This window comes from Lepus europaeus, chromosome 1 (genome assembly GCF_033115175.1).
Source record: "Lepus europaeus isolate LE1 chromosome 1, mLepTim1.pri, whole genome shotgun sequence".
Lineage (NCBI taxonomy): Eukaryota > Metazoa > Chordata > Mammalia > Lagomorpha > Leporidae > Lepus > Lepus europaeus.
Window position 1 is genome coordinate 53,995,351 of NC_084827.1, and position 974,842 is coordinate 54,970,192.

Genomic DNA, 974,842 nt, shown 5'->3' on the forward strand with positions numbered 1-974,842 from the left:
GCTGTAGTTTAAACTGAAACTTGCCTGAAAATGAATGAAACTGAGCATCCATTTGTGTTTATTAACCATTTGGATCTCTTCTCATTTTAAGTGACTGTTCAAATATTTTCCTGTATTTCTATTATACTACTTTTAGGTCCTCTAATTTGTGTTGTTTATATATTCTGTGATTTTTTAAGATTAATTTACTTATTTGAAAGTCAGAGTTACAGAGGGAGAGGAAGTGACAAAGAGAGGGGAGATCTTCCAGCCACTGGTTCACTCCCCAAATGGCCACAACAGCCAGGAGTGGGCCAGGCTGAAGCCAGGAGCTTCTTCCTGATCTCCCACATGGGTGCAGGGACCCAAGCACATGGGCCGTCTTTTGCTGATTTCCCAGGTACATTAGCATGGAGCTGGATTGGAAGTGGAGCAGCCAGGACTCAAAACCACATCCATATGGATTGCTGGCATCTAAGGCAGCAGCTTTACCCGCTGTGCCACTGCGCCAGCCCCTATTTATATATTCTTGATAGTAGTTCTTTTTTTTGTTATAAAAATAGCTTTTCACTAGAATCTAGTGAAAGTAGGTGGAGCTAACGATCTGAGACTGTGAAAATCCGAGGCGGGGGACACTGAGAGAACTCAGGCAACCAGTGAGAGACTGTGGAGAAATTTGAAAACACACTGAGGGCTGCATAAACACCTTGTGTGGTCCCAGGGGTAGATCAAACGAATACCCACGGAGGCCAGATTTCAACTACCCTCAATTCCACTCAGCTGTGCAGAATTACTTCCCAACTGACTCAAAGAGAGAGAGAGAGAGAGAGAGAGAGAGAGAGAGAGAGAGAGAGGGAGAAAGCAATCTGGGTGAGTCACCTTTGGCACACCCTTAAACCTGAAGAATCAAACAGAGGTCTCTGGACACACCCATCACAGACTCTAAGGATCCATCAAAACAGACAGCCCACTTAATCTAGAGGCATAGTATACGAGAAAAAAACACCATGGCAAAAAAAAATATTATCTCCAATATGCCAAACAACAAACGCAGAAACCGAAGTAACAAGAGCAAGGAAGACACTATGATGCCCCCAAATGAACAAGACACCCCAATACAAGATTATGAAGATGAAGAGATAGAGGAAATGCAAGAAGCGGATCTCAAAAAACTGATAAGAACATTAAGAAGTTCTCAAAAACAAATTCTTGAACTACAGAAATCCTTAATGGACAAGATAGAAAATATCTCTCGTGAAAATGAAATATTAAGGAGGAATCAAAATGAAATGAAACAACTAGTATAACATGAAACTGTGATAGTGACAAGAAACCATAATGAAATGAAGAACTCAATAGATCAAATGACAAACACATTAGAGAGCCTTAAAAACAGAATGGGTGAAGCAGAAGAGAGAATATCGGAATTAGAAGACAGAGAACAGGAAAGGAAACAGTCAAATCAAAGAAAAGAAGAAGAAATCACAAATCTAAAAAATACTGTCAGTAATCTACAGGATACTATTAAAAAACCCAACATTCGGGTTCTAGGAGTTCCTGAAGGCATGGAGAGGGAGAAAGGATTAGACGGCATTTTTAGTGAGATACTAGCAGAAAATTTCCCAGGTTTAGAGAAGGACAGAGGCATCCTAGTACAGGAAGCTCATAGAACCCCTAATAAACATGACCAAAAGAGATCCTCACCACGACACGTCATAATCAAACTCACCACAGTGAAACATAAAGAAAAGATCCTAAAATGTGCAAGAGAGAAACGCCAGATTACTCTCAGAGGATCTCCAATTAGACTCACAGCTGACTTCTCTTCAGAAACCCTACAAGCTAGGAGGGAATGGCAAGATATAGCCCAGGTACTAAGAGAGAAAAACTGCCAGCCCAGAATATTATATCCTGCAAAGCTCTCATTTGTGAATGAAGGTGAAATAAAGACCTTTCACAGCAAACAGAAACTGAAAGAATTTGTTGCCACTCGTCCAGCCCTGCAAAAGATGCTTAAAGATGTGTTACACACAGAAACACAGAAACACGGTCACCAATATGAAAGAAGGTAAAGGAAGGAAACCTCACAGCAAAAGATCACAGGAATCTCAAACCATATATTAGAAAATATCTTTGGCAAATGACAGGGCAAAGTTACTCTTTCTCAATAGTCACATTGAATGTTAATGGCCTGAACTGTCCAGTTAAAAGACACCGATTGGCTGATTGGGTTAAGGAACAAAACCCATCTTTTTGCTGCTTACAAGAAACTCATCTTTCCAACAATGATGCATACAGGCTGAAAGTGAAAGGCTGGAAAAAGATATACCATGCCAACAGAAATGGAAAAAGAGCGGGCGTAGCCATCTTAATATCGGACAACATAAACTTTACCACAAAAACCGTTAGGAGAGAAAAAGAGGGGCACTATTTAATGATTAAGGGATCCATTCAACAGGAAGATATAATGATTATCAATGTATATACACCTAATTACATGGCACCGATTTATTTAAAAGACTTATTAAGGGACTTAAAGGGAGACTTAGACACCAATATAATAGTTCTGGGGACTTCAATACTCCACTCTCAGAGATAGACAGATCAACAGGACAGAAGATCAACAAGGAGACAGTAGATTTAAATGACACTATAGCCCAAATGGATCTAACAGATATCTACAGAACTTTTCATCCTACACATAAAGCATCTATATTCTTCTCAGCAGTACATGGAACCTTCTCTAGGATTGACCACATACTAGGCCATAAAGCAAGTCTCAGCAAATTCAAAAGAATTAGAATCATACCATGCAGCTTCTCAGACCACAAAGGAATGAAATTGGAAATTAGCAACTCAGGAAACCCTAGAGCACGTGCAAACACATGGAGATTGAACAACATGCTTCTGAATGAACAATGAGTCATAGAAGAAATTAAAAGAGAAATCAAAAACTTTGTGGAAGTAAATGAGGATAACAGCACAACATACCAAAACCTATGGGATACAACAAAAGCAGTGTTAAGAGGAAAGTTTATATCAATAGGTGCCTACATCAAGAAGTTAGAAAGGCACCAAATAGATGAGCTTTCAAGTCATCTCAAGGATCTAGAAAATCTGCAGCAAACCAAACCCAAACCCAGTAGGAGAAGAGAAATAATTAAAATCAAAGAAGAAATCAACAGGATTGAATCCAAAAAAACATTACAAAAAATCAGCCGAAGGAGGAGCTGGTTTTTTGAAAAAATAAACAAAATTGACACAACATTGGCCCAACTAACTAAAAAAAGAAGAGAAAAGACCCAAGTCAATAGGATCAGAGATGAAAAGGGAAACGTAACAACAGACGTCACAGAAATAAAAAGAATCATCAGAAATTACTACAAGGACTTGTATGCCAGCAAACAGGGAAATCTATCAGAAATGGACAGATTCCTGGACACATACAACCTACCTAAATTGAGCCAGGAAGACATAGAAAACCTAAACATACCAATAACTGACACAGAAATTGAAACAGTAATAAAGGCCCTCCCAACAAAGAAAAGCCCAGGACCAGATGGATTCACTGCTGAATTCTACCAGACATTTAAAGAAGAACTAACTCCAATTCTTCTCAAACTATTCAGAACAATCGAAAAAGAGGGAATCCTCCCAAATTCTTATATGAAGCCACCATCACCTTAATTCCTAAGCCAGAAAAAGATGCAGCACTGAAAGAGAATTACAGACCAATATCCCTGATGAACATAGATGCAAAAATACTCAATAAAATTCTGGCCAATAGAATGCAACAACACATCAGAAAGATCATCCACCCAGACCATGTAGGATTTATCCCTGGTGTGCAGGGATGATTCAATGGTCGCAAAACATTCAACGTGATACACCACATTAACAGACTGCAGAAGAAAAACCATATGATTCTCTCAATAGATGCAGAGAAAGCATTTGATAAAATACAACACCCTTTCATGATGAAAACTATGCAAAATGAGTATGGAAGGAACATTCCTCAATACAATCAAAGCAATATATGAAAACCCACGGCCAGCATCCTATTGAATGGGGAAAAGTTGGAAGCATTTCCGCTGAGATCTGGTACCAGACAGGGATGCCCACTCTCACCACTGCTATTCAATATAGTTCTGGAAGTTTTAGCCAGAGCTATTAGGCAAGAAAAAGAAATTTAAGGGATACAATTTGGGAAGGAAGAACTCAAACTATCCCTCTTTGCAGATGATATGATTCTTTATTTAGGGGACCCAAAGAACTCTACTAAGAGACTATTGGAACTCATCGAAGACTTTGGCAAAGTAGCAGGATATAAAATCAATGCACAAAAATCAATGGCCTTTGTATACACAGGCAATGCCACGGCTGAGGAAGAACTTCTAAGATCAATCCCATTCACAATAGCTACAAAAACAATCAAATACCTTGGAATAAACTTAACCGAGGACGTTAAAGATCTCTACGATGAAAACTACAAAACCTTAAAGAAAGAAATAGAAGAGGATACCAAAAAATGGAGAAATCTTCCATGTTCATGGATTGGAAGAATCAATATCATCAAAAGGTCTATTCTCCCAAAAGCAATTTATACATTCAATGCAATACCAACCAAGATACCAAAGACATTCTTCTCAGATCTGGAAAAAATGATGCTGAAATTCATATGGAGACACAGAAGACATCGAATAGCCAAAGCAATCTTGTACAACAAAAACAAAGCCGGAGGCATCACAATACCAGATTTCGGGACATACTACAGGGCAGTTGTTATCAAAACAGCATGGTACTGGTACAGAAACAGATGGATAGACCAATGGAACAGAATAGAAACACCAGAAATCAATCCAAACACCTACAGCCAACTTATATTTGATCAAAGATCCAAAACTAATCCCTGGAATAAGGACAGTCTATTCAATAAGTGGTGCTTGAAAAACTGGATTTCCACGTGCAGAAGCTTGAAGCAAGACCCCTACCCTTCAGCTTACACAAAAATTCACTCAACATGCATTAAAGACTTAAATCTATGACCTGAAACCATCAACTTATTAGAGAGCATTGGAGAAAACCTGCAAGATATAGGTACAGGCAAAGACTTCTTGGAAAAGACCCCAGAGGCACAGGCAGTCAAAACCAAAATTAACATTTGGGATTGCATCAAATTGAGAAGTTTCTGTACTTCAAAAGAAATAGTCAGGAAAGTGAAGAGGCAACCGACAGAATGGGAAAAAATATTTGCAAACTATACTACAGATAAAGGGTTGATAACCAGAATCTACAAAGAAATCAAGAAATTCCACAACAACAAAACAAACAACCCTCTTAAGAGATGGGCCAAGGACCTCAATAGACATTTTTCAAAAGAGGAAATCCAAATGGCCAACAGGCACATGAAAAAATGTTCACGATCACTAGCAATCAGGGAAATGCAAATCAAAACCACAATGAGGTTTCACCTCACCCCGGTGAGAATGGCTCACATTCAGAAATCTACCAACAACAGATGCTGGAGAGGATGTGGGGAAAAAGGGACACTAACCCACTGTTGGTGGGAATGCAAACTGGTTGAGCCACTATGGAAGTCAGTCTGGACATTCCTCAGAAACCTGAACATAACCCTACCATACAACCCAGCCATCCCACTCCTTGGAATTTACTCAAAGGAAATTAATCTGGCAAATAAAAAAGCCATCTGCACATTAATGTTTATTGCAGCTCAATTCACAATAGCTAAGACCTGGAACCATCCCAAATGCCCATCCACAGTAGACTGGATAAAGAAATTATGGGACATGTACTCCATAGAATACTATTCAGCAGTAAGGAACAATGAAACCTGGTTATTTGCAACAAGATGGAGGAATCTGGAAAATATCATGCTGAGTGAATTAAGCCAGTCCCAAAGAGACAAATATCATTTGTTTTCCCTGATCGGCGACAACTGAGCACCAAAGGGGAAACCTGTTGAAGTGAAATGGACACTATAAGAAACAGTGACCTGATCAGCTCTTGTCCTGACTCTAGATGTACAATGTAATACTTTATCCTTTTTAGTATTGTTTGTTGTTGTTGTTCTAGTACTAGTGGTTGAACTCTGTAATTAACACACAATTATTCTTAGGTGTTTAAATTTTAACTGAAAAGTGATCCCTGTTAAATATAAGAGCAGGAAATAGAGAGGGAGGAGATGTACAATTTGAGACATGCTCAATTGGTCTTGCCCCAGATGGTGGAGTTAGAAATGTGCCAGGGGATTCCAATGCCATCCCATCAAAGTGGCATGTATCAATGCCATCTCACTAGTCCAAGTGATCAATTTCAGTTCACAATTGATGGCTCTGATAGGTCTAAGAGTCAAAGGGATCACACAAACAAGACTAGTGTCTGCTAATACTAACTGATAGAATCAAAAAGGGAGAGAAGGATCCAACATGGGAAGCGGGATACACAGCAGACTCATAGAATGGAAGATGTCCTAAACAACACTCTGGCCTCAGAATCAGCCCTTAAGGCATTTGGATCTGGCTGAAGAGCACATGAGCGTATTGTAGGCATGGAAACCCAAGACACCATGGAAAAGAAAAAAAAGAAGAAGACCTAAATGAAAGATCTCTGTGAGTGAGATCCCAGTGGGAAGAACGGGGCCATCAAAGAAGGAGGTACCTTTCTCTGAAGGGAGGGGAGAACTTCCACTTTGACTATGACCCTATCGGAATAAGATCAAAGTCAGCAAACTCTAAAGGCTTCCATAGCCCTGCCAACTCATGACTAGAGCCTAGGGAGATTACTGACGCCATGAACAGGAGTGTCAAATTGTTAAGTCAGCAACAGGAGTCACTGTGTTCTTACACCCCATGTGGGATCTGTCCCTAATGTGTTGTCTAATGTGAAGTGATGCTATAACTAGTACTGAAACAGTATTTTTACACTTTGTGTTTCTGTGTGGGTACAAACTGATGAAATCTTTACTAACTATATACTGAATTGATATAAAGATAATTGGAAATGAAAAAAAAAACCTGGTGTTAAATTGGAAATGGCATATAAAATTAATTAATTTTTTAAAAAAATATCATGTAGGATCTCTGTCTTTAATATGCTGTACACTCTTATTTAATGCTATAACTAGTACTCCAACAGTATTTTTTTTCACTTTGTGTTGCTATATGAGGGCAAACTGTTGAATTATTTACCTAGTATATACTAAACTGATCTTCTGTATATAAAGAGAATTGAAAATGAATCTTGATGTGAATGGAAGGGGAGGGGGAGCGGAAAAGGGGAGGGTTGTGGGTGGGAGGGAAGTTATGGGAGGTGGGAAGCCATTGTAACCCATAAACTGTACTTTGGAAATTCATATTCATTAAATAAAAGTTTAATAAATGAAAATAAAAGAAGTTAATCAGTGTCAATGCTTCCATAAATTTAATTATTTCATAAAGTGGAGGACAAAATAAAAATATAATTCAAGTTAACTACATTTCCTATCCTGTTTTAAAGATTTTAAAAGTGATAGATAATTTCCTTGCCATAGCCAGAAGGTTATCAAAGAATATATTGAACATATCAACACACTGGCAAAAAAGGAAAATATGAGTACTAATAGAAACAGTAGCTTTAAAGAATTATTAAATATCTGGGGAGGGGTGGGCATTGTGGCACAGCAGTTATGCCTGTTGAAACATCTACATCCTATATTGGAGTGCTGGTTCCAGTTCTGGTTTCTCCGCTTCTGATCCAGCTCCCTGCTAATGTGCCTGGGATAAAATGGATGATGACTCAAGTGCTTGAGTTCCTGACACCCATGTAGGAGGTCCAGATGGAGTTCCTGGCTCCTGATTGGTGTGGCCATTTGGGGAGTGAGAGAATGGAATCTCTCTCTCTCTCTCTCTCTCTCTCTCTCTCTCTCATATTTCAAATACATAAAAATTTCCTTAAGAGGAGTAGTAAAATATCAAACATGTATTTAGCCTCTTGGTTAAGATGTCCATATCTTATATTGGAACACCTGGATTTTAGATCCAGCTTTGACTCCTGAATCCAGTTTCTTGTCAATGTACACTCTAGCAGGTAGTAGCGATGACTCAAGTAGTTGGGTTCCTGCCACCCAAATGAAAGATTTGGATTTTATTCTTGGCTCCTGGTTTTGGCCCTGTTCCAACTCTGGACATTGTGGGCATTTGGTGAGTGAACCAGCAAATGGAGTTTGTCAGCCTACATAGGTGCTGGGTTCAAGTTCTGGCTGCTCCACTTCTGATCCAGATCCCTTGTCAACTGGGTCCAGCCCTGACAATTGAGACCATTCAGGAACTGAACCAAGAGCTGGAAGATCTTTATCTCTCCCTCTATCTCTGTAACTCCACCTTTCAAATAAACAAATAAATATTCTAAAAAAAGTTATCTGACATGTGAAAACGTATTAACTTATACATCTGTTTAATTCTGTTTCCTGTAATTTTGAACTGAGTAAATAAATGTGATAGTGTTCTAAAAAGTTCTATTTCTATATTAAGTGTCACTCTATTAAGTTGTTAAACACAAGAAGTCAATGTTGATATTTTCAATATTTATTGGTAAGGCTGAGGCAACAGCCTTTATACAGCACAATTTACATAAGTTATCAAGATACATCTTGTATACAATCACAAAACCAAGACATAGTTTTACATAGAGTAAAACTCAAGACAGATTTACAGGCATTTTTAAATACAATTCTCATGTACTTTCAGGTCAATTTATACAATCTTTAGCCCAAGAATTTTCATTTGTTCATTAGGTTTTTCCAGAGGGATTTGGGTATAACAAAGAACACATTAGCAAATCACCAACATGGCATGCAACATATAGTCAGAAACAAGACATGTCTCCAAGTACTTTATGATTTTTTATTTTGAAATAATTTCAATAGACTTTTTATCTTTTCAGACAAGAATTTTTTTTTCTTTAGTGTGTTGTTAAGATATTAGCACACATATTTATCAGTAGTGGGAGCACCTGAGCACATCACCAAACAAATACAGACACAATAAAATAATCATATTCACATGCTAAGTGCCAAATGAAATTAATATTTCAACTTTGCCTATTTTACCAAATGTTTATAGTATGTACAGGGTAACAAATTAAGAAAATGCTCTCAACTATCTATCAGATAAATTTGACCAGTGATTTCAGTTTAATAAAACAACATGGACATAACAGAAAACATCAATGTGTCATATTCAATGAGAATATCTGCTTCAGTCATTCATTACACCAAAGGCAAGTACTTATTATTAAAGAAACAGGTTATAATTCATTGAGTTTTCTTTCACTTTCCTTTCAAGCTCCAAAACAGGGAAAAATCACTCTGTCACACATAGAGTTATAAACACATATATAGAGTTGTAGTTGGCTGATTTTGGGATATTAGACATTATAGCAATGAAAATAAGTATTTAAAAATATTGTTAGTTATGATTAAAATTATAAAGTAAAAAAATACTATATCTTTATGATATTTTAATGAAATGAGGCATTGATCAAATAATTTCTAATAAATTGGGCACAATATAACATATAATTGTCTTTTACTTCACATCATCACCATGGCTAGAACCACTAATGCTACCACCACTATCACCACAACCATTCCTTTAATTAGAATCAGTAACAGCTGGTTACCAGCTATAATATTCCCACAATATGACAATTTTAATGTGTGTGAGCCACAAAATTAATTCCACTGATATGCTGAAGATATGCACTGAAGTAGTGTGATTTATCAAAATTTGGGCAACACATACGAAGATGATCATCTTGGATATTGTATTTTTAAATTGAAATGGTAAATAAAGGGTTCTGAGTCACCAAAACTCTCCTTTACCTTATGTAAAAATAAGGAAAACATCATCTTTTGCTACAAGTGTTATCTGTGTCCATAATGATTGTTCTGTAGTTCCCTATCTTGTAAAAAAATTCACTCTGTGCTGTTGCTTCTACAGCCAAAGTTTCTCAAGGACCAAATTTTAAATCGAGAGGCAACTTTGATGACTTCATGAAATTGTGAGAAAAATAGAGACACTTTTCAAGGTAGAAGTGCTGGAATTGGACTAATCCTGTATTACCTAGAGATTACAAACTCTGTCACTGTTAGGATTTTTAAAAAAAGCTAATTCCAATAAAATAAAATAAAAAGTGGAAAATCAGATGCTATGATATATACAAAAAAGTAAAAAAAAAAACACCAAGAGCCCTATTTGCAATTTAAAAAGGAATAGTTTTGTTGTAAGAAGGATAATCAACATCATTCAGAAGAAACACACTCATATAAGGAACGGTGTTGCATAGAATAATTCCAGTACAACCTAGGAGTTCAGTCTGCTGCCAACTTAGCACACTGGCAGGATCTTATGCTCTCTGAACGGGTATGCTGGTGCATGAAAAGAAGCTCTGTTGTTAACTGTCTTGATGGACCTGGCCCAACCACTAGCTCCTTGGAATGGAGGATCATCTCCAATTGCAAGACTCCTACTCTTTCAAGTGAATGAGCTACTGAGGGATGGTTTTTGTTTGGGTAGTCCTTCCATTTGTATTATTCTAAAAGAAATTGCAACTAGCATGAGGTGGGCTAAGTGGTCATATGGCCTCTCATGCAGACCTCTGGATGCAGGTGGCTACAGAAGAGGACCAAAGATGAGCCAGGTTTCCCTTTTAAGGGCAAAGAGCAGAGCCTTTTTATGTCCAGAGGAGATCTTGGTTCTTTTACCTCCCCAATTATGAGTGATGATGATAGGTTTTCTCAAGTGCTAACTTCTGCTGGAAATATCCATGGCAACCATCAGCAGACCTAGTAGTTTCTAAAAATAAATTCCTAGCAACCCCATGTCTCTGATGATTTGCCTCCTCCATGCTCATTTTTGATTAATATCAATCGCATTGCATTGTTAGGATGGGGAATAAAAACAGAGGAGAGAAAGAGATGGTTCTCTTGGTTAGGTTGGAGAAGAGTAAACTTCTCTTCCTTTATGAATAGAATAAAGATTTAGCCTAGGACACATTAGAAATTCCTGTTTTTAGTGTTTTATGTTCTTCTCAGAATTAAAGTATTTTTTTCTCTAGAAAACTGAGAAAATTCAATACCCAACCAATATTTTGGAGATGATTTTCTCTAATCCTATTAAAACCTCATCCTTGTATAAAGCAGCAGCTTTTAAGTTCAGAATGTTCTGACAGGCAATTTAGTGTATTTCGGGCAGCATATGAAAATGGGATAAAATCAGTATTGTTCACTGAATTTAGGATAACAAGATTTGCAAATGAATTTCATTTAATTATTTACCTTCTTTCAGGTAAAATGAACGTTTATATTTTAAATAAAAAATAAGTTTTGGAGCTAATTTATTATTTTTGTCCATGCCAATGTTTGTCATTGGTTTAGAGGATGTTTTTCACATATAAAATTTGAGAATCAAAAAGCTACATAATAATTATTCCTCATTTCTGTGTATAAAACTATATTTGGAAATGTGCTTTCATCTTTCATAGATTTCTTGATTTGATCAACCCAAGAACCTACTAGGAAGGCTAGTAATATATAATTATTTTTATCCTATAGATAAGGAAACTGGGGTAAAGTGAGTTTAAGTGACATTTGCAAAGTGACATTTGCAAAGTGACATTTGCAAGGTCATAGGCAGGACGAAGACAAAAGCCAAGTTTTGACCCCAGCAGAGTGTGTTTTCCACAACTCCATGTGATTTCCTTTCATCTTGTTGGCTGATGGAAAAGAGAATGCTTCACTTTAGTGATTCAGACATTGGTTGCTTCATTCTATATTATTAAAATACATTTAAAATATATTTTAATCTCAATAAATATTGATTTTAATGTATTTTCCCACCATCAATTAATTTGGTCACTGTAATATTGTTAACAAAGAAGGAATAAAGAGCACTAGACAGAACTTGATTTTGGTGTCAGCATTTTCATCATACAATTGGTTAATGAATTAAGGGAAAATCATTATGGAAAAGCAAGAAATGACACCTATTTAATTCATCAATGTCATAAGGTTAATATGATTTGTTTGTCAGAGGAAGAATTTCCTTTCTCTGTCAATATATCATTCAAGAGAAAGGAAATATGTAGGACAACACATATATTTGCAGTTCCACATAGAGCAAGTTCTCGTGCTTCCTAGAACATATCCATTTAATCTAGGTCCTTCGGTGTCTAGATTGAAAATGCTATAGTTTAAGGGAGATTTTGATGTTTTCATCCAAGGTACCAATATTTTGTTGGGCAACATTCTTTGCTAACTGATCATGGTTTTATTTCTAGATAAATGTAACTTCATTTCACTAGTATGATTTTCACTTTATATTATTCAAATTATAATGAAACAAATGTGGTTTTACCACATGGATTCCAAAAGTCATTTTTACAGTCTTTTAACATTTGACACAGAGAAAATCTGTACAATATGGTCAAGAAGCCATAATTTCTACATTTCCTGTTTCATTTTCCCTGTGAACCCAGCCATCGCACTTTCGGTCCTAGACACGTAGTGTAAGTTTATCTTATGTTAGAATCTCAAAACCATAAATTATTGAATAGGATATAGAAGAAGGCTTTGTGAACTTTTGAAAACTGAGATTTGTTTCATCAGTTTTTTCCTTTCAACCCACATTTCTTTGCGTAAGGATTACTTTTGTGCTGCATTGGGAACCATATTGATCTTTGAGTCTCTATCTTTAACTACAACTCAGCTTTGTGCAAACATATTTACCTTAGGTCATCAAAATTTCTCTCATAGTTTCACTTGACAGCCATCACAAATCCTAGGTTTCACAGCTATATTTAATTTTACAGTCTTCAGCTGGTGAGTTCTTTCATTTGAGTCATTTTCTGTGCTCCACATAATAAATTTCCAAGGCTTTCACATATGTTTTTGCCTTCCATTCCCATATCATGTTTGCCACTGAAAACACTGCTTGGCACAATAGTATCCAACCATAGTCTTGATATGAGGTTATGTAGACCAGTTTCTACACCCTGAGCAAACACATTTCTTCAGTGCGTTTGAGTAGAACTGACCAAAAGTTTGTGCCAGTTGACTATTCTTTTTCTGAGATCCACTTTGTCAAGCCAGATACAAGCTTCACCAATCAAGGTCTTTTTCATAAACTTCCCTCCATTGGAGAAAAGTAAAATCTAGGAAAAAAACAGTCAAAGTTATATGTGGGGGGAGTATGGGTGTATGGGTGTGTGTGTGTCTGTGTGTGTGTGTATTTTTCAACCTCTTTGAAGGAAACTTAACAAAGAAACAGCTCAGATAAGAGAGGGTGTGAATGAGAGGCAGAGCAGGCATATTTATAAGAAGACTGACAACAAAGATGTCCTCAAGAGATCTGCATAATGTAAATTAATTCACATTAACATTTTTGTTATTTCCCAAAGGAAAAGACACATCCTGAATAATATGAGAGTGCTAGGTAAGTGAAGAAATGTGTAACCAGCTAATTCTAACAAGCTATGTGTTTACACTGCTGGAAAATCTCATTAAATAACTTTGTTAAATATATTTTTATTAGTTTATGAAGTGGTAAATAAAATGCAAAGTAATTGAATGCTGGATAAGTAAATAGGAATTTACAAGGCATTGATTTTATTTGGCATTTAATTTACTGGAGATTTTATTGCAGTACACCACTTCCAAAGTGATTCCTTAAGTCCTATGTAGAACTTACTCCACAATGTCACAGACTAAAGAGATACTAGACATGGACTGAAAGAAAGGTAGTGAGCACTGGTTGGAGCTAACCATTAATCTTTGTCAACAATTACTTTCTTCCTTTAGGTCTTGCTTTTCAGAATCACCTACAGTAATACATTTTTATTCTAGGTTAAAACTTTGCTTTTGTGCTTTTCACTTCAAAATTCACATTTCTTGATACTTCTTCTGGCTTCTGTTTTTGAAACTTCAAAGAACATTGTATAGTTTACATAAACTATATTCATTTCAAAAAAACTCAAAATCTTCCTTCCTATAGCGTCTTTCTTGATTACTTAATCTCTGTGAATGACATACTTGTTCACATAAACTTCAGAGTTTACCATTTAATTTTTTATACCTCTGCTCTAATGTCAGTTAATCCTTTCCATGAGTTTTTGCTTTGTAATATATCATATTTATCTCCAGTGCAAAGCTTTAAGGGCTAGAACCCTGGGGTCTCTTCCCACATTTTTCATTTCATCCCTATTTCCTCCAATTTCTTCATTTATTAGTTGTTTTTATATCTACTGAAGACATACTTTGTGCAGTGCATTGTGTCAGGCTGTAGGACAAAGAACAATGAAAATTAGGCCTTTCCCTAGAGCAGCTGATAGTATAGAAGTGACAGGTAATCATAAATCCAGACAGACTTGGATTGACAGGGTAAAGTAAGCAAAGTAAGAGCAATCTATATAAAACAAACAGAACGGACAGAATAGAAAAGCTGTGGTTGTGGACTGGATGAGTTGAATGGTCTGTGGAATGCCGAAGACTCCTAGGAAGATCTCCTCTAAGAATTATCTTCTCAAATACTATATACTATGTGATTAGTATATAAACATAGAGTAATATACTGGAAAACAAATATGCTATGAATAGAAATTTAAAAATTGCTATTTAAAAATTAGTATTACTATGTAACCTGCACTTACCTGAAGAGAATGTCCAGCAGGACTTAGACTGAATCTAAAAGTCTCATTGAATGAGGGCTCTCGATCATGTCTACATACTCTTGTTTTTTTCTTGATCACCTTTTTTTGGGTAGAGATGTTCATTACATATAGTTTCACATATAAATCTGAAAATAAAGATTCAGCCTGTTTAGTGTCCAGCAATCATCAGAGTTTCTTTCTTTTTTTTATTTTTATTTTATTTTATTTTATTTTTAACTTTTATTTAATGAATATAAATTTCCAGTGTACAGCTTATGGATTACAATGGCTTCCCCCTCCCAAAACTTCCCTCCCACCCACAACCCTCCCCTCTCCCACTCCCTCTCCCCTTCCATTCACATCAAGATTCATTTTCAATTCTCTTTATATACAGAAGATCAATTTAGTATAAAGATTTCAACAGTTTGCACCCACATAGAAACACAAAGTGAAACATACTGTTTGAGTACTAGTTATAGCATTAAATCACAATGTACAGCACATTAAGGACAGAGATCCCACATGAGGAGCAAGTGCACAGTGGCTCTTGTTGTTGACCCAACAAATTGACACTCTAGTTTATGGCGCCAGTAACCACCCTAGGCTCTCGTCATGAGTTGCCAAGGCTATGGAAGCCTTCCAAGTTTGCCGACTCTGATCATATTTAGACAAGGTCATAAAAGACAGAGTGAGGATAGTAACCAATGATCCTAAGAGTGGCATTTACCAGGTTTGAACAATTATACAGCATTAAGTGGGGAAGAGGACCATCAGTACACACAGGTTGGGAGTAGAGCCATTGGTGGTAGAGTAGAGGTTATGATTACAAAGGAATGAGGCCCAAGTGTGCTAGACAGGGTCTAGAACAAAGCACAGAGTCATTATTAGAGGAGCTAAGAAAGGTGCTGTCTAAGCTACAATGAAGTTTTCTGATTGAGAGGCAAATAGAACCTGATAGAAGGGGCTTGATAATAATCTGTTGGGCTTTAGGCCTTGTAAGTTAAGAGGCCCAGACCTATCTATCTCTTCACATGGGGTATATCCTAAGGGAGATATGAACCTCCTAGGGGAAGGCACTCTGTTGACTTTCATTACTTGGCTGGCCTGGGAGGAGAGCTGGCCAGGTAAAGGCAGGTGGCATCTCTAACAGGAAATTTACAGTTCTGCCTGCAATGTTGCTGACCCTACTTGACCATCCCCTCAGCTGCAGTGGTCACTTTGGAAGTTGGGCTGAGTGAAGGGCTTTTCAGCTTAGAGCCAATAAGATCTGTGGCTCTGACCTGGGCATCCTTCGACTCCAGGGCAGGTCCATTTCCAGTGATCCAACTCTTGGCAGAGCTGCCAGGGCTCTTCACAAGCTGACTTCTGCTGAAGCCCAGGCTTACCACATTGAAAGCCACTGCAGTGGACTGGCCTGTTGTGTCTCCTTGAGGGCAGATCACTGTACAGATCAGTCATTAATAGGCCTGCCACCCATTGCTTCTGATGCCTAGCTTTCTTTTCCTCCTGGTTTGTGTTCAAGCAGACCAGAGGATGCAAGTCAAGGGAGTGCCCAAGTCCCATCTCTAATCTTCGGTGGCCTGAACTACAAGTCTATAGTCACAGGCATGTTCTGTAGTAGTTTTTCTAAGGTAGACAATGCCCATGAGGAAAATTATATTCTCACTTTAAAACTTTCTTTCCCTTTGGTCTGAAAGGGAGGTTTTTTCTACTTACTGTATACTTCGCTGATGGCGAAGTGAATCTAGCTATGAGATTATTATTTAAGTTCTTATTTTGGCTATGCTATTACAGAAAAATGTTAGCCATCGCTTTTATAAGGTCTAAAGATTAAATTGTGCATCCTACAGATTCCTTCATAATAGACTTAGTTTCCTACCTTGAAGAGAATAGAGAAATGAAAGAACAAGTTGGGCTTAGAATAGAGAAATGAGGGAGCAAGTCCTAGATCACTTGCTGACAATAGCAATATTACATGAATACTTAGCAAACCGTTTCAACCATTAGATAACAACTTAAGAAAACATTTACCAGAAGGTCCAATGCCTTCTATAAATTTTAAGAATCATGTATTTGAAAACACCTCTTAAATATCTAACATGGTGTAGTTTGTTTAACCAGTAAACTTAAGCACAACCATATAAAATGTTTTTAGTTTCTTTCTACCAACACGTTTAAAACATATGATACACAGATTCAGGTCACACAAATTAAAATGTATCTTTGATTGATTTTAGCAGCTTAAATTTATGGACAATCTTATCTATAAGCCATTTAAAATAAAACTCTTAATAAAATTTCCTATGTGGACATACAATATGTACACACATATAACATAGCATAATAGACCGATATAGCAATTTTAATAATAGCTTTTAAAATCTTTAACTCTTTTTGTAGATTGCCAATTGATTTGAATTGCTTTTTGTTTTTAGATTACTTTAACACATTGCTTTAACAGAGCATCAGAGTTTAATTCTATGTCAAAGAGAAATTGAGCTTCCTGTGATCTTTTGCTGTGAGGTTTCTTTCCTTTACCTTCTTTCATATTGAAAGATTTATAATTGTATGTTGACAGTTTTCCCTAAATTTCATAATAGAGCAGCAGATTGTGTACAATTTGTTTCAGAAAACATACAGTGGTTTAAAAATAAACCAATTGTCTTGGTAATTTATATCTATCTTCCTGTTGTTTAATAAATATATATCTTGGGACAGGCATTTGGCCTAGTAGTTAGCACACTGATTAAGATGGTAGGTGTCCCATATTGGAAAACCTGGGTTCAATACCTTGCTTCGATGCCAGAGCCCAGGTTCCTGCTATTATAGACTTTAGGAGGCAGTGGTGATAGCTCAAGTCATTGGGTTTCTGTTATCCATCTGGAAGACCTGGATTGAGTTCCTAGTTCCTGACTTTGGCCCTGGCCCAGTCCCAGCCACTGCAGCCATTTGGAGAGCAAGCCAATGGGTGGGAGGAATCTCCCTGTCTAACTGTCCCACTCTGTCTTTCAAATAAATAATTTTTTAAAACAGAAGATAAAGATATCACTCTAATTTCTGCATTAAAATAGTAAAAGACGCCGGCGCCGCGGCTCACTAGGCTAATCCTCTGCCTTGCGGCGCCGGCACACCAGGTTCTAGTCCTGGTCGGGGCACCGGATTCTGTCCCGGTTGCCCCTCTTCCAGGCCAGCTCTCTGCTGTGGCCAGGGAGTGCAGTGGAGGATGGCCCAAGTGCTTGGGTCCTGCACCCCATGGGAGACCAGGATAAGCACCTGGCTCCTGCTATCGGATCAGCGCAGTGAGCTGGCAGCAGCACGCCAACCGCGGCGGCCATTGGAAGGTGAACCAACAGCAAAAGGAAGACCTTTCTCTCTCTCTCTCTCACTGTCCACTCTGCCTGTCAAAAAAATAGTAAAAGACTAGAATAAACAACTTATTCCATATAAAATAATTATTTTTCATATTCTCTGATACATTTGAAACACAGATCAAATTTTATTGGCATTTCCCAGAACATTTAAGACATACCATAATAAATTCCTAGGCATATTATATTTATAATTATCATAAAATTACATACCTGGTAAATGATCAGGAGACTTAAATTTGTAGGTGATATTTCTGCATTGGAGAATTTCAACTATTAGTTGTTCACCATCTGTCTTCATTTCCTTTTTCAATGCGATCTTAATTTCTCCCATTACCTGAGTTTTAACTGGAAAATTTATTTAAAAAGTTAAGGAATTCTAAATACATTTGCTAAATGTTTAATTATTCACTCCTATATTTACTTATTGAGTGTTTACCAAGTACTAACCATTATTTTTCCTACTGCAGATACCCAGATGAAAAAAAATACTGTCCAAGACCTTAAAGTGTGAATGGTCTCATGAATTAATTGATAAATTCCATAGATACTGAAGCAAAATTTGCTAAACACAAGGACAGGAAGTAACAAGGAAGATGTGAGGAAATACTAATATGTCAATGTTAATTTTAGGTCAAAAGAGGTAATATGTCAGACTACAAGAAAAGACATATACATGAAAATAATAATATTCTAATATAATTCATGGGAATAACAAATCCTAGGGCTGAAGAATTTTTCTTTTTTTTTTCTTTTTTTAACTTTTATTTAATAAATATAAATTTCCAAAGTACAACTTTTGGATTATAGTGGCTTCCCCCTCATAACCTCCCTCCCACCCGCAAACATCCCATTTCCCGCTCCTTATCCCATCCCATTCACATCAAAATTTATTTTCAATTATCTTTATATACAGAAGATCAATTTAGTATATACTAAGTAAAGATTTCAACTGTTTGCACCCACACAGAAACACAAAGTATAAAGTACTGTTTGAGTACTAGTTATACCGTTAATTCACATAGTACAACACATTAAGGACAGAGACCCTACATGGGGAGTTAAGTGCACAGTGACTCCTGTTGTTGATTTAACAATTTGACACTCTTGTTTATTGTGTCAGTAATCACCCTAGGCTCTTGTCATGAGTTGCCAAGGCTACAGAAGCCTCTTGAGTTCGCCAACTCCGATCTTATTCCGATAGGGTCATAGTCAAAGTGGAAGTTCTCTCCTCCCTTCAGAGAAAGGTACCTCCTTCTTTGATGGCCCGTTCTTTCCACTGGGATCTCACTCTTTCATTTACGTCATTTTTCAAAAATACTTTTAAAAGAATAATTCAGAAAAGATTTTAGTTTTTACTTCTAAAGAATAGAAATATGTTGAAAATCTATGCACATGGTTCTAGATAATTTGTTTCAAATATTCTGGTCGCAGGCTTTCTTTTCACTCTTAAAAAATTTAGTTTAATTTTATCTGAAAAAGCAACAAAGAGAGAGAAAGAGAGAGAGAGAGAGAGAGAGAGAGAGAGAGAGAGAGAGAGATCTCATCTACTGATTCACTCCCCAAATGCCTACAGCAGCTAGGTGGGTCCAGTCTGAAGCCAGAGCCAGGAACTTGAATCCAGGTTTCTCACATGGATGGCAGGCACCCAAGTACTTGAGCCATCATCTGCTGCCTCTAAGAGTGTACACTAGCAGGAAGTTGGATGAGAAGCTGAGATAGGACTCAAAACTAGGCACTCTGATATGGGATGCTTTGATCCCATGCAGCAGTCAATTGCTATGCCACAATGCCCACCCTTCTTTACACTATTAAAAACACACAAGACCTTCAAAGAATCTTGTTTATGTGCATCATAGCTACTGACATCAGAAATTTAAAATGTCTCATTGGTAATTTTAAAATAAAATTATATACTTAAAATATGTATTAATTCAGTTAACATAAAAATAATGTAACTATAACTATTTGAAACTGACAGGCCGGTGCCACTGCTCAATAGGCTAATCTTCCGCCTGCGGCGCCGGCACCTCGGATTCCAGTTCCTGTCAGGGTGCCGGATTCTGTCCTAGTTGCCCCTCTTCCAGGCCAGCTCTCTGCTGTGGCCCGGGAGTGCAGTGGAGGATGGCCCAAGTCCTTGGGCCCTGCACCCGCATGGGAGAGCAAGAGAAGCACCTGGCTCCTGGCTTCGGATCAGCGCAGTGCGCCGGCTGCAGCGCGCTGGCCACAGCGGCCATTGGGGGGTGAATCAACGCAAAAAAGGAAAACCTTTCTGTCTCTCTCTCTCACTGTCTAACTCTGCCTGTAAAAAAAAAAAAAAAAAAAGAAAGAAAGAAAGAAAGAAAGAAAGAAAGAAAGAAAGAAAGAAAGAAAGAAAGAAACTGACAATATTTTCCAAAACAAAAAATATGGAATGCTTTTTTGTTTAATTTTAATAAATTACTAGCTTATAGAAGACAAATGGGTTCTTATTCTTGTTTCTACATTAAATCTAGTGCAAAATATTATTTTAGTTGCAGTAGATGAGGGAAGTCTGGTCTCACACACATGTGCAGTTAGAAAAGGGATGAGTATTTTATTCTTCTCTCAGGCAGTTGTGATTATCTTTGATATTACACTAAGACTTCACAAGTGGTGCTTTCTTAATGGTTTGTGATAATGTGGAAGCTGATACCAAATCAATGGACTTTCTGTACTAATACTTTAAAAATCCATCAGTCCACATTGTATATTGAACAGATCTTTTAATTTTACCTTACTTTGCCAATCGCACATTTTAATTTTTGAAAATATTGATTCACTGAGTTATGCAGGTTTTAAAAATGTTGACATATTTAATATTATATTGAAAGCACATTTTAAAATATCAATACCGAGATCATTAAGAAAGTCTTTGTTTTTAAATATTTAAATATTCATTTTTATTTATTTGCAGAGAGAAAGGATAAAGAGAGAGAGCAAACAGCAAGCAAGAGAGAAAGAGACAAATCTTCCATCTGTTGGGTTACTCCTTAAATGCCCACAGCAACCATGATCTCTTACTTCTCAGTGCATTAGAAGGAAGCTGGGCCAGAAGCACAGGAAAGATCTGATCTAAAATATTCCACTATAGGAAGCAGGTGTCCCAGGTAGCAGCTTAATCTACTGTGCCACAATGGCTACCCCAAGAAGTCTATAAAGACTAAGAAACTGTCAAACTCGGTGAGGCAGACCCAAAGTTAAAATTTAATATAAAATATCATCAATTGTGTAGTTTTCCTGTATTTGTTAAAGTATAATAAGTAAAAGTTGTATACACTTGTGTTGTACAGTGTGCTGTTTTGATACAGACATACAGTGTGAAATGATAAATCAAGCTAATTAATACATTTGCCATTTCACTTAATTTTTTTGGTGGTAGGAATATTTAAGATCTACTCTTATAAAAAATTTACAATCATATATTATTAATAACTATAGTGATCATATGCACAGTAAATGCCCAGAACTTAGAGTGACAAAATTGCTTTGTTAATTTTTGAGGAAATAACAGTCTGAATAAGCACCAAGTCTGAAAAAGCTTGCAAAATGAGTGTGATCCAAAATGACTGACTAGAGTGCAGCCATGCTGACTCTGAGATATGAAAAGAACAAAGGAAGGACGATGCTTCCAGGGATCTGACTGACAGAAATGTTCAGTGGAGAAATGACAAAACAATGAATACTCCTGAGACAACAGGAGAGAAGTTGGAGACACTGCTATGACTGGCAGCATGGCACCATCAGCTGCTGGCTGTGAGCTGCCATCTTACCAAGTCAAGGTAGGAAGAAACTGCTACGCTTCCCACCAATCACAGCTTTAACTGAGAGGGAATTCCACAGTCACCCACTGACTTTCACTTCATGCTGGGAAGGTGACGGGTCTGAGCAGCTGGTGGGCTTGGAGCAGGGAAACTGCACTGACTTCCTCCACACCCAGAGTACCAGACTCAGCAGTGAAAGGCTTTGCAGTGGGCCTCTATTCCTCTTAGCAGAATCAATCAAAGTCAGAGTCAGGACAATCTGTGGGGCAAAGCACAAATTCCCTGCATTTTGCAGCTGTGGGAGTTTTTGGGCATTATCCCCAGTGCTATGCTCATTCACGTTACATGATCATGCAAGAGGATTCTCCTTAATTTCTGGGTGCCAGCACCAGAAGTAGCCCATAAAAATATTTGCTCTCCCATTGGGATATCTGAAGTGACCTCACTACACCCTGAAACACCTGGGTTGTAACAATTAGTTAGATATTTGTCAATTCCACTGGAATTGATGCAGTGGACTTAGAGAAGAACCTACCTGAATTTCACCTCTAAACTCATGCCCACCACAGTAAAATCTCTTGTAGACATTATAGTTTCCCTGAAGGACTGGAGCAGGGTTCAGTTCACATCCCCTGGTCCCAGGACTAGGGATGTTGGTGCTGTAAGCCACAGCACCAGTTGGGCTCTCCTATCAGGAGCCACAGAAATTGGTGCACAAGCCTCAGCACCATGAACTCTTGCTGGTGGGTCAAGAAGACAGACACCTTTGTCTCCCTCAGCACCAAGAACAAAATCTTGACTGTCACAACCCCCAGGAAGGCTGATACCAAACTCTTTCTATGCTGAAGATACACACACTAGTAAACTCATATTCTTCTCAAAGCCACAGTTATATCCATATGAACTGCAGCACTCTAGACCACTGTGTCATTTACAGACAAAGCTGACATTGATGATAGCAAACAAAACAAAATCACCCAGAGACCACACTCCTGGGAACACATTGAACAAACCCAAAACAACAAGCCAAGTGATACCCTGCAATCCAGTTAACCCATAAACTATTTTCTAATAAAACCTACTCCATAAAGAAGAAAGACAAATTCTCCAGATGGGTAGATATCAGCCTAGGGACACAGGAGACATGAGGAAACCAGGTATCATGACACCTCCAAAAGAAAACACTAATCTTCCAGAATCAGACTTTAAACTAAAGGAAGTCTATGGAATGACAGATACACAATTCAAAATAATGATCATAAAGAAACTCAGTGCAAAGTAAGAGAATAGAGATAGACAGATTAAAGAAATGAGGAAATCAGTGAATGGCATGAGTGAAAATATTACTAAGGAGATAAAAATTATTAATAAGAAACAAATAGAAACTTTGAATATGAAGGCTTCAATCAGGGAAATAAATAATTAACAGAAGAATAGACCAAGTGGAGGAAAGAATTTTTTACCTTGATGACAAGAGTTTTGAAATAACCCAATCAGACAAATATTTTAAAAATTCAAAAGAATTATGAAAGTCTATACCAAATATGGGATACCATTAAGTGACCAAATATTGCATATTTTAGGTATTCCTGAAGGAGAAGAAAAAGAGAAAGGCACTGAAAACCTAAGTGAAATAATGAAAATTTCCCAGGTCTTGAAAGAGACATGGATATCCAGGTACAAGGAGCTCAAAGAACCCCAAGTAGACTCAACCAAAAAAGGTCTTCTCCAAGGCATCCTGCAGTCAAGTTGTCAAAAGTTAAGGACAAGGAGAGAATCCTAAAGACAATAAGAGAAAAGTGTCAAGTCATGTGTATAAGAAAACTAATTAAATTAACAATAGATCTTTCAACAGACCATAAGAGAATGGGATAATATATTCAAGGTTGTACAAGAAAAAACTTCCAATCAAGATTGTTACAGCCAGTGCAATTAAATCAGTATATGAAAGAGTTATTTGTATCTCCATATTTATTGCAGCTCAATGCACAATAGCTAAGATATGGAATCAACCCAGATGTCCATCAACAGATAACTGGATAAAGAAAATGTGGTATATATATATATATACTGTGGAATACTACTCGGTCATAAAAAAGAATGAAATCCCATCTTTTACAACAAAATGGAAGGAACTTAAAACCATCATGCTTATTGAAACAAGCCAAATAGGTCAAATATCATTTTTCTGATAAGTGGTAGTTAATATATAATACAAAACGATGTTTAGGGATGAAACAGACTTATTGCGACTTGATTGTTGGTTTTGACCCTTGTTCATATTCCTTTGGAAATATAGTCTTTTACTTTTTACTTGCTGAATATTATTATTGGTGGCACATTAAGCCTGTGATTATGGAATGCATTTAAATCATGCTTTTTTTGCAAAAATAGAAGAAAAAAAGGAAAGAAGGGGATTGAGGGAGGGAGAGAGGGAAGAAAGGAGAGAGGGAGGGAGGGAGGGAGGGAAGTATGATTATTTACTTAGAATTGCACCTAGGAAATAAATGAAATCAGTTCTCTTTATACTAATACAGCTTTTTAGAAAATGAAGGAGAAATAAGCTATTTTAAAGATAAGCAAAAAACAGAGAATTCATGAGCACCAGCCCAGCCTTACAAGTAATTCAGAAGAGAGTCCTGCATTATAAGTAAACATAATCAAAACACATGACACCACCAAGTTCACTAACACAGTAGGTATAATCAGTATCCAATCAACAAAGTGACAGATGTTAGTTCCTATCTATCATTACAAATTTTGAATGTAAATAGATTCAACTATCCAGCCAATTACAGACCAATATCCCTGATGAATATAGGTGCAAAAATACTCAATAAAATTCTGGCCAATAGAATGCAACAACACATCAGAAAGATTATCCACACAGACCAAGTGGGATTTATCCCTGGTATGCAGGGATGGTTCAATGTTTGCAAAACAATCAACGTGATACACCACATTACCAGACTGCAGAAGAAAAACCATATGATTCTCTCAATAGACGCAGAGAAAGCATTTGATAAAATACAACACCCTTTCATGATGAAAACTCTAAGAAAACTGAGTATGGAAGGAACATTCCTCAATACAATCAAAGCAATTTATGAAAAAACCACGGCCAACATCCTATTGAATGGGGAAAAGCTGGAAGCATTTCCGCTGAGATCTGGTACCAGACAGGGATGCCCACTCTCACCACTGCTATTCAATATAGTTCTGGAAGTTTTAGCCAGAGCTATTAGGCAAGAAAAAGAAATTTAAGGGATACAATTTGGGAAGGAAGAACTCAAACTATCCCTCTTTGCAGATGATATGATTCTTTATTTAGGGGACCCAAAGAACTCTACTAAGAGACTATTGGAACTCATCGAAGACTTTGGCAAAGTAGCAGGATATAAAATCAATGCACAAAAATCAACAGCCTTTGTATACACAGGCAATGCCACGGCTGAGGAAGAACTTCTAAGATCAATCCCATTCACAATAGCTACAAAAACAATCAAATACCTTGGAATAAACTTAACCGAGGACGTTAAAGATCTCTACGATGAAAACTACAAAACCTTAAAGAAAGAAATAGAAGAGGATACCAAAAAATGGAGAAATCTTCCATGCTCATGGATTGGAAGAATCAATATCATCAAAAGGTCTATTCTCCCAAAAGCAATTTATACATTCAATGCAATACCAACCAAGATACCAAAGACATTCTTCTCAGATCTGGAAAAAATGATGCTGAAATTCATATGGAGACACAGAAGACCTCGAATAGCCAAAGCAATCCTGTACAAAAAAAACAAAGCCGGAGGCATCACAATACCAGATTTCGGGACATACTACAGGGCAGTTGTTATCAAAACAGCATGGTACTGGTACAGAAACAGATGGATAGACCAATGAAACAGAATAGAAACACCAGAAATCAATCCAAACACCTACAGCCAACTGATATTTGATCAAAGATCCAAAACCAATCCCTGTAGTAAGGACAGTCTATTCAATAAATGGTGCTGGGAAAATTGGATTTCCACGTGCAGAAGCATGAAGCAAGATCCCTACCTTTCAGCTTACACAAAAATTCACTCAACATGGATTAAAGACTTAAATCTATGCCCCAACACAATAAAATTACTAGAGAACATTAGAGAAAACCTGCAAGATACAGGTGCAGGCAAAGACTTCTTGGAAAAGACCCCAGAGGCACAGGCAGTCAAAACCAAAATTAACATTTGGGATTGCATCAAATTGAGAAGTTTCTGTACTTTGAAAGAAACAGTCAGGAAAGTGAAGCGGCAACTGACAGAATGGGAAAAAATATTTGCAAACTATGCTACAGATAAAGGGTTGATAACCAGAATCTACAAAGAAATCAAGAAACTCCACAACAACAAAACAAACAACCCTCTTAAGAGATGGGCCAAGGACCTCAATAGACATTTTTCAAAAGAGGAAATCCAAATGGCCAACAGACACATGAAAAAATGTTCAAGATCACTAGCAATCAGGGAAATGCAAATCAAAACCACAATGAGGTTTCACCTCACCCCGGTGAGAATGGCTCACATTCAGAAATCTACCAACAACAGATGCTGGAGAGGATGTGGGGAAAAAGGGACACTAACCCACTGTTGGTGGGAATGCAAACTGGTTGAGCCACTATGGAAGTCAGTCTGGACATTCCTCAGAAACCTGAACATAACCCTACCATACAACCCAGCCATCCCACTCCTTGGAATTTACCCAAAGGAAATTAATCTGGCAAATAAAAAAGCCATCTGCACATTAATGTTTATTGCAGCTCAATTCACAATAGCTAAGACCTGGAACCAACCCCAATACCCATCAACAGTAGACTGGATAAAGAAATTATGGGACATGTACTCCATAGAATACTATATTGCAGTCAAAAACAATGAAACCTGGTTTTTTGCAACAAGATGGAGGAATCTGGAAAACATCATGCTGAGTGAATTAAGCCAGTCCCAAAGAGACAAATATCATTTGTTCTCCCTTATCAGTGAGAACTGAGCACCAAAGGGAAAACCTGTTAAGTGAAATGGACACTATAAGAAACAGTGACCTGATCAGCTCTTGTCCTGACTCTAGATGTACAACGTAATACTTTATCCTTTTTAGTATTTGTTGTTGTTGTTGTTATTGTTGTTGTTGTAGTACTAGTGGTTGAACTCTGTAATTAACACACAATTATTCTTAGGTGTTTAAATTTTAACTGAAAAGTGATCCCTATTAAATATAAGAGCAGGAAAAAGAGAAGGAGGAGATGTACAATTTGGGACATGCTCAATTGGTCTTGCCCCAAATGGTGGAGTTAGAAATGTGCCAGGGGATTCCAAAGCCAGCCCATCAAGGTGGCATGTACCAATGCCATCTCACTAGTCCAAGTGATCAATTTCAGTTCACAATTGATGGCTCTGATAGGTCTAAGAGTCAAAGGGATCACACAAACAAGACTAGTGTCCGCTAATACTAACTGATAGAATCAAAAAGGGAGAGAAGGATCCAACATGGGAAGCGGGATACACAGCAGACTCATAGAATGGCAGATGTCCTAAACAACACTCTGGCCTCAGAATCAGCCCTCAAGGCATTCGGATCTGGCTGAAGAGCCCATGAGAGTATTGTAGGCATGGAAAGCCAAGACACCATGGAAAAGAAAAAAAAAAAAAAGAAGAAGAAGACCTAAATGAAAGATCTCTGTGAGTGAGGTCCCAGTGGAAAGAACGGGGCCTTCAAAGAAGGAGGTACCTTTCTCTGAAGGGAGGAGAGAACTTCCACTTTGACTATGACCCTATCGGAATAAGATCAAAGTCAGCGTACTCTAAAGGCTTCCATAGCCTTGGCAACTCATGACTGGAGCCTAGGGAAATTACTGTCGCCATAAACAAGAGTGTCAAATTGTTAAGTCAGCAACAGGAGTCACTGTGTACTTACTTCTCATGAGGGATCTGTCCTTAATGTGTTGTCTAATGTGAAGTGATGCTATAACTAGTACTGAAACAGTATTTTTACACTGTGTGTTTCTGTGTGGGTGCAAACTGATGAAATCTTTACTTATCATATACTGAATCAATCTTCTGTATATAAAGATATTTGAAAATGAAAAAAAACTGGTGTTAAATTGGAAATTGCATACAAAATTAATCAGTTTTTTAAAAATATCATGTAGGATCTCTGTCTTTAATGTGCTGTACACTGTTATTTAATGCTATAACTAGTATTCCAACAGTATTTTTCACTTTGTGTTGCTATATGGGGGCAAACTGTTGAAATCTTTGCTTAATATATACTAAACTGATCTTCTGTATATAAAGAGAATTGAAAATGAATCTTGATGTGAATGGAAGGGGAGAGGGAGCGGGAAAGGGGAGGGTTGTGGGTGGGAGGGAAGTTTTGGGAGGGGGAAGCCATTGTAATCCATAAGCTGTACTTTGGAAATTTATATTCATTAAATAAAAGTTTAAAAAAAATTAAGTCATCTTAAAAAATTATGTTATATATACAATATGGAGTACTACTCAGCTTTAAAAAAAATAAAATCCTATCATTTGCAACAAGATGGTCACAACTGGAAACCATTATACTTAGTGAAATAAGCCAGTCCCCAAAAAGACACATATGTTTCCTCTAATCCTTAGAGGATATTGCTTAAATGATCTCAAGAGAGCACACTCCCCTGGAATAGGGCATGGCTGCAGTTCTGTCTCTGCCTATACAGGCTGGGTGAGGGCACACCCTCCCAACAGAATGGAATACAATGGCAGAAGACAGCAGGGTAGATAATCTGTAACTAATGGTAAATATTAGTTTCAGGAGCTCAACATTATAAATAATATTCCTTATCCTGGTACTGCATGGTAGGGATCAGCTTGTTGTCTCTCGTCCTGGAACTTAGGGTTTGGTTTTTTCCTGTTCATATGGTGGGGTTTGGTTAATGTATTGCTGTGTCCATTTGCTTGCTAGCTTGTAGAGTTGCTTGTACCCTCTAATAAAAAGTGCTAGTCAAGAGCTAACCGGTGGTACACTCTTCTGATGGAGACCCCCATGTTCCGTCTCTTCATTTGAAAAAAACCACATGATCCAATGTAACTAATAGAATACCTGATATGTAATATATTGGAGTGAAACAGACATTTTGAGAATAGATATTTGTTTATAGCCCTTGTCTCTTCCATTGAGGAACAGTGGTGCTTGTTTGTTTGTTTGTTTGTTTGTTTTATATTTTGTTCTGTTCTGTTTTCTTTTCATACTATTTGTTGAACTCCTTTACTTAGAGTAGGGTCAACTATTTTATCATTAAGTATACTGAAAATAAATCATGTTAAAAATTAAGAATGGGAATCCAAGAGAGAGAGAGGAAGGGTTGGAGCAAGGTGGTAAGGAAAGGTAGGGGGGAATCCTACTATGTTCCTAATCTGTATACATGAAATTTATGAAATTTGTATAACTTAAATAAAATTAAAGTTAAAAAATCAAAAAAAGAAACAAAAGACTAGATAATCTCTAGTTTTTTTCTGCTCTAGTTTTTTCTAACCTTTTCTCTACTGCCATTTGCTTGTAACAATATAATTGTCATTCAAATATAAACCACACACAGTAGGAGAGATTCAAAGAAAAATGCTATTGGATGGTACAAAAAGAATAAGAGAAGGGATTTTTGAAAGATAAAATGTTAGTTATGTACTCTAATTACCATATAGTATGATGTGTGACATACAGTGAGTGCTTAATAGCTACTGAGTGAACAGATTTGAAATATATGTAAATCTTTGTTTCTCTTTATCCTATCCCCCCAAAAAAACTAATTAAAAATAAAAAATAAAACCAAAAGATAATAAAGTAATTAAAATCTGAAAAATATTTAAAGAATGATATTTCATTAAATAAAGGTTAATTGAGCTTATAACTCAAACAATTTTGTTCAAGTTAAGTATCATATTTTGGAATGTGATAAAAGTGTTTTAGGTGTATATCCTGTTTCATCACCTGGAGTGTTAGAAATATATGAATTTTAAGGTCTAGATTGAATACCAATCATGTCAAGTAATTCATAATTATATTCTTAAGTGAAACTGGCATTTTTTCTTCCTAAGTACATGGTAGGCAATGAATACATTTAATAAACGAACAAGTCCATTTTGTCACTGCTTTGATTTGTGCTAAGACATCAGTCCTTTTTGTACCATTGCTGTGTTCTATTGATGTAAGTGTCAACAGGAAAGTAGCATAAATATACTTTGAAAATGCTTTTGACTCATGGACTCACAGTCTTGGGAAACTTTGGGATCCTGTGAATCATATTTTATTGCTACAGAGTAGTAATTAATTGTTGAGAAGAAACCAAAGTAACAAAAGCACTATGCAAAGTTGTAAAAATATTAGATGATTTTTAAAAAAATTTTTATTTGACAGATAGAGTTAGATAGTGAGAGAGAGAGAGAGAGACAGAGAAAAGTATTCCTTTTTCCATTGGTTCACCCCGCAAATGGCCTCTACGGCCAGTGTGCTGTGGCCGGTGCACTGTGCCAATCCGAAGCCAGGAGCCAGGTGCTTCCTCCTGGTCTCCCATGGGATGCAGGGCCCAAACACTTGGGCCATCCTCCACTGCCCTCCTGGGCCACCGCAGAGAGCTGGACTGGAAGAGGATCAACCAGGACTAGAACCTGGTGCTCATATGGGATGCTGGGGCCGCAAGGCAGAGGATTAACCAAGTGAGCCACGGTACCGGCTCCCAGTTGATTTTTATTTATTTTGTGACACTTTTGTTATATAGTTGTCTCACATACATCTTTTCTGGGCTAATCGACTCTTTAATTAAATTAATTTTTATTTTTGTGTCCAGATAAATCCTGACACATAGAAAAATATCTGCCAACACTATATATTGCCCTACTCTCTCTCTTCTATCCAAAAACTACTATAGTCCAAAATTAAAGTGTCTTCCATATTCTTTAGGAACTGAAATATAAATTTCCTGAATATAATTGCCACAATATTCAGCAGCCTGATAATTCACCATAGTAGATGTTGATTTTACCTTCAGGAACTGAAGAAAATACGGTATAGATTAAAGATTTTACATCCAGCTAAGCTGTCTCTCCAGTATCAAGCTGATCGTTGTAAGCATGAAAGTATCCAGGACATACTATATGAAGGTTGACTCTGCTGACAAAGGAGAAGGAGGAAAGAAAGGAGACAGCAGGATAGGGTTTTTCTTTTCTTATAGATAATAGACAAGAGATCAAGGATACCATTTACAACTGAGAAAAAAGATAATGAGCAGCTCAGTAAAATGAACAGAGATTGGGGCCAGTACTGTGGCACAGTGGGTTAAGTCTCATCTGCACTGTCGGCATCCCATATGAGCGCCAGTTTGAGTCCTGGCTGCTCCATTTCCTATGCCTACGTGAGAGACTCGGGTGTAGCTCCTGACTTTGGCAGGGCCTAACCCTGTCCCAGCCCTGGCTGTTGTGGCCATTTAGGGGGTGAGCCAGCAGATGGAAAATCTCTCCTTATCTCTCTCTCTCTCTCTCTGTCTCTCCCTCTTTCTCTATAATTCTGACTTTCAAAAAATAAATAAATCTCTTTAAAAAAGAACAGGGATTATAATCATTATACAAATTATAAATGAAAAGAACACCACTACAACAAAAGTAAGATTTCTTAATTCCAAAAGAATATAAAAATATCCCAAAACATGAAATGGAGCAATTAAATAAAGTAAATATGACATAATTTATATAATAATTATAAAACACAATGCAAAAATGAGATCAATGTATCTACTTATATCGATAAAAATAAGGTTTTTTGAGCCTAGATTTTTTTATTAAACTTTTATTTAATGAATATAAATTTCCAAAGTACAGCTTATGGGTTACAATGGCTTCCCCCCTCCCATAACTTCCCTCCTGCCTGCAACCCTCCCCTTTCCCGCTCCCTTTCCCCTTTCATTCACATAAAGATTCATTTTCAATTCTCTTTATATACAGAAGATCAGTTTAGTATATATTAGGTAACGATTTCAACAGTTTGCCCACCTAGCAACATAAAGTGAAAAAACTACCATTGGAGTACTAATTATAGCATTAAATAACAATGTACAGCACCTTAAAGACAGAGATCCTACATAATATTTTTAAAAATTAATTAATTTTCTATGCCATTTCCAATTTAACACCAGGTTGTTTTTTTTTTCATTTCCAATTATCTTTATATACAGAAGATCAATTCAGTATATAATTAGTAAAGACCTCATCAGTTTGTACCCACACAGAAACACACAGTGTAAAAATACTGTTTCAGTACTAGTTATAGCATCACTTCACATTAGACAACACAATAAGGACAGATCCCACATGGGGTGTAAGTACACAGTGACTCCTGTTGCTGACTTAACAATTTGACACTCCTGTTCATGGCGTCAGTAATCTCCCTAGGCTCTAGTCATGAGTTGGCAGGGCTATGGAAGCCTTTAGAGTTCGCTGACTTTGATCTTATTCCGATAGGGTCATAGTCAAAGTGGAAGTTCTCTCCTCCCTTCGGAGAAAGGTACCTCCTTCTTTGATGGCCCCGTTCTTTCCACTGGGATCTCACTCACAAAGATCATTCATTTAGGTCTTTTTTTTTTTCCCATGATATCTTGGCTTTCCATGCCTACTATACTCTCATGGGCTCTTCAGCCAGATCCGAATGCCTTGAGGGCTGATTCTGAGGCCAGAGTGTTGTTTAGGACATCTGCCATTCTATGAGTCTGCTGTGTATCCCGCTTCCCATGTTGGATCCTTCTCTCCCTTTTTGATTCTATCAGTTAGTATTAGCAGACACTAGTCTTGTTTGTGTGATCCCTTTGACTCTTAGACCTATCAGAGCCATCAATTGTGAACTGAAATTGATCACTTGGACTAGTGAGATGGCATTGGTACATGCCACCTTGATGGGCTGGCATTGGAATCCCCTGGCACATTTCTAACTCCACCATTTGGGGCAAGTCCGATTGAGCATGTCCCAAATTGTACATCTCCTCCCTCTCTTATTCCCACTCTTATATTTAACAGAGATCACTTTTCAGTTAAAATTTAAACACCTAAGAATAATTGTGTGTTAATTACAGAGTTCAACCACTAGTACTAGAACAACAACAACAACAACAACAAATACTAAAAAGGATAAAGTATTACATTGTACATCTAAAGTCAGGACAAGAACTGATCAGTTCATTGTTGCTTATAGTGTCCATTTCACTTCACAGGTTTCCCCTTTGGTGCTCAGTTGTCACTGATCAGGGAAAACAAATGATATTTGTCTCATTGGGACTGGCTTAATTCACTCAGCATGATGTTTTCCAGATTCCTCCATCTTGTTGCAAATAACCAGGTTTCATTGTTCCTTACTGCTGAATAGTATTCTATGGAGTACATGTCCCATAATTTCTTTATCCAGTCTACTGTGGATGGGCATTTGGGTTGGTTCCAGGTCTTAGCTATTGTGAATTGAGCTGCAATAAACATTAATGTGCAGATGGCTTTTTTATTTGCCAAATTAATTTCCTTTGGGTAAATTCCAAGGAGTGGGATGGCTGGGTTGTATGGTAGGGTTATGTTCAGGTTTCTGAGGAATCTCCAGACTGACTTCCATAGTGGCTTAACCAGTTTGCATTCCCACCAACAGTGGGTTAGTGTCCCTTTTTCCCCACATCCTCTCCAGCATCTGTTGTTGGTAGATTTCTGAATGTGAGCCATTCTCACCGGGGTGAGATGGAACCTCATTGTGGTTTTGATTTGCATTTCTCTGATTGCTAGTGATCTTGAACATTTTTTCATGTGTCTGTTGGCCATTTGGATTTCCTCTTTCGAAAAATGTCTATTGAGGTCCTTGGCCCATCTCTTAAGTGGGTTGTTTTTTTTGTTGTTGTGGAGTTTCTTGATTTCTTTGTAGATTCTGGTTATCAATCCTTTATCTGAGCCTAGATTTTTAGATTGCCTCATAAAACAAAGCCTAACATCATATTACAAACAAGAAACAAAACTTTCCTGTAGTCAAAATTATAGAGATTGGCACATATATCAGAAATATGGAATCACTAAAAGCTTAGAAGTTAAGATCTTGTTATCAGATAAGAAAGAACTGAGGTCAAAATGCAGCAAACAAGACAAGTCTTTAACTCTGTATGAAGCTAAAAGTCATGAAAAATAGTCATGTTACATTATGAAGAAAACATCAATAAGTTCTATAAAATGAAGTTATTATAAACATTATCTAACCATATACACAAAATTATTTAATTAAGCAAATTGGATGAATGGTGAAATAGTATGAGGAAATATCAGAAGTTCTAAAAAATAATGATTATGAAAACACCATGTATCAGAATCTTTGACAGTTAAAGTAATGTGCAGAGGAAAATAAATCCCCTTAAACTGTCACATCATTTAAAGCAATGATCAGAAGAAAATTCATGTACATTAGAATTGCTATTGATAAAGTGTTTTAAAGACACAATTGATTTAAATTCCAATCCCCAAAGCTAGAAAAAGAACACTGGAAAACAAAAGAAAGTATAAAGAAGGAAATACCAAAGACACACATTAAAATGAGGTAGAGATTTCCTGACAGTAGATAATAAATAAAAAGTCTAGCACTTTGATAAGTATCAACAAAATAGAAAAACAGTAGTGAATTTAGAAAAGGACATGAGGTCTCTTAAATATGATACCACTCTCCTCTCAATGATTTTTTATAAAACATTTAGTGTTATGAGTATACTCATACTAATTGGCTCAAATTCTGTTTACACATTCTTGAGAAATAGGAAAACTCAAATGTCATCTAATACATTCCCTTGAACTTGTGAGATTCCAGTTTTGGTTATTCAACCAATTTAATTTAGAGTTACAAACTCTTTCAAGCCTATCTGTTTCTTTTTAAAGGCACTTCCCAGGAAAATCTCCAAACAAAAAGTGGGAAAAAAAATGGGAAGGATCTTTAAAACCCCTCTTCCTCTATATGGAGAAATTAGAAAAAAAAAAAGTTAAATTTTAGGAAGTGTTAACCAGTAGCAACCAAAGAAAGAAAGGATAACAGCCTCCTGTGCAAGAACACAAGAAGTGATGTAGGAACGGAAAGGCAGATCATGGTAGGCACAGCCTACTAGAATTCTTAACCCCACAATGTATCATTAAATCTTGCCAGCAAAACAGGAATGCATTGAGAAAACTCTGAATCCCCTATCGTAGAGAAATAGAAGAATAATTAGAATGCCAGTCCCTGGGAAAAGTCAAGCTACACCTTGGAGAAAGGTGGCCTTGGTTCATCACTACAGAATCAGGAAAAACAGCCATGACTCCCCACTACTGAAGCTCCAAGATGATACAGAAGAAAGTAGAAAATCTTAGAGTATCTATTCATAAAAATTAGACACAACTGGGCTTGGTGCTTGTGGACAATGACAAAAAAAAAAATTCATTGAAACCTCAAAGGGGGTCGTAAAATCTAATCAATGAAGGCAGCCAACACATCTGTTCTCTCCACATCCATTGCAAAATAGTACTTCATTTCTCAAACCACACCCAGGATGGAAGGGAAAAGTGGGTTCTAGTATGAGACAGAGAATAGTCACTCCCACTATTTGGAGCCAATAGAAGCTGTGGACAGAACTGATCACACTAATGAACATGAGGAAATGAAACTGCAGGACAGACACATTTGTTTTTTCTGGGAGTAACTGAGTGCTACAGGGCAATTCTTTCAGAGACCTAAGACCCCAACACACCAAGCGTGTAAAACTTGTGACTTCCCACCTTGTCACTTGTGGAGAGAGCTGGTGTTAAAAACTTGCCAATTAGCTATTGAGTCATCACATTTCCTGTTTCTTTGAAAGTTCAGCTTCACATGTTTCACGGTGTGATACATGTGAAGTCTTTAATCCATTTCTCCCTGTCCAAAAGTTGTTCGGCTTGCTCTTTTTCTAATAAAGAATAGGACTTGCTTACTGAAGTCATCTCAAAGGAGCTAGTTGTGGCCTGCACCCCAGCTCACTAGGCTAATCCTCCGCCTGCAGTGCCAGTACTCTGGGTTCTAGTCCCGGTCAGGGTGCCGGTTCTGTCCCGGTTGCTCCTCTTCCAGTCCAGCTCTCTGCTGTGGCCCAGGAAGGCAGTGAAGGATGGCCCAAGTCTTTGGGTCCTGCACTCGCATGGGAGACCAGGAGAAGCACCTGGCTCCTGGCTTCAGATTGGCGCAGCACCGGCCATAGCAGCCATTTGGGGGGTGAACCAATGGAAAGAAGACCTTTCTCTCTGACTCTCTCTCTCTCTCTCATTGTCTAACTCTGTCTGTAAAAAAAAAAAGAAAAAAAAGAGCTAGTTGTGTTCATTGTGGGTGATCATTTTGTACCCACTATTTATAGGTTTCATGTGACTTTGTCTTCTTAAATCGATATATAATAATTATAAAAGTTATAGGGTATTTACCTGTTATTGTACACTCTTTATCTGTTATTGTACACTTAGGTTGAGTCCCTGTCTTGGTTCCTGTGACTACTGCTGCAACATGCATGGGAGTGCACATACTTCTTCGATCTATTGATTTCATTTCCTTTGGATATATACCCAATAGCGGGAGTGCTGAATCAAACTATTTCTATTTCTAGTTTTCTGAAGGAAGTCCATACTGGTTTTTCATAATGGCCATATTAATTTACATGGCCATCAACATTGTATGAGAACTCCCCTTTCAGGGCTGTCATTGTGGTGTAGCTGGTTAAGCTGCTGCCTGTGATGTTGGCATCCCATATTGGAGCCATTTAAGTCCCAGCTGCTCTTCTGATCCAATTTCCTGCTAATGGCCTGGGAAGAAGCAATGGAAGATGGCCCAAGTGTTTGGGCCCCTGCTACCCATGTATGAGACTCAGAGAGACTCCTGGTTCCTGGCCCAGGCCCAGCCCCAGCCCCAGCCATTGTGGCCACCTGAGGAGTGAACAAGCAGATGGAAGATCTCTCTCTCTCTCTCTCTGTTACTCCCTCTGTCTTGGTAACTATAACTTTCAAATGAATAAACAAATATTTTAAAAATAAATAAAAAATTTCCTTTTCTTTGCATGCTCACCAATATTCGTTAGTTTTTGTCATTTTGATAATAGCCCAAGTGTCTTTGTCTTTTGAAGCAAATATGTGGATGGAGACAAATATCTCTGTGTCCACTTTCTCCCCAGGTTGGGCAGCAGATCCAGAGCCACTGGAGCCTTTGAACCAAAAAAGACGCCATACACACAGATGATATATGATGATGACAATTTGTAATTCAGTTTTGAATAACCAGTAGAAAAAATGCTTTCATTATCCTCCAGGTCTCTTATTGTGTTGAAATGTATGCTTCTTTGGTTACATTAAAAAATGAAAATTGGGAGAGTGTTTGGCCCGGGAGTAAAGACTGCTCTATGTAGGACAGCCTGGGTTTGACACCTGCCTCTAGATTTTGATTTGGCTCCCCAGTGAGTGCAGAACTTGGGAGGAAGCAGTGATGGCAGAATTAATTGGTCCCTGCCATCCACATGGGGGCCTGAATTGAGTTCCCGGCTCCCAGCCTTCACCGGGTCCAACCCTGGCTATTACAGGTAGTTTGGGTGCTGAACCAACATATGAGAGTTCTCCCTCTTGCCTCTCTGCCTCTCAAGTAACTAATTTTAAAAAGAGAATAAAAACTAACCCTACTCTAAGGAAGATATTAATCCCAAAATGTGGCACAAAGCTAAAGATTATCAATATATAGGAGAGGAAGGGATAGAGGGATGTCAAGGGCATAGTACAAATGAGGCAGCAAAATAATAGATGAAGTAAAAATGAGGATTACAGAGTGAAAGACACAAATGATCTAAAAATTATCATTGAATTAGAAACATCATAGAACAAAATTAGATAATATAGAAATGAATCTTATTTATGTGGAGGAAGGAATGGTTTAAGACAATTCAGGGAAGGAAACAGAATAAAGAAGTTAGAGAATAAAGGTATGTAGAACAAAAAATACAATCCAGTATAACAGATTTTTCAGAAAAAGCATTTTCAGGAGAATGGAAAATTATACCCATTTAAAATCATAGAAAAAAGTCCTCCCAAATGGACAAGTTTGAAGATTAAAACAGCATCTTACTTTGCTAGAAATACCAATAAGTTGATACATTGATATATCTCATTTAATATTATACTTCAATGATACAAAAATACTCTTAACGGATGCAGGGGAGGGAAGATAGGTCCTGTGAAAGAGCCTATTGATATATAAAATAAACTCAGTTATTCTGAGATATTTATAAAACATGGCATGGGATACTCATATAGTAAAGAATGAGAGAAAGAAAGAAAAACAGAGGGAGGGAGGAAAGAAGGAAGGAACAGAGGAAGGGAGAAAAAACAGGAAAAAAGAGTGAGGGGAAAATTGAAAATGAAATCCTGGGAACCCCATGAAAAATTAAAGAAGAAAGTGTAAAAACTAGAAGAGGATAGATTTCTTTACATTTTAAACAAGAGTCAGTAGAATTTAAAATTGAAATGTAGTGTTAGAAATCATAATTACTCAACTTCCTCATGTTCTATTTTATTTCTTAAACTGAGTGAGCTTTTTTGTAAGCTAAAATGTGTCTAAAATATTTATTGCAATTAATTTATGACTTTGTTTTTACTTTTATATAGTCTCTTCATGAAGTTAAACCAACACAATCATTTTTAGACAACAAACATGAATAATTCAATACCATTTTAACAAAACTGGGTCTTACTATCTCCTTAGATGAACTGTTCCAAATAATGTAATTGTCAGACTGGCTTATTTTTATCTTCTACATCTTTTTTTTTTTTTTTACTATTTCTGGTGCTTTCATTGAGGAAGTTATGCAGCAACCATCCTACTTTTCATTTTCTGAGAAAAAAGTTTACATATACTTTATTTTGAAAAAATATATGTAGATCATTGTATATTCACACATTTATTATCTATATTTCTACCTAACTTATGGTTTAGATAAATACTCAAATATTATAATAAATCATTAAAGTTACAAACATAATCATCTCACAAAGTAAATAAGGTTGGTATATTCATTTTACAAATGGAAAAGCAATGAGCAGTTTGGGTTTTTTAAGTAAATTGCCAAGCTGTTAAACAGCCCATCCAGAACTTTATTCCAGATTTTCTGATTTGTAGATCTGGACCCAACTCTTGTGTGAACACCCTTATTTTCTAAGAATATGATTTTGAAGACAAGGACTCATTCACAGGAATACTCTCTTTAAAATGTTTTTGCAACAGCATCAGAATGAAAGGATTTTCAGAGGCTATTTAACTGTTTTATTTTAGATTTAAAAGAAGTGACTATTGATTGAGAAAACATTTCTTTTTAATTGCATTATCAATATCTGTAACACTTGCTGGACATTATGTGAACTGAGATGTACTGTCTCTCAGAATTCTAAGAGGTCTACTACAACTTAAGCAGCTTTTGCCAATGCAAGATCATTTTAGCCTAAGATGTTTCTAGAGGTAAAATATAACAAAATGTGGACAAAAGGAAAGGAAAGAATAATTCTGTATCAAGAGAAATTCTGTTGAAGGAAAAAAGCACAGAGTGAACAAAATTCTAATCAACACTTAGATTTCTTTGCACTTGCAAATGTCCATGAGTAAGCAGTACACACCAGTGGTGCTAGCTAATGAAGTCAGAGTTGGTGTTAGCTAAGAGGTATATTTATCTCTGACAGTCTCTCACCTTGTCACTGTTACCCAGCTCCCAGGACTCACTCCAGATCCAAGAGACATCTAATGTGGAATTAAAATGGATTCTAAAATCAGAAACTTCTGGCTTCTAGCCCTGTGGGATCGTGGTCCTGTCATTAGAGCTCTCTAGTTTGTGTTTCCTCATATGTAAAATGAAAATTTGCAATAAGGTTATCGCTCTCAACTTTGTAAGATAATAGAATATCTAGACTTTTCTTGTAGTTCTTGAATACTATTTTGTTCTGGCACTTCACCTATTAAACATTTTCTGTTCTAAACATTTTTACTTGATTACACAGGATTTCCAAATCCAGTCATTAGGAAAAGTCTTATTTTATTTTCATTCTTTTTATTTTTTATTTTACCAGCTTCAGATCTAAGTGATTTTTTGTAATATGAAGATTACAAAGGTAAATTTTACAACAATGCCAGAAATGGTTATCACTCAACAAGCATGGATTCTTTTTAATTTCTCAACTTTCTTTTGAAACAAAAATATTATTTTAATTAAAAGCAGGGTACAATGTGATGTATTGATATTGTTTATAATGTGAAATAATTAAATCAAACTGATTAACAAAACCATTGCCTCACATATGTGTATACTCCAACATTGTTGATGTAGTAGAAGGTCAACCTCAGAGTTAATTGATGATTTACACCTAGCAAACATGTCTACACTATTAGGCTGATTGCTCAATTCATTCAGAGTAAAACAAAACAAGATAATCATGTCCTAAAATATTGAAATATGCCAATATGTTTTAAATAGAAATTTCATAAATAACCAAAAGGAATAACATGGATCATTTTCTACTTTACTGAACTTGTTAAGGAGGAAGTAAGTGCTCTATAATTTGTACCATTTGCCAATGTCTCTATAATTTTCGATTGGCTGTCTTAATGTTAGTAATTTCACTTTCCATACTGAAATTGTAAATCTTTCTTTTAAAAGCTCAAAGGTGTTTTTGACTGTGGGACCCAATAATTCTCTGTAATTAGCATTTACTTTATATCATATATTAGAGTTTTAATGACAAGTCTGGTAATCAATATTATATTGAATTTCATTTTCTGCTATATTATTTTCCAAAGGATAGATTAACTTACTGAGATGTTCTAAAATTTAGGAGAGGGATGAGAAAGAAGGGTGGGAGTGAGGACGGGAGGGAAGTATCACTAACGGTGGGAACTAGCACTATGTTCCTAAATCTGTATATATAAAATACATGAAATTTGTATACCTTAATTAAAATTTAAAACAAAACAAAACTTAACTTTCAGAAGTATTGTCTGGACAAATTTCTTACGTGTACAGAACAGTTTATGCATAAATGAAACAGAAGTAATCAAGAGATATATTTTTGAAGGTTTATCCTACATATTTGGTGTTTGAATGAAGGAAGTAGAATGGAAATTGTTTACTGCTTTCTATATTGTATTAGATTCTATTCCAAACATCCTGATAGTAAGCTCTCATCATATCCATTCCTGACAAACCATCCTGAGTACACAATGAAAGTGACACTGTGGCCAGTTCCATTATCTAGCTCCCTTTCTACCTGAATGTCTAACAGAGACTGGAGATGTTTGGGTCCAGTATTATTTACCAACACATACTGTGAATAAAGAAAACTCCTAAGATACAACCGATAAAAAGATTTTGGATTAGATTTAATTTATTTAGAGTGTAAGTCATTTGTAAGTAAAGAATCTTCATCTACCAAACATAAGGGGGTCTTCAAAAAAAAGTTCATGAAAAACGTGTAATATGAAGAAACAGGATAGATTTCAACTGTTTCTATACCCAAATGAATTTAACTTTCAATTCCATTTTCCATTAACTGCTTGAAGTGCCCTCATATTTCAAGAAATGCAGTTTCCTATTCTCTCATAATAATCAACTGAATAATACTATACCAAAGACTTACCAATGAATGATAAATATGAATGAAATCATTTAAAAAATTATATGCAAACTGTCATATCATTTCATGTTTCCTTAACCATGTGAAATAGAGTATCTATTACTATTCTCACTTTAAAACTTTAAATTTTGGGGGCCGGTGCCATGGCACACTACGTTAATCCTCCACCTGTGGCACAGGCATCCCATATGGGTGCCAGTTCTAGTCCTGGTTGCTCCTCTTCCAGTCCAGCTCTCCGCTGAGGCCTGGGAAGGCAGTGGAGGATGGTCCAAGTGCTTGGGCCCCTGCACCCACGAAGGAAACCAGGAAGAAACACCTGGCTTCTGGCTTCAGATTGGCATAACTCCGGCCGTTGCAGCCATTAAGGGAGTGAGCCAACAGAAGGAAGATCTTTCCCTCTGTCTCTCTCTCACTGTCTGTGACTCTACCTGTCAAATAAATAAATAAAATCTTTAAATAAAAAAAGACTGTAAATTTTGGGTTGACTAAATTGGCAAAAGTCACACAAGTGGATTGGATCTTTCCAGTAAGATAGATCAAGGATTTGGAGGAAATTGTGGTTTTTAATTTATTTTGTGATAAACATTGTGTCAAATTGATGTGTATATTCCACTGTGTGCATATGTTGGGAGAAGTGACTTGGAACTTAGAGAATGGGCATAAATGTGCATATGTGGACTAGGGATTCATGATTTGTGGGAAGATTGTGATGTCAAGACAGGAAATGAATGCTTGCCTACTTCCTTTCAAATTGTTCACTTACTAGAGTCTACATATTTATTTGTTACTTTTGAGATTGTGATTGACTTGAATGACCTCAACTTTTTGCACAATTCTTGTGTTCCAGGAACTATGGATTAGTCTATGGCCTTTAAAGTTTTCAAGAGTTATTTATCCTTTTACTCCTAGCCTATGAGGTAGTAATTGTTGATGGTGGAGGCATCTGGTCCACTTTAGATGTTTAATGAGTGAATTTGTGTAATTTATCTAATCTGCATAAAAGACCTATAATATAGAAACCATTTCCACCTAGATCTGAAGAAAGTGATTTATCAGTCTGACTCAAAACCCATGCTTATTCCACTTAGCCACCAATGACAGATAGTTTGGGATCTTTTCCAAAGCTGTGGCTTCAAAAAAATGAATGAGTGCATGTCGGTCTTTAATTCCATTCTCGTTTATGTGTGTATCAGAGTTGCTGCTAGTCAAAGCCACAGAGTAGCATACTGCTACATTTTCATGCCTTAGGCCAAAGTGGGGCCTCAGGGAAGAAGCATTCTGCTGTATTTTCATTAAATTGCTTTTTCCAGGGAAAAGTTCTGTAAGCTTTCACTAGGACTTTTATTTGAAGTAACCCAGATTCAAGGAGATATTTCATACAATAAGGCTGGCATTCTGGTCTGAAAAGATTTAAGAGTTCTATGAAAATAGGACAAGCATGCACATTCTCTGTATTCTGTTATATAAAGAAATCTTTTCTTCTGAGATAAAGCCAGAAAGAACATAATTTCAGGAAGAAAAATAGATTGTTCTGATCTTCAATGTTTTTGGCATTTTTTTGTCTTTTGATGCATGCTTCTCAGCATTCATTTTACTGTGACTCAAAATAACCAGAGTTCTTTTTCAAAAATTTTAATTGAAAGCCTCCTATTATCTGGTTTGAGACAACAATAACAAAAAGTCACTATTAGAGAAGAAAAACTGAAAACTTAAATGGATATTACATTTAACATGTTTAGGGTTTTGAAAAAAATCCCCCAAACAGAACAAATCCCAGGAATGAAACAAGAGAGCAGATATGATAGAACAACACATTCATCAAGTCCTTTTCCAGAAAAGAATCAAGACAAGAAAAAGAAGACAAGGTGAACTTTGGAGTTCAGACCTGGGCTAGAACTCTCATATAGTTTGAACCTTCCACTTAAAAGTAAGGAGGGGATAGCATGTGGCACAGCAGTCAAGGTGCTTGGGACACCTGCATCCAATATCAGAATGCTTGCTTTGAGTCCTAGTTCCTCCTCTTCTGATTCAACTTCCTACTAATTACACCCTGGGAGGAAGGAGATGACGGCTCAAATACTTGGTTGTGTCTCTGCAACCCACATGGGCAGCCTGGCTTGTATTCCAGGCTCCTGACTTTAGCTTGGCTTGGCTCTGACTGATGTGGGCATTGGATGAAATATCTCTCTTGTCTGTCTCTGTCTCTGTCTTCCTTGCAGATTTAAAAAAGTAAGAATCATAAAAACAAATAAAATCTGATGGTTTACTCCCCAGGAAGAGTGTTTGGATACAGAGAAACATTAGCATCACCATATAATGAATTTAGAAAATAAAACCAGGGCCATCATTGTGCTGCCATGGATTAAGCTACCCCTTGCAATGCCAGCATCCCATTTCAAACACTGGTCTGATTCATTTATCAGTTAATGTGCCTAAGAAAGCAGTAGATGAAGGACCAAGTACTTGGGCCCCTGAACCCACATGGGAAACCAGAATGGAGTTCTGGCTCCTGGCTTTGGCAGGGACCAGCCCTGGCTATCCAGGCCATTTGGTAAGTAAACGATTGTATTGAAGATCTCTCTCTCTTTTTCTGCCTCTCTCTCTCTCTCTCTCTCTCTCTCTCTCTCTCTCTCTCTCTCTCTTACTTTGCCTATCAAATAAGTAAAATAGATGTTTTAAAAAAGAAAAGAAGTGTAATGTTAAGGAAACGCCCATGAAAAAAGTCTGTTTCTGTAACAGTCCAGCCTCAATAACTATAGAAGAACTTGTTGCTTCATAGAGCAAAAGGTAGACACCACTCAGCCAGCTCACCTCTGCATTAACTTGGGAGTGTCTCCTGAAAAAGGGTAAACATCTGATGGGAGTCAAAGGTTCTCCTTAGCCCATTATGTTATGTGTATTTTGTCTCCTTTCATCCTTTCATCTACTTATATGGTGTTAAACTTGGTAGTTAGAATTTATGAGAGCTGAAAGCTCTTTTTCCAAATATTTAATTATTTTATTTGAAAGGCAGGATCATATAGAGAAATCTTACATCTGCTGGCTCACTCCCTAAACAGCTACAATGTAAGCTGGGAACCAGGGAAACCATCTGGGTGTCCCATGTGGCTGGCAGGGGCCCAGGCACTTGGAACATCTTCTACTGCTTTTTCAAGTACATTAGCAGGGAGCTATTTGGAAGTAGAGCAGCTGGGACCCAAACTGACACTTATATGGGATACTGGTGTCAAAGGCAACAGCTTAACCCACTGCACCCAAAATTCTGGCTCCAAACTGTAAACTCTTGCATCCCTGCAATGTAACCTTATTTCTTTAATTGTCAATTTGATACACTCATCTTCCCAAGGTGCACCTGTCACATCCAGGGATAGGATACATGCTCTGATCCCACCCTGGCTGTATATTCAATTGAATTACCACTCCCTTCCTTATAAAAAGAGGTGGAAGGTGGTAGAGAGCTTCCTTTCCGGCCAGCGCCGCGGCTCACTAGGCTAATCCTCCGCCTTGCGGCGCCGGCACACTGGGTTCTAGTCCCAGTCGGGGCACTGATCCTGTCCCGGTTGCCCCTCTTCCAGGCCAGCTCTCTGCTGTGGCCAGGGAGTGCAGTGGAGGATGGCCCAAGTGCTTGGGCCCTGCACCCCATGGGAGACCAGGAGAAGCACCTGGCTCCTGCCATCGGATCAGCGCGGTGCGCCGGCCGCAGCGCGCTACCGCGGCGGCCATTGGAGGGTGAACCAATGGCAAAAAGGAAGACCTTTCTCTCTGTCTCTCTCTCTCTCACTGTCTACTCTGCCTGTCAAAAAAAAAAAAAAAAGAGAGAGAGAGAGAGAGAGCTTCCTTTCCACTGTGGAATGCCCTCCCATGCGCCTGACCCACTCTTGGGCGGATCTCTCCAATACTTGCTTAGAGGTACTGTTTTCATTTTTTCATTCTCTCACTTACAGATAACTGTTTGGCTTAGTCATGTTGGGTTTTTCTCTGTGTGGGGCAACCCCTCCAACCCCCACATGAATGTATGTTTATACCTTTACTGTTAAATAAATTCTGTTCCTATTTGTACACAATACTAGACTCTGCTTAGTGTTTTTACCTCTGTGGGAGACAAGAACATGGTTTGAAAATGAATATATTCATTGCCCACATGACTATCATTCTGAAAATACAATAGTTTTGAACCATTCCTTCTGACTTTCTAGCCAGGTTTTAGTACTAAGGTCCAGCAGGAGATCTTGGGGTCAGGAAAGGAGAGTTAGGGTACTTATTTCCCTCTCTCTCCCATTCCTGATAACAGCCTACCTCCCATGCTGCACTTGATCAAGGAGTAGCCAAGGTTTTCTGTGGGCAACCGGTACCTCACCTTTCCTAGTGATTCCTGCCTCACTTTGTAAATGGTCTTTTCATTAAACTCCTTTTCATTATTCCCATGGGCATGTCAACTGATTCCTGCTAGGACCTTATGTGACATCCACTACTGCCCATGAAGTTAAATAGGAATCCAGGATTTCTTTTCCTTCTTACAGGGAGACATTCTCTGGATTCCATTTCTGAGATGATCTTCTTTGATGGATGATGCCACTCTCAGTCAATGTTTCTCTGGGTCTTTCTTGGAACTTTGTGTATGACATGGCACTCCCCTCATCTTGCTCAAGGACCAGACTTGTTATCATGATATGACACCTTACAGGGTAGCTTCACCCTTGTGTCAACCAGGATAGAGTGTCAACAGTAGATTCCAACGCACCAAAAGGCACTACCAAAATATCAGTGACTTGAATTGCAAGATTTAATTTTCACTCATTTTACATATCCATGAAAATTTACAGGGTCCCTGCTCTTCACCCTCACAAATTCTCATGCTTATGGGACAGCCCCTCTCTCCCGCTTTTCTGATTGTCATGCCTGGAAAAAAAGCAAAGTTCACAGGTCTCATGCCAGCAATTAAATGCTCAGCCCAGATGCTGCTTATTATCACCCATGACTCATTGGCTACAACTAAATACTCACTATCCTATGAGTCTGGAAGACAGAGAAGTGCAAATAGTGAGCAACACTAACGAAGACCAAAGCCTTCTCTGTTACTTCTTTTTTTTTTTTTTTTTTCAAATTTGGCTTCATTATTGGAAGATCTCTAGAATTTCATAGGAGCATTTGAATGCATATATTGAGTTCCTAAAAAATACCCAGCTGATAATTTGATTAGAATTTCATGGTATTCATTCTGATCATTTTTAATTTTTTAATGAATTCTCAGAATTGTTATTTTTGTAGGTATTTTATAAATTAACTCCAGGATATAAAAAAAATTCTTTTGATGACTTTAGAGCAGTTTTAGGTTCACAACACATGGACAGGAGGGTCCAGAAATTTCATGCCCCAAAACCCTACTCCACCCCCCCCCCTTATCAACAACTCCCACCAGAAAAGTGAATTTGTTCCACTGACATATCATTGTTCCATTGATGCATCATTATACTTCTTATAACCCAAAGTTATGTGATTTACACGAGGATTTGCTGTGATGAGCATTCTATGGGTTTGGACAAGTGTGTGGTGGCAAGTTTCTTGCATTGTAGTATCACATGGATTATCTGACTGCACCAAGAGTCCCCTATTCCTGTCTTCTGTCCTCAAACCTTGGCAACCACTGATATTTTTGCTTTCTTCATAGTGTTGCCATTTTTGACATCATATATTGTAATCATATGGTATATAGCCTTTTTTATTGACTGGTTTCACTCAATATTAGGCATATAAACTTCCTCCATGTCTTCTAGGGCCGGATAGTTCATTTCTTTTTAGTGCTCAATAACATTTCTTCTTCTTTTTTTTTTTTTTTGACAGTCAGAGTGGACAGTGAGAGAGAGAGAGACAGAGAGAAAGGTCTTCCTTTTTGCCATTGGTTCACCCTCCAATGGCCACTGCAGCCAGCACACCGCGCTGATCCAAAGGCAGGAGCCAGGTGCTTCTCTTGCTCCCCCATGCGGGTGCAGGGCCCAAGGACTTGGGCCATCCTCCACTGCACTCCCTGGCCACAGCAGAGAGCTGGACTGGAAGAGGGGCAACTGGGACAGAATCCAGTGCCTTGACCGGGATTAGAACCCGGTGTGCCGGCACCGCAGGCGGAGGATTAGCCTATTGAGCCGCGGCGCTGGCCCAGTGCTCAATAACATTTCATTGTCAGGATATATCAAAGTGTTTTTAATCCGTTCACCTACTGAAGGACGTTTTGGTAAACTATACACATTTTCATTTCTAGCTTTTACTGTCTGGTTGGTCTTCACAGTACGCATACCAATATTCTCATTGATCTTTTGTCAGAAATATACAATACCACTTTGCCATTATTTCTCTGAATTCTGGTGTTTTCTTGATGACTTTTAGAAACACAATATATAGGCACCTACATCTGAATTTTGATCTACTTCCTTTTTTCATAGCAAATATCTGATATCATCTTCATATTCTTTTTTTCATTTATGTCATTTGTTGAACAATGTTTTTGCCTTAATAATAATGTAGTGAAATTTATGTCTTCATATTTTGATTTGAATTTCATGTTTTAAAAATCTTATTATTCTGACATCAGAGAGATATTTTATCTTTCCTTCTGAAACTTCAAAAATTGTAATTCATGTATGCATCTTATTTATGGGATACAGAGTTGTAAGCTGAAATTCGTATACAAGGAGTAATTGAGATAATTATCTTTATTCACTTTTTTTAAAAACTTACACATATCAGTCTACTCTATATTTTAAGTCACAGGATTCTTGCAAAGATTAAATGAGTTCATACAGTACTCAGCTTATTAACTCCTAGTAGGTGTTAGTTGTTAACAGTTCTTCCTTTCTGTATTAGAAATTATTCCTTCCCATGCAGTTCAGTTAAATTTAAGTGTTTCTGACATAGAGTCTGCTGTACTGCAACTGTCTGGCAAGAGTGGCCCAGTGGTAACTGCAGAGGGTACCATTTGCAGACTGGTCTCTGTGAACGGAACCTCCTGCTTGTTCACATATGACTGGTGCCTGCTTCAGGTTTCATGGTAAATGAGACATTCAACCTTATCACAGCTCTTGACAAATACAAAACACAATTGCTGTGAAAGTTGAAATGACTAAATATGGAATTTAGAAATGCATCCAGAAAGACAAACAGTAGGATATTTGTTCTGTGGACTCCTTCCACTGGCTCTCCTCCTTCGGAAACCTGCTTCCAACTTCCATCTTTCCGAATGGCTGAGGGTAAGCATCACTCTCCTGAAATCTTTTTCTAACCAAAAGTAGCCATCAGGGGCCAACGCTGTGGTATAGCAGATAAAACAGCCACCTGTGATACCTGCATCCAATATAGGTGCCAGTTCGTGTCCCTGCTGCTCCACTTCCAGTCCAGCTCTCTGCTAATGACCTAGGAAAGCAGTGGGAGATGGCCCAAATATTTGGGCCCCTCTACCCACATGGGAGACCTGGAAGAAGCGCCTGGCCCTTGACTTTCGCCTGGCTAACCCTGGCTATTGCAGCCATCTGGGGAGTGAATCAGTGAATGGAAGATTCTCTCTCTCTCTCTCTCTCTCTCTGTCTCTCTCTCTTTCTCTTTCTCTTTCTCTTTCTCTTTCTCTCTCTGACTTTTAAATAATCTTACACTCTGCACAGTAATACTCTGAGTAAATAGTAGCACTATTAACATTCTTTTAAGCCCACATATATGAGACATTTTCCTCAAATAGTAGTTAGTATCTGATACCAAAGTGTTTAGAATTATTATTCTCAAAATTGATATATATATATATATATGATTTTTAGTAGTTAATCTTTAAAGAAGTTTTAAATTACAGGAAATTCATGAATCATAATATTGAGATTGGCCAGCATGCATTGAAAGTATTCTCTTAGTACTACAAGAATTGGGATGTAACTTTAGATCATGATAAAACTACCCTTGAAAACAGACTCAAGGGGCCAGTGCTGTGGCACAGTGGCGGATTAACGCCCTGGCCTAAAGCGCCAGCATCCCATATGGGCATGCCAGTTCAGTACCTGGCTGCTCCACTTCCGACCCAGCTCTCTGCTCTGGCCTGGGAAAACAGTAGAAGATGGCCCAGGTTCTTAAGTCTCTGCACCCACGTGGGAGACCCGGAACAGGCTCCAGCTCCTGGCTTCAGATCGGCGCAGCTCTGGTGGTTGCAGCAATCTGGGGAGTGAACCATTGGATGGAAGATCTTTCTCTCTCTCTCTCTCTCTCTCTCTCTCTCTCTCTCTCTCTCTCTCTGCCTCTCCTCTCTCTCTGTGTAACTCTTTCAAATAAATAAATAAATCTTTTTTTTAAAGAAACAGACTCAAATGGAGTACTTCATCAATAGTTATTGACATAAATACTTTGAGAAAGAAGATGAGGAAGTTATTTTTTTTAAAAAAAAAAGCACAATAGATATCCAAATAAATAAAAAACAAGTAGCACTTTTGAAAAGATATAAAGGCAGTGTTTCAATATTTTTCAAATTGAAATATACTCAAATTAATTTATAAACATTCTCTGTTTTAGGTAAGATGAAAATAATGCTCCTGCTCTGCTGACTGGACAGGCTGGTACGGCAGAGAGAGACCTCTGCAACCAGCGACTGGGGGAGACTTATGTGCTGAGACTGTGGGGACTCAGTGTTTCCATGAGGAGGTGCAGGGTGAAGTTGGGTCTCTGGGAAATCACTGGGTGTGGTTCCATACACTAGGAGCTCCTTGGTTGACTAGAGCAGGTCATTGCAGCAGGAACTGTGCTCACAGTGAAGATTGTGCAGGTCATTTGTGGGGTTCATGTGGTGGCTTGGAATACACTTGGGACTAACACCCAGGCATTGCAATGTACCATGCCCAATGTGGGTGTTATGCTGGATACTCGCCCCACCCTGGAACACTGACCAGTGCTCCCTGTAGACACAAATGACTAAAAATAAATGCAGAAATTTTAGAAACAAGAATAAGGAAGATGGGACCAGTACTGTGGCAAAGCGGGTAAAGCCACCATTTGCAATGCCAACGTCCATTTGGGCACCAATTTGAGACTCCGCTGCTCCACTTCTGACCCAGCTCTCTGCTATAGCCTAGAAAAGCAGTGGAAGATGGCCTAAGCACTCGAGCCCCTGCACCTGCATGTGTGACCCAGAAGAAGCTCCTGGCTCCTGGATTCAAATCAGCCCAGCTCAGACCATTGAGGCTATTTGGTGAGTGAACCAGCAGATGAAAGACTTCCCTCTCTGTCTCTGTTTTGGCTTCTCTGTAACTCTGCCTTTCAAATAAATAAATCTTATTTTAAAAAAATAGAATAAGGATGACACCATAACCCAGCCTCTCCAAAGGAACACAACAACATTTCAATATCAGAATATGAAGATGAATAGATTGAGGAAATGCTGCAAATGGAATTCAGAAAAATTAACTATAGAAATATTGAAAAGAAATGAGTAGCAAATCCATGAACTAAAGAAAACCATACATGATACGAATGAAAATTTTTCCAATGAAATTGAGATTTTAAAGAGAAATCAAAATGAAATATTAGAAATGAAGAATTCAATAGATCAAATAAAAAACATGGTGGAAAGCCTTAACAGCAGACTTGGTGAGGCAGAAGAAAGAATATCTGAACTAGAAAACAAATCTGAAGACAAATCTTACAATCAGACAAAAAAGAAGAAGAAAATTGAAAATTTAAAAACAGAGTTGGAGATTTATAGGATACTATCAAATGACACAACATATGGATCTTTGGAGATCCTGAATATGTGGAAAGATAGAATACACTGAAGGCCTATTTAGTGAAAACTTCCCTAATTTGGAGAAAGAAAGGATCATCCAAGTACAGGAAGAATGTGAAGACATAAAGTCCCCTAGTAGAAGTTCAAAAGAAATCCAAAGTAAACAGAGGAATATTTATGGGAAAACGGCAGGGCCAAGTCTTTACTTATCAAAAGTCACCTTGAATGTAAATAGCCTCAGCTCTCCAGTTAAAGGATACTGACTGGCTGAATAGATTAAAAGACAAAACCGATCTATTGGATTCCTACACGTATCACATCTCACCAACAAAGATAAACACAGACTGAAAGTAAAAGGATGGAAAAAGATATTTCATGCTAACAGAATGGAAAAAAGGGCAGGTGCTGTCACCATAATATTAGACAAAATGGACTTTAACATAAAAACTATTAAAAGAGACAAAGAACGCTATGACTAAGGATCAATTCAACATGACGATGTAACCATAATAAATATATACACACCCAATTACAGGGCAACAGGCTGTTTAAAAAAACATTAATGGATCTAAAGCAAGACACAGACTCCAAAATAATAAAAACAGGTGACTTCAACACTGCATTTTCATCAATAGACAGATCAACTAGACAGAAAATCAATAAAGAAACAACAGAGGTAAATGATGCTATGGACCAAATGGACCTAATTGATATCTACAGAACTTTTCACCCCACAATTGCAGAATACACATTCTCCTCATCAGTGCCTGAACTTCCTCTAAGATAGACCATATATTAACCCATAAAGCAAGCCTAAGCAAATTCAAAAAAATCAAAATCACACTATGCATCTTCTCTGACCACAATTAAATAAAGCTTCAAATCAACAACTCAATAATTTCTAGATCATATGCAAACACATGGACACTGAAAAACATGTTCCTGAATGAACAGTGGGTCATAGAAGAAACCAAAAAATTTCAGGAAACAAATGAAGATGACAATATATTATATCAAAATTTACAGTTTACAACAAAAGCAGTGATAAGAGGGAAGTTTAAAGCAATTGGTTCCTAAATGAAGAAACTGGAAAGGTACAAAATAAATGAGCTATCAATGTATCTCAAGGCCCTATGAAAACAACAATAAACCAAAGCAAAATTAGTAGGAAGAAAGAAGTAATGAAAATTAGAGAAGAGTTAAACAAAATTGAAAAAAAATCAGTAAAATGAAGAGCTGTTTAAAAAAAATGATACATCATTGGCCCAACCACCCAAAAAAGAGGGAGAAGACCCAAGTCAATAAAATCAGAGATGAAAAGGAAATGTAACAACAGCTACTACAGAAATAAAAAGAATCATCAGGAATTACTACAAAGAGCTGTATGTGAATAAACTGGGAAACCTAGAAGAAACAGATAGATTCCTGGACACATACAAACTACCTACCAAAATTGAGTCAAGAAGACATAGAAAACCTAAACAGACCAATAACCAAGATGGAAATTATATCAGTAATAACCCCCCCCCCCAAACAAAGAAAAGCCCAAGATCGCTTGCTTCACTGCTGAATTCTACCGCACGTTTAAAGAATAACTAATTCTAATTCTTATCAAGCTATTCAAAGCAAGTGAAAGGAGGGGATCCTCCAAAACTCCTACTAGAAACCTGCATCACCTTAATTCCTAAGCCAGAAAAGATACAACAGAGAAAGAGAACTATAGACCAATCTCTCTGATGAACATAGATGCTTAATACTCAACAAAATATTAGCTAATTAAATCAAATAACATCAGAAAAAGTTCATTTACCCAGACCAAGTGGGATTTATCTCTGTAATGCAGGGAAGCTTCACAATTCACAAATCAATAAATGTGTTACATCACACTAAAAAACTGAAGAACAAAATCCATATGGTTACTCAATAGATGCAGGACAAGCAGTTGATAAAATACAACATCCTCTAATGATGAAAATATTAAGCAAATTGGGTATAGAAGGAAGATTCCTCAACACAATCAAGGCAATACATAAGAGACCCACTGCCATCATCTTACTGAATGGTGAAAAGTTAAGCATTCCCCCTAAGATACAGAATCAGACAAGGATGCTTGCTTTCACCACTGCTATTGAAGTGAAATAGACATTTTGAGATTTGATGATTGTTTCCAGCCCTTGTCTCTCTCATTGAGAAACATTGCCACTTTCTTTTTCTTCATACTATTTGTTGAACTCTTTTACTTATTGTATGGTTAACCATATAATCATTAAGTAAACTGAAAATAGATCTTTGTAAAAATTAAAAGTTGGAATGTGAGAATGAAGAGAAGGAAGGGTTGAAGCATGGATGGGAGGGAGGATAAGGCAGGAAGTGTCACTATGTTACTAAATCTGTATTTATGAAGTATATGAAACTTGCATAAATTAAATAAAATTAAAACTAATGCTCCTGAACATCTTTATACAACTTTAATTAAACAGCTTTGTTGTATTATGTTTTACAATCTGAATATAAAGGAATTGCCATTTCAATGACTGTATGTAATTACACCCCCTCATCTTCTAGCAACAAACATCTGTATATGAAAGCAAATTACTAATCATTTGCTTTCTTACTATTTTCATTTATTTTGCTTAATCATGTAAATTTTCAAGGATAGATTTTTGCACTGCAACCAAGACTAAAAATCTGTTACAGCAACTTATGCTTAGCCCAGGAAGTCAAAAGAAAAGAGTAGAAATGCTGAATTTTTCAAATAGTACTCCTGTCATGTTTGAAACAATATATGAAAATCTATCCATTTTTCATAAATAAACTTTGAAATTTTTTTCACATCAGTATAAAATATTATAGAATATCAAAGCATATTTCAGGAATTTATCATGGTTCAGTTGTTTTTCATTTTAAATAAAATTCTTCTATAATACCCAAAAGAAATTATTGTATTTCTTCTTGTAACTATTATTTATATTTTTTTAGCTATTTAAAAAACCCTACCATTACATTTCTCCCTTCCTTTTATATTTAGTAGGGAATTTTATGGTATCTACCCAAGGGGTTTTGGTGAATATATGTTTGTTTTGCTGTAACCTTGACTTGCATTTTTAATAATGACATATTTAAGTACAACCAGAGATACTCTGGCATAGTTTCATATTTTATCTTTACAGTCTCTTTTTTTCCTTACCAATACATTGAGAATGTCTGCCCTCTGGTCCTTATCAGTCAGTTAAGCTGGAAATTACCATCCTCTGTTTCCTTTGCCACAGTGATTGCTCCAAAGACGGGCACATGACCCCAGAGGAAGAGGAAGAGTGCTCCACTGTGGATGGTATGAGACAAATTCTCTACTTTGGGTCAAGAGTGTGAAAGGGGTGAGTGTTTAGTGTATGGATTAAGATCATGGTTTGGACACTTGATTCCCACATCAGAGTGCCAGTGTTTGAATCCTAGCTCTAGCTCCTGACTCCAGTTTCCTGCTAAATGAAGATCCCAGGAGATAGCAGTAATATCCCAAATAGTTGCGTTCCTTTCACACACATAGGAAAACTGAATTCTTGGCTCTGGCTTCTACCTAGTTCAGCTCCAGTTGATGCAGGCATTTGGGGAGTAAACCAAATGGGAGCTGTCTCTGTCTCTCTGCATCTCAAGTTAGCATAAAATGAGACCAGTAACTCTTCAGTCTCCTGAGGAAGCCTGAGAAAAGGTCAACTTGCACAGAAAAATTCACAAAAAGGTTGAGCACTAAAACTGGCCAGTGGCTGGTATTTTCTGGGGTCATTTCCTCTTGTGAATTTCTTAGTGACATCTCTCTCTCTCTTCTCCCTCCATCACTCTTCCTTTAAAATAAATAAAAGAATCTTTTAAAAATTATGAACTTTAAATTGACTGGGAAACATCACAGCAGTCCAAAGCCAAACTAAATTTTGACCCAGCGAATTCATCATTAATTAAAAGAAAATGAACTGAAAGTATCAGACTACCAAAAGTAATAAACATTTGAAGAAGCTATTTGTCTTGGGAATAAATTATTGAAACTCTTTTCCTGTTATTTAGACCCTTGTAGGAGCTGAGATCATTTTAAACTACCTTTTCCACTGATGATAACAATTAGAAGCAGCCAAACAGAGCACTCCCTGTCTCGTTCAAAACAGAAGGTAGAATATGAGATGGACTCAGATATTTCATCACTAAAAGACACATTGCTGTAATCAGTTCAACCAATAAACATGTTTCTTTGGTGTGATAAGTATTAACAAATAAAAAATGATTTAAAGGGCCAAATAATAACTCAGTTAACTTTATTTCAGAAGATAGGGTATTTTTAAAGCTTATTTTAAAATTTTAGATTAACATATAATACACTTTTTTAACCTCAAACCTTTTATTTAAAGCATACAAACTTCATGCATATAATAAAAACAAATTTAGGAACATAGTGATTCTTTTTAAGGGCTACCATGCAAATTTTGAACGCATAAACACAATATAAACTGAACATACCAGGTAACCAGTCTTTCTATTTCCCTTCTCTTTGTTTTTAGAGCCTACTGATTCCTTTCCTCCAGTTCTTTACATGTGACTATTATACACCATCATAAGCCAGAGTCAATCCACTTTGCTGCAAAACACCAAAACCAGTTGCATTCACCCTATTTTGTTTTAGTACCCAACATCCAACCTTTCTTATCCACCTCTTCCACCCTCCCATCTTCCAGTAATCATTACCATATACATAATTATTAACTTCCAAATATGAGAGAGCATGTGGCATTTTTCTTTCCGTATCCAGTTGATTTCACTTAACCTAATGATTTCCAGCCCTATCCATTGTGTTGCAAATGTCAGGATTTCATTCATTTTATGGCAGAATAACACTATAACACTCCATTGTGTATCGAGAGTGCACTTTATTTGTCCATTTAGCTACTGATGGACACCTAGGTTGATTCCATATCTTAGTGAACAATGGAAGTGCAGGTATCTCTTTTTTTATTTTTTTTAATTTATTTTATTTTTTTTAATTGGGGCTGGCTCTGTGGTACAGCGGCTTAATGCCCTGATCTGAAACGCCAGCATCCCATATGGGCGCCGGATCAAGACCCGGCTGCTCCACTTCCCATCCAGCTGTTTGCTACGGCCTGGGAAAGCAGTAGAAGATGGCCCAAGTCCTTGGGCCCCTGCACCCACGTGGGAGACCCAGAGGAAGCTCCTGGTTCCTGGCTCTGGATTGGCGCAGCTCTGGCCGTTGTGGTCAATTGAGGAGTGAGCCATTGGATGGAAGACCTCTCTCTCTCTAACTCTCTCTCTCTCTCTCTCTCTCTCTCTGCCTCTCCTCTCTCTGTGTAACTCTGACTTTCAAATAAATAAATAAAATCTTTTTTTTAAAAAAAAAGGTATCTCTTTTATCAGCTATTTTCATTTCCTTAGGATGTACACCCAAAGGGGAATGGCGGGGTCACACAGCAGATCTGTTTTCAGTGTTTTGAGGAGTCCCCACACAAGAATATGACTGTATTAATTTACATTCCCACCAATAGTTTCTAAGGGTTCCTTTAGAGATGGAGTATTCTGATGAATTCAATTTCATTTGGCCCAAAGAAATCCTTCATGTTCCCTGGGAATTTTGTAAAATGCGTATATATGAGGGTGCCTTCAAGTTTTCATGAAGAATGGAATTTAAAAATAAGGTGGATTTTACATGAACTTCTTGAAGATCCTTCACAAATCTTTCCAACTGTAGGATTATAACTTTTGATTAAGCCTTTTTTGATACCTTATGTTAGCTTTCTGAGTTTCTAATCTCTTTGCATAATACTCTTCTGCATACATAAAATAAAACCAATTGAAATAACCTCCCACTGTCTCCAAGATATACCCTGGAGGTTTTTATAAAAAAAAAATATATCCCTCATCTGAATTTGTTCGCCACAGATTTCTCCCTTCTGCACACACACATACACACACACTCATGCTAAATATAGAAGAATTGGATTCATTAAGCTTTCCCCGTTTGGAACAAACCTATACAAATTTAAGAGACCACCATTTAAGCATTCTACCTAATTCAAATTCCATTTTACTCTTTTAATTCGTCTTTTAAAATGCACTTCAAAGTATATGCCAGATGGCTTTTTAAACAGACAAGTTCTTTCTTTAAGATTCTGTGAGGCATAGGTTTGCATTTATCATTTCCTCATGGTTCCTCCAAGTTTTACTTTTTCACATTGCTTTCTGTTAACACTGTCTGGGTTTCTCCTCTTAATATCATGCGTGTTTTATTCACTGATCATTTACAATGATGAAAATTATTACGTCATTTTGTCTCTAGGGTGTCAATGTCCAAAGCTGTTTTATTTGCGTGGTGATTTGAATCACTTTTCAAACAAAGACAGCCTCATTTGTCTTCTAAGAAAACTCTCAGCACTTTCTGTCCCCCTTTATTCCACCTCTGCCTTTGTCTGCCTTCCAGTCCTGACCGTTTTTCAGTTGGACTTCTGGATTGCCTTCCCGTGGCTTCCCAGACTGCAGACAGGGAGCCCTATAATTTCTTCTTCACAGCACCAGATCTGTGTAAAATTCCTTTTTAAAATCTCCCTGTATCTCCCAATTAGCTCTACATTGTGTAGAGTCTAAATTCCTCTTGACAGCATTGAATGTTTCATAAATTATCTGCACCATGACTGCTTTGCAGTTTCTATCACCCACTACTTCATCCAGCACAGAATGATGTCAACAGTCAAGCTGACATACTTCCATTCACTAATATCATATGTTCTCTCAAGTTGAAAGGGCTTTGAGCATGAAGTTTCCCCTCGCTGGAACCTTGTCAACCCAACCTCTAGCTACATTACATATTCTTCAATTCCAAGATCTATCCAAAGGGGCGTGCCCTGTGGTGCATCAAGTCAAGCTGCAACTGCCCGGGAAAGCAGGGAAGCATGACTCAGGTGCTTCCTTCCTGCCACCCATGTGGGCAACCCAGACAGAATTCCTGATTCCAGGCTTTTACAGCCATTTGAGTAGTGAACCAGTGGATGGAAGATCTTTCTCTGTATCTCTCTCTCTCTCTCTCTCGCTGTGTCTTTCACATAAATAAGTAAGTGAATTTTTTTTTTAAAGAACTATCTAAAAATGTATTCCTGTCACAAGACTTTCCTAACATGAGCTCAAACAGAGTGCCTTGATATCCACTGGACATTCATCTCTATTGTAACTCATATCTCCATTGTTCATGAATGTGTCTGTCTGTCGCATGAGATGGATTTTCTCTGGTACAACTTAGCATTAATCATCATACAAAGATCCAGCTATGCTTTTTGGAATAAGAAACATAGTAAGATGCAGAGTTACTAAACTCTGAAATAAATCCTGTTTTTTTTATTGTGATATCAGCTACCTGAGGTCTAGCATAAATATTCTAATGCCCATCACAGAAGGTTGTTGTAAGAACAGGAGCCAACAATTTCTTTTAAAGATCTCAGCAGAATGCTTGGCAAATAAATGGCAGCTGGTTGTTGTTATTGTTTTTAATGGCATGTATTGAATTTACAGGAAAAGGTGAATCATCGAGTAGAATAAATATATATTATAGTATAAGTAATATAAGTATTATAATATATATTATTCAATGGCATTAAGGTAAAAGTCTTGCTACCTCTATTTAGTATTCTGTAACACCAATAACAGTTGTCTGCCCTCAACAGTGCAATGTAATTTACAGAATTCATAATAGCATGCAATTTCCTGGATAAGTAATCATCTGCTTTGGATGATAACAGTCTAAAACTGCATCTGCTTGGTGCAGGAAAATACTCAAATGCGAAAGATGATGTGAGTTCTTAGCAAATCTTTTTTAAAAGAAAAGGTTTAAACAGTATGATCTTTTTTTTCTCCAAAGTTTTCATTAGAACAAAACAATAATAGAATATGTTGATTCTTTTAGGGCCCACTTAAGGCACAGGCAGTGAGTGTTTCAGCTCATCTCTGCGTTACTTTCTTTTCAGATAACACATTTTTAATGCACATTACAGTCAAAGGTTTGGGGACTGGCACTGTGGCATGGTGAGTGAGGCCACTGCCTACAGTGTCAGCATCCTATGTGGGCACCGGTTCAATTCCCACCTGCTCAACTTCCGATCCAGCTTTCTGCTATGGTTTGGAAGGGCAGTGGAGGATGGCCCGGGTGCTTGGGCCCCTGCACACATATGGGAGACCTGGAAGAAGCTCCTGGATCTTGGCTTTAAATCCATACAGCTCAGGCTGTTGTGGTCATTTGGGTGGAAAACCTCTCTCTCTCTCTCTCTCTCTCTCTCTCTCTCTTCCTCTCTCTCTCTCTTTCTCTCTCTGCTTCTGCCTCTCTGTGACTCTGCCTTTCAAATAAATAAATAAATCTTTAAAAAAAAAAAAAACTCAAAAACAAATCAAAGGTTTAATGGTCTACTAAATAAAGAATTCTCCTAATAAAAAGTGAAAAGACCATAGTTCGACAGGAAAATAGGCAATGGCTATAAATAATAAGTGAAAAGATTTTTAACTTCGTTAATATAAAATAAATGTTAAAACACCGGGTTCTAGTCCCGGTCGGGGCACCGATCCTGTCCCGGTTGCTCCTCTTCCAGGCCAGCTCTCTGCTGTGGCTAGGGAGTGCAGTGGAGGATGGCCCAAGTCCTTGGGTCCTGCACCCCATGGGAGACCAGGAGAAGCACCTGGCTCCTGCCATCGGAACAGCGCGGTGCGCCGGCCGCAGCGCGCTACCGCGGCGGCCATTGGAGGGTGAACCAACGGCAAAAGGAAGACCTTTCTCTCTGTCTCTCTCTCTCACTGTCCACTCTGCCTGTCAAAAAAAAAAATAAAATAAAATAAAAAATAAAAAAAAATAAAAAACACTCAGAAAATTATTAAAAAGACAGCAGTATATCATGCATAAGAGTTCATTGTTTCTAGAAATATTTGATATCTTCATTATATCTCTTTATTTCCAAGTTATTAAGATGTCCCTGGGTGTAATAGTCTTTTCATTCATTGTCTTTTCAATGTGGGAAACTGCTTTCTTCAATTTAAGTAAAAAGTGTTTTTGTTTTCGAATATTTCTCATCTTTCTTTGGAATTACTACTACTTGGACTATGAACCTTACCCATCTTCATTTTCTTGTCTTAAGAATTGTGAGTTTTTTGTAACTTTTTTTCAGTGAAAGACAGTTTTCACTGAAATTTCAGTTCTTAAACAATAAACATGCTTAATCTCTATTTTGTCCTTGTTTTGAGCAAACTGTGGAGATTTTTATTGAGAATATAGTCGTTAGGCAAACAAAGTTTACTCCTCATTTGTTTGTTGCCTTCATCACTGGCTCATTCTGTCAAGTTGATTTAATTATTATTTTTATGTTCTTTATTCAGGCATGCATTGTGGTGCAGTGGGTTAAGCCAGTGCTTGCTATGCCTACATCCATATTTGAGTGCTGGTTCCAGTTCTGGCTATTCTACTTCTGATACAGTGCCTTGCTAATGCTCCAGAAAAAGCAGTAGAGGATGGCTCAAATAGTTGGCTCCCTGCCATCCATATAAGAGACCCAGATGGAGTTCCTGGCTCCTGGCTTCAGCCTGGCCAAGCTCTGGATGTTATGAGCATGTAGGGATTGAACCAATAGACAGAACATTGCTCTCTCTCTCTCTGTCCATCTTTACCTGTCACTCTTTCAAATAATAAGTAAATCTTTTAAAAAATGTCTGTTGTTTCTTTGATGGCTTAAACGTAGGCCTCTTATCTTGCTTAGAATGTGTCCCCTGAACTAATACCAACACTCCCCTAAATTTGCTTCAAATATTTTTATTTTATTTTTACCCCTTATCTTAATTTCATTTAAGATTATTTGAGATATTGAATAATCTAGAAGTCTGATTTTCTTTGCTTACAGAAGAAAGTTATAGCCATCATATTCTACCAAAAGAATATAATACCATTGGGATTTATAGTTTATAGTAATAATTTACTTTAGAATATTTGTGAACCATGTCACTCCATTTATCTAACATTTATCCATTCTGTGTTAACACAATGTTGTTTTGAGTTCAGTAACTTTTTTTTTAAGATTTTATTTGTTTATTTGACAGGTAGAGTTACAGACAGTGAGAGGAAGAGACAGAGAGAAAGTCTTCCTTCTACTGGTTCACTCCCCAAATAGCCACAACAGCCGGAGCTGCACCAATCGGAAGCCAGGAGCTAGGTGCTTCTTCCAGGTCTTCCATGTGGGTGCAGGGGCCCAAGCACTTGGGCCATCTTGTGCTATCCCAGGCCACAGCAGAGAGTTGGACTTGAAGAAGAGCAATCGGGACAGAATCTGGCGCCCCAACCAGGACTAGAGCCCAGGGTGCCAGCGCCGCAGGCGGAGGATTAGCCCAGTGATCCGCGGCGCCAGCCCAGTAACTTTGTTTTTTTTTTTTTTTTGACAGGCACAGTGGACAGTGAGAGAGAGACAGAGAAAGGTCTTCCTTTGCCGTTGGTTCACCCCCCAGTGGCCCACCACACTGATCCAAAGGCAGGAGCCAGGTGCTTCTCCTGGTCTCCCATGCGGGTTCAGGGCCCAAGGACTTGGGCCATCCTCCACTGCACTCCCGTGCCACAGCAGGAGCTGGCCTGGAAGAGCGGCAACCGGGACAGAATCCGGTGCCCCAATCGGGACTAGAACCCAGTGTGCCAGCGCCACAAGGCGGAGGATTAGCCTGTTGAGCCACAGCGCCAGCCCCAGCCCAGTAACTTTTATGGAAATTCGCATTTATTTACTTTTATTTGAGAGACAGAGAGAGAGACAGAGAGAGAAGTCTTCTGTCAGCTAGTTCACTCCCTAAATTCCTGCAAAAGCCTTGTGTGAGCCAGGCCAAAGCCAGGAGCCCAGAACTCAATCTGGATCTCCCACATGGATGGCAGAGATAAAACTACTTGAGTCATTATCCGCTGCCTCCCAGGGTGTTTATTAGCAATAAGTTGAAAACAGAGCTGAGACTCTATCCAAGCAGTTCATACATGTGATAATGGTGTCCCAGGTGGCATTTTAACTGCTGCATCAAATCTACTTCTCTGGAAAATTGTAAACTTGGTGAAGCAGAATTTTTATTTGGGGGTGGTAAAATACCAAGGGCCTTTAATATAAACGGCATTGATATTAGTTGATTGGCCCATAATCATCACCATTATTGGATATTTCTCTTCCCAAATCATTTGAAATTATTTTACAATTGGGCTGGTGCTGTGGTGTAGTGGCTAAACCTTCCCCTGTGGTGCCAGTATCCCACATGAGTACCAGTTCTAGTCCTGGCTGCTCCTCTTCTAATCCAGTCCTCTGCAATGGCCTGGCAAAGCAGTAGAAGATGGCTCAAGTGCTTGGGCCCCTGAACCTGTGTGGGAGATCCAGAAGAAGCTCCTGTTTCCTGTCTCTTGGCTTCTGGCTCTTGGCTCCTTGCTCCTGGCTTAGGACAGGCTCAGCTCCCGCCATTGCTCCCACCTGGGGAGTGAACCAGAGAATGGAAGACCTTTCTCTCTGTCTTTCCTCTCTCTGTCTGTAACTCTACCTCTCAAATAAATAAATAATATCTTTTAAAAAAAAGAAATGATCTTACAAATTAGCTCTATGCATAAAAATTTTTCGTGAAACACTGTAACCATCAATATTGACATAAATGTTTATAAGTATAATGGTAAGAGTTGGGCACTGTTAGATTATCTATCTGTACAGTCTGAACCTGACTGTTTAATTAGTTGCTATATAACTCTGGGTGAATGGTTTCATTACCCTGGGTCTCTGTTTCCCTTGCTATAGAATGGAAATTATTATTCCGTTTATTCTACATCTATGCCTCCTATTGTTTTGTGACAAATGAAGCAAATAATGCAAAGGCATTCAGAGTAAAATAAGCACTACCTATCTGTAATATTACACATCTTTTGTTTTTTTTTCATTTATTAAACTTTTATTTAATGAATATAAATTTCCAAAGTACAGCTTATGGGTTACAATGGCTTCCCCCCTCCCATAACTTCCCTCCCGCCCGCAACCCTCCCCTTTCCCGCTCCCTCTCCCCTTCCATTCACATCAAGATTCATTTTCAATTCTCTTTATATACAGAAGATCAGTTTAGTATATATTAAGTAAAGATTTCAACAGTTTGCCCCATATAGCAACACAAAGTGAAAAAAATACTGCTGGAGTACTAGTTATAGCATTAAATAACAGTGTACAGCACATTAAAGACAGAGATCCTACATAATATTTTTTTTAAAAAATTAATTAATTTTCTATGCCATTTCCAATTTAACACCAGGGTTTTTTTTTTTTTTTCATTTCCAATTATCTTTATATACAGAAGATCGATTCAGTATATAATTAGTAAAGATCTCATCAGTTTGTACCCACACAGAAACACAAAGTGTAAAAATACTGTTTCAGTACTAGTTATAGCATCACTTCACATTAGACAACACATTAAGGACAGATCCCACATGGGATGTAAGTACACAGTGACTCCTGTTGCTGACTTAACAATTTGACACTCCTGTTCATGGCGTCAGTAATCTCCCTAGGCTCTAGTCATGAGTTGGCAGGGCTATGGAAGCCTTTAGAGTTCGCCCACTTTGATCTTATTCCAATAGGGTCATAGTCAAAGTGGAAGTTCTCTCCTCCCTTCAGAGAAAGGTACCTCCTTCTTTGATGGCCCCGTTCTTTCCACTGGGATCTCACTAACAGAGATCTTTCATTTGTTAACTTTTGACATCTTTGATGGAAAATATTCTTGCCTTTCTTTCATTCAGTCTCTTCATTATATTTTAGAGTCCTTATTTTCAGTAAAAAAACCTTTCTCTCTTAAATAAATCAGTATCAACTCAAAAAGAAAACATTTGTGGAATTTCTAGGTAAAGAAAGCAATTTAAAAAAATGAATAATCACCAATTGAGATATTAATCTCTAAAAGTCTAAAATACTTTAAGCTTTAAATTAAATAATTGCCAATCCTTTGACGTGTACTAAGAAATTTTCTTTTTTTAAAAAATATTTATGTATTTAATTGAAAGACTGAGAGATAGAAAGGGAGAGATGTCTTCCATCCTGCTGGTGCATTTCCAAATTGGCCACATTGGCTGGGACTGGGACAAGCTGAAGCCAGGAGCCAGGAGCTTCATCTGGGTCTTCCATGTGGGTGCAGGGGACTTGGATTATCTCCTGTTGCTTTCTCACGGGCATTATCAGGGAGCTGGATTGGAAATGGAGCAGCCGTGATTTGAGCCAGCACCCATATGGGTTGCTGTTGCCAAAGGCAGCAGCTTAGTCTGCTACACCACAGCACTGACGCCAGAAATATTATTCTTAAAGATAACTTCCAGATCTGAGAAGAATGTCTTTGGTATCTTGATTGGTATTGCTTTGAATGTATAAATTGCTTTTGGGAGAATAGATCTTTTGATGATATTGATTCTTCCAATCCATGAGCATGGAAGATTTCTCCATTTTTTGGTATCCTCTTCTATTTCTTTCTGTAAGGTTTTGTAGTTTTCATCGTAGAGATCTTTAACGTCCTTGGTTAAGTTTATTCCAAGGTATTTGATTGTTTTTGTAGCTATTGTGAATGGCATTGATCTTAGAAGTTCTTCCTCAGCCGTGGCATTGCCTGTGTATACAAAGGCTATTGATTTTTGTGCATTGATTTTATATCCTGCTACTTTGCCAAACTCTTCGATGAGTTCCAATACTCTCTTAGTAGAGTTCTTTGGGTCCCCTAAATAAAGAATCATATCATCTGCAAAGAGGGATAGTTTGAGTTCTTCCTTCCCGATTTGTATCCCTTTAATTTCTTTTTCTTGCCTAATAGCTCTGGCCAAAACTTCCAGAACTATATTGAATAGCAGTGGTGAGAGTGGGCATCCCTGTCTGGTACCAGATCTCAGCGGAAATGCTTCCAACTTTTCCCCTTTCAATAGGATGTTGGCCGTGGGCTTTTCATATATTGCTTTGATTGTGTTGAGGAATGTTCCTTCCATACCCAGTGTTGTATTTTATCAAATGCTTTCTCTGCATCTATTGAGAGAATCATATGGTTTTTCTTCTGCAGTCTGTTAATGTAGTGTATTACGTTGATTGTTTTGCGAACGATGAACCATCCCTGCACACCAGGGATAAATCCCACTTGGTCTGGGTGGATGATCTTTCTGATGTGTTGTTGCATTCTATTGGCCAGAATTTTATTGAGTATTTTTGCATCTATGTTCATCAGGGATATTGGTCTGTAATTCTCTTTCAATGTTGCATCTTTTTCTGGCTTAGGAATTAAGGTGATTGTGGCTTCATATAAAGAATTTGGGAGGATTCCCTCTTTTTTGATTGTTTTGAATAGTTTGAGAAGAATTGGAGTTAGTTCTTCTCTAAGTGTCTGGTAGAACTCAGCAGTGAATCCATCTGGCCCTGGGCTTTTCTTTGTTGGGAGGGCCTTTATTACTGTTTCAATTTCTGTGTCAGTTATGGGTCTGTTTAGGTTTTCTATGTCTTCCTGGCTCAATTTAGGTAGGTTGTATGTGTCCAGGAATCTGTCCATTTCTGATAGATTTCCCTGTTTGCTGGCATACAAGTCCTTGTAGTAATTTCTGATGATTCTTTTTATTTCTGTGACGTCTGTTGTTACGTTTCCCTTTTCATCTCTGATCCTATTGACTTGGGTCTTTTCTCTTCTTTTTTTAGTGAGTTGGGCCAATGGGGTGTCAATTTTGTTTATTTTTTCAAAAAACCAGCTCCTCCTTTGGCTGATTTTTTGTAATGTTTCTTTGGATTCAATCCTGTTGATTTCTTCTTTGATTTTAATTATTTCTCTTCTCCTGCTGGGTTTGGGTTTGGTTTGCTGCAGATTTTCTAGATCCTTGAGATGACTTGAAAGCTCATCTATTTGGTGCCTTTCCAATTTCTTGATGTAGGCACCTATTGATATAAACTTTCCTCTTAACACTGCTTTTGTTGTATCCCATAGGTTTTGGTATGTTGTGCTGTTATCCTCATTTACTTCCAGAAAATTTTTGATTTCTCTTTTAATTTCTTCTATGACCCATTGTTCATTCAGGAGCATGTTGTTCAATTCTCCATGTGTTTGCACATGCTCTAGGGATTCCTGAGTTGCTAATTTCCAATTTCATTCCTTTGTGGTCTGAGAAGTTGCATGGTATGATTCTAATTCTCTGTCTTTAAGGTGCTGTACATTGTTATTTAATGCTATAATTAGTACTCCAATGGTAGTTTTTCACTTTATGTTGCTATATGGGGCAAACTGTTGAAATCTTTACCTAATATATACTAAACTGATCTTCTGTATATAAAGAGAATTGAAAATGAATCTTGATGTGAATGGAAGGGGAGAGGGAGCGGGAAAGGGGAGGGTTGCGGGCGGGAGGGAAGTTATGGGAGGGGGGAAGCCATTGTAACCCATAAGCTGTACTTTGGAAATTTATATTCATTAAATAAAAGTTTAATAAATGAAAAAAAATAACTTCCAGGAATTTAATTAATTTCATTTTTTTGGTGGTCAGTCAGTGCCTCCAAAGATGGGTGGCTCAGAGATTTTTGTATTTCAAAGATGCTCAGAATATTATTATATTTCAAAGGTAGAGATAATTTTTATATTTCAAGCACTCAGAGTATTTCCATATTTCAAAGATGGACCATTTTTCAGTGAATGCTTTCCATTTTAAATTCCCAGCAAATGATGCAGGACTAGAAGTCAGAGACACTGGATGTTACACTCAGACAATGTAGGAGAGACAATAAGGTTGATGAAACCATGCTCCAGAGCTTTCTACATAGGGAATCACACATAAACATGAGGCATTTTTAGAAAAAGAATAGTTTGAAATATGTAGGCACCTTTCGAAACAAACTGGCAAATGTAGGACTCCTTACAGGCATCTTTTCTCAGTTGAATGTCAAAAAGGAGACTACATGTAATAGAATGTGAGTTTAAAAGGTCACGGAAAAGAAAGTTAGGAGTCACTCATCTGACATGGTGATGAATGGGATGATGACATCTAATACTGGTTGTGTGCAGTGGCAGTGGAAAGCATCTTATGCTCATTATGAATCCTTGCAACTCACCAAGGTAGATCCTATTGTTATTCTTGCTTTCCTAGATTAAAAATCAAAGACTTTGAGAATCTGAATAATTTGCCTAATAGCAATGTTTGAAACAATCACCATTTTCTCCTTTAGGACTCTCATTACAAATCCTAATGTATCATTCTACCCTTTCCCCTTGGGCCTGGGCTTGTTTTCAGCATCCTTCAGTAGATGGCATTCCAGGAAGTTTCCATTTTTTGTTTAGTGTTGAAAGATAAGATGAAACTTGCTTGATACCACTGGCCTAGGATTTTTCTTAAACCAATTCTAGGAAGATTCATTAAACTCTTATTGGCAGTTTCCCTTTTCCCTTCGCTAGTATGTGATTATATTCTGCTTATTTTATAAGATTAGCGATTCTGAAAAAATCAAAATCAAAATTTCTATTTGCTTCTGTCCCAATCAATTATAAATGATGCTTCCGGACACACACTCTTAAACTCACTTGGCTGTCCATTTGATATGGCTACTACCAAACCTGATATGCTACCATCTTTTCCTTTGGTAATATGGTGATTTGGCATAAAATTAAATTTCAACCATCATATTAAAAACAAAAAGAGTGCCATACCATGTCCATGAATAGGAATATAAATATTAATTTAAAACATTAATATAAAGGAATATTAATTTCCATATAATTTCAATAAATATGTAGAATTTCTTTCACTTCTCAACAAGAAGAGCTTTAAAGTTTCTTTAGAATCTTTTTAAAATAAACATCTGAAAACAGTCCAATTTAGAACAATTGAAAAGCAAATTTAGAGTAATTGAATGAGTGTGGCATTGACATATAGAATGGGCACATAAATCAATGGAATACTACATAAAATCCATTATCAGGTACAAATACACTGAATAATTTGTTATCTTCTGTGTAAATAAACAAATAATAAATAAAGCTACTGTAAATTTGACCCCAAATGTTTTTCATTTAAGTTCAGGGATGAAAGGCTGGGATTTAAATGACCATTTTAAAGCATCAGATTCAATCTTTTGTTTATATCCCATGTCATTGATACTAAGGAACAGGGCAGCCCTTTATCTACTTGTTCTTATCAGTAACCAACTAACTTTAAATAACTTTAAATTCCATGCATAAAAATTGGTGAGGCAAAGTTTTAAAATAGTTAAGGGCATGGTTTTAGTATCAGTCACAACTGGGTTTGTGTCTTGACTTTGCTCCTAAAGTCACCAAAATCCTCTGACAGTTTCCTTGTAAGTAAATTGCAAGAAAATTAGGCTTTTTAAAAAAAGATTTATTTAATTATTTATAAGGCAGAGATTTGGAGAGAGAAGGGGAGGGAGAGAAAGAGATGGATTTTCCATCACTGCTTTACTCCTCAAATGGCCAAAATGACCTGGGCTGGGCCAGGCAGAAGCCAGGAGCCAGGAGCTTCATCCGGCTCTCCCACATGGGTACAGGACCCCAAACACATGGACCATCTTCTGCTGCTTTCCCAGGGGCATGAGCAGGGTGCTGGATCAGAAGTGGAGCAGTGGGAACTTGAACCAGCACCCATATGGGATGCCGGAACTGCCAGTGAAGGCTTAACATTTTATGCCACAGCACTGGCCCCCAAAATAAGGCCTATTACAAGTTGTTAGGGGATTTCCCTTTTTTTGGTGAATGGATATTATAAGAGCTAGTTCTCCTCAGTGCTCTTGGTTCATATTAGGTAAAACATAAATATCTCTACATCATGACTATGAAATCTAGAGCCAGGAGACCTGTGTCCTGACCTCTAGACCCCTGTAGGCCTAGATTTCCTATATGTAACTCAAACCCATAAAGTCCAAAATACTTGAATAAATGAAGAAGACTACTTTTTTCTTGTGTAGAATCAATATTGAAAATGTTGATATTTCCTCAGTTTCTCATTAACATTTAGTAAGTTCCCATTACTCACAGAAGTCTGGGATTCCCATATCTGATTTAACTTTGTATAAATCTCTAATTATACTTTGCTGTAGTTACACTGAATTTCATTCCCATTATACACCTTTCTTCCATCTGTGTCTTTACTCAAATCATCCCTTCAATCTGGAATTTGTCTGTCCTATTACTGCATTGCTAGATCTTGTCTATTTTTCAAAGCATGACTCCTAGAGATGTAGTCATTTTCCTTTTTTATTAATTAATTTATTTTTAAGGAATACAAATTTCATATTTACAACTTTGGGAATATAGTTATCCTTCCCTGCATGCACACCCTCCCACCCATACTTCCACCCCTCCTCCTCCTTGCTCTTCCCTTCCCAGTCCCATTCATTTTCAATTAACTTTGTACACAGAAGACCAACCTATACTAAGTAAAGATTTCAACAATTTGCACACACACACACACAAACTGTTTGAGAACTAGTTTTACAGTTAACTCTCATAACACAATTCATTGAGGACAGAAGTCCTGCATGGGAAGTTAGTGCAGAGTGACTCCTGTTGTTCATTTAACAATTAACACTCTTATGTATGACATCAGTGACCACCATATGCTGACGACATGAGCTGCCTAGGCTATGGAAGCCTTTTGAAGTAGTCATTTTTCTAAGGCTGAAATCTCAAAGCACATAATTTGCTCTCTTGCTTACAAATTTTGATCATAATTTTTTTTTGTATCATGGTTATTAAAGTCTTTCCTCAGGGCAATTTTTAAAATATTTGACAACAGGTATCCAGCTACCAACAAATCTAAAGTGACTACAATTGCACACACCTGGTTAAGCGAGCATTTTCACTGGCAAATTACAAAACCAAATAATATTGCGCAGACCATATGTTCCCTCAGACCAGTATTTCCATTAAGTGATCTCTGTATCATCCAAAACTTTAGCACAATATCATGCACATACTAGATCTGCTCATATTTAGCACTTATCAATGTTGTAAATATAAAAGAAGCAGTGCATGTACTGGTAAAAACAAGGCTGTGAGCTCACATATTTGTGGAGTGATTATTGGATCCCCTAATAACAATGGTGACTGTATTCTAGTTGAGCATCTTCCTTAGTGATTTCACATTTTTTTCTTTGATGTCTCTCTTAAATAACTTAGTTGAGTAGGAGGAAAAAGAAATAATGAGTATTTTCCATAGAACTCTTAGATACTCCAATCAACAAATCCTTAAACATATAGTGATTATTTACTCCATTTTTATTTCCTAGTTAAAAGAGAAAGCACTTGTAGAAAAATATTTTTAAAATATTTTTTGAATTTTTGAATTTTTTTGAACGAGATAGAGGACTTTAATTCTGAGGCTGTAGATTTTTACCAGTTTAATGCAGAGAAACATTTCTGTACTACATTTGTACTATGAGATTTGCAAAATATGATCATTCACTTAAAGAGGCTCCATATAAATCACTGTTAGAATTACATATAAAATATATGTTTATATACATTTGTAATAGATGTGGACGTGCTACTTAAAATGTGATTATTGCAGTCATTATAGATTTACAATATTTTCACATAATGGGTATGCTTTACCATAAAAATGTCCTGTAAGATATTAAATCATATCTGTCCTCTGTCCTTTCCTCTCTCTTTAGGTTAATATAATGGTGTTGTTCTTTTATACTTTCAATGACATGAATACATTTAAGAGTAGAGTTTAGCATATTTCTATAATGATAGATGTTTATTTCTTATGGCCCTTTGAAGATAGAAACCATATTTCCATTCTTAGTGAGACTAAATTGAAACTCACAAAGATAGTTAGGAAAATAAATTATGTATTATTTGCTTTTTAAATGCATACAACCAAGAAAATTAAACCTCATAGAAGCTTATGAGTGTAACACTTGCTAAAGTTTTTGGTTTAGGAAAATAATTGAATCCAGCCAGTTACTAAACAAGTACACACATGGGGTGGGGATGTAAGATAGGGCTAGAAAGGCTATCTGAAGGGTGTAATTAGAGGGTTTTAATGAAAATTGGGAAAGCACTCATTTGTACAATTTGAAAATTGAACTGGTTTAATCTAATATTTAAGAAAAGAAGCCTTGGGCGGGCCCCGTGGCTCACTTGGTTAATTCTCCGCCTGAGGTGCCGGCATCCCACATGAGTGCCAATTCTAGTCCTGGTTGCTTCTCTTCCAGTCCAGCTCTCTGCTGTGGCCTGGGAGGGCAGTGGAGGATGGCCCAAGTGCTTGGGCCCCTGCACCCGCATGGGAGACCAGGAAGAAGCACCTGGCTCCTGGCTTCAGATCAGTGCAGCGCCAGCCATTTGGCGAATGAACCAACGGAAGGAAGACCTTTCTCTCTGTCTCTCACTCTCACTGTCTATAACTCTGTCAAATAAATTTTTAAAAAAAGAAAGAAAAGTAGCCTTGCACTAATTTTCTCAAGTGCATGATATTTTTATTAATCCTGAATAACATCACTCATTTGGATGGAATCCAAATGGCTGTCCTTCAACCCACCTTCTTATTTAGCAACAGCTATCACTTCAAAGGCATTAACCTTGTAGCAACACAGGGCTTACTCAGACTTTATATTATCCACTTGTTTAAACTGTGGAAACTCAACCATTCATCAGTAGAGAGTTCAAAGTGTTACTTTCTTTTCTACAATTAGGTCAGAACCACAGAACCTTCATTAGGTCTCATATCCTGCTCCATTAAATTAATCTCCTGCTGGGATTAAAATTTATGGGTATGCTATAAAGAAGACAAAATATTATTAGAGAAAATGACTAAGTGGAAAATTGATTTTTTAATCAGAAGTCAGAATAAACAGACTTCCTTAATAAGTACCACAAGGAAATGGCTATTTAGCATTTTTACAAAACCTTGGTAATATGCTTAACAGAAAATTTCAACCCTATGAAACATTACTTTTTCATTCCACATCCTATAATGCCAAAAGAAGAATAAAAAATTTATGAGAACAAATTATTTACAAATGATTACTTGAAATCTTTGCTATACTTTGGGTGAAAGTCTGCTCTCCTACAACAAATCTTCGTTTATCAGTTTCCATTGGAGGGGACTAAAATGTTCCTTAAAGTGCTTAATACTAAAGATGAAGTGTAACATTACATGGACCTAGAGTTTCAAGAAAACTCTGCTTATTTACAATGAGACAGTTTTTCTGGTTCCTTGATAAAGAATTGAAAGAAGTTAAAATACATTCATGAAACTATATATTTTGTATATAAACAGTTTGAATTAACTCTGTTTTATTTGTTGGTTTTTGTTTTCCTACTGAATTGATTGTTAATGTTGACTGACGACAAAGGAAAGTGAAGACAAGATCATACAAAGAAAACAAAATACACATTATATATATACTTCAAGTACAACATGAGGTTGATTCTGTATTTCTATGTGGACTCAACCAATCTTGCCTTTTAAATTAATGTCTTATCCCTGGCTGGAACAAATAGAGTCCTAATTCAATAATTTTCTCTGTATTCTCTCTTTTTATTTTTCATAATTTAAAATAATTTCTAAAGGTTTAATATGTATTATAGTTTTATTCTATTATATTATTAGGTATCTTTTGCATATAAATATATATGGGTATATATGTATAATGTCATGTAGGTATGTAAATTATAAATTTGATCACTGTCCAATGACAGTGATCTATAACTGACATAATAACTCAGTTAAAAACAACTTGTCCAGATTTTGCTACCAAAAGGGCACATGACTATACATGACTCATACTGCATTGCATATTCCATTTTGTTCCCTTTTTCAACCCCCGCCCCTCTGCTCCATAACTAATCTGAGATCAACTGTTGATCAGGGTCAGCTCACTAACACATAAACATGTTGACTCACAAGTTTAAATAAAAATAAAGTAGCCTCTGATTGGCTCCTTTATGGAAAACAAGCATGTTTTGTGGGGGACAAATATAAAAGAAGAAAGCAGTACTAGGATGAACAAGTTTTATTCCTTGACAGCTGTTAACTTTTATACTAAAAGAATTTTAGTTATAGACTTTACAAAGATGAAATTAAGTAGCTGAAATTACAGATAACTTGTTTTTCTATATACCTGAATTCTAGTTATATGACAGTCAATAACATTCAGTGGACATTCTTTAAGCAATCTAGGGGCAAGACTTTCTATTAAGTGCTGTGGTACCACAATGAATAAACCACACGTCTGATCTGAGAGTTGCTCAAACTTGTGAAGGAGTCAGTCATGGAAACAGGTACTTGAAATCACACAACCATGATAAAGTAGACAAATTATATATAAATGGATATGAATTTTGTGAGTTGCAGGGCACCTAGGAGGATAAGGAGGGAAGATTGAGAAGAGTGAATGATACTTGGGGCATTGGTAGCTTGAAACATAGAGAAATTTTCCAGGAAAAACATTGTGCTAGTTTTATACTTAGGTGCTTTCAAATCCAGTCTTGCACCTTTTCCCTTTCTCTCATCCCAGGCTCTCCCCTAGCCTGTCTCCCAGACTTCTCTGAGCCGGCTCCCAGTGGGATTTGATCAAGCACTGTCAGCTGGAGACATGGAGAACAGAAGGAGGGAAGAAATCAGGATATTTTTCCCCTTTCTCATCTGTCTCAGGGTATATTTCTGGAATTAGATGTGTTTCTTCCTTATTTCTTTTTCCCTGCCATTTAGGCTTGTTCTGGTTTCAGCTCTTACTGGCCCTTAGGCTACAGGGAAAGTAGCTTCCTTCTGCTGTTCTACTGTCTCCCACTCAGATTCTCTGCCTCTCTCATGAGTATATAATCAATCACTACCCATAAACAACTTCTACTTCAAATGTTGAGTGGTTTCTATTTTCCTGGTTGGACATGAAAGGCTCGTAGACATTAATTATCTGAGTCTGAATTCCAGGGACTAGTTAGAGCAGTGGGTCAGGAACTAATCAACATATAGGAGAGAGTTAATGAGTTTTTACATAGAATGTAAGAGAAAGGATTTTAAATTAAAGAAAAATGAAATTAAGTAGTCCCGGGGAACAGGGCAACAGGATACAAAACCAGAGCTTTTGATTGAGCACAAAGAGAAATCAAGAGTTCTGAGTTTCAGAATAGAAAAATGTCCATGAGGAAACCGAGTTCTCACTTAGACCCAGCATTTGTCAAATGAGGTTCTGAAGATAGAGGAATCAGGTCACATACCTGGAAACACACCAGATTGGAAACTCAAGTCTACTATTTTTCTCCCAAATGTCCTTTCCCATACTCATTCTTTTAAATAGCACGACATGAGGTATCATTTTCCTGGGTTTGGATAATTTTTTTTCTGATCTTATGTGATGTTTTTATTTTAGTTTCCTTTCATGTCAGCCAGTATATGTTACTATTCACCTCATAAGATAATGTAAGAATGAAATCAGACATATGAAAAGTACTTAGAATCGTGTAAAGTACTTGGAAGAGTTAAAATTATGGAGATTGGTGCAGACATGAAAGATAACAAAGCTACAAGACGTTTTCATAATATTATCAAAGATAAGCTTATCATTGTGCAGCTTGTAGATACTATTACTCCACACCTGCTGAAGTGAAGACTTCCTTTTGCATTTTCCTAATAATGTACTATTTGTTTAATAAAATCACCTTCAATCTTACATTTGAGTTTTAGTGTAGAAGTTAGTTCAGAGGGTGGAGCAAGATGGTAGTTGCATGAGATGCTCCAGGCCACTGAGATACCAATATAAAGTGCAAAGTCATCCACCAGGTCACCTTCACAAGAGCTACGGAAGCCAGGTAAGAGGCCTCAGCGCCTGGCTGTAGTATAATATCCAATCTCACTGAAGGAAGCAGGAGAAAAGAGTCACTTGTGTCACTTGGATCCCAGCTCCAAGGAATGTGGAATGAAGAGGGATGTCATGTGCTCAACGCCCTGAGATCTAACATCTGATACGGCCCAGATAATACCAGGCCAGTGCTCAATGAACAAGCCACTTGACTTCCATGGCAGAAGCTTGTGCTCCAGTGGGATGGATTCATTCTGGCGTGTGAGGATATGTGCATTGCAACATCATGCAGTATCCCATAAATACATACAATTTTGAAGCAACAGAAGCTAGTTCAGTAATTATTTTCTATAATTTGAGGGTACAAAAATCGTAATTTTTGTACCATTGGTTTCTTCTCAGCTTCATAGAAGAGTATTTAAGAATTTTATGATTTAAATGAGATTTCTTAGTTGATTTCCTACTTGCATGATATTTCAAGCCAAGCATTTGAAAAAATTTCATGATTTCTTCTTTTCTTGTCATTCCTCTCTCTCATTCATATTTTTAGTAATCCAAGGTACTTAAATATTGAATGTAAAGATGGCAATTGGAAAATCGTGAAACAAATACGAAGTCATTCTCATTCAGTGATACTAACTAACTACCCAGTGCTTAGGCCATTAGTACTTAGACATTTGCATTTATGTTCAAAGAAAAACAAAACAAACATTTATAATATGATATGTAGACTCAACCAAAATCCAGTACTATAAATTCCAACTTACCCTCAGTATCTGCTAGTCCTACTCCTACTCCTGGCTGTTTTACAGGCTCTTGTCCATTCTGTCCCATCTTCCCTCTATTTAAAAATTAAATAAAATCATATATTTCATATGTAATATTTAGTCATATGTAATCTCCCAAATACAAATGAGGATGCTAAGTCTGCAAAACTAAAATATTATATATCCCAACCTGTAACAGACTGTTTGAAAGGTAAGTGTATACACAGTCAATTGCTCTAAGTGGTATCAATTTTAAAATGGAGACTAGATTATTATTCCTATTTATTCCAAACAAAATACCTCAACATTCAGTCAGTCTCAGCTGTGGAGTCATTTATCAAAATATCAGAACATTATCACATTCTCAAATTTTAGTCTTAGATACATTTTTTTCTTTTTTTAATTTTGGAAGCAAGAAGGACTCTTTGATAAGAAAGAGGTTGAATTAAATAATACATAAAATAATCTAATAACAGATATTTTTCCTACAGTTCATGATTTTTTTGTTCAGATTTTTTCTGTTTTCAGCTATGTTGAGCAAGCTGGCCTTTGAAGCCAGACTTCTTTTGAAGTTGGCCTCTGCTTCAGGAGTTGCTATGTCTTGTTATGTGGTCAAGACTGTCTACTTTTGTAACATAAGGTTAGTGACGGTTATCTTTTTAGTTATGAGGTAATCGAATGGAAAATGTCTACAAAGGATTTAACACAGTGCTTGAGAAATTAGAAGCCTTGAACAATGTGTTGTAGGTAGCTGTGGCACAGCTACATTGTTCATTCAAGGCTTGTAATTCAGCCCCAATCTGTTGCATGCTTTCAGCTTCAACCTCAAACTTTTTGGAAAGCCACCAAGATGAAGAATCCCTGAAACTTTGAGCACTGAGAGTTTGAAATGCAGATAACGGTAGCAGTCGAAAGACTGTAAGCCACTTATTGTTTCTTCAGCAAGAAAGAAGCTACATTGCATCTAAAAGATTTCAGAATTATCTTCAATGTACTTGGATAACACATTCTAAAAAAAAAAAAAAGAAATAAACCCCTAACATATTAAAAAGGTTATTTAACACGAGAACTTCTTGATATCGTGGTTCCTAAACAGTACTTCTAACATAGCAGGATTTGCTAAAAATTAATTCTTACTTTCACAAAAAGTATTTGGCTTGCTAGACTGCTGAAAATGTAGCCATACTTATTTCTTAAGAACCAATTATGTCTTGCCGGCCCCGCGGCTCACTAGGCTAATCCTCCGCCTGTGGCGCCGGCACCCCAGGTTCTAGTTCCGGTCAGGGCGCCGGGTGCTGTCCTGGTTGCCCCTCTTCCAGGCCAGCTCTCTGCTGTGGCCCAGGAGTGCAGTGGAGAATGGCCCAAGTGCTTGGGCCTTGCACCCCATGGGAGACCAGGAGAAGCACCTAGCTCCTGCCTTCGGATCAGCACGGTGCGCCGGCCACGGCGCGCCAGCCGCAGCAGCCATTGGAGGGTAAACCAACGGCAAAAGGAAGACCTTTCTCTCTGTCTCTCTCTCTCACTGTCCACTCTGGCTGTCAAAAAAAAAAAAAAAGAACCAATTATGTCTTATTTGAAAACTCCACCAAAGATCCTCTTAATATTCTACTCCATAGAAGAACAGATTTGGACCCAGAAATTATTTTCTCTTGAAAGCCATTATGTTATTCTAGTATGGCAATTCTAGGTCATAGGTTTCTGAACATGTATTTATTAAGTGACTATGTAAGGCACCAAGTGCAAACAGATTATGTAATTTCCAACATGTTTGAGATGTGTGAGTACAGACACACACACACACATACGTGCTCTGTGTCTATATGGATTCTTGTTTAAGCAGTGCAGAAAACTTCATTTTGTTCAATTGCTTAATTTAGATTCAACACAAGTAGTTAAGTTAAAAAAAGAACTCTTCTCATTCAGTTACTATGAGATCAAAAGAAAGCTTAATGATTTAGCAGTAATTTCCCCGTAAGTAGTAAAGTCTGCTCTACTGATAGAGTGAGTTAACATATATATTGCTCCTGAGGGAAACTACTGAAAGTGAGGATCTTTTAAGTATCATGAATCTAGCTAATCAGAGTACCAAAAAAGTTACCACTGCATACTCTGCCAAACTTATGAACTTGGTCATTAATATTAATCGGTGAATGGATAAAGAAAATACGATTTACATATACAATGAACTACTATTCAGACATGGAAAGCATGAGATTGTGTCATTTGTGACAACATGGATGGACCTGGAGGACTTTATGTTATGTGAAGTAAGGCAGGTACAGGAAGAAAACACCACATGATATAACATATATGTGGAACCATTTATCTAATAAAAGTTAAGCATACAACAATGGTTACCAGAGTGAGGAGATTATGGGGGAAGGTGGATAGTGACAAGTTGGTCAATGGGTACAGTATTACAGCTCAAATGGAAGAAAAAGTTCTAGTGTTCTATGTTACATCGAAGTGATTATAATTCACGATAATGCATTATACATCTCAGAATAGGTAGAAGACAGGATTTTCAATGCACTCATTATAAAGAAATGATGAAAGTTTAAGACATTGGATATGCTAATTACCCTGAGTTGCTCCTACCTTGTTTGCACACGAATCAAAATATAATGGAGGCAGGTGCTATGGCCTAGTGGGTAAGGCTGCCATCTGCAGTGCCTGCACCCATATGGGTGCCGATTCCAGTCCCAGATGCTCCACTTCTGATCCAGCTCTCTCTGCTATGTCCTGAGAAAGCATTGGAAAATGAAGCAAGTCTTCGGGCCCCTGCAGCTGTGTGGGAGACCTAAAAGAAGCTCCTGGCTCCTGGCTGCAGATAGGCCTAGCTCCAGCCATTGTGGCATTTTCGGGAGTGAACCAGAAAATGGAAGATTCTCTCTCTTTCTCTTTCTCTCTCTGCCTCTCTGCCTTTCAAATACATAACAATCTTTAAAAATAAAAAAATCAATGTACCTCACAAATTTGTACAAATATCATGTGTCAATAAAAAGCATAATTTTAGAAATTATGAAGAAATAATTGTTGATAATTTTTAGATTTGTTCTTTAATCATAGATTTCACATTTTGGTGGTGATATCTAGCTACAGCCTTTGCTTCTAATGAAAACAGATTTTTAACCTTAGATACTTAACCAAAATATGTGGTAAGTGCATTTTGAAGATTATACAAGGATATTAGTGGCATTGTGAATCCAAGTGAAGTTCAAAGGAAGTGTAACATGAGGAGTGTGATTCTTCTGAATTCCCAATAAGTATTCTTCAGCTCAAAAATTCTTACTATATATTTTATAATTTACATGTTTAATCAGTCACTAAATATCTATATCTATATATCTATATCTATATATCTATATCTATATACTGGCCCAAGCAACAGCTATCAAATACTATTTTTTACATATGCTTATACTATTTCTTAGATATGTTTATAATTTTTTAAGATTTGTTTGTGTATTTGAAAATCAGAATTACAGAGAAAGAGGGACAAAAAGAGAGAAGAGAGATCTTCCATCTGATGGTTTCCTCCCCAAATGGCTGCAATGGCCAGGGCTGAGCCATGCCGAGCCAGGAGCCACAAGCTTCATCCAACTCTCCCATGTGGATGACAGGGCCCCAAGCATTTGGGCCATCTTGTGCTGCTCTACATAAGCCATTAGTAGGGAGCTTTGGATTAGAGTAGAGCAGCTGGGACATGAACCAGTTCCCATATGTGATGCAGGCATAGCAGGTCACCCACCACCTGCTTTACCCACTATGCCACATCGCTGGCCACTATATATTTCTTATATATGTTTATAAAAAACATACACATATATATATATATATATATATGTTTTCTTACTTATATTAAGTAAGTGAATTTTCTATGTACTCCTATGTCAAAACAGTTGTCTCCAGACATTTGTGGGAAGTTTGGCTTATAAGAGAAACAGGAAAATGTGGGAGAAAAGTGGCATATGGTTTGTGTGTAAAATTGTACACCATTTACTTCTACCTCAGAGATTCAGATATTGAAGAAATAACACAGTTTATTCTCTGGAGGTTATAACTTTATCATCAGAGTTAAATGACATATTTTGAAAGTTACAGTTACATGGAAAGGATTCAAACTATGCATGGTACAAAATTTTTACAACTTCATGACATTCACAGCTTAGAAATGTGATGAAATTGCAGTTTTGTTGTTAGCCAAACTGGATCATCAGAGACAAAAACTAATGAGATCAGATTCTTCTTAGAAGTAGTTTCCAACAAAATAGAACTAATTATGTGCAAATAACTATTGAATCCATAAAATTTCAAAAACAAAAATTAACCCTTTAGGTGGACAAATGACACATTTGCTTAATTTATGTTGGAAAAATATAGCTTAAGAACCACAAAATAGACATGTTATTCCCTGTAAAATCCATTTTTCCACTTCCTTTTGTAACCTGATTCATTATCTATATTTTATATTGGAACTATTCCAGGGATCAAATGGAAATATTTATAAAAACTTGATATTAAGAAGAAATAAAAGTCCTCTTCCTCAGGAAAGCTTCACTCAACACTGGAGGAAATGAAAACTACCTTTAACAAAAGCCCGAGTCCGGGTGTGAAAAGGGCCAGAGAGTAAATATTTTCGGTGGTGTCTATTATAACGCCTCAATTCTGCCCTTATCATTCAAAAGCAGCATCAGGCAACATATAAACTAATGGATGTGACTATGTTCCAAAATGATTTAGTTCATGTTTGCTAAAGCTTAAATTTCATTTCATTTTTCTATGTCACAAAATATTCTTTTTTAAAAAAAAAAAGTATCCAAAACCTTTAAAAATGCAAAAAGTGATTTTTATTTTACAAGCCTTACAAAACCAGGCAGTCTGCTGGATTGATCTTGTCCTGTATCCTAGCCCAGTGGCATTTTTCAAAACCCAGGCTAGTTAATGGGGGGAGAAGGAAAGTTCCAGAAGTTTGGATTTTGATATTAGATTTTGATACAGATATAACATATGCATTAATCTTGAATGCTACTAAATTTTACGACCAATATGACTAAACTTATTCTAACTCATTCTAAAAACAACCTGCTTTAGTTTTACATTTGATTAGCAAAATGAGTTTCCTGAGATCTAACATTATGAACAAACTTTATTCCAAGAACACCTACTCAGGGTCTAGGCACTCCTCCATATTTGTTCTAGGAAATATAGAAATCCTTCAAAACCTCCCATTTTAATTACCAAGGATTTACAGTTGAAAAGCTTAACTGATTAGCTCCATGTGTGTATTTCCAATATGATATACGTGTCCTTTGTCTTTGTTAAATCTCTCCTGATTCAAAGTAAATTAATCTATGTTATCTCAAATACCAACAATAGTTGTGTTTGGTCATTAAATGATTGCAACAGCAGTGCACTGCTGCCGAACTTTATTCTGCATGGCCAAGTCAGTATTTCAGCAATTTTTATAATAGATGCATCCATTGCATAGAGTAAGTAGTCCTTATAGTGACTAGCAATCATTCTCAGAATTAAGTGAAGTAATCCAGTCTTTACCTATTTTTATGTAGGCACAAACAGTTCAAGTGTTTCAGAGCCAATGACTCGGAATCCAATAATGATCTAGCTTTTTCCTGCTAAATGTTAAGAATGCCTTACTCACGATGCTATTAACACTGTAGAAAAAAAAAATACACTTACATCCTTGGAATAGGAAATAGATTAGTCTCTCCTGTAGTGCTGCTGCTTCCCTCGCTGTCCATGCTATACCCACTGCCAAAGCTGCTGCCCGAGGAGCCAGTGGACACGGAGCCTTCTGCAGGGCGGTGATTGGTAGGCTTTGCTGCATGGTGTGGGAAGAATCAACACCACAGTCAATAAATGAAGCTCACATGATCTCCAAATGCATAATTAAAGGGGTTCCTAACCTACATGGGTACAGAAACAGCTATAGTAACAATTATACATTTTTCAGCTTGCTTTTCATTTTCATTTCCTTAACCAATGATGCAGAGGCAACACTATACAGTTTTTGTTGGGCATAAAGGAAACCCGATCACTTCTAAGGAAAAAGCATTTCGTATTTCAATCGAGTTAAATAGTATGTAACTAACCTATTATTTTTTGTGATTTCTTTGTGTAGTTTTGTAATAGGGATATAGAAAAGAAATGAGAATTTTAGTTATTTCCTAAAGAAAAGAGTTTAGAGAGACTTTTACAGGTAGAAATGGCAAGATAAGGGATATCATTTAATTCTTCTCTGCATAATAACCAATAATCTGTTTTTCTCCTTAGAAAGAAAGATGCAACAAAGGATACGTAATTTCCACAAGTGACATTGGAAATCTTGTGCTTGTTTGCAGATAGCTCAATCAACTATCTCTAGCAGGATGTTCAGATTTAAAGATACATGTTTCCTTCGGGCATTTCCTGGTTTATGATTGGGATTTGTTTCAAAATTTTCATAAATTTTATTTTCGAATATAAGAATTCAAACATAATATACTGTAAATTTGTATCTGTGCTATAAATTATGCAGTAGGCATATGATATTAATACTATTAACAGAGCTCTAGATTTAGAGATTTGGGAGGAAGTTTTGATGCAAAATGAAGGAAGAAAAAGCAAGTGTTTCCTTTTATTTTGTGGGGGGGGGGATGTGTCTCTGGCAAGTTTTTGAAGCTGTTGATAATTTATCTTTTGCCAGAGTTTGGACTTTAGTCATGATCTCAACCCACTCTGTAGTAACTGGACAGAGCACTGTACTAATCCCATTTGAAAACAGTGAGTCAGCGATGCCTATCTCCCAATATTGCAATTACAGGAGCCCAGTGACTCACTCATCTTGCTCTCCCGATTTGATTTGCTGTACTGTCACTTCTTCTTCAGGACTTTATTGCCAGCGTTTTTCCCCTGCTATCTGAGATTATACAGTTCTTTACAATGAATTTACCTTGAATTCTTTTCTAAATCTAGACATGTTCTAATCTCTCTGTTCCATAAATACATTCCTATTCTATCAGGAATTTCTTAGTTAGATTCATAGTACTGGGTGGACAGTTGGTTTTATATTTTTAAAAAAGAAAATGCATAAAATCTCAATTATTCTTAATTTGGTGGAATTTTTATTAAGAAAATACAATGAAATGAAAAATATAGACACTGCGTGGGAAACCATTTGAGGACAAAAAACTCACTATCGGGGTAGCTACGGTAACATTTTTCATAGGCTTAGCTTTCCTCTCACTTCTTCCATTTCAGCAATAACAGATTGTCTAAAGCCACCAGGAATTTCCTTCTCTATTCCAATGGCATCAGGATATCCCCAAGAATATGGAAATTAAGAAAAAGTTTAATAATCATATCAATTGTATATCAGGTATTTATAAATTGGGAACAGTTACTTAGAAAAAGGTCTGAGTGCTGTTAAATAACAAGTCACCTATGAAATGAATTACTAGTAAGACAAAAGAATAGATTTGCAGAAAGATAATAATTATGATGTTTGTTTAATATTTTCTTCAATTTATGTAGAAGAAATCCTAATAGTGTGATGACTGTTAAAGTATAATTTAAAAAGGTAAAATGATGTGGATGTAAATTCTGAGCATATAAAAATTAACTGTACAATCAACCATGGAATAAGCCAAACTAGTTCATTGATTGTAAACAAAAAAAAAACTGTTATGTTTTTGATTGGCATTATATAATCTAGACAACTATATTTGATTTTTAGTGTGACATAGAATTAAAAATTAGAATGAAAATTAATTTCATCGTCTGAAAAATCTCAATACAATTTTCAAAGACAAACATTGAAAGACAGTTTTTAGTCAACTTATCTTTACCAAATTAAAACAATTTTCATTCAAGGGCAACCTCACAGTGTATCATAAAGACTATTATAGATATGAAATCTTATTATTTACATTACAAAACAGTCCATCTTTTCTTTCATCAACTTTGGTTTCACATGGTGCAATTTCTAGTTCTATTCCTCTTCCAGCAAATTTGAAAAATGAGTTCACAAATGTTAAACATAAGCAGAAGAAAAGAACAAAGCTACAAATAAATTTAATGGGATATAGCTTTTTTCTTCTTGGTTATCGCTTTGAATAGAAATCTCATTTGAAAATGTTGTACAAGTATTGTCAATGTTTTGAATGCAAACAAATAGTATTTTATTAGAAATATAAAAAGAAATACACTAAAGCCAGGGAACATATACATGTAATGGAAGAAGGCGAAGTTTTTCTAACAGCTCTGCCAACCAAGAGTACATCTAAGATGGAGGCTACAGAAATTTCAGAAAGTTAGAATTTTGATGACTGACTCAAATGAATCTAGGTGTTTGTCATTATTCTAAAAGAACATCTGGTGCCTGATTGAATTTTTTATTCAATCTTGGCATGTAGAGTAGTACAGAGATAGACATCTAGACATTTGGGTACTTTTTTAAAAACGAAGTAAATTATTAAACTAAAATGCAAAATGGACCTTGCTTTTCCACCAGTCCATAGCAACAGAAAAATGTGATAAAACACAAAAATATTGAAACAACCCATGTGTATACTAACTTCTGCTTAAACAGAACAAATAAGAAATATTCAATTTTATTAAATTGAGCTGAAGTTTCACTAATACAAGCTTTTTAACGAATAAAATGTTTTAAGGACTTAATGTTTGAGACCAGAACTTCTGTAATATCAATACACCTACTGATTTAATTTCAGTTCTTTTGTGCATGCCTCAAAGTTCTTTATGCTCCTGTCCTTTTCAAAACTTGTCTCCTATAATTCTCCTTCAGGTGCCCACTTCTACCTTTCACTCTGGCTCCCATTGGCTTGGTTTTGTTCCTTTCAACTTTGTTTTGTCCTGTTTCTCTTCACTTTTTTTGAACCTAAATTGGCCTTATTTATAGTGGTCCCATTCAAATATCCCTTCATTTAGTTTGTTCATCCTGCTAACAGGAATGAATCTCTCTCCTCAATCTGGACTCTTCATAGCACATGATGTGTTTTTCTTCTATGTCAATATTCACTTTCTCTTTTTGATTATAGTTGTTCTGTGCATGTTATTATTGGGAGCAAAACCTATGTTTGCTCCTTGGTAATTAAATCCAGGCATTATTTAATGAAAAAAGTATGAGGAATCTTCAAAATTTCATGGAAAAATGCATGCTCTGAAAAACTGCACGAATTTCATTCCTATTTTTTGCAACAAGACAAACATCTTTTCAGTCCATTTTCACACACTTTTTGAAATACCTTCATAAATAAATCATAATAGTAATGCATTAATGCTTCTTTCCCTTTAACCAAGTAACCAAAACATCTGAATGATTCAGTAGGTAGCATTTCACTTTTTATCCAGTTGTGTGTTTTATTCAAAAAGTGTACTTGATGTAAAAGGGTTTTTTTCAAGTTCTTTTCAAAAGAAAAATTGGTGAATCATTTTTTTGTAGCTTTGAACATCAAAGATGACCACTTTCATCTTTCATATTGTGTTGAAAAATGTGAGCATCCAATTATAGTTTTCTTTTACCAATTCCCCCAAATGCTGATTTCAAGAAAATATTTTATATTGCACTAAACATGGTAGAGAACAGGGTTATGGATCCCAAAGAAGTTTGTAACAGCTCATGAATATTATATATATTGGAGTGATGAGACAAAATAGGTATGGTAACATTGTGTGGGAGGTATCACTATGACAAATGCCAGAATTCATGCTGATCACCCCATGTTGGCATACACACAGTTGAAGAGCTCTGGATTTTATTTAAGCATATTAAATCTTTGTATTTCTATATTATTAACAGAAAAAAAAATTAAAATGTTAACACTAAACATTATCTTCCCTAATTTGGTGATTTCAAAGTTAACAATATAAAGGTAATATGCTGGGGCTGGCGCTGTGGCACAGTGAGACAAAACCCTGGCCTGAGGTGCCGGCATCCCATATGGGTGCTGGTTCTAGTCCCGGCTGCTCCTCTTCCCATCCGGTTCTCTGCTGTGGCCTAGGAATGCAGTGGAGGATGGCCCAAGTCCTTGGGCCCCTGTACCCATGTGGGGACCTGGAGGAAGCTCCTGGCTCCTGGCTTCGGATCGGCACAGCTGCAGCCGTTGTGGCCATCTGGGGAGTGAACCAGCAAATAGAGGACCTCTCTCTCTCTGTCTCTGCCTCTCTCTGTAACTCTTTCAGATAAATAAAATAAATCTTTTAAAAAAAAGGCAATATGCCTCTTTTTATTCTTCCACCTCTTTTAGTCAGTTTCAGAAATCATGAAGGTATTACGCACCTGTGTATCACACTTGAAACATGTTTATTTTAAACAGAAATTGACTGTTTTAAAAACAATAAAACATATTTTGGGAGATAAATCCCAATCCTAGTATGAAGGTATCAACAAGTGGGTGGGCCCATCTATGTGGCTACATTCAGTCCTGCTAGGAGGATTCTTGTGTTCTACAAGACTAAATCCTAGAATGCTGCATCACTTTTGTGACTCAATTACTGAGGGGGCATTCCAGGTAAATACGTTTTATCTTCTGTTGGCAATTCAATCTGTTTCACATTACTGCTTGACCTCTTCATTTTCTTTGGCTGCTAAATGGTTAGGCATCAATGTGCTTTATTACTCCACTGTTGCTAGCCTTAATTAAATCTAGTAGTGCCTCTTTTACTGCACATCTGTCTTCAATTACTTTGTTCTGTTAGCATTTTTCCTTCGTTTTGCAATGCAAATCTGTTACTAGACATACCACACGGTGGCAGCACTGTGCTCAGAGTTCATAGACCAAATTGTACACTTGATTTTATAATTTTGAAATCTTGGAAATCAAAAGCTGATAAGAATTCTAAAGTTAACCTGCTCTGGAGTGATCATTTCCCCTGTAGAAAATTTCATCCTTGAACATATTAAATGACTTTTCCAGGTCACATGTTGATGAGAAAAAGAGTTAACTAAAAAGTGTTATTACATTTGTATCACATTAATTTGTTTCAAATTAAAAAGGTGGAGTCCTTGCCTACCTCCAAATTCAATGCTTGGGATATGATAGCCTTGTTGCCTCTGGTTTCTGTACTTGATTTCCTATCTTTGGCTCAGCACAAAGCTGTTTCCAAATAATTCTGCTATAATTTATTATATATAAGTATCTTCTAATTTCCTAAATTACATGGTTGATGTATTACATGGTTGATGTAGTGTTAAGTATTATCTTCACAGACATAATATATAGAAATCTAATATTAACTGTTTGAAATTACCAGAGGACAATCAATAATTCTTTCATTTATTCTAATAATTTTGTGATAGACTGGAAATAACTATCTAGCTGTTTTGGAAATAATATATTCTTGGGGAATGCATTGTTTTTTTCTGTCTCCCCTCTGCCTGCCTTCTAATCTCCCTGTCTCTATCTTTCTCTATTGTATCTTCCTGTTATTATGATTGATATTCTCTTTGTTGTTATTTTATTTAAAGGACTTTGCAATCTTTTCTCGTTCTTTGATTTGCTTTCAATGTGAACCCAAAAATACTAGGTTTTAAGCTGAATTATTTGGCATATTTTCCCTTGAATTATGTCCAACCATGTATTAATTTAAGAAAAGGCATTGAATCTTATAAGTACTTAAGAAGCTTGACTCCCCGCTCCCCAGATCTGTTTCAGTGTAGCCATTATCTGATTTGGGAAAATCGACAGGAAATGGGACACTAGAAAAATGGAATGAAGAGCTTCAATATGACTATCTGTAGGAGTGTTCACACATCACAAGTTTTCACAGATAAAATTAAAAAGTAGACCACGTTGATATATCTAAATCAGTCATTTGTAAATCTTGAGGGGAGGCAATTGAAGGAAAGATGTCAAGAAATATATTTCTAAATGACAAATTATTCAATAACTATATGTATATATATTAGTCATTGTAGTTATATTCTATGCAGGCATTCAAGTACTGCAACCCATGAAAAATGAAATTTTGTGGTTTTCCCCTCATACAGAGTATGTCCCTAGTAGATTTCAGATGCAGCCCTAATGCCTCCCCTTGCTATTCCTCAGGAAACTTGTCTAATTCTCACCGTGTTCACACTTTCCCCCTCTATACACATGGCCCCTATGACTGAAGTGTTCAAGATAACTGAACAAATAGTTCAACCTGTTTGTAATACAGAACTCCCAGAAATGTGATGATGATTTCCACATTCAAATTACAGATAACAGGATCAACGATCCCTTCAGGGAACAGAAGTAATGGTATAAAACTTCAGTGTAACTAGTCAGGATAGTTAGTTTAACCATGTGGTAGAGAGGGCTTTTATATAAAAATACATTACAGGATCCTGTGTTGTGGTGTAGTCTGTATGGCTGCTGCCTGCTACTCAGGCATCCCATGTGGGTACCAGTTCCATGTGGGTACTACACCACTTCCTATCCAGCTCTGTGATAATGGCCTGCGAAATGCTGCGGAAGGTGACCCAAGTGTTGGGGCCGCTGCCACCTACACGAGAGACCCAGGGGAAGCTCCTGGCTACTGGCTCCAGCCTGGCCTAGTAACCATCTGGGGAATGAACCAGCAGATGGAAGATCTCTGTCTCTGTCTATTCCTCTCTCTGTAACTCTGACTTTAAATAAATAGATAAATAGATAGATAAATAAATATTTTAAAAATACATTTATAGCATTTATGCTATAAAGTTTCATTTTAAGCATATCTTCCTTTTGGAGGTATTTGAAGACTGATTTTGGAAGAAGCCACTTACAGTAAATATACATTAAGTGGGGACCAAAATTTTACAGTGAAGATAGAAGGAATAAAGTTGGATTACAATATTAGTGTAAATAAAAATTAAGAAAGCAAATTCATTTTATCTTTAACAAATTTAGGCTATAATTTCAGCTATGTTCAAAAAAATAGAATAAGCAAGAATACATCAAATGCCAAGCTTAAATAAAAACCTTTATCTATAAAAGATTAATATCAAGGAGGATCTGAAGAACATTCAAGAGTTACATTAATTTTTCATGGACAGTTCTTAATTTTCCAATATTCATTTCATCATCCTTAGAGGTAGAAGTGCTCTCTCTCTCTAGGAGTTTTTTGCACTGTATTGGCTTTAAGTGATCAGTCAGGTATTGCCAAGAGCTGGCAGTCAGAACAAAAGGGTCAGGCGGGAGCTATACACTACTGGGTTGTTCAAGTGGAAAGTAATTTTAGAATGAGACAGTTTGAAAAATGTTCTTTCATAATTCTGAAACAGTGATAACTTAGGTCATGAACACTTAGAAAAAAAGAGTGTTGTCCTTAAATGAAACCAAAATGTTTGATTTATGAAATTCTGCCCAAAGGAAATAAAGTTGAAACTGTTTCCTATTTATATAAATAACAAATTAATAATAGCAAACTGCTTACTATGGCTGATGCTACAAAAACACTGAGTATTATTCTTCATAACATTCAAATTTGGTCAATGATGAGAGTAAAGAGGAAGCCTACACAAATATTTGACAAACACAAGTGCAGTCGGTGAGGTCTGGTTTCTCTGGTTAATTTCATGAATCTTTCTACCCTCTCAGATCATTGTCAAATACTTTGTCTCCTCCATCCCAAAGGACTGTAAAGATAGTGACAGAATATTGGCACCAGAACAAATCCAATTATAATTAATTCTCTCTTCCTGGTACTTCTACACATGATAATATTTGTTGTATAAAAACTTATGTCAATAACTGATTGCAATTATTTTTCTACCTCAGCTGAAGGTAGACAAAACCCATCGTTTCTTCATTCTTCACAGTTTTTTCCAGATACCTTTAAATTGGCTGTTTGATAAGTATTACCATGATGAAAAATTCACAGATACAGTGATTTTTGTCTGTTTTGTTTGCAACAGTATAAGCGAAACCTTGAAGAGGTTGTGAAATGTATCATGAATTCAAAAAATGAAACAAATGTGTGTGAATGTGAATAAATGATGAACTAAAATAGGTTATTCAGGTACTTTCTATAAATGATAAATATATATTTGCAGAAATTTCTTTTTTAGATTTAAATATTTAACTGCTGAATTATAAGTTAAAATCAAGGATCACATTAGGTAAGAGGTAAGAAACCTTAAATTTTTCCTCATATTTGATTCAATGTGATAAATCTTCAATTTTCTACTGTTTACTCCAGCATAATTAATTTTCAATATATAGGGTCACTAGTATAGATAATACAATGGAAAGAAAAAAGGATCTAACAGTCAACAAAAACTTGTTTTCCAGAAATTTTTTTCTTCCAGTTAAAAACTAAAATTTATAATAACGTTCCTTGTCATCCCACCTTAAGGGAGCAGCTAGATTAAAGCTGATTGGCAACTCACCAGTAAAAGCTTGAAAGGAAGAATTAATGACTACGAACCTATAATTTAATCTAATCAACATCCAATAAAATATTTCAAATTTGCTATATAAATTGAAAAAATGTCACATGTCAATATTAATAATTACAGAATAACATCAAATGACAAAAGAAAAGAAAGTGTTCAAAATGCAGTAGAAGATATTCATAGGGCATAGAAAATTCAGAGAGAAATATGATATCTTGTATGAAACAGACAGAAATATGATAAGGATATCTTGTATGAAACCCTTCATTATCCTCTCTTGGGTTATTGTACAGATTATAATTGTGCGTAGTTCCAATTCAGGAGCTCTAAATATTTTTGTCTCAAGACCTCTTTACATTCTTAAAAAGTATTGAATAATCCAGAGAACTTTGTTTTATGTGGATTACATCTATTGATATTTACCATATTTAAAGTTAAAAAACCTTTAAAAATTGACAAGCATATATTGCATTAGCCATCAAAACAATGATGAATGACACCTTATGTAGTCTCTGAAAAATACTGTACTATTGAGAAAGAATGAAGATGAAAAAGACATATGACATCTTACTGTTCTTCAGAAATTTTGAATTTGTAGACCCTTGAACAGGTTTCTGGGATCCCCAGGGATCAGTGGACACTTTGCGAATTACTGGTCAAACCTATAGTGATGGAAATGAAGTACTAACAGTAAAATTGAGAAGAAATCCATTAGTATGACTTCTTCAAGTCATCTTAAACCATTATTATATATAAAGATCATCTTATCATGTCTCTTATTTTTCATTTTAGTTTTTGCAATGAAGACAGCAAGCTGTTAGCCTCACTTGAAAAAGTATTATTGATATTCTTCTTAAGTATTCCCAAGCTTCTTCAATATTTGTATCATACAGAACTTCACACTCTAGAAGTATATAGTCTGAATTAAAAATTATATGTAGTATTGTTTGTCTATTTTATCTTTGCCATTTAAAAGGAAATGAGAAACAAATAGTAACTATTTCATGGTGCAGATATTCAGAGTAAATAATGGTAATTAGTAGGCAAAGATAGATAAATTCTTCCAAAATGGAGTTTTTCTTCTCAAAATTTTTAAAGTTCTTGTACATCACTAGTTTGATGGAAGCAAACTAGTCATGAGCAGTGAGAATGCTTTAAAAGAAACTAAAACTAAATTATATATAATAGATCTATATAGAAACACATTTGAATCAAGTACTTCTAAAAATGTTCATTTCCTGTTTCTCTATATACCAGGTTTTTAATATAAAGTTAGTAAAAAAAAATGTAATGTGGTATATAGAACATGAAATAATGTGGATTTGAATTGGAATGTTTTAACAAGGAAAAGCAAATTTTGCTTCTTTACCTTTTTTTGACTGTCTTTCTTAGAAAATTAAATATAGGAATTCATGCTCCTGACTTTTTACCAAGCACTTTTTCTTAAAAGTTTACTTGCCCTGTTAGTTTTGTTAATAATTTCATTAGTTTTGTTCAAATTATCATCAATTCAATGAATTCTGTCTTTAAGAACAAAAGATATAAAGTTATGACTAAATGTTGTTTCTTTTCAAATATCAAACAACACCTCCATCAAAATTCTACATTTCTGATCCAAAAATCTGTGTTTTTGGCTTCTTAGTGATTATATATATACATATATATATATATATATATATATATATATATATATATATACAGTACAGTAATCCAGTGAAAATATAAATGTTTTTCACAGTCTAGGTCGGTACACACCAATATTCCCTTCACCCTGCTCCCAAATCCACATGACTTTTACCTGCAAACCGTCTGGCATAATGCAGAATGGGTGAATATCATGGTTTTAAATAATATAAGTAATACATGTGGATGAAAAGTGGAAAAATAATCGAGTAATTCATGGATTATTAAATAACTGGTTTTAGGCAATATTTTCAAGAAGTCAACTAGTTTTTGTGGCATTCCTCCACCTCGTTCCATGATCACTCCTATCCAGAGCAGAAACCTCCTGGCTGCATGCTCCTATGAACCTTGGCTGTCCAGCATCTGCACCCCAACCCCATGTCTCTGGGCTTCCCAGGATCCATGCTCTTCAATCTCTTCCTCCATCAGTATTTACTTGCCTGTTTCATTTCCTCAGGTCCTGCTCCCTGTGGTAATTTCATCAACTACCTTTATGAAAATAAATTTCTCAAGCCCAGGATAAAATAATTTTATTATTGCATTTTATAAACTAAGTTTCATGGATACTACTTGTTGAAGTAAAGGCAACAGATAAATAGCATTTAAGGGACCTTGGTATGTTAAAAATTAGGGCTGTTACTTCTTAGTTAACATTATGGATGAAAGCCACATCATGGTTAGACCATTTGACAAAGGCTTAGCAACACTGACCCACTAAATGAACATCTCTGTCCCCAGAGTGGACAGACCAAAGTGTGTGGATGGTTCAGTGCAGATTCATAGCAACTACTGAAAAACAGGAAAGTACCCCTCCGTGCTATGTTAGGGGGCCTATCCTCAGCAATGTAGGCCCATACATGAGAGGTGATGTCATTTGGCCCTTTTTTGTCTCTTCTGCAGGAATATTTCTGGTGGTAAATTTAATGACTACAGCCAATATTTTAAACTGTGTATGTAGTCATTCAAAGAAGACATAAAATCTCTCAAAAAGCAATATTTTAGATCATGTCGATCATCATAGACCACAAAGAAAGCAGGCAGAAAAAAAGGGCATACAATTTGAAAGCCAGAATTATCCAAATCAATTCTCTCAGATTTTGTTGGATGATTACTGTGTTCACACGTTAGTTTCACTTTTCTTTATATTTAAAACTGCTCAGGGTTTTATTTTTAAAATGTTTTGATTTTTGCTGTTGCATAAACATGGAAATGAGGCATGCCGACTTTTTTTTTATTAACCACAAGCATGCAGAGTTAAAGACTTAGCCTCCAAATGAGTTCATTCTGATTTCGCTCAAGAATTTTCCTTTATTTCTCTCATGAGCCCTGTCCTTTCAAGAAAGAGACATGGCTAAATTTCTCCTGACTGGAAGTGGGCCAGAAGAAAACAAGACACTGATTCACTATGACCTTTTGTAACCAGCAATTCCCCCATCCCCACTCCCAACCCAGGCCCCTCTACCACTTGCCCAGGAAAGTTGCTCCCACAGAGTGATAGCTTGGTAAGTTTGCCAAGGCAATGAGTGGACATGAAGGTCTTCTAGAACAGATTCCGCAAATCAGCTTTATTGAAAGCAGAGTTTCCAGCAGTGGTCTGTGCAAGTAGCTTCAGGTTTTTCTCCTACAGTTCAGCCACGCCAAGGAACTTGCAGTCATCATTCCCTCATGCAACTTTGTGAATGATTCATCTTCTCATCCACCCTCTCCAATCTGTCCCAGTGGCCTCCTTTTTGTTTATTTATTTATTTTTATTGCCCAGGGTGGAAGAACAGTTCTACCTTCCCTGTTTCTAAATTTAAAACTCATACCTGATTTCATGGTATCAAACAGTATCTCAGGAATTTCCAAACTGGATGTAAAATTTAAGATGTTAAATGTTCATTAAATTAATCTTCAACATTTTAAGAATGCTTCAATTTGTTTTGGTTTTAATATGGTTTTAAAATTATATGAAACAAACAGAAATACTATTTTCTGACTTCTCTTCAGTGGCTGGTGTCATCATCTGAAATAACAGAACCACTGTTCAACCAAACCAATTGACTTAAAAAAAAAGTTCCAGGGATCTCCAAACACAAAGAGGGCATTGTTTAGGCATCAGGATGGCTTGCACAATCTGTCTTGTCTTTCCCTTCAAATTCCCCAGCATGCAACCAGATCCCAGAGGGAGACAAAAGTTCCTGTGGCTTAGTCCATAACTCTTGTTTGACCCACATTTTATGCTCATTCAAGCAGAAATCTGCTGAGAAGCTTAGGAAAAAAAAATACTTTAAAAGCTCCTTAGGGACCATTCAGTCACCCTTGATAGAAAGGCCTACAGATATCCGCACAGTTTTCTCTCCGGCCCCGCCCAGCACCTCACTAAGCTTGTGCAGTGCACAAGGTTTTCGCAGTTGATTTCTCAGCAGCTCAAATCACTAGCTTTTAGAAAGGAGGATCATGTAGGTAAAACCTGAATTATATAGCCACCTCAAATGATTTGTTGTAACGTTAGTGCTAAGTTGCAAATAAGTAACTGAACTCGTTTTTATTGAAATCAGGAGAGTTTGATTCCAAAGGAGCCTGGGTTTTAAAAAAAAAAATGAAGGCCTCGGAGTACAAGACAAGGGTTCCTTTGAAGGTTCTGAAATTTTCTAGTTACAAATTCTCGTGTCTTCCCATCCTGGACTTTCTGATTGCTGTCTCCTTAACAGGAATGAGATTATTTGAATGACTACCCCATTTGGATGTGATAAAATGAGAAAATGGATGACAAAACACTTTGTACAGAATGAAGAACTATTCAGATGCAGAGTGGCAGTGTTATTTTCCGAATGTACGTGAGATTATAGGAACTCCATTGTGAGGTGTGAAATGGGAAACTCCTACCCAGGGACTTATTACTTATTACTATAATACTTACTTCTGCAGTTAATGAACTAGGACTTGCGGTTCTTTGTATCTCTTACCAGTTTTTCTCACCATGCTTTAAACAAATTTGCATTGCATTTCTTATAAATTTTAATCCTCTAGTATGTTTGTGAATGAATAGTTCATTCATAGCAAAATGAATAGTTCAATCATTAGTATATTTATATCAGCAGGGGAACATAATATATTTATATTTTAGAAAACAGAGTATTTAGGAACCATTAGAGCAAAATTCAACAAAAACTCATGCTCTGTTTTCTAGGTTTCCTTTTGATTGTGATTTCAGCCAAGAGTGACTTTTAATTCCATCAAAGCACTTCAAATGTATAAGAATATCTATTAGAGCACATGTCAAAGAGAAGCCTTAAAAAATTCTAACTCAAATTTTAAGAAACATATCTAGGAAAAATCCTAAACAATATAATATAGTAATATTTAAATCATGATAATAAAAAATAAGGTGTGAAATAAGAGAAGCATTTGATTACTTTGACATTTATAATTCATGGAATATTTCAAGGAAGAAAATGAATAACACAAAGAAATCAACTGAATTCACCTGATGGAAAAAGAGGTGAGAGGTGGAATTTAAATAGCCTTCAAAAAGCACTAGTAAGGCTAGCAAGAAAAGGGAAAATTGTGCTTCGGAGATAAGGTATGAACTGTGCTGAGTAATCACATTCAGAATTACACTACACTGGTATATAAGCCAATTGTTTCCTTAATCATATGGCTAATTTGAGAAACATCTTAGTGGTTTGACCTCTGTACTGACATACACATCCACATTTCCAAACACTAGACCAACTGGGTGAAAAGCACACTTGTATCACATGTGTTCAGTTCTCTGAGAACAAGGAGAGATGCAACAGGAAAGTTCAGACTTGATTTTAATCTGGTGGTAAATATAGAACGATGAAAAAGCAAGTATTTTAGGGCTGGAGAGTACTTAAGGGGGTAAACACAGCTATCCTATCTTTTTAAAAATTTTTTCATCTGTTTTTTAATTAAATTGGAATATAATTATATTACCATCCTAGTTGATTTGTTTCATAAACTGGTATTTTTTTTCCTTAGGAAAAACTCCATAAATGGTAGGGAAAGATACGTTTCCTCTTTTTTCTGAATACAGCTATGGAATCAAGGTTTGCTGTATCTCCAAAGCAAAGGGACATGTGCCTTCTACCTTCCAAGAATCTGAGATTACAATATAGATTGGGAATGGGAGAAATGGTGGAAGTATTGCCTATGGTAGCCCAATCCCATTATTTATTTACATTTTAATGTAAGCTCTGATGCATTTATTTGGTGATAATTTTCCATCTAATTTATAATGATCCCAGCATGGACTTTGTTCTGTTCCTAAATGTTCTACAATTACAGCTCTCCCTAGCAAGGCATCAAATGAGAAAAACTGACACACTCATTTTGAACTGCATCATATAACAATGGCTCAGAACCCAGTAGTTTATGAATGAAATAAAGATACTTTATTTATTACACAGGCACTTGGATATTCACATGCCCAACACATCCGATACACTTAACAACTATGGAAACATGAGTGGAAAATGTCTGCTTGTAGGATCAAAGAGAACCTTCACCATGTAAAGGTGAATGAGTGCATTAACAATTTTTCCTTTACTTTCCACTAAGAATTTCCAAAATCCACTGAATTTTTAAAAAGTTACATGTGAAATAATATGCAACACAGACTGATCTACATTCCAACTGGCACACTAACTTGAATTGTAAGCAATTTAAACTTTTAACACAATGCAACATAATTAGAGTCATGCTTGAACAAATTAGGTTAGTAGCATGCATTCCAGTCTGCAATATGAATACTGTTAATCTACTTCCCAACAAAAGTCAAAAGATGCCCAGTGCATAGAAAAATACAAATTACTGTAGTCAATAGATACGGACTTATCTTGGAACTTACACGGTGATGATGAAGTCCTAAAATGCCATGCCCACAAAAGCACAATAAAAAGTGGATAAACACATTTTATCAGACAATTTCTAAAAATTAAAAGATGAGAGCTTTAAATTTGGGGGATGTTCTTGCTGTGTGCTTTGAACAGGGCCTTTCTGCTCACCTCCTTCTGGCTTGACTGGTCCATCAGACATCACCTTCCTGAGGGCTAGCTGGCTTTGGTCTTGGTTGCCATTGGCTGGTGGAGGCAGATTATCAGACTGAGTTCTTTGAATGGGGAGGACTCCTGCTATGCTGTGCCTGTGCTGCTTCCTGGCATGATTAGACTGACCGCTTTTATGTGCTGCTGTGGCAGTGTAGGTGAAATGGAAACCCAGAGTATGTATCCTCAGATGGAACCAGCTTAAATGTTATTCATGCAAACAGAAGTGTTCTTTGGTTCTATTAAGGTAAGTTGTGTTTTCAAATGCCAAAATGACATCACATGCACAGCACTAAAGGGGGTTAAAACTGGCTGTTTCTTTGGAAATGACAACTGGGGAGATGTGGAGAGCAACAATATATCTCCGTTGCCTGGCTAACAACACCTCTTAAAATTTAACAGCGCACCTATACTTTGTAAATAGCTGCAAAGTTTGCACACAATCATACCAATTGACTAAATTTTCATAAATGAAATGGAAACACAGCAGTTAAGTGGGTGAACTGTTTTCCTTTGACTCACAGCTATCAGATATAGCACATCTTGATTCCCAATGGGTAGAGGAAAAATTACCCCCAATCTTTTTGTGATAGACAAGGTATGATCCAATTGAATGGACCCAGTTGTGCTCCTTAATGCAGTGACAGCGCCTCATCCCATATGCTTATACATATATTAGTATTATGTATCTCTTGAGAATATAAGACATACAATTTTATTCACAGAATTTTCAGAAGACCAGGATGTTTTGCACATGGAAAGCTAAAACATCTCACATGCATAATTTACCAATGATTCTAACCAGGGCTTGAAAAGCCTGTCCTAGAACTTCGGTGGTTACATTACTGTTCTGCCTAAAAATTTTTGAGTGTGTCTAAGTACAAGAATATCATTGCTACTGTGCTCTAAATACATGTGTGTGTGTGTGTGTGTGTTTTCGGTGCAATGAGTGGAACATTGGCAGCCACTTGTGCTTATAATTTCTGTAATCCTAAAAGATATTGAAGCGCACACAAAGAGGACGCACAACACTGCTTTGCCTGCAAACATCACAGACACAGCTATCAAATAATATAAGCCAGGTTGGAAGGATGGTGGAAACAAAGGAGAAACAGCCAGTTTTATTGCGGTCTATGTAAATTTTTAAAAAAATTAAATGAGAAAGAGCATATTTATGTATTGATACTGTTCTTAGACAAAGGGACAGAGAACAGAGTGAGCAAGGGATACGCAAAATAAAATAAATAAATAAAACAGAAAGCAAACAGGAAAGGACAGCAGGAAAGAAAGGCAACAGATGAACATTAAGCTGCCATGCTGAGGAATTTATTTGCGTCTTTTACTTGGTTGAATGCGGAGTTGTTGCACAGCGGCTTCGGCAGCGGCTATGGCAGCCCCTGCATCTTCCAGGTGGGTCTGAGTGACGCTGGTCTTGCTTTGACTGCGGGATGGTCCATGAGAGCGGAGATGGCCTTCAGATGAGGACTTTGAGCTACCAGGACTACTGTGGGATTTCTCAATGGTGGGAACCTGCATGTCTGGTTACAAAAGGGTAGAACATGAGTTACAATTGCTCCCGCCTTCCTCAGGTGAAGCTTGATCTTCACATAATTTGAAACTATATAAAATAGACAGGGATACTCTGTCTTTATGGTTCATTAATGCAACTACTCCTCATACAGGAATGTGATTAAATATTTGGAACGATGGTTGGGAAAAAGGCAAAGGGATGATAATCTTGACAAGCCATATATTTGCAAAGGAGGGGTATTTTCTAACTAGCCTTAATTAAATGAATATCTTACCTTCTGGTTTCATCAAGTACCTTTGCTAATTCTAGTGGAGGTCACAAAGACACCATGGGCTTACATTGCTACAGTAGTTTTGTTTTTGTTTTTGCTTTTTTAACAGAAACAGTAAATTGTGGGATGAAGAGCTGGGAGTCACAGTGGCAGATTAAACATGGAGATTGTAGTATCACTGTTTTAAGCAACTTTAGAGAATGTACAGGTCACCTGTTTGTTAAGGTAGTCACAGAAAGGGAGGTCTTAAACTGCAGATCTCATGGTGTGTTAAGCAGCGTAGAGTCGAGTGGCTAAATAGAATCTATAACTGATCTACAGTACTCATTCGTAAATAGGGGCTGATCTGCGGCCCAGTGGTTAAGTTATCCATATCTTATACTGGAGTAGCTAACTTTGACTCCTGGCCCCTGCTTCTAACTCCAGCTTCCTGCCAGTGAGGATCCCAAGAGGCAATGGTGATTACTCAAAGTGACTGGATTCCTGCCACCTGTGTGGGAGACCTCAATTGAATTCCTGGCTCTCAGCTTTGGCTTTGCCCTGATCTCGACATTGTGCGCACTGGTGAGTGAACCAGTCAATGGGAGCACCCACACACTGTCTCTCCTCTCTCCCCCTCTCTCTGTGCCTGCTTCTCTCTACTTGCCTCTCAAATAAATAAATTAAAAGCATTAAACAGTGTGATATATAAATAATCTATAGTACTTTTGGTAGCCAGTAGTGTTCCATATCAATTTTATGGTCTACTGGACATGATCTCAAAAGTATAACTAGTACTCAAACAATACTTTATACTTTAGTTTCTGTGTGGGTGCAAACTGTTGAAATCTTTACTTGGTATATACTAAATTGATCTTCTGTATATAAAGATAATTGAAAATGAATCTTGATGTGAATGGGATGGGAGAGGGAGTGGGAGATGGGATGGTTGCGGGTGGGAGGGAGGTTATGGGGGGAAAAGCCACTATAATCCAAAAGTTGTTCTTTGGAAATTTATATTTATTAAATAAAAGTTTAAAAAATTCCCCATCTCCTAAAACACTAGTATTTGTGACCTATTACCTCCTCATGTACAAGAAAACACTTTTCATTTTGATGCGTTTTCTGAGAAGAGAAGGCAAGGAAGGACTACTCTAGTCCAATATGAAAGTTATTTTTAATACTCATGCATATTTCACCATTGGTAGATAAGATACCACATGGTTATCCCATGTAAGCAGTAACGGTTTATGATGTGGATTAATGTTGCTTGTAGGATAGTAGGTAGTAAACCTCCCAAAGGAAAAGTTCATTCAAATGGGAATGCAGTTCACATTGCCAATCAAATGTCTGGAATTGCTATTTAAAAAATAATAATGCCTAAAAAGTTAACTTGACTCCAATATCCAAGAAAGATAACGAAAAAGTTAGTGTGAGCCCAACATTTAGAAAACAAGTAAATTTCAGCATATCAATTATTTTGATGACATGAGAAAATAATCTTGATGTAAGTAAAAAGCAGGATGCAAAATTATACTTACTGGAGTAAGATTATATTTATGAAAAACTGGAAAGTCAAATAATTAGAAGTACTATTCCTAAATGGTAATGATGATTATGTCTAATCAATAATAAACTAGTGGGGAATGTGTATATTTTCTTTAGGAAAAACACAAATGAATTTTCTAAAATCATATAATCATGGATTTTAAGAGATAGAAAATACCAAAGGAACTCATGTAGTCCAACCTCCTCCATTCTACAGGCTGGTCTTTCAATGTTTATATTAAATACACACACAGAAGATGATGCTGAATGAATACATGGGACAAAATACATTTTAAACTTGAAATTTTCCTACCCTTAGATGGGTCAGGGAAGATACCATGGCTTCTGCTCTTGATGACAGATGGCTTTGGGGACTGCTGGCTGCTCTGACTGGAGTGAGACTTGCCATGATCAATGCTTTCTGTTTGTTCTTTGAGAGAATACCACCTGGGAGTGTTATCAAGGTGAGATGCGCTAGATAAGTCAATCAGTACCTGAAAAAAAAGCAACAGATCAATTAAATTCAGGGATCAAGCTGGAATTCATTCATTACTTTTTCCCATGATCTAAAATCTATTCAAGGATATACACCAAAGAATACAGTACTACTTTAAGGACCAGTGATGCTGTCTTCCTCATTTTTCTTCACCCATGATATTGGTGACAATGTCTTGTGCATATTAGATGTTTAGCAAATATTTAATTGAAACATATGAGATTTTTAAAAATCATTTATTTATTTGCGATAACATATTTTTAATTTACTGTATAGTCACAGGCTTTTTGGCTTCACTCAATAAAGAGTTCAACAAAGACCAATTTCCAGCAGGAAAATAGAGAAGTGCTATAAACAATAATCAAAGGAAACGATGCACATCTTCACTCACCGAAAGTGAATTTTAAAACAGAAACCAAATGGCATTTTTGACTACTAACTAAATAATTAGGAGATCTATAAAAAGGGAAAGTTGCATGTCAATCTTTACATGAAAGAAAACTTTTTATTTTGTTATATGAATTCATCCTAGTTCTGCATTAGCTAAAACTCTGAAAATACTTTATTTTAATCACAACAGGGACAAAAGGAAAGCAAATGGGTAATCTGCAGCCGTTAATTTATTTCTTCTATTTTAAAACACACTGTATTTAACATCTGAAACAAGGGGATGACTAACAATTGATGATGAGAAAGCACTGTGTCATTCCTTCACTGTTAGCATATTTCTCTTTCTTAGTGTTACATAAGAACAGTGCATTTTGCAGTTGCTGACATGTTAGATTTGAGGAGATTTAAGAAATAAAACCATCATAATGGATATACATTCTAGGTTGATGTAAACATTAGACTAACCACTAAATCAGTTATATGAAATGACACAGTAAGTCAGACACAGCACTCCTTCCTAGAATAGCCCTACCATCCACATTAGTCCAGGTGGTTGGGCCAGGATAGGCCCGAAGGTGAGGGTCAAATGGTCTAATTTTGGCAGGAAAGGAAGATAAATAATCTTAAGAACCAAAGAAGGCCTCATTATCACTTAGATGAAATGCTGTATTATATCATCTCTAACAAAAGAATATCCTATTTTGTAGGGTCTTGGATTTCCTGGTGAAAATTTATTTTTATACCTGTTAATAACTTCTACTTTAGACAAAGAGAACTTTATAAAATACATATTTTTGGAACATAATAGATGAAAAAAAAATTTAATTATAGATAATATAAATGTAAACAACTTAAAATATGACACTAAGTCACTCGAACACACAATGAGGAATAGTAATTAAAGGTCCTGAAAATTCATTTTGAAAACCCAGCTAATTTTATGATATAATAAATTTGATCATGCAAATCTTATTTGGACTCTCAGCATGATTATATATATATATATATATATATATATATATATATATATATATATCCCTATATCTATTGAGTCAATTAATACTTACAATTGCAAAGTAACTATAAAATACCCAAGTGGTAGAGTTAAAACTATTTCTGAAGAAGCTGTTTATCTATTCAAAGAGTAAATCAGGAAATAAACTCTACCTCCCAAAGGATTTTACTCAGGAAAGGCTGTTATACAAACTGGAGAAAATCTGCTTTGGTCTGTGCTTCAGGCAAATGATGGTTTGCAGTGGCAGCAGATGGGGAAAAGGAAATCAGAGGCTTACCTCCCCAAGGAAGTCATTGGAAGAAAATCTATCATAATCCCAAACTGTCACCTCCAGTGTTTTCTTCTTGAGCTACAGTTCAAATAAAAATGGCATTAACCTCATTTTTCCATCATGAATTTTCCTATACTCATAAAATTGACTGATTTATTTTTACTTCTGTCAATGCTTTTCAATAATGTAAAAATATGTGGATTTATACTAACTACAAATTTCAGTGATTATTTCTCAGTCCAGTCTAGTGTGTGAGCATTAGCAGGCTCATGACTTGGTGAACAAAATGATAATGCTACTTATTTCCTGTTGTCCTCTTCTTCTAGCCCTCATTTTTTAAAATAGAAGAATCTAGAAATATTCTTTAAAGACATTTATGCATTGCAAAAATGTCACTGCAATAGAGTATTTGGAGTCTGGCTTTTTGCTTCAGTCATTTAAAAAATAGGATTATTTCTGTGGGTGGGTTTAAATAAAGGACAGATTATAATTTATTTCCAGCTTCGATTTCATAAGCAAATTAATATTTTCAGAGGACAAATTAAAAACCTTACTTTGAAAGACAATTTACTTTTAAGTAAAAACAACAAAGAGAAAGTATCCATATATAACAATTTACTTGTCATATATGGATACTTTCTCTTTGTTGTTTGATTTGTATTCTCTACTCTAAGAATTCAACCTTATCAACTATCAACTCTTTTCTGGTATTCATGAAGGGTTATGAAATGCATATTTTCTAAAGCATAGTGATGTAATTTTACATTGCGTCACTTATTGGTGGTGATAATCTTTCATACAAGTCAACATTATGCCTTCCTCTGTAAGGTTTAGCCAAATATTGCCAGATTCTTAGGCTTTGATTTGAATTTTTTAAAAATACATATTTGTAAGGCAGTGTGATAGAGTTCTTCCATCCACAGGTTTACTCCCCAAATGCCTGTAATGACCAGGGCTGGACCAGCACCAAGCAGGGAGCTAAGAACTCAATCCAAGCCTCTCCACTTGGGTGGCAGACTCCCAATTGCTTGAGACATCACTGCTGTATCCCTGGTCAGGTGTGCATTAGCAGGAAGCTGGAGTCAGGTACAGAGCCAGGTGTGGATATTAGTCATTTATAAAGAATGCAGGTCCCCCAACTGGTCTTTAACCATTGTATTGAACACCCTACCCTGGCTATATTTCTGACATGTGTTTTATCCAGTTCATTTTGTTTGTTTGGCAAAATTGATTTGGATCCCAATACTTCAATAATTTCATCACCATACTTCTATTAGCTGCAAGTATTGCCTAGAAAATAATCACCACATACCTGTTCCAGAGAAATGCTTTTATAAATTACTGTCTGATTCCACTCGGGGTTAAGACTTTTCTGAACATATTTAGTCCTTCTCTTGTACTCAGCACTGAATTGGAAGAAAACAAAGAGTTATCTTGATTATTCAACTTGACTGTTGACTTCATAGTCAAGCCAAAGGACTTACAGATTGTTAAAGAACATATCTGGGTTCACGTCACTAAACAATCATCTCATCATCCTCGTTTCTTATGGCTTCTTCTAAGTTGAATGCACAATGACAATTTAAAAATATGTTGACACCTTTAGTGAGATTTGCCCTAATGAGATTTTCCCCCAAAGAAATGCCACTATATTCTATCTTATAATTTGAGAAATCTTACTCTTTTTCTGAATTACAGGAACTCTATGACAACATCAATAATGTGTTCTTGACCCATAAAAAGTTAATATTTGACTTTCCAACAGTTACGTGTCTTTATTATTATTATTATTATTATTATTATTATATTTTTGACAGGCAGAGTTAGACGGTGAGAGAGAGAGACAGAGATAGGTCTTCCTTTTGTTGGTTCACTCCCCAAATGGCCGCGGCGGCTGGTTTGCTGCGCCAATCCAAAGCCAGGAGCCAGGTGCTTCTCCTGGTCTCCCACGGGGGTACAGGGCCCAAGCACTTGGGCCATCCTCCACTGCACTCCCGGGCCACAGCAGAGAGCTGGACTGGAAGAGGAGCAATGGGGACTAGAACCCGGCACCCATATGGAATGCCGGCACCACATGTGGAGGATTAACCAAGTGAGCCACGGCACCGGCCAACCGTTACGCATCTAATGCTGTCAGAAAAGCTACGTGGAATTTCAGCTCACATTTTCTGTAAAAATTAGTAATGATTGTCCTGACTGAGGAAAGGCTAAAGAATGGCTGTTGCTATAGCTGAAACTCCATAAATATCCACTACCTCATATTTAAGGTGTATTCTGATACTCTTAGTGAAATATGATATTTAATGCAGCTATAAAGCAGTTTTAATTAAACCTAAATTCTTGGCTCATGCCAATAGCTTATGTTATAATTGATAAACCAAATCAAAATCTTTCCTCATGAATTATAGCTTAGAGCATCTGAACTAATCCCTGACTTTTTCATTCCCTCTATGCAACAGCTAAGAAGCTATATCCTACATGTTTAAAAACAACTTATTTCTAAAACATTTCCTAATGAAGTTTGGCAGAACATCTATAGCAGGCATCGACCAGCTGTCCAGGCTGGAAATTGGACTCCTGTTATCTGCTATTAGCAAATGGTGCCGACAGAGGCAAAGCCTTTTTCTAACTCTCATTGCCATTCTCTGAATTTTCTGCCAAGGCTTATGTCTCAGGTCCTGGACAACACTTCATCTCTGAGCTCCAGAATCCTGAAAATGAGGGTCCTGACCTGTGTCTGCATTCATAAGTGGCCTTGCCCAAAAGGAATTGGGCCCTGATACTTGCAAGCTGCAATTCTATTCCAAGCTACAACCAGAGTAGCTCTTGCTACATTCTTGGTCTCAAGCACAGTCATATCCTGGAATGCCCTATTTTACTGCCCAGCCACTAATTCACCTATGCATTTTGGATAAAGTTATTGAGAATAAAACCCCAGTTCACCACTCACTTTTAGAGACCCCTACAGCCAAGTATTTTCCTTTTCTCCTCTGATTATATTCTCTAATCAGCAGTAAATTCCAGCATTGACTGCATAATGCCATTGATCTGAGTTCTGGGGGTAGGGAAGGAAAGCTGTCAGCACTTTATGTCCACACTTCATCCACTCCCTCCTGCACCCACTAAGAGAGTTTGATTTAATCAGTATGAGCAGTAGGACTTTAGAGAGCTCCCAGGTTAGTCTGGTGTGAGGCCAAGACTGAGAACCACACTCCCTAGATCTCACGAAAAAAGCGGACATTTTAGCGACTATGAGCTGCACCCAATTTAAGTAATAAAGTAGCACATCTGCTCACTTCTGGGCAATGCATTTGCATGTAAAAAGAAAAGAATTTGACAACTTTGTCTTTCATGATAACCTGCAATGTTGCAGAAATGTATGGATAATGATTTAAGGGGGGGAGGAGACTTTTTTTCTGCCAAAGGTCATTTAGATATTGATGATACCATTTGTGGGCCATATAAAATGATTAATTTAAAATTAGCCTGCTATAGATTTATTGAATTTTGAGTTTTGCTTGAGGTTACCTTGACAAGGCCAGAACAAATGATTTTGTGGGCCAGGCATTCTCAACCCTTGAAAGTAACAAGAACTTCCAAAGTTATGGGCAGAAGGTGTAAGTTTGTGCATAAAAATTTTAGACAAATCAGTAAATCTCTAGTGAAGCTGAAGGTTATATACCCAAACACCCAGAATATACTACTTCTACTTATTCCACTTCTACCCTAGAGAAATTCCCCAATGTGTGTACATGAAAGATGTTCATAAACTTTCATTTAGACAGAATACATTACAATATATTCATTCCATGGAATAGTAAGCAGCAGTTGAATTAAATAGATATCATATATATCAAACTAGATAAATCTCTCTCTTTTTAAAAATTTTTTTAATTTATTTGACAGATAGAAGTTACACAGTGAGAGAAAGAGAGACAGAAAGGTCTTCCTTCAGTTGGTTAACCCCCCAAATGGCCGCTACGGCCGGTGCAATACACCGATCCGAAGCCAGGAGCCAGGAGCTTCCTCCCGGTCTCCCATGCGGGTGCAGGGGCCCAAGCACTTGGGCCATCCTCCACTGCCTTCCCGGGCCACAGCAGAGAGCTGGACTGGAAGAAGAGCAACCAGGACTAGAACCCGGTGCCCATAGGGAATGCCGGCACCCCAGGTGGAGGATTAACCAAGTGAGCCATGGCGCTGGCCCCTAGATAAATCTCTGTTCATCAAAAAATTTGTAGATAGATTATGTATCATAATATAAAATCAAAATAATGGGAAGTAATACTATATATGTATATATATGATCTACATTAATATCATAAGAAGTTATAATGTTAAAGTTATAAATGTTTTTCATGTGTTCACTCACTTAATCCTCAAAGCAATACAATGAAACAGGCATAATTTGTTATTCTACTTTATAAGTAAGGAAAACTGAAGCTCAGCAGAACAGATATTAACTGATAAAACATAGGGAATCTGATTCTTTCCTATTACACATGTTATAGAAACTCAACTGATAATGACCATTACAAAACATAACTGTTTTCTTACTTGCAGGCTGCATCAGCTAGGGTGTCTAGTTTGTCTTCTTTATAATCGAAAGTTTTGCACTTGAATTTAGTTTCCCATATATATATATATATATATATATATATATAGTTTTTTAAAGATTTATTTTATTTACTTGAAAGGCAGAGTTAAGGGGGCGGGGAGAGAAAAAGAGAGAAAAGGGGGAAAAAGAGGGAAATCTTCCATCTGCTGGTTCACTCCCCAAATAGCTCCAAGGGCCAGGCCAAAGCCAGGAGCCAGGAGCCTCTTCCAAGTCTCCTACATTGGTGCAGGGTCCCAAGGACTTGGGTCATCCTCTGCTGCTTTCCCAAGTGTATTAGCAGGGAGTATCCGGGATACAAACCAGCATCCATATGGGATAACAGCACTAGTCAATACAGTTTAACACATCATGCCACAATGCTGGCCCCCAGTTATGTGTTTTTTTATAATATATATAATGTATATGTACATACATTTTTTTAAAGGTAGGACATTTTTAAAATTTACCCAGGGAAATGCAGAATGGTATATATCTTGACTGCTGTAGAACAATTAGGGATAGCTATTTTAAGTGTTTCCTTTTGACCAAATCCATTCAGAAATAATGTAAATTGGCTAAAGATCAAAATGGTCATCTTAACAGGGTATGTTAATCTTATTAATGAGTTTGATTCTCCAATTTTCTCCAGACCCAAAACATCCACTGTGTTTAGGATGAATGGAAGAAAATTACACCTTGCCCTGAAGCCCTCCTCCACCAACTCTGACTAGTGTGTACAAACACCAATGAAATTCTTTGCTGTCATTTTCTGTACTTGGATTTCCTGACACGCCAGAGCTGTCCACAAAGTCGTTCCTTCAATAGCATGTGTTTTATAACTAACAAATTCTGATCATCTGGTGTTATTACAGTGGGCTGTGCTGTCACTTGACACAACTGGAGACTCTCCACAGTTCTCATATAGCTTTGCTCTAATCTGTGGATCTACAAAATGAAGGTGGCCAAGTTAGCAGGGGGATTCCTGAGTAGATGCAAACACACAGTCTAAGGAAAAAGTAGAGTTCATCCTCCCCTTCCTTCTTTGTGTGGCAAACACACTACAGTATATTCCCTCATTAAGAAGACTGTGTTAATGATATTACATTAGGATAATCACATCATATCTAATAATATAGGAGAAAATAAAAGACTTCATCTAGATAAGTCATGGTGCCTATCAAATATCTCACCCAGTTAGAACAGAGGATTTTAAATGTAGTCACTGCGGGCCGGCGCCGTGGCTCACTTGGCTAACCCTCTGCCCGCGGTACCGTCACCCCGGGTTCTAGTTCCGGTTGGGGTGCCGGTTCTGTCCCGGTTGCTCCTCTTCCAGTCCAGCTCTCTGCTGTGGCCCGGGAAGGCAGTGGAGGACAGCCCAAGTTTTTGGATCCTACACGCGCATGGGAGACCAGGAAGACTCACCTGGCTCCTGGCTTCGGATCAGCACAGCACACCGGCCATAGCGGCCATTTTGGGGGTGAACCAATGGAAAAAGGAAGACCTTTCTCTCTGTCTCTCTCTCTCACTGTCTAACTCTGCCTGTCAAAAAAAAAAAAAAATGTAGTCACTGTAAAAACACGGTAAAAGTTCAAAGTGATGGATACATCCATTACTTTGATCTACTCATTACTCTTCCTTGTCATTCTCTCACCTCATCCTGCCTGACATTAGGTCCTTTGGAGCTTATGTTAATACAGATAAAAGGGTGGAATTTACTTGAAACAAAATATCACTTTATATTTCATTAAAAGGTATTTATATTGGCCATTCTGTCACAGATGGATATGCTTTTAAGGCAGTCAGAGAAAATATTTGAAATTCATTTTTTCTATTCTAAATTAGCAAAAAAAAAAAAAAAAACCAAAAAAAAACAATTCTCCATGATTTTATTTTTAAAGTGAAAAGAAAAAAAACTGAGAAATAAGAATATGAGTATTTCTTTGTATTTACTTTCATAGACTATTAAATAGCTAAAATATTGAAGGCATTCATTTCTTTCATTTGAGTTTCCTTTACAGGACTTACTATAAATATGAGGGGACATCAAAAATTTAGTGACAAAACAGAATTAAAAGGTAAGTTAACTTTGATACCAGAATTTTGAAATCTATGTATACTTTTTCATAACTGTATTTTCCATGAGTGTTTTTATGGCCCCTCATATATCTGAATATACATGAATATTTGTTCTTTAAAAATTAGTCCTTTGAGGTTGTTTTCTCTTTCATATAGAAAGAATTGTGCAGCATATTCAGTTTGTAAGCTCTATTTTTCTGTGCAATGCTGTATTTTTTCCATGCCAGTCTACTTTCTGTGTTCCCTGACAGGAAGACCATGACTGAACATTCCTCAACTCTAATCCCAGGGCCTAGCATTGCTTAATAAAAATGTTTGTTGAGTGGATTCTTAAAATGGCTTGTCCTTCTCTGTTTGCCTTTAAGATCCTGAAATAAAATATATTTGGGTCATCAGGTGTACACCCACACACCTGTACCCACTTCACATTGGTCCTGGAGGAAGTAATTTGATATGCTAACGAGGACATTTAGAGAGCATTTAGTGAGAATTGGGCTTCTAAGGATACACACAACAAGTTACAAAAAATAAAAAAGTTAAAACCATAGCCAAACCACATTAAGGAGGAAAAAATGTGTACTTTGCCCAAAGGTGTGATGAGAGAAAACCAGAAAAAGACCCTCCAGATTCCCATGCCCGTTTGCAGTTCTTAATTATCCAGGGACAACTGTGGAGTTCATGGGCTATTCAGGCTCTTCCTTGTCAGTCTCTCACCTCCTCCTGCCTGACCTGGGGTCTTTTGGAGCTTACCTGTATACAGATCAAAGGATGGGAAGAGCAAAGAAAAGATTAAAAAAGAAAACTGCAACAGGGTAATTTGGGGATTTTTGTTTTTTTTTTTTAAACAGGATTTTTTTTAAAAAAAATTTAAGAATGTGGGTTGTATTTCATTTTGCTTTTAAAGAAAAGTTGCTTGATTTTGCATATGATACTGTTAAATAACTTGGTACACTTCAGTAATTCGAGCATTCTGTATCTGTTTTGTTGTTGTTGTTGTTGCTTGTTTTGTTTTGTTTTTGTGCAGGGATAATTAGCCATGAATTACATGAAAAGTATTATAATTATTATCAGCAATAATAATAATACCAATTGCCAATTACTGAAACCTTAAATATCTGCCATTATTCTATCACTACTGATGTATTTATCCACATATTTCACAATAAGCCTGGGGAGGGAGCTATTATTATTCTTAGTGAGTTGAACAGGAAATTTCAGAGAAATCTCCCATCAAGTGACAATGCTGAGTTAAAAAGAACCCAAGTTCTTAAGGAGCTTACTCACTAGCTTTCATAGTCTAACTTACAGTGTCAGTACCTTATCACTGTAGGTCCCTCTCAAACTGACAATTCTCAGAGATTGATGAAAGATATGACAAGAAAATGACTTTCAGATCTGAATAGTAATCCCAGGTTCTTTCAACCATTACTTACAATTACAAAACATGCTGCTCCTAAGTTAAATATAATCACCATCATTCTGATAATTTCCCCTCAATTTCTCTAGATAAAAGACAGGAAGATTCTGAATAACGTGATTGATAAGGTCTGTCCTAAAAATGACACTATTTCTTTGAAACAGAATTAATTTCACATAGCAGCTCAGTAGACCTAGATTATGTCCTGTGGTGTGAGAACCTGCCACAATGAGGAAATCAGTACAGTGCCAGTTTCACTGTTTGCCATAATTATTGTGGCTGAAAGGAAATGGAAAATTTCTGGGCCGTATAAATTCTGTAGTGACTAGTCCTATTGGAAATATTTAAATATTTTTGCCTTTAAATATTAGAAATAATCTTTTAGGCCACACCTTGTCCATATTAACATTGATGTCAAATTTTAATGCCACACCACAGAAACAAATTTCGTGCCATTAATATAATTGAGGTGGGGTTAAACATCTGGCATACAATTTGCTTTCCCGACTGCATGATGTATTTAATTGATAGAATAATACGAGATGTGCAAAAGAATGCTTTTGAGTTTGTAGAAGGAGGTGGCCTTAGACGGCAATGTGATGGTGATGCAGCACACTTGTAGTTCTGAAAGCTTGTAGTTCAGAAAACAGCTTTCTACTTTTGGAAACAAAAAAGGATACTATTATATCATTGCCAATACACTACAGTAAGTAGGTTACTGCATCCTGTATGGCATAGCAATAATAGTGTGTTGCAGAAGGCATAAAGGCAGGGGATTGCTTCACCAGCATGTTCAAGTGAAGGGAAAAAAGAGCAGACCTGCTATTGTTTTTAAAATGAGATACACACCTAGTACTGGAAATCCAGAAGATTAGTTCATTTCTTTAGAAAAGTGACTTCAGCTGTTTTTATTTGTAATAGAAGATGCAGAATTAAGCCATGATTACCACATGAGAAGCTAAATGAATTTCAGTGGACAGATTATAAATGAAAACTTTAGTTATGCCTAATTTCATGGTAGAACTTCCTTATTTGTTTTTCTGTGCTCTTAATATTCTCTACTTTTCTGTCTCCTATGGTACACACCCAATAAAGCTATTCAAAATACGGTCAGAACAATTTTCTGTAGCTGAAATTCAAGATACCAAAAACGTAGGAACAATAAGTTACAGTTGAAAGTTGAAGTGCAGGTAAAGGAACATAAACATGCAAAAAGTGTAACTCTAGACAATAAAGACAGTGTGAAACCGAAAGAGAACCAACTCTACCTTGCATTCTGGACAACCATGACTTGACTGCATTGATTCCAAGAGCGAGAGTGAAGGATAAAGCAGGCAAGTAGGGAAGACAGGAAGAAAAAAGTTAGGAACAGAAGCAAAGAAGAAAATCTGAGAATAATTAGAGGAGCTATACTATAACATATAAATGACATGAGGTCCAAGATAATCTTAGAACTACAGTGAAAATAATGCCTCACATGTATAATAAACCCCAAGGCCTTGAGCACTGCAGGAGTAACTTAGTGAAGAGAGAGGCATTGAACAGGAGTAGCATTTTGGCTGCCTTTGAGCCATGCCACCAAACCAGAGATGACAAATCTTGGGGATAGCTCTAGGTGGAGCACTCTCCCTCTCACCATTCCCTGAATGGAGTGACAGGTCCATGTCACCCACCTGTGCTTTCCGGTTATTCAAGTCTGCAGTATTCTAACTGAAACACATCATATAATAAACAAAAGAGGTACTCCCATAGAGAAAAAAGGATACCCCAGGATATTATTGGAGAAGACAAAGTAAATAACATGCTTTCTATTCCTTCATTCATTAGCAACTACCATGTAGAGACAAACCCTTAGCAGTGATTTCCCCTTGTCTCTTGATATTAAATAATACTGAAGACCTATAGATGCAAATCAAAATCAATATGAAGTCATTGGTTTGTTGTTGTTTTTGTTATATTTACTAATATTTACTTTCAGAGATACTGTCAAACTAGAGTCACAACTATGTGAAAATTTCAATTAACTAACATAAAAGAAAAACTCTCCCTTTGTAGGGCTGTGTAGCTAGTTAACCTATGTGTAGAATTATTGAGGATTACTAAAATGTGCAATAAATTAAAACAGGATTAACCATACCCACAAGTCTATGTTTCTAAATGGAATTACTGAAAAGGAGGAGATTAAAGGCTATCTATTGCTATTGGACACAGCACCTCGTAATTGACAGATTATTTGGTGAGTATTATCTAACTTGGTCCCTTTAACAAACTAAAAATTATGGTTCTGCCTCCTTGGCTCTCTCAATGGTGGCAAGGAACAATCTCAAAGAAATTGGTGATCTGCCTGTGGTGATGTAATTACTAAGCAGCAAATTCAAAGGTTGTGTGTGACTCTAATTTGGATCCTATTCAAACAAACCAGCCACAGTCAGAGAACATATTTTATATGATTTCAATGCTGTTAGATTTGTAAAGGTTTGTTTTATGGCCTGAAATACAGTCTACTTTGGTGAAAGCTCTATGTGTATTTGAAAAAAATATGCAATTTGCTACTGATTGGTAGAATGTTCTATAAATATCAATTAGGTCATAAAATCAACCAGGAAAATATTATGAGGCAATTGGAGATTTGAAAAATTAATTGAAAATTTAAAAATTATTATGACCAAATATGGTATTATGGTTATCTTAAAATAACTCCTTATCTTTTAGAAACATATACTGAAATATTTGCTGAAAAATGTTACACAATCTGGGGCAAAAATGGAACATGGTTGGCCAGTTAGTGGTAGCTGTTGAAACCAAGTGAAGGGTGCATGGTGGATCATTGCAGGAATACTCTTCTCTACTTCTGAACCATAATGGAAAATTCCCAAGTAAAAAGTAACATTCAAATGTCAAAAAACAAGAGTGAACAACAACAAAAAAAAACTATTTTAAATAATTCTTCAAATTACCGACTCAAGAGTTCTTTTTGTTATATCTCCATTTGGCTAATACTATCCATTCAGATACAGTAGAGTCCAAATCATGTTTCAAAACCATACTTGACTATTGATTTATGTGTCAGCACATAGCATTTATCTTTAATTATGTGAAAATTAAACATCTCCACAAAAGCACTTACTTTAATCAAAAATTTATGTAACACAAGATATTCAATGATGTATTTTTCATTTACGTATCAAAGTCAACGCTTCAAATAGTGTTATTCTTTTTTAGAGATGTTTATAAAAACACTGATTGGAAACTATCTATATACGTGGATATATATCAAAGAGTCACTGAACAATATACCTAACATATCAGCTAATACACATGCCTGTAAAAATAAAGAGTAACCTACGAGGTTTTGAACAGGCACTTTTCAAACACATTTGGCAATGTGAGCTAGTACTTTAAATCTGCCACAGATAATTCCTTATAATGTTTCACTCTGGTCATCACAGGAATAGTTTCCAGAATAGAAATGTAGATTTGCTCTCAAAGAGGCTGGTTTTATTATGAGAGCTGCTTGTCTAGAACTCTTTAAGGTTTGCTTAAACATTTTTGATTCCAACTTACCTACTCATTAGAGACAAGTAAAGATGTGTGAAAAAAACTCAGGAAAAGATAATAAGTCTAATTAAAGTGAAGCTTTGACGTTCAAGACTGCAAGATACTATCACTGTTTTTTAAGCCACAGATGAGATACTTAGAAGTCATTATTTCTTTACTCACCCTCGCCCAGGAAGCAGGTACACTTTAACAAACGGATCAGAATAACCGTTATTGTCACGAGGAACAAGGTTTCTTGCTTGGAGAATATGTATTATGAGATTTCCAAGATCATAGTTGATTTGAAGCTTTAAGAGACAGCAAAATATTTCATGATTTAAAAAAGAAAACCTTGCAATACATTATCATTCAATATCTTATCAATTTTTTTTAAATCTTATAAGAAGTGTCTACCCTTATTTCCATTTTATTTGAAACTGGAATGGACTGGTTTCTGTCTAAGTTAGTTGAAAGCTCCTGGGCACATTTTAATCCCTAATAAACATGCTGTTCATCCTTTCCATGGTAGATGGTAGAAAGTACTTGCCTATTTAAAATTCACTTAGTAGAAAAATCATACAGCTATACTAATTATATTATTAAACTAAATTTCCACTGTTGGAAAAGAAGCAAATGTTAATGTTACCAGGATTTTAAAAAGAAACTAATTGGCAAAATTATAGATGTCATTTACATTTTGCCAAATACATAGCAGCAGGTGGGATGGCTACTTAAAGATAAAGCTATGGGTTTTAAAAAGTGAGAACACTCAAGAAAAGTGTACATTTCACCTCTTCATACATTACCTGGTGTGAAAGTCACAACTTCTCTTTCTGTGCTGCATCTCTAATAGGGTGAGAGGTTAGGATAATAAAATCTTGTTCTTTAACTTTAGAAGCTGAAGAAGAAAGTTTCATTGCCTCATAAGATGCTTATTGGCTGTTACATAATTGTCACTGAATAGTAAAAGACTTAGGTTTGAATAAATACATGAGAAGTCTGCATAATGCAAAATGATTCCATTAATGCTTTTCTCTTTCACAACTGAAATAATCCTTAGGCATCATTGAGAATAAGCCTTGAACCTCTTTGATATTGCTTTAGGAAGGATCTATAATTCAAAGGGGGAATCTATAAATAAAAATACTAACTTTTTCTACAAAACAGATATGCTGTGTTTACACTGAAAACAGAAACTTAAAAGCTACAGTAAATCCTGTTGTTAGCATAGTTTTGATATGCTTATTTTTCCAGCCAGAAAATGAAGCTTCAATTGTGTCTCAATGCAAAGTCCCTCTGACCATCATAAAAGCAATGAGGAAAGTAAAGCAGAGTACTGTAAAGAAAGAGAAATGGGAAGCTTAGAACTATGTGTTATAATGGAGTAGTGAAATACAGAATATGGAATAATATGCAATTATCTTCACTGAAATTTAGATAATGAGCAATAGTTTTCCATTCTCTCATTCTCTGCCAGGCTTAGAGTTCATTTGTAGCTGATCAAGCACCCAAACCATTTCTTACTGGAATGAGAGCTTGAAGGGTACCCTAGGGTGCTCTGCATGGCCCCAGGGAACACGTGGAGTTGCTCAGGGGACAATTCTGTGAGAAGGGGATGCACCCAGCCTTCCTCAACCACAGTGGCTCCAACATCAAAATATTCATGATGTAGGTGTCTGCAGAAAGTTAACTTTGGAGAATATGCATTATGAGATTTCCAAGATCATAGTTGATTTGAAGCTTTAAGAGACAGCAAAATATTTCATGATTTAAAAAAACCCTTGCAATACATTATCATTCAATATTTTATCATTTTTTAAAAAATCTTGTAATAAGCATCTATATATATTATATATATTGTACATTGAAGGACTTGTGGAAAATTGTAAAAATTTACCAGAGTCTAACCTGCTGAAAAACAAGAAAGTTTCAAAAAAGGTCAATTAAAAAGTTTCAAGAAAGGTCAGTTAGAAAGTTTCAAGAAAGGTCAGTTTCTGGGAAACTGCAACTTAGCAGATAGCAGGGAATACCAGTTTGAAAACCCCCCTTGTGCAATGGTTAAGATAAGTAAAACTGATGTGTACTGAGATAAGTAGAACTGCTATATACTAAGATAAGTAAAATTACTGTAAACAAAAACCCCATTCCCCTTTGTATTCACTTGCTTAAGATAATTTTGTGGTTTTTGCCTTTAAATACTGCCTGTAACCCTCGTCCAGTACCTCACTCTCTCAGGAGGGAGGGGTCCGTTTTGCGCAAAACATAAGTAAACCGCCTCTTGTGTTTGCATCGCCAGTGTCCGGAGTCTGGATTTCTGGGTCCCCAGGGTGCTACCCAGGACCCCGTCGCTTTGGGTCCTTCAACATAATATATATATATATATATATATATATATATATATATATATATATATATATATAAAATCCACAGTCTTAGGAAATTATCTCAAGAGTTTAGAAAGAATATTATTAGGGTAAATTTCAACTATAAAATTGCATCCTACTGTTCAAGTAGTGAAAAATCAAAACAGCAAACCAAAATAAATACAGCAGATACCAGTCCAAAAAAAAAATCAGAAATTCCAGCATTTTCTTTGCCGCTTGACAAAGGCAGAAAGATCAAGTCTGGTGAAAAACAGGCTTTCTAGAATCAAGAAACAGCAGAGAGACAGCAAGATGTGGAGTTGAGGGTATCAGGCTCAATCCCTTCTTTGTAAGGTGTCGCATTCTGCACCTCTCTTCCACCTCCACCTTTATACTCTGCTTTTGCTTTTAGCAGTGTATACTGAGCTAATCATTCAACTGATTCCTTTGTAGGCCACAGTCAGCCATAGCTACTTTTATTACATATTCCTTTGGTTAGTATTTTTCTTACTCCAAGATTGAGTGGACATGCTGTATTACGTAGTGGCTAACATCTCTAGATGATAAATTGAGTCTCAACTTATTTCTCGAGGTTGACTCTTCATGCCATTACTAACTATATTGCCTTTCCTTGCACCATTTCTTCTGCCCCCTTTATGCTTATTCTCAAATTAGTTTAGACCTCTGTTATCCTTTGTGAAGTCTTTTGTGAAAATTTCCCCCAAAGATACATTGGAGAAGCAGCTAATATCTCTTTCCCTTATCTAAAGCTTACTACTTTCAAATAGTTAATTTACACTGTGTTAATTCTTTGTGACATTTCTTATCTATACTAAATTACTTTTTGGTATCACCTAAATCATGGTTTCTCTAATAGTTTTTACCATGTCCCACACTAAGAAATATATTTATGTTATAATAAAATATACAAATACATAAACACACACAGAATTAAAAAAGTATAGTGACACATACCATATTCTATTTTCCTGGTCAAAACCTCTCAAATTGATTTTATAAATTACAAATCATATGAAAAAATATTCCTCTAAAAGAATTGGGCAATTATTTAGCACTTATTGGTCAAAAGAAGAAAAAAAGATAAGATTAGACTTAAAAAAAGGAATCTCTAAATTTACAAGAGAATCTGTCCTGTCTGAAACACTGAAACACAAAACAGATTGACACTGTCACAGGCAGATTTCAAAGTATAAAAGTATAAAATTGCGGGGAGAAGAAAGATGGCGGAATAGGAAGGGAGCACATTGATAGTTCAGCAAGACACACAGGTTAATAAAAGTGGAGATACTGCAGGGTCAAGGAAGAGTAGGGGAAGAAACAGCAGAGGAAACTCTTGCGGAACTAGTGATTCACAGTGGACCTGCGTGGAGAGCGTGGGAGCCCAAGTTCGGGACACCAGCGGCAGACTCAACGCACCAGCGCTGGAACACGAGGTGAGCCGAACCTCCATAGCCCGAGACACCAGCGGGCAAGCAGAAAGAGGAGACTAGAGGGAACGAGGCTTGAAACTCCGTGGGGAAAAGTTCACCAGGCTAACCAGAAGAGAGAGAGGAAAAAAAAAAGAAAAAAAGAAAAAAAGTGACCGATACGGACACGAGTTTCTCTCCCTCCACTCACCCCTCAAAGGCGAGCAAGACAAAGAGCAGGCGCCATTTTGGACATACGTCATAAGCAGGGCGACCTCAGGTCTGCACAGGCCCTGAGCCTAGCAGAAAAACCTGACTCTGGGGGGAGGGGTGAAATAACAGGAGATTAGCATCTAACTTGGCAACCCAGTGGGAGACTGCAGGAGAATTGGAGCCCACACCGAGGGCAGCAGAGATTCCCTGTGTGGTCCTTGGGATAGAGCTTCCAATCTCTGGCTCCTGTGGGTATATCATTTGCCTGCTAACTACCTCCAATTACGTTCAGCTGTGCGGAATTACTTCCCTTTTGAATCAAAAAAAGAAAGAGAGATTTACCACACCTAACCTGGGAGTGTCATCTTTGACACACCCTCAACCCTGAGGAACCAAACCCAGCTCTCAGTCCACACTTATCTCAAGCCTCTAAGGCTCCACCAAAAGCAGACAGTCCACTTAATATAGAGCCATAGCGTAACAAGAAAAAACACAGTGAAGAAACCAAATATCTCCAACATGCTATACAACAAACGCAAAAACCGAGGTAACAAGAACAAGGAAGACACTATGACGCCCCCAAATGAAAAAGACACCCCAATTCAAGATTATGAAGATGATGAGATAGAAGAAATGCAAGAAGCAGATCTCAAAAAATTGATAAGAACATTAAGAAGTTCTCAAAAACAAATTCTTGAACTACAAAAATCCTTAGTGGACAAGATAGAAAATCTCTCTCATGAAAGTGAAATATTAAGGAGGAATCAAAATGAAATGAAACAACTAGTGGAACAAGAAACTCTGATAGTGACTAGAAATCACAATGAAATGAAGAACTCAATAGATCAAATGACAAACACATTAGAGAGCCTTAAAAACAGAATGGGCAAAGCAGAAGAGAGAATATCAGACTTAGAAGACAGAGAACAGGAAAGGAAACAGGCAAACCAAAGAAAAGAAGAAGAAATTAGAAATCTAAAAAATATTATCGGGAATCTACAGGATACTATTAAAAAACCTAATATTCGGGTTCTAGGAGTTCCTGAAGGCATGGAGAGGAAGAAAGGATTAGAAGGCATTTTCAGTGAGATACTAGCAGAAAATTTCCCAGGTTTGGAGAAGGACAGAGGCATCTTAGTACAGGAAGCTTATAGAACCCCTAATAAACATGACCAAAAGAGATCCTCACCACGACACATTGTAATCAAACTCACCACAGTGAAACATAAAGAAAAGATTCTAAAAGGTGCAAGAGAGAAACGTCAGATTACTCTCAGAGGATCTCCAATTAGACTCACAGCAGACTTCTCATCAGAAACCCTACAAGCTAGAAGGGAATGGCGAGACATAGCCCAGGTACTAAGAGAGAAAAACTGCCAGCCCAGAATATTATATCCTGCAAAGCTCTCATTTGTGAATGAAGGTGAAATTAAGACTTTTCATAGCAAACAGAAACTGAAAGAATTTGTTGCCTCTCATCCTGCCCTGCAAAAGATGCTTAAAGATGTGTTACACACAGAAACACAGAAACATGGTCACCAATATGAAAGAAGGTAAAGGAAGGAAACCTCACAGCAAAAGATCACAGGAAGCTCAATTTCTCTTTGACATAGAATTAAACTCTGATGCTCTGTTAAAGCAATGTGTTAAAGTAATCTAAAAACAAAAAGCAATTCAAATCAATTGGCAATCTACAAAAAGAGTTAAAGATTTTAAAAGCTATTATTAAAATTGCTATATTGGTCTATTATGCTATGTTATATGTGTGTACATATTGTATGTCCACATAGGAAATTTTATTAAGAGTTTTATTTTAAATGGCTTATAGATAAGATTGTCCATAAATTTAAGCTGCTAAAATCAATCAAAGATACATTTTAATTTGTGTGACCTGAATCTGTGTATCATATGTTTTAAACTTGTTGGTAGAAAGAAACTAAAAACATTTTATATGGTTGTGCTTAAGTTTACTGGTTAAACAAACTACACCATGTTAGATATTTAAGAGGTGTTTTCAAATACATGATTCTTAAAATTTATAGAAGGCATTGGACCTTATGGTAAATGTTTTCTTAAGTTGTTATCTAATGGTTGAAACGGTTTGCTAAGTATTCATGTAATATTGCTATTGTCAGCAAGCGATCTAGGACTTGCTCCCTCATTTCTCTATTCTAAGCCCAACTTATTCTTTCATTTCTCTATTCTCTTCAAGGTAGGAAACTAATTCTATTATGAAGGAATCTGTAGGATGCACAATTTAATCTTTAGACCTTATAAAAGAGATGGCTAACATTTTTCTGTAATAGCATAGCCAAAATAAGAACTTAAATAATAATCTCATAGCTGGATTCACTTCACCATCAGCGAAGTAAACAGTAAGTCGAAAAAACCTCCCTTTCAGACCAAAGGGAAAGAAAGTTTTAAAGTGAGAATATAATTTTCCTCATGGGCATTGTCTACCTTAGAAAAACTACTACAGAACATGCCTGTGACTATAGACTTGTAGTTCAGGCCACCGAAGATTAGAGATGGGACTTGTGCACTCCCTTGACTTGCATCCTCTGGTCTGCTTTAACACAAACCAGGAGGAAAAGAAAGCTAGGCATCAGAAGCAATGGGTGGCAGGCCTATTAATGGCTGATCTGTACAGTGATCTGCCCTCAAGGAGACCCAACAGGCCAGTCCACTGCAGTGGCTTGCAATGTGGTAAGCCTGGGCTTCAGCAGAAGTCAGCTTGTGAAGAGCCCTGGCAGCTCTGCCAAGAGTTGGATCACTGGAAATGGACCTGCCCTGGAGTCGAAGGATGCCCAGGTCAGAGCCACAGATCTTATTGGCTCTAAGCTGAAAAGCCCTTCACTCAGCCCAACTTCCAAAGTGACCACTGCAGCTGAGGGGACGGCCAAGTAGGGTCAGCAACATTGCAGGCAGAACTGTAAATTTGTTAGAGATGCCACCTGCCTTTACCTGGCCAGCTCTCCTCCCAAGCCAGCCAAGTAATGAAAGTCAACAGAGTGCCTTCCCCTAGGAGGTTCACACCTCCCTTAGGATATACCCCATGGGAAGAGATAGATAGGTCTGGGCCTCTTAACTTACAAGGCCTAAAGCCCACCAGATTATTATCAAGCCCCTTCTATCAGGTTCTATTTGCCTCTTAATCAGAAAACTTAATTGTAGCTTAGACAGCACCTTTCTTAGCACATCTAATAATGACTCTGTCCTTTGTTCTAGACCCTGTCTAGCACACTTGGGCCTCATTCCTTTGTAATCACAACCTCTACTCTACCACCAATGGCTCTACTCCCAACCTGTGTGTACTGATGGTCCTCTTCCCCACTTAATGCTGTATAATTGTTCAAACCTGGTAAATGCCACTCTTAGGATCATTGGTTACTATCCTCACTCTCTCTTTTATGACCTTGTCTAAATATGATCAGAGTCAGCAAACTTGGAAGGCTTCCATAGCCTTGGCAACTCATGACAACAGCCTAGGGTGGTTACTGGCGCCATAAACTAGAATGTCAATTTGTTGGGTCAACAACAAGAGCCACTGTGCACTTGCTCCTCATGTGGGATCTCTGTCCTTAATGTACTGTACATTTTGATTTAATGCTATAACTACTACTCAAACAGTATGTTTCACTTTGTGTTTCTATGTGGGTGCAAACTGTTGAAATCTTTATACTAAATTGATCTTCTGTATATAAAGAGAATTGAAAATGAATCTTGATGTGAATGGAAGGGGAGAGGGAGTGGGAGAGGGGAGGGTTGTGGGTGGGAGGGAAGTTATGGGAGGGGGAAGCCATTGTAATCCATAAGCTGTACACTGGAAATTTATATTCATTAAATAAAAGTTAAAAAAAAAAAGTATAAAATTGCATAGCTATGATTAGCTTTCAGAAAATGTATATTTGTATTAATATACTGTTATCAAATTGCATTTTTCCTTTATGCTTCTGTATGTGCTATAGAAACACAACGATCTTAGTGATGTTTTTACAATTTCAATAGACTAGTGACAAAACAACCAAAAACAGATGGAATGATGATGATTTTTCAAAAATTTTCTTACCTGAATTTCCCCCGTAATTGGATGAGAGACTACTTTTGTTGCATCAGTAGGCTGTAATATTAAGCAACATACATTATATCAATAGATAAACTATTCATAGGGTTTATCATTTCAACTTCCTTCTGAAATTAAATTCTATTTTGTCAGAGCACATTGTCTGGATTTTTTTTTTTTTTACATTTGGCTGCTTCAGAATAATGGTGTCTACTTATTTTCTCAACACTTGTTGAATTTTATAGATGCTCAAATCTATTTTTTAATTTTGGTAACCCTCTAATTTTATACTAGCAGATTTTCAAGAACACTTTTGGCTTTTAAGTATCTAAAGATTTAAAAAAATCTACATCATAATGATATGCAACAGGAAGGCAGCTAGGTAGATCTGCTGAGCTGCAGGTACCTGCAACTACCCAATGCCCACCCGTGTCATTCTTTTCTCCTACTTGTCAATCAAAACATGCCTTTTCCCAGGATACATCTGTTTCATGCAGGACCTGGGGGAAAGGTGCCATCGGAATATGAATATTAAGCTCCATGGGGAATTTTATAGAAGTATCATAAAACTCCCAGGTGACTTCATGTCTATAGAGGTAAACCCTCAACCCATCATCATTGACATCTCATAAAAGGAGGTGCTGGGAGCTGCTTTCTCTCTCTTCTGCTGGAAACCACAACACGAGGGTGGGGAGGGTGCTGGGGAGTGCTCTCTCCTTGCCTTCTCCCACCCCCTTTCTTTCTGGGTTCACTGCCTGCCCATGAGGGGTATCTCTCTGTGGGGAGCACCTACATTCATTGTGTGTGTGTGTATGTGTGTGGGTGTGTGTTTGGTTTCTCAACTTTTGAATAAAGAATTCTCTTTGTACACGGCAATAACCTGGAATAATAATAATAACAACAATTATATATATACATAATTATATATATTATATATATATACATATTGCACTCCCCTGCAACAAGAATGAAAAAGGCATGTTTTAGTTAACTCTGTCTAGGAGCATAGGAGGCACTTTCTTTCCAGTTAAGCAATAATTTCCTCTCCCATCACACTCCTTAATGAATGATGCATCCCATTTTGTGTAGGATCTCTTTGCTTTAATACATTTCATACATCAATGCTGCACACATGGCTGCAAAAGGAGACGAGGTCCTTCCCTGGGCCCACATCTATAATGGGATTTTAGGCAATTCCCTAACTTTCCTAAAGGCAGCCACCTAACTACCCCATCAAGTCATGTCTCCTTTTATTTATATAATATTGTGTTGTTTTAATAGTTACATGGAAAAAAAACAAAATTTATAATATCTATTATTTGTTTTCTTCCCATTTCTCTTATACTCATATTCTATAGATGAGAGCAGTCAAAAGAATATGCTTTTATTCCAAATCTTGCTCTGTGAAATAACTAAAGAATAAAAGTAATGTGATCACTATTAAAGTGATAGGAGCAGGGATTAAATTTTCTAAGCTACATATTCTTTATGAGTTCAGCTCATTTATTTTAAAAGTACTATTTGTTTATTATTTATTTTAAAATTTATTTACTTGAAAGAGTTACAGAGAGAGAAGTGGAAACAGATACACACACACACACAGAGGGGAGAGAGAGATATCATCTGCAACATCTCTTGGAAACAGAGTGTGCAAATGACCCATTTGAGGCAGCTACATTTTAACATTAGCCCAAAGTTCTTTTCTTTGTATCTTTGTGAGGCTGTTTTTGTTGACTGTTATGATAAAAAAGGTAGTGCAAGAAAGCCACTGGGATCAGTGCAGTGGAACAGGTAATGAGAGCGCTATTCTGGATCTGATCCCATGGTTTGAGAAGTTGTTCAGTGCCCACCAGGTGCACATTCCCAATGACGGGTAATTGCAGTCCTTAACAATAAAATAAAAAGAATGTATTAATTTGCATTATTTTTAATGTGGCTACTAAGCTGCTAGGATATAAATAGTTATTAAATTATTTGGTCCTAACTACTTAATAAATAAATCCAACTGTCTTAGGTATTTGGGCCTCAGTGTGGCATGAAAAAAGTATTGAGATACTAAGGGTGCACTTGTTTCACAAGAGAGTATACAACTAATTACTACTTACTAAGAATTATTTATTTACACAATAACTTGGAAGAAATTATTCAGACTTGAAAGATAAAATGAAGAAACACTGGTCAGAATTTGAGATAAAACTGTTGCAGGCAATAATATAAACATTTTGACAAGATAAATTCATATTGAATTAGTTTTTAAAAATAACAACTAGGTTTTTTTTTTAGATTTATTTTATTTATTTGAAAGACAGTTACTGGGAGAGGTAGAGACAGAGAGAGAGGTTGCCCATCTGTTGGTTCACTCCCCAGATGGCCGCAACAGCCGAAGCTGCACTGATCCGAAGCCAGGAGCCAGGAGCTTCTTCCAGGTCTCCCACATGGGTACAGGGGCCCAAGGACTTGGACCACTTTCTACTGCTTTCCCAGGCCATAGCAGAGAGCTGGATCAGAAGAGGGGCAGCTGGGACTAGAACCGGCGCCCTTATGGGATGCCATGGCTTCAGGCCAGGGCTTTAACCCGCTGTGCCACAGTGCTGGCCCCCTAAGTTATATTTTAATATGTGCATTTATTTATGCTTAAATTTTAAAATTTATTTTACTTGAGAGAAATAGAAAGACAGCAAGAGAAAGTTCCCATCTGCTATTCCCTCCTAAAATACCTAAGAGCTGAGAACTCAATCCAGCTCTCCCAAAAGGGTGGCAGGGACCCAACTACTTGAGCCATCACCACTGCCTCCTAAGGTGTACACTAGCAGGAAGCTGGAGTTTGGAGTGGAGCTGGCACTCAAAACCAGGCACTTTGATATGGAATGCAGTGGCCCAACTGCTGTACTCTACATTTTATCATCAATTCAAGGTGACTAAAATCTGTTAATTCAATATCTTATATTTATATTTATATTTATATTCCCCAAAAAACACCACTGTATAATTTAGAGACTAAAAAGATTTTATTTTGTGATTTCCAAAGCATCAAATAAATGCATTTAAAATATATAAAATATAACCCTATATATAATCTATATAATTTAAACATTTAAATTTATATATCTACTTATAGTGAGAATAAATCATTGTTAATAAATTGATCATTATGAATAATTAAAATATTTAATAGTGCATTCTAAGTATCCAAAAGTATAATTAAACTATAATTTATAATTATAAATTATAAAGCTTATACTTAGAATTCTTTATAATATAAAACTTGTACTTCAGAATATACTGAAGGGGCCATCATTGTAGTGTAATGGATTAAGCTGCCGCCTGTGGTGCTGGCATCCCATATAAGCATCTGTTCATGTCCTGGCTGTTCCACTTCTGATCCAGTTCTCTGCTAATACACCTGGGAAACTCCCCTGCACCCACATGGGAGATCTAGAAGAAGCTCCTGGCTCCTGGCTTTGGCCTGGCCCAGCCCCAGCCATTGAGGCCATTTGGGAAGTGAACCAGATAGTAGAAGACCTCTCTCTCTTTATCTCTCCCTCTGTAACTCTTTCAAAGATAAATAAATAGGGGGCCGGTGCTGTGGCATTCTGGGTAAAGTCGCCACTTGCAGTACCAGCATCCCATATGGGCACCGGTTCAAGTCCCGGATGCTCCACTTTGATCCAGCTCTCTGCTGTGGCCTGGGAAAGCAGTGGAAGACGGCCCAAGTCCTTGGGCCCCTGCATACATGTGGGGGACCTGGAGGAAGCTCCTGGCTTTGGATCGGCTCAACTCCAGCCATTGCAGCCAGTTGGGGAGTGAACCATCAGGTGGAAAACCTCTCTCCCTCTCTCTCTTTGCCTCTCCTTCTCTCTGTGTGTAACTCTGACTTTCAAGTAAAAAATAAATCTTAATAAATAAATAAATATTTTTAAAAAGAATATGCTGAAGTAGTTCTATTATATTAATAAGGTTTGTAATTTAATATTTGATTGGTTATATGGCAAATGAAATACAAAGAAGTTAGGCTGTAATTCTCTAATCATATGAGGAATATATGATATAACTGGACACATGTACTCTTACAAAGAAAATTCAGATATGTAATCACTTCCTATTTTTATACTCTCTCTCAATATGCTTTTTTAACATGTGGTTTGGAAACCAAATAAAAGAAAATGTTGCTTTTTATGCATACCACATGCTGATGGGTCAAGAAATATCATTAAATCAACTTATTCATTCAACAAAAATGTTTCAAGAAAGTTGGTACTTGCTAAATATTAAGGTTAAATAAAAAACAAAAAAGAATGAATAGGTAATAATTTCTGTCTTTAACAGTGTTAGCACAGTTAAGTAATTTGTATACAATACTATCCAATAGACTATATTGTGAACACATGGAATTTTTAAAAAGATTTCTTTATTTTAAAGGCAGAGGGCAGAGAGAGAAAGAAAGACAGAGATCTTTCTCATCAGCTGGCTCATTCCCCAAATGGCTACAACAGCCAGTTCTGAACCAAGCTGAAGCCAGGTCTTCCGACCTGGTCTCCATCCTGGTCTCCTGACATGGGTGGCAGGGGCCCGAGTACTTGAGCCATAGTCCACTGCCTTTCCAGGTGCATTAGATTAGCAGGAAGTTGGATCAGAGGCTGACAAGACACGTCTTAAACTGGCACTCCAATATGGGATGCCAGTATCTCTAGCAGTGGCTTAACTTGCTGTATCCTGATACCAGCTCCTTCATGGCTAATTTAACATCTTCCAGTAGTCACATTAAAAACTTGAAAATAAGCCAATAAAATTGATATAAATAACACATTTAACCCAATTTACATCAAACATTATCATTTCATCATACCATCAATATAAAAATTAGAATAATTTACATTCTTTTCATATTAAGTCTTTGAAATTTGGCATATGAATCACATATATAACAAGTCTCAATTAGGATGTGCTAGGTTTCAAGTGTTCAATTCACATGGGGCTGGCTAGCAGCCACTCTATTGGACAGTATAGCTCCATAATTTTGCAGTTGAACAGTAAAACTGCATAGGCCTATGATCTTAACATAGGTAAGAATTACTCCTGCATATCATAAAATAGGTCACTATAATTTCCTTAGTGTTTGTCCCAATACACTTGTTTTCTTCTTCGAATCGTCCCATAATTTACATGTTACAATGAATCACTTTTGTACTCCCACATTATTATAGAGACTCACAAGTGACCACTTGTTTAAATTCACAAATATTTATTTATTTTGCTACTGTTCTGTGTAGTCCACTCAACTCTGTGCAAAAGGGGCTATAGAGAAAAGATATGAAATGGTTCTTGGCTCTCAAAGAGCTTGCAGCCCAATGTGGAGGGTAAAAACAGCAAACAAGTAACTACAATCAAGGTCCAAATTGTCTTCAGAAATAAATACAGCACCTGGAACTATGGAGGGAGGAGACAAAGATAACTTCTGACTTTAGGGAAGGATTACAACAAATAAATAATTCCTGGAGAAAGGCTACCTGCCAGTCCTACTTCACTTCTGCACAAGGCCCATCACTGGCTCTTCATTGTTCTGGTAAAGGCCAAACAATATACAATGGCCATCTTTCAACCTCCCCATGTAGCTTTTTACTAAACCTCTGTTTTAGGCATGTGGTTTTCTGTTCCTGCTTAGATTGTTAGTCCCCTTTTCTCCCTTTTACCAAAATGCTTCATTTAGTTAAGCACCAGCTTTCCTAACTCCGCTCTCACTGGTCCCCTCTCTCTACTTCTTAGTAACTTTCAACATGGGACCATCAATGAATTTATGGACCCATCATTCTTCATCTGTAATTAGATGAACGCTTCTCAAACTTTGGGTAATGGTTCACAATCCAGATGGCCACAACATCTGGGGCTGGGCCAGGCCAAAGCCAGGAGTCAGGAGGTTCTTTTCAGTCTACCAAGTGAGTGTCAGGGGCCTAAGTACTTGGGCTATCTTGTGCTTTTCCAGGCCATTAGCAGAGAGCTGGATTGGAAGTGGAACAACCGGGACTTGAACTGGCAACCATATGGGTGCTGCAGGTGGCGGTTTAACTTGCTGTGCTACAACACTGTCTCCATGACTCCTGAATTGAAGTGGCACCCAAAAATGTCTATGAGAAGTGGGAATGAGTTTAAAACATTCATAAATCAAGTACTTATTTTAAGGCTACTAATAAGGATCTGACGTTATGCTTACTGTGATAATTCTCCTCCAGGAAAACCATTTGATTAAATCCTTTCAGAATCAGTTGAGACATTGCCCTGAGCAGAGGTGGGGCAGAAGGCATTCCAGGCAACAGGAATATCTTAAAATCCAGAGGGTGACATAATCAGATCGTCATGTCACAGATCTTAGAGGAGTTAGTAGTAGTTAGGGCAATAATGTCAGCAAGAAAATGGCTTTGCTAAAGAACAGTGACAAGCTCAGAAAACATGGAAAATTACTAGTGACACATTAGAAAATTTGAATTCACTGGATTAAGAATCATAACCTCATTGGATAATGTGAATGAAAAGAAGAAACAATGGTGCTCTAAAATTTATGCTTGATTTCCTGAGGATGAAATCAGGAGTATTGGGATGACAGATTTGCGGGAGAATTATAAAGTATTAGGTTTGGAAGCTTTGCCATGCAGAGTTTGTCATGTCTGTATATCTTCCCGGTACAATTAAAAATATCAGTTTGTAGGGCCAGCGCTGTGGCACAGTGGGTTAACACCCGGACCTGAAGCACCGGCATCCCATATGGGCGCTGGTTCGAGACCCAGCTGCTCCACTTCCAATTCCAGCTCTCTGCTATGGCCAGGAAAAGCAGTAGAAGATGGCCCAAGTCCTTGGGTCCCTGCACCCATGTGGAGACCTGGAAGAAGCTCCTGGCTCCTGGCTTCGGGTCGGCACAACTCAGCTGTTGCGGTCATCTGGGGAGTGAACCAGTGGATGGAAGTCCTCTCTCTCTGTCTCTACCTCTCTCTGTAATTCTGTATTTCAAATAAATAAAATAAATATTTAAAAAATATATCAATTGGTAGCTCAGGAATTGTAAATAGAATTAGAATTAAAAAGCAAATAAAGATGTTTGAAGGCTATGAATGACCAAAAAGAGATTTAAGACTGAAATATTTTTGAAAAACAGAACTAGTATCTCATGGCTAATATGAGAAAAATTTCTAAAATCCCGTATCTTTTAGCTTTGTGTTTGAGGTTGAGGCCTCTTCTATTTCTGTGATGCCCCATTCCTTATCATAGTACCTAATAAGTAGTTGGTTACATTATTGAACACAACAAAAATGTCAGCACATGAAAAATAGAAGCAATATTGCATGAGTTAGTAATTTCTAAATTTAAGAAGTGACTGTCTCCAAATTATTTCAAAGATAACATGGAAACATGTAAAAAACAGAAAGTAAAGTTAATCACACTGGTATTTTAGTGGGCTGATACACACATTTTTTAAGTAACTATTCATTTGAACCTCCATAGGTAACTCTTGAATATAGACACATAATTGCCTGTGGTTAAATGTAGGTTTGTTAACATTTATTTTGAAATATCAGAATTTTTCTTGAAATTACTTTATTGGCAAAACTTTGTGGTATTTAATTTGAAAGAAATCATCTTATGATACCGTGGTTAAGATGAGTCCACCTTTGCTGCTCACCTCTGGATCATAAGGGATCTTGGTGACGTGTGCTATATTTCTATACTTAGTTAAAGCACACTTGGTTTTCTGGTGTCCCTCTTATTTAAGCATAGTCTGTCCTTCCCATTCAGGTTAACACCAAAACACAAACCTTTATTCATGTTCAAAAACAAACATATTGTGGTCTTTATTGACCAAAAGGACAGTTTCTCTATAAGGGATCATAACTGTGATGGAAAAATTACAAATTGTCTACATTTTCAGTTGCTTTTATTAGGTTAAAAATTAATTCTATGTTCCCTTTTAGTTCCCTAGCAACTTTAAAATAATGGCACAGGAAATCTTTTTTTTTTTCAAATGAGGATGTGCATTAAGAGATGGAATTGGGGATAATGTTCAATGTGGTGAGAATAGGATACTGGTTTCCTTGCTTCTCACTCTCCTAAATTCCCTTTATGCCCTTTTATTTATGTTCTAAGAAACTCTGATGTGACATCTATTTGTTTCCAAAAAGATGTGTTAGGTAGGTAGTCAGTTATGAGCTTATGTGTGTGTAACAGGCCTAAAGAGAAGACATCTATGTCCAGCATATGCATCTGCATCTCAAATTCATCCCCATAATGTTTCAGGGGCAGCCTGGCCCTCGCATCCTGCCCTGCCCCCTTCTGCCTTCCACAATCTCCCAGGTGCAGCCTAGTAACTGCATCTCAAACACCCTGCTCCCTTCCTCCGGGTCTGATAACATTTGCATCCATAAAGTCCTTTGTTTCAGACTTTCAAGAGAAGTTTTTCTATTTACATCCAAAAAGCCCTTTGTTCCAAGAGGAGCAGAGGTGGGGGATGCAAGACCCATCTCCTTAAAAACCCCCAGACTCAACTGGACTGCGTGCTCAGCTCTTTGCATCTTTGCTGAGCTGCCCGCCTGGCCTGGTCAGGTGTAATCTCCACTCACCCATGCAGCCCCGCTCTCCCCCAGTCTGAGCGACTGGGCACTCTCTCTCAGGTCCTGTCTGGAGAGGTGCCCATCCGTTTTTATGGATGTCCCTACCCTAATAAACTTTGCTACTTTTACCTCCCACTACTCTCTGTCTCACGCCTGATATGTAACCTGTAACCTCCCTCCTTCCTCCCCCCCACCCCAGTCTCTCAGGCTCTGTCTGGAGAGGTGCCCATCTGTCCTTACAGATGTTCCTTCCTAATAAACCTTGCTATTTTACCTCCCACTACTCTCTGTCTCACGCCTGAATTCTTTCTTGCGCGAAGACAAGAACCCTGCAATTTCTCCGGTAACAGATGCAGAGGTAATGTTCTCAATGCAAAGAAGCTCAGATTCATACAAAGACAAAGAAGAAGGTCCAGCAGGGGATGGGGTTATGGCACAGCTTGCAATGCTGGCATCCCATATGGACGCCCATTTGAGTCCTTGCTGCTCCATTTCTGATCCAGCTCCTGGCTAATGTGCCTGGGAAAGCAGAAGATGTTCTAAGTCTTTGGGCTCCTGCAACCACATGAGAGACCCAGATGGAGTTCTAGGCTTCTGACTTTGGCCTGGCACAGCCCAGGATATTATGGCCATTTGAGAAGCCACCAGAGGATGGAAGAGAACTCTCTCACCCTTGCGGTCACTCCCTCTCTCTCTGTAACTCTGCATTTCAAATGAATACTAAACATCTTTTAAAGAAGCAGAAAATACGAAGCACCACACACATTTTTCAAATTCCTCTTAATTACCACTGGAACATTTTAACAGATGTAGAGATAAACCATCCCAGAACATCTGCATCACTTTTACACTCAGAAGAGGAAAAATGTTTTTTGTTTTGATACATTAGTAAATGAGAACTCATAGGAGCAATTCAGAATACTTGGGATAGTTTACTTCTGTCTTTTTGTCTGAATGAGGAGTTAGAAAGAAGCAATTCCAAGGCCACAGTGAACACTGCCAGGTCTCACCTTGCTGCTGCTGTGCTTCTTTTTGCTCACGGAGGGTGACCCTGGCTGCCCAGGGCTGGGGACTGAACTAGATCCTGCTGACGCAGGACCCGAATGCACGTGAGATCCTTTTTCAACGACCGATGACAGAACCAGAGGTGACTGCTGTAGCGAAACCTTCTGGAGCTCTGCAGCCAGCTGCTTAGGATCAACTCCTGGGGATTTTGCTTTGTCCACTACAACAAGATGAATTGGATTCACACACGTCTCCGTTTCATTAGTGTTGGTACTGAATGTCATGGAACTTACCTAATATGACTTACTTATAAAACACTAACTTTAAAAATTAGATACATTTAATTGCACCTTTATATATTTTTTCTAAAGAAGTTCAGAAAGTTCAGACAAGAGTGACACAATGCAGAATTACAGAAAACTGTTTTTCATGTTTTATATAGAGAATTGCAAGAATGAAATCCACTAGAACTTAGTTTGTATCATCATCCGCTTTTCCTTCTCAAACTTTTACACATTTCTTTATCCAAGGGGGAAACTTAAAAGAGTATATTTGCATTTGCATATATAAATAAATTCTGTGTTTATAAGTATTTATAAATTAAACATATAGAAATATATATATATATATATATATATATAAACTTCCAATAGGACTTGGCATGTTTTGTTTTGCGCAGTAACTCCAATCCCCAGAATTGTGGCTGTAAGCACAGAAAATACTCAAGAGACTTAATAAACAATGGAAAAACTGGTATTTTAAATCTTACAACTGATCTAACAGAAATGTAGATTATATTTGTTATCTAAGAAAGAGTTAGGTCTATTTCAGTTGGTTCTCATGAAATTACACTTTAATTTTTATTTATTATAAGAAGGCAATTAAAAGGCTCAGGAATATGTGATTCAAAACCCAGTGATACAAAAAAGAAACAAGTATTATCTAAAAGTGATAGAAGGTTCTAAAGAAATGGCTCCAAGAATTACTTTCCCAGGATTAAATTATATTTAAAGAATGAAAAATGGGAATTCACATAGCAAGGATTTCACATTTTCCCCAGATGCCAAAAATGCAATGCTTTCAATTTCATTCAGCTATGTATATAATATATACATATAACCCCATCTGTGTTTATGTCTACAGCTTTATCTACACCTACATCTATACCTAGTCCATTGGGACAGCGGACTGTTGCACTTACCAGCTTTTGGTGGCTCATGAAGCTCCAGGTGCTGAGGATTTTCTGAATCTGATAGCATATTGAGGTCCCTAAAAATTAAAACAGAACATTAAGAAAGAGATTGAAGAAGCTTAATACAAAAGGCACTTTTTTCCAACTACCCTGAATTTTTTTTTCAGTAGATAAATGAGAAGTGGTTAATGATATAAAGCAACTCCAAAGCATGCTCACCCTTCTAGCCCAATATATATTTGCAATGCTGTTGAAAGTCAGAGCTGATAAAAATGATTATTTAAGGTGAAATCTTTATGGATCAAATGTAAGTTCATTTTGAAATACTATATGCCTCCACGAACTCTAAATGTGTTTAGGCTTTCATTTAAATGAAGTATGTTTCAATAAAAGCATGACAGGGGAGAGCTATTGACATAATCAGAAACTAAATTAGCTGAATTCTGTCTACCCTGTAGGCTTTGATTCTGAACACAAGAAATCTATAAAACTTGTATTCACTTCATTTTCTAATTACAGAAAATCTTGCTGACTGGCAAAGGTTCCACCTTAACAATTTTAAATTAAAAGAGCCATGAATAGCCAAAAAATGGAAACAGAAAGATGGGGAAAAACTCACAGTCTTACACATATTTCTGCTTCCCCACTTTGCTGACTAATGATACTCTGCACTTCTTCATATGTTTTAGAAGTTAAAGGAATTCCATTCCATTCCAATACTTGCATCCCTAAAAAGACAAATTTGAGTATAAAATCAAACATGTGTACTCTCTATAGCTTGGGCCCATAGGGCATACAAGACATTTCTTTGCATTTAAAAATCAACTCAGCACACCATTTCAGAGGACAAGAGTTTAAAACCCGCTGGAACATGAAAATCAAAACCATTACGTAGTTTGATCTCCTCAACTTACCTGAACACATAGAATAAATTTAAAACATAAAAAATTCTGCTTTTGAAACTATTTAAATATTATCAAACACATGCATTATTTTTTTCACACTGTTAGAAAGAAAACATTACTGAATATACATGGCTCAGATTAAGTGTTTCAAGGGAAAAAAGAAACACCAAGCAGTTAGAACCACCAAAAATATTCTGCTGTAGGGAGCAAAGTATGAGTGTGAACTTCTGGATCCTAACATGGAATGGGAGTGATAGAAAGTCTACACAACTTCCTTGCAAAGCTCGCCTCCAGAACTGTGGTGCCTTCAGCTTTGCCCAGATAAAACAGGTGGTCACATCGTGTCCTTCCCTTACAGTAAGTGCCAGACAGTCCCGAGCAGAACGTTTGTGCTCTCACAGTAATAGTAGTGTAGGGCCTTATGCTCACAAAGGCCTCATGCACGGTATCATGTTCTGCTGTGGTTATCTGGAAATTCTTAATAATGTTTGAACAAAGAAACTGCATTTTCAAGTAACACTGGGCCCTGCAAACTATGTAGCTGGCATAACCTAGCCAGGGTATTTCATTTCTCTGCTCCATTTAAAAAGGTAATTTCATACAAAAGAAGAAAAGTGGTAATATCATTGATATTTCAACATTTCACATGTAGTTTCTTTGGTCCACTTTAAATGCACCAAAATAATTTAGGGGTATGTAAAACCCCTAATGTCTGTATGCTGTAACTCTGCTATAATTTACATCAAAGGAAATGATTTTGAGCAGTGAGGTTGTTAACGAGCTTCACAGAAGATTACGTGAAATTCCCTTCTGTGCGTCTCTGGCTTCATTGGGGAATTACTCACGCCCTGCACCTTTAAAGGTTTTGATGGCTACAATGCAGTTTGGGAAGTATATGATTAGTGTCAATCGACAAAGGGAAATGCTTTTACACTACAGTAAAATGGCAACAGAAGACCATAAAGAAGGCGCACAGTAACACAAACAAGATGACTTTCTGTAACTTACTCCAAGAAAACTTTACCTTCAGAGGGGCCTTAGGTTTATTTCAACAATCCCAAGCTGTTGTACACATAAAATGAGAAAATTATATAAATGACAGTGAAAACACTACTAAAGAAAAAATATGGCACACTGAAAGAGGAAAACAAAGCATTTTTTTTCAGTCAGGAAGGTACATTTATGAGCAGATGATTTTGAATGGAAACAAATTAATGCTGTTGTAATTCAGAAATTGCATTGTCACATTTCTGCATATGCATATTCTATTGAAAGAATGGTCACATAGTTCATGCATTTCCTGATAGATTTACCTGTTCATTTTTAATATCTAAAAATAAGGGAGCACATTTATAAATCATAATTATCAATGAAATGAGAAAGTGCTTCTAGATGTAAAAAGAAAAAATATTTAGTACTGTTACTAAATTTGTTGAAAAATTATTTCAAGGGCCAATGCTATGGGCACAGAGGATTAAAGCTCTGGCCTGCCGTGCTGGCATCCCATATGGGCACCAGTTCAAGTCTCTGTTATACCACTTCCAATTCAGCTCTCTGCTAACGTGCCTGGAAAAGCAGCAGAGGATGGCCCAAGTACAGGGGCCCCTGCACCCACGTGGGAGAGCCGGAAGAAGCTCCTGGCTCCTGGCTTCTGGCTTCAGATTGGCTCAGCTCCAACTGCTGCAGACATTTGGAGAGTGAACCAGACCTCTCTCTCTCTGTCTCTCCTTCTCTCTGTAACTCTGTCTTTCAAATAAAATAAAATAATTTTTTTAAAAAAAGGAAAATTATTCCAGTAAAAGGGGATTGATGGATATAAACCTGAGATCAATCCTTACATGATCTTCTCTGTCCCCCACTAACCTGGACCACAGATGGAGCTGAGCTACAGTGCAAAACATTCAGCCCATTCTTTTATCTTGGCTTGGTGCCTATGGTAAGATACCACTAGGAAAATGACTAATTGAACATTCAACATTTAACAACTTTTCCCTTTCCATTGTCTAACTTCCTACAAACCCCACAAGAACCTTGCATAGTAATAAATAATGGAATATACAAGTCACTGCTCATTTATTTCATAAGATGGCTTTGGCAATTATGAGAATGAAAATGAGGTTATTCAAATATCAGATATTTGACATATATTCATGAATCGTTAATCCTGTAACTATTTAAAATGCATGTTAAATTTGTCAAACATTATTATGCTTTGTTGAAATTCAAATAAAATAGTATTTTACCATTTAATGTAAGGAATTTCAATCTTAAGAAAGCTTTTAGCTGTGATTGTGTTTGAAAAAGATTTCCTGGAAGGCAGTATACACATAAATGATGACATTATTTAGTATTCTGATTGGACATTTATATTATCTTTATATTTAAATCTAACATGATGTATGTTATTAGAGTACACAGATAATAGAATTATATACCTAGAAAGCACCTGTTCTAGTAGCTTGAGACATAGGCTGAATTTTTGTTGCATGTGCAACTGTGGTGGTGATAGATTTATTGTTCAAAATATCAAACTCGGCCGGCGCCGTGCCTCAATAGGCTAATTCTCTGCCTGCAGCGCCGGCACACCGGGTTCTAGTCCCAGTCCAGGCGCCGGATTCTGTCCCAGTCGCCCCTCTTCCAGGCCAGCTCTCTGCTGTGGCCAGAGAGTGCAGTGGAGGATGACCCAAGTGCTTGGGCCCTGCACCCCATGGGAGACCAGGAGAAGCACCTGGCTCCTGCCTTTGGATCAGCGCAGCGCGCCGGCCGTGCCGGCCATTGGAGGGTGAACCAACGGCAAAAGGAAGACCTTTCTCTCTGTCTCTCTCTCTCACTGTCCACTCTGCGTGTCCAAAAAAAAAAAAAAAAAAAATCAAACTCAGTAAGTTACTAAACATGAAAAAAAATAATCAGACAATTATGGGCCTTCAAAAAATCAATCAACAGAAAATATTCTCAAGTACACATTTTTATAAATTCTAGGATCACTTAATCTTGTATGCTCCTCAAATTGGCAAAAGCTATTCTTAATCCTTATAATATAAACGTTCATACTATGTTAGTTCTTGATCTATGCTTAGTATTGCTATTACATAAAAAGTATCTTGTTGATTAAAATTTTTCAGTTAACAAGCAAAATCTTAACTAGTTTTTGGATATCATATCACACAGACACTTATACTTTCACATATTTGATTTATTTCACTCGTACTTTCCTAGCACTTTGTATGTGGCAGACACAAAATTCATCACCTTCACTTATGTCTAATATTTTCTGTTGTTATAAATATTAATATAAGTTATACTCTACTAGAAAAAAAAGTAGGAATATCTTGATAATTAGTAAAATAATGGCAGTTCAGAGAAGGAAATCCCAAAGTGTGGCAAGTATGTGAAAAAAAAAAAATCCAAGATTTATTAGTGATTAAGAAGCCATTGTGGCCGGCGCCATGGCTCAACAGGTTAATCCTCCGCCTTGTGGCGCCGGCACACCGGGTTCTAGTCCCGGTCGGGGCGCCGGATTCTGTCCCAGTTGCCCCTCTTCCAGGCCAGCTCTCTGCTATGGCCCGGGAAGGCAGTGGAGGATGGCCCAAGCCCTTGGGCCCTGCACCCGCATGGGAGACCAGGAGAAGCACCTGGCTCCTGGCTTCAGATCAGCGCGATGCACCAGCTGCAGTGGCCATTGGAGGGTGAACCAATGACAAAAAGGAAGACCTTTCTCTCTGTCTCTCTCTCTTTCTCACTATCCACTCTGCCTGTCAAAAAAAAAAAAATTACAAAACAAAACAAAAAAGAAGCCATTGTAATCCATAAGTTGTACTTTGGAAATTTATCTTCAATAAATAAAAGTTAAAAAAAGAATATATAATGTATATATTTAAATTTTTAATTGAAATGCAATTTTATCTTTTTCAAATGAATAATAAAAACAAAATGAGAATCTGAAAAAAAAAAAAAAAGAAGTGCATAGTAAAGCTAAGAAGTGCATAGCAAAGCGATAATGACATGCTGCCTAATTCTTATCATACTGGGTGACATTTGAAAACCAGACAATGCCTGTGCTGGGTGGGATGAGGGGTGAGGCCTCCCTGCCTTCTTCCAGGGAGGTTTGCCTTGATACACTGTTGCTCTGGTTAATTCCCACTTTATGATGTGAGGATAGCATGAGTGGGACAGGAAGAAAGGGAAACATTTTTTTAATTAGAACGCAGATGAGTGCAATTCTTCCCTAAGGCTTCAGACAGAATACAGTTAAACTAAGAAGTCCTTTGCTTGGGTATGCATTTGTGGGGAGGCTGAAGTACCTGACGAAGTGGACACTGTGAGAGGAGTAAATACTCAGGAAAGAAATCCTTGGCAGAGGCTGAAGAAAAGCAGTTGTACCAGGAGCGAACCCTAGAAGGTGGATCCCTCTCCTAACATCCTTGCTAGGTAAAAACAAGAGGGAAACAGGATCTCATCTACAGGGCAATGTTATTTATGTAGATTTAAATGATATGCACTGAAGGAGGGAGGATGGGGATATTCTTAGAATTCTACCTACAACTATATTGAACCTGTTAAAAATTAATTAAAATGTATTAAAAATTTTAAAAATAAAATACTAAAGTATAAAAGAAAATAAATTATATGCACACAAAATGACATTATAAATTTTATAAACAAATGGCAGGCATCATATAAATTATAATAGTTTCCCAAAGAGGGGAATAGTTGCCCACAGAAACAAAATAAAAGAAAATAAATGTTAATCAATGGGTGAATAAATGAAAACAACACACACATAGGAAGGGTCTAATGAGAACCTGATGCAAATGAGGTTTAAAAAACAAAAGGAAGTCTCATGTAAAGAATACTATATATGTGCAAAAGTTATTTTTAATCTGTTTTACATCTTTTCCACACTAATATTATTAAATATGACTACATATTAATTTTCTAAATGTGCACAACCACTCTCAGGAATGTTCTATGAAGCAGCAACAGTAGGAATAGATTAGGTAAACTGGCTATTTTTCCCTAGTGACCAATAGATAAACCACCAATGCAAGTGGACTTTGAGCACCCAGGACACTGCTCACATCAGTTATACTCTTTCATTCTTATGTTAGGCAGTATCAATTCATGAGAAATCCAAGATGGGTGGATTCAATTCTTTTTAAAAAGTACATTTAAGCTTTGCACAGTGGCAGTATCATAGCCAATGAGGTTTATCCGAGGCGCGATTATTGCTAATTAAAAAATACATTTAAAAACACTTCGTAATTTTTACCTATTTGTACATTAACATGAAAAGATAAAAAGGAAAAAGAAGGATAGGAAAAAGGAAAAGGTGGGGCCAGCGTTGTGGTGTTGCAGGTGAAGCCACTGCCTGCAACGCCTGAATCCTACATGGGTGCAGTTTTGAGTTCGGCTGCTTGGTGTTGGCCTAGGAAAAGTAGTGGAAGATGGTCCCTCTATATTTGTTTCTCCCCCTTTCTATGTAACCCTGGCTTTCAAATAAATAAATACTTCTTAAAAAAAAAAAGAAAAGGAAAAAAGGAAGGTGTAAAAAAATGGAGGGAAATGATATATGGTAAAGGGATACTGGAATTTGGGTGTGTGTCCTGCTTATTTATAGGACACAGAGACACCCTCAGGGATAATAAAATATTCAAAATGCAGAAACACATCATCAGGTATAACATTTGAAGGTTGGGAAGTATCTTTTTGAAGAGCTAATCTCACAATAATATTATATTTTGTCATTATTCCTGTTGCTCTTGTTTTTTATTTTTTATGTTTTATTTTTTTAATTTTTGATAGGCAGAGTGGACAGTGAGAGAGAGAGAGACAGAGAGAAAGGTCTTCCTTTTGCCGTTGGTTCACCCTCTAATGGCCGCCGCGGTAGCGCGCCGCGGCTGGCGCACCGCGCTGTTCCGATGGCAGGAGCCAGGTGCTTCTCCTGGTCTCCCATGGGGTGCAGGGCCCAAGGACTTGGGCCATCCTCCACTGCACTCCCTGGCCACAGCAGAGAGCTGGCCTGGAAGAGGAGCAACCGGGACAGGATCGGTGCCCCGACCGGGACTAGAACCCGGTGTGCTGGCGCCGCAAGGCGGAGGATTAGCCTGTTGAGCCACGGCGCCGGCTTGTTTTTTATTTTTGGTACGCATAGTTCAAAGTTTAAAATGAAGTTTGAATACACAAAGTATATTTAAAGAAGCACCTGTCATCAGAGCAGTAGCATAGACACACATGCAGGGAGCCCTGTGTTAGTCTGATGAGCACAAATAAGCTGTGGGTGTGAAAACATCTCAGAACCTGAATTACTGGGTAGGAACAATTTTCACGAACTAACACACTGTCTCTAGAGATTCACTGGGGGTGGAAGGGAGATAATCTGAATTTCATTTTATTGAACAGAGACTCTGAACTGTTAAAAAAGAAAATTTTAAAAAATTCTAAGCTAACAAGTCTAATAATGCTTTCACATAGAACTCTGTGTGTAGACATGCGTATGTGTGTCATAGTGTTGAAATTTAAAATCTGCCCCTCTCTCAATTAGCAGCATAGGCACCATTTTCAGAAAGACAAACATTCTATCTATCAGAGATGTGTTTTACGAACCACCTTGTGCTGAGAGCTGACAGTTGATAATTTCTCTTCAGTGCAATCAACTGTGGTCCCATTCAGCCTGGTTATTTACTAGCTGCATGCCTTAGAGCCAGTTGGTTAATCTGCCATGCTTGGCTCCCTTGAGGCAGATTATACTTGCTAAATGATTGCTTCAGTTTATTTCTACCCCATAGTAGGGAGAATGTTCTATGACAGAAGGAGAAGCAAAACAAATGCTGGTTTCCAACTTATGAAAATGCAATTTTTGACCTGCATTTTCATATGAGAAAATTTTAAGAAGTTAAAATTCTTAAATGTTCATATTGTTTTCAATTATTTCCCTTGTCTGCAACTTCACTTCACACATACAGTGAAACTTCCTCAAGCACAGAAATCATGTCATCTAATTTTTTTGTATCTCACATTTTCTTTTTTTTTGACAGAATCCCATATGGGTGCCAATTTGAATCCTGGTTGCCCCTCTTCCAATCCAGCTCTCTGCTATGACCTGGGAAAGCAGTAGAAGATGGCCCAAATCCTTGGGCTCCTGCACCCATGAGGGAGACTTGCTGTCTTTGGATCGGGGCAGCTCCAGCTGTTGTGGACATCTGGGGAATGAACCAGTGGATGGAAGACCTTTTTCTCTCTCTGTCTCTCTCTCTCTCCATTTCTCTCTCTCTCTCTCTGCATCTCTGTAACTCTGTCTTTCAAATAAATAAATCTAAAAAATGAAAGAAAAAAAGAGAGTAAGCAAGATCTTTATAGATGTTCTATCTTTAATCTGTTGTACTATGTATTTAAAAAGTGACATCTAGGAAGGGATATAACTTGTGTAACTTCAACATAACTCCAAACATCAGTTAGTTAGCATAACCATTTCTCATGCCAGTGCTAGTATCAATAACCAGCAAAACTCATTCAATTTATGTCAACTAAATCTACATGCCAGTCCACCTGAATACAAGTAATGTTCAAATATATGAGACGTAGCAGGAAGAACACACACGTTATTTTTCCATGCTATTTATCTTACAATAAACTAAATTATTTTAGAAATTGCACAATTTTCATAACAATACAATTTGAAGATTTGTCCATGCAAAAGCTGAAGATTTTACTGAACAAAGTTGTTGTGGGATGTATCATTTAATTGTAGATACATACTGATAGGAATGAATAAAAGTAGATTGGAATCCTTATCTCTTTCCCCTAGCCTACTCACAGAAAAGAAGTAAATAATACATGTTCCAGGTACATTGAAGGGAAACTATAGCTGCTTGCTCCCTTCTAGAAGGGAAAATAATGTGGGAAGAATGAAAGGACTGGGACGTGGGTCAGTTCCCAGGAGAAGGTGGCTGGAGTTTCCAGACTTAGTGGGTACTGGCATCCAGCTTGTTCAAACTCCCCAAAGAAGATGGCATTACTGCAGAGGAAAAATGCTTGAGGAGCCTTTGGAAAGGAGGACCCGAGGTGGTACAACTCTCAACACAGGCAAATGGGCTTGTTAAAAGGGAGCCACCCTCTGTCAAGGAAACGGCAGTGATGTGGCACTCTTGGTGGTTTGGATCCACATCTACAGCCCCATCTCTGAGTTCTAGAATATGTACTGCATTCATTGGGACTCTCCTCAGTGCACATGGGATATGGGACACGTCCCATCAAATCAGGGATGTGACCATCAAATAATGAATTATGGGCAGATGAAGGGCATGTTGGAACTGATTACATTAGTTCTCAAGAGAAAAGGTATCTCTTACACTCCAAGATGATGATTGAAAATTCATCCTTTTAAAATACAGTGAAAGTGAGTAAGGAAATATAAGTAGTCATGGTTTGTGGTCTAGTTTGAAGAATATTATTATAATAGTATTCTATTTCTACTAAATATTATATCCAGTATTTCCTGGAAAGACTGATATAAATGCCAAAGCTATTCTATGACTAAAGTATATTGTAAAGGTTATTTGAAGCAGACTAAATCAAGTGAGTGAAAAAGGCACAAGTACTGTAAGACATAATAACGCAATATGTGGAATTATACAATATGAAGTATATAACATCATCATTTCATTTGAAATAACTTGCAGTTCATAAGTTTATAACATTTTCTTCTAACTTCCTAATGTATTTTTGTTAATTTGCGTAGAGGACTTCCTAGTGACTTTCAAATGAAATATTAGTAGATGAATAGAGAGATGTCCCATGAACATGGGTTGGAAGAATTAATGATATTCTTAGGATCATATCCATCAAATTTCTGAAATATGTTTTCTATAAATTAATAAATAAAAATGTAAATAAAAAAAAAAAAAAAAAAAAAAAAAAATTTCCACACCACCTAAAGTCATCTATAGATTAAATTTAATATCTATAAAAATTCCAATGGTCTTCTCCACAAAAATAGTAAAGATAACCCAAAAATCCATATGAAACCACAAAACACCTGGAAGAGTAAGAACAATTCTGAGCAAGAACAAAGTTGGAAGCAGCACACGTTTTGATTTCTGATTACATTACAAAGCTATAGTAATCAAAACAGCATCATACTAGCATACAAACAGAACACAGTCCAGTGGAATGGAATCGAGAACCCAGAAATAAAATAAAAAATATGTGGTCCAAATAATCTTTGAAATCGGGATCAAGAACACACAATTAGGAAAGTACAATTTCTTTAATAAATAATGTTGGAAAAATTGAATATCCACATTTTAAAAAAGAGTCAAATTATACTCCTATATTATCCAATTCACAAAATTGAACCCAAATGACTTAAAAATATAAACATAAAACCTTAAAATTCCTAGAAGAAAATGGGTAAAAATTCCCATGACATTGGTCTTGGCAATGATTTTTTTTTGTATGTGATGATAAAAGCACAAGCAACAACAACAACAAGAAAATAAACAAATGGAATCACATCAAATTATAAAGCTTCTGTACAGCAAAGGAAAAATATAACAAAGTATAACAGCAACCTAAAGAATATGAGAAAAATTTTGCAAATAATATATATGATAGCTTATTAATATCCAAAGCACACAAGGAATGCATACAACTTATAAGCCAAAACAAAACAAAATGAAACAAATAGCCTGATGTAAAGGTGGGTAAAGGGAGGCCAAGCATTGTGGCAGAGCAGGTAAAGATGCCACCTGTGTGATGCCTGTATCCCATATCAGTGCCAGTTCATGTCCCGGCTGCTACACTTTGGATTCAGCTCGTTGCTAATGGCCTGGGAAAAGGCAGAAAAAGATGGCCCAAGTGCTTAGGTCCCTGCTACCCATGTGGGAGACTCAGATGAAGCTCCTGGCTCCTGACTTCTGGCTTTGGACTGACTCAGCCAGGCCATTGTGGCCATAGAGGAGTAAACCAGTGGATGGAAGATACGGAAGATATTTCCCTCCCTCCCTCCCTCCCTCTATCCCTCCCTCCCTCCCTCCCTTTCTCCCTCTCTCTCTCTCTCTTTCTCTCTCTCTCTCTCTCTCTCTCTGTGTCTCCCTATCTCTCTTTGTAACCCTGATTTCCAAATAAGTAAATAAATCTTTTTTTAAAAATCCAGATAGATTTTTTTTAAATAAGATGTACAAATGACTAGGTATGTAAAAAGACAGCTAATATTAGTAATTATCATGAAAATGCAAACCAAAACCACAATGAGACATCACCTCACACCTCCTAGAATGACTATTATCAAAAAGTCAAATAATAACAAATGTTAGTGATGATATGAAGCAATTAGTTGTACAGTTTATGAAATTTAAATTGGTATGACCACCATGGAAAATAGTATTGAAGACTTTCAAAAACTAAAAATAAAACTACCATATCATCTAGCAAACCCATTTCTGGGTATATATCTAAAGGAAATGGTATCAGTACCTCAAAGAGATATCTGCTTTGTTTTGTTAATTGCAGCATAATTCACAATAGCCAAGATATGGGGAGAAAAGCCCCTGTCAATGGATGAATGGATAAAGAAAATATGTAATAGTATTTAAAACACAAATGAAGTTCTGCTATTTGCGACATTGTGAATAAATCTTGAGGGCATTATGTTAAGTAAAATAAGTCATAAAAAAGAAAAATATTGCATGATTTCATTTATATGTGGAACTTAAAACAGCTGATGTCACAGAGTTAGAACAGTGGTGTTGCTGGGAGCTGGGCTATAGGGGAATTGCAGATGTTGGTCCAAAGATAGAAATATTAAGCTACAAAGATGAGTAAGTTCTGAGTATCTAATATTCATCATAACTACAGTTATAAATAGTATATTATCTCTTTGAACTTTGCCAAGAAAATAGATCTTAAATGTACTTATCAAACAAAAAAAGAGGAAAAAGGCAACTAATATGAGATGAGGGATGTGTTATTTAGCTAGACTATGGTATTCATTTCACAATCAATACATATAGCAAATAACAATAGGGACACTAAAATGTAAGCAGTCCTTGAGGAATATTAACAGTTGTGTTTGGTTATGCATGAGCCAGTGTCACTATATGATTATTATGAAAGGTGTAATCAAAATTAACAAATTGACACATACGTTATTCATCAATAAAAATGTCAAGAGATATAAATGAGAAGCCATGAACAATAAAAAAATCAGTAACAATTTTATCATCCTGAGAGTATTTTAAGGTAATAAATTATGCATCGTTACTTTATACAGTGTCAATATTTCGGTCCTTTTATCACAATGAATTAGCAGATAATTAACTTTGCTTGATAGTATCAAACAAATAACAAATGGCATTTAAAGGTTCAATTTCATTCTCAACCACTTTTAATAAATAGTATTCAATTTCATATGCTACCAGTCAATATTATAGGGTATATGACACCTTACAATAATTGATTTTCCATTGAGAAATAAGAACCTTCTGAGAATAAAATAGTTTAGCTCATATCTGCCAACTGGCAGAGAGCAAAACTAATTTTATCTCTAGCTCTCTAAAATTGATTTAGGAAAAATATTTCCATATCATATCAAATATTATTACAATTAAAAATAACAATATAATTCTAGATTTTTATATGTATACTTATGATTATAAGGAATTCTTTTGGGTAAAATGAATAAAATTAGATCCATTTCAACTGTGTTAAACCCTTTAATATTAATAAAGAACACAAATAAAGGACTTTATTTTTAAACAAGGTTATGTTGCCCACTTTTTCTCATTTTATCTACAGTGAAAAATAGATAAAGTAGGTATAATCCTATTTTTACAGATGAAAAACCTTCAGTTTCAGAAACCAATTACTAATAATACTCCAAAAACTCAGGTCTCCTGATTCATTATCTAAGTTTGGAATATCAGAATTCTATAAGTTTAGCATGAAAGAATTCTAAAGTCTTCTTTTACGCTTAAGTTATACAGAATATTTGATTATAAATTGTGTCTGTTTTTTTCTGGCAACTATCTTAGATTTATGTTCAGAGTCAATTTAAATAAATATATTTAAATCCATAGAAAACTCCTCAGATCATGCCCACAAGTATTTAGTCAGCCCACAAGTACTTAGTCAGTAAGTGTCAAAAAGGATACCAGATTCTGAGGCACTGGTATCAATCAGTCATGATTTCTGACATGTTTTTCCTGCTTAGCAATAGGACTGTCATGGACAAATGCTCACAGAAGGCAAATGATACGGAAGTCCAGGACTAGAGCAGTGCTGGTGTAGGTATGGAGCTGGGAGGCAGGCATGGGGCTGGATGAAGGTGAGTTCAGATGGGCTTGGTGTATGCTTGGTGACACTGGACTGAGATATCTTTTGATAAAGTTAAGACAGAAGAAGAGGAAAGCTTCATAATACCCATTGTTTTAATAACATTCTACCATTTGGAAAGAATATATGCCTTTTTTCCCCATGTCAGTGCTGCTCTCAGCAGTTTGGTGTTCATCTCTTTCATGTTTTCTCTGTATCTTGCACATACCTCCATTGCTACACTGAACACATTTATGTAATGGTCTCTATTGTTGTTCTGTGATCTTCTAAATCCACAGTACATATGTTTGTTGAAAGAATGAGAAAAAAGACAGACTGAATGCTAGGAGACTGGTTAAGAAGATAATAATTCAAAACGGCAATTGATTTTACATTTTTTCCATTAAACATAATTTTCATAATATGCTGTCATGATAAAAAGTGGGATTGCTGAGAATCAGTTCTTTGAATCAATACAGTAGTAAATTCATTTCTTTACAATTCATTAATGCAAACTAAGCTATATAGGGATATTTTATTCAGTTTTGTTTTCTGGAACTATTTCAGATGATTCTAACAGAGCATAATTTTCATAAACAAACAATTATTCCAAGTGATTTTCTTCATGAACATTAAAAACTGTGGCTCATAGATATTTTTTCCTATTATGATGGAAACTGCAGATGTTAGGAATACAGAATATTGAAATGCCACCTATAGAACAACCAAAATAAACCTATGTACTTAAGTGGTATGACTCTTATTAAAGGATATGCATTTACTATATTATTTGAAAACAATATTTAAAACTTGGATGCCAAATGTAGATTGTTAATCTCTAGGGATTTAGTTTTTAAAAATGGTGAGGTGACTCTTCACTTATTAAGTTCAATGCTATGTAGAGGAACGAATGAATGAACACAACTGAAGTCAGTTCCACTGAGTTGAAATTTGACATACATACTACATTGACATGTTCATAAATACGCACATATGTACATGGTTAAAAGAACCATTTCTCACTGTATCCTCTATTCCCACCTTGGTCTCCACAGCCACAATTCATACCTGGGTGATTTCTGCAGTTTCTTAACTATCCTCCCTGCTTCTACCATCTACCCCTTTCAAATGATTCTTAATACACATCATTCAAGTGTTGTCTCAATGGCTTGTCTTTGCACCTCAGTAGAAGCTAAAGTTTTTCAAGTCCTGTAGGATTCAATTCCTGTTACCTCTCTGACTGAAATTCTTACTCTCTCCTACATATTCACCCAGTGCTGGTTGAGCTTGATCTCCTTGCTGTCTCTGAACATACCTGTTATGCCCTTGCTCAGGGCCTTGGCCCTTTTCATTCCACTGCTTATAATACAGACAACTCCCTCCCCTCCTTAATGGTTTTCCTGAAGTTTCTGCATTCTTAGTGAGCCCCTCCCTGACCACCCATCCTGAAACTGCAACACTATCCTCCAACAAGCCCAAATCACTCTCCTTACTTTATTTTTCTCTTTATCATTTATTACTAGTTACCATATGATATTCCTACAAAACTTTGTGATATCAGAGGTGGAGAACGTTCAGCCCACGGGTCCCATAAGGCCTGTGAAAGTATTTGATCTGGCTGTGCCAAGGCAGGTGCAGATGGGACTTGAAATTCTGTAAATAAATAGCAGCTCATTTATAAGGTGGTGATTTTGTATGGCCCATGAATAAGGATATTCAATTGGCCCTTGACAGAAAACTGTTTCTCCACTCCTGAGATTGTAAGGTCTATGTTTTCTCCCATGAAGCTCTCACTGAGCCACAAAGAGAGGATAGTCAATATAATACATACTAAAAAAAATTGAAAGTATGAGCTGGTCAGTGGAGGCACTCAGCAAATTCAAGCACCATGGCCAACAGTGACAAGGATCTTGGGAATGAGTAGGAAGTAAAACAAAACAAAGGAACTTAAGAAAGAATACTATTTTCTTCCACTATTCTCAGTGAAACTTTATATACACATATACTTGAATCTGAGCTTGTTGATGCTGCTGTGAAAATGTGAATCCCAACATGCAATTTTGTTTCTGCTTCAGTTTGGGTCACTGTATCTGGAATTAAGTAGTACCCCATAACTATGTTGAGTATTCAAAAAAAAAAAAAGATGGAATAAAGGAAAGCCTTGAGACATGTCCAGTCCTCAGTCCTCAGAAGCTTACAGTATATGCCTAGAAATTACCTAAAAATTTCTTGAAATTCTGGGGTTGGGGTAAGGCAAATCTGGAAGCTTCACTTACTTGTGGTACTGGTTCTAATGCATGCAGAACTGACCAATGTATTCTGCACTTCTCTGTTTCCTTTATTTTTACTTCAATAAAAGTAAAAGAGTACACCTATCACAATGAAAAAAACTCATTTTCTTTCCTTAAAGATGCCATTCTCCTAATTCTCCAGATTTTTGACTTTTATTCATGCAGACCCTGATTAAACTTTCTCTACACAATGAACATCTTGTATCCACTGCCTTTCTGGGCTGCAGATATTTTGAAAACAAGGAAGGATCATATCATTCTACAGAATTCTAGGATGTTCCTCTACAGGGTAGGACTGAGCATATGCTAATTGCTTTCTTCATTATTTCTAGTATTCTTAATATTCCATCTCTGTCATGTGACAATGTCTTTCCAAATGTCCTATTTATCCTCCACTCACATTTTATAGTATGTTACTACTTCACATCAGTAGGTTCTTAAAATTCTACAGTGAGTACATCAGTGTTCTCCACTGAAGCTTATACAAATGAAAAAATATAAAATTATGAACATAAAATTATATACGAGTGAATATTTGCTAAAGGGAGAAAGGAGAAGCAGGTGTTTGGACTAGCAGTTGATATGTTAGTTAGGGCGCCTGTGTCTCACATGGGAGTATGGGGGTTTGATTTCCAGCTCTGGCTCCTGGCCCCAGCTTCTCACTAATGCATGCCCTGTGAGGTGGTAGTGATGGCGCAAGTAATTGGGTTCCTGTCACTGTGTGGAGAACCTGGATAGACATTCTGATTCCTGGCTTTGGTCTGTCTCAGCTCTCCCAAATACAGCCCTTTGGGGAATGAACTAGCAAATGGGAGCTCTCTCTATCTGCTTCTCAAATAAATATATGAAAAATAAAATAAAATAAAATAAAATCAGAGGTAAAAAAAAGGAAAAAAATTTTAAGGGAGAAAACAATGAGGAAAAAATTGACAAATGCCACAAACCTCACACACTTCTAAGAACGTTCTAGAGCCTTTATAGTGGCTGCACAAGAGGGAGGAGTCCTGAAACTCAAGTTTCTTCATCCTCTCCTGTTCTCACTTATTTTTTATCCATGGAATTAGTATCACATTTTTAATTCTAGTTATTGGATTCATATCTTCTATAACATATACATCTTATTTTAGCACATATACTATTGATTCACCTCCCATTTTCAAACATTTGTGGTTCTGTTTTTAATTTTTATTTTTCATGTGAAAGGCAGAGAGACAGACACAGAAAAACAGAGACAGACAGAAGAATGATCTTCTATCCAATAGTTCCCTCCATAAACACCAACAAAAGTGGGTTTTGGTCCAGGCCAAACCCAGGAGTGAGGAACTCAATCTGTGTCTCCCAAGTGGTTGTCAGGAACCCAACTACTTGAGTCATCCCCTGCTGCCTCCTAGAGAGCACACAGGCAAGAAGCTAAACACAAAACAGAGTGGGTATTCGCAGCAGACTAGGATTTGAAATGGAAGTGTCCCAAACTGCTTCTTAATTCCTGTGCCAAATATCTGTCTGGGACTATATGTTTCTTCAAGTTCAACTTCTTGCTCACATTTCTTCCACAGACTAGGTGTGTCTCCTAAGTTTCTCATGTTTAATGTTACAGACCCAGTGAGATTCTGTGATTTGTTGAAGGTCACGCTAGTTGCCGATGTACAAAGACTGGCCCAGACACTGAGTCATCTGACTCCTACATCACGTCAGTTCCCTAACAAGCTGTGTTTTCAGTGATTAACCAACCCACAGTTATATGAGCAAATTAATCAGAACACCAAGTTTACTGATGGACTTACTGTTGACAAGAGAAAATTAGAATTCTCTTGAAAAATTATAGTTTTACAGTTAGGAATGGCTTAAACACTTCAACAGATTTTATTCATGTAGGATAATATTTAAAATGATATATATTGTTATATCAGGTTACAGAAGGCTGAATTTTATAAGATTAATAGTCATCCATGAAAATAATTTCATCATCCTTAAAACATAGCTTTTATATAGCTAATATATTTCTTTATATTTATTAAAGACATCCACTTCTTTCGCCCACCTGGTAACCTGTGAGGTAGATTTTGAAACCTTCTACTTGTACAGTAAGATAAAGGATAAAGATAAAGTAAGATAAAGTAACTTGCTTAAAAGTTATAAAATTGTATTAGTTGAATCTTCTGACTCCAAGTTTGTGCTTTCTCCAACAGGAATATTATATATTTCTGTAGTTTACAGTTCATCTGAGCATGATCAATTATCTAAGCATGTACAAGTATGAGGGACAGAGACTTCATACTAAATTGGGAATACTGGGGCCAACATGGTGGCACAGGGCACTGTCATCCTATGTGAGTATAGGTTGGGTCCCAGCTGCTACACTTCTGATCCAGCTTCCTGCTGGTGCATCTGGGAAGGCAGTGGGAGATGGCCCAAGTGCTTGGACCCTTGCCACCCTCATGGGAGACTCAGATGGAGTTCCTGACTCCTGGCTTTGACCAGTCCCCAACCTGGGCATTGTGACCATACAGAGAGTGAACCAGCAGTGAAAATCTCTCTGTCTCGCCCTTTCTCCCTCTGTAACTGCTCTTCAAATAAATGAATAAATCATTTTTAAAAAGCACAAATACTTCTCTTTACCATCAAAGAGTTTTGAAAGTAAGCATGTTTTTGAACACTGATTTGTCACTATACTGCATGTTTCTGATATTTTATTTCTAAATCTGACAACAATTTTGCAAAGGCTAATATTATCCTAATTTTCCTAGACACTCTCAGGTTCTACAATGGATCCAGACAGTAAGTACCAGCCCTGAATTTAAATCCTGATCTTTCCTACCCTAAAAAAATCCTCAACCTATATCACTGGAGATGCTAAAGTATTGGTTGGTTAAATAGCAACTATGGATATTAAAGAGAAAATTTAATGCCCTTGCTTCACATTTTTTCAAGGAAAATGCAGCCTATACTATGGCATATTGATTAGAAATAATCCAGAAATTTAACTACAGAAACAACTGCTCATCAAAACGCAATATCATTTAAACATAGGTTTTGAGGTATGCCACCTTGTTGATAAAAGCAATTGAACCAGGATTTGGACTATTGTACTATGTAATGAGGGACAATTATTCAGTTTTCTCAATGTCCCTATTGGATATATCATGACTGTGCATACATCTATAAAGGAGGGAAGTTTCCTTCTTTGTCCTGGCAATATAGCTAATCACTAATAGTCTTTGAGGTGTATGCAAAATCACTGCAGCCTAAAAATATATTAAAACCTACGAGTCCAGCTACCAACAATTTGTATTTTTCTTCCCACGTGATAATTTTCCTAAATATTTGGTAGAAAATCTTGTTGTCACTGTGGAAAGTAATCTTGTGCCATGTGTACCTAACACACCAGCTGTAGGGAATTTTGAGAAATCTCATGCTAATGACCAATCCATACCTGGTAATCCCCCTGGAACAAGAACAAGGAAGCTCACTCATCTGTTTGCTGTGTTTCTTGATCTCCAACCTTGATCACTGCCATGCCATCTGTAACATATGCCAAAAAAGCATAAGCAGAAATAAAGACTTTCTTGACCAGGAATATCCTCCCTTAGTTCCACAGGAGCGTGTCCTACAAAAAAATGCTACTGGAATTCACTCTTCTATTACATTTCTTCATGGCAGGGACCTCCAGAGACCAACTTCTAGAATAAAATCACTACTCCCAAAACAACCAACCTAGTCCTCAGTCCAGTCACTGATTCTCAACAATTCCAACAGCATTTTCTTGCCAGAAATTCCATCATTTCATTAAAAAGAGCTAGCTATGTGGACCAAAATCAATCACATACACAAAAACAACTAAAAATTAAGAAATAAAAAATATTCCTGAACTAGAATGCATGCCTCAGGCACTCACAGAATATCCTTTGGATAAACAATGTTGTTTCTTTCAATTCATCATGGATCTAGTGGTCTGGGAGATTATAAGCTGCCATAAAGCACAGGCTAAATCAAAAGATGCTTGTTATCACTATATTTATTTTTTTTTCTCCTGTACAGTGTTTTCATGATTCATTAAGAAAATTCTTGAAGGTGCATTCAGATTTTAATACTACAATATTATCTTAATTCCAAATAGCCTTCCAAAACTTTTCCAAATTTGATTAATTAGAATAATCTAGACATAACATCATCAAAACATGTTACTAAATAAACGTTTAGGTAGAAGAACTATCAGTATATATAAATAATTTTTTGATTCAGTGGGTAAAAGATGTCTTTAGTCTTTCTGCAAAGTGTTGAAATTGTAAGTTTCATGGCGGCAATGTATTTCACAATTATGATGTTATGACACACAAGGCCAGGAAAAAAACAATTTGGAGAAAATATTCAAAAAACAATGGTGATTAAATAAAGCTTAGAACAAACAATCTGCACATAAAAGATGCTATTTAGCCATCATATTTCACAAACAAAATTTTATTTATATTTTACACCTTACCTTTTCTGAAAACATAATAATATCATATTAAGTTGCTAAAAAAAGACACAAAATCATTACTTTTTTTAAGATTCTCAGCTTTCCACTTTTCTAAGAGAGGGTCCGGAGGCTCAGCATTTGCCACTCTGTGAACTTTCCTGACTGTGGCAGCCCTCAGGAGGATGCCCAGATTCCATGGAAACTGGAAAATGAAATTCCAAGCCCTGAAGCTCTCCTGATGCTGCTCCATGGACTTAAACTTGATTTTGTATCCCTGAAGGTATAATTCTATGTCTTCTACCTGTTTCTAAGACCAAAGGAAAATGAGTATGTCTCCACTTCCTGCTAACGCAGACTCTTGGAGGCACCAGGATCAAATCCAAGTTTAAATCCAGGCACGTGGCTTTAGCATCTACCCAGTCCTGGCTCTTGTGGGCATTTGATGGAAGTTTTGGGTGTGTGTGCCTTTCAAATAGAAGTAAATAAGCAAATAAATTTTTAAATGATTGTACCTTTTGCTTGTATATGTATTTGCTTGTATATGTATATGTGATTTTATCTGTAGTTTGTACTAATACAAAATTGTATGTTCTAACATCCCCAAAATATTTTAAAATATCCTGAGCAACGGAATAATTTTTTAAATTTTTTTGTTCTTATGTTAGATTTTATTTTTGGATTTAATGGTCTAACTTTATCATCTTGATTAAGAACTCAATGACTAAATCTCTAAGCAGAACAAAGGATCTGAATTACATACATATTGAGAACACAAATATATCTGTTTCTTCCAAAAATTATATGTTTTGGAAATTAGACTATATTTCAGTACATTAAGTACAATTACTATGAAATTCTACAGAGACTGCAAGAAAATTGGCAAACTTATTCTAGAATTTATATGTAAGATCAAAGAATTGTTCCCAGAAGGTTTTTTTAAAGGATTCGCGTATAGTGGCTTTATGTGCCACATGTCCAGATTTAATATAAAGATAACAGAATTAAAGCAGCATGATATTATATAGGATTTGATAAGCAAACCAGCAGTATAGAAAACAGAACTCAGAGAAGAGTCACACATATTAAAATATTAATATATGATATGGAATAATATAGATTGGTCAGAGTAAAGAAGCACTACTCAAAAAAGGGTGCCCAGGTAATCAATTGTCCATACTGAGAAGGAAAACAAAGCTAAAATACAAGACTTCTACTTCAGACCACAAGTACCATAAAGCAAATTAATTCCGACTACAAGGATATATATGAAACATATGATTTTATAACTGTGTAAGAATAATATCTTTAAGATTTGGGGCACAAGGAATTTCTGAAACAATATAAAGCAATTGCAAAACTTAAGAGGATCAAGATGACCAGTTTGTATTAAATTTCACCTTTTTTGAAAAAGAAAAAAAACTAAAAAAACAAGCCATATATATATTTTTTCATTTATTAAACTTTTATTTAGTGAATATAAATTTCCAAAGTACAGCTTATGGGTTACAATGGCTTCCACCCTCCTATAACTTACCTCCCGCCCGCAACCCTCCCCTTTCCCGCTCCCTCTCCCCTTCCATTCACATCAAGATTCATTTTCAATTCTCTTTATATACAGAAGATCAGTTTAGTATATATTAGGTAAAGATTTCAACAGTTTTCCCCCATATAGCAACACAAAGTGAAAAAACTACCGTTGGAGTACTAGTTATAGCATTAAATAACAGTGTACAGCACATTAAAGACAGAGATCCTACATAATATCTTTTTAAAATTAATTAATTTACTATGCCATTTCCAATTTAACACCAGGTTATATTTTTTCATTTCCAATTATCTTTATATACAGAAGATCTATTCAGTATATAATTAGTAAAGACCTCATCAGTTTGTACCCACACAGAAACACAAAGTATAAAAATACTGTTTCAGTACTAGTTATAGCATCACTTCACATTAGAAAACACATTAAGGACAGATCCCACATGGGGTGTAAGTACACAGTGACGGCTGTTGCTGACTTAACAATTTGACACTCCTGTTCATGGCGTCAGTAATCTCCCTAGGCTCTAGTCATGAGTTGTCAGGGCTATGGAAGCCTTTAGAGTTCGCTGACTTTGATCTTATTCCGATACGGTCATAATCAAAGCAGAAGTTCTCTCCTCCCTTCAGAGAAAGGTACTTCCTTCTTTGATGGCCCCGTTCTTTCCACTGGGATCTCACTCACAGAGATCTTTCATTTAGGTCTTTTTTTTTTCCCATGGTATCTTGGCTTTCCATGCCTACAATACTCTCATGGGCTCTTCAGCCAGATCCAAATGCCTTAAGGGCTGATTCTGAGGCCAGAGTATTGTTTAGGATATCTGCCATTCTATGAGTCTGCTGTGTATCCCGCTTCCCATGTTGGGTCCTTCTCTCCCTTTTTGATTCTATCAGTTAGTATTAGCAGACACTAGTCTTCTTTATGTGATCCCTTTGACTCTTAGACCTATCAGAGCCATCAATTGTGAGCTGAAATTGATCACTTGGACTAGTGAGATGGCATTGGTACATGCCACCTTGATGGGATTGTGTTGGAATCCCCTGGCACATTTCTAACTACACCATTTGCGGCAAGTCCGATTGAGCATGTCCCAAATTGTACATCCCTCTCTTTTTCCACTCTTAAATTTAACAGGGATCACTTTTCAGTTAAAATTTAAACACCTAAGAATAATTGTGTGTTAATTACAGAGTTCAACCACTAGTACTAGAACAACAACAACAACAACAACAAATACTAAAAAGGATAAAGTATTACATTGTACATCTAGAGTCAGGACAAGAGCTGATCAGGTCATTGTTTCTTATAGTGTCCATTTCACTTCAACAGGTTTCCCCTTTGGTGCTCAGTTGTCACCAATCAGGGAAAACAAATGATATTTGTCTCATTGGGACTGGCTTAATTCACTCAGCATGATGTTTTCCAGATTGCTCCATCTTGTTGCAAATGACCGTTGTTTCTTACTGCTGAATAGTATTCTATGGAGTACATGTCCCATAATTTCTTTATCCAGTCTACTGTTGATGGGCATTTGGGTTGGTTCCAGGTCTTAGCTATTGTGAATTGAGCTGCAATAAACATTAATGTGCAGATGGCTTTTTTATTTGCCAAATTAATTTCCTTTGGGTAAATTCCAAGGAGTGGGATGGCTGGGTTGTATGGTAGGGTTATGTTCAGGTTTCTGAGGAATCTCCAGACTGACTTCCATAGTGGCTTAACCAGTTTGCATTCCCACCAACAGTGGGTTAGTGTCCCTTTTCCCCCACATCCTCTCCAGCATCTGTTGTTGGTAGATTTCTGAATGTGAGCCATTCTAACCAGGGTGAGGTGAAACCTCATTGTGGTTTTGATTTGCATTTCTCTGATTGCTAGCGATCTTGAACATTTTTTCATGTGTCTGTTGGCCATTTGGATTTCCTCTTTTGAAAAATGTCTATTGAGGTCCTTGGCCCATCTCTTAAGTGGGCTGTTTGTTTTGTTGTTGTGGAGTTTCTTGCTTTCTTTGTAGATTCTGGTTATCAACCCTTTATCTGTAGTATAGTTAGCAAATATTTTTTCCCATTCTGTCGGTTGCCTCTTCACTTTCCTGACTGTTTCTTTTGAAGTACAGAAACTTCTCAATTTGATGCAATCCCAAATGTTAATTTTGGTTTTGACTGCCTGTGCTTCTGGACTATTTTCCAAGAAGTCTTTGCCAGTACCTATATCTTGCAGGGTTTCTCCAATGCTCTCTAATAATTTGATGGTGTTGGGTCATAGATTTAAGTCTTTAATCCATGTTGAGTGAATTTTTGTGTAAGGTGATAGGTATGGGTCTTTCTTCAAGCTTCTGCACTGGAAATCCAATTTTCCCAGCACCATTTATTGAATAGACTGTCCTTATTCCAGGGATTAGATTTGGATCTTTGATCAAATATCAGTTGGCTGTAGATGTTTGCATTGATTTCTGGTGTTTCTATTCTGTTCCATTGGTCTATCCATCTGTTTCTGTACCAGTACCATGCTGTTTTGATAACAACTGCCCTGTAGTATGTCCTGAAATCTGGTATTGTGATGCCAACGGCTTTGTATTTGTTGTACAAGATTGCTTTGGCTATTCGAGGTCTTCTGTGTCTCCATATGAATTTCAGCATCATTTTTTCCAGATCTGAGAAGAATGTCTTTGGTATCTTGATTGGTATTGCTTTGAATGTATAAATTGCTTTTGGGAGAATAGACATTTTGATGATATTGACTCTTCCAATCCATGAGCATGGAAGATTTCTCCATTTTTTGGTATCCTCTTCTAGTTCTTATTTAAGGTTTTGTAGTTTTCATCATAGAGATCTTTAACGTATTTGGTTACGTTTATTCCAAGGTATTTGATTGTTTTTGTAGCTATTGTGAATGGGATTGATCTTAGAAGTTCTTCCTCAGCTGTGGCATTGCCTGTGTATACAAAGGCTGTTGATTTTTGTGCTTTGATTTTATATCCTGCTACTTTGCCAAACTCTTTGATGAGTTCCAGGAGTCTCTTGGTAGAGTTCTTAGGATGCCCTAAATAAAGAATCATATCATCTGCAAAGAGGGATAGTTTGAGTTCTTCCTTCCTGATTTGTATCCCTTTAATTTCTTTTTCTTGCCTAATACCTCTGGCCAAAACTTCCAGAACTATATTGAATAGCAGTGGTGAGAGTGGGCATCCCTGTCTGGTACCAGATCTCAGTGGAAATGCTTCCAACTTTTCCCCTTTCAATAGGATGTTGGCCATGGGCTTTTCATATATTGCTTTGATTGTATTGAGGAATGTTCCTTCCATACCCAGCTTGCTTAGAGTTTTCATCATGAAAGGGTGTTGTATTTTATCAAATGCTTTCTCTGCGTCTATTGAGAGAATCATATGGTTTTTCTTCTGCAGTCTGTTAATGTAGTGTATTACGTTGATTGTTTTGCAAATGTTGAACCATCCCTGCATAGCAGGGATAAATCCCACTTGGTCTGGGTGGATGATCTTTCTGATGTGTTGTTGCATTCTATTGGCCAGAATTTTATTGAGTATTTTTGCATCTATGTTCATCAGGGATATTGGTCTGTAATTCTCTTTCAATGTTGCATCTTTTTCTGGCTTAGGAATTAAGGTGATGGTGGCTTCATAGAAAGAATTTGGGAGGATTCCCTCTTTTTCGATTGTTCTGTATAGTTTGAGAAGTTTTGGAGTTAGTTCTTCTCTAAATGTCTGGTAGAATTCAGCAGTGAATCCATCTGGCCCTGGGCTTTTCTTTGTTGGGAGGGCCTTTATTACTGTTTCAATTTCTGTGTCAGTTATGGGTCTGTTTAGGTTTTCTATGTCTTCCTGGCTCAATTTAGGTAGGTTGTATGTGTCCAGGAATCTGTCCATTTCTGATAGATTTCCCTGTTTGCTGGCATACAAGTCCTTGTACTAATTTCTGATGATTCTTTTTATTTCTGTGATGTCTATTGTTACGTTTCCCTTTTCATCTCTGATCCTATTGACTTGGGTCTTTTCTCTTCTTTTTTTAGTGAGTTGGGCCAATGGGGTGTCAATTTTGTTTATTTTTTCAAAAAACCAGTTCCTTTTTTGGCTGATTTTTTGTAATGTTTCTTCGGATTCAATCCTGTTGATTTCTTCTTTGATTTTAATTATTTCTCTTCTCCTACTGGGTTTGGGTTTGGTTTGCTGCAGATTTTCTAGATCCTTGAGATGACTTGAAAGCTCATCTATTTGGTGCCTTTCCAATTTCTTGATGTAGGCACCTATTGATATAAACTTTCCTCTTAACACTGCTTTTGTTGTATCCCATAGGTTTTGGTATGTTGTGCTGTTATCCTCATTTACTTCCAGAAAATTTTTGATTTCTCTTTTAATTTCTTCTCTGACCCATTGTTCATTCAGGAGTATGTTGTTCAATCTCCATGTGTTTGCACGTGCTCTAGGGATTCCTGAGTTGCTAATTTCCAATTTCATTCCTTTGTGGTCTGAGAAGCTGCATGGTATGATTCTAATTCTTTTGAATTTGCTGAGACTTGCTTTATGGCCTAGTATGTGGTCAATCCTAGAGAAGGTTCCATGTACTGCTGAGAAGAATGTAAAGTCTTTGGATGTAGGATGAAATATTCTGTAGATATCTGTTAGATCCATTTGGGCTATAGTGTCATTTAAATCTACTGTCTCCTTGTTGATCTTCTGTCCTGTTGATCTGTCTATCTCTGAGAGTGGAGTATTGAAGTCCCCCAGTACTATTGTGTTGGGGTCTAAGTCTCCCTTTAAGTCCCTTAACAAGTCTTTTAAATAAGCTGGTGCCCTGTAATTAGGTGCATATACATTGATAATCGTTATATCTTCCTGTTGAATGGATCCCTTAATCATTAAATAGTGTCCCTCTTTGTCTTTCCTAACGGTTTTTGTGGTAAAGTTTATGTTGTCTGATATTAAGATGGCTACGCCCGCTCTCTTTTCATTTCTGTTGGCATGGTATATCTTTTTCCAGCCTTTCGCTTTCAGTCTGTATGGATCATTGTTGGAAAGATGAGTTTTTTGTAAGCAGCAAAAAGATGGGTTTTGTTCCTTAACCCAATCAGCCAATCGGTGTCTTTTAACTGGACAGTTCAAGCCATTAACATTCAATGTGACTATTGAGAAGGAGTAACTTTGCCCTGCCATTAGCCAAAGATACTTTCTAATATATGGTTTGAGATTCCTGTGATCTTTTGGTGTGAGGTTTCCTACCTTTACCTTCTTTCATATTGGTGACCATGTTTCTGTGTTTCTGTGTGTAACACATCTTTAAGCATCTTTTGCAGGGCTGGAAGAGTGGCGACAAATTCTTTCAATTTCTGTTTGCTGTGAAAGGTCTTTATTTCACATTCATTCATAAATGAGAGCTTTGCAGGATATAATATTCTGGGCTGGCAGTTTTTCTCTCTTAGTACCTGGGCTATATCTCGCCATTTCTCCTAGCTTGTAGGGTTTCTGAGAGAAGTCAGCTGTGAGTCTAATTGGAGATCCTCTGAGAGTAGTCTGGCATTTCTCTCTGGCACATTTTAGGATCTTTTCTTTATGTTTCACTGTGGTGAGTTTTATTATGACGTGTCGTGGTGAGGATCTCTTTTGGTCATGTTTATTAGGGGTTCTATTAGCTTCCTGTACTAGGATGTCTCTGTCCTTCTCCAAACCTGGGAAATTTTCTGCTAGTATCTCAGGCCTTCTAATCCTTTCTCCCTCTCCATGCCTTCAGGAACTCCTAGAACCCAAATGTTGGGTTTTTTAACAGTATCCTGTAGATTACTGACAGTATTTTTTAGATTTCTGATTTCTTCTTCTTTTCTTTGATTTGACTGTTTCCTTTCCTGTTCTCTGTCTTCTAATTCTGATATTCACTCTTCTGCTTCACCCATTCTGTTTTTAAGGCTCTCTAATGTGTTTGTCATTTGATCTATTGAGTTCTTCATTTCATTATGGTTTCTTGTCACTATCACAGTTTCATATTCTACTAGTTGTTTCATTTCATTTTGATTCCTCCTTAATATTTCATTTTCACGAGAGAGATTTTGTATCTTGTCCATTAAGGATTTCTGTAGTTCAAGAATTTGTTTTTGAGAACTTCTTAATGTTCTTATCAACTTTTTGAGATCTGCTTCTTGCATTTCCTCTATCTCTTCATCTTCATAATCTTGGATTGGGGTGTCTTGTTCATTTGGGGGCATCATAGTGTCTTCCTTGCTCTTGTTACCTCGGCTTCTACGTTTGTTGTTTGGCATGTTGGAGATAATTTATGTTTTTTTTTTTTTTTTTTTTTTTTTTTTTTTTTTTTGCTGTGGTGATTTTTTCTCATTATACTATGCCTCTAAGTGGGCTGTCTGCTTTGATGGATCCTTAGAGGCTGTGATGGGTGTGGGCAGAGAGCTCTGCTTGATTCTTCAGGTTTAAGGCTGTGCAAAAAGTGACTCACCTTGCTCCTTGCTGGATCTCTCTCTCTCTCTCTCTTTTTTTTTTTTTTTTTTTGACTCAGTTGGGAAGTAATTCCGAATGGCTGAGTGGAATTGAGGGTAGTTGAAATCTGGCCTCTGTGAGTATTCGTTTGATCTACCCCTGGGACCACACAAAGAGTTTATGCAACCCTCAATGTGTTGTCAAGTTTCATCTTAGACCCAAAGTTACTGAGTTTGTGTACTCATTGCCGCTTTACATATGTAAAATGGTGCCTGCTCTTTGTTTTGCTCAAGTGGAGGGAGGGGCCTCTGCCTTTCCCCACTAATGTCTCATGTTTCTGAGGCTTTTGTCTTACCTCTCGTTAATTCCTGTGCTGGCGAGATTCTGCGGCTCGGCTCCTGCGGTTGGGTTTCCACGCAATGGGCTCCTTGTAGGTCTTGTGTGTCACATCCACTAGATCTGGAAGCGTTTCCTCTGCAGTTTTTTTTTTTTCTTGAATCTTTTCCTGAGGCTACAGTAATTCCACTTTTATGAAACTTTATTTTCCAGACTATCGGCGCATGTCCTCACTATCCGCCATCTTGGCTCCGCCCCAAAAACAAGCCATATATTAAGAGAAAGTATTTCTAGCTTATGTACTTGTCAAATGATTATATTATATAAAGATTCCCTACAAATCAATAAAATATATCCCATCAACCCAATTAAAAGTAAGCCAAAAGAACAAGTAAATCACAGACTAAAAAAAACAAAAGCTAATAAAATTGAAAAAGTATGACCATCCATAACACTAATGAAGAGAAAGTAAATGACAACAAATTTTTGGATGTCATTCTGCATTAAATTCTACAAGGAAATGCAGAGAAAGAGGAGCAAAGTTGTAAAGAAACAAGAATACTAATTTTCCAATAAGAGATATAAAATGTATGCCTCTTTGGAGAGCAATCTGGAGAAATCCACTGTAGTTGAAGAAGCCATGTAATATTCTCCTATCTTATTTAGTAAGACTACTAGTCATTATCACCCAGAAATCCTGCATATGTGCACAAGGAGATGGCCTCAAAAATCCATTAAAACATTTTTTGAAATAGTACAAAAAGACTGTAAGTAACCTATGTAACCATAGAATGTTTAAACTGTAGTAGACACACAATAATAGAACTCTGTTAGTCATTAAATAGTAGAATTCTACCCAGTAGTCAAAAATAAATGAACATGTACCTTTGAATAAATCTCAAAATCTTCATGTAACTGTAAAAAAAAAGGTGGCACAAAAAATATATACACTAAGTTATTACTGGAAAGATTTTGTAAGCAAACAAAGTGGGTCATGGCTATGTATAATTTTGGATACTTATGTAACATTGAAGAAAAGCAAGCAAAAATATAATGTGAAATGAAGACTGCTGGCTTATTCAGAGGAAGCCACAGAAATTTGTAAGGAGACAGGTGACTTCAGGAAATTTTAGTGGTTCATAGACACTTTATTCTCTTAAAAATATGAAACAAATATGCAAAACAGTAAGACCTAAAACAGCATGGATACATGGCTGCTTGCCTAATCTTTAAAAAGTATCTGCAGACTGGGGCCAGCATTCTGGCTCAGTGGGTTAAGGCACTGCTTGTGAAGCCAAAATCCCATATCAGAGTACAGGTTCCAGTTGCTCCACTTTGAATCTAGCTCCTTGCTAATACACCTGGGAAAACAGAAGATGGCCCAAGTATTTGGGCCCCCTGTCACCCACGTGCGAGACCCAGATAGAGTTCCTGGCTCCTGCTTTCAGCCTGGCCCAGCCCTGGCTGTTGTGGCCATTTAGGTAGTGCACTGGTGACTGGAAGATCTCTGTCTCTCTCTAGAGACACGCTCTCCCTACCCCTTTTCGCTGTCACTCTGCCTTTCAAATAAACCGACATTTTAAAAGAATGAAGTACTTGAAGACTAGAAGATTTGAAATAAAACAGATCAGTGCCAAACATATCAAACCACGAATGTCATGAACCTCCTCCCTGCCCCTCTAATCAGAGAAGCAATCACAGATGTGAGAAGCTGAGCTGGACATGTTAACGGGTGGGACGAGGGAAAAGTGGTATTAAGCTGTGGGATTCTTGCAAGTCAGCTTTCCTGATTGAGCAGAGGATCCAGATCAGGGAAAATTGTGTACAGTTTTACTGCATTAGTAAACAGCAGCTGCTGACTTCCTGTCTTGACTGTGTATTGGGCAAGTTCAACAATCGAATTCAGTAGAACTGCACAAGACTGAGAGCAAAATTCACTCACCATTTCATGGTCAGTGAATCAGAGGCAGGTATGTCAAGCCAGCAACCCATATCAGAGCACACTTCCTTGCTATTTTCAGTTGCGATTTTCACACTAATTTGAAAACTCCGCTGTCTTGAGTCTTTCACCCTCTCTCAGCCACATAACAAACACAGTGTTTTGCAGCTTGGGAGGCTGGAGACACCTCTCCTTGCTACACTCAGCAACTGTCCAAGGAAGGTAGTGCTGCAGCTTTCAGATTGGAGGGGGTGTTTCAGTCTTGTCATCCCACAGAGCTAAATTTAAATGCAAGGCAAAAAAAAAAAATCAAAAAATAGTAGGAAAGGGAAAAAAAATCTCTAGCATAAATGAATGTAAATTTATGAGCTGTGAAGCTCCATGTTATGAGAACATGTGCCCAGAGGAAACAGTTTCCATTTTGTCCCTCTTTTCCAAAAATATGATCAAAAAGTTATATTACCAAATATTGGTGGTGTAATGTACATTACAGGACTATACAGGTTAAATGTACATTACAGGACTACACATATTTTATTTGCTTTATAGTATCCTGTGAGGAATCATATCTTAATAATTACCTGATTTTCATAGCTGAGAATGAAATTCTTATCACTAATTTCTTTATAAACTCAATTTTACTAGGCATTGTGCTGGACACTGATTATGTAAAGGGATACAATAGATGGGAGCACTGGGCTGTAAGGACCAGAGAAGAATGAAATCCAACCTTTATCAGACCAAGAAGTCTGCTTGGTCCTATCTGACATTGACTTGATCTCATTCTTCACTCCCTGCTTCTCTCCCCCAATTCTGGTAGGATGACTTTCACTTATGATAATATATTTCTCTTAAACTAAAAGAAAAGATTTTGAAAGCTTTTCCAATAAAGAAATGTTAAATGTTTGAGGATATATATATACATGTGTGTGTGTGTGTGTGTAAGCTTACCCTGATATGACATTACATGAAGTTTATATGTATTGGAATATCACAGGCACCCTGTAAATATGTACAATTTTTATGTGTCACTTAAAAAAAAAAAGTCTGGGCTTGTCTTGAGGTATTGACGGTTGTATTATGGACCTTCCAGATTTGGAGAGGGTTTGCACATTAATCTGAGGACATTTAAAAAAGGTGTTATTTAGGCCGGCGCCGTGGCTCAACAGGCTAATCCTCCGCCTAGTGGCGCCGGCACACCAGGTTCTAGTCCCGGTCGGGGCGCCAGATTCTGTCCCGGTTGCCACTCTTCCAGGCCAGCTCTCTGCTGTGGCCTGGGAGTGCAGTGGAGGATGGCCCAAGTGGTTGGGTCCTGCACCCCATGGGAGACCAGGATAAGCAACTGGCTCCTGCCTTTGGAACAGCGTGGTGCGCCAGCCGCAGCGTGCCAGCCGTGGCAGCCATTGGAGGGTGAACCAATGGCAAAAGGAAGACCTTTCTCTCTGCCTCTCTCTCTCACTAGCCACTCTGCCTGTCAAAAAGTAAAAAAAAAAAAATTTAAAAAAAAAGTGTTTTTTAAAAAAAAAGTTTTGGATTCAAAATGTCTATAATTATAATAATTTGAGTAGGTTTCACCAAATAGTCTACAGGAAGAAATTTTATTATGGATGAAACATCTAACTTTGAGCCAATTAGTTAAGTTTTTGATTATGCCAAACTTGCTATTGATATTATAATAAAAACAGGTTTATAATCGATTACTGAAAGATAAAGATTTCACATAAGAAGTCAAGTTGTAAATATGCTTTCACATTCCATATATTCTTAGGTATTTTTAGATGTTACAATTTGTTCAGAAAGAAATACCGACACAAAACCAAAATGAGTTAAATATTATGTCACTTATAAAAAAAAAAAACTACCATTGGTAAGCATTTTACAGCCTCAATATTATTGGTCTAAAATTGTTAAGACTTTGATTTTAAAGCCAACAGCAAGAAATTGGAGTTTCGAAACTTAATGAGATCTGTAAATTCCCCAGATCTTTTGTATCCAGGTTTTTCCATAGAACAAAGACCCATCTTATGCAATTAAAGAAAGAACAATAAGTAGCAAAAGATCATTCTCTGCTCAGTATTTGTCCAAACATGTCTATTAAATGATAATACAATTTTAAGATTTTGGGGGACTATGCTGTGGCATAGTGGGTAAAGCCGCCGCCTGCGGTTCCAGCATCCCATATGGGTACTGGTTTGAGTCCCGGCTGCTCCACTTCTGATCTAGCTCTCTGCTATGACCTGGGAAAGCAGTAGAAGATAGGCCAAGTCTTTGGACCCCTGCACCTGTGTGGGAGGTCTGGAAGAAGCTCCTGGCTCCTGTCTTCAGATTGGTGCAGCTTCAGCCATTGCAGCCAATTGGAGAGTGAAACCGTGCATAAAAGATCTCTCTCTCTCTCTCTCTCTCTCTCTCTCTCTCTTTCTCTGCCTTTCCTTCTCTGTGTAAGTCTGACTTTCAAATAAGTAAATAAATCTTTAAAAAAAAAGAGAGATTTTGGAACATCAGGATCCCTCAAGAACCTGATTCTCAGAGTTATTTCAGAATATCGTAGATCAATGTGAAACTATAATATGGACTAAGTAAATTAGATTAATGGAATACTAACAGTATTTTTTTAGGAGGTGACATGTAAGTAATACTAGGGAAATTTTAAGGCCAAGTTTATTAATATAATCTAATGAATTTTCAATAATAATTATTTCTAACTCTCCATATTCTGAAGCACAATATTCTCCTATGTTTTTTTTTTAATAATGTGTTCCTTTCTTTTTTTTTTAAGATTTATTTTTGTTTATTTAAAAGAGTTACAGAGAGAGGTAGAGACAGAGAGAGAGAGAGAGAGATCTTTCATCCACTGGTTTATTCCCCAGGTGGCTGCAACAGCTGGAGCTACACCAATCTGAAGTCAGGAGCCAGGAGCCAGGAGCCTCCTCCAGGTCTCCCACATGGGTGCAGGGACCCAAAGACTTGAGCCATCGTCCACTGCTTTCCCAGGCCACAGCAAAGAGCTGGATCAGAAGTGGAGCAGCCTGGACAAGAACAGGCACCCATATGGGATGCCGGCACTGCAGGCCAGGGCTTTGACCTGCTGCACTACAGCGCCATCCCCTCTCCTATGTTATTAAATAAGACAGACAACCTTGTTCAGAAAGGTTTTCTAAAAAATATATAGAGAGAATAAAAATCTTTTTTTCAAACACATAAGTAGAACACTCACTCAGGAAACACATGAGGGACCTTTTTTTCCCATTTAATGCTGCTTACATAAGCAAGAACATGAAGAACAGCAATTGGCATATGAGCATCAGAAAACCTACATTTTCGGTCATTATGTTTTAAATGGATAAACCTAGAGAACAAAAAGCTAGAAGAAATGTGAAAATACTCCCGCTTTCCCAAAAGACAACATTAACAGAATCTGTGCCACTGAGCGCTGTAAAAGTGTTAAAATGTCACGCCCTGATGAGTTTGAAAAGCCTGTTATGGGAGAAATGAACAAACTCAGAAAAAGCAGTAGACTTAGTCACTCTTTTCTGAAAAACAGCTTTATAGTTTTGAGTTTAAAAAAAGTTCTAAGAATTCTATAGCCAACCACCCTGCCATTCATTTCTAAAACATATGGATCTGTAAGGGTTCATTCTATACACCTTTGTATTCAGAAATAAAGAAAGCAAAGATATACCTGGAAGACAGCAAATCTTACATATATCCAGAATTCATTATACAGAGGGAGAAATCAAGTTACATAAGCACATTATCTATCTATCTCTTTCTATTTATCAATCTACTCTTATATGTATAATTTTTCCTTAGAAAATAATTAATTTCAAACTATGGGAAATTAGCCATCTTATTGCTTCCAATAAATACATTGGTAAACATCAGTTTTTATAAAATAATTTGTTTTAATTATAAGAAAACAAAACATCTAGTGACAGAATTTTTATTATTATAATATTGCCTCACATCTGGTATAAAAATCAAGATAGTATCTCAATCAGTCTACTACTTTGAAACTTTTGGGTAATTTATTAGGGATTGAGGCTGCAGTCCCTACATCCTTGGGATATCATGTATAAATTAATCATATAACTACAGACAAAACAAAAATACAGATACACATTCATACAGAAAACCAGAAAGAGAATGTTTGTTGATCGCCATGTATACTAGTAGCCTTGTAGCTAGGCAATCTGTGAACATAAAAAGAAAGGGACCTGTATTATTCTAGCTTGGATGCACAGAACATAGGTATCACCTTCATGGGTAGAATAAAGGATATGATTTGCCATATGTCAAAATTATTCTCCATATTTAATATTAAAGAACAGTATTTGAATATCAGTAGTGAACCTACAAGAAATAGTACCAAGTGCTGTATTAAAGATCTATGTTCTAGGAGTAAATAAAGCAAAGCTGGAAATCTTAAGTAACAAGTCATGTGTGTGGGTTACACAAGAACAGGACTCCAAGTAGAAAATCCACACTCACCAAAGAGTGAGACTTCATAATTTGGCCAACTTTGAGAGACTGAATAAATAAGATAGCTAATAAAAATAAAATCTTTAATCACATGCACACAGTTTCTAATGATTTCCCCTTTAAATCAATTAGATAAACTGTAAAACTACTAGATCCAATACAAGGTAAGAGGACTTTAGTGGTAATCTTAGAGCTTGTAAAATCCTAAATGTAGTTTTAGGTTCACTTCAGTTTCCTCTCTTGAATGAGTTTGCACTACATTTTTTAAAAATAAAACTTATGACCTTTAAAAAAGCCATGTTGGCTACTAAGTGAAAAAAGCTTCACTTCATCATCGTATACTGTGCTGATTTTGTCTTTTAAATCACCTTGATTTGTAGTATTTGCTTATTTTTATTGTGTAATCCAAAGAAGGATATGAAATTTTATCTACAAATTAATTATCTTTGTCAAGGAAAACCAGGAACAGTAATAATTATAATTTTTATTTTTACAAAAAAATTGAATATTCAATTCCTTCTGGAATGTACTATGTGAAAGCAACCCTAAACATGTGTCTCAGTTCACATATCCAGACTAGGTTGCAACTTCAAAAATCAGCATGGGGTGTGAAAGGCTTATAGTTGTAGAAAATTTATACTGACCCAGGGTTTTGTTCATAATTGTTAATTCTTGACTCATACTTGTTTTCTGAATGTCATGAGAAGATTGTTAATAATATGCATTCAGCTGTACTTTTTGGTCATTTGCTAGTAAACTGGCATTCTGAAAACAAACAAATAAAGCTTGATTGTTAGCATCTGTCTATTTTCACATGGTAAATACTCATGTTCCTTCCAATGCCAATACAAGCTATCATAGTGGTGACATTACATAGAACTTAGGGAGATGGGTTCACCATTTTTTAAAGAGTTGGAGCAAGTTGGCAAGCAAATACTGCCTGTAGCTTTTGTTCACTCCAATAGTCTAAGGTTTGGGTAGGTTCCAATCTATTTAAGAGAATGACAATGAATCATTTCTAACATAATTAAAATTTTTAAGTAACAACAGGCAGAATCTTATTAATGATGAAATGACAGAAATATTTTTTCTAAGGAAGTATTTTATTTATAGCTTAAACAAACAGATAGTATCTACTTTATAGTAGACATTGTTAATTATAATATAGAACACTTGCGAACTATGTAAGAGAGTACTTCAAAAAGTTGTGAAAAATAGAAATAAGGGATAAATTCATTTTGGTGCAAAAAATTTTGAAATCAATGCATACTTTTTTCATGATAGTGTTTTTCACAAATCTTTTAAAGCCCCCTTATACAGGTTAAAAAAAAAAAAGGGATTTGGAGAATGTGCACGACCTCATTATTTGAATGACAGTTGTATATTTTGAGAATCCAACTATAATACTTGCAAATCAATGATCACAGCTGTGTTCCAATCAGACTCTGGTTACAGACAGGTGGATGATGGATTTGACCTACAGGTTGTCCATTGACCTGCCCTTAGCATGTTCTGAATCACCTTCTGAATTTCTGTAGCTCTGATTTCAGTATAAATTTGCTTGGTATCTATGAAACATTCATCTAGATAATCAATGCTTTTTAAATAAAATTGTCTCAGTCATTAAATATTTGGATTAGTTTTAAACAGCATATTTCCATATCTAACCAACAGCCAAAAGGACAATGCAATTCAATATAAAATGAATATATTTGTGCATATATCTTCTTTTATATTGCTATATCAAAATTTCACAATGAACTCTAAAGAGAGAGGTTTATCTACACAGCAGAAGAAAGAGAAAATTCATATTAAATAACATTTGATTACATTAATTTCACTTCTCTTTGCAATTTCTTATTCTTACCTTCCATAAGTTTCCCTGTCTGTTCTGCACTTCCCCCAGGAAGAATCTTGGCAATATAGGCTCCAATTTCTCCACTATGTCCAGGGATTTCTTTGCCACCCACAATTCTAATTCCTAATCCATTACCTGTATTGAAAAATTAACAAATTTTTAGTAGTAATTTAAAAAAGCAATAGTTATCATAAGCTGTAGGACACACAAAAAGTGGTTGTGGCACTCAGAAGCCAACTAGAACATGAACATTGGAACTAGACATTAATAACAAAATACATTATTCTGATTCCAATAAGTGCTGTGAAATAGAATGTTCTGAGGTCTTGCTGTAATCTTTAATAATTAACTTATTAATAAAATATTTTAATGAAAAAACATGCACATAACCTGTGAATTATTATTCTAGCCTATTTAATCAACTAGTATTGTGTATTAACATATCATTTACTACAAAGCATAATTTGGGGAACCGTAGGCTGGCCACCTGTGGGAACCTCCTCATTTTTGTATCTACATAGCTTGCAGCAATCGGTCGACCACAAGGCCTACGAAAACAACCAGGTGAAACAGTTGAAACAGGACAGACTCTGCATAAACAACTAGGAGGAACCAGGTGAAACAGATGAACTTTCGACCTAAGGCTATACGTGCCCTTTCATCGGATTGGATGACATTAGCATAAACTGCACGTGAAGAGAACCACTATTTGCTGTGGAGCACATGCTCCACGGGACTTGGGATATAAAGGGACATTGGGTTCTGGGCGAGGGGCCGCCTCTCCTCCTCTTTTCTCCTCTCCCCTTGCCCTTTCCTTCTGTCTCCTTGAGAACCGAGAAACAGTGACCGTGTCATGACTGTGTTGGATCCTCGTTGGCGAGGGTTCGACAAGTGGTGCCGTGACTCGGATAGCCGGACCGGTCACTGGAAGCAGGTAAGAACAATTAAAACGTGTATACACGGGAATCTAGGCGGGTGATATAAAAAGCCTAGGATTGGTACCGCAGAAAAAAGAATAACAATGGGAAACACTCCCTCGACAACCAGGTTGCGCCTGTTATTAAGCTGCCTTTTAAAAGTAGCGGGGATGCCCGTGAAAGCGGCCGCTGTATGTGCATTCACTAGGGCCATCGCTCAGACCTCACCCTGGTTCGTGGAGAGCGGTGAGTTAGAACAGGAACAATGGCGTGGGGTCGGAAGACAATTGAGGGCAGCAGAGAAATCGCCTGAAGTCCTTAGGCTATGGCAATGGATCAACCAAGCTCTCCGTAATGACTCGGAGGAAATAGCAGCCCTCCTAGATGAAAGGGCTGATTTACTAGAGGAAACACAGAGAAAATCTCAGTCTGCAAGCCTAGATGGAGACAGAGAGGACCAACATGGGTCGGGAAAACCACAGAGAGATAGGGAGGATGAGAGACCCCCTCCTTCCGCACCCCCCTATTAGGCACATTTGCCCATAGAAGGAGTTCCCCTATGTTGCTGCAAACTGGCCACTCTCATTCTCTGCCGCTTTGTTTCGGATGTGTTTCCCTGTCCTAAGCAATGGGCTCCTATGCTGATGACCAGCTCTTTTCTGTGCTGCTGTAGTTAACTTATCTGAGAGTTTGCACGTGTCTTGAAGGATTCGTGTTTTATTGGATTTGTCTGTCTTTAATGTTTGAGTGATTACTTAACCCTAATCAGATCTAGCCCACAGCCTTGGTTACTAGTTTTTGGCTGAGCGGTTTGACACTCTAACTTTTAAATTCTCAAGTGATATCTAACAACTTTGGGACTTCCAGTAGGATCCCTGGAACTCTCAAAGAATGAGACTCTAAATTTGTTAAAGTAACAACTGTTTGAGTCAATTCAAATTATACAAAGTGTATTAAAATGTTGCAAATGATGTCAGATCTATGTTGTATTCATGTTTTTGCTTTCCAGCTAAAGTGGTCTTACAAGTCTTTACATGTCCTCAATATATTTTAAACTTGTTTCTTTCTCTAAACTTTTGGTATCTCCAAAAGGGCCCTTGGAGATGTCAAAAGAAATCTCTCATAGAGATAATAACCAACTGGGATGTTTAAAAGTGCTGCCAAGACGTAAAATGATTCAACACTCTACTAAAATTCCTCACAACCCACAGGAAATTTTTCAAAAGGGTCAAGGGAATCAAGGTTCCAAAAACATTGGGGACATTTAACCCTTAAATCTCAGATGCTCGTTAGATGGAGAGACCCTCTCACCCGACTCTGGAGAGGGCCTGACCCGCTGATTCAGTTGGGAAGAGGATTTGGCTGTGTGTTCCCCATAGGGGAGTTGACTCCAATTTGAATACCAGCCAAAAATATCAGGCCTATGCCTGATGCAAGTAACAACCCACCCAGGGAGCAGTTTGCCCCTGAGGGAGATCCCCTTATCTTTCCTCTTCCATAAACGATGGAGATCCAGAGGCAGGGACTATGATCCCCTGAACTGGGGAAGCGCCCCCGGTGCTCTCCACATTGCCAATGAAGGGTAAGATTCCGGATGGACCGGAACAACCTGACAGGCGGTGGAGAAAGCTCACCACGCTCCCATAATTACAAGTCACGCAACACCCCAAGACGGGTAAAGCACCCAGTGTCCTGTACCAACCTAAGACAGGGCTCATGGCCAAGCTGCCTGGGTTACCAATGACGGGTAAGGGCAAGGACGGCTGGGGGCAACCTAAGACAGGGAACGTGTGCCAAAACAAAAAAGGGGGAATATGTGGGGAAATTAGTTAAGTATGGTCCCCCTTCACCACTTTGGGCCACTGGATCTCAAGTACTTGGTCACACGTGAAAGAATGAGTGGCCATAGTGGGCCTATTCGTAATAGTACTTTTAGGCTTCCTCCTAATCAGCAGGGTCATCCTGGCAGTAGTCAGGAGTCAGCAACGCACTAATCTAGTGGTCCGACAGGCTATGCTTGCCATGTATCGCTCTGACCCTCAGCAGCAGATATGGCTTGGCATGATGGAGCGGTAGCCAAAGACGGGTAATCACTGGCGAGTGCCCCTAGCAACCTAAGACAGAACTTGGGACATGCTTCCCAATGTTTCGATGATAGGTAAGCAGGTGGTGCATCGCTGGGAACCTAAGACAGGCACGACTTTGTGCCATAAATAACAAAAAAGGGGGAGCTGTGGGGAACTGCAGGCTGGCCACCTGTGGGAACCTCCTCATTTTTGTATCTACATAGCTTGCAGCAATCGGTCGACCACAAGTCCTACGAAAACAACCAGGTGAAACAGTTGAAACAGGACAGACTCTGCATAAACAACTAGGAAGAACCAGGTGAAACAGGATGGACTCTGCATAAACAACTAGGAGGAACCAGGTGAAACAGATGAGCTTTTGACCTGAGGCTATACGTGCCCTTTCATCAGATTGGACGATATTAGCATAAACTGCAAGTGAGGAGAACCACTATTTGCTGTGGAGCACATGCTCCACGGGACTTGGGATATAAAGGGACATTGGGATCTGGGCGAGGGGCCGCCCCTCCTCCTCTTTTCTCCTCTCCCCTTGCCCTTTCCTTCTGTCTCCACGAATAAAGTTCCTTGAGAACTGAGAATCAGTGACTGTGTCGTGACTGCGTTGGATCCTCGCTGGCAAGGGTTCAACAGCATAATAAAATTATCTTGAGCCGGTGCCGCGGCTCACTAGGCTAATCCTCCACCTTGCGGTGCCAGCACACCGGGTTCTAGTCCCGGTTGGGGCACCGATCCTGTCCCGGTTGCCCCTCTTCCAGGCCAGCTCTCTGTGGCCAGGGAGTGCAGTGGAGGATGGCCCAAGTCCTTGGGCCCTGCACCTGCATGGGAGACCAGGAGAAGCACCTGGCTCCTGCCATCGGATCAGCGTGGTGCACCGGCCGCAGCGCGCCTACTGCGGCGGCCATTGGATGGTGAACCAACGGCAAAGGAAGACCTTTCTCTCTGTCTCTCTCTCACTGTCCACTCTGCCTGTCAAAAAAAAAAATCTTGACTGATGAAGAATGACTTATATAACTGCATTACTGTACAGAACAGATTTTTCTGTAATGAGCCACATGGAAAGAAGATAGAGAATAATTATTATGAGAAAATTAATGGAGATAAGTATGAATTATTGACATTTTAAATGTTTTTCTAAATCAGCTAAAAATTAGCAAGTATATATAGTACCAGATATATTTGTGTTTCAAATATTGAAAAATTTTAAAATGAGAGTACTAGAAGAAAGTATAATTCTTCAACTTTAATAAAGGAATAATTATATGTATACATTGAAATTCATTTCATTCATTGATTGAAGTACCATTTTCAACTCTGAAAATCTGCAAGTTAAAACCTCTTTTCCAAATCCTATTACCTTTCTACTTTATTCTTCAAAAACAATCTCTGACCAGCATCTATACGGTTCAAATATTCGACAACCAGTAGCAGTGGATTACGATAGAATGTTTCTGTCTTTTATTCAGCAGGGATATATTTTCATAAAACATAATTCCTTTTTCTTAGTTGATGTAGTACTTCCAACTCAATTTCCTTTCTCCTTGTTTTCCTTTTTTTCTTTCCTCCTTTCTTGCCTCCCCCACATTATTTTCTCCCATTTCTCCCCTCTCCTTCTCTACCATCACCTCCTCCATCTGCAAGTGCTCTGAAGATTTTGCTTAAACAATGAAAACATGAGGAGCACCTTCTAATACATCACTAGTCCTCAACTGTACCTGGGGAGCCAGTTGAGTTCTCAGATGTTAGGCTTTAAGGAATCACCAGGATTAATTCCATAATAAGCCATTAGATATTTGTGAATAAGAAGTTGCAGTTTTACAAGTCTTGCTAGCTAATCTTTAATCAACAACGTTAGCCCAAGTTTTACAGTGTACTAAAGACATCTTAGAAATTACAAAATGAGGTCTTTCAAATGGCCACTGAAGAGTTACTTAACCCAAGGTTCGCTTTCATTTTTCACTGTTGAATTACTCATGAGCTGTAATTCACAATTCGTTAAAGATTTCATTAAAAACTTGAATAAATATTAACTTTATAATGTGATCAGCATATCCACATTGTCATTAAGACACAGTCTGAGACACCAAAAATGACTCAAGAGATTACCTTAGGATGAAGAGCTACACACATGCAAGACCATGTCCCATGTCAAAATTTTCCTATTATATAATCTATGCAGAGGACAGAAGAATAGAGTTTAAGGCATCTCTCACGTATTTCTTCTAAACTCTGTAGTTAGAATCCAAGTGTACTCCATGAAAAGTTATTTTATCTCCATATAATCTATAATGCACCTGTATATTTAAAATCCACAAATAAACATAAGGTTGTCACACCTTATAAAGGTATGCCTAAAAGGGTAGTTGTGAAATGTCAACATTTATTAATTAGCCTAAGTGGCTTTGTTTTTTAATTTGAACAATTTGGTGACCATTTCATTCTGTAGATGACAATACCTGGAGGATTGTCATTGGATCCTTAAAGCCATTTCATTCTTAGTGACTGAGCACTTTCTAAAAGCCTGTGGTAAAGGAGCACAGACACACTAATTATTTCTTTTATAAAATATATCCTCTTGCTAGTAATCTCAGACATTAAAATACTTTTTAAATACACTTCATAAAACTCAAGAATAATAGTCATGACAATACTATGAGGAATGATATTATATACACAGAAATGAAGCTAGAAACTATTGTTCTTATTGCTATTGTTTAATGGATTGTTTTACATGTAGACAAAGCTGAATATAAATATTAAATATTTGTGAAATGATATTATGGTAGAAATTAAAAAGGCCCAAGAAAATTACCTGATTGGTTTATTTCACAGTAGTAATTGGCATCCCAATTTGGATGTCATGAAAATGAAATGGCTGGCGCTGTGGCATAGTGGGTAAAGCCACCGCCTGCAGTGCTGGCATCCCATATGGGTACCGGTTCGAGTCCCGGCTGCTCCACTTCTTATCCAGGTCTCTGAATTGCCTGGGAAAGCAGTAGAACATGGTCCAAGTCCTTGGGCCCTTGCATTCACATGGGAGACCTGGAAGAAGCTCATAGTTCCTGGCTTCAGATTGGCCCAGCTCTGGCCATTGCAGATACTTGGGGAGTGAACCAGCAGATGCGAGATCTCTCTCTCTCTCTCTCTCTCTCTCTCTCTCTCTCCCTGCATCTGCCTTTCAAATAAATAAATAAATCTTTAAAAAAGAAAATGAAATGGATTTATATAACTTCTAAGGATTTAAATCTTGTATCTTGATTTTACATTTCCATAGTTTCAACTCCACATTTTATGTATTAAATACAGAAACAAATATCAAAAAATACACCCATAAAAATGTAATGCCCATACTCAACCCACAAGCAGGAGGCCAATAAAAGTTTGGTAAACTTAAGAAGTAACATTAATTTTAAACTGAAATGCTAAGCACTAAATGGCCTCTGATTAATGATGTTTATAGTATCATTGTTTTCCAACTTTTGACACATTTTTATTACCATAGTCTCCTTTTCTCCTTCTGTTCTATCTAGAAGCATTGTTAACATGCTACTGAGATGCCATGAAAATGCATTGGTCTTGCTATTGAGTTCCCAGTACGGTAGGGTAGAAAGAACCAATAAGAGAACATAAGTGCTTCACTAAAAAAAAGAAAGTCAAGAGTTATAGTAATTTCACTAAATATAAGCACAGCTGTAGATATGGAAGTTTTACAGGGTAATTTAAAATTTAGAGAAACTTTATGTTGGGAATATACTATTTGTAGAAAACAGGAGTACATTGATAAAACCATTAAGAAAAAATTTACCTCTCCTAATCTTAGAAATACAATTTAAATTCATTATCCTAAGTCTCTATATTAATAAATATGGAATCACATAGTCATTTTTAAAATAAACTAATAAAACAAACATGAGTATACTTAGGAAAAATCTTTGCATTTACATTTAACTTTGCAGTTTAAATCTACTAATTTTGTATATTTATTACTGCTACATTACAAGCTTAGTACTTTAGAGTAGCACAATGAATGTTTTTACTTCTATTATTAGAATAATATATGAAAATAATAAGAGATCATAATCAGAGCATTAAATTTGGAGAAAAGGAAAATATTTGTTCTAACATCATCATATGCTACACATAAGCATCAAAGGAAAGTAAAATTTATAGTAGTGAATATACTATATCTTTTGAATAGTATTTTTAGTATTTCTAATAAAGTTATCATTGAATGAAAATATATAGCATAATATATTTAATTGCAAAAATAGAGATTTGTCAGGGCATTAGTTCACCTAAGAAGAAAGCAGATTACCCAAATATTTATGCTTGTGATGTAGTAATGGTAGTGGACAAGTCCCTCAGAATAATTCAATTGAATGTATTTTATGTAGTTTAAATGTTAATTATAATACTATGGCTATGAGAGTTTATTTTTATACTCCTTCACCTACTAATTTCTGTTATAAATTATCCATGTAAATGTTTGGTAACATAAGACAAAGTATATTAAAAATCCATAGTAATTTTCTCTGTGTGTCATATGAAATAATACAATTTTTCCATATTGGCAATTTCCAGCAACACCCAAACAGAACCATCACACTCCTGCCAAGGCTAAGTCAACTGCACATCTGAGCGTGCAAATGGTAAACTCAGCTGCTCCTATTAGTTTTTTGCTCTCAGGCCTTAGTTTTAAATCTGTATCATTCATATATATTAAGGATTCATAGAGGACTTTCCATTCCACATTGCTGTGAACTTAAGCTCACATTCATTCACTATCCATATCCTGGTATGATTCCAAAATAATTCCAGGAAATATTTTAGGACTGTCACTTTTCTACATGCATTCCTCATTCATGCAAAGATGCAGCAATTACCTTTTTCTTCATTATCATTTATGTAAAGGCAATTGCAAAATTAGAACTATATAGAGTAATCTGAACGTTTTCTTGATACTTTTTAATTTATTTTTATTTATTTATTTATTTATTTATTTATTTATTGACAGGCAAAGTGGACAGTGAGAGAGAGAGAGAGAGACAGAGAGAAAGGTCTTCCTTTTCCATTGGTTCACCCCCCAATGGCCGCTAAGGCTGGCGCGCTGCGGCCAGCGCACCATGCTGATCCGAAGCCAGGAGCCAGGTGTTTCTCCTGGTCTCCCATGCAGGTGCAGGGCCCAAGCACTTGGGCCATCCTCCACTGCACTCCTGGGCCATAGCAGAGAGCTGGACAGGAAGAGGAGCAACCAGGACAGAATCTGGCGCCCTGACCAGGACTAGAACCCAGTGTACCGGCGCCGCAGGAGGAGGATTAGCCTATTGAGCCGTGGCGCCGGCCCATTTTCTTGATACTTATAATGGAAAAATCTTCCATGTTCATGAACTGGAAGAATTAATATAATCAAAATGATCTCCCCGTAAAAGTACAAAAGAAATCCAAAGCAAACAATAGGAATATTTATGGGAAAATGACAGGGCTAAGTCATTACTTATCAATAGTAACCTTGAATCTAAATTCTCTAGTTAAAAAATACAGACTGGCTGAATGTATTAAACAAGCCCCATCTATTTGCTGCCTATAAGAAACACACTTCAACAACAAAAATGCAAGCAGACTAAAAGTGAAAGGATGGAAAAAGATATTTCTTATAATGGAAAGCAGAAATGAGCAGATGTAGCCATCCTAATATCAGACAAAATAGACTTTAACACAGAAACTATTAAGAGATAAAAAAGGGCACTATGTAATGATTAAGGGATCAATTCAACAGGAAGATGTGACTACAATAAATGTATATTTATTCAATTTCAGGGATCCTGGCTATTTAAAAAATGCTATTGAATCTCAAGGGAGACATAGTCTCCAATAAAATAGCAGTGGGGGACTTCAACACCCCACATTCATCAATGAACAGATCAACTAGACAGAAAATCAACATAGAAACAACAGAATTAATCTACACTATGGACCAAATGGACCTACCTGATATCTACAGAGCCTTTAATCCCACAGTTGCAGAATACACATTCTTTCTCTAGAATACACTATATGCCAGGCCATAAAGCAAATCTCAGCAAATGCACAAAAAAATCACAATAATACCATTCATCTTTTCTGAGCACAGTGGAAGAAAGCTGAAAATTAACAACTCAAGAACCTCAAAAACACTTGGCATGGAGGCTGAACAACATGCTATTGAATGAACAGTGGGTCTTATAAGACAGTGGGAGTGGGAGTGGGAGTGGGAGGAAGGGTAGAGTAGGAAAAATCACTATATCCCTAAATTTGTATATATGAAATGCAAGAAGTTTGTATACCTTAAATAAAAGGTTTCTAGGTTAAAAAAATGAAATCAAAAGAGAAATTAAAAAAAAAACTTCCAGAAATGAATAAAGATAACAAGAAAACATACCAAACTTATGGAATACAGCAAAAAGAGTGTTAATAGGGAAATTTATACAATTGGTCTACATCAAGATATTGGAAACATACTAAATAAATGAACTATAAATGCACCTGAAGGACCTAGAAAAACTACAATGAACCAAACCCAAAATCAGTAGGAGGAAAGAAATAATTAAAATTAGAGAAGAAATAAACAAAATTGAAACTAAAATATTACACTTTGTGTTTCTGTGTGGGTGCAAACTGATGCAATCTTTACTTAATATATACTAAATCGATCTTCTGTATATAAAGATAATTGAAAATGAATCTTGATGTGAATGGAATGGGAGAGGGAGTGGGAGATGTGAGGGAAATTATGGGGGGGAGGAGCCATTATAATCCATAAACTGTACTTTGGAAATTTATATTTACTGAATAAAAAAATTGAAACTAAAAATACAATACAAAAGATCAGTGAAATGAAGAGCTGATTCTTTGAAAAAACAAAATTGATACACCATTGGCCCAGCTAACTAATAAAGAGGAAGAATATCCATATCCATAGAATCAGAGATGAAAAAGGAAATTTACCAACAGATGCCATAGAAACAAAAAGAAACATCAGGAATTACTACAAAGAGCTATTTGGTAACATATTGGAAAATCTAGAAGAAATGGGTAGATTCCTAGACACACACAGTCTACCAAAACTGAGTCATGAAGACACAGAAAACCTAAACAGACCAATAACTAAGAAGGAGACTGAATCAGTAATAAAGACCCTCCCAGCAAAGAAAAGTTCAGGACCAGATGGCGTCACTGCTGGATTCTACTAGATATTTAAAGAAGAACTAAATCCAATTCTTTCAAGCTATTCAAAACACTTGAAAGGGAGGGAATCTGCCTAAACTCCTTCAATGAGGCCAGCATCAACATAATTCCTAAATAAGCAAACAAACAAACAAACAAAAAAAAAAAACAGAGAAAGAGAACTATAAACCAATATCCATAAAAAACATAGATGCAAACATCTTCAACAAAATACTAGCTAATTGAATCCAAAAACACATAAGAAAGGTCATTCAACCAGACCACGTGGGATTTATCCTTGGTATGCAAGGATGGTTCAACATTTGCAAATCAATAAATGTGATACATCACATTAACAAACTGAAGAACAGAAACCATAGAGTTACCTAAAAAGATGCAGAGAAAACATACAATATCCTTTCATGATGAAAACTCTAAGCAAATTGGGTACAGAAGAAACATTCCTCAAGACAATCAAGGCAGTGTATGACAAACCCACAACCAGCACCTAATTGAATGAGAACTGAATTGAACCAGAACTATACCAGAATGTCCACTCTCACAGCTGGTATTCAGTACAATCCTGGAATTTTAGCCATAGCCATTAGGCAAGAAAAAGAAATCAAATGGATAAAAATTGGATAGAAAGAAGTTAAACTATCCCTATAAACAGATGACATGATCCTATATGTAGGTGAACCAAAAGACTCCACTTTGACATTACTGGACTCATAAAGAGTTTTATAAAGTAGCAGGATATAAAATTAACCCAAAAATCAAAGCTTTTGTATATTGTCGGGGCTAGAGCTCAGGCCCGACATGAGCTGCAGAGAACTGAGGCTGCCCTTTGCCTGACCCTGTTTCCTGTAGTTGTTCAGAGGCACATGCAGGTGTTATAGACCTCTAACTGCATAACAGGATGTTATTGATGTTATCGGTTGTTTGAATTTTATGTAACCTTTTGTTTGTTATGCTATACTGACTCTGTGTAACCATCTTTGAGCTTGTGGGGCTGTGGGTATATATACTCGTTTCTTGCTGTGTTCGGGGCCGGTGGTTGAAGAGCCTCTCAAGAAGGCAGCCTCCGGTCCCTTGTCGCCAAGCTCCCTACCTTGGCTTGAGGGCTTCAAGGCATTAAACGCTGATGACCGGACCGAGTACTGTGTCTTCACTTAGTTTGTCGAGTGGCCACCAACAGTATATACAGATAATGCCATGGCTGAGAAAGAATTTCTAGATCAATCCCATTCACAATAGCTACAAAAAAGTAAATACTTTGGAACAAATTTAACCAGGAAGTCAAAGATCTCTACATGAAAATTACAAAATATTTTAAAAAGAAATAGAAGAAGATAAAAAAATGGAAAAATCTTCTATATTCATGGATTAGAAAAAATTAATGTCATCTTAACTTCCATACTACCAAAAGCATTTTACAGATTCAATGTGATTGCAATCAAAAGAACAATGATATATTTCTCAGATTTAGAAAAAATAATGCTAAAATTCAAATGGAAACACAAGAGACCCCAAACAGCTAAAGCAACCTTATACAATAAAAACAAAGCCAGAGGCATAAAAATACCAGATTTCAAGATATACTACAGGGCAGTTATAATCAAAGCAGCCTGGTACTGACACAAAAATAGACAGGTAGACCAATGGAACAGCATAGGAACACCAGGAATCAATCTATGCTTCTACAACCAACTAATCTAAAATCAATTCCTGGAGGAAGGACAGTCTCCTCACCAAATAGTTCTGGGAAAACTTGATCTCCACAGCAGAAATATGAAACAAGACCCCTATCTTTACCTTACACAAAAATTAACATAAAATTGATCAATTTAATCTACAATTATAAAATTCTGACAGTTTTTAGCTTCCAGCATTTTAATACAAATGCTATCTGTTAAATTAATAAGCAATTGTATTAATATTTACATTTTGGTTAAGCAAATATACAAGGTGCACACAAGCCTGGTAACATAATATTTTATAACTACTACGTTTTTACAGGGAGTTGAGAAACTGATTCAGGGAAAACAGAAATAAATTTACTGAGTCATTTTAGGGATTTTTTCCATCCATGCAAACACAAAGGTGAATTGTTTATATTTTACTTTTATCTAACTTGCTATTACATCAGATTTATTGATTTTTTATTGTTAAAACCTGTCAAAATCCAAGTGTTCATTATTTTTATACTATACACCAAATGTCAAAATCAATTTTCTGCTGGTGAATGAAGTATTCAACATAGTTTAATAGTTTCTACCTTCCAAAATATATCAAGGGATACTTTGTCTTATTTAGTATAATTATTTATTTTCTTTACTCTTAAAATTATTACTCCATCTGGTATGGACAAGAAATGTATTCCATGGTGAGAAATGACTAAGTTTAGAATATTCAAGCATTCCATTGAAATTATGCTTTAAACAAAAGGTGAATTCACTTTATTTATTTTCATCCAACCTTCTGTTACATGAGATTTATTGATCTTTCTATTGTTAAAACCTCTCAAAATATATGATTTGGAACCCATGGATTTCATCTGTTTTTGTGCCTTGCTTTAATATAATATTTAAATTTTTATTGAAATTTGACCTTGACTTAATCAACATTCTAAACACAGACCATCACTTTGTATCCCATACATATATAATGTTTCAATGTCATCTCGCATTTAACTTATTACTTATTTTTTTCTCAATCTCTTTTCTATTATCTGGAAGGGCAGTTGAAAGCAAAGAGAAAGCAATATTCTGTGTTTGACAATATTCTGAAGTTTTTTTGCATTACCTTTCTTTGTCACCTGTACATTTTGAGATAGGTACTATCCATTCCAATTTCATAACAAAGCAGCTCAGACAAAAGATTAGAAAGTTATTATAGGTTGACCATCACAAGAGCTAAGATTAGAAAATGTTTTTTCTTGACTCCCCAATTCTTTTTCTTTCTAAAAGCCTTCACTCATCACTCTAATTGTCAAACCCATATACTAGAAGATCGATATAAATCCTTACTTCTTTATTTGAACCCCATTCTTCACATACATTTTACATTACTATCACCATTTATACTCTTCCCCAAAAGGATATGTTGAATATTTTCACCCTCTTTCATGGAATCAGTTATTCATGCTTTTTTTCTACTTTATTAACAGTTCATACAAAAATGTGATAAACAACCTCTGGCCAAAAGCAAAGCCCATAATGTCACTTCCTTAGCTGGAACACAATACACAAGCACTATTTGTCCTGACAGATGTCAGAAAAATTGGTAATATTTCAGCAGAAATAGCCTTGACAATAAAAATTTCTTTTTGTTTCTAAGAGTATTTTTGTTACCAAGTTTCACCAAAATTTACCTCAAAGAAATTGTGATTTTTACAACAGACTCAACCTAAACTCCTTATAATTTTCAAAAGATTTATTAATTTGAAAGACAAAATGACAGGGGCTGGTGCTGTGGTGCAACAGGTTAAAGCCCTGGCCTGAAGCACTGCCATCCCATGTGGACGCTGACTCTAGTCTCAGCTGCTCCTCTTCCAATCCAGCTCTCTGCTATGGCCTGAAAAAGCAGTGGAGGATGGTCCTAGTCTTTGGGCCCCTGCACCCACGTGGGAGACCCAGAAGAAGCTCCTGGCTTCTGGCTCCAGATTGACACAGTTCCGGCCGTTGCCGGAGTGAACCAGCATCTGGGGAATGAACCAGCAGATGGAGAACCTGTCTCTCTGTCCCTACCTCTCTATATAACTCTTTCTTTCAAATAAATAAAATAAATCTTAAAAAAAAAAAAAAAGACAACAAGACAGAGAGAAAGGAATTTTCCATCTACTGATTCACTCCTCACATAACTGCAATGGCTAGGGCTGGTCCATGCCAAAGCCAAGAACCAGGAACCCCATGCAAGTTTCCCACTTGCATGGCAGGAGCCCAAGTACTTGGGTTATCTTCCACTGCTTTCTGAGAAGCATTAGCAGGGAGTTGGAACAGAAACAGTGAGCTAGAAATTTAACCAGTGCTCTTATATGGGTTGCTGGCATCGCCAGCAGAGGGTTAACTTGCTGTGCCACAGTATCAGCCCCTGAACTTTATTTTATTTATATAGCTTTATACTCAACTTATTACTAAAAATAAGACTTACAATTATAAATTAACTAGTATATGAAGTCACTATCTAGTTAATATGCTATTAAGAGGCCCATGTCCCATTTCAGAGTCTCTAGGTTTGATATCTAGCTCAAGCTCCTGACTCCAGATTCCTGTTAATACAGATGGTGGGAGGCAGCAGTGATGGCTCAAGTAATTGGGAGAGACCGGGATTGAGTTCCTGGCTTCCAGCTTTGGCATGGCCCAGTCTCTGCCATCAGGGGCATTTGGGGAGTGAACCAGCTGATGGGAGCTGCTCCTCTCCTTCTCTGTCTTAAGTAAATTAATGACAAGAGTGTACAAAATATTATGGTGAGTTCATGGTTGGCTTGGTAAGCAGAATCTGAATTGAACTTGACAGTGTTAACATCACTAAAATCATTGCAAATTTAACTTCCTTTACAGTGTCTATTTTTTGTTTGTCTTGATTCCTTAAAAACTTTTTTGGGGCCAACACTTTGGTGTAGTGGATAAAGCAGCTGTCTGCAGTGCCGGCATCCCATATGGGTGCTAGTTCGAGTTTCAGCTGCTCCACTTCCAATCCAGCTCTCTGCTATGGCCTGGGATAGCAATGGAAGATGGCCCAAGTGCTTGGGCCCCTGCACCCGTGTGGGAAACCCGGAAGAAACTCCTGGCTCCTGGCTTCTGATATGCACAGCTCCAGCAGCGGCGGCCAATTGCAGAGTGAACCAGAGGATGGAAGACCTCTCTCTTTCTGCCTCTCCTTCTCTCTGTTTATAACTCTGACTTTCAAATAAATAAATAAATCTTAAAAAAAAAACTTTTTGAAAAAGTTTTAATTACTACTTCAAGAAGGAGAAGAAGAGGGGGAGAGAGAGAAAGACAACAGCCCATCCATTGGTTCACTCCTCAATGTCTACACTCAATGACTGTAATGGCTAGGGCTGGCGGTGGGGACCAGGAACTCAATCCAGATCTTCCACATGGTTGTCAGGGACAAGGGACCCAATTACTTTAGCCATCACTGCTGCCTTGGCAGTTTGAGACAGATGCAGACACTGAACCCAGGCACTCTGATTCACTCATCATCACTGCTAGGCCAAAGGCTGCCACTGGTCCCTTTAATGCATTCTGTTATAGCAAAACAACACCAAAAATAATAACATATGAGCTTGAATATTAAATAAGTCACTGAAAGGAAGTAAGTAGTAGTTGTGGTTTAAGGGCTAAAATTAAGATTCAACATGATGGGCTTCCCTATTTTCTGATGCCATCTGAAGAGCAGATCCACAAGTGATACTGCCTACCCTCCTTTGCCAGATAAGTGTACTGGACAGACAACCCTCCTGGGCAAGGGGATCAGGTGCAATTCCAGCTTTTCAGTGAGCAACAGATTTCAGGGATTATTCAAGAAGCCAATCAAACCTTCCTGTAAGAACTGGGGACATTCCCAGCATTTGCTACTAAAAACCTTGCCAGCCACAGCCCCTGATGGTTCACTCTGCTCCTGAACACAACCTTCTTGTGGCCTGTATTGTGTGTGGTATCCTGCTGTCCAGTTTGTAAGCATATGTGACTGGTAAATTGCAGCTGACCTCAGGTTTCCAGAGTTCGGCATCATGGGATCAGCCCTCACCATTACCCTAAGAGAACAGAAATCGCTCTCTCACCAACCAGGGGAATAGGACACAATGAAATGTTTAAAAACAAGATAAAGGCCGGCACCGTGGCTCAACAGGCTAATCCTCCGCCTTGCGGCGCCGGCACACCGGGTTCTAGTCCCGGTCGGGGCACCGATCCTGTCCCGGTTGCCCCTCTTCCAGGCCAGCTCTCTGCTGTGGCCAGGGAGTGCAGTGGAGGATGGCCCAAGTTCTTGGGCTCTGCACCCCATGGGAGACCAGGATAAGCACCTGGCTCCTGCCATCGGAACAGCGCCGTGTGCCGGCCGCAGCGCGCTACCGTGGCGGCCATTGGAGGGTGAACCACGGCAAAAAGGAAGACCTTTCTCTCTGTCTCTCTCTCACTGTCCACTCTGCCTGTCAAAAATAATAAAAAAAAAAAAGAAAAAAAAAAGAAGAAAAAAAAAAAACAAGATTAAAGAGGAACCTGACAATATATGTTAAAAATATATTTTTTCTTAAAATTGTACCATTTTAATTTCTTACAGTGAACACTGAATAAAAAATAATTTCTTAGTTTGGGCTGGCTAACTGGGTAGAAATTTTCTACTAACAAAATTGACATCTAAGGAACATTCAAAGTATCTCTGCCCTTTTACTAAGTAATTCTTTTCCAGGGAATGCAGTGTAGAATGATAAACAACATGGTAGTAGTTTTCCATTGCACCATTGTTTATAATAGTAAAAAGGAGAGAGCATAAATGTCACACAACTGAGAAATGGTTAAACAAATATCTGCAGTATAATAAAAACCAGCTGCTAAATTTATGCTTGTGAAGATTTTTTTGATAAAGAAATACCTTTATAAGAAAATTTATACTGTACTAAAATATATATGCATACTCCATTGCAATGTATTTTCAACTTTTAGTGTGTATATTAAAAACACAAGAAAAATACATAAATGGAGATGTTATGTTTTTTGTCTTTTTTTCCATTTTTTAAAATTTATTTATTTATTTGAAGGGCAGAATTACACAGAGAGAGGGAGAGACAGAGTTATCTTCCATCTGCTGGTTCACTCCCCAAATGGCCACACAACCAAGCCAGGCCAATCTGAAGCCAGGAACCAGGACCTTCCTCCCAGTCTCTCTGCTTTCCTAGGAACATTAGCAGGGAGCTGGATCAGAAGTGGAGCAGCCAGGACTTGGGAATTGGCATTCATATAGGATGTTAGTGCTGCAGGCAGCAGCTTAACCTGCTATGTATGCCACAGTGCCAGGCCCAGTCTTACTCTCTTCACCACTATCAGGTTTTATAGAAAATTTATATTATATTACAAAACACTTGAATCTATATACCCATGCTGAATACATATACATATGTATATAAGAAAAAGCAAAAATGGGCCGGTGCCGCGGCTCAATAGGCTAATCCTCCGCCTAGCGGTGCCGGCACACCGGGTTCTAGTCCCGGTCGGGGCACCGGATTCTGACCCGGTTGCCCCTCTTCCAGGCCAGCTCTCTGCTGTGGCCAGAGAGTGCAGTGGAGGATGGCCCAAGTCCTTGGGCCCTGCACCCCATGGGAGACCAGGAGAAGCACCTGGCTCCTGCCATCGGATCGTCACGGTGCGCCAGCCGCTGCGCGCCGGGCGGCCATTGGAGGGTGCACCAACGGCAAAGGAAGACCTTTCTCTCTGTCTCTCTCTCTCACTGTCCACTCTGCCTGTCAAAAAAAAAAAAAAAAAAGAAAAAGAAAAAGCAAAAATGATAATGTGTATGTCCATTTAGCTACTGCAAGCTGAGAGCCAGATGGAGGGTTTGTCTGAGATCTCTCACTAAGGGTAAACAGAGTAACAAAAATCTTCATGAGAAAATGGTAATTCATGTATTCTCTATATCCCATTTTCAATGTTTATTTGAGGAAATGAAGAAATACAGGGCAAAAAATTGTACATGTACCTATATGTGCTCATAGTGTGAACCATTTTTATATTCAGTAAATAGCTGCTTCTATTCATTGTTCTTATTCTATTTCTTCAGTTATTCTGCAAGTTTTGGAAGCAGAGTTCTTACCATAGACTTTTCCCATATCTGCCTCTTATTTCATGATGCTGAATCCAGATTCATTGTTGCATATCAACATGCTTACAGTGGCAGACAGACTTCTATAGACTGTAAATCTTTCTATAATCCTATATTATTTAAAGGTGACTTTGTGACTGGCTAATTTGTGATTTTAGTATCTTTATGTTTTTATTGAGGGAAAACACTAGAATCGTGTTAGGTTTTAAAAAACTAATCTACTAATAATATTATAGATTTGAGAAACACTGATGTGATGTATAGAATTATTTTTCCATGTTCTATTTAGAATCTGAATCTAAATCATTTCTATCTAAAATAGGGAATTTTCACTGTAAACACATAATTAAGAGAAAAGAGAATAATATTTGCATTTGACAGAAATTACTATACTTCCAAATTATTTAACAGGAATGGTCATCTTTCCATTTGCTTATTGTTTAGAGCCTTGCCTATATTCCTTCTAAACTGGGGTCTTTTTGCTTGTTCATCCTTTTATTTGGTGGAGTATTAAGCCCTTGACTGTAGTATAAATTAAAAATATGTTATCTCAAAAATAAGAACGAAAGAAAGAAAGGAAGGAAGAGAAAGAGGGAGGGAAGGAGAGAGGGGGAAAGAGTAAAGGAGGAAGGAAATATTATATTCTTGGAATTTTGCCTATGAACTACATCAAATCTGTTAAAAATTTTAAAAAATTAAAAAACAGAGCAAACCAGCAAAAAGAAAAACACACAAATTGCTTCATAGCTAAATAGAAAACTTGTAACTACCTCTAAAATGTTTAAAATTTTCACTATTTCTTTGATTTTTTGCATACTTACTTTCTTTGGTTGTGTGGAGAATGTAATGACATATGTATGCAAGATCATTATTAAAAATGTAACAAATTCCATTCAAAAAATCCACCCATACATTTGATGAACTATGAGGGTTCATTGCTGTGGTTATATGTGTGGCTCCGTGTCTGTACATTTCTCCTCCTTTCATCAAAATTAATATATAAGTAATTCAATGCCTTTACATGTTGCCAGTGATTGAGGTCTCTACTGATCAACAACAGTGGAACATCTGAATGCTCCTGTTGGGTTTGAAAACTTTCTCAAACCCTTTTGCTCAGCTTCTTAAAAATTTGGGCAAGAAAACCATGACACTGAGTGTTAAGCAAGGTTAGGAGAGGCAGGAGCTCTGTATCAGAATTAGGACACAAGTCCCTGTATTTCAGGCATGAATTTGTCATCAACTCTCTTCAGGTCTCTGGAAATCTTCTTCAGACAGTTAATGGACTCATTTATATGACATGTTAATAAAATACCTAGGCTTCTTTCCTCAAATTCCTGGGGTTTCTCAGATTGTTGTTGTTTCTTTGATCCATTTGTCTACAATTGCTATGATTCTATTTGATGAGTAATTCTGGATGGAAGTATAGTAGACCTGCAATTTTCTTTTTGTAAGTAAAAAAAAATAAAATCAAGACTATAATAAAATATTTATATGACCTGGTGCAGTGTTGCAGTGGGTTGAACCACTGCCTGCGGCACCAGCATCCCATATGGGCACTGATTTGAGTGCCAGCTGCTTCACTTTTGATCCAGCTACCTGCTAATATGTATGGGAAGACAATGGAGGATGTCTAAGTGCTTGGGCCCCTACACTCACATGGGAGACCAGGAAGAAGCTCCTGACTCCTGGCTTTGGCCTGGCCCAGCCCTATCCACTGCAGCCATTTGGAGAGTGAACCAGAGGACAGAGGATCTCAATCTCTCTCTCTCTCTGTTCCTCTCTGTAACTCTGCCTTTCAAATTAAAATAAATAAATAAATAAATAATTTATAAACTATCATTTAGAAGAACCTTGTAACACATTTCAATATATTGCTTATTTCATAAGGAATAACTGAAATATTTAAGTGTAATAAGATGTAAACAACGTAAACAGTACAGAAGAATTTGGTATTTTAATACCATTTAAGAAATGTACTATAAAATTAAGCAGAAATATCGTAAAGTAAAATATCGTAAAGTAGAAGAGGAAAAGTTCTCTCCCAAAAAGAGAATGACATAGGTGGACAAAACATTATAACTGAATTAGTCAGTGTTTAATTATTATAATGAAATACCTGAGGCAGACTACTTAAAAGGAAAGAGATTCATTTTATTTCACATTTCTGGAGGTAGAAAATAGAAACAGCATGGTGAAGGCTCTGTAAGGTGACCTCTGTGCTATATAACATCAGGCCAGGAATACATGTGTTCTTTCTACGTCTGTGTGATGTCTCCCCTGATTCTTTTAAAGCACCAGAAATCAATCACGGGGACATCAACCTACTAGCCCAATTGAATTCAATCATTTCCCACTACTAAATGGCATATTTGATTAAGTTTTCACCCTCTTAATGCCATTAACATAACACCATGAGGATGGCACTCTAACATGAATCTGGGGGTACAAAATATATCCAAATCATTGCAACAACCAGCCATTATCCCTCCTGAAGGAGAACAAAAGCATACAACAAATCGGGAAGCATTTGATCATGAGAAACTATTGATCTTTGAACAAGAACAGTGGACGTCTTAGTTGTACTTATCCCTGCTTAGTTGTCTTTGCTAGCTCTCTTGGGCAGCACAGGCTGTGAAAACCAGAACCTTTGCTGCTATAGGGGATGGGGCAAGCACTAGCACTGAGGATTATCTGGGGATTACATTGGGAGACTGGGAATTGACAGCCATAAATAGATTTAATAAGCTCAGCCCATATCCCTAAGGAAAGGGAGGCTGTGTCCAGGCTCAGCAGAAACCAAGCAGGATATGAATCCAAAAGGTTATCGAGATGTGTAGTAGAACTGAAAAACCGGAAGACTTAAAAACTTCTTGAACTTTGAATATTCTCCCGTCTATACACAAATTCAACAACAAAGGTTTATGGACAAGTTGAAGATTCTGGAGTAGAATTTCTGTCCAATCAATGGCTTAAGCCATTCAGGCACAACTCCTAGGAATTTGGTTTTAAAATAAAACAATATAACAATAGTAATATTAATCATGACGACAATAGGAAAAAAAAACTGGGGCCGGTGGTGTGGTGCAGCAAGTTATGGTGTGGTCCTTAGCACTAGCATCTCATATGAGTACCAGTTCTGTGGATGATCCTGTGCCTGGCTTGGGTACTGCCTGCCTAGCCCATACAGGAGGTTAAGAGGGCATGGCACACCATGTCTCCCAGGAAAGACCCTGGTCTTTCTGACCACACTGAGACCCACATATGACCTGACTGCTGGCAGGCAGCAGGGGCCTTAGGCACATTTCCCCCACCCCCACTTCCTGCTGAGGGGCCTTGTAAACAGCTCCCAGGTGTGTCCCAGTCCCATAAGATCACCTGGAAGGCTACATAGGCTACATGACCTTCAAGCTGACTGGAGAAGCGTAGAGGTGCCAATATCTGTTGCTACCCTGAGCTAGCTACTCCTCTTTGCCTGCCCTATAAAAGTTTGTGCCTGATTGTTAATAAAGGGACATGCTCACCAGAACTGTCTCTGGTGCTTCTTGTTGAAGAACTCTCACTCCACCATCCCAACAGTGTGGGCCTCAGAGGATGAATCCACAAAGTTCAAGTCCTGGCTCCTCCACTTCTGATTCAGCTCCCTGCTTTATGTGCCTGAGAAAGTAATGGAAGGTGGCCCAAGTTCCTGGGCCCCTGTCATCCATGTGGGAGAGATGGATGAAGTTCTAGGCTCCTGGCTGTGTCCAGGCTAACTCTTGGTAGTTGCAGCCATTAGGATAGTAAATCAGCAAATGGTAGATCTCTCTCTCTCTCTCTCTCTCTCTCTCTCTCTCTCTCTCTCTCTGCCTGTATCTCCTTCTTAGTGTAACTATGCCTTTAAAATTAAAAAAATATATATATTAAAGAGAAAATAGAAAACAACTGAGCAGAGATATCCATTTTCATATGCCATAGGAGGGATTTCCAGTTAGGAGAAAACATGAATACAGTTTTGCTACGCGTATTATCTAAAGCATTTAGGCTTCCACCAAAAAATCTGTCACATGCAAACCAACAGGAAAATCTGATCTATACTCGGGCAGAAAACAATTAGATGAAACAGTCTCTCAGAGACCCTTGAAATTTTATTTAGTAAGCAAAGACCTTAGAGCTCCTATCCCAAACATGCTCAAAGAACTACAAGAGATTGTGGTTACAGAATTAATGTGCAGCTCAGAAAATAACGTCAATAAAGAAGTAGAAATTAGAAATTGGCACTGTTGCATAGCAGGCATGGCTACCGCCTGTGAAGAGAGCATCCCATATGGGCGCCAGTTCATGTTCAGGCTGCTCTACTGCCTTCACTCCACTTCCTTACTTCCACTTCCCTGCTACTAGTCTTGGTTAAGCAGAGGAAGATGTTCTAAGTGTTTGGGCCCCTGCCACTCATGTGGGAAACCCAGATGAGATTCCTGGCTCCTGGCCTCAGCCTAGCCCAGCCCTGACCATTGCAGCCATTTGGGGAGTGAATCAGCAGATGGATGATCTCTCTCTCTCTCTCTCTCTAGCTGTGTGTGTGTGTGTGTGTGTAACTCAGGCTTTCAAATAAACAAATCTTTAAAAAAAAGAAGTAGAAATTACAAAATTAAGCAAAGAGAAGTCATGAAGTACAAATGAAATAAGAAATTTACTAGTGATTCTAAATCAGCAAAATGGAATGTAGACAAAAGAAAATGTAGTTCAAGTTTTTAACTCATTTTAGGAAGTTACATTTTGTTTTCATGCTGGATAAGGAAGTCAGGTAATTGGATGAATGGTTTTCTAAATCAGGGCACAGGCTTTTGGCGTTTTGGATTTCAAGGTTTGCTTTATTGTTTTGGGTGCATCAGCTGATTTTGCCTTTGTTTATCAGCAATTCCTTACATTCTAATCCTTCTAATCTGAAGAGCAGAGAAGAAAAGATGCAAAGAGAAATGAACAGAGCCTTACCTCAGAAACCAGAAGAACATCAAGTGAGTCAACATATAGAAAAAAACCAAGTGAATCGCTATATGTGAAATGGGAATCAGTGAAAATATAGTTGGGGCTGTGAAAATATAACTGAAGCAGTTAAGACCTCCAAACTGCTCAAATGTGAAAAGGCTTTAATGTGCAGATCCAAGAAGCTCAACAAACAGTAAATTATGAGGAATAAAAAGAGACCCACACTCAGACACATTATAGCCACTGTTTTCTCAGCTAAACTAAAAATACAATCTTGAAAGCAGCAAGAGAAGCATTAGCTTGTCACAGTCAGGGTGGCCTCGCTCTCAACAAAAATGGAAGGCAGAAAGCAGGGGTGTCATCTTCAAAATCCTGAAAGGAACTAAATGTTAACTGATAAAATTATATATGGAAAACAAACTTACAAAAATGAAGATGAACTGCATTAAAAATATTCATAGATAAACACAGACAGACAATTCATGGCTAGCAGGATGAGAGGATGTCACTAGGTGGTACCTTAAATCAATAGGAAAAAAATGAAGAGCACTGGAACAACCTCAGATTTACCAGCTCATAAGAAAGTAATAAACTTAAAATTACAAAGTAGGTTCTACAACCACCATGGAACTAAACCAGGATCAAAACAAGAATAAAACTGGAGAAATCCCCAGACATTTGGGGAATTTGAAAATGTTTGTAGGGGTGGGAAATCTGCCTAGCTGTTAAGACAATGGTTAGAATACCTGCACCCAACATGAGAGTACCTACATTCTATACCCATTCTGGCACCTAACACCAGCTTCCAGTTAATGTAGGCTCTGGGAAGCAGTGGTGAGGGCTCTAGTAATCAGGTTCCTGTCATCCATGTTGAATATCTGGATTGAGTTCCTAACTCCCAGCTTCAGCCCTGGTCCAGCCCTGGTCATTGCAAGTATTTGGAGAGTGAATAAGTGGATAAGAAATCTCTCTCTCTCACTCTCTCTCTCTCTCTCTCTGATAAGAAATCTCTCTCATCTCTCTCTCCCTCTTCCTCTTCCTCTCCCCCTCTCTCTCCCCCTCCCTCCCTCCCTTTCCTCTAACGTGCAATACAAAAGTTTAAAAAAAATTAAAAATATTTCTAAATAAGCAATGGATAAAAAAAGAAACCAAAGAGGGGATTAGAAAATAATTTGAGGGGTAGGTGTTATGGTCCAGCAGATAAAGCTGCCTCTCAGGAAGACCACATCTCATATCAGACAGAGGACCTGGATCAAGACTTTTCTTCTAATCCAGATTCCTGTTAATGTGCCTTAGAAGCAGTGAATAATGGCTTAAGTACTTGGGTTCTTGACACATATCTGGGAGAGTCTGGTGAATTTCCTGACTCCTGGCCCAGTGCTGGCTATTTCTGGCATGGAAGATCTCTATTTCTCAGTCTCTCCCTCTTTCTCTGTCATTCTGCCTTTCAAATAAATAAGTAAATAACTTTTAAAAAAATAATTTGAACTGAATAAAAGTGAAAATAAGATGCAAGAAATGCAATTCAATTAATGCTTTGAGAAAAATATATGATTTTAAATGTCTATTCAGTAAAAGGTCTCAAATAAATAACCTAAATTTTCAGTACAAGAAGCTAGAAAAAAAAGAGATAACACAAAATAAGTGTGACAGAAGTAAATTATACTTAAACCAGGAATCATTAAAACAGAACTCATAAACAAATAAAATGTAACATAAAGCAAAAGTTGAACCTTGGAAAAGATTAGCAAAGCTGATAAATCTTCAGTCAAATTTACCAAGGGAAAAATTTGAAAAGTCATAAATGATCAAAATAAGGAATGAAAAAAAAAAGCAGGCATTACTATGACCAAGAGAAATGAAGTGTATAATAAAATATTGTGAATAAATTTCTGAGAAAAAAGCTGGATGAAACTGGCACATTTGTAGAAAGACCCAAATTATCAAAATTGTATCAAGAAGAAATATAAAAATCTCAATAGACTGACAGCAACTAAAGATATTGAATTAGCAACTAAATGTCTTACCATAGAGGAAAGCTCACAGAGCTGGTGTTTAGCCTAATGGTTAAGATACTCTGTATCATCGTTCCATATTGGAGGTGCCATGGTTCAATAATCTGCCCTTGGCTCTTGATTCCAACTTCCTTCTAACGCTGACTCTTAACAGGCAGCAGAGATCACTCAAATAATTGGACCTGTCACCACATGGAAGACCTGAACTGACTTTCTGGCTACGAGTTTTGACCTGGCTCAGCCCTGGCCATTGTGTGTATTTGGAGAGTAAGTCAATAGATGAGAGTTCTTTCTCCCACTCTCTTTCCTTCTCTGCCTCTCAAATAAAGAAATAAAAGTTAAAAAAAAAACATAACAGCAACAAAATGCAAAGTAAAAAAAGTAAAATAAAAAGATAGGCTGACAACTTCACTGGAAAATTCTATCAAATATTAAAAATAAACAATACTAATGTTAATTCCTGACCTCACAAACTCTTTTAGAAAAATAGAGAAGGGAACACTTCCCAACAAATTTTATAAGTCTGGTATTATAAGTTCACTCAAAGACACCACAAAAAAAGAAATCATCATGAACATGAACACACGACCCTTAATAAAGAAAATTGAACCAAGAAGAGTATAAAAGTCATATACACCTCCAAAAAAGAAAAATCATCCAAGGACTGCAAAGTGTACTAAACATCTAGAAATCAATTAAAATGTATAATTAATAGCAAAAGGACAAAGAACATGTGAATCACCTCAAATATACAGTAAATATGTTAGACAAAACCTCCTATGCACTTATGATAAACTTTAAACAAACTAGAAATAGAGAGAATATGCTGAATCTAACTTGTCACCTACACCAAAAGTATAGGTAACCTCATATTTGTAAAGACTGAATATTTTACCCAAAGAGTGGCAATGAAGCAAGTATGTCTACTCTACCACTTTATTTAACATTATACACAAGTTTTAGTATAATGGGAAAAATCATATTCAAATTATAACAGTTATAATGCAATTATTTTATTGTATAACAGTGTAGCAAAGACAGCCAATTCCATTCTTTCACTTTTCTTGTCCCTGAATCTTTTATTAAATGCCTCCACCAGTTTTGCACATTCACCAGCACATTCAAAGATCTATAGGAGGTTTTTGTACTTTTACAGAGCAGCAATGCACCATATTATTCCTTCGGAGCCGCACTTCCCACAGCCATAATTTAGCTTCAAATGACTTCATGTTGGCAAGCATGGAGCTGAGAAGCTCACTGGACACTTCAGTTTGACGTTCAGCTCTGAGAAGTACTTGGTCACATCCACCATGAATGCTAGAGCACACAGCCACTTGCTACCACTGAGTTCTCTGACAAGTTTTGCCTTCATCTCCATGAATGCCTTGACTTGATACCGTAGTTCCTAAAGCATGTGCCACAGCTTAGCTACAGTACTTCATGGTGATAAACAAGATCACAGTACTTGCAGATAAATGAAAAAAAAAAAAATCACACAGTAACTACTTAAACTGGTGGTTTGGTGGTTGTTACACTCTCTGTTTTTGACAAAAATTATGTGTGACACTACAGTCACAAGGTCACACCGTTGAGCCACAATAGCTGTGCAGAAAAATTTGGTGTATGTTGCACCAGCATATAATTAATTGACCTGTATCAAGTCTGAGAGGATTCAGTTCTTTCTTGACAAATGAAACCCTGTGAGGCAAACATGGCTGGAGCTCCATTTATAGTAAGGTCACTCAAGTTTTCAAATGATTGGGAGGGCGGCAAGATGGCGGAATAGGCAGGAAGCACACTATTAGGCTGGAGAGAGAGACAGGTTAATATAAGTGGAGATACTGCAGTGTCAAGGAAGAGTAGGGGATAAAACAGCATAGGAAACTCTTCCGGAACTAGAGATTCACAGTGTACCTGCGTGGAGAGCGTGGGAGCCCAAGTTCGGGACACCAGCAGCAGACTCAACGCACCAGCGCTGGAACGCGAGGTGAGCCGAACCTCAATAGCCCGAGACACCAGCAGGCAAGCGGAAAGAGGAGGCTAGAGGGAACGAGCCTTGAAACTTCGTGGGGAAAAGTTCACCAGGCTAACTTGAAGAGAGAGAGGAAAAAAAATTTAAAAAAGCGACCGATACGGACACAAGTTTCTCTCTCTCTGCTCACCTCTCAAAGGCGAGCAAGACAGAGCAGGCGCCATTTTGGACATACGTCATAAGCAGGGCGACCTCAGGTCTGCGCCAGCCCTGAGCCTAGCAGAAAAACCTGACTCTGGGGGGAGGGGTGAAATAACAGGAGATTAGCGTCTAACTTGGCAACCCAGTGGGAGATTGCAGGAGAATTGGTGCCCACACTGAGGGCAGCAGAGATTCCCTGTGTGGTCCTTGGGAAAGAGCTTCCGATCTCTGGCTCCTGTGGGTATATCATTTGCCTGCTAACTACCTCCAATTACATTCAGCTGTGCGGAATTACTTCCCTTTTGAATCAAAAAAGAGAGAGATTTACCACACCTAAACTGGGAGTCTCATCTTTGACACACCCTCAGCCCTGAGGAACCAAACACAGCTCTCAGTCCACACTCATCTCAAGCCTCTAAGGCACCACTGAAAGCAGAAAGTCCACTTAATATAGAGCCATAGTGTAACAAGAAAAAACACCACAGTGAAGAAACCAAATATCTCCAACATGCCAAACAACAAACGCAGAAACCGAGCTAACAAGAACAAGGAAGACACTATGACACCCCCAAATGAAAAAGACACCCCAATTCAAGATTATGAAGATGGGGAGATTGAAGAAATGCAAGAAGCAGATCTCAAAAAATTGATAAGAACATTAAGAAGTTCTCAAAAACAAATTCTTGAACTACAGAAATCCTTCATGGACAAGATAGAAAATCTCTCTCGTGAAAATGAAATATTAAGGAGGAATCAAAATGAATTGAAACAACTAGTGGAACAAGAAATGGTGATAGTGATGAGAAATCATAATGAAATGAAGAATTCAATAGATCAAATGACAAACACATTAGAGAGTCTTAAAAACAGAATGGACGAAGCAGAAGAGAGAATATCAGACTTAGAAGACAGAGAACAGGAAAGGAAACAATCAAATCAAAGAAAAGAAGAAGAAATCAGAAATCTAAAAAATACTGTCAGGAATCTACAGGATACTCTTAAAAAACCCAACATTCGGGTTCTAGGAGTACCTGAAGGCATGGAGAGAGAGAAAGGATTAGAAGGCCTTTTTAGTGAGATACTAGCAGAAAATTTCCCAGGTTTGGAGAAAGACAGAGACATCCTAATACAGGAAGCTCATAGAACCCCTAATAAACATGACCAAAAGAGATCCTCACCACGACACATCGTAATCAAACTCACCACAGTGAAACACAAAGAAAAGATCCTAAAATGTGCAAGAGAGAAACGCCAGATTACTCTCAGAGGATCTCCAATCAGACTCACAGCTGACTTCTCTTCAGAAACCCTGCAAGCTAGGAGAGAATGGCGAGACATAGCCCAGGTGCTAAGAGAGAAAAACTGCCAGCCCAGAATATTATATCCTGCAAAGCTCTCATTTATGAATGAATGTGAAATAAAGACCTTTCACAGCAAACAGACATTGAAAGAATTTGTCGCCACTCTTCCAGCCCTGCAAAAGATGCTTAAAGATGTGTTACATACAGAAACACAGAAACACGGTCACCAATATGAAAGAAGGTAAAGGTAGGAAACCTCACACCAAAAGATCACAGGAATCTCAAACCATATATTAGAAAGTATCTTTGGCTAATGGCAGGGCAAAGTTACTCCTTCTCAATAGTCACATTGAATGTTAATGGCTTGAACTGTCCAGTTAAAAGACACCGCTTGGCTGATTGGGTTAAGGAACAAAACCCATCCTTTTGCTGCTTACAAGAAACCCATCTATCCAACAATGATCCATACAAGCTGAGAGTGAAAGGCTGGAAAAAGATATACCACGCCAACAGAAATGAAAAGAGAGCGGGCGTAGCCATCTTAATATCGGACAACATAAACTTCACCACAAAAACTGTTAGGAGAGACAAAGAGGGGCACTATATAATGATTAAGGGATCCATTCAACAGGAAGATATAACGATTATCAACGTATATGCACCTAATTACAGGGCACCAGCTTATTTAAAAGACTTGTTAAGGGACTTAAAGGGAGACTTAGACCCCAATACAATAATACTGGGGGACTTCAATACTCCACTCTCAGAGATAGACAGATCAACAGGACAGAAGATCAACAAGGAGACAGTAGATTTAAATGACACTATAGCCCAAATGGATCTAACAGATATCTACAGAACATTTCATCCTACATCTAAGGACTTTACATTCTTCTCAGCAGTACATGGAACCCTCTCTAGGATTGACCACATACTAGGCCATAAAGCAAGTCTCAGCAAATTCAAAAGAATTAGAATCATACCATGCAGCTTCTCAGACCACAAAGGAATGAAATTGGAAATTGGCAACTCAGGAATCCCTAGAGCACGTGCAAACACATGGAGATTGAACAACATGCTCCTGAATGAACAATGGGTCATAGAAGAAATTAAAAGAGAAATCAAAAATTTTCTGGAAGTAAATGAGGATAACAGCACAACATACCAAAACCTATGGGATACAACAAAAGCAGTGTTAAGAGGAAAGTTTATATCAATAGGTGCCTACATCAAGAAATTGGAAAGGCACCAAATAGATGAGCTTTCAAGTCATCTCAAGGATCTAGAAAATCTGCAGCAAACCAAACCCAAACCCAGTAGGAGAAGAGAAATAATTAAAATCAGAGAAGAAATCAACAGGATTGAATCCAAAAAAACATTACAAAAAATCAGCCAAACGAGGAGCTGGTTTTTTGAAAAAATAAACAAAATTGACACCCCATTGGCCCAACTAACTAAAAAAAGAAGAGAAAAGACCCAAATCAATAGGATCAGAGATGAAATGGGAAACGTAACAACAGACGCCACAGAAATAAAAAGAATCATCAGAAATTACTACAAGGACTTGTATGCCAGCAAACAGGGAAATCTATCAGAAATGGACAGATTCTTGGACACATACAACCTACCTAAATTGAGCCAGGAAGACATAGAAAACCTAAACAGACCCATAACTGACACAGAAATTGAAACAGTAATAAAGGCCCTCCCAACAAAGAAAAGCCCAGGGCCAGATGGATTCACTGCTGAATTCTACCAGACATTTAGAGAAGAACTAACTCCAAAACTTCTCAAACTATACAGAACAATCGAAAAAGAGGGAATCCTCCCAAATTCTTTCTATGAAGCCACCATCACCTTAATTCCTAAGCCAGAAAAAGATGCAACATTGAAAGAGAATTACAGACCAATATCCCTGATGAACATAGATGCAAAAATACTCAATAAAATTCTGGCCAATAGATTGCAACAACACATCAGAAAGATCATCCACCCAGACCAAGTGGGATTCATCCCCGGTATGCAGGGATGGTTCAACATTCGCAAAACAATCAACGTAATACACTACATTAACAGACTGCAGAAGAAAAACCATATGATTCTCTCAATAGACGCAGAGAAAGCATTTGATAAAATACAACACCCTTTCATGATGAAAACTCTAAGCAAACTGGGTATGGAAGGAACATTCCTTAACACAATCAAAGCAATATATGAAAAACCCACGGCCAACATCCTATTGAATGGGGAAAGGTTGGAAGCATTTCCACTGAAATCTGGTACCAGACAGGGATGCCCTCTCTCACCACTGCTATTCAATATAGTTCTGGAAGTTTTGGCCAGAGCTATTAGGCAAGAAAAAGAAATTAAAGGGATACAAATCGGGAAGGACGAACTCAAACTATCCCTCTTTGCAGATGATATGATTCTTTATTTAGGGGACCCAAAGAACTCTACTAAGAGACTGCTGGAACTCATCGAAGAGTTTGGCAAAGTAGCAGGATATAAAATCAATGCACAAAAATCAACAGCCTTTGTATACACAGGCAATGCCACGGCTGAGGAAGAACTTCTAAAATCAATCCCATTCACAATAGCTACAAAAACAATCAAATACCTTGGAATAAATTTAACCAAAGACGTTAAAGATCTCTACGATGAAAACTACAAAACCTTACAGAAAGAAATAGAAGAGGATACCAAAAAATGGAGAAATCTTCCATGCTCATGGATTGGAAGAATCAATATCATCAAAATGTCTATTCTCCCAAAAGCAATTTATACATTCAATGCAATACCCATCAAGATCCCGAAGACCTTCTTCTCAGATCTGGAAAAAATGATGCTGAAATTCATATGGAGACACAGAAGACCTCGAATAGCCAAAGCAATCCTGTACAACAAAAACAAAGCCGGAGGCATCACAATACCTGATTTTAGGACATACTACAGGGCAGTTGTTATCAAAACAGCATGGTACTGGTACAGAAACAGAAGGATAGACCAATGGAACAGAATAGAAACACCAGAAATCAATCCAAACATCTACAACCAACTTATATTTGACCAAAGATCCAAATCTAATCCCTGGAATAAGGACAGTCTATTCAATAAATGGTGCTGGGAAAATTGGATTTCCACATGCAGAAGCTTGAAGCAAGACCCATACCTATCACCTTACACAAAAATTCACTCAACATGGATTAAAGACTTAAATCTATGACCCGAAACCATCAAATTATTAGAGAGCATTGGAGAAACCCTGCAAGATATAGGCACAGGCAAAGACTTCCTGGAAAATACTCCAACAGCACAGGCAGTCAAAACCAAAATTAACATTTGGGATTGCATCAAATTGAGAAGTTTCTGTACTGCAAAAGAAACAGTCAGGAAAGTGAAGAGGCAACCAACAGAATGGGAAAAAATTTTCGCAAACTATACTACAGATAAAGGATTGATAACCAGAATCTACAAAGAAATCAAGAAAATCCACAACAACAAAACAAACAACCCACTTAAGAGATGGGCCAAGGACCTCAATAGACATTTTTCGAAAGAGGAAATCCAAATGGCCAACAGACACATGAAAAAATGTTCAAGATCACTAGCAATCAGAGAAATGCAAATCAAAACCACAATGAGGTTCCATCTCACCCCGGTGAGAATGGCTCACATTCAGAAATCTACCAACAACAGATGCTGGAGAGGATGTGGGGAAAAAGGGACACTAACCCACTGTTGGTGGGAATGCAAACTGGTTAAGCCACTATGGAAGTCTGTCTGGAGATTCCTCAGAAACCTGAACATAACCCTACCATACAACCCAGCTATCCCACTCCTTGGAATTTACCCAAAGGAAATTAATTTGGCAAATAAAAAAGCCATCTGCACCTTAATGTTTATTGCAGCTCAATTCACAATAGCTAAGACCTGGAACCAACCCAAATGCCCATCAACAGTAGACTGGATAAAGAAATTATGGGACATGTACTCCATAGAATACTATACAGCAGTAAGAAACAACGAAACCCAGTCATTTGCAACAAGATGGAGGAATCTGGAAAACATCATGCTGAGTGAATTAAGCCAGTCCCAAAGAGAAAAATATCATTTGTTTTCCCTGATCGGTGACAACTGAGCGCCAAAAGGGAAACCTGTTAAGTGAAATGGACACTATAAGCAACAATGAACTGATCAGCTCCTGTCCTGACTTTAGATGTACAATGTAATACTTTATCCTTTTTAGTATTTGTTGTTGTTGTTGTTGTTCTAGTACTATTGGTTGAACTCAGTAATTAACACACAATTATTCTTAGGTGTTTAAATTTTAACTGAAAAGTGATCCCTGTTAAATCTAAGAGTGGAAAAAGAGAGGGAGGAGATGAACAATTTGGAACATGCTCAATCGGACTGGCCGCAAATGGTGGAGTTAGAAATGTGCCAGGGGATTCCAACACAATCCCATCAAGATGGCATGTACCAATGCCATCGCACTAGTCCCAGTGATCAATTTCAGCTCACAATTGATAGCTCTGATAGGTCTAAGAGTCAAAGAGATCACACAAACAAGACAAGTATCTACTAATACTAACTGATAGAATCAAAAAGGGAGAGAAAGATCCAACATGGGAAGTGGGATACACAGCAGACTCATAGGATGGCAGATGTCCTAAACAACACTCTGGCCTCAGAATCAGCCCTCAAGGCATTCAGATCTGGCTGAAGAGCCCATGAGAGTATAGCAGGCATGGAAAGCCAAGATATCATGGAAAAAAAAAAAGACCTAAATGAATGATCTCTGTGAGTGAGATCCCAGTGGAAAGAACGGGGCCATCAAAGAAGGAGGTACCCTTCTCCGAAGGGAGGAGAGAACTTCCACTTTGACTATGACCCTATCGGAATAAGTTCAAAGTCAACGAACTCTAAAGGCTTCCATAGCCCTGGCAACTCATGACTAGAGCCTAGGGAGATTACTGACGCCATGAACAGGAGTGTCAAATTGTTAAATCAGCAACAGGAGTCACTGTGTACTTACACCCCATGTGGGATCTGTCCCTAATGTGTCGTCTAAAGCCAAGTGATGCTATAACTAGTACTGAAACAGTATTTTTATACTTTGCGTTTCTGTGTGGGCACAAACTGATGAGGTCTCTACTAATTATATACTGAAGTGATCTTCGGTATATAAAGAGAATTGGAAATAAAAAAAAAAAACAACCTGGTGTTCAAATGGAAATGGCATAGAAAATTAATTAATTTGAAAAAAAAATTATGTAGGATCTCTGTCTTTAATGTGCTGTACATTGCTATTTAATGCTATAATTAGTAATCCAATGGTAGTTTTTTCACTTTATGTTGCTATATGGGCAAAATGTTGAAATCTTTACCTAATATATACTAAACTGATCTTCTGTATACAAAGAGAATTGAAAATGAATCTTTACATGAATGGAAGGGGAAAGGGAGCGGGAAAGGGGAGGGTTGCGGGCGGGAGGGAAGTTATGGGAGGGGGGAAGCCATTGTAACCCATAAGCTATACTTTGGAAATTTATATTCATTAAATAAAAGTTTAATAAAAAAAAAAGTTAAAAAAAAAGTTTTCAAATGATTGCTCAAGTTTTATTCATTGATAAAACAAGTCATCTTGTGGCACATTGGCTTTAGTGAGAGTCTCTCATGTGTCAGACTCTGCAGTTATCCCATGAATGAAACTGACCAGTTGTTCAGTATCTGTTATGTCTGTTTTCTCATCACAAGCCAGAGAGGAAAACTGGAAATCTCCCACAGAATCTTTCAGTGGCTTTTCAATATCTCATGCTAAGTTGATGGATGGAAGATCTCTCTCTCTCTCTCTCTCTCTCTCTCTACCTCTTCCTCTACGTAACTCTGCCTTGCAAATAAATAAATAAATCTTAAAAAAAAATCAAGTTGAAGAAGGAAAAAGGTAAAATAGCACCTAACCACACCCAAGAAGACACATCTTGAAGACAGGCGTCAACTGTCAACTATGATATGGGGGAAAGTTAAACCCTTAGCTACTGCTGACTGAAAAATAACATGGTACACTTAACTGGGAAACTGTTTGGCAGTTTCTTAGCTAAACAGAAAATAAGTGTACAATCCAGAAGTTTCACATCTCAGGAAACTTCTCAACAAAAATAACATAATTATACTGACAATTTTATGCAAATTTTAAAAACTAGGAAAAATCCAATGGAAGGACAAAATGCAGAATATTCAAACAGTAAAATACACTTAGCAATGAAAATTGCATATCTTATGATTCCATTTGTGTGAAATCTTAGGAAAGGCAAACTTACAGAGACAAAATAAATCAATAGTTACTTGTGGCTGGAGAAGAGACATAGGAAACAGATATTGTGATCAAGCTCAAGGAAACCTTTTGTAATGACAGAAATTTATAAATTTATAAGTCAAGATTTTGGTAATGGATATACAACTCCATAAGTTTATTAAGGTCATTGATTTGTACATGAACAATGAGTATTTATATTACACCTAGATAAAGCTGTTTAAACGATCATAAAATAAGATCCAATGAAATCTTTTGTAGTTTTTCTCCAGTTTCTAAAAACCCCAAAGATGGTGACTAATGAGGAATAGAAAATTTCCCAAGAAGAAGCTGCTATCTTCTGAAACATAACAGCGTTTTTAATGTTCTTCACTATTATAATTGCTAATTAGTTAATTTAGTCTTGCAGATGTAGCCAGTCCATTATGGAAATGTACATAGCAAATGCCTTTTTTAAATCAGAAAAAAAAATTTTTCTCTGGTTTGTTTCAAACAGCTGTGGAGCCATAGATGGAGTTCTAAATTGAGACAGACAGATAGAGAGAGACTCATTTCTTGAGTGTTACATTTTGTTTTCTTTTTCCATGTTCATTTCTTTTTTGAGGAAGAAGAAATAGCTTTTGTTGAGTGTGCAGTTAGTATAAGATTCTGTGTTAGGTTCATTGTAGTTTTGTAAGATACATAGAGGATTTCTTATTTTATGGATGAACATATTCTCAAGATTTAAATGGGTATTAGAGCTGAATTCTACCACAGATCTTCATGATTCCAAACCTCATGATCTATTCTGTGCACTCTCCTGCCTTGTGCCTGGTTGAATAGACATGTCGATGATTCCATGAAGGTGGAATAGACAGGGTAGTCTGCTCTAGATTAGTGGAAATTAGTAGAGAAAGTGAATTCTCAGGAAAGAGCTGGAAGGAAAACTGCAGTGGAGATTCTGTGGAAGCAGGAAAGGTGGGACGTGCAGTGACAAGTATAACAAATGACCCCAGCAAAACTACACCAGACAAAGTGAAGTGCCAGATTTGGACAGCAAGATGAGATCAGATTGCAGCAACCTGGCCTGTGCCACTGCTGATATAGCTGGAGAGAGAGCCTAGCTGACTACAGTGTCTGAGTCTGTGCCAGAGCTCAGAAGAGAACAGGGGCCTGCTCACCCTGAGAAAAAGAAAAGGGGTATGTCTCTTCCCATCCTCCTGACAACAGCACCCAGCAACTGGCTGAGAGAAGGCAAGTGCAATTTTGACGAAAGTAGGTTGCAGCTGCTGCAGGTCTTGTGCACCCACTTAACAACTGGCACGGACAGTCACCATCTCATCAGCCGAGGCAACTGCAGCAGGTCCAGTGCACCCACCTGGCAACAGACAGGGAGACGGAGCCATCTCGACATTAGTACCCACTGCAGAGTCTCCTGTACATGCCCTGCGTGATTGTGAAATGAGTAGGGTTGTGGCCAGTAGGTATTGTGCACACATGTGATCCAGGGATTTTACCAAAGAGAAAAATCATGTTCCCCACTGATTTGGAGTTTGGCTTGGAGGATCGACACGGGGCTTGGCTCCCACATATGGCTGTGAAGTGCCCTGATCCTCAACATATCACAGGCTCTGGGGCTCCAGGATTCAAACTGCCTAGGTGGAGCACAAACAGGCAGCTGGCTCTGGGAATATCTCAGCCTCTCTGTGTATGGAACAGGCTAATAGGTTAGAGTGGATCCTCTGCACCCCGTGACTGTGGGAGCCCGCTGAGACTGTGGGAACTCTATGACTGCAAGAGAGGGCACAGGGTGTGGTAGGTCTCTTGGCAATCACTATGAATGGCTCCCCATGGTCAGGGCTTCCTGATTGCCTGGGATGGGTCATTGCAATGAGATCCATGCTCCTCTGAGGACTGCACAGATCCTTTGCGCAGTTCATGCAGAAGTGTGGATGAGAATTATATTCATGGAAGACTAACACCTAGGCATTGATCACCTTGGAAGAGAAGGGGTGAGGTTGTGATAACACCAACAGAGATGATCATACTTGCCATTCTGTTAACAAGAGATTAACCACAGTCAACATGGGTGTCACCTGGTTACTTTTCCACCTTGGAGGACTGACCAGAGCCCCCTGGCCACACCCAACACATACCTCTGGGTATTCACTGAAAGAGCAAAATTTCTACTAAGCCACAGAGGCACAGTTCAATGACAAAAACCCATCCAAGGAATAAAACCAACAAGAACTCCACAAATGCCTAAAAATAAATGCACAATTCAAGAAACAAGATTAAGGAAGACAACATGAACACTATGAATGAACACAGCAACACTTTAATATTAAAATGTGAAGATGAAGACACTGATGCAATGCCCTAAAAGGCATTCAAAAGATGAATCATAGGATTACTCAGAAGCAATCAGAAGCAAATCCACAACTTAAAGAAATAAATAAATGACATGAATGAAAATGTTTCCCATGAAATTGAGATTTAAAAGGGAAATCAAAATGAAATCTTGGAAATGAAGAATTCAATAGGTCAAATAAAAAATTCAGCGGTAAGCCTAAACAACAGACTCTGTGAGACAGAAGAAAGAATATCTGAGCCAGAAGACAGATAAAAAAAGAGTAAGAAATTAGATAAATTAAAAACAGTGTTAAGAGATTTATGGGGTACTATCAAGCAACCCAGCATATGGGTCTTAGCAGTTCCTGAAGGTATGGAAAGAAAGAATGGAATAGAAGGCCTATTCAGTGAAATAATTATAGAAAACTTCCCCAGTTTGGAGAAAGAAAGGGATTTCCAAGTACAGGAAGCCCATATAACTCCTAATAGACATGACCAGAAAAGATCTACACCATGACACATTGATAAAGAAAAGATTCTAAAACGTGTACAAGATAAATGCCAGATTATGTCAGAAGATCTCCAATCAGATTCACAGATCACCTTTCATCAGAAATTCTACAGGCTAGGAGAAAACGGAAAGACATAGTCCAAGTGTTAAGAGAAAAAATTGTCAACCCAGAGCTATCCTTTATGAATGAAGGTGAAATAATGACTTCCATAACAAATTGAACTTGTCACCACACCTCAAGACTTGCAGAAGATGCTTAAGGGTGGCTACACAGAGAAACACACAAAGGTAGTCATCATTACGAAAGAATGTGAAGACAGCAAACCTCCCAGTAAAAGTACAAAGGAAATCCAAAGTAAACAACAGGAAATATTATGGAAAAATGCCAGGGCCAAGTCATTACTTATCAATAGTAACCTTGACTATAAATGGCATAAATACTCCAGTTAAAAGATACAGACTGGCTGAATGGATTAAAAAACAAGACCTATCTACTTGCTGCCTACAAGAAACACACCACACCAACAAAGAAATGTGCAGATTGAAAGTGAAAGAATGGAAAAAGATACTCCATGTTAATGGATGGCAAACAAGAGCAGGTGTAGCCATTCTAATTTCAGACAAAATAGACTTTAACACAAAATTTGTTAAAAGAGACAAAATGGGCACTATGTAATTATTAAGGGATCAATTCAACAGGAAGATGTGATTATAATAAACCCAATCCCAGGGCGCCTAGATCTAAAGGGAGACATATACTTCAATACAATAGTAATGGGGGACTTCATCAATTGACAAACTAGACAAGAAAAATCTACAAAGAAATAGCAAAATATAAAATTCATGAAGTTAGGGCCAGCATTGTGGCATAAAGGGTAATACCACTGCCTTCAGTGCCAGCATCCCATTTGGGCGACAATTCGAGTCCTGGCTGCTCCTCTTCTGAACCGACTCTTTGCTATGGCCTGGGGAAGCAGTAGAAGATGGCCCAAGTCCTTAAGCCCCTGCACCCCTGTGTTAATTACACAATTATTCTTAGGTGTTTAAATTTAACTGAAAAGTTATCTGTTAAATATAAGAATTGGAATAAGAGAGGGAGGAGATGTACAATTTGGGACATGCTCAATTGGACTTACCCCAAATGGTAGAGTTAGAAACGTGCCAGGGGATTCCAATTCAATCCCATCAAGGTGGCATGTACCAATGCCATCTCACAGGTCCAAGTGATCAATTTCTGTTCACAATTGAGCATAATGATAGGTCTAAGAGTCAAAGGGATCACATAAACAGGACTAGTGTCTGCTAATACTGATAGAATTAAAAAGGGAAAGAACGATCCAACATGGGAAGCGGGATACACAGTAGACTCATAGAATGGCAGATGTCCTAAGCAGCATTCTAGCCTCAGAATCAGTCCTTAAAGCATTCAGATCTGGCTGAAGAGCCCATGAGAGTATTTTAGGCATGAAAAGGCAAGACACTCTGGCAAAACAAACCAACAAACAAACAAAAGAGGACCTAAATGAAAGATCTCTTTGAGTGAGATCCCAGTGGAAAGAATGGGCCATCAAAGAAGGTGATAACTTTCTCTGAAGGGAGAAGAGATCTTCCACTTTGACTATGACCCTGTCGGAATAAGATCGGAGTTGGTGAACTCAAGAGGTTTCCATAGCCTTGGCAACTCATGACTAGAGCCTAGGGAGATTACTGTTGCCATAAACAAGAGTGTCAATTTGTTACGTCAACAACAGGAGTCACTGTGCACTTACTCCTCATGTAGGATCTGTGTCCTTAATGTGTTGTCCAATGTGAATTAATGTACTCAAACAGTTAAAGTACTCAAACAGTACTTTACACTTTGTGTTTCTGTGTGGGTGCAAACTGTTGAAATCTTTACTTAATATATACTAAATTGATCTTCTGTATATAAAGATAATTGAAAATGAATCTTGAAGCGAATGGAATGGGAGAGGGAGTGGGAGATGGGAGGGTTGCAGGTGGGAGGGAAGTTATGGGGGGAAAAAGCCATTGTAATCCATAAGCTGTACTTTGGAAATTTATATTTATTAAATAAAGGTTTAAAAAAAAAAGAAATGGGTAAAGGATTCAAACAGGCATTTTTCAAAAGAGGAAATTCAAATGGCCAACAGACACTAAAAAAATGCTTAGGATCACTAGCCATCAAGGAAATGCAAATCAAAACCACCATGATGCTTCATCTCACCCAGTTAGAATGGATCTCATACAAAATGGATCTCAACAAATAACAAATGCTGGTGAGGGTGCCCTAATCCACTGTTGGTGGGAACATAAACTGGTGCAGCCACTGTGGAAAATTGTATGGAGATACCTCAGAAATCTGAATACACCTAGTATATTTTTCAGCCATCCCACACCTGGTAATTTACCCAAAGGAAAAGAAATCAGCACATGAAAGACTGATCGTGTTTATTGCAGTTCAATTCACAATAGCAAAGATATGGAACCAACTAAGATGTCCAGCAACTGATGAATGGATAAAAAAATTATGGTATACATACACTATTGAATACTGCATAGCAATAAAAAAAAAAGAAAAAAGAAATCGTTATTTGAAACAAAATGATTGCACTGGAAACCATTGTGCTTTTGAAATAAGCCAGTTCCAAATAAACAAATATGATGTTTCCCAAATCTGTCATAACTAATATCAGTATCTACAGGAAATCGATGAGTGAAATTGACACTTTTAGATTCAATGATTTTTTTTCAATTTTTTTTATTTAGTAAATATAAATTTCCAAAATACAGTTTATGGATTACAATGGCTTACCCCCCCCATAATTTCCCTCCCACTCGCACCCCTCCCATCTCCTGCTCCCTCTCCCATTCCATTCACATCAAGATTCATTTTCAATTATCTTTATGTACAGAAGATTGATTTAGTATATAATTAGTAAAGATTTCATCAGTTTGCACCCACACAGAAACACAAAGTGTAAAATACTGTTTCAGTACTAGTTATAGCATTACTTCACATTGGACAACACATTAAGGACAGATCCCACATGAGAAGTAAGTACACAGTGACTCCTGTTGTTGACTTAACAAATTGACACTCTTCTTTATGGCAACAGTAATCTCCCTAGGCTCTAGTCATGAGCTGCCAGGGCTATGGAAGCCTTTTGAGTTCGCTGACTTCGATCTTATTCCGACAGGGTCATAGTCAAAGTGGAAGTTCTCTCCTCTCTTCAGAGAAAGGTACCTCCTTCTTTGATGGCCCCGTTCTTTCCACTAGGATCTCACACACAGAGATCTTTCATTTAGGTCTTCTTCTTCTTCATCTTTTTTTTTTTTCCAGAATGTCTTGGCTTTCCATGCCTAAAATACTCTCATGGGCTCTTCAGCCAGATCTGAATGCTTTAAGGGCTGATTCTGAGGCCAGAGTGCTATTTAGGACATCTGCCATTCTATGAGTCTGCTGTGTATCAATGATTTTTTTTTAACAGCTCTTGTCTCAAATGTTAAGGAACAGTGTTTTTCTCTTCATACTATTTGTTGAACTCTTTATTCAATGTAGGGTTAATCTTACGAGTATAAAGTTAAATGACAATAGATCTTTATAAAACAAAAAAGATTGGGAATAGGAGAGGGAGGTGCAAGAAGGATGGGAACACAAACCTGAGGGATGGTAGGATGGAAAGTATCACTATGTTCCTCAATCTCTATATAGGAAATAAATGAGGTTTGTTTACCTTAAATGAAATTAAAAAAAGACTTCCAAAACCACTGCACAGTTGTTGATAAACACTTATACGTATATCCTTGAAGTTTACAGGTTACACATTAGAGGAATACTTTTTTTAAAAAAATGTGGACCATTCAGTAAGTGATTGTATGCATATAATATTCTCTGCATACATTACACAATTATAAATTATAGTGCATATGTATATTTGTAGGTATAACACTTCTACATATATAGATGTGTGTATAAACAATGAAATTAATAAATTCCTTGGCTTTGTCTCATTTATTCCTAAAATTTATGAGAATATATATTTTTATTTTAAGTCCCCATATCATATTAGAATAAGTTGAAAATCAAGAACTTTACTGTATTTATTTTATAAATCTAGTATCCAACACAATTTAGGTTATAGCATGAGTATGAAATGGATGAGAATCAAGGAATAAACATTTAAAAATGCATCTATCATGAGTAATAGAAACTTTTACAAATTATCTTTTATATTACATAAGGCTTTTGAATCATGAAAAAAATAAAGACATGGGAATGCTAATGATGTGGATTGGATCAGTATGCTCAATATGCATGTATTAAAACATCACACCAGGCCGGAGCCGTGGCTCACTAGGCTAATCCTCCGCCTTGCGGCGCCGGCACACCAGGTTCTAGTCCCGGTCAGGGCACCAATCCTGTCCCGGTTGACCCTCTTCCAGGCCAGCTCTCTGCTATGGCCCGGGAAGGCAGTGGAGGACGGCCCAAGTCCTTGGACCCTGCACCCCATGGGAGACCAGGATAAGCATCTGGCTCCTGCCATCGGATCAGCACGGTGCGCCGGCCGCAGCGCGCCAACCGCGAAGGTCATTGGAGGGTGAACCACGGCAAAAGGATGACCTTTCTCTCTGTCTCTCTCTCTCACTGTCCACTCTACCTGTCAAAAAAAAAAAAATCACACCATCTTTGATGCCCCGAGTGTTGTTTAGGACATCTGCCATTCTATGAGTCTACTGTGTATCCCGCTTCCCATGTTGGATCCTTCTCTCCCTTTTTGATTCTATCAGTTAGTATTAGCAGACACTAGTCTTGTTTGTGTGATCCCTTTGACTCTTAGACCTATCAGAGCCATCAATTGTGAGCTGAAATTGATCACTTGGACTAGTGAGATGGCATTGGTACATGCCACCTTGATGGGATTGTGTTGGAATCCCCTGGCACATTTCTAACTCCACCATTTGCGGCAAGTCCGATTGAGCATGTCCCAAATTGTACATCTCCTCCCTCTCTTTTTCCACTCTTAAATTTAACAGGGATCACTTTTCAGTTAAAATTTAAACACCTAAGAATAATTGTGTGTTAATTACAGAGTTCAACCACTAGTACTAGAACAACAACAACAACAACAACAACAAATACTTAAAAGGATAAAGTATTACATTGTACCTCTAGAGTCAGGACAAGAGCTGATCAGTTCTTTGTTTCTTATAGTGTCCATTTCACTTAACAGGTTTCCCCTTTGGTGCTCAGTTGTCACCAATCAGGGAAAACAAATGATATTTGTCTCTTTGGGACTGGCTTAATTCACTCAGCATGATGTTTTCCAGATTGCTCCATCTTGTTGCAAATGACCGGGTTTCATTGTTTCTTACTGCTGAATAGTATTCTATGGAGTACATGTCCCATAATTTCTTTATCCAGTCTACTGTTGATGGGCATTTGGGTTGGTTCCAGGTCTTAGCTATTGTGAATTGAGCTGCAATAAACATTAATGTGCAGATGGCTTTTTTATTTGCCAAATTAATTTCCTTTGGGTAAATTCCAAGGAGTGGGATAGCTGGGTTGTATGGTAGGGTTATGTTCAGGTTTCTGAGGAATCTCCAGACTGACTTCCATAGTGGCTTAACCAGTTTGCATTCCCACCAACAGTGGGTTAGTGTCCCTTTTTCCCCACATCCTCTCCAGCATCTGTTGTTGGTAGATTTCTGAATGTGAGCCATTCTCACCGGGGTGAGGTGAAACCTCATTGTGCTTTTAATTTGCATTTCTCTGATTGCTAGTGATCTTGAACATTTTTTTCATGTGTCTGTTGGCCATTTGGATTTCCTCTTTTGAAAAATGTCTATTGAGGTCTTGGCCCATCTCTTAATTGGGTTGTTTGTTTTGTTGTTGTGGATTTTCTTGATTTCTTTGTAGATTCTGGTTATCAACCCTTTATCTGTAGTATAGTTTGCAAATATTTTTTCCCATTCTGTCGGTTGCCTCTTCACTTTCCTGACTGTTTCTTTTGCAGTACAGAAACTTCTCAATTTGATGCAATCCCAAATGTTAATTTTGGCTTTGACTGCCTGTGCTTCTGGGGTCTTTTCCAAGAAGTCTTTGCCAGTACCTATATCTTGTAGGGTTTCTCCAATGCCCTCTAATAATATGATGGTTTCAGGTCGTAGATTTATTTATTTTTATTTTTATTTTTTTATTTTTTGACAGGCAGAGTGGACAGTGAGAGAGAGAGACAGAGAGAAGGGTCTTCCTTTTGCCGTTGGTTCACCCTCTAATGGCCAGGGTGGCTGGCGCGCTGCGGCTGGCGCACCGCGCTGATCCAATGGCAGGAGCCAGGTGCTTCTCGTGGTCTCCCATGGGGTGCAGGGCCCAAGGACCTGGGCCATCCTCCACTGCCTTCCCGGGCCATAGCAGAGAGCTGGCCTGGAAGAGGGGCAACAGGGACAGTATCGGTGCCCCTACCGGGACTAGAACCTGGTGTGCCGGCGCCGCAAGGCAGAGGATTAGCCTAGTGAGCCGCGGCGCCGGCCTCAGGTCGTAGATTTAAGTCTTTAATCCATGTTGAGTGAATTTTTGTGTAAGCTGAAAGGTAGGGATCTTGCTTCTTGCTTCTGCACGTGGAAATCCAATTTTCCCAGCACCATTTATTGAATAGACTGTCCTCATTCCAGGGATTAGTTTTGGGTCTTTGATCAAATATCAGTTGGCTGTAGATGTTTGGATTGATTTCTGGTGTTTCTATTCTGTTCCATTGGTCTATCCATCTGTTTCTGTACCAGTACCATGCTGTTTTGATAACAACTGCCCTGTAGTATGTCCCAAAATCTGGTATTGTGATGCCTCCGGCTTTGTTTTTGTTGTACAAGATTGCTTTGGCTATTCGAGGTCTTCTGTGTCTCCATATGAATTTCAGCATCATTTTTTCCAGATCTGAGAAGAAGGTCTTTGGTATCTTGATTGGTATTGCTTTGAATGTATAAATTGCTTTTGGGAGAATAGACCTTTTGATGATATTGATTCTTCCAATCCATGAGCATGGAAGATTTCTCCATTTTTTGGTATCCTCTTCTATTTCTTTCTGTAAGGTTTTGTAGTTTTCATCGTAGAGATCTTTAACGTCCTTGGTTAAGTTTATTCCAAAGTATTTGATTGTTTTTGTAGCTATTGTGAATGGGATTGATCTTAGAAGTTCTTCCTCAGCTGTGGCATTGCCTGTGTATACAAAGGCTGTTGATTTTTGTGCATTGATTTTATATCCTGCTACTTTGGGTCCCCTAAATAAAGAATCATATCATCTGCAAAGAGGGATAGTTTGAGTTCTTCCTTCCCAATTTGTATCCCTTTAATTTCTTTTTCTTGCCTAATAGCTCTGGCCAAAACTTCCAGAACTATATTGAATAGCAGTGGTGAGAGTGGGCATCCCTGTCTGGTACCAGATCTTAGTGGAAATGCTTCCAACTTTTCCCCGTTCAATTGGATACTGTCCGTGGGTTTTTCATAAATTGCTTTGATTGTATTGAGGAATGTTCCTTCTATACCCAGTTTGCTTAGGGTTTTCATCATGAAAGGGTGTTGTATTTTATCAAATGCTTTCTCTGCGTCTATTGAGAGAATTATATGGTTTTTCTTCTGCAGTCTGTTAATGTAGTGTATTACGTTGATTGTTTTGCGAACGTTGAACCATCCCTGCATACCAGGGATAAATCCCACTTGGTCTGGGTGGATGATCTTTCTGATGTGTTGTTGCATTCTATTGGCCAGAATTTTATTGAGTATTTTTGCATCTATGTTCATCAGGGATATTGGTCTGTAATTCTCTTTCAATGCTGCATCTTTTTTTGGCTTAAGGTACCTTTCTCTGAAGGGGGGAGAGAACTTCCACTTTGACTATGACCCTATCGGAATAAGATCAGTCAGTGAACTCTAAAGGCTTCCATAGCCCTGGCAACTCATGACTAGAGCCTAGGGAGATTACTGACGCCATGAACAGGAGTGTCAAATTGTTAAGTCAGCAACAGGAGTCACTGTGTACTTACACCCCATGTGGGATCTGTCCTTAATGTGTTGTCTAATGTGAAGTGATGCTATAACTAGTACTGAAACAGTATTTTTATACTTTGTGTTTCTGTGTGGGTATAAACTGATGAGATCTTTGCTAATTATATACTGAATCGATCTTCTGTATATAAAGATAATTGGAAATGAAAAAAGAAACAACCTGGTGTTAAATTGGAAATGGCATAGAAAATTAATTTTTAAAAAATATTATGTAGGATCTCTGTCTTTAATGTGCTGTACAGTGTTATTTAATGCTATAACTAGTACTCCAACAGTATTTTTTTCACTTTGTGTTGCTATATGGGGGCAAACTGTTGAAATCTTTACCTAATATATACTAAACTGATCTTCTGTATATAAAGAGAATTGAAAATGAATCTTGATGTGAATGGAAGGGGAGAGGGAGCGGGAAAGGGGAGGGATGTGGGTGGGAGGGAAGTTATGGGAGGGGGGAAGCCATTGTAACCTATAAGCTGTACTTTGGAAATTTATATCCATTAAATAAAAGTTTAATAAAAAAAATGAAAAAGAAAAATGAGACGGAGAAAAAAAATCACACCATACCCTACAAATGTGAACAGTGATTATATATTAATCAAAAAGAGAAAATAAAAAACATGGAGAAAAAACTGATTTACTCCTTTTTAAATATTTTTTGCAAATATCTTTACAACAATTGCTGTCAATTTTTTGGTTTCAAGAGCTATTTATCTCTTTAAAATTACTGAGAATCTTTAGCATTTTTGGTTTTCTATATACAGAATTACAGCTTATGTGTATTTTCTGGCTGGTGAATTTAAAATAAGAACTAACATTTAGTACTTCATTTGAAATAAACTCATCACATTTAAAATAATTCACATATTTTCATAAAAATAACTCAAAGAAAAATTAGGATATTATTTTACATTTTTCTAATCTACTTAATTTGGGCTCAATATGAGTTCTCATAGTTGCTTCTGCATATAATCTCTTGTGCCATCACACATCATGCAGCCTCTAAGAGTCTCCACTCTATATTCACAGGAGGATAGGTGGAAAAAAGATTAATGCTGCCTTAACGTTATTGGGAAAATAATTTTGACCTCATGGACCCTCTGAAAGAATCTTGGTGATCATAATAATACTACCGTCTATATTTTGAGAATTAGAGAGAGGAAATGACTTTAAAAAACACTCTTCATTCCTGGTCCTCAAATCATTTTTCTTTCTAGTAAATATAATTATTATTTATTTTATTTACAAAGTATCCTTGTTTTATGTAGTTGTTATAAAATATTATAGTAGTTGTGCAGTGTTTCTACAGTGCATGATTTTATTCCTTTTCACTTCACTCTGGGAGAGCAGGTGTACTACATTTCATTCCTCACTTTTTCCTTGTGCACAACCTTATCTTTTTTTTTTAACAAAGGAAGTTAAATTATTAGCTTTTCTAGCTTTGCCACTATTGATGAAGCTATGATACACTTCTCTGTAGCTCTGAACATGAAAAGCAAATCGGAATTAAAAAATGTATTATGGAAGATTTCATACATATAAAAAAGTAATGATGAGATTACAAAATACACTGTGGTTAACATTCTAGCTTCAGCAATCAGCAATCATTGCTAATTCTGTTTCATCTTTATTTCCAATAGTCTCTACACTTAGCTAATTTTGAAGTAAATCTCATATATGATATCATTTTATCTGCAAATATTTTGGTATTCTTCTCTAAAAGAAAACTCAATGGTGACTATAGTTAAAACAACATATTATAGTTCTGAAAAATACCAAGATAGTGGATGTAAAGGATCCTCAGCACAAACATAACTGTTTGAAGTAATATATATGTTGACTACCTGATTTAATCATTCCACAAGGTAAATATACTTCAAAACTTCAGGTTGTACATGATACATACAATTCCAACTACCAACTTAAAGGATATAATGATTTTTAAAATTAAATTCATGACAATCATAGTTAAATAAAACAATCAATTCCTAATATCACCAAGTATTTAGTCAATCACGCTAGGCTTTTGGTTGGGCAGCAAATCACATAGGGGCTATCTAATATAAATGTTCCATGACAGGGTTTGCCTGCTACCAGTTTAGAAATTCTGGACATTGTTTGCCCAAGACTGTCATTTCTGACTCTAGTTTTGCATATATATATATATATATATGCAAAATATATAATATATAATATATAAAATATATATGCAAAATTTTATATATATAAATATATATATAAATATATATAAATAATATATATTTATTTTTATATTATTATATTATTATATTATTTATATTTATAATATATATAAATATATATGCAAAATATATAATATATATTATATTATATATTATATATTATATATAATATGTATTATATATAATATATTATATATATTTATATATATAAATATATATTATTTATATATAAATATATATAATATATAATATAATATATTATATATTTTGCACATATATATTTTATATATATTATATAATATATTATATTTTATATATTATATATTATTATATATATTATAATATATATTATAATATATATTATATATTTTGCATATATATATATGCAAAACTAGAGTCAGAAATGACAGTCTTGGGCAAACAATGTCCAGAATTTCTAAACTGGTAGCAGGCAAACCCTGTCATGGAACATTTATATATATATATTCAGAGCAATTAATGGACTGAAGACTTATTTGAAAATGACACGGATTGCTTCAAAGCATTAACATTAGCATGGGACCATATTTATTAAGGTATGGAAAATAAATTCAGTAATAATCAACACAGGGTAGGTATAATAGGGAAGCTTAAGAGGTAAAATAGGGAAACATTTTTATTATTATTTTAAGTAGATGCTAAAGGAAAAAGGGACACATAGAGACATGAAATAGTACATTGCTAGCAAGTTTACTGTTCACAACAATAATCCTTGTTCTCATCCTGTAAAATCTATACACAGAGGAAACTGAATTTAACTTTGGGCTAGAACAGTTATAACAAGGAATTGATAACACTTATTTTCACATTCATTTTTCTAATTGAAGTAAAGGAAGACACATATTAGGAGTTGCAGAAGATAACAGTAAGGTAGAGAGGATGATTAATTTACTACAGCATAAAACTAATAATACAGTTGGAAATGATATATTAATAATCATGATATATTAAATCATATAGCTTTTAAGCTTTAGGCAAAAAAGATTTGAAGATTACTATCATACCTTCTGAAAAAAATAATTTTGTCCTTGCATGAAAGCATTATATTACTTTGCTTTATGAGCTGAAAGAAATTCAAAGAGTTTTCAGCAAGTATTATTTACATAAAAACAGCCCCTGGATTTTAAGATTCACTCTTGGAATTTTCATCATTACTTAAAATACAATCTAAATAGTAATAAAACTATGAAACGTTGAATTATCTCTCTCTGGATGATATAAAATTATCTAATCTCAAAGGAGACCAAGAAGATTAGACTACTAATTAGTTCATTATCTATGAAAATAAAAAGAGTAAAATGGCTCAAAGCAAAACCTATTCTATATTCACATTACATGGCCTAAAATCTATAAGGAATATCAGCAGTTGCACTGAAAAAATGCCTTCCTTTGTTGTTTGTTGTATAAGTGCTTAGAATAAAACCAGCAATATATATTGTTAGCTCTACTGCTTACACATACCCATATATGTATATTTATGAATAATTTCTATTTATATATAGTGTCCATGAGAAATAAAGGATACACTCGAGAGAGACCATAGTTATTACCCATGTTTTGAATTTCATTGACTTTGGAAAAATATATATTTCATCTCACTGACTTAAATAATGGGACATTTTTAATAGGAAAAAATATATTATCTTTTAAACGTTTCAAAGTTATGAAAGACAAAGGGAGACATGAGGAATGATCAGATTGGAGGCATAGGAATCATGAAAATTAAACACAGTATGAGATCCCCGGTTGGGTCCTGGATCAGGAAAAAAAAATGGGCTAGTGGAGAAACTAAAAATTTGGATAAGAATTATAGATGTTTTAATAGCATCATATCAAGATTAATTTCCTGTATCTGATCATTTTAATGGGATTAGATATATGGTCACATTAGAGAAGCAGGGCAAAGGATGAGAAAAAAGCACTGTGCACTATTTTCTGGGAGTATGAAATTATTTCAAAATAAACAGTTTAAGAACATAAACAAACAAAAACAGCATAATTCACAGTGTTCAAATCAAGTAGACATAGGAAACTTTATTCTTTTAGATAAAATCAAGGTGTTTTTAGCTTCCTGTACAAGAATGGTCTATAAATCTAAAACCAATGACTTCAATTACTAACAGAGCAGTAAAGTGAAACACTATAACACTGACCACATTTAAAATGCAGTTAATGAAAAGAATGATCTTAACAGTAACTTTTCATATTAATGGTTATGTAATTAACATATTTTATGTTCAAGGATAGAGCCTCCACATTTTCTGAACTGTAACTTTTGAAATAAAGGCAGTGTTTTCTAACATTTCATGATCCATCTAAACTGAAATCTAATACATAGCTCAGTCTAAAATTAAAATTGCACACTAGCTTATTTGCGCTGCTTACCTGAAACTGTGTGATCCTTAGAGTCTCTTGTTATTTTTATCCTGGCATGAGGAAAGATGTAGTGCATAGTCTTCCCGTTCATCTGGATAATCTAAGACATACACAAGATAAGGTGAAAATCAATGTTAAAGACATCTAAAGTACAGTACAGAGAATTATTCAATTCTAATGTCTTTCAAAAAGTATATTGATTATATTGATGAAAAAGTCTTAGGAGCTCCCAAATTATAATTTAAGCACCTTAAACACTACGTATATGATACTGGTTTCTAACTTCATTATGGTCTTCACATTTTTAACCAATGGCTCTTGCAAGTTGATTTACTGTATTTGGGAAACTGATGAACACATGTAATAGGTTCTGAAGGACACCTGTTATTTCAGTCATGTGTAGTCAGTATTAATAAGACAGTGTATATGGAAAAATGCCTGCTCTGGGTAGTCTAGGTATGGAAAGGTGTTTTTAAGTTTCTGCTGTTAACTGATGCTTAGGGCAGAAATGTTAGAGGAGATTCACTACTCCACATCTCTGTCCTTGTAATGAATCCCTCTGCTCTGTGGGGCCAGCTTTGCAGAAAAGCAGGCTGCCACTAGTAATGCCCACATCCGAAAGTTCAGTCCATGCTGCTATACTTTCCAATCCAGCTCCCTGCTAAAGTGCCTGGAAAGGGAGCAGAAGATGTTCAAATGCTTGGGCTCCTATCACCGATGTGAGAGAACTAGATGGAGCTCAGGGCTCCTGCCTTTGGCCTGACCTAGCCCTGGACATTGCAGTTACTGGAGGAGTGAACCAGCAGATGAAAAGCTCTCTCTCTCTTTCTCTCTCTCTCTCTCTGCCTTTCAAATATTTTTTAAAAAGAGACAGCTTTATGCTGCTTGATTTTCTTGCTGAATCAAACCTCTGCTAAGTATTTATAAGTTTCAATCTAAATTCTGACTAGTTCAGCATAAATAAAGCAAGGTTTTTTCTCATTTTAATATTATCTGAAGAATTCTTTGGATTCAAGGGTTTTGATATTGATGGCGTTACTCATCATTTACTGTGGAAGTTCCTTACAGAAGAAGAAATAGCACTTAAAGAAAACATTGCAAGTACAGTTTCAACTCACATTATGGAAATGAACATGAGAACACTAAAGATTGCATTATCTTTGTTTCCATCCAGTGAAATGAGGTTTCTGAAACAAAAATGAATCAGGAAATGTAAACTTGGGCTTTAAATATATGTGTGTGTATGTGTTTATGTATATATATATATATATATATATATATATATATATAAAGATTTATTTATCTGAAAGTCAGACCTACAGACAGAGGGAAGAGTAAGGGAGGGATGGAAGTGGGGGGGGGAATCTTCTATCTGCTGGTTCACTCCCCAGATGGCTGCAATGGCTAGGGCTGGCAGGAGCCAGGAGCTTCAACTGGTTCTCTCTAGTGGGAGTGCCGGGGTTTAAGCACTTGCACCATCTTCCACTGATTTCCCAGGCACATTATCAGGGAGCTGGGTCAGAAGTGGAGCAGCCAGGACACAAACTGTATAGAATGCAGATTGCAGCTTTTCCTGCTACACCACAACGCTGGCCCCATGCTTTAAATTTTATAGAACTTTGTTTTCAAAAGAGATTTGTGAAATAATGAATATGGAAAGAGTAAAATATTTATTCACATATATTAACAATGATTGTACTTTTATGGAATCTTGTATCCATTGCTCTAGGAAAATTTTCAACTTAAATTAGAAGTGAAAGAAGATTTTTAAGACAGACATTTCATACTGTGTATTTTAGTTATTTGTTTAAGAATGATATGAAAGTACCAACACAAGATACTAAACAGAATTAGAACCAAAGAGATCCTACTACCTCCTCTCATCTTTTCTCTTTCTTCTTCTTTCTTTCTCTTCTCTAATGTGCATTTGAAGATCTGTATTTTTTAAATTAGAATTAAACTGTGTGCACTGAAAAGTCTACAACTGTTAGGTTCATTTTGTGAACAAAAGACCTTGGAAAACTCAAATGAACTTCATGTGCTCTAGCAAATCCAGCTTCAAAATTGCTAGAATCTTGGATATTAAATGAGATATTGAAAAAAAGGCAAGTTACAATTACAGCCGTTTGCTTTTATTCTCTTGAGGAAAGAATATGCTTAATCAGACCTCAGATGAAGTGTTCTCAAACAACAGCAAAATACTGTTAAGTAGACAAAATGTAATATGAACTCTACATAATAAAACCAAAATACTGTTTGCAGGATAACAATTTTTTGCATTATAAAAATATTATGGTTGGGGTAATCAGTCAATGCAGATAATTTATATGAATGCTTTGTAAACAGCTGGAACTTATAGTTCTTTTCGTCCCTGTCTTACCTCCTGTTCTCTCTTTTTCCCTTCGTTCTTCTCTTCTCTCCTCGGCCCTCCTACTTCCTGTTCTGATCTTGTGTCCTTCTACATCCCTTTTCCTCTTTCTCTCCTCCTAACTTGCATTTTAGGATCTTTATTTTTTTGTTGTTAAAATCAAAATGTGCATATTGAAAATTCTACAACTATCAGGTAAAAATGGATATTCTATATATTGCTTCATTTTAAGCATTTTATCATTTCATTTATTATTTCTTAATTTTTGAAAAGTCATCCTTTAAAAAATAAAGCCCAAAACACAATTTTGCCTTCTGGTATTCTTTCCAGTTTTGGTGTTGGGGAGAAGATGATGTAATATCACAATGCATCTATTCTTCTATTGCACAGTTTAGGGAAGTAGTCATTTCCTAAATTTTTAATCAGTGATTTATCATCCAGTCAGGTATCACCTTTTAATTTATACCTAGGATGTCAGTGAGAGAAATATTGAACATCATTATTTTCATGAGTGTGGCGTTCAGAGCATGCTACACATATTTTGCAGATTCTGAGACTGTCTACAACCAGACTCATGAGTTCTATTTAACAAATCAAAAACATAAACTATCACAGTTATGGTCAAGGGTTATAGAAAGCAGAAGTATGTCTCTGAAATATAAACTTGATGGTTCTGAGCTTTTTAAGTCACCACTATAAGGGAATGTTGACTCTTCTAGCAGATGAGTTATACAATAGGGGTTGCTTCTGCCAAATAAAAGTAGGAATAAGGTTGGGGGCAGGACTGATGTCAAGTAGTTCCCTAACTCTCTCCTCAAGGAACTGGTTTCTGGTAGCACTGTCTTTTGACAATTCTGCACTCACAGAACGATTGCAGGTATGTCCCCCAGAAAAAGGATTCCCCACTACCAATGAGTACTTCAAAAGGAGTAATTTTATTGAATTGAGAATTCATATTTATGAAATAAATTTTGTGTCAACATACATTTTATTTAGATAGACATTTGTCCAGTACCTCACTTAAATATTACATATTGCTAGAAGCTGGGGACAGTGCACTCTGATGCATTCTGCTGGGCAGTGTATACCTTCAACATTATGGATGGAATAGAGATCTGCTGCCCTCTAGGTGCCCAAGAGTTGCACAGGGCATGACTGAAGCACAAATAACACAGTTTTGGGAAGAGGTGGTCATAGTGTCAGAGAAGTCTTCTTGCAAACAGGAATGTGTACATAGAAACTGTGTGACAGCAAGGTTAGCCAAAAACAGGACAGGAGGAACAATGTCCAGTGAGAGGAAACAGAGCATTCAATTGTTCAGCATGAACTGTGGCTCTTTCCTAGGATCTTAATGACCTCAGAGCTACAGATGAGTCGGAATTGCTGAGGAGTGGGTGTCAGCCAGATGGTGGCGCATTAGTAATAGTCAAGATGTGTAGACCTACACAACCATCCTATACAGGGTATTAGTTCTATTTATAGATTAAGTGGCTAAAAACAAAATTAACAAGATAAAAGAGGTTAGGTGATGCAGAAGTTAAACATAAATATATATTTTTGAAAGGAAACATACGGTTTTGAGGATTTGTCTTATTTATGTAGCTAATATGATTGTGGATCTGACAAAAAATAATTTTCCCACTCTTCTACCCCTAGACTGGATGTTTTACATAAAATATTTTAAAGCAATTAGTGTTCACATTCATCAATTTAGTCATTACTTTTGCCTCAAGAGCAGTTTATAACTATAAATTCTTGTTATGCATGTTTTCAAATAAAAGCATCGGAGTTTACTGGTACGTAGAGCTCAATATTATCTTTTTATGATTAGAGATGAAAAAAGGTGAATAAAATGAGAAAGTCATTTTTTATTTCCAGACCAAAATATAGTTATAATGAATTAAAGAGAAAGACAGCATATGCAGATAAATATTAATACCAAAAGCATGGATTTTGAATTATATATAACTAAACTTTGGATCTTTATGTAGTAAGTTAAGCATATTTTTTCTATGTAGAATCTATTTAGAAAATGCAAATAGGCTGATTTTTGTGACAAGAAAGACAAGGAAATTATTGTCACAAAAATCAGCTTATTTGTTGCCTGATTGGGAAAGGGAGAGATGATGATCTGAGAAGGGCATTTGAGGGTTTTTGGGTCAGGCACTCCTCTCTTTCTTAGCCTGGGGTGGTGGTCTGGCTGTTCACTTTCAAGTAGTTTGTAACAGTATATAAAATTATAGTTTTTATAACTGCATATATAATTTCTATATTTTAGACACCAAAGCTAAAAAAATTTAATTGTTGAGTTTTTTGTCACAAAAATATACATAAATATTCTGCTACATTCACCTAGGAAGAGTACTTATGTTTTCTATTTTACCAAACATAACAAGAAGTTTATTAAATATCTGTCAAACATACCACTCTGCTTAATTTGGGCATTATATTGGTCTAAAATGTATCTTGTTTAGAATACAATGTAGTATAAAGGCACTTCATAAAGTCTGTGGAAAATAGAATTAAAAGGTAAGTTGATATTAGTGTAAAAATTTTGAAATCCATGTCTATAGAAAGTTATGGAAAAATATACATTATGAAAAAATTATGACTGTTTTTCAAAATGTTTTTATACTAAAACTTACTTTTAAAAATTATTTATTTATTTACTTGAGAGAAATCCCATATTCTGGATGACTCCCATAACTCCCCTCAACAGTCCTCTGTGGGAAATCAGTTCATGTCTCCTATGTGGCCAAGGGGAGGAATCTCATTACACCTCCCAGGGTCTGCTTTGGCTGTAGTGAGGAGCAGATCTGGGTATCAATCAGTAGTTCATTTAACTGGTTGGTCTCTCTCTCTCTCTCTCTCTTAATGTTTATTTATTTGAAGCCAGAGTTACAGGGAGGGACAGACAGAGAAATCTTCCCTCTACTAGTTCACTCCTCACATAGCCTAAGGGCCTGGGCTCAGCCAAACCAAAATCAGGAGCCAGGAGCTTCATCTGAGTCTCCCACATGAGTAGCAGGGACCCAAACACTTGGGCCATCTTCCTCTGCCTTTCCCAGTCCAAAAGCAGGGAGCCAGATTAGAAGTGGAGCAGCTGGGACACGAACTGGCGTCCATATGGGATGCTGGTATTACAGGATACTGCTAGGCAAAACTTCCACTCATAAACTAATCTTTTAATTCCAATCTCCATAAAAATTCTAAAGTACCCTTGTTTATCTTAAGTTAATAACAACTTTGTATCTGTATAGAGCAGTAACAGAAATTGGGAACAAAAAATGTCATTAGGCATGTCCATATTTCCCTTGTGTCTCATATAATTTTTTTTAAACTTCTATTTAGTGAATATAAATTTCCAAAGTACAGCTTATGGATTACAATGGCTTTCCTCCCCAAACTTCCCTCCCACCCGCAACCCTCCCCTTTCCTGTTTCCCTCTCCCCTTCCATTCACATCAAGATTCATTTTCAATTCTCTTTATATACAGAAGATCAGTTTAGTATAGATTAAATAAAGATTTCAACATATAATTTAAGAAAATATTTTGGGTAGATAATAGTACTTAAATGTAACCCCAAATAATACTCTTTGGATAAATTACATAAGTCCACTACGAGTATTAATGCAAATAGTAATGTTGAGTGATAAATGTAGGGGAGTTATTAATTTCTCTAACTCTCCAGTTGATATAGTCCATCTCATTATGATTTTGTTACTCATCATAGTTTACATTTTTATTGTCAATTTAGGTTTGTGAGAAATACTAAATTTCAGAAAAATAAGATGGGCAACAAGTCTGTCATTACAAGAGAGAGTCTTAAAACACATTCAAGGAAGTTATTTTCAACTGAAAAATTTATTACTTTAGTAAATGCAGATTGAAAGAGATAAATTTTAAATTTTTAAAATCAATTTTTTACTTCCCAACCATATCTTTTTTATAAAAGTTGGAAAGTAACTATGAAAGCAATTTTACAAACAAAAAAAAAGCTAAAAATAACTCACCAAAGTTAGATATAATACCATGAAGTAGAAAGAAATGGAAACACGTTGATATATTTGCAGAGGTAAATACAACCATAATCAAAAAAAGGATCAAATATATAAAGTACTACAGAGAGAACATAAGTAGAGAAGATTCCCAAGAGTGCTGGCAAAGAAGATAAACATAGAAACACAAAAGAGTACAAAATTCTGAGAAAATGAAATTCTACTGAATTATTCAGAATTTGTCCACAAGAACTGACATTGCTTAGGAGGAAATAAAATCTAAGAGAACTGATAATTTTATTTTAAACAGTTCTTACACATGTAAATGTATTTTAATATAACAATCATGGGATTAAATTATAGGAGGTTCGTGCAGAATGTAGGTTCTTGTTCAGAATATAGTTATCTTTTATAAAAATGAATCACCACACAGGATTTAATGTAAGAGAAATAAATAATTAAGTGAAATAAATCATTTCTTTTGTGGATATTTTAATGATCAAAATGAGTACACAGCCTGCAAATACCCGATCTGCTAACACTACTGTTTCAGGGACACATGGTTTACAGTGGAATTTCCTTCAACTTATCCAACCATTAATCTCGTGTTTCTGAAAACTGAACTCAAACATTACCTGATTTGCCGTAAAGTGGGAACATGGATTTTGTTGTCATATTTGTCAAGTTGTAAAAATCACCTCTAAGTTTCAGTCTCTTCATTTCTAACAAGATATAATCTACTTTATATGAGTTGTTCAGTGGATAAAATCCAAAAATTAATGCAAAAACTGACACTTTCATATAGTAGACTCTAAAGTATCAGTTCTTTTCTCCTCAAGTGAAACTTTACTTCTCTCCTAGCTGACTTGAATTGTTTACTTTTTTTATATTCTTGTAACCCTGAGATATTGTTAGAAAAAAGCACTGAAAATTACCCAAATCTATTTCACCCACTATTCTGTAAACTCTTCAGGACATTTCACAGGCCTAATAATTATCTACTGTAGGAATGAATCACTTAAAATGCCTGGTAAGTACTACAGCTATGTGTCAAGGCCAATCCATCATGTGTGATAAAGTGGTATGTTAGTTCTTTGTTACTGAAAAAAAATTATTCAAGAATTTGGTTTACAAACACCCCATTCGTTTTCAGATACCTGAGACCATTAAAGAGTAGAGTTCAGTCTTTTCTTGTTGATAAATCTAAAAGGGACTGTTAAATATAGCACTTACTTGCTCTTGATGTTGACTGAGTGGTCTAGAGTGGACCAATCTTTCTGGCAGTTTTCGGTCCAGACCGTGTCCATTTTCCAAACGAGACTCCCTGGGTTTATCAAACCAATCTGTTTCCTCACGACGCAGGTGATAGGCTTTGGAGACCAAGGAAATATCAAACATTGCAACCAAAGCTTGTACAGGTGACAGGGGGCAGTAGACGTTCTGCAGTTACAAACATGCACTAGGCTTGTTAGCCAGACATGCGTTTCAAATACAACTCTCGACAGGATCAGGAAAAGGCAGTTTTATTATTATGTCAAAAACAAAAAAATGTTAAAAATTTTGTACCACAGGATAACCTAAAACAACAATGCACACAGATCAAAGCCGATAAAACAAAGAAAACCAAATTTTAAATCAAGAGAAAAGGGGAATTTAGACAGTGAAGGAATAAATGAATAAGCAAATATTCCTGAAGAGTCATTTTATGTAAGCTCAGTCCATCAGTTCCATCTCCTCATCTTTACCTCCAACTCACCACTAATCATCAAAAGGATTTATTGAGTTTGGAGATTTCTGTTGCCTTCCTACTCCTATATTAACCAAGCAGTAATATGGGACTGTCAGAATTACCACAAAGTAATTTTTTTGGAAATATGACATTCCCAAGTAAAGAAAAGCATTTATTTCCAAGAGAAGACCAAGTGTTACTGCCAGGAGGATGTGTGCTATGAGTATTTCAGGTCTAATATTAAAAAGATCAGAGTTTTATATAATAAAAATGAAATGATTACTGAAAAGAACACTGATATTAGAATTAGAGCTGATTGAATGCTTTTCACACTTACACTGTTATAAAATTTGACATCATAAAATACTTTTGTGAAATTGCAATATTTAAAGTATATAACAACTTCTAAAATTTTCATCTCATTCATTAGTATTTCTTAGCTCTGTTAAGTCTGTATTATGGTAGCTAAAAATCCTTTTATCTAATCTAATGCATATATAACCTAATATATAGAATCTGGTTTACTATAAATTGTTCTATTCTTTGTAAAAGGGTCTCTAATTAATAGTTGCTAGAAATACACTGCTGTTTCCTAACTGGCAGATGGAGCAACCCTCCTCATGAGCTTATCCTGAAAGTTCTGTTGATGATACTGTCAACCTACATCTTCTTGAAACTTCAGCTTCTACACTATTGAGTTCTTCTCTCTGTCTCATTATAGCTTTATTTTTTCTGTCCCTAACTGCTTTCTCTCCCAAAATTTACTTGCAAGGCAACTTCCATTGTTTCATTGCCAGCAGAGCTGGCAAACCCACAGGACACACACCTTTACTCACCTCTACACCACCTGTGATCTTGGTCAACGTTGCTCATCAATCAGAGCACTGTCCTCCAATAAACACGGAATGAGAGATGATGTCTCATGGTCTAGCCAGTCTTAGTTTTGAGGAAATAACAGTAGCACATACCTGATTTGTGGTTGCATAGGTACTTGACTGATTCACCTATCAGATCCTAAGCTGCTTAAAGTCAAGCATCACCCAACACTAAAAACAATGCCTTGCAATGTGGTATAACATTCAACAAGTACTTGTGGAATGAAAAAATATAGAATAATTAAGTATCCTGACTACTTTTAAGTAAAAGATCTGCCTCTCGAACCTCATTAAGGGGTACACAACCTTTTTAAGAATCTACTCAATAATTACTATGGTTTTCATAGCCTTAACTTAAAGCCAAGTGACTAAACCTACAAATATTTACTTTAATAGACATTGGGTAAATAAATACAAAGCAAATCCATTACCAACTACGTCTTTGAAAACTTCTTTGATTTTCTCCACTCACCCTAACATTATTTTATTTTACTGCTTATGTACTATATTTATATATTACAAGAAAATAATCTTCTATACTGTTTTAATAAATATGCTGAATAATGCAGTATGTGATTTCATATAAATACATAATTTTCCTAATTGTATTTGAAATACAATTCTTTAAAACATGTTTTCTGTGCCATGTCTGTACAAATAAGGCAAAACTGCAACCTGATACAAATTTTATCAGTTTGTTTCCAAATCTAATTATATACTTTGCTTTTCTGTTATTTCATATAACGATCCTACATTTAAACTAATGGGGATATCTACTATCCTTAGCACAGGAATTTAGAATCAACAAAGGAGAACCAGACTAAATGAGTCTATTTTTGTATTAGACTCTGTCTTTCTCATATAAAGCCAGTTGTACAGTAAATGCTAAATTTTTAGAACTGCATTATAAAATGGCAAAATGGCACTTTAAAATTTTAATTCTATAACAATAACATTTTCCTAATTAAATAAGTTACTTGTTATTAACATAACCTTTTAAACTTGGTAATATTTTCTTGAATCTTAAATGTAAAATAGAAATTTTGCACATAGTGCAAATGTTACATGCATAGTGTAAACCTCAGCATCAAATACTGGTAAGACTTGTTTTATAAAACTTTATATGTTGATACTTTGGGGGGGCAGAGGGACATATGATGAAGTACATTATGAAAGAATGTTTTCAATAAAAGACTTGGGGCAGTAGAAATAAATATCATATGACTGTTTCTAGTTTAGCCTCAAGCTGACAACCATAAATATTAGATAACACAAATAACATCTATCTAGATTTTATCTTAAGTGAGAGATTTCAAAATTAACTAGTACCCTACAGACACATCTGAAAAAAAATCTTACAGTCAATAATCTAGAGTTTACCTGAATTTACAGGATGCATATTTTGAGTTAAATTTGTTTCATCTGCATAATAGTATATTACCTACTATATGTTATATTGTTAAGTTATGTTAGCATTCAAACACAAATATAAGATATATTTGCTAAAAATTCATTTTAAATATCCCTAACATTCTGATTTGATAAATTTCAGCAGTTGTGTAACTGGGAAGACACAGTTTCTACTTTTTCCATTGAATACCCAAGGAATTCAATATTTCAAAAGAAAAGTAGATCATTATTCACCATGAGAAAATTAGTATGTTTATGTGATATAAAAGCACAGAAAATATATAACATTTTACATACATCTTTTAAGGAAAGTCATCACACTTCACATACATAATATTACATCTATAATTTGTTATAGTGTGCTTTGTCTAATCTTATATCAACATAATATAAATGAGAAATAAAATACCCAGGTACTTTTAAATGGTTGTATGTAAATAAGCGCCACACACTGGGATATCCAGAAAGATCTCCACATCTGGCAACACTATGACAAAATATCTTTGCTGATTAAATCAATTCATTAATCTCTTATCATGATTAGTTATGCCATAGACTCTCTAGAATTTTTGTCTTATTGTGTCATTTTACAGATATGAATACTGAAGAGTTTTCTTGTTCTTCTGCAACATTTTTTCTGTATAAAATGGTTTAAAATGTGGATTACAAAAAACAAACATTAAAGACTATCTCCATATCACAATTCTTGCTTAACTGTGTAGATTCATTCAAACAATTGGCTGAAGAAAAAAATCCACAAATTGAGTGTTTTATTTAATTAAATAACTGTCACTAAAAACTGTCAATCCAACAGCTGTTCTAGAGGAAAACGAATCAGAAAGTGATAAGCTTGTTGGAATGTCATAAAGAAAGAAGTTTGTCTTCCTTCAGGACCATGTGATTATTTTAGTTCTATAAAATATTTAGGTTTACATTTCAAGAATCATAACTGTGTTAAGATCCAAAAGTAGAAAGGAAATCCTTTTCATTTAAACACACTTTCGACAAGTTCTCAAGAATGTTCATGTTAGCTTACTCCTTGGGAGCCTCAAAAGGCATGAAGTAATAATGATTTTATTTCATTAGAAATATTTTATTTCCAGAATTCCAATCACACCTACTTTCCAATGTAGGCCACAGAGGGAATATTTAAAAGGATCCAAGAGTCAGGAGTCCCTTTGGCATGGGCAGGACACTTCACAGCCCTGTACCAACCACTTCTCCCTTATCTTCAAAATTAGACCTGACCAGATAATTTTCTAAAATTTTATAGTTCTACATGATTTAACAAAGAAGTCTCCCTTAAGCCATTTTTAATTAAGTGTGTGCTTGTTGTAAAGTACTTGTTCAATATGAAAAATTAGCAAAACAACCTAGGGCAAAAACACAGGATGGTACAAGGTAAAGTCAAAGAAAAGGGTAAATAGGTACACCAGTAAGGCATGGACTTCAAATGACTAAAATCACAAAAGCAGCTCAGAAATTTCAATTTTAAATCTAAAGAATTCTTCATATGTACTCAGAAAATTATCTATACTCAATATCTTATTTAGTACTACAGTTTCTAGCATAAAATGCAAAGTGAACAAATTTTTCAATATTCATGAGAAAAATAAAAACATTTTATTTAATGAGATTATAAAATTCTACATTAAGCTAATATGTGTTTCTATCTAAAAGTTCTCAGAAAGAAGTCCTTCAAACTAATAAACAATTATCTCATGAAAGTAACATAAATAATTCTGTCTTTACAAAGTCTAGCATAATAATATTTAATGGCTGTCAATAGTTCAGTACTTTATAATTTTAATAATGTCACAAAGTGAAATAAAATGATCATTAAATTTAAAACATTTTAAATAATTAAAGATACATACAATGAAAAATTTTACAACTACAGATTTAAAGGATGAGGATATTTTATTGATAGAATTATTTGATAATGGTTTTAGAAAAGCAGACACAAAACAAATCAACCAAACAATCAGGAAACAGAACAATAAAAGAAGAAATTAAAAATGAATAAAGAAAAGCATGCTACAAAATCTATACAGAAGGTAAAATTTCCATTTACACAAAATCAAATTGAAGTAAACATGCAAAAGACGCACCAAGAAAGGTAGACTACATCTTTCAAGAAGGAAAATTAAACATGCAGAAAAATAAGAGTTTGAGTTTTGAGAGTAACAGGGAGCTGTGAGGCCCAATTTACCTTCACTATCTGACATGGCATGTTGGAAGTCATCCATGATGAATGCTATGTCACGGTCATAGCCACGAGTCCTTGATTCTTCTCTCATATGTTGCTGAACTTCAGGCAATGAATGACTTGACCCAAACTGATCCCTGGTATCTGCTGATATTGGCGGCAAGGGTCCAGCTGCAGCCCTTGCCATTCCCATTGGTTGGCCAACAGGACTGAGTGGACTTTCTTCTTCAGAATTCTGGGCCACGATTGGTATTCTTCCTCTACTCTGGCTAATTGGCAAACTAGTAGGCTTAGTTCTTGCAGATGATGAGGCATGAGTGAAGGAAACATCTAGAGCTTCAGCCTCTTGAGCTTTCAGTCTTAGTGAGGAGCTGGAAGAATCTCTTTTAATTGACAAATCAAGCCCGTAAACAGAAGAAGGTCTGGAGGAAGGTCTGGACCTGCTGCCACTACTGTAAGGCTTATCTGCTTCATCCTGCAGAGCTGACCGTATAGTATTCCCTAATGTGCTCAGTCCTGTGCCAAGAGATGATCCCATAAATTTTTGCTGGTCTGTAATATTTTTTCTAAGGCCAAAAGTGATGTCATCTTGAAGAAGCCTTGCCCTCGAAGAAATCCCACCAATAGATGAAGTACTCGAAGTCATATAGCTTGAATAATCAGGTTCTAGGTCTCTACTTTCTTGAATAGGTGAAAATTTTGACATTTTGGGGTCAATTAGTGATTTCTTATGCTTTGACTGCTTTTGATACAGTATGGCTGCTGGTAGCTGTTTTGCTGCTTGTTTTTCAAGTGTGAGTCTACTAATGCTATATTTTTCAGATTTTGGAAAATGTCTATAACTAGTATCTGCATGATAATAATGCGAGAGACCAGCAAGGTGATCTAAACTCTCCGTCCCTCTACGGAATTCTTGTTTAATCTGCTGTTTCAGAAGCTTTAACTCATATGGATCCTCCATTGGGTCTTCCTCTGCTTTCACATAACTATGTAACCTGGAAGAAGTCTGTAAAGGTGCTAGGAAATCTGTCACTTCTTGAGATCTACGAGTCTCAGTGGTTCGGAGCAGACGGTCCGTTTTTGACAGATCCTTCTCATGAAGACTAAATGCAGTGCTTAATGCTGCTGTACCTTTGGGAATTTCTCCAATGTCATCAATTAGAACATAGTTACGTGAAGTATGATGGTCAATATCTGCATAGAAAGAATCTGCAGATATGCTGGATATAGGACTGCTTGCCATGCTACTTCTTTCCTCCAAACCTATTCTCAAGTCTAAAGTATTGTACTTACTACCAAGATGGGAAACAGCATATGTGTTATCAGTAGAAGCAGGTGCTATCATGAGGGGCTGGTTGCGAATCACTTCATAGTTTGAAGTTATCTTGGGCTCCAGATACAATGCAGTCTGCCGTGGCTTCTGCTGAATTACCATCATGTGTGACGGTAACTGGTAAGAAGGTTGTGGGGTTGGTGTAGGTTGCGCTTGAGGTGTGAAGGACATTGTTGCCACAGCTTGGAATGTTGGTTGGGTCTGATAAGGTGAAACCTGCTGAGTGTACAACGTTTGTTGCTGAAAATGGGATTGCTGGGTGTATGGGGTGGGTGCTTGGGTAGGAAGAGGAGGGGAAGAGTATTGGTATTGTGTGTAAGGACTTGTAGGAGGAACTAGCTGAGATTCCGTTTGGGTTTGTGGTGGTATAAACTGGGTGAATTCAGGTTGAGGAGCAGTTCTGGGTCGCTCAATGCCATGCTGGCTTTCTATTCGGGTTGGTCTGGCAGTGCTCACTTCACTGTCAGACATGTAATCACGATCCTCGGCTACGCCTTGCAGGTAGGCTCGCTCTCTCTTTTCTCTCTCCTTTAGTAATGCCTCTTTCCTCCTGTTAATTCCCATTTCCAAGTACCGCAGCTTGGCATCAATCTCCTTTTCTTCTTCATCAAGTTCCGCTTGTTTCTTTCTAAGCTTCGCAGATTCCCGTTCCACAAGATCAAGCTCTCTGTCTATGTCCTGGAGAATCTTGGCTCGAGCCATCGTATTGGTTCTACAGATCCTTCTCCTGGAAACGGTGCCCATTGTGCTGTACGTTGACTGAGCTCCTGTGGAAGCTTCCTCAGGAGGTGGATTTGGCAGAGTTCTCTTAACTTTTTTCTGAGTGCCAGATGGTGTCACGGTTTGAGAACCCTTTGTCTATAATACAGGAAAAAAAATACAGTCCTTTGTTATCAAGTGAAAATAAAGGCGAAAAAAATCTTCATAAATTGCATTCAAATAAAAATGATTTTACATGTTTCAGCTATCACAGCATAATTTTTAAAATTATGTATAATTCATGGTCCCAAATGCAATGAACTGAAAAATTCATTTTCAAGAATTTCATTTTCAACAATTGAAAAATATTTTTCTTCTCTAGGTGAATTTGTTATTTATTATTATAATCCCTGGAACTTGTTGTCAAATCAAGCACTGAACTCATTGCTCATGTATGTACATGTATATGTTTTATATATTTATAACCTTATTATTAATTTTATTAGAAGCACAGTGATACTTCCCACCCTACCTTCCCTCCTCTTTCATTTATTAGTCTTTTAATTTTTACAATGAAATATTTTCAGCTTATTTTATAATCTTAACTCTCCACTAAGAATTCAACAAAAAGGAAAAAAAAAAACACAGAACAGGAGAGACAAGGGCTGTAAACAATAATCAGTTCTCAAAATGTCAATTTTGCTAATATATGCTACATTTTGGGGGGCATAAATTTTACTAAGATTCTAAGAAGAACTCTAGAACCTTAATTTCCATCTATCTTTTTTTTTTTTAATTTATTTGACAGATAAGAGTTAGACAGTGAGAGAGAGAGACAGAGAGAAAGGTCGTCCTTCCGTTGGTTCACCCCCCAAATGGCCGCTAAGGCTGGAGCTATGCCAATCTGAAGCCAGGAGCCAGGCACTTCCTCCTGGTCTCCCATGCGTGTGCAGGGGCCCAAGCACTTGGGCCATCCTCCACTGCCCTCCCAGGCCACAGCAGAGAGCTGGACTGGAAGAGGAGCAACCAGGATTAGAACCAGGTGTCCATATGGGATGCCGGTGCCACAGGCAGAGGATTAACCAAGTGAGCCACGGCGCCGGCCCCTCCATCTATCTTAATAGACACACAATTTAACTGGATCTACTCCTAGTGTATCTATGCTAATGATCTAAAATTGAAGGTAAGTTTTTTGAAGATGTTAGTTTAGCATGCTATATGCTATATGGTATCTAACTTTCCCTTCTCACTTTTACTCCTTGGAGGGACTGTCATTCCTATTCCAATCCTGAACAATTTCAAAGTAAAACCCTCAAATTCTTTTGGGCCTTCCTGTTGCATATTTTTTACAAGATGGGTTCTTTCTCTTATAATCCAAAGATATTAATTTCTCCTTTTCCCACCACTCAGCAAATGTTGAGGACAGAAAAAACAATAAAAAAGTGAGTCCATGAATTTTGATCTAAAAATTAAATCTTATGAATTAGAGCACATTTGTCCAAGATGTCATGGTCTCAATGTCTTTTTTTTTAATTTCTAACTTTGTTTCCTTCACGGTTTTCAATCTGCTTTCTGATAACATGTCTGCTCCTTTTACACGCCCTGTTTCTTTAATAAATACTACACTGTAAAACTTCCTAAGGATTTCATGAGACTTATGCATATTTCCAACATTTGAAATACTTGATAAATTGAATAAATGTCACCAGTCTGAGAAATTGGGTCCAGTGATGTTGAAATTGTAGTTTGTGCCTCCTGAGAGAAAAATCTCAAAGAACAGGGAGAACTGGAGCTTCTGTAGGCAGCTGTTTGGCAAATTATTTATGTCCCTCTCATCCTAAATTGTTTTCACTTTATCTAATACTCAGTTAAGTCAGGGTCACTATGAAGATCAAGTGAGACAACAGTATGAAACAACAGACACCTATTTTTGAAAAACCCACATTCCATATTTTAAAAAAATTACTTGTAAAAAATGTACATAGATCATAGCAGTTTTCCTTTGTATGTATGTGATAGATGCCTTAGAATTTAAAAATGTACAATACTGTCCTATACTACATATATTGTGTTGGTGAAGTGGTTGTTTATGTTATCTTGGAAGTATTATGGTACTGAATAATGGAGACATTACAGAGGAAAAATTTTCCTTTGCAGCAAAGGAGATGGATATGTTAAATATCCTGAATTTATTTTTAAAAGTAGTATAGGTACTTAATAAATGGCTGTGAATATTTGTTTAGTGAAAGAATGAAGATGTGAAAAATTAAAATTAGATCTTGTGACTATTTTTAAATGCTCTGATTCAAATGATGAATTTTTCAGAATTCACTGAATAGACCTGGAGTATACAACACAAAGACAATTATTTGCCACACAAAGACAATTATTAAAGTAAATGTAATCCTTGGTGGGGTATAATTGATATATTGTTATTTGTTCACATTTTGTACATTTTTATAATAAGTTAACTTCATTTAACTTTCATAGCTTTCATCTGAGAGAACAGGCCTAGTGAAACAACTGTTCTATTTTTTTAAAAGCTGTCCCAGGTAAAAGAATGTAATTTAAAAAAAAGAATGTATTTGAAATTAAACATCAATGTTCTTGTCCACTCAGAAATTTATTTCCATTATATTATATTAATACTCTATTAATAACTTCCATTTTGTGTCTGTTCTTTCCACTTGGATCAGCATTTAGTTTTTAATTAATCAGTGAATTTTCTCCCCTTTTTCTTTTTTCTAACTTTGTTTTTAATTGACACAAAACTATTTATTTATGGGATTCTGTGTATTGGGGATTTCTAATGATACTCCATGGTTGCAAATATTAAATGAACCATGGCATGTGTTAATTAATATTTTTGGAGCCTTGGGTATGAGTCATGAGAACACAAGACAGCAGGTGAGTAGAACTAACCTACCTGTCCTCCCAGTCTCCAGATACTGAAATAACTTTTATCCCAGTTGAAAAAAAAAAGTCACAAAGGTGTAGACTTGCCACGGTCTCAGCAAGCTCCCTCACAATGAGAGGCATTGGAACACAGTGATTGAAGGCTTAGTCTTCAATCCTAGTTCTGCCTTTTAGGAGCTGTGAGAACTTCAGCCAGTTGCTTAAACTCCTTGGGCATTAATTCTTTTATATGCAAAAGAAGGTTAATATTTCTTCTTACAATATTGGTTTGTCTAAGGAGTAGATGAATTAACTTAAGGCTCTAGATTAGTTCTTGGCCCATATATTTATATATGAATAACTGCTCTCCAACATTTTACTGAACAGGTACTTGAATGGAAGTTGCCCTACTTAACATTTCAGTCAAGTCCTCCTCCCAAATTGATCAAAGTACAAAGTATTGGTTTTCAATAAAATTTTCTGATAGAAAATTCCATATAACAACACAGTTGATTTAATTCTGAAAATCATGATTTTTAAAAATTTTTTTTTATTTTTTATTTTTTGACAGAGTGGACAGTGAGAGAGAGAGACAGAGAGAAAGGTCTTCCTTTTGCCATTGGTTCACCCTCCAATGGCCGCCGCGGCTGGCGCGCTGCGGCCGGCGCACCGTGCTGATCCGATGGCAGGAGCCAGGTGCTTCTCGTGGTCTCCCATGGGGTGCAGGGCCCAAGCACTTGGGCCATCATCTACTGCACTCTCTGGCCACAGCAGAGAGCTGGCCTGGAAGAGGGGCAACCGGGACAGAATCCGGTGCCCTGACCAGGACTAGAACCCGGTGTGCCGGCGCCCCAAGGCAGAGGATTAGCCTAGTGAGCCACGGCGCCGGCGAAAATCATGATCTTTAACTTGTTTTTAAAAAATCAAAAGAATTATGAGTCCAGAGAAAAAGAAGTACTGTTTTCAAACTTAAAAACTTTTCAATGAAACTAGTTGTCCAATGTCAGGCCTCTAACATTATCTAAGGAAGACCTATCTCACACTATTTGAAAAGTGTTCTGCAAGTGTATTGTAGTCAGTGAAAAGACAGTCTAATCTCTCCTAAATTACAACAGATGCTTTCCTATAAAACAATGAGCTCTACATCAATGAAGCGGGATAAGTCAGGGAGACAGATTAAGTTCATGATCTGGAAGCCACACCTTACCTATTTCGTGTAATCATATCCAATGACCCCTTCCCCAGGAAGTACTTCCCCTTAATCAGGACCTGGAGGCAGTACCATGTTAATAGTTTCATTTCTAAACTCATAAGAAGTCAGGTAAAGTTGAAGCTCTCTCTCTCCTCATGGACCCAGAGGGAACAGGTACTGAAAATCTCTCTCTTTACCTTTCCTGGCCCACTCTCCCTAAATGAAACCCACATGTGCGTGTGGGCACTCTATAAATAAATGTTATCAGGCTGCATGTCCTGTTTGTGCCTGTACTTAGGAATGCTTCTTTAAGTAAAAGGCAAGAGTCTGGAATAGAAATTTAGGCCCAACCTAGCCCACAAAAATCCCTATCAAGACAACTCAAGTCTCCTTGCTTTAGTGAAAGCCTTGCCATTACAGTTCAAAATAAACTAAATTTTAAAATGTAAATTGGCCATGAAGAATAATGGAAATTATTTTGATTAAAAAAGAAAAAAAACAGGGGCTGGCACTGTGGCACAGCAGGTTAAAGCCCCAGCCTGAGGCACCGGTTCGAGTCCTGGCTGCACTACTTCAGATCTACCTCCCTGCTAATGCAGCAGAGGAATGGCCCAAGTCCTTGGGACCCTGCACCCACGCTGGGGACTGGGAAGAAGCTCCTATCTCCTGGCTTCAAATGAGCTCAGCTCTGGCCATTGTGGCCATCTGGGGAGTGAACCAATGGATTGGAACACCTCTCTCTCTCTTTCTGTCTCCACCTCTTTCTGTAAATCTGTCTTTCAAATAAATAAAATAAACCTAAAAAAAAAAAAAAGCAAAAACCAGTCAAGTGATTTATATCCATTAAATAAAAGTTAAATAAAAAAAAAAAAAGAAGTAAACCTTAAAAAATGGTTCTACTTAGCAAATCAAAACATCTTGCCGGCGCCGTGGCTTAACAGGCTAATCCTCCGCCTTGCGGCACCGGCACACCGGGTTCTAGTCCCGGTCGGGGCACCGATCCTGTCCCGGTTGCCCCTCTTCCAGGCCAGCTCTCTGCTGTGGCCAGGGAGTGCAGTGGAGGATGGCCCAAGTCCTTGGGCCCTGCACCCCATGGGAGACCAGGAGAAACACCTGGCTCCTGCCATCGGAACAGCGCGGTGTGCCGGCTGCAGCGCGCCTACTGCGGCGGCCACTGGAGGGTGAACCAACGGCCAAAAGGAAGACCTTTCTCTCTGTCTCCCTCTACTGTCCACTCTGCCTGTCCAAAAAAAAAAAAATCTTCACTCTAGTCCATTCATTCACTTAAGCTTCCCTTCAGCAAAGTAAATAATTGCCGGCTACCATACGCTGGGGACACTGGCACAAAATGATTATTATTTACTGCTATTATCAACTAGTATCTCTCAATATAAAGCACAAGTTAAAAAATCAGTGAAGACTCTCAGAAATTTAAGAAGCTATTTTTCCTTCAATACAAATGACAACCACTTAATGTATTCTGACAACTGGCTGATTCTTACAGTATTTCAGACATCCAGATCCTTGGTTTAGGAAAAGGGACTGGTTCACATTATGAGAATATGGGATTAGCCAGGGTGAGCACTGAAGGAGATAATGCCTAACAAAGATGCAACAGAGAGGAGGAGGTCTAATGAAAATATTAGTTGAACCACTTTTTTCCCTAGGATTCATTTTCCATCACTATGCGGGTTCTTTAGATGTGACACCCAAGAGCATATATTAAATACAATGAATAGTAATTGTTTATGTATTAATCTCCAAACAAAAGAGGTAATAAAAACTACCCTGCATATAAGATCAATATATAACTACTTGTCATGTACATTTCAAAAACTCAGTTCTTTAAACTACAACAACATTGAAAGTAGTAGTATTTATATTGCTGGTGGTGATAAAAACATCAAAACAAAAATGTAGGTCATATCAGGGAAGCTCTCTGGGGATAAAAACAGAGCATAGGCCAAAAGCCTTACAGAGGTCAGAAGGTAACAGGGTAAGGCAGCTTACCACGGGATTAGTGAAAACAGAAGCACATACATTGAGCTGAATGTTTAAGTCCCATCTGTTAAAGTCAGTTCCAGAAATCTGCAGTCATGAAGAAATGGGAGGCCCAATGTTGTGACATCTTTTGTTTTGTTCAAGAAAAGTAGGAAATCTGGATTGAACAATTTTGTTTTCTATTTTGAACGGCTTTAGGTTGTTGAGATCAAAGCATCCAGGCTTTGGGATGCACTGGGAGTCTGAAATCTCTGTTCCAAAGGAGCATTTTCTAGCATATGTAGGGTGCCCACTGAGAATCCATTAGAGGGTCAAACATGGCACTAATGACTAGTTGAGAGGCAATAGGTTTTCAACAGTGAAGGAAGATGAGGGCAGGAGGATACAAGAGCCCTAAAGACAAACAGTCCTTTATTACATTTTATAGAGTTTTCATTCATTCTCTTTGATTAAATACTTTTGGACTTATTTATTTACTTGAAAGGCAGAGAGAGAGAGAGAGAAGAGAGAGAGAGAGAGATCTAACATCCACTGTCCACTTCCAAAATGGTTCCCCCAACAACTAGGGCTGGACCATGTGGAAGCCAGGAGCCACAAACTCCATCCTGATATCCCACATGGGTGGCAGGGTCACAAGTACTTAGACCATCATCTGCTGCCTTTTCAGGCCCATTTGCATGGAGCTGGACTGGAAGCAGAATAGCTAGAACTGGAACCAGCATTCCAATATGGGATGTCAGTGTTGCACGCAGAAGTTTAACCCTTTGTACTCCAATGGCAGACCCAATTTAAATCCTGAATATGAACTTTCATGTATTTTTCTCCACTGTCTACTGATTTCTTTACTATTATCCCTAAAATATGCATAGCTCTTGTATTCACTCACAAAGTTATTAAGTACCTGCTCTGTTCAAAGCACTTCGTAGGCATAAACAGAACTCAAATTACAGAATCATTAAAAAGTCTTAGATTTAAATTGAAGTATGTGCCTGTGAGGGGTGGAGGGAGGTGTGGTGGCTGCTGGTGGAGGCACTTTGTTTTATAGCTGATTAGTATCATTTAACATGAAAGACAGAAATATAATAGACAATTGAATGATGTCTTCCCAACTTATAATTTTAAACATTTTTGATTATCAAAGCCATAAAACATATTCTAATCTAGATATTTGATTCCAATGAAATCAACAGAATATAAAATGATGGAGTTCAGAATTCTAAATAAGAAAATAAAAAGAGAACAATCAAATTAGCCTTGAGGGGAAAAAATAAGCATTGTAAAAAAGAAATTTTGTCATGATTAAAGGTAATCAAGCAATTGTAAGCCACAATTGAAGGTGACAGGACTGTTGTCTAGAAAAAAGCTTGTCATCCACTAAAGTGTTCTCTGTTTACCATCTTGGTAAAGGTTTTGGGTTTTTTCTTTTTTTTCCCAGATAATGCTGGTGTCCTTAATCTGAAAACAGTATTATATTAAATGACCTAGATTTTTAAAATAAAAATAACTAAATATTGTAACACAGCTATGCAAACAATAGGCAAAAGGAAACAAAAAGAGAATCTTAATAAAATGGGAGTTGAAGGAGGACTGGAGTAACAGCTAATTAGATAACACAATACCAAGGACTTAATTGACATAAAAAAAGAGCTTCAAGATAGACCGGCATCCCATTTGGGTGCCAGACCAAATCCTGGCTGCTTTAATTCCAATCCAGATCCCTGCAAATGGCCTGGGAAAAAGTTGCAGAAGATGGTACAAACGTCTGGGCCCCTGTCACCTACGTGGGATACCCAGATGAAGCTCCCAGCTTTTGGTTTCAACCTGACCCAGCCCACGCCAATACAGCCATCTGGGGAGTGAACCAGTAGATAGATTTCTCTCTCTTTCTTTATTTCTCCTCCCCTCTCTTTGTAATAATGACTTTCAAATAAATAAATCATTTTTTAAAAAAGCAAAAAAGACAAGTTTTACTGTCTAAATTATTTTTAAAAAACATTTTTCTCATGGGAGCTCATTTATATCATATAATTTGCAGGGCAAATGAAAGGGATTTTTGCTTCTTCTGCACATCAGGAATATTAATAAAAACAATTATAGCTAAGGTATATGGATCACTATCCTAAAGAGTTTAAATATGTGTATGTACATTATCTGTCAAAATAACCCAAACTGGGGCCGGTGCTGTGGCTCAACAGGCTAATCCTCTGCCTTGCGGCGCCGGCACACTGGGTTCTAGTCCCGGTCGGGGCGCCAGATTCTGTCCCGGTTGCCCCTCTTCCAGGCCTGGAAAGGCAGTGGAGGATGGCCCAAGTGCTTGGGCCCTGCACCCCATGGGAGACCAGGAGAAGCACCTGGCTCCTGCCTTCAGATCAGCATGGTGCGCTGGCCGCAGTGCGCCGGCCACGGAGGCCATTGGAGGGTGAACCAACGGCAAAGGAAGACCTTTCTCTCTGTCTCTCTCTCTCACTGTCCACTCTGCCTGTCAAAAAAAAAAATAAATAAATAACCCAAACTGTATCAGAGGATGAGAATTTTTTTTTTTTTTTTTTTCAAAAAGTTGAGCAATGAGGCTGGCGCTGTGGCGCAGTGGGTTAAAGCCCTGGCCTGAAGCACCAGCATCTCATATGGGTGCCGATTCTAGTCCCAGCTGCTCCACTTCTGATCCAGCTCTCTGCTATGGCCTGGAATAGCAGTAGAAGATGGCCCAAGTCCTTGGGCCCCTGCACCCACGTGGGAGACCCGGAGGAAGCTCCTGGCTCCTGGCTTCAGATTGGTGCAGCTCCGGCCATTGCAGCCATCTGGGGAGTGAACCAGTGGATGGAAGACCTTTCTCTCTCTGTCACTACCTTTATCTGTAACTCTGTCTTCAAATAAATAAAATAAATCTTAAAAAAAAAAAGTTGAGCAAGTTAAAATTATGTAAGGGCTACTATTTAGAGGCAGAGATGCTAGACCAAAATTATTTCCCTACTGATTTATATATTACATATTTAATATGGAAAAAGTTTAATAATTTATTTAAATAGTTGTTAAGCATCCTTCTAAAATGTACTGTTTTAGAGACTAAATGCATGAAGTCAAGAGGTTAGAGATAGGATATATCTAGATCTTGCCCACAAAGAAAGAACTTACAAATTAGAAATATTTTTTAGAAAATTGCTAAATGAAAGAACTATCTCAGTATCAAATAGCTCTAGTGCAATATCAAAGATAAACTTGTACAGGAGTTCATTTAATATATATATTTATATATAGAGAGAGTCATCCATTATATATATAATATATATAGTCATCCCTGCTGTTGAAAATGAAAATAAATGATATATATATAGTAATCCATCACATATATATGTATATATATATATAGTCATCTCTGCTGTTTAAAATGAAAATAAATGTTCATCATAATAATATTTTGGATTTTCAGGTTTGTTCTTTCAGCAAAGCAAGAAATTTTGTATACAGGCCCTTTTTATATGATGGAGATTTGGGTACATTTAAAAAAATATTTTATGGCCGGCGCCGTGGCTCAACAGGCTAATCCTCCGCCTTGCGGCGCCGGCACACCGGGTTCTAGTCCCGGTCGGGGCACCGATCCTGTCCCGGTTGCCCCTCTTCCAGGCCAGCTCTCTGCTGTGGCCAGGGAGTGCAGTGGAGGATGGCCCAAGTCCTTGGGCCCTGCACCCCATGGGAGACCAGGAGAAGCACCTGGCTCCTGCCATCGGATCAGCGCGGTGCGCCAGCCGCAGCGTGCCTACCGCGGCGGCCATTGGAGGGTGAACCAACAGCAAAAGGAAGACCTTTCTCTCTGTCTCTCTCTCACTGTCCACTCTGCCTGTCAAAAATTAAAAAAAAAAAATTAAAAAAATATTTTATGTATTCATTTGAGAGGGAGAGCCATAGAGAGAGGGAGAGACAGAGAGATAGGTTTTCCATCCACTGGTTCATTCCCCCAAATGGCCACAATTGCCAGAGCTGGGCCGATCTGAAGCCAGGAGCCAGGAGCTTCTTCTGGGTCTCCTACATGGGCACAGGGGCCCAAGCATTTGGGCCATCTTCTACTGCTTTCCCAGGTCATACCAGAACGCTTGATAGGAAGAGGAGCAGCTGGGACATGAACCAGCACCCATATGGGATGCAGGCACTGCAGGCAGAGGCTAAGTCTACTACACCACAGCAGCGGCCCCATGTGGGTACATTTTTAAACAGTGTCAGTTCACAAGCATTTATTGATAAATATTTTGATACATACAAAGATCATGCATACGACAGGAAGTGAGCAAGAAGAGTATAGCGTTTGAGCTTGGGGAAGGAAGAATGACAAGACAGAAAGCCTAGCAGTTAAAGAGTGGATGGAAGAGTCTTCTCTAAGTTAAGGGACATTTCAGAAAAATATCAAGAATAGTCTGGTTTCATTTGGAGCTGGTGATGCATTAATACCACTGAGCTGTAAATACACACAAAGAATGTTCTCTACAAACAGGAAAAATTGAAGGGCAAATGAAATAAATAAAAAATTAAAAAACAAATCCTTGAACACTGTATCTATAATAAAATCTCAATTCACCCACTTTTCTTCTACAGATTGAAAAAGCAACCTTGGTTGTTACCTACTGGTCACATTAACTCTATGTGCCATACCAGGGTGAATTATCAAACTGTAAATGTGCAATCGCTGACAATGATTTGCAAGGGAACACACTAAGTTGTAGTTTTATCAAAGAGGAAACTGTGAGAATGCAATTCAGTTTCCTGCAGTAACAACTTGGCAGCCCATGTAGATAACACAGCCGAAACAGATATAATCTAGCAGTGTGCATCAGCAGAACATTTAATGTCTTCCCGTGATAGTTATCATCAGAGTTTAGGCCATCAGAACAGAAAGTGTTCAGGGATCTGTGTATAGACCAGGACTTTTAGTGGTCCAGCATCAACATTTGTAATTAATCAATGTTCCTTACCGTTGGCACTAATGACATAGGGACCAGGTAGTTCTGAGTTGTGGAGTGTGATCTGTGCATTATAGGAGGAGCTGTACCACTGACCTGTATCTACTAGATATTATCAGCTATTGTGCCAATCAAAAATGTTTTCATGAGTTGTCCAACATCTCCTGGAGGCAGCTGGTGTGCAATTTTTTTTTATTTATTTGAATAACATAAACTAATATTTGAAAGCTACTCAACTAGTTTTATATTTCATATATTATGGAACAGGGAGAAAATAATCCAGGTGCCTTCAATTATGAGAATGAATCCACTCAGTGTAGAAGATTAATCTTTTTAATCTTAACTCCATAAAAATCACGGGAAGTTTCCACAACTGCCATAACTATGAAAAAATCAGGGTGTTGGGAATTGCGAGTCTGATCAAAAATTTACCTACATGCTAGCACTTTGTTGAAATTTGCCTGCTATTCTTAAGTTTAAAAGAAGGATCAATGCTGAAAGTAAATTATATTAAAAGCTTAAGAAGAAAGGATAATTATTTAGTTTGGGAAATTAAATACCAGAATAATTAAGAGATATCAGTTGGACAACTAAGCCCAATTTTAAAATCAAGAAATTTCTGGCTTTTAAAGAGTAATTTAAGAAAGAATTAGAATATATAAAAAATTTTTGAAAGCCTGGGGAAAGTTAAAAAAAATTTGAAAACATTTATAAAAACAAGAAACACAAGCTATTCACTGTACTCATGTAATAATGACATTATGTTAATGAGTAAGAAGGGTCTCCACTCTTTATGTAATAAAATATACAAATCTTGAGAACAGAAATTGATTTCAGGGTCTTTTGTCTCATCCTAATTAGAGTCTTTTCCACTCAGCAATTGCTTTTGCTCTGAAGATGAGACTTTTTTTTTTCCTTTTTAAATCTTAGTAAGGAGCATGATACTTGAACATACTATCTGGCTCTCTGACTTTAGTTTCTTCTATTCTGTTTCTGGTCATTTATTCTTCATAGGGTGTAAAGATCACCTAAAAAGAGTTTTGTCCCTTGAGCATGAGATGAAATATGTAGGGTTTTTGATCCCTCTGAACAAGATAGCTCTGAAAAATACAGAAATGTAAGTCAATCATTCCTTTAACTTTGGGTAGCTAAGGTTGAGGACAATGGGAAAGCTGCTGCAAGGTGAGCATAAAGTTGATGGCAAGCAGAGCTTTACTTTCTGAAATATGGATTAAAATACTGATATATCTTCAGGGGCCCTCTCTGGCCCTGGCTGGTAGCAGTTTTCAGACGTTGGACAAAAAACAAAAAAGGTTAAAATAGAAATACTCAGTAGTTTATCCTAGTACTGTATCATTAATACTGTGTTCCTCAAATAGACCCATTATTGAATATCATTCCTCTATCCTCCACTCCCACCCCTACAGAGCTAAGACCTATAACATGTTTATTATAAAGGAAATTCTCAATGATACCACTTAGGGAAAAATACTCTAAGTACTACTAAGACATTTTAAACCTATTAGGCACTGCAATAGACACAGGAAATTGCCTACATACAACAGAGCCACTTCTTCACCTAGAAAACTGTGGGTGCTGGCACTGTGGCCCAGCAGGTTAAGCTGTAACCTGAGACACCAGCATCATATATGGGCACCAGTTCCAACCCCAGCTCCTCCTGTTCTGATACAGCTTCCTGTTAATGCACTGGGGAAAGCAATGGAAGATGGCCCAAGTGCTTGGGCCCTCTGCCACTCATATAGGAGACCTGGATGGAGTTACAGGCTCCTGGCTTCAGCCTGGTCCAGTCCCAGACATTGCAGCCATCTGGATTTCTTCATGGACAATTCCTCTCTCTCTCTCTCTCTCTCTCTCTCTCTCTCTCTCTCTCTAGCTCTGCTTTTCAAAGATTTATTTATCTTCTTTTTTGAAAAACATTTAACAGTTTAATAATTGTTTCCATGAATAACACACTAGATAAGCAGTATTATTATCATCAGTATGAGAATATTTTTAAATTACTGAAAAATTAGACATCTTTCCCAATGAACTTCCACTACCCCAGTAAAGGAATTACCATTTAGAATTCCAATTGTTAAATAAGTGAGCTAGTTTTTCTCTAATTGTTAAGAATCTAATGGCAAGGAGCTCTCTTGACTCTGCTCCCTGCTCTCTTGGCCTCTCTTCTCCCTCCTTTCTGTCTCTCTCTCTTACAGTCTCCTTCACTTTTTCCTTCGCCGCCCCTTCACTCCAGTCTGCAGGGTGTTCCCCAATAAACCCTTTCCCTTACTCCGGTGTCTGGTGTGCTTTGTGACGGCTAACATTAAGATGTAACATTGGTGCCGTGACTCGGATTGCCTTATATTGGTAATCCAGCATCCTCCAGTGCTCTGGGGTCCTGGATTTTTGCCGATCGCGAAGCACACCTCCGGAACTCTTTCCAAGCCACCGAACTCTCTGTGATCTCCACCACACATCAGCCTTCCACATTTTGAGGTAAGACGTGGAATGAAAATTCCTCACGGCAACTGCTATTTGAGTGGTGGTCTACTGTCGGATACTCGCCTGATTACTCTCGTAAAGGTCGTAGTATTGGGCTCTAGCCACCACTCCTACTTCTCCTACTTAAGGCCTTTAGCCTCTACGGACACTGTGTCCAGGCAACAGTGGGTGTGAGTGACAACTCCATCTCTGTTCGCCTCTTTACAGGTGAGGCCCTGGGCTCCAGTGGGCACTTGGGTGACAACCCCGCCTTCTGCTCCCATTCCTCTCCTAGTCAGATGGCCAGGACTTCAAGGACACTTGCAATCCACCGATCTGACCTACTGAGTCGCCATGGGAAATTCTTCCTCCTGTGTTCCATCTGATTCTCTTGGTTGCCTTTTAAGTAATATGGTCTCTCAAATTGGCCCCAGCCCTCAAAAAGCGGACCCTCCATGGTGGCGCATTTGGCCCTGAGGGATCGGAAGTGGGAGTAGTTTGACCCTGATAACATCTTTATCACTTCCGTGAGTGTTCGGGAAAATGGAAGGAGATTCCATACGTTTAAGCCTTTTCCTATCTTCGAACTAAACCTTCCCTGTATACTTCTTGCTGTCCCGCTCAAGTCCTTCTGGTCTCCAAGATTCACACTAGGGGGCAGAAGCCTGAGCAAAAAATCCTTTCTTCTGCCCCGATCCTGTTCCCGCCACTACCACAACCTCCTTTGATCCTGCAGATGAACCTCCCCCTTACCACTCCAATCTACAGGCCCTGGCTCAGCCGCCTCCTGTGGCCTCAGTGGCTGAAGTTCCACACCATTATCTCCCACGCAGCAGCTCTGGCCCTGGCTGTGTCCTCACCTCCCCCTCCCATCGAATTCCAGGGGGCGGGGTCAACCTCTACTCCCACCTCCACAGCAATCTCTTCCATCTTATCTCAAGCCTCTTGGTTATCTATTCCTCAAAGCCATTCTCTTCCCACGTGTACTTCCTCCCTAGCTCCTACCCCCACTCTCACTGTATCGCCCCCTCCCACCTAGAAATTCTGACTTTATCTTAAAACCAGTCCTGGCCCAAAGTCTACTATCTTTGTCTTATCAGTTTGGAAATGGCCTTCTCCACGGTCTCCAACTGGTCTTTTGTCCCTCTCTTTTCCTAGTCTTACCATAAGAATAGCAAGGGAATGGTAGTTCCATCCTTTTGGGCTCCCTGCTTATTGAGAAACAAATTAGGTATCCCACAGATTTCCTGCATAGACCTGGCCCACTGTAACTAATTTTTCTTTAAATCTAAAAAGATCACTACCTTTAAAAATATTGCTTTGTAAAATGCTGAACTTATTTTGCAATTTATTTTAACAGGTTTCCGGGTAATCAGTACTCAATGAAACAGCAATGGGTAATTAGTACTTCTCTTAGATGAATGCAATTTTAATTTTAATTAAATTCAGATAAAATATATCAGCACCTTAAGTCATTTGGGTGTAACTGCTCATTTAAATTGGGTAAAGGCGAGTAAAATGTGTCTAAATGTAAACTTTTGTATACTCAACATGTTCTATAAAAAACTATTTGGGTTAGCTCATAAACTGTCTATGAAAATAGTTCAACACTGTTTAAAGTAACTCAGGCAAAAATTTGATGTGTTACCTTAATCTTAATTTGAAGATTTTTAACAGGTTATCTCAAAATGTAAATCAAGGGCATTGGCAGATGGAAAACATCACAAGTATACTAATCTATTCCTCTTTGACATAGAATTAAAATCTGATTCTCTGTTAAAGCAATAAGTTAAAGTAATCTGTTATGTTCTTTTGATGTCTGCTAAATTCTAATTGTTTAAAAACAGCTAAATTTTTATTAAGAGCTATGGGTTATTTAAATATGAGCTTATTTTCAAATATTTAAATAATCACCTTGTAACAGTGATCAAATTTGGTCTATATTATGTCATGATTTTAAGGAATCTTATTTCAACCAGATATTTTGGATTTTGAGCCTTCTTGACCTTCTTTACAGACATTCAAAAAATCAAAAATCAAAGTTTCAAATAATTTGGACTCTGAAATTTCCAATAAATTCTGGACTTCAGTTTTTCCAGTTCAGGCCCAACTGAAAAAATTGAAGGACTTATGTCTCTCATCTTGTAGACACACCAATTAATCAGACTATTTGGATTATATTAGAAGTACTGTCAAGATGTGAAGTGGTATTAAATTTTAAGTTTCTATAATATAAAATGCTGTTGACACAAATGTCTGAATATTAAAAAGTCTAATAATCTTGTATTACTAGACATGATGGTTATCTTAATGAGAAAGCCCCAGAGGCCTAAAGATGGAAAATGCTTTGTAAAATCCTACAGGTGCTTTCAAAAATACTGTGTGCAGTAAGCAAATGCCTCTTGTTGGTTAATGAGTTTATAATTTTAAATGTGGCAACTTAAAGTTTTGTCATCCACAGTTTGATATCAAAATTGCTGCTCATAAAACTAAAGCATTGTTGGTTCTGTTTAGCTGTCCTCCTATAGGTTCTGATGGAATTTTTCCAGCCACATGTATTGTATTCAGTACTTTGGGATGACTCTAAACAGATGAAACCAATAATATATTAAAGGTACCAACTGTAAAAAAGTGTGGTTAGCTGAGGTTACTAAAACAAAAAGTAATTCAAATCAATTGATAATTTACAAACAGGAGTTAGATTCTCTTAAAAAAAAGCTATTAAAACTGCTATATTGGTCTATTATGTTATGTTATATGTGTATACATATTGTATGTCTATATGGAAAAATTTATTGAGTTTTATTTTTAATTGGCTTATAGATAAAAGATTGTCCATGAATTTAAATAGCTAAAATTATTCAAAGATATATTTTAATTCATGTGACCTAAATCTCTGTATCATATTTTAAACTTGTTGGTAAAAAGAAACTAAAACATTTTATATGTTTGTGCTTAAATTTGCTGGTTAAACAAGCTACATCATGTTAGATATTTAAGAGATGTTTCTAAATATGTATTTTTAATATTTATGGAAGGCATTGGGCCTTCTGGTAAATGTTTTCTTAAGTTGTTATCTAACGCGTAAAACTGCTTTCTAAGTTTTCACGTGATATTGCTATTGTCAGTAAGCGATCTGGCACTTGCTCCCTCATTTCTCTATTCTGAGCCCAACTTGTTCTTTCTCTATTCTCTTCGAGGTAGAAAACTATTTCTATTATGAAGGAATCTCCAAGATTCAAAATTTAATTTTAGATCCTATAAAAAAGAGATGGCTAACATTTTTCTGTAATAGCATAGCCAAAATAAGAGCTTAAATTATAATCTCTTAGCTAGATTTACTTTGCCATCAGCGAGGTAAACAGTAAACAGAAAAGACCTCCCTTTCAAAACAAAGGGAAGAAAGTTTTAAAGTGAAAATATAGTTTTCCTCATGGGCATTGTCTGCCTCAACATAAACTACTACAGAACATGCCTGTGACTACAGAATTCTAGTTTAGGCCACCGAAGATTAGAGATGGGACTTGAGCACCCCCTTGACTTGCTGGTCTGCTTTAACAAAAATCAGGAGAAAAAGAAAGCTAGGCATCAGAAAAGTAGAGATAGGTGGCAGGCCTATTAAATGTAGCTCTACACAGTGATCTGCCCTCAAGGAGACCCAAAAGGCCAGTCAACTGCAGTGCCTTTCAATGTGGCAAGCCTGGGCTTCAGCAGAAGTCAGCTATGAAGAGCCCTGGCAGCTCTGCCAGCCAAGAGTTGGATCACTGGAAATGGACCTGGCCTGGAATCGAAGGACGCCCAGGTCAGTGCCACAGATCTTATTGGCTCTAAGCTGAAAAGCCCTTCATTCAGCCCAGCTTCCAAGGTGACCACTGCTGCTGAGGAGACAGCTGAGAAGGCACCTGCACAACCAGCTTTTACTATGCCTTTATTATCCATTGTACTAGTGCTATCATTATTTCAATGTAACCTAAAGCGTAACCACGTTAGCTTGTTAGGCAACCATTAGTAAAAAGAAGCAATGCTAGACTTTATAATATGTATTATGTTAGGTGATGAGTTAAGTAATCCAGTAACTATATTAAGTTGATTATTGTACGATCTGAACCGCTGCCCATTCCTGGCACTCGTTATTGTACCCTCCCCTTCCCTCCATCTGGCCAGATGTGACCCTACCCTGACCCAGGCCCAGGAATGTAAAGCAATTATCTATACCTATAGGGTTCAAAGCTTTAGATAACAACTAGCCACTACCCCCGGAGTCAGCAGCTGCAATGCCTGGACTTATCAGAAGTGTCAACTTGATCTACAGCATCCCCTTAACACTTGCTTGTAAGGGATAATAAAAACTCTGTAACAATTAGGCTCGGGGCTTCTCGGGGGGCTTCCTCTCCTGGAAGCACTGAGAGGCCCGAGTTCGAACTCGAAATAAAAACGACCCTGCTTATTAGCTTCAACTTTGGTCTCTGGTGGTGTGACTTTCGGGGGATCACGGACATGGGGGCATAACACAGCAATATAGGGTCAGTAACACTGCAGGCAGAATTGTATATTTCCTTTTGGACTTGCCACCTGCCTTTACCTGGCCAGCTCTCCTCCCAGGCCAGCTAGGTAATGGAAGTCAACATGGTGCCTTCCCAAGGAGGTTCACACCTCCCTTAGGATGTAGGCTATATGAAGAGATAGATGAGTCTGAGCCTCATAATTTACAATGCTTTAAAGCCCACCTGATTATTATCAAGCCCCTTCTGTCAGGTTCTATTTGCCTCTCAATCAGAAAATTTAGTTGTAGCTTAGCACCTGTGTCCTCTGTATCTAACCCATTTGGGACTCATTTGTAACCATAGCCTCTACTCTACCACCAATGGCTCTACTCCCAACCTGTGTGTACTTATGGTCCTCTTCCCCACTTAATGTTGTATGATTGTTCAGAATTCCTCTACAGACAAGCCCAGCTACCTGCAAAAGTTAAGTGGCCTTTTCTCCCAGTCTTGGCTGGGACCAGCTTTAAGCCACATCCATCAAACTGCCCCCACAAGGGTCCATTTCCTCTCCTCTATGAAATGGTTAATACTACTCTTAGGATCATTGGTTTCTAGTCTCAACCCTGTCTTTTATACTACAGTGTCTAAGTGTTTACAGCAAGTTATAATGGAACAAACGAAGGCCTTCAACAACCAGGCGGTCAACCAAATGCTGCTACAGGAATATACTCGGCTCCCCACCCAGGAGACAGCGGCCTGAGACATCGCCCCATGCCAGCAAAGAGTACCACCCCATGTCAGCAGGAAGTAGCTCTAAGGACAGATCATCCTCCCTCTACCCCTCCTGGACTTTTGGGACTAATGTAATCCCATACAAATCCTGCTTTATAAAAAACAAAAGGGGGGAATGTTAGGAAACTGGCACAGTTTTAGCCAGGTGGTCACACAGCCCAGCTACCTGAGCCAGGCTCCACCCCCATCCTAATGGGATTCGCTGCTCCAGCTTCCCTGCCCGCCCTCAGACAGAGTTTTTAAAGGGCCTGTTCCTGAACATGTGCTCTCTTGGCTTTTCTCCTCCTCTCTGTCTCTTTCTCTTACAGTCTCCTTCTCTTTTTCCTTCGCTGCCCCTTCACTCAGGTCTGTAGGGTGTTCCCCAATAAACCCTTTCCCTTAAAAAAAAAAAAAGAATCTAATGGCAAGGAAAAAGTAAATTATATTATGCTATTAATAAGAGAATAAAAGCAAAGTTAACAGTCATATTTAATAATTGCAGATTTAACAAATTATTTCTCAAGTCTAGTAGTATAAACAAACATGTTCTCCAATTACTATTTTGCAAAGAGGTTTCACTATTTCATCATCCATTCTGAAGCTTTTCTTTCATGCATCTCTATTGTGTTTCTTTGTTTTTTTGTTTTGTTTTGTTTTGTTTTCTTGCTGAAAGTCATCGCTCTTGGGCCAAGCAGTCAAGCAGAAAACCTGTTTCTGCCTCACTGGACCGAGCATCAGTGCCAGCCTGTGACAGTTATTGCCTTATATTTTCTGGAAAGCCCCAAAGAGAGTAAATCTCTTTTCTTTATAAAACATTTTAGTAATTTCTCTTGGTAACTTTCATAAGGTGAGCATTTTTGTATGTATGTTTGTCTACATATTTTTCCTCCTTCCTTAGATAGGACTTTTTTTTTTCTTCAACTATCACACATTCACATATTTAGACATAAAAGGAAATATTTATGTCCTATAACAAATCTCCTCAGTGTAGTGTTTTACTTAGAGTGCTTTAGGAGAGAGATTCGTTCTGAAACTCATTACTGTCAAACAGCAGTTCCAGGATCCTAAGAAATGTGAATTTCATCTATTACTTTTAACATTTATGTCCAAAGTGTACAGTAAAAGCAGTCATTGCAATATGATCCTGACTTCTCAAAAAATCACTCTGCTAATTACCACCCAGTTCACAAAGAGGTGGTTGCTCTTTTGAAATGTGCATATTCACTCATGCTTTCAAACTCTCACACTCTTTGGTCTTATTATTTCAAAATTGGACAATGAAAACAGCTTTCTACAGGGCCTCTTAGCTCTGAGCCCTGTCTGAGAGATCACAATAAATATGTTAATCCTTTTAATTTTCTCCAAATTTCTCTACAGGTAACTTTATGGCTATAATTAATTAATTATATCCAAATTTTTTTCTGCCAGGATTTTAAGGATGTAGTAACAAACTCACCAAAATATTATGGTTAGTTTTTCTTTTCATTACGGTTTATTAAATCTCACTTTCACAAAACTGACTGCATTCTCACTACTTGTTCTTTCTTGCATGGCATCTTTAATATACCAATTAGTGTTTCTTCAGAATTAACTTACATTTGCATTCCCTTGCACAAATATGTGAAGGTACATTAAAAAGTGTATGGAATATGGCATTAAAAGATAAGCTTATGGCCGGCGCCACATCTCTATAGGCTAATCCTCTACCTGCGGTGCCAGCACACCGGGTTCTAATCCCTGTTGGGGTGCCAGATTCTGTCCCAGTTGCTCCTTTTTCAGTCCAGCTCTCTGCTGTGGCCCAGGAAGGCAGCGGAGGATGGCCCAAGTGCTTGGGCCCTGCACCCACAAGGGAGACCAGGAGGAGGCACCTGGCTCCTGGCTTCGGATTAGCGCGATGCGCCGGCCGCAGCGGCCATTGGGGGGTGAACCAATGGAAAAGGAAGACCTTTCTCTCTGTCTCTTTCTCTCACTGTCCACTCTGCCTGTCCAAGAAAACAAACAAACAACAACAACAAAAAAGAGATAAGCTTATTTGGGCAGAAAAAATGGTGAAATCCATGCATACAAGAGGTTTTCAAAAAGGTCATGGGAAATGTGTATTATGAAAAAACAATGCATGGATTTGTTTTTGGATTACAATAAACTTATAATGCTACTTTCTCCACAGATATTTGGAAGTGCCATCATATTTTTCAATATATATCACCATGAGCATCTTTTACCTATCTTTAAGTGTATAACATATTTTAAGTAGGATACACAGGCCAAAGCTCAAAACTGAGGATAAGGTTTATAGCTAAACATAAAGCCAAAGTTTTCATGCTTTTAACATTAAAACAGGGCAGCAGAGATTCAAATTTAGTTTTCCAGAAAGAAAAAGGAGAGGGGAGGAGAGGAGAAGAGAGGGGAGGGTGGAGAGGGCAGGGGAAGAGAGAGGAGAGGAGAGGATAGAGGAGAAGGGAAGACAAGACATAAAGTAAGGAAAGGAGAGTGGGAGGGAAGGAGGGAGGGAGGGAATATACTTATATTCTTAGAAGTGTATCTATGGGCCGGCGCTGAGGCTCACTTGGCTAATCCTCCGCCTGAGGCACTGGCACCCCGGGTTCTAGTCCCAGTTGCCCCTCTTCCAGTCCAGCTCTCTGCTGTGGCCCGGGAAGGCAGTGGAGGATGGCCCAAGTGCTTAGGCCCTGCACCCGCATGGGAGACCTGGAGGAAGCACCTGGCTCCTGGCTTCCGATCAGAGCAGCACAAGGGCCACAGCGTGCCGGCCATAGCGACCATTTGGGGAGTGGACCAATGGAAGGAAAACCTTTCTCTCTCTCTCTCACTGTCTAACTCTGCCTGTCAAAAACAAAAAACAAAACAAAAAAAAGAAGTGTATCTATGAACTAAGCTGAATGTGTTAAGAACTAAAAAACTGGAGCTGGTGCTGTGACCTAGTAGGCTAAGCCTCTGTGGCATTAGCATCCCATATGGGTTCTAGTTCCTGTCTCAGCTGTTCCTCTTTTGATCCAGCTCTATGCTACGGCCTGGGAAAGCACTGGTGGATGGCCTAAGTACTTGGGCCCCTGTACCTGCATGAGACCTCGAAGAAACTCCCGTGGCCTGGTTTCAAATCAGTCCAGCTCTGGCCATTGCAGCCATTTGGGGAGTGAACCAGCAGATGGAAACCCTCTTCCCCATCTCTCCCTCTCTCTCTGTGTAATTCCACCTCTCAAATAAATAGATAAAACCTTAAAAAAACTAAAAAAACTAACATAAAAAATAAAATGCTAAATGATAGAAACTCAGGCATGATAAAAAAAAAAGAACTGCAAGGAAACAAACATAAAATAAATTTATTTTTCAATTATAAAACAATCACCTAAGCTAAAATTTATTTACTTATCTGTATCTATGAAAGTAGTCTTCTTCAGCTTCCATTATGTGACCTCTTTATGGGCAAGCAGATGAAAAGCCACACTAATCAAATTTTTGACAGATATTATCATTTAGGATAACATTACAGAATAATATATTGAGGTTTTCAATTTGTCTTGTAGTTGATATCACATGATTTATGATTAACAATGGCTAGACACTCAACACATGCTACATTTACCTTAAACAAGTATTGAAAAGAATAATATCTTTGGAAGAGTACACTCACATCTAACAAAGAAAATGTTGTATTTCTGTCAATAATTTAGGTCAACTTATATATAATCTTTTATTTATTTATATAATAGCATGCACTCATACCAAATGTATGAAGTACAAGTATATGTTGGTTAAGAAACTGGTTAGAAAAATAAAAAATAATAATAAATGAAATAGTTTAATGACATAATAAAATTAACTGGCATAGGAAACAGGAATATTTTAGACATGAGTACAGGAACAAAGTGAAATAACTCTGAGTTGGAGCAATCAGAGTCTACAGGAAGCACAGGTGGTAGAAGCAAAATGTGATTGCTTATCCGTGCCACACACTATACAGGTGTCACAAGGAGGGAGCTTTTAGACACAGCTTTTGATTTATCAAAAATTTCTTGGTGCTTCAGGGGAAAGCAGTTTTGGCAGAGCAATTATTTACCAGATTAAAGAATAAGTGATGGAAGAGAAAGCAACGTGAGGAAGGACTCTAGAGCCTTGTGACTAACACATGGAATGGTGTGTGAGTGAGTGTTCTGAGAAGAGAGTGTTCTTTAGGAAAAAGAGGTAGAAGCAAGATAGAGATGGAGGGTAAAGGGCAGAGAAGAGGAAGTAACTGAAAACATGCAAGAGTCCTTCAAAAAGTTTGTGGAAAAACAGAATTAAAAGACAAATTTCCTTGAGTGAGGAAACATTTTGAAACCCATGCAAGGTTTTTTCATAATAAACAATTTCCATGAACTCTTTTGAAGCTTTTCATATGCATGGATTTCAATTCTTTTATGCCAAAATAAACTTACATTTAAATTGTTTATTTATTTGAGAGGTGGGGGAAGGGAGGGAGAAAGAGAGACAGAGAGACTGACTAGCCAGGCAGAGACAGACAAGTAGAGAAAGAAAGAGAAAGCTCCCATCTGCTTGCAAATAGCAGGGTTGGGCCGAGGCAAAAGCTAGGAATTCAATCCAAGTCTCCCAAGTGGGTGGCAGGAACCTAATTACTTGAGCTGTCCTTGTTGCCTACCTATTTGTGGGTAGCTGGAGTCAGGAGTTGGAGCCAGGAATCAAACTCAAGCACTTGATGTGGGACAAGGGTGTCAACTATTAAGTTAAAATAAACTTACCTGCTCCTAAATTTATCTTTTAATACATGTTTCCATGAACTTTTTGATGTACTACCATAAAAGCTGACAAGCCTTTATATAATAATATCATTGATCAAGGATAATACATGTTTCATAACTAAAAGATTAATATTTTAAAATAGATCAAAACTTACCATGTATGGAGAATTAAGAGTTTCATATATAATGTCTTATTAAGTCTCTAACACAACTTTATTGGACTATTCTATTATTAATTCCAGGTTTCAGATATAAATTTGGATGCTTTACATAACTTGGCCATGCTCCCATCACTAATGAATGGCAGAGTGGGATAAACTTAGTCCATGCCTGTCTGATGTTAATGTTCATGTTTAAGTACAATGATACTTATTTAAAGTTCAAATTAAAAAAGTAAAAATAATCTACAATGCAATTTCTGCATTAGCAAATGAAATAAATGATGAACATATGTTACAACAACATGTTCAAATCTGATGCATAAAATCATGCTGCATGGCATGGTACTGGTACAGAAACAGATGGATAGACCAATGGAACAGAATAGAAACACCAGAAATCAATCCAAACACCTACAGCCAACTTATATTTGACCAAAGATCCAAATCTAATCCCTGGAATAAGGACAGTCTATTCAATAAATGGTGCTGGGAAAATTGGATTTCCACATGCAGAAGCTTGAAGCAAGACCCATACCTATCACCTTACACAAAAATTCACTCAACATGGATTAAAGACTTAAATCTACGACCCGAAACCATCAAATTATTAGAGAGCATTGGAGAAACCCTGCAAGATATAGGCACAGGCAAAGACTTCCTGGAAAATACTCCAACAGCACAGGCAGTCAAAACCAAAATTAACATTTGGGATTGCATCAAATTGAGAAGTTTCTGTACTTCAAAAGAAACAGTCAGGAAAGTGAAGAGGCAACCAACAGAATGGGAAAAAATATTCGCAAACTATACTACAGATAAAGGATTGATAACCAGAATCTACAAAGAAATCAAGAAAATCCACAACAACAAAACAAACAACCCACTTAAGAAATGGGCCAAGGACCTCAATAGACATTTTTCGAAAGAGGAAACCCAAATGGCCAACAGACACATGAAAAAATGTTCAAGATCACTAGCAATCAGAGAAATGCAAATCAAAACCACAATGAGGTTCCATCTCACCCCGGTGAGAATAGCTCACATTCAGAAATCTACCAACAACAGATGCTGGAGAGGATGTGGGGAAAAAGGGACACTAACCCACTGTTGGTGGGAATGCAAACTGGTTAAGCCACTATGGAAGTCTGTCTGGAGATGCCTCAGAAACCTGAACATAACCCTACCATACAACCCAGCCATCCCACTCCTTGGAATTTACCCAAAGGAATTTAATTTGACAAATAAAAAAGCCATCTGCACATTAATGTTTATTGCAGCTCAATTCACAATAGCTAAGACCTGGAACCAACCCAAATGCCCATCAACAGTAGACTGGATAAAGAAATTATGGGACATGTACTCCATAGAATACTATACAGCAGTAAGAAACAACGAAACCCAGTCATTTGCAACAAGATGGAGCAATCTGGAAAACATCATGCTGAGTGAATTAAGCCAGTCCCAAAGAGAAAAATATCATTTGTTTTCCCTGATCGGTGACAACTGAGCGCCAAAGAGGAAACCTGTTAAGTGAAATGGACACTATAAGCAACAATGAACTGATCAGCTCCTGTCCTGACTTTAGATGTACAATGTAATACTTTATCCTTTTTAGTATTTGTTGTTATTGTTGTTGTTCTAGTACTATTGGTTGAACTCAGTAATTAACACACAATTATTCTCAGGTGTTTAAATTTTAACTGAAAAGTGATGCCTGTTAAATCTAAGAGTGGAAAAAGAGAGGGAGGAGATGAACAATTTGGAACATGCTCAATCGGACTGGCCGCAAATGGTGGAGTTAGAAATGTGCAGGGGATTCCAACACAATTCCATCAAGATGGCATGTACCAATGCCATCGCACTAGTCCAAGTGATCAATTTCAGCTCACAATTGATAGCTCTGATAGGTCTAAGAGTCAAAGAGATCACACAAACAAGACAAGTATCTGCTAATACTAACTGATAGAATCAAAAAGGGAGAGAAAGATCCAACATGGGAAGTGGGATACACAGCAGACTCATAGGATGGCAGATGTCCTAAACAATACTCCGGCCTCAGAATCAGCCCTCAAGGCATTCAGATCTGGCTGAAGAGCCCATGAGAGTATAGCAGGCATGGAAAGCCAAGATATCATGGGAAAAAAAAAAAAAAAGACCTAAATGAATGATCTCTGTGAGTGAGATCCCAGTGGAAAGAACGGGGCCATCAAAGAAGGAGATACCCTTCTCCGAAGGGAGGAGAGAACCTCCACTTTGACTATGACCCTATCGGAATAAGACCAAAGTCAGCGAACTCTAAAGGCTTCCATACCCCTGGCAACTCATGACTAGAGCCTAGGGAGATTACTGACGCCATGAACAGGAGTGTCAAATTGTTAAGTCAGCAACAGGAGTCACTGTGTACTTACACCCCATGCGGGATCTGTCCCTAATGTGTCGTCTAAAGCCAAGTGATGCTATGACTGGTACTGAAACAGTATTTTTATACTTTGCGTTTCTGTGTGGGCGCAGACTGATGAGGTCTTTGCTAATTATATACTGAAGTGATCTTCTGTATATAAAGAGAATTGGAATGAAAAAAAAAAAAACAACCTGGTGTTAAAATGGAAATGGCATAGAAAATTAATTATTTTGAAAAAAAAAATTATGTAGGATCTCTGTCTTTAATGTGCTGTACATTGCTATTTAATGCTATAATTAGTAATCCAATGGTAGTTTTTTCACTCGATGTTGCTATATGGGCAAAATGTTGAAACCTTTACCTAATATATACTAAATTGATCTTCTGTATACAAAGAGAATTGAAAATGAATCTTTACATGAATGGAAGGGGAAAGGGAGCGGGAGGGGGGAGGGTTGCGGGCGGGAGGGAAGTTATGGGAGGGGGGAAGCCATTATAACCCATAAGCTATACTTTGGAAATTTATATTCATTAAATAAAAGTTTAATAAAAAAATAAATAAATAAATAAATAAAAAAAGAAAAAAAATATTAAAATAATATTGTAATCTGATCTTATATTTATTTATAGATGTCAAATAAACTATAACATTCAAGCAAAAGATTACATAAATAAAAATGTATAGACTATTGAATTATCAAAAATTAAACATGTTTTGGTCAAGAAATAAAACTTTTCCAGCAAAAAAAAAAAAAAAAAAAAAAAATCATGCTGCATGAAGAGATGGGTAACCTTTTTTTCTGATAAAGGCCATTTGGATATTTATAACATTTTCAGGTCATAAAAATTATCAACTTAAACATTGACCTGCTATAGATTTATTGAATTTTGAGTCCCACATGCAGTTGCTTTGGCAGGGCCAGACCAAACAATTTTGCAGGCCTTAAATGGCCCACAGGGTGGAAGTTCCCAATCTCTGATTTAAAAGTTCAGATAAAACAAATAATAACTATAAGAAAGTAAATAAACTCATTATCAATAGGAAACTTATTTTCAATTTGCTTTATACACTCATTTTTTCAGAAGTTAACTCTTGCTTTCCAAATATGTATATTTCCTACATTTCTTGAAGATACATTCAAAGCAAATTAGCATTATTTTATGAATTAAGTTGGAGTTAGTATGAAGGAGTCTAACATGAAATGCATACTTTAAGTTTGGGATTGGTGAATTCTAACTATTTAATTTTCTGTCCATCTATCCAGTAAATATTTGCCAAATCTGTTTAGTACCATATTGTGTGCTAGGCCATTGTGAGATAATGACCCTGGTCTTATATCAACCTTCTCAGAGTTAGAAAAAGTAATAAGAGACATTACACCAGGAATTATAAATTAACATGATAAGTTTTATAATAAAATGTCTATTTTCATAGTAAAAGTGATCATAGAATTTATATTTTCAGCAGCAATGTAAATTCATAAGAAGGCAAAGAATTTAAAGTATAAATAGCCATTGGAGAATTCCTTTAAAATAAATTTCATTAAGGCCGGTGCCGTGGCTTAACAGGCTAATCCTCCGCCTTGCGGCGCTGGCACACCGGGTTCTAGTCCCGGTTGGGGCGCCGGATTCTATCCCGGTTGCCCCTCTTCCAGGCCAGCTCTCTGCTATGGCCCGGGAAGGCAGTGGAGGATGGCCCAAGTGCTTGGGCCCTGCACCCACATGGGAGACCAGGAGAAGCACCTGGCTCCTGGCTTCGGATCAGCGAGATGCGCTGGCCGCAGTGGCCATTGGAGGGTGAACCAACGGCAAAGGAAGACCTTCCTCTCTGTCTCTCTCTCACTATCCACTCCGCCTGTCAAATAAATAAATAAATAAATAAATTTCATTAAATAATATGTCTTTGGGATGCCTATAACACTTTAGAACTTGTGTTAAGCATCAGTGTACAAAAGAGAATAAAAGGTGGTTGTTAACTCTCAAGGGTTCCAAATGTTTTCCGGGGAAAAAAACTTTTAGGCTCCCAGTTCCAAAACAAGGTAATTAGCAGCTTAGAAAAAGGCATACTGAGCTACGGAATAGAGATAAGGAAAGGTGGAATTCTGCTGACAGTGGCCTGAAGGTTTACCCAAAGAATCCCCAAAGAATGTGAGATATAAACTCAGTCTTGAAGAAACAGTAGGAATAGGAATTTTTCCAAATAACAAGGAAGAACAGTCCTAACAAGGGAGAAAATTATGTATACAGCCAAGCAGATATAAAAATTATAGAAGGGTATAGTAAATTGTGGTAACTGACAAGGAAGTATTATTAGCAGCACTACTAACATTTGATAACAAAGATCATGTAAAAATAATCCCCCAATTTATAAAATGTCTTTATAATAAGATTTATATGTGGTTCTAAGAGAATATGGAGGAAGGATTTTTTATCTTAGTGTGAGCTGATGCATGGAAGGGTTCAGAGGGCACCACCTGTATGGAAGTTCTCATTGCTGAGGGGAAACCACCACATCTAAAGGGAGATCTGGCAGCAGGATCACGGCCACACAAACGTTCTAGGACCTAGGATTCCTCCTGCACTGTGGTGAAGCATGTATGAAGAGAGACAGAAATAGCTTCAGGACATGAGTTAAGAGAGTAAGATACCAGACAACATAAGGTCTTGAACTCCATGCAAAGTTTAGATTTTATTATGTAACTAAGAGGAGTCACTAGGTACTGAGAAAAGAAAAGACACAATGATGACATTAGCTGGGGGGCAGGGGCAAGAAGGTGGTATAGCAGCGGGATGTTCTGAGTCGTGCGAAAAATGGATAGTTAGTGACCAGAGGGAATAAAAGTTGGCAGCAGAATCTGGAGAAGTTCCTTCAGAATGGCCCAGGAGTCTACCAGAGACATGCTCAGGTCCACACAGGGGGAGCAGAGAGGAGGGAGAGGTGATGAATGTGCAGCAAAGGAGTGGCAGAGGGATGAGTAAGGAGATAGTCACTGTCCCTCCCCTCCCCAGTAAACCAAGTGAGAGGTAGCAAGTCCACGGAGCTACAGATAACAGCGGGCAGGGAAACTTGGAAAACTGTGTTTGAAACTTCAAGCAGGAAGAAAGAGAAATTGTAGAGGAACAGGCAGAGAGGTTGGACATACCATGGTCCATCTGTGTCTCCCCCCTCTCCCCAACTGAACCTACAGCCAGTGGGGAGAAGCAATACTGATTGTTTACATTTTTGAGTGCAAGCAGGGGACTGCCGCGTTTGCCTCCCACACACAACCATCAATTATGGGGGCCACCTCACAACATGCCCCACCCAAGAACAAGGATCAGAACACTTCAGAGCAATTTCCTCCCTGACAGGCAAGCTATACAACAAGCAGTAATCCTAAAGAGCAAAAACCCAAGCACCAGTGAGGAGCAAGCCCAGCCCCAGTAGGCAGGGCTAAGTGCACCAAGGCCCTGGTACCCACCTCCATCATGAATCCAGAAGTAAACAGAGCTCCGGGAGGTGGGGCTGCCTGCTTCCACTTGCAACACACTGACACACAGCAGCTCATAGCGGAGGGAAATCAATTTGAAAATAAAATCATCCAGAAACCAACCAGAAATGCCAAAGAAAAAAGGAAAAATCCTGAATAAGGAAGAATTTATGAACTCCCCAAAGAAGCAATACAAATTGTCAATAATGGAGGCTGAAGAAGAAGAGATCGAGGATGAGTCAGAAAAAGAATTCAGAAAATTAATGGATTACTTAGAAGCAATCAGAAACAAAATTCAGAAATTGAGATTTTAAAGACAAGCCAGAATGAAAACACTGGAAATAAAGAATTCAATAGACCAAATAAAAAATATGGTGGAAAGTCTTACCAAAAGAATATATGAAACAGAAGAAAGAATATCAGGATTAGAAGACACACTTTAGGAAGTAATACAATCAGACCAAACACAAGAAGAAGAAATAGAAAATTAAAAATCATGGTTGGAGATTCACAAGATCCTATCAAACAATCCAACTTACGGGTCCTAGGAATTCTGGAAGATGTGGAAAGAGAGAAGGGATAAGGCCTTCTTAATGAAATAATAACAAAGAACTTCCACAATCTAGAAAAAGAAAGAGACATCCCAGTACAAGAAATACACAGAACTCCCGATAGACAGAAAAGAATTTCACCATGACACATTGTGGCAAAATTCACCTCAGTGACACACAAAGAATTGACCTTAGAATGTGCACAAGAGAAAGGACAAAGCACATTCAGAGGAAACACAATTAGACTCACCTTAGACTTCTTATCACAAACCATAGAGGCAAGGAGACAATGGTGAGATATATTCCAAGTCCTAACAGAAAAAAACTTCCAACCCAGAATACTGTACCCTGCAAAATTCTCATTTATTTTTTAAAGATTTTATTTATTTATTTGAGAGGTAGAGTTACAGACAGTGAGAGGGAGAGACAGAAGGAGAGACAGAAAGAAAGGTCTTTCTTCCACTGGTTCACTCCCCAGATGGTCGAACAGCCGGAGCTGCGCGAATCTGAAGCCAGGAGCCAGGTGCTTCCTCCTGGTCTCCAAAGTGGGTGCAGGTTCCCAAGCACTTGGGCCATCCTCCACTACCCTCCCAGACCACAGTAGAGAGCTGTATTAGAAGAGGAGCAGCCAGGATTAGAACCAGCGCCCATATGGGATGCTGGCGCCACAGTTGGAGGATTAACCCACTGTGCCATGGTGTCAGCCCCAAAACTCATTTATGAATGAAAGAGAAATAAGGATCATCCACAACAAGCAGAAACTGAAAGAATTTGTAACTACTGGCTCAGCCTTACAAAAGATGTCCGAGGATATGCTATCACAGAAACACAGCCAGGAACATCGTTACAAAAGAAGATGACCACAGAAAATGGCCCAGCAAAAGTACAAATGAAATCCAAAATACATAAACAGGACTATTTAAGGAAACATGGCAAGGAAACGCAGCATTTAACAGTGTCACACTGAATGTAAATGGTCTCAACTCCTCTGTTAAAATACACAGACTGGCTGAATGCATGGAAAAAGAAAATCCATCTATTTTCTGACCACAAGAAATACACTCTGCCAACAAAGATGGATGCAGACTGAAAGTGAAAGGATAGAAAAAGATAATCCATGCTAAAATAAACAAAAAAGAGTTGGGGTGTGGCCATACCAATGTCAGACAAAATAGAAGTTAATACAAAAAATATTAAAACAGACAAAGAAGGACACTATATAATGATTAAAGTATCAATTCAACAGGAAGATGTGACTATTATAAATGTATATGCACCTAATTACAGGGCACCTGGCTATTTAAAAGAATTGTTAAGGAATTAAAAGGGATATAGACTCAAATACAATAGTAACAGGGGAGTTCAATACCCCACTTTTAGCAAGCAATGTACAGACCTACCAGACAGAAAATCAACAAGGAAACAACAGTTAATTGACACCATGGACAAAATAAACCAAACACATATCTACAGAGCCTTCCACCTTATAGCCACAGGGTATACATTTTTTCTACAGTGCATGGAACTTTGTCTAGCATTGACCATATGCTAGGGCATAAATTGAGTCTTTGCAAATTCCAAAAAATCAAAACCATACCATGCATCTCCTCAGATCACAATGCAATGATGCTGGAAATCAAGAATCTCTAAATCATATGCAAACACATGGAGAATGAATAAGATGTTTCTGAATGAATAGTGGGTCACAGGAGAAATCAAAAGAGAAATCAAAAAATTTCTGGAACAGATGAAGATGACAATACAACATACCAAAGTTTGAGGGATACAGCAATAACAGTGTTAAGTGGAAAATTTACAGCAAATGGTACCTACATCAAGAAACTGGAAAGGCACCAAATAAATGAACTATCTATCCACTACAAGGATCTAAAAAACAACAGCAAACCAAACACAAAAATAGTAGAAGAAAAGAAACAATTAAAATTGGAGAAGAAATCAACAAAATTGAAACAAAAAAATACAAAAGATAAGAAAATGAAGAGCTGATTTTTTGGAAAGATAAACTAACTTGATATATCATTGGCCCAACGAATCAAAAAAGGAGAGAGAAGACCCAAATCAATAAAATTAGAGATGGAAAAGGAAATGTAACAACAGACACCACAGAAATAAAAAGAATCATCAGAAATTACTACAAAGAGCTGTATACCAACAAACTGGGAAACCTAGAAGAAATGGATGGATTATTGGACACATACAACCTACTCAAACTGAGCCATGACAACACAGAAAACCTAAACAGACTCATAACCAAGACAGAAATTGAATCAGTAATAAGGGCCCTCCCAACAAAGAAAAGCCCAGGACCAGATGGCTTTACTGCTGAATTCTACCAGACATTTAAAGAAAAACTAACCCAATTCTTCTCAAATTATTCGAAACAATTGAGAGGAAGGGAATCCTCCCAAATTTTTTCTATGAAGCCAGCATCACTTTAATTCCTAAACCCAGAAAAGATGCAACAGAGAAAAAGAACTGATTCTGGCGATTCCAAGAAGGCAGAGTAGGGAGGGAGTTTACTGATCTAGCCCAGGAGAAGATAATTTAAAAAAAAGAGAGAGAGATAGTTTAACCTTAGAGAAGAGTTAGGGAAAAAACAGCAGAGAGAACTCTACCAAAATTAGAGGGACACATGGAGGGCGTGGGTTCCCATGGGTAGTGACTCCAACAGCCAAGACTCTATGCACCTGCGCTGGAAAGTGAGGCAAGGCTGGCGCTGCAGCTCAATAGGCTAATCCTCTGCCTGCTGCGCTGGTACACCGGGTTCTCCACTGGGCAGTGGAGGATGGCCCAAGTCCTTGGGCCCTGCACCCGCATGGGAGACCAGGAGAAACACCTGGCTCCTGGCTTTGGATCAGCATGGTGCGCCGGCCGCAGCATGCCAGCTGCAGCGGCCATTGGGGGGCGTGAACCAACAGAAAAGGAAGACCTTTCTCTTTGTCTCTCTCTCTCTCTCACTGTCCACTCTGCCTATCAAAAAATAAACAATAAAAAAAAAAAAAGAAAGTGAATAGCCTGAGTCACCGGCAAAAAAATGGCAGGAACAGCTTAGAGGGAACGAGGCTTGAAGCCCCGTGGGGAAAACTGCACCAGCCTAACCTAGAGGAGAGATAAAAAAAAAAGGGACTGTACAGACAGGTTTCTCTCTTCCCTATCACCTCACCAAGGCATACAAGCCGATAGAGCAGGTGCCATTTTGGACGTATATAACAGCTGCACCAGCTCATGTCTGCCCCCAGCAGTTACCCCAGTGGAGACTCCTGACTCTGATAGGGGGAAATAACAGGGGTCTAGGAGCTTGTGACTGTGTGAAGATTCTGAATTGGGGCTGTGGAAAAAAAAAAAACTGAGAGTGTGTGGAAGAACTCATAGCATGGCTGAGACTTTGAGCACTCAGTGGGAGATGCTACAAGCTTGGGAGTTCCTGGCTATCTGGTGAGAGACATTGCTGCAGAATCTCAACTTACACTGAGGACTGCACAGATCCTTTGTGTGCTCCTTAGGACAGACCAGATGAATATAATACCCACTGGGGCTAGTGCTAAGGCACTGGTCTCCATAGAGGAGAAGAGCTCAGCTGAGCAGAATATACTTCCCTTCTGTTAAAAAAAAAACAGAGAGATTTACCATGCCAAACTTGGGTGTATCACCTTGGGCATGCACTTAACCCTGGAAAACTGAACAGGGCTTTCTGGCCACACCCAATACAAGCCTCTAGAGATTCACTGAAAGCAGGCAGTCCACTTATCTACAGAGTCATAGTTCAGTGATAAAAGCCACCACATTGGTAAAAAAAAAAAAAAAAAAGAAAAAAAGAAAAAGAAACCAATGAGTATCTTCACAATGCCAAACAACAAATGCAACAATCCAAGAAACAAGAATAAGGAAGACAACATGACGCTCCCAAAAGAACACAACACTTCAATACCAGATTATGAAGACGATAACATAGAAGAAATGCAAGAAATGGAACTCAAAAAATTGATAATAAGATTACATAGAAGTACTGAAATCCATGTAGGACATGAAAGAAAATCTCTCCCATGAAATTGAAATCTTAAAGAGGAATTAAAATGAAATGAAGAGTTCAATAGAGCAAATAAACAATGCAGTGGAGAGCCTTAAAAACAAAATCAGTGAGGCAAAAGAGAGAATATCGGACTTAGAGCACAGGAAAGTATACAGTTAAACCAAAGACAAGAAGAGGAAAATAGAAATCTAAAAATCACTGTTAGGAATATACAAGATACTATTAAAAAACAACAACAACAACATTCGGGTTCTGGGAGTTTCTGAAGGCATGGAGAAAAATAAAGGATTAGAAGGCCTTTTTAGTGAAAGACTAGCAGAAAGCTTCATCGGGTTGGAGAAAGAAAAAGATGTCCAAGTACAGGAAGCACACAGAACTCCTAATAGACACAACCAGAAAAGAACCACCCCACGACACACTGTAATCAAACTCACCACAGTGAAACATAAACAGAAGATTCTAAAATGTCCAAGAGAGAAACACCAGATTACTTTAAGAGCATCTCCAGTTAGACTCACAGCAGACTTCTGATCAGAAACTCTGCAAGGTAGGAGAGAATGGCGAGATATAGCCCAAGTCCTAAGAGAAAAAAACTGTGATCCCAGAATATTATAACCTAGAAAGCTCTCATTTGTGAATGAAGGTGAAATAAAGACCTTTCATAATAAACAGAAATTGAAAGAATTTATCACCTGCAAAAGATGCTTAAAGATGTGCTACAGACAGAAACACAGAAACATGGTCATCAACATGAAAGAAGACAAAGGAAGAAAATCCCTCAGTGAAAGATGAAAGGAATTTCAAAGTATAAATCAGGAATATCTTTGGAAAAATGGCAGGGCAAAGTCGTTATTTATTAATAGTCACATTGAATGTAAATGCCTAAACTCTCCAGTTAAAAGAAACAGACTGGCTGAATGGATTAAAAAAAAAAAAAAAACTAATGTATGTGTTGCCTACAAGAAACAGAACTCCAATTCTCATGATATTCAACACAACTGAAAGGGAGGGAAACCTGAACAGTCAACAGAATGATGAAAGAATGTTCAGGATCACTAGCCATCAGGAAAATGAAAATCAAAACCACAATGAGGTTTCACCTCACCCCAGTTAGAATGGCTTACATATAGAAATCAACTAACAACAGATGCTGGTGAGGATGTGGGAATGCGAACTGGTAAAGCCACTATGGAAGTCAGTTTGGAGATTGCTCAGAAACCTGAATATAGCCCTACCAAATGACCCAGCCATCCCACTCCTAGCAATTTACCCAGAGTAAATTTAATTGATAAATAAAAGAGCTATCTGCACCTCAATGCTTCTTGCAACTCAATTCACAATAACTAAGACATGGAATCAACCTAAATGTCCATCAACAGAAGACTGGATAAAAAATTATGGGATATGTACTCTATAGGATACTATACAACAGTAAAAAAAAAATGAAATCCGTTCATTTGCAACAAAATGGAGGAATCTGGAAAACATCATGCTGAGTGAAATAAGCCAGTCCCAAAGGGACAAATATAATATGTTCTCCATGATTGGTGACAACTAACTGAGCACTTAAAAGTAAACCTATTTAAGTGAAATGGACACTATGGGAAACAATGACTTGATCAGGCCTTGTCCTGACTGTCGAGGGACAACTTACTATTTTATTCTTTTTAGTATTTCCTTTTTTCTAATTAATATCATTGGCTGAACCCTTTACTTAACACAGAATTATTCTTAGGTATTTAAACACAATTGAAAATTGGTCCCTGTTAAAAATAAAAGTGGGAATAAAAGAGGGAGGAGAGGTGTACAGTTCAGGACACATTCCTTCAGACTTACCCTTAAGGATAAAGCTAAAAACATGCCATGGGACTCCAAATCCCATTAAGTTGGCAGGTACCAATGCCATCTTACTAGTTAATGTGATCAGTTTAAGTTCATGACTGATCATAAAGATAGGATTAAATGTCAAAGGGATCACATAAATAAGATCAAATGTCTGCCAATAATAATTGATAGGATAAAAGAGGAGAGAACTATCCAACATGGGAAGCAGGACACAGAGAAGACTCATAGAATCACAAATTCCCTAAACAGAACTCTGGCCTCATAATCAGCCCTTAAGGCATTTGGAGCTGGCTAAAAAGCCCATGAGAGCATTTCAGGCATGGAAAGCCAAGACACTGTGGCAAAAAATGACCTAACTGAGAGATCTCTATGAATGAGTTCCCAGTGGAAAGAAAGGACTATAAAAGAAACAGATACCTTTCTCTGAAGAGAAAATTTTGATTATGGCCTTGCCTAAATATTGTCAGAGTTTTTGGTCTCAAGAGGCTTCATAAAGCCTTCGACCGCTCATGAAAAGAGCCTTGGGTGATCACTTACTTCATAAATAAGAGCATCAATTGTTAAATCAACAACAGATGTCTCTGTGCCCTTGCTCCCCATGTAGGACCTCTGTCCTTAATGTGTTGTACTATGAGAATTAATGGTACAACTAGTTTTCAACCAGAACTTTATTCTTTGTGTGTCTGTGTGGGTGCAAGCCCTTGAAATATTTACTTAGTAGAGAGTTAATCTTCTGTATATAAATATAATTAAAAATGAATCTTAATGAAGAATGGGATGGGAGAGGGAGTAGGAGGTGGGATTCGTTAGGAGGAAGGAGGGCGGGTATTGGGGGAAAAACTGCTATAACCAAAAAGCTGGACTTTTAAATTTATATTTATTAAATAAAAGCTTTCTATTAAAAAAGAGGGAAAAAATAAAGAGAACAACAGACCAATTTCCCTGATGAACATAGATTCAAAAACCCTAAACAAAATTCTGGCCAATCGGATCCACCTACACATCAGAAAGATCTTTCACCTGGACCAAGTGGGATTTATCTCTGGTATGCAGTGATGGTTCAGCATTTACAAATCAATCAATGTGATATATTACATTAACAAATTAAAGAATAAAAACCATTTGATTATTTCAATAGATGCAGAGAAAGCATTTGACAAAATACAAAATACTCTTTCATGATGAAAATGCTAAGTAAATTGGTTTTGGAAGGAACATTCCTCAACCCCAATCAATGCAAGTTATAACAAACCCATCAAACTGAATGTTGAAAAGTTGGAAGCATTCCCACTGAGATCCAGTACCAGACAGGGATGCCCTCTCTCACCATTGCTATTCAATATAGTCGTGGAAAGTTTTCACCAGAACCATTAGGCAATAAAAAGAAATCAAAGGGATTCAAATTGGGAAGGAGAAAGTCAAATTTTCCCTATTTGAAGATGACTTGATTCTATATATAGGGGAGATTACTGGAACTCATAGAAGAGTTTAGTACATACACAAAAATCAACAATGTTTTTATACACAGACAATGCCATGGCTGAGAAAGAACTTATAAGATCAATCCCATCCACAATAGCTAAAAAAAAAAAATCAAATACCTTAAAATAAACTTAACCAAAGATGTACAAGATCTCTATGACAATAACAAAATTAAAGAAAGAAACAGGGCTGGCGCTGCGGCTCAATAGGCTAATCCTCCGCCTTGCGGCGCCAGCACACCGGGTTCTAGTCCCGGTCGGGGAGCCGGATTCTGACCCGGTTGCCCCTCTTCCAGGCCAGCTCTCTGCTGTGGCCCGGGAAGGCAGTGGAGGATGGCCCAAGTGCTTGGGCCCTGCACCCCATGGGAGACCAGGAGAAGCACCTGGCTCCTGCCATCGGATCAGCGCGGTGCGCCAGCTGCAGCGCGCCAGCCGCGGCAGCCATTGGAGGGTGAACCAACGGCAAAAGGAAGGCCTTTCTCTCTGTCTCTCTCTCTCACTGTCCACCTTGCCTGTCCAAAAAAAAAAAAAAAAAAAAAAAATCCCAGTCTTTTTTTAAAAAAAAAAAGAAAGAAAGAAATAGAAGAAGATAGAAAAATGTAAAAATCTTCCACGTTCATGGATCAGAAAAATCAATATCATCAAAATTTCTATTCTTTCAAAAGCAATGTAGAAATTCAATGTGATACCAATCAAAATACCAAAGACATTCTTCTCAGATCTAGAAAAAATGAAGCAGAAATTCATATGGAGGCACAGGACACCTTGAATAGCTAAAGCAATTGCATACAAAAAAACAAAGCTGGAAGCATCACAATACCAGACTTTAAAGCATACTACAAGGCAGTTATAATCGAAACAGCTTGGTACTGGTACAGAAACAGATGGATAGACTAATGGAACAGAATAGAAACCTCAGAAATCAATGAAACATCTTTAACCAACTTTTTATTGATCAAGAAGCTAAAACCAATCCCTGGAGCAAGGACAGTCTCTTCAAAAAATGGTGCTCGGAAACCTGCATTTCTACATGCAGAAGTAAGAATCAAGACCCTTACCTTGTACCTCCCACAAAAATCCACTCAACATGAATTAAAGCTCTAAATCTAGGACCCAACACCATCAAATTAATTGAGAACATTGGGGGAACCCTATAAGACACTAGCACAGGCAAAATTTTCCTGGTAAAACCTCCAGAGGCACAGGCAGTCAAAGCCAAAATTAAATGGGATTACTTCAAATTGTGAAGCTTCTGTACAGCAAAACAGTCAGTAAAGTGAAGAGGCAACTGACAGAATAGGAGAAATTATTTGTAAACTACACAAATGATAAAGAATTAATAACCAGAATCTACAAAGAGATCAAGAAACTCCACAACAACAAAATAAATAACGAAGTTAAGAGATGGGCAAAGGACTTAAACAGACATTTTTCAAAAGAGGGAATTCAAACAGCTAACAGATACATGAAAAAAATGTTCAGGATCCCTAGCTGTCATGGAAATGCAAATCCAAACCACAATGAGGTTTCACCTCACCCCAATTAGAATGGCTTTCATACACAAATTAACAAACAACAAATGCTGGAGAGGATGTGGGAAAAGGGCACCCTAATCCACTGTTGGTGGGAATGTAAAGTGGTAATGCCACCATGGAAGACCGTATGGAGATACCTCAGAAATCTGAATATACACCTACCATATGACCCAGCCATCCTACTCCTAGGAATTTACCAAAGGGAAGTTAAATCAGTAAACAAAAGGGCTATCTGTACCTCCATGTTTATTGCAGCTCAATTCAGAATAGTTAAGACATAGAATCAACCTAAATGTCCATCAATTGAAGACTGGATGAAGAAATTATGGGATATGTACACAATGGAATGCTACACAGCAGTTAAAAAAAAAAGAAAGAAATTTAGTCATTTAAAAAAAATGGATCAATCTAGAAAACTTGGTATTTACTGAAATAAGCCAGTCCCAATGGGGACAAAAACTATATGTTCTCCCTGATTGGTGAGAATTAATAGTGCACCAAAAACAAATCTGTAGAAGTGAATTTGACAATTTGAGAAACAATGACTTGAGCAGACCTCATCTTGACTGCTAAGGAACAGTTGTTTTTTTTATTTTTATGTTTTTATGTTTTATTATTTGTTCTTTTCTTCATATTACATGTTGAACTCCTTACTTAACATAATCATATTTATATAATTTAATGGAAAATAGATCCCAGTAAAAAATAAGAGGGGGGATAAGAGAGAGAGGAGGAAGTTTGTAACTGTAAAGCTATACAGTTCTACATACAGTCCTATGGACTTACTTCTAAGGGTACAGTTTAAAAACTTGTCATGGGACTCTAAATCCCATTAAAATTGGTGGTAAAAATGCCATCTTAATTGTTAAAGTGATCATATTAAGTATTGAAGTGAACATATAGACAGGATTAAATGTTAAAGAGATCATATAAATAGCATCAAGTGCCTGGTAATAATAACAGACAGAATTAGAATGGAGGGAATGTCCAACATGGGTAGCAGTCCACATAGCAGACTCACAGAATGACAATCACATTAAGTAACACTCTGTCCTCAGAATGAGTCTTTAAGACATTTGGATGTGGATAAAAAGCCCATGAGAGCATTTCAGGCATGGAAAGCCAAGACACTGTGGCAAAAAATATCCCACATGAAGGATCTCTGTGAGTTAGACCCCAGTGGAAAGAAGGGGCCATCAAAGAAGGATGTACTTTTCTCTGAAGGGAGAAAAGAACTTCCACTTTGCTTATGGCCTTGTCCAAATACTTATGGACTTTGTGGTCACAAAAGACTTCCATAGCCTTGGCAGCTCATGGCTAGAGCCTGGGGTGATCACTGTCATCATAAATAAGAGTGTTAATTGTTAAGAAGTCACTGTGCATTTACTCCCCATGTAGGACCTCTGTCCTTTCTTTTCTTTCTTTCTTTTTTTTTTGACAGGCAGAGTGGACAGTGAGAGAGAGAGACAGAGAGAAAGGTCTTCCTTTTTTCCATTGGTTCACCCCCCAATGGCAGCTGCGGCCGGTGCACTGCGTTGATCCGAAGGCAGGAGCCAGGCGCTTCACCTGGTCTTCCATGTGGATGCAGGTCCCAAGGATTTGGGCCATCCTCCACTGCACTCCCGGGCCACAGCAGAGAACTGGAGTGGAAGATGAGCAACCGGGACAGAATCCAGCGCCCTGATCGGGACTAGAACCCGGTGTGCCAGTGCCACAGGCAGAGGATTAGCCTATTGAGCCACAGCGCTGGCCTACCTCTGTCCTTAATGAGTCATACTATGAGAATTAACTGCAAAACTTGTTCTCAAACAGTACTTTATATGTTATGGGAGGGGGTGCAAACTGTTGAAATCTTTATTTAGTATAGAGTTGACCTTCTGTATATAAAGTAAAATTAAAAATGAATCTTAATGAAGAATGGGATGGGAGAGGTGCTATGATGTGGGACAGGAGTGAGTGTGGGAGAGTGGGTATGGAGGGAATAACCACTATATTCCTAACACTGTACCTATGAAATTTGCATTAATTAAATAAAATTTTTTTAAAAGACACAATGGTATGTATGCATTAGAAATATCTTTGACAGAATTTTCCTATTATAAATGGTATATTTTAACTTTAAAATTTATCAAAATGTTTGATACCAAATTTCCTAGGTTAAATGTTAGCTTAACAAAAATTCTTGGTTCATTTCCATGAAAGTAGAAAGTGATGCTCAAAGAGGTTATTGAATGCATGAACTATGATTTCCATGGTAGATAATTTCTTACCTATAATATTATAACCTTGTCTCTGATTTCCCATCTGATCTGGTTCCTCATTTTTCTAGGATAGTACCTTATTCTTATCAGGGCTTCACAATGAAAAGTTTACTAACATGTCATTTATGAAATTAATTTATGCAACATTTATGCAACTAATTTGTTGTGTTCTTCACAAGAATAGAGTATACTACGTTTTTAGGGAAGAGGGGAAAATAGTATACATTCGAACTATACTGAAAACTCAGATTTATGAGATGGAGGGAAAAAGAGAAAGCATGGCTAAAGAGAAAGGTATGGATCTAGAGTTGTAACTCAGTGTATTAAGCTACCACTTTGTGACACTGGCACCCCATGAGCACCTGATGGAGTTGTGGCTGCTCCATTTCCAATCCTGGGAAAGCAGCACCAGATGGCCCAAGTACTTGGGCCCCTGCCACCCAAATGGGAGACATAGACGGAGTCCCCAGCTCCTGGCTTTGGCCAGGTCCAGCCATGACTCTTGTGGTCATTTGGGGAGCAAATCTGTAGATAGAAGATCTCTTTCTCTCTCCTTCTGTCTCTCCTCTCTTTGTAACTGTGCCTTTTAAAATAAATGCACAAATCTTCTTTTTTTTAAATAAAGAGATTAATGTAGAAAAGGTCTGACATGGAAACAAGGGCAATTTGGTTGCTGCACAGAAGTTACTAAAAAGAAGGCCAATCCAATAGCTTGGATATAGTGATAGGGAGCTTACTATTTCACTTTTGAAATGCTAGTTTGCTTTAAATTTGGTGATTTCTTTTGATATAGTTCCATCTGTATTCACATATATATGTGTATATTTATACAGTTAAAATATAACTTCATATTTTTTGTTATACAAACATGCCTATATTTGAAGGTAACATATATTTTATGATTTAAGGTTTTAATGGATATGTATAAACATTCTTATGCCTCTCTCTTTGGTAGAATTTTTAGATATTTAAAGATTGTGTTAGTCCCATATTATTTCTTTTTTAAAAGATTTATTATTTATTTGAAAGGCAGAGTTACAAAGAGGCAGACAGAAAGAGAGAGAGAGATCTTCCATCCGTTTGTTCACTGCCCAGATGGCCACAACAGCTGGAGCTGTGCCAATCCAAAGCCAGGAGCCAGGAGCCTCCTCCAGGTCTCCCATGTGGGTGCAGGGTCCCAGGGACTTGGGCCATCCTCCACTTCCTTCCCAGGCCACAGCAGAGAGCTGCTTGGAAGTGGAGCAGCTGGGACTAGAACCAGTGCCTGTATGGGATGCTAGCACAGCAGGTGGCAGCCTTACCCGCCACACCACAGTGCCAGCCCCAGTCCCATACTATTTCTAACATTTACCTACATCTTTCCTTACAATTCTACCCCTGAAACCCAGTCTCTGCATTAGTCCAGGGTACCATTCATTCTGATGTTTACTGAGTGTACACTAGTATGTGAATCAAGTATCACTTTTGCCTTTAGAGAAACAGAGTAAGAGTCATTTGGCCCACTTTCTCATGAGAGAGAAATAGAGAAATTCATTGTAACATGCAAAATATTATGAAATGGGAGCTAGCTGGGGAGCATTACACAAAAATAAGTCAAGAGTCAGACAGGAATGTAGAGTATTTTATAAACTAAAGCTAGTAGGAGCGTATAAGCAAGAGGAGGATGGCATTGATGGGTCCAGAAAGGTGGGAAGGTTCCTGTAAACTGCATGTACATAAATTTAGCATAATTTCAATGGGAAGTCATTGTATAGGAATGCCTGGACCCATAGAATTCATATATGAAAAGTTATAGCTAGCTAAAGTGTAGAATGAACAGCATGGGAACAATAGTAAAAGTAGAAAACAAGTTAAAAGTTTTAATGATGATACAGGAGGAAAAGATGATACACCTTTGGAAACAGAAGGGCAGCAGGAGGAATTAGATTCACCACATATAAAATATTAAAGATTTTAGGTTTGTTCTTATTGCTTTGCTTATATTAACTCATTTCAACTTACATTAACCTTCTAAGGTGGGTACTATCATGATCCTCAGTCTATCAATGAATAAATTAAGGCATAGCACAGTCAAGCAACTTCCTCAAGTTCATATTGCTGGTAAATGGCATACAGGATTTTAACTAAGGACACATAAGATCTGAACTGGAGCTTTTCAAAAATCATGCTGTTATACAGAACATCATGCTCTTAAATTAACTGTATTTGTTACCTCTTGCCATGCAGCAAGGCACCTCAAAATTTCATGGCTTAAAACAACATTTGCTATCTTACATTTCCCTTGAGTTAGTGATACAGACACTGCTTAGCTGTGTCCTTTTGCTTAGAGTTCCCCATTAGCCTGTTATCAAGTTGCCATCCAGACTGTTCTATCATCTGAGGGCTGGACCAGGGAAGAATACTTCCAAGTTTACTCACATGTTATTGGTGGGATTCAATTATTAGAGCGTTGTTGGCTGGGGATTTCAATTCTTTCTTGGCCTTCCTTGTTACTACTCTCCATGTGGTCTTCTATAGAGCAGCATACAAAATGACAACTTGCTGTATCAAAGAATGCAAGGATGAGCCATTGATAGAGACAGAATTAACAAGGTGGGAGAAGTAGTCTTCTGTAACCAATTTTTGGAAGTGACATCCCATCATATTTTCATATTAAAGTCATAAGAAACAATTCATTAAGCCCACTCTACACCCAAGAAGAGAAAATTCCATGGCATGCATGCCAGGATACTGGATTCACTGGGAACCACAGGAAATCTGTGCACAGCATAAAATAAATTCTTTGCGTATGAAGTATATGGGAAAGTGCAGTCTACAAGAACATCTGGAAAGGATATAAAGATGACTAAATTTTGTGTCTAAAGATGAGGGAGGCCGGCGCCATGGCTCAATAGGCTAATCCTCCACCTGTGGCGCCGGCACCCTGGGTTCTAGTCCTGGTCAGGGTGCCGGATTCTGTCCCGGTTGCCCCTCTTCCAGGCCAGCTCTCTGCTATGGCCCGGGAGTGCAGTGGAGGATGGCCCAAGTGCTTGGGTCCTGCACCCACACGGGAAGCTAGCAGAAGCACCTCGCTCCTGCCTTCGGATCAACGCGGTGCGCCGGCCACAGCGTGCTGGCCGTGGCGGCCATTGGAGGGTGAACCAACGGCAAAGGAAGACCTTTCTCTCTGTCTCTCTCTCTCTCTCTCTCACTGTCCACTCTGCCTGTCCAAAAAAAAAAAAAAGTTGAGAGATACATTTTCATTGTAATGTAAAAAGTGTATCTATCCACTGCAATAAAGGCAGGGATTATCAGGGATTTGAGCAGAGTAGATGAGAAAGCAAGTCGCTAAACATTGTAGGAGTTTTGCAGTGGGATGGACTGATTGCCAGAGGTGAACTCTGGATTTTTTTTTTTTTTTCATAAATCACACTTCTGTGTCTTCCTCTGTGAGTGCTCATTAGGCAAGATGTAGACGAGAAAGAAGAAATCTGGGTGCACTCAGAGTAAATCCTTTTTCTGGGATGCAGATAAATTTGAGAAATGGCAAGAGGGCTGTTGATGTGGTGAATCTGGGACTATGTAAGGAGTAGAGGTAGAAGGGTTCATATACAGGGACATATTACAGGTCTCAAGAATTCGCACAAGGTGAACCTCAAGAACAAATAAGATGAATGTACTTAAGTAAATTTCAGACAAGGAAAGGGTGAACCTTAAGAAAAACTGGATGGAGGTATTTAAATGAGTAAGTTCCAGAATGCAAAGTTTACACATTGGTTGTATGTACAGTTTCTGAATTAGATAATTTTCCAGTAATTTCAAATAAGACAGCAAATTGTGGGAAAGGATAGCAATGCGGGATACTAACAATCACCGGGGATGAATTTTAGAAAGGCAGAGATGAATTTTAAGAGAAATTAGATGTTAGAACATCATCCTCAGGCCAGCGCCGTGGCTTAACAGGCTAATCCTCCGCCTTGTGGCGCCAGCACACCGGGTTCTAGTCCCGGTTGTGGCGCCGGACTCTATCCCGGTTGCCCCTCTTCCAGGCCAGCTCTCTGCTATGGCCCTGGAAGGCAGTGGAGGATGGCCCAGGTCCTTGGGCCCTGCACCCACATGGGAGACCGGGAGAAGCACCTGGCTCCTGGCTTCGGATCAGCACGATGCGCTGTCCGCGGCGGTCATTGGAGGGTGAACCAACGGCAAAGGAAGACCTCTCTCTCTCTCACTGTCCACTCTGCCTGTCAAAAATAAAAAAAAAAAAAGAAATATGCCTATAGATAAAACATACTTTTCTGCATATTGATGCAAAATTATTCTTCTAGAGAAAACAAATATCTCTGCTTAATATTTTCTTAAATTTTTTATGAAAAATAAGATTTGGGGTAATTTGATACCCAGCAATATAAAATAATATGTTTATTGATGTTTTCTACATTGTTGAAGTTCTGCACACAGGTCTGTTTATCTTGCTAATGATTTAGTTTCACTTATTTTGATAGTCCAACCATTCTGACAAGTTCTGCTTGTCGTGTTACCTGTGTACACTCTTCCTGATTTCTATCATGTTGCTTTTCTGGGTTATTTTCTGCTGCAAATTTTCTGTTTATTCAAGACCCAGAAATGACTCACTGTGGAGCCAGCAGGTCCCTCACTGGATTATTGCCTCAGCCTTCTTCCTTGGCTGAAGACTCCTATTAGGTAAGACTGGATAAGTCTCTCAGCTGTTTCCAGGATATGAGGATAATTTATTAGTTTGTTAATTAATCACCAAGGGAACACTTCCGTGTATTCATAGTACTTCAAAATTTTAGTTGAAACCTTAGTACTTTTTCTTTTGTGATGTGTCATGAGGTTTACAATTTTAAAGCAGGTTAGATTTTTCAGTGAAAATGATTTTAAATGTTCCTCATACTAGCTACTTTCAGAAAGAACAGTCATTTGAGAATACACTGGGTAAAATGTAGCTTTGAAGACTTCTATTTTCCGAACAGTCTTCTATCCTTACAGCCTCTCCTTACATTCATAGCTAAACAATGAAAGGCAGGGTTTGGCACTGTAGCATAGTGGATTAAGCCTCTGTCTTCGATGCTGGCATCCCTCATGGGCACCGGTTCAAGTCCTGCTGTTCCACTTCTGATCCACCTCCTTGATAATAGCCTAGGAAAAGCAATGAAGGATGGCCCAGGTGTTTAGGCTCCTGCCACCCATGTGGGAAACCCAGATGAAGTTCCTGGCTCCAGCACGGCTCAGCCCTGGCCATTGTGGCCATCTAGGGAGTGAACCAGCAGATAGGAGATCTTACTCTCTCTAACTTTGACTTTCAGGTAAATAAATGAATCTTTAAAAAATTCAAGGCTTGCTGGCACTTAAGAGAGGACCAGATTAATTTTTTATATTCCTGATACATAACAAATCAAGAAATGCTCGCAGTAAGGATATAAAACTGATATATTTTAAATATTGACACTGAGCAATTAATTATTAATTAATTATTAATTAAATAAATACAAATGCCCAATGACATATACATGAAGATGAGACCAAAGATTTAAAGTTTGAGACTTTTTGTCCAAAGCTAAAACCAAAATTGTCCCTTTAATCTCTCTCTGATTTTTCTTTCTATATAAGTGATTTTTTTCCTCATTAATTTGAAAATTTGATCTTTCTTGGAAATATGTAAAGGACAGTTTTGGGTGGGTGGGGATAGTCCTATGTTACTTAGCAAAATAAATCATGGAATGTCATTTAGAAGGATTACTATTTGGAAGGTTTGGTACAGTACTCCTCTGAAATCTCTGGACTTGCTATTAAAAAGTATGATTTTTATGAAATTAGCTATTACTCTGGGTTGTGTTGCATATTAAATGATATTAAGAAAAGACTTTTACAAGATATTGTAAAACCCAACCCAAAAACTTGGTAAAGGGCTCAAGTAGTCATTATCTCCAAATAAGTAATACAAATGACAAAGAAGCACAAGAAAATATGTGTGACATCATTAGACACCAGAGAAATGAAAATTAAAACCACTATTAGAGATATCAATTCACATTCACCAGGAGGGCTACAATATCTTTTTTGAAAAGGAAAATAAGCATTTGGAAAGATGTGGAGAAATTATAGCTCTCATATATTGCTTGTGGGAATACAAAAATATTCACATTGCTGGGAATAGTTTGACAGTTCCTCAAAAAGTTAAATATGGACATGTCAGAAATCCCACTCATAGGTATAAACACAAATAACTGAAAATAGGTACTCAACCAAATCCCTGTGCACTGATATTCACAGGAGTACTATTCTCAATAACCAACATATCCATCAACAAATGCATGGATAAACACAATTGAAATTGTGATAAACACAATGAAATTCATCTATCTAAAGAAATAAACTATTGATAAATGCAATATAATGGATGAGCCTGGAAAAAATCATTTGAAGTAAAAGAAACCAGATACAAAAGGTCTCTTGGCCGGTGCCAGCACCTCGGGTTCTAGTCTCGGTTGGGGTGCTGGTTCTGTCCTGGTTGCTCCTCTTCCAGTCCAGCTCTCTGCTGTGGCCCGGGAAGGCAGTGGAGGATGGCTCAAGTGCTTGGGCCCCGCACCCGCATGGGAGACCAGGAGGAAGCGCCTGGCTCCTGGCTTCGAATCAGTGCAGTGTGCTGGCAATGGCGGCCATTTGGGGGGTGAACCAATGGAAGGAAGACCTTTCTCTCTTTCTCTCTGTCTCTCTCTCTCTCTCTCTCACTGTCTAACTATGCCTGTCAACAACAAAAAAAAGTCTCATACTGGATGATTCCAGTTGTATGTATATCCACAATAGTGAATCAGACATAAAACATTTTGGTTGTTTCCAGAGGCTAAGAAGAGAAGGGAAAGGAGAGTGACTGCTGAATGGGGACTGTTCGTCATAGTAAAAACATTTTGGAGCCAGACAGAGGTGGCAATTGCTGTACAGCATTAATTAGATGAATGCCACTCAAATGATCATTTGAAATGGTTAACTTTGTTATATGAAAAAGTATTATTTCCCAAATTCTAGATATAAACAAAATCTGCTTATAAATTACTTTTTTTTTTTTTGACAGGCAGAGTTAGACAGTGAGAGAGAGAGAGAGAGAGAGGTCTTCCTTCCTTTGGTTCACCCCCCAAATGGCTGCTACATCCGGTGTGCTGCACTGATCGGAAGCCAGGAGCCAGGTTTTTCCTCCTGGTCTCCCATGCAGGTGCAGGGCCCAAGCACTTGAGCCATCCTCCACTGCCTTCCCGGGCCATAGCAGAGAGCTGGACTGGAAGAGGAGCAACTGAGACAGAACCCAGTGCCCCGACCGTGACTAGAACCCAGGGTGCTAGCGCCGCAGGCGGAGGATTAGCCAAGTGAGACGAGGCGCCGGCCAATAAATTACTTCTACTTCTGAAAAGTACATGTTTTTGTTACAATTGTATTTAATATACCATTTTTTTAGTATTGGCTATTAGTCTTTTGCATTTGTCAATAAATTTATACTTTGCATAAAATAATAAATTTTATCAGTCATAATTTTTAAAATATAACTATTATTTTTAAAAAAATACATGTGTTCAGCATCATGTTCAGACTATTACATTTCGTGATCAACAGCAAGGATTGTGAAAAAAGGGGGAAAAAACACTTTGTAGGAATGCTTTACTCTTCCCATAGAAGAGAAACTAAAATTAATCCATTACACAATTAGTCATAAATGTAGTCCTTGAGTTTTTTGTCCCAAATATACAAGTGTTGTCTAAAATATGTCTTTTTTACAGCAGCTAGGCCCTGCCCCACTGTACTTGGCTGAGTTCACCAATCTGTTGGGGCCTGTAGCTTCCCTGTCACCTCTCTGGTTCTCCTCTCCTGGTAAGTTTTCTTACTGACAGTTATTAAGACCTTCTGCCACTGATGCAACTAGAACCATTAGAGACGAACCATTAGAGCCACCTTGATTTTATGGGTTGGCAAAATACTGGCAACCACATGGAGGCAAGAGCTTATGTCTCCAAAGTTTCCTCCACTCATGCATCCAAAACTTGAAGACTGACTGTCGCAACTGCCAAAATTATTGTAACTTCTACCACATCTGAAATTGCTTCCATTATTAACAAATTTATTGTAACCATCTCCCTATGACACATCTACCACTGAAGCCACCAAGACCAGTGAAGCTTCCTCTATTAAGCAAAAGTTGTCATTGCCACCAAAACCACCCACCAAAGTTCCCAGAACCACATCAACCTCTTGGGGTGGAGGAAGCACTAGCCTGCTTTGTCAGGGTCATCCTGACATCATAGTCATACCTTTCACAATGTGGTATTTCTGAATGGCAATCTTACACTGCCTCCAGTAATCATCAGCTCAGTCATTTTGATTTTCCCATAACATTGAACATAGTCTCTGAGATGATGTCAGGTGATCCCCTGGTCTCTGAGACTATTTTCTCGAGACACTCCTCTTTGGTTCCACCTTGTGTGGCCTTGTATTCATAGCTGCAGCCACTTCCTTCATGGGGATATTAATGACTAATCCAAAGACTCTGGAGCCTTGGTGTTCTGATTTGTCATCATCATGTAGTCCATGAGCATTCCCATTGCTGAAAATGCTTCCTCAGACTCTCCTTGGTTGTTTCAAAGTAAAGCCCCTCCTAGGAAGAGTTTCCACAGCTATGAGGCTCTTTAGGAGACAATGATGGAAACACAGACTTTGCTGTTGCTTCTTCAGCAGCATCCATGGGCAGAAAACTCTTAATTATTTCTATAGTAGAAAACCAAATCCTCCAATTTCCACACTGCATCAGCTGCTTGAGCTACTCAAAATATTTTATACAGTACTACCTAGAATATTATAAAATGTACCTCTCATAGTTAGTCTAATAACAATCTGATACACTTTTAGAAATTTTGCCATTGCATTTTAAGTGTTCTGTGCTAGATAAATATGAAAAAAAAATCAAGTTTTCCCTTTTTATAATTTCACACATTTATTTCAGCCTCTCTGTTACTCAGGTAGACAATGTACTCAACTGCACCAATTACACAATGCCACTTTGAATGCCATTTGAATGATACTTTTGTGCTTCACAAATATTTGAACAACAAAGTATGATGTGGCCGGATAATGTACTGAAAATTTCAGTTGTATTTTGTTGTTGTCATGAAAGATTAGAATAATGAGAGGAGTCCTTCTTTGTTAACCACATGAAAGGATCACCATACTAAGTTCCAAGTTTGATGGGTCTTGTACAGGAGTACAGAATCCACCTAAGGTTATCTTCCTTTCCTTGTTATATACACATGTCAAGTCTGGATGGCAATGTCAGGTCGGAATTTTAAAAAGCCTCAGCTTTGGAAATCACAGAAAAGCACCCCGGCAAAAGCATGGCATCTAAACACAAGAGTTGTTCACTTCAAGGACTATGAAGACTAGCAGTAGCTAACACATCAGTGAGTGCTTCAGAAATGACCACATTGTTTTAAAGAAATAAAAGAAAAACTACCTTCCAACACTTCAGTGTTGTAAAGTAAAATGCCTATTAACTACAAAAGTACAGAATTTAAAACATGGCCAATATGAATGTACTAGAAATTAGACATTGTATTTCTAACTGTTATGTTTTTGTTAGGTAGATACATTGCTATTTGAGAATCAACCTCTAATTCTGGTTTGTTGCATTATTCAACATCACATTTCCTCAACTGTGTTTCCCCAGGAGGAAAAAATGCTTAAAGGGACTGAAGACTTCCCTTTTTTCTTCCTTTTAATCTGTCAATGTCAAGTTACTGCTAAGTTTAAAATCAATCTTTTTATAATCACTACTTCAGAAACTTATTGGGGGAGCTTTTGCCTATATGCCTTTAGCAATGTTGAAAGATCTGATGATCAGTCAGCACAGAGAGAAAAACTGAAGTAATTTAAAAGCACTGGCATAACTAGTAGGCTATGAAAATATGACTAATGTAAGTATTAAAGTAACACATCAGATCTCCAGATTTTCCCCTATCTTTATAACACGTGGTGTTACTGGGCTAGGATACTGAGTGCTATGTACAACTATCCAATGCGATTCCTTCTTCATGGGCAGAAATCATCAACATTTCTGATTTGCTGCAATCGCATCAAGGTAATATTCATCTATCAAAAATGTGTTAAATAGTTTAGGTGGCAAATCTGGAATAGAACAATAAATAAAAATTTATAAGGATTAACATGAAAACTAAAACTAAATGCATCTTCCTCTTTCTCTTTTTGGCAGTCAATTCTTTATAGTCCAGGATACTGAACATTTTGGTTCTCCCTGCCAGTGAATTACTTCATTTTGAGGACAAATTATTGGTCTATAATAAGAAACTAAAGCATTTCCAATGCTCACAGAAAATACTTATTGACACTCTCATCAGAGCAAGTTTTAAAGATTGCAAAATACAAGTCTCTAATTTTGTTACATCATGACTACAATATGGTATCTTTTCTAGAGCATCAGACTGTTGGCAGTTTGAAGAATGATTCAAAAGCTACCTACAAAACACCATGGAGAACACAGTGACCATTTTAATAGTGGTATAAATCCTTCACTAAATTATGTCGATATAACAAAAGTATTGTATACTCAGATTCTTGAAATGCCCAAGCAAAATTAACATGAATTTCTATTTATTTTTTTCTTATTGATAAAATATTCCTTGAGAAACCCTAGAAAAATCACATTTAAATAGTTCAGAGGTGTTCTTATCTACACGTTTGCAATGAATGAAATATTTCTCCCTCATAATGCTATCTTGTGTGAAACAGTTCCCCCAAATTAAATTAAATTAAATTTTTTTGGAAAGTATTCCATATATTCTACAGAAGCATTTGTTTCTATTATTTTTAAGTTTTAAAAATATTTTAAATCTACTATTTTATTTATTGGGTGGGGGAAAGAGGGAGAGAGAAATAGAAAGTTCTCTACTGGTTCACTCCCAGATGCCCACAATAGCTGGAACTCCCAGGCCAAGGCTGAAGTCAGGAGCTGGGAATGCAACCTATGTTTCACATAAGTGGCAGGAACCCAGTTACTCAAGAGATCACTACTGCTTCCCAGAGTCTGCATTAGCAGGAAGCTGGAGTTGGGAGCTGGAGCTGGGAATCCAAGTGGGACATGGGAATTTTAACTAGTCTCTTAACCACTAGGCCAAACACCTACCCAGTATTATGCTTTTGGTAAAAGTATTTCACTGAGCATCAGGAATATAAATTGGTTTCTCAGAATCATGTTAATTTGTGTATTTGAAAATATGGATGTATGGAAAGGAAAACAAAAAAGATTTAATTTTCTTATTTACCATACAAAGATCTGCTTTGAAATGGATCCTTAGATATTGATTATAATGAAACGACAATACTAACTAATGTATAAGAGATTGTGATAAACTTAAAACTTTCTGGCTTTCATTCAATGGCATTTGTATACATGTGTACATCTGTCTAAATCTACTTTTATTATATCCTCTCAATTACTAATTACTAAATTATTTTAATGCCATTTAGCTTGAAAAACACTGTAAAACAATATTTCCTGTTTTAATTTCAAAATAGGTGAATTTTTATTACTGTTTTTAAAAAGCACTATAAGAAGCCAATAATTAAAAAAAAAACTCTAATAAATATTATTCTTCAAATCCCATTTGGCCATCATAACCATTATTTCTCAAACTTTTATACTCTGGAAGAATTAACAAAAATAAAACCTCTCAATTTAGGTTATGAAAATTACTTTCAGAAATAGACGTTGAAGAGTTCCAAAAATCTTAAAAATAGCTATCAAAACAGCAATCAGAGGAGAAAAACATATTCTTGTAAAAATCAGCTTCTGAATACCATCTGCTTTTCAACAGAATCCTGGCTTAAACTCTAGGACAAAAAGATTTTAATATGGGGTTTGCTTTGTACTAGAAAACCTCTCAAATTGTTAAACAAGTCTGATAGTAAAATAAAACAGCTAGAACACTTAACAGTCTATGTACTTTTAAGGTCCTTTAGAGGTGACAACATTTTAAGGCAGCTTTTTCTTTTCAGGGCAAAAACATAACGTGTGTGATCACTGACAAAACATGAGCTCTTCCTGAAGTATGCAATCATTTGTGATAGAGAAATCATTAAACTATTATACTTTAAACTAAATAACTCTTAGGATTAATTAGATATGTCAAGCTCCAAACCAATTCTTTGCATGTACAATACTATTTCTCCCAATGGGTAATGTCACATTTTCCTCAGATTTTATAAAGAATGTGCTACAATAATCTTCTTCTTGAAGTTACTTATTATCTGGGGTACTGACACAAATCGGTTTTATTACATAGGGGAGAAAGGGTAGGAGGGATATATTCTGTGCTCTGGTTTATGAAATATTCACAGAAACGACACATGCAAAAATTTAAGTAAATTCTGAGAAAGCACAATGCCATACATTTAGGAAATGGAATAAAAATAGAGAAGAAAGTGAAAGGAAAAACTGTAACATTGCACTACACAAAAGTGGAGGATGAATATGGTTTTCTTCCCTCTTTCTTTTTCTTTTTTGCTTTGCTTTTATTTTCATTTTTGGCATGAGTGAGGATTTGTGACTCTCCCAGAAATGAAAATATTTTAATGGATAAAGAGGTCTATTTACTAACTCACTTATCAAATTAAATTTTGTTATATAGAACCTGTTATGAGCCAGGAATTTTTCTGGGCACTAGGCATATACCAGTGAACATAATAAAACCCTTCACCCATAACTTCTGGTGAGAGAAGGAAAACAAGGCATAAAACAACAAAGAAACAGATATTGTATCTTAGATGACAATATGTGACATGGGAGAAAAAACTAAGAAGGGCAAGAAAATGAGAATATTAGAATGAGGGGTGGTTTTCAATTAAAATTTGCCTATCAAGGAATAGCCAATGACCCCCTAAGTAAGTTTAAAAATGATTCAGGGAACAGGAATCTGAAAAGACCACCATTGCACACTCTGTGGAATACAAAGGGTACAGAATTATTAGGATATTTGAAAATTATTTCTACCAATCCAAAAAATGGAGTGCTTTAAAACTTTTGCAGAGGAAATACAAATATTATCAAATGCAATCTAAGAGAATGAACATTTATGGATATCTACAATTGCCAGCATTGGTGATGGAAAGGTTATACATGTTACTTCATTCAATCATTACAAATAAATATGAGAATACTTCAGGGATATGTGGAAAATGGAATTAAAAGGTACAAAAATTTTGAAATTCATGCATATGAGGGGTCTTTTAAAAAAGTTAGAGGAAAATGTGTACTATGGAAAAACTATGGATTTCAAACTTTTCTGTGCCAAAAATAACTTAACCTTTTAATTCTATTTTTCCATGAATTTTTTATGTAACTTTGCATGTGCTTTTGCCTTGGACTACTCACATCAAAGACAATGTAGTAAAGGTCCATGACAGAAAGACCACACCATGCCATGCAAGTTCACTCCTATTTATTGGAAATGGAATAGATGGGAGGGTTGCGGGTGGGAGGGAAGTTATGGAGGGGAAAAAGCCATTGTAATCCATAAACTGTACTTTGGAAATTTATATTTACTAAATAAAAGTTTTTTAAAAAATTGCAGAATCTAGACAAATGTATTGAGATTTCATTTGTAAAGGCAAATTCTGTAGTAATTAAAACTCTCCTGAAAGTCTATGAGATGGTTAGTAAAGAAAGGAAAAAAAAGTATGTGGAAAGAGGACCAAAGAGAAACAAAAATAGTGAATAAATAAACAGTACAATCAAGTACTTTGATAGACATTATGGGCTGACCTGTATGACTCTCTAAGAAGATATGGTAGAGTCCTAACCCTTGACAGCTCAGAATGTGAACCTATTTGGACACAGAGTCTTTGTAGAGGTAATCAAGTTAAAATGAGGTCACGGGCAGGGGCCCTGAACAATGTGACTGCCATACTCAAAAAAGGGGAAATTTGGGAACAGAGACAGACACATATACAAAGAAAACAAGGAGAAGAGATGCAAGGAAAACTCAGCCAATTGTAAGACAAGGAGGGTAGCAGGTGCCAGGAGACAGGTTTGAAACAGATCCTTCTCTGAAGTCCCCAGAAGGAACCATCCCTGCCCACACTGTGATTTTTGACTTCTGGCCTCTCCAATGGGGACACAACGACTTTCTGGTGTGTAAGTCAGCAAGTCTAGGGCACCTGGTCAAGAGAGTCCCAGAAAACTAATAGAATAGATGGGCCAGAAGACAATGACCCCAGTTGTAGGATGTCAAGCATAGATTCGACCCTGCCTCTCTGGTTCATCTGACACCTTTGGAGTTTACCACAATGTCTTGGAAAGAACAATTAGTGAAGAACTCAATGAGATAATGAGTGAATGCAAGGAAGAATGAATTAAAAACAAAACCAACAAACCAAAAAAAGGAGCAAGTCTAAGCGAAAGATATTTGGATGGGAAATTTAAGTACAGCAGAAGAATGAGAAGATAAAAAGACAGCCAATCAGGGCACTGAATCAGCAAATCAGTAAGTCTCAGAAAAGGCTGATAAAAGGATCACAGTTTTAACGTATGCAGTCCAGTATTCTAATTTTTCTAGGCTATTTAACAGTTTATCAGGGAACCATGGTAAAGCCACTAGCCCAATCTGGACCTTATTTGCTCATCTGTAAGATGTCGTGCTTTCTGAAACCATAAACTATTCAACTTGTGTTCAGTTTCAGATGTTTACAGTTAGCCCTTTCTTTCTATGGACTATGCATATTTGAAAAAAAAAAAAAACTGCACCTGTACTCAAAATCATATAGACTTTATAAAGACTTCTTGAGTCATTATTTCCTAAATAATACAGTTTAACAACTATTTACATAACATTTACATTATATTGGGTATTATGAGTCATCTAGAGATGATTTAAATTGTACAGGATGAGGTCTGTTGGTGGTATTCGGATATGATGCAATGACATAAGGGGATATGAGCAACCTTGGGGATTAATATCTATGGGGGATCCTGGAACTAATCTCTGGCAGATACCAAAGGAGGGCTGTACAAAAATAGGGTCCTTTTAAAAAGATTTTATTTATTTACTTGAGAGGTAGAGTTACAGCACAGAGAGGGAGAGACTGAGAGAAAGATCTTCCATACACTGGTTCACTCCCCAGATGGCTGCAACAGCCAGAGCTGGGCTGATCTGAAGCAAGGAGCCAGGAGCTTCCTCCAGGCCTCCCACATGGGTGCAGAAGCTCAAGCACTTGGGCCATCTTCTATTGCTTTCCCAGGCCATTGCAGAGAGCTGGATTGGAAGAGGAGAAGCCGGGACTAGAACTGGCACCCATATCGGATTCAAGCACAGGTGGAGGATTAGCCTACTATTTCACAGTGCTGACCCCCAAAATATGGTCTTTTTGACACTTTAAGCAGAGGAGATATCAAATTAGCTTCTCAACATGACTTGTGAGGATGGCCTCAGCATACATTAAGCCTCCAGAATCTTTCACTACTCACTCTTTTGCTTTAGTGCATATAAGCCCCCATTTAACACATTTATTCAATGAATCTTGAGGGCCTGCTTTGTGCCAGGGATTATTCAAGGCTCTTTAGACTGCAGCAGCAAACAAAGCAAAATTTTTGCTCTTACAGAGCTTATACTCTACTGGAGAAGATGACAGTCAATGAAATGAATAATGTGATATTATTAATAAGTAGTGTATACAAATGTGGAGGCAGAAACAGAGATCTGTGGAGACAGACAGACATATTTAGAGAAGCAGGTAAGGGCAGCCTATTTGTGGCAATGAAATCTAGGTAGAAACTTGTACACAGAAGCGAGCCTTGCAAAGATCTGGAGTGCAGAGAGAGATCCAGACCAGGCCTGGGTGGGGATGAGGCTGGCACATCCAAAGAACAGTGAGACACCTGGTACAGAATAAGTGGAGAGTGAAGAACGAAGTGGTGAGCTAGGAAGAGCCCCACCATGTGGAGCCTTCTAAAGAAATTTCTAATATATTCTGAATCTGATGAGACTCCAGGACAGGGTTTAATATGTACAGCAAAGGATATAATCTGATGTACAATTTAGAAAATCACTCTGGTTTCTCTTTAGAGAATTGACTGTAGGGAAAGAAAGAGTGGGAGGAGTCCATGGGCTAGTGCATAGTGTAAATAGAAACTTACAGTGCCTTTTGTCTGGGCTTCACATAGCCGTGGGAATGAAACCCAAACTCAGTGATTCAGCAAACTAGACTTGATCACAATTCTAGTTTCATTTACGGTAAATCCTTTTCTCCTCCACTGTGCTTTACATCTGTTTGCCAGTCTGAACCTTTGCACATTTTATTCCTTCTATTTAGAATGATCTCCATTTTTTCCTTCATTGTCCAACAGAGATTTCATCTTCATGTCTTTGAAACCTCTCCTGACCAAGAACAGAAGATGTTGGCACAAAATCTGACACAGTATAAAATGTACCTTTACACTGTATGATATATGTGTTGCTATCCTGTCTCTTGGCCTACTGAATACGTGCAGACTATGAAACAACAATTTATAAACTACTGAGCTAGACTTCTTAAATTTAATTGATAGCACTATGAGTATCACTTATAGGGTTATTCTTTTCAGTATAGCAAATAGTGAGTAACACATACTTATAATTAAGAATTAATTTACTTTAAAATGCACTTAAAGCTTGCTAGATATTGCATGGAAACAAACTACAAAATTAACTTCTTAGACTCAAAGTGTTAAAAACATTGTATATAAAAAGTACTACCTTGGGTATGCAAAACCTTTTAGTTTATATACAGTAATTCCAAATTAAATTATGCATTGAATTTAATCAGTTGGAAGAACCACTGAGTTGTGTTCTAAGGCTCAATCACCTCAGATATACCAATTCAGATTACTGTTTAGTAATTATATTCAATCTCCTTCATGATTAATCAATATTAGTGATGCAATCATTAATATAACCTATACAACCCAGTGTATGCTGGTTATCAAATTTCCAAATCCAAATACTGTGAGGAAAATTACTTGTAAGTTGAATTTTTCCTTAACTGAGGGCATTGGGACTAAGAGTTGAGGTATAAGTGAATGATCAACTTGAGAACTCTATTCTTCCTAATGATGAAAGTCTTGAAAATTGTATCTAAAAAGTACTGTCAAACAAATCTTAAAAATATGTAATTAAGTACATTTATAGACAAGTATAAAAATAAATATGTAAACACTAGAACTGAATTACAAATCACTTTTCACAATAGAATCAAATCTAGAAACAAAGTGATGTATGAAATAACCGTGTAAACTTGATGAAAACTCAGTGCACTGGTAGATACCGAACCCCATAGATCTGACCTGTGTCATGTGAGCAGGATTACTTTTTAAGATGTACTGTTTGAGAAAAAAGGCAATATTCAAAATGCTACTAGAAAACTTCAGGCCGGCGCCACGGCCCAATAGGCTAATCTTCCACCTGCGGCGCCAGCACACTGGGTTCTAGTCCCGGTCGGGGCGCCGGATTCTGTACCGGTTGCCCCTCTTCCAGGCCAGCTCTCTGCTGTGGCCTGGGAAGGCAGTGGAGGATGGCCCAATGTCCTTGGGCCCTGCACCCGCATGGGAAACCAGGAGAAGCACCTGGCTCCTGGCTTTGAATCAGCGCAATATGCCGGCCGCAGCGTGCCGGCCGTGGCGGCCATTGGAGGGTGAACCAACAGCAAAGGAAGACCTTTCTCTCTCTCTCTCTCCCTCTCCTACTGTCCACTCTGCCTGTCAAAAAAATTAAAAGAAATAAAAGAAAACTTCAAATGAACTTGTAATTTATTAATATTACCACTGGTATACCTACAAATGGGCCGATTTTTCTATTTAATGACTTTTTTTCCTGCTACCGCCAATTTTTAATGTATGCATCAGTGGAAATATAATAGTATCTCAGAAAAACCTACTAGAAGCCTCTGGCTTGAAGACTTAGTCCAGAAACTGCTGCATTAAGAGGACTTCCAATCTGAAAAAAAGATCTGTTCTAAACTGAACTAGCATATTTACTACTCACCCTTTGAAGACTTCAAATAAGATACACCTGCTTTTATAACTTATTATTAACATTTCCTGGTATCAATCATAGAGATAGCCACAAATGTGTCTAACATATATATATTTCTCCCTTGAAGAGTATCTACATATATTTCTAATAATCTCTAGAAGAGAAATAAAGTTTCTTTTTGCTTTTATAAACCCTAGGAAAAAGGTTTACTTGAGGTTAGATTAAGATAGTCGCCAGAAACAAATACACATGAATAAATGAACTGTGATGATTTTATTACTCCTTCATCTGCCAGCCCCAGGCATGTTCTCTTTTGATCAGCAAATGTTCTAAGCCTTTTTATGAAAACAATCTGGCTGGACAAAGAAGACACAGACCAGATCATCCCCTCAAGGGCCCTCCCAGTAATGAATCTGAGTATCCAGGGTATGAACTTATGGTCATTCTTTACCTTATCTGTTCATGTTTTATGTTTATTCCATCCATGTTTTAAAATGAAATTTCTATTCAATGAAAGCAGTCTGTAATTTATATAATGGGGGATTCTGATACTAGAGGAAAAAAAAGCCTTCCAACTTCATCAAGTCACAAAACAATAAACTTTTTCATTTAGCCTCACAAAAGGTATTTTCTTCCTTTGACACTTTTAAGTGTAAACATAGGTTTTCTACTTTCCCGCAAATTTCTATCGTAATGGTCCTTAATGGAACTTAGTATTAGAGTTCTAAGGTACCAGGGGCTTTGTTACCTTCTAAAGTCTGCAAACACATGATTAACATCAACTCATCCATTGTCTTCTAACTGTAAAGAATCACTCTTACCGTGAAGCCCTCGGTATACTGAAAAGGAGCCCTGGAACTTTCGTCTGCTGTTGGACTCAGAGGCTTGGGGTCAGACATAGAACGCTGCATCATCTTGGCTGTCTTAGGACTTGCTGGGGGAACTTTAGCCATATCTGGATGCAGTACTTTCTGTGGACTTATATCATCAGGGAGGGGTTTTTCATAAGGTACAAAGGCTGATTCTAAGGCTTTGCCTGGTGAAAGTGGTGAGATGGGTGAATAAAGGACTTTTGGAGATTTGGGTGGGGAAGGAGCCAGCTGCAGTGTGGAATCTGCCCGAAGGTGAGATGAATAACCGATCTCTAAAGGTGTTGGGCGTTTCTTGTCTTTAGGTGGAGATGTGGCACTCAGATATTGAGGACTTTGTGTGTCTGCATCTGCTTCTGTTTGACATCCTAAACTGCCCCCTTTGTAAGTCTTTTCAGGTGCTGAAATGTGTTTAATTATTTCTACCTTGGCATCCACTCGTGCTCGTATGGAAGGTGTTCTTATGGTTCCAACTGGTTCGGTTTGCACAGATATCTCTGCTACTGTTTGAACTGCTACGCTGGAGACCTTGGAAATGGGTTTGGTCTTGTCAGCCTCTGCTGTGCTGTCACTGTATTTCCCTACCCGAGCTTTTCTCCTTGCTCTAGAAGGCATATCCCATTCATCCTGATCTTCATCATCAGTTTGCACGCTGGTATCAACACTTTTTTTAGTTCTCCTCCTCCTACTCACATAACTCCGATCTGTGGCATCTTCGTCATCAGTTTGTACACCACTGTCCACTATCTTCTTAAAACATCTGGGATCGTCTGCCATATTTTCTCCTATCTCATCATACTGCCCACGGGCTTTGGCTCCAGAACTTCTCTTTTTGGGTTGTTTCTCCTCTTTTACAACAACATCGGTCAGAGGTATTTCTGACACGGTGCTCAGGATGCCAGGTGGGGCGATATACTGAGTGACACCGTCAGACTGAACTGTGTACCATCCTTGGCTCTGCGGTATTTCAATTGCCACCACAGCGGATGCTGTGGTGGTGGCATCTTCAGCTGCCCAAAACTGACTGCTTTCTGGGGCCACATACTGACCCTCCAAAATTGCCTGCTCTGTGGTAGTCTGTGGGGAAGCAGTTCCAGAAGGATCATAGTTATACTGGTAGATCTGGCGAATCTTCTGCTCCTCGAGCTGCTGGTGAAGCTGCTGCTGCAGCTGCTGAATCTGCTCCAGCTGCAGCTGCTGCTGAGCTAATGTCTCCTGCCTCATCATGAACTGCGCTTGCCGTTCTTCTTCCTGCTGATAGAGAAGGTGCTGCTTCATAGATTGCAGCTCCTCCAGCTTTTTTTGAACCATGATCTTTTCTTGTTCTCGAAACCTTTGGATCTCCTGGCGTTCCCACTCCAATTCCTCAGCAAAGCGCTGTTGCTTAATTTTCTCCAGTTCTAAGAGCTCACGCTCCAAGTCAAGTTGCTGCTGTTGTTTATCTTCCTCAGGGACAATTAAAAGAGTACTTTCATCTCCCACCACTTCAGAAAATACTTCAGATGCTGTGGTTAAAGTGGGAAGAGAGTCTATTGTTTCGGCAGTAAGAGTCTCCATAGCAATAGTTTGCAAACTGGCATTGATATCAGGGCCAGTTACTGCAATGTCTGTTTCGGATGCACCTGTTGTCATGAAATATGTTCTAGGCATTGGCTGGCTCTGTTGAAGGGCAGATAATGAAGCCACTGCATCCGTGGTATGAAGACCAGACAAATCCCTAACAGTAGTGCTGAAGATGGAGCCAGGCTGTGTGGTGATAGCAAATGTGGAAGGTATTGGAGTTGCTACTGAAGAATAGACAACACCATTAGATGACCTCAAAACACTCCCCACACCATACTGGGGTCCTGGAGGTGGAGTCATTCTTGCTGTGGAATACTGTGGGGTACTAATCCCAACTCCTGAAATGACTTGTCGGGTTTCTGGATATGGACCTGTCGTCTTGCTTGAATAGTCCATTACCTCACCTGAAATACAGGGTACAGTTATAGTCCAGTTCCAAGAATGAATGATGCCTTTTGGTTCTGAAAACCCTCTCATCTTGATGAACATATTGAATGGGACGGCATGCAAATCCATAGGTTAACCTAATTAGATGCAGAATCAAAGCAATGTTGCACATGCAGGCGCATGCAGGTGGGCTTTGGGCAGAATAAATTAAAAAAATGAAGAAACTAAAGCGCACATGTACTCCAAAATATGTTGCCAAACCATCCAAATAAAGAGAAAAGTAACAAAATTGGAAAATGGGATCTTATTTTCATCCTGAAATGAGATGAGGAACACCATAATGATATTTCAAAGAAAGGTCGGCTGCTGCTTCATACTGACCTGTAGTAATTCTCCCTGAAGTTAGATCTACTGCTGCATCAGTTCCTCCAGAATAATCAAAAGCATTCTTACTTTTATAGAAAAAGTGTCCAGCTTCCGCTAAGTTAGTGTCAGACATGGAAGGTTTCATTCCTCCAATCCCTCTATAACCATATGGCCCTGATCGGTCATATTGATAGTGGTCATCTCTATAACCAAAACGATCCTCGGGAAGAGTAGTTGCAGGCTGCTGTGCAGTGCAGCTCCTTCCAAAAGGTAACTTATAAACCACATCACAGCACACCGCTCTCCTTCCTGCAGTCAAATCAACAGGCTTTTCATCATCTTCTACAATTTTAGTCACCACACTTGAAGTAGATTCATCCATTGTTACGACAGTTCTGTGAGACTTTGTTGTACTGAGATCCACTACTTCTCCATCAGGGATTCCCTGGGATATGGTGCTATCAGACCATCCATTTGTGGCTCCAGGAGGCACGGTGACTGGTTTTGTAACAGCAGATGTCACGGCATGTGCTGAAGTACCTAGAGATAAGTTTATCGGTGCTTCCTCCCGAACCATAGGAAAGACCTGGCTACTTGGCATCCTGTATGGGGGTTCAGTATGCTTTGATGTGGTAAGCTCAAGTGGTTTTGTCATTGCGTGTTCTAAACTAACTAGGCTTTCTGTACCTGCAGTGTAACTTGCACTAGCTGCGCACGTGACAACTGTCACTGCTTCAGTGTCCAGGGATATCGGAGTCACTACTGATGAAGTTGCACTGAGATTTATAACAGAAGGTTGGACTGCACTGATTTGCCTCCCATAAACTTCACTGGATGTAGTCTGCCTTTTCACATCCATCGTGGGAGCAGAGAGATCCATACCTTTTTCAGTTGCTTTACCTTCTACTTTTGGTACTGTACGCAAATCAATAACATCACCAACCAGTTGCAATGTTCCATTTTCCTTATACTGAAGCGGCTCTGAATGTAGGTCGTCTAGAGCAAGAGGTTCTGGAGGGATCGATATAGAAACACTGCTAAGACTCACAGGAGGGACTGTGCTCCTGGCTGCCGAAACCTCCGCCTTGGAAACTGCGGCTGTGAGAAGCTGTGCAACTGATGGTGGCGCTGCTTGAAATGAAGGTGGCACTCTAACAGGGGCAGCAGAGAGTGTCTCCAGAACTCCTGAGCTATATTGTATCTGTTCTGAAGAACTTGGAATCTCTGCACCTGTCAGAGGAGGAAGCACAGAAAACACTGGCTCAATAGAAACCAGGTCTTTAGGGGGCGATCCCAAGGGCCAACTGGTGATTGCTTGACTAGCTGCAGAATCTGTTGGAGTCCCAGGTTCAGATGGCAGTGTAATAACCACGTAAGTTTCCATAAGGGATTTTGAAAATCTTGGTGAGGACTTGTTAGAGTGTGGGGAAAGTGGGGAAGTTGGGGAGGGTAATTTATAGTCTGCAGAAGTCACTAAATTTAAGGTCATACTTGAAGTTAAAGACAGACCTGCTGGTTTTGGCTGTATTTCTGTTGGTTTTTGTGTCATTACAGGAGGCTGAGGAATGGACGGTTTAGGGGCAATTGGAGGTTTGCTTGGCTCAGGCCTATGTGTAAATACAAGGCCAGATGGAATTGAAGAAGGCTTGGGAGGAACAGGAGGAGGCGCGGTGGCACATAATTTTGTTACAGGTAATCCACTACCCCTCTGCACAGCTGTGGTCTCGACAGTGCTAATGGCATCAACCAGAGGTGCAGCTGTAGCAGCTAGAGTCACTGGAGCTGTAATTGTTATTTTTTTTTTAGGATGAATAGTTGGTTTAGGTGAAGTTGGTGGAGGCAATGGAGGAGGAGGAGGGGGAGGGGGAGGCGGTGGAGGAGGAGGAGGAGGCGGAGGGGGAGGAGGTGGAGGTTGAGCTGATATGTCCAAAGAAGAACTTCGGAAGAACGGGCGGGTTTTAGTGGGAAGAGAGGTAACAGAAGGGCTGCCGGATGCTAACTGAGAAGCAGGTTTTTCCTGAGCAAAGACCTCTCCGGGTAAAAAGTACGGAGATGAAAGCTGCTCCTTCATGGGAGGGGCTATCATAGAAGAAGGTGGCTGGACAAATACGGTTTCAGGTGAGCTAATTTTTGTTAGCGCAGCCTCGGACTCCTTCTTTTTATCTTTGTAAGCTTCCAAAACTTCCAGAATAATTTCATTGCCAGTTTCCATCTTGGTTTTTTTCACTGAATCTTTTTCAGATGCAGGTAAGTGAGTAGAAACAGTGTCAGCCATTGGCTTCTCAGGTTTGGTTCCTACAGCTTCTGTGATAGAAGGTGCCATATCAGATAAGGAAATCACAATATGATCAGCACTAGTTCTACCTTCTGATGTGGCAGACTTATCTAAAGACATACTGATTTCCTCTGGGTAGTCTATAATGCTGCCTGGAAAGTAAGTTGATGAAGAAACTTCCTCGGAGTCTTCAAATTTAGGTATTGTGTCCACGGGCTCTGTATAAACTGTGGTTATGCTGTCTAGGGTGATGGGTGAGGAGCTATCTGTGGTGCAAACTGAAGAAACAGATGAGGTGAGAGAAGGCGTATCAGAGGGTGGGACAGATGCAGCACTTTCTGAAGGCTCTGAGTAGGTCAAAATCAGTGACTCATGGGCAATTATCTCCTGAATTTCTCTGGTGTAATCAGTGACATATTCATCTTCAATTTCTTCCACTGAAAAATGTTGGGTTATTTTAACATCTGGGATAGAGAGTGTTGCACTGCTGGTGGAATCTGTAAGAGATGCTCCAGAGAGAACACTGGATGTCAAAGATGCATCAGGCACTCTGTCAAAATCCACGGTGGACTCTGTCATATCGTCCACAACGGGCAGCTGCGTTGGGCTGGATCCAGGTGTTAACTGCATCTGTTGCCTCTTCATCAGTTCTTCATAGGCAGCGTCAGCATCCAGCAGCTTTTTTTCTTCACTGGTAGAAGTTACCATGGAACCCAGATCCACTATCTCATGGCTTTCTGGAATGATAAAGGAGCTTGAAACAATGTCTTCCTGAGGCACAACAGCATGCAAACTTTCCAACTCATAAAACTCTTTCTGGAGGTCTGCAATTTTCTGCATAGGATCTTCATAAATTTGTTCTTGAAGTCTTATTTTTTGCTCTCTTCCTCTCTGTGGTAGAAATCCATTTTCCTCCTCTTGCCTCGTTAGCAGACTGCCATCTACCGATCCATTGTATGCATCCTCTACTAACGATTCATAAATATAATCTTCTATCAACATCCCGCCGTACAAAGGCTCTTTTTCAAACACTTCGTCTCGTTCGTTTGCAGCTGGAAAAGCTTTATATTTGTGGGTTTTGTGCATCATTTCTTCATACATCTCCTCAGCACTTTTTAAGGCCTTTTGATCACCTTCTTTATGCATAAGAACTTGTTCGTCAGTTGGTGAGTATAAAGACACAGCTGTGGGCAATTTATACACTTTTTGTACTTCGATTATTTTTTCTGGGCTTATTTCAAAACCTTCGGGATCTGATTCTATGCTAGGTGAATATTCAGAACAAGAAGACCTGTGGAGCTCCTCCATTTCTGCAGCCTGACGTAATTCTTCCGTTGGAGAGGCATCCTCGATGGGAGAGAGGTTACTGGGTGGCGTCTTTGGTCTTTCTCGCCTTCTCTGAGCTCGGAGTTCATCCTTGTCTTTCTTGGATTTCTTACTCGAACTCTTTCTTTGTTGCTGTTCTAATTCCCGCTGCTTTTCCTGCTCTTTCAGCAACTCCTCCTCCTCCCTCAGTTCTTCTTCCTCCGAAGAATCTTCAATGGTAGGTAATAGAGGGCCGTGTGGTCTGTGCCGAGCCTTGCGTTGCTGCTTGCTCTCTCCTTTCCTGTGGCTGGGGCTACTGTCACTGTCCTCATCGAGCGATGACACTGATGTAGGGGACGTGCCAGGAGTGAAGCTGGAAGCATGGAGACTGGAAGATCCCTCGCCCCTGGACCTGTCTTCCGGTGAGTCCGTCAGACTTTCCATTTCTAACTCTGGCTCTTCGTCAAAATACAAAGTTGTTTTCTTCTGGGGAGGCTCAGCGGAATATTTCTCTGCTATTGTGCTGTTGAGTTCTATGGTTTTGAACCGACGGAGCCCACCTCCTCCGGTGACCACAAGTTCTTCACTCTCCTGACTTTTAGTCTCTCGGAATTTAAGCTCAGGACTCTCGTCGAATGTCTCATCGTCTTCATCATGCCATGAATGCCGTCTCCCTGCCTCATCGTCAAAGCTTGCACTGCTTTTCCGAGTTATCCTTCTGTGTTTGCCTGCTACTATCTTCCCTTTGCCTTTCATCTCTTCCTTCTTCTGGCTCTCAGTACTGCTGATCTCTTTGAGCTGGTTCCTGATAAACTCATCATCTTCAGACCCGGAGGCGTCTTCGTCAGCACTCATCTCTATGATTTGCTTCCGAATGAAGTCCTCCTCCTCCCCAGATCCTTGGCTGTCCTCTTGTTTATAGTCATCGCTGCTTGAGGAACCGACGCTCGTTCTCCGTTTTCTTTGCGGCACAGGCGAGTTTTCACTCTCACTACTGTCTTCCACGGAATCATAAAGCTGTCTTCTTGTACCTGTGTCCTCAACAAACTCAAACTTTGCTTTGTAGTCCTTACTGGCAGGAATGCCTTGCTGGGCATCTTTTTTAAATGTGTCTTTCTTTTCTTCCTGACACTCCTTGAGCTCCTCCCCTGAAATCGCAATTTCCAGGGTTTCAGGGGCAGTATGAATTTTTGGCTGGTCTGTAAGCTGCTCAGGTGAAATCTCATGGGGTTGTGATTTCTTTTCTGACTTCTCAGCAACAAATGTACTTGTCTGAGCTTCCAAAATGGAAAGGACTGTGCTTTCTAACTTAGCCAGATCTGAGGGGCTGGTAGGGCTGCTTTCTTGTGAGAAAGAGTCCTTTTTCAGTCCCCTGAGCAAATCCTTTTCATCACTTGGAATAAGGCTTGGAATTTCACCAAGTGAACTCGATATCCCATCAGAAGAATAGCCTGTGTCGCTTAGACCTTGTGGGCTTTTAGGTTGCTGAAGACTTGAGATGTCTGATTTGTCATCTTCCTTTTCCTAGCAGGGAGGAAAAGATACAGGAAAACTTAAAATGGTTAAACTAAAAACATGGCCTCTTCATTACTCTCAAATCACTTAAGAACTGGAGGGTGGCTGGTCCTGTGGCACAGTGAGTTAAAGCACCAGCCTGCAGCACCTGCATCCCACATGGGCACTGGTCCTGGCTGATCCACTTCCCATGGAGCTCCCTGCTATGCAACTGGGAAAGCAAAGGAGGATGGCCCAAGTCCTTGGGCCCCTGCACCCATGTGGGCAACCCAGAAGAAGCTCCTGGCTCCTGGCTTCAGATCTGCTCAGCTTCAGCTATTATGGCCATTTGGGGAGTGAACCAGTGGATGGAAGACCTCTCTCTCTCTCTCTCTCTCCCTCTCTACCTCTCTCCTGTAACTCGTTCAATTAAATAAATCTTTTTTTTAAAAAGAATTGAGGAATACTTATGGAGGGCTTTTCAACTATACCCCAGTATTGAGGGAAAGAATGAAAACAAAAGTGAAAATACTTTATGTAGAGAATTATGAATAAAATTTTACATATACATATAATTTTATATGCAAAAATATACAAAGATTGGTTTTCATTTAATCTGTTTAATTTAAATGTCATTTCACAATGAAATTTGATTTCTGTTCATTAATGCTCTATCCTTTTGTACTTCCATGCCATTTTCCTTCAAATATATGATTACCTTTTTTAGAACATTCAATTGGGAATAAAGTTAGCATTGTAAAAAAAAAATCTAAGGCTGATATTTTTCATTTACATAATTCATACTTTTGGGTATGCAGGGGCTGGGGTGGGGAAAGAACAAAGACAAAAATCAGAGGACAGGCTTTGTGCCTGGCCACAGGTCATATGATGTTGGAAAATTTGCCTAACAGAAATATGTTAACACATGCTATAATGATGCACGTACAACCTACCACAAGGGATTTGGTTGATGTGAAATTCAAAGAAGGTACTTCCTTTAAAGACATGTTAAACACTGTAAAAACTCATATGTACTTGGTGTCACTGAGAATATTATTACTCTTATATCACTTGGGATGAATGTTTAGAAATTGTAAGCTTCAACAAATTTATGCAATAATTGGTTTGACTCATAAGTTTAGCTAGGGAGAAATATCTGTTTTTTATATTTGTAGGGTTGCTACCATATTTACCTTCAGCATTCCACTTAAAGGAGTTTCCAAATACTACTTAGAAATGTCTTCTGGCTTTGGAACTACTTGATGTTTAAGCAGCAAAGGCAGCATCCTTTCCAGAGCAATAACTATGTTTTGTGAATGGAGGCACAGGCCTTTCAGGTGGCTCGGGCCCTTACTAGGTACATCACGGCCTTGACCTTTCTGCTTTCACTGTGCAATGATGAAGCCGCTCAAGCCATTTCAGTGCAACAATCAGAGAGGCCATAAAAGAAAATGCTAAACATAGTGACTTTTTGCTAATTGAAATGATCTATGAGCAAAAGGAAATCAATTCATCCATTGAAATGAATTCAAGGGCAGTGTCAGAATAGCCACAGCCCTAAGCAAAGAGAGGGTTAGGGAAAGAGTGGTCCTAAAGTATTGCCTGAGAGCAGCTGCATCTCCTCCTGGCTATGAGGTCCCTTGGTCCCACTAAGTCTGTATCATGAATTAAACATCTTGATATTTTTGGTGAGAGTGTGGGCTTAGGGTTCTTCTTACCTGTACACAGTCCAAAGGAACAGATGCTAAGTTTTTACAACAAGCATGCAGCAAACAGTCCCCTCTTCCTTCTCTCTGTCCCTCATTTCTCTTTTCATTCTATTTCTCCCTCTTCTAAGTACATAGTTCTTAAATATAAAAGTTATTGACTTTGTACTTGCTTTAATATTTTATAGCTCAATCTTTATTATATATGGTTGAAGATATATCCTGAGCGCATTCTAGGGTAAAATGGTTTTGCTGAATTTACAAAATTATTCTATTGAAAAAGACAGTCTGACATATTTTAGTGCAAAAAGAAATGCCTATTCTTTGATTTGCCAAGGATTAACAGTCCTGGACCATTTCAGATATATTTTGTACTACTTATTTGCAGTCATGAGACTACAGTAGCAGGACTCGGCTCTTGGGAACCCAACTCACTTGGATTCTTTTCTCCTATAAGAACTACACAAGAGGCAAGCAAAGACAAGTATCTTTCTAATGAAAGCCTTCAGGGTCTTTGCATCTCACCGCACCCCCAGACAATGCTAGAGCACTCCCTACCCCACTTTTTTGGGGGTGTCTAATAAGCTTTCTATGCTCTTCCTTTACCAAGTCCCATCCACCCTTCGATGAACAGTAGCAGTGCTCACGATGGGGGTCAAGAACCCAAGCACCTTGTAAAAAGATTTAGATAATAATCATTCAACATTCTGGTAGTGTCATTACACATTTGAGAAGCAAGTCAGTGGACAGAGGATATCTGTCAGTCTGTATGTCTTCATGCTTTCTCTGTTGCTCTTTCAAATAAATAAAATTTTCTAAACAGATAAAATTTATAAGAAGTTTAATTTCTATCAGGAGGACTGAATTGTTTCAGTGTAATATATATAGTGATGCTTAAATGGTATTCTGCTTAAGTACCTAGGCAAAAACAGAATTCTGTAGCAACATTACTAATATGATTTATATAACAACTGCACATATTCATGGGGTATAATATGATGTTGCTTCAATTGTGTAATGATTGATCACAGTAATGAGCATATCCATTACTATAAACTATTATCATTTCTTTATGATGAGTGCATTCAAAATTCTCTTTCAGAGCTATTTTGAACTATTGTTGTTAATAAGTTCACCATACTGTGCAAAAATTTTGAAAAAAAAGACAAACTTTTCAAAGTATGTATCAGGAATAATTTTAATTCAATTAAAAACACTTTGAAAAATAGGAATGAAGGCCAGCACCGTGGCTTAACAGGCTAATCCTCCGCCTTGCGGCGCCGGCACACCGGGTTCTAGTCCCGGTTGGGGCGCCGGATTCTATCCCGGTTGCCCCTCTTCCAGGCCAGCTCTCTGCTATGGCCCGGGAAGGCAGTGGAGGATGGCCCAAGTCCTTGGGCCCTGCACCTGCATGGGAGACCAGGAGAAGCACCTGGCTCCTGGCTTCGGATCAGCGAGATGTGCCGGCCGCAGCGGCCATTGGAGGGTGAACCAACGGCAAAAAGGAAGACCTTCCTCTCTGTCTCTCTCTCTCTCACTATCCACTCTGCCTATCCAAAAAAAAAAAAAAAAATAGGAATGAAGAGGAAAAAAAAAAGCACGGAGGGGCTGTCACTGTGGTATAGTGGGTAAAGCAGCCGCCTGCCGTTCCGACATCCTATATAGGTGCCAGTTCAAGTCCCGGCTGCTCCACTTCCAATCCAGCTCTCCGCTATGGCCTGAGAAAGCAGTAGAGGATGGCCCAAGTCCTTGGGCCCCTGACCCCTCGTGGGAGACCTGGAAGAAGCTCCTGGCTCCTGGCTCCTGGCTCCTGGCTTTTGATCAGTGCAGCTCCAGCAGTTGACGCCAACTGGGGAGTGAACCAGCGGATGGAAGACCTCTCTCTTTCTCTTTCTCTCTCTCTCTCAATGCCTCTCCTTCTCTCTGTGTAACTCTGACTTTCAAATAAATGAATAAATCTTTAAAAAAAAGACATGGCAATAAAGAAATGAAGACATCATACTGTAACAACATGCATGACACAACTAACCAATAAATGGATAAAATAATATAGCAATATTTAAAAAGTGAAAAATTACACAAATGTTTGGGATTGCAGTAAGAGTTGCTAAGAAAGATGGATAATTAATATAATGAAAAGTTAGTTTACTAGAAGTGTCATAGTACAACAGCACTCTATGCAACGGTTATACACAGAGCCTTTTTAGTCAGAACTGGATTCCAGAGGCTGAAAAGCCAAGCTAATTCATTCAGATGAAAATATGTACTATGAGGTGCACATTCTCTGCAGGTTATGCAAAATGGGCCAAATGGAGGGTAAGTGATTCACCTGTTGTTTGAAGAAGTGGCTTGGGATACTCACATCTCATTTCAGAGTGTCTGGCCCTGTTCCCCATTCTAACTTCCTGCTGTTGTGTACTCTGGGAGCCAACAGCTCAAATACTTGGGTACCTGTCACCCATGTGGGAGATACAGACTGAGTTCTTGGCTCCTGGTTCAGCCTGAGCTGGCCCCAACTGTTATGGGTATTTGGGGGGAGTGAACCAGTAGATGGAAAATCTGTCTCTGTCTCTGCCTTTCAAATAAAATAAAGTGAATAGAACATTTTTTAAATGACCTGATGTACTACAAGGAAAAAAAAAAACTAGGAGTTTTATTAATTTTTAAAATTGAAAGTAGAAAATACATTAAAATTTACTAACATTTAATAAATAGATTGGTATCAATATTATCTTACTTCTGGTCAGCGGATCACATCATCTGTGAGGAACCCCAGGAGAACCCTGGAAGTTGGACTCCAAGGAAGGAAAGTGAGGGAACTGCTTCATTCGCTCACCTCTACATTGAAGTTTACTGTTCAGCTAGGCAGATTTATAGCTTACATGACCTAATGTCAACCAAGTCAACTTTCCTATAATGGTTAAGGGAACGACAAAAGATTACTACACAGAATTAATGTGTTGATAAAAATAATGTAGGAAATACAATAATAGGAAAGCTGATATTTTTCATAGTTCTACAAGTATTTTATCAGCAACATAACAGTAAAAACAACTGATCATCAGAGTAAATCAGACAAAACATGAAGACAGTGAAAAATGTTTAACATCAAAAAAGCTGTTTGAAATTTTCATCTGCATCTAAACATACAAGGTACTTTAGAGTTATAGTCAATGATATTGAGACAAGATATTAAACTTCTATAATTTCCAGAATATGCAGGCATTTCAAAAAACTCACAGAGGTGTGGGCATTTACCATAATGGTTGAGTCTCCACTATGGATGCCTCATTCCATATTGGAGTTCCTGGGTTTATGTTTTGTTTGTGTTTGCAATTCTAGCTTCCTGCTAACACATATGCTGGAAAGATTCAGGTCATGGCCCAAGGACATGGGTCCTTAACACTCATGTGGGAGACCCAGACTGAGTTCCTTGTTATAGGTTTTGATATGGCCTAGACCCAGCTGTTGTGGGCATCTGAGGAGTAAATCGTGGAGGTACACTGATCTCTCTTTCTCTTTGCCTGTCGGCCACCCAAATAAATAACTTTTAAAATTTATGGAAAAATGGAATGAAAAGATAAGTTTATTTTGCTGTAAACATTTTTGAAATTCATGCAGTTTTTTCTATATTTTGGATTCCCCCTAAAATTTTTAAGACTTCTCATATAAAGTACTTTACAAATTTCTGTCAATGTACAAAATAAATCTTTGGCATCTACTTTAGGATTTTAATGTTTAATAGCAAAAGACAAGGAATTTACAGGTCATTTAGGAAAGCCTCTCTCATCATGGAGAAACAGCTAAAGTGATATGTTGAAAACAATATGATGACAAATCAAAATGTATGTTTTGTCAGCAAATGTTGTCAGCAGGAATAAATAAATACTTGTGAAAAAACTGGAGGAAATTAGTAGAACAAATTAAGAACCAAAAGTTTTAGTAATAATAGAATCAAAGTATAAATATTTCTAATGTTTTCAGCTCACAGCATTCCCTATTTCTGTTTCAATAATAAAATACTTAAGGAATTACTATTGTGAGCTCACAAGGAAAAATGGGTCAATGAAGATCAAATCTAAATACTGAGTTATTTGTTTAATAAAAACACATAAATATTTCATAAAAACCTATATATTAAATACTGAGTGCCTTCTCTGGTTGGCATTTTTATTTGTTAGTTTTTTTAGAGGCAGAGTGGGTCAGAGAGAGAGAGAGGTCTCTCCTCTGCAGGTTCAATCCCCAAATGCCCACAATGACTGGGCTGGGCCAGGAACTCAATCCAGGTCTTCTACTTGGGTGGCATGAATCTAACTACTCGAACTATCACTGCTGCTTCCTGTGGTCTATACTGGTGGAAATCTAGAATCAAGAACCTTGCTAGGAATCAAACTCAGGTACTCCAATATGGGCTGTGGGCACCACAACCAGTGTCATAACCACTAGTAAAAACACCTGTCTTGGACTTTTGTTTTTTAACAGAATAAAGTTACAGAGATAGAAGTATATGTGGAATTATTTCCTGCATCTTCTGCAAATAAACCAAAATAAGACAGACGGCTTCACAGGATGGTACTGATGCAACAGAGTGTATACTCATAAGCTCTTTATACTTTGTAGAGCCCTGTTAATATTTTGTAGTGTGCTAGAGATTAACTAAGAAATTATTTTAATCACAGCAGCTTACCGATTACCTCATGGGAAATGAGTTAAAAAGCTGCAGAATGTATATAATGGATGATTTTTAAGCAAAAATAGAAGATGGTGAAAAGTGCTTATCAGTAGCATACTATTTATTAGATACTTAGGAAGAAAGTATATAGCGGTAATCAGCAATATGCTACATAGTAGGTATTAGAGAAAAACCACTACCTGTTGTGTTGAGGAAAGTTTGATGCAGGCACAGTCTTCTGAAGATAGATATTTTTAAATCATGCGACTATGTTACATAAAAAATGCCACTTTTAAAACCTGTCACATCTTCTTATGTAACAAACTTTAAAACAGTATTTTAATATATGTAGACAATTTTCCTATGAAGAACTCAAGAACGGATTGTTTCAGAGGCAGACAGTGAGAGATAGTAGAAGTGCATGCATTTATGAGAGAGAGAGCCTGGGCCAGGTCAGAGCCAGGAGCACAATCCATGTCTCCCATGTGGTGGCAATAATTGCATTAGGCTGCATTCCAGCGTCTACATTGGCAAGAAGCAGGAGCCAAGAGCTTAAAATCGAGCAAGGTGCTCTGATGCAAGACAGTGTCCCAAACATTATACTAAATGCCCATTCCTCAGAACATTTATTAAAACCATTTATTAAAAAATATCTTTTAGAAATACACAATTTTGGGGCCAGCATCGTGAGATAGTAGGTTAAACCACCACCTGGAATGCCAGCATCCCATGTCAGCACCTGTTCATGTCTCAGCTGCTCCACTTCTGATCCAGCTCCCTGCTAATGGGCTCAGAAAAGCTGCACAAGATGGCCCAAGTGTTTGGGTCCCTGAATCGACTTGGGAGACCTGGATGAAGCTCCTGGCTCCTAGCTTCAGCCTGGCCCACCCTGGTCATTACAGCCATTTGGGGAGTGCACCAGCAGATGGAAAATATTCATTCTCTCTCTCTCATTCTCTCATCTCTCTCTCTCTCTCTCTCTCCCCCTCTCTCCCTCTCTCCCTCTCCCCCTCCCTCCTCCTCTTTCCCTCCCTCCCTCTCTCCATCCCTCTCTTCCTCCCTCCCTCCCTCCCTTGGCTCTCTCCTTCCCTCCCTTCCCTCTCTCCCTCCCTCTCTCTTTCTCTTTCTCATTCTCTTTTGATAACTCTACTTTCCAAACACATAAATAAATTTTTAAAAAATACATAATTTCTGATAGTTAATAGGAATGAATGATTGTCATTGGTGAATACTAACATTTATTTTTAAAATATACACATTTTTTCCAATAATTGTATTTGAACTTCATTGCTGGAAGACTTAGTAGATAGTTAAGCTTATGATTATGAAATAAACTGAAAGTATATCATTACGAAGATTGAAAGAAAGAATAAGAAAGGAGGAGGGAGGGTGGGAGAATGACTGGGAGGGAGGATAGAAGTATCACTAGGCTTCTAATCTTGTATATATGAAATATACGAAATTATTCACCTTATATAAATTATGTACCTATATATAGATGTATAAAGAAAATAGGTAGCAAGATTTGGTGAGAACAACCTTTGACCTCTATTCTTGGTACATCCTCATGAATTATCTTTTTTCTCCTATGGACATTCATTAAAAGTAAACATCAGAATATCAAACCTTAACTGTGAAGCTGGATTTCAAATAAATGTCATAAATTTTAGATTAAAATTTCTTAACTATTTATTTATTTATTTGAAAGGCAGAGTTAGAGAGAGAGAGACATAGAGAGAGATCTTCCAACAGCTGATAGACTCCCCAAATGGCTACAATGGCCAGAGCTGAGCCAATCAGAAGCCAGGATCCTGGAGTTTCCTCTAGTTCTCCCATGTGGGGGCAGGGGCCCAAGGACTTGGGCCATCTTCCATTGCTTCCCAGGCCATAGCAGAGAGCTGGAGCAGAAGTGCCAGTGCCCATATGGGAGCAGGCAAATGCTTTACCCACTACACCACAGTACTGGTTCCAGATCAAATTTTTTTTTAAATATTGCATATTGGGTATGACAGCTTAGATCTCTCCTGGGAGAGAGGTGACAGATGGAGCAATGATGGTGCCACCTTATAGAAAATCTGAAGCAGAAAGTACTTCCATAGAGAACTAAGACTCAGGCACACTGAGTTTGGGTTTACAGTGAGCAGAACCGTCTACTGAGCACCTCAAAATGCAGTTCTGACAGGCAAAATAGAGAGAGGGGTCAACAGTGGATTTAGCAATTGTTCATTTGGCTACTCTGGCGGAAAAGAGGATAGAACTCAAAAGAAAACCTTGCTATTTGGAGACTGGTAGATAGAAATAATGGAGATAGACAACTCATAAGCATTAGATCAGAAAGACAAAAAGAGAATTAAAAAGGGAAAGGTCATGAGAGTAATGGGTGCTTCTAAAAAGGGGGAAGCCATACAAAACACCCAAAAGGCATCAAATTTAGCAAAACAGACAGGAGAAGCAATGGGTGGTGGTGATGGTGGTGGCTGGAACCAGTCATTACATAGAGAATAAGCTGGCATCTGCTCTTTTGCCTCTAATAAAACACATTTATGACAAAGAAGACCAGGATTATCTAGTTAATGTGTGATGCATCATATACCAGAGTCAGGTAACTAGTTTAAAAACTGTAACCAGAAAAAAATGGAATTAGTCATAACAAAAAATAGTTTCTAAGTGAAGTTTTAATACTAATAAGTCACTTAATTTCTCTGTAAGTCATGGCTCTCCCCTGTGATTTAAAATTTCAATTAGATATTATGTAGGATCTCTGTCTTTAATGTGCTGTACACTGTTATTTAATGCTATAACTAGTACTCCAACAGTATATTTTTCACTTTGTGTTGCTATATGGGACAAACTGTTGAAATCTTTACCTAATATATACTATACTGATCTTCTGTATATAAAGAGAATTGAAAATGAATCTTGATGTGAATGGAAGGGGAGAGGGAGCGGGAAAGGGGAGGGTTGCGGGTGGGAGGGAAGTTACGGGAGGGGGGAAGCCATTGTAACCCATAAGCTGTACTTTGGAAATTTGTATTCATTAAATAAAAGTTTAATAAATGAAAAAAAAATTTCAATTAGATATGATGTAAGATCTCGTATAGCTAAAAAAGTCAAGAGTTTCTTTAAAAATGATACAACTAGGCCGGCGCCGTGGCTCAATAGGCTAATCCTCTGCCTTGCAGCACTGGCACACCGGGTTCTAGTCCCACTCAGGGCACCGGATTCTGTCCCAGTTGCCCTTCTTCCATGCCAGCTCTCTGCTGTGGCCAGGGAGTGCAGTGGAGGATGGCTCAAGTTCTTGGGCCCTGCACCCCATGGGAGACCAGGAGAAGCACCTGGCTCCTGCCTTCGGATCAGTGCGGTGCGCCGGTCGCAGCGGCCATTGGAGGGTGAACCAACGGCAAAGGAAGACCTTTCTCTCTGTCTCTCTCTCTCACTGTCCACTCTGCCTGTCAAAAAAAAAAAAAAAAAAAAGATACAACTGCTTATACAAAAATTGGGCAAACTGAGATACTCTTAAAAGTTTCCACTAAAGGAAAAGAAAATAATACATATTCCTCCAGATATGTTTGGATTATAAATAACTCTTCAGTTTTAAACATGCTGAAAAAAATTCCTAGTAGGTTCGGCACACCGGGTTCTAGTCCCGGTCGGGGCGCTGGATTCTATCCCGGTTGCCCCTCTTCTAGGCCAGCTCTCTGCTATGGCCCGGGAAGGCAGTGGAGGATGGCCCAAGTGTTTGGGCCCTGCACCCGCATTGGAAACCAGGAGAAGCACCTGGCTCCTGGCTTCCGATCAGCGCGATGAGCCGGCCGCAGCGGCCATTGGAGGGTGAACCAATGGCAAAAAGGAAGACCTTTCTCTCTGTCTCTCTCTCACTATCCACTCTGCCTGTCAAAAAAAAAAAAAAAAAATTCCTAGTAGGTTATATCACACTGTGTTAACTACTAAAACTACTTTGTGAAATTCTAAAATGATGTTTGTTCTAGATCTTAGTCATGTACTTTTTTGTTTTGCAATCACTTACATGGTCACTAAGTGAGCTTTCAAGTGGGAATATATGTATTGTCTCTTGTGAAACCAAGTGCCTAAGTGCAAGAAACTTACTCAAAGATACACTATTGGCTGGCGCTGCGGCTCACTAGGTTAATCCTCCGCCTGCGGCGTCAGCACCCCAGGTTCTAGTCCCGGTCAGGGCGCCAGATTCTGTCCCGGTTGCCCCTCTTCCAGTTCAGCTCTCTGCTGTGGCCTGGGTCCTTGGGCCCTGCACCTGCATGGGAAACCAGGAGAGGCTCCTGGCTCCTGGCTTCGGATCAGCGCGGTGCACCAACCAGAGCTGCCACTGGGGGGGTGAACCAATGGAAAAGGAAGACCTTTCTCTCTGTCTCTCTCTCTCACTGTCCACTCTGCCTGTCAAAAAAAAGATACACTATCTTGGGGCCAGTGCTGTGGCATAGTGGGTAAAAGCTGCTGCCTGCAGTGCCAGCATCCCATATGGGCGCTGGTTCGAGTCCCGGGTGCTCCACTTCCCATCTAGCTCTCTGTTTTAGCCTGGGAAAGCAGTTGAGGATGGCCCAAGTCCTTGGCCCCCTGCACCAGCATGAGATACCTAGAGGAAGTTCCAGGCTCCTGGCTTCAGATCGGCGCAACTCTGGCTGTTACAGCCAATTGGGGAGTGAACCAGGGGATGGAAGACTTCTCTCTCTCTCTCTCTCTCTCTCTCTCTCTCTCTCTCTCTTTCTCTCTCTGCCTCTCCTCTCCCTGTGTAACTCTGACTTTCAAATAAACAATCTTTTAAAAACAAAGATACACTTTCTTACTAAAGGGGAGCCTCATATTTCTGTCCATAGGAAAGGAACAAATAACTTAAAACAGTAGGAAATATCCCTCCAGATGATTTTCAGAAATTGACAGGCACATGAGACAGAAAATGAATTATACATCTATACACATTGTAAATCTGATTAAGTTGTCAAAAGTACGAATGCCTCATTTCAGCTATTGTTACACATGTCTGAAAGATGCCATTCATTGATTGAAATGCTTCACTTACATAGCTACCAATGAGCAATTCATACCTTAAGTTTAAAAAAAAAGTAGTCATTTCTACACGTGACATTGTAAGGAGCTAGGAGATCATGACTTACTGTTTTTTCTTTCCCTGGTTCCACCTGATCCGGCTTGGCCAAGCGCGCTGCCTGTGGTTTTCTGGCCTTCCTGTCACCTTGCTCAGGCAAAGTCGGAGGAGTGCCACAGGGCAGCTCTTCCTTCTGGGGCTGGGGTTCTTTCTCTTCCTGCACTGTCTTCAGAGCCCATCTGTCTTCAAGCTTTTCTTCAGCAACGTGGACCTGGGTTTGCTGCACCTCGTGTTTCTCTTCTTCTGGGGCCAACGCTTTTCCCTCTAAGGGTAACTTCTCGTCTTTGGGGAGTGGCTTTTTCTCTTTAGGGGCTGCCTTCTTGTCCTCTAGTAGTGGCTTTTTTTCTTCCAAGGGTAACTTTTCTTCCTGAAGACCTGAAGCTTTGTCTTTGTCCCCTGTGCTCATTTCTGGCTTCTGATCTCTGGTGACCTGAGGGGGAACTTTTTCAGTTGAAGGTGTTTCTTTTATTTGTTCTGGGATGAGTCTTTCGGTTTCTGTCTTTTCCTCTGGCTCCCTCTTTTTCACTGTTACTGAGGCAGGCACTGCTGTTTTCTGCAAGGGTGGCTCTGTAAGGAGAGGTGTAGGGGAAGCTTTGGGTCCCGTTGGCGTTGGTGGTATCTTCCCCATGTCTCCAAGCTGGCCTGACATTGCTCTCTGGGTCTGGCAGTTTAAACAAAGCCATTCTTGAATCTGCAAATAAAACAAGAATTAACAAATTAACTATGTTCTATTGTATCTGTTTCAGTGCATCTACCAAAGTGAAAATTTGTTTTCTAAATCAATGAAACAATAATTTTAAAAAAATTGCAAAATGGGGCCAATATTGTGGCTCAGCGGGTCATCCCAGCCACCACTTGTCATGCTGGGCAAAGTGTATCACAATTCCAGTTTGAGTCCTGGCTGCTCCACTTCCCATCCAGCTCCCTACTAATGCACCTGGGAGGGCAGCAGCAGATGGCCCTGGTGCCTGGGCCCCTGCTACCTAAGTGGGAGACCCCCTGAAGAAGCTCTTGGCTCCTGGCTTTGGCATGGCCTACCTCTCTCTGTTGTGGCCATTTGGAGAGTGAAGCCATGGATGGAAGATCTCTCTCCCTGTCTCTCTCCCTCTCTGTGTCACTCTGCCTTTAACATAAATAAATAAATAAATAAATCTTAAAAAAACCCAAACACTAACAAAGTCACAAAAAGAATATCTGAAATTGAAAAATGGAAAGGGGCCAGTGCTGTGGCATAGTAGGTAAAGGCACCGCCTGCAGTACTGACATCTTTATGGGCTCCAGCTGCTCCACTTCTGATCCACCTCTCTGCTATGACCTGGAAAAGCAGTGGAGGATGGCCCAGGTCCTTGGCCCAGGTACCATGTAGGAGACCTGGAGGAGGCTCCTGGCTACTAGCTTTGGATCAGCCCAGCTCTGGGCATTGCAGCCATTAGGGGAGTGAACCAGCAGATGGAAGATCTCTCTCTCTCTACCCTTGCCTCTCTGTAACTCTGTCTTTCGAATAAATAAATAAATATTTTTTAAAAATGGATGAAATCTCCAGAGACTTGCAATTCACTATCTTCACCATAAGAAAAAATAAAAGGACAAAAACTGAAGATTTCATGTTTTTGTTTTTTTAGTTGGGAAAGGGAATCTGCATTTGTTCCAAATAAACTTATTTGTAAGTCTAGTTCAAATTAGTATCTACAACAATAAATTTATTCAAACACTATTAAATTTTATAACAGCTTATTTTTAAAAATTTATATAAAAGGATAAAATTTATTGTATTTCATATATACAGTTTTGGGGTTTTTGTTTTTTTAAGAAAGTTTTTATTAAATAAATATAAATTTCATAGGTATAGCTTTTGGAATATAGCGGTTCTTTCCCCTATGCCCACCCTCTCACCCCCACTCCTGTCCTACCTCCTACTCCTCCTCCCATCCCATTCTTCATTAAGATTCATTTTTAAGTATCTTTATATATAGCACATATTGAATAAAGATTTCAACAGTTCGCACCCTCCCACACACACACGAAGTATAAAGTACTGTTTGAATACTAGTTTTACCATTGATTCATGTACTACAACACATTAAGGACAGAGATCCTACATGGGGAGCAAGTACACAGTGACTTCCGTTGTTGATTTAACAATTGACACTCTTATTTATGACATCAGTGATCACCCAAGGTTCTTTTTTTTAAATTTTTTTTGACAGGCAGAGTTAGACAGAGAGAGAGAGAGACAGAGAGAAAGGTCTTCCTTCTGTTGGTTCACCCCCCAGATGGCCGCCATGGCTGGCGCGCTGCGCCGATCCAAAGCCAGGAGCCAGGTGCTTCCTCCTGGTCTCCCATGCGGGTGCGGGGCCCAAGCACTTGGGCCATCCTCCACTGCCCTCCTGGGCCACAGCAGAGAGCTGGACTCGAAGAGGAGCAACCGGGACAGAATCCGGTGCCCCAACCGGGACTAGAACCCGGAGTGCCGGCGCCACAGGTGGAGGATTAACCAAGTGAGCTGCGGCACCAGCCACACCCAAGGTTCTCATCATGAGTTGCCAAGGCTGTGGAAACCTTTTGAGTTCACAAACTCCAACCTTATTTAGACAAGGCCATAATCAAAGTGGAAGTTCTCTCCTCCCTTCAGAGAAAGGTACCTCCTTCTTTGATGGCCATTCTTTCCACTGGTATCTCACTCACAGAGATCTTTCATGTAGGCCATTTTTTGCCACAGTGTCATATATACAGTTTTAAGAACATAATGATCACCCTATCCTCCCTCCTCCTCCTTTTCTTATTTTTCTTTTAATTTTTATGATACTTTCAATTTTCTTTATAACCAAAAGCTTACCCCTTCACTAAATAAAGAATTCAACAAGTAGTAAGTAGAGAAACCACTGTTCTTCAAGAGTATAGACAAGGGCTATAAATAATCAAGTCTCAAAGTTTCAACTTCACTGATTAGTGTTAACTAATATACAGAGTACAAAAAATTGTAATATATGTGAGCAAAACAACCAACTAATCCAAAGTTCTTTTATGATCTGGCCCATTAATGCTCCATCTTTTGGCATGCACCAAATACAATTCTATGCATGCAAGTACAGCCTTACAAGTGTAGGATCCTTTTCAAAAATCACTCGTGCATAGTTCTCTAACTGCTTTTGGGTTAAGATAATAATTTTAATCTTAATTTAAAGAATACAGTCCTCAGGCAATGGAACAAGGAGCACTCAAAAGATTCACATTATTTGGTATCTTCTCTCCAGAATGTTCTGACTTGCTGACTAAAACAGGTCCTTATAACTTTGGAGTACAGCCACCTGCACCAAGTCAACTGATGTGGTCATTAGATTCACTGGATTCTGGGAACTACACCAGAACTACTTTAGCAAGGATCTGAGAGTGGAAGAAACAGAATTTGTCCTGATAAGCTGTCAGGTTAATGATTTTGCAAACTAAAGACTAAACCTTACTCTGATAAGATCACACAAAAAAGGGTCACTCCTGATTGATGCATATTTTGTCTTACATTACACTTATTCTATTATCAGAAATAAAGGCTATACAGGTGACTTTAAACTGTTATCATTTAATGTGTACTTATTTTGTAAGGCACAGGGTTTGAGGGTTATACAAATAATACAGCATTCCTTGTTTTTTGAGAAGATCGACTTTTAATTGTGTTTCATACTTACGCACTTTTCAGTTGCCTGGCTTAAATTATCTGAAGACAAAAATTATGTATAGCTAGTTTTAAAATGCTATCAGAGGGGCCGGCACTGCAGCTCACTAGGCTAATCCTCCCCTGCGGCGATGCCGGCACCCTGGGTTCTAGTCCCGGTCAGGGCACTGGATTCTGTCCCGGTTGCTCCTCTTCCAGTCCAGCTCTCTACTGTGGCCTGGGAAGGCAGTGGAGGATGGCACAGGTTCTTGGGCCCTGTGCACCTACATGGGAGACCAGGAGGAGGCACCTGGCTCCTGGCTTCACATTGGCGTGGTGCGCCGGCCTCAGCGTGCCGGCTGTAGCGGCCATTTGGGGGGTGAACCAACAGAAAGAAGACCTTTCTCTCTGTCTCTCTCTCTCTCACTGTCTAACTCTGCCTGTCCAAAAAAAAAAAAATGCTATCAGAGGATCTAAGTGTCATTTCTTACATTAGCTTCCCATGTCTTGAGACATTAAAAATGTTCCTCATATCCATAACAGTTTTGCAATCTGTAAGCCACTATAGTTCTTATTTGCTGTTCTAAAAGAGTTAAGACAAGTCAATTTTTTAGCTTTAGCAAAACGCTGCCTATAAAACATGAGGAAGCATTCCGAGTTCATTTGCTCTTTAGGTAGATGACCACCCAGTAATAATTCCCTTATTAATCTCATGCGTAAGCAGCACTGAAGTGAATTGTGGCTTCGCTAGTTAATGACTTCATAATGAAAGTGGCGGGAAAGAAACTGATTTGGTCATTTCTGTCAAATACTAAAATCTCTAGCCCTTGTGTTGAACAGTTCCTGAACACTTCCACAATTCCTACAGAAAATCAATCTTAATCTATGTTGTGGTTTTAAAGACCATTACTTGGCTGAGCCACTGTTTAAGACATTTCCATTCAGAGCCAGTTTTTTTTTTTTTTTTTTAAACAGATTCAAATAGCTGCATCACTGAACTGTTTTGTCACTTGGACTCTAAAAATCAAGTGCAGGTGTGTATTAAGCTGCCTGTGAGGAATGTTCCAATGCAAATAAGTTCTAATGCAAATGTTAGTAATTTAAAAAAATTTATTGATTGATTGATTTGAGAGACAGACAGAGAGAGATAAGAGAGACAGTCAGAGAGCACTTGCATCCACTAGTTCACTCCTCAAATGCCTTCAATGGCTAAGGCTGCGGCTAGGCCAAAGTTGGAAACCAGGATCTCAATTCAGATCTCTTATATGAATGGCAGGGATCCAATTACTTGAAGGATTTCTGCTGCCTATGGGGGTACACATTAGCAAGAAGCTGGAATTGGAGTTAGAGCTGGGAGTTGGACACAGCCATTCTGATTAACATTTGTTTTATTGATTTGAAAGGCAGGGTTACAGAGAGAGGGTAGAGGAGACACACACAGAGACAGAGATCTTCATCTGCTGGTTCACTCTCCAAATGGCCATGATGGCCAGGACTGAACCAGACTAAAGCCAGGAGCCTGGAATTCCATCTGAGTCTCCCATGCAGATACAAGGGCACAAGCAGCTGGACCATCTTTCATTACTTTCGAGGCCATTAGCAGAGAGATGGATCACAAGTGGAACAGCAGAGACTCTACAAGCATTCAACTGGAATGTTGGTGTTGCAGGCAGCTGCTTAACCTACTGTACCCTGCATGTCTTAAACTGGAGTCTTAGTGTTTTAACCTCTACGCCAAATGCCTGCCTCTAGTTAGTCATTTTTTTAATATACCAGGAATGTGATTTTCATTTCACTGAAAAGTACGATTATTTTATCTTAGTTCTGGACACTAATTATTTTTATCAAGGGTTCATCTCTTGCTACTTAGCACATGTGGTACAATATAGTATATGGCACTTGTTGAAGAGAAAATGTGTTGAAAAAATGTAGCACAGTAATTATTTCAATAACCATTTCATTATTTTCATAACCATTTGAAATATAGGTTAAAGGGAAATAGTTATAATCTACTTAGTCTATTACAGCTAATAACATATTTTCTTTTCCCAATTAATTTAAATTCATACTTGGTGAACTATAAAGCAGGGATAACCACCATACTACTAAGGTTTGCCCCAGGAACAGAAGGCTGTAGCACTGAATCATATCTTAACAAGGATCTTATTTTGAGATCCTCAATGGCTCTTACAAATGAACATTTTGCTTAAATTCCCATCCATATTCACTTAAGCCTAAAATTTTTGCTCTTTGCTATTTTGTATTTTTTAAAAACATGATTTTGCTAAACTCAGTCCATAGAGTACATGAATGATTTTCATTGTGAATAAATAAGAGTGCCAATCCTAATTATGTGAGTTTACACTTTGATTAATTTCATTAAATTTATTTGGAAACTAATGTTTTTATTATGTCAAATAATGATAACATAATTTATTCATGTATCTACTGTGTATATATTTATAGTATATATACCATCTGGGAATTTTCCATCAGGGTATTTAATTCAAGTGGCAGAAATAAGACATGGGTAGACATAAGAACAATATGTAGTAAAAAGAGACACAAAGAGAGATACTGTGTTGCAATGCAGAAGAGGGAGAAATCATTTCTAGCCAGACATTTTCCAGGATTTGGCCTTGAGACAGATACATAAATAAATTGTGAAGGTAAAAGGAACTCATGCTTCCCTTTGCCAAAATTACTTGCTGTCACTATTTGACAAAACAGAAATATCAATTACAAAACTAATTTACATTCGGTGGCAAAAAATAAAGGCAATAGTGCCAGGCTACAGCCTTTTTATTCACATTGAAATTCAATCATTTTTTTAAAGTATGATATAGCAAAATCCCATAACACATGCTTTAAAAAAGGTGGTGATTCAAAACACTAGATTAACTGAATATTCATGGAATTTGAAACAATAAATTTGTTATATATATATGAAAGAAGATAATAGTAGGTAAAGTTCAATACAAGTTGACATTTTCTCTGATTAGGCATTTATTGACAAATACAGAACTTTTAGATACTTTCTGGAAGAAACCACGATCCAGTGGAGGTTTCTGTAAAAGGTTTCTGCTATATTAAGCTCACTCTGGCAGAACGTGGTTACCAACCTTATACTGGTAGAAATTACATATAGAGGAAAAAGGAATCCGGAATTATTAAAAGAAATAAAAAGGAAGTGATGGATGTAATTGGATCTTCTGATGAATTTGGTTTGAAACACAAGGAATCTGGTGAACTGTAAGTCAAAAACAATCAGAAATTCTAAACTCATGATCTCATAAGTGTATATTTTTTCTACAACCAAAATTAGAACATCAAAAAATTCAGCAAGCAGGGAGAGTTTTAATGTCAGTAAGGCAGTAAGGAACTGAAAAGAAAAAATCCTACAATAATGCCAAAAACTTTTAAAATTTTTATTTCTCTAAATATGGACATTTAAATTGTATTAAGAGGAAGCATAGGGGTGTCATTAGAGGAAAGAGCGGTATAACACATAATAAAAGTATGCTTCACCTATATTAATATTAAATACTTAAAATAAAACCCAAAAGCCTCCATACTATGAGGCTGATCACATTTTTATCAGTTCCCTTTCCAGTGCTTTCACATTAATAATCAGGATATAAAAATTCACCTTCAAGTAGGAAACATTCTGATAAACAAATAGTGTTAAAAAATCATTCCATGTTGATCCCAACAAATTGTCAGCTAGTACATATGAATAAAATACATTTATTTTAACATCTAATCATCAGAGCTTATTCAAAACAAAACAGCGTTCCAAAAACTCCATTAATCTTAAGAGGAAAGAAGGAAATGAAGGCAATAAAAACCCAGAAAAGGGATGCTGCTGTGCTACTCAGCATTTTTACATCAATAAGCAATTTGCTTTATATAACAGTTCAGCTGTAACTATAGCAACAATGCCATTAAGGAAAATCTCAGAACTTCAGGGCTGCCTATTTACTTTGCTAAGGATCTTTTTTGGAGCATAATAATAAGACCTGCAGCAAGTTGAAAGTTTTCTTTAGACTTAAAATAAGGAACAAAACCTATATGAGAATTCATATTTGTATCTGAGAAATCTTACAATAGTAACTTCACATGAATTTTCATTAAAAAATAAACTGCACTGATTTGTAAGCTTGCATAGTTTCCAATAATAGAATTACTTAAACATAGACTGTGTGGGTCTTATCTCAAAATCCTGTAAAGAAAAAGCATATCAGGGAATTGGGACCACATCACTGAGACCCTGCCTGCAATAATAATAATAATAATAATGATAATTTCATAAAATAATAAAAATGTTAGTTCATTTGCTTATCAGTCAGATAGCTATTTAAGCAGAGAAATAATTATATCAATATCTGATGGAAACCACCTTTTTACTCATTAAGACATCTATAAATTAAAGACCAATGGTACTTGCAACTTGTCACTCCACACACTGGTATTATAAACTTTTACTGGGTTTGTCCATTCCTAGATGTTGACTTCTCCTTTTATATTTATGTTATGTCTGTAAGACTCCTACAAATACCCCAATAAAGACTCTTTCTCTCATTAGAAAGTTGTAATATAACTTCTGATACAAAATAAAATATATTAAGAGATATTTCCCATAAATAGAAACATGCCAACTAAAATCACATATAACCAGAGATCAAAGCAATGTTTAGAATATAATTTCATATCCTTGATTGACATTGTTGCATTCTTTCTTTTTAAAGATTTATTTATTTATTTAAAAGGCAGAGTTACAGAGAGGCAGAGGCAGAGGCAGAGGGATAGAGGTTAGTCTTCCATCAGATAGTTCACTCCCTAAGTGGCTGCAATAGCTGGAGCTGGGCCAATTTGAAGCCAGGAGCCTGGAGTTTCTTTCTTTCTTTTTCTTTTTTAAAGATTTATTTATTTTTTATTTGAAAGACAGAGCTACAGAGAGGCAGAGGCAGAGAGAGAGAGAGAGAGAGAGAGACAGAGACAGAGAGAGAAAGAGAATCTTCCATCTGTTGGCTCACTCCCCAATTAGCCTCAATGACCAGAGCTGTGCTGCTCCAAAGCCAGGAGCCTGGAGCTTCCTCTAGGTCTTCCCATATGGGTGCAGGGGCCCAAGGACTTGGGCCATCCTCAACTGCTTTCCCAGGCCATAGCAGAGAGCTGGATCGGAAGTAGAGCTGCTGGGACTCAAACCAGCACCCATATGGGATGCTGGCACTGCAGGTGGCGGCCTTACCCGCTATGTCACAGCGCTGGCTCCAATATTCTTGTACTCTTAACTAAACAAGAATGATTTTTTTCATCACATTCTCATCCTAACTTACATTTTCCTAAACTAAAGAAGTAACAATTTGGGACATCAGACTTGCCCCAAATGGTGGAGTTAGAAATGTGCCAGGGGATTCCAATTCAATCCCATCAAGGTGACATGTACCAATGCCATCTCACTATTCCAAGTGATTGATTTCAGTTCACAATTGATCATACTGATGGGTCTAAGAGTCAAAGACTAGTGTCTGCTAATACTAACTGATAGAATCAAAAAGGGAGAGAATGATCCAACATGGGAAGCGGGATACACAGCAGACTCATAGAATGGCAGATGTCCTAAATAGCACTCTGGCCTCCAAATCAGCCCGTAAGGCATTCGGATCTGGCTGAAGAGCCCATGAGAGTATTTCAGGCATGGAAAGCCAAGACACACTGGCAAACAAACAAACAAACAAACAAAAAAACAAACAAACCTAAATGAAAGATCTCTGCGAGTGAGATCCCAGTGGAAAGAACAGGCCATCAAAGAAGGAGGTACCTTTCTCTGAAGGGAGGAGAGAACTTCCTTGTCTAAATAAGATCAGAGTTGGCGAACTCAAAAGGCTTCCATAGCCTTGGCAACTCATGACAAGAGCCTAGGGTGATTACTGATGCTATAAAACAAGAGTGGCAATTGTTAAGTCAACAACAGGAGTCACTGTATACTTACTCCCCATGTGGGATCTCTGTCCTTAATGTGTTGTACTATGTGAATTAATGCTATAACTAGTACTCAAACAGTACTTTATACTTTGTGTTTCTGTGTGGGTGAAAACTGTTGAAATCTTTACTTAATATATACTAAATTGATCTTCTGTATATAATGATAATTGAAAATGAATCTTGATGTGAATGGAATGGGAGAGGGAGCGAGAGATGGGAGGGGTGTGGGTGGGAGGGAAGTTGTGGGGGGAAAAAAGCCACTGTAATCCAAAAGCTGTACTTTGGAAATTTATATTTATTAAATGAAAGTTAAAAGAAAGTAACCTGAGTGTTTAATATTTTAAATATCATTATACAAACAACCTAAATACATATCTGAATTAATTAAAATTCCTATGAAATATTACACTAATACAAAATTTTAACAAAACTAGCTGAAAAAAATTATAGGCTTAGTGAGAGAGAGACAGAGAGATAAAAAGAGAGAGAAGAGTGAGAGAGAGAGACTGACTTGGTCCGCTTGGGTTGTTATGACAAAATACCCTACACTTGGTAGTTTACAAACTATAAAAACTTATTGCTGTAATCTGATTTCTGGGAAGTCCAAGGTCGAGACACTGATTGATTTGCTATAAATGGTTCACAGATGGTGCATTCTAGCTGTACTCTCTAATGGTAAATGAGCCAAGAACGTTTTCTCTAGTCTCTTTCATAAAGGCATTGATCACATCCATTAGGACTCCACTCACATGACCTTATCAACTCCCAAAAGGTCCTACTTCTCAATATCTATCACTACAGGCATCACAACTTTAACTTACGAATTTCAGGGAGACAGATGGACAGAGAGACAGACACACACATGTAGACACACACACACACTCACTCACACTGCCTGAATATACTGGAATGGTTTTTATTTCTACAAATACAAAGTAAATAATGTTCATTTCTCCTATAATCTCAATTCTCTTTCTCTCTCTCTTTCTCTCCTCTCTCTCTCATACACACTCTCACTCACTCTCTCTGGGTAGAAGGCAGCAGGAAGATAGGGTGAGCTCACCAAAAAATGTATCGTTCAACAAACTAATCTCTGGTTTTTGGATCTATCAGAGGCATTAGGATACCTGGTCACCCACCAGTGTGTGTAAAGGAAGTATTTCAAGGACTGGATGGTTTCTAACTAGTAATCAACACAACACTAAATTTAAGGATAATCATACATACTTACTGTGTTGGCTTTACCTGACTTTAGCAAAATTGTAAAGACTTAGGGTAAAGTCTTACCTGATGATTCACGGTGTGTGTGTGCGATTAATTGTTCTAGAACACTAAATTTTAGGCTGATATTTATGTTTTATAAGTGTAGTGTGAAACATAAATGAGTTTTAAATATATATAATTTTGTTGTCTGGCTGTCAAGTTAATGTCTTTTTTTTTAATTTTTTTTTTTGACAGGCAGAGTGGATAGTGAGAGAGAGAGACAGAGAAAAAGGTCTTCCTTTTGCCATTGGTTCACCCTTCAATGGCCGCCGCGGCCGGCACGCTGCAGCTGGCGCATCACGCTGATCTGAGGGCAGGAGCCAGGTGCTTCTCCTGGTCTCCCATGTGGGTGCAGGGCCCAAGCACTTGCGCCATCCTCCACTGCACTCCCGGGCCATAGCAGAGAGCTGGCCTGGAAGAGGGGCAACCAGGACAGAACCTGGTGCCCCGACCTGGACTAGAACCCAGTGTGTAATGTAATGTCTTTACATTAACTTGGTCTCTTCTCTCTGCTCTTGTATAGTTGTAGTTTGGTATATATCCATATTATAAGAGTTGTGCATGGATGGATTCTGCATGTGTGAATAAACACCAAAACCCACAAAATTGAAAAAAAAAATTCAATCTAAGTCACTACTCAACTAAAAGCAGTCAGTATTTTTTAAAACAGCATTAAAGATTCCATTTCCAATTCTCTTTATATACAGAAGATCGATTCAGTATATAATTAGTGAAGACCTCATCAGTTTGTACCCACACAGAAACACAAAGTATAAAAATACTGTTTCAGTACTAGTTATAGCATCACTTCACATTAGACAACATATTAAGGACAGATCCCACATGGGGTGTAAGTACACAGTGACTCCTGTTGCTGACTTAACAATTTGACACTCCTGTTCATGGCGTCAGTAATCTCCCTAGGCTCTAGTCATGAGTTGCCATGGCTATGGAAGCCTTTAGAGTTCACTGACTTTGATCTTATTCCGATAGGGTCATAGTCAAAGTGGAAGTTCTCTCCTCCCTTCGGAGAAAGGTACCTCCTTCTTTGATGGCCCCATTCTTTCCACTGGTATCTCACTCACAGAGATCATTCATTTAGGTCTTTTTTTTTTTCCCATGATATCTTGGCTTTCCATGCCTACTATACTCTCATGGGCTCTTCAGAAATGGCATAGAAAATTAATTAATTTTTTTAAAAAACTATTATGTAGGATCTCTGTCTTTAATGTGATGTACATTGTTATTTAATGCTATAATTAGTACTCCAATGGTAGTTTTTTCACTTTATGTTGCTATATGGGCAAACTGTTGAAATCGTTACCTAATATGTACTAAACTGATCTTCTGTATATAAAGAGAATTGAAAATGAATCTTTATGTGAATGGAAGGGGAAAGGGAGTGGGAAAGGGGAGGGTTGCGGGTGGGAGGGAAGTTATGGAGGGGGGAAGCCATTGTAACCCATAAGCTGTACTTTGGAAATTTATATTCATTAAATAAAAGTTTTTAAAAAAAAGATTCCAACAAACTTCACCACAAGGGAATCTTATGTTTGTTAACATTGCAATCAAAAATGTAATTGGAAGATTTTAAGCTCACTGTAACTGAATAGAATCTGTAGAATATTTTACAGGATTAAAAAAAATTGACCTCCACTTTTAAATTTAAGCATCGTTGTGGAAATGCCATTCAAAGACAGAATCAGCATTTCCCAAACTAGGGAACTTGAAATGCATAGGAGGGAGGGTTGCATTCAACTGGCTGGCTGATGGAGAATGGGTGCCAGGTGGCTGGAGAGACTGGTTAGGTGTTAAACCTTCCTGTATCGCAGTGGAACAAAATGTATTACTGCTGCAAAAGACAATGGAGCTTTTGCGAGTTGTATAATTTTCTAGGTTGAATTACACATTGCCTCCTTATAATGGTGCCCATTACAGGGTGTTAGGAGCAGTGCTGTTTGTGACATTTGAAAGGCAGGAAGGAAGTGGCAGTCATAGTATTTTTGGTGTGCTCGGAAGATATGGGCAGGGCCAACAGACACTTGGGAATTACACACATTGTCGTTCCAATCTTAGTATATATGCTGCCGAAGCGAGCACACACTTGTCACTTATAGGTCACATGCTCAGACTGGGATGGAGGCAGTGTTATTTTGGCCAAAGCTTAAGGGTTCCAATCTCTCCTGACTCGCCCCTAATTGAAATTCATCTTCCCTTTTTCTGCCTGCCTTTTGGATTTCAAGCTCTGGGAGCTTTGAGCAACTGCTTCATGAGCTCTCACAATTATGTAAGGTCAAATTCCTATAGCAAATCCCTGATTACATACATTCTATACCTCCTGGTGGTTTTGCTTTTCTTAAGGGATAAAGTGAGGCTAAGGCAACTGTGATTCGCAAGATGATGCTTGCTCTGCACTTTCATCCCTAATGTGTGTGTGTGTGTGTGTGCGCGCAAAGTAATTCTAACATTCTATTTTGGATCTGAACTTGCAATGCAAAGAAAGTGCACTTCACTGGAATTTAAGAGAAACAGGGACTGTCCCTGTCAGCCTGACATGCATAAATGGGTCATTTGCAAGGCTTAGGTTATTTGTTTGCTTGTTTTAAAATTATGGAGAGATATTTCAGAAATCAAAATAATTTGTGACAAATGAGGTGATAGGAATGGTAATCAGCAAAACTTAATCATTCCACATGTATACACGTATTGAAACATCACACTCTAGCCTTTAAGCATAATTATTTGGCAATTAAAAATAAAATGTTACCAATATTTTAAAAAAGGTGAATATCTATGTACCCACTATCCACTCCAGAATTTGTCTGTATTAGCTGATACTTGAGAGACAACCTGATGCTGCTATCAATAACAATAGCCTCTTCTGGGTCTCACAAGCAGGTGCAGGGGCCCAAGGACTTGGGCTACCTTCAGGCCATAGCAGAGAGCTGGATCGGAAGTGGAGCAGCCAGGACTCGAACTGTTGCCCATATGGGATGCTGGCACTGCAGGCGGCGGCTTTACCAGCTACGCCACAGCCCTGGCCCCAACATTCTATTATTTACTCTGCCAGAATAACCATTATTTTTTCATGGTGTTAGACTTCTGTTCTGTGCAATGGCTTTAATATTATGCACCCATTATGTGTTACTTCTGTATATATATCCAGAACTATATATATCCAGAATCATTTTGTTTTTCTTTTCTTTTTTTTTAAAGAAAACTTTGCCTAAGTATAAAAATCAACTATAAAATACATGTGAAGCATAAAGAATAACTTGAAAATGAATATTCATGAATCACTGATATATTTAAAATAATGGAATATTACAACTACAATTGAAACTTCTTTCTAATTCATTAATTTATATACTTTTATAGACCAGTGGAATAGAATACAAACACCATAATTCAATCCAAACATCTACACCAACTTATATTTGATCAAGGGGCTAAAACCAATTCCTGGAGCAAGGACAGTCTATTCAACAAATGGTGCTGGGAAAACTGGATTTCCACATGAAGCAAGACCCCTACCTTACACCTTACACAAAAACCCACTCAACATGGATTAAAGATCTAAATCCATGATCCAATACCATCAAATTACTAAAGAACATCAGAGAAACCCTGCAAGATATAAGGCGCAGGCAAAGACTTCTTGGAAAAGACCCAGAGGCACAGGCAGTCAAAGCCAAAATTAACAACTGGGATTATATCAAATTGAGAAGTTTCTATACTGCAAAAGAAATAGTCAGGAAAGTGAAGAGACAACCGACAGAATGGGAAAAAATATTTGCAAATTATGCAATTGATAAAGGATTAATAAACAGAATCTACAAACAGATCAAGAAACACCACAACAACAAAACAAACAACTCACTTAAGAGATAGGCCAAGGACCTAAATAGACATTTCTCAAAAGAGGAAATCTAAACGGCCAACAGACACATGAAAAAATGTTCAGGATCAGGGCCGGCACCGTGGCTCACTAGGCTAATCCTCCGCCTGCAGCGCCAGCATCCCATGTGGGCGCTGATTCTAGCCACGGTTGCTCCTCTTCCAGTTCAGCTCTCTGCTGTGGACCGGGAGGGCAGTGGAGGATGGCCCAAGTGCTTGGACCCTGCACCCGCATGGGAGACCAGGAAGAAGCACCTGTCTCCTGGCTCTGTCCGTCGCAGCCATTTGGGGAGTGAACCAACGGAAGGATGACTTTTCTCTCTGTCTCTCTCTCTCTCACTGTCTGTAATTCTACCTGTCAAATAAATAAATGAAAAAATCTAAAAAAAAAAAAAAATGTTCAGGATCACTAGCCATCAGGGAAATGCAAATCAAAACCACAATGAGGTTTCACTTCACCTCAGTTAGAATGGCTTACATATAAAAATCAACTAACAACAGATGGTGGAGAGGATGTGGGGAAAAAGGCACACTAACTCACTATTGGTGGAAATGCAAATTGGTAAAGCCACTATAGAAGACAGTTTGGATGTCTCAGAAACCTGAATATAGCCCTACCACACGACCCAGTCATCCCACTCCTTGGAATTTACCCAAGGGAAATTAAATTGGCAAATAAAAGAGCCATCTGCACGTCAATGTTTATTGCAGCTCAATTCACAATAGCTAAGACCTGGAATAAACCTAATGTCCACCAACAGAAGACTGGATAAAGAAATTATGGTATATGTACTCCATAGAATACTACACAGTGGTAAAAAAAAAATGATATCTGGTCATTTGCAACAAAGCGGAGGAATCTGGAAAACATCATGCTGAGCGAAATAAGCCTGTCCCAAATGGACAAATTTCATATGTTCTCCCTGATCTGTGACAACTAACTGAGCACCTAAAAGGAAATCTGTAGAAGTGAAATGGACACTATGAGAAACAATGACTTGATCAGCCCTTGTCCTGACTGTCAAGGAACAGCTTACTATTTTAATCTTTTTAGTAGTTTCTGTTTCTACTTAATACCATTAGTTGAACTCTTTAATTAACACACAATTATTCTTAGGTGTTTAAAGTTAACTGAAAATTGATCCCTGTTAAAAATAAAAGTGGGGATAAGAGAGGAAGGAGATGTACAGTCCGGCACATGCTCAATCAGACTTACCCCTAATGGTAGAGTTAGAAACGTGTCCTGGGACTCCAAATCCCATTAAGTTGGCATGTACAAATGCCATCTTACCAGTTAAAGTGATCAGTTTAAGTTCATAACTGATCATAATGAAAGGATTAAGTGTCAAAAGGATCACATAAATAAGACCAGTGTCTGCTAATAATAATTTTAGAATTAAAAAGGAGAGAACAACTCAACATGGGAAGTGGGATACACAGCAGAATAATAGAATGACGGATGCCCTAAACAGTACCCTGGCCTCAGAATCAGCCCGTAAGGCATTCATATCTGGCTAAAAAGCCCATGACAGTTTCGCAGGCATGGAAAGCCAAGACACTGTGGCAAAAAATGACCTAAATGAAAGATATCTGTGAGTGAGATCCCAGTGGAAAGAACAGGCCATCAAAGAAGGAGGTACCTTTCTCTGAAGGGAGGAGAGAACTTCCACTTTGACTATGATCTTGTCTAAATAAGATCGGAGTTGGCAAACTCAAAAATTTTCCATAGCCTTGGCAACTCATGACAAGAGCCTAGGGTGATTACTGACGCCATAAAACAAGAGTGGCAATTGTTAAGTCAACAACAGGAGTCACTATGTACTTACTCCCCATGTAGGTTCTCTGTCCTTAATGTGTTGTACTATGTGAATTAATGCTATAACTAGTACTTAAACAGTACTTTGCACTTTGTGTTTCTGTGTGGGTGCAAACTGTTGAAATCTTTAATATATACTAAATTGATCTTCTGTACATAAAGATAATTGAAAATGAATCTTGATGTGAATGGGATGAGAGAGGGAATGGGAGATAGGATGGTTGCAGGTGGGAGGGAAGTTATGGGGGAAAAAAGCCACTGTAATCCAAAAGCTGTACTTTGGAAATTTATATTTATTAAATAAAAGTTTAAAAAAATTAATCTCTAGGCCGGCGCCACGGCTCAGTAGGCTAATCCTCTGCCTGCGGCGCCGGCACACCAGGTTCTAGTCCAAGTCGGGGTGCCAGATTCTGTCCCGGTTGCCCCTCTTCCAGGCCAGCTCTCTACTATGGCCCGGGAAGGCAGTGGAGGATGGCCCAAGTCTTTGGGCCCTGCGCCCGCATGGGAGACCAAGTAAGGCACCTGGCTCCTGGCTTCGGATCATGAAGATGTGCTGGCCGCAGCGCGCCGGCCGCGGCAGCCATCGGCGGGTGAACCAACGACAAAGGAAGACCTTTCTCTCTGTCTCTCTCTCACTGTCCACTCTGGCTGTCAAAAAATAAAAATAAAAATAAAAAAAAAAATGAACCTCTGATACCTGTAATAAAAAAAAAGAAGCTTCCTTGGCAGCTCATGATAAGAGGCTCAGATTATTATTGATGTCATAAATAAGAGTGGCAATTGTTAAATCAACAGCGGAAGTCACTTGCACTTACTCCCCCATCTAGGATCTTTGTCCTTAATGTGCTGTACTATTGCGAATTCATGGAAAAACCAGTATTCAAACAGTACTTTCTACTTTGTGTGTCTGTGTGGGTGCAAACTGTTGAAATCTTTACTCAGTATATACTAAGTTGATCTTCTGTATATAAAGCTAACTAAAAATGAATCTTAATGAAGAATGGGATGGGAAAGGGAGTAGGAGATGAGATGGTTTGAGGGGGGAGGGTGTTTTTGTGGAGAAAACCACTATAATCCAAAACTTATACTTTTGAAATTTATATTTATTGAATAAAAGTTTTCTAAGAAATTTTATATCCTCTTTTGTGTTATCTAGTATACTGACTGTTGGTCTACCATTACAATATTTTTTGGCATATATTTACCCTGTGTGTTTGACTATACAAACAATGCATTGCTATTAAATGTTTTGCAAAACAATCTTTAAATTTCTGTACTCTTTTTTTATTCTTTATTATTATAGTCTTTTTTCATACATATATGTTTCAAAATAACAGCATTTCTCAAATCTACATTATAGTGCCATTACTAAGTGTTGAGGATACTTATAAATATGAATGTATGCAGTTATAGCTATATCTATACATATATACATACATATATATATATATATATACACACTATGTTAAATGAGCATTCATGACTCATCTAAACTCATTTTACTTTACTTTTTTAATATTAGGGAGACCAAACAAAAGACTTCTGTGTGAAATTCAGGGTAGGAGCTCCTAGTGTATACTCTCTTCATTTGACAAAATTTTAACTTAATACAGAGTGAAGATCCTACAATCTGAGTTAATGCAGATTATTCATGTAATAAGAGGCTATTTTTAAAAGAGAATATGATTATTAAATATTCAAAAAGGAACATAGTTTATAAGAATTTGGATACTCTATTTTTAGGTAGCTGTTTTTTATTTGTCATGTAATACTGAGAAACGTTTGTGAGACTTTGAAGTTTTATAATTCAATTCATTCATAAGATATCTATCATGTATTTCCTATGATATGTTTATTGTTCTAAGTGCTATGTATATGAGCTTGCTTTAGAGGAACCAAAACAATTACACAGAAACTGACAAAAATACATCAAATATATATTCATCTATAGTATATGCATACATATAAATAATATAAAGATTCTTGTCTATATCTGATTTAGTCAAATGATGTAATCAAAATAGGAATGATAAAACAGGATTGGAAAGGAAGTAACTAAATTGGCCAGTCATTAGGGAAACCTTAAAGAAATGGAATATATTATGAGCAGTGACAAATCAGCTGAATTCGGAAAACAGAAAGAAAATGATCAAAGCACCAGGGATGAGGAGATACATACATACTCAAACACAACCCCACAAATTAGGTGTCTTTCTTGCACTAGGATAACAGAAACAGGCAGAAAGTTTGCTGTAGAGTGAAAACAACATATGACTCATATACCTGTTGCAGAATTTAGGCTGAAATTGGAAAGGTTGGAAAAAAATTCAAATTAAAGAAAACTTTTAAGAAGGACTTAGTTCCTCAGTTAAAACATGACTGTCAGCATCTGCTTTAAAGCTAGATATTTATTCAATCTATTTATTTTCCAGTTGCCATTTACAGGCTTTAGGATTACAGTCTCATATAGTGAATCTGAAATAAATTAGTATTTATTCAAAAATATATAAATCTTTTTATCTATACATATTTTTATAGAAGTACTGCCCATTCATGGTGAAATTTTGAGAAATCTGAAACTATCATTAAAAATTACATTGAATTTTCTGTTGTCAAACAGATTTTGAGAACAAAATTGATGAAGGTCTGTTTACATGTATTTTTAAATTTTAATTCATTTATTTAAGAACAAAAAAAGAGAGAGAGTATCTTTCCATCTGCTGGTTTACTCCCCAAATGCATACAATGGCTGGGATTGGGCTGAGTCAAAGCCCAGAGCTGGGCTGGGAACCCAATCCAATCTCTCATAGGTGGCAGGAGCCCAATTACTTGAGCCATTACCCCTGCTTCCCAATGTCTGCATTATCAGGAAGCTGGAGTCAGGAGACACAGCCAGAGATGGAACCCAGGTACTCATAGGCATCTGCTCAGTGTGTCCTGGAAAGTGCTGAGTGCACATGTGGTAGTAAGTCAAGAGAGGAAGGGAGGAACAGAGAGGGAGGGAAGGAGGGAGGGAGCGAGGGACAGAGGGGAAGACAAAGAGAGAGAGACTGAGACAGGGAATGTCTCCTTTTTATACCTGCCCATGTTGCTGTCAGGGTTATTTCAGGAGCAGTGTTGCCAGGAGCAGGAGGTGCTCTGAAGACCCTGCAGCACAGAAGGTTTTGCTGCACAGAGGAACTGCCCTGGCTGGAGCCTCACTGCCTGAGATACTCAGCTGAATCCACTGAAGACTTTCCAAGTCAGAACATGGCATGACTGAGTCAGTTATCTTAGAATCTGATAAAGAAATCCCACCCTCAATCCCACCTGCACCTCCAGAACAACACTGCTTCCTGGGTCTTTGAGTGTGCATAGTATGCTTGGCTGAAATACAGAACTGTAAAAACAGAATTCTCATTTTTAACACGTAGCTGGTTTCCATTTTAGCATGCAACTTCCTCCTCAGGCTACGTGCATTTAAAGAGGACAAGTTTACCCTTAAGGCGTGACACTGCACTGCGAAGGTGCACACTTCTATCAGTGATGTAGGGCAGCAAAAAAAACTGAATCAGGGAACTCATATTGATAGGAAAAAAAGAAAAGCTGCCCTAATTCATGGGCGACATGGGGATTTAACAACAGAACAGTAGTATATTCTAGGTGTAAGATGGGTCAGAATAAGTTCAGTTTTAAGGATCCTGTGCATATGCTTCTTGTTTCATTGTCAGAGCCCCAGGAGAGTGTCTCTAATTATGCTCATTGCACAGATGAAGAAACTGAGAAGTAACATGCTGTTCAGCAGCCAAAGCTAGGTAGCTGTGAGATCTCAGAATGGGGACATCCTTTTAAGTCAGGCATGTCCAAGAGATATGTGCAGAAGAAAATATAAGCAGATTCTTAGACAATGGCTCCATTTAACAAATAACACCAAAAAAAAAAAAAATCCTAGCAAATATACGAAAGGGTCATTAAAGAAAATGGGAAGAAAACCAGTAGTTTTTAGTAAACCTGAGTGAAGATGAGAATTTCAAGAAAGTGACAGGTAATACTGCCAAATATTTTAATGACACATATCCCATAAAGGTTAACAAACTTATTTTTTGGCACAAATGAACTAAGTACTATTTATATGTTTCCTTCTTCATCTTTCACTTTGTGTCTCTCATTTTTGCAGTAATTATTCTGTTTTTTCTCAAGTAGCCTGCATAATTGGCTCTAAACATTTATTTTGCCTGTGATTCAATATGTATCTATACCTTAAAAATGAATTAGATATAATTATACTGCTTTATCTTCATGTGATGAGAATAAGCACCTAAACACAAAAATGAAAAGAAAGTAAAGAGTTAAAATTCCCCATATGAAAAAAACTATTTCTAACATTAGATTTTAAAGTAAAAATTTATTTGCTGATATTATCTTTTCCTTCTAGAGTACTGAATAATTACACTTTCTATAAACATTGGCTGTAGAATGTAATTCAATCTTTCTCCTATCTTTCTGTTATCCTAGTTTTTAAAATGGAAAAACTTATTTAAAAAGTAAATAAGTGGGCCAGCGCCGTGGCTCAACAGGCTAATCCTCCAGCCTAGTGGCGCTGGCACACCGGGTTCTAGTCCCAGTCGGGGCACCGGATTCTGTCCCAGTTGCCCCTCTTCCGGGCCAGCTCTCTGCTATGGCCCAGGAGTGCAGTGGAGGATGACCCAGGTCCTTGGGCCCTGCACCCGCATGGGAGACCAGGAGAAGTACCTGGCTCCTGCCTTCGGAACAGCACGGTGCGCCGGCCGCAGTGGCCACTGGAGGGTGAACCAACGGCAAAGGAAGACCTTTCTCTCTGTCTCTCTCTCTCACTATCCACTCTGTCTGTCAAAAAAAAAATCATAATAAAAAAAAGTAAATAAGTGAGACTATCCTATATGCTTCATATATGATGCATAAACAGAAATACATCAGAGGTCTTTATTCCTAGAGAAAGGAACTAGATATAACAATGCATAATTCACTTAATTTATCATTACATGTATATTCACCACTCTATTGGATTATGTTAATAGAGAGTAAAGCACAGTTGCTTATCACAAAACTCCAAAGTCTAGCAGGAAAAAAACAAAACACAATATCACTATTTTATTTTTCTCTTTTAAAAAGTTTTTGATTTATCTTAATTTAATTTTATTAGAAAGCCAAAGACACACATAAACACACACACGCACAGAGAGAGAGAGAGAGACAGAGACATAGGCAGAGAAACAGATGGAGAGAGGTCTTCCATCTGGTGGTTCACTCCCTCAAAAGCCCACAACAGCTAGCCCTAGGCCAGGCTGAAGCCAGGAGCTGACAACTCCATCCAGGTCTCCTAAAAGAACCTAGATTAGGACCCAAAGTACCCACATAGTTGAGCCATCACCAGTTATCCCTTTTTTCTTTGTATCTCTGCCCTTCAAATAAATTAATTATTTTTTTAAAAAGTATTCAAAATTAATTAAGTCATGCTCTTAAATAGAGTTATAGAATTTATTCACCTCAAGTACATGGAATTGCCTTTTGTCAACAAAGATTATTTACTAATCATAAAATGTAGTTTTATGCCCATTTTAAAAATATTTGTTTATCTTCATTTTATTTGAAAGGCTGAGAGAAAATATTCTTTCTGATTTTATGAAATTTGCTAACAATTAGAAATTTTAGAAAAGGTGTATTATTTGCATTAATATTTTGTTAAATGATACATAATATGGTCTTGGCATAAATAATTCAATCTAACTAAAAGCTATATTTTAATGTATTAGCCAAGACTTTAAGTATATACATTTATTTATATGCACATAGGTATATATAATTCTCTAAAACAAATAAAGTTTATGAAATGTGTCATTCTGTTGGAAGGTATGAAAAACAACAAAGCAGCAAAATGAGTTATGCATTACATCCAAGAACAAAATCAATGCTTAATTAGGAGAATTATTCTTCCAAATGTATTTCATTTACATAGTAGTTTAATTTCTGCATAAACGTCAAACCAGGATAATCTCATTGCATCACTCCTAAGAAAATTGAAGATGCTATCACCCTGGACCGAATAGTCTACTTTAAAACATGAATCTATTTTGGTAGTTCATAGGAAGATAAATTAGATTCAGAAAAACTGACACCTTGAACTAAGTTGTATTCAGTTTTACTTAGTTTCAACAAAATGCTTATTGGATTTTTAGATAAATGAAAAAAGTATCATTTTTCTTAATAATCTTCCAACATCCATAACCATGACACTATAGGAAATATATAAAATTTACATTTTATGAGGAAATTAACGTCAATAATAACACAACATCCAGACATGTTAAAGGACAATTTTCTAATGTGAGAAATTTCTTTCCTTTTTCAAGGATTACTTAATTTTATGCCCTTTCTCAAATATTAAGATTCTAGGAACGTATTTTCTTTAATCACTTAATCATTTTATCTTTTTAATAAATATCACCTTGAACTATTACAAAATGGGCTTTAATTATAATGGTCATGTCAACATTGTCCATTTTCAATTTATTTCAAATGATGTGTGTGTGTGTGTCTGTGTGCATATGCTGTGGAAGGCAGAAGATTAATTAAAATGGACACCAAAGCAAATCAACATTGTGGCCAAATGCCAATGTACAGATGTTCTACACAGAATTTCAGAGAAAAATGGCCCTATTATCATAGCTTTCAGGAACAACGTTACATTATTCCTCATGTGACAAGGTCCCATCACGTGGCCTTCAACTATGTTTTGTTTTTTATAGCTTGCTGCCAAAGATTTGCCTCAGCTACAGTTAGTACTAGTCTTCTTAATTTAATCTTTAAATAACACATTATTTCTTCCATCCCTGGGAAAAGTTGTCTTTCACTGAAGCCTGGGCTTGCTTCTAGCTCCGAGACCATGCTGGGAAACTAATAATTAAAATAAGTGTTAGTTTATTTATTTTTAAAGACATATTCTTATTTATTTGAATGACAGAGCTCCAGAGAGAGACAGAGATATCTTCCATCTGCAAGTTCACTCCCCAAATGGATATAATGACCAAGGCAAGGCCAGGCTGAAGCCAGGAATCAGGAGATTCATCCAGGTCTCCTCAATAGCTGCAGGGTACCAAGCACTTGGGCCATCCTCTGCTGTTTTTCCCAGATGCATTAACAGGGAGCTGAATCAGAAGTGGAGTAGCCGGGAATCAAACCGGCACCTGAATGGGATGCTGGTGCTACAGGTGACAGCTTTATCTGCTATGCCACAACGCTGGCCCCAAGTGTTAATTTAAATGATAAAATTAACTATAATTTAATTGGAAAATTATCCTTGAGTAGACAATGCATGTCAAATTGGACATACTCGTAGTGTGCAGGATAAAATTGAATAGGAAGCTGAAAACCTTTCCTAATGGCAAAATTGAAGGCCTATTAGAGTTATTACTTTTACTTCACCCTCAATTATTCTAAACCCAGAATTGATCCCTTATCACAACTGACTAGAACTATTCAGTGAAATGGTTGCTGGAATTAGATACTCAGAGACAGCACCTACTGACCCTGTACATAACTATTTTTCATAAAACGTCCTTTAAAAAGGCTGTGGGTGCAGTGCCAATGTTCAATGTTCATGAAAAGAAATACAGTAGCATGAAGGTGAGACAGGCAAAATAACGGTCCCCTAGCTTTCTCACATTCCATTTTAGTCCTAAATTACATTTAAGAAGATCAAAACAATGGACAGACAAAATACTTCAAACTGCCAGAGTGTTTATTTTGGCCAAGCTTTAAAAAACAAAACAAAGCAAAACAAAAGTAACCTCAGGATGATTCAAGATTGTACTGTGACAAGCACCTGGAGTGCAGTTACTCCTCGCAGCCAACTAACTGGGAAGCCATATGTTTTCATATTTAACCAAATGAGGGTTAGGAATGATATATTGATTTCATCGTGTGATTGTTGATTAGCTAAACTCAGGCATACGCTGAACAGCAAAGACTGTGTCTTTTAAAATTTTCTTTCTGTTGTTCTTTCCATGAAGCATTTGAAGTAAATATTTTATGAAAATCATCAATGCATGTGATAATAAAGCAACGTGAATCCAAAACTGCACATCTGGCTAGAGTACTAAAAATATTCTAGACTAAATGGGGGAAATATTAATGTTCTTCATTTTAAGAATACATATGGGGATACATTTGAAATTTTCTGTTTATTAAAAATATCTCCCAGTATTTACAGATCACTGTCTTAAAAATATTCTGCATTTCTACTTGTGCTTAAAAGTTGGAATTAATAATACTATGATCTCCCTATTCTCAGGTATATTTTTGCATGCTTGAATAAAATCTATTAAGGTAAGAAAAGAATGTTCATTTTAGTATCACCTTCACCTTCAAAAGATAAAAGAATCAAAAATGCTAAGTCGAATTTCTTTTTATTTCTCACATTTTTATATGATGATTACCATTACACTATAATTCAGGGTAAGTTGTCTGATAAGGTTAAGCTTTTCATATAGTTAATTAAATCATGAATGAGGTGATGACTGCATTCAAGAAGGATGAAGGAGAAAAAATTGTACAATAACAACTCGGTAATAATTCTGAAATGATCACTGGAATCAGAAAACAGATTATAGGTTGCCGTTGATTTTAAGCATCGTTAAACTTCATCATGACTTATTATGATCATTACAGTCATCTCTTCCCAAATGGCCTCATTCATTTATGATCTTTTATCAGTGTTCTTCATAAATGGATTTTAAAATATGCACCAAAATAAATTAGAAACATGTTCTGTAATAAATAACAAGATAGGGTACTTATTTTAAGTCCAAATTTTTTTTCTAAAATAGCAAGCTAATATATTCTCCTTAAAGACCAACTGTATTTGAGTGAGGAAGGGTTCTCTTAATTTTTATATGTTGATTATTGAGTTAAGATAACTCCATGGTTTAATTGACTTGTCACTCTCCGCTACCAGTATTAAAAATACTAAAAATACTAGGCATTTCACTCAATGGCTTATGTCGCTGCTGGGATGCCTGCCTCCCAATCTGAGTGTCCGATAGTGAGCTTTGGCTACTCTGTTTCTGGTCCAGTTCCCTGCTAATTTCCATTATGGAAGACAGAGGTGATAGTTCAAGTACTTATGCCCCTACCACCCATGTGGGAAACCCTGATAGAGTTCCAGGGGCTTGAGCTTGGTTCAACCTATTTCAACCTGCCTTTATGGGCATTTGTAGGATGAACCAGGGTATGAAAGCTCTCTCTGTGCCTGTCTGTCTCTCTGTGTTTAAAATAAAATGGATGTAAATAAAAAAAACCTTTAAAAAGAATATCTAATATCAGAAACATTCATTTAGATAACCCACAGATGCTTAAGCAATCCATTTGACTGAACTAAATATAAACATTTGAGAAATTAAATTTGTAGTATATTTAATTGAAAGCTCAGGTTCTTTATGTGTACATTGGGGATGGGATGACGAAGGACTGTTGTTATTTTCAAATTTAAATAGAATAATTCTCCACACACACATAAAGAATATTGGTCATATCATATAAACTTATTGCAATATAATTTTTAGCTACTCAGGAATTTTGTTACATCTAGAAATAAGTCTTATTCCATTAAATGAATCTGTGATGATACTTCAACAGTAAAATAATTATCCTAACAACCTTTTTTTTTTTTTTTTTGACAGGCAGAGGGGACAGTGAGAGAGAGAGAGACACAGAGAAAGGTCTTCCTTTGCCGTTGGTTCACCCTCCAATGGCCACTGCGGCCAGCACGCTGCGGCCGGTGCACCACGCTAATCCAAAGGCAGGAGCCAGGTGCTTCTCCTGGTTTCCCATGCGGATGCAGGGCCCAGGACCTGGGCTATCCTCCACTGCACTCCCAGGCCACAGCAGAGAGCTTGACTGGAAGAGGGGCAACTGGGATAGAATCGGGCGCCCCAACTGGGACTAGAACCCGGTGTGCCGTCGCCACAAGGCGGAGGATTAGCCTATTGAGCCACGGTGCCGGCCATCCTAACAAACTTTTAAAGATATATATTTTGTATACCAAAAAGAGTGAACATTAAGAAGGAAATATTCCATTTTATGAAGATTAAATATATTTTATACCTGTTGATTCATTGCATCCATATAGGCACATTAAATGCATATAATTCATAGACCCAGTTTAAGCTATCAATCAACTTCAATATATATAAATGTTGAGGATACCAGCACTTTAGCTGGAGTTTACAAAGAGCATTATAAAAAAGTGGTCAACACTGTGGGGTAGATAAGACATAATGTGAGGCCGGCACCATGGCTCACTAGGCTAATCCTCTGCCCATGGCGCCGGCACCCCAGGTTCTAGTCCCGGTTGGGGCACCAGATTCTCGCCCAGTTGTTCCTCTTCCTGTCCAGCTCTCTGCTGTGGCCCGGGAAGGCAGTGGAGGATGGCCCAAGTGCTTGGGCCCTGCACTCGCATGGGAGACCAGGAGGAAGCACTTGGCTCCTGGCTTCAGATCGGCGCAGCAAATCGGCCGCAGAGGCCATTTAGGGGGTGAACCAAAGGAAGGAAGACCTTTCTCTCTGTCTCTCTCTCTGTCTAACTCTGCCTGTCGAAAAATAAAAAAGACACAATGTGAAATTCTAATTTAATAAAATACATTGATTTCTACTTTCTAAAGTAGAAATAATATTCCCATCACATAGACTTTTAGGGATAAGTGAAATAATACATATAATGTGCTTTTCCAACTGATAGCCAATAACATGCCAGACATCTGTTGGGCAATACTTTGTGTGTGTAGAAAAATAGTAAAGAATATGAAGTTTAAATATTTGCTTTGTGTTCTAAGAAAGTCTTGTGTGTTTAGCATAAGTATTTCAATGGGTGAATACTGCAGTTACAGAAGGGACCTCTGGTTAATCCAGTAATACTTCAGCATCAAGCCAAATGCAGTGAAATTTTATTTATTTATTTATTTATTTATTTTCTTAATTTAAAAATTATTTTAATTTATTTGGAAGTCAAAGAGACTGAGTAAGAAAGAAACACATCTTTCATCTGCTGGCTCACTCCCCAAATGCCTGCAATTGCCAGGGCTGAGTGGGGTCAAAGCCATGAGACTCCATCTGGGTCTTCCACATGAGTGGCAGGCACCCAAATACTTCAGCCATTATCTGCTACTTCCCAGGGTGCACATTAGCAGATCTGGAACTCAAACTCAGGCATGCCAATAAGGGATGCAGCGTCCCAAGTAGCCTCTTAAGTGTCCTCAAATGCAATTTTAAGTAGCACTAAAGTGTGCAAATTTATAAAATTATAATTTGATCTCAAGGTTTATATTATTGTAATATGCTAGAATTTTATAGAAAAAAAATCCCCAGTGCAAAGAATTTTAAAGAATTATGTTTTTTACCTCATAATTTAAATCTTTCAATTTCCAACCAACAATCATCATAGTAGTTTCCTATGTTGAAAGGTAAAATGAAAAATGAAAATTATTAACCAGTTTGTTCTTCTGTGCCATGTTCTTAGTTCTCTAGTCATAGAGACACTTGGTTCTTACGTAATAAAGATGAGAGCTAAAAGCAAAAACAAGCAAACAAACATAAGTAACAGGAGGGACAATGTTAATGTGTAATGTGTTAAAGATGGCTAACACTGTGAACTATTTTAAAAAAAACATGAAGCTAGGGGCCAGAGCTGTGGCTTAGTGGGCAAAGCTGCCGCCAGCATTTCATATGGGCACTGGCTTGAGTCCCGGCCTCTCCACTTCTAATCCAGCTCTCTGCTATGGCCTGGGAAAGCAGTAGAAGATGGCCCAAGTCCTTGGGCCTCTGCACCCATGTGGGAGACCCGGAAAAAGCTCCTGGCTCCTGGCTTCAGATCAGTGCAGCTCCAGCCGTTGAGGCCAGATGGGGAGTGAACCAGCAGATGGAAGACCTCTCTCTCTCTGTATCTCTCTCTGCCTTTCTGTAACTCTGCCTTTCAAATAAATAAATAAATCTTTAAAACCAGGAGATAGCATAGTACCAAAGATGTAAAATTTAATGTATCAGATAATTATAACTAAACAAGATGAATGATTTTTGATACACCGGTTATACATATTTTTCATCTGCTAAATACTTAGGTTTTCTTGGGCTGTTTTACTCCTTATTTTTCAGAAGTTTAGAGATTGTTTTTGATTATTAATTTTGACAAAAGAAGGCTTAAGTCATGAATATTTGTTGACACTTTAAAGGCAAAAAGTAACAATTAAAATTCATAATAACTTAGAAAATGGGAGATGAAAAACAATCACACATGAATTTGTCATTCGTTACATTTTACTCCAATATATTTTCAAGCATATCTGATTTGAGATTCCACAATACTCATGATCTCTATCAATCATCTATGCAATGAGTGTTTATGCATATAGCTTTTCCTACATACTTCTGCTAAACCTTATTATGTGAACATGTATTATTTACTAATAACTTTGCTTAAATCATTGAAAATAATATCATATTCTAATATAAGAACATAAAATAATTTAACCATTCTTTATTATATACTTCAGATATTTTGTTTTCATTAAACAAATTATGTCCATAGGGGGCTGGCATTGTGGTAGAGTGAAGTTGCCACCTGTTACATCAGCATCCCATGTGAACTGGTTTGAGTCCTAGCTTCTCCACTTGTGACAGCTCCCTCTAATGCACCTGGCAAAAAGGTGTTTTTTGAAAAGTTACATTTAGATCTATTCTGAAGTTGTTCATTTTTAACAAATAAAATGTTACAGGTTTCACATGAAAAAAAAAAAAAAGGTGCAAAACAGCCCAAGTGACTGGATCCCTGCCATCCACATGGGAGACCGGATGAAGTTCTTTACTTCAGCTGGGCCAGCCCTGGCTGTTATGGCCATTTGAGGAATGAATCGGTGCACAGAAGATTTCTCTCTCTCTCTCTCTCTCTTTCTTTCGTTCTTTCTCCCTCTCTAATAAAAATATTTTTAAAGATATATGTCTCTACAGAAATCAAAAATCTATTTATAACAATGAGTTTGTTGAATCAATAACTTTTATTTCGAACATTTACTTCTCACGTGACTGAGTTGTTAAATTACATGCAAATTCTTCTAAGTAAAAAAAAAAACTAGATTCACTGTGAATTGTTAGTTGGTCAAAAAGTATCTTTTTCCTCTTTTTAGAAAAAGCAAAAAATTTTAGGGCAAAAAACAATCCAACGAGTTACTGATATAAAAGGATAACACTTGAATTTTCTAATCACTACCACATTCTCAACTCTCCAGATGCTAAAACACAATACAGTAAAATGAAATCCATTTCCAAATACCCCAAAGAATTATTATAATCCTTTGTTTTCCTCTGAATGTCTATCTCCTTAAGAGTATATAATTTATTCAAATGCCAATATGTCATTCTCAAAAAAAGAAGGGAAAGAACAGTAATTCAAGCTGAGATATTAATTTTAACATGCTTTTAAGTAGAGCTTAAGTATATTCAGTCATTTAATGTAACTTTAAATCTTCTAATACTACAACTTATTTAAGATAAAAGATAAAACATTTATAAAGGTGTCATATATACAGTCTCTGTAGCCAGATGCTATTTTTAAAATAACAGCCAATACTTTTTTTATGGTGGAATCTCCCCTTATCCTTTGTCTTTATTTCCATCAGACAGTGTATTCTCTATTCAGTCACAGGGAAGACTTATGACATGTTCAAAAGATATGGTAATCTGTTGCTCTCTCAAATGCATGTTTCTCCAAACCTCAATCCAGTAAGGAGATTGCATGGTGTGTCTGGGGGCATGATACCAGGAGAACCACAGATAAGAGAACATTAAAACCTCAGAGTGAAGGATTTTCTATTTACCAGAAAGAGATTTGTTAGACTCCAATGATGAGAGATACTGGAAGAAGTTTATGAGAGAATAAAGGGGGAGACAGATCTCAAATTGAACTTACTAGGAAAATGTGCAAATAAGTAGACATGAAGAAACCCTCCCCAGAGAGCATGAGAGACTTGAGGCTAAGAGCAGGAGAGACGATGGATTCACTGGGAATGTTTATAGGACCACTGATTGTCAGATGGAGTCCTATAAACCCCAGGACCACACCAAACCAGCAGAATTGTTTCTGTGTCTCCTTCATGGCCTCCTACACTAACTGAGCCATAGAAGCAGTAGAGGGGACTGTTTATTTTTTTTAAAGATTTATTTTATTTATTTGAAAGACAGTTACAGAGAGGGAGAGAGAGAGAGAGAAAGTCTTCCATCCACTGGTTCATTCCCCAGTAGCCGCAGCAACTAAAGATGTGCCGATCTGAAGCCAGGAGCCAAGAGCTTCTTCCCGGTCTCCCATGAAGGTACAGGGGTCCAAGGACCTTGGCCATATTCTACTGCTTTCCCAGTCCATAGCAGATATGCTGGATCAGAAGTGGAGCAACCAGGATTCAAACTGGTGCCCATATGGGATGCTGGCACTGCAGGGATCGTGTGTGGCTTTACCCGCTATGCCACAGTGCCGATCCCTTGGGGTTGTGTTTTAAAAGCTGTAGACTGGGGCCTAAGCTGGGGTGCAGTGGCTGCTCAATTTCTGATCCAGCTCCCTGCTAATGTGCCTGGGAAAGCATCAGACGATGGTCCAAGTACTTGGGCCCCTGCAGCCAAGCTGGAGACCTAGAAAAATTTCCTGACTCCTGGCTTCTGCCTGGTTCAGCCCTAGCTGTTGAGGCCATTTGTGAAGTGAGCCTGAAGATGGGAAATCAATCTCTCTCTCTTTCTGTATCTCTCCCCCTCTTTAGTTCTGCTTTTCAAACAAATAAATCTTAAAAAAAAAAAAAAAGAAGGATGTTTCAATAGTTACCTTACAGAAACAACTTGATTACCATAAGGTAATTAATCACCAGTCTCTGCTCATAAACCCACTAGATTTTGTACACAGTGGGCACTACTGTATGAGGATCCCAAACTGACTTAGATTAAGTTTTTTTTTTTGACAGGCAGAGTGGACAGTGAGAGAGACCGAGAGAAAGGTCTTCCTTTTGCCGTTGGTTCACCCTCCAATGGCCGCCGCAGCTGGCGTGCTGCGGCCGGCAAACCACGCTGATCCGATGGCAGGAGCCAGGTGCTCCACTGCACTCCCTGGCCACAGCAGAGAGCTGGCCTGGAAGAGGAGCAACCGGGACAGAATCCGGCGCCCCGACCGGGACTAGAACCCGGTGTGCCGGTGCCGCAAGGTGGAGGATTAGCCTAGTGAGCCGCGGCGCCGGCCTGACTTAGATTAAGTTTTAACCAACTTAATGAATGGGCTTGGTAATAGAACTTGAGTTTGGTTACAGAAAAATAGTTGAGTAGAAATTGTCATTTTCACAGTTGAGACTGTGGATTAAAATCATAAGTTTTACTAATAGAAAAGACCTTGCCCTCTACCAGGTCTTTAATAAATATTTTGTTTCAGAATCTGTGGTATGTTTGCAAGGTTAGAATTATTACTGAATTAATACAGAATTATTCTTAGGTGTTTAAACCCAACTGAAAATTGATTTCTGTTAAAAATAAGAGTGGGAATAAGAGAGGGAGGAGATATACAGTTTGGCACATGCTCAATCAGATTTACCCCTAAGGGTAAAGCTAAAAACTTGCCATGGGACTCCAAATCCCATTAAGTTGGCAGGTACCAATGCCACCTTACCAGTTAAAATGATCAGTTTATAAAGATAGGATTAAGTGTAAAAAGGGATCACATAAATAAGACCAGTGTCTGCTAATAATAACTGATAGAATTAAAAAGGAGAAAACGATCCAACATGTGGGATACACAGCAGACTCATAGAATGACAGATGCCCTAAATAGCATTCTGGCCTCAGAATCAGCCCTTAAGGCATTCATATCTGGCTAAAAAGCCCATGAGAGTTTTGCAGCCATGGAAAGCCAAGACACTGTGGAAAAAAAAAAAACACAAAAAAACCCTAAATGAAATATCTCTGTGAGTGAGATCCCAGTGGAAAGAATGGGCCATCAAAGAAGGAGGTACCATTCTCTGAAGCAAAGAGAGAACTTCCACTTTGATTATAGCCTTGTCTAAATAAGATCGGAGTTGGTGAACTCAACAGGCTTCCATAGCCTTGGCAGTTCATGACAAGAGCCACGGGTGATTACTGACATCATAAATAAGAATGTCAATTGTTAAATCAACAACAGGAGTCATGGTGCACTTGCTCTTCATGTAGGACCTCTGCCCTTAATGTGTTGTACTATGAGAATTCAAGGTAAAACTAATCTTCAAACAGTACTCTATACTTTGTGTATCTGTGTGGGTGTAAACCTTTGAAATCATTACTCAGTATAGAGTTGATCTTCTGCATATAAAGCTAACTAAAAATGAATCTTAATGAAGAATGGGATGGGAGAGGGAGTAGGAGATGGGATGGTTTGGGGGCAAGAGACTGGTGATGGGGGGAAGAACTGCTATAATCCAAAAGTTGTACTTTTTAAATTTATATTTATTAAACAAAATTTTCTATTAAAAAAAGAAAAAGAAAAAAATGCTATCTCCGAAGAGACATATAAATGTAATTATGCTCTGAGAAACATCAAGTATTATATAATTAAATATAGTTCATAAAATGGGAAAAAGCATTAGTAAAACACATCATGGTGTAAGAGGCAAATAAAATCATCACCAAACTCATACACATTCATAAAAGTAAAACAAGTTATCAAATGAAGCATTAATTATATATCTATTTTTTTAACTTTTATTTAATGAATATAAATTTCCAAAGTACAGCTTATGGATTACAATGGCTTTCCCCCCCCATAACTTCCCTCCCACCCACAACCCTCCCCTTTCCCACTCTCTCTCCCCTTCCATTCACATCAAGATTCATTTTCAATTCTCTTTATATACAGAAGATCAATTTAGTATATATTAAGTAAAGATTTCAACAGTTTGCACCCACATAGAAACACAAAGTGAAAAATACTGTTTGAGTACTAGTTATAGCATTAAATCACAATGTACAGCACATTAAGGACAGAGATCCTACATGGGAAGTAAGTGCACAGTGACTCCTGTTGTTGACTTAACAAATTGACACTCTTGTTTATGGTGTCAGTAATCACCCTAGGCTCTTGTCATGAGTTGCCAAGGCTATGGAAGCCTTTTGAGTTCGCTGACTCTGATCATATTTAGACAAGGTCATAGTCAAAGTGGAAGTTCTCTTCTCCCTTCAGAGAAAGGTATCTCCTTCTTTGATGGCCTGTTCTTTCCACTGGGATCTCACTCACAGAGACCTTTCATTTAGGTAATTTTTTTTTTAACAGAGTGTCTTGGCTTTCCATGCCTGAAACACTCTCATGGGCTTTTCAGCCAGATCCGAATGCCTTAAGGGCTGATTTTGAGGCCAGAGTGCTGTTTAGGACATCTGCCATTCTATGAGTCTGCTGTGTATCCCGCTTTCTGTGATGGATCATTCTCTCCCTTTTTGATTCTATCAGTTAGTATTAGCAGACACTAGTCTTCTTTATGTGATCCCTTTGACTCTTAGTCCTATCATTATGATCAATTGTGAACAGAAATCGATCACTTGGACTAGTGAGATGGCATTGGTACATGCCACCTAGACCTGGCACTTGCTTACAAACTGCTGGTTCAAAAACATAGATATATATAATATATATATATAGTATATGTTATATAATATATAATATATAATATATATCTATATTTTTGAAACATGATGCTCATTTGTTTTGTTTACTAATTTCAGAGTTACGTGGCACTTGCTCACAAACCAACAGTAACACAAATTCTGCAAAAAGAAGTCATCTGTTTTGGTCCTGCCACTTAGTAGTAGTTTGCTGTCGGTCAATTATTTGACAGTTCTAATTCTTTCTTACATGGTAGGAAAAATGGTGAAAAAATTAATTTAGCAGTAAAATAAAACTTTAAAAACTACTTAAATGTGACAACAAATTAGGACTTATTGTAATTAGAAGACAACTATTCAGAAGAAATAAAGCAGATTAAGAATCAAGGAATCACTAACTTGGGAGCTGGTGTTGAAGTGAGGGCAACAAGATATAGGACTAAATGTTGAAATTTTTTTAAGTGAAATGGACACTATGAGAAACAGTGACTTGATCAGCCCTTGTCCTGACTGTTGATGAACAACTTATTACTTTATCCCTTTTAGTATTTTTTTTTATCTACTTAATACTACTTATTCCTAGGTGTTCAAATTTAACTGAAAAGTGATCCCTGTTGAATATAAGAGTGGGAATAAGAGAGGGAGGATATGTAGAGTTTGGGACACGCTCAATCGGTCTTCTCCCAAATAGTGGAGTTAGAAATGTGCCAGGGGGTTCCAATAAAATCCCATCAAGGTGGCATGTACCAATGCCATCTCAATAGTCCAAGTGATCAGTTTCAGTTCACAATTGATCATAGTGATAGGATTAAGAGTCAAAGGGGATCACATAAACAAGACTAGCATCTGCTAATACTAACTGATAGCATTAAAAAGAAGAGAATGATCCAACATGGGAAGTGGGATACACAGCAGACTCATAGAATGGCAGATGTCCTAAACAGCACTCTGGCGTCAGAATCAGCCCTTAAGGCATTCGGATCCGTACTTTTCTCTGAAGGGAGAATAGAACTTCCACTTTGACTATGACCTTGTCTAAATAAGATGAGAGCTGGCGAACTCAAAAAGCTTCCATAACCTTGGCAACTCATGACAAAAATCTAGGGAGATAAGTGACGCCATAAAACAAGAGTGGCAATTGTTAAGTCAAAGACAGGAGTCACTCTGCACTTATTCCTCATGTAGGATCTCTGTCCTTAATGTGTGGTACATTGTGAATTAATGCTATAACTAGCATTCAAACAGTATTTTACATTTTATGTTCTGTGTGGGTGCAAACTGTTGAAATCTTTACTTAATATATACTAAATTGATCTTCTGTATATAAAGATAATTGAAAATGAATCTTGATGTGAATGGAATAGGAGAGGGAACAGGAGATGGGAGAGTTGCGGGAGGGAGGGAAGTTGTGGGGGGGAAAAAGCCACTGTAATCCAAAATCTGTACTTTGGAAATTTATATCTATTAAATAAAAGTTTAAAAAAAAAAGAAATTTTTAAATGAGAGGAAATTTTCTATTCCTGCATGAGGTACATTAAATTATAATTTTAGACTTAATATATAAGACAAAACAACAAATATAAAATATCTCCAAGTACACTAACCTATTTTTGGGGAAGCATCATTAGTTATTCAGTAACTATGATTGACTAACAGGTGCTCAGTGATTCAAGAATGAATACTCACACACAGCTTCTACCTTCACAGTGCTAACAACACGGTGAGGGAGGGAGATGGTAAAAAGATAAGCACACAATTAAAAATTAATTACAGCTGTAAATAGTAAGAGCCCACGTAAGGGAAATGCAAGTTAGGCATTCAGGAAAGGAAAGTCTTCCCAAAGGAGGTTATATATAAGCTACATACTAAGCAATGAAATGGGGAGCTGGAGTTTACAGATTAAGTGATATGATTACATATAGGGGGTAAAATCCCCAGGGCAGACATTGTAACTACATGTAGGATATGAAGTATAATATCACAAGCAGTTAAGAGGCCACCAAGGGGTGTTTATCCAGGCAATCACTTTATCAGATATCTCTTCTCCAAACATCACTTTATGTGGAAAATGGATTGAAGAGATACAAGAAAGGGTGATAGACCAGAGTGCCGTAGTAGGCCAGGTAAGAAATGGAATGTTCTATTTTGGTAGTGGAAAAAGGGATGAGAAATATGAAGGAGTCTGAGATAGATAGTACAAGTAACAAAACTTAAGTTTTTGACTGAATGTGGGCAAGGAGAGAGAAGTACGCATAAAGATTACTCCATAATTACTGACTCAAATTTCTGGGTGGCTTGTTGTATCATTTACTAAGATAGCAAAATGACAAAGATATTTGGACATCCCAGTATTTTAAAGATAGTTTTTAAGATATTAAGATGAGAGGTGGTAAAAGATGCTTCTGGGATCCCATATCCTGTATTAGCATGTCTGAATTTGAATTCCAGCGTTGTTCACTATCCCACCTTCCTGCCAGTGTGGGCACTGGGAGGCAGCTGGCCATTGTGTCCTTGTCACTGACATAGGAAACTCCGATTACATTCGGGGATACCGACTTTGACCTGGTCGGGACCGGGGTGTAAATATGGATTGTGAACCAACAAATTGGAGCTCTCTCTTTTCTCTCTCTCTACCTTTTGAGTAAAATAAATTTTAAAAAATTAAAAGCTATTAAGTGACCATGCTGAGGTAACTGGCTATTTTTGCAAGAAACTTAGAAAAAGAGATTTGATACCGAGATGTTTGTTAGGAATATGTGATGTTTTACACTATAGAAATTGATGAACTCTTAAGGAAAAGATGTAGAATGAGAAGATAAGAAAAGCCATGGACAATCCCTGACACCATAACTTTTAGAAGCTAAGTTGAAGACAAAAGGCGAGCACTGACAGCTGAAAAGAATGGGCAAAGGTACAGATAACACACAGGAAGAGTGGTGTACAGGAAACCAAGAGAAGAGTGGAGGAAGAGGAGTCCTTTGCGCTGAGCCAGTTGACAGCACAGATGAATTAGAGAATCAAATGTGTCTCCTGGATAGAAATTCACTGGACACTTTGGCAAGAACTAATGGTTTTGATAGACTGTTATGAGAAAGTCCTCAACTGGGTTGTGTTATGGAGTGGATGTTGTATGAAGAAATGCAATAATCAAATGTAAGTGGGTCTCCTGGGAAGTTTGGCATTGAAGGCATGAATGGAGTAACTAAGCAAGGTATAAGCAATATAGCATGCTTTTCAAGGTCACAAAATCTGGGAATAGATCATCGAGTTTGGACCCTGGCTCTCCTACTGCCTAGTTGTATTGTGTAGTCATAGATGAGTTACTTTAAAATTTATTTATGTATTAGGCAAAGTGACAAAGGGAGCAGGTAAGAAAAAGAGAGAGATTGATTCCGTCTACTGGTTCACTCCCAAAATGGCTACAAGAGCCAGGTCTGAGCCAGGCTAAAGCTTGGGGTCAGGCACTCCGTCTGGAGCTCTGACATGGGTGGCAAGGGTCTAAATATTCAAGACATCCTCCTTTCCTTTCCTAGCTGCATTATCAGGGATCTGGGTTGGAAGCAGAGTAGCTGGGACTCTGCTAGCACTAGAAGTAGCAGCTTAACCTGCTGTGCCTCAATGCTGGACACAAGATAAGATATTGCTGTGCTTCAGTACTTTTGTCTGTATTTGGCAACAATAATTGCATGTACTAGGTAAATAAAAAAATAAACTGACATACATAAAGTATTTAGAACAGATGCAGCACTGAAAGAGAATTACAGACCAATATCCCTGATGAACATAGATGCAAAAATACTCAATAAAATTCTGGCCAATAGAATGCAACAACACATCAGAAAAATTATCCACCCAGACCAAGTGGGATTTATCCCTGGTATGCAGGGATGGTTCAATGTTTGCAAAACAACCAACGTGATACACCACATTAACAGACTGCAGAAGAAAAACCATATGATTCTCTCAATAGACGCAGAGAAAGCATTTGATAAAATACAACACCCTTTCATGATGAAAACTCTAAGCAAACTGAGTATGGAAGGAACATTCCTCAATACAATCAAAGCAATTTATGAAAAACCCATGGCCAGCATCCTAATGAATGGGGAAAAGTTGGAAACATTTCCACTGAGATCTGGTACCAGACAGGGATGCCCACTCTCACCACTGCTCTTCAATATAGTTCTGGAAGTCTTAGCCAGAGCTAATAGGCAAGAAAAAGAAATTAAAGGGATACAAATTGGGAAGGAAGAACTCAAACTATCCCTCTTTGCAGATGATATGATTCTTTATTTAGGGGATCCAAAGAACTCTACTAAGAGACTATTGGAACTCAAAGAAGAATTTGCAAAGTAGCAGGATATAAAATCAATGCACAAAAATCAACAGCCTTTGTATACACAGGCAATGCCACGGCTGAGGAAGAACTTCTAAGATCAATCCCATTCACAATAGCTACAAAAACAATACCTTGGAATAAACTTAACCAAGGACGTTAAAGATCTCTACGATGAAAACTACAAAACCTTAAAGAAAGAAATAGAAGAGGATACCAAAAAATGGAAAAATCTTCCATGCTCATGGATTGGAAGAATCAATATCATCAAAATGTCTATTCTCCCAAAAGCAATTTATACATTCAAAGCAATACCAATCAAGATACCAAAGACCTTCTTCTCAGATCTGGAAAAAATGATGCTGAAATTCATTTGGAGACACAGGAGACCTCGAATAGCTAAAGCAATCTTGTACAACAAAAACAAAGCCGGAGGAATCACAATACCAGATTTCAGGACATACTACAGGGCAGTTGTTATCAAAACAGCATGGTACTGGTACAGAAACAGATGGATAGACCAATGGAACAGAATAGAAACACCAGAAATCAATCCAGACATCTACAGCCAACTTATATTTGATCAAGGATCCAAAACCAATCCCTGGAATAAAGACAGTCTATTCAATAAATGGTGCTGGGAAAATTGGATTTCCACATGCAGAAGCTTGAAGCAAGACCCATACCTATCACCTTACACAAAAATTCACTCAACATGGATTAAAGACTTAAATCTATGACCCAACACCATCAAATTATTAGAGAGCATTGGAGAAACCCTGCAAGATATAGGTACTGGCAAAGACTTCTTGGAAAAGACCCCAGAAGCACAGGCAGTCAAAGCCAAAATTAACATTTGGGATTGCATCAAATTGAGAAGTTTCTGTTCTTCAAAAGAAACAGTCAGGAAAGTGAAGAGGCAACCGACAGAATGGGAAAAAATATTTGCAAACTATGCAACAAATAAAAGGTTGATAACCAGAATCTACAAAGAAATTAAGAAACTCCACAACATCAAAACAAACAATCCACTTAAGAGATGGGCCAAAACCTCAATAGACATTTTTTGAAAGAGGAAATCCAAATGGCCAAAAGACACATGAAATAATGTTCAAGATCACTAGCAATCAGAGAAATGCAAATCAAAACCACAATGAGGTTTCACCTCAACCTGGTTAGAATGGCTCACATTCAGAAATCTACCAACAATAGATGCTGGAGAGGATGTGGGGAGAATGGGACACTGACCCACTGTTGGTGGGAATGCAAACTGGTTAAGCCACTATGGAAGTCAGTCTGGAGATTCCTCAGAAACCTGAACATAACCCTACCATTCAACCCAGCCATCCCACTCCTTGGAATTTACCCAAAGGAAATTAATTTGGCAAACAAAAAAGCTGTCTGCACATTAATGTTTATTGCAGCTCAATTCACAATTACTAAGACCTAGAACCAACCCAAATGCCCATCAACAGTAGACTGGATAAAGAAATTATGGGACATGTACTCCATAGAATACTATACTGCAGTCAAAAACAATGAAACCCGGTCATTTGCAACAAGTTGGAGGAATCTGGAAAACATTATGCTGAGTAAAATAAGCCAGTCCAAAGGGACAAATATCATATGTTCTCCTGATTCGCGAAAACTAATTGAGCACCAAAGGGGAAACCTGTTGAAGTGAATTGGACACTATGGGAAACAGTGACTTGATCAGCTCTTGTCCTGACTGTTGATGTACAATGCAATACTTTATCCATTTTAGTATTTTTTTTTTGTTCTAGTACTAGTGGTTGAACTCTGTAATTAACACACAATTATTCTTAGGTGTTTAAATTTTAACTGAAAAGTGATCCCTGTTAAATATAAGAGTGGGAAAAAAGAGAGGGAGGAGATGTACAATTTGGGACATGCTCACTCGGTCTTCTCCCAAATAGTGGAGTTAGAAATGTGCCAGGGGGTTCCAATAAAATCCCATCAAGGTGGCACGTACCAATGCCATCTCACTAGTCCAAGTGATCAGCTTCAGTTCACAATTGATCACACTGATACGTCTAAGAGTCAAAGGGATCACACAAACAAGACTAGTGTCTGCTAATACTAACTGATAGAATCAAAAAGGGAGAGAATGATCCAACATGGGAAGCGGCATACACAGCAGACTCATAGAATTGCAGATGTCCTAAACAGCACTCTGGCGTCAGAATCAGCTCTTAAGGCATTCGGATCTGGCTGAAGAGCCCATGAGAGTATTTAAGCATAGAAAGCCAAGACACTCTGGGGGAAAAAAAAAAAAAAAGGCGACCTAAATGAAAGATCTCTGCAAACGAGATCCCAGTGGAAAATACAGGGCCATCAAAGAAGGAGGCACCTTTCTCTGAAGGGAGGAGAGAACTTCTATTTTGGCTATGAGCCCATCAGAATAAGATCAAAATCGGCAAACCCTAAAGGCTTCCATAGCCTCAGCAACTCATGACTAGAGCCTAGGGAGATTACTGACGCCATAAACAAGAGTGTCAAATTGTTAGGTCAACAACAGGAGTCACTGTGTACTTACTTCTCACGTGGGATCTGTCCTTAATGTGTTGTCCAATGTGAAGTAATGCTATAACTAGTACTGAAACAGTATTTTTATATTTTGTGGTTATGTGTGGGTGCAAACTGATGAAATCTTTACTTAGTATATACTGAATCGATCTTCAGTATATAAAGATAATTGAAAATGAAAAAAAAAACCTTGGTTTTAGATTGGACATTGCATAGAAAATTAATCAATTTTTGAAAAATATCATGTAGGATCTTTGTCCTTAATGTGTTGTACATTGTGATTTAATGCTTTAACTAGTACTCCAACAGTATTTTTCACTTGGTGTTGCTATGTGGGTGCAAACTTTTGAAATCTTTACTTAATATATACTAAACTGATCTTCTGTATATAAAGAGAATTGAAAATGAATCTTGATGCGATTGAAAGGGAGAAGGAGCAGGAAAGGGGATGGTTGTGGGTTGGAGGTAAGTTATGGGGGGGAGGGAAGCCATTGTAATCCATAAGCTGTACTTTGGAAATTTATATTCATTAAATAAAAGTTTTTTTAAAAAAGAACCATGGCTGGTATACAGTAAACGCTTCATAAATGTTAATGTCTTGTTCAGGATGTAAAATCCTTTGGTAAACTCAAACGTCCATTGGAACAATCCAAAATAGGAATAAAAACAAATATATTGTCATACTTATTACTTCAGAGAGAGATATGAATGATTCTTATCATATTATATTTGCTTAAGAGTAGATATTTTCTATGATGAGCATATCATCACATAATAACAGCAAATATTATTTTTGAAGAATATGCAGTCATAAAATTATGTGGAATATGTTGGGAAAAGAATGACAAAGATAATAAAGTAGTAGGATAATTATTTTCCAATTTTGTTGGAAATCATACACACACATATACACCCCCACACAGATACACACACACTAATAGGAAAATTGCCAAAATATTAACTATTCTTAAGTGGCAGGGTTATAGATAGTACTTCAATTTTATTTTTGGTGCTCTTGGATATCTTTAAAATTATTATTGCAACTGGCATTATTATTGTTATTGGTAAGAGGAAAATGCTATTTAAAAATTTAAGGTTTTATGTTTTAGAAGGAGCCAAAAAGTCTACAAATTAGGGCTTCATCAGAGTACTTTCTTGATAAAGAAGTTCTGAACCCAACAGTCTTGGACCACTGAGTCAGCACCAGGCTTTCTATCCAAATTTTTCAGATTTGGCAAAAATTTTGTTGTGCATTGCTGTCCTAACCACCTTGAAAAAGTGAAAATCTGAATGAAGCAAACTCCTACATTGATCCACTTTCCTTATAAATGAAACAGCCCATTTGTAAGGCCCACCATGCACATTCAAAAGACAAATTTATACCAATTACACTTTCCCTCTTGCAGCTGAACATTTTTCATATGATTTCTTTGCCCAGAAGCCGTAGTTTCTTGTTTTGCCAAGTTCCTCCCGTTCTTTAAAGCATAAATTCGTTAGTGATTCTTGCACAATGCTGTGAGTTTTCTCTTTGTGTATGTCTCCCCTAAAAACTCAGCCACTTGCATGCATGCATGCGTGCACACACACACAAAATTTCTTTTCTTTTCTTTTCTTTTTGTTTTTTACAGGCAGAGTGGACAGTGAGAGAGAGAGAGAGAGAGAGAGAGAGAGAAAGGTCTTCCTTTGCCGTTGGTTCACCATCCAATGGCCGCCGTGGCTGGCGCGCTGCGGCCGGTGCACCACGCTGATCCAATGGCAGGAGCCAGGTGCTTCCTCCTGGTCTCCCATGCGGGTGCAGGGTCCAAGCACTTGGGCCATCCTCCACTGCACTCCCGGGGCACAGCAGAGAGCTGGCCTGGAAGAAGGGCAACTGGGACAGAATCCGGCGCCCCAACCGGGACTAGAACCCGGTGTGCCAGCGCCGCAGGCGGAGGATTAGCCTATTGAGCCACGGCGCCAGCCACACACACACAATCTCTTTTTTCTTTTTTTTTTTTTAACTTTTATTTAATGAATATAAATTTCCAAAGTACAGCTTATGGATTACAATGGCTTCCCCCCCCCCCCATAACTTCCCTCCTACCTGCAACCCTCCCCTTTCCCGCTCCCTCTCCCCTTCCATTCACATCAAGATTCATTTTCAATTCTCTTTATATACAGAAGATCAGTTTAGTATATATTAAGTAAAGATTTCAACAGTTTGCCCCCACATAGCAACATCAAGCGAAAAAATTCTGTACTAGTTATAGCATTAAATAACAACACACACACACAATTTCAATAACTAATCATCTAGCTGAAAACATTTTGCAAAATGAGTTGATTTAAGGCACACAGGTGTTTTGTGGACCTAAAGATTCGAAAGCCGTAGTGGAAATTTATAAACATTTATTCTACTTTCAAAACTACTGCTTAAAAACAAGTTTTTCAGTTTTTTTCAAGAACCTGGAATTTAAGTGGGAAAAGGATTTGAGTGGGAAAGTATAGAGTTGGGAATATGTTAGAGCCTCAGAACAAACACATGGAAACATTGCACATCATTGGATAAAACAGCTTGTAACACTGGAGAAAAACAGAAGACTAGCTGATCCCTATGACGGTACAGTTAAATAAGAAAGCAACAGTTTGTTAGGAGAAGTGAGTGCAAGGTTGAATATTGTTGGATCCATTCCAGATTGAATTTAAAGACTATCCTGATTATATCAGATAATTTTTTTCATTTTCAACAAGAGAAATAGCACCATGAGAGTCTGTCAGGAGAAACAATTTCCTTTTGTCATTTTCTTTTTATGGTTGTAAGCCTTCAAAGTTTGAATACCTCTTTAAAATATCTGTAACTATACTGATTAGTAAAAATAACTACAACTTTGAAGGACGAAAAAATGTCTTTGATCACTCTCTGTAAATTACACACGAGTAGGTAAAGATATGGAAACAAAAATGTTCATGATATAACACTCACAAACAACTTTATTTTTTTTTTATTTATTTATTTTTGACAGGCAGAGTGGACAGTGAGAGAGAGACCGAGAGAAAGGTCTTCCTTTGCCATTGGTTCACCCTCCAATGGCCGCCACGGCTGGCACGCGGCGGCCGGCGCACTGCGCTGATCCGAAGCCAGGAGCCAGGTGCTTCTCCTGGTCTCCCATGCGGGTGCAGGGCCCAAGCACTTGGGCCATCCTCCACTACACTCTGGGCCATAGCAGAGAGCTGGCCTGGAAGAGGGGCAACCAGGACAGAATCCGGCGCCCCGGCAGGGACTAGAACCCAGTGTGCCGGCGCCGCAAGGTGGAGGATTAGCCTGTTGAGCCACGGCGCCGGCCACAAACAAGTTTATAAAACTCACTCTTATGGGTTAAGGAGATGCTTGGCCCTAATGTAATGCATGGGTTTTTCCCTCAGTTCTGGTGACATGAGTTAAGACACCTAACAGAAAATTGTCACTAACAAATGAAGAAGCAGTTTAAACTCATTCTACTCCATCATTTAGATGGAAAACACATGCAAAGTGTGGGATGTATTAATATTTATATATCTCTGTTACCTCCAAATAAAAATCCTTCTACCTAACAGTTAAATTGCAATGGAACAAAAACTGAACACGTGATTTCTGGTTTGTGTTTCTGCGGGGTGAGGAGGTTGGCAGTTAGGATTCCACCCTAAGGACAAGTGGAAAAACAGATCTGAAAGCAGTCACACTTCTCTGACCTCTAAGAGAGGTCAAAGTTGAAATGGCAGGCGGGCAGGCAGGCAGACACAGATTATAAAGTGGCACAGCAGAAACTTCCGCTGGCATCTAGTGCTGGAGTAGGAAACAGTAATTAACCATGCATGGTAATTAACACACTGCTGAGGTCTTGGTGCGGCAAGTCTGAGAGTAAAGCCTTCCAGAGGGACCATATCATAGAGTGGGGAGCCATGCGTTTGTGAGTTTCATCTCCAGGAGCGCTGCTAGGTTTTCACAGTAAATATTAGAGAAAATTTCTCCATGCTTTTGGCAGAGGGCAGAGAGAAGGAAGCATCATGAAGTAAGACAGCATTCTGCTCTTGACCAGGTCTGTCATATTCAGCATCTAACATGCCAGGACTTTAACTGCCTAGGGGAAATGAAATACCCAACCACAGCCCACTCTACTCTCCCACACAGACGGAAAATACCATCCTAGCCATCCTGTCTCACCTTGCTTAAGTAGGCAGGCATACAGGTTAAAATCAACTAGGTTTGGCCGGCACTGTGGCTCACTTGGCTGGTCCTCCGCCTGTGGCACCCGCACCCCGGGTTCTAATCCTGGTTGGGGCGCCAGGTACTAGTCCCAATTGTTCCTCTTCCTGTCCAGCTATCTGCTATGGCCCAGTAGGCAGTGGAGGATGGCCCAAGTGCTTGGGTCCCTGCACCCATATGGGAGACCAGGAGGAAGCACCCAGCTCCTGGCTTCAGATCAGTGCAGCACTAGCTGTGGCAGCCATTAGGGGAGTGAACCAACAGAAGGAAGACCTTTCTCTCTGTCTCTCTCTCGTTGTCTATAACCCTCTCTGTCTCTCTCTCTCTCTCTCTCTCATTGTCTAACTCTGCCTGTCAAAAAATAAAAAATAAAAAAATCAATTAGGTTTGTGAACTGGAAGACTATGCCTTCACCACGCCCCTGTGTGACCTCATCCCCCTACCTGGCCACACCTGGGTGCCCACTAGCCAATCAGGTTAACCACTCCCCTTTGGAAGTGGGTTAAAAGCCTGGGACATGGTGTGCCTGGCCCCTCTCTTCTTCCTTGGCCTCTTGCCAGGAGGGGGCTGGCTATAGCCCTGCGCCTCTAGGGCGCGTGGCCTTCAGACCACCTGCCCTAGGCTTCCTGGCCTAGATGCTCCTCCACGTGGCTGGTTCCTGGTGCTCGGTATGAACCCAGATTTACCTCTCTCTCTAAAATAAAGCTCTCACTCATCTTTCTCACTAAATAAAGGCTTAAAATGTACCATACTGCCTGGCTTATCTGTGCCGGTATTTAGAATTCTTCTCTAAATATTAGGTAAGAACCCTCTCGGACTTATTAATATTGGGAATTTATTAATAAGCATATGGTGAAATCGTATGGCACCCCAAATTCAAGTAGCATATGTGATACCCCAGATGGCGCTTCTGGGGAACTTTAAAGGAGCACATTTTCATACAGATTTTAGGGGATCATCTCTGATTTCATTGCCCCAAGTGTGGACCTGCCACGTTCACAAGTCCAGAGGCAGAGGCACACCAAATGACTGAGATTTAACCTTAGAAGTATAGAATCTTCCTCTCCAGCTCTTTACCATCACATTACTAGAATCTTATGGAGAGGCGCCGGCACTGTGGCGCAGCAGGTTAACACCCTGGCATGAAGCGCCGGCTTCCCATATGGGCGCCGGTTCCAGTCCCGGCTCCTCCTCTTCCAATCCAGCTCTCTGTTATGGCCTGGGAAAGCAGTGGAAGATGGCCCAAATCCTTGGGCCCCTGCACCCATGTGGGAGAATCAAAGAAGTTACAGGCTCCTGATTTTGGATCAGCGCAGCTCTGGTCATAGCGGCCAACTGGGGAGTGAACCATCAGATGGAAGACCTCTCCCTCTCTCTCTCTCTGCCTCTCTTCTCTCTGTGTAACTCTGACTTTCAAATAAATAAAATCTTAAAAAAAAAAAGAATCTTATGGAGAACATTCTTTTTTGCCCAATACATCATGTCCAGATATCCAGGAAAAAATTACCAGGCATACTTAAAGGCAAAAAGAAACAAACAAACAAAAAAACACATCACAGTTTGAAGAAAACCAGCAAGGATCAGAACCAGGTATGGCAGAGATACTGTAATTATCAGACTGGAAATTTTTAAAAAAGATTTATTTATATATTTATTTATTTATTTGAAAGTCAGAGTTACAGAGAGAGGAGAAACAGAGAAAGCAGTCTTCCAACTTCTCATTCACTACCCAGATGGCCACAACTGCCAGGGCTGGGCCAGGCGGAAGCCAGGAGCTAGGAGCTTCCTCTAGTTCTCCCACAGGGGTGCAGGGACCCAAGCACCTGGGCCATCTGCAGCTGCTTTTCCCAGGCCAATGGTAGGGAGCTGGATCAGAAGTAGAACAGGGACATAAACTAGCACCATTATGGGATACCAGCATTTCAGGTGGCAGGTTTACCTGCTATGCCACAATACTGACCCCCAGAGTAGGAATTTAAAACCCGTATGGTTTATATGTCAATTGCTTGAATGGATGAACTAGAGAGCATGTAAGAACAGACTGGCAGTGTGAGCAAAGACATGGAAATCTTAACAAAGAATCACAAAAAAGAAGAAAAGAAAAGCTGCTAGAGATCAAAGACAATATACCAGAAATGAAGAATGCCTTTGATTTGGCTCATTAGAATGGCCTTGGGTGATGAAAGAATCTCTCAGTCTGAGAATACAGCAACAGAAAACTCACACACTGAAAAGCAAAGACAATACAGGCTGACAAGAACAGAATATAATATTCCAAAACTGCAGAACAGCTACAAAAATACATTTGGCGGGGGGACATAAGAAAGAAAAGAAGGGAAAGGAGACGGGGCCTCAGGGAACACTAGGCAAGATAAATGCAACAAGAACCAAGCAAACAAAACTACACTGAATAGTTTCACACATAAACTATAGAGAATCAAGGATGAAGAACATCCTGAGAGGAGCCAGAAGAGAAACTCCTTATTTATGGAGGAACAATAAAAATCACAAAGAATTACATCTGACTTCTCAAAAACCATGCAGGCAAAAAAAAGGAATGTAGTGAAATATTTAAGGGGTAAAATAAAAATAATCTAACAACCTATACTTACATAACCTTGAAATTATCTCTATAAGTAAAGGACAAATCGAAGCTTTCTTAGAAAAACAAAAATTGTGGAAATTTGCTGCCTGCAGATTTTCTCTCTCTTTCTCTCTAACTGTAAAACTGCATATAATACCAAATGTAAATGCTGTCACCATAAATGTAGTTATCATAAAGCTCTTAACACAGAACTGGGGAAACATGCTAATTTTTCTTAAAAATAATTCTTATTTCTTATGATTATTAACAGGATGACAAGGAGGCTTTACTTATGCCACAAGAAGGAAACAATTTTTGGAGCAGTTGGACAAACATATACTTTTCTTCAATTTCTATTATAATTATAAAAATAATCAGCTAAATAATAGAGACACTTTCCAGTCTTTTACTATGAATGAGAAGTAGAAGAAAAAGCAACAAGACAATGCCATCAGACAAACAAAACAGTATGGAATAGTAGTGCTGACTCACAGCTCCATGGGTTCCTGTCTCCAAATTATCACTATTTTTAAACTCCTCTCTAGCATAATGAGAGAAAAAATAAGTTATTGATTTTTTTCATGAAGTCAGACATTTTCAATTAAGGATACTATTTTGAAATCTTGTTCTTCCATCACTTCCCCTGTTAAAAATATCTACACATTTTCAAAATAATGCTGACAGCAGTTAGAAGGGAGTTTTTTTCTTTTTCTCTGTTTTCAGGTGACAAAATAAAAAAAACTTCACAAACTTACATGAGATTACATCAGTTCTGTCTTCAGCTGTAAGTAATTATGTCTCTATCGCATCCATTCAGGTTTTCATTGTAACAACTTTGTCATCCACCTCACAAAACTCATTTGTGATTCTAATAACTGATCAATTGCCAGGGTATCTCATTATTTGTCTTTCACTTTGATTTTAGTCTTCTATTCCCTACACCACCTTTATTTTATATTTAAAATTTTTTACAGATTTTACATACTTTAGAATCACCCTTCAATTTACTTCAACTTGACTTTAATACACATGACTCTGTTGCTATTCTAAGAGTGTTTTACTGTTAAAGCCTTAAAGATGCAACAGTAAAAAAACAGATCAAATAAAAGGAATACTATAACATAATTAAATAGTGATACTAATTTTGCTTCATTGATATTAATGGGTTCCACAGACAGTTGAAAATGTGATTAAAAAGCAGTCATTCATTTACTAAATATTTATTAAGCATTACTATATAAGTGCCAGGAATTATTTGATGTACTCAGATAAATCAATAAAAAAGTTATTAAAAATAGGAAAATAAGTAAATTGTTATCTATTATAAATATGTCTTCATTCTGAATTATTATCATCACAAATATTTTTTCCATTTGCTATTTTTAAATTTTTTTTTAAATTTGAATTAATTTTATTTCCCCTACAGTCAACAACTTTTCTGCATTTGAATTTTAAAGCAACAAAGTAAAATAAAATCCCCCAAATGTCAAGGTATCAGAAATCCAGATTTAGTTACACTTTATTTGTGAAAATGTTCAGCCATTTTATTGGTCTGTAAAAGAACCATCATCTGGGTCAAAAAAGGAATTCTATAAATCAAAGAATATTCTACCTTGAAAAAGAAAATCAGCAGTAACATTCTCACTGAACATTGTAAATTACAGTTTTCTTCATAAAAGGTACATACTATTCTGCACTTTTCCACCAAAAGCAGTGGTGTGTTATGCTTGTTTTATATATATATATATATATATATATATATATATATATGTATATATATATATATATATAAAGTTATATCCTGTGGCAGGAAAAACCTTTTCTCTTTCACTAAACAACTGGAGAAATTTTTCAAGTCTGTATAAAGTTGCCTATAAGCTGGAAAGTGAACATGTTCAATCTCCATTTATATTTTAGTGCATTTTTTGACAACTGTCATACTTAATAAAAGTAAGAAAATGCATATAGCACTAAAGAGTGTTTCATCAAATGGCAAAGGTATTAAAAAATATGGAGCAGAGAACAAAATCACTAATGGATGGAACTACTGTAAGATGAAAAAAAATCCAGGCAAAGTTTACAAATCCTTTGTCATTCTATAGAGTCACACAGAAGATGAACTTTGGATACCTTTCCACCTGAAAGGTGTCTTCCTAAATCTTGCATGTAAACATAGTGCTAATCTCCGTACAAACTGCTAAACTTCATCTTGGTAAGCAACATAGCCATTTGCTATTTTTAAATTTTTAATTTTTCCTTTTACCATATAACTTTCATAGAAAAATGCCTAAAATATCATACACTGACATTTTATCATCTATATTATATTTTATAATTTATCATACACTATAATTTAATCTATATTATTTATTTATTTATTTTTTATTTTATAATTTATCATACACTGTAATTTTGTCATCTATATTATATATTTATATATCTGGAAAATTTACATTTATAGTACATTTATATATTTTCTTTTCCATTAACACATATTTTTTCATAAAAGGAATATTTAAAAAGGTAATGGTTCATTGGTTTAACTCTTTAATTAACACACAATTATTCATAGGCATTTAAAATTAACTGAAAAATGATCCCTGTTAAATATAAGAGTGGGAATAAGAGAGGGAGGAGATGTACAGTTCAGCACATGCTCACTCAGACTTACCCTTAATGGTAGAGCTAGAAACGTGCCAGGGTATTCCAATTCAATCTCAGCAAGGTGGCATGTACCAATTCTATCTCACTTGTTAAAGTGCTCAGATTAAGTTCATAACTGATCAAAAGATAGGATTAAGTGTCAACGAGATTACATAAATAAGATCAGTGTCTGCAAATAATAATTGATAGAATTAAAAAGGAGAGAATGATCCTACATGGGAAGTGGGATACACAGCAGACTCATAGAATGGCAAATGCCCTAAACAGCACTCTGGCTTCAGAATCAGCCCTTAAGGCATTCATATCTGGCTAAAAAGCCCATGATAGTTTTGCAGGCATGGAAAGCCAAGACACCTTGACCAAAAAAAAAAAAAAAAAAAAAAAAGGACCTAAATGAAAGATCTCTGTGAGTGAGATTCCAGTGGAAAGAACGGGCCATCAAAGAAGGAGGTACCTTTCACTGAAGGTGAAAGCAACCCAACTTAAAAAAATGTAAGTCAAAACCACAATGAGATCCTAGCTCAAAATTGTTATAATGGCTACTATCAGAAAGTCAAATAATAAGTGTAGGAGGATGCCAAGGAAAGGGGGTCCTTAAAGACTGTTGGTGGTAATACAAATTGGTATAGCCATTACAGAAAACACTATGGAAGTTCCTCAAAAATTAAAAGTTATGTAATACAGAAATCAAGTTCTTGGGTATATATCAAGAGTATATGAAAGCCGGCGCCGTGGCTCAACAGGCTAATCCTCTGCCTTGCGGCGCCGGCACACCGGGTTCTAGTCCCGGTCGGGGCACCGATCCTGTCCCGGTTGCCCCTCTTCCAGGCCAGCTCTCTGCTGTGGCCAGGGAGTGCAGTGGAGGATGGCCCAAGTCCTTGGGCCCTGCACCCCATGGGAGACCAGGATAAGCACCTGGCTCCTGCCATCGGAACAGCGCGGTGCGCTGGCCGCAGCGTGCTACCGCGGCGGCCATTGGAGGGTGAACCAACGGCAAAAGGAAGACCTTTCTCTCTGTCTCTCTCTCACTGTCCACTCTGCCTGTCCAAAAAAAAAAAAAAAAGAGTATATGAAAAAGCCAGCTCCGTGGCTCCATAGGCTAATCCTCCACCTTGCGGCGACGGCACACCGGATTCTAGTCCCGGTTGGGGCGCCGGATTCTATCCTGGTTGCCCCTCTTCCAGGCCAGCTCTCTGCTATGGCCCGGGAGTGCAGTGGAGGATGGCCCAGGTCCTTGGGCCCTGCACCCGCACGGGAGACCCAGAGAAGCACCTGGCTCCTGCCTTCGGATCAGTGCGGTGCACCGGCCGTAGCGCGCCGGCCGCGGCGGCCATTGGAGGGTGAACCAACGGCAAAAGGAAGACCTTTCTCTCTCTCTCTTTCTCTCACTGTCCACTCTGCCTGTCAAAAAAAAAAAAAAAAGATTATATGAAAAAGAATGTCAAAGAGGGGCTGGTGCAGTAGGTTAATCCTCTGCCTGCGGTACCAGCATCCCATATGGGCGCCGGTTCTAGTCCCAGCTGCTCCACTTCCAGTCCAGCTCTCTGCTATGGCCTGGGAAAGCAGTAGAAGATGGCCCAAGTGCTTGGGCCCCTGCACCTGCATGGGAGACCGGGAGAAAGCGCCTGGCTCTAGACTTTGGATCGGTGCAGCTCCAGCCATTGCTGACATTTGGGGAGTGAAAAAACAGAAGGAAGACCTTTCTCTCTGTCTCTCCCACTCACTATCTATAACTCTTAACTCTCAAATAAAATAAATAAAATCTTTAAAAGAAAAAGAATGTCAAAGAGATATCTGAACTCCTATGTGAGAATGGCTTCCATATAATAGAATATTATTTGCCCTTAAACAGAAAAGGACTTCTGTCACTGGCAACAACATCAATAAAACTAGAGGTCAGTATGTGGTATTCAAGGTTAAGCCTCCATCTACAGTGCCAGAATCCCATATAGACACAGGTTCAAGTTCCGGCTAATCCACTTCCCATCTAGCTCCCTTCTAATGGGCCTGGGAAAGCAGAGGAAGATGGCCCAAGTACTTGGACCCTATATCCTCATGAGAGACATGGATGAAGCTCCTGGTTCCTGGTTTCAGGCCTGGCTGGCATTTAGGTAATGAATCAGCAGATTCTCTCTCTCTCTCTCTTTCTCTCTCTCTCTCTCTTTCATTGTCTCTTCTCTCTATATCTCTGCCTTGCAAAGACATTATGTTAAGTGAAATAAGTCAAATACTGAATGACTTCAACTATATGTAGACTCTAAAGTCAAAATTAGGGAAACAGAGTAGGAATGGTAGTTACCATCGGTTGAGAGTGAGGGATATGGTGAGAAGATCATCAAAGAGTAAGAAGTTTCATGTGCGCAGAATAAATAAGTTCTGTAGACCTCACATGCAGTATGGCGACAGAAATTATAACATGTACTTAAAATCTGCTATGAGAATATATCTCTAGGGTTCTCACTGAAAAAGGAAGGGAGGAAGAGTACATGAGGTGATGATGTATTAATTAATTTGATTGTGGTACACATTTCACAAGGTATAGGTATATAAAAACATCAGTATCCTTTGTATCCTTTAAATTGATATAATTTTCATTTATCAATTTTACCTCAAAGAAGTTAGAAAGGGGAAGCAGAATTAAATAGTCCATGTTTTTGTTTTAAAGATTTCATTTATTTATTTGAGAGGTACAGTTAGAGGGAGAGAGACAGACAGAGACAGAGAGAGAGGTCTTCCATTCAGGGGTTCACTCCCTAGATGGCTGCAATGGCTGGAGCTGAGCTGATCTGAAGCCAGGAGCCAGGAACTTCTCCCCCCACCACCAGTCTCCCACATGGGTGCAGGAGCCCAAGCACTTGGGCCATCTTTCACTGCTCTCCCAGGCCATAGCAGAGAGCTAGATCAGAAGAGGAGCAGCCAGGATATGAACCAGCACACATATGGGATGCGAGCACTGCAGGTGGAGGCTCAGCCCACCTATGCCTTAGCGCCAGCTCCAACAGTTCATGTTTTAATAAGGAAATTTAATTTCCAAAGGCTTTAGTCACCCTTTAAAATGGATATAATATAGACATTAAAGAACCCTGAGGATTAGGAAACAAAATGCAGTACCATCAGCTATAACTTGGAGTAAAATGTTTATTTCAGAAATTATAGTAAAATATGGGAAGAAAGGCGCACTCAGTCCTCTGCCTCTCTGCTGAGCCGCCCACCTGGCCTGCCCAGGTGTGTTCTCTCCACTCAACCATGTAACCTCGCTCTCCCCAGTCCGAGTGACTGGGTGCTCTCTCTCTGTCCCTTCCATTCTGTCGGATGCCCTATCCCCAATAAAGCCTTTTCACTCCGCTGGGGGAAAAAAAATATGGGAGGAAAGGCAAAGGTAGGAATTTTTTCTTCAGATACACTCCCAAACTCTTTTGTCTTGACAAACAGGACACTCGACTTTGTACAAAATGAAGTTAATGAAAGTCCTTACAAAAGGCAATTAACAAAGTCTCCCCAAAAGGATTTAATTAAGATAACAATATCAACCAGGAGCTTTGGATGCAAAAAAAACCCCCACAGCTTTATATACTTATTCTACATAATTTTAAATCATTTGTAGACTGGACTACACATTTTAAAGAGTATTAATAAGTATAGAGGCTAAAAATTTCAATTCACAAAATGTAGTACTTAAATTTGAATGAAATGTTTTACAAACCATAAGAAAACTAACAAAAAAGTAAAAACTAAAAGAACTGAATATATTTCACATGACTTGGTAAATAAAGTTAACAGATATTTTAAGGCTCACTTTACAAATATTTTCAAAAAAGATTCATTTTTTAAATTTGAAGTTGCAGACAGATGGAAAAGTAGTACAGATACAAATTAAAACATCCACAGTACATCTTATTGTACTGCTGTTTCATAAGAGATGCTGCATAGCAAAATAATAATTAATTTTCTCATTGGAACTTGGAGAGATAATAAAATAGAATTTAAGTAGAGACAGTATAAAAGGACTTCAAAAGGTTTGTGGGGAAATCGTATTATGAAAAATCTGTGCATGGATTTCAAAAATTGTTTGCAACAAAATAAACTTATATTTTAATTCCATTTTGATAAACTTTCCAAAGTACCCTCATATTATTTTTATTCAGAATCCCAAGCATACCCTTCTTTTTCTTTTGAATTAGATACTCCTAAGAATAGTATCATATAGTTGAACTTCTTTATAGAGTGGAAAAAGGAAAATTGCTTGAATCATTTTATAGATGGGTATTAATGCACATTTATAAACAGTTCCTACAATATTGAGTAAACCATACATAGCCTATTTTCCTTACCTGCTTTTTATTACACGCAATCATGTCAAGTCTTTACTTAAATATCTTAAATGATAACCTCTATTTAAAATTACAATTCTCCATCATTCTTTAGTCTATACACTCCCCATTATGCTGGCTTGGTTTTTTTTTTTTTTCCTATTTTTCACCTTATGACTTGCCACATTATTTTCATACTTAATATATTAAATTATTATCTATCTACTGTCACCAGACTATAAACTTCATAAGGACTAGGAATTTTTATTTCATTCATAGTTGTATCTCAAGATTTGTGACCACTGCATATAAAATAGTAGAGCTTCAAAAACTATGTACTGAAATAATTGTATCAGAAGGATGAGCACCTGTCTTCTCCTCATAAAGTTAAGAATTCTCCAACTGACAAGGCATTATGAATAGGAATGTCCCAAAGAAATACAGTGTAGAAGTACAACCTCACTAGAAATCAAAGAAATGCAAAGTGAACAGGGTTAAAAAAGTACTATAAAGTTTGTAAAATGAGGTAATACACTATGTTGGCAATGAATTAGTGAAATGACAATTAATTGATGGCAATGAATTCATAAAAATATATAGGTCATTTTGCTAATATACAGGGTAATTAAAATTCTAACTGGATAAATATAAAAATGAATGGTGTTACATATTTTGTAGCTGTGAAAAACTGATACAATATAATTTCCAACAAAAAGGAAGTACTTTGGCAAATTACATCTATAAAGAAGAATATTATATAGCAATTCTTAAAAATTGAAATGGTCAGATGTTACTACTGAAAGAGGTAAGTATACACAAGCATCATAAAATACTTATTAGAGGAGATTATTTAGATTAGAATGTGAGAGTATAGGCCTGAGGATTCAGCTTGCATTGTTTTAACTTCTCTTCTTTACCAATAGTATATGAAGTAGTGGCAAGTTACTTAACTTGGTACTATCTCTTCAAGACTTAGTGGGAGTGTGTGTGCGTGTGTGTACATATGTATATATATATATATATACACAAAAATGTATGTGTGTAAAATAAGGGCATAAAGGAATAATAGTAAGTACTTCAGAGAGTTGTTAGAATTGTTATTAGAATTATGTAATAAAATCCATGTAAAGCACAAAACAGAGACTGAAATGCTAATTAAATGTTAGCTACTGCTGTTTTTTTGTGATATATGTGTATGTAAAGACAAAATACAGAATATCAGGTAATAAAAAAATAATTGTGACTATTATTGAAAGACTGGTTATTGTGTTATTTTTACTTTACTTATTTTTAAAGCCTACTTGTCTTATATTACATGTAACCTGTCACTTGTATATAAACACACACACACACACACGATGTAAAATATATTATAATTATTTTTATTTGATTTTTCCTTCCCAAAACTATTCAATTAAAATGAATGGAAAAAGATACATGAACAAATGCCATTGGAACTACAGTAGTTCAGTTCAGACTTTAAGGCAATACTTCATTGTTCATAAAGTTGGGCACTATACAAATATATTGACAACAATAAAATGTTTATGGTAAAGAAATAAAAATTTTGAATTTATATGCATTTAATAGCATAAGCTAAAAATTTATGCATAACTGTTAGCATAAGCTAAAACAGCATAACTTTCAAACAAGAGGAGACAGAAAAATCACAAGACACAATACAGGTTAGAGATTTTAACTAATTTCTTAGTGATTGCTCAAGCTAATCAAAAGAATTGGTGGGCCGGCGCCACGGCTCACTAGCAATCAGAAAATTAACATTTTCTTAAAGTAGAATGGGTTATTTATTTAAAAACAAAGAGGGCAAGATATAATGCAAATATTAATACATTTTACAACTCACATATATAACTCATATCTGAAGCATAGCAAATGCTAGCTTCTGATCAATTTTGGTGGTATTTTTTATATTGTAGAATCTTTAAACTTTACTGCATGTTGCCATACCAGAGAGAGAGAGAAAGAGTTATCTAAAAGGAGGTAAGAAAAATGGCAAAGTGTATATGCAATGTATAGTTTTATGTAGAGCACTGCCTTAAAAAAAAAACTTGTCACTGGAAGCACTGAACCACTGAACCCAAATCTAGATGGCTACTGTTCATTTATATAAAGCAGGTTCTTATTTTTTGTAAATAATTGTATGAACTACATTTTGAATCCTTTAAATGAGTTTTACATTTTAAAATCTGGTATAAAGACTAAGAAAAAAATTTATTTCTAAATTAATCAATTTTTAAAAAATATCATGTAGGATCTCTGTCCTTAATGTGCTGTACATTGTGATTTAATGCTATAACTAGTACTCCAAAGGTATTTTTCACTTTGTGTTGCTATGTGGGTGCAAACTGTTGAAATCTTTACTTAATATATACTAAACTGATCTTCTGTATATAAAGAAAATTGAAAATGAATCTTGATGTGAATGGAAGGGGAGAGGGAGCAGGAAAGGGGAGGGTTGCAGGTGGGAGGGAAGTTATGGGGAGTGGGGAGCCACTGTAATCCATAAGCTGTACTTTGGAAATTTATATTCATTAAATAAAAGTTAAAAAAAATAAAATTAAAAAAAAAACAGGAAAAAAAAGCTTAGAGAAAGACAAATAAATAAATAAATCTTTAAAAAAATTTATTTCTACCCATCCATATCCCCTACAGAAAATCTCCTTCACCCTAATTGGTTGTAACTTACATTAAAATAGCCTTTTTAGTGGGTACAGGGTCTTCAGGTGAGAATATAATGATCATTTACTAAGGAGACCCTAAATACTCAATTAAACTACGTTTTCAGAATTACTTCTTTAACACAACAAGTCTGAACACTACGCTCTATGTTTCTTCACTATTTCCAGATACCATTTCTTTTTTTTTTCAGTTTGCTGCCTGTGTTTTATTGATAAAAAATCACACTTGGCCACTGCTCCACACTCATGCCCACAAAACATCACCTGAGACCAGAATAATGATGGAACTGAGAGAGGGCAACACAGACAACTACTGCAAAATCAACAGAGGTACTTTTTCAGTCATACACCACCTGGAGAAAAGGAAACCAGTCCTGCTTTTAACAATTTTATTTTTTTCTAATTTTGTTAATTGAATTTCCCTTAGCACCTTGGCAATGTTGAAAACAAATACAAATACAAGGATGTACTCAGTTTAACATTTTATGCATGAGCATGTGTCACACCATTTGGAGTGGGGGGTGGGGGTAGTTTTGACAACAGGAACAAACCTAAGCAATGGACAACACAGAAGCCAGATAACTGGTTCTGATCTCCACCCCCCACCCCAGCCCCAACATTTAAGAGATATCACTCAAGGGACACCTGAATCAGTTTAAAACAACAAAAATCCTTTGATGTGGTTATTTCTTTAAGTATACTACCAGTGTTTTGTGCTGCAAAACTGAAAATTAAACCATTTAACACACAGCCTGTTGATATCCGAGTTACACTTTTAGAAAGGGTCTACTCAAAGATTCATAAAAAGTTTGCAGCTTTTAAAAATAAACTTTAAGTTACTTAATAATCATGTGTTTTCAAAGAGAATTTGTTCTAACTTCAAAACAAATTTTCTTTCAACTTCTTAAAATGGCCTTATTCAGTTAATGAAAATTGAAATGTCTTGAAAGCTCAGACTAGATACATTAGCATATGTGAAAAAGCAGAAAGTTAAATTAATGGCCTCCAAATCTTAAGGAAATACAAAAAATAGGGAAAAAACTCCATTGTATACTGTAGTTTAGAATTTATAAAACCCCCTCAAAAGGAATACTGTCTGTCCTCTTTTATCTTTTTTGTTATAAAAAAAAAACACAGGTACTTTTAAAATATGCTTAATATTTATTGCTAACACAAATACCAGAGACTTAACCCCAGTGTTGTTCAACTGTGTCAAAGTAAAACCAGTGGACATTTAAACCAATTATTGACTAATTATTAAGGCCATAACTAATAAAACTAGAAGAAAGTGTGGAGAAACTTTTAAAAACTGCTTTCTGTCCCAGCAGCATTTTCCTTGTTCTCTTTTAAACCAGTGAGACGCTAACATTCCATCATTAAGCCTTTTGCAAAGCATACCTGGTTATTTAAAAAGAAAAGGGAATGTGAAACAATATTCAAGCTACCTTAATTTTAGGAACCAAAAAAAAATCAGAATTCTGTATGTCATTTGATCTCTTGCAAATCAAGCACATAAGATGGTAACAAACCCATTAACACAGAAAGCTCTTATCTTCCTCCAAGATCAAGTTGAAATAAATTTAGATGGATCATTATTTTAAATTCCATTGTCTATATCTGGCAAAAATAACATAAAATCAGATTAAAGACAGGTCCTAGATATTAGGAAAACTTCAATTATCAGGACAGAAAAGAGAGACATATTTTTGCAACGTCTCCATGGACCTTGTCTGTGAAGTGCAAGGTGATGAACTTGTATGACTCTTGTTCTCTTCATGTGTTAACAACTATGGCAGATCACTGTACCATACAATCAGTATCATCTCTACCTACTTTTAGCTTTCAACAGCCCAAGGAAATGTTAAGTCATAAGGGTGAAGAGAAAAATATATTTAAATCCCTCCATCTAAACAATCAAATAAATAGCTGAACTACAACACTCACCCTTCATCAGTTAGAGAAATGCTGGAAAAAAAGCCAACATCACTCAGGCATCATTTAGACACAAACCTTGAATCTGCTGTAATAAAATAAATGCTAAATATATACTGAGAATATATATATATATATACAGATATAATGTGCGTACACACACACACACACACACTCACATTCTTCCCTATATACCCCATCAAATGGGAACTATTAGATGTAAAGAGGCAAATTAAATTAAAAATACTATATTTTATAAGAAATTTAAAAATGGTCATGTCTTTAAAATTCCTACTTTTAATAACTTTCGGAGGAAAAGCAAGAATATACTTTCTTCAAAAAAACGACTTTTTCCCTTGTGTTTCAGTTAGAACCTTTAGATTTTTACAAGTTTGTGGACTACAGATAAGTCACACAAGCATACAAGTAATAAGTCTACGCCTCTGACACACTGTACAAAAAAAGTAATGTTTCATTTTAAGTGCAATAATTAAGTTTATAATCCTTGCCAAGTAAAGTTTAAAAAAAGTTTATTCTCTTAAATCCAATGCATTCACAGGGTGTTAACACTTCTAATGTTTCTCATTTCCACCAGTCGAGCATTATCTAAGTAAACCAAAATAAGCACTTTTTTCATAGGTGTAGTCAATGATCAATAATAGCTTTTTTTGTGAAGGACCTAAACTTCCCCCAAATTTCAGCACAGGTAGTGTTGTATGTTTCATTTAGTAGATGATTAAAAACAAATAGTGTATAGAAATGAATAGTTTCAAACTTTGTAAATATATTATACCATGTTATCAACCCACCAAATCAAAAGCAACTGCCAAGCTGAATAAGTTACAAAGAAATAAAAATTCTAGCCTGTAAAGAAATGTGCAGTGTTTTCAAAGCTCTTAACAGTTAGTTACCCATTAACACAGATCTCCAAAGCATAGAGCTGGAAGATGAGTTTCACAGTAACGTAATTTTAACCTCCATTTACATTCATTAATATATTACTAAGATGTTTATGCTATGTCACAATGGTGCTTTCCAGTGTTCACAATTTACAGTTTCCATTTGTACATATGTAACTCACTAAGAGATAGTTACTACTATTCCAAACTATCCCCTAAAATGAAAAACAAAATTCCATCTTACATAGAACTCTGAACATGGTGTGACTTAAAACAGATTAATGCAACATGGTTTTTAATATTTTAGCTATTTTCTAAATACCAGCATGTAAACTTGCCTATCTGAGAGCTACAATTTCTTACTGCTGAGCAAGTGTGCCTGGCCTCTGTTCTTCAGTTGGCTCCACATTACACTGTGGATAATGACCCTCAGAGGTTTGTTGTGAGGATTAAACTAATAGCTGCCACACCATGTTTACTTCTTATTATACGTATCCTTTTCTGCATATCAGCATTCCCTAAGACTCCACTTGGTACTACTCAAAGCCATGCACTATCAATTAATATCCTGGGGTCCAAATTCACATGTACAACTTGCTGTGACATCCCCAAGTTGAGTATTTTTCTGGCATCTCAGCTCATCATGCCCAAACAAATTCATAATTAATCCATATCTCTCTTTCAACAACACTATTCTCACTCTTGTGTCCAGCAAATCCAAACATATGGGCTAGCACCAACATTCACCCTATTTGACATCCACTTCAGAAAAAAATGAAATGACCTCACATTTAGCATCAATAATATTTGGCCATCAAACATGATAAGCCCACCTCCTAAGTATTGATTTACTAATTCACCAACCTATCACCTTCCTTCCTTGGCTCTCACTGCTAAACTACTGAAATAATCTCCTAATTTTTCTCCCTATCTGCAGTTTATCACGCAACTGCAGCACAAACTATCTACCCTTCACATATCTTCTTAGCTTGCTTCCTAAGCACCAACCATTTAACTTTAACACCATTCTTTACTTACAATATGAAAATGTCTCTTGCCTATGTAAAGAAGAAATCTCTTAATCTTTGGTTGAAGAAATCTTTCAATAATTTGCTCTATGTCTTGCCTAGTCTCATATCTTCCCACGCTTTCTCACTTCGTGTTCTGCTGTGGAGTCACATGAATACTTGTAATATACCAAGCTCACATTTTTTCTTTCCAAATTTCATCCTATATACTTTTCCCTTTAGCATAGCTGCCACTGCCTACCTATCTGAGAATCTCAGCACACACATAATCCTCCATCATGAAACCATACGTGATCATCCCCTTAAATCCTCGATGTGAACTTTTCAACTTTGATCTTTGCTAGAATCTTCAGAATAATTCTTTTTTTTTTCTTTTTTCTTTCTTTTTTTTTTTTTTTTTTTTGACAGGCAGAGTGGACAGTGAGAGAAAGAGAGAGAGAGAGAGAGAGAGAGAAAGGTCTTCCTTTGCCATTGGTTCACCCTCCAATGGCCGCCGCGGCTGGCGAACCACGCTGATCCGAAGGCAGGAGCCAGGTGCTTAACCTGGTCTCCCATGGGGTGCAGGGCCCAAGCACTTGGGCCATCCTCCACTGCACTCCTGGGCCATAGCAGAGAGCTGGCCTGGAAGAGGGGCAACCGGGACAGAATCCGGTGCCTTGACCGGGACTAGAGCCCGGTGTGCCGGCGCCACAAGGCAGAGGATTAGCCTGTTGAGCCACGGCGCCAGCCCCAGAATAATTCTAAGACTGTTCTTATTAAACTGCTCTGATAGTGTGCTTCTGTTGTTTCTTCAAGAAATAATAAAGAACTCATCTTAAGGTTCTGAATTCCCAGATTGGCATAATCCAGCCACTCAAAACACATCAAAAGAACAAATAAATGTAAAGATAAACAAATAAATGAATGAAAACCATACAGATCTGTATGTCCATGTATTTATTTACTTTAAGAAACGTAAATCATGTTTCCTACTTAAATATATAAAAATCTGTATTTTACATGTTTATATTTTTGATGGCATTATTATGTGATTTCATCTTTAATTTTCTATCATTAGTAACTTCCTCCTTATGTCCTAATTTGATTTGCTTTTTCACTTTTGTGTTTATAATTAATTTTATTTGATATTTCCTTCTCAAAGCTATCCAATTAAAAACTAGTTTTTTAATTTGTAAGTATTTATTTGAAAGGTGGATAGACGAGAGAGGGGAAGAAGATGGAAAGAAAGAAATGAGAATTTCCATCTGCTGGTTCACTTCTGAAGCACTTGCAATAGCCACAACTGGGTCAGGCCAAAGCCAGGAGACAGGAACATCATCCTGGTCTCCCATGTGGGTGCCAAGGGCCCAAGCAATTGGATCATGTTATGCTGCCTTCCTAAGGACATTAATAGGGAGCTGGATGAGAAGAAGTCAGATCTTGAACCCCAGCTCTCTGCTACAGGATACCAGTATCACAAGCATGGCCTTAACACTCTGTGCCATAACACCAGTCCCTAAAAAGAAAAACTTTCAACTTGTAAGTTTCATTCTTCGCATGTTTTAGCAAAATTTCAATTTTTAAAAAAAATCTATAGGTATTATATACATGTTTCAATTATTCTATATGATTACTTTTTATTATATTTTTGTTCCTTTATTACTTGTTAAATACTTGTGTATTTTAAAAACATGAATATATTCTACCAATAAAAAGTACCAGAATTAGACAAAACTTCTACTCTTCGCAATTTTTATTATGTGATTTTAATATGAGGAACTCACAAATATGCAATCAAAACAATATGAAATAAATCACAACACAACACACTCTACTTTTAAAGCTAAAAAAAATAATCCCCAGAAAATTCAAGACATAGTTTTCAAATTTGCTTCAGACTACTGACCTGACTCTCCTAAACTTGATTCTCTCAGATTTCATTTTCCTTTAAGTCTGGTATAAAAAAAACCACACACAACTAAAAATCAGAGTCGCTGACATGCACGTTAAAGATCTGTAGATTAGGGGGAGCCATTCTGAAGGTGCTGCTTGGAATACCTGCATCTCATGTTGTAGAGTGTAGATTCTAATCCCACCCCACTCAGAACCCCAGCTAATATGTACCATGGGAGGCAGAAGCTGATGGCTCAAGTAGTTGAGTACTTGATAGCCACCCACAAAACCCAGATGGAGTTCACAGCTCCTGGCTTCAAGCCTGGCCTAGTCTCAGTTGTTTGGAGACTACGCCGTTCAAATTATTAAAAAAATAAAAAAAATCCCTAGGTTAGCTTCTCACAGAGTTTACACTGAAATCTACAATGAGAATTCATTAATTACTCACTCAACCAACATCAAATATCTTCTGATTGATTCTCGGTACTAAGATGAGTATATCAGAGGTACTGTGTTCAAAAACTCCCACATAATAAATCATGAATCAGAAACTCAAAGAATCAACAAATGAGTAAGCAAATCAGATATTGGAAAACCACCCTACCCGCATAATGGTGAGTTTTGTGGATATTTTCAAGGATGCAATAGGAAATGATGTCGACTGCTGTGAATTAGAGAATATGCATCCTTTATAAGGAAGAAAATCACTACTAAGTTTGGATTGCATTTTAGATACAGATGTTCTCTTTGAAAGCCTCACCAAAATGAGTCTGTATCTTACTAACTCCTAAAGCAGCTGAACCAATGCAGAGAAGGGAGATCCACTTGCCTATGCGTCTCCATCATAGAAGGTGATGGGATCCCAACACACTGTGAGGTCAGTACTCATCGCCTATCCTATTCTTCCCCTTTGTAGTATTTAGCTTGTGGTGAGTTTTCTCATTTCTAAGATGATAAACAAGGTAATTCAAAAGGTCTGTGGAAAATGGAATTAAACATTAAGTTTATTTGGTACAAAATAAAATTTGAAATCCATGCATAGCAAGATGTGTTCAAAAGTTCAGGAAAATATGTACTGTTAGAAAGCTTATGCTTGGATTTCAAAGGTGCTTTATTTTTAAAAAGATTTATTTATTTATGTGTAAGGTGGAGAAAAACAAAGAGAGAGAAAAAAACAGAGAGAAATATCTCCGATCTGAGGGTTCACTCACCAAAAGGCCAGAATGGCTAGGTCTGGGCCAGGATGAAGTCAGGAATGCTGAACTCCATCTGCCTCTTTCACGTGGATAGTAGGGGCACAAGTACTTGGACCATCTTCTGCTGCCTTACAGGTGAATTAGCAGGGAGCTGGATTCGAACTGAAGTAGACTGGACTCCAAGGAAGCTGGTACTGACAAGGGATGCAAGTGTCGCAGGAGGCTGCTTAAATCACCAATGCTGGTCCCAAAGTTGTTTAAAATCAGAATAAACTTTTAATTCAATTTTCTACAGATTTTTGAAGTATCTTGGTAGATATGAGTATAATTTTCAGTTCATATATTTTTCCATATGGGAACATGAGTAAGAGTGAAAATATGAATATTTAGAGTGAAAATTTAAAAATTGATCACATGTGAGACACTCTATGCTGATAACAGAGTACATTTCTGCAGTAGTCTGATCTAAGTTGAAAACTCAATATGTATAAGTAAGTTCTATCTCTCAGTTCACCAAAATGTATGCAAATAAAGTGCTATAGAATTTCACAGAAAATATACCTTTGTTTATTGCATTAGTGTATGATGCCTTATGAACTCAATATTCCTTCTGTCAGATTCTAAACCTGAGGCAAATTTTGGGAATTTTTTTTCTTCCTTGGTTCTATTAGTTAATTGCATTCTTTCTCTCTCTCTCTCTCTCTCTCTCTCTCTCTCTCTCTCTCTCTCTTTATTTAGTAAATATAAATTTCCAAAGTACAGTTTATGGATTACATTGCCCCCCCCATAATTTCCCTCCTACTCGCACCCCTCTCATCTCCCACTCCCTCTCCCATTCCATTCAAATCAAGATTCATTTTCAATTATCTTTATATACTGAAGATCAATTCAGTATATACTAAATAAAGATTTCATCAGTTTGCACCCACACAGAAACACAAAGTGTAAAAATACTGTTTCAGTACTAGTTATAGCATTACTTCACATTGGACAACACATTAAGGACAGATCCCACATGAGAAGTAAGTACACAGTTGTTGACCTAACAATTTGACACTCTTGTTTATGGTGTCAGTAATCTCCCTAGCATCCAGTCATGAGTTGCCAAGGCTATGGAAGCCTTTTGAGTTTGCCGATCTCATTCAGACAGGATCATAGTCAAAGTGGAAGTTCTCTCCTCCCTTCAGAGAAAGGTACCTCCTTCTTTGATGGCCCCATTCTGTCCATTGGGATCTCACTCGCAGAGAGCTTTCATTTAGGTTTTTTTTTTCCCCAGAGTGTCTTGGCTTTCCATGCCTAAAATACTCTCATGGGCTCTTGACCCATATCCGAATGCCTTAAGGGCTGATTCTGAGGCCAGAGTACTATTTAGGACATCTGCAATTCTATGAGTCTGCTGTGTATCCCGCTTCCCATGTTGGATCGTTCTCTCCCTTTTTGATTCTATCAGTTAGTATTAGCAGACACTAGTCTTGTTTGTGTGATCCCTTTGACTCTTAGACGTATCAGTGTGATCAACTGTGAACTGAAGTTGATCACTTGGACTAGTGATATGGCATTGGTACATGACACCTTGATGGGATTGTATTGGAATTCCCTGGCACGTTTCTAACTCCACCATTTGGGGCAATAGATGCTGGAGAGGATGTGGGGGAAAAGGGACACTAACCCACTGTTGGTGGGAATGCAAACTGGTTAAGCCACTATGGAAGTCAGTCTGGAGATTCCTCAGAAACCTGAATATAACCCTACCTTACAACCCAGTCATCCCACTCCTTGGAATTTACCCAAAGGAAATTAATTTGGCAAACAAAAAAGCTGTCTGCACATTAATGTTTATTGCAGCTCAATTCACAATTACTAAGACCTAGAACCAACCCAAATGCCCATCAACAGTAGACTGGATAAAGAAATTATGGGACATGTACTCCATAGAATACTATACTGCAGTCAAAAACAATGAAACCCGGTCATTTGCAACAAGATGGAGGAATCTGGAAGACATTATGGTGAGTGAATTAAGCCAGTCCCAAAGAGACAAATATCATATGTTCTCCCTGATAGGCAAAAACTAATTGAGCACCAAAGGGGAAACCTGTTGAAGTGAATTGGACACTGTGAGAAACAGTGACTTGATCAACTCTTGTCCTGACTGTTGATGTACAATATAATACTTTATCCATTTTAGTATTTTTTTTTGTTCTAGTACTAGTGGTTGAACTCTGTAATTAACACTCAATTATTCTTAGGTGTTTAAATTTTAACTGAAAAGTGATCCCTGTTAAATATAAGAGTTGGAAAAAAGAGAGGGAGGAGATGTACAATTTGGGACATGCTCAATCGGACTTGCCCCAAATGGTGGAGTTAGAAATGTGCCAGGGGATTCCAATACAATCTCTCTCTCTTTTTCTACAATATTAATGTTAAGAGAACAGATTTCCCGCATTTCATAGATATAATTATAAAATGCTATTCATATTTCTCTCTCTCCATCCCTCCCTCCCTCACTCAATGCCCCTCTTTCCTTTCCCTCTTTTAACTTTTGCAAAAATATAATTTCATTCCACTCTATAATTACAGGCTGACTCATTTACAACAAATCACTTTGGATATAAACCATCTTTCATACTACCTATAATATCTCTTTCAAATACATATAAATGTATATACCTTACATTAAAATAAACATAAAATGGAGTTAGGAAACTCATAATGTCTAAGGCTTTATGGCACTATGCATATCCCCCAGAACTTTCTTTTGCATAACAGCATCTTAGTAACTGTAAATCACCAAGATAAGTGAAGTCCAATATAAATATGGGTAAAAGATGATTGACTTGATACATATGTCTAATCTTAGATTTCTAAGATTAAGAGATTGTTACATCACTGGACACCTGTAGGTGAAGTGGAGGTCAAAGAAAATGCAGTAGCAAAAGACAATCTTTTTTTTTTTTTTTTTGACAGAGTGGATAGTGAGAGAGACAGAGAGAAAGGTCTTCCTTTTTGCCGTTGGTTCACCCTCCAATGGCCACTGTGGCCGGCTCATCGCGCTGATCCTAAGCCAGGAGCCAGGTGCTTCTCCTGGTCTCCCAGCGGGTGCAGGGCCCAAGGACTTGGGCCATCCTCCACTGCCTTCCCGGGCCATAGCAGAGAGCTGGCCTGGAAGAGGGGCAACTGGGATAGAATGCGGCGCCCCAACCGGGACTAGAACTCGGTGTGCCGGCACCGCAAGGTGGAGGATTAGCCTGTTAAGCCACGGCGCCGGCCAAAAGACAATCTTAAAACACACTTTTCAAAATAAAAGGTGTAAACATTCTCATATAGATATATAATGACTATATGTCAGCAATTTTTGCTCCTGAGGAATCTAACAGATATTTCATTTGGTTAAAAAGAGAACTCAAAGTACCATATGCTTGTAGAAAGACAAGAATACTGAAATGAATTTACAAATAGATAAAAAAAAACTAGCAAATATTATGTACATTTCAATAAGCAATTGCAGTGCACAAGAAACATTTACTATGCATTTTCTAGAACTTAATTTTTTATCTCTACAAAATTGAAAAATAGACGGACAAGCAAAGCTGGAGATAACCCTGACTTAAGGGCTAATCTGAACACGCACTAAATTTCAAAGTCTTTCATCATCTTTCCTTATTATAATTAAAAACATTTTTGTATTTCAAAATTGTCTAAAACATTAACCCTGAACATACAATGCTGAACATTACCTTACACAGTTCCACAATAGAGACTAGTTTTAGAAATTTTAGTTCTATAGCTTCAAATTTTTTATTTGACTCAATAAAACCTAAAAATCTGAGAAAGAATTTTTTAAAAAAATGGGATTTCTAAACAGAAGAGACAGACGCAATCTCTACTAATTGAGTTTTCTTAATTAATATGGACATTTCATGCTTTCACCTGGATGTAGTCATAAGTGAATAAATCAGACACCTGATATTTGATTAGAGAAGACAACAACACTGGCAAACAAAACTGCACCCACTGGAGTTTAAAACCTAGCTCAGGCCGGCGCCATGGCTTAACAGGCTAATCCTCTGCCTTGCGGCGCCAGCACACCAGGTTCTAGTTCCGGTTGGGGCGCCGCATATTATCCCGGTTGCCCCTCTTCCAGGCCAGCTCTCTGCTATGGCCCTGGAAGGCAGTGGAGGATGGCCCAAGTCCTTGGGCCCTGCACCCGCATGGGAGACCAGGAGAAGCACCTGGCTCCTGGCTTCGGATCAGCGAGATGTGCCAGCTGCAGCGGCCATTGGAGGGTGAACCAACGACAAAAAGGAAGACCTTTCTCTCTGTCTCTGTCTCACTGTCTAACTCTGCATGTTAAAAACAAAAACAAAAAACAAACAAACAACCTAGCTCAGGCTAGAGTATTTGCTTTGGTACACACTCTCTATGTGATCATCTTCATTCAAAGCAGTGATTACCTTACTCTCTCAGGCTGGTGTTGAGATAAAATGAAAAGCTCACAGACAAGTGAATTGTAAGTAAGATGCTACTACTGGGTCAATGAGCTTACTGGATGCTTTCCAGAGCCAAATCTGGACGCCTGATGCCAGAGATGCTCATCTAAGTAAGGGACATCCCAGCCTCAGGAAATTTCACAGTATGAGATCTCTGACATTTTAGCTCACTTCGAACCAATCCAAAGGGAAAAAAAATCAAATTCCCTATGCAAGGAAAAAATTGGATGGAAACGCAACTTCTACAATAGCTTTCTTTGTATTTTAGTATTTCAATGGATTTAATATTTTAATGGATTTAAAAAGAAATATGTATGTGAATAAATAAAACAGCAAAGCAGTTAGTGTTTTTACAGACACCAGAATAATAATCATTACAGAATTATATTTAAAAATAAACCAGGTATTCATATTATGCAAAGTACTCTTTGCTTTAGACATACAGAATTTAGTTTTTAATTTTTCTGTTATTTTCCTTATATAGAGAGTATTTTATAGTACAGAAATTGTTATAAAAGTATGTGTACACTATCTAAATCACTAGCACCTGCAGAGCACAAGGAAGCAAACAACTCATGGTTTCATATAGAGACTCACCAAATATTTATTGAACATAGATCTGGGTCCAATTTTATCTATGGCATTAAGAGGAAAGGCAGGTGCCAGTGCTGTGGCACTGTGGGTTAAAGCTGTCATTTCAAGTGCTAGCATCCCTTATGGGGGCTGCTTCAGGTCCTGGCTGCTCCATTTCCAATCCAGCTCCCTGCTAATGCACCTGAGAAAGCAGCAGAAGATGGTCCAAGTCCTTGCCCCCCCCCCCCCCCCGCCACACACACACACACATGGAAGACCTGGAAGAAGCTCCTGGCTCCTGGCTTTGAATCAGCCCAGCTCCAGCCACTGCACCATGTGGGGAGTGAACCAGTGGATGGAAGATCTCCCCATCCCTTAACTCTATCTAAATAAATAAATAAATCTTTACAAAAAGGAGAGAGAGAGAGAGAGAGAGAGAGAGAGAGAGAGAGAGAGAATAGATGTATTAAAATGTCCCTTTCCTTAAGAAGTATACAATCTCCCTGAGAGGGAAAGAGGCATACCTGACTGAGGTAGATTTAAAAACAAAAACAAAAACAAAAACACTGAGGGTTTGGCGCTGTGGCATAATGGGTAAACCTGCTGCTGCAGTGCTGACATCCCATATGAGCACCAGTTTGAGTCCCGGCTGCTCCACTTCCAATTCAGCTCTCTGCTATGACTTTGAAAGCAGTGGAAGATGACCGAAATCCTTGGATCCCTGCACTCACATAGGAGACCCAGAGGAAGCTCCTGGCTCCTGGCTTCCGATCAGCACAGCTCCGGCCATTGCAGTCAATTGGGGAGTGAATGAGAGGATGGAAGACCTCTCTCTCTCCCTCTCCCTCCTTCCCTCCTTCCCTCCCTTCCTCTCTGCCTCTCTTTCTCTTTCTCTGCTTCTCCTCTGTATAACTCTGACTTTCAAATTTATAAATGTCTTAAAAAAATGAACTGAATGAATAAATGACAGAATGAGTGATATAAAGAGGGCCAGCCATGCCCCAAAATGAGCTCAATTAAATATCTAGCTTAGAGGCAGGCTTCTGACAGAGTGGTTAAGACACTTGCATCCCATATTGAAGCACTGGGGTTTGATTCCTATCTCTGGCTTCTAACTGTAAGATTCATGCTAATGCAAACCCCTAGGAAACAGTGGTGATGTATTAAGAGGTGTGTCCCTGCCACTCACATTGGATTGAATTTTTGGCTTCTGGCATCAGCCCAGCCCTGCCTTTGCAGGCATCTGGGGAGTGAACAAGCAGATGAGAACATGTGCTCGCTCATTTGCTCTCTCTCCAAGAAAAAAAAATGGTGCTAAAAAAATCTCTAGCCTATTTCACTGTCAAGTTCAGCAGATATTTTTCAGTTGCTAGGAATTTACAATAATGATCAATTATGCATTTATATATGGGTAATGAACAGAGTGCATGGGAGGATAAAAATAGCTTCTCCCCAAGAACTTGAGATAATAAGGCTGCTGGAAGAGATGTTCAACTATCAGATCAATACAAAATGGATCAAAGAATATATTTCTGTGAAAGTTCCAGACCAGGGCAAAATCTCCTGAAGTAACACACCCAAAAAAAGAATGTGTGAGTCACAAGGGAATGGAAGGTGATGTTTTCTCACAGTGAAAGAAAGAGAGGAAAAAAAGAATTTCAAAGTCGCAAAATCAACAGTGCTCATCTAAGCACCAACTAAGAGGACAGCCCTGATCCACAGTCTGACTGCTTCCTTTTCTGAGGCAAGGCTGTATCATTTGTGAAGGTTGATGCACCAAGCTACCTCTTCCTGAAGGCACTGGACAAATTACACAACCAAAAACCTGTCCTAATTTCTTGCCTGAAAGAGAAAAACTCTGAATAGCCATAGAGCTTCTTTGGTTGCTTCCCTAGTAAGAGCACAATGCTAGGGAAAGGAGCTGTGAAATGCCTCTTTTCAGTTGCAGTTATCACAATAAGAATAATTATACTAGGGGACACTTTCTGAGTAATTACCATGTGCCAAGCACTAAGTTCTCTACCTGAATTAATTCTTTAAACCATCAGAACAATCCTATGGGCCATGCAGTTATTATCCCTACTTTGCAAATGAGGAAACTGAAGGAGGCAGAGGTAACATGGATGGAATCACAGTAAGCCACAGAGACAGACAGTATTGACTCTATAAAATCCTTGATTGTTTATGAATCCAACTGCTTCTCACAGTAACTAATAACTGGCCTTATAATGTATACACAGTATGTCTGTAACACTGGTGGGCATAAATCGGCATCTCTGAATGCCTGGCCAATTCTATGCACTGTCAAGATCAAATTTCTGGACATTCAATGCTAAGTCTGGATTGGGAAAAAAAAATGACCTTCTGGTGGCCAATCATTCTCTTCCAAGTAGGATCTGAGCTTGACATGAGTATTCCTTTTTATAGTCCTGTGCACATACACTCTCCCAAAAGCTCATCTAGTTCTATATGATATAGATAAATCAGAATACTTTGTATTTCTGAAATAAGACAACATTTGGCTTAAGTGAACATATATTTTGGCAACAAAAATGTCAGTGATCTATGTAAATAAGATACTGCAGCTACTGCTCCCTGAAATACAGATGGGATCGGCAATAATCTATATGAAATGATCATTAGAATTTTCTACTGTGAAATCCAGGACAAATAAAAAACAGCACATTATCCATAAATACACCATTGTGAAGCAGATGATACATAGTCATTATCTTTCAGTTTGCTTAGCAGTGAAATATATCAGCTTACTGAATTACAAATTAGTTTTTTTAACCTTTTTTTTTCTTTTCCCCACAACAGTACAGGTTCTTAGGGAAAAACAAAACAAACAGAAAGTAATTACTTCATTGCATCCTAAGAAACACATGCTTTTTTGGTCTGCTCAAAAGCCAAGGATGAAAAGAAAGCCTTTCCTTAACATGATAGTTCTCTAAAGACTCCTTAATTGTGACATGTCACACATTTTGTGTCTATTTCTTAAAAAAAAAAAAGTTGAGACTTGGTAGCATTCAAGCGCCAGCTCCTGATTTGTTTCATGAATGTGCACAGTCAGGGTAGAAAAGCAAACATTTGGAGGCAGGTGATGTTCTTCCCAGCAGCTCACTGAGTTCCGCATGTGAAAAAGGACATGGCACAAGGCTGGACACCCAATATCAGAGGCCCAACAACAGATGGACTGAAGAAGAATTAGCACGGATGCCAAAATCTGAAAATGTCAAAATGAAATAAAATAAACACATAGGTTGAGTAATTTGGGGGAAAAAAAAGTGTGAAAATGCCAACCTGAAATTAGAACCCAATGCTGAGAGAAGCACAATTTGAAAATTTGATTTTAATTGCTATAAAAAGGACACATTTCACATCTTTGGGTTATAACAGAAAGAAGAGGGGTATTTATTTTTTGATATCTCTAAATCTCTGCCATATTATAGCTCTTCCATGTTTCTTAGGAATATAGAAGCAAACATGGAGATCTGGGCCATTAAAAAATAAGTATTCAACCTTGGGTTCCAAGGAAGGTTGCTGTCTAGACAACCAGTGTGGCTGGAAGAGAAATTTGCTATAGATAGTAGAACTGATTGTTTGAGAACTGATTTATCATGGGAGTTCCTGAATGCCAGACTCGTGAATGCAGAAGTGTGGCATAGTAAAAAAAAATAGGAAGAATATTAGTTGAGGTGTTCTATGGGATAGAGTGGCATGGAAAGAATGGAGGGTAGGCTCTGGTTTAGTGGAAAAATATGCTAGATACTGGGAATCTGACAAAACCCTACCTATCAATCATCTCTTTAGTCGGTGTAAAAGATTCGACCAACTCTTTCTTGGGAGACAGCAGAGCTAGGGGCACTTCAAATGCCTTATGGACCTGCTTAAACCATGTCAGCAAAGATCAGCCCTCTCTCGAGACTGGTTTAACGTGGGTAAAGGAGGAGACATGGGCTCTATTCTCTTTGTGAATGAAACATGGCTCCTAAAAGACTAAAGGAGAACAAAAATTGTGAAAAATTTGTTAGAGAATCAGAAAAAATAATTAGAAAATAATTTGATAATACAATATAGAAATTTTTTATGAGTTAAAAGTAGAAAGATCTGGAGAGGACAATGTATCAGCTGGGGAATCCAAGATGGCTGGTACGGTGTAGCCACAATAACTTACACTGCTCTGGGATATCAAAAGAACAAAGAATTGCTCCCCGGTCTTTTGGCTAAGATCGAGAACAAAGGAAGATTACATTTCCAGGTGTCTGGCTGACAGAATTTTCAGTGAAGAAGAAAAAAAAAAATGAAGACTCCAAGGACTGAGAAGAGGGAAGCCAGCCACCACCTTACTATATCAAGGGAAAAAGAAAGCACTGTGAGCCCGCTGTTCAGGTTCAGTGAGAGGGAACTCCGCAGGCACTCACTGACTTCTACTTCAGCCTGAAGAGCTCACTGGGGTCTCAGCAACTGTCAGGCTTGCAGCAGGGAAGCTGTGTTACAGGAAAGCCTTTCCACCCCTCCCACCCACACAGAGCACCATGCACCATACTCCACAGAGGAAAGTTGCATAGCATGCCTTTGTTCTCCTACCAGCATCAATTCAGAGTCAGGACAATGTGTGGAGCACAGGACAGCTCCCCAGCATCGTTCAGCTGTGCAAGTTTTTAGACATCAGCCCCTGAGGTATGCTCCTGAACTAAATGAGCCAGGTGGATACTCCTAAGCTGCTGGGGGCTAACAACAGAATCAGTCCAAAAGAAAAAAAAAAATCTGCTCTCACCCTGGGAGATTTGGGTAATGACGCTAGTATACCCTGAAACACCAGGACTGTAACAATTCATTCCAAATTTCTCAGTGCCACTGGAATTTACCTGGTGGACATAGACAAGAAGCCAAATCTTCTGTATACCTTTGTAATAACCACATAGGAATGAAACAGGGTTCAGTAAACATGCTCTCATACTAGGACAAGGGCTGTTGGTATTACAAGTCACAGCATCAGTTGGACTCTCCCATCAGGACCTGAGGAAGGCTCCATCTCCATCACACAGTCCTAGAGCTATACCAATTGGTGCCACAAACCCCGGCATCACTCGGGCATCAAGCGGGCAGCCACCTTTGTCTCCCTCAGCACCAAAAACTATCAGATTCACCAGGGAGACTTACACCACACTCTTGGTGGGCCAAAGATACAAAGTCAAGGAAACCTTTATTCATCTCAAAGCCACACATCTATTCCTATTAACTGCAAGAGACTAGGCCACTCTGACATCAGAGACACAGATGACATTGACTAACACAAAATAAATCATTCAGACACTACACTCCTGGGCTCACTAGAACCAAAGTCAAACCAACACACCAAGTGATACCCTGAAATCCAGCTAAACCACACATTATGTTCCATTGAAACCTACTCCATAAAGAAGAAGGGACGAGTACACCAGATGGGCAGACAGCAATGTTGGGACACAAGAGACGTGAAGAAGCAAGGTGGAACGACACCTCCAAAAGAACACAATAATCCTCTAAATTAGATCCTGAATTGAAGGAAATCCATGAAATGACAGATATAGAATCCAAAATAATGATTGTAAGGAAAGCCAATGAGATATGAGAGAATACAGATAGACAGATTAAAGAAATGAAGAAATCAATGAATGACATGAATGAAAATATTACCAAGGAGATACAAATCATTAAAAGCCAAATAGAAATTTTGGAGGTGAAATCTTCAATCAGTGAAATAAAATACACTATTGAGAGCTTTAACAGAAGAACAGACCAAGTGGAAGAAACAATTTCTGACCTCAAGAACAAGAATTATGAAATAACCCAATCAGACAAAAATAAAGAGAAAATAATTTAAAAGAATGAAGAAAGAATACCTGAAATATGGGATACCATTAAATGACAAAATATTAATTTTATATGAATTCCTAAAGAAGAAGAAAAGGAAAAAGGCATTGAGAACCTGCTAAATGAAATAATAATTGAAAATTTCCCAGGTCTTGAAAGAGGTATGGAAATCCACATATAAGAAACTCAAAGAACCCCAAGTTGAGTTTTCAACTGAAAAAGTTCTTCTCAAAGCCATATTACCCACAAATTGTCAAAAGATAAAGACAAAGAATACTAAATACAAGAAGAGAAAAACATAAAGTCACATACAAAGGAAAACCAACTAGGTTAACATCAGACTACTCAAAGGAAATTACAGGCCAGAAGAAAGTCGGGGGAGGGCGTGGACACTCACAATTCAGGACTCTACCAGTTGATTGCCTCCACACCAGCATTAAAGAGTGAGAGGCATAGTACAAAGATAAAAGCCACTGCAGCAAAAAAAAAAAAAAAAAGGAGAAAAAAAAAGAAACTAATGAATATCTCCACAAATGCCAAATAACAAATGCACTAATTCAAGAAACAAGAATAAAATAACATGATGTCCCCATAAGAACACAAGACTTCAATACTAGATTATGAATATGATGAAACTGAAGAAACTCCAGAAATGGAATTCAAAAAATTGATCATAAGATTACATAGATAATATTCAAAAGCAAATGCATGAACTATTGAAATCCATACGTGACTTGAAAGAAAATTTCTCCCATGAAATTGAGATTATAAAGAGAAATTAAAATGAAATGAAGAATTCAATAGAACAAAAAATATAGTGGAAAGCATTAACATCAGAATTGGTGTAGCAGAAGAAAGAATATCCAAATTCAAAGAAAGCAAAGGAAATTATAAAGTCAAATCAAATAAAAGAAGAGGAGGCTGGTGCCGTGGCTCACTTGGCTAGTCCTCCGCCTGCAGCGCCAGCATACCGGGTTCTAGTCCCGGTCGGGGCACTGGATTGTGTCCCAGTTGCTCCTCTTCTAGTCCAGCTCTTTGCTGTGGCCCGGGAGTGCAGTGGAGGATGGCCCAAGTGCTTGGGCCCTGCACTCGCATGGGAGACCAGGAGAAGCACCTGGCTCCTGGCTTCAGATCAGCGCAGCGCACTGGCTGCAGCACGCCAGCCGTAGTGGCCATTTGGGGGGTGAACCAACGGAAAAAGGAAGACATTTCTTTCTGTGTCTCTCTCTCACTGTCTAACTCTGCTTGTCAAAAACAAACAAACAAACAAACAAAAAAAACAAAAAGAAGAGGAAATTAGAAAACTAAAAAACACTGTTGGAAATCTACAGGATATTATCAAATGATACAACATACAGGTTCTAGGAGTTCTTGAAGCCATGGAAAGAGAGAAAGAATTAGAAGGCCTGTTTTGTGAAATAATAACAGAAAATTTCCCTAATTGGGAGAAAAAAAGGAAATCCAAGTACAAGAAGCACATAGAACTCCAAATAGACATGACCAAAGAAGATCTACACCTTGACACATAGTAATCAAACTTACCACAGTAAATAATGAAAAAAAAGGTTCTAAAAAGTGTACTAGAGAGATGCCAAATACTTTAAGGGGATCTCCAATTAGACTCACAGTGGACTTCTCATCAGAAACCCTACAGGATAGGAGAAAATGGTGAGATATATTCCAAGTCTTAAGAGAAAAAAACTGTCAACCGAAAATACTATGCCCTGCAAAGCTCTCATTTATGAAACGAGGTGAAATAAAGACCTCCGTGACAAAAAGAAACTGAAAGAATTTGCCACCATCCTTTCAGCATTACAGATGTTTAAGGATGTGCTACACACAGAAACTCAGAAACATGGTCATCACTACAGAAAAAGGTATAGGAAGCAGTAAAAGTACAAAAGAAATCCAAAGTAAAAAATAGGAACATTTAAAAAAAAATGGCAGAGCAAAGTTGTTACTTATCAATAGTCACCTTGAATATAAATGGCCTTAATTCTAGTTTAAAAACACAGACTGGATAAATGGATTAAAAAAACAAAAACATATCTATTTGAGCCTAGAAGAAACACATCTCATCAACAAAGATGCAACACAGACTGAAAGTGAAAGGATGGAAAAAGATATTCCATGCTAAAAGAAACCAAAACAAAGCTGTCTTAACCATCCTAATACCAGACAAAACAGAATTTAACACAAAAATTATTAAAAGAGACAAAGAAGGACACTATATAATGACTGAGGGATCAATTCAAAAGGAAGATGTGACTATTATAAACATATATGCACCTAATAACACAGCACTTAGCTATTTTTAAAAAAAATTTAAGGAATCTAAAGGGAGACATAGACTCCCCAAATATAATATTAATTGGGGATTTCAATACCCCACTTTCAGCAATGGACAGATCAACCACACAGAAAATCAACAAGGAAACAGCAGACTTAATTGACACTACAGACCAAATGAACTTTACATATATCTACAGAACTTCTCATCCAAAAGTTGCAAAATATACATTATTCTCACCTGTGCATGGAACCTTCTCTAGGATAGACCACACACTAGGACATAAAACAAGCCTTAGCAAATTCAAAAAAATTTAAATTATACCATGCATCTTCTCAGACCACAATGACATGAACCTGGAAATCAGCAACTCAGGAATCTCTAGTACGTATGCAAACATATGGAAACTGAACAACATGTTCCTGTTGGGTCATAGAAGAACAGTGTGTCATAGAAGAAATCAAAAGAGAGATCAATAAATTTCTGGAAAGAAATAAAGACAACAACACAAAATATCAAAACTCATGGGATACAGCAAAAGCAGTGTTAAGAGGAAAATTTACAGGAGAAATTTGGGAAGTCACCAAATAAATGAGCAATCAGTGCATCTTAAGGATCTAGAAAAAGAATAGCAAACCAAACACAAAACTAGTAGAAGAAAAGAAATAATTAAAACTAGAGAAGAAATCAACGAAATTGAAACAAAAAATACAAAACATCAGCAAAACCAAGAGCTGTTTTTTTAAAAAATAAAGAAAACTGACACACCATTGGTCCACCTAACCAAAAAACGCAGAGAGAAGACCCAAGTCAATAAAATTAGAGATGAAAAAGGGAATGTAACAACAGACACCACAGAAATATAAAGAATCAACAGAATTTAATACAAAGAGCTGTATGCGAACAAACCAGGAAGCCTAGAAGAAATGGATAGATTCATGGACACATACAACTTTCCTAAATTGAGCCATGAAGACATAAAAAACCTAAACAGACTTACAAAAATGGAAATTGAATCAGTAACAAAGGCCATCCCAAAAAAGAAAAGCCCAGACTGGATGGCTTCAAAGCTCAATTCTACCAGACATTTAAAGAAGAACTAACTCCGGCCAAAACCAAGGCTCAATAGGCTAATCCTCCGCCTGCGGCGCCAGCACACTGGGTTCTAGTCCTGGTCGGGGCACCGGGTTCTAGTCCTGGTTTCTCCTCTTCCTGTCCAGCTCTCTGCTGTGGCCCGGGAGGGCAGTGGAGGATGGCCCAAGTGCTTGGGCCCTGCACCCCATGGGAGACCAGGAGAAGCACCTGGCTCCTGGCTTTGGATCAGTGCGGTGCACCGGTTGCGGCGGCCATTGGAGGGTGAACCAACGGCAAAGGAAGACCTTTCTCTCTCTCTCTCACTGTCCACTCTGCCTGTCCAAAAAAAAAAAAAAAAAGAAGAAGCAATGAATTGAAAGAACAATAAAGTATTCCATCAAGGAAAAACCAGGGATCTATGGCTTTATTATTGAATGCTACAAAACATTCAAAGACAAGGTAACTCTAATGCTCTTCAGACTATTCCAAAATATTGAACAGGCAGGAACTCTGCCAAACTCTTTTTGTGAGGTTAGAATTACTTTGCTACCAAGAGCAAAGACATAACATGAAAAGAAAACTACATATCTATATCCATAATGAACACAGATGCAGATGCAGATTCTCAGCAAAACACTAGGAAACCTAGTCCAAAACCACATCAAAAAGATCATAAATCACAATAAATTGTGATTTATACAAAAAATGCAAGGGTGGTTCAACATTCATAAACCAATAGACATTATAAACCACATCAATAGAGTGAAGAATAATGGTCATCTAAACAGATGCAGAAGGAGCATTTCAAAAGATCCAATACCCCTTCATTATAAAAACCTCAACAAATAAGGCATGCAAGGAACATTCCTCAAATTTATAAAGCCTATATATCACAAACACTTTAAAGGGAGGGAATCCACCCAAATTCCTTCTATGAAGACAGCATACTTTAATTCCTAAACCAGAAAAAGATACAATGGAGAAACAGAACTATAGGCCAATGTCCCTGATGAACATAGACACAAAAATCATCAATAAAATATAAGCTAATTGAATACAACAATACTTCAGAAAGATTATTCATCTAGGTCAAGTGGAATTTATCCCTGGTATGCAGGGATTGTTCACAATCCACAATTCACTCAATGTTATACACACATTAACAAATTGAAGAACAAAAACTATATGGGGGCCAATTCTGTGGAATAGTGGGCTAAGTCTCCCCATATCGGTGCTGGTTCATGTTCCTGGAGCTCTGTTTCAATCCAGCTCTCTACTATGGCCTGGGAAGACAGTATAAGATGGCCAAAGCCCTTGGGCCCCTGTACCCGTGTGGGAGACCTGGAGGAAGCTCCTGGCTCCTGGCTCCTGGCTCCTGGCTCCTGGCTCCTGGCTCCTGGCTTCAGATCAGCAGAGCTTCAGTCATTGTGGCCAACTGGGGAGTGAACCAGCGGATGGAAGACTTCTCTCTCTCTCTCTGGCTTTCTTTCTTTCTCTGTGTAACTCTGACTTTCAAATAAATAAATAAATAAATAAATAAAAATAAAACAATATGGTTACCTCAACAGATGCAGAGAAAGCATTTGATAGAACACAACATCCTTTCATGATGAAAACCTTAAGAAAATTGGGTATAGAAGGAACATTCCTCAAAACAATCAAGGCAATTCATGACAAACCCACAGCCAGCATGCTACTGAATGGGGAAAAGTTGAAAACATTCTAAGATTCAGAACCAGAAAAAGATGCATACTCTCACCAGTACCATTCAATATATTTCTGGAAGTTTTAACCAGAGCCATTAGGCAAGAAAAAGAACTCAAAGGTACACAAATTGGGAAGGAGGAAGTTAAATTATCTCTATTCACAGATGACATGATTCTATTTATAGGGGATCCAAAAGACTCCACTAACAGACTACTGGAACTCATAAAAGAGTTTGGTAAAGTGGCAGGATATAAAATTAACACATAAAAATCAATAGCTTTTGCCTACACTGAAAATGCCATGGCTGAGAAAGCACTATTTTCTTGTTTTATTTTATTCATTTGAAAGACAGAATTAGAGAGAGGTAGATCCAGAGAGAGGTCTTCATTCTGCTGGTTAGAGTTGAACTGATCTAAAGCCAGGAGCCAGGAGCTTCCTTCAAGTTGCCCATGTGGGTGCAGGGACCCAATGAGTTGGGCCATTTTCCACTACTTTCCCAGGCCACAGCAGAGAGCTGGATTGGAAAAGAAGCAGCTAGGACTCGAACTGGCACCCATATGGGATGCCAGCACTGCAGGGCAGGGCTTTAACCTATTGTGTCATAGTGCTGGCCCCAAAAGAACTCCTAAGATCAATCCCGATCACAATACCTTCCAAAAAAATCAAATACCTTGGAATTAGTTTAGCCAAGGATGTCAAGTATCTCTATGATGAGAATTACAAAACAATAAAGAAAGAAATGTAAGAAGCAAAAAAAAAAAAAATGAAAAATTTTCTATGTTCATGGATTGGGGGGAACCAACACCATCAAAATGTCCATGCTACTGAAAGTGATTTACAGATTTAATAAAATGTCAATCAAAATACCAATGACATTCTTCTGAGAGCTAGAAAACACGGTGGTGAAATTTTTATGGAATAACAAGAGACCTCAGATAGCTAAAGCAATTTAATACAACAAAAACACACCTGGAGTCATCACAATACTTGATTTCAAGACATTCTATAGGGCAGTAAAACTCAAAGGAGCCTAGTACTGGCACAAAAAACTGACCAATGGAACAGAAAAAAAACTCCAGAAATTAATCAATGCATCTACAACCAATTTATCTTTGATGAAGGAGCTAAAATCAATCCCTGGTGCAAGGAGAGTCTCTTCAAAAAACGTTGCTGGAAAAACTGGACATCTACATGCAGAAGCATGAAACAAGATCCCTACCTTACACCTTACACAAAAATCTACTCAAAATGGATCTGAGACCTAAATCTATGATGAAATATCATCAAACTATTAGATAACATTGGGGAAATTCTTTTTTTTTTTTTTGACAGGCAGAGTGGAAAGTGAGAGAGAGAGACAGAGAGAAAGGTCTTCCTTTGCCATTGGTTCACCCTCCAATGGCCGCCGCGGTAGGCGCGCTGCGGCCGGCGCACCGCGCTAATCCGATGGCAGGAGCCAGGTGCTTCTCCTGGTCTCCCATGGGGTGCAGGGCCCAAACACTTGGGCCATCCTCCACTGCACTCCCTGGCCACAGCAGAGAGCTGGCCTGGAAGAGGGGCAACCGGGACAGGATCGGTGCCCCGACCAGGACTAGAACCCGGTGTGCCGGCGCCACAAGGCGGAGGATTAGCCTACTGAGCCACGGCGCCGGCCCAACATTGGGGAAATTCTACGAGACATTGGCATAGGCAGACTTCTTGGATAAGACCCCAGAAGCACAGGCAATCAAAAGCCAAAACTGACAAACTGGATTGTATCAAATTGAGAAGCTTCTACACTGCAAAAGAACACTCAGCAAAGTGAAGAGGCAACCACCCAGGATGAGAGAAAGTATAGGAAACTTTGCAAAATTGATAACCAGAATATATAAAGTGCTCAAGAAACTCAACAGTAACAAAACAAACAATCCAGTTAAAATATGGGCAAAGGACTTTAACAGATATTTTTCAAAAGAGGAAATCCAAATGGGCAACAGACACATGAAAAAGGATCACTAGCCATCAGGGAAATGCAAATCAAAACCACAATGAGGTTTCACCTCACCCTCTCACTGTCTGTAACTCTACCTCTCAAGTAAATAAATAAAATCTTCTTAAAAAGAACTAAAAGAAGCAATCCTAAAATTCATATGGAATCACAAAAGACCCAGAATAGTCAAAGCAATCCTGAGAGGTAGAGTTACAGACAGAGAGGTGAGACAGAGAGAGGTCTTCCATCCTCTGGTTCACTCCTCAGTTGGCTACAATGGCTGGAACTGGGCCAGTATGAAACCAGGAGCCAAGAGTTTCTTCCAAGTCTCCTATGTGGGTGCAGGGCCCCAAGCAATTGGGCCATTTTCCACTGTCTTCCCAGGCCATTAAGCAGAGAGCTGGATCCAAAGAGGAGCAGTGGGGACACAAACTGGCGCCCACGTGGGATGCTAGTGCTGCAGATGGAGGTTTAACCTACTACACCACAGCACTGGCCCCATGTTTTTGTATTCTTCTGTTGACGACGTATTAAAATACTTATTATGATCTGTCCTTAATGTGTTGTCTAATGTGAAGTGATGTTATAACTAGTACTAAAACAGTATTTTTACACTTTGTGTTTCTGTGTGGGTACAAACTGATGAGGTCTTTACTAATTATATACTGAATCGATCTTCTGTATATAAAGATAATTGGAAATGAAAAAAAAGAAAACCTGGTGTTAAATTGGAAATGGCATAGAAAATTAATTAATTAAAAAAATTATGTAGGATATCTGTCTTTAATGTGCTGTACACTGTTATTTAATTCTATAACTAGTACTCCAACGGTATTTTTTTCACTTTGTGTTGCTATATGGGGCAAACTGTTGAAATCTTTACCTAATATATACTAAACTGATCTTCTGTATATAAAGAGAATTGAAAATGAATCTTGATGTGAATGGAAGGGGAGAGGGAGCGGGAAAGGGGAGGGTTGCGGGTGGGAGGGAAGTTATGGGAGGGGGGAAGCCATTGTAACCCATAAGCTGTACTTTGGAAATTTATATTCATTAAATAAAAGTTTAATAAATGAAAAAAAATACTTATTATGTATACAGTCACAAAATAAGACTGTCTTTATGTATCACTAAACACTAGAAAAAACTTTTATATATTTTCTGAGAAATATACCTTTTAAAAAAGCTATAAACCCTGTTATAGGTCCCAAGAAACTACTTTTGTGACAGAGAAATATATTATATAATGCATAAAGATCCATCATTAATATTAACTCTAAGATTTTCATGGGGAAAACTACTATTTAAAAAAAAACTAAATTTATTCTTTTATCAGAATCTCTCATCCCCAAATGCAGAACATAATATATAGTAGCATTATTGATAGCATTATTGATAGAAATCCACATACGAAGCAAGTTGAAGTTCCACAATAAATTGTTATACACTGAATAAAGTTTAGGTATCAAAATGTCTACACAGTGATTTAAAGCACAGAATATGCTTCCTATATAATCCTGTTAAGAGAAAAAGACAAAAGAGGAACATATGTAAAGAATAACAAGTATGAATAGAATGTCAGACTAAATGTGAGGAATAAAGGAAACATGTCATGTGGCTTTACTTTCTTTTGTTTAATAATCTTCTGTGTCTAAATTTTCTATGATGAGCATACTGATAATCAGAATAAAATACATAGAAAAGAACATCAAATTTTGGCATTCTGTTGAAATAATTTGTGTATTTTGCTATTTGAGATAGAATCCATTTAATGTATTTCAGTTTTAGAATGCTACTATTGAATATCTAGAAATCATCATAAACCCTTTTTAGTCACAAATTATTCTGTAAACATATATAAGTTAAATATTCCCTTTTAGTTCAGAAAGGAATTAAATGCAGTATGCATGATTTAGTCGTTGGTTTTATTTGCCTTATTTTTTTTAACTAACATAATATGCTGACTTTTATATAAATATTTTGAAACTTAATCTGAAGTTTGTAAACAAAGAGAAAATAAGGGTACAGGAAGGACTGGTAAAGGTTCCATAATATGAAAGAATTGACAGCAAGTTTAAAAGACTTCTGTATTTTAAATATCACCATCTTTAGGATTTTGTTAGAATGCATATTAGAGGAAAAAAGCTTTTTAAAAATTTTAGTTATGCAGAAAATAAATATTTGGTTGGTGAAATAAAGGGGATGAGAATGGAACAAACACACTGGCACACACTAGGGCACATGATAGTGTCTAGTTACTCACATTTCACAGTGTTCCTATGAAATACTGTTCCCATAAACATTTCCGAAATCAATGCACTTATACGTGAATGGATGAATGAATGAATAAGTGAATGAAATTCCATTTTTGTGAACTGCTAAAAGAATCTTAGATAACTTTGAGTTTCCTTAATGTAAGTGTGTTTTGTTTTGCTTGTAAATAGTATAACTGCTTTAGTTAAATTGGATCAAATGAATTTAAATCTTTTGTAGTAGTGGGATAATGGAAAAAGTTAAACAGAAACAAAAGAATATTTTTTGTTTTAGTTTTAAATCTAACTTAGGCCTAAACCATGTTAAATTCCTGTTTTTTTCATATATAAAATTATACATGGTTTTTATTAGATCATTTAAAATAACTGAGATGATATGTTATTTAATTATTCACAAACTAGAAAGCATTAACATAGCATTTCAAACATGTAAAAAAAAAAAAAAACCTGTGTCTACTTGGATCCAGTTTCACCCCTAAGTTTTCATGTGATTAATTGCTTTGAAAGAAATCAGCATAAGGAAAAATATTGTTTTATGCATTGATGTATTGACGTATTCTATTACATTCCATCTTTCAGGGGTATGGAAATTTGCTGATGAAGCAAAGGGAGGCGGTATATCATATACTGTATAGAGGCATCTTCTCCAAAATATAATCACCAACCTGGTGGTTTTGGGGAATGATTCAGAATGGGATAGTGCTTTATGATGGGGCTAGAACGAGCTATTCTGCTATGAGGACACAGCCCAAAGGCCTTTTCCAGATACCTCACGCCAATGCCTTGCACTTGGACTACTAGGGCTCCAGAACTGCAAGAAATAAATTCAGTTGTTTACAAGTTACCTATTCTGTCATGCTTTGTGACAACAGCAGTGATGGAACAAAACAATGGCAATGACATTGAGAGGAACCATCAGAATCTGAAAACAAATGGCCAAAGACCCTGAATATAATTTCGGATTTTTCACATTTATTAGCAATGTGATTGTGGGCATTATATGAAATTATGGACTTCAGTTTTCTACTGTTTATAATGGAAATAAATATAGTTGCTTCTTCAGCTGATGTTCAGAATGAAATGAGTAAAAAAACTTTAATAACCAAGCACATTGCTATAATATGAATGAATCAGGAATTACCTTTCTCCCTCCCTTCTTCCCCTTCTTCTCCCACATGCATTTCTTGATATAACTGCCAAAATATAGAAATAAAAACACATTTTTGAAATATTTGGAGTGAGGTCAGCATGAAGTAAATGAAGGAAAATAGTATTGTGATTAAGAATAAGAATAAGGGTGTCAGTGCAGTGGAGCGAGAGGTTAAGCCACCACCTGCAGCACTGGCAACTCACACTGGAGCACTGATTTGAGTCCTAGCTGCTTCACTTCTGATCCACCTCCCTCTTAAGGCCCCTGGGAAGGCAGCAGAAGATAGCCCAAGTGTTGGGCCCCTACCACCCACAGGGAAGACCCATATAGAATTCCTGGCTACTGGCATCATCCAGCCCTGGCTGATGCTGGCATTTAGGAAATGAAGCAGCAGATAAAAGATCTTTCTTTCTGTCTCTGTCTCTCCCTCTCTTTCTGCCTTTCAAGTAAATAAATCTTTTAACAGAAAACAAAACAGTAAGTATAAGGTGTCTAAGTTTTAGGATGCCTCTTTAAAGCCATTTGTCATACATTATTTTATTTCATCTTCCCATAAAGTTAATACATAAACCTAAAATTATGACATTCATAAGAAAAATAAAATACATTTATATGATTTGTAAAAGAATGCTCATGAATTGTGTGTGATTTGTTATTTATATCGACCTGCAAGCACTGCATTTAGATGAAATCATCTAAACTAAGATTTTTACTTTTTGTATATGCTATGTTTGAATATTTGCATCCCCCCAGTACTCCTGAGTTGAAACCTAATTCCCAACATGCTTATATGAAGAGGCAGGACCTTCTGGGAGTAATTAAAAGGTAACAGTGGAGACCTCCACTGATGTCCTTTAAAAAGAGGCCTGAGGAGAATACTCACTTTTAATTTATTCAAAGGCCGGCTCCGCGGCTCACTAGGCTAATCCTCCGCCTTGCGGCGCCGGCACACCGGGTTCTAGTCCCGGTCGGGGCACCGATCCTGTCCCGGTTGCCCCTCTTCCAGGCCAGCTCTCTGCTGTGGCCAGGGAGTGCAGTGGAGGATGGCCCAAGTGTTTGGGCCCTGCACCCCATGGGAGACCAGGAGAAGCACCTGGCTCCTGCCATCGGATCAGCGCAGTGCGCCGGCCGCAGCGCGCCTACCGCGGCGGCCATTGGAGGGTGAACCAACGGCAAAAGGAAGACCTTTCTCTCTGTCTCTCTTTCTCTCACTGTCCACTCTGCCTGTCAAAAAAATAAAATAAAATAAAATAAAAATAAAAATAAAAAAAAATAATTTATTCAAAGACAAACCAAAGGTGCTATCTATGAGTAATGGATCCTCATCAGACACCACATCTGCTGGCACCTGTGTTAGATTTCTCAAGCTCTAAACTATGGGCGATAAATTCCTGTTGTTTATAAATTACTCAATCTAAGTTATTTTGTTTGAGACACTGAAACTGAAAAAGAAAGTATGTACAAATAATTCTTTATAAATTTTACTTGCATTTGCAAATTTTTGGTTCAAAAGCCAAGGAATATAGGGGAATATTGTGGAACAGAAGGTTAAGCCACTGCTTAGGACACTCATCTCCTGGATCAAGAGTCCCTGGTTGCAGTCCTGGCTCTTCTGTGCTGCTGATCCAGCTTGCTGCTTATGTGCCTGGGAAGGCAGCAGCAGATGAATGCTCAAGTACTTGGGCTCCTGCACCCACATGGGAGGTGCAAATGGAGTTCTTGGCTCCTGGCTTCAGTCTAACCTAGCCCTGACCACTAGTAGCATTTGGGGAGTGAACTAGCAGATGGAAGATCTTTCTTTCTATCAGAAAGTATTCCTTCCAAATAAATATTCTAAAAATATTTTTTAAAAAGTGATTTATACAAAGATAGCTGGAAAATAATGATAATTTTATATAAGATAAAAAAATACTAGGATTCTATTCTTCAGAACTAGCTCAGTCTTCACTGAAAGTCCACAGGATTATTTCAAGACTCACCATCTCCTTGTATTGCCAAATCCCACCTTCTATAAATACGAAAAAGATAAAGTAAACAACAAATATGGGTTGAATTGAATAGGTAATTAATAATACTCAGTATTTTCTTTCAAGACATATATCTGTCTTTCAGATTAATAAAGTAGAAAATATTTTGGCTGCAGGTCTTTTTTAAGCATTCTCTGTATGAGTTCTTTAAATTGGAAAAGGTTATAGCTCATTTCTTTGCCTTATTTAAGAAACACAGAACATCTTCTAAGTGCCTCTGGCATGAATGAACGATCTAAAAGCCTGGATATATGAGATACAAGTTTAATTTGTTGGTTTCCCAATAACTTTGATAGACTAAAGTTTAAAAGTAGTAAGTTAACTTTAGATTATACCATGCTCATAGACACATGATCCTGTCTTTAATTGGTGGGAGACAAGTATTATCTGTAAGTGCATACATCAAATCTTTAAAACTAATACCACTAGTTACGGTGACCCATAAATGTACCATCATGTCACAAAGGTGGGTGTTTGGTACAGTCATTAAGGTGCCACTTGGGATGCCCACTTTCCATACCATCCAAGTGCCTGGTTAGAGTTCCAACTCTGCTTCTAATCCAGCTTCCTGCTAATGTATATCCTAGGAGTGGATTGCTCAAATACTTGGGTCTCAATCATGGGAGACTCAGAGTGAGTTCCAGGCTCCTGGTTTCTGTTGGCCTCGTTCCATCTATTGCAAGCATTTGAGGAGTGAGATAGCAGATAGATTATCGCGCTCTCTCTCTCTTTCAAATAAATATTAATTAATTAATTAATTAAAAGGAATGTAAGGATCAGGCATTTGGGATACCTGCATCACATATCAGTCTCAGCTCTGCTTTTGAATCCAGCTTCTTGAAATGCAACACCCTGAGAGGCAGCAGGTGACAGCTCAAGAACCTGCCACTCAGGAACCTGCATTGAATTCTCAGCTCCTGAGCACTTGGGGAGTACTCTGTCTCTCACAAATAATATAAACAATTTTTAACACTTATTTTATTTATTTGAAAGGCAGTTACAGAGAGAAAAGGGGAGAGAGAGGGAGAAAGGGAGAGATACAGAGACAGATCTTCCATCCACTGGTTCACCCTCTAAATGACCACATTGGTCAGGGTTTGGCCAGGCCGAAGCCAGAAGCCAGGAACTCCATCAAGTTTTCCCACATGGGTAGCAGGGGCCCAAGTACTTGAGTCACATTAGAAGGAGCTGGATTGGTGTAAAATCTCATGTATTTCATATATACAGATTCAGGGACATAGGAATACTTTCCACCCCACCCTCCTTCCCACCTACTCTGCCACCCCTCTTCCTCCTCCCTCTCTTATTCCCATTCTTATTTTTTACACAGATATATTTTCAGTTAACTTTATACTTATAAGAATAACCCTACACTAAGTAAAGAGTTCAACAAATAGGATGAAGAAAAAGAAATTGTTCTTCAACAGTTGAGACAAGGGCTATTAAAAATCATCATGTTGCCGGCGCCGTGGCTCAATAGGCTAATCCTCCACCTTGCAGCGATGGCACACCGGGTTCTAGTCCCGGTTGGGGCGCCGGATTCTGTCCCAGTTGCCCCTCTTCCAGGCCAGCTCTCTGCTATGGCCCGGGAGTGCAGTTGGAGGATGGCCCAAGTGCTTGGGCCCTGCACCCCATGGGAGAGAACCTGGCTCCTGGCTTCGGATCAGCGCGGTGCGCCGGCCACAGCGCACCAGCCTCAGCAGCCATTGGAGGGTGAACCAACGGCAAAGGAAGACCTTTCTCTCACTCTCTCTCTCTCACTGTCCACTCTGCCTGTCAAAAAAAAAAATCATCATGTTATCACTTCTCGGCCTTTTGGCTAAGATCATGTGTAAAAAAATCATCATGTTATAATTAAGGAATACTTAGTACTATAAGGGACAAAACTTAATTGCTTTTAAATAGTTGTGTTTTATAAAAACAAAACAAAACAAAAATCCTTCTACTTTAGGCCTCTACATTTTTGGTACTACAAGTGAGGATCAAAACTGATAACTAATTCATTAATGTCATTGATAGCAGATATAACAGTGTCTAGGAAATATTAACACTTCTTAATATGACTTGAAATTCCAACAACTATTCCTGGAAACCATTTTCTGGAATGCATTTCATTATTTAGTTGCGTGTTGAGTAATTTCAGAGAGATGACTCATCTTATCCATTCTGTCACTCAACAGTCATTATTAGCCACTGGCTTTCTGCCAGTCACCAGCATGTTATGAGCTAATGATACATACTTAGATAAGAAAAGACTGCTCAGCTTTCAAGAGTCTCACAACTGATGGAGGGAGAGAGATATTTAAGCTGAAGTACAATATGCTGAGCTCATAAGTTGGTAACTACACCTGGTACTACAAATATAGCAGAGCACTACAAATAATCTTATCTGAATATTTTTTAAAAAGCTCTTCAGAGAATATACCATTGATCCAAGAAATGAAAAAAAGGGGGGTGGGGAGGGCTAGGATTTCACTAAGCTAAGAGGAAAGGAGATATAACAGGCAAATAGAGCAATGAAGGCCTTTATGAATTTATACATTTTTAAAAAGGCACAGAAAGAACTCCCATCCACTGGTTCTCTCCCCATGTTCCTGGGAGCTAGGAACCTAATCCAGGTCTCCCACGTGGTATAGGAGGCAGGAACCCAATTACTTGAGCTATCACATCTCCCTCCAAAGGTGCACAGTAGCAGGAAGTGGGAACCAGGAACAGAGCTCACACTTGAACCCAGGCAGTCTGAAATGGAATGCAGGCATCCCAAGCTACATCTTAACTGCTTTGTCAAATGACTGTTCAGACTTTTTCGTTGTAGAATTTGTAGATTTTTTTTTTACTTTTTCCACTTGATCTAGTCAGTGGGAAGGATATTTTGATACATGGTTATGATACAAGATTTTCTTTTTCTTTTTAAATTCTTATGTCTTTGAAAGGCACCGAGACAAATAGAGAAAGACAAACACTGAAAGGGGGGGTAGAAAAAGAGAGCAAGCTTCCACCCACTGATTCACTTCCCCAAATGCCTGAAACAGCCAGGATTGGGCCAGGAGCTCAGAATGCAATCTGGGTACACCACATGGGTGGCAGGGACCCAGGTCTGAGCCATCACCTGCTTCTTGCCTCCCAGGATGCACATTAGCAGGAAGCTGAAATGAGGAGCAGAACCAATACCTGAACGTAGGTGCTCCAGTATAGAAGGTGGGCATCCCAGTCATAACAGCTGCACTAAATCCTCACCCCAAATTTCGCTTTTACCCCAGGTCCAACAAGGTGCTGTGCAGGGGTCCACTTTCATCTCTGCTTTTAATTTGCTCTGGGATCCTGAGAGAGTCACCTAGCTCCTTTGTGTTGCAATGTCCATACTCAAACCAGGGATAATGACAACTGCCCTAAAAATGGAGTTATTGTGAGAAAAATAATTTGAAAGAGTTCTGTCAACTTAATCCACAGCTCCTACTATACCAATTTGTTCAATCTCAGATCATGTGCAACTCACAGGCATGTTATATCCATGTTCCAATCATCTATTTCATCCCACTCTATCAGAAATAGGCCACTGTACTCTTCCCTTAGCCTGGGGTTCTGAGCACAGAAACACAGGTTTTACCAGTAGACCGAAAGGATCTAAGGGCGCTTGATTTAAGAGTCTGCCTGAGGCCGGCGCCGTGGCTTAACAGGCTAATCCTCCGCTTTGCGGCGCCGGCACACTGGGTTCTAGTTCCCGTTGGGGAGCCGGATTCTATCCCGGTTGCCCCTCTTCCAGGCCAGCTCTCTGCCATGGCCCGGGAAGGCAGTGGAGGATGGCCCAAGTGCTTGGGCCCTGTCCCCATATGGGAGACCAGGAGAAGCACCTGGCTCCTGGCTTCGGATCAGCAAGATGCACCGGCTGTAGCGGCCATTGGAGGGTGAACCAACGGCAAAAAGGAAGACCTTTCTCTCTGTCTCTCTCTCTCTCTCTCACTATTCACTCTGTCTGTAAAAAAAAAAAAAAAAAAAAAAAAAAAAGAGTCTGCCTGAACAGTTATATTAAAGATACTGGGAGCTTTTAAAATTCAAGGTGAAAGCTATTGCTTTAAATTTTGTTCAGGCTTGCTCCTGGATGCCCTATGGGTACATTTCCAGATCCTCCTTCTTAAAATGCTATACAATATCCACAAAAGGAAGAGGTAAAATATGATATATTCCCTGAATACACACAAAGATATTCTGAATAGTCTTCTGAATCAGGTTTTAAACATACATCCCATTGCCTTCTCTTTAAGAATTACCACGCAATCAGGTACAGAATAAAAAGCTATCAAGAAATGAGGCTTCAAGGAAATTCTCTCTCTCGGACACACACACAAACACACACACATCAAATACTGGCTCTTATTTCAGACCCACTTAAAAATTAATTCCCTCAAAGAAGATCACTAACATTAAGCAGGCTTAAGACTACATTTTCTGTAATCTTTTAAATAATCCCCCTTGCTTCACTCTTACTCATTTCAGAACTACCCTTGACATGTCACTCTTCTTTGCTGAGATCCTAGGCTTTGTCTTCCTGTATTTGAATAGCTACTTTCTTAACATAGTTTTTCGGTTTCTAATAGTGCATTTTCTATTGCTAATAACACCATATCGCAGACTGGGTGTGCTGTAAAGAAAAGAGGTTTTATTTCGCTCCTCACTCTGGTCTGAGGTTCAGGGGCTGAATCTGGTGAGGATTTTCTTGCTGGCTGAGTCCTCTGGCAGCAGCACAGAATGGCACATGTCAAGAAACAGGGAGTGAGCCTGGGTATCTGCAGGTCTTTTTCTTACAAAGCCACCAGGATTCAATCATGTGGACTGAACTTGGATGGCCTCATCTAATTTTAATCCCTTCTCAAAGGCTCTATCTAAGTACTATAGTCAAATTAATTTTCTACACTCTTGGAGCAGGTGTTGTGGCCCCAAGGGTTAAGCCACAGCATGAGATACCAACATAACATATCAGAATACCCAGGATCAAATTGTACTTCTGCTTCCTATCCAGGTTCCTGCTAATGCACCTGGGCAGGCTGCAAATGATGGCTTAAGTACTTGGGTTTCTGCAATGCACAAGCAAGACCCAGATGGCATTCCTAGCTCTTGGCTTTGTCCTGGCCCAGCCCTGGCTGTTGTGAGCATCTGCGGAGTAAACTAAGGTAGCCGAAATCCCTCTCTGTGTGTGTGTGGGGGGGGGGGGGGATTCTTCCTTTCACATAAATAAAACTTTTTAAAAATGTTTCTACCACAGCGGCAAGATGGCTGAATAGGAAGGGAGCACACTGATAGTTCGGGAAGACACAGGTTAATAAAAGTGGAGATACTGCAGGGTCAAGGAAGAGTAGGGGAAGAAACAGCAGAGGAAACTCTTCCAGAACTAGTGATTCACAGTGGACCAGCGTGGAGAGCGTGGGAGCCCAAGTTCAGGACACCAGCGCTGGAACGCGAGGTGAGCCGAACCTCAATAGCCCAAGACACCAGCAGGCAAGCGGAAAGAGGAGACTAGAGGGAACGAGGCTTGAAACTCCGTGGGGAAGAGTTCACCAGGCTAACCAGAAGAGAGAGAGGAAAAAAAAAAGTGACCGATACGGACACGAGTTTCTCTCCGCTCACCCCTCAAAGGCTAGCAAGACAAAGAGCAGGCGCCATTTTGGACATACGTCATAAGCAGGGTGACCTCAGGTATGCACCGCCCCTGAGCCTAGCAGAAAAACCTGACTCTGGGGGGAAGGGTGAAATAACAGGAGATTAGGATCTAACTTGGCAACCCAGTGGGAGACTGCAGGAGAATTGGAGCCCACACTGAGGGCAGCAGAGATTCCGTGTGTGGTCCTTGGGAAAGAGCTTCCAATCTCTAGCTCCTGTGGGTATATCATTTGCCTGCTAACTACCTCCAATTACGTTCAGCTGTGAGGAATTACTTCCCTTTTGAATCAAAAAAAAAAAAAGAAAAAGAAAGAAAGAAAGAAAGAGAGGTTTACCATGCCTAACCTGGGAGTGTCATCTTTGACACACCTTCAACCCTAAGGAACCAAACACAGCTCTCAGGCCACACTCATCTCAAGCCTCTAAGGCTCCACCGAAAGCAGTCCACTTCATATACAGCCATAGTGTAATAAGAAAAAACACCACAGTGAAGAAACCAAACATCTCCAACATGCCAAACAACAAATGCAAAAACTGAGGTAACAAGCACAAGGAAGACACTATGACGCCCCCAAATGAAAAAGACACCCCAATTCAAGATTATGAAGATGATGAGATCGAAGAAATGCAAGAAGCAGATCACAAAAAATTGATAAGAACATTAAGAAGTTCTCAAAAACAAATTCTTGAACTACAGAAATCCTTAATGGACAAGATAGAAAATCTCTCTTGTGAAAATGAAATATTAAGGAGGAATCAAAATGAAATGAAACAACTAGTAGAACAAGAAACTGTGATAGTGATGAGAAATCATAATGAAATGAAGAATTCAATAGATCAAATGACAAACACATTAGAGAGCCTTAAAAACAGAATGGGTGAAGCAGAAGAGAGAATGTCGGACTTAGAAGACAGAACAGGAAAGGAAACAGCCAAACCAAAGAAAAGAAGAAGAAATTAGAAATCTAAAAAATATTGTCGGGAATCTACAGGATACTATTAAAAAACCCAACATTCGGGTTCTAGGAGTTCCTGAAGGCATGGAGAGGGAGAAAGGATTAGAAGGCCTTTTTAGTGAGATACTAGCAGAAAATTTCCCAGGTATGGAGAAGGACAGAGGCATGTTAGTATAGGAAGCTTATAGAACCCCTAATAAATGTGACCAAAAGAGATCCTCACCACGACACGTTGTAATCAAACTCACCACAGTGAAACAGAAAGAAAAGATTCTAAAACGTGCAAGAGAGAAACGTCAGATTACTCTCAGAGGATCTCCAATTAGACTCACAGCAGACTTCTCATCAGAAACCCTACAAGCTAGAAGGGAATGGTGAGATATAGCCCAGGTACTAAGAGAGAAAAACTGCCAGCCCAGAATATTATATCCTGCAAAGCTCTCATTTGTGAATGAAGGTGAAATTAAGACTTTTCATAGCAAACAGAAATTGAAAGAATTTGTTGCCACTCATCCTGCCCTGCAAAAGATGCTTAAAGATGTCTTACACACAGAAACACAGAAACATGGTCACCAATATGAAAGAAGGGAAAGGAAGGAAACCTCACAGCAAAAGATCACAGGAAGCTCAATTTCTCTTTGACATAGAATTAAACTCTGATGCTCTGTTAAAGCAATGTGTTAAAGTAATCTATTATGTTCTCTTGATGTCTGTTAAATTCTAATTGTTCAAAAACAGCTGAATTTTTATTAAGAGCTATGGGTCATTTAAATATGTGCTTATTTTCAAAGATTTCAATAATCACCTTGTAACAATGATCAAATTTGGTCTATGTTATGTCATGATTTTAAGGAATCTTATTTCAACCAGATATTTTGGATTTTGAGCCTTCTTGGCATTCTTGACAGGCATTCAAAAAATCAAAGTTTCAAACAAGCTGGACTCTAAAATTTCCAGTAAATCCTGGACTTTGGTTTTTCCAGTTTGGGCCCAACTGAAAAAATCGAAGGACCTATGTCTCAAATCTTATAGAGACACCAACTAATCAGGCTATTTGGATTATATTAGAAGTACTGTCAAGATGTGATGTGGTACCAAACTTTAAGTTTCTATAATGGAAAATGCTAGTAATACAAATGTTTGAGAATTAAAAAGTCTAATGATTTTGTGTTACTAGACATGATAGTTATCTTAATGAGAAAGCCCCAGAGGCCTAAAGGGTTAAATACTTGTAAAATCCTACAGGGGCTTTCAAAAATACTGTGAAGTAAGCAAGTGCCTCTTGTTGGTTGATGAGTTTGTAATTTTAAACATGGCGACTTAAAGTCTTTTGTCATCCACAGTTATATATGATTTGCTGCTCATAAAACTAAAGCGTTGTTGGTTCTGTGTTTAGCTGTCCTCCTATAGGTTCCTATGGACTTTTTCCAGCCACTTCTATTGTATTCAGTACCTTGGGATGACTCTGTAAACAGATGAAGCCAATAATGTATTAACAGTACCAACTGAGAGAAAGTATGGTTAACTGAGGTTACTAAAAACAAAAAGCAATTCAAATCAATTGGCAATCTACAAAAAGAGTTAAAGATTTTAAAAGCTATTATTAAAATTGCTATATTGGTCTACTATGCTATGTTATATGTGTGTACATATTGTATGTCCACATGGGGAAATTTTATTAAGAGTTGTATTTTAAATGGCTTATAGATAAGATTGTCCATAAATTTAAGCTGCTAAAATCAATCAAAGATACATTTTAATTTGTGGGACCTGAATCTGTGTATCATATGTTTTAAACTTGTTGGTAGAAAGAAACTAAAAACATTTTATATGGTTGTGCTTAAGTTTACTGGTCAAACAAACTACACCATGTTAGATATTTAAGAGGTGTTTCCAAATACATGATTCTTAAAATTTATAGAAGGCATTGGACCTTCTGGTAAATGTTTCCTTAAGTTGTTATCTAATGGTTAAAACCATTTGCTAAGTATTCATGTAATATTGCTATTGACAGCAAGCGATCTAGGACTTGCGCCCTCATTTCTCTATTCTAAGCCCAACTTCTTCTTTCATTTCTCTATTCTCTTCAAGGTAGGAAACTAATTCTATAATGAAGGAATCTGTAGGACGCACAATTTAATCTTTAGACCTTATAAAAGAGATGGCTAACATTTTTCTGTAATAGTATAGCCAAAATAAGAGCTTAAATTATAATCTCATAGCTAGATTTACTTTGCCATCAGCAAAGTAAACATTAAGTAGAAAAAACCTCCCTTTCACACCAAAGGGAAAGAAAGTTTTAAAGTGAGAATATAATTTTCCTCATGGGCATTGTCTACCTTAGAAAAACTACTACAGAACATGCCTCTGACTATAGACTTGTAGTTCAGGCCACCGAAGATTAGAGATGGGACACGGGCACTCCCTTGACTTGCATCCTCTAGTCTGCTTTAACACAAACCAGGAGGAAAAGAAAGCTCGGCATCAGAAGCAATGGGTGGCAGGCCTATTAATGGCTGATCTGTACAGTGATCTGCCCTCAAGGAGACCCAACAGGCCAGTCCACTGCAGTGCCTTTCAATGTGGTAAGCCTGGGCTTCGGCAGAAGTCAACTTGTGAAGAGCCCTGGCAGCTCTGCCAGCCAAGAGTTGGATCACTGGAAATGGACCTGCCCTGGAGTCGAAGGATGCCCAGGTCAGAGCCACAGATCTTATTGGCTCTAAGCTGAAAAGCCCTTCACTCAGCCCAGCTTCCAAAGTGACCACTGCAGCTGAGGGGATGGTCAAGTAGGGTCAGCAACATTGCAGGCAGAACTGTAAATTTCTTGTTAGAGATGTCCCCTGCCTTTACCTGGCCAGCTCTCCTCCCAGGCCAGCCAAGTAATGAGAGTCAAAGAGTGCCTTCCCCTAGGAGGTTCACACCTCCCTTAGGATATACCCCATGTGAAGAGATAGATAGGTCTAGGCCTCTGAATTTACAAGGCCTAAAGCCCACCAGATTATTATCAAGCCCCTTCTATCAGGTTCTATTTGCCTCTCAATCAGAAAACTTAATTGTAGCTTAGACAGCACCTTTCTTAGCTCCTCTAATAATGACTCTGTCCTTTGTTCTAGACCCTGTCAGGCGCACTTGGGCCTCATTCCTTTGTAATCATAACCTCTACTCTACCACCAATGGCTCTACTCCCAACCTGTGTGTACTGATGGTCCTCTTCCCCACTTAATGCTGTATAATTGTTCAAACCTGGTAAATGCCACTCTTAGGATCATTGGTTACTATCCTCACCCTGTCTTTTATGACCTTGTCTAAATATGATCAGAGTCAGCAAACTTGGAAGGCTTCCATAGCCTTGGCAACTCATGATGAGAGCCTAGGGTGGTTACTGGCGCCATAAACTAGAGTGTCAATTTGTTGGGTCAACAACAGGAGTCACTGTGCACTTGCTCCTCATGTGGGATCTCTGTCCTTAATGTGCTGTACATTTTGATTTAATGCTATAACTAGTACTCAAACAGTATGTTTCACTTTGTGTTTCTATGTGGGTACAAACTGTTGAAATTTTTATACTAAATTGATCTTCTGTATATAAAGAGAATTGAAAATGAATCTTGATGCAAATGGAAGGGGAGAGGGAGCGGGAGAGGGGAGGGTTGCAGGTGGAGGGAAGTTATGGGAGGGGGAAGCCATTGTAATCCATAAGCTGTACACTGGAAATTTATATTCATTAAATAAAAGTTAAAAAAAATGTTTCTACCCTCTCACTGATAGAATTAAACTTCAACGCGAATTTCAGAGCAGAAAAATCACACTCTAACAACAGTTTTGTGATTGTCTCAACAGTACAAGTTTCTTATTTCAATGTTTCTTGAAATACTAAAATTGTGACTGTTAGGATATGCAGTAGCATCAAGTTTTAATTTCCATCCCATGTCTCTTATATCCATTTGTCTACCAACCACTCACCCCTATTTCTCTTTCAATCTGGCTTCTAGTTCTCATCCTTACAAGGCTCTTAGGGATCATCCCAGATATCTCAAAATGACAAATTTATTATTCTTTCAGTACTGGACACTACACCAGTTACCCTTGGAATTCTCTTCTCTTCACCTTCTAAGTACGAAGCTCCCTTGGTTCTCTTCTTCATGCTGGCTAAACTGTCATTCTTTATTTGATATTTTTCTTTCTCTCTATTTTAGTATTAGTGTTCTCTGCAATAGTATTCTCTTCACGTCTTTTTTCCTCTTTACCCTAAGCTCAAATACCTCCTAAATTCCAGATAAAAATTGTTTTATGTTATTACTGAAAGTCTTCTTGTTATTTTTTATTACTATGACTACAATGGAACTCTTCATTTGAAGTGCCATCATCTTCCAAATCACCCAGCCACAAAATATTAGCATCATTTGTGACACAATGCCTTTTCCTTTATGCCAAATACTCCAGAATCCAGAGTTAAAGTCCATGCATTCCTACCTAATAGGACTGAGATCCTCTGCCTTCTAAGACTTATTTGCAATTATCATTATCTCCTGCTGCTTCCAAAGCAACTTCCAATGTCCAATATGTGAGGTTACCCTCACATCTTACAAGAGACCACCTCAGAACATTGTTTCTAAAACTTAACTATGCATTTTAATCACCTAGGAGTAGGCGCCTGGCACCGGGGCTGAATGGCCTTCAGGGATGGCGTCTGCCTGGACGGGTTGGCGGCGCTGAGCGCCTGGAGGCGCTGTGACTAGCGTTCCCTCAGCCGGAAAGCCTCCGCCTGCGCCCGCGCGGGAGGAGGGGTCCTCTGAGGGCAGCGGCGACCCCGCAGGCCCTGGTCTCTTTCCCTGGCAGCAGTGGCTTCTTCCGTTGGACAATATGTTCAAGAGAATGGCCGAATTTGGGCCTGACTCCGGCGGGAGAGTAAAGGGAGTAACTATTGTTAAACCAATAGTATATGGTAATGTTGCTGGATATTTTGGAAAGAAAAGAGAAGATGGGTACACACATCAGTGGACGGTGTATGTAAAGCCATATAGAAATGAGGATATGTTGGCATATGTGAAGAAAATCCGATTTAAATTGCACGAAAGCTATGGCAATACTTTAAGAGTTGTTAAGAAGCCTCCATATGAAATTACTGAAACAGGATGGGGTGAATTTGAAATAATCATTTAGATATTTTTTATTGACCCTAATGAAAGACCTGTAACCCTACATCATTTATTAAACTGTTTCAATCAGACACGAATGCAATGCTGGGAAAAAAGACAGTGTTTTTAGAGTTATATGATGAAATGATATTTCAAGATCCAACAGCAATGATGCAACAATTATTAACACCATCTCGTCAGCTAACATTAGGAGCCTATAAGCATGAAACAGAATTTGCAGAACTTGAAGTGAAAACTAGAGAAAAATTAGAAGCTGCCAAGAAAAAAACAAGCTTTGAAATTGCAGAGCTGAAGGAGAGATTAAAAGCAAGTCGTGAACTATAAATTGTTTAAAAAATGGAATCAGGAAACTAGAGGGAGATGATCAGACAAAAGACATATAAATGGTTTTGAAGAGAACTTGCTAAAAATAAGGTGGACTTTGATGGAGAAAAGGACTTAATGAAAATGCTGTGATGTTTCTTAGAGGAACTGTGTATATAGTTGTTGACTAGATTCTCGGCAATGGAGTCAAATTATTTGTACTGCTCAAGCAATCTTTAATGGGAAATATGTGTTAATTGAGGATCAATCCTGCATAGGATTTTACCAACCCATTTTAGGGAAATTCTATGATGTTAAGCACAATTTTTAAAATATTTTTATTTTAGTATATGTGTAGGTTATTGTCCTTTGACAGGAATCAAAATTTCATTATGAAGAATAACTTGTACAGATTTTGTGTGTATTTCTTTAGTAGTTAGAATTAGTGGTAAAATTAGCCTGTGTATTTAATTTCTCAAGTTCTTACATGCCCCCATGTTACCTGTCTTGTATATGGTGTGTCCAGTACATAGTCAATAAATGTAGTTTACAGAAAAAGAAAAAAAAAATCACCTAGGAGTCTGGGTAAAAACAGATTGGTGAGCCCCATGTCCAAAATTTCAGGATCAACGGGTATGGGTGGCAAAGAGAATCTGTAGTCCTAACATTTTCCCAGGCAATTTTGAGGAGCTCATCTGGAGACCACACTCTGAAAATCTTTGCCTTAGTTCACACAAATCTATCTTCTGCATGTTTATTTCTAGTTATTCTCAGTGAGGCTCTTGTTTCTTGATCACGATACTTCCACCCTCACCTACTATCTCTGGATGAGTCTCACTGCTCCTTCACCTCTGTTTGTCACCATGAAGCACCCATATTCTCACATGTTGTTATAACTGTAGATGTAAATATTCTGAAATGAATGTAACTTCAGCATTGCAAGTGATTCTTTGAACAGCTCCAGTACATAGCCCTGTGTATCACATCTGCTTTAACTCCAATGTAGGACAATTAAGATTTTCAGGAGTGTGGTGGGACATTGTCTTGGATGTTACCTCTCCACTGTCACAATGTCTGCCAAATATTACCCTTGACACAGCTACTAATGACATTGTTCTTACTGTCACACTATTGTATTGCTTCCATCCCATCCCCTGCTACTTCCTAGCTCAAAGGCTGATTCTTCATGACCAACCAGCATGATGGACACTGTGTTATTTTTCAAAGTTACTGGCATTGATGATTTATGGGGCCAGTGCAGTAAGTGGTTAAACAGAAATGTGAAATGAAGAAGTAACAAGATTTGTCATTCAACTGTCTGATGTTACCCTACTGATGTCAAGGAGAGGTAAACAGAAAAACATGCATTCATCTTGTGAGATAAAAAAGGAGGAGAAAAATAAAAGATGAAGAAATAGTGCTTTTTATTTATTGAAAAAAACAAAGCTGATTTGGCAGTTTAACAAACTAATTTGTGATCAAACTATAACAACTGCTAGCACACAGACATTGACAGCGGCCTGGCTTGCAAATATGCAACTTTCGGCCATATCATTTTCTAATTAGAAGATTTTTCCACTAGCCACCCAGCCTATTACCACATCATAAAACCAAAGTGTATGATGCTGTGTTAATAACTTTAGAATGGCAGATGGTTTGAAAAATTTGAAAATTTTCATAAATAATAATTTTTACTGGAGCTTGTTAGAGAATCTGACTGCGTTTACATCAGAAAGTGCACTCTATTTGTTTCTCACTGGTGGCTAACTAGAAAGAATTATTTCTGAGCTCTGCCAGGTATTGGCCAAAGGGAAAGCAGCAGGTACATTCAAAGTGATTTATCTTTTTCACAGCTTACATAAGTGGGATGCAATTCTGATGTGTTTTCTAATAAAGAAGGAAGGAAAGGCATATCCTGTGGCTTCGGTTTCCTCTAGCTCCTCTCATGTTACCCCAAAAATAACCTGAGGGGTTCAAAATGAAGGAGTGATTACTAAAAATTACTCAGTTTATACTCTTCACTCTCCATTTAGTAATATTTCTAAAGATATAAATTGTCTCATGGCTTTTTATTAGGACCACTGCCAAATAATGTTTGTTCTTTCTACAATTTGCTAACATGGATTAAGTTTTGAGTAAGTTTCCTGTGTTAGTTCAAGGATGTGTAGGTGTAGGGAAGAGGCTGTATTGCTAATTTTTTCTAATAGTTTTATTGAGATATAATTTGCCTACTATAAGTCCATCTAATTAAAGCGTAAAGTGTAATGGTTTTTAGTATATTCAGACATGTGTACCCATCATCCTGTCAATTTTAGAATACATTCATATCCTCAAAAAGAAACCCATACCCTTATTTATCAGCCCCATTTCTATCTCCCCACCCCACCCCATCCCTAAGCAACCACAATCTACATTGTGTCTCTACAGATTTGACCAGGCTGGACATCTCAGACAAATGGAATCATATGTGGTATTTTGTGACCATGTTCACATAGCCTAATGTTTTCAAGTCCACCATGTTTCAGCATGTATAGGTACTTTATACATGTTTATGGCTGAGAAATATTCCATTGTAGGGATATATCACATTTCACATTTCCTTTATCCATTCATCCACTAACAGACATTTGGGTAGTTTCCAGCTTTTGGATATGATGAATAGGGCTGCTACAAACATTCACTTGTAAGTGCTTGTGTGAATATATGATTTTATTTCTCTTGGGTATATATGCAGGAATGTAATTCTTGAATCTTGAGTCACATGACAACTTTACTTTAACCCGTAGAAGCTGCCAGACTATTTTCCAAAGCTGCTGGACCACCTTATATTCACACCAACAGTATAAATGGGATTTGTCCAACTTCTCGACATCCTCACCCATTTGTTTATTTCTGAGTTTTTCATTTTAGTCATCTTGGTGAGTACGTTTATATACCTGTCTATATCCTTTGGTCATTTTTTCAGTGGCTTTTTTTTTTTGTCTTCCTGACTTTTAAGAGTTCCTTTAGAATCTAAATACAAACCCCATATGAGATGTATGATTTGTAAATTTTTGTCACATTCTGTGTATTGTCTTCAGTTTTTTGATAGTGTGATATGAATTATAGAAGTTTTCAATGCCAATGATATCTAATTTATTAATTTCTGTTATTGTTGGTTGTACATTTACTATCAGATCTATGAATTCATTGCCAGATCTTACTTCACGGAGACTGACACCTATGTTTTCTTCTAAGAACTCTATAGTTTTAGCTCTTACATTTAGATCTTTGATCCATTTTGAGTAAACTTTTGCACCTACTATGAAGTAAAGCTACCATATCATTCTTCTGCTCATGGATTACAGTTTGTCCTGGCACAATTTGTTACAAACACAATTGTTAGCTAGCATTGCCATGGCAGCATCCTATATTAGAACATCACTTCAAGTCCCAGTTACTATGTTTCTAATTCAGCTTCCTGCTAATGTGCCTGGGAAGACACCAGAGGGTGCCTCTAGTGCTTGGGACCCCATCACTGATGTAGGATACCAGGATGGAGTTCCTAGCTGCTGGCTTTTGCCTGGCCCAGACCTGGCTGTTATAGCCATCTGGAAAGTGAACCAGCAGATGGAAGATCTCTCTCTCTCTCTCTCTCTCTCTCTCTCTCTCTGTTTCTCCCTCCCTCCCCCCTCCCTCCCTCCATGACTCTTACTTCTCTCTTTCAAATGAATAAATTAAATCTGTAAAAAAAAAAGATGAAGAGATAATTCTTTCCTGACATATGAGTTCACTTCTAGAATAATTAAGATATATGTATGCCTACCCTTTGCAGTACAACATTGTCCTGATTACTGCTGCTTTGTAGCAAGCTTTGACATCAGGAAATGTGAATCATCCAATTTTTGTATTCTTTTCTAAGATTAGTTTGGATATTCTGGATCCCTTGCAATCAATTTCACATGCATGTTAGGATTTTCTTACGCATTTCTATAAAAGAGCCAGCTTGAATTCTGATAGAGATTGATTGAATTGAATCTTTGGATCAATTTGGCAAATGTTGTCATTTTAACAGTCTAAATCTTTCAGCCCATTAATTTGTGATGTTATTTCAATTATTCGGGTCTTTAAACTTTTAACAATGCTATGTAGTTTTCAGAGTATAAGTTTTGCATTTTTGTTGCTAAAATGTTCTTTTTTAGCATTATTAGAATTATGTAAAGTTCTATTTGCATTGTTCATTATGAGTTTAGAGAAATACGTTTATTAATATAAAGAGAAGAGATTTCATGTAGTTCACAGATACAGCTCTAAAAATATAATGATACTTCCCTTCATCCCTCTTCCTTCATTCTTTATTTTTTTAATTTTTACAATAATCTATTTTAATTTACTTTATAATCACAGTCTTAATGTTCCACTAAATAAACAATTCAACAAGTAAAAAGTAGAAAAACCACTGTTAAGCAGAAATATAGAAAAGAGCTGAGATTTGATTACTGTTCATAATCCTTGTCTATACACCTGAGGAATGGTGGTTTTTCTACTTCCTACTTGTTGAATTCTTTTTTTAGTGGAAGGTTAAGCTTGTGATTATAAAGTAAGTTGAAAGTATGTCACTGATGGGGCCAGCGCCATGGTTCACTTGGTTAATCCTCCGCCTACAGCACTGGCATCCCATATGGGTGCCAGGTTCTAGTCTCGGTTGCTCCTCTTCCAGTCCAGCTCTCTGCTGTGGCCCAGGAAGGCAGTGGAGGATGGCCCAAGTGCTTGGGCCCCTTCACCCGCATGGGAAACCAGGAAAAGGCACCTGGCTCCTGGCTTCAGATTGGCGCAGCGCACCAGCCATAGCAGTCATTTGGGGGGTGAACCAACGGAAGGAAGACATTTCTCTCTGTCTGTCTCTCTCTCACTGTCTAACTCTGTCAAAGAAAAAGAAAAAGAAAGTATGTCATTACAAAAATTAAAAGAAAAAAATAAGACAGGTAGGAGAAGGCAGGGTAGTCATGAGGAAGAGGGGGTAGGGTGGGAAGTATCATTATGTTCTTAAAACTGTATATATGAAAAATACAAAATTTGTTCATAAATAAAAGAATTTTAAAGATGTCAATTTCACCCATATACACTAAGATTTTTTTGGTACCCTATTTACAAGCTACCACAAATCATAAAAACATGTGATAGTTGTCTTTTTGGGTCTGGCTTATCTCACTAAGCATAATGATCACTTGCATCCATTATGTTACAAGAGGCAAGATTTCATCCTCTTTTAATAATTTATTATTTTTATATTGATCTTTATCCTATAGCCTTACTGAACTTATTAGTTCTAACAGCTTTTGATGGATTCTTCAAGATTTTCTATTAACAAAGTCATGTTATCTGAAGATATAAGTCGTGCTTTCCCATTTTTTTTAATGTCTCCTTTTTTTGTTAAAAACTGGACATTTTAGGGATAGGTATTTGACACAGCAGTTGAGTCAGCGCTTGGGGTGCCCACTTCCCATACCTGATTTGAGTCCTGCCTACTCTGCTTCTGAAACAGCTTCCTGTATGCATATTCTAAGAGGCTGCAGATGGCTCAGTTGTGTTGGTCCCTGCCATTCATGTGGGAGACACGGATGGAGCTCCTAGCTCCTTACTTCAGCATGGCCCATCCATGACTATTATGGGCATCTAGGGAATGAATCAGTGCATGGAAGATCTCACTCCATCTACCTTTCTGCCTCTATCTCTCTGCCTTTCAAATAAAATAAATGAACATTTTTTAAAAGAAACTGGACATTTTAGGTAATAAATTATAGCAAATTTGATAGCCGGCGCCGTGGCTTAACAGGCTAATCTTCCGCCTTGCAGCGCCGGCACACGGGGTTCTAGTCCCGGTTGGGGCGCCGGATTCTATCCCGGTTGCCCCTCTTCCAGGCCAGCTCTTTGCTGTGGCCCGGAAGTGCAGTGGAGGATGGCCCAAGTGCTTGGGCCCTGCACCCGCATGGGAGACCAGGAGAAGCACCTGGCTCCTGGCTTCGGATCAGCACGATGCGCCGGCTGCAGCGGCCATTGGAGGGTGAACCAACGGCAAAAAAGAGGACCTTTCTCTCTGTTTCTCTCACTATCCACTCTGCCTGTCAAAAAAAAAAAAAAAAAATATATATATATATAGCAAATTTGAGTAATTGTTATCCTTCTGTGATTTATTATTATTACTGACTTTCAAACTGCTTAGAGACTTGCTAGGCTACTTCAATGAAGGTTTCTTTCCCAACACAGTGTGTATGGAAGCCTTTGGTGCTGCTCTTTGGGATAGGCTTACAGCCACGCTGCAGTGACATGGCCTTAAGCAGGGCACTCTTTGATTTTCTGTTTCTCTAGAATATATAAGCTATTAAACTCCACTGATTGCAGCTGATTCTTCCATTCTTTTGAACAGTACCCCGGAGCCTAAATTGTTTCACAGTCTATCTACCCAAATTTGAGTGTCTTTGAAGGGATGGGTCCCAAGGACAGTGTTTGAGGTTTATTCTGACCCCAGTAGGGTTCATCCCAGATGTCTCTTTGCCTATTTCAGTTCTCTCCTGAAGACCTATAGTCCATTCTATATTTTTGCTGACTCTATCAGGCAACTCCCAAATGTCTCCACTCTTTTTTTGTTGTTAATTTATTTATGAATTTATTTTTAAGGAATACAAATTTCATATATACAACTTTAGGAATACAGTTATTCCTCCCACCATACCTGCCCTCTCACCCATACTCCCACCCCTCCTCTTCCTCTCTCTCCCCTTCCTAGCCCCATTCTCCATTAAGATTCATTTTCAATTAACTTAGTACACAGAAGACCAACTCTATACTAAGTAAAGATTTCCACAACTTGCGCACACACACACACACACAAAGGAAAAACCGTTTGAGGACCAGTTTTACAGTTAACTCTCATAATACAACTCACTGAAGACAGAGATTGTAATGCATGGGGAGTTAGTGCACAGTGATTCTTGTTGTTAATTTAACAATGAGCACTGTTATGTATGATGTCAGTGACCATCCGAGGATCTTGACATGAATTGCCAAGACTATGGAAGCCTTCTGAATCCACAATCTCCATCATTATTTGGACAAGGCCATAAGCAAAGTAGAAGTTCTCTCCTCCCTTTAGAGAAAAGGATATCCTTCTTTAATGGCCACTTTTTTCTACTTGGGTCTCAACCACAGAGATCCTTCATGTAGGACTTTTTTTTTTTTTGCCACAATATCTTGGCTTTCCATGCCTGAAATGCTCTCACGGGCTTTTCAGCCAGACAAGGAAGCCTTAAGGGCTCATTCTGAGGTCAGAATGTTATTTAAAGCAATTGTCATTCTATGAGTCTGCTGTGTGGACTGATTCCCATGTTAGAAAATTCTCTTTTTTAATTCTATCTATTATTATTACCAGACACTTGATCTTATTTATATGATCATTTTAACACATAAAATGGTATTTTTTCCGCATAGCTTAATGGGATTCGGGGTCCCATGACAAGTCTTTAAACTGTACTCTTAGAAGTAAGTCCATAGGAATGTATGCAGAACTATACAGCTTTGCAGTTACAAACTTATTCCTCCCTCTCTTATTCCCACTCTTTTTTTCATGAGATATATCTTTAATTGACTTTATACACATATGATTAACTCTATGTTAAGTAAAGCATTCAAAAAATAGTATGAAGAAAAAAAAATGGAACAGCCAAAAAAAAAAAAATGAAACTGTTCCTCAACAGTCAAGATGAGGGTAGCTTAAGTCATCCCTTCTCAAAGTGTCAATTTCACTTCTACAGATTTTGTTGTAGGTGTTCTTTAGTTCTCACAGTACAGGGAGAACATATGGATGGTACTTTTCCCTTTGGGACTGGTTTATTTCACTGAGTCTGATGTTTTCCAGATTTTTCCACTCTTTTGAAAGCTTTCTTAGGCTAGACCTTCTCTTAACTCTATTAAAAAATATACCAGTTCCTTTGGTAAGGGATTGGGAGTTCTCTTCTTTTCATACACACACACATTCACACACACACACAGAAAGAGAGAGAGAGAGAGATGTCTTCCATTGTTTCACAGGGTAGTTCATTCTTCAAACAACCACACAAACAGAGCTGGGTCAGGACAAAATCAGGAGCTCAGAACTCCACTCAGGTCTCTCATGTGGGTGACAGGGAACCAACTACTTGAGACTTCATCTGCTTCTCAGGGGGCATATTAGTAGGAAGTTGAAATCAGAGGCAGAACCAGGACTAGAATCCAGGCACTTTGATGCAGGTTGTGGACACCCCAGGTGGAGTCTTAAGCACCGTACCAAAGACCAACCCTCAGGAGCTCATTGCTTCTTGTTTCTCTCTCCAGGTAAAATCTCTGAGCCTTGGCCTGGTGGTAGGCCCAAGGACAATTTGGGCTTCTCCTGGGTAATATTACCCCACCATTAGGTGGTGTGCAATGCACAGATGAGGGTGGTAGAGTCTTATCTTGCCTTTCTGAACCCCTACCCCACCAGTGTGAGGGTGAACAACCCAGAACTTATTCCCATTGTTGCCCTGCCCAAGACAGAGACTTTGTCTCACCAATCAGAGATTGACAGACAAAGGGAGCTGCCACTTCTTGGCAGCAATAGCCCAGTATTTAGCTTCAGAAATAGGTAGCTGGGGGAAAATGCTGCTCCTAAGAGGAAGACAGCCCTCTGACTGGGAGCTTAGACAAAAGGAGTCCTTTGCTCCTGGTTGTATCAGTAGAGAATAATACCATGTCACAGAGTAGAGCAAGGTTAGTAAGATGTCAGGCCTTGGCTCAAACACCATAAGCTCCTTCAGTTCTCACAGATGTTTCTTCATTGACTGCATGTTGCCAGACCATTTCCAAAGACTTTAAATGGTTGTTTTCCAAACAATAGTTGTTTGCTTGTTTTCCTCAATCTCATTAGCTAGCTCCTCATGCTGTTATGCCAAAAGTGGAACTCCTAGTGCTTTATTTTTAACAAGTTTGAGTTACACATCTTTTAACAAATTGGGAATGATTTTTATTTTTTATCAACAAGTACCAAAATAGCAAGCAGTTATAGTACAGGGGACAAAATGGTAAGTATATTGAGAAAGTTCCAGAAGGCACTAGAAAAAGCCAGTAGAGCTTAACACAGAAAATCAGAATTTAAGGGAGGACAGGGAAGAAGAAACAGGCATGCTTGATTGTGTTCTGGATTTTCAGACTAAATGGTAATATGAAAAATAAGGCCTTGATAGTAGATATATGAACACATATGCAATACAGCACAACTGAGGTCATTATATAATCAACAATGATATAATAGCTTTCATTAATAATTCCCTATTGAGCATTTTAGGTCTCTATACCATTAAAAACTTTTTTTATCTTCAACAAACATAATTAGTTCTGTGATTTTCTCTCTTTACTCCCAGAAAGAACAGGCAGAAGTACCATGCATATATTTTCAACATAGGTTAAATTATGGACAATTATATGATATACTGACTCAGTAAGTTATCCATATTAAATTGTATTCTCTCAGAGATAACCATTAATTTATTCTGACATGCAAACTTTAATGATAATATAATTTTCATAAGGCAGTCAATAATTCATTATGTTATATTCCTTTTTATATTTCAGGTACACATATACACACACAAGTTTTGCAGCACTGTATTAATCACATAGTAAACAGAATGGTATTTTTATTTATCCTGAGTTCTCATTTCTCCAACATACTTATGCCTCTTAAAATTTATTTTAAAGGACAATTTGGGGGAGAATATTTAAAATTTACTTTTTAAGCAATTCTGAAGTATACAATGCATACAGTCAGGCAGTACAGGGCATCTTTCAAACTGATTCCCATTTTCTAGCTAAAACTTTGTATCCTTTGAATGACATATCCCCATTCTCCATCACTCCCCCAATCTCTACTCTAAGAGGACCCTGATGGACATGTTAATTAGTATCTGCTTTAATCATTCCATAATGTAATACCAAATCAAAAAATCCCATTGTGACCCATGGGATATATATATATATATATATATATATATACACAATATATACAATTGTTGTGCCAAGTAAAAATTAAATATGCAATTATTGTGCCAAGTAAAATAAAAGGAAAATTTTGAAGATGTCAATTATGATTTTTACCAGGGAATATCTTTCAACCAGGAAATTTAACAACTAAGAAATGCCATAACTTGTAAAGTCACAGGAGTTATTATTTATATTTTTAAAATAATCATGGAGAGCTCATTGTTTCTTAGAAATATATCAATATCAGAAATACCATGCTAATAGTCAATATACTTCAAAATATAAAAGAAAATAAAAAATGTATCTTCTTAAAGCTTGGAATGATGTAGGTGGATACAAGGCTGTTAGAAGTGACCTGATAGTTTACTGCTGTAAGAACTTCGCTTAGCCTAAGCATAGCCAAGATGCCAGGGCCTGGTCCCAGGTACAAAGAGGGCTAAGTGGAAAAAAACCAATGAGCTCGCTTAGCGGAGATGACTGGAACAGGTTCTTGTCTTCATGTAAGAAAGAATTCAGACACGCACAAGAGAAAGGAGTGGTCAGCAAGACTGAATGGGGTAGGGCATCCATCAGAATGGAAGGGCACCTCTCCAGACAGGACTAGAGAGAGAGTGCCTAGTTGGCACTTAGACTGTGGTTTCTGAGGGAATGGGGCCCTATTCTTCCCACTGCTTCCTTCCCTCACTCTGGACAAAAGATTTGCTGACTATGAATTAGGTGTAATTCCTCCCAAGTTTTTACTACCTAGTATTAGACTCGGGGGACCCCACCTGGTACCAGGCAAAAACAATTTCCCCAGGTACCCTCCTTGGGGAAAGTTTTACTGCACTCTGTTATCAGGCTGAGTAGCCTGCCTCATGCTGAGGCAGAAGGGGTCCCTTTGCAAGGCTGGGACCACCTACAGAGCTACTGGGGGTATGGGCAGATCTTTGTAGTATAAAATACTAGGCTGCTTATAAGGTGTGCTTCCAAGGCTCCTGCATTCTTTTTTTTTTAAGATTTATTTTTATTTATATGAAAGACAGAGATAGAGAGAGAGGCAGAGACAGAGAGAGAGGTCTTCCATCTGCTGGTTCATTCCCCAGATGGCCACAACCACAGGAGCTGCGCCAACGTGAAGCCAGGTGCTTCTTCTGGGTCTCCCACATGGGTGCAGGGGCCCAAGGACTTGGGCCATCTTCCACTGCTTTCTCAGGCCATAGCAGAGAGCTGGATCAGAAGAGGAAGAGCCGGGTCTCGAACCTGCGCCCATATGGGATGCCAGCACTTCAGGCCAGGGCTTTAACCCACTGCACCACAGTGCCAGCCCCAGCTACATTCATTTTTGAAGAAACTTTTGTTTTCAGGCCCTGGCTCACAAATAGGCTAATTTCTAACTTCCTAACAGTTTCAACTATGTAACCACAGTGTAACCTCCCCTCCCCATCCTACCTGCCCAGCAACACCCACCCATGAATGCCTCCCCCTCCCATTACTTTAAGTGTCCTATTGCATTTAGGTTGTGACTCCAGAGTTGCTCAATGCATGAGGAACTGGGGAAAGGGATCCCTGCATAATAGACATAAAAGGGGCTAAATGAGGGCGATGCCTGCTTCCAGGAGTATCAGTAAACACCTAGCTTTCTGCTTCCTTTGTGTTTCTGAGTCTATCCTTTGGTGGGCAGGTAGTCTCAGGCGGGCTTATTTCCCACAAGGCCAATAAGAATTTCATGTCGACTAGTAGTTTTACCGTTAATTCTCATAGTACAACACATTAAGGACAGAGATCCTACATAGGCAATAGGTACACAGTGACTCCCGTTGTTGATTTAACAATTGATACTCTTATTTATGATGTCAGTAATCACCTGAGGCTCTTGTCGGCTGTGTGGGTGCAGTCTGTTGAAATCTTTACTTACTATATACTAAGTTGATCAACTGTATATAAAGATAATTGAAAATGAATCTTGATGAAGAATGGGATGGGAGAGGGAGTGGGAGATGGGATGGTTATGGGTGGGAGGGAGGTTATGGGGGGAAAAGCCACAACAATGCAAAAGTTGTACTTTGTAAATTTATATTTATTAAATTCAAAAAAAGAATTTCATGTTGAAAGGAACAAAGAGTAAAAAAACACCAAGTAATAAATGAATATGTGAAATGAGATTGCAGTTTCTGCCTTCAAAGGAACTGTCAAAGACCTGCTGTTCACCTCCTGCCATTGCTCCACAGGCTGCTGAAGTCTGTACTTTAAATGTACTTACATTTTCATAGCAGTGAAGCCGATTGCTGAATTCTCTGTCAGTTTAACTTTTAATTATTTGCTCAACTAGTAAGAGAAAATACAGTGAATAAATAAAAAAATTATAACTAAAATGGTATTTCATATCAATTAGTGAACAACTTATTCTTTTCTACTCACCCCCAAAACCAAATATTACAAGCTTAGTGTGAATTTATCATTACACACTACAAAATATAGTCAGAAAATATTTCAGAATAATATTAACATATGAGCACCAGCTATGGCCACAAAAACATGTGTTGGCATAACATGGACAAAATACAGAGGTAATGACATCTGCTGGAACTCAGACTCACAATTATCAAATTCAAATACATTTTGCAGTACATTCATATACTCTATGACACTATAAAAGAACTTGAACTGATACAGTAGTTATTTTAAAACACCTGTTTGTTTTAAAGAGGTACCATTAACTATTTTCTTTCTTCTCTTTAAGCTTTTTTTTTTTTTTTTTTTGAAAGGCAGAGTTACAGAGGGGCGGCAGGGAGAGACAGAGAGAGGGAGATCTTCCATTTGCTAGTTCACTCATCAAACAGCTGCAATGGCCAGGGCTATGCCAGGGCAAAGCGATATTTTTTCTGGGTCTCTCACGTGGGTGTAGGGACCCAAGCACTTTGTCCATCTTCCGCTGCTCTTCTAGGCACATTGGTAGGGAGCTGGGTTAGAAGTGGAGCAGCCACCACATCTTGAATCAGTGCCCATATGGAATGACAGCATTGCAGGTAGCAATCTGCCAGCCCCTAACTATTTTAGGTAAGGTCTGTGATGTTGTTTTTAGATTAATAGATCATATCACTATAAAGCATAAATACCAAGTCCTATATGTTTAAGTTTCTTTCAGTTTTTGTACACTGATGAAAAACAGCATGTACATCACAGTGGTATCTCTATGTTGATCAATATATATTGAAGATTTCTCCAAAATTATAAAATAAAAATGTCTATAACAATAATAGCTTAATTAAATGCTCTTAAAATATTTATTCATGTCCACTCCTCTTTTAAAAATGAGAAAAACTGAAATAAACTTGGTGAGATTTATAGACTCTGGGCTCTTGGCTGATGGATCCAATAAAAATATTTACATGGTAAAAAGGGAATGAGATGAAAGTAGGGAAATGACTCGTTGAAGATGATGACAAAGCCATCAAGCAGAACAGATGAAAATCTCTAGAACAATTATTTCTCTGTGTCATCTTTTGTCCATTCCAGTTACTTCCTTTCTCAAAGCAGAGTTTCCCAAATTCAGCACAGGTGACATTTCATGCTTAATGACTGTTGTAAGGACTGTCCTGTGCATGGAGGGTATTAACAGCATACCTGGTGCTAGGTAATGGATGCCAGAAGCACTTCATGTTCAGCTGTAAGAACCAAGGACATCTCTAGATATTGGTACATATTCCCTGGGGGTAGAACATACCCCAGTTTGTAACAACTGCCTTAGAATTGGTGAATCTGATATTATTGAGAAAGGCATCCAATTATATAAGAGCAAGAAAATAAAAAGCAGACCTGAAGGGGCCAGTGTTGTGACGCAGCAGGTGAAGCCACCACTGCAATGCTAGCATCCCATCCTGGAGCACTGGTTTGAGACCCCGATGTCCCACTTTCAAACCAGCTCACTGCTAAATGTGCTTGAGAAAACTCTGGAAGATGGTCCAAGTACTCGGACCCCTGAAATCCATGTGGGAGACTAGAGGGAGTTGTGGCCATTTGAGGGAGTGAATCAATTGATGGAAGATTTTCTTTGACTATCACTCTACCTTTCAAATAAACAAATGAATCTTTAAAAAAAATACTTAACATCCAAAGTTGATGGCCTGCTTCTCCATTTCCTTTGACTTTTCTGTCTAAATAAGCTCTTTGAACACAGGGCTGTCTCATGGATCCTTGTCCCTTCATAGTCATAGCATATTGAAGAGGTTCATTATGAATATGTGTTTGAAATAACATTATTTCAAAACAATGTGGTTATTTTTAGATGGGAAAAAGGAAATAAATATTTGATTACACACCCTCTTAAATTCCAACAAAGCATAAAGTCATCGAAAGACTACATTTATAACTCATAGAGCATCTGCTTACATAAGTGTGCAAGTGGTGAATTAACAGAGAATTGAAGTGGCATTAGTACTCTCTTTCACGCACCATTTGTATTGTATTCAATTCTCATTTGCATCCTGTATATCAGACTTCCTGTACCCCTGGAGCTCCCAAGGCTTCTGACAGTAACTTAAAGATTAAGATTGATCAGGGTTGATGGAAGCTTGCCACAAGCAGAAATAGCTGGAAGTGCTCCCTGTTTACAAATCTACCTCTAATGGTTTCCTCGCCAATTCTAGAAGAAAAATCAGAACGCTCTTTGTTCACATGAAGCACACAACACAGAATCAACCAAACCCTTAACTGATTTGGGTTTTTAATCTTAGATATTTGAATCCTGACTATTCCTAAAGTGTGCAAGTCTTAAGAATCTGAGGGGAGAAAAGCACTACTATTTCCATTTGAAGGGAAATGGGTGGTATCTTCAGGACCTGCAGGGAAGAAGGCCCACACTTCCTGGAATGGAAAGTCACTAAGGTCAACCAATGAGGATTAGACACTTCTCAACCCTAAACCCCCACGCCTGTGTCTATAAAAGTAGCCCTCCCAACCTCTGACTAAGGTCTTCCCCCGCCCCCACCCTGTTGGGACTGGTGAACCTTGCCCAAGAGCAGAATCCAAAAAAAAAAAAAAAACCTATAAATTGACTCATTTGGCTGAGAAGATTTGTTACGCACTGGACACCTTGCAATGGGTAATTATAAAATAGAAATCTTTTGAAGTACAGAAACTTCTCAATTTGATGCAATCCCAAATGTTAATTTTGGTTTTGACTGCCTGTGCTCCTGGGGTCTTTTCTAAGAAGTCTTTGCCTGTACCTATATCTTGCAGTGTTTCTCCAATGCTCTCTAATAATTTGATGGTTTTGGGTCATAGATTTAAGTCTTTAATCCATGTTGAGTGAATTTTTGTGTAAGGTGAAAGGTAGGGGTCTTGCTACAAGCTTCTGCACGTGGAAATCCAATTTTCCCAGCACCATTTATTGAATAGACTGTCCTTATTCCAGGGATTAGTTTTGGATCTTTGATCAAATAGTTGCATCAAATTGAGAAGTTTCTGTACTTCAAAAGAAACAGTCAGGAAAGTGAAGAGGCAACCGACAGAATGGGAAAAAATATTTGCTAACTATACTACAGATAAAGGGTTGATAACCAGAATCTACAAAGAAAGCAAGAAACTCCACAACAACAGAACCCACTTAAGAGATGGGCCAAGGACCTCAATAGACATTTTTCGAAAGAGGAAATCCAAATGGCCAACAGACACATGAAAAAATGTTCAAGATCACTAGCAATCAGAGAAATGCAAATCAAAACCACAATAAGGTTTCACCTCACCCCGGTGAGAATGGCTCACATCCAGAAATCTACCAATAGATGCTGGAGAGGATGTGGGGAAAAAGGGACACTAACCCACTGTTGGTGGGAATGCAAACTGGTTAAGCCACTATGGAAGTCTGTCTGGAGATTCCTCAGAAACCTGAACATAACCCTACCATACAACCCAGCCATCCCACTCCTTGGAATTTACCCAAAGGAAATTAATTTGGCAAATAAAAAAGCCATCTGCACATTAATGTTTATTGCAGCTCAATTCACAATAGCTAAGACCTGGAACCAACCCAAATGCCCATCAACAGTAGACTGGATAAAGAAATTATGGGACATGTACTCCATAGAATACTATACAGCAGTAAGAAACAACAAAACCTGGTCATTTGCAACAAGATGGAGCAATCTGGAAAACATCATGCTGAGTGAATTAAGCCAGTCCCAAAGAGACAAATATCATTTGTTTTCCCTGATCAGTGACAACTGAGCACCAAAGGGGAAACCTGTTGAAGTGAAATGACACTATGGGAAACAGTGACTTGATCAGCTCTTGTCCTGACTCTAGATGTACAATGTAATACTTTATCCTTTTTGGCATTTGTTGTTGTTGTTGTTGTTGTCCTAGTACTAGTGGTTGAACTCTGTAATTAACACACAATTATTCTTAGGTGTTTAAATTTTAACTGAAAAGTGATCCCTGTTAAATTTAAGAGTGGAAAAAGAGAGGGAGGAGATGTACAATTTGGGACATGCTCAATCGGACTTGAGCAAATGGTGGAGTTAGAAATGTGCCAGGGGATTCCAACACAATCCCATCAAGGTGGCATGTACCAATGCCATCTCACTAGTCCAAGTGATCAATTTCAGTTCACAATTGATGGCTCTGATAGGTCTAAGAGTCAAAGGGATCACACAAACAAGACAAGTGTCTGCTAATACTGACTGATAGAATCAAAAAGGGAGAGAATGATCCAACATGGGAAGCGGGATACACAGTAGACTCATAGAATGGCAGATGTCCTAAATAACACTCTGGCCTCAGAATCAGCCCTTAAGGCATTCGGATCTGGCTGAAGAGCCCATGAGAGTATTGTAGGCATGGAAAGCCAAGATACCATGGAAAAGAAAAAAAAAAAAAGAAGAAGAAGAAGACCTAAATGAACGATCTCTATGAGTGAGATCCCAGTGGAAAGAACGGGGCCATCAAAGAAGGAGGTACCTTTCTCTGAAGGGAGGAGAGAACTTCCACTTTGACTATGACCCTGTCGGAATAAGATCAAAGTCAGCGAACTCTAATGGCTTCCATAGCCCTGACAACTCATGAATAGAGCCTAGGGAGTTTAATGACGCCATAAACAAGAGTGTCAATTTGTTAAGTCAGCAACAGGAGTCACTGTGTACTTACTTCTCATGTGGGATCTGTCCTTAATGTGTTGGCTAATGTGAAGTGAAGCTATAACTAGTACTGAAACAGTATTTTCACACTTTGTGTTTCTGTGTGGGTACAAACTGATGAGGTCTTTACTAATTATATACTGAATCGATCTTCTGTATATAAAGAGAATTGGAAATGAAAAAAAAAAAAAACCAACCTGGTGTTAAATTGGAAATGGCATAGAAAATTAATTAATTTTAAAAAATATTATGTAGGATCTCTGTCTTTAATGTGCTGTACACTGTTATTTAATGCTATAACTAGTACTCCAACAGTATTTTTTCACCTTGTGTTGCTATATGGGGGCAAACTGTTGAAATCGTTACCTAATATATACTAAACTGATCTTCTGTATATAAAGAGAATTGAAAATGAATCTTTACATGAATGGAAGGGGAGAGGGAGCGGGAAAGGGGAGGGTTGCGGGTGGGAGGGAAGTTATGGGAGGGGGAAGCCATTGTAACCCATAAGCTGTACTTTGGAAATTTGTATTCATCAAATAAAAGTTTAATAAATGAAAAAAAGAAAAAGAAAAAAAAATAGAAATCTTAGTAGTTAAATAGTTAGCACCTTCCATAAAGTGATAATGAATTAAAATATTAACTGTTTTAGCAGATAAAATTTAGCAACAATTTTTAACTGAAATTAAATTGTAAATATTTCTCTTACCATAAAAATTACCACAGTCCTTAAATCAAATTTTGTTTTGTTCCTCATAAACCTGCTATACCCAACAAAATTCGTTGCAGGTTAAATGAGCAGAATGAGGCATAATGAACCAAACCAGAAAAATCAGAAGAAACAAAAATAACTATTCATTAATTGATAATTTGGAATGGTAAATTATAAATATTACATATACAAAATGAACCAATTATACATTGACTTGGTATCTAAAATAAGAAACTAAGTAGGCATTTTGGCCTAGCAGTTAAAACATTTGTGTCCCATATTGGAGTACCTGGGTTTGATTTCTGGCTCCAGCTACTGATTCCACCTTACTGCCCACGCAAACCGTGGGAAGAAGCATTTGATGGCAAACAGATGGGTTCCTAACACCCATATCTAAAACCTAGGCTGAATTCCCATTCTGCCTTGGCCTGGTGCAGCCATGGCAAACATCTGAAGAATGAACAAGCAAAAAGGAACACACTCTCTCTGCCTGTCAAGGAAAACCAAATAAAGTAAAAGAAGATTCTTCATATCATTATATGAACTAAAATTTCTTGCTTACAACTGATTTGGGACGTCTAGGTAGAAAGGACAGATTATTTGCCTATGGGAAGTTGAAGTCTAAGAAGACATTCCTCTTGCCACAGCATAAAACTACAATGATGGAATAAGGATCTTCCCAATTCCAGTGTACAGCCGAAATATTTACCAGAACATGCTCCTCTGATTCAGTATTTCTTATGAATTTGGCAGTAACTTCATAGGTTAGACCCTGTTTATTCTGAAGCATAAGCAGGCCTGATGTAAGTCCACTTCATATTAACTCCCTACTGAGTTAATATGCCAGTCCAATAAGGCTGAGATGCCCAATTGTCAGGATATATGCTTTGTTCTCCAATCTAACCTCTATCCTTTTGTAGAGAAGAGAGCTCCAAAATAGGAAAAGGGGCAAGGTATGAGGGGTGGAGAGAGAAGAAATTAGTTTTTTCATGAGCTCATCTTGCATATTGAGTGCTATTGTCATTTACTCTTTAAAATCCAGATTCTTTCCCTAAAATACAGCTACAGCCTTCTGCTACAAGGAAATGCCCTTAATCCACACTGTGGAACAGATAATACACATGATTTAGAGTTTTTTTTCCTCCTCAGAACTTGGCATTTATATCTGACAATACTGAATATATCCTGCTTCATATTACAGCCATTCGTTAGAGCTATTGCTCTACTACTTTGGGAACATTTCTGGGGCCTCAGTGACTCTCTTTGCACCTCTGGAACATCTAACATTCAATAATGTAATTTTTTTTCTTTCTCCATGCTAGTTGATCAGTCGGTGCTGTTCATGTTGTCTCCTCTTCTTATAAGAACACTAGTTATACCACTACCCACCATATTGATCCTATTTAAACTCAGTTCCCTTTTCAAAGCCTTATCTCCATACTCTTGCATTCTGAGGTGCTGGAGTACATGTGAATTTTTTTAGAAGATTTATGTTATTTATTTGAAATTGTTTGTATTTAAATTGTTTGTGCTTTTAGAACTTAAATATTAAATTTTCCAGGTTTTAAATATAAATTATAGGATATTAATATGTACAAACATTTTCTGAATTTTTATCACTTCTGGCCCCAAAATATCAGTTTTCTAAAAGAAGGAGACATTGCTCATACCAAGGCTTCAGACAAATATGTGTGCTTATACATTAGGGATTTAACTGCACAGCCGACAAATCAAGTTTCAAACACTAGCAGCCTTGGGTATTCTTGGCATTTCTTAGACCTTGTGTGTTAACTTGTTCACAAATAAGGAACGTTAAGAGGATAGCTGTGTTCTGCCAAGGGGCAATTACTTTTAAAATAAGAAGAAAGGGGCCGGCGCTGTGGCACAGCGAGTTAAAGCCCTGGCCTGCAGTGCCGGCATCCCATATGGACACCGGTTTGAGTTCCGGCTGTTCCTCTTCTGTTCCAGCTCTCTGCTAGGGCATGAGAAAGCAATAGGAGATGGCCCAGGTCCTTGGGCCCCTGCACCCTCATGGGAGACCCGGAAGAATCTCCTGGCTCCTGGCTTCGGATTGGCGCAGCTCCAGCCGTTGCAGCCATCTGGGGAGTGAACCAGCAGGGGGAAGACCTCTCTCTCTGTCTCTACCTCTTTCTGTAACTCTGTCTTTCAAATAAATAAAATAAATCTTTAAAAAAAATTAAAATAAAAAATTTTTAAAAAATAAAATAACAAAAATTGAAATGCAGCTGTAAGGTTGAGTAGAATTAAAGAAGGAAAAATACCAGGTTATTTTAAAATGCACCAGCTAGGTATACTTTCCTTATATGCTCTTTATTATCTTGAGAGCTACTAACACTTCACTACATATATAATGCAAAAGCAAAAAAGAAAAAAGGAACTAGCTCCAACTCTAAATATATAATATAGAAAAGCCTGGCAAATAGATCTTTCTCCTACCTAAATCACATCCACTTCCTGTTTTTGCCAGATAACAATGCCAGCACTTTGAAAAGAGTGACAATGAGCAATCTGACTTTATCTGATCATTTTTAAACATCAAAGTATGTTATGAGAGAACTACTATCTACAAATGAATTTCATCTCCACATCTGCGGACATGACATTTGTTAACATCAGAGGATATGTATGATCAATGTTTTAAGAGACTATACCGTTCCCACTTTAAAGCAAATGTGTTAATAGAAAATAAGATGTTAAGTGAAATTCTACATCTCTTTTATTGTCTAATCAATATTTACTAAGTTTGAAGATACTAGAGATATTTTACATTATCATAGCAACTTGATATTGAATTCAAAATCCATTTCCCTTGGTTTTCATATTAATAATAATGGAAAGAATCCATGATATATACAAACGATTGCAATCTTTCACTTTTTAGCACAAACATTAACAATTCTCAATTACTGAGGGTTTGCTATTTTCTAAGTAGTATGTTAAATGCATAAATACAGACTGTGTCTACCAAAAGACTCTTTTAAAGAACTGTTTCACTCATTATATACATAAAAAAATTATAGATTGTGGGTATGTTTTTTTCCTAAACATCTGAAAGACAGAGAGAGAAGTGAGAAGCTACCATCACTGGTTTACACCTCCCCCCAATATTGCAGTATTCTGCCTTCCACCCCTACACCCATACAAAAACCAGAAGCTGGATACTCAACCTGGGTCTCCCACATAGGTGGCAGGAACCCAGTTATATGAGTAATTACGGCCACCTCCCAGGATCTGCATCAGCAGGAAGCTACAGAAAGGTGCCAGAGCTGTGAATCAAATGTGTGACAGGAAAGTCTTAACTACTAGGCCAAATGCCTATCCTAGAATTACATTTAAAAAAAAAAAATCAAAGTACATATGAGTAACTTTATGTGAGGAGCAGGCCAAAGGTCCAAATCTGTTCCATCATCAATGCCTACCTCCATGGAGTCCAATATATTGATGCCTTCCTTCCAATATATTGATGCCTTCCTTCTCTGAACTTTGATAGAATTTATTCTCTAATCCACATATTTTAGCACTGAATTGCTTATTACCTTGTTATTCTGAAGTTCCATATGCATCTGTCTTGTCTTCCCATATTTATTTAGAACTTATATTTTAGATTGCTATGAGATTATACCATCTTTTGTTATGTGCTCATTGGTCTAATAAAATAGCAGTATGCCCAGCTTGCTCTTTAATAAACATGTTGCCAACTTGCATGTGTTGTTGATCCATTGTACAGTTACTAACCAGAAAGCCACATTGGTTCTGGTGTACTATATTAAATCACCCTGCTACCCAGAAAAGAAATTAGAATTAGATTATTGTTGAAGATGCCTTCCACTGATATAAAGTCAATCATACCATACATTGGCTGTCCTCTTCACCCTCAGTCCAGTCAGCAAGAATGCAACCCATCTATGGAAAGGTGGTCAGGCAGTTAGAACATTTTCTTTTTTCTATCATTTCCCACTAATATGATAAGCAATTCTCCACATTTACTTTAAAAGGAAAGCAGTATTCCCTAGAGAAGACAGCAAAGAAGATGATTGCCAGAGTATCCTTAGAGGTATAATTATGAGCCTGTGAAAGGAACACCCTGGGACTCTTACTTTCTCCTCTGTTTATGACAGCTTTAACATGCTCCAGTCCCTTTATTCCTGCCCTGCTAATGGTATAAAGAGCACAGTATTGCTAAGTCTCAGATAGTCTTCCTGATTTATTAAATTGCAACTCAGAAAGCTATTCTGAGCATACCACAACCCATTTATTTGATTATTTAACATTTTTTGATCATGTGTTTCTTGTTTATTTATTTGAAAAGCATAGACAAACACACACACACACACACACAAAGGGGCTTGAGGGGGATGGAAAGTGAGATTTCCCTTCTTATAGTTTACTCCCCAAATGCCTGCAATGGCCCAGGCTAGGCCAGACCAAGACAAAAACTCAATCTGTGTTTCCCATGAAGGTAGTAGCAATCTAAATAATTGAGTCACCATCAGCTGTGCCCCAGGGTATACATTAAAAGGAACCAGATTTGGGAGTGGAGCAGGGACTGAAACAAAAGCACTCTGATATGGGATGCCTGCATGGCATCCCAAGTGGCTTCTTAATAGATACAATAAACTCCCATCCCATTGCATTTCTTACCTTATACATTTACACCAGTGGGAAAGCTAAATTTCCTGCTTATAGAAGCTATTTGAACAGGTGACATAGTCATGGTTGACTGTCCTCCCAAAATGACAACAACACAACTTTTGTATTTGAAAAAGCTGACTTGGCCACATGCTGCTGACTTCTCACTAACCTAATTAACCTAATGCTCTCCTACAGTCATCAAGTTCACCTCTTAAAGAACAGAAAGAAAATGAGAAACTTCTAGTCAGCTCTGATATTCTCTAATATTTCAATAAAATCCAGCAGTGATGAACATGAACGATCAAAGTTTTATTTTACAAAAGATAAATCCACAGATCTCCTGACCTCATGATGCAACATCACTTTAATGTTTGATAATGTCATCCAATATGTGTTACATCCTGCTACTATAAGATTGAGTTCTCCTCAGTTTAATGTGAAAAATAAAAATATGAATCCCTATCTGCCCATACATTTACTCCAAATTTGCTATTTCTTCATATACATTTTTTTTTCTAATACATATATATTGCTCTTTCCAAAGCTCTGGCCTATCTTCTGAGTATCTCAGTCTACCACAGAAGATTCCAATCATTAACTTTTTCTGAAAATGAGACAATCTCAATCTCAGTCTAAAATCAAATTCAGAGGATATTATGTTAACATGCTGGTATTTCAACATTTCTCATCTGTAAAACTGCAATAAATATAACAGAAAACAGTGCTTGTATTTTGAATAAATATTTTAAATCACTTTGCATGAAACAACAATGCAAATTATTATTACTGAATATAATCTTAATCTGTATACTATCACTTCTTGGCTGCAAATATTACATCTTACTTTCAGTCCTTGACATTAACTATCATTTGTATATTATTTGCTCTCAAATCAAAATCTCTTTCCTAGATTACTGTAAGGGAATGACTAAAGAACCAGGCTCTCAATAAAATACTGCAAATTAAATCCAGTAAGGTTAAAAAGAAAATTATATATCATAAACAAATAGGATTTATCCAAGTATGCAACACTATACATCTCATGAAAAATCAAAAAAATAATTATAATCATATGATTGGAGGGACAAATATAATCTGACCAAAATCCAACACTTATTCATGATAAAAAAAAAAAAAAAACTCTCAGAAAACTAGGAATAGAGAGAAGGTTTTCAATTTGATAAAGAATATCTATGAAAATCCAACATACTTCATGCTGGGAGGCTACAATCTTTACCCCAGGGTAGGAGAAAAAACAGATATCAGCTCTCACCACTCCTATTGCACTAGAATTCTTAGCTAATGCAATAATACAAGGAAAGAAAACAAAATATATGCATGGGGGCCAGTGCTAGGGCACAGTTGCCTAAGCCTCCTCCTGTGGCACTGGCACCCCACATGGGTGCTGGTTCATGTCCTGGATGTTCTGCTTCAATCCACCTCTGTGCTTATGGTCTGGGAAAGCAGAAGACGGTCCAAGTACTTGGGTCCCTGTACCAGTGTAGGAGACCCCAAAGAAGCTCCTGGCTCCTGGCTTCGGATCGACCCAGCTCTGGCCATTGTGGCCATCTGGGAAGTGAACCCACAGATGGACGACTTCTCTATCTGTTTCTCCCTACCTCTGTGTAACGCTCTCAAATAAAACCTTAAATACATAGATAAATATATATATATATATATATATATACATGTGCATGTACAAGATGTGAATTAAGAAATAAAATTGTCTTTTTCATAGATGAAAAGACTATCTAGGTTAAAATCCCAAGAATCAACAACAAAAATCCTTCCAGAACTAAGAAGGAATTACAAAAAGATTACAGGATACCAGGTTGCACTGTAGTGCAGCAGGTTAAACCACCACCCATAATGTCAGCATCTCATATGAGACCATTTCCACTGCAGTTGCACCACTTTTCATCCATCTCCCTCTTAATGCACCAGGGAAGGCAGTAGAAGATGGGCCAAGTACTTGGACCATTGTGAGTCACACAGGAGACCCAGATGGACTTATCATCTCAAAGATTCAGCCTGGCCCAGATCCAGCCATTGCAGCCATATGAGAAGTGAACCATCAGATAAAGGATCTGTCTCTTCCTCTCTCTCCGTAATTCTGCCTTTCAAATAAATAAATCAATCTTTTTTAAAAATAACCTCCACAAACATGACCAACAGAGATCCTCACCACGACACGTTGCAATCAAATGCACCACAGTGAAACATAAAGAAAAGATCCTAAAAGGTGCAAGAGAGAAACGTCAGATTACTCTCAGAGGATCTCCAATTAGACTCACAGCAAACTTCTCATCAGAAATCCTACAGGCTAGGAGGGAATGGCAAGATATAGCCCAGGTACTAAGATAAAAAAAACTGTCAGCCCAGAATATTATACCCTACAAAGCTCTCATTTGTGAATGAAGGTGAAATAGAAACCTTTCATAGCAAACAGAAATTGAAAGAATTTGTCACCACTCGTCCAGCCCTGCAAAAGATGCTTAAAGAGGTGTTACACACAGAAACACAGAAACACGGTCATCAATATGAAAAAAGGTAAAGGAAGGAAACCTCACAGCAAAATATCACAGGAAGTTCAAAGCATATATTAGAAAATATCTTTGGGAAAATGGCAGGGCAAAGCTACTACTTGTCAATAGTCACATTGAATGTTAATGGCCTTAACGGTACAGTTAAAAGATACAGACTGGCTGATTGAATTAAGGAACAAAACCCATCTATTTGCTGCTTACAAGAAATACAGCTTTCCAATAAAGATGCCTGCAGACTTAAAGTGAAAGCTAGGAAAAAGATATTCCATGTCAACAGAAACCAAAAAAAAAAAAAAAAAAAGCAGTTATAGCCATAGTAATATATGACAAAATAAAATTTAACACAAAAACTGTTAAGAGAGACAAAGAGGGGAACTATATAATGATTAGGGGATCAATTCAACAGGAAGATGTAACTATTATAAATGTATGTGCACCTAATTAGAGAGCAGCAGTTTATTTAAAAGATATGTTAAGGGACTTAAAGGGAGACTTAAACTCCAATACAATAGTATTGGGGGACTTCAATACTCCACTTTCAGGAATAGACAGATCAACCAGACAAGAGATCAACAAGGAAACAGCAGATTTAATCAACACTATAGCTCAAATGGATCTAACAGATATCTACAGAACTTTGAATCCTACACAGAAAGAATTTTCATTCTTCTCAAAGGTGCATGGAACCTACCATAGGATTGACCACATACTATGCCATAAAGCAAGTCTCAGCAAATTCAAAAGAATTAGAATCATATCATGCAGCTTCTCAGACCACAGTGGAATGAAGCTGGAAAACAGCAATCCAGGAATCCCTAGAGCATATGCAAACACATGGAGACTAAACAACATGCTCCTGAATGAACACTGGGTCATAGAAGAAATTAAAAGAGAAATCAAAAACTTTCTGGAAGTAAATGAGGGTAACAGCACAACATATCAAAACTTATAGGATAAAGCAAAAGCAGTGTTAAGAGGAAAGTTTATAGCAATAGGTGACTGCATCAAGAAATTGGAAAGGCACCAAATAAATGAGCTTTCAATGCATCTCAAGGATCTGAAAAATCTGCAGCAAACCAGACCCAAAGCTAGTAGGAGAAGAGAAATAGTTAAAATCAGAGAAGAAATCAACAGGATTGAATCCAAAAAAACATTACAAAAAATCAGACAAACAAAGAGCTGGTATTTTGAAAAAAAAAAAAAATTGACACCCCATTGGCCCAACTAACTAAAAAAAGAAAAGAAAAGACTCAAATCAATACAATCAGAGATGAAAAAGGAAACGTAACAACAGACACCACAGAAATAAAAAGAATCATCAGAAATTACTACAAGGACTTGTATGCCAGAAAACAGGGAAATCTATCAGAAAAGGATAGATTCCTGGACACATGCAACCTAACTAAATTGAGCCAGGAAGACATAGAAAACCTAAACAGACCCATAACAGAGACAGAAATTGAAACAGCAATAAAAGCCGTCCCAACAAAGAAAAGCCCAGGGCCAGATGGATTCACGGCTGAGTTCTACCAGACATTTAAATAAGAACTAACTCCAATTCACCTCTAACTATTCAGGGCAATCGAAAAAGAGGGAATCCTCCCAAATTCTTTCTATGAAGCCAACATCACCTTAATTCCTAAGTCAGAAAAAGATGCAACATTGAAAGAGAATTACAGACCAAAATCCCTGATGAACATAGATGCAAAAATACTCAATAAAATTCTGGCCAACAGAATGCAACAACACATTAGAAAGATCATCCACCCAGACCAAATGGGATTTATCCCTGGTATGCAGGGATGGTTCAACATTCGCAAAACAATCAACATAATACACTACATTAACAGACTGCAGAAGAAAAACCATATGATTCTCTCAATAGATGCAGAGAAAGCATTTGATAAAAGACAACACCCTTTCATGATGAAAACTCTAAGCAAACTGAGTATGGAAGGAACATTCCTCAATACAATCGAAGCAATTTATGAAAAACCCACGGCCAGCATCCTACTGAATGGGGAAAAGTTGGAAGCATTTCCACTGAGATCTGGTACCAGACAGGGATGCCCACTCTCACCACTGCTCTTCAATATAGTTCTGGAAGTCTTAGCCAGAGCTATTAAGCAAGAAAAAGAAATTAAAGGGATACAAATTGGGAAGGAAGAACTCAAGCTATCCCTCTTTGCAGATGATATGATTATTTAGGGGACCCAAAAAACTCTACTAAGAGACTACTGGAACTCAAAGAAGAATTTGGCAAAGTAGCAGGATATAAAATCAATGCACAAAAATCAACAAACTTTGTATACACAGGCAATGCCACGGCTGAGGAAGAACTTCTAAGATCAATCCCACTCACAATAGCTACAAAAAACAATCAAATACCTTGGAATAAACTTAACCAAGGACGTTAAAGATCTCTACGATGAAAACTACAAAACCTCACAGAAAGAAATAGAAGAGGATACCAAAAAATGGAAAATCTTCCATGCTCATGGATTGGAAGAATCAATATCATCAAAATGTCCATTCTCCCAAAAGCAATTTATACATTCAAAGCAATACCAATCAAGATACCAAAGACATTCTTCTCAGATCTGGAAAAAATGATGCTGAAATTCATATGGAGACACAGGAGACCTCGAATAGCCAAAGCAATCTTGTACAACAGAAACAAAGCTGGAGGCATCACAATACCAGATTTCAGGACATACTACAGGACAGTTGTAATCAATGCAGCATGGTACTGCTACAGAAACAGATGGATAGACCAATGGAACAGAATAGAAACACCAGAAATCAATCCAGACATCTACAGCCAACTTATATTTGACCAAAGATCCAAATCTAATCCCTGGAATAAGGACAGTCTATTCAATAAATGGTGCTGGGAAAATTGGATTTCCACGTGTGGAAGCTTGAAGCAAGACTCATACCTATCACCTTACACAAAAATTCACTCAACATGGATTAAAGATTTAAATCTACCACGCAAACCATCAAATTATTAGAGAGCATTGGAAAAACCCTGCAAGATATAGGCACAGGCAAAGACTTCTTGGAAAATACTCCAGCAGCACAGGCAGTCAAAACCAAAATTAACATTTGGGATTGCATCAAATTGAGAAGTTTCTGTACTTCAAAAGAAACAGTCAGGAAAGTGAAGAGGCAACCGACAGAATGGGAAAAAATATTTGCAAACTATGCAACAGATAAAGGGTTGATAACCAGAATCTACAAAGAAATCAAGAAACTCCACAACAACAAAACAAACAACCCTCTTAAGAGATGGGCCAAGGACCTCAATAGACATTTTTCGAAAGAGGAAATCCAAATGGCCAACAGACACATGAAAAAATGTTCAAGATCACTAGCAATCAGAGAAATGCAAATCAAAACCACAATGAGGTTCCATCTCACCCCGGTGAGAATGGCTCACATTCAGAAATCAACCAACAATAGATGCTGGAGAGGATGTGGGGAAAAAGGGACACTAACCCACTGTTGGTGGGAATGCAAACTGGTTAAGCCACTATGGAAGTCAGTCTGGAGATTCCTCAGAAACCTGAACATAACCCTACCATACAACCCAGCCATCCCACTCCTTGGAATTTACCCAAAGGAAATTAATTTGGCAAATAAAAAAGCCATCTGCACATTAATGTTTATTGCAGCTCAATTCACAATAGCTAAGACCTGGAACCAACCCAAATGCCCATCAACAGTAGACTGGATAAAGAAATTATGGGACATGTACTCCATAGAATACTATACAGCAGTAAGACACAACAAAACCCGGTCATTTGCAACAAGATGGAGCAATCTGGAAAACATCATGCTGAGTGAATTAAGCCAGTCCCAAAGAGACAAATATCATTTGTTTTCCCTGATCGGTGACAACTGAGCACCAAAGGGGAAACCTGTTGAAGTGAAATGACACTATAAGAAACAGTGACCTGATCAGCTCTTGTCCTGACTCTAGATGTACAATGTAATACTTTATCCTTTTTGGCATTTGTTGTTGTTGTTGTTGTTGTCCTAGTACTAGTGGTTGAACTCTGTAATTAACACACAATTATTCTTAGGTGTTTAAATTTTAACTGAAAAGTGATCCCTGTTAAATTTAAGAGTGGAAAAAGAGAGGGAGGAGATGTACAATTTGGGACATGCTCAATCGGACTTGCCACAAATGGTGGAGTTAGAAATGTGCCAGGGGGTTCCAATACAATCCCATCAAGGTGGCACCTACCAATGCCATCTCACTAGTCCAAGTGATCAGCTTCAGTTCACAACTGATCGCACTGATACGTCTAAGAGTCAAAGGGATCACACAAACAAGACAAGTGTCTGCTAATACTAACTGATAGGATCAAAAAGGGAGAGAAGGATCCAACATGGGAAGCGGGATACACAGTAGACTCATAGAATGGCAGATGTCCTAAACAACACTCTGGCCTCAGAATCAGCCCTTAAGGCATTCGGATCTGGCTGAAGTGCCCATGAGAGTATTGTAGGCATGGAAAGCCAAGATACCATGGGAAAAAAAAGACCTATATGAACGATCTCTATGAGTGAGATCCCAGTGGAAAGAACGGGGCCATCAAAGAAGGAGGTACCTTTCTCTGAAGGGAGGAGAGAACTTCCGCTTTGACTATGACCCTATTGGAATAAGATCAAAGTCAGCGAACTCTAAAGGCTTCCATAGCCCTGACAACTCATGAATAGAGCCTAGGGAGATTACTGACGCCATGAACAGGAGTGTCAAATTGTTAAGTCAGCAACAGGAGTCACTGTGTACTTACACCCCATGTGGGATCTGTCCTTAATGTGTTGTCTAATGTGAAGTGATGCTATAACTAGTACTGAAACAGTATTTTTATACTTTGTGTTTCTGTGTGGGTACAAACTGATGAGGTCTTCACTAATTATATACTGAATTGATCTTTTGTATATAAAGATAATTGGGAATGAAAAAAAACAACCTGGTGTTAAATTGGAAATGGCATCGAAAATTAATTAATTTAAAAAAAAATTATGTAGGATCTCTGTCTTTAATGTGCTGTACGTTGTTATTTAAAGCTATAACTAGTATTCCAACGGTAGTTTTTTCACTTTGTGTTGCTATATGGGCAAACTGTTGAAATCTTTACCTAATATATACTAAACTGATCTTCTGTATATAAAGAGAATTGAAAATGAATCTTGATGTGAATGGAAGGGGAGAGGGAGTGGGAAAGGGGAGGGTTGTGGGCGGGAGGGAAGTTATGGGAGGGGGGAAGCCATTGTAACCCATAAGCGGTACTTTGGAAATTTATATTCATTAAATAAAATTTTAATTAATGAAAAAAAAGAAAGAAAATTACAGACGAATATCTCTGATGAACATAGATGCAAAAATCCTCAATAAAATACTTGGCAATAGAATGCAATAACACATCAAAAAGATCACCCACACAAACCAAGTGGAATTTATCCCTGATATGCAGGGATTTTTAAGTGTTTACAAATCAATCAATATGATACACCACATTAACAAGCTGAAGAAGAAAAACCATATGATTATCTCAATACATGCAGAGAAAGCATTCCATAAAATACAACACCCTATCAAGATGAAAACTCAAAGCAAATTGGGTATAGAAGGAACATTCCTTAATACAATCAAAGCAATTTATGAAAAACCCACGGCCAGCATCCTATTGAGTGGGAAAAAGTTGGAAGCATTTCCACTGAGATCTGGTACCAGACAGGGATGCCCACGTTTACCACTGCTATTCTATATAGTTCTGGAAGTTTTAGCCAGAGCCATTTGGCAAGAAAAAGAAATCAAAGGGGTACAAATTGGGAAGGAAGAACTCAAACTATCCCTCTTTGCAGATGATATGATTCTTTATTTAGAGGATCCAAAGAACTCTACTAAGAGACTATTGGAACTCATCGAAGAGTTTGGCAAAGTAGCAGGATATAAAATCAATGCACAAAAATCAACAGCCTTTGTATACATAGGCAATGCCATAGCATTCACTATAGCTACAAAAAACAATAAAATACCTTGGAATAAACTTAACCAAGGACGTTAAAGATCTCTACAATGAGAATTACAAAACCTTAAAGAAAGAAATAGAAAAAAGGCTGGCGCCGCGGCTCACTAGGCTAATCCTCCGCCTTGCGGCGCCGGCACACCGGGTTCTAGTCCCGGTCGGGGCACCGATCCTGTCCCGGTTGCTCCTCTTCCAGGCCAGCTCTCTGCGTGGCCAGGGAGTGCAGTGGAGGATGGCCCAAGTCCTTGGGCCCTGCACCCCATGGGAGACCAGGAGAAGCACCTGGCTCCTGCCATCGGATCAGCGCGATGCGCAGGTCGCAGCGCCAGCCGCGGCGGCCATTGGAGGGTGAACCAACGGCAAAAGGAAGACCTTTCTCTCTGTCTCTCTCTCTCTCTCACTGTCCACTCTGCCTGTCAAAAAAAAAAAAAAAAAAACTTTAAAAAAAAAAAAAGAAATAGAAAAAGATACCAAAAAATGGAAAAATTTTCCATGCTCATGGATTGGAAGAATCAACATCATCAAAATGTCCATTCTCTCAAAAGCAATTTACACATTCAATGCAATACCAATCAATATACCAAAGGCATTCTTCTCAGATCTGGAAAAAATGATGCTGAAATTCATATGGAGACACAGGAGACCTCGAATAGCCAAAGCAATCTTGTACAACAGAAACAAAGCCGGAGGCATCACAATACCAGATCTCAGGACATACTACAGGGCAGTTGTAATCAATGCAGCATGGTACTGCTACAGAAACAGATGGATAGACCAATGGAACAGAATAGAAACACCAGAAATCAATCCAAATATCTACAGCCAACTTATATTTGATCAAGTATCTAAAACCAATCCCTGGAGTAAGGACAGTCTATTCAATAAATGGTGCTGGGAAAACTGGATTTCCACGTGCAGAATCATGAAGCAAGATCCCTACCTTACACCTTACACAAAACTCCACTCAACCTGGATAAAAAACCTAAATCTACGACCTGACACCATCTAATTATTACAGAACATTGGAGAAACCCTGAAAGATATAGGTACAGGCAAAGACTTCCTGGAAAAGACCCCAGAAGCACAGGCAGTCAAAGCCAAAATTAACATTTGGGATTGCATCAAATTGATAAGTTTCTGTACTGCAAAAGAAACAGTCAGGAAAGTGAAGAGGCAACCGACAGAATGGGAAACAATATTTGCAAACTATGCAACAGATAAAGGGTTGATAACCAGAATCTAAAAGAGATCAAGAAATTACACAACAAAAAACAAACAATTCCACTTGAGAGCTGGGCCAACGACCTCATTAGACATTTTTCGAAAGAGGAAATCCAAATGGCCAACAGACACATGAAAAAATGTTCAAGATCACTAGCAATCAGAGAAATGCAAATCAAAACCACAATGAGGTTTCACCTCAACCCGGTTAGAATGGCTCACATTCAGAAATCTACCAACAACAGATGCTGGCAAGGATGTGGGGGAAAAGGGACACTAACCCACTGTTGGTGGGAATGCAAACTGGTTAAGCCACTATGGAAGTCAGTCTGGAGATTCCTCAGAAACCTGAACATAACCCTACCATACAACCCAGCCATCCCATTCCTTGGAATTTACCCAAAGGAAATTAAATTGGCAAATAAAAAAGCCATCTGCACATTAATGTTTATTGCAGCTCAGTTCACAATAGCTAAGACCTGGAACCAACCCAAATGCCCATCAACAGTAGACTGGATAAAGAAATTATGGGACATGTACTCTATAGAATATTATACAGTAGTGAAAAAACAATGAAATCCAGTCATTTGCAACAAAATGTAGGAATCTGGAAAACAACATGCTGAGTGAAATAAGCTAGTCCCAAAGAGACAAATATCATATGTTCTCCCTGAGCGGTGACAACTAACTGAACAAAAAAGAAAACCTGTGGAAGTGAAATGGACAGTATGAGAAATAGTGACTTGATCAGCTCTTGTCCTGACGGTTGATGAACAACTTAATACTTTATCCCTTTTAGTATTTTTTTTTGTTCTACTTAATACTATTGGTTGAACTCTGCAATTAACACACAATTATTCCTTGGTGTTTAAATTTAACTGAAAAGTGATCCCTGTTTAAATATAAGAGTGGGAATAAGAGAGGGAGGAGATGTACAATTTGGGACATTTTCAATCGGACTTGCCCCAAATGGTAGAGTTAGAAATGTGCCAGAGGACTCTCCTCCCAGGCCAGCCAAGTAATGAAAGTCAACAGAGTGCCTTCCCCTAGGAGGTTCACACCTCCCTTAGGATATACCCCATGTGAAGAGATAGATAGGTCTGGGCCTCTGAACTTACAAGGCCTAAAGCCCACCAGATTATTATCAAGCCCCTTCTATCAGGTTCTATTTGCCTCTCAATCAGAAAACTTAATTGTAGCTTAGACAACACCTTTCTTAGCTCCTCTAATAATGACTCTGTCCTTTGTTCTAGACCCTGTTTAGTACACTTGGGCCTCATTCCTTTGTAATCATAACCTCTACTCTACCACCAATGGCTCTACTCCCAACCTATGTGTACTGATGGTCCTCTTCCCCACTTAATGCTGTATAATTGTTCAGACCTGGTAAATGCCACTCTTAGGATCATTGGTTACTATCCTCACCCTGTCTTTTATGACCTTGTCTAAATATGATCAGAGTCGGGGAACTTGGAAGGCTTCCATAGCCTTGGCAACTCATGACGACAGCCTAGGGTGGTTACTGGTGCCATAAACTAGAGTGTCAATTTGTTGGGTCAACAACAGGAGCCACTGTGCGCTTGCTCCTGATGTGGGATCTCTGTCCTTAATGTACTGTACATTTTGATTTAATGCTATAACTAGTACTCAAACAGTATGTTTCACTTTGTGTTTCTATGTGGGTGCAAACTGTTGAAATCTTTACTTAATATATACTAAATTGATCTTCTTTATATAAAGAGAATTGAAAATTAATTTTAATGTGAATGGAAGGGGAGAGGGAGCGGGAGAGGGGAGGGTTGCGGGTGGGAGGGAAATTATGGGAACGGGAAGCCATTGTAATCCATAAGCTGTATACTGGAAATTTATATTCATTAAATATTCATTAAATAAAATCTGGTACCAGACAGGGATGCCCTCTCTCACCACTGCTATTCAATATAGTTCTGGAAGTTTTGGCCAGAGCTATTAGGCAAGAAAAAGAAATTAAAGGGATACAAATCGGGAAGGACGAACTCAAACTATCCCTCTTTGCAGATGATATGATTCTTTATTTAGGGGACCCAAAGAACTCTACTAAGAGACTGCTGGAACTCATCAAAGAGTTTGGCAAAGTAGCAGGATATAAAATCAATGCACAAAAATCAACAGCCTTTGTATACACAGGCAATGCCACGGCTGAGGAAGAACTTCTAAAATCAATCCCATTCACAATAGCTACAAAAACAATCAAATATCTTGGAATAAACTTAACCAAAGACGTTAAAGATCTCTACGATGAAAACTACAAAACCTTAAAGAAAGAAATAGAAGAGGATACCAAAAAATGGAGAAATCTTCCATGCTCATGGATTGGAAGAATCAATATCATCAAAATGTCTATTCTCCCAAAAGCAATTTATACATTCAATGCAATACCCATTAAGATCCCGAAGACCTTCTTCTCAGACCTAGAAAAAACGATGCTGAAATTCATATGGAGACACAGAAGACCTCGAATAGCCAAAGCAATCCTGTACAACAAAAACAAAGCCGGAGGCATCACAATACCTGATTTCAGGACATACTACAGGGCAGTTGTTATCAAAACAGCATGGTACTGGTACAGAAACAGATGGATAGACCAATGGAACAGAATAGAAACACCAGAAATCAATCCAAACATCTACAGCCAACTTATATTTGACCAAAGATCCAAATCTAATCCCTGGAATAAGGACAGTCTATTCAATAAATGGTGCTGGGAAAATTGGATTTCCACGTGCAGAAGCTTGAAGCAAGACCCATACCTATCACCTTACACAAAAATCCACTCAACATGGATTAAAGACTTAAATCTACGACCCGAAACCATCAAATTATTAGAGAGCATTGGAGAAACCCTGCAAGATATAGGCACAGGCAAAGACTTCCTGGAAAATACTCCAACAGCACAGGCAGTCAAAACCAAAATTAACACTTGGGATTGCATCAAATTGAGAAGTTTCTGTACTTCAAAAGAAACAGTCAGGAAAGTGAAGAGGCAACCAACAGAATGGGAAAAAATATTCGCAAACTATACTACAGATAAAGGATTGATAACCAGAATCTACAAAGAAATCAAGAAAATCCACAACAACAAAACAAACAACCCACTAAAGAGATGGGCCAAGGACCTCAATAGACATTTTTCGAAAGAGGAAATACAAATGGCCAACAGACACATGAAAAAATGTTCAAGATCACTAGCAATCAGAGAAATGCAAATCAAAACCACAATGAGGTTCCACCTCACCCCGGTGAGAATGGCTCACATTCAGAAATCTACCAACAACAGATGCTGGAGAGGATGTGGGGAAAAAGGGACACTAACCCACTGTTGGTGGGAATGCAAACTGGTTAAGCCACTATGGAAGTCTGTCTGGAGATTCCTCAGAAACCTGAACATAACCCTACCATACAACCCAGCCATCCCACTCCTTGGAATTTACCCAAAGGAAATTAATTTGGCTAATAAAAAAGCCATCTGCACATTAATGTTTATTGCAGCTCAATTCACAATAGCTAAGACCTGGAACCAACCCAAATGCCCATCAACAGTAGACTGGATAAAGAAATTATGGGACATGTACTCCATAGAATACTATACAGCAGTAAGAAACAACGAAACCCAGTCATTTGCAACAAGATGGAGCAATCTGGAAAACATCATGCTGAGTGAATTAAGCCAGACCCAAAGAGAAAAATATCATTTGTTTTCCCTGATCGGTGACAACTGAGTGCCAAAGGGGAAACCTGTTAAGTGAAATGGACACTATAAGCAACAATGAACTGATCAGCTCCTGTCCTGACTTTAGATGTACAATGTAATACTTTATCCATTCTAGTATTTGTTGTTATTGTTGTTGTTCTAGTACTATTGGTTGAACTCAGTAATTAACACACAATTATTCTTAGGTGTTTAAATTTTAACTGAAAAGTGATCCCTGTTAAATCTAAGAGTGGAAAAAGAGAGGGAGGAGATGAACAATTTGGAACATGCTCAATCGGACTGGCCGCAAATGGTGGAGTTAGAAACGTGCCAGGGGATTCCAACACAATTCCATCAAGATGGCATGTACCAATGCCATCGCACTAGTCCAAGTGACCAATTTCAGCTCACAATTGATAGCTCTGATAGGTCTAAGACTCAAAGAGATCACACAAACAAGACAAGTATCTGCTAATACTAACTGATAGAAACAAAAAGGGAGAGAAAGATCCAACATGGGAAGTGGGATACACAGCAGACTCATAGGATGGCAGATGTCCTAAACAACACTCTGGCCTCAGAATCAGCCCTCAAGGCATTCAGATCTGGCTGAAGAGCCCATGAGAGTATAGCAGGCATGGAAAGCCAAGATATCATGGAAAAAAAAAAAAAAAAGACCTAAATGAATGATCTCTGTGAGTGAGATCCCAGTGGAAAGAACGGGGCCATCAAAGAAGGAGGTACCCTTCTCCGAAGGGAGGAGAGAACCTCCACTTTGACTATGACCCTATCGGAATAAGATCAAAGTCAGCGAACTCTAAAGGCTTCCATAGCCCTGGCAACTCATGACTAGAGCCTAGGGAGATTACTGACGCCATGAACAGGAGTGTCAAATTGTTAAATCAGCAACAGGAGTCACTGTGTACTTACACCCCATGTGGGATCTGTCCCTAATGTGTCGTCTAAAGCCAAGTGATGCTATGACTGGTACTGAAACGGTATTTTTATACTTTGCGTTTCTGTGTGGGCGCAGACTGATGAGGTCTTTGCTAATTATATACTGAAGTGATCTTCTGTATATAAAGAGAATTGGAAATGAAAAAAAAAAAAAAACAACCTGGTGTTAAAATGGAAATGGCATAGAAAATTAATTAATTTGAAAAAAAAATTATGTAGGATCTCTGTCTTTAATGTGCTGTACATTGCTATTTAATGCTATAATTAGTAATCCAATGGTAGTTTTTTCACTTGATGTTGCTATATGGGCAAAAAGTTGAAATCTTTACCTAATATATACTAAACTGATCTTCTGTATACAAAGAGAATTGAAAATGAATCTTTACATGAATGGAAGGGGAAAGGGAGCGGGAAAGGGGAGGGTAGCGGGCGGGAGGGAAGTTATGGGAGGGGGGAAGCCATTGTAACCCATAAGCTATACTTTGGAAATTTATATTCATTAAATAAAAGTTTAATTAAAAAAAAAATATCCTAAAAAAAAAAATAAAATAAAAAAAAAAAATAAAAGTTAAAAAAAAAAAAAAAGTTAAAAAAAAAAAAAAAAAAGAAATGTGCCAGAGGATTCCAATTCAATCCCATCAAGGTGGCATGTACCAATGCATCTCACTAGTCAAAGTGATCAGTTTCAGTTCACAACATGGGAAGCGGGATACACAGCAGACTCAATGAATGGTAGATGTCCTAAACAGCACTCTGGCCTCAGAATCACCCCTTAAGGTTTTCAGATCTGGCTCAAGAGTATTCTAGGCATGGAAAGCCAAGATACTCTGTCAAAACAACAACAACAACAACAATAAAAAACCCTAAATGAAAGATGTCTGCACGTGAGATCCCCGTGGAAAGAAAGGCCAATCAAAGAAGGAGGTACCTTTCTCTGATGCGAGGAGAGAACTTCCACTTTGACTATGACCTTGTCTAAATATGATCAGAGTCGGCAAACTCAAGAGGCTTCCATAGCCTTGGCAACTCATGACAAGAGCCTAGGGTGATTACTGACGCCATAAACAAGAGTGTCAATTTGTTAAGTCAACACCAGGAGTCACTGTGCACTTACTTCCCATGTAGGATCTCTGTCCTTAATGTGGTGTACAATGTGTATTAATGCTATAACTAGTACTCAAACAGTACTTTACATTTTATGTTTCTGTGCGGGTGCATACTGTTGAAATCTTTACTTACTATATACTAAATTGAGCTTCTGTTTATAAAGATAATTGAAAATGAATCTTGATGTGAATGGAATGGGAGAGGGAGCGGGAGATGGGAGGGTTGCGGGTGGGAGGGAAGTTATGAGGGGGAAAAAGCCACTGTAACCCAAAAGCTGTACTTTGGAAATTTATATTTATTAAATAAAAGTAAAAAATAAATAAATAAAAATAAAAAATAAAAAAGTCAATTGCTTCATATATAGCATCATAAACATCTAGATTTTGAAATTAAAACATAATACCATTTACATTAGTAACCAAAAAAGTGAAATATTTAGGTGTAAATTTAACAAGATATACATAAGATCTAATACAGGAAAAATATACAACTCTTTCAAACTTTTCAAAGTCTATATAAATGTAGAGGCATTCTAAATTCATAGATAGGAAGATTATTTTAAAAATTAAGACATCAATTCCTGCTAATATGATTGAAAGGTTCAATGAAATCCCAATAAAAAGCCCAGCAAATTATTTTGTGAATAGAAGAAGCAGATTCTAAAGTCTGTATAGAAATGTGAATGATCTAGAAAAAGCAGTAGAATATTGAAGGAGAAGAAAGTTGGCTGATGTCCAGTTTCAAGATTTACTATAAAGCTATAGTGTGGTTTCAGTGAAAGGACAAACAGATCAATGGAACACTGAGTCCAGAAATAGGCTGACACAACTACAGTCAACCGACTTTAACAAAGGAGAAAAGCCAATACAATGGAGAAGAGACGGCTCTTCAACAGATGATGCTAGAAAAGCTGAACATCCATATTTAAAAAATGAATTGAGACTCAGATGTTGCATATTTCATATAACTAACTAAAAATAGATACAAACTTGAAAGTAAAATGCAGAATGATACAACTAATACAAAATATTGAGGAAAGGCCAGCGCCGTGGCTTAATAGGCTAATCCTCCGCCTTGTGGTGCTGGCACACCAGGTTCTAGTCCCAGTTGGGGCGCCAGATTCTATCCCGGTTGCCCCTCTTGCAGGCCAGCTCTCCGCTATGGCCCGGGAAGGCAGTGGAGGATGGCCCAAGTGCTTGGGCCCTGCACCCCATGGAAGATCAGGAGAAGCACCTGGCTCCTGGCTTCGGATCAACACGATGCACCAGCCGCAGCGGCCATTGGAGGGTGAACCAACGGCAAAAAGGAAGACCTTTCTCTCTGTCTCTCTCTCTCTCACTATCCACTCTGCCTGTCAAAAAAAAAATTTTTTTTTTTTTAAATATTGAGGAAAACCTTGATGGTACATGGTTTAGACATGGCTTTCTAGATATCCAACCGAGTAAGACCCATGAGAGATTTTAAAATGAGAGATTTTAAAATGAGAGATTTTAAAAAAAGATATCAATATTATCTCATCACACGTGATAATTGTATTGCACTAATGCAAGACTAATAAAAGAGGAGACTCGTGCTCACTTCGGCAGCACATACAATAAAAAAGGAAACTGTGGTGGATGGGGAGAACAGATGACAGGCAGGTATGGAAACTTCACTATCTGCCAAATTTTAAAAAATCTAAAACACCTCTGCAGTCAGCATTTGGTGCAGCAGTAATGACACTGCTTAGGATGCCCACATCCTGTGTTCCAGTGCCAGGTCTGCTTGTGTTCCCAGGTTCCAGCTAAGGCACACCTAGGAAGCAGCAGATGATACAAGTACTTGGGTCCTTGCCACCCACATGGTAGACTGAGGCTTCGGCCTCAACCAGCTGTGGCTGTTGTGGGCATGTGGAGAAGGAACCTGCAGATGGAAGATCTTTGTCTCCACCTCTCATTTTCAAATTAAATGAAAATAAATAAAATTTTAAAAGATTATATAGCTGCCCTTTAAAAAATAAGGTCAATTAATTAAAAAACAAAATAAAACACAAGAACTCTAGGGTTAGAAGTATTTGCCGCCGGTGCCGTGGCTTAACAGGCTAATCCTCCGCCTTGTGGTGCCAGCACACCGGGTTCTAGTCCCGGTTGGGGCGCCGGATTCTATCCCGGTTGCCCCTCTTCCAGGCCAGCTCTCTGCTATGGCCCGGAAGGCAGTGGAGGATGGCCCAAGTGCTTGGGCCCTGCACCCGCATGGGAGACCGGGAGAAGCACCTGGCTCCTGGCTTCGGATCAGCGAGATGCGCTGCCCGCAGCAGCCATTGGAGGGTGAACCAACGGCAAAAAGGAAGACCTTTCTCTCTGTCTCTCTCTCTCACTATCCACTCTGCCTGTCAAAAAATAAAATAAAATAAAATAAAGAAGAATTTGCCTACTTACTACTTCTTGAATTCTTTATTTAGTGGAGAGTTAAGCTTGTGATTATAAAGTAAATTAAAGTATGTCATTGCAAAAATTAAAAGAAAAATAAGAAAGCAAGGAAGAGCAAGAGAATGTAGGATGGGGAGTACCATTACATTCTTAAAACTGCATGTATTAATTAGATGAAATTTGCCCCCCTTATATAAATAAAATTTGTTTAATTAATAAAGAAGTATTTATCATTCATATTTTCTAGCTATTTTAGCTCTGGTATCACTTCTCTAAACCTACAGTACATCAGCAAAAAGGGAACTAGATAATACATGGGATAATACAAATCATATTGTTTAGCATAGTGTCTAATGGCTTTACCCCAGATTCATATTTGTAAACTACTTACTGGGCATCGAACATGAGTCATAAAAACCAACTAGTCCCCAAACTAATTTATCTCTATTCTTCTGCTTTCACATCTGCTCTGCTTCCTCTGCCCCATCTTATTTGTTGCTTCATAGCCATTCGTACAAACCATCTATAAATAAAATCTTAATTCCTCCTCCTCTACTCCACACAAATAATTGGTCACCAAATCTTTTTCATTCTAACATGTGGTAAGGTCTATAACCCAACCTTCTCTACACTGACTTTTCATATTAATTATCTCTCATCCGATTTACCACATAATATTCCAATTGAGATCTCGGGACTCAGTTAAACTTCACACTTCCTATTTGTCCTTCACAATATTGTCTGAATATTTTTTAAGTAAGTAATATTCTACGCAGGAGTCTTCTTCCCCAGTAGGATATAGAGGGTCTTCATGATCTGAGTTTGGCCTCAGCTGGCAGTACTACAGATTTGCATATGTTACTCAGTCATTTTATTCTCCCTGAAGTTTTCTATAGATTTTCTACTCCCTCATGTCATTCCTTCTTCTGAGCATGTTTCATATTCCTTTTCATCTGGATAATTCTTTATCTTTTGAACCATAGATCCAGCATCATTAATTTCCCTACCCACCTTGCTCTGACAAGGAAATGTGCCTTCCCTTCTGCACCACTCCAACAAACTGTCACAGGGCTGCCAAAACTGGATTTCCTATCCACAGGACAAGTGCTACCCAGAGTTCAAATCTATACCAACAGCCAACTAATAAAATGTGCTTATTAAAGATTTGTAAGTATTAAAAGAAATGAATGCAGAAAGAATCAGGTGGAGGAAAGCACAGAGAGAAAGAAGATGGTAAGGAGTGACAGAAGACAGAAAGAATGGAGAAGGAATTATGGCACAAACTATTTTTCAAAAATCATTTAAATAAACTGTAGTTTAATCAGTTCCATAGAGCGCAGGGACTTGAGGCAGGTTTTAGAGTTTCACAAATATCCACAGTATACAGGGAATTAATTCTAAATCCACTCATTCATCTTGAGTTTTCAGTAACTCTGCTCCTTTACATCTAAATAAGTATTTTAGATAAGTATTCCTTGAAGTGGAATAACACTGTCATATTTTATTTCATTGAATCTAAGATGGTATCTTTTTTAAGATGATAATAATTTGCACCCCCAAGAAAGGAAAAGAAACAACAAACTCCAACAATATTATAGGACACATCCTGAATTTAGAGATGTTGAAGTGTGAAAATACATACATTGTAGATTCTATGAAATATAAGTGCATATGAAAGTGAAATCAATGCTTCTAGACCATTCATTATGTATTCCAAAAGGATACATTTTTGGTTATGTTGTTGTACCAATGCAGATGAGCAAATATCAGTGAGAGAACAACAAAATGCACTCTGGTTCTAAAATTTTCAGTAATCACTGCCAAGAGAAAAACATTATACTTTACATGATTCAGAGGATCTATAAAATATTTTTAATCTCAGATGAATAAGTTATTCTAGCTGCATAAGAGAAAAATATAAGAGAAAAATAAAAATATAAGAGAAAAATTTCTAACACAGGTTGCCATTTTTAGGAGCTGGCTATCTTATACAAACAGCAATTCAATTCTGCAAAACCCAACACCTGGAAGTGTTCTTAGGCAATACAGATACAAAATTGTCTTAATGTAGTACATCTTAATATTGCAAATCAAAACAGTAGTTTTCTCCCCTTTTGTTTTCCTTTTCAAGGATCAGAACAATAAATGTCAATTATATTTATCTTCCACAGTAGTTGCTCCTCAATATTACACTAGTGTCTGATCCTATGTTTAATTAATTAGACACAGAGAATCGATTGTGTAACTATTAAATTTAAACATTTAAAAAAAAACTAAAACAAGAAAAATATTAGTTGTACTGTAGGAATCAGAGAATTAATTCAGACATTAAACTACTGGAATGAAGTGGCTGAACAAAAATTCTCCATACGGCCAAGATGCAACATAGGTTGAAATTTGCATAACAGCTCATCTGTATGAAATCAAAAGTCAATCAGCTAAAAAATGAGTACAATCTTAATACAAATAATTGCCAAGACAAGTGTGCATTAAAACAGAAGCATTGCCAATGAGGAGTAATCTCCTGCTGTTGAATAAGCATTTGTTAAATCAGTTGACCCATCTTATAGGTAACCATGTTAGCTCAAATGGAATTTAAGTAAGTTTGCAAATAGAAAATCTCGTAATTATTTCCTTCTCTACTTACACAGTTAATATTAAAAAATTGTGTGTCTTGCATATTTTTATGTGCTGAAAGAATTAAATCAGAGACATTTTAATTGCAAATTCAATCTCCCCACACCTGTGAATCTCCTGAAGGGTTTGTATATTTGCTGTGCTGTTATCATAACTTCATTACTACAGGGAGGAGTGCTTATCAAAACTTTATCACTATATGGAAGAGCATGTTTTTGCTAATAAAAAAAAATTTAACTCTCCCCCACCATTTCCAAAATATTAATAATCTCAAAATAAATTCAAACTGCTAAGCACTACACAGACTGTGGAATAAATGGGATCCTTTCATGGCCAGTAGGCAGTAAGAGAGTGATAATAAAGTGCCTAGAGAAGAATCTGACAGTGAGAATCAGAATGACCTGGGACATTCTGTCACACTCACTCATGGATTCCATCTGAAGAGATTCACCATAGTTTAGGAAAAGCAAAGTAAAAAAATGATGACCTTTTATTATCATTTTTTTGAACCAAGGAAGCTTATGAAGGATCTATTTTTATCTTAAAACACCAGCATTAAACTATTGACGTGATCCACAATCCCCAACATTGCATTTCCAGGGTTTATGTAGACTTTTTATGATTGTTTCCATCAGTCAGACAATGTTTACATCTGTTTGTAAAAGGTAGGTATTCGTAAAGCTGTCAGAGTTAATCATTTAGAGAAAGGAATGGCAAAAGAAGCTGTCAGTGGGTATAAGTGATTTTGCAAATTTGAGAATTTTCCAGAAAAAAATGGAAAGCATTTAGTATTTCTTAAAAAAATTAAAATATTCAGCAATATTTTAGTACTCTCCATAATTATTTTTTGAGATTTCATTTGCTTATAATGAAAAAAAAAAAAAACTGAGTAAAAAGAAAAAGAGGCCAATGTTAATCTGCTGACTGCAATGCTGGTATCCTATATGGGCACCAGTTCAAGTCCCAGCTGCTCCACTTCCAATCCAGGTCCCAGCTAATGTGCCTGGAAAAGCAGCAGAAGATAGCCCAAGAACTTAGTCCTCTGCCACCCATGTGGGAGACTAGGAGAGAGCTCCTGGTTCCTGTTTTCCACCTGGCCCAGTCCTGGCCATTATGGCCATTTGGGGAGTGAACCAGAGAGTGATCAATCTCTCTCACTCTCTCTCACTCTCACTCTCGCTCTCGCTCTCTGTAATTGCCCCTCTCAAAAAAGAACTAAATAAATCTTTTTAAAATGATGAAGAAGTTAGGGGCCAGGCTCACTTGGTTAATCCTCTGCCTTCAGCGCTGGCATCCCATGTGGGCGCCGGGTTCTAGTCCTGGTTGCTCCTCTTCCAGTCCAGCTCTCTGCTGTGGCCCGGGAAGGCAGTGGAGGATGGCCCAAGCGCTTGGGCCCCTGCACCCGCATGGGGGACCAGGAAGAAGCACCTGGCTCCTGGCTTTGGATTGGCACAGCACCGACCGTAGCAGCCATTTGGAGAGTGAACCAATGGAAGCAAGACCTTTCTCTCTGTCTCTCTCTCACTGTCTATAACTCTACCTGTCAAATAAATTTTAAAAAAAGATGAAGAAGTTAAAGATCTCTTTAGGGGGTGGTGCTGTGGCATAGTAGGCTAAGCATCTGCCTGCAACTCCTGTATCCCATATGGGCACTGACTCCATTTCTGATCCAGCTCTCTGCTGTGGCCTGAGAAGGCAGTAGAAGATGGCCCAAGTCCTTGGGCCCCTGCACCCACGTGTGAGATCCAGAAAATCTCCTAATTCCTGGCTCTGGATGTGCCCAGCTCTGGCTGCTGTGGTCATTTGAGGAATGAAGCAGTAGATGGAAAACTTTTTTTTTTTTTTGACAGGCAGAGTGGATAATGAGAGAGAGAAAGACAGAGAGAAAGGTCTTCCTTTTGCCGTTGGTTCACCCTCCAATGGCCGCTGCGGCCAGCACACTGCGCTGATCCGAAGCCAGGAGCCAGGTGCTTCTCCTGGTCTCCCACGGGGTACAGGGCCCAAGGACTTGGGCCATCCTCCACTGAATTCCTGGGTCACAGCAGAGAGCTTGCCTGGAAGAAGGGCAAGCGGGACAGAATCCAGTGCCCAGACCGGGACTAGAACCTGGTGAGCCGGCGCCGCAAGGTGGAGGATTAGCCTAGTGAGCCGTGGTGCCAGTGGATGGAAAACCTTTCTCTCTGTTTCTCCCTCTCTCTGTCTGAAACTCTGCCTCTCAAATAAATAAATAAGATCTTTTTTAAAAAAAGATAAAGATCTATGGCCGGCGCCGCGGCTCACTAGGCTAATCCTCCACCTTGCGGCGCCAGCACACCAGGTTCTAGTCCCGGTCGGGGCACCGGATTCTGTCCCGGTTGCCCCTCTTCCAGGCCAGCTCTCTGCTGTGGCCTGGGAAGGCAGTGGAGGATGGCCCAAGTGCTTGGGCTCTGCACCCCATGGGAGACCAGGAGAAGCACCTGGCTCCTGCCATCGGATCAGCACGGTGCGCCAGCCACAGTGCGCCAGCCGCGGTGGCCATTGGAGGGTGAACCAACAGCAAGGGAAGACCTTTCTGTCTCTCTCTCTCACTTTCCACTCTGCCTCTCAAAAAATAAAAAATAAAAAAAGATAAAGATCTCTTTAAGCTGAAATCCAAGTCAAATACATAAATGTTACTATTCCTAAGAAACCTAATGAATGGAATGTTTCAAGTCACATTGAGAAGACATCCAGCGTCTCTTAGGTAGGTGCTGTGATCTGCAGAGGTACAGACATTCTGATACAACAGTGTGTGAATCTAGAAATAGAAGGCAACATAAATTTGTTCTCTTGATATGGGTGATTTAAATGCATTTTTTAAAGTATGGGGCTTCTGAACCAGAATCATGTGAAGTGTTTATTAGAAATGGAGGTTTCTAGGCCTTACACCTCAGATTGAATCTCAGAATGCCTTTGGAACATTAGATATGAACAATTATATTCATCTTGGATTTCCACAATCCTACCCAGATCCTAATGCATAATAAAATCAGAGAGCTGCTGCATGAAAGCAAACTGTGGGGCCAGCGCTGTGGCGTAGTAAGTAAAGCCGCCGCCTGCAGTGCCAGCATCCCATATGGGTGCCAGTTAAGGTCCCGGCTGCTCTACTTCCGATCCAGCTCTCTGCTATGGCCTGGGATAGCAGTAGAGGGTGGCCCAAGTCCTTGGGCCCCTGCGCCCATGTGGGAGACCCAGAAGAGGCTCCTAGCTCCTGGCTTCAGATCGGCACAGAGGAGTGAACCAGCAGATGGAAGACCTCTCTCTCTCTTTGCCTCTCCTTCTTTCTCTGCGTAACTCTGACTTTCAAATAAATAAATAAATCTTTAATTAAAAAAAAAAACAAAAACAAATTGTATGTGTGCTCTCACAAAGGCTTATTCTACATTTCACCATGAAGAAGGATTACTTACTTTCATACTGAATGCCAACAAATACAGACTTAACAAATCCAAGAATTTTAATTAATTTGTACTCAAATATTTTTAAAATACACACTTTTATATGTAATTGCCCTCAGTCAAATATCAAGAGAAGTTATACAAACTAGGTAAAAAAAATCTGCATAGAGTGAAGATAATAAATGCACCATGATTGGTCAGATTTGAATGGTTAGAAACCAATCACTACCGATTCAAGACTCAATAACAGGCCGGCGCCGTGGCTCACTTGGCTAATCCTCCACCTGTGGCGCCGGCATCCCGGGATTCTGTCCCGGTTGCTCTTCTTCCAGTCCAGCTCTCTGCTGTGGCCCAGGAGTGCAGTGGGCCCTGCACCCGCATGGGAGATTGGGAAGAAGCACCCGCTCCTGGCTTCGGATCGGCGCAGCACCAGCTGTGGCGGCAATTAGGGTAGTGAACCAACGGAAGGAAGACCTTTCTCTCTGTCTCTCTCTCACTGTCTATAACTCTCTCTCTGTCTCTCTCTCACTGCCTAACTCTGCCTGTCAAAAAATAAAAATTAAAAAAAAAAGACTCAATAAGAGAAAACACTCAGTCGCAACACATTTATATGGATATTCTGAGGCTACTTTCAACAGCTTTAAAATATTTTTTTAGTCTCCAAGCTAATTAAAGATGTAGAACTTTAGAACCAGAGATTATATAGGAAGAAAATTCAGGGATCATTTAGGACAGCAGATTTAATCAAAAAGTGGAAATCTTCAAGGGTAGGCCAAAAGAAACAGCAGAATGCCAGAATTCATAATATCGCATCCATTACTGTTTACTGCCGGCTAGACCACACAACCTCCCTATACACTTGTTTTATAAGTTTCTGAAATAAAAAAATTTCTATTTCAATAGCTTTTAACGGTTGGGCTACTGAAAAAATATTTATATCTAATATTCTATATTCATCTAGCATTGCTCCAGATTGTTTATTCCATTCATTGATATAGTTCAGAGATGTTTTGTGTATCAGTACTTCATCAACATTTGCAGTATTAAGCTATACAGCTTCTTCACAAATGCCCATTCTTTAATCAGTGATTTTTTAAAATAACCTTTTCCTCAGGATTCTATACCTACACAATGATCAATCAACCTGCCTCACTTCAAAGATAAAATCGGATTTGGAGTTCATGAAAGATTTTAATGAAAAAGAAATCCAAATCTTATAATTTGCCTGTTTTATCATTTCACATAATTAAACACAAGGTATTAAGGTACACAGCTCTCAAACAATAAAGATTTGGAGAGTTTTATATCCACTTTTGAAATTAATATTGTTATTCTAAAAATAATACAGCCTGTGTTACTCCAAGTCATTTGGATAAAATGTTATTAGTGAATTTAATTTTATATGACAGACCAGAAAACTTGATGCTGATTCTGCTGCAATTTCCAAATAGAATAGAACAAAGTGAACTCATGTCCTAGAACAATAGAATATGGGAAGTCAAGTACTTCTAGCTTGCCTACAGAAATTTGTTTTCCAGAAGAGAAAAAAGGCAGTGGCAATTACTAACAATTCTCACATACATTTAAGGCTAGGTCTACTACCCATTGATTATTCTTAACCACCACCACCACCACCAACAGAAATGAAGTATACCTAAAATTTAGTCATGATAGAAATATCTCTAGCCAGTCTCTAGGCATCACTGACAAGGAACATGACAAAAGGGATAGAGCTGAGATCCACAATGAGTCATGGGTTCAGTTCAGCTTGGTAGTTAAGAAAGGAACTGGGGCTGGTGTTCTGGCCTAGCGGGTAAAGACAGTGCCTGCAAAACCAGCATTCCTTATGGGCACTGGTCCATGTCCTGTCTGCTCCACTTCTGATCCATCTCCCTGTTAATGGCCTGGGAAAAGCAGCAGAAATGAACCAGCAGATGGAAGAAATCTCTCTACCCACCCCCCTCCCATAACTCTGACTTTCAAATAAAGGAATAAATTGATAAAGAGAGAAAAGAGAGAGAGAGAGAGGGAGAGAAGGAGCGAGGGAGAGAGAGAGGAAGGAAGGGAGGGAGGAAGGGAGGGAGGAAGGAAGGACGGGCAAACTACAAAATCTGAATTACTATCAAGGTGAAACATTAAAGAGGTGAGGCAGATACCAACCCAGGAGGTAATCATCAAGCTTCTACAGTTAAAAAAGAGGCAGAAAAGGCAGCAGAATGATCAGATATAAAAAGTCACATAGCAACATAAACTGAATTAAAAAATCCTTTAGAAGTGTGCTGAGTCTGGTGTAGTATATGATGGGAGGTGAAGATGATGATGGTAGCATTATTCTCCCCAGCTTGGAATAATGTGAAGAGATATACAAATGGTCTTATTGATTCCATGGCTTCTAGGCAGCATTATTCATTTTCTTAAATCATCTTCACTATGGCAAGAAAAATGATGGATGGATAAACAGCTCCGGCAAAGTTATTTTGAATAAGCACAATTCAGGTCTTCAAACTGAAGACAGCAGGTAACATGTCATTCTCAAAAATCCCCAAACTCATAGTTATTCATCTGAAAGCCCTCACTGCTGAAATGGTCAGACTTTAGGCCCCTGTGAAACCATCCCAGATACAGGGCCTTCCTCATCAGGTGTCCCACATGCTCCTAGGGATGACGTCAGGATGCTGCTCCTGCTGGGCTCTGGCCAGGTGTTGGGGCTGCGGTTTTGTGACAGCCATTTAACTCTAAATCATTGCCAGCTGATGCACCAGAAATGTCACCTGACACTGCTCATAATTGATTGCTCCCTGCGGCAGCTTCCACCACATAAGAACTTGCAACCTGCCCCAGGTTGCTGTTCACACTACTCTCCTTGGCTTCCAGCCACTACTTAGCCCCTGTCTTGGTGTAATGACATTACCATTCTACTCTCTTCTCTGATGACAGTAGGAAACTCACTCTATCTTCTGAGTTCAACTCTCTTTGCATCTTTGGGACATGAGGTACAAAATGGGTCAATTTTTGCAATCTTAAGCAACTGTTTCTCCTAGCTGCCTAAAAGTCAGTGATTGTGGTGAACCACTGGCTCTAAGCAGAGTCAAGTTGCAATGAGCTGAAACACTATTCTCTTTGCTTCCTTTATCATGGTTGCTGAGTTCAGCTCCACAACGATGGTATCAGTAAAATTCAAATACACATTTTTTCCCATGAGTGGTGTAGTACACCTTAATATTGGCTTTCCATTACTGCTGCCAGGCACAAATCACTGGTCCACAAAAGTTGGCGATATATCCGGGTGTGTCTAAAATTCAATTTTGTAAAGTTCTATTTCTCCACTTTGTGGTCCCCATATAAATTACTGGGTACAAACAACATGGATTTATAGGAGTTATATTAATTGATACTGCTGTTAAATATATCAGAAAATCAGTAGCTTAAAGCAAAAAAAATTTTTAAGATTTATTTCAAAGGCACAGTGACAGAGAGGGAATGAGGGAGAGAAGGGGAAAGGGAGAAAGGGAGAAAGGGAATGAGAAAGAGATGAGAGCGAGCGAGCGAGGAGAGGGGCGGGGAGGAGAGGGCCTCACTTTCACACACCATTAATGGATCAGGCTTTCACCCTTAATCCATCAACCATTAATATTATTCCATCAACCACTAAGGTAACACTGGGGTTTGAATGTCTAAATTAGTTTGGGGAGCCAAATCATGTTCAGATCACAAGATCTTATCACAGGGTCTCCAGGAGGACAGAACACAACTCATAAAGAACAAACAACTATCAAAGTTCTCACATAACAGGTCATTATTGAGAATCAATGCCCTGTAGAAAAGCAATGGTTGACTTCACCAACGTTCATGGATAAAACAACAATATTCTGAAGTATAACACTCAGGGTCTCTCTAGAAAAACAGAAAATTGCATCTAAGCTCACAGTAAAGGGGCAAGGGATAGTCATCTGAAAATGTACAGAAACCCTACATTGAAGATGATAAAAATCATAGTTTATTTGTAACTCCTTCATATTTTTTCATGATATGATCTCTAAGTTGGGTATAAACAATACCTGACTCTAAGTGTAATAACTATTTAAATAAAGCAAAAATAGCCTTGCCAATTTTCAGTGCACAGAGAATGCATCCCATTCATCTTGCTTTTCAACAGCAGACATTCATTGAGGGACTCCTACATATAAGGCACACAGCAGATTCATTACTACCCTATTCAGTTTGAGGGTCTTAATTTCAAATTCAATTTCAACCATTGCTATTATAACAGTAATTAGAATAGCCCTTTTCTTTCATTCTCCCATTATACAGTTGCTTTAGTTCCTGACTTTGTAACCAGACTTAGACTTAAATTAACAGATAAATAATGCTTGCTTGAAAATTCTAGAAACGGCCTTGAGGAAGTCGATTGGAGTTGCAAAGTAATGTGGCCCCAGTCAGTGTGACCACAGAACTGAACCTGTGGCTGCAAGCTCTGCATAACCACTGTGACTACAAACAGGGCCTCACTGCCAGTCGAGCAGCCAACATGCAGCTGGAACTCTCCTATGTCACACTTGTTCCTGACTCACTCCTTCACTTTCCCTTTCTGCTCTCTTCAAAAGCTCTCCTGCCTATCTGAGAATCTGAGTTGCACTCCCTCTCCTCAGGATTGCTAGCCTCTTGAATACACCTGGTTTCCTTGCATAAACTCTTGTCTCCTTGAATTATTATTATTTGAAAGGGGCAAGCAGTCCCACCTTTGTTTTTGATAACACTACCATCATGCAGTCAGTCGTTCAAACTCAAAGCTTTATATTTCCTTCACACATTATCTGTATTCATGAAAACCTGGTCGAGAACTTCAATATCAAATTCATCATACATTTCCTTTGGTTTTTACTCTCCTGGCATTCTTGTTTAGAACACAATTCCAAGTACCTGGGAAAGCAGTGAATGTCATCCATGTGAAAGACCACAATGGAGTTCCTGGCTCCTGGATTCATCCTAACCCAGCCCTGAACCAGTGAATGGCCGGCAGGGAAGCCTTTTTTCCAGAGCAAGGTGAGATCAGTCTGCAGAAGCTATGATCCACTGGTAATCTTGCCTGGGGAAGAACCTTGCAGTCTCCAATGACTGAGTCCAGGTGGACAAGTTGGTAGGGGGCAGGATACCCACTTAACTCTGGGCACCTGGAGACCAGCAGGGGGAAGCACCATCTTCCTAGAATCTGCCCCTGGTGTGTGGTGGAATGAGAAGGTGAGAAGGTCATGCCAAGATGGCCACTGACAACAGAAACTGCCTGGCAACAGGCTGTGATTGGACAGCTTCGGAAACCACATGACAATAGAGCCTGACTGACAAGAGGCCATGATTGGATGGCTTCGGAAACCACATGACAACAGAGCCTGACAACAGGCTTTGATTGGATGGTTTCAGAAACTGCCTGGCAACAGAGCCTGACTGGCAACAGGCTGTGATTAGTTAGGGCATAGACCGCCCCTTGACCGGATTAGCTGCCTTGGCTATATAAGCAGCTATAGCAAATGAAATAAACGAGCCTGCAGGCTGCTTGCCTCAGGCCTGCTTTCACCCGACTCCCAGGGTCTGTGTGGTGACTCTGCGCCTCTTGCCCCCACCACATTCCTCCTCTCAGGAACAAATCCACCTCAACACTGGTGGATTTTGTCAGAGGTAGGAATTTGTGGTTCCCACTGATGCTGAGTTCAGCCTGGAGAACCAGTGATAGCAGGGTGTCCATGTGGCACACTGCTTCTCACCCCTCCTCCAACCAAAGAACCAGCTTCAACTTGCAGGGGTGAAGCATCAACTGACTTCTGTTGGGCAGGCAGCTGGCTCCAGGGAAGAAGCAACTTTCACTGGGGAGGTTCACAGGGCAGGGTAAATGCCCTGAAGACTGCACTCTGTGACTGTTGGAATTCTGTGTAATAGGCTGAGAAACTGATAAGGGCGTGGGCTGTGGCTGGTCTTTGGGAAATTACTGAGTCCAACTTCAGAATTTCCTGAGTGCTAGGAATGGACATTGCAGTGTGCAAACATTCTTGTGCTGTTCATGCACCTAAATGAGTAAGGGTGCAGGCACAGTTGGTTCAACCTGACACAGAGAATGGCAGAGGCAGTAATCACGTCAGCTAGGACGATCATCCCCTCTCAACTACTGACTACAGAGGAGATCTACAGTGCATAACTTGTGTGTCACCTGGACTTTTGACCCACCCACAAACGCTAGCCAGAGCTCCCTGGCCTTACGCAGCACGCACCTCTGGATATCCCCTAAAATTGCAGACATTCCACTGTGCCTAGAGGCACACTCTCAAGATCAAAGACTTCAGAAAATATATCAAGTGTTTCTCCAGATGTGTAAAACTAAGCATAGAAATACAAGAAACATGAAAAAGGAACACAATATCATGGTCCAAAAAGAACACAATTAATACTTTAATATTAATATGACTGTGAAGAGGATATTAAAGAATGCCTGAAAAAGAATTCAAAAGAATGGTTGCAAGGTTACTCAAAAAAAAAGAGAGGGCCAGCGCAGTGGCGCGGTGGGTTAATGCCCTGGCCTGAAGCGCAAGCATCCCACAGGGGCACTGATTCGAGGCCCGGCTGCTCCACTTCCCATCTAGCTCTCTGTTATGGCCTGGGAAAGCAGTGGAAGATGGCCCAAGTCCTTGGGCCCCTGCACCTGTGTGGGAGACACGGAGGAAGCTCCTGGCTCCTTGGCTTCGGATCGGCACAGCTCTGGCCATTGCAGCCAACAGGGGAGTAAACCAGAGGATGGAAGACTCTTTCTCTCTCTCTCTCTCTCTCTCTTTCTCTCTCTCTGCCTCTCCTCTCTCTGCATAACTCTGACTTTCAAATAAATAAATCTTAAAAAAAAAAAACACAGAGAAGCAATTACATAAGTTAAAGAAACCTGTGAATGTCATGGATAAAGAATTCTGCCTGGGGATCTAAATATTAAGGAAAAATCAAACTGAAATATTAGAAATGAAGAATTAAATGTCAGATAAAAAAATACAGTGGAAAGCTGAAGCAAGAGACTCAGTGAGGCACAATAAAGAATATCCAAGCTGGAAAACAAACTTTTTGAAATATCTCAGTCAGACACACGCACATACACACAGAGAGACAGACAGAGAAAGGGAGACAAAGAAGAAGAAAAAAAAGAAGAGGAGGAAAATACTGTGCTGGAAAAGCATGCTCCTGAATAAACACTGGGCCATTGAAGAACTCAAAAGAATAATCAAAAAATTCTTTGAAATAAATGAAGATGACAACATAACATATCAAAACTTACGGGATTATGAGATACAGCAAAAGTAGTGTTAAGAGAAACTTTCAGAGCAATTAGTATCTATATCAAGAAATTGGAAAAATATCAAATAAATGATCTAACAATGGATCTCAAGGACCTAGAAAAATAAGAACTAAATGCAAAATTAGAAGGAGACTAGAAATAATAAACATTGGAGAAGAAAAAACCAAAATTTAAATTTAAAAAAAAAATCACAGAAAAGATGAGTGAAATAAAGAGCTGTTTTTTTTGACAAAAAATAAACAAAACTGATAAAACATTGATGCAAATAACTAAAAAGGGGGGGTAGAAGATGCAAATTAGTAAAATCAGAAATGATTTACAACTGATGCCACTGAAATAAAAAGAGATATTCAGATTTAATACAACCAGCTATATACCAACAAATTAGAATATCTAGAAAAAAAGGATAGATTCCTGGATACATAAAATTTACCAAAATTGAGTAATTAAGACATAGAAAACCTAAACAGAGCAACAACCAAGATGGAGACTGAATTAATAATACAGACCATCCCAAGAAAGGAAAGTCCAGGAACAGAAGGCTTCATCGCTGAATTCTACTAAATGTAGAAAGAAAAACTAATCTCAATTATTCTTAAAATTAATGCTTACTATTAAAAAGATGGAAATCTTCCCAAGCTCCTTCTATGAGGCCAGTATCACCTTAAATACAAAACCAAAAAAATATATAACAAAGAAAGAGGACTATAGACCAATATCTTGATGAACATTGATACAAAAATCAACAGAATACTAGCTAATGGAGTTCAGCAAACTGCAAAGAGATCATCCACCCAGACCAAGTGGATTTATCCCAGGCATGCAGGGGTGGTTCAGCACATGCAAATCAATAAACCTTACATTGACAAACTGAGGAATAAAAAGCACATGATGATGTCAATAGATGCAGATAAAGTATTTGATAAAATACAGCATTTCATGATTTAAAAAAACTTAAGCAAATTAGGTATAGAGGAACATATTTCTTTTATTTATTTTTTTTATTTATTAAATATAAATTTCCAAAGTACAGTTTATGGATTACAATGGCTTCCCCCCCAAATAATTTCCCTCCCACTTGAACCTCCCCATCCCCCGCTCCCTCTCCCATTCCATTCACATCAAGATTCATTTTCAATTCTCTTTATATACAGAAGATCAATTTAGTATATAAAGGTTTCATATGTTTGCACCCACACAGAAACACAAAGTGCACAATACTGTTTCAGTACTAGTTATAGCATTACTTCACATTGGACAACACATTAAGGACAGATCCCACATGAGAAGTAAGTACACAGTGACTCCTGTTGTTGATTTAACAATTTGACACTCTTGTTTATGGCATCAGTAATCTTCCTAGGCTCTAGTCATGAACTGCCAAGGCTATAGAAGCCTTTTGGGTTCGCCGTCTTCAATCTTATTCCGACAGGGTCATAGTCAAAGTGGAAGTTCTCTCCTCCCTTCAGAGAAAGGTACCTCCTTCTTTGATGGCCCCGTTAGTGGAACATATTTCTTTTATTTATTTTTTTATTTTTTGACAGGCAGAGTGGATAGTGAGAGAGAGAGAAACAGAGAGAAAGGTCTTCCTTTTTGCCGTTGGTTCACCCTCCAATGGCCGCTGCGGGCGGCGCATCTCGCTGATCCAAAGCCAGGAGCCAGGTGTTTCTCCTGGTCTCCCATGCGGGTGCAGGGCCCAAGGACTTGGGCCATCCTCCACTGCCTTCCCGGGCCATAGTAGAGGGCAACCAGGATAGAATCTGGTGCCCCAACCGGGACTAGAACCCGGTGTGCCAGTGCCACAAGGCGGAGGATTAGCCTGTTAAGCCACGGCGCCGGCCCAGTGGAACATATTTCAACACAATCAAGGCAATACATGACAAATCCACAGCCAGCAAAACACTGAATAGGGAAAAGTTGGAAGCATTTTCACCAAGATGTGGAAGCAGAATAGGATACATGTTCTCACCATATTATTGATTACAGTTCTGTATGTTTTAGCCAGAATCATTAGGCAAGAAAAAGAAAATCAAAGAATACAAATTGGAAAGAAGAAAGTCAACTTATACCTCTTTGCAGGTGACATGATCCTTTATATATAAGGAAATCAACAGACTCTACTACAAGACTACTGGAATTCATAAGAGTCTGGCAAACTTGCAGGTTATAAAATCAACATACAAAAATCAAAACAATTTGTATACAAAAACAATGTCATGGCTGAGAAAGAACATGTAACATAAGCTGCATGCAAAATAGCTTCAAAAAATTTTAGACACCACAAATAAATTTAACCAAGGATGTGGAAAAAAAAATCTCCAATGAAAATTACAATACATTAAGGAGAGAAATAGAAGACACACACACATACATAAACACAAAGGAAAAAAATCTTCCATGATTGTTGACTGGAAGAATTAATATCATGAAAATATCCATACTACCGAAAGTAATTCACAAGTTCAATTTGATCCTAATCAAAATATCAATGACATTTTTCTCAGATCTAGAAAAAAAATGCTAAAATTCATATAGAAAAACAAGAGACCCTGAATATCTAAAGCAATCTTAAACAACAAAAATAAACTGGAGGCATCACAATACCAGACTTCAAGACTACTCGGAAGTTAGAATCAAAACAGCTTGGTTGTTGCACAAGAAAAACACATGTAGACCAATGGAACAGAATTGAAACCTCAGAGATTAATCCACACATCTACAATCAACTAATCTTATACAAACAGGCTAAAATCACTCCCTAGAAAAAAGACAATCTTTTCAACAAATGGTGTTGGGAAAACAGGATCCCCAGATGCAGAAGTATGAAACCAGATCCCTACCTTACATTTTATTACAAGAATCAACTCAAAATGGATCAAGGATCTAAACCTATGCCCTGGAATGATCCAATTTCCAGAGAAAAACACAAGGGAAACTCTAGAAGACATTGGCATTGGCAAAGACTTCTTGGAAAAGAAATCTAGAAGCACAGGCAATCAAAGCAAAAATAAACAAATGGGATTACATAAAAGCAAGAAACTCAACAAAAAAGCAAACAATCCATTTAAAAATGGACAAAGGGCATGAACAGGAATTTTTCAAAGGAGGAAGTACAAATGGCCAACAGACACATGAAACAATGCTCAGTATCTGTAACCATCAGGGAAATGCAAATAAAAATCACAATGAAGTTTCATTTCACCCCAGTTAGAAAGACTCTCATACAGAAATCAACAAACAACAAATGCTGGTGAAGATGTGGGAAGGAAAAGGTACCCTAATCCATTATTGGTGGAAATGTAAACTAGGACAACATTGTGGAAGATAGTACAGAGATGGCACATAAATCTGAATAAGGACCTGCTATACAACCCAGGAATCTCACTCCTTGGAATTTACCCAAACCAAAGGAAATCAACATATGAAAGATACTCTGGTTTCTCTTCAGATCTTAAAAATCTTTCGCCTTTTACATTTGAAAGAATTATCTGTACCCCCCATGTCTATTGCAGCACAATTCACAATAGCAAAGATATAGCATCAACCCAGCTGTCCATCAACTGAACTAAAGAAAATGTGGTATATATACAATGGAATACTACTCATCCATAAAACAGAATGAAATCCTGTCTTTTGCAACAAAATGGATGCAACTAGAGACCATTTTGTTTAGTAAAATAAGCCAGTTTGAAAAAGACAAATATCATGTTTTCTCTGATATATGTTAGTTAATATATATTAAAAAAAAAAAAAAACCTGGGGACCAGCATTGTAACACTATGGTGTAGTGGTAGAACCCCTGTGATGCTGGCATCCCATATGGGCACAGGACGAGTCCTGGATGACCACTAAAAACCTTGGATAGAACAGAAGATGGCCCAAGTGCTTAGCTTACACCTTACACCCATATCGAAAACCCAAAAGAAGATCTTAGCTACTAGCTTTATCTCAGCCTAGTCCCACCCACTGTGGCCATTTGAGGAGTGAATCAGTGGGTGGAAGATTGGAAGATTCTCTCTCTCTCTCTCTCTTTCTCTCTGTCTCCCCTTCTTTCTGTACAACTTTGCCTTTCAAATGAATAAATAAACCAAAACAAAAAAATGAAACTGATATCTTATTATTTGATTATTGTTTATAGTTCTTGTCTACATTCCCATGGGATTGTGACTTTTACTTTATACTTATTGAACATTATGGTTACTAGTGCATTAAGCCTGTGATTAAAACATAAATCAAAAGTATGTTATTGGCTGGCGCCGTGGCTCAACAGGCTAATCCTCCACCTTGCGGCGACGGCACACCGGGTTCTAGTCCCGGTTGGGGCGCCAGATTCTGTCCCGGTTGCTCCTCTTCCAGGCCAGCTCTCTGCTGTAGCCCGGAAGGCAGTGGAGGATGGCCCAAGTCCTTGGGCCCTGCACCCGCATGGGAGACCAGGAGAAGCACCTGGCTCCTGGCTTCGGATCAGCACGATGCGCCGGCCGCGGCAGCCATTGGAAGGTGAACCAATGGCAAAAAGGAAGATCTTTCTCTCTGTCTCTCTCTCTCTCTCTCTCTCTCACTATCCACTCTGCCTGTCAAAAAAAAAAAAGTATGTTATTACAAAAATTAAAGGAAAAAAGAAAAAGGAAGGAAAGAAGGGTGGCTTGGGGGAAGGAAGAAGGGAGAGTGAGAAGTATGGTTATCTTTTTAGAATGTTATCTATGAAATCTCTTCTCCTTATATTAATAAAATTTAAAAAAACAAATCTTTTAAAAAGAACAAACTATGTATAACAATGGTATATGATTGTGTTAGTTTTCCAATACTGAACTAGATTTGCTGTCTACAATCACTACTATTTGTAAATGTTCACATGTGCAACTGCTGAATTAATCTTCCAAAATTCTTAGTAGAAAACTTATGTTTTCTTTGTATTATATTTGAGTGCCACTTACCAGAGTGTGTTCTATCCACTTCATTATATATTTTGTGATTTAAAGCTTATAAAAACCTGTTGAACTCTTACTACTTCTATTTACATAGAATGACAGTGGATCAGAGATATTCCAAGGAATTTTCTTACAGTAGAGCCATGCACTTGACTATGAAACTACTTTCTTATCACCACTGTACTGCTCCCATGTAAATTAATCATGTAGAATAAAGCTCATTACCCATAAAGCTAAATGTGAATGCCTCAATCTGGACCTCAAATGTACTCCTTTTTATTCCCTGAAAATAAGTGTGCATCTCTCCCATCCCGCTCCTCTTCCTGTCACTTGAGTACCACTTTTACTACCAATTCCAAGTCATTTTTCATTCAGATTTATCTCAAGTTCTGCCCCTTCCATGAAGTCATCTTCAATCACCTGGGTATCTCCTCCTTTAAGCCTCTTAAATCTCTCTCAATCTCGATCTTTCTCTCTCTCTCTCTCTCTCTCATTATAAAATGTCTGCTTCCATTGTGATCATTTGGTAATTTCTCTGCACGATGTGAACTTTGCCTGACATAATATAGATTAAGAACATGGGTTTGTTCTAGTTCAATGCAAATATAATCAAGTAGTTTCCATGGACAAACTGCTACAATGAGAAGGGTAAAGTGAAGCCATCTATCTAGAGGTGAGTAAACATTATTGCTCAGTTTCCTTGTTTCAAACAACTTCTAGTCAAAGTATGGGATAAAGATCCATTAACTACAGACTCAAAGAAGCATTAGTAAAGGGGGAATGTTTGAGGGTGATAATAAGCCATAACATGGGAACAAAAAACAGCATTATGAGTAGGAATGCAGAGATATTGAGAGGAATGACTAGACTAGGCTGATGACAACGTAACACAGGAAACCAAAGGGTGGAGATTAATTGTACAATAGATGGAGCAAAGCAGCACCTTGAAAGGCAGGCTATTGATTCTGGATTCTCTTTGAGAATGCAGCATGTTTTGAGTATCAGTTCATAATGAACATAGCATTTCATCATACAGAGTTGCTATGATGATTAAAGAAAACACCAGCATGGTGCCTGGAAAATAACAAATATTCAGCAAAGGGCACCTTTTCATTGTTCACTGAATCAGTCTTGTACTTCACACAGAAATGATGGTGAAAAACAGAAGAGGTCAAGGCGAACTTCCAGCTGCGGTGTCTCTGCAAGATCAGCAGGTACAGCACTAAAACTCAACAAATACTTGTGGGTGCAATTAGAAAATTCTGTGTTCACATATCTTTCTTGAAAATGTCATAGACATCCATGCTCCTTTAGAGAGACATTAAAATGCTAGGAAAAGAATAAAAACTGTAATTTCTAAGTAGTCTCCCTTTTAAAGCCACTTTTGCTTTTCTTTTCCTAAAGAGAAAAAAAAAACAAAAAAAACAAAAAACTTCTAAAGGTGGAGACAGATACTGCAGAAAAAACAGAATACTTTTGCTTGGCCCTTTTTCTCAGAATCTCAAACAGTCCATTTCCTTCAGTAGAAATCACTCTTTGAAAATTACCTTGGGCTAATCATTTTTACAAATGCCTGACTTCCAAGAAATGAGACATTTTGAGTCCTTTGGTCTTCCAATTTTTGGAGGCAGACACTTCATTATGTACTTGAAACTTGTTGATGGCTCTCCCCTTCCACAATGAATAAGCTTCTTGTCGCCAGTCACTTCAGTGTCTTCTTTTATACTTGCTCCCCTATTGCTCTTCTGTTTAATTCCCATAAGCATTTTCATATATAATTATCTTGCTATAGTCATTCTCCTGCTATACTTCTGTGGCTTTGTTCCTAAGTTACTTGAGTGAAGGCTTTTTCAAACATTCCTAACATTTTAAGAAAATTAAACACATGATCATCTGGGGAATTTATTTAAGTTTATTTTACTCCAAAGGGAACAAAGAACTAAAATGCTTAATCTCTAAACTCCTTCACTGTTGCAAAAGTTTGTTTCCATTTGATTTGAAGTTTTCAAGGGAGTACTTTTCTGAAATGAGCTAAAAATGTGAAAAAATGAGGACTACTGTTTTAAACTGCCTGCTGAAGATTCCAAAAAGAGCTTAATTTCTCTTCTGTTCTGTGAAATATCACTTCATTTTCAAGTTAACTTTGTTATTAACGTAAAATATATTGTTTTGCAGAAACATGAAGATACAATGAAGAAAAAAATCAGCCAGAAGTATATAAAAATTGGCATTATACAACAGAAAAAGAAGTTTTCATTTGTCTTTTCAATGCCTCCCAAAATGAACAAATATAAGAAAATCAGAACATCAGTAGTTATAGTTGAATTGTGTGAAAAATCAGATCAGTATTTATGATGAAATATGGTCATGAGGCATTATCTCTAACAATGATAAAAAAAGGTCAAACTCATTACATCCTGTGGCTGCTTCTCCTTCATATATGCAATGACCTATGACAGAATACTCTGTTTCCTTAGCTATACTGCTGTACTCACATTTCCGGGAAGAAACTAGTCAAAGAAAATTTTTACTTGTGTGTTTTCCTCTGAAGATCTCTGGTTCCTGTATAACTTTCAAGTTTGTGGAATAAATATGATGTTCCAATTATCATATGTCCTCTTCTATGAGAAGTCGTTGCTAATCCAGTTACTTCTGGCTCTATAGGTCAAAGATTTTTTTTAAATAGTTTTATTTATATAAGGTAACCAAATTTCACGTATTCATACATACCAATTTGGGAGCACAGTGGTACTATTCTTTCCTTTAATTTTTATAATGACATAGCTTCGGGGCGGCGGAGCCAAGATGGCGGATAGTGAGGACGTGTGCCTTACTTTGGGAAAATAAACTTTCATAAAAGTGGAACTACTGTAGCCTCAGGAAAAGACTCAAGAAAAAAAACTGCAGAGGAAACGCTTCCGGATCTTGTGGATGAGACACAGAGGACTTACAGGGAACCCACCGCGTGGAAAACCAACCGAGACAAGCCGAGCGGCAGCTGCGGGAGCGGAGCCAGAGCCACAGAATCTCGCCAGCGCGGGAACCCAGGAGGGTAAGACAAAGACCTGAGAAGTCCGAGACATTGGGGGGAGGGGGAACAGAGGCCTCTCCCTTCACTCACCAAGCAAAACAAAGAGCACCGCGATTTTACATATGTAAAGCTCAGCCAAACTCAGTATCTTTAGCGAAACTGGAGAACACATTGAGGGCTGCATAAACTCTTTGTGTGGTCCCAGGGGTAGATCAAACGAATACTCACAGAGGCTAGATTTCAACTACCCTCAACTCCACTCCCAACTGAGTCAAAAGAAAAAAAAAAAAAAAGAGAGAGAGAGAGAGAGAGTATCCCAGCAAGGAGCAAGTATTCTTGGAGAGTCGCTCTTTACACAGCCTTAAACCTCAAGAAACAAGCATAGCTCTCTGGCCACACCCATCACAGCCCCTAAGGCTGTGAACAGACAGCTCACTTAAAGGCATAGTATAACGAGAGAAAAAACAAAAACAAAAACAAAAACAAAAACACCACAAATTATCTCCAACATGCCAAGCAAGAAACATAGAAGCGGAGGTACCAAGAACAACGAAAGCACTATGACGCCCCCAGGTGATCAAGACACGCCAATGCAAGATTATGCAGATGAAGAGATAGAGCAAATGCAAGAAGCAGATTTTAAAAAATTCATAAGAACATTAAGAAGTTCTCAAAAACAAATTCTTGAACTACAGAAATCCTTAATGGACAAGATAGAAAATCTCTCCCGTGAAAATGAAATATTAAGGAGGAATCAAAATGAAATGAAAAAATTAGTGGAACAGGAAACTGCGATACTGGCAAAAAACATCAATGAAATGAAGAACTCAATAGATCAAATGGCAAACACATTAGAGAGCCTTAAAAACAGAATGGATGAAGCAGAAGAGAGAATATCGGAATTAGAAGACAGAGAACAGGAAAGGAAACAGTCAAATCAAAGAAAAGAAGAAGAAATCAGAAATCTAAAAAATACTGTCAGGAATCTACAGGATACTATTAAAAAACCCAACATTCGGGTTCTAGGTGTTCCTGAAGGCATGCAAAGGGAGAAAGGATTAGAAGGCCTTTTTAGTGAGATACTAGCAGAAAATTTCCCAGGTTTGGAGAAGGACAGAGACATCCTAGTACAGGAAGCTCAGAGAACCCCTAATAAACATGATCAAAAGAGATCCTCACCACGACACGACGTAATCAAACTCACCACAGTGAAACACAAAGAAAAGATCCTAAAATGTGCAAGAGAGAAACGCCAGATTACTCTCAGAGGATCTCCAATTAGACTTACAGCTGATTTCTCATCAGAAACCCTACAAGCCAGGAGAGAATGGCGAGATATAGCCCAGGTACTAAGAGAGAAAAACTGCCAGCCCAGAATATTATATCCTGCAAAGCTCTCATTTGTGAATGAAGGTGAAATTAAGACCTTTCACAGCAAACAGAAATTGAAAGAATTTGTCGCCACTCGTCCAGCCCTGCAAACGATGCTTAAAGATGTGTTACATACAGAAACACAGAAACACGGTCACCAATATGAAAGAAGGTAAAGGAAGGAAACCTCACAGCAAAAGATCACAGGAAGCTCAAACCATATATTAAAAAATATCTTTGGCAAATGGCAGGGCAAAGTTACTCCTTCTCAATAGTCACATTGAATGTTAATGGCTTGAACTGTCCAGTTAAAAGACACCGATTGGCCAATTGGGTTAAGGAACAAAACCCATCCTTTTGCTGCTTACAAGAAACCCATCTATCCAACAATGATCCATACAAGCTGAGAGTGAAAGGCTGGAAAAAGATATACCACGCCAACAGAAATGAAAAGAGAGCGGGCATAGCCATCTTAATATCGGACAACATAAACTTCACCACAAAAACTGTTAGGAGAGACAAAGAGGGGCACTATATAATGATTAAGGGATCCATTCAACAGGAAGATATAACGATTATCAACGTATATGCACCTAATTACAGGGCACCAGCTTATTTAAAAGACTTGTTAAGGGACTTAAAGGGAGACTTAGACCCCAATACAATAGTACTGGGGGACTTCAATACTCCACTCTCAGAGATAGACAGATCAACAGGACAGAAGATCAACAAGGAGACAGTAGATTTAAATGACACTATAGCCCAAATGGATCTAACAGACATCTACAGAACATTTCATCCTACATCTAAGGACTTTACATTCTTCTCAGCAGTACATGGAACCCTCTCTAGGATTGACCACATACTAGGCCATAAAGCAAGTCTCAGCAAATTCAAAAGAATTAGAATCATACCATGCAGCTTCTCAGACCACAAAGGAATGAAATTGGAAATTGGCAACTCAGGAATCCCTAGAGCACGTGCAAACACATGGAGATTGAACAACATGCTCCTGAATGAACAATGGGTCATAGAAGAAATTAAAAGAGAAATCAAAAATTTTCTGGAAGTAAATGAGGATAACAGCACAACATACCAAAACCTATGGGATACAACAAAAGCAGTGTTAAGAGGAAAGTTTATATCAATAGGTGCCTACATCAAGAAATTGGAAAGGCACCAAATAGATGAGCTTTCAAGCCATCTCAAGGATCTAGAAAATCTGCAGCAAACCAAACCCAAACCCAGTAGGAGAAGAGAAATAATTAAAATCAGAGAAGAAATCAACAGGATTGAATCCAAAAAAACATTACAAAAAATCAGCCAAACGAGGAGCTGGTTTTTTGAAAAAATAAACAAAATTGACACCTCATTGGCCCAACTAACTAAAAAAAGAAGAGAAAAGACCCAAATCAATAGGATCAGAGATGAAATGGGAAACGTAACAACAGACGCCACAGAAATAAAAAGAATCATCAGAAATTACTACAAGGACTTGTATGCCAGCAAACAGGGAAATCTATCAGAAATGGACAGATTCTTGGACACATACAACCTACCTAAATTGAGCCAGGAAGACATAGAAAACCTAAACAGACCAATAACTGACACAGAAATTGAAACAGTAATAAAGGCCCTCCCAACAAAGAAAAGCCCAGGGCCAGACGGATTCACTGCTGAGTTCTACCAGACATTTAGAGAAGAACTAACTCCAATTCTTCTCAAACTATTCAGAGCAATCGAAAAAGAGGGAATCCTCCCAAATTCTTTCTATGAAGCCACCATCACCTTAATTCCTAAGCCAGAAAGAGACGCAACATTGAAAGAGAATTACAGACCAATATCCCTGATGAACATAGATGCAAAAATTCTCAATAAAATTCTGGCCAATAGAATGCAACAACACATCAGAAAGATCATCCACCCAGACCAAGTGGGATTCATCCCCGGTATGCAGGGATGGTTCAACATTCGCAAAACAATCAACGTAATACACTACATTAACAGACTGCAGAAGAAAAACCATATGATTCTCTCAATAGACGCAGAGAAAGCATTTGATAAAATACAACACCCTTTCATGATGAAAACTCTAAGCAAACTGGGTATGGAAGGAACATTCCTTAATACAATCAAAGCAATATATGAAAAACCCACGGCCAACATCCTATTGAATGGGGAAAAGTTGGAAGCATTTCCACTGAAATCTGGTACCAGACAGGGATGCCCTCTCTCACCACTGCTATTCAATATAGTTCTGGAAGTTTTGGCCAGAGCTATTAGGCAAGAAAAAGAAATTAAAGGGATACAAATCGGGAAGGACGAACTCAAACTATCCCTCTTTGCAGATGATATGATTCTTTATTTAGGGGACCCAAAGAACTCTACTAAGAGACTGCTGGAACTCATCGAAGAGTTTGGCAAAGTAGCAGGATATAAAATCAATGCACAAAAATCAACAGCCTTTGTATACACAGGCAATGCCACGGCTGAGGAAGAACTTCTAAAATCAATCCCATTCACAATAGCTACAAAAACAATCAAATACCTTGGAATAAACTTAACCAAGGACGTTAAAGATCTCTATGATGAAAACTACAAAACCTTACAGAAAGAAATAGAAGAGGATACCAAAAAATGGAGAAATCTTCCATGCTCATGGATTGGAAGAATCAATATCATCAAAATGTCTATCCTCCCAAAAGCAATTTATACATTCAATGCAATACCCATCAAGATCCCGAAGACCTTCTTCTCAGATCTGGAAAAAATGATGCTGAAATTCATATGGAGACACAGAAGACCTCGAATAGCCAAAGCAATCCTGTACAACAAAAACAAAGCCGGAGGCATCACAATACCTGATTTCAGGACATACTACAGGGCAGTTGTTATCAAAACAGCATGGTACTGGTACAGAAACAGATGGATAGACCAATGGAACAGAATAGAAACACCAGAAATCAATCCAGACATCTACAGCCAACTTATATTTGACCAAAGATCCAAATCTAATCCCTGGAATAAGGACAGTCTATTCAATAAATGGTGCTGGGAAAATTGGATTTCAATGTGCAGAAGCTTAAAGCAAGACCCATACCTTTCACCTTACACAAAAATTCACTCAACATGGATTAAAGACTTAAATCTACGACCCGAAACCATCAAATTATTAGAGAGCATTGGAAAAACCCTGCAAGATATAGGCACAGGCAAAGACTTCCTGGAAAATACTCCAACAGCACAGGCAGTCAAAACCAAAATTAACATTTGGGATTGCATCAAATTGAGAAGTTTCTGTACTTCAAAAGAAACAGTCAGGAAAGTGAAGAGGCAACCAACAGAATGGGAAAAAATATTCGCAAACTATACTACAGATAAAGGATTGATAACCAGAATCTACAAAGAAATCAAGAAACTCCACAACAACAAAACAAACAACCCACTGAAGAGATGGGCCAAGGACCTCAATAGACATTTTTCGAAAGAGGAAATCCAAATGGCCAACAGACACATGAAAAAATGTTCAAGATCACTAGCAATCAGAGAAATGCAAATCAAAACCACAATGAGGTTCCATCTCACCCCGGTGAGAATGGCTCACATTCAGAAATCTACCAACAACAGATGCTGGAGAGGATGTGGGGAAAAAGGGACACTAACCCACTGTTGGTGGGAATGCAAACTGGTTAAGCCACTATGGAAGTCTGTCTGGAGATTCCTCAGAAACCTGAACATAACCCTACCATACAACCCAGCCATCCCACTCCTTGGAATTTACCCAAAGGAATTTAATTTGGCAAATAAAAAAGCCATCTGCACATTAATGTTTATTGCAGCTCAATTCACAATAGCTAAGACCTGGAACCAACCCAAATGCCCATCAACAGTAGACTGGATAAAGAAATTGTGGGACATGTACTCCATAGAATACTATACAGCAGTAAGAAACAATGAAACCCAGTCATTTGCAACAAGATGGAGCAATCTGGAAAACATCATGCTGAGTGAATTGAGCCAGTCCCAAAGAGAGAAATATCATTTGTTTTCCCTGATCGGTGACAACTGAGCGCCAAAGAGAAAACCTGTTAAGTGAAATGGACACTTTAAGCAACAATGAACTGATCAGCTCCTGTCCTGACTTTAGATGTACAATGTAATACTCTATCCTTTTTAGTATTTGTTGTTGTTGTTGTTGTTCTAGTACTATTGGTTGAACTCAGTAATAAACACACAATTATTCTCAGGTGTTTAAATTTTAACTGAAAAGTGATCCCTGTTAAATCTAAGAGTGGAAAAAGAGAGGGAGAAAATGAACAATTAGGAACATGCTCAATCGGACTGGCCGCAAATGGTGGAGTCAGAAATGTGCAGGGGATTCCAACACAATTCCATCAAGATGGCATGTACCAATGCCATCGCACTAGTCCAAGTAATCAATTTCAGCTCACAATTGATAGCTCCGATAGGTCTAAGAGTCAAAGAGATCACACAAACAAGACAAGTATCTGCTAATACTAACTGATAGAATCAAAAAGGGAGAGAAAGATCCAACATGGGAAGTGGGATACACAGCAGACTCATAGGATGGCGATGTCCTAGACAGCACTCCGGCCTCAGAATCAGCCCTCAACGCATTCAGATCTGGCTGAAGAGCCCATGAGAGTATAGCAGGCATGGAAAGCCAAGATATCATGGAAAAAAAAAAAAAAGACCTAAATGAATGATCTCTGTGAATGAGATCCCAGTGGAAAGAACGGGGCCTTCAAAGAAGGAGGTACCCTTCTCCGAAGGGAGGAGAGTACCTCCACTTTGACTATGACCCTATCGGAACAATATCAAAGTCAGCGAAATCTAAAGGCTTCCATACCCCTGGCAACTCATGACTAGAGCCCAGGGAGATTACTGACGCCATGAACAGGAGTGTCAAATTGTTAAGTCAGCAACAGGAGTCACTGTGTACTTACACCCCATGCGGGATCTGTCCCTAATGTGTCGTCTAAAGCCAAGTGATGCTAGGACTGGTACTGAAAGAGTATTTTTATACTTTGCGTTTCTGTGTGGGCGCAGACTGATGAGGTCTTTGCTAATTATATACTGAAGTGATCTTCTGTATATAAAGAGAATTGGAAATGAAAAAAAAAAAAACAAAACAACCTGGTGTTAAAATGGAAATGGCATAGAAAATTAATTATTTTGAAAAAAAAAATTATGTAGGATCTCTGTCTTTAATGTGCTGTACATTGCTAATTAATGCTATAATTAGTAATCCAATGGTAGTTTTTTCACTTGATGTTGCTATATGGGCAAAATGTTGAAATCTTTACCTAGTATATACTAAACTGATCTTCTGTATAAAAAAAAAATAATAATATGAAACACTCAAAAACAAAAACCCAATGACATAAGTAAAACATAAGCACATTAAGAAAAAAAAAATAATGACATAGCTTCAGTTTATTTTATAATCGTATGCTTAACCCTCCACTAAGCAGAGAATTCAACGAATAGTAAGAAGAAAAAATAATTATCCTCAACATTAGACAAGGGCTTATTTTTTGAAACTTTTAAAATCCTTAGTCATTAGTCAAAATTTATTAATATAGTTCTTGATACCTTTATATTGATTTTCATATTTATTATATTATTACATTCAATTCTAGCTCTCATTCTCAGCTACTTTCCTGCTATGTCTACAATAGCATCTTTATTTTAATGGTCATTTTACTTCTCAAACTTTATGAGTCCAACAGAATTTTAAATATTTAAGAAAAACACATATATATTTGTTTACAGATCTATAAATACATATATACACATGAACAAATATAATACAAGTTGAAGAAAGTCAGTTTCAGAGACAGTAGGATTCTATCAATATTTCACATTCCATTTTAATTTATCTTTATTTTCCAAAAAGTTACCATCTTGATAATTTTAATACTTTTCTTTGTTAGCAAGCCAACATCTGTACCTTTAAGCATGTTAGGTTTCTAGTGGATTTAGATGATCAAAATATCTATAGAGCTATCTAACTGCCCATTTTCAGTTATATAGCATGTGTCATGTCAAGACACCTCAAAAAATTTACCTATGAGGAACACTGGATGGGGCTGAAGGAAAAATGGAAATAATGTGGAATAATCTGGGTTGGATAACTGTCCCTCACATAAACACGTGTTCTGTGCTTCCATTTTGAAATCTGTAAAATAACAATACTCATACCTACTTCACTGAGTTGCTCTAAGTATTAAGTAGATTATGTAAGAAAAGGGTAAGTATAGCAACTGGCTTTCCAAGTCCAGAGCCCTCCGCCTCTTTGCTTCCCACTCTTAAGTTTATTCATATTGCACGGATTTTCTCTGAGTTGCTTAGGACACGCCTCAGCATGAATTTCAAAGTGGAAGTTTCAATTATTGTTGCCCTCTCAGCAGGAGACTGATTTTGCCAATCTGTGTCTACAGGCACACCTGTTGAACCAGTTATTGTAATAAAGACAAGGAATAGAGTAGGAAGAGAATTCTTTATCATGGAGTGCCCTACATGAAGCCAGAGTGAACATTCTCACTCCATACACCAGTTGTTCCTTAGGTCCTCTCCGTTCAGCCACCAACTTGCCCTCTGTTAGCCATTAAAGAACCTTGTCTGCCTTCTGTAAGATGTTTTGTAGTAAGGTTCTTTCTTAGGATTTATCGTCTTTGTACATTTTCTTTGGTTCTGAGGCAATTTAACAGGAAGCTGGTGAAGCACACCTGGACTGAAGATGATAACAAATCCCACCTGTGCAAAAGAAGGGTCCCAAAAGCCAATTTGGGGAAAAAAAAAAAAGGAACCCTCATGGGCATAACTTACACATTTCATGTGTATATCTGTAACCAAGGCATGTTTCCTTTTATGCTTTAATAAAACTTTTTGTGGACATTTTAGTTAAGTTTCTTTGTTGTCTATCTTAAACGAGTCATATAATAAAAAGCAGTATTTTTAAAACATGTATACATATTGAGGAGTCCCCTTTCAACAATTTTGGTTAATATATAAGGCCAGACTCGTCCAGCCCTGCAAAAGGTGCTTAAAGATGTGATACACGCAGAAACACAGAAACACGGTCACCAATATGAAAGAAGGTAAAGGAAGGAAACCTCACAGCAAAAGATCACAGGAAACCCAAAAATGATAGGGCAAAGTTACTACTTATCGATAGTCACATTAAACGTTAAAGGCCTGAACAATCCAGTTAAAAGGACACCGATTGGCTGATTGGGTTAAGGAACAAAACCCATCTATTTGCTGCTTACAAGAAACACATCTTTCTAAAAAAGATGCGCACAGACTGAAAGTGAAAGGCTGGAAAAAGATATACCATGCCAACAGAAATGGAAAAAGAGCAGGCGTAGCTATCTTAATATCAGATAACATAAATTTTACCACAAAAACTATTAGGAGAGACAAAGAGGGGCACTATATAATGATTAAGGGATCCATTCAACAGGAAGATATAACGATTATCAATGTATATGCACCTAATTACAGGTCACCGATTTATTTAAAAGACTTGTTAAGGGAATTAAAGGGAGACTTAGACCCCAATACAATAGTACTGGGGGACTTCAATACTCCACTCTCAGAGATAGACAGATCAACAGGACAGAAGACCAACAAGGAGACAGTAGATTTAAATGACACTATAGCTCAAATGGACCTAACAGATATCTACAGAACTTTTTATTCTACACAGAAAAAATTTACATTCTTCTCAGCAGTACATGGAACCTTCTCTAGGATTGACCACATACTAGGCCATAAAGCAAGTCTCAGCAAATTCAAAAGAATTAGAATCATACCTTGCAGCTTCTCAGGCCATATAGGAATGAAGTTGGAAATTAGCAACTCAGTAATCCCTAGAGCATGTGCAAACATATGGAGACTAAATAACATGCTCCTGAATGAACAACGGGTCATAGAAGAAATTAAAAGAGAAATCAAAAACTTTCTGGAAGTAAATGAGGGTAACAGCACATCATACCAAAACCTATCGGATACAGCAAAAGCAGTGTTAAGAGGAAAGTTTATAGCAATAGGTGCCTACATCAAGAAATTGGAAAGGCACCAAATAGATGAACTTTCAAGTCATCTCAAGGATCTAGAAAATCAGCAGCAAACCAGACCCAAAGCTAGTAGGAGAAGAGAAATAATTAAAATCAGAGAAGAAATCAACAGGATTGAATCCAAAAAAAACATTACAAAAAATCAGACAAACGAGGAGCTGGTTTTTTGAAAAAATAAACAAAATTGACACCTCATTGGCCCAACTAACTAAAAAAAGAAGAGAAAAGACTCAAATCAATACAATCAGAGATGAAAATGGAAACGTAACAATAGACACCACAGAAATAAAAAGAATCATCAGAAATTACTACAAGGACTTGTATGCCAGAAAACAGGGAAATCTATCAGAAAAGGATAGATTCCTGGACACATGCAACCTAACTAAATTGAGCCAGGAAGACATAGAAAACCTAAACAGACCCATAACAGAGACAGAAATTGAAACAGTAATAAAGGCCCTCCCAACAAAGAAAAGCCCAGGACCAGATGGATTCACGGCTGAATTCTACCAGACATTTATTGAAGAATTAACTCCAATTCACCTCTAACTATTCAGGGCAATCGAAAAAGAGGGAATCCTCCCAAATTCTTTCTATGAAGCCAACATCACCTAACTCCTAAGCCAGAAAAAGATGCAGCATTGAAAGAAAATTACAGACCAATATCTCTGATGAACATAGATGCAAAAATACTCAATAAAATTCTGGCCAATAGAATGCAACATCACATTAGAAAGATCATCCACCCAGACCAAGTGGGATTTCTCCCTGGTATGCAGGGATGGTTCAATGTTCGCAAAACACTCAATGTGATACACCACATTAACAGACTGCAGAAGAAAAACCATATGATTCTCGCAATAGACGCAGAGAAAGCATTTGATAAAATACAACACCCTTTCATGATGAAAACCCTAAGCAAACTGGGTATAGAAGAAACATTCCTCAACACAATCAAAGCAATTTATGAAAAACCCACGACCAGTATCCTATTGAACAGGGAAAAGTTGGAAGCATTTCCACTGAGATCTGGTACCAGACAGGGATGCCCACTCTCACCACTGCTCTTCAATATAGTTCTGGAAGTCTTAGCCAGAGCTATTAGGCAAGAAAAAGAAATTAAAGGGATACAAATTGGGAAGGAAGAACTCAAACTATCCCTCTTTGCAGACGATATGATTCTTTATTTAGGGGATCCAAAGAACTCTACTAAGTGACTATTGGAACTCATAGAAGACTTTGGCAATGTAGCAGGATATAAAATCAATGCACAAAAATCAACAGCCTTTGTATACACAAAGCCGCGGCTGAGGAAGAGCTTCTGAATTCAATCCCATTCTCAATAGCTACAAAAACAATCAAATACCTTGGAATAAACTTAACCAAGGACGTTAAAGATCTCTACGATGAAAACTACAAAACCTTAAAGAAAGAAATAGAAGAGGATACCAAAAAATGGAAAAATCTTCCATGCTCATGGATTGGGAGAATCAACATCATCAAAATGTCCATTCTCCCAAAAGCAATTTACACATTCAATGCAATACCAATCAATATACCAAAGGCATTCTTCTCAGATCTGGAAAAAATGATGCTGAAATTCATATGGAGACACAGGAGACCTCGAATATCTAAAGCAATCTTGTACAACAAAAACAAAGCTGGAGGCATCACAATACCAGATTTCAGGACATACTACAGGGCAGTAGTTATCAAAATAGCATGGTACTGCTACAGAAACAGGTGGATAGACCAATGGAACAGAATAGAAATACCAGAAATCAACCCAAACATCTAGCCAACTCACATTTGATCAAGGATCTAAAACCAATCCCTGGAATAAGGACAGTCTATTCAATAAATGGTGCTGGGAAAACTGGATTTCCACGTGCAGAATCATGAAGCAAGATCCCTACCTTACACCTTACACAAAAATTCACTCAACATGGACCAAAAACTTAAATCTACGACCAGACACCATCAAATTATTAGAGAGCATTGGAGAAACCCTGCAAGATATAGGCACCGGCAAAGACTTCTTGGAAAATACCCGAGGAGCACAGGCAGTCAAAGCCAAAATTAACATTTGGGATTGTATCAAACTGAGAAGTTTCTGTACTGCAAAAGAAACAGTCAGGAAAGTGAATAGGAAACCAACAGAATGGGAAACAATATTTGCAAACTATGCAACAGATAAAGGGTTGATAACCAGAATCTACAAAGAAATCAAGAAAATCCACAACATCAAAACAAACAATCCACTTAAGAGATGGGCCAAAGACCTCAACAGACATCTTTCCAAAGAGGAAATCCAAATGGCCAACAGACACATGAAAAAATGTTCAAGATCACTAGCAATCAGGGAAATGCAAATCAAAACCACAATGAGGTTCCATCTCACCCCGGTGAGAATGGCTCACATTCAGAAATCAACCAACAATAGATGCTGGAGAGGATGTGGGGAAAAAGGGACACTAACCCACTGTTGGTGGGAATGCAAACTGGTTAAGCCACTATGGAAGTCAGTCTGGAGATTCCTCAGAAACCTGAACATAACCCTAGCATTCAACCCAGCCATCCCACTCCTTGGAATTTACCCAAAGGAAATTAATTTGGCAAACAAAAAAGCCATCTGCACATTAATGTTTATTGCAGCTCAATTCACAATAGCTAAGACCTGGAACCAACCCAAATGCCCATCAACAGCAGACTGGATAAAGAAACTATGGGACATGTACTCTATGGAATACTATACAGCAGTCAAAAAAACGAAACCCAGTCAAATATCATTTGTTTTCCCTGATCGGTGACAACTGAGCACCAAAGGGAAACCTGTGGAAGTGAAATGGACACTATGAGAAATAGTGACTTGATCAGCTATGGTGCTGACTGATGATGTACTATATAATACTTTATCCAATTTAGTATTTTTCTTGTGAACTCTGTAATTAACACACAATTATTCTTAGGTGTCTAAATCTTAACTGAAAAGTGATCCCGGAATTGCAAATTGGAATTGCCCCAAATGATGGAGTTATTAAAGTGCCAGGGGATTCCAATACAATCCCATCAAGGTGGCATGAACCAATGCCATATCACCAGTCCAGGTGATCAATTTCAGTTCACAACTGATCACACTGATACGTCTAAGAGTCAAAGGGATCACACAAACAAGATTAATTTCTGCTAATACTAACTGATAAAACCAAAAATGGAGAGAAGGATCCAACAGGGAAGGGGGAGACACAACAGACTCATAGAATGACAGATGTCCTAAATAGCACTCTGGCCTCAGAATCAGCCCTTAAGGCATTCGGATCTGGCTGAAGAGCCCATGAGAGAATTTTAGTCATGGAAAGCCAAGACACTCTGGAAAAAAAAAAAAAGAAGAAGAAGAAGAAGACCTAAATGAAAGATCTCAGCGAGTGTGATCCCAGTGAAAAGAATGGGGCCATCAAAGTAGGAGGTACCTTTCTCTGAAGGGAGGAGAGAACTTCCACTTTGGCTATGACCCTGTCGGAATAAGATCGAAGTCGGCGAACCGTAAAGGCTTCCATAGCCTCGGCAACTCATGGCTAGAGCCTAGGGAGATTACTGACGCCATAAACAAGAGTGTTAAATTGTTAAATCAACATCAGGAGTCACTGTTTACTTACGTCCCATGTGTGATCTGTCCTTAATAGGTTGTCCAAGGTAAGTAATGATATAGCTAGTACTGAAACAGTATTTTTACACTTGGTGGTTATGTGTGGGTGCAAACTGATGAAATCTTTACTTAGTATATACTGAAGCAATCTTCTGTATATAAAGATAATTGAAAATGAAAAAAAAAAAAACCTTGGTGTTAAATTAGAAATTACATAGAAAAGTAATCAATCTTTTTTAAAAAATATCATGCAGGATCTCTGTCATTAATGTGATGTACTACTGTTATTTAATGCTATAACTAGTACTCCAACAGTATTTTTTCACTTTGTGTTACTATGTGAGGGCAAACTGTTGAAATCTTTATATATACTAAACTGATTTTTCTGTATATTAAGAGAATTGAAAATGAATCTTGATGGGAATGGAAGGGGAGAGCGAGTGGGAAAGGGGAGGGTTGCGGGTGGGGGGAAGTTGTGGGGGGAGAAGCCTTTGTAATCCATAAGCTGTACTTTGGAAATTTATATTCATTAAATAAAAAAAATAAATAAAAACAAATAAATGCATGGAAACAGCTTGTATATTATATATATATATATATATATATATATATATATATATAGCCAGAATTTCAAATTAACATGGAGATTCAGATAACTTTCCAAATGTTGTAAACATTCAATAAAGGAAAAATTTTTCCTAACATTAGGTCCTTGCAAATGAAGAAAATAGTCCAACATCCAAGAGTTCTATTTAATAAGGTAACAAGAAAGAAAAGTTATTAATGAAAATCTTCAGTTAGATGGAACATATTTAAAAGATAAGGAAACAGGGGCTAGCATTATGTGCACCAAATTAAGCCACCACCTGCGACACCAGCATCATGTATTGGAGCGCTGGTTCAAGTCCCAGCTGCTTCACTTCTGAACTACCTCCCTGGTAATGTGCCTGAGAGGGCACAGGATGATGGGCCCTTGCCAACCACATGGGAAATGCACATGGAATTCCTGGCTCCTGGCTATGGCCTGGCCCAGCCCTGACTACTGCAGCCATTTAGGGAGTAAATCAATAGATGAAAGATCACTCTCTCTTGCTCTTTCTCACTCTCTTGCTCTCTCTTCTTCTGTCACTCTCCTTTTCAAATAAACAAAATAGATTTTAAGGTGCCAGAGCTGTAGTGCAGCGGGTTAATCCTTCGCACGCAGCATGCCAGCATCTCATATCGGTGATGGTTCTAGTCCTGACTGCTCCACTTCCAATCCAGCTCTCTGCTGGGGCCTGGGAAAGCAGTGGAAGAAGGACGAGTTACTTGGGCCCCTGCATCAGTGTGGGAGACCGGGAGTAAGCTCCTGTATCCTGCCTTCAGATCACCCCACCTCCAGCCACTGCAGCTATTTGGGGAGTGATCCAGCTGATGGAAGACCTTTCTCTCTGTCTTTCCCTCTCACTGTCTGTGGCTGTGCCTCTCAAATAAACAAATAAAATCTTAAAAAAAAAAAAGATTTTAAAAAGGGCCAGGGCAGGGGCCTTATGGTGTAACAGGTCAAGCCATAGGTGCCAGCATCCTATATGGGTGCTGCTTCATGTTACAGTTTTTTTTTTTTATTAAACTTTTATTTAATGAATATAAATTTCCAAAGTATAGCTTATGGGTTACAATGGCTTCCCCCCTCCCATAACTTCCCTCCCGCCCGCAACCCTCCCCTTTCCCGCTCTCTTTCCCCTTCCATTCATGTAAAGATTCATTTTCAATTCTCTTTGTATACAGAAGATCAGTTTAGTATATATTAGGTAAAGATTTCAACATTTTGCCCATATAGCAACATCAAGTGAAAAAACTACCATTGGATTACTAATTATAGCATTAAATAGCAATGTACAGCACATTAAAGACAGAGATCCTACATAATTTTTTTTTCAAATTAATTAATTTTCTATGCCATTTCCATTTTAACACCAGGTTGTTTTTTTTTTTTCATTTCCAATTCTCTTTATATACAGAAGATCAATTCAGTATATAATTAGTAAAGACCTCATCAGTTTGTGCCCACACAGAAATGCAAAGTATAAAAATACTGTTTCAGTACTAGTTATAGCATCACTTGGCTTTAGACGACACATTAGGGACAGATCTCACATGGGGTGTAAGTACACAGTGACTCCTGTTGCTGATTTAACAATTTGACACTCCTGTTCATGGCGTCAGTAATCTCCCTAGGCTCTAGTCAAGAGTTGCCAGGGGTATGGAAGCCTTTAGAGTTCGCTGACTTTGATCTTATTCCGACAGGGTCATAGTCAAAGTGGAAGTTCTCTCCTCCCTTCGGAGAAGGGTACCTCCTTCTTTGATGGCCCCGTTCTGTCCACTGGGATCTCACTCACGGAGATCATTCATTTAGGTCTTTTTTTTTTTTCCATGATATCTTGGCTTTCCATGCCTGCTATACTCTCATGGGCTCTTCCGCCAGATCCGAATGCCTTGAGGACTGATTCTGAGGCCAGAGTGTTGTTTAGGACATCTGCCATCCTATGAGTCTGCTGTGTATCCCACTTCCCATGTTGGATCTTTCTCTCCCTTTTTGATTCTATCAGTTAGTATTAGCAGATACTTGTCTTGTTTGTGTGATCTCTTTGACTCTTAGACCTATCAGAGCTATCAATTGTGAGCTGAAATTGATCACTTGGACTAGTGCGATGGCATTGGTACATGCCATCTTGATGGGATTGTGTTGGAATCCCCTGGCACATTTCTAACTCCACCATTTGCGGCCAGTCCGATTGAGCATGTTCCAAATTGTTCATCTCCTCCCTCTCTTTTTCCACTCTTAGATTTAACAGGGATCACTTTTCAGTTAAAATTTAAACACCTAAGAATAATTGTGTGTTAATTACTGAGTTCAACCAATAGTACTAGAACAACAACAACAACAACAAATACTAAAAAGGATAAAGTATTACATTGTACATCTAAAGTCAGGACAGGAGCTGATCAGTTCATTGTTGCTTATAGTGTCCATTTCACTTAACAGGTTTCCCCTTTGGCGCTCAGTTGTCACCAATCAGGGAAAACAAATGATATTTTTCTCTTTGGGACTGGCTTAATTCACTCAGCATGATGTTTTCCAGATTGCTCCAACTTGTTGCAAATGACTGGGTTTCGTTGTTTCTTACTGCTGTATAGTATTCTATGGAGTACATGTCCCATAATTTCTTTATCCAGTCTACTGTTGATGGGCATTTGGGTTGGTTCCAGGTCTTAGCTATTGTGAATTGAGCTGCAATAAACATTAATGTGCAGATGGCTTTTTTATTTGCCAAATTAATTTCCTTTGGGTAAATTCCAAGGAGTGGGATGGCTGGGTTGAATGCTAGGGTTATGTTCAGGTTTCTGAGGAATCTCCAGACTGACTTCCATAGTGGCTTAACCAGTTTGCATTCCCACCAACAGTGAGTTAGTGCCCCTTTTCCCCCACATCCTCTCCAGCATCTGTTGTTGGTAGATTTCTGAATGTGAGCCATTCTCACCGGGTTGAGGTGAAACCTCATTGTGGTTTTGATTTGCATTTCTCTGATTGCTAGTGATCTTGAACATTTTTTCATGTGTCTGTTGGCCATTTGGATTTCCTCTTTCGAAAAATGTCTATTGAGGTCCTTGGCCCATCTCTTCAGTGGGTTGTTTGTTTTGTTGTTGTGGAGTTTCTTGATTTCTTTGTAGATTCTGGTTATCAATCCTTTATCTGTAGTATAGTTTGCGAATATTTTTTCCCATTCTGTTGGTTGCCTCTTCACTTTCCTGACTGTTTCTTTTGAAGTACAGAAACTTCTCAATTTGATGCAATCCCAAATGTTAATTTTGGTTTTGACTGCCTGTGCTGTTGGAGTTGCTCAACTTCTGATCCAGCTCTCTGCTAGTGTGCCTGAGAAAGCAGTGGAAGATGGCCCAAGTAGTTGGGCCTATGGCACCCACATGGGAAACTTGGATGAAGCTCCTGGCTTCCCGCACTAGCCTGGCCCTAGCCCTGGCCTTTGCAGCCATTTGGGAAATGAACTAGTGGATTAAGATCTCTCTGATTCTCCTTCTATCTGTAACTCTTTCCAATAAGTAAATATTTTTAAAAGGGTAAGGGTAAAATAGCACTAATCTTAGTGAACTATGTATTATTTAAGAATTGCAAATTTACTTGTAAACCATGCATTTGATAAGAAAGCAATGTTCAAAATTACTAAGAATCTCCCATAGCACAATAGCATAACAACAACAAAACCCCCAAAATCAAATAATTTAATACAAAAATGGGTAGAGCATTCAAACAGACATTCTTCTAAAGACCTATAATCGGCCAATAAGTATATCAACAGATTCTTACATCACTACTCATCAGAAAAACACATATCAAAACCAAAAAGACAGATCACTTAGCACCTGTTAGAACAGCTATTATAAAAAGGAAAAAAAAAAAACAACAAGTTTTGGTAAAGGCATGAAAAAAGGGAACCCAAGTGTACTGTTGGTAGGAAAGTAATTTGGAACAGACATTATGGAAAATAGTATAGAGGATCCTAAAAAATTAAAAATAGAACAACTATATAATATAGCAGTCCCACTTCTGGATATACAACCAAACGATATGAAGTCAGTATCTCAAACAAATATCTGTACTCCCATATGCATTGCAGCATTATTCATAACACCCAAGATGTGGAAAAAGTCTAAATGTCCCAAGTGAACGAATGGTTTATAAATAAATCTGAGATACACGCAACATCATGGAATATTCTCTGGCTATAAAACAGAAGGGAAGTCTGCCAGTTGCAACAACGTAGATGAACCTGGAGAATACTAAGCTAAGTAAAATAAGCCAGTCACCAGAAAACTACTAGTACATGATCCCACTAAAATGTGAAATCTAAAAAAGTCAAATTCATAAAACAGAGATTAAAAATGGGGTGTTCAGGGGTTGTGGAGTAGGGAAATGGGGATATGTATATCAAAGGATATAAGGTGGTAGTTCTGAGAGGAATAAGTTCTGAAGATCTAATATACAGCAGAGCTGGTGCTACCTATTGAATTAACATGTTTATTAAGCTGGGTAATAATCAGCACATAATGTATACATATGCCATATAATGTATAGGTGTACATGCTGTACATCTTGGCTATATTCAACCTTTATTTGAAAATTAAATATTTTAAAAAATTTTAAAATAATTATCAGTTTAAAATAATTATAAGCTTAAAAATAATTATAAATTTAATCTTAAAGTTTATGAATAAAATTAGGAGCAGGTTTTTGGCCTACCAGGTAAGCTGCCTATGGCTGATAACTGAAGTCTTGCTTAGGTTCCATACCTGTATCCCATACTTAAATCAGCCTTTCTGTAAATGTAGACCCTGAGGGATAGCAGTGAGGGCTGAATTGGGTTCTTGTCACGCATGTAGCAGACTTGGACTCAGTTCCTGCCTCCTCCCAGGCCCAACCCTGGCTGATGCAGGCATTTGGGGCAGTGAACCAGTGGATGGGCTCTCTATCTCTCTGTGTCTCTCAAATCAGTAAAAACAAAATTAAATTTACAAAGTAAAGTTATATTCATATATCAACATTTTCTTACACATACAGATAGGACATACAACACTCTGTGACTTCAGTTTTTTTTAGATCAAAAATGTGTTGCTTATAATTTATCCAACTGTAAACAAGTAACTGCTGAACTGTAATATTTTCATATAAAGTAAGAATACATGAATCTTAAAGAATTATAGACAGGATTACAATAATAAACATATAGTACCTAGTTTAACGATTAGAATATATAAGGTTTTAATAGATATTTGAATAGATAAATACATACCATAATTCTTATATCATAGCTCTTCACAGCATACTCTGAATATTCTTTAAAAAAATTAAGACAACATACTAAACAACCATAGAAACAAAAAGACTCAAGGAAGGAGGATGGGAAAGTATACCTTTAAGCCCTAAAGTGGCTTTAAAAGTAAGTTGTCCAATGGGGCCGGCGCCCTGGTACAGTAGGTTAATCCTCCGCCTGCGGCGCCAGCATCCCATACAGGCGCCAGTTCTAGTCCCGGCTACTCCTCTTCCAATCCAGCTCTCTGCTGTGGCCTGGGAAAGTAGTGGAAGATGGCTCAAGCGCTTGGGCCCCCACACCCTGGCAGGAGACCAGGAAGAAGCACCTGGCTCCTGGCTTTGGATGGCCACAGCTCCAGCCATTGCAGCCATTTGGGGAGTGAACCAACGGAAGGAAGACCTTTCTCTCTGTCTCTCCCTCTCACTGTCTGTAACACTACCTCTCAGATAAATAATAAAATCTTTAAAAAATAAAATTAAAAAAGATAAGTTTTCCAATTATTTGGTGCTATTTTCCACAACACCTGAAATTTTTTTTTAACTTTTATTTAATGAATATAAATTTCCAGTGTACAGCTTATGGATTACAATGGCTTCCCCTTCCCATAACTTCCCTCCCACCCACAACCCTCCCCTCTCCCGCCCCCTCTCCCCTTCCATTTGCATCAAGATTCATTTTCAATTCTCTTTATATACAGAAGATCAATTTAGTATAAAGATTTCAACACTTTGCACCCACATAGAAACACAAAGTGAAACATACTGTTTGAGTAGTAGTCATAGCATTAAATCAAAATGTACAGCACATTAAGGACAGAGATCCCACATGAGGAGCAAGTGCACAGTGGCTCCTGTTGTTGACCCAACAAATTGACACTCTGGTTTATGGCGCCAGTAACCACCCTAGGCTGTCGTCATGAGTTGCCAAGGCTATGAAAGCCTTCCAAGTTTGCCAACTCTGATCATATTTAGACAAGGTCATAAAAGACAGGGTGAGGATAGTAACCAATGATCCTAAGAGTGGCATTTACCAGGTTTGAACAATTATACAGCATGAAGTGGGGAAGAGGACCATGAGTACACACAGGTTGGGAATAGAGCCATTGGTGGTAGAGTAGAGGTTATGATTACAAAGGATTGAGGCCCAAGTGCACTAGACAGGGCCTAGAACAAAGGACAGAGTCATTATTAGAGGAGCTAAGAAAGGTGCTGTCTAAGCTACAATTAAGTTTTCTGATTGAGAGGCAAATAGAACCTGATAGAAGGGGCTTGATAATAATCTGGTGGGCTTTAGGCCTTGTAAGTTAAGAGGCCCAGACCTATCTATCTCTTCACATGGGGTATATCCTAAGGGAGGTGTGAACCTCCTAGGGGAAGGCACTCTGTTCACTTTCATTACTTGGCTGGCCTGGGAGGAGAGCTGGCCAGGTAAAGGCAGCGGGCATCTCTAACAAGAAATTTACAGTTCTGCCTGCAATGTTGCTGACCCTACTTGACCATCCCCTCAGCTGCAGTGGTCACTTTGGAAGCTGGGCTGAGTGAAGGGCTTTTCAGCTTAGAGCCAATAAGATCTGTGGCTCTGACCTGGGCATCCTTCAACTCCAGGGCAGGTCCATTTCCAGTGATCCAACTCTTGGCAGAGCTGCCAGGGCTCTTCACAAGCTGACTTCTGCTGAAGCCCAGGCTTACCACACTGAAAGCCACTGCAGTGGACTGGCCTGTTGGGTCTCCTTGAGGGCAGATCACTGTACAGATCAGCCATTAATAGGCCTGCCACCCATTGCTTCTGATGCCGAGCTTTCTTTTCCTCCTGGTTTGTGTTCAAGCAGACCAGAGGATGCAAGTCAAGGGAGTGCCCAAGGCCCATCTCTAATCTTCAGTGGCCTGAACTACAAGTCTATAGTCACAGGCATGTTCTGTAGTAGTTTTTCTAAGGTAGACAATGCCCATGAGGAAAATTATATTCTCACTTTAAAACTTTCTTTCCCTTTTGTCTGAAAGGGAGGTTTTTTCTACTTACTGTATACTTCGCTGATGGCGAAGTGAATCTAGCTATGAGATTATTATTTAAGTTCTTATTTTGGCTATGCTATTACAGAAAAGTGTTAGCCATCTCTTTTATAAGGTCTAAAGATGAAATTGTGCATCCTACAGATTCCTTCATAATAGAATTAGTTTCCTACCTTGAAGAGAATAGAGAAATGAAAGAACAAGTTGGGCTTAGAATAGAGAAATGTGGGAGCAAGTCCTAGATCGCTTGCTGACAATAACAATATTACATGAATACTTAGCAAACCATTTCGACCATTAGATAACAACTTAAGAAAACATTTACCAGAAGGTCCAATGTCTTCTATAAATTTTAAGAATCATGTATTTGAAAACACCTCTTAAATATCTAACATGGTGTAGTTTGTTTAACCAGTAAACTGAAGCACAACCATATAAAATGTTTTTAGTTTCTTTCTACCAACAAATTTAAACCATATGATACACAGATTCAGGTCGCACAAATTAAAATGTATCTTTGATTGATTTTAGCAGCTTAAATTTATGGACAATCTTATCTATAAGCCATTTAAAATAAAACTCTTAATAAAATTTCCTATGTGGACATACAATATGTACACACATATAACATAGCATAATAGACCAATATAGCAATTTTAATAATAGCTTTTAAAATCTTTAACTCTTTTTGTAGATTGCCAATTGATTTGAATTGCTTTTTGTTTTTAGATTACTTTAACACATTGCTTTAACAGAGCATCAGAGTTTAATTCTATGTCAAAGAGAAATTGAGCTTCCTGTGATCTTTTGCTGTGAGGTTTCCTTCCTTTACCTTCTTTCATATTGGTGACCATGTTTCTGTGTTTCTGTGTGTAACACATCTTTAAGCATCTTTTGCAGGGCAGGACGAGTGGCAACAAATTCTTTCAGTTTCTGTTTGCTATGAAAAGTCTTAATTTCACCTTCATTCACAAATGAGAGCTTTGCAGGATATAATATTCTGGGCTGGCAGTTTTTCTCTCTTAGTACCTGGGCTATATCTCGCCATTCCCTTCTAGCTTGTAGGGTTTCTGATGAGAAGTCTGCTGTGAGTCTAATTGGAGATCCTCTGAGAGTAATCTGACGTTTCTCTCTTGCACCTTTTAGAATCTTTTCTTTATGTTTCACTGTGGTGAGTTTGATTACAATGTGTCGTGGTGAGGATCTCTTTTGGTCATGTTTATTAGGGGTTCTACAAGCTTCCTGTACTAAGATGTCTCTGTCCTTCTCCAAACCTGGGAAATTTTCTGCTAGTATCTCACTGAAAATGCCTTCTAATCCTTTCTTCCTCTCCATGCCTTCAGGAACTCCTAGAACCCGAATGTTGGGTTTTTTAATAGTATCCTGTAGATTCCCGACAGTATTTTTTAGATTTATAATTTCTTCTTCTTTTCTTTGGTTTGCCTGTTTCCTTTCCTGTTCTCTGTCTTCTAAGTCTGATATTCTCTCTTCTGCTTCGCCCATTCTGTTTTTAAGGCTCTCTAATGTGTTTGTCATTTGATCTATTGAGTTCTTCATTTCATTGTGGTTTTTTGTCACTATCACAGTTTCATGTTCTACTAGTTGTTTCATTTCATTTTGATTCCTCCTTAATATTTCATTTTCATGAGAGAGATTTTCTATCTTGTCCATTAAGGATTTCTGTAGTTCAAGAATTTGTTTTTGAGAACTTCTTAATGTTCTTATCAATTTTTTGAGATCTGCTTCTTGGATTTCTTCGATCTCATCATCTTCATAATCTTGAATTGGGGTGTCTTTTTCATTTGGGGGCGTCATAGTGTCTTCCTTGTTCTTGTTACCTCGGTTTTTGCGTTTGTTGTATGGCATGTTGGAGATATTTGATTTCTTCACTGTGGTGTTTTTTCTTGTTACACTATGGCTCTATATTAAGTGGACTGTCTGCTTTTGGTGGAGCCTTAGAGGATTGAGATAAGTGTGGACTGAGAGCTGTGTTTGGTTCCTCAGGGTTGAGGGTGTGTCAAAGATGACACTCCAGGTTAGGTGTGGTAAATCTCTCTCTCTTTCTTTTTCTTTTTTTTTTTTGATTCAAAAGGGAAGTAATTCCGCACAGCTGAACGTAATTGGAGGTAGTTAGCAGGCGAATGATATACCCACAGGAGCCAGAGATTGGAAGCTCTTTCCCAAGGACCACACACGGAATCTCTGCTGCCCTCAGTGTGGGCTCCAATTCTCCTGCAGTCTCCCACTGGGTTGCCAAGTTAGATGCTAATCTCCTGTTATTTCACCCCTCCCCCCAGAGTCAGGTTTTTCTGCTAGGCTCAGGGCTGGTGCAGACCTGAGGTCGCCCTGCTTATGACGTATGTCCAAAATGGTGCCTGCTCTTTGTCTTGTTCGCCTTGGAGGGGTGAGGGGAGAGAGAGAAACTCGTGTCCGTATCGGTCACTTTTTTTTTTTTTTCCTCTCTCTCTTCTAGTTAGCCTGGTGAACTTTTCCCCATGGAGTTTCAAGCCTCATTCCCTCTAGCCTCCTCTTTCTGCTTGCCCACCGATGTCTCGGGCTATTGAGGTTCGGCTCACCTCGCGTTCCAGCGCTGGTGTGTTGAGTCTGCCGCTGGTGTCCCGAACTTGGGCTTCCACGCTCTCCACGCAGGTCCACTGTGAATCACTAGTTCCGGAAGAGTTTCCACTGCTGTTTCTTCCCCTACCCTTCCTTGACCCTGCAGTATCTCCACTTTTATTAACCTGTGTGTCTTGCTGAACTATCAATGTGCTCCCTTCCTATTCCGCCATCTTGCCGCTCCTTCCACCTCGACTAACACCTGAAATTTAATTGCAGTCCACTTGAGAATCCCACAAAGTGAGGAACTAAAGCCCCTGCCAACAATAACACAAGAGAGTCTGCAAGAGTAACCTCTCTCCCACGCTAATTTTCAGAGACTACAGCCAAGGCCAGTAACTTGACTGCAAACTTATGAGAGACCTAGAGCAGGAATTATGTTGCTCCTAGATTCTAGACCCTCAGAATCTGTGAAGTAATGAACACATGTTCAACTTTACATTTGGCATCACTGTTTTGCAGAAATGGATAACTAACACATACCCTAAGTAATGACAACAAAAACTGATCCAAAGAAATAGTGGTGGAGTCAGACCAGAAAACTCAGAATTCTTAAACTGTGCTGAATTCAGCCATTTCAACATGAAACACCAGCTTGCTGGCTCTTCAATTGGGCACTGCTCAACCCCAGCTTCTCTATAAAACCCTAATAATATTTGGGGCGGAGCGAAGATGGCGGATAGTGAGGACGTGCGCTGATGGTCAGGAAAATATAGTTTCATAAAAGTGGAATTACTGTAGCCTCAGGAAAAGACTCAAGAAAAAAAACTGCAAAGGAAACGCTTCCAGATCTAGTGGATGTGACACAGAGGACCTACAGGGAGCCCACCGCATGGAAACCCAGCCACGGGAGCGGAGCCGCAGAATCTCGCCAGCGCGGGAACCCGAGGTAAGACAAAAGCCTCAGAAACCCGAGACATTGGTGGGGAAAGGCAGAGGCCTCTCTCTTCACTTGAGCAAAACAAAGAGCAGCCACCATTTTACATATGTAAAGCGGCAACGAGTACACAAACTCAGTATCTTTGGGTCTAAGGTGAAACTTGAGAACACATTGAGGGCTGCATAAACTCTTTGTGTGGTCCCAGGGGTAGATCAAACGAATACTCACAGAGGCCAGATTTCAATTACCCTCAATTCCACTCAGCCATTCGGAATTACTTCCTAACTGAGTCAAAAAAAAAAAAGAGAGAGAGAGATCCAGCAAGGAGCAAGGGAGAGAACAATCTGGGTGAGTTACTTTTTGCACAGCCTTAAACCTGAAGAATCAAGCAGTGCTCTCTGGCCACACCCATCACAGCCTCTAAGGATCCATCAAAGCAGACAGCCCACTTAGAGGCATAGTATAACGAGAATAAAATCACCACAGACAAAAAAAAAAAAAACCATAAATTATCTCCAATATGCCAAACAACAAACGTAGAAGCCGAGGTAACAAGAGCAAGGAAGACACTATGATGCCCCCAAATGAACAAGACACCCCAATTCAAGATTATAAAGATGAAGAGATAGAGGAAATGCACGAAGCGGATCTCCAAAAATTGATAAGAACATTAAGAAGTTCTCAAAAACAAATTCTTGAACTACAGAAATCCTTAATGGACAAGATAGTAAATCTCTCTCGCGAAAATGAAATATTAAGGAGGAATCAAAATGAAATGAAACAACTAGTAGAACAAGAAACTGTGATAGTGACAAGAAACCATAATGAAATGAAGAATTCAATAGATCAAATGACAAACACATTAGAGAGCCTTAAAAACAGAATGGGTGAAGCAGAAGAGAGAATGTCGGAATTAGAAGACAGAGAACAGGAAAGGAAACAGTCAAATCAAAGAAAAGAAGAAGAAATTAGAAATCTAAAAAATACTGTCAGGAATCTACAGGATACTATTAAAAAACCCAACATTCGGGTTCTAGGAGTTCCTGAAGGCATGGAGAGGGAGAAAGGATTAGAAGGCCTTTTTAGTAAGATACTAGCAGAAAATTTCCCAGGTTTGGAGAAGGACAGAGGCATCTTAGTACAGGAAGCTTATAGAACCCCTAATAAACATGACCAAAAGAGATCCTCACCACGAAACGTCGTAATCAAACTCACCACAGTGAAACATAAAGAAAAGATTCTAAAATGTGCAAGAGAGAAACGTCAGATTACTCTCAGAGGATCTCCAATTAGACTCACAGCTGACTTCTCATCAGAAACCCTACAAGCTAGGAGAGAATGGCGAGATATAGCCCAGGCACTAAGAGAGAAAAACTGCCAGCCCAGAATATTATATCCTGCAAAGCTCTCATTTGTGAATGAAGGTGAAAGAAAGACCTTTCACAGCAAACAGAAATTGAAAGAATTTGTTGCCACTCGTCCTGCCCTGCAAAAGATGCTTAAAGATGTGTTACATACAGAAACACAGAAACACGGTCACCAATATGAAAGAAGGTAAAGGAAGGAAACCTCACAGCAAAGGATCACAGGAATTCAAACCATATATTAGAAAATATCTTTAGCAAATGACAGGGCAAAGTTACTCCTTCTCAATAGTCACATTGAATGTTAATGGCCTGAACTGTCCAGTTAAAAGACACTGATTGGCTGACTGGGTTAAGGAACAAAACCCATCTTTTTGCTTCTTACAAGAAACTCATCTTTCCAACAATGATGCATACAGACAGAAAGTGAAAGGCTGGAGGGTTGTGGGTGGGAGGGAAGTTATGGGAGGGGGGAAGCCATTGTAACCCATAAGCTGTACTTTGCAAATTTATATTCATTAAATAAATAAAAAAACCCTAATAATATTCATCCCCATTCTACTCATCTTCAGGGTGAGTCCACTGGATAACTGTTAAGTATCACTACTGCCAATATCTGTATTTTTAAGTGAATCGACTTAAACCACTTAAAAATACTCCTATTTCTTAAAATGGAGTAATAGTTACATCTTCTTACATGCAATAATATTTTCTTTCCCTCTAAGAGTAGCTAAATTTAAAGTTTTTTTGAACATTTAAAAACTAACCTATTTCTTGCACCTGAAACCATCTGTTAGCCCTGGAAAAGATTTGGCAACTCCTTCTAAGTGGATTATTCCTCAGGAAACAAACAAATCAATGGCACACGGTGCAATAACAAATCATCATTTTAATCTCAATTTCTCTTTCCTTCCTTTTCTATGTCTGTCTTCAGTCAGATGAGAGAGCATCAAGTGCTTCCTTAATTAGACAATCATCAAGTTCTGTCACTAATAATACATCCTCTCTATTAACTACTAATAATGAAAAGAAGCTTTCCATGGGTGAGAGGTGGGCAACAACAAAAAAATTGTAATTTTTCTTCTTCTGACCTTGCTTCCAAATGAAGAGTAAAATAATCTTTATTTAGTAATTTGGGTAATGAAAAATATTATAAAGATATAATAATTACATATGCTTCACTTTAGAACATAATAATTCTGCTTAAAGCCCAACTGAAAAATGAGATGAGAGCTATTGCATACTAAGGGTTTTTGTCCATCACACTTGTGATGCAAACAAATTATATCATCCAAATTGTTTAGTTTTATCTTTTTTGTTAATTAAGATAATAGCTTAGTGCAAACTGAAGAGACAATTCTTTGAAAAAAAAGTTAATTTATCATAGCTCCTATTTTACAATAATTAACATGATAAAGGTTTTGTTGTTGGAGTTCTGTTGCTCTGCCTTCTATCACAAGTGTCCTGAGAAAAATGCATGAGAAAATTTAGATTTCATGAGAGAATTTCAATTATGGGAAGCACTTAAATATTTTATGAGGAACACATAACTACAGGAGATGTTTGACTACTGAAAATAAAGACAACAATTAAGATACACGGCCAGTGCAAAAAACAAATAAAATGAAAAACCCTTCTTTCCTTATTTTTAAACTAATACACACCAACATTTCCTGTGTTCTTTATCTTCCTTTTGCATCTGAAAAGAAATGCATTAGTTTTCTGATCTCTTCTTTCTTTGCATCATCTACCCAAAATACTAGAGATTGGGAAAAAATGAAACAGGACAGATGAGTATTCTAGCCTTACTTTCCAACTACCTATGGGACCTTGTTTCCTGGGACTTTCTTTATTTAGCTACCAAATTAAGCTTTCTACAGTTTTTGTTCAGCTACAACATTTTGTAAGTCTCAACTTTGATCTCCAGATCTTACATGTCTATGTTCCAACTGTTCTGGCATTTCTCCCTAACCATTCATTTTGCCACTTGCTATTGTCTCAAACGCAGATTTATTAAGATTTACAAATGAGCTGTAGTTACATAGTCATCCATGCTTTCCTTGACCAGGACATTATAATATTTTATTATGCAGACTTGGAAATCCATAATTCTTGACCCTATGTACTGGGAACGGCACTGTGGCATAGCAGGTAAAGCCACTGCCTGCAGTGCCCGCATCCCATATGGGAGCTGGTTTAAGTCCCAGCTGTTCCACTTCCAATCCAGCTCCCTGATGATGTGCCTGGAAAAGTAGCAGAGGATGACACAAGTGCTTGGGCCTCTGCACCCACATGGGAGACCCAGAAGAAGCTCCTGGCTCCTGGCTTCAGATCAGCCCAGGTCCAACCGTTGCAGTCATCTGGGGAGTGAACCAGTGGATGGAAGATCTCTCTCTCTCTTTCTCTCTCTCTATCCGCCTCTCTCTGTAACTGCATTTCAAATAAATAAATAAATAAATCTAAATAAATAAATATATATATATACACACACATACACACACACACATATATATATAATGAACTATATATTTCTCTGGGGAAAAAAGAAAACCTAGAAGAAAGCATTTTGAATGTTTTCACCATAAAGAAGTGATCACTGTTTGAGATAGTTAGGTTTACCCTGATTTGAGCATTATACAATGGATACATGTATCAAAATAACTCATGGTACTTCATAAGTATGTATACTTTTTCATATATCAGTTAAAACTGTTAAAATATTTAATTCTAATAATAAAAACAATTTATAGAAATCATGATCATGCAAGCAAAACTGTATATAGAGATGACAGAACTTTATGAGTAATTGAAACAAGCCCTATTTCAGATATTTGTTTTTAAATAATCAGTTATTAAATCTCTATACTGTTTTGGTAGCACTAAATGTAGGTACTTGATTAAGCACATTATTAAATATAAATTAAATACATTGGGACTGGTGTTGTGGCATAGTAGCTTGAGCTTCTGTCTGGGGTGCCAGCATCCCATATTGGTGCCAGCTGGATTCATGGCTGCTCCATTTCCAATCTAGCTCCTGCTGATGGCCTGGGAAGGCAGTAGAAGATGGCCCAAGCGTTTGGCCCAAGTATGCCCTCCACCCACACAAGAGACCCAGAGGAAGCTCCTGGCTCCTGGCTCCTGGCTTCAGATTGGCCCAGCTCTGGACATTGTGGCTGCTTGGGGAGTGAACCAGCAGAAGAAAGACTGACCTCCCTCCCTGCCCCCCATCTCTATCTATAACTCTACTTCTCAAATAAATAAATAAATCTTAAAAAATAAATACATACATTATAATTCTAGATAAATGGTCTACATTTCTAGAATATGTCTAGGTTAGCACTTTAGCCACTTAAAAAATTATAAGAAATGTCAAGTAACTCATTATTAATGTAATTTTGCAGGGCCGGCGCTATGGCACAGTAGGTTAGAGCCCTGACCTGAAACGCTAGCATCCCATATGGGTGCCAGTTCTAGTCCCAGCTGCTCCTCTTCCAATCCAGTTCTCTGCTATGGCCTGGGAAAGCAGTAGAAGATGGCCCAAGTCCTTGGGCCCCTGCAGCCGTGTGACAGACACAGAAGAAACTGTTGGCACCTGGCTTCAGATCAGCATAGCTCCAGCCATTGCGGCCATCTGGGGAGTGAACCAGCAGATGAAGGACCTCTCTCTCTGTCTCTACCCCTCTCCGTTACTCTTTCAAATAAATAAAATAAATCTTTAAAAAATATATAATTTTGCATTATATCTTACAATATTTCTACTATATAATACATGCATTATTTTTTATTACAAAGTTCATTCAGGCCAGAGAGACAATGACAGAGAGATAGAAACAAATACAAAGATCTCATATATATCCAAACATTTAGATTTGTTTCACAGGTAAAAACTGAATATACAAAATTTAACACATCCTACCATATTTACAAAGAAACTTCATTAACTAAAAAGTAACTGTAGGTCTATGAAACATAAGACTACTGAACATTTATGAGAAAAAATTACCTTTGATAGAAACCTAGTAAGAACATGACAGTATGCCCAGATAAGCTTAATGGACATCTCCAAAACCTAGGGTGAGTGTCAAAAAAACATAGCACATTAACTGTTCCACAGCAGCAATCAAAGTATTCTCAAGAAACATTTTACATGGGGAAAGTTAATGCAGCAATGAATGATTTATCGACTTCTAAGTGCTCAGAGCCATAGGACCAATGTAGGGAAGTTAGATGAATTATCACTAGATACTTGAAAATCATAAAATGATTAACAAAGCATGGTACTTCACAACCAAAAGAAATATCCATCTAGGAAAGGAGAATGTTCTTGATCTCAAACACACTTTGAGAGAAAATGGATCTTACCTATACCCAAATACCTACTGAGTTACTTAAAAAGGTAAGGACTAAAAAAAATTGCCTAATAAAACATTAAAAAAAAAAACCAAAAGTCTAAATGCTTCCTAGTGGAAACAGCAATTGAATACATTGAATTTATTCAATTAAGTCCAATGAACCACATCTGAAACTGCTCATTGATCATGTCACCAAGTTAGTATTTTAAGACTCATTAGAGACACATATAAAAATCACTGGTATTTAATGAAATATGCTCACTTAGAAAAGAATTTTTTTCAAAAAAATCAGTATGCCACTTATTTTTAACAAATAAAACTAAAAAAGACATAAAAATGAGAGATATAAATGAATAATACAAATATCTTCTCTGGAATAAAATTCACAGTGTTTAACAACTAAATTTCTTGTCCTGTATCAGCTATTAATATGATGGATTTGAGTTAGGAAACAATCAGGCTACAATGCAGGTGTTCAATTTGAGGGTCTCAATGACACTGGCCTTACGTTAATTCTAAGATGCCCCACCAAGATGAGTTGGTCTTTCGTTTCATGGCTTTACCCAAAAGACATCTCAGCGCTAAGTACATTTTCCACATTTTAAAAAATTAATTAATTAATGGAGGAATCTGGAACACATCATGCTGAGTGAAATAAGCCAGTCCAAAGAGACAAATATCATATGTTCTCCCTGATCGGTGACAACTAACCGAACACCAAAAAGAAAACCTGTTAAAGTGAAATGGACACTATGAGAAAGAGTGACTTCATCAGCCCTTGTCCTGACTGTTAATACTTTATCCCTTTTAGTATTTTTTTGTCCTACTTAATACTATTGGTTGAACTCTGTAATTAACACACAATTATTCTTAGGTATTTAAATTTAACTAAAAAGTGATCTCTTGTAAAATATAAGAATGGGAATAAGAGAGGGAGGAGATATACAATTTGGGACATGCTCAATCTGACTTGCCCCAAACGGTAGAGTTAGAAACGCGCCAGAGGATTCCAGTTCAATACCAACAAGGTGGCATGTACCAATGCCATCTCACTAATCAAAGTGATCAGTTTCAGCAGTTTCAGTTCACAATTGATCATAATGATAGGTCTAAGAGTCAAAGGGATCACATAAAAAAAAAAAAGACTATTGTCTGCTAATACTATCTGATAGAATTAAGAAGGAGAGAACTATCCAACATGGGAAGCGGGATACACAGCAGACTCATAGAATGGCAGATGCCCTAAACAGTACTCTGGCCTCAGAATTAGCCCTTAAGGCATTCAGATCTGGCTGAAGAGCCCATGAGAGTATTTTAGGCATGGAAAGCCAAGACATTCTGGCAAAAAAAAAAAAAAAAAAAAAACCTAAATGAAAGATCTCTGCGAGTGAGATCCCAGTGGAAAGAACGGGGCCATCAAAGAAGGAGGTACCTTTCTCTGAAGGGAGGAGAGAACTTCCACTTTGACTATGACCCTGTCTAAATAAGATCGGAGTCGGTGAACTCAAAAGGCTTCCATAGCCTTGGCAACTCATGACAAGAGCCTAGGGTGATTACTGACGCCATAAACAAGAGTGTCAAATTGTGAAGTCAACAACAGGAGTCACTGTGCACTTACTCCTCATGTAGGGTCTCTGTCCTTAATGTGTTGTCCAATGTGAATTAATGCTATAACTAGTACTGAAACAGTATTTTACACTTTATGTTTCTGTGTGGGTGCAAACTGTTGAAATCTTTACTTAATTCATACTAAATTGATCTTCTGTATATAAAGATAATTGAAAATGAATCTTGATGTGAATGGAATGGGAGAGAGAGTGGGAGATGGGAGGGTTGCGGGTGGGAGGGACATTATGGGGGGGAAAAGCCATTGTAATCCATAAGCTATACTTTGGAAATTTATATTTATTAAATAAAAGTTTAAAAAAATAATTAATTAAATTATTTATTTCAAAGGCAGAGAGAAAGAAAGACAGAAATCTCCTTCTGTTGGTTTATCCCCAAATGCTGAAAATAGCCAGGCCTGGTCCTGGCCTAAGCTGGGACCCTAGAATTCAATCCAGGACTTACGCATGAATAGCAAGAACCCAACCAATTTAACCATCACCAACAACTTCCCCAGGGTACACAGTAGTAAGCTAGAATTGGAAACAGAATCAGGACTTGAACCTAGGCACTCTGGCATGGGTTGCAGGCCTCCCAAGGGGCATCTTAACCAAACACACATCCCATATATATTTTTGATGCATAGAATGCAGAAAAGATAGTACACAGCAAACATCTATATGTTCTAAAACACGACGAATGCTTTACCTGTCCATACTTAATTAATTGACCCTAAGGATTAATAGGCTGTAAGTAGTATATTACTAAGAAATAATCTTTATATTTTCAATGCATTTTTAAACCCTACACATCAAAATAATAACTCACAGTGATGTTTTCTGTCCATAATGCCAAGTTAAAATTTGGAAAAATTATTCATATATTCTTTTGAGTTAGAATAATTAGAGCATTTTTAATAGTTATAAATGTCAACATAAAAATTCTTTTTATGGACTGTAAATAGATACATAGAATATGTCTAAGAGATTTTCTTTGATATGTCTTTTTTTCCAATAGGAAATAAGAGGTACAAATAGAAACAATCTATGTATTTAAGAAAAGACTGTTTAAAGGGAAGACCTTTATTCACTCTCAGACCATCTTGCATGTTTCAAAGCCATGATTTTACTATGAACATAAAGAATGATTTAAGCCTCCCAAATCTCAGCTGCCTCTCAAACCCTAGAGCAGGCGAGTTTTTTGGGATTTTTGAACAACTCCTACTTTTCACAGGTCTCCTATACCAGTTCATATTGAAATGCCATAAATAATTATATTCTCATAATTTATTCCTTCCATGCAGTTGGTTCAACCAAGGAATCCTTCTAACAGTAAATGGTTGAAAAATTCACTTTTTGAAACTTCTATGTAAAATACGGTTTTCTGTTCAATATTACTTTCCTCTGGCCAAAAAATAAATAAATAAAACTTATGGTCCTCCTAACTCTTTGTTTGGCAAACAATGATTGCATGGGGAATATTGACATTCTTATGGTTTAGGAACTACCCAATAATCAGCTCTCAAATCTGTATCTATTCTAGACACAATAAGGTGGAGATATGGAATAGTAAACTGTTGTTCCTATATCGAGAACATAAAATGCTACTTTAACAAGTTAAAAGTATAATACAAGAATTTTAAAGTAAACAAATGCACTGATGTAGGTTCATATGTATATATATTTATATGTAAAACTGCTAAGAGTGCCAAAATTCCTAATACTCTTTCTTTTAGACTAAAATATGATTATATTCTGCATATAGCAGTGATGGATATAAGCTACTGTACAGAGTTTAACAAAGAAATGATACTTCTATCACATTAAAAAGTCCTGCTACCATTGTCACTTCTCCTGGCCCCCACTGCTCTATTGATGTCACTTCCCTTTTGCAGCTAGTGTGACTGAAACAGGTCAAGAGAAGAAGGAAAGAGGCTGGTTCTCTGTTATTTTTAGACTTTTCAAGTGATTGCACCCTCAAAAAAAAAGAGTATAGAGCTGGAGCCAATACTGTAGGACTTCATGCCCAGCTTTAAAAATAAAAACATCTGATAACTCCAACTTCAAATTCAAATGTTTAAAGATTCTTTTAGTAAACAAAGACAATGGGATCTAGCCAAGGTTTCAATCAAATGCAAAGCACAGTTATTTATTAGCACTGGGAGCAGTACTTCCTGTTGGGTTCTGCTTTGAGTAGATTCCTCTTCTCCTGGATCTAACCACACCTAACTTAGTCTGTTCCACAAATGGATTATTGTTTTTCATAGAAAATCAATTAAGTAAACAACTAAAAAGAAGATTTATTCAAAGGAGATAATGAAAACAAAATCATGAGATCCACCAAAGAGCAATGTTCCAGGCAGAAAAGGCAAATCTAAAGATGCAGGAGCTTAGAGGAATCAATGGGAAGGATCCAGGGTAGCTCTACAGCCCATGGGAGAGGACCCAGCACAAAGGGCAGTCAGGACAATTCAAGTCAGGTGGAATTGTACAGCATTGCAGCAGCCAGGAGTGCAAGCATAAGCTCTGCCCTGCCCTCTGAGCTCTTGAGAATCTCAGATGCCTCCTAATAATTGCTATGGAGAGAAATAAATGATTAATTTCTCAAGTACAACCAGATAAATGGAAACTGAACCTATCATTGTCATCTTAAAATCAGCAAACATACATTATTAAAACATCAAAGTGATGGCATTTAGCTAAGAGATTTGCTAGATACCAAAAGCACTCAAGCCTTACTTTCAAGGAGTTATTTTCGAATAGAATTTTAGCTTGACAGCACTAAGCTGACTTATTTACTCCGAGAATAGCCTAAGTCAACATTTACTGTCCTATTTTTTAACAGGAATTGGAAAGATGCACCCAAAAATGAACTGAATTTTATGATACAATGAAAGTATACTTTTGCTTGCAGTTCTCATAAAATGATTTTTAATAGTCAAATAAATCTGACTCAAAATAGACTCCATATTTTTGTTGCATTATTAATTAATATAAGCCCAGTCAGAACTTGGCATTTATAAATTAGCACAAGCAAAGCAACTAGATAAGTTTATGAATATAGGTAGGTAACAAGTAATGCTTAAAGAATGCAAATTATTGAGAGATTTCTATCAAATCTCTTAAATTCAAGGCAAATAGAAGAAACAAGGTTAACAGACAAATATAAAGTGAATTATACATCAAACATCATTATTTTTGTATAACATTGATATAATGTTGCTCATGGAGCTATATATATTGGCAGAGTGATATTAAAATTAGAGGATACCTTAAAAACTGATTTCTACATTCCTCAATATAGTACCATTAAAGAATAACAATATGTGCCACAGCAATATATCCCAATAAAGTGTTAGTTGCTTAACTAGTGATAGCTTAAAACCTACATGAAAATTGCAGTATAGCCTATAAAAATAAGTCAGAAATTATTTTTATTCTTATTTCTAAACCAGGTCAGCTACAATAAAAATAGTAGTGGGGATGAATAATCAGCTCTCATTTTGCCTTCTTGCTATTTAAGGGGCAGAAATGACTGATAGAACCATTGAGAAAATAGGAAAAAAAAAACTCGCATTCTAACTTTAGCACTTCTCCCAGGTTTCCACTTTTTCAACTTTTTTCCAAATAATGTTTTGTTTGGCTATAAAATAACTACCTGGTCTCTGGAGGGTTCAGACTTGGAAACTAACACTAATATCTCCATTGAAACACAGTTTGTGTGATGACTGCTGCTCAGCAGATATATTATACTCTATTTAGTACCCAGGTTAAAAAAGTTATATGGTTGAATTTTTTTTTCACAAATAATGAATAATGTCACCTATTTTTCCTCAGAACATATTAATATATAGCTGAACTCGACACAGTCAAGCATAAAGATGAATGAGATGTCAATTTTCCCATGTCATTTGAATGCTCTCCACGGTATTGTGATCACTGCCTTCTTACTCTTCTCATCACTTTTTTTTTTTTTTTTTTTTTGACAGGCAGAGTGGATAGTGAGAGAGAGAGAGACAGAGAGAAAGGTCTTCCTTTTTGCCATTGGTTCACTCTCCAATGGCCGCTGCAGCCGGCGCATCTTGCTGATCCAAAGGCAGGAGCCAGGTGCTTCTCCTGGTCTCCCATGCGGGTGCAGGGCCCAAAGACTTGGGCCATCCTCCACTGCCTTCCCGGGCCATAGCAGAGAGCTGGCCTGGAAGAGGGGCAACCGGGATAGAATCCGGCGCCCCAACCAGGACTAGAATCCGGTGTGCCGGCGCCGCAAGGCAGAGGATTAGCCTTTAAGCCACGGCGCTGGCCAGATCACTCTTTTTTTAATATTTACCAGTTATGTCTTTAATAAAAATAAAGGAAAAGTTGGCCCACAGGTTTTCCAGGATAACGTCAGAAATATTTCCTAATTCAAAATATTACTTTTATTATATTGATATATATATTTTCATAATTTAAAAGAATAATTTGACAAAAGAAAATTGGTAAACTTTCAAAGTTTTAGAATCAGTGCACTTTCATTTGAATTAAAACCACACTCACACATACAAATACACATAAAATTAAACTTTAGACTATGGCCTGGGGCCCACAAGAATCAAGTTACTTTGATGGACAAATAAAGATTCTGCAATTGGGGGGGGCGGAATAATGTACATGTATTGCATTCATTATGGGAATCTGACAATGTACTTGACTATGCAGAGATGAACTGAATGTAATGATTCAATGAGTCCACACGTTAGACTCTAACAGCCTGTGCATCCCTTCATCATGGTGCCAGAACAACTAGAAGAAAATGGAAAATAGCCAAGCTAAAGTCACATATCCGAAATCGCAGAAAAATCTGAAAAATTAAAACTTGATAATACATTGAAATTCATATATTCTGCAAAATTCTTCTAAATAAATTCAACAATACATATTAAACTATAATTTTTTAAAAATACCTAGGCTAACATTAATATTTTTCCTGTGGTATTGTGACTACTACATAAACACAGTAAGTTCAGAGCTAAAAGGGCTGAGAGACTAGATATTTGAAACAGTCCTGGTTTGGTTAAAATGTTAATTTTTTAACTGAATTTAATATTTCCTAAAACCCATGCTAAATATGAATATATTCCTTTTAAAAAGATTTATTTTTATTTATTTGACAGGCACTGTGACAAAGACAAAGGGAGAGACAGAGAGAATGAGAGAGAAAGAGATGTTCCATCTGCTGGTTCACTCCGCAAATGGCCACAACTGGGACTAGTTCAGGCAGACATCAGGAGCCAGGAACTCTATCTGCATCTCCCACATGGGTGGCAGGGGCCCGAGCACTTGGACCATCCTCCTCGGCTTTCCCAGATTCAAAAGCAGAGCAGCTGGCACTCTAATATGGGATGCCAGCATCACAGGCAGCTGCTTAACCCACTGTATCACAAGGCAGGTCCTTGGATATATTCTTTACATTGCATAACTGCTCATATCAACCAAAATTTGAGCTTATAAAAAACAGTTGTTTTGATATCATATAATAACTAGAACATGCTGTGAAATATTTACCAACTGTAAAAGAGTTTTTAAAAATAAATCTTCTAAAAAGGAGGCTGTCAAGTTACTATTCTGTATTTATTATCATTAAACAGGATCAGGAAACTGCAGTTTCTGTTTATGTACAGAAAAACCACAAGGGATTAGATAAAAATTACAATTGGTTGTTTAAGAGAAGTAATTCCCTGAGGAATTTTTCCTCACTTAAACATTTGCTATACTATACTGCTTTATATAATATATACAGTGATATATACTTAAAAATACCATGTTACATGACACATATTTTATATATATACTACGTTGTTACATATTATGTATATTATATAATATACTTAACCATCAACAATGCGACAATTTCTATATAAGACAATGATCAATTAAAATATTTAATAGAGGGACTGGCACTGTGGTATAGTGGTAAAGTCTCTGCTTGCAAGTGCCGGCATCCCATATGGATGCTAGTTAGAGTCCCAGCTACACCATTTCTGATACAGATCCCTGCTAATGTGCCTGGGAAAGCAGCGGAAAAAAGCCCAAGTCCTTGGGCTCCTGCACCCATGTGGGAGACCTGGATGAACCTCCTGACTCCTGGCTTCAGCCTGGTCCAGCCTTGGCTAAATAAATCTTTTAAAAAATCTTTTAAAAACATCACTATCAATAATAATAATAAATCATTTTATTTTTAGCTCATTATACTTACATATTTTATGGATATTTCCTATGTAGAATATAGATGAAAGTTATCTTGTTTTATATAAAGGAAAAGCTAAATGAATAAGACTAAATGAATAGTCATAATAACATCATTTAATTTATCAAAATTAATTTGTAGGTTTAGGCCAGCTACAACAAAAATCCCATATATTTGGAACTTGGAAAACAAAGAATACCTGGAAAAATATGCAGGCAAAAAAGTTACAAAGACTTACAAAAGAATTATGTAAAGAAGCTGGTTCTTTGAACTAGAGTTTATAAAGTACTTTGTTTAAAACTGCTAGGAAGAACAAACTCACAGAACAGTTCTAGTAACAATGTTGAAAAGATGAATTTTATTTATTTTTTATTAAACTTTTATTTAATGAATATAAATTTCCAAAGTACAGCTTATGGGTTACAATGGCTTCCCCCCTCCCATAACTTCCCTCCCGCCCGCAACCCTCCCCTTTCCCGCTCCCTTTCCCCTTCCATTCATGTAAAGATTCATTTTCAATTCTCTTTGTATACAGAAGATCAGTTTAGTATATATTAGGTAAAGATTTCAACATTTTTCCCATATAGCAACATAAATTGAAAAAAACTACCATTGGATTACTAATTATAGCATTAAATAGCAATGTACAGCACATTAAAGACAGAGAACCTACATAATTTTTTTTCAAATTAATTAATTTTCTATGCCATTTCCATTTTAACACCAGGTTGTTTTTTTTTTTCATTTCCAATTCTCTTTGTATACAGAAGATCACTTCAATATATAATTAGTAAAGACCTCATCAGTATTTGCCCACACAGAAACACAAAGTGTAAAAATACTGTTTCAGTACTAGTTATAGCATCACTTCGCTTTAGACGACACATTAGGGACAGATCCCACATGGGATGTAAGTACACAGTGACTCCTGTTGCTGATTTAACAATTTGACACTCCTGTTCATGGCGTCAGTAATCTCCCTAGGCTCTAGTCATGAGTTGGCAGGGCTATGGAAGCCTTTAGAGTTCGCTGACTTTGATCTTATTCCGACAGGGTCATAGTCAAAGTGGAAGTTCTCTCCTCCCTTCGGAGAAGGGTACCTCCTTCTTTGATGGCCCCGTTCTTTCCACTGGGATCTCACTCATAGAGATCATTCATTTAGGTCTTTTTTTTTTTTTCCATGATATCTTGGCTTTCCATGCCTGCTATACTCTCATGGGCTCTTCAGCCAGATCCGAATGCCTTGAGGGCTGATTCTGAGGCCAGAGTGTTGTTTAGGACATCTGCCATCCTATGAGTCTGCTGTGTATCCCACTTCCCATGTTGGATCTTTCTCTCCCTTTTTGATTCTATCAGTTAGTATTAGCAGATACTTGTCTTGTTTGTGTGATCTCTTTGACTCTTAGACCTATCAGAGCTATCAATTGTGAGCTGAAATTGATCACTTGGACTAGTGCGATGGCATTGGTACATGCCATCTTGATGGGATTGTGTTGGAATCCCCTGGCACATTTCTAACTCCACCATTTGCGGCCAGTCCGATTGAGCATGTTCCAAATTGTTCATCTCCTCCCTCTCTTTTTCCACTCTTAGATTTAACAGGGATCACTTTTCAGTTAAAATTTAAACACCTAAGAATAATTGTGTGTTAATTACTGAGTTCAACCAATAGTACTAGAACAACAACAACAACAACAAATACTAAAAAGGATAAAGTATTACATTGTACATCTAAAGTCAGGACAGGAGCTGATCAGTTCATTGTTGCTTATAGTGTCCATTTCACTTAACAGGTTTCCCCTTTGGTGCTCAGTTGTCACCAATCAGGGAAAACAAATGATATTTTTCTCTTTGGGACTGGCTTAATTCACTCAGCATGATGTTTTCCAGATTGCTCCATCTTGTTGCAAATGACTGGGTTTCGTTGTTTCTTACTGCTGTATAGTATTCTATGGAGTACATGTCCCATAATTTCTTTATCCAGTCTACTGTTGATGGGCATTTGGGTTGGTTCCAGGTCTTAGCTATTGTGAATTGAGCTGCAATAAACATTAATGTGCAGATGGCTTTTTTATTTGCCAAATTAATTTCCTTTGGGTAAATTCCAAGGAGTGGGATGGCTGGGTTGAATGCTAGGGTTATGTTCAGGTTTCTGAGGAATCTCCAGACAGACTTCCATAGTGGCTTAATCAGTTTGCATTCCCACCAACAGTGGGTTAGTGTCCCTTTTTCCCCACATCCTCTCCAGCATCTGTTGTTGGTAGATTTCTGAATGTGAGCCATTCTCACCGGGGTGAGATGGAACCTCATTGTGGTTTTGATTTGCATTTCTCTGATTGCTAGTGATCTTGAACATTTTTTCATGTGTCTGTTGGCCATTTGGATTTCCTCTTTCGAAAAATGTCTATTGAGGTCCTTGGCCCATCTCTTAAGTGGGTTGTTTGTTTTGTTGTTGTGGAGTTTCTTGATTTCTTTGTAGATTCTGGTTATCAATCCTTTATCTGTAGTATAGTTTGCGAATATTTTTTCCCATTCTGTTGGTTGCCTCTTCACTTTCCTGACTGTTTCTTTTGAAGTACAGAAACTTCTCAATTTGATGCAATCCCAAATGTTAATTTTGGTTTTGACTGCCTGTGCTGTTGGAGTATTTTCCAGGAAGTCTTTGCCTGTGCCTATATCTTGCAGGGTTTCTCCAATGCTCTCTAATAATTTGATGGTTTCGGGTCATAGATTTAAGTCTTTAATCCATGTTGAGTGAATTTTTGTGTAAGGTGATAGGTATGGGTCTTGCTTCAAGCTTCTGCACGTGGAAATCCAATTTTCCCAGCACCATTTATTGAATAGACTGTCCTTATTCCAGGGATTAGATTTGGATCTTTGGTCAAATATAAGTTGGCTGTAGATGTCTGGATTGATTTCTGGTGTTTCTATTCTGTTCCATTGGTCTATCCATCTGTTTCTGTACCAGTACCATGCTGTTTTGATAACAACTGCCCTGTAGTATGTCCTGAAATCAGGTATTGTGATGCCTCTGGCTTTGTTTTTGTTGTACAGGATTGCTTTGGCTATTCGAGGTCTTCTGTGTCTCCATATGAATTTCAGCAGAGAGATGAATTTTTAAATGCATCATAATTCAAAAATTAGTAAGAAAATTATTTCATAGTTAACACTTTTATAATCAATTATGTCAAAAAAGTTATTTTTGAACTTCATTTTCCATCCTGTACATTAAGTAAGTCCTAGATGATTACTGTGGTCAAAATAAAAAATATTAAAAGTAAAAACAAGGGCAGGCATATGGCAAAGTGGTTAAGTTCCAACTTGGGATGCCTGCATCCCTTATGGGTTAGCGCCTGGGTTGAGTCCTGCTGCCTCCACTTCTAATCCAGCTCCCTGCTAATACACACCCTGAGAGGAAACAGATGATGACTCAAGTGCTTAGGTCTTTGCCACACACCTAGGAGACATAGATTAAATTCTGGGCTCCTGGCTTCAGCCTGGTCCAGCTGTGGTGTGGGAGCATTTGGGGAATAAACTATGGATAGATGAGCTTTCTCTTTCCCTGCCAAATAAAATGAAAATACATACATAAAAATTTTAAGAATCCTTTTTTTTTTTTTTTGACAGGCAGAATGGATAGTGAGAGAGAGACACAGAGAGAAAGGTCTTCCTTTTCCGTTGGTTCACCCTCCAATGGCCGCTGCAGCCGGTGCACTGCGCTGATCCGAAGCCAGGAGCCAGGTGCTTCTCCTGGTCTCCCATGCGGGTGCAGGGCCCAAGGACTTGGGCCATCCTCCACTACCTTCCCGGGCCACAGCAGAGAGCTGGACTGGAAGAGGAGCAATGGGGACAGAATCCAGCACCCGGAGAGGGACTAGAACCCAGGGTGCCGGCGCCTCAGGCAGAAGACTAGCCTATTGAACCACGGCGCCCGCCGGCCCAAGTGTTTCCCTTTCTAAAACATGCCAATAGGGAGCGGTTCTGTGGCGTAGCTGGTAAAGCCACTGCCTGTAGTGTTGGCATCCCATTTGGGTGCTGGTTCGAGACCTGCCTGCTCCACTTCCATCCAGTTCTCTGCTATGGCCTGGGAAAGCACTGGAAGATCGCCCAAGTCCTGGGCCCCTGCACAGACATGGGAGACCTGGAAGAAGCTCCTGGCTCCTGGCTCCAGGCTTCAGATAGCACAGCTCCAGCCATTGCAGCCATCTGGGGAGTGAACCAGCAGACGAAAGACCTCTCTCTGTCTCTCTGTCTCTCTCCCCCTCCCTCCCTCTCACTCTCTGCCTCTGCCTCTCTGTAACTCTACCTGTCAAATAATACATAAATAAATCTTAAAAAAAAAGGACACTTACTAATGAATGTTTATCTTATCAGATTACAAATAACTTCAATCTTAAAATGTTTAAGTAAGCTATGTTACAACTATATAATAAAATATATGCCCACTAAAATGCTTGATTGTTAATATGTAAAATAACTTTTGAAAGCAAGCTATAAAACTGAAAATTTCTCAACTTTATTAAACAGTATACAGAAATAAATGACAATCTAATAAAAATTATCTGTGAAATAGCAGCTTCTGTATTTTTGAAGGTTTCTTTTTACACTGAGGGAAGAAATTAAATATTCTAAGTTGAGACCTTCTGTATTGCACAGCATATCTAAAATTAATCCAGACGGTCTGCTTTCCCCAGCCCTGTGTGAACCATTCCTTGTGTGTGCAGCCTGATTACTCCCCAGCCGATAAAAAACACTCCATGTTTTCATGGATAAATTAGATTCACCTTTGTAACAGCTGGAGCCCCACCATGTTAAGCAGATGGAAAATTAGTCCATCTGTTTCCTATTAGTGATAGGTTTAAAAAAATGGTGAAATGTATCTGCCCTAAATCTACATGTAGATAAAGTAGAAACTGAGTTCTTGATCATGATTTTCGATAGCCCTAGTAATGACTCTTTCCCCTCAAAGAGGTTTCCAACTACTGGAACAGATTCTTGAAATTCCTCCACTAGGGATGTATGTCTCTGATGCAAATCTCTCTCCTTTTTTCAAAAAAAAAATTTATTTAAGTTATACAAGTTTCATGGGTTTCATATATATTTAGGAACATAGTGACACTTCCCCCCTACCCTCCCTCCCACCCAAGCTCCAACACTTCCACCTCCTCCCTCTCAGATTCTCACTCTTAATTTTTACAAAGATCTATTTTCAGTTTACTTAATGATTGTATAGTTAACCTTACACTAAATAAAAGAGTTCAACAAATAGTATGAAGGGAAAAAATAAACTATTCCTCTAGGAAGAGACAAGGGCTGTAAACAATAAATCTCAAAATGCTCCTCTAAACAAAAAAAGATCTTAAGAAGGAGCTGATACATTTGAGTTACATCCACCATAAAATTCTTAAGGTCTTCCTGAGAACAAGTTGGGAAGGGAGAAAGGAGGGCAGGGTTAACAAGGTAGCAACTGCTGTTTGGGAAAGTAGTCAGTGTAGCCCCATGGAAGGGAAAGATGGAAGCTGGATAAAGGGATGAGAATACTGAAGAGGATCTCTCCACAATACAGATCCTGAGGAAGCACAATACTGAAACAGCTATCATGACTGGAACTCATACACAAATATGTGATGTTCTTAATTTTGTGAGTTATACAAAAATAAATTTTATCAGCTTTGCTTCATATATACTATGCATTTTTAAATTTGACTTAGTGGTAGTGTAAAAGCATCTTAGATGGAAACCAGAATAACCATAAAGTAGTACTTTGAAATGACTGTCTTAAGATTCCAGAAAATGTGTGAAACTCTACAGTAGAAGATTGGGAGAAGCTATCCAGATACAAATGAAATAATTCATTGAAATTCACAACATTTACTTTTAGATGATATGCCAACTTAAAAGCATCTTGTCTGGGGGCTTGCACTGTGGCCCACAGGGTGAAGATTCCACCTGTGACACTGGCATTCCATAAGGGCACTGGTTCAAGTCCTGGCTGCTCCATTTCCAATGCAGCTCCCTGCTAATGGCCTGGAAAAACCAGGAGAAGATGGCCCAAGTTTCTGGGTCCCTACTATCTACCTGGGAGACCCAGATGAAGCTCCAGGCTCCTGGCCCAGCTCTGGTCATTGGAGTCATCTGGGGATTGAGCCAGTGGTTGGAAGCACTCTCTCTTGCTCTCACTTTGCTCTCTCACTTTGCTCTCACTCTCTCTCTCCCCCCTCTGCTAACTCTGACTTTCAAATAAATAAATTTTTAGCAAAACACCATGCCTCATTCTGCCTATAAGATGGTTAACATATGTTGGTACTCAACATAAACAATCAAAGTCTAGATTCTATAGTTAGCTGGAGTTAGACTGTATCTTTCAAAGCAACACAAAACCTATAAAGGCTGTTCCCTTAAGTTCAATGTATCCTCTAAATTGTCATTTCATTTGTTCCAGAGTATTCCGTTTGATCCTCTAACACACATGACTACACATACACGTTAGCAAAAGGATATTTTAAGGATTGATGCATGTTTTTTGACTAATTTTGTACACACTAGTACAGTTTAAATTAGCACCAGGGACAAAGTCTCCAACTTTATTTCTACTTAGATTGACAAAACAGAAATTTACCTATTTACTTATTAAACACATACTTAGCAGTTGTAAAACCCACTACAGTGGAATTTGAGAGACCAGAGAAGATACTTCTCTTTGAATATGATGCATGGAAAAATCATGTCAGGAATAATTTAGTCTGAGAAGATGAAAGAAAATCACCTTGTCTTCCTTGTACGCTTACCACATTTTGTTTAAGATCATAAAATCATGCACTAATAATGCACAGTATAGGAACACCCCAGCTCAAATTTAAATAAGCCAAGTTGTGGGCCAGCGCCGTGGCTCAACAGGCTAATCCTCCGCCTAGCGGCGCCAGCACACAGGGTTCTAGTCCCGGTCGGGGCGCCGGATTCTGTCCCGGTTGCCCACGGCGGCCATTGGAAGGTGAACCAACGGCAAAAAGGAAGACCTTTCTCTCTGTCTCTCTCTCTCACTGTCCACACTCTGCCTGTCAAAAAAAGTAAAAAATAAATAAATAAATAAATAAGCCAAGTTGCAACACTGCTGTCCTTATAGTTTTGCAAGAAGTCCAGCAAAGTACTATTTCAAGAGGAAAGAAACATGTAGTAGGAAATATGTGTTCAGTAATTTCAGTGTATTTCGGTCTAAGTAGTAGCTAACATTTATCTAGTACTTACTTTCCATGTGCTAAGACCACTAATTGTTATTACCTCATGCTTGAGGAACTTTTGTCAAGTTACTTTTACAAATGAGGGAATTGAGGCACACACAGTTAAGTACCTGGCCAAATGTCATACAACAGACAAAAACTGATGCAGTCTCAAAACCAGACAGTCTGCCATCACAGCCCATGTTCTTATCACATGCCTCAAAGTGGTTAAGTGGTATAGTATACTCAATCTTATTTCAAAGATATGGCGTTCAGATTTCATACTGCCAAGAATTATTTGGTAAATACCTGTTAGATAAATTCCCACCAATAGAAGTACTAACATAAAAAGAGCACTAATATAAATCTAATGTTCAAAAAATTCAGTTTTCATTTTAAAACATGGCTAAAATAAAGAGCTGGCAGTTAGCCCAGCAGTTAAGATGCTGGGATCCCATATTTGAGTTTGATCTCCAGATCTGGCTCCTGACTCCAGTTTCTTGCTGATGCAGACTCTGAAAGGCTGCAGTAATTGCTGAAACAACTGGATTCCTGCGACCCATGTGGGAGATTAAGTTCCTGGGTTCCAGCTTCAGTCTGGCCCAGCTCCAGTTGCAGCAGGCATGTGAGCAGTGAACCAGTGGATGGGTGCATGCTCTCTCTCTCTGTCTCTAATAAATAAATTAATTAAAATAAATAAAAATGGCTAATGGAGAGCTAATCTCATAATCTAACTCTTTTATATTATATGCTAATATAAATATTAAATAAGTAGATAATTCTGTCCTTTCTTTTTTTAGCACTGTAACCCAGACAAAATTTCAATAAAGTAGATTGAAATCTGACATAAATTCATTTCCCTTATATAATTTGAAGACAAAGGTGATGGTAAAGGTATATGATTTCAAATAATAATTGAGCAACTGATGTCGAGACACATTAAATCGGGGCTGGCACTGTGACACAGCAGGTAAAGCCACTGCCTGCAGTGCTGGCATCCCATTTAAGCACCAGTTCGAGTCCCGGCTGCTCCATTTCCATCCAGCTCTCTTCTATGGCCTGGGAAAGCAGTAGATCGCCCAGGTTCTTGGGCCCCTGCACCCACGTGGGAGACCCAGAGGAACCTCCTGGCTCTTAGTTTCAGATCGGCTCAGCTCTGGCCTTTGTGGCCCATTGGGGAGTGAACCAGAGCACGGAAAACCTCTTTCTCTCTCTCTCTCTCTCTCTCTCTCTCTCTCTCTCTCTCTCTCTTCTCTGTCACTGCCTCTCCTCTCTGTGTGTTACTCTGACTTTCAAATAAATAAATAAATCCTTAACAAAAAAAGACACACTAAATCTGAGAACTGCTACCTAAACACAACTTCTCTCCATATGAAGCAAAGTATGGAGGTAGTCTTTTTATTCCCAATAGCAAGTAGAAACATGCCAACTGACTACTGTCAAAGACAATACAGCTTCAAAAAAATTTCAGTAGACTAGCAATACTACATTTATGTAAAATTTATAAATAAAAAGCATAAATTATCTACAGATTTTAATAATGGTTAAATTTTATAATCTTATATTTTTTAAAATATTCTACTTTAGATATGAAGTTCTGTTACATTGCGAAAAATTAAACTAAGTAAATCAAATAAATATGTAAATCAAAATGGGTATATCAAACAAAAATTGGTATCTATCAAATTATATATTACTATGAATAACATATTTGATTAACATAGTTTTAACGTAATTCATGATTTCTGTACACTTTAAAAAAATGACTTAAAGCAACCTCAATTTTACAAAGGGGTTTTCATAGATTCTAGATATATTAAAACTGAATAGATTTAACATTTTATTTTGAAAGTCTATTCCAAATTTTATATCAATATAATCTATAAAGTGTCATGAGATGATTTTATATCAAGCATAAGGTAATCCTATTAAACAAGCCCTTCTAAATGTACATAATGTACAATATCTAAATTTTTCTTCCTTGAAACAAGCCCTCCCCAGAATTACTTTCTTCATTCTCTAATTGTTAAGTGTGAAAAGATACAGGTGGTGAAATGCCAACTTGCACTTTTTCTGGTGAACAAACAAAAGCAGGAATTTGGGGCGATGGAAAGTTGGTGAAAACAAAGAGGTGGGGGCTGGTGCTGTGGCGCAGTAGGTTAACCCTCTACCTGCAGTGTCAGCATCCCATATGGGCGCTGGTTCTAGTCCCAACTGCTCCTCTTCCAATCCAGCTCTCTGCTAAGGCCTAGGAAAGCAGTAGAAGATGGCCCAAGTCCTTGGTCCCCTGCACCCCCATGGGAGACCAGGAAGAAGCATCTGGCTCCTGGCTTCAAATCGGTGCAGCTCCAGCTGTTGTGGCCATTTGGGGAGTGAACCAGCAGATGAAAGACCTTTCTCTCTGTCTCTCCCTCTTACTGTCTGTAACTCTAACTCTCAAATAAAATAAATAAAATATTTATATATATATATATATGTACATATATATATATATAAAAGAAAACAAAGAGGTGGAAAAGGGACTTTCCAACAGCAGACAAGAGAATGAGACCGCTGCAGCCATGGGGAACAGTGGCAGCACTGTGTTCAGATAGAACCCAGAGAAAGAATATGCAAAAAGAGAGCAAACTGCTCAGACAAGTTCTTCTTAAGGTCCTGGAAGCCCCAGTGCATTTAAAAGTGATCCTCTTAACTACTAACCTACCTCATTATCTACTTCTTTGTTTCAATCCTTGATGCTTCTAGATCTATGTCAGCAGACTGGTATACTCAAATATGGGTAGATTAGCACCACCAGTTTATTGCTAAAGTAATTGATCAGCCATTCCCTCCCTGATTCATCTTCTCTCCACACTCAATACTGACCTCACAGTAGCTCCTCCCTCTCTCCTACCCACAGCCTTTCACTGGGGAAGTATGTTCCACTGCTCCTGGCTCTTGAATAACTATGAGGCCTTTTTTCTCGTTTTCACTTTCAGTGTCATTGCCTGTGTGGAAATGTCCTTGCTTAGCCCAGAGAAAACATGATGTTGCCTTCCTCATGAAGCCTCTCCTTACCTCATCTCAGTGTCCTCTCAGTGATCCTCCACAATACTGAAAAAAATAATCTTTAAAAATCAAAGTGATCATAAAAATCCCCAGAGATAAATCTTGCAATATCACTCCAATTCCTTCAGGATAAAATCCTAAATCTGTATTATGAATGATAAGCCCCTTCAACAGAATTACATTACACTCAGAAGACCATGCATGTGAGAGAAAACAAGTTCAGCTATGAATAGCATCTCTAAAATGTTATAACCACAATCTGGAAAGATGAAATACCCATTTCAGTATATTATATCTATTGAGGGCAATTTAAAAGTTCATGGCAAAATGGAATTTAAAAACAAAGCAGGATTTGGGTCCCCCAAAAATTGAAATTGACACATGGACTTTAATAAGACACATTTTCTATAAAAGTTTTGAAAATTCTTCATATACTAAGGTTTTATGTTTTAATTAAAGTTGTATTATCTTATTTTGGACTATATATTAAGTGTGGACAGACTTAGGGTCGTTTAAGCCTCTGAACTGCCTGAATTCTGCTCTGCCATTCTTTTTTTTTAATTAATTAATTAATTAATTAATTTGAAAGGCAGAGTTACCAATAGGGAGAGGCAGAGTCAGAGAGAGAGAAGTTTTCCATCTGCTGGTTCACTCCCCAAATGGCTGTAGTGGCCAGGGTGGGCCAGACAAAAGCCAGAAGCCAGGAACTTCCCACATGGGTACAGTGGCCCAAACACTTGAGCCATCTTCTGCTGCTTTCCCAGGTGCATTAACAGGGAGCTGGATTGGAAATAGAGCAGCCAAGATTCAACCTGGTACCCATATGGGATGCTGCCCTGCAGGCAGCAGCTTAACCCGCTACGCCACAGCCCCAGGTCCTATTCAGCCATTCTTGAAGCTTCTTTTTCCATCTCAAACAGCTTTCTCTGCACTTAGACACCCTGGCAATCCTCCCCAAATCCTTCCAAATACTTTCATATTCTAGAAAATCGTGTGTGCTCTCATGCCTCTAGAGTTTTGTATTTTTTTCACTTGAGTGATATGCTTATCTCCCTGTTCTTGAAAAATACCAACTAACTCAGTAAAACTTGGTTCAGGTAGCACTTCTCCAGAGGAGCACCCATGCCTCAGGCCTCAAACCACACATTGTTGCAGGTTAGACTTATTGTATGTCATAAAATCTTTACTACCCAGAGCATGCAGTATTTATCAAATTGTCTATTCAATACTTAGTATATCCTGGGGCTGGCACTGTGATGCAGTGGGTTAAAGCCCTGACCTGCAGCACCAGCATCCCATATGGGCAATGGTTCAAGTCCCAGCTGCTCTACTTCCCATCCAGCTCCCTGCTAATGCTCCTGGGAAAGCAGTGGAGGATGGCCCAAGTCCTTAGGCCCCTATACTCACATGCAAGACCTGGAAGAAGCTCCTGGTACCTGGCTTTGAATCAGCCCAGCTCTGGCCATTACAGCCATTTGGGGAGTGAACCAGCAGGTGGAAGACCTTTGTCTCTGCCTCTACCTCTCTCTGTAACTCTTTCAAATAAATTCTAAAAAAAAAAAAATCAAAAATATTTAATATATCCTTTTACTTACTTTGAGAGGGATTTGATGTGCCTCACTACCTATACCAGTGCAATAACTACTTTCAAGAACAGGTTGAATAGGCAGGCAGCTTTAGCATAAATGAACTGAGGTCACAGAGCAAAACCTGGGATGCCACTATGCTATGCTTTGGAAAGGTTCATGTGCTGAAAGCTAGGGCACTGGATGTAACAATGATGAAGGGGGTGTGGCTTTTATGAGGCAGGATCTTGCTGGGTGTGACTGGATCATGACCCTCTTCAGAAGGGATTAATGCTGGCCTCTCTTGGACTTTCCAAACTATGACATAAGTGAGTCCCTTTGCTTTGTAGAGTACCCAGTCTCAGGTATTTTGTTATAGCAACAGAAAATAGGTACCACATCAGGTCTATCATCTACCCTGACCTATCCCCAAGTCTTCCTGGCCTTCTTAATCACCCACCCTATGTTAAGACTACAGAGTTATGAGATACCACTCTAAATTTAGTATTTTCTTTAATTCTTAAATATTCAGTAGTTTATGTCCATTGTCCATGTAATTTTTGCAACAAACTCTCACAAAGTAACAGAATGTAAGAAGAGGTTAACAATTTTTATTTATTTTTACTTCCTTTATTTATTTGAAAGAGAGAGAGAGAGAGAGAGAGAGAGAGATCTTCTACTGCTGGTTCACTCCCTAAATGGCCACAATGGCCAAGGCTGGGCAGGGCTGGGCCAGGCTGAAGCCAGTAGTTAGAAGCTTCTTCCAGGTCTCCCACGCGGATGCAGGAGCCAAAGGACTTGAGTCCATCTTCCACTGCTTTCCCAGGCATATTAGCAGGGAGCTAGATCAGAAGTGGAGCAGCCAGGACTCAAATTTGGTGCCCATATAAGATCCCTGCTATGCCACAATGCCGGCCCCAGAAGTTAACAATTTTAACTTTCATTCATCAAGTCGTAGATAGATACTACCTACATAAATTCATGTGATTTATTGGCTGAAATATGCTACAGACATAAATACTTCAAATATGCTTATGGCTAGAAATCCAGGAAACTAAAATGTAAGTAAAAGGTGACATTTATTTCTCTCTTCAAAAGTTTAAGTCCTCTCAAATACTTTCTCAATTAGGAAGTCACTAGCATGACTGCATTTCAAAAAGTTTTCAACCAACAAGAAACATGAAATATAATAAATTTCAAACCATGAGTCCTGACAATCTGCATGAACTAGGCATGACATATGAACTCCTAAGTCTCAGTTTTCTTACTACTAAGTCAAGTAACCTATCATTGAAATCCTTCCCCAGATCTAAAATCTCATCATCCAATAACACACAAATCCATGTGATGGTACCAAGGCAAGAGTTAGGTTTCCAAAGGAACCAAGAAAGCCTACTAATTGACTATTTCCATTTTTATTTTAAGACTAAAATATTCTAAATTAGCATATTTTACCATTTATTTGAGCAACAGAAGCAGGCAGAAGGAGAAAGCACCCATCTGCTTTTTCACTTGCCAAATGCCCACAATGGCCAAGGTCAGGCTAGTGCCAAAACCAGAAGCTGGGAACATGTGATAGAAGGAACCAAGGCCGGCGCCGTGGCTCAACAGGATAATCCTCCGCCTTGCGGCGCCGGCACACCGGGTTCTAGTCCCGGTCGGGGCACCGATCCTGTCCCGGTTGCCCCGCTTCCAGGCCAGCTCTCTGCTGTGGCCAGGGAGTGCAGTGGAGGATGGCCCAAGTGCTTGGGCCCTGCACCCCATGGGAGACCAGGAGAAGCACCTGGCTCCTGCCATCGGATCAGCGCGGTGCGCCGGCCGCAGCGCGCTACCGCGGCGGCCATTGGAGGGTGAACCAACGGCAAAAGGAAGACCTTTCTCTCTGTCTCTCTCTCACTGTCCACTCTGCCTGTCAAAAATAAAAAAAAAAAAAATAAAAATAAAAAAAAAAAAAAAAAAAAAGAAGGAACCAAAGTTTTTGAGCTTAATCCTCCGCCTTGCGGTGCCGGCACACCGGGTTCTAGTCCCGGTCGGGGCACCGATCCTGTCCCGGTTGCCCCTCTTCCAGGCCAGCTCTCTGCTGTGGCCAGGGAGTGCAGTGGAGGATAGCCCAAGTGTTTGGGCTCTGCACCCCATGGGAGACCAGGATAAGCACCTGGCTCCTGCCATCGGAACAGCGCGGTGCGCCAGCCGCAGCGCGCTACCGCGGCGGCCATTGGAGGGTGAACCAACGGCAAAAGGAAGACCTTTCTCTCTGTCTCTCTCTCTCACTATCCACTCTGCCTGTCAAAAATTAAAAAAAAAAAAAAAAAAAAAAACAAAGTTTTTGAGCCATCACCACTGCATTCCAGGGTCTGCATTAGGAGAAAGCTGGAGTCAGGAGTCAGAGCTGGGATTCAATTCAAGTACTCTACTGTGGAAGCAGGTATCTCAATTGCTAGGTTAAATGTTTACCCTGACAAGGTATATGTCCTAATAAACTTAACACTGGAAGACTTATAGTTTCAGTGGAATTTCATTTTTATTAAGTAAATAAATACAGTTGCCTTAATCCTGTGCTAAATGTAGAAATACATTCTATCACTGTATCCCTTCCCTCATAGGACTGTGGCTATTAATAAGGTTACAGAAAATTATAGATTTTAGTTCCTGATGAATAATCTACAAAAGTGGTTCCTAAGTACAGAATATTTTTATACCAATTAGAGAATCAATACATACACAATGTTAAGTTCCTTTCCTAATAATGTTTTTAAAAAGCATTGAAGTATGCAGAATCAAACATCTATTTTTAGCTTCTAGATAATAATTTTAATACAGAACCTTGCCCTTTTTAAAATTACTGAAAAATAGTTCGTGTGTGTGTGTGTGTGTGTGTATATATATATATATATATATATATATATGGGAACTTCAAAATCTTCATGGAAGATTAGATTAAAAATAAGCTTATTTGGGGACAAAAAGTTTTTGAAAACCATGCATAGTTTTGTCACAACGTGAAATTTCCATGAAATTTTTGAAAATGACCCACCCCCCAAAAATGTAATCTTCACCAATAAATAATGGTTTGTTGAATGAGGGTATTAAAAAGAAGAAAAAGGCGGCCGGCGGCACAGCTCACTAGGCTAATCCTCCGCCTGCGGCGCCAGCACACTGGGTTCTAGTCCCGGTCGGGGCGCCGGATTCTGTCCTGGTTGCTTCTCTTCCAGTCCAGCTCTCTGCTGTGGCCCAGGAAGGCAGTGGAGGATGGCCCAATGCTTGGGCCCTGCACCCGCATGGGAGACCAGGAAGAAGCACCTGGCTTCAGACTGGTGCAGCGCGCCGGCCGTGGCAGCCATTTCGGGGGTGAACCAACAGAAGAAAGACCTTTTTCTCTGTCTCTTTCTCTCACTGTCTAACTCTGCCTGTTAAAAAAAGAAAAAAGAAAAAGAAGAAAAAGGAAATGTTCATTTCTTTAATGTAATCCATGCCTGGATGCGAGAGAAGAATCTACCATCTGAATATCAGCATGGTATACAACAATCATTTTGGTTTTTTGTTTTCATTTTCAATTATCTTTATATACAGAAGATCAATTTAGTATGAATTAAGTAAAGATTTCAACAGTTTGCACCCACACAGAAACACAAAGTGTAAAATACTGTTTCAGTACTAGTTAAAGTGTTAATTCACATCATACAACACATTAAGGACAGAGATCCTACATAAGGAGTAAGTGCACAGTGACTCCTGTTGTTGACTTAACAATTTGACACTCTTGTTTATGGCGTCAGTAATCACCCTAGGCTCTTATCATGAGTTGCCAGGCTACGGAAGCCTCTTGAATTCACCGACTCTGATCATATTAGACAGGGTCACAGTCAAAGTGGAAGTTCTCTCCTCGCTTCAGAGAAAGGTACCTCCTTCTTTGATGGCCTGTTCTTTCCACTGGGATATCACTCACAGAGATCTTTCATTTAGGTTTTTTTGTTTTTTGTTTTGTTTTGTTTTGTTTTGTTTTGCTAGAGTGTCTTGGATTTCCATGCCTAAAATACTCTCATGGGCTCTTCAGCCAGATTTGAATGCCTTAAGGGCTGAGAGATTTATCTAGGGGCCGGCGCCGTGGCTCACTTGGTTAATCCTCCACCTGCTTCACAGGCATACCATATGGGTGCCAGGTTCTAGTCCCGGTTGCTCCTCTTCCAGTCCAGCTCTCTGTTGTGGCCCAGGAAGGCAATGGAGGATGGCCCAGGTGCTTGGGCCCTGCACCCACATGGGAGACCAGGAGGAACCACCTGGCTCCTGGCTTCAGATCGGCGCAGCGCGCCAGCTGTAGCAGCCATTTGGAGAGTGAACCAACGGAACCAAGACCTTTCTCTCTGTCTCTATCTCTCACTGTCTAACTCTGCCTGTCAAATAAAATAAATAAATAAATCCAGAAAGAAAGAATACAAGGAGAAATCACATACAGAGCCTTGACCCAATTCCTCTCAAGGGCAGTTATCTTACAAAACCATGGTTCTGTATCACAACCAGGGTATGGATGCTAATCCAATCACAGCATAGAACATTTTCATCATCACATTTCCTCTTGCTCCCATTAAACTGTTTTCCTTCTCTAAAATTTTTCATTTCAAAAATGTTCTACAAATGGATTATACACTATGCATGCAACATTTTGGGAATGGCTTCTTTTTTTCCACTCAGCACAGTTCTCTGGAGACTCATTCAGGTTGATATGTGTGTCCATAGCATGGGTGGTGGCTGTTCCCTGAGTATTCCAGAGGATAGACAGACCACAGTTTGTTTGATAATTTACCTTCTGTAGGATATCCAGGTTGTTTCAGTTTGGGGCTATGATTGAAAAAGCTGCTGTAATTATTTAGTTCCAAATGCTTCTATGAACATGTCTTCATATTTCTGGGGCAGGTGTCCAAGAGTACTACACTGTTGGATTAAATGCAGTTATATGTTTATTTTTTAAAGAACTCATCATACTACTTTCCAGAGGGTACAGTTATTTTTATATGATAGTGGATTCTACTTGGTAGTACTTTTTAAGGAAAATCTAAAACCCTTATTAGATTAGAGAAATTGGTCTATAATTTTCTTTTTTTGTACTGTCTTTGTTTTGTTTTAGGATCAGTAATGCTAACTTCACAAAATGAACATGGAAATCTTTCTACTTTCTAAGAAAGCCTATATATATATATATATATATATATATACACACACACACACACACATACATATATATAATTCATGTGAAGTCTTCAAATGTTGATAGAATTCCTCAATGAAATCATCTGGGCCTGAGGATTTCCTCTTTTGGAAGTTCTTAAATTACAAATTAAATTCCCATAATAGTTTTGAAGCTGCTCAAATTATCTACTTCATACTGTGTGCTATGGTAATTTGTTTTTTGAAGAATTGTTCTATTCTGTGTTGTCATGTAAATGTTTGTAACACTTGCTCCGTTACATGCTTTTTGTGTATGAGGTCTGTGATGATATGCCCTATTTCACTGATGAAATTAGAAATTTGCATCTTGTTTTTTAGGTCAGTTTTACTAGACATTTGTCAAAATTGTTGATTGTGTTGAAGAATCAGCTCTTTGTTTCAATAATTTTTTCTAATTACTTTATCCTGTCTTCAATGTCATTGATTCCTGATCTTTACTATGTATTTTCTTCAACTTGTTTTAGGTTTATTTTGATTCTTTTCTTTTTTATGATTTATTTATTTGAAAGGCAGAGTTACAGAGAGGCAGAGGCAGAGAGAGAGAAAGAGGTCTTTCATTTGGTGTTTCACTCCCCCAAATGGCCGCAATGGCCGGAGCCATGCCGATCCAAAACCAGGAGCCTCTAGCTTCTTCCGGATCTCCCATGGAAGTGCAGGGGCCCAAGGACCTGGGCCACCCTACACTGCTTTCCCAGGCCATGATAGAGAGTTGGATCGGAAATGAACCAGCCAGGACACAAACCAGTGCCCTTATGTGATGCTGGTGCTGCAGGCAGTGGCCTTGCCCACTATGCCAAAGCACCAGCCCCTATTTTCTTTTTTTAAGATTTATTTCTTTATTTGAAAGGCAGAGTTAGAGTGAGAGAGAAAGAGAGAGAGATAGGGAAAGAGAGAGATTGATCTCCCATCTGCTGGTTCACTCCCCAAACAGCCACATGGGCAGGGCTGAGCTAGGCAAAAGTTAGGAGCCAGGAGCTTCTTCCAAGTCTCCCACTTGGGTAGCAGGGTAGCAGGCACCTGTGCCAACTTAACCTGCTTTCCCCAGGCCATCAGCAGAAAGCTGATTCTGAAGTGAAGCAGCCCGGACACAAACCAGCACCCATATGGGTTGCCGGCATGGTGGGCAGCGGATTTACCCAATATGCCACAACACTGGCCCATATTCTTTTACTTTCTTGGGGTAGGAGCATAAATTATTGATCTGAACCTAATTTCTTCTTTTATTATACATGCATTGTGTGCTGCAAATTTTATTCTCAACATTGTTGTGGGTATTTCCTACAAATTTTGATATGTTTTACTTCCAAATTCACTTAATATTAAATATATAATTCAGTGTTTTATATGGCTTCTCTTGGGGCTTCCACTTTGACCCAGAGATTATTTTACATGTGTGTAGTTTAGTTTTCAAGTTTGGAAATATTTTTGCTTTTGTTGTTACTGGTTTCTAGTTTGTTTTCCTAAGGTTAAAGAACATATAGTATGACTTAATCGCTGGTTTAAGTTTGATGAGCCATAATATGGTATGCCTTTAAATATGTTCCCTGGCTACTTGAAAAGAATATAGATTCTTCTGTTGCTATATGAGTACTTTATGAATGTATATTAGATCCTAGTTACAAAACCCACAAATAAAATTTCATTCTCCATAAACAAAGCATGCCCTTTCCCTAAATAAGGGACTTTACATCACAGTTTTGTTTTCTCAAACAAATTTAATGATACTGAACACACCTCAAATTAAACTTCCTAACACTACACTCTGAGACTTTACACGTTGTCATTATGTGAAAGACTGTAACTCACACTTCATTAGTTTTAGAGTGCTTTCTTTTTTTTTATAACTAACATGTTCTTCACACTACCCTGTCTGAAATATTTGCCTGCTAATGATTAAATACAATGCAGAGAGAGATAAGCCATAAGACCTTGCAAAAGAGACCTGGACTTATAATTTTTAAACCCTAGGGCCACAATTCTTCCACATTCTGCACTGCAGAAATTTAGTTGCTATCCAAGTTAGAGCAGAATAGCTAGACTTGGACCCTGTATGATTTACATAACATCCCCCTAACTCAATTTCCTCATCTTTAAAATAAACATGATGATACTATGTTCCACATGGGTTGTGTAAGAAACTAAAAGATTTCACACATATGAGAAGATCACACATATGGAGATCAGCTTCTGGCACAGCATGTAAGAGTGAGGTGAGACAATTATGACTGTGAATCACCTTTATGGACAAAAGGCAAGACCGTCAACAAAACTCAGCATGTTGTATCTTCTCCTGTGCGTTACATCTTCACTGAACTCCATATGATAAAGTAAGTTGGCAAGGTAAGTAAACCTAAAGGGAAAAGCCTGATCTCTTTTAGAATAGGAAGAATGCATATTTTCAATAAGTTGAAGCACTTACTCCTCAAACTTTTCACTGCTGTACTTTACAAACTGACCCAGAAAACACACTGTCAGATCTACTGTTAAAAACTGGCCCAGCATAATAGGAATAACTGAACTCCTTTGCCATGCAAAGTCTACAAAGCATGAGAAAGACCCTTCTCCAAGTATTAGCTATTAGTATTTTATTATATATTACACCTAGGTGAAAATCTCTAATAAATGACACTTAGATTAATATTATTTTATGATAAAATAGTAATATGAAAAGTGTAACAAAAATTTTAAAAGGAGGTTTCTATATTGCCTCATATTTCCACACTTTTGTCAGGGAAAGGAACTGCTATTCAGATAATTTAAGTGTATTCAGTGAAGGAAGCTAAGAGAAGTGTCTCTCAAGATACCCCTGATGGAGGTCAAAAACATCATTCTAGCTTCAGGGGAGTTACTAAGGAACATGTTAGTCAATGAGAGGCCACATAAACGATGGAGGTCCCAAAAGATGACATCACTTAGTGGTGTTGGACCTGTGCTCGTGGAGGTTGGCAAGAGAAGGAAATTACCTAATGAAACATTTCTTATAATGTAACCCCACTGATAAGTGATGCATGACCATAAAATAATTATGCATAAGCTTTATTGTAACAACTAAAAAAAAAAGTGCCTCTAAGATGAAGAACTCCAACAGCATCCCAGAAGCATAAAACCATGATCTTTCTAGTTTGGAAAGCTATAGTAGGACCATTTGGGGTCTGTTCAGCTAATTAAAGGAACACAGGCAGATCATTAAATGGAAATCACAGTTCCAGCTCAACTAAGATAATCTTGAAAGAGGTAGGGCCTCCTTCATTTCCAACACGCTCCTCCCCAGAGTTTTCCACTCTGGAAGAGTTAGGGGTAAATGGGTAAATAACACATGGTAAGAGAAAAGTTGTGGTCTGTGGATCTAAGTTCCTTCTATATCAATATTATGGTTCATAAGAATAGAAACACCAGAAAACAATCCAAACATCTACAGCCAACTTATATTTGATCAAATATCCAAAACTAATCCCTGGAATAAGGACAGTCTATTCAATAAATGGTGCTGGGAAAATTGGATTTCCATGTACAGAAGCTTGAAGCAAGACCCCTACCTTTCACCTTACACAAAAATTCACTCAACGTGGATTAAAGACTTAAATCTACGGCCCGAAACCATCAAATTATTAGAGAGCATTGGAGAAACCCTGCAAGATATAGGTACAGGCAAAGACTTCTTGGAAAAGACCCCAGGAGCACAGGCAGTCAAAACCAAAATTAACATTTGGGATTGCATCAAATTGAGAAGTTTCTGTACTTCGAAAGAAACAGTCAGGAAAGTGAAGAGGCAACCGACAGAATGGGAGAAAATATTTGCAAACTATACTACAGATAAAGGGTTGATAACCAGAATCTACAAAGAAATCAAGAAAATCCACAAAAACAGAACAAACAACCCACTGAAGAGATGGGCCAAGGACCTCAATAGACATTTTACAAAAGAGGAAATCCAAATGGCCAACAGACACATGAAAAAATGTTCAAGATCACTAGCAATCAGAGAAATGCAAATCAAAACCACAATGAGGTTTCACCTCACCCCGGTGAGAATGGCTCACATCCAGAAATCTACCAACAATAGATGCTGGAGAGGATGTGGGGAAAAAGGGACACTAACCCACTGTTGGTGGGAATGCAAACTGGTTAAGCCACTGTGGAAGTCAGTCTGGAGATTCCTCAGAAACTTGAACATAACCCTACCATACAACCCAGCCATCCCACTCCTTGGAATTTACCCAAAGGAAATTAATTTGGCAAATAAAAAAGCCATCTGCACATTAATGTTTATTGCAGCTCAATTCACAATAGCTAAGACCTGGAACCAACCCAAATGCCCATCAACAGTAGACTGGATAAAGAAATTATGGGACATGTACTCCATAGAATACTATACAGCAGTAAGGAACAATGAAACCCAGTCATTTGAAACAAGATGGAGGGATCTGGAAAACATCATGCTGAGTGAATTAAGCCAGTCCCAAAGAGAAAAATATCATTTGTTTTCCCTGATCGGCGACAACTAACTGAGCACCAAAGGGGAAACTTGCTGAAGTGAAATGGACACTATAAGAAACAATGACCTGATCAGCTCCTGTCCTGACTTTAGATGTACAATGTAATACTTTATCCTTTTTAGTATTTGTTGTTGTTGTTGTTCTAGTACTAGTGGTTGAACTCTGTAATTAACACACAATTATTCTTAGGTGTTTAAATTTTAACTGAAAAGTGATCCCTGCTAAATTTAAGAGTGGAAAAAGAGAGGGAGGAGATGCACAGTTTGGGACATGCACAATCAGTCTTGCCCCAAATGAAGGAGTTAGAAATGTGCCAGGGGATTCCAATACAATCCCATCAAGGTGGCATGTACCAATGCCACCTCGCTAGTCCAAGTGATCAATTTCAGTTCACATTCGATGGCTTAGACAGGTCTAAAAATCAAAGGGACCACACAAACAAGACAAGTGTCTGCTAATACTAACTGATAGAATCAGAAAAGGAGAGAAAGATCAAACATGGGAAGTGGGATACACAGCAGACTCATAGAATGGCAGATGTCCTAAACAACACTCTGGCCTCAGAATCAGCCCTTAAGGCATTCGGATCTGGCTGAAGAGCCCATGAGAGTATTGTAGGCATGGAAAGCCAAGATACCATGGAAAAGAAAAAAAGAAGAAGACCTAAATGAAAGATCTCTGTTAGTGAGATCCCAGTGGAAAGAACGGGGCCATCAAAGAAGGAGGTACCTTTCTCTGAAGGGAGGAGAGAACTTCCACTTTGACTGTGACCCTATCGGAACAAGATCAAAGTCAGCGAACTCTAAAGGCTTCCATAGCCCTGGCAACTCATGACTAGAGCCTAGGGAGATTACTGATGCCATGAACAGGAGTGTCAAATTGTTAAGTCAGCAACAGGAGTCACGGTGTACTTACATCCCATGTGGGATCTGTCCTTAATGCATTGTCTAATGTGCAGTGATGCTATAACTAGTACTGAAACAGTATTTTTACACTCTGTGTTTCTGCGTGGGTACAAACTGATAGATCTTTACTAATTACATACTGAATCGATCTTCTGTATATAAAGATAATTGGAAATGAAAAAAAAAAACCTGGTGTTAAATTGGAAATGGCATAGAAAATTAATTAATTTAAAAATATATATATTATGTAGGATCTCTGTCTTTAATGTGCTGTACACCCTTATTTAATGCTATAACTAGTACTCCAACAGTATTTTTTTTTCTTTTCACTCTGTGTTACTATATGGGGGCAAACTGTTGAAATCGTTACCTAATATATATTAAACTGATCTTTTGTATACAAAGAGAATTGAAAATGAATCATGATGTGATAGGAAGGGGAGAGGGAGCGGGAGGGGGAAGGGTTGTGGGTGGGAGGAAAGTTTTGGGAGGGGGAAGCCATTGTAACCCATAAGCTATACTTTGGAAATTTATATTCATTAAATAAAAGTTTAATAAAAAAAAATTATGGTTCATAATTAAGATTACTCAATAGCAATTGTGTTGGGTTTCACAAACAATGGACAATTGATGTAACTCTAGTATTGAAAGAATAGGAATGAGCTGGAAGACATTTTTAATTATTCAAAAAGCAGAGAGAGAAACAAAAATCTCCCATTCACCGATGAACTCCCCAAATGCCCATAACAGCCAGGGCTGAATGAGGCCAAATCTGGTAGCTGGGAATTCAATCCAATGTCCCAGGTGCATCTATCTGAGCCATCCCCACTGCCTCCCAGGGTGCACATGAATAGAAGGCTGGAATCAAAGCAGAACTGATAGCTGAACCCAGGCTTCATCAAAGCAAAAACTTAACCACTGAGCCAACACCTGTCCCATGTCATATATATATATATATATATATATATACACACACACACACACACACACACATATATATATATATATGACAGGCAGAGTTAGACAGTGAGAGAGAGAGAGATACAGAGAGAAAGGTCTTCCTTCTGTTGGTTCACCCCCCAAATGGCCACTACAGCCGGCACATTGCGGCCGGCGCTCTGTGCCAATCCAAAGCCAGGAGCCAGGTGCTTCTCCTGGTCTCCCATGTGGGTGCAGGGCCCAAGGACATGGGCCATCCTCCACTGCACTCCCGGGCCACAGCAGAGAGCTGGACTGGAAGAGAAGCAACCGGGACAGAATCCGGTGCCCCAACTGTGACTAGAACCCGGGGTGCAGGCATCCCAGGCGGAGGATTAGCCTAGTGAGCCGCGGGGCTCTCAAAGGCAAGCAAGACAAAGAGCATGTGCCATTTTGGACATATGTCATAAGCAGGGCGACCGCAGATCTGCACCGTGACTCTGGGGGGGTGAAATAACAGGAGATTAGGACCTAATGAATGTGTGGTGCTGGTGAACTGAGACTGTGAAAAAGGAGACAGTGGGGAAGAGAACTCACAGAATTCACGTGAGTGCTCTCCAGAGATACTACAGTTCGGTAGCCTTGGCAACCCAGTGGGAGACTGCAGGAGAATTGGAGCTCACACTGAGGGCAGCACAGATTCCCTGTGTGGTCCTTGGGAAAGAGCTTCCAATCTCTGGCTCCTGTGGGTATACCATTTGCCTACTAACTACCTCGAATTCCGTTCAGCTGTGAGGAATTACTTCCCTTTTGAAAAGAAAGAAAGCAAGAAAGCAAGCAAGCAAGAAAGCAAGAAAGAAAGAAAGAAAGAAAGAGCTTTACCACACCTAACCTGGGAGTGTCACCTTTGGCACACCCTCAACCCTGAGGAACCAAACAGAGCTCTCAGGCCATACCCATCTCAAGCCTCTAAGGCTCCATCAAAGCAGACAGTCCACTTAATCTAGAGTCATACTATAACAAGAAAAAACACCACAGTGAAAAAACCAAAGAATATATCCAATATGCCAAACAAACGCAAAAACTGAGATAACAAGACAAGGAAGACATTATAATGCCCCCCAATGAAAAAGACATCCCAATTCAAGATTATGAAGATGATGAGATCGAAGAAATGCAAGAAGCAGATCTCAAAAAATTGATAAGAATATTAAGAAGTTCTCAAAAACAAATTCTTGAACTACAGAAATCCTTAATGGACAAGATAGTAAATCTCTCTCGCGAAAATGAAATATTAAGGAGGAATCAAAATGAAATGAAACAACTAGTAGAACAAAAAACTGTGATAGTGACAAGAAACCATAATGAAATGAAGAACTCAATAGATCAAATGAAAACACATTAGAGAGCCTTAAAAACAGAATGGGTGAAGCAGAAGAGAGAATGTCGGACTTACAAGACAGAGAACAGGAAAGGAAACAGGCAAATCAAAGAAAAGAAGAAGAAATTAGAAATCTAAAAAATATTGTCAGGAATCTACAGGATACTATTAAAAAACCTAACATTCGGGTTCTAGGAGTTCCTGAAGGCATGGAGAGGGAGAAAGGATTAGAAGGCCTTTTTAGTGAGATACTAGCAGAAAATTTCCCAGGTTTGGAGAAGGACAGAGGCATCTTAGTACAGGAAGCTTATAGAACCCCTAATAAACATGACCAAAAGAGATCCTCACCACGACACATTGTAATCAAACTCACCACAGTGAAACATAAAGAAAAGATCTTAAAATGTGCAAGAGAGAAACATCAGACCACTCTCAGAGGATCCCGAATTAGACTCACAGCTGACTTCTCATCAGAAACCCTACAAGGAAGGAAGGAATGGCTAGATATAGCCCAGGCACTAAGAGAGAAAAACTGCCAGCCCAGAATATTATATCCTGCAAAGCTCTCATTTGTGAGTGAAGGTGAAAGAAAGACCTTTCACAGCAAACAGAAACTGAATTTGTTGCCACTCATCCAGCCCTGCAAAAGGTGCTTAAAGATGTGATACACGCAGAAACACAGTCACCAATATGAAAGAAGGTAAAGGAAGGAAACCTCACAGCAAAAGATCACAGGAAACCCAAAAATGATAGGGCAAAGTTACTACTTATCGATAGTCACATTAAACGTTAAAGGCCTGAACAATCCAGTTAAAAGGACACCGATTGGCTGATTGGGTTAAGGAACAAAACCCATCTATTTGCTGCTTACAAGAAACACATCTTTCTAAAAAAGATGCGCACAGACTGAAAGTGAAAGGCTGGAAAAAGATATACCATGCCAACAGAAATGGAAAAAGAGTGGGCGTAGCTATCTTAATATCAGATAACATGAATTTTACCACAAAAACTATTAGAGAGACAAAGAGGGGCACTATATAATGATTAAGGGATCCATTCAACAGGAAGATATAACGATTATCAATGTATATGCACCTAATTACAGGTCACCGATTTATTTAAAGACTTGTTAAGGGAATTAAAGGGAGACTTAGACCCCAATACAACAGTACTGGGGGACTTCAATACTCCACTCTCAGAGACAGACAGATCAGCAGGACAGAAGATCAACAAGGAGACAGCAGATTTAAATGACACTATAGCTCAAATGGACCTAACAGATATCTACAGAACTTTTTATCCTACACAGAAAAAATTTACATTCTTCTCAGCAGTACATGGAACCTTCTCTAGGATTGACCACATATTAGGCCATAAAGCAAGTCTCAGCAAATTCAAAAGAATTAGAATCATACCTTGCAGCTTCTCAGACCATATAGGAATGAAGTTGGAAATTAGCAACTCGGGAATCCATAGAGCACACGCAAACACATGGAGACTAAATAACATGCTCCTGAATGAACAATGGGTCATAAAAGAAATTAAAAGAGAAATCAAAAACTTTCTGGAAGTAAATGAGGATAACAGCACATCATACCAAAACCTATGGGATACAGCAAAAGCAGTGTTAAGAGGAAAGTTTATAGCAATAGGTGCCTACATCAAGAAATTGGAAAGGCACCAAATAGATGAACTTTCAAGTCTTCTCAAGGATCTAGAAAATCAGCAGCAAACCAGACCCAAAGCTAGTAGGAGAAGAGAAATAATTAAAATCAGAGAAGAAATCAACAGGATTGAATCCAAAAAAACATTACAAAAAATCAGACAAACGAGGAGCTGGTTTTTTGAAAAAATAAACAAAATTGACACCCCATTGGCCCAACTAACTAAAAAAAGGAGAGAAAAGACTCAAATCAATACAATCAGAGATGAAAAAGGAAACATAACAACAGACACCACAGAAATAAAAAGAATCATCAGAAATTACTACAAGGACTTGTATGCCAGAAAACAGGGAAATCTATCAGAAATGGATAGATTCCTGGACACATGCAACCTAACTAAATTGAGCCAGGAAGACATAGAAAACCTAAACAGACCCATAACAGAGACAGAAATTGAAACAGTAATAAAGGCCCTCCCAGCAAAGAAAAGCCCAGGACCAGATGGATTCACGGCTGAATTCTACCAGACATTTATTGAAGAATTAACTCCAATTCACCTCTAACTATTCAGGGCAATCGAAAAAGAGGGAATCCTCCCAAATTCTTTCTATGAAGCCAACATCACCTTAACTCCTAAGCCAGAAAAAGATGCAGCATTGAAAGAAAATTACAGACCAATATCTCTGATGAACATAGATGCAAAAATACTCAATAAAATTCTGGCCAATAGAATGCAACATCACATTAGAAAGATCATCCACCCAGACCAAGTGGGATTTCTCCCTGGTATGCAGGGATGGTTCAATGTTCGCAAAACACTCAATGTGATACACCACATTAACAGACTGCAGAAGAAAAACCATATGATTCTCACAATAGACGCAGAGAAAGCATTTGATAAAATACAACACCCTTTCATGATGAAAACCCTAAGCAAACTGGGTATAGAAGAAACATTCCTCAACACAATCAAAGCAATTTATGAAAAACCCACGACCAGTATCCTATTGAACAGGGAAAAGTTGGAAGCATTTCCACTGAGATCTGGTACCAGACAGGGATGCCCACTCTCACCACTGCTCTTCAATATAGTTCTGGAAGTCTTAGCCAGAGCTATTAGGCAAGAAAAAGAAATTAAAGGGATACAAATTGGGAAGGAAGAACTCAAACTATCCCTCTTTGCAGACGATATGATTCTTTATTTAGGGGATCCAAAGAACTCTACTAAGTGACTATTGGAACTCATAGAAGACTTTGGCAATGTAGCAGGATATAAAATCAATGCACAAAAATCAACAGCCTTTGTATACACAAAGCCGCGGCTGAGGAAGAGCTTCTGAATTCAATCCCATTCTCAATAGCTACAAAAACAATCAAATACCTTGGAATAAACTTAACCAAGGACGTTAAAGATCTCTACGATGAAAACTACAAAACCTTAAAGAAAGAAATAGAAGAGGATACCAAAAAATGGAAAAATCTTCCATGCTCATGGATTGGGAGACTCAACATCATCAAAATGTCCATTCTCCCAAAAGCAATTTACACATTCAATGCAATACCAATCAATATACCAAAGGCATTCTTCTCAGATCTGGAAAAAATGATGCTGAAATTCATATGGAGACACAGGAGACCTCGAATATCTAAAGCAATCTTGTACAACAAAAACAAAGCTGGAGGCATCACAATACCAGATTTCAGGACATACTACAGGGCAGTAGTTATCAAAATAGCATGGTACTACTACAGAAACAGGTGGATAGACCAATGGAACAGAATAGAAATACCAGAAATCAACCCAAACATCTAGCCAACTCACATTTGATCAAGGATCTAAAACCAATCCCTGGAATAAGGACAGTCTATTCAATAAATGGTGCTGGGAAAACTGGATTTCCACGTGCAGAATCATGAAGCAAGATCCCTACCTTACACCTTACACAAAAATTCACTCAACATGGACCAAAAACTTAAATCTACGACCAGACACCATCAAATTATTAGAGAGCATTGGAGAAACCCTGCAAGATATAGGCACCGGCAAAGACTTCTTGGAAAATACCCGAGGAGCACAGGCAGTCAAAGCCAAAATTAACATTTGGGATTGTATCAAACTGAGAAGTTTCTGTACTGCAAAAGAAACAGTCAGGAAAGTGAATAGGAAACCGACAGAATGGGAAAAAATATTTGCAAACTATGCAACAGATAAAGGGTTGATAACCAGAATCTACAAAGAAATCAAGAAAATCCACAACATCAAAACAAACAATCCACTTAAGAGATGGGCCAAAGACCTCAACAGACATCTTTCCAAAGAGGAAATCCAAATGGCCAACAGACACATGAAAAAATGTTCAAGATCACTAGCAATCAGAGAAATGCAAATCAAAACCACAATGAGGTTCCATCTCACCCCGGTGAGAATGGCTCACATTCAGAAATCAACCAACAATAGATGCTGGAGAGGATGTGGGGAAAAAGGGACACTAACCCACTGTTGGTGGGAATGCAAACTGGTTAAGCCACTATGGAAGTCAGTCTGGAGATTCCTCAGAAACCTGAACATAACCCTACCATTCAACCCAGCCATCCCACTCCTTGGAATTTACCCAAAGGAAATTAATTTGGCAAACAAAAAAGCCATCTGCACATTAATGTTTATTGCAGCTCAATTCACAATAGCTAAGACCTGGAACCAACCCAAATGCCCATCAACAGCAGACTGGATAAAGAAACTATGGGACATGTACTCCATGGAATACTATACAGCAGTCAAAAAAAATGAAACCCAGTCAAATATCATTTGTTTTCCCTGATTGGTGACAACTGAGCACCAAAGGGAAACCTGTGGAAGTGAAATGGACACTATGAGAAATAGTGACTTGATCAGCTATGGTGCTGACTGATGATGTACAATGTAATACTTTATCCAATTTAGTATTTTTCTTGTGAACTCTGTAATTAACACACAATTATTCTTAGGTGTCTAAATCTTAACTGAAAAGTGATCCTGGTTAAATATAAGAATGAGAAAAAGAGAGGGAGGAGATGTACAATTGGGGACATGCTCAATCGGACTTGGCCCAAATGATGGAGTTAGAAAAGTGCCAGGGGATTCCAATACAATCCCATCAAGGTGGCATGCACCAATGCCATCTCACTAATCCAGGTGATCAATTTCAGTTCACAATTGATCACACTGATAGGTCTAAGAGTCAAAGGGATCACACAAACAAGACTAATGTCTGCTAATACTAACTGATAAAACCAAAAATGGAGAGAAGGATCCAACATGGGAAGGGGGAGACACAGCAGACTCATAGAATGACAGATGTCCTAAATAGCACTCTGGCCTCAGAATGAGCCGTTAAGGCATTTGGATCTGGCTGAAGAGCTCATGAGAGTATTTTAGGCATGGAAAGCCAAGACATTCTGGCAAAAAAAAAGAAGAAGAAGAAGAAGAAGAAGAAGAAGAAGAAGAAGAAGAAGAAGAAGACCTAAATGAAGGATCTCTGCAAACGAGATCCCAGTGGAAAGAACGGGGCCATCAAAGTAGGAGGTACCTCTCTGAAGGGAGGAGAGAACTTGCACTTTGGTTATGACCCTGTCGGAATAAGATCAAAGTCGGGAACCCTAAAGGCTTCCATAGCCCTGGCAACTCATGGCTAGAGCCTAGGGAGATTACTGACGCCATGAACAGGAGTGTCAAATTGTTAAGTCAGCAACAGAAGTCACTGTGAACTTACGTCCCATGTGGTATCTGTCCTTAATAGGTTGTCCAAGGTGAAGTAATGATATCGCTAGTACTGAAACAGTATTTTTACACTTTGTGGTTATGTGTGGGTACAAACTGATGAAATCTTTACTTAGTATATACTGAAGCGATCTTCTGTATATAAAGATAATTGAAAATGAAAAAAAAAAAAACCTTGGTGTTAAATTGGAAATTACATAGAAAAGTAATCAATCTTTTTTTAAAAAATATCATGCAGGATCTCTGCCATTAATGTACTGTACACTGTTATTTAATGCTATAACTAGTACTCCAACAGTATTTTCACTTTGTGTTGCTATGTGAGGGCAAACTGTTGAAATCTTTATATATACTAAACTGATTTTCTGTATATAAAGAGAATTGAAAATGAATCTTGATGTCAATGGAAGGGGAGAGCGAGTGGGAAAGGGGAGGGTTGCGGGTGGGTGGGAAGTTGTGGGGGGGGGGAGCCTTTGTAATCCATAAGCTGTACTTTGGAAATTTATATTCATTAAATAAAAAAAAAACTGTATATTTCCTGTTGGAGTTGCCACTTGCCTTTACCTGGCCAGCTCTCCTCCCGGGCCAGCTAGGTAATGGAAGTCAACAGGGTGCCTTCCCAAGGAGGTTTACACCTCCCTTAGGAGGTAGGCTATATGAAGAGATAGATGAGTCTGAGCCTCATAATTTACAAGGCTTTAAAGCCCACCTGATTATTATCGAGCCCTTCTGTCAGGTTCTATTTGCCTCTCAATCAGAAAATTTAGTTGTAGCTTAGTCAGCACCTTTCTTAGGTTCTCTAACAACAACTCTGTCCTCTGTATCTAGCCCATTTGGGACTCATTCCTTTGTAATCATAACCTCTACTCTACCATCAATGGCTCTACTCCCAACCTGTGTGTACTGATGGTGCTCTCCGCCACTTAATATTGTATGATTGTCAGTATTTCTCTACAGACAACCCCAGCTACCTGCAAAAGCTAAGTGGGCTTTTCTCCCAGTTTGCCTGGGACCAGATTTAAGCCACATCCGTCAAACTGTCCCTACAAGGGTCCAGAGACCCCCCATTTCCTCTCCTCTATGAAATGGTTAATGCTACTGTTAGGATCATTGGTTACTATTCTCAACCCTGTCTTTTATTCTACAGTGTCTAAGTGTTTACAGCAAGTTATAATGGGACAAACGAAGGCCTTCAACAACCAGGCAGTCCACCAAATGCTGCTACAAGGATTTACTAGGCTCCCCACCCAGGAGACAGCGACTTGAGACATCACCCCATGCCAGCGAAGAGTACATCCTCGCCCCATGTCAGCAGGAAGTAGCTCTAAACACAGATCATCATCTCTCTACCCTTCCTGGACTTTTGGGACTAATGTAACCCCATACAAATCCTGCTTTATAAAAAACAAAAGGGGGAAATGCTAGGGAACTAGCACAGTTTTAGCCAGATGGCCACACAGCCCAGCTACTTGAGCCAGGCTCCACCCCTACCTAATGGGATTAGCTGCTCCTGCTTCCCTGCCCGCCCTCAAGCAAAGTTTTAAAAGGGCCTGTTCCTGAACACTTGCTCTCTTGGCTCGGCTCCCTGCTCTCTTGGCCTCTCTTGGCTTCTCTCCTCTCCTCTCTCTTCTCCCTCCCCTCTGTCTCTCTCTCTCTCTTACAGTCTACTCTTTTTCCTTTGCCGCCCCTTCACTCCGGTCTGTAGAGTGTTCCCCAATATACCCTTTCCCTTAAAAAAAAAAAATGCTTAAAGATGTGTTACACACAGAAACACAGAAACATGGTCACCAATATGAAAGAAGGTAAAGGAAGGAAACCTCAAAGCAAAAGATCACAGGAAGCTCAATTTCTCTTTGACATAGAATTAAAATCTGATGCTCTGTTAAAGCAATGTGTTAAAGTAATCTATTATGTTCTCTTGATGTCTGTTAAATTCTAATTGTTCAAAAACAGCTGAATTTTTATTAAGAGCTATGGGTCATTTAAATATGTGCTTATTTTCAAAGATTTCAATAATCACCTTGTAACAATGATCAAATTTGGTCTATATTATGTCATGATTTTAAGAATCTTATTTCAACCAGATATTTTGGATTTTGAGCCTTCTTGGCATTCTTGACAGGCATTCAAAAAAAATCAAAGTTTCAAACAATCTGGACTCTAAAATTTCCAGTAAATCTTGGACTTTGGTTTTTCCAGTTTGGGCCCAACTGAAAAAATCGAAAGACCTATGTTTCTCATCTTATAGAGACACCAACTAATCAGGCTATTTGGATTATATTAGAAGTACTGTCTGGCCAACGCCATGGCTTATCAGGCTAATCCTCCACCTTGCGGCGCCGGCACACCAGGTTCTACTCCCGGTTGGGGCGCCGGATTCTATCCCGGTTGCCCCTCTTCCAGGCCAGCTCTCTGCTATGGCCCGGGAAGGCAGTGGAGGATGGCCCAAGTCCTTAGGCCCTGCACCTGCATGGGAGACCAGGAGAAGCTCCTGGCTTCTAATCAGCGAGATGTGCTGGCCGCAGCGGCCATTGGAAAGTGAACCAACGGGAAAAATGAAGACCTTTCTCTCAGTCTCTCTCTCTCACTATCCACTCCGCCTGTCAAAAAAAAAAGGTACTGTCAAGATGTGATGTGGTACTAAATTTTAAGTTTCTATAATGGAAAATGCTATTAATACAAATGTTTCAGGGTTAAAAAGTCTAATGATCTTGTGTTACTAGACATGATAGTTATATTAATGAGAAAGCCCCAGAGGCCTAAAGGGTTAAATACTTGTAAAATCCTACAGGTGCTTTCAAATATACTGTGAGGTAAGCAAGTGCCTCTTGTTGGTTGATGAGTTTATAATTTTAAACATGGCAACTTAAAGTCTTTTGTCATCCACAGTTATATATGATTTGCTGCTCATAAAACTAAAGCGTTGTTGGTTCTGTGTTTAGCTGTCCTCCTACAGGTTCCTATGGACTTTTTCGAGCCACTTCTATTGTATTCAGTACTTTCAGATGGCTCTGTAAACAGATGAAGCCAATAATGTATTAACAGTACCAACTGAGAGAAAGTATGGTTAACTGAGGTTACTAAAAACAAAAAGCAATTCAAATCAATTGGCAATTTACAAAAAAGAGTTAAAGATTTTAAAAGCTATTATTAAAATTGCTATATTGGTCTATTATGTTATGTTATATGTGTGTACATATTGTATGTCCACATGGGGAAATTTTATTAAGAATTTTATTTTAATTGGCTTATAGATAAGATTGTCCATAAATGTAAGCTGCTAAAATTAATCAAAGATTTTTTTTTAATTTGTGTGACCTGAATCTCTGTATTATATGTTTTATACTGGTTGGTAGAAAGAAACTAAAAACATTTTATATGGTTGTGCTTAAGTTTACTGGTTAAACAAACTACACCATGTTAGATATTTAAGAGGTGTTTCCAAATACATGATTCTTAAAATTGATAGAAGGCATTGGACCTTCTGGTAAATGTTTTCTTAAGTTGTTATCTAATGGTTGAAACTGTTTGCTAAGTATTCACGTGATATTGCTATTGTCAGCAAGCAATCTAGGACTTGCTCCCTCATTTCTCTATTCTAAGCCCAACTTCTTTCATTTCTCTATTCTCTTCAAGGTAGGAAACTAATTCTATAATGAAGGAATCTGTAGGATGCACAATTTAATCTTTAGACCTTATAAAAGAGATGGCTAACATTTTTCTGTAATAGTATAGCCAAAATAAGAGCTTAAATTATAATCTCATAGCTAGATTTACTTTGCCATCAGCAAAGTAAACAGTAAGTAGAAAAAACCTCCCTTTCAGACCAAAGGGAAAGATAGTTTTAAAGTGAGAATATAATTTTCCTCATGGGCATTGTCTACCTTAGAAAAACTACTACAGAACATGCCTGTGACTATAGACTTGTAGTTCAGGCCACCGAAGATTAGAGATGGGACTTGGGCACTCCCTTGACTTGCATCCTCTGGTCTGCTTGAACACAAACCAGGAGGAAAAGAAAGCTAGGCATCAGAAGCAATGGGTGGCAGGCCTATTAATGGCTGATCTGTACAGTGATCTGCCCTCAAGGAGACCCAACAGGCCAGTCCACTGCAGTGCCTTTCAATGTGGTAAGCCTGGGCTTCAGCAGAAGTCAACTTGTGAAGAGCCCTGGCAGCTCTGCCAAGAGTTGGATCACTGGAAATGGACCTGCCCTGGAGTTGAAGGATGCCCAGGTCAGAGCCACAGATCTTATTGGCTCTAAGCTGAAAAGCCCTTCACTCAGCCCAGCTTCCAAAGTGACCACCGCAGCTGAGGGGATGGTCAAGTAGGGTCAGCAACATTGCAGGCAGAACTGTAAATTTCTTGTTAGAGATGCCCCCTGCCTTTACCTGGCCAGCTCTCCTCGCAGGCCAGCTAAGTAATGAAAGTCAACAGGGTGCCTTCCCCTAGGAGGTTCACACCTCCCTTAGGATGTACCCCATGTGAAGAGATAGATAGGTCTGGGCCTCTGAACTTTCATGGCCTAAAGCCCACCAGATTATTATCAAGCCCCTTCTGTCAGGTTCTATTTGCCTCTCAATCAGAAAACTTAATTATAGCTTAGCACCTTTCTTAGCTCCTCTAATAATGACTCTGTCCTTTGTTCTAGACCCTGTCTAGCACACTTGGGCCTCAATCCTTTGTAATCATAACCTCTACTCTACCACCAATGGCTTTTCTCCCAACCTATGTGTACTGATGGTCCTCTTCCCCACTTCATGCTGTATAATTGTTCAAACCTGGTAAATGCCACTCTTAGGATCATTGGTTACTACCCTCACCCTGTCTTATATGACCTTGTCTAAATATGATCAGAGTTGGCAAACTTGGAAAGCTTCCATAGCCTTGGCAACTCATGACGACAGCCTAGGGTGGTTACTGGTGCCATAAACTAGAGTGTCAATTTGTTGGGTCAACAACAGGAGCCACTGTGCACTTGCTCCTCATGTGGGATCTCTGTCCTTAATGTGCTGTACATTGTGATTTAATGCTATAACTAGTACTCAAACAGTATGTTTCACTTTGTGTTTCTATGTGGTTGCAAATTGTTGAAATCTTTACTTAATATATACTAAATTGATCTTCTGTATATAAAGAGAATTGAAAATGAATCTTGATGTGAATGGAAGGGGAGAGGGAGCGGGAGAGGGGAGGGTTGCGGGTGGGAAGGAAGTTATGGGAGGGGGAAGCCATTGTAATCCATAAGCTGTACTTTGGAAATTTATATTCATTAAATAAAAGTTAAAAATAAAATAATAAAAAAAAGTGATTAGATCATTCTGAGCCATCCATTGTCCTTTGGATTTGCAGCTAAAAACTACTATGAATATTAAAAAGGTCTGTCTCCAAAAAAGAGAAGAAACTTCCATCTTTTTTCCTTCTTAAATCAACCCCTCAAAAGTTGCCTTTTGTCCTACTTATCATATACATCATGCACTTATATTTCCCATGGCAAGCAAGGTGAAGAACACTCAACAGTGTCTACAACACTTGGCATCCAAAGCAGGTCCCTAAACTTTGGGGCCACAGAGCCTGGAAGGTGAGGAATGAGGAGAGTGAGGTTGTGTTCACTTATATTAACATCACAGTACCAAGGACATCACAGATGGGACTTAACAAGGCTCCAGGCAGTTTTTGCAGGGCCCTGGAGAAACACGTTTCATTTCAGATAAAGTCAACAGCATGAGTTAAGAGCCTTGTTTTTTTTTTTTTTTTTTTTTTTTTTTTTTTTTTTTTTGAAGCCTTTTCTGTTTGGCACAGGGTCTAAAACAGAAAAGAATGCCAAGGTTCAAATCCCTACAGAGCTCACATACTCTGGTAATAGAGAGGCTATTGTAAGTGCAGTATAAGAATGCCACCAGGGCTGGCGCTGTGGCACACTTGGCTAATCCTCTGCATGTGGCGCCGGCATCCCATGTGGGCGCCAGTTCTAGTCTTGGCTGCTCCTCTTCCAGTCCAGCTCTCTGCTGTGGCCCAGGAAGGCAGTGGAGGATGGCCCAAGTACTTGGGTGCCTGCACCCACATGAAAGACCAGGAGGAAGCACCTGGCTCCTGGCTTCAGATCGGCGCAGCGCGTTGGCTGTAGCAGCCATTTGGAGAGTGAACCAACGGAAGCAAGACCTTTCTCTCTGTCTCTCTCTAACTGTCTAACTCTGCCTGTCAAAAAAAAAAAAAAAAAGAATGTCACCAAAGTAAAATTGAGGAAAGTATCAGTCAAGTATAGTTATGGACAGGGTAGCCATGCTTAGACTATATGTAGATGTTAATGCAGAAGTTGAATGAAAATCTATTCTCCTTTTCTCTATAAGAAACTCATGCATACAATAGCTTCATTATTTAGCATTCTATTATCATTTACTAACACAACACAGATACTAAACAGTTTCTGTGAACTATCTTGCTTTTTGCGAGGTTATGGGGCCAGGAAAGGGAGAAAAGTAAGAGGAAGACTTCTTTTTTCTTTTTTTTTTTTACTTTTTTAATGTAATTGTCAATGTCTAAAGGAACGTTAGTGCCTGAGGGAATCAGCAACGCCCCTGTACACTAAAACTCAAAACTTTCATTAAATGCTTCTGACCCTTTTCTAAAATCAGTAATAACAAATGTCCCAGTTGGATCAAAAACCCCATGTGTTTATACTCAGAATAATCATCGTTCTTCTACTTCTGTGCTGAATGATATTTCTGGGCTAGGTCTCAGCAGAATAGCAAGATAGAGGAAAAGTATGAGGCAGGAGGGTACATCCGAGATTAAATTAGCCCACAGGGTCAACACAGGAATCATGCTTCCCAGGGCACATGTTACATAATTAGAAGTTTCTCCAGGAAGTGTGAATGAGCTCATCTTGAAAAATGTAACCAATAACTGGTGGAGCACAGGTAGCACTATGTCGACTCAGAAGAAAAATAAATTAGCCTCTGTGCCCTACCCAGATGTTATGCCCCAAAGAGGATGCAGATACCTTCTGTCTGGACCTTGCATTAATATCAGGATCTGTTTTATTACTACACAAGATACTCAGCAATATTTTTGCTTACTATAGGGTTATAAATTTAACCTCTCATTTGCAAGGATACATGCATGAGTTAAAAATTTTGCCAGATAAAATATACAAGGGGACATCAAAGCATTTGTGGAAACAGAATTAAAAGATAAGTTTCTTTGGTGCAAAAATATTTGAAATCCATGCATAATTTTTGATACACAATTTCATGATCTTTTGGAAGACCCTTCATATGCGTGCATTTCAATTATTTTCTCATTAAAATAAGCTTATCTTTTTAAAAATAATTATTTATTAGAAAGGCAGAATGGCAGAGAAGAAGAGATAGAAAGAGAAACAGAGATAGAAAGAGGTCTTATATCTACTAGTCACTCCCCCAAATAGCTGCAACTGCTGTGATATCAGTATGAGGTGCCATTTATATTTCTGGGTGTTTATTAATAAATCTGGAATATTAATAAGTCTGTGGGTTCTTTCCTAAATTCAGAGAAGAATTCTGAACACTGGCACAAATGAACAAGGCAGCATGATAAGATTTAAGCTTTTTATTCAGTGAGAAAAATGCATAAGGGAATGAGGGCTCTATCTAAGAGAGAGAAATCTGGCTTCATACCAAGCATCAGGAGCCAGCCATGTGGAGGAGCATGCAGGCCAGGAAGCATGGGGCAGGTGGCCCGAAGGCCACGCACCCCAAAGGTACAGGGTAGCAAGCGCCTGCAGTGGAGAAAGAGGCAAAAGGCAAAAAAAGGGCCAAAAAGGGCTGGGCCCACCATGTCCCAGGCCTCTTAGCCTCTTCCAAAGGAGAGTGGTTAATTAACCTGATTGGCAGGTGGGCACACAGGTGTGGTCAGGTAGGGCATGAGGTCACACAGGGGTGTGGTGAAGGCGTGGTCTTCCAGCTCACAAACCTGATCAATTTTATCCTGTATGCCTGCCTACAACAGCTGGATCTGGGCCAGGCTGAAGCCAGGAACCAGAAACTTCATCTAGGTCTCCCACATGGGTGGCAGGGGTTCAACACTTTGGACCATCTTTCCACTGCTTTCCCAAGAGCATGAGCAGTGGGCTGGATTGAAAGCAGAGCAGTCAGGATTTGAAGTGCATCATTACACTAAAGTTAGGTTCTAATTTGTTTTACATCCAAGAAAGAAAAGATGATTTTACATATCAATATGCAAATACTTATTAGGGTCATCTTGACTTCTGTATGATATTCTACCTAAAATCTACAAATGAGGGGCTGCCTTCTCCACTGCTGATCCAGCTTCCCGCTAATGTGCCTGGGAAGGCATTGGAAGATGGCCCAATTACTTGGTCTCTGCCACTCAAGTGAAGACCTGGATGGAGTTCCCGGCTTTGGGCTTTGGCCTGACCCAGACCCAGCTGTTAAAGCTATTTGAGGAGTGAGGTGGCTGATTAAAGAAACCTCTCTTTTTCTCTGCGTCTCCCTCTCTGTCACTCTGCCTTTCAAATAAATAATATTAAAAAAATAAAATCCGGCCGGCGCTGTGGCTTAACAGGCTAATCCTCCGCCTTGCGGCGCCGGCACACCGGGTTCTACTCCCGGTTGGGGCACCGGATTCTATCCCAGTTGCCCCTCTTCCAGGCCAGCTCTCTGCTATGGCCTGGGAAGGCAGTGGAGGATGGCCCAAGTCCTTGGGCCCTGCACCCACATGGAAGACCAGGAGAAGCACCTGGCTCCTGGCTTCGAATCAGCGAGATGCGCTGGCCGCAGCGGCCATTGGAGGGTGAACCAACGGCAAAAAGGAAGACCTTTCTCTCTGTCTCTCTCTCTCACTATCCACTCTTCCTGTCAAAAATAAATAAATAAATAAAATAAAATCCATACATGGAATGTACACAGGAATGAAAGGAATTAAATTATGCTAGAATAGAGACTAAGTGGCTTTTTTTTTATCTTGAAAGGGAAATATAACAATTGTAATATTTAGTCTGCAAAACCAGCACAATCTTCATTCTTACTATTTAAACTCTGAAATTTGAACACAATAGTGAATTCAAGTCTCAACCAATTTCAGCATGGATTAACTAACTGTGGCAATGATAAGTAAAAAGAATTTAATTTAAAAAGACAATAAATACATGAACCAATTTAGAAAATATCACCTGCTTTTGAATAATCAAGTTATTGGTATGATGGTCATATTCTCTAAAATACCCCTTAGTATCTCACTTACTGGCTGCTGGAATTTATCTTACAACCTCAAAATGCAGGAAATCAGAGGCAAAATATATGTACTGGTTAGCTATTCATTACTCCAGTCCAAAACCTAAGACAAGCTCCTTATGAATGAAAGAAGTCTCTTTTGGCTCACAGTTTTGGAGGTTCCCAGTACAAGCTCAGGAGGAGCCTCACTGTTCAATGTCTAGTGAGATGGGAGGATAGTTACAGTAGAAGGTATATAGAAGTATGATCACATGGTTAGCAAGCAAAGGAGAGCAGCACGGCCCAACTTGCCTATTATAACCCACTCTTTTGTAGAGCTACCTTTTGAGGGCATATCCACAGTGAACTTAAGGACTGCCCACTAGGATCACTTCCAAAACACCGTACCTGGATTAAGTTCCTATCCTCTCAGCACTGCCAATACAAGACTCTGGGGTTTAAACTGTAATAATATGCATGAGTTTGAGAGCCACATCCCATCAAACCATAGCAATAGTTACCTACATGATTGAAAAAAAATTGTAATTTGTGCAAAAATTTAATAATTTGTCAAACCTCATCCATCCACCTACTTAATGCAGATTACATTTATGACTCAAAATCAAGTGATGCTTCTTCTTTGAAAATAGCTTTTCCTACCTTCTATATAACTTTCCCTCACCCCCAGATATATAAAAACAAGGTTAAAAGAAACACAAAGAGACTCCAGAATCTGGAAGCTCTGAGGTTGAATTATGCCTCTGCCACTTTATGAAATGAAAATAAATACACCTCTTACATTCAACTATTTCAGCTGTCAAATTGAAATGGAGGGGCTGGCGCTGTGGTGTAGCGGGTAAAGCCGCTGTCTGCAGTGCCGGCATCCCATATGGGCACCATTTTGAGTCCCCGGCTGCCCCACTTTTTATTTTTTTTTTTAATTTTTGACAGGCAGAGTGGACAGTGAGAGAGAGACAGAGAGAAAGGTCTTCCCTTTGCCGTTGGCTCACCCTCCAATGGCCGCCGCGGTAGCGCACTGCGGCCGGCGCACTGCGACGATCCGATGGCAGGAGCCAGATGCTTATCCTGGTCTCCCATGGGGTACAGGGCCCAAGGACCCGGGCCATCCTCCACTGCACTCCCTGGCCACAGCAGAGAGCTGGCCTGGAAGAGGGGCAACCGGGACAGGATCGGTGCCCCGACCGGGACTAGAACCCGGTGTGCCGGCGCCGCAAGGCGGAGGATTAGCCTAGTGAGCCGCGGCGCCGGCCATGCCCCACTTCTGATCCAGCTCTCTGTTGTGGCCTGGGAAAGCAATAGAAGATGGCTCAAGTCTTTGGGCCCTTGCACCCATGTGGGAGACCCGGAAGAAGCTCCTGGCTCCTGGCTTCGGATCTGCACAGCTCCGGATGTTGCAGCCAATTGGGGAATGAACCAGCAGATGGAAGACCTCTTTCTCTCCCTCTCCCCCTCCCTCCCTCACTCCCTCCCTCCTTCTCTCTCTCTCTCTCTCTGCCTTTCCTTCTATCTCTGTGTAACTCTTTCAAATAAATAAATCTTTTTAAAAAATTGAAATTGAAATGCTCACTTTATAGCATACTGACAATTTGAATTGTGTCTCCTAAAGCAATTTTTAGAAACACATAATCACATATATTGAACAAATTTTAAAAATTTATTTATTTCAAAGGCAGAGCAATAAACACACATACACACACACAGAGAGAGAGATTGAGAGAGAGAGAGAGAGACAGAGAGAGTGGATCTTCCATCCATTGATTCATTTCCCAAATGCCTGCAACAGCCAAGGCTGGTCCAGGCCAAAGCCAAGGACTAGGAACCCCATCAAGATCTCCCATGTGAGTGGCAGGGACTGAAGTGCTCTGGCACTCATCACTGCCTTTCCAGGTGCATTAGCAGGGAACTGGATTTGAAGCAGAATAATAGGAATTCAAACTGGCCCTCTTACATGCAATGTAAAGCACTGTACCACATTTGTCCCTTGCATAAATCTCTTATTGATAGATACATTAAATTGCTCCTTATAAAACTTTGCATTTCCAATATCCCACTAAAATGTTAACTTTGTTTCTTAAATTTAAAAGACAATCTTATTTTTGAGTATGGTATGTTGTTACATCCACTGACAAATCTTTCCTCAACAAAACCTTTGCGTAGTTGATGATTACTCTCCGCATTAAGAAATTCTAGTGATGTTAGCTTATCAATGTAAATGACAAATTGTCCATATGTGTTAGGTAATGTGAAACTAAATATCTCATTTAAATGTCTTTTAGCATTCTATTTAAACTGAAAACAATTATAATCAACACAGTGGTTAGTAATTGACAAACAGTTAATGGATGGATGTTAACACATGTGGACATGAAGAATAATTTAAATGGTGCGCTTTACTTTTGGCACAAGAAACTGTGACATTTCAATGCCGCAATGACTGAAATCTGTTGCTTCTAAGAATAAATCTTCCAAAATTAACTTTGCCAATCACAAGGCAATCCTACCTCACACTGCAAAAAATTCTAAATTTGATTATTTCAAGATCATCCTCCTCACAGAGATTATGAAGTCTACCGTTTCATAGTAGACATCTAAGTACTCCAGTGATAACAGCTTAGATGCAATCCTACCCCTTTTTTTCTAAGAAAATCATGTCAGTACTTCTTTTTGTGACTCAGAGTCAAAAAGAACAATGTGATTTAATCAAGCAAACAAGTAGGCATGAAACAATACAAACAGCAGTTAGGGCCTTGAAAACTGGGGAGAGAGAGCTGCAAGATGGCGGAATAGGAAGGTAGCACACTATTAGTCCGGGGGAGAGACACTTTAATAAAAGTGGAGATACTGCAGGGTCAAGGAAGGGTAGGGGAAGAAACAGCAGAGGAAACACTTCCGGAACTAGTGATTCACAGTGGACCTGCGTGGAGAGCGTGGGAGCCCAAGTTCGGGACACCAGCGGCAGACTCAACACACCAGCATGGAATACGAGGTGAGCCGAACGTCAATAGCCCGGGACACCAGCGGGCAAGCGGAAAAAGGAGACTAGACGGAACGAGGCTTGAAACTCCGTGGGGAAAAGTTCACCAGGCTAACTAGAAGAGAGAGAGGAAAAAAAAAAAAAGTGACCGATACGGACACGAGTTTCTCTCTCTCCGCTCACCTCTCAAAGGTGAGCAAGACAAAGAGCAGGCGCCATTTTGACATACGTCATAAGCAGGGCGACCTCAGGTCTGCACCGGCCCTGAGCCTAGCAGAAACACCTGACTCTGGGGAGAGGGGTGAAATAACAGGAGATTAGCATCTAACTTGGCAACCCAGTGGGAGACTGCAGGAGAACTGGAGCCCACACTGAGGGCAGCAGAGATTCCCTGTGTGGTCCTTGGGAAAGAGCTTCCAATCTCTGGCTCCTGTGGGTATATCATTTGCCTGCTAACTACCTCCAATTACGTTCAGCTGTGCAGAATTACTTCCCTTTTGAATCAAAAAAAGAAAGAAAGAGAGAGATTTACCACACCTAACCTGGGAGTGTCATCTTTGACACACCCTCAACCCTGAGGAACCAAACACAGCTCATCTCAAGCCTCTAAGGCTCCACCGAAAGAGGACAGTCCACTTAATATAAAGCCATAGTGTAACAAGAAAAAACACCACAGTGAAGAAACCAAATATCTCCAACATGCCAAACAACAAACGCAAAAACCAAGCTAACAAGAACAAGGAAGAAACTATGACGCCCCCAAATAAAAAAGACACCCTAATTCAAGATTATGAAGATGATGAGATCGAAGAAATGCAAGAAGCGGATCTCAAAAAATTGATGAGAACATTAAGAAGTTCTCAAAAACAAATTCTTGAACTACAGAAATCCTTAAAGGACAAGATAAAAAATCTCTCTCGTGAAAATGAAATATTAAGGAGGAATCAAAATGAAATGAAACAACTAGTGGAACAAAAAACTGTGATAGTGACGAGAAATCATAATGAAATGAAGAATTCAATAGATCAAATGACAAACACATTAGAGAGCCTTAAAAACAGAATGGGCGAAGCAGAAGAGAGAATATCGGACTTACAAGACAGAGAACAGGAAAGGAAACAGGCAAACCAAAGAAAAGAAGAAGAAATTATAAATCTAAAAAATATTGTCGGGAATCTAAGGATACTATTAAAAAACCCAACATTCGGGTTCTAGGAGTTCCTGAAGGCATGGAGAGGGAGAAAGGATTAGAAGGCATTTTCAGTGAGATACTAGCAGAAAATTTCCCAGGTTTGGAGAAGGACAGAGGCATCTTAGTACAGGAAGCTTAAAGAACCCCTAATAAACTTGACCAAAAGAGATCCTCACCACGACATGTTGTAATCAAACTCACCACAGTGAAACATAAAGAAAAGATTCTAAAAGGTGAAAGAGAGAAACGTCAGATTACTCTTAGAGGATCTCCAATTAGACTCACAGCAGACTTTTCATCAGAAACCCTACAAGCTAGAAGGGAATGGCGAGATATAGCCCAGGTACTAAGAGAAAAAAACTGCCAGCCCAGAATATTATATCCTGCAAAGCTCTCATTTGTGAATGAAGATGAAATTAAGACTTTTCATAGCAAACAGAAACAAAGAATTTGTTGCCACTCGTCCTGCCCTGCAAAAGATGCTTAAAGATGTGTTACACACAGAAACACAGAAACATGGTCACCAATATGAAAGAAGGTAAAGGAAGGAAACCTCACAGCAAAAGATCACAGGAAGCTCAATTTCTCTTTGACATAGAATTAAACTCTGATGCTCTGTTAAAGCAATGTGTTAAAGTAATCTATTATGTTCTTTTGATGTCTGTTAAATTCTAATTGTTCAAAAACAGCTGAATTTTTATTAAGAGCTATGGCTTATTTAAATATATGTTTATTTTCAAAGATTTGAATAATCACCTTGTGACAATGATCAAATTTGGTCTATGTTATGTCATGATTTTAAGGAATCTTATTTCAACCAGATATTTTGGATTTTGAGCCTTCTTGGCATTCTTGACAGGCATTCAAAAAATCAAAGTTTCAAACAATCTGGTCTCTAAAATTTCCAGTAAATCCTGGACTTTGGTTTTTCCAGTTTGGGCCCAACTGAAAAATCGAAGGACCTATGTCTCTCATCTTATAGAGTCACCAACTAATCAGGCTATTTGGATTATATTAGAAGTACTGTCAAGATGTGATGTGGTACCAAACTTTAAGTTTCTATAATGGAAATTGCTATTAATACAAATGTTTCAGGGTTAAAAAGTCTAATGATCTTGTGTTACTAGACATGATAGTAATCTTAATGAGAAAGCCCCAGAGGCCTAAAGGGTTAAATACTTGTAAAATCCTATAGGTGCTTTCAAATATACTGTGAAGTAAGCAAGTGCCTCTTGTTGGTTGATGAGTTTATAATTTTAAACATGGCGACTTAAAGTCTTTTGTCATCCACAGTTATATATAATTTGCTGCTCATAAAACTAAAGCGTTGTTGGTCCTGCGTTTAGCTGCCCTCCTATAGGTTCCTATGGACTTTTTCCAGCCAATTCTATTGTATTCAGTACCTTGCGATGGCTCTGTAAACAGATCAAGCCAATAATGTATTAACAGTACCAACTGAGAGAAAGTATGGTTAACTGAGGTTACTAAAAACAAAAGCAATTCAAATCAATTCGCAATCTACAAAAAGAGTTAAAGATTTTAAAAGCTATTATTAAAATTGCTATATTGGTCTATTATGCTATGTAATATCTGTGTACATATTGTATGTCCACATGGGGAAATTTTATTAAGAATTTTATTTTAATTGGCTTATAGATAAGATTGTCCATAAATTTAAGCTGCTAAAATCAATCAAAGATACATTTTAATTTGTGTGACCTGAATCTGTGTATCATATGTTTTAATCTTGTTGGTAGAAACAAACTAAAAACATTTTAGATGGTTGTGCTTAAGTTTACTGGTTAAACAAACTACACCATGTTAGATATTTAAGAGGTGTTTTCAAATACATGATTCTTAAAATTTATAGAAGGCATTGGACCTTCTGGTAAATGTTTTCTTAAGTTGTTATCTAATGGTTGAAACTTTTTGCAAAGTATTCATGTGATATTGCTATTGTCAGCAAGCGATCTAGGACTTGCTCCCTCATTTCTCTATTCTAAGCCCAACTTGTTCTTTCATTTCTCTATTCTCTTCAAGGTAGGAAACTAATTCTATAATGAAGGAATCTGTAGGACGCACAATTTAATCTTTAGACCTTATAAATAGAGATGGCTAACATTTTTCTGTAATAGTATAGCCAAAATAAGAACTTAAATAATAATCTCATAGCTAGATTCACTTCGCCATCAGCGAAGTATACAGTAAGTAGAAAAAACCTCCCTTTCAGACCAAAGGGAAAGATAGTTTTAAAGTGAGATTTTTTCCCATTTTCCTCATGGGCATTGTCTACCTTAGAAAAACTACTACAGAACATGCCTGTGACTATAGACTTGTAGTTCAGGCCACCGAAGATTAGAGATGGGACTTGGGCACTCCCTTGACTTGCATCCTCTGGTCTGCTTGAACACAAACCAGGAGGAAAAGAAAGCTAGGCATCAGAAGCAATGGGTGGCAGGCCTATTAATGGCTGATCTGTACAGTGATCTGCCCTCAAGGAGACCCAACAGGCCAGTCCACTGCAGTGCCTTTCAATGTGGTAAGCCTGGGCTTCAGCAGAAGTCAACTTGTGAAGAGCCCTGGCAGCTCTGCCAAGAGTTGGATCACTGGAAATGGACCTGCCCTGGAGTCGAAGGATGCCCAGGTCAGAGCCACAGATCTTATTGGCTCTAAGCTGAAAAGCCCTTCACTCAGCCCAGCTTCCAAAGTGACCACCGCAGCTGAGGGGATGGTCAAGTAGGGTCAGCAACATTGCAGGCAGAACTGTAAATTTCTTGTTAGAGATGCCCCCTGCCTTTACCTGGCCAGCTCTCCTCCCAGGACAGCCAAGTAATGAAAGTCAACAGAGTGCCTTCCCCTAGGAGGTTCACACCTCCCTTAGGATATACCCCATGTGAAGAGATAGATAGGTCTGGGCCTCTGAACTTACAAGGCCTAAAGCCCACCAGATTATTATCAAGCCCCTTCTATCAGGTTCTATTTGCCTCTCAATCAGAAAACTTAATTGTAGCTTAAACAGCACCTTTCTTAGCTCCTCTAATAATGACTCTGTCCTTTGTTCTAGACCCTGTCTAGCACACTTGGGCCTCAATCCTTTGTAATCATAACCTCTACTCTACCACCAATGGCTCTACTCCCAACCTGTGTGTACTGATGGTCCTCTTCCCCACTTCATGCTGTATAATTGTTCAAACCTGGTAAATGCCACTCTTAGGATCATTGGTTACTATCCTCACTCTGTCTTTTATGACCTTGTCTAAATATGATCAGAGTTGGCAAACTTGGAAGGCTTCCATAGCCTTGGCAACTCAGCCTAGGGTGGTTACTGGTGCCATAAACTAGAGTGTCAATTTGTTGGGTCAACAACAGGAGCCACTGTGCACTTGCTCCTCATGTGGGATCTCTGTCCTTAATGTGCTGTCCATTTTGATTTAATGCTATAACTAGTACTCAAACAGTATGTTTCACTTTGTGTTTCTATGTGGGTGCAAACTGTTGAAATCTTTATAGTAAATTGATCTTCTGTATATAAAGAGAATTGAAAATGAATCTTGATGCAAATGGAAGGGGAGAGGGTGTGGGAGAGGGGAGGGTTGCGGGTGGGAGGGAATTTATGGGAGGGGGAAGCCATTGTAATCCATAAGGTGTACACTGGAAATTTATATTCACTAAATAAAAGTTAAAAAAAAGAAGTTTATGAAATAAAAAAAAAAGAAAAAGAAAACTGGGGAGAATTTCTGTTAGAGTTGAAGAAGGGTGCTCCTTGTAAACTGAACCTCAACATGGCACATTATGATTTATCTAATCACTCAGAATGAACAATTATTTATTTCTGATTGTGCATTGATTGCATAACAGCTTCTATAACTCATCTAAGTGATGATTCGTATTTTTGCAGATAAAAAAATAAGATCCATTTCCACAAACTTTAAACATTTATTACTTTGCATACTAAAAATATATGTTGCATTTTCTTCATAATGCTTAATGCTTTATAAACATAATCATAAGACATTCATAAATTTAATATGTCTACTAAAATATATCTTTCTGGGAAGGCATTGTGGCAGTGGATTAAGCAGTCAACTGTGATACAGACATCCCATATCAGAATGTGGGTTCCAGTCTAGTCTCTCTGCTTTTGATCCACCTTCCTGCTAATACCCATGGGAAGGCAGCAGATGATGCCCAAGAACTCATCAAAGGACATAACCTTCGTCACAAGATTACTTTTTAAAGCCTCTTGTTCTAACAGAATCTCTCTTTTTCAAAAAAAAAAAAAGATTTATTTTTTATGTGTTTGAAAGGCAGAGTTACAGAGAGAAGAGAGACACACAGAGAGATTTTCCACTCGCTGGTTTACTTCCCAAGTGGCCACAAAGGCCAGGGCTGGGCCTAGCTGAATTCTGGAGCCCAGAGCTTCTTCTGTTTCTGTCAGGTGGGTGTAGAGGCCCAAGCACTTGAACCATCTTCTGCTGCTTTCCTGGGAGCATTAGCAGGGAGCTGGATTAGGAGTGGAGCAGCCAGTACAGAAACCAGTTCCCACATGGGATACCAGCTTCACAGGCAGAGGCTTAACGTGCTATGCCACTATACTGGCCCCTCTAACAGATTTTCTAAGGAAATACAGTAGCAAGTGCAGGAAATCTAAAAAGAAATAACACTTTCTCATTTCAATTTATCTGCAAATATCTTGAGAATGTTGTTTTTAGGAAAATAAGAGAAACCCATTAAACAATAAAAATTATTGTTTAATTAATTTTTTCACTTTGTGTTGCTATGTGGGTGCAAACTGTTGAAATCTTTACTTAATATATACTAAACTGATCTTCTGTATATAAAGAGAATTGAAAATAAATCTTGATGTGAATGGAAGGGGAGAGGGAGCGGGAGGGGGGGTTTGCGGGTGGGAGGGAAGCTATGGGGGGGAAAGCCATTGTAATCCATAAGCTGTACTTTGGAAATTTATATGCATTAAATAAAAGTTAAACAAAAAAGGAACTGTCAGATATCTCAAGTTGTCCAGGGACACTATGAAAAAATAACTGAGAACTAAAAGTTCCATGAGCTGAGAAAACTTAGAAATCTGTCTTGGGCTAGTAAATGGATTTCCTGCCATCTTCTTTCTGGTTCAACAAGGAAGCCCTATATGCAGTATTTTCTTCTTTAACTCTACTTAATTTGTAGCACAGAAACAAGAAATACCCTGCCCTACAAATTCAACCTTTAAAGCTGAGGTAGTAGGCCCTTGCTTGAATTAGGCCCACCTAATTCTAACAAACAGGCATAAAAATGTATTATTTGAAAGAATAAAGTAGGGGCATTATTCTCAACATCGGCAGAAAGTTGAAACAACAGTTTGAGAAAACAAGGTGACAGGGCAATAGTAACCATGGTCAAGGTCAAGATGCAGAAGCTACCAGATAACAAAGCTATGTTGTCACTGCTGCCATAACTCCTTCATTCACTGTTCCAGTTAGACTGTTCCCCAAAAGGCAAGGGTGAATCCCACACTGCTCTACCTCAGCACCACTGGAGATGCAAAGGCCCTTGCAAGAGTCCCAGTAAATGAGCAAAGCTTCCCTTCCTCATCTGTAGTATGAAGTAAGGCTGCATTTCTGATCAAAGTTACCAAATGAAGCATTATCCTAAGTTGGAAGAATGTTCAGATTTGAGAAAACCCAAAGTACAGAAAATTACATAGCAAATGCCTTGTCCACATTCAAATTCCACTTTGGCCAACAGAATACTTAAGATTTGCTCAGCAAACTCATTTTTCTATTTTAAAATATTTTTTTTGTTTTTTTATTTAAGAGGTGTGGCCACAGGGTAGAGAGTGAGGAGGCCTCCCATCTGCTGGTTCACTCCTCAAGGGCTGGGCCAGGGTAAATCCAGGAGCCAGGATTTCAATGTGCGTCTCAAGCCTGGGAGTCAGGGACACAATCACACCAGCTATCACCTGCATGAACAGAAAGCTAGAAATGGTAGTAGAGCTGGGACATAAACCCAGGTACCCCAATATGGGATGCAGCCATCCCAATTAGCAATTTGTCTGCTAGACCAAACATCCACTCCCTACATTTTTCGTTACTATTTTTTGTACTCTTACTATAAAAAATTACTGTTTTCTAACTTTTATAAGCCATTTTTATGTGGTTTCCCATCTTACTGGACTATGATTTTTATAAGGGGATAAGTCATACCATTCCATTTTTTAAAAAAAAAATTCCATTGCACTTAATGTTTTCAAATATTTTTGTTTACTTGAAAGGCAGAGAGATAGACAGCAAGAGACAGTGAAGAAGAGTAAGAGAAAGAGACAGAAAATGCTCCAATCCCTTAGCTCACTACTCATATACCAACAATACCCAGGACTGAGCCAGGCTGAAGCAAGCAGTCAGGCACTCAATCCAGGTCTCCATGTGGGTGCAGGGACCCAATTACATAAGCCATCACCAGTGCCACCCAGTGTCTGCATTGGCATGAAGCTGGAGTCAGGAGCCAGAACTGAATTGTGAACCCAGCTACTCTGATGTGGGACAAGGGCATATTAATTGGCAAGTAAATGCCCCACATATGAAATAATGCAGTAAGTAGAAAACAGAAATGTAGGTATGTTTTATTCTCTATGGTTATTCAGTTTTGACAGATTCAAATAAATTTAAACTAGGTTAATACTTCCAGAAGTATGTCACAAATAACAAACATAGTTACATCATCATCAGCCAGGAACCCATGGTGCATCCTTGTCAGCGACCAGTGTAACAGGAAGAAAACAGATTTCAGCTATTTCACACCACCTCTGCCCTGCCTTCATGACTTCCATGTAGGAACCAAAGCAGTTAAGTGCTATGAAGAACAAAATTTAATATTCAATCTCTTTCACCTTAAGTCTATACTTTTGTCATTTGTCTAATATATAAACTACAATAACATTTGCTATATTTACCTCTTAGCTGATGTGGAAATATTAATTATAAATTAATCATGACCAAAATATGTAGTAAAAAGTCAATCCTTAATCACCATTAAAATTAATTAATCTTGAGGTAACATTTGGAGTTTTAATAGATATCTTAATATTTTAATAGCTACTCTATAGATTTTCATAGCTGAATTCATTAGAAAACTCATTCCTTGAAAGATAAATATATAATTCACAAAACTATAAATTATACATTTATAATATATATATACACATACATGTACACATAAGAGAAGGGGGAGAGTGAGAGATGATGAATATATAAAAAGAACGAACTCCAATGTTTGCAATTACAATGACTTTTACATGTTCCTTGGTAGTAGTTATGGCCACAGGTGGATCAACATAGATAAATATAATTTACATAAAGTCAAAGACATAGTTTGTGTGTCTATATGTATTTGTGCACAGATGTGACTGAGAACAAAAGCTTTATTTCTGAAAAAAACACTGAGGAAGAAAACAGAAAAACTCACCATAATGGGGAAAGTGAGATTTTTATTTTCCTTTGCTCTAATTTGTGCATTTGCTTGGGTAATTTTTATACCACACATATCTACTTTTACCCCAGCAAACAGCATCTATCTATCTACTTACTTATCTATTTTATTTTTGTTGCTGGCACTCAGTACAGGTTTATTACACATAAACTCCATACACACATAAACTGGATCTGAGAATGCAGGGCTACTTACTTAACTATTTATAGGCAATAATTAAGAAACACATCAGAGAAATAGAGATGGCTTTACATAAAAAGTTTAATCTAGAATTGCCATTTGAACATGAATTAAGCCACTGGATGTACTTTCAAAAGTTAAATGAAATCTCATACACAAATTTTATCTTTTGAAAATAATATTGCCCAAATGAGACATAAAATGTTTGCATACTCGATGCAGACTGAACTCCATGTTTAGTTTTTAATCATTAAAAAAGGGATGCATGCCAAGCATTTTTCATGGGGCACACTGTTTGTATAACTTAGTAAAATATATTCTCTCCAAATTTTTAACCTAAGGGAGGATTAATCAAGATATATAACCATTAATAATCACCATTATATGAATCAACCTCCTTTATTAATTTTCACCTGCATTACCAGCTAAATGTACTGGGAGGTAGAAATATGTGTGGTTGCTTGAAGTGGTTCTTACACAATTACTTTGAAAATGTGGATTCTTACTTAGTTCTCTGTAAACAACTCAGTCTCTCCCTTTCTCTCTCAGCTGCTTCACTTGGATGTGCCAAAAAACAATCATCACAGATCACAGCACCTGCTCCAACTTTCAAACCCACAAGTACACCCAAACCTTAACATCACCTTGCCAGATGGACTCAATCGAAACTTGCAGTCCTAAAAGACATTGCATGTTCCCAGGAGAACTCTGTTTTAATTCTACAACCTCCCCTTTTATGTTTCTTAACTGACAAGTTTTCCCTAATCATACTTTTTTCTTACTGTTTTCCAAAATCATCTGCCCAGCAGCATGATGGAGTTTGGCAAACTGCATTTCCTGCTCTCCACTGTCACTTTCCAAACACCATTCACTCTCTCGAAAGTCACTCTCCTCTTTGGAAATCTCTATTAGTTTGCCAATGTATGAATCTCTTTTCTATATATCTTTAGCATCTTCCCAGTAGCTTTCACCTTAACTGACAGCCCTTCTCCATCCTATCCTCTGTGACCTTGACATTAATGTAGTTGATCTTTCTAGGGTCTGGTTTCATGACAAACAAAATGCATCAGCTCCCATCTAGTTCAATGAGGTTTTAGCCAAATGCCCACAGGATACCCCTCTTATAATAACATCAAACCGTTCACATTCTAGCCAGCTGATTAGCCCCCAGCATGATCTACTGATCACCTCTCATTTTCTACTTTAAAAAGATTAAGAAAAAAATGAATATAAACCAACATTCTATTCCATTTATTTTCACCTGAGAAAGGTCTTTCCAGCCCTTATAAATTAATACAATAATAGCAAGATCACATTTTTATTTAGAATTATATTTTAAATATATGATATCCCCAAATGGAATTTATTATTTGAAAGGTTACATAGCATCCAGTCAAATTTTTAAAAAGCATTTTTTGGATGAGGGTTTCCAAATTTGGAGCCAATCTGGGATAAAATTTCTGTTCTTAAATTTACATTACATTGGGGCCTTAGACACTTTGAGTGTTCAAAATCCATAACTTATCTGCAGAATAAGGAAAGTAATACACATACAGTGCTTGGAACCTGGTATCCTAGTCAGTGCTTAATAAATATTAGATTGCATAAATTATAATGCATCAGCTTTCTTCATGTTATCATGTATATTACTGGAAATTTAAGTCTTAATAATTTGCTTTAGTTTTACCTGTTTTTTACTAAAGAAAATGCTGCAAAAAGCATAGAACTTTCCTCCTGTTCAAGCATATGTGTGGCTGGAGTCTCAATAATGATATTAATAAGATACAAGAACATAGATGCTTACATGCCTTTAAAAAAGATTTGTGGGGTCGGAGCCAAGGCACAGTAGGTTAATCCTCCACCGGGGGCACCAGCATCCCATATGGGCACCGGTTCTAGTCATGGCTACTCCTCTTCCAATCCAGCTCTCTGCCATGGCATGAGAAAGCAGTAGAAGATGTCCCAAGTCCTTGGGCCCCGCACCCACATGGGAGACAGGGAAGGGGCACCTGGATCCTGGCTTTGGATCAGCACAGCTCCAGGTGTTGCAGCCATTTGGGAAGTGAACCAATGTAAGGAAGACCTTTCTGTCTCTCCCTCTCACTGTCTGTAACTCTACCTCTAAAATAAATTTTTAAAAAAACAAAGATTTGTAACAATTTATAATTCAGCTATCAAGAGATCAATTTTGTCACTATGCAGGCAATGCCACGGCTGAGAAAAAACTTCTAAGATCAATCCCATTCACAATAGCTACAAAAACAATCAAATACCTTGGAATAAACTTAACCAAGGACGTTAAAGATCTCTACGATGAAAATTACAAAACCTTAAAGAAAGAAAAGAAGAGGATACCAAAAAATGGAAAAACCTTCCATACTCATGGATTGGAAGAATCAATATCATCAAAATGTCCATTCTCCCAAAAGCAATTTACAGATTCAATGAAATACCAATCAAAATACCAAAGGCATTCTTCTCAGACCTGGAAAAAATGATGCTGAAATTCATATGGAGACACAGGAGACATCGAAGAGCTAAAGCAATCTGTACAACAAAAACAAAGCTGGAGGCATCACAATACCAGATTTCAGGACATACTACAGGGCAGTAGTTATCAAAACAGCATGGTACTGGTACAGAAACAGATGGATAGACCAGTGGAACAGAATAGAAATACCAGAAATCAACCCAAACATCTACAGCCAACTCACATTTGATCAAGGATTCAAAACCAATCCCTGGAATAAGGACAGTCTATTCAATAAAAGGTGTTGGGAAATTGGATTTCCATGTGTAGAGCCATGAAGCAAGACCCCTACCTTTCACCTTACACAAAAATCCACTCAACATGGATTAAAGACTTAAATCTACCACCCGACACCATCAAATTGTTAGAGAACATTGGAGAAACCCTGCAAGATATAGGTACCAGCAAAGACTTTTTGGAAAAGTCCCCAGAAGCACAGGCAGTCAAAGCCAAAATTAACATTTGGGATTGCATCAAATTGAGAAGTTTCTGTACTTCAAAAGAAACAGTCAGGAAAGTAAAGAGGCAACCGACAGAATGGGAAAAAATATTTGCAAACTATGCAACAGATAAAGGGTTGATAACCAGAATCTACAAAGAAATCAAGAAACTCCACAACAACAAAACAAACAACCCACTTAAGAGATGGGCCAAGGACATCAATAGACATTTTTCGAAAGAGGAAATCCAAATGGCCAACAGACACATGAAAAAATGTTCAAGATCACTAGCAATCAGAGAAATGCAAATCAAAACCACAATGAGGTTCCATCTCACCCCGGTGAGAATGGCTCACATTCAGAAATCTACCAACAACAGATGCTGGAGAGGATGTGGGGAGAATGGGACACTAACCCACTGTTGGTGGGAATGCAAACTGGTTAAGCCACTATGGAAGTCTGTCTGGAGATTCCTCAGAAACCTGAATATAACCCTACCTTACAACCCAGCCATACCACTTCTTGGAATTTACCCAAAGGAAATTAAAATGGCAAACAAAAAAGCTGTCTGCACATTAATGTTTATTGCAGCTCAATTCACAATAGCTAAGACCTGGAACCAACCCAAATGCCCATCAACAGTAGACTGGATAAAGAAATTATGGTACATGTACTCTATAGAATACTATACAGCAGTCAAAAACAATGAAATCCGGTCATCTGCAACAAAATGGAGGAATCTGGAAAACATTATGCTGAGTGAATTAAGCCAGTCCCAAAGGGACAAATATCATATGTTCTCCCTGATCAGTGACAACTAACTGAGCGCAAAAGGTTCACAATTGATCACACTGATAGGTCTAAGAGTCAAAGGGGTCACATAAACAAGACTAGTGTCTGCTAATACTAACTGATAGAATTAAAAAGGAGAGAATGATCCAACATGGGAAGTGGGATACACAGCAGACTCATAGAATGGCAGATGTCCTAAACAGCACTCTGGCCTCAGAATCAGCCCTTAAGGCATTCAGATCTGCCTGAAGAGCCCATGAGTGTATTTTAGGCAGGGAAAGCCAAGACACTCTAGCAAAAAAAAAAAAAAAAAAAAACTAACTAAATGAAAGATCACTGCGAGTGAGATCCCAGTGGAAAGAACAGGCCATCAAAGAAGGAGGTACATTTCTCTGAAGGGAGGAGAGAACTTCCACTTTGACTATGACCCTGTCTAAATAAGACTGGAGTTGGCGAACTCAAAAGGCTTCCGTAGCCTTGGCAACTCATGACTAGAGCCTAGGGAGATTACTGATGCCATAAACAAGAGTGTCAAATTGTTAAGTCAGCAACAGGAGTCACTGTGTACTTACTTCTCATGTGGGATCTGTCCTTAATGTGTTGTCCAATGTGAAGTAATTTTTTATAACTAGTACTGAAACAGTATTTTACACTTTGTGTTTCTGAGTGGGTGCAAACTGGTGAAATCTTTACTTAATATATACTAAATCGATCTTCTCTATATAAAGAGAATTGAAAATGAATCTTGATGTGAATGGGAGAGGGAGCGGGAGATGGGAGGGGTGCAAGTGGGAGGGAAGTTATGGGGAGGGAGAAGCCATTGTAATCCATAAACTGTACTTTGGAAATTTATATTTACTAAATAAAAGTTAAAAAAAAGTTTTGTCACTATGATCACACTTAATTGATTATTTTCCCTTCTTAGGGAATATTTCTCTTTCCTTCTCTTTGCAAATTCTTTCTCCCAGTTTTCCCCTCTTTAGTAATTCCATATGTCATTTCTGCTTCCTTCCTCTTTCTTCACATTTGGCCCTTCCTAACTCTCAGATCTTACATTTCCTTTTTGTGTCCTTTGCTTCAGTATTATCTAATTTTATGACTTTTGATATCCTTCCTATTCTGATGACAGCCAAAACAAGATGACTGTCCCTCCCTAAAATATGAGGATTAAACCTGAATAACCTTACTTCCATCTGAACACCAGCCAGCCATCTTACTTGAACATTAATCGAATTTCACATGATTTTACAACTGCTGCCTAGGGTATGTGATTATACTTACTTTTCTACTTCCTCACATCCAACCAGTTGCTAAACCCTGGTACATCCACCTCCTCCTCCCTTAGAGGCAATCCTACAAATTAATTTTCAAGTTAACCTGGTTCATTTAATTAATTACAAATAAAATAGCAAAATAAGGTCAAGCAGTGAACTCTAAGTTCATATGGACCTTCCTCCCTCCTCCTACACCAAAAGAGAGTGAGAGTGAGAGAGTGAGAGTAAGTGTGAGTGAGTGAGAGAATGCTGCATTGTTAATTTTATGCCGAAGCCTTAAAGGAGAGATGTCACCATAAAAAGAACTTCTGGTACTGCTATAAGTCTATCTGGCTCCACCTGCTATGAGATTTGAGATAAATCAATTTCACTTTACGTCCATGTGTCAATGAACTAGCAATACAGATTCAAGTATGCATGCTCTTTGACAAAATCTTCACAGCATTTTCTTTTAACACATTCAATCACTGAGTTGGTGTGGCAGGCAGAATTCCCAGATGTCCCTCACCACCCCAAGATTTCTGCTTTATGGTTTACACACTGTGTTTGATTCCTTCTCCCTGGATGTGAGTGGAGACTGTAAGCATGATGAGATATCACACCAGATTAGGTTACTCATCAGTTGACTTTTGAATAAATCAAGAGAGACAGTGTGTTAGGTTCACTCTATTCAGGTGAGCCCTTGAAAGGGCTCTCAAAGCCCTTCCACAAGTCAGAAATTAGAAGAGTGAAACTGACTTCATGTGAGTGAAAAGTCTTCCTGCTGAAGATGAGGCAACTGTGAGGCAAAGAATGCCAGCAGCTGCAAGAAATGAGTGACTCACCTAGCATGCAAGAAAACACGGACACTGGGCCCCAGCCTTACAATCAAAAGGAACTGAATTCTGACAGAAAACTTAAATCATCCCAGATAGAAAACAGCCTTGATTTCAGTCTTGTTAAAGCCCTGATCAGAGAACCCTACCATGCCATACTGGACTTCCACTCTACAAAACTGTGAGCTAAATGGGGATTGTCTTAAGCTGGGGGAATTTTTGACAAATTGCTGCATATTATTAACATTTTTTTAAGTTTTTGCTTCAAAATTTAGAGTAACATCTGCTTTTAAATGGGCACTATATTTACATTAAATATTCACGTAAAGCCAGAAGAAAATCACATCATTTTTAAAGCACAAATGAATGCTTACTTTTGTGTAATTTAAGTGATATTTCTCTGCCAAAAAGTATATCTACAATGGCACTGAGAGTGACAGTGTTTTATTTAGGAAATGTCTTCTTTATTTTTAAGAACTGGGATAAATCATAAAAGAAATTCTGACTACTGCAAAATAGTCACTGTGCAAAAATTCATCCTTAAATCTAATTTTTTAGAAATACAAAAGCATGAACAATCTATTTAAGTGAAAGAAATCTCAGACCATATTGAATATGAATTAAGCCATTTTGCCATAAGTTGCAGTGAACGTTTCTCATGTCAATATATTCTTATTGGCAATCATTTCTCAGCAGTTTTCTAAGGTTTTCCAAATATATGCATTTTAAGCAAATTTATGATAAAACTTTTCCCAATGAAATTCCTTTCAAAAGCTTAGTGATCTTTGCTTCTTTTGATATGCAAAGAATTTACATGAATATGTCACAATCATGGAGAAAACCTCATTAAGTAAAAATAGAAACAGCACTGACATCACAAGTAAAAGAATACAGCAATGCCTGTGTTTTCACTTCAGTCAAGGACTGTTATATAACATTTCAAGGTTGGCATAAAAGCCCCCATTGGCCTTTAACATCCAAACTCATTTCATGAAGCAGCTCAAATCCTCTTGGAAGTGAAACTTCAATCAAAAAAGAACCATTTTTATCTTTTCTGTGTAATCAAAATTATACATTGATAGAATACAGTTTCTGGGCCAGCGCCGCGGCTCACTGGGCTAATCCTCTGCCTGCGGCACCAGCACCTGGGGTTCTAGTCCCGGTTGGAGCCCCGAATTCTGTCCTGGTTGCCCCTCTTCCAGTCCAGCTCTCTGTGGCCCAGGAGGGCAGTGGAGGATGGCCCAAGTGCTTGGGCCCTGCTCCCACATGGGAGACCAGGAGGGGGAACCTGGCTCCTGGCTTCAGGTCAGCGCAGCACACCCGCTGTAGCGGCCATTTGAGGGGGTGAACCAAGGGAAGGAAGACCTTTCTCTCTGTCTCTCTCTCTCACTGTCTAACTCTGCCTGTCCAAAAAAAAAAAAAAATACAATTTCTGGGCCTGGCAGCTACAGCCAGCTATAAAAGATAACATTTAGAGAACATTTATTGTGTTTTACCAAATGCCATCAACTGTTTTTAAAACTTTACATGTATTTGCTTTCCAGTCCTAACAACAGCCCTATGAAGTACATCCTCTTATCATCATGCTCACTTTTCAGATGAATACACCAAGTTCTAACAGCCAACAAGATCAGGAAGTCCAGGGAACATAGGTGCCTTCTGGCAACTCTGCAATACTTCCCTTTATGGATCACTAAACTCATTTTCCAAGGTACCTGGTGGAGCTCAGGGGATTAAGTCACATCTTGGGGGGCCAGCATCCCATATCTAAGTAGCTGGGATCAACTCACATCTCCACTTCCAATGCAGCTTCCTGCTAAAGTACCTGAGTAATTAAGTTTCTGCCTCACATGGGAGACCTGATGGAGTTCCTGGCTCTTGACTTCAGCCTGGCACATCTTTGGCTACCGTGTACATCTGGGGAGGGAACCAGCAGATGGAGGATCTCCCTGTCATTCTGCCTTTCAACTAAAATAAGTTAATGATAATAAAATGAAAAATAAAACCTAATGTCCTAAAAACCTGTTTTTCTTTGCTTGGAAGATTAGTTTCCTTTATTTATTCTTCAAACTTAACAGAAGACACATTACCCCTATAAGCCCAATTCTATGAGAATTTATCTAGAAAAAGTTTTTGAATATTTATTGTGTGTGCCTTTTCTCCTTGTTTTTTGAAATGAGGCATACTAGGATAAAGAATAGTAAGTGTTAACAATATTTTCGGAGCTGGTGCTGTGGTGCAGTGGGTTAAAACCCTGGCCTGAAGTGCATCCCATATGAGAGCCAGTTCTGATCCGGGCTGCTCCTCTTCTGATCCAGCTCTCTGCTGTGGCCTGGGAAAGCCAGGCCAAAGACGGCTTACGTCCTTGGGCCCCTGCATCCACGTGGGAGACCCCAAGGGGGCTTCTGGCTCCTGGCTTCCAATTGGCGCAGCTCCAGCCGTTGCAGCCATCTGGGGAGTAAACCAGCGGATGAAGGACCTCTCTCTGTGTCTCTACCTCTCTCTGTAATTCTTTCAAATAAAATAAAATAAATCTTAAAAAAAAAAAAAGCTATGAAGCTGACAAGCATTCTAGTTTACTTTATTCAGTACCTCATCTCTAGTAACTATATAGGATTAATTATTCCACTCTACAAGTATTTTTAGCGTCTACTATATGCGAAGCACTGGAAATAGTGACTTCCACTCATGCAATTTGCATTCTAGTGTGGTAGAGAGATATTTTTGTAAAAACAATAATAAATTAGATTAAGCTCTATGTTAAAAAGGTCATAAGAACTAAAAAGAAAAAAGTACAAGGTAAGAAAATGAAAGAGATGGTCAGGATAAGCCTCATCATAACTTGTAAGCAAATAATTTAAAATTTTCCCTATTTTTTATATATAAAAAATCCATCATCTTCATCATCCTTCCATACCTCAAATATACAAAGATACACATACTAGGACTTGACACATTTTACCAGGGCTTAAAAATCCTTGCAGCCAATCTAGATTTAAATAACTCAGTCTCAAGCCCATTTCAACTATAATTATAACTATTAACATAAACTATGAGTTGCATTCTACATGTCATTCACCTAAATGGTATTTTTCCACTAGGAACAAACATGGTGATCATCTACTATGTGCAGGCACTGTGATGGTACTCAGGAGACTAATTCTTTAAATTCCAGGGGTTCACATTTTTGTACAATCACATAAATAATCAGAGAATCATGATGAAATATAAGAGGGGTGACTGGAATAAGAGCCAAGGGCAAGTGATATTTGAGATGGACCTCAAAGAATGATAAGTAGATAAAGATGTGGGGTAGTCGAAGATATCTGGGGATGTGCAGAGGAACAGGGAATAAAGGGTTTCAGTAGAATGTTTTAAGTAAGAAGTTTAAGTCTGCACAAATAAGCAGACATTTTTGGAGGATGAATTTAGAACAACTCAGTTTCCTCAAATAAACAATTAAAGATGGGCTACAGTAGCAGAGATGGTAAATAAGCATGCAAGGCTATCATCATGAGGATAAGAAGCAGATAATAGATGAGCATTATCTTTAACAGGTACCACTGACAAGAGTTGAAAGCCACTGCTGCAGGGGTGGGGGGTTCAGTCAGTGAAGGAGAAAGTCTGGAGTCTGCAGTGGCTCAGGATTTGTGATGCTTTTCAGTACAGTAGATAATGCATGAAGACTATGTGGAGAAAAGATGATAAACTCAAAATAGAACATGAGAATGTAAAGTGTGTGTGGCATACACTTAAATGGAAATATTCCTGGGACTTTGCAATTTATGGCTCTGGAGGCAAAGCAAAGAATGTTAAGAATAAGAAAATGAACCCATGTTTATTGCAGCTCAATTAACAATAGCTAAGATAGAGAATCAACCCAGAAGCCCATCAATAGATGACTGGATAAAGAAAATGTGGTACATATACACTATGGAATATTACTCATTCATAAAAAAGAATGAAATCCTGTTTTTCACAACAAAATGGATGCAATTTTGGAGACCATTTATACTTAGTGAAATAAGCCAGTCTCAAAAAGACAAATACTATATGTTTTCTCTGATCTGTGGTAACTAATAGAGTATAAAAAAATATAATGTATATGGGCAAAATTGACATTTTGAGAACTGATTGCTGTTACAACTCTTGTCTCTACTTTTGAGGAACAGTGTTAGTTTTCCTCTTCTTATTCTTCTTCTTACTATTTGTTGTATTCTTTACTTAGTGGAGGGTTAATCTGATGATTATAAAATAAACTAAAAGTATGTCACTGTAAAAATTAAAAGAAAGAATAAGGAAGGAAGGAGGAGGGAGGGTGGGAGCTTGGATGGGAGGGTACAGTGGGAAGTATCACTACCCTTCTAAATCTGTATATATGAAATAAATGAAATTTGCCACCTTATAAAAGTAAAATTATTAAAAAGAAAAGATGTAATGTATTTAATATTTTAAAAAACTATTAGTGACAGGTGTCAGAATCTATGATGAGAATAGTAGATTATTTCAACAACTTCTCACTCTGAGTCCTGGCTATTTCTACTTTCACTCATTCATAAATGTTTATTGGAGGTCACTATGTGTCAGGTACTATTTAGGGCACTTCAAATGCTGCAACAAACAATGCCTCTGCCCCTGTGAGGTTATGCATCGATCACTCAAAAATCATACAAGCAGTAAAAAGTGTTAGGACTAGAACCCAGTTGTAAGAAGGATCAGTCATCATGCCATATTTTTCTGAGCGGGCACAGGTCAGAGTATTTAACATTTCAGTAAGAAAGCAAAAGGTCCCAAGAAAGCAACTGAAAGTACAGAAGAGAAGCTTTTGAGATCTTAACTGGTGTCGTGAAGAGCCACTGTTCAAGGTTAGCTATGATGAGATCAAGAGGAGAGGATGTTTTTTCTCCCACTGGTCTATGTGATTCATCCTGAACAGGCTACTTAATCTACTTGAGAAGAGCTACCTCATCTGTTTTGTTGCTGTTTCAAAATACACATGGTTTGACTACATAGGTTTTGTTCTTTAACTCAAGCAAACCTCTCTTATTCTTTTTCCATAACGACTGACGCATATCTCTAATCTCAGAATTTCCAACTGAATATCTTCTAGAACACTAGTTCTGCCAGGCAAACAAACAAAAGGATTATGTGGTAATATAAATTTTTGATATAATTGGCTAAACAAGGAGCTATAAGATTTTTCACAGCACTAATATACTAATACATGCAATTCACATCTCTAAGGAAAAATATGAAGTATTTTGCAACATTCTTGACTAAGGAACAAGTTTTTAATGAAATATATTTCTGAAAAAATAACTGTCCTGGGTTATACAGCCAGACATATTATCAGACTGTATTAAGGTCACTGATTAGGACAAGGTTACTTGAAGACACCCTCATATCTTTTACTAGTGCATGATTGCTTCTTTTTGAGAAACGTCATGAAGCACTACTACAAAGAGTCTTCAAAAAGTTCACAGAAATGTGTATTAGGAAAAACCTATTCATGTATTTCAAAAAAATGTGTTCAAATAAACTTAGCTTTAAACTCAGTTTTCAGGGTGAGTGTTTGATAACATACCTACATCCCACAGCAGAGGTCAATACTAGCTTCTGATTCCTGATTCCAACTTCCTGCTAATGTAGATCCAGGGAAGCAACAGTGGTGGCTCCCGTATTAGGGTCCCTTGCCACCCAAGAATAAGACTTGGATTGAGTTCCTGGCTCCCAGTTCTGGCCCCATGGCCATTGTGGGCATTTGGAAAGTGAACTACCAGAATCAAACTCTCCTTTTCTCTCTCAAATAAAAGAAAATGAAAAAGAAAAAGAAAATAATTCCATTTTTGCGGGAACATTTTTAAGTACTTCATATAAGGCTTTCTACTGTCTACAATACCGTGAGAAAACTGACTCTTATTGGCTTAGTATCCCAGTAAATGAGCAAGTTTTTTAAATAGAGGATGAATCCAATTATAGAAGTCACGAACCATATCCCATCTTTTGTTTTTCATGGCTCAGCTGACACTATTCACTTCTATCTATTTTAGTCTTATAAGTCTATTATTAAGAATTATATATACTTAGAAAATACCTACATAATTGCTTCTTTATGAATGTGGGGTTTTTTAAGGGCAAAGTAGCTATCATTCCAGTGTTACTCATGAGTTGCAATATGTTGATGAATTAAACAAAAATGGGACAATAAATATGTGATATATAATGGTTGTGAAAAGTCTATGGAGTTTCATGTAGCCTGAGTGATAGCTAAAAAAAAAAATTAAAATTATCATTTTTGCAGTCTACTCAATGAAAAGCTGTATTTTTTTACTGCTCTATTTAACTTTCCCTAGGAAGTGTAGTTCTGTCTTTAGAAAGTATAAAAGAAAACTGCCTGTGAAGTACTTTGAAATGAGAGTAGTGGCCATATGTGGCATGTACTGAAAGGCATGTAGAATATTATGAAACACTCTTCCTCTTGGGCCTGCCTCTGATCCAACTCCATGAACTCCTGTGACAGAGGACTACTTTTCAAACCTCCTACGTAAAGAAAATTAGGATCAGGGAAATGAAATACTTTGCCTAAGATTGAGGCCAGGTGGGTAAGTAAAAATATACTTTTCACGAAGTTGTTTTTTTTTTTTTTTTGTACCTCCATTTTAAAATAAATCTAACTGCAGGATTCAAAGACAAACTTCACAACCATTACTGACCTATGAACTTTACCAACTACTTAAATTACACTATTAGAGTATTTTAAAACACCCAGAAATGTTTCAAATGAACATGTCATCTTTCTTTGGCCTCTCAAATTGGTAAATTAAACTGGTAAGTTAGGGCCAGTGTTGTGGTATTGTGGGTTAAGGTACCACCAGCAATGCTGGTGTATGTCCAAACCCCATTTGGACAGATTTGAGTCCCAGCTGCTCCACTTACATGCCAGCTCCCTGCCAATGTGCCTGGGAAAGCAGCAGACGGCTCAAGTGCCTGGGCTCCTGCACCCACACATGAGAGCCACAGATGAAGCTCCTGCCTACTAACTTCAGACCAGTCCAGCCCCGGCTGTTGCAGCCATTTGAGGAGTGAAGCAGCAAATGGAAGATATCTCTCTCTCTCTCTCTCTCTCTCTCTCTCTCTCTCCCCCTCTCCCCCTCTCCCCCTCTCCCCCTCTCCCCCTCTGCCACTTCTCCCTCTCCCTCTCCCTCTCTCTCCTTCTCCCTCTCCCTCTCTTTCTCTCTCCTTCTCCCTCTCCCTCTCTCTCTAACTCTGCCTTTCAAATAAATAAAATAAATCTTAAAACTGCCACATCTTATATAAACATGCCTCTTCACAAAAATAAAGATATATGAGATATATATATATATATATATATATATATAATAAAGATATGCAATAGAAAGAGATTGGTCAAGTCCAATTTTAGGCATTCCACACATAGTGTTATGAAGTTATTTTATTCCTCTAGTTAATTCCATATGTAACCCATTATTTATTCCTCCTGAATATTACATTTCCCCTTGTCACTATAACTTACCTTCCAAAATTGACAAGGCAGATGTAATTTGCAGTGTATCATCCCTGAAAACAAACCTCATGGTATTTTAGATCCTAACTGATTTCCAGGGATTTTTTTCCCTTTACATCTAAAGTACACATATGAACCCGCACATGCATGTATGCATATATTCACAAACACCAGGATTCTTCAAAAAGTTTATAGAAAATTGCATTAAAAGATAAGTTTATTTGGGCGCCAAGTTTTTTTTTTTTTTTTTTTTTTTTTTTTGAGATCCATGCATACAAAGGATTCCATGCCAATTCCCTTTCTGGTTCTCTAAAAAAATGTTAAGTGCTCTCAATGCTGTCTTGGCATATTCCTACCTGCATAACTCACTGTCCCTCCTGCAGGAGTCTTGAAAAAGTTCGTGGGAAATGGAAATTGTGAAAAAACTACATATGTATTCCAAATGTTTTTGCAACAAAATAAACTTATATTTTAGTTCTTGATCACAGTCTGACTATACAGTTTAAATGTCACTAAATTTATTTTAGTATATGGAATTACATACATCACAAAAGGCTAATAGTAAACAGCATATTTTCTGTGAGAGCAGTACTTGTTTGAATAAGATTTAGAAGTTTCACAAATTTTCCATTTATTCCGATTTTTTTTAAATGGAGGTACAAAAAACAAATAGTGAAAAGTGTATTTTTACATACTAATCTGGCCTCAACCTTAGTAAAGTGTTTCATTTCCCTGATCCTAATTTTCTTTACGTAGGAGGTTTGAAAAGTAGTCCTTTGTCATAGGAGTTCATGGAGTTGGATCAGAGGCAGGCCCAAGAGGACGAGTGTTTCATAATATTCTCCTACATGTCTTACAGTACATGCCAACAATCCAAGGCCCAGGCTGCTCCTTTTTCCTGGCCGCATTTCAAGCTTATGTTTGCAACAGACAGTCTCAGGAGATGAGTTAGTAACTTCCTCTAAGACAAAGAGGAAGCTAGCTTACTGCTTTCAGTAAGAAATGTGGATTCCACAGTTGGGTATTCCTGACCTGGGATTCAAAACCCCAAGTTTCCTGTATGAGGCCCACATCACCTTGGAGTGATGTGATCCACTCCCCATGGGAGTGGAGCAAAGGGAATGTCAGCATCAGCATATGCTAACCCAGCAGGCAGCATAATTACAGGCAAATATAATGATACCTATGCATCCTGCTGTGCTATAATGGAGGTGTGTTTCTCTGATCCAGCAGTCTCATGTCTGTTGTTGGACTTCATCATACAGTAACAGGTTAATGCTAGATTACTTTTAGAGGATCTACAATTATACTCACAGCAGAATTCTCATCAGAAACTCTAAAGTCTAGGAGAGAATGGTGAGATATAGTTTAAATCTTAAGAGAAAAAAAATGTCAACCCAGAATACTAAAAACCTCTCATTTATGAATGAAGGTGAAAAAGACCTTCCATAACAAACAGAAACTGTAAGAATTTGTCACCACCCATTCAGCTGTGCATAAAATGCTTAAGGATGTGCTGCACACAGAAACATTGTCATAACTACAGAAGAAGGTAAATGAAGGAAAGCTCCCAGTAAAAGTACAAAGGAAATCCAAAGTAAAATAGGAATATTTGCAGAAAAATGTCAGGGCAAAACTGTTACTTATCAATAGTCACCCTGAATGTCAATGGCCTTAACTCTCCAGCTAAAAGACACAGACAGGCTGAAAGGATGAAAAAACAAAACCCTTCTATTTGGTGGCTACAAGAAACACATCTCACCAACAAAGATGCAGGCAGACTGAAATTGAAAGGATGGAAAAAGATATTCCATGCTAACAGAAACCAAAAAAGAACTGATAAAGCCATCCTAATATCAACAAAATAGACTTTAATACAAAAACTGTTAAAGAGACAAAGAAGGGCACTATGTAATGATTAAGGGATCAATTCCACAAGAAGATATCACTATTATAAATGCATATGCATTTATTTACAGGGCACCTGGCTATTTGAAAGAAATGTTAAGGGATCAAAAAGGAGACATAGACTCAAATACAGTAATAATGGGGGATTTCAATACCCCACTTTGAGCAATAGACAAATCAGACAGACAATCAGTAAGGAAACAGCAGAGGTAACTGGCATTATAGACCAAATGGACCTAACAGATTTCTAAAAACTTTTCATCCTATAGTTGCAGAATACACATTGTTCTCACCTGTGCAGGAAACCTTCTCTAGCAATGACGACATGCTAGGCCATAAAACAGCTCTCAACAAATTCAAAAAAATCAAAATCACACCATGCATCTTCTCAGACCACAGTGCAATGAAGCCAGAAATCAGCAACTTAGGAATTCCTAGAATATATACAAACATATGGAGACTGAAAAACATACACTTGAATGAATAGTGGGTCATAGAAGAAACCAAAGAGAAATCAAAAAATTTCTGGAAACAAATAAAGACAATACAACATATCAAAACTTAAGAAATATAGCAAAAGCAGTGTTAAAAGGAAAGTTTATAGGAATTGGTACCTACATGAAGAAATTAAAAGGCACAAAATAAATGAGCTATCAATGCATCTCAAGGATCTAGGAAAACAATAGCAAACCAAACCCAAAACTAGTACAAGAAAAGAAATAATAAAAATTAGAGAACAAATCAACAAAATTTAAACAAAAAAAATATAAAACATCAACAAAACAAAGAAATGGTTTTTTGAAAAAATAAACAGGCCAGTGCCTGGGCTCACTAGGCTAATCCTCCGCCTGAAGCGCCAACTCTCCGGGTTCTAGTCCCGGTTGGGGCGCCGGTTCTGTCCCAGTTGCTCCTCTTCCAGTCCAGCTCTCTGCTGTGGCCCAGGAAGGCAGTGGAGGATGGCCCAAGTACTTGGGCCCTACACTCTCATGGGTGACCAGGAGGAAGCACCTGGCTCCTGGCTTCAGATCAGCGCAACATGCCGGCCATAGCAGCCATTAGGGGGGTGAACCAATGGAAGGAAGACCTTTCTCCTCTCCGTCTCTCTCTCTGTCTAACTCTGCCTGTCAAAAAAAAAAAAAAATCTAAAAAAAAAAGAAAAAATAAACAAAATGGACACACCATTAACCCAACTAACCAGAAAAAGGAGAGAAGATCCAAATCAATAAAACTAGACTTAAAACAAAATGTAAAAACAGACACCAGAGAAATAAAAAGAATCATCAGAAATTACTACAAAGAGCTGTAGTACCAACAAACTGGAAAACCTAGAAGAAATGGATAGATTCATGGACACATAAAAACAATGTACCTAAATTAAGCCATGAAGACATAGGAAACATAAACAGGACCCATTACCAAGATGGAAATTGAATCAGTAATAAAGACCCTCCCAACAAAGAAAAGCCCAGGACCAGATGGCTTCACTGCTGAATACTTCTCAAATTATTCAAAACAATTGAGAGGGATGGAATCCTCAAAATTCTTTCTATGAAACCAGCATCACCATAATTCCTAAATCTAAAAAAAAAATGCAACAGAAAAAGAGAACTACAGATCAATTTCCCTGATAAATATAGATGCAAAAATCCTCAATAAAATTCTGGCCAATTGAATCCAACAACTCATCAAAAAGATCATTCACCTAGACCAAGTGGGATTTATCGAATGGTATGCAGGGATGGTTCAACATTCACAAATAAATCAATGTAATACATCACATTAATGAACTGAATAACAAAAAGCAAAGCATTTGATAAAATACAACATCCTTTCATGATGAAAACTCTAAAGAAACTGGGTACAGAAGGAACGTTCCTCAACACAATCAAGGCAATTTACGACAAACGCACAGCCAGTATTCTATTGAATGGGGAAAAGTTAGAACATTCCCACTGAGATCCAGAACCAGACAAGGATGTCCACTCTCACCATTGCTATTCAATAAAGTCCTGGAAGTTTTACCCAGAGCCATTAGACAAGAAAAAGAAATCAAAGAAATTCAAATTGGGAATCAGGAAGTAAACTATCCCTACTTGCAGATGACATGATTCTATATATAGGGTATCCAAAAGACTCCACCAAGAGACTATTGGAACTCATAAGAGTTTGGTAAAGTAGTAGGATATAAAATCAATACATAAAAATTAACAGCCTTTGTATACACAGACAATGCTACGGCTGAAAAACAACTTCTAACATTGATCCCATTCACAATACCTAAAAAAAAAAAAAAATCAAATACCTTGGAATAAATTTAACCAAGGATGTCAAAGAACTCTTTGATGAGAATTATAAAACATTAAAGAAAGAAATAGAAGAAGACACAAACAAATGGAAAAATCTTCCATGTTCATGGACTAGAAGAATCAATAGCATCAAAATGTCCACTTTTCTAAAAGCAATACACAGATTCAATGTGATCTCAATCAAAATACCAAAGATATTCTTCTCAGATCTAGAAAAAATACTGCTGAAATTCATATGGGAACACAGGAGACCTCGAATAGCTAAAGCAATCTTATACAACAAAAACAAAGCCAGCGGCATCACAACAACAGATTTCAAGACATACTACAAGGCATTTAAAATCAAAACAGCCTGGTAGTGATACAGAAAAAAAGATGGATAGACCAATGGAACATAATAGAAACGCCAGAAATCAATCCAATCACCTAAATTCCACTTGTATTTGACCAAGGAGCTAAAACTAGTCTCTGGAGCAAGGACAGTCTCTTTAAAAAAAAAAAAAATGGTGCTGAAAAAACTGGATTTCCACAGAGTATGAAACAGGACCCCTACCTTACACCTTACACAAAAATCCATTCAAAATGGATAAAAATCTAAATCTATGACCTGACATTATCAGATTATTAGAGAACATTGGGTAAACCTGCAAAACATTGGCACAGGAAAAGATTTCTTGGAAAAGACCCCAGATAGCAAATTGAGAAGCTTCTCTACTGCAAAAGAAACACTCAGGAAATTGAAGAGGCAACTGACAAAATGAAAGAGATTATTTGGAAACTATGAAACTGATAAAGGATTAGTAACCAGAATATATAAAGAGATCAAGAAACTCCACAACAACAAAACAAACTTAGTTAAGAGATGGGCCAAGGACTTAAACAGACATTTTTCAAAAGAGGAAATTCAAATGGCCAACAGATACATGAAAAAATGCTCAGGATCACTAGCCATCAAGGAAATGCAAATCTAAACCACAATGAGGTTTCACCTAACCCCAGTTAGAATGGCTTTCATACAGAAATCAACAAACAACCAGTGCTGGTGAGGATGTGGGGAAAATGGTAGCCTAATCCACTGCTGGTGGGAATGTAAACGGGTAAAACCACTATGGAAATCAGTTTGGATATACCTCAGAAATATGAATATAGTCCTACCATATGACCCTGCCATTCCACTCCTGAGAATTTATCCAAGGGAAATGAAATTTGTACCCTCATGATTATTATACTTACATTCACAATAGCTAAGACATGGAATTAACCTAGATGCCCAACAATTGAAGACTGGATAATTATGGGATATGTCCTCTATGGAACACTATACAGCAGTAAAAAAAAAATGAAATCCAGTCAAGATGAATGTGGAAAACATCATACTTAGTGAGATAAGCCAGTACCAAAGGGACAAATACCATATGTTCTCCCTGATCTGTGGTAACTAATAGAACACCTAAAAGGAAATCTGTAGAAGTGAAATTGATACTTTGAGAAGCAATGACTTGAACAGCCCTTGTCTTGACCATCAAGGAACAGTTCTTTTGTTTTTGTTTTTGATTTTTTCTTAATGGAAAGTGGGACTGGGAATGGGAGAGCGAAGAGGAAGTGGGGTGGGAGTGAGGGTGGGAAGGCGGGTATGGTGGGAAGAATCACTATATTTCTAAAGTTGTACTTATGAAATTTGTACTCATTAAATAAATGGTTTCTTTGGGGAAAAAATGCAATGTATAACACATGAATAGACATTTTACTGTAGCTCTGTTTATACAGTAGAAGTAATTGGAAAGACTCTCAATTTCTTACTTTTCAAGGGGAAAATGTATGTCATACAATGATATATTATGCAGTTATTCATAAATACTAGGAGGGAAGTTAATGAATGTTCACTTGAGAAAATTCATTATATAATTCTTAGTAAAAAAAGAAGTCAATGAAAATATGTTCAGTAAGACCATATAGTCATTTCAAAATAAATAATGTTAAATATAACTAGGTCATAAAACATTTTAAAAATTTAAACTCCTTACACATGTCACTATTTCCATATAACCATTATAAAAAAAACAAGTAAAAAGCAATAAAATACATGTTTGAATATATATTGAATACTAACATATGTGCATGGGTAAGAAAAAGCTATTCAATTTTTCTTGAGACACTTTACTACTCTATGGGTTGTTAATAAAAAAGGATATTACTTTTGTAATTCAAATTATCTAAACAAAGTTTTAAAATAAAATGAATGCTCAAGAAAGCAAGGAAGAAAACATGGACCAGGTAACACATTCCAGTTCAAGTATTCTGTATTTCTGAGTCTTCTAAGTAGCAATGGATCCTAAAACTGAAAGTGAGAGTATAAACAGAACCAATGAGAGAAATCATTTGGTACCAGAGGGCTGAGAAGAGCATATAGGCTGTTATAATAACCTAAAGATAGGTATGTCCACAGAACACTAGCAATAGTGTGGATGTTGCTTACTGAGGAATAGCAGGGCCTAGGAACTTCAATCCCTAGACTAGGCCAGGACCTCTCTACTATCTATCTGAGACCAATCTATGCAACAGAAATAACCAGTTATCTTGTGTAACAGAGGAAGTTGAGCCCTGGAAGAGGTAAGCAGATTGCAGCAAATATAAGAATATTCATGGTTTTCTTGTATAGAGAGAAAGAAAGATCATCACACACTAGAGTGCATGAAAATGCACCTGCAAAGTGAAATGATAAAAAGGCAATAGTAGCAGCAATATTTAAGAGGAAAAAAAAAGCCTTATCAGTATTAATTGAACTAGAGTAAATTCAGAACATGCCAAAGGCAACCTTACATACAGCCTTTGTAAATCTTAGAGATATTAGTTACTACAAGGATAAGCCCAAGATTAGGGAAATAAAAAAAAAAAAATAGTCTCCACAAAAGATCAGCTGAGAGCTGGAACCAGCAAAAAAGAACAGCTCATCAAATAATAATACTAACCTAATATACTAAAATAAAACTATTTCAACATAAAAATCAACACAGAAGTATTGCTGACTTATTTTGTATTATATCATAGTGAGCCTTTGAAATCCAGTGCATTTTATACTTACAGGACAGGTTAATTTGAGTTAGCCACAGTGCTCATGAGCATGTGTAGCTAATGACAACACTTCAAAAAGTTCACAGAAAATGGGATTCTATTTCTAGAAATCTAACTATTAAGAGTACACCAAACTGTTAACAGAAGCAGACCCAGTCACTACTATCACCAATGACACACTGAAATGTTTATTATTTTCATATAGTGAAGTCTTTGCCTGCACTGACAGGAAAAATAACAGCACTTGTTTGCAACTACAACAAATATGTTTTATGCTCTCACACTCAGTATATAAAGCATCATTTTATCATTGAGCTACTTGCTTTCACCTATAAATGCTGTCAGACTTATCCGGAAGGAGAAGCTGCATAATGATGCTGTTCTCCATGCTTCTGAACTTTTGGAATCATCCTGTTCTAAATTCAACAACTCCATGGCTCCTAAATGTTTCCTGGATTTGATATATACATGTCCAAATTTTGTGATATTAAAATTCTAGTTATTACCAACTGACACAATTTATAAGGAAAAGAGCACAGAGAAGTGGCATTTGTTACCTAGTTCCCTAAATTATTGAAATATTGTATAGTAAAGAGAAACACCAACTCAGCACTGAATTATACCTTTGCGACTTGAAACTTGCACCTTTCTGATATTCATTCTCCTAATCTCTAAAAGAGGTGTAAAACCTGCTTCATAGGTGAGAAAAGTGCCTGGCACAAAGAGTCTCACTTAAACCTAACCAAATCACAACACCTGTTAGAATTTTACAAAAAAAATAACAAATAAAAATAAAAAGCAGCATGATTTACATCAATTTACCTTTTAAACATTTCAGTGTTTTGTCTGAGTCATAATTAGGATCATCCATTTAAATTAACCTAAAATTAAAAACTCTCTGGCAAACAAAGAAATACTAATCAAGCAAAATTATAGCATGATTAGATTTCCAAACAAATAGTGTTTTAAATAATATTATTAAAGTTAGGAGAGGCTATGGTGAGGAAGCAATCACACATACCAGTGGTGGCAGAGAATGTGACACTCCAGGGCCTTTATGCTTTGATTTGGTGACCCTTCCATGAGCAAGCTTCTTTTGGGAAGCAGTTAAAATTTCAAGTATTTATATCCAAAAATGCTCATCTTATTTATAATAAAAAAGTTAGCTCTCTCTGCCTCTCTCTCACTGTCTATAACTCTACCTCTCAAAAAAAAAGTTAGCAACCTAAATTCCTGATATGAAGAGATGTATATCACAACACACATTCACTGAATTGAGTAATCATTATTTCAAATGGCATTTAAGCTGTTCAATCACATGTACTGATACAGAATTTCCATATGACTAGAATATGAACTATATAAATATGCATTCAAAAATGGATACCCATGGGATAAATTACATTTTTTAAAAATTTGTTTAAACAGAAACATCTCTTTACTTAAACCCTATTTGAACATGTTTAATAAATATTGACCAATAAAAAAGTGGCATATCAAATTTCTCCAGAAGTTAATGATTGAAATATTTTTCTAGAGACCTGCTGATCAGCATTTTCTGACAATTGCAAAGTGATATCAGCTGTCCTCTCTTTGCCTAGGGAACCAGAAGCTAGAAATTTCCACATATCACAAAGAACTCTATAATTCTCTTGAAACTGACTATTGGTAGGCTTCTTTTTCTTTTTGATCATTCTTGTAGCCTGTAAAGCTTCCTGGGGCAGGAGTGGGAGGCTTGGTCCTTACAGACCTTTAATTATTGGATGTATGCTTTTTTTTTTTTTTTTTTTGACAGGTAGAGTGGACAGTGAGAAAGAGAGAGAAAGGTCTTCCTTTACCGTTGGTTCACCCTCCAATGGCTGCCGCGGCCGGCGCACCGCACTGATCCAAAGCCAGGAGCCAGGTGCTTCTGGTCTCCAATGCAGGTGCAGGGCCCAAGGACTTGGGCCATCCTCCACTGCACTCCTGGGCCACAGCAAAGAACTGGCCTGGAAGACGGACAACCGGGACAGAATCCGGCACCCCGACCGGGACTAGAACCTGGTGTGCCGGTGCCGCAAGGTGGAGGATTAGCCTATTGAGCCGCAGCGCCGGCCGGATGTATGCTTTTTAAAGCATTAACTAATTATTATTAAAGTAAAGTGACACTAACTTGTGTTTGCCAAACACAAAGGTCACACATCTCCACTGGGCAGGCCGTCTTTCGAATTTGCTGGAGAATCCAGAAGCGCTTCCCCACTCTCCCCCCAGCCCAACTCTTCAGATACAGAGAAGGATCTGAGGTGTCACAAGTTTCACCAATGGATATTAATCAGAGCAAAAAATTCATCTGTTGCCTAGTTACAAATATATGCTTGGTGATTTCTACATCATTTACACTGTGCATAATTATCTTGCCATGGAAGCAAATTTCTGATGCTAGGATTTCCTGAAATACAAGGTAACATAGTTTTATTTCATAGTAAAATGTTACATTAGAAAGTGTGGAAAGATAGTTAAATATCCACTATGAGCATCTTGAATTCTTTTGCATTCAAATACAAGTAGGATTATTAGTGCCTGAACAACTTGGGCTATTTTTCTCAGAGTGCCTTGAAAGCATTTGAAATTCTGTAAAAGTGTCTCTTTCAGAAAGCCCTACTGCCACTTTTAAAACTTATTCTAACTTGATTAAGAATGGGATGGGAGAGGGAGTGGGAGATGGGATGGTTGCGGGTGGGAGGAAGGTTATGGGGGGGAAAAGCCGCTATAATCCAAAAGTTGTACTTTGGAAATTTATATTTATTAAATAAAGGTTAAAATTTTTTTTAAATTTAAAAAACTTATTCAAAGACAAAAGATTCCCTGAATTGGCAGAAATTAAAGCCTATAAAAGAATTGCCCCTTGCTATCAGAGGCTGATGGATTGTAGTGTCATTTATACAAACTGGGCATCAAACAATTAAACTGTAAAGCTGGTATTCATTCACCCCCTCCTGGCCAACAGGCAGCCAGCCCTCAGCCCCCTCAGGTGCACTGAGGGATGTTGTATAAAAGAGAAGGAGACCAGAAACAAACTTAGAGACAGGTGTATTTCATTAACAAGTGGGAGAAGAGGGATACTGGCTCTAGCTCCCCAACTCATGACAAACCACTCTTCTCACTACCACAGGAACAAAATAGTAGTAGAGAATGGGGAGGGGGGGGGAACATGTGCACATGTGTGCATGCGCACACACACATATGACACACCCCCATCCCTTTTTGGTGTCCCCAAGAGGAAAGAAAGTCCAGTTTCATAGCAGCTAGTATAGGAGCAGAAGAGGCTTGTAATAGAAAAGTAGGTTTTATTAGAAAATGTATGGAAATCCAGAATATTATTTCTTAAAATAATACAAAATCCAACAATTTTCAGAATGTCCCTTTTAAAATGAACACCAATGTACAGTAAAGAAAGAAGTAGAAAATGCTGGCTCACAAGAAAAACAACACCATCTGAATGAAGAAGAGAGAGACCAGGATCAAAGAGGAGACGCTTTCCTAACTTCCAACTGAGGGAAGTGAAAAAAGACTTAACAGGAACACCGGGATTACGGCACGAATTAAGTCCATCAATCATACTTAAAATTTGCTGGATATATATATACACCTATAGGTGTGTGTATGTAAAATAGGAATGTTTATATGATATACAAACATATGCATATGCACATATATACACATACATATGCAAACACACACCATTCTTTTCAACTAACTTCTTCCAGCATGTGCCAAAATCTATCTAATGATAATAATAATAATAATAGAAACATTCGTTAACTCAGCTCAGATGCTTACACACCCTTGATGCCAGGTTAGCCAGTGGACTTACCTTGAAACCAGAGGTTACTTCAAATCCTTATACTAACTGAAAACTTTTTACGGATCAGTACAGTTAGGATGAGCCATAAACACTGGTCATTTCATTACATCAGACTTTCTTTCCTGCTAAACTATGATGTTTCAAATTAAAAGACATTGCCATACAGCATAGTAATTAGGATAGTGACAAACTGTCTAAATCCCACTTCAAGGCAGTACCTCACTTAAATCATCTAACTATTTCAGACAATTTATATTTCCAACTCACTAAAATGTCAGGCATGTCCTTGGTAATTCTGTGTTTCATTCAAGAAATCTCCTTTTCAAACTACCACTTTCAACATAAAACCTACCAACATTCAGAAAATCAAAGATTCCCCAGGAAGGTCTATCGTCTCTCTACCCAAGCATTTCTCATTTCATACTTCTCAACAATGACAGGATTTCAGTAATCACTAGGGTCCATGTGTTTACATACACATGCAGAATACAAGTTACAGGTAGGAATACAACTACAGCATACAAAGTTCACATGATACTCCTTACCTTAGAACATTATATGTTATAGTACTCCCTGCACACTACAGAAAAAACATTTTAAACACAGAAATTAGTTTTGTTTTTAGTGGTACAGTTTGTTCTATAACTATTTATTTATTTATTTATTTAATTTTTGACAGGCAGAGTGGACAGTGAGAGAGAGAGAGAGAGAGAAAGGTCTTCCTTTTGCCATTGGTTCACCCTCCAATGGCCGCCGCGGTAGCGCGCTGCGGCCGGCGCACCGCGCTGTTCCGATGGCAGAAGCCAGGTGCTTCTCCTGGTCTCCCATGGGGTGCAGGGCCCAAGCACTTGGGCCATCCTCCACTGCACTCCCTGGCCACAGCAGAGAGCTGGCCTGGAAGAGGGGCAACCGGGCTATAACTATTTAAATTAACTGCACTGTGTTGATACTCCATCTCCTCAAAAAAGAGTACAATTATTTTAAATATGTGAAAGAGATACACAAGAAAAAAATTTTTTTTCTGGGGCCAGCATTGTGGCTATGTAGCAGGTAAAGCCTCTGCATGTGATGGTATCTCAGATGCACGCCAGTTCGTGTCCCGGCTGTTTAGATGCAGCTCCATGCTAATGGCATGGGAAAACAGTGGAGATGGCCCAATGTTTGGGCCCCTGCCATCCACATGGAAGACCTGAATGAAGCTCCTGGCTTCTGCCTGACCCAGTCCTGGGTGTTGCAGCCATTTAGGGAGTAAACCAGGGGATGGAAGGTCTCTCTCTCTCTCTCTCTCTCTCTCTCCATCTCTAACTCTTCCTTTCAAATAAATAGGTATTTTTAAAAAGTGAGGAAGGGGCCGGCACTGTGGCTCATTTGGTTAATCCTCAGCCAGCGGCGCCGGCATCCCATATGGGTGCCGGGTTCTAGTCCCGGTTGCTCCTCTTCCAGTCCAGCTCTCTGCTGTGGCCCGGGAAGGCAGTGGAGGATGGCCTGAGTGCTTGGGCACCTGCACCCGCGTGGGAGACCAGGAAGAAGTACCTGGCTCCTGGCTTTGGATTGGCGTAGCTCCGGCCGTAGTGGCCATTTGAGGGGGTGAACCAAGAGAAGGAAGACCTTTCTCTCTGTCTGTCTCTCTCACTGTCTAACTCTATCTGTCAGATAAATAAATAAATAAAGTGAGGAACAAATGAAGTCATCTTCAAGTAAAAAAAAGCTGAGGGAGTTCATTACCATTGTACCTGTAAGAAATGCTCTAGGGAGTACCAAAAGTGAAAATGAGAAGACAGCAGATATTAACTCAAGGTCATGCAAAGAAATAAAAAGATCCCAATAAAGGTAAATACACAAGTAATCAAAAAAAAGAAAAAAAAGTTTCTTCTTCATGAAACACAACCAAAGAACCAATCTGCTAAAAATTATAAAATAATTTAAGGTTTGCTTTTTGTTCTGCTTTTACGTTGAATCCAAAACTCTGTAATAACTATTATAGTTTTATCACTTGTGACATTGACAGAAATCAAAATTTATCTACTTTAAAATGGGTCTCAGGAAACATTATTTATCACACTTGCATTTGGTTAACAGGTAGGACAAATCAATCTAATGTCTTTAAAATAAAATACAAAATTGTTCTATAGTTTATTCCTTAAAAAATCATTTAATGCAAAAACACTACCAAAACTGAATTCTGATGCTTCTTTTATATACATGCTAAAATACATTCAACTTCTCTGTTCTAATGAAGGACATTGAATTGTTCCTTTAGAAATTCTATTTTGTATAAAAGCAATAGTTATTTTAATTTAATTCCCAAATGTTCATTTTTTAAAATTTATCTAAGACATCAGTGATTGTTTGCCATCCCTACCCTCCATGTCCCAAGATCCAAAAGTCTAACAGTTCTAATATGCCACTGATATCTGTGGATGCATTCTTTTGACTACATTAAGTAGAAATTCACCATCTACCTTTTGTTCATTTACATTGTAGAGAAAAAGAATGTTTTAAATTGTTCACATTAGTACAAAAACCCGTGTATTTTTATTTTCACAGTTCCTTGTAAAGTGTTCCATTATATTATCAGACAATATCTCAAATAGAATTATAAGAAGCTTACCCATGATATGTTTTCTACTAAGCAACACTGTTAACTTATACAAAGTATAAGTTTTTGTATAACAGATTTCATATCATTTATGGATCTGACCAGATACTCTATCTCTTTGTAATATATTAGTGTCTAGAAGGATTAGAGATCATGGAAACAGTTAATTACAGCTCTTATTTGGAGTTCTTAGGTGAAAACCAACTAATCGTCCAAAACTATAGGTCTTTAACTCATGAAGCATTAAGACCCATTATTTTATCAGCTAATTTCATCTTCTTACTTAGGGTGCATTATTAGCCCATAAAAGTACAAACAACATAAATTCCCAAGAAGGCAGGCACATAATAAGCCACTGAAACTTCTTCAAAGATATCAACATTCATTTGTTTTCTTCACTGGATATGCACATTTTGCTCAGAAATTTGCTCATCAAAACATTTCAGAGTAGATGCATACCCACATTCCCATGTAACATGAACTGCTTACCTCAGTCAAGTGTGGTGTGGGGTTGAACCCGCAGAGATTGCATACTTGTTTCTTGCACTCAGTGCAAGTGTTGAAGTTGGGAGGGTCCTGTGACCCCACGTTGAGTTCAGTTTTGCAGAGAGGACAGGCTGATTCTGGCTTGGGGATTTTCTTGGGTTCTGGAGGAAGGACAGTTTTTGGAGGCCCAGCTGCTGCTGAAGGTTTGCTATCCTTAGTTGCTGGGGGCTTCTTTTCTGCTTCTGTTCTTTTTACTGCTGGAGACTGCTCTGTTTTAGGTGCTGGTTTTTCTGCTACTGGAGCTTTTGATTCCTTTTTCCCAGGCGCAACCTTTGCAGGTGATGGCGGTGCCTGACCTGTGGATTTGGGTGGCCCCTGAGAAGCAGGTGGCTGTGAAGGGGAAGGGGCTTGTCTAGTTGGGGCCCCTGGCCCACCTTGTGAGTGAGGTGCAGGCTGGCCGGCTGTGGAAATTAAATTTGATGCCTGGCTGAAGATTGATGCTCCAAACCCAAAGAGTTTCCCAGTTACGGTTTCTTGAGGGGTTGTGGGCTGTGACTTAGGAACGTCAGTAATACTTCCCAGGGTCAGACTGAAACGCCTTGCCTGCTCCTGAGGCTTTGGGGGCTGCTGAGATGCAGGGGCAGTTTGGCCAGTGGTAGGTCGTGGGCCAGCAGGTGCAGGTGACCCTTTTGGCATTGGCTTGGCATCTGGTTTAGGACTCATTTTGGTTGGTGCCTTCTTAGGTTCTTCCTTCTTTTGAACTGGATCAACTTGTTTTTGACCTTTGCTCTCTGAACCAGGCCCCGGATGTGAAGTAAGTTTTGAATCTGATGCAGGTCGAGGGATGACCTGAGAATCAAATGCAGTGACTTTTTCCCCTGTTGGTGGAAAGCTTTGAGAAGGTTTGGCAGAGTCTGTTTTTGGAGGAGGGGCTGTTTTCACTGGAGTCTCTGATTGTACTTTGGAGCTCAGGGTATCAGGTTCTGTTGTTGCTGATGACGAAGCATCAACACCTGTGGGTGGCTGCGCTGTCTGGGGATGCTTTGATTTATCAGCATCAGCAGGGGCCTTGGCCTGTTCAGATGGGACAGAAGGCTCTTTGGGAGTGGCTAGCTTGGACGAGGACTCTGCCACAGGGAGCTGCTTGGTCATGGCTGGGGGAGAACCATGAAGGGTTGGCTGTTTCACTAGTGGTGGTGGCTTTTTAGATTCAGGAGCCCTTGGGATATCCTCTTTGGGTGCAATATCCTTCTTTGGGGAACTCTGCTGTGATGGTGGGGATGTCTTTCTTGGTGCTGCTGGAGAAGTAACAGGGGCAGTCTGTGGTTTGGGCTGCGGTGAAGATGGAAGGGGAGCCAGATCACCTCCCAGAGCTCTCTGCATCTGACAGTTTAAACAGAGCCACTCTTGTATCTAGAAATAACAGAAAACAACAGTCACTGAGATGATAGAGTAAAAGCCATTTTCAAAACATGAAAGGTACCCTCTGAAATGATTTCTCTCCTCATGCAAAGCATAAAATATAGACCAAATTATTGTGATTTATATTAAAATATAAAATGTGTAATCATATTAAAATATAAACAATGAGTCTCAGAGAACACAAAATCCTATATTTTAAGGAAAATAAAAGGTAAGAATCAATGTGTAATTTCATGTTAATTTTGTTATTGTTTGCCTTTGGCTTACTCAAATTCTAATTACTCTCAGAAGCAGAAAAACATAGACAATAAAACATGACTTTTAATTTATTATATTCCACTAATCAATTATATCTACTCTATTGATGACTAATAAACAGGTTTTAATCATACAGCCCAAAGTAGGCCTGTTAAATTACAAATATATTGCTACTTTCTTAAATTAACAAAGCATTACTTCCCCCTCCAAGGTGACATACTCAAATGTGTGGAAACAAACATAGTTAAACATTTTGGAGTAGAAAAAGAACATTCTCTATAAAGAAAGTAAATAAAAATAATTGTATCACCCGCAAACAATCATAAATAGGGGCGAGCATTCAGTACAGTGTTAAAATGCTGCTTGGGATGCCTGCTTCCCATATCTGAGTGCCTTGGTTGGAGTCTGATTCAGCTTCCTGTTTATACATACCCTTTAAGGCAGCAGTGATGGCTCAAGTGTTTGGGTACCTGCTGCTCACATGAGGGCAGACTGAGTTCCAGGCTCTTAGCTTCAGCCTGATCCAGCCATAACTGTTAAGGGACCTTGTCAAGTGAACCACAGTTTGAAAACTCTGTCTCTCTGCCATTCAAATAAGCTAAAAATAAATTTGAAAATTTGAAAACTATAACAAATAGCATGATTTAAAGGAAAAATATGGTTTCATTTTAAATTTTATGAATCTCTATGAAAGAGTGATATACATAAGTAATACAGGTATTTGGGTAAACATATATTATGGAGAGGGCTTCAAAAACCTGTGAAAGGGGCAAACATTGGGCTTAGTTTTTAAGTTACCTGCATCTCAACTTCGGAGTCCCTGGATTTGATACCTGCTTCCATCTCCTGACTCCAGCTTCTTGCTAAGGCAGATCCTGGGAGGCAGTGGTGATGGAACATGTTATTGGGCTCCTGCCACCCAAATAGGAGAGCTGGATTGAGTTCTCATCTCCCAGATTTGGCCTCAGCCCAGCTGCAAGTATTTGGCAAGTAAACTAGTAGATAGGAAATCTATAGCTTGATCGCTCTATCTATCCATCCCTTCATCCATCTATCTCTTTGCCTCTCAAAATTAAAAAAGAAATGTGGAAAAGTAGATAATGCACATTTCTACCAATTTTTAAAGCCTTCTTTGAACGTGTGTGTGTATGAGAGAGGTATATATCTGTGGGATATACCTTCTGTATATACATACAAACATAATTGCAATGGCTGTTTTCACATTGCATCCACTGTGAAAAGGAGATGAATGCTGAAGTTGATACTATATTTTAGAAGATTTTCAAAAGTTCCTATGTTCAAAATGTATGTGTTTAATTCTAAAAATGTTTGCTTCTTTAAAAAATGCTTTAAATATCACTGAAATAACTTATAATGACAAATTCTAACAAATCTACTCAAAGGAAAAAACAGTAATGATTGGAACTAAAGTTCTTTTTACAGAATGTTTCGTGGTAAAAAAAAAAAAAACTAAATATATGAAGGCTAAGCACAAGGAAAATTTCCTACAGTACAAAACTGTCAAATACTAGTTTTGCAAATAACATATTCCTATTTTCAAACAACTGACTTTGAAAATAAATTAATCATTCCTAAAGTTTTAAAATCTTCTCTAAAATTATTTAAACTCGTGAACCAGTACAATAAGGATTAATTTGCAGTCTCATAGAAAGCAAATTTACATTTGGAGAAGGTTAAAGGAGATGTGTGTTCAACTCAAACCAAAATGTTAAGTTTTTGATTTAAAGACAAAATCAAGGGCTTGACACTGTGGCACAGTAGATAAAGTCGCAACCCTAGTAATCCCATCCAGTTCCAGATGCTCCACTTCCAATCCAGCCCTCTGCTAACTGGCCCAGGAAAGCAGCAAAAGAAAGCCCAAGTCTCTAGGCCTCTGCACCCACATGGAAGACCCAGAAGAATCTCCCGGCTTCAGCCTGGCACAGCCCTGGCTTTTGTGGTCATTTGGGAAGTGAACCAGTGGATGGAAGATCTCTATCTCTCTTTGTCTCTCCTTCCCTCTGTAACTCTACCTTTTTAAAAAATCAAAAAATAAAATTATGGTATTTATTAAATATGGGTGGTAGGTACTTGGTGTTCATCACATTTGTGTTCAATATGAGTACTGAACACCTGTATATGCACTATATTCTTATTTTTACCTATCTATATGTTTGAAGCATTTTACAAAATAAATAACTCTTTAAACATAGCAATATTTAAAGTACTCAAACCATCAAACAATTGCTACTTTGGCAAATACCATGGCAAAAAGCAGTGTTAACACAGAAAACTTTTACTCCATTTTATCCTCCTCATGATAAAAAGGAAATAAATACGCATCTAACCACTCACAAATCTATATAGTATCTGATGATACTGTGATGAATCCTTCTTTCCTTCTAGTTTCTCTTTTATTTTGCCCCTGCAAATTTATGGGGGGGGGGGGGGGGCGGGGGCAGTGCATGTGGTTTTATTAGTAAAATTGCAAGTTTCTTTGCAATGTGAATACTGGAGCTTCATGGATAGTCAATCAATAGGCACTAACTCCTGTATGGACATTTGCAAAACAGAGCACTATCATGATATAGCATACACAGGCTGTACATCAACATATTTTATCCTATCCTTACTTCTAAATCAAATGATCTGCTGTGGTTTATAAATATATGTAACTATATCTTCATCTAAGCAGAGAGAGTTGGGAAATGGAAGGCAGAAAGCAGGAATCTCTGCCCCTTCACAGAGAGAGCACTGCTTTTCTCTTAAGGCACTCTTTTCTTGAATACATGCCATTGTTCTTTTGTCCTTTTAATGGCCACTTTTTTTTTTTTTTTTTTTTTTTTTGACAGGCAGAGTGGACAGTGAGAGAGACAGAGAGAAAGGTCTTCCTTTGCCATTGGTTCACCCCCTAGTGGCCGCTGCGGCCGGCGTGCTGTGGCTGGCGCACCGCGCTGATCCGAAGGCAGGAGCCAGGTGCTAATCTTGGTCTCCCATGCAGGTGCAGGGCCCAAACACTTGGGCCATCCTCCACTGCACTCCTGGGCCACAGCAGTGAGCTGGACTGGAAGAGGAGCACCTGGGACAGAATCTGGCGCTCTGACTGGGACTAGAACCCGGTGTGCCAGCGCCGCAGGCAGAGGATTAGCCTATTGAGCCAGAGCGTCGGCCTAATGGCCACATTTTCTAATTTTGATAAACAATACATAAGATATTTGATGCCTCAATGTCTCCCCTCACTGCTAGAATACAGATTGAAATCAGTGTCTACAGCTATCAGAATATGAAAAGGTTTTTTATCCTCTTAGGATGTTTTTTGAAAGAGCCTCCACTTTATTTAATTCTACTGACCAAATCTGTTGAAGACAGAAATGATTTTTATCTCAGCACTTAACAATCTTGTACTAAAAACAGAAGTATTTCCAATCCCATTTCACTGACAACAACAAAAACACTGCCTTTCTAAGCCACTGAAACCAGTCGCAGCATCAACATCACAAATCACCTTCCTCTTTGCTATCTCCAGGTCTTTCACCATGCATTTAGGGACAGCAACAAACTGCAGTAGTGCCACTGCCCTCTCAGTTATCAACCAGAAATTGTATTGTAATATCTTTACTGCATTCTCAATTATTCCCCAAGCTTGTCTGCATTGTTTGTGAAAGATAATTCCCCTTTCATTCTCACATTTCCAAAGTCACTCTCCTCCATTTGGCTGTCATCATTTTTCAAACATGTTACACTTCCACAAAAGTAAACTGTTTAAAACTAATATTGGTGTTGAATCCAACTCCTTCCCCTTAAATCTTAATGCCTCTCTAATCCCTACAAAATAGAAATTTTTACAAGAAATACATGATTTTTTTGGTGTTCTTATGCTAACACTTATATAATTTTATTTCCAGGTCTATACCTCCCTAAAGCAACAAGTGTTAAAGACCTTGTCAGAGTAGTCTTCCTATTGACCCCCAAGCTCTAATTGACCTTATACACATCACAGATGTTGACAAATATTATTTGAGCCAAACTGAATTAAACAAATTAACTGAGAATGTTTAACTGTGCTCTTCAAGCTACAGTATCTCTGTGTTTACTCTGCAGGCCACCCTGTTTACCTAGTCTGCACAGCAAGCAAGCTTTTGTCTTCATTGTCTGTTTATATGTCATGCTTCTCAGAATCCTATCCTATTTCTCTGCCCACTGACAATGCACCCCCATTTTTTGATTCAAACTGTAAAGTCTCCCATAATTACAACATCTGCAAACCTTATTTGGAGACAATTATTGTCTTGTTCCACTTCCAAAATCAAAACTGCAGCTAGAATTCTGAACAGAGATGTTCCTGAATGTACTAAACATCACTGCCTCAGAGACTTGTTGCCAATCACCCATGGTGCCCATTTCTATGGCACAGTTGGTCCCAAGTTTTTCCTTGATTCTGTTATAGCGAAGGATAACTATATTAAAATATTTTAGGCCTTAGCAACTCCTCCTCTTGCAATAGAAGTCAAACAGGCCAAGATGAGTCATACAAATCAACTTTCATGAAGATTCCATTAGGAACTTTACAAGTCATCTATCACAAGTAGCACCACCTCTCTTACATTATATTTTAATCATTCAGATCCTTTTGACCAATGGCAGGAGAAATGGAATAGAGTATACAGAACATCCTACAACTGTACCAATGTGTCCTGGAAGGATTCTTACCTTTAATATGTAAGCATTAAAAGGAAAAAAAAAAATCTAGCTTTATTATGTATGGCAAAGTTGACCTACTCCTAAATTCTAGATTTTATATGACAAATAAATAAAAATAGTCATCTTTCACTTACCTCACCAATAGACTTACTTGTAGAAAGTACATCAATGGAATTAAAGGCCTGGACACATAATCATTCAATGAGCTGCTCCAACTCAACTGGCACCACGGAAAATAGCCTAAGACCATTCATTCATTTAGTCTGCTTACTAAATATGGTACACCAATGAAGAATAAGTCCATTCTTCAGGAAAGCAACTTACAGATTCTATGCAATCTCAATCAAAACACCAAGGACATTCTTCTCAGATACAGGAAAAATGATTCTAAAATTCATATGGAAACACAGGAGACCTCGAATAGCTAAAGCAATCTTATGCAACAAAAACAAAGCCGGAGGCATCACAATACCAGATTTCAAGACATACTACAAGGCAGTTATAAGCAAAACAACCTGGTACTGGTACAAAAACAGATTGATAGACCATGGAACCTAACAGAAACACCAGAAATCAATCCAAGCATCTACAACAAAATTATTTATATTTGACCAAGGAACTAAAACCAATCCCTGGAGTAAGGACAGTCTCTTCAAAAAATGGTGCAGGGAAAACTGAATTTCCACATGCCGAAATATGAAGCAAGATCCCTACCTTACACCTTACACAAAAATACACTCAACATGGATTAAAGATCTAAATCTATGACCTGACACCATCAAATTATTAGAGAACATTAGGGAAACCTTGCAAGACATTGGCACAGGCAAAGAGTTCTTGGAAAAGACCCCAGAGGCAGAGGCAATCAAAGCCAAAATTAACAAATAGGATCACATCAAATTGAAAAGTTTATGCACTGCAAAAGAAACACTCAGGAAAGTGAAGAGGCAATTGAAAGAATGGGAGAAATTATTTGCAAACAATGCAACTGATAAAGGATTAATAACCAGAATCTATAAAGAGATCAAGAAACTCCACAACAACAAAACAAACAACCCAGTTAAGAGATGGGTCAAGGACTTAAGCAGACATTTTTCTTTTTTTTTTTTTTTACTTTTATTTAATGAATATAAATTTCCAGTGTACAGCTTATGGATTACAATGGCTTTCCCCCCCCCATAACTTCCCTCCCACCTGCAACCCTCCCCTCTCCCGCTCCCTCTGCCCTTCCATTTGCATTAAGATTCATTTTCAATTCTCTTTATATACAGAAGATCAATTTACTATAAAGATTTCAACAGTTTGCACCCACATAGAAACACAAAGTGAAACATACTGTTTGAGTACTAGTTATAGCATTAAATCACAATGTACAGCACATTAAGGACAGAGATCCCACATGAGGAGCAAGTGCACAGTGGCTCCTGTTGTTGACCCAACAAATTGACACTCTAGTTCATGGCGCCAGTAACCATCCTAGGCTGTCGTCATGAGTTGCCAAGGCTATGGAAGCCTTCCAAGTTTGCCGACTCTGATCATATTTAGACAAGATCATAAAAGACAGAGTGAGGATAGTAACCAATGATCCTAAGAGTGGCATTTACCAGGTTTGAACAATTATACAGCATGAAGTGGGGAAGAGGACCATCAGTACACACAGGTTGGGAGTAGAGCCATTGGTGGTAGAGTAGAGGTTATGATTACAAAGGAATGAGGCCCAAGTGCACTAGACAGGGCCTAGAACAAAGGACAGAGTCATTATTAGAGGAGCTAAGAAAGGTGCTGTCTAAGCTACAAGTAATTTTTCTGATTGAGAGGCAAATAGAACCTGATAGAAGGGGCTTGATAATAATCTGGTGGGCTTTAGGCCTTGTAAATTCAGAGGCCCAGACCTATCTATCTCTTCACATGGGGTATATCCTAAGGGAGGTGTGAACCTCCTAGGGGAAGGCACTCTGTTGACTTTCATTACTTGGCAGGCCTGGGAGGAGAGCTGGCCAGGTAAAGGCAGGTGGCATCTCTAACAAGAAATTTACAGTTCTGCCTGCAATGTTGCTGACCCTACTTGACCATCCCCTCAGCTGCAGTGGTCACTTTGGAAGTTGGGCTGAGTGAAGGGCTTTTCAGCTTAGAGTCAATAAGATCTGTGGCTCTGACCTGGGCATCCTTCGACTCCAGGGCAGGTCCATTTCCAGTGATCCAACTCTTGGCAGAGCTGCCAGGGCTCTTCACAAGCTGACTTCTGCTGAAGCCCAGGCTTACCACACTGAAAGCCACTGCAGTGGACTGGCCTGTTGGGTCTCCTTGAGGGCAGATCACTGTACAGATCAGCCATTAATAGGCCTGCCACCCATTGCTTCTGATGCCGAGCTTTCTTTTCCTCCTGGTTTGTGTTAAAGCAGAACAGAGGGTGCAAGTCAAGGGAGTGCCCAAGTCCCATCTCTAATCTTCGGTGGCCTGAACTACAAGTCTATAGTCACAGGCATGTTCTGTAGTAGTTTTTCTAAGGTAGACAATGCCCATGAGGAAAATTATATTCTCACTTTAAAACTTTCTTTCCCTTTGGTCTGAAAGGGAGGTTTTTTCTACTTACTGTATACTTGGCTGATGGCGAAGTGAATCTAGCTATGAGATTATTATTTAAGTTCTTATTTTGGCTCTGCTATTGCAGAAAAATGTTAGCCATCTCTTTTATAAGGTCTAAAGATTAAATTGTGCATCCTACAGATTCCTTCATAATAGAATTAGTTTCCTACCTTGAAGAGAATAGAGAAATGAAAGAACAAGTTGGGCTTAGAATAGAGAAATGAGGGAGCAAGTCCTAGATTGCTTGCTGACAATAGCAATATCACATGAATACTTAGCAAACCGTTTCAACCATTAGATAACAACTTAAGAAAACATTTACCAGAAGGTCCAATGCCTTCTATAAATTTTCAGAATCATGTATTTGAAAACACCTCTTAAATATCTAACATGGTGTAGTTTGTTTAGCCAGTAAACTTAAGCACAACCATCTAAAATGTTTTTAGTTTCTTTCTACCAACAAGTCTAAAACATATGATACACAGATTCAGGTCCCACAAATTAAAATGTATCTTTGATTGATTTTAGCAGCTTAAATTTATGGACAATCTTATCTATAAGCCATTTAAAATAAAACTCTTAATAAAATTTCCCCATGTGGACATACAATATGTACACACATATAATATAGCATAATAGACCAATATAGCAATTTTAATAATAGCTTTTAAAATCTTTAACTCTTTTTGTAGATTGCCAATTGATTTGAATTGCTTTTTGTTTTTAGTAACCTCAGTTAACCATACTTTCTCTCAGTTGGTACTGTTAATACATTATTGGCTTCATCTGTTTACAGAGCCATCCCAAAGTACCGAATACAATAAAAGTGGCTGGAAAAAGTCCATAGGAACCTATAGGAGGACAGCTAAACACAGAACCAACAACGCTTTAGTTTTATGAGCAGCAGATCATATATAACTGTGGATGACAAAAGATTTTAAGTCGCCATGTTTAAAATTATAAACTCATCAACCAACAAGAGGCACTTGCTTACTTCACAGTATTTTTGAAAGCACCTGTAGGATTTTACAAGCATTTAACCCTTTAAGCCTCTGGGGCTTTCTCATTAAGATAACTATCATGTCTAGTAACACAAGATCATTAGGCTTTTTAATTCTCAAACATTTGTATTAATAGCATTTTCCATTATAGAAACTTAAAGTCTGGTACCACATCACATCTTGACAGTCCTTCTAATATACTCCAAATAGACTGATTAGTTGGTGTCTCTATAAGATGAGAGACATAGGTCCTTCGATTTTTTCAGTTGGGCCCAAACTGGAAAAACCAAAGTCCAGGATTTACTGGAAATTTTAGAGACCAGATTGTTTGAAACTTTGATTTTTTGAATGCCTGTCAAGAATGCCAAGAAGGCTCAAAATTCAAAATATCTGGTTGAAATAAGATTTCTTAAAATCGTGACATAACATAGACCAAATTTGATCATTGTTACAAGGTGATTATTCAAATTTTTGAAAAAAGCACATATTTAAATAACCCATAGCTCTTAATAAAAATTCAGCTGTTTTTGAACAATTAGAATTTAACAGACATCAAGAGAACATAATAGATTACTTTAACACATTGCTTTAACAGAGCATCAGAGTTTAATTCTATGTCAAAGAGAAATTGAGCTTCCTGTGATCTTTTGCTGTGAGGTTTCCTTCCTTTACCTTCTTTCATATTGGTGACCATGTTTCTGTGTTTCTGTGTGTAACACATCTTTAAGCATCTTTTGCAGGGCAGGATGAGTGGCAACAAATTCTTTCAGTTTCTGTTTGCTATGAAAATTCTTAATTTCACCTTCATTCACAAATGAGAGCTTTGCAGGATATAGTATTCTGGGCTGGCAGTTTTTCTCTCTTAGTACCTGGGCTATGTCTCGCCATTCCCTTCTAGCTTGTAGGGTTTCTGATGAGAAGTCTGCTGTGAGTCTAATTGGAGATCCTCTAAGAGTAATCTGACATTTCTCTCTTGCACCTTTTAGGATCTTTTCTTTATGTTTCACTGTGGTGAGTTTGATTACAACATGTCGTGGTGAGGATCTCTTTTGGTCATGTTTATTAGGGGTTCTATAAGCTTCCTGTACTAAGATGCCTCTGTCCTTCTCCAAACCTGGGAAATTTTCTGCTAGTATCTCACTGAAAATGCCTTCTAATCCTTTCTCCCTCTCCATGCCTTCAGGAACTCCTAGAACCCGAATGTTGGGTTTTTTAATAGTATCCTGTAGATTCCCGACAATATTTTTTAGATTTCTAATTTCTTCTTTTCTTTGGTTTGCCTGTTTCCTTTCCTGTTCTCTGTCTTCTAAGTCTGATATTCTCTCTTCTGCTTCGCCCATTCTGTTTTTAAGGCTCTCTAATGTGTTTGTCATTTGATCTATTGAATTCTTCATTTCATTATGATTTCTATTTACTATCAGAGTTTCTTGTTCCACTAGTTGTTTCATTTCATTTTGATTCCTCCTTAATATTTCACTTTCACGAGAGAGATTTTCTATCTTGTCCATGAAGGATTTCTGTAGTTCGAGAATTTGTTTTTGAGAACTTCTTAATGTTCTTATCAATTTTTTGAGATCCGCTTCTTGCATTTCTTCGATCTCATCATCTTCATAATCTTGAATTGGGGTGTCTTTTTCATTTGGGGGCGTCATAGTGTCTTCCTTGTTCTTGTTACCTCGGTTTTTGCGTTTGTTGTTTGGCATGTTGGAGATATTTGGTTTCTTCACTGTGGTGTTTTTTCTTGTTACACTATGGCTCTATATTAAGTGGACTGTCTGCTTGCAGTGGAGCCTTAGAGGCTTGAGATGAGTGTGGACTGAGAGCTGTGTTTGGTTCCTCAGGGTTGAGGGTGTGTCAAGGATGACACTCCCAGGTTAGGTGTGGTGAATCTCTCTTTCTTTTTATTTAAAAGGGAAGTAATTCCTCACAGCTGAACGTAATTGGAGGTAGTTAGCAGGCAAATGATATACCCACAGGAGCCAGAGATTGGAAGCTCTTTCCCAAGGACCACACAGGGAATCTCTGCTGCCCTCAGTGTGGGCTCCAATTCTCCTGCAGTCTCCCACTGGGTTGCCAAGTTAGATGTTAATCTCCTGTTATTTCATCCCTCCCCACAGAGTCAGGTTTTTCTGCTAGGCTCAGGGCTGGTGCAGACCTGAGGTCGCCCTGCTTATGACGTATGTCCAAAATGGCGCCTGCTCTGTCTTGCTCGCCTTTGAGAGGTGAGCGGAGAGAGAGAAACTTGTGTCCGTATCAGTCACTTTTTTTATTTTTTTTCTCTCTCTTCTAGTTAGCCTGGTGAATTTTTCCCCACGGAGTTTCAAGCCTCGTTCCCTCTAGCCTCCTCTTTCCGCTTGCCTGCTGGTATCTCGGGCTATGGAGGTTCGGCTCACCTCGCGTTCCAGCGCTGGTGCGTTGAGTCTGCCGCTGGTGTCCCGAACTTGGGCTCCCACGCTCTCCACGCAGGTCCACTGTGAATCTCTAGTTCCGGAAGAGTTTCCTCTGCTGTTTCATCCCCTACTCTTCCTTGACCCTGCAGTATCTCCACTTATATTAAACTTTCTCTCCCCCCGGACTAAGTGTGCTCCCTGCCTATTCCGCCATCTTGCCTGGTCCTGAAAGCAGACATTTTTCAAAAAAAGAAATCCAAATGGCCAACAGACACATGAAAAAATGCTCAGTATCATTAGCTGGCAGGGAAACTCAGGGAAACGCAAAGCAAAACTACAATGAAGTTTCACCTCACCGCGGTTAGAATGGCTTTCATACAGAAATCAACAAAATACAAATGCTGGCGAGGATGTGGGGGAAAAGGTACCCTAATCCACTGTTGGTAGGAATCTAAACTGGTAAAGCCACTAGAGAAGACAGTATGCAGATACCTCAAAAATCTGAATATAGACCTACCATATAACCTAGCCATCCCACTCCTAAGAATTTACCCAAGGGTAATGAAATCAGTAAACCAAAAAAACTACCTATATCTCCATGTTTATTGCAGCTCAATTCACAATAGCTAAGACATAAAATCAACCTAAATGCCCATCAACCAAAGACTGGATAAAGAAATTATGGGATATGTACACATTGGAATATTACACAGCAGTTAAAAAAATGAAATCCAGTCATTTGCAACAAAATGGATGAATCTGGAAACCTAGTGAAATAAGCCAGTCCCAAAGAGACAAATACCATATGTTCTCCCTGATCTGTGAGAACTAATAGAGCACCTAAAACAAAATCTGTAGAAGTGAAATTGACACTTCAAGAAAGGATGACTTGAGCTGCCCTTGTCTTGACTGTCAAGGAAGTTTCGTGTGTGTGTGTGTGTGTGTGTGGTTTGGTTTTTTTTTTCCTTCTTCATAGTATTTGTTGAACTCCTTACTTAACACAGAGTTAATCATATGCATATAAAGTCAACTGAAAATAGATCTCAGTAAAAAAGAAAAAAAAAAGAAAATAGATCTCAGTAAAAAATAAGAGTGGGAACAAGAGAGGGAGGAGGAAGTTTGTAACTGTAAAGCTGTATACTTCTGCATACAGTCCTATGGACTTACTTCTAGGGGTACAATTTAAAAACTTGTCATGGGACTCCAAATCCCATTAAGATTGGTGGTAAAAATGCCATGTTAAATGTTAAAAGTGATCATATTAACTGCTACCTTGAACATATAGATAGGATGAAGTGTTAAAATGACCATATAAACAGGTTCAAGTGCCTATTAATAGGTAGAGTTAAAAAGAAGAGAATGTTCCAGCATGGGAAGCAGTCCACACAGCAGACTCATAAAATGACAACTGCTTTAAGTAACACTCTGACCTCAGAATCAACCCTTAAGGCTTCCTGTTTGGCTGAAAACCCCACAAGAGCATTTCAGGCATGGAAAGCCAAGACATTGTGGCAAAAAATGTTCTACATGAAGGACTCTGTGAGACCCCAGTGGAAAGAAGTGGTCATCAAAGAAGGAGGCACTTTCTCTAAAGGGAGGAGAGAACTTCCACTTTGTTTATGGCCTTGTCCAAATACTGATGGAGTTTGTGGACTCAAAAGGCTTCCATAGCCTAGGCAGCTCATGTCAAGAGCCGTGGGTGGTCACTGATGTCCTATATAAGAGTGTTCATTGTTAAATTAACAACAGGAGTCACTGTGCACTAACTCCCCATGCAGAACCTCTGTCTTCAATGAGTTGTAGTGAGAGTTAACTATAAAACAAGGCCTCAAACAGCTGTGTGTGCAAATTGTTGAAATCTTTACTAAGTATAGAGTTGGTCTTCTGTGTACAAAGTTAATTGAAAATGCTTTTTTTTTTTTTCGACAGGCAGAGTTAGACAGTGAGAGAGAGACAGAGAGAAAGGTCTTCCTTTTTCTGTTGGTTCACCCCCAAAATGGCTGCCACAGCCGGCGCGCTGCGCCGATCCAAAGCCAGGAGCCAGGTGCTTCCTCCTGGTCTTTCATGTGGGTGCAGGCACCCAAGCACTTGGGCCATCCTTCACTGCCTTCCTGGGCCACAGCAGAGAGCTGGACTAGAAGAAGAGCAACCAGGACAGAATCCGGCGCCCCGACCGAGACTAGAACACGGGGTGCCGGCACCACAGGCGGAGGATTAGCCAAGTGAGCCGCAGCGCCAGCCAAAAATGAATCTTAATGGAGAATTAGACTGGCAAGGGGAGAGGGAGGCAGAGGTGGGTTGGGAATGTGGGTGGTAGGGCGGGTATGGTGGAAAGAATAACTATATTCCTAATGTTGTACTTATGAAATTTGTATTCCTTAAACAACAAATTTAAAGAAATTTTTAAAATTTAAAAACAAAAAGCAAAAAATGAAACAAAACAAAAAAGATAGACTAGACAGGATTTCTGCTTAGTCTGAGTATTCTAATGTAGACCTGCATATAATTACTCTAATATACTTCCCTGTTTAATCAATCCCTAGGTTACCCTTTCAGCTCTAACAGCCTTTGTTAGGATTAGAGCTGTTAAACATGGTAATACAACTTCAGTGGCTAAAGCCTTTGTTGAGAAATCAAATATCTTATTTAGATATTTCAAGAGCTACTACTAAAAGGTTTAATTGTAAACTTCACATAGAGTTTTGATTAACAGGGCTACTTTTCAAAAATAAGTATCAAAACAATTATCAAAAAATATTCTGGTCTTTATTTTTTATTTTTTTATTTCAAAACTTTTATTTAATAAATATAAATTTTGAAAGTACAACTTTTGGACTATAGTGGTTTTTTTCCCCCCATAACCACCCTCCCACCTGCAAACCATCCCATCTCCCACTCCCTCTCCTATCCCATTCTTCTTTAAGATTCATTTTAATTATCTTTATGTACAGAAGATCTGATTTTTAATAATTCATGTTTTTCAATAACACAAGATAATCACCTCAATACATACAGTAAACTGATGAATTTGGGGACACCATAATTAAAACCTATTCCTGCTCAGAACTATTAATCTATTTAACTTCAAAACAGAATGAAAATCTCTCCAAACACTCACACACACACACACACACACCCCAAAACAAAAAGGAAACAAACAAAATACCTATCTGGAAGGCATCACAACTAAAATCTCCCAATCTCCTGTTTGGGGGCCAAACTAGAGAACTGAAATAACACATCTATGTAAGACTTCTAATGGAAGCTCTGCTCATTTACACATCAGTAGTACTTACAGCAATGGAACATCAAAAGAACAAACAGAATCTGTTTGCTGGTGTTCGTGCTGTTCACATTAACTGTTGAATAAATGCTCTTCAATCATGCTATCATCCTCTCTTTACTTCACGCCTCATCATAACTAAAATCTCTGCAAACCATAACATCTAAACGGACCACTCACTCCATCAAGACAATATTCTCACCTTGTCTTACCTGAGTCATGATTTGAGTCCACTGTGGGCTCTTCTCCCACTTAGCTAAATGCCATCCATCCTTTACAATCCATATTGAATGTCTTCCTTTATCACTTAATATTCTATCATTAATATCTGCTGCCTCTCAACTTTTACTACCATGGTCTGAACCACAGTACTTAGATTCAAACATATGTTGGTTTAATGTATTTTCCAATTATTTCTACCTCTCTCTTTTACAGACTTCAAAAAAAGGAGTAATCATTTCTCATGCTTACTCTTACTTCTGGATGGGATTCTATATAAATTATAGGTATCATTTAGTGAAGAACTATTCAAAAATTTTTTCCTATTTTTCATCAGATCATCTTACAATACTTACTAAAAGTCTTATAGTACTTTGTATATCATCTAAAAATATAATATAGCCCATCAAAAGGTCTAAGAAATCATAATTATAAAGTGGAAGTTGCTAAGTTCTGGTAACAGATTATGCTGTCAGTTTCTTACAGATTTTCCAAACCCCATGGCCTCCCAACAGAGGTAGTCTGTCTTCAGAAGGCTAAATGTAGCCAACAACTTTAGGTGGCATATTGGCACATGATTTATTTTAGCTGAAAACAGACCCCAGAATTCCTCAGAAGTGTGATAGCATGCTCATCACTTTGGTGAAACAATTTTATTTAAGACAGTCCATCCAGAAGTTGGACAGATACTTCTCTGAAACCTTACGAATTACCAGTTCTGCTGCATAATTCAGGAACCACAAAAGTCCTTGGATCACATAAACTAAATATACACCTTTGTTTCATATCATAAAACTCACAAAATTCTAGCAATATAAGTCTACAAATCTTTACAGATACAATCACATGGTGGCAGCATATTTTAGTACTCGTGAGCATATCACAAAACAAGAAAATTGACACTTTTTATCCAAGTACAATTAACAAATTATAGTACAGACACATAAGTACATCCATGCTCTATTACAGGTACACAAAGAGGAGGATGTCAAATCAATATACTGAACTTAACATAATACCTCTAAACTGTCTCCCTTTTGTTCAATTTATACTTTTATATCTCAACTGATTAAGATACACTTCAGGCTCACACCATTTTGTAGCCTATGATTCAAAGACTGCAATTAGTATTTTTGATTTATCTGAGTAGCTTATTTCATTGTTCTCTTACTACTTCATTTAAAAATGAAAAAATAAATCACATTAGCAAAAAGAATCAAAGGTCTCATAAAATTATAAAGAGACAAATACAAACTCATTATATATGCCCAAAGCAGCATAACCTTACATTCATTCAGATGCTCATTGGAATCAAACCAATTATTTGTGTGTTGACTTGTAAAGCAAAAAAATTCTTACAACTGAAATATTCAAAATGCTTAAAATATGTTCAAGCTTGTGTAAAACCTTAAAAGATCTGTAAGAGATTTTTAGCCTTTTTAACTATGTGAATGGAAGCCCCTTAAAACTTGTAAAAGTATTCAAATTTTACTTGGTTATGTACATTTATGTAGTTTTTAAGAACGTACTTAAGGAAAATATGAGTTTAAAAGTATACTTAGGGTCCAGCACTGTGGCACAGCAGATTAACGCCCTAGCCTGAAGCACGGGCATCCCATATGGGCGCTGGTTTGAGACCCGGCTGCTCCACTTCCGATCCAGCTCTATGCTATGGTCTGTGAAAGCAGTAGAAGATGGTCCAAGTCTTTGGGGCCCTGCACCCATGTGGGAAACCTGGAAGAAGGTCCTGGCTCCTGGCTTCGGATCAACACAGCTCCAGCCATTGCAGTCAACTGGGGAGTGAACTATCGGATGGAAGACCTCTCCCTCTCTCTCTCTCTGCCTCTCCTCTCTCTGTGTAACTTGACTTTCAAATAAATAAATATTTTTTAAAAGCATATTTAATCATATATTTATTTATTAAATATTAAAAAATTATTTATTTAGAAGTATTTTTAATCAGCTTTAATTTTTCCATTCTTTTCCACAGTTTCATCACCATATAGACCTATACACTAAAACATTTCTCAACAAATACAGTTAGAGGATTTCTAATCATATGTGCATGTAATCAAACCTGCTATTTGACCTCTGTTGTTTTTCATAAATTGAAATCTGTTATTAAGAGACTTGTATTTGGGGCCGGTGCCGTGGCTCACTTGGTTAATCCTCCGCCTTCAGCGCCGGCATACCATATAGGCGCCAGATTCTAGTCCCGGTTGCTCCTCTTCCAGTCCAGCTCTGCTGTGGCCTGGGAAGGCAGTGGAGGATGGCCCAAGTGCTTGGGCCCCTGCACCCATATGGGAGACCAGGAGGAAGCTCCTGGCTTCTGTAGAGGCCATTTGGGGGGTGAACCAATGGAAGGAAGACCTTTCTCTCTCTCTCTCTCTTACTGTCTAACTCTATCTGTCAAATTTTAAAAAAAAAAAAAAGACTTGTATTCAACCGAAAATTCTGAATTTACTGAATAAATGATAGATGTCATATTGCTATGGACTGTTTTACAATTTATAAAAAAAATGACTAAGGATAAAACATTTCTGAAAAGATTGTTTACTGTTTACATTCAGGCGAGACCAGGTCTCAAATATACGTTTTTTATTATATTTCTTTACAAATAAGATTCTGTCTTAAATTACTAAGTTATTTTCTCTTCTTCTGGCCTCTGAAATCTGTCTCTGACAATAAGCAATCTCAAATGCTAGCAGAGCGGCTGGCTCAGAGTAGGAGCTCACAGCTTTCTCAGAAAATAAAAGGAATGAGGAACTCTAAGATTGGGTGGTGATAGTGAATAGGAAGGTATAAAACTAGTGTTCCTGAATTCTTTTTTCACACTAAATATTTCAGAAATAAGCCTGCCAAAAAAGGTTAATTTCTTTTTAACTTTAAGGTTATTCAAAATTTACATTACACATATATACACTTTCAGTAACCTAGAAACTTAGGAAATAGTATAGTGAGTCAAAGTATCCAGTTAGAGATAATGTGGTCTTCTCCTCTAAAAAGGTGCTAAATTTGGATTCAGCACACAGAGCTCTTTGTATGGAATCCAACTGTAAGCAATTCTATGAACATTAAAAATTCACAGAATTCATAACCTCAGGGTTCTCACCTACAAATGGAGCCAATAATGATGGTACTTCTCAATTTGCCTACTAGAATTTTATAAACATTAATAGTAACAATGAATATATATAATTTCAATTTCAAAGCACTTACATTACACTGCCAAATATGATTTTTAATTAATGCATATTCTCACCTAACAAACAATAGAATATACACTTGGAAAAATAACGTGACCCACCAAATCATAAAACAAACAGTTATGCTACCATATTCATATCATCCAAGTCTAAAATTTCATATTCTTTTCACTTTTTCCAAAAGGTCAACTTATGACTAATTTATAAGGAAATACTGCAGGTTTCAAAACGCTTTAAATATGAATCTTATTTTTCTAAGTATATTCATGTTTAAAATGGGACAAGCACATTTAAAAGAGTGCTATAACTAGTACTCCAAAAGTATTTTTTCACTTTGTGTTGCTATATGGGGGCAAACTGTTGAAATCTTTACTTAATATATACTAAACTGATCTTCTGTATATAAAGAGAATTGAAAATGAATCTTGATGTGAATGGAAGGGGAGAGGGAGCGGGAAAGAGGAGGGTTGTGGGTGGGAGGGAAGTTGTGGGAGGGGGGAAGCCATTGTAACCCATAAGCTGTACTTCGGAAATTTATATTCACTAAATAAAAGTTTAATAAATGGAAAAAAAAGAGTGTTAAGTACAAAATGCATATAAAGTATCTAGTACACAGTTTCAAACCATCTCTCCTCATGACAAAAGAACAACCTCTTTTCTTACTATGGTAAGAAAAGGCTTTGCTGCCTTAATGAAGGTAATTGGTAGAACTTTGAAGAGAATTCATACTAAAATTAGCACCAATATGCATGTGTGGGGGCAGAGATAGGGCTAGCACAGATGGCTTGATGCCTTATTAATGCATTCGATATTATTATTACTTTAAGAGAAATCACCATAAACTTATAATAGACCATGTATATCTCTGTCTTCAATGTAATATCTCTGAAATATTTGTAAGTTCTCCTTTTTATCTAAAGTAATTAAGATATGGAATAGGGAAAAGAGTTCTAATATGTGTATTTTCTCAAGGGATTTGAACAATGAACAGGTTAATCCATCACTGCATTACACTTATCCAATAAATGATGCTGTTAATTGTGGAATCTACTTTCAAAGCACAATATCTAGTCTTACCCTGCTACATGTATCTTCAAATTTAATGTAACAATAGCTTACTAGATATCATAAAATCTCCCCACCCCTGCAGAAAAACACCTGACATATCTACTAATTTAAAAGATGAAAGTGAAAAAGAAGCTTTAGTTCTAAAGATTAAACTTATGGCCAGGAAACATCCAAACCCTAAGATAAACATTGTACATCAGACTTCATCAAATATGGCATTGGTACACATAAGTCATACAGATTTTTAAATGAATCAGCCCTTAAGGCATTCGGATCTGGCTGAAGAGTCCATGTTTTAAGAGTACAGTATTTTAGGCATGGAAAGCCAAGACACTCTGGCAAAACAAACAAACAAACAAACCCTAAATGAAAGATCTCTGCAAGTGAGATCCCAGTGGAAAGAACAGGCCATCAAAGAAGGAGGTACCTTTCTCTGAAGGGAGGAGAGAACTTCCACTTTGACTATGACCCTGTCTAAATAAGATCAGAGTTGGCAAACTCAAAAGGCTTCCATAGCCTTGGCAACTCATGACAAGAGCCTAGGGTGATTACTGACGCCATAAACAAGAGTGTCAATTTGTTAAGTCAACAACAGGAATCACTGTGCACGTACTCCTCATGTAGGATCCCTGTCCTTAATGTGTTGTACTATGTGAATTAATGCTATAACTAGTACTCAAACAGTACTTTATACTTGTTGTTTCTGTGTGGGTGCGAAAATGAAGCTTGATGTGAATGGAATGGGAGAGGGAGCAGGAGATGGGAGGGTTGCGGGTAGGAGGGAAGTTATGGAGGGGAAAAGCCACTGTAATCCACAAGCTGTACTTTGGAAATTTATATTTATTAAATAAAAGTTTAAAAAATAACAAAAAAATTTTTAAAAAGACCAAGTGTCCTTCCTTTAATTTAATTAAAAGCTATTTTTAAAACAATTAATTTTGTTATAATCAGGATATATTTGTTTTACTAGTTTTACTAGTATGAATGACCAGAAGGAGGATCATCACAGCACTGCAAAAAAACCAAGATCCTTTGTCTTCCAAAAATCTTACACACTTCAAACTTAGGTAACTTATTTCTCTTTATTGACTTCATATAAATATAGTGCCAGTCAAAGCACACATAGCTGTGATAAGCAAATAATGAGTAAAGAAACTGACCAAACCTGGCATCACTGGCATAAGGCATTGCAAATTTTCCATGTTGTTTACAATGTAAAATTCTTAACTTTTCATAAAATAAAATGTCAGCACTGAAGAGGTAAAAATCAAGAATTTAAATCCTTTATACATCCCTATAAAACATATACTTGTTAAACAAACCATTTGAATAATTAGAATTTTAGATTATTCCAGTGATTATTATAGTTACAGCACGAATTTATAAGATTTCTAAAATGTGAAAATATAGTGTAAAAGCCACTCTGTACCATTGAGGCTTACTCTCTAAAATCAATCAATATTAACTTTGCTGTTAGTTTTTCTGCAATTACTAATTTTTTAAAGATTTATTTATTTATTTATTTATTTATTTGAAAGTTAGAGTTACACAGAGAGAGGAGAGGCAGAGAGAGAGAGAGGGAGAGGTCTTCCATCTGATGGTTCACTCCCCAATTGGCCACAACGGTTGGAGCTGAGCCGATCCAAAGCCAGGAATCAGGAACCTCTTCTGGGTCTCCCACATGGGTGCAGGGGCCCAAGGACCTAGGCCATCTTCTACTGCTTTCCCAGGCAATAGCAGAGAGCTGGATTGGAAGTGGAGCAGCCGGGACTCGAACCGGCGCCCATATAGGACACCAGCACTGCCACAGTGCCGGCCCCTGCAGTTACTACTATAACACCGAATAATGCTTTCATTTTATTGTTATCTATAAAGTATTAAGTATTCTCATCTTTTTTATAGAGCTTTTTCTAAAAGTCAACCTTCTCAATACCTATTTTTAAGAATATGAATAACTCCCTATGCTATGGATTTCATAGAATGATCACTCCCCCAACTCCACATAACTGCAGACTGCAGCCAAGTAGGAACCTCAGAATTATACACAGCCCTGGGTGCATTTCCACTCATTCATTCCTTACCACCCTAATCCCTGACCCTCAGCCTCAGCTAGGACTACACTCAACAGTAAGACCTTTAGTCACCATTAAAAATTCTGGAATCCCAAGTCATAAAGCAACTCTCAGACCCAAACCCCATAACTGGGAGGGAGTCAGGGACTCTATCACACCTTCTCAGCCCTCTCTTCTCAGCCCACTAAAATCCTCCCTACTTCATTTTTCCCCATGACCATTATTACCATCTGTTCTGCCATGTTTGACCTGTGACCTTTACCAGGATAAATGCTCTGCTCCTATATCCCAGAATCTACAACTGGTGTGAGACATAATAGATGCCAAGTAAGCAATGGAATGATTTATATTTTTCCTTTTGTCTTTCAGTTGTATGATCTGAGAAAAGTCCTGGATCCTTATTTTCCAGGCTATCAACTGGGCCCATTTTTGCCCTCAACTAGCCCACTGTAGGGTAATTCAAGTAGGGTAGTTCTCAATAAAATGCCTTCTTAAATCTCAGAAACTCTAAGAATTTTTCTAAGTTTTTTGCTCCTGAACTCTCTCTTATGAAGTCAGGTGTTTTGGTTTGTTGTTTGTGCTATTACAGTTAAAATGTCCAGTTATATTCTTCAAAATACTCACATAATCTGGATGTCTCCATTATTTTGGGTAGGTAATTGACAGGGCCTTTTCTGTACTTGTAGGTGGCTGTTTCCCCTTTAGACCTATCTTCTACATGACAGGAAAGAAGACAGCAGAGGTCAGTGTCCAACAGGGACAGCTTTACCCTGATGGTTACAGATTTAGTGAATTGGACTTATGGTTGAATAGTGTTCTATTTATTTTTGGTTCCCTCCTTTGCAACCCTCTGTTATGGGTGAGTGGTATTACCTCCACTTCCTTTGAAGGCCCCAGGTTTCTCTCTTTTTTTTTTTTTTTTTTTTTTTTGACAGGTAGAGTTATAGACAATGAGAGAGAGAGACAGAGAGAAAGGTCTTCCTTCTGTTGGTTCACCCCCAAAATGGCTGCTCCAGCTGGAACTGCTTGGATCCGAAGCCAGGAGCCAGGTGTTTCTTCCTGGTCTCCCATGCGAGTGCAGGAGCCCAAGCACTTGGGCCATCCTCCACTGCCCTCCCAGGCCACAGCAGAGAGCTGGACTGGAAGAGGAGCAGCCGGGACTAGAACCGGAACCCATATGGGATGCCAGCGCTGCATGCGGAGGATTAACCAAGTGAGCCACGGCACCGGCCCCCCAGGTTTCTTATGAATACCCTTCCTCAGGCAAATCACCCCTTTACTGAGAGAAAATTCATTTAGAGAGGGGAGAAAAAAGCCTCTCTAAATCCCATCATCCCAAAGGAGATTAGAAGACTTCAGTCATCCTTTTTGTTCTTACTGAAACTCTTTAACTTATTCATTGATTACTACTACAACTCACTACTGCTTTGTGTATTTGTTGATTTCAAGTTCAGAGCTCCTCTGGGTTTTCCTCAAGAAGCCACTTGTACAGTGGTTTTCTTAGCTCTTTGTTAATTCTTCGTACTTTCTTTATTCCTTCTAAGAATCCTTCTGGATGCCAACTGACGTAACTGGTGCTCTTTCACGTTTTCTGGAAATACTACTTTCAGCCTTCTAGAAACTGAGACCCGCAGATAGAGGAAATGAATGTGTGCACTCAGTCCTTTTTAGAAGAAATGTTGTGGTAGTCCTTCCTTAGAATCAGAGGTGACAAGAATGTGCATTTAGCTTAGTAGTTAAGAAGCCCAGGTCCCATATCAGAGTATCTGGGTTCAAGTTCCAGCTCTAGCTCCTGATTCCAGATATCTAATAATGCAGACCATGGGAAGTAGCAAAGATGGCTCAAGTACTGGGTTCCTGCCAACCACACTGGAGATTATATTGAGTTCCTAGCTCCTGGCTTTGGCCAGGACCCAGCCCTAGCCACTGGGGGCATTTGGGTAGTGAATTTGCAGATGGGAACTCTCTCTGTCTCTGCCTTTCAAATAAATTTTAACAACAAAATTATAGTGCCAACAAAATTATAGTGCCAAAACAACTCTGTGGTTAAAAAAACACCCAGTAAACAATCAAGGAAAAAACATCCACCTTTTTAAAAGTTGTGTCAGTCATTCTAACATCAGGAATGTCTTATCGTTACAGGTAAGGAAACAGGGATTAGAGACAGAACTGAAGATAACATGTCACCATACCCTCTCTCTCCAGCATGCCTCTGAAACTTCTCCCATGCCTATGCTGCTGCCCAGAACCGGCGTCCATTGAAATATCCAACATGGCAGCTGACTACATCCTTGCAGTGACGTATAGCCTATCAATATCATTATAACAAAACCATCACAACTGACACTCCCACTCCCATCACACACCTGATGCTACAACATTTCCAAGACTTCCTAAAAAGACCAGAAGATGGGCAGCACCCAATGCCTGGAAATCCCTGTCATTTCCCAGAAAATTCTGCCCAAAGCACCCTATGCCTCCAAATCACATAAAAGGATGGTTCCAAATGAAATAAACTGTACCTTACTTTAAAGGCCAGCTCTCAGTCTTGAGTTTGTATCTTTACTTTACTAATGAATCTTTTTTTAAAAGATTTATTTATTTATTTGTAAGTCAGAGTTACACAAAGAGGAGAGGCAGAGAGAGAGAAAGAGAGAGAGGTCTTCCATCGACGGTTCACTCCCCAACTGGCCGCAATGGCCCGAGCTATGCCAATCTGAAGCCAGGAGCCAGGAGATTCTGCCAGGTCCCCCAGGCAGGTGCAGGAGCCCAAGGACTTGGGCCATCTTCTATTACTTTCCCAGGCCCTAGCAGAGAGCTGGATCAGAAGTGGAGCAGCCGGGATTCGAACTGGCGCCCATATGGGATGCCAAACACTGCAGGCAATAGCTTTACCGGCTCTGCCACAGCGCCGGCCCTGCTAATAAATCTTTTTAAGATGTATTTATTTATTTAATTTATTTGAAAAGTAGAGAGTCACAAAGAGAGAGCTCTCCAATCCACTGGTTCACTCCCCCAAAGACTCACAATAGCCAGGACAGAAACCCAGAATTCCATCGGGGCCAGCGCTGTGGCACAGTGGGTTAATGCCCTGCCCACATCCCATATGGGCGCCGGTACTAGTCCTGGCTGCTCCTCTTCCAGTCCAGCTCTCTGCTATGGCCTGAGAAAGCAGCAGAAGATGGCCCAAGTCCTTGGGCCCCTGCACCCATGTGGGAGACCCGGAAGAAGCTCCTGGCTCCTGGCTTCAGATCAACGCAGCTCCGGCCATTGCGGCCAACTGGGGAGTGAACCATCAGATGGAAGACCTCTCCCTCTCTCTCTCTCTCTGCCTCTCCTCTCTCTGTGTAACTCTGACTTTCAAATAAATAAATAAATCTTTTAAAAAAAAAAAGAAAGAAAAAGAAACCCAGAATTCCATCCAGTTCTCCCAAGTGAGTGGAGGGGACCCAAGTACTTCACCCGCCATTGGCTACCTTCCCAGGCATATTCGCAGGAAGCTGGATTAAAAGTGGAGTAGCCAGCCACAGGGCCAGTGCCGTGGCTCACTTGGTTAATCCTCCGCCTGCGGCACCGGCATCCCACATGGGCGCCGGGTCCTAGTCCCAGTTGCTCCTCTTCCAGTCCAGCTCTCAGCTGTGACCAGGGAAGGCAGTGGAGGATGGCCCAAGTGCTTGGGCGCCTGCACCCGCATGGGAGACCAGGAGGAAGCACCTGGCTCCTGGCTTTGGATCGGCATAGCTCCAGCCGTAGAGGCCATTTGAAGGGGTGAACCAACGGAAGGAAGACCTTTCTCTCTGTCTCTCTCTCTCACTGTCTAACTCTGCCTGTCAAATAAAAAAATATATAAAAAAGTGGAGTAGCCAGAACTCCAACCAGCACTCTGATAAAGGATGTGGGGTCCTCAAAGAGGCAGCTTAACCTGCTGTGCACAATGGGCATCCCATGCTACTAAATCTTATTCCTCTGCCAACCTTTATCTATGGCTCATCCTCAAATTCCTGAATTCATCCTCTCCACAACATTACTGGCTTTCCTTTTCCACAGGCTCTAGTCTCCTAACATTTGCCATGGCTTGACTTTTTTCCTAACAGCCCTTCTGAACAAATGTTCCCCATGTCCTGTTTCTCTTATTAAAAGAGAAGTAGGGCCGGCGCCGCGGCTCACTAGGCTAATCCTCCACCTTGCGGTGCCGGCACACCAGGTTCTAGTCCCGGTCGGGGCACCGATCCTGTCCCGGTTGCCCCTCTTCCAGGCCAGCTCTCTTCTGTGGCCAGGGAGTGCAGTGGAGGATGGCCCAAGTCCTTGCGCCCTGCACCCCATGGGAGACCAGGATAAGCACCTGGCTCCTGCCATCGGATCAGCACATTGCGCCGGCCGCAGCGCGCCCACCGCGGCGGCCATTGGAGGGTGAACCAACGGCAAAAAGGAAGACCTTTCTCTCTGTCTCTCTCTCACTGTCCACTCTGCCTGTCAAAAATAAAAAAACAAAAAAATAAAGAGAAGTAGGCATAATATGTACTTAAAAGAGGTGGTCAGGGGCTGGTGCTGTGAGATGTAGCAGGTAAAGCCACCGCCTGCAGTGCCAGCATCCTATATGGGCAATGATTCTAGTCGTGGCTGCTACACTTCCAATCTAGCTCCCTGCTAATACATCTGGCAAAGCAGCCACAAATGTCCCAAGTGTTTGGCCCCTGCACCCTTGTGGGAGACCGGGAAGAAGCTCCAGGCACCTCACTTCAGATCTGTCCAGCTCCAGCCCCTGCAGCCATTTGGGGAGTGAGCCAGCAGATGGAAGATTCTCTCGCTCTAGTCACCCCCCAACCCTGCCTCTCTGTAACTCTGCCTTTCAAATAAATAAATAAAATATTTTTTAAAAAGTGGTAAATTAAGCCTTTTTATCCATCTGAAAATGTTCAGTCAATTTTTGCTTTTTTTTTTAATAAGTGGAGGTTTATATATAAGTCTAGTATGGATCTTTTGTGAGTCGGTATTTATTGCAAAGCACAGAGCAAAGACTCAAGCAGCTACTGCTCAATAACTAGACTCCCTGAGGGATTAAAGGCAGTGACTCAGAGCTCAGAGTTGGGGATGAGCAGGGTGTGATCAGCCCACATGTGGGCCTCTGGTTGGGCCCCAATATATGTATGTGCTCTCCACTAGTCAGTGATAGGGACAGCATGTTTCCTTCGAAATGGCAAAGGTAGGTTTGCTTCTATCTAGGGTCTAAAGGTAGACTGGTATTACTTTGTTTGATCAGGGCCTCAGAAAAGAGGCTGGTATTATGATGTTAACTATAGGGGCAATCTGAAGTCTTTTATGAGTCACTCCTTAACTCAATGAGTTAATGTTTATGGAGGAACTACAAGCTAAAGAAGACACTAGGGCTTCAATTTTTGTTGTTGTTGTGGTTTTTTTTTTTTTTTTTTTTTGCTTGCTTTTAGCTTCTGAAAGGTGGCTATGTTTTTATTAATACAATATCTGATGCTAGCCAGAAGAATGATTCATATATAGGCCATCATGACAGATAAAAAATTACCTAAATCCCCATATAAATTCATCTTCATCACCAACATTTGGTTCATTGCCAACATTGTGAAAAGTAATCAGTTGCTTCACATATATTGCAAAATTCCCCAGGAGTCAGGAGAATTATCAAACACTAGAGATAGGCCTTAAAATTTCTATCCTAACATCTATCTTGCCTGAGGCTACATACCAAAAGAGGGAAAGTAAATCAACAAAACTCTGGTCACCACTTGGGAAGCAACACGCTCACTGTTTGCATCAAAAAGCATGATGCAAAGAAAAAAATCTGCATGGTAAAGGCTAATATATTATCTGACCAGCAAGAAGAGATAACAGCTATAAACCATTCTCAGCATCAAAAGTCTAGGCTTACTGTCAGTGTGTGCAACTGCTCACATCTCCACAGGCTCCAGAAGTGAAAGTTAATTTAAAGGCCATCCTCTCCACACAGTTGTTAGGGTTGTCTAAGGTGACTGTGCACACACACAGAAGTGAAGGGAAGGTCAGCAAATTCACAAGTAAGGAAGTAAACACATCCCTCAAACCTGTGGCTAAGCGTCCCTACCTCTCTATCCCTTCCTCCAAAGACCTGGTAGTCATTTAGAAGTTGGGATTGTCACAAGCAATACAGTAATAATTCTGATTTCCCAGTAACCAAAAATACCAGAAAGGGCTGGCGCCCGCGGCTCACTAGGCTAATCCTCCGCCTGCGGTGCTGGCACCCCGGGGTTCTACTCCAGGTTGGGGCACCGGTTCTGTCTCGGTTGCTCCTCTTCCAGTCCAGCTCTCTGCTGTGGCCTGGGAGTGCAGTGGAGGATGGCCCAGTTCCTTGGGCCCTGCACCCGCATGGGAGACTAGGAGGAAGCACCTGGCTCCTGGCTTTGGATCGGCGCAGTGTGCCAGCCACAACACACTAGCTGTAGCAGCCACTTGGGGGGTGAACCAATGGCAAAGGAAGACCTTTCTCTCCGTCTCTTTCTCTCTAACTCTGCCTGTCCAAAAAAAAAAAAAAAAACAGAAAAATCCTTAGTCTTTTCACGGAGCATTCTGTTTTACCCATAGACAACCAAAGTAGTTACAGGGGCCGGCACTGTAGCGTAGCGAGTGAAGCCGCTGCCTGCAGTGCCAGCATCCCATATGGGCACCAATCTAGCTCTGTGCTATGGCCTGGGAAAGTAGTAGAAGATGGCCCAAGTCCTTGGGCCCCTGTACCCTTGTAGGAGACCCAGAAGAAGCTCCTGGCTCCTAGCTCCAGATCGGCCCAGCTGCGGCCATTACGACCATTTGGGGAGTGAATCAGCAGACGGAAGATCTCTCTCTCTGTCTCTCTGTCTCTCTGTCTCTCTCTCTCTGCCTCTGCCTTTCAAATAAATCAATAAATAAATCTTAAAAAATAAAAATTAAAAAAGTAGTTATGGTGTTATCTGCATATAAACATCAAACTAGAAAATAATAAATTCATATAAATTAAAGTACTAAATAATGTCCAGCCTCTGTCACTATCCTGCATGGAAAGACTGTGGCTTTACTCAGTTGGAATATTTGAGGGAAATTTGACCAGAGGGATAATACCATCTAACTTATCTCCTGCAACAGAAGCTCTCAGCCGCTATCCAAGCTCTTCCCTCCCAGATATGACCCCCAGCCCAGTAATTCAAGACTTGGAGAAACTGGCCATTTAGCAGACAGGATTAGAAAAGATACCTTTCTAGAATTTTGAATTAGAACCTTGAATTAATTTGTCTTTATGGAGAGAAAAAAATTAATAGAAGTTAAAATGAAATGTTATCATTAATATTTTTGTTCATACAGCTTTAGATTGATACCTTAGAACTTGAAAAGTTATGACATAGTATCTATTTAAAAAATAAATCGCAAGTAAATTTCAAAAGACTAATAAGCTATAAATGTCAGAATTTCATTCTTTCTTAAGGTTGAATAATAATGCTTTCTGTATATCTTTATCCATTCACCTATTGATGGACAACAAGTTTGAGTCCATATCTTGGCTGTTGTGAATAGTGAAACAATGAACATGGAAATGCAAATCCTTTGACAGGTTGATTTCATTTCCTTTGGATGGAATAAGCCAATCACAAAAAAATAAATACTGCATATTGTCTCTCAAGTAGAAGTTTTACGAAGTCTATCTGAACTAAGAATGGTGATTGCTACTGGCTAGAAAGGGTGGAAGGAGTGGGGATAGAGAGAGTTGGGTAAGTGACACTAAAATGTGGTTCAATAGAAGGTATAGGTTCTAATTTTCCACAGTGTAGGGGGACAGCTGGAATATATAATAATATATTATATTCTGTACAAAGAACTAGAAGAAAGGAGCTGCTGGTAGAAAAGATAATGAGATGGAAATGCTACCTGCCTGATTTGATCAGTTTATACGCATATATGTGCTAAAAGACTACACATAAAATGTACAATATTGCTAGTCAAAATTGTTTAAAGTTAAAAAATCCAGATCTATTCAAAATATTAAGATCACCTGTGTTGCAATGTATTACAACTTCAGAAGCACTTCCATCTATTTAAGATTTTCAAATTTTGAGTTAATTCTGTTAACAATCCAATGTCTTTGACAAACAACATTATTTTCTTATTTCAAATGGTGCCATTGTAACAGAAAATATAGACTTGCCCAAGCTCTCCCAGTTAAAAAGGAGATGTTTTCTTTTACTTAGCTACTCTACCTGCCTCAATTCCACATTCCCAATCCCTAACATGACCATTTATGTGTACTGAAATTCTTAACTTTCCTCCAAATTCCCAGTTCTAATATTTCTCTTTTCATGAAGACACCTCCAATATTTCCAACTAACACTAAGAGTTTCCTCCTTTGACCTCACAGCACCTCATCTCTTTCCCCACCGACAGTAAATGGATTTGGAATCAAAATATTTGGTTTGGATTCTGCTTCATAATTTATTATTTGAATGAGTCTAACAACTAAACTAAAAGGGCCAGCATTGTGGTGCAGTGGATTAAGCCACCACCTGCAATGCCAGCATCCTATATAGTTTCAGTTTGAGTCTCGGCTTCTCTACTTCTACTCCAGCACCCTGCTAATGCACCTGGGAAAGCAGCAGAGGATAGCCCAAGTTCTTGGGACCCTGCCACCCACATAAGAAAGCCAGATAAAACTCCTGGCTCCTGGCTTTGGCCTGGCCCAGCCCCGGTCATTGTGGTCATTTGGGGAGTAAACCAGTGGATGAAAGATGTCTCTCTATCTCTCCCAATCTTTCTCTGTAAGTATACCTTTCAAATAAATAAATAAATAAATCTTTTTAAAAAATTCCCCATTTAAAAAAAAACTAAAAACAACAACTACTTGAATGACAGTTTCCTCATTAGTATAACAGAGGACATGGAATACATGTCCATAGAAGTATTTAGAAGTTTAATTTTATAACCAGACTTGCCGCAAATGGTGGAGTTAGAAATGTGCCAGGGAATTCCAATACAATCCCATCAAGGTGGCATGTACCAATGCCATCTCACTAGTCCAAGTGATCAATTTCAGTTCACATTCGATGGCTCGGATAGGTCTAAGAGTCAAAGGGATCACACAAACAAGACAAGTGTCTGCTAATACTGATAGAATCAAAAAGGGAGAGAAAGATCCAACATGGGAAGTGGGAGACACAGCAGACTCATAGAATGGCAGACGTCCTAAACAACACTCTGGCCTCAGAATCAGCCCTTAAGGCATTCGGATCTGGCTGAAGAGCCCATGAGAGTATTGTAGGCATGGAAAGCCAAGAAACCATGGAAAAGGAAAAAAGAAGAAGACCTAAATGAAAGATCTCTGTGAGTGAGATCCCAGTGGAAAGAACGGGGCCATCAAAGAAGGAGGTAACTTTCTCTGAAGGGAGGAGAGAACTTCCACTTTGACTATGACCCTAGTGGAATAAGATCAAAGTCAGCGAACTCTAAAGGCTTCCATAGCCCTGGCAACTCATGACTAGAGCCTAGGGAGATTACTGACGCCATGAACAGGAATGTCAAATTGTTAAGTCAGCAACAGGAGTCACTGTGTACTTACATCCCATGTGGGATCTGTCCCTAATGTGTTGTCTAATGTGCAGTGATGCTATAACTAATACTGAAACAGTATTTTTACACTTTGTGTTTCTGCGTGGGTACAAACTGATGAGATCTTTACTAATTATAGACTGAATCAATCTTCTGTATATAAAGATAACTGGAAATGAAGAAAGGAAAAACCTGGTGTTAAACTGGAAATGGCATAGAAAATTAATTAATTTTTTTAAAAAAATATATTATGTAAGATCTCTGTCAAAAAAAAAAAAGAAATATGAAAGAATCATGTGAAATGTAAAGCCCTAAAAAAAGTCACATTACATGTGTGTGTATATATGTATTTATATACATATATATTCTTCTGTACAACTTTTATTTCTCCTATGATTTAGGGAAGACTCCATATCTAACAAACATCTGTCATTGTACTCCATGGTGCTTTACAAAAAATTATTTATTCAAATTTATAAAAGAAATGTATGACTACATTAATCAAGTTTCATAAAGAAGAATGTTCACCATTACCTGCTAAATGTGAAAGACCAAAACCTGACTTCAACCTGTCTTCAACCTCATTGCCCATGTTTTTCCCATAACTCCAGCTAACCTAGATTATTCCTGACTCCCTAAATATGCCCTCACATTTCTGGCTCCAGGTCTTGGCCCAAATCTTAATCTTTCAGTTGTTTGTCTGCTGAAATAATACTCATCCTGGTATACCCAGCTCAAATGCCCTTTTCTCTAAGATGCTTTCCTTAACCTTCCCCATTAGAAACAAGTACTTCCTACTCTGAATTACATCACATTGTTCATATTTCTCACATATCTTCTCAGCTGGCAACATGTATTTCCTTGTGCATGCAATGTCAAATCTATTTAAATCATGCAAAGTTTAGCACTGCTTTACTTATCTTTATGTCCCATCAAATACGAAGCAAATTTCTGCATATTTTCATTCATGGAAAATAGCATTAAAAGATAAGCATAATTTGACTCAAAACAAATGTTAAATCTATGATTTTTTTTCACAATATGTAATTTTCATGAACTTTGATACAGGTATTAAAATATTCATACTATTTGTCTTCCATGTAACAGGTATACAAATAATACATGTACCTTAAATTTCTGACTGCATGTGTCTACCTAATAAAGTGCCACCAAAACATGACAAATCCAAACATTATAAAATTTTCATTTAAAGTCATTATTTCACATTCTTACTAAAATATATATTATTACTTATAATCTGATTTCCTCCATAATCTGCAGCATGTTCTTATAAACTGCATTTTTTTCAGTTTACAGAATGGCTTGTTTGAAAGTATTCAACATGACTTTTGTTCAAAAAAATTAAAAGAAATTTTAGAAAACCATCAGAGGTTGAAATGTTATAAAAGCACATAATTTTAATTTTTTCTCATAAGTATCCAAGTTAGCATAGGTTACCAACAATCATCATTGCTGTTATTATCAGAACACAGATTTCATTTATAAACAGACTACAAAGCCTTGTCTCTCAGGGATATTTAATCATCATATAATCCTTCAATGCCTGTTATCAGTTGCTTCCTGGGCCATTTGTGGACATAATGCATGGATAGCCCACTAACAGCTGTCTCCAGATAGATTAAACAAATGTACCCTCTCATCAAGTAAGAGGACTCAGATCTCATTAAAAACTGAACCTCTTCGGAGACCCTCAACTTCTTTATTACTTTACTTATATTATTAGTCCATCTTCACAGTATTATGTCTGAACTCCAGAGAACTTCTGAAGTTTTTGTGTGCTCTCTTGTTTTTAGGTCCCTTCCCTCTTAAATTCTCCCAATCTCCTATTAAAATGACTACTTTATTCTGGGCCTTTAAGTGCTAAGCTAATATTAACTGACCTAATGAGAATTACTTTCTTATCCTCAATCAGAGTAAACAGCCTAGTATGCATCAATGTCACTCCTGGCCCCTTAATGATTTGATGGGTTAGTAAAGCTTACTCAGGTATAAACCTTGGAAATACAAACTGTGATTCTCTGAGAAGACAGCCGTCTAGGCTGAACCTTCTCAAAGGACTTCAGTGTGTGACCTGATCTACACTGTTATTAATGACTGTCAAGGAATGAGGAATTGAAACCTCACTGGTATGTCAGAATTACCAACATGGAAAGGGATGTGCAAAATGAAAAACTTTACTCAATTTTATATTAAAATTGTACTTAGAATTTAAAAATCTTTCCCAGTTTTTTTTTTCCTGAACATAAATATGATCACAGTTAAGAATGAAATCTTGGTAGGCAGATGCACCAACTTAAAAGCTAAAGCAAAATCATTTAAATAAATGAAGAACATAGACCATACATGTGGAGTGAAATGAACAGTTGCTTAACATCTTGAAAGATGTCAATTCATATTTGTATTACGTTCCAAATTTTCGGAATATTGGCAATATTTTGGACTTACTATTGAAGAAAATGTGAAACAAACTCAAATATACAACTGACAGATTAGAAAAGAAGGAAAAAAAGAAACTGAGGGAGAAAAGGATCAGAGAAAAACAACTCCATTAGAATTGATAAGCACTATTTGCGGAAGTTGATGACATGACTCAGTGAATAAACGCACTCACCTCGGTTAAATGAGGATTGGGATTAAAGCCACAGAGACTACACACAGTGGTTTGACACTCAGTGCACGTGTTAAAATTGGCCTTTTCTGGAACATCCAACAGAAGTTCAGTGGTATTGCAAAGAGGACAGATGGTTTTAGGAAGGCCCTGTACTGGAGTCTGTGCTACAGATGGAGTTGCTGGTGCCTGCGGAGGTTTCCCAGGTTCCATTTGGCAGACTGTTTTTGTAGACTGCTGAGCTGAGGGCTTTAGCGGGCCAGGCTGTTGAGCTGGGGGCTTTGCTGGGCCAGGCTGCTGAGGCACAGGCTTTGCTAGCCCAGGTTGCTGAGGCGCAGGCTTTGCTTGTCCAGTCTGTTGAGGAGGGGGCTTCGTTTGACCAGCCTTTTGAGCTGGGGGCTTTGCTGGGCCTGGCTGCTGAGGCGGGGGCTTTGCTAGGCCAGGCTGCTGAGCTGGAGTCTTCACTGGACCAGACGGTTTAGCTGGAGACTGTGGTCCAGGTTGTTGAGCTTGAGGTTTCGGTGTCCCCGGCTGCTGGGCTGGGGACTTTGCTGGCCCGGGCTGTTGAGCTGGAGTCTTTCCAAGCCCAGAAGGCTGAGCCACAGATTTAGACCCAGGCTGCAGAGGTGAAGGCTTCTCTGACCCAGCCTGCTGAGTTGGAGGCTTTGCTGTCCCTGGTGGCTGGGCCAGGGGCTTCACAGTTCCTGGCTGTTGAGCTAAGGACTTTGCTAGCCCTGGTTGCTGGACAGGTGGCTTTGTAGCTCCAGGCTGTGGTTTTTCAGGTCCAGGCTGAGGTGGAGGCTTTGCAGAACTTGTATGCTGAACAGGAGGTTTGGATAAGGGCTTAACAGATTCTCCTTTTACTACATCTGACTGTTTAGTCTGAGGCCTCGTTGCATCTCGCTGAAGTGGCAGTTTTGCCTGGTCTGTCTGAGGAACCTGAGCAGGCCCCTGGACCGGCTTTCCTGTACCTGGAGGCTGTGATTTGATTCTTTCTGGTTGCTGAGAAGATGTTGACCTAGGAGAGCTGTCTTGCTGAATTGGGTCCCTAACAGGCCCTTGTTGCTTAGGAACTGGCTTGGGTGACTGTTGTGATGGAGCTTTTGTGATTCCTTCCGGTTTTCCTTGTTCCTTCTGAGCTACTTTTTGTTTCTTGGCGGTTTCTTCCTGTGATGTGTCAGAGTCTGATATCAAATCAAAAGGGTTGAATTTATTTACAACAGAGGAGACAGCACTTAAAGGGTTAACCTCTGAGAGGAAGCCAGGCATCATACTAGATTTGTGCTCTTCCTTAAAATCAGTCCTGGACTTTGATTCTTTCAAGCTAATAGTGGAAGGACTCCTTCCAGGCAATTTCTGCTCTGACCTCAAAGTGTCTGTAGTTCTACTTTTACTGAGACCAGGCTGAACTGGACGCCCAGGGTCTGGTGGTTTTCCTGGTTGCTTAGGAGGATGACTGCTATCCAACTCTTGTTTCCTAGAAGAGTGAAAGAAAAAGAAGTGAAAATAATGGAAGTTACTGCAAATCAACAATATTAAGCAGTATTGATTTCTTATATCCTCAAAATTATGATTGTATAACTAGGACCAGTTTTGTAGTATCCCATAAGCAATCATAAAACTTTTTAAAACTACTTTGAGAGGCAAAATGACAGAGAGAGAAAAAGACAGAACTACCATCTATTAGTTCACTCCCCAAATGCCTGCAGGGGCAGGGCTGAAGCCAAGAACCAGGAAATCAATCCAGGTTTCTCATATAAGTGGCGTGAACTCCATTACTTGAATCATCACTGCTGCCTCGTGGGGTCTGCATTTGCAAGAAGGTAGAGTCAGGAGGCCGGCGCCTTGGCTTAACAGGCTAATCCTCTGCCTTGCGGCGCCGGCACACCGGGTTCTAGTCCCGGTCAGGGCGCCGGATTCTATCCCGGTTGCCCCTCTTCCAGGCCAGCTCTCTGCTATGGCCCGGGAAGGCAGTGGAGGATGGCCCAAGTCCTTGGGCCCTGCACCCGCATGGGAGACCAGGAGAAGCCCCTGGCTCCTGGCTTCGGATCAGCGCGATGTGCTGGCCGCAGTGGCCATTGGAGGGTGAACCAACAGCAAAAAGGAAGACCTTTCTCTCTGTCTCTCTCTCTCACTATCCACTCTGCCTGTCAAAAAATAAATTAAAAAAAAAAAAAAGGTAGAGTCAGGAGCCAGAGCAGGAAACTGAACCCAGGCACTCTGATGGGGGATGAGAGTATCTTAACCACCAGGCCTGTTCCTCATCCTAAAATTTTGCCTTTGCTACATCTTTACATGGGTAGCAATTTTCAACAAGCACACAAAGAAAAAGCAATACTTGTTACGAGTGACAAAGAAAAAGTAATACTTTTAATGACTGATGAAAAAATTAAGATACATAGTTAGGAATTAGTTATAACAAAAAATAATTACCCTTAACAAGCTGCTCAGACTTAGAAACAAATTAAATATAAGTTTAAACTAAAATCTCAATAAATCAATGCCATATTATATGGCAGACATATGTGCCCAAATGGCATCTGAAGTTATGACTAAATAAAGTTAGTTCTCCAAATACCACCAGCATTCAGAAGGAAAACTATTCATTTTAAAAGAGATAAGATTTTTTTTAATTTTTTAACTTGATTTTGAGAATTTGTATTAGTTACATAAGGCACAATGTGACACTAGGGGAGTTTTGGTAACAGAAGTTACAACAGTCTTCTCCAAGAATACTGAGGAAACTAGAAATCAATCCAATTTTATTGTATTCTGTCTAGAAAGGTTAACAACTATAAAAGCATCCTTATTAAATCTTGTAGAATAAGAATTTCTACTTTCACTGCTTAGACACTGTTGAGGAAAAAAAGTCCCATCTTTCTTGTGGAAGAGCAATCATGTTTATTTTTGTTTTCTAATAGCTAAATATTACTCTGAATTTTCTATGGAAATTCATTTAATAGTTGCTTAAGGCATCCTGAGATATATCCTGGATCTAAATAGTAAAAAGCTGGTTGTGATCTTATTTTTGAAAACTGTCACTTTCCCAGATTGAAAGGAAAATACACAATGATCACTTTACTTAGTGTTTGCTACATCATTAGTTATTGCCACTGATAGATTAGTAATATTACCAATATTGAAATGATAAATAAGGTTTATTTTAATTCATAAATATAAAAGGTAGAGTTTTAAAAATATAAAAAAGCAGAGTTTTAAATGACTGTGATTAAATATTTAAAATAGACATTTGTTTATCATATATTTTTGACCAAAAGTTCAATTAAGTACAACAATCTTTTAAAGCCATTCTTCATTAATAAAGTTGCAAGTAAAAGAATATTCTGCATTAGAATTATGGAGAAAATCAGATAAATATTTTTGCTTGATTTTTAATTTTGCAAAAGGAGAAACAGTGATTCAGTAGCACCTAAAATATGATAGGATCATAATAAAGTTCTATAGATTATTCTGATCCAGTTTGTCAAAATTCACCTAATGGACCTGTCTACAAATTTTTAATTTCCTATGATTCAATGATTAATACAAATTAAGTTTTTCAGCACTTCCCATTAGGAAGATCTGAGCACAGATCAAGATATAAGACATAGTAGTAAAGCTGAGAAGCACTATTTACAAATAGCTAAGACTCAGGAAGAAAGAATAACCTATAAATGGCAATAAATAAACAAACTAATTTTCTGATAAAGTATGAATAAAGAGAATTCAGGGCCAGCACTGTGGCATTGTAGGCTAAGCCTCAGCCCACAACACCAATATCCCATATGGGTGCCAGTTCATGTCCCAGCTGCTCCTCTTCCAATCCAGCTCTCGGCTATGGCCTGGGAAAGCAGTAGAACATGGCCCAAGTGTTTGGGGCCCTGCACCCACATGGGAGACCAGTAAGAAACTCCTGGCTCCTGGCTTCGGATCAGCCCAGCTCCAGCTGTTGCATCCATATGGGGAGTGAACCTGTGGATGGAAGACCTTTCTTTCTGTTTTTCCTTTCTCTCTGAGACTCTACCTCTCAAACAAATAAATAAAACCGTTTAAAAAATAAATAAACAGAATTCTTAGTTTTGGAATTCCCTCCAGGAAAAAAAGTTTACAGAAGTATAAGCTGCATCAAGTCTCTTAAGTCTTTCCTTGAACAGGGAACTAAAATTACTACCCTGGTTGATTTCAACAGTTCCATGCTCTGTTTCAGAAAGCATTGCTATGTATCTCTTTTTGGGAAAAATCATTTTAGCATGTTTCTTTATAATCCTTCCTGTGTAATCACTTACATACAAAGGCAAAAACAGCCAAAGTAAACACCTAAAAATTCATTATTTTCAAAGAGGCACACTGGTCAGATCTTCACCAGTTTTCTACAGATATCCTAGATTCAATTAACTTACCACCCCCTCCTTCAACGGATTACATTATAAATGTGACTATGCTATAAGTAACTTTTTAGGCATTTGGTTGAATTGGCTAGAAATATTTCTTTAAAAACAAGACATTGGCCGGTGCCACGGCTCACTAGGCTAATTCTCCACCTGCGGCGCCAGCACCCTGGGTTCTAGTCCCAGTTGCTCCTCTTCCAGTCCAACTCTCTGCTGTGGCCTGGGAAGACAGTGGAGGATGGCCCAAGTGCTTGGGCCCTGCACCCACATGGGAGACCAAGAGGAAGCACCTGGCTCCTGGCTTCGTATTGGTGCAGCACGCCAGCCTTAGCAGCCATTTGTCAGGTGAACCAACAGAAGGAAAACCTTCTTTCTGTCTCTCTCTCACTGTCTAACTCTGCCTGTCCAAAAAAAAAAAAAAAAAAAGGCCAAAAATCTCTGTTCTTAATGTTACTAAATTGTCCTTTCCTGAAAATACTATTCAACATACTTTGGTAATTACTTTTTGATGTTATTTCACTTCACTACCATATAGAAAAATTATCATTAATAGCAAACATTTGTAGTAAAAGTAAATGCTAAAACTGAAAGCAAGCTAGTTGCATCAGAAATCATAATTGCATGTACTTCCAACAAATATTAAGTTGAACTACAGGTATTATAGAATACCCTGACAAAAAATACCTAGTCATAAGGCTACCCACAATTCTAGTTTTAGTTGCTATAGCTATGTAAATAAAAGCAAAACACAAAGTCTGTGATTTGGACATAAAAAGAAAATCATTAAGAGAAGATAATGGCTTAATAATGAACAAAAGTGTGAAGGTGCTAACAATGGTCTTTTGGTGATTTTGTTGTTGTTTGGTAAAACAGCTGTTAAGTCAGCAACAGGAGTCACTGTGTACTTACACCCCATGTGGGATCTGTCCTTAATGTGTTGTCTAATGTGAAGTGATACTATAACTAGTACTGAAACAGTATTTTTATACTTTGTGTTTCTGTGTGGATACAAACTGATGAGGTCTTTACTAATTATAGACTGAATTGATCTTCTGTATATAAAGAGAATTGGAAATGAAAAAAAACAACCTGGTGTTAAATTGGAAATGGCATAGAAAATTAATTAATTTTAAAAAAATATTATGTAGGATCTCTGTCTTTAATGTGCTGTACACTGTTATTTAATGCTATAACTAGTACTCCAACGATAGTTTTTTCACTTTGTGTTGCTATATGGGGCAAACTGTTGAAATCTTTACTTAATATATACTAAACTGATCTTCTGTATATAAAGAGAATTGAAAATGAATCTTAATGTGAATGGAAGGGGAGAGGGAGCGGGAAAGGGGAGGGTTGCGGGCGGGAGGGAAGTTATGGGAGGGGGGAAGCCATTGTAACCCATAAGCTGTACTTTGGAAATTTATATTCATTAAATAAAAGTTTAATAAATGGAAAAAAAAAGTGACTAAAGGGCAATCTGTGCCTCTTTTATAAGAGACTGTTAACTCCTAGAGAGAGAGAGCCTATTTCACTCATCCTTTCATCACTAGAACCAAGCCTGGAATCTAGTAGACAAGCATTAATGTTTGATGAATTAATGAATAAATGGATGATTAACAAGGAGCAGATGAATGAACATATCAGGTTTTAGTTTTACTCCAGATTAATGTTTTTTGAATTCTTTTCACTTCTAATTCTACAGACCTTCTCAGACGTAAGTGGAAATATCCTATATTAGAAGCTGGACTGTGCTGCTCCAGGGCTGGGAGGTTGGGGTGGGGTGGGCAGGGACAGGTGTGAAGGTATCTCTCCAGTAGGGAAAGCTGAAAGGAATTCTAAAGGAAATCATCTCATCAATCACAATTCATATAGAATATCTTAGTAATCATAAGTTTTTCAGTAAAGCCCTTCTCATATGACATATCCCTAATTGTAAATAAAATGATAAGTCATAAAACTGCACTTTGCTGATTCTATAATGAATCGAAAATCCAAGGGGTATTTTATATGTAATTCATCCTCTACTAACTTGTAGCTATTCAGGTTTAACACTATCTCCCTTTTCATTTCACTATTGTCATCTTCAGGTTACAGTTTAACAAATTAACGTTAACCTGTTTCACAAGTTAACAAAAAAAAAATTCAGATTAAATGATATAAATATATTATGTAGGAATGTAACAAGAGGTGGAATGATGATTTTTTAAAAATGAAACACAACAAGCAATGGCACTTGACAGTGCTGAGTCACGTAAAATTTGAAAATACCAGAAATATAAGCAAACAGAATTATCTATTCACTTTTTACTGTACAGGAATACTGGTTACTGGAAAAGCTAAGAAACTAATTCAAGGTCACAAAACTAGTTAGTCACAGATATCTAACATCCTGACTCCTGGTTAGTGATCATGATTTGCCTCCATCACACTGACATCTCCGTATGAAAGAAAACATAAATATATCAAAATAGCTCATAACAATGTAAAATTTGACATACAATTTATCTGTAGCCAACACTGATCATTTACTACTGATAATGATCTAATCACAATCTACATTTGAGGGATTCCCTTAAGTTAAAAAAAAATTAAATCCCAGTGATCTTCACAATAATTTTCTTAGACAGGTAAAGCAGTTAGTATTAGTCTTTTTTAGAGGCAAGCAACCTGAGGCATATATTGATGGAGAAATGTAAGTAGTTTGCCATGAGTCAGTTTAAAATCAGTAGGATAAGAATCTAACCTAGGACTTGGGACTGTTGACTCTTATTTCATAAAACAAAGAAACAAATCCTATCACGTCTAATTCAAATCACTTAAGCACTTGAAAATTTGAATTTGTTTTTGCATATATACATAAATTAAAGTGATTCTATTAAATCTAAATGACAAACCAAGTATTTCTTTCGTTATCATATATGAGCATAACACCTTTCCATTACAAAGTTATGTACCTTTTCTGGAACTCTTTCAGTGAAATGCAGTCACGTTGTAAAAATCAGAAACATGGTCTATCTGACTCTTTAGAGGAAGCTTTCATCAAGAACTGTTTAGGCTACAAATTGACTTTTAATAAGAATTCCATCAAAATATAATTATGAACAGAGAGCTTTAAAAGTATACTATCATCTGATACACAAATATTGCATAAAGCAATAATATTATAGACAAATAACAGTTTTAGCCATCCTCTGAACAGAAGTTAAGAATCTAGAAATCAAACATACTTTTCTTGGTGTTTGTAACTAGCATGCTTTACCTGTTGCTTGTGCCTGTTAGAAAAAGAATTTTAGAAGACCTGGCATATCTTCTTCAAAAGCTAATAAAAATACTGTACCTTGATATTACCCTATGGAAATCTAGTGAATGGACACAAATTTTTTTCCAAATCAATTTTTCACGAAGTAGACAAAAATATATTATTAATTGTACTATTTAAGATAATGGATAAGAAAGACAATACTAATAGTAAACCAATATACTTTATATTACTAGTTTAAATATTAAACATTTAATATAAAGGACAAGTTTTCACTAGTGGTGGTTTCCTTTCCATATGAATAGGGTTTTGACCTGATAGAATGTAGATGTCTAAGAGCATATGTGAAAATACTGCCATTAAAAAAAATCTATAAAGTACTTTACATTTCTCCTATATTACACTGACAAAGCTATAGATAATTAAACAACAGTGATTAAGTGAAAAGGATTTCCTTTTTATGAAGTAGAGAATAAGAATCTACACGTCTATGCCTTGGTATTTTGCATATTCAATATTCCAAAGGAAAACTGCAGTTTTCCCATGCCTTCATGCAACAGGAAGGGTTTCAGTACCTCGGACAGAGAACTGCTACTGGCGGGTGCAAAGTTAAAGGGTTTGTTTACAATAAAGGCAGGGCGGATGCAGTGATTATACCTTCTTAGAAAACAACTAATTTAATGGGACGAATGGAAATGCACAGAGGGAATGAATATATTAGCATTGCAGAAGACTATTCCAACTGCCTGTGCAAGTTGTCATTTATTTGATTTTTTTTAATGTGTACATAAAATTAATCTTAAGGTAACACAAATTCTCATATTCGTCCCTAAACTGAAAGTCACTTTTGCATTTTAAAAAAAGAGCAGCGGTTTAAAGACATCAGATGCGAATTCACAAATGCATGTCCAGCAGCTGCTCTGCTGTGACCACACCATCTGTTTAATGCCACGGGTCCCTCACAGGATAGGAAAGGTATATTCTGTCTGTGCCTTCTACCTAACAGCCTCTGTTCTCCTCTGAGGCTGGGGTGGGGAAGGAGCACAAATCACCTCCGGCGGAGGGGGTGGGGAGGGGATTAAAGGTGTCGTTCTAGCCATGACAGAGAAAGATCCCAAATGCTGGGGGGAGGAGGTTTCAACACAGGTAAACAGCCAGCCCAGCCACCCCCCGGCACATCCGTGTGGTATTCATGGAAGACTTCCAGATTAGTAGAGCGCCGGAGGGCGTCTCTCCACGCCGCCCTGGAGGGACCCCGCTCCAAAAAGGCAAAACACCACAACCCAAAACCACGGTGCCAAGAACGCAGCCCTCGGCCATCCCACCAGGAAACTCTACACTGCATCCTCTTTGATTCTGCCCCTCGACAGCCTCACGCGGTCCTCATGGCCACCCCCGGCAGGGAGAATCACACGCACGGAGGCGACATGTCTGCACGGCCGTGCCGGCACGTATGTGCATGGGAAAGCCCTCCGCACACGCCCGGACATAGACAGCATGCTGTGCGTGCCTGTGCGTGGAAGGCGACTCCGCAGCGGCCGGGGGGACGCCTCCCTTGGGCAGCCCCTGCGCCCTTGACATGACAGCGGCGATCTGTCTCCTCTCGTCTTCGCTCAACCGGCTCAGGTCCGCCTCCATGCCGGCCGGGAGCGCGGCGTGCGCGGGACTCGCCGCCGCCAGCCCTTCAGGCAGCCCTTCCCCTTCCAAGCTCGCCTCGTTGCCCATGGCTCAGGTGGACGCGGAGCCGCCGCGCTCGCTGCTGGTGCTGCGTCCAGAGCAGGGGTCCGCCGCGGGGCGTGCCGGCAGCTGCGTCCCCGGGCTCGGCTCGGGGCGCCGCGGCACGCAACGCCGGGAAGCGATCAGTCTCGCTCGGAGGGGACGCCCCAGGCCGGTGCCGCCTCCATGTTGGGCAGCGCCAGGCGACCGTGGCACAAGCCGCTACTCGCACGCCGCCTCAGCTCCCCGAGCCGGGGAGAAGCAGATCTGAGCGGGGCCAGCCGGGGCGCCGTCCGCCCCTCCCACCGCGCCCCGCCTCCTCGCGGCGCGCATGCGCCTCTCGAGACGGGCGCGGGCTGGGGCCGCGCCTGTCCCTCCTCGCCGCCTCGCTGTGCGTCGTCGGTATCTGCGCGCGCCCTCGGCGCCGATTTAAAGGCTCCCGGCCAGCGCGCCGCCGAAATCTGGGGCGAAACGGCCCGCGTTTCTCTCAGGCATATTTCCGGATGCCTCAACCTGAGTTTTGGCGGAGCCGACTCGGGGTGGGGGAGGGACGAGAGGGCCCGCGTCTTTTCCCGCGGTGGCGCACGGGATTTGTAGTCTCCTCATCCCATTCCCGCGGCCCCTTAGCCCACTTTCCCATTCTCCCGGACTCTCACTCTCCAAGTGCCCTCTCTTCCTTTCTCTTTTTTCTTTTTTCTTTTTTTTCTTTTTTTTTTTTTTTTTTTTTTTTTTTCTGTGACGGAAGGGTTTTAGGAGAGGATTCAGGTAACTGTAGGTGAACAAGACACCCCTGATTGCTGAGGCAGATTTTCTTCAAAGGAGCTACGGGGAAAGGGTGCTTTTCAGTCAGAAACTTCCCCCAATTAGATTTAAGTTAGTTAAAAGTATTCAAAGTAAGGTAAGAGTTGTAAACGCTGGAAGCTTAGGGTGCTCCCTGAAGGCACGACACTATACTAAAAGTAAAGGATCATGGGAAATGGTGGCGCCTGGCTCCTGGCGTGAAGCCCTTGTAGTTAAATATTAAAATGTTATGGGAATTATTGAAAACATGATTTAAAGCCACCCTCCTCTTTTTATTTAACAAATGGGGATAGAACTCAAAAAAGGAAACGAAGTTATCAACACGTGCTGGCAGCCTTGTGACACAGCTGGTTAGGACATTGGCTTGGGACACACACATCCCAGTGCTGGGAGTCCTAGCTGCTCCGCTTCAGGGCCAGCTCCCTGCTAATGCGCCTGGGAGGGCAGGAGGTGGCCCAAGGCCTTGAGCCCTTGCACCCATGTGGCAGCCGGGCTCCTGGCCATTTGTGAAACAGTAAATGGAAGAGTCACGTTTCTTTCTCCCTTTCTATCTTGCTTTCTCTCTCGCTCTCGCTCCCCACCCTCCTTTTTTCTGACACCCTCCCACCCAAACACACACACTGTTGCTATTCCATTTCCTCAAGGCGACTGGATCAGCCTCCCCAATTTTGCTGTCTTTTCTGATAATAGGGAGCTAATGTCACCACTGTTGACACTAAAAAAAAACATAACAGTTGGGAACAAATAAGTCATACGAGTAAATTTCAGAAAGTAATTTTCCTGGTTTTCGCAATAATCATCACATACTTTGATAGCAATTCTTCCACTTGCTTTAAAACTACATGGCGCAGTTTTAACAGTTTGCGACAATGCTGTTTTTAGATGACTAGTCATCAAAACATTAGTATTTGAGTGCATACAAAATTTTTGATTCTCCAATAAAATACTGAGATGCAACTTCCAATGGCAAAGAGGTACTTTATGAAGAAGGAAATTCTCTGGCTTTATATAAAGAGATCAACCCGAGGCCACCCAACATTCTGATGGCCAGATTTGCTCACACTTCTAGAAGTGTCCTTTCTTTGTTTCAGAGATGCATGAAATTAGGTTCATAATCCTGGATCAGGATACTTGTAACATTAACTTGTAGCTGCTCCATGGTGCAGGCTGCTCTGGGAATCAGTAACATTCAGATGAATGTGAGGAAGAGGAAGATGATTCACAAGCTATTATGTTCAAGTTTTGTGAAAAGGAAATTATGTTTGATGCCTTCTCATCTACACACCTCAAGTTTCAAAAACTTAATGGGTACTCTCTCAAACTCCAGCCCCAGAAAAATGATTAAACTGAGGAAGTATTTTAATAAACCTATATTCTGCTCAGTTAGACATGTAAGAAAGCCTGTGAAGCAATCAGAAAAAAGACATGATCATCAATATGCAAAGTAATGTTGATAGGCTAAGCAAAAGAGAATTTGTAAGATGGGAGCCCATTGTGTAAACATGTGTGTTCACCTTCTTCCCTCTCTTCCCTGGGAGCAAACATCACCTAAAAACAGGAAAATGGTGGGAAGAATAAATGGACTTTGAAACAAGAAATATGATGATGATGGCACTGGAAAATATTTTGATTGTTCATATTTTAAATTGTTTTGCCTTTGGGGACCTGAAGTTTGAATTGTGTCTTTTTGTTTGCTTGTTTGTTTCCCCTATTTATTTAAGCTGGTGGTTGCTTGTGCTTGGGAAATGCTTTTGTTCTGATGAAAAACATCAAGGCAGAATTCAGATATATTCTTTAAGTGTAATTCTCAGAAATATAAGGTACAAGGAAACAAGTCAAATGCTGCAGATAATTTTATGAAATTTCTCTTTGCACATCCAGAAAAATATCATAATTAGTTTCACTCTTCAAATAATTGATGATGCTATATTAAATATGTTTGTTGCTCCTTGTTCATTATATCATTAATGATCATTTTATCGAATTTATATGTAATTCAATGGGCTAGGAGGTGAGGTCTAATTCAGCCTTGCGGGTTGGTCATGAAAGGAATTTCTGAAATCTTCTAGTGTTATACTGTTACGTCACTTGAAAATAACCTATCAAATCCCAAAACACCAAATCTGCAAATCTTTTCCTTTTGTTTAATTCCTGCCACATTTTCCCAGGTAGTTTCAATTTTAGTAGATGATAAACAATGCAAGTGTGATGATTAACAACTAACAATGGCTAGATAATGATTGCTTGGAATGGGGTGGCCTAGTCTAACTAAACCACCTTGCATGGTTTCCTTGTAGAAACCATGCAACACAGTATAAAACCAAAAGACCATCTATGTGTGGCCATAAATGTCAATGCTTGAATGAATTGAAGACTTAGTAAAAATTTACACTTAAAATATCTCTCATAGAAAGATGTGTAGCCTATTTTTAAATACCTACAATTAAATTATATTGAATTAATTTAACCCATTTAAAAATAATGACATATTAATTAAAGTCTATTTAGCAAGTAATAACCTAAATATTGGATTATTTTTAAAATTTCTCTTCTGCCCCTATTAAAATCATTAGCATAATAATACTAGTGAGTATTATGTAAAATAGGCCATTTTCTAACCTAAATTTGAGAACATAACAGTAGCATTCAGGACTTCTGGGAAACAATTTAGTAATAATTGTCAAGAACCCTGGAAAAGATAATCTATGATATACTCCCGGATAACAGTACTAAAGAAATCGTTTGAGTTACAAAAGTGGCTTTGTGAAAATGATATTTACTGCATTATTTATAATAATAAAACAATCATTAGATTCTGAATATAGAGGAATGCAGAAGTAAAGTCTCACACAACTAGGTAATAGTATCTTCTGAAAGTACTGATTTAAAATGATAATTTAGAAAAGTGTACATTTGACAACACAGGAGGTAAATTTCTATAAATGTATATGATCATAAGCATGCAAAAAATAAAAGAAGCAATTGTATAAAAGAAATAAATGAAGCCAGGAAATAGTGAAAACATACAGAGGAGACTTCAAGAAGTTCATGGAAAACACATGTTATGAAAATGTTCTGCTGGGCTGGCACTGTGACAAAGCACTGGCATCCCATATGGGCACCAGATCTAGTCTCGGCTGCTCCTCTTCCAATCCAGCTCTCTGCTATGGCCTGGGAAAGCAGTAGAAGGTGGCCCAAGTCCTTGGGCCCCTGCACCCATGTGAGAGACCCGGAAGAAGCTCCTGGCTCCTGGCTTCGGATCAGGGCAGCTCCGGTGGTTGCGGCCACTTGTGGAGTGAACCAGTGGATGGAAGACCTTTCTCTCTGTCTCCATCTCTCTCTGTAACTCTGCCTGTCAAATAAATAAAATAAATCTTTTTTTGGGGGGGGGGCAGGCAATTAGACAATGAGAGACAGAGACAGAGAGAGAGTTATAGACAGTGAGAGAGAGACAGAAGAGAAAGGTCTTCCTTCCGTTGGTTCACTCCCCTAATGGCCACTATGGCCGGCGCGATGCGCCGATCCAAAGCCAGGAGCCAGGTACTTTCTCCAGGTCTCCCATGTGGGTGCAAGGACCCAAGCACTTGGGCCATCCTCCGCTGCCCTCCCGGGCCACAGCAGAGAGTTGGACTGGAAGAGGAGCAACCAGGACTAGAACCCGGGGTGCCAACGCCACAGGTGGAGGATTAGCCAAGTGAACCACGGCACCGGCCCAAAATAAAATAAATTTAAAAAAAAGAAAGAAAGAAAGAAAATGTTCTGCATGGATCTCAAAACTTTTTGAACCAAAATAAACATCTTTAATTCCATTTTTTCCAATGTTTTGAACTCACCTCACATAGTTAATGACAAGACTATAAGTGATCTTACTTTTTCCTTTTAATTTTCTGTAATTTCCAAATTTTTCAAAATAAATTTATAGTTTTTTGTTTATTAATATAAATAATTATTTTTTGACAGGCAGAGTGGACAGTGAGAGAGAGATAGAGAGAGAGAGAGAGAGAGAAAGGTCTTCCTTTGCCGTTGGTTCACCCTCCAATGGCTGCCACGGCCGGTGCGCTGCGGCCAGCGCACGGTGCTGATCCGAAGGCAGAAGCCAGGTGCTTCTCCTGGTCTCCCATGGGGTGCAGGGCCCAAGCACTTGGGCCATCCTCCACTGCACTCCCTGGCCACAGCAGAGAGCTGGCCTGGAAAAGAGGCGACCGGGACAGGATCCAGTGCCCCGACCGGGACTAGAACCCGGTGTGCCGGCGTCGCAAGGCAGAGGATTAGCCTATTGAGCCACCGCACTGGCCATAAATAATCATTTTTAAATACAACAAAAAATAGTATAGCCCATTATTCCAGGGAACCAAAATACCAATCATCTTTTGTAATTATGACTCTCACATTTAAGAAGCATTAGAAAAAGTGATATAGTGTAAGAGAGATCTTCAAAACATTCATGGAAGATGCATGCCATAATAAAACTGCATGTGTATCCATCCTATTGGTTATTTCTCTGGAGAACTCCAAGATAAACATGTATTTTTTTAGAGGGTAAGGGTCCAGTGTGAGGACATTAAAGAATGCAGAAATGTAGACCCAAGACTATACATATGATGGATAAAAGCAATATAGATTTTATATGCATACAAAGGAACTAGGGAACAAAGGGCATCTGACATCTGTATTTCATTCATTATTGTCATATGTGCTGAAGGCTAAAGTTTGTTACAGTTTTCAGAAAGCCCGGTAATTTCCCCCATGTGTTAATTCCAAGCTATTGGGAGAAAACTGGGAAATTTTGATGTTGAAGAGGTCTATATGCATGCAGAAAAAAAAAAGTATGCCTGAACTTTCACAGGGATGTGCAAAGTGAAATAGGATAAGAACCTGCAAATTATTCCTAGCAATGGTTAAAATCCTTACAGAACACCACATTTATCTATTGATATTTTGAAAACGTGAATATGTGGGCCTCACTTCAGACAAATTAAATCAGCATCTTGAGGAAAGGGGCCAGAATCAGTAATTTTTAAAGCTCCACAGATAGCTGGCTGTATTATACCACCTAGGTTGAGAACCACTGTTCTGAAAGTGCCATGCATTTTAATGTCAGAATCAGAAGGCCAGAAACAAGGAAAAGGCACTTGGGAGTCCGTATATTCCTTTCTTTGAAGATGCAGTCAAAGACATCGGTAACACAGTTGGCACCATTAGACATTGTTTTTGAAGCAAAATATAGAAGGTGTAGATTTACCTTTTTTGAAAAAATAGTGTATGGATATTTATACTTCTGATCACTGCAGTTTGCAAAATGTGTAATAGAGCCAGAGAGGGGCACAGAAAATTAAATAGAAGAGATGTAACCATTTTATTCTAAAAGATTTGAGAGGAATTCTAGGATTAGAGCTTTTTACTACAGAATGTGAATATGAAACTGAGAGGCTTTTTGGATTCGTGGAAAAATTGTGCTTAGTAAAATAATCAGGACCTAGTACATTTAATGTCTCTTTTCTCCATCTCTTACAGGTATGTATGACCTTGTAACCAAGCTCCATCTGATGACAATGTGCTGCTTCCAGGCCTGGCACAGGGGACTCTGGAGTGTGTGCCTTTCACTTTGCACATCTGGAGTGTGTGCCTCTGAGGCTGACAGATATGGAAACAACAGGTTTACCACCCAAGTGCCCCGGGTTGAAGATGGCAGATCCACTGGGAGGCGACCACCAAAAAGATGATCACATGTGGAATTCTGCCTTCTCCTACCGAGATCACTTTCTTTGGCCACTTTTATACATGAGGGGAGAAATACCTATATCATTTAAACAACAGGATTTTTTTGCTAAAGTTGTCAGTAGTGTTTTTACTAATACAAGATGGCAGGAGTGCCATGTTCAACTTTTCCTCAAACTGCTAGGATTGTTCTCTTGTCTCTGTTGAGGGCAAGCTCAAGAGCCAGTCACCATGATAAGAAAGACCTTTTCCTATTTTGGAGCCATTATAATTTTCAATTATTATTTGAGAATTTTACTATTCACTCAATATTTACATATAATCTGGCTGTATTTGCTTAGTTATTTTCAGTGCTAAGTTCTTAGAATTCTGTAAAAATATTTTTATTTCTTACAGTCCCATCAGTACCTAGTGTACACAGCAAATGTTCAAGACAACAGATATGAAATGCATTATTTAGCAGAAGTTTTTAGGTAAAAATGTGAGTGATGCAAAAACTGCAATTGATTGTTCTGTAGACAAAAATCTATAAGGGAAAAATAAGGATATGTTTTTACTGATGTTATGGAATTCTCTTTCTTAAAAAAGAACTTATTTGATAAACAGAGTTACAGAGAGACAGAAAGAGAGGAAGAGACAGAGAGATCTTCCATCTGCTGGTTCATTCCCCAAATAGCAATGGCCAGTGCTGAGGCAGTCTGAGGTCAGGAGCCAGGAACTTCTTTCATGTCTCCCATGTGGGTACAGGGGCCAAAATACTTGGACAATCCTCCACTGCTTTCCCAGGTGCATTAGCAGGAAACTGGATCAGAATTGGGGAAGCTGGAATCTGAACTGGTGCCCATATGGGATGATGGCACTACAGTGGTGGCTTTACCTGCTATGCCACAGCTCCAGCCCCTGGAATTCTCTTTTATAATGATATAATTATAACACATGAGTATCATATTATAGTTAATGCATTACCAAGATTCTCTGTTCAGTATTTTATCCATTTCTAATCTCAATTGATCCTTCTAACAATCTTGTCATATAACTGTTATTTTGACCATTTTATCAATAAAAATTAATAAAAGTTATTTAAATTTCTTAAGGCTAATTAGTAAAAACAAAAGAGGATTCAATCTTAGCTGCACATAAATCTAAAGCCTACTGCTTTGTCCACTATATTAAAGCACCTTCAACATCTAATTTTAAAGAACATATAGAATCATAGAGTGGTTCTACTTATGCCCACTTTCAGAGCTTGGATAATACATTAAGTATTTTTGGAATGTATATAATTTTTTAACAAGTCGACCAAAAAGTATGGTAATTTGGGCAATGATATATAGGATTTTAATTGTTTAAGAAACACTCCATGCAGCCAAAGATATTTTAAAAATTAGAATATGAGAGATTGGTGTTGTGGTTCACTGGGTTAAGCCACCACTTGAGATACCAGAATCCCATATCAGAGTGTCAGACTTGCTTCTGATCTAGTTCCCTGCTAATACGCCTGGAAAAGCAATAGATGATGGCCCAGGTACTTGGGTCCCCCTGCCACCCATGGGAGACCTGGGAGGAGTTCCTGGCTCCTGGCTTTTGCCTTGTCCAACCCTGGCTACTGTAGCATTTGGAGAGTAAACCAGGAGATGGAAAATCTCTCAAGTAAATAGATAAACCTTTTTAAAAGAATACTAAAATTATAATAACAACACTTGTGACTATTCAGATTTTATAAGATAAATCAGTAAGAAATTATCTACCATTATCAAGTTATCATGTTTTATTTGCATTTAGAACTAGCTAGCTTTACTTCAAATCATAGAGCAAAAATTTTATTGTACAACATTTCAGTAGTCATTTGGGGAATGTTTAATTTTATTCCAACTAAGCTACAGATTTCCTGGGTTAATTATTGATGAGTAAGCTGAGGATGGAAAGGATTTTATACAATTCTGCCTGGGGTTTCTTGTGTATTCCCCCACTCAGCTGACTGATCACAGAAAAAGATCAGTATCTGGTGTTGTCAGATGGTCCATAACCTGTCTGTAATAAGAATAGTTCATGTTTTCTAATGGCCTTCACTGCAGAGGTCTTAAACTTGAAAATGGACAGCCATACAATACCGTAACCACTAGCACAGACCTATTTTACAAATAGTTAAATTGCAGAAATGAATCAGGAACTACTCTTCTGCCTAACACTTGAATCACACTTGCCACTAGAGAAGTTTAATTTCTCACACATTTCTTTCTTATCATCCATCTCATTGGGCCAAAGACATACCAATCACTGATTCAAAATTTGAACTCTTCAAAGGAAAAAAAAAAGTATCTGCATCAATCTAATAAATGATACTCTAAGATAGATAATCATGGTCTTTTATGGATTTTCTTGCAATTCCTGGCAGGCAGCATGGCTATTTTTAATCATAGAGAGTAAAAGACTCAAAGAGAAACTGTTGAAGAGATTTTCCACAGAGGCAAGGCTCTTTCTGAAGAGAACAATATAGTTTCCAATATAGTTTCCTTCTAGTCAAGTTGTATGGTTCACTCTTTTTTAAATGTTCCCTGGGGAAAGACAAACCATGTGGCAGCAGAAACGTAACTACCCTTGAATCTCACCAGTTGGCTCGAGGTGCCTGCATGCCTTCCTCACCAGCTAGTGATGCTCTAGCTTTGCTCAGCAGCAAAGCTACACCATTCAGTGACCACTTCCTCAAGCCCCTCCCATGTGCTGATGCTAGAATTACACTGGCACACAAAGGATACCTGGTTCCTATTTGAACAAATTGTATTTGTTTGAACAAATTATTTGAACAGGACGGCGCCGTGGCTTAACAGGCTAATCCTCCGCCTGCAGCGCCAGGACACCAGGTTCTAGTCCCGGTTGGGTGCCGGATTCTATCCCGGTTGCTCCTCTCCCAGGCCAGCTCTCTGCTATGGCCCAAGAAGGCAGTAGAGGATGGCCCAAGTGCTTGGGCCCTGCACCCGCATGGGAGACCAGGAGAAGCACCTGGCTCCTGGCTTCGGATCAGCACAATGCACCGGCCGCAGCGGCCATTGGAGGGTGAACCAACGGTAACAAGGAAGACCTTTCTCTCTGTCTCTCTCTCTCACTATCCACTCTGCCTGTCAAAAAAAAAATTATTTGAACAAATCCCGTTGCTAGAAAAAATGAAGAAGTTGGACAGATTATGCTTCAAAGAATATACAGAGTCAGAGAGCGGCAAGATGGCGGAATAGGTAGGGAGCACACTGATAGTCCAGGAAGACACAGGTTAATAAAAGTGGAGATACTGCAGAGTCAAGGAAGAGTAGGGGAAGAAACAGCAGAGGAAAATCTTCCAGAACTAGTGATTCACAGTGGACCGGCGTGGAGAGTGTGGGAGCCCAAGTTCGGGACACCAGTGGCAGACTCAACACACCAGCGCTGGAACGCGAGGTGAGCCGAACCTCCTTAGCCCGAGACACCAGCGGGCAAGTGGAAAGAGGAGACTAGAGGGAACGAGGCTTGAAACCCCGTGGGGAAAAGTTCACCAGGCTAACTAGAAGAGAGAGAGGAAAAAAAAAAGTGACCAATATGGACACAAGTTTCTCTCTCTCCACTCACCCCTCAAAGGCTAACAAGACAAAGAGCAGGCGCCATTTTGGACATACGTCATAAGCAGGGCGACCTCAGGTCTGAGGTCTGACCTGAGCCTAGTAGAAAAACCTGACTCTGGGGGGAGGGGTGAAATAACAGGAGATTAGGATCTAACTTGGCAACCCAGTGGGAGATTGCAGGAGAATTTGAGCCCACACTGAGGGCAGCAGAGATTCCCTGTGTGGTCCTTGGGAAAGAGCTTCCAATCTCTGGCTCCTGTGGGTATATCATTTGCCTGCTAACTACCTCCAATTACGTTCAGCTGTGAGGAATTACTTCCCTTTTAAATCAAAAAAAAAAAAAAAAGAGAGAGAGAGAGAGAGAGAGATTTACCACGCCTAACCTGGGAGTGTCATCCTAGACACACCCTCGACCCTGAGGAACCAAACAGAGCTCTCAGGCCACACTCATCTCAAGCCTCTAAGGCTCCACTGAAAGCAGACAGTCCACTTAATATAGAGCCGTAGTGTAACAAGAAAAAACACCACAGTGAAGAAACCAAATATCTCCAACATGCCAAACAACAAACGCAAAAACCGAGGTAACAAGAACAAGGAAGACACTATGACGCCCCCAAATGAAAAAAACACCCCATTTCAAGATTATGAAGATGATGAGATCGAAGAAATGCAAGAAGCGGATCTCAAAAAATTGATAAGAACATTAAGAAGTTCTCAAAAACAAATTCTTGAACTACAGAAATCCTTAAAGGACAAGATAGAAAATCTCTCTTGTGAAAATGAAATATTAAGGAGGAATCAAAATGAAATGAAACAACTAGTGGAAAAAGAAACTGTGATAGTGATGAGAAATCATAATGAAATGAAGAATTCAATAGATCAAATGACAAACACATTTGAGAGCCTTAAAAACAGAATGGGCGAAGCAGAAGAGAGAATATCAGACTTAGAAGACAGAACAGGAAAGAAAACAGGCAAACCAAAGAAACTACACCATGTTAGATATTTAAGAGATGTTTCCAAATACATGATTCTTAAAATTTATAGAAGGCATTGGACCTTCTGGTAAATGTTTTCTTAAGATGTTATCTAATGGTTGAAACGGTTTGCTAAGTATTCATGTAATATTGCTATTGTCAGCAAGCGATCTAGGACTTGCTCCCTCATTTCTCTATTCTAAGCCCAACTTATTCTTTCATTCTCTTTTCTCCTCGAGGTAGGAAACTAATTCTTTTATGAAGGAATCTGTAGGATGCACAATTTAATCTTTAGACCTTATAAAAGAGATGGCTAACATTTTTCTATAATAGCATAGCCAAAATAAGAACTTAAATAATAATCTCATAGCTAGATTTACTTCGCCATCAGCGAAGTATACAGTAAGTAGAAAAAACCTCCCTTTCAGACCAAAGGGAAAGAAAGTTTTAAAGTGAGAATATAATTTTCCTCATGGGCATTGTCTACCTTAGAAAAACTACTACAGAACATGCCTGTGACTATAGACTTGTAGTTCAGGCCACCGAAGATTAGAGATGAGACTTGGGCACTCCCTTAACTTGCATCCTCTGGTCTGCTTGAACACAAACCAGGAGGAAAAGAAAGCTAGGCATCAGAAGCAATGGGTGGCAGGCCTATTAATGGCTGATCTGTACAGTGATCTGCCCTCAAGGAGACCCAACAGGCCAGTCCACTGCAGTGGCTTTCAATGTGGTAAGCCTGGGCTTCAGCAGAAGTCAGCTTGTGAAGAGCCCTGGCAGCTCTGCCAAGAGTTGGATCACTGGAAATGGACCTGCCCTGGAGTCGAAGGATGCCCAGGTCAGAGCCACAGATCTTATTGGCTCTAAGCTGAAAAGCCCTTCACTCAGCCCAACTTCCAAAGTGACCACCGCAGCTGAGGGGATGGTCAAGTAGGGTCAGCAACATTGCAGGCAGAACTGTAAATTTCTTGTTAGAGATGCCACCTGCCTTTACCTGGCCAGCTCTCCTCCCAGGCCAGCCAAGTAATGAAAGTCAACAGAGTGCCTTCCCCTAGGAGGTTCACACCTCCTTTAGGATATACCCCATGTGAAGAGATAGATAGGTCTGGGCCTCTGAATTTACAAGGCCTAAAGCCCACCAGATTATTATCAAGCCCCTTCTGTCAGGTTCTATTTGCCTCTCAATCAGAAAACTTAATTGTAGCTTAGACAGCACCTTTCTTAGCTCCTCTAATAATGACTCTGTCCTTTGTTCTGGACCCTGTCTAGCGCACTTGGGCCTCATTCCTTTGTAATCATAACCTCTACTCTACCACCAATGGCTCTACTCCCAACCTGTGTGTACTGATGGTCCTCTTCCCCACTTCATGCTGTATAATTGTTCAAAGCCTAGGGTGGTTACTGGCACCATAAACTAGTGTGTCAGTTTGTTGGGTCAACAATAGGAGTCACTGTGCACTTGCTCCTCATGTGGGATCTCTGTCCTTAATGTGCTTTATATTTTGATTTAATGCTATAACTAGTACTCCAACAGTATGTTTCACTTTGTGTTTCTATGTGGGTGCAAACTGTTGAAATCTTTATACTAAATTGATCTTCTGTATATAAAGAGATTTGAAAATGAATCTTGATGTGAATGGAAGGCGAGAGGGAGCAGGAGAGGGGAGGGTTGCAGGTGGGAGGGAAGTTATGGGAGGGGGAAGCCATTGTAATCCATAAGGTGTACACTGGATATTTATATTCATTAAATAAAAGTAAAAAAAAAAGAATATACAGAGTCATCAAAGAGTTGACAATGCAGTGAGATATTCCCAGGTCAAAACTCAGGAGAAACGGGAACTTCAAGCTACTTCTGTGCTGAGAATACTTGCTGATCAGAAAATCTGGACTTAAAGCAGGTTTCTTGGATGAGGAGGACTGAAATAAAAACCAAAAGGTCTGTACATAATAATGGATCTCTTAGGGCCATCGCTGTGGCATAGGGAGTAAAGCAGGCACCTGCAGTGCCAGCATTCCATCTGAGTACTAGTTTGAGTCTTGGCTGCTCTACTTCTGATCCAGCTCTCTGCTATGGCCTGGGAAAGCCGTGGAAGATGGCCCAAGTGCTTGGATCCCTGCACCAACGTGGCAGACACGGAAGAAGCTCCTGGCTCCTGGCTTTGGATCGGTGCAGCTCCGGCCATTGTGGCCATCTGGGGAGTGAACCAGCAGATGGAAGACTTTCTCTCTCTCTCTCTCTTTTCTCTCTCTCTCTCTCTCTCTCTCTCTCTCTGCCTCTTCTTCTCTCTCTGTGTGTAACTCTGACTTTCAAATAAATAAATAAATCTTTAAAATAAAATAATGGATCTCAGATGAGATCCTCCCACTAATAAGCTGTCACAACAAAGGGCTGCAGGATGAGTGTGAATTGGAGGAGGATCACTCTATTTTTTTTAAGATTCTATTTAATAAAAGGCTGAGTGATAGAGAGAGGGAGAGACAGAAAGAGTGAGCAATCATTTGGTTCACTCTCCAAATTGAAGTTGAAGCCAAAGGCCTAGAACCACATTCTGGTCTCTCACACCTGGGTGGCAGGAGCCCCAGTGCTTGTACCATCATCTGCTGCTTTCCTACATATATTAGCAAGGAGCTGGATGGGAAGCAGAGCATCTGGGACTCCAACTGGCATTCATTTGGGATGTCAGCATTGCAGGTGATGTTTATCCCACTGCACCACAAAGCCAGCCTCTTCTACATCAAACAACACCCATCAGGGAAGGGAACAGTGTTATGTACTTTTTTTGCTTAAGGTTTTGGTTTATAGAATGTAATCATGTAGACAGCACAGAGGGTTGTAGTGAAGGTATAGTTGGAATTCATTATATGAGTCTGGAACCAGTGCTCACCATGCTCAGCCTATCACTGAACAATCTTTTCTACATGTGATGAGTATGGCTGAGTATGGAAAATAATTTAACTAGGTTTTAAAATGTAAAAATGTTTATATAATCCTGATAAACTCCAGTGTTACTTTAAGCATGATGGCATGCCATTAAAATCGTTCACAACTTCTTTTTAACATCTGACAGTAGAGTACTGTGGTATGTTCCTAACACACTTGGAAACATCACTTCTAAAGAGAATATTAAAATAAAATCAACATTAAACAAAATAGGAAGTGAATAAATATTTTCATGAAATAAAGGTAGACAGAGTCAACTAGTGAATTGGGTTTATCTTTAGGAATTAGAATTGAGAATCTTTAGGAATACTTATGCAGTTACAGGTCAGGATAAAATGGTGGTCATGTCTCAATTTCCCTTTCCAGAGTGACTACAAATGACCAGTCTGCTTCCAGAGGTCTCAGTGTGGTCCACAGATACGCTTTGTTCCCCACACAGTAACTGTGTGTTTTGTTTGAGGTATTTACATTAAAGATATAGGGCAATTACCTATGCAGTGGGGTAGTGGCCTTCTCCTTTAGAACTCCTCCACTTGTCTCCTTAACTTATGTCCATGGCTACCTCCTGTGAAGATTTTGTCCATTTTGATCATTCTGCTGTCTCCATCTCTCCTCAAGAGAGAACACAAATTTGTACCAATCAGAAATATCTAGCCAGCACTTAGAAATTTCATTATTGACTTTTGACCTGTCAACTAAAGTACATTTTATAAAGATGGGGGACAAGATGCATAGTGTATTATACACACACACAAACACACACACATCAGATAGATGATAGATAGATTGATTGATAGATAGATAGATAGATAGATGATATCTAATGCCACTCTATATATCTTTACATCTCCACTGACTCCTATTACTGATTTACCTTTGAGGCACATTGGTTTATGTGCCTGAATTTTTATTAGTGACAGAATGAACTTCTCCACACCTCCATGTGTCAGAATTGCAATTAACAATCATGTAGAATAATAATGATGGCAATATATAAGGAAAAGAAAAATCTTCCTTCTAACATAATATTGAGGATTTTTATAGTGAATAATTTCCTTTGGTTGCAAGCAACATTTCCCTAGCAAATAATTTCTGATGAATGTTATATGTGAACCCACTTTTCATGTAACTATACTTATTTCTGGAAATCCAAGGTCAAGAATAAGCACTGGCTTGTCATCTTTTATAAACCCGTGTTTCTGTAGTTCATAAATTCTCCAAATCTTAGTAACTTTTAGAAAAAGTTAACAATATTTTAAAAAGCCTTACACTTTGAAAGATAAATATGCTGTCCATCTGACTACAAATTTATGTTAAAGTTCTATTGCTTTAAAATTTTATTTGTTCTTATCTTCTTGAAAGTTGTGCGTCCATGATTGCCCTTCCTATTGTCATCTCAATGGTTCACTTTAAAGGGTTTCCAGTCCAGGATGGGAAACTACTGTCTTCTGCCTGTAGCTCCCAGGCTGACTTAAGCCCATGTGGTCACCATAAAAATTCCTAAAGAGCTCGACATCACCGACCCAATCAAAGGAAAGCCAGGAGGACCTCTGACCAAGGGGGAACTTGGAGGTGAGCTGATCATTACTACACTTCCCCAATTTTAATATAAAAGAACCTTCACCCCTAAACTCAAGGAGGCTGAGATTTAAACAATAGCTGCCCAGCTCACTGCTCTGTGCTTCACAAATACATACATTCTTCCACCACCCAAATACATCAGACTCAAGGGGTCCTAGAGTTGGATCCATAGCAATTCCTTCAAATAGTTTAGGGAGTTACTCTGCAATACCAGAAGTGAGCCACTGAGATATCCTCCTTTCCTGAAGTGTGTTAGGTTATATTCATGTAAGCATACTCCACAATCTCACACAAGTATGCCTTTCCTGATTTGTTCCCCCTTGTTCCTTCAATGAACCTTTTTCTCTCTTTCTAGATGCGTCTCATAGTACCTTTTCTCTTTACCCATTCTCAGAATCCCTCAGTACTTATATTCTCATGCCCACTCCAGTCTACCTACCTCCTGCCCAGGCCTCAAGGACCTTCCCAAATGCATCTCCTCCCTGAAACTGTCAGGCAGATAATTAGGCATGAGGGAGTGGGGAAGGACGACAAGACCTGCATCCACGGGAGGCAACAGGGATGCTGATTTCCACCCAAAATGCACCCAAGAATGCCCATTTAGCAGTTTAACTTGTTCATATCTCTGAGCTGAACCCAGGTGCTGCCTCTGACACCAGCCAGGTCCTTGGACCAGGAGTCTCCAGGGTTATGGGCCCTGAAGCCCTAGGCCTAACTCCCTCCTCATCTCACCCACTAACCAAGTATTACAAGCCCCAAATGCTTCCCAGCCTGCCATGCTGGATGTACTCTCTGTGTCTATCTCTGTGTGGCACTAGCCTGTAAGACTAATTAGAAAACTCTGGTCTCTATCCACATGAACAGAGTCCAAAGTTTTGCAACTCCCAGATGTCAATTACAAATGTCAATCATGAGCATCAGGATCTACATCACTAGTCAGCGCCCCTATCTTAGGGATAGGAGTGCCAAACTAGAAAGAAAGGCTGCCAAGTTTTCTCTCAACTGGCCTTGTCCTCTATTGAAATTTATTTCAATAAACTTTTGCTCTGCTGTTGCTCTGTCAGTAAAAAGGAACTAAGGCAAACCAGCCATCACCACTGAGAAAATCATCCCTGTTCACGTTGGTACTAACATTTTGAACTAATCATTTGGTAACTATCCTATGTCACATTGAAATATTATTTGTCTTGTCAAGTAAACATGTTTTAATTTCTTAAGCAATATGCTCACAAACTAAATGGACTAAATTTCAATGTTCTTTTATTCCACTAAATTACTTTCCCTATGAAAGACTCCATAAAATACTCATCAACAGATAGCCTACTTTGGAGATCTAGTAGTTTAAATTAAAGACACAAGAAATTTTCTCTGGAGTGTCTTTAACAACAGCTGAAAAACATTCTGTATTCTCACCACGTTTTTTAAAAGTCTATGTTTTTTAAGACTATGTTTTTTAAAAAGAGAATAAATAAGCAAAATTGAAATAAAAAACACAGAAGATCAGTAAAATCAAGAGCTGGTTTTTTGAGAAAATAATTAAAATTGATACGCCATTGGTCCAACTAACCAAAAAAAGAAGGAGAAAGCCCAAATCAATAAAATCAGAGATGAAAAAGGAAATGTAACAACAAATACCACAGAAATAAAAAGAATCATCAAGAATTACTACAAAGAGATGCATGCCAACAAATTGAAAAATCTAGAAGAAACGGATGGATTCCTGAACATATATAATCTACCAAAATTTAGTCATGAAACCTAGAAAACCTAAACAGACCAATAAATAAGATGGGGATTGAATCAGTAATAAAGACCCTCCCAACAAAGAAAAGCCTAGGACCAGCTGGCTTCACTGCTGAATTCTATCAGACATTTAAAGAACTAATTCCAATTCTTCTCAAGCTGTTCAAAACAATTGAAAGGAAGACAATCCTCCCAAATGCCTACTATGAAGCCAGCATCACCTTAATTCCTAAATGAGAAAAAGATATAACAGAGAAAGAGAACTATAGATGTCCTGATGGACATAAATGCAAAAACCCTTAATAAAATACTAGCTAATCAAATCCAGCAACACATAAGAAAGATCATTCACCTGGACCAAGCAGGATTTGTCCCTGGCGTGCAGGAATGATTCAACATCTGGAAATCAATAAATGTGATACATTAACAAACTGAAGAACAAAAACAATATGATTATTTCAATAGATGCAGAGAAAGCATTTGATAAAATACAACATCCTTTCATGACAAAAACCTCAAGCAAACTGGGTATAGAAGGAACATTCCTCAACACAATCAAGGCCATTTATGACAAACTCATAGCCAGCATCTTATTTAATGGGGAAAAGTTGGAAGCATTTGCACTAAGATCCATAACCAGACAAGGATGCTCACTGTTACCATTGCTATTCAAAATATTCTGGAAGTTTCAACCAGAGCCATTAGACAAGAAAAACTAATCAAACAAATACAAATTGGGAAGGTGGAAGTCAAACTATACCTATCTGCTGATGACATGATTCTATATATAGGGAAACCAATATACTGCACTAACAGACAATTGGAACTCATAAAAGAGTTTGGTAAAGCGACAGAATAAAAAATTAACACACAAAAACAATAGCCTTTGAATACACAGACAATTCCATGGCTGAGCAAGAACTTCTAAGATCAATCTCATTCACAATAGCTACAAAAAAATTAAATGCCTTGGAATAAATCTAACCAAAGACATTAAAGATCTCTACATCAAAAATTACAAAATATTTAAGAAAGAAATAGAAGAAGACACAAAAAATGGGAAAAACCTTCCATGTTCATAGGTTGGAAGAACCAATATCATCAAAATGTCCATACTACTGAAAGCAATTTACAGATTCAATGCGTTCCCAATCAAAATACCAAAGACATTCTTCTCAGATCTAGAAAAAAATTATGCTGAAATTCTTATGAAAGCACAAGAAACCCTGAATAGCTAAAGCAAACTTATACAATAAAAACAATATTAGCTTTCAAGACCTAATTCAGGGCAGTGGAAAAGGTACTCTAATCCATTGTTGGTGGGAATGTAGACCGGTGCAGCCATTGTAGAACACAGTACAGAGATACCGCAGAACTCTGCATATAGACCTTCCATATGTCCCAGCCATCCCATTCCTAGGAATTTAGCCAAATGAAATGAAGTCATCATATGAAAGAGTGATCTGTACCCCCATATTTGTTGTAGCTCAATTCACAGTAGCTAAGATTGGAATCAACCCAGATGTCCATTAACTAGTGACTGCATAAAGAAATTATAGTAAATATACACCCTGGAATACTACTCAGTGGTAATAAAAAAAATGAAATCCTGACTTTTGCAACAAAATGGTTGAAACTGGAAACCATTATACTTAGTGAAGTAAGCCAGTCCCAAAACTACAAATACCATGTGTTCTCCCTGATATGTAGTAAGTAATAGAGTACCTAAAAGGTAATCTATAGGAGTGAAATTGACATTTTGAGATTTGATGATTGCTTATAGCCTTTGTCTTGATTGTGAGGAACACCACCCCCCCCCAATACTATTTGTTGAACACTTTACTTAGTGCAGGGTTAATCTTGTGAGTATAAAGTAAATTGAAAATAGATTTTGTAAAATTTAGCAGTGGGAATAGGAGAGGGAGGAAGAAAAAGGGTGGGAGCATGGTCGGGAGGGAGAGGTGAATGAGAAGTATCACTATGTTTCTGAATCTGTATTTATGAAATACATGAAACTTGTATACCTTAAACAAAAATTTTAAAAATCCTTTTTGAGGAGCTGACGTTGTGGCAAAGCGGGTCAATTTGTCACTTGTGAGGCTGGCATCCTATATTGGAGTGCTGGTTGAAGTTCCAACTGCTCTGCTTCTGATTTAGTTTCCTGCTAATGTCACCTAAGAAAGCTGCAAATTACGGTGCAAATACTTGGATCCCTGCCATCCATATGGGAGATTCAGGTGGAGTTCCCAGCTTCTGGTCCAGCCACGAATGTTGTTGCAGGCATTTGGAGGAGTGAACCAGGAAATGTAATGTAAGGTTCTCTCTCTCTCTCTTTCTCTCTCTCTCTCTCTCTCACTCTCTCTCTCTCTCTTTCCTTTCCTCTCTCCTACCGTCTTCCTCTCTCCTACCTTCTCCCTCTCTCCCTCTCTCCCTTTCTTCCTCTCTCCCTCCTCTCCCTCTCCCCCTCTCCCTCTGTCTCCCTCTCTCTGTCTCCACTTCTCCCTCTCCCTCCATCTTTTCCTCTCCCACTTTAGTGACTGCCTTTCAAATAAATAAATGAATCTTAAAAAGAAATAATCTTTGACCTAATTTCTACCTCAAAATACAGTTCATTTCTCTGCTACTTTTAATAGTGGAACTGATGGCTCCACTCAGATTTAAATGTCCAGCCTAAATGATATCTAGTAGTTAAATCAAATAAATGTCCAAAATAGTACTGATGTGCACCCACACCCCAAATGTACTAATCCATTTCCACTTCTCAATTAATAATAATTTCATCCCTCTAGCTGTTAAACCCAAATATCTTGGGATTACCTTTAATTCCTCTTTGTCTTATACAAAATACCTGACCCAGTGGCAAATTCTATTGTTTGAATTTCAACATTTTAATTAGTTAGTTAATGAATTAATTAATGAATTTGATAGATGCAGAAGGAGAGACAGAGAACTCTCATCCCATTCACTGGTTCACTCCCTCAGTGCCTGCAAGGGCTGGGTCTGGGCCAGGCCAAAGCTTAGACCTGGGAACTCAATCCATTTCTCCCACATGGGTGGCAGGAACCTTACTACCAGAGCCATTACTGCTACCTATCAGGGTCTACATTAGCAAAAATCTAGACTTGGAAATAGATCTGGGCCTCAAACCCAAGCCCTCCAATGTGGAATGTGGGTACCCAACAATGACTTATCCACTAGGTCAAATCCCCACACCATCTGACCTCAAAATGCATCTGGAATCCACACACTTGTCCTCTCTAACACTGCTGCTACTCATCTGACCATTCAATCATCTCCTGCTTGGAAAATTTTTTCCATTTTGTCTGCTAGCTTTTACTCTTGCCTCCAACTTTAGTCTATTCTTTGTGCAGTAAGTCAGAGTGCTGCTTTTGGATCATGTAAATCTTGCACCTAAAATTAATTCAATGGTTTTTCCTCTAGATCAAAAGAAATCCCAACATTTGGCAAGGTCCTGCAAAGTCCCATATGATCTTAAACTACCCCCTTTTTTTCCCCTTGGTACTCTCTCCTTCCAGCCAAATCGGTCAATTCTTTAAACATTCCCACACGCTTATGCCTCAGAGCCTTTGCACTTGACACTCCCTCTAGCTGGAATACTTTCTTCCTATGTCTACATAACTCCCTTGAAGAGTTTACTCCTCCATTGTTTGTTCAGTGTCACCTTTTCAATGAAACATTATATGAATTGTCTCTTTAAAAATGCTAACCTTACACTAGCACATCTCATCATCTGTCATTTTCTTTATGTCACTTGCATAATCTGGTATTCTGTTTATTTTACTTAGTCTTCCCAACTAGAATGTGTAATGCATTGGAGCAGAGGACTGATTTCTTTTTCTGGGCTGTTCTCTGATTTATCTCTAATGCCAAGAACATTGGTTGGCACATATAACAGATATTTTCTGAATATAAAAATAATGGATGAATTAATGACAGATTAGCAGCTTACCTATTGAAGAACTAAATTATAGATGGAACTGATTACAATACATTTCTTCTGATGAATTCAGAGGAAAATTTCCATGTTGCCTTTCAATGACAAATCACACTTTTTGGATTTAGATACTCCACATGCACCATTAACTTCCTAGAATTTGGGCTGGCACTCTGGCATAGCGGGTAAAGCTACCACCTGCAGTGCCAGCATCCCACATGAGAGCCAGTTCAAGTTCCAGCTGCTCCACTTTCATTCCAGCTCTCTGCTGTGGCCTGGGAAAGCAGTAGAAGATGGCCCAAGTCCTTGGGCCACTGTACCTATGTGGAAGACCCTGAGGAAGCTCCTGGCTCCTGGCTTTGGATCAGCGCAGCTCAGGCCATTGAGGCCAGTTGGGGAGTGAACCATCGGATGGAAGACCTCTCTCTCTCTCTCTCTCTCTCCCTCCCTCCCTCCCTCCTTCCCTCCCTCCTTCCCTCCCTCTCTGTAACTCTGCCTTTCAAATAAATAAACATATATTTTTTTAAAAAAAACTTCCTAGAATTTCTCGGCATCCCTCACTGTTCCTTTCATCTTTACACTCATTTGTGTGCTGGACAACGCACAATAAGGTTTCTTAGGCTCTGTAGATCCAACATGTCCAAACTTTATTGTATCCTCCTCAAGCTTACTCAGTTTGCTATGTTAACTAACTACATCAGTAAATAGCAAAGCTCTTGCACCAAGCAGATATAGGACAATTGTCTTAGAATTATTCCTCATCTAGTCAAAGCACATCTCATCACTTCAAAGTTAAGACTCGGAAGCATAGCACCACTTTATCTTTCAAAGCAATTGTGGCAGGATAATTTTTGAGAGATAAATTTCTATAGATTTTTCTGTATTTTCTCCTGCCATTTTTTTACTCCTAGCAGGAAGGTAGACATATAAGGGTTTTCTCACCAAAGGAAGTTTTCTTCAGGGTTGAAAGTAGAATCTGAATAAAGGCACAAAAAGATAAGTGTATTAGTCAGCTTTTCATCATTATTACAAAATGCCTGCAGCAGGTTACTTACAGACTGTTTTGGAGGGTCAGGGTATGGTGCTGGTATCCACTCAGTTCTGGTGAGTGTTCTCTCTCAGCTGTATCACATCATACAGATGGCAACAGTGGGAACATGTACATGAGCAAGTGATCCCATCCCAGAGAGGAAGCTAGAGAGAGATTCCAGGGTCAGGCTCAGGCTTTTACAACAGGTCACTCTCCTGAGAACTCATTCCAGCTCAATATTCCCCTCCAAGGACAGCACCCTCAATGACCTAGGCCCTAGCTCTTCAAGGTCTCACCACCTCAGCACTGCCACCATGAGTACCAAGCCTGCAACAAGTGGACCCTTGGTGGGAAAACCACATTCAAAGCATGTCGACAAGAAAGAAAGAGATGAGTGGCTATGGCATTAGAAGATAGTTCCATTGGGTATGTAGTGTTTCCAGAGAGGCACTGTGCTAAAATGGTTGTGCTCAGTCCTACATCAATCAAGACCTGGAAACTCAACAGCACTGTTAGTGATAACCAAGAGAACCAATGACCAATGACCCACCTTGTAGTGCTACATAAGATCTTGGGTGATAGCGATCACATAGAGCTCTGATTCCAACAATCACAGACTGAGTGGCCTACCAGCCTAGCACAATGGAGGCTCTGTCGTTTATGCTATGTAGCCAACACTCTCTGCTTCTCTTTTTAAGAAACAAAGATAGCAGGATGAGTAAAATTTCAGGTAAGGGCTTTATTTCAAAACAGCCAAAGAATTTTAAAAAGCAAACTTTGAAGCTCCAAGGACAGAAACTTTTCCTCATACCTTTTAAACTTGTGGGGGTATAGTGTCTTCTTTCATCTCTCATTTTTCCTTTAGCAAGTGACATTCAATAAGTAGAATTGTCCATGGTCACAAAGCAGAGCTCTGCACAGAATGGCATCAACTCATGTAAGGTCACAATCTCCCCAAGAACTGAAAATCTTATGAAAGCAATGAAGTAGAGAGTCTAGGAGGTGACAGCACCCGCAGAGGTGAAGCCAAGGGGAGGAAATGATGAGCTTGGGCATGTGAGTCTTGATTCAAGTGCTTTAATGCCTCCATTTTGACTAAGGATTATTTCTACTGTTGGCTAACTCATAAAGTTATTATTATTATTGCTTTTATTAGTCAATTGTGAGAAGCAAAGACATCCTCTGTGTTTTCCAGAATGATTCCCCTTGCAGCCTCCCACCTCTAAGGATAAACTGGAAGATAAGGCTTGATTGCAGAGAGCAAACAGGGTGGGGTAAGAACTGATAGTCACACAAACTATATTTAACCAAGATTCCTATAGTTTCCACACTCTTTGTTTTGTTTGTTTTTAAAAATATTTATTTATTTATTTATTTGAAAATCAGAGTTACACAGGGAGAGGAGAGGAAGAGAGAGAGAGAGAGAGAGAGAGAGAGAGAGAGAGAGGTCCTCCATCCACTGGTTCACTCCTCAATTGGCTGCAATGGCCAGAGCTGCACTGATCCAGAGCCAGGAGCCAGGAGTTTCTTCTGAGTCTCCTACATGGGTGCAAGGGCCCAAGGACTTAGGCCATCTTCTACTGCTTTCCCTGGCCATAGCAGAGAGTTGGAACTGAAGTGGAGCAGCCAGGTCTCGAACTGGCGCCCATAGGGGATGCTGGCACCTTAGGCCAGGATGTTAACCTGCTGTGCCACAGTACCGGTCCTCCACACTCTTCTGTCTCTAAGAGAACATCATTCATTCTAGGCAAGATACTTATTGGTTGAGAAGTCCTTTTTATATTGGATATCCTATCTTAATATTTTCCAATTTTTTAAAGATTTTATTTATTTATTTATTTATTTATTTATTTGAGAGGTAGAGTTACAGACAGTGAGAGAGAGAGAGAGAGAGACAGAGAGAAAGGTCTTCCTTCCGTTGGTTCACTCCCCAAATGGCCGCAATGGCCGGAGCTGTGCCAATCCGAAGCCAAGAGCCAGGAGCTTCTTCCTGGTCTCCCATGGGGGTGCAGGTGCCCAAGCACTTGAGCCATGTTCTACTGCTTTCCCTGGCCGCAGCAGAGAGCTGGATTGGAAGAGGAGCAGCAGGGACTAGAACCGACGCCCATATGGGATGCCGGCACCGCAGGCGGAGGATTAACCTGCACCACGGCGCCGGCCCCAACATTTTCCAATTTATCTCTCAAAAATCAAATGGTTTTATTACTTCCAAGGAATAAACAGAATTGTGTGCTTATCCATTATATTTAGTGTTTTTCTATTTGAAACTCTGCAAGACAGAAAGACCTCCCCTTTGTAGGCTTTCTGATTATGCTGACTTTGTGTTGCAGGGTTGTAAAAATTATTATTTGTATCTTTTGAAGAATGTTTGTGTGTTTACTTTTCAGTCTATTCCTCATTTTGAGATAGTTTAATGTTTTCTTATATTTATACTATACATTTTTGGCAAGCACACTACAGAAATAATGTGCATTGCCCAGTGCTTTTCACTCTGAGCTCTAGACTATATAGAACTTTCCAAACAAGTATTCTTTTTTTCTAGTTTCAAAGACTTTTCTTGGTATCACTGGTTAACTAGTCCATGCCTCATTCCTTCATTTGTAACATTTGGTTACCAACAGTACCTTGCTTAACAAAGTTGTTTTTGGTAATTGAGCAGAGGTACACTAATAAAATGTATAGCACAGTACCTCACACATAATAAACTCTCAATAGTAACTATTATTAATAGTCATTAATGGCCGGCGCTGCGGCTCAATAGGCTAATCCTCCGCCTGCGGCACTGGCACTCCACATTCTAATCCCGCTCAGGGTGCCAGATTCTGTCCCGATTGCCCCTCTTCCAGGCCAGCTCTCTGCTATGGCCCGGGAGTGCAGTGGAGGATGGTCCAGGTGCTTGGGCCCTGCACTCCATGGGAGACCAGGAGAAGCACCTGGCTCCTGGCTTCGGATCAGTGCGATGCGCCAGCCGTGGCGGCCATTGGAAAGTGAACCAACGGAAGGAAGACCTTTCTCTCTGTTTCTCTCTCTCTCACTGTCCACTCTGCCTGTTTAAAATTTTTAAAACAATTTTTTTAAAAGTCATAAATAAAATAAAAGGTTGACACACAAAAAAAGAACTTTCTGTGTTTACATTATTTGATTTACTTGAACCATAAAAGAATCATTTGTGGCCTAATTTATTTAAACCAAAAAACATATCAAATAGAAAAAATTATAATACCACAGTAACAACACAGGCAAGGTCTATCTATAGATGCTAAAATCAATGAGTAATAATGTAAGAAACAACAAATTTACATGGTCTCAAGCAGCCTGCCTCTATTTCTGTATAAGGAGGAAAAGCAGTAACATTACAAGGAGGACCCAGCCGACACTACTTAAACTGAGTGATTGAGGTTGATGTCACATGGTATACCAGCATCAAGTACTACTACCTATATGTGATTTAATCAGAAATTTACATCATTTGTGCCACTCCGTTGAAAAGGAGTAACCTCATTCTATTCACAAGAAAACATGAGGGGTTGGTGCCCTGGCGCAGCAGGTTAACGCCCTGACCTGAAGCGCTGGCATCCCATATGGGCGCCGGTTCAAGACCCAGCTGTCCACTTCCATTCCAGCTCTCTGCTATGGCCTGGGAAAGCAGTAGAAGATGGCTCAAGTCCTTGGGCCCCTGCACCCATGTGGGAGACCCAGAGGAAGCTCCTGGCTCCTGGCTTCAGATTGGCGCAGTTCCAGCTGTTGCGGCCAATTGAGGAGTGAACCATCGGATGGAAGACCTCTCTCTCTCTCTGCTTCTCCTCTCTCTGTGTAACTCTGACTTGCAAATAAATAAATCTTAAAAAAAGAGAAAGAAAACATGAGACACATCCAAAATTTCATTCTGCAACCTATTTCACCAGTGGTCTTCTGAAATATCAAGGCAATAAAAGATAAGAAAGGAATTAGGCAGTGTTCCAGACGGAAAAATATTAAGGAAGTGTGAAAATTAAACCCAGCATGAGACCCTTGGATGCATGCCATCCCAGAAAGTGTACATTAGTGGAAAGTGACATCAGAATATAATCTGAAGTTTAGTTCATAGTACTGTAGCTATGTCATTTTCTTGGTGTCAATGAATAAAATTGTCATGTAAGATGTTAACAGTAGGGGAAGCCTAGTGAAGTTTATATAAGAACTCTCTACTTAACTTTACAACTTACCTACAGGTCTAAAATTATTTCAAATGTATAAAAGCTTTGAAACTTCCAGTAAGTACTACCATTTACTGATGAGGAAATGAAGTAGAATGTATTAAGTTCACATAGCTAAGTAAATATGTGAGATAAGATTTAATCCAGGCACTTGGACTATACAGCCTGCATATTCAAAACTCCTTTATATGGCTAATGCATGAAATAGATACACACTGACGAATAATAATAATTGGAGTGATTGTAAAACTCACCTAGGTACTAGCCCAACTGTGATGATGTGTTTGTTTTTATACTTCATTTTTTTCTCATTATGTTAGCACTGCATATTAATATTAGAGGTCTTGACTCAAAGACTGCTTTCTGTGTAACAATCACATTTTTTCCCCCACTCGCAGCACCTACCAGCCTCCTTCCTTTTGTTTTCCTCTTTTTTTTTTTTTTTCGGCCAGGCAGAGTTAGACAGTAAGAGAGACAAGAGAGAGAGTTATAGACAGTGAGAGAGAGAGAGAGAGAGAGAGAGAGAAAGGTCTTCCTTCCTTTGGTTCAGTCCCCTAATGGCTGCTATGGCCGGCGTTGTGCTGATCCGAAGCCAGGAGCCGGGTACTTCCTACTGGTCTCCCATGCGGGTGCAGGGACCCAAGCACTTGGGCCATCCTCCGCTGCCCTCCCGGGCCACAGCAGAGACTGGACTAGCAAAAGAACAACCAGGACTAGTACCCGGCACCCCAAACGGAACTAGAACCCGGGGTACCAGCACTGCAGGTGGAGGATTAGCCAAGTGAGCCACTGCACAGGCCTTCGTTTCCTCTTCATCACTTATCTGACGCCCCTTTCTTTCCTTGCACCTTCCCTGACTTACTCATTTCATTTCTCCTCATCTCTACACATTTGAATGTTAGCAAAATGGTGTTCATCTGGTTTACCTACTCTTCCCAGGGGATAGTAAGTGATCAGTTTCCTGAGCCAACAGATAACTAAATTAAGAGTACGTTTCCTCATGGAGGTGCAACGGTTCCACATTTAAACTGAAGGGAAGACTCCATTGAGAAGAGGACACTCAGGTAAATATCTGAAGGAGGTGAAGAAGCAACCCAGGCATACAGTTAGAGACAGAAAATCTAGGCCAGAGAAAGCAGGCTGCCTTGCTTCTTACACACTAAGTGTGGCTAAGGCAGACAGAGAGCAAGTGGCCGAGGTGGTGGGAGGTGAAGGGAGAGGGACAATGGGGGTTAGGGACACATCAGAGCCAGGAGATTTTCAAGACTTTGGACTGACTGAGATGGGAATCTGGTGGAGGGCTTTGAGTAATCAAGTGTCAGTATTTCACTCAAATTTGTACAGGACCATTTTGGCTGTTATGTTTAGTTCAGTGAACAAAAGTTATAAGCCACTTCAAACATTTAAGCAAAATGCTACAGTGCCTGGACCAGTCTGCAGTGGTGGAAGCATGAAGAAATGGTGCCAAGGACTTGTCTATTTCTCAAGAGTCCTCTTCCACAACAAACACCTCCCATGTCCTAGAGAAAAATTCTGGCTTCCAAGGCCACCCCAGAAACTCCCTCACCTCCTGCTCTATCCTAGAATATGCTCTCTACTGATGCCTGCCTTGGACAAACATACCTCTGCCTGTACCTCTAGGATCCTAATTCAGAGAAACCATTTTCCTTTCCTTTCCACACTTTCTTTTTTTTATTTTATTTATTTGACAGGTAGAGTTATAGACAGTGAGAGAGAGACAGAGAGAAAGGTCTTCCTTCTGTTGGTTCACTCCCCTAATGGCCACCAAGGCCGGCGTCGCTGATCCGAAGCCAGGAGCCAGGTGCTTCCTCCTCATCTCCCATGAGGGTGCAGGGGCCCAAGCACCTGGACCATCCTCCACTGCCTTCCTGGGCCACAGAAGAGAGCTGGACTGGAAGAGGAGCAGCCGGGACTAGAACTGGCGCCCATATGGGATGCCGGCGCCACAGGCGGAGGATTAACCAAGTGAGCTGCGGCGCCGGCCCCTCCACACTTTCCATTGAAGTCTCTGGAGAGGCTAAAAACTTCTCCTGGATCCCATTTTCACAGGAGAAATGTGAAGAATGTGCCTTTGCTGTACTGAACACCTTATCCCCAACTCTAGAAACTCTATCCAAAAGAACACCCTCTCTTAGAGTGCCCTGCTGCCTCCAACTCCAACAGTCTTTTTGTTCTATCACTGTAGGAGCTGTGCTCTGGAAAGTTTAAAGGAAATATAACCAATGTGTAAGGAGTTAATGCTTTTCAGATGACACTTTTTTTTTTTTTCAATAAAATCCTGGATCTACTCCCCTTCCCTCAACACACACATACCCATAAGAATGTTCCACTTTGATATCCCTAATTGTGACCTTTGTATAATAACCCATGACTCAGGAACCATGACTTTGGATCCAACCATTTGTACAGGAGACTAAGCAGAAGCATGCAGCCCCACTGGGGGTAAGGGATTTGGTTGCCAAGCCAAAATTCACAGAAGAGAGTGCAAAAGTCTTTTGCCAAGTTATTCATTAAAATGGGTATATCCCAGGGTAGAAGTAGCAGTAAGTATTTGATGAAAGTCCTTTATCATGGAACTTACATTCTTGGAGATGAAATTTGTTACCCACCAATTAATACATAATTTATAAGAAATATACAGCTCTGGTTGAATATCAGGAGGTAAATAAATAGGAAAATGATGTATAGTAACTAAAGGAAGAAGCCTTGGATAGAGAAGGATTAGAATGTGTCTTCAAAGAGATGACATTTGAGTGGAGACTCAAAGATGGATATATGAAAACCTGAGGAGTTTTCTAAGCATCTCAAAGATTATCAAGCAGCAATGAACTTGATTAATTTGAAGAATAGAAAACAGACAAGCTTCTGTGGCTGGAAAGGAGACCATGATGTCTGAGATGAGGATGAAGTAAATAGTCAGAGACCAGATCATGCAGGGCCTTTAGGTTTAAGCAAGCAATTTGAATTTTATTCCAAGAGCAATGGGAAGCTGTTAGAGGCTATTAATTACAAGAGTAACATGGTCTGCTTTTCATTCCCAATTCCTCACAGAATATTGAACAGAAAATAAGTTACAATAAATGATGAAGTCACAAAACAATTTCACTTGAAAATTTATAGGCAAGCAAAGGGAGAAGTGTATAGCTATCCATGTGTTAATACATTAGAGTTGGATACATCAGCATAAATTCATGTCTAACAGCATAGACACAAGTATGTGCATATGAAATTATTTATAGATATTCATCTATAAGGGTTAGTATGTATAGACATTTTCTTGTTCTGTCTGAAGAGAAAGCTTAGAAGCAACAATATCCCAGTAGTAATGAAAACATCCAGCACTTAGTTATGGGTTTATACAAAATGATTCTTGAGCAACTTACACTGTTCAAAAATGAGAAAGTGAAAAAAAAAGTATCTCACAATGATTGGGTATGCTAAAAAAAAAACAGGAATCAATTAAAAGAACTTAAAGTTCACAGGTGGAAAAATATGAACAACAAAATAAAGTAGCACTGCATTATAGCACAAAGTATATAATAACTTTCTGTGAGTTCCCACTGATACAATCGAATGACAGAATGAATGTATAAATGGGATAGAAGAGAGAAATCTCTCTTGTGGAAGCATTTCAAATAACTCAGATAACCTGCTACAGGGTGATGGAGCACAGCTCCACTTTTTCCATGTGGGCTGCACCAATTACTTCTTTCCACATGGAACAATCTGGAAGGGGGTCAAAGGATTAAGGGTTGAAAGACCCAACAGGGGCCGGCGCCATGACTCACTTGGTTAATCCTCCACCTGCAGCACCAGCATCCCATATGGGCATTGGGTTCTAGTCCCAGTCGCTCCTCTTCCAGTCCAGCTCTGCTGTGGCCCAGGAAGGCAGTGGAGGATGGCCCAAGCACACCTGCACCCACATGGGAGACCAGGAGGAAGCACCTGGCTCCTGGCTTCGGATCGGCGTGCAGCATGCCAGCCGTAGCGGCCATTTGGGGGTGAACCAACGGAAGGAAGACTTTTCTCTCTGTCTCTCTCTCTCTCTCTGTCTAACTGTGCCTGTAAAAAAAAATAAATAAAGACCCAACAAGCAGTGATAAGTCATGCTGATAGTAGGTACACTTGATAGATCATCATTGCAAATGGCACTTTACCTCTATAGTCTTCTTTCCTAAAAACTATAACTTCAGTTGAATCATGAAAAAAAATCAGCAAATCCTAACTGAGCACCATATTAATAAAATCTCTGATCATTACTCCTCACATCTACCACGGTAATCAAAAAAATATAAAGAGAAAAAAACTGAGAGACCAGCATAGCAAAAGAGAAAGAAGCCTAAGAAGAGAAGGCACATTTAAGTTAATAATAAGATATCAATATTGATGCTTCAATTGTGACAATGTAAGATGTTAATAATGGGAGAAATTGGATGAGAAGTATATAAGAACTCTTCGTATTGCCTTTGCAAATTTTATATATATATAAAGATTTTTTAAAATATGAAGTTCATAGAGAAATTATACTAATAAAATATACTCTCTACTACATGGACTCAGCTTTGTCAAACTGATAAAGGGACTCTAATTAGGTTTGGCCAACCCCATCAGGAGAAATGCTAGAGGTAAATACTGGCATTACCAGCTGGAGAATTTGTCTGGAGGGGCTGATTCTTGACCCCAACCTTGAAGGCCTGTTCTAAATGCTAACCCATAACTTCAAGTCAGGAGAGAAACGGAGGCAGCTATGAGCTCAGCAAGTTTTTGTGTCATTGTGTTTACTGCAGCCCCAGAACCTTCAGCAGTAGCTGGCACGTAATAAATAGAAAGTATGCCATGAATCATTTTCAAAATATGAATGAGATATAACTTCATTAGAAAAACATTTTTAATCAATTTATTTTGCTTATTTGAAAGGCAGAGAGACAGAAAAAGCAAGGTAGAACGAGATCTCCCATCTGTTGGTTCACTCCACACATGCTTGCAACAGTTAAGGCAAGACCAGGCCCAACTTAGAACCCCAAAACTCAATCCAGGTCTCCCATGTGGGTGGCAGGGATGAAACGACCTGAACCATGACCTGCTGTCTCCCAGGATGTGGATCAGCAGGATACTGGAATGGGAATTAGAGCTAGGACTTGAACACAGGCATTACAGTATGGGAGTGGTGGTTTAACTGCTGTGCCAAATACCAACCTCTATGGTGAAGCTTTGAATATGGGAAGCCAAACATATTAACGTTTATGCACATATACTGTGGTGTCACATACTCACATTGGTCCTACATTTATGGTTAATAACTTTACTGTCATTTGGTAAGTTTCCTCTGCATAAAGCAATACAAAGCTTCTATTTTTGACTCAATTTTATTATCAGTTAAGGAGAATTTTAGTGATTCATCTGGTTATTTTTAAAATTAAGCAAAACAATGCATGAAAGTAATTAGCAGTGTTTTCAGCATATGAAGTGATGGAAACATGTTATCATCACAAGGATCAAACAAATACAAAATTGAATTGTGCTAGAACTTGTACCCTTTCTCCCATTTCTCTCTCCCACTACAGGGCAGAAATGCTCCATGTGAAAACCCCAGATTATTTTCCAGGTGACTGTTCCCTGGTTGAGGAACAACTTGAAGCTTCTACCTACCAGCACCAGGGAGTCCACGCTAGGAACCCACTGAGCAGAGCGTCGGCCAGTTATCTAGATTGTGAGGCCTTGGAATGGAGAGCAAACAGAAAAGTAGCAGAATGTATGAAGAAGGAAATCTTAACACCATTGGATCCTGGGACTCATAATTTTTAGGACTCAAGGTGGATTTCTGAGGAGGGGAAGATGATACTGTAGAACAGAAATGACTGTAGTATTTGGAATCAAAAATGAAGAACTGTATCCTGGGTTCTGTGTGTGCTTAAGAGACTTGTTTAAAGATAACACAAAGCACAAACTATAGGATGGTATCATTCTCACCCTTGCTGCCTTCTGCCTTCCCTGATTAAGCTACGCAGCTCAGATTTTGACAAACCATGTAGAAAGGACCAGCGCTGTGGCATAGCAGGTAAAGCCGCCGCCTGCAGTGTTGACATCCCATATGAGCACTGGTTCGAGCCCTGGCTGCTCCACTTCCAATCCAGCTCTCTGCTATGGCCTAGGAAAGCAGTAGAAGATGGTCCAAATCCTTGGGCTCCTGCACCTGCAAGGGAGACCCAGAAGAAGCTCCTGGCTCCTGACTTTGGATCAGTGCAGCTCTGGCCTTTGTGGCCATCTGGAGAGTGAACCAGTGGATGGAGGACCTCTCTCTCTCTCTCTCTCTCTCTCTCTCTCTGTAGCTCTAACTTTCAAATAAATAAATAAATCTTTAAAATTTTAAAAATAAAAAAAAATTTTTAAAGAAAAAAGAAGTAGAAAATTGGAGTCACCGGAACATAATGAGGCTAGGAAGGGAATGAGGATACAAGATGTCACTGAGTGGTCTTATTACTTAACATAAATTAATCAATAATTCAAAAGAAATTATGGGACATGTACTCCATAGAATACTATACAGCAGTAAGGAACAATGAAACCCAGTCATTTGAAACAAGATGGAGGGATCTGGAAAACATCATGCTGAGTGAATTAAGCCAGTCCCAAAGAGACAAATATCATTTGTTTTCCCTGATCGGCGACAATTAACTGAGCACCAAAGGGGAAACCTGCTGAAGTGAAATGGACACTATAAGAAACAATGACCTGATCAGCTTTTGTCCTGACTCTAGATATACAATGTAATACTTTATCCTTATACTTTGCGTTTCTGTGTGGGCACAAACTGATGAGGTCTTTACTAATTATATATTGAAGTGATCTTCTGTATATAAAGAGAATTGGAAATGAAAAAAAAAAAAAACAACCTGGTGTTAAAATGGAAAGGGCATAGAAAATTAATTAATTTGAAAAAAAATTAAGTAGGTTCTCTGTCTTTAATGTGCTGTACATTGCTATTTAATGCTATAATTAGTAATCCAATGGTAGTTTTTTCACTTTATGTTGCTATATGGGCAAAATGTTGAAATCTTTACCTAATATATACTAAACTGATCTTCTGTATACTAAGAGAATTGAAAATGAATCTTTACATGAATGGAAGGGGAAAGGGAGCGGGAAGGGGGAGGATTGCGGGCGGGAGGGAAGTTATGGGAGGGGGGAAGCCATTGTAACCCATAAGCTGTACTTTGGAAATTTATATTCATTAAATAAAAGTTTAATAAAAAAATAAATTAATCAATAATTCAGCTGCCTTTATTTTAACAGGAAAATGTAACCTTTTTATAAAGGTATGTAGAAGTGGCTGCATCAAGGTTTTCTGCTTCTCTGAGCTTCAGTTAGAACTTCGTGTTTTTTTTTCCTGCTCTGAGTTATCTGTCTGGAAAATCTCTGAAAATGTTCCACACATTTGTAAAGCAACGCTCCAATCTAATGATTTGAAAACTTGGACCTTTACCTTGAGAAATTAGAGCTATTAGAGAGTCACCTTCTTATGGAAATTAGTCGAGGTACCAAAGTGTGATTTTCTAGGAGAGCTTAGAAGTTGTCCTCTCTGGAGGAAATCATATTTTGAAAGATTTAGAATTTCTACAAGTTCTTTTTTCTTTTTTTTTTAAAGATGTATTTATTTATTTGAAATACAGAGTTACAGAGAGAGAGGGAGAGAGAGAGATACAAAGAAAGAGAGAATCTCCCATCTCTTGGTTCACTCCCCAGATGGCTGCAATGGCAGGAGCTGGACTGAGCTGAAGCCAGGAGCCAGAACCTTTTTCCTAGTCTCCTATGTGGGTTCAGGGGATGAGGTACTTGGCCATCTTTCACTGCTTTTTCAGGCGCATTAGTAGGGAGCTGGATCAGAAGTGGAGCAGCCAGGACTTGAACTAGCATCCATAAGGGATGCTGGGGCTGCAGACAGCAGCTTTACCTGCTACACCATAGCTCCAGCCCTTCCATTAGCTCTTTTTGAAAAAAAAAATTATTTATTTACAGACAATGAGAGAGAGAGAGACAGAGAGAAAGGTCTTCCTTCTGTTGGTTCACTCCCCAAATGGCCACAACAGCCAGAGCTACACCGATCCGAAGCCAGGAGCCAGGTGCTTCCTCCTCATCTCCCATGCGGGTGCAGGGGCCCAAGCACCTGGGCCATCCTCCGCTGCCCTCCCGGACCACAGCAGAGAGCTGGACTGGAAGAGGAGCAGCAGGGACTAGAACTAGTGCCCATATGGGATGCCGGTGCCGCAGGCGGAGGATTAACCTAGTGTGCCTTGCCACCGGCTCCTCCATAAGTTCTTAAACATAAGAATTCCTTTAGAATTCAAACACAAAAGAAAATTGATAAAATGTTACAATCACCTCTGCCACCATTTTTTTTTTGTCTTTCCTTCTTACATTGGAGTAAGAAATTTTAATTTTTTTTTAATGTAAACTCACAGCTCGTCCAACAAGTTAGCAGGAAGAAATGGGGTTGCTCCACAGGTATAATTTGAGGGATGCTATTCAAAGCATGAAACTCTATGCCCTACAGTGTATCTATTTGGTTTCATTTGAATGTCTGTCTCTCTCTCTCTCTCTCTCTCTCTCTCTCTCTCTGTTTCTCATAGACATCTAACTCTTGTCTGGGCTGGAGAGGCATATTTATACCTTAGTAGTTATTTTTAGATATTTTTAAAGATTTATTTATTTATTTGAAAGGCACAAATACAGGTAGGGGAGGGGGGGAGAGAGAGAGAGAGATCTTCCATCTGCTGGTTCACTCCACAAATGGCCACAAAGGCCAGGGTTGGGCCAGGCTGAAACCAGGAGCCAGGAGCTTTCTCTGGATCTCCCACTTGGATGCAGGGGCCCAAGCACTTGAGTCATCTCCCACTGTTTTCCCAGGTGCATGTGCATTAGCAGGAAGCTTTATTGGAAATTGAGCAGCCAGGATTTGAACCATCTCCCATATGGGATCCCAGCACTACAGGTGGAGGCTTAACCCTCTATGTCACAACACCGGCCCCACCTTAGTAGTTATTAACGTATCTATTAAACCACTTAGACGAATAAAATGAGGTACAGATAAGATGGCCAGAAAGACACTTGGAATAGAAGGAAAAGAATGTGAGCAAAAACTGAAGAATGAGAAGCGAATGCCCAGGATTTGTGAAGACCCTGGTGACATGGCACCCAGGGAGAACCAGATCTAAATTGAAGTCCTGAAGCAGAAAGTCAATAAATCACGTTGAATCTGATGCTATTCTACCCTCTGTTCTATCATCACCACTTCAGAGGACCTGAGTCCTCATAAGTTAAACTGACAAAGCTGTTCCCTCCTTTTATATAGCCATTGAAAGTATTCTTTACTTTCCTTTTGTTCAGCTACCACACAGTGCCCATAAATTCTCCTAGAAAACACATTTAGAAAAGAAGCTCACAAGGGATTTCTAAGATTGGATTCACCCTTTATATTAAAATAATATACCAGTGGCTCAGTGGTAGTAGTATTAGAACGTATTGTTAAAAATGAGAGGTGTATTTACATGGCAAACATAAAGTGTGATATAGAATATCACTCATTCGTGGAGTCAAATATTAATAAATGCTTTACAAAAATAACAATTTACAGAGCTTTTAACTTTTATGATAAAAACCTCCTAAAAGACTAGCTAATTAAATTTAGTGTCAAGAAAAATTTTGTAGTTTCTGAGATTTTAATACCTTAACACTTTTTATTTTTTAAATTTTTTGTGTATTAACCTGTATTTTCAAAGATTTATTTATTTTAAAGACAGAGCTACAGACACACCCACACACCGAGAGAGAGAGAGAATCTTTCATCTGCTGGTTCAGTTCTCCAACGTCCATAGTGGCTATTGGGCCAGATCGAAGCCAAGAGCCTAGAACTCCATTCAGATCTCCCAACACCTTAAATTTTTTGTTTTGAAGGTTTATTTATTTATTTTAGAGGCAGAGTTATAGACAGAGAGAGGGAGAGATGGAGATAAAGGTCTTCTATCTGCTGCTTCATTCCCCAAATGGCTGCAATAGCCAGAGGTGGGCCAATCTGAAGCCAGTAGCCAGGAGCTTCTTCTGGGTCTCCCACACAGTTACAGGGACCTGAGCACTTGGGCCATCTTTCACTGCCTTTCCAGGCTATAAGAGACCGCTGACAAGCAGCTGAGACACGATCTGGTACCCATATGAGATGCCAGCGGTTTAGCCCACTGTGTCACAGCACCAGTCCTGAACAAAGCCATAAATTTTTTAAAACGGGGCCAGCATTGTGGCATAGTGGATTATGCCACTGCCTGTGATGCTGGCATCCCATGTGAGCTCCGGTTTGAGGTCCCAGCTGCTCCACCTCAGATACGCCTCCCTTCTGATACACCTGGGAAAGCAGCAGAGGATGGGTCAAGGGCTTGCTCTTGAACCCCCACCCACCCACGCACCCACCTCATTGGAGACCTGGATGGAATTCCAGCCTCTTGACTTTGGCCAAGTCCAGCCCCAGCTATTGAGGACATTTGAAGAGTGGACCAGCACATGGAAGATCTCTTCATCTCTCTCTCTCCCCTTCCCTCCCCCCTCTCTGTAACTCTGCCTTTCATCTAATAAAAATAAATGTTTGCAAGATATTTAATGACATAAAAATGTACATGTTTATGGTGTACCATATGATATTTCAATACATGTATACATTGGGTAATGTCCAATCAGGGTAAAAGTATACCCATCTCTTCAAATATTTATCATTTCATGCTGGTGAAAACATTGAAGATAATTTCAGTTCCTAATTAAGAAAACAAATAAGAAAACTTTGTAATTATTTTTGATATATATTAGTGGAAAATGCATTATAAAAATATATCATATCATAATTGATTTGTAAAAAGCATGTGATGATATCCAAGAGGTTTTACTAGAGTTTTTGAAGGAGTCTATGTGATTCATAGTACTTTTGATTGATTATTCCTACATTTAGAACATGAAAAATACGTAAAACAACCAAAAATCCTCTTGAGATGTCACCTGTATTTTCCATACCTAAGATTCGGTCACTAAACTGCTTATCACTAGATGTCTGGGATCATTAATCTTGCATTTTAAGAACTTTTTATTGAGACAGGATATTTTAACGGGTAAAATGTCATACTTTCAATTCTTGTGATTCCATACATTTTGCTTACTGAGGCTGTTTTTAAATAAGGATTACAAGAACCATACCTCTTCTCACGATGTATATCCAATACAAGCAGATCAGACTGTGATATATTGATCTCACTAGACTCTTTAAATTCTCCTTAGAACAAATTAATGCATTATCTCATTCTGAATATAAATATGAATTGTGCAATAGGCAATTCTTTAAGAGAAAATAAATATGTTCTCTAAATAAGATTCCTTTAGAATAATTTATGAAATAAAATTAGAGTAACTGATTATGCTTTCAGTTAATGTCCAATTAAGACACTTGCTCAATAGATAATCTTATTGTAGGTTGTAAGCAGATGAGGTGTGCTTTTTGTATCTATATTCTGCAAGTAATATCACCTTTGGACATCTGACTTCCTGATTGCTCACAATCCCATTTCAGACAAGTGCAAACGCAGCTATAGACTAAGTGACCACATTTTATGTTGTGGATTTTGGTTAGCAGCTGTATAATTTGCATCTCATTTCCCTTGCCCAGAGCTCATGAGAGCTTTTCACATTTTTATATTATACACTTACTTATAAGTAGACATAATTAAAGCATGAAATAAAAAGACCAGGAATATTAAACTTGATTTTCCACTCAGTGGGCAGAGAACAGACCTTCAGAAAAGGAAAGGCAAACTTAGGTAGCCACGATACACCGGGTTCTTTCAGTTAAGAAACTGACATCTGTTCTAGGAATCTACATCTGAAACTGACATCTGTCCAGGAAGCTCCTGGCTCCTGGCTTCGGATCTGTGTAGCTCCAGCCGTAGTGGCCATTGGAGGGTGAACCAATGGAAGGAAGACCTTTCTCTCTCTCTCTCACTGTCTAACTCTGCCCGTAAAAAATAAAAATTAAAATTAAAAAAATAAAGAAATTAAGATTCCTTTATGGCTCCTTGTCTACTTTAGTAGGGGAGTTGAAATCTACTTCAGGTACTCTCTCTCTCTGGTACCCATGACGTGACTGACAACCCCATGCCTCTTTATCCCTACATTAGCTGTTGTATAAAATGAAAACATACTTAAGTACAGTTGTGTTCTCTGCTTATTGTCATAATAAATATAACTATAGCTAGATGGGTTAAAGCTTTTCTCATAATAAGTCTCAGATAAATGTAGACAATTGTTGGCAACAGAGTAGGTGGATTGCCTGGAATCAGAAAATGAAGCTTCAGAGGTTGTCTTGCTTTTATTAATTTAGATTTTGGCAACAGATTAATCAGAATTAGACTTGAAAATGAAGACACTTAATCCAGACCATTAATCATGTAAAACCTATAAGCTAATTTTGAAATATTAACTCCATTTAGTATTGCATAGAATTTTGACTTTTGAGAAAAACCTATGAAATATTAGGGGATTAAGCTTCTGCCTGCAATGCTGGCATCCCATCTAGACATGAGTTCGAGTCCTGGCTGCTCCACTTCCAATCTAGTTCCCTGCTAATGCACCTGGGAAAGCAGCAGAAGATGGTCCAAGTACCTGCCCCCACATGAGAGACCTGGAAGAAGTTCCTGGTTCTTGGCTTCAAATGGGTCCAGTCCTGGCCTTTGCAGCCATTTGGGGAGTGAAACAGTAGATGGAAGATCTCTCTCTCTCTCTCTCTGTTTCTCCCTCACTCTCTATAACTCTGCCTTTCAAATAAATAAATGAAAATATCTTTTAAAAAGTGCAGAAGCACAGTAGTGAGCAGAGACATCATCCATGAGTCCAACAGCTGGAGGCTGGAGGAGATACCAGATTCTGACAGTGACATGAGAGCAGACTACAGCAGCCAGTACCACTGGTGATATTGCCTGAGGGAGAGCCTTGCGGACTACACCGTCTTTGAGTATGGCCCAGAGCCCCAGCATGGGACAGGGTATCCCCTAATACAAAAAAGGAAAATCACATTTCTTTCTCCCCACCCCCCTATGAGAGCACCCGGCAACCAAAGGGGAGAAGGCGCCATCTTGACACTAGTAGAGGCTGCAGCAGCTCTCACACACATGACCAGGGGATTTTGGCAGAGGGAGAAATGTGTGTTTCCCACTGCCTTTGAGTCTGCCTGGGATGGTTGACAGGAGGCTGGGTACCCATTTAGGATTGTGGGATGCCCCCCATCCTTTCAACCTATCATAAGCTCCAGAGCTCAATCTGCCAATACAGAGCACCCACAGGCAGCTGACTCTATAATTAACTCTGCTCTCTCCATAGACAGAGCAAGGTTGCAGGGCAGAGATGGGATTCTCATTACCAAGTGACTGTGAGAGCCTTGTGCACTGTGACTGTTGGAATCCTGTGACTGCACAATAGGGTGTGGAGCATAGGTGGATCTCTGGGCAATCACTGAGTCTGGCATCCAGGTTCAGAGCTCCCTGATTGCCTGAATTGGGTCATTACTGAGGGTTCCAGGCTCACACTGAGGGTGGCACAGGTCCTTTGTGTGGTTCATGTGCCAGTGTGGGTGAGAGTTGTGTCCACTGAAGGCTAACCTTGGGCATTAATCACCCGGGAAGAGAGGAGGTGAGGTTTTGATTATTTCAACAGATGTGATCATACTCTCCCCTGATGACAACAGAAGATATCTACCATGCCCAAATGGGGCATCATCCTGGATTCTCACCTGACCTTTGAGCACTGACCAGAGTTTCCTAGTCCCACCCAGCACATATCACTAGGTATTCACTAAAGGAGTAGACACTCCACTAAGCCACAGAGGAATAGTTCAAAGATAACATTCATCAGTGGAGAAAACCAAGTGTTTCCACAAATGCCTAAAAATAAACTCAGAAATACAAGAAACAAGAACAAGGAACAGCACATGACTACTACAAAGGAACGCAGCAACATTTCAATATTAGAATGTGAAGATGAAGAAATTGATGAAATGCCTGAAAAGGAATTCATAGGATTTCCCAGAAGCAATAAGAAGGAAATTTGTGAGTTAAAGAAATCGAGAAATGACATGAATAAAAATTTTCCCACAAGATTGAAATGTTGAAAAGAACCTGAACTGAAATACCAGAAATGCTACTTTCCCAAACTGAGCATTGTGGCGGCTTGGCATTTCTTTGGAAGATGTGGACCGAGATCACTGTTTAAAAATGTTTTTTATTTTTCCTTCAGAATCATTCTATATTTTGGACAAGCAGACTTACAGATAGAGAAAGGGTACAGAGAGAGAGAGGGATCACTCACCCATCTGGTGATTTACTCCCCAAATTGCCAAAATAGCCAGGCCTAGTGTAGGCTGAAGCCAGGAACTAGAAGATTCTTCCAGGTCTTCTACCTGGGAGCAGGGTGCCAAACACTCGGGCCCTCCTCCACTCCTTCCCCAGGCTCCTTAGCAGGGAACTGGATTGGAAGTGCAGAAGCAGAACTCATTCCGGTGCCTGAAAGTGATGCCAGTGCTGCAGCTTGTGGCTGAACCAGCAGAGCCCCCATGCCAGGTGCCAATGTTTACCACTTGAAGCCTGGGGCTGGTTACCACACCCAGGAGGCCGTGATGTCACACAAGGGCTAACACAGGGGTGGGAGTTCATTTCCAACCCCAACCCTGGAAGACCAGATGTCTGGTGTATAGTGCACTGAACTATCTAGAAAAGCCTTGGGGTCTCCTGGTCCTTCACAGAATGCCCTAGGAGCACACAGCATCAGGAGTGGGTGGCAGTGAACCATGCCCAAGTTTCTTGTCCATCACCAAACCCTTTGTGTACGGGACACCCCAAGCCTGAGGCTACACACTAGATCCAGGAGTGCTTCAGTGCTAGAGACTCAGAAAAGGTATCCCAAACAGTTTGACCAGGCCTAGCTTGACAAGGCCTGGCGTTACCAGGAAAACACAGTTTCTAGATCAATGTACCCTCTTTGGAGTGGCTGGCACACTTCTTGGGACCAAGGGGTCAAGAGTATTCTTTAAAAAAGAAAAGATTTTATTCATTTGAAAGAGTTACAGAGAGAGGTAGAGATGAGAGAGGTCTTCCATCCACTGTTTCACTCCCCAAATGTCCGCAATGGCTAGAGGTGAGCTGTAGGAGCCAGGAGCTTCCTCCAGGTCTACCAAGTGGGTGCAGGGACCCAAGGACTCTGGCCATCCTCTGCTGCTTTCCCAGGTACATTAGCAGGGAGCTGGATCAGAAGTGGAGCAGCTGGGACTGGAACTGGCACCCATATGGGATGCCAGTGCTACAGGCCAGGACTTTAACCTGCTGCACCACAGAGCTAGTGCCTCATGAGTATTCTATTACTCCAGATTTCCATGGCTATTCTAGAGGCAGAGCCAAAACTCACTAGAGAAGAGGATGGCCAGACAGACACACTGAACTCTTTGGGATTCTCTAGACATGTGTGAGTGATATGGAATCTGAGGAGCCTGACAATTACCCAACAGACTCAAGGCCTCCCACTCATTCTTGGCATGCCAAGGGCTTCTTGGACATGCCTGGAATCAAGTCCTTAATGTCTTTTCATATCCTGCTTTAGGAAATATTGGCCTGTCCAGAGCTGACCACTGGCAAGGGTTTTTGGGGTTCACATTTAATCTGACACAGCTTCTTGCTCCTTTGGATCCTGTCGTGTCCTAGCTGTGTGACCCACTCTGAGAATCCTGGTATGGGGGGAATGCCATTTACCTTGAGCCTGTCCAAGGCTCCAGCATGCACAGGAACTCTGGCAGTGCCAGAACCTCTTTGCTCAGGCTCAGCCCAAAGCCGTGCTAACCAGAAAGCAACTCCCTTGTGCCCTGCAGGAACCTCCTGCCTGAGGAACTCTCAGAGCACCCTGGGATGTCAGGACAGCCAGCTCCATTCTCAAGAGTTTCGCGAGAGCAAGAATGTGCACTTCTGGGTTTTCCCAGTGAAACAGATCAGAACACATATCCTAAGGGCCCTGGTGTGCCTGGGAATTTCTGGATCTCTGAGTGCTACTCTCTGGGTTGGTGCCAGGGTTCAGATCCTAATCCTAGATCAAGGGACAAGACACCTCAGCCACGAGCCATAAACCCTGCAATAAAATATGGCCATTGAGAATCTCAGCAGGAGCATGCTGTCCCTTGGATTCCAGCCAAAAACTCCAACGAAGTTTGTGTGCCTGTTTCCCAAACAGCTCAGAGGCAGCTGGGCCTTTCTTCAGGAGATGTGGACCAGGATCACTGTTTACGTGTTCTTTATTTTTCCTTCAAATAATCATTTTATATCTTGAACAGGCAAACTTACAGATAGAGAAGTGTCACCCATTCAGTGGTTCACTCTCCAGGTGGCCAAAACAGTCATAGCTGTGCTAGGATGAAGCCAAGAAGCAGAAGCTTCTTCTAGATCTCGTACTTGGGAGCAGGGGACCAATATAACTGAGGACAGCACATCATGGACTTTTGGTGGTTCTCACCCTGCCCATTGCACACAAAGTGACCTAGGAGATGTTACTTTGGATGGAAAGGCACACAGTTTATTTACGCATGTGGGCTTGACTAGACTTGTGTCTCAAGAGTCAAGACCTGATCCTCTGTCTCTCACTACTTTTATACCCTAAATTTAGCAAGGCAGTAACGAGGTAGTTTCGGGGAGCACAATGTTATGTTATCTTAGGCTCTCAGGGATTAACAAATCACAGCTGCAAAGTAAGATAGTTTTAGGATATGAGAACAGTAAATTATAACTTTAAGGCAAGTTTAGGAGGCACACACTATCTCCCTTAGGTATGGGACTAGTCCTTTACAGCAGGTGGGGAACCAGTTTTTACAGTCAGTATTGGTTTGCTTAGACCCAACTGGCCCTTTGCTAGCAAGCTGAAGGGTGTCTGTAGCATTCACTCACTGGCTCCTTGAAGGTCCTACAGGAGAGGCTCTGTAACAGAGACACTGCACTAGAACTTGGGACATTAGATGAGCAATTGGGTCAGAGTCTACCATACTCATGCATTAGAAGCTCAATATACTCAAATCTTACTAGAAAACAGCCATGCTGGTTTGCTGGTGGAACAACGGCCTCAGAATGTGCATTCAAAGCCCACGCTACTGCAAACAATACAGGAGTTGGTGCAAGCACCTTAATGAGTTCACAGGTTGCCTACACATGCCAAGATACTGACACAGCATTTTAAAACACTCCAGGGGACTGCATATGTTTGTTTTTTTGAAAGTCTGCAAGGTGTGCCTAGTGACCACCAATACTTCTGGAGACTCCACAGGGGTTTTGCAGGTTCACATCCTGCCAAGGAATGCCCAGTGAAAACCCAGCCTTTGCAAATATTACTAGGGAATGCGCATGAGCATATAATGGGTCACAGGCTTCCCACACATATGCAGTGAGGATCCAGGCTTTTGAAAATATAACTAGGGGCCGGCGCTGTGGTGTAGCAGGCAAAGCCACCACCTGCAGTGCTAGAATCCCATATGGGCACCAATTTGAATCCTGGCTGCTCCTCTTCTGATCCAGTTCTCTGCTGTGCCCTGGGAAAGCAGTGGAAGATGGCCCAAATACTTGGGCTCCTGCACCCACGTGGGAGACCTGGAAGAAGCTCCTGGCTCCTGGCTCCTGGCTCCTGACTTAGGATTGGCCCAGCTCCAGCCATTGTAGCCACTTGGGGAGTGAACCAGTGGATGGAAGACCTCTCTGTCTCTCTCTCTCTCTGTAACTCTGCCTTTCAAATAAATAAATCCTTAAAAAATAAAATAAAATATAACTGGTGATGACAGGTCATATTTGGTGTCTCAAAGTCAACCATAAATATACAGGGTCGGACTACAATATGCAAATTCATCTAGAGATCACTCTTGTTGGTTAGCTGGTACCAAGGTGGACCATGAAAGTGCATTCACCACCAGGTGTTTGCAAATGCAACTTGGGATGGCTGTCCCTGCACATTAAGTGACTGTTAGCTTTTGCAAACACAACTGCAGAATACATAGGCCTTTTTTTTGGTTCTAATCTGCCAGGCATTTACAGTGATGTCCTCCACTACAGCTGGGGCTCACACATGCACAGTTGGCGATTCACAGGCTGCCCAGGCATGCCCAGTTATGGATCAACCCTTGGTAAATTCAACTGATGACCATGCATGAGCATTTGGTGCTACACATGCTGCCTGTGCATGCAAGGTGACCCAGGAGACAGTGCCAATGGAACTTGAGATATCAGATGCTCAATTGGGTCACAAAGTCTGCCATACTCATACAACAGAAGGCTCAATGTATTCAAATCTTACTAGAGAACAGCCATGCCTGTTTGCTGGCCCAATGGAGACCTCAGAATGTGCATTTAAAGCTTAAGGTCTTTCAAACAATACCGGGGTCATTAACAGATTCACAGGCAAACTATGAAGGCCAAGGTACTGACACAGCATTTTAAAGCACACCCCGAGGACTGCATATGCATGTTTTTTGTGAAAGATGAGGAGTGCCCAAGGACCTCTGCAAATTTGCAAATCCTACTGGGACCCCCACAAGGGTTTTTGCATGTTCACACCTTGCCCAAGAATGCGCAGAGCGGCAAGATGGCGGAATAGGCAGGGAGCACACTTAGTCCGAGGGAGAGAAAGTTTAATATAAGTGGAGATACTGCAGGGTCAAGGAAGAGTAGGGGATGAAACAGCAGAGGAAACTCTTCTGGAACTAGTGATTCACAGTGGACCTGCGTGGAGAGCGTGGGAGCCCAAGTTCGGGACACCAGCGGCAGACTCAACACACCAGCGCTGGAACGCGAGGTGAGCCGAACCTCAATAGCCCGAGATACCAGCGGGCAAGCGGAAAGAGGAGGCTAGAGGGAACGAGGCTTGAAACTCCGTGGGGAAAAGTTCACCAGGCTAACTAGAAGAGAGAGAGGAAAAAAATAAAAAAAGTGACCGATACAGACACAAGTTTCTCTCTCTCCGCTCACCTCTCAAAGGCGAGCAAGACAGAGCAGGCGCCATTTTGGACATACGTCATAAGCAGGGCGACCTCAGGTCTGCACCAGCCCTGAGCCTAGCAGAAAAACCTGACTCTGGGGGGAGGGGTGAAATAACAGGAGATTAGCATCTAACTTGGCAACCCAGTGGGAGACTGCAGGAGAATTGGAGCCCACACTGAGGGCAGCAGAGATTCCCTGTGTGGTCCTTGGGAAAGAGCTTCCAATCTCTGGCTCCTGTGGGTATATCATTTGCCTGCTAACTACCTCCAATTACGTTCAGCTGTGTGGAATTACTTCCCTTTTAAATCAAAAAAAGAAAGAGAGATTTACCACACCTAACCTGGGAGTGTCATCTTTGACACACCCTCAACCCTGAGGAACCAAACACAGCTCTCAGTCCACACTCATCTCAAGCCTCTAAGGCTCCACTGCAAGCAGACAGTCCACTTAATATAGAGCCGTAGTGTAACAAGAAAAAACACCACAGTGAAGAAACCAAATATCTCCAACATGCCAAACAACAAACGCAAAAACCAAGCTAACAAGAACAAGGAAGACACTATGACGCCCCCAAATGAAAAAGACACCCCAATTCAAGATTATGAAGATGATGAGATCGAAGAAATGCAAGAAGCGGATCTCAAAAAATTGCTAAGAACATTAAGAAGTTCTCAAAAACAAATTCTCGAACTACAGAAATCCTTAATGGACAAGATAAAAAATCTCTCTCGTGAAAGTGAAATATTAAGGAGGAATCAAAATGAAATGAAACAACTAGTGGAACAAGAAACTCTGATAGTAAATAGAAATCATAATGAAATGAAGAATTCAATAGATCAAATGACAAACACATTTGAGAGCCTTAAAAACAGAATGGGCGAAGCAGAAGAGAGAATATCGGACTTAGAAGACAGAGAACAGGAAAGGAAACAGGCAAACCAAAGAAAAGAAGAAGAAATTAGAAATCTAAAAAATATTGTCGGGAATCTACAGGATACTATTAAAAAACCCAACATTCGGGTTCTAGGAGTTCCTGAAGGCATGGAGAGGCAGAAAGGATTAGAAGGCATTTTCAGTGAGATACTAGCAGAAAATTTCCCAGGTTTGGAGAAGGACAGAGGCATCTTAGTACAGGAAGCTTATAGAACCCCTAATAAACATGACCAAAAGAGATCCTCACCACGACATGTTGTAATCAAACTCACCACAGTGAAACATAAAGAAAAGATCCTAAAAGGTGCAAGAGAGAAACGTCAGATTACTCTTAGAGGATCTCCAATTAGACTCACAGCAGACTTCTCATTTTAAATGGCTTATAGATAAGAATGTCCATAAATTTAAGCTGCTAAAATCAATCAAAGATACATTTTAATTTATGGGACCTGAATCTGTGTACCATATGTTTTAGACTTGTTGGTAGAAACAAACTAAAAACATTTTAGATGGTTGTGCTTAAGTTTACTGGCTAAACAAACTACACCATGTTAGATATTTAAGAGGTGTTTTCAAATACATGATTCTGAAAATTTATAGAAGGCATTGGACCTTCTGGTAAATGTTTTCCTAAGTTGTTATCTAATGGTTGAAACGGTTTGCTAAGTATTCATGTGATATTGCTATTGTCAGCAAGCGATCTAGGACTTGCTCCCTCATTTCTCTATTCTAAGCCCAACTTGTTCTTTCATTTCTCTATTCTCTTCAAGGTAGGAAACTAATTCTATTATGAAGGAATCTGTAGGATGCACAATTTAATCTTTAGACCTTATAAAAGAGATGGCTAACATTTTTCTGTAATAGCAGAGCCAAAATAAGAACTTAAATAATAATCTCATAGCTAGATTCACTTCGCCATCAGTGAAGTATACAGTAAGTAGAAAAAACCTCCCTTTCAGACCAAAGGGAAAGAAAGTTTTAAAGTGAGAATATAATTTTCCTCATGGGCATTGTCTACCTTAGAAAAACTACTACAGAACATGCCTGTGACTATAGACTTGTAGTTCAGGCCACCAAAGATTAGAGATGGGACTTGGGCACTCCCTTGACTTGCATCCTCTGGTCTGCTTGAACACAAACCAGGAGGAAAAGAAAGCTAGGCATCAGAAGCAATGGGTGGCAGGCCTATTAATGGCTGATCTGTACAGTGATCTGCCCTCAAGGAGACCCAACAGGCCAGTCCACTGCAGTGGCTTTCAATGTGGTAAGCATGGGCTTCAGCAGAAGTCAGCTTGTGAAGAGCCCTGGCAGCTCTGCAAGAGCTGGATCACTGGAAATGGACCTGCCCTGGAGTCGAAGGATGCCCAGGTCAGAGCCACAGATCTTATTGGCTCTAAGCTGAAAAGCCCTTCACTCAGCCCAACTTCCAAAGTGACCACTGCAGCTGAGGGGATGGTCAAGTAGGGTCAGCAACATTGCAGGCAGAACTGTAAATTTCTTGTTAGAGATGCCACCTGCCTTTACCTGGCCAGCTCTCCTCCCAGGCCAGCCAAGTAATGAGAGTCAACAGAGTGCCTTCCCCTAGGAGGTTCACACCTCCCTTAGGATATACCCCATGTGAAGAGATTGATAGGTCTGGGCCTCTTAACTTACAAGGCCTAAAGCCCACCAGATTATTATCAAGCCCCTTCTGTCAGGTTCTATTTGCCTCTCAGTCAGAAAACTTAATTGTAGCTTAGACAGCACCTTTCTTAGCTCCTCTAATAATGACTCTGTCCTTTGTTCTAGGCCCTGTCTAGTGCACTTGGGCCTCATTCCTTTGTAATCATAACCTCTACTCTACCACCAATGGCTCTACTCCCAACCTGTGTGTACTGATGGTCCTCTTCCCCACTTCATGCTGTATAATTGTTCAAACCTGGTAAATGCCACTCTTAGGATCATTGGTTACTATTCTCACTCTGTCTTTTATGACCTTGTCTAAATATGATCAGAGTTGGCAAACTTGGAAGGCTTCCATAGCCTTGGCAACTCATGACGACAGCCTAGGATGGTTACTGGTGCCATAAACTAGAGGGTCAATTTGTTGGGTCAACAACAGGAACCACTGTGCACTTGCTCCTCGTGTGGAATCTCTGTCCTTAATGTGCTGTACATTTTGATTTAATGCTATAACTAGTACTCAAACAGTATGTTTCACTTTGTGTTTCTATGTGGGTGCAAACTGTTGAAATCTTTATACTAAATTGATCTTCTGTATATAAAGAGAATTGAAAATGAATCTTGATGCAAATGGAAGGGGAGAGGGAGCGGGAGAGGGGAGGGTTGCAGGTGGGAGGGAAGTTATGGGAGGGGGAAGCCATTGTAATCCATAAGCTGTACACTGGAAATTTATATTCATTAAATAAACATTAAAAAAAAAAGAATGCGCAGTTAAAACCCAGCCTTTGCAAATATTACTGGGGAATACACATGAACATTTGGGGGGTCACCGACTTCCCAGGCATGCACCGTGAGACAAGTATTAAAAATATAACTGGCCGGCGCCATGGCTCACTTGGCTAATGCTCCGCCTGTGGCGCCGGCACCCCAGGTTCTAGTCCCAGTTGGGGCACCAGATACTAGTCCTGGTTGCTTCTCTTCCAGTTCAGCTCTCTGGTGTGGCCCAGGAGGGCAGTGGAGGATGGCTCCAGTGCTTGGGTCCTTGCACCCGCATGGGAGACCAGGAGGAAGTACCTGGCTCATGGCTTCAGATCTGCGCAGTGCCAGCCACAGCGGCCATTAGGGTAGTGAACCAATGGAAGGAAGACCTTTCTCTCTATCTCTCTCACTGTCTATAACTCTCTCTCTGTCTCTCTCTCACTGTTTAACTCTGCCTGTCAAAAAATAAAAAAAAAAGAAATGAAATGAAAATATAACTGGTGATGGCAGATCACATTTGGGGTCTCAAAGTCAGCCATAAATGGTGATCAGACCACAATATGCAAATTCATATAGAGGACACTCTTGCCAGTTAGCTGGCACCAAGCTGGACCATGAGTGTGCATTCACCACCAGATGTTTGCAAATGCAACTTGAGACCATATATGGGCCTTTAGTCATTCACAGGCTGCACACCCACACTAAGTGACTGAAATCAGGGACCTTTACTCAAAATTTATTTTAAGATTAATATTTTCGAGGGTTCTTGCCATATATTTAGTAAGAATTCTAACTATCAGCTGTTTCTAAATGAAACAGGCAGCATGGTAAGTTTTTAGCATTTATTCGGTGTGAGAAGTACATAGGAAAGTGGAGGCTTTATTTGAGGGAGAAAGAAGTCTAGAAATGTAAGTTGGATCTAAAATAGGCAGAGAGCAGGCTGGGAGCCACATGGAGCAAGCATGCAATTAGGTTCAGCCACAGGTAGGGTAGCACAGGCAGGGAAGCAGAGAGAGGGCAGCCAGAAGGCAGGGCACCTGGAGGCTGGGAACAACAAAGGAAAGGCTCACCATGCTCCAGGCCTTTTATTCTTGTCCAAAGGGGAGTGGTTACATAGTCTGATTGGCAGGTTGGCATACAGGAGGTCAAGAAGGGGCGTGAGATCACAAAAGGGGCAGGGTGAAAGCGTGGTCTCCAGCTCACAGATCTAATCAACTTAATCCTATCCGGCTGCCTATATCAACTGTGCTAGCTTTTGCAAACACAGCTGTGGAATACCTAGGTCTTTTTTTGTTCTTAGACTACCAGGCATACACAATGACCTGCTAAGCCTTTTCTACTACACCAGGGGACCACAGATGCACAGTTGGTGATTCACAGGCTGCCCACACATTCTCAGTTACCAATCAACTCTTTGTAAATACAATCAGGGAATGCTGATGGGCATTTGGTGTTTTACACGTTGCTACGCATGCAAGGAGGCCCAGGAGACAATGCTAATAGAATTGGGGATATCAAATGCGCAATTCGGTCATAAAGTCTACCATATTGATGCAACAGAAGGCTCAATATATTCAAATCTTACTAGAGAACAGCCATGCTGGCTTATTGGCTGAACAGTGGCCAAAGAATGTACATTAGAAGCCCAAGATATTTTCTACAAAACCGGGGTCAGCACAAGCTCATTAACAGGTACACAGGCAACCCATGCATGCCGAGACTGACACAGCATTTTAAAAGAACACCTGTGGATTGCCCATGCATGTGTTTTGTCAAAGAGTGCAAGGAATGCATAGTGACCACCTGCAACTTTGCAAATACAACTGAAGATCACTCAGGGGTTTTGCAGATTCACACTCTGCCCAGGAATGCCCAGTGATGACTCAGCATTTGCAAATATAACCGGACTGTGCATGAATATTTGGTGGGTCATGGGCTTCCCACGTGTGCCCAGAGAGGTCCAAGGATTTGAAAATATAACTGGTGATAGCAGACCATATTTGGGATCTCAAAGTCAGCCATAAATATACAGTGGTCAGACCATGACGTGCAAATGTAACCAGGGGGCACTCTGTTCAGTTAGCTGGCTCCAAAGTGGCCTGAGAATGTGCATTCACCATCTCCCACGCATGTGCAAATGCAACTTTGGACTGCAATGCACATTTAGTCATTCACAGAAAGTCATTCACAGATAGAACTGCTTTGCCTCATTTTACTTCAAGGTGTAGAGTTCGTGTCTCTAGTAGGGAACTGTTGCTGCATTTAGTCTTTATGTTCAGGTTATTTTGGGAACTTGAATACATGTGTTGTTAACACTATGTGCACTTTGTAAGCAATTTATTTCCAGTTTTTCAAGCATCATGTAGCATATTCCTATTAGAAGGAGATATTCCAAGATATTTCAGGGAAAATGTCCCAGAATATGGTTCTTACTTTCTTACATATTCACTTATTACTTTAGATATGGTTCCTTAAGAACCCAGGAAAATCTTTTTATTCATTTATTTATTTGAGAGGTAGAGTTATAGCAGATAGAGGGAGAGATAGAGAGAAAATTCTTCCATCTGCTGGTCCACTCCCCAGATGGCTACAATGGCCAGAGCTGAGCCAATCCGAAGCCAGGTGCCAGGAGCTTCTTCTGGGTCTCCCACATAGGTGCAGGGGCCCAAAGACTTGGGCTATCTCCTACTGCTTTCCCAGGCCATTGCAGAGAGCAGGATCAGAAGAGGAGCAGTCAGGACTAGAACCAGCACCCATATGGGATGCCAGTGCCACAGACAGAGGCTTAGCCCACTGCCACAGCACCAGCCCCTCTAGGGAAATTATCTTCAGATTTAATGTGTTTAGAATGGTAAACATGCCTAAAGCCTCAAACATCATGTAGATGAATTATAATGCAGATGAATCATAATAGAAAGATCAGTTGCACTTTAAATTATCTCAAGGAATAAACTTCTCTTTGGAATATAGCTGTTACTTTCAGTTTAACCTTTAAGTTTACAAACATGATTTTAAAAATTTGATGTAACTTAAACAGAGTGATTTTCCTGATGGTCTCCTAACGAGTGGAGTTGATACCCAGTTCAATACGAGATTACCACATTAGGATTCCATGAGAACCTAAACATAAATTTTTAATAACAATAATAACAATAATCTTTAATAATTGCTTTAAACAATCTTGCTATAAAGGTCTCATTTGCCTGAGGTGATTTCAAGAAATTGTTAGCTCCTAAAATGGACCGTGTTTTATATGCTCAATTATTGCTTTAGGCCCACAGCCTGTAATACATACAAAATTGACAAAACAAGAGATTTGAATGTTTTCTACTTACTGTTTACTTCGCTGATGGCGAAGTGAATCTAGCTATGAGATTGTTATTTAAGTTCTTATTTTGGCTCTGCTATTACAGAAAAATGTTAGCCATCTCTTTTATAAGGTCTAAAGATTAAATTGTGCATCCTACAGATTCCTTCATAACAGAATTAGTTTCCTACCTTGAAGACAATAGAGAAGTGAAAGAACAAGTTGGGCTTAGAATAGAGAAATGAGGGCGCAAGTCCTAGATCGCTTGCTGACAATAGCAATATCACATGAATACTTAGCAAACCGTTTCAACCATTAGATAACAACTTAAGAAAACATTTACCAGAAGGTCTAATGCCTTCTATAAATTTTCAGAATCATGTATTTGAAAACACCTCTTAAATATCTAACATGGTGTAGTTTGTTTAGCCAGTAAACTTAAGCACAACCATCTAAAATGTTTTTAGTTTGTTTCTACCAACAAGTCTAAAACATATGGTACACAGATTCAGGTCACACAAATTAAAATGTATCTTTGATTGATTTTAGCAGCTTAAATTTATGGACAATCTTATCTATAAGCCATTTAAAATAAAACTCTTAATAAAATTTCCCCATGTGGACATACAATATGTACACACATATAACATAGCATAATAGACCAATATAGCAATTTTAATAACAGTAAGTAGAAAAAAACCTCCCTTTCAGACCAAAGGGAAAGAAAGTTTTAAAGTGAGAATATAATTTTCCTCATGGGCATTGTCTACCTTAGAAAAACTACTACAGAACATGCCTGTGACTATAGACTTGTAGTTCAGGCCCCTGAAGATTAGAGATGAGACTTGGGCACTCCCTTGACTTGCATCCTCTGGTCTGCTTGAACACAAACCAGGAGGAAAAGAAAGCTAGGCATCAGAAGCAATGGGTGGCAGGCCTATTAATGGCTGATCTGTACAGTGATCTGCCCTCAAGGAGACCCAACAGGCCAGTCCACTGCAGTGGCTTTCAATGTGGTAAGCATGGGCTTCAGCAGAAGTCAGCTTGTGAAGAGCCCTGGCAGCTCTGCAAGAGCTGGATCACTGGAAATGGACCTGCCCTGGAGTCGAAGGATGCCCAGGTCAGAGCCACAGATCTTATTGACTCTAAGCTGAAAAGCCCTTCACTCAGCCCAACTTCCAAAGTGACCACTTCAGCTGAGGGGATGGTCAAGTAGGGTCAGCAACATTGCAGGCAGAACTGTAAATTTCTTGTTAGAGATGCCACCTGCCTTTACCTGGCCAGCTCTCCTCCCAGGCCAGCCAAGTAATGAGAGTCAACAGAGTGCCTTCCCCTAGGAGGTTCACACCTCCCTTAGGATATACCCCATGTGAAGAGATTGATAGGTCTGGGCCTCTTAACTTACAAGGCCTAAAGCCCACCAGATTATTATCAAGCCCCTTCTGTCAGGTTCTATTTGCCTCTCAGTCAGAAAACTTAATTGTAGCTTAGACAGCACCTTTCTTAGCTCCTCTAATAATGACTCTGTCCTTTGTTCTAGGCCCTGTCTAGTGCACTTGGGCCTCATTCCTTCGTAATCATAACCTCTACTCTACCACCAATGGCTCTACTCCCAACCTGTGTGTACTGATGGTCCTCTTCCCCACTTCATGCTGTATAATTGTTCAAACCTGGTAAATGCCACTCTTAGGATCATTGGTTACTATTCTCACTCTGTCTTTTATGACCTTGTCTAAATATGATCAGAGTTGGCAAACTTGGAAGGCTTCCATAGCCTTGGCAACTCATGACGACAGCCTAGGGTGATTACTGGCACCATAAACTAGAGTGTCAATTTGTTGGGTCAACAACAGGAGCCACTGTGCACTTGCTCCTCATGTGGAATCTCTGTCCTTAATGTGCTGTACATTTTGATTTAATGCTATAACTAGTACTCAAACAGTATGTTTCACTTTGTGTTTCTATGTGGGTGCAAACTGTTGAAATCTTTATACTAAATTGATCTTCTGTATATAAAGAGAATTGAAAATGAATCTTGATGCAAATGGAAGGGGAGAGGGAGCGGGAGAGGGGAGGGTTGCGGGTGGGAGGGAAGTTATGGGAGAGGGAAGCCATTGTAATCTATAAGCTGTACACTGTACATTTATATTCATTAAATAAAATTTTTAAAAAAAAGAGATTTGAATGTTACTGTAAAGTAAGGTTTATGAGAGTATATGGATACACCATCTGTATTAACACTATTGAGCTTAGTAAGCAGTGAATTTCCAATGCTTTGTAATCATTAGAGTCATTGTGCCAGAAGCCATTTTCTGGAATTCAATTAGTTTCTAAGAATAAACTTTCTGTGATATTTTCTCTGTGTGTTTACTGATTGCTTTACGTACACAGGTCTTAAAATGAAATAACTTCGGCCGGCGCCGTGGCTTAACAGGCTAATCCTCCACCTTGCGGCGACGGCACACCGGGTTCTAGTCCCGGTTGGGGCGCCAGATTCTGTCCCGGTTGCCCCTCTTCCAGGCCAGCTCTCTGCTATGGCCCGGAAAGGCAGTGGAGGATGGCCCAAGTGCTTGGGCCCTGCACCCGCATGGGAGACCAGGAGAAGCACCTGGCTCCTGGCTTCAGATCAGCGTGATGTGCCGGCCGCAGCGGCCATTGGAGGGTGAACCAACGGCAACAAGGAAGACCTTTCTCTCTGTCTCTCTCTCTCACTATCCACTCTGCCTGTCAAAAAAAAAAGTTTAAAAAAAAATGAAATAACTTCACAAACATGAGAACATAGGCAAAAGGAATGATACTGAAAAATTATTTATTGTTTGATGTTGTCTCAAGAAAAGGAGTTTGTATCCAGTTTAGCACTTGTTTTCATTCATTATTCAAAATAATGAAAGAATCCCTGATTTTAGCTCTTTTTCTTCTTGCATAGCAATCATTTTGATTTCTAGCATGAGAACACACTGTGTGTTAGAAATAATCAAAGGAGATGTTAAGCATGATGATTGGCACACAAAATGATTAACATTAAATAAGGACAGGCATAAATAAAACTTTTTGGAAAATTTTCCTGGGAAAATTAAATGGATTCTCTGCTATAATTACAATGTTCTTAAAAATGCAATTCCAATGCATCTAACATAGAGAAGAAAAATCCTACTTGAAAGAGTAACTGTGCTGGGGCCGGCGCTGTGGTGCAGTGGGTTAAAGCCCTGGCTTGATGTGCCGGCATCCCATATGGGCGCTGGTTCTAGTCCCAGCTGCTCCTCTTCTGATCCAGCTCTCTGCTATGGCCTGGGATAGCAGTAAAAGATGGCCCAAGCCCCTGGGCCCCTGCACCCACATGGGAGACCCAGAAGAAGTTCCTGGCTCCTGGCTTCAGTTTGGTGTAGTTCCGGCCATTGCAGCCATCTATGGAGTGAACCAGCGGATGGAAGACCTCTCTCTCTCTGTCTCTACCTCTCTCTGTAACTCTGTCTTTCAAATAAATAAAATAAATCTTAAAAAAAAGAGTAAATGTGACTGATTTTTCAAGAAAGGAAATTCAAATGGCCAACAGACACTTGCAAAAATGTTCAGGATCACTAGCCATCAGGGGAATGCAAATCAAAACCACAATGAGGTTTCATCTCACTCCAGTTAGAATGACTCACATGTACCAACAATGGATGCTGGTGAGGATGTGGGGGAAAAGGTACCTTGGATCACTGTTGGTGGGAATGTAATCTGGTGTAGCCACTGTGGAAAAGAGTATGGAGATACCTCAGAAATCTGAATATATACCTGCCATATGATCCAGCCATCCCACTCCTGGGAATTTACCCAAACCAAAAGAAATCAGTATATGAAAGTTATCTGTACCCCCATGTTCATTGTAGCACAATTCACAATAACTAAGATATGGAATCAACCCAGATGTCCATCAACTGTAGACTGCATAAAGAAATCACTGTATATATACACTATGGAGTACTACTCAGCTGAAAAAAAAAAGGAATGAAATCCTATCTTTTGCAACAAGATGGTCACAACTGGAAGCCATTATACTTAATGAAGTAAGCCAGTACCAAAAAGATAATTATCATATGTTTTCCCTGATCTATTGTAACTAATAGAATACCTAAAATTAACATATTGTAGTGAAAGACATTTTGAGAATAGATGATTTTTTATATAGCCCTTGTCTCTTACATCAAGGAACAACATTTTGTTTTCTTTTCTTTATTGTCACACTATTTGTTGAACTACTTTACTTAGAGTAGTGTTAACTATTCAGTCATTAAGTATACTGAAAATAGATCATTGTAAAAATTAAGAATGGGAATCGGAGAGGGGAAGGGAGGAAGGGTTGGAGCATGGGCAGGAAGGAGGTGGGGGGAAGCCTCACTATGTTCCTAAATCTGTATATATGAAATCTATGAAACTTGTATAACTTAAATAAAACTTTTTAAAAAAGAATAAATGTGCCTGAAAGCAAGCTTAGAGTTAGTGCATCAAAGAGAATTCACTTGTGACATGTAGTTTTTGAGTTCATATCAATCTGAAATTAACCCTAACCCTAAGGGCTATGTCAAACCCTAATGTTAATCTTAATCCTAAAAACAAAATTAGCCAAAGGCCACATCCAAACCTAGCTGTACATCTAGCTTTAAACCTAGTCATGGCTCTAAAACTAACCTTAAAAATAAACCTAGCCTTCACTTTCAAAATAAGCTCAACCATAGCTAGAACTTTAGCTCTGAGTAAAACTCCAGACCTAACACCACCCCTAACCATAATCTTACCCAAACCTTTTTTTTTTCCCAAAGAAACCTTTTATTTAATGAGTACAAATTTCATAGATACTACTTTAGAATATAGGGATTCTTCCCATCATACCTGCTGTCCCATCCTCATTCCCACCCTGCCTCCTCCTCCCTCTCCCATTCTCCATTAAGAAAAACAAAATGTTCCTTGACAGTCCAGACAAGGGCTGTTCAAGTTATTGCTTCTCAAAGTGTCAATTTCAGTTCTACAGATTGTCTTTTAGGTGCTCTATTAGTTATTACAAGTCAGGGGAAACGTATGGTATTTGTCCCTTTGGGACTGGCTTATTTCATTAAGTATGATGCTTTCTAGATTCATTCATTTTGTTGCAAATGAACGGTATTCTATATCCCCTAATTTCCTTTTTTTTGAGATTTAAAAGTATTTATTAGAATCAAAGGCCTCAAGACAGAGCAGCATGAAGGGGAGCTTCCAAAAGAGGAAAACCTAAAGGGACTGGTGGCGGTGGGCTTTTTAAGTACAACTTCAAAGAAAAAAAAAATTGACAATCAGATTGGCATTCAGTTACCAGGCAGGGAAAAAAACCGTCAAAAGTCCTCATTTACAATTCTCCATCCTGTCTGGCCTGCTAAGTGTGCCTGGTTTTCACAATTAGCTGTGAGCTCAGGAAGAGCTCCCTTACTCTCTTGGTAAATTTGGAGGTTCCGAAGGAAGGAGGGCAGCCTGTTTGTTCTCACTAAAGATAATGTTTTGGGAAATGAAGCAAATATTTTATACCTCAAATTCCACTGGGATCCCCTGACTGTCTATTAACCCATCTGACTCCTCACATTCCCACTTCCTGATGATGGGAACCCTAGCACCTGCTAGGGGGAACTGGGCAATGATCACTCTGGCTGCTTCATGCTGAAAAGGGGTGTCTTTGGGAAGGGAGTCAAGACAGGGTTCCAGCAGGAGGTAGCTTCTTAGCATGAGGTGGCTTCTCCAGGGGGATGCAGTGCTAGCTTGCAGAAACTTCTTCCCTCAGAGATTTCATGTGCATGGTCACCTAGAATTTTACTTTTTTTAAATCCGGAGAAAACAAATCTAATAAGCAGTTTAAATTCACAGGATCTAAAATCACAGGATCTAAAACAGAGGACAGAGTCATTATTAGAGTCCCTAAGAAAAGTGTCTAAACTAAGAGCAAGCTTTTTCATTGAGAGGCAAATACAAACTTACAGAAAGGGTTTGAAAATAATCAGGTGAGCTTAAGCCCTTGTCAGTTATGAGGCTCAGACCTATCTATCTCTTTACATGTGGTACATAGGGAGGCACCCTGTTGACTTCCATTACCTAGCTGGCCTGGGAGGAGAGCTGGCTTGAAGAGAAGGCAGGGGGCATTCCTAAAAGGAAAATATTTAGTAGTTAATAACAGTTAATATAATAGTTAATATACAGTTTTGTCTGCAATGTTGTTGACCCTACTTGGCCATCCCCTTGACAGCAGTGGTTACTTTGGAAGCTGGGGCAAGTGAAGGGCTTCTCAGCTTAGAGTGAACAAGGTCTGTGGCTCTGACCTGGAGCCCTTCGACTCCAGAGCAGGTCTGTTTCCAGTGACCCAACTTTTGGCTAGCAGAGCTGCCAAGGCTCTTCATAAGCTGACTTCTGCTGAAGCCCTGGCTTCCCACATTGAAAACCAATGCAGTGGACTGGTCTTTTGTCTCTTTGATGGCAGATCACTGTGAACACAGCCATTAATTTGCCTGCCACCTATCTTTACATTGCTTCTGCAACCTAGTTTCCTCTTCCTCCTTGTTTTCGTTAACACACACCAGAGGAAACCTTTAAGAGAATGCAAGTCAAGGGAGTGCTCGGTCCCTAAGCTTTGGTGGCCTAAACTAGAAGTCTGTAGTCACAGGCAAGATCTGATAATGGTTTCTTTGAGGTAGACAATGCCCATGAGGAAAGCTATGTCAAAAACGATGACCACTTTCTTTATTAAATTTTAATTCATTAGTAAAACTCTCCCTTTAGTTGAAAAAAAGGGAGGTTTTGCCTGTTTACTGTGCCCATGGCAAAGTAAATCTAGCTGTGGCATGATTTTAGCTATGCTATTATTACAAAAAAAAAAAAAAAAAGCTAGCCATCCCTTTTATAAGGTCTAAAGATCAAATTGTACATTCTAGAGAGTTCTTTAGAATGGAATTATCTTCCCATCTTTAAGAGAATAAAGAAGTGAGGGAACAAGTTAGGCTTCACAAATCACTTACAGACAATAACAATATCAAATGAAAACTAGCAAACAATTTTAACTATTAAGTAATAACTTAAACATTTACCAGAAGGTCCAATGACTTCTATAAATTTCAAAGCAAGAGGCACATATTTGGAAACATTGCTTAAATATCTTGGCCGGCGCCATGGCTTAACAGGCTAATCCTCCACCTTGCGGCGACAGCACACCAGGTTCTAGTCCCGGTCGGGGCGCCAGATTCTGTCCCGGTTGCCCCTCTTCCAGGCCAGCTCTCTGCTATGGCCCGGAAAGGCAGTGGAGGATGGCCCAAGTGCTTGGGCCCTGCACCCGCATGGGAGACCAGGAGAAGCACCTGGCTCCTGGCTTCAGATCAGCGTGATGTGCCGGCCACAGCGGCCATTGGAGGGTGAACCAACGGCAACAAGGAAGACCTTTCTCTCTGTCTCTCTCTCTCACTATCCACTCTGCCTGTCAAAAAAAAAAAATTTAAAAAAAATTTTAAAAAAATTGCTTAAATATCTAACACAAGTGTAACTTGTTTGACCAGCAAACCCAAGTGCAAGCACGTCAACAAATTTATAACATCTGATACAGAAATTTAGGTCACACAGACCAAAAAGATATCTTTGATTAACTTAGCAGTCTGAATTTATGAGCAATACTTTATCTATAAGTCCATTAAGACAGGTCTGTTAACAAATTTTCCCATGTAGACATACAATATGAGCACACATGTAACAACATTCAAGATAGAACAATACAGCAGCTTCAGTAACAGTTTTCTAAAATTTTTAGCTTTTTTTTTTATTATTACCATCAACCAATTAGAATTACTTTCTGCTCTTAGTAATCTGAGTTAGCCATACTTTTTCTTTTTCTTTTTTTTTATTTTTTTTAGTTTTCTTTTTATTCTTATTTATTTTTGACAGGCAGAGTGGACAGTGAGAGAGAGAGAGAGAGAGACAGAGAGAAAGGTCTTCCTTTGCCATTGGTTCACCCTCCAATGGCCGCCGCAGCCGGCGCTCTGCGGCTGGCGCACCGCACTGATCCGAAGGCAGGAGCCAGGTGCTTCTCCTGGTCTCCCATGCGGGTGCAGGGCCCAAGCACTTGGGCCATCATCCACTGCACTCCTGGGCCATAGCAGAGAGCTGGACTGGAAGAGGAGCAACCAGGACAGAATCCGGCACCACAACCGGGACTAGAACCTGGTGTGCTGGCGCTGCTAGGCAGAAGATTAGCCTGTTGAGCCACGGCACCGGTCATACTTTTTCTAAGTTGGAACTTGTAGTACATTATTGGTTTTATCTGCTTACAGACTGTCCAATGAATATTGGACATAATAAAAGTCAGGGAAAAAGAGGTCCTTTAGAACTTAAAAGGACACATTTAAACACAGAACCAACAATGTTTTAACTTCATGAGCAGTAAATCTGATTTTTAAGGTTTGAAAAATACAAAACTGTAGATGACAAAGGCTTTAAATAGCCATGTTTAAACTTATAAACTTATTAACTAACAAGAATAGGCACTTGCTTATTTAATGCAGTATTTTTGAAAGCACCTGTAGGATTTTATCATGTCAGATAGCAACAAAAGGTCATTAGACTTCTTAACTTTTGGACATTTGTATCAGTAGCATTTTACATTACCATAACAAAATTTAGCACCACTTCAGAACTTTTAATATAATCCAAATAATATAATCCAATAGATAGAACTTTTAAATAATCCAAATAGCCATATTAGTTGGTATCGCTATAAGATGAGAGATATATCCTTTGATATTTCCAGGGGCCCAACTAGAAATATCAAAGTCTCAAGAATTTGAAGCTTTGATTTTTCTGTTGTTGTTGTTTTTAAATGCCTGTCAAGGATGCCAAGAAATCTTAAAATATTTGGTTTAAATAGGATCCCTTACATCATAACATAATGTGGACCAAATTTGATCATTGATACAAAATGATTACTAAAATGATTTAAAATAATAGATATTTAAACAACCCATAGCTCTTAATAAAAAACTTAGCTGTTTTTAAACAATTAGAACTTAATAGAGAGCAATGAGTCGTTTCATTTGGAAGTGACAGGTGCCGCCGGGCAAGATGGCGGAATAGGCAGAAGCACACTTAGTCCGGGGGGAGAGAAAGTTTAATATAAGTGGAGATACTGCAGGGTCAAGGAAGAGTAGGGGATGAAACTGCAGAGGAAACTCTTCCGGAACTAGTGATTCACAGTGGACCTGCGTGGAGAGCGTGGGAGCCCAAGTTCGGGACACCAGCAGCAGACTCAACGCACCAGCGCTGGAACGCGAGGTGAGCCGAACCTCCATAGCCCGAGATACCAGCGAGCAAGCGGAAAGAGGAGGCTAGAGGGAACGAGGCTTGAAACTCCGTGGGGAAAAGTTCACCAGGCTAACTAGAAGAGAGAGAAAAAATAAAAATAAAAAAAGTGACTGATACGGACACAAGTTTCTCTCTCTCCGCTCACCTCTCAAAGGCGAGCAAGACAGAGCAGGCGCCATTTTGGACATACGTCATAAGCAGGGCGACCTCAGGTCTGCACCAGCCCTGAGCCTAGCAGAAAAACCTGACTCTGGGGGGAGGGGTGAAATAACAGGAGATTAGCATCTAACTTGGCAACCCAGTGGGAGACTGCAGGAGAATTGGAGCCCACACTGAGGGCAGCAGAGATTCCCTGTGTGGTCCTTGGGAAAGAGCTTCCAATCTCTGGCTCCTGTGGGTATATCATTTGCCTGCTAACTACCTCCAATTACGTTCAGCTGTGTGGAATTACTTCCCTTTTAAATCAAAAAAAGAAAGAGAGATTTACCACACCTAACCTGGGAGTGTCATCTTTGACACACCCTCAACCCTGAGGAACCAAACACAGCTCTCAGTCCACACTCATCTCAAGCCTCTAAGGCTCCACTGCAAGCAGACAGTCCACTTAATATAGAGCCGTAGTGTAACAAGAAAAAACACCACAGTGAAGAAACCAAATATCTCCAACATGCCAAACAACAAACGCAAAAACCAAGCTAACAAGAACAAGGAAGACACTATGACGCCCCCAAATGAAAAAGACACCCCAATTCAAGATTATGAAGATGATGAGATCGAAGAAATGCAAGAAGCGGATCTCAAAAAATTGATAAGAACATTAAGAAGTTCTCAAAAACAAATTCTCGAACTACAGAAATCCTTAATGGACAAGATAAAAAATCTCTCTCGTGAAAGTGAAATATTAAGGAGGAATCAAAATGAAATGAAACAACTAGTGGAACAAGAAACTCTGATAGTAAATAGAAATCATAATGAAATGAAGAATTCAATAGATCAAATGACAAACACATTAGAGAGTCTTAAAAACAGAATGGACGAAGCAGAAGAGAGAATATCAGACTTAGAAGACAGAGAACAGGAAAGGAAACAATCAAATCAAAGAAAAGAAGAAGAAATCAGAAATCTAAAAAATACTGTCAGGATTCTACAGGATACTCTTAAAAAACCCAACATTCGGGTTCTAGGAGTACCTGAAGGCATGGAGAGAGAGAAAGGATTAGAAGGCCTTTTTAGTGAGATACTAGCAGAAAATTTCCCAGGTTTGGAGAAAGACAGAGACATCCTAATACAGGAAGCTCATAGAACCCCTAATAAACATGACCAAAAGAGATCCTCACCACGACACGTCGTAATCAAACTCACCACAGTGAAACACAAAGAAAAGATCCTAAAATGTGCAAGAGAGAAACGCCAGATTACTCTCAGAGGATCTCCAATTAGACTCACAGCTGACTTCTCTTCAGAAACCCTGCAAGCTAGGAGAGAATGGCGAGACATAGCCCAGGTGCTAAGAGAGAAAAACTGCCAGCCCAGAATATTATATCCTGCAAAGCTCTCATTTATGAATGAAGGTGAAATAAAGACCTTTCAAAGCAAACAGAAACTGAAAGAATTTGTTGCCACTCGTCCAGCCCTGCAAAAGATGCTTAAAGATGTGTTACATACAGAAACACAGAAACACGGTCACCAATATGAAAGAAGGTAAAGGTAGGAAACCTCACACCAAAAGATCACAGGAATCTCAAACCATATATTAGAAAGTATCTTTGGCTAATGGCAGGGCAAAGTTACTCCTTCTCAATAGTCACATTGAATGTTAATGGCTTGAACTGTCCAGTTAAAAGACACCGATTGGCTGATTGGGTTAAGGAACAAAACCCATCCTTTTGCTGCTTACAAGAAACCCATCTATCCAACAATGATCCATACAGGCTGAGAGTGAAAGGCTGGAAAAAGATATACCACGCCAACAGAAATGAAAAGAGAGCGGGCGTAGCCATCTTAATATCGGACAACATAAACTTTACCACAAAAACTGTTAAGAAAGATAAAGAGGGGCACTATTTAATGATTAAGGGATCAATTCAACAGGAAGATATAACGATTATCAATGTATATGCACCTAATTACAGGGCACCAGCTTATTTAAAAGACTTGTTAAGGGACTTAAAGGGAGACTTAGACCCCAATACAGTAGTACTGGGGGATTTCAATACTCCACTCTCAGAGATAGACAGATCAACAGGACAGAAGATCAACAAGGAGACAGTAGATTTAAATGACACTATAGCCCAAATGGATCTAACAGATATCTACAGAACTTTTCATCCTACATCTAAGGACTTTACATTCTTCTCAGCAGTACATGGAACCCTCTCTAGGATTGACCACATACTAGGCCATAAAGCAAGTCTCAGCAAATTCAAAAGAATTAGAATCATACCATGCAGCTTCTCAGACCACAAAGGAATGAAATTGGAAATTGGCAACTCAGGAATCCCTAGAGCACGTGCAAACACATGGAGATTGAACAACATGCTCCTGAATGAACAATGGGTCATAGAAGAAATTAAAAGAGAAATCAAAAATTTTCTGGAAGTAAATGAGGATAACAGCACAACATACCAAAACCTATGGGATACAACAAAAGCAGTGTTAAGAGGAAAGTTTATATCAATAGGTGCCTACATCAAGAAATTGGAAAGGCACCAAATAGATGAGCTTTCAAGCCATCTCAAGGATCTAGAAAATCTGCAGCAAACCAAACCCAAACCCAGTAGGAGAAGAGAAATAATTAAAATCAGAGAAGAAATCAACAGGATTGAATCCAAAAAAACATTACAAAAAATCAGCCAAACGAGGAGCTGGTTTTTTGAAAAAATAAACAAAATTGACACCCCATTGGCCCAACTAACTAAAAAAAGAAGAGAAAAGACCCAAATCAATAGGATCAGAGATGAAATGGGAAACGTAACAACAGACGCCACAGAAATAAAAAGAATCATCAGAAATTACTACAAGGACTTGTATGCCAGCAAACAGGGAAATCTATCAGAAATGGACAGATTCTTGGACACATACAACCTCCCTAAATTGAGCCAGGAAGACATAGAAAACCTAAACAGACCAATAACTGACACAGAAATTGAAACAGTAATAAAGGCCCTCCCAACAAAGAAAAGCCCAGGGCCAGATGGATTCACTGCTGAGTTCTACCAGACATTTAGAGAAGAACTAACTCCAATTCTTCTCAAACTATTCAGAGCAATCGAAAAAGAGGGAATCCTCCCAAATTCTTTCTATGAAGCCGGCATCACCTTAATTCCTAAGCCAGAAAGAGACGCAACATTGAAAGAGAATTACAGACCAATATCCCTGATGAACATAGATGCAAAAATCCTCAATAAAATTCTGGCCAATAGATTGCAACAACACATCAGAAAGATCATCCACCCAGACCAAGTGGGATTCATCCCCGGTATGCAGGGATGGTTCAACATTCGCAAAACAATCAACGTAATACACTACATTAACAGACTACAGAAGAAAAACCATATGATTCTCTCAATAGACGCAGAGAAAGCATTTGATAAAATACAACACCCTTTCATGATGAAAACTCTAAGCAAACTGGGTATGGAAGGAACATTCCTTAATACAATCAAAGCAATATATGAAAAACCCACGGCCAACATCCTATTGAATGGGGAAAAGTTGGAAGCATTTCCACTGAGATCTGGTACCAGACAGGGATGCCCTCTCTCACCACTGCTATTCGATATAGTTCTGGAAGTTTTGGCCAGAGCTATTAGGCAAGAAAAAGAAATTAAAGGGATACAAATCGGGAAGGACGAACTCAAACTATCCCTCTTTGCAGATGATATGATTCTTTATTTAGGGGACCCAAAGAACTCTACTAAGAGACTGCTGGAACTCATCGAAGAGTTTGGCAAAGTAGCAGGATATAAAATCAATGCACAAAAATCAACAGCCTTTGTATACACAGGCAATGCCACGGCTGAGGAAGAACTTCTAAAATCAATCCCATTCACAATAGCTACAAAAACAATCAAATACCTTGGAATAAACTTAACCAAAGACGTTAAAGATCTCTACGATGAAAACTACAAAACCTTACAGAAAGAAATAGAAGAGGATACCAAAAAATGGAGAAATCTTCCATGCTCATGGATTGGAAGAATCAATATCATCAAAATGTCTATTCTCCCAAAAGCAATTTATACATTCAATGCAATACCCATCAAGATCCCGAAGACCTTCTTCTCAGATCTGGAAAAAATGATGCTGAAATTCATATGGAGACACAGAAGACCTCGAATAGCCAAAGCAATCCTGTACAACAAAAACAAAGCCGGAGGCATCACAATACCTGATTTTAGGACATACTACAGGGCAGTTGTTATCAAAACAGCATGGTACTGGTACAGAAACAGATGGATAGACCAATGGAACAGAATAGAAACACCAGAAATCAATCCAGACATCTACAGCCAACTTATATTTGACCGAAGATCCAAATCTAATCCCTGGAATAAGGACAGTCTATTCAATAAATGGTGCTGGGAAAATTGGATTTCCACGTGCAGAAGCTTGAAGCAAGACCCATACCTATCACCTTACACAAAAATTCACTCAACATGGATTAAAGACTTAAATCTACGACCCGAAACCATCAAATTATTAGAGAGCATTGGAGAAACCCTGCAAGATATAGGCACAGGCAAAGACTTCCTGGAAAATACTCCAACAGCACAGGCAGTCAAAACCAAAATTAACATTTGGGATTGCATCAAATTGAGAAGTTTCTGTACTTCAAAAGAAACAGTCAGGAAAGTGAAGAGGCAACCAACAGAATGGGAAAAAATATTCGCAAACTATACTACAGATAAAGGATCGATAACCAGAATCTACAAAGAAATCAAGAAAAAACACAACAACAAAACAAACAACCCACTTAAGAGATGGGCCAAGGACCTCAACAGACATTTTTCGAAAGAGGAAATCCAAATGGCCAACAGACACATGAAAAAATGTTCAAAATCACTAGCAATCAGAGAAATGCAAATCAAAACCACAATGAGGTTCCATCTCACCCCGGTGAGAATGGCTCACATTCAGAAATCGACCAACAACAGATGCTGGAGAGGATGTGGGGAAAAAGGGACACTAACCCACTGTTGGTGGGAATGCAAACTGGTTAAGCCACTATGGAAGTCAGTCTGGAGATTCCTCAGAAACCTGAACATAACCCTACCATACAACCCAGCCATTCCACTCCTTGGAATTTACCCAAAGGAAATTAATTTGGCAAATAAAAAAGCCATCTGCACATTAATGTTTATTGCAGCTCAATTCACAATAGCTAAGACCTGGAACCAACCCAAATGCCCATCAACAGTAGACTGGATAAAGAAATTATGGGACATGTACTCCATAGAATACTATACAGCAGTAAGAAACAACGAAACCCAGTCATTTGCAACAAGATGGAGCAATCTGGAAAACATCATGCTGAGTGAATTAAGCCAGTCCCAAAGAGAAAAATATCATTTGTTTTCCCTGATCGGTGACAACTGAGCGCCAAAGGGGAAACCTGTTAAGTGAAATGGACACTATAAGCAACAATGAACTGATCAGCTCCTGTCCTGACTTTAGATGTACAATGTAATACTTTATCCTTTTTAGTATTTGTTGTTGTTGTTGTGGTTCTAGTACTATTGGTTGAACTCAGTAATTAACACACAATTATTCTTAGGTGTTTAAATTTTAACTGAAAAGTGATCCCTGTTAAATCTAAGAGTGGAAAAAGAGAGGGAGGAGATGAACAATTTGGAACATGCTCAATCGGACTGGCCGCAAATGGTGGAGTTAGAAATGTGCCAGGGGATTCCAACACAATCCCATCAAGATGGCATGTACCAATGCCATCGCACTAGTCCAAGTGATCAATTTCAGCTCACAATTGATAGTTCTGATAGGTCTAAGAGTCAAAGAGATCACACAAACAACACAAGTATCTGCTAATACTAACTGATAGAATCAAAAAGGGAGAGAAAGATCCAACATGGGAAGTGGGATACACAGCAGACTCATAGGATGGCAGATGTCCTAAACAACACTCCGGCCTCAGAATCAGCCCTCAAGGCATTCAGATCTGGCTGAAGAGCCCATGAGAGTATAGCAGGCATGGAAAGCCAAGATATCATGGAAAAAAAAAAAGACCTAAATGAATGATCTCTGTGAGTGAGATCCCAGTGGAAAGAACGGGGCCATCAAAGAAGGAGGTACCCTTCTCCGAAGGGAGGAGAGAACTTCCACTTTGACTATGACCCTATCGGAATAAGATCGAAGTCAGCGAACTCTAAAGGCTTCCATAGCCCTGGCAACTCATGACTAGAGCCTAGGGAGATTACTGACGCCATGAACAGGAGTGTCAAATTGTTAAATCAGCAACAGGAGTCACTGTGTACTTACACCCCATGTGGGATCTGTCCCTAATGTGTCGTCTAAAGCGAAGTGATGCTATAACTAGTACTGAAACAGTATTTTTATACTTTGCGTTTCTGTGTGGGCACAAACTGATGAGGTCTTTACTAATTATATACTGAATTGATCTTCTGTATATAAAGAGAATTGGAAATGAAAAAAAAAAAACAACCTGGTGTTAAAATGGAAATGGCATAGAAAATTAATTAATTTGAAAAAAAAATTATGTAGGATCTCTGTCTTTAATGTGCTGTACATTGCTATTTAATGCTATAATTAGTAATCCAATGGTAGTTTTTTCACTTTGTGTTGCTATATGGGCAAAATGTTGAAATCTTTACCTAATATATACTAAACTGATCTTCTGTATACAAAGAGAATTGAAAATGAATCTTTACATGAATGGAAGGGGAAAGGGAGCGGGAAGGGGGAGGATTGCGGGCGGGAGGGAAGTTATGGGAGGGGGGAAGCCATTGTAACCCATGGGCTATACTTTGGAAATTTATATTCATTAAATAAAAGAAAAAAAAAGAACTTAATAGAGACAATAAGAGAACACAATAACTTCAACAGAACACAAAATCTGCCTTTGGTCATCCCAAGAATTATAAATAAAACATAAATTAGTTAGCACATGGAATTATCCCATAACTTAGAACAATTTTAACAGAATCAGAATTAGGGAAGAGAAAATAGCCTACTGGAGCTGGTTAGAAAAGTGACAGAGAGTCACCAATTAAACAAAACTATTAAAAGGAGATGCTGCAGTTTTTTTAAACAGATGTTAACACTATTTCAGAATGTTTACTAACATAAGTGCATTGCAAAACCCTCACTGCTTTAACAGAGGATCAGATTCTAATTCTATGCCAAAGAAAAATAGATTAACAGCTTTTGTATCCAAAAATTTCTTTCTTTCATAACCTTCTGTAACTTCCACACACCTTCTTCAACTTACTTGAAACATCCTATCATTTCCATTCCAGTCTAGAGTAAACTAGCCATCAGGATAATGTACTTCTTACAAACCATGTCCCTTTTTTAATTAAAAAAAAAATTCTTTCCTTCTTAACTTTCCTATCCAAGAACACATTTTTATACTTCTGACCTTTTCCATCTGCTGATTTCCTTGATTTATATTTTGAAATAACCCTTTAGAAGTCTCCAGACTAAGACAACATTTTCTAAATAAGATAACACATCAAATTTTAAGCTTAGTTACTCCCAAGTGGTGTTGAACTACTTTCATATGCACAATTTATGAAAACATGTGCTAAGATTATGTAAGTTTATATTTAGCGATTACACCTATATGACTGAAAATGCTGATTTTATATCATACTTCTATATGAATTAAGGTCAAAGTTACATTTATATCATTTAAATCAGTGACATTAAACCAGAGATTTTAAAATTTACCTTGGATCGGGGGGCCAGCACTGTCGCATAGTGGGTAAAGCCACATCCTGCAGTGCCAGCATCCCATATGGGTGCCAGTTTGAGTCCTGGCTGCTCCATTTCCAATCCAGCTCTCCGCTATGGCCTGGGAAAGCAGTAGAAGATGGCCCAAGTCCTTGGGCCCCTGCACCCATGTGGGAGACCCAAAAGAAGCTCCTTTGGATCAGCATTACTCTGGCCATTGCAGCCACTTGGGGAGTGAACCAGCGGATGGAAGATCTCTCTCTCTCTCTCCCTACCTCTCCTTCTCTCTGTATAACTCTGCCTTTCAAATAAATAAATAAATCTTTTAAAAAATTTACCTTAGTGGGGGCTCTAAAAGGCATTGATTACACATTACTATCAGAAACCTGTTAAACCAAGTTGTAAAACAAGCTTAGCAAGCTACAAAGCAATATTTTAAAGGCAGTGATCTTCCTAGATTCAAAAGAGACAAATTTCTTTAAACTCATCGTTCAGTTACAATTGAATCACGTTCTACTTACCAAAGACATCATTTTAGATTCTAACTGAACTTGAGTCTAGTTTTCCTTTTACTCAAAGGAAAAATTACCTCAGGCCATTGGTGCCTAGTCAGCAGTCAGCTACTTGGGACTGCCTCTGAAACAAACGATTTAGCAGCTGTGAGACGGGTCTCAAGGGTTACTGTAGGCTAGGGACCCATGTGCCAGGGACAAGAAGTACATTGGAGATCGCTCATCAGTTAGGTTTTAATGGGAGAGGGCATCCACCAGAGCAGGTGGCACCCCTACAGAGATTCCTAAGAAGAATCTGATAGGTGACAGAAGAGAGCAATTACTGCAAGAAGGCTCCTGTAAGAGCCCTCGAAGGGGCAGGGTAGAAAGAAAAAAGCTGGAGGCCCTGAAAATGTTGTAGGCAGACATATAGGATAGAATTGATCAGGTTTGTGAGCTGGAAGGCCACGCCTTCACCACACCCTGTGTGACCTCATGCCCTACCTGGCCACATCTGTGTGTCCACCAGCCAATCAGGTTAATAAACCACTTCCCTCTGGAAGTGGATTAAAGGCCTGGGACACGGTGGGCCCAGCCCTTTTTTTTTTTTTTTTTTTTTTTTTTTTTTTGGCCTTTTGCCATTTTGGGCCCATGCTGCCCTGAGCCTCCAGGGCACGTGGCCTTCGGGCCACCCACCCCATGCTTCTTGACCTGCATGCTCCTCTATGTGGCTGGCTCCTGGTACTCAATATGAATCCAGGTTTCTCTTTCTCTTAGATAGGACTCTCACTCTCCTATGCATTTCTCCCACTGAATAAAAAGCTTAAAACTTATTATGCTACCTTGTTCATTTATGCTGGTATTCAGAATTTTTCTCTGAATATTAGGCAAGAACCCACACAGGCTTATCAACATTGGGAATTTATTAATAAGCACATGGTGATATCATATGGCACCCCATATTCCGATATCACAAAGAGACAATAACCTTATACTCCAAAGCCAAAAGCCAATAGTTGACATGTCTAATAGTTAGCCTGTCAGTCAAACCAGTCTCAGGAATAAGGAGTCAGGTTGGAAGGTGTCCAAGAAGTCATCTTGTAGGTTAATCCATATGTATTTAATAGTATCTGGAAAATTGGACCTAGATTCTTGCCTAGAAACTTCCAGGCAAAATTAAAACAATGGAGGCAATTGTCATCTGATAAAAAAAAACTCCACTGGGATTAAAACCAACAGTCATAGGCAGTAACAGAAGAACCCTAGTGGCTCACTGAATAGACCCAAGGACTCTGTGACACTCTGGAAAAGAATGTAATGCATATCAGAGCACATGCAGGGTGATATAGGCAAGAGGTCTGTTAGGAGATGGAGTTCTGAGACGGGAAGTGAGACTAGAGGGGCTGGCCCTTTTTATAACTCACTTAAGCTAACTTCTCCAGTCTCCAGCTTGTAAACAGGCCAAGAGTAGTGGTGCAGGAAATGACATGGCATTTTTCTATAAGCTCAAGGGCCAAAGAAATAAAGTAAATGGTTTGCCTCCTGGCTAGAATGAGAGCATAAAAACAGAAGCGTACTTCAGGTCTTATAGCTCCTGAGTTTGAGACGTCTCTCAAAACTGTCTTGCTGCCTATAATGTCCAGACATGCACTGAAGCCCACAGGGAAGGGAAGAAGGTAAGGGTGGGGTTAGCACGTATATCACCCACTCTTACTCAGCCTTCCACGCCTGTAGCCTAGGGTATATATCTATCAGAACAGCACATGCAGGGAGTGATCAGTTCCCTTACTGGTGGTGTGCTAGACTGGGCCTCTGCCTGGTCAAATATATACTGTAGCTTTGTTCTTATACATAAGGAAATATAGTTGTTCTATGCCTCTCCTTGAGTCTTGTCTAATAGGCCTAATTTTGACAATGAGTTTTCATGGCAAGAGCCTTAGCAGAGGTGTTTGTAAGCTAGAGTGCCAGACCTGGCTACCATCTACATTGGTGATTACACAGGTAAAGTCACAAAGAAGCTGAGTGAAGATAAGTCTCCCCAGTAAAACTCCTCTGAGATAGCTGACAGTGGGGACCCGAGCAGACTGGAGAAGGAAGGTGGGGATAGCAAAGACATGCTGAGAGTTGTCTATGCCACGTGGGGATTGCATCTAATGGGAGTCTAGATCGAGAGACTGCCTGTCTGCAAACGAGATGGTTAGACTTTAACCTAGAATTAATGAACGAAATATCTAGGAGATACCCACTAATAAGACCAGGAAATCAAGTTTGTAGAATATGTGGAGACTTGATGAGGTATAGGAAGCACTTAGAGGAGCAGAGAGAAAGAGAAAGAGGTGAGATCTTGTTGAGATCTGGGGTAAAGGAAAACCCACTGAGGCATGCAGCCCAGAGCCCGTGGCCTCACTGCAGGCTGTGCCTAGTCTCACCAACAGATTAATCTCTGGGAAGGAAGAGCAGAATGCAGTTTTCAGCTGACACCCTAACGGGCCACTGGGATCTGATGTCCAGTTAGGGAGTCCTTGAAAAACGCCAGAGAGTGGCCCTGGCCTAAATTTCAAGGTTCCTCCAAACCTTTCTCCCAGTCCCATATGTTGGGCTGATCCCCACAAAAGGAAGCTGAGTTGGGCCCAGACCACCATTCCCAGAGCTGAGATGAGAAGCAAGAGTGGAGCCTCTGGCTTACAGCTCCTGAGGACTCCAAAAGGGCAGGGGACTGGCTCCCTGCTGGAAACTGCATTTCTGGACCCAACACAATTCCAGCAATCAGCCTGGTGCCCAGCCATGAGACCTTCTGTAAACACTGGAGCGTAGCCCCAGCCAGAATCCATCAGTTGTCACAGGCCTTCTTCCAGTCTCATGCAAAGGGCTGATCCACGCAAGGGGTGGGGAGGTGTTAGGATAGAGTCCCAGCTCCAGGGGATTGATCTGGCCTTAGTCAGCAAGCCTTGACAGAGTCTTAAAACCAGCAGCCACACTAATCGCTTTTAACTGGCTGACAGGGACCCGGTGTTTTAGGGAAAATGAGAGTTACTATGAGGGAGAGAAACGCTCTCAGAGAAAAAATGACAGTGGTCTGCATGCTCACTGGTCTGGCAGGATGATCCAACATTGGATCTGCATCACATAGGAGTTGCAATCCGAGTCATGGCACCAAAATGTTATGGGGAAACAGTGGCAGAGAAATGATTGTAACCCCAGTCCTTTGTCTCACATGGAAGAAGAATTTCCAAGCGGACAACAAAGAGATTTAAAAGTATTTATTAGAGTCAAAGGCCTCCAGCCAGAGCAGCATGAAGGGGGTCTTCCAAAAGAGGAAAACATGACCCCTAATTTCTTTATCCAGTCTTCAGTTGACAGGCATTTAGATTGATTCCATGTCCTAGCAATTGTGAACTGAGCTGAAATAAGCAGAGGGGGTGCAGATAACTCTTTCATTTGCTGATTTCATTTCCTTTGGGTAAATTTCCAGGAGTGGGATGACTGGGTCATATGGTAGGTCTATGTTCAGATTTCTGAGATATCTCCAAACTGATTTCCATAGTGGTTTTACCAGTTTACATTCCCACCAACAGTGGATTGGGTGCTCCCCCCCCCCAACATTCTTCCCAGCATTTGTTGTTTGTTGATTTTTCTATGACAGCCATTCTAACTGAGGTGAGGTGAAACCTCATTGTGGTTTTGATTTGTATGTCCCTGATGGCTAGTGATCCTGAACATTTTTTCATGTGTCTGTTGGCCATTTGGATTTCCTCTTTTGAAAAATGTCTATGACCTGATACTATCAAATTACTAGAGAACATTGGGGAAACCCTGCAGGCAAAGAGTTATTGGAAAAGACCCCAGAGGCACAGGAAATTGCAGCCATAATCAACAAATGAGATTACATCAAATTGAGAAGCTTTTTACTGCAGAAGAAATACTCAGGAAAATGAAGAGGCAACCAACAGAATGGAAGAAATTATTTTCAATCAATGCAACTGATAAAGGATTAATAACAAGAATATATAAAGAGATCAAGAAACTACAGAACAAACAACCCAGTTAAGAAATGGGCCAAGGACTTAAATCTTTAACCTTAATTCTAATTGTGGTCAAAAGTCAAGTCCTGAAACTACCATAATCTTTACCATATTCTGAATGCTAGCACTAACCCTAAATACAACATTACTCTTAACTCTAATCATAGCACTAAATATCACCATGGACCTAGTGAAGAAACTAACTCTAGGTCACATCTTACATCTAACTATTGGGTCCAGCCAAACTCAAGTCCTAGCCCTAATACAAACCCTTAGTTCTAACTTAGCCCTAACCCTAGTGTGTGCCCTAGCCCAAGTACTAGACCTAACCCTAACACTAGCCCTAATCTGAACTCTTGAATTAGCCCCAATCCTATCCCTAGCTCTAAACCAAACAGTAAGTCTAAACCTAGCTGTCTCCCTAAGCATACACTTAATCCTAAATTAGCCCTAGCCCTGACTCTAACACTTGCCCTAACCTTTACGATAGCTGCAGCTGTAACACTAACTCTAACCATACACTAGCTCTATTCCTAGCCCTAACTCTTGCTCTAGCCCTAAGGGTAGCCCTAGCTTTAGCCCTAGAGTTAACCCTAACCCTAACTCTAAATCTTGCACTAGTGCTAGCCTTAATCATACCCATAATCCTAAACCTAGAACTTTCTCTAGCTCAAACATTATCCACAGCACTATTTCTGGCCCTAACACTACTCTAGACAGAGTGCTAGAGCTAAAACTAGCTATAGTCCTAGCTCTAATCTTAGCTCTAGGCCAAACCCTAATCCTCTACCAGTCCCTAACCCTAAACCTAAACCAAACCTTAACTTAACCTTACTCCTAGCTCTAGCATTAAAACTAAACTAAAACTAAACTAGCCCTAGATCTACCCTAGCCTGAGCCCTCACCCTCTCCCTAACACTAACCCTGGTTCTAGCCCTAGCAATAGACCTATCTCTAACCTGAGCCTAGCTCTAATCCTAAACCTAGCCTGAGACCTAATCCTATCCCTAATCCTAAACTTACCCCTATCCCTAACCTTAGACTTTACCCTAGTCCTATTCCTCACCCTAGTATTTGTGTCCTAAACCTAATCCTAGGATTTACAGTAACCCCAAAACTAACCCAGAGCTAGCCTTAATCATAGCCCTAAACCTAAAATTAGCCCTAACCCTAGCATGAATATTTTCCCTAGCCTCAACCCTAACTATAACAATAACCTTAGCCTTTGCTCTACCCAAGCCCTAACCCTAACTCTAGCCTTTGCCTTAACCCTTGCCAGAGCATTAACCCTAACCCTAAACCTAGAACTAGCAATAACCCTACCCAAAACTTAACCAAATAATAGCTTTACTCTTAGCCTTAGCCCTAGTCCTAGCTATAGTCCTATTTCTTTTTTTTTTTTTTTTTGACAGGCAGAGTGGACAGTGAGAGAGAGAGACAGAGAGAAAGGTCTTCCTTTTGCCGTTGGTTCACCCTCCAATGGCCGCCGCGGTAGCGTGCTGCGGCCGGCGCACCGCGCTGATCCAATGGCAGGAGCCAGGTGCTTATCCTGGTCTCCCATGGGGTGCAGGGCCCAAGGACTTGGGCCATCCTCCACTGCACTCCCTGGCCACAGCAGAGAGCTGGCCTGGAAGAGGGGCAACCGGGACAGGATCGGTGCCCCGACCGGGACTAGAACCCGGCGTGCCGGCGCCGCAAGGCGGAGGATTAGCCTAGTGAGCCGCGGCGCCGGCCTATAGTCCTATTTCAACTCTAGCCCTAGACCTAGCCCTAACCCAACCCTAATCCTAAATCTAATCTTCACCTTAGCAATAGCCTTAGCCCTAAACCTACCTCCATGCTAGAATTGCACTTAGCCCTAGACCTAATCTTATACAAAGACCTAACCCTAACCTGAACACTAAACTAAACCCTAACCCTAATCATAAGACCATAAGACCCAGCCCTAGTACTAATACTCACCCTAAACCTAATCCTAGTCCTATTCTTAACCTTACCTCTAGCCCTAATCTTAGCCCTAACCTTAGCCCTAGCACCTAGCCCTGACAGAATCCTCACTTTAATGCAAACCCTCGTCTAAACATAAATCCAACTCTATTTCTGTCCTTAATCATAGCCCTAACCCTAACACTAACCATATCCTTTGCCATCTCCCTGGCCTAGGTCTAGGTCTAGCCCTAGCCCCAACCCTGACCCTAACCTAATGCTAATCCTAGTTCTAGCTTTAGTCATTTTAAAACTTTTTTTAAAGATTTATGTTATTTGGCCGGTGCCACGGCTCAATAGGCTAATCCTCCGCCTGCGGCACCAGCACACTGGGTTCTAGTCCTGGTCGGGGCGCCGGATTTTGTCCTGGTTGCTCCTCTTCCAGTCCAGCTCTCTACTATGGCCCGGGAGTGCAGTGGAGGATGGCCCAAGTCCTTGGACCCTGCACCGCATGGGAGACCAGGAGAAGCACTTGGCTCCTGGCTTCAGTTTAGCACGGTGTGCTGGCCGCAGCAGCCATTGGGGGTGAACCAACGGAAAAGGAAGACTTTTCTCTCTGTCTCTCTCTCTCACTGTACACTCTGCCTGTCAAAAAAAAAAGATTTATGTTATTTATTTGAAAGAGTTATAGAGTGAAAGATGCAGAAACAGAGAAAGGTCTTCCTCTGCTGGTTCACTCACCAAATGGCTGCAACAGTCAGGGCTGGGCCAGGCCAAAACTAAGAACCAGGAACTTATTCCAGGTCTCTCACATGGTTGCAGGGACCCAAGCACTAGGGCATCTACCTCTGCTTTCACAGTAACATTAGTAGGGAGCTATATCAGAAGTGGATCATCTGGGACCCAAACTGGTACCCATATTGGATGATGATGTTGCAGACAGCAGCTTGACCCACACAACACCAGCCACTAGCCCTAGTCTTAAATCTAACCTTTTATCTAGCCCTATCTCTAGACCAGACCTAGCCCTAAACCTAGTCCTAACCCTAGCACTAGCCCTAATTAGAGCCCTACCCCTAACCTGAACCCTGGCTCTAGCCCTAGACCTAACCCAACTATAACACTAATCATACAACTAGCCCAGTCCATAGCTCTAGCCCAAATCCTAGCTCTTACCCTAAACTTAACCCCAGCCCTAGCCCTAGCCCTAGCCTTAGCCCAAACCCTAACCATAACCCTAGCATAGACCTCACTCTAGCCTTAGTACTAACCCTAACCATAAATCTAGATATAGCCCTAAATCTAAACCTAACAATAACTCTAGCTCTAGCCCTACCATATATCTTGCCTTAGCCTTAACCCTAGCTCTAGGCTTTTCTGTAGCCCTAGCTCTAATGCTAAACCTAATCCTAATGTTCATATTAACTCTAGCTCCAGCTATAACCTTAGCCCTAGCCTAGCAATAGCCCTAGACATAGCCATAATAGCTGTGCCCTAACTATAAACCTAACCCTTCACCTAGCCCTAATGCAAAACATAACCCTAACCCTAAACCTAATCCTAGCCTTAAACCTCATCCAAGTCCTTACTAAGACCTAGCCTTAGCTATGGCCTTAACTTTAACAATAAACATAGCCTTAGACCTAATCCCAGCCCTCCTCCTAATCTTAACCATAGATTTAACCCTAATATCAACCCTAATCCTAGAATACTTGCCTTAACCTAAATTTAGACATTCCACTAACTCTAACACTGAACTGACCCTAAATATAATTTGAAGTATAACCCTAACTTTCCCTAGCCCTAATCCTAGCATGAGCTCTCACCCAAGCCCTAGTCCTAACCCTAAGCCATGCCCTAGCCCTAACACTAGTGCTAACCTTAACTGTAAGCTTAACCTAGACCAGCAAGAACCCTCACCCTAGCCCTAGCCTTAACCCCAAGTGTAAACCTTGCGCTAGCCATAGCCCTTATTCTAGCACTAAGCATAAGCATAACCCTAAACCTAGCCCTCAATGATGTTGCCCTCACTGTAACCATAGAAATAGCCATAGCTCAAAGTCAGCCCTAGTCCTTACCTTAGACCTAAACCTAACCCTAACCCAAAACCTAACCCTAACTCTCTCCTTAACCCTTGCCCTAACACTAAATGTTGCCCAAGAACTAACCCTTACCCCAATCTTTAGATCTGTCTAATACCTAGCCCTACTTCTCACCCTAACCCTCTCCCTAATCCTAATGCTAACACTAACACAAGCCCAAGGCTTCACCCAACACCTATCCCTAAGCCTAGCACTAGGCCTAATCTAAACTCTGAACCTAGCCCTAGCCCTAGCCCTAGCCCTAACCCTAACAGCAACCATAGCCCTAGCTGTAGGCCTAGCCCTAGCCTAGTCCTAACCCTAATTCTAAACCTAACCTTAGCTGTAGTCCAAGACCTAGCCTTAAAACTATTCCTATTACTAGCCCTAGCTCAGTCTTAACCCTAGCCATAAACATAGCCCTAGCTGCTTAACTTAAACCTAACATTGGATCTAGCCTATGCCCAAACCAAAACCTAACCCTAGCCCTGGCCCTAGTGCTAACCTTAGTCTCAGCCCTAACCATAGCCTTAGCCCTAACTCTAGCCCTAACCTAAACCTTATCTTTAGGCAGAGCCTTAACTCTAGCCCTAATTCTAATCCTAACCATAACCATAACCCTAAACCTGATCATAGCTCTAGGCCTAGCCTAGCCCTAGTTCTTTCCCTGTCCCTAGCAGCATCACTAACCCTAGTGCTATAATAACTGTAACCTGAACTGCAACCCTAAACCATGACTTATAACTAGCTCTAGTCCTAAAGCTAGCCCTCAACATAAGCCTAACCATAGGGCTAACACTAACTGAAATCCTAACTAGAGCCCTAAGCCTAGACCTAACTTAAAACCTAAACCTAGCCATCACCCTAATACTAGCTCTATCTCTAGTTAACCTCTAGCCACAACCTTAGACCTAGATCTAAACTTAGCCCTTGCCCTAATAATAACCCTAAACTTACACCTAACCCTAACACTAGCCCTAACCATAACACTAACCTGAGTTGTAAACCTAGCCTTCACCCTCAACCTAACCTTAGCACTTATCCTAGCTTAACACTAACTCTAACCCTACACCTTTACTTAGCCATAATCCTATCCATAACCATAACAATAACCACAAACCTAGCCTAAGTTCTAGGCCTAGGCCAAGTCTTAGTCCAAGGCCTAGCCCTGCCCTTGCTCAGCCTTAGTCTTGGCCCTGTCCCTAGCCCTAGCCCTAATCCTAATGCTAGCCCAAGCCCTAACACAAACTAGAATCCTAGAAGTAATTCTTGCTGTAGTCCCAGCCCTATCCCCATACCAAGCCCTACCAGGAGTATTCAAACTCTCCCTAGCCCTAGCCCTATCAATGATCTTTTTTTTTTTTATTTTTTATTTTTTTTTCCAAGCCAAACTGTATCCAGCTTTATTAAAGATTCTTTTCATAAACAATCATGGTATTTCAGGCAGGACATGGGCAGACAATCGTGAACAGTATACAACAACTTTCAACTCCCTTCTTCAATGGACGACCAAAATCAGAAAGCCACTATAAAACCCAATGAAGTCTCCATGACGCTCTGGAAAGGGGAAGTTTAGAGTGAGGGCTGACATTTCACATTTAGCATGTTGTTTAACAACTTTTCACAAGCCGACCCTGACTTTCAGGAAATGAAATGAAATGGCAGAATGGTCAATCTGAAGATCCACAAGCTAGAAAAGGAACCGCTGCTCTTTTCAGGGCCCCATCTCAGGGGTCACTGTGAAGTCCAGATTGCCCGTCATGCTGGTACCGAATTGTCTGGGGTCAGGTCCCAACAGGTCTCTGGGTTTGAGGGAGTTAAGTCTATGCTGAAGGCAGACGGGGGGAGGAAGAGGGCATAAAATCAAATTTAGTTTTTCCACACCGCAGGGTGTGTGCCCTGGTGGCTGTGTCAAAGGCAGGGAAGCCCTCCGGGGAGCCAAGAGCAAGTCTCCGGTGTCCCCCGTCTGTCCAGCTCCGGAGACCTTCTGCTAGTGACCTCTGCCCTTCCCCCAAAACAACAATGAAGTGTTCTGTGTACTAACAACAGAGCTTAAAAAAAAAGTAAAACAAAATTCTGCATTTTTATAAAACTTGATAAAAAATAGTATTTCAAACTGTACAGTCACCAGAAGTACACAGTTATCAAAAACGCACACACTTCACTTGGCATCTCCAGCACCTTCCGCTTTCTGTGCCTGGTCTGTTTTGGCGTCTCTGTTTTCTGCAGTGTTATTCCCATCCTTGCCAGCATCCGCTTTTCCCTTTTTCCCTTTGGGCACCTTCTCTCCCTTTTTTGCAGGGGCCTTTTTAGGCTTGGGTTCTGGCTTTGGAGGAGCTGGTTTAGCGGACAACCGTGCGGATCTTCTCTGTGGTTCGTCCTTCACCTTGGCCTTATCTCCTTTAGCATCCCCTTCAGCCTTTCTCTTGGGCATGGTGGCGGCGGCGGCGGCGGACGCAGGCGCTGGGCGCGGGGATGCAGCGGCGCGCGGGCTTTGGTCGGTCCAGGGGTCATCCTCGCCTCTTCTTCTTCACACTGCCTCAATGATCTTAACCATAAGCATAAACCTGTCTCTATCCCTAGCCCAAATCCTAGCCCTTACCTTATCAATACCCTTAAATGTATCCTTCATATATGATTACAAGATGGTAGAACAGGGAAGGAGTTTACCGCTCTAGTCTAGGGGCAATAATTTTTAAGAAGTGGAGAGAGCACAATCTCAGGGAAGACAGGGAGAAAACTACAGTGGAAACTACATGCAAGTTCAGGGATGCTGAAAATCTAAATGGAAGGTGTGAATGCGCAATACGAACATAGACACAACACAAGACCCAAGAAGCTGAGAGCCTTAGCACCAGCTTTGGAGACTAAGGTGAGACCAGACTGCAGCAGCCCATGCCACTGGCAATAAAGCTGCAGGGAGAGCCTAGTGTGAGTCTTGCTTGGAGCTCTGTGGAGACAGTGTAGCCTATCTAGAGGAGAGAAGGGGGTCATATTTCTCTTCCCTGACCACCCAACAACAGCATCCTATAACTAGCTGACAGAGGGTGGGTGCTATTTTGGACATACGTGACAGATGAACCAGCTTATGTCCGTGTACCCAGCAACCAGCCAAAAGGAGATGCCCAAGTTTGGCTGAGAGAACTGACAGGAGACTGGGCTCCTGTGACTGTGGAAGCCTTGTGTGCTAGGACTATGAAAACACTGTGGCTGCATGGAAAGACACAGGGTGTAGCTTAGTCTCAAGGCAGTCAGGTGGGTGGGTGGCTTCACACACTTAAGGCACAATGATTTCCTGGGGAGGGGCATTGCTGTGGGATCTGTGCCCATGCTGAGGACTACATGGATCCTTTGTGTGGTTCTGGATGACTATTGCACCCACTGGGGCTAGCACCTGGGCACTGGTCACCTTGGAGGTGAGGAATAGAGCATGAAATTACACCAACAGAGCTGATTAAAATCCTCCCATCTGATTAAAAAAAGAAAAAAGAGATTTACCACACTCAAGTTGGGTGTCACCTTGGAAACGCTACTCAACCTAGAGCACTAAACAGAGATCCCTGGCCACCAGCAGTACACACCTCTGGGTATTCACTGAAAGAGCAGACACTCCACTAAGCAACAGAGCAATAGTCCAAAGATAAAAGCCATCAGAAGAGAAAAAAAAACCAACAAGTATCTCCACAAATGCCTAAAAATAAATGCAGAAATTAAAGAAACAAGAATAAAAAAGATAATATGATTTCCCCAAAAGAACACAACACTTCAATACTAGAATGTGAAGATGAGAGATTGAAGAAATACTGGAAATTGAATTATAAAAAATGATCCTAGGATTACTTAGAAGTAATTAGAAACAAACCCATGAATTAAAGAAATCCATACAAGAATGAAAATTTTCCCATGAGATTGAGTTTTTAAAAAGAATTCAAAATGAAGTATTAGAAATAAAGAATTCAATAGATCAAATAAAAAAGTGGTAGAAACCCTTAAAAACAGACTCAAGTGAGTCAGAAGAAAGAATAACCAAATTAGAAGAAAATCCCTAGAAATTTTACAGTCAAACCATAAAAAGAAATTAGAAAAATTAAAAATAATGCTGGAGATTTATGAAATACTATCAAATTACCCAATATACAGGTCTTAGGAATAGCTGAAAGTGTGAAAAGAGAGAATTGATTGGAAGGCCTTTTCAGTGAAATAATTACAGAAAACTTTCCGAATGTGGAGAAAGAAAGGGATGTCCAAGTATAGGAAGTACATAAAACTCCTAACAAACATGAGCAGAAAAGATATTCACCATGGCATATTGTAGTCAAACTTTCCATAATAAAGCATTAAAAAAAAAGATTCTAAAACATACAAGAGAAATGCCAGATTACTTTCAGAAGATCTTCAGGCCAGCGCTGCAGCTCAATAGGCTAATCCTCCACCTGCGGCGCCAGCACACTGGGTTCTAGTCCTGGTCGGGGCGCCGGATTCTGTCCTCTTCCTGTCCAGCTCTCTGCTGTGGCCCAGGAGTGCAGTGGAGGATGGCCCAAGTCCTTGGGCCCTGCACCCGCATGGGAGACCAGGAGAAGCACCTGGTTCCTGGCTTCGGATCAGCATTGGTGCGCTGGCAGCAGCGCGCCGGCCACAGCAGCCATTGGAGGGTGAACCAACTGTAAAGGAAGACCTTTCTCTCTGTCTCTCTCTCTCACCTTTCACTCTGCCTGTCCAAAAAAAAAAAAAAAAAAAAAAACCAGATCTCCAATGAGACTCAAACTGACTTCTCAACAGAAACCTAATAGGCTAAAAGAGAATGGCAAGATACTTCAAGTTTTAAGAGGAAAAAAACTATCAACCAAAAATATTGTACCCTGCAAATTTCTTATTTATGAATGAAGGTGAAATAAAGACATTCCATAACAAACAGAAATTGAAAGAATTTGTTGTCACTCATCCAGCCTTACAACAGATGCTTAAGGATGTGCTACACACAGAAATGTGGTCATCACTATGAACGAATGCGAAGGCAGAAAATCTCCCAGGAAAGGTACAAAAGGAAACCCAAAATAAACAATAGAAATATTTATAGAAAAATGGAAGGGTCAAGTCTTTACTGATCAATAGTCACCTTTAATGTAAATGGTCTCAACTCTCCAGTTAAAAGGTACAGACCCACTGAATGGATTAAAAAACAAGACCATCTATTTGCTGCCTACAAGAAACACATCTCACTAACAAAGATACACACAGACTGAAAGTGAAAGGATGGAAAAAGATATTCCATGATAACAAAAACCAAAAAAGAGCTGGTATAGACAGCCTAATAACAGACAAATAGACATTAAGACTAAAACTGTTAAAAGAGATAAGGAAGGGCACTATGTAATGATTAAAGGATCAATTCAAAAGGAAGAGTGACTAAAATAAATGTATACACATCCAATTACAGGGTACCTGGCTATTTAAAATAAATGTTAATGAATCTAAAAGGAGACATAGACTCAATACAATATTAATGGGGGATTCAGTACCCCACTTTCAGCATGGACAGAACAGACAGAAAATCAGCAAGAAAACAACAGAGTTAATCAACACAATAGACCAAATGGCCCAATGGCTATCTATAGAACTTTTCATGCTATAGTTGTAGAATACACATTCTTTTCACCAGTGCATGGAACTACCTGGGATAGACCATATGCAGGGCATAAAACAAGACTCAGCAAATTAAAAAAAATTGAAATCATACCAAGCATCTTCTCTGACCACAAAGTACTGAAGCTGGAAATCAACAACTCAAGAATCTCTAGATCATATGTAAACACATGGAGACTGAACAACATGCTCCTGAATGAACAGTAAGTCATAGAAGTTATCAAAAGAGAAATCAAAAGTTCTGGAAACAAATGAAGATGACAATACAACATATCAAAACTTATGGGATGCAGCAAAATCAGTGTTAAGAGGAAAGTTTAGGTTGGCTTCCAGAATGGTGGCATAGAGAGAGAGCTTACTGCTCTAGTCTAGGAGAAAATAGTTTTTAAAAAGTGAAGAGAGTGCAGTCTCAGGGAAGAGTTAGGCAGAAAATGGCAGAGGAAACCCTACACAAATTAGAAGGACACAGTGGACCTATGAGGAAGGCATGGATGCCCACAACTCAGAACTCCAGCAACCTACAGCTTCTGCACCAGTGTTGGAGAGTGAGGTGAGACCAGACTGCAGCAGCTCAAGCCACTGGTGATAAAGCTGAAAGAAGAGCCTAGAGGGAATCCAGCTTGGAGCCCTGTCAGGGATAGTGTACCTGTTAAACTAGAGGAGAAAAAAAATAGAAAGGGCATGTTTCTCTCTCCTGGACCACCCTGCAATGGTGTCCTCTAACAAGCCAATTTGGACATACATAACAACTGCACCAGCTTGTGTCTGTGCCCAGCAACCAGCAGAGTAGAGACTCCTGACTCTGGTGGGGAGCATAAAGAGGGGGCTGGATATTTGTAACTGTGAAAAACTGAGGCTGTGTGAGAGGGCTTATGGTGTGGTTAGAACTTTGGGTAGTCACTGTGGGAGATTCCACACACTCAGGGCTCCCTGGTTACCTGGTGAGGGACTTTTCTGGGGAATCTGAGCTTACACTGAGGACTGCACAGATCATTAGTGTGGTCCTTATGGAAGAATGGATGAGTACTATATGCACTGGGGCTAGCACTCAGGCACTAGTCCCCTTTGAGGGGAGGAGCTCAGCTGAGTAGAATAAACCTCCGATAAAAAAAAATATTTACAGCACTCTGGCCTCAGAATCAGTCCTTAAGGCATTTGGATCTGGCTGAAGAGCCCATGAGAGTATTTTAGGCATGGAAAGCCAAGACACTCTGGAAAAAAAAAAAAGAGAAGACCTAAATGAAAGATCTCTGTGAGTGAGATCCCAGTGGAAAGAACGGGGCCATCAAAGAAGGAGGTACCTTTCTCTGAAGGGAGGAGAGAACTTCCACTTTGACTATGACCCTATTGGAATAAGATCGAAGTCGGCGAACCCTAAAGGCTTCCATAGCCTTGGCAACTCATGACTGGAGACTAGGGAGATTACTGACGCCATAAACAAGAGTGTCAAATTGTTAGGTCAACAACAGGAGTCACTGTGTACTTGACCTAGCCAAAATGCAAGCCCTGGCTCTAGCTATAACCCTATCTATAGCCCTATCCCAACCCTAAACTTCATTGTAACACTAGCCCCAGCCCTAATTCTAGCCTTAGCCAAACTGTATCCAAACTTTAATACTAACTCTAACTCTAGCCCAAACCCTATTCCTAGCTCTATCTCTAGTCCTCGCTCTAATCCTCACACTAGCTCTGGTCTTCACCCTAGCCCTAACCCTTGTCCTAGCATTAACCTGTGCTTACCTCAAACCCCTACTCTACTCTTAACCCTAGTCTTAACATTTACCCTAATTCTAGCCCTCATTAAACACTAACCCTAACCTTAGCCCTAACACTAATGTAAGCCTAAACCTAGGCCTAACACTAACCCTTGCCCTAACTCAAGCCCTCAACCCTACCCTATCACTAGCCTTATAACTTGGCCAAATCCTAAACTTAAGCATAACCCTAGCTCTAGCCCTAATCTTTGCACAGCTCTAGCCCTAACTATATCAGAGTCTTTGCCTTAATACTAACAGGTAGTATAACCCTAAACCTAATCCTTTCCCTAGATCTAGATCTATGTCTAGCCCTAATCCTAAGCCAAAACCTAACCTTTACACTAGCATTAGTCCTATCCTTAAACCTAGCCTGAATCTCATCATATCCATAGCATTAGCCCAACCTGAATCTTAACCCTAACCATATTCCTAATCTTAGACCTAGTCTAGCCTTAAGTCTAGCCCTGGCTCTAGCCCTAACCCTAACCAATACTCAAAACCTTACCCCAATCCTAGCTCAAGCCCTAGTCCTTGCCTTAAATCTAACCTAAGATCTGGACCTAATCCTAGTCCTAACCCTAACCCTACCCCTAAACTTAACTTTAACACTACCCCTAACACAAACCCTAACCCTTGACCTAGGCCTATGTTGCTGTGGATTTGTTCTGAGAAGAGGAGCGTGGTGGGGGCAAGAGGCATGGAGTCACCACACAGACACCAGGAGTCTGATGAAAGCGGGCCAGAGGCGAGCAGCCTGCAGACTTGTTTATTTCAGTTGGTGCAGCAGCTGATACAGCTGAGGCAGCCAATCCTGTCAAGGGGTAGTTTATGCTGTAACCAATCACTGCCTGTTACCAGGCAGGCTCCTTTGCCAGGTGGGTTCCGAAGCCATTCCTGAGTAACTTGCCAGTGGCCATCTTGGCATGGCCTTCTCATTCCACCACAGGCTTAGACCTAGATCTAGCCCTAGACTTAGCCCCAAACCAGGTCCTAGAACTATCTCTAACCCAAAAACTAATACTTACCATGACCCTAACCATATCCCTAGCTTTAGCCCTGGCACTAGCCCTAACCACAGTCCTGGTGCAAGCCCTACTCCTAGTCCTACCCCTAGCCATAGTCCTAAAATAAACCATAAACCAATCCCTAACCCTAATCTTAAACCAAAACTAACCATACAATCAGCTCTAGCACTAGCACTAGCCCTAGTCCTAGTTTAGTCTTAAACCTAACCCTAACATAAAAGCTGACCCTAATCCCCACCCAAGCCGTTACACTAGATAGCTTTAGCCCTAACCATAAATTTTCCCTAGCCCTAACCCAAACCTTAACCCTAGCTCTAACCCAACCCTAATGAGAACCCTAACACTAAACATAGCACTAAAACCAGCCCTAGCCCTAAACTTAGTCCTAATCATAATCCTATCCCAAAACCTAAACTTAGCCCTTGCCCTAAAACTAACCATAGACCTAACCCTAATTATTTTACCTTATCCCTAGTTCTAGCACTACCCCTAGCTCTTGCCCTAATCTTAACACTAACCACAGCTTTAACCCTAGCCCCAGGCCTAGACTTAACCCTAAACAGAGCACTTGCCCTAAACCTAACCACAACACTAGCCCTAATCAAACCCTAAACCTAACCTCAGCCCTAAACCAAGCCCAAGCCCTCACTGAGCCCTATCCTTAGCCCTAGACCTGGCCCTAGGAGTAATCCTATAGCCTAGTCTTAGCCCTAGCCCCAGCAGTAACACTAGCAGAAGTATTTATTCTAATTTAAGCCCTTGTCCTAACCCCAGCCATAGCCTTGGCTTTAACCTTAACCTTAACCTTAGCCCTAGCTCTCAACCTAGCCCTTGCTCCAAGTCTAAGATTACCCCCAGAACTAACCTTATGCCTACTCCAAATGCTAATCCTGCTCCTAAACCTAGCTCTAGCACCAGCTTTAACCATAATCCTAGCCCTCACTTCAAAAATAATCCTAGCCCTAGCCCTAATGCTAATCCTAATCTTGGCCCCAACTCTAGTCCAAGCCCTCAACCTACAATATCCCTAGCCATATTCATTGTCAAAAGCCTAAACCAGGGCCAGCGCCGTGGCTCAACAGGCTAATCCTCCAGGTTGTAGTCCCGGTCAGGGCGCCGGATTCTGTGCCGGTTGCCCCTCTTCCAGGCCAGCTCTCTGCTATGGCCAGGGAGTGCAGTGGAGGATGGCCCAGGTACTTGGGCCCTGCACCCCATGGGAAACCAGGATTAGTACCTGGCTCCTGCCTTCGGATCAGTGCAGTGCGCCGGCCACAGCGTGGCGGCCATTGGAGGGTGAACCAATGGCAAAGGAAGACCTTTCTCTCTGTCTCTCTCTCTCTCTCTCACTATCCACTCTGCCTGTCAAAAATTTTTTTAAAAAGCCTAAACCTAAACATAGAACTAGTCCTAGCCATTAACACAGCTCTATCCCTAGCCCTAGCCCTTAACCTAGCCATTGAGCTAAGCATAGCCCAAGCTCTAGCCCTAAATCTAGCCCTATCTCTAACATTAACCCTAACCCTAGCCTTAGCCTAACCATAACCCTAGCCCTTGACCAAACCATAACACTAGCCTTAGCCCTAACACTAGACCTAGTCCTAGCCAAAACCCTAATGCAAGCCATCACCTTGAGCCTAGCTCTAACCCTAGCCCTACCCCTCACCTTAAACCTAATCCTAGCCCTAAGGCAGACTCTAATTCTATTCCTAGTCCAAGACCTAGCATTAAACACAAACCTATATGTAGTCCTAGCCCTAACAATACCACTAAACCTAGCTCTAGCCCAAGCCCTAGCACTAACAATAGGCATAGATCTTGCTCTAGCCCAAACGGTAACCATGATCCTACCACTAATGGTAACCTTAGCTTTAGCCCTAGTCTTAACTTTAAACCTAGCCCAAGCCCTAACTCAATCCTTATCACTAGCCCTAAGCTAGCCCTTGCCATGACCCTAGACATAGCCCAGGTCCTAGCCCTAGCCCTTATCCTAACCCTGAACCTAGTCCTCACCCTAACCCTAACCTTAGCCCTAGACCTTACCTTAAGCATAACCCTAAACCTAGCCCTATGCATAACCCAAGCCTGAACACTTACCCGAGCCCTAGCCTTACTCCTAGCCCTGAAACTAACTCTAATCCTTTCCCAATCCTTATCTCTAGATTAGTCCTAACAGCAGGCCTATATCCCTACCCTAACCCTAGCTCTAGCTCTAGCCTGAACCTAGCACTATTCCTAACCCTCACCCACCCCTAACCTAGCTCTAACCTTAATCATAGCTTTCACACTAACCCTAAAACAAACCCTAACCCTAACACTAACCCTAGCCTAACCCCTAAACTGAACCCAAAGCCTAACCATAGGGGCTGGCATTGTGGCATAGTGGGTAAAGTCACCATTTGCAGTGCCAGAATCCCATATGGGCACCAGTTCAGGTCCCAGCTGCTCCACTTCTGATCCAGCTCTCTGCTAGAGCCTTAGAAAGCAGTAGAAGATGGTCCAAGTCCTTGGGCCCCTGCACCCACATGGGAAGAGCTGGAAGAAACTGCTGGTTCCTGGCTTTGGATCAGCAGAGCTCTGTCTATTGTGGCCAATTGGAGAGTGAACCAGCAGATGGTAGATCTCTCTCTCTCTCTCTCTCTCTCCTCTCTCTCCTTCTCTCACTCACTTTGCCTTTCCCTCTCTCTGTGTGTAACTCTTTCAAATAAATAAATCTTAAAAAAAAAAAACTAACCATAACTGTAGCCCTAGCCCTAGCCCTAGATGTAACCCCAGCCCTAGTCCTAACCTCAAACCCAGACCTAACCCCTAATGCTAACCATAGTCCTAACCCTAACACAACCCCTAAAATTTACCCTCACCAACCTCTAGCATTAATCATAATGGAAATCCTAACCATAGCCTTAGCCCTAGGCCTAAAATCCTATATCTCACCCTAATCCTAGCTCTAGTCCCAAACTGAACCATAATCTTAGACTTAGCCATAATCCTATCCTACAACCTATCCCTAACCCTAGCCCTCACTTCACACTAACACTAGCCACAGCCCTAAGTCTAACCTAATCCCTAACCCTAACCCTTGTTCTAGCCCTTGCCCTAGCCCTAACCTGAGACCAATCTCTAACCATAGCCAAAGAGCTAACCTATACCTAACCCTAACCCTAACATTAGAACTAGCCCTAGCCTTAGTATTAGCTATAGCCCTAGCAGAGCCATAGCCCAAACCTAACCTTAAGCCTGACCCTAACCCTAACACTAGCCCAACACTAACCTAACACTATCCCTATCTCTAACCCCAGCCCTCACCCTTGCACTAGCCCTGGCCTTAGCCCTAGCCATGAACCTAGCCCTAGCCCTAAACATAGCCGTGAACCTAGCACTCACATTAACCCTAACACTTACCCTAGCCCTAACCCTAATCATAAACCTAAACTTGGCTGTAGCTGTAACCCAACCCTGAGCCCTCACCTAAGCCCTATCCCTAGCCCTAAAACTAACTCTAACCTTATCCCTATCCCTTGTTTAGTCCTAAGAGTAGCCCTACACCTTTACCCCAACATTAGCTCTAGCTCCAGCATAAACCTAATACCATGCCACCCCTTGTTCGTACTTAACCTTAACTGTGGCCTTATCCTTAATCCTAACCTGAAACCTAACCATAACCCCAGCCCTAACCCTATCTCTAAACTAAATCCAAATTAGCCATAACCCTAGCCCTAGCCCAAACCCCAGCCCTAGCCTGTAGCAAAATGGATAGAACTGGAGGACATAATATTAATCACTCAATAAGCCAGGCACAGAAACACAACTATCACAAGGTTAAAAATAATTAAAAAAAAAACCACTACATCTAGACACAGAATGATCAGTAGAGGCTGGGGTATATGAGAGGTAAAATAAAATATGGAAGCTGGGTGTGGTTCATTAATTGTGGCCAAGATAGTAACATGAGGTGTTAGTGGGGGAAACGAGGTGGGGAGTATATGGGAACCCTTTGTGTTGCTTCCTCACAATTTCTGTTGTATAAACTTTAAATGCTTCTCAAATAAAATGTTCATAAAAAGAATGCTTGAGCTGAGGACTATCATAGTGTGTCTCCAAGATGGCTGTACTCCAGAGCTCTCTCCCAACAGGCCGCTCGGGATTCCCGCAGTCAAGAAGGGCAACAGGAGAAAAACCGAGCCAACACATGAGGGACTCCTCCATCATAAGCAGCTATAACAGAAACAGTGGATTTCCGAATTAGACCACCAAAGATATCACAAGGTGGCATCATCAGGAGTAGAACAAAAAATTGAGCATTTTAGATGTCTACAGAAATAGAAAAGGGAAATTAAAAACTAAGCAGGGAACATAAAACTGCCTAAAATTACCAGATTTGACAATCAAATGCAGTATCTCAAAATGAAAAATTGAATTCTTAAAAGTGAAAAATGGCTTCAACCTCAGATTAAGCACAGCTGCAAAAAAAATTAGACAGAGGGGAAACAAGTTGACAGAATGACCCATAATGCAGCTCACAGACACAAATAAGTCAAATTTCTCCCAGGTCACCTCTTGGAGAAGGGTCATGAGCAGGATCATGCAGGACAGCAGATCCAACACTGAGCTGGCAGGGGTGTGGGGGTGCCTGCCTGCTGCAATCACACCCTGGCTGCCCAGCCCTCAAGTCATCTTTGAAAAGGAATAGGGGATAATTTGGAGGCAAGACTCGTCTTTGTGATTTGAACCTGGTGATTCCCCTAAAAAGCCTTAGCATCTGAGTATTTACCTAAACCTAAGTCTTTTTGGGAGAGGTTCTATTTCCAGTCCATTCCTTGTGGGCAAATCACTTCTCCTTTATGGGTTTATCATGTTGGTCAGGGGTCTCAGGTCACTGCTAACTCTAACATCTGCCACTTTATGAAGGATGCCCCATTGGTCCTACCAGCTCCACCTCTGTACACAGGCTGAGCCAGAGATCAAGGGATGCTTAGAGAGAGCTCCATTACCTCTGTGTCTCCAAAGCACCAATGCAGAAATTGAAGTTTCACCATTAATGAATCACTTCTTCCGAGTGTCCTACCTGGATTCCAGTACTTTTTTTCCTCAAATGTCCCAAGAGAAGCATAATAGCTGAAGTTAGCATAAGTGGTAACAACTCAATGTGAGTTCTTCTAACACATCCTTTCCAACAGGACCACAGCCCACAAGATGGATTTGGTGGTGGGAGGAAAGAGTCACAGCCCCAGAGAAGAAGGGGACATTCTGTCCCCTAGTCCTGTGTGCAAAAGGAACAAAGTTGTCTTTCCTTTCTCTTTTTTATTCAGCTTTTAAAAATCTAACAGAAGGGTAAAATTGCACATAGTTATGTACTGTGTGATGTTTTAATACATCTAAGTTGCTAAGCAAAGATTCTGCAGCCTCCTTTGTGCATTGGAAAACTGCTGCCTCCTTTATGCATTGGAAAACACCCTTACTCCTCCATCTTCACTCTGAAACTGTGTTGCCAGCAGGTGGCAGTGCAGGGTCAAAAATGAACATTACTTGGGGCTGGTGTTGTGGCTGAGTTAAGCTGTCACCTGTAACAGGAGCATCCAATATCAGAGGGCCCTGTTTCCAATCCATTTCCCTACTAATGTGCCTGAGAAGGAAGCCCAGGATGACCCAAGTACTTGGGTCCCTGCTACCCATTGGGAGACCTAGGCTTGGATATGGACCAGCCGTGGCCATTGTGACCAGCTGGGGATGGAATCAGGAGATGGAAGATCCATCTCCACCTCTCCTTCCCTCTCCCTCTCCCTCCCCCTCCCCCCTCCTTCTCCCTCTCCCTCCCCCTTCCCCTCCCCTTCCCTCTCCCTCTCTCTCTTCCTTTCTGTAACTGACTGTCAGATAAATAAATAAATATTTAAAAGGAAGGAAGGAAGGAAGGGAGGGAGGGAGGGAGGGACGTAGAGGAAAGGAAAAGAGACCTCACGGTAGAAATGTTTTAGACCTTTTGGGGCCTGCCCTCGAGGGTTGCAACTCACATCTCTGTAGGTGGGGGATGGAAGATACCCCAGGGAATTGATGGCTTCACATTCTGAGACTGTGGCATACTGTGGGACAGGGATAGACCCTGGACCCCAGATAAGACAGAGCGAGAAGGAGCAGCTGGGACTGGGGAGCCAGTCTGAGGCCTTGCTTTTCAGGTCTCAGGGAGAGTTGGTTATCAACTCTCCAAGGGGGACAAATCCTTTGTTGCAAGAGCCTTACAGGGGTGAGCTCGGGGTTAGGCAGGGCAAGGCCAGTCCCACCCTGCCCTGAACTCCCTCCATCCCCACCCTGTTTGGGTGGCTTGCTTACACATTTTCTCCCAGACTCCTCTGGGCAGCCTTAGCACCCCACATGCCCTCAGCAAGCCCTCACCCTGCTGCCCCTGCTCCTTGCCTCACTTGGCCCAGGTAGCCCTCAGGAGCAAGGGGGAGAAGTGAACTACTCAGAGCAAAGACCACTCAGACACCTTCCACCCTGCAAGGGCAGAACTGCAGCCCCGAGGAAGCCACAGAAGCCAAGCCCACACAGGGCCACCTGACCTGTGAGACTCCACTCGATTGGGCGGGGCCTGCTCTCCTGTGGTGCCACCTGCCCCTGCCACAGGGAATTTTACAGTGAGCCTGACCTGACACAGCGTTCCCATCTATCTGCTCATGGGAGCTTGGACATGTATTAAACTGCTCATGTTCCAGGGAGGGCTATGCAGCACTCCAGGCAAGTCTCACACTGTTAAGTTTGACACAGGCTACATTAACCAGAAGACAACAGACGACAGGGACCCTGGCCTTGAGAGCAGAGTTTCTGTCCACCTCACCTGTTGGGAGGCGCAAGTGAAGCCTTGGAGGGAACACAAGAAGCAGTGAGATAGGCACTGGGGGACTCCAGCTGCTCCCGGTTCTGAGGCTCCTTCAGCCTTCACTGGGAAACGCGCTCCCTTATTTCTTCCCTCGGCCTGTGAGGACACCAAGCTGCAGCCCCTCTGCGTGACTGTAACAGACAGAAAATAATGGCCCCAAAGGTATTCGTGTCCTAATCCCAGATCCTGGATCATGAGACTGCCCACGGCAAAAACGGACTTTGCAGATGTGCCTGAATTAAGGATCTTGAGATGGAGAGCTGAGCCTGCAGTGTCCTGGGAGCATCCAGTGTGCGCATGAGGGGCCTTGCCAGGCAGGAGGGTCAGTGTTAGGGACAGAGGGAGCTGGAGAAGACACGCCGCTGGCTTTGCAGATGGAGCCAAGGAATGCAGGCAGCCTGTGAATGCTGACAAAGCCTAGGAAATGCATCATCTCCGAAAGCCTCCCGGGGGAACCAGGCCTGCACACACCGTGGGCTTTCAGCCCAGAGAACTTCAGATCTAAAGAACAATAATACAACAAACGTGTGTTGGTTCAAACCACTCAGTTGGTAGCCATGCATCACAGCAGCAACAGGAAATGAATTCAGTGGCCTGGCTGGCAAAGTTGCTCTCACCGTGGTTCCTGCTGAGTGGACCCCAGGAGACACAGGCAAGAGCAGCACCAAGACTGTGTTTTTCCAAGCAAACCCCTCTCCTCTCAGAGCCTCCATCCCACCTGGTGTACATGGGAATGGTCACTGAGCCAGCAACAAACGTACATCTGGGAGTCAGGGGGCTTTTCCCAGAGAGTTTCTTTCCCTTCCAACCCCACCAGAGACCCAAAGTGCCCCAGAGAGAACTTGGGCAGATGAGTTTCCCTGGACCCCAGACTAGGGCCCACCCTCAGCCAAAGAGTTCTGACAAATCCATCCTTTAACTTCCTCTTATGGCACCCTGTCTGTAGGGTCATCCTGTCTGCCACTCAAATCTTGGTGGCTCTGTGCTCACCATTAGGGAACTATGAGCAACGGCATCATGGCCATGAGTCCCGACGTCAACCCAGTGCATCCACTGCACACCATGCCTGTGATTCATTAGAGTTGTTTTCTTGTTCCAGAGCTGGTTTCCACTTACAGTAAGCCCAAGTGGAAGGGACAGCGAGTGTGTTCAAACAGGCTTTCCTCAGTCGGGAGCAGGATGGTTTTGTCAGAAAGGCTTTTGTCTGGCCTTTTGGTTATATGGCGTCCTCTGGGAAGAAGGGGATGGTGAAGGGACAGGCTGCATCACCAGGCTGTGACCTGAGGGTACAGATATGCCTACCACATCCCCACCATCCCCACCACCACCACCAAGGCATACCCCACCTCCTGGATGGTGCAGTGTCTAAGACCCACCATTAACAATCACCTAGAACAGCCGCGTTGATAACACCCCCAGCTTTGAAGTTAGGCCGACTAGGTTCAAACCTATGAGCTGGATGATGTCAGACAAGTGGCTTAATCCCTCTGGGCCTCCGTTTCCTCAGTTACTTTTCCGTAGCTACATGCAGTTTTCTGTAGTTACATGCAAGTCCCTCTGCTTCCTCTCCAGAGAGGAATTGGACCTTGAGACCTACCATCAATGGAAGGGATTCTGATCTTGTGCAGGGTAGCAGGGACCGCTCTCTCAGATCACTCCAGCTTGTTCCATCTACAAGTGAGACTAATGGATCAAAGCCTCCCCTGTGTGGCTCCTGGCGCCCTCTGCTGGCCTCGTCAGGAAAGACAATTGCAGCAGGTGGACACTGGGGTGAAGGGGACAAATTCCTTAAGTTTGACCACTGGGGTGTTGCTAGCTCTCCTTCCCAGGGACAGAAGCCTGAGGTAGACAACTGGGTAAGAAATAGTGAATGAGACTCCACTAGCACTACATCTGTGCCCCCAGAACACGAGTCCTGCCCTCTGCCTAACCCCAGCCCCAAGTCCCCTCCCACAGCATCTTATCCTGGCTTTTATGCATGCTCGTGCTAGGTGCAGAGTGTGGCATAGACTGGGTTGGCCTTTCCCTCTCTCCCATTGCAATGTTCCATAACCAGTGGCCCATAGGTGGAACCAAGCCCTCGCTGGGGCTCTGCTCTGGGGAAAGTGATTTGAAAATGCAATCAGTGGGGCTGGAACATTCCATTCCTAAGCTAAGCAGTTGCCAAGTTCAGCATGTAAATGAGCTGTCTGCAGCATAACAGCCTTGCAGGCTTGGTCTGGGGGCCCTTGGGGCGGGGAGGGGCAGCAGGCAGACCCAATATTTCTTAGTTACCTTGAGAAATGAGGATGGCCAGATTTCCTCTGCTCAGCAGGAAAGGAATCAACACGTATGGAGTAACGACTGTGTGCTGAGTACCTTGTATACTGTGTCATCTACTCTTGCCGACTAGCCTGTGACAATGGTATTTAAAGTTCTGTTTTATAGTTGAGGAAATGAGGCCCAGAGATTAATTTAACTGTCCAATGTTACACCAGTGTGGTTTAAGTGCATGATGTGTGACTAAAGGCAGCATCCTACTCCACACACTACTCCATCACCTGGACCTCTTTTCCCACCACGGTACCAGACGCTTCTCTCTCTCCCTCAATCTCTGTCTCCTAGTCTCACTTGCTCCCAACTCACCCATGGTAAACTCTCCCTGAGAGATAGGCATTGCCGAGGTCTTTCCAAGCTCTAAGTTTGTATGAGTTCCCCTGCACCCTTCTGCTCTGCCTTACCAATCGTGGGATTATGCTTCTGCTGTGCCCTGAGTGCACGTCTCCTCCTCTCAGAGAGGACACAATGGCAGCACCTTGTTGGCTGATCGCCAGGAGTAGTGGACATAGAGCGTTAGCCCATGGCTCAGCAGACACCCTGTCTTCAGGAGGCTGTGGTGACGCCAGGACGCCAGGCAGTTTCTGCAGAGGAGGACCTGCTCATCCTGTACCCAGTCAGTGCCAGGTGGGGTTGGGACTTCCGGTTGGTGTTGCTTGTTACCCCAGACCACAGGAGAGGCCCTAGGGACACCAGGGCCAGGGTTTCTAGACATTTCCCTGATTCTAGCAGCCCTGCCATATGTCGGGTCGGTGAGAAGTGAGATCTCTTAGGACTTGGGCTTGGAGGGTCACAGGGCAAAGCAGGAAGCATCTCAATTTTTCTAGCAAATATACTGCACAGGCTTCCTCCTTCTCTTGCGCCCTCACCTTGAGGGTCACAGGTCTGAGACTCTTGTAAGCAGGCCCTCCAAGGCCTGGGTCAGCACCGGGAATTAGCAGGGATTATCATCTCTGAACAACATGCTTCACCACTGCTTTTGTTAACTGACGCAGAAAGGGAGCAACTCCCGTGGTGTGGAGGGCTGACGAGAGGTAACGCCACAGACTGCATTCTGGAACACGCTGGGGGGAAGGAGAGGCCTGCTGGTACACATGGCCACAGTTCCGCATGCATTCTGGGGAGGAGGAGTGTTTGGGCCAGTGTGTGACGGGGTACAACGCGGGGTCTACTGTCCAGCAGCCTCCACACGGTTTGTCACTTGCCGTCTTCTCCCAGAAAACAGCACCGAGCAACTGCAGCCCTGATAGGCCACTTGCCGGGACTCCAGTTTGTCCATATTTTCTAGAATATGGTCAGTGTCTCAGGCAACGCAGGGCAGAGAGGCCTGGATGCCTCTCGAGCCTGGTCACTAGATACAGAGGCAGATGTGCACCATGGCAGAGAAGGAACCCATGGTCAGGGTGAGATTGGGGGCCTCTGCTCTGCCAGGCGGTGTGACTGCTCACATTCCTGGTCTTGGTTTTCTTCCTGCACCTCTGTGAGTTTTGGCCACTGTGTCTTTAAGGTTTGTGCCAGCTGTAAAGCTCTGTGACTTAAGGTATCACAGCAAAGCAGAGAGAAAAAAAAGTGTGGGAAGAATCAAAGAATCACCCAGAGGTCAAAACCAGTGCAGTGGCAATCAGAATTTTCCATGGAAATGCCCCAAGCTATGTACACTGCAGAACAACCAAACAATAGACCCCCTGGCCAGAGGACTTTTCCACATGCCTTATCTTGGTAACAGGGAATAGAATCTGTACCTGGAAGCAAATGAATGGTTTGTGGATAGGCTTGGCTCCTACAGGAGACTTTTGCCAGGTCCCTGGCAGGTGACTGGAGCCTGAGCTTCCCCAATGATGTATAAGAGGCAGGGCTGGGGGCACTGGTCCAGGCCCTCAGCTTCAAGTTGCCAAAGAGGCTTGAAGGCCAAGAAGAACCATGTCTCTAATAATTCCAAGAGACCTTTGGTGGGGAAAAACTGTGATGGAAGGAGCTTCTGCCAAAGCATGATATGAACAATAGATGGTCTTCCAAGCCTTAACTATTGCACTGCATCAGGTACTCTTCACGTAATTGTGTGGACAATGTCTCTCTGATTCCTTCTCACCAACCAACACCTGGCCTGGTCACTGTGAAACACACACACACACACACACACACACGGCGTAGCAAAGATCTGCAGGATCCCTGTGGATCCCACCCATGCTCCTGATGATTAGATCTGCCACAGGGACTTTCTTGCTTTCTTTGCCAACTGAAAGATTTAGCGAACTATCCAGGAGCCTAATAACGTTTACTAAGGGGGTGGGAAGTGTCCGAAAGTATGGTTTGGCAATCACATGATCCATTGGGCAGGACTAACACTTGGAATATGTTCTACATTCTTTGATAAAAGAAAACTTCGGTCTCCTTCCTCTTTCATTTCGATCTTTCTTTCCCAAAAACATTTGTAGATTAGCTCACCTCTTTGCTGGTTCTCATTCTGTTATTCAATGGGTATATAACATGGATGCGTACATGTGGGGTGTGTATTCAAACTTCATCCTGATTCTAAGTCATGGACCATTAATAATGCCTGGCTGCAAAATGAAGGAGCCACTAAATATTATACTATTTATAAGTAATCTGTTGCCCAAGGCACTGAGCTACTTAATAAAACCTCCAATTAATGTGTAACTTTAAAAATAGATCATTCAACAAATGATAGGCTTCCAGAAGCATAACTTAAGGTGTTCTGTTTACTTCTCTACTTAAATGCAGGTGAGAGAAGAGTAAATGAATACAAATAATGAAAAATAAGATGTACTGAGCCGAGCATTCCTTTACATGCAAATTCCTCTGCATGCATTATCTCTTTTGGTTATCATAGTATCCCTATTAGAGAGACACTATTAATAGTGCCTTTTTACAGATAAAGAAACTGAAGCTTAGAAATATTTACATAATTAACCCAAGGTTATGTGCTGGAATTCAAACCCAAGTGCCTACAACGCTGAATACTGCATCTCCTGGGTAGCACGGGTGAAGTTAAGGCTGTACCTTTGTGCTAGAATATCAAATTGCCTGAATGCAAGTAAGGACTCTGCTTAATTGGCTGATGTGGTTACTTAAAGAATACAATGGGTAAAGGTGAGACTGGGGACTACTCAGGTTTTACGGCAAAGACCTTGAGACAGAGAGACAGCCAAGTGCTCAGTAACCCACAGTTAAGGTCTGGCAGCTGGAATGCCCTATTCACCTGTCACCAGAGGTGATGTGAGGACAGCCCAGTTCAGGGAATGGCAGGTGGATATGTGGTTTCTCAAGACGTCCAAGTCAGACACATTAAAACTGTCTCACACCCTTATTCGGAGAGATAACCACAGATTCCTTTGGGCCGAGCTTTGGGAATTGCACAATGACCATCATCCTGTCCTTTAGGGAGGGCTGGACCCTACCTGCTGTTCAGTTCCATAGTCTAGGGTGAAAAATGCAGAGGCTCTGTTCTGTGGGCCCCAAATGCTTTCCACCCACTCTGGACTACCCAGAGTCACATACACAGCCTGAGAGTGAGTTCTGCCTGTCTCCTTAGCACTTGACTTGACGCTTTGAAAGCAATAGTAGGAAGACAAGATATCAGGAACATGCTTTGTGGGTGGGTGAGTGAGAGACTGGCCAGGCATGGATGCAGGGGAAAAGAAAAGAGAACGCAGGGTGCATGAAAGGGAGATGGGGAAAGGCCAGGACTCAGCCTGAAGCTAAATCAGGTCACAGAAATTTATCATTTAGTGTGGTCTCCGTGCCACATTCTTCTATTATCACAGCTCCCTCCCACGAGAGCTGGAGTGGACCTTCAAAATGCAAGTCCCTCCAGAAAACAGGGGCCTTCAATCATTACTGTCCCAAAAGACTGGGAGTCCAGCTCTCTATTCCTGCTTAAGGCCCTCCGCCTCCCCTGATCATGATCAGCCAGCAATAGTCATGTCATTAGCAAGGGGTTACATTTCATTGGGTTGAGAGATGAGCTCAAGTATCCCACTAGACAGAGGAATCTCATCAGAGGAAAGCTCAGATGCCCTGGTTTATTTCAATCAGGGGCTGCAGACTATGTGCTGGAGCACCTAGATCCTCCCGTGGCTGAGAAGTTTTAGAATCTCAAGTCTGGAGAGAAGAATGAAACTCAGCGGAGAGGGGCTGAATTCCCAAATACCCCTCTTTTGAGGAGGATGTGACCTGGCCCTCCCTTAGCTGCTGGAGATCGCCAGACCCCTCTGACAGCCCCAGGAGCCCTGGGAACTGTCCAGCGGCTGTCTGCTGAACCACAGGGGCAGTTGTCCCTCCATTGCCAGAGGAGACCTGTGCCAGAGGAGGTGGAACCAGGAGCGGAGCTGCCGTGTGTGACCTGAAAGCATTCGCATTCTTAATGCTCATGGTTGGCTCATTTCAAATAATCCCAAGGGCTTAAAGAGGCCCGCTGTGGGGCAGGGAATGTCTCCTTGATGCAAGGTTCAGACCAAAGGGAGCAGGTTAATCTAGATGGGAACTTAGAGGCCCTGACGGGGTGGGGACACAAAGCTAGCTGAGAGTATGATCAAGGGTCAAGTCTTGTCCTCACAGCAGCCCACCTCTGCAGGCAGTGCTCCGTACAATATTTAGTCATAAACTCTTTTTTTTTTTTTTTGACAGGCAGAGAGACAAAGGTCTTCCTTTGCCGTTGGTTCACCCTCCAACGGCCGCTGTGGCTGGCCCACTGCGCTGATCCGAAGGCAGGAGCCAGGTGCTAATCCTGGTCTCCCATGCGGGTGCAGGGCCCAAGCACCTGGGCCATCCTCCACTGCACTCCCGGGCCACAGCAGAGAGCTGGCCTGGAAGAGGGGCAACCGGGACAGAATCCGGTGCCCTGACTGGGACTAGAACCTGGTGTGCCGGCGCCGCAGGCAAAGGATTAGCCTATTGAGCCGCGGCGCCGGCAGTCATAAACTCTTACTACCAGCTGCCAGTTGTATGTCTTTCCATGTCACTATGTCATGTTAAAAGTGTTACTGAGAGGCCAGTGCTGTGGCACAGTGGGTTAACACCCTGACCTGAGGCACCGGCATCCCATATGGGTGCCGGTTCTAGTCCCAGCTGTTCCTCTTCTGATCCAGCTCTCTGCTGTGGCCTGGGAAAGCAGTAGAAGATGGCCCAAGTCCTTGGGCCTCTGCACCCGTATGGGAGACTCAGAGGAAGCTCCTGGCTCCTGGCTTCGGATCAGAGCAGCTCCGGCCATTGTGGTCATCTGGGGAGTGAACGAGCTGATGAAGGACCTCTCTCTCTGTCTCTCTCTCTCTCTTTGTAACTCTGTCTTTCAAATAAATAGAATAAATATTTTTTAAAAAGCGTCATTGAGTCTTGGACAGGTGCCAGTGCCTGTTCTAAGTGGTTCATATATATTACTCTTTTGGTCCTCTCAAGAATCATGTGATGCAGGAATTTGCATCATCTCCACCTCCCTGATGAGGACATGGAGGCCCAGAGAGGTTAAGTGGTCTCCCCAGGGTTGATCAGTGGAAGAGCCAGGACACAGACACAGGTGAGCTGACTCTGGAGGCCCCTCTCTTGCCCTCTGCACACTTGAGCCTTCATTTTTGCAGAGTCGAAAGAACTCAAACGAGGACAAATTTTGTGAAGGTAAAGATGGTTTAAGGTGTCAAGTGTCTTGTGTCCTTGACAATAACCCATCAGAACACAACAGCTAACTAGGCCTTGAGATCTTTGGGGTCAGTGTCATTCAACTTCCAGACTCTTATGCTCCTCACCCCAGTAATGAAGGATTCTCAAGTGTGCTCGTCATCACTGTACCCTCAGGACAATGCTTCCATAGCAGGACACTTCCAGGAGAGGAAAAGAAACTTCTTGCTGCCCATAGATGAAAATCAGTCATTCATTGGCAGTTGTTTCACGTGAGTGAAGGCTACATTGGCTTAACTCAATACTTTCCCATACAACCAAAATTTTCCATAAGAAACTTTTCTAAAATAAAAGATGAGGGGAGGCAGAGCAAGATGCCAGCTGAGTTAGGTGCTCCAGCAGGCACCTTCCCACAGAGACACGTATTTGAGCAGCCATTCGTGCACCAATCAAACTTTACCATCACTAGAGAAGCCAGGTAAGAGACCATGGTGCCTTATTTTAGCACAATAACCTTATTTTTTTTAATTTACTAAGGAAAAAAGAATAGATTACATGCATTTCATAGGTAAAATTCTATGAAGATAATCATACTTCACTTACTCCCTTTCTCCCTCCTTCAATCCTCCTCTTTTCTTCCTTTTTTAAATTTAATTTTTGCAAATACATAATTTCAGTCCCCTCTTTTATCACAGGCTTAATTCCCCAGTAACCATAATATAAAACAAATAAAAAGTAGGAAGACCACAGTTCCACAGGAATATAAACAAGGACTAAAAATAAAAATCAACTCACAAGATGTCCATTTTCTTCCTATACTTCTTTGTATCCTGTATTAACTACTACATATAAGAGAAAGCATGTGATATTTGTCTTTTTTCGGACTGGCTTATTTCACCAACCATAATGGTTTCCAGTTGCATCTGGTTCCGGATCTTAGTGGAAATGCTTCCAACTTTTCCCTATTCAGTACGATGCTCCCTGTGGGTTTGTCATATATTGCCTTGTGTCGAGGAACATTCCTTCTATGTCCAATTTGGTTAAGTTTTTTTGTTTAATCATGAAAGGATATTGTATTTTATTATGTTCTTTCTGTATCTATTGAGATAATCATATGGCTTTCACTCTTCAATTTGTTAATGTGATCTATCATATTTATTAATTTACACATGTTGAACCATCCCACTACATACCAGGGATAAATTCCACATGGTCTGGGTGAGTGGTCTTTCTGATGTGTTGTCAGATTGGATTTGATTAGCTAGTATTTTGTTGAGGATTTTTGTGTCTGTTCATCATAGGTATTGGCCCATAGTTCTTTCTTTCTTGTATATTTTTCTGGTTTTGGAATTAAGGTAATGCTGGCATCATAGAAGTTTGGAAGGATTCTTTCCCATTTTATTCTTTTGAATAATTTGAGATAAATTGAAATTGTTTCTTCTTTAAAGGTTTGGTAGAATTCAAAAGTGAAGCTATCTGGCCCTGGATTTTTCTTGGTTGAGAGGGTCATTATTACTGATTCAATTTTGGCCCTGGTTATTGATTTATTTAGGGGTTCTATGTGTTCATGACTCAATTTTGATAGATTGTATATGTCCAGGAATCTATCTATTTCTTCTAGGTTTTCCAGGTTGCTGGCATATTGCTCTTTGTAATAATTCCTGATGATTGTTTTTATTTCTATGGTATCCTTTGTAACATCTTCCTTTTATCTCTGATTTTATTAATTTGAATCTTCTCCCTATTTTTGGCTAGTTGGACCAATGGTGTACCAATTTTTTTTTTCAAAAAGTAGCTCATCAATTCACTGACCTTTTGTATCCTTTTTTGTTTCAATTTTATTTCTTCTCCAATTTCAATTCTTTGTTCCTTGTTACTAATTTTGGGTTTGGTTTGTTTTTGTTTTTCTAGGTACTTAACATGCATTGTTAGGTCATTTATTTGATGCCTTTCCAATTTTTAAATTTCCTTTCTGATTTTTTTCTATGAGCTACTGTTCATTCAGGAGCCTGTTGTTCAGTTTACATGTGTTTGCACAGTCTGTAGTTTCTTAAGTTAATTTGTTAATTAAGTTATTAATTTCTATCCCATTGTGTTTCATTCCATTATATTCAGAAAAGATACATGATATGATCTCAATTTTTTTATATTTGTTTAGACTTGCTTTATAGCCCAGCACATGGTGTATCCTAGAGAAAATTTCATGCACTCATGAAAAGAAGGTGAATTCTGTAGCTGTTGGATGAAATGTTCTGTAGATATAAATTAGGTCCATTTAGTTCATAGTGTAGATTGGCTCTGTTGGTTTTTTTGTTAATTTTCTTGTCTAGTTGATCTGTCCATTGATGAAAGTGGGGTGCTGAAATCCCCCATTATTGTTGTATTAGAGTCTATATCTCTCTTTAGATCTATTAACATTTGTTTTAAACAGTCATGCACCATGGCATTGGGTACAAATACACTTACTGGAATCACATCCTCCTGTTGAATTGAGCCTTTAATCATTATATAATGCCCTTTGTCTGTTTTAATAGTTTTGATGCTAAAGTGTATTTTTTGGTTAAAGTTGTTTACTACAGAGCCCAAGATGGCTGAATAGGGAAAAGATGTGCTGATTTCGGTCATGGGAAGATAACAGAAGAAAAGCGGAGTAACCACAGTCCCAGAAGAGAGTTGAAGAGAAGTTTGCAGTGGAAATAATTCAGCAAGAAGAGAAACACTGTGGTGCAGCGTGGACAGTGCAAACACACAGCAGCAAGTGGGGATACCACTAGTGACTCCTACAGCCAGAGGCTAGGGGAGACACTGACTTCTTGGAGTGGGGTGAGAGGATTAGGAGTCTGTGGCAACCTGTGTGTTTCTGGTGATATTTCCTGAGGGAGATCTTTGTGGACCACATTGACTTTGAGTCTCTCCTGGAGCGCTAACCAGGGGCAGGGTGCCCACCTAACCCCGTGAAGGGAAAGCACAGTTTTTTTAAAAAAATTTTTATTTAATGAATAATTTTTTTTACAGATACAACTTTAGGAATACAGTGGTTCTTTCCCCCATACCTGCCCTCCCCCCCCCCAACTCCCATCCCACATACCTCTCCCTCTTCCATCTCCTTCTTCATTATGGTTCATTTTTAGTTTAATTTTATATATAGAAGACCAATTCCATGCTAAGCATAGACTTCAACAGTTTACACCCACGCACACACACAACATATAGAGTATGGTTTGGAAACAAAATTTGCAGTCAATTCTCATAGTACCACTCGTTAGGGATGGAGGTCCTATATGGGGAGTAAGTATACAGTGACTTCTGTTGCTCCTTTAACAATTAACACTCTTATTTATGACATCAGTGATCACCCAAGGCTCTTGCTATGGGCTGCCAAGGCTATGGAAGCCTTCTGTGACCACAGACTCCGTTGGTATTTGGACACAGCCATAAGCAATGTGGATGTTCTCTCCTCCCTTCAGAGAAGAGTACATCCTTCTTTGATGGCCCTTTCTTTCCACTCAGGTCTCATAGAGATCCTCCGGAGCGCACCGTTTTCTCCCCATCAGTCCACAAGGGCACCCAGGGACCAGCAGGGAGGAAACGCATTCTTAATAAGGTGTGTAGAGGCTGCTGCAGCTCAAGTATGCACACAACTTGGAGATTTTTTTAGAGGGATAAATCTATAGTCCCCACTGACTTTGAGCCTGGCCTGGAGAGTTGGCAGGGGGTGGGGCACCCACTAAGGCCTGTGAGGCGCTCCCCTTCACCACCATCAAACTGCCAAGGGGAAGCATCGACAGGCAGCTGGCTCTGGGACTGCCTCAGCTCTCCCTATGAACAGAGCAGGCTCATGAGGCTGAGTGAGAATGGATCCCCTGGGGAAAGAAGCCAGGGCAACACCCAAATTGGGCATTGTAAATCACCTCTATCTTTAGCATGGGGAGGGTATGAATTCAACAGCTGGTGTGATCACAAAGTTAGCCCCTCCCTGCCAAGGTGAAAAAACGACCCGGGGTGAGCCCACAGTTCCTTACCCATGCAGGTACATGAACCACACAAAGGATCCGTGTGCTTCTCAATGTGAGCGTGGAACTCTGAGCCTCTGAAGCCAGACACAGTGATTGCCCAAAAACCCAGCCACACCCTATCACTTCCTGATCGCACAGTCTCAAATTCCTAGAGTCACGGGGCACATGGAATCTACTCGCAGGCCCACAGTCCTCTCCCCACCCACCCTAAGTGCCATGGCGTTCCCAGGTCAGTGCTCTACCTTGGTAAGTTGAACCCAGGCATTTTAATAAAGTGAGGGGAGGGGTGTGCTTCACAGGCTTAAGTGGGTACCCTGCCCCCATCAACCCTCTAGGACAGACTCAAATTTAGTGGGGACTACGAATTTACCCCTCCAATAAAATCCCCCAGTCACAGGCAGGCCACAGCAGCCTCTACTCACCTTATCAAGATGGTGTTTCCTCCCTGCTGGTTGTCAGGTGCCTTGCTCCAAGATGGTGTCCCCTCCCAGACACTGGCTGCAGGAGTCATTGGCAGTGTACTGCACACTGCTGCATGATTGAACTGTCCCCACTGCTCCATGGTGTCTCTCTTCTTTTTGTAGAATTTCCACTGCAAACTACTCTCCATCTGTCCCCTGGGAATGTGGTTCCTCATCTTATCTTCTGTTGTCTTCTTGTGGTCAGAATCAACATATCTTTTCCCCATTAGTATAATTCCCTCTTAGTACAATAACTTTAAAAAGGTGCATCGAAAAAGGCTTGAAGGAAAGAGTTGCCATGTCACCCCTCCTCCAGATCCAGGTAGCATAGCATAGCCAGTCCTTACCTACAGCTTGGAAGAGGGAAAGAGAACTAAATCCAGATCTCAGACTTGAAGCCTAATACCAAGCCTGCGATGGTGAAACTCAGTGCTAGACAGGGCTCCAGGGGTGCCTAAACCCAAAATAGTAGCTATAGATTGAGGTTTTGGACCCTCCTTTGCTGAGTAGCCAACAGACCACCACCACCACACCTTCCCAAACCTCCAGTAGAGGGGGGCAAGACTCCAGCCACTGAGGAGTAGAGCAGAAAAGCGAGATTAGGACTTCGCCTTGTCATAGTGATATCCAGACAAAACCCAAAGGCCTGTCTCCACAGGCCAGGGCTCACAGAAAGAGCCTCTAGACCTCTCCAGAGGTCCAGAAACATATGCCTTGGTCGGGTGGACTCATTTCAGCCTATATCACTACCAACCTCATGCAAGCATGGTGTGCATCTGCAAGACAATGCAGGCCTGCTGACTGTGAGACTCAGGTGCAACCACGCTTAGAGTTAGCCCAGGAAGTCAAGTGACTGTCTCTGTTTCCCCTCCCCTGACCTTGGACAGACAATAGAAGAAAGACTCTAGCCATTGGGTAGTAAGCAATAAGAATGAGCACAGGACCGCATCTTGAAACTCAGTGCTGGACTGATAAAATTTATCACTGAGATCTTACCAGTCTCTGTTCCTAGCTAATGCCAATGGATGGAGTCTCTGGACCTGCCCCAGTACCATATGGAGACCCATGACCCCAGTCAATTAATTTATAACCCAGTCAGTATCACCTGTGGTTGCCACAGCACCCTCAAACCACAGGTCCACCTCAGTAGCAGGCAGTCCTTAGGAGTGCTATGTTGGTCATGGCAAGTGGTGGGTGCTGAGTGAGATCAAGCATTATGGCATTGATGGCCCCAGGACTATTCATTCCGTTCTTCCCCTAAATCGTAGGCAGAACAACAGAGAGAGTAATTGTTTGCCTGGGGGAAATAAAGGTAGATGGAAGCTAATACATTGCATAAAAACCTAGGGCTGGCACCATGGGGACCTACATGCTTCTGTGGGACTTTGGACCACCAGTAAAACAGCAACAGCTACAATGGAGACCTGTGTGACTCCCTCCAGCACTACAAGACAGCCTTCTCATTACTGTAGTCACTGAAGACTGAGGGCCAGTGCCCCCGCAAACGTGACTCCACCCCCATGGACTACCCACAGGAGCCACAATACCTGCTGGGAGTGAAGGAGAAGTACCCCATGATACCAATGCCTTTTCCATCTGTTACAGTAGCAAAAGATATAGGGAGACTACACTACAGCATCCAGCCAGAACTCAAGCCAAAACAGTATATGAAGCCTGGACACACATCTTCCGGAAACAACTTTTACCATGAAAACCACTTGGTAATAGTGGTAGATCCATCCAATATGAAAAACAAGGCAATACAACACCCACAAAGAGCATGATAAAACTTTAGTGACAGACTCCAAAGGAGAGTGACAAAATACCTGATAAAGAATTCAGAAGCTTTGCTTTCAGTGCCTATGCTTTGGGGATTTTAACCAAGAAGTCATCACCTACACCAACATTTTGAAGTGTTTCCCCCTACATTTTCTTCCAGCAATTTCATTTTTCTTAAGTATTAAATTTAGGTCTTCGATCCATCTTGGATTATTGTAGATAATGAAAGATAGGGATCTAATTTCACTCTATATCAGCACCATTTATTGAACGTTACCCTTTCCCTAATGTATGGTCTGGGCATTTTTGTCAAAAATCAGTTGGCTGTATGTGTTTGGATTAATTTGTGAGTCGTCTATTTTGTTCCATTGATCTATGTGTTGATTTTTATGTCAATACCATTCTCTCTCTCTTTTTTAAGATTTATTTATTTATTTGAAATGCAGAGTTACAAAGAGTCAGAGGCAGAGAGCGCAAGAGAGGTCTTCCATCTGCTGGAATGGCACAATGGCTGAAGCTGCACCAATCCGAAGTCAAGAGCCAGGAGGTTCTTCTGGGTTTCCCATGTGGGTGCAGGGGCCCAAGGACTTGGGCTACCTTCTACTACTTTCTCAGGCCATAGCAGAGAGCTGGATTGAAAGTGGAGCAGCTGGAACTTGAAACAGCACCGATATAGGATGCCGGCACTGCAGCGGCAGCTTTACCTGCTACGCACAGCCCCTCTCTTTTAATTACTATAGCTTTGTAGTCTGCTTTGAAGTCAAGCATCGTGATGCCTTCAGCTTGATTACTGCCCCCACCATGATCACTTTGGCTGCTCTGGGCCTTTTGTGATTCCATATGAATTTTTGGATCATTTTTTCTAATCATGTAAAGAATGCCATTGGTATTTTGATAAGCATTGCATTTAATCTGTAGGCACCTGCGGGGACCTTGACAAGGACTTTTCTTCCCCGGAAGTATAGGCCTTCCCTCCTTGCAGCTCCCAAAGCTACCATCCCGACTTTTTGATGATAGGAAAGGGGACGATGATGAGTCTCTAGGGCTACTTCCTGCTGATTGGGGACGTCGTCTACAGGGGCCCACTGGGGGTATCTTGGGGCTCCGCAGGGACAGGCATGTATGGATGGAGAAGTGTCTGGTTGACTGCCTGGTTGCTGAAGGCCTCGGTTCATTCCATTATCACCTGCTATAAACACTTAAACAGACGCTGTAGTATCCAAGTCAGGGTGAAAATAGCAACCAATGATCCTAAGAGTGCCATTAACCAGGTAATGAAAGAATTTCATAGAGGAGAGGAAATGAGGGGGGTCTCTCGACCCTTGTGAGGATTTTTTGATGAATGTGGTTTAAATCTGATCCCAGCTGAGACCGGGAGAAAGGCCACTCAACTTTTGCAGGCAGTGGGGCTTGTAGAGAAATTCTGAATAATCATACAAATTAAGTGGAGGAGAGGACCATCACTACACACAGGTTGGGAGCAGAGCCACTGATGTTAGAGTAGAAGTTATTATTACAAAGGAATGAGACCCAAGTGGGCTAGACAGGGTCTAGAACAAAGGACAGAGTCATTATTAGAGGAGCTAAGAAAGGTGCTGTCTAAGCTACAATTAAGTTTTCTGATTGAGAGGCAAATAGAACCTGACAGAAGGGGCTTGATAATAATTTGGTGGGCTTTAGGCCTTATAAGTTAAGAGGCCCAGACCTGTCTCTTCACACAGGGTACCTCCTAGGGGAGGTGTGAACCTTCTTGGGGAAGGCACCCTGTTGACTTCCATTACCTAGCTGGTCTGGGAGAAGAGCTGGCCAGGTAAAGGCAGGAAATTTACAGTTCTGCCTGTAATGTTGCTGACCCTACTTGGCCGTCCCCTCAATTGCAGTGGTCACTTTGGAAGCTGGGCTGAGTGAAGGGCTTTTCATCTTAGAGTCAATAAGATCTGTGGCTCTGACCTGAAGTCCTTTGACTCCAGGGCAGGTCCATTTCCAGTGATCCAACTCTTGGCTGGCAGAGCTGCCAGGGCTCTTTATAAGCTGATTTCTGCGGAAGCCCTGGCTTTTCACATTGAAAACCACTGTAGTGGACTGGCCTGTTGGGTCTCTTTGAGGGCAGATCACTGTACAGAACAGCTATTAATAGGTCTGCCACCTATCTTTACATTTCTGATGCCTAGCTTTCTCTTCCTCCTGGTTTTTGTTAAAGCAGACCAGAGGATGCAAGTCAAGGGGGTGCTCAAGTCCCATCTCTAATCTAAAAATCAAATTGTGCACCTTGGAGAGTCCTTCAGAATAGAATTAGTTTCCTACCTCGAAGAGAATAGAGAAATGATAGAACAAGTTGGACTTAGAATAGAGAAATGGGAGTGCCAGTCCCAGATCACTTACTGACAATAGCAATATCAAATGAAAACTTAGAAAGCAGTTTCAATCATTAGATAACAAATATAGCAGTTTCAATACTAGCTTTTTAAAACTTTAACTGTTTTTTAATTTACCAATTAATTCTAATTACTTTCTGCTCTTAGTAACCTCAGCTAACCATACTTTCAGTTGGTACCTATAATACATTATTGGCTTCATCTGTTTACAGCACCATCCCAAATACAATAGATGTGGCTGGAAAAAGTCCATCAGAACCTATAGGACGACAGCTAAGCATAGAACCAACAACGCTTTAGTTTTATGAGCAGCAAATCTGATATATAAAACTGTGGATGACAAAAGACTTTAAGTTGCCTCATTTAAAATTATAAACTTATTATAAACTCAACAAGAGGCACGTGCTTACTTCACATAGCATTTTTGAAAGCACCTGTAGGATTTTACAGAACATTTAACTCTTTAGGCCTCTGTGGCTTTCTTATTAAGATCCAAGATTTCTTTTGTAACCTTCTGTGACTTCCACACACCCTCTTCAACTTACTTGAAACATTTCATCATTTCCTTTCCAGTCTAGAGTAAACTAGCCATTAGGATGAAGTCAATCTTACAAACCTGTCCTTTCTTTATTCAAAATAACTCTTTCCTTTTAACCTCCCTTACCAAATGCACATTTCTATACTTGCGATGTTTTCCATCTGCCAATTTTTCTTGATTTACATTTTAAATAACCTGTTAAAATCTCCAAATTAAGGCCGGTGCCGTGGCTTAACAGGCTAATCCTCCGCCTTGCGGCGCCAGCACACCGGGTTCTAGTCCCGGTTGGGGCGCCGGATTCTATCCCGGTTGCCCCTCTTCCAGGCCAGCTCTCTGCTATGGCCCAGGAAGGCAGTGGAGGATGGCCCAAGTCCTTGGGCCCTGCACCCGCATGGGAGACTAGGAGAAGCACCTGGCTCCTGGCTTCGGATCAGCGAGATGCGCCGGCCGCAGCGGCCATTGGAGGGTGAACCAACGGCAAAAAGGAAGACCTTTCTCTCTGTCTCTCTCTCTCACTATCCACTCTGCCTGTCAAAAAAAAAATTTAAAAAAAAAATCTCCAAATTAAGATAACATTTTTAAATAAGGTAACACATCAAATTTCAGCCTGAGTTACTCTAAGCAATACTGAACTATTTTCACAGTTCATAAACCCAAACATTTTTTATAGAATATAACATGCTGAGTATACAAAAGTTTACATTTAGACACATTTATCTCATTTGCCTTTATTCAATTTAAATTAGCAGTTACACCTAAATGACTTAAGATGCTGATATTAAATATCGCTCTCTGAATTCAATTAAAATTAAAATTGCATTAATCTAAAACAAGTACTAATTACCTATTGCTGTTTCATTGAGTACTGATTACCTGGAAACCCGTTAAAATAAATTGCAAAATAAGTTCAGCAAGTTACAAAGCGATATTTTCAAAGGTAGTGATCTTCCTAGATTTAAAGAGAAATTCCTTCAAACTCAGTGTCTTTTTTACAGTTACAGTTACAGTTGCATTTTTCCTAAGAATATCTTAGGCCCATGATGTCATATTCAGTTGGCCACGTGGGGTTTAGGCACTTGACCTAAAACCCAGCAGACCAGAGGGGTGGGATGAAGAAGGGAAAAAAGAGGGAGGAGAGTGTAAGAGAGACAAGAGAGAAGAGGAGCTAGTGAGGAAAGAGAGATGAAAGGAGAGAGCAAGCAGGAGAGATGAGAGAAAAGAAAGGAGACCAGAGGAGGAGGCTAGAGCCACGTGTTCAGGAATAGGTCCTTTTAAAACTTTGCCGGAGGGCAGCCAGGGAATCAGGAGCATCCCATTAGGATGAGGGTGGAGCTTGGGTGGTTGGGCCATGTGGCTACCTGGCTTCCAGCAATGGCGGCAGGGAGAGGCAGGACATGGGGTGGGGCAGGGCAAAAGAATGCGCATATGGGGGCAGGAGATTCCTGGCTAGCTGTGGGGTCCCCAGGAACTCAGGAGGGTCTGAAAAGGTCGAGGGTGGAGAGTTTGGCAGTTACACAGAAGAGGCGTCCTTAGGAGGTGGGGGCCTAATCTTGGCCAGCAAGACCTGGGCTGTGGAGCAGGCAGAGAGGAAAGTAAGGGAGAAGGGAGTAGGACGGGAGCGGAGGTTTCAGAAAGCCTGGACATAGGGGACCTCTGTCCATTTTCTCTCCCTGTGGCAGAAATTCTCAAGGTAATTAGGCCATACCTGGATGGGGTAGAAGATTAGGTGTTTACTCCGTAGGTCCTGGGCCAGTCCCAGTTTCTTCAAGTTCTTTAGCAGGCAGACCAGGGGGCATTTTGAGTCCCACCCTCGGGATTGGGCAGATCCCATGGCCTCCTTGGTAGCCTGGATCTACTGAAATTCGGTCAAGGTGTCCCCTGTCCCAGACTTCAGTAGACGGATTAGAGGTCAGTCCTCTACGAGGCCAAGCCAGTGGCGGGACGTATCCACAGCCGCTGGGAGGCTAAACAGGGGAGAACAGAGCCCACGTGTGCACGATTTGGAGGTCTCTGTCCGGTCGGAGAGCTAGCCGGAGATCGCAGAGACTGGGCCAACCCAGAGGAGGGAGGGAGAGCAAGGGAGGCGTTACTTACAGTTGGTTGAGCATGGTCCGTAGTCAGCCTGGGGCACCAGACAGGTTCAAGGAGCGAGGGGGCCTCAAACCCAGAAAGGGGAGGCATGCAACCTCAGCTCCCGGGTTTCGGCACCATCTGCAAGCTGTCAGGTGCATAACAAATCTTCCCAGGCAGACAAATCAATTAATTCACAGGCTTTTATTGGGGTTCCGCTTCCAGGCGAGGTTCCCTGGTCCCAACAGAGCAACAGAGCGGGGTGGGGGGGAGGGCTGGGGAAGTTGCGCATCAAAGGCTGGGAGGGCTCCTTTTATAGATTCAGGTCATGGGGGTTAAAGGTTGAGGCGGGTCTGATCTTCATTGGTTGACCTTTAGGCACCCGCGGGGACCTTGACAAGGACTTTTCTTCCCCGGAAGTATAGGCCTTCCCTCCTTGCAGCTCCCAAAGCTACCATATATGTTATGTGGCGGGAAGGCCACACAAAGGGGATGGCACAGGGAGGCACAGGCGGGAAGCATTGGGCCATAAATTGCAGGGGAGCTGGTGGGGAGCAGAAGGTCATAAATTCCAGGAGAGCTTACTTTCTTTGTTCTCAAGGACCCGGCCTGCCCCCTTCTTGGCCCAAGATGAGGCCTATACTGCAGGCAGGGACTCCAATCCCAAGAAAGGAAGAAAGAGAGAGACAGAGAGAGGAAGGAAGGAAGGAAGGAAGGAAGGAAGGAAGGAAGGAAGGAAGGAAGGAAGGAAAGAAAGAGAGAGAGAAAGAAAGAAAGAAGGAAGGGGAAGGGAAGAAAAAAGATTCTGCTCAAATACATAGGTTCCAACTATGGTGGCCAGGTCTGAGCCATGTCTCAGGAATGGGTTGGGGTAGACCTCAACCCTACGCTCATTCCCATATTCCAGGCCAAGGCCCTGAGGCTCAAGGGGCTCAGCCACAGGAATAGACAGTGTGAGCTTGCAGTCAAAGCTGAGGTAGGTAGGATAGAAAGACTGTCACCACCCAGACACTCCTTGAAGGGGCTCTCAGTGATGCAGGCAGGCAGATAGGATAAAATTGATTAGATTTGTGAGCTGGAAGACCACGCCTTCACCACACCCCTATGTGATCTCATGCCCCTACTTGACCCCACCTATATGCCCACCTGCCAATCAGGCTATGTAACCACTCCCCTTTGGGAGTGGATAAAAGGTCTGGAATACAGTGGCCCCACTCCTTGTTGCCCCACACCTTCAGGGCTCCTTGTCCTTCAAGGCTGCCCACGCTCTGATTTCCTGCCTGCGTGCTTGCTCTGCGTGGCACCCAGCCTGCTCGCTGCTTGGTATGGACCCATCTGAGCCTCTAGACTTCTCTTTCTCCTCTAAATAAAGCCCTCAACCCCCTGCACATTTTGTTCACTGAATAAAATCCTCAAAAACTTACCATGTTAGGGGCGGAACCAAGATGGCGGATAGTGAGGATGTGCGCCGATAGTCTGGAAAATAAAGTTTCATAAAAGTGGAATTACTGTAGCCTCAGGAAAAGATTCAAGAAAAAAAACTGCAGAGGAAACGCTTCCGGATCTAGTGGATGTGACACGGAGGACCTACAAGGAGCCCACCGCGTGGAAACCCAACCATGGGAGACGAGCTGCAGAATCTCCCCAGCACGGGAACCAATGGGAGGTAAGACAAAAGCCTCAGAAACTCGAGACATTAGTGGGGAAAGGCAGAGGCCCCTCCCTCCACTTGAGCAAAACAAAGAGCAGGCACCATTTTACATATGTAAAGTGGCAATGAGTACACAAACTAAGTAACTTTGGGTCTAAGGTGAAACTTGAGAACACATTGAGGGCTGCATAAACTCTGTGTGTGGTCCCAGGGGTAGTTCAAACAAATACTCACAGAGGCCAGATTTCAACTACCCTCAATTCCACTCAGCCATACGGAATTACTTCCCAACTGAGTCAAAAAAAAAAAAAGAGAGAGAGAGAGAGAGAGATCCAGCAAGGTGCAAGGTGAGTCACTTTTTGCACAGCCTTAAACCTGAAGAATCAAGCAGAGCTCTCTGGCCACACCCATCACAGCCTCTAAGGATCCATCAAAGCAGACAGCCCACTTAGAGGCATAGTATAACGAGAAAAAAACACCACAGCAAAAAAAAACCCATAAATTATCTCCAACATGCCAAACAACAAACGTAGAAGCCGAGGTAATAAGAACAAGGAAGACACTATGACGCCCCCAAATGAACAAGACACCCCAATCCAAGATTATGAAGATGAAGAGACAGAGGAAATGCAAGAAGCAGATCTCAAAAAACTGATAAGAACATTAAGAAGTTCTCAAAAACAAATTCTTGAACTACAGAAATCCTTAATGGACAAGATAGAAAATCTCTCTCGTGAAAATGAAATATTAAGGAGGAATCAAAATGAAATGAAACAACTAGTAGAACATGAAACTGTGATAGTGACAAGAAACCATAATGAAATGAAGAACTCAATAGATCAAATGACAAACACATTAGAAAGCCTCAAAAACAGAATGGGTGAAGCAGAAGAGAGAATATCGGACTTAGAAGACAGAGAACAGGAAAGGAAACAATCAAATCAAAGAAAAGAAGAAGAAATCAGAAATCTAAAAAATACTGTCAGGAATCTACAGGATACTATTAAAAAACCCAACATTCGGGTTCTAGGAGTTCCTGAAGGCATGGAGAGGGAGAAAGGATTAGAAGGCATTTTTAGTGAGATACTAGCAGAAAATTTCGCAGGTTTGGAGAAGGACAGAGACATCCTAATACAGGAAGCTCATAGAACCCCTAATAAACATAACCAAAAGAGATCCTCACCACGACACGTCATAATCAAACTCACCACAGTGAAACATAAAGAAAAGATCCTAAAATGTGCAAGAGAGATTCGCCAGATTACTCTCAGAGGATCTCCAATTAGACTCACAGCTGACTTCTCTTCAGAAACCCTACAAGCTAGGAGAGAATGGCGAGATATAGCCCAGGTACGAAGAGAGGAAAACTGCCAGCCCAGAATATTATATCCTGCAAAGCTTTCATTTATGAATGAAGATGAAATAAAGACCTTTCACAGCAAACAGAAATTGAAAGAATTTGTCGCCACTCGTCCAGCCCTGCAAAAGATGCTTAAAGATGTGTTACATACAGAAACACAGAAACACGGTCACCAATATGAAAGAAGGTAAAGGAAGGGAACCTCACAGCAAAAGATCACAGGCATCTCAAACCATATATTAGAAAATATCTTTGGCAAATGGCAGGGCAAAGTTACTACTTATCAATAGTCACATTGAACGTTAATGGCTTGAACTGTCCAGTTAAAAGACACCGATTGGCTGATTGGGTTAAGGAACAAAACCCATCTATTTGCTGCTTACAAGAAACTCATCTTTCCAACAATGATCCATACAGCTGAAAGTGAAAGGCTGGAAAAAGATATACCATGCCAACAGAAATGAAAAAAGAGTGGGCGTAGCCATCTTAACATCGGACAACATAAACTTTACCACAAAAACTGTTAGGAGAGACAAAGAGGGGCACTATATAATGATTAAGGGATCCATTCAACAGGAAGATATAATGATTATCAATGTATATGCACCTATTACAGGGCACCAGCTTATTTAAAAGACTTGTTAAGAGACTTAAAGGGAGACTTAGACCCCAGTACAATAGTACTGGGGGACTTCAACACTCCATTCTCAGAGATCAACAGGACAGAAGATCAACAAGGAGACAGCAGATTTAAATGACACTATATCCCAAATGGATCTAACAGATATCTACAGAACATTTCATCCTACATCTAAGGACTTTACATTCTTCTAGCAGTACATGGAACCTTCTCTAGGACTGACCACATACTAGGCCATAAAGCAAGTCTCAGCAAATTCAAAAGAATTAGAATCATACCATGCAGCTTCTCAGACCACAAAGGAGTGAATTTGGAAATTAGCAACTCGGGAATCCCTAGAGCACGTGCAAACACATGGAGATTGAACAACATGCTCCTGAATGAACAATGGGTCATAGAAGAAATTAAAAGAGAAATCAAAAATTTTCTGGAAGTAAATGAGGGTAACAGCACAACATACCAAAACCTATGGGATACAGCAAAAGCAGTGTTAAGAGGAAAGTTTATATCAATAGGTGCCTACATCAAGAAATTGGAAAGGCACCAAATAGATGAGCTTTCAAGTCATCTCAAGGATCTAGAAAATCAGCAGCAATCCAAACCCAAACCCAGTAGGAGAAGAGAAATAATTAAAATCAAAGAAGAAATCAACAGGATTGAATCCAAAAAAAATTACAAAAAATCAGCCAAACGAGGAGCAGGTTTTTTGAAAAAATAAACAAAATTCACACCCCATGGCCCAACTAACTAAAGAAAGAAAAGACCCAAATCAATAGGATCAGAGATGAAAAAGGAAACGTAACAACAGACACCACAGAAATAAAAAGAATCATCAGAAATTACTACAAGGACTTGTATGCCAGCAAACAGGGAAATCTATCAGAAATGGACAGATTCTTGGACACATACAACCTACCTAAATTGAGCCAGGAAGACATAGAAAACCTAAACAGACCAATAACTGACATAGAAATTGAAACAGTAATAAAGGCCCTCCCAACAAAGAAAAGCCCAGGGCCAGATGGATTCACTGCTTAGTTCTACCAGACATTTAGAGAAGAACTAACTCCAATTCTCAAACTATTCAGAGCAATTGAAAAAGAGGGAATCCTTCCAAATTCTTTCTATGAAGCCACCATCACCTTAATTCCTAAGCCAGGAAAAGATGCAACATTAAAAGAGAATTACAGACCAATATCCCTGATGAACATAGATGCAAAAATGCTCAATAAAATTCTGGCCAATAGAATGCAACAACACATCAGAAAGATCATCCACCCAGACCAAGTGGGATTTATCCCTGGTATGCAGGGATGGTTCAACATTCGCAAAACAATCAATGTAATACACTACATTAACAGACTGCAGAAGAAAAACCATATGATTCTCTCAATAGACGCAGAGAAAGCATTTGATAAAATACAACACCCTTTCATGATGAAATCTCTAAGCAAACTGAGTATGGAAGGAACATTCCTCAATACAATCAAAGCAATATATGAAAAATCCATGGCCAACATCCTATTAAATGGGGAAAAGTTGGAAGCATTTCCGCTGAGATCTGGTACCAGACAGGGATGCCCACTCTCACCACTGCTATTCAATATAGTTCTCGAAGTTTTAGCAAGAGCTATTAGGCAAGAAAAAGAAATTTAAGGGATACAAATTGGGAAGGAAGAACTCAAACTATCCCTCTTTGCAGATGATATGATTCTTTATTTAGGGGACCCAAAGAACTCTACTAAGAGACTATTGAAACTCATCGAAGAGTTTGGCAAAGTAGCAGGATATAAAATCAATGCACAAAAATCAAACAGCCTTTGTATACACAGGCAATGCCACAGCTGAGGAAGAACTTCTAAAATCAATCCCATTCACAATAGCTACAAAAACAATCAAATACCTTGGAATAAACTTAACCAAAGACGTTAAAGATCTCTATGATGAAAATTACAAAACCTTAAAGAAAGAAATAGAAGAGGATACCAAAAAATGGAGAAATCTTCCATGCTCATGGATTGGAAGAATCAATATCATCAAAATGTCTATTCTCCCAAAAGCAATGTATACATTCAATGCAATACCAATCAAGATACCGAAGACCTTCTTCTCAGATCTGGAAAAAATGATGCTGAAATTCATATGGAGACACAGAAGACCTCGAATAGCCAAAGCAATCGTGTACAACAAAAAAAAAGCCGGAGGCATCACAATACCTGATTTCAGGACATACTACAGGGCAGTTGTTATCAAAACAGCATGGTACTGATACAGAAACAGATGGATAGACCAATGGAACAGAATAGAAACACCAGAAATCAATCCAAACATCTACAGCCAACTGATATTTGACCAAAGATCCAAATCTAATACCTGGAATAAGGACAGTCTATTCAATAAATGGTGCTGGGAAAATTGGATTTCCACGTGCAGAAGCCTGAAGCAAGACCCATACCTATCACCTTACACAAAAATTCACTCAACATGGATTAAAGACTTAAATCTACAACCCGAAACCATCAAATTATTAGAGAGCATTGGAGAAACCCTGCAAGATATAGGCACAGGCAAAGACTTCTTGGAAAATACTCCAGCAGCACAGGCAGTCAAAACCAAAATTAACATTTGGGATTGCATCAAATTGAGAAGTTTCTGTACTTCAAAAGAAACAGTCAGGAAAGTGAAGAGGCAACCGACAGAATGGGAAAAAATATTTGCAAACTATACTACAGATAAAGGGTTGATAACCAGAATCTACAAAGAAATCAAGAAACTCCACAACAACAAAACAAACAACCCACTTAAGAGATGGGCCAAGGACCTCAATAGACATTTTTCGAAAGAGGAAATCCAAATGGCCAACAGACACATGAAAAAATGTTCAAGATCACTAGCAATCAGAGAAATGCAAATCAAAACCACAATGAGATTTCACCTCACCCCGGTGAGAATGACTCACATTCAGAAATCTACCAACAGCAGATGCTGGTGAGGATGTGGGGAAAAAGGGACACTAACCCACTGTTGGTGGGAATGCAAACTGGTTAAGCCACTATGGAAGTCAGTCTGAGATTCCTCAGAAACCTGAACATAACCCTACCTTTCAACCCAGCCATCCCACTCCTTGGAATTTACCCAAAGGAAATTAATTTGGCTAATAAAAAAGCCATCTGCACATTAATGTTTACTGCAGCTCAATTCACAATAGCTAAGACCTGGAACCAATCCAAATGCCCATCAACAGTAGACTGGATAAAGAAATTATGGGACATGTACTCCATAGAATACTATACAGCAGTCAAAAACAATGAAACCCAGTCATTTGCAACAAGATGGAGGAATCTGGAAAACATCATGCTGAGTGAATTAAGCCAGTCCCAAAGAGACAAATATCATTTGTTTTCCCTGACCGGTGACAACTGAGCGCCAAAGGGGAAACCTGTTAAGTGAAATGGACACTATAAGCAACAATGACCTGATCAGCTCCTGTCCTGACTTTAGATGTACAATGTAATACTTTATCCTTTTTAGTATTTGTTGTTGTTGTTGTTGTTGTTCTAGTACTATTGGTTGAACTCAGTAATTAACACACAATTATTCTTAGGTGTTTAAATTTTAACTGAAAAGTGATCCCTGTTAAATTTAAGAGTGGAAAAAGAGAGGGAGGAGATGTACAATTTGGGACATGCTCAATCAGTCTTGCCCCAAATGATGGAGTTAGAAATGTGCCAGGGGATTCCAACACAATCCCATCAAGGTGGCATGTACCAATGCCATCTCACTAGTCCAAGTGATCAATTTCAGCTCACAATTGATCACTCTGATAGGTCTAAGAGTCAAAGGGATCACACAAACAAGACAAGTGTCTGCTAATACTAACTGATAGAATCAAAAAGGGAGAGAAGGATCCAACATGGGAAGCGGGATACACAGCAGACTCATAGAATAGCAGATGTCCTAAACAACACTCTGGCCTCAGAATCAGCCCTCAAGGCATTCGGAATTGGCTGAAGAGCCCATGAGATTATAGTAGGCATGGAAAGCCAAGATATCATGGGAAAAAAAAAAGACCTAAATGAAAGATCTCTGTGAGTGAGATCCCAGTGGAAAGAATGGGGTCATCAAAGAAGGAGGTACCTTTCTCCGAAGGGAGGAGAGAACTTCCACTTTGACTATGACCCTAGCGGAATAAGATCAAAGTCAACGAACTCTAAAGGCTTCCATAGCCCTGGCAACTCATGGCTAGAGCCTAGGGAGATTACTGACGCCATGAACAGGAGTGTCAAATTGTTAAGTCAGTAACAGGAGTCTGTGTACTTACATCCCATGTGGGATCTGTCCTTAATGTGTTGTCTAATGTGCAGTGATGCTATAACTAGTACTGAAACAGTATTTTTATACTTTGTGTTTCTGTGTGGGTACAAACTGATGAGGTCTTTACTAATTATATACTGAATTGATCTTCTGTATATAAAGAGAATTGGAAATGAAAAAAAACAACCTGTTGTTAAATTGGAAATGGCATAGAAAATTAATTAATTTTAAAAAAATATTATGTAGGATCTCTGTCTTTAATGTGCTGTACATTGTTATTTAATGCTATAATTAGTACTCCAATGGTAGTTTTTTCACTTTATGTTGCTATATGGGGCAAACTGTTGAAATCTTTACCTAATATATACTAAACTGATCTTCTGTATATAAAGAGAATTGAAAATGAATCATGATGTGATTGGAAGAGGAGAGGGAGTGGGAAAGGGGAGAGTTGCGGGCGGGAGGGAAGTTATGGGAGGGGGAAGCCATTGTAACCCATAAGCTGTACTTTGGAAATTTATATTCATTAAATAAAAGTTTAATAAATGAAAAAAAAAAACTTACCATGTTGTCTGGTCTATTTGAGTCAGTATTCAGAATTCTTCTCTGAATACATGGCAAGAGCCTACAGGCTTGTTAATATTGAGAATTATCAATAAGAACTCCAATATCATCAGGAGAGGCATGGCCAACTCCAAAGAGAGTGACTGGAGCCTGACAGTTCCAAGATGCCCTGATGTGGTGATGACAACAAGGGGGTTGGGGTTATTTGAGGTATTTGTGTCTACCTTGGAGGAATGGTCTGGATTTCTTGGGGTCACATTTGTCCTTAAGGTCTGGAGATGGTTTGGGCAGTGTTGGTGTCAAAGAGAGTGGCTTCTGAGGGAGAGGTGAGTAGGTAAGGAAACTGGAATAGACCAAAGGACAGAAGGGAAATGTCAAGGACAGCCACTGGCCACACTCAACCCAGGATCCTAGGAAGGTAGCCAAAGTCCTTCCCAGATGCCCCAAGCGGATAGCCTATGCCTGGGGTCCCTCTAATCCCAGATTTCTGACCCATGGTGGAAGCTGAAATATTCCCTGACCATCACCAACCAATGATGATTGGGGGGATGCCCTTAGCCCAGCTGATACCTAAACCCGGGGCTCCCCTTCCATTGCTACCCTCCCTCCACCAGTCAGTCTCAGTGGTCCCGCATGAGCCAGGGCCCACAGGCAGGAGCAGAGGCTGTGGAAGCCCAGGCCTTATCCTCTCTGCCTCATCTCTGAGATGGAGTGCGTAGCAGCTGCCTACAAGGCTGGAGGGGGATTGAGCAGGTTTGTGTTTGCAGAGAGAGTTTAGACCGGGGCCTGCCCTGCATGGTGCTACCATGCCTGGGGCTGGACAGCTGCCCATGCTTTGATCAGGGTCGTCCCAGCTGCACCACCTGACACTCATCTCAGAGCGACGCCTCTTGTCAGGTGCTTGAGGATGAGCAACCAGGATATGACCCTCAGACAACCTAAAGGTCACCAAGAATGCCCTGTTTCTCCTGTTCCAACCCTAATAAGTTGTAAAATTCCCCAAACAGGGCCTATTTCTGGGTAAAAGAAAAGCAGGCCTTGGGATGATTTTTTTGCCTTCATTGTTAAATATGCTATTCCAATGACCTCTGCACAGCTCATACTCATACTGAGAAACTGCAGTCCCCTGCCCAACACTCTCCCAGGCCTCCCCGGAGTCAGCCAGTTTCTGGCTTTATTTCCTCCTGTGGTTCCTTCCTGGGCTGGGTCTTCTCCTTGTGCCTCCAAGCCCTGTGCCTTCATTCCCTCTTCTCTGATTCTGCAGACCAAGCATGCTGACACTGCTCTAGTGTCTGGCTGGGCGTGGCCAAGGAAGAGCCCCATAGGACCAAGGCAGGTGAGGGTCCAGGTGCAGGAGGTTCTTCTCCCAGTGCCTCCCCTCCAGGCCTGGATCTAGATAAGGCTGGTGGCCATGGTTCCTGTTGGGACTCTCTCAATACCCACAGCTACCCCCAAGCTGAGGCAGGTCCTCAAGGCCCCCTTCCCCTTGCTGACTCTGTAGCCCTGCCTACTTTCCTGATGGCAGCCCCTCTACAGTAGCATTTGTAGTAGCTCCTGTGAGATCCCCTCTGTTTCGGGCAGGCATAGTGGGTAGGTCTCACACCTTTGCTTCTAGACCTTGTGTGAGTCAAGACTTCTCATGCCATCCCTGCTACAACTCCACGGTCCCAGGCAGTATTGCCATCAAACAGTCGCTGTTTAAGAGACCAATGCATGTACTAACCAGACACATGGCCAATTGTTGCAATGGGAAAAAACAGATCTGATTTTGAATCTCATGCAACCTTGAGCAGGTCACTTAACCAGAGTCTTGGTTTCCTCTTTTGTGAAATAGGGACACTAACAGCAACTTCTTGGAGTGTTACCATGGTGGAACAGATTAGCACCGTGCCTAGTACATGGTCAATGCAAGGAGCAGAATTTTTCGAGGACTTCTCGCTGAACCCTCCCAGCCCCACATGAGGGAGGACAGACCCTGTTGTCCCCATTTTCAAGAGAAAACAAGTCCAAGTTCACAGCTGAAGGACTTGAGCAGACCTAGCATTCCAGTCTCTGACACCTTGGCCTGCATCTGTTGGATCCACAAGTTGTCTTCTAGTGTTGATGATCTTTATGGGTGAAGCAACATAAACCAACTTGAAAATACTCAAACAAGAGCCACTACATTCAACAATGGTGAATTTGGCATGGAGTTGGTATCCCCTGTAAGTGGTACCATACATGCCGGGTGTCATGAGTGGGCAAGAGAACAAGGGTCCCAGGAGTCCTGGTGCCCTGTCCTCTTCCATGGCTCTCCCCATGACGTGTGTAGGACAGAAGTGGATATGGAACCCTGGAGGTTCCCCCCCACCCCATCAGAAGTGAAGGAAAACCTAGAGCTGAAGACACTGTCGAGAGCTCTTCCCGACTTGCTCTCTGAGAAAGCAGGCTCAGGAGGGGGCTGATCCAATGGATGCTGAAGAGAAACAGACATGAGGCCTGGGTGCATCAACCAAAACTGACAATCCCCCCCGCAGAGCACCACCGCTCACCACAGAGTCACAGACCAAGGCCACCAGAACTCAGAAAATTCACAGTCGGAGCCTGGCATTCCACAAGCATCACTACAGTGTTGGAGAACCAGGAAGCAGTCCCTGCTGGTCCTTCCCAGGGGCCTGGCACATCAGCTGCTCCTCCCACAGTGCAAGGGAAGAAACCCAGCAAGCATCCTGCCTGGAACTTAGCGGGTTGAAGGCGTGAACTGAAAAGCAGCAAGTGAGGGGACTCAGCATGGAGCCAGGAGAACTGACAACTGCAGGGTCAGCTTAGGCAGGCCCAGCCACAGGCCAAGGCTCGAGGGTCAGAGCACAGGACACTGGAAGAGGAGTTGGCCAGGGTTCAGGCCAAGACCAAGTAAGGCCAACAGGAGCTGGGGAGCCTTAGTACCCTTGTCCCGGAGCTGAAAGAATGACTGGGCACACGGGAAGGTTTGATGCAAGAACTTCAGAAAGAACAGCTGCAGCTTCAGCGGGAGCGGAGGGGACTGGCCACACCCTTGGAGGAGCAAGAGGGGAGGCGAGAGGCATCCAAGGCCACTCTGCCAAGCAGTCAACGAGAGGTGGCATCTCGGTGGCAGGGGCCTGCAGCCCAGGTGGCTTTATTAGCTAAGCCAGGAGATGGTCTTCATGGGCTAGAAATTGAGCACCGGCAGCTGCACAGGTACTCTGCTAGGTCTGCTCTGTCCTTCCACCGGAAACCACCCCACTCCCTGGCTTCCACTTGTTTCCCTCTGGCCCTGGTGGGTCCTCTGATCCTCCTGAGCCTCTCCCACTCTGATGACTGATTGGGTAAGCCCCTAAGTGGGGCACCAGCTCCTACCACCTGCTATGACTTCTCCTTTGACTGGGTATTCCCACCAGCAAGTGGGCAGGTTGAAGCCCTGGATGGCTACCCAGGATGCATCTTTGCTTGTGGCCAGACAGGCAGCATCAAGATCTTCACAATGGAAGGTAGGCTTGGTATAGCCCCAGTTGGAGAGGCCAATTCCTCAACCCCTTGGGAACTATTTCTCTGTGGACCAGGAGCTCAGTGGCCAGGGCTGGACCTCCAGCCTTGAGGGCAAGCTATGTAGAGATCAACAATGAGACAGTCTGAGGCTCGCTGGCCACTGGGACCCAGAAGGGCCAAGCAGGAAAGTGTGAGGTTCGCTGGGCAGGACTGGGGAATGAGGAGTTTACTGTCACTGGTGCCTGGTATGTCTCTGTAAACCCATTAGACTAAGGTGGAGGTCCTGCTCCCCATTGTCCACCAGAATTGGAGCTGTGTCCCACACATTACAGAATGAGCAGTCATCATGCAGCCACAGTGAGTTCCAGCTGCAGATCTCTGGGGAGGAGCACACTGGCTGAGGCCTGCAGCATGGGCTCCCCTCAGCCTTGTGGGTCTGGCTGGGAGTGAACAACTAGATCCCAGTTGAGCCTTTGGCCCTGAGGAGCAGGCCATTAACAGCAGCTTGTCCACACAGGGGCTGTCCATCATGGCCCTAAGTGACAAGGAGTCACCTGTGTATTATTAGAGCAGCAAGCTTCTGTGGCTATTGCAGAACTCTCTGGGTGGTAGTGCTAAGAAGCTCATATTTGTAAGCATTTCCCCTCTAGAAGAAAACTCTCTGCCTTTTGCCTCCAAGGTGAGCCAGTGTGTTATTGGTACCGCCCAGGCCATAAGCAATAAAGAGGGATCCAGTTCCTTTGCATCACGGCGTGTGGGTGCCTGTGAGAGTATGTTAAGGAGATGAGGCTCTAAGGGAAGCTTTACTGGGTGGAGGGAGCCATGTACTAAGCTTATCATACAAAGAATCGCTGGAGTTTGTTCTTTAAAAAATAAAATATAGGAGCCAGCACTGTGGCATAGTGGGTAAAGCTGCTTCCTAAGATGCTGACATCCCATATGGGTGTTGTTTCTTGCACCAGTTTTGCTCCACTTCTGATGCAGCTCCCTACTAATGCACCTCAGAAAGCAGTGGAGGATGGCCCAAGTGCTTGGACCCCTGCACCCACATGGGAAACCCAGAGGAAGCTCCTTGCTTCTGGCTGCACCCTGGCCCAGCGCTGGTTGTTGTGGCCATCTGTGGAGTGAATCAGTGAATGGAAGATATCTCTCTCTGTGTGTGTGTCCCTCTCTATAACTCTGACTTTCCAAATAAAATATTTTTTAAAAAATAATGAAAATGTTAAATTAAAATAAAATATTCAAACAAAAAGCCAGTGGGAAAAGGAATAGTTTGATAGATGGTTGGTAACTGTTGGTGCTCGTGGCAGGTGTATGGGTTCCTTATGTAGCTTGCTCTACCTTTGGGTGCATTTTAAACTTTCCATCAAAAATAAATAACATGCTTTTGAATTGTGTTTAATGACTGATGAAAATGCTCATGATAAAATAATAAGAAAAGCAAGATTCAGAAATGTGTAACTCCCAATTGCATGTGTACGTGTATCTACCCACACGCTTCTGAAAAGATCCAGGATGTATCATGTTATCAATTCAATGATAATTTCTGGAGACAGACTGATTATATTTGTTTACTTCATTTAGTTGTCTGTATTTTCCAAGGTTCCTAAAATGAGCATGTATCAATTTTATAGTCAGAACACCAGCCAACATTAAAGTGTTTAAAGCTTAATTTTGTTAAGCTAGCAGTTGGAGCAAGAGAAGTAGGGGGGCATGGAGTGGGGGATGGTGTGGCTAGAGTCCCTGGCTGAGCCTGGTCAGGAAGGCTGGGTGGGGGGAGAAGGTTGGATGTGCATCTTCCCTCGGACAGGAGGCAGCAGCAGCCAGGCAGCTACCCTTGAGCTCTGAGACCTCTCCAGTACATTTCTGGCTGGCAGTTGCCAGTCCCAGGAGGCCCAGCCACCACATGCTGCCCAGCCTGGCCCTGCCTGGCTGCTTTGGCGCTGCCTCAAAGGCTGGGTGCCAGGGGAGGTGAGCCAGGTGTCAGATCCACAGCCTGTGTCTGGGGAGGGTGGCAGAGAAGCACGTCGCCCCACTTCTCAGGGCTGGGATCTTGTTTCCTCATGTGACCACACAGCAGAGGGTGCCAGGATGGGGGAATGTGCAGACCAAGCCTGGCCAGTGTCTCTCAAGACCTATCATGTGCTAAAGACCTATCATGTGCCTGGCACATCTTACCTCTTGGAGAGGCAGGGATGGCTGTGCCTATTTCACAGGCGAGTGAGTGGAGGCAAAGAGTTCCACTCTCCTGATTAAAATCCTCTGCACTTCCTCCCTGTCATCCGGGTGGGTTCACCCCCCCACAACTTACTTCTGCCTCTCTGTAATATCCCCCTGTACTCATTTTCCTCCCACCCCGTGCTTAGGGTCTCCTCTCATTCTGCCATCATCATGTCTCAGTGGCAATATCACCTCCTCCAGGAATCTTCCCTTGATAGGCTCGAGCTAATGGGGACAACTCGCATACAAACACTGCTACAGTCCACATAGCTCTGATTGTGCTGTGTTGGGAGTATACTTTCATGTGCTTTCCCCCTCCTGCCCCTGGCAATGAAGTCCCTGAGGACAGAATCACTTCCAGGGTCTTGGTTTAGTGCCCAGGGCACTTGTTCCCTAAATTGGCATCCTGAGCAGGATAGAACTTGAACAACTGTGCGCGGCAACCCTACCTATCTCACTTACCTCTTGGACTGACAGAGTAGTGTGTAGAATGAGTAAACAACCAGTGGGTGAGTGAGTAAGAAATGGTCTCCCTGGCTTGAGAGACTTCAGATCTTGCACATTTTATGTCCAGCCTCTGAGCTAAGGCTGGTCCAGAGGCTTAAGCTCTGCCCAAGAAGAGCCAATAGTAAGGGCAGGACTCTGGGATCTCCAGGGGATGAGCACCAGGTGGGAGTGATGTGCCGCTGGAAGAAGAGCTGGATGGGCCAGCTAAGACTGATCCCCACATGGCTGTGAGCCTGGGGCAGATCCTGGAAGCCCAGACCCAGATGCTGAGTAAAGAGCAGGTTGATTACCTGAGACAGTGTCCTGAATGCACCTTGGGGATCCTCAGTCAGGAGCTGCCTGTGACTGAGAGTGGGCCCACCTCTCTGGCAAAGCTTCCTCCTTGAAAAAGACAAAGTGATGTCAAGATTTCACAAATCTGCTGATTTCTGGGTGCTGAGTCTTGGATGGTGGGCACAGCTATCACTCATGGCCTACAGTGGGGTATGAGAGGTCACTGTCCTCTCTTTGCATCCAGGGTGGCTCCCAACTTGGGAAGGATGGTGCTAATTATCCCACAGAGGGTGCAGGGATAGAAGGAAACAGAGAAGGAGGCAAGGGTGCTGGGGGTGGTCTCAGAATGGCACCTAGACATTACCTTTCACAAGCTGGCTTCACCCTAAGGCTATTCTTAGAATCAGAGATGTAATCCAAGAAAGAGATGGGCTCTGTGACCACACAGAACCAGAATCAAATTCCAGCTCTACCACTTCACAGCTGTGTGACACTTGTGAGTTCTATAGCTCCCGCTGAGTCCCAGGTTCTGTAAAACAGAAGTGGTGACTAAACCCACTGATGCGTGCCATGGCAGGATGAGCTTCAGAGTGATCAGGTCAAGTGAAAAACCCAAGCGAAAGGTGTACCTACTGTGTGATTCCATCAGCGTGCAGCCCCTGAAAGCGCAGAGCAATCCAGGAGAGGAGAGCAGATTGGTAGTTTCCAGAGAACTGGGTTGGAGGAAGAGGAAGCAGATGGAAGAGAACACAAAGGGCCATTGGAAGTGAGGGACATGGTGGTGGTTGCAAGAGAGGACCCGTAGTTAAAATTTTAATCATACACCTTAAATACATGCAGTGTATTGCATGTCAACAACACTCCCAATAAAGTATCTTTTTAAAAAATGGGGCAAGTGTTTGGCCCAGTGGTTAAGATGCTACTTGGGAAACCTGCATCCCATAGAAGAGTGCCTGGTTCAAGTCCCAGCTTCTTTAATTCTGATCTAGCTTGCTGCTAATGCACACCCTCGGAAGGCAGCAGTGATGATTCAAATGCCTGAGTCCCTGCTTCACATGGGAGACCTGAATTGAGTTCCAGGCTCCTGGCTTCAGCCTGGTCCAGCTCTGGTTGTTGTGAGCAACTGGGGAGTCAGTAGATGGATGGGATCTCTCTCTCTCTCTCTCCCTCTCTCTCTCTCCCTCTCACTCTCTCTCTCCCAGCCCCACACCCACCCATTTGTTGAATCTCACCACCTTCCTCCTGGAGAGCAAATGACAAGCATGAAACACTCACACAAGAGTGCCTTCTCATCTTCCCATCATCAAATCAGCTATCCCTGGCTCCATATTTCAGAAGCACATCTCCTGAGTTCCAGCAAGATGCCAGGCAGGCGCTGGATCCTGAGAGCAGCAGAGAGAAGACCTGCTCTCCAGGAGCTGTCAGGTCAACAGACCCGGACCGACCTCCAAACCAGGACAGCACAGCAGGGGTCAGCCTGTCTGACGGGGAGCCCAGGATGGCCCCTACCCTGTTCAAGGGGTGCAGACTCCAATGCCTCTGTCGGGATCTGCACCCATCTGGTGGACCCTGATGGCTAGCAGGAAGCAAAGCGTGTTTCAGAGCACAGAGCACATGGGCTAAACTCCCTGACTGTGCAGATGCTAAGCCTGGTGTACCTGAGCTTTCAGCCTTGAATGCATGTGTAAGATAACACCATTGTCAGATTCAGAAATTTTTCTGGGCTTCATTTTAATTGTGATTCATTTTTAGTGGGAAAGTGGAGCTAAAACCTGTCTATTTTTACTTAAAAATTTGTGAAATGCCAGTTTTTCCATAACACACACTTTCTGTGAACTTTTTAAGGACCTCCTCGTAGCAAAAAGTTCAAAGCAAAAATTTCCAGCAATATATATTTGTTGAAAACACTTAGACTGAGTTTCAAAACCATGCAGGATCTTTTGGAGTGTGTGGAGGGAGTGCACACACAGAAGCTAGAAGGTCTAAATAACCTTCCTTCCAGACAGTAGTTGTCTTTTATACTTTTCCTTTTTTTAAACTTTTATTTAATGAATATAAATTTCCAAAGTACAGCTTATGGATTACAGTGGCTATTCCCCCCCATAACTTCCCTCCCATCTGCAACCCTCCCCTCTCCCGCCCCCTCTCCCCTTCCATTCACATCAAGATTCATTTTCAATTCTCTTTATATACAGAAGATCAGTTTAGCATATATTAAGTAAAGCTTTCAACAGTTTGCACCCACACAGAAACACAAAGTGTAAAATACTGTTTGAGTACTAGTTATAGCATTAAATCACAATGTATAGCACATTAAGGACAGAGATCCTACATGAGGAGTAAGTGCACAGTGACTCCCGTTGTTGACTTAACAATATACTTTTCCTTTTTGTTGATATTTTCTGTACTTAGAAGTGATCAAGTGCCACTACAGTGTTAAGAAGAAAAAAAAATACACTGAGATAAACCCAACACTGAAAGAAGTCTAAGGGACTGCGTCTGTCCATTTGGCCCCAACACCCACTCAGGTCACCATCATCTCCTCCCTGACCTGCTGCTGCCCCAGCCTCCCACCTGGCCCCTGGTCTTCAGACCACCTCCTACCCCGCTCTGTTCTGCAAAGCCTGGTCACATCTGTCTTCTGCCTTAATATTATCTGCTAGCCCCTTCGGCCACTGAACAGCCCAAGCCCTCGTGCAGTAGACAGGTCTCTATGGACACCCCTTCCCACCTCCAAGCTCCAGATCCCACATCTCACCCCACAGCCCAGACTTTGCCTAGAAAATTCCAGACTCTTCTTGCCTACAGAGAGCTCCTTGCCCTCCCTGTGCTTTCAGTAACCAGCCCTGGGTCCTTCAGGTCTCAGCCATCAGCTCTGGCTGCTCCTGTGACGGCAGCAGCCTGGCAATAGCATGGGCAGTGTGAGCTTCTCCCTCCCACTGCTGCATCCAGGGGTGGGGCTTGCCCACTGCGATCTCCCCTCACCCAGCACAACCCCTTCACTGGAGAAGATGCTCAACCAAGTGTTACAGGGGAATTAATAGTGGATTTCTAGAATGTACTTGCCTGAATCTGACTCAAATCAAGTCCCTTTACCTCTGCAGATTGTTTTGGTTTTTAACTCTCCCAGCCCCTGGTGGTCTTGTCCTCCTCTAAATTCTCATGAACCTATTGAAATGCTGCCTACTTGACTCTTTCCCTACACATATTATTTTAAAAAGGTGTGTGAACAAGACAATATAAAGTAAAGGGGCCGGCATAGTGGTGCAGCGCATTAAGCTGCCACCTGCGATGCCAGCATCCCATACGGGCGCTGGTTAGTATCCTGGCTGCTAATGTTCCTGAGAAAGTAGCAGAAGATGGTGCAGGTGCTTGGGCCTCTTCCACCCTCATTGGGCACCCAGATGGAATTCCAGGCTTCTACCTTCAGCCTGGGCCGGCCTTAGCTGTTGCAGCTGTCTGGAGTATGAACCAGTAAGGAGAAGATCCGCTCCTTACCCCGGTTCTCCTCTCTCTCTGTAACTCTTCCTTTCAGGTAAATAAACAAATCTTACATATATATATATATATATATATATATATATATATGTAAGGATGTGGTGAAAGGGGAAAAAATCAAAGATTCAGCTGAAAACAGGCCAAAGTCAGTACATGAAAACATGCATTATAACATTAGAAGTGGGCTATGAGGCCTGTGCTGTGGCACAGTGGGTTAACACCACAGACTGAAGCATTGGCATCCTATATGGGCACCAATTCCAGTCCTGGCTGCTCTGCTTCCAATACAGCTCTCTGCTAATGCACATGGGAAAGCAGTGGAGGATGACTCAAGTCCTTGGGCCCCTGCACCCACTTGGGAGATCTGGAAGAAGCTCCAGGTTCCTGGCTTCAGATAGTCTCAACTCAAATTGTGGCCATTTGGGGAGTGAACCAGTGGATGGAAGACCTCTCTCTGTAACCCTATCTTTCAAATAAATAAAATCTTTAAAAAAAAAAAGTGGGATATAGATGAGTATGTGATCCTGTTTCCCAGTGGGAAAATGTTCAGTCTCAAGGTGTTCAGATCCCAGAAGTTATAAACAAGGTTATTAGACTGTTGAGAAACACAAAGTTTCCTGAATTTGAGAACCACAAACAATTTCTTTTTGGGTCCCAAATAAAAGCATTTCTGTGGGCTGAGGCAACAGTGTCCTGAGAACACCCCTCCCCCAGCTGGAATTTCTGTAGCTCCTCCTTAAATGACATTCTCAGAGCACTTGGCTGGTATCACAGCAAGCCGTAATTCTGTAAACTCACCTTCACCCTGCCCTCCAAGGTCAGCCTGGACAATACTGACTTGTCATGAGCAAGGCATGATGATAAAGGGGTGAAGTCAAAGACCCAGGCAGCAGCTCCTTCCCAAATGAAATCCTGTAAGTTGCTGTTGGCAACCAGGGCAGATGCCACTGGAGGCAGCAATGTGCCATGCCTGGAAGATTCCTGGGAGGTGGGGCAGTGTGCTTTTGGATGAGATGGTTCTATTGTGCTTCTTTTCCCTAAATAAATAAAAGGAAAGGAAAAGGTCCTACTTTATGATGCTGTGCCTTGTGTCTGGGCACATGCCGGTCCTGGTCACCACACCTGAAGAGCTTCAGGTCATGGTAACCAAGCAGCCAGGAGGGCACAAAAGCTCTTCTCCTGGAGCCAAGCAGATTAAAGCATGAACCCCAGCACTGCCACTCTGTGACTGGGGCCAGTTATGTCACCACTATGAACTTCAGTCTCCTCTTCTGTAGAACGGAGGCTGTGGCATAGCAGGTAAAGTTGTCGTCTGTGATGCCAGCATCCTATGTGAGTGCTGGTTCAAGCCCTGGCTGCTCCACCTCAGACCCAGCTCCCTACTAATGGCCTGGGAAAAGCAGCAGAAGCTGTTCCAAATGTTTGGGCCCCTGCAACTCACATGGGAGGCCCAGATGAAGCTGGCTCCTAGCTCCTGGCTTTGGTCTGGCTCAGCACTGACCATTGTGGCCATCTGGGGAGTGAACCAGCAGATGGAAGATCTCTCTCCATCTCTGTGTAACTCTGCTTTTTAAAATAAAAAATAAATCTTTAAGGAAAAATAATAATGGAGACTGATAAAACATCTGGCTGTGCAGGTTGGCTGGGAGACGCTGGATCTTTCATGGAAAAACAGGAGATTACAGTGTGGATCTGACGGAGGAACCCTGGCCTGTACTCCTGGCATGGACCCAGGTTGCGCTCTCTGAACTGGCAACCCCAGAATTCTTCAAGCCTCCTGAGCCCCAAGTAGGAGGCAGATATTTCAGACCTGCAGGCTCTTCTGAGCAGATCAGGGACCCGCCCCCTGCCTACCCCTATTGACAACCCCAGGAATTTTAACTGAACTTCATTAACATTTTTGTCCTACTTCTTGATGATTTGGAGAGTTGGGTGGAATGACATCTCTGAGATGAAGGTGGGGCATCTGGAGAAAGCAAGCCTTGCTCCAATGGACCTGTGCTAAAGGCTAAGCTTGCACACACTCCCCAGAGCAACCTCCTACACCTCGCTTTCTGTCGCCATAAAATCAGCATTCTAGTTTCCTGGATTTAACAGATGAGGAAACTGAGCATGTCTGCAGGCCGGTCCTCAAGGGTACAGCTGGCTGTAGGCCCTGGACAGCACACACGTGCTCACTTGTGCTGACAACTGTGAGGCGCATTGCCATAGGCCCCTCTCTGCCCAGCCCAGGGCTTGGGCCTCTGTCCCTCCAGAGCCGCACCACACAGTGTGGCAGCCACTAGCCTACTAGGTGATATGAATTGAAGCTAAATTAATTAAGAATTTAGTTGTTGAGTCACACAGGCTCTATTTCTGGATCTCTGTGGCTACATCTGGCTACCCTAATGAACAGTGCAAATGTAGAACATTTGTTTCTTTTTTCCTTTGGTTTTCTTTTTATTTTTTGTATACAGTTATGATTTTTATTTATGAAAGTACACAAAAATCTCAAGCAAATGAAAACCCTCAGGCAGCTCAGGTGGCAGACTCTGTTCTTGATTTGCCCCAAAGTAGGCTAGGAGGAGGGGCCCACTTTTTGCTGGGGGTGCCAGCAAGGATGCAGCAGACCTGCAGGAGGAATTAGAGGATCCTCCTGCCAATCCTCCTGCCCAGCCCCTGCCAGCCCTTGCTTGGGACAGAGGCAACTGCTGAGGTCCCAGCCTCCTCGGGCTCAGCTGCTGGGACCTCTGGCACCAGCAGGTCCCCACTGCTCCTGGGGCAGGGGCTGGAGGAGGCGGCCACAGTGATGGGCTCAGGAGCAGGGCTGGCACCTGGGCTCCTCTCTTGCAGCTGCCCAGGGAGGGGAAAGTCATGCAGGGGCCAGCAGTGGTGGGATCAGGCTCTGGCTCCAGCTCTGGCTCAGGCTCGTGCTCAGGCTCAGATTCAGGCTCAGGCTCCCTGGGCCCTGAGGTGATAGGGTCTCACAGGTGAGAAGGGCAGGTGCACTCCGGACCTCCGTCAAGGCAAGTTCCATGGCAACTTTTTAACAGCGAGGTTGTGCCGTGAGGCCACGGCCTGACAAGCGCTCTGCCCACAGGGCTGCACCTGCTCCAGTTCTGAGTCCTACTGCAGGGAAATGGGACTTGGGCTGCGAAAGCCAGAGGGCATCGCGGCTCCAGCGCCTGGCAGCAAACTCAGACCCGCCAGGTACTCCTGGGCCTCTGGGTCCTCAGGAACTCCCAGGAAATGCACCTGGGTCACTTCCTCGCCCTTGGCTTCTTCCTTTAAGGAGTCAAACCACCAGTGGTGCCTAGCCAGTTCCTCTGTAGGCCTCTCACACAGGTCCAAGCTGAGCAGTGAGCTCAGGAGCTCCTCCAGGGCTGAGCTGGCTGCACAAGGCAGCTCCTAGCACCCCCGCCGGATGCAGTCCTGCAGCTCCACCAGTTCCTTCTCACTGAAAGGCATGGCCCCACCAACAGGACAAAGAGGATCACGCCCAAACTCCAGATATCTGCTGCAAGGCATCGTAGGCCTCTGGCTGGAACACCTCTGGGGCGCCATACTTTGGAGTCACACAGAAGCTGCACACTGCCCTTGGCCAGCTGGCCGCTGAGCCCAAGTCTGCCAGCTTCACATTCAAATGCAAATCCAGCAGCAGGTTCCCTAGCTTGAGGTCCCTGTGTGCCACACACTGTATGGCAGTGGACAGGGCCACCAGGATCTGGTCGAACATGGCCATGGCCTTGGGCTCCGGTAGGCCGCCCCGGGCCCATCACGTGCTGGTAGAGGTTGCCCCATCGGCCAGCTCCAACACCAAGCAATGATGACAGCCGACACAACACACCTCCAGCAGCTGGATGATGTTCTGGTGCCTCAGGAGCTGCATGATGCTGGCTTCTCTCTTCTCCCACCTGGTGTTGAAGGAGTCACTCGCGTCTTCCTGGAACAGCTTCATAGCCACCTGCTGCTCACTGGACACCTGGCAGGCCAGAAACATGATGCCGAAGCTGCCCCAGCCCAGGAGGGACAACAACTAGAGCTCAGGCTGAGGGCTGGCTTTGGCCTCGAAGTCCTCAAGGCCTTCATGCTGGTGTCCCTAACTATTCTCTCTGATCTACTCTAAGATTTCTGTCCACAAACACTAACTAATGAGTTATCCTCATTATAATACCTAAGAAAATAAAGGGACAACAAGGAGACTACCTGCTGATCTCACTATGGTACCACACTAGCTACACTAACTATGCTAGTAACACACAGTGGCAAGGCTAAGTACTGACTAAACAAAACTGAAACCAAAAACCAGAGAAACTAAAAAAAAAAAAAAAGGCCCACTAAATAACTACGCTATCACTATGAAATCCAGCAGCACTGCCTAACTAAAGGTGGGGGAAGTCAAAAATGAAAAAAACTGCAAAAAAAAAAAAAGACAAAATGGGCAAAAAAAATACATAAAAAACAAACAAAATGGGAAAAAGAATAAACCAAATAGAACAAGAAACAAACAAGCAAGCAAAAAAGCACACCAACACCAACAAACATAAACGCTAGGATAGATGGGTCCAAGTCACACAGATCACCACAATAGCTCCCTGGTAAGGCAGACAGAAACTTCAGCAGCCCCTTAAATAGGCAGGTGGAATTCTGTAACCATAGGGCTCCTTATGAAGTCAGAGCAGTAAATGGGCCAATGGCAGTCCAGCAGAGACTTCTGTGAATTTGTATTTCATGACAGTTGGTCCTTATGAAGTCAGAGCAGGGCAGGGACCATTACAGCTGCAGCTAATCCTTGGGGGTTTTCTCAAGAACCTTCCACTTAAACTAAACCAAGGATCCCAAGAGCTTTTGGCTTAGGTTGAGGATAGAGTTTGATGTTTATTTTTTAAGATGTGTAGGATGCTCCAATGGCCTTTTCATTTATCATTTAAAGAGTGATAACAATTGTTGGGTTTTTGTTATTTTCTTTCCCAAAGAAATCTTTTATTTAAAGAATACAAAAAATCATGCATTTCATAAGTACAACTTTAGGAATATAGCGATTCTTCCTATCATACCCACCCCTCCACTTCATCCCTCTCCCATTCCCAGTCCCATTCTCCACTAAGATTCATTTTCAATTAACTTTATACACAGAAGACCAACTCTATACAAAGTAAAGAGTTCATCCAGCGCCGCAGCTCAATAGGCTAATCCTCCGCCTTGCGGCGCCAGCACACCAGGTTCTAGTCCTTGTCGGGGCGCCAGATTCTGTCCCAGTTGCTCCTCTTCCAGGCCAGCTCTCTGCTATGGCCCAGGAGTACAGTGGAGGATGGCCCAAGTCCTTGGGCCCTGCACCCGCATGGGAGACCAGGAGATGCACCTGGCTCCTGGCTTCGGATCAGAGTGATGCGCCAGCCACAGCGTGCCATCTGCAGCGGCCATTGGAGGGTGAACCAACGGCAAAGGAAGACGTTTCTCTCTGTCGCTCTCTCTCTCTCACTGTCCATTCTGCCTGTCAAAAAAAAAAAAAGCAACAAAAAACAAAGTAAAGTGTTCAACAATTTGCACACACACAAAAAAAACTGTTCCTCAACAGTTGAGACAGGGGCTGTTCAAAGTCGCTTTTTTTTAAAGAAAATTAATTTCAAAGAAGCACCCAAAAATGATACATCTTTTGCAATCACTCAGACATAACTCTAACTTATGAGACATGAGAATATCCTCCACTTAATACATTAAAAGTAAGTAAGTCCTTGAGAATGAGTTTTATCATTAATTAAGGAAGCACTTAAGAAAACAAGCAATGCAGTTGGACACTTAGACATACCTAAAACTTATGAGACCTAGGAATATCCACAACTTAATACATTAAAATGAAATAAATCTTTGAGAACAAGTTTTACTGTTAACTCTCATAATACGACTCTTTCAGGATAGAGGTTCTGCATGAAAGTTAGTGCACAGTGACTCCTGTTGTTCATTTAACAATTAACACACTTATGCATGACGCCAGTGATCAACTGAGGCTCTTGACATGATCTGCCTAGGCTGTAGAAGACTTTTTTTTTTGACAGGCAGAGTTAGACAGTGATAGAGAGAGAGACAGAAAGAAAGGTCTTCCCTCTGTTGGTCTACCCCCTAAATGGCCACTACAACCAGCATGTTGTGGCCAGCACACCACGCCGATCTGAAGCCAGGAGCCAGGTGCTTCCTCCTGGTCTCCTATGCTGGTGCAGGGCCCAAGCACTTGGGCCATCCTCCACTGCCTTCCCGGGCCACAGCAGAGAGCAGGACTGGTAGAAGAGCAACCGGGACAGAATCCAGCACCCCAACTGGGACTAGAACCCAGGGTGCCAGCGCCACAGGCCTAGTGAGCCGCAGCACTGGCCTGTAGAAGACTTTTGAATCCACAAATTCTGTCACTATTTAGAAAAGGCCATAAGCAAAGTGGGAATTCTCTCCTCTCTTCAGAGAAAAGTACATCCTCCTTTGATGACCACCCAACAAGGTCCTTCATGTAGGACATTTTTTGCTACAGTGTCTTAGCTTTCCATGCCTGAAATGCTCTTGTGGAATTTTCAGCCAAACCAGAATGTCTTAAGGGCTGATTCTGAGATCAGATTGTTACTTAAAGTGAATGTCATTCTAAGAGTTTGATGTGCGGACTGCTTCCCATGTTGGAGCAGTCATTCCTTTTTAATTCTATTATTATCACCAGACATTTAATCCTATTTATATGATCACTTTAACACTTAATCCTATCCACATGATCACTTTAACATTTAAGAATATATTATTACCAATCAGCTTAAAGGGATTTGGGATTCCATGGCAACTTTTTAAACTATACCCTTAGAAGTCCATAGGAATGTATGCAGAACTACATGGCCTTAAAGTTACAAACTTCATACACTACACAATTACAACTTTAGAAACATGTTGATTCTTCCAACCGTGCCCACCTTCCAACCCACATTCCCATCTCTCTTTCTCCTCCCTCTTTTATTTCCACTCTTATTTTTTACTAAGATCTATTTTCAATTGACATTTTACACATATGTTTAACTCTATGTAAACAAAGAGCTCAACAAATACTATGCAAAAAAAAAAAAACTACCTCAACAGTCAAGACAAGGGCTGTTCAAAGTCATTGCTTCTCAAAGTGTCAATTTCAATTCTACAGATTGCTTTTAAGTGCTCTATTAGTTACCATAGGTCAGGGAGAATATATGGTAGTTGTCCCTTTGGGACGGGTTTACTTGACTAAGTATGATATTTTCCAGATTTATCCATTTTGTTGCAAATGATCAAATTTCATTTTTTTTACCACTGTGTATTATTCCATGGTGTACATATCACATAATTTATTTATCCAGTCTTTAGTTGATGGGTATTTGGGTTGATTCCATATCTTAGCTATTGTGAATTGAGCTGCAATAAACATGGATGTGCAGATCACTCATTCATCTGCTGATTTTTTTTTTTTTGGTTTGGGTAAATTCCCAGGAGTGGAATGGCTGATTCATATGGTAGGTCTATATTTAGATTTCTGAGGTATCTCCAAACTGTCATCCATAGTGGTTTTACCAGTTTACATTCCCAACAAGGGTGGATTAGGGTACTTTCCCCCAAATCCTCACTAGCATTTGTTGTTTGTTGATTTCTGCGTGAAAGCCATTCTAACTCGGGTGAGGTGAAACCTCATTGTGTTTTTGATTTTCCTTTCCCTGAGAGCTAGTGATCCTGAGATTTTTTCATGTGTTTGTTGGCCATTTGGATTTCCTCTTTTGAAAAATGTCTTTATATCCTTCAAAGCTCTCATTTGTGAATGAAGGTGAAATAAAGACCTTTCACAGCAAACAGAAATTGGAAGAATTCATCGCCACTCGTCCAGCCCTGCAAAAGATGCTTAAAGATATGTTTCACACAGAAACACAGAAACACAGTCATCAATATGAAAGAAGGTAATGGAAGGGAACCTCACAGCAAAAGATCACAGGAAACTCAAAGCATATATTAGAAAATATCTTTGGCAAATGGCAGGGCAAAGTTACTACTTATCAATAGTCACATTAAATGTTAATGGCCTGAACTGTCCAGTTAAAAGACATCAATTGGCTGATTGGGTTAGGGAACAAAACCCATCTATTTGCTGCTTACAAGAAACTCATCTTTCCAACAAAGATGCATACAGACTGAAAGTGAAAGGCTGGGAAAAGATATACCATGCCAACAGAAATGAAAAGAGAGCGGGCGTAGCCATCTTAATATCGGACAACATAAACTTTACCACAAAAACTGTTAGGAGAGACAAAGAGGGGCACTATATAATGATTAAGGGATCCATTCAACAGGAAGATATAACGATTATCAATGTATATAATGTATATGCACCTAATTACAGTGCACCGGTTTATTTAAAAGATTTGTTAAGGGACTTAAAGGGAGACTTAGACCCTAATACAATAGTACTGAGGGACTTCAACACTCCATTCTCAGAGATAGACAGATCAACAGGACAGAAGATCAACAAGGAGACAGCAGATTTAAATGACACTATATCCCAAATGGATCTAACAGATATCTACAGAACTTTACATCCTACACATAAAGCATTTACATTCTTCTCAGCAAAACATGGAAACCTCTCTAGGACTGACCACATACTAGGCCATAAAGCAAGTCTCAGCAAATTCAAAAGAATTAGAATCATACCATGCAGCTTCTCAGACCATAAAGGAATGAAGTTAGAAATTAGCAACTCGGGAATCCCTAGAGCATATGCAAACACATGGAGACTGAACAACATGCTCCTGAATGAACAATGGGTCATAGAAGAAATTAAAAGAGAAATCAAAAATTTTCTGGAAGTAAATGAGGATAACAGCACAACATACCAAAACCTATGGGATACAGCAAAAGCAGTGTTAAGAGGAAAGTTTATATCAATAGGTGCCTACATCAAGAAATTGGAAAGGCACCAAATAGATGAGCTTTCAAGTCATCTCAAGGATCTAGGAAATCAGCAGCAAACCAGACCCAAAGCTAGTAGGAGAAGATAAATAATTAAAATCAGAGAAGAAATCAACAGGATTGAATCCAAAAAATCAGCCAAACGAGGAGCTGGTTTTTTGAAAAAACAAAATTCACACCCCATGGCCCAACTAACTAAAGAAAGAAAAGACCCAAATCAATAGGATCAGAGATGAAAAAGGAAGCGGACAACAGACACCACAGAAATAAGAAGAATCATCAGAAATTACTACAAGGACTTGTATGCCAGCAAACAGGGAAATCTATCAGAAATGGATAGATTCCTGGACATATACAACCTACCTAAATTGAGCCAGGAAGACATAGAAAACCTAAACAGACCCATAACTGAGACAGAAATTGAAACAGTAATAAAGGCCCTCCCAACAAAGAAAAGCCCAGACCAGATGGATTCACCGCTGAATTCTACCAGACATTTAAAGAAGAACTAACTCCAATTCTTCTCAAACTATTCAGAACAATCGAAAAAGGGGGAATCCTCCCAAATTATATCTATGAAGCCAGCATCACCTTAATTCCTAAGCCAGAAAAACATGCAGCATTGAAAGAGAATTACAGACCAATATCCCTGATGAACATAGATGCAAAAATCCTCAAAAAAATTCTGGCCAATAGAAATCTTGTACAACAAAAACAAAGCCAGAGGCATCACAATACCAGATTTCAGGACATACTACAGGGCAGTTGTTATCAAAACAGCATGGTACTGGTACAGAAACAGATGGATAGACCAATGGAACGGAATAGAAACACCAGAAATCAATCCAAACATCTATAGCCAACTGATATTTGATCAAAGATCCAAAACCAATCCCTGGAATAAGGACAGTCTATTCAATAAATGGTGCTGGGAAAATTGGATTTCCACGTGTAGAAGCTTGAAGCAAGACCCCTACCTTTCGCCTTACACAAAAATTCACTCAACATGGATTAAAGACTTAAATCTACAACCCGAAACCATCAAATTATTAGAGAGCATTGGAGAAACCCTGCAAGATATAGGCACAGGCAAAGACTTCTTGGAAAAGACCCCAGGAGCACAGGCAGTCAAAACCAAAATTAACATTTGGGATTGCATCAAATTGAGAAGTTATGTACCTCAAAAGAAACGATCAGGAAAGTGAAGAGGCAACCGACAGAATGGGAAAAAATATTTGCAAACTATACTACAGATAAAGGGTTGATAACCAGAATCTACAAAGAAATCAAGAAACTCCACAACAACAAAACAAACAACCCACTTAAGAGTTGGGCCAAGGACCTCAATAGACATTTTTTGAAAGAGGAAATCCAAATGGCCAACAGACACATGAAAAAATGTTCAAGATCAGAGAATTGCAATCAGAGAAATGCAAATCAAAACCACAATGAGATTTCACCTCACCCTGGTGAGAATGGCTCACATTCAGAAATCTACCAACAACAGATGCTGGAGAGGATGTGGGGAAAAAGGGACACTAACCCACTGTTGGTGGGAATGCAAACTGGTTAAGCCACTATGGAAGTCAGTCTGGAGATTCCTCAGAAACCTGAACATAACCCTACCTTTCAACCCAGCCATCCCACTCCTTGGAATTTACCCAAAGGAAATTAATTTGGCTAATAAAAAAGCCATCTGCACATTAATGTTTACTGCAGCTCAATTCACAGTAGCTAAGACCTGGAACCAACCCAAATGCCCATCAACAGTTGAGTGGATGAAGAAATTATGGGACATGTACTCCATAGAATACTATTCAGCAGTCAAAAACAATGAAATCCAGTCATTTGCAACAAGATGGGGGAATCTGGAAAACATCATGCTGAGTGAATTAAGCCAGTCCCAAAGAGACAAATATCATTTGTTTTCCCTGATCAGTGACAACTGAGCACCAAAGGGGAAACCTGTTAAGTGAAATGGACACTAGGAGAAACAATGACCTGATCAGCTCTTGTCCTGACTCTAGATGTACAATGTAATACTTTATCCTTTATTGCATTTGTTGTTGTTGTTGTTGTTGTTCTAGTACTAGTGGTTGAACTCTGTAATTAACACACAATTATTCTTAGGTGTTTAAATTTTAACTGAAAAGTGATCCCTGTTAAATTTAAGAGTGGAAAAAGAGAGGGAGGAGATGTACAATTTGGGACATGCTCAATCGGACTTGCCCCAAACGTTAGAGTTAGAAACGTGCCAGGGGATTCCTATACAATCCCATCAAGGTGGCATGTACCAATGCCATCTCACTAGTCCAAGTGATCAATTTCAGTTCACATTCAATGGCTCTGATAGGTCTAAGAGTCAAAGGGATCACACAAACAAGACAAGTGTCTGCTAATACTAACTGATAGAATCAAAAAGGGAGAGAAAGATCCAGCATGGGAAGCGGGATACACAGCAGACTCATAGAATAGCAGATGTCCTAAACAACACTCTGGCCTCAGAATCAGCCCTCAAGGCATTCGGATCTGGCTGAAGAGCCCATGAGAGTATAGTAGGCATGGAAAGCCAAGATATCATGGAAAAAAAAAAGACCTAAATGAAAGATCTCTGTGAGTGAGATCCCAGTGGAAAGAACGGGGCCATCAAAGAAGGAGGTACCTTTCTCCGAAGGGAGGAGAGAACTTCCACTTTGACTATGACCCTATTGGAATAAGATCAAAGTCAGCGAACTCTAAAGTCTTCCATAGCCCTGGCAACTCATGACTAGAGCCTAGGGAGATTACTGATGCCATGAACAGGAGTGTCAAATTGTTAAGTCAGCAACAGAAGTCACTGTGTACTTACATCCCATGTGGGATCTGTCCTTAATGTGTTGTCTAATGTGCAGTGATGCTATAACTAGTACTGAAACAGTATTTTTATACTTTGTTTTTCTGTGTGGGTACAAACTGATGAGGTCTTTACTAATTATATACTGAATCGATCTTCTGTATATAAAGATAATTGGAAATGAAAAAAACTGGTGTTAAATTGGAAATGGCATAGAAAATTAATTAATTTTAAAAAAATATTATGTAGGATCTCTGTCTTTAATGTGCTGTACACTCTTATTTAATGCTATAACTAGTACTCCAACAGTATTTTTCTTTCACTTTGTGTTGCTATATGGGGGCAAACTGTTGAAATCTTTACCTAATATATACTAAACTGATCTTTTGTATATAAAGAGAATTGAAAATGAATCATGATGTGATTGGAAGGGGAGAGGGAGTAGGAAAGGGGAATGTTGTGGGTGGGAGGGAAGTTTTGTGAGGGGGAAGCCATTGTAACCCATAAGCTGTACTTTGGAAATTTATATTCATTAAATAAAAGTTTAATTTAAAAAAAAAAAGAGATGGGCCAAGGATCTCAATAGACATTTTTCGAAAGAGGAAATCCAAATGGCCAACAGGCACATGAAAAAATGTTCAAGATCACTAGCAATCAGGGAAATGCAAATCAAAATTCACCCCGGTGAGAATGGCTCACATTCAGAAATCTACCAATGCTGGAGAGGATGTGGGGAAAAGGGGACACTAACCCACTGTTGATGGGAATGCAAACTAGTTAAGCCACTATGGAAGTCAGTCTGGAGATTCCTCAGAAACCTGAACATAACCCTACCTTTCAACCCAGCCATCCCACTCCTTGGAATTTACCCAAGGGAAATTAAACTGGCAAACAAAAAAGCCATCTGCACATTAATGTTTACTGCAGCTCAATTCACAATAGCTAAGACCTGGAACCAATCCAAATACCCATCAACAGTTGAGTGGATGAAGAAATTATGGGACATGTACTCCATAGAATACTATACAGCAGTCAAAAACAATGAAATCCAGTCATTTGCAACAAGATGGGACAATCTGGAAAACATCATACTGAGTGAATTAAGCCAGTCCCAAAGAGACAAATATCATATGTTTTCCCTGATCGGTGACAACTGAGCACCAAAGGGGAAACCTGTTGAAGTGAAATGGACACTAGGAGAAACAGTGACTTGATCAGCTCTTGTCCTGACTGTTGATGTACAATGTAATAATTTATCCATTTTAGTATTTTTTTTTGTTCTAGTACTGGTGGTTGAACTCTGTAATTAGCACACAATTATTCTTAGGTGTTGAAATTTAACTGGAAAGTGATCCCTGTTAAATATAAAAGTGGGAAAAGAGAGGGAGGAGATGTACAATTTGGGACATGCTCAATCGGACTTGCCCCAAACGTTAGAGTTAGAAACGTGCCAGGGGATTCCTATACAATCCCATCAAGGTGGCATGTACCAATGCCATCTCACTAGTCCAAGTGATCATCTTCAGTTCACAGTTGATCACACTGATATGTCTAAGAGTCAAAGGGATCACACAAACAAGACAAGTGTCTGCTAATACTAACTGATAGAATCAAAAAGGGAGAGAACGATCCAACATGGGAAGTGGGATACACAGCAGACTCATAGAATGGCAGATATCCTAAACAGCACTCTGACCTCAGAATTAGCCCTTATGGCATTCGGATCTGGCTGAAGAGCCCATGAGAGTATTGTAGGCATGGAAAGCCAAGACACTCTGGAAAAAATAAAAAGAAGAAGACCTAAATGAAAGATCTCCGTGAGTGAGATCCCAGTGGAAAGAATGGGGCCATCAAAGAAGGAGGTACCTTTCTCTGAAGGGAGGAGAGAACTTCCACTTTGACTATAACCCTATTGGAATAAGATCGAAGTCGGCGCACCCTAAAGGCTTCCATAGCCCTGGCAACTCATGGCTAGAGCCTAGGGAGATTACTGACGCCATAAACAAGAGTGTCAAATTGTTAAGTCAACAACAGGAGTCACTGTGTACTTTCATCTCATGTGGGATCTGTCCTTAATGTGTTGTCCAATGTGAAGTAATGCTATAACTAGTACTGAAACAGTATTTGTACACTTTGTGTTTCTGTGTGGGTGCAAACGAATGAAATCCTTACTTAGTATATACTGAATTGATCTTCCGTATATAAAGATAATTGAAAATGAAAAAAAAACCTTTGTTTTTAAATTGGAAATTGCATAGAAAATTAATCAATTTTTTAAAATATCATGTAGGATTTCTGTCCTTAATATGCTGTACACTCTTATTTAATGCTATAACTAGTACTCCAACAGTATTTTTCACTTTGTGTTACTATGTGGGTGCAAACTGTTGAAATCTTTACTTAATATATACAAAACTGATTTTCTGTATATGAAGATAATTGAAAATGAATCTTGATGTGAATGGAAAGGGAGAAGGGGGTGTGAGAGGGGAGGGTTGCAGGTGGGAGGGAATTTATTGGGGGGAGCCATTGTAATCCATAAACTGTACTTTGGAAATTTATATTCATTAAATAAAAGTTTAAAAAATTTTTAAAACTAAAAAAAGAAAAATGGCTAAGTCTTTTGCCCATTTCTTAACTTGGTTGCTTTGTTGTTGAGTTTCTCAAACTCTTTGTATATTTTAGTTATTAATCCTTTATCAGTTGCATTGTTTGCAATACTTGCTCCTATTCTGTCAGTTGCCTCTTCACTTTTCTGATTGTTTCTTTTGCAGTACAGAAGCTTCTCATTTTGATGTAATCCCATTTGTTAATTTTAGCCTTTATTGCCTATGTCTTTTCCAAGAATTCTTTGCCTGTGCCAATATCTTGCAGGGTTTCCCCAAGGTTCTCTAATAACTTGATGGTGTTGGGTCATAAATTTAGGACTTTAATCCATGTTGAGTGGATTTTTGTGTAAGGTGTAAGGTAGGGGTCTTGCTTCATACTTCTGCATGTACAAATCCAATTTTCTAAGCGCCATTTGTTGAAGAGACTGTCCTTGTTCCAGGGATTGGTTTTAGCTCATTGTCAAAAATAAGTTGGTTGTAGATGCTTGGAATGATTTCTGGTGTTACTATTCTTCTGTTCCGTTGTCTATCCATCTGTTTTTTTTATCAGTACTAAGCTGTTTTGATTATAACTGCCCCGTAGTATGTCTTAAAATCTGGAATTGTGATGCCTCAGTCTTATTTTTGCTGTTAAAGATTTCTTTAGCTATTCAGGGTCTCCTATATTTCCATATGAATTTCAGCATCGTTTTTTCTATATCAGAGAAGAATGTCCTTGGTACTTTGATTAGGATTACGTTGAATCTGTAAACAGATTTGGAAGTATGGACATTTTGATGATATTGATCCTTACAATCCATGAACATGGAAGATTTTTTCCATTTTTTGTTATCTTCTCCCATTTTTTTCTTTAAGGTTTTGTAATTCTCATCATAGAGATCTTTGATATCCTTGGTTAAATTTACTCCAAGATATTTGATTTTTTTGTAGCTATTGTGAATGAGTTTGGTCTTAGAAGCTCAATCTCAGCCTTGGCATTGTCTGTGTATATAAAGGCTATTGATTTTTGTGTGTTAATTTTATATCCTTCTACTTTACCAAACTCTTCTATGAGTTTCAAAAAGTTTCCAAAAGTCTTTTAGTGGAGTCTTTTGGATCCCCTATATATAGAATCATGTCATCTGCAAATAGCGAATAGTTTGACTTCCTCCTTCCCTATTTATATCCCTTTGATTTCCTTTTCTTATCAAATGGCTCTGGCTAAAACTTACAGGACTATATTGAATGGCAGTTGTGACAAGGTATATCCTTGTCTGCTGCTGTTCTATTGTTCATTCAATAGGATGCTGGCCATGGGTTTGTCATAAATTGCCTTGATTGTGTTGAGGAATGTTCCTTCTATACCAAATTTGCTTGGAGTTTTCATAATGAAAGCATGTTGTATTTTATCAAATGTTTTCTCTGCATCTACTGAGATAATCATAAGGTTTTTGCTCTTCAGTTTGTTAGTGTGATGTATCACATTGACTGATTTGTGATTATTGAGCCATCCCTGCAGACCAGAGATAAATCCCACTTGATTTGAGTGAATGATCTTTCTGATGTGCTGTTGGATTCGATCGGCTAGAATTTTGTCGAGGATTTTTGCATCTATGTTCATCAGTTAAATTGTTCTGTAGTTCTCTTTCTCTTTTGCATCTTATTCAGGTTTAGGAATTAAGGTGATCCTGGCTACATAGAAGGAATTTGTAATGATTCCCTTCCTTTAAATTGTTTTTGAATAGCGTGAGAAGAATTTTAGTTCTTCTTTAAATTCTGGTAGAATTCAATAGTGAAGCCATCTGGTCCTAGGCTTTTCTTTTTGGGGTGGGTCTTTATTATTGATTAAATTTCCATTTGATTACGGGTCTGTTTAGGTTTTCTATGTCTTCATGGCTAAATTTAGGTAGGTTGTATGCATCCAAGAATCTAAGTATTGCTTCTAGGTTTCCTGGTTTGTTGGCATGAAGCTCTTTGTAGTAATTTCTGATGATTCTTTTTATTTCTGTAATATCCGTTGTTACATTTCTTTTTTCAACTCTAATTTTATTAATTTGGGGCTTCTCTCTCTTTTTCTAGTTAGTGTGGCCAGTGGTGTGTCAATTTTGTTTTGTTTTTCAAAAAACTGCTCTAAGTTTTGCTGATCTTTTGTATTTTTTTAGCTTCAATTTTGTTTATTTCTTGTCTAATTTCAATTATTTCTTCCCGCCTACTAGTTTGGGGTTTGGTCTGCTGCTGTTTTTCTAGATCCTTGAGATGCATTGATAGCTCATTAATTTGGTGCCTTTCCAATTTCTTGATGTAGACACCAATTGCTGTAAACTTTCTTCTTAACACTGCTTTTGCTGTATCCCATAAGTTTTGATATGTTGTGGTATTATCTTCCTTTGTTTTGTGAAATTTTTGATTTCTCTTTTGATTTCTTCTATGATCCACTGTTCATTCTGGAGCAGGTTTTTCAGTCTCTATGTATTTGCATACCAGAGATTCCCAAGTTCCTGATTTCCAGCTTAATTCTATTGTCTTTTTTTAAAGATTTATTTATTTATTTATTTGAAAGTCAGAGTTACAGAGAGAGATAAGGAGAGACAGAGAGAGGTCTACCATCTGCTTGCTCACTCCCCAGTGGGCCACAACAGCCAGAGCTGTGCCAATCTGAAGCCAGGTGCCAGGAGCTTATTCTGAGTCTCCATACATGTGCAGGGGCCCATGGTCTTGGGTCATCTTCTACTGCTTTCCCAGGCCATAGCAGAGAGCTGGATTGGAAGTGGAGCAGCCAGGACTTGAACTGGTGCCTGTATAGGATGCCAGCACTGCAGGCGGCCATACTCACTATGCCACAGTGCCAGCCCCCATTCTATTGTGATCTGAAAGATGTATGGTATGATTTCAATATTTTTTTAATTTGATGAGACTTGTTTTATAGCCTAGAATGTGGTCTATTGTAGACAAAGTTCCATGCACTGGTGCAAAGAATGTGTATTCTGTGGCTATAACTTGATAACTTGAAAATTTCTGTAGATATCTGTTATGTCCATTTGGTCTATAGTGTCAATTAACTCTGTTGTTTTGTTGTTGATTTTCCATCTGGTTAATCAATCTGTTGCTGAAAGTGGGGTATTTAATCCCTCACTGCTATTGTATTTGAGTTTATGTCTTCTTTTAGATCTCTTAACATTGCTTTTAAATAAGCAGATGTCCTATAACTAGGTGTATATACATTTATATTTACCTCTTCTTGTTGAATTGATCCTTTAATCATTATATAGTGTCCTCCTTTGTCTCTTTTAATAGTTTTTGTGTTAAAATCTATTTTGTCTGATATTAGGATGGCTACACCAGCTATTTTTTGTTTCTATAGCATGGAATATCTTTTTTTTTTCTTTTTTTTTAACTTTTATTTAATGAATATAAATTTCCAGTGTACAGCTTATGGATTACAATGGCTTCCCCCTCCCATAACTTCCCTCCCACCCACAACCCTCCCCTCTCCCACTCCCTCTCCCCTTCCATTCACATCAAGATTCATTTTCAATTCTCTTTATATACAGAAGATCAATTTAGTATAAAGATTGCAACAGTTTGCACCCACATAGAAACACAAAGTGAAATATACTGTTTGAGTACTAGTTATAGCATTAAATCAAAATGTAGAGTACATTAAGGACAGAGATCCCACATGAGGAGCAACTGCACAGTGGCTCCTGTTGTTGACCCAACAAATTGACACTCTAGTTTATGGCGCCAGTAACCACCCTAGGCTCTCATCATGAGTTGCCAAGGCTATGGAAGCCTTCCAAGTTCACCGACTCTGATCATATTTAGACAAGGTCATAAAAGACAGGGTAAGGATAGTAAGCAATGATCCTAAGAGTGGCATTTACCAAGTTTGAACAATTATACAGCATTAAGTGGGGAAGAGGACCATCAGTACACACAGGTTGGGAGTAGAGCCATTGGTGGTAGAGTAGAGGTTATGATTACAAAGGAATGAGGCCCAAGTGCACTAGACAGGGCCTAGAACAAAGGACAGAGTCATTATTAGAGGAGCTAAGAAAGGTGCTGTCTAAGCTACAATTAAGTTTTCTGATTGAGAGGCAAATAGAACCTGACAGAAGGGGCTTGATAATAATCTGGTGGGCTTTAGGCCTTGTAAATTCAGAGGCCCAGACCTATCTATCTCTTCACATGGGGTATATCCTAAGGGAGGTGTGAACCTCCTAGGGGAAGGCACTCTGTTGACTTTCATTACTTGGCTGGCCTGGGAGGAGAGCTGGCTAGGTAAAGGCAGGTGGCATCTCTAACAAGAAATTTACAGTTCTGCCTGCAATGTTGCTGACCCTACTTGACCATCCCCTCAGCTGCAGTGGTCACTTTGGAAGTTGGGCTGAGTGAAGGGCTTTTCAGCTTAGAGCCAATAAGATCTGTGGCTCTGACCTGGGCATCCTTCGACTCCAGGGCAGGTCCATTTCCAGTGATCCAACTCTTGGCAGAGCTGCCAGGGCTCTTCACAAGCTGACTTCTGCTGAAGCCCAGGCTTACCACATTGAAAGCCACTGCAGTGGACTGGCCTGTTGGGTCTCCTTGAGGGCAGATCACTGTACAGATCAGCCATTAATAGGCCTGCCACCCATTGCTTCTGATGCCTAGCTTTCTTTTCCTCCTGGTTTGTGTTAAAGCAGACCAGAGGATGCAAGTCAAGGGAGTGCCCGTGTCCCATCTCTAAACTTCGGTGGCCTGAACTACAAGTCTATAGTCACAGGCATGTTCTGTAGTAGTTTTTCTAAGGTAGACAATGCCCATGAGGAAAATTATATTCTCACTTAAAAACTTTCTTTCCCTTTGGTCTGAAAGGGAGGTTTTTTCTGCTTATTGTATACTTCACTGATGGCGAAGTGAATCTAGCTATGAGATTATTATTTAAGTTCTTATTTTGGCTATGCTATTACAGAAAAATGTTAGCCATCTCTTTTATAAGGTCTAAAGATTAAATTGTACGTCCTACAGATTCCTTCATAATAGAATTAGTTTCCTACCTTGAAGACAATAGAGAAATGAAAGAACAAGTTGGGCTTAGAATAGAGAAATGAGGGAGCAAGTCCTAGATCGCTTGCTGACAATAGCAATATTACATGAATACTTAGCAAACAGTTTCAACCATTAGATAACAACTTAAGAAAACATTTACCAGAAGGTCCAATGCCTTCTATAAATTTTAAGAATCATGTATTTGAAAACACCTCTTAAATATCTAACATGGTGTAGTTTGTTTAACCAGTAAACCTAAGCACAACCATCTAAAATGTTTTTAGTTTGTTTCTACCAACAAGTTTAAAACATATGATACACAGATTCAGGTCCCACAAATTAAAATGTATCTTTGATTGATTTTAGCAGCTTAAATTTTGGACAATCTTATCTATAAGCCATTTAAAATAAAACTCTTAATAAAATTTCCCCATGTGGACATACAATATGCACACACATATAACATAGCATAATAGACCAATATAGCAATTTTAATAATAGCTTTTAAAATCTTTAACTCTTTTTGTAGATTGCCAATTGATTTGAATTGCTTTTTCTTTTTAGTAACCTCAGTTAACCATACTTTCTCTCAGTTGGTACTGTTAATACATTATTGGCTTCATCTGTTTACAGAGCCATCCCAAAGTACTGAATACAATAGAAGTGGCTGGAAAAAGTCCATATGAACCTATAGGAGGACAGCTAAACACAGAACCAACAACGCTTTAGTTTTATGAGCAGCACATCATATATAACTATGGATGACAAAAGACTTTAAGTCGCCATGTTTAAAATTATAAACTCATCAACCAACAAGAGGCACTTGCTTACTTCACAGTATTTTTGAAAGCACATGTAGGATTTTACAAGCATTTAACCCTTTAGGCCTCTGGGGCTTTCTCATTAAGATAACTATCATGTCTAGTAACACAAAATCATTAGACTTTTTAACTCTGAAACATTTGTATTAATAGCATTTTCCATTATAGAAACTTAAAGTTTGGTATCACATCACATCTTGACAGTACTTCTAATATAATCCAAATAGCCTGATTAGTTGGTGTCTCTATAAGATGAGAAACATAGGTCCTTCGATTTTTTCAGTTGGGCCCAAACTGGAAAAACCAAAGTCCAGGATTTACTGGAAATTTTAGAGACCAGATTGTTTGAAACTTTGATTTTTTGAATGCCTGTCAAGAATGCCAAGAAGGCTCAAAATCCAAAATATCTGGTTGAAATAAGATTCCTTAAAATCATGTCATAACATAGAACAAATTTGATCATTGTTACAAGGTGATTATTCAAATCTTTGAAAATAAGCACATATTTAAATGACCCATAGCTCTTAATAAAAATTCAGCTGTTTTTGAACAATTCCAATTTAACAGACATCAAGAGAACATAATAGATTAATTTAACACATTGCTTTAACAGAGCATCAGAGTTTAATTCTATGTCAAAGAGAAATTGAGCTTCCTGTGATCTTTTGCTGTGAGGTTTCCTTCCTTTACCTTCTTTCATATTGGTGACCATGTTTCTGTGTTTCTGTATGTAACACATCTTTAAGCATCTTTTGCAGGGCAGGATGAGTGGCAACAAATTCTTTCAGTTTCTGTTTGCTATGAAAAGTCTTAGTTTCACCTTCATTCATAAATGAGAGCTTTGCAGGATATAATATTCTGGGCTGGCAGTTTTTCTCTCTTAGTACCTGGGCTATGTCTCGCCATTCCCTTCTAGCTTGTAGAGTTTCTGATGAGAAGTCTGCTGTGAGTCTAATTGGAGATCCTCTAAGAGTAATCTGACGTTTCTCTCTTGCACCTTTTAGGATCTTTTCTTTATGTTTCACTGTGGTGAGTTTGATTACAACGTGTCGTGGTGAGGATCTCTTTTGGTCATGTTTATTAGGGGTTCTATAAGCTTCCTGTACTAAGATGCCTCTGTCCTTCTCCAAACCTGGGAAATTTTCTGCTAGTATCTCACTGAAAATGCCTTCTAATCCTTTCTCCCTCTCCATGCCTTCAGGAACTCCTAGAACCCGAATGTTGGGTTTTTTAATAGTATCCTGTAGATTCCCGACAATATTTTTTAGATTTCTAATTTCTTCTTCTTTTCTTTGGCTTGCCTGTTTCCTTTCCTGTTCTCTGTCTTCTAAGTCTGATATTCTCTCTTCTGCTTCGCCCATTCTGTTTTTAAGGCTCTCTAATGTGTTTGTCATTTGATCTATTGAATTCTTCATTTCATTATGATTTCTCATCACTATCACAGTTTCTTGTTCCACTAGTTGTTTCATTTCATTTTGATTCCTCCTTAATATTTCATGTTCACGAGAGAGATTTTCTATCTTGTCCATTAAGGATTTCTGTAGTTCAAGAATTTGTTTCTGAGAACTTCTTAATGTTTTTATCAATTTTTTGAGATCCGCTTCTTGCATTTCTTCGATCTCATCATCTTCATAATCTTGAATCGGGGTGTCTTTTTCATTTGGGGGCATCATAGTGTCTTCCTTGTTCTTGTTACCTCGGTTTTTGCGTTTGTTGTATGGCATGTTGGAGATATTTGGGTTCTTCACTGTGGTGTTTTTTCTTGTTATACTATGGCTCTATATTAAGTGGACTGTCTGCTTTCGGTGGAGCCTTAGAGGCTTGAGATGAGTGTGGACTGAGAGCTGTGTTTGGTTCCTCAGGGTTGAGGGTGTGTCAAAGATGACACTCCCAGGTTAGGTGTGGTAAATCTCTCTTTCTTTCTTTCTTTCTTTCTTTCTTTCTTTCTTTTTTTTTTTTTTGTTTTGATTCAAAAGGGAAGTAATTCCACACAGCTGAACGTAATTGGGGGTAATTAGCAGGCGAATGATATACCCACAGGAGCCAGAGATTGGAAGCTCTTTCCCAAGGACCACACAGGGAATCTCTGCTGCCCTCAGTGTGGGCTCCAATTCTCCTGCAGCCTCCCACTGGGTTGCCAAGTTAGATGCTAATCTCCTGTTATTTCACCCCTCCCCCCAGAGTCAGGTTTTTCTGCTAGGCTCAGGGCTGGTGCAGACCTGAAGTCGCCCTGCTTATGACGTATGTCCAAAATGGCGCCTGCTCTTTGTCTTGCTCGCCTTTGAGGGGTGAGCGGAGAGAGAGAAACTCGTGTCCGTATCGGTTTTTCCTCTCTCTCTTCTAGTTAGCCTGGTGAACTCTTCCCCACAGAGTTTCAAGCCTCGTTCCCTCTAGCCTCCTCTTTCCGCTTGCCCGCTGGTGTCTCGGGCTATTGAGGTTCGGCTCACCTCGCGTCCCAGCGCTGGTGCATTGAGTCTGCTGCTGGTGTCTCGAATTTGGGCTCCCACGCTCTCCACGCAGGTCCACTGTGAATCACTAGTTCCGGAAGTTGTTTCCTCTGCTGTTTCTTCCCCTACTCTTCCTTGACCCTGCAGTAACTCCACTTTTATTAACCTGTGTCTTGCCGAAAAATATCAATGTGCTCCCTTCCTATTCCACCATCTTGCCGCTCTCCAGATTTTACTTCTAGCATGGAATATCTTTTTACATCCTTTTACTTTCAGTCTGCATTCGTGTTTGTTGGTTAGATGTGTTTCTTGTAGGCATCAAATAAATGGGTTTTCATATTTAATCAATTTAGCCAGTCTGTATCTTTTAACTGGAGAGTTGAGACCATTTACATTCATGGTGACTATTGATAAGTAACGACTTTTCCCTGCCATTTTTTCCAAAGATATTCCTAATTTTTATTTTGGATTTCTTTTGTACTTTTACTGGAAGATTTTGTTCCTTTACCTTCTTTTGTAGTGATGACTGTGTTTCTATGTTTCTGTGTGCAGCACATCCTTAAGCATGTTTTGCAAGGGTGGATGGGTGGTGAAAATTTCTTTAAATTTCTGTTTGTATGGAATGTCCTTATTTCACCTTCACTCATAAATGAGAGCTTTTCATGGTACAGTATCCTGAGTTGACAATTTTTTTCTTTTAAGATTTTAAATATATCTCTCCATTCTCTTCTAGCCTATAGGGTTTCTGATGAGAAGTCCACTGTGAGTCTAACTGGAGATCCTCTGAAAGTAATCTGGCATTTCTCTTGTGCACATTTTACAATCTTTTCTTTATATTTTTCCATGGAGAGTTTGATTACAATGTGTCACGGTGAAGATCTTTTCTGGTCATGTCTATTAGGAGTCCTTTTTGCTTCCTATACTTGTATGTCCCTTTCTTTCTCCAAATTAGGGAAGTTTTCTGTTATTATTTCACTAAAAGGCCCTCTAATCCTTTCTCTTTTTCCATACCTTCAGGAACTCCCAGAACCATATGTTGGGTGGTTTGATAGTATCCTGAAGTTTCCCAACTGTTTTTTTTAGCTTGCTAAGTTCCTCTTCCTGTTTTTGGTCTGACTGTATAATTTCCTGCAATTTGTCTTCTAAGTCAGATATTCTTTCTTTTGCTTCATCGATTCTGCTCTTAAGGCTTTCCACTGAATTTTTAAATGTGTTGTATTGAATTGTTCATTTCCAAGACTTATTTGGATTTCTCTTTACGATATCAATTTCTTGCAAGACGTTTCCTTCCATGTCATATGCAGATTTCATTAGTCATGCATTTACTTCTGATTACTTCTAAGTAATCCTATGATCTATTTTTTAAATTCCATTTCTGACATTTCTTCAATCTCTTCATCTTCATAATCTAGTATTAAAGTGTTGTATTCTTTTGGGGGCATCATGTTGTCTTCTTTATTCTTGTTTCTTGAATTGTTGCAGTTATCATTTGGTATTTATGGAAATACTCATTGGTTTCTTCTTGATTTTTTCACTGTGGCAACTTTTATATTTGGACTGTGACTCTGTAGATTAGTGGAATGTCTACATTTTCAGTGAATATCTAGAAGCATGTGGCCAGGGAGCTCTATTCAGTGCTATAGGGTGAAGGGAGTGTCCAAGGTGACACTCAGGTTGAGTGTGGTAAATTTCTGATTTTTTGTTTTGTCAGAGAGGATTTTTGTTCTGCTCTGTTGGCATACACTCAGCTGAACTCCTCTCCTCAGAGGGGACCGTGCCTGGGTACTAGCTCCAGTGGGTATAGTATTCATCCATGCTGCCACAAGAACCACACAAAGGATCTGTGCTGTCCTTAGTGTAAGCACAGATTCCACAGCAATGTCTCTCACCAGGAAACCAGGGAGTCCTGAGCATTTGGAGCCTCCCAAAGTGACCACCCAAAGTCCCAGCCACATGCAGCCTTAGTGTCTTCACAATCCCAACACCCAAGCCTCCCACAGTCATGAGCACCCAGCCCCCTGTCAGTTCTCCCCACCAGACTCATTTGTCCCTACTCTACTAGTTGCTGGGCTTATGGCCAGTGCAGCTCTTATATATGTCCAAATGGGTGCCTGCTCTCTATCAGCTTGTTATAGGATGCTGTTGCAGGGTGATCGGAGAAAGAGAAAGGTGACCCCCCCTTTTTTTCTCCTCTAGTTTGGCGGGTACACTATTCCCCACAGGGCTCTAAGCCAGATCCCCTCCAGGCTCTTCCTGCAGCTTTATCACCAGTGGCTTGAGATGCTGCAGTCTGGTCTCACCTCATGCTCCAAAGCTGGTATGGAGGCTCTCAGCTGCTGGAGTCCTGAGTTGTGTGTGTCCACATCCTCCACATAGGTCCACAGTGTCCCTCTGATTTGTGTGGAGTTTCCTCTGCCATTTTCTCCCTATCTCTTCCCTGAAACTGCACTCTCCACTTTTTTAAAACTATCTTCTCCTAGACTAAAGCAGTAAGCTCCCTCCCTGCTCCACCATCTTAATCCAATCCAAACATTTGTTTCTACCATTGTAGAAAGTTCTATTGCATGGTGCTAAGTGGGGTGTCAATCCTTTCTACTTGCAGGGGCTAGTTGGTGTGGCATGGACTTAGGATGTTGACACACACCTCCTGATGTAGCCCCAGGTCGCAGTTGTTGGACAATAAGCCTATCTGGAACACAGGCTGCCTCTACTTTCCCTGCTCTCAGCCAGAATCACCCCCCTAAACCCAACTCATGCTTGTGTCTGCCTTCAGTGAGGTCATAGTTGAGCATCTGGCCCCAGAAACACAATGTCAGCAGTTTCCATGCAAGCAGGTCTGGGTGGGCCTCCTTTTTGCAGAGCCAAACACCTCTGTGGCCCTCCACCCTCCAGAGGTGCTCGACATCATGGCCCAGCATCCCAACTCCATCTGCCTCTCTGGAACTCACCATCCACCTCCCAACTGAAGATGGGAAGCTATGACAAGAACAGCAGCTCTCCCTGGAAAGTATCCACATTTGCCTGTGTGACAGCCATGCAGAGCCACCTGTTTCTGTTAGAAATGGGCCTCACAGGGTCTTCGTCTTCCACGAGCACTCATGTGCATGTGTACTGTGTATGTGTGTACATGTGTCTTTGCATAATTGTGTGTATGCACGTGTGTATGCACTTCTGTGTTTATGTGCATACATGGGTCTGCTTGTATGTTTGCATGTGTGTTCATGTGTGTCTACATGTGTTTGTGTGCATGTTTGTGTATATGTTTCTGTTTATACATGTGCATGTGCACATCTATGTGTATGCCAATCTGTGTAGATGTATGCATGTAAGCCTGTGCATGGATCTGTGTGTATACCTATGCTTATGTATGCATGTACACGTGAATCTCTATGCCTGTGTCATCTTGAGCCTCTCTGCTTCTCCCAGTGTGTGTGGATGCCAGGGGCAGTGTTTGCCTCCCAGTCCCACACAGCAAGCAAGAGCTATCTCTGGGGCTTCAAAGAGTTCATGAACTAACCTCCAGCTCAAGAAAGATAATTCTGGGCACTCAAGTCCAGGCCAGACACTTAGGAAGCTTAATTTTTTCTGTAAGATAAGGCCATGAAGGTAGCTACCATACAGGGCCACCATGAGGACTGAGTGCCTGGCACGTGGTCTGTGCTCAACAAATCTTAACCAGTGTTGTTTTTTTTTAAGATAACTAATACAATAGAATACCTCCTACTGCTAAACTCCTACTGTGCCCTAGAACTCGTGAGCTCTCTGCTGTCCCCTTTAATCCTCCCTGCACCGTAAGAGGTACCATGTTCACTCTCCCAGTGGCTGCTGACAAGCCAGAGGCACAGGAAAGGCTGCATATTTTGCCCTTAACCACAGGTTGTCGGTTTCCACTGCCCCTCCCAACTTCCCCAAAAGCTCCAGAGGCTTCGTGGGAAAACACATGATCGCCAACAGGGAAACTGGAGGACAGGGTACCTACCAGCTATCATGCCTCAGGGCTGCATGCAGAGGGAAAGGAAAAAGTAAGATTCCGTGAGTGTGGCCCCAGGAGGTCACCACTGAGGAGACAAGGCAGCAGGGGGAGGGTGGCAAGCCTCTCTCCACAGGCGTGGAGGCCAAGAACAAGGTCATGGCAGAGGAAGCAGCTGGAGGGCTCAGGGCTGGTCAGGGCAAGGGGAGGGTGTGTGTGTGTGTCCAGGGCTCTGAATCCCCTTCCTCTATTAAAAGTCCTCCACTAGTTAGCTATCAGGGCCAACATTCCACCCTTAAAATGCACCCATGCCTTGAGTTTGGGGAATTCTGTCTCCACGCAGTACCGTGCCTCTACAAGCCAGCACCTCCCATTGAGCTGCCCACAACCGGCAGTGCTGTGGTTAGAGCTGGCTCACTCAATGAGCAGAGATGGAGCCCAGGAGAGCAGACCCTGCTGGGTGAGTCTTCACGAGCTATGGGAGAGGAATGGCAGTGATGCCAGAGTGACAGTGTCTCAGGGCCTGCCAAGCAGACACACACACACACACACACACTCCAGCCACAATGCTGGCAGGACAGCAGGGGAGTACAATGACTTCATTTTCAGATTATTATTATTTAAACACGGAAAAACCAAGAAAGACAAAAGAAGTTTGTTTTGGCAACTTGACTTTCAGCATCAGGAAAGTCATGGCCAAGTATTTCTCCCAGGTTTCTGTTCCCCTGGGTCTTGGGTGTGGTTGCCAAAGGCCTAGGGGGCCCAGGTTGTCCAGGGGACAGGAGGGACCAGGTGGAATGGATGCAAAGGGAAAGGTGAAGTCACACGGCCACTTGTTTTGTCTACAAAACACCAAACAACAGTGGTGGTTGGGTCCTTCTCTTGTGACCCTGTTGGATAGAGACATTGCTTTGGGTTTTTCTGTTTTGGTTTTGCTTTGTTTGCTGTGACTCTTGCTGTAAGAACACTGGGGCTAACCTGGCTCCGCCACACCACCTTATCTCATCAAAGCACATGCACAGAGAGGGCTGGATTAGACCTCATACCACCTCAGCCTATCGCTGCAGAGTCCTGGGTTCCTGGTCCCACCCTGCCCAGGCTCAGCCACGCTCACTCTGGTGATCAGGGGCTGCTGCCATCTGAAAAACCTGTCTTCTCCACTTATTCCTACATTTAATTCAGATGAACACTTTTCCAGGACCAAGCCTCAGGGAGCTGGTTTGAGCCTCAGGGCCATCCACCTTCCCTGTTCTCTATTGTCAGTCTCTGTGAGGCAGGAAGATAGAAATTAGCCTATGTGTGTGAGAGAGAGCACACTTGCAAAAAGCAATGGAGCAGCCTCTAGGATCCTGGGAAGCACGTCTTAGGAGCAACCCCAGATTTTACACTACAAAGGCCTGCCTAGACCCCAGTAAACTTTTTTTAAAGATTTTTATCTTTTATTTGAAAGAGTTACACAGAGGGAGGAGGGGGGGGGTGTCTTCTATCCGATGGTTCATTCCCCAGTTGGCTGCAATGGCTGGAGCTGCACTGATCCCAAGCCAGGAGCCAGAGCTTCTTCTGGGTCTCCCACGTAGGTGCAGGAGCCCAAGGACTTGGCCTCTTCTTACTGCTTTCCCAGGCCATAGCAGAGAGCTGGATCAGAAATGGAGCAGCTGGGTCTCGAACCAGCGTCCATATGAAATGCAGGCACTGCAGGCCAGGGCGTTAACCCACTGCGCCACAGCACTGGCCCCAAGACCCCAGTAAACTTAATATCTGGTCCCAGACTTCCCCCAAAGAAAGCACACCAGGAGAATCCTCTCTACCCAGTGCCAAGTGGGCTACCAAGTCTGTTAACATTGGGCAATAAAGCCTTGGGTGGAATTGTACCTGTTTCACACCCAGAAAAACCCTTTGTCCTGAAGAACAGGGAGAAGCAGAAGGAGAAACAGCAAGAACTGGACCCCATTCCCTTTTAAGCCCCAGTCTGAATAAGACTGCACGCTCCTCTCTTTCCTGGTCCATGAGGTGTGTTTCAGCTCTCAGCATCCTCCATTCTGAGATGCCCGCCTGGCCCGTCGGGTGTATTCTTTCTATTGAGCTTCATAACCTTGTTCATCCCAGTCTGAATGGCCGGGCATGCCCTCTCAGGTCACTGGAGAGGTGCCCATCCATTCTGATGGATGCCATATCCCATTAAGCCTCACTACGCTGCTCACCACTTCCTTTCTGTCTCTCACCTGACTTCTTCCTTGTGTGAAGATGGGAACCTATTGCACTCATCTCTGCTGACATCTGAGTAGAGCAGAGGAGAGCGCGCCAGTGCTGGCCCTTTCTCTTACTAGCCATGTGATCTGAGGCAGGTCAATCACCCTCTTAACCTCAGTCTCTTCAACTGAAATGAGGGGCACTGTTGTCACCTTGCTGTCATGTGAAGCTGCTGCAAGCTGGGGACAGCCCCTGCACACCATAGCCACACAAATTTAGCTCCACCCATGTCACATGGCCCTCCCAGCTCTGCTCTGTCCCATGATTCCAGCAAAAGTTCCTGGGGCAGCATCTGCATTCCCACTGCCCCTGGATCCATGAGAATTCTCAGGCAAGGCTAGGACTCAGCTGAGGCAGGCAAGAGGCCTTGGGCCAGCAACAGAGAAGGTGCCCGTTCTCAGGCCCATGAAATGGTAGGCTCAGGGCCAGGGAAAGGAAAGGCAGCTCCCTGCCACGCTAGCACACCCTTCAGGGATGAGGCTGGGGTGCCGGGCCTGCTCCGCAGCTGTGTTGCTGCATCTGCTTGCATCTCCATCAGCCAGCCTGTGCCTTTACAAGCAGGCACCCATGGATACCCTGCACAGCTCTGAGGACTTGGGGCAGAGTCTGCACCAGGCGGCGCTCAGTAACAGGGGTCAAGCTAACAAATGGACAAGCACACATATGACTTTGCTGTGTCCCTCTGTCTGAACACCAACCTGGGCAGCCCCAGCTTGTACCAAGCACTGTGCTCATTGCTGGGAGCCACACAGAGGAGACAAGGCAGGGCAGAACAGAAGAGTATGTGAGTGTGTGTGATGTGTGAGTTTGAGAGACACAGTGTATGTGGGAGGGCGCATACGTGAGTATGTGGACGTGTGTGTCAGAATGGGAGTGTGTGGTGTATGTGATGTACGTTGATTATAGTACATGGGCTTCAGTGTGTGGTAGATGTGGGTGGTGTGTAAGAACATGGTGTTATGTGTCTGGTGTGTTTGGTATGTGCAGGGTGTATATGGCGTATTTGTATGGTATGCATGAAGTGGGTATATGGTGCTGCTCTGTGTCATGTGTCGTGGATATGTCATGTGTCTGTTGCATGTGAATACATATGAGACTGAATGTGAGTGCATTGTGTGTATTATGCATGTGCACATTGTGTGTGGTGTATGTGAGTGTAGGAAGGGGTGTTTGTAGTATGTGTGTGGTGCTTGTGGTGTGTGGGTGTGTGCAAAGTGTGTATTGGTATGCATGTTGTGTGTAACGTATGCTGTGTGCCAGTGATGGATGTGTGGTGTGTGTAATATGTACGTTTGGGTGTATATGAGTATGCGTGCACGTGTCCTGGCCTCCACCCTGACTCTGCCACAGGAAGGTGACCTGACAGCCATGGCCCCCTGCTGGCAGGTGTGGCAGACACCAGCCAGGAAGGGAGCAGGTCAGGCCCTGCCAAGTGGCATTCCTCCACAGATCAGAGGAGCCAGGCGGTGAGGCCCGGATGGAGCTGGTTCTTGATCTGTCCAGAGCCTCTGGGAGGAGGCTTGAGAAGGGAGGGCTTGAGCCTTCACTGCTGGGACCTCAGTCCTGGGGAAGCTGAGGCAGATGCTAACCACTGGGCAGAAGGCCTCCCTAGCATGCAATTGGGCTGTCTGTCCTTCCCCTGAATCCTCAGCAGTGACAAAACAGTGACCAGAATGATTGGCATGGAGCGTTCAAGCCCCCAAGAGTAGGATTGACACCCTTGTGACAGAGGTCCCAGAGATTTCTCCTGCCCTGCCCACCAAGGGACACAGCACAAAGGAGCCGTCTATGAAGCAGGAAGCCCACAGCAGACACTGAATCTGCTGACGCCTTGATACCGGTCTTTTGGCCTAAGAAATAAATGTCTGTTCTTTACCCAATTCATGGTGTTTTCTTATAACAGCCCAAAGAGTGAGATTGCAGCTTAGGCGCGGGCAGGAGTGTACAGCAACTGGAATCAGAGAGCTCAGCGTTCAAACTCCAACCCTACCACCATCTACAGGACAGTGAGGAGGGGCCCACTCTGACTATCAGTTTCTTCACCTATCATGTGTAACCCCCACAGCAGGGCTGTGAAAACTCAAGGGCACCATGGAGCAGGGTCCTCTGCACTGTTTCCAGCATGGCATGCGGGACCAGAGAGCACCAAGTTTAGCTGCATAGAGTAGGAACCAAATTGCATGGCCAAACTGAAGGCAGCTTATTTCTTCTCACATATCAGGAAATCCAGAGGTGGGCACCCCAGGACCAGAACAGGGATCCCCCCCACCGACATGCACAGTGGGAGGCAGAGCCCTGTGTTTTGTCTTCTCTGCCATCCATAGCCTGAAACCAGCTCACACATGACAACGGGGGAAATGGAGGAATTATTGTGCACATAACAGCCAGCACTAATATCCGGTACCAGTTTCTTTTTTATTTTTATTTATTTATTTATTTATGACAGGCAGAGTGGACAGTGAGAGAGAGAGAGAGAGAGAGAGAGAGAGAGAGAAAGGTCTTCCTTTACTGTTGGTTCACCCTCCAATGGCCTCTGCGGCCGGCACACCACACTGATCCGAAGGCAGGAGCCAGGTGCTTCTCCTGGTCTCCCATGGGGTGCAGGGCCCAAGGACTTGGGCCATCCTCCACTGCACTCCCTGGCCACAGCAGAGAGCTGGCCTGGAAGAGGGACAACTGGGACAGAATCCGGCACCCCGACCAGGACTAGAACCCGGTGTGCCAGTGCCGCAAGGCAGAGGATTAGCCTATTGAGCTGCAGCGCCGGCCGATCAGTTTCTGTTGCAGCAGGAGCCTGGTTGTCATGAACATCCAGGCCTGGCCATCTCCATCAGTCTTTATTTTATGCCTAAGACCTGTTCCCCCTAAGAGGTGTGCTCATTGCCACATCAATCGTGTTTGGATTCCCAGAAAGGCCAAGGACTCTACTGGGGCCACCAGTGCTAGAATCCTGGTCGCTCCCTTATCTCCTGAACGCTGGGCCTACGCTGAGCCTTTTGACCCAGGGATGTGCAAGAGCTTGGGGAGTCCTCTGAAACTGGAAAGCTTCAGTGAGGTCCACTGTGATGGTGAGGCTGACACCTCACACATCCACATAACGGACCTGGGGGTCTGAGGGGTGTGGAGGAAAGGGCTTCAGACACCAGACTAGCCCCAGGGTGTTTCACCCAAACCAAGGAGGTTTGCTCTGAAGAAAATGAGGTTCAGAGAGGGGAGGATAATTTTTCATGATGACTTGGTAGGAAACGGCAGAACCAGGATTCAAATCCAGCGCCAGCAGCCGGAAGCTCCTCTCCCCTCTGCCTGTAAAACCTCCTGACTGGAATAGCCCTCTCATAGGACAGACGAGAAAACTACAGCCTGGAGGTGGCAGGGGTGGGTGACTGGGCCAGACATAAGGCTCCCTTGACAAAAGGTTTTGGACAAAAGTGTTTTGATGGGGATCTCTTGGCTTTAATAACCTCAGTTGATTTCTTAAAGAAAGAAGCAGCAAGAAATAAGGAGACAGGAGGTGCTGCATCTTGCACTATGGTTGCATGAAAGGGAAACTATTTCCTTGGCCTGGATCACACTCCTCCCACCCTCCCACACTCACCCCTCCACATCCTTAGCTGCTGTTCTGAAGCCACCTCCAGACATTCATCTCTTAGGAGTGCTGCAACCCCAAGGCATTCTCCGTCGACTTCCTCATTAATACCTTTAACTTTTATAACATAGATTTACGTGTTTATATGATTATTGTTCCCTCAACCCCACCCCCACCCCCATCCCCACCCCATGGATTGGAAGCTCCACAAGACAGGGGACTTGTTTTATTTTCTTCTTGTTCCCTACAGTAGATCCTGCTGCAGAGAGACCCTCAAAAACATTTGTCAGGAGTGGGCATTCACCTAGCAGTTAAGCTGCCAGCGTACCTCTGTTCAACACTTGGCTCCAGCTTCTATCTTCTTGCTAATAAAGACTCTGTAAGGCAATGGTGACGGATCGAGTAATTGGGTTCCTGCTTCCCATGTGTGAGACCTTGATTGAATTCCAGCTCCTGGCTTCAGCCTGGCCTGGGATTACAACTGTGTGGGCATTTGGAGAGTGAAGAGTGAACCAGTAGATGGGAACTCTGTCTCTCCATCCTCCCTTTTCCTCTCCCTGTCAAGTAAATTAGTCAATTTTTTAAAAATTTAGCAAATGAAAGAGTAGAGCTTTGGAACAGGCATGGAATGGTTAAAATGATGAGATTCTCACATCTCATATTACAGTGCCTGGATTCAAGTACTGTCTCTGTTCCTAACTTCATTTTCCTGGAATGAACATCCTGGAAGGCAGCAGGTAGCTGAATCCCTGCTACCACATAGGAAACCCAGATTGAGTGTTGGACTTCTGTTTGCAACTTGATCCATTCCTGGCTTTTGAGGGGATTTGGAAGTAAAACAGCAGATTGGAGATTTCTCTCTGTTTCTCTGCCTTTCAAATAAATAATTTTTTAAAAGGCAGAAGATTTACATGCTCTATAGAGAAACAAGAGTATAAGTAAATAGTTCTTAAAAATAAAAGAATGGAGCCAGTGCCACCATAGCTCAATAGGCTAATCTTCCACCTGCGGCTCCGGCACACCAGGTTCTAGTCCCAGTCAGGGCGCCAGATTCTGTCCTGGTTGCTTCTCTTCCAGTCCAGCTCTCTGCTATGGCCCGGGAGTGCATGGAGGATGGCCCAGGTCCTTGGGCCCTGCACCCCATGGGAGACCAGGATAAGCACCTGGCTCCTGCCTTTGGATCAGCGCGGTGCGCCGGCCGTAGAGCACCAGCCGTAGCGTGCCGGCTGCAGCAGTCATTGGAGGGTGAACCAACGGAAAAGGAAGACCTTTCTCTCTATCTCTCTCTCTCTCTCTCTTACTGTCCACTCCGCCTGTTAAAAAAATAAAAATAAATAAAAATAAATAAATAAAAGAATGGGTATTCCAAGATGGCGGAATAGGGACAGAGCCATCTACTCTAGACTAGGCAAAAATAGTTTAAAAAAAGAAAAAGCGAAAAAGAAAAAAAATTCCAAGACAGCTGAATAGGGAATGTCATACTGCACTGGCCCAGGGATAAATAGTTTTTTAAAAAGTGTAGGAAGTGCATTCTCAGGGGAGAATTAGAGAGAAAACTGCAGTGGAAATTCTACAGAAGGAAGAGGAATGCCAAGGACCTGTGTGGAGGGTGCAGACGTGCAGCACGAACACAAACAGAACACACGACCCCAACAGCCGAGGGTCAGAGCAGGCGACAGCTTGGAGATGGAGGTGAGACCAGGCTGCAGTAACTCATGGTGATATAGCCGGAGGAAGCGAGTGGTGTGAGTCTGGCCTGGAGCCCTAGGAGCTAGAGGGTTCCTGCAGACACAGCATAAGTAAAGGGACATATTTCTCTCACCTCATCCTCCCCACAATGGCCCCCAGCACCTGGCTGGGAGAAGGAGGGCGCCAACTTGGGCCTGGGCAACAGCTACATGAGCAAAATAATTGGCTGAGACAGGATGCCATCTTCTCGGCACTACTGGTAGAGAGGGCTATATTTGGCCAGTGGCTGTTGTATATACATGTGATCCAGATATTCCAGTAAACAGAAAAATCTGTAATCCCCATTGACTTTGAGCCTGGCTGAACACCCAGATAGCACTGCAAGGTTCCCCTAGCCTCCCAACATACCACAGGCTCCAGGACTCAAGCTGCCTAGGCAGAGCATGCACAGACAGCTGGCTTGGGGGAACATCTGCCTCTCTGTGGACTGGACAGACTGGCAGGGAAGAGGGGAACCTCTGCACCCAGTGACTGTGGGAGCCTTGTGTGCTGAGACTGTGGGGACTCAGTGCCTGCATGAGAGGGTACAGAGTATAACTGGGTTTCTGGGCAACACTGTGTGGGGCTCAACACACTCAGAGTTCCCTGGTTGCCTACAGCGGGTCACTACAATGGGAGCCATGCTTAGAGTGAGGACTGAGCAGATCATTTGTGCAGTTCATATGGCAGTACGGATGAGTGTTGTACCTACTTGGGGCTAACACCTGGGCAGTAACTACCTCGCAGAAGAGGAGGTGAGGGTGAGATCACACCAATAGGGATGACCCTTCTCCCTCCTTCCCCTGCTTCTGTTAACAAAAGATCTACCATGCCCAACTTGAGTATCACCCTAGATACCTAACCCCGGAGCACTGACCAGAGCTCCCTGGCCACAACCAGCACACACCTCTTGGTATTCACTGAAAGTACAGACATTCCACTAAGTCACAGAGGCATAGTTCAACAAGTAAAAAAAAAAGAAAAACAAGTACAACACAAATGCCTATTTAAAAATGCAGAAATTCAAGAAATAACAATAAGGAAGACATCAAGACCCCCCGAAGAAAGGAACAAAATAACATTTTAATATTAGAATGTGTAGATGAAGAGATTGATGAAATGTCAGAAACAGAATTCAAAAGATTAATAATAGGATTAAAAAGCAATCAGAAGCAAATCCACAAGCTAAAGAAATCCAATATATGACAAGAAGGAAAATTTTTTTCATGAAATTGGGATTTTAAAGTGAAATCAAAATAAAATATTAGAAATGAAGAACTCAATAGATCAAATAAAAATGCAGTGGAAAGCCTTGATAGCAGGTTTTGTGAGACAGAAGAGAGAGTATCCAAGCTAGAAGACAAATCTTTGGAAATTATTCAGAAATATCAAAGAAAAAGAAGGAGGAGAAGAAGAAGGAAAAAAAAGGAGAAGAAATTTAGAAAAATTAAAAAGAGTGTTGGAGAATTATGGGATACTATCAAATGATCCAACATACAAGTCTTAGGAGTTCCTGAAGTTCTGGAAAGAGGGAATAGATTAGAAGGCCTATTTAGTCAAATAATTACAGAAAAAATTCCCAATTTGGAGGAAGAAAAGAAAGTTCAAGTACAGGAAGCTCATTCAACACCTAATAGACATGACTAGAAAAGATTTTCACTATGACAAAATTGTAGTCAAATTTTCCACAGTAAAATGTGACAAAAAGATTCTAAAATGTGCATGAGAGAAATGCCAGATTGCTTTCAGAGAATCTCCAATTAGACTCACAGCTGACTTCTCATCAGAAACTCTACAGGCTAGGAAAGAATTAAGAGACATAGTACAAGTCTTAGAGGAAAAAAAAATTAACCCAGAATACTGTACCCATCAAAGCTCTCATTTATTAATAAAGGTGAAATAAAAACCTCCCATAACAAACAGAAATTGAAAAACTTGTCACCACTCATCCAGCCTTACAAAAGATCCTTATGGGAGGCGGAGCCAAGATGGCGGATAGTGAGGACGTGCACCGAAAGTCTGGGAAAATATAGTTTAATAAAAGTGGAATTACTGTAGCCTCAGGAAAAGACTCAAAAAAAAAAAAACTGCAGAGGAAATGTTTCCGGATCTAGTGGATGTGACACAGAGGACTTACAGGGAGCCCACCGCGTGGAAGCCCAGCCACGGGAGTCGAGCCGCAGAATCTCGCCGGCACGGGAACAGGAGAATCGATCTTCTGTATATAAAGATAATTGGAAATGGAAAAAAAAAAACCCTGGTGTTAAATTGGAAATGGCATAGAAAATTAATTAATTTTTTTAAAAAATATTATGTAGGATCTCTGTCTTTAATGTGCTGTACACTCTTATTTAATGCTATAACTAGTACTCCAACAGTATTTTTTCACTTTGTGTTGCTATATGGGGGCAAACTGTTGAAATCTTTACTTAATATATACTAAACTGATCTTCTGTATATAAAGAGAATTGAAAATGAATCTTGATGTGAAGGGAAGGGGAGAGGGAGCGGGAAGGGGAGGGTTGTGGGTGGGAGGGAAGTTATGGGAGGGGGGAAGCCATTGTAATCCATAAGCTGTACTTTGGAAATTTATATTCATTAAATAAAAGCTTAATAAGTGAAAAAAAAGATCCTTATGGATGTGCTACATTCAGAAACACAGAAAGACAGCCAACATTATGAAAGAAAATGAAGGCAGAAAATCTCCCAGGAAAAGTACAAAAGCAATACTGGAGCCACATTGTGGCATAGTAGGTTAAACATCTGCCTGCAGTGCCTACATCCTATATGGTTGCCACTTCAAGTCCAGCTACTCAACTTCTAGTCCAACTCCCTGCCCATGATTTAGAAAGTAGTACCAGATGGCCCAAGTGTTTGGGCTCCTGCACCCATGTGGAGACCTGGAAGGAGATCCCGCCTCCTGACTTTGGATCAGCCCAGCTCCAGCCTTGGCAGCCACTTGTGGAGTGAACAACAGAGCTAATGGACATTAAGGACCACATGGACCTAATTGAACTTTTCACCCCACAGTTACAGAATACACATATTTCTCATTAGTACATGGAATTTTCTCTAGGATAGATCATATGCTAGGCCATAAAACAAGTTTCAGCAAATTCAAAAAATCTAAAATGATACCATACATCTTCTCTGACCACAAAGGAATGAAGCTGGAAATCAACAACTCAAGAATCTCTAGATCATATGCAAACATATGGAGAATGAATAACATGCTCTTGAATGAACAGTGGGTCATAGAAGAAAGAAAAAGAGAAATCAAAAAAGTTCTGGAAACAAATGAAAATGGAAATACAACATATCAAAACTTATGGGATATAGCAAAAGCAGTGTTAAGAAGGAAGGTGCCTACATGAAGAAATTGGAAAGGTACCAAATAAATGAGCTATCAATGCATCTCAAGGACCTAGAAAAACAGCAACAATCCAAACCCCAAATTAGTAGGAGGAAAAAAATAATTAAAATTAAAGAAGAAATAAACAAAAATGAAAGAAAAATAAAATAGATCAGCAAAACACAGAGTTAGTTTTTTGAAAAAAAATAAAATTGATAAACCATTGGTCCAACAAACCAAGAAAAAGAGGAATAAGACCCAAATCAATATAATCAGAGATGAAAAATTATATGTAACAACAGATACCACAGAAATGAAAAATATGTAACAACAGCTACCACAGAAAATCATCATTAATTACTACAAAGAGCTGTATGCCAACAAATTAGAAAACCTAGAAGAAATGGATAGATTCCTGGGCACATACAAGCCACCAAAATTGAGTCATGAACACATAAATACCTAAACAAACCAATAACCAAGACAGAGATTGAATCAGTAAACAAAGAAAAACCAACAAAGAAAATCCCAGGACCAGATGGCTTCAATGCCTAATTCTACCAGACATTTAAAGAAGAACTGATTCCAATTCTTCTCAAGCTATTCAAAGCAACTGAAAGGGAGGGAATCCTCCCAAACCTTTTCTGGAATGCCAGCATCACCTTAATTCCTAAACCAGAAAAAGATATAACAGAGAAAGAGAACTACAGACCAATATCCATGATGAACACAGATGCAAAAATCCTCAACAAAAATACTAGCTAATCAAATCCAGCAACACACCAGAAAGATCATTCACTTGGACCAAGGGGGATTTATCCCTGGTATGCAGGGATGTTTCAACATATATAAATCAATAAATGTGATACATCATATTAACAAACTGAAGGACAAAAATCATATGATTATCTCAGTAGATTCAGAGAAAGCATTTGATAAAATACAACATTCTTTCATATGAAAACCTTAAGCAACTTGGTTATAGATGTAACATTCCTCAAGATAATCAAAGCAATTTATGACAAACCCACAGCCAGCATCATACTGAATGGGGAAAAGTTGGATGCTTTCCCACTAAGATCTGAAACCAGTCAAGGATGCTCACTCTCAACATTGATATTCAACATATTCCTTGAAGTTTTAGCCAGAGCCATTAGTCAAGAAAAAGAAATCAAAAGGATACAAATTGGAAAGGAGGCAATCATATTATCCCTATTTGTGGAAGACATGATTTTATATATAGGGGGTCCCAAAGACTCCACTGAGAAACTATAGGTTTCTCATAAAAGAGTTTGGCAAAGTGGCAGGATATAAAATTAACACAAAAAAATCAATAGCCTTTGTATACACAGACAATGCCATGGCTGAGAAAGAACTTCTAAGATCAGTCCCATTCAAAATAGTTGCAAAAAAAATTGAAATACCTTGGAATAAATCTAACAAAGGATGTCAAAGATACCTATGAGGAAAATTACAAAACATTAAAGAATGAAATAGAGGGGCAGACACTGTGGTATAGTGGGTGAAGCTGTGACCTGCAGTGCCAGCATTCCATATGGACACTGGTTCTAGTCTTGGCTGCTCCACTTCTGATTTACCTCTCTGCTATGGCATGGGAAAGCAGTGGAAGATGGCCCAAGTGCTTGGGCCTCTTCACCCATGTGGGAAACCTGGAAGTAGCTTCTGACTCCTAGCTTCACATTGGCCCAGCTCTGGCCGTTGTGCCCATTTGAGGATGAAAGACCTATCTCTCCCTCTCTCTGTCTCTACCTCTCTGTAACTCTGCTTTTCATTTAAGTAAATAAATCTTGGAAGGAAGGAAGGAAGGAAGGAAGGAAGGAAGGAAGGAAGGAAGGAAGGAAGGAAAAACAAAAAAATGGAGAAATCTTCCATGTTCATGGACTGCAAGAATCAATATCATCAAAATGTCCATGCTACCAGAGTAATTTACAGATTCAATGAGGTCCCAATCAAAATACTAATGACATTCTTCTCACATCTATAAAAAAATAATTCTAAAATTCACATGGAAACAAGAGACCCCAAATAGATAAAACAATCTTATTCAATAAAACAAAGCTGGTAAGATATACTGCAGGGCAGTTATAATCAAAACAGCCTGGTACTGGCAAAAAATAAGATGTGCAGACCAACTGAACAGAATAGAAACTCCAGGAATCAATCCATGTATCTACAACCAACTATTCTTTGACAAAGGAGCTAAAATCAATCCCTGGAGAAAGGACAATCTGTTCAACAAATGGTGCGAAAAAACTGGATCTCAGCGTGCAAAAGTAGGAAACAAGACCTCTATCTTACACCTTACACAAAAAATCCACTCAAAAGGGATCAAAGCTCCAAATATATGACCCAATAGTATCAAATTACTAGAGAACATTGGGGAAATTCTGCAACACATTGGCATCAGCAAAGACTTTTTAGAAAAGACCCCCCCATAAGAACAGGCAATCAAAGCTAAAATTGACAAATGAAATTATGTAAAGCTGAGAAGTTCCTGCACTGCAAAAGAACATTCAGCAAAGTGAAGAGGCAAACAACAGAATGGGAGAAAATATTTGAAAACTATGCAACGCATAAATAATTAATATCCAGAATATATAAAGAGTTCAAGAAACTCAACAACAACAAAACAATCCAGTTAAGTAATGGGCAAAGGACTTGAACAGGCATTTTTCAAAAGAGGAAATTCAAATGACTAACAGACACTTGAAAATATGCTCAGGCTCACTAGCCATCCAAACCACAATGAGGTTTCACCTCATCCCTGTTGGAATGTCTCTCAGACAGAAATCAACAAACAACAAATCCTAGCGAGGATGTGAGAAAAATGGTACCATAATCTTCTGTTGGTGGGAATGTAATCTGGTGGTCACTGTGGAACACAATATGGAGATATCTCAGAAATCTGAATATAGATCTACCATATGACCCAGCCTTCCCACTCCTGGGAATTTGCCCAAACCAAAAGAAATCAGCAGATGAAAGAGTGATCTGTACTCCCATGTTTATTGAAGCTCAATTCACAATAACTAAGATATGAAATCAACCCAGATGTCCATCAACTGAAGAATGCATAAAAAATTATGGTATATATACACTATTTAATACTACTCAGAGGTTAAAAAAATGAAATCCTGTCATTTGCAACCAAATGGATGCAACTGGAATCCATTATTACTTAGTGAAATAAACCAGTCCCAAAAAAGACAAATACTTTATGTTCTCCCTGATCTGTGGTAACTATAGGAGTGAAATTGACACTTTCAGATGCAATGACTATTAACAACCTTTGTCTTGACTGTTGAAGAACAGTGTTTTTTTCTTCACATTACTTAGTGTAGGGTTAATCTTGTGAGTATAAAGTTAATTGAAAAGAGATCTTGGTAAAAAATAAGAACGGTAATAGGAGAGGAAGGAGGAAGAAGTGTGGGAGCATGGGCAGCATGGAGGGTGGAGTGGAAAGTATCACTATGTTCCTGAATTTGTATATAGGAAATACATGATAGTTGTGCAGCTTACACAAAATTTTTACAAAGAAATATTAAGGATGAAATGAGTAAATGAATAAATAATGAAAAAAGATTCCTGTATTCCGTATCCTCACTCAATCCCCATGCCATCTTCTTGCTAAAGCACATGCTGGGAGGCAGCAGATGATGGTTCTAGTAGTTGGGTTCCTGTCAGTTATGTAACAGATCTGTGTTCCTGGCTTTTGTTTTCAGGCTGCCCCAGCTCTGACTGTTGTGGGCCTTTGGAGAGTGAACCAGTGGATGGGAGATCCATATCTTTATCTATCTATCTATCTATCTATCTATCTATCTATATTTCTCTCTATCTCTCAGCCTTTCAAACAAATAAATAAAAATTTAAAATAAAAACGAGGAAAGAATGGAATATTTACAACACATTGAAAATGTTGTGGCTTTTGCAAAATCTTGAAGACACTGATGTCTGTAGTTCACTGAATTCCATTCATTAAAAATTCAAGAAACTGCAGAGAATAGCTTCAGACTTTCAACACTGACTTCCAAATTATACATAGTTTGGTTGTTTTGAAATAACTTGATTTTATTATTTTATTTTGAAAGATTTATTTATTTATTCAAAATTCAGAGTTAGAGAGAGAAGAAGAGGCAGAGAGAGAGAGAGCGAGCGAGAGAGAGAGAGAGAGAGAGAGGCCTTCCATCCACTGATTCATTCCCCAATTTGCCACAATGGCCAGAGCTGTGCCGATCTGAAGCCAGGATCCACGAGCTTCATCCAGGTCTTCTCATGCAGGTGCAGGGGTCAAGAACTTGGCCATCTTCTACTGCTTTACCAGACTATAACAGAGTTGGATTAGAAGTGGAGCAGCTGGGACTCAAACCAGCACCTATATGGATGTTAGCACTGCTATAATGCCTTTACCCACTACGCCACAGTGCCGACCCCATTTCTATTATTTTAAGTGAGATTTCTACACTTTGTTCTTTCTCTTAAGAGCTTTTATGGTGAGAGGGACCCTTCAGGCTTTTCTCTTTTCATCACTGATTCTTGGTCTGAGGACATGAACAATATCTATAGGCACTTTTGCTTGTCATAACTGGAGAGGGGTGCTACTGCCATTTTGCAGGGATGTTGCCAAATACCCTACAATGTACAGGAAAGTCCCCACAACAAAGAATATTCTGTCACAAGTTGTCAATAGTGTAGCAGTTAAACAATGCTAGGGCAGGCATTGTGGCATAGTGAGTCAAGCCCCGACTTGGGACACCTGTATTCCATACCAAAGTGCCTGAGATCAAGCCTGGTTCTTCTACCTCTGACTCAACTTCCTGCTAATATGCCTGGGGAACAGTAGATGATGGCCCTAGTACTAGGGTCCCCGCCATCCACATGGGAGACCCAGATGGAGTTCCTGGCTCCTGGCTTTGGCCTGCCCCAACCTTGCATGTTGTAGGCATTTGAAGAGTGACCCAGCATGTGAAAGATTCTTTCTCTCTCTCTCTCTCTCTCAATCTCTCTCTCTCTCTCTTTCTCTCTCTCTTTTTCTGTGTGAGTGTGTGTGTGTGTGTGTGTGACCTGACTTTCAAATAAATAAATCTTTTCTAAAAGAAAAAAAGCCTGCTCTGCATGAACTGACAACACTCTTATCTAGTCTTGGATGAAAAAGACTGACTCAGTCATATTCATAAATGAAAGCATGATATTTCATTTAGTTCTGACTATGCACCAGGAATTGTGCCAGGCATTCGGGAAGATCCCCTAAGGCATAATACACAAGCTTACCCTTGAAAATTTCATCAAGTCATCTGGCCAGAGATCTGAAGTTAGATTTCAAACTTATATATTAGCTTTCTGTTTAGGTGAGGCAGTGGTATTTTGCTTTTTGATAAAGAATCCCCACATTTTTTCTTTAAAGAAGCTTTCCACACTCATCTACAAGCTATATCTCACACACATTATTGTGTCTCTGCCATATTGGAAAATGGTAACTATACTGGTAATGTAGTCCACTGTGGTTCTAGTGCATTGTATCATCATTCTTAAATTTTCCCACCTCCCCACATGCATCTCTCTACTATGTAACTTGAAGTTCCTTGAACCATAGAAAGACTATATTTCTCCAGCCCACCGATGTTGGTTTGACTAAATGCTTTGACTAATGGCATGTTAGTGCATGTGACACCTGCAGAGGTTTTGAATGTGTTTATTAAACTAGGCTTATTCTCTTGAATTTCCTCTGCTGTCTTGAAATATTGATCCAAGAATGCATGAGGACATTTGCAGAACATATAAATTTAACCCTCAACTTAGAGCCAAGGCCTGCCAGCCCACAGTCCAAAGTGGAGTCATTCAGCCAATTTTAGCCTAGGGTAGCCAAACTTCAGTCAACTGCAGAACCATTGTCGTAAGAGTTAGTTGTCATAAGCCACTGGGTTTTGAAGTGATTTGTTACACAGCATTTTTGTGGTGAGAGCTCACTAATACAGCAGCTGTATTCACCCAAGTTACTGTGTACTTTTGTGTGTCAGAAACAAAGATCCAGATTCTCTGAGCAGCTGGGATGGTAATCAGACCTGATAATCATTCTCATAGAACTCACTGTAGTGACTTTTACATGACATGAATCAGTTTGCACCAAACACCCACAAGACAGGTAATGCTTCCTCTGTTTTACAAATGAAAATCACATTGTTCTAGAAGTAAAATTATTATTCTGAAAAAAAGTCCTACATGAAGAATCTCTGTGAGTGAGACACCAGTGGAAAGAAGTGGCCATCAAAGGATGTACTTTTCTCTGAAAGGAGGAGAGAACTTCTAGTTTGCTTATGGCACTGTCTAAATACTAATGGAGATTGTGGAAGCAAAAGGCTCCCATAACCTAAGCAGCTCATGTCAAGAGACTTGGGTGATTACTGACGTCATACATAGTAGTGTTAATGGTTAAATTAATAATAGATCACTGTGCACTTACTTCCCATGCCAGAGCTTTGTTCTCAATGAGTTGTATTATGAGAATTAACTGTAAAACTTGTTCTGAGATTTGTGTGTGTGTATGTGTATGCAAATTGTTGAAATCTTTACTTAGTATAGAGTTGGTCTTCTGTGTATAATGTTAATTGAAAATGAATCTTAATGGAGAATGGAACTGGGAATGAGGGAGGAGGAGGTGGGATAGGAGTGGGGCTAGGAGGGCGGGTATGGTGGGAAGAATCATTATATTCCTTAAGTTGTACTTATGAAATTTGTACTCCTTAAAAAAATGGTCCTTTGGGGGAAAAAAAGAAATACCTTAAAAATATAAGTTACTTGCCTGAGATCACAGAGCTTTGCTTCCTTGTAAAAGGGAGAGGCATGAGAGAGAAGCCTGCTTCTTCCCTTTTCTTCTATCCTGGAACTAGGGCAACCACATTGCAACCATGAGGTAGGCATCAGATAGTTATTGCTGCCTAACAAACTTGTTTCAACAACAACCATTTAAATTACTCACAAATCTCTGGGTGAGTTGGGTGATCTTGCCTAGGGTCAGCTAATTTGATTGGCTCACCTATGCACCTGTGGTCAGCTGGCAGGTTGGCCAGAGCTGCTGCACTTTGGTGGTTGACTATCTGATGGATGGAGCAATAGGAATGACTGGGCCACCCTTCTATCATCATCTAGCAGGACATCCCTGATGTGCTCTCATGGCACAAGTAGTTTCCAAAAATAAGAGTAGAAACACACAGGGACTCAAAGGCGTGGGCCCCAGAACTTAGAGTCAATATCACCACATTCTGCTGGACAAAGCAAATACCAAGACCACCATGATTCCAGAGATAAGAGATTTCACCTGCCTCTTGACGAAATCGCGAAGAGCACAGATTCAAGGAAGGGTGGGGACCTGGACTCATTTTAGCAATCAGTCAATCTGCAACAAGATGTCAAACATGAGCAAGAAGTGCCAACTGCTAAAGGAGTAGGAACACAGTGACAAGCTGAGCCTTGTGAGTGATCTCAGACCTCCCACCCATCGTTAAGTGAGCAGTAAGTGTCCTCTTGGATTCAGCACCTGGGGATGGATTTCTGTTATTTAGAGCCAAAAGCTTACCTAACCGGCAGAGAGAGTGGAGCAAAGGATGAGGATACAGAAATTACACAAGATTCAAGTATTAGCTCCAAGATGTGTTAATTAACTGTATGACCACTGACTGATACTCAACCTTTGTGACCCTCAGGGTCCTCAACTGCAAAGGGCATGGTGCCTGCAAGGGGTACTAGAGATAAGGGATATATTAACAGTGGCTTTGCACTGGGCAGTTAAATACTCGCATTGACTATAGCATTGAATCTCTTTAAATGACCTCATTAATGACTGCATGTTTTCTAGAGAAAATTCTAAAGAGTTAATAAGTAGAAAAGTTCAGATCTGAATGCCAGTGGTTTGAGTGCAGATTTCAATACTGCTTTCAATGGCTCGGAACTGTTGCAAGTGCTAACAAAATACGGAGAAACTGGTGGGAATGTGAAATGGTACAGATACCATGGAAAATGGTTTGGCAGTTGCTTTAAAAAAAAAAGATTTATTTATTTATTTATTTGAAAGTCAGAGTGACAGAGAGAGAGAGAGAATCTTCCATCTGCTGGTTCACTCCCCAGATGGCCACAATGGGCACTGCTGGACCATGCCAAATCCAGGAGCTAGGAGCTTCATTTGGGTCTCCCACATGGGTGGCAGAGGTACAAACACTTGGGCCATCTTTCTCTCCTTTTCCAGGCCATTATCAGGGAGCTGGATCAGAAGTGGAGCCCCTGGGTCATGTACTGGCGTCCATATTGGCAGTTTCTTAAATAGTTAAATATGTGCTTTCAATATGATCTGATAGTATACTCTTGGGCATTTGTCCTGGGGAAATCAAAACGTCTGTTCACCCAAAAGCCTACACGTAAGTGTTTAAGAGCAGTGTTGCTTAGAATCATATATCCGGCCAGTGCCATGGCTCAATAGGCTAATCCTCCGCCTACAGCGCCCGCACCCTGGGTTCTAGTCCCGGTCGGGGCGCCAAATTCTGTCCCGGTTGCCCCTCTTCCAGGCCAGCTCTCTGCTGTGGCCAGGGAGTGCAGTGGAGGATGGCCCAAGTCCTTGGGCCCTGTACCCACATGGGAGACCAGGAGAAGCACCTGGCTCCTGGCTTTGGATCAGTGCGATGCACCGGCCTCAGCGTGCCAGCCACGGCGGCCATTGGAGGGTGAACCAACAGCAAAAGGAAGACCTTTCTCTCTGTCTCTCTCTCTCTCTCTCTCACTGTCTACTCTGCCTGTCAAAAAACTAAAAAAAAAAAAAAAAAAAAGAATCATATATCCTTTGTCAAGTAAATGGAAACTGTGGTATCGATGTACAACACAACAGATTCCAGAAAAAAAAAAAAAGGAACAAACTCTCAATAAGCACAAAAACATAGATGAAACTTTAATGCATTACATTAGCCAAAAGAAGTCAGACCCAAAAAGTAACATACATATATGACATTCTAGAAGAGGTAAAATTATAGGGTCAAAAGTCAGATAGATTGTCAGGGGTTGGATATGGGGGAAGCATTTGGCTTCTGAGGGATGTGGGAGAACTTTCAGGGAAGAGAAAATATTATGTATCTTGATTGTGATGGTAGTGGTTACTGAACTGCACAGAAAGAGTGACGTTTACAGCACATAAATCATATCTTAGTTAGAAAATAACTGCACATATTGTCAAATATCTTAGGGGCCACTTGAGGTCATTAGTATATGGTTCCAGTTCACTAAGTTCAGAGAGCTTGAGGCTAGGGTCACCACTGACTCACAAGGCGGTGGGAATGAGCTTACAGCTCTGCTCAGTTCTTCAGTGGGTCTCAGTATGTGGCAGTCACCACTGTCATTGGGCACTGGCCAAGGCCAGCAGGAGAAGTGTGGATCTGCAAAGCAAGAGTTCCCATCAACCTAACCTGTACCCAGGCCATGTCTGACCTGCCTGAGATATGCCAGCCTGTTTGGGGAGATGGACCATACTTCATCTCCCAGATGACCGGAAATATTGGGTGCTGGAACCCCCCACCCCACCCCACCCAGCCACAGCTGTCATTCGTGGTTGGTGAGCAGGGGCTGTGCGTCCATCTGCCTATCATCCAGCTCTCTCAGGAAGTGCCCTCACACACACAGGACGAGGCTTGTTTTGTGTCTTAAGCAGAATTCCTGAGGCCGGTGGGGGCAGCTTTTGTCATTTTATTTAGTGGCAACACTGGACCTGCACAGGCAGAGCAGGTTCTGCATTCCTACACCCTAGGGAGAAGGGCCCAGATGCGAGGTCCTGATAGCAGAATGAAGAAATGAAAGCAAAGAGGGCTCCAGGACTGAAAACAAATATACCAGCTCTGCAAAATGTCACCTGGAAAAGCTGGAGTGGCTGTCAACGTAAGAACAGGCTTAAAAGAGCAGAACAACACCTGGGAAGCCCTGCGTAGGTTTGAGCAAAGGGACTTGACACAGCTGGGAAACCATTTAGGCCTGGAGACAACTAAGCCCAGGATGAGACCTGGCTGTCCTGCAGTTCTCATTTCTGGACTGAGGGCAAACGCCACAATGTGGCAGGGAAGGCACACAGTAGGTGGTCAGTAAAGACTCATCTATTGAAGAAGAATTTAAAGTAGTCTTTCCTTACAGTGTTTTCATTTTCTGTGGTCCCATTAACTTCAAAACTATGGTCTAAAAATAATAAATGGTAAATGTCATAAACAACTCAAAAGTTTCAAACAATTTATTACAGCCTACTGTTTTAATTTATTCTATTTCATTGCTATTGTTGGGGTTTTTTGTTACTGTTGTTGTTTTTAAAGATTTACATATTTATTTTGAAAGGTAATGTAGTAGAGTTAGGGAAGGAGAGAAAGAGAGAGAGAGCTTCCATCCACTAGTTCACTCCTCAAATGGCTGCACTGGCCGGGGCTGGGCCAGCGGAAGACAGGAACCTAGAGTTCTATCTAGGTCATCCACATGGGTGCCGGTTGCCTAAATACTTGGGTTATCTTCCTGCTTTTACAGGCACATTGGCAGAGAATTAGAATGTATGCAGAGCAACAAGGACCTAAACAGCACTCTGATATGGGATGCCAGCATGCCAAGTGATGACTTAACCCTCTGTACCATGATGCTGGCCCCAATTGTTGTTAATTCTTTAGTCTGCCTAATTTATAAATTAAACTTTTTCATAGGAATGTATGTATAGGAAAAGACATAGTACACAGGGTTAGTACTACATGTAGTTTGAGGCACTCATCCTAACAGATGAGGAGGGACATTGCACTGAGAGTCTGCTGTGTGCCAGGACCCATCCTGGTGTCAACACATGAGTGAAACAAGCACAGAGCAGTTTATATTTTAAAGGGAAAGTGAGGTGATGAAAACAATTAAATCGACATCAGGTGGAGATGACTGGCCACAGGCAAGTGATTAAGGAGGTGTGTTTTAGACAAGGTGGCCAGGGACGGCTTTATGAGAAGATGAAGTTTTAGCAGAGTAAGAAAGAAGCCAAGAAGACAGATGATTGACTCTCTAGGGGAAGCACATTCCAGGCCAAAAGAACAGGAAGAACAGAAGTTGGGGTGTGCCTGGTAGGTATGGGGGTCAACAGGGAGCACCGGAGGCTGGAGCAAAGGGGCTAGGAGTGTTGTCATGGGAAGCAAAGCCAGAGGTTGTAGTCAGCCTTGTGCATAGACAATGCAAAGGTTTTGGATTTTAAGCCAAGTGAGCTGGGAAGTCAAGAGAGGGTTTTGAGCAAAGACCTGATACTCTGGCTGTTGTGTGGAGATCGGACACCAGACCAGGGCTTCTCAATCTCAGCCCTGTGAACACCTGAGACCAAATCCTGTGCGCTGTGGGATCTTTACCAGTATCCCTGGCCTCTGCCCAGTAGGTACCAGTGGAAACCCCTCTCCCCAGTTATGACAACCAACAGTGTCTCCAGCATGGCTCAACGTCCCCTGGGAGGCAGAACCACCCTGGCTCATCATCAATTCAGGGACAGGGGGAATTGTCCAGCAAGAGAGGACACAATCTAGACTAGGAAATGGAGCAAGGAGGTAAGAATGGGAGGTTCTGGGCTTGTATTCTAGTTATTACAAATCAATGAGATTTGTTCCTCTTCTCTTTTCTTTCACCAAGTAATATTGAGCCTTAAGAAATGACTTAATAGAACAAAAAGTTAAAATCATTGAGGAACTAATGGCAATGTCATGAATCCAGGGTTAAATACTGTAACAAGCACACTGTGGAATAAGTTATTCCCTATATCATGTAGCCATTAAAAAATACAATTTTAAAAAGAATGCAGGAAGGGCTGGAACTGTGGCATAGCGGGTATAGCCGCTGCCTGCAGTGCCAGCATCCCATATAGGCGCCAGTTTGAGTCCTGGCTGCTCTACTTCCAAGCCAGCTCTCTGCTATGGCCTGCGAAAGCAGTACAAGATGGCCCAAGTCTTTGGGTCCTGCACCCTCCTGGGAGACCTGGAAGAAGCTCCTGGCTCCTGGCTCCTGGCTTCGGATTGGTGCAGCTCCAGTCATTGCAGCCTATTGGGAAGTGAACCAGAGGATGGAAGACGTCTCTCTCTCTCACTCTCTCTCTCTCTCTCTCTCTCTCTGCCTCTCCTTCTCTCTGTGTATAACTCTGGCTTTCAGATAAATAAACAAATCTTTTTAAAAAGTAAGCAGGAAAGAAGAGACACTGCTGCAGCAAGCTGCTGACTGTTGAGTTACCATCATACCATGACAAGGTAGGAAGAAAAAGCTGTGCATCCAGCAGCTTGCAGTTTTAGCTGAGAGGGAATTCTAGCTGGTCACTAACTGGGGAGCTAAGTGGAGGCTGGGCAACTGCAAGGCTTGGAGCAGGGAAGCCACCTTGCTTCTTCCCCTGCCCTACTCCTGCAGTGTGCATTACTTGACAGTGAAGTCAGGCAGTGCTCCTATGTTCCGCCCCTCCCAGTATTAGAATCAGCATCAGAAGGAGACATCATCTTATTAAAGAGAAATGAGAGGAGACAAAAGCAGTGTCACTGGTGGTATTGCCTGAGGAAGAACCTTGTGGAACACATGGACTTTGATTCTGCACTAGCAGGGGCCGGGTGCCCACCTACACCTGTGAAGCGAGAGCACATTGTCTGTTTCCCATGCCTCCAACAAGGGCTCCAAGTGAATAGTAGGGAAGAAGCATCATCTTAAAAGGCAAGCACAGGCTGCTGCAGCTCATGCACGTGTGAGTAGATTTTATCTGAGCGATACTCCAGGGTCCCCACTGACTTTGAGGCTGTCATGGAGTGCTGGCAAGGGGTGGGATGTGCACTTGAGCCTGTGAAGCTCTCCCATTCCTTGTATATCACTGGTGCCTGTATTCAAACTGCCAAGAAGGAGCACTGACAGGCAGCTGGCTCTGGGAATGCTTCAGCTGTTTCCATAGACAGAGCAGCCTCCCAGCTCCCTGACTGTGGGAGTCCCACATGCTATGAATGTGGGAGTTCTGTCACTGCATGATAGGGCACAGATTGTTGCTGATTCTTTGGGCAATCACCATGTCTGGCTACAGAGGCTCAGAATTCCTTGAGTGCCTGCAGTGGGTCATCACAGAGGGTTCTGTGCTCATTCTGAGGACTGAATAGATACTTTTTGTGGTTCTAGTGAATGTGCTGGTGGGGTGGGTAGCCACTGTAGGCTCACTCTGGACATTGGTCATGTTGGCAGAGAGAAGGTGAGGCAGGGATCACACCAGGTGACATGATCATACCCTCCCCCCTGCTGACAGTAGAAGAGGGCATGAGTGTGTCACCTAATGTGAGTGTCACCCTAGACTCTTGTATCACAAGAGTCCTGTATGACAGGAGCTCCTGGCCCCACCCAGCACAAGCCTCTGAATATCCACTGAAGGAGCAGACTCCACTAAGCCACAGAGCTATGTTCCAAAGAGGAAAGCCATCAGAGGAGAAAACCACAAATGCCTAAAAATAAATGCAGAAACACGAGAAACATGAACAAGGAAGTCAATATGACTCATTCAACACTTCAGTATTAGAATGTGAAGATGAAGAGATTGATGAAATGCCTGAAAGTGAATTTAAAAGAATGGTCATAAGATTACTTAAAAGCAATGAGGAGCAAATTCATGACATGGATGAAAAAATTCCCCACGAGATAGAGATATTAAAGAGAAATATTAGAAATGAGTAATTCATTATAAATAAAAAATACAACGGAAAACCTTAACAGACTTGATGAGGCAGAAGAAAGAATATCCAAGACAAATGATAAACCATAGGAAATATCTCTGTCAGATTAAAAAAAAAAGCAGAAGAAGAAATTAGAAAGCTAAAATCAGTGTTCAAGATTTATTGACTACTATTTTCCTGAAGGTATGGAAAGAGAGAATGGATTAGAAGGCCTATTAAATTAAATAATAACAGAAAATTTCCTTAATTTGGAGAAAGAAAGGGGTGTTCAAGTATACAAGGCACAAAGAACTTCTAGTAGACATGACCAGAAAAGATCTACACCATGACACATTGTAGTCAAACTCTCCACTGTAAAACTAAAAGATTCTAAAATGTGCACTAGAGAATCACCAGATTACTTTCAGAAGATCTCCAATTAGACTCACAGCTGACTTCTCATCAGAAACTCTACAGGCGAAGAGAGAGTAGAGAGTCATAGCCCAAATCTTAAGCAAAAAACTGTCAATCCAAAATACTGTAACCTGCAAAGCTCTCATTTATGAATGAGGGTGAAATAAAGATCTTCCATAACAAACAGAAAATGAAAGAATTTGTCACCACTCATACAGCCTTACAAATGATGCTTTAGGATGTGCTAACACAGAGAAACACAGGATAGTCATCATTATGAAAGAATGTGAAGGCAGAAAATCTCCCAGTAAAAGTACAAAGAAAATCCAGAGCAAACAATAGGAATATTTATGGAAAAGTGACAGGGCAAAGTCATTACTTATCAATAATAACCTTGAATGTAAATACCTATATCTCTTTAGTTAAAAGATTCAGACTGGCTGAATGGATTAAAAAACAAGATCCATCTTTTCACTCCCTGCTAGAAACACACCTCACCAACAAAGATACCTGAAGACTGAAAGTGAGAGGATGGAAAAAGATATTCCATGAAAATGGAAAGCAAAAACAAGCAGATGTAACCACCCTAATATCAGTCAAGACAGATTTTAACACAAAAATTTTTGAGAAAAAAAGGACATTATGTACTGATTAAGGGATCAATTCAACAGCAAGAGGTGATTATAATAACTGTAAATGCACCCAATGCCAGGGAATCTGGCTATTTAAAAACAATATGAATGTACCTAATGAGAGATATAGACTCCAATACAATAATAACAGGAGACCTCAACACCCCACTTTCATCAATGGACAGGTCATTTGGCAAAATATCAATGAAAAATAATGGAATTAATATACAGTATGGGGCTGGCACTGTGGCGCAGCAGGTTAACGCCCTGGCCTGAAGCACTGGCATCCCATGTGGTCGACGGTTCGAGACTGCTGCTCCACTTCCGATCCAGCTCTCTGCTATGGCCTGGGAAAGCAGTAAGAAGATGGCCCAAGCCCTTGGGCCCCTGCACCCACATAGGAAACCCGGAAGAAGCTCCTGGCTCCTGGCTTCAGCCCTTGCAGCCATTTGGGGAGTGAACCAGCAGATGGAAGACCTCTCTCTCTGTCTCTACCTCTCTTTGTAACTCTGTCATTCAGATAAATCAAATAAATCTTTAAAAAAAAAAACAAAGCTGGAGGTATCACAATACCATATTTGAAGACATACTATATACAGGACAGTTAAAATCAAAGCAGTCTGATACTGGTACAAAAATAGGCATATAGACCAATGGAACAGAATAGGAACCTCATAAGTCAATCCACCATCTACAACCAACTTATCTTTGACAAATGAGCTATAATCAATCCCTGGAGAAAAGACAATCTATTCAACAAATGGTGCTGGAAAATTGGATCTATACATTCAGAAGTATGAAACAAGATCCCTACCTTAAACCTTAAATAAAAATCCACACAAAATGGATCAAAGACCTAAATCTATGACCCTATATCATCAAATTACTAGAGAAAAATATCAGAGATAGGTCTAAGAGTCAAAGGGATCACACAAACAAGACTAGTCTCTGTTAATACTAACTGATAGAATCAAAAAGGGAGAGAACGATCCAACATGTGACGTGGGAGACACAGCAGACTCATAGAATGGCAGATGTCCTAAATAGCACTCCAGCCTCAGAATCAGCCCTTGGGGCATTCAGATCTGGCTCAAGAGCCCATGAGAGTATTTTAGGCATGGAAGGCCAAGACACTCTGGAAAAAATAAAAATAAAAATAAAGAAGACCTACATGAATGATCTCAGTGAGTGAGATCCCAGTGGAAAGAATGGGGCCATCAAAGAAGGAGGTACCTTTCTCTGAAGGGAGGAGAGAACTTCCACTTTGACTATAACCCTGTCGGAATAAGGTCGAAGTCGGCGAACCCTAAAGGCTTCCATAGCCTCAGCAACTCATGACTAGAGCCTAGGGAGATTACTGACGCCATAAACAAGAGTGTCAAATTGTTAAATCAACATCAGGAGTCACTGTGTACTTACCTCTCATGTGGGATCTGCCCTTAATGGGTTGCCCAATGTGAAGTAATGCTATAACTAGTACTGAAACAGTATTTTTACACTTTGTGTTTCTGTGTGGGTGCAAACTGATGAAATCTTTACTTAGTATATACTGAATCGATCTTCTGAATATAAAGATAATTGAAAATGAAAAAAAAAACTTGACGTTAAATTGGAAATTGCATAGAAAATTAATCAATTTTTAAAAAAACATCATGTAGCATCTCTGCCATTAATATGCTGTACACTGTGATTTAATGCTATAACTAGTACTCAAACAGTATTTTTCACTTTGTGTTGCTATGTGAGGGCAAACTGTTGAAATCTTTACTTAATATATACTAAACTGATTTTTCTGTATATAAAGAGAATTGAAAATGAATCTTGATATGAATGGAAGGGGAGAGGGAGCGGGAGAGGGGAGGGTGGCGGGTGGGAGGGAAGTTATGGGAGAGGGGAAGCCATTGTAATCCATAAGCTGTACTTTGGAAATTTATATTCATTAAATAAAAGCTTTAAAAAAAAGAGGACAGCAGATTTGATGCCTGATTAGGGTCCACTTTCTGGTTCACACACAGGGCTCTCCTGCTTTGTAATAACATGATGAAAGGGAAGAATTCTGGCCTTGTCCTTTTATAAGGGCACTAATCCTATTCCTGAGTACTGTACCCTCATCATGTAAGTAGTTACCAAATGCCCTATCTCCCACTATAATCTATGATAGATCCCAACATATGAATATGAGTTGTGGGACATAAATATTTGGAACAAAGCACAGAGTTTTTTTATTATATAATATAATTTAGGTTCTATAGCCCCAAAATACAATCCATAAAGTTCTAAGTATGCTATGAAGATCTCTTCTTGTTTAAGTGTAATCAAGATTATACTTGAAGTATAATCCTGATTCAGAATTATCTGCAAATCTTTTGTGAAAATGTACTGTATCTTATATGTACAAATTTTATTAGCCTAATAGATGAGATATTAAAAAACTTTGTTTTAAATAAATGTGCAGGGTGATTTGGGGAACCAAAAAAAAAAAACCAAGAAAAACATCAGAGAAACTCTGCAAGGCATTGGCATAGGCAAAGCCTTCTTGGAAAAGACGCCAGAAACACAGGCAATTAAAGCAAAAATTGACAAATGGGATCACATCAAGCTAAGAAGCTTTTGCAATGCAAAGGAAACATTTGACAAAATGAAGAGTCAACCAATAGAATAGGAGAAAACATTTGCAAACTATGCAACTGATAAAGAATTAGAATCCAGAATCTATAAAGAGTTCAAGAAACTAAAAACAACAAAGCAATCAGTTAAGAAATCAGCAAAAGACTTTAACAGGCATTTCTCAAAAATGGAAATCCACATGGCCAACAGACACATGAAAAGTGCTCTGGATCACTAGCCATGAGGGAAATGCAAATCAAAACCACAATGAGATTTCACCTCACCCCTGTTAGAATAGCTCTCACACAGAAATCAACACACAATAAACGCTGGCAAGGATGTGGGGGGAAAGGCACCCTAATCCACTCTTAGTGGGAATGTAAGTTAGTACAGCCATTGTGGAAGAGAGTATGGAGATACCTCAGAAGTCTGAATATAGACCTACCACGTGACCCAGCCATCCCATTCCTGGGAATTTACCCAGATCAAAATAAATCAATCCAAATTTCACACATTTATTCTTTATATTTAAGTGTACTCTCATAAGGGTGTTTTATTGTTTTTCTCATAGATTTTGGACACTCATTCCTATTAACTTCTTTTTACATATTGTAATGTGGATTTTTATTCAGAATATTATATCTTGTCACTGATTCATGTGTGTATTATAAATTTTTGTATGTTATTTCTAAAATTATAATATTTCTTGTGGTAGTTATAAAATACTTTGTGTGGTATTTTCCAGGTTATATAATAGAGATCTTCCTTTTCAATTCTCTGTTTCTTTATTTCTTTTTCTCATTTAACTAGATTGGCTAATACCTCAAAGTTAAACAATTGTGGAAATAAAGGAGCCATAATCTTTTTAAAATTTTTTGAGAGGCAGAGGACAGAGATAGAGACATAGGCAGGGGAGAGAGAGAGAATGAGAGAGAATATGAGCCTGCACCATCATGTGTAAGAGAGAGCTCCAGTCACTGATTCACTCTGTAAATACCTACAGAGGCTGAGGCTGAAGCTGAGGGCTGGGAACTTGTCCCAGGTCCCCCAACTACTTGAGCCATCACTACTGCCTCCCAGGGATGCGTTAGCAGGAACCTGGAGTCACGAGCTGGAACAGGGTTGAACAACAGGCATGTCAATAAGGAACATGGGTGTCTTAATTGACATCTTAACTGCTGGTTGAATGTGTGTCCTGGACATACTAATGTGTCTAACTATAGTGGGGAATAACTAGATGTTTTCCACTTAGTAAGGTGTTGGCTCGAGTTAAGAAAAACAATAAATGCTGGTGAGGATGTGGGGGAAAAGGTACCTTAATCCACTGTTGGTGGGTATGCAAACTGGTACAGCCACTATGGAAAACAGTATGGAGATACCTCAGAAATCTGAATATAGACCTCTCATATGAACCAGCCTTCCCACTCCTGGGAATTTACCCAAGGGAAATGAAATCAGCATATGAAGGAGTTATCTGTGCCCGCATGTTTATTGCAGCTCCATTCACAATAGCTAAGATACGGAATTAAACCACATGTCCATCAACTGATTACTGGATGAAGAAATTTTGGTATATATAGTGTGGAATATTACTCAGCCATAAAAAAGAATGAAATCCTATCTTTTGCAACAAAATGGATGTAACTGGAAACCATTATACCTAGTGAAATAAGCCAGTCCCAAATGACAAATACTTTGTTTTCCCTGATCTGTGGTAATTAATAGAGTACCAAAAATGTTATATAGGAATGAAATTGACATTTTGAGATTCAATGATTGCTTACAGCCCTTTGTCTCTACTGTTGAGGAACAGTAATTTTTCCTTCTTGCTATCTGTTCAACTCTTCACTTAGTGTAGGGTTAATGTTATGAGTATAAAGTAAACTGAAAGTAGATAATTGTAAAAATTAAGAGAGGGAATAGAAAAAGAAAGAGGAGGAGGGTGGGAGCATGGGCAGGAGGGAAGGTAGGGTGGGAAGTGTCACCAGGTTCCTAAATCTGCCATTCAAATAGATAAATCTTTTTTAAAAACAGATGCCCATGTCTAATCAGCATGCCTGGTTTAATACCTGCCTCTGGCTCCTGATTCCAGCTTCTTGCTAATGTGGACACCCAGAAAGGCAGTGGTAATGACTCAAGTAATTGAGTTCTTGCCATCCATGTGAGAGACCTGGTTTCAGCCTCAAGCAGAGGATGTCACTGGCATTTGGGGAATAAATCAGTGGATGGAAGTTTTTCTCTCTCTCTCCCTCTCTCCCTCTTTCCCTCTCTCCCTCTCTCTCTCTCCTCCTTCTCCTCCCCTCTCAAACATATACATAAAAAAGTTTTTAAGGAAGTTTCCTTCCACTGCTTTGCAATCCTTCCTTTTTTCCCTTCCCCTCCCATGGCAGCCACTGACCTGGTGTTTATCACTATAAATTAGCTTGTATTTTCTAAAGCCTTATATTGATTTAAATATATGTTTTCTGGCTTGTTCATTCAGTACAATTAATTTGAGATTTATCTTGTTGCTGCATGCTATCCATAGCTCATTCTTTGTTTCTAAGGAATATTTCATGTATGAATCTATCACAATTGACTTACATATTTACATTTTATTAGACACATGAGTTGTTTCCAGGTTTTGGCTGTCACAACTAAAGCAGCTATGACTATTTCAGTGCAACTCTTTGGATGGACATATTTTTTCCCTTTGGATACATGGGAATGGAAAGACTAGGTCAAACAGTAGGCATATGCTTAACTTTTTAAGAAACTGTCAAAATGTTTCCCAAAGTAGGTACAATTTGACATTGCTACCAGAAGTGTGTAAGAAGGGCCAGTTACACCTCATCAACAGCTGGTGTAATCAGTCATTTTAAGGTTAGTCATTCCAGGGTCTGGAGCTGAGGTACAGTAGGTTAAGCCTCTGCCTGCAGTGCCAGCATCCCATATGGACACCAGTTTGAGTCCTGGCTGCTCCTTTTCTGATCCAGCTCTCTGCTATGGCCTGGAAAAGCAGTAGAAGATGGTCCAGGTGCTTGGGCCCCTGCACCCGTGTGGGATCTGGAGGAAGCTCCTGGTTCCTGGCTTCAGATCCATGCAGTTCCCAGCCATTGCGACCATTTGGGGAGTGAACCAGTAGATGGAAGACCTTTCTTTCTGTCTCTCCCTCTCACTGTCTGTAGCTCTACCTCTCAAATATTTAAATAAAATCTTTAAAAAAGTTAGTCATTCCAATAGGTATGCCTATCTATATAATTTTTTTAATTTTTATTTATTTATTTTATTTGAGAAGCAAAGACACAGAGACAGAAAGAGTGCCTATCCACTGGTTCAATCTCCAGATGTCCAGGAGCTAGGAAATCGATACAGTTCTCTCACATGGGTGGCCCCCAGAGTGTGCATTAGCACGAAGCAGGAATCAGGGTGTGAGATCCAGGACTTGAGCCCAGGTACTCTAATGTGGGATGCAGGCATCTCAAGCAGCATCTCAACTGCTGTGTCAAGTGTCTGTTCCATCTGTGTCTCTTTTTATTAATGGCTTATTTATTTATTTGAAAGTCAGAGTTACAGAGAGGGAGAGACAGAGAGAGAGAGAGATCTTCCATCTGCTGGCTCACACCCCAGATGGCCACAATGGCACGGGCTGGGTCAGCAGCTAATGAAGCCACTGCCTGGGATGCTGCATCCCATATCAGAGTACCTAGTTCTAGGTGCATCTCTGCTTCTGAATCCAGCTTCCTGTGAGTGTGCACAGTGGGAGGAGCAGTTGGTGGCTCAAGTGGTTGGGTCCCTGCCACCCACGTGGGAGACTCAAAATGAATTCTGTGCTCCTGGCTTCAGTTTGCAGGCATTTGGTGGAATGACCAGTGTATGAAAAGATCTCTGTCTGTCTCTCCATTTTGCCTTTCAGAAAAAATGAAAATAAACATTTTTGTTAAAAAAAAATGGATGCCTTCTGTTACCACATTTATTCAACTGGATATTATTTTATTTTATATTTATTTGAAAGTGTGTGTGTGTGTGTGAGAGAGAGAGAGAGAGAGAATGAAAAAAGAGAGAGAGAGAGAGAAAGAGAAAACTTCCCTCCACTGGTTCACTCACCAAATGGCCACAACAGACAGGGCTGAGCCAGGCCAACACCAGAAGCCTGGAACTCCATCCTGTTCTCCCACATGGGTGGCAGGGACCCAAGAACTTGGTCCGTCTTCCACTGCTTTCCCAGGCACATTAGCAAAGAGCTGGATCAAAAGCAGAGCAGCTGGAACTCAAACCATTGCTCCCATGCAGATGCCAGCATTGCAAGTGGCAAATTAAGCCACTGCACCACAACACTGGCCCCATGCTGAAATCTTACCAAAGATAAATGGTACGGTTTTTTTTTCAAATACTACACCTGTCTAAAAGATTGTATGTTTTTATTTTTATGTTTGTTAATGTAGTGAATTACACTGATTGATTTTGAATGTTACATCTATGTTGCATTCCTGGAATAAACCTACTTGCATTATCTGTTGTATATACTGCTGGATTCCCTTTGTTACAGTTTTGTCTAAATTTTTCACAGATAATTATGAAAGGTATTGCTCTCTAACTTTCTTTCGTTATAATGTCTTTCTCCCTTTTCAAAGAGCAATGCTGGCCTCACAAAAAAATTGGAAAGTATTCCCTCCAATTCACTTTTTTGGAAGAATTTATGGATTGATATTATTTCTTTCTTAAATACTTGGTACAATTCACCATTGAACCCATATTGACCAAATAGGTCTTTTTTGTAAGATTTATTTATTTATCTAAAAGACAGAATTACTGAGAGAGGTAGAGACAGAGAGAGAGTTCTTCCATCCACTGGTTCACTCCCCAGATGGCCGCAAAGGCCGGAGCTGTGCTGATCCAAAGCCAGGAGCCAGGAGTTTCTTCTGGGTCTCCCATGTGGGAGCAGGACCCAAGGACTTGGACCATCTTTTACTGCTTTCCCAGGTAATAGCAGGGAGCTGGATTGGAAGTGGAGCAGCCGAGACTAGAACCGGCGGCTTCACATGCTACACCACAGTGTCGACCCCTGAACAGGTCTTTTTTTTTTTTTAAACTTTTATTTAATCAATATAAATTTCCAAAGTACAGCTTGTGCATTACAATGGCTTCCCCCCCCCATAACTTCCCTCCCACCCGCAACCCTTCCCTTTCCCACTCCCTCTCCCCTTCCATTCACATCAAGATTCATTTTCAATTATCTTTATATACAGAAAAATCAGTTTAGTATATATTAAGTAAAGATTTCATCAGTTTGCACCCACATAACAACACAAAGTGAAAAATACTGTTTGAGTAGTAGTTATAGCATTAAATCACTATGTACAAGGGAGCAGCAAGATGGCGGAATAGGAAGGGAGCACATTGATAGTTCAGCAACACAGGGGTTAATAAAAGTGGAGATACTGCAGGGTCAAGGAAGAGTAGGGGATGAAACAGCAGACGAAACTCTTCCGGAACTAGTGATTCACAGTGGACCTGCGTGGAGAGCGTGGAAGCCCAAGTTCGGGACACCAGCGGCAGACTCAACGCACCAGCGCTGGAACGCGAGGTGAGCCGAACCTCAATAGCCCGAGACACAGGCGGGCAAGCTGAAAGAGGAGACTAGAGGGAACGAGGCTTGAAACTCCGTGGGGAAAAGTTCACCAGGCTAACTAGAAGAGAGAGAGGAAAAAAATAAAAAAAGTGAACGATACGGACACGAGTTTCTCTCTCTCCACTCACCCCTCCAAGGCGAGCAAGACAAAGAGCAGGCGCCATTTTGGACATACGTCATAAGCAGGGCGACCTCAGGTCTGCACCGGCCCTGAGCCTAGCAGAAAAACCTGACTCTGGGGGGAGGGGTGAAATAACAGGAGATTAGCATCTAACTTGGCAACCCAGTGGGAGACTACAGGAGAATTGGAGCCCACACTGAGGGCAGCAGAGATTCCCTGTGTGGTCCTTGGGAAAGAGCTTCCTATCTCTGGCTCCTGTGGGTATATCATTTGCCTGCTAACTACCTCCAATTACGTTCAGCTGTGCGGAATTACTTCCCTTTTGAATCAAAAAAAAAAAAAGAGAGAGAGATTTACCACGCCTAACCTGGGAGTGTCATCCTTGACACACCCTCAACCCTGAGGAACCAAACACAGCTCTCAGTCCACACTTATCTCAAGCCTCTAAGGCTCCACCAAAAGCAGACAGTCCACTTAATATAGAGCCATAGTGTAACAAGAAAAAACACCACAGTGAAGAAACCAAATATCTCCAACATGCCAAACAACAAACGCAAAAACCAAGCTAACAAGAACAAGGAAGACACTATGACGCCCCCAAATGAAAAAGACACCCCAATTCAAGATTATGAAGATGAGGAGATAGAAGAAATCCAAGAAGCAGATCTCAAAAATTTGATAAGAACATTAAGCAGTTCTCAAAAACAAATTCTTGAACTACAGAAATCCTTAATGGACAAGATAGAAAATCTCTCTCATGAAAATGAAATATTAAGGAGGAATCAAAATGAAATGAAACAACTAGTAGAACAGGAAACTTTGATAGTGACAAAAAACCACAATGAAATGAAGAACTCAATAGATCAAATGACAAACACATTAGAGAGCCTTAAAAACAGAATGGGCAAAGCAGAAGAGAGAATATCGGAATTAGAAGATAGAGAACAGGAAAGGAAACAGGCAAACCAAAGAAAAGAAGAAGAAATTAGAAATCTAAAAAATATTGTCAGGAATCTACAGGATACTATTAAAAAACCTAATATTCGGGTTCTAGGAGTTCCTGAAGGCATGGAGAGGAAGAAAGGATTAGAAGGCATTTTCAGTGAGATACTAGCAGAAAATTTCCCAGGTTTGGAGAAGGACAGAGGCATCTTAGTACAGGAAGCTTATAGAACCCCTAATAAACATGACCAAAAGAGATCCTCACCACGACACATTGTAATCAAACTCACCACAGTGAAACATAAAGAAAAGATTCTAAAAGGTGCAAGAGAGAAACGTCAGATTACTCTCAGAGGATCTCCAATTAGACTCACAGCAGACTTCTCATCAGAAACCCTACAAGCTAGAAGGGAATGGCGAGATATAGCCCAGGTACTAAGAGAGAAAAACTGCCAGCCCAGAATATTATATCCGGCAAAGCTCTCATTTGTGAATGAAGGTGAAATTAAGACTTTTCATAGCAAACAGAAACTGAAAGAATTTGTTGCCACTCATCCTGCCCTGCAAAGATGCTTAAAGATGTGTTACACACAGAAACACAGAAACATGGTCACCAATATGAAAGAAGGTAAAGGAAGGAAACCTCACAGCAAAAGATCACAGGAAGCTCAATTTCTCTTTGACATAGAATTAAACTCTGATGCTCTGTTAAAGCAATGTGTTAAAGTAATCTAAAAACAAAAAGCAATTCAAATCAATTGGCAATCTACAAAAAGAGTTAAAGATTTTAAAAGCTATTATTAAAATTGCTATATTGGTCTATTATGCTATGTTATATGTGTGTACATATTGTATGTCCACATAGGAAATTTTATTAAGAGTTTTATTTTAAATGGCTTATAGATAAGATTGTCCATAAATTTAAGCTGCTAAAATCAATCAAAGATACATTTTAATTTGTGTGACCTGAATCTGTGTATCATATGGTTTAAACTTGTTGGTAGAAAGAAACTAAAAACATTTTATATGGTTGTGCTTAAGTTTACTGGTTAAACAAACTACACCATGTTAGATATTTAAGAGGTGTTTTCAAATACATGATTCTTAAAATTGATAGAAGGCATTGGACCTTCTGGTAAATGTTTTCTTAAGTTGTTATCTAATGGTTGAAATGGTTTGCTAAGTATTCATGTAATATTGCTATTGTCAGCAAGCGATCTAGGACTTGCTCCCTCATTTCTCTATTCTAAGCCCAACTTATTCTTTCATTTCTCTATTCTCTTCAAGGTAGGAAACTAATTCTATTATGAAGGAATCTGTAGGACGCACAATTCAATCTTTAGACCTTATAAAAGAGATGGCTAACATTTTTCTGTAATAGCAGAGCCAAAATAAGAACTTAAATAATAATCTCATAGCTAGATTCACTTCGCCATCAGCCAAGTATACAGTAAGTAGAAAAAACCTCCCTTTCAGACCAAAGGGAAAGAAAGTTTTAAAGTGAGAATATAATTTTCCTCATGGGCATTGTCTACCTTAGAAAAACTACTACAGAACATGCCTGTGACTATAGACTTGTAGTTCAGGTCACTGAAGATTAGAGATGGGACACGGGCACTCCCTTGACTTGCATCGTCTGGTCTGCTTGAACACAAACCAGGAGGAAAAGAAAGCTAGGCATCAGAAGCAATGGGTGGCAGGCCTATTAATGGCTGATCTGTACAGTGATCTGCCCTCAAGGAGACCCAACAGGCCAGTCCATTGCAGTGGCTTTCAATGTGGTAAGCCTGGGCTTCAGCAGAAGTCAGCTTGTGAAGAGCCCTGGCAGCTCTGCCAAGAGTTGGATCACTGGAAATGGACCTGCCCTGGAGTCGAAGGATGCCCAGGTCAGAGCCACAGATCTTATTGGCTCTAAGCTGAAAAGCCCTTCACTCAGCCCAACTTCCAAAGTGACCACTGCAGCTGAGGGAACAGCCAAGTAGGGTCAGCAACATTGCAGGCAGAACTGTAAATTTCTTGTTAGAGATGCCCCCTGCCTTTACCTGGCCAGCTCTCCTCCCAGGCCAGCTAAGTAATGAAAGTCAACAGAGTGCCTTCCCCTAGGAGGTTCACACCTCCCTTAGGATATACCCCATGTGAAGAGATAGATAGGTCTGGGCCTCTGAACTTACAAGGCCTAAAGCCCACCAGATTATTATCAAGCCCCTTCTATCAGGTTCTATTTGCCTCTCAATCAGAAAACTTAATTGTAGCTTAGACAACACCTTTCTTAGCTCCTCTAATAATGACTCTGTCCTTTCTTCTAGACCCTGTCTAGCACACTTGGGCCTCATTCCTTTGTAATCATAACCTCTACTCTACCACCAATGGCTCTATTCCCAACCTGTGTATACTGATGGTCCTCTTCCCCACTTAATGCTGTATAATTGTTCAAACCTGGTAAATGCCACTCTTAGGATCATTGGTTACTATCCTCACTCTGTCTTTTATGACCTTGTCTAAATATGATCAGAGTCGGCAAACTTGGAAGGCTTCCATAGCCTTGGCAACTCATGACAAGAGCCTAGGATGGTTACTGGCGCCATAAACAAGAGTGTCAATTTGTTGGGTCAACAACAAGAGCCACTGTGCACTTGCTCCTCATGTGGGATCTCTGTCCTTAATGTGCTGTACATTTTGACTTAATGCTATAACTAGTACTCAAACAGTATGTTTCACTTTGTGTTTCTATGTGGGTGCAAACTGTTGAAATCTTTATACTAAATTGATCTTCTGTATATAAAGAGAATTGAAAATAAATCTTGATGTGAATGGAAAGGGAAAGGGAGCGGGAGAGGGGAGGGTTGTGGGTGGGAGGGAAGTTATGGGAGGGGGAAGCCATTGTAATCCATAAGTTGTACACTGGAAATTTATATTCATTAAATAAAAGTTAAAAAAATAAAAATAAAAAAAATAAATCACTATGTACAGCACATTAAGGACAGAGATCCTACATGAGGAGTAAGTTCACAGTGACTCCTGTTGTTGACTTAACAAATTGACACTCTTGTTTATGGCATCAGTAATCACCTTAGGCTCTTGTCATAAGTTGCCAAGGCTATGGAAGCCTTTTGAGTTCACCAACTCTGATCATATTTAGACAAGGTCATAGTCAAAGTGGAAGTTCTCTCCTCCCTTCAGAGAAAGGTACCTCCTTCTTTGATGACCTTGAACAGGTCTTTTTGTAAAGGATTTTAACCCCAAATTAAAATTCTTTTCTAGATATAGGTTTTCTAAGTGTTATCTATTTCTGTCAGGTTATCTGTTTCTTTTTGGGTGAATTTGGTCACATGAACTTTTCAAGGATTCATTCAATGCATTTGGGCTGTTGAATTTACTGGCGTAAAATTTTGCATAATTTTTATCCTTTAATATCTGTGAAACTTTAATAACAACACTTCACTTCTGTCATTTCTCATATTGGTAATAAGTATCTTCTTTAATTCCTGATAAATCAGCTAAAGGTTTATCAATTTTATTGATTTTTCTCAAGGAACCACCTTTTGGCTTCATTGATTTTCTTTATTCTATTTTCTATTTCAATGATTTTTGTTCTGCTCCTTATTATTATCTTTATTCTCAATCTGAGGTTTAATTTATTCTTCTTTTTCTATTTTTATGATTTGTTTATTTATTTGAAAGGCAGATCTGGAGGAGGAGGAGGAGAGAGAGATTATCTTCGATCTGCTGGTTCACTCCCCAAATGGCGGCATCAAGCAGGCCTGGGCCAGGCCAAAGCCAGGATCCTGGAATGCCATCCTGGTGTCCCATGTGGGTTGACAGAGACCCAAGCACCTGGGCCAACTTCTGCTGCTTTCCCAGGCACATTAGCAGGGAGCTGGATCAGAATCCCCTACATCACAGTGCCAGCCCCCCCCTTTTTTTTTTTGTTTTTTAGGAACTAAGGTCATTGATTTATACCTTTTTCTTTTCCTGCATAACTGTTAGTACTACAAATTTTCTCTCAGTACAGCTTTAGTAGCATTCCACACATTTGGTGTATTGGGTTTTTATTCTCATCCAGTTAAAAAGACTTTTCTAAAATTCCTTCTTGTTTCTTCTTTTCTCCATGGACTGTGTTATTTAGTTTCCAAACATTTGAGGGTCTTCATTCACTGGTTGCTAATTTCATCCTGAGTACCAGCATGGCCTACTGAATAACTACTGCTGCTGTAACAAATTACCACAAACCCAGTGGCTTAGAACAATGCACCCAGATTACTTTACCTTGTGTAGTGCAGAATTGTGACCTGGGCTAAACTGGGCTGCACTCCTCCCTGGAGGCTCAGAGGGCAAACCTGTTTCCTTGCCCCTCTGGCTTCTGGAGGCTGTTAACAGTGCCTTTGCTCTTGGCTCTCTACCCTATCCACACAACTGCAAATAATGGCTCCAGTTCTTCTCCTGCTGCCGTCACTGTTGTCTTTTCCCTTCTTCCTTACAAGCGCCTTTTTGATTACATTGTGCCAGGATCATCTCCTCATCTCCAGGGCAGGTGATTAACCTTAATTCCCCTTTCTACATGACCTAATAGTCAAATGTTCCAGGGATTAGAACATAGACATGTTTAGGGAGCTATTATTCTCTCATATGTAGTGTAAATCAGTCAAAATCTATGTCCCAAAACATTGTCTGTCTTAATATATTTCTCACGTGTATTTGAGTAGAGTGTGTATTCTGCCACTTGGTTTCTTTTTTGGGTGATGTGTTCTATAAATTAGTCAAGTTGGTTGAGACTTCTATAATGAGATTCTGTCTACTTTTGTTGTAAATGGTTGAGATGGGGTATTGAAATCTCAGACTGTAATTTTGGGTTTGCCTATTTCTCCTTGCATTCTATCAGTTTTTCTGTTATGTTCTGAAGTTCTGTTATGAGATGCATAAACAGGCCTGTCAGGTCTCCTAAATGAATTTCCTCCTCCAGAGGTAAGTGACCCTTTTTACCCATGGTAGTATTCTTTGCTCTGAAATCTCCCTTGCCTGATATTAATACAGCCACTTCAAGTTTTTTTAATCTAATGTTAGCATAATATATCATTTCTATTCTTTTATTTTTAACCTATTGGTGCTTCTAAGTTTAAAATGTGTTTTTATATGAAAAATACACTAAATCTTTCCTTTTTTATAGTCTGATAATGTCTATCTTTCAACTAGAACATTTAACATTTAAACAACTTACACTTAATGTTATTGTTGAAATGTTTTACCTATTTAATTTTATTATGATTTTCTATTGTCCTACATGTTTCTGTTACTTTTTACTCTTTTCTTGATGCAACATTAATCATATACCTTTTATTGTTTCATTTTATCTTCTTTGTCGTCTTCTTAGCAATATCTCTTTGTTTTATTTTAGTGATTTCCTCAGAGTTTTTTTTAAGATTTATTTATTTATTTGAAAAGAAGAATTACAGAGAGGCAGAGAGAGAGAAAGAGAGAGAGAGAGAGAGAGAGAGAGAGAGAGAGAGAGAAATCTTACATGTGCTGGTTCACTCCCCAAATGGCTGTAATGGCTGGAACTGGGACAATCTGAAGCTATGAGCCTGGAGCTTCTTCCAGGTCTCCCACATGGATGCAGGGGCCCAAGGACTTGGGCCATCTTCCACTGCTTTCCCAGACCATAGCAGAGAGCTGGATCGGAAGAAGAGCAGCCAGGACTAGAACCGGCGGTGGCTTTACACGCTACACCACAGCACCAGTCCCTCCTCAGGGTCTATAGCATGAATTTTTAACTTAAAACAATCTAGCTTCAAGTGACATTCTATTCCTTCAGACATATAGAAAACTTAAACTATGTACATCACCTCTTTTCTTCTAGACTTTACTCTATTGTCATACATTTTACTCACACATAGTTATATACCCCACAATATAATGCTATGTTTTGCTCATTTATTAATATTTCTTTATTGATATTATTTTATGTTTTAAATATATTTAAATAATTTAAGAGTCTTACATATATATCCATATAGTTATTATTTCTGGTGCTTTTCATTTTTTTGTGTGGATTCATGTACATTTTATTCCTATCTGGAGAAATTTAATTATTTCTTGTGCAGGTCTGCCAGCAATGAATTCTTTTGGTTCTTGCACGTATGAAAAATCCTTTGTTTCACCTTTATTTTTAAAACTTTTGACTAGGGGTGATGTTCAATGTCATGTCACAGCAGGTTAAGTCACCATCTGCAGTGCCGGCATCCCATATGGGCGCCAGTTCCAGTCTTGGCTGCTCCACTTCTGATCTAGCTCCCTGCTATTGCACCTGGGACAGCAGCAGAAGATGGCCCAAACACTTAGGTCCCTGCACTCACATGGGAGACCCAGATGAAGCTGGCTCCTGGCTTTAATCTGTCTTAGCCCTGGTCATTGTGGCCATTTCGGGAGTGAACTAGAGGATGGAAGATCTCTCCTCTCACCCTTAACTCTGCCTTTCAAATAAATAAATCTTTTATTAAAAGATTTTTAAAAGTTTTTGGCTGGGTATAAAATTCTGTATTGACTTAATTTTTATTTTTTATTTTTTAGTATTTTAAATTATATATTTAAAATGTCATTTTGATGGCATTTTTCTGATGAGAAATCTGCTACAGTACATTTTCTAGTTCATATGTAAGATTTCCTCTGTATTGATTATTTTGATCAAATTGAATATGATATGTGTTGGCAGTATTGTTCTTTTTTTTCTTGTCCTTGAGGCTCACTGAGATCCTTGGCTTCCTGGGTTTATAGTTTTCATCAACATAGAAATCTTTAGACATTATATGCTCAATTTTTATCCATTCTCTTCCCTCCTCTCTCATGCACTTCAATTATGCTAATTACTGCTGGAAGTCACTGATGCTGTTTTCAATTTCATTCTTTCTCCTTTCCATGGTTCGTTTTGTATAGTTTCAAACACTGCAACAGCTTTCTAACTCTTTTTCTGGAGCATCTACTGTTGCTCATCCCTTCCATTGTATTGCTCATTTCAAACACTGACATTTCATATCTAAAAGCTGAGATAGGCCAGCACCACGGCTAACTAAGCTAGTCCTCCGCCTGCGGCGCCAGCACTCCAGATTCTAGTCCTGGTTGGGGCGCTGGTTTTGTCCCGGTTGCTCCTCTTCCAGTCCAGCTCTTTGCTGTGGCCCGGGAAGGTAGTGGAGGATGGCCCAAGTGCTTGGGCCCTGCACCCACATGAGGGACCAGGAGGAAGCACCTGGCTCCTGGCTTCGGATCTGTGGATCTGCAGATCAGCGGATCAGCGTAGCGCACCAGCCATAGCAGCCATTTGGGGGGTGAACCAATGGAAGGAAGACCTTTCTCTCTGTCTGTCTCGCTCTCTCTCTCTCTCACTGTATAACTCTGCCAGTCAAAAAAATAAATAAATAAAAGCTGAGATAGCAAAAGCTCAACAATAATTTCCAAATCTGTACTTGGATTTTCAAACACAGACAGTATAATAATTGCTTTAATGTCTTTGTCAGATAATTTTAGCATCTGTGTCAGCCCTAGATTTTCAGTTGACTAATATTTCTTGTCATTTTAAGACATTCTTTCTTATTTCTTTGAAAGCCTGCTAATCTTTGGTTTGGTGCTAGACAATGTTAATTTTGCCTTACTATAGAGCAGATGAATATTGCTCCCACTGGGGCTAGTGCCTAGGCATTGGTCACTTTGGAGGAGAGGAGGTGAGGGAGAGATTACGCCAACAGAGCTAATCAAATCCTCCCCTCTGATTGAAAAAAAATATTAACCATGCCCAACTTGGGTGTCACCTTGGATACCCCCACCCTGTTACACTGAACAGTTTGCTGGACACACCCAGCACACGCCTCTGGATATTCACTGAAAGAGCAGACACTCTACTAAGTCACAAAGGCATAATCCAAAGATAAAAGCCATCAGTGGAAGAAAAAAAACCAACAAGTACCCCCATATGCCTAAAAATAAGTGCAGAAACTCAAGAAATAATCAAGAATAAGGAAGACAACATGATGCCCCCAGAGGAACACAATAGCACTTCAATACTAGAATGTGAGGATGAGGAGATTAATGAAATGCCAGAAACAGAATTCAAAAAGGTAATCATAGGATTACTTAGAAGTAATCAGAAGCAAATCCAAGAATTAAAGAAATCCATACATGACATGAATGAAAATTTTTCCCCTGAAGTTGAGATTTTAAGGAAAATCAAAATGAAATATTAGAAATGAAGAATTCAATAGATCAAATAAAAATGCATTGGAAAGCCATAAAAACAGACTCAGTGAGACAGAAGAAAGAATTTCCAAGTTAGAAGACAAATCTGCAAATTTTATAGTCAGGCCAAAAAAAATTAAATTAGAAAAAGTAAAAAATGTTAAAAAGTGTTGGGATACTATCAAAATAACCAATGTATGGGTCTTAGAAGTTCCTGAAGGCATAGAAAGAGAGAATAGATTAAAAAATTCTTTTAGTGAAATGATTACAAAAAGCTTCCCTAATTCAGAGAATGAAAGGGACTCCTAAGTACAGGAAGCCCATAGAACTAACAGACATGACCAGAAAAGATTTTCACCACGACACATTGTAGTCAAACTTTTCTCAGTAAGAGATATAGAAAAGATTCTAAAATGTGCACAAGAGAAACGCCAGAATACTCTCAAAAGATCTGCAATTAGACTCATAGCTGACTTCTCATAAGAAACCCTACAGGCTAGAAGAGAATGGCAAGATATAGTTGAAATCTTAGGAGAAAAAAACTGTCAATCTGGAATACTGTACCTGACAAATCTCTCATTTATGAGTGAAGGTGAAATACCGACCTTCCGGAGCCGGTGTGGTGGCATTGTGGGTAAAGCCGCCACCTGCAGTGCTGGCAGCCCATATGGGAGCCGGTTTGAGTCCCCAACTGCTCTGCTCTCTGCTGGGGCCTGGGAAAGCAGTAGATTTCCCAAGTCCTTAGGCCCCTGCGCCCACGTGGGAGACCCTGAAGAAGCTTCTGGCTTCAGATTGGCACAGCTCCAGCCATTACGGCCATCTGGGGAGTGAACCAGCAGATAGAAGACCTCTCTCTCTGCCTCTCCTTCTCTCAATGTGTAACTCTAACTTTCAAGTAAATAAATAAATCATATAAAAAAAGAAATAAAGACCTTTCATAACAAACAGAAATTGGAAGAATTTGTCACCACTCATCCAGCTTTACAGAAGATGCTTAAGGATGTGCTAACACAGAAACATGGTTGTTACTATGAAAGAATGTAAGGTAGGAAATCTCCCAGTAAAAGTAAAAAGATCGTTCTCTCTTGGGGGACCTTTGTGCGGCTCTCATCTGCTCCCACACTGTCCTGTAAACTCAAGCTGGCTTGATCTCCCTGGGCCTCGGCTTCATCTAAAGTCAGCGACACCCAGGATCCCTCTGATTCCCTCATACATCATAGCCAGGGAGCGCGTAGGCAGGGGCGGCCACGGGGCTTACTTCCTTAGTCTTCCAGTCCCCAGAGGTAGTTGACCTGTACTGCCTGACATTCATTACATTTAAAACTGTTGGTTTTTTACACCTTATCTCATTTTTAGGTGATATTGCAAACCTAGTTCCTGTTACTTCATCTTGGCCAAAAACAGAAGCACCACAAAGCTTCTTGAGCAGAAGAATGATGTGACAAATACAATCTTTGAAAAAATTCCAGCCAGTGTATAGGCAGGCAAAAAATGAGCATGGAAAAAAGGGGAAGTTTTAGGTTTATAAATTCTTGGTGTTTGGAGTTTTGTTTGCTTTTGCTTAAAAGATTTACTTGGCCAGCGCCGCAGCTCAATAGGCTAATCCTCCGCCTTGCCGCACCGGCACACCGGGTTCTAGTCCCGGTCGGGGCACTGGATTCTGTCCCAGTTGCCCCTCTTCCAGGCCAGCTCTCTGCTGTGGCCAGGGAGTGCAGTGGAGGATGGCCCAAGTGCTTGGGCCCTGCACCCCATGGGAGACCAGGAGAAGCACCTGGCTCCTGCCTTCGGATCAGCGCGGTGCACCGGCCGCAGCAGCCATTGGAGGGTGAACCAACAGCAAAGGAAGACCTTTCTCTCTGTCTCTGTCTCTCACTGTCCACTCTGCTTGTCAAAAAAAAAAAAAGAAGAAAGAAAAAGAAAAAGAAAGATTTACTTGAAATTCAGAGTTACAGAGAGAGAAATCTGCTGGTCCATTCCCCAAATGGCCACAATGGCCAGGGCTGGGCCAGGCCAATGCCAGGAGTCTGGAGTTCCATCCAGGTCTCTCACATGGTTGGCATGGGCCCAAGCACTTGGGCCACCTTCTGCTGCTTTCCTAGGCACACTACCAGGGAGTTGGATCAGAAGTGGAGTGACTGGGGCTCACAGGGGATGCCAATGTCTCTGGCAGTGGTTTAATCTGCTGTGCTGAAATGCCAGCTCCAAATTGTTGGTGTTTTAAAGTCATCTTCTCCAAATGCCAGGATGGAAACGTCAAGGATCCATGGCCCAGTTTCCATAAACCTGAGGACTGTGGTTTGTACCTGCTGTGATCTTGAAGTCACCTGGGTAACAAGACTGTGCCCTGCAGGTGGGCCCTGAATGAAGCCATGGTCCTGCCTGCCACCTCACGGCCCAGTGTGTTGGATCACCTGTGTGTTGGATCACATTCACCAGTCATGGTGAGCTCTGCAGCCACCTCCAACAGGAAGCCCTCTCTGCTCTACAGCTGGATGAAGTGCTTCTCGTCTTCACCCCCACAGTTCTTGTGCCTTGCTTGATCGTAGCACTTATCACACAGTGTAATAATAAACTGTGGACAAGATTAAGAAGTCTATGGCAATGGGAACAAGTGTTCAAACACTACACAGCCTCCACACCTAGCATGCAGCCAACCCAAACAGGCAGCAGGAAAGAGGTAATAGAAAGAATGGGAGAATAAACCAAGGAGGTCGGCCGCTAGACCTCCTTGAACAAGCTTTGCTTCATCCTCTGGCTCTACGACTCCCACTGGCTCTAAGTAATTTGCCTGTCTAATCTAACCAAGCCCCTGGGACTTAATCCATCCCTTCTGAAGGTGGACGTGAAAACCAAACAATGCCTAATGTCAGGAAGATGACTGGGTCCTGGCTGACATTCTCCCCGACAAGGTTCTCCTGGGAGAGTTGAGGCAGGAGCATGCTGGCCGTTGACAACCTTTGTTCTTCCCTTCCTTTCTGAGGTAGTCAGCTTTTGTCACTGTAACAAGAGGTTTATTCTGGCCCATGACTTTGGAGGCTCACTTTTGTTCCACTGTCTGGTGAGGCTGGAAGGTGGCAATGGCAGCATGTGCACAGAGGAACAGCCACATAGCAAGACAGGAAGCAGAGAGACTGGCTGACCCCATCTCAAGCTTTATAACCAACCCTCTCGTGAGAATTACCTTCTGAAAACATACTCCCATTGCCCTAAGGGCCTCCCCTTAGGCCCATCTCCCAAACTGCATAACTGGATTGTTCTTACCCTCGTGGGTTCCATTGACATAACTAATGGGGTTTATACATCCAGGAGTCAAATCTCTCAAACCACAGCTACTCCAAGTGTGAAGGCTCAATAACGATAGGGGGGACTACGATTAACTATCATCTGAAACAATAAGAGGGAGTAGCTTCTGAGGCCACAAGCTCTTGCCTTGCCAGCCATGTGTTACATGGCTGGTATCTCATTCCATCCAGTGGCCCTAAAAGCAGGTAAGAGTGAAGAAGCCACAGCACACAGGAGTCAGGTCACTTGCCTAAGGACACAAGGAAGCTCATGCATGGATGCCACTAGAACCCTCCAATCTAAGACTCCTGGCCTGTGAGCTATGTCCCTGAGGGTGGGTGGGGTGGTGCCAGAGGCACGCCCCGGGAGCCCTGAGAGAAGCTGAGACTAGACTATTTGCCCTAATAATTGTCTCTACTCTGAATAAGGAACACCACACACATCTACACGTTGTCATTTTTTTAGCTGAACTAGTTGAACACTGTTTAGGTGAAGTATAAATTCAAGTGTAACTACAAATAAAGCTATTTACTTCGTTATAAATTCCGTCAAAGCATGTACACTTAAAACCCAGATGCTGTTGTGGTTCTTGGTACCCTGTTGTTCTCAGTGGAAGTTTCAACTGCATAATACATTTGGAAAATTCTAGGCTCCAGATGTCAAAGGGATTACGCCCTGGAGTTTGCAGCCCACTTTTCTTCGATCATGGCTGCAATGGGGGTTCTGGAAGCCCGAGGGACTTCAGCCACTCCAGGATGCAGCAGAGTGCATCCCGAGGGCAGAGTGGTAAGAAGGAGGGGGGACTACCTTCCCTTGCCTGAGGCTTAGGCTGAGTCTACCCAGGCACTGAGCTCCTCCAACCCAGGCTGTCAGCCGCACCCCCAACCCTGCCCATTCGTGCATCAGGAAAACCACAGACTTGAGTTCCTTCCATTAGCTGGTGGCTCAGGTGCCTTGGCTAAGGGCCTATTCTCCCATCTTGCTCCCCTCTGCCTGGCTGTCATTGAACACCTGCGGAGATGTCAGAAGGCATCACGTTCAATACTCTAATTCTTCCTGTAGCAATGCATGATCTCACCTTCCAGGAAGTGAAAGGCCAAGGAGGGGCTGAGCCCAGGTGCTGAGAAACCATTCATACATGGGCCTAGGAGTTGCTGTCACTCCCTTCCCATACCCTCCCTGAACTTCAGTTTTTCAGCTGTAAAATGGGTATAACAATGGGTCATGGGGAGGATTATAGAAAAGCATGTGAAAAGTCTGACTCCAAGTCTGCCACGTGGCTGCTTCTTGTCTGATGTCTGCTCCCTGTGTCTTCCTTGCAGAATGCAACCTGGATGTGTCTGGATATACTGGGTCCACTGAACCACATTTTCTTACAGGCAGAGGAACACCAGACAGGCATGGGGAGAGAGAGGTGACTACAGAGAGGAGAAAGATGACAACTGCTAAACTGGTATGTGTGTGTGTGTTGATGCATGCACACATATGTGGACATGTGTCCTTCTGTAGGAAACAGACCCATACAATGCAAACTAAAGGGTTTATCAAGTGCCTGAGATTCCATGGAGCAATATAAGCCTTCCAGAACCAAAGCATATCCCAAGATAAGGCAAGAGATCCTCAAGGTTGGTGTTGTGGTATAGTGGATTGGGCCACCACCTGCAGCACCAGCATCCCAAATGGAGTCTCAACTGCTCTGCTTCTGATCCAGCTCCCTGCTAATGTGCCTGTGAAAGCAATGGAGGATGGTTCAAGTGGTTGGGCCTCTGTATCCATGTGCGAGACCTGGAAGAAGCTCCTGGCCTCAGGCTTCAGACAGGTCTAGCACCAGCTGTTGTGGCTATTTGGGGAGTGAAGCAGCAAATGGAAGACTCTCTCTCTCTCTCTCTCTCTCTCTCTCTCTCTTTCTCTTTCTCTATCTCTTTCAAATAAATAAAATAAATCTTTAAATAAAATGATTCCCTCAAACTAACTGTGATACATTAAGGGCTTCCCAATTAAATAAAGTCTCAAAACAAATTAATGTGAATTACAGAAAAAAATGAAATATATAATTTGCATGCCTGGGGCTGAAGGCATTATCCAAGCCTATCCCATTTCCTCACTCAGCTATGTGCACTGTGCTGGACTCTAAGTGCCTTCAGGATGGAAAAGTTGTTCCCTCAGCAACCACTTCATTTCCAGAGCAGCACCATGCATGCCCCATAGGCTGCACTCAATAAATATTTCGGGGGGGAGGGGAGTGCACAGGATGGATAAACAGCAGTGAGCTGCCCTCTCACACCCACTGCAAACCCACAAGTCAAGAGAAGGGCTCCTCATGCCTTGGGACAAACATTCCCTCCCCCAAAACATAAGCCAGGCATGCCTGAACCCCCTCCCATTTTCTGAGACCCGTTTTCGGGGAAGCTGGCACAGAGGTTCACCTTGGCCATGGTTTTTGAGGTCTCCCAGAGGCAGGTGGAAGGCCTGGGCTAAACTGGTCTCTTTGTTCCCAGATCAAGGCAGGCTGAGCAGATGCTTGGCAGCTACCACTGCCAGACAGGGCCTGCCAGAACAAGGGGATGAAGCCAGGCCAAGGACTGTGTCAGAAGGGGTTCCAGGAGGTGGCAGGCACACAAAAAGGGCTCTGGCGGAGCTCCTGGGAAGCATGCCCAAGCTTCAGGTCTGCAAGGGCCAGGCTGGCTGTGTGCAGAAGCAGGAAAGTGATGGAGACAGGTTACAATAGCCCTCAGAGAGCCCCGAGCAGTGAGCAAGGAGGTCATAAACGCAGCCAGCGCTGATGTCACCTGTGTGGTTTCCTAGCCGTGCAACCTGCAGCATGGTTTCAGCCTACTGGGCCTCCACCTCTTCATCACCAAAACGCTTTCTTCCTTCTTGTGATTTTGGGCTGAGCTCTGCAAACTTCTTCTGCCGTGCCCACTAACACGATGCTAGGCTCAGCATAGGCGGCACAGAGGGAGGCTCAGGAACTGGATCCTCTGGCTGCTTTCTATTCCGGTGGGGTGGCCCCAGCAGTAGCAGTCCCTGCTGCAGCAGCACCTGGATCCAGTGTGCAGGCTCCCCCCCTTCACAGGACCGGCCTCTTGGCGCTGCATCTCAGAGACACCAGCGCTGGACATCACCACCTCCTCCTGCCCCCAGACGTCTGAGTTTTAGCTCCACAGGGCCTCTCCCCCACACTCTTGACCTTGAATCATTATGATCTCTTCCCTTGTTCCCACAGCTGCTTCCAGCAGTCATTACCTCCACAGTAACCTAGCTTCAGTCACCTGCTTAACAACTGTGTACCTGGTTAACACTTCTCATATTACTTTCCCCTTATAGAAACAGTGGACATGATTTCTATTTCCTGGCCAGGCCCTGGCTAATAAAACGTGCTTCCTACTGTTTTCTAAGGAGGCTTTTACATGGCTTTTGCGTGGTTCTTGGCCCATAAAAGTCTAATTCATGTCGATCCTTTTCCTTACCTCAGGAATAGCCCTTGGAGTCATACGGTGTCAATGTTTCCAAACATCTTAAATGTTTCCTACAGCAGAGATAAATAGATTCCTAGCTCCACTTACCAGCTGGATAACCTTGGACAGTTTGTTTTACCTTTGGGAGCCACATCCCCTAAGTACAAATAAAAACAGCTCTTAGCTTGTAAGGCTGCTTTAAGGATTATATGAGATACACACCTATAAATATATACACATGGTGTCTGCCACAGAGCAGTGTTACCCACCCCAGGTTCTTTGGCTCACTGGCAAGTAGGAACCCACAAAAGGAATTGCAAGTTGTTGCAACCCAAGCAGGGTTTACTGGGGGCTTAGGCTTGAGCACAAGGAAATGGCAGTGAGACAAGGTTTGGCCAACTGCCTCTCTAACTGGCACTAGGCAGGTGATTTTACGGGGCCGGCACGCAGCATTTGCATCTGCACCAAGCCTGCAGTTCCGGCTCATTCCCCTCAGTGCATGACCTTTCAGTTTGTACCCGGCTCTGTGCTTTGCACAGGCACTGTTGTGTTTTTTGCACAATACACATTCAAAATGGCATCTTGTTCACTAACACCACCCCGGACAGGTCACATATCCTCTGGGCTATTCTGAGCATGCGGGCAGGTTTGGGAAGTCCCTCACAGGACAGTAAGGGTCCAGCTGCTCCTTGCTCCCAATTGGCTTAGAACTGGAGATGGATACAGTGTCAGATTGGGAGATGGATGCGTAGTTAGGAGGGGGTTGATTGAGTTCTGCTTTATCTTGTCTCAGCTGCACTCAGAAAATTGCGGCTGATGAGGCTGGCGTTGTGGTATGGCAGATAAAGTTGCTGTGTGCACCACCAGCACCCCTTATGGGTACTGGTTTGAGTCCTGGCTGCTCCTCTTTTGATCCAGCTTCCTGCTAATGGACTGAGAAAGCAGTGGAAGATGGCCCAAGCACCACTTGGGCCCCTGCACCTGCATGGGAGACCCAGAAGAAACTCTTGACTCCTGGATTCCGCCTGGACCAGCCCTGGCCATTGTGGCCATCTGGGGAGTGAACCAGCAGATGGAAGATCTCTCTCTGTGCCTCGCCCTCTCTGTGACTCTGCCTTTCAAATAAATTTTAAGGAAAGTAAGTGAGGGAGGGAGGGAGAGAGAGAGGGAGCGAGGGAGGGGAGAGAGGAAAGAATGTAGATAGGAGGGAGGGAAGGGAAGGAGGGAGGGAGGGAAGGAGGGAGGAAAAAAGGGAGGGAGGGGAAAAAAAGAAAGAATTAAATTATGGTTGTTAACTGTGTCTCTTTTTTACTTGTTATTCTGTGGCTATATCTGCCAAGTCTTATCAATTAAGTCATAACTGGACAGTAAAATCTGTTACCTAGTTTTCTACAATACCACAACCAAAGTGTGGAATCAAACAAGGCATATCAGAGAGTATGGGGTTTTGTTGTTTTCAATCATTTTATAAAAACGTTAGAGGTTGCTCCATGGGGCTGGTGTTCTGACACAATAGACTAAGCCTAAGTAGACTCTGGGATCTCATATGAGTGCCAGTTCGAGTCCCGGCTGCTCTACTTCTGATTCAGTGCTCCAAAAGCTGTTCTGTGGTAGGTATGTGGCATTTTTTAAGTGATCACTTGGGACACAGTCAAACCCCATAGGAATTTTAAAGGAAATAAGAGAATAAGAAGTGTTACGGTGCCATGGCTCACTTGGTTAATCCTCTGCCTGCGGCACCGGCATCCCATATGGGATGAGATAGAGACAGAGAGAGAGAGATCCGCTAATTTATTTCTCAGATGGTCACAACAGCAGGGGCTGAGCCAGGCCAAAGCCAGGAGCCAGGAGCTTCACCTGGGTCTCCATCAAGAGTGGCAGGGGCTCAAGCACTTGGTCCATCTTCCGCTGTTTTTTCCAGGCCATTAGCAGAGAGCTGGATTGGAAGTGCAATGGCCAGGACACGAACTGGCACCTATCTGGGATGCTGATATCACAAGCAGCAGCTTTACCCACTACACCACAATGCCAGCCCATGGGAAGAACTTATCAAGACAGAACCATAACCTGATACATTAAGCAAGTTTCAATAAATCAAAAATTGTCACATCAAATGAGGTATGATGTTTGCCAACTACAATGCTAAATTAGGAATCCATACAGAAAGTTTTCTAAGCCGGCACCGTGGCTCAACAGGCTAATCCTCCGCCTAGCAGCGCTGGCACACCGGGTTCTAGTCCCGGTCAGGATGCCGGATTCTGTCCCAGTTGCCCCTCTTCCAGGCCAGCTCTCTTCTATGGCCCAGGAGTGCAGTGGAGGATGGCCCAAGTGCTTGGGCCCTGCACCCCATGGGAGACCAGGAGAAGCACCTGGCTCTTGCCTTCTGATCAGCGAGATGCGCCGGCCGCAGCGGCCATTGGAGGGTGAACCAACGGCAAAGGAAGACTTTTCTCTCTGTCTCTCTCACACTGTCCACTCTGCCTGTCAAAAATTTAAAAAAAAAAAAAAAAAGCAGAAAGTTTTCTAGAAAATATTCCAAAAATTTAAAGGTAAATAGCACACTTCTAAATAACTCATAAGAAAATAAGAAATAATAATTCAAATAAGAAAGTGTTTTAAACCAAATGAAAATGAAAATGTAATAGCAAAATTTGTAGGATGAGCTAAAGAGAATTCAGAAGGAAAGTATAACACCAAAAGCCTATATTAGAGAACAAGTTTTCAAATAAATGACCTAATTTTCTCTCTTAAGAAATCAGAAAATATATAGAAAATTAGATCTAAAGTCAGAAAAAAACAAGAAATAATAAATATCAAAGAAGGAGTAGATGAAATAGGAAAGTACTAATGAAAAATAAATCAGGGATTGGCATTTGGCCAACGGGATGTCTGCATCCTATTTCCAAGTGCCTGGATTTGACACCTGCCTTTGCTCTTGACTCTCCCTTCCTGCTAAGGCAGACCCTGGGAGGCAGTAGCGACGGCTCAAATAGGCGGCTTTCTCACCGCATGGGAGACTCTGCTCACATCTTCGGCCCAGCCAATATAAAGAATAAATATGTGAAATTTGGACTAAGGAAAAAATGTATGGAACAAATAGCCTTATTTATTCAACAAATAAATTGCAAGTAAAATTTAAAATCCATTAAAGAAACTCCAAGAAACATATCAACTATTGCAAAGTATAGATCTTATCTGAATCCCAATTGCAGTAACCATTCATAAGAAAAGAGAAGAAACATGAACACTGATTAAATATTGACTGATACTGGAAAATTAGTATTAATTTTTTTTTAACCATGGCAATAGTGCTGTGGTCAATTTTTAAAGAAGTTCTTATCTTTTAGAAACATATACTGAAATACAGGTGAAATAGTAAGTCTTGAATTTACTTCCAAATAATCCAGGGTGTTGTGGAAAACAGGGAAAAGTAGATGAAGACTGGTGTTTTGGGACTGGGGGGAGGCCAGCGTTGTGGCCCGGGGGGTTAAGCTGGTACTTGAGTGCCAGTTTGAGTTCTGGCTGCTCCACTTCTGATCCAGCTCCCTGCTCCTTGGAAAGCAGCAGAAGGGGCCCTTGTCCACCAAGTGGTGATGTAGGTAATGAATATATTAATTTCCAATCCAGTTTCTTGCCTACCACAGAGGAACAAACTGTATTTAACAATGAGGGATTAAATACACATTCAAGCACAAGTATGGGCCAATTTGAGTGACCCAAACAGTGACCGTTAATGAGAAAGAAAGAAACCTGAAAAATTGTACCTCTACATTACCCAGTGGATAGAAGATCTCTCAATCTCTCTCTCTGTCTCTCTGCCTCTCTCTCTCTCTCTCTGCCTTTTAAATAAATAATCTTTAAAAAATAAAAAATTGAAAAAGGCTTATTTTATTTGTTTGAAAGGCAGAATGAAGGGGTGGGGGGGAAGGGAGAGAGAGAGAAAGGTCTTCCACACACGGGTTCACTCCCCAAATGGCTCAATGGCCATAACTTAGGCCGAAGCCAGGAGCCAGAAGCTTCTTCCAGGTTTCCAATGTGATTGCAGGGGCTCAAACACTTGGGCCCTCTTCTCCTGCTTTCTCAGGCACATTAGCAGGAAGCTGGATTGGAAGTAGAGCAGCTGGACTCGAACCATTTGCCCAAATGGGATGCCAGCACCACAGGCTTACACACTACACCACAGTGCCAGTCCCCAAAATAAGTTTAAAAAAAAAAAAAAGACTGATCTGGGGCCAACATTGTGGCACAGTAGGTTAAGCTGCTGCCTCAGACTCCAGCGTCTCATATGAGTATTTGAGTCCCAGTTGCTTCACTTCTGACCTGGCTCTCTGCTAATCCATCTGGGAAAGCAGCAGCAGATGACCCAAGTAATTAGGCACCTGCCTTCCATTCAGGAGACCCGTAGGCTCCTTGTTTCAGCCTGGCCCAGCCCCAGCTATTATAACCTTTTGGGAAGTGAATCAGCAGATGGTAGACCTCTTCACACACACCCCTGTGTGTGTGTGTGTGTGTTTCGTCTCTCTCTCTCTCTAATAATATAAATAATGATAATAATTAATAATAATAAATAATAATATAAATAATAGGTAAATCTTTAAAAAATAAAATAAACCTTTTTTTTTAAGATTTATCTATTTACTTGAAAGTCAGAGTTACACACAGAGAGAAGGAGAGACAGAGAGAGAGAGAGAGAGAGTCCTCCATCTGCTGGTCCACTCCCCAGATGGCCACAATGGCCGGAGCTGCGCCGATCTGAAGCCAGGAGCCAAGAGCCTCCTTCAGGCCTCCCACATGGGCTCAGGGGCCCAAGGACCCGGGCCATTCTCCACTGCCTTCCCAGGCCACAGCAGAGAGCTGGATTGGAAGTGGAGCAGCCGGGACCCAAACCGGCACCACATGGGATGCCCGCACTGCAGGCGGTGGCTTTGCCCACTATGCCCCAATTCTGGCCCCAAAATAAACCTTTTTTAACAAAAATACTATGCTGGGTCCAGCGCTGTGGCATAGCAGGTGGGGTCCAGCGCTGTGGATAGTAGGTTAAGCCTCCGCCTGCATCCCATATGGGCACCAATTTGTGTCCCAGCTGCTCCACATCCAACCCAGCTCTATGTTTATGGTCTGAGAAAGCAGCAGCAGATGGCCCAAGTGCTTGGGCTCCTTTCCCTGTGCCCACTTGGGAGACCCGAAATCTTTGGATTGGGCCTTTGGATGGGCACAGCTTTGGATAGGCACAGCTCCAACTGTTACAGCCATTTGGGAAGTGAACCAGCAGATAGAAGACCTCTCTATATATATAGCTTTGTCTTTCAAATAATTAAATAAATCTTTAAAAAAATACTAGTCTGATACTAATAATTGTTTAAATAGTCATTGCACCATTTTTGTCACTTTTGTGTATATTTGAAAGTGTTCATGAGAAAACAGTTCTAAAATAATAAAGATGGAGTGAATAGCATATACTTAAGACATACCAGACAGGCAGAAGACCTAGGTCACACCACACACCCACTCACCAAGACACAGCCTGGCAGTCAGCACTGTGGCTTTGGTGATGCAGGCCCTGGATGCCTGGCACCAGGCCGTGCTCCAGAAGCCACGCCTTCTGCTGAGGAGCCGTCCCAGTTCAGCTTCTGCATGACTGGTCCCTGTCTAGTCCGACTCATAGGGCCAGAGACCACAGCTTCACCTGGCTCTGGAGGGGATCCTTTCTGATGACTGTACTTCTCTACATTGTTAGAGTGTGCCACTGCTATGTACTGTACCATGTCTCTTATTACCATGCAATAGTCTTAAATCGACAGGTAAGGGCTGACACTGGCATACGTGTAAAACCACCGCCTAAGTGCCGTCATCCGTATGGGTGCCAGTTTGAGTCCCAGCTGCTCCACTTCCAATCCAGGTCCCTGCTGATAGCCTGCGAAAGCAGTAGAAGATGGCCCAAGTGCTTGGGCCCCTGCATCCAACGACCCAAGGAAGCTCTGGGCTCCTCGCTTCAGATAGGCCCAGCTCCTCTGCCTCTGCCTCTCTGCAACTCTGCCTTTCAAATACATAAATACTTTTTAATCTACAGGTAAATATATATTTAATGCTCACCAGTAGTGTTAACATTGATTTATCTGCAGTCATTTTGCTTTCCTGAAGCTCTTTCTCTAGTATATTTCTCAGGCAGGGTTCATGTAAATTACATTTCAAGTTCCTTAAATTCCTGTTTCTGTCTTCATACTTGAAGGCCAGTTGGGCAACAAATAAAATCCTTAGTCCAAATAGTCTTTCATTCAATGTCTTTTTTTAAAGATTTTATTTATTTACTTATTTATTTGAGAGGTAGAGTTACAGACAGTGAGAGGGAGAGACAGAGAGAAAGGTCTTCCATCCGTTGGCTCACTCCTCAAATGGCCAATCTGAAGCCAGGAGCCAGGCACTTCCTCCCAGCCTCCCATGTGGGTGCAGGGGCCCAAGGACTTGAGCCATCCTCCACTGCTCTCCCAGGCCACAGCAGAGAGCTAGAAGAGGAGCAGCTGGGACTTGAACTAGCATCTATATGGGATGCTGGTGCCGCAGGCGGAGGATTAGCCTACTGCACCACGGCATTGGCCCCCCATTCAATGTCTTAAATATGCTTATCTATTTAAGAAAGATCATGTATTCTGATTTGTATATGTAAATAAGAACAACTGAAACCATACCTAATAGTTGTATTGAACTTTATAAGTGGGATGAAATCACCTATTAAAAGAAAAGGATTTTCAGACTGGTTCAGACAACCCCATGCTGTATTTGAGGATCTAAATGAAAGAATGAGCAGGAGGCTCCGAGATGGCTGAATAGACCCCTGCTCCTGCCTCTGCCACGGAAAAGAACCAGGACTGCACCTCCGTGAGGGTCACTGAGAGAGGCTTCTGTAAAGAAGTGACAGGAACTATGAACAGCACAGATTCCAGAAGCCAGCAGAGAGAAACAAAGATCTCCACATCCCCTACCCCAGCTCCCCGGCTAGAGGGACAGCATCTCACCAGAAAGGGCTGAGCTGAAACCTCCATACCCCCTGTCATCCTGCAGACCTGCAGCCCTAACCACAGGAGAACCCCACAGTCCTCACCAGCTGTGAACCCAGTCTAGAAAGCCGACCGAGGTCCAAGCAACTTCTTGGCTCCACAAAACAGGCCTACATTGCCTCCCTCCATCCCCAAAGCCTGAGAACAAGCTGTTGTAGAACAGCCACTGCTAAACTCCATTCTGTCTTAGAGGACAGCAAACAGCCCTGTCACTACCTGGAGCCCCCAGAGCCCAAACCAAGGTGCTTCAAACACAGAGAACAGGCCCTTCTGCATCCTGCAACTACAGGATTCCTGGGCACAAGCCCCAGAGCCATGCTCACTTGCTCTGCATGGTCTAAGTTACTCTTTGCTTCTTAGGTCTCGGTGCCAGCAGCAGCTGATGCACAAGCCCAGAGCACCAGACGTGGGAAGTCCTCTTCTGCATCTCTAATACAAGGTGCAAGGTGGCCAGGTCATGGGCCCCAGCATCGCATTGCCTGCCCTGTGGGAACTGGAGGCATTCCCTTTTGTGCCCTGCATCTCTGATACTGGGACTGTCTTTGCTACAATCCCTAGGGTAGCTAACACATGCCAGTGGGACCCAGAGGCCCTGTCTGAATTCCGCTGCTTCAGGCTGGCAGCCACCTGTCCACAATCTCCATGATAACCAGCACTTGACTTATGAGACCTGGATAGGAATCCCACAGCATCCTGCCACTCAGCGACTGGGACAGGGAACACCTGCACCACCCAATGAGGACTAGGGAGGGCCCCATCTGCATTCCTCTGCTCCAGGCTGCAACTGCTAGTGCACAGGTGCCTAGATAGATAGATAAATAGATAGGTAGGTAGGTAGATAGATAGATAGGTAAGTAGATAGATAGGTAGATAGATAGACAGTATTGGAAGTACTATCAAGAGCAATTAGGGAAGAGAAAGAAATAAAGGGTATCAAAATTGCAAAGAAGGAAATAAAAATATCTATGATTTCAGATGACATGATTTAGTACATGGAAAAATCTAAACATTCCACACAAAAAAAGTCATTAGAACTGATAACCAAAAAAAGTTGCAGGATACAGAAGCAACATATACAAAAGATAGCATTTTTATACACTAATAATGATCTTTCTGAAACAGAAATCCCATTCACAATAGATTTAAAATTTTTCAAATATTTACAAATAAATTTAACCAAAGAAGTGGAAGAACTCTACAATAATATTATAAAAAAGTTGATAAAAAAAAACCCAAAAAGGGAAAGATATTTCTTGATCATTGATTGGAAAAATTAATACAGTTACAATGTCTATACTACTAAAGCAATCTACAGATTCAATGCAATCCCCATGAAAATACTAACAACATTCTTTGCTGAATTAGAAAAAAAAATTCTAAAATTTATATGGAACCACAAAAGACTCAGAATAGACAAAGCAATCATGAGCAAAAAAATCAACCTAGAGGCATCACAATATGTGATTTTAAAGCACACTACAAAGCTATAGTAATTAAAACAGCATGATGCTGGCATAAAAGCCAACACATAGTTCAGTGAAACAGAAAAGAGAACATAGAAATGAATCCATATACATATACAGCCAAATGATTTTTGCCAACAGTGTAATGAACATACATTGGAGAAATGATAGTCTTTTTAAAATTTTTAAGATTTATTTATTTATTTGAAAGGCAGAGCTCTAGAGAGGCAGAGAGAAAGAGAGAGAGAGAGAGGTCTTCCATCCACTGGTTCACTGAACCCCAGATGGCCACAATGACCAGAGTTGAGTCAATCTGAAACCAAGAGCCAGGAGCTTCTTCCAGGCCTCCCACATGGGTGCAGGGGCCCAAGGATGTGGACCATTCTCTACCGCTTTCCCAGGCCATAGCAGAGAGCTAGATCAGAAATGGAGCAGCTGGAATTCAAACCAGTGCCCATATGGGCTGCCAGCACTGCAGGTGGCGTCTTTACCTGCTACCCACAGTGCTGGCCCAAAGATAGTCTTTTAAACAATGTGTGCTGGAAAAACTAGACATACACTTGCAGAGGAACAATTAGAGCCCTACCTTACTTACATACAAAAATCAACCTACCTAAATGTAAGACCTGAAACTATGAAACTTCTAGAAGAAAACATAGGAGAAACACTTCAAGTCATTGGCATGAGCAATGATTTCTTGGCTAATAGCCCACAGATGCATGCTACTTTGGGAAAACTAAACAAATTTGATTATATCAAACTTAGAAGTCAGAACAGTGAAGGAAACAATCAACAGTGTGAATACACATCTGACAGAAGGGAAAGAATACTTGCAAATTTCTTATTTGACAAAGGATTACTATCCAGAATATATTAGGAACCAAAAATCTCAACAACAAGAAAATGGCCAATCCATTTTAGAAATGGACAGAAGACCTAAAAAGTCCTCAAAAGAATACAAATGACCCATAAATATGTTCAATATCACTAGCCATCAGGAAAATGCCAATCAAAACCTCACCCCTATCAGAATAGCCATTATCAAAAGCATAGTAACAAATGCTGGTAAGGATGTGAATATAGGGGAACTCTTTATTATATTATTATTATTATTTAAGATTTTATTTTAAGATTTACTTTTTTTTTATTTTTTGACAGGCAGAGTTAGACAGTGTGAGAGAGAGAGAGACAGAGAGACAAAGAGAGAAAGGTCTTTCTTCCGTTGGTTTACCCCCGTAATGGCCGCTATGGCTGGCATGCTGTGGCTGGCTCGCTGCACCAATCCAAAGCCAGGAGCCAGGTGCTTCCTCCTGGTCTCCCATGCAGGTGCAGGGCCCAAGGACTTGGGCCATCCTCCACTGCCTTCCTGGGCCACAGCAAAGAGCTGGACTGGAAGAGGAGCAGCCAGGACAGAATCCGGCGCCCCAACTGGGGCTAGAACCCAGGATGCCGGCACGGCAGGCAGAGGATTAGCCAGTGATCCAAGGAGCCGGCCAAGATTTATTTTTAAGATTTATTTGTTTATTTGAAAGGCAGAGTTACAGAGAGACAGAGAGAGAAAACAAGAGTGAGAGCAAGAGCGAGAAAGAGAAAGAGAAGTCTTCCAACTTCTAATTCACTCCCCAATTGGCTGCAATGGCCAGAGCTGTGCCAATCTGTAGCCAGGAGCCAGGAGTTTCTTCTGGGTCTCCCATGTGGGTTCAGGGGCCCAAGGATTGGGGCCATCTTCTACTGCTTTCCCAGACGATAACAGAGAGCTGGATTGTAAGTGGAGCATCCGGGACTCGAACCAGAGCCCATATGGGATGCCAGCACTGCAGACAGCAGCTTTACCTGCGAAACCACAGTGCTGACCAATAGGGAGAACTCTTAAACAGTGTTGGTGTGAACGTAAATTAGTGCAGCCACTGTGGAAATATTATGGAGATTTCTTTAAAATCTAGAGATATAACTGCCAGATGATCCAGGAATCCCATTACTGGATATATCTCCAAAAGATATGAAACCACTGTATCAAAGAGATACCTGCTCCTCCATGTTCATTGCAACACTATTCACAGTAGCCAAGATATGGAATCAATCAAGGTTTCCATCATCAGATGTCTAGATAAAGAAAATGTGGTATATGCACACAATGGAATACTACTTAGCCATAAAATAGAATGAAATCCTATAATTTTCAGCAAAATGAATGGAACTGTAGGACACTGTGTTCAGTGAAATAAGCCAGGCACAGAAAAAGGAACATTGTATGTTTTCTCTCATATGTGGAAACTAAGAAAAATTCAATGTGAGCACAGTATAGTGATTACCATAGCTGGGAGGGGTAGGGGGATAGAGAGAGTTTTCATAATGGGTACCATAGTGGGGAGACTATAGTTCAGCTTATATTGTAAGAACAAACAGAAGCCTCCAATCATAAAACAAAGTCAAAGAAAGAAAAATATTGATTAGCCTGTTTTGACCAGTACACACTGTATACATGTATTGATATATGTGCAATGATTGTTAATACATTTTTAAAAGAATGAACAAAGATATACAAAGGAAATGAAACTCTTAAAAGTAGTATCAGCACCAGACTCATAGAATGACAATCGCTTAAAGTAGCACTCTGACCTCAGAATCAGCCCTTAAGATATTCTTGTCTGGCTGAAAAGCCCACGAGATCATTTCAGGCATGGAAAGAGAAGACACTGTGGCAAAAACAAATGTTCTACATGAAGGACCTCTGTGGGTGAGACTCCAGCAGAAAGAAGTGGTCATCAAAGAAGGATGCACTTTTTTCGAGAGAGAACTTCCACTTTGCTTATGGCCTTGTCTAAATACTGAAGAAGTCTGGGGATTCAAAAGCCTTCCATAACCTAGGCAGCTCATGTCAAGAGCCTCGGTTGATCACTGGCATCATACATAAGAGTTTTAATTATTAAATTAACAACAGGAGTCAACTGTGCATTAACTTCCCATGCAGAACCTCTGTCTTCATAGAGTTGTATTATGAGCGTTAACAGTAAAACTTGTTCTCAAAGATTAATTTTGTTTTAGTGTATTAAGTGGAGGATATACATATGTCTCATAAGTTTTATTTATGCCTGAGTGTCCAACTCCATTGCTTGTTTTCTTAAGTGCTGCCTTAATTAATGATAAAACTTTTTCTCAAGGACTTACTTTCATTTACTCTATTAAGTGGAGGATATTCTTATGTCTCATAAGATATACTTATGTCTGAGCTCTCACAAAAGATATATCATTCTTGGGTGCTCTTTTAATTAAGTTTCTCAAAAAAAAAAAGTGAAATTAACTTTGAGATGCAGTGACTTTGAACAGCCCTTGTCTCGATGGTTGAGGAACAGGTTTGTGTGTGTGTGTGTGCAAATTGTTGAACTCTTTCTTAGTTGGTCTTCTGTGTATAAAGTTAATTGAAAATGGATCTTAGTGGAGAATGGGTCTAGGAATGAAGAGGGAGGAAGAGGAGGGGTGGGAGTGTGTGTGAGAGAACAGGTTTGGTGGGAAGAATCACTATATTCCTAAAGTTGTACTTATGAAATGCATGAAGTTTGTATTCCTTAAATAAAATGTTTATTTGGGAAAAAAAATTTAAATGAAAAAAAATTATTAGATACGGTAGCAGCTGGTGCCGCAGCTCACTTGGCTAATCCTCTGCCTGCGTCGCCAGCACCCCGGGTTCTAGTCCCAGTTGGGGCACTGGATTCTGTCCCGGCTGCTCCTCTTCTAGTCCAGCTCTCTGCTGTGGCCCGGGAAGGCAGTGGAGGATGGCCCAAGTCCTTGGGCCCTGCACCCGCATGGGAGACCAGGAGGAAGCACCTGGCTCCTGGCTTCGGATCAGTGCAGCGCCAGCCATAGCAGCCATTTGGGGGGTGAACTAACGGAAGGAAGACCTTTCTGTCTGTCTCTCTCTCTCTCACTGTCTAACTCTGCCTGTAAAAAAAAAAAAAAAAAAAAAAGATAAGGTAGCATTCCAGCAAAACATGAAAGGAGACAAAGAAAGACACATACAATGCTAAAGGCTACAATTCACTATGAAGACATAGTGGCCACCAATATCTACACAAAAAATAATACAGCAACAAATTTCCTAAAGCATAAATTGTGAAAGAAATAAAAACATGCTCATTATATCTTTAGTACATATCCATCATTCCAAGACAGTCCAAGGATACAGTAACAAGTCCAACAGTAAAAAAAAAAATTATGTGAACTAATCAATGTTCATGGGATAATTATTTGCAAGGCAGAAAGAGAGAGAGAGAGAGAGAGAGAGAGAGAGAGAGAGAACACAATCTTCCATCTGCTGATTCTCTCCCCAAATGGCCACAATGGCTGGAGCTGGGCCAATTTGAAGCCAGGAGCCAGGAACTTCCTCTAGGTCTCCTACATGGATGTAGGGGCCCATATACATGCACCATCTTCCACTGCTTTCTCAGCCCCAGCAGGGCAACCATGAGACCTACAATACTGGATTCATTTTTTTAAAAGATTTATTTTTTTATTTGAAAGACAAAGTTACAGAGAGAGGGAAAGACAGAGAAAGATCTTCCATCCGCAGCTTCACTCTCCAAATGGCCACAACGGCCAGAGTTGGACTAATCTGAAGCCAAGAGCCAGGAGTTTCTTCCGGGTCTTCCATGTGGGTGCAGAGGCCCAAGGACTTGGGACATCTTCTACTGCTTTCCTAGGCCACAGCAGAGAGCTGGATCGGAAGTGGAGCAGCTGGGACTACAATTGGCGCCCATGTGGGATGCCGGTGCTTCAGGCCAGGGCTTTAATCCACTGCACCACAGCGCCAGCCCCACTGCATTTTAAAGAAAAAAAGTCTCAGGGCCAGCACTATGGTGTAGTAGGCAAACTAGGATTATATGTGTAGTGGACTTTCCAGAGGCTCTGGCACGTAACATGCAGTAGGTACTTTTATCATTACTCTACAGGCAGGGGAAAGTGGAAGGCAATGGACATCAAATGACTCACCAAAGACATTCAGTAGAGCATGCCAAAGCCCTTGCACTTGACCTTTGGTCCCTCTATGTTGTCCTTAAGGAGACTGTGACGAGTTGTACCACACAACATAGTGAAGTTCAGGAATGCTTTGACTTTTGCACTTCCTTGCTCACCAAAATCTTGAAGCCTGACCTGAGAAAGAAAACTTGCCAGGGAAATCAAGAGAGAATGGCATTGAGCTGTCTTTCTTGGTTGCTCCCTTTTCTCTTCACCTAGGCTGGGCAGCAGAGCAGGAGAATTTTACCAGAACAAAGATGACAAGGCCATAAACAAGATGTGAATTGAGTGGGACAACTAAGCGGATGAATGACAATCAATCTGGACATTGCCAAATTGTCTATAGGCCAGGTCTGCAGTAGTATTGGCTGTGATCTAACATTGTGACATTGTGACAACTTCTGTTGCCCTTGACATCACAGGGAATTTTCTCTTCTGCCCTGCAGGAAGTTTGACTGCTATGGAATATATGAGGACATTTCTAATGTCAGAAATTATAACCTGGGTCCAGTGCAGTTGTGTAGTAGGTTAAGTTGCTGTCTGCAGTGCCGGCATCTTATGGGGCACTGGTTCGAGTCCCGGCTGATCCATTTCCAATCCAGCTCCCTGCTAATGTGCCTGGAAAAGCAACTGGAGATGGCCCAAGTACTTGGATCCCTGAACCCACATGGGAGACCTGGAAGAAGTTCCTGGCTCCTGGTTTTGGCTTGGCCCAGCCCCAGCCATTGTGGCCATTTGAGGAGTGAACCAACAGATAGAAGTCCTCCCTCTGTCTCTCTCTATATATCTGTAACTCTTTCAAATAAATGAATAACAAAGATGAAGAAGAAATTATAACCTGGAGTGAGCATTTGGACCAGAGGCTAAGATACCATGTGAGCACATGCATCCCATTGCAGGATGCCTGAGTTCAATACCCAGCTCTGGCTCCTGCCTCCAGCTTCCTGCTAATGCAGATCCCAGTGAGGGTCCATGCATTAGGGTTCAAGGTAGGAGATTTTGATTGATTTCTTAGTTCTCAACTTTGGTCCTGGCCCAGCCCCAACTATTGTAGCCAGTTGGAGGCATGAGGCAGTGCATGGCAGCTCCCTCTTCCTGTCCCTCTTTTTATCTATCGCTCTGTCCTGCCTCTCTGACTCTCAAGTAAATAATTTTTTTTAAAAAACCTATAACTGAGGCTGGCGTTGTGGTCCAGTGGCCTAAACCTCTGCCTGCAGTGCTGACATCCCACATGGACACCGGTTCCATTCCCAGCTGCTCCTCTTCCGACCCAGCTCTCTGCTATGGCATGGGAAAGCAGTGGAAGATGGCTCAAGTGCTTGGGGCCCCTTCACCTGCGTGGGAGACCTGGAGGAAGCTCCTGGCTCCTGGCTTTGGATCAGCCCAGCTCTCGCCATTGCGGCCATTTGGGGAGTGAACCAGTGGATAAAAGACCTTTCTCTCTGTTTCTTCCTCTCTCTGTCTGTAACTCTACCTCCCAAATAAATAAATAAATCTTTTAAAAAAATCCTATAATGAACCATAAAAAGAAGTTTAACCTGAAGAATAATATCTCTGCTGTATAAACACACCAGAAGGAGGAAAATGACTTTTCCAGAAAATGTCTTTCCTTATTGTCAAACTCAAGGTCACCCCCAGCCCCACTCAGTTCTGTTGCCTGCCCCACTCCTGTGAAGTTCTATGCCTGTATGGTGCACTAGGACTTTGCAGGAATGACTCAGAATACCATCCCTTGCCTAGAACCATGAGTGCTGAAAGACTGAAGTCTTCGCTCTTGGACTCAACTGTGCCAAAGTGAAAGAAACTATTTACCTAACCACTGCTGGGGAGATCCAAAAATAGCAAGTGACTTCATCACAGTGCACCACGTGCAGAAGCTGCAGGTGTTTTCCTTTTGCTCCAAGCCAGGGAGTGGTAATCTGGGGATAAGGAACAACCATTTTCTGTCTTAAATAACTCAAGTGCTACAGGAGTGTCCACCACTGCAGCTCCCTGCCTCCCTGCAGCCCAGGTGTGACTGGGCAATCCCAGGCTCCAGCAGGTGTCTCTCCCTCCACAATGCCTCTTCCTTATTTAAGTTATATCTTCCTCTCCTTTGGAGATGTTTGAAAATGCCCAGTAAAAACGTGCTGATTTTTAACATTTCAGTTCAAGTACTGCCTGTTCCAGGAAGTCTCCCAAGACGTTTCTGGTCAATTTAAGGCATTTTGTTCTCCTCTGGGTTTCCTGTCTCTATCAAAACAGCAAAGAGCAGTGGTGAGAGCCATGGATCTGGGGGGTCAGAAGCACCTAAGTTCATATCCTGGATCCACTATTTGCTTATTCTGCAAACTTAGCAACTCCCTAAGGTCCAAACCCCAGTTTTATAAAATCAGATTGATAACACCAAACCTCCCAAGCCTTTGGGAACAATCAAATGAAATAAGGTATTTGGGGGTGCCTTACAAAACCTGGCATAAGGGACATGCTGAACAAATGGCTATCAGCATTTGTAAACTATTGTTTTAACACAGGCGATTCTGTAACGACCATCTCTCCATTGCACCAAGGGCTCAAATCTATTTCCAACTCCTGGCAGAGATGGGGAAAATTAGGTAACTAAGAGTCCCCAGAGTCTATGCCTCCCACAGGACATTTCATCAGCAGACAGCCCATATGAGAAGCCCAAACAGCATGAAACCCACAGAACCTGCAGAATGTAAATATCTAATATGCATTAAGTAACTGCCATGCGTTGGATGTCTTGGGTTACAGAGATGAAAAATACAAAGTCTTATTCCTCAAGGGGTGCTTGTGTTTTGTCTGGGAACAGGCAGTACAAACCTTTGGAAACTTCAACCTGGAAATAAGACTTAAATGGCAGATGGTGAAGTGAAAATCTAACAAAGAGAAAAATATAATTCATTACCAAGCGTCCTGCCCCTGCCCACTGTAGCTCTTCAGAGCTGGGTCCCCAACTCCCCAATCTAAAGCCTCGTCTCTGTCTCCTGTCCCCAGTCCCCATCCAGTCCCAACATAATGAGCTGGTTTAGGAGTAGCCTAAGTTCTAGTTTCTCCTCACATCATATATTCAAGTCTACCTCCAGGTGTGAAAAAGTATCATTATACCCATTTTACAGGTGAGAAAATCAAGTGGAAATACATTACCTGGTCAGAACCACAAACTGACTACCAGACAGAATCTGGGTCCTGTCCCAGGAGCATTTGACAGTCAAATCTGAGCAGCCCCCTCCACATACATGGTCAGCACCAAGGGGCATTCACTGGGAGGCACCATGCCTACTCTTGGGGAGGAGTCAGCAGGGGGAACACCATGTGCTCACCTGGAACATCAGGAGTCATGCAATGGCATAACTGCACATCAGGTGCAAAGAACAGGAAAGCCCAGTGGGGGCTTCCACAGTGGGTGGTTTATCTCCTGCCGGAACTCACATAATGGACTTTCCCCTCCAAACTAGGAGGAACGAGGGTCCATATCTACCCTTTTTTTTAATCTGACAGGTAGAGTTATAGACAGTGAGAGAGAGAGAGAGAGAGAGAGAGAGAGAGAGAGAGAGAAAGGTCTTCCTTCCGTTGGTTCACCCCCCAAATGGCCGCTACGGCTGGCACGCTGCGCTGACCCAAAGCCAGGAGCCAGGTGCTTCCTCCTGGTCTCCCATGCAGGTGCAGGGCCCAAGCACTTAGGCCATTCTCCACTGCCCTCCCGGGCCACAGCAGGAGAGCTGGACTGGAAGAGGATAAGGACTAGAACCCAGCACCAGTATGGGATGCCAGTGCCGCAGTCGGAGGATTAACCAAGTGAGCCATGGTGCCGGCTCCTCCTAATGAGGGGCCCACCCTGATGATAGACATCCTCTGTAGTGATTAACACCTACAAAGAGTGGGGTAGAAGGCATGGGATCGAGAAGTTAGAGGAAGGGCCACAATGAGGGCTGGGAGAAGCAGGTGTTGACTTTGGCCTTTAAGCGCAGACGGGATACGGGCCCTGCTCTAACCTGGCCAGCAGCTTGGCAAGGGGTCCTCTGGGAGTGCCCAGTTCCTGCAGCGCAGTGTCCACATCACAGTCTTCCTCAGCACCCAGCACAGTGCTGGGAGCTGAGTACACACAGTCCCGGCTCCTGCCTATCCTCAGACTAGCTTCACTGGCCCCATTTCACAGATGAGCAAACTGAAGCTGGGAGAGAAGGAGGCAGGTGTGTGAAGCCCGACCTGCCAGCTGCACAGCCCGCACTCCTGGCCCTAAGCTGGTGCCTCCCAGAGTAAGTAGGGAACGGGGCCTCGCCCTGGGTGTTGCCCCCCTGCTGGGTGCTGTTCCCTGGAGTTTCTGCGCCCTTGACCCTGTGAGATAGTGAAAAGAGCACGTGATTACCCCTCTTGAGCAGCCAAGGAGCCCAAGGCCAAGGTCACCCAGCTTCCAGGGACTGGAGTTCATGTAGGCCTGGAGGTGGCTCTCTGCCCCGATCCAGTCAGGCAGCTGTATCCACCCCGTGACCCTGCAGAGCGAGGTGCTGGATGGAACAACTTGGGGATCGGATCCCACTGAGCTGTGCCCATCCACACGATGTAAGCCCACACCTCGCCATCCCCGGAACACAGCGGCTGACAGCGCAGGGGAACATTTGGGAGAACAATGGGTATTGATGACTTTGGCAAGTGCGGCTGGCAGGCTCAGGAGGTGGTTTGGTCTGGGGTTTGGGTGGTATTTACTTGGATGACATGGCCCAGTTACTCATCCCTCTTGCTTGATCTGGGCCCCAGGGCTGTCTGAAGACTCTGTGGAGACCGCTCCACAGCCTGGGTTACAGGTTCCCTCTGTGACCTGCACCTCCTGGGACTGACCAGGGTTATGCCCTGGCTGGTCCGGGATGGCCTGGGTCCACCTTCCTAGACCAGGCTGGGGCTTGGCTATCTGGACTCAGGCCTCCCAGCCCCAGCCTAGGGGAAGCCTTCATTTCACAGCGACACACACGCCTGGGATCATCCTAGACAGGGCTCAATTTGCTGGCCTCCTCCGTGCCACGCCAAGTACTCTGCCTTTCACAACCATGGCCACCTCAGTGGACTGAGAGGAAGGTGACCTCAAGCAAGTCCTGGTTCAGCCATGGACACCTGGCCCTTCACAGCCTGTTCAGGCCTCAGTGCCTCCTGCTGTAAGACAGGGGACTGGACACATAGGCCATTCTATCTGTCCCTCACCCGCATTTCACTGCGACACCTCTGTGGGAGAGTTCCATCACATGTCTATGAAGCAAACACTGCTGGGGACCAGGCACAACCGACCTGAGAGGACAGCAGGCAAGAGCGGGTGGGTCCCCTCCTCTCCAGGATGAGCAGGTGCAACTTCTCCGAGGGGGCCCAGGACTCTGTCACCAGGCCCAGGAATGGTTCTCGTCCCCTCTGCCTCCTTCCCTTATCCCTGCTCCACCTTCCAAGGGCCTTATTCCCCTGAAAGGGCTCCACAGAGAAGCCAGAGTCTCTCACTCACCCTGCTTTTCATGTGAGGCCAAGTGAAGACAATGGTTGAACTTCTCGGGCCTCTGTCTTCCAACAAGTGGAGGGGATTCTGTCAAGAAAACTGTGAGGGCCCAGATTTTGTTCATCTTACAGCAAGAGTGCATGCCTGCCTCCCTGACCCACTGAGTACCTGACACTGAATTCCTTCCTCTGTAAAATGAGGCTGAACCCTTACAGAACTATCCCAAGGATTAACTGAAATAATGTACATGTCGCACCCTGCACGAGACCTGGTCCCCAGCAGATTTCCCATCACTAAGAAACAACCACCAGTTGAGGCTTGAATGGAGCAGAAAGGGCAGGGGCTGGAAGCAGAGTCCTTGGAAGTCCCCAGCTGTCCCTTAGGAGGCCCTGCCTCCCTGGCTGGCCATGATGGAGAGAGAACCACGTACACCCAGAATGCAAAGGGACACTTGCCTCACCCCCCTCCTCTGCCAGCCAACAGTTGGCGTTCTCAGGCTGGGTAACACCCACCCTGGTTAATGAGCCCAGAGTCAGGGCCAGGGTGCCGGCAGGCACTCAAGATCAACAAGCTGCAGGTTTCCTGGTTGAGGTCATGCACGTACACTCTGTCCCCTCTTTTCAGATGAGGGGAGCAGCCCTAGAACCCAGCCTTGTGTTTCTCTGATGCCCTGAACCCCTCTCAGCCCTCCACCCTCAGTGCCCCCTGAGCCCATCCACTGAACAAACTGGCTGCGACCCGGAAGTGCTTGTGGATGCCATGGGGCCTGCCACCTCAGCCTGCAGAGATCCAGAGTCTCTGCTGCAGGCCCTGAGCTGTATCGAGTCCTGGGTGTCACATGGCCGCTGGGGACCTCCCTCGTGTAGGACAGTGACAGCATCCTCACTCTTCTGGAGGCCCAGCTAGGGCCCAGCCAGGGGAGGGTGAGAGGCTGGCCACAAAGGGCGTACAGCTGGCTCGACCAGGTTGTCACACACCAGCGCTGCCCTGGCCCTCTGCTTACCCAACATGGTCCTCTGAAGCCATTGACCCATGTGAATCCCTGAGTCAGCTACAAGTTGTGCTCAGCCTATGCATGTGTCCAGTTCCACAGGAGCAATGCCACACTCTCCGTTCTCTGCTCTTCTCTTTTTCTTTGACAGCAGATCACATACTCATTGTTCAAGATTCAGAATTCATCATTTTGGACACCTTCTTAGATAAAGAGGTCTCCAAGCCAGGCTGGGTGTCTTCCTCTGGGTCCCTCGGAGCTTGAACTTCCTTCTGTCCTATTATACCCCCCATCTGCTCAGTGTTCTGATTTCATCTATTGACAGTTCTTTGAAGGCAGTCTACATAGCTCCTTCATAGCCTATGGGCTCGGCATTCTCAGAATATAGTAGATCTCAAAAATGCTTATGGGATGGATGGATGGATGGATGGATGGAGAGATAGATGGGCAGATGAATAGATAGAAGAATGAGTGGATGGACGGGTGGGTGGATGGATGGATGGATGATGGATGGATGGATGAACAGATACATGGGCAGATAAATGAGTGGCTATTTGGATGGATGGATGAGGAGATAGATGGACAGATGGACAAACAGATAAAGAAGTGGGTGAATAGATAGATGAATGAAGCATGGATATCTACAAGTAGCAAAAATGTCCTAAATGTCCTTACATTCTCCATGATCAATAAAAACTGAAAATAAATAGATCAACTTTAGTTGAAAAGGCTCCATCAGGGAGAGAATTTCGCCCTTGGGATATTGACTTTATTCAACCAATCAGCATTTACGTGAGGCTCCCTGGTGCTCCAAGGAAGAAGAAAGCCCCAAGTAAATGAAAGACCAGGGCTCTTCCCACAGGAAGCTGCTGTGGTCACCCAGGCAGACTAGATACACATGAGAGTAACTCACGAGAGCCTGCCCAGTCCTCTACTGAGCAGGCAAAGCAGGTGCAGGGGGATGGGTAGGGCAGGGGCTAGTCATAGAGCACCAGAGAGGATCACCCCAGAGCTGGCCTGGGTGAGCACTCAAGCCCTTTAGAACTCTGAATCCTCAACTCCAACTCCTTTATACTATGAAAGGTACAAAAAAAAAAAAAAAAAAAAAAAAAAACATGATCCAAGACTTTGGAACTGACCCTCTAGCCCTGGCTCTAGTTTTACCCTGACTCTAAACTTTAGCCTCATCCAGGAGGCAAACTCTGATCCTCTGAACCTGAATCCCAACTGAACACTGGACTCAGAAATCCTCTAAGAGAAAGACTGGCAGGTCCAAAGCAGTAGCCCTATGGTCCCTGACCACAGCTCGAGACCCTGTGCCCAAGACTCAGGTGTCCTAGAGACACGTGTCCCTTCCATGCCTCCAGAAGTGGGCCGTGGGTCCCCCAGGACCTGGAGACAGTCAAGTTACCTGGGGACAGCAGAAAGGGACACCTGGACTTCTGTTCTCTGGGTGACCCTAGTAAGCTTCACTGCTCCACCTCCTCCAGCCACTGACCTGCAGCCTGCACTTGGGGCTCTCCTGCATGGACCAGGCCCCCTGCTGAGCACCTGCCTGCAAGGGCCAGAGTGCGAGTAGATCTCACCCTCCACACCCCAACTGCAGTAAGCAAGCAAGGCTCAGTCCTTCATCCACTCAACATTTACCTGCCACTCAGGCAGTGTTGATTGGTCACAGGATGAGTGTCCCATGGTCCAAGAGTTTGGGAACCTGATGGAGGGGAGAGTCCTGGGGGTGTGATGGGATCCCCTCTTGGCTGGTGATTGATCCACATCAGAAAGTCAGTTAACATTTGTAGGCGGTGTTGCCCACACGGGCACTGCCAGCATGTGCTTCTGGGGCCCTCTCTTCTCCGAGTGCCTGTAACAGAAACACACCTTCACCAGATGCTGCTAGTACCTGTTAGGTATGAACACACTGGCTTCAGGTGCAACAAGAGCTTCTTCCCTCAAGCTTACTGACTCATGGTGACAAGACAGCTGCTGCCCTCCAAGACTCGAGTTCCAGTCAAAAAGAAAAGGGAAAGTAAAGGAACCAAAGATTTCTTCCTGGCAAGACCTTGTCCTTCCCTGAGGACTTCTGTGTAAAGCCTGGCATCCAACACCAGGTCACGTGTCTGCTCCCAGGTGCGAAAGGGATTTAACTGTTGAGTGGCTCCAGGTTCTGGCCCCTGGAGAAGGAAGGCGAGGAGAAGCGGCCACTGGCAGTGCCTGACACGGACCAGATGGACCCCACCTGCTGCCAGGTCTGGCAAACCTCGCGGGCCTGGAAGCCGCCGTGCGCTCGTCGAGGGACATCACACTCCTCTGCTCTCTTGCTTGCCATGTGCTTGACAGTCAGAGGCCGACCTGCTTCTCCTAAGTACACAACTCCTGGGCACTCAAGGCCTCTCTTCCGTGCCTGGGCAGTCACCCTACTCTGCCCTGGGACGCATGCTGAATAGGGAACAATTTCTGTGTTCACAGTTGGATCCAGGCCTCCTTGGGGAAGGGCACCTCTGATCTGAATGCTATAGTTTGCTCTCTCAGCCTACAATGCCCTTCTATGCCTGTACTCTCAGGCCTGCCTCCTCCAGGAAGCCCTCCAGATGGCTGCCTCCTCTAAACTCCCTTCTCTCATCCCTCAACATTCTCCCCCTCCTCCAGATACAGCCAGCCAGGCCTCCAGCCTCACTGGCCTCAGTCTCACCTGCAAGTTGCCCTGGGCAGAACTCAGGACCCCACAGTAGGAATGAACCCTTCCCTGCATGTCTCCTGCATGGATTAGCCGGCATTCTCTACAATGCTTACCAGGACACAGATCAATCCAAGGCCGCCCCGACCAGCTCCCTGGTGTCTGCCGCTGTGCCGCCAGTGTCCCCACAAGGCAATGCCAGAAAGACAGCCTGAGTGGCAAGTGTCTTCTCTTCTCCCTCAAGTCTCTGAGATACCCAACCTTAGATGCCTGCAGCTCCGGGCCCACTGCATGAGCCCCTACTGACGCTGCCCTGTAAAGTGTGCCTCCTGCCCCTGCCCCATGTCGATTGTTACCACCTTCGTCACCTGCAGGGCGCTCCCTGCCCACAGCAGACGTCCCTGCCCCCAAAGGGTGGCTCAGGCCTTTCCAGAATAGCTTCTGGCCTCCGGGCTAGAGCTGGGATTCCTCACTCCCCAGGCAAATGTCTGACATCCCTAATGGATGACCTCAAGCTCAGATCCTCAGATTACAGCAGCAATTCCCAAAATGCTTGCCACGGTACTCTGGTGTCCCCTTCTGCCCGGCAGAAGGGCAGCATGCCAGCCTGGGAGCCACTCCTGCAGTTTGTGGCCCACTGAGTGGCTTCTCCCAGGGCCTCAAGTTCCTCACACCTTGCAGGCTTCAGCGAGGTCGGTCATGCCACAGGGTTGAGTGGAAGCCTTCCTGGAGGAAGTGGTGACAGCTGACCCATGTGGGAAGTGGGAGGCAGGAGAGGGCAGGGAAAGCTGCTCCAGACAGAGGTGAACACAGCCTGAGCAGGCTCAGGGGAGCACAATGGCTCTGTGTGGTTGCTATGGAGAGGGAGGGGTGGGTGGTTAGAGAGGAGGTCCATGGTGGACAGGTTGGAGTGTCAGGTGAGGGAGGCTGGCTCCTATCTGCCCTTGGGACAGGATCTTCAGCTGTGTTATAAAGGCTCCCGTCTGTACTACCCTCCCAGGAGCTGGATGCGCTCGGAGCACTTTACCTCTGTCAGCTCATTTAACCAGCACACTGCTCAGAGGTGAGAGCTTTCGCCAGCCCATTTTACAGATGAGGAAACTGAAGTGGTCAGTTGTCCAAGGTCACCCAGCCAGTAAGGGGCACCCTAGTTAGTCAGCTCCAGGACTCCTGCTCCTAACCTGGGCTCTGCATGGCCTTCGGGCAAGTACCTTCCCCCGTGCCAGCCAGGCGGAGATGCCTGCAGATCAGAACCTTCGAAACTCCAGCCCCTCAAAAGCAGCTTGTCTTCCAGGGACAACGCAGCCGACGCCAAGGCCAGGAAAGGAGGTGAGGGCATGCCATGGGCCATGGGCCAGGGACATGCTTGGCCCCAGAACATCTTAGAGCAATTTGCAACACCTTCAAACTACCACTGGAGCAGCCAAGAAAGGCAGGTGAGGTGCAGGATGACTGGGTGTCGGGTTACGCAGGGCGGAGAGGAGAGGACTGGCTGGCAGGAGCCCTGGGCTGCAGCCACCCCCTCCCTGCTCTCCCACATTCTGTCCTGGGTTGAGCATTGCCTCTGGCACTCCTACCAATGGCCTCAAGTCTGCACCTGCAGCTGCTGCAGCCTCTAACTTGCTGGGCCTCAGTGATGTGCCCCCACCATGGTCTTCTCCAGCCCAACTGGACCACACTCAGCAGGGCAAGTGGCTGTGGCCCACCTGCCCAGGGCGCCCGCAGCTCCAGTGTGGTGGACTCACTGACAGGTGCCACCCTCTGTGGGACATGACTGTGGAGGATTTAAAAGGCCTCATATGAGACAGCGGCTGCTTCCACAGGGTCTGCACGCACTAGGCACACTCAGGCTCACCTCCTTCTGGCTTTGGCGCATACTCACCGAAGCAGACTGCCGTCGAGAGTCGGACCCACACCTGATCTCTCCCTGGCAGCTGGGGCAGGAGCCAAGGGCCTCCCCCATGAAGAGATTTGGGCACCAATGAACAGCTAAGTTGGGGTGAGGGGGGACTTCCCTGGGGCAAAACTCCTTCCAGCCCCCTGGGCACTCCCATCACAGCCCATAAGGCACAGGCCATGCCTCAGAGAGGCCCGGCACCCACCCAGCTCACACATCAGCCAGACTCCAGCACTGTTCTTTTTTTATTTTTTAATGATTTATTTGTTTATTTGAAAGGCAGAGTTACACAAGAGAGAGAAAGAGAGGCAGAGAGAGAGAAAGGTCTTCCATCCGCTGGTTCACTCCTCAATTGGCTACAATGACCAGAGCTGAGCCGATCCGAAGCCAGGAGCCAGGAACTTCTTCCAGGTTGCCATGCAGGTGCAGGGGCCCAAGGACCTGGGCCATCTTCCACTACTTTCCCAGGCCACAGCAGAGAGCTTGATTTGAAGTGGAGCAGCCAGGACTCAAACTGGCACCCAATGGGATGCCAGCACTGCAGGCAGCGGCTTTACCGGCTACACCACAGCACTGGCCCCTAGCCCTGTTCTGAAGAAGCCCACGTGCTCTGGGAGCACGGCTGAGAGGGAGACAGCCCTGGGGGGCTGAAACACAAAGTGCAGGTGCAGCCGGCAGCAAACAGGAAAGGAGCTGGCCTCAGAGAAGCAGTGACTCACCAGGACACTCTGTGGTTACAAAACCAACTTAGCTCTGCCAGACACTCTCATTTTTCTGTTCCTTCCCTGCCCTTCCACTCCCTCTTCTCTGGCCTCCCTGAGGCCATTCTGTTCCACCAAGCTCCTCATTGAACCCAGCAACTCCATTTCCTCATGGACCAAGGGCCCTTGGCAGCTGGGAACATCGGCTCCAGCCCCAGGCCTCCCACAGGACCAAGAGGGACAGGCTAAAGGGCACACCTGAGCCTGCAGCTGGCCAGCCTGCAAATCCGCCAGCTCCCCGGTGTCCCGGTTCAACCCTCAGCTGCAGACTGGCACCTCACTGCACCTGCCAGCCTGGCCCCAGGGGGCTGACAACAGGTGTTCCTCAAAATGAAACCCAAATTGGCTCATAAGGTTCCATCACTTTCTTCATGTGGACCACACTACAATTCAAGAACGCCCTTATTTTTAGAAATCATCACTGAGAATATTTAAAGGCAAAGGGCATCATGTCTGCAATTTACTCTGAAACATTAAAAAAAAAGTTATTAAGAGAGGGCGGGGCCAGCGCTGTGGTGTAGTGGGCTAAACCTCTGCCTGTGGCGCCAGAATCCCATATGAGTGCCAGTTCTAGTCCCAGCTGCTCCTCTTCTAATCCAGCTCTCTGCTATGGCCTGGGAAAGCAGTGGAAGATGGCCCAAGTGCCCACGCCCCTGCACCTGCCTGGAAGACCTGAAAGAAGCTCCTGGCTCCTGGCTTCAGATCGGCTCAGCTTCGGCCAGTAACACCATCTGGGGAGTGAATCAGCCAATGGAAGACTTCTCTCTCTCTCTCTGTAACTCCACCTCTCAAAAAAATAAATAAAATCTTTAGAAAGTAAAAAAAAGGAGAGGGATGGAGGAAGGAAGAGGGCAGAGAAAGCAAATGTGCTAAACTGTTAACATGTTAGGGACTCTGAGTAGACCACATTGGAAATTCTTTATAATGTTTTTACAGTTTTTCAGTAAGCTTGAAATTCTTCCCAAGACAACCTCACATAAAGTTGCAAAAAACTGAGGGGAAAATGAGTTTTAAAAACCTATTACTGGAAAACTAGTCTTCAAACAGTATTTCATACTTTGTGTGTCTGTGTGGGTGTAAACTGCTGAAATCTTTACTTAGTATAGAGTTGATCTTCTGTATATAAATATAATTAAAAAATGAATCTTAATAAAGAATGAGATGGGAGAGGGAATAGGAGATAGGATGGTTTGTGGGTGGGAGGGTGGTTATGCGGGAAAGAACCGCTTTAATCTAAAAGTATACTTTAGAATTTTATATTTATTAAATAAGTTTTCTATTAAAAAAAAAAACTATTACTAGGGCCGGCACTGTAGTATAGTGGATAAAGCCGCCACCTGCAGTGCCAGCATCCCATCTGGGTGCCGGTTCGAGCCCCGGCTGCTCCACTTCCAATCCAACTCTCTGCTATGGCCTGGGAAAGCAGTGGAAGATGGTCCAAGTCCTTGGGCCCCTGCACCCACATGGGAGACCTGGAGAAATCTCCTGGCTCCTGGCTCCTGGCTCCTGGCTCCTGGCTCCTGGCTTCAGATAGGCACAGCTCCAGCTGTTGCAGCCATCTGGGGAGTGAACTAGTGGTTGGAAAACTCACTCTCTCTCTCTACCTCTGTCTCTCTGTAACTCTACCTTTCAAATAAATAAATCTTTAAAAAAAAAATTACCAGGAATGGGCATCGGGTGCAGTGGTTAAGATGCTATTGGGACACCTGCATCCCATATTGGAGCGCCTGGATCCATTTCTGTCTCCAGCTCCTGACTCCAGCTCCCTGCTAATGCGGACCCTAGGAGGGACAGTGATGACTCAAGTACGTAGGTCCCTGCCATGCATGTGAGAGACCCAGATTGAGTTCCCTGCTCCTGGCTCTAGCCTGATCCAGCCCCTGCTGATGCAGACATTTGCAGAGCGAATCAGTCGATGCAAAATCATTTTCACAGCCGGTCTCCCACATCAGACCCTTGAGGATGCAGCCAGTGTTCTGTGCAGATCTGCGGCCCAGTTGGCATGTTGTTTCCAGCTCTGTGCCCAGCATTCTGCTGCTGGAAGAGTACAGAGTGATGCCAGGCTGCGGGCACTCCCTGTGGGACAGGGCAATGAGGCACCTGCATATGGAATCCTGAGTGCAAAGCTGTCCAAATGCAGTCTGCAGCACTGGGCGCATACACTCACTGGAGGTGCCCCACCTGTCCCCAGGGCCTACTGGCAGCAGACGCACAAGCTTGGGAGCTGGCTCTCCAAGAGGCCAACTTCCCTGTGGGGAATTTGAAATGAACTTGCATAGGCAGAAGACCAGGAAGCCAAGGGTAGGAACCAAGGAGGCTGGGCTGGAGTCTCTGTGTTGGAGGGAGAGTCCCTGGGAGTGTCTGAGGCAAGAGGCTGCGGATGAAGGGAGCAAATGGGCTATGTACACAGAGAGACCCAATTCTTCAGCTGCCACCAGGGAGCCAGCACTGCGGGCCTCCCTCGAAAGGCACCCATGACCCTCAATCCAGGAGCACTTAATGCCCCCTGGTCAGCCTAGACATCCCAGCCACTTCTGGGCACCTCCTTTCTTCTCTGTTTTCCCATCTGAAAAATGGGTGTACAGCCACCACGAGAGTGTTCTGACAGTTTATAAGCCTCTAGTGCTAAACCTGGTGCCAGCACCTCCTTCAGTTCTCCCCGTGAAGGTTGCCCAACATGGGCTGTGGTGGATGCTGGTGTGACTACTCGGCTTCCCCTTCAGGGAAGACAAACCACTCTGAGCTGCAGGGTGAGCTGAGGGCAGTCAGCCCTGGGCTGTGCTACAGGGGTGACCTTGTTTTGGCCATGCCCCTGCTGCTTGGCAGCCATTCAGGGACTAACAGGCAAGGCAATACAAAGGTCTGGCTGCCCCGCCCTACACAGGGGTGACTCTGAAGCATGGTCTGGCCTGTGATTCCTGGGGAGCCCTGCTGAGGCCTCTTGGGAGACTGCCTTAACTTCTGCGTGTGCCCTCCTGCCCCCTGCCTGCACCCCCTTCCCACAGTGTGCATCTCAGATTGTGGCTGCAGCCAGCTGAAGGTTGGGGCACATTTTTGGGGCCAGCAGGAGCAGATACCCTCCTGGTAAGGAAGCCACAGGACCGTGCCTCTCTGTGCAAGCTCACAGCCACATGGCAGCACGATGGAACAAGCAAACATCCTTGGGAGGCAGGTCAATTGTCCTTACTCCATGGACTCAGAAGCTAGGGCCCGGGAAAGTGGCTGCAGACAGACCCACCTGGTCCTTCCGAGCCCAGCTGGCACAGGTTGAGGTCTTGCACCTGAGGGCAGAGCTTCCCGCACCACTGGCAGGAGGCTGGGGAGGCAGAGGGCCCCTCTGCTCTTGCCCTTTGAGAGGCCTCGGCATTTTACAGAGCTCTCAGCCACTGCAGCTTCCGTGGGGATGGACAATGGAGAAAACTCACTGGCCTTTGCCTGGCATCACTGCCCAGGACGGGTGGTGCAGGCGGGCGAGGCTCCATCGGGGAGGACCTGCATCTCTTGGTCTTGCCAGCACCAGACTGTGCATGAGCAACCGAGCATTGCCGATGCCCATCTGATACTGGGAGAAAAGGCAGGTGGGTGAAGACGAGACAGAAGCAGTCTGTCTGCTGCAGGCGGTGACACTCCAGGGCGGGTCCCTCCTCAGCACAGAGACGCATTTCATATACTGTGAAATGAAACACCTACGGAACAGGGCACAGCTGCACAGACTTCCCACGAAGAGAACCCCCGTGGCGTCACCTCCATGGCCAGAAACAACAGAACAGAAACAGAGCATCCCACGGCAGCATCCACCGGCACCCCTGAGCCCCACCTGCTCCAGAGACGGCCACACCCCCGACACTCACCACAGTCAGTGGTCACAGCCTTGCCTCCCCACCCCACTTCACCCGCTCCACGCCCTCAGACACCAGATGCCGCTTCTCCCTGCCTGAGACCCGTCCACACCACATGCTGCCATCCTGTGCTGCTGGCTGGGTGTTGGCTGGGCTTGGTGGAGCCTGCTGCTGCCCCTGGTCCCAGCCCGGCTCGTCATCACAGCAGAGCACTGAACCAGTCCCTGAGCCTCCTGTGCCTCTGTGTGAATGAAAGTGGTGATTGCTCTGGAAGACCTGCAGCGGGGCCTGGCACGCAGCTCCTAAAACCCTTTGTAATCTCCTGAGCCATAGAGGCCCTATGACGAGTGTCTTGTTCCGATATTCTTCTGACACAGAGCTCCCAAATCCCCTGTCATTTCCTGGGTCGTAGGAGTGTCTTCTGTTCTAATGAGGTGACCTTGGCTGGGTTCCTGGATGGGGCTGCTCACCAGAAAGACCAAGCCAGGATCAGAGGCGTGGAGCCTTCCGCCCTGTCCCACATTCCCTGGCACGGGGAGGGTGGCCAGGGATTGAGTTGACGGTGATCCCACCTCTGTAATGCAGCTTCCTTGAAACTCCACGGAGGATGAGGGTCACAGAAAGCCCACTTTGTCCAGCATGTCCGCACGCCAGGCAGTGGCCTGCAGCCAGCGGCACGAGGACAGGAGCGCCTGCACCTGGCACCCTTCCAGACCTCGCCCTGTGCCTCTCTCCACCTGGCTGTTCATCTGTGTCCTTTATCAGCCCCTTGATCAATGTAATAAACCTCTAAATATAAGCAGAGCGTTCCCCCTGAGCTCTGGGAGGCATCCTAGTGAATTACTGGGGTTGTGCAGAACTCCAAGCCAGACAGCAGCTGCGGGTGACCTGGGGCATTTGAAGTGAGGACCACAGCCTGCGGGACTGAGCACTTCCCCTGGGGCCCCAGCACTACCTCCAGGTAGTCAGTGTCAGAATCCGAGGGCCTAATGCATCGCTGGTGTCCAGAGAGTAAGATAATCAGTTCAGATAGGAAGTGAGCATAGAGCCCAGAAAACACCTGGAATACCTGGGGTCCTTCTCAGCCTGGATGGGACACCAGGTCTGTAGCTGCCTTTCTGGGGGACTCAATTTCCCCAGCAGCACTGGCAACCAACAGAAAAGGCGAGAGGCGCTCGGAGGGTCCACCCCGTGCCTCACAGCCCTGGCATCCTCAGTCACCTGGGGAACGTCCGTGTACACCTCCCTCCCCACCACCCCAGTGCGGCCCCTGAGATCAGCAGCACTCAGCTCCGCCACTTTTTTTCCGTGCAGATTTGTAAGGACAGACATGAAGACTGCCAGTCTGGGTGACTTCCAGGATTCCTCACAGCAGCACCAACCATAGGACAGTGCCGCTGGGGGATGGGACGGACTCCAGCCATGGCCATGGCTGAGACAGGTGGGAGTGGTTCCTTCCCTCCAGGATTCTCCACTCAGGGCCTTTCAGCACTGAAACAGGCCAGGGAGCCCTCAGCCCTGCCTAATGGGGCCTCTGTGTGCCATGGCCAGCCGCCCTACCCTAGCTCTCCCCCTCCCCCCACTGCCTCTGTTTTGTACACAAACACCCACCTTGGGCACTGGAAACCTCCAGGCCTGTTTTCTTTCCAGCAACAATGCACTTTTTTTCTTAAAGGCACCAGTGAGTATTCCTGGGTTTTTGAGACCCAAGGAGAGTGTTGGAGAGGTGGCAGGCCACAGTGTCCCTAAGAGCCACACCCAGGGCCTGGCAGCCCACACTGGGGCTCTGAAGGACCACTGGCAGAAAAAGAGTGAACAGTGCCATGGGACCCCAGAGGCCAGCTCACTGCCAACCTCTCTCTCTTTATGTAGCTGTTATCTTAACACGGAATTGGGTAGTGGCTCAGTGCACAGGGGTCACCTGGGGTCAAACAAACCCTTTCCTGAGCAGCTTAATGAACAGGGCCTGGCTTCCGGTTCTTCCTGGATGGCAGAGGGAAGGGGACCTGCTGAACAGCTTCCCCAGACCATCAGCCTGCAAGAGGCCTGGGGGGACCAGAAGCCCACTAGGGCCCAGAGGAAGAGTCGCCTATGCGTGGCCCCAGGGACAGATGTCCCTTCCTCAACACAGGGCAGCAGGCCCTTTGCAATGGTGGGAAAGATGCCTGTTCAGTGACCACAGGGTGGGCTGGGGACCCAGGGTCCCATGCAGAGCTGAGGTGTACCAAGCTGGCACCACCACCATGCTCCCTGTCCCAGGGACACAGATGAGGACAGCCCTGCAGGGAGGACGGCTTCCAGCTCACCCATCTCCCTCTGAGGGCGCAGTGGGGATAGGACAGGGATGGCCAATTGGGCGTGTGGTCTGTCCCGCAGGCAGCCCCACTCCCCAACTCTGAGCATGGGGGAGGGGCAGCCCCAAGCCCCGCCCCCCGACATGGAGACTCCTTCCTAGCTCGGAGAGGCACTGTGGCCAGGAAGCACTTGCTCCTTCCCATTAGCCCCACCACTCCCTCCCCAGGGCTGCAGGTGCAGCACAGCACAGGGAAAGACAGATTGGCAAGAGGAAAAGGGCCTCTGATTCTCTTGGGGCTTCGATGCAGTCTGAATAGACCAGGGGGCAGAGGGAGAGGCTCACCGAGAGCAGAGGAGGGCCCCAGGAAGATGCATGGGGTGGCAGATAGGCCAGCGGCTGCAGGAGGCAGCCTGCTGAACGGCCTCCTACCCTGGGCACTCGACTTCTCTGCGGGCAGCAGTCCAGCTCCCTGCTCCCAGGAGAGAGAATTTACGACTACTAAATTCTTTGGGGAAATTTTTTTTTTTGGGGAGGCTCTGCTTTTTAGGCACAGAGGAGAAAAACAAAAACTGATCACCTCTCCAGGGCAGAATATTCTGGGTCCCTCAGAAGTCTACAAGATCCACAGGGCCTCCCTGATGGGAGCACCCTGCCCAGCCCTCCTCACACTGACCTATTGGACAGTCTGTCCATGCTCAGGCTGCCCATGCGCTGTCCCCTGCCCCTGCACACCAGCTTGTTCCCCGCCAGCCCAGGCAACACCTTCACCAGAGCCTTCAGCTCCCACCGCACCCCCTTGCTATTCACCACCTTGCGGTCGTTTACTCACTCAACAAACACTCCCTGGCAGGTTTCTCCCTGCCAGGCCCTGGCTGGGCTCCAGATTGTCAGCCACCAGGCAGCTCAATCTGTGTGTTCTGGGAGCTGCACCCACTGGAAAGACACACAGACACCTGGTAGTCACAGCCCAGGCACAGGAGTCCAGGCAGTGACAGGGAAGGGCTGGGCTCCAAAGATAGCTGTGAACAAAGAGAATGGAGGAGAGAAAGAGGAGGAAAGAAGGGAGGGAAGAGGAGAGGGAGGGATCGAGGGAGGCCCACTGCCCTCCGGCCACCTTTCTCCTCTCTGGACAGGGCCCAGCCCCTCCCCCCACCCCACACACCCTCTGGAGTAATCAGATATTCCAAGAGCTGTTCCTGCATGATAAGCCTTCTCCAGATAACCCCCTCTCCCCTGTAAATGAGTTTAAATATTGATCCGCCCAATCAAGGCAGGTTAATATTCAACCAGGTCCAGCACGGGCAGCCCTAGGGTGAAGCCATGGGAGGTAAGGATGGTTGGACAGCAGGGGGCGCAGCCTTCTCCAAAAACTGCTCATTCGGAGGCTTGGGCTGGGGGCCCCTCACCCCAGCGTGCTTGTCCCCCTGACGGTCCGAGGGACAGGGACGCTATCCAAGCCCAGAGCTCATGCAGACACCACTGCCCTGAGCACTCTGCTCATCCTCATGCCGGGTCCCCACGCTGCAGGGACCCCCAGAGCCACACCCTCACACCTCACACTGGCAGGGCTGGCCCTTGCTGATCCTGTAGGACCCTTAAGGTGTGGCCCGCTGAGTTGTCCTGCCAGGGTCCATCCTGTCCAACACCATCCAGCTGGGATCCACAGCCTGCCTGACAGTACACATGGACTCACAAACAGTAATGGGGGACCGCACAGCCCAGGACTTGCCAGGATTCGGGAGAAGTCGTTGAGTGTGGCGGCTGGGCTGGCCTTGAGCAGACTGCTGGCCAGCAGGCGGGCAGCCTCCACGCCCACACCCAGGAAGCCCCATCTGCAGCCCGGGTCAGCTTCCCCTAAAGCGAGGATGGGTGGAGCTCAGAACTGCAGCCCAGCTGGGCAGACTCAGGGTGACCTTGGTGCCAGCGGACCTCAGCCTTCTCTCCTTCCCACCCTTAGCTCACTCTCTCCATCACGAAGGCTCATTTCTCACGAGAGGAAGGTGTTTCCAGGCCAGTGGTTTCAAAGTGTGACCCCCTGGAAACCTGTTGTAAGTGCAAATTCTCAGCCCCCGACCCCCACCCTGCCCCTGGCTGGAGGCTGTATGGGTGGGGACCCAGAGCTGGGTCCTGCCAGCCCCCCTGGAGAGTATGGTTCTCGGCTGGGCCTCAAAGTCACCTACAGCCAGTGAGCTGCAAATCTGAATGTAATCTTCCTGTCTCTCACGGGTTCACTGTGTGCCAGGGCCATTCCTTTAACTACCTTAAACTCAGCCAGTACACATTGCGGTCTTATGAGGCAGGCATTCATCCCATTTCCCAGATGAGAAAAGAAAACACAGAAAAGTCACATAACCTTGCTCAAGGTGACAAAAACAAATTAAAGCCAGGCACCATGAGCCATTGCACCAGGGGTTCACCCAATGCAGCCCTTGGATTAGCATCACCTGGAAATGTTCTGGCTTTACAGCTTCGGAGACCCCAGCTCAGAACCTCTGGGCGCAGGGCTCAGCCATCGGTTGATCAAGCCTCCAGCTGATTCTGATGCAGTTCAAGAAATGCAGCCTGAAAATGAGATGTCCCACTGCACTGATCCCAGAAGCCTGGCTGGGGAATGTCTCCTGGGAATGACCCATCTCGCAGTGTGGCTCCGTGTCTGCCCACGGGGAGGCAGCCACTGCAGCTGTGCCTCCCAGGCTCCCTCTCCTAGGGGTGCGAAGGAGCTGTTCTGTCTCTGTGGCCTCCACACCAGGCCACCCTCTTGGCTACACCACACCGCTCCTATGACTTCTGGTTGTGTCTGGGTCCCTTGGAAGCCGAGGCTGCACAGGCCAGAAAGACAGGCAGGCGGGGGCTTGGCTCCTAATGTCTCTGCAGCGTTGGCATACTCCCGGCCCTGAGCTATGAATGTACAGGGTTTGTGCCCCCCAATGTTGTATTGAAGCCTAAACTCCAAGGCCAGGCGCTAGGAGGTGGAACCTTCGGAAGGTGAGTAGGTCATGAGGGTGGAATCGTCAAGAGTGGGAACAGGGCTCTTGTATGAGAGAACCAGAGGCGCTCAGCCCCCGTCCCAGTGAGGGCCCAGTGAGAGGCGCTACCTGTGGGCCAGAACTACTGAGTCTACCGGCACCTTGATCATATCCTTCCCACCCTCCAGAACCTGATAACTTTCTGTTGCTTCATAAGCCACCCACTCAGCACATGGTGCTTTGTGTCAGCAACCCAAGGGATTAAGACACCCAGCATGTTCCTCCTCGGGTTTAGAGTCTCCAGAACGGTTTCCCACACTGCTTAGAACATGCATGTGCACACACACTGCATGAGGCCGTGCCAGTACAGTCAAAGGGCAGGGCAAAGCCAGGAAGAACAGGCCAGGCAGACCACCGGGCAAGTCGGCACCTGCACTGCTAGAGAAAATGAAACAGAGGATTCCAAGTACTGTTTTGTGAAAGTCTTTTTAAATTGAGAGGCAGAGTTACAGAGTTCCCACCTGATGGGTCACTTCCTAAATGCCTGCAACAGCCAGCCAAGACTCCGGATTAAACCTGGAGCCAGGAACGCCACCCAGGTCTCCCATGTAGGTGGCAGGGATGCAGCTACTTGAGCCATCATCTGTTGCCTCCCAGGGTCTGCATTTGCAGGAAGCTGGAGTTGAGAGCCAAAGCAGGGCATTGAACCCCGGGATCTTAACCGGCTTAACCACTTAGGCAAACACCTGCCCCGTGAAATTCTTACCATGTGGGTGTGTACTGTTTAACATCGAAAACTCCTGAGAATTGCCACGCCATCCGCTTCACACACACACACACACACACACACACACTGTGGACATCACTCCTGCTCCGCTACAACAGGCTTCTTTGGGACCTGGAACACCCAGCTGTTTCCCGCCTCTGAGCTCTCTGCCTGCTCTGCATTTCTTTCTTTTTTTTTTTCCTCTTTGTGTGTGTGTATGTGTGTTTAAGATTTATTTTATTTAAAAGGCAGAGTTACAGAGAGAGAAACACACACACACACACACAATATTCCATCTGCTGCTTCACTCCCCAAATGGCCACAACAGATAGAGCTGCGTCAGGCTGAAGCCAGGAGCTCAGTCTCCTACATGGGTGGCAGGAGCCCAACTACCTGAGCCATCACCTGCTGCTCCCAGAGTGCACATCAGCAGGAAGCTGGAATCAGGAACAGAGCCAGAATCTAATCCCAGGCACTCCAATATGTGATGTGGGCATCGCCAGCAGCATCTTACTCACTGAGCCAAAAGCCCACCCCTGCTCCCATGTTCACCTGGGAGCCTTGTCCTGAGCCTGGTTTGTGTACACTGCTTCACAGGCCTTCAGCCCCATGTAGACAGATTGTATTCCTATCTCACAGACGAGGAGCAGCCTGCTCAACATCACATGGATACAGGACGGCAACCCATGACCCGAAGCCCCCCCGCTCTGTTCCTCCCCGGGGGACATGCAGACAAGTGAGAGTGGACTTAACCAGAGTGTGTGGCCATCTGGGGAGTGAACCAGCAGATGGAAGACCTCTCTCTCTGCCTCTCTGTAGCTCTGCCTTTCAAATTCACAAATAAATCTTAAAAAGACTAGTGTTAACTCAGAGTCAGAGCATGGTATGGTGGGTGCCAGGGCCCAGAGGGAAGAAGAGGGAGCCAGGGTTCACTGGATATGGAGACTTCTGGAGATGGATGGTGGTAATGGCTGCGCAAGAATGTGAATGCACTCACCACCACTGAACTGTGTGCTTGGAAATGGTTAGACAGACAATGCTATGTTCGCTTATTTTACCCAAGTTCAAAAACCAAACTGTAGACCTGTGCCACAGGGGCTTCTTACAAATGAGTTTTATTTGCATTCTGACCCAAGCACAGATCCCACACACAGATTTCTCATGTGCACAATGGAACAGTAACAAGTGCAAAATATGCGATACTCCAGGTACAAAATGACATGGCAGGAGGACAACTCCAGTCTCCAGAACCCATCGCACCCACTGGGCCCGGCCCGATCAACACCCCACCACCTTGAGAAACGAATCACCCAGCGTGGAAAAAGGCAGGCCAGTTACATCCTGACAAAAGAGGCACAACTTTAAATACACACACATTAGCAGGACACAGGAGCCTCATTTCCACCATGCGAGAGGGCTGGCAAGGCAGCATCCAGGCCTCATGGAGGCTTCCCAAGCCCAGGTTGTCCCGCCCACCTGAGCACGTGGTCTGGAACCAGGGCCCACACTGGTGCTCATCCAGGTCAGTCTGTTAGCACCTGTAGGACCCTGGCCTGCAGCCTGAGCTATGGAGAGACTCTAAGGAAAAGCATGGAGCCCAGAGCCTGGCCTTGGCCCAGGCCACTCCTCCAGCCACCGTCTACACCCAGCGGGAAGGCAGAGAGGGAGACAGATGCATTCAGAGGCTGGATGAGCTGCAACTGAGCAGCACCACCCCAGCTGCACACTGGGCCACACCGCCTGGAAGTCCTGCCCTGTCAAACTCTGTCCAAGAAACCGGTCCTCGCACCCACCCCACAGAGGCCACCACGGTCCAAATGACGTCCTTCTTAGGAGGCAGGGCAGCAAAACATTTGGGAGGGGGTTGCAGGTCCCCAGAGAGGCCAGGAAGCCCTCAGGCCACAGGGCACTCCCTGGCAGTGAGGCCAGGCCGCTACTCCCAGCGTCCAGTGACCAGGCCACAAGGCCGCCACCCGCAGTGGCTCAGCAGCCCGTGAATGCTAGAACAAGCCCTGGCTCCGTCAGGCCTGGGGACCCTGGCCCCAGGGATTCAGGCCAAAGACCTGACAGTGTCCAGGAACAGGCGAGCAGGCAGGGAAGAGAGAGAAGAAAGGGACTCCGCCTCCCCAGAGACGCGGGGCGGGGGGCTCAACAGGAGGACCAGAGCTTCCCAGGAGTGCTCGCAGCCACCCAGGAAGCAGCATGCTCAGCCGGCAGGGGGCTCAGAGCCCGCTCAGCCGAATCCACGCCTGCTTCACCGCACAAACTGCTGCTTCGGGAGTTAAAGAAGCCCTTGCCGTCCTGGCCTTCCGGCAGCCAGCCCGGCGGGGACGGAGCGTGCTGGAGGAAGGCTCTGTGGCTGGCAGACTGCCTCTGTCTGGCTCTAGAGGGGAAACAGGCTTTAAGGGCCAAGAGGCAAAATCCATACGCTGGCATGGCAGGAAGCAAAGTTTCCACCATTTTTGAACTGATGAACTTCAAAACATACAAAGTATTTTTGGGGTGATATGGTTCTACTAATAAGAAGAGTGGGGCTTTTTTGGGGGGGAAGGGGGAGTATTTTACCTAACTGGGTGCTAGGAGAGTGTTCCCCATCATCAAACAGGCACAAATGCACCGGCCGACCCGAAGAGGCAGGGCAGATGCTGGTCACTGCTGAAGCCGCTTCTTTTGAAGAAAGTCTAGAAACTCCACAGAGAAGAGCCTTACTGTCCCCTACAGCCCACCAGGCCTCCTGGGGATGGAGGGCGTGAGGACCCCTCGGGGGAGCAGGTGGTTTGCTGCCTGCACTGGCAGCCCAAGCTGAGGCAGTGACGGCTCCTCCCCACCCCTCACCCCCTCCAGCTGTCCGGGACAGAGCCACAAATCCACACCTTGGAGTGACTAGCCAGGGCCTCTGCCTCTAAAGCCCCAAACGGTAAGAGGGGAGACGGATGGTCCAGTTCTGGGCCTCGGCATGGGAGCTGCCGCTCAGATGTCACCTGTCACCCAGTGCTGGCAGGCAGTTGACAGGTTGGATGGGGGGGAGGGGCATGTACAGGTGCCTTTGCTGCGTTCAGGAGTCTCAGGGCTCCCCTAGGTGGGTCTCAGGAGGGGAATCCCAGGGCCCTGCCCTTTACAGGCATTGGGAAGGATGGGTGAGCACAGGGGAGCTATAGACATTGCCCAATGGCCAGTCTGACTACTGAGACCTCAGAGTCCACACCCCCGGGAGAAAGGGGCCTGCCAGGAGGCGGTCGTGTGGAAGACTAACTCCAGGGACCTTGCTCTCAGGGCCTGGCAGATAGATGCTAGTTGTCAGCACTGCTCATCTGGCTGCAGGGGCCCACTTAGGGAGCACAGAGTCCTACCCAGGGCAACCTTACCTAACCAGCTCCATTAAAGCCTCTGCAGGTGTCTCCTAAGATCCAAAGGGAATCAGTCGGCAACTCAGGGAGCTTGTCTTCCCCAGCTGCTAAGGTGGTTCTGAGCCAGAGGGGAGCACTCATGTCCACACCCATGCCTACGTGAGCATGCATCTGGGAGGTAGCTGGTGGGGAGCACCGAGGGGCCCTGGAAGTGGGCTGATGGAGAGCAGACCACACTGGGAGCTAGAGAAGATTCCCAGCCATGTCAGCATGCATGCAACCTTGCCACGCAGGAGCACTGCCAACACAGCCAGGACACGCACAGACCAAGGCCACCTGCCTACTGTGTGATTTTGATGCAGAGAAGGGGAAAGACTCTCTGCTCCTCAGATTCACCCCATGACTGCTGGCACAGACTCCCCAGGTCTCCTAGGGAGGAGACAGAAACCCAGAAGCGGTGAGCAAGGGTCTGGGGCCCAGGAACCCTCTGGCTCCTGTTCCCTTCCCTCCTCCTGCACCTCGGGCAGTGCCAACATTGGATCCCTGAGCCCCTGTGCTCCTCTGTTTCCCCACCTTCTCTGAGAGCCCAGGTGTTTCTCCCTCTGCTCCAGGACAACAGCAAAAGAGGCTTTTCCATTTATTTCAACTCGTTAATGATTTTCAGACCGGTCACTCAGGCCAGCCCCTGAAGCAACACTGGACTTGGAAACTTGTCCCACGTGGCTCAGCCAGCTCCAGACGGCTCCAGGTAAGCCTTCTCTGGGTTAATGGCTCTGCTTAAGCGGCCTGAGGTCACTGGGGCAATGCTTGACCTTTGTGTAGGACCCCAAGCCAAGACTCTGAACTCTCCACCCTATCCCTTCCACCCCTCCCCCTGACCCCTGACCCTGACCCCTTCCCCCAAGGAATCCCATTGTTCTCCCACTCAATGGCTTCAGTCTAAGGTGAAGGTGCAGCCTGGTAAACAGGAAACGTTTATCACAACCTTGCAAACAGATGCTGGCCCCACACTTCAGAACTCTGGGCTTTGGGTGTAACTCTGCAAAGCATAGCAGCACTCGGCCCCTCTTCTTTCCCTCTGGGGTCCCCTTCAAAAGGCTGCTGTGGCCAAGCAGAAGCCACAGCCTAAGACGGCCAGGGAAGGGAGTCACCCTTCCCCATAGCAGAGTGCTATGGTCTTTTCTGTATCTCCGTGACATGAGAAGTAACACCCATAGCTTTCTTTCGCAGACAGGACAAACTGCTGAATCACGAAGCTCTGACATTTTGAGACCAAACTGCCCTGTGGGCTCTTCTGATACTTATCATTTTCCATTGTTTTGTCAGCTAGAATATGTCACCACCACCACCTACAGGAAGCAGATGCCAGCACCCATGTCACAGGCATGCCAGAGAAGGAAGATCCTGCTAACAGCAAATAAGATGTAACCGAACTTTATTAATGACCATCTTTTGGAATTCAGAAAAATAAAAATAAAAATTTAGAATTTAAATCTTTCCTGGCATCAGTTGGCCCGGGCAGTGGCATCTCTTGGGTGTGGCGACCAAGGTTACCACGAAAGCTGGATGTCAGAAAGCCAGAAGACCCACAGTCAATATGAGTTCTGGGTCTTCCAGTGGGTGATGGGACCTCAAGTGAATTGTTCCTCTCTGTGGGACTCAGGTTCCTGCTGATTCAAAGAGGAAAGGACTGGTCTTGAGCTTCCCCTAAGTCTAGTGTGTAGAGCTGGAATATGTCCCAGGAAGGACTGCCGAGCACCAGGCAGGGACATGGCCCAGTGCTGCTGAGACAGGAGGGGGAGACGGCAGCAAGAATGGGATGGGAAGACCATTGTAATAATGGTGGAACCAGAACAGGACTGAGTTTTTAAAAAACGGTAGAGGGGGCTTCCCAATGACATCAACATGTCCCCCAAAAAGAGACGCAGTAAGGAGCAGGAACCTTCAGCAAGGGTGCCCAGACAATTGCACAGGTGGGATTAGTGGATATCCACATGCAGAAGGATGAGCTGGAACCCCCGACTCCACACTGTACACATGTACAAAAATCAGCTCAAGATGAACCAAAGATCACTGGGAGTAACAACTAATACCACAAAAATTCTTGGAGGAAAATACACGCATAAGTCTTCTTGACCTTAAGTTAAGTGATGATTTCTTAAATGTGACACCAAAAGCACAAACAGCCAAAGAAAAGATAAGTCTCTTGGATATCATCAAAATTGCAAACTTTGGGGCTTCAAAGGACACTATCACGAAAGTGAAGATGATTCATAGGAGAAAATTCTTACAAATCATACACCCAATAAAGGGCATGCATGTAGGATATACAAAAAATTCAGACAATTCAGGAGCAAAAAGACAAAAAGACCAACTAAGAAGCAGAGGATGGATCTGAATAGACATTTCTCCAAAAACAATGCACAAATGGCAAACAAGTTCAACACAAGTACCTACCAGGGAAATGCTGATCCAAATCACAGGGAGATACCATTTCATATCCACCATGGCACTACAGCCAAAAAAGACAGACAATAGCCAAGTGTTGGTGACATCGTGGAGAAAATGGAAATTTACACCCTGTGTGCAGGAGTGCAAAATGGTGCAGCTGTTAGGAAAAACAGCCTGGCAAGTCTTAAAAAGCTAAACCCAGAGTTACCACGTGACCCAGTCAGTCCATTCCTAAACCTGTTCCCAAGAAACAAAAATAAATGCCCACAAAACTTGTATAAACATTCATAGCAGCATTATCTGTAAGAGCCAAAAAGTAGAAACAATCCAAATGTCCATCTGCTGATGAGCAAACAAAACGTGGTACATCATACGATGTAGTGGCAATAAAAAAAAAAAAGAACAAAGTCCTGTAAATGCTCAACATGGATGATTCCAGAAAACATGCAGGGGAAAGAAGCCAGTCACAATTGACCATGTTGTATGATGCCATATACTGATATGTCCACAAGAAGGAAATCTGTCTACAAAGTAGACACCTGGTTGCCTGTATCTGGAGGAAGTGGGCAGAAAGCAGGGTATTTCAAGCCAAGAGGACAATAAAAATGTCCAAAAATTGATCATGACTCTGAGTTGATTGTGATTCCATGAGTTTTGCTAAAAACCATAGAACTGTACAAGGCTACATCAAAATGTTCATTGAAAAACGGAAATATTATTCAGCTATAAAAAGAATGAAATTCTGTTGTTTGCAGCAAAATGGACACAACTGGAGGACATCAGGTGGAGTGAAATGCAAGCCAGACACAGAAAGACAAACAACCTGTAGGAGCTAAAATTAAAAAAGAAGAAAGGCCTGTGTGTATCAGTATTGTTGCAAATACACTTTTGAGAAACTTTGTTTTATACCTTTGTCAAACCAACAGTTAAGAATGTACACCATGGGGCAGGTGCTGTGGTGTAGCAGGTTAAGCCACCATCTGCAGCACCAGCACGCCAAATGGGCACTGATTCGTGTCCCGGCTGCTCCACTTCTGATTCAGCTCCCTGCTAATGAGCCTAGGAAAGCAACAGAGGATGGCTCAAGTCCTTGGGCCCCTGCACCCACATGGGAGACACAGAAGCTTGGCCCAGCCCAGCCCTGGCCATTGTGGCCATCTGGGGAGTGAATGAGCAGATGGAAGACCTGTCTGTCTCTCCCTCTCTCTACTCTGCCTTTCAAAATAAATATACCTTTTTTAAAAAAGTTATACTATCATAGTTTTAATGATCTGTGATTACTTTAAAATGTATTATCTATGGGTGAAATGGTCATCTTTCCATTTCATTATTGTTTTAGCCATTGTCTATAAATTCCCACTGAATTAGGATCTTGTTGATTTTTACTTGTTAAACTTCTTATTCAGGGAAGTATTAAGAAGCTAAAAATAAGAAAGGGAGAAGCAAAGGGGGTAGGAGGGAGATAGGGGAGGGAGGGAATATCACTATATTCTTAGAATTGTATCTATGAACTATATTGAATCTGTTAAAAACTACTTAAAAATATTTTTTAAAAAGATGTTTACCTTGGTGCAAAAAATTTTGGAAATCGATGCAATTTTTCATAACATGCATTTTTTCCATGTACTTTTTGAAGCTGCCTTGCACACTCAAGTGGGTGAACCATGTGGTGTGTGAATTATACTTCAGTAAAAGCTATTAGCTCCCCCTAGAAACAAGAGAAAGAAATCCAGCGCCAGTCTTCACTGTGTGGGTACACCATGGCTACTGACCCCACAGAGCTGTTTCTGCTGCTAGAAATGGCTTCTTTCAGATGTTAAACTACTTATCACCACCCTATCACTCTATCAGGCAGGTGGCTTTGCTCCTCTGGCCTCCATTTTCCCATCTGCAAAACAAAGGATGCCTGGTTCTGACTACGTTTCAATGCTTTGGAAGGTGAAGCTGAATCAGCAGAGTCCTAGTGCTAGGCCACAGGAACCACAGGCAAGACAAAGACTAATCGCTGAGTCTACCAGTCACTGATATCCAAATGCCATCTCAGGTAGGCCATTTGGAAAGGTGACCCCACCATTCCAAGGTAGGCAAAATACCCTCAACATCCCCTCTGCGATTGCAAAAAGGTCAGAGTGTACAGGAGGCGTCCCACAGAAAACAAAATGTACCTGAGGAACCTGGCAAATTTAGCAGTGAAGAACTACCGTCTTCTCTAAAGAGGATTTTGTAAGTGCATCTGAGAGGGCCTGGTACCATGATGATGGTCAAGGTCATCTGATGATACAATGGAAGGCTCCCTGCCTAGTCCTCCTTGTCCCTGATTGCTCAGGAAATAAAATTATACTAAAGTAGTTCCAGAGGAATCATTTTGTTCCCATCCAGGCAAATGGGCTTTTTCCACCCCTCCAGCAGGCTTTAGAACACCCAGCTGTGTGGCAAGTCGTACATGTACACCAGGGTGCCCACCACGCCAATACAGAGATGGAGATGAGTGCAGCTCTGGGCTTGCAGCAGCAGATCCTTCGAAACGAGGGAGAAGCGAAGGAGCAGAAGGCACAGGATAACGCACGCCCATCCCATCATCCAAGACCAGAACAGCTCACTGAGAAGGGAAACAAACAGCAGGATAGGGCAAATCGCCTCCATCGAGTCCGCGGGGCTGGTCTCGGAGCCAGCCACCAGAGACAGGGTAAAGGGATGGGATGAGGCGAAGCCTTCTGCAGGGCCAGTGAGCAATCAGAAGGGACCAACGAGGTGGTACCAAGAGAGATACCCAGTGAGCCTTCAACTAAGAGGCCGGAGGCCCCACTGTGTCCCTTTAGAATATGAGGGCTAGGAAAAAGAACAAGAAACTGTCCAAAAGCTGGAGGCCAGGAGCCGGGGGAAAAGACCCACTGGCTTTCTGCACACCAGACTTCGTGTCCATGGGCTTCTGCTGGTTGACGGTCTGTGGCTTCCATCGCCTGTGCAGTGCAGGGTCCTTCCCAGCTCCAGGTGGCCAGTGAGGCTGCAGCTTACATCCAAAGGCGTCTGTGGGGCTGGGCACTGGGAGGCAGGTGCATGACCTACTTTCACTCAGAGCCCACATTTCAGGATGACATGGTAGCCGTCATTGCTCTCAGCTGCACAAGAGAAACACTGTGCATATTTCACAGGAAGAAAGGTACATTCTTGCCATACTCGGGGGACCCAAAAGGAATGCTGGTAGGCTACTGGCAAATAAGCCCAAATAAGCCTCAAGGTTGAAGAAAGGACCTATGTCCAAGGGGGCTTTGGGCAAACTGTGGTTTTCATGGATGGAACAGCCCCCAGACCCCTAAAGGCACTCATTGGCTACAACCCACAGAACAAGGGGGAAGTGGCCTTGTGACCATTTGGGGTCTGTGACCCACCCACATGGGCCCAAAAGGCTCCACCCTCAGCCCCTGACCCTGAGTGAGGCATCGCTTCAATCAGACAAGAGATGGTAGGCGGGGGAGCATTACCTTTTAGTGTGCTGAGGGTAAAACAAGATTCATCTTGGAAATTCTGCACCATCTGAAAGGCAAGTGAGAGATGGCGTTCCTCAGCATTGAGCTCACCATTTATGTTAAGGGTAGCAGAGCCTGGGGCAGCGTCTGCACAAACTCAGGAGCCACACATGCTGAGAGAGCCATGAGAGAAAGACAGACAGCAGCCTGGGCGGGGATCGGGATGCTGCCATGGAACACGGGGCCTTGGGGTTGGGTGTTTGTGCTGGTTTTGCTTTGCCTTAGTAACTGGGTCATCCACTCCGTAACGGACATGCGACAGGAACACACATGTGGATGCAAGCTAAGCACCCTGAATCCAAAACTGCAAAACTCAAAATGCTCAAGTGATAATTAAACAGTCTCCAATTTGGAAGCATTCAGGGTTTTTATTGCTTTTTTATTTTTAAATATTTATTTATTTATTTGAAAAGCAGAGTTACAATGGCCAGGTCTGGGTTAGGCTGAAGCCAGGAGCCAAGAACTTCATCCAGATCTCCCATGTGGGTGGGAGGGGCCCAAGCACTTGGGTGGTCTTCCACTGCTTTCCCCAGGCTCATTAACAGGGAGCTGGATCAGAGATGCAGCAGCCAAGACACCAACTGGTGCCCTTACAGGATGCTGGTGTCACAGGTATCAGCTTAACCTGCTACTTCACAGTGCCGGCCCCAGGCATTCCATTTTTAAACTCTGGGATTAGGGATGCTCTACTGTAAAAATCTATGCAAACCTTCCAAACTCCAAAACAAGTCCAAGTCTGAAACAAATGTTTCAGATAAGATATTCAACCTGTATTAGTGGTAAATCAAAAACCACTTAAACTTTCTTTCCCAAAAAACTTTACACATAGAATATGTATGAGGACAATGTATGAGGAATATGCCTGTGTCTGCAGCCATGTCCGGACATGGACAATGTGCCACGGCTTCTTGACGAACTCCCCAGGGACCTCGGACAACAGCCTTTTTGTTCCTGTCTCAAGGTCCACCGGTGAAAGGGTGCTGTTTCAATGATGCGCACAGAGCAATGGCCAGGAGTGGGCAACAGGAAGCAGTTCACAGACTGGACAGGAATGACTATGCATTTTCTCCTAAGAGGCATGTGCCCTGGGAAAACACCTGCAAGTGTGCACAGAGCAGCATCGCTGTCTGCACTCATAGAACTTGAAAGTAGCCCCGGTGTCAGTCAGCAGCAGGCATCTGAACCACGCGTGTCACCCAGCCACACCCCTCCACGCACGCAGAGTTCAGCAATGAAAACAGCCAGTCACAGAGGACTACACCACTAACTCACTTACGTGAAGTTTAAAGCAGGCAAAATTAAATGACATAGCGAAGAGGAACAAGGAAATGATTAATACAAAATGCAGACTAGCGGGAGTGGAAGAGGAAATAACAAGAGCCTAAAGGGGCTTCCGATGGAATAGTCTAGTAACCTGAGGGCACGTGTGTGGGAACGTTAATGATGTTTGTTTTACTCTGCACAAATGCGGTGTACATACCCCACTTACATGTGCTGTATTCCATAATATACATGTAAAGAATATTGAAATTACACACATTCATAAACACACACACACACACCCAGCACAAAAGCTAAAGCAAAGAAAGCCAGCTGATGTTTTAAGGTCTGCTCTGGATTACGACCCCGAATCTTGCAAATCCAGCCACCTGTGGACCCCTGCTCCTCACCGCTTGGGCCTAACGAGGCATGAAGTGCACTTATTCTATATTGCCGGTCTGCTCCATCCAGGACTCCCTGCAGCCCAGCCACATGGGCTTAATCAGTAACTCCTTTGTTTAATTAAGTGCCCTTGCACCCCAGGGGCCGGCTCTGTGGCTGGTTAGCCTGCCTCCAGCCCTCTGGGCAATTAAGAACCAAAGGTTTCCAATTGATTCGGGGTTACGAGGCAAGGAGACTTGGGAATAAGAATCGCCTACTTAGCCAAGGTGGCATTTGAGCCCTGTTCTCTGCTTCACTTACTTCACGGTGACTCTCAGGGCACAGGGCAAGCTGAGGCAGGACGTCCCTCAGAGACCTGTGAAACTACAAGGGTTCCCCACATGCTTGGCTATTGTCTTCACAAATAGAAATTCATTCTGCAATGCAAAGTGACAAGGCTTCCATGCCCCACAGCTGTCCGTGGTTCTGGGCTCCAGCTCCTTCCCAGCTACTCTATAGGAAGCTCTGGTCCAGAGCCCTGGGCTCCATTCTCCTCTCCGAAATGGGGGTGGAGAAAAAAAGTCGCCATTCCTAAAGTCTAGTGGAGTTTAACTGCATGGAAGGAAGCCTGAATTGGTGACAGAAGTAGCAATTTGCAGAAAGCACACAGCTGGATCTTTGTCACGTGCTGTGAACACCCACACCTGCACACACTAGGGCACACACACATACTAGGAATTGCCTGGCACAGCACATCAAACCTATTATCAACTCTTCTAGGAAGAATGAGGACCATAAGGGTCTTTCACATTTCCCTTCTGCTGTTCTATCTCTTGATGTCCTCATCCTGATGATGAGTCATTTCTTAATTAAAGCATCAGGGTGGCCAGCGTTGTGGCGCTGTGGGTTAAGCCTCGCCTGTGACACCGGCATCCTCTATGGGTACCAGTTCGAGTTCTGGCTGCTCTGCTTCCAAGCCAGCTCACCGCTAATGCACCTGGGAAGGCAGCAGAGGATAACCAAGTGCTTGGACCCCTGCACCCACATGGAAGACCCAGATAAAGTTCCAGACAACTAGCTACAACCTGGCTCAGTCCTGGCTATTACAGTGATCTGGGGAATAAGCACATGGAAGATTTCTCAGTCTCTATAACTCTGCCTTTCACAAAAAAAATAAATAAATAAATCTTAAACACACACACACACACACAGAGCAGGAAAAAACCACCTAGCCACCCCCGAGGATTGAGATGAAACATGAGGGGAACGGCAGCCCAATGACAAGTGATCAGAAGACTACCACCAAGGGTGACAACTTAGGAAACACAGATTCCACATTCCAGGCACAAGGAGGTTTCAGCACCACTTGCCCCCCAAAGTAACAAGCACCCGGCAGGCACACACACACACACCCTGCTCAGAGTCTCCTGGCCACTGGCTCTTTTCTCTTTGATCCTGATCATAACGCGCCTGATGGCTGTAACCACCCCTCTTTGCAGATGCTGAGGCGGAGGCTCAGAGAGGTTTGCGACTCTCCCCCGGCCGCTCAGATACAGGGGCGCAGCTCTGGGCGAGGACACCAGGGCAATACCGCAGCCCACGTCTCCTGTGCCTTTCCCAGCCTCCACCCCTGCACCTGTTCTCTAAAATCCTTTCTAGGAAACTTTCCATTTCTGGAATTGACCTGGGCCCTGCTGGGGGCTGAGCAGGGGATTTTGGGAGGAGGTGGGTCTCGTGCTAGCTCAGAGCATGGGTCCCATGGCCGTGCTTCCTCCTTCCCAGCTGAGCCACCTGGCACAGTTCTCAGCCCGGGTGCCTCAGTCTCCCGTCTGTGAGACGGGCCACGAGGAGCGCATGAGTCACTGTGAGAACGCCGACGACAGGAGCCAGGACAGCAGGCACTCCGACGCTGGCACTTGTTGCCCACATTATATGGAAGACAGATCCAGGACAGAGCAAGCCTCTGAAAGCCTCTGCTCGGGACATGCGTAGAAGGCCTAAGTCATCAGCAAGCCTGGCCAGGACATGCGTGGAAGGCCTAACTCGTCAGCAAGCCAGGCCAGTGCCACAGCAGGCACTGCTCCAACAGCACCTGAGCCCTCTGCTGCCCCCGGCCTGGGCCTTGCTCAGGCCTGTGTTGCCACAGACAGACCCAGGCAGGTGGCAGCTCCTTTGCCCTTCATGGAAGCCTTGCTCTCACCTGCAAGTGACAGCCTGCCACCTTTCTCTGATTGCCACAGCCCTGCCCATGAGCACTGTGGGAACAGGGGTGCTCCCTGTGCCTGCTCAGCAACCAGCCACAGCACTGCTCAGCACTCAGACCCACATGTGGCCCCACAACCTCAACGCTCCCACCTCATGGCCCGGCAGGGGGCTGCAGGCGAGCAGGTGGCACGCGGATGAGACACGCAGGGCACCTTTGTGGCCCAGCGCCCAGGTGCTCCTGCCCACTCTGCCCAAGCCCGGCTGTCCCTCACCTCGTTGCTCACTACCACGTGGATGCCCGTGGGGCCCTGCCGGTACACACGGTGGATGTGCTGGGGGGAGATGCTGTACAGATTGGCGATCTTCTCAATCAGCTCCAAGGTGGTCAGCTCCTCCAAGAAGATGGCGTGGTACACTGCAGGAGACACAGCATCCCTCTTTGTAAACGGCCAGCTAAGCGCCATGGGCCTGCCACCACACCCCCACCGAGAACCACTGTGCGGGTGCTCACGCCCGTTGTAAGGGTGCAAGGGGCACCTGGAAGCCACACAGCTGAGGGTGCCACAGCAGGCCCCTGCAGCCATCCGCAGGCCGACAGAGGCTGGGCCCTGCCTCTTTCCTCCTGTTTCGCTCTCTCATGGGGCACTGGTAGAAAATGAGGAGACTCCTGGACTGTCAGACCCAGTGACATCCAGATGGGGGTGAAGTGGAGGCTGGAGCGGTCAGTTTCCAATGTGTGGCCAGATGCACTCTCACTTTGAGAGGGAGGAAGAAATCTGTGTCCCCATCTCATTCTTTCCATCAGTGAAAGACTAGCTGGCTCACAGCAAATTCTGCAGGCACGCAGCATGCACTCAATCGTAAGGGGCCTCAAGTTCCTCAAAAGCAAATGCATTTGGCCAAGTCCTTAGCAGGCCACTTGAGACATCTGCATCCCATACAGCAGTGCCTGGGTCTGAGTCCCAGCTCTGCTTCTCATTCTAGCTTCTTGCTAATGCACACCCTGGGAGACAGCAGAAGCATGGCTCAAGTCCTTGGATCCCTGCCACCCACGTGGGAGACCAGGATGGAGTTCCCAGTACCTGGCTTTAGCCTGGCCCAGCTGTTGTGGGCATCTAGGGAGTGAATCAATGGACAGAAGATCTTTTGCTGTCCCTGTCTCTCTCTCCTTTTCAAAGAAATATAAGTAAATTTGGAGGTCAGCATTGTAGCATACTGGATAAAGCTGCCACTTGCAATGCTAGCATCCTGTATGAGCAGCAGTTCAAGTCCCAGCTGCTCCACTTCTGATCCAGCTCCCTGCTACTGCCCTGGGAAAAGCAGAGGAAGCTGACCCAAGTTCTTGGGCCCCTGCTACTCTCATGGAGACCTGGAAGAAGCTCCTGGCTCCTGGCTTCAGCCTGGCTCCAGCGCTGGCTGTTGTGGCCATTTGGGGAGTGAATCAATGGATGGAAGACCTCTCTCTCTCTCTCTCTCTCTCTCTCTCTCTCTCATTCTTCCAAATAAACAAATAAATCTTTTTAAAAAATACAAAGAAACGTAAATGAATGTTTAAAGAAATGGAATGTGATTAAATGTGAGGTCCCCAAACCTCTTCCTCAACTACGGAACACTTGGCTCAAGACAACATGACTGGAAGCAGGGTACTGTGAAAGCACACACCTGGGATGGCTGCTCTGCAGGGGGTGGCAGAGGTCACGGCTCTGGCCGCATGGCAGGCTGCCTGTCCTAGGGGTCAGACAAGCTGACCCACTGTCGGTCCGGCAGAGCCGAGCCTTGATGCCAACACCAAGCCTCTCGTCCAAGACTCCTTTCTTCATCAGAACCCTAACAGTGCTTCTCTTTGTCACCTTTTCTGAGCCAGTTCCTCTTCCCGATTTTCCTCATAAAACAAACCACAAAGCTAACAAGGCTCTAGGCTGCCACTGTTGGCCTTTGCCCCAGCTGACCGGGGCTGCCAGCAGCAGAGTTGAGTAGAAAGCCGGCCAGCAGCGTGTACCTCACCGCTCCTGCCCCGGGAGCCGTGTGGGGGGAGACGAGCTGCACTGTGGGAGGTCCTGGGTTCCCATTCTGCCTCTGTGCTCACCAGAAGTGAGACCTGGGACAAGTGACCCCTCTCGAGCCCCAGGGTGTGCTGGGAACCCCACGCTGTGCTGCAGCCGCTGCCCCAAGCAGGGCACGCAGTTGTTGGCAGCCCCTTCCTTGCCTGTAGGAATCTGGGAGACATGGACTCCCCCTCCCAGGTTGACCATTGAAAGCACAGATGAGGGCCCAGACACTCACACCTGCGGGAAGTGCAGAGGCCAGGCTGGGGCTAGGGAAGCCAGGCTACAGGGCCCACGACTCACCGCACAGGCTGCTGTCCCCACCGGCCTCTCGCTTCTGCTGTAGGGGCACCCGGCTCTGCTCTAGCTCCTGGCAGACATAAATGGTCATCTTCGGCCTCACGTTCCTGGCAGGACAGAGGAGATAAATAGCATGTACAGTAGACCAGGCGCTACTGCTTCAGAATGTTCCCGAATGTTCCAGAACTCAGGGTGGAAGCAGCAGTGGGGAAGACTCGGGACAAGAGGGCGGCAGGTGAGCAGAATGCTGATCATGGTACGCGCCCCTCCCAGGCCCTGCAAACTGCCCCAGAACACAAATCTCAAGCAGCCTCCCCAGGGTGATGGTAAGAGCACTTTCTTCACCTTCCAGAACATGGCCTGCACAACTCACACCAGCCTCATGCGGCCTGGCCACACCCACCTCCCAGACAACTGACCCCTCCTGAGCTCTGGAGGGCTACAGATGTTCCACCTGTTGCACAGCCCACAGTGGGCAGATCTGGGAATTCAAACCCAGTCCACCCTCACTCTAAAACTGTGCTGCCTGTGGGTGACCATTAAAATTTAAGTCCACTGCAATTAAAGGAAAATGTGTCCATCCCATTAGCTGAAGGGGTTTGGGACCACAGGTGGCCAGAGGCTCCTGGACTGGACCACATGGCTGTTTATTTTTGTTTGTTTGTTTGTTTTTTTTGTTTTCATTTTCAATTCTCTTTATATACAGAAGATCAATTTAGTATAAAGATTTCAACAGTTTGCACCCACATAGAAACACAAAGTGAAACATACTGTTTGAGTACTAGTTATAGCATTAAATCAAAATGTACAGCACATTAGGACAGAGATCCCACATGAGGAGCAAGTGCACAGTGGCTCTTGTTGTTGACCCAACAAATTGACACTCTAGTTTATGGCGCCAGTAACCACCCTAGGCTCTTGTCATGAGTTGCCAAGGCTATGGAAGCCTTCCAAGTTTGCCGACTCTGATCATATTTAGACAAGGTCATAAAAGACAGAGTGAGGATAGTAACCAATGATCCTAAGAGTGGCATTTACCAGGTTTGAACAGTTATACAGCATTAAGTGGGGAAGAGGACCTTCAGTACACACAGGTTGGGAGTAGAGCCATTGGTGGTAGAGTAGAGGTTATGATTACAAAGGAATGAGGCCCAAGTGCGCTAGACAGGGTCTAGAACAAAGGACAGAGTCATTATTAGAGGAGCTAAGAAAGGTGATGTCTAAGCTACAATTAAGTTTTCTGATTGAGAGGCAAATAGAACCTGACAGAAGGGGCTTGATAATAATCTGGTGGGCTTTAGGCCTTGTAAGTTAAGAGGCCCAGACCTATCTATCTCTTCACATGGGGTACATCCTAAGGGAGGTGTGAACCTTCTAGGGGAAGGCACTCTGTTGACCTTCATTACTTGGCTGGCCTGGGAGGAGAGCTGGCCAGGTAAAGGCAGGGGGCATCTCTAACAAGAAATTTACAGTTCTGCCTGCAATGTTGCTGACCCTACTTGACCATACCCTCAGCTGCAGTGGTCACTTTGGAAGTTGGGCTGAGTGAAGGGCTTTTCAGCTTAGAGCCAATAAGATCTGTGGCTCTGACCTGGGCATCCTTCGACTCCAGGGCAGGTCCATTTCCAGTGATCCAACTCTTGGCAGAGCTGCCAGGGCTCTTCACAAGCTGACTTCTGCTGAAGCCCATGCTTACCACATTGAAAGCCACTGCAGTGGACTGGCCTGTTGGGTCTCCTTGAGGGCAGATCACTGTACAGATCAGCCATTAATAGGCCTGCCACCCATTGCTTCTGATGCCTAGCTTTCTTTTCCTCCTGGTTTGTGTTAAAGCAGACCAGAGGATGCAAGTCAAGGGAGTGCCTGTATCCCATCTCTAATCTTCGGTGGCCTGAACTACAAGTCTATAGTCACAGGCATTTTCTGTAGAAGTTTTTCTAAGGTAGACAATGCCCATGAGGAAAATTATATTCTCACTTTAAAACTTTCTTTCCCTTTGGTCTGAAAGGGAGGTTTTTTCTACTTACTGTATACTTCGCTGATGGCGAAGTGAATCTAGCTATGAGATTATTATTTAAGTTCTTATTTTGGCTATACTATTACAGAAAAATGTTAGCCATCTCTTTTATAAGGTCTAAAGATTAAATTGTGCGTCCTACAGATTCCTTCATAATAGTATTAGTTTCCTACCTTGAAGAGAATAGAGAAATGAAAGAATAAGTTGGGCTTAGAATAGAGAAATGAGGGAGCAAGTCCTAGATCGCTTGCTGACAATAGCAATATTACATGAATACTTAGCAAACCGTTTCAACCATTAGATAACAACTTAAGAAAACATTTACCAGAAGGTCCAATGCCTTCTATAAATTTTAAGAATCATGTATCTGAAAACACCTCTTAAATATCTAACATGGTGTAGTTTGTTTAGCCAGTAAACTTAAGCACAACCATCTAAAATGTTTTTAGTTTAAAACATATGATACACAGATTCAGGTCACACGAATTAAAATGTATCTTTGATTGATTTTAGCAGCTTAAATTTATGGACAATCTTATCTATAAGCCATTTAAAATAAAACTCTTAATAAAATTTCCTATGTGGACATACAATATGTACACACATATAACATAGCATAATAGACCAATATAGCAATTCTAATAATAGCTTTTAAAATCTTTAACTCTTTTTGTAGATTGCCAATTGATTTGAATTGCTTTTTGTTTTTAGATTACTTTAACACATTGCTTTAACAGAGCATCAGAGTTTAATTCTATGACAAAGAGAAATTTTGCTTCTTGTGATCTTTTGCTGTGAGGTTTCCTTCCTTTACCTTCTTTCATATTGGTGACCATGTTTCTGTGTTTCTGTGTGTAACACATCTTTAAGCATCTTTTGCAGGGCAGGATGAGTGGCAACAAATTCTTTCAGTTTCTGTTTGCTATGAAAAGTCTTAATTTCACCTTCATTCACAAATGAGAGCTTTGCAGGATATAATATTCTGGGTTGGCAGTTTTTCTCTCTTAGTACCTGGGCTATATCTCGCCATTCCCTTCTAGCTTGTAGGGTTTCTGATGAGAAGTCTGCTGTGAGTCTAATTGGAGATCCTCTGAGAGTGATCTGACGTTTCTCTCTTGCACCTTTTAGAATCTTTTCTTTATGTTTCACTGTGGTGAGTTTGATTACGATGTGTCGTGGTGAGGATCTCTTTTGGTCATGTTTATTAGGGGTTCTATAAGCTTCCTGTACTAAGATGCCTCTGTCCTTCTCCAAACCTGGGAAATTTTCTGCTAGTATCTCACTGAAAATGCCTTCTAATCCTTTCTTCCTCTCCATGCCTTCAGGAACTCCTAGAACCCGAATATTAGGTTTTTTAATAGTATCCTGTAGATTCCCGAGAATATTTTTTAGATTTCTAATTTCTTCTTCTTTTCTTTGGTTTGCCTGTTTCCTTTCCTGTTCTCTGTCTTCTAAGTCTGATATTCTCTCTTCTGCTTTGCCCATTCTGTTTTTAAGGCTCTCTAATGTGTTTGTCATTTGATCTATTGAGTTCTTCATTTCATTGTGGTTTTTTGTCACTATCACAGTTTCATGTTCTACTAGTTGTTTCATTTCATTTTGATTCCTCCTTAATATTTCATTTTCACGAGAGAGATTTTCTATCTTGTCCATTAAGGATTTCTGTAGTTCAAGAATTTGTTTTTGAGAACTTCTTAATGTTCTTATCAATTTTTTGAAATCCGTATCTTGCATTTCTTCGATCTCATCATCTTCATAATCTTGAATTGGGGTGTCTTTTTCATTTGGGGGCGTCATAGTGTCTTCCTTGTTCTTGTTACCTTGGTTTTTGCGTTTGTTGTGTGGCATGTTGGAGATATTTGGTTTCTTCACTGTGGTGTTTTTTCTTGTTACACTATGGCTCTATATTAAGTGGACTGTCTGCTTTAGGTGGAGCCTTAGAGGCTTGAGATAAGTGTGGACTGAGAGCTGGGTTTGGTTCCTCAGGGTTAAGGGTGTGTCAAAGATGACACTCCCAGGTTAGGCGTGGTAAATCTCTTTCTTTTTTTTTTGCTTCAAAAGGGAAGTAATTCCGCACAGCTGAATGTAATTGGAGGTAGTTAGCAGGTAAATGATATACCCACAGGAGCCAGAGATCGGAAGCTCTTTCCCAAGGACCACACAGGGAATCTCTGCTGCCCTCAGTGTGGGCTCCAATTCTCCTGCAGTCTCCCACTGGATTGCCAAGTTAGATCCTAATCTCCTGTTATTTCACCCCTCCCCCCAGAGTCAGGTTTTTCTGCTAGGCTCAGGGCCGGTGCAGACCTGAGGTCGCCCTGCTTATGACGTATGTCAAAATGGCGCCTGCTCTTTGTCTTGCTCGCCTTTGAGGGGTGAGCGGAGAGAAACTCGTGTCCGTATCGGTCACTTCTTTTTTTTTCCCCTCTCTCTTCCAGTTAGCCTGGTGAACTCTTCCCCACGGAGCTTCAAGCCTCGTTCCCTCCAGTCTCCTCTTTCCACCTGCCCGCTGGTGTCTCAGGCTATTGAGATTCGGCTCACCTCGCGTTCCAGCGCTGGTGCGTTTAGTCTGCCGCTGGTGTCCCGAACTTGGGCTCCCACGCTCTCCACGCAGGTCCACTGTGAATCACTAGTTCCGGAAGAATTTCCGCTGCTGTTTCTTCCCCTACTCTTCCTTGACCCTGCAGTATCTCCACTTTTATTAACCTGTGTGTCTTGCTGAACTATCAATGTGCTCCTTCCTATTCCGCCATCTTGCCGCTCCCACATGGCTGTTTAAAACAAATGAAAAAACACCACGGAGGCTCTGCTCCTGAGAACGGCCACGGACACCAAATGCCCTCTTGCAGCCCAGGAGGTGGTGGCCCAGAGCCCAGGACCACAAAGCACAGGAAAACCTGGGCAAGTAGCTCAGAGACTAAGATCTAGAGGCACCCTCACGCCTCAGTCCCAGGAGAGGCAGGGGCCTCCAGGTGGGGCTGCCACAGCTTGCTCGGACTCTCACTCCCTGGCTCCAGCCCTGGCCCCTCTCACTCACTGCACCTGCCCTGCCTCCTGGCACCCACCACGCAGTCCACTCACGGAGTCCAGGCTTGCTGCCACCCAGGCCGGGAGGCAGCCTCCAGCCGGCTGCTGGAAGTCAGTACCCACCTGCCTTTGATGGCATTGAAGAGCCGGATCCCGTCTGCAGGACCACAGATCTGGACGAGATCATCTCGGGACATCTTCAGCAAGTCGGCTCCTAAATGAGAAAACATGGCTGCCCTTCAGGTGGAACACAGGAAAAGGGTTCCAAAGCCATGCACCTGTAGATCCTGCATGGGAGGTGGGGAAAGGGAAAGAGCCAGCCCCACCCTCAGGGGGCACCAGCCATTCCAGGGAGAGAGTAATGGTAAGGAAACAAACATTACCAGAAGATGTAGCCCACGTGGTACCAGAAACCTGGTGCTCACAGTGTGGGTGGACAGAAGCCAGGAGGGCCTCACACCTGTGCCTGCCCTCTTCCCCGCACTTTGTTGCTGTATAATCTATGCATACGTGTATGGACTTTATCAGCACGTTGCCATGGCAACACCTGCAACTCTTGGTGCACAGAGGCACACACCTCACTGGAGGCTAACACCTAGGCCTCGTTTCATAAAAATACCACAAGCCACATGTCTGCTTGTTGGTGGGCATCAGGAGCGCTGTCATGAGCAGCCTCTAGGAGGCGGGGTCACAGGGCATGTAAGCATTTGGCTCTAGACACTGGCCAATGGCTGCCCAAAGTGCAAACCTCCATACAATCCACCAGCAGTGTGCAATGACTGCCCCACATTTACAGCAGCATGGGTAGGGGGTTGGCTGTCCCTTAGCACCAGAGGAGACTGGAGGGTTAAGAAGGAAGTGAGGCATGGGAAAGCTGGATTGAGCTCCTGGCTCCCAGGCTTGGGCTGCCCTAGCTCTGGCTACTGTGTGTATTTGAGGTGTCAAACAGCAGATTATAGCTATCTACCTGTGTCTCTGGCTCCTTACTGAAAGAAAGAAAGGAGAGACAGAGACAGAGAGGGAGAGAAAAGATTTTTAAAGATTTATTTTATTCATTTGAAAGGCAGAGTTACAGAGAGGCAGAGGCAGAGAGAGAGATCTTCCATCCACTGGTTTACTCCCTAGATGGCCACAGTGGCCAGAGCTGGTCCAATCCAAAGCCAGGAGCTTCCTCTGGGTCTTCCCATGCGGGTGCAGGGGCCCAAGGACTTGGGCCATCTTCTACTGCTTTCCCAGGCCATAGCAGAGAGCTGGATCAGAAGTGAAGCAACCAGAACATATGGGATGCTGGCAGTGCCGGCGGCAGCTTTACCAACTGTACCACAGCGCCGGCCCCAGAAGTTAGTTCTTTGATTACATAAGTGTTACAAACTGTCAAGAAATGTTCAGTCTAAAAAGCAATAGAGTACATTTTGAAAACTTGTTTATGATATGCCTTGTGATATAGAAAACTGATGTTATATTGTGCATTTTAGGTCTTATTTATTTTTGTATTAAAATTCTTTTTATATGATAAAAAATAAAAGGAAGTAATGGACAGGCATTTGATGCTGCAGTCAAAAGACTGCCTGGGAGGTCCAAGTTAGAGCATCTGGGTTCAAGTCCTAACTCTACTTCCCATTCCAGCTTCCTCTTCCTGTTAATGCACACCTTGGGAGGCAGCAGCGGATGGTTTAAATACTTGTGTCCCTGTCACCTGCAGAGGAGAGCTGGATTGAGTTCTGCATAGGCCCGGCTGCTGCAGGAATTTGCAAAGTGGGTGGGAGTCTCTGTCTCAATGCCTCTGCCTTTCAAGTAAATAAATATTAAATAAATAATTCTTTCTTTTTTGAAAAGATTTATTTATTTATTTGCAAGGCAGAGTTAGAGTGAGGGAGAGAGAGATTTTCCATCCGTGGGTTCAAATGGCCGCAACAGACAGAGCTGAGCTGATATGAAGCTAGGAGCCAGGAGCTTCTTCTGGGTCTCCCCCATGGATGCAGGGGCCCAAGCACTTGGGCCATCCTCCAATGCCTTTCCAGGTGCATCAGTAGGAAACTGGATTGGAAGTGGAGCAGCCGGGACTCAAACCAGTGCACGTATGGGACACCCGCACCACAGGCGGAGGCTTAGCCCACTATGCTACAGCACCGGCCCCAGTAAATCATTCTTTTAAGAATAGAGGGAAGTGAGCCTGGCTGCACCTTCCTCACAAGGGCTCTGCAAGAGCTAAGTGTTATGGGGAAGGTCCTCCCCTTTCCTCCTGCCACTCAGACATAGCTTTGGGTATAACCCTGCAGGCTCCCATTCCACCAGGTATAAAAGCCGGCATTCTCTCACCCATTCTTCCAGGCCCGGCCTGCATGTGCCTGCAGCGCCTCCCCGACCTCATCTCTGCCTGATCACCAGGGTCCCCTGCTCTGTGACCACACCAGGCAGGTGCCCACCTTGTGACCTTTGTCCGTCCCCTCTGCTCAGACAGCTCAGCAGGCTCCCTCTCTCCCTCCTTCCAGCCTTTGCTCAAAGCCCCCACCCTGCACAGCCATGGTCAGGGGCACCTCAGCCCCCATCATACTACCCTAGAGTGGCAGTGCCCATGCCTGCTCTGAGTCAGAACTGCAAGAGGGCGGGATCGCATCCGATCCTCCTTGCACCCCCACCCCTAACACCAAGGCTGCCGGAAAGAGGCACAGACGCTGCCGCAGGTGTCCCTGGAAGCAGCATTTCCCATCACTCTGACTCGCTGCACCTGGCTCAGGGCTTCCACCAGCCAGGCCTTCAAAGAAGGATCACCACATTCCCGTCTCAGTTGCGGCCTCAGCTCCATCTCCCAGGTCCCAGCTCCGAGACCCACGAGCAGTGTTTTGTTAAGAAGGGTGCATCGACACCACGTTGCCTGGATAAAGGGCCCTTCCCAGGCAGGCCAGGGCCCATCCTCCCCACAGGTGGGGGGATCTTGATTGGGTCATCCAGACAGTCCCCATGAAGCTGCACTAGAAACTTCCTGGGCAACATCTCCTGTGTCCAGCCTGTGGCCCAGGGTCAGACACGGGAGCAAATGGCCTCATTCTCCTATGGGCTTCCTACCACAGTGCCCAAGGGGCCCCAGGGGCCGCGGTAGATCCTGGAAGATACATGACCTCACTAGGAGTGTCCCTGCTGCCCACTCACCTGAGAAGCTGGCAAAGAGCCGGCAGAACTGTGAGAACCTATTGCGGTGCAGCCACTGCTGGGCATCCTGGATGGAGGCTGACGGGAGCAGGTGCTGCAGGAGAGAGGAGAGGCCTTGAGATAGCCGCCCGGAGCTCCCAGGGCCGCCAGCCATAGAGCCCGCACACGCACACTTACGTCACTGCCCAGGGGCAGGGCCTCCACCGGGTGGGTTGGGGAGCTGTTGCTGCAAAGGAAAGGAACAGACGATAAGGACAGACGGAGTTTCTAGAGGCAAGACGGGTGTGCCGGCTCCCAGCCTGGCTCCTGTCTATGTCAGCTACAGGGATCATTGTAAGTGAAACGGGTCAGCAAGAATTTCCCACGTAAGAGAAATGCAAACTGGAACCAACGTGTGATCCCTCAAAATCATGAGGTGACTGCTGGGTGTGGGTAGGAAGCTCACACTGCTCCAGCCAGCAAGGACCCCCAATGCCCACAGTCAGCAGCAGCGGCCACAGCCCCTTGTTAGCAGATCCTTGTGGCTCTGATCAACCCAAGCGGTGCCTAAAGGACGGGCATGCTGACAACGGGGCCCGGGCTGCACTGCAGCTGCTGGGACCCAGAACCGCACACCTTTCTACATGCCCACAGGGAACATACAGAATGCCCAGTTGAGAGAAAGGGACACGGTGAGATGAGTTCCAGAGACAGCCATGATGACTGAGCGGCAGCGTGAATGCAGTTGGTGCTGCTGAACGGGGACGCTGGAAACTTGCAAAGGCGCTGGCGCTGGGGTGCAGCTGCTTAAGCTGCCACTTGCATCACTTGCATGCCACATCAGAGCACGGCTGCTCCGATTTTGATCCAGCTCCCTGCTGATGCGCCTGGGAAAGCAGTGGAAGATGGCCCAAGCGCTTGGGACCCTGCACCTTCATGGGAGACCCGAGAAGAAGCTGGGGCAGCTCTCTGTGCAGGCTGGTGGCCTGGCCCGTGGTCCCACCACAATGGCTCAGTGAGCATGGGCTGGGTGGAGGCAGGGAGAGCCCAGGCCAGGCAGCTTTAACAGGTGGGAGTGGAGCTCTGGCTCAGCAGACACAACTTTTCTGATGGTTTGTGAACTTGTCTTTGCCACGCTTAAGAGTCCCCTTGAGAGGGCAGGTAGACCCGCCCCAAGCTCAGGGTGGAGACACTGAGAGGACTCATGTTCCTCCAGGAACACGGACAGGAGCTGTCGAGACACAGGAAGGGCCCTACCAGCCACCCTGGCCGTCCAAACAGCAGCTCCTCTGAGTCCACGTGGTCTGCCAGGGCCATTCTTCCCCCACAGAACACTGGAGGCCACTTCAGGAGGCTGTCCCAATTCTCCCAGCGGAGCTCCGGGCTGCCGCCCCACAAGACAACACTGATCGATGTGATTCTGAGCGCAGGTGCACAAGCATTAAACACAGCCGAGACTGTGACCCTGAAACCCAGTCAGACCCCCAGTGACAGGAAGGAGGACGGCTCGGGGAGAAAGACCAGGGCCCTCAACTCCAGGGACGGGAGGGAGAACAGGTGGACGTACCCTTCACCAAGGCTGAAGCTGTTTGGAGAGCCATTGTAGCTTGGGGAGGGGGCGCTGTTCACCTGGTAGGCTGTGTCGGGCCACGGAGAGCACTGTGGGAGAGACGAAGCAGCCGGGTCAAGAGCAGTGGTCCTCAGGACGGCCAGTGGCCCTGGCAGGGAGAGCTGAACCATGCTCCTCCCAAGTATCCAGCAACACCAATGTGCAAGACCCTGACCACTCAACACACAGCCTGCATTTACACAGAGCCCACAAGTGGCCACGGAGAGCACGAGAGCCACATCAGGGAGCCACACGCAGCTGCAAAGAGGGCTGATGCTCTTCGAGTTACCCTCGGGGCCAGCAGAGCGTCAAAGGTGTCTCTGAGTGTCCTTGACACCCAACCCACGAGGAAAACAGCTTCAAAAGGGAATTCCTGGGTCTCAAGAAAAGAGCAAGCTCAAACAAAATGGGCCGGTTGCTCAGAGCAGCCTTCATGGGACAAATGTGGCAAAATGCGTGGCCTGGGAGAACCGGGCCGTAGGAAACTGCCAAGGAAAAACAGCCAGAAAACTTCAATGTTAACAGCAACCTGCAGACTGGGCTTCCAGGCAGGAGGCGCACCTGCTTGATCACCAGATCACCAGATCACCACGGCGATCCTTGCCCTCGGGGAACTTCTAGCTCAGAAGCCAAAAACTAACCTGGGAGTCTCCCAAAGCAAGCAAAGGCAGACAGGTTTTGCCAGCTGGAAGAAGGTGGCGGACAGGGCCTTCATCTCTTCACTGCCTTGCAATGACGCCCTTGGGAGAGGACCCACTGGAAGCATTCCTGCAGGTTTACTGTCACGCATGGGACCCCATTGTGAGCATGGGCTAGAATTGCTGGCCCTAAGCCCTGCAGCCCAAGGACGACAGTGGTGTAGCTGATACAGGGAGGGGCCCCACTGGGCTGTGCAACACACACACACACACACACACACACCCCGTGCTGTGTAGAGGGAGCTCACTGGCACTTCTCCTCCCTCACAGAAGTCAGGAGAGGAGCAGAGAGGTTGAGAGAAAGAGTGGTGTCACCAGGGTGGGCAGGGCAGTGTGTGACACACCCCAGGCTGCACTGCCAGCACAGGCATGGAACAGGCATGGGAAGAAACTGGTCTGAGTTCCAATCCTTACAATGTGGTCCTTGCACCTGCTGCTCTCCAGCCAGACAAGGGCAGGGCGGGGCTGTTCCTCACCGAGGTCCTCAGCCAGGTGAAATTCCAGGACACACATGTGTGAGTCACAACGTGAGCTCTTCTACCGTTTTATTGCAAAGACTCCCCTGAATGTGGCTGTTTACACGTGTGCACACACACAGGTGCACACACATCCATGTTGCTGCTCTTAGCCAGGACAGGATCGGGCCAACCTTCTCTTACATGCTCTCCTAACACAGCCTTAACCCCACTATGGCCAACACCAACTGGTTGTTCCAATTGCAAAACAAAGTGAGTAACAGTTGTTCCAAAAAGATCTGAACCCAAAGTAAGATCTGGCCTAGCAATGAAGGTGCTAGAGTGGGATGCCCACACCCCACATCACAGAGTCTGAGTTAGAGGCCCAGCTCCACTTCCAGCTCTGGCCTCCTGCTCATGCACACCTGGGAGGCAGCAGTTGATGGCCCAGGTGACAGGGTTCCTGCCACTCATGTGGGAGACCTAGATTGAGTTCCTGGCTCTCAGGCTGTCTGTATGCATGTCTCTGTCTCTGTCTCTATCTTTGTCTCTGTTTCTCTTTCTCTCTTAGCCTGCCTAATAAGATAAATAAGTAAAAAAACAAAAACCAGAGCCCAGTAAAAGAGGAGATGCTGGCTCTGACCCACAACAGGAAGCAGAGGAGCCTATGACGATGAGGACCTCAGAAGCACCCCTGGGCATTATGGGCTGGGCTGTAGCAGGCCAGCACAGGTGTCAGGGTGAAGAAGAAATGCATTCTGACATCTACTGCAGCAAAAAAACAGCTGGTGGGGCCAGCGCTGTGGCACAGTCAGTTAAAGCCCTGGCCTGCAGTGCCAGCATCCCGTATGGGCGCCGGTGCAAATACTGGCTGCTCCACTTGTGATCCAGTTCCCAACTAATGAGCCTGGGAAAGCAGCAGATGATGGCCCAAGTCCGTGGACCCCTGCACCCACATGGGGAACCCAGAGGAAGCTCCTGTCTTCAGATGGACTCAGCTCCAGCCTTTGCAGCCATTTGAGGAGTGAACCAGCAGATAAAAGACCTCTCTCTCTCTCTGTCTCTCTCTCCTCTTTTATCTAACTCTTTCAAATAAATAAAAATAAATCTTAAAAAAAAAAAAAAAAAAAGGAAACGCCGGTGCCTACAGCCTCTGACTCACCTATTACACACCAGGCAGAGGACCTCCTCATGCAGAGCTGCTCCCGGCACCACAGCCAGAAACAGCAGAGCCTGCAAACAACCCTATGCCCACAAAGGGGCCATCTGACATGAACGCTGCACAGCCGAGTGAGGTGCTGGAAAGCGTTTTATGCAGGGGTGGCGAACAGGCTCCAGACGGCCAGCAGCCGACAAGAGCAGGTGCAGAGCCGTGTGTCTGTGCAGACTGTTGCACAGAAAGGCAAGCATGCAGCAAACACACACATGAACTGGCTGCACGTGCAGACAGCATCAGACCAGAGACACAGGCTGCCCAGAGCCGGGCAGCTTGGGGGAGACTTTTGGTCACAGGCTGCCTGCACCTGTTCATTTTGAACCTGTGACCATACAAACACAAAGGCCTAACTTTGGAAAGCACAAATGCATTCACTCCAAGGCAGCAGAGAGCTCTGAGACACCTCCCCGGGCACCGGGCCGCAGCAGCCAACACACCACAACTGAATGGAGTTTCCCAAGGATCTAAGCTCCCAGCACAAGGCTCTGGGGCTCTGCCTGGCCCATCGACGCACCTCTGTGAGGATAGTGGTCTCGTAGGACGGCTGGTACTTCTCCTTCTCTTGGGCAGTCCTCTTCTCCATCTTCTCCCGGTCAGTCTTCTGCTTGCGGTCAGCTCCCTTTGGCTGCAAGCACAGAAAGACCCATTAGCACACAGAAGGCCAAGGTGGCTCCTGGAAGATGACCCTGGGCCTGCATAATCCCACCCCATGCCAAGGCCCAGAAGGGCAGGCAGCCTCTCACCTCCCACCCTCAACACAGGGCCTGCCCTCCTGCCTGACTCTCCGCCCCACCCTGGGGGACTCAGTCCGCTGTGGACCCCCTCACCACCACCACCAGGCTGCTCCCTGGGAGAAGCTTGGAAAAGACCAGGGCCAATGCCAGAACCCCTGCGAACCACAGAGAATCACAAGACATTGCTGGGGTGCCCGATGGGGAGTGATGGGGTTGGGGTGAAGGGGTGGGGGTCCACAGCAGCTGCTGGGAGGAGTCTGGTTTACCCCCACAGGCTGTGATGTGCTGGCCATATTCTCAAGCCTTGTCTCCCCAACTTCAAGGACTCTAACCAGCCAGGGTTCCCAGCCCTGGGGTGGCAGTGCTGATGGACAGGTGGGCTCTGCCCAGCCTGGCTTCAGCACACCTCGATCATCCCTTCTGTGAGTGGAGGCAGGCGGCCTCCCGGGGAGCCAGTTCTGTCTCTGCAGGAGATGCTAAGGCCTTTCCCCAGGGCACTGCTGGGGTGAAGCTGTGAAGCCTGGCAGGCCCTGGAGATGCAGAAAACGGAGACGGGGGAGCAGCCCCATGGGGCCATATGGGATCACAGGAGAGGAAGGAAGAGGCGGTCAGGCTTGATGCCTACTTTTGCAGGCCGTGAGGATGGAGCGAAGGGACCCCAAGCCAAGGAATGCAGTGGCCCGAAGGAGCCAGCAAACACAGGGAACCAGACCCTTCCCTCGAGCTCTGGGAAGAGATACAGATCTGCTGGGATCTTCAGCGCAGTGACTGGCAGGAAAGGAATGCACAGGGTTTTATGCCACTGACTGCAGGTTTGCTGCACAGCAACAGACACAAACATGGCAGAGGGGCCGACTTCCTGCGAAGACCTCATGATCCCTAAGCGGGTTTCTGAAGGATCAGTGACAGGCACTAGCTCCTGCCACCCCTTCTCCCTCCCACTGAGCCAGCATCACAGAGCAGGGTGGTGCAATCCAGAGAGAGCCTGGCCAGGGCTGCAACTCTTTTGCCCACAGGCCTCATCTTATCACCGTGGATGAAATGGGAGATGGGAGCTGTGGTCTCCTGAGCAGACTCTGCCGCTCCCACACCTGCTCTGACGGGCATGTTCATCAAAATCCCTGGCAAGTGCTCCCTGGGCACCAAGCACTGCAGAAGATGCTACAGACAGGGCAGTGGCACAGTCCTGTCTTCAGAGGCCACCTGTCTATGGGATACCACAGTGATCAGCCACTCAGCCACCGGGCTTACAGCCCTACCTGTGGGCATTCACTGGTCACCCACCTGCGCTAAGGAAGATCAACACTGACCCAGCTTTCTCATTAATGAGCCCCCTGTCTGAAGCGACTCCAGCCCCAGCAGATGGGACTTTGCTACAGGTTCCAAATTCACCTGAATGTGTATGAAGGGGATGCCAGGACAGGCACCAGGGCTGCTGATCAGTTCAATTCCTGCCCAGGGGTGGGGGTGGGGGCAGGGGAGGCCCTGCTCCCTGTCCTCAGATGGCTGCTGGAGCCACCCAAGCTGATGGGGCAGGTCAGGCCTGCAGGGGACAAGACTGTGGGCCTGCTCAGGCTGCCGTCATGGCTGGGGAATGACAGTAGCTCTGCTCCAGCCCTGTATTTCCCTGAAACCATGCGGGGAAGCAAGTCAGAGAGCTGACCACCATCTTCAGGAAACAATCAGTCCAGACTGATGAGATGAATGCCAGTGACAGACGACTGCAGGGAGCAAGGAGAGAAAGGAATGTGCAGGTCCCCCCCCCTAAAAAAAAAAAAAGTGCCTTTCTCCAAGAGGCAGCCACTGCAGAGGGAAACAGGAGAGGCTCCAGGCCTCCAGGCAAGCTTAAGGGGATGCAGGTGTGAGCACCTGTGAGCAACCACCAAGTGCACAGAAAAATAAAAAATCTGAAGATGACTAGTCCAACCATCCCGGCCTGACATTCAGGGGTCTTGACACTTCTGACAAAAGCTGAGCAGCTGGGACTGGGAAAGCTGAGCAAAAGCTGGGACTCTGGGAGGAAGAGCCAGGGTCAGCCTCCTGGGACCACCTCAGGCCCTCCTACCTTGAACACCTTGATCTGGCAGCTGGCTGAGTGCAAGTGCTCCGTGTACTCCCCATTCTCATTCTGCTTAAACGTGTCAATCTGCACCCGGAAAGGCACGCCCTTCTCACCCCCGTGCTTCCGCGGGGTGAACTCCGTGCTGATACAGTGCACCTGGGAGGTGGAGGTAGAGCAGGCAGCAAAGTGAGCGGTGCAAGATGGGGCGGGGCTCCCAAGGGCTTCGCTCCACATGGGGGTCTCCTTGCCTGCCCCAGCAGTGCAGATCTGCCCCTGACTCCCTTGATTTCCCAACACCCCATGCACTCCATCAGCCCAACGGCTCCCAGTCTCCCAGCACACAAGACACACCTCCCACCTCTGTTCCTGTACATGGAGGCCAGCCCAACTGGCTCCCCACAGTGCCTCCTCACCCAGAAACCTCTCCCCTGGAAAATCCTACAGACTTCAGAGCAGGGACCACAGCACACCCCAGGCACTCTCTAGCATCCTGGTGTCAAGCACAACCAGAAGGCTAGAATGGTTTTTATATTTCTGGGAAGTCTGGGTTGACCATCCCTTATCCAAAATGCTGGGGACCAGAGTATCTTAGATTTCAGACTTTGGGGAGTATCTGCATAGACTTCACCAGTTGAGCATCCTTAAAATCCAAAAATCCTAAAGCCCAAATGCTGCAAAATCCAAAACTTTCTGAGCTTCATCTTGCTCGAAGTTCAAGCTTTTGAAGTATTCAAATAAGAGATTTTTAGATTTGGGATGTACAATCTGTACTTGCTACACAGAAGTCCTTTAATATACATGAAGACTTCTAAAAGTTAATAGAGAGGCCGGTGCTGTGGCACAGAGGTTGAAGCCACCACCTGGAATGCTGGCATCCCCTATGGGCAGCAGTTCAAGTCCCTGCTGCTCCACTTCTGATGCAGGTCCCTACTAATGGCATGGTAAAAGCAGCAGAAGATGGCCCATATCTTTGGGCCCCTGCACCCATGTGCAAGACCCGGAAGAAGCTCCTGGTTGTTGGCTTCAGGCTGGCCCAGACCTGGCTGCTGGCAGCCATTGGGGAGTGAACCAACAGATGGGAGATCTCTCTCTTTCTCTCTCTCTCCCTCTCTCCCTCTCTTTCTGTAACCCTTTCAAATAAATAAGTAATTTTTTAAATGCTAATAGAAAATGTATATTATACTTTAATTCCCAGTTTCCCACAAACTTCTAAGGCCTGTGTATTTATTGTTATGATACAATAATACTATTATAATATAATTTGTTATTGTAAGAATACAATAACATTGTAATAATTTTCAAATAAAATTAATGTTAAAAAAAATTTCACTGAATAGTGCCTGTGGATTGGCCTTCACAAGCCAAGGCCACGCCCTTGCCCACTTCCACCTCACTGAGGTATGTAAGAGCAGGTGCTGGATAATGAAATAAGTCATTCAATAATAGAAATTATCATGGAAAACATGTTTGCTTTTAAATTATTGATGCTGGGAAACACTGTTTTTTTCATCTTAAATGACACTCCAAACCCTTTGCCCAGCCCTCATAACCCACGAGCTCTGTGACCCAGAGCGAGGCTAGTGGATTCCCCCTCTCCAGAACAGGGCCCAGCCAGGCCCTCCGATGGGCTGTTCTGGAGAAACCACAAGCTGGACCCGAAGGAAGGACAGAGCCCGACCCCCTCCTGCTCACCTGAATGAACGCTGAAGCTCTCTTTGCAGGGTCCCACAAAAACTCAACTGCGTTCAGCTGGGTCGGGCTGGCCCTGGGGTCCAAGATACCAACAGACAGTGGAATATCTGCGCACACACACACACAAAAGCGCAAGTGTCAGCCTCTGAAGGCCCCTCGCTGCAGGGCCATGATCCTTCACCACGACTTGAAACGCCACAAGTGGGAACATGAAGTTTTGCACAACCCATTTGTCACAAAGCCTGACAGCAGTCGCCATGAACCTCCTGTTCTTCCATCCCACTTTGTTTGGCTGCAGGAAGTCTGCCTGCAGGTGGTCCCTGGGGCTGTGGGTACACATACCCCACCTTCACTCTACTCCCAGACTCCCCAAAGGCTGGGGGCGGCCCCAGGGCCCCCAGTGGTGCATGTCATGGTGGCCCTCCTTCCCTTCTTCAAGTGTCAAAATCTTTTCCATTTTGAGCCTTATTAGAGCTCCCTGAAGGCAGGCCTTTGCATTGTACATGACTTTCACTTCTGAAAAAGGCCACATCCCTCATCAGGGCCAGGAGGAGCCGGGGGTCACCTCCGTGAGTGCCCAAGGTGTCCGCAGGGCAGGAGGGCACTGAAAGCACAGGGGCCCAGCCCAGGGAGACTCACCAATGTCCAGGATGCGGTCTCCCGGCCGGCTCCAGCGCCAGCCCTCCAGCTGCTGGTGCTCTGTGTACTGCAGCCGGCGGTCGTGGAAAACTACGCGGATGATGCTCTGGGGAGGGAGGCCAGTGAGGCACAGCTGGGTGGGGGACCGAGGGCAGCCCAGGAGGAAGCTGCTGCCCCTTCTGTGCCTGGGCAACCTCCCCCCACCTGCAGGGCCCCTCCTCAGGATCTCGAGAATACACGCGAGAGGAAGCAGTCACAGCCACTGCCGGGTCTTCCAGGACTGCTAAGGCTCTACCTGCACTTCTGACCTCCATATAAACCCTTTGCGCCAGTTGGGGGAGTGACCCGAGAGGCAGGCACAGAGAAGTTCAGGGAGGAGAGTCTGTGGGAACGCAGCAGCCTGAGCCACCGGCTGTGTGCGTGGCCGGGCTGCCCAACCCCCGCCCCACACCGTGCTCCAGTGCAGGGGACAGAGCTGCAGCTCACAGACGAGGCTGAGCTGATGGATGTTGTCTCTCCCACCCCTCAGCCACTCCTGTGGCCCCCAGCCCTCCTACCCCAACCCCGGACACTCAGCCCCAACCAACATCACCCACACACACACACACTGAGGGTGCTGGAGCAGCCCTCGAGGCTCACCTTGACGTATTTTGTGTTCAGATCTTGAAAATCTCCCAGCTTCCGATTCTCCAACAGTCGAATTTCATAAGACTGACCTGGAGGAGGTGAAGGATACACTCTCTATTTGACTATTTCCAGACGAGGGGCTCAATCAGATTAGCAGCTGTCTCAACAGCCCCTGTGCCTGCCCAGGCCCCAAGACCCAGAGTAGCAAAGCAGGGAAGACAGTTCACAGCCAGCTCAGCTCACTCTGTGGACTGGTCCCCAAGTCCATTCAGCTCCAGCTCAGGCCATGTACCATTCGATCCTCCCTGGGACAGAATCAAAAAAAAAAAAAAAAAGCCCTAAAGTGACAGAACACAGCTTCACATATATCTTTACCACCGCCCCTCACACCTGCTTGGAGTAAAACACCAACCATACCCTTCCTGAGAGCAAGTTGGAAGGAATGGAGAAGGCTGTTAAACATTGTCTCTAATGGCAGAACGAAAGCATTTTCACCAGTTAAAAGAATGTCATGTATTTGAAAGGGTGTGGGGATTTTGTTCAGTGAGATATAACCAGTGCAAACTGGTTAAAGAATATAAATTGAAAAAAAAATCCATGCATAATATAAAAAATAAAAACCTTTAAAAGTATCTATGAATGACCTGAAGAAAACTATAAAATACAGCTTGAATAAACAGGCGGCACCATGTCATAAGACAGGAAGAGTGCGCAAATAAATACAAATTATGTCAACTTTTCCCCAAGTCAATGCTAAACTACAGTTCTCAAACACCCTGGCATATGCTGCAAATCGGTAAAGGATGTTTTACAATAAGAGAATTATTGAACATTAGGTATTTGCGAGTAAGATTAGTTTTTCAAATATTTTACAGATTCACAGAAAGTTTCAAAAATCATACAGAAAGCTCCTGAGTCCCCTTTTTCTGCATTCCCCCAGTGGTGACATCAGAACCAGGAGACCAACCCTGGCACAAACCAGCTCATAAAACCACAGACCTCGCTCCGATTTCCCTGGGGTTTGTTGGGCTGTTCTCTCTCCCCCTACACACTCCAAGTGTGTGTGTGTGTGTGTGTGTGTAGGCTTGTGAAATTTTATCACATGTGGAGATTAACTAATTTTTCAGTGTGCACATCCTTACCTCACAGCAAATTTCAAAGCAAGTTATTGGACCAGCACTGTGGCATAGCAGGTGAAGCCTCCACCTGCGGCGCCAGCATCCCATATGGATGCCAGTTCAAGTTCCAGCTGCTCCACTTCTGATCCAACTCCCTGCTAATGCACCTGGGAAAGCAGCTGAAAACGGCCAGGTGCTTGTGCCCTTGCCACCTACTTGGGAAACAGAAGAAGTTCCTGGCCCCAGGGTTTTTCCTGGCCCAGCCCCAGGCATTGCAGCCATTTAGGGAGTGAATCTCTTCTTTGTCTCTCCCTGTCTCTCTGTCACTCCGATTTGTCAAAAGCAAATTTTTTTTTAAAATCTTTATATATATATATATATAAATATGTATGTATTTTTTAAAAGCAAATTTCTTAGTGGTGAGGGAGGGAAAAGAAGGAGATGCTGGTTAGGAGGAGTAAGTTCAAGAGACTATTTTACAACATGGGCACTGGTTAATAACAACACACTGTGTTCTTGAAATTACACTAAGGGAATAGATGTTTTCTCACCACCAAAAATGGTATGTGTGTGAGGTACAGCGTATGGTAACCAGCTCAATTTAGCCATTCCACAATGTACCTGGAGTCCACAATATCAACAGAATATATACAGTTTTTGTTGGTCAATTTTTCAAGGAGCCAATCCTTCAAGGTTTTACTTGAACTTCAAGGACTTATCACTCAATCAGGAAGAATCTTCTGAACCTCAAATCAATGGGGGGAGGTGGTAGGTGTCCAGCTACAAAAAACTTTATGTACATGCATAAACATAAAAACGCCATACAAACAACAAACTAGGAACAGCTACCTCATGCTAGCCATTACATAATTTTTTGAGAAAACACCAAGACCCCCTAGGAGCATGGCCCCCATTGGATTTCTGACGTCTGGCTCCAGGACCATGGGACTTGTCCTCTGGAGTTTGAAGTCAACACATTGTAGCCACCGAAAGTGAGTGCCACTCCCTGTGCTTGAATAGTTCAATGGACAAAAAAAGTACAAAATTAAATCGTTCATTCTAGACACCTGCTGAGCAGCGCTACAACCCCAGGGACACCCAGTGACAACAGTGCATGCATCCCAGAGCTCACTCAGCACGGCCCCTGGAGGGGGCGCCCCGGGCAGGATGTTGGGGAACACAGACAGACCCAGAGGTCCCTCAGCACAAGACTGCTCAGGGGGCTGGCTGTGCTGGGAGCCTTGTCCATCACAAGGAAGAGGAGCAAACCCAGACTCCTGTCTGGCCCACTGGCCTGTCCCAATGGAACTCATGGACACATTTGACTTTCTGATAAAGCCGGACTTTAAGACACACTCCCAGGCTCCAGGGCCTCTCGCACCCCAACTGGTTTTTCCAGTGTCTTGAAGAAGAATGTGGATGGTGCTGATCGGAGGCCCAGGTGGTCAGTATACAAGTTTAGTGAGGTTCTGGGTGCCAATCACCGTGGAGCCACGCTCGACAACCAGGACTTGGTAAACCGCAAGCCATCGACTGCCACGCACAGGGCGCGGTTCTTAGGGCAGCTGCTGGGAGGTCAGACCTTCAGGCCCATCATGGGGCTTCTCCTGGGCCCAGGATCATCGGTCCCACAAGCCTCCTCCCTCAACAGAGCGCTTCCCAGGCCTCCCCACCCCTGCCCAACTCACACACCAGGGGCCCCACTGCGCTTCACCATAGCTACGTGCTGATGCGGGCCACCCCTCCACCAGCACACTGGACCACAAGGACCCCCGCACCTTCCCCTGCGTGCTTGCAAGTGGCAAACTCTACTAGATAGGAACTGACCTGACTCTCAGGAGTCACGTGCCCCTGGGCAGGAGGAAGCAAAAGGCCCAGTTAGGTGGCCCGACCAGGTGACACTCAAGCAGCTGCAGACAATGTAAGTCTGTTTCTAGAACCTACCACACTCTGCTACATCCCACCTGGTGGTGTGCTGGGCACAGGACCCCTGCCCCTGCACCTGGCTCTCCTGCTTCTGTTGGCACACTGACCCATGGGGCCCAGCACCCTTCCAAGTTAAGATTTGGTGTCTTTGTTGCCTACATTCCAGACAATGGTCTGGGAGGGACAAAAAATAAAGTCACTAAAGAAAATGACAGCAAAAGCTGCTCTTAGACCAGACTTACGGCACAGCAGGTTAGGCTATTGGTTTGAGTCCCAGCTGCTCCACTTCCTATCCATCTCCCTGCTAATGTACCTGGGAGACCTGGAGGAAGCTCCCAGTTTGGCCTGGCCACTGCGCCCATCTGGGGGTGAACCAGCAGATGAAAGATCTCTCTCTCTCCCTTTCTCTCTGTAACTCTGCCTTTCAAATGACTAGAAGAATCTTCAAGAAAAAAAAACAAAAAAGAAGTGTGAATTAGACTCATACATTTGGAAACATGACATATGACAGTGAGAAAAAGACACGTTCAGTAGTGTGGGATAACTGGTTATCCATAAGACAAAACAAGTCCTAGGGCCCAGGGTTGTGGCACAGCAGGTTAAACCTCTGCCTGTGACACCAGTGTCCCATATAGGCTCCACTTCCGATCCAGCTCCCTGCTAATATGCCTGGGAAAGCAGCGGAGGATGACCCAAGTGCTTGGATCCCTGCCACCATATGGGAGACTCATAAGATGCTTCTGGCTCCTGGTTTCAGCTTGGCCCAGCTCTGGTCTTTGTGGCCATTTCGGGAGTGAACCAGCAGATGGAGGATCTCTCTCTCTCTCTGCCTTTCAAATAAATTAATTAATCCTTTTTAAAAAGCTGGCATGTAAAAATTAACAAAAAAGAAAAGACAAATAAAACCTTACCTCAACCCTATACATAATAAATTCTAAATGAACAACCTAAAAATAAAAGCAAAACTATAACATTTTTAAAGAAAATATGAGACACACAGAAATGCACATATCATTTAGGAAAAACCATGTTAAAACGTTTGTCTTCTGGAATAAAAGACATCCAAGTTTAGGAAAAGCTCCAGACTGAGAAAAGATACTTCCAGCAAACAAAAGTAACAATGAATTGGTGTATATAATATATACACAAAGGATAAAATCCTACCAGTAAGAAAATTCCAAAACCATAGCATTAAACAAAAAAGTACACTGTATACTGTTTGAAGACATGCAAAACAATACTGCTCATTTTTATGGTTCAATAAGCAGGTCGTAAAAAATCCAAGAATGTGCTTGGGAAGGAGAACATGCTTCTGCAGCAGGAGAAAAAGGCAACAGAATAAGAAAGATTTAGAGCCAGAAGCAAATCCGGCAAGGCTGGGAACGAAAGTGAGCATGTGGACACCTGCTCTCTTAGAGCAGAAACTAAAACCAATGCTGAAATCTCCGTCTCTGTGTCTCTCTGTCTCTCACATTCACTCATGCACACACACACACACACATGCCTATGCCCACTCCCCTGTGAGCACAACCTCACTCACCTCCCACCACACCCCACAACTTGGCAACATCAGAAGCCCACCGCACCACGATGAGCCCACTCTAACCTGATCAAGCCACTTCGGCTTTGACTTTAAAGTGCATCTTGCACCTTGAGGTGAAGGTCATAATGACACAAGGAAGCAGTAATTGCAGACATTATATCAACTCAGTTAAGCACCCAGGTTTGATATCTGGGCTCCTTTGGGAGTCTCAGTGTCTGCAGCTCCCGACATGCGCTGTGCTGACACTCAGGCACAGGGCTGGTGGGAGGGCTGCAGGTGCACCCAGGGCAGAGAGTGTGGTACACAGGAAAGCCCAGGAAAGCTCCCACCCTCCACTAGACAGAAACCAGACTGGGCGTGCAGGGCCCAAAGAGGCTTCCGGGCAATTTGGAGCCTAGCCCTCTGCTGTAAAGGCTGCAAAGGTCTTTTAAAGCTGTCAGGGAGGGAGCCCCAGGTCACTTTGTGATGTAAACTAGCCCTTGGCAGGTGGCTGCCAACCTGGCTCCAGGAGCCAAGGTGACCTGGGAGTGGCATGAGCTGGGGAGGAGCTGGGGAGGGGCAGTCACAGGCTCCACCCACCACCCCACCCTGCAGTTCAGCTGAGCCCCAGTGACTCCATCCAGCTTTCCTTCCCAGCTCCGCCGCCCCCCCCGGGGAGGGGGGGGGGCCGGCAGCCCTGGGGAGGGGTGGAAGCTCCTCAGCTGGACTCTGCTCCGCACAGAGATGCCTGGACCTTGCACAAAGGGATCGATCAGAGGATTGGAACTGCACAGTGGGTGGGAAAACCTGCTGTGCCCCAACCTCAGGGCTGTGCCTGACTGCATCCCCTGCTCACCCACCAGCTCCCCCACAAGGGAGCAGTGGGCAGGGCGTGGTAGGAGACTAAGAAACAGTCCAGCACTCAGTCGTGGGCCCGGTCCCAGGCAGGCACTCAGCAAAACTTTGCTTCCTCTTTGCCCATGCAACATGCAAGCATCTTCTAGCCCAGACTCAGCACTTTTTTCCCTGAAAGCACTAGACAGAATGTATCCTCAGCTTTGGGAAACATAGCCCTTTGTTGCAACTCCTTGCCATGGGGTGGTGAACAAAGAGCCACAGACATAAGGCATGAACCGGCTGTGTGTCAATGAAGCTTTACAGCAGGTGATGGATCAAGTACCTGAGTCCTTGGCCGGCGCCGTGGCTCAACAGGCTAATCCTCCGCCTAGCACACCAGGTTCTAGTCCCAGTCAGGGCACCGGATTCTGTCCCGGTTTCCCCTCTTCCAGGCCAGCTCTCTGCTGTGGCCAGGGAGTGCAGCGGAGGACGGCCCAAGTGCTTGGGCCCTGCACCCCATGGGAGACCAGGAGGAAGCACCTGGCTCCTGCCTTCAGATCAGTGCGGTACGCAGGCCGCAGCGCACCGGCTGTGGTGGCCAATGGAGGGTGAACTAACAGCAAGAAGGAAGAACTTTCTCTCTGTCTCTTTCTCTCACTGTCCACTCTGCCTGTCAAAAAAATAAATTAATTAATTAAAAAAAAAAAAAGTACCTGAGCCCCTGCCACCCACATGGGAGACCCAGATAGAACTCCCGACTTCAACCTGGCCCAGCCGCAGCTGTTAAGGCTATAGGGAGTGAACTAGCAGATGGACCACCTCTGTCTCCCTGTGTCTCTCCTTTATCACTCTGCCTTTCAAATAAACAAATGGATCTCGAGTTTTCAGAATTTTTCTTCTGCTGCTGACTTCTTTCCTACGCATTCTGCAGCTTGGCCTGTGTCCGGCCTGAGGTCAAGCTGTAACTCCTCTTCCAAGCCGCAAGCTCTCTGGAGCAGGTAATCCCGGTTCCCTCCAACCAGGCTCCGCCAGCCTCAGCTCCTTGGAGAGCACTGGTCCGTGACAGACCTGTAACTAACAGTGGCAGGATCTGCTATGACATTCCCTAAAGCAGGGGCCGGCATTGTGGCGCGGCTTGTGACACAGGCATCCCCCATCGGATAACCTGGTTCAAGTCTCATCTACTCCACTTCCTACTAATGCACCTGGGAAGGCAGTGGATGATGGCCCAAGTCCTTGGGCTCCTACACCCATGTAGGAGTCCCAGATGGAGTTCCTGAATCCTGGTTTTGGCCTGGCCCAGACCTGGCTGTTGTGGCCATTTGAGGAGTGAATCAGCAGACAGAAGGTTGATCTCTCTCCCTCAGTCTCTCTCTCTTTCTCTCTGCTTTTCAAATAAATCATTTAAAAAAAAAAAATCCCTAAAGCAAAATAAGAGAGCTGGAAGTAGTCAGCCCAGCCAGGAAGAGGGTGAAAAGATGTTCAACCTCAATGATGCCAAACAAAAATAGCAAAATGCCTGATCACTTACTAGGCTAGCAAAGCATTAACAGACTGCTAACATCCCTATGGAGAACGAGGCCCTCCCCTTCACCTGCTGGAGATAGGAGGTCACAGGTCACAGTCTAGTAGGCATTTGGACAGAATCAACCAATATTAAAAATGCACATAGACTATGAGTCAGCTATCCCTGGACTCTCATCTGCAGTATCGTCAACATGCATGTCTAAAATTATTTGCACAGCGCTCTTCATTGCAGCAGTGGTGTGATGGCTAAACACTGGAAATAAACCACATGGTCCACAGTCACACTACCACACAACTGCAGAACACCACATGGTCAGAGCAGACAAGGCACACACCTCTACCAAGGGTCCAAGTCGGCATCTTGTGCCTCCTGATGTGGGGCATGGAGAAGGACCCCGTGTCACTTCCTTCCTATTCCTGCCCAAAGGGCACAGCTGACTCTAATCTCGAGGACACATCAGCAAACCCACCCCGAGAAACAATCACGGGGCTTGGTCTCTTGAGAAATGTCAGTGTTGGGAAAGACCTCTATCTTACAGGATCTGGAATGACATTCTCAGAACAACTGCCCCATGGCCCTATGGCACGAAATCATATCACAGTGATGCTAAATTCCCTGAATTTGGTAATGGAATTATGGCTACATTAAAAAAATGTCCTTGTGCTCAGGAAATGCACACAAATGTTTAGGAATAAAAGACCAGGCTGCCTACAACTCTAAGTGAATCAAGAAGGAAAAAATGGGCCGGCGCTGTGGCTTAACAGACTAATCCTCTGCCTTGCGGCACTGGCACACCGGGTTCTAGTCCCGGTTGGGGCGCCGGATTCTATCCTGGTTGCCCCCCTTCCAGGCCAGCTCTCTGCTATGGCCCAGGAAGGCAGTGGAGGATGGCCCAAGTGCTTGGGCCCTGCACCCGCATGGGAGACCAGGAGAAGCACCTGGCTCCTGGCTTCAGATTAGCGCGATGCACCGGCCGCAGCGGCCATTGGAGGGTGAACCAACGGCAATAAGGAAGACCTTTCTCTCTGTCTCTCTCTCACTGTCCATTCTGCCTGTCAAAAAATAAATAAATAAAATTAAAAAAAAAAGAAGGAAAAAATGTACACAATAGAGGTATCTATATCTGCATAGCCACAGCTTTCTGTATGCATGGATGCAGAGATAACTACAGATACGGGATCTCTACAAAGATAGATACAGTTATATGTGTTTCATTCACATATTCTACTATACTACTACACATGAATAAAATAGAGACTAAGCAAATCTGACATAACACCAAAAATCAGGCAAAGAATATACAAAAGTAATCTTTCCAAGCCTTCAGTTTTAAATTTAAAGTTTCTTTGAATTAAAATTAGATTACAGGGGTCAAGGCCAGCACTGTGACGTAGTAGGTAAAGCCGCCACCTGCAGTGCCGGCATCCCACATGGGTGCTGGTTCAAGTCCCAGCTGCTCCACTTCCCATCCAGCTCTCTGCTATGGCCTGGGAAAGCAGTGGAAGATGGCCAAAGTTCTTGGGCCCCTGCACACATGTGCGAAACTTGGAGGAAGACCCTGGCTCCTGGCTTTGGATCAGTGCATCTCTGGCTATTGCAGTCATTTGGGGAGTGAACCAATGGATAGAAGACCTCTCTCTCTCTCTCTCTCTCTCTCTCTCTCTCTCTCTGGCTCTATCTCTGTAATTCTTTCAAATAAATAAAAATGCATCTTTTAAGAAAAAAAGATTACAAAAAATTAGGCAGACCTACATATACTGTAGGCATGGAAGACCATCCACCATACATACACACAGGTAACAGGAAGTAGCTGAATAACATAAAGTAAGTTATACCCATACCCCTATATGTGTGAGGCTAATATATGTAAATTTAGCAGTGAGTAGAAAGGTGCATTCTCTTTTAAATTATATACATCTTCAGCATTGGCTCTAAACTAAAAAAGAACCATACCTATTAAAGACATGAAATTGAAAACTGCTCCCTTTACATTAATAAAATTAAAATTTTAAAATAAATTTAAAAAGAATGAAGAAACCTAGGAATATATTTCCTGTGATTTTGAAAAAACAAACAAAACAAAGCAAAGAGAACAAAGTGCCTCAACCCATCCCAAACCCATAAGATGTGTCTACAATGACAGTGTCAGGCTGGTACCCAAGAGCCAATCAGACAGGTGAGTACTGGGGAAGACAGCCTATTAACAGAACACACAAGTTGAGGTGCCTGCAAGCCGGGGTCTCTTCAGGACACCACCCTGAAGAGCCCACAGGTTGGTGAACATGCCCATTTCTGAGATGAGAACACTAAGGCCCAGGAAGATCATGCTGCAGTGGCAGACTCAGCAGCCTACAGTGGGTCCCAGGACAAGAGGGGGCAAGGAGCAGTGCCTGGGGAAGACACGCAGGGGCTGAGCTGAAACCCTCCCCATTCCAGGTCCCACTGCACCTCACTCTCAACACCTGTAGAACTGAGGATGAGATGAGAAGACACACCTCCAGTGCACTCACCATGTCCAAAAACAGGGCGAATGGGCTCTCCCCACCCTGAGCCTCTCAGTGCGCTAGGTGCTACACAAATGCCTCCGGCCCCACAATAGCTCCATACACAACAAGGCCGGGTCACAGGCAAGCACATCACCGGGGACCAGCCGCCCAGCTACCTTACCCAGGTCCCCGCTGCGCCCACCCCAGCTGGCCACCCTGCAGCCACAGCCCACCTGGCACCCTCGTAGAGCAGCGTGGACAAGCCAGAGTGGCTCTGCCCAGGGGGCAGAACCCAGCGCAGGGCCTCCTGCCCGGATCACCGTGTTCCCAAGAACAGAGGCAATTGCCCAGGCTGGCCAAGATTTACAGGTTGTTTACTCCCAGCAGTTCCTGGCTGGGGTAATTAATGCCACATAAAACATAATGGTGGCCATCACTGCCCCCAGAGAAAGGAGGGCTGGATGCCAACAGTCCAGCAATGATGGCGGACAACACTGCGCACTGTGCCCAGCACATGTGGCCTACCACTCACATCTGCGCGAAGGTATGCAAGGGTCTGTGGGAACATAGAGCTTGCACACAAGACAGTGTGGGGTGGGGAAAAGGCTCGCCAGGCCCAGGTCCACATCCTGGTCCTGATGACCACCTGGGCGACCTTGGGCAGGGCACTTCACCTTCCTGTGGCCACTCGGGAATGTGATGGACTAGGCATTGAGCCAGGCACACCACAGATCCCCAGTAAATACGTGCACTGTGTGTGTGTGCACGCACACGCACACGTATGTACAAATAAATAAATAAATCATGCCCCAGAGACTCCCTAGAGAAGGGACTGTTTACAGGGCTAGGGCCAGGAAAACACAGGTAAAGCCTTAAGCATCTTACAGAATAAAAAATGAGAAAGGGCTCATAAAAAAAAAAAAGAAGAAGAAGGCGGCACATTAAAACAGCACAGGGACCCACCACAGCCACAGCCAGCACAATCTGAGCAGCAGAATAAATAAAAACAATACTGAATTTTAACCCACAGAATAAAATAAATATCCATGAGCCTGTGGTGATACAGTAATAAAATAAATCCCCAGTGAAAGCTCACTTTCCATCACAGCATTCTAGTTATAAATGTAGAAACAGGACAATTAATAGAAAATGACCCCTAGACAAACAATACAGTAGTAATTGATGCAGACAAGATTCACCAATGGATACTGAATTAGCTGGAAAAGTTTGAGGAAAGTCAAGAGATCAGCCTTGTCTCCAACAAGCTCCCCCGCTCCGTAATATTAATTACGGAGGAAGAACTGGGAGGCTGGCACTGTGGCACAGTGAGCACAGGTTTGAGTCCTACCTGCTCCACTTCTGATCCAGGTCCCCAGTGCATTTGGGAAGGCAGTGAGTACTTGGGCCCCTGCCACCCATATGGGAGATCCAGATGGAGTTCCTGGCTCCCAGGTGTGGCCTGTCCCAGAGTGAAAGAGCGGATGGAAGATCTCTCTCTCTCTCTCTCTCTCCAATTCTGTCCTTCAAATAAACAAATCATTTTGGGAAAAAAAAAAAAAAAGGAAGAAGAAGAAAAACGATGACTTCACAGCAGGGAGCCCTGGGGTCATGGAAGACAGACAAAATGGAGGAGACTTGGGAAATAAGGCCACCATGCAACAGGGTGACCCCGGATGGGATGCTGAACAGACAACAGACAGTGGTGGAGAAACTGGTGCAGTTCACATAAAGACTATAGTAGAGTGAACAAAATTATGTCCATCTGATTTCCTGGCTTCAACAAGTGTCCCGTGCTGACCTAAGAGGTTAACATTATGGGAAGCTGAGTAAAAGGCACCAGGAACTCTGGGTACTATTTCTGACACTTTTCTTTAAGCCTAAAATAATTCTACTCTCCCAAGAAAATACCCCGGCCCTCCAAGTCCACCCCAGAACTGCAGCCAGTGCACACGGGGGAGATGGATTCTGCAGGTCAAGGGCTGACCGACATCCGTCCCAGGGCCCCTGGGCCCAAGACACTGAACAAGCGTTTTTAAAACTTGCCTGATTTACTCTGAGTATTATAAACGGCATCTTTTTCCCATTGTATACTTGGTTATTACTGGTACGTCAGACATTCACTGGCTTGCATACTGAACTTGTACCCAGCCATGCTGCTGAACTGAATCCTGAAGCTATTCAAATGAATACAACCAACCTCGTTTTGATTTACACAATGGCAAATGCACTCAGTTCAACCCACCAGAATGATTCTTGTGGTTCTGTAAGCAAAAGTCCCAAGGAGAAACAGGCAACAGGTATAAACTACTAAGTTTTTAGGAAAACGAAATAAAAAGGGCATAAAAACACAGATGAAAAGATGCTCTATTTTACTCACAACAATTCCAAAGCAATCAAATAAATGCAAATAAAAAACTAAGTGCTCTGAATATATTAGAAAAGACTCATCAGGCTGACAAGACAGGGTCAGGCAAGAGTGTGGAGCTCAGGCGAGCGGGAACCTCTGCCTTAGAGGGTGATCTGATTCAAAGTCTCAAATGCAAGCCGTACTGCCATTTGTGTGTTCAGGCTAAGGAAGAAGCATGAATCTCCGCTGTGTGTGCGTGAACATGCACTAGGGCAGTGGACAGATGGCGTCAGCTGCCTCTGAGGGGGCAACGGATGGGAGGGAGACATACCATAAGCCCAGTGGTACCCCTGGAATTCTGAACCACATAAAGGTGTCAGCCTACAAAGCAATACATTTTGAAACCGTGGGGGAAAAAATGGCTCTGCAAGTTAGTGGGACCAAGGACAACAACAAGGAGTAGAAAATCCAATCTCTATGGTCAGGTCAGCATTGTGACTCACTGGGCACCTTCCATCCAGCCCTGCTGCCTGTCATGCTGCAGCCTGGTAAGGAAGACCTGGGGCTGAGCTGAGAGCAGTCACATGCTCTCCATCCATGTACCGATCCCAGGGGCAAGGGCCAAACCATGGCTCGCTCAGCAGCAGCTTAATCCAGGTCCTACACATGGGTGCAGGGACTCAAGCACTTGGGTCATCCTCTGGTGCTTTCCCTGGCACATTAGCAGGGAGCTGGATGAACATGGAGCAGCCAGGACTCAAATCGGTGCCCATCTGGGTTGCCCCCACCCTGAGTGGCAGCTTAAACCACTGTGCCATAGTGCCAACCCTGTGCTGTTTCTTCTAAAAGGACAAAAATATTCTAAAATTAATTATGGTAGAGGTTTAGTATACATAGTTGAATATAGTAAAAAAAATTGAATTACATATTTTAAATGGATGAATTGTATATGTGAAATATATTCCAATAAAGTTTTTTTTTTTCTTAAAGTACATTTGAAAGGAGAGACTGAAGTACAGCTCGGTGTTCTGGAGCATGTCATATAAGCCCCTGCGGACCTCAGTCTGCCCACCCATGAAATGGCAGGCTGGGGTGGAACAGCTAGGCCAGTGCGTCTCAAACCTGAATACCTTCCTCATCAGCCGGTGGGCTGCCAGTTCTGACTGAGCTGACCTACAGAAGCCCCAAGACTCTGCGTGTCGAGGAAGCTCTCAGATGATGGCGATCGACGCCAGGTAGCAAGGTCTCAGAGATGCTATCTCTGGCTCCCTGCAGCCCTGATACTTCAGGAATTGCTCTCATCTACTCCATGAATTCCTGGCGCAGGTGTGGTCCCCCTTCCGCATCCAGGAACCAGACACCTCTCACAGCCCAGACAACCTCTCACGTGGTCACAGGCAGGGAGAATGGCCGGGGAAGGCCAAGAACAGCCCAAATGTGTCCCCACGCAGAGCACCTGGCTGAGCGCCAGGGGTCCTCCAGGTGCAAAGCAGAGCCAAGCCGGGGCAGGGCCCACATTTCCCTTCACGTCCATGGAAAGAAGCGCAGCGGTGGCCAAGGCTCCCTTGATGCCGAGCTGAACATGAAACTCAGCATATCCGCAACTTCCTGTTCACTGTCTGCTCCCCATCTGCAGACAGGAGGAACTGCTGATGGGGGCCACTGATGCCCAAGCCCCAGCACATGCCACCCTGAAGCCACCCTGGAAGGAGGACAGGACTGCACACCCAGAGCCCATCAGGAATGCATCACACAGACCCCCAAGCCTATTCCACCCTCAGACCCCAGTTTCCCCACCAACTAAAGGAGGCTGCATGAGACCCGCCCCTTAAGGTACGCAGTGGGCACTCCTGTGAAAAATACAGGAAGGAGCAAGTAGGCATCGGGAAGGGGGCGGGGTGTCCATCCCAGCCCCCAACCCAGACAATGAGCTCATTTCTGGGAGTACCCCACAGGGACCTGTCAAAGGGACACACAATCCTGAAAAAGATAAGGTAGGAACGCTGGTTCCTGATACCACGGAGAAGCATGTGTCCTCTATAGACTCCAAAACCATCCAGCCCAGGGCCTCGGGCCCCTAGTCTGTTGCAAGGCTCAGAAAAACATTCCATCCTGACGCCGGGCTTCCTTCCTTCTCTTGTGAAACAAACCATGGCAGCTACTTAGGTAGAGGAGCACCCTTAGAACAAAACACGTGGCAATCACCTCCCTCATTCAGAGCAGAGATTCTGCACACCATCTCCAGGCAGAATTCTATCCACACTGCAAATAAGCTTAAGAGCCCATCTACAAAGAGAAAAATGGGTCTTTCTGATCTTCCTCTCTACTCACCTGCCCTCCAAACACCCGTGAAAGGAAAAAAAAAAAAAAAAAAAAAAAGGCCAACGTTATCAGAAGGAAAGTACCCAGCCCTTAAATATGTGCCATAGAAGTCGTAACCCTATCTGGACAGTGGCCAGAGTAAAGCTCGTTAAACCTAGCGCCCTCCCCTACCCCACTGATAGTCCATCCTGCTTGCCAGGGACCTTCCTGGTGTGGGTGAAACACTCGTGGGCAGGTGCAGTCACTTGGAGTTAGCTGAGCTTGTTTTTTAAGATCTATTTATTCATTTGAAAGGCAGAGTGACAGAGAGAGAGAAAAAGAGGGAGAGGCAGAGAATCTTCCATCCACTGGCTCACTCCTGAAGTGCCTGCAACAGTGGTTGGGCCAGGCTGAAGCCAGGAGCCAGGGATTCCTTCCAGATCCCCAACAAGGGTGGCAGAAACCCAAAGACTTGGGCCATCTTCCATTGCCTCCTAGGTGCATTAGCAGGGTGCTGGGAGTGGGGAGGAGCCAGGACTCAAACCAGGCGCTCAGACGTCCCCAGTGGCAGCTTAATACACTGTGCCATGTCACCCACCCCTAGCTGAGTTTGATGCTTCTCTGAGCAACCATGTCTGCTGATCGAGACAGGGCACCATCCAGCTATGAGATGAAACCTTAGGGGCTTGCTCAGCTGTTCTTGGTGCAGGTGGTCTACTGCTTCTCCAGTGACAGGGGGAGGCCTGTTTTTTAATTTAAAAAAAAAAGATTTATTTATTTATTTGAAAGGCAGAGTTACAGAGAGAGAGAGAGAAAGGTCTTCCATCTGTGATTCAATCCTCAAATGGCTGCCAACAGCTGGAGCTGAGCCGATCCAAAGCCAGGAGCTTCTTCCAAGTCCCCCACTCAGGTGCAAGGGACCAAGTACTTGGGCCATCCTCTGTTGCTTTCCCAGGCACATTAGCAGGGAGCTGCATTGAAAGTGGAGCAGCTAGGACTCGAACTGGTGCCCATATGGGATGCTGGCGCTGCAGGCACCAGCTTCATCTGCTACACCACAGCGCTGGCCCCTGTCTGGTGAATCTTTACACACAGTTTGGACACCAGAAGACTGGCTCCCCTGCAGGCAGCTGCAGCCATGAGGGCTTCTGCCGGGACTCTGAGTAGCTGTGGGTGTCATGAGGCACTTCTACCTGGGTAGAAAATCTTTTGGCTAGCTCTTTTTCCTTCAGTGTATTTCCAGAATATAGATGCTTTTAATCAATTCTGTAAAATGTATCCAGGTCACTGTACCCTCTGGAACTAGAATGTACATTGTATTTAATTAATTGGTCCATTATTAAACATAATTGAGGGAGCGGCTTAGACATCCATGCCGCATGTCAGTGTCTGGGCTTGGTACCCAGCTCTGACTCTGGCTCTGGCTCCTGACTCCTGCTTCCCGCTAATGCAGACCCTGTAAGGTAGCAGTGATGGCTCTAGTTAAGTGGGTTCCTTCCACCCACCTGAGAGATTGAGATTGAGTTCCTGGTTCCCAGTGTCAGCCCTGGGTCAGCCCTGGCCATTGTGGGCATTTGGAGAGTGATCCAGCAGATGAAGGTACTCTCTCTAGCTCTCCTCTCTCTCAAATAAGTAATAAATTTTAAACTGAATTTTGACATGACCAACATTAAATACATTCTCATTTCAATACACACAGATTGATTTTAAAAATAACAAAGAGGGAAGGCCAGCACTGTAGCATAGCGGGTAAACCCCGCCTGCAGTGCCAGCATCCCATGTGGGCACCAGTTCAAGTCCTGGCCACTCCACTTCCGATCCAGCTCTCTGCTGTGGCCTGGGAAAGCAGTAGAAGATGGCCCAAGTCCTTGGGCCCCTGGGCCCATGTGGGAGACCCAGAGGAAGCTCCTGGCTCCTGGCTTCGGATCAGCTGTTGATCTGAATGTGCACAGCAGTCATTTGGGGAGCACAGCTCTGGCCATTGCAGCCACCTGGGGAGCAAACCAGCGGATGGAAGACATCTCTCTCTCTCTCTCTCTCTCTCTGCCTCTGCCTCTGCCTCTCTGTAACTCTGCCTTTCAAATAAATAAATAAATCTTTTTTTAAAAAAATGTGCTATTATGAAAAAGAATAAGTAGGAGACAGCACTGTGGTGTAGTGGGTTAAGCCGCTGCTTGCAACACCAGCATCCCATAAGGCAGTACAGGTTTGAGTTCCGGCTGCTCCACTTCAGATTCAGCTCCCTGCTAATCACCTGGGAAAGCAGCAGAAGATGGCCCTGTGACCAACATGGGAGGCCCAGATAGAGTTTCAAGCTCCTAGCTTTGGCCTGGCTACATCCCAACCACCACAATCATTTGGAGCATGGCCCAGCAAATGGAAGATCTCTCTCTCTCTCTCTCTCTCTCTCTCTCTCTCTCTCTCTCTCTCTGCCTTTCAAGTAAACAAAATATATCAAAAAAATTTTGGGAGCTGGCGCTGTGGCATAGCGGGTAAAGTTCCGCCTGCTGTGCCGGCATCCAATATGGGCGCCAGTTCGAGTGCTGGCTGCTCCACTTCTGATCCAGCTCTCTGCTATGGCCTGAGAAAGCAGCGGAAGATGTCCCAAATCCTTGGGCTGCTGTACCCACATGGGAGACCAGGAAGAAGCTCCTGGCTCCAGGCTTCGGATCAGCGCAGCTCCAGCCATTCCAGCCATCTGGGAAGTGAACTAGTGGATGGAAGACCTCTTTCTCTCTGCCTCTGCCTCTCTGTAACACCACCTTTCAAATAAACAAATAAATAAATCTTTAAAAATAAAAATAAATAAAATCTTAAAAATTTTTAAAAAATCATTGTAGGTATGTGGCACAGGGGTTAAGCTGCTGGTTGGGATACCTGTATCCCAAATTCCACTGATTCATTCCCCAAATGCTTATAACAGCTTGAGCTGGGCCAAGCCAAACCCAGGAGCCAAGAACTCAATCCAGGTCTCCCATGTGAGTGGCAGGGACCCAACTTCTTGAGCCATCGCTGGCTGCCTCCCAGGTGTACATTAGCAGGGAGCTAGAGCAGAGCCAAACTTGAACCCAGGCTCACCAATGTGAGCCACAGATGTGCCAAGTGACACCTTAACCACTATACCAAATGCTCTCTGTTTTATAATAAGCACGCTCTACTTTTGTACTTGTGGGGGGAGGAAATAAGAAAGCATTGAAAAAAATAGTAACATACTTCAGAGTCATTGGCTTATTCAGTTTACACTCACAACTTCAGGCTAAAAATTAATCTGGAAAGAAAGCTTCAGAGATGGAGAAAAGATAACAGAGTCACTAATCCTTTGCCTCATTCCTTAAATTCAGTGTCACTGACATAATCGGGCAGAGGAAAAACACAACTGGGTACTTACTGCTTGCCAGACCTTATTTATCTGCTGACTTCTCAAGGCAACCCACAAAATGAAACTCATCAGCTTCCCACAAGAGGAAACCCAGATTCCCAGAGACTGAGGGGCTTCTCTGGGAGCAGAAGTTAGGGCTGCACTTCTGTGCTGGTTCAGGGAGCAGGGAAGACAGGACTTTCCACCCCGGGGCTCTTATCTCCCTCCCTGGGGTCACCGCTGGCCCAGAGCTAGAGGGTTGGGAGCAACTGGATGTGGGATTCTTTTTTCTCCTAAGGAGGTGTTTTCCACCACTCCATTCCTCCACCACCACCCCCATCCCCACCCCAAACCTCAGAGCTGTATCCTAGATTCCTGCCTGCAGCAAAGCCAGGAGGCAGCAGTGAGAGAAGGAAACTCCCCTTCCAGAGGCCCTCCCCCTCCCCCCAAGCTCAGCCACCCCAGGCCTGCCTGACCCACGGCCTGGCAGGCGAAACTGACTTCACCTCTCTGTCATCTGGAATGCTGGCACATACAATCCGGGAGAGTAACTTCAAGGAGAACATCAGAAAGTGCTCTGTAAACTCTGACGTCCGGACAAAGCCACATCACCCTCAAGGCCAAGGTGGTCACTTTCCCAGGCACTGACAGCTCCCATCATGCAGGAGCATGCTCATGGTAAGCAGAGGGTCTTCAATGGCACTTCGCAGCCTGTTCTGAGAAATGTCTCCAGGGTACCTCCACTGCTGCAGGGTGAGTGTGCGCTGGAACAAACGCTAAGCAGGACTTCTAATTCTGAGTGGGGCAGTTAGTTCTAGAGCTGCCCTGTGTCATCTGAGGGGCCAGTGTGGTCAGCAAGACAAACTGCCTGAGACACCAGCATCCCATTTGATGCAGTTCAAGTCCACACTGTTCCACTTCTGATCCACCTCCTGGGAAAGCAGTGGATGATGACCCAAGTGTTTGGGCCCCTGACATCCACATAGGAGACCCAGAAAAAGCTCCTGGCTTCAATCTGGCACAGCCCTGGCTGATGTGGCCATTTGGGGAGTGAAGCAATGGATGGAAGATATCTCTCTCTCTCTCTCTCTCTCTCTCTCTCTCTCTCCCTCCTTCCCACCCCATTCCATAATTCTGCCTTTTAAATAAATAAAATAAATTTTAAAATTATCCCGTGGGCCAGCGCTGCAGCGTAGCAGGTGAAGCCGACGCCTGCAGTGCCAACATCCTACACAGGTGCCAGTTCAAGTCCTGGCAGCTCCACTTCCAACCCAGCTCTCTACTGGATTGGCCCAGCTTAATGGGAATGAACCAGCGGATGGAAGGTCTCTTTCTCTCTGCCTCTGACTCTGCCTCTCTGAAACTTTGACTTCCAAATAAATAAACAAATCTTCAAAAAAAAATATTCTCTTGGGGCTGGCGCTGTCTGTGGTGTAGTAGGTTAAACCTCCCCCTGCAGTCAACCCATATGGGCACCAGATTGAGTCATGGCTGCTCCTCTTCTGATCCAGTTCTCTGCTATGACCTGGGAAAGCAGTAGAAGATGGCCCAAGTGCTTGGACCCCTGCACCTGCTTGGGAGATCCAGAAAAAGCTCCTGGCTCCTGGCTTCAGATTAGCCCAACTGTGGCCGTTGTGGCCATTTGGGGAGTGAAGCAGCGGATGGAAGATCTTGTTTGTTCTGTTTCTCCCTCTCTCTCTCTCTGTAATTCTAACTCTCAAATAAATAAATAAAGCTTTTTAAAAAATTCTCAATGTTCCAAATGGATGGCCTTATTAACTTCCAAAATAGGATGGAAGAAATGTTTCCCCTTTACTAATAATAATAGCTAACATGCCAGGCACAATTTTCCAGCTCTCTGCATTAACTCATTTTATCTATTTGGTAACACCTACTTTGTAGGGATTTTTATTTCCCCCATTTTATAGAAGGGGACCTGCCAAGGTGTCTGCCCCATGCCCCGCGCCCCATCCCAGCAGTTGGAGTGCTTGGCCAACTGGTCTACCTCTCCAATTATCACACTCATATTTCTTGTGCTCCAGGCCCTTGTCATCTGGAATCACTGAGAACGTGTTCTGCTGACCCCATTCCTGCCTTTACCACAGTTTTTCTCTCTTCCCACTTAGCCTCCTCCACCCAAAAGCAAATTTCATGCCATGAATGAATGAATCCCATATGGATGCCAATTCCAGTCCCGGCTGCTCCACTTCCCATCCAGCTCCCTGCTAATGCACCTGGGAAAGCAGCAGAACATGGCCTAAATACTTGGGTCCCTGCCACCCACATGAGAGGCCCAGATGGAGTTCTGGGCTTCTGGCTTCAACCTGGCTCAGCCTTAATTGTTTTGGCCACTGGGGGTGAAGCAGTAAGATTTAAGATATCTCCCTGCCCCCGTCACTCCATCTGTCAAATAAATATATAAATAAGCCTAAAAAAATCATTTGGGGGAGTAGGCATTTGGCTCAGCAGTTAAGATGCTCAGGCCCAGTCAGAGTGCGTGGATTTGAATGCCACCTCCACTGCCTGCCTACAGTTTCCCATGGAGATGACTCAAGTAGTTGGGTCCCTGCCACCCATGTGGAGACCTGGACTGAGTTCCTAGCTCCTGGCTTCAGCTCCAGCCCAGCACCAGCCATTGCAGGTGGGAGCTCTCTCTGTACCCCACCCCCTCTCAGCCTTAAAAAGAAAAAAAGTTGTTTTGGTGGAACATACCAAAGCTTTCTGCAAGGCAAGCCACTCTGAAGAAGTTGTTTCTTATCTCAAAGCCAGAATTCCCTGCACCGACTGCCTGAAGCTCTCTCAGCCCTCCCCACCACTATCTCCTCCCACCCTTGGGGCTCCAGCCTTCAGGAAAGATCAGGCCACAGTGACCTTTGGCCACCAACAAAGAAAAAGCTATTTGGGCATTTGTAAACCTCTACTCCAGAGCTGTCTGTCCCTGACAAGGACTTTTTCAGAGAAAAGGACTTATTTTGTTCACTAAACCATTTTTATCACATTCAAAACCAACCATTGAGCCTACTGTCACAGATGTGACATGCCTTCCCCGGAGCCACAGCATCAAGGCCTTGGTATGCCCTGAGCCGCATGGTGGGTCCCCAGTGGTTTAATGCACAACTTTTGGATTCAGACACAGCACCCCACCATGATTTCAGAGAGCTTTAAACATCAGGAAAAGCATGTGGAGTGGCCTTACAGAAACAATGCAGGGGCCGGCACTGTGGCGTAGGGGGTAAAGCCCTGGCCTGAAGCGCCAGCACCCCAGTTCTAGTCCCAACTGCTCCACTTCCGATCCAGCTCTCTGCTATGGCCTGGGAAAGCAGTAGAAGATGGCCCAAGTCCTTGGGCCCCTGTACCCACATGAAGACCCAGAAGAAGCTCCTGGCTCCTGGCTTCTTCGGATCAGCGCAGCTCCAGCCGTTGAGGCCAATTGGGGAGTGAACCAGCAGATGGAAGACCTCTTTCTCTCTCTCTCTTTCTGTCTCTGCCTCTCCTCTCTCTGTGTAACTCTGACTTTCAAATAAATAAATAAATCTTTTTAAAACAAAAAAGAAAGAAACAATGCAAAAAAGATCACGCAGACAGACAATAAACAATAAATAATGAATAGCAAACTTTTCAATTGGTCACAACGGTCTTAAAACTGAATAAAAAAAACTGTATAAAAATCTATTTGTCATGGGACATAAAGAACAGACTGCTTAAATATGGCATGTTGGAAAGATATCCAGTACAGCACACTGATAATAGCAAAAGAAAAAGACCACAAGGTAGAAAAATAAAGTGTAAATAAATCATTCCTACTTCTTATTTCTCTGAATATTCATGGGTACCTACTCTGGAGGCAACAAGCTTAAAGCTGAGGATACAGTGACAGGCTCAGGGGCTGGCATTGTGGCAGATTAAGCTGCTACCTGAGATGCAGGCACTGGTTCGAGTCCTGGCTGCTCCACTTTCGATCCAACTCCCTATTAATGCATCTGGGAAAGCAGCAAAAGAAGGCCCAGGTCCTTGGGCCTCTGCACCCACGTGGGAGTCCTGAAAGAAGCTCCTGGCTTTGAACCGGACCAACCCTGGCTGTTGTGGCCCTCTGGGGAGTGAACCAGAGGATGAATGATCTCTCTCTCTCTCTCTCTCTCTCTCTCATTCTCTGTAACTCTACCTTTCAAATACATAAATCTTAAAAAAAAAAAAAAAGGCAGCCTCAGCTCTCTCAGTTTTTCTATTCTGAGATACCAAAATAATTGCATTGTGTATTTTCCTCCAGCTATTATGAAAATATTCTGCTCTGAATAACAAGAAGAATGTAAACATTTTAAATGATGTTTAGGATACTTTGACAATAATGAAAAATGTTGTTGGGAAAACAGTGTTTAATAAAAGCAAGAGCAAGTATATAAAGCATATGAGCTCGGTGTGAAAATGAAAGAGTAGAGGGGCTGGTGTTGTGGCTCAGTGGGTTAAGCAGCCAGCTGTGACGCCAGCATCCCGTCTGAGTCCCACTATACTTAAGGAAGAAAACAGAGACCCAGAAAAGAAACTGCTCAAGGCAAGCAAGCGGGTAGCAGTTGACCTTCCATGAAAGAAAGGCAAGGGGCAGAAGCCGCTCCTGTAACAGCAGACACAGGAGATGTTCTTCCACTGGACCACACACCCCCCCCATCAAGGCCTCCCAGAGGCAGACGGGGGTCTCCACAGCTGAGTGACCAGCAGAGCTGCCCAGAGGAGCAAGCCTGTGCCACACACTGAGCCCCACAAACAACAGGAGGGCGCAGTTTCCAGCCGGAGGCAGACAGGGCCACCTGCTGAATCCTGGTCCAGAAGCAGCCGGGAGCACCTGGTGACCACACTGGCCTTGCAGCCCCAGGGGCTCCCTAGACTGAAGAGTCACAATTCCACAGAGAAGAGGCAGCAGCTGTATGATAAACTGCAGCCAAGCGCAGCTCCCTACCATCGGGTGCCCCCCACAGAGTCCACTGAGCCCCTCCACCCCTTCCTGACACAGGGAAGTTGCTGTGGAGCAGCCACAGTCACGCTGCCCCCTTCACATACCTTCATCCTTTCAGACCCCATGAATCACACCTCTCATTTTACACACAAAATCCCGGGGCTCAGAAAAGAAGCAAACACAGCTCAATGTCACAGAGCCAGGATGTGCTGCTGTCGGAATCCAAACACCAAAGCCCCTATCTCCTAGGACCTGGGGGACGCAAGTGGCTTCTCTAGCAGGCAGGGAACCTGGCCCCTGTGCTGTGTGAGGACAGGGACCACCAGGTGCAGCTCCAACAGAGACCACATCTGGGGGCCAGTGATGTAGCACAGCACGTTACGCTGTGACACAGGCATGCCATATTGGAGCCCCTGCTGAAGTCTCGCTGCTCTGCTTCCAATCCAGCTCCCTGCTAATGTGCTTAAGATGGCGGCAGATGATGGCCCAAATGAATGGGTCCCTGCACCCAGTCGGGAGATCAGGATGCAGTCCCAAGTTCCCAGCTTTGGCCCGGCTCCGACCTGGCTGTTTGAGAAGTGAACCAGGATCTGGAAAATATCTGTGTGTCTCTGTGTGTGTATGTGTCTGCCTTTCAAATAAATCAATTTTTAAAAATACTTATTTTATTTGAGAGGCAGAATTACAGATAGAATAGGAATGACAGAGAGAGAAAGAGATCTTCCATCTGCTGGTTCTCTCCCCAAATGGCTACAACAGCAGGAGTTGGGCAGATCCAAAGCCAGGAGCCAGGAGCTTCTTCCAGGTCTCCCACATGGCTGCAGGGACCCAAGCACTTGAGCCATCTTCCACTGGTCTCCCAGGCCATTAGCAGGGAGCTGGATTGGAACTGGAACAGCTGGACTAGACCAGAGACCATATGGGATGCCAGCACCGCAGGCAGAGGCTTAACCTACTATGCCACAGAGCTGACCCCAAATAAATCAATCTTTAAAAAAAAAAAAAAAGAAAAGAAAACCCCCACCTAGATGAATCTATGTCTACAAATTTCATCAGTCATGGCCACAATAAGCAGATAGAACAGCCTTCTGAAGGGATCGCACGAGGGACGCTCTGCCCGGTCTGTGTGACAACGCAACGAATGCTTCTGTTTGCCGGATAAAGACGCTGAGCGCACGGAGGTCACGCAGCTGGGAAACGTCGCAATGGGGCCCCGTGGCTCCTTCACACCCACGCCCCACTGCGAACCCCAGCTCCGCCCCAGCCCGGGGTTCCCGCTACTACCTTGGTTAAGGTAGGTCAGCGTCTCTTCGTGCAGCTTCACGGCCGGGGACGTGGCAGCACACAGCACGTACTGCAAGGGCGGCAGGCGGGCCTCGTTCTCTGGGGACAGCTGGGGCTCCTCCTGCTTGAAGATGGGCAGCGCGAGCACATCACTGCAACACACGGGGAGCAGTGGTCAGCACAGGACCTGGCGAGTCCATGGGCACACAGCGCGGGCTGCAAGCACGCACCTCAGGGAGCCGTGCTTGGGGACACGGTGAACCACTCCCTTCAGCGTCCCACTTTCACTCGCGGGCAGGCTTTGTGGGAGGTGAAACACAAAATCTCTGAAAGCCTGCAGAGATACGCTCGGCCGCAGAGCCTAGCAGCAGTGGCCCACGCACCCTGACAATTCATCCAGTTCCCATCCTTACAAACTCCTCCATTTCGAATAAGAATCGGAACACTTTTTGCTTTCAAATCGATGATTCTATTAATCAGCCACTTCTCAGACAGACGCTGTACCCTGTCCTTGGGGCTCTGAAGAGAATGCAAATGACATCTGTGTCACTGGCCCAGGTTGAGAGGTCCCTCCACTCCTAAAATGATGACGGCTGGCTCAGAACCCACAGTAAGGGTGACAGCAATCTCTCACAAACTCAGACCCAGACGGGAGAACTTCAGCTTTTTCAATCAGTTTTCATACCTAAGCTTAAAACCCTCAGAGACTTCAAGACTCTCTTCTTCCACCTCTAAATAAAACTCCCCTCCCCATGACAGCGATCAACCTCAGGCCCGCCCACCGCTGAGGACCTTGTTCCTTGATGTATTTTCAAAATGCCCTTGCCAGGGACAAAGAAATCTTTGTGAACACGAACAACCTGCAGGCAGCAGAGACTCGCTAAATTGTCAGCAGGGCAGAAACGTGTGCCAAAAACGCGCCAGGGTGCTTATCTTGATCAGCCTCCTCCCTTCGTGGGTCCCGGGTTATGAATCAGATCGGCTGACCCCACTCCACTGTACAAACACAAGAGTCACCAGTACAATCTGTTCCTCGTACAACATCATAAATGAGTGTCACTAAAACACGACCTGGCACACACCCCACTGAGGTCTAACTAATTCTCAGAGGAAAAACAGGGCTTCGGGCACAGCTGGACACCCTGCCCTGTGCGGGCTCCCCCCACCCAAAGACAGCGCAGGGCCCATGGCAGACCTCACACAGCGCCTTCCGTGAGCCAGAGCAGCCGCTCCCGGCTGTGTGGTTCTCTAGGAACACGCTAGAAGCAAGCAGGCCTCTGCTCACCTGGGGATTGCATAATCTCATGTCGGCCCAGACCATGGCAAGTTAATAATCCATGGGCTGCTGCCTTTAAATTAAAAAAAAAAAAGGTGGGGGTGAAAGGCCATCGCTCAACAGTAACTTGTTTCAAGCCTGGCATCCTTATTTGCCAAGGAATAAAAGTCACAGGCACATCAAACACAAAGGGGAAGAAGAGAGTACAGGCCACAGCTCCTGCAAGGCCACACGGCTCTCAGAAGCTCTGCGAGCAGATGGCCCAAAAAGCAAGGAGGAGGACAAGACTTCCACTCTAGGATCCAGGGACCACACTAAGGTCAACCCCTAGGAAGGTGAAGCTCCCAGCTTCCAAAGAGTGAGAGGAGGAGCCGGGACCCAAAATTTTCGCCAGGAACCAAGCACCTTGGACCTGTACCTCCCTCCCTCTTCCAGTACCAAAACCCTAAGAGGTATCTGAGGTATCCCAAAGCTACACCTCCCACTCACAGGAGAACTGGGCCCCAGTGTAGGTCTCAGGGGCACCTCAACTGCACTTGTTCCCCCCACTCGGGGTCACCTTCAAACTCACTCAGGGGCTATGGCCACATGGTCACTGGGTTCCAGGGAAGCGGCCATCCCTCAGGGCGCCGCCCTCTGAGGACAACCCCCCCCCCCCCAGGTGGCCGGCAGCCCTGCAGACCCGCCTGCACCGGCTACCCCTTCGCAGCAGCTGATGCCCCAAGTGCAGCCTGCTGGCCCCTCTGCCTCTTGGAAGCCAGTGCTGTGCTGGGGCCCCCTGGCCCGTCCCCACCGGAATTCGGGAAGGACAGCCAGGCCGGACACGTCGGAGCGCGGGCTAGGCGGGGACCACAGAAGCGCGCAGGGCAGGTGCGGCAGCACCCGCGGCTCCTTCGGCTCGCAGTTCACTTTCCCTGAGCCCTCAGCAAACGGCCTTTGGGTTAAGTCGGGCGCATCGAACAAACTGGACAGGCCAGAGCTGGTCCCGGCGAGCGCAGAGTGCAGTGACCGCGCCCGTTAGTACCCGGCCAGCTGCGGGACTGGGACAACCACCCCGCAGGACCCAGAGCACAAGGGGTCCCTGCTGCCTAAACCAGGACGGCGGGGAACTCTGCTTCTCCCTCCAAAGAGCGCTACTCATTTCCCAGTAGGAAAAAGAGCTTCCGCAGAGCGCCCCAGGCCACCGCGCGCGTGGTCACTGGAGGGGAGACCGACTTCCCCGTGGCGGGCGCCGGGCGGGCGCTGCAAGTTGCCTCGACTCCTCTGGGACAGTAGCCGTTTAAGGAGGCGCGCGAGGACGCGGCGGGTGTGGCCCCGGGCGGGCTCCCGGCTCCGCGCCAGGGTCCCGCCGAGCGGCGACCCCGGCCGCGCTTACCGCAGGTAGCTGCCGGAGCTGTGCTGGTTGTAGTGCTCGGGCTGCGTGTGCCAGAACAGCATGGCTGCAGCGCGAGCGCGCCGGCGACGCGCAGAGCCCTCGCAGCGTGCCCGGGAGCCGCACTCCGCGCCCCAGGTGCGCGCCAGCTCCTCTCATTTATGGGCGGCCGAGAGGCGGGGCCGCGGCCGGGCCAGCCCCGCGCCGGGAAGCGCGGCGGCCAGGGCGGCTCCCCGGCGGCCGGCGCACCTGGGGGCGGGCGCACCTCCGGGGCGGCGGGGCCCGCGGCCGAAGCGACCCCGGTAGCCCCCGGCTTGCCACGCCCACACCTGTGCCCCTGTCCCCCGAGAGTCCGCCGGGAGCTGAACTGCGAGGTGCTGCCGGCCCTCACCTTCTCGGCCCCCTTGCCTCGCAAATCACGGCACTTTCTACGTCTATTTGTCTCTCTCACACGGCCTGGGCTCCCGACTTGGAGCTGTTACCCTCACTGCTCAGAACAGAGCACAAAACCTAGGTCAGCGCTGGATAGCAGCAAACATCGGGGGGTAGTCGGAGAAGGCTCCCTGGAAGAGGTGACTTGGAGCTGAGGCGTGACGGCCACAGAGGAAACGTGTCGGTGAGCATCTGCAGGGAAAGGGAGCCAGACAGGGACGGCCGCCAATGCCAAGGCCTTGAGACCCACCTACCTGCTTTGACCTGTCTGGGCGGGGCTGACCAGGTGCCTGAGGTGGGCCTGAGCCAGGGCTCTTTCCTAGGAACATTTTAAGCGGAGGCTGTCGCGTTTACGATTTGCCTTTTGGAAATGCAGTGTGACAGCAGCGTGGACCATGGAGTGTGGTGAGGGCAGGGAGGAGGGAGTAGAGGAATGTCCCTTCTGTCCCTGAGGGTTGATCCAAGGACACAAAGTCCTCAGGAGACCCTGGCCCAGAACCCTCAGCTCCCCAGTTCACGGATGGGGGTAAAACCTCCCTCTGCTGCCTTTCCCCGGCCCTCCAGCCCCAGATCTGGAGGACGACGGCCCCCATCTGCTCCTCTGCCCCGTAAGGAACCAACCACAGAAGCGCCTGCAGCACACAGCCCTCTCCGGCACTGCCTCCGCTGCAGAAGCCACCTGGCCCGAGGCCACGCCCCTCTCGGGGCGGTCCTTATCTCAGTGACTGTCCCAGCAGGACTGCCAGAGCCTAGCATCTCCACCCAGTTGAGGACACTGTCCCTTTGATATTGGATCCATGGGACTCCCCGTGGAGAAAGTTGGTGTGCCTGGCTGCTCCAGGTCTCCCTTGGTCCACTCCTGCTTCCTTCCTGTCCCCTGCCCAGGTATGAATCCTAAGGAAACTACCTAATAAATATCCTGAACACCAAGGCCCCCAGCCTGCCAAGTTAAATGGGAGGCACTCTGGAGTGTTGCAGAAAGAGCACACCCCAGGCTGGGTCCTTCAGTTCCTCAACTGATAGTGGCCAGCGGCCAGGGAAGCAGAGGCAGCCCTGGAAACATAGAGCAGGGCTTGGTAGCTCTGCAGAGTCTCTGGGGCACGGCTGGGAGTGAAGCCAGGCTGTGCAGTGCTGAGGGAAGGCGCTGTCCAGGTGAGCGGGCATCCTAGCAAAGGGGGAAGGGAGCTGCATAGAGGGAGGGAAGCGGGTGATGGCTCAGACCTAGGTGTACCGCTTAGCTCCGTCAGAACAGGTGGCCGCATTAGGATACATCGACCCCAATATAAAGAGATGGTTTCTGTTTCCCACCCCTCCCTGTTCCATCTGGGCGATCCTTGTGACTTACTTGGGCCTTATAATGAGCAGGGGGTGGGGGTGGGGTGGAGGAAGATGACACTGCCCCAGTTCCAGGCCAGCCCTGGGAGCTCCAGCCATGATAGGACAGCCTGCAGTCATTCCCATCCCCACCCTGCAGCAGACCCATCTAGGATGTGCAAGGGACCTGCTGCAGCAGGCACAATATCTGCCTAATGTGCAGACTCAACAAATAGCTATTTTGGAAATGGTTTGTTTCACGCCAACAGAGAAAGGAGATACCTGATCCTCACACCTCAGTTGTGCCACCAACAAAATGGGAATCATAGGCTTAGTTCTGGGGCTGGCACTTTGGTGTAATGGGTTAAGCCACCACCCACAACACCAGCATGGGCACCAATTTGAGTCCCAGCTGCTCCACTTCTGATCCAGCTCTCTGTAATGCACCTGGGAAAAGCACCAGAAGGACCCTGCACCCTCCTGGGAGACCCGGAAGAAGCTCCTGGCTCCCAACTTCAGATCAGCACAGCTCCGGTCTTTGCAGCCAACTGGGGAGTGTAACAGTGGATCGAAGACTTCTCTCTCTGTCTCTGCCTCTCTGTAACTCTGCCTTTCAAATAAATAAATAACTCTTGTTAAAAAAATAAAAAAGATTATTTATTGGAGAAGCAGGTGCAAGGGCCCAAGGACTAGGGCCATCTTCTATGGCTTTCCCAGGCCATAGCAAAGAGCTGGATCAGAAGTGGAGCAGCCAGGTTTCAAACCAGTGCCCATATAGGATGCTGGCACTGCTGCTGGCAGCTTTACCCGCTGTGGCACAGTGCTGGCCCCAATAAATAAATCTTTTTTAAAAAGAAAAATCCAATGGTCATGAGGCCAAATTCCGCAACCAGGATGTGAGGGCAGGTCTGTGAATTCAGGGGCCATGGCTTTTGGTTACCACCCATTCCTGGCACCTTGCATTCTTGTTTCACCCCATGCTGGGCAAACCTCTGCGGTCAGAGCTGCGCCTGCCCCCAGAGAATCAGCATCTGGGGCCCCGCTGCATCCTCCAGTGCCACCTTCCTGGCAACTCCATAAGGGACCCCCCAACCCCAGCTCCTCTTGGAGGAAGCCACCCGGGAGACTCTGAGCTTGGGGCTGTGAAGGATGGACAGGTGTTTTCCAAGGGTCATGGAGGTGGTGGCTGGAACCAGAGGGAAAGCCAGGGGTAGGATGAGTAGCGTGGTACCAGACACTCAGAATCAGCCACTCTTGAGGGGTGAGGGAGGAAGTGGGCAGAGATAGGAGTCAGGCTGCAGGTCTCAGTGCATGCTTGGGAGCTCCGAGTTGTCCAGAATTGGAGCTAGGCGGTCAGGCCTGTATACATACCACATTGACCAGACACGAAGCCAGGTGGTCGCCCCTGGGGACCATATATGACTCTGGGCAAAGGGTCAGCAGAATTTGCAGAGGACTCCCTGTTGTCGCCTGCCAGTGGGTGTAGCAGTGGAAGCCTGAGCGCCTCAGCCTGGGTGCATGGCACCCTCCGCGCTCTCCCAGCTCAGAGTCTTCATGCATGGAATGAAGGCGATGGCTCCCATCTGTTGGAGCTGCGGGAAGGACTGAGGGGGAAATGCAGACAGTGTGCAGCGCTGGCTCGCCCTGCAGTCCCCAAAGCACGCTCAGCCTTTCCACTGCACATATCCCATCTCATTTTCACTGCCTCCTGGATGAGCGACGGCGGTGTGTGCTCAAAACCTCCAGTGCTGGTGAGGATTGCGTTCTGCTGCAAACTGCAGAAGCCCACACACATTATTCCCACAGGTTCTGGAACCCTGCAGTACCCACTTGACACATTTAGCTGCTGAGCACTTGACATACGGCTGGTGGGACAGGCATTTAGCACAGCAGTTCAGTCGCTGATTGGGACACCTGTGTCCCTTACCAAAGGGCCTGGTTCCTCTTCTGCTTTCCATCCAGCCTGCTACTAAAGTGCATCCTGAGATACAGCAGCTGATGGCTTAAGGACTTGGGTCCCTGCCACCCACATGGGAGACACAGATGGATTCCAGGCTTCTGGCTTGGGCCTGGCCCAGCCTTGGCTGTTGTGGGCACTTGGGGAGTGAACCAGTGGATGGAAGATTTCTGTCTGTCCCTCTGTCTCTCTGTCTTTGTGCCTGTCTCTCTGCCTTTCAAGTAAAAGGAAAATTTAAAAATTCACTTACTACATAGAAATGCAAAGTCCATATCAAATTCAAAAACCATGAAACAAGGATAGAATATAGCCTGCCAATTCCTTTCATACAGATCACATGGGAATGAGAATGTTTTGAATGTTAGATTAAATGCAATGTGCTGAAAATGAATTTTACCTGTTTATTTTTTCCTTTTTAAAAATTACATTTCTGGGGCCAGGCTTTGGTACAATGATTAACACGCTGCTTGGGATGCCTGCGACCCATATCAGAGTCTTGGGTTTGAGTCCTAGCTCTGCTTCCAATTCCAGCTTCTCACTAATGTTCACCCTGGGAGGCGGACAATGATGGCTCAGCTACTTGGGCCCCTGCCACCCATGTGGCAGAACCAGGTGGAGTTCTGACTTCCATCTAACCCAGCCCCAACCATGGGACAGATGTGGTCTCAGGAAGCCGCTCTCAATCACAGGTGATGGTGCTCCCCGGAGGACAACAGCGCTCTCTGGAGATACTTGTGTTTGTGACAACTGGGGATGGAGACCAGAGAGTCTGCGAAACAGCCAACAAAAGCTTTATCTGGCACAAAATGTTAACAGAGCTCAGACTGAAAAATCCTGCTTCAGAGGCAGTTAGTTCACAGCATCTACAAAATCAAGACCCCAGTGTTTGGGGGCTGTTTCTCTGCCATGGGTAATGGTCATTTGAAAGATCACAGCATAGTCTACAATGGCTGCTAGAGCTCCAGCCATTATGACAATATTCCCACCAGCCATAACGAGGAAATCCAGAATAAAGGCATGCCTTTGCTCTTCCAGAGAAATGTATAAAGCACGTGTGCTTCTCCCCCAGTGACTAAAACCCAGCTGCCTTCCCATGCTGCATGGGAGACTGGGAAATGTAGTCCTTATTGGAGCAGCGTGTGAAGGAAGACTATGGAATCTGCCATACTTTGCCAGGAGCACCAGGCAACAAATGCACTCCCGTTTTACAGATGAAAACACCAAGGCACAGACCCAAGCATGCACTGGGGTCTCCTGGCCTCTGGTGGTCTCCTCACTGCCCTGCACACTCGGCTCCGTTCCACATGGGTCTCTTGAATCCCGTTTGCCAGTGGCCCAGAGCACCCCCCGGTGTGGTTTATCTGCACGTCAGAGCCCAGATTCTCCATCAACCACTTTACCAGCAGAGTGAGCCAGCAATGAAGATGCCTGCATCCCATACTGGAGCATTTGGGTTCCTTTCCCAGCTCTGGCTCCCAACTCCAGCTTCCTGCCAACACACACCTGGGAGGCAGCAATGATGGCTCAAGTACTTGGGTTCCTGCCACCCATGCAGGCACACAGGGTGCATTCCCAGCTTCGGGCCAGGCATTCGACAAGTAAACCAACAGATGGAACACTTTCTCTCTTTCTCTCTCTCTCTCTCCCCCTTTCAAATAAGATGAAAAATATAGGTGATTAGATAGATAGATGATAGATAGAGATAGACAATAGGTAGATAGATGATGATATGATGATAGATACATATAGATTAATAGATGATACAGGTCATGGATAGATGATATGGATAGGTGACAGATAAAGATAGATAATGGATAGATAGAAGATAGATAAGTAATAGATGCTGATGATAAACAGATACATATAGATAAATGATGATGATAGAGATGATAGGGAATTGATAGGTAATAGATGATAGATACGACAAACTAGAAAAAATGAAATACAAATAAAGAACTTCACTGGCTTCTTCAAAGAGGAGGATAGCGGCCGGCACCGTGGCTTAACAGGCTAATCCTCCGCCTTGTGGCGCCGGCACACCGGGTTCTAGTCCCGGTTGGGGCGCCAGATTCTGTCCCGGTTGCCCCTCTTCCAGGCCAGTTCTCTGCTATGGCCCAGGAAGGCTGTGGAGGATGGCCCAAGTCCTTGGGCCCTGCACCCGCATGGGAGACCAAGAGAAGCACCTGGCTCCTGGCTTCGGATCAGCACAATGCGCCGGCCGCAGCGGCCATTGGAGGGTGAACCAACGGCAAAAAGGAAGACCTTTCTCTCTGTCTTTCTCTCTCACTATCCACTCTGCCTGTCAAAAAAAAAAAAAAAAAAAGAAAAGAAAAGAAAGAAAAAAAGAGAAGGATAGCTCCTCCAAGATGCCCCTCCACATTCAGACGTCATCTGAGGGGTCCTTGGGGTTGGTCCTGCACCAACCCCGGCTCCTGAGCCATAGTAAACATGCATGGGTAACAGAAGATGCTCCCCCCAGTAAGGGAGCTGGGTGAAGGAAGCACAGACATTCTCTGAATTCTACTAGCACTTTTCTGTACATCTGAAATTATTCCAACCTTTAATGATTCTTTACAAAAATGTTTCTTCAGGGTTCAAATGATCAGACAGAAATTTGTGCAGGAATGGTTTGGTCTTCTTAGAGGAAAGCCCGCTCACCTGCATCATCGCATTCTTCACGTTCCCAACAGGCCAGATGGGCTGGGAATATTCTTTTTTGTTTCAATTTAAAGTTAGAGTTACAGAGAGAGAGACAGAGAGAGAGAGAAACAGAGGGATCTCTTCTATCCACTGGCTCACTCCCCAGATGTCCACAATCACCAGAGCTGCGCCAGGCCAAAGCCAGGAGCCAGGAGCTTCATCTGACTCTCTCACATGGGTGCAATGGCCCAAGCACTTGGGCCCTCTTCTACTGCTTTCCCAAGCACATTAGCAGGGAGCTGGATCAGAAGTAGAGCAGCCGGGACTTGAACTGGTGCTTATATGGGATGCCAGCACTGCATGCTGTGGCATAACTCTTTACATCACAACGCTGGCCCCAGGGTGGGTATATTGTGACAGACAACCCTTCAAATAATCTATGGAAAATCTGTATTATGACATATCTGGTACACAGAGGGTCTCTGTCCACTTGACCTCAGCAATAGGTGCTCAGAGATTCTCAGTCCATTCCCTCCTTGGCACCAAATTAAGTTTATTTGTTTATTTATTTGAAAGGCAGAGTGACAGAAAGAGAGAGAGAGAGAGAGAAGAGGAAGAAAGAGAGAGATCTATCTGCTAGTTCAGTCCCCAAATGCCCACATCAGCCAGGGCTGGGTCAGGCCAAAGCCAGGAGCCTGAACTCCATCTGGGTCTCCCAAATACCCAAGTGATCATGTGCTGCCTCCTAGGGTGCACACGAGCAGGAGTGGATCAGAAGCAGAGGCAGGATTCCATCCTAGGCACTCTGATACCGGATGTGGGCCTCCCAACCCACTGTGCCACAATGCCCACTCAGAAATGTATCTTTTCATTATATTTTTGAAATACCTTCGTATGCTCCCGGCACGTCAAAGCCTTGTGTGGGAACCCAGGTTTATTAGCCTATCTCGATTTCACGATGGCCTCATGAGATAACTGATGGGCTCATTTCACAGCCAAGCTGAGGCAGCCGAGAGGTGAGGCACAGGCTGGGTGTGTGGCCTAGCAGTCCAGACACCCATGTCCTGCCTTTGTTCCATCGCCAACTTTGCCCCGACTGTAGCTTTCCGCTCAGGCGATCCTAGAGGCAGTAGTGATGGCTGCAATGACTGGGTTGCTGCCACCCATGTGGGAGGCCGGATTGAGTGCCTGGCTCCTGGCTTCAGCTGGGGATCACTGCAGGCATTTAGAAAGTGAACCAGTGGATGGGCACTTCTCTCTCTCTCTCTCTCTCTCTCTCTCTCTCTCTCTCTCTCTAACTCTAACTCTATCTCAAATAAATAAACATTATCAAAAATAGCTCAGGGGGCCGGCGCTGTGGCGTGGCTGGTCGAGCCACCAACTGTGGTGCCAGCATCCCGTATGGGCGCCGGTTTGAATCCTGGCAGCTTCCAATCCAGCTGTCTGCTATGGCCTGGGAAAGCAATAGAAGATGGCCCAAGTCCTTGGGCCTCTGCACCCGCGTGGGAGACCCGGAAAAAGCTCCTGGCTTCAGATCAGTGCAGCTCCAGCCATTGCAGCCAGTTGGGGAGTGAACTAGCAAATGGAAGACCTCTCTCTCTGTGCCTTTCCTTCTCTCTCTGTGTAGCTCTGACAGTCAAATAAATGGATAAATCTTTAAAAAAAAAAAAAAATAGCTCAGACAACCTGGCCAGGATCACAGAACTAGCGAAGAGACCAGCTGGGATTTGTACCCGGGCCCCTCCCACTGCAGACCCTGCACCAACTCCTTCCTTGCTCCCATCAGTCTCCCGATCAGCAGCCAAGCGTGCTCACGCTGAGGAAGGCGGCCCTGGCCCCGGTGCACAGTCGCAGGGGTGGCCTGGGTGGAGTCCGACACACGCACACAGTGCCTTCCCTCCAGGGCCAAACAAGAGCCCTGCCCTCTGCTTCACACCTGTGGCAGGTGCCTGCTTCTGCCAGGGGCCAGGTGGAGTCCCTCTCCCGCAAGGATCGCTGCTCCGGTGAAGTGGGCAAGCCGGGAGGGAGAGGCCAGAGACGCCTGCCAGGGCACAGCTGAGGTGGAGGAGGGAGAGAACCTACGGGCTGCCGGTTCATTACCATGTTCAACTCTGGGCATTCGAGGGAGGTGGAAGTCTCCACACCCACACACAGACGGGGGCACTGAGACTCAGCAGCTTGTCCACACGTGCACAGCCGGAGGGGGATGGGGGCAGAGCCAGGACAGGGCCCACGCGATCGGACCTGAGAACCCAGTCTCTGTCCACTGTCGGGCCTGAAAGGAGATGTTGGACTAGAAGCCAGAAGAATTTCCTTGAGAAATTTGGCTGTGGGAGCTCCCCAGAGAAAGCGCCCAGCCAGACCACCCCATGTGACTGTCAGTCAGCAGCCCCTCCCATCACTTCAGGCTACCAGGCAGTTGTTCAGTCCCTCTTAACGCCAGCAGGTAATGGTGGGGGTTCCGGCTGGTGAGAAAGCGCTCCAACATAAAGAGACCACAGCAAGAATGCAGCCGTGGGGGCCGCAGAGGTGTGGGTCAGCTGGAAAGAAATAGAGACAGCACGGGGAGATGAAGAGTAAGAAATCTGTGTGAGGCAGGCATTTGGCACAGCATTTAAGACACTGCTTGGGTGGGGGAAGGGGACACCAGTTTGAGTCCTGGCTGCTCCTCTTCCAGTTCAGCTCTCTGCTGTGGCCTCGGAAAGCAGTAGAAGATGACTGCTTGGGCCCCTGCCCAGCGTGGGAGACCCAGGAAAAGCTCCTGGCTTCAGATTGGCTCATACAACCAGCTGTTGTAGCCAATGTGGGGAGTGACCCAGCAGATGGAAGATATCTCTCTCTCTCTCTTTCTCTCTCTCTCTCCCTGCCTCCTTCTCTCTCTGTAACTCTGCCTTTCAAATAAATAAACAAATTTTTCAATAAACAAACAGCTAAACAAAGCTAAGCTCCTGCCTCATCTGGGATCTTTTGTTCCCTTCCCGGTGCACGCATAGTGTATTCATGGAACCATAGGAGCCCACGATTGTGTGATGCACCAATATTTTATAGATTAACAGGAGAAGACATTGGCAATCAAGCCTCACACAATGCTGCCGTAGCACTTCAGAATCTGTATTTCGTGCTTGTTGAAGGATCTTGTTTGTATTTATTGAAGGGAAGGTGTCTCTTGTACACACATAAAAAAGGAAAGCATAAGCAAGGCAGTCCCTCTCCTCATATCTACAAGTTCTTTTTTTAAAGATTTATTTTATGTATTTGAAAGACAGAGTTACAGAGAGAGGGAGAGACGGAGAGAGAGGTCTTCCATCCACTGGTTCACTCCCCAGATGGCCGCAACGGCCGGAGCTGGTTTGGGTGAGGTTGAAGCTGGGAGCCAAGAACTCAATCTAGGTCTCCCATGTGAGTGACAGGGACCCATGTGCCCCCTCCCGGGGTGTGCATTAGCAGGAAGCTGGACCTGGGACTCAAACCCAGCTATTCCAATAGGGGATACAGGTATTACAAGCAGTCTCTCTCTCTCTTTTTTTTTTTTTAAGATTGATTTATTTATTTGAAAGGCAGAGTTACAGAGAGGCAGAGACAGAGAGAGAGAGAGAGAGAGAGAGAGAGAGAGAGGTCTTTCATCCAGCAGTTCACTTCCCAAATAGCCGTAACAGCTGGAGCTGCGCCAATCCGAAACCAGGAGCCAGGAGCTTCCTCCAGGTCTCCCACTTGGGTGCAGGGACCCAAGTACTTGGGCCATCTTCCACTGCTTTCCCAGGCCATAGCAGAGAGCTGGATCAGAAGTGGAGCAGCCAGGACCTGAACTGGTGTCCACACGGGATGCTGGCACCGCAGGTGTTGGCTTTCCCCACTCCGCCACAGCGCCAGCCGCACATGTAGCATCTTAACCCCTGAAAGTCCTAAAGCTGCATTTCTCAGCTTCCCTGTAGCTTCCCCTAACAGGCTGTGCCCAGAGGAGGCCCCCAGTGAGGTAGTGACTGGAGGAACTGGCAGGCGGAGGCTGTGCGCTGACACAGCAGGCAGCAGGGGACAGGGGTTGAAAGGTTGATCAGACCAATTGAGCAGCGTTACCTCTGGAAGCCTTGTATCATGTGCTTTTTCAGTCTTTCTAATGATTCTGCAGGGACAAACTTCTTTCTGCCCCAACTCGTTAAACTTGCCACCCAAGGCCTTGTCGTCCCTTCTCCCTTATTGACAAAACCCTGCTTTTGTTGGGGGTCAGCAGTATTTGCCCTGATGAAAAACTACACTTTCCAGGTGCCCTCGAGGAGAGCTAACCACCTGCCAGTGAGAACGAAGTAGGTGTTGGTGGGGGAGCTTGTGGGAAGATCCCACAGAAATTTACTGTGTGCCCTTCACGTGTCCCCCAAAGTCAAGTCCCCCAGGTGGGGGCTGTGGGGCTCATCATAGCCATGGGGCACATATGCAACGGGAGCAGAGACACATCTTCACAAACAGATCGTGCCCTGAGATCCGTATTTGGAACCCCAAGTTCACACACAGAGAGAGAGAGAGAGAGAGAGAGAGAAATCTTCCATTCACTGGTTCACTCCTCAAATGGACACAACAGCCAGGGCTGGGCCAGGCTGAAGCCAGGAGCCAAGAACTCTATCTGGGTCTCCCGTGTGTGTGTGTGGCAGGGGCTCAGGTACTTGGGCTGTCTTCTGCTGCTTTCCTAGGCACATTTGCAGGGAGCTATGTAGGAAGTGGAGCAGCCCTGACTTGAGCCAGAGTGCATATGGGATGCTGGTGGCAGCTTAGCTGAAGCCCCAGCCCCAGGGAGGCAGCTTTTGAGACCTGGGTCCCTTGCCTCCTCATTCACAAAGGTGGAACCTCACGGAGAACGGCCGGAGCAAGACTGGGCTGCGGGCCGTGGCCCTGTAGCAGACGCAGGAAAGCAGACATCCTGAAAAAAGCGGCACGTGCGCCTGGATTGCCCAACAGATCCCAACTGGTGCTAACTGACCCTGAATGTATTGAAAGAATATGGGAGGGTGTTAGTTTCTAAGCAAATACTCCGCCCAAGTGTATAAGGGACTCGAATGTCCTGGGAGTGGGGTGGAGCCCTGGAACCAATTCCCCTCAGATACCAAGGGACAACTGTTCCCCTGGGCCTGGCCCCTCCCCTCCAATTCTGCTGTGGGCCTGTAATTGGGAGACTTGAAGAGTGGAAGGCCCCAGCTGCTTCTGCACATCAGGGCAAAGAGAATGGAAGAAAGTAGCCCGCAGGCCTTCTCGGTCTGCATCCACCAAGAGTTCTCTGCCAGGCAACAGCCCACAGGGAAGATCAGACTGGGAGTGTGGCTCTCCCCGCCCCCCACATTCACTGTGCCAGTGAGCAGAGGGGATAGGCGAGGGCTGAGATCAACAGTTATGGAGCCCAACAATGTCAGCCTTAAAAAAGGGGGGTGGGGGGAAGGGGGATGCTGTCGTGCAGCGGGGCAAAGCCACTGCCTGCAGTGCCGGCATCCCATATTGGCACCAGTTTGAGTGCCGGCTGCTCCACTTCTGATCCAGTTCTCTGCTGTGGCCTGGGAAAGCAGTGGAAGATGGCCCAAGTCCTTGGGCCCCTGCACCCATGTGGGTGACCTGGAAGAAGCTCCTGGTTCCTGGCTTTGGATTAGCGCAGCTCCATCGGTTGCAGCCAATTGGAGAGTGAACCAACGGAAGGAAAACCTCTCTCTCTCTCTCTCTCTCTCTCTGCCTCTCCTTCTCTCTCTGTGTAACTCTGACTTTCAAATAAATAAATAAATCTTTAAAAAAAAAAAAACCTGTTCAGTAAATGACAATGGTCATAGGATCCATGTCCAGGATGTATCAAGAATTCTCATAAATCGGGACAAGAGGGTAAGACGGCAGAAGATGGCCCAAGTAATCAGGTCCTTGCCCTTTACATGGGAGACCTTGATGGAGCTCCTGGCTCCTCACTTTGGCCTAACCCAGCCCTGGCCGCTGAGGCCATTTGGGGAGTGAACCAGCAGAGGGATGAACTCTTTTTCTCTAATTCTGTCACTCTGCCTTTCAAATGAATAAAAAAATAAATATTTTTTTGAAGTGCAAAATCAGGCAAAACTAAATCCTATATTCTAAAGTAATATATAAATATGTGAAAAGTGTAAAGAAAAGCAAAGGAATGATTAATACAAAACCAGAAGCTAGGGACCACCGGGGAGAGAGAGCGAGAGCATCACTGGAGAGGGAACCCAGGCTTCTAAGTCACCACAATGTGTGGTTTCCTTCTCTCTTTAAGATTGATTGATTTAAAAGGCAGAGTTACAGAGAGAGAGAGAGATCTTCCATCCACTGGTCCACTCCCCAAATGGCTGCAACGGATAGGACTGATCCAGACCAAAGCCAGGGGCCTAGAACTCCATGCAGGTCTCCCACATGGGTGCAGGGATCCAAGTACTTGGGCCATCTCTGCTGCTTTCCCAGGAGCATTAGCAGGGACCTGGATTGGAAGTGGAGCAGCTGGGACCAACATGGGCACTCATACCGGTTGCCTGCACTACAGGCAACAGCTGAACCCCTTGAGCCATGGTGCTGTCCCCAGTGTGCTGTTTCTTTACCCACCTGTGGGCCAAGAAGACCTGGGGTTTGGTTTTGATTTTTACCAGTCCCTATGTATCATATACACTCTTTTATGTGTGAGGCATTTCACAGTCAAATAAAAACACAACATACCAGGAGGCAGTGGCTGGGCAGTGATTACTTGCACACAGATTGGGCCAGAGTTAATACCTGGAGTTAATGGCTTTATGATGGACTATGTGCTATACCCTGCGAGAAGGCAAAGTTACTGTATTACTAACAAATAAAAACCGAACGGCTGGCCACAAGGTCCTGACCCTGAACTCACTGCCAGTAGGAAGCAGGTTGTTGGCACACTGATTGTGGGTTCTAGTGTGGCCACAGGATCTCAGAGGGCACACACAGCACAGCCCAGTGGCTGGCCACCGCCAGGCAGCCAACTTGGGGTGGTGATTACAAGGTGCCCTCCCACTCTGTTTTCTGAGTGCAGTTTTCTCATGAAGATCTCCATCCTTTGCCCACCACGGTGTGGTCCATGGGATGGATGACTTGCCTTGCAGTTTATGGCTTGCAGGTCCCTGACAAACTCCACCTGCCCCTGAGGGACAGGACAGCAACCCAAGGGTCCTGGGCTTTGAGCTGGACCCAATCACGGGACAGGACATGGGAGGGGACATCTGTGGTTGGGATGAGCATGTAAGAGGTGACAGATGGCCCGATGAGAAGGTTGGAGTAGAAACTGCTAGTTGCTCACTGACCTAAACATCCTTTTCTTTCCTTGTTAATCAAACTCTGATTTTGGAGGGCAAATGAAGAGCTTAGCTAACAAAAGCTATATTTAGCAGCCTTCCCAGAAGATGAAGTAACCATGGGACAAGACCGTGACCCATGAAATTCAGGGAAATTGGAGCAGCAATTCAGAGATCACTTCTTCGAAAGAAATATAACTCAGTTAGCAAGTGCTCGTCTTTCCTTGCCTTGTTTCTGGTGTCTGGAGCACAGAAGTGAATGTCGGAACAGCAGCAGATATGCTGTGACCATGAGGCACAGTTAGTGATAGGGTTAATACAGATCGAATGTTCATGTCTCCCCAAATTTGTATGCTGAAACCCTAAACTTGTGAGAGTAGACAGAGAATAAGGAAGTAATGAAGATCAAATAATGTCAAAGGAGTGGAGCTGTGACATGATAGGATTGGTATCTTTGAAAGAAAAAAGTACTAGAGCTGTCTGTCGTCTCCCCACCCCGCCCATCCCCAACTCACATTCTCACGGGGGAGGCCACATGAGGACACAGTGGCTGCCTCGAGCCCAGGAAGGTCCGCATCAGAACCCAACCCTGCTGTGACCTTCACCTGTGACTCCTGGTCTACAAGAAAACAAATTTCTATTGTGTAAGACGGGAACCGTGTGCTGATGGTGAGGACAAGGAAGGATTGCAGAATTCTATGATGAAGCCAGGAGCCAAGAAGCAAAGCATTTGATAATGGTAGCTGGAGACTGCCACTCACTTTCTATAATAGAAGTCAGCAGATAGAAGACTGTTGCAACGGCATAAACCACTCCACCCCACAGCAGAGCACACAGCCTCCTCCAGCGTATGTGAAACATTATCTAGGACAGACCCCAAGCCAAGCCTAACGTGAGCCTCCAGATGCTTGAAAACATTGAAATCATAGAAAGTGCGTTCTCCCACCACAGTGGAATTAAATAACAAGTCAAAAAGTGAAGCTATCCTTTGGAAGTGAGGAAGGAGCATGGTCTTTCCTCACCAGCAAACCATCCCTACAAGAAATCTCAACAGCAGTCCTACATTAGAAGGAATGTGACCATAAATAATAGCAATCAGGAAAACACAGTACAAAATTCACTAACAGATATGCAAAAGAGAGACTCAAACTTATGACAGAAAGCAACCAAAACACAAAAATAATAACAAGAGGCAGAAAGAAATAGAGAATACAATTGGTAAGCAGTCAACAAAATGCCAGGAGTTGGTTCTTATCTATCAATATTAACCTTGATTAAATGGGTTCAATTCCTCTGGCAAGAATAGATATAGATTGGCTGAATGGATAAATAAAATAAGGCCCAACTTATTGCTGACTAAAACACACTCACTTCACAGGTCATAGACTGGAAATATAGGGTTGGAAAAGATACACCATGCAAATAGAATCCAAAAATGGGCTAGAACCAGATAAAACAGACTTTAAACCAAAAACTATAAAGAGACAAAGAAGGGCATTCTATGTTGTTAAGAGGTTGGGTCCAGCAAGAAGATATCGTAATCATAAATACATATGCATCCAACACAGGCCACCCAATACACAGAGCAAACAACATTGGACCTAAAGGAGGGAGAGACAGACCCTAATAAAGTAACAGTGAGGGACTTCCACACCCCACGCCATCAATGTCCAGGTCACCCAGACAGAGATCGACAAAGACACATTACAGAGCAGATGGACCTGACATTGACAGCTGCAGAAAATGTGTCCTTCTCATCAGCACACAGAGCATCTTCTAGGATAGAACACATATTAGGCCACAAATCAAGTCTCAGCAAATTTTAAAAAAATGACATCCCTTCAGACCACAAATGAATAAAACTAAAAATCAACAAGAAGAAGGAGCGATTTACAAATACATGGAAATTGAACAACACTCTGATAAATGACCAATGAATCACTGAAGAAATTAAAAAGGAAGACAAAATTTTTCTTTTATAAGAAAAATCATTGAGTGATTGATTTGAATGACAGAGTGAAAGAGAGGTAGATCTTCCATCCACTGGTTTACTCCCCAGGTGGCCACAAAGCCAGGGCTGGGCCAGGTTGAAGCCAGGAGCTTAGAATTCCACCTGGGTCTCCCACGAGGGTAGCAGGGGCCCAAGTACTTGGGCTATATTCCATTGCTTTTCTAGGTGTATTAGAAGGAAGCTGGATCGGCCATTGGAGGGTGAACCAACGGCAAAAGGAAGACCTTTCTCTCTGTCTCTCTCTCTCTCACTGTCCACTCTGCCTGTCAAAAATAAAAAAATAAAATAAAATAAATCAAAATATTTCTTGAAGCAAATGAAAATACAACATATCAAAATCTGTGGGATACAGCAAAAGCAGAATGCAGTGAGTGTATATATTAAATAATAGAAAAATTGTAAATAATTTAACAATGCATCTCAAAGACTTAGAAAAGCAAGAACAAAACTAATTCAAAATCAACAGGAGGCAAGAAATAATAAAAATCAGAGCAGAAATAAATGAAACTAACAAAAATAAAAGTGAGAAAGTTGGTTCTTTGAAAAGACAAAATTCTTATCCAGAATAACAAAGAAAACAAAGGGAAAAATTTAAATAAATAAAATTAGAATGAGAAAGAAGGCACTAGGGGCTAGCATTGTGATATAGCAAGTAAAGCCACCACTGCAGTGCCAGCATCCCATATTGGCACCAGTTCCAGTCCCAGCTGCCCCACTTCCAATCCAGCTCCCTGCTAATGTGCCTGGGAAAGCAGAAGATGTCCCAAGTCCCTGGGCCCTTGCACCCATGCGGAAGACCCAGAAGAAGCTCCTGGCTCCTGGCTTCAACCTGGCCAAGTCCTGACCATTGCAGCCATTTGGGGAATGAACCAGTGGATGGGAAATTTCTCTCTCTCTCTCTCTCTCTCTCTTTCTCTCTTTCTCTCTCTCTTTCTGTACCTCTGCCTCTCTGTAACTCTGCCTTTCAAATAAATAAGTAAATCTTTTTTAAAAATACAAAAGCCAAATATAATTTTAATATAGAATGGCAATTACTAGGGGTTGGAAGGGGCACAAGGGTTATAGGGAGTTTGGATAATGGGTTCCAAATCAGTTGCATCAAAGCAATACATCCCTAGTGTTTCGTAGCCTAGCCATGTGACTATAGTACTTACCATATAGGCAAATAGGAGAAAGGAGCTTCAAGTCTCCACTCACAAAGCAATGTCAAAGGAAAGGAAATGCTGATTGGCCTGATCAGACCAGTACACATTGTACAAGGGTACTGAAATGTCACACTGTAACCCCAAAATGGTTAAGAAGAAAAAAGAAATGAAATGCATACAAACTGAAAAGGAAGAAATGAAATTATTTCTCTTTGCAGACAATATGATCTTACATGTAGAAAACCCTAAAGATTATACACACACACAAACACGTTAGACATAATGAATCAAGCAAAGAAGCAGGGTACAAACCAGTATGCAAAAATAAGTTCATTGCTATACACAAACAATGCCTAATCCAAAAAAGAAATTAAGAAAGCAATTCCATAATCAACATTGCCAAAAAGAATAAAATACTAAAGAATAAACTTTCACCAAGGAGGCAAAAGATTTCTACTGAAAATCATAGAACACTGAAGAAGACACAAAATTGGAAGTCTTAATATTGCCAAGATGTCAGTGAGACTTAGAACTCTTTTAATGCAGTTCGTACCATCCCATTAATGTGGGCAGGAGTTTGGTGCACAGTTAGGATGCTGCTCAGGGTGACAGCAAATTGCAGTGCCTGGTTTGATTCCCAGCTCCCTTGCTTTTGATCCAGCCTCCTGCTGATGTGCACCACGGGAGGCGGGAGACCACAGCTCAAATGCTTGGATCCCCCCCACCCACGTGGGAGACCCAAATTGAGTTTTGGGATCCTGGCTCTTACTTGGCCGAACCCTGGCTCTTGTGATTATTTGAGGCATAAATAGGTGGATAGAAGATCTCTCTCTGTCTCTGTCTCCATCTGTCTCTCTGTCTTCCTGCCTTTCAAATAAAATGAAAACAAATAGTTAATTTTTTTAAATCCTAACAATGGTTTTTGTAGACATAGAAAAATCCTTCCAAATATTCTGTGGAATTTCAAGACATCATGAATGGCCCAAAAAAATCTTTAAAAACAACAAAGGAGCACTAGCAGAGAGCTGGATTGGAAGTGGAGCAACTGGGACTCAAACCAGCACCCATATGGGATGCAGGCACTCCAAGTGGCAGCTTAACCTGCTATACCGCAGAATCGGCCTCACACTAAACATTTTGTACTCACCACCTACATTCCTATTTTTTTTTCAAGATTTATTTATTTATTTATTTGAAAGGCAGAATTACAGAGAGGCAGAGAGAAAGAGAGAGAGAGATAGTCTTCCATCCGCTGGTTCACTCCTCAAATGGCTGCAACAGCTGGAGCTGGACCAATCCGCAGTCAGGGGCCAAGAGCTTCTTCCAGGTCTCCCACATGTGTGCAGGGGCCCAAGCACTTGGGCCATCCTCTACTGCTTTCCCAGGCCATGGCAGAGAGCTGGATAGAAAGTGGAGCAGCCAGGATTCAAACAAGCGCCCATATGGGATGCTGGCACTGCAGGTAGTGGCTTTACCTGCTATGCCACAGCACCAGCCCCTACATTATTATATTTTAAAGATTGATTTATTTACTTGAAAAGCAGAGTGACAGAGAGAGGGGAGACAGAGTGAGAGAGGTATCTTCCATCTGCTAGTTCATTCCCCATATAGCCACAACAGTCAGGGTTGTGCCAGCCTGAAGCCAGGAGCTAGGAACTCCATCCTGGTGTCCCACATAGGTGACAGTGCTCAACTGCTTGGGCCATCATCTGCTGTCTTCCTAGACACTCTAGGAGGAAGCTGGATTGGAAGCAGGGCAGCCTGGACCAGCATTCCAATATGGGAATGCACCATGATGCTGGCCCCATCACCTAAATTTTACTCTATCAATGAATCCATCCATTAATCCACCTTATTGTTTTTATGAATTTCTGAGTCAAGTCACTGATAAATATCTCCTTGTGTGCATTAATGAGTTCAGTACTTTCTTCTGGGGTGGGCATTTGGTGCCGTGGTTAGGAAGTCAGTGCCTGGTCCGAGTCCTGGCTCCTCTGCTTCCCATCCTGCTTCCTGCTGATGTGCACTCTGGGAGACAGGTGATGGCTCAAGTATTTGGGTTCTTGCCACCCTTGTGGGAGACCCAGGTTGAGTTCCAGGCTCCTGTTCCACCTGGATCAGCCATGGCTGTTCCAAGCATTTGGGGAGTGAGCCAGTGGGTGAGATCTCTGTCTCTTTGCCTTTCAAGTAAAATGAAATTTAAAAAATAAATTTGTTTTAGTGTTTGAGGCAAAATTTACAGAGTGAAATGTACAAATATGGTGTGTACCATTCACTGGGTTGTGATAAAACCATGTACCTGTATAACCCAAGTTCTATCAAAATAAATGCAATGAGGGGCCGGCGCTGTGGAAGGGTGGATAAAGCCACTGCCTGCAGTACCATATGGGCGCCAGTTTGAGTCCCGACTAGTCCACCTGTGATCCAGTTCTCTGCTATGGCCTGGGATAGCAGCAGAAGATGGCCCAAGTCCTTGGGCCCCTGCACCCATGTGGGAGACCTGGAGGGAGCTCCTGGCTCCTGGCTTCAGATCAGCTTAGCTCTGGCCATTGCAGTCATTTGGGGAGTGAACCAACAGATGGAAGACCTCTCTATGCCTCTCTGTAACTCTTTCAAATAAATAAATCTTTAAAAAAAATAATGACCCGCACCCCAGAAAGTCCCCTCATGCCCTTTCCCAACCAGTTCCTTAGCCTCACTCCCCAAAGCAACAACACCTGTTCTAACTTTTCCACCATGAATTAATTTAGCCTTCTCTAGAACCTCATATACACAGAATCACATAGTATCTTCTCTTCAGTTAGCCTAATGTGTTGGAGACTCATTTATGTTGTTACATGTATTAGTCGTTCATCCCTTTGTGGCCAGATATTATTCCATTGTAGGAGAGTTCCAGCTGTGTTCTCATCAGCATTTGGTATTGTCAGTCTTCAGTTTAGCCATTTAAGTGGCTATGCAATGGTAGCTCATCGTGGTTTAAATATGCACTTACCTGCCTACTTATGACACTAAGCACTATTGCATGTGGTTTTTTTTAATATACATTTTTTATTTGACAGGTAGAGTTATAGACAGTGAGAGAGAGAGACAGAGAGAAAGGTCTTCCCTCCGTTGGTTCACCCCCAAATGGTCGCTACGGCTGGCGCTGCGCCGATCCAAAGCCGGGATCCTGGTCTCCCATGAGGGTGCAGGGCCCAAGCACTTGGGCCACCCTCCACTGCCCTCCTGGGCCACAGCAGAGAGCTGGACTGGAAGAGGAGCAACTGGGACCAGAACCTGGCATCCACATGGGATGCTGGTGCCACAGGCAGGGGATTAACCAAGTGAGCCACGGCGCTGGCCCCTGCATGCGGTTTTTGATCCAGTCATTTGTATAGACTCTTTGCAAAGCAGATGTTTAAACATTTTGCCTATTTCTTATGGAGTGATTTATCTTTTTATTACTGAGTTTTAGAAGAAATTTATGTGTCCTGGATAGCAGTGTTTTGTAAGAGATACTATGTCTTGTGATCCAAATGTGTGACTTGTCTATTTATTATTTTAAATTTTATTTATTTGTGTTATCTAAAAAGGCAAAGAGAGACATCGATCTTCTATCTGCTGGTTCACTCCCCAGATAACTGCAATAGCCAGGAGTGGACCAGGCTGAAAGCAGGAGTTAGGAGCTCTACCTAGGTCTTCCAGGAACCCGAGTACTTGGGCCATCCTCTGCTGTCTTCCCAAGTTCAGTAGAAAGAAGCTGGATTTAAAGGGGGAGGAACTGGTGCTCCCTTGTGGGATGTTGAGTCAAGCAGTGGCTTAACCCATGGCACCACAATCCTTCCCTATTCATTTTCTTAACAGTGTCTTTTCATTGTTAAAAGCTTCTCATTATTTCCTCCAGATTACTTTCTGTGTCCTGTCTAGGGAACTTCTGCTTACTCTCAAATTACAAAAATCATCTATGTTCTCTTCCAAAAGCTCCATAATTTCAGTTTGAATGGCGAGGCCCATAAACCATCTCAAATTAAATTTTATGTATTTTGTGTGTGGTGTGAGTCAGGGTTCAAAGTCCACTTTATTCCATGCAGCTACACAGCTGTCCAGCAGCATTTGTCGAACAGACTTCTTTCTCTGTTGGATTACTATTGTGCTTGTTAAAAATCAATGACTAAGTGTGATCTGTATCTGATTTCTTGCTTACATCTCATTGATCTATTTGCTGATCCTCATGCTAGTACCAAGCTGACCTATTAAACTGTTATGATAAATCTTGAAACAAAGTCCATTGATTTTTCCAGGCTGCTTCAGAGTGAGAGGACACTTCAAAAAGTTTGCAGGCAAATGTGGTGGGGGTACAAGGGAGAGGGTGAGATCACATGGGAGGAGAAGAAGCCAGAGAGTGGGAGAGGCCAGTCTTCCTCTCTTGTAAAAGAACACTGTTGTGAGAACTAGCCAGGGTCCCATGAGAGCTGCATTAATCCCTTCTAAGGACAGTGACCCAACAGTGGCCCAACGGCCTGCTTACTTCCTGTCAGTCCCTCTCTTAAAGGCCCCACCACCTCCCAGTATCACCACAATGAGGACCAAGCTTCCAGTACATGAACCATTGGGGAAAACCCTCAAACCAGAGCATTTAGAAATACTATTCCTTATTTTCACACAGATCTTAGAATCAGTTTGTTGATTCAAAAAAAAAAAATTAAAGTGAGATTATGATTGAGACTGCAATGAATTTATAGCTCAATGTGGAAAGAATTGATATTTTAATAATATCACACACACACACACACACAAAGAGGGAGAGAGACGGATCCTCCATCTGCTGGTTTACTATCCAAATGCCTGCAACAGCTGAGGCCAGGCCACAATGAAGCTAGGACCTCAGGACTCACTCTGGGTCTCCCACATGGGTGGCAGGGACCCAACCACTTGAGACATAACTTGCTACCTCCTAGGGTGCTCATCAACAGGAAGCTGGAGTCAGAAGTGGAGCCAGGACTCAAATCCAGGCATTGCAATGTGAGATGTGACCATCCCAAGCAGTTCTTTAACTGCTGCAATAAAAGCCCACCCCAACTGTGTGTGATTTGACTGCACTATCACATGATGTCAGGTCTAGGATTTTCCACTTGTGATGTTGTGCCAGGATATTGGAATGTTTTGGGTTTTTGAATTGGCAATGTTCAGCCTATAAAACCGTACTACGTTAGGATCATACTTACAAAGCAAAACCTGGGAAGAAGCTTAACCCTGAGAAAAGACTTGAAAATTTCATATCAAAACTCAGGAGTACAAAGCACTTCAAAAAGTCTGTGGGAAATTTGAAATAAAGGATCAGTTATTTTAGTGCAAAGAATTCTCAAAATCTCTGCATAGATTTTTTCATAATATGCACTTTCATGAATTCATTCAAGCTCCCTCATCTGTATAGATTAAAAAAAAATTTTGTACCAAAATAAACTTATCTTTCAATTCCATTTTCCATAAACTTTTTGAAGCACCCCCATGTGTGTGGGAGTGGGTTATACCGGTGCTAGACGAGGACAGGAGGAACAAAAAAGTTCAGATTTGAGCCAGTTTTGAAAATAGGTGAGCTTACTTCAGATTTTTTAATTTCCACAATGAAACTCTTTTTTTTTCTTGACAGACAGAGTTAGACAGTGAGAGAGAGACAGAGAGAAAGGTCTCCCTTCTGTTGGTTCACCCCCCAATATGGCTGCTATAGCCAACAGCTCGCTGCGCTGATCAGAAGCCAGGAGCCAGGTGCTTCTCCTGGTCTCCCAAGTGGGTGCAGGGCCCAAGCACTTGGGCCATCCTCCACTGCCTTCCCGGGCCATAGCAGAGAGCTGGCCTGGAAGAGGGGCAACTGGGACAGAATCCGGCGCCCCGACTGGGACTAGAACCCCGGGGTGCCAGCGCCACAGGCGGAGGATTAGCCTAGTGAGCCGTGGCGCCGGCCACAATGAAATTATTTTAAAAAGTAAATTTCTAAATATGATCAGAGTTGGCAAACTCAGAAGGCTTCCATAGTCTTGGCAACTCATGACAGGAGCCTAGGGTGGTTACTGGTGCCATAAACTAGAGTGTCAATTTGTTGGGTCAACAACAGGAGCCACTGTGCACTTGCTCCTCATGTGGGATCTCTGTCCTTAATGTGCTATACATTGTGATTTAATGCTATAACTAGCACTCAAACAGTGTGTTTCACTTTGTGTTTCTGTGTGGGTGCAAACTGTTGAAATCTTTACTTAATATATACTAAATTGATCTTCTGTATATAAAGATTATTGAAAATGAATCTTGATGTGAATGGAAGGGGAGAGGGAGCGGGAAAGGGGAGGGTTGCAGGTGGGAGGGAAGTTATGGGGGGGAAGCCATTGTAATCCATAAGCTGTACTTTGGAAATTTATATTCATTAAATAAAAGTTTTTTTAAAAAGTTAATTTATTTTCGTTTTTTCTTAAAAGAGAGAGGGTTAGAGAGAGAGACAGAGTGAGAGAGAGAGAGGTGGAGACAAAGAGATCTCCTTCTCTCCCGTAGACCCTGAGAAATACATCCATGAACGAGGGCTGGAGTTTGAGAAGCTTGTGGGGAGGTGGACATCTCTGCCATCAAAGGGTGGTTCTGTGGGGGAGAAGGGGCCTGAGTAGCAGCCCCCACAGAGGCAAGGCTGCAGTGGCTTTCTCAAGGGGAGGTCTCCGAGTCTGAACTTGCTGGGGCAGTGCACTGAGCTCCTGCTTGATATGTGCACACTGCGGAGCCCCAGGGCTGGGCGGTAGAGATGGCCCGAGACAGTATGAGGGAGACAGCTTGCCCCCCACCCCTTTTCTGAGGGCTGAGACTCCTCAACCCAGGACCCCTTGAGTGCATGGGAGGCCGGAAGTGCTGAGAAAGAACCCATCATGAGGACGGGGTGGACTTCCTTCAAGGTGCCTGTGGCCATTGACCAGGATGGCTGTGCCTTGGACACAATGCTGAGCTCATGCAACGAACAAATGCTGCTGTGGCCCATTGGTCAAATGGGCGCTCAGGAGCATCAGGGAATGATGCGCAGAGCCTCTGATGAGCAACAGGGCTGTAAACACACCCTGTGGCCCTGTCTCTAAGCTCCTCTCCCAATCCACTCAGGGCCCTGGGGAATGAGTAGGTATTGCTGTAGGAAGGGCTGGATAGAGACCTCTGTGTGCTGCCTCCCTTTGCAGAGAACTTGTTTAAAAAAAAAAAAAAACAACTGTGCTGCATCTCTGGGAGAGCTTCAAAAGTTACCACCACCATCCAAGACTTCAGAGATAGACAGCGGTGATCCCTTTTATAGCCTCAAGAGGTTCACATACTTAGTCTGGAATCTTGGGGACTGAGACATTTAAGAAGGCAGTGACTTCAAACATAGCTCTGGTGTGGGTCCTCCCCTAGCCTGGTACTCAGCCACCAATCTGGAAATTAAAAAACAAAAACAAAACAAAAAAACCACTGATCTGGCAAAGAATAGGAAACACTAGAAGAAATTTTCTTTCAAATTGGTATGTAACTCACACATCATACAATTCACCCTTATATCTATGTAATTCAGTGGCTTTTAGTATATTCTCAAAGTTGTGTCACCAGGGGCAGGCATTGTGTCACAGTGGCTTCAGCCACTGCATGGAACACCCACACCCCACATCGGAGGGCCTAGTTCAGGTCCTAGCTATTCCACGCTTCTGACCCAGCTTCCTACTAATATGCTTGGGAGGCAGTGAATGATGGCTCAAGTATGGGGGAGACCCAGCTGGAGTTCCTTATTGCCCACCCCCTACTATTGTGGGCATTTGGGGAGTGAGCCAGCAGATGGAAAACCTCCTCTTCTCTGTTTCTCCTTCTCTCTTTCACTCTGCCCTTCAAATACATTTTTTTTAAAGTTGTACATGGGGCCAGTGCTGTGGCTCAACATTGTTAGTGCTTCGGCCTGCAGTACCAGCATCGCATATGGGCACCAGTTTGAGTCCCAGCTGCTCCACTTCCACTCCAGTTCTCTGCTAATGAGCCTGGGAAAACAGCAGAGGATGGCCCAAATACTTGGGCCCCTGCACCCATGTGGGAGACCCAGAAGAAGCTCCTGGCTCCTGGCTTCAGATCAGCTCAGCTCTGGCCATTGCAGCCATTTGGAGAATGAACTAATGGATGGAAGACCTCTCTCTCTCTGTGTCTCTACTTCTCTCTATAACTCTTTCAAATAAATAGAAAGATAAAATTTTTTTAAAAAAATAAAGGTTGTGCAACCACACTGTTATCTATTCTAGAACATTTTCATGACCCCCAAGAGATCCAGAAATTTACCTATATTTGACAATGGCTAGAACATTCCTTTAATATCCTCAGAACTGTGTTGCCTCTCCGGTTCTGGGACATCATTTAGAACTCAGGGCACTGGATCAACTCATTGTCAACCTGGACACCCTTATGGTTCCTTAGAGCCCTTGTAATTCAAGTGCAGCTCAACATGCTCAACAGTGGGGATCCAGACAGATCTGGAGCAAGGCCTTACCCTCTCTGCCGGTAATTATTCTTCTAAAAAACAGGTTTCTCTAATTGAGAGTGACTATCTATGGAGTGGCAGATGACCATGGCCATGAAACTGAGCTGCCCAACACGCACTTGATGTTGCACGGGATCAGTCTCCGCAGGTCTAGAGGCACAAGTAAGGCAATGGCAGGAGGCTCAGCCATCCAGTGGCCTCTCCTTTCTCACTTCCTCTCTAACTCACCCTGCGGGCAACTGGCAGGGTAGATGAAGGCTCTGAATAGGAGATGATGGCACCAGCGAAGACAAATTGCTCTGGAGCCCAAACCCCACTTGGTGGTGTTCGGAGGAGAGTGGAGATGGGAAACCCTCCCGAAGCACAGACTGCTGGCATCCCTGCATGGTCTTCTTGTCCAGAAGCAGAGACAACATGAGATTGGGTCTCTCCTGATTTGGGGTGGTAGCTAAACAGACGGTGGTCAAGAAGATGGAAGGCACAACAGGAAGACCGGCAACCGGAAGTGAGGGAAAGAGGTGTAATGGCCCAGCACGTGGTGATACTTGTGTCTCAAGTAATTGCTCCCCAAAGGAACCCACCCCAGGGATGTTTGTAATAATCAAACTGTTTCCTCCACTGATATTTACTTATTGAGCAAGTGGAAGAGTGACAGGAATGGCTCAGCAGCATGAAAATGGACCACGTCAAACCAATTTGCCTGCTGCCATTACCAAGTGCCCACCCACAGAAACCACCATTGAACCCTCGATATGGTCCATGGCATGGGGGACTGCACTGGGCCACCTCCACCTTGAGGTGCCAGTGATTTTCCTCCATAGTGAGCAGACATTCAGCCTGCAGGTGGGTGTTTTCCTTCTCTGGCTGCCATGTTGCCACTGGTAGACTTACTTGGGGTCCTAACTAGCAATGATGTTAATGGAATGTGAATGGAACCTAATGCAGTTGTGGGATATGAAGGTGGGGCCATGGAAAGGCACTGGGTTAGATGAGGTTGCTGGGCTGATGCTCCGTGGAGATGGCTTTTAAGGAGCGGCCACAGAGCGGGTAGATGAGGGGTGGTCCGTGACCGTCCCTGAGGCCTCTGCATCAGACAGCAGCCCTGTGAGCATGCCCACCTCCAAAAGGGGCAACTCAAAACAAACCTTCTCCTGAGGAGCCCCAGTTATTTTATGGTGACAGAAAGCTGAAAAGTAAGGCAATGGGATAGTCATACCCAGGGGATCCACGAGATCCATGGGTCTACCACAGACCTGATCACCCCGGAGCAGCCGGTCCAGCAGAACAGTGGACTGGCTCGTTGACGACTCCGTTCAGCAGCTGCTACGAGATGACCCCTCATGCAGCTGAGTCGCTCTTCTGCACCATGCGCTGAATCACGTGTCAGCAAAAGGCCCTGGATTCCCCTCTTAGCCAGAATACATGCATCCAGGTGTCCCTCCCTAGACCCTTGGTTTTCCATCCCCACAGTGTTGGGGATGGATGTTATTACTTAGGTGGCCTCTGTCACTCAAGGGATGAGCATGTGCCCTGGGGAATTAAGCTGTGAAGTTCGACACTGAGACTCCCACTTGGCCATTTGGGGCTCCTCATGCCACTTGAAGAAAAGAAAGCTGCCAAGTGTCTGGTCGCACATCTGCTCTCTCTCTCTCTCTCTCTCTCTCTTTTTTTTTTTTTTTATTTGACAGGTAGAGTTATAGACAGTGAGAGAGAGAGACAGAGAGAAAGGTCTTCCTTCCGTTGGTTCACTCCCCTAGTGGCCGCTACGGCTGGCGCTGCACCGATCTGAAGCCAGGAGCCAGGTGCCTCCTCCTGGTCTCCCATAAGAGTGCAGGGACCCAAGCACTTGGGCCATCCTCCACTGTGCTCCTGGGCTACGGCAGAGAGCTGGACTGGAAGAGGAACAACCGGGACTAGAACCCGGTGTGCTGGCGCCACAGGCGGATGATTAGCCAAGTGAGCCACGGCACTGGCCTCTCCTTCTACTCTGAACTTCAGCCTTCAGCCAGCCAGAGGCAGGATGTGGGACTTTCATCCTGCAGATCCTTGCACCTGGCTCCATCCATGTAGCTGAGTTCTGGCTCACCGGGTGTGTGAGGAAGCAGGAAGCATCCTAACTGGGATACGTCCTTAAACACCAGGTTGCCTGCCGCTTTCTCTGCCTCCATGGTCTGCAGCAGGGCTGTTGAATGGCACTGCACAGGGCCTGGGAGTAGCAGGTCCAGACACTGCATGGCCCAGCAGAGGCAGCCTCACCTTAGATGCTGCCCAGCCACCGTTCAGGACTGCGTCCCCTCACAGAGGTGCAATGGTTCGTTCGAGTGACTGACTACATAAAACCCAAACAGCTGCTCCCTAGTTTATGAGGGGGCAATATCCTGAGGAACTGATTGTAAATTGAGAATATCTAAGTAAAAGATGCATTTAATCCAGCTAACCCACTGAACATCCTGTCCTGTGCATGGAACGTGAATGTGCAGCAGTGAGAATCATTAAAAGCTGGCATTCACGCATCAATCAGGACAAGATTCCCGCGGGAACACCTGCGTGCCCCTTCCCACCACGACTCCCTCTATTCTGCAAAACCACCCACGGCCTCCACCAGAGTGCTGGCCTCCTTGTTGGCTTGCTTTCTACAGGACGAAGTGCTAGTTAATGAACCCCATAGATGAAGTTAATTGCTAAATTTCGTATAAACACAGTGAGAGCATATGCATTCACGTGTGTCTGGCTTCTTGGGTGAACATTATGTTTGGTAGCTGTAGCTTGTTTCTTTTTACTGTTACGTAGTGTTGTATTGCATGAATACGCCAGATGTATTTCTCCGTCCTGCTGCCAGTAGACAATTGCGTTGTTTACAAGCTTGTATTTTCCGAGGGAGTGTGGGTACTATGAATAAGGCTTCCAATCCATTCCTATGCCTGAGTCCTATTTGTTGAGTGTATACATGGGAGTGAAATTACTGCTTTAATAGGATACCTTTGCCCAACTTCAGAAACGCTGTCTGGGGTCCCAAGCTGTTCCTGAGAGAATTCCCATTGCTCCATTGTTGGCTTTGCTAGCCTTCTCATGTTTAGCTGTTCTGATGGGTGTGTGTCCGAAGTGTCGTGCTGTGGTTTTAATTTGTATGTTTCTGATTACTGATGAGGCTGAGCCCTTTTTTTTTTTTTTTTTTTTGACAGGCAGAGTGGACAGTGAGAGAGAGAGACAGAGAGAAAGGTCTTCCTTTGCCGTTGGTTCACCCTCCAATGGCCGCCGGGGCTGGTGCGCTGCGGCCAGCACACTGCACTGATCCGAAGGCAGGAGCTAGGTGCTTCTCCTGGTCTCCTGTGCGGGTGCAGGGCCCAAGCACTTGGGCCATCCTCCACTGCACTCCTGGGCCACAGCAGAGAGCTGGCCTGGAAGAGGGACAACCGGGACAGAATCCGGCGCCCCGACCGGGACTAGAACCCGGTGTGCCGGTGCCGCAAGGCGGAGGATTAGCCTATTGAGCCACGGCGCCGGCCTCTGAGCCCATTTTTAATCCTCTCATTTGGGCACCTACTTTTGTGAACTGCTAGCCCATTGCTTACTTCTAGATTGTCCTTTTCTTCTTATTGGTTCCCAAGAATTTCCCTTCCATATATTTTGCTGTTGAGCCCTTTATTTGGTTAAATGCATTGCAAATGTATTTTCCCACTTTGTGGCTTACTTTTCACTCTTTCAGTGATTTCTTTTATGACTAGAAGTTTTTTTTTTTAAAGTTTTATTTTTTAAAAGGCAGAGTGACAGAGAGATCTTTCATGAAAGGAAAGAACACTTGATATTGTCATTTTGCATTTTGTAAAGTTTAAAATCAGCTTATTAAGATATCGAATACAGAGATCAGCACTGTGGCATAGCAGGCAAAGCTGCTGGCACTGGCATCCCATATGGGCGCTAGTTTGAGTCCCGGCTTCTCCACTGTTGATCCAGATCCCTGGTAATGTGCCTGGGAGAGCAGTAGACATGGCCCAAGTGCTTGGGCCCCTGCACCCATGTGGGAGACCTGGATGAAGCTCCTGGCTCCTGGCTTCAGATCAGCCCTGTTGTAGCTATTGGGACCATTTGGGGAGTGAACCAGTAGATAAAAGATATATTTCTCTCTCTGTAGCTCTGCCTTTCAGATAGATATGTAAATCTTAAAAAAAAAAAAAAAGAGGGGGATATAGCAACTGTTGGAATTTTTACTAGAATTGCATTAATTATATAAATTATGTGAGAGAATATTATAAAACCATATCCTCCAATTCTTAAATATGATCTATGTACTTACTTAAATCTTCATTTTATTGCAAGGATGTTTTTTCTAGTTTCTTCAGAGACGTCTTTCCCATTTTGGGACTTAGATTTATTTCTAGATATTTAAAATATTTATTCTGCTGTAAACAGTTTCTGTTGAAAATTTTCATTTTCTATTTGTCATTGACATATAGCGATACAGTTTTTTTATTGAGTTTAACTAGCAACTGCTGAATTCATAAATTCTAATAACATGTCTGTATAAATTGTTATCAAGATTATACAGATAAACATCTTTAGGTTCTTTTTGATTTCCTATTTTTTTAGAGATTTGTTTACTTAGTTGAAAGTCAGAATTTTTGTTTTTTGGCTGAAACAACAAATGTTTATTCTGGAGGCCAGAGTTTGGAAATGGAGGTGTCGGTGGGGGTACACTCATCCCAAGAATCGGGAGAATTTCCCTGTGTCACCAGCTTTCGGTGGCCCCAGACTTTCCTCGGCTTGCAGTTGAGACCTTCCAGTCACTGCCCATCTTCATGGGGCCTCCTCTGCTGTGCATCTTCTCCATTGCCATCCTGATAACCCACAGTGATCACATCTCAGCATCTTTTTAGTTCCATCTTCAAAGACCTTTTTTCCAAACAAGGCCATAATGCACAGGTTGCTGGGGCCAGGCAGGGAAGAGGATGGGCAACCTCCATACTCTGCCATGATGGGAGCCGTAGGAGTTGTGCCAACGGATTTTCAAGGTCCCATTCAAACTTGACGGCCTTAACCAACTGTGGGAGATGTTCTAGTAGTTCATCATTCCAGAGCTGACTACTTGTTGAACTGCCACTTTGTCAATTTCTTGATCTAGAAAACCGCAAGTCAGAAGTGTGCATCCAAGGGATGAGAAGACGTCCACCTTTGTAAACAGCATGCATTTCTGCAGTAGTGCTTTCCTCCCATCGGGGACACTACCCAGGACCAAAGGAAGGGAGTCTTCGTTATGGCGGTAGAAGCAATAGAACCGTAAGTATCTCCTCACAACAGTGGGCCTGGGCTAGGCCAAAGCCAGGAGTCCAGGGCTCAGTCTGCACCACACACTCACCCCTGATACAACAGACTTTTCTTCCAGTCTGTCTTCGGTAGAAACTCTGAATGCAGTCTTCTGTCTCTTGGAATCTGGTTAAACAATGTTAAGTCTGTGTTTGGTAACTGCACTAGTGCGGGCACCTGTAGATCTTTATCCCTCGGTCTTTGTTCATGTTGTCGGGCTGCCTCCTGTAGTGGGTGACTACTTACTGGATGCTGAGCAGTGTACCTGAAAACATTGTATAAATATTGTGGTAGCCTAGATGATGTTATCTTCCCCCAGAGGACATTTACGCTTGTCTGTGCCAGGAGCTTGGGCCATTAACTATCTGAATCATGTTATGCCTCCCAGGGCGGAAGAGGTTGTCAAAGGTTGGCCCGAGGGCTGGCATGGTGGCAAGCAGGCTGTGCCGCCACCTGCAGCACCAGCATCCTATACAAGTGCTGGTAGGAGTCCAGCTGCTCCACTTCCGATCCAGCTCCCTGCTAGTGTGCCTGGGAAAGCAGCAGAAGATGGCCTAGGTGCTTGGGGCCCTGCCACCCACATGGGAGACCCAAATGGAGTCTTTTATTTATTTATTTTGAAAGGCAGAGTGATGGAAGAGAGAGAGAGAGAGAGAGAGAGAGAGAGAGAGAGAGAGAGAAAGGGAGAGAGGGTGGGTCTTCCATCTGCTGGTTCATTCCCCAAATGACTGCAACAATCAGGGCTGGGCCAGGCTGAAGCCAGGAGCCAGGAGCTTCATCCGGGTCTACCATGTGGGTGCAGAGACCCAAGCACCTGGGCCATTCTCCGTTGCTCTTCCCAGGCATGTTAGCAGGGAGCTGGATCAGAAGTGGAGCAGCCAGGACTTGAACCAGTGCCCATATGGGATGCCAGCACAGCAGGCACAGGCTTAACCTGCTGTGCCACAGCCCTGGCCCCCTAAATAAAATCTTTAAATAAATAAGTAAAAAAGCTGGCCTGGTACCTCAGCTGTCCCTTCAGGATCAGCAAACAGCTCCAGGACATAAGTTGTCTGGAAAGCTAGGCTCATCTCTCCATCATTCCATCTCCTGTTATTTCTGAATTATCTCCCTCTACCTGGTTCATTCCCTGCTGCTGTCAGTCAAATTTTCAAAATATTTTGCCCAGCACTCCTGTTGCCTTCTGCAACAGAAGTTTTCTAAGCATTTAATCTGTATTTGCTATGAATGGGAGCATGGTTTTTCCTTCCAGTGAGCCTTATTCTTAGATGCCACAGTTGGCTTCTGTTCTCTCCCAGCGGCCTGTGCAAGCGGATCAGGCTCCAGCCACCAGGGACCTCTGCTGTTACATGGATAGGACCCTCCTGACTATTTCCACACAGTGGCTGTCTGGGGGCGGCTTCTTCTGACTCCCAGGCCGCAGGAACTTCACCGTAGGAATGTGCTCACTCTTGTTTTAAATGCCTGCAGCAGAGGGAAGTCAGTAAGAGCAGAAGCACTGAGCTCTTCCACCATTAAAATGGCTTCTAACAGTTGCATGTCTGCCCAGCTGAACGTGCTGCCAACGAGAAAATCCTCTCCAGGATCTCTCAAAATCTTCTCAAAGACAGGGAAGTAACGGGTTTTAGCTTTATTCAAGATTAAATCAATATTTAATTCAGTAAGTCCATTCACAGAAGAGGAAATCGCCTTTTTATTTTCCACTTAGTACTTAGAGTTTACCCCATGACCTGGAAACAATGGGATGAAAAACAAGTTTATTTTGGTGCAAAAAAACTTTGAAATTCATGCATAGTTGTTTTTTTCGTATATATGTTTTTAATTTTTTTTTAAATTTTCAATTATTTATTTATTTGAAAGGCAGAGTTACACACAGAGAAAAGGAGAGGCAGAGAGAGAGAGGTCTTCCATCCGCTGGTTCGCTCCCCAGTTGGCACCAACAGCCGGAGTTGCGCTGATCTGAAGCCGGGAGCCAGGAGCTTCCTCTGGGTCTCCTACATAGGGTACAGAAGCCCAAGGACATGGGCCATCTTCCACTGCTTTCCCAGGCCATGGCAGAGAGCTGGATCGGAAGTGGAGCAGCTAGGACTCGAACCTGCGACCATATGGGATGTCAGCACTGCAGGCAGCAGCTTTATCCGCCTCGCCACAGTGCCAGCCCCTAAAATTTGTAATTAATTTTCAACGGATTCAATATAGGTTGTAGAAATTTAAGAACATAATGACATTCCTTCCCTTCTTCCCTTCCTCCCTCCCTCCCCACAAAGCCATGACATGCAGTGTCTATGAAGTTCTACAGACGATCCTAAACGGCTGGACAGCATTCCATCACAAGGCTGAGTCACTGTTACACCTGTGGCTGGATATTTTGTCTGTCTCTCTATTACTCACGGTTCTCCATTACAGATGCTGGAGGCCCCACCAGTTGGTTTCAACACCCAGGAGATTTCCTACAGAGCTAGGGAGTGGACATTATCTTTGGGAGGACAGGGACCCGAACACAGGAGCAGACAATGACCAGTCCTTCTCGAATCTTGGTGGCTGCTACCTACTGCATAGTAGCTGCAACAGAGGGGACAAGCTAGACCTTGCACCTGAGCCAATCCCCAAGAACCGAATGAGGGGTCAGGGATCAGAAGAAGAATCAAGAGCTTCAGGGGGTAGAGATGGTGGAAGGAGGAGGCCGGAAAGGGCTTGCCTTGAGAGAAGAGGGGGCTCGGCAGGGGGTGGCTGGGGGCCACGGAGGGAGCAGGAAGATTGAGAGCGTGGGGTGCACTGACAGTGGGGGTGGAGGCTCAGGGAAGAGCCTGGCACCAGCGTCTGGGTAGGTGGGGCTCCCAGCAGGTGCACAGACCCACTCAGACGTCTGGCCACTGTCAATCCTCTGTTCAGGAGCCCCTGTGGCAGGTGTGTGGAGACGTCCGACAGGCTATGAGGTGTCAGAGGTGGAGCCTGGAGGACAAAGCTGCTGGAGTCACAGTGGTGCCCCGTGGGAGGGGCCAGAGTCGCGGGGGTCTTGGCACCCCCTCCCGGGCAGAAGAGCACCTGGGAGCTCATGGTTTCCCCTTCGGTCTTTCCCAGCAGGCCCAGCATCCTAAGGGGCAGGGATGATCACTTTCTGATTTATCTGCCGAGCGTTCATTCAGCACCATCTGTGTCAGAAACCAGGGCGGGTGCCCCAATAATCGTAACCGCAGCGGCTGGCACTTGTTGAGGTTCCCAGGAAGTGTGCTGGGGACAGTGTGTGCTAATCCTCCTACTTGACCCCCTACCCCGTTACCACTGCTAGGATTTTGCCAGAGAAGAAATCGCGGCTTTCCTCAGCCAGAGCCAGTTGGCTCAAGTGACAGGTCCAAAATGCTTAGGGTCTGGGGACAAGAGAGGATGGCAGGGCTGCAGGCAGCTGGGTGCTGGCACTGAGCACCTGAGCAGCTCTCCCAGCCCTTACCATAGGGGCAGAGGCTGCTGAGGTTCCGGGCCTGAGCCACAGCCCTGCCTGCCACCCTTGCCTCTTAGGGACTGCTCTCTGGAGCCCAGGGGGCCTGGCAGGGCTCGGGAAGGAGGGACATCCCAGAACCACTGGGAATCGACCCAGGAATGCCTGTCTCTGGGAGGGGCTGCAGGCCTGACGTGCCAACCTCTGTGGGCCCTGCCTGAGGAGGGCACGGTGCAGAGGCATTTTAATGCCTTTTAAATACACAGTGTAGGATTAGATGCCTATTCACATGACCTTTGTCCACTCTTGCCTGCAGCCACTCATGTGTGAGTTAATAAATACTGGAGGAGCCGGGAAAGGCCAGGTGGGTGGGGCTGGGCCTTGCTGGGCAAGAGCTTTCTGAGGGGGGGAGTCTGTGCCTAGGGGCCAGGGGACCCACTTGCCTGACACACTTTGGCTTCCCTCTAATCTGCCTCTCAGGAGTCCTGCTCTGGATGCTAAGTTGGGTGGGATGGCAGGGCAAGTCTGACATCCTGGAGGTCTGGGGTTGTTTCCTAAAAGCTTGGGAACAAACTACCCATCATTGTTTTAAGCAAAAGCAGCAGCAGCATCACCTGGGAACTTGAGAGCTGCAGGTTCTCAGGCGGGCCCCCGCATCTGCTCCACAGAGAACACCGTGGTGACTTCAGGGAAGCTGGACTAGGTAGGAAGCCCAGTGGGGCAGGAGAGCTGCCAGAGGCAGGTGTAGCTCCAACTCCATTTGACACTGTCTGGCTGGGGCTTGTCCTGTGCCTTGGTGTCCTTATCTGGAAATAGAACCTAATGGCACCTTCCTTACCTGCACCTCAAGATATAAAAATCATTAAGATGGGGCTGGCGGCTGGCACCGCGGCTCACTAGGCTAATCCTCCGCCTTGCGGCGCCGGCACACCGGGTTCTAGTCCCGGTCGGGGCACCGATCCTGTCCTGGTTGCCCCTCTTCCAGGCCAGCTCTCTGCTGTGGCCAGGGAGTGCAGTGGAGGATGGCCCAAGTGCTTGGGCCCTGCACCCCATGGGAGACCAGGAGAAGCACCTGGCTCCTGCCATCGGATCAGCGCGGTGCGCCGGCCGCAGCACACCTACCGCGGCGGCCATTGGAGGGTGAACCAACGGCAAAGGAAGACCTTTCTCTCTGTCTCTCTCTCTCACTGTCCACTCTGCCTGTCAAAAAAAAAAACAAAAACAACAAAAAAAAGATGGGCTGGCGTCGTGGTGCAGTGAGCTAAGCTGCCACCTGATGCCAACATTCCATATCAGAGTGCTGGTTCAAGTCCCAGCTCCCTGCTAACATGCCTGGGAAAGCAACGGAAGATGGACCAAATGCTTGGGCCCCTGCCGTGCACGCAGGAGCCCCAGATAGGAGTTCCAGGTTCCTGGCAGTAGCTTGGCCCAGATCCAGCTGCTGCGGCCATTTGGGGAGTGAAGCAGCAGATGGAAGATCTCTTTCTCTGTCTTTAAATACACAATAACATCTTGGGGAAAAATCCTTTTGGATGACACAGATGAGAATTCTTCAGAAGTGTGATGGGGCTCACTAATGGTATTAATGCCACCTGTCCCCCTCCAAATCTAAACCTCAAGGGCATGGTGGGGCGGGGAAGGGGGTCTTTAAACCAAAGGTTTCCACTGGGAACCCTCAGGCGGCTTCAGGGGTCGGCAACGTGGAGCCAAATGGAAAGGTGCCTGTTTTCTGCAGTGAACATTCAGATCCCCCAAAGCCAAGAACACAGAGCCAGCCTCTGTACCTCGGCCCCCACCCACTGCCTATGACCCTGTTAAAGATGGGAAGGCAGCCTTTGCCGAAGGAAGGGCAATGGCACCGGGGTCAGAGTACCAAATATAGAAACCCATGCTGCCTTCCCTGCCTGAACTTGGTCTGTCCCCACAGGGGTTTTCCACGATTGCTAATGAGTAACGGACTGTGCGTGCAGGTGTGGGGAAGGGGGTGACTTCACTCGCCTGTTTCTGGGTGGGAGGGGTGGGGACTTCATTACATCACCTCTCTTAACCTTCCGGCACCTCACTCAAGTGGTTATTAACTCCACACACAAATGGGAAGTCAGGCTGGGGGGGACGACTGGCAACGGGGGAGGGGTGTGCCCAGCATCTAAGGGGCCACACAACAGGGGCTGGCAGCACGGGCGTGGAGCTGGTGCTTACAC

The 974,842-nt window shown here is 40.9% G+C and overlaps 3 protein-coding genes and 3 pseudogenes across 3 annotated transcripts; 3 read left to right on the forward strand and 3 right to left on the reverse strand.

Annotated features, from left to right (window-relative positions):
- Window positions 1-13,047: 13,047 nt before the first annotated feature.
- On the reverse strand, window positions 13,048-636,128 carry PCLO (piccolo presynaptic cytomatrix protein). Its single transcript, XM_062178496.1, has 25 exons — window positions 635,914-636,128; window positions 626,760-628,233; window positions 592,352-593,761; window positions 313,581-314,261; window positions 296,997-302,085; window positions 294,618-296,632; window positions 232,429-234,616; window positions 227,436-227,572; window positions 219,845-219,935; window positions 169,542-169,667; window positions 133,603-133,711; window positions 132,993-133,060; window positions 131,797-132,011; window positions 122,199-122,249; window positions 114,310-114,434; window positions 111,858-111,884; window positions 103,815-103,908; window positions 102,509-102,580; window positions 100,644-100,824; window positions 98,345-98,539; window positions 81,588-81,729; window positions 75,888-75,961; window positions 18,264-18,398; window positions 14,683-14,828; window positions 13,048-13,188 (listed from the first exon to the last, which is right to left on the reverse strand). The coding sequence occupies exons 1-25, from the start codon at window positions 636,126-636,128 to the stop codon at window positions 13,048-13,050; spliced, it is 15,201 nt and encodes a 5,066-aa protein (XP_062034480.1).
- LOC133768370 (U4 spliceosomal RNA) lies at window positions 139,060-139,172 on the forward strand (annotated as a pseudogene).
- On the forward strand, window positions 413,019-413,988 carry LOC133749365 (YEATS domain-containing protein 4-like; annotated as a pseudogene).
- Window positions 636,129-715,566: 79,438 nt separating the features above from the next.
- Window positions 715,567-716,722, reverse strand: LOC133765453 (non-histone chromosomal protein HMG-17-like). Its single transcript, XM_062199013.1, has one exon. The coding sequence runs from the start codon at window positions 716,623-716,625 to the stop codon at window positions 716,353-716,355; it is 273 nt and encodes a 90-aa protein (XP_062054997.1). The 5' UTR covers window positions 716,626-716,722; the 3' UTR covers window positions 715,567-716,352.
- Window positions 716,723-759,651: 42,929 nt separating this feature from the next.
- On the forward strand, window positions 759,652-761,472 carry LOC133762628 (kinesin-like protein KIFC1; annotated as a pseudogene).
- Window positions 761,473-887,080: 125,608 nt separating this feature from the next.
- Window positions 887,081-938,693, reverse strand: TFCP2L1 (transcription factor CP2 like 1). The gene is made up of 15 exons (XM_062199025.1): window positions 938,632-938,693; window positions 935,981-936,132; window positions 912,338-912,414; window positions 911,699-911,804; window positions 911,060-911,166; window positions 909,371-909,523; window positions 907,086-907,196; window positions 904,161-904,252; window positions 902,792-902,840; window positions 902,615-902,708; window positions 899,588-899,678; window positions 894,427-894,530; window positions 892,351-892,493; window positions 888,188-888,239; window positions 887,081-887,824 (listed from the first exon to the last, which is right to left on the reverse strand). The coding sequence occupies exons 1-15, from the start codon at window positions 938,691-938,693 to the stop codon at window positions 887,778-887,780; spliced, it is 1,440 nt and encodes a 479-aa protein (XP_062055009.1). The 3' UTR covers window positions 887,081-887,777.
- Between the last annotated feature and the right edge of the window lie 36,149 nt (window positions 938,694-974,842).

Excerpts from the sequence above, each read along its gene's own strand:
- PCLO (XM_062178496.1), bottom strand. The coding sequence starts at position 636,128 with ATGGGCAACGAGGCGAGCTTGGAAGGGGAAGGGCTGCCTGAAGGGCTG. Across the intron at positions 302,086-313,580 it reads AACCAGGGAAAGAAAAAACA|GAAAAGGAAGATGACAAATC; the intron begins GTAAGTCATGAT and ends CCTCCCTGCTAG. Across the intron at positions 132,012-132,992 it reads TCATGAGCCACCAAAAGCTG|TGGACAAAGCAAAATCCCCA; the intron begins GTAAGTGCAACA and ends ATCTTGTTGTAG.
- LOC133765453 (XM_062199013.1), bottom strand. The coding sequence starts at position 716,625 with ATGCCCAAGAGAAAGGCTGAAGGGGATGCTAAAGGAGATAAGGCCAAG.
- TFCP2L1 (XM_062199025.1), bottom strand. The coding sequence starts at position 938,693 with ATGCTGTTCTGGCACACGCAGCCCGAGCACTACAACCAGCACAGCTCC. Across the intron at positions 899,679-902,614 it reads GCTCTTTGCCAGCTTCTCAG|GAGCCGACTTGCTGAAGATG; the intron begins GTGAGTGGGCAG and ends TTTCTCATTTAG. Across the intron at positions 894,531-899,587 it reads TTCAATGCCATCAAAGGCAG|GAACGTGAGGCCGAAGATGA; the intron begins GTGGGTACTGAC and ends CTGTCCTGCCAG.